The sequence below is a fragment of the Lagenorhynchus albirostris genome, chromosome 8 (assembly GCF_949774975.1).
Source record: "Lagenorhynchus albirostris chromosome 8, mLagAlb1.1, whole genome shotgun sequence".
NCBI lineage: Eukaryota > Metazoa > Chordata > Mammalia > Artiodactyla > Delphinidae > Lagenorhynchus > Lagenorhynchus albirostris.
The window spans coordinates 43080909-44231494 of NC_083102.1; the positions used below are offsets into that span (position 1 = coordinate 43080909).

At 39.6% G+C, this 1150586-nt stretch overlaps 9 protein-coding genes, 3 long non-coding RNA genes, 2 other non-coding genes and 2 pseudogenes across 30 annotated transcripts; 6 read left to right on the top strand and 10 right to left on the bottom strand.

The window, feature by feature from the left end:
• Positions 1-140324: 140324 nt before the first annotated feature.
• Positions 140325-145216, bottom strand: LOC132524190 (uncharacterized). The gene is made up of 3 exons (XR_009541813.1): positions 145022-145216; positions 141173-141237; positions 140325-140390 (listed from the first exon to the last, which is right to left on the bottom strand). It is a non-coding gene; the product is annotated as an uncharacterized LOC132524190 (long non-coding RNA).
• Positions 145217-145745: 529 nt separating this feature from the next.
• On the bottom strand, positions 145746-592083 carry BBS9 (Bardet-Biedl syndrome 9). Of its 7 annotated transcripts, XM_060156867.1 has the most exons (25): positions 592003-592083; positions 590357-591081; positions 589923-590013; positions 586878-586937; positions 584831-584953; positions 577825-577975; positions 574841-574905; positions 569047-569160; positions 491494-491668; positions 484347-484431; positions 473042-473225; positions 472241-472370; positions 415048-415229; positions 410248-410324; positions 407283-407336; positions 401058-401160; positions 399482-399586; positions 392282-392422; positions 374322-374417; positions 363627-363799; positions 359720-359872; positions 230141-230323; positions 207973-208195; positions 146377-146487; positions 145746-146165 (listed from the first exon to the last, which is right to left on the bottom strand). In XM_060156867.1, exons 5-25 carry the CDS (start codon positions 584940-584942, stop codon positions 146134-146136), a joined length of 2649 nt encoding a protein of 882 aa, XP_060012850.1. In that variant the 5' UTR covers positions 584943-584953; positions 586878-586937; positions 589923-590013; positions 590357-591081; positions 592003-592083; the 3' UTR covers positions 145746-146133. The 7 variants fall into 7 exon arrangements, with proteins under 7 accessions (XP_060012850.1, XP_060012849.1, XP_060012847.1 ...); XM_060156866.1 differs by lacking the exon at positions 586878-586937 and having other exon boundaries at positions 589923-590561; positions 590653-591081; XM_060156864.1 differs by lacking the exon at positions 586878-586937.
• On the bottom strand, positions 454102-454232 carry LOC132525046 (U6atac minor spliceosomal RNA). The gene has a single exon (XR_009542174.1). It is a non-coding gene; the product is annotated as a U6atac minor spliceosomal RNA (small nuclear RNA).
• On the top strand, positions 476935-477730 carry LOC132524191 (small ribosomal subunit protein eS6-like; annotated as a pseudogene).
• LOC132524931 (nucleolar protein 56-like) lies at positions 507640-508561 on the bottom strand (annotated as a pseudogene).
• LOC132525041 (small nucleolar RNA SNORD86) lies at positions 508480-508565 on the bottom strand. The gene has a single exon (XR_009542170.1). It is a non-coding gene; the product is annotated as a small nucleolar RNA SNORD86 (small nucleolar RNA).
• LOC132524192 (protein EURL homolog) lies at positions 518804-520382 on the top strand. The gene has a single exon (XM_060156032.1). It carries the CDS (start codon positions 518847-518849, stop codon positions 519738-519740), a length of 894 nt encoding a protein of 297 aa, XP_060012015.1. The 5' UTR covers positions 518804-518846; the 3' UTR covers positions 519741-520382.
• A 481-nt stretch (positions 592084-592564) lies between the features above and the next one.
• On the top strand, positions 592565-608748 carry RP9 (RP9 pre-mRNA splicing factor). The gene is made up of 6 exons (XM_060156888.1): positions 592565-592955; positions 600714-600744; positions 602115-602244; positions 605167-605258; positions 607171-607232; positions 608103-608748. The coding sequence occupies exons 1-6, from the start codon at positions 592804-592806 to the stop codon at positions 608299-608301; spliced, it is 666 nt and encodes a 221-aa protein (XP_060012871.1). The 5' UTR covers positions 592565-592803; the 3' UTR covers positions 608302-608748.
• KBTBD2 (kelch repeat and BTB domain containing 2) lies at positions 602120-807797 on the top strand. 7 transcript variants are annotated; one of them, XM_060156882.1, is made up of 5 exons: positions 602120-602244; positions 754905-754966; positions 797171-797683; positions 802740-802905; positions 805103-807797. In XM_060156882.1, exons 3-5 carry the CDS (start codon positions 797514-797516, stop codon positions 806636-806638), a joined length of 1872 nt encoding a protein of 623 aa, XP_060012865.1. In that variant the 5' UTR covers positions 602120-602244; positions 754905-754966; positions 797171-797513; the 3' UTR covers positions 806639-807797. The 7 variants fall into 7 exon arrangements, with proteins under 7 accessions (XP_060012865.1, XP_060012860.1, XP_060012862.1 ...); XM_060156879.1 differs by lacking the exons at positions 602120-602244; positions 754905-754966 and adding exons at positions 784972-785350; positions 786422-786528; XM_060156878.1 differs by lacking the exons at positions 602120-602244; positions 754905-754966 and adding exons at positions 784972-785350; positions 786422-786500.
• On the top strand, positions 638773-680174 carry NT5C3A (5'-nucleotidase, cytosolic IIIA). Of its 3 annotated transcripts, none has more exons than XM_060156886.1 (10): positions 638858-638998; positions 664231-664285; positions 670382-670480; positions 671796-671865; positions 672858-672904; positions 674135-674220; positions 675682-675771; positions 677148-677310; positions 677905-678105; positions 679020-680174. In XM_060156886.1, exons 2-10 carry the CDS (start codon positions 664250-664252, stop codon positions 679119-679121), a joined length of 894 nt encoding a protein of 297 aa, XP_060012869.1. In that variant the 5' UTR covers positions 638858-638998; positions 664231-664249; the 3' UTR covers positions 679122-680174. The 3 variants fall into 3 exon arrangements, with proteins under 3 accessions (XP_060012868.1, XP_060012869.1, XP_060012870.1); XM_060156887.1 differs by lacking the exon at positions 638858-638998 and adding an exon at positions 660009-660068; XM_060156885.1 differs by lacking the exon at positions 664231-664285 and having other exon boundaries at positions 638773-638998.
• FKBP9 (FKBP prolyl isomerase 9) lies at positions 683308-733720 on the bottom strand. 3 transcript variants are annotated; one of them, XR_009541955.1, is made up of 12 exons: positions 733388-733720; positions 719370-719515; positions 718635-718824; positions 718223-718368; positions 707374-707563; positions 702800-702945; positions 694159-694345; positions 689376-689521; positions 687575-687738; positions 687188-687211; positions 686339-686438; positions 684572-684706 (listed from the first exon to the last, which is right to left on the bottom strand). XR_009541955.1 is itself a non-coding variant. In XM_060156883.1 (11 exons), exons 1-11 carry the CDS (start codon positions 733618-733620, stop codon positions 684530-684532), a joined length of 1749 nt encoding a protein of 582 aa, XP_060012866.1. In that variant the 5' UTR covers positions 733621-733720; the 3' UTR covers positions 683308-684529. The 3 variants fall into 3 exon arrangements, 2 of the variants coding, with proteins under 2 accessions (XP_060012866.1, XP_060012867.1); XM_060156883.1 differs by lacking the exon at positions 686339-686438 and having other exon boundaries at positions 683308-684706; XM_060156884.1 differs by lacking the exons at positions 686339-686438; positions 687188-687211 and having other exon boundaries at positions 683308-684706; positions 733388-733718.
• Positions 734279-738892, bottom strand: LOC132524654 (uncharacterized). The gene is made up of 3 exons (XR_009541956.1): positions 738620-738892; positions 738027-738144; positions 734279-735132 (listed from the first exon to the last, which is right to left on the bottom strand). It is a non-coding gene; the product is annotated as an uncharacterized LOC132524654 (long non-coding RNA).
• LOC132524655 (uncharacterized) lies at positions 802219-807556 on the bottom strand. Its single transcript, XR_009541957.1, has 2 exons — positions 805843-807556; positions 802219-805744 (listed from the first exon to the last, which is right to left on the bottom strand). It is a non-coding gene; the product is annotated as an uncharacterized LOC132524655 (long non-coding RNA).
• Positions 807798-818832: 11035 nt separating the features above from the next.
• On the bottom strand, positions 818833-819766 carry LOC132524653 (V-type proton ATPase 21 kDa proteolipid subunit c''-like). Its single transcript, XM_060156889.1, has one exon. It carries the CDS (start codon positions 819757-819759, stop codon positions 819142-819144), a length of 618 nt encoding a protein of 205 aa, XP_060012872.1. The 5' UTR covers positions 819760-819766; the 3' UTR covers positions 818833-819141.
• Positions 819767-842312: 22546 nt separating this feature from the next.
• Positions 842313-899289, bottom strand: AVL9 (AVL9 cell migration associated). The gene is made up of 16 exons (XM_060156871.1): positions 899114-899289; positions 882458-882578; positions 880166-880251; positions 877394-877465; positions 874366-874455; positions 873604-873670; positions 872396-872436; positions 871243-871281; positions 867025-867094; positions 859488-860026; positions 852444-852582; positions 850608-850823; positions 848225-848342; positions 845805-845858; positions 845218-845306; positions 842313-842887 (listed from the first exon to the last, which is right to left on the bottom strand). The coding sequence occupies exons 1-16, from the start codon at positions 899204-899206 to the stop codon at positions 842772-842774; spliced, it is 1950 nt and encodes a 649-aa protein (XP_060012854.1). The 5' UTR covers positions 899207-899289; the 3' UTR covers positions 842313-842771.
• A 7726-nt stretch (positions 899290-907015) lies between these two features.
• LSM5 (LSM5 homolog, U6 small nuclear RNA and mRNA degradation associated) lies at positions 907016-910756 on the top strand. The gene is made up of 5 exons (XM_060156033.1): positions 907016-907169; positions 908682-908777; positions 909054-909081; positions 909799-909871; positions 910488-910756. The coding sequence occupies exons 1-5, from the start codon at positions 907124-907126 to the stop codon at positions 910518-910520; spliced, it is 276 nt and encodes a 91-aa protein (XP_060012016.1). The 5' UTR covers positions 907016-907123; the 3' UTR covers positions 910521-910756.
• Positions 910757-1150586: the final 239830 nt, after the last annotated feature.

A 1150586-nucleotide genomic window follows, 5' to 3' on the forward strand; every position in this document is an offset into this window, starting at 1 on the left:
CATCTCTTGGGTCTCTTCCTTCTGCTCTTCCACCAAGATTAGCATCAGAATAGGATTCAGATAGCTAAACTCAGTATTTTTTCTTTCTCACAGAGACAGAGATGAATTAGATGTTCACCATGTATGTTTCATTTTTCTAGGCACACGGCTAAGCCACCTTTCCTAGCACATGTGTATCTGGGGGGGGCACGGGACTGATCTCACCCATGGAATGTGAGCAGAATTGGCTATGTCACTTCTAGACCCAGGAAGTTAAGAACATGTGTCTTCTCCTTTCTTTCTCTCTTCCTTCACCTACAGCTGGACCACATCAGAGGACCTCAAAGTCCGATTCTGAAGATGGCAAAGCCACAGAGCAGGAGGAGTATGGATCCCTGAATGACTGCATGGAGCTGAGCTCCCCACTAATTGCTTTAGACTGTGGAATAGTCTTTATAGTTTAAGATCACTGAGATTTAAGGAGTTGTTTTTTTAGCAGTTAGTATATGCTAATTAATGCATCCATTTTTTTCTTGTTATTTCTAAAGAAAGAAAAAAAACCACAAGCCTTTCTAACTTTTTCAAAACATTATTATTAATCACCAGGGGAACACAGATTGATTTTTTTTGGCCACACCGCATGGCTTGTGGGATCTTAGTTCCCCAACCAGGGATTGAACCAGGGCCCACAGCAGTGAAAGTGACGAGTCTTAACCACTGGACCGCCAGGGAATTCTACAAGATTTTTTTTTAAGGCAGGAGAGGTTTTGAAGTTATAAAATTCTTACAGCAGTGCTTCTCAAAGAGTAGTTTGTAGAACACTAGTTTTCCAGGAAGTACATAGTAAAATATGATAAACAGAGTTCTATGACAATGATATTAGGAAGAGCAGTATGAAAGAAACAGGCTTCCTTGCTGCGGAACTTCTCAGAGCCTTTAATATAAAGCTGTATATTGTGACTCTCCACAAGGGGGCTCTGTTGAGCAGATTTGTCTCAGCCTCAAAGACGGAAGATCAAATCAGAACAAAACAAGAACTTGTTCCTTTCAGATGTGAGATTTGTACCTCTTAGTACATTTTCATGCAGAAATTCTATTCCCCTGGAACTCTGCTATAGTCTCGAGTTCCTCCCCAAACCAAGGACTCCTCAACTCCCAGAAGAGGAGCCATCCAGGGTTGACTGTTCCATCATCTGCCTCATCATGACACATCAATCACTCCAGAGTTTTGGCAGTGCTACCTCCCCCAGGCAAAATAACAGGCCCCTTCCACTCCTGAGTTCCTGCTACTTGGAACAATGATGGCCTCTTTCTGGGAAGATGAAGGAAAAGACAGTCTCTGATTGTTCAACAGCTACTGCAGCTGAATAGTTGTTCCGGTACAACTAAAGAGAAGGACGGTGAGGGGCATACCATGTGTGGCATGAAGGAAAAGAGTGAGGAAGGACAATAGGATGGAGGAAACGAAACCAGCAAGGCAAACGTTTGGAGTGTATGCTTAATGACAGTCCAGAGAAGGCAAGATGGGTTGTTGTCCAAATTCCATATGAGCACATTAGCAGCAAACTGCCTACAAGCCTCTTGGCAAATAGAGCTCAGATTCGCATCAGTTTCTAAGGGGATACTGTCTGAACTTGCTCTGAATCACAACCAACTGAATGTTGTAATGCTACAGTCTTCAAGCCTCAACACCAACTCCAAACTATATTATCTGCCTCTGCCGAAAACCCGTAGATTCCATTCCCATGGAGGCTCGCAGAGCACAGATCTCAGCAAATAGGATTGCTTGTGAGATTACCTTTAGAGTCCACTGAATATGCATTCTAGGTTTAATCTCATTTGGAAGATTGCTAACACCAACACCAGGAGAGCTCCAAACAAGAAGGAACCAACGTCATCCCCAGAAAGGAAGCAGAATAGGGCCTGGCCACAGGCCTGCAAGCCAGTGGTGCTCACTAAGACCCTCACATCTGTGGCACATTGATGGAGTGATAAACACCAGCTGACATGATAGAAGTCATCTGGCACCCAGGATCCTGGACTGCTTCTTCCCAAGTACTCAAATCCTTGTCTCTCTGTTCCTAGCTCAGATCTCTTGGCCCTGTCATCCAGACTTCATACCTACCCCGAGCCTAGACACGGCAGCAGAGCTAAAAGCCCAGACTGAAACTGCCCCTTGCCTCTCCCGGAAGCAAAAGCCCAGGCATTACGTTCCTCCCAACTCTCGGTACTAGTACCAAGGCATAAGCCCAGCAAACCGAGCTGGAGCTGCTGCCGGTGCTGTGCAGACAGACACAGGAGGCACACCTTCTTTACTTGTGTTTCCTGCAGCACCAGACATACTGGAGCTCAACAGATACTGTCAGATAGATGAAATACACACAGTAATGCATTTATGATCTCTAACTCTACCCAAGTTGCCGACAGTCTCTCCTGTTCACCTTTTGTTTCCTCACGGTATCTCCTGGGTGAGGTTAATTGCTTGCCAGCATCATGATCCCCTGGTACTTTTAAAAGAGCAATTGCCAGGCCCCTCATCAGTGTCGGAGGGAAGAGCCCAGGAATCTGCTTTCTGAAAACTCTGCCCAAGAAATGCTGTTGCACGTAGAGTCTGAAGAACGCTGCTCTGGGGGTTCCATTCCCAGCAGTCTCCCCTCCCATCGAGAAGGAGCTGCGGATCTGCTCCCACATGTCCACCTCCTACTCTCCATCGGCCCTCTCCTCCCCACCTCTACCAGGTCAGTGGGCACTCGCCTCAGAGCAGAGCTGTAGCCTTCTCACTCTTGCCCATAATCCCATCTCTACTGCCTAGTCCAAGACAGTCCACCACACGGACTGCAACCACACGTGCTGCCCAAAAAGATTCCCACCCTGCTCTCCGCACCTGTCCTTCTTCTCCACCTCCCACTTACTCTTTAACCCCCCAGCATCAGGCTTCTGCCTGCACCACTCTACTGAATCAACTCTGCAGTATTTGTTATGAAAATGATGATATATTACACCCAAAGGGTACTTTACAGCCAATAAAATACTTTCACACATACTCTGTCATTTGGACTTCATGATCCTATGAGAAAAGCATGTAATACCTCAGAGATTCCCAAACTGCAATCTAGATTAACATACTACCTTCCCAATTTTTGCCGTATCTATTTGCCCTTGCATTTTAATGTACTTACTGTATTTCTGAAAATGACTCATATTTTAAGTTCATTTTGAAAGAAAAAATGTGTATCATTCTCATAAGTGGAGAATCTACATCATTTGTCATAAATAAGAGGAACCAGTACAAAGAAATTCAGTGAAAACAAAATAATGTTATTATATTTTAAAGTGAAAGGGACTCTGGCCTGTGGGCCTATAGTTGAGGGTAGAATCCAAGCCCCTGGAGAAAATCAGCTCTCTGGTTTCCCCACTGCTCCACCCAGAGACTAGGAAGGCTCAGCCCTACTGAGCTTCCTCTTGGACTTTCCGGGTTCACAGTGGCTTGGCTTATTCACAAGGGATCTATCAACCTCTTCCGCTCCCCACATGCCAGGCCTTTCCCAGGACCTAAGCCCAGACACTGCTCCCCAACCACCGGCCAGCCCATGGGGAGAAGGTGCCACAGCAGTTCTCCCATAAGAATCTCAGCAGAGCCCAGGGCCTCACTCTGCCAATTGCCCACAGGTTTCTGCCACAGCACATAGAAGAAGCAAAGAACAGGGGTGGGGACCTCCTTCAGGTGGCCATGTTTCCAGCATTCCCTCTACAGTATTATTCTATCTAGAATCTACTGCCCACCAAGGATCAGAGGCCAAAGTCCATTCACACTTTGTTTAAAAATGAAACCATCACATCCATTAGGATAGCTATTATCAAACAAAGAAAAGAAAAAGAAAGCAAGAAAGAAAAAAGAAAAGAAAGATATAAAAAAGAAAAGAATAGAGAAGAAAAGGAAAGGACAGGAAAGGAATGGAACAAAAAGAAAAGAAAAGGACAAGTGTTGGAGTGGATGTGGGGAAATTGAAACTCTTGTGCATTGCTATTGGGAATAGGGTGTATCCACTGTGGACAATAGTATGGTGGTTCCTCAAAAAATTAAACAGAGAATTACCATTTGAACAAGGAATTTCACTACTGGGTATACACACAAAAGAACTGAAAGTAGGGTCTTGAAGAGATATTTGTAGATCATGTCCATAGCAAAATTATTCACAATAACCAAAAGGTGGTAACAACCCAAATGTCCATCAGCAGATGAACGGAACATTATTTAGCCTTAATAAGGAATGAAACTCCAATACAACGTGGTAGCTACAACTTTATGCATAGTGAAATAAGCCAGTCACAAAAAGAGAAATATTGTATGATTCCACTTACATGAGATACCTAGAGTAGACAAATTCATAAAGACAGAAAGTAGTTACCAGGGGCTGGGGGGAGGGACAAGTGGGTAGTTATTATTTAATGGGTGCAGAGTTTCAGCACAGGATGATGAAAACGTTCTGGAGATGGATGGTGGTCATGGTTGCATAACAATGTGAATGTATTTAATGCTACTTGAACTTTACACTTAAAAATGGTTAAAATGGGGCTTCCCTGGTGGCGCAGTGGTTGAGAGTCTGCCTGTTGAAGCAGGGGACACGGGTTCGTGGCCCGGTCTGGGAGGATCCCACATGCCGCGGAGCGGCTAGGCCCGTGAGCCATGGCCGCTGAGCCTGCGCGTCCGGAGCCTGTGCTCCGTAACATCAGAGGCCACAACAGTGAGAGGCCCACGTACAGCAAAAAAAAAAAAAAAAAAAAAAAAAAAAAGGTTAAAATAGTGAATTTTATGTTATATATATTTTACCACAATTTCTAAAAATGAAATCAGCAATTACTTATTAGAAATGTGTTAAAGTCCTACTAGCACCAAACTGAGACTTTCTACTTGACCAGGTTAGGACTGAAATTGAACTGGGAAGCAGATACCTTTCTCACTAGGTGATTCAATATCATCAAAGGTCACATTCCAGCATTTCCAAATCCACCAGTAATATGTTCACGAAGAGTTGAGAAAACACTCTAATATTTTATATACTCATTATACAGATGAGGACACTGAACCTCAGACACAATAGAGATAATCAGTGAATTTTCCAAGGTCACACATTAAACGGCTTGATACTGGCTATTCTGATTCCCGATTTAGTGTCAGTCCCATTAACCCAAAGTATTTTTTCCCACCCCTCTCTCTTTCCCTCACCTTTGGTATCCAAGACAGTAAAATCTTTTTGTTCTCCTTCTACCCATTTTTCTTTCCTTATTTATTTATTTTTTTCGAGCAGTTCTAGGTGTACAGAAAAATTGAGCACGAAGTACAGAGAATTCCCATATACCTTCCCTTGCTTCCCAGTTTATTGTATTATTAACATTTTGCATTAGTGTGGTATATTTGGCATCATTGATGAGCTAATTTTGATATAATATTATTAACTAAAGTCCATAGTTTATATTGGGTTCACTCTTTGTCTCCTACGTTCTGTTGGTTTTGAAAAATGTTTAATGACTTGCATCCACTATTACAGAATCAGACAGAATAGTTTTACTGCCCTAAAAAGCCCCTGTTCTTTCTCCTTCTTTTTTTACCCAAGTTGGGAGATTCCCCAAAGTTCCAATCCTGACCTGTTTCTCTTCTTGCTCTATTTTCCTTCTTAGGGAGTCATTTCCATTCTCACATTTTCAGAGACCACTTCCATCCTGACAACTCTCCAAGTTAAATCCCTGCTGGCCCGCTGCACACCTCCACTTGGATGTCGGAAGCAAGCCTGCTGTGTGCTCTGCGCCCCCCAGCCCCTGACCACACATTTCTCTTAATGACAAGCCATCCTCCTAGTCACCTCATCACCCTGGAATCAACTTTGACTCTTCCCTCCTTATCCTTTGAGGCAGAGGCATTAAAAGGAGTGGGGAGGGCACCCAGTGACAGGTTGGAGTCATGTTCACGATGAGCTTAGACTCTCTGGCTACAGGAATCTGTCTTCAAGTCCTCTGACCCATGCAAGGTGAATGGCAAAAATAATGACCTGGTGAGCCAGCAGCCATTTCCACAAAAGTGCTTCTTTGTAGTCAACCTAGCAAAGACCTCTCCCTCTTTTTTCACATCAAACAGGTCTTCCCCTCTCCACCCCCAGTTGCCTTTGATGTCTCTCTTCTCTGACCCAGATCTTGGCACTGGCGGGAAAGAAAGTCAGGATGAGACCAGATTTGCTGATCACCAATAGAAAGATTGAGCTTATTCTCTTAGGTCAAAGCTCAAAAAATTCATTAAAGGTTTCTTTTAAATATAAACCCAGCAGTTCAGTAAAATGTACATATAAGGCTAGGTATAACCTGACGTTTTCCCTCAGTTAGTTTACTGAAGAGTTGAGGAGAAGCCCATGTAAGTAAGTAATGAAAATTCAGTGTGATGTGTGTCGTAATAGAAGTTTAAGGAGTTCAGAAGAGGACAAAGGAGCATATTGGTTAGGATTGTGTCTAGGTGCATGAAACAAGAAACGGACAACAGGGATGTAACGAAACCGGTGTCATTTTTCTCCAAGAGCAAGAAGTGCAGAGTTAGGCAGTCTAGGCAGGTATAGAAGCTCCATGAAGCTGTCAGGGACCAAACTCCTTTTATCATTCCCCTCTGCCATTCCTCATTTGTGACTTCCATCATCATGCTTGCAGAATGACTGCTTGCACATCCAGACATCAAACGTGAGTTTCAAGCAGGGAAACAGGTAAGGGTAAAAGAATGTGCCAAGTAAGACTCTCCCTTTTAACCAGGAAAATAAGAGCTTTCCCACTTATACTTTATTGGCTAGAATGGTGTCATAGGGCCACCATAGGCTCGAGTGAGCCTGGGAATTCAAGTTTGTAAGGTGGGCACACTGCTGCACTGAACAAAATTTGAGGTCAATAAGCAAGGGAGATCTGGGAAAAGCCAGCCACCGTGTCTGTTGGGGAGACACTTCATCAGCTCAGTGAGGAGGTCCATGTGTTGAGGAACTGAAGCATTCTGCCAACAATCAGCACTAATATGTCAGCCATGTGAAGTGAGACATTTTAGAAGCAGATCCTCCAGCCTCAGTCCAACCTTCAGATAACTGCAGCCCAGCTGTAACCTGACTGTATCCTCATGAGAGACCCACAGCCAGATCACCCAATTCAGCCACTTCTGAGTCCCTAACCCTCAGAAATATCATGCGATCAAGGCAAATGCATAAAAATAAAGGTCTGTGGCCAAGGCTGGTGGAGATAAAAATACCACGTGGTAATGACTACACACAATCAGGGCCGGTGAATGGAGTGTTAGAAGGGATGTAGGATGGAGTAAGAAGTGTTTCCTAGTTAGTGATTTTCACTTTTTAATTTCTCCCCAAGAATGGTTTTTATTTCCTCAAAAGAAGAAAGGAGAAAAAACCCCTCACCTTTAATAAAATTTAATAAAATACATTGCCATGAGTCTTTTAACAGACACACAATACCAATATGTAGTATGCTTGTTTCAGAATGAAACAGGGTTAGAAAATATGATTATGTAATGAATCAAAATTTTAATTGTAGACCTGCTTATTGATGATGTATATAAACATACTAGTAAAAAAGACTCTTGACCAAGTAATAAAAACTAAAGGTATGTTTATGTCAAAAAAAATAGCATGCCATCATAAGTGATTATTGTTGTTTTAAATAAGTTTAGGGGCAATTTGTTATGTGGTAGTGAGTAACTAATATGGAAAATAAGAAAGAAGAGATGGAGGGAATATGGATTAGGCAACAAACTGTGCCTGTCACAAAGAGGGAATAATTAACTTTCAGATTTGGAGGGCAGATAAATCTTTACAAAGGAAGTAATACCTTAGTAAGTTGTATAGAAATAAATCGTTTACCAGGCGGAGAAGGAAGGCACATGGGGAACCCCTTTCAGGTAGAGAGAATACATGTACAGCTCATAGGCCCAACACAGTGTGGGGACGGGAGTTGGAGGGAACATGACTACTTCCACTTGCTTCCATCTATCGGTGGCATGGAGGTGGGGAGGGGGTCTGGGGAGAGAAGCATGAACAAAGCAGGAGGTATATGCAAAAGCTGGATCATAATCAGTCTCGAAATTCTTCTTATGAATCTTGGTTTTCTCTCATTGGCAATGGAGAGCCATTGAAGGTTTTAAGCAGGAAATACTCATGATCAGATTATATCTGAAAAAGATTGCCCTAGCAGTGGTGAGGGGCACAAACTAGACACGGACTTCCTAGAACATCCAAAAGAAGATTCAGTTTGTACAATTAGATGCACAATATTTGGCAACCATATGGCTTTCAGGTACTTTAAAGTACCTGAGATCCTAAAGTAGCAGAGATCGTGGACTATTTCCATGAGGCCTAAGAACAACAGAGTATTTCTTATATCCAAAATAAAGTAGTGGATAATGGGCAGAGTATACCTGCCAGGACTCTGGATTCAGGCCTGGGCCTGAATCATACTCTGCTACTTAGGCGGCACTGTGGCTAACCCTCTGAGCCTAATGACGATAATATGTAGCCTACCTTGTGTATCAGTGGGTGAGCCTCAGAAGTAACTATGTAAATATCCCAGCAGAACACCTGGCACGTGGTGGAGTGTACCTAACACTTCTGTTGACGATCCCATTTTACCTGCAAAATGGATGAGTGAGAAAGACTGGGCTGAGTTATTCTCCTCACAGGTGGGAAAACTGAAACAAAGATGATTTACGATTTATGGCAGAGTTAGGGTTTGGATCTGGACATCTGGATTGTCATTCCAATGCTACTCCACTCTGCAACCACAGAGTCAAGCAATTACACTGTCACTTCTCTTTGGTGGTGAAGATAAAAGTTGAGAAACGTCAATGAAAAATAAAATGAATAATCAAAGTAAAAGCAAAGAATTATTCCCACAAAATGATCTTCAGTCTTCTCTCCCCCGCTTGCAATTTACAAATCTCCAGTTCATCTTATTTTTATTCCTTGCTCGTATTCATAATGTGCCATAAGGAAGCTGATAGAAGATGATCATACTTTCCTATGAATGATCTCATTTCCCCTCATAACTGTTCAGTGAATAAGAAGAAATCAGCTCTTGGTTTTGTCACATATGTTACAGGTACATTGTTTTAATTCAGAAGAAACTGAGGATATAGCATGTGCTGGTTTGGGGGTATCTAAAGATGAAAACAAGCCTTGGGGAGTCTAGTACTTAGTGGGGAAAGTCAGACCTTGAACTAATACCTATCAAGTCCGGATGATAAGCCCTGCACTAAAGGAATAAACAACCTGCCCTGAGCACAGGAAGGAAACATTCAGTCTATTTCAGAGTTACAGTAAGGACGGTGAATGATCCCCAGAGTTATGAGGGCACTCGAGTTAGGTTTTGAAGGATGAGTAGAAGCTCACCAGAAAGATAGGCATTTGAGCCAAAAGGAGGTAGCGTGAGTAATGCCAGGGAAATATAAATTCCCTGGAAAATTTAAAGTATTTTGGCGCTGCCAGAAAGAAGGGTACACAGGCAGGGAGTGGCAAGAGATGCAGCTGAAAAAAGGAGAGACCTTGATGCCTCACTGGGAGGTTGAGGCTTAATTTTGAAGGCAATAGGGAGCACTTGGGATGTCTGTAAACACTGCGTTCAGCTATTAGACTTTTGGAAGAGGTACCTACCGTGGGGTCCTCTTTCTGGCCACTCGGCTTGCCTTACAGTACTGCGGTTAATCATACAGCTGGCTTGCATGGGGAATGTAAGGTATCCATTTTATTGGGGACTGAGTCTGTCCCTTCCGTGAGCCCACTGGACTCACAAATGAGAAATACTATGAGTAAATTACAGGATCAAGAGACACTGAATCTGGGCCAAATGCATTTGGTCGTGAGTGTGATTTATCAAGAAAGTAAACCCACTGCCAAGATAAGGGAGAAGGCTCCTGATTTACACTTGCCAGCAGAACAGGAACGTGGCTGCATGTCACTTCCCAGCCATCACCATGCCCTGAACACTTTCTTGCCTCCCTGCCATCACACAGGACTACTGGGAAGCAGAACCTCACTCTTCAGACCACAGCACCACAAACACAACGCCAACCAACAGAAAGGCTTTGGGGTCCACGGAAGCTGTCATGAGGTCCCCTCCACCCCAACCCGGCTCCAATAATGTGATTTCCAGCCCTCATGGTGGCCTCATCTAGGGGCCAACCTGGGCACTCCATAGAGACACTGGGCGCCACTGGGACTGAAGAAATTATTTATCACCTGCAGCTTACAGGGTTGTAGGGGGCCGGAGGGAGACCTAGACAACTCCGAGCCTCCCATGGTTCAAGGAACACCCTGCCCAAATATTATTCTGCACCAGGCATTTACTACCCTTCTCAGTAGCCCTCTGGATTCCGGCTCTGGGGCATTGACACGCTCTGTGGGAGGAAGCCCCTGCCATCCCCGCCATCCCGTCCAGTCCTCTCAAGTGACATCGGACCCAGCCAAGGAGCATACCGATCTAACTGGCAAATGCCGCCTCACTACCCGCGAGACACATAAGGATCTTGGGGCCAGGACCTCATGCTGTTTTGTAACATAAGCACTTTCCACCCAGGGTGCATAAGTCAAGGAGGGTCTGGTTGTGGACTCCAAACAGTCGCTATCGCAGTGTTATTGTAGCCTCCCATTCTTCCTCCTGATTACTCCACTCAACATAATCTACAGTGTTCAGCGATAAACCTGCTGGCACTCAGTCTATAGGCAAACAATTCCCGTCTCTTTTCAGCCACTTATCTTTTCCAGCAGTCAAAGAAAAACTATATATAGTGTCTCTCTGGCGTCTAATCTTCTTCTTCTTTTTTTTTTTTTGACACAAGGGAGGCATCAAGGTTTTATGTTGGGTAAAAAAGCAGAGTCTAGCTTCTCCCTGGAACATAACAAATGGCCGTGTACTGGGATGGGGCGGGCTGGTGAGGCATGACCGGCTGTAGAAAGAAAAGGCAAGAGAAGAGGATGATCGAGGCTGGAAACGTGGCCCTGATGCGGCCTGTGCTGAGCCCCCGTGCACAGACTCAGACGTGATAAAAAGAAGAATCAGTGTTGGAAAATACAACAGCAACAGTGCCAGTTAACAAGAGTGGTCTTTTACAAAAACACTCACTGCTTCTTCACAAAGCCTGGTGTCATGGAAATGCCATGGGAAGTCTGGGCAGTATTTTATTTATTAAGAACTTTCAAAACATCTGACTGTATCCCCGTAACAATCCTATAAGGCAGGTAGAGATGAGAATTATTCTCAGTTTTAGATGAGAAAACAGATATGGTATCGCAGTGTTATTTGATGAAGGTCCTAGCTCTGGTAAGTAGTCAAGAGAGGGACAAAGTACAGAGGTTTCTGATGTCTAACCCACTGCTTTTCTCATTCACTCCCTTGGAGATTTATCCTCCTCAGGCTAACTCAGTTGCACCCACACTCAGTTACACACACACGCATATCACACATATACATAGCCACACCTACTCAAGCAGGAGGGAACCTGGAAATGTGGCCAAAACACCTCACTATGGCAACATTTATAATATTCTCGATTACTGCTAAGAAAATATTCTTAGCACTTCAGAAGGAAAGTGAAAACTAATCAGAAGTCAACAAAAGAAACCTTCATTTAATTGATTATTTTCTGCCCTCTACTTTTGGAGAAAAATATAAAATTCTCAGAAAACAAGCAGATAAATGGGGATTTATAAAGGTTATGCTCCAGATTCCTCAGCTTGATTCCCAAACCTACATCTCTAGTCCTCAATCCTAGGAGAACAAAGTGATCATCCCGTTTGCTGTCTTTCACCTACTAACACAAAAGAGAGACGTAGTTTAGGCAAAATAGTATCAAGAATTACAACTTAACGGTGTTTGGCTTATGACAAATTAAAAGAACAAAGCTTCCCATTTCCCAACTATTCCAGGTAATCAAGGTTTTTTTCTACAGAACTTTAAGAGGCTTTTAAAACACTTAGAAGAAAATGCAAAATCACTCACTATGAAAAAGTACCTGCACCTACCTGTTAGTTTTAAATGAGTTTTTAGGGACTAGACCCGGTCTTTATCCCAAATTCCAGATCAAATTCTTCTACCAGAAACCCTGTGATGATGAAATGTTTCTTTCCCACCTCTAGTCCTGGCCCTATTTGGTTCTAACATGACTTTTTCAACAGCAGCACTTCTTGAGCAAGGACTGTGCTAGGAAGCCTGTGTGATGTAAGTCAGGGAAGAGGGGGTTTAGGCAAACTGAGGGCAAGTTCCAGATGTATGAGGTGCTCAAAGGTGTGCATCAGATGGTGGGCAGAGCCACACAGGAGTAAGGAACAATGTTTTGATCCAAAAATAGGAAAAGAGAACTGAAAAGACCCAGATGGAAGGTCTTCATGGAAGAAAGAAGCTGAAAGGTGAAGTTGGCCTTTGCAGCAAAGGACACAGGCCCTGCTCTCTCCTTGAGGAGCTCATGGTCTAATGGACCAGACTATCGAGGTAATAAACGCCGTGCATGTGAACAAAGAACTATAGACCCAGGAGGGCTGTGAGTGAGTCTGATAGTGCAGTTCAGGCAAGGTTTCATACCGGTGTGGGCTACGAAAGTGATACTGGAGTGGGGACTTGAACGATTTTTCTAGATAGAGAAGGGTTGGGGAAATAGCTTCAGCAAAAAGAGATTGTAGTGTGTTGAACAGTGCCTCCCCCAAAGTATCAATACACTCAGAACCTGTGAATGTGGGCTGATTTGGAAAAGATGTAACTGAGTTAAGGATCTCCAGATGAGATCCTCCTGGGTAATCTGGGTGGGTCCTAAATCCCATGACAAGTGTCACACAGAGGAGAGACACACAGAGGGAAGAGGAGAAGGCCATGTGAAGACAGAAGCAGAGACTGGAGTTATGCAGCCACAACCTAGGAACACCTGGGGCCACCAGAACCTGGAAGAGGCAAGGAAGGACTCTCTCTGATAGCCTCTGAAGGGAGTGTAGGCCGGCTGACACTTTCATTTTTGAACTTCTGGCCCCCAAACTGTCAGAGAATAAACTTCTCTTGTTTTAGGCCACCACGTTGTGGTACAGTCCCTCAGTATCCATGGGAACTGGTTCTGGGGAACACCTCCCCCTCCCACCATGGATACCAAAATCTATGAACGCTCAAGTCCCTTATATAAACTGGTTTACTATTGCATGTAACCTACTCACATCCTCCCAGGTATTTTAAATCATCCCTAGGTTACTTATAATACCGAATACATTGTAAATTCTATGTAAATCGTTAAAAATACAATGTAAATACTATGTGAATAGTCACCCAGGCACAGCAAATTCAACTTTTGCTTTTTGGTACTTTCCAGAATTTATTGTTTTTCTGAAGATTTTCTATCCAGGGTTGGTTGCGGGTAGCAGATACAGAGAGATGACTGTAATTCATTGCAACAGCCACAGGAAATGAATACAAAGGTGTGAAAGGAATGCCAGTCCTGAGCCTGGTTGCCCCAAGGTCCATTCCTCACCCTTTTCCTGCTCCACTCTCTATGGCAGGGGGCTGCCCCCTGCAGACTGTTTCCTAGACCCCTGTGGTTTCCAGCTGGGCTCGGCCAACAGGATGCACTTGGCAGAGACCAAGGGTGGGAGGAAGGGAGCAGCCAGGGCCTTTCTTCCCTCCTTTCTCAGCCTCTAGTGACACCCCCAGCAGCAGCTGTGTCTCCTCCATGGCTCCCACTCCCACCAAATAGGATCACTGTGATTCCAGGTTCCCCTGGGTGATCCCAGTCCCTGTTCTAACTAAAAGTCACAGTAGTTTCTAGAAAAAATAACTCCAATACGACTAGAGCACAGGCCATTGGGGGAGGGTGGGGAGAAGAGCCTGGAGCAGTAGGCTGACCGCTGGGTTGGGAGGCTTTGGGCCTCATCCAATAAAGCAAAATCTCAACAGGAGTCACAAGCTCTTGTCTCTGACACCCACTGGTACCTGGCTAAGTCACCATGAAGGTGCCAGACATTTCCTGGTGGGGGATTATATTAGCTTGTTAGGGCTGCCATAGCAAAGCACCACAGACTGGGTGGCTGAAACAGCAGACGTTTATTTTCTCACAGTTCTGGAGGCTAGAAGTTCAAGATCAAGATATTGGCAGGGTTGGTTTCTTCTGAGGCCTCTCTCCTTGGCTTGCAGATGGCTGTCATCTCCCTGTGTCTTCATGTGGTCTTCCCTCTGTACTTTGCTGTGTCCAAATTACTTCTTCTAAGTACACCAGTTATATTGAATCAGAGTCCACCCTGATGACCTCATTTAACTTAATTACCTCCTTAAAGAGCTTATCTTGAAATTCTGAGGTACTGGGGGTTAGGACTTCAACATACGAATTTGGGGGGAACACAGGTCAGCCCATGATTTAAGTATGCACAGCAGATTGAAAGGTAGTGAGAATCACGGCATACCCGATGGGAATCTGTTGTAACCAGCAGGGGTTCAGTAAGAAACAAAGGTGCCAGGTGGACTCAGGGGTACTTGGTAGAAATCATAAGGTGGTGGATGGGAGACCTGTCCAGCAGAAGAGGCCAAAACAAGGAAAAAAGGAAGAAAATGGAAGACGCCTTGTGGGAGTTGACCAGATGGACAACTGGACTAGCTTTTGAGAGCATGTGAGAAACTCACCGAGGACTTGCAGAAGGCTTGAGTTGAGGGTCTATTGGCTGGTAAGGGCAAAAGTTGGCAAAGGAAAGGTTTACATTATTAATACGATTCTGTTTGTACCCACAGGTTGATAAAATCTATACGGTAGAAGCCTACATTTTGGAAGGAATTAAATTCTTCTTACAGCCCCACTGTCCCCTCTACAGCACATACGCAGATGGTGTCTGGTCTCCTTTACATAGCATCCCTGTAGAGATAAAAACAGGAAACCAGGGCCTGCAAACAGTGATTGCGAGGAAAGGGAGAATCAGACAGAGGCAGCGGGAACTTGACTGGGGCTCAGTTCAATCGGCACAGCTCAGGTTGTGTGTTGGCCACATGCAGACGTGCTGCGGCTCTAAGGCCGTAAGCCTATGTCCAAGGGAGCCATATACACGTGCTTTTGCAGATGAGACGCAATTTATTAATATGAGACTCTGCAGGGTGCAGGGCAATAAATTGTAATTCGTGAAATTTATAAACTGAGATAGCAGTAGTGAGGGTCCTGTGAATTGTAATTCTCTAGACCTGACAAATGAACTGCTCTAGGCAGCGACAGCTTCAGCAGGGTGAGAGAAATAAATCAGCCAGCTGAACTGTGGTAAGAAAGCAAACAGTTTTATTGGTCTATGGATCTTGAGAAATGTTGATTAAGTCAGATCTGGAATCCCCCCCCACAGTTGTTTTACAAGCTGCTTTATCCTGGAGACCCCCCAGTCCTCCCCATATTACCACAATCTCCCAGGAAAAACGGGAAGTGAGTTATGCTGTGTTTGGGGTAGGAAACAAAAATATGTATCTTTATGGTCCTGGGAAAAGTTAAGTCTGGCCATTCAAGGAGGCTTCTGTGTTCCCAAGGTCTCTATAAGAGAAAAACTTTATGGGATGTTTTTCCACATTGATAACCTCGCAGTCTCCAGAGAGCAGAGAACAGAAAATACCTTCAGGAACTCACGATTTGAGAATATATTTAGAATACGTAGGACTCATCAGAGGTTAGCTTTTGAATTCATAAAGCATGGATTTACTCGGCAAGAGTAGACAAAAGAACGCTGTGGGCAACGTTTAAACCGCAGACACTAGAGCAAACTGCTTTTAATTATATTTGTGTCCTAGGAGAACCCACTTGCTATCAAATAACTAACACACCAATGACCCTCTGGTCTGTTCATGAAGCAAGACCCTATGGACTTCATTCTAGAATATGGTTTGGTTCCAGTAAATGATCACATTTATTTTAAACTGTAGCCTTCAAATTCAAAATGTCATGTATTCAAGACTTGTGTTCTCTCTAGTTGATCCAAATTACCAGATGGGAATTATTTAATTCAGAATTTTATTTGCAAGAAACAGCAGGAAAGAGGTAGCAACTCCAGAGAAGGGAAGGGTAGGAAAATTAACGTTGGTTGGCCATCCACGTGCCAGGTAGTATGCTCAGGGTCCCACTACCTTCGAGAAGTGATTATCATCTCCTTTTAGAGAAAAAGCTGAGACTCAGAGAGGTCTGTTAACTGGCCAAAGTCACAGAGCAGCAATTTTAAAAGGCTGCTGTTAGTGAGATGAATGAGCCTATTGATAAAATACTATTTCATGCTGTACAGGCATCTGGGTAGTCAGAGTATCGTCAAGGTATAGGAAAAGATGTAACTGAGTTAAGGATCTCCATAGCGGATGGACCTAAGAAATGTGGGAAGAAGGTCATGTTGATGCCTACAAATATGATTACAGAGTGGATTTTTGCTCACGTTGGGTTGAGTGTATATCCTTAGAATAAAGGAATTAACTGACGACTAAGAACAAAAGGAATTAACCAACAAGTAAGTTCACGCCCTTTCCTTTCAAAATTGAGAGCCTTAGAATCTTCCAGTTGAATTCTCTCCATGTCACCCAGCATCCCTTTCTGCCTATAGATGTGGACCTAATTGGGTCCCAGACCTACATCACTGCCTCACTTATTCTAAACCATCTCTGTGGAAGGAATAACCACCTTCTCCCTGGGATAAGAGGCCCAGGAAACCCAGTCTGCCCAGCCAGTTGGACTACCATGCTTGGACAGAGAGGGGGGCGCTAGGGGTAGCCCTCCTCGCCCCATGGGAAGTGGAGGCCAAGGGGTTCTGGGAATCTTCAGTTTCAGGAGCTGGCTGCCCTAAGATTGAGGAAAGCAGGTGGTCACAGCTGTGCCGTGGGGCAGACCCCAACAATTCGTTGCAGCCGCAGGCAACTTCCAAAATGTCTTTCACAGAAGCTCTGGCTCTACCTGGAGCAGCCGCGTGTTTGTGTGGCCGCAGGGTAGCGGCCGCCCCCCCTGTGCTATCCTAGCTCCCTGGGGTCGGGTGTACAATCAGCCACAGCGATGAAATCTGACTTCAAAAGCACAGATCCTAGAGATGTCCACTTCCGGAACACACACCTCCTGCCTAATATCCAATATCTGGGCTGCCCACCACCTGAGGGAGAGGCCAGGCGGTAGAGGCCTGCCTCAGGGGTTGTTGCTCTCATCAAAATACCCATCTCTGACTCTCCTCTTCACTCTCTCTCCTCTCTGCCACACCTGGCTTATGGCCATGGGCTCCTGGGTGGGTGTTCTTCAACCATTTCCATAGGCTTATTCCCAAAACCTTTTTCCAGCCCATTACTTCCCAGCTGCAAAATCTTTCTTGCTTCCTCTTAGCCTAGAATAGTAGTTGAATGAAGATACAGATCTCTTGGGGTTCAAGTTCAAATGCAGATTATGATCGTAGGTCTGAGGTGGGCCCTGGGATTCTGCATTTCTAACAAGCTCACAGACGACAGTGTGTTGCTGATCCTTGCACCACACTTTGAGTGACAAAGACCAGTAGCCTATGTCCCAAATTCCTAAGGCTGGGGTTGAAAACTCTGGGCTGCCCCCAACCCCCAGACTACCTTTCTGACCTCTCCACCCCTCCTTCCCACCCCCCTGCTCTGCTCCAGGCAGACATCATCCAGCCCTCAGGGACACCCAGCCCACCCACTAGGGTTATGTGCCTACCATTTCCCTTGCCAGCAATGCTTGCATCCTTCTCTTTGCTGTTCAACTCTTTCTTCCTGGCAAGTGCTAGCCTTCCCATAAAGACCATTGTCTTCCTAACAGGAAGAGCTGCATTCCAGAGTTGTGGCACACAAGGGACCAAGCCAGGCTTTGTCAGCAAGTGTCAAACCCAGGGACTGTTTGGGAGAGAAGGATCTGGACCACCTCTCCCCAGATGGAGCATGCCCAGAAAGCTGCCTGCACTGGTCCATCACTTTCCAACTGGAAGCGTGCTCCAGGATGGTCACCTTGGAAGCAGCAAAGTTTAGCTATTCTTGACTACTTAGGGACCGGAGTGCCTTGTACAGTGAAAACCTGTGTCTGAGAGAGCCTGGCTGACACAGCTAGAGTCGAAATTTCCTGCCTCACACTGTTGAGGTCAAATAATTCAAGAAACTAATGAAAAGTAGATTAGGTACTTTCTATAAAAAATACTGGGGCTTCCCTGGTGGCACAGTGGATAAGAATCTGCCTGCCAATGTAGGGGCCACGGAGTTTGAGCCCCGGTCCGGGGAGATTCCCACATGCCACGGAGCAACTAAGCCCGTGTGCCACAACTACTGAGCCTGCGCTCTAGAGCCCGTGGGCCGCAACTACCGAGCCCACGTGCCACAACTACTGAAGCCCGCGCGCCTAGAGCCCATGCTCCACAACAAGAGAAGCCACCGCAATGAGAAGCCCAAGCACCGCAACCAAGAGTAGCCCCTGCTCGCCACAACTAGAGAAAGCCCACGCGCAGCAACGAAGACCCAACACAGCCAAAAATAAATAAATAAAATTAAAAAAAAATTTTACATATACTTTATACAGTCTGATGTTAAACTGGGAAATGACTAAAGAGTACAAATTCTTAGCCATCTTTTGTTTCAATTTAAATATTCAAAAGCCCCTGTTGCAACAAAGCCCCTCAAGAAAAGCTATCTGAGGCCCTCCTTAATTGCCTTTTTTGCTTCCAAACAGTGAAACTCCAGCCAAGATTTTCTGGTTATGGAACCTCTTCCGATCCAGATATCTCACTGGCTGTGGAAACTATTGGGAACTGGAATGAAAATTTCCATCTTATCTGCCCTCTGTTATTTTGCAGGGGAGGGTGTGGCGTTATCAGTTTGCAGTGGGGTGTAGGGGAGGTTTAGCCTTGCAGAGACTGGTGGGCCCTCTCTTCCCCAGATTTGCTGTCAGTTGTTTTGAGGGAAATGGGTAACCGGATCTTAGAATCCCTGGATGTGACGAGATAACATTGACTATAGGCAATTCTATTTACTGATAAAAATAATATATAGTTTTCAAATAGTCCCATAGTGAGTCACTTCTAAATAGTCAGAAATACATTTCCTGCAATTCTTCTTTGAGATTTGAATTAATAGTTTTTCAAAATTTCTCCCCTCACTAAGATAGTCCTATTGAATGCTCATAGAATTAGCACCATGCTCTTAAACTTGCCATAATATAGACTTTGGGGACCCACCAGATATGAATCAAAGTCCAGAGCATACTCTCTCATAAGAAATGTATTCTACTCCTAGCCTGACTTCCTGAAAGTAGCAAAGAATAGCACACGAGCAAGAGTTAGACAAAACCTATCGGCAAGTTTCCAGAATGCCAGACCACTGGCAAAAGGCAACATCCCAAGTCATGAATGGATGTAGCAGCTGAAGCCTAATTTAAACACCATGAGCTAAAGAAACTGAGCAGTCTTGAAGAAAACGTCAAGAGACTTGGATGCCTTGTCCTGTTCAGCCACTCAGCTCTGTAACTTTGGACAAGTCTTTTTTTTTTTTTTTAACATCTTTATTGTAGTATAATTGCTTTACAGTGGTGTGTTAGTTTCTGCTGTACAACAAAGTAAATCAGCTATACATATACATATATTCCATTTCTCCTCCCTCTTGCGTCTCCCTCCCTCCCACCCTCCCTATCCCACCCCTCTAGGTGGTCACAAAGCACCGAGCTGATCTCCCTGTGCTATGCAGCTGCTTCCCACTAGCTATCTATTTTACATTTGGTAGTGTATATATGTCCGTGCCACTCTCTTTGTCCCAGCTTACCCTTCCCCACTCCGTGTCCTCAAGTCCATTCTCTACATCTGTGTCTTTATTCCTGTCCTGCCCCTAGGTTCTTCAGAACCTTTTTTTTTTTAGATTCCATATATATGGACAAGTCTTTTAAATCATCTGAACCTCAGTTTCCTTATCTGGAAAGCGGGACTAATGACTGCCCCATGTACCTTGCAGAGTGGCTGTGACAGTCAAATCAGATCATCCTCCAGCAAGCATCTTTTAAATTTACAAAGAGATTGATGTCGTGTCGTCAGCAAGCAGTACTTTCTGCTGGTTCTGGAGCTCCACAGAGCAGCTCTCTTCTGCTGCTGCTCTCCCAGACCTTCCTCCCTACTCTGGTTACTTTGCACAAGTAGAAATGGGAGGAAGGGAAGCAACAGGTATTTTAGAAGAACCATAATCTTATCCAGTTTCAATTGTGATTCTCTAAATCTCTCTCCTGCGTTTTCCTCATTAAGTCTCCCAATTCTCCAATCCTACTTCCTTCCCCATCTCAGTAACAGAGTTGGTTAATTCTAGTTAACCTAGAGAAGCTATCTTTCCCCTACCTCCTAAATCAGAGGCCATCATTGTGTTCCTAAAGGCTCTCTGCAGGGACATTACTGGCTATCTTCTCTAAAGGATGGAGAGGGAGACAGTGCTATTAATTAGTGAAGGAAATGCAAAAAGAATTCTGGCCTCCTCCAGGGGCTAGAGGGGATAGAGACCTGTGTTCCCAGGTGCAGAGGTTCTACCTCCCTGAAAGCCCTCGGTGTGGTGGGGAGCTGCAGGGCCTCAGGGAGAAATTACAGCCATGGCAAAGCTTTGCCAAGAGATGGTAAAGCCACCAGCCTCCAGGAACGATGAGGACCTGGCAAATGAACACATCAGCAGTCACCATGTGGACAGGGGACCAGAGGGCTCCACCTGAACGCTCTGGGTGAACATTCACAGAAACTGGGAGGAAGGGGCTGTTCCAGGAAGGTCTGAGCCTGATTTTCCTACCACCCTGGCAGGATGGCTACAATAGCATATCAAATTTAATTTCAAGTAATAAAAGAATTGTGACATTTCTTATGCCTGATCACGTGGCGCAGAATTCACATGCCTGTTGTTCTTTCTGGGACATTCTGGCAGATAACGCTGCTTTCTTTGGATGCTCCAGAGTTTGGGGAAAACGGTTCTAACGATCAGCATAAGCTCTTTCTGAAGTTACCTTCCGCTCCCTCCCCTGGTGAGAATTTACCCAGGGAAATACCAACCCAGAAAGTATTTCCTTCATAACCTGAGACTCAAGGTCGAGTGGCCTACATCCCCTTCACTAACAAGTGCTTCTCAGCCAATCTTTGGTGGAAAGAACATCTGTTCTTTCTTTCATCCCAAAAGTTACACGTAATAAACACATCAAAAAATAAATATGAAACATCATGACTAGCAAGCAGTGTCCATGATTCCCAGGCGAGAATGATTGTTGAACTACTCTAGCAACTACGCTCACGACTTCGGGAAATAGAGGTGTTACTGTCCTTATTTCACCCTGAGGAAACTGAGGCCCAGAGGTGTTAACTAATTGGTTAAAGATCTCAGGCTATTAAGTGGCAGAGCTAGGATTAGAACCCAACTCTTTATTCTATTCTCCTGGGCTACTTAATCCCAATTATCTGGGGTTCTTCAGCAATATGCTTCTCTTTCTCAGTAAGTGTGTGTGTGTGTGTGTGTGTGTGTGTGTGTGTGTGTGTATCTGTGTGTGTGTGTGTGTGTGTGTGTGATGAAGGCCTCAGCTGCTGAATGTAGAATAGAGAGCACAGATTTTTAAAATAAAACCGTTGCCATATCTGTCTAATTCTGGAAGGAGAAGCTCTGAGGTCCAGTAGGCGTCTGTTGAGCTTGGGCTGAAATGTGCCCATTGCTGATTTAATGTGATAATCAGGGGTGGGGGACCTGGTGACAGACTATGATGTGTTGACTGTTGTTTTGCACTTTGATGTTCCTTGGAATTCCTTGGAATCCTTCACTTCAGCACTCCCAGAAGTGCCACGGAGTCATCTGTCCTGCTCTCTGACTGCGGGGGCAAATGGCAGGGGAGTGGTGGCCACTGGAGTTGAGGTCAGCACCAGGTCAGAAAGCGGCAGACCTTTCCTGAGGACAGCCGGCTGCCACCACTGCCCCGTTCACACCCGGGAGCTCCTGTCTCTGGGGGATAAACATCTTTGCTGTCTCTGACTGAAGGGGGTCTGCAGACCCCTCCTGTCTCAGCTCAGTCTCGGGGCTTCTGGAGACAGGGATTCTTTTCCACACCCTTAGTCACGGGGGATGGAGCTGCAGGCAAGCAAGGCAGGCATGAAATGCAGGGGGCACACTGGATGAGTTCACTGCCTCCGGGCTGCTCCGTCTCAGGGCTGCACGGCCAGCAGTACCCAGGGTCAGGAGCCAGCCTCTGCCACGCCTTCAGGCCGCTGTGGTCACGGCAAAGGCAGCGGCAGGCGGGAGGGCATGCTGATGCTCAGGCTCCCGCAGCCAGATGGTCTCGCCAGCTGGGCAGCAATGCCTATTTCCTGAGGCTGGTCTGGGCAGCATAAAGATTGTGGAACGCTGCTGGCACCCAGCATTGGGGATCTGTAGAGCCTTCTTGGGAGCAGCTGATCTGAAGGGTCACCCTGTCCTAGCGGTGAGGAATGGCCAGGTTTGGTTGCCCCAACTCTCCTGTTGGAGAAGGAGAGAATGGTTTGCCTAGAAAACCCTAGTGGGCTTTTCTGTTGGGTTGCTTCATGTTGGCCTCTTGAGGAGATGGGATCTATTAAATGGGGTCTCACGGGGTCCTGGCTCTGTGACGTTGGGATCATTGCTCTGATCTTCCCACATAGGATGACATCACCCCTATTGAGAAGCCAACCTCCGAGAGAATCAAGAAAAAGCCATATAACTCTTCATTTTATTTTTAACTCTCCAAATCTTAGTCTCCAGACCTGTAACATGAGGTTTATAATAATGTCCTAGCATGAGGAGTTCTTTGAGAGCTAAATGTGATTATATGCATTAAAATATTTAAGCACAGTGCCTGGCGCAGAGTAGGAGCTCAATAAATGTTCATTTGTTCCCTTCATCCTTGACCCCTTGGATCCCTGGATCCATTGCCATATCCTCCCAATGTCCAAATTAAAATGAACACCATTTTGTAATAACTAAAGCTTAGGAAAGATGATGTGACATTGTCAACCACGACAAAGCCAGGGACTCAGCATGAGTGTAGGATTCTGCTCAGTCTATTGTTGGAAGCCACATTTTAATCCTCCAAGTTGGGGGCAGAAAATCATGCTAAGTGCCTATGGATGGTGTCTAGCTGGTGAGGGTGACAGTTGTTACAACTTGTGGAGGCAAAGATCGAAAGTGTGAGGCTTGGGTCGCCCAGACATGGGTCTGCAGGGGAGAGGGCCATTAATTTCCTTTCCATTTCAGATTGAAAGGAAAGCTTCCTTGCCAACTGCAGGGACCCAGAAAGGGCCACTTTTCACTGCAAACCAAAAATATCTGACAGGTGAGTGGCCTGAAGGGTCACTAGGGATCAACTACTGGGAAGCAATTCCAGAAAGGAGACCCAGACATCGAGACAGTTTGGCTCCCTGGGCTGAGAAGGTAATGTCAGCCACGCAGATAAATTCCAAAGACTCTCTCAACCCTCCAACAATGTTTTACCAGCCTGTAAAATGTCCCTGAGCTCTTTCCATACTGACAACTTCTGGGCGCTGTCCAGGGCATCCGGTAAAATTACAGCAAGAGGGTATCTTTCCAAATCTTCTTTACCCAGAGCCTGATTTCTTTTAGACTTAGTCTAATTTCTTTCTGTTCTATCAGTTAGTGTTAAATGGGAAGGCTTGTTCCAGTACTAAATGTTGAATGCTGTGCAGAATAGACTGGAAAATTCCAATCACCAAACTCTAGGTTCTGATCAGAAAATATGCCAGAGTTGGCTGATGACCAGAGTACTGAAATTTTACAATTTTCCTCTCTGAGTTCTCACTAAGTCATTTCCCAAGGCCTGCTGATGGTACTCGTGTATCCGTGCTGCCGATCAAGAAACCGAGGTAAAGACAGACTAGATATAATCTGCTTATGGGCATCCAGCAAGGTAGATGCCGAATCAATCAAAGGTATGATGCCTTGCTCCCAGACCTCCTTACCATCACTCTGCAGGAAAACAAAGTGAGATTCAGGAGATCAAACAATGGTGGGCACAGAAGGGCCTAAATAGAGCAGGAGTTCCCTGGATCTAATAAGCTCCCAGTGTCCTTTAGGGGCCTTTACGAGAGAAAAGAGATTTCCATGGGGTAGAGAAAGGGTGGGTTGTATGGGAACCAATCAAATCCAAGCAAACATTTGCTACCAGCCCTCATCACTTAATGAAGAAGGCAATCTACTTTTACAAAGAGCTTTTTAAAACTATATAAAATCCTCCCACTTGTTGCTGACAACAGAACTATGAGTACAGTCTTATTATTGCCATTTTCCAGGCAAGGAAACAGACGTTTGGAGAAGGTACCAATGTCATGCAGCTATTAAGCAGTAAAACCAGACCACCCAGCAACCCAGCTTTCCTGAAGCCAAGTCCAGCGCTCTCTGCCCTACATTTCAGAAGTTCTTATGCAGAAGAGTTAGCCAGAGCTTGTATCACTGGGCACCAAAGGAAACACTTATCAAAAAGGATGTCATGACTGGAACTAGGGGGGTAACTTATTAAAGGAATGTTCATTTGTCAGCACCCCAAACTACTGACACAAGACTCAGATGGCAGAGGGGTTCAAGGGTGGGGATCAGGAAAAGTCCTAAAAGTCTTTCTTTGACCAGAGGACCCCTTAGGGAGGGTGTCTTTCTATAGTGGGGGTCTCGTGTTCACTCAGCGTAGGCCAGGATGGCCCCTGAAACCTTGGACCCTGGAGCCTTGTGGGGAAGCCCCAAGGTGTCTCAGGCCTCCTGAAATCCTGGGATCTGATCCAAGGATCCAAGAGTGTCAAACCTGGCCCTCACATTCCCCCGGGATCATGAGAGAGACCAGCCCCCTGCTCTCTGTTCTGTTCTGTGTGCACAGGGCTGGGCCTCAGGAGGTTAAATGGGGACAAGACAATGTCCCCAGGTGTCAACTCCAGCCTAGGCACAGACCAGGGGAGCCCAGTCCACAGCAAAATGGCTTGCCCTGGCCAACACAGTCATAAGCAGAGACAATCACAGTCCAGGCTAAAAAGGCGGAAAACCAGTAGGCGAGGAAAACGTTTTGTTACCCAAGGACAATAAAGTTTATATATTCCCAGATGTGGGTCCTCCCACTTAACCAAAGCTGAAGCCCATTCCAGTGAAAAGAGCTTTTCTCCAGCAAAACGGGAAGGCAGCTTCTTTGGGGCTAAATTTAGACTTCACCCACAGGGGAAGGGCTCCAACTCTTCCGGGCTGCCAACAGAACAAGCAAACGGTTCAGTGTCCCATGTGGCCACAGCCAGCTCCAGAGCCGAGCCAGCGCGAGTCTGAAATGCTCCTCCCCAGGGAGTGTGGGCTGTGCTGTCCCCAGGGCTGGGCTTTGTCCCGGTCTCGGCCACAGCTTGGAGGGTGTGTGGCTCTGGGCACTCTGCTGGGATGTCAGGGCTCTTCGCTCACTCTGCTGGGGGGCAGCTGCTCAACTCCCACTACTCCAAAGACCAGGGCTCAGAGCTCCAGAGGTGCTAGAAGGCCAGGATTCTGCCCTCAAACTTATCTTAAAGGTATCTCAGGGCTTCCCTGGTGGCGCAGTGGTTGGGAGTCCGCCTGCCGATGCAGGGGATGCGGGTTCGTGCCCTGGTCCGGGAGGATCCCACATGCCGCGGAGCGGCTGGGCCCGTAAGCCATGGCCGCTGGGCCTGCGCGTCCGGAGCCCGTGCTCCACAGCGGGAGAGGCCACAACAGTGAGAGGCCCGCGTACCGCAAAAAAAAAAAGGTATCTCAGAGATCCAACTTCAAGAGGGCAACGCTTGGCAAAACGACCAAATTAATATACAGAGTGGTAAGGTTCCCAAGAAAGAAGAATAAATTACGCACGGTCGCATAAAGCTTCATGGGAAAGTTGGAGTTTTCGCCTGGGACAGGGACTCTTCTCCTATCTAAAGGCTGCAGTGTCCTCTCCCTGACTCAGTACTTTTTCTCAGTGACCCAAAAAAGTCATAGCAGAATACTGAGAGGCACGCCCTGTCTTCAGGAAAAGTTACTGTGGTCCCTATCAAAGGAAGTCGCACAACTTCCATTCACTTCTCTCCTTGTGGCCAAATCACAGGAAAGAGGGAAGAAGCTGGCGCTTTCCCAATGGCGCCCTAGGCTCAAGATCTGGCTTCCCATCCTTAACTCTCAGGAAGTACGTGCCAGCTCACCTCACTGTGGTCGTCAACTCACTACTGTCAAATCTAATCATAACTTACACCAGGCAGGGCTGGGGGGACTTGGAGGGGGAGTGATAACAATAAAAATTGACTGCATCTTTCTCATCCAGCCTTCCTGTAGACATGACCAAGGTTTGCTTAGGGAGTAAAACAAGATGAAAAATTCTGAAACGTATCCCATCGACACAGCTCCAGCTCCACCTCTTCAAGAAGCCTCCCACAGGCAGAGCTAATCACCATTTCCACTGTGCTCTCACAGCCATGCACCGTTAGCTCAGTTACAACACTTACTCCTCTGTGGGTCATTAATGGTTTGCACTGGTCTCCCACAGAGACTGGGAAGGGTCCTGATCTTATTTCATTTTGAATCTCTAATTTCTGGCATATAGTAAGCCTTCCACTGGCATTAGATCAGTGAATGAATGAATGAATGAATGATACCCAAAAAGTATAAACCATCTTGTTTAAATATCTTGGTACCTTCCTTAATAAAAGGGGCTGGTATGATACGAAAGTTAATAGATGTCCATAAAAAAGAAGAGGTATCCCAGGATTGCCCAGCCACCTCTTCCACTTGATGATGGGACAAAAACAGTCCTCTCCAGAGAGAACAAGTAAGCATCTGCTAATGTTTGACTATCCCCTCTGGTTAACTGGAAAGAACAAGGCTGCCTTGTGTATCTCTCTCTCTCTCTGCCTCTCTGCTTAACTGGAGGTGGCTGCACCAGCTTGTTCTCGTGTAGCTCCCCTGGCAGCAGGTTAAAGCAGAATATCAAAGGCCCCACTGCACTCATTATCTGCAGTGAAGCCCCCCAGCAACTTTCCAGTCTCCCTGTCCCTGCACCACTGACCTGACTGCCAATCAACATCATAGGAAGAAGTTCCTAGACCCTATCAGATAGACTCAGGAGATCAGTTTCTTGGTGGAGAACTTTTTCCACCAATCTTGGAATGAAATACATATAGTGGCAGTCCAGCAAACAGAGAGTATAGGTGGGAGAATTCCCAACTGAGGAGTGGGAGAATTCTCAGATAACCTATAGCAATTACCCTATCTTATAAGAGCAATGCCAAGGATATAAATATTCAAAAGAGCAGCATGCCTGTGTCATCTGTCCTGAGCCACAATCTGCTCTGCATTTTACCCAGCCAACCAGGAAAGAAGGGAGAGAATGCAAATCCTATTTTAAAAAAAAGATAAATTTCAAGGCAGCCAGACATTTCCAGAAGAAGCTTGGGTTAGAAAGGAATGTACCAAACAGGAATATCTGAAAAGTGCTGAATGGAAGGATTACTAGGATAGACACGTGTGTTTCTTTTAACAATAAATAAGTATTAATGATCATAAGTTGCCATGATTGTACTTCAACTTGATGTTTAAAGACATTGGACTTAGCTTGTGGGAACTGTTGCCCTCTACTGGATGGAATGTCACAAGAACGTCATGATTTCATATTTGCAGTTGCCTGGGTGTTTTCATCCACCCAAGAATGCAGACTGTCCTGATGGTGGTGATGATGAGAATGAGGATGGACAAGGGGGAGGGGAAGGAGAAAAGGAGAGAGAAGGAGGAGATAATAACTGTGACAATGCAGAGAACCCCTTCGATTTATACAGCACTTTAGTGTCTTACAAAGTGCATTCACAAAATTGTTTTACTTGAACTTCAGGATTATCCTGTGAAAACAATGTATAATGTTGCAAATGACAAGACTTTGGCAAAGAAGTTAAATCATTTGTCGACAGATTCAGAGCCAGAAAGGGGCAAAGATGAGATTCCGACTCAGGCTTTCTAAATTCAAGCCCTGGAATGGTTTTCCTTTACACATTTGGTGGGCTTTACTTACATTTTCTTAAATCCAATCTTAGATTTTTTTTAAAGTCTCTTTTATGTATTGCAGACACAATTCATTCACACACTCATTCAAAAATATTTATTATACACCTTCTCTGTACTTGGCCCCCAAGATATAAACTGGGATACAGCAGAGAACAAAGCAAGGTCTAGCTCTCATGGAAGGGGTCGTCAACAAACAAGGGAACAAATCAATAAAGAGCATAATGTCAGAGAGATAAATGGTTGGAAGGCAGTGAAAGAAGGTGAAAATGTACAAAGGCCAAAAGATGGGAATCCAAATAGCAAATGACAAGTTTTGATCATTAGAATTTTTGGAAAGGTAACCTCTTATGGCAGAGGACCACCTTGGTCTTCCCAAGCAAAAGTCTGAAAATCACTGGTAGATACAAGAATGATGGCCTGGGAATGGTCATTTGCCTAGACACCCCTTTAAGAAACCCCTCAAGAATGCAGGTAGGAAAGAACTCCCCTAGAAACGTGTGTTTTTCAATTAACAAAGAGTAAAAGAGCTCATTTGTAAAATATACATAAGACTATTACGCATTTAGCTTATCCAACTAGTTTACGTCACTTGAGCACTTTGATTTACACTATCCAGAACCTGGAACCAATCCAACATCCTTCAGCAGGTGTGTCCATACCATGGAACACTATTCACCAATAAAAAGGAGCAGATTATTGATATATGAAACAACCTGGCTAGATCTCAAGGGCATTATGCAGAGTGAAAAAAATCCAGTCTCAAAAGGTTATACATACTGTGTGATTCCATTGATACAACATGTTGAAGTGGTTGCCTGTAGATAGAAAAGAGAAGGAGGGTGTGGTTACAAAAGGGAATACAGGTGGCTCCTTTTGTGGGACAAAACAGTTCTGGAACTCCATGTGGTGATGGCTATACAAATCTATACATGTGATAAGATATCATAGAATTATACACAAAGACATACCAAAAATGAGTGCATGTGAAAACTGGTGAAATATGATAAGATCTGTAGTCTAGCTGATGGTTTTGAGCCAATCAATTTCCTTGCTTCATAATGTATTGTTATATAAGAAGGCACCATTGGGGAAATCTGGGTGATGGGTACATGGGACCATTCTGTATTATTATTACAGTTTATTGAGTCTATAATTAATTCAAAATAAAAAGGTTAAAAGAGAAAAAAAAAAGAAGAAGAAAGTGTGCTTGGAACTGCCAAGCTGTCCCACCACTTAATCAGGCTCTTGGGAATTCCCTGGCGGTCCAGTGGTTAGGACTCCACGCTTTCACTGCCGAGGGCCCGGGTTCAATCCCTGGTTGAGGAACTAAGATCCCACAAGCCACATGACATGTCCAAAAAAAATAAATAAATAAAAACTAAAAAAAAAATCAGGCTCTGCTATTACCCTTAAAGAGAGTATCCCGGGGTCCCTGTGCTTTGGAAGGTGGGTAAATAATTGTATGACGCGTAAATAATCTGACAGTGACAAGGATGTCATATGAGAAGGGAGAAATCAGGCTCCACAATGAATGCTGAGTTTCCAAATCAAAGAGAACATTCTGCACGGAAAACTCACTCCATCAACACAAGATTTGTCAGCCCCATGCAGTAGAGAAAAGAGAGCGAGGGCAAGGGAAGCACTGCGCTGGAACAGAGCCTTCGCCCTTCGATCTATGGCTTCAGTGCTGCTCCTCTGTGGTTCCTAGAGCCCAGATCTGGGGTGGCAGCTAGAGCACCTGAGGTGCTGGTAGTCCGGGCTCTGGTGCCGGCGCCTGTGGCCTCTGTGAAGCTTGGTGGCTCATGTGGCAGCTGCTCTCAGAGCTGGGCCCACGGCAGAAAGAGCCTGGAGACAGAATGGCCTTGGGCACTTGGAGGTCACTTTGGGAAAACCCTTGATGGGGGCTGGCACTGTTACTGGGTCTGCTGGCAGGACATTTTGGTGGGAATTCAGTCAACGCTGAAAGAGATATATTTTTATTTTAAAGGAAAGGATTGTATTAGACGGCTTTTAGGACTATTCCAGCCCTCATATTCTGCACTTCCATGAGTCACTTAGGCTAATCAGTCACTGTGATTCAGCATTTACTTGTGCTCTTTGCTCTCAGCTTCCTAGCGGCCCAAGTGAAATCACCTAATTTTTGTGCCAAGTATTTGACACTCACCATAGACGGCTTGTATTAGTGCCTATAGTTTTGAGTATCCTGTGTCACAACTAAACTGTAAGTTCCCCCTGAAACCATAACTGACTATTATTTGTAACCCTTGGTGTCTTTCACACAGCAGATATAATTGCAGAATTTAATTAAGCATAACTCAATAACTAAAAAAGTTAAAAGGATTCAGTTGAAATGTTGGTAGATTTAACTAGTTGACTATATAAAAAGTTTAAAGTTCTGCAGGGTAAAAATCACCACAAAACGAAAAGAGTATTGTAAAAATGGGCAACATATTTGCAAAATATGTGGAATAAAGAATAGGCAACTCACAGAACAAGCCCAGAAAAGATCCTCATCAACTTCAAACTTGTGTTTAAGGGAGGGGGGTGAGATTGGAAAGGAATACAAATGAGGCTTCAATTGTTTCTATGATTTTTTTTTAAAGAGGTAGATTAAATGAGAAAATGCACATAAGGCACTTAGCATAGTATCTGGCTTAATAAATAGAAATATCAATTATCTTACTTATTAACACATATTGTGGCTGACTAAGTATAAGCATAGTCTAAGCGGAGAACTTAGACTTCATGGGGGAAGATACAGAGTAAAAAGCAAGGCTCAAGTCTGAGCATGCGTATAAAGGGGAGCAGACGCTGAGAGGCCGCCTGTCAGGAATGGTGTATGACATCCATTGTCTCTCCGAGTCCTCACAGCAACTTTTGACATGATTTCACAGGACCCAGTTCACTGACTGGGACACTGAAGCTGAACCAGATTACATAATTTGGACATATCATATCTCTGCCAGTGGAATCCCAGGCTGTGAATCCCTGCTGGCTTGATGCAACTCCCTTCTTCTGTACATTGGAGTACACGGAATCCAGAAATGAATAAATAAATGAAGTTTCTACACAGATGCTGGAAGGGTTTGCAAAGAAAGGCAGGGTGACATGGGCCTGTCCTACACTCTTACCACATCTGGGGATGGGTTTGCCATGGAATTTCCTGCTTACTTATTCTCAGAAGCCATCCCAGGGCTGGGCACTGGGTCATTAACCTACTAAACAAACTTCCCTGCTGACAAATCTGAAGGCTACCAAGATGGGACATGGAGTGGGTAGGAAGTTGACCAGCAGATTCCAGCACCCACAACATAATCAGCAGGATTTCCAGCAAAGTGCTCAGGACTAGAGGATCGGAGTTTCCCTGGTTTTTGGTCCTTTGCTGAGGCCATAAAAGAGAACAAATAATAAGGAAATAAGGACCTCCTGGCATAAAAAACAAAGTCAGGGACTTGGGAATTTTTCAGGGACACATGATTTGCAAAAAGTTTTATTTTTCCTTTTTGTTAAAATTGCCAAGACCTGAAAGGTAAGTGTTGGGAAAGAGGAAGATGGTGCTATTGTTATTGCAGATAATACAGTTGCTTAGCCAGAAACTGCAAGAGAAACATGTGAAGGACCACTGTAACAGAGCATTTAGCAAGGTGGTGATTATAACATGAATAGCTACATACCAACAAAGCTGAGAGGAAAAGTCGTCTAATGCCAAAAAGAAATCCCCTTAGGGAAGAGATAACCAGATATTAGGATGAGCCCTTGGAAAAATCACCCTCAGGGCATGAGCAGATGGCCTAGGAGTAGGACCAAGGGAGCCTTCAGCTGTCCAGCATCCTAGATAAGCAGGAACTGAGGAGTCTTGGGGCAATAATGTTGGAAAGAGAGAGAAGGATGAAGGGAGTAAGAAGGAGCCTGGTAATTTGGCAAGAGCCTAGAATCTGCACAGAAATTAACACGGCTAAAAATTTCTCCAGAGTTGGAACAATCTACAAATTTCCAAGAACATGGATAGCCGGACAATGCCCACTCCCCACCCCCACCCCCCACCCCCACCAAAACTGCAAGTCTTAATCCCTGGAACCAGTGAATGTTAGCTTACATGGGGAAAAAAAAGGACTTTGCAGATGTGATTAAGGATCTTCAGATTGGGAGATTATCCTGGATTATCTAGATGATCCCTAAATATTACTGCATGTATCTTTATAAGAAGCGGGTGGAGGAAGATCTGACCATAGAAGAGAAGGCCACATGGCTACAGAGGTAGAGATTGGAATGGTGTGGCCACAAGCTAAGGAATGCCAGAAGACGGTAGAAGAGGAAAGGAAAAAGCTAGAGCCTCCCTCTGATACCTTGATTTCAGTCCAGAGATACCAATTTTGGACCTCTGGCCTCCAGAACTGTGAAAGAATAAATTTCTGTTGTTTTGAGGCACCAAATTTGTGGTAATTTGTTACAGCAGCAATAGGAAACTAACACAATAACTGACCTTCAATTTTGAGAAATTTGCTTTGCTGTTCTGGTAAATAATCCCCACTACACTGTTAAATGGCCATTTCAGCTTTGCTTAGGAAAGTAAAAAGTTGGTAAGAGTCTAGAATGTCCATAAATAGAAGTTTAAACAAATTATGATAGTTTGTTTAGTGGAGCACTATGAAACTAGTAAAAATGAAATGGCAGAAGTATACTCACTGACATGGCACTGTGTTCTTAATACACTTACCATTAGTTTAAAAAAAAAACAGTTATAGACTAATCTTTTTAGATTTAAATTTTGATACGTTTGGAATTTATCCTGATATTCAGCATGAGGTACAGATATACATTTATCTCTTTACACTTGGCTACGATTTTATGATTTGTTCCAATACCATTTATGGAGTAGTACAGGCTTCCTCCACTGATTTCCCATATATTAAATTTCCATATACTGAGGTTTATTTTTGTACTACTTAGTCTGTTGCATTGCTCTTTCTGCTTATTCATGATCAGTACCGCATTGTTGCTATTACTGAGTAGTTATAATAATATAATTTAATATCTCATAGGACAATCTCTTCCCTTGCTCTGTTTTTTTCCAGAATTTTTCTGCTCTTCTTTCTTGATTTAGAATTACCTAAACTTTTAAAGAGTCCCATGGGTTATTTTTTGTTGTGATCATGTTAAATTTGTAATTAGTGAAAACTGACATCTTTATGGTATTATCTCCCTATCCAAAAACTGATAAGTCTCCCATTTGTTCAAGTGCATGTGTGTGTGTATGTGTGTGCGTGCACATGTATGGTACGTGCTTTTTAGAAGTGATTTTAAAGTTTTCTTCATAGAGTTTTTGTTATCCTTATGAAGTTTATTTCTAAGTATTTTGTCTCCTTTGTTACTGTTAAACATGGAATATTTTTCTGTTATACTTTCTAACTAATTATTGTTTTACATGAAAGCTATTTATTTCTCTATGTTAACTTTGTGCCCTGATATATTACTGAATTTTCTCATTTTCAGCAGTCTTTCAGGTGATGCTCTTGAGTTCTACAGATTTACAATATCTTCTGTAAAGAGCTATAGTTGCATTTCCTCCTTTCTAATATTTATAGCTGTAATATTCCTTCTTATCTGACTCTATCATTTTGTGCCTCCAATACAATGATAAATAGTAGTGCTATCTGTATAATATTCCTGATTTTGGTGGGAATCTTTTAGCATTAAACATAGTACTGGCTTTTGGACTTGAGATAATGGCAATGAAATATCTGATTGCTATAATCTATGGAGTGTTTTATCAAGAATGGACATGAGATTATGTCAAATGACTTTTTTTAGCATCTATAAAAATAACAGTTTTACTTAGATTAATATGATGAATTGATTTGCAGATTTATTAATGTTGAACCAACCTTGCATTCCTAGAATAATACCTACTTAGCTATGATACATTATTGTTTTAATGTGCTGCTGAATCATGTTTTATAATATTTAATTTAGGATTTTAGAATAAATATTCATGAGAAAGATTATTGTTTAACTTTTTGCAATCTTTTTAGTGTTTTGGTATCAATGTAATGCATTTTGTTGAACAAAATCAGTTGTCCTTTTTTCTATACTATGGAATCATTTTTTATTTAAAGCTGTGGCACAGTTGCCCTGTGAAGCCATCTGGGCCTTGTGCTTTTGTGGGGGATTACTCTTTGACAACTTTCCCTATTTCTTCTGTGGAAACTGATTGGTCTAGATTTTCTTTCTTTCCTGGGGTCAGTTTTGGAGGATTATATTTGCCTGAAAAATTGGCTATTTCATCCAAGTGTAAAAATTATTTGCACAGAGTTGAACAAAAATAGTTTTTAAAAATTCTTTTTATTTCCTCTATTTCTCTTATCTTCCTTTACCATTTCACATTTTTTCAAAAAATAGGAGAGTCTTCTATTTAACTTCAGAGTAGAAAAAGAAAACTTTTCTAACTATGACTTAATGTCCAGAAGCCATAAAAAATAATTGATAAACTCTACCACATAAAAAAATTAGAAACCTCTGCATAGCAAAAAGTACTGAAAGAAAAGTCAAAAGTGTGAAACAAACTGGGAAAATATTTGCAACTTACATAATAAAGCAAGGGTTAATATCCTCATAAATGTATGAGACATTTTAAAAGAGCTTTTGTAAGTACATAGGAAAAAGATCAACAAGCCAATGAAAAGTTACCAAATGATATGATCATACAGTTCAAGATAAACATTATGTATGGCTCCTGAACATACGACCAGATGTTCCCTCACTCACATTAAAACACAGCCAACTTATATGTGGAATCTAAAAAAAGGGTACAAATGAACTTATTTACAAAACAGAAGTAGAGTCACAGATGTGGAAAACGAACTTATGGTTACCAGGGGATAAGGGGGGAGGGGAGGGATAAACTGGGAGACTGGGATTGACAAATACACACTACTGTATGTGAAATAGATAACTGATAAGAACCTACTGTACAGCACAGGGAACTCTACTCAATACTCTGTAATGGCCTATATGGGAAAATGCTCTAAAAAAAGAGTGGATATATGTATATGTATAACTGATTCACTTTGCTGTACACCTGAAACTAACACAACATTGTAAATCAACTATACTCCAATAAATTTTTTTTAAAACAGCCAAAATATAATTGCTTAAACGTATATCGGCAAAATGTAAAAGTTTGATTACATGCTCTTTGTAGTGTGGGCTGGAGGAAGCAGGTAGTCTCATACATTGCAGGTGGAAGTACAATTTTATACAATATCTAAGGAGAGAAATTTGAGACTCTTCCATCAAACAGGAAAATGCTTTGACCCAGATACTCCACCTGCAGAAACAGTAAGCTACATTTCCAGGACTGACAGCCAAATGCAGCCTCTGACACCATCTCTGCTTACAGCAAGTTCCACAAAGTCTCACTGGATGGGAACAGTTTTCACACAATGGAGGACAGAAGCTACAACATACCTGACAAAATCACACTTGCTGATATTGGCCAGAATATTTCTCACAGCTGGTTCTCTTTCCTTGGGATCTCCCGCCTCTCAACACACCCAGCTATCTGATCTCACAGCACAGCACCCCTAAGTCTTCAAACAGTGAGAAACCACTAATAAGATGGGTATTCCCACCACAGATTGCTCTAAGATGTGAGAATGAATTAAAGTCACCCTTCCCTTTTTCTAACTCAGACCCTTCTATTAATCTTATTATGCAGAAGTGAGTATCCCAATTTTTCTAAATGTCTTTTGGCAACCTGCCCTTCGCTTCACATGTATGCCATGTTTCTAGAGAAGGCCTTTGTTCAAAAGTGCCCTCCTTCCTTAGACTTACTAAGCTGTACACACTCTCTTCCCTGCCTTTTCATAATTCTATATTCTGAGGGGCAATATGAAAAGTGACATGAACTTTCTTTACCCTGAATGGTCATGATCCTAATACAACATATTCCATTTCTATCTCATTCTTCATTTCCCCCCAAATCAGTGCAGCCCTTCCTCCCCTCTTGCTCTGCTGTTGGAATAAGAGAGAACCAGATGTTGGGTCCTGAGCTGACAGGAAAGGCAGCATTCAAAGGGTTAACTCCTTTCCCCCACAAAGCGAAGCGTTTTGCTGACCCAGTGTGAGATGGGTTTGGACCAAATTCAATTTAGCTGCAGTCAACAGGAAAGTAGGAAGGAAAATAGGATTTAACAAACAAAGCATTAAAAAAAAAAAAAAAGGCGTCCACAGCAGGAAATAATTATTTGGGCAATTGTTCACTTTGTGAAGGGGCTGGCCTGTACGAATATCCATCAGGATGCAATGCTGTGTCCGGGATTTCTGTGCAGCGCCCTGTCTGGTCTAATTAGTTACAAAAGTGGTTCTATGGGCTGAAGAAATTTGCAATTGTGTTGTATTTCGGGGGAACAAACGCATATGTCATTGAAGTGGAGTCTGGCACCAGCTTATGCTGGTGAAACCTCGAGTGGTTGGCCAGAATGGAATCAGTACGAAAGGAAGCTCTGAATGCCAACAGAAGTGGTTTACAAAAATAATTCACTGACCATTCCATCTGCCTCAGATTAAGCACGTTATACGGTTCAGTTCAAGTTAACATTTCTAATATATGGATACACATAAATAAACAAAACCACATATTTTTATCAAATATTTGCATTTGAAAACCTCCGCTAATGCACACAGAACCCAGACTGAGGTCTTTCATCTAACCATACACTTTTCCCCATAGAACATTTACACTAAAAACATGTAATCTGAAGGAGAATTCAGATTGTTCCCTTAGAGAAGAGTAAACCCCTTTTGGAAAGGAAAGTGAAAATAATATTTTCAGAATAAAAATCTTTCAGTCCGTAAAAGGAGTTTTATAGCTTAGCCTCAGGAGAGTCAGCCAAAGGTTCAATTGACAGGCCTTGGGGAACCCAGGCCTAGCAGAATGGTTTGTTCACTACCCCAACAGTGGGTGCTGGAACCAAATCAATACTCTGTTGATACTGATTTGCATCAATTTGCATGTAAAATCCATTGAATGTATTTTAAAATCACATCAATTAGAAATCTAAGAAGGTGACATGGTATCATGGTTGTAAACAGCAAAGATGTCAACATGTATTAAATACTTACTAAGTCCTTTTCATGTAATTGCTACAACCACCTTGTCAGGTAGATATTTTATGACTATCCCTATTTTAACAAATGTAGAAACTGAAGCACAGAGTGGTTAAGAAACTTGCCCAAGGTCACAAAGCCAGTAAGTACATGAGGCCTGCACTGGGATCCAGACACTCTGACTCCAGATCACACTCTACTCTGCTCCCCCATGTACATAAAAAAGTCAAGGGACTTCCCTGGTGGCGCAGTGGTTAAGAATCTGCCTGCCAATGCAGGGGACATGGGTTCCAGCCCTGGTCCAGGAAGATCCCACATGCCGCAGAGCAACTAAGCCCGTGCGCTGCAACTACTGAGCCTGCGCTCTAGAACCCGTGAGCCACAACTACTGAGCCCACGTGCCTAGAGCCCATGCTCCACAACAAAATAAGCCACCGCAATGAGAAGCCCAGCGCACCGCAACGAAGAGTAGCCCCCCTTGTTGTAACTAGAGAAAGCCTGCACGCAGCAACAAAGACCCAGTGCAGCCAAAAATTAATTAATTATTTTAAAAAAAGAAAGTCAAGAGAGGGGCCAAACAGAAACCTGGAGCAGTTTCCTAGAGCAAGTCCTAGGAATAGACAGAGTGAGATTCACCTACTCCCCTTCAGGCCTTCGCCTCCCCTTGACACTCTACACCCCATCCATCACAGGGCCGTCACCCTTGTTCCAAAATAAAAGAACCTTCCATCCACTTGTCTTTCACTGCCTGACCCAGCTCCTGGCCTGCCTAGACCAGGTTCCCCTGCTTCTCACCTGTGATAAGGAGGGTACCATGGGATAACTTGAACTTTCCATCAGGGAAGGAAGCTGGCTGCTTCCCTGGGAACAAATTCCTGGGCCCTGCTAACAGATGGCTTTGCAGACTGTAAACTCAAGCCCTGCAAATGAGCATGTTCTGTTGGGTCAATAGGCTTTAGTGCTTCCGTGTTCCTGTAGGGTCACATGATCCATAGTTCCAGGCTATCTGGTAGGAAGCGGAGAGTGGAACAGCAGGGCAAAGTTCCAGTTCTGAGCAAGATCACCATCTTCCCAGCTCACCTCATTTGAGTCTAGCATAACATCCTTGATTACGGATGATGAAACTAAAGCTCAGGGTGTGTAAGTGGTGCGCTCGACATCACACAGGCAGGAAATAGCAAAGCAAGGATTTGAGCTGGACCCTGACTCCAAAGTCCTTGCTCTGTCCCCACGGTGTCACTTGGCAGCCCTACCACCAGCCTCAGAGCCCACTTTGTGTGAATCTGTCAAAGGTGACCTTGCTCAAGACACTTTGCTGCCAACTGCCAGAAAATGGTCATGATCATTAAAAAAACCTACGTGATGAATGGTATCCCTGTCAGCGGGAGCCCTGATACTGGAGGACAGGAACCCATGTCCCCCAGCACGCTCTCCGATCGGCCGACAGCGATCCTCCTTCCCTGTAAGCCTCCCTACAGGGGCAGAGGCACGTCATGCTTCTGGCCATGCAGGGCGAGAGCTCCCGCAGCTCCCGCAGGCTGAGCGAGACTGTGGAGTTTCCAGCACTCAAGGTAACGGGAAATGTTAAGCAAAGTAGGTGAAAAGCCTTGTCTAACATTTCCATTTACCTACTGTCTGTCTGAATGTGTCATTAATTCAAACCATTTCCAAATGGGGCTTGATGATGAGTGAGAGCGGAAGTCCCCGAGCACCAGGCCGCCCCGCATCCTCGCTGACGCTATCTCTTGCCCAGAGCGATCAATTGAACCCCGGCAAATGTGCCGTGAATACTGCAGCTAAACCAACTGCTAATGCGCTTGTGTCTGTGTGCGCAGCAGGGACTGGGATTGGGGGCGGCAGCCGAGGCTGCTCTTCTCAGATACACTCCCCTGGCCTGACTTCCCTCCCTCCCCCAGCTACCCTTCTCAAATCCCCCACTTTGAGACCACGCGAAGCCCACTTCAAAGGAAGAAAAGACGGAGGAGCGTGGTTTCCTCTGTAGGAAATACCCCCGCAAATCAATTGCCTTGGTAAAGCTTTTCGTATAGACAGCAGCGTTCTTACTTACAGCCTCAATAATACTGTAAAAATTCTGTAGCCAGGAGGAAAACCCATCCCTTTCCAAAAGCAAGAGAAAAGTCTGAAAGCTTAGCAACGTACAACTTTAATATTTTGGTTGATAACATGCCATGGACTCAGAGTATTTTCCATTTCCTCTTTGTCCCTTTTCCAGTGATTTCAAAAACCTTTATTAAATCTATCAAAACCTAAATATGGTAAAATTACGTGACTTTTTTTTTCTAAAAAATACACAAGAAAAGTATATGCATCCAAGTAAGTCTCATCGTCTTCAAAGTAGATTCCTATATGGGACTTGGACTTATTTCAATGATCCCCTCCCTTCCCCAACACACACACACACACACACACACACACACACACACACACACACACACAGTCACAGAGTCAGTTATCTATCTACGTGAGAAATTCTTCTGCAATTGAGTTTAGCGCTTAGCACATCATTTTGAATATCCTTCATGGTTGCATAGCATGATTTGTGGGAAAAGTCCAAGATGTTGAGTGCCATGTCTGATGGCTTAAAAAAAAAAAAATCAAGCTGGACCCTAGTATTTGAGGGTTAAAATGAGATTGCACCAAAGCAAAAAAAAAAAGTTGATTTTCATCACAAAGCTTATAAGGGAGCTCTGCAGGCCACTCCAGGGCAGCAACTGCCAACTTGTTCTGCACAGAGTGAAGCATCACTGGCTAAACAGAATCTGGGAGCGTCGGGGAACCTCAAGGAACCTGTTTCCTCACCAGGGAGACAAGGAAATTAAAAGCTGTCCTATCTGCCTCAAAAGGCACCCTGAAGACCATTTCATGAAGAAGTATTTCTTCAGAAATCATTTATATTCGAAATGAACTTATTTGCAAAGCAGAAATAGAGATAAGGATGTAGAGAACAAATGTGTGGCTATCAAGGGGGAAGAGAGGGGTGGGATGAATTGGGAGAGTAGGAATGACATATATACTATGCATAAAACAGATAACTAATGAGAACCGACTGTATAGCACAGGGAACTCTACCCAGTGCTCTGTGGTGACCTAAATGGGAAGGAAATCCAAAAAAGAGGGGATACATGTATACGTATAGCTGATTCACTTTGCTGTACAGCAGAAACTAACACAACATTGTAAAGCAACTATACTCCAATAAAAATTAATTTAAAAAGAAAAGAAAGAAATCATCTATATTCTAATCCAATACCCAAAGCATATCAAAGCAGAGCTGCTCCAGTTTGGGGGCAGAACAGGAGGGCAAATCCCTGCCTGTTTAACCTCTGGTAGTCAAATCCTCCCCACCTCTCAGCGGTCCCCGGGGCACCTCTGAGACACCCTGCCTGCCCTCTCCACACAGCCCAGTATTCAAACATCTAAGCCAGTTCTAGAAAAGTCTTTGGAAACTATAAAGCCTGGGATAAACATGAGTCTCTTCTCCCCAGTCTTCCCTAACAGCCTCAGAGTCTGTCATCTGTAGACACCTATGGTCACTGCTAAAATAATAACCATTTAAAACATTCATCTACAGGTTCATGGTCCTGGCCCTGAGCTCTAGCAACTTCCTGTCCACAAAGGAGTTTCCTGTTCTCTCCAATAATCACTACTGTGCTAGGCAGAATTCTAAGACATCTTCCAAGATTCTCACCCCTGGATATTTAATCCAACACTAACCTAGGCACTCCTGTGAAAGGAGTTTTAAAAAATATTTATTTATTTATTTGGCTGCATTGGGCCTTAGTCGCGGCACGTGGGATCTTTTCCTCGCGGCACGCGAGCTTCTCTCTAGTTGTGGCGCACCAGAGCGCACAGGCTTAGTTTCTCCGTGGCATGTGGGATCTTAGTTCCCCGAACCCATGTCCCCTGCATTGGAAGGTGGATTATTAACCACTGGACCACTGGGGAAGTTCCCCTGCGAAAGGATTTTGCAGAAGAAATTAAGTTTACTAATCAGCTGACTTTAAAATAGGGAGAGTGTCCTGGATTATCCAGGTGAGCCTGATGTAATTACAGGGGCCCTGAAAAGCAGAAGAGGAAGGTGGAAGAGTGCGTCAGAGAGAGATGTGGAGGAAGAGGAAGGCAGAGGACAGAGGAACTGGAAGGACAATTCAGAGAGATTTGAAGCATGAGAAGGACTCAAACCACTATTACTGGCTTTGAAGACAGAGGAAGGGAGCCATGCACGAGCCAAGGAATGCAGGTGGCCTCTAGAAGCTGAAAATGACCGTGGCCAACAGCCAGAAAGGAAACCAGGACCTCAGTCCTGCAACCCAATGGAAGTGGTATCTGCCAACAATCTCAATGAATCTGGAAGCAGATTCTCCCCCTAGAGCTTCCAGTAAGGAGCACAGCCCTGCCACACCTTGATTTTAGCTTGGTGAGACCTGTATCAGACTTCCACAGAACTACTACCTACAGAAATGCAAGATAATAAAAGGGTTGATAGAAATAAATTTGGATTGGAATTAAATAAATTTTAAGCTGGCTAAATTGGTGGTAATTCATTATGGCAGCAACAGAAACCTACAACAACCCACAATGTTTTTCAGAAAACTGCAGGCTTCTAGAGAAACCGAATTAGCCTTGGTATCTGAAGACCTTGTTTCGGTCAAGTTCATTTGGCAAACATATGAAAACCCATATACTGGGCGTAAGAGAGGGCATGGGGCAGGCGAGAATGAAGAAGACACTCCCAGCAGCTGGATCGGTTATGGCCTGTTATTTGGAAACAGCCATGGGGAGATGATGTGAGTCTAGCAGTGGAGCTCAATTTTGGCTGCTCAATAGAATCGCTTGGGATGCACCTCAGACCAGTTACATCAAAACCTCAGGAAGGTAAGGGTCAGTGTATTTTAAACCTCCCCAGGTGATTCCAATGAAAGCCAAGTCTGGGAACCACTATGATCCGTGGGCTGGTTAGACATGAGGACAGAAGAAACTTTGACCAGTTGGGGGAAGATTTCATCTGTTGGTAGAACTCACAGGAAATACTCAAGAACAAAAACTCATATTCAGGTGTTGGTAGGTTGTCCTGATGGAGTTTATCTTCATTGTTGACGTGGGCTGCTAAACAGAGGAAGGTGCAGACATTATCTGTCTTGAAAACTTTCATATCCCCTAGAACTTAGCAATGTACACAGTTGGTGCTCAACTGTTTATGAATGATCCTATCTTTTCAGTGATTCTCGGTTCCACTTAGAGGAGTATGGACACATTGCAAATCTTCCTAACATAATAGTCAAATGCATTCATTAAGGGAACAGACGCTCTGCTCACCTTTGCCAGGAGCAGCCTTTAGAAAGACATAGGAGGTTAGAAAGTTTTTCTCAGAAATGGAGAGGAGAGTAGAGTGGAAAAACTGCCTGTCACAAGACCTTTCTTTAAGTCCAAGGTATGGATACCAACTGGGGTGTGATCCTTGTAGAGAGTTTCTTTCTAGTGAGTAACAAGTTTTGAGCCATGATGGAGTTGATAGTTCTACAGCTTGGGTTGATGGTTGGTTTTTCTGAGTTTGTAAATTTCCAGAGAGTGCTTTAGATTCTTCAAATTATTTTGTGCATTCTTAACACTTGGGCACCAGGGCAAGGTGGACAGGAGGGAGGTTTGTCTTTCTGGTAACATACTCTGTTGAGTAGGGCCTGTAGGATGCATTCGCTGGCTTAAGTATGAAGCCTTAGATACTAGATGGGTTCCATGTGACCACCTTATAGAATCTTTCCCACATGAATTACATCCTTGGGCCCTCTCTCCTATACCTGAGTTGGCAGGCAGAGCTGGCATTCTCCCTTGCCTGCCTGAGATTTTCCCACACCACAAACATGCAAGGTTTCTCTCCTGTATGGATTCACTTGAGGTCAGTTTATGGCTGAAGCTTCTCCCCACAGTGGCCCTGCGGATCTCACAGTCTCCTGAGCTCACATACTAATCACATTTTGAGACAATCTGAAAATGTCAGTTATTGTTCCAAGGGTCCTTCTATTTCATATGTGTGAATCTGTTTTTATTTGGCCAACGGCCTAGACAAATACCATTAGCAACTTGAGCACGGGTTGGCACAAAAATCTTTTCCGTAAAATGTTTTTGAACACACAAATATTACTTTGTCAGAGGCTTTAAATGCCACTACTCGCTGGCCCAGGAACCGAGAGCTAAAGTTTCTCAGCTGTTGCTATTGCTGCTGCTGTGAGCTGCTCCTTCACAGCCCCCTAAGCAATCCCTTCTAATAGCCAGTAATCCTGAAGAGAAACGCAGAGCTGGGGGAGCAATGTCTGGGGAGGGGAGCCTGAACATAAAAATTGTGCAACTAAAAGCTTTTTACAGTTAATGCAGCTCTTTCCCATACAAAAGGCTACCTTTGAAAGCTGCCATTTCCTTTGCATTAACTAAAAATGGACACATCTGTTGAAAGAAAGGGGGAGGGGAGAAGACAATAGCTATAATGATAGCCGGGCAAAGTGTGTGTGTGCGTGTGTGTGTGTGTGTGCGCGCGCGTGTGTATGAGACTATGCGTGAGCATAAGCCGCTAAGGAAAGTGCAAAGGGAGGCCAGACTGTTGGAAAGATTGTCGTGGAACTGCTGTCAGTTATTATTTATACAGCATCATAAATGCACGGCCGTCAAAGCCAGTGGCCATCTTACTTAACTGCTACCTAAGTGCTGGCAATGCGAGACCTCAGAAGAATGACTCTCCTATTTAATATTTAACCAGATGCTTCCATTTTTGAAAATATACTTTGCTCCTTATGGAGGAAGGAGGGGAGGCTGACTTGCAACTTCTGTGATGTATGAGCTATTGTTGGGAGTAATAGAAAGCCAGCTTTTGTTCTTCTGACTTCACTGTCGATATTTCCATTATGTTGCCAAACAGAGCATTTTCTACAAGTTTGAATGACCACCTGTATTATTATATTCATTAACATCCTGACAAAATAAGCCAAGGCTTAGTTACTCTGATCCTGTAATGGAGATGTGAAAAACTAAGGCAAAAGGGTATAATGCAATTGGCCCCAAGTTGCGCTAGCCAAGGGAAGGGATGAACAAGAGGCTGACTTTTTTGAGGGTTTGAATTTTGTGGTATAATGGAAAGGCCATGTTACCTAGACTGCTGAAGTCCCTGAGAAATTACCCAGACTGCCAAATGGAAACAGCATGGCCAGTTCCACTCAGCACACGGCGATGTGCCAGGTGAAGGCGTCATTTTACCTCCTGCAACTGGCTGACTTTCCACCTCTCTTCCTTGAGTCTTCCTCTCCTTGAGGGCACAGGATGTCCTTCTCAGGTACATCCCTTGCCTCTCTCTCATCTCCTATCTTTGTCCCTCATCTCTGGGCCTCCTCTGAGTCCCTGGAGTCTCTCTCAGATATCACAGCCACGACTAGCCACGCATGGGACTGAATGCTCGTTGATTCCATGCACTCATCTGGAAATGGACTTGGATGGCTGTCATTTCAACAATACAGCAGCCAACAGGCACACAGTAAATAGGTGCCTGGAGTCCACCTGCTGAGACACCCTTCTCCCTCTTCTGCATCATGAAGAATTTACTCTATCCTTGTTTCATCCGAGTGTGTGGTGAGTCTCTGAACGGCTCTGAGCTTCTGCCCACGACGTGGGGATGCATAGAAGTGGTCAGCCCCTGGAAAGGCCCTCTCTTATTCCAGTGCTGTTATTGTTACAGCCCAACCATCAAGCTCTTTCTCCCATGTCTCTCACACATCATTTCCTCCTGTGCCTGTATACTTTAAATGAAAAACGTAAGGACAATAAGACAGTTTAAGAACAAGAGAGCAATACCCCCAAGAAGGAAGACTGTCTGGTCTTGCTGCTCTTGGTTTACTTTAATCTCACCTTTGGGCCCCTTTAATACATCCCACCCCCCTAAAGGGAGAATAAGAGCAACAGAGGAGGCTCGAACAACGAAGCATTTCTCTACTCCACTGCCCACCTCCCCCACCCCTCTGCCCCAGACCCCCTAGGGACTCCCATGCCTCATGAAATTTCAGATAATGTTGAAGGGGGGGTGTCAGAATGACTTCACTGGCCTGTACAGACAGCATCTGCACCAGGTCCTGAGGGAGATGGGATCGGACACAGAGCAGCCCCTTGTGCTGGGGACAGTATCAGAGGGTCCCATTATCTGCTGAAGGGATGTGAAATTGGAACAACTCCAGCTGAGAAGGCAGGAAGCCACACCATTTACATGAAATATACGGTGTTGTGCCCGCCACAAAGTTGACTGGCTTTGATCTTGGTGAACTTCTGAATTATGTGTGACTAAAGAATTCTCTACAAAGAATTATTTCAGCTTTCTGAGTTAATGAAAAGCCAGCCCATACAATTTATGGAAGCAAGAGACCAAGCATTAGAGGAAGGAAAAAAAAGTCATAAAAAAATCCCCAGGAGCCTTTAATGTGACAGTCCTCATGGTCTGTGTGGATCCCCAGCTCCACATTTTTCTGTCAGATTTATTGGGTTTTATTGGAATTCATTTTTCTCAGCACTGAGGTTTGTGGAGATAATCTTCAGGAGAAAAATGTGTCTGAAGCAAAATGAAGCGGATTGATGAGACAAAATCAAAGCAGTAAGCCCCTAATTATTGGGCAGGATCAACCCTATGTAGGCCACACTGCAAAACCAGCAACACATATGCACCACCACAGTCCCAAGAGGAAGTTATAGGAGTCTCTGATACCCAGGATCAATCACTTGTAACCGATGTAGCAAAACGCCACAAAATCAACCTCTTTTATTGTGTGAAACAGTTCTGCTTCCTAACCTACTTCATGGTCAACAATGTATTCTCAGGGGAAGAGAAATATGGGAAGCTAGGGGAAAAGTGACCACTTACAAGCAGAGTGTGTGTCTCTTCCGAAATGGATAGCATCTGCGTGCCTTGGCTGGGAATTGGCTGCAGAGCCATCATCCAGAGAGTAAATCACAGGATATGTACAAAGAGAAATTAGAGCAAAAAGGTTAAGATGTGAGTCATCTTAGATGTGGGAAACCATTTCTCTCCCAATGCTGGGCATCCTGAACTTTCATTTATCCTTTCCCAAGACTTTTCTTTCAAGAAGAGATTAAAGACAGCAGTGATCTATGAGAGGCCTTCATTCCTTTTTTTTAAAAAAAATTTTTTAATAGAGCATGTTCTTATTAGTTATCTATTTTATACATATTAGTGTATACATGTCAATCCCAATCTCCCAATTCATCCCACCACCAACACGCAACCCCACTTTCCCCACTTGGTGTCCATATGTTTGTTCTCTACATCTGTGTCTCTATTTCTGCCTTGCAAACCGGTTCACCTGTACCATTTTTCTAGAGTCCACATATATGTGTTAATATACCATATTTGTTTTTCTCCTTCTGACTTACTGCACTCTGTATGACAGTCTCTAGATCCATCAACATCTCTAAAGGGACCCAATTTCATTCCTCTTTATGGCTAATATACCATTGTATATATGTACCACAACTTCTTTATCCATTTGTCTGTTGATCGGCATTTAGGTTGCTTCCATGACCTGGCTATTGTAAATAGTGCTGCAATGAACACGGGTGCATGTGTCTTTTTGCATTATGGTTTCCTCTGGGTATATGCCCAGTAGTGGGATTGCTGGATCATATGGTAATTCTATTTTTAGGTTTTTAAGGACCCTCCATAGCGTTTGTATCAATTTACATATCCACCAACAGTGCAGTATGGTTCCCTTTTCTCCACACCTTCTCCAGCATTTGTTGTTTGTAGATTTTCTGATGATGTCCATTCTAACCAATGCGAGGTGATACCTCATTGTAGTTTTAATTTGCATTTCTCTAATAATTAGTGATGTTGAGTGGCTTTTCATGTGACTCTTGGCCATCTCTATGTCTTCATTGGAGAAATGTCTATTTAGGTCTTCTGCCCATTTTTTGATTGGGTTGTTTGTTTTTTTAATATTGAGCTGCATGAGCTGTTTGTATATTTTGGAGATCAATCCTTTGTCCGTTGATTCGTTTGCAAATAGTTTCTCCCATTCTGAGGGTTGTCTTCTCATCTTGTTTATGGTTTCCTTTGTTGTACAAAAGCTCTGAAGTTTCATTAGGTCCCATTTGTTTATTTTTGTTTTTATTTCCATTACTCTAGAAGGTGGGTCAAGAAAGATCTTGCTGTGATTTATGTCCAAGAGTGTTCTTCCTATGTTTTCCTCTAAGAGTTGTATAGTGTCCAGTCTTACATTTAGGTCTTTAATCCATTTTCAGTTTATTTTTGTGTACGGTGTTAGGGAGTGTTCTAATTTCATTCTTTTACATGTAGCTGTCCAGTTTTCCCAGCACCACTTATTGAAGAGGCTGTCTTTTTTCCATTGTATATCCTTGCCTCCTTTGTCATAGATTAGTTGACCATAGGTGCGTGGGTTTATCTCTGTGCTTTCTCTCCTGTTCCATTGATTTATATTTCTGTTTCTGTGCCAGTACTATATTGTCTTGATTACTGTAGCTTTGTAGTATAGTCTGAAGTCAGGTAGTCTGATTCCTCCAGCTCTGTTTTTTTCCCTCAAGACTGCTTTGGCTATTTGGGGTCTTTTGTTTCTCCATACACATTTTAAGATTTTTTGTTCTAGTTCTGTAAAAAAATGCCATTGGTAATTTGATAGGGATTTCATTGAACCTGTAGATTACTTTTGGTAGTATAGTCATTTTCACAATATTGATTCTTCCAATCCAAGAACATGGTATATCTCTCCATCTGCTTGTGTCATCTTTGATTTCTTTCATCACTGTCATAGTTTTCTGAGTACAGGTCTTTTACCTCCATAGGTAGGCTTATTCCTAGGTATTTTATTCTTTTTGTTGCTATGGTGAGTGGGATTGTTTCCTTAATTTCTCTTTCTGATCTTTCATTGTTAGTGTATAGGAATGCAAGAGTCTTCTGTGTGTTAATTTTGTATCCTGCAACTTTTCCAAATTCATTGATTAGCTCTAGTAGTTTTCTGGTGGCATCTTTAGGATTCTCTATGTATAGTATCATGTCATGGGCCAACAGTGACAGTTTTACTTCTTCTTTTCCAATTTGTATTCCTTTTATTTCTTTTTTTTTCTCTGATTGCCATGGCTAAGACTTTCAGAGCTACGTTGAATGACAGTGGTGAGAGTGGACATCCTTGTCTTGCTCCTGATCTTAGAGGGAAATGCTTTCAGTTTTTCACCATTTGCTGTGGGTTTGTCACATATGGCCTTTATTATGTTGAAGTAGGTTCCCTCTATGCCCACTTTCTGGAGAACTTTTATCATAAATGGGTGTTGAATTTTGTCAAAAGCTTTTTCTGCATCTACTGAGATGATCGTATGGTTTTTATCCTTCAGTTTGTTAATATGGTGTACCACATTGATTGATTTGCATATATTGAAGAATCATTGCATCCCTGGGATAAATCCCACTTGATCATAGTGTATGATCCTTTTAATGTGTTGTTAGTTTCTGTTTGCAGTATTTTGTTGAGGATTTTTACACCTATATTCATCAGTGATATTGGTCTGTAATTTTCTTTTTTTGTAGTATCTTTGTCCAGTTTTGGTATCAGGGTGATGGTGGCCTCGTAGAATGAGTTTGGGAGTTTTCCTTCCTCTGCAATTTTTTAGAAGAGTTTGAGAAGGATCAGTGTTAGCTCTTTTCTAAATGTTTGATAGAATTCACCTGGTCCTGGACTTTAGTTTGTTGGAAGATTGTTCATCACATTTTCAATGTGATTACTTGTGACTGGTCTGTTTATATTTTCTATTTCTTCCTGGTTCAGCCTTGGAAGGTTAGACCTTTCCAAGAATTTGTCCATTTCTTCCAGGTTGTCCATTTTATTGGCATAGAGTTGCTTGTAGTAGTCTCTTAGGATGCTTTGTATTTCTGCAGTGTCTGTTGTAACTTCTCCTTTTTCATTTCTAATTTTATTGCTTTGAGTCCTCTCCCTCTTTTGCTTGATGAGTCTGGCTAAAGGTTTATCAATTTTGTTTATCTTCTCAAAGAAAAAGCTTTTAGTTTTATTGATCTCTGCTCTTGTTTTCTTTGTTTCTATTTCATTTATTTCTGCTCTGATATTTATGATTTCTTTCCTTGTACTAACTTTGGGTTTTGTTTGTTCTTCTTTCTCTAGTTCCTTTAGGTGTAAAGTTAGATTTTATTTTTTGCAATTTTTCTTGTTTCTTGATGTAGGATTCTTTTGTTATAAACTTCCCTCTTAGAACTGCTTTTGCTGCATCCCATAAGTTCTGGATTGTCGTGATTTCGTTGTCATTTATCTCTAGGTATTTTAAATTTCCTTTGATTTCTTCAATGATTTCTTGGTTATTTAGTAATGCATTGTTTAGCCTGTATGCGTTTGTGTTTTTTACGTTTTTTCCCTGTAATTGATTTCTAATCTCATAACGTTGTGGTCAGAAAAGATGCTTGATATGATTTCAATTTTCTTAACTTTACTAAGGCTTGATTTCTGACCCAAGATGTGATCTATCCTGGAGATGTTCCATGAGCACTTGAGAAGAAAGTGTAATCTGATGTTTTTGGATGGAATGTCCTATAAATATCAATTAAATCTATCTGGTCTATTGTGTCATTTAAAGCTTGTGATTCCTTATTAATTTTCTGTCTGGATGATCTGTCCATTCATGTAAGTGAGGTGTTAAAGTCTCCCACTTTCTTTGTGTTACTGTTGATTTCCTCTTTTATAGCTGTTAGCATTTGCCTTATGTATTGAGTTGCTCCTATGTTGGGTGCATATATATTTAAAATTGTTATATCTTCTTCTTGGATTGATCTCTTCATCATTATGTACTGTCCTTCCTTGTCTCTTGTACCATTCTTTATTTTAAAGTCTATTGTATCTGATATGAGTATTGCTACTCCACCTTTCTTTTGATTTCCATTTGCATGGAATATCTTTTTCCATCCCCTCATTTTCAGTCTGTATGTGTCCCTAGGTCAGAAGTGGGTCTCTTGTAGACAGCATGTAGATGGGTCTTGTTTCTGTATCCATTCATCCAGTCTGTGTCTTTTGGTTGGAGCATTTAATCCACTCACATTTAAGGTGATTATCGATATGTATGCTATTATTACCATTTTCTTAATTGTTTTGGGTTTGTTTTTGTAGGTCCTTTTCTTCTCTTGTGTTTCCCACTTAGAGAAATCCCTTTAGCATTTGTTGTAGAGCTGGTTTGGTGGTGCTGAATTCTCTTAACTTTTGCTTGTCTGTAAAGCTTTTGATTTCTCCATCAAATCTGAATGAGATCCTTTCTGGGTAGAGTATTCTTGGTTGTAGGTTCTTCCCTTTAATCACTTTAAATATATCAGGCCACTCCCTTCTGGCTTGCAGAGTTTCTGCTGAGAAATCAGCTGTTAACCTTATGGGAGTTCCCTTGTATGTTATTTGTCATTTTTCCCTTGTTGCTTTTAATAATTTTTCTTTGTCTTTAATTTTTGTCAATTTGATTGCTATGTGTCTTGGCGAGTTTCTCCTTGGGTTTATCCTGCCTGGGACTCTCTGTGCTTCCTGGACTTGGGTGGCTATTTCCTTTCCCGTGTTAGGGAAATTTTCGACTATAATCTCTTCAAATATTTTCTCAGGTCCTTTCATTCTCTCTTCTCCTCCTGGGACACCTATAATGCAAATGTTGGTGCATTCAATGTTGTCCCAGAGGTGTCTTAGGCTGTCTTCATTTCTTTTCATTCTTTTTTCTTTATTCTATTCCGCAGCAGTGATTTCCACCATTTTGTCATCCAGGTCACTTATTCGTTCTCCTGCCTCACTTATTCTGCTACTGAGTCCTTCTGGTGTATTTTTCATTTCAGTTATTGTTTTGTTCATCTCTGTTTGTTTGTTTTTTAATTCTTCTAGGTCTTCGTTAAACATTTCTTGCATCTTCTCGATCTTTGCCTCCATTCTTTTTCCAAGGTACTGGATCATCTTCACTATCTTTATTCTGAATTCTTTTTCTGGAAAGTTGCCTATCTCTGCTTCATTTAGTTGTTTTTCTGGGGTTTTATCTTGTTCCTTCATCTGGTACATAGTCCTCTCCTTTTCATTTTGTCTATCTTTCTGTGAATGTGGATTTCCTTCCACAGGCTGCAGGATTGTAGTTCTTCTGCTGTGTTGGTCTTCATTTTTATGCTGTGGTAATGATAAATCTAATCCCTTTTGCTAGTTATCTTTCTCAATATAAAAATGTTTTCTCTGTAAGCCAACCTCTGGATGATGAGAGAGTAGTGCTTGGGATAATTTATCTACTATAGGGAGGCAGCCTAGTGGCAGAGGTTAAAGGCTTGGTCCCAGCTCTATGCTTCTTCCTAGTCAAGCTCTCTCCCTTCTTAGCTGAGACTTTGCACTTACTCTCTAAGCCTCGGTTTTCTCATCGGAGTAATGATGGTGTCTCCCTCCTCGGGTTTTTATAAGGATCAGATGAGATAATAAACACTTTCTGGTACACAGGAAACCCTCGGTAAATATTAAATGACATCCTAAAACTAGGTGCCTTGAAAAATAGATTATAGGTTAGGTCCTTTGTACTTAATTTTAAGAAGCTTTCATATTTGAGAAAAAACATGCTATTTAAAAAAACAGAACTGGAATGTAAATAACATCCATTTATTATTCTAATACAGCTTTCAATTTAACAAATTCCCAATAACTATTTTTTAGGGTGTACCTATGTGTAGGCATCATGCCTGATGATTTGATGTACATTATCTAATTTTAATTTGCAGAATAAACATATGCAGGAGACCACTATCTTATAGTCTTGAACAATGTTCAGTGAGGTTATATGATCAGTTCACAGTTTCAGAGGTAGGAAGTCAGAGCTTGAATTTAAACATAGATTTTCTTATTCCAAGTCCAATACTCTTTCTAGACACCATATTTCTTTCCTACTTGTTTCCTACTCAGTCATGTTCAAAATTCAAATTATTGTATGCATAGACTTTATTAATACTAGCAGCATATCACACTGTAAAATTAAAAGTGTGATCATATTATAATCTGTCCCTTAGACAAATACACATGTCTTTTGCAAATCAGGGAAAGTAAATTATGTGCCTCTTGGACAACTAGTAACAATTAGGCATGGGATTAAAGAACATTGATCACTAAGGGTTGAAATTTAGAGGAAAACTTAAAAATAAGTCAGGAAGTTGCAACGAAGATTATAGAGTGCTACCAATCTTTAAGAGAATAAAGTGAAGAGTTTAAGGTGGTTGTTTTTGTTTTTTGTTTTTGTTTTGTTTTTGTCATTTGAAAAGGAAATCCACAAAAATACCTTCTCTCCTTAAAAATATTCCATCAATAACTTGTGAATTCTTTCACCACTGGTTAAAATAAGTATTATTAAATTGCCCTGAGGGCCATTTCTTTCTCTTTTTCTTCCCTGTCCAACATTCCACAAAATAAAAGAAAGCTAATCTGTGAGTTCTTACCCTCTTCCAATACCATTTTTAAAATACAAAAGGTCCTCATGCTGGGCCATACTTAATTCACAACCCACGCTTGGCATCTCTGAGAAAATGACTCAAGTTCCCTCCTGGCAGCCCAGAGGAAAGTGAGCAGCTCTGATAGGCTGAGGCAATATGGGTCAATAGACCCATATTCCCTCTACTTGAAGCCATGATGTCAGAGTTTGGTGGGCATCTTGGTTGACTAGAGCTGCCATAACAGACTACCACAGACTGGGTGGCTTAACCAACAGAAATGTGTTGTCTCACAGTTCTGGAAGCTAAAAGTCCAAAATCAGGATTGTGGTAAGGTTGATTTCTTCCAATGGCTGTGAGGGAAGGATGTGCTCAAGACCTCTCTCCTTGGTTTGTAGATGGCCATCTCCTCCCTATGTCTGTTCATATCACAATCCCTCTATGAGTGTTTGTGTCCAAATTTCACCTTTTTATAAGGCTAGCAGTCACATTGGATCAGGAACCCACCCTACTCTAGGACGACCTCATCTTAATTACATCTGCTCTGAATTTTGCCTGGGAAATATTGACACTAGTCACTGAAAGGATGAGTTGAGTATTAGCCAAATAACATCATGCCCATTAATGTACTTTCTAAGAGCCATTATACAAATGCAGATGGTATTGTTTCCATAATTTCCTTGCAAATTATTTCCTCTGAGCAAATAGACTCTCAATCAGTATAGTCATGAGCTCTAAAATGGCACTCAACACTTGAGATTCCTAACTTGTTTTAGTGTGTATCTAACACCCTGAACTAAAAGGAAGAAGCAGGATTGGGATGGGAAACCAGTAAAATAATATCCAGACCCATTATTATGTCTGAGTCACAATCCATCACTTAGTAAGACAGACAAATGTTTCTCACTAGGAAGTAAGGTTTGAGGCTTATTCTATGTAATTCATTTACATTTCAGAGTATCAGAGTCAGCTTCAGTATGGTCTTCTCTGGATACTTTTCCTGGAAACCTCCCTCTGGGCCTCACTACCAAGATGAATTATCTGCCTTCCCCTGGCCTCCCCAGCATCCTGTGTTACTTCAGCATGGTTACTGCTGGGTTACTGATGTGTCTCCTTCAAGTGACTGTGAAATCCTTGGGGAAAGAGACCATGATTAATCCCTATAGCCACAGTACAAAGAAGAGTATGGTAAACATTTGCTAAATGAAGGGAGTTCAGTAAGTGTCTGCTGAATTAAGATTGGACAAACATGGACCATCTTAACTCAAGAGTCTCTGAACACCTGACTGTCCCTACTGAATAGAGAGGGATGGCCATTCCTCACTTTTTCTGAAGACAGCACAGAGGAAACAAGCAGAAAGGATCTGGAACTGCACTGAGAATGCTGCTCACCCTTGGATTGGTGGTGGCTATTTACACCAGTCCCTTGCTGCGATGTGCATAAGTGACATCAGAGACCACAAACCACAGCTGACTCCCTTGTGAAGATGGAAAAATTATTTTAAATAATTTGGAGTCTGTTTTAATCAAAAGTATTAGGATTTAGTCTTTGTCCTCCTTTATCTTGAGCTATCTTTGCTGAATCTCTGGCCAAAGCTGATAGTAAATATATATATATATCTTTTTGCAACAGTTTATCTTTCATGAGAATTTCACTGTGGCATTTACCCCTATTTTATTTGGGCACATTTGGTTTCTCCCCAAAGGACTATATCAACCGGCATTCGAAAACCTTAGAAATGTGTTTACACTAAAACACTCTTGAAATCGAATCTTCAAGATGACCCAAGTCTAAAGGGACTGTTGTTTTTTTAATGCAACTCTGTTTCCTCTAAATTTGCTTTTGTGAAACTGAATTCTCTCACAAGCTGGAGGCAACAAGCAAACTTGAGTTAACTCCTTATCAACTATAAATGATGCCAAAAGGGGAAAAGTTGACTTCATTTGGGTTCCTATCTCTGAACTAGCTCAGCATGTGGCCAAACTTTTGGCAGCCCCAAGCTAACTGCCTTCCAAAATGCTGTCTTCAAATGTCTTCTTGAGCTACCTTTGCATTCAAATTCAAGCACTCAGTGGAAAGAAGTTCAGAGAGGTGTTCCGGGATCCCAGGACGATGTGCTCTGGCTGAGTCCAAGTTAGTCTTAGTTTGACAACATTCTTTAGGACGTGAAAGAAAACAAAACTTACTTTCTTGTTCGATGGCATTTTCATTAGAGCTCCAAGCATTTAAGGAAAAAAAGATTCCCTTCACCTCTCATCTACCTGGTTCTATATGTGCCTTGTTCTGGGGCTATGTTATCTAGCCTTCACCTTGGGGGAAGAAAAGACAGCTCTTATTATTTATAAGATATTTTATAACACACTAGTCAACTGCAGTACAGATAAACCCTTCTCTTGCTCCATGGAAGACAGTGTCAAGAGTAGATGTGCAACCAGAAGATGGGGAGCTGAACCCCTTCACACTACCCACTCCTCCCCACCCTCCCACTGAACCCTGATCACCTATCCAAAGTCTTACTAACACTGTTGTGAGCTCTACAAACCAACTTACTGAGCCAGGCTCTGCCCATGGAGGAGATGAACTACTCTTTTATTTCCACTTTCTGAAGAAACTATAATAGTTTATGTTTGAGGGGGAGGTATATATTGGTGAGAATGCAATATGAAGCATGCCTCCTCCATAGGCCATGCGGAAGATGACTCATGTGTCCTTACACATTTAAATCTGGAGATGGAGGAATGTCAGAAGAACTTCCCTTATGACTCTGAAGAGCCAGCACATGGGATAAAGTTATGGCTACATGAAGCCAATGCCAGGTAATGGATAAAAACTGCAAAATCTTTCAGTGGCTTTCCTTGTCTGCTGGATATTTAAACCTCACCCTATTTTTCAGCATTCTACAGTCCTATCCATCACAACCTTACCCTTTCCTCCTATACCACTCCATTCCACTAAGCTTTGTGCTGTCAATTTCCTCCTTCCTCACATGGTTGGTCCACTTCTCAACTCCTGCTTTCCCTCAGTTTTGCTGTTAATCATCGTAGTTTGCCCTCTCTGTCACTTCCTTTGAAGATCTGGTGAATTATGTGTCAAAGTCTTGTCATAACCACCTCCTCAAACTCTGTTTTATTTCTCTCTTTTTTAAACCTCTCTCATACTGAAAATATAGACTTACATTCCTTTTTTCTTTTTTAACATTGGACATTGAATCAAGAGACCTTGTCACAACCATTCTCAATTCCTTTGAAACATTACATCTGAAGCCAGTTGTGTTGAATGTATTCATAGGTTTCCTCCTCTAACATTTTTCCCTTCCAATTCCCAACTTTGAATTTCTCCCAAATAAGTACTCTGTTGGTGGGCTATTTTATCTGTCCAAACCTTTCATAGCTAGTGTAAGCAACTGAAAATGTATTGGGTCTAATGAAATTGTGTTGAATGTCAGTAAGTGGCATTATCAGCTCTCCTCAGCCTCCTGGGCTGTGGGCAGTGATCAGAGAGGTCATCAGAGAATCCAGAAGGGAGAGGCTGTGTGAGGAACCACGGTCTGCTCACTCAGCTCTAAATTCAGTGTGGACCAACCTCTGAAGGGGGCTAGAAATCACACAGGGAAAAAAGACAAACTATCTTCAGAAACTGAGCTGGTATAAATTTATATAGAGCCTTCTAAATCCACAAATTTAAAAATGACCCAGTTCCTATAATGAACTCATCATTAAGTACCGATACCTCCACCTATTATGCAAGACAAAAAAGCATCTAAAACTATCCTGGCCCTTGAGAGGGCAGGGAGCATCTCTTATCCATCTTTGCATCCCTAGCACATATAAGAGACTAGACACATGTCCACAAAGAGAAACTGACTGAATGAAGATATGTATCTGAGGTTGCAAATGATAGGGCCTTTAATCCTTGGTTTTAGGATTAACTCGATCTTTATCAATTTTCTATTAATTTCAAGAACTAGGGCAGAACTCCAGGTATAAGTTTCCTATTGCTGCTGTAACAAATTACCAGAAACTAGGTGGTTTAAAACAATTCAATGTATTATCTTACAGTTCTGGAGATCAGAAATACAAAATCAGTTTCACTGGGCTAAAATCAAGGTGTCAGCAGGGCTACCTTCCTTCTGGAGGTTCTAGGGGAGAATCTGTTCCCTTGCCTTTTCTAACTTCTAGAGGCTGCTTGCAGCCCTTGGTTCATGACCTCTTTCTCCTTCTCCAAAGCACATCACTCCAACCTCAGTTTCGCACCTTCTCCTCAGTTTCCCACCTTCTATCTCTCCCTCTTTTAAGGACTCTTAATGCCTACATTTAGTCCACCATTCAGCACATAGAAAGTACCTAAAAAAATTTGTTAAATGAAAGACAAATATATAAATGCCTTCCTTCACTCAGTAGAAATGTTCTTAAGAAGTTAAATGTACATCAAAGTGCTTAGGATTTTTCTTATTCATAATCCTCTGTTAAACGAACTGGGTAGGAATGCTACTTAAATCAATCTGTGGGAAGTTATTTTATAAAGCAAAGAATTCTAGTCTACTGCAAAAAAAAAAAAAACCACCTCCAGATCAGCTGCTATTGCAAGTTTAGATTTGTATACATATATTTGAGAATCATGTCCTATTCTAATAAAATGAATTTGAGGAGATACTTTCATATTGCATTTTTACATCTATTTTTAAATTTATATTTGGATGTTTGGGGTAAAATAAAATCTAAAATCAACTACCAGAATATTTATAAATAAAGTTCGCCACACTTAAAATGGGGAACTGGGACCAGCACACTATGTAATGTCTCCTATGTATGTAAACTAGCAAATGAAGAATAGTTAAAATTACACATAGGCATTTAATGAGAATTAAAACACTGTGCTCAAGTCTTTACATTCAAAAAATAGTAATAAATCAAGAATCTCTTAGGAATTTTTTATCACATGAGGAAAACTCTCTCTCAACTTTTAAGGAGTTTTGTAATCTTATTAAAAGAAACATAAATCTGACCCCTCAGTCATGTTTAGGAAAAGTAACTCCATATGTGGATTAAATTAGAAAAGGTAATTATGTCAGAGGCCAAACATGCAGAAAATAAAGACAAACTCTAAGGTAAAGCCACCTCATGATTACCCCTTTCACCTTGAGATTAATCTTTGACCATGAGAGGAGATTCTGGAGCAGGCAAGGTAGGTGACTTAGGTGGTTAAGAAGGGATTCAAATTTTGGATCTGCCGTCTAAAGAAAATTAAAACAACAGTGGGGAACTGCAACAAAATTCTTTTTATCATTGCCCTGGCATTCCCCTAATGCCAGCTATTAAACCTCCAGCTCTCCTGGGCATTATGGCCCATGCTCCTGTTTCCACTTTTCTACCTTTAACTTCTGAAGAGTGTTTGGCAAGAGAAAAACAATTTAACAACCCAGGGTCTTTCGTCTAGATTTGTTACAAGAAGAGTTTAGTTACAGGCTGACTTTGGGAGTATTCGGGACTTCTTTTGGCCTCTTGAGATTTACCAAGCATCTTTCAGTGAAAAATCATCAGGCTGAGTCCAAAGCATGTCGCAAGAGTATTACATTACTATCTCATTGCTTACTGAGCGGGATTCAGCACAATCTTTCTCAATATAAAGCTTGACTTTCTGACATATTTTGTAAGGAAGAGGTTTAACAGGAACAAAAGAAGGAACACCTTGAAAAATCAGCCTCACCAATCCCTCGACTCTAGAATACCTCATACAGGCTGGCAGCCACGTGCACCACACACAGCAGCCGTGATACCTAATTATGCTGCCACTAGAGGAACTATTTGTACTTGTCAATCACAGGACTACACTGGCAGAAAACTGCTGCAGGCCAACCTATTCATAAATATGCCGTCTCCTGACCAAAAATATGCACTGTGATGTAATCTTCTTAGAGTGTCTATTGTTTGAGACTTGCAAAGAATGTTAGGTTTTATGTGTGGTGGGTTTGAGGAAGGACTAGCTTATAGAGCTAGAAACACATCTGAGGAGATTTTTTTTCCTTAATATTGAAGACCAGCCTGGTTAACCCTTCACTATCTACCTCCCTCACTAGATTTCAGGCCCCAGGTCTGTCTGTCCTTTTTAATATTAAAATCTTTTAGTTATTTTTCTTGTCAAGCATATGTTTTTTTTCCTATACAGCACGTGTATAAATAATGTCCAAAACATAAAGCAGTCAGGAAAACATATGTGAAAACATGTAATTATAAACACTCACTTCTCAGGCCAGATTCCAGGCCCCGAAATTCAATAGCATCTCAGGAGGCAACTTCAGAGTTCTGGTCACACACTTTTCTGACATGTAAACTTAGCTAACCCATCCTGGGAGATTTCTAGATTCAAACCAATCAGCATGATGAACTTGGTCTAACTTCAGAAGTTCAGGGTCATTACACTTACTTTCTTCTGCACCACCTGCCCCAGAAATCACCCTTTTCTAAAACTGAATTTTAATGCATGTTGCCTCATCAACGAGAAGCATAAACCATGCCTGATACAAGCATCCCCTGAATCTACTAGTACATCCACTCCATGAGGGCAAGAACCATGTCTTTGTGGAAACATATTCGACACTAAACTCAGTAACTGGCAAATGTTAGGTCTGCACTAGTAGTTAATAAATGAATACGTCCTACTAACATAAGTCAACCTTGAAAGGTTTCTCAGGGTTTCAATATCTAAGAGTTTATACATGAGAGAGTCACAGGTCCCACAAGCTTTTTAACATGAATCTGGCAGTATCATTCAATTATTGCAACTCTAGCTAGATTTCCCTTTCTTTAAGGAAGGACCTAGACTTTGTGTGGCTTTTTTAATGCCTCCAGGACCTAGTACTAGCTGCAACTAATTCTGGTGTTGGCTAGAAGGCAATATTTCACCTCCAAAGGTTATGATCAATGAATAAATTATGAATTTTGTTACATTTATCTTAGGTGAGACATTTATCCCTGCACAGAAAGTTGAGTAGAAAGAAATGAAATGTTGAAAACAAGATTAATGAGAGCAAATAAAGAATTTAGAATTGTTTTTAACTCTTCACTTGGCAAATGGGTTGTTGCTTCTTTGTTTTACCCCAAAGTAATAAAATAGCATTTCCCTAAAACATGCAGTGAAATATGCTTTTTGGTCATTTCTATTGCTGCTTCTTTCCTTTAGTCTCAACTGGTAAATTCTTTGCTACAAGAAAAAAAGGACCACTGTTAGTCATTTTCATAACCTTGTGTTTGAGAGCTGATTTCAAGCATTAATGGATAAAGGGTAGAAACCATGACAATTGCAACTCTTATTTAAATAATCTGAAAAGATTTTCATGTTCACTCTTGTCTTAGAAAAAAAACCATAGAGTTTACTACTTCTAAAAAAATGGAGATGACTTTCTTTTCTAATTCATCCAGAAATCTTTCCCTCCATAGATTCACCACTTGAAATTCAAGTAACCAGTACAATTCTGTCACTATTAACACATCTACACCACGATGACACTGTCTTTTAAGAGAAGGCAGAGCTTAGATCTTCCCAACACTGTCCTATTCTCCAGGGACGTCAGCTCTGGGAGAGACCCTTATTCTCTCTGTGTGGCCTTCCCTAACAATCCAGGAATTGGTCACTATTGATTAATGTGTAATATATATAAGACATAAGAGTATATCTAATACTATAGCATTTATCACGCTGTATTTTGTGTATTTCTTCCATGCTTACCCCATGCCCACCACCCAAAGTAGACTGAGTACTCATCAAAGAACAGGCTAAGTCTCACTGATGGTTTTTATTTCCAGTATGTAATAGACAACCAGAATAATAATAATAGGCCCTTGATAGATATCTGATGAAAAAAATGAGCAAATGAATAAAACTAAAAAGGGAGTCAATTAATGCTAAAAGTTTTTCTGAAACTCTTTTAAAACTACCTTCAGAACCGTTTTTGCGAGGCATCCAAGAAAATGAATCTTACTACTTTACAGTGTCACCTCATGTATAAATTAACGTGATATTTCATGATTTATTTACATGACATGGTTGTGAGGTTTACACAATGGAATTCATCCTTAAAAGGATGAAATTAATTGAGAGTATCCAATAGACCATGCTTCCATCTGAAGGCAGCGCTGGCACCAGAATCCACTTTCCCAAGACACTAACCATGATAGAGGCCATATTTATCTCTATTATTTTTATCATCATTTTACAGCTACACTTCATGGGAGAAAATGTTTACCACTATCCTGAAATAAACTAAGCTCAGCAATGACCAAGTCATGCTATGCTCCCCAGGGAAAATATAAGCAAAGCCAGAAGCACTAATAGAGCAACTTATATGCTGTCCATGTCATCTCGTCTCTGATTCTAAGAAAGAAGATTGAGAAATTATAGGTGATTTATCCATCCCCTTTTGTGAACAATCTAATTAGAAAAACCTATGTTAACCTCAACAGGAGAGTTTTAATATTGAGCTAGAATTCTGAATGTGTCTCAAATGAGGGAGTCAGTCTCAATTCCATTGCAGCCCTTGGCAGGAATACCTTTTTAGGGAATTCAGGAATAGGCAAATCTAGCTCACTGTTAAGAAAAGTACCCTTGGTGGTACAAGTCTGAGCACAAGGATTTTCATAGGACATGACAGCTGTTTTCTTAGAGAGCTATACAGACAGTTCATAGAGAAGTACAGCAGAGGGCAACCTAATAGACCACATCAGTGTATATTTTGTGTATATAATGTATACATGCATATTAGATTATACTCTAATCTAATATACTAGTGGCAGAGGTCAAACTGAACTGCTAAGAGGAAGAAATTGGCTTCCTAATGAAACCTACATAAAATCAGCCATAGATGACAAAGCACAAGCTCACCAACACACACACCACAAACACACAACGATGTACAAGTGTGTACACATCCTGCAGTGGCTATACCTGACTCATATGGCAGGTATCTCTATGTCTTGACTCCAAGATTAGAGAACCCCTTTAATTTTTAATAAGATCACATTTAGGGGTTGAAAAGAGGGAGGTGACTAACATTTCTGGAGGGTCAGAGTCTTTGTGAAGCAATTCAACACTGAATCATTTTCCCTTTTCCATATAATGTTGATTCTCATCTGTAATCCTTGCTTACGCTGTCTCCATAACACGGAATATTCTTTTACTTCCTGTTCAACTGGGTAACTCTTACTTTTCTCTTAAGATCTGCCTCTCAAGTCTCAGGTACCACCCTGTCGAGAGCAATCCCTGACATGCTCCCAACCCCCACGGCGGGGTGAGTTGCTCACCGTCTGTCCTTCCACAATGCATCCCTCTATCCCAGCACTTCCATTCTCTACCCTAATAAGCATTCCTGTGCTTCCCTCCCCTGTTGAACTGTTATCAAGGATTTTTGGATTGTTTGTCTTTGCCTCACCAAGCATAATGCTTGGCACTTAAAAGGAGTTTCAGAAATATTTGTTAAGTAAATAAATGAACTAACTTCTTAATTCATTTAATATTTTCAATAACTCTGGTATTAGTTTCCCCAGCTTATGGGAGAAGAGATTGAATTTGTAAAATTCTTTAACTTACTCAAGTTCACACAGTTCATAAGGAACAAGCAAGATTCACACTCTGAAATAATGAGAAAGCCAATTATTTTTGCTTTGAACCAGATGAAGAGATTGGAAGCAAAGATGAAGAGCATTAAACTTTTAAAATTTATCACTAGCATCAGGGGGCACTAACCTTAAAGAGAGGGACCCACACAGTGAAGGGCCCATTGACCAGGAGGCCCTTGTTTACCTCATCACCAATTCTCCTCCCAGAAATACTTGGTATCTTTGGCTAATTTGATGCTGATGGTCTAAGGCAACTAAACACAGAATCAAACGTTGGAAATTCCATGAAAACCAAACTTAATTATTGTAAAAGGAAGAAAGAGGGTTTGTTTAGCTTCTTTAGCATCCAAGTATTAATTTGTACCTGGAGCAACAGAGAGCAATGTTCCATTTCTACTATATTCTGATGTAAAAGTTAACACCAGAGTCTTCACACTTTAAGATGATACAGTAAAAGGACACTCCTACCTCCTTATCCTCTGAAAAATTCTCTCCAAACAGTAAACAGAATGAGAAACAGAAACACAGATTCTGTCTTCAGTAGTATTAGGGGACATCTATCACCTTATACTGCAATACATAAACAGAAAAAGAGGATGGACCCAACAGAGTGCTAGAGGGTCAGAATAAGTGCCTTTGGATGGTGCTCTTGATGAGAAGCAAGCTAAGTCACAGTAAAACCCTGGAAATGTTCAAACATTGGAAACACCATGAAGGCAGCAGGGAGGAGGATGGCTGAAAATGGGGTTATTTAAAGTCTTTGTTAGTCAGTTATAATTCCAGGTTCCATCCTTATCTACTAAAACCCTTTCTCCACCAGAGACGGTATGGTCTCTGGAGAAATTGAATTAACAGAGGTTCCTGAAACAAGGATAACAGACTAAAAAGAAAAATGAAGTGAAAGACCAAACACTGAACAATGATACCCCCAGGCTCCCTTTCCCACACAGCTCTGAACACCAATAGCCAAGCTTAAAACATATAGGCAGGAAGTTGAAAGATTCTTCTGAGGTACTGTCCCATTGAAAAAAATCTGTAGATACTGACATTTGAATTTGAGGCCTGTTAGTCACTAGACCGCAATACAGTGAGGTATCACACATAGACACTTCCAATCAGCTTTTTAGTAACCCTTTTTTACCTATGAAAAGACAGCCAAGGATTACTAGACATTTGAGGAAAGCTTCCAAGATGAACAAGGGAAACTAAAAAAAATAAACAAAAGGGAAGTCAGAGATTACAGAGACACTGCAGGAAGCAGTAGACCATTCAAAGAAACCATGAAACAAGAATAGGTTGCTATATAAGGGGAATAATCAAAAAAGAAAAAAGTTCTTGGATATTAAAAGTATAACAGCTAAATCTTTTCAGTCAGCAAAAAGTAAAAATGTCAAGTCAAACAAATCTCCCCAAAGTAGAACAAAAAAATCAAAAGTATATATAATAGAAAAAATAAGAGAAAGAAAGAGAATTTGTTCAGGAAGTCCTATTTCCAGAGAGACTAGAGAACATGGCAGAAAAAATTATCAAAGAAACAATATAAGAAAATTTTCCCAGACTCTAAATTTGAAGGGCCCACTGAGTGCCCAGCACACACACACACACAAAAAGGCCCCACCAAGGCATATTATCATGAATCTACCAGAACACTAACAATGAAGAGATCTTAAAATCTTCCAGAGAAGAACAAAAGTTATATACAAAGGACTGGAAAACAGAATGACATCAGACTTCTCATAACAATATTAGAGGCAATATTAGGCATGAAAAATGCTGAGTGAAAAAAAAAATCGAGAATCTTATATCTTGCCAAATCATAAATCAAGCACAATAATAAAATAAAGATACTTTAAGACATGCAAAGTCTCAAAGGTACCCATGAATTTTTTTCTTGAGATGTTACCAAAGGATACATTTCAGCAAAACAAGGGAGTAAGCTTAAAAAAGAGGGAGAAGTGGGATCTGGAAATCAAATGATACAACAGACAGGAACATGACAGAGGGAATTCTCAGGATAACAACTGGGCAACTGGCCCAAAGGTAGTCTTCTTTGGAACAGGAAGTGAGAAAATTATTAACTGAAGAAAAAGCAAAAAGTTACAAAAAACAGGAAAAATAATTATGAACTATAACTTGGCTCAGCTGATACATGTGTGTACATATATCATTAATAAGAATATAACCCCAAATTCTGATATTATTGCTGTTGTTCACAATACAGTGCTGGTCACCACAAGCCCACAGCAAGATGACCAGGAAGATAATATAGGAAACAGCTTTGAAGCTGGTGAGCCTCTGATTACACCTTCTCTAACAAGACTTATCAAATATTCATTGCATAAATTGATAAATCAATACATTTTAGAATTTTTTTTGCATCTTTACTGGAACATAATTGCTTTACAATGTTGTGTTAGTTTCGCTGCACAACATAGTGAATCAGCTATATGTATAGCTATATCTCCATATCCCCTCCCTCTTGAGCCTCCCTCCTACCCTCCCTGTCTCACCCCTCTAGGTCATCACAATACACTTTAGAATTGAATCAACTATATATGTATTTCTCTTTCTGCCAGTTTCATTATGTATGCAAACATCAGACATACTGAGTAATAGAGGATTTGTAGAAATTATTCTGCAACAATCCTCAAATCGTAAAGTTTATTTCAATTTGTTACACTTTCTTGTTATACATTTTTGGGGCATGCTGTCAAGTTTATTGAGTCTCAAAAAACATGGAGATCATCCTCAATGGTGAAAAACTGAAAGCATTTCCACTAAGATCAGGAACAAGACAAGGTTGCCCACTCTCACCACTCTTATTCAACATAGTTTGGGAAGTTTTAGCCACAGCAATGAGAGAAGAAAAGGAAATAAAAGGAATCCAAATCGGAAAAGAAGTAAAGCTGTCACTGTTTGCAGATGACACGATACTATACATAGAGAATCCTAAAGATGCTACCAGAAAACTACTAGAGCTAATCAATGAATTTGGTAAAGTAGCAGGATACAAAATTAATGCACAGAAGTCTCTGGCATTCCCATATACTAATGATGAAAAATCTGAAAGTGAAATCAAGAAAACACTCCCATTTACCATTGCAATAAAAAGAATAAAATATCTAGGAATAAACCTACCTAAGGAGACAAAAGACCTGTATGCAGAAAATTATAAGACACTGATGAAAGAAATTAAAGATGGTACAAATAGATGGAGAGATATACCATGTTCTTGGATTAGAAGAATCAACACTGTGAAAATGACTCTACTACCCAAAGGAATCTACAGATTCAATGCAATCCCTATCAATCTACCACTGGCATTTTTCACAGAACTAGAACAAAAAATTTCACAATTTGTATGGAAACACAAAAGACCCTGAATAGCCAAAGCAATCTTGAGAACGAAAAACGGAGCTGGAGGAATCAGGCTCCCTGACTTCGGACTATACTACAAAGCTACAGTAATCACGACAGTATGGTACTGGCACAAAAACAGAAATATAGATCAATGGAACAGGATAGAAAGCCCAGAGATAAACCCACGCACATACGGACACCTTATCTTTGATAAAGGTGGCAGGAATGTACAGTGGAGAAAGGACAGCCTCTTCAATAAGTGGTGCTGGGAAAACTGGACAGCTACATGTAAAAGAATGAGATCAGATCACTCCCTAACACCATACACAAAAATAAACTCAAAATGGATTAAAGACTTAAATGTAAGGCCAGAAACTATCAAACTCTTAGAGGAAAACATAGGCAGAACACTCTATGACATAAATCACAGCAAGATCCTTTTTGACCTATGTCCTACAGAAATGGAAATAAAAACAAAAATAAACAAATGGGACCTAATGAAACTTCAAAGCTTTTGCACAGCAAAGGAAACCATAAACAAGACCAAAAGACAACCCTCAGAATAGGAGAAAATATTTGCAAATGAAGCAACTGACAAAGGATTAATTTCCAAAATTTACAAGCAGCTCATGCAGCTCAATAACAAAAAAACAAACAACCCAATCCAAAAATGGGCAGAAGACCTAAATAGACATTTCTCCAAAGAAGATATACAGACTGCCAACAAACACACGAAAGAATGCTCAACATCATTAATCATTAGAGAAATGCAAATCAAAACTACAATGAGATATCATCTCACACCAGTCAGAATGGCCATCATCAAAAAATCTAGAAACAATAAATGCTGGAGAGGGTGTGGAGAAAAGGGAACACTCTTGCACTGCTGGTGGGAATGTGAATTGGTTCAGCCACTATGAAGAACAGTATGGAGGTTCCTTAAAAAACTACGAATAGAACTACCATATGACCCAGCAATCCCACTACTGGGCATATACCCTGAGAAAACCAAAATTCAAAAAGAGTCATGTACCAAAATGTTCACTGCAGCTCTATTTACAATAGCCCGGAGATGGAAACAACCTAAGTGCCCATCATCGGATGAATGGATCAAGAAGATGTGGCACATATATACAATGGAATAGTACTCAGCCATAAAAAGAAACTAAATTGAGCTATTTGTAATGAGGTGGATAGACCTAGAGTCTGTCATACAGAGTGAAGTAAGTCAGAAAGAGAAAGACAAATACCGTATGCTAACACATATATATGGAATTTAAGAAAAAAAAATGTCATGAAGAACCTAGGGGTAAGACAGGAATAAAGACACAGACCTACTGGAGAACGGACTTGAGGATATGGGGAGGGGGAAGGGTGAGCTGTGACAGGGCGAGAGAGAGGCATGGACATATATACACTAACAAACGTAAGGTAGATAGCTAGTGGGAAGCAGCCGCATGGCACAGGGATATCAGCTCAGTGCTTTGTGACCGCCTGGAGGGGTGGGATAGGGAGGGTGGGAGGGAGGGAGACGCAAGAGGGAAGAGATATGGGAACATATGTATAACTGATTCACTTTGTTATAAAGCAGAAACTAACACACCATTGTAAAAAACCAAACAAAAAAAAACCATGGAGAACAATGCTTTGTTAAGTGTCTATTTTGATCCAGTCCCTTTACAAACGTGTATTTTCCACCTCATTCACCATCTTGCAAGGTAGGAAAGTATGATTATATAGAAATCATTTTAAAACAAATTGGTTAAAATAACAAACTGGCCAAAATGATTAATCAGGTAAAAATGAATATTTCCAGACAAATTTTTATGATATATATTGGTGATTTTGGTGTATCGTTAAGCAGTTTTGGTGCTCTTTATGAGTTTTTATGCATTTTGCAGATTTTTTAGTTTGGAGAGCAACCCCAAGTTTTATGTGTATTTTGAATTTTTGTCCATCTTCCAGATCATTAGTTTTCAAATATCTTTTAACCAATTCTGCCTGTTTTGTTTGGCAGTATATTTTGTGAGTTTTAAATTTTTATGTTCAGTTCTAAGTGAAGTGATTGAAAGTAAAATGATCCAGAAATTCTTGTTTCTGCTAAGTAATTCACATATGGATGATGTCTGTGTATCCTAGAATGATTTTCTGATTTTTAATTAGAATTTTTATTTTAATTAAATTTTTAAGATATTTCACCACTTTCTAAGTACTTTGCTTTTGAAAAAAATTTAAACATATTTTCTGGTAGTCATGGCAATTTTGCCTTTCTAGCAACTGTGAAATAAAAGGACATGCATCATCTAGATGCACAGTAATGAACTTGAGAAAAAAGTACCAACAATGCCTAATGGAATACTCAAACAAAAGAAAAAGTCTAGACAAATATTCCTCAGGTTTTTATTTCACATTCCATTTAAAAAAAATAACCTATTAATGACCTTCTCAGGAATACCTAGCAAAAATTGGACAAAAGTAAATGAATAAAATAAAATTAAAATATTGTGCAATAAAATTTGCAGAAATACGGGCTAAAGAGGCAAAAAGGGGCATTATTTTCACTGACATTTTACTTTTATTAATTTTGTCTATAGTTTTTAGTTTATTTTATCTTTATTTCTAACTTCATGTATTCATAAATGACAAAATAAGTTTGAAATATATAGAATCTCAAAAGCAAACAGAGAAAGCATCAGAACACATTAAAAGTTGCTACACCATCCTAGAAGTTACAAAACAAAGATTTGTAAACAAATGTTCTTTTTAAAATACCTTTAAAGTGCATTAAAAATTGCAAATAACCAATATTTGAACAATCAGAAGCAGAAAATATCAATATTCAACCATTAGTTATTTTGATATATTAATTGGCAAATAAATAATGTTTCTGTTGTTTTTGTTACTGTCAGGTTACTGATGAGGAGGCTGAGGATGGGAGAAGTTACATAACTTGACAAATGTCACATAGCTAGTAAGGGCAGAGCTGGATATAAATCCAGGCCTATGGACTCTTATTGTTCCCTGGCTGGGCTTTCTTTCCTGGCCCTCTGTTTTTTCCTGCTTGATACTCTTAATACCTGACTCCAAAGTGTTTGTCAAGTGAAAGTAAAGGGGAAAATCTCATGTCTAGGTATTTCATTTAAAACTTTGAGTTTTAAAAATAGCTTGATGTGAGAGTAAATTGAAATCAGTGGTTAAAAATGAGACTTTGAGATTCAAGATGAATTTCACATACATTTCACATATTCTTGATCCAGAATCAACAAGAATGGACTATTCTGGCAAATACGACCACAATAACAATGCCTTTCTCTGTAGCAAAGACCAGGCACAAAGAGAGGTGGCACCTGGAACAAGGATCTTTTTGCTTGTACATGGTTCCAAACGGGAATAGGGATTTCTTTGCCAGACACTCCCAGGCTGCATCCACATTTCTTGTACTCCCTTCTCCATTTGTCAAGTCAGGGATATTTTTTAAAACAGGCAATGTATTTCAATGGGAACCAGTACATTTCCCTAATGTTCTAGCTGTCTCTAGGATGCAAATACTAAACACAGTACACATTCAGCGCAATGGCACAAGCTGCCAGAGAGGAAGCCTTTGCCTAAAATAGCAAAGCTGGACATAAACATAAATAAAAACTGAAATTATTTATAAACAAAGCAAGTTAGATTCATGGCTTAATTTCTTTATATCTTTTTTACCCTCTTTTAAAATATTAAATACATAAGTTTGTTTATAATGTTAGTAAACAAAACTCACTTGGAAATTCACTACTATTTGGTTAGTCAGATCATCTTTTTTTCTTCTTTTTTTCCCAGAATTATCATTGGAAACATTTAAAAGTAGAGAAGGGTGTAAGAGAGTGAATGAGTTCTATCTCATTATATAAATTATCTCCTTTAATCCTTACAACAATCTTGTGAACAGGATATTATTCTGTCCACTTTCCAGATGGGGGTGGAAAATTGAAGCTCAGAGAAATTAAGTAATTTGCTCATGTTCACACAGATAGTAAGTGTCTGAACAAAGTTTGAGGGCAGGTCTACTATTCCAAAGCCCCCATTCTACACTGCATGTACCTGGCACTGGCTCTCAAGGAGGGAGAGATTCTCTAACAGTTTATTAAGGTTTCTGAAAAACTATTAACTCAAGGGGAAACTCAGGTTGAAAGCAATGAATGAAGACTAAAGGTCACTTCTCTCTATGAATGTGATCTCACCAAACACATTAGTCTTCTCTGAGATGAACCCACTAAATAGGAGGAAACCTAGGAACCAGGCCTACTTCCCCCGACTGGAAATCCATCTCAAGATTACTGATTGGATACTGCATTACCCTTTGGTCAGCTTTTTAAAAGTTAAACAAGCTTGGTCATGTCCCACACATCACCCCTCCTGTCCACCGCACAGAAGGTAATACTTTGAGTGTAGATTTTCTTGTAGCTTCACTTTGCCTGATTCTGGAAGCTTCCCTCCCCCAGTCCTATTTCTCAGCAGTAAAATAGGAGGCCATGGGGGTGGGGTCATAACTGGAGTTTAGGAATTGCCTGATGGTTTCCCTTTCCTCATTTGCTGTGCATTTCAAAACAGGCAGGCTTGGGGCACACATCGATTCAGACAGCTGTGCCAAAGAATAGGCTTGGAGAAAAAGCAGTTTCTTGTTTAACCCGTGGGCAATTTGTGGGAGCCATTCTTAGGATGAGCACAAAACAACTTGAAAGGGACATTTATTCTAACAACACAGAAAGAGAAAACGGTAGACAGATAGGCCAGGGGACAGGAATCGTTGTGGCATCTCACAAGACAGCACTGGTTTTAATTTGTCAAGTCACAGTGGTATAAGGAAAAATGGCAGAAACTGTCAAGGGGATGTTGTGAGCTTGAAAGCAGAGCACTAGCTACCTTTTTCCTTTTTTTGAATTTTTTGCATGGTGGGAGTACTTCTTGTGCTGCTGTTTTCAGCTAGCCAGAGCCTACAGAAGAAGCTGTTCCCTCCCGCTGGTAATCCTGCCCTTCTCACTGGTGTGTTACTCTTGGGGGAGCCCCATGTAGAAGTTGGGGGTATTAACTAGATCTGTCCTTCAACTCCTCCTAACCTTGGGGAGTGTCTTAGTTATTCGGCTTGACTGTAGTGCTGTTACATTTTAGAGTTAAGAGTCCCCTGTAAGTATTAAAAGTGCACATTTATGTGCTGGTTCATTTTGTGAAATCAATCAGATTTAGCTCTGAAACATTACTCAAAGACAGTTAACTTCGACAAGAAGAACGTACTGAATACGATATTCCAGGATCAAGGAAGAATGCTTATTTTTCCCCCAAATGAATTATGTATTAACATGATTATGCAAATGTTTGCATGCAGCATCTATTCTGCTTTATCATTCTTGGTCTTCCAGAAAACCATATATCACTGTTATTTACAAAATCAAGATGTCCTAATATTGTAACACAAATTCATAAATAATTTTAAAATTTACACAATTGTCAAAGATACAGAGATTCATAATGAATTTCTTAGAGACTCGATTTAAAGTACTCTCTTCCATTGTAAGGTCATAGTGCACAAACTGTAGTTCAAACTTTTGATTCAGAAAATTCTACATAAAATACCAGCCAGACCATGAGTTGCCCAACAAGGCAAAATGCTAAGATTACCCTGATGTGAGCCAAGAGGTGCTGCAGAAGCCCAACCCCAGAGACCAAAGACCCTACTGCAGTCCTTGAGCCTTGAGTCCATCTTGCCTGGAATAGATTTCCATACTGAAGGTCACGCATGAGGCTTAGTTCAGAGGCAGCAGATACATGAAAGAGACCATGCTTTGCTCTGTTAATCCTTCATAGTGGGGTTCACAGGAAGCCACTGCCAGGCAAGCAGAGGGCATTGCTGGAAAGAGCTATTCACGTAAAGATGCTGATTCTTGCAAAGACGTGAATCTATAGTTAAACAGCCAGCCCCTTAGTTGTGTATATCATGTAGCCTTTTGTTCAGCCTTTTGTTTATAAGGACACAATTTCTGAAGTCTTCATGACCTAATCACTTCCCAAAGGCCCTATCTCCTAATTCCATCACCTTGAAGGTTAGGTTTTAACTAGTGAATTGGAGGAGGGGGGGTAACAAAAATATTCAGACCACAGCACTCTTCTTTTCTCTAATTAACAACCAACAGAAAGAGGACCAAAGCAATGCTATCAGTCAAGTGATATCCAACAGCCTGGCCTTGTTTCCCTTCACACCCCGTTTTTGTCACAGTTAATATCTGTAATACATTACAAAATCTATAAAGAAGGTGTTATAAATTTAAAAATACATTTATCATTAATCCAAAATAGGTTAAATGAAGGTAGGGGAATGAAGCACACCTTTTGAACTTTGGTTCTGGATCAAACAAGAATTCGTAAAGGAAGAGATCTCCAAATGCCTGCTTCTTTTTGCCACATCTGGAGGTATAATGAGATATTGCGCTGGCTTCTAAGGCCCAGGAAGCCACAGACATTCCTGTCTTCTCTGTTCTCAGGAATGACCACTTGCTATAGGAAAACCTCAGAGACATTTTCTAGACTTTGAGGTTTCCTTGGAAATCAAAAGTTGGATTTTCCAAAGTTGGGGGTAGTTAAAGCAGTGAGGCATGCTTACAGTAAAGAGATTTCTCAGGGAGACATGCTGAGGAAGAGCATGAGGAGAGTTTCTAAATGTCTTTGGAATGATGAGGCCAAATGAAGGTAAATCCTGGGTAGGATTTCAGTGCTCTAGCAAAGGACCAGCATCACTGAGCGATCATTTTGCCCCAGACTCCTACATGACTCTGTGTGGCATGGTAACTTATCTGATCTTTATTCAAATTTTTGTTCCTCATGGAATTTTGTATTAATTTGGATTTTTAAAAAATACTGTATCGGGGACTTACCTGGTGGCACAGTGCTTAAGAATCAGCCTGCCAATGCAGGGGACACAGGTTCAATCCCTGGTCCGGGAAGATCCCACATGCCGTGAAGCAACTAAGCCCATGCGCCACAACTACTGAGCCTGTGCTCTAGAGCCCATGAGCCACAACTACTGTGTCCACAAGCCACAACTACTGAAGTCTGGGTGCCTAGAGCCTGTGCTCCACAACAAGAGAAGCCACCACAGTGAGAAGCCCGCACACCGCAACGAAGAGTAGCCCCTGCTCGCCACAACTAGAGAAAGCCCAAGTGCAGCAACGAAGACCCAACGCAGCATAAATAAATAAATAAATTTATATATATAAAATACTGTATCGAAATATCATTTATCTTGATGACTGAGTTTTTTGACACCTCGTTCTATTTTGCACCCAAGGCAAGTACATCGCTCATTCATCTAGTCCTGCTCCTGCAATCCACCACAGAAAGTTTGCCAACCCCTGGCTAGAACATAGAGGAGATAAACAGAATTCTTTCTATTAAGAAATAGAATCAGCTGCCATTAAAAATAAGCTTGAAGGAAAGGCAAAGAAAAATGAAAGTGTTGTGCGTGTGTGTATGTGTGTGTGTGTGTGTGTCTTGTCATCAGCACAATATCGTGATTAAGACCCTGTCAGTTGAGCCAAATGGAAAGGTGAACAAGTCCCCTCCCCCTCAGTTCTCCTGCCATCAGCTTGTTTCCCATCAGCACAATATCGTGATTAAGACCCTGTCAGTTGAGCCAAATGGAAAGGTGAACAAGTCCCCTCCCCCTCAGTTCTCCTGCCATCAGCTTGTTTCCCATCAGCCTTCACTGGAAAAAGCAACAGGTGGAGTGCTGCACATGAACAAGTACTCATGGGAGCCTGAATAGCCTGCAATGTAGTCTATGTGATGCTATAAGACACAATCACAGTTAGCTCATCCTCAGGCAAGCTCGGTGTACTAGCCCTGCCAGAAGACCTGTCCCATTCCATTGGACTTCCATGAGCCTCTAGAACATCTAGACGCAGGGATATGCCTCTTTTATCTGTTTGCCACATTACTGGTACTAAACTATTGCTGAATGAATGAATGAACAAGTGAGTGAATGATTGAATGGATGGATGAATGAATGAAAGACTAAGTAGCACACGCTCTATAGATAGAGGCCCTGGGCATAAATCAAACTTTGTATGACCTTCAGGAATTCTCTGAAGTTCAGTTTCCTCATCTGTAAAATGGAGATGAGAACGATGATTATTTCACAGGGTTCAGGAGAAGATCAAATGAAAAAATATTCATTAAAGTGTTTCATAAACTGTAAGAATGTAATTTAGCAGAAGATTGTGTTGGTTTAAGTGATACTGAGAAAGATGTTGAATGCTCTGGAGGGTATATTTGGAGAAGGAGAAACTCTTCGGAGCCAAAATAAAAACAGTGAGGGAAGGTCGTGAATGATTAAGGGAGGTGAGTGTCTGCTACTGTCTATGGAAAACAGAAATCAAAACATAATTCCCTGAAAACAGAAAAATGAGGTTTTCAAGTATTGAAAAAAATCGTGGCAACAGACCACGGTCATCATTCCTGCATAATGTGAATATGTTTCAGATTATAGATTTGGTTTACTCAGGGCATAGTCAGAATCCCCCAAAGCCATCATTTTCTATTTTGAATGCTTTTCCAAATATGTAATATTCAAAATAAATGGGCAGATGCCCCCCCCCCCCACAATAAGAAAACACGTGTGTTTTCAATAGGTTGTGAAATGCAGCAGTGGGCCTGCTGGTTAGGGTTGAAAGGAAGTAGCCCATAAACAACTCCACCAAGCGCGACACAGCACGTAAGTTTCACACAAAGGAAATTCTTCCATAGTTCTAAGTGCTCCGGTCCCTCAAACAAGATCTCATCCTGCTGGAAGACACATAAGGCCCTTCAAGAAAGCCACAATGACACCTCGCAGACCTAGTCTCAGGACCGAGAGATGTGAGGTTCAGGATTTATAAGAAATGTGGGATGTATTTATTGCTCACCTCTAAAATCGTTTGATAACATCTTTTCTAACAGTCTTATAAAATTAGAGTTTGAAAGAAAGCTTACTGGGAAGGGGGACAATTTCCATTTAATTTTACTTTGGGCCAATTAAATGTGCAGAGGAAAAGATATATCTTTGGGGGAGGGGCAGGGGTGTAATTCTTTTAGATTCCATCTTCTAGTACTTAGAATTACCTCTCAAAGCAGTTACAGAGTCTACTCAAATAACTTATTAGATTCCCTAGTCAGATCTAATGAAATACGTTCAAGTAGGGAGAAAACCAAAACCCAGGATCTGGGTTTCACTTTAATCCACTCAGTCACTTGCTGTCTGAGTGTGTCTGAGTCCTTCGACATCTTTTCATCTGAGCCATCACCTCAGATAACTGGGAGCCATGGCTCTCATCCTCTGGAATGACTCCAGCCGGCTTCATATCAAAGTATGGCTCTTCTCTACCCTCAAAGGTGAGGGGGAGCTCCTTGGCCCTACTACATGGCCCCACTCTCTGCCTGCTGTTGATTGGCCCAGCGGGACCCAAGCCAGGGAGAGTCAGTCCCTGCAAAATTTGGATCAGATCTAAGAGATAATCATTTTCTGTCACCTGCACAGCTAAACAGGGAAGACTGCTCTGTAAGAAAGAGACAAGGGCCCAGGAGAAGCCAAGAGGGCAGGCACTTGAGGATTCTCAGGGATCCACTTGCAGAATCCTTTCCTGAAGCCCAACTGCTTCCCAACTTGGGAGGTTCACAATGGGCCCCAATCATGAAATCCATAAAATCCCCCAGTTTGAACATAAGCCGCTTGGCTCAGGTTGGGTTTCTATAACTGCAGCCTAAAGAGCCCCAAATAACACATTACTCTAATAAACACATTACTCTACCATAAATCCCAAAACTAAATTAGGTACTACTTGTGAAGCCCGCTCCCACAGTTCCCCTCACCTCTCTGCTGAGTAAATCAGATTTCTAGATTTGAAGTTTGGATGAACCATAGAGAATATCTGACCCCACTCCTTCAGCTGAAAGATGTGGAACCAGAGAGATTAAGCGACTTGCTCAAAACCACCCTGCCTGTAGTGGAAGACTCATGATGCTTTCTGCTATAGCCACAACATTTTACGCATAAGTCTTAGGAGGCTTCTATTTTCCTCTCTGTCTCTGCTCTCTCTGGATAACTCTGGTTTCAGTGGAAGAGAGTGTGTCCTAAGAAACCAGATCTAGGAATTTAAGAGGTTAGGACACAAATCCTATGCTACAAGATATCACACGAAGGTAGTGTGCTATGGTGGGAAAATGTGGTTTGGGCATCGGACTGGCTGGGTTCAAACCCAGTTCTAGTGCTTAGTGGCTAAGTGACCTCAGCAAGTTAAACTCCTCCGAACTACAGTTTCCTCCTGTGAAAATGGGGAGGACAATACCTATCTCATAGGGTTGGTATAGAGATAAATGAAATCATATTTGTAAAATGCCTGGTTCACCACGACATACTCTTGTTATTACTTTTATTAAAGGGCGGTTCATCCAAGCAGGTAGGGAAATATGAGCCACTCATAGACCTGTCACTGGTTTTACCTTATCAACAATACCTGCTGCTGAGTCTGAGAGGAGTGACAGCTGCCCCAGTTGTGAGAGAAGAAAGCAGACTCATTAGAGATTAGGGAAAGCTTAAAACGCCACCTGGCAGGGCGTTCACAACCTTGCCAACCGTTCCAAACAGACGGGTGTTAAAATGGGTTTTGTGCTTTTCTACAGTTCTGTCTTTCTGATTTCTACCTCCAGGTGACTAGGACACTCATTCACACCCTGGAGCTAAATACTTTCACATAGATGTGCAGAAATACTGCAGTTACTTAATAGCACCAATACTTTAACTATCTGAGAAATATATTTTTCAGTTTGCCCATCCCTACTCCTTCGGTCTTCACTTCTAACACCAAACAAAAGCTCTCAGTTATTCCTTTTCTCACTGACACTGACAGAGAAAGTCATTTAGCAAAGTGGATATCTGTTTAAGTGACTGGGCGTTGATTTAAACACTAGTGATAAATTCGTGGATCTTGCTCTAAAGACTGTTATTCTTGGTAATGTAATTGTCATGGATCATAACTACAAGATAAAGTACAGCTTCAGTCATCCTGTTTGTTGCAAGAGGATGGAATGTCAAGTGATGTTTTGACAATGGAGCATTTCCTGGAGAACAGAGAACAATAGATCCTTCTCAATAAACACATATGAAACATGTCTTGAAGTGTGGTGGAAGCATGGATCTAGTAAGGAGTCACAGGACTCTTTTCTTCATACCTCCCACTCTCTCTCTCTCTCTCTCTCTTTCCAGGAGAATACCTCTGCTTTTCTGTTTGATCCATGAACCCACCACACTTTCCTACCTCTCTGTCTTTGCATGTGCTCTTTCCCCTCTCTGAAATCCCTTTCTTTTTTCGTTTACTTTACCAAAACTTAACTAATTCTTCTTCTTCATTCCTCAAGAGTCAGCTCAATTCTCACTTCCTGGAAAGTTTCCCTGAGAGTTCTAAACTGGGTGGGGATCCTTGCTCGGCGTTTGCAAACCTGTGTTTCATGATCCCCATGCTGGTCAGAGTGGGTGCACGTATCCGTTATCCCAGAACTCCTTAATGCAGGGTCCACGATGCATTCATCTCTGCACAATAGTTGCTCAATAGATATTGTTGAATGAATGATTGAGTCTATTCACAAATCAGTGAATGACTGGCCTTTATGCCAAAAAGAAATTAAGACAGTATTTCTCGTAACTTACACAAACTGCGAAATTTCTGCCACTCCAGCCCAGTTGAAAGTACCCAGTGGATTTATGCAGCCCAGAGCAATTACATGGTAGAAAAAAATTTCAGCTTTACTTTTGGAAAGCAGTTTGTTTTAGAAACAATCTGAGATAACAGATCATATTTTGTGCATTCTCCTATTCTTGTTTCTTATTCCCAAACAATTTTCAGAAAAATAGGATATTACTTGCTTCAGAAATCACTTATTTCTGATCATGCGTCTCCAACCCCCCATCAGAAGGCCTAGTCCTCAATTGCTAGGCACTGAAGAAAATTACAATACCTCCCCCCTGGGCCCTAACAAAAACACAATGTCAGATGGGTAATAAGCTACAAGAGCAAAGAGGAAAAATAGTAAACCATCATCATGCAGGTCTTATTTCTGTTCCTGTGTCAGACACAATGGGGAAAATGAAAAGAATCACACCATTCACATGATACATACATGTTCATAGTGTTGTTTTGCAAGAGCCCACCCTAAAGCTTCTTGCATAAGAAGCTCTGATCATACATGTTGATAAAACATGGAAAAATAACATGCTATCAAAATAGAGATGGACTTGAAAGTATTTAAATATTGTACAGGGAAATTACCCAGATTGGCCCATAATGACAATTCTGTAGTCCTTTGGCAATATGGCAGGAAGGAAAGTTAGAAATTAGATAACCAGTTTTTTTAGCAACAGTCCTACTGATGAATCTTGCAGTTCAGGCTCATGAGAAAGGCTTCCTGTGTCCACAGTGCACAAGGCTAGCCAGGAGTCTCAGAGTAAGAAGGAATCCCTCCGAACCATTCCACACTAAGATAACCTCCCTTTTTGACTAAATGCTTTCTCAAAGGGAGACTCTGCAAAGTCTTTCTACAGGCCATTCCACAACGTTCTAATCAGATCTGGAAGAGATGGCCTTATATTTAAATATAAATGCATATACCTATCAAACTGTGTGCCCAGCAATGTGTTAAGTACATTCTTCACAAAAATCCTTCAAGTTTCCTAGTACTGTTACCCCGTTTTACAGATGAGGAAACAGAGATCCAGAGAGATTGGCCAATTTGATTATTTGTGAAGCTACGATGTGGTTGACTCAGATTGGACCCAGGTTGCCTAACTTCCAGGCACATTTGCTTATTCACCACATTCAGATGGATGGTCTCCATCATCTCCACACTCGATCTATCAGAACACAGAAAAAGCCAGCACCATCCCCGCATGAAAACTGTTGGAAGACCGTTTCTAAGGCAATTCTCTCCTCAAGGTTGAACCATCGTGGTCCTTTAATGTTTCCTAATGCAGATGATTTTCATGTTCCCATCATCATCACCATCACCATTGTCATCAGAACTACCATTTACTAAGCCTGTACTATGTGCCAGTTTCCTTACTACAAAAATCCTGAGATGCACAATTATCTACACTATGAATGCACAAAGAAAATTCTCAGTGAGGTGAACTCATTTGCCCAAGACCTAGTTTCCAGTAAGCTGCAAAGCCAGGATTCTAATGGGATTGTGCAACCCTATAGCTCCGCTCTCCCTGCAATTCCTTGCTCCAGCCCAGCTGTTGGAACTCTTGACTTCATTCTATCCAAGTTCTTCCCAGTCCTTCTTTAGTCACAGAAACTAATGCTGGACCCTCAGAGCAGGATGGAAAGAGAATAAGCTTACGTGCCAGCATCATGCTTCAAACACCAGTCCTCACTGCCGACGCAATGCAGAGTCTTCCTCTAATGCACATCTTCCCTCCTTTCTTCATCTGAAACACTGTGGGACAGTGTGGAAGGAGAATAACCTGATCCAGCACAGCTGGTCAAATTCCTTCTGTTCATAGGAACTGGATAGGAAGTTAACTGTAGAATAGCCAGTTGAGAGACTTTCCTTTGGAAGTCTCTCACAATGCTGTAGGAAATTTCCAAAACCCTTCCTGATTTAAAGTGTTTGGCAGGCTACTTAAAACTTTTTCTTCCTTAGTTTCCAGAAGACCCCCTGGGACAACGTGGTGGAGTTAAGTGGCCTGGGGCGCAGTGTCACTCTCAAAATTCCACTCGGAACGGCAGTAGGGACAATGAGCTAGCTGGAAGGGGTGGCAGTGTGTGTGGGGGGGTCTTAAAGCAGATTTGTTTAGCATGCTCTATTTTCTTCATTATGTGCAATTTCTACCAAATTATCAACATATATATTATTCGGTTCATTTTTAGTGGTAGCTTGGTGGTGGTGATAGGAAGTTAATGAAGCCCTTGAAGCCAATGCTTGGCACCACATTCCTTATTCCAGGAAAATAACCTTTCTGAGCCTCCATTCCTAACCTGTAAAATGGAGATAAAAACAGCCACCACGTAGACTTTGAGGACTCAGTGACTTCTTGTATACAGGGCTGACACAATATATACTCAACTAACGGTAGTGACTCATTAAGATGGAACTGCGTTAAAACTACTAACCTTGCCTCTCTCTCTTTCACAGAGCTGCTGCAAAAATACTCTCTCTAATACGCATGGAAGTGCTTGGACTTCTCCGAAAGAAAAGTTCTATGCAAAACCCCGGCTTGAAGGACAGATGACAGTTTACATTTACTAAATAGTTATACTCCATTGAGGGCCAAAAAGGATTTGAAGTGGCTCAGCATTAAAAACCAAATTACAAGAGCTCCAAGGAGCCATTAAAGAAGATGAAAGACAAGATTCCAGTAAAAGAAAGAGGAAGCCGTGACAGGAAGACCAGAGCAGGGTTTCTCATGCTAGTAGGACTTGCCTGGGGATCTCATTACAATGCAGGTTTGGCCTCACTGGGTCCTCAGGAGTGGAGCCTGTGATTCTGCATTTCTAACAAACTTCCCCAAGAACCATGCTGCTGGCCCATGGACCACACTTTGTGTACCAGGGTTGAGAGGAGCTAATGAAAGAGCAAAAATCTACTACTTTATTGCCCAGGTAAACCTTTTCGTAAAATGCAGTGTAGGTCCTAATACAGCGATGCATTCTAATAACTTTTTAATTAGCAGAAAACTCTGAGGATATTGGTGTGTGTCAAACAGTTCTCCCCTCTGAAGAAATGCTTCTACTCTCCTGCCTCTCCCTCCTCCGCCTCCAAGGCTTTCTAGACCTGACACTGTGAGCAGGAAATCTGATGTGCCCGATGACCCTCTTTATAAATGATTTCAAGGAAGAAGAAGCAGGCTGCACAGATACTGGAAATGCATGATGTAACCTTTTACATTCAGAGAAAGGGCTGTCCCTAATTCAAGCCATATTTCATCTAGTGAAGCAGACATACTTGAAATTGGAAAACATCCAAAGAAAATATGGAACTCAATATATTTCTGCAAGTCCTGGCCTTTGCCTTCTTGTGGCCCAATTACCTACCTGTGCCTAGCATGTCCCTTCCTCTTTCCTCATGCTGGACACCTCCCAATTCTAATTCCAACTTGAGATCTCAAGTGAGGCATCTGTGTGTGAGAAATCTATAAAGCACTTAAAGGTTGCTGAGAGCTTCCCAGGACTCAGGTCATGTACTAAAAGCTGTAAAAGATTATCTCATTTAACCCAGGATGAGGACTTTACAGGTGAGGATATTCATAAAGATGGAGTGTGTTACAAGGTCACACATCTGTTAGGTATCATAAGAAGGATTCGAATTGAGGTCTCTGTATCTCAGGATTTCTCAGCCTCAACACCATTGACATTTTGGACCAGATAATTCTTTGTCATTGGAGGGCTATCCCGTGCATTGTCTGATATTTACAGTATCCCTGGTCTCTACCCATTAGATGCCATTAGCAACTTCTCACTCTAGTTATGACAATCAAAAATGTCTCCAGACATTGCCAGATGTCTGTCCCGAGAGGCAAAATTGCTTCTGGTTGAGATTGTTCCAACCCAAAGCCTGAGCACCTGATAAACAAGGATAGGTATTATTTTTCAACGCTTTGCAAGGATCAGCCCTGTTAGGGCCCCAAAATGCATACATTAAAGCCCTGACCCCTAGTACCTCAGAATGTGGTTCTCTTTAGAGATAGGGCCTTTAAAGAGGTGATTAAGTTCAAATAAGTCTGTTAGGGTGAGCCCTAATCCAATCTGACTGATGTCCCTATAAAAAGAGGAAATTTGGCTATACAAAGAGACACCAAGATTTCACATACAGAGGAAAGACCATGTGAGAACACAGCAAGAAGGTGGCTATCTGCAAGCCAAGGAGAGGGGTCTCAGAAGAAACCAATCGTGCCAACGCCTTGATCTGGGGCTTCTAGCTTCCAGAATTGTGAGACAATAAATTTCTGTTGTGTAAGCCGTCCAGGCTGTAGTACTTTGTTACGGCAGCCCTAGCAAACTAACACAAGCTCCAAAGGGCCACACTGAGCTTTCTTCCTTTACTTTCCCTTTTTGTTTAGAATACACCTTGGAAGGTTTCAGAATCAATTCCAAGCCTAGCAAAATAAAAGGTTAACTCACGGCAATGTTGTTTATAATCCATGTTTCTTTCACAGGCAAAGGGATACCACTGCTGGAAAAATATTTTTGAATACTTAAAATGCCACAGCAATTTGCTTCAGACGTTTTATGACTGCTTGCCTTTTACATTCTAACACTAACTCTTGTTTGTGCACTTATCTTTGTTTATCTTTAATGAGAATATACTTTCTAGAAACTATGAGAGGAATGGTAATATGGTATAATGGCAGGATAGCAAGGGCACTTGTGATGTCAATCCCCAGCCCCAACTCATGGCAGACATTATAACGATGCACAGTTTCTTGCTAAGACAAGAAGGTCTCAGAATCCTTCTTAACACTAGGCTCCAGGTAAGACAACCAAAAGATCAGAGGTGGCAGGAGAGATGAAGCCTTATGCTATCCTTGATGTAGGACAGTGTTCTCAACTCTGGCTACACAATGGAATCATTTGGAGAGATTTAAAAATATACGAGTGATCAGTCTTTAACCCCAAATTCTGATCAATTCGTCTGAGATAGAGTCCTGTGACTCTAACGCACCACCAAGATTGGCAACACTGGCTCTGTGGAACAGAATATTCAAGCTTGACCAAACTAGCTATCGGGTTATGCATAAGGCTCTCAATTTCTTGAGGCCTCAGTTTTCTCACCTGTAAAACGGCCATCATAACTCTTGCCTTGTCTATCTTATAGGTCACTATGGTCAAATTAGGTAAGTTCGAAATCACATAGAAAGTACGACATTATAAATTTTAAGTTATAACATCAGCACTGCTGGTTCTCCACACCACCGATCCACTGTGCATCCTCAGGTGAGTAACCACTTCTGTAGGTTTCCATTCAGACCCATGTAAAATGCGGCAGTGTCTAAAGTCACCTTCAGACCCAACATTACGTGTTCTTGGCAGGGCAGTTTAATACATTGTATACAATAATGACTATTTCAATTGAGATCTGATTTTCTCATTAAACTAAATGTTGAGGGCTTAGATTCTTCCTCTTAACCATCAAGATGACATTAGGAATAAAATTTAAATTACACTGTGGCCTGGAAAGTAACTTGATAATTTGGATTCAAGTACCTTAAATGTTCATTTTTAGCCCAGTTATTCCAATCCTGAGAATCTATTTTAAAGAAAGAATCGAAATATAGTCAAAGATTTATATACAAGGATGTGTTACAACATTCTTTATAGAAGTGGGAATGCTGGGGTGTGTCTATGTGGATATAATGTCTAACAAAAAAAATGCTTCTGTAAATTATGATAGTCATAGGATAGAATGTCATATAGTCATGAAAAAATGTAGTTTTCAAAAAAATATTTAATGACAGGGAAAATATGATAAGTAAAATAAATAATAATAATAGATAAATGAAACCAGAGAATGGAAAAGATAGAAAACTATACAATATACCAATTAAATACACACACACGCACACGCGCACACACACACACACACACACACACACAATCAGGAAATGATTAGAAGGAAGAACACCAAACACTGATCAGTCATAACAGTTGTGACCGTTTTCAGAATGTTTTTTCTTTGTGTTTTCTGTACTTTCTAAATTTTCTTCCATATACATGGGTTGCTTTTATCATCAGAAAGGGAAAATCATTCTTTTAAAGAGCTACCATGGGTTCAGATTGAGTAAAAACACTACTTTTGTATAGAAAGTGCCAACATCTCCCCAGCCAAGAAACCCACACGGTCAGCCAGAAGTGGGTCCTATGAAAATCAGTGGGAGATCAGTCAGGACATCAGGTGAAAATGTCCTTAGTATATATCCTCTTAAAATGTGTGATTTATAAAAGTTGCTTCAATCTCAACACTGATTTTTATTACATAGTGGGACCACTTCTTTCCTTTTCTTTTGAAAATGTACACCTCTAACACCATATTCCACAGGAAAAAGTTTTCTACAGCCAACTTTATAGAAACATATATTAAAATGAATTCTAAAAACCATTCCAAAATCCTTTCCTCACCAATGACAGGTTATGTATTTGTTAGACTTGAATCAATATACAATATTCCTATATCCTCTTGATTTTGTTTTTTATAATTTTTATTTAGATGCTCATCCTTGTCTGTTTTTAAAAGGAGGCAGTACAAGATGATCATGCATAGAACTGAAAGCTTTCTATTTGATCTCACTCTGTCATTAGCTGAAGCTCATGGTATAACTTTTCCCCTCTGCTCCTTTATATTTCTTCCTGTCTACTTACCAATGGACAACCAGAGTAAATTAACTGTCACATAAAATATAATGATTTTCCTATTAAATTATCAAATTACTAACCCCATTTTGTGGTCTATTTGTAAAGGATATATAGAATATTATTTCTTTCTAAAGTATTTTTCAAGATCACATAGGTGATGGCAACCTGGTTTCTAGTTAATTCAATTCAAAACCAGACAAGGAAAAATGCAAAAAATTCCAAATGACTCAAAATCGCAGTAGGCTTCAATTATATTTTAACGACTTTCACAACAAACCCCAGTGTCTGTTTTGGCAAAGAATATCTCATAATTTTATTGAGAAAAACAAGCTTAAGATGCCAAAACATTTTTTAGGAAAATTTCAGACTTGTGGTTTACTGCTTTGTGATTTAAAATAATAGGAAAAATAATAATAATAAAAAGTCTGGAATGAAACTGCTAAAATTCAAACTTAAATTCTTCCATCTACCTGCATATGGATGTTTATAGCAGCTTTCTTCATAATTGCCCAAACGTGGAAGCAGCCAAGATGCCCTTCAGTAGGTGAATGGGTAAGTAAACTATGGTACATCCAGATACTGGAATATTATTCAGCAATAAAAAGAAATGAACTATCAAGTCATGAAAACTCATGGAGGAAACCTAACTGAAAATTACTAAGTGAAAGAAACCAATCTGAAAGGCTACATATAGTAGTATGACTCCAACTACATAATATTCTGGAAATGGCAAAACTGGTGACAATAAAAAGATCAGTGGTTGTCAGGGGCTAGAGAGTATGGAGGAATAAATAGATTGAGCACAGAGGATTTTTAGGGCAATGATAATACTCTGTATGATACTATAATAGTGGATATGTGTTATTATACCTTTGTCCAAGCCCACTGAATGTAAACACCAGGAGTTAACTCTAAGGTAAACTATGGATTTGGGATGATTATGATGTGTCACTGTAGGTTCATGTTGATGATGGGGGAAGCTAAGCATTTGTGGAATCAGGGTATATGGGAGATCTCTGTACCTTTCATTCAATTTTGCTCTGATGCTAAAACTACTCTAAAAAATAAAATCTTTTTTAAAAAAAATGCAGTGCACCGCCAGAGGAGTGAGTCTATTCTTCTAACTGGACCTTTTCAAACAGATTGGAGCATCTCACTGTCAGAGCTGTGTATAGGACCCAGGCAGTGGATGGGTGTTCAGATTAGATCATTTCCAAGGATCTTAAAAACATCAAGGAGTATTATATACAGCCAAAATAACTTAAGTCAAAACACCACCAATAAAACAAAATGGAGAAAAACCCTGAAGGCAAAAAAAAATTTTGAATTAGGAAATTTAACAGCCGGTCTGGCTAGTAAAGTCATATTAACTATTTTTGCAAAAACAGTCTTTTAGCAGAATTTCAAGTCTGTTAGAAGGTAGGCCATCAAATGATGCCAGTACCAGTTGCACATCTATACTCTGCCATGCTACCCCTCACAAAGGGAGATGCTTGCTGATAGCTAAATTGCGTCATGTTGTTTCTAGGGAGTGGAGCATACTGGACTCTATATCCCCACCTATGAACAGGGAAGAGGCCCAAAGGACAAGAAGTCCAAGTTAGGAGAGGGGCCAGTACCTGACTGGCCCACAGCCAATCAGGACATGACTTTGGTCCCAAGTGCCAATGGAATTAACATTTAACACATAGGACTCCCATGATGTTCCCTGAGGTTAGGTAACCTTGGGGAGGAAATAAAATTTGATTCTAAGTTCATCACACTGCCCCATCATGGACCACATCTACTGCTACTCCTTCCTGAGCTGGCAACAGATACCAAATAACCAAACCCTATCTTCTGAGACCCACGGAGGGGAACGACTAGTCCTGCCGATCTGCAGCAGTGCTGGAAGGGGGATTCAGGGCTCTACACTTGCAACTAAAATCTTCCATAGTGCCTTCCCATATCATTCCACCCTGAAATAAACTGATTCTACTTCTTACCCCTTCAAGTGATTGTGATTTATGCTTTTCACTGAAACTCTGCTTGCCTTCAACAGTAGCTCTTTGCCAGCACCAAGTTCTATTCCATCCAGCCAATCCCTAACCTCGCCACACTTTAAAGCACGTGCCAAACGAGGAAGATAATGATGTTAATTGAGTCTTCTCATTTCTCTCCAGAAAAGTTATGAAGTTGCCTGATGAAGTTAATTTATTATAGAGTAAATGTGTGTGGGGTGAGGGTGGTTGCTGTTCCATTTCAGTTCCTGGGTCTTTTGCTGATGAGGCCTTTGAACTCCTGCCCACACCAAGCCCATGTCATTTACCATGTGCATTTAGATAATTGAAATAATAAAGATGAAATGGATACAAAAGATCTACTATTTCATGAATAGCAACTCCTTTTTCTTTGCAGTACGTGGGCCTCTCACTGTTGTGGCCTCTCTCGTTGCGGAGCACAGGCTCCGCACGCGCAGGCTCAGCGGCCATGGCTTACGGGCCCGGCCGCTCCGCGGCATGTGGGATCTTCCCGGATCAGGGCACAAACCCGTGTCCCCTGCATCGGCAGGCGGACTCTCAACCACTGTGCCACCAGGGAAGCCCGCAACTCCTTATCAGTGCACCAACAGTGAAGCAAATTAGACCACTTACATTCTTGCTTCATGAGCAAGATCTGATCATTTTTCCCCTGTCTTTCCATCTTACTATTTCCATTTTCTTCCTCAAAAAGTACTAATATATTCATAACACCATATATATGACCTTCTAATCAAAATTATAATTCTGAATGGAAATGATATGGGAATTTATAATAATGCTAATACACAGGAAGAAAGTTGAACACAAATGTTTATATTTTCTTTCTTCACCATAGTTATAAAAAACTTAACCGTACAAAAATTGGAAGTTTAAAAACTCAGCTTACTATAAACTTTGAAATACTATGCTGGAAAAGAATAAAAGTGTTCATATTTAAAGGCACTTAATGTGCTATAAAGTCAGGAAAGAATATCATTCTTAAAAATTAAATACCCCTAAAATAAACAGAGTCAGGAAGACAGTGTTGTTATGAAAGGACTTCATTAATTTTGAACATTATTTTGAATGTCCAAGCCTAGTCTGGAATCCCAGTGATGATGATAAATCATGCTTTATCTCCCTTACTAGAAACTAACACAAATTTAAAAGTGACAAAACACATATGATTCAAAAGGATCCTTCTAGATCCATTTCCAATTTCAATATTGGTTTTCTATCTAGGATTGAACTTCAAAATGCTAAGCAAACGATCCATGACCTCAAGTCAAAAAGAAACTGATGGATAAAAAGAGCACATACTCTTGACAAAAAAATGCCAGAGAAGAAAACTGAAGAAAATCTCTGTAAAAATAAACATTTAGCTAATACATGCATGGTGTTACCAATGCACTTTGTCTCTTGTCTTCTATGTCACGACACCTTGACAGTGGTCTGTGTGGACCTGTTGGCAAACATTTCAGAGCTGATTCCATCCTTTCCCCATGGCAGCCCCCCTTTGTCTTCCTGTGCTGCCTCATCCCTTCAAAAGTTCATTCTCCCTAAAGATAATTCTTCCTCAGTGCCTAAAACAGTGGCAGTCACACACATGACACATGACAAATATTTGTGAATTAGTTAGTTAGTCAACACTCCCATATCTCCAGGGTGTCTCCTCCACCTAGCCTTATAACCCAGCAGGGGGAAGTTAATTTCCCCAGAGCCTCTGGACCTTTCTGCTCAAACTATCTAGACACCTCCTTGGCTTGGCTTTCAAACTGGGTATTTCTCCACCTAGGAGCGCTCTCTGGAACTTTTTCTATAAGTGATCAGATTAAATCCACAACAAAAAAGGAGAAGAAATCAGAAAGTACATAAATCATAAATCCTCATTTCTCTCTCCTACCAAATATCTTCAAACAAAATCAAAAACCTCCAGTACACTCTGGGGGACTACGTTTTCTTTCTTTTTTTGCATGCCTTAAAATGTGGGTATCAGTACTTCATGAAGGCAGGAATTCCAGCCTCTTGTATGAGGGAGTTTCATTAGAAAAGCTGAGAGTTTAGAGGGTTAAAACGACACCAGGGCCAGGCTTCAGGGATCAGAAGACCCCTCTGTCTCTGGAGACATCAATAAAGAACTTTACACAATTTTAAGAAAATAATGAGTATTGGTATTTGCCAACCCAAGCATAGACCACTCACTGAAAGGAATTCACAATCCAATTCAATTCCAAAATCATCTTGTTGAACATCTATGCAGTGCCAGACACTATGTCAGAAAAAGGGGAGTCAGATATGATTGAGACATTGTCCAGAGGAGACACATAAACAAATAGCTGTAATAGGACACACAGATCTAGCTTTTGGGATAATCAGTTCTTCATTCACCAGACTTCATTACCAAAAGTGACTGATCTTTTGCCTCCAAATATGTTTAAAAGATTAATTATAAGCAATGACCAAGCTCTGAAATTCCTAGAGGAAATCATTTTACTTGAAACATTATCCAGATGAGAGTTTGGGAGGCACTGCCAGATAATTTGTGGGAAACACCAAGGGCAGAAGGGGCCCTTGCCTTCCTCCCTGTTTGGGAAAATCAGGGGCAAAATGCAGGGTTCCAGCCAACTGGGGGCAAGCCAGGAGAGCAAAGAGGGAAGAGCATGCAGTCGGGTCCAGAGGGCTGGTGTCTACTCCACAGGATCCGTCTGGATCAAGGGGATTGGACACTGCTGAAAACCAGTAGGGCTGCCCCAGGACCTCACAGGACACACGCTGACCTTCTGGCACAGCCTAAGCAGAGCAGCTGAGTCAGGAAGCAGGTGTAGGACCAAGGGAAGGTCTCGTCAACAGAGGGGCCAATCATCATTGGCTAAGCTGAGAACGAAAAGGTGACACATTTATCAGTTGCAGACATCAGGGAAAGAGGCCAGCAAAACACACAGGGGCATGGCTGCCTGCAGATGCCAGCAGCCACAGTGTAGCTGGAGCCAGGGAGGGACCCGGGCCCCTCATGTAGATCCAGGCACCATCTGGATGTAGACCCGGGGACCAACCCATGAGAGCAATGCAGCCTCCACTCTACACACCCAACCACTCTAAAGACAGCAGAAGACATGGGATGGAAATCAGAGAGGAAATTAGAGCCATCATTCCCAAGGACAGGTTTAATTAGAGACATTCTTTAAATTATTGATTGGGTCTAAGGCTTAACGTGGATTGTGTACTTCTAAGAAGTATACAGTGTCCCCTAGAAGGGTGGAGAGTCCTACAGAGTACAAAATAGTTCTAGAAAAAAAAACAACTGTCTTTCTTTTGTGTATCTGAGTTTCAGTGGACATCCCCACCAAAGAAAGTGGTGGTGAGGGTAGGCCAGGCTCAGAGAATAAACGAAGCAAAGGTACAGAGTTGGGAATATGAACAATACATTTAGGATTAAAAAGATTTTCAACTTGACTGCAGAAGAGGGTTTAAAAAGACCCTGAAAGGTCAGGGCAGTACAGAGGCTTACAATTCCCTGGAAATGGAATGTGAACCTTTTTTTGCTGACTTTAAGTCTGATTTCACGAAGCAGCAGTTTTTTTCTTTGAACAAAAAAAAAAAATCAAAATTTCAAATATGTCAGCATTTACCTTCAATGCTCTAGTCTGAAGATCTTTTTCTTTTATCAAGAAATGCACTAACCATTTAATTCCCAATAGAGGGAAGAGACATCCTCGGGGTAAAATAAGTCTCATGGGCAAGAGGAGCTGAATTCATTTATTCACGTTCACGTAAAAAATGATCAAAATGAGCAAAATAATAAAAAGAGACACACAGTAAAACTGTACCACACCAAGGGATTGCATGGTTTTACTTTCCACTGGACTGTAAACTGTCTGAAAGAAACAAAAAAAGGTATGTCTGGGTTGAATTTCAGCACATTACATGAGGAATTAATTACCTCCAATTTCAAAACTAGCCTTTCTGGAGTTTGCTTTCAGTTTGGGATATTTATGACTGAATTATTTTTATACCGAATTAGCAGGGTTTTCTCCTTTTTATTATCTATGACACAAAAAGAGCCACATCCTTCCCCATCATCAGCACTGGGGTCCTCATGACTTCATCGGGAAAGGTGGCTGTCATCAGAAGCCCCTTCTGTCTATCCACCCCTATAAGGGTCAGTAAGGATGTTCCCCTCCCCACTATTTGAACGTCTTCAGCAGAGGAGGGTGAGGGTGGACGGCAGCCCACTTCAGCACTGGGTGGTGTCACCTGACAGGCCAGGAAAATCTGCAGTAGCCACCAAGCAACTGAGGAATAGACTCATTGTCAAGGTCTCCCCTTCCACGCTGGTCTACATGCCTGTGATTTGAAGGGAAATGGATTTTGACCTCCTGGACCATGGGCATCTGTGGCTCACATGCTACATTAACCCAAATTTCACTAATTTAAATTGGAATTTTGTTTGGCCTTTGGATTGGCTCTTGTTTTAAAGTCAATGGTACAGTGCTCCTGCCATCCAATTTCCATGGGCTTTCAAGTTACTGAAAAGGTTGGGACACATGGGATTACATGCAGTTCCTCAACCATGCCACGTTGTTTCATGTCTATTTCCTCTGAAATACCCTCACTCACTTATCCCCTGGTGAATTCCTACACAGTCTTGAAGACCCAGCTCAAACACCACTACTAAAGGCTTCTCTGACCTCCCCCAGGGAGGGGTGACCTTACACAGCCCCTGATTGTGGTAAAGATCACTCTTCATTGCACTCATTTGTTAAGAAGTTGGTCAGTATCCCCACCACCACTAGAGACTCTAAAAACCTTGAGGATAAAGAGTTGATTCTAAGACAATGCTTGGCCACTAGTAGGTGTTCAATAAAGACCAATCAAACATGATGGATCCTAACAAAAGGACAAGACCACTGGGTTAAGCTTGCTGGAGACAAGCAAGTTGTTTCGAAGGATTTGCTTTGCAATGAGCTTTGTTGAGTATGAGAGTGGGGTGGGTGGCAAGGGAGTTAGTGGAATGCCCATGTGAAATTCAAATTGCGGGTCATTAACTGATAGGCACTAATGAATGACTAATGAAAGAAGAGAGTATAATCAAATAAAACATTAGAGTTGATGGAATAAATAACATTTCCAAAAACTGACTCGTTAACTGGGTCTCCCCTGCCACAGAAATCTATAGGAGGCACAGATGCAGCCATATCTTTCCCCATCATACAGCACTGAGTCCCTCATGACTTCATCAGGAAAGGTGGCTTTCATCAGAAGCCCCCTCTATCCATCCACCCCCTACAAGGGTTACTATAGATGGATAAATGAGGCAGAGAGATGCAGGGTCTGATTAGCTCAGGGTGGTCTGAGTGAAACACCAGTCCTCAGAGTGTGGGCCAGATCCCCAGGCATGAGAATCATCTGCAGTGAATCAGAATCTCTGGGAATGTAGCCTAGGAATCTACATTTTACACACATTTCATGATGATTCCTATGCACAACAGTCTGAAAACCTATGCATGAGAAGAGAGTGATCTTCCTGTTGTGAATTTCAACCTTGAACTGGTTTCAAAAGTGAATTGTGGTGGAGAAAGTGTGAACTTTAAAAAAAAAATGATGTTGGAGAACTGCAACTCTGTATTGGAAAAAAACAAAATAAAACATGTATCTTGACCTGCACCTTAAACCATAAACAAAAAATCAATTCCAAATGGTTTGTAGATCCAAACATTTTTCTTCTGGAAAAAGACATAGAAGAATAGCTCCATAGGAAAAGATTTCTTAACAGGTCAAAAAAAGCATTAAACAATTTTTCCTTTAAGAAAAAATATATAAATTGAAATACATTAAAATTAAGAACTGATGTTATCAAATGACACTAGTAAAAAAGTGAAACCCAAGCCACAGAATGGATGAAGATATTTGCAATACATATATCATACCTGACAAAGGATTCATAACCAGAATAAATTTTAAAATTCCCATAAACCCATAAAAAAGGCAACTTGACAGTAAGATAGACAAAGAACTTGAACAGGTACTTCACAAAAAAAGAATAAACATATGTAAATGTGTCCAACATTATTAGCTATCAGGGAAGTGAACATTAAAAACACAATGAGAGGGCTTCCCTGGTGGCGCAGTGGTTGAGAGTCCGCGTGCCGATGCAGGGGACGCAGGTTCGTGCCCTGGTCCGGGAAGATCCCACATGCCGCGGAGCGGCTGGGCCCATGAGCCATGGGCGCTGAGCCTGCGCATCCGGAGCCTGTGCTCTGCAACAGGAGAGGCCACAACAGTGAGAGGCCCGCGTACCACAAACAAAAACAAAAAACAAAAAAACACAATGAGATGCCACTTTACACCCAACAGAATGGCTAAAATTTTAAAAACTGACCAAGCCAATGTTGGTAAGAGTGTGGAGCAACCAGAGCCCTTACACACCACTTAAGGGAGCAAAAATTGGTACAACCACTGAGGAAAATTCTTTGGTAATATCTACCAAAGCCAAGCACATGCATGCATAATTTATGAGCCAAGAATTCCACTCCTAAGTACACATCTAACATAGATACACACATATGTTCATCCAAAGACATCTGAAAGAATGTTTAGTAGCATTACACGTAATACCAAAAAACTGGAAGCAATTCAATGCCGTTCAATAGTAAAATGGGTAAATAGTGGTATATTTCTACATTAGAAGCCACACTATGAAATTATACAGTAAAAAGAACTGAAGAATCGTTGCATAGGTGAATCTTGCTAATAATACTATGCTGAGAACAAGAAGCCAAACATAGTACATTTTGTGTGATTTGATCTATGTGAAGTTCAAAATCAAGCAAAACTAACCTATGGTGATAAAAAGAATGGAGGTAACCAGTAGGGGTATAGGGAATGAGAGGGGCATGTGGGGATATGTAATGTTCTAGCTCTTGACTTGGGTGCTGGTTACATGGATGTATTCACCGTGTTGAATTCATCAACCCGAACAGTTATGATCTGTGTACTTTTTTGGTTTGTGTGTTTACCTTACTAAGAAACATACTTAAAAAATAAACTTCTCCAACAAGCCCCTTTATCTGAATATATACTTTGGTGTTGGCATTCCACAGTCTCATACACTCTTCCCTCCAACAGCATCACTAAGCTGGATTTTGCCCATAAAGCCACTCTTCGGTAGGAATATAATGGATTTCTGCATTTATATGGCGCCTTTCCTCTGCAGAGATCAAAGGGCCTCTGCATAATAAAAGATAACATATCAAATGCAGCATATCAAACACAGTTAGGTCTGAGAGAATAAAGGGGAAATACTGAACTCAGGGACACATAATCTAGGAACTTTGTAGACGTAAAAGAAGTCATAAAAACTGTATGTAAAAACAATCATAAACATCAACTCTTAAGAATTCAGTTGTGTGAAATAAAAGGCCTGCTGCTCTTGAGGTTGCTTTTTGACTCTTGATATGGGAAGGACAGAACAGCCTAGGCATTCAATTTAGGACTTAGACTTCTAGGCACCACACTGCAAGATTTCTCTGGAGTCAACTTGGCACCTCACTGCAGTAAAACAGAACAACTAAATAAACTCTCTGTGCTGCTGTTCAAAGAGCTTTCATATGTACTTTAAGACATAAAGCCACTAGCCCTGACAACTAATTAAATGGGCCTTTCTCATGTTTGTGAAGTAAATATTCTATTGATATATCTCTCTGAGGCATATAGAATTATATACACTGCTACTGTGTTTTACAATAACATTCACCAAATGTGTTTTCCTCAAACTTCAATTCTTAAAATCACCAAGGGAAAATGTTCACAATGAGGAATTTTCACTGACCTGAGGCCGCTTTCAAAAACTGTATGGGGTGACATTCTGACTTGGCCAGTGACCTTAGGAGATATTTCCATTAGCCTGACAAAGGACATCTTTAGTTTTGTGAATTGTGAAACAGCAGCTCAGACTTCTCTCTGTAATCTCTCCACATGCACAGAGAGGGGAAAAGAAAATAGGTGGCCTTGGATAATTTAAGTAGTCCCTGTTCCGCACATGGATGACTTCAATACACAGCATCAGATAAATGAAAGCAGTGTTTTAACTTCATGTATATATCCCTTGAGAGGGATGAAAATAGTCAAAGATAATGGAGAGGAGAAGGAGGAAATTGGCCATAGCTGTCAAGCACTCTAAATGGATAATCTCACTAAATTATCACAACAATCCTATTAAGTTGGAAGTTTATTATCTCCATTCTACAGATACAAAAATGAGGATAAAAAAAAACAAAAACAAGGTTAAGGAACTTGCCCAAGGTCACACTACACAATAAGTGATGAAACCAAGACTTACACCCAGGCCATGTGATTCCAAAGCTTGTGCTCTTTAGTACTAGTTTATGGAATTAGGCAAAAGTGATACTGAGGCATTCCAAGGTAAGATTTTGTGTTGAAAGAGGGCCCTGTCATCTGTGGCGGCTCATGGTTTTTAGGGACTGCTCTGGCAGAAGTTGCTCCTATAACCGGTGATAAGCTCCAAAGAGAGGAAGACCTGTTTCCCTAAGTAGAAATGGATCACAAGTCCCATGTTCCTACAGGGACTGTTAAGATTCCAGGCACCCCTTGGAATCGTGCTTTGACACAACTCACATAAGTTTAAATTACTACAACCACCCCCACCATCGTTAGAGTTTGCACTTTTTGCCGATTTCTGACTTGTCCTGTGTTCAGGCTTCTAGCCTAACGGCATTTACAAAGGACTCCTGGAAGGTAAATTCACGTTCCTTGGAAGCCCTATGGAATAATTCAGATTTCCTCTATAGGCAGTAGCAATGATTCATTCATAACAAGAGTGTTGCTAACTTATTCAATAGGAGATCAGTCTTTGGGGAAAAAAACAACAGCTAGGAGATTTTCATCTGAACAGGAGGTCACTTTAAAATTCAATTTAGTGACACTCTTGTGGGTTTTCCCTGGCACCTAGAATATATGGACTAATAATTGGGAACAGCTGCTTGTCTTGACTAGAACCACTCTAAATAGCTCCAAGATTACACCCTTGGCCTCTGCTTCTTTATATACTTTGGAAATAAACTACTGTGGATGCCCAAATGTATTCAGACAATGGAAGAAGTGATTTATGGAGACTGACCACATCCAGGGCTGCAAGCCTCATTCATTTCCCTGGTTTAATCATCACCACCCATGCAAAGGAGAGGGAGCAAAATGACAAGGTCACTCGGTTACTTATCCCCAGGAGTCACCCTGAATAAAAGTTATCCTCAGATTGAAGCACTTTTTCATAACCTTCACTCTAAGACACAGTTGCTGCATTTGACTCTACCAAAACCCTAACTTAATTATAAAGTTTATTCAACCTGACATTCCCAGAGCATTTATTTCTGGTGTGTCCCCCAAGTGAAGTACTAAATAGGTAATGAAATTCCTGTAGAATATGAGATTTACATATTTTAACTGGACATTTTAAAGGACACTTCAGCTTTCTTCCTATTTGGGTAGTTTTGGTCAGTTTTATTTTTCTTCTGAATCATTTATTCCATAAAGATTTATTACAAGCTTATTCTGGGCCAAATGCTCATCCCTCAGAATGGCCTGTGCTTAAATTTATTCATGCCAAACACACTTGTAACCTTCCTTTTCCAATGTAAACATCCAACAATAGAAAAGTAATCAAATATAGCATGACATATCCACTTGGCAAAATACGATGGGCCTATTCACAAACAAGATAGCATCTATAGGATTATGAAAGAAATTGGGGAAATTAAAATAATACTGTTAAGTTAAAAAGAAGCAAAACTGAAGAGACCTGTGATGACAACTATGTAAAATTATGCACAGACAAAAGATGAAGAGGGAAAAATGCAAAGGAAATAAATATTTTATATTCTGAATCTCTCCATAAATATTCCAGACCATACAGAGTAACAAAATGAGCAAGTCAAACCATTTAGAACGCATGCTTACAGCACATCTATGAGACAGAGAATACTACAAACTTCAAATTATGTCTGAAGAGGTAAATAAATGACCAAATTCAGAAAAGCCAGTTCAGAAAAGAGGAAAGGAAAGCAGACCTAAGTGTAGAAATACAGATACAATAACTCCCAAAAAAAGAATGTCTCCCTCTAAATGGGAATGAGACATGGTAGGCATGAGACATGGTAGATTAGAGCATTGATTATTTGACAAATCAAAAAGAAGGAGCTTGAAAGTCTTCAAGAACAGAGGTGGAAATCTTGGGAAAGCACCACGTCTGGGGAGAGGTGGTAACTTGGAAAGAGTAGCCTTCAGATATTTGGTGATGAAGAAAAATAATCAAGAACTGGAAATTACGAGTACTTCAAAAACAAGAGGATCACAAAATCAGAAGATATACCACCATCACCCCCCAAAAGGGGGCAGTTTTTTTAAGAAACTGTACTTCACAAACAAAAGAGGAAGCTCTTTAATTAAGAAACCTCATATACTACCCAAACCTTCACCTCCTCACCTCCCTACCTCCATGCTTCTATCTACGTGTAACAGTTATTCTGGTTCAGGAAAATAAAACATCTCAAAATGAAGAGTAAACAGTATAATATCCATACAAAGCAACTATAAGAAGAAAACATAAAAATCAAAACCTTTTAGCTCATGACTGTTCTCCCTCCCAAAACAATAACAAAGCCGAAGAAGATGTCAACACCCCAACCTGAATTAAATATCCTTAAACAAGCATTTGAAGGCTGATTCAGAAATTTTTAAACTCAAAATATAAATGGACAAAAATCTAATAAGACTGGCCCAGAATGACCAACTTCAAGACATATTCTAGTTAGACTTCTAAAGAAAAAGAAAAAAGAAAAATTCTCTGGGCCTCCAAGCAAAATGACCAAATCACTCACAAAGGAAAGAAAAGCAGTTTGGCATCAAATTTCTCAATAGCAATAGTACAAAACCAGACAACAGTAGATCAGCAACTTCAAGAGATTTGAGAAAAGAAGGAAAAAACCAAGGTCAAGTGTACGAAACATAAGGATATAAAAGACATAAACAAAACAGTAATGTATATTTCTTGATATCTCCACTTTGATAATATACATGGAACATTCACAAAAAAATGGTGATATGTTAGTTCTCAAAGAGAGCTTCAATAAATTCCACAAAGTGCAAATAACAAAAACATACATTGCAATGCAGTAAAAATATAAATTAATAACAAATTTGTTAAAACAAAATGGACTTTCATTGGGAAATTTAAAACCTTTTATTTTTTTAATTGAGATATATTTGACATACAACATAGTGTAAGTTTAAGGTATATGGCATATTCATTCGATACATTTTATAGCAGTATGTTTGCCATTGTAGCATTAGCCAACACCACTATTACATCACATAAGTATCATTTCTTCTAGTGTTGGGAATAATTAAGATAGTCTCTTAAAGGCACATACCATATGATATCACTTACATGTGGAATCTAAAATACAACACAAATGAACATATCTACGAAACAGAAACGAATCACAGACATAGAGAACAGACTTGTGGTTGCCAAGGGGCAGAGGGAGGGGAAGGGAAGTGTTGGGAGTTTGGGATTAGCAGATGCAAACTATTACATATAGGATGGATAAACAACAAGGTCCTACTGTATAGCACAGGGAACTATACTCAATATCTTGTGATAAACCATAATGTAAAAGAATCTGAAAAAGAATATATATATGTATAATTGAGTCACTTTTGTACAGCAGGAAGTAACATAACGTAAATCAACTATACTTCAATAAAAGTTAAAAAAAAAACTTTAGTCTCTTAAAAAGTTCAATGTTTATGATAGTTTTGCTGCCTATAATTACTGTACTGTGTATTAGGTCTCCAGGTCTTATTTATTTACTAGTTGCAAGTATGTACCCTTAAACAACATCTTTCCCCACCTAGCCCATGGTAACCACCATTCTACTCTCTGCTTTTATGATTACAGTTTCTTTAGATTCTACATATATGACATATCACACAGTATTTGTCTTTTTCTGTCTGACTTATCTCACCATAATGTCCTGAAGGTCCATCACATTGTTACAAATGGCAGAGTGTCCTTTTTATCATGGCTGAATAGTACTTCTTTGTGTATATATACCACATCTTCTTTATCCTTCCTTCTACCTGCTGATGGACATTTAGGTTGTTTCCATAGCTTGACTACTGTGAATAATGCTGCAATGAATATGGGAATGTATACGTCTCTTCCATAACCTGTTTTCATTTTCTTTGGCTATATATCCAGAAGTGGGATTGCTGGATTGTATGGTAGTGCTACTTTTTTGAGTAGCCTCTATACTATGCTTCATAGTGGCTGAACTAGCTTACAATCCCACCAACAGTGCACAGAGGGGGTTCTCCTTTCTCTACATCTTCACCAACACTTGTTATCACTTGTCTTTTTTTTTAAAACATCTTTATTGGAGAATAATTGCTTTACAATGGTGTGTTAGTTTCTGATGATAACCTTTGTTACACGTGTCAGGTGATATTTCACCATGGTTATGATTTGCATTTCTCTGATGATTATTGATATTGAGCACCTTTTCATGTACCTGTCGGCCATTTAATGTCTACTTTGGAAAAATATCTAAAAATGTTTCTCTGACCATTTTTTTAAATTGGATTATTTGTTTTTTTGTTATCAGGTTGTATGAGTTCTTTATAAACTTTTTAAATCTGATACATGCTTTGCAAAATTTCCTCCCATTCTGTAGGTTGCCTTTTCATTTTATTCATTGCTTCTTTTGCTGTGCAGAAGCTTCTTTGATTTAATCCCACCTGTTGACTTTTTTCTTTTGTTGCTTGTACTTTTGTTATCATATCCAAAAAAAAAAAAATCATTGCCACAACAAATGTCAAAGAGATCTTTCCCTGTTTTGTCCAGAGTCAGGAAATATGTTTAAGTCTTTAATACATTTTGAGTTAATTTTTGAGGGTGGTGTAAGATAGAGATCCAAGTTCATTTTTCTGCATGTGTTTATCTAGTTTTCCCTACACCATCTGTTGAAGAGATTATTCTTTCCCCACTGGATGTTTGTGGCTACTTTATCAAATATAGTAGACGTATAGAAGAGGTTTAATTCTGAGCTCCCTACTGTGTTCTATATGTCTATTTTTAGGCCAGTACCATACTGCTTTAATTACTGTAGCTTTGTAGTATAGTATGAAATCAGAAGTGTGATTGTCTCCAATTGTTTCTTCTTTCTCATGATTGCTTTGGTTATTCAGGGTCTTTTGTGGTTCCACACAAATTTTAGAATATTTTTTCTATTTCTGTGAAAAATGTCATTGGAATTTTGATAAAGATTGCATTAAATCTATAGATAGCTTTGAGTAGTATGGACATTTTAACAATATTAACTCTTCTAATCCATGAACACAGAGTGTCCTTCCATTTGTTTGTGTCTCCTTCAATTTCTTTCAGCAAAGTCTTATAGTCTTCATTGTACAGATCTTTCACTTCCTTAGTTAAACTTATTCCTAGGTATTTTATTGTTTTGGATGCTATTGTGAATGGGATCATCTTCTTCAGATGTTTCATTATTAGTGTTTAGAAAAACTGATTTCTGTGTATTGACTTTATATCCTGCAACTTTACTAAATTTATTGATTAGATCCAACAGTTTTTTAGTTGAGCCTTTGGGACTTTCAATATATGAGATCATATCATCAGCAAATAGAAATAATTTTACTTAATCATTTCTGATTTAGGTGCCTTTTATTTCTTTGTCTTACCTAATTGCTCGACTAGAACTATGATGAATAAGAGTGGAGAGAATGCACACCCTTGTCTTGTTCCTGACCTTAGAGGAAAAGCTTTCAATCTGAGTATATTGTTAGCTGTGCATTTGTCATATATGGCCTTTTTTATGTTGCAGTATGCTCCTTCTATACCCAGTCTATTAAGGATTTCTATCATGAAATGATGTTGTATTTTATCAAATGCTTTTTCTGCATCTGTTGAAATGATCATATGACTTTTATCTTTCATTCTATTAATATGGTGTATCGCATTTATTGATTTGTGTGTATTGAATCATCCTTGCATTCCAGGGATAAATCCCACTTGGTCATGGTGTACAATCCTTTTAATGAGCTCTTGAATTTTGTTTACTAATATTTTATTGAGAATTTTTGCATCTATGTTCATCAGGGATATTGATCTATATTCTTCTTGTAGTGTCCTTATCTGGCTTTGGTATCAGGATAATTATGGCCTCACTGAATGAGTTTGAAAGCATTCCCTCCCCTTCAATTCTTTGGAAATGGTTGAGAAGGACTGGCATTAATTATTCTTTAAATGTTTGGTAGAACTTGCCCATAAGACCATGTGATCATGGGGTTTTCATGCTGGGAGACTTTACTGATTCAACCTCCTTATTGGTTTGTTCCACCTTGCTATTTCTTCCTGGTTTAGTCTTGGTACGTTGTATGATTCTGTAAATTATCCTTTTCTTTTAGGTTATCTAATTCGTTGGTGTATAACTGTTCACAATAGCTTCTTATGATCCTATGTATATCTGTAGTATCAGTTATTATTTCTCCTCTTTAATTTCTGATTTTATTTATTTGAGTCTTTTTTTCCCCTTAGTCTCACTAGAGTTTGGTCAATTTTGTTTATCGTTTCAAAAAACCGGCTCTTAGTGTCATTCATGTTTTCTTTCTTTCTTTTTTTTTTTCTGGTCACCATCTCATTTATTTCCACTTTGATCTTTATTATTTCCACCCTTTTACTAATTTGAGCTGAATTTTCCCTTCTTTTTCTAGTTCCTTGAGGTGTAAAATTAGTTTATTTGCAATCTTTCTAATTTCTCAATATATGCATCTATCACTATAAACTCCCCTCTCAGAACTGCTTTTGCACTGTCCCATAGATTCTATTTATTTGTGTCTCTATTTTCATTTGTTTTGAGATATTCTTTGATTTTATTTTGATTACTTTGACCCATTGGTTGTTCAGGAGTGTAGTTTCCACATATTTGTAGATTTTCCAGGTTTCCTCATGTTGTTGATTTCTAGTTTCATGCTACTGTGGTTGGAAAAGATATTTGGAATAATTTTAATCTTCTTAGATTTGTTAAGAGTTGTACTGTCTCCTATCATATAATCTACCATTGAGAATGTTCCATGTGTACTTGAGAGAATGTGTATTCCACTGTTGTTCAATGAAGTGTTCTAGAGATATCTCTTAGGTCCATTTGATGTAATGTATGGTTCAAGTCCATCATTTCTACGTTGATTTTTTGTCTGGATGAACTATCCATTGTTGACAGTAGGGTATTGAAGTCCCCTACAATTATTGTATTGTTGTCTATTTCACCCTTCATATTTGTCAGTATTTGCTCAATATTTTTAGGTGCTCTAATGTTGGGTGAGTATTTATTTATGATTGTTACACCTTCGTGACTGATTGATCCCATCATCATTTTATAATGACTTTCCTTTTCTCTTATTATCATTTTTGGCTCAAATCCTATTTTGTCTGACATAAGTATAGGTACCCCAAGTTTCTTTTGGTTTCCATTTGCATGAATATCTTTTTCCATCCCTCACTTGAGTCTATATGAGTGCTTAAATCTGAAATATGATATTGGTTATGTAATTGACCATATTACTAGATCTAAGGAGAAACGTTTATAAACTGTTTTTAGATGCAGAAAAGGTATTTGAAAAAAATCAAACCCATTCCTGATGAAAATACCCTATTTAATAAGAATTGAAGGATACTTGTTTTTTGATTTTCTGGTATTTATTTTTTTTTAATCTTTTAATTTTTTTAACGTCTTTACTGGAGTATAAATGCTTTACAATTGTGGGTTAGTTTCTGCTGTATAACAAAGTGAATCAGCTATACATAAACATATATCCCCATAACTCCTCTCTCTTGCACTTCCCTCCCACCCTCCCTATCCCACCCATCTAGGTGAACACAAAGCACTGAGCTGATCTCCCTGTGCTATGCAGCTGCTCCCACTAGCTATCTATTTTTCATTTGGTAATGTATATATGTCTGTGCCACTCTCTCATTTCATCCCAGCTTATCCTTCCCACTCCCCATGTCCTCAAGTCCATTCTCTATGTCTGCATCTTTAGTCCTGTCCTGCCCCTAGGTTCTTCAGAACCATATATATATATACATATATATACACATATTTTTTTAAGATTCCATATATATGTGTTACCATACAGTATTTGTTTTTCTCTCACTGACTTACTATGTATGACAGTCTCTAGGTCCATCCACCTCACTACAAATAACTCAATATCGTTTCTTTTTATGGCTGAGTAATATTCCACTGTATACATGTGCCACATTTCTTTATCCATTCATCTGTCAATGGACACTTAGGTTGCTACAGTGTCCTGGCTATTGTAAATAGAGCTGCAATGAACATTGTCGTACATGACTCTTTTTGAATTATGGCATTCTCAGGGTATATGCCCAGTAGTGGGATGGCTGGGTCATATGAGTTCTATTTTTAATTTTTTAAGGAACTTCCATACTGTTCTCCATAGTACCTGTATCAATTTACATTCCCACCAACAGTGCAAGAGGGCTCCCTTTTCTCCACAGCCTCTCTAGCATTAATTTTTTGTAGATTTTTTGATGATGGCCATTCTGATTTGTATGAGGTGATACCTCATTGTAGTTTTAATTTGCATTTCTCTAATGATTAGTGATGTTGAGCATCCTTTCATGTGTTTGTTAGCAATCTATATATCTTTTTTGGAGAAATGGCTATTTAGGTCTTCAGCTCATTTTTGGATTGGGTTGTTTGGTTTTTTGGTATTCATCTGCATGAACTGTTTATATATTTTGCAGATTAATCATTGCTCAGTTACATCATTTGCAAATATTTTCTCCCATTCTGAGTGTTGTCTTTTCGTCTTGTTTATGGTTTCCTTTGCTGTGCAAAAGCATTTAACTTCCATTAGGTCTCATTTGTTTATTTTTGTTTTTATTTCCATTTCTCTAGGAGGTGGGTCAAAAAGGATCTTGCTGGGATTTATGTCATAGAGTGTTCTGCCTATGTTTTCCTCTAAGAGTTTTATACTATCTGGCCTTACATTTAGGTCTTTAATCCACTTTGAGTTTATTTTTGTGTATGGTGTTAGGGAGTGTTCTAATTTCATTCTTTTACATGTAGCTGTCCAGTTTTCCCAGCAACCCTTATTGAAGAGGCTGTCTTTTCTCCATTGTATATTCTTGCCTCCTTTATCAAAAATAAGGTGACCATATGTGCGTGGGTTTATCTCTGGGCTTTCTATCCTGTTCCATTGATCTATATTTCTGTTTCTGTGCCAGTACCATATTGTTTTGATTACTGTAGCTTTGTAGTATAGTCTGAAGTCAGGGAGCCTGATTCCTCCAGCTCCGTTTCTCTTTCTCAAGATTGTCTTGGCTATTCGGTGTCTTTTGTGTTTCCATACAAACTGAAATTTTTTGTACTAGTCCTGTGAAAAATGCCACTGGTAGTGTGATAGGTATTGCTTGAATCTGTTTTGTGTTTTTTTGTGTTTCCATACAAATTGTGAAATATTTTGTTCTAGTCCTGTGAAAATGCCATTGGTATTTTTATAGGGATTGCACTGAATCTGTAGAATGCTTTGGGTAGTATAGTCATTTTCACAATGTTGATTCTTCCAATCCAAGAACATGGTATATCTCTCCATCTGTTTCTATCATCTTTGATTTCTTTCATCAGTGCCTTATAGTTTTCTGCATACAGGTCTTTTGTCTCCTTAGGTAGGTTTATTACTAAGTATTTTATTCCTTTTGTTGCATTGGTAAATGGGAGTGTTTCCTTAATTTCCCTTTCAGATTTTTCATCATTAGTGTATAGGAATGCAATAGATTTCTGTGCATTAATTTTGTATCCTGCTACTATACGAGATTCATTGACTAGCTCTAGTAGTTTTCTGGTAGAATCTTTAGGATTCTCTATGTATAGTATCATGTTATCTGCACACAGTGACAGCTTTACTTCCTCTTCTCTGATTTGGATTCCTTTTATTTCTTTTTCCTCTCTGATTGCTGTGGCTAAAACTTCTAAAACTATGTAGAATAACAGTGGTTAGAGTGGGCAACCTTGTCTTGTTCCTGATCTTAGAGAAAGTGGTTTCAGTTTTTCACCATTGAGAACGATGCAGGCTGTGGATTTGTCATATATGGCCTTTATGATGTTGAAGTCAGTCCCCTCTGTGCCTACTTTCTGGAGGGTTTTTATCATAAATGGGTGTTGAATTTTGTCGAAAGCTTTCTCTGCATCTACTGAGATGAACATACGGTTTTTCTCCTTCAATTTGTTCATATGGTTTATCACATTGATTGATTTGTGTGTATTGAAGAATCCTTGCATTCCTGGAATAAACCCCACTTGATCATGGTGTATTATCCTTTTAATGTGCTGTTGGATTCTGTTTGCTAGTATTTTGTTGAGGATGTTTGCACGTATATTCATCAGTGATATTGGCCTGTAGTTTTCTTTTTTGTGACATCTTTGTCTGGTTTTAGTATCAGGATGATGGTGGCCTCATAGAATGTGTTTGGGAATATTCCTCCCTCTGCTATATTTTGGAAGAGTTTGAGAAGGATAAGTGTTATCTCTTCTCTAAATGTTTGATAGAATTCGCCTGTGAAGCCATCTGGTCCCTGGCTTTTGTTTGTTGGAAGATTTTTAATCACAGTCTCAATTTCAGTGCTTGTAATTGGTCTGTTTATATCTTCTATTTCTTCCTGGTTCAGTCTCGGAAGTTTGTGCTTTTTTAAGAATTTGTCCATTTCTTCCAGGTTGTCCATTTTATTGGCATTTAGTTGCTTGTAGTAATCTCTCATGATCCTTTGTATTTCTGCAGTGTCAGTTGTTACTTCTCCTTTTTCATTTCTAAACATGTTGATTTGAGTCTTCTCCCTTCTTTCTTGAGGAGTCTGGCTAATGGTTTATCAATTTTGTCTACCTTCTCAAAGAACCAGCTTTTAGTTTTATTGAACTTTGCCATCATTTTCTTCATTTCTTTTTCATTTATTTCTGATCTGATCTTTATGATTTCTTTCCTTCTGCTAACTTTGGGGTTTTTTTGGTTCTTCTTTCTCTAATTGCTTTAGTTGTAAGGTTAGGTTGTTTATTTGAGATGTTTCTTGTTTGTTAATTTAGGATTGTATTTCTATAAACTTCCCTCTTAGAACTCCTTTTGCTGCATCCCATAGGTTTTGGGTCATCGTGTTTTCATTGTCATTTGTTTCTTGGTATTTTCTGATTTCCTCTTTGATTTCTTCAGTGATCTCTTGGTTATTAAGTAGTGTATTGTTTAGCCTCCATGTGTTTGTATTTTTTACAGATTTTTCCTGTAATTGATCTCTAGTCTCATAGCATTGTGGTCGGAAAAGACACTTGATACAATTTCAATTTTCATAAATTTACCAAGGCTTGATTTGTGACCCAAGATACGATCTATCCTGGAGAATGCTCCATGAGCACTTGAGAAGAATGTGTATTCTGTTGGTTTTGGATGGAATGCCCTATAAATTTATTAAGTCCATCTTGTTTAATATATCATTTAAAGGTTGTGTTTCCTTATTTCATTTTGGATGATCTGTCCATTGGTGAAAGTGGGGTGTTAAAGTCCCCTACTATTACTCTGTTACTGTCGATTTCCCCTTTTATGGCTGTTAGCATTTTCCTTATGTACTGAGGTGCTCCTATGTTGGGTGCATAAATATTTACAATTGTTATATCTTCTTCTTGGATTGATCCCTTATCATTATGTAGTGTCCTTCTTTGCCTCTTGTAATAGTCTTTATTTTAAAGTCTATTTTGTCTGATATGAGTATTCCTACTCCAGCTTTCTTTTGATTTCCATTTGCATGGAATATCATTTTCCATCCCCTCACTTTCAGTCTGTATGTGTCCCTAGGTCTGAAGTGGATCTCTTGTAGACAGCATATATATGGGTCTTGTTTTTGTATCCATTCAGCCAATCTATGTCTTTTGGTTGGAGCATTTAATCCGTTTACATTTAAGGTAGTTATCGATATGTATGTTCCTATTACCATTTTCTTAACTGTTTTGGGTTTGTTATTGTAAGTCTTTTCCTTCTCTTGTGTTTCCTGCCTAGAGAAGTTCCTTTAGCATTTTTTGTAAAGCTAGTTTGGTGGTGCTGAATTCCCTTAGCTTTTGCTTGTCTGTAAAGCTTTTAATTTCTCTGTCAAATCTGAATGAGATCCTTGCTGGGTAGAGAGTAATCTTGGCTGTCGGTTTTTCCCCTTCATCACTTTAACTATGTCCTGCCACTCCCTTCTGGGTTGCAGAGCTTCTGCTGAAAGATCAGCTGTTAACCTTATGGGGATTCCCTTGTGTGTTATTTTTTGCTTTTCCCTTGCTGCTTTTAATATTTTTTCTTTGTATTTAATTTTTGATAGTTTGATTAATATGTGTCTTGGTGTGTTTTTCCTTGGATTTAACCTGTATGGGACTCTCTGCACTTCCTGGACTTGATTGACTATTTCCTTTCCCACATTAGGGAAGTTTTCAACCATAATCTCTTCAAATATTTTCTCCATCTCTTTTTTTTCCTCTTCTTCTTCTGGGACCTCTATAATTCGAATGTTGGTGCATTTAATGTTGTCCCAGAGGTGTCTGAGACTATCCTCAATTCTTTTCATTCTTTTTTCTTTATTCTGCTCTGTCGTAGTTATTTCCACTATTTTATCTTCCAGGTCACTTATCCGTTATTCTGCCTCAGTTATTCTGCTATTGATTCCTTCTAGAGAATTTTAAATTTCACTTATTGTGTTGTTCAGCATTGGTTTTTTTGCTCTTTAGTTCTTCTAGGTCCCTGTTATACATTTCTTGTATTTTCTCCATGGTATTTCCAAGATTTTTGGATCATCTTTACTATCATTACTCTGAATACTTTTTCAGGTAGACTGCCTATTTCCTCTTCATTTGTTTGGTCTGGTGGGTTTTTACCTTGCTCCTTCATCTGCTGTGTATTTGTCTGTCTTCTCATTTTGCTTAACCTACTGTGTTTGGGGTCTCTTTTTGCAGCCTGCAGGTTCGTAGTTCCCATTGTTTTTGGCGTCTGCCCCCAGTGGGTAAGGTTGGTTCAGTGGGCTGTGTAGGCTTCCTGGTGGAGGGTACTGGTGCCTGTGTTCTGGTGGATGAGCCTGGATGTTGTCTTTCTGGTGAGCAGGACCACATCCAGTGGTGTGTTTTGGGGTATCTGCGAACTTATTATGATTTTAGGCAGCCTCTCTGCTAATGGGTGGGATTGTGTTCCTATCTTGCTAGTTGTTTGGCATAGGGTGTCCAGCACTCTAGCTTGCTGGTCGTTGAGTGGAGCTGGGTCTAATGGGAAACATCAGAGGCATACCCACCAATGTGAAGAACAACTATCACCATATTGGAGGTATTCATTGATGAAGTTAGACAAGATAAAATGATTAGACAAGGGAAAAACAATGGGAAGTGAAGAATTAGAAAAGATTCAAAACTCTATTTTCAGATAATAGCATGATATACCTGGATAACTCAAAAGAATCAATGACTAACTTAACCATTAGAGATTCAATAAAATAACAGGTCATAAAATTAACATATAAAAATTGATAGTATACACACACACATATAAGACAATAGAAACACCTCATGTACAATAGCAACAACAAAAAAGAATATACTTAGGAATAAACTTTTTAAAAATGTGCAAAAGCTATTGAGAAAAACTTTAAAACAGTCTTAAAATACACAAATTATTCTTGAATAAATGGGAAAACATCTCATGCCAGAAAGAAGTGCTGAAGGACCGCGGGGACATCTAAAGAACTCATGGACTCCCTGAAGGGACTATCACTGGCCAAATTTGGGGGCATCAAAACAACTAATAATGATAATTGTAAAACACTCAGTAAAAGGAATCAGAGTCCATGGTGAAATTAAGAAGGGGGGAGGAGCAAGAAGGGAATGGAAAAATTCTTTACAGAAGAATGCTGGCTAATCAATGTAGGAGTAATAGAATTTTTTAAATCACCATTTTTCATCCATTAATGTAACAATTAATTCAGGCAAATATGATCGATGGATGATAAAATCATTGAGGAAAAGTTTGGGGGTGGGGGTGGGGAAGAGAACATCTACGCAGTGTCAAAATATTACCCTAAAGAATATTTATTAATTGCAAAGGGAAAGAATATTTTCATGACAAAGGAATCTAGCAGACACCTTCTTAACCAAATTATCCAATTTAGCGTCATCAATAATGTGATCAACTGACATTTGACTCCTGACTGATATGGTGAAGAGGAAGTCACTTCACTCATATGATATTTTTGCCAAAAATGTTTAATCTGAATTGAATCATTAGGAAACAATTAGACAAATTCACATTGAGGGCCATTTCACAAAACCACCAACCTGGACACTTGGAAAAATGCCAATATCTTTTTTTTTTTAAAGGAGCAGAAAGACTATTCCAGATTAAAGGAGATTGAAAGATGTAAAACAATTAAAATACAGCACATGATTTTTGATCCTGTCATGGATAAAAAAACCTATAAAATTATTGGAATGATTTGGAAAATTTGGATATATTTATATATTAGATCAAATTACTCTATCAACATTTAATTTTATGAGTGTGCTAATGGTGTTGGGATTATACAGAAGAATATCTTTATTTTTAGGTGATATCTGATAAAGTATTCAGGGGTGAACATGGTGCTTACAACTTTAGAATAGTCCAGAGAAATAAGAAAACAGTGGCAAAATGTTAACAGTGAGTGAATCTGGGTAAAGGAAATAAGAGTGTTCAATGTACTACTCTTTCACCTTTCCTGTAGATGTGAAATTTTTCAAAATTATAAAAAGGTATGGATAAAAGAAAAAACAGGCAAAACTATTCAATGGGATTAGAAGACAAACCAGGCTAGCAATTTCCTGAGTGGGAGGTATGGAAGAGTGACACTGAGAGGGCCCTTCCAGTGAAGATTTCTGGGGGAATGACAATGTTTTCTTTCTCTTTCTTGATCTGGACACTGACCACACAAGGATGTTCACTTTTTGAAACTCTTAGAGCTGTAAATGTATGATTTAATTTTTCTGTGAGTCACACTTTAATAAAACTGTTTTTTCCTTTATAGCAATTGTCATTAGGATAAGGAGATTTAATTACTTTAGTTATTTTCTTTTCTATAATTTTTCAAAATTTTAGTTAAATAATTAACTTGTATCATTCAAATGGTTATCGTTGGTGGAAATAATCAATAAACAATTTATAACAGCAATAGAAAAGAGTTTTGTTTGAACCAAACTGAGGGCAATAGCCCAGGAGACACAGATTCAAGAAGCACTTGAGGCCTGGTCTGGCTCCAGCCCTGTCCCGACCCCTGGCCTGGTCCTCTCCAACCCTGCCCTGCCGAGTGGTCCGCCTGGCAGGCGGTGGCCTCCGGAGCAGCCCAAGCCCATGGGGGTTGCGCTCCCGGCCGCCGGCACTGACGAGATGGAGCCCCCGGCCCCTGAGGAGCAGAGGATCGATGCAGTTCCAGAATCAATTCCAGCGGCGCCAGGAGGCAGCCAGGTATCATTTATTTAAGCCATCTGGTGCCGGAACAGGTTCATAAACCACATATGCATATGGCACCTTATATGCATTGGTTTATCTAGCTCATGGCAGCTCGAGGAACCATTTATGTATTTCTCTACCATGAAAAGTATAAGGTGGTTAAGCTCTTTTTCTATCTCACAATGGGTTTTTCTCCAGCCTTGGTGGTGACATCAATGAGTAACCCCGAAGAACTTCACGAACTTGCCTGTAGGGGCTTAATTTATTTCCTGGGAGTTGTGTTCTTCAAGAACAATGGCATCATTCCATTTGCCCATGCCACCTGGCACCTGTTCATGGCCACGGCAGCTGCAGTGCATTACTATGCCATTTGGAAATATCTTTACCCAAGTCCTACAGACTTTATGTGACACTTATGACCAATCTTTACTAGGTCTCCAAACCAGTATTATTTCAATTATGGCACTTAGGAGTCGGGTAAGAGCTGAAAATTGCACAGAGGGGGGAAAAAAAGAGAAGACAACAACTACACTGACTTTATATCTTTTGAATATAATTACTGTGAAAGTATAAAAGCTGTGTTCTGGAATTTTCCCCCTCACAGCAAATACATAAGGTAGTGAATTAATTATTAATTCCATTCCACTATCATGAAGTACTCTGGATAGACTTGGCCAACTGGTTTACAAACCAGGATTTTGTATTTTGATTTTACAGATTTTACTACATGATTTTTCTAAATTACTAAGTCAGGCTGTAAAAGTCAGTGCAATAACAAAACTGCCTTTTTAAGAGAAAATGGTTTCTATCACTTTCCCATTACCTATGTAAAGAATCATGGACAGAACTTACACTACTTTTTATCATGCTTCATCTTGGCATAACATGGTTATTTTTTTTTTTTTTTTTTAAACATCTTTATTGGAGTATAATTGCTTTACAATGGTATGTTAGCTTCAGCTTCACAACAAAATGAATCAGTTATATACATACATATATTCCCATATCTCTTCCCGCTTGCGTCTCCCTCCCTCCCACCCTCCCTATCCCACCCCTCCAGGCGGTCACAAAGCACCGAGCTGATCTCCCTGTGCTATGCGGCTGCTTCCCACTAGCTATTTACCTTACGTTTGGTAGTGTATATATGTCCATGCCTCTTTATCGCTTTGTCACCGTTTACCCTTCCCCCTCCCCATAAATTGATACAGCCACTGTGGAGAACAGTATGGAGGTTCCTTAAAAAGCTACAAATAGAACTACCATATGACCCAGCAATCCCACTACTGGGCATATACCCTGAGAAAACCATAATTCAAAAAGAGTCATGTACCAAAATGTTCATTGCAGCTCTATTTACAATAGCCCGGAGATGGAAACAACCTAAGTGTCCATCATCGGATGAATGGATAAAGAAGATGTGGCACATATATACAATGGAATATTACTCAGCCATAAAAAGAGACGAAATTGAGCTATTTGTAATGAGATGGATAGACCTAGAGTCTGTCATACAGAGTGAAGTAAGTCAGAAAGAGAGAGACAAATACCGTATGCTAACACATATATATGGAATTTAAAAAAAAAATGTCATGAAAAACCTAGGGGTGAAACAGGAATAAAGACACAGACTTACTAGGGAATGAACATGGTTATTTTTTAAATAGAAACTTCAGTTTTTTGTAAATTTAAAAAGAATACTTCATTGAAGCCCATCTCTGCAGTTCCTCATTCATGTGAATTTTTGCAGCAAGCTGTCAACATTCCAGAAATGAACAAACATTATACCTCTTCTGATAGTTTTATTAAGCATGGAGAAATTGTCAATTTTTAAAAACTACAAGTTTTCCAAAACTCTTCTGCCAGGCTCTGACTCTGAATTCCATGCTGCTTTGGGCCATATACTTGACCTAGTTTGGTTTCTCAGCGATGGAAAAGTATTTTGGTATCATTAACTTTTTCAAAAGATTCAACTTTTTCTCTATGTCTTTGCCATGTCTTCTTCAGGGTCTTTTTCAACAGTGGATGAGTATCTAGTCTGTACTAAGAGAGTATTGTTGGGTTGGCCATCCACTGAAAACTCCTGAAGAGCGTTATGAATTACAGTGAATAGTGGTCATGCCTGTTTGGTGCCCAATGGTTAAGTCATTGTCACTTAGCTTTATATTATCAGTTTGATAGTCATTTTAAATTATGGAACTAGATGCATAAATTCACATTTCTACCTTTCCTTTGCATCTCCTGATACACTTTCCTCTTTTTCACAGAAAAGTGTTTAAAGCACTGTTTGACAGATAAACTCATGTGTCTGTCATCCATGGGTTATATCCTGGCTCAGTGGAGTGGTATTTAATATATTGTTTTTGGTTTTCATTCAGTGTCTTATATTAAGATTAACATATTAGTTGCTTTGTTGGTTAATATCCTGTTGGTATTTTAATAAATGAGATAACCTTACCTTTAGATCAGGTGCTGATATTGCCTGTTTTTTAGTGATGTGTTTGATCATTGGAATTGTTAGTTTGGCAATACACTGAATTCAATTCATTGAAATTTTGTACTGATGTAGCTTTAAATGAGGGTTTATTTTGTGTGTGTATGTTTAGAGCTCTCTGACTTTGGTAAATTATATGGGAATGAAGAACAGAAGAATGGCCTTTTGCTGATGAATTCTTAAATAGGCAAGGTATCCAATGATAACGCCAACCAGACCACCCCTTCTGCATGACTCTGAACATCTGGATGCCTCTTGTTTTATTGTGTATATTTTATTTTAAATGTATTAACTTTTGTGGATTCATTTAAAGTCTGCTCAGAAGTACCACTGTCAAAACCACTAAAATGTATGTAAAAAATTGTGCTGTAGACTAAAATAAAATTGTTACTTGGATTTGGTTAAAAAAAAAAAAGCACTTGAATTGTATTTCACTGGACTACAAAATGGGGGAGGCTTATGTAGGCAGAAACCACAAAGTTACATTAGTTGTTTGTCAAGAATTAGGATTGGAGCTGGCAAGAAGTAAGGATATGTTGGGGTTTGAAATGGTTGCACAGTTACCAGGGGAGACCTTGAGACCATAAGGCTGCAGCTGACAGCAGCTAGCAGATACTGTTTGGAGAACAGCTGATGGTATCCTTGAGTTTGATACAGTTCAGAAAATTCAAGTGCATAGTGATGCAGGAGCATGTCAGAAACCACATCCACAATGGTCACTGGCTCTATTTTGGATGCCTGAACCACAGTTACTCCATTTTTATTTTTAAATGCATCCTTTTCGTTAATTGTTAAAGCAGATGTACAATGCATGTTTGACAGGTTGTTCTAGTTAGCATAAAGTTCAGTCCAAATCATGTATAAGCCAGAATGACTTCCTCATACCTCAATATGTGAACATTTCTTCCATCATTATAAATAATTTTGTTTTAAGTTTAAATCTTCCTTTTCCTCTTTAGGGATGCAGGAGTATGAATAATCTAAGGTATAATATCCAGGTACCCTCATTCAGAAATGGGTTGACCTGCATACTTTTTTTTAAAATTTTTATTGGAGTATAGTTGCTTTACAATGTTGTGTTAGTTTCTACTGTACAGCAAAGTGAATCAGCTATATGTATACATATATCCCCTCTCTTTTGGATTTCCTTCCCATTGAGGTCACCACAGAGAACTGAGTAGAGTTCCCTGTGCTATTACAGGACCTACATACTTTTTAAATGGAAATTCACTACATTTATATGTATACCTTGTGTCTTAGTCCATTAGGGCTGCTATAGCAGAATACCACAGATTGGGTAGCTTATAAACAATAAACATTTTTTTTTCTTCTGGAGGCTGGAAGCCCAAGATCAAAGTGCTAGCAGATTCAGTGTCTGGTGAGAACCCAATTTCTAATTTATAGATGACATTGTCTACCTATAAGCTCACATGGTGGAAGGAGCAAGGGAGCTTTCTCAGGCCTCTTTTATAAGGGCATTAATCCCATTCATGAGGGCTCCAACCTCATGAATGGGTGGGGACACACATATAAATTTAGGGGGACACACATATTCAATCTAGGGCACCTTGTGACAACAGGAGAAGTTTGCATTTTAAATATTCCCTTTGGAGATAAGTGACCATTATTTCACGGTGGCTAAACAATGGCTTCGTGAAAAATTATTTAGAACATCTGGCTGAAATGATTATTACATGTGAACATTTGCTTTTTCACAAGTTCTCTGTTATGTTTTCAGATTAGTAATAAGCCATACCCTGGAATCTACAAACAAAGAAGAATTGGGTTAACACTGGCATCCAGACCTGCTATGCTCTGTTCTAAACTTGTGCAAAATTAATTACAATATTTATTTGTAACTAAATAAGAGTAGTAAAGATGTTCTTATCCTTATGCCCATCCATTTCAGAACAGACCTTGTAATCCAAAATGTAGATTTTATTTGTGATCTATATTTTCATGTATCTGTAGGATAAAGGTGGAAAAGTGAATAAAAGTAGTGTTTCTTTCTAAGCAGGTACTTGTCCAGAGAAGAGTGTCAATTTTTTAAAGGGAAGAAATGTCAGTTTTTTTTTTAAGATTGTGATCTACGCTCTGACTTAACTGATTTGATAGGGGAAAGAAAATAGTCCAAATGCTTCTAAAACAGACTGGAGAGCCAAAAGTGGGCAGTGTCCTTGTATCTCCGAAATGAGATGAACGAGACCTAAATAGGTCATTCTCAGTATCCTCTAGGATTCCCTGTATGTTCCTACTTCTCTGAACACATTTTTGTAAAATTATAAACTTACCTATTTTTCAAAACTTTATTAAATTAAAAGCATTTTAATCTTTGGAGAATGAAGCAAAAAACGATTAAGAGGATAGTTCATTTCTTAATGGTTGCAATTTAAAACCTTGGCAGTCTCTATTCATGTAAACATTCCTCTGCTCTGAGCTCAGAGGGTCTGGGGGTGAAGTAGAGGGACTCACACAGACTCCAAAGAGAAAGCAGGTCTTTTCTAATGGAGGCCACATCAACACAGCCCTTGCTAAACAAAGTCTAGAAGGATTCCATTTCAAGGCAGCGCTAAACCTGGGAGCAGTCTTAGTCTATATTCTTCCATGCACATGAGCCCCAAACCATTTCAAACAAGTCACTATTACCCGTTGGCTTCTGATTCTCATAATGGTGGAGAAATATGAGAGAATAGTGGTGAGGACATGGGTGGGGAAGCTTCCAAAATTCATCTGCTGAAGGATATCAGCTGGAACAATTACTGTCAGTCTTTGGCTCTGCCATCTGAAGGAGATGCAGCACATACATAAGCAAAGACTTCGTCTCTGGGGACACGCTTACCTCGAAGAGAAGGAGGCAAATTAGGCACCACTTCCCTGTTCCAGTAAAACATCATTTCCCTTAAAAGAACACAGTGCTGACCTTCCTGTAGGAATTGGTAGAAATGCTCAGCCAAACATCAGGAGGGAAAGGAAATCCTCTTGAAAAATGACTGTCCATTGCTTGCCACTGGTTAAGATTGAACCAAAGTCATCTTGGACTTAGCACTTACAGCCTAAAATTTAAAATATCCATAGAAGGAAATCGATTCTTTTTTGTCCATGAAGTTCTAAGAATGAAAGAAAGGTATTTTTCTCTTTCTACATAAACTGAGTTTTTGTCCGTTCTTGATCAAAATGGAGAAAGCTTCTTATAATATTCCAGGCATTCATCCTTCATACATTGGAGCTATTAAGTCCCAACTCATATGAACCTTCTTCAGGTTGGATCATCTCATTCCTCTATCATTTCCTCACATGCATGGCATTTCATCATGAAAAGATGTATTCTTAAATGTAACAAGCACACGTGCATAATACATCCATAAATTGCAAGGTCCTTGTTCACATGCCATACAAAACTAATTCAAACAAACTTGTAACCTATTGAGTAGTCAGAATGGCAGTCACCCTTGAGGGTGGGTGACTTGTTAGAGTACAGAAGTGTTGATATTGTTTTGTTTCTTGATCTGGGAACAGGTTACATGAGTGTATTCTCTTTGATAGTTCATTGAGCCATGCTGTTATGATTTTCTGCACTCCTCCGTAAATGTTACTACATTAACGAACTGTTAACAAAATGTTTGCAAAAACCCAGCAAACCAAATCATGTCCCCTACTGTCTAGTAGCTTACCAGCCCAGATGCCTCCTGTATCAGACAGAACTCTTACCCTTGGCTATCTCTCAGGGTTGTGAAAAAGAACTAAGATAATGTTAGGAGAGAGCTTTGTAAAATGTGAGATAAGATATAAATGTGAAGTTGGTGCTGTTCTCATCGATGATGAGCTTCTCAAACAAAGGGCTATGTTCAGAGTTTCACAGGAGCAGCCTATACCCATGTAACATATTTACTGTATATGTCGGCAAAAACAGAAGGAATACATGATCTACACATTGTTACACCACAGTTGGAACTCCTATTACCCAACCCTTCTCTAGCCCACAGTCCCAAGATAGATTATTTTGCAACTAATTACTTGCAGATGTGAAATCATTTCGAGTGTTATGAAAATAGCAGAATAGATCCTGGAATGGGCAGCACTGAGGATGGAGTGGACAACAGAATAAAATCATTGTTATTCTCAGCTTGAGGCCTTATTTTGTGGCTCTCAGTTCTGTCTCCTTCTGGTATTCTCCTAGGAAGGAAGTTGAAACTGTATCTATCCCATTAAAAACAAATCCAGATTGTGTTTTCTTGTTTAATTGTTCACATTCTCGATACCAAAAACTGAGAATACAACTTTAGCCTTTCCATTGTTTTCAAATAGTTTTTAGTGTCAGCCAATTGAAAAGACAAATTCTTCAAGAAAAGACAGGAGGGGCATTAACTTACTTCAAGCTGGAAGGAAGTGGAAGAAAGAATAATGAAGCCATAAGTGGGAAGAGGGAAACTACGATCTGTAGGAGCTAGAGGTATGGGGTTTTGTCTCTCTTCATCTCTCTTTCGGCAAACTATTTAGCCAATGTTAGTTACCACTAGAACGGAACGGCTTTATTCTTGCTTTATGCAATCATTAAGAAAGAAAATAAATTTCAAGGGTGAAGGACAGAAATTGAAAAACACATTTGTCCCAAGTGGGAGAAGAACAAAGGTAGAAGGAAAATGTTTGCTTGAGACACAGTGGGACCAAGCGCTTCCTGCAGGATCAAATTGATCTGACAACAAAAATCCAGGTACAGGCCTAATTGGAGGAGGGGAGGGGTTAAAGCTCAGTGAGGGGAGAAATCCATAGGTCATGAAACGCCTTAATTCATGTCTAAGTTGGCAGATGCACATCTTCAAGAAAATATTTAAAATCGCACTGCTGGCTGCTATAAATTTCTGAGCTCTTGGTACCTGAGAACATCTCTCTGTTGCTTTAATATATTCCAAACAACTTTGCTTCTAAATAAATTATTGGGTGCTCCAAAACAAAAGAATAACCATTTACCTACAATGGAAGAAGTAACCCCAGATGCAGGAAGATAAAAAAGCAATAACTACAAAGTTCAGGGGGAAAAATTATTTTGACCTGCAATTCTATTGAAATACTATTCACTGAGAATTTATCAATCAAAGCTCTTTCTGTTAGGATCATTAGAAGATATCTTCTAGAAAAATAAAACACAAATCCAAGACACAAACCAAGAAAAGAGGAAAATATGGGATATGAGGAAAAGCAATAATTAGAATAACTCATAAGGAAACCTAAAAATGTATTAAAAAGACTTCAGGCAGTTGTCAGGAAATTATGCCTAAATAGAGGCCTAATGTTAAAAACACTTTTAATATTAGCATCAAAAATTTTTCCTTTCTCCTGGGTCATTCCCATCTGCAATAAAACTCTCTATTGTCAGTTCTTCCAAATCTAAAAAAAAAAAAAAAAACTTGCTTCAGAATAATCCAAATTGGTGAAAATTGATTGTTTTAGAAGCAGAGTGACATTTATTGTTCTCCTCTTTTGTGTTTGCTTGAAGTTTTCCATAACAGAAAAATTATAAATTTCCTCCTGTTGAAAGAGACACAGACTGGGCAAAACAAATTTTTTTATTCTATGTTGATGTTTAAAAGAGACTTAAAACATCAAAACAAAATTATTCAGAAGCATTAAAAATAAAGAGATGGATATAATATATCAGATAAATGTTTTCAAAAAAGAACTAGATGTGATATTAGTATTCCAAAAATATAACTCAAAATGAAAATATTAAACACGACAAAGGGAAAACGCATTGACAGAGAGTAGATACCTTTTAATGAATCTTTATGCACCTAAATAGTAATATATAAAGTAAAAATTGTTAGAAGAATAAGGAGATATTGACAAATCCAATGTCATATTGGAAAACCTTAGCCTAACCAACAGATCATGTAAGGCAATCATAAGTAAGAATGTATATAGAATATTTACAAAAAATGATGCAATGGTCCTCAAGTGAAACAACTCCATAAATTATAAAAAGTAACAATCATAGAGTGTTTACCCTCTGATCACAATGTAATAAAACTAGAAAGTAACTGTCAAAAGAGCAAAAAGCCCACTTCACTTAGTAAATATTTTATTACTTTCTTTTAAATAATTTGAATACCTAAATTCTCAGACTATTTTCAGTGTAGCATATCAAAAGTTAGGAGAGGCAGCCAAATTGGTACTCAGAAAATTTTATCATCTTAACTACCTGTACTAGAAAATAAGGAATATTGAAAACAAAAGAACTAAACATTCAGCTAAAGGAAGGAAGAAAAAGAACCAAGAAACCTATAGAAAATAAATATGTAGGGACTTCCCTGGTGGCGCAGTGGTTAAGAATCTGCCTGCTAATGCAGGGGACATGGGTTCGAACCCTGGTCCAGGAAGATCCCACATGCTATGGAGCAACTAAGCCCGTGCACCACAACTACTGAGCCTGCGTGCCACAACTACTGAAGCCCATGTGCCTAGAGCCCGTGCTGCACAAGAGAAGCCACTGCAATGAGAAACCCGCACACCGCAACGAAGAGTAGCCCCTGCTCACCGCAACTAGAGAAAGCCTGCCTGTAGCAACGAAGACCCAATGCAGCCAAACATAAATAAAATTTAAGATAATAATATGTAAATTTCATCTTACTCCAATTGTCTTTTCATCTCAGCCTGATCTCTCCTTTCAGTGTTGTTTTATTTCAAAGATTTTTTTGATGTGGACCATTTTTAAAGTCTTTATTGAATCTGTTACAATATTGCTTCTGTTTTTTTGTTTTGGATTTTTGGCTGTGAGGCACGTGGGATCCCAGCTCCCCGACCATGGATTGAACCCACACCCCCTGCATTGGAAGGCAAAGTCTTAACCACTGGACCGCCAGGGAAGTCCCCAGTGTTGTTTTACTTTGGAGTCCATGTTTTGTTTTTGTTTTGTTTGTTTTTAAATGCATTGCTGGAGCCTTGTCATCTTTCTAAAAATTTCTTCCAGAATCTGTAGTAGATCTTTTTTTTTTTTTTTTTTTTTTAAGTCTTCAAGATATTGGCCCCTTTCCCTCATTCTACAGTTTTTTTCTCCCCAGCCTACACTGGAGGCTTTTTCAAAATGTTCTATCCTCTACAGGGAGAGTTATGTAAACTCAATATTTGCCAACAGCCAGCAATGCACCGACCTCCAGGAGCTCTGCTGACTGCCCCCTTAAGTTCTGGTCAGATTTGCATGTAGGCTGATAGGAATATCTTGCTGCCCAATTCTGAATAACTAGTAGGTACTCATCAGGTATGGCTCTGCTGTGATGAGGTGGAATTTTTTACTCACTCCACTGCTGAGAATCTGAATTGGAGATGGGAAATACCTGATCCATGCGGTATCACTAGAATCCACTCCTGTGCCCAAGGCAGACATCACTAATAAATAATCATGGCTGACCCACTGAACCTCCATTCCATCTCAGACTCTTTCTGAATACAATTCTCCAAGTAGTCTTCATTATCTGTCAAGAATCTTCATATAAGATGAAACCTATTTTTCTACCCTGCTATATGCAAACTCCTGTCCCTGGTATACACTCTACGTGAACGCTGCCCCTGACCAGGGCTCTGGTATTGCTGTTGCCCTTGGCCTGGATTCTCTGTAGCTGACTTTCTTCCCCAGAGCCCCTCCCTATTAAAGTTTTCCCCTCCCCCAACCCAATAAATACAGAGCTCAGAAGTAAAATAAAGATAACATTTTGGGTTTCTTTAAAATAATCTTGCAGCCCTTTGGGATACCCACAGTGACCATAACTTGGGTCATAACCTAAAGTTGGGACCCAGTAATCAGTATTTAATTCCTGGCAGATTTCCAGTTTTCTGCATGTTGACTCAAACTCAATCTGGAATGATCTAAAATTAAATTGCGTTGTCTTTGCTCTTTCAAAAATAAAGTGACTTTATCATAGCTGTACACTACTTTGAGCATTTTAGATGAAAAGAAGTATATACAGACCAATAATATATATACAGACCAATATACAGACCAATAATCTCACAATGAATTTAATTTCCTACTTAATTACTCAGTGTCATTCGTTAGACCGGATACTTCAAAGAAAAACACCTTATAGACTCTCCTGTGTTTGGATACTTAATAGTGATTTTAAGAAATTCACCTCAGGGAGGAACACCTTGGAGTTGGTTAAAGCACACAGAATTTTTCCAGAGAGAAGTGACAGAAACACAATGCAATCTGATTAAAGCACAAGGGAGGTTATTGGAAAGGCACTGGGGGTAGCTCACAGACAGGAAGAGCTGAAGCTACATGGACCAGGCTAGTTCTGGGGTCTTGGGGGACCAGAACCAGGGCCTGGTCCCAGCAGGCCTTGCTCCAGCACTCATTTTGGTTTGGCTCGGTCCTGGGCTCCCCTTTGGCATACAGGCTTTCTCCACAGAGCAGGACAAGGCCCTAGCGTTTCTAACTTCACAAATGGAAGACAGGAGGACCTTCCCCAGTGTCAAGCATCTTGGGGAAGAGCTCTGATTGGCTTAGCTTGACTTTGGGGCCCATACATCAACCATCACCTGGAGATACTGGCCGAGGGGTAAGGTGCTCTGAGAGTCCAGATGGGTCCTCTGCCCACCCCTGGGGTCCAGACACCGGGTCTGCGACCAGAGGGGGATGGAGTGGGAGTAAAGGCAAGCAGGGAATTGCAAAGCCACAGCCACCACAAGCCAGTACAACATCCCTCACATGTATTGCAGCATCTAATTCTGAGCACAGGATTTAATGGAGGGAGAGAGAAGGACGCTGGCTATCTGATGCCTTAGAAGAGTCACTAAAAGTGGGGAGGCAGCAACAATAAGGCCAAGGACACCAAAGGAGAATGTCACTCACTATACACTTTTCCCCAGAGTGAGCTCTGCCCCCTAAACCCGTCAGTGGAGAAGAGCAGCGATTGCACACGCCTGTGCCTCTGTTTCTGATGTGACCAGGGAGGGAGGGAGGAGTCCACTGTGCCATGTCCAACCCAACAATCAGGACTGAGCCTATAGCTGTAGAACTTTTTCTTGGTCATCATTTAGACAAACCATGGAGCCAGATCATCCTCCTTTCACCTGACAGGTTTCCAATTCCGACCAGGACCTGCCTCAGCTTTTATTTACAACCTATCCTGTGAGATACCATGAGCTTATGCATTATCATCAGTGCCTTGTAGGGTTTCTTTCAGCTGTTTCCTACAAACATGCACTGAATTTGTTCTACTTGACACAACCTGGGGCTGGACAGAAACACACTCCTGGGGTAACGGCACCAACATATGCTACTGCCGACAGTGGGGGCATCTGACAGGGGTCGGTGGGAAAGTCTGGAAATGCTATTTTGTGATTCCTAATATGTCAGGAAGCACGCAAAGTATTTTATATGTATGATTCAATTTAATCCTCACAACAGTCATGTGAGCAGGTATTATTATCTCTGCTTCATACATAAAGAAAATGAAGCTCAGAGACGTAAACAGCGTGACCGCTCACTGTAACCCAGATGCCAGGCTGCCCCATGACAGAGTCCATGCAAGGCCTCCCACTCTAAGCTCACCCAGTGCCTCCCCTACCTCATACATTACATGACAAAAGTCTATAGGCTCTGCTGGGTCTTGTCCTCCTTTTCAGCAGAGCACTTTAGCCAAAACTGAGTTCTGCATGCACCCACCTCCCGACTGAAGCTCAGGCACTTCTGGGCAAGGCAGGGACTGGGAAAGCAGGGAGCCTGAAGGCTTTAGTCCATAAGCCTCCATGGGGCAAGGGGCTTGGTGAAGGAGGCGTTTGTGCAACTTCTGAGGTGGGGTGGCCGACACCTAGGGCCAGGAGAAGGCTGTGCGGTACCTGTCTGCTGTCGATTCCCAAAACAGTCCTTTGGACTCAACTCTGAACCATGAAGAGAAGGGCCGTGGCACCAGGGGAAGCAGCTGTTTTCCCAAGTTCAGGAAGGACTCTGAGAGATGAGGTTGGCAGAAGGTGGAGAGGGTGGGTAGGAAAACAGCTCTGATGCCCAAGTGACAAACTCCCGTTCACATGGAGAAAAGGTTAGTCTACCAGCAAGACATCTCCCTTTTATTGACCTCAAAACCACATTTCCCAAGATAATTATATGAACACAGTTTTTACTAGAGGAAAAGAAATCATTTTTCCTCAGAACAACACTGCAGTTAAACTTGTAAAGTACATACAAGTCTTCCTTTATTACTTCATGAGGAAGCTGTTCCAAAGATCTTGGGAAAACCCATAAAAGTAACACGATAACTCTATTTTGGTATTTACCTGGTAAAGAGCTCCTCTCTTATCCTTATCACAATATTTTTCAAACCTGATTATAAAAAAGTTAACTTCACCAACTTCACAAGGCAAAACAATTGTTCAGATTGTTCATGAGTTCCCAGCTTTCAAAATCTGTCAGCTGAGTAATATAATTTTTCCTGAGAAACATTTCCAAAATGCATCCCCCCAAAATATATGTCACTTTTCCCAGAAAAAAAAGGAAATTGAGTGATTTTTTTAAAGTTTTTTTCCCAAGTCTTTTCTTTAAGTCTTTTTAAAAACAAGATAAAACTACATTAAGCTGTTTTCTAGTAAAATCAGTGACTACATTTGCACTTTGCATTATGGGGAAAAACAAGCAGTTCAATCAAGTCAGAAGTACCAGATGAAGAGAAAGGAATTTCGTGTAAAGACAAAGCTTCAGTAAGCAGCATGCAAGTGGTTTTTCAGGGATTAAGTATTAGGGCAAGTGGCTTCCCCTATGCAAAATATCTTAATTCACAGGCCTTGTCTGGTTTGCTTAATCCAACTCTGAGCCATCTAATTGGGTCACGTAAGTGCTTTAGAAGGGGTTAGGCTGTCCACTGACATTCTCCAATTGAAAGGTTTCAATGATCCCTTATAGCAAACCAAAGAAATTCTTCCTTAATGCTGAAATGAAAACATTGCCTCAACAGCCTCCAGGCATCTCCCTCATTCAACAGCCTCCAGGCATCTCCCTCATTCAAATTCACCCCAAAAGAAACCATAAATCAGTTCAATGCTTTTATTGACATCTGTCTTTCCACTGTGGGGTGGGGTGTTTTTTTTTTTCCAATCAAGAACACTGGAGTGTAGAAGAGTATATATGTTAAAGCCAATGCACAAAGGACTCTAAATAATTATTATTTTTTGTATTGTCCTGGTCCAGGAGGGATGGGAGAGACAGTGCTATGGCCTGGCATCAGGGATGGGCAGTGGTAGTTCTGAAGCCCAACGCCTAAGCCCAAGCAGGTCATTCTGAGACAGGAAAACACAGGCACAGGCAGATCCAGACGGAGGATAAGGCAGAGAGGCACATCAAGCCAGAACAAATGAACAAGCCACGGGGGCACCCAAGGCTGGGGAGCTAACTCTCTGGGGAGGAAGGGTTGGCACACAGGATGGAGAGGATGCAGGGTGCAAGGGAGGGAAAGCTTGCTGGGAGGAAGCTCTGAGTCGGTGGGTGAAGCACCAGAGGCTTTGGGTTTGGTATCTGTTGAACTTCGTCACTCATTTACAGAGAGAAAATAATGTCCAAAAATGGAAAGTAGCTTTCATTCTCTTCTCCAGGACTCAGCAGAACTGTGAATAGTGAACATTTCTCAGGGTTGTTTCTGCTTCTTGGAGCAGCTGCTGAGCAAAGGGGTTAAAAATCATCCAGATGAGGACCATTTGGTGAGTGCCAAGGAACACCAGCAACAAGATGGACTCAATTCTTCGAAAGGACAGTAAAGGAAATACTAAAAAAAAAAAATCCCATTTTTTTATTTGAGCACCTACCCCCTTCTCCTTCTGTCATATTTCATTACAGTCCGGGCATACCAATCTGGCCAGCAAACAATTTCTTCTCTACAGTTTCCAGCCTAATTTGTAGGCAAATCTCTCCTTTCCCTCAACGTGAAATATAATACCTTTCAGTGATGAGAGGGAATTTGTTCCATCTATGCCACAATTAACGGCTGTGATTCCCCATCCAGGTTTCCCTGTTGCTCACTGGAACACTCCCAAGAGGGAACAACCTCTCCCTCCAGGATTCCTTTAATAAGCCCCGTCTTTGGAACACCAAGCTGGGAAAGCTGATGAGAATCGGGGTGGCACCCGGAGTACGGAGTAAGTCACGGTTGAGCTCTTCTGTACAAACCACATGCTTCCACATCATATCCAGTGTTTCCTTACCATCTGAAATTACATCAAGCTGGGATTTGGTTTGAATTAAAAGGGAGGGGTCTTTTTGAGGGAAGGGGCCCCTGAACTGATGTTGGAAGAGTTGGGGCCACCCGCTGGGAAAGCCTCTGAAAATTGGACTCATACGGCCAAGTTGCCTCTCTCCACGCTCAGCGAGCAAAGCCTCCCCATCACGCTCAGTCCTGCCTTTCCACCTATACCCACTCCTCCACAGCAGATGCCTGCGTTGTGTGGGAGCCTGTGAAAGGAGCTAAGGATGCAAAAATCAGCAGGCTACAGTTCCAGAGGGAAGGCACTTCACGCTTTGGAGAGGGCAGGGCCGCCAAAGGCTTCCCAGAGAAGGGGACGCTTGAGCTGAGCCCAAGAGATGAAGGTGAAGTGAGAGGAGTGTCTGTCTCCCTCTGATGAGTGCAGCCTCACTGTGTTTCCTCCTTCTCTGTGCTCCAGCCACATCCAACTTCTCTTTCTTCTAACCCACAGCTCCTACTATACCTTGCTCCTCCTCCAGTGCTCTGCCTTCACGCAGGTAACTTCCGCTCTTCTTTCTGTGTCAGGGCCACAGTTACTTCCTCAGAGAAACATTCCTGACTTTCTGACCAGATCAAGTCCCGGCATTTCACAGGGGTTGCATCACCCATGTCGTTCACCTCTGCATCATCCATCAGAGCAGTCGTTTAACAGTTGCCTGTAGGATTCTTCAGTTAGTCTATTTCCTCCACTTGACTGTAACCCCATGAAGACAAGGACAGGGTTTCCGTCTGGCTTCCTACTGGACCCCCACCGTTAAGCACGGTGCCCATTAATATTTGTGGGATGAATGACTGAATGACCGAAAGGATGAATAGATGAGTGAGTACAGAAGACATGGAACCCAACACCTGGGAAGCGAGTCCTGTGTGGACAGAGGAAAGGGTGAGTGTGGTGGGTAGGGGATGCCAGAAGGAAGCCAGGGAATGCTGTGAAGGAACTGGGATCTACCAAAAATATGAACTTCAATTCAATACTGAGAGCTGTGGCGATCCACTGAAAAAGAGGAGGGGAGTGGCTGCCTGAAAAACCCAACACACAGAAGACCCTAAGTGTGCTTAAGCTTTGGGGGCCTTAGAGAACTAGCGAGGAGACAGAGTTTGCTCTCTGACACAGGGGTGGGAAATACTGTGGTTTAGTAATCCAATTGAGTTTGCTCAATAGGCAGTAAATGCAATTTGCTGTGAACCATAATTATGTATGAATTTTGGTTTTTACTCCAAAAATTTCCCAGAAGAATCAATTATGCTCTGATTTTAAAAAACAAAACAGTATTTCAATGTTTATGCTTCAAAGTTCTCTTATCTACCTCCCTCACCTTATTTATCTTTTGTTCTATTTCAATTTGAATGAAATCCTCCACATATGCACAAATTAAATGGATTTGCTGTTGCTACGCTGCTTGAAGCAGTTTTCACATAGATCTGTCTTGCTTTGCTTATGTCTCAACCCTACCATTTCTGTGTGTTTTAATCATTATTTGGCAAGGGGTTTTCAGATGTAATTAAAAGCAGCTAATCACATCAAAAATTTAAATGGAAAGGTTTATAAACCTGTGGCACATTACAAAAAAAATGTAAATAATATCAATGTGAGAACTGCGCTAGGTTTCACATAAGAGAACACGAACTGGATGAAAGCTCTTGAAATATAAACTGTTGAACCAAGGAGGCCCAAATCTGAAATTAGCCTTTTAAAGTCTTCTAAATATTTACACAGCAATAAAATACAGAGGAGTTTTAGAGGGACTCAGAGGTAACCACAGTAGCAAGTATAATTGTTGAAGTTTAATTTGCTGCTAATGTAAGAAATTGTATTTATGTAAGGGAGATTCAGCTGAATACATGGTTTCACAGAAATGTAATTTTAACACTGAATAAGGATATGTCACCGCGATCACTTGTCCTGTAAGGTTTAAGTACTCTGTTTCTGATAACGTTTTATGACTATGTTTTAAAATATGTGAAAGGGAAAGAAGCAAAGTAGTATCATTTGAGCTCCTACTGTGTGGCAAGCATCATACCAAAAGCTTGCTATATTTTCTCCCAGCCTACTCAGCAAGCACCACAACGGGCTGAGGTGGTGTTTTTCATTCTTTTTACATACGCTAAGAACCGAGGTTCAGAGCCTGAGGTCACACAGCAAGCAAGTGGCAGAGCCAGGAAAAATTAACAAAGGAAACAAAGATTAATTCTGGAATCACTTCCTAAATGAGAGCTGACACATGAGTATTTTAGCAAAAACCAACAACAACTCATACACAGGATTTAAGAGTAATTATGTAAATGAGATTCTTTGGCTTTGGAAACTATCCCTAATTCACACAAAATGCACATTCTCCTTGTCTGTGTTTTTGCCCCTGTACAGCCTTTACTGCACTAAGTCCTCGAGGTCAGCACTGATTTTGCTCCTTGTGCACAGACGCTATTCAATAGGTTGCAAGAATGAAAACAATAACTCAGTTCAACCGGAGTTCACCCCCTCCCCTTCCATGGACCCCAGACACACCTCCACCGCGGGCCGAGTTGGGAGGCCTCTCCTGTTTGCTCCTGGCACTCTGGGCCCACCACTGCCAACTGATTTTTTGATGATGGCCATTCTGACTGGTGTGAGATGATATCTCATTGTAGTTTTGATTTGCATTTCTCTAATGATTAATGATGTTGAACATTCTTTCATGTGTTTGTTGGCAATCTATATATCTTTTTGGAGAAATGTCTATTTAGGTCTTCTGCCCATTTTTGGATTGGGTTGTTGTTTTTTGATATTCAGCTGCATGAATGTTTTGGAGATTATTCCTTTGTCAGTTCCTTCATTTGCAAATATTTTCTCCCATTCTGAGGGTCGTCTTTTCATCTTCTTTATGGTTTCCTTTGCTCTGCAAAAACTTTTAAGTTTCATTAGGTCCCATTTGTTTATTTTTGTTTTTATTTCCATTTCTCTAGGACATGGGTCAAAAAGGATCTTGCTGTGATTTATGTCATAGAGTGTTCTGCCTATGTTTTCCTCTAAGAGTTTGATGGTGTCTGGCCTTACATTGAGGTCTTTAATCCATTTTGAGCTTATTTTTGTGTATGGTGTTAGGGAGTGTTCTAATTTCATTCTTTTAAATGCAGCTGTCCAGTTTTCCCAGCAACACTTATTGAAGAGGCTGTCTTTTCTCCACTGTATATTCTTGCCTCCCTTATCAAAGATAAGGTGAGCATATGTGCGTGGGTTTATCTCTGGGCTTTCTATCCTGTTCTATTGATCTATATTTCTGTTTCTGTGCCAGTACCACACTGTCTTGATTACTGTAGCTTTGTAGTATCGTCTGAAGTCAGGGAGCCTGATTCCTCCAGCTCCGTTTTTCTTTCTCAAGATTGCTTTGGCTATTTAGGGTCTTCTGTGTTTCCATACAAATTGTGAAATTTTTTGTTCTAGTTCTGTGAAAAATGCCAGTGGTAGTTTGATAGGGATTGCATTGAATCTGTACAGTACTTTGGGTAGTAGCATCATTTTCACAATGTTAATTCTTCCAATCCAACAACATGTTATATATCTCCATCTATTTGTATCATCTTTAATTTCTTTCATCAGTGTCTTATAATTTTCTGCATACAGGTCATTCGTCTATGTAGGTAGGTTTATTCCTAGATATTTTATTGTTTTTATTGCAATGGTAAATGGGAGTGTTTTCTTAATTTCACTTTCAGATTTTTCATCATTAGTGTATAGGAATGCAAGAGATTTCTGTGCATTAATTTTGTATCCTGCTACTTTACCAAATTCATTGATTAGCTCTAGTAGTTTTCTGGTAACATCTTTAGGATTCTCTATGTATTTTGTCATGTCATCTGCAAACAGTGACAGGTTTACTTCTTCTTTTCCAATTTTGATTCCTTTTACTTCTTTTTCTTCTCTGATTGCTGTGGCTAAAACTTCCAAAACTATGTTGAACAACAGTGATGAGAGTGGGCAACCTTGTCTTGTTCCTGATCTTAGCGGAAATGGTTTCAGTTTTTCACCATTGAGGATGATGTTGGCTGTGGGTTTGTCATATATGGCCTTTATTATGTTGAGGAACGTTCCCTCTATGACTACTTTCTGCAGGGTTTTTATCATAAATGGGTGTTGAATTTTGTCGAAAGCTTTCTCTGCATCTATTGAGATGATCATATGGTTTTTCTCCTTCAGTTTGTTAATATGGTGTATCACATTGATTGGCTTGCGTATATTGAAGAATCCTTGCATTCCTGGGATACACCCCACTTGATCATAGTGTATGATCCTTTTAATGTGCTGTTGGATTCTGCTTGCTAGTATTTTGTTCAGGATTTTTGCATCTATGTTCATGAGTGATATTGGCCTGTAGTATTCTTTCTTTGTGACATCTTTTTCTGGTTTTGGTATCAGAGTGATGGTGGCCTCGTAGAATGAGTTTGGGAGTGTTCCTCCCTCTGCTTTTGGAAGACTTTGAGAAGGACAGGTGTTAGCTCTTCTCTAAATGTTTGACAGAATTCGCCTGTGAAGCCATCTGGTCCTGGGCTTTTGATTGTTGGAAGATTTTTAATCACAGTTTCAATTTCAGTGCTTGTGATTGGTCTGTTCATATTTTCTATTTCTTCCTGGTTCCGTCTCGGAAGGTTGTGCATTTCTAAGAATTTGTCCATTTCTTCCAGGTTGTCCATTTTATTGGCATTTAGTTGCTTGTAGTAATCTCTCATGATCCTTTGTATTTCTGCAGTGTCAGCAGTTCCTTCTCCTTTTTCATTTCTAATTCTATTGATTTGAGGGTTCCCCCTTTTTTTCTTGATAAGTATGGCTAATGGTTTGTCAATTTTGTTTATCTTCTCAAAGAAACAGCTTTTACTTTTACTGATCTTTGCTATCGTTTCCTTCATTTCTTTTTCAATTATTTCTGATCAGATCTTTATGATTTCCTTCCTTCTGCTAACTTTGGGTTTTTTTTTGTTCTTCTTTATCTAATTGCTTTAGGTGTTAGGTTAGGTTGTTTATTTGAGCTATTTCTTGTTTCTTAAGGTAGGATTGTATTTCTATAAACTTCCTTCTTAGAAGTGCTTTTGCTGTATCCCATAGGTTTTGGGTGGTTAAGTTTTCATTGTCATTTGTGTCTAGGTATTCTTTGATTTCCTGTTTGATTTCTTCAGTGATCTCTTGGTTATTAAGTAGTGTGTTGTTTAGCCTCCATGTGTTTGTATTTCTTACAGATTTTTTCCTGTAATTGATATCTAGTCTCATAGCGTTGTGATCAGAAAAGATACTTGATATGATTTCAATTTTTGTAAATTTACCAAGGCTTGATTGGTGACCCAAGGTATTATCTATCCCGGAGAATGTTCCATGGGCCCTTGAGAAAAATGTGTATTCTGTTGTTTTTGGTTGGAATGTCCTATAAATATCAATTAAGTCCATCTTGTTTAATGTATCATTTAAAGGTTGTATTTCCTTATTTATTTTCATTTTGGATGATCGGTCCATTGGTGAAAGTGGGGTGTTAAAGTCCCCTACTATTACTCTGTTACTGTCGATTTCCCCTTTTATGGCTGTTACCTTTTGCCTTATGTATTGAGATGGTCCTATGTTGGGTGCATAAATATTTACAATTGTTATATCTTCTTCTTGGATTGATCCCTTGATCATTATGTAGTGTCCTTCTCTGTCTCTTGTAATAGTCTTTATTTTAAAGTCTATTTTGTCTGATATGAGAATTGCTACTCCAGCTTTCTTTTGATTTCCATTTGCATGGAATATCTTTTTCCATCCCCTCACTTTCAGTCTGTATGTGTCCCTAGGTCTGAAGTGGGTCTCTTGTAGACAGCATATATACAGGTCTTGTTTTTGTATCCATTCAGCCAATCTACGTCTTTCGGTTGGAGCATTTAATCCATTTACATTTAAGGTAATTATCTACATGTATGTTCCTATGACCATTTTCTTAATTGTTTTGGATTTATTATTGTAGGTCTTTTCCTTCTCTTGTGTTTCCTGCCTAGAGAAGGTCCTTTAGCACTTGTTGTAAAGCTGGTTTGGTGGTGCTGAATTTTCTTAGCCCTTGCTTGTCTGTAAAGCTTTTAATTTCTCTGTCAAATCTGAATGAGATCCTTGCTGGGTAGAGTAATCTTGGTTGTAGGTTTTTCACCTTCATCACTTTAAATATGTCCTGCCACTCCCTTCTGGGTTGCAGAGTTCTGCTGAAAGATCAGCTGTTAACCTTATGGGGATTCCCTTATGTGTTACTTGTTGTTTTTCCCTTGCTGCTTTTAATAGTTGTTCTTTGTCATTAATTTTTGATAGTTTGTTTAATATATGTCTTGGCACGTTTCTCCTTGGATTTACCGTGTATGGGACTCTCTGTGTTTCCTGGACTTGAGTAACTATTTCCTTTCCCATATTAGGGAAGTTTTCAACTATAATCTCTTCAAATATTTTCTCAGTCCCTTTCTTTTTCTCTTCTTCTTCTGGGACTCCTATAATTTGAATGTTGGTTCATTTAGTGTCGTCCCAGAGGTCTCTGAGACTGTCCTCAGTTCTTTTCATTCTTTTTCCTTTATTCTGCTCTGCAGTAGTTATTTCCACTATTTTATTTTCCAGGTCACTTATCTGTTCTTCTGCCTCAGTTATTCTGCTATTGATCCCTTCTAGAGAATTTTAAATTTCATTTATTGTGTTTTTCATAACTGTCTGTTTGCTCTTTAGTTCTTCTAGGTCCCTGTTAAACGTTTGTTGTATTTTCTCCATTCTATTTCCAAGATTTTGGATCATCTTTACTGTCATTATTCTGAATTCTTCTTCAGGTAGACTGCCTATTTCCTCTTCATTTGTTAGATCTGGTGGGTTTTTGCCTTGCTCCTTCATCTGCTGTGTGTTTCTCTGTCTTCTCATTTTGCTTAACTTACCGTGTTTGGGGTTTCCTTTTCGCAGGCTGCAGGTTCATAGTTTCTGTTGTTTTTGGTGGCTGTCCCCAGTGGCTAAGGTTGGTTCAGTGGGTTGTGTAGACTTCCTGGTGGAAGGGACTAGTGCCTGTGTTCTGGTGGATGAGGCTGGATCTTGTCTTTCTGGTGGGCAGGTCCACGTCTGGTGGCGTGTTTTGGGGTGTCTGTGGCCTTATTATGATTTTAGGCAGCCTCTGCACTAATGGATGGGGTTGTGTTCCTGTCTTGCCAATTGTTTGGCACAGGGTGTCCTGCACTGTAGCTTGCTGGTCATTGAGTGGAGCTGGGTCTTGGCGTTGAGATGGAGATACCTGGGAGATTTTCACCGTTTGAAATTACATGGAGCTGGGAGGTCTCTTGTGGACCAGTGCCCTGAACTTGGCTCTCCCACCTCAGTGGCACAGCCCTGATGCCTGGCTGGAGCACCAAGAGCCTGTCCTCCACATGGCTCAGAATAAAAGGGAGGAAAAAAAAGAAAGAAAGAAGAAGATAAAATAAAGTAAAATAAAATTTATTAAAATAAAATAATTAAGAAAAAGTTTTTTTAAGTAAAAAAAACAAAAACGGACAGACAGAACCCTAGGACAAATGCTAAAAACAAAGCTATACAGATAAAATCACACACAGAAACATACACATATACACTCACAAAAAGGGAAAAAATATATATATATCATTGCTCCCAAATTCCACCTCCTCAATTTGGGATGATTCGTTGTCTATTCAGGTATTCCACAGATGCAGTGTACATCAAGTTGATTGTGGAGATTTAATCTGCTGCTCCTGAGGCTGCTGGGAGAAATTTCCCTTTCTCTTCTTTGTTCGCACAGCTCCCGGGGTTCAGATTTGGATTTGGACCCGCCTCTGCATGTAGGTCGCCTGAGGGTGTTTGTTTTTCACTCAGACAGGACAGGGTTAAAGGCGCAGCTGATTCGGGGGCTCTGGGTCTCTCAGGCCAGGGGTAGGGAGGGGTATGGATGCGGGGTGAGCCTGCAGCGGCAGAGGCCGGCATGACGTTGCACCGGCCTGAGGCACACCGTGTGTTCTCCCGGGGAAGTTATCCCTGGATCACGGGACCATGAAGTGGCTGGCTGCAGCAGCAGCCTTAGCGTCTCATGCCCGTCTCTGGGGTCCGTGCTGATAGCCGCGGCTCGTGCCCGTCTCTGGAGCTCCTTTAGGTGGTGCTGTTAATCCCCTCTCCTCGTGCAACAGGAAACAAAGAGGCAAGAAAAGTCTCTTGCATCTTCGGCAGGTCCAGACTTTTTCCCAGACTCCCTCCTAGCTCCCGTGGAGCACTAACCCCCTTCAGGCTGTGTTCACGCAGCCAACCCCCGTCCTCTTCCTGGGATCCGACTGAAGCCCGAGTCTCAGCTCCCAGGACCCACCCATTCCGGCGGGTGAGCAGACAAGCCTCTCAGGCTGGTGAGTGCTGGTCAGCACCGTTCCTCTGTGTGGGAATCTCTCTGCTTTGCCCTCCACATCCCTGTTGCTGCGCTCTCCTCCGTGGCTCAAAAGCTTCCCCTCTTGGCCACCTGCAGTCTCTGCCTGCGAAGGGGCTTCCTCGTGTATGGAAACCTTTCCTCCTTTATAGCTCCCTGCCACTGGTGCAGGTCCCGTTCCTATTCTTTTGTCTCTTTTTCTTTTTTTTTTTTTTTTGCCCTACCCAGGTACGTAGGGAGTTTCTTGCCTTTTCAGAGGTCTGAGGCCTTCTGCCAGCGTTCAGTAGGTGTTCTGTAGGAGTTGTTCCACGTGTAGATGTATTTCTGATGTATTTATGGGGAGGAAGGTGATCTCCATGTCTTACTCTTCTGCCATCTTGAAGATCCTCCCAGTTTTATATATTTACGCGCATGTTTACTATTTCTGGCAGTTTTTATTCCTCTGTGTAGATCTGAGTTTCCATCTGGAATCATCTTTCTTCAGCCTGAAGAACTTTTAAAAATAATTATTGTAATGCAGGTCTGCTGACAACTCTCTAGGTTTGTTGGTCTGAAAATCTTTTTAATCTTAATTTCTTTTTTTTTTTGCGGTATGCGGGCCTCTCACTGTTGTGGCCTCTCCCGTTGTGGAGCACAGGCTCCGGACGTGCAGGCTCAGTGGCCATGGCTCACAGGCCTAGCCACTCCATGGCATGTGGGATCTTCCTGGACTGGGACACAAACCTGTGTCCCCTGCATTGGCAGGCGGACGCTCAACCACTGTGCCACCAGGGAAGCCCTCTTTCAGCATATTAAAGGTGGTGTTCCATTGTTCCGGTTCGCATTGTCTCTAGTGAGAAGTCATCTGTGCTCTTATCTTTGTTTCTACGTATGGCATGTCTTTTTCACTGGCTGCTTTTAAGATTTCCTCTTTATCATTGGTTTTCAGCAAATTGATTATGACGTGCCTTGGTATGATCTTATATATATTTTGCTTGGCATTTTTTGAGCTTCTTGGATTTGTAGGTTTATAATTTTCATTGAAATTGGTAAATTTTCCCTTATTATTTCTTCAAATATTTTTTTCTCATTCCCCACTGTCCAACCACCACTTCTTTAAGGAGCTCAAATTATACATATTTCTAAACTCCTTGATATTTTCACACAGGTCATGGAGGCTCTGTTTATTTAATTTTCAGACTTCTTTCTCTCTGAGCTTTGGTTTGGATAGTATTTATTGCTAGTTTTCAAGTTCATTAATCTTTTCTTTTGCAGTGTCAATTTGCTGTTAAGCATACCCAGTGTATTTTCTATCTCATATATTGTAATTTTCTCTAGAGTTCCATTTGATTTTTTAAAAAATATCTCCCCTTTCTCTCATTTGATTTATTAGGAGCCATTGGTGACAGATATAAACACAGTCTCAAATCACGGGAAGATGCTTTCCAAAATCAACTTAATAATTCCAATAGTAGTTGTGTAGTAGACACTGAGGAGCCACCTTATGAATGTCCAAAAGGAGCCTGACCTCTATATCAGTAGTGGTATACAGTGGCAATGTAAATAATAAAATGAAAAAATCCATAAAGTCCCTTGGCATAATAGATAGAAGATAGGCTTCAGAGTCAGACAGATCTGAATTTATACCCTTAATTCTGCCACTTATGTAATCTTGTGTGAATTCCTTAACAGTTTCCTCATCCAGATAATAGAAATAATCACTTCTTAATATGGTTGTTAAGAAGATTAAGTGCTATAATATGAATAGAACTCAGGGTCTGGCACATAGTCAGAACACAATAAAGGCTCATTCTCATTATTTTATTATTATTTATAAACCTGTACAAATAATTTCTACCTCATCTCAAGAAAGAATTTTTATTCTTCTTGTCTTATATTTGAACCATCTGTCTACATTTTGAGCCCATACAGAATAGGACCGCTGTTACTATATATTTTGTGCTGTTTCAGGTGATAATCAAACTTTAAAAAATGACAAAAAATACAAAATCATCTTTCCCTCATAGAATAGTTGGACACTTGTTACTCTGCATGGATTGCTTGGAAAACCCCCTCTCAATAATCAGGCACCCCAATTGTTGGTGTCAATGAAGCCTAGTAAACACATGTGTCAAGAGTGCTAGTTAGGGCTTCGCTGGTGGTGCAGTGGTGAAGAATCTGCCTGCCAATGCAAGGGACACGGGTCTGAGCCCTGGTCTGGGAAGATCCCACATGCCGTGGAGCAACTAAGCCCGTGCACCACAACTACTGAGCCTGAGCTCTAGAGCCCACAAGCCACAACTACTGAGTCCACATGCCACAACTACTGAAGCCTACGTGCCTAGAGCCCATGCTCCGCAACAAGAGAAGCCATGACAATGAGAAGCCCGTGCACTGCAACAAAGAGCAAACCCCGCTCACCACAACTAGAGAAAGCTCATGCACAGCAACGAAGACCCAACACAGCCAAAAATAAATAATTAAATAAATTAAGAAAAAAAAAGAGTGCTAGTTAAAGATGACAATTATGATAGGGCACATTTCTTAAACCAAGATAGTTTCTGTTTACAATATTTTAATTGTTGAAATAGGACCTGTACCAGACCAGATGTGTTTTCAGCTGGGTACTCACTGAGCTAGATTCCTCTATAATCAGGATGACCACACATCTCAGTTTGCCTAGAACTGTTCCTGTTTATGTGTCCCAGAATAATTATTAATAGTGCTCCCTTTCATTCCCAAAAGTGTTTGGATAATTAATTCCATGGTCACTCTATCTATAATTATCCTTTAACAACTATATTCTGCAACTCATTTGGTAGATACCATAAGTAGTACTGTGCTGTTGTTACTCTTAAAGCTGACCATGGTTTAAGACCTATATTAACATCTGGAATGTGAGAAATACCACCTGGTGAAGCAAATTACTTTTATTACAAGCTCATTGTGAATTCAGAGAAAACATATTGCAAGTTAATTAGAAAATGAAAGAGGAGAAATAGATCTTAGCAGTACTGCCAAACAGAATGTTTATAGGAGAAGGAGATACAGATGGGTTTGTTAGAGCAGAAAGTTAATATCTGCAAAACTTTCTGCCCACTATTATTCCCTGGCTTCTAATGTGGCTATTGTATGGTACTTCTCAAGGGTTGAGGGTAGAGGTGGGCGAGTGGTAGTTGATGGGTGGAGAAGTAATCAAAAATCTAAACAGAGAGGGATAGGTATATATATTAGAAAAGGTATATTCAATATAGTATTACATATAATTTTACATTTTAAGAACAAAAATACCCATTATTTTCTTCAATCAAGGCAAGTAAAGTTTAACCAAAACTTCTACTGGCAAGGCAAAGAGATATGCAAATTGGGGCTCATCTCTCAAGGCTAAAATTTATCAGAATCTTGAGGGAGGTGATATACATGAGGTTTTTTTTTCAACTTTTTTATGGAAATAAAATTGCTATGCAGAGACACAGAATTCACTTATGCAAATTGGTTTGGTGCCAAGCAAACTTGCTAATTCTTAATAATTAAAATAATTTATTTGTAATTTACACATAATTTGGGTGGGGAGCTTTCTATACAATCATAATAGCTGCAAATAATGACAGTTTTTTATCTTCCTTTCCACAATCCATATACCTTTTAAATCATTTTCTTTTTCTACTGCTAACTGGTACCTCCTGTAAGAAACTGAATAGGAGTGGTTTCTCTTGAAGGTGATGTCAGACTAGGAGGTCCTGACCTTCATCCCCTCATAGAAACAACATATTAACAACTACTCATGAATGAAAATAGCTCTGAGAGTTCCAGAGTATGCTTAAGAACAACAACCCAGTGGAGCACAATAACTAAGGATGGTTGCAGAGAAAACTGCAGGAAGCATTCTACCTGCATTATGCCATCCCACAGAGGGATTCCTCCGACCACAACTTGCCTTCATGGGAGAAAAAGAAAGCAGGAGGACCCCAGGGTCTTTTGCCACTGAGGAGCCAGCAGCCCTTGCCACAGGTACAGATACCCACAGCCTTTGCCATCCAGGATCCCTGCAGTCTTTTCATGGCTTGATAGCTCATTTCTTTTTAGCACTGAATACCATTCTGTTATCTAGATGTATCACAGTATATTTATCCATTAGCCTACTGAAGGACATACTGCTTCCATGTTTTGGAAATTATGAATAAAGCTGCTAAAAACATTCATACGTAGGTTTTTATGGGGACATAGTTTTCAACTCATTTTGGTAAATATTAAGGAGCATGATTGCTGAATTGTATGGTAAGAGTATCTTTAAATTTATTAAAAACTTCTAAATTGTTTTCCAAAGTGCCAGTACCAGTTTTATTCCCACCAGCAATGAATGATTGTTCTTGTTGCTCCGACATCCTCACCAGCATTTGGTGTTGTCAGTTTTGTGGATTTTGGCCATTCTAAGATAAGTGCTGCGGTATCTTATTGTTGTTTTAATTTGCAATTCCCTAATGACATATGTTGTTGAGCATATTTTCACATGCTTACTTGCCATTCATTTATTTCCTTTGGTCAAGTATCTGTTAAGGTCTTTTGCCCATTTTCAAATCCAGTTTTTCCTTCTTGGTACATTTAGGGTAACAGTTCTTCACCTGTGAAGACAAGTCTGTGGCTTGTCTTCTCATTCTCTTGATAGTGTCTTTCACACAGCAGAAGCTTTTAATTTTAATAAAATTCTGCTTATTAATTTTTCCTTTCATGGATCATATCTTTGGTTTTATACCTAAAAAGCCATTGCCATACATAAAGTTATCTAGATTTTCTCCTATGTTATCTTCCAGGAATTTTATAGTTTTGTATTTCACATTTACATCTATGGTCCACTCTGAGTTAATTTTTGTGAGATATAAGGTCGGTTTCTAGATTCTTTTTTTTTTTTTGCATGTGTATGTCCAGTGGATCCAGCACAACAGACTACACAACCAAAGATAAGGCAGAGATGACACGAGCCAATACCACTGGAGGAATCAATTATATACACAAATGATGAGAGGGACTCAAATCAAGGACAAACGCAGCCAAATCAGGGGAGGTGATGAAATTGTTGGCCAGCCTGAGGAAAAATATACCACTGCTACTCGGGTGGAGAGGGAGGACTAGGTCCAGATGGCACTGGTTTTAGAAGTAGAGAATGTAAAGTATGTCTGGTATGGTGTGTGTGTGTGTGTGTGTGTGTGTGTGTGTGTGTGTGTGTGTGTGTGTGTGTGTGTGTGTGTGTGTGTGTGTGTGTGTGTGTGTGTGTGTGTGTGTGTGTGTGTGTGTGTGTGTTTTAGGAAAAGTTGAAATACATCCCACCTCTCGTCCTTATCTATTTCATGTGTGATTAAAATCTGGGAAATGTTTAATGTTTTCTTTCAGAATTACTTGTTAGTTGCTTTTTTTCATTTTTGTGAGCTGCTAAGTGTGAAAGATGAGGATTACACACCATCTTTTTCTCCAAGGAATGAGTAACTACTTAATTTTATCCCAAAAGAGTTAGTAAAATAAAAGATTCAGTTTCCTTACTTATGACTAGAGACCTAAAGAGATTTCCTAATTTTCACCCTCAAATAAATAAGACAACAGTTCACCTAAATGCAGGAAGATAACGTTAAAGGATTCAAGGAATATTACAGAACTAAACTTCACTAAATGGCAAGTGAATGGAGTCTGGGCTTAATTAGTATTCTGTCCTAAGTTAGAAGACAAAGTTTCTAGATTTTTTGTTTACATAAAGGGATTTGGTACCAACTGTTCCCCATATTCAGATGATCTTAATGTTCTTGGGATGTCTGGCACAAAGAAATGAGAGTTTACAGGTGATGCCATGAACTTTTCTCTCTGGAACTGGTACCAGATGGAACAAGTATTGATTACCATGGCCAGTTAAACAGAATTTAAGTTAATAGCACTTTAAACCTCTTCACTCTAACTAATTGGATGATCCTGGAGCCAATGAAGGGGATGTGGCCTTCTTAAATTTGATAGCGAATTGGGGACGTAATATTTATGTGGCTTGCAGTCAACTCTGAATATGGCTAAAATCTCACTAGCTGTTCTGCTGAGGAATAGATTCCAGGAATTTCGCTACCACCCACTGCTCCTCCTCACCCAGTGTCATGAGAGGAAGGCGCAGAGCAAAAGGATGTAGCGCTAGACGAGCATGTTCTGTGGTGCCCGGTACTGAAAGTGTAAGTGTGATGGAGATAATACACAGTTTGAAACATACGAAATCGGATGTTCTGAATATCAGACATCTAAAAGTGTAAGGGAAAGATTCCAGTTTCACAGACACCAAGTCAAAGTGGAAGTTCTTGCCTTTCAGGAATATTTGATACTTCAAAGTACACAATTACAAACCTATCATATACAATAACATTCTTTGCCATATAACTCCCATATAAAATCAAAAAGCTTATTCTGCTATCAACAAGAAAATCATAACAAAAACACTTTAAACTCAACCAAGATTAGTTCATTATGACGAGATGATAAATTTCAAATAGAGGTAATTAAATAGGCTCCTGGAGCGCTTAATAATCTAGCTAATGAAGAAGAGTGAATCATATGAAGACACTAGAAAAATATTTAAATATCTTCCTGCTTTCACATAAAATACTGATGGTGATGAAGATAACTTCAACGAGGACACTGATGACTAACTGGCTAATGACAGTTGTCAATTCCACGGCTATTTAAAATTTATCACTGGACTTCCCTGGTGGAACAGTGGTTAAGAATCTGCCCGCCAAAGCAGGAGACACGGGTTCGATCCCTGGTCGAGGAAAATCCCACATGGCACAGAGCAACTAAGCCTGTGCGTCATAACTACTGAGCCTGCATGCTGCAACTACTGAAGCCCCCAAGCCTAGAGCCTGTGCTCCACAACAAGACAAGGCATCGCAATGAGAAGCCCGCGCACCATAATGAAGAGTAGCCCCCCTCGCCACAACTAGAGAAAGCCCATGCACAGCAATGAAGACCCAATGCAGCCAAAAATAAATAAATAAATAATTTTTTAAAAAATTGCTGTCTCTGAAACCACTAAAAAAAAAAGTTAAAAGAAATAATAAAATTTATCACTGAACAATAAAATTTGAAATGCTCTGAAATCTTACACTGCAGATATGAAAGAAGATTGATAAAGGTTTCCCTAAATATGATAACAATCCTAAAAACTAACACATTACTACTAATAAGTTGTAAAGCAGAAAGAAACTCTTGCAAACTATTAGTAACTTTTTAAAAATATTTGCTCAATAATGCCAGAGGAAAATTGAATTATCTTTCAATTCATTCTACAGAAAATGAAATTATAAAATTGTTGTTAAGGAAAGAGGCGAATAAAGAATGTGCAGTCAAAAATATGCAGAAGTATTAAAGCACTATCAAGCAGTCAACAGTATAAATATGTTATTTTTATGGATTTTGTGACATTTGTGGCAATTATTGACTTTTTACAAACATGTAATATGTTGCTATGCTTTCTTGACTCTAACTAAATATACACTTTTATACCTGATGTTGTACTAAAATTTTTTATTCTTTTTCTTTAAAAGTGCTCCAAAATTGTATAAACTTCAAACACTCACAAAGCCTGAACCCTGTGTTCAAACCAATGTCACACCTAAGCACTCATAGAAAAAAATGTCCTGAGCTATTAAATTTTTCAGAATCATACCTCTCTTTAAAGCCAACTTTAAGTAAATACTGTTGGAGAGTCATATCAGCCTCTTCTTAGCACAATCTGTAAAAATAAATTTGGAAAGTAAGATCACAGCCAGTATTCTAAAATCATTGATTGCTCCATTTGTCTATGGCTTGCTGACTGCTTTTAGGTTAGTTGATTTATTGATACAACAAATATTTACTAAACAGTAGAAAGAATCCAAGAACTGCTGTGTCCAAGGAATGTGCACATCTATTCTAGCAGAAAAGGAGAATCTAACTTGTGAAATACAGTAAGTGACAGAGGTCGTTAGAGAGGCATGGAGTTCACAATGTTCTCGTGAGGGAAATGTGACTGCCAGCAATGGCGGTTAGGAAAGTCCTGAGAGGTGCCAATATTGATTTATTCACCACCCCCCGCCCCATTACAGAAGTGATTTAAGGGGCTTACAAGGTCCTGTCAATACAACAAAAGAGAATACATTTAAAAGTGGAGCGAAATAAAAAGACAAAAAAGGAGGAGAATATAATAAGGAGCCAGCAAATGGGACTAAAAGCTGTGATGCACAATGATCTGCCCACTTGTCCCTAGAGGGCCTCAAATGTGGCTCTTGGCATCCAGGTGAGGAGATAATTTATTCAGACCAAGCCCTGAAGGAAGGGTTGGGATCTAGGTTGAATATAATTAAAATGAAACGATGGCGAGCCTGAGAATTAGTGGTTTTGCAAGATTTTTTCCACATCAGCCTGAACAGAGAACCTCTCTCCAACCCAGAGATTAGGCACTGGGGGACATGATCACTCTAACAGGCATCTTAGTCTAATTAGGCTTTGGCAATATTGCTGTACTGTAAGTTATACCTTTTGAAGTCCAAAGCAACAAAACTCTTAACACATGCGATGTCCACATAGCTTCCATAATTTACCTACAAAAATAGAAAAATAACACCAGCTAATTCAATGCTACATACACAGAAAGACTATAGAAAAGGCAGCATCTGTTATAATCTAAACAGCCTTGTGTTGCTCCTTCAGAATCCTCTTAATATTATTTTCATATTTAATTGACACATTTGCTTTTTTGCATCAGATGATGTTAAGGACATGAAGAGAAACTGTAATTTTCAATACAATTACATGTTCATATTACTGCTATAAATTATAATAATCATGCTATTTTGATGAAAATACATTACACTCTGGACTTTTCTGAACTACTAGAGCTCACTGTCCAAGTAGATTATTCTCTGAAACTCATGCTGTTAATATAGAAAACGCTAATCAGCAAGAGTACGTTTCTAATTATTATTTATATCACTAAAACTGATACATTCTAAGATGGGATCCGTTCTCTTATTACAAGAGCAATAAATATTCATTAACAAAACACTGAAAATATAGATCAGCAAAAAGAAGAAAATGAGAGATCCTAATGTGCAACCATGGCTGAAAACCACCAGCTTGAGTCTCTCTCCCATCAACCCTCTCCTCACAGGCTCCCTGACTATTATGGACACACCCTTAATATCTGAACAGAAGGCCACGGACGACACTGTTGGCACACAAAGAGGACATTGCTGCTGTGGCAGGTGACCACTGACAATCCTGTGCTTATACAATGCTTTTTAGGGGGTTAAACACTCCTCACATATATTTTGTTTTGATTCTTTCGCTCGTCTTTACCTGCATTTTTATGTGATAGGGAATTGTGTACATTGTGACACAGACTACCAACTACTCAGAGACAGATATTTTAAGAAAACACAGAGGTCTCTTGGTTTAGCAACTTTTAGGCCAGAGAATATTTTTTCTAATTAATGGAATTTTAGAAAAGCCATTCATAACACAATCTGATGTTCCTCAGCTTGAGGGAACCCTTGCGCTCCAGGTGTACCTGACCTGTGGAAATACCAAGCCAGTCCCTTGAGACGCTGGGGAACCAAACAGCTTAGAGAACTGGGGGATTGAGGTACAGAACTTTATCACTGACTCACCTCTCTTATGTCTGTACACATAGATATAAATGGGCCCCACATGCCCAACCTGAGCCCAACCTGTGTTCACATGGGATGGGGACACATCTGGCCATGTCTGGAGGGCATGGTGTGGGTATGGTGTGGGCAAGGCTATTTACAAGAGTGCTAAGGAAACTTTCGGAATGCCAGTCATCCTAAAGGAGAGCCCATGGTGGAGGAGGGGCAAAGATCAGAGGGGAGTGGTATTTTGAAAGCTGTGGAGTGTCTATCACTTGGGTCATTCTCTACAGGCGGAAGGAAGAAACTGGGTAAAACCTTGGAGACATTTCGTGTAAAGCTCTTTGAGATATGAAAGCAGAAGAGAACATAGCTCTGTGGCTCACAGAACCCAGTGCACCAGAGTAGAGGATATGACTGAAGCTGCCATAGCACAGAACACAACAGCCTGAGCACAACCACAAACCGGCACAGAGAAGAAACAGGAAAGGGCATTAGACAGACCACCCAGGTTGGACACCAAAAACAGAAACTACAAAGAAAGGGGTTAATAGATTTGGCTACTTAAAATTTAGAAATTTTCTATTAAAATAAAAAAAACACACTCAGAAACAAAATTAAAAGACAAGTGAAAAATTGAGAACAATGTTTATATCATACTCAGTCAACCAAAGATTAAAATCATTTCCACATAAAAGGCTATTATAAGTCAATAAGGAGATAATTATCACCACCACCAAAAAAAAGGAAAAGAAGAATAGGAACAGGGAATTCAGCAAAGGAGAAATACAAATGGCAAAGAAAAGTAAATTTTTTAAATGTGCAAACACACTAGAAATCAAAGAAATGTAGCTATCTTGGACTATAAGCCCTCGGTTTTAAAATGTAAATCTTACCAATAATCTATATATTTGGGTGTGTATTTGGGCTTTTGGAATTAGCCTGGATTAAAATCCCAGTTCTGTTACATATTAACTATGGGATACTGTACAAATTATTTAGACTTCGTAAATCTCAGTACTCTCATTTGTAAAATAGAGATAACAACATTCTCTACATCACAGTAATGTCATGAGGAGTGAACGAAATCATGCATACAAAGTACCAGCACATAGTAAGAATTTAATAAATGTTTGCTATTTTATTAGTACCTATCCTGATATATTGGGTAATAATGAAACCATTGGGCTAATCAGAAACCTGGATCATCTTCCTTCTTCCAGATTTGTGAGTTACTCCAAGATTATGTATACACACACACACAAAAGACATAATGGACAATCGTTATTAAAGACTGAAATATTGGTCTCAAAATAATAGGAATAGTTAAGAATTATTTGAGTCTTGATTTTTAAACAGCCACTCTAAAAGATAACGTAATTCTTGGCTCCATTATTTTTTTGCTAGTAGAAACACTTTAAACAGTTTTTGTGTTTTTAAATCATGAGGCTAAAATCAGGAGTAGAAGATATGTACAACTTAAATTCAGGAAATTCTTTAACAAAGTTAAATTTATGTCATTAATCAAATCATTTTTATCATTTTAGAACTTATATTTTAAATTTGATAATGTTTAAAAGGTTAATTAAGGATGGACCTAGAGAATATAATGCTTAGTGAAATAAGTCAGAGAAAAACAAATACTATATGACATCACTTATATATGGAATCTAAAAAATAATACCGATGAATCTATATATAAAACAGAAACAGACTCACAGACATAGAAAACAAACTTACCAAACGGGAGCGGGTAACAAACTAGGAATATGGGATTAACATATACAAACTACTATACATAAAATAGATAAGCAAAAAGGATTTACTGTATAGCACAGGGAATTATACCCAATACCTTGTAATAACCTATAATGGAATTAATTTGCAAAAAAACCCTGAATCACTATGCTGTACACCTGAAACTAACAAAGTATTGTAAATTAACTATATTGCAATTTTAAAAAGTTTAATTAGTAACTTCTTTCCTTTTGGCAGCTAGTAAAATGCAAATGGTAATAAATTAGAAACATTCTAAAATATTTATATGTATGATGTATGCATACAGAGTTCTGTATTCAAATGATCCAAATAAAAAAATAAAATTATTTGGTCAAGTAATTTTGCTAATAGGCTTAAGATACTGATAATGATTTCTAGGAAAACTTCTTGCAAATATACTTCTTAACATTAAAAACTCTCAGTATAAGATGTAATTGTAGCAGCAAAAGTCACCTTAAACTCCCAAATCAGAGATAGGAAGCCTTTTGAGTTTACATTGGTAAACACTCCCTCATGGAAGAGAGAAATTGTGGAGGCCATTAAAAAAAGGAAACAATGGAGGAGAGATTTGAAAGAGATAGAAATCACTGTACTCATGCACATTTAAAGTAACCTTTACAAATCAAATGATATGCTTCAGTTTTATATCACAGGAAATAAAGGGAGAGGATCAAAAAGTGAAGGGAAAGAATTGGGGGGAATAGAGGAAGGGAAAGACTGATCAAGGCTGATGAACATAGAAACAAGAGAGAAAAAGAAATTGAGTTAAAGAAAGGCAGACAGGACATGACAAACAGGACATGACTCAAAAAAAAAGAGAAAGAAAGGAGAACAGAGATGAGCACATGGACACATGCACTCCATGGACAAAATATCCCTGGGAACCAAATATCAAAAAGAAAAAAAAAGCCACAACTCAGAAACACTCTTTAAAGAAGGAATATACTTCTCTTCTAACCTTTCTTCAATGAAGCTGTTAAAGATGATCAGAAGTGTTGTGGTTTTGCATCTTTAGGCATACACAGAGCCAAGACATCTTTTACTGGTCCCCACAGGCTGGGTAACATTAACCTAATGGTTGATTCTGGCCCAAAGGCTAGAAGGTGTCCACTCCCATACTTGACAATGAAAACTATTTAATCTTCTGCTGCATCTCCTAAAAAAGAATGCTATAAATAATAAATAATACATCCTCTGCAATTTTTTTGACATTTCACTTATAGAAAAACTGCGAGCCACTTTCTCCTTTGTACTGACTGAGGCATTCCAAAACTGGCACAGACATATTTTTATTTAAATAAATCAGTCTTGCAACTGTAATTTTAACCCGAAATTGGCAAAATCTCCTCTATTTCTTACATATGAAAACCTTACCTTTTAATTATAATAAAGTGTGAATCCTTCTATAACCTGGATTTTTAAAAGGTATCTCCCATTGGGGTAATGAAAAAGGATGTTAATGTACTAGCTTCCTTGAAAATATTTTAACATTTTCATACAATACTAGAAATACTCACCTTTTCCCACTTTTAGCCTAATAGTAGTTTCTTGTATTTATAAAATAACCACACTCAAGTCTTACCGTGGAGAAGCAACATTTTTAGTTCCGTTCAATTTCTTCACTTTAAATAAATAAAGAAATCAACTATATAACCCTCTGATTATAAATCAAATCCAAGATATTGTTTGACAATAAGATGCTTTTATTAAACTCGATACATTTAATATATAAGAATTCTGTGAAAAAACTGGGGTATCAAGTAGGATCTGGGTCTTTGCATTACAAAGTCTGCCCCCAAAAGATGTCATCTCACTATATACTGTGGCTGAAAGCATACAGATGACCAAAAAGCAGCAACATCCTTTCCTGGTAAGACAAGTTCAACTGACTTGCCCATAGTATTACAAGTCCTCCTAGAAAAATTAAAAGTCCCCATCCCCATCTCTACCTATTGTTATCTCCTGGCAGGTGAGCTGTATGAAGCACCTTCATCTGTGCTTGGCATGAGGTCCACACATGATCAGCCTTGGGAAGGCCATCTTCCCCTCAACCAGACAACTCTACTTCAACTATTCTGAAACTCCTTGGAGGGGTGAAACTCCTGGAAAAATGAAAGAGAGCAAGAGAGAGAAAAGGTCTGAATATTGAAAGGAATATACAAATGATCAAATTCAGCTGCACCCAATGCCAAGGGGAAGGCTGAATAAGTTAGAAAACAAGCAATTTTGCAAAATGCTTTCTGGTATGACAAAAGCTGACCAGTGTCTCGCTGTTCCTGACATACCAGTTGTGAAGGCCACCCATTCTCTTACCAGGTATGGGCGTCTCCACGATGAGGTGTTTGTGGTTGGTAAACAGTTCAGTGGAGTCTTGCTCTACTGATCTTTCTTCTAGGTCTGATTCTGGGATCGTAGCACAGCCACCTAGTTGAAAAATACAAACAATATTTTAAGCAATGTGTAGAAAAATCTACCTCTCCATACGGCAACCTCAGCTTAAGAACGTACCAGTCATGAAGATGATAAATAAAGAGACAACAATCTTCAGGAGTAGACCAAAAAAGAATAATCTTAAATGTTTCTCTTTCGGTGAAAATGCTGGGAATGAGTCATTGCCTTTAAAGACATACTGATGAGCACTTAGCAACAGCAGCAATGGTGTTGTCTTAAAATTTAACCCTTTTAAAGTCAGGAAGGACAAAATCTATAGCATATGTGATATCCATACTATAATGGTACCTCAGCAGAAATTCCCTTTAATACCAGAGCATCAGAAACTATAAAAGAAACAAAGCACACCGACTGTGAGGGAAAGAAAACTTCCCTGAACAAAGAGGAAGGCCACTGGTGTTCTGAGTTGGTGACTATGGTGGTATTTCTCAGGAATTTGATTCTATTCCTGAATCCCAACACCTTACAGCAGAGACACAAACACTTCATAATTCACAGCAAAGCCATAATGCATTGTGGAAGCTTTCAATTCCAAGGTGACTTGAGGATAAGCTGGGACCATTGCACTTTGAAAATATTAGGTATAAGCCATTTGATTTTATCCACCAAAATATTGTACAGAGAACTCATGTTGAGAATTTCCTGACTACATCTGCAACTTGATTTGACTAATTTGACTAATTTTCTGGAAATGTACTAACATGCTGTATACTGTACACATTTTTCCCCAAAGCCATTCTTCTTGTAAATAAAGTGTGATTTTTCCTTTTCTGAGGCTTCTCATACACTGAGTCCAAAACCTCCATATTCAAGTTTGGCTTTATGTGTGAGGGGGTTTATAAAGAGAGAGTACCAGCAGCACTGATGTGTAAACCACGTCACTCAAATGAGAGTGAAGTCAAGATCCCAGGTCTGAAGGAAAGTACACCTTACCATCCATCCCTCTGGATCAGCTCTGAAAAAGAAATCGATGTTGAGGGAAACTTGAGAGACAAGGATTTCCACACTCATAAAATAAGAATCAGAGGTAGCCTCAGAGGTTTCCCAAACAGGAAATGTTAGAATTATCCATCAATGCAATGGAACTTGCCCTGCTTTACCTTAAAATAGCTAGGGCCCCATCCAGAAGGAGAACCAGGCTTATTTTTAATCTGTTTAAGTAAAAACAAACAAACAAAAATTTCAGAGTAAGCAGTAAAAGGAGAGAAATAAAATATAAAATTTCCAAACTAACAGAGACCTTCTGAAGCCCACTGTAGCAATGCTTCTCAAAAGGACCAGCCTTAAAATTTCCAATCTATCTAAGCCAATACTTTTGTCATGTATAATAAAAATGAATAAAAGGAATTACTAGAAAAATAAAATGAACAATATATAGGCCCTGATCTTTTAGATTCAATCATTGTAAAAAGTACACTGTCAATTGCTACAAGTTTCTCAATGCTTATTCTCAGTTTCAAGTAACAGACAGTTTGCAGACAGATGCTAGTCTTCTATTCACACTTTGAACAGCACTGATTTCAAGATATGGTCTACATTAATTAATATGATACATGGAATTATAGTTAAAAATAATAATTCAGCCAACTCCTAATTATCAGACGTTCAAATAGCCAGTAAACTCATTCTGGTAACAGCAGGGGCTTCTCACAACTTATGTACCTCCCTTCTACTCCAGTGTCTGTCTGGCAGCTCCCTCCTTGCATAATGTACAGAACAGCCCCCCTCTCCCCACCAATATGGGACGTCTAGGCTCTCCTTTGCCCACTGCTGGTACAATTATGGAGATCCACTTCTATCCCTGTGCTCTCGTGTAAAAAGGAGTTTCATTAAGGAATCTGGGATCCCAAGTCAGAACTCTGGGGGCATTTTCATAAGGAACAATGTCATAAGTGGTGGCTTCATTTTAGAGTCCTATTACAATTAAATGCTTAAAACACTTTTCTGGAGTAATCTGGAACCCTAACCCCTGAAGGTGAAATTTGAAAGCATGAAGCATGTATCACAAATTGCAAACAGTATCTATAGCATTTGGAACAAGACAGTTTATAAATTGGAGATTACACCCGTGATGTTTAAGAGGATGTTTTTGAGACATTTCACTATGCTCCCTCTTCCTCTGAATTGTTACCAATCAAATTATGTGCATGATCATTTGTGTTAACTAAACCTGACTGTAAAAATTTGTTGCTTTGCAAATTAGTAGCACATCAAGATATATAGCAATCCTCCTATATATAAAATAGATAAACAACAACAAGTATAGCACAGGGAACAATATTCAATATCTTGTAATAACCTATAATGGAAAAGAATCTGAAAAAGAATAGATAAATATATATGTATATGTATAACTGAATCATTTTGCTATATATCTGAAACACTGTAAATCCACTATACATAAATTTAAACATTTTTTAAGAAAATTTTTCTGGCTACAATCCTCATGTAGCCAGAAAATTATTTAAGTAGAAAATCTTACCAAAAATTCTGAACAATAGGAGATCACCCTATATTTATAAAGATAATTCAACTCTAGGGTTTTGTTTTGTTTTTTTTTATGGATTACAAGCTATCCTTAAACCTGTTTCTGCATTCAAAAGCAAATTATAAAATTGTTGAAACTTCTTCCTCACCAGGTGGAACATATTTTATCAACAAGGGAATTACACTAAGGAAATGCTACCCACTGTCAGAAAAACAAACAAACAAAAACAATAAAAAAGAGCTCAGGGACTTCCCTGGTGGTCCAGTGGTAAAGAATCTGCCCTCCAATGCAGGGGATGCGGGTTCGATCCCTGGTCAGGGAACTAAGATCCCACATGCCGTGGGGCAACTAAGCCTGCAGCCAGAACTACTGAGCTCTCGAGGCTCAACTAGAGAGCCTGTGTGCTGGAAACTACAGAGCCCACGCACCCTGGAGCCTACTCGCCAGAACTAGAGAAGAGGAATCCCGCAAGCCACAACTAGAGAGAAGCCTGCACGCCGCAATGAAGAGCCCGCACTCCGCAACGAAAAATCCCGCATGCCTCAACAAAGATCCTGCTTGCCGCAACTAAGACCCAACGCAGCCAAAAATAAATAAATAAATAATAAATAAGTCTTAAAAAAAAAAAAAGCTCAGGTCCTCTCTGTAGGTTGCTATAGCATGAACTATAAAAGTTATAGAGTTCAAAGGTCAAGATAGGAGGCCAAGCAGAAACAAATGTAACTGTCTAGAATACCAGAGATCAAAATCAGAATGCAGGGTAAGCACTGGTATTCTGGAAAATATGTAACCAGCTGGCTTTCAAGGAAAAAAGGTAAAGCCCTAATCTGTAGTGTTTGCCCATTTCTTTGGTATAAATACTCCTATCATGGCCAGTTGCAAGCAACCAACGTGACATCACCAAACGTGGAGCTTGGCAGAGATGTGTAAGAGGACACCATGAGATAGCACTTTCACCATTCAGATTCTGTAGACATAAATAATCTCAAGAGCACAGAGAATAGTAAAATGTAGTAATAACTAGTGAAGAGTTTTGAGGTGTATTATCTTTGTTCTTAATACAACTTATTTGGTTGTAAAGTTTACATAATTTAATTTTTAATAACGGCTGAATTTGTTAACTGGCTCACAGAATTCCTAAAAATTCAATGATTGGTTCTCACCAGCCAGTGTGAGCCAGCTCCAGCACTGAATGCAGGCTTATTTGTAGGGAATTTAACAAAGCCTCGATTCAAACCATGGCTCAGCATTTATGAGCCAAGTGACCCTCCTGAGCAAATTATTGCACTTTAATGAGCCTCAGTTTCCTTAACTATAAACAGAGACTATGGCAGCCCTACTTCATAAGGAAGAAATTGATGAGCATGTGTAAGTGCTTGGCACATTGAAAAACACATTAAGTTCTGACTATTTACTCTCATGTCAAAGTTAGGAACACTAAAAGAAGAGTAGAGTGAAAAGGCCAAGACGGAAGTCCCTAAAGTTGGAAGTCTGAAGGGGTAGGGTTCACACAGCTGATACAGCCATGGGGCCAAAAGACACAGCTCTGCAGCAAAAAAAAGAGTGTTCAGACACCTTAAACATGTGGCCACCTCTGAAGCTGACTACTCTATTTACTCACGCTACTTGATCTGCAGAGTTCTATTTGATAGATACTTGATTATAACCCAGATGAATTCTGGTGGCCCAGCTTACCTGCCTCACCATCTACCTTGTAACTCAGGTAACCTAAACCGGGGGTTGGCCAGATAGTACATATTTTTTAAGCTCTGTGGGCCATCTGGTCTCTGGTGCAACTGCTCAGTTTTGCCATTGTAGTGCAAAAGCAGCCAAGGACAAAATGTAAACATGAATGAGCATTAGTTGTGTTCCAATAAAACTTTATTTACTAAAACAGTCAGATCTGGCCCATTGGCTGTAGCTTGCCAAAGCCTGGCCTAATACAAGGCTCACAGAAAGCTACTCTTCAACTGCATCCTAATTCTAAAGGTTCCTAGAGGCATTTAACACTGCCAGATCATCTCATAGTATTACTATAACAATAGCAATAAGGAAGAGGAAGAGGAGGAGGAATAATAGTAGCAGTTCTTTAAAAGAATATTATTTGCCCTACTGCTACAAATGCTCTTTTTGTTTGGGCAGTGATAAGCTTTTTTTAAAAAAAAAATAGACTAATTTTTAGAAGATTTTTATATGTACAGAAAAATTTAGTAAATGGTACAGAGAATTCCCATATATTCTCCACACAGTTTCTCCTATTGTTAACATATTGCATTAGCATGGTACATTTGATCAATGAACAAATGCTGATACATTATTAGTAGTTAAAATCTATAGCCTATTCAGATTTCCTTAATTTTTACCTAACATCCTTTTCTGTCTCGGGATCCCATCTAGAATACCCCATGACATTAGTTGCTGCATCTCCTTTGGCTCTTCTTGGTGGTGACAGTTTCTCAGACCTTCCTTACTTTTGATGGCCTTGAAGTTTTGAGGAGTATTGGTCAAGCATATTGCAGAATGCCCTTCTCCTGGAATTTGCTTAATATTTTTCTCATGACTAGATTGGGGGAAAATTTTTAAGACAGTTTCTTTTCATAAATTCTTAGAATTTCCCAAATTTTAGGATTGTCTCCAGTTGTTCTTCTTTTCCTCTATCAAAAGTGAAACCCAGGTGGGCAGTGAATGGGGAGGCCTCTTAAGGCAAAGGAGGCCAACAGCAAGGCTTGACTTAGACTGTGAAGTTCTCAGGAGTGGGTCTGTCTGGGTCTAGCTGTTGGACGCAGGCAGGTTGTCAGTTGCCCCAACTGTAAAGAGAGAGTTTTAATGAGGCCTATTGTGAGGATTATGTGAGACCGTGTACACTGAACACAGTGCTCAGCACAAAGTACATTTTACCATCTCTGTTTTTTACGAATTTTCTTGGCATAGATACACTTTCCACACCGTATCGGTGGAATCAAAGAACTTTAGCTTTTAGTGCAACCACCTTCATTTAGGAGACATCAAAACAGAGACTCAGAGAGGGTAGCGGATGTCCCTCATATCCTAGAGCCGATTCCTGATTCTCCTGCTTCCTAAACCATTAGAGCTTTCTCAAGAATACCTTTTTTCCCATCAAGATCTCAGTGGATTTGCTTGTGAGTTGGCTTTCCTAACCAGTACTTCCTTTCAGTGATACAGAAAACCCAGAAGGTTGGCAAGCTGTTCTTTGGGTATATTTTAGGACTTTGCGGATTTATATTCTTGCAACAGAGACCTTTGCAATCAACTGAGTGTATGGGTGCAAATGTTCCATTCCTTCAGGGAGGAAAAATTTTTTTTCTTCTTTTTTCTTCATATATTTAAAAGCAATCAAACAAGGAGACACTTTGAGAATCACAAATGACCACAGACCATGCTCTGACTTGCCAGCCAAAGAATCTTCTGTTCACATGCTTGAATTGCCACTAAGAATTTAAAACAGCAGAAACCTCAAAAATATACACCAGTGACATTTTTCTTTTAATCAAGATTTACTTGATGGATAAAGTGTTTTTGAAGTTAACATTCAGATTTCATTTCAAAGGTTTATAATTCACGTGAAGTGTGGCGAATGGGTGCTTTGAAAAGAATATTTCACTATCTTAAATATGAAAAGTTTCCCTAAGAGACTATGAGTAGTTAAAAAATTCTCCGAAAATATATTCATTTGAAATAGTTTTACTCTTTATTCTCTCTCAGTCTCCCTCACCCTCTCCCTCTCTCTCTCTGTAAATGTGTACACACAGCCACACATAGGCATTAAAGATATGTATAAGAGTTTTCCTGATAATTCTCCTCTACTCTCTTCATTCTTCTGTTTTCTTAAAATATATTTTTTTAGCCCAAGGAGAATGTAAGCTATAGAAAGCCAAGAATCCTACTGTATGTTTGTGTAGCAATTTTAACCAAGTATTTATAAATTTTTTGACAAAATGCAAGAATGGAAGGAAGAGGGGTGGGTAAAAGAGAGAAGGAGATAGAGGGTGAAAAGGATAAGTGGGGAGGGGAGAATAAATTATCAACATATTCCATTTTTCTGTGTACACTTCTACAGATGATATTTGGGGTGACTTACTGAAGGTATAGATGATAAAATATTAAAGAATAAAAATACAATAGCAGTTAGAAAAATTTAATGCAGAGTAGGAGGTATAGCTAGGAAAAATTGTGTCAGATAAAGACTTACGCAAGGGCTGCCATGGAGAGAAACAGCAAAAGGCTTGGAGGAAGAGTGGGGCTGCACTTCCCCTGTTAATTCTCCATTGACTTCTCTTCTTCCACACTGGACTTCAAAGGGCCCAATCCATCTTGTACTTGGACTTAACATTTCCTTAAGAACACACCATAATTGGTAAAGCTATGCTTGTTGGAAATTTTTTGACATGTGTGTGTGTGTGTGTGTGTGTGTGTGTGTGTGTGTGTGTGTGTATGACTCTGTTCTGTGCTTATGGGCCATTTTAGAAAGCCAATACTTCTGTGAAATTGGGTTTACCAAGGTGCTTACTAAGTAGATGCTCCAGAAAACTATATATATATAGGAGATTGTTGAAAATACAACAGTCAGACCTTGTCAAAGCACATCTTGGAAATAAAGCCCTCAAGAATGTAATGTATCATTGAATGAGTTCTTACCACAGCATGGCAAATCACGTTGATATCATATGGTGACACTGCTTCTCTGAAGGAGGAACTGGAGATCATACGTCAATATCGTTCTCATCTCCCCTTCCATTCTGCCCTTTACTTTGTTGTAATGTAGAGGCATCTCACACTTAACCTGGTACAGTTTTACAGTTTCAAACTCAGGAAACCAGAAGAAAACAATGCCTTTCTATATAGTCTTATGTTTCCAGTTCCAACATATGATATTTGTTTTTCTATGTTTCTTTTAAATCCATTCGATAACTTTTCTTTCTCCCTATATTTGCAGATGACATGCTGACTGCTAGACAGTAGCTCATCTACTAGCAACAGAGATAATAATGGTGAACCAGTGAGAGGCAGGTGAAGTTCACTGTAATGTGTGTCCAACATGATGCCTGTGGAATGTTTGGGATTTCATTTCCACTACCTAATAATAAACTTTGATCCCCCCCCCACACCCGGTAAGAACTTAAAATGTGTTCAGGACTATGCACATATACCTATGTTTGAAAATATTTCCATTTTACACCTCATAGCAGAGACCAAGTTTGTGAATAAAAGGAAGTCTGATATATTTTAAGAGGTCTAGCATGTGTCTCAACAAGTTTTAAAAATCCCATAAAGACTGAATACTAAGTCCCTTGGGGTATAAGGGCTCCAGTCAGAGAATCTGGATTTAAGAGGGTAGGGTCCTCCTGGCATTAAGATGTTTCCACAACTTGAATAATGATAGGTGTCCAACTATTCTTTTAGCTGGACCACCACTTAGAATTTAGGTCCACTTAGTACAAAGGATTAAGAAATACAGGAACATAGCCATTTTCATCCATTGATAATTATGTAAACAGAATATACCAAGCAGAAAAAAGTCCTATTTACAAAAAAGCAAGCACAGTCCATAAATCCTAAAGATTGGAACAGATCCAGGTTAAGAAGTTCACCAGATGTCAGTCCGTAAACAGGGCTTCATAAAGTGAATTCCCCAATTAATTGTTGGTAAGAGTGATCTCTATACTATGTTAGTGCATTATGATCCCCTAACATATGTAGGTGAATTGTCTGGTCCTATAGATCATTAGTCAGTTATGATACAACAGAACTCAGGGGAAAGAAGTGGGGTAAGCACAATTTTTTCTGATACAGAGAGAAGGTCCCATAAAGTTACTGCTCAGGAACTTGGAGATTTCTTCACTGAAGGAGATGAGAACTCTCCCATTTATTTGCATTACATCTGTTTTTCTAACACATTTAGTTCTTAACCTGGAGTACTTGGAAAGACACACACCAGTAAAAACATAAACGTGGAAGTTAAAAAAAAATAAAACTACTCACTATTTCGTTAAAGTCTCCAATCACAATGTTTTCCCACATGTTAACAAGGCCATTAAATCCTCCAAACAGGAATACAAAAGTATTACCCAGCCATGGTGAGAAGGTGAGGAAGAAGAGAAAGTTAATATTTGCTTTTTCTTGCCAGTTGATCAATGTCTAGAGCACTCTCCAAGGAAATGCAAGATCTGTTGTCTTCCAACTAGATCTTTTCTATACTGATAAGTATAGCACTTTCTTGTTCAGAAAGAAGGTGATTGTGGTATTTAATTTCCATTTTGTTTCTAAATCCTAAGGCAATCCAATGTACAACTGGAAAGACACATGATTTTAAGACATTTCCATTTCAAATACTTTCCTAACTCCCTCTTCAGAGACCAACTCTCTCTCAAAAGTATACACGCACAAATAAAACATTATAGCTACAGTTGAGAAGGAAAGGAAGCCAATAGTTCTGCAATTATAATTACTAAAAAAATGAAAGAGTAAGAACATAACTCTACTTTGCCTGGACACCACATAATAAGAGAGCCAGTGTTCTTCACAGCTTCCCTCTTGCATCAAGTGGTTATTAATTCCTCAGTGATCCTGGCAACATTTCTTCAACTTGAGTTTCTTTCCACAACCCAATTAAAAGCCATAATCTTGACCAAACTGTGTTGTTTTTAATAATGACAGAGTTTAGGTGGTGATTTTGAAACTGAGAGTTCAGCTGGGTCACTTCAGTTATACACAGGTTGAGGGAAAAGAGTGAAGAACACAACGTCTCTGGAGAGCACCTGTTTCATCATATTCGTTCACAAATGAGGAAACTGAACAAGCACTCAGGACTCATTCCTAAACAACTCTGTTATCTAATGATATATTTCTACAATAGTCCATTAAACAATGTCGTATTTTGCAAAAAGGGAAATGTACACAAGATGATAACCAGCCCATTGATAGTGGAAAGGGACATCCAAAATGGGACATGGCAACTATCATTGTGTCTAGAGCAAAGTCGCATAAGTCTGGGACTTAGTTTCCTTTTTTCTAAATTCAGAAAATATAGCATTTTACTTTATGAGAGATGAAGATTAAATTGGTCAGTGCTTGTAATACAGTTATCACAGAGCCTGGCACAGAGTACGCCCCCAATAAATGTTGGGCTATTATTTTCAGTACTAACCTCCAACATACGTTAGTCATTACGTTACAGCCAATTACACATGAAACTACAAGCCATGAGCACGGCATGAATTTATATTTGATGCTGTAAAAAATGCTCAGGTAAACCCAGAAGATGGGGTAGGCAGACCAGTGGTGGAATGTTTCTAGCTGGACCCAGTGGTCAAAGCCAAAATTGTCAACCAGGCATCAAAATAATTCACTTGAAAAACAGTGCACACATCCTTTATAGGATGAAACCACTGATAATCTACTATCCTAGATAATCACTATTCTGAGATCAAAACAGGAATTTTAAAAGGGCTCAAATGATGATGATGATGATCAGGGGTGCATAATCACATTCATTGTTTTCTATTTACCAGCAGTGCCATTACTACTGAGAAACACAAACTCACAAGATAATATGACATAAATGGATGAAACATTAAGATAAAAGGGTAAAACAGTGGTAGGTTTGCTTTCTCATGGGAAATTGAAATGGCCAGCAGATGAACCTTAAAAGAGGAAGTCTGCTGACCTAGTGTTACTAAACATCGGAGGCAGCCAAGGAGCAGAGGAATAAAGCAATGTATTTAAATGTATGCCTTGAAGGAAGCAAACACCAATTATTTTTATATGATTTTAATTCTCCTAGTGAATACTTTATGGGTGCTGGCAAGTCCTTCTGGAAAAGGAAGGGATTATAAATGAAGGATTCAGTGGCAATTGCCTGCCAGTGCTCTAAGAACTAACACTTAACAAAGGGTCGTTTAGTTCATACTTCATCTCTAAAGCTAAAGAAATTTTAAGAATCCTTAAAAAAAACAGTATAGTGTTATATTCACATATACAGTCCTTTTTATTTTAATTTCCAGATTGTTCTATAGCCTGCATGATAAACAAATAAGCTTCGCAAAGGAAAATAAACAGATAGAGGAAAATAGTTAATTTTTTTTCTTTTTCATGCAAAGAGTGGATGCTTAATATATACTTGTTGATTTGGAAAGGAATTCATGAAATTTGAGCAAATACATAGGAAATACAGTCTTTACAAAAGTTATCTTTGAAGAATGCTCTACCACATCATTCCAATATTATGCACTGGTGACAGTCCACTAATGTACAGGCTAGTAAATCTGGGGAAATGCCCCATCAGCTCCTGTATTCTATCTTGTTTCTCAAAATCTTAGCCCATTAACTCTAGAAAATTCTCATATTATGTAAAATGAAATCTCTCTAGCTAACATCTTGCTCTTAAAATTCTCCAGGTGCTTCAAGAGCATGGACTCTGGAGCCAGACTGTCAGAATTTTAATCCCAGCCCCACCATTACTTTTTTTTCTTTTAACTGTTTACTTGATCTTTCTCTGCCTCAGTTTCCTTATTTGTAAAATGCAGATGATAACTGTACCTAGCTCATAGGATAATTGTAAAGATTAAATGAGTTAATTTATATGAACACTTCAAATAATGCCTGGTTCATAGTAAGTGATACATTAAGTGTTATAATAATAAGTATTACTATTATTCTCATCATCTTTGCCTTATATTGCCAAAATTCCCACACCTAAGCCTGAGGTTCTCATGTAAGCTGAGGGAAAGAAGGGTGGTGAATTTTCAGAAGGCAGAGAGCAGCAGCTACAGCTGCCTGACCTCCAGGAATACAAACTGTCGTGTTAGCTAGTCAAGGAAAACCTTAACTGGTTGTCTGGCCTAGTTAAAAAAAACAAAAAAAAACAGTAGCCAGTAGGAAATAACAGCTTGATAAAGAACAAGGACTGGGGTCTAGATAAATAATAAAGGACAACAATAAACATCAAATCAGGAATAATCTACTGTCTCTTGACCCCCACTTTCCTGCATCTTCTTCCATTTCTTTACTCCTCTTGGCAGCAAAACTTCTCCAAAGAATTGTCTGTATTTGCTATTTTTAATTCTCTTCCTTTCTCTTGTACAACCATCCCAGTCTAGACCTGGCCTCTACCACTCCACAAATAGTTGCTTTATTCAAGATCACTAGTGACCTCCACGTTGCTAAATCTATAGTTTTCAGCCCTCAACTTACTTGACCCATTAGCATTTGACACAGCTGATCATTCCACCACCTTTTAAAACTCTTTCTTCACCTGACTTCCAGGATGCCACATTCTACTGATTTTCCTCTTACCTCACTGTATGCTCCTTCTCAGCATCCTCTGCTGGTTCCCCCTCTTCTCCCAAACTCCTAAAATTCTGACTCTCCCAGCACTCGGTCTTTGATTCTCATCTCTTTTCTAAAATCACTCCCTTGGTGACCTTATCCAGTCTCATGGCTTTAAATAACACTTTCGTGCTGACAACTCCTAATTTTATAACTCCATCCCAGATTTCTCTCCTGAACTTCAGACTTGTATATCCAACTACTTAGTCAATATCTCCACTTGGACATCTTACAGCATCTCAAACTCAACATATCCCAAACTGTACTCCTGATCTCCCCCACAAACCTGTTCCACCCCACAGCCTTTCTCCTCACAACTTCATCCTTCCTGTGGTTCAAGCCAAAACTCTTGGGGTTGTCCTGGATTCTCTTCTTCCTTTCACACAACACGGCCACTCTGTTAGGAATTCTGTTGTCTTTACATTTAAAATGTATCCAGAATCAGATCACTTGTCATCACCTTCAGCACTACTACCACTTTGGTGCAATCCACCATCATCTCTTACCTGAACTATTGCCAAATTACTTACCTGAGTAACCTTCAAACTGACTGCCCACCTCTACCTTTGACCACCCCCACCCCCATAGTCTATGCACAATAGCAGGCAGGGATCCTTTTAAAATGTAGGATGATATTCCTTTCTTCAAAATGGTCCTCCCCACTTCACCCAGAAAAAAGCAAAAGTCAGCCAAAAGGCTGTACATGATCTCACCCCTCTGACCTCATCTCCTACCACTCACTACTGGCCTCACTATTGGCCTCTTCGATGTCCTTGGAACATGCCAGGCTCATTCTCCTTACCTGGGACACACCTCTCTGATCTCTGCATGGATAAATCCCTCACTTCTTTAAGTCTTTGTCCAAAAGTTGCCTTCTCAACAAAGCCTACCCTCAACCCAATTTAAAATTATAATCTTGTAACTGCCTCTTTTCTGACATTTCTTTTTCCATAGTACTTATCACCTTTTAACACTAACACTTGTTATTTTCTAACATACTACATAGTTTACTTCTTTATCATGCTATTTTTATCGTCTCCCCCGCTAGAATGAGGGTTCCAAAATTTCGGGGATCTTGGGCTATTTTGTTTGTTGCTGTATCCCAAGCCCTGGAATACTTCCTGTCACACAGTAGGCACACGATAATTACAGGCTGCCTTGAGTGAATGAATTTAGGCTAAGGGATTAGTAAGAAGAAATGGAAACCAAAATTCATTCTATTTTTTACATAATATTATCTACATTTTCCACTGGGAGGTTGGAAAATAATTACAGCAGAATGTAGTATAGTACCTCCTATTCCTATGCCCCGGCACACGTGGTTGCTCTGTGGATCAAAAAAGCTTCTCAAAAAGTTCTTTGTGTTAATTAATACACATCTTTAAGAAATGAATCTTCCTGGATGATAACACATGGAGAATCTGTGAGACTGAGTAGGTACAACAACAAAATGTTCAGCCCAGAAAAGAAATAAGATCCCAGTAGTAATTTCTGTAGGAGCTAAAGTTAAAAAGAAGTAACAGAACACTTGTAATTCTATTTCTTGATAACAGTCATTTGTGGATGAAGGAACTGCAAAGGAAGGTACAAAGACATCTGTCTGCTTGGGAAATTTCTCAAAACAAATGAAAAAGGATCTATCTTATTTCCACTGGGGCATCAAGTTATGGTCTGGAACAGTTTATTATTCCCAGGCTACTTCAAATCTAAACGTGTTTTTAAAAGCAAGCCCAATGAAAGATTAGATAAACAACTGGACAATGTTTTTTACACTCTGGTAACATAAACATTTCAAATTCCTCCCTAACTCTTGACTAGCATAAATCTCTAATTCCAGAGAAGGTAAAATATCCTCAAAGTTTAAACATTACTTTGAATTATTCACATTTACCTCCATTTCCATCTTATACTTTCTTGGCAATAAAAAGCCAGGTTTTGTCCAAACTATGGTAGGATGACTCTCTTCCAATTGTAAAACAACTTGGACTAACCCCAGCTCTGCTTCCTTTGAAGATAGAATAAGCAGCCCCTCCCAACAGTTTCTTTTCTCTTCTTTCTTACCTCCTATACATCCTGTACTGCCCTTTTTCACACCAAACCTTTAAAAAACACAGAGGGAAAATGTGAAGCTGTCTGCCTATAACTGAGCTATGAAAACAATTTTTAAATGGTGTCAAACACAAAAGAGATAGGTTGAAAGAGTCAGTAAGGCAAGAAAACGTCAGGGTGAGGAGAGCTCTCTCTGGCTGAGAAAGGGAGACATAGAGTAAGACCTATCTAAGAGAGGAAGCTCTGTGGAAATGCCGCAGGCGATAAAAGGAAGGGAGGGAGAGAATGGAGGAAAACAAAGGTGTGAAAATGCAGAGGGAATGAGGATAACCAGCCCACAGTACAACCCACATGTCAGAATACTTAGGAATAAAAGGGGGTGGCTAGGAGAGAAAAGAAAATACTAGGCTGATAGAGCTGTTCTGTTTGTATCATGTTCCACAGTCTGTGAAACCTTCTCACTTGACCTTGGTCCTCACAACAACTTTGAGTGGAGAGTAGGTAAAAATTTGCACCCCCAGACTCCAGGAAAACTGCCCACTCAGCTCCTGGGCAAGTCACTTAATAATTCTGAATCTCTATTTCCTCATTTGCAAAGTGGGAATAATATCTTCCTAACAAATGATTATGAGGAGTAAATGAGCTATTACATAAAGCATCAAAGTCCTGCTCAATAACTGGTAGCACATTGTGGTAGAGAGCAAGACAGAAAGCAAAAATTGAGGGGGCTCCTAAGAAGTACAGACAGAAATGTGCAGTACAGACAATGCAGACAACTGAAGATCCAGACTTTGGGTTCTGAGGGGTGAAAACTGGATGCAATTTTTGTATGAGAATATGGAAAGGAGGACCATGCTGCACGAAGGGACAGGATTAGAGGCTTATTTATCATAGTTGAATAATTACATTAGTACCATTTTTAATTACTTTTTATGTGCTAGTCATAGTGCTCCTTACTTTATATGTTTGCTCATTTTACAGCTGCCTAAAATGGTAGTTAGTAGTGTCTCATTTCACAGGTGGTGAACTAGACTCCAAAAAGTTTAAGTGACTTGCTCAAAGTCTTGTGCATAGTGAATGAGAGAATCTTTTATGTGCTGACTCCAAAATCCAGTCTTAAAACCATTCCAGAATCTTGTTTCTCCCTGATAGAAAGAAAAGACACACAGTAATGGGATTGTGAATTACTGTTTAAAGAATAAGAGTTTTAGATTGGCAAAAACAGGATCATGGTGTGTACCTCATACCCTCGATATCTGATCCCTCCCAATCTCATGCTCAAAAGAAAAATGAAAGGATTTGGAAAAGTGACTGAGGTTTCATCTCAGCAAAAAAGAAATCAGCATAGAAGTAACTAAAAGAGCCACCAGTGAAGACAGATCCTTAGACGTCTAAAAAGATCCTTAGACTGTTTAAAAAGAATTCAGAATTGATCGATGCTTCTATAGAATATAATTACAAAGGAGAGGAAGTGGCTCAGTAGATAGGATTTACAACTAGAAAGAAGTGAAACAGTAAAGTGGAAGATAATGTATTTTCAACAACACCGAGGAAAAGACAAAGCAGTCTTCTAAAAGTTGGGAAATTAAAATGAGTTCATAGAGGAAATTTTTTAACTACAACAAAAGTAAAGAAAATGATTAAAAGAATGATCATAGGGAAAGAAATTAAGTCTTTCTCAAGATGCTGCACAGTGGTAGAACATTTGACATGAACACGAAGATCTGTTTTCCAAAGTTAGCAGAACTGTGCTCAAAAACTTCACAAAGTCCTGAGTGCAAACTCACTCAGAAGAAAACCTCAAGGGCAATCTCATGCATTATATATATGCAAAAATTCAAATTAAGACATTAGCAAATCAGTATGATATATTTAAAAACAACAATAAAGAAAAACTTATTCCAGGAATGCAAAAGGATTCAATTAATGTTAATTCTTCAAAACATTATATCAAAAAGAAATCTCAACAGAGGGTAATAATATTCATCACCCACTTCTGATTTAAAAAAAAAATCACCTAGTGAACTAGGAATAACTATCTGAAATTAACAGGCAACATTATGAATAAAGCAGATAAAAACATTCACATTAGTCAGGGTAAAGATGAGGATCCTGGCCACTTATCACTACTATTATTTAACATTATTCTAGAAATTCAAGGCAATATAATAAGATAAGAAAACAGGAAGAAATATATATGTTAGAAAAATGATTAAATGATTACATTTCCAGATAATATGATTGTACACCTAAAAAATTTCCAAGAATATGAAAGAAAAATATATTTGAATAGGTTGAAGATTTGATCATGTCCCTCTGCATTAACAGCATTTAGTTAGAAAACATAATGGAGGAATTATTGTACTCAAAAGGATACTAACTACATTTTTTAAAAAAACAGTAAAGATAAAATAACTAGGAAAAAAAAAGCCAAAGCCTATAGGTATACAACTAAATATTTATAGACAGCCATAAAAGATTTGAATAGATGGACAAAAATATAGCAAGATTCAGCATAAAAATAGTGTCAACTGTCTACAAATTGACTTTGAATCGTAATGCAATTTCGCTCTAAATCTCAAAGGAGTGTTTTAACTTGAAAATATGATGCTAAAGTGCATAACAAAGAATAAATGGTTGAGAAGAACCAGGAAATAATAAATAATGAATTGAGGAATTTGTTCCACCAATTTTAAAGTCTATTATACAGTTACGATAATTACAACAGCATTACTATCAATGTCAGAATAGATGGAGAGGAAAATGGAATAGCACAGAAATACCAGGGATAGTCCCATGTATATAAAAATATTTAGTATATTTTACAAGTGTATTTCAAATTAGTGGAAAATGATGTATTATCCAATAAAATATGCTGGAATATGGGGTAAAAAATTTTTAAAACCTGAAGTTAGATAGGTTTTTAAAAGTCCAATAAATTTCAGATGGCTAAAAGAGCTCAATGTAAAATGCAAGAAGAAAAAAGTAAGAAAAAACATATTTGGAATCAATAAAGAAAAAATTAAATAGATTTGACTACCTAAAGGAAGTCATGTGAAAAAAGTCCAAACAAACAAATTACCTTAAGCAAAATTCAAAACAACCAAAACCCCAGAAAAAAATATTTGTAACATATATTAAAGAAAAGGAGTTAATTTCCTTTAGATACAAAGTGCTCTTCAAATCAAAAATAAAAGGTGATATTTTGATTTACAGAAACATGGGAAAGCATGAAGAATAATTCACAGAAGGAAAAATATAAAAGACTAATAAACAATAGGAATAGTGCACATTATCACAAAATTACGACAATGGAAAATCAAACGGCTAAAAATATTTTTTTAAATTTAATCTTATAAAAACCACAGATGCACAATTAAAATTCCAGTTTCCACTTCTGATATCAACAAAGATGAAAAAGAATGATAATCATTGATGTCAAGGAGGTAGCAAAAAGTCACAGATGAACTTTTAAATCAAGAAGCACTTACTTGGGAGCAAGCTGGAAGCAGAAGCAGGTTTTTCAATTCTAGGCCCTTACTCTAAGGCAATAATCAAAGATGCATATAATATCCTCATGCAGGTGTGTAACACAGAAGTATTTATAATAATTTAAAAATAAAACTATCTAAATGTCCAACAATCAGGGTTACAGCATCTGTACACTCCTGTTACATATCTCTCACTCTAGAGATTTTGCAGGTAGTTTCCTGAACAAGCTCTGGTTTTCCACACTCATTTGCTCTTATTTAAATTATGTCCTCTGCCAGGAATGTCCTCCCCTAATTTCCTTTAAATTCATGTTCCTCATGAGTCAGTTTAAAGAATAATAATGACAGCTATGGTAATAATTATAGCAATAGTAATAGTGACAACAATGGCTAACATTTATCAAGTGCTTTTAAGAGGCAATTGCTATTCTAAGTGAGTTACATATGATAACATTTAATCCTGGTAACAACCCAACAAGGTAATGCTTTTATTATTTCGACTTTACAGAGGAGAAAATTGAGGCATACAGGGGTTAAGTCATTTACCCAAGGTCACACATCTAGTTAGTGCTAGGCACCCAACCAAAAGTGTGCCTCTAAGTCTATGTTAGCATTTGGCCTCTCCAGGCCACCTCTTCTGTAAAATTTCCCTCCGCCCCAAGCCCAGAGTCAGGCCCTAGCTCTCAACCCCACTATACGTCCCCTATATATTCTCTAGAGAGCACTTCACACATGGTTTGACATCTTTATTTGTGCATCTCATGCACCAGACTCAGGATTTTATCTTACTCTGGTTTGTGTCTCCCACGATTAAGCACAATTACTAGAACAACGATTGCTTTCTGTACATGTTTACCCAATAAATAAATAAATACAAAATACATGCATAAAAAAGTAGAGAAACTGAATATCAAGGATCAAAGGAGGGGCTTCCCTGGTGACGCGGTGGTTAAGAATCTGCCTGCCAATGCAGGGGACACCAGTTCAACCTCTGGTCCAGGAAGATCCCACATGCCATGGAGCAACTAAGCCCGTGTGCCACAACTACTGAGCCTGAGCTCTAGAGCCCATGAGCCACAACTACTGAGCCCACATGCCACAACTACTGAAGCCCGTGCACCTAGAGCCCGTGCTCTGCAGCAAGAGAAGCCACCACAAAGAGAAGCTCGCGCACCACAATGAAGACTAGCCCCCCCCCCACCGCAACTAGAGAAAGCCCGTGCAGCAATGAAGACCCAACACAGCCAAAAATAAACAGATTAATTAACTTTAAAACAAGGGATCAAAGGAAAGCAATCTATATAGAGAGGGAATCAAGGACCAAGGATAGAGATTACCTATCTATCTAGATTACCTATCTATCCATCTATCTATTGAACTATCTATCAAATGTGTGCTGATGCCACACTATCAACCAAATGACTAAACCAAAAACAAAAAGAGGGAGAGAGGGAGGAGGAAAAGAAGTCAACACAGAGCATTTTACTACTTGTCGGACACTGTGCTAAATGCTTTTGTGTAATATATGTCACTTGAATAGCCAAAAAGGATATTTCCTTACTGGAGAGTCTGAACAAATAATCACAATGTTCCACAAAGGCAGGGAGAAAAACTGTCTAGAGAGTAACAAAAAAAGAGAGAAATATGAAAAGGAAAAATAAGAGTATATTAACCTAGTAAGAAACTGACAGTGAATATTTCTGGAAATTGTGTGTGTGTGTGTGTGTGTGTGCGTGTGTTTAAATTCATGTGGGCAAAAAACAACTGAAACAGTATGTGCTATGTATATTACAGCTTTTATTTTCTAAAAACCCTGTAAGGATAAAACGGGATCATATAAATGATTTTGGAAAGGTTAGAATATCACTTAAACATTAGTGACTGTCATCATTCTGGAGCCAGTACAGGCTTTTGCCCCCAAACTCCAAGATAAACCCTCCTGGCAGGTGATACTTCTAACTTTCATGAAAACAAAACCAGTCATTTATCGGCTGGGCCCTGTTTGTTACTACTGAGGGCTGTTCAGGTAAGTAGATCTAGCAAAAGTCTCTGAGTAAGTTACAACAATTGGTTCTTTATTTGATGTCTATTTGTCAGGGAAAGATACAGCTAGACGGGCCGTAAAACAAACCTCTGTTTTTACAGGAACAAGGCAAGGCTGAGGTAAAGTGGCATTTTATGTACAAGAAAATGGGCTTAATGTGTCCAGGCCATAATGTTTATAAAAATCAATTAAAAACTCAAGACATACAGTGAACTTCCATTTTGCCAATGAGAAGAACTTACTCTTAGTATCATTTAATTCTACCAGCAAAACCACTTTTTTTTTGAAACTAATATGCTTTACAGTCTTTCCCCCAAATATGAGTACAAAAGATGTTGGCCCAAAATGGTCATTTTAGAATTAAAGAAATGATCCTTCTTATAGATACAACTTTCAATAAATGGTAGATAAACATTTTCTCTGAAGGCCATGATCAATGGCTAGTTTTAGGTATAAAACCACTTGGTATGGCTACTTGTCAATACTAAAACAAACAAACAAACAAACAAAAACCTTATTTTTCCCAAAGGTTCTATCCTGAATGATACGGGTTACAATGCAGAGGGAGTGAAACCTCTAACCCTCCAAGTTTCTGAATCATGGGTCTCAGTGATATTCATGGAAACCCTCAGCCTATAAAGCTGAAAAAGTCCAAAATTACCTTAGCATCCTGGTTGAATTCACCTCCCTATATGTTTGAATTGGAATGATTTCTGTTGTACCTCTTTCAGCTATTTCTAGAAGAGACAAATGAATAACCCCCATCTGCCAGTTTTATGTAAAAACTTTCCCTTAAATGAAATTATCCTTTAACAACTTCCCAGGATACTCTCTGATTCAGTCTCTTGTGGCATTCTTCTGTGTTTTCTCTGGTCTCTTATGAGCAGCATATGGGTATCTATCACTTTAAAAAGAAAAACAAAGTTTCATCTGGGAACATAATGAATAGCAATCATTTTGGATACAAAAAAGCAGTCGTACTTCTTATTACTATACAACTGCAGTTCCACCTACTTCCATGAACTTAACTTCAAAAGTGCCTACAATTATATTATGTGGGTGTTAAACACACAAGTTAAAAAACTGTCAATTTCTCAATTAATGTATGATATCACTTATATATGGAATCTAAAAAAAAAACAAACTAGTGAATATAACAAAAAGCAGCAGACTCACAGATATAGAGAACAAACTAGTGGTTACCAGTGGGGAGAGGGAAGGGGGAGGGGCCATATAGGGGTCAGGGATTAAGAGGTACAAACTATTATGTATAAAATAAACTACAAGGATATATTGTACAACACAGGGAATATAGCCAGTATTTTATAATAACTATAAATGGAGTATAACCCTTAAAAATTGTGAATCACTATATTGTACACTTGTAAGTTATATAATATTGTACATCAACTATACTTCAATTTAAAAAGTTGTCAGTTTTCGGCAATGCCACATGATTAGCTTTCTGTTCCCAAGAGATCATCCAGTAGACCTGTCATCAACCGACCACATTACCTGGATGAACTGAGCTCCATAAAGAAAACCATCTAGTGTGCTGATAAGAGCTCAGTGCTGCAGCTGGACTCATGGGGCTTCAGTTCCAGCTCCACAGTTGTATGATCTTAGACAAGGAACCTAATCAATGGAAGCCTCTGTTTAGTAATCTAAAAAGTGGGGGAATAACAGTATCTACCTTGGAATTTTTAAAAAGATTAAATGAGACAATCTACATAAAAATATGTCATGCATACAAATATGGCCAATAAATGTTAGCAACTCTTATTTTTATCATAAATAAATTAGTTACAAACAGGTGATAATTAAATAAAAACTTTTAACTTAATTGCTGTATTTTTGGTGTCCCAATTTTGAGTACCGACACACAAAAGAATGTTCTTTATTAAGAATACACCAGCTATGAAACAAACACTACAGACTAACTTTTTTGGTGGTTGTTCTGTCCCAAATGAAAGAAATTCATCCAGTTGAACATAAACTGCTTAGTTTTCAAATTTTAAATGAACATTTGCCTTACACTTAGAATGAACAGTTTGAGGGAATTGGGTAATTCTCTATCTGTCTTGAAGAGCTTGGCTGACATTTTATTATATTTTTTTTAATCACCATCAAGGGTACTGGGCAGCTCACTAACAGTCTGTTGAAAAGAATTCTGAAGTCTGGTTGTTATCCAGGTCATCTCATAATTTAACTTCTCTTCACCCAATCATTAAAATGTCAGGTAATATCCCAACCACTGTTGAAACTCTTTTATGTTTGAGGCTCAAACTGATGGAAAACAAATCTTAATGCCTCAGGACAGGCTGGGTCCAAACCTTCCAAAGAGTGTAATAAATATATTCAAACTCTTAAGAATTTAGAAAATAAATTTCTCTTGCATGACACAAATAAATAAGACCAATTTGAGATGGTGAATAGCTTGGTGACTTGGCCATGTTAGGAATGACAAACATACTGTCCTGTTCCATCTCAGAGAGAACAGCGTCTTTGTCCTGGCTCCTTTTCAGCTCATAATGAAGTGTTTCAGAGGATGAAGTAGTTAGTCTTTGGAGGCCCCTGAAGGACAGGATAAGTTCCAAGCTAAATACCGAAAAGGATGGTGGCCCCAAAATTTCCCATTTTTATTAGAGATTTCAAGTAGGAATACCCAACAATAAGATTTTCAAGCTGTTAGCACTTAGGGCCAAAGAGCGAGCTTGAGCCTTCTGAACATGGAGAAATAGCACTGCAGACCAGTGGGAAAGCAGAGTCTGCAAGATGAGACAGTCTAAAGCTGGGCTGAATTCTCTCCTTTGAACATTGAGGATTTTCATGTTCTGGTACTTTTAATGCATACTTCCTTCAGGCTTTACTCCAGTGCTTCATACTAGATCTTGCATATGCTTTTTCTTTGCTGAGTATATTCTGAAGCCAGATGGACAACTACACCATTTCCCTTTGTCCCAGATGTAGGAAATATGAAAGCTCATACACTGATATGGAATAGATTTTAACAGCTCATGAATCTCAGAACATGGCTGTGATGAGTCCTTCCTAAAAGGCAATGCAACATAAAACAGAAATTCCTACCCCAAACCCCTATAACATTTTGTTGCAGGCTGTAGCACAAGAGATTGTGCAAGGTAAGTAGTAACACACTCTACTTCCTATGTGATTTCTGGTTTGTCTTCTATTACTTGCCAAAACTAGGCTACAATTCTTTAGCAGAGTTCTCCACAAAAAAAGAGAAACACGCAGAGAAGTGCAAAAACAGTTTTAAAGGGCCAGCACAAGCAGATGAGTGACTACCTGTGAAAGAAAGAAGCAATCACTGACACTGTCTTGCTTCACACCAGGCCATAGCTAAACTATTATTGTTACTGTTGGGATCTGGAAGACAACTTGTTTGAGAGCCTTCTGAAATTTATTTGATGTATCTATCTAACTTTAGGTTTTTTAAAAAAAAATTACCCCAAATTCCAGCACAACTTTCCATGAATTTGAAATACACTTGTAAAAATATACTAAATATTTTTATATAAATGGGACTATCCCTAGTATTTCTGTGATATTCTAGTGTTGAGGCATGGTAGGGGAGAACAGGCATCATAGCCAGGAGGCCAGCTTACTCATCTCCTACCAGCTCTGCTCCACCACTGGCTCTGCAACCTTGGGAAAATTGCTTGAAACCTCTAAGCCTCAGTTTTCTCTATATAGTGGTGGTAATAGCTTCCCTTCTTATTTCAGGGTTGATGTGAAAATCAAATGTCATAACTTACGTGAAAGCACCATAATAATACAAAATTATTACAAATAATGACAATTAAAACATGATAGGGGAAAGATATGTCAGAATCAAGCTTTTACCCTTCTTAGAAAGGGGACATTTCTCTAAGGCTTTCAACCTACTGAGGAACTGTTTCATGCAAGGTGATGGAATCCAGGCATGATTCCTTCCTTCTAAAAAGTTGAAAGGAAGACTGAGCCAACAGAGAGCATGTAGCATCAATTCTTCTCTGTCCTCCTCTACTTGGGAGAGGTTGGAATATCTATTTTTTTTAATCATTTCATTTTTTTAAAAAGACAAATATTTACCAGCCTAAAGTCCTGGAGTTCACAGTGCTTAATCATCCTATCGCCAGCCCTGTTCAAGACAGATAAGGTTACATAAAAGGAGAAGCCAGATAAGCACCCCACTTTTTAATAGAGATCATTTCTTTTTAATTAAGAATAAGAAACTAACCCAAGCTGTAATTTCAAGAAATGGTGTTTAAAGCCTGCACATTTTAAATCTGAAAATAACAATCAGTTAACTATGATAAGAAAAGAAAAAAAAAATAAAGGCTTAAAAATGCCCTTTCAATTTTTCTTTTTAAATAGTCTTTCCAACTCCTCCAAAATATAACCTCTTCTAAAACTATATATTCTCTGTGACTCAAAGTATGGCAGATATATATCAGAAAGTACTAGGATTACCTGTGTGGTCCCAGAGGATCCCTGGCTCTGTCACCAAAGATGACAGGAAAAGAATAACAGATATCAGGCAAACATCTTCCTGCCTGTGCTGCCAGGATCTTATCATACAATAGTAGACTGGACTTCTGAACAAGTATGTGACCTTGAATGAGTTCTTTCAGTTCTCTGGTTCTTGTTTTCTTCTCTGAAATTGTGCCTAACTCATTGGGTGGTTAAAAGAATAAAGGCTTTAATATACGTAATGTGTTTAGAAAAGCATCTGGCACATAGTAAGCACTACATAGGTATGTGCTGCATACCATTGACACAGGTTTGGTAAGAAGCAAGGGGAAAGGTTGCAGCAAAAACTGGAACTTAAAGATTAGATTCAAACTAAGCTCTTTAGCTTCTTCTTATAATTATTATTTGAGTTTTAAAATAATGAAACTATGTAACTGTAGAAGAAAATATAAAATATAATAACTTCCTCTATAACCTGGGATTGGAGGAAATTTTCCTAATTATGACTCAAATTCCAAAAGCAATATGCCAAAAAATAAGAAAAATTAAATGATCATTTCAAAAGTACATAAGATACATTTAATATTAAACATCTATTCATGATTTAAAAAAAAAAAACTTTTAACAAACTAGAAATAGAAGGAACTTTCCTTAATCTGATAGGAAGAATATTTTATACTTTCCAGCTGCCCTTCCATTTTCCTCTTTCTTTTTCTCTTGCCTCTTTTTAGGCTATTTGTCTCTTTCTCTTTCTGCTTTTTTCCCTATTCTTTTAGTGGTTTTCCTAAAAATTATAAAATACAAACCTAACTTGTAAAAGTCAAAAGTTAATCAGTATTCCAATAGCTTTACCCTAAGTGTATTTGTTTCTTTTTAAGTACAGATCCTAGATCATGCTTATAGCTCTTATTTACAAAAAAATTTATTTTTAATAATTTTAGACTTACAAAAACTTGAAAAATAGTATGAGTTCCCATATATCCTTTACCCATATAACATCTTACAGAACCAGGGTACAATTATCAAAACCAGGAAATTAACATTGGTATAATAATACTAGCTAGTTAACCTACAGACTTTATTCAAATTTCACCAGTTTTTCTGCTAGCACCCCATTTCTTTTCCAAGATCCAATCCGGAATTCCAGATTGTATTCAGTTGTTAACACTCCTTAGTCTCCTCTAATCTATACGAGTTCCTCAGTCTTTCATGACCTTGATGCTTTTGAGACAAACTGATGAGTTATCTACAGAAACGGTTTTCAGTTTGGGTTTGTCTGATGCTTTCTCATGATTATATAGAGGATGTGAGTTTTTGTCAAGGACACCAGAGAAGAGATAGCCTCATCCACCAGAGGGCAGACAGCAGAAGCAAGAAGAACTACAATCCTGCAGCCTGTGGAACAAAAACCACAATCACAGAAAGACAGACAAGATGAAAAGGCAGAAGACTATGTCCCAGATGAAGGAACAAGATAAAATCCCAGAAAAACAACTAAATGAAGTAGAGATAGGCAACCTTCCAGAAAAAGAATTCAGAATAATGATAGTGAAGATGATCCAGGGCCTTGGAAAAAGAATGGAGGCAAAGATCAAGAAGATGCAAAAAATGTTTAACAAAGACCTAGAGGAATTAAAGAACAAACAAACAGAGATGAACAATATAGTAACTGAAATGAAAAATACATTAGAAGGAATCAATAGCAGAATAACTAAGGCAGAAGAACGAATAAGTGACCTGGAAGACACAATGGTGGAAATCACTGCCATGGAGCAGAATAAAGAAAAAAGAATGAAAAGAAATGAAGACACCTAAGACACCTCTGGGACAACATTAAACGCACCAACATTCGCATTATAGGGGTTCCAGAAGGAGAAGAGAGAGAGAAAGGACCAAAGAAAATATTTGAAGAGATTATAGTCGAAAATTATCTGACATGGGAAAGAAAATAGCCACTAAAGTCCAGGAAATGCCGAGAGTCCCAGGCAGAATAAACCCAAGGAGAAACATGCTGAGACACATAGCAATCAAATTGACAAAAATTAAAGACAAAGAAAAATTATTAAAAGCAACAAGGGAAAAATGACAAATAACATACAAGGGAACTCCCATAAGGTTAACAGCTGATTTCTCAGCAGAAAGTCTGCAAGCCAGAAGGGAATGGCATGATGTATTTAAAGTGATGGAAGGGAAGAACCTTCAACCAAGAATACTCTACCCAGCAAGGATCTCATTCAGATTCGATGGAGAAATGAAAAGCTTTACAGACAAGCAAAAGTTAAGAGAATTCAGCCACCAAACCAGCTCTACAACAAATGCTAAAGGAACTTCTCTAAGTGGGAAACACAAGAGAAGAAAAGGACCTACAAAAACAAAACAATTAAGAAAATGGTAATTTTCTTTTCACATACGTATTGATAATTACCTTAAATGTGAATGTATTAAATACTCCAACCGAAAGACACAGACTGTATCAATGGACACAGAAACAAGACCCGTATATATGCTGCCTACAAGAGACCCACTTCAGACCTAGGGACACATACAGACTGAAAGTGAGGGGATGGAAAAAGATATTCCATGCAAATGGAATCAAAAGAAAGCTGGAGTAGCAAAACTCATATCAGATAAAATAGACTTTAAAATAAAGAATGTCACAAGACACAAGGAAAGACACTACATAATGATTAAGGGATCAATCCAAGAAGAAGATATAACAATTATAAATATATATGCACCCAACATAGGAGCACCTCAATACATAAGGCAAATGCTAACAGCTATAAAAGAGGAAATCAACAGTAACACAATGAAAGTGGGGGACTTTAATGCCTCACTTACACAAAAGGACAGATCATCCACACAGAAAATTAATAAGGAAACACAAGCTTTAAATGACACAATAGACCAGATAGATTTAATTGATATTTATAGGACATTCCATCCGAAAACAGCAGATTACACTACCTTCCTAAGTGCTCATGGAATATTCTCCAGATAGATCACATCTTGGGACACAAATCAAGCCTCTGTAAATTTAGAAAACTGAAATTGTATCAACCATCTTTCCCAACCACAACATTATGAGATTAGAAATAAGTTACAGGAAAAAAAAAGTAAAAAACACAAACAAATGGAGGCTGAACAATACGCTACTAAATAACCAAGAGATCACTGAAGAAATCAAACAGGAAATCAAAACGTATCTAGAGACAAATGACAATGAAAACATGACAATCCAAAACCTATGGGATGCAGCAAAAGCAGTTCTAAGAGCGAAGTTTACAGCAGTACAATCCTACCTCAAGAAACAAGAACCATCTCAAATAAACAACCTAACCTTACAGCTAAAGGAACTAGAGAAACAAGAACAAACAAAACCCAAAGTTAGTAGAAGGAAAGAAATAATAAACATCAGAGCAGAATTAAATGAAATAGAAACAAAGAAAACAAGAGCAAAGATCAATAAAACTAAAAGCTGGTTCTTTGAGAAGATAAACAAAACTGATAAACCCTTAGCCAGACTTATCAAGAAACAGAGGGAGAGGACTCAAATCAATAAAATTAGAAATGAAAAAGGAGAAGTTACAATGGATACTGCAGAAATACAAAGCATCGTAAGAGACTACTACAAGCAACTATATGCCAATAAAATGGACAACGTGGAAGAAATGGACAAATTCTTGGAAAGGTCTAACCTTCCAAGGCTGAACCAGGAAGAAATAGAAAATATAAACAGACCAATCACAAGTAATGACATTGAAACTGTGATGAAAAAATCTTCCAACAAACAGAAGTCCAGGACCAGATGGCTTCACAGGTGAATTCCATCAAATATTTAGAGAAGAGTTAACACCCGTCCTTCTCAAACTCTTCCAAAAAATTGCAGAGGAAGGAACACTCCCAAACTAATTCAACGAGGCCACCATCACCCTGAAACCAAAACCAGACAAAGATACTACAAAAAAAGAAAATTACAGACCAATATAACTGATGAATATAGATGCAAAAATCCTCAACAAAATACTAGCAAACAGAATCCAACAACACATTAAAAGGATCATAAACCATGATCAAGTGGGATTTATCCCAGGGATGCAAGGATTCTTCAATATATGCAAATCAATCAATGTGATACACCATATTAACAGACTGAAGAATAAACACGATATGATCATCTCCATAGATGCAGAAAAAGCTTTTGACAAAATTCAACACCCATTTATGATGAAAACTCTCCAAAAAGTGGGCATAGAGGGAACCTACCTCAACATAATAAAGGCCATATACGACAAACCCACAGCAAACATCATGCTAAATGGTGAAAAACTGAAAGTATTTCCTCTAAGATCAGAAAGAAGACAAGGATATCCACTCTTGCCACTATTATTCAACGTAGTTTTAGAAGACCTAGCCACGGCAATCACAGAAGATAAAGAAATAAAAGGAATACAATTTGGAAAATAAGAAGTAAAACTGTCACTTTTTGCACATGACATGATACTATACATAGAGAATCCTGAAGATGCCACCAGAAAACTCCTAGAGATAATCAATGAATTTGGAAAAGTCGCAGGTACAAAATTAATGCACAGAAATCTCCTGTATTCCTATACACTAACAATGAAAGATCAGAAAGAGAAATTAAGGCAAAAATCCCATTCACCATTGCAACAAAAAGAATAAAATACCTAGGAATAAACCTACCTGAGGAGGTAAAAATCCTGTACTCAGAAAACTATAAGACACTGATGAAAGAAATCAAAGATGACACAAACAGATGGAGAGATATACCCTGTTCTTGGAAGAATCAATATTGTGAAAATGACTATGCTACCCAAAGCAATCTACAGATTCAGTGCAATCCCTATCAAATTACCAATGGCATTTTTTACACAACTAGAACAAAAAGCTTAAAATTTGTATGGGGACACAAAAGACCCCAAATAGCCAAAGCAATCTTGAGAAAAAAAGACGCAGAGCTGGAGGAATTATACCCTCTGACTTCAGACTATACTACAAAGCTATAGTAATCAAGATAATATAGTACTGGCACAAAAACAGAAATATAAATCAATGGAATAGGATAGAAAGCCCAGAGATAAACCCACGCACCCATGGTCAACATATCTGTGACAAAGGAGGCAAGGATATACAATGGAGAAAAGGCAGTCTCTTCAATAAGTGGTGCTGGGAAAACTGGACAGCTACATGTAAAAGAATGAAATGAGAACACTCCCTAACACCATACACAAAAATAAACTCAAAATGGATTAAAGACCTAAATGTAAGATCAGACACTATAAAACTCTTAGAGGAAAATACAGGAAGAACACTCTTTGACATAAATCACAGCAAGAGGGCTTCCCTGGTGGTGCAGTGGTTGAGAGTCCGCCTGCTGATGCAGGGGACGCGGGTTTGTGCCCCGGTCCGGGAAGATCCCACATGCCACGGAGCGGCTGGGCCCGTGAGCCATGGCCACTGAGCCTTGCACGTCCGGAGCCTGTGCTCTGCAACGGGAGAGGCCACAACAGTGAGAGGCCCGCGTACCGCAAAAAAAAAAAAAATCACAGCAAGATCTTTCTTGACCCACCTCCTAGAGTAATGGAAATAAAAACAAAAATAAACAAATGGGACCTAATGAAACTTAAGCTTTTGCACAGCAAAGGAAACTATAAACAAGACGAAAAGACAACCCTCAGAATGGGAGAAAATATTTGCAAACGAATCAACGGACAAAGGAATAATCTCCAAAATATATAAACAGCTCGTGCAGCTCAATATTAAAAAACAAACAGCCCAATCAAAAAATGGGCAGAAGACCTAAACAGCCACTTCTCCAAAGAATTCATACAGATGGCCAAGAGGCACATGAAAAGCTGTTCAACATCACTAATCATTAGAGAAATGCAAATCAAAACTACAATGTGGTATTACCTCATACTGGTTAGAATGGGCATCATCAGAGAATCTACAAACAATAAATGCTGGAGAGGGTGTGGAGAAAAGGGAAACCTTTTGCACTGTTGGTGGGAATGTAAATTGATACAGCACTATGGAGAACAGTATGGAGGTTCCTTAAAAATCTAAAAATAGAAATACCATATGACCCAGCCATCCCACTACTGGGCATATATCCAGAGAAAACCATAATTCAAAAAGACACATGCACCCCAGTGTTCACTGCAGCACTATTTACAATAGCCAGGACATGGAAGCAACCTAAATCCCCAGATGAATGGATAAAGAAGATGTGGTACATATACACAATGGAATATTACTCAGCCATAGAATGGAACAAAACTGGGTCATTTATAGAGACATGCATGGACCTAGAGACTGTCATACAGAATGAAGTAAGTCAAAAAGAGAAAAACAAATATCGTATATTAATGCATATATGTGGAATCTAGAAAAATGGTACAGATGAACCAGTTTGCAAGGCAGAAATAGAGACACAGATGTAGAGAACAAACATATGGACACCAAGAGGGGAAAGCGGTGGAGGGATGAATTGGGAGATCGGGATTTACATATATACACTAATATGTATAAAATAGATAACTAATAAGAACCTGCTGTATAGCACAGGGAACTCCACTTTGTTGTACAGTAGAAAATAACACAACATTGTAAAACAACTGTATCCTCCCCCCAAAAAAATAATACCAGAGAACTGATACTTGTGTTCTTCTCAGTGCCTCATACTGGGTGTACATGACGTTGATAGATCTTACTGCAAGTGATGTTAACTGTGATCATTTGGTTAAGGTGGTATCTACCAGCTTTCTCTGCTATAAAGTAATATTTTCCCCTTTCGAGTTAATAAATAAATTTGGGGGGATACCTGGAGACTATGCAAATATCCTATTTCTCCTCAAACTTTCTCCCATTGATGTTAGCAACCACTGGTGGATCTCACCTGAAATAATTATTACTGTGATGTCTCTCTAATGGTGATTTTGTATTTCCTCACTCCTTCTACATTTATTAAATGGAATTATACTATAAGGAAGAGCTGTCCCTCCTTCTCCATTTATTTATTCAATTATTTATTTATGTCAATATGAGTTCATGGACATTTATTTTATTCAGTGGGTTATAATCCAACACTATCATTATTTATTTTGTTGCTCAGAATTGTTCCAGCTTTGGCTGTTGGGAGCTCCTTGATGCTGGCTTCTCTGTCTTTTGAACATGTTTTCAGGCTTTCTGGCATAATAAAATGCTCCAGGCTCATCGTGTGTTTCCTTGCCTCTGGTCTGGAATCAACTCCTTTCCCAAGGAGCATTGGCTCCTTTTTAGGTTGTTATTCAAGTTTTAAAATTTCTAATTCTTTTTTCTACTAGATGAAAGGGCTATTGCTGTTTATTTTTAAGGTAAAGATCCCTTGCATTTGGATGTCCTTTGAATCTTGAGAAATGCTTTTCCACACACAGTACAATACTTATGATAGAGAAAGTAAGAAAAGCAGAATATACTACTACTTTTAAAAATAAGCATGCATTACCCATATAATTGGCCTTGTTCCTTTTATTAAAGATGGTAACCAAAACTTGGGCACTAGGAGTGCTTACTCCTGTTAGTATGTTGTTGCTTCTAGGCCTTCTCAGCAAACAGAGCAAGAGAATATTATGCATACTCACCACACGCGCGTGCACACACACACACACACACACACACCTATTTTACTTTTGTATCCATGTTTCTGTGTGTGTATATAAACAGATATATGTGTGTGTGTGTGTATATATATATATATATATATATAAACAGATATATAGTAAAAAAAACATGAGTTCATACTATTACCTATGCTTTCAGTCTGATACTACTTTCCCCTTCCATAATTCTAACCTCTTTGTTTAACATAAAGCAGTTTCAAAACTGACAACCCACACCTGTACAAGAAACACTAACTTGATTACCGTATTTTCCCTTAGCTTCACAATATCCAGTCAAAATACTGTTTTCCAGAATTACCCAGGTTAGTGTTTTTCTTTCCCACTCTCTTCACTGTGGATATGTTATTAATTCACAATAAAGTTAGACTCACCTGTTACATTTTGTATTCCCCCACATCCTGGTTTTATTTACCTATTTATTTTTGGAGAGGGAGTATGCAAAAGATTACTGTGGTTCCAGGAGTCAAGGTAATATTCAAAGGAGTTCTTGGAAAAGAATTGTTCCCTCCTCATCTCTGCTATCATGTTCCCAGGTCCCCACTTCTTTCCACCCCTCTCCCATTTACTCCCTATAGGTAACCAATCTCTTTAGTTCTTGGTTTATCCTTCCTGTATTTGTTTTGCACGAATAAGCAGACACATGTATATTATCTTATATACCTTCCTTCTTACCTTAAGGGACGATTACTGTAATACTATTCTGTATTTCATCTTTTTAATTAACCATATACACTGTTCAAAATGTTTTGAAGTTAAGTTCTCATATAAAATTAGAAGAGAGATTCTGAAACTGAGGGAATATGTGACACATGATGACATTGGCAAAACCACCATGGAAACAGTAAGGAAAAGTCATAATAATTCATTTACACGCTCAATTCAAGAAATACTTTTCAAGCATACACTATATTCCAGGAACCAGAAGTTTCAACATCTTTAACCATAAGGAATTTATAGCCTGGAGGGGAAAGTTGAGAGTAAAAAGACAATTCTAATACATTGGGGTAAGTGCTATGATAAGGGTACTTTATAGGGGTATATAGGAGAAACACAAAGCCTTGATTTGGTGAATGGGAGGAAGGAAGTGGAGATATCAGAGCTTCTGGAGGAGATACCATGCAAGCTGAAATGTGAAGGTCAATTAGGAATTGGCTGGGCAAAAGTAGTAAAGTAGGAAGAGGCAGGGCCTGCAAAAATAAGGCCTTGTCCAAATGTTAAAAGAGAAAATCCAGTTTGTTCATATCATGGAGTGGGAGAAAAGACTAGAAAAAAAGGCAATGATGAGATTATGAGGTGATGAAGGGCCTCTTACCATGGTGAGGAATTTGGATTTAATCCTAGAAACAGTGGGAGCCACAGAGGTTAAGACTTAAGCCAAGGGGTTTCTTTATACATGGTGTGAAATGCAGAAAATGTATTGAAGAAGAAAGAGTAGCGGAAAAGAGAACAGGCTGCTGCAACAAAACAAATGTAGCTATAGTGGTGGCCTGGAGTAAGCTGGTGGCAGTGGAAGTAGAAATGGTTTGAGATTTTATGCACTAAACGGATTCTAGCTTGGGCAACTAACTGTCAGTATTAATCCTGAGATACGAAAATACAAAGAGAAGTAGGCTTGGGGTAGAGCAGGATGTAGAAGACGATGACTTTAGTTTCTAAAAATGTTGAGCTTAAGGTGCATATGTCACCCTTAAGTGAAGAAGGCCAATAAGTGGTTGGCAATCTAGAGCCTGGGAGAATGTAGTGAGGATACAAATCTGGAAGTCATCAGAGTATGGAAAGTAATGACAGAAATTAAAGTCAACCAGTAAGTGAGAAGAGAGCCAAGCACAGAACCTGAAGGATATCAACTTTTTAGGTTCAGCAGAGGAAGAGGGACCCACAAAGAAGGCTGAGAAGGAGCAGCCAATGAGATGAGACAACCAGCAAAGAGTAGTATCATGGAACTTGGGGGAAAGAATTACTTCAAGGAGGAAGGAACAGCCAGCAGCACCAGATGCTGCTCGAGGTTGAGGAAGATAACAAGGGAGATGATTTCAGAAAAGTTTGACTTTGAAACAAGGAGAAAGAAACAGCAACAGCTATTGAGAGTCCTGGGATCCAGGGAAATATTCGTAATATTAAATGTACGTACTTACAACAGAAAAAAGGGAGAGACTCAGCTGAGTTTGAATGCTGCTGGGAGAAGGAATGAATTTATATAGTTTCAGGTCAAATAAAGAGCACTGTACCATCAGATGGAAAGAAAAAGAATAAAGATGAGGTCTTAGGTAGGCTCATCCTAAGTGCTTAATAGAGAACCAACTGGATCTGATTAGGGATCCCTTTAGTAACATGCATCTAATTAAATCTACATCAGGCTTCCATTCTGAAGGGGAACAGAACCTGAGTACTATTCCTGTCTCCTTTTCCTTTTATAGCCCTCACTATCCCAGTGAACGACCACCTGGAAGGAACTTACAACCTGGGGAAATTAAGCTCCTCATATGGTTATTTTTCTTATGTTCTTAAATTGTAGCTGTTTATACTCTTAACATAAAGGATCTAATACTTGTTCCTGTAATTTTCTTTGGAAAAATGTGTCTCTAATTTGTCAAATGTACATTCTTCTTCAATGAAATTTTAAGCCAATTTAGAATCTTTCATTTGAAAGTTTTGTCTTTATATTAATAACATGTATTTTATAACTTTTGGCAAAAAATATACTGCATACATACAGTAATGACTCACTAATTCACCTTGTTTAAAAAAGGACTCCATTATGATAATAACCAGAGCTATCAAAATAGCAAGCAAGTGTTTAAATTTGAAAGACACTAATTCTTTTCTCTCTACCTTCCAAATCAGATATTATTTCAAAACAAACAAAACAACAGAGCACCTCCTCTTTAATTTTTAGGTGAGGAGGTCCTTATTAGAAATGTTTGGCTCTATTTATTAAATGGGAACTTTAAGGCTGATGTTGCTCTCAAAATTTACTCTCTTCCAGGAAATAACTTACAATCAGAATATATATATATATATATATATATATACATATACACATACACCTGTATAAATTATAGATATATAATACATATATAGAGACATACATATACATATATATTGCAATATAAGATCTCTCAAAGTTAGCAAAAGTGCAGACATCTTTTTCAAGATACATTACTGACATTACTGCTTTTCTGTAGCATTTCTTCATCACTAATCTAACATTATGCCAACATCTCAACAATAATGAGAACTAATATTTCTCATCAGAATGTATCAATACTGTGTATATACAGATATCCATGAATGGGTGAGGCATAAAGTGAAGTCTGTGACCCATAGGCAGAAATCAACAGAATCTATGTCTAAAGGAAACAAACCTAAATAGAAATTTGGAGATAAAACTGGTCCAGATGTTATCTGCAGACCACACTCTCTGTACTTTTTTCCAATAATAAATAAATGATCCAAATAAGATCCTGGGACACAGTCCCTTCCACTTCCCACCTTGTGCCTGTATAAACAAATGCTTTGTAACTGCTGTCTAAGAAGTGTTCTGATTTATTTATAGCTATATTTTAGAGTTATACTTACAACAGATGCTTCATCTGAGGAGCTGATAGCCTTAATGCTTTGTATTATTGATCTGGGCTCTGCTTTTGACCCTACTTGGATGCTGGTTGCTACGCAAGTCTCCAAGTCAGCCCTGAGGATGGGCTGCTAAACTTCAGGAATGACATGCATGTCTTTCTCCTTCACTGTCAAGAGAATACCCACAATATGGCACTTCTGGACTAAATATAGAATTTAAAACAGTCTCTGCTATCTTCATGTATCATGAAAAAAACAAAAAAGACAGGGGATCAAGAGAAAGAACAGAAGAAAGTAAACTGTTGCATAGCATCATTTTGTTGACTGTGATGGTCTTAGTAAGGAGGAAGTCATTAAGTGGTACTGATGCATTTTCTGACAGCTCACCAAGGTCTTAGTTGGTAAATAGGTACTAGCTTATTTCTCTTTAAGTCATATTTTCCTGAAACTCTACTACGCAACTTATGTGACAAGACCAGGCTTCCTCTTACCAAGTAGGCAAACACAGTGGGTCAGAAATGACTCAAAGTTAGAGACCCTAGATAGTAGGGCAAGTGGTAAAAACAGAGTTAGTTCTATATGGAACTATCTCAAATACTGTAGGAAGGGCAGAGGGCAAGAGCATTTACTGAGTATCTACTATGAGCCAGATACTAGGTCAAGGTACTTTATGTACGTTATCTTTTTGGTATTTCAATATCTTTGCAAATTAGGCATTATAGTCATCATTTTAGAAATGACACTGGAGTAAATGATATAAAATTACTAGTTAGAATCTGGATTGAAGCAGGTTCTCCCCATACCAACCTTTAAGCTATTTTCACTTCCCCATGTAGCCTCACCCATCACAAGATGCAAATATTTCCTTCTGATGTTACATCTACACTGCAGATCTGCAGCCAGACATTCCTAAGTGTTAGTTCCAAAAAATCAATACAAATCATTCTTTACCTCAAAAAGAGAGATTATCTCCCAGCAATGAGTTCAGTTTTTGGAGAAACAGGCTGGATCTGCTTTCAATCTCAAATGCCTGGTAAGGCAACATAGAAATATTTGTGAGATTGTTATTCTCATCATAGTATGAACACACACTACATTTTCACCTCTTTTCCAGAAGAAATTGATCAGGGCTTTAAAGTAACAGCCAAGAATTTCTTTATGTAATCTTCCATGGCAGTTTTTAGCACATCTGACGCAAAAAGGAATAAATCATTTTCCATCATAATAATAATAAAAGAAAAAATCGTCATGAGTTGAGCATTTCCCACACGCCAATCCTGCACTGTCTTCCATGCATTATTGCCATCGGTCCTCGCAATGCTACCATTGTATCACTTAAGGAGACAGACAGAGACTCAGAAGGGTTAAGTTACTTGCTCAAAATCACATGGCAAGTTAAGTGGTAGACTAGAATACAAATCCATGTCGGCCTGCCTCTATCTATCATGCTCCAAAAACACATCAGCTCCAACTAAGTATATGTTGCTTGCCTTATATTAAAATGCCTTCCAGTATTAAAATGTAAGAGGTATTATAGGTGAGAGTTACAAATATGATGATACAGGGGCATAGGGTAAATAGTGTAAGAATAGAACCGTAGCAGGTAAGTTACATTATAATAATGTTAACAAAATGCAAATAAATCTCTCTCTCTCTCTCTGTCTGTCTCATTCCCTCCCTCTCTCCCCCATCCCCCTCCCCTCCTCATTTGCCAGTAAAACAGAGAGGAGACAACTTAAAAGAACACAATCTTTATCTTTAAAGTAAAACACAGTATATAATGAAGTATATATTTTAATTAATGAATTGCAGGCAAGATTTTTTTACTCTTTCAAAGCTAAAATGAATAAAGCATAAGTTCCAGTCAGTACTTGGTCTTATTGGCAACAACATACTGAGATCTGAAGTTTTAGGCTAGCTCCTTTCTCAGACACTCCAAACATGTAACAAGGCCCACCATAAACAGTGTTCAAAGAAGCCCTTACTTCACATCTCATGACTCTACTTTAGCACCAAATGCAGATTGGCACAGATATCATATTGCACTCCTACTCAAGACATACCTTCCCTTCGCCATCATTTACAGTATGCACTGCAGCTAAACTGACCCATACATGCAATTCAGTAGGCATAGAGGATTGAGTTATTCACATGAGAATCAATTTTACACTAAACTAAAATTAAAAGTTTCTTTTAAAGAGCTGGATAAGAGGCCAAAAGTACACACCATTTCTTTGAAGCATAAGCACCACATTGTCTTTCTCAGACAGAGAGTTGTTGTAAAACAGGCTATAAAAATGTTATCAAAATTCAATTTTCTAATCAATGTCTTGATTTCAAATCAGAATAATGTCAGAATTGGCTCAAATAGAATGATTTTTTTCCACGTAGACTTCACTTCCTGTGTTTGTGGGGACTGTAAATTCTTTTAAAAGCAGTCTCTTAGGATGACAGTCATAGGGTGACAATGAATCAAAAGGAAACAACTATTACTAATCCCAAAAATAAATCCATTTTTAGATTTCAGGTTCCAGTGGTCTTTACCTTGGCTTAAAATTGAAGTAAAATGTATAGATGCCTTAAAAACTGGGAGCTTAAATCTAGGTGAGTATCTATATATATCCTTGCAAATTATTTTATTACAGATCTGAACTTGCCATTTTGACACTATAGATGACACAGCACATCTGGAGTATTGTTTTGACAGTATTTCTGATTTACACATCTAAGACCCATTGCAATTGTCTAGGCCTTACCAATGTAGATCAAAAAATACACTCCATAATAATCATCACACTTTTACTCATGCTCTCCATTGCATCAACAATATGGCATCAAAATGGGCATATTTTTGGTGGTGTAAAAAATATTAAGAATATCTCCTTTCTCATTTCTATGGCTCCTATCACTAAGTTTCTAAGACATAAGGCTTTTTAAGTTTTGTAGGTTAGATGTTTCAAGTTTAGTTTAGGATTCAAGACTGTGTCTTATAATAGGGCACACACTTGATTTAGTGGAAGCCAATTAATTTCATTTGAGGGGAAGATGGCATTCCATCCTGTCTGCAGACGGAAACTTTGGTCAAATGGTACCTTTTCAGAGAAGCAAGAGAAAGGAATATTTCATTTCCTTTTGAGTATTTGTAGTTAATTTTAAGTAGTCCTAAGTAACAAACAGACATGCACATTTAAAAAGAAATCTCGCCTTAAGGAATCCTCCAAAAGTGATTACTAATAATGTTTGAAATCCTCTATTGAATACTACAGAGAGTTAATATTCAGTCCACCAGCCATGCACACCAATTTATTCCTTTGATTTTCAAGGGTAAATTTAAGGGCCAATTAGATATTCATTGAAATGCCCTGTATGGCACTGCTACATAGAAGACAGAGTATCATTAATATAATCTTCAATTAATAGTAGAAAACATAATACTGTTTATATGCCTACTTTGAATTTGAAGTTACTTTGAAGTTACAGTAATTTCAGTGACATCTCTATTTACAGTCAAGGATTACTCCTGAAGGCTCAGACTATGTAGAATTGTTGAGTGGTCAAATTAATAACACCCATCTTTCTACAAAGCATAGGCAGTTGCTGTCAACATGTCTATGAGGAGTCACTGAATTAATAGTATAGCCATCAACAGAAACTCTTATCATATTTATATTATAAACTTGAGTCACTGTTTTTAGTCTAGAATTTTATACTTTTTTTTTTTTTTACTAAGAGATCTTACCATGATATTTTTCGGTTAGAGGATCAAAAATTAAAGCTCTTTTTTCTGCTTCACTTGACCACATCTGTGTTTTCTTCCTGCTCTGCTTCCTCTTCTCTCGTCTTGCTGTTTAATTTAACTTCATCCTCATTCACACCTATCATTATCTCCTTTCTAATTTTTAGAGAGACGTTCCTATTTTTAGGAGGAAGATAGTTGTATTTTTATGTTCCAGCTAATCTTCCTTTTCATATTATTCCCGAGTTCTTATCTCAGATTCCCAAAAAGATCAGTGTTCCATGAGCTGGAAATTTGTCGCTTCTGCCAATGCGAATGACTGCTTAGCCGTTTCCTCTTCCCTCTATCCCCTGAGCTATCCTGGTAGAGCAGTGAGTAGACCTGGGACCCAGAAACACTGTAGTTGTGGCCACATGAAATGTATGCATGAAGAGGGAAGAAATAAGACAAGAAAAACATTTCACCCCTAGGTATGGAAATCAAGGAGGGAGGGTACTGGACAATGGTAGCAGATCTCTTGAAGAAATGAAGAATTTCATAACTGTAAAGCACTTTACAATGGTGTCCATTGATTCTTTTTCAATGTGTTAAGTGGCTTACTAAGGTTATACAGATTGGGAGACTGAAAAAATAAGTTGTAGGATTAAAATGACAGAACTGAAATGTATGGTCCCTGATACTTGGTGCAATAAGAACAACAAAACTTTTAAAAGGAAGAGTCTCCAAGAAAGGCAAAAGGAGAAAAAGGGCAAAACTCACTCCATTTATCACTAGAAAGAGCTGCCTGGAGGAAGTCAGACATCTTCAATTACAAATAGGGGAGGGTGGGTACTGGTGAGTTATTTTTTATTTCCACTGAAGCCAGGACAAAAGGAAATGAGTTTAAATTGCAACAGGAGGGGTTAAAGTTAGACATTAAGGAAAAAAACCTTCCTGATGAGAAGACTGGTGAGATAATGGAATACATAATTGAGAGGGCTGTGTAAGCCTATCCCTGGAGATGTTTAAGAATAAACATCTAAAACAAAAAAAGAGAAAGAATAAGTATCTATCTTTCTGGGGTAGTTTTAGATACACAATGGCCTGGAGTATTAGAATGGAAACTTTTAGATTTATCTTCCAGCCCTAAAATACTATTGCTTTATTTAATGAGACAGACTGTTCAGTGGTACATGCACTGAAACTACAATGAATAGGGGAGGGGAAGCAGGCAGTAGCACTCTTATTTTGACTTTGCTTGAATAAAAGCAATTCTCAAAGCACCTGAATCAAAGCCTATACCCAGGTGTGGCTAATCTCATAATAGTTACTGAATGAGTCTCATGAGGATTTCCAAAGTTACAGCAAGTTTGGACCATGCTCCTTCATTAAGTAATGGGATTGTAAAAATGTCTTCATTAGAAAGGAAAGCAGTCAAATTGTAATGTGATGAGGAGACTGAAGTACGTCTGGTTATCTTGCTACTACCAAGAATAATCCAGTATGATACCTAGCCCAGTTTGCAGAAAAGCCAGTTGTTCTATAGCATTTCAGGGCCAAGAAAGAGATATACTCCATACAGCAATTCATCTAGCACCAAGAGTCTACCACGTGCAAATTCTGTGCTAACAGCTGGGGGTACCAAGGGCACAAAACACATCCTTTATCCTCAAGGAGCCCACAGCAGGGTTGGGTTAGGGCATACCGATATCTATAATACAATGCAATCCCATAGAGGGTGCAATGGGCAAATGGTGGTAGAGCCATGACTCAGGGAGAGAAGGATATTAGGAGTAGGGGGAGAGGCAGGAATGGTCTCAGACAATTTCTGAGTTGCAAAAGATCACATGAGTCAGTCAGCTGGAACAGGCAAAATGGGAATCCGAGGAAGAGAAGCTGTATGCCTGGGGACAATGGAGACCTGAAGACAAGGAAAAACCCTTCCGGGAGCTAGTGGGTAGGTCAGAATGGCAGCTGCATAAGTGGCAAGTATGAGTGAAGGGGCTGGAGACACAGAAGCCAGATCATATGGGACTCATGAGTCATGGCAGATAACTGGGAGTTTATTGTGAAGGTAATCAGGACTTCAACTCTGAAGGGACATCATCAGATCATGTGTGTCTACATGGGTTACATAAGACATGTAAATTCAGCCAGCAGCGTATTGGGCTGAAATTTCTCAGTACCTGGATAGTGGATAGTGGTTGGGTCAGGTAAGCATTCAATTACCAGACTGGTAAGTCTCCCATGCCCAAGCCACAATATTGTTTTTTATTGGGTTAAGCTGCTGTCTAAAGCATCAGTCAGGCAAGCCTGCTGGCTTATTCTGCCTCTATGCCCGACAGCTAGATGATGAAGTCGTAATACTGTGGGCAATTCTTGGCATTTATTTCTTAAAGAAAAAAAAAAAAAACACACATGGTTCGCTAACTCCATTCTTAAAGAGCAGCATATATCACTTGTACCCTCCTGACACCAAGAATTAAAAAAAGAAAATGTCAACAGTTACAGAGTTCTACTTTATCATCATCAAATATCCTGTGGTTTTAAAGCAATTATTATTGTGCTTTACCCATCAGCTATGCAATGTTTATTCCTGGTCTCCTATGGACACAAAAATGTTTAGGAAATCAACTACGAAGATAAGTGTGGCCACTGGGGACAATTCTCTTGCTGACGATCATTTTCACCAAAAGCAGGGAGCAGTGTTATGAATCATCTGTGACCACTTATGCTCAAGCTGAATACATTAAAATTTAACGGTTTCAACACAAGAAGCCAGTCGTAAGTCTGCACATCAAGGCACTAATGTGTTGGGCCTAACTGTACTTAGATGAAGTAAGTCAGGAATGCATGGCAGCCAACTACATTTTGCTGTAAAATGAAACTTATGAATCTCTAATCACAAGCGAGGATTCTTTTTTTACAATTCATTATTCATGATTTAATTCACTTTAAATTATTCATTTCCTCAAATGTTATTGCTACAGCCTTTTAAACTTTTCTACTCCTCCACTTTCAAGTGATAAATGCCTGACAACTGAGTGGTCTCAGGCCTTTGAATATAATAAAGTACTTTTTCAACATGCTGCTGGGTTCTGCTCAAAACCATTCCAGATTATGAATGCATGTTGGCTAGTCAAGGTTAGGACTGCCACCTTTCATTTGGTCTAAGAGAAAACAGGTTCATAAAAATGTCCTATTTCAAGGATTGTCATTCCTAATAAAACCTAAACTTTGAAGCAAGGCCTCCTCTAAGATCTGGACCCTACCCACTTTACCAATCTCATCTCCTGTCATTCTCCCCAGTCACCTTGGCCTTCTTTCCTACTTGCTTTGAATTCTTCGCATTTCCTATTCTCTCTCTCTGGGATGTCTACCGCTTCCCCTACTCTCAGTCCCTACCCCACCAACGGCATCTTCATACAGATGGCTCCTTCCCATCTTCCCAGTCTCACTGCAGATGACCCCTCTTCAGGAAGCCTTCCTCAATACCTCCTCCTCCCTCTGCTGGTTACTCTTTACCACACTACCCTGCTTATTGCCTTCATATTATTTATTACAGTTTATAATTATCTTTTTTTGTTTGTGTATTGCCTCCCTTCCCCAGTGGCATGGATGTTTTATTAGGGCAGAGCATTCATCTGTTTTGTTCACTGCTATATACCTAGACTCTAGTAATGGTAATAGGCACATAATGAGTACTCGATAAAGATTTATAAAATAAATGAATTTTTAATTCCAAGAGATAATGATTAAAGTATATTTTAACCTGAAATCACCTCTTCAATTAAAGAAGTACAATTTATCCCCAATTCTCCTCACACCTTTCTATGAACAGACTTTATGGGCCATCAAAGCGCTCTGCCCAAGCAATCAGCAGAGTCACAAGCCATAACCTAGAACTTGGGACTGTTGATTGTAGAGGGTTGTATCACAGACTCACAGAGACAGGGATACCGAGATCTTAACAGTTAGAGGTAAGGAAAAAGAAACTGAGCTTCAGAGACGCTGAGTGAAACACCATCTGCCTGTCTTTCAGCATCCTGCACTCCATGGAGGATCCCAACCACCCTAGCCAACAGGAGGATCTTTGGAAACAAGAGAGCCTGGAAGCAGCCTGGAGCACTATCAACTTGGACCAACTCTTTAGAAATGCCACAAATCTGTGTGTAGCTTGGTTTCAGACTGAATCCTCCTCTTGGATAAAGAAAGAAGACAGACAAACTTTGCCCAGGATCACCCCTCATCAGCTGTCATGGTCCACCATCGCTGCCTTCCTGGTTAGATTCTCCTCTGAAAAAAATCATTAAACAGACCATTTTGTGCAAAGGACTTATGCTAAACGCAAAAGGAAAGGAACTAAATAGGTCAAGTTAACAAACAGTAAGTCTGTGAGTTACTGCAATATATTTTCACAATAAAAATCAAAGTCTGACTGGTACCTTTGAGCATTTTATGCTTTCTCAAATTAAGTGATGTTTCTGGCTAGCACACAATGTGTTACTACAATAAGGAAACCTTAGATCCGGATACTAAATATGAATTCATGCTGATGGCCTTTTAAGTAATTCAGAAAGCTATTCAAATGGAAACTGAGTGTATAATTTCTAGACATTCTTGGCAAAGGCAAATGAAAAAAGGTAAAAGATCTTCAGATAAGCAGTCCAATTAAGCACCTTGGGATTATTGAGAGATGATTTTACAAGTATTCAAGACAGGGTTATCATGGTATTTTTTTTTTTGAGTAATAATAAGTTTTTTCATGACACTTCTTTGAAATATTATTATTGGCATTTTTAGGAGACCTGAATCCAGGAAGAAGAAAGGTAACTGGTCTTGTTAGAAAATCCATGCCTGAAATGATAAAGGCTCAGAAAAGGGGGATTAAGTAAATATTTGCTAAATAACTGATGAGCCAGATAAAGACTAGAGAAATATAAAAGATTAAGTTTCAACTCCCAGTCCCACACACAACCCTTTAGATTAGGCTGGTTTTCTTTCAGATAGTCTTGTACTTCTCATGGCGTGTAGATCTCATTACTTATTAAAACAAGATTTTTGAATGCCTACTGAAGTCATTCAGATTGCCCTTTTGTACCTTAGGTGGCTAATGTAGCAATATAATTTACAGAGGATACATTATGTAAGACCTTACAACGGTTCTGTGATATTCTCAGATGCCCACCAAGGATTCCAGCAAATTGACACCTCTAATGTCATTTTCCTGACATCCTGAGATGTGTTTAGTGCCAGGTCTTCAAATGTGAATAGCTCATATGTCATCCCACTATGCCACCTGGCCCCAGACCAGCACACCTTTAAAATAGATTTATTTAGGCTATAAACTTACAGGACAGTGCCTCTGTCTTCAAATATATTACATTTAAAGAGCTGGGAAAATAAAATCCCAATTTTCCAATGCTGAAGTCTCTGAGGCCAATTTGAAGTAGGAAGGGGTTATCAAATTCTATAACAGACATACATTTAGATGATGTTTTGTAATGTATTAAAGAAATAACTCACAAAAAGCAAAATATAAGACTGGCAAAACTCAAGGGTTCACCATCCTTGTGTTTTACTCAAAGTTCAGTTAATAATACTCAACACAGTAAGTAGTAGGGGTTTCACATCTTTAATTTGAATGTAGTTCCAGATAGGGAACAAATTCCACTAGAATGTCAGAGTATATAATTCACTTTATGTCAATAAACTCACTCATTCCTGTTGCCCTGGAAGACATTTGTTATCTAATGAATCTTTGTAGATTATTAATTAACCCATAAGAAATTAGTCTTATTTTAAGAAAATCCCATAGTAACGTTGGGGATTCAAATACGTACTACTACATAACATCATACTTTGCCAAGTGTTGTCAACTGTATAAACAAAAATAGTAATCATGTACTCTCTGCCCTCATGGAGTTTGTGTTCTAAATTAGAATGATATACAGTATAGTAGAGGACCAGACAGTATAATAAGAAGTGCCAGTGGGAAGTATTGACAGTAAGTACTGGGCTGAAGCATATGAAACTGCTAACATTATTTAATCTATAGGAGTTAGAATAATTAGCAAAGGATAGAATATTCAGGGAAGGCTTTCTGCAGGGAAAGCAGACATGAGATAAGCACTCAAATTAATTTGGATATAACTGAACTCATGACCTGTCTCCTTTAACCTTCGTCATCTTCCAAAGATGCCTCTTGATGAGTGAAGCACCAGCCAACTAGAACAAGCAATCCAGGAGCTCTCCCCAGTACTTCTCTTTTCCACTCAACCCTTATCTCCAATCAATTAATAAAGTCTGCTGATTTTCTCTCCTGAAAAAGTTCTCATAGCTATCTGCTCCTCTTGATTTCCACTGCTACTTCCCAAGTCTGAGCCTCTATCATCTCTTGCCTCATAGTATGTACCTCATTTTGTAACTGGATATCTGTATGATTATTTCATTAATTGACAAAATAGACTCTGTAATGGAGAGACCATGTCTGTTTAGTTCACCATCAATTTTCCACCACCTGCAATAGTACCTGGAACATAAAGAAGGAATAAGTAAAGAAACTGGCCTAACTGGAGCTAAGGGTTCAGGATAAAGAGGAGTGAAAGAAGTAACGATTAAGCCAGATTATGAAGGGCCTGAACCTAAAACAAGAAACTTGGTACTATTCTGCTAGGAATGGGGTTGATACTGTGTACTTCTAAAGAAATAACAAGATGGGGACAAAGTACTGATTTGTTTGATACAGTGCTTAAACTCTCTATTTCTATAAACTGAAAAAAACATGCTAGCAAGACACATAAAATTTATTTCCATTAATGATAAGGAATAAATATACAAAAGAAGAAATGTTACAAAATATATTAGAACCTTAGGTAAAAGTCTGTCAGCTCCCACCTCTGCCCTCATCTTGCTCCATCTCAGCAGCATGTGACAATGCTGACCTTGGAAATTCTCCCCTCTCTTGGCTTCCATGTGGCTCTTTTCTCACAGTTTTCATCTTACTCATTCCTTGGCTACTTCTCCTCAATTTCCGATGTTGGTTCTTGCCCTTCCTGACCTCGAGATGCTGGAAGGCCTCAAGATTTAGATGAGGCCTCCCTTCTGTTTTCTCTTTCCACACAAGTGAGCCCATCCAGTTTCAAATACCATACAGAGGCTGCCGCCTCCCGACAGTCTCTCTGCAGCCCCGGCTTCTCTCCTGAGATCCAGACCACTCAACATTTACGACTGGGTGCCCACTAGGCCTCACAGGGGGAATAGGTCCAAAACTGAGTCTTTTATTCTGTCCTCCCCATCATCCACATTCACACACACACTGTTCTTCCCCCATATTCCCCATTTCACCAACAACATTACTGTCTACCTTGTTACTAAATCCAACATTCCAGGAGTCATCTCTGCTTCCTCCCTCATCTCACCCCTTACATGCAATCCACGTTCTACATATTCTTGCCTCTAAGAATCACCACGTTCTACGTATTCTTGCCTCTAAAATATGCCATTGCCACAACTCCAGTCATCGTCATCACCACGTTCTACGTATTCTTGCCTCTAAAATATGCCATTGCCACAACTCCAGTCATCGTCACCTCGTGCCTACACTTCTACAATAGTCTCTCTAGCTCTCCCCGTTTCCGTTCCAGCTGTTTTCCAAATCCTTCCAGACGCAGTAGCCATAGTAATTCTTAAAAACATAGATCTGATCATATAATTTCCCTGCTTAAAACCATTTGATGGCTTCCCACTACTCATAGGATAACATCTAAATTCCTTACCATAAATGTAAGGAATACTAGCATGATGTGGCTCTCCCTGCCACACTTCCTCATTAAGATCAAGCCATCAAGTATCTTTTGAATACACCAAGCCCTTTATCACCTACAGCCCTTTAAATTCTTTTTTCTCCAGCTTTATTAAGGTATAATTAAATAAAGTTGTAAGAGATTTAAACTGTACATGTGATGATTTGATATATAATATGTTGTGAAATTATTCTCCTCAATGAGTTAATTAACACATTCATCAGCTCACATATTTACGTGTGTGTGTGTGTGTGTGTGTGTGTGTGTGTGTGTGTGTGTGTGTGTGAACATTTAAGTTCCACTCTCTTAGCAAATCCAGGCCTTTGAATCCTATTTGTTCAGCCTGGAATGCCCTTCCCCTAGTTCTTTCACATCACGGAAGCCTTCCCCAATCACCCTGTCTAAAGAAGCCCCCACTGGCAACTCTCAACTTCCTATCTGTTTCCCCGCCCATAATACAACCTGCAACTCTTCTGTTTATTATCTGGCTCCTCCACCAGAATGTAAGCTCTCATGAGGGTGGAAATGGTGTCTCTCTTCTTAATCAGTATATTCCAATGCCCAGTATAGTGCCTGGAACATGATGGTATTTTTTTTTTTAATTTTTGTTAAATGAACAAAAAATAGTCCTATTTCATGAAGAAAACTCCTTTCCCCCTTTCAGAAATTTTACATGTGCAAATTTTACTTCTAATATTGTTCCCTATACCAAAGATGAATTGTTTACAGATATTGCTATTAGCTTCATCTCAAATTTATATTTAAGAGACCACAATATAATTGGTATAATTTATAAGTCTGGAGGAGAAGAAAAAGAAGATAGTCAATGTAATGTAACAGAGTGAAAACTGAGCAAAGTTTAGAAATGAGAAAGCAACACCAGAAAATAAAAGGCAAATGGTTCAAGTGAGATGAATATGGGGCTACAAGGTCCCTGAGGAAACAAGAATACAGGAGAGGAGGCAATTCAATCATTAACTGTCTTTGGGATACTTATTACATGGCAGGCGCTGAGCTGAGCAGTATACGGTAGTGAATAACACAGACATTGTTTCTCTCCTCATGAAACTTATAGTATAGTGGGGAAAATATTAAATAAACCCATAATGAACATATAATTTTGAACTATGCTTTATGCTCTGAAGAAACAGTCCAAGAGGCCATGTGTGAGAATAACAAGGGTCATAGAAAAACTCTTACAGGAAAGTGACCTATAAGTTGAGACCTGAGGATGGATATAAATTAGCTGGTGAGCATGAGTATCTGTGGCAGGTAAAAGTTTGGGGGTAAATAGAGGACAGTATTCAAGACAAAGGGACCAGCATATGCAAAGATCAGAGACAAGGAAAAGTTTGATGAGTGGAACTGAAAGGAGACTTGTGTGGCTAAAGCAGAGAGCGCAAGAGGAATTGTGGGGAATTGCTGGTAGAGGACTGGATGGAGAGAAAGGAAGCAGAGTCCTGTAGGCCAAAGTAAGATGTCTGAGTTTAATCCTAAAATCAAGTGTGTCTTCTTCTGAGAAAGAACAGAAAGACAAACAATGAATAAAATTACAAAAGAAATTCTGAAATAAACTGATGGGAAGCAGAGTTTGCTTTGACAGTCTTGATCTTCATGGTATAGCAGGAGGATGTCTTCTGCTCAGTTTGGAGAAGAGGTGGGATCTTGAGTAAAATGACAAGGATTAATTTCTGTTGAAAATAAGGTGAGAAATCAATCAAAAACATGTAAATAGCATTCTAATTAGCAGGGGGAGGGTCCAGGTGAAGTCACACAGCATGAAAGAAGATAGAAGCAGTTGGGTCAGTTTTATGATTAATATTAGCAACTATTTCCGGTCCCAGAGCAGATCCAAGGAAAGCCAAAGATTTACTCAGGCTGGAAACTGATAAGGAAACTAGGTTAGAAATCCATGGGGTTCCACAAGGCAGAGCAAAAAGGGAATGGAGGAGCAGACGGAGGTGGAGTGGGGGTGATGGAAGGCGGGGGTACAGAGGAAAAGAGAACTGAGTGATGTGAAATCAGAAAAGGGAGGAGATAATGTTCAGGTAAATGGTTCAATTCAAATCAGTCTCACAAGGATATGCTGAGCACCTTCTGTGTAGATTCTAGAGTATGGAAATGAATGACAGTCTCTGCCCTCAGAGATGTCATAGTTTAGAAAGCTGATGTCAACAGAGAGTAGACAATAATGACTGATGATCTAACACAAAAATAAGAATAAACTCAAAGATATGACGAAAATAATATGATAATTGTTTTTATGGTACAAAGTGTTTTAATGATCACTACAGATATTTTATCAAATTTATTAGGAAAATTTCTCAAGAATTACTTTGATCTAAAAAAGAATATATATATATAAAAATGAATCACTGTGCTGTACACCTGAAACTAACAGAACATTGTAAATCAACCATATTTCAATAAAATTTTATTGTAAAAAGAATTTGGCTTCTTTTTCTGGAAATTGAAACACATTCTTTCATCAGAAAACTCTGAAAATTATAGTGCCCGAATAATAGTAATAGTAATAAACTAAACTAAATTATATAACCAAACAGAATTATTTTAACTAGTCACATAAAGAATCTGTCTCAAATAATAAAATATACCATCCTTCCATTTCACTAAATGAAGGAAAAGAGAAAGAAGCTTTAGTCATAAGAAAGACACAGGCACAAATGGTTTATAGCTGGCACTCTTTCCCCTTACTCTGACTTATTTTGCTGCTTGGCATTTTCATTGTCTAAAATTTGGTTTTCTATATATTGACTGCCGGATGCCAGAATGTTAGCTCCACGAGGGCAGGAATTGTTTGTCCAGTTTATCACTGTGCCTCTAGTACCTAAAACAGTGCCTGAAGCATAGTAAGTAAGTACTCAACAACAATTCACTTTGGGGTCTCAATCTTGGCTTGTTATATGATGTGTTTTCTAACGGAAATGATGGATGAAGTACATAATTTATAAATTTATAAAGTGTATAAATTATCAATGATTTTCCATGAGTTAACATGTTAAGTTTTAAAAATTATAGCACTCATGTTTTATCTAATTTTGAAAGGAGAGATTATTTTTTTAATCTCTTAAAAAAATAAAAACAGGGCTTCCCTGGTGAGTAGTTAAGATTCCACCTGCCAGTGCAGGGGACATGGGTTCAAGCCCCGGTCTGAGAAGATCCCACATGCTGCAGAGCAACTAAGCCCGTGCACCACAACTACTGAGCCTGCGCTCTAGAGCCCATGAGCTACAACCATTGAGCCCGGGAGCCACAACTCCTGAGCCCACGTGCCACAACTACTGAAGCCTGCGCACCTAGAGCCCATGCTCTGCAACAAGAGAAGCCACCGCAATGAGAAGCCCACGTACCGCAACAAAGAGTAGCCCCCGCTTGCCACAACTAGAGAAAGCCTGTGCACAGCAGCGAAGACCCAACGCAGCCAAAAATAAATAAATAAAATAATTAATTTATGAAAATAATAAATAAATAATAAAAACAGATAACAACATCAGGTAACTTATCTGCATAAGTATACTGACTAAATGTCCCAGTGACAAAATGTGCTGCATCCAACTTTATTTTTTCATTGAAACCCACCAGACTTCACACCAGAACCCTTGGTATCTGCCTTGGCACTTGCTTATAACTAGAATACTAGTAAGCTGGAGCCCTGTACCCCTCGCCACACTATTCACTAGTACAATGTATTTGCTTCTCGTTTTATGCTTACAGTCACTTCCAAGCCTACTTTTTAACAAAAAAAATAAAAGCCAAAAATATCTTAGAACAACCAATATGCAAATACCTGTACCAAATAAAAATCATCCTATCGGTATTAGCATAAATCACAGCTCCTGAAGCTAGAGAGTGACATCACTTTATTTTTCAGTAACATTTTCCATATGGCATGGAGTATGGCTCAGAAAGTAGACGTGAAAGAAATACAAAAATTCTAACTAACCAAAATGTTTACTTTTAAATAAAAAATTAAACATTTTAAAAACAAAAAGCTACATTTTAAAAAACATACAGAGTTGAGACATATTGTACAGAGGAGTACAACTAAAGGTGCTTTACTTTTCAGAATCAGATTATATGCTCCGAGAACCACCAGCTATAAAAGTTTTTCATTTTAATTTTAAATTGTTTAAGAAATAACCACATTACACATAAATCAGAAGGGGCTAATTATTCCAACAATTTATTTGAATAAACACACTAAAAAAATTTTTTTTTAAGTTTAGTAGGAAAAGTTTTTTTTGAAGACCAGCAGCTCAGACCTGACTTCATTCAGCAGTTCAAACTGCAAGAACATCACCTTTCCCCTGTGGGTGTCTGTGCAGTGTCAGAAGCAGAATGCCATTCTGAGGTTAGGCCAGGTATTTTGATCAAAATTAAAAATGACTAAGCCACAGGAGTAGGCCAAATCACTGGGTCTGCCCCATCTATCTGTGGATTTTCTCATTATGCATATATTTTAAGTGAAAATAAAGTGATATAAAATAAGTTTTAGTGACCTTCTCAGATGAGTAACTGGTTGGTGAGTTGCTTTTAAGCACTTGAAATACTTTATCCAGGCACCCTAAAGTCTAAAGGAAAATGAAAAACAATAAATACAACTTTAATAATATTCCTGAACTTACACTGAAAGCAGAGAATTTATTGTTGAAGATTGAATTCCTCAGAGAGACAGCAGGTATTGGGAGTAAAAGTTGAAGGGAAGAAAACAGGGTGTGTATTTACTACAATTTTGAGGTGAACCAGTAAAACCTTACTATTGAAGGCAGACCCACTGAGATAGCAGAAGTTCGGGCAGGGGTAGAAGTTGAGGGGAAGAAAACTAGAAAAAAAATTTACAAATTGAATTTGTAGAAATCCCTTCAAACCAACAGCTGCTGGAATAAATACAAACTTTTTCATCCTCCCATTTGAAGATAAAACAGTCCCAAATGTCTATCGAATATGTGAGAAAAGTTATTTTTGATATCATACAAAGCCTCAGACATAAATATTTTCCTCATGGATGCTCCAGTGTTACAAAGATACTCTTTCTTTTGGTCAACCTATGTAATTTTTAAGGATATTGAAAATTACACAGAGTTAGGGTTTCTATTGTAATATTTCATATGAGAATAGTCCAAAGAAAAGACAGCTCACATTTACAGCTGGATGAGGGTTAAAATGTTCATTTTATATATTTGTTCATATGACACAACTAAAGAAATAGAAATAGTGATGCACTTTAAAAGTTATTTAATTCATCCCCCCTACTTTCAGGCAGGGTTTTTCCCAAATTATCTTTAGACTGTTGACTATCTGTATTAGTTTAAACATCTGTAGAGAAGGAAATTCCTCAAACTCCCCTGGTATTCTATTCCTGTATTAACAGCCCTACTTCCAAGAAACTGGGCTTTGGTCATCACATTCTAATTAGTTACCAGCCAGCTTGTCTAGCAACAAGTATTTGCTAAGTACACACAGGGAGAATGTTATTCTATTAGGTCTTTGATGATAGGCCTTCCCGGACAGTTACTCCTAATTGCTTCTCCTCTCAAATACAACTCTAATCCCGGATTCAAATATTCTTCCACTAACCTTTATTCATTCCAGTATGGACTCCCTATTACAATGGATAATTATGACCATCCTATTAAAAACTGAATGCTTTCTTTACTTATAACAATATAGTTTGATTTTCAAAACAATTTTGAAACAGTGTGTTATTTCAAAACAAGGTGGTGCTACCTCAATATTTCAAGTGAGGAAACTATGGCTCCAGAAGAATAAGTAGCTGCACAATTGCTAAATGGTTGAGCTTGCCCCTCCCACAGCAGCTACGGCAGATCAACCTTAATTTACCACCTCACCATTCACCCCTTCTTGCTCACAGATTATTATAAAACTCTATTTCTCCAAAGCTCATGTGGCTGGACTTCATTAAACTTTCTTTTCTTTAAATCTCCCTACACTTCCAATTTATATCTGGGTTCTCATTTTTTTCTCTTCTCAAATACTAACTCTTTTCAGTTTACCTGTATTCTAGATTATTCCTCTGCCTCCTCAAACCTTCCCATTTAACATGAATGTTGGATTTTAGCACTCTCATCTTGCCACCATCCCCTGACCTTCAAACATCTCGAAATATCTTTTCTAAAGAGAAGAAAAAGAAAAGAAATAAAAACCTTGATCATAGCCTATTTACTTCTTTTTCTATCTGCCTTCCTATACTGTTCCGTCCAGTTACAGAAGGATCTTTCCTTGACCTTCTTCTGTCCTTTATAGTACTGACACAACCTCTTCTGGGAATTCCTTGAAATTCACTTCCTCCCTGTAGAATCCACCTCTTGTCTGGCTCTGCAGATAAGTCCCAAATCCAGTGTTCCCCAGCTTCTGCCTTCACTACCAAAGGGTTCATCCAATTGCAAAGTTGCAATGATGACCTCTAAGCTGAGGATACTAAAATCTACTTTCAAGCTTTAATCTTTCCCTTCAACTCAAATCCCTGAGATCCAGCTATTGACATATCTCTTTTCTTGGATGCATCTTAATCATCTCAAGCTCACTGTATTTGAAATGAAGCACATTATTCATAACAAAATTACAAACTTAATCATTTCCATCAATGGCAACTAAAGAACTTGATGAACTATCTATATTCATCCCTATTTGTCATACTTCTCTCTATCCTGCATACCACCATCAGATTAGTATTTCTAAAACACTGGGGGTTATTTTTGTTTTGTTTTTTAAACCATTTTTTAAATTGAACAAAACACTGTTTTTTCATAAATCACTTATAGCTTAAGAATCTTTAATAGCTTCCATCACCATCTGCATCATGCTCAATCTCTTTTATCCAGCTTTTCAAGTTCCTATATCAAAAGATGCTTACTGGGCTTCCCTGGTGGCGCAGTGGTTGAGAGTCCGCCTGCTGATTCAGGGCACAAGGGTTCGTGCCCCGGTCCAGGAAGATCCCACATGCTACGGAGTGGCTAGGCCCCGTAAGCCATGGACGCTGAGCCTGCACATCTGGAGCGTGTGCCCCGCGACGGGAGAGGCTACAACAGTGAGGGGCCCGCGTACAAAAAAAAAAAAAAAGAAAAAGGATGCTTACTGATCTACCAAACTGAATTTCTAATCTGAAACTTAACCAGTTTACTTACAGACCCATATCTCCTTGCTTAGATCACCAACTCTATCTATAATATCTGCCACTATCCTTTCTAAAAGTCTAAAATTCACACCTACTTCAAGACTTAGCCTCTTTCGAAACAGCTCCACTGATTCATTCTACAATATAAGGTAGACCAATGGCAGTTTCCTATTTTCGATACTATACTACAGTCTATGAAATATCACCCTTACAGAAAGCTGGATGAAAGGTACATGGGATTCTATGTAGTATTTTTGCATCTTCCTGTGAGTCTGTAATTATTTCAAAATAAGAAGTTTAAAAAAGATATGATGGGCATCAACTATATATATACCAGGCATAAGTAGGATGCTGTGCTCAGAAAAAAGAATACAATATATCAATATATTGAGTCTTTCATGCACTTACTTTCTATCTGGAGGTATTATGGACTGACTTATGTCCTCCCCAAAATTCACAGGTTGAAGCCCTAACCCCCAGTATGACTGTATTTGGAAATAGGGCTTTTAAAGAGGTAATCAAGGTTAAATGAGGTCATGAGGGTGAGGCCCCAACCCAAAAGTACTAGTGTCCTTATAAGAGGAGGAAGACATACCAGGAGTGTGCATGCACAGAGAAAAAGGCCATGTGAGGACACAGAGAAGGTGGCCATCTGCAAGCCAAGGAGAAAGACCTCAGGAGAAACCAAAACTATGAGCACCCTGATTTTGGACTTCCAGCCTCCAAAACTGTGATTGAAAATAAATTTCTGTTGTTTAGGCCACCCAGCCTGTGGTATTTTGTTATTAGTTTGCCCTAGCAAACTAATACAGTGGTAAGGGATGAAATAAAAATATTAAACAATGGTACCCTACAATAAGTACTGTAAAAGCCATATACCAGAGACCAGGGAAGCACAGAAGAACAAGTAGTGCCAGGAAGGCCAACGAATGCTTTGTGGAATATCATTTCTTCTGGGTCTTCAGAAATTAGTGGTAATTTTACCACCAGCTAAAGACTGACTCTCTAAGTCAAAGAAACTATTTAAAAGTATAGAAGCTTACAAAGCATGGTGTATTTGGAAAATACTGAGAAATTCAGTATTAGTAAAGGATTTTAAGGAAGAAAGTACAGAATATAAGGGTAGAAGGATAATGTGGGTCTATTTAGTAAGAAGCATTGTATTTCAGGCTTAGAACTTTTGATTTAATGTGGTAGGTAACACCTGTGGAATATTTTCAAGCAGAGAAGTAACATACCCATATCCCTGTTTTTCCAAAGAAACTCATATTCATGGAAAAGTATAAATTCATTATGGATGTATACAGATTTAGCTACAAGAAAGGAAAATCCATACCATTAGCCATCACTATGCACTTCCCCATGCCAACCTCACCCCCAGGCCTAGGCAACCACTAATATACTTTCTATCTCTATGAATTTGCCTATTCTGAACATTTTATATGAATGGAATCATAATATATGGTCTTTTGGACTGGCTTCTTTTACTCGGCATAATGTTTTCAAGGTTCATCCATGTTGTAGTTCTTTTTATTGCTAAAGAATATTCCACTGTATGGATATACTATATTTATTTATCCATTCATCATTTGAGGAATATTTGGATTGTTTCCACTTTTTAATTATAATGTTTCTATGAACATTCATAAGTTGTTTGTTTTTGATGGTAGTACTAAAAATAAAAGAGGATTTTTAATACAAGAAGACTATTGGTAGGTCATTTTAGTAGTCTGAATAGGAGATAAGAGCATTAGTAATGTAATGGCAATGTGGACAGTGAAAAGAGATATATTTGGGAGGCGCTACCATCAGGTATTGGTAACTGACTGAACATGGAGAGGAAAGGAAACAGACTCAAGATTGTTTCTGAGGACGCTGGCCTGGGCATTGGGTAATATCATCGACTGAGATCAGGCACGCCGTAGGAGATGAGTTTCATTCAGGCATGTGGAATTGGAGAGGACTGTGGGGTACTAATGGAGACATGTGAAACCTGGAAGACGCCAGACAGAAAGGTACAAATTTAGAGGCACATGGAATTCAGGTGGTAGTTGGATCAGATCGTCCAGGAGAGCATAAAGATGGAACACCAATAGTCAAGAGACAAAAAGGAACAAGAAGGCATAAAGCAGACTGGAAAAGATAAGCCTGCGGGGGCCAGGAACAGTTTCCAACAGTAAAAGAGAAGCCAAGGAATGAAAACGTTTTAAGAAGGTAATGGTCTTACTGAAAAAGGCTGCAGAGCAGTCAAGGGGGTTGTAGGCAAAGTGTTCACCCAATTTAGCAATTATGTAGCCACTTGGGAAAAGGTTACAAAAGTGCTCAGAGATCAATATCTTGCATGATTTGGCCTACTTTTGGAGAGGAGAGGCAGAGGTAGGAAGGAGGCAGAATCCATAAACTAGCTGCACAAAGTCCTGCAAAGTACTTGGGTTTCTTTATCAGAACTGAAATACCAACAAGCCCCATAAATACAGGTCATTGCCCTTGAATAACATAAAAGTCATTAATTCCTGATTTATGACACCAGCCCTTGTTTTTTCCTTACCACCATTTCTGATACAACTATAGTCATTTTATTGTTGGCATTTTCTATCACAGTCTCTTTTTACAAAAGTTATATTCGTTATTTGTACGAAAATGTACACATTATATGGAAGAGAAATAGCAGGAGGACACTCAGACACCACCTATAACTGTGGCACCCAGTATAATTATCATTAACATACACCTCGATTTATATGCGTCTGGACCAGATTTTGAGACGTGTATCACTGAAGCTCTGTCTTTTGCTTTCTGCCTTTACTGACTTACTTAGAAAGACTTATCCTGCACCTCCATGTCTATGTATCTACCTCTATTTCATTCTGTGTTTTTGTGTTTCCTTTTTTTTTTTTTTTACATTTACATCTCTTATCCATCTGAAATGTATCGTGGCACACAGAATGGGCTAGGGAATCTATTTTTTCTCCAAATGGTTGGCCTGTTCCCAGAAACATTTTTCAATTAATTCACCTTGTCCACTCTCCATTGCTTTGAAGTGCCACATTAGCACATGAGATCAGAATTCAGGCTAGCACCTTGTAAATTCTTACATACATAATTTTGGGGAGGGGGGGATTCTCCTACTTATAGATGTTCTAATTATCCCAATTGTAATCATAAAAAAGCAAAAGCATAATACAAAGATATTCACTCAAAAACGAATTGGCCACTTATAAAATTAGTCTCTACTCCAGTATCTTTCCACATTTAACACTAGAGGAATCCCCATCTGCTATCAACTTTTTGTATTGGTTCATCTCTCACCAACTGTTGGAAACTGTTGCAAATACAGCATAAATGGGCTGCAGAGGGAAATTACAAACCTTGCAAATGATGCAAGATGCAATGCAGTTAAAGTGTTATTAGAGAACCGCTTGTATCACATGCAAGGACAGTACCCGGAGAAAACCTGGCAATTGAGGACAGGAATAAAGATGCAGATGTAGAGAATGGACTTGAGGACACGGGGAGGGGGAAGGGTAAGCTGGGATGAAGTGAGAGAGTGGCATGGACATATATACACTACCAAATGTAAAATAGATAGCTAGTGGGAAGCAGCCACATAGCACAGGGAGATCATCTCCTTGCTTTGTGACCACCTAGAGAGGTGGGATAGGGAGGGTGGGAGGGAGACGCAAGAGGGAGGAGATACGGGGATATATGTGTATGTATGGCTGATTCACTTTGTTATAAAGCAGAAACTAACAAACCACTGTGGAGCAATTATACTCCAATAAAGATGTTAAAAAAAAAAAAAGAAAATCTGGCAATTGGTCCAGTTAACAACGAAGAGAAGAAAATTGGCTAGAATGATGACATGATAGATGTTTCTGAAGAAAATGGTTTGCAGATCAAAGAAAGATCCCTAGGAAAATGGATAATGCCTTGGAATATTTTTTCCTAAAAATTACCTTCTTTGTGAAGGTGCTAGTTAGGCCAAATTTGAGTGTCCATCATCATACCAGAAACAAAGCAAAAACAAAAACCTCACGCAATTTCTTCATTGCTGTCTCTAAGAACTGGCACAAAACTGCAGGCATAACATAAATTCTGGCAAATATATGATAAACTTACCGTTGATTTTAACTTTACTCTTTTTCAAACAAATCTTTTGTTTTCCTAATGAAAACAATGAAATGTTGGTTCCAGTTTCAGGTAGTCTTCTTCTGATACCAATTAGTCTCGAACCTTCCATACTTTAATCACTAGCAATCTAAGGTAAACCTCAGCCTCAAGCACCTGCAGGGTTGCAGCAAGTAACAAACAGGTATGAGAAAGCCAGCTAGGCAACTAAAGGCATTCACATTCAGATTTTTTTTAAAACACTACCCTGGTGGCCCTCTGTAACTCTTGTTCTAAGGGTAGAATACATACCACTGAGATTAGAAAAAAGACATCTAATGAAAATGCAATATTCCCCAGCTGAAAGACGTGAATACAGAGGTACAGATAAGAAAAATACAAGTTTGATGGTTCTGTAATAAAAAGAATACCCAATAAAGATTAGGCTAAATCCTGATAGAGAAGCTGAAGGTTGATAAAGGCAAGCAGGAGAAATGTGAGGCAAAGAAGTCCATAAGGTAATTCCCAGTGGGAAAGATTTTCAAATTCTGGACGCCAGGGAGGATGTTGTCATCATGGCCTTTACTGGAGCAAAGAAAGGGCACATCCAAGGTGCTGGGTTCATAAAGTCATGAGGCTAGAGAAGACCAAGAATTTTTTATTCTGAGATTCATCTGTAATTTAATAGGGAACATGGTAAAATTACACACATCCCTGCCTTTTAATATCAACAACTAAGTCACTTCATCTTCCTAGCGCCTTCGTTACCTCAGCTGTTAAGAGAGGGAAGTAAACCAGATGATTTCTGAGTTCCTGCCCAGCTATTAAAAAAAGATCATGTCTGTGAAAAATGCTTGTATGCTTATGTGTTCAGTAATCTACTCCTTTCTAATATGCCACTTTACCTTCACATATTCTGAAACAACTACCATAGCTAAACATCAGAAATTTCACAACTACTGGTTTGAAGCAGAAATAACTCAGAAATAATCTCTGTAATAATGGTACCATGTCACCTACTGAGATAATAAAAATTAAGCACAAAGCAAATACAGGGTAAATCCTTATTATATTCCTCATAGCAAAGAAAAGAGACTGTGTGAAATTTCTGCTCTTTTCCTCCCACAATCCTAGGCCAATTTAAGTGAAAACAAGGCCAGATCAAGAATAGCTCACACAGGAGGAGGCTCTGGCTAGAAATATATTTGTACCGTGTGGTCTGTGTGGTCTAGAGGGAAGCACAGTGTGCTACAAGATTTGGATTCTAGACCTAACCCTTCTGGTAACCATGTAACTCTGGGAAAGATATTTAGCTTTCCTTAACTCAATTTCTATTTGTAAAACAGCAATAATTCTACATGTTTCTTCTACCTCAGAAACGTGTTAAGTACAGAAATAAGTATGTGAAAAATCTGAGCTCTATGGAGGAAAGGTATTATAGGCAATAATGGAGCATGGTAATGACGAAGAGCACTGATTTAACAAATTTTAAGAACTTGCTATCATGATTGGATATGGCAGGTGGGAGGGAGAGTGACTCAACTAAAGTCAAAAAGTGGGTCTTCATTAAGTAAAAGCAAGCAATTATGACCGCGACAAATACGCACAGCCTCAATCTCTCCAGCGGGATGAACTCGGCTAGACTAGTGTGACAGGCACACACCTCGCTTCCAGATTCCTGGTTTGTGAACACATTTTCCACCTTCCTTCATTTCTCCCTCCCTTCCTTCTCTTCCTCCTTTCCTCTGCCTCTTTCTTCCAAACATTCAGAAATTTTACATCAAGGGTTTCTAAGGACACAGCCCTGAAGTTGCTTCCAAATCTGGTTATTTAAACAAATGTCTAAAGTTCTATAATCAATAAATGTGACTAAAGAAGCATCGTTTCTCTCCAGGTGTCCAGGTGTTTGCTCACAGCAATGCCACCGGACTCCCAGTGGCTGTTTCCAAAGAGGCTCCAACAAGGACGTGGGGAAGACAAGGCAGGGCTACCAAGGCCTGCACTGACAAACACACCAGCCAATCAGGGGGTCAGTCCATCTCTTTTTAAGCTTTCCCTTTTATGTATTTGGCCTTCTCCCTCAAGCCTCCTTTGTTTCTCCAATTGGCAAGAAAGGAGGGAGAGCCATATACTGATTGCTGATTATAGTGAATATTTTTCATTTACCATCTCATTAAGCCTACATATTTATTTCTTAGGAAAATCATCCGAACAGTGGACAGAGATGGATGAATCGAGGCCCAAGGACCAGTTAGGAGGATGTTAACAAGGGCAAGATGAAGAAGACCTAAATTAAGACAAATTATTAGAACTGTTTCTAAGTAGGAAGGCAATTCTATTCTGAGATGCCATATTAGAAATATTACTTTGGAATGAAAGTTACGTTCTACCTGTGTATGATTAAGGCAAAAAAATTTTCAAACCATAGAGTACAGAATCCCATGGTCCCAAGCCAGCCGTTCTCTCCACCCCAAATTTATAAGGTGAATTATGCATACATCCGTACAATGGTAATAATTATAGTTTGAATTTTTTGAGTGTATCTCTGTTCCAAGAATTGTGCTAGGTGCTTTACAAACATATAATGCCCTAGCAACAAGGAAGGCATTATTATACCCACTTTGAAAGGAGAAACTAGACTCTGGAAAGTTAAGAAACATATCCAGGTCATATGAGCAGTAACATCAGCATGGGGGGGCGGGCAGTAAGTGTACAAAACGCATGTAAGGAGGAAGATGAAAAACTCCACACCACTTCCCATACTATGGTCCTTGCTTTAGGAGGAAATAGATGCTACCGCTGCTGCGTTTAATAAATTCACTTACTTATGCTCCTTGCTGCTGCCATAAAGAGAGACACTAAGTAGAGCTAAGCGGGACTTGGGAGTTGCGGCCTCTAAAGGACCGAATGCAGCGCTATTGACGGCTCAGCCCCTCTGACTGTGGGAAGGGCTGACTTGGAGGCCCATGGTCATCACTGACTGCCCAGGTCTGGGCAACCTGGATCTCTCTCCCCCTGACACATAGAGGCCTCAGCCTTGAAGCCTGCTCATGTCTCCTGATCTCCAGTCTTTTTCTTTGTCTCTTCCCCCTTATTCTGGTGACCACAACCAGGAAAACAGCAGAAGGGATGGGACTCATCTGGACTATATTAGCTGCTTGTATTATCCTATTTACATTTATGAAATATGGTATCGTGAGATCACATTTAGTAAAATTTTCCTTAAAAATAGTTTTATTCTCTAATCCACTTTTTATTGGTTAGAAGCAAAACAAAATGGATCATATATTTAAAAGCAGAGGGAAGAAAAAAGACATACCATTCTAGAAATGTCTAGCAAGCAAATACCCCAAGAATATTTATCCAAGTGGTTACCCTGGGATATCTGAGGGGAAACGTGAAAGTAATTTTCTTGGCTATCATCACTTTAATATGAAATGTAAACCCCAAGTACAACCACAGGCACATTCCTTTAATTTGGCCAAAGTACAGTTGTGTTTTGGGAGCATGAATGGAGCTCTTACCTGGCATGACCATGGTCTGCGGAGCCGCTGCATCAGTACTTAGGCAGAGACGTCCACCTTTGGCTAATCGATCGCACAGCAAGGTGATATGTTTCTTCAATCGGCTTGTGTCTTTGGGTATGCTCAACTGGCTGCTGAGGTTCAAAGCCTGCTCCTTGGAACTCTTCGATAGGCAGGTCTTCAAAAGGTGGGAAATAGCAGCATCCACTGTTTCTTCCCAGCCCTGGATGCAAAAGCCAATTTGGAATTTATGCATAGATGACAAATGAGCAAAGTAAGCACTTTACTGTTAATCAAGTTATAAGATTATGAGTGTTTTTAGGTCCCACTGTTGGGGACTTGTTAAGAGCTTGGTGCCTGGAATATTCCAGACCAGTCTGGTTTTAAATTCTAGCTCTGTCAATTGTTTGACTTTGAGTACATTACTTAATTCCTCTTAGCCTCATCCTCACCTACAAATGAGGATACCAATAATATGTATCTCCAAGGGTTGGGGTGATTAAATGAGATGGTATATGAGAAGCTTTTAGCCCTGTGCCAGGCATGATAATCATCATCATCTCAGGTGTATGTATGTTTGATGATCCAGAGAGTGAAGCCCTGGGATTATAGTTCATTTTGCTGCTGAAGGAGAACCAGCCAGGACAAGGAGAGACTGGGGGAAACTGGAAGGGAGAGAAAACCCTGATGTCTCTCTCAGCTATTGGTTCCACAGCCTTGGGTTTGTAGGCCAAAACCAGAGGAGCTTTGTCAAGAGGGATTTTGGGAGACACAAGCCTACCCGGTCCCACTCCCGTGCCCAGGTGACCAAAAGTGACACGAAGTGAGGAAGTGAGCCGTTTACCCCCATTTGCTGGGAACAGTGTGGCTGGGCTGCAGTGAAGACCACGAGGAGTGCAGTGTCACCTTAGCACCCTGCAAGCTGTAATTCTAGGGATATCTATGGTGGGCAGGGACCGCGGTGTCATCACAGAGGACTGGCATGAGGAAGCACCACCCTCAGGTGGGTTCAGATAACAACAGAATGAGAAGCGGGAGGGGTCTGCTTATGCTCTCCAATCGGACATCCCCAGGGGGCCCCAGAGATAACTGGATATGAGTTTCGGGGGGTCTGGAGGTCTTAAGCAGCAAAATAGAGAAGTGTGAATGAAAGCTGGGTATTATCGCCAATGTGATTGCATTTGTACCCAGAGGCTGGTGAGACTTAGAACACCACAGGCTTGACAATCAAAGTGAAATTATAAAGGATGATACTGAATGACTATCCTCATAGAATACTACAGAATAGTCCAAGCCCCTCACAAAAGGGGTGAGTAACCTGAGACTCAGAGAGGAGCCCCTGGGTGACTTCACTGTTGGTACCACTCTATCCTCAACCTTATCAGTTGAGCCACCTTTCAAACATGCGAATCAGATTACATTATTCCTAAACTTCAACTCCTAAAGCCAAATGCTCAGTTTAGCATATAAAGCACTTTCTGCTCCAGCTCCTGCTCCATTTTATTCTCTCCCTGTCCATCTGCACCCACACTCTCACCCTGGCCTCTACACATGCTCGGCCCTCCTGCTGCGATGCCCTATCTCCACTTGTTACCTGGCCAACTACTACTTACGACTCAGCTCAGGCACTGCCATCCAAGCATCGCATTCGTGGGCCCTCTCCAGGACTCTGAGACCTCACACAACCAGGTCCATCACTGTACTCCTCACCCTGCGCAGTGGCCACCATCTGCATGCCTGGTTTCTCCAGTGCCTGGAGGTCTCCGCACCCCTAGCACTGTCCTTGGTCAAGGAATGTGTTTGCTGGACGGAGAGATGGTGAACTAGGATCTTAGATTGGGAGGACTTTGGAGATCTTTAGTCCAGTCTCATGGGACGTTCCCTGGAATACAGTAGCAACCATCTGCCTAGGTATGCTTGTCCCCAAGATCCAAAATTACTGCGTTTGGGGGCAGTTCATTCCTTTCAGGGACATGTGTAACCAGCAGAAAGCTATTCCTAAACTGAGCCAAAATCTGCCCCGCTGGCCCTTATTCTATCCTCCAGAGCCATGCAGAATAAATCTAACCTCTCTTCTACATGACAGCCCTTTATATCTGTGAAGACAGCAATTCTGTACCCTCTCCTCCAGAATAAACATCCTCAGTTCCTCTAGCTCTTCCTTATATAAACATGGTTTCAAGTTTTCTCTCCATCCTGACCACTTGTCTTTGAATGAGCTCCAATTTTAAACACTTAAACATTTATACAGCTAACTAGAGAACCCCAAACTGACCCCAAGACACCAGGCTGGGGATGGGAGTGCAGGGTGGAAAGAGCCGCCCCCTGTTTACTGGGAGTTCTCACTGCCAGCCTGGCCTCTGGTTGCCTCTGCTCTCTTGGCAGCTGTACCACACTCCTGAGTCACAACGAGCAAACAGATGATTAAGCCTCAGGCCTTTTCCACACTCACCACACATCTTCCTTGTAGGCTTAAGCAGCTGGTTCTTTAGACCAAAGTGCAGGCTCTGTATATATCCACTAGAGAACTTCCCGCTGATTGCCAACATCAGGATTTTTTACTCTATTGACCCATTATAGATGGCAAATTAGGAAACAAATTAATTATTTTTAAATGAAATGTCAAAGGCTATAAAAACAGCTTCCTATCCCAAACCACTAAAGAATAATAAACCGCTGGTTACTACAAAGACATCTCTATACAAATATCAAAACCTAAACTAGACAAATATTTAAAATTGAATTGTATTTCAATAATAATGGGAAGAGGTAAATTAAGACAAAATAGTAACCCAAATGTCATTGGAGAGACATATTTTCAAGTTGTTTTTGAAGCCATTGATGACGACCTCTGGAGTATAAGAAGGAAAAATCCTTTGTATATAATTTGGCATTTGTGTGCTCTGTGGTCATTTCAGCATTAAAACAGTTCCTACTATTTTATAGACTATTCATCTAAGCAAACTACTGTTTTCATAAGTAGGTTACAGTAACATATTAGATAATTTAAGTAGATATGGCATTTACTTAATATAGAGGTACTACAGAATTTCCTTTTCTACTGCCAACTTGCAGATCAAGTCAAAAACCATGTCATGTTTAGGTATTTGGCATGGATATTTCTTTAATATAATGAGGCATGATGCCAATACTTCAAAAATATTGTTACTGAAATACAGGGTTATTATCTGGAGGGCCTGAATTGCTACATAAACTCAAATATGATAATAAAAAGGAATGTTTATGAGACAAAAGAAGAGCCTTAAAAATGCAACGTGAGGGCTTCCCTGGTGGCGCAGTGGTTGGGAGTCCGCCTGCCGATGCAGAGGACATGGGTTCGTGCCGCGGTCCGGGAGGATCCCATGTGCCATGGAGCGGCTGGGCCCGTGAGCCATGGCCGCTGAGCCTGCGCGTCTGGAGCCTATGCTCCGCGGCGGGAGAGGCCGCAGCCGTGAGAGGCCCGTGTGCTGCTTAAAAAAAAAAAAGCAATGTGATAATCCACTGATCAACCATGTAGCATACTTACCTGATAAAATGTGAAACAAAACTATGTGGAAATCTACAATCTCAAGTATGAGAAGTACATTAAAGATAAGCTATTTTAACCACCTTTTTGGTGTTTGAATCCATTACCTTTATTTACAGCCCTTAAATTGGTTAAGTCCAATATTCAGTTTTAACGTCTAAACACACACACACACACACACACACACACACACACACACACCCCCCATATGCACATACCTGACCTTTATCCTTTAAAGTTGAACACCAATTGTACTAATAATTGAACATCAATTGATGTTTATCACTTGAACATCGATTGCCTCTCCTAATTGCAAGAGTGAAAGAAAATCTTAATTTTGGTAAAATGGTGCTAAAAAACATCTGAAAGGGAAGAAACTACTAAGCAAGTGCTCTTTGGTGATAGTTGATATGATTTTAGTTCTCAAATCCATAGCCTAACTCTTAAAGTCCCAGTTAACCCATGTATGGCTTTTAGAAAACGACAGTAGGTGTGAAGTTACAGCTATAAATGTGTGACTAAATCCATAAATAAATTTAAATGTACATGTTACTCTGTTTTATCTTCTTCATGGGCCTTGTCAGTACCAGAAATTAATTTATTTACTGGGCTTTTTTGTGCTTACTATATCTAGTCTAGTATTGACAATTGGAGTTTTGCTTTGTTCACAAGGTCTAGGCTCTACCCCATGTGGTAACTTAACTTTTGTCTTAGTCCTTCTACCTGAGCCCCTACGTTGGGAGCCTGCTTAAAGGGTCACTCCTTAAAGGACTGGGCTGCCTTGCTCCTGCCAAATCCCTTCCAAGGAACTAGACCTAAGGCTGTAGCCCTGCTGCCTGACTTCAGTGCCAAGTTGCCTGCTGCGTGCGTTCCCCAACATGGCTTTTCACGTTTCACCTGCCTGTGTGGAGGCTCCTATATGCCATGCTGGTCCCAGATGCCTCTCTGTACCAGTGTGATGCCCTATTTCTATGAGGAAGCTTTTTAAATTCAAGGCCTTAGCCTCTGCTAGCCTGTTCCTCCTACTGCCTGAAGTCAACTGAGCTATGCTTTTTGCTATCCAGAGACCGTACAGCCATGGCTGAGTTTCTGACTTCCCTGCTCTACTTGCCCTGCTAGTCTCCACTGGTCATTGTGCCTAAAAACCAGTATACGCAAGTGGCTTTTCAGAAACGGTAAGATGCAGAAAGTTTGACCAAGTTTGTCAAGTTAATTTCCTAGGGTATCAATCAAAATAACCAAAGAAAAAAATAAACTAAAACAGTATTCTCATGCCACCTGCAAATTAAAACAGCCGAGTTGAAGATAACTGCCCCAAGGCTTCTGGATTTTGACTTAACCTCATTCACCTCAACAGCCTCTTCCCTGTATGACCTTAGATAAATCACTTAATCTCTGTAGGGTATATCTAAGGTCTCCATAAAACAGGAAATAACACTATTTGCCATGCCAATTTTACATGAATGGTAAGGCATTCAAATCTTAAGCAGAAGATACTACGGCATAAGCATGTATATTCAATCCTACTTTTTTTAAATCAGAAAATACAAATACACAATTGGAATCCAATGTGAAGAGTAATATCTTTTTTTTTTTTTTTTTTTTTTTTTTTTTTGTGGTACGCAGGCCTCTCACTTCTGTGGCCTCTCCGTTGCAGAGCACAGGCTCCGGATGTGCAGGCTCAGTGGCCATGGCTCACGGGCCCAGCCGCTCCACGGCATGTGGGATCTTCCCAGACGGGGGCACGAACCCGTGTCCCCTGCATCGGCAGGCGGACTCTCAACCACTGCGCCACCAGGGAAGCCCAAGAGTAATATCTTTAAACTTTTATTCAAACAAATCATAAACTTCTGCAAACCTATGTTTATAATAGAAACACTACCACATCCACAACTATAGTAGTATAGGGAAAAACCACACAATGCCATGGTAGCATTTGTTACCAAATGTGCACACAGTTAACTCTATGTGAGAGAGGAAAGGTTAAAAAAAAAGAAATCTGTGTAAAGGAACAAATGGATATTGTGTACCCACATCCCAGGTTTCAGTTGAGGAGAGAAGAGTCTCAGAAATGGCCCGTCTTACATTACACATTTGAAGGTAAAATGACCTGTATGACCTGTACATCGTATTCATTTACTTGAAAAAAAGTTGTGTTAAAGAGAAATAAATTTCCTCTTGAATAGATGTAAAGGATTCACAATTAAAAGTCTTTGGTATTAATGACTGATCTTATGATTACTATTACTTTGTATTGTATCATATTATAATTATCCAAGATAAGGAAAAATAATCAAATGAAGGGTCATTGTAAACTTAGGTACAAATAAACTTAGTTCTTTAGTTGTAAATTATATATTTTGGAAGATGTAAGAATTTTTCAGGATTTATCTAGGTTCAGATTATTTCTAAAGAATAGATTTTATTCAGTGAATCTTCCTTCATGCAAAGGAGGGCTTGAAATGTTGAGCTATTTACCTTTGAAGAGTAAAATAACTCTTTGAACCTGAAACAAAATAAAATAAAATTTAAAAATGAAACCAAGCTGTATGGCCTACGTGGCACCTTAATGAGTTTAAAATTATGTTCAGTGGTTTTTATAAAATAAAACATTGAAAAAAATCAGTGTAGGGGCTTCCCTGGTGGCGCAGTGGTTGAGAGTCTGCCTGCTGATGCAGGCGACGCGGGTTCGTGCCCCGGTCTGGGAGGATCCCGCGTGCCGCGGAGCGGCTGGGCCCGTGGGCCATGGCCGCTGGGCCTGCGCGTCCGGAGCCTGTGCTCCGCAACGGGAGAGGCTGCAGCAGTGAGAGGCCCGCGTACCGCAAAAAAAAAAAAAAAAAAATCCGCTTAAACTTTTTCAACCCATCACTAATAAAATGAAGCACTCCCCAATATCATCATCTTTTAATCTTAAACTGAAGTGATTTACTGGACTTCAGTATTGTCATGATTCAAAAGCTGTAAAAATCTCATTCAGATTTTAACCAGAAGTAGAACAGGGTGCCAGCCTTATCAATACAGCATTGTGAAAAATGAAGCACGTTGCTTCCTATTGGATGAAAATCTAAAACCTTTTTGAGAAACAGAAGATAAGCAATCTTCATGGAGTTTAGCAGCAGTACAAGCAGAAAACACAAGGTTGCTTCCAATCAAACTACTCTGATACTTTTTTTAAAGTTACGTTTTGCTAAGAAATTTGCATTTGACCTGTACTCCCATTCTGACCCTAAAGATTTAGACAGAGGAAGGAACACAAGTAGATTACCTGAATTATCATGAAACCTGATCCTGGAGAGCCGTATTCAATTTTAAAACAAAACAAAACGTTAATGATGTCCCACATAGCCAATCATTTTTTAAAAAATAAATTTATTTATTTTTGGCTGCGTTGGGTCTTCGTTGCTGCACGCGGGCTTTCTCTAATTTCGGTAAGCGGGGGCTACTCTTCATTGCAGTGCACAGGCTTCTCATTGCAGTGGCTTCTCTTTGTTGCGGAGCATGGGCTCTAGGCGCACGGGCTTCAGTAGCTGTGGCACGTGGGCTCAGTAGTTGTGGCTCATGGGCTCAGTAGTTGTGGCTTGCGGGCTCTAGAGTGCAGGCTCAGTAGTTGTGGCGCACGGGCTTAGTTGCTCCATGGCATGTGGGATCTTCCCGGATCAGGGCTCAAACGTGTGTCCCCTGCACTGGCAGGTGGATTCTTAACCACTGCGCCACCAGGCAAGTCCCTAGCCAATCATTTTGACTAAGCATTAAAGTCTGCTTCAGGCAAAAGCTTCCAGTCACATGCACTATTCAGAAACAACTTACAAAAATATTAAGACTGGAAAATAAAATTGATAATGAATATTCCAAGGGAAACCTGCTTCTGGTGATGGTAGATTAGATCATTTGGACCAATTATCCCACTGAGAATAACTAGAGAAAACATATAAAAAAATCACTTCTTTGAAGGTATAGGAAAGCTAACAAGATAGTACTTACCAGGTCAAGATCCAGGGGACAAGGGAAGCCCAGGAAAATGAGTCCTGAATTCGTGGCTGCTTTTTCCCCTGAGGTCATTAGTTACCTGGACTAACATGCAGCTTTGGTCCTTCACTTATTCACCACCTCAGGCTATGACTTATGCTTGCTTATGTATTTCCATGTAAGAGGCAGCATGGCTCATGAGAAGAGCACTGGCTTAGAAGTTGGAAGACCTAGCCTAAAATGTGGCACCTTTCCTTATAAGCTGTATGTCTCTGGGAAAATTATTTTAGGTCTCTGGGTCTCGGTTTCCTCATCAGTTAAAAATCAGAAAAATAATTTCCTTTGCCAGGTGCTTTTAGATTTAATGAGACATATTTAGCAATTGTAGTTACTGAATTCCATGCTATTATTCTTACTTCTGGGAGTTGTCTCTAAAAGTTGATCTTTCGGGGGCTGGTTCTTGTGAATAATAATGACACTAGAAATAACAACAAGAGAAAAAACTATTTAGGACCTCTTATGTACTAGAAAGTATGCTAAGAAATTTACAAATATTATTTGTAAATAATTATCTTGTTAAATTGGTATTGTAACTTTCAACTAAGGTGCTGGATGCAAAGCATTTCACCACAAATGACACAATTATTAAAAGTAAGAGCTGTAATGGGATCCAGGACTGTATGGCTCTAAATTCCATGCTCTTGGTCACTATACTACAGACCACTTTTTTCCCATTTCATCATGTGTGCCTTTCAATCTATTTTCATCAGATCACCTTAGGCAGAAAATATCATATGATGTCTTCCCCCAGAAAATTTATGGTCACAATTAACATATTCATGGAACCAAAATTCAAATCAGCTTCTTTAACCAAGTGAACAGTCTATACTGTATACAATTAAATAAGATTTTACTGCATAATCAAAAAGCACTATGATTTGTGCCAGTTTGGATGGGTCAAAGCTTTTAGCACCTGCATAGACTACTGTAACTAACATCTAGGAATGGCCTTGGGACACCACATCCCCTGAAAACATAACAATGGTCAGACTTGACTCTGATGAGTCTGAGTTATAGATGCTCATTTCAAGGACTCATTACTGAGAATACTTGGAGAGCCCATTCTTATTATGGAATCAAAAGATTCAGCGGGGCTTCCCAGGTGGCGCAGTGGTTGAGAATCTACCTGCCAATGCAGGGGACACAGATTCAAGCCCTAGTCTGGGAAGATCCCACATGCCGCGGAGCAACTAGGCCCGTGAGTCACAACTACTGAGCCTGCGCGTCTGGAGCCTGTGCTCCACAAGAAGAGAGGCCGCGACAGTGAGAGGCCCGCGCACCGCGGTGAAGAGTGGCCCCCGCTCGCCGCAACTAGAGAAAGCCCTCGCACAGAAATGAAGACCCAACACAGCCAAAAATAAATAAATAAATAAATTATTTTTTTAAAAGATTCATGGGGTCACAGACTCCCCAAATACCCATATATCTGACAAAGCCTGGGGAAAATCTTACTGAAGCTAGGACAAGAGAAGAGCCATGTAAATAAACTGAAGGCATCAACTCCTCCCTAACAACGCTGTGTTCTTAAAAATCTCAAAGAGTAGGAAATAACCAAATTCAAGAAAAAATGTCCCAAAACACATGAAACCACTGATTTAAGTGTAAAGCACTTTTCTTTAGGATCCCTTTCCTTCTGTGTTTCTCTCTTCCTTTTAATTAGTTTGTACTTTTCAGGACCACCCAGAAGCTTCACTATTTTAAGATTTGCCTACCTACTTCTTTCTTGGTCAAAGCCACTGGTGGATCTGAAACAGCAAAAGGAAGGTCCAAATACTAGATTTCTATTTCTATTTTCTTTCAAATAGAATTCAAGTCTGAAGAAAAAAATATAGAAAATGGGATCTGAAGTGACTGACTGTACACCATTCAATGTTCATGTCATTTTTCACAGCAATCAAGCTAAGATAACAGCAACACAGCAGCACAAATCTCAAAGTTAAATAGTAATTGTCTACATAATAAGGTACCTTCCCGTCAACTTTGTGAAAAAATCAATTATATAGTTTGAGTTCTTTTTAGTGTCATGTGAAGCAAATAAGTAGATTAAATTTGTTAGCATTTTCTAATATAGAATCCAGCATGGGTACATATAATACACAATATAAATTTTACTTATCCTTGTTAAAGTAGTCATATTGGAGAAGAATAAAACTTCAGTATGATCACCTTGTCAAAAGTTCCCCCACTGAGTCAGGTTTCTCATTTTTGTGAAGCTCCTTAGCTTGGGTTCAAATCTCGCCTCTGCTATTTTTTAGCTATATGACCTTGGGCATATTTCCTCATTTATAAATTGGAAGTAATTCCTCATTTATAAATTGGAAGTAAATTTATAATTGGAAGGATGTGGATGCAAGTAGTTTATCTGACAGCTGATCCAAGAGGTGCTGGTGGGAAGTGAGTGAGTGAGAGGGGGAAGGGGGAGAAGACAATAAACTGCTGGGCTGTGAGCAGTTACTACTGTAGGTAACTGGTGCAAGCCTGCTGGACTACTCTGGGTGTGTAATGCACCTTGGACTTTGCCAACTGGAGGGATGAGGGAGCTGGCGTATTAATCCACCAACCCCTGTCAGTCACTGATCAAACATGTGGCTGCACAGCCTCTGCCAAACAGGGAGAATCCTCAAGCAGCAAAACTGCAGGTGTCCAGCATGTAGAAGCTTTCAGGAATGGCAGGAGGTGGAGAGACACGGGTGAAGCACAAACAGCAGCCAGCACAGAGTGAGGGTTAAATGGGGTAATGTATGCAGAGTCCTTGGCCAATGCGTAGTACTTAATAACGCTCAATAAGTTAGTTTTCTTACATTTCTTTGAATTGGAGGAGGCAGGCCTATATCTTCTGTGTGTGTATGACTGTCTATGTGTGTGTGTGTATTTAATTTCTATCCTTATTTCTCTACAAAACAGGGATATCTTCTAATTAGTGAAGTTTATTGGATGTGGTTCTGAGATTGCTAAAAATTATATAGAGATGTTTATGACTTTGAATTTACAGCCAATGGGTTAGAAAACAACTAACCACTGCAACTGATCACTGCCATTAAACCACAGAAATTAGATTTCGTAGGAAACTGGAAAGTTTCACCACTTTATATGCAGAAAGTGAAGTATATTCCTGCTCACAATATCAGTGATTTCATCCACATAGTCTCATTCACTGTGGTGGGAGAGAAGACCTGTGTTCCTGCAGTCCTCATAAATGACATATCAGTGAAATCAAAGCTTAGATTTCATAATCATGTTATGCAATCTGCCAAATTAAGAATGACAGCAACCTTCACTACTTCTCACAGTTTATTTGCAGCTTTCTCTTCAAAGCGCAACAACTGGTAAGATCTTTCCTATTTATATGAAATCTGCTTCTGGTTAAGGATGCCTGCTCCAAGATGGAACACCAAGGCATTGCCCTTTCCTATAACTTCCTGTCCCCAATTCAAACCACTCACAAATTTCCTGTTAATAAAAAATGACTGTAATTAAAATCTTTTACTCTGTGCCTACAATTATGTTCCATCAATTCCAGAGCAATTTTTTCACATTTTAACATCTCTGAAATAGACTGTGTCAATTTCGGCGGCGTCTGACAACCGCTGGCTTCCAGGCACCAGTCATGCTACTGCTGTCAGTGCCTGTGTATGCGCAGTCTTTGTCTTAGCTGTTCATATTTTGTCACTTCAATTGATGGATGTGCAATGGCCATACTTTCCTGTCAAACTGATTATCATTTAAAATATCAAAATTATACTATGACTCATCATTGAACAAAAAAGTTGTGTGCACGGAAAGGCATGGGAATAGAACAGTTGGAAGTATAAATTTGACATTAGTGAAGCAAATATTCATGACAGAAGAATGACAACAATTCCATATGTTCTTTCAAAGCAAAAGCTAAGTGCCTTCCAGGATGTAAAACAAGAAGATACAGATAGGAGAAGTGTATTATGTTTTGTTATTGAGATACATGCACACAGATTACTATCCTCTGTCAAACAATGCAACTGAAGTAAGAGAAATTGCCAAATCTCTGGGATAGATGTGGTTTGATTAATTAATGTATCACACAGGACTATTGTTAAAGCAGTAAACATCAATTTGCCTAAAATTTCTTGCTAACTATGGATAGAAGCTTCTTAACTTGCACCAATATATGATTCAACTGAAGGGAAAAAACGAAGCTTTGAGCTTAGTCAAAATGGAAAACTTTTAGAATGGATATTAGGGACTCAGAAAAAAATCATGAAGGCAACAATGGTACACTCTTAAGGCTGCATCAAAATGCTCTTTGTGGCACACAGGACAATGCTGTGTGTAAAAACACGGATAGGGATCACCTGTAGTTGAAAGGTGACTTCAGAGAATCAAACTTTGAATGTGAAGAAGTTTCAGGAATACCTTAACCAATTTATGCTGCTTTCCTCTTATTGAGGCTCAAGAGTAAGATATGATAAAATGTATGTCTAAAATCTTTCAATAATTAGCTCAAATTTTAAGTGATAAAACACACTATGTCATAGTTTAATTGGCAGTGTTTGTTTTTTTTCTAAGTGGTCCATAAAATAATGCTGTCACTTACAATGGATGGCATTCTATTGTTGAAATAGTAGTAACAAGAGCTAGTAATTCTTGGAGACTGTATATGCCCAGCACCACGTTTAGCACTTTATGTACATTTCCTCAATTAGTCCTCCTATGAACCTTAAGAGGTTTATAAAAGGTGGACACCTTTTATACATCTGCACATCTTTGACAAGTAGTTTCCAAATGAGTTCACATGAGTAATATTTTTTTTAAATACGGTTTAGCACTTCTGTGGTATTATTAATAATAGCAGTAGTAGTAGTAGTAGTAGTAGTAGTAGTGGTAGTAGTGGTGGTAGTGGTAGTAGTGGTATTCTGGTCTTCCAGTTGACATAGATAACTAAACATCAAAACCCTGAATCTAAAAATGATGGTGAAGACACCCAAAGGAGGCTCAGTACATGGTCCAGTTCACTGAGACCAAATGAGCAATGTAACTTTCTTACTTTGTGTAGGAAATAGAATTTGGATAAGTATTACTGAAGAAGAAAAAACTTATTTTATACATATTTTTATTCAATGTTTATTGTGTTTCAGTAAATCATGAATAGTAGACCATAGCCAAACCTAAGGAAAGCCAGATTACGTGGGAAAAAAAAAAAAAAACCACATAGTAGAGGAAAGGATATACCTGAAATGTAAAGAGAAATTCCATGTGTAACAGCTCCTCAGATGCTGACATGGCCCTTCTCCCAACCTAACTGTGCGAAGGGCAGTGAGTTTCTGGTTCTGAGCACCTCTGAACTGGCAGATTCCTCACTCGGCACCAACTGTGTTTTCCATCAAACTCTGGGCATGTCTTCATGAGAAAGGCATTGGGGAGCCAAGTTCACTCACTTTCTTTATGTCATGTTCTTCCTCTGTACCATTTATTTACTGGTTCAGTAGGAATATAAAGAGAAAGTAAGGTGAAATCAAAGCTGGATGGCCACTCTCAACTCTCTTCGAAGCAGGACCAGTCCTTGGGGTCTGGTCTCGTTCACCAATGTACAGATAAGGAAACCAATGCTTAAAGAGTTCTGTAATTTGCCTAAGGATACCCAGCTAGTTAAGTATTTGCTCTAAAAGGGATGTGAACCCCAGTCTGACATAATATTCTATTCAACTGATATACCACAGTTTGTATTTTCCAACTATTAGCATTTAGGTTGCTTGCGGTATTTCATAATTATAAATATAAACATTATGGTACCAAATGGATTTTAGTTTACTACTTTCAGTGCATTAACTTAGATTACTGGTGCCCAAGTGTTGGATTAGTCTTATGACCCACATTTTCCTAGAGGACTCTCTGGAAAGACTATATCAGAAATAGCTGGGTGTGTCTATTTCACTACATGTCTTGTTAGTAGTATTTATTACCAAATTTGACTAAATCAATAAAGGTGAAGTGTACCTAATAGCTGTTTACACTTGCATATATTCATCACTGGTAAGATTGAAAATTTTTATGTTAACTGAGTTGAATTACAGGATATGTGAATGAAAATATGTATAAATATTTATGTGTGGTGGTCTGGCTATCAGTTTACCTATATCTTTTACCATCTGTACAGGAAAGATCAAGTTTTCTCTTATAGAACGCCCCAAAAATTTGAGGTTGCTTGCAAAAAAAAGGATTAATTCAAAATGGAAATAGATTGCTTCCTTTTTTAAAAATGACTTTTAAAAAGCTACACAGTTGTTGGAGGACAATCTGTAATTGTGTGAAACATTATGAAAGTAAATGGGGTATCAAGCAATCCACAGATCTTATATCCAACTATATGCTTAATTTAAGCTTTAATTCTGTGGGGATATAAAAGAATCTGTCCTTAAATTAGAATACAAGACAAGCACATATTCAATTTTAGAGTATAAAATGAGAGCTAAATTATGTCATACCCCCAAGTGAAATTCACAAGAGAATGAAAGCCAGAATAAATAGGGAGGAAATGAAAATTGATCTGCCTCTTAAAGAGGGTAGATAGAAGGGTAAAGAGAGGACACTATTTTAGGTGAGGAAAAAAAGCTCTATTAGCCCTGCTTGATGGAAAGAAGCTGCGTATCCATGCAAAGTCAGCTTTCCCAGAACAAAGTGGGGAAGCTGGGAAGTCGCAGAAAAGGAGTTTCGGAAAGAAGATCAGTGGAGCCAAGTGACTGAAAGTCCTGAATGCCTGGCACTGGAATCCAAACTCGACCAGGGGCAAAGAGAGCCATGGAAAGTATGTAAGCAGATGTGTGACAGGAGAGCAGTGGGCTGAGTCTTGCAGAGATGTGCAGGGCAAAACGTGGGTAGAAAGGCAAAAACATGGGTAGAAAGGCTACTTCAAATGCCACCACAGAAAACCAGGTAGAATAACAAGGACGCAAGCCAAGGGGGGTTCCCAGAAACATTTCCAGATGAACAACCACAGGCTAGGGTGACTGATTAAACCTGGAGGTGCAGCTCTGCATGTGGTTACAGCAAAGAGGGAGTGCCGGTTTTAGAGGAAAGAGTCACCAATTTCCAGGTGTACATTTGTAAAAGAATGCAAGGTCCCAGAAATGGCAAAATCATCTCTTTGTAATTAGTAGACTCAAGTTAGGCACAGTAAAGGTATTTTAAGGAAATTGAACTAAGTAAATACACTTCCAGCCAGGAATCAAATTGGTAAGCATTATAAGCATGGCGATGATCATTATTTTCCTCACTGTGGTAGTGTGAGTTTTACTTACTTTACTTATTTATAATTAAATCACACCTTATTTCACAAAGAATCTCACATACAGTGAGAGTGTAGCTTCAAATAATCAATTCTTTGTTCGTTTACTTAGTCTCTTTATTCTTAAATGCATGAATAATATTAAATGTGTCCATTAAAGCGCTGTTTCATATTTGATATACATAAGGAAAGATTAAAAAATTACACGTCACCACCTGTAAATGTATTCTACTTGGCTCCTATTCTGATGTATTTCAACTATTTCAGTTCTTAAAACTGTAAGCAGGTCATCAGAAAAGCTCTGAGATACATTATATTCAACTCTAGTCAAGTATTACATAACACCAGTTGCACCTAACTAGCAACAACACAGAGTATGTGGCCATTATGAACATAAAACTAATTCTTTCATGTTTATCTTGCTGGCTAAGATCATGGGAATTACCAAAATATTTACTTTCTGCACTATGTTCCCATAGACAGTTATAATTGTGATGATACTTTAGCAGTCATAAAGGCAGGCTTGATACTGACACCAGACTTCCTCCTTTTGTTTGCCTTTTAAGAAGAGGTCATTAATAATAGTAATGATTAGCCATCTCAGTCATCACTCAATCCAGACAGGCGGCACAATGGCCCTTGCATCAAATCTGACCTGTGACGTAGAAGTCTTTAAGTCTTGTAAGTGAGTCTTGATAAGTCCCTCCACACAATAGGATTTCCTATTATAAACATCTGTTTTCTCACATGAAACATGTTGAAAATGTTAAAAATAAGTTTCTCATTCCATCTCAGTTTGTAAAAGGAATAATCAATCAAAAAGTAAGGCTGAAGGTCCAAATCTCCTTCCCCCACTGATGTAAATTTCCATCTTAACTTTCCCAGGGGATTTTAAAGTTCAGTACTAGGGAAGGTAACTATTAAACCTCTAAAGGACACAATAAAGCTTTTCTTTTTTCAAATAGCAGATAACAGTTACTAAAGATATTAAATGCACTTTGAAAGAAAAGAAAAAGGCAAGATGCTATGCAACGTGCCAATATTCCTTCCAACTCTAGGATTGTACGTAATCAGGCCCCCAAACCAGTGCACTGTTGCTCTTTAGAGATTCCTCTGGAATCAGGTGGAACACGTGAACATTTAGAGCAGAAGAAGTTTGAGACAGCCATTTGGAAATACCAACACTGCTTCTCCTTGTTTTCCTGCCATCTGCGGGACTTCACCGTACAGAATCTTAGTCATCTAAGCTGTTTACTAGGAAAATAAGAAGCAGATCTGTATAGAGATTAGGAAGGGCAAAAAGGATTCAGCCACATACCAACTCCAAGGGACAGTAACTACCTAGAGTGCTGTATTCAAAAGGATTCTGAGGCCATGGTGCCAGCTCAACAGGAAAGAGTCTATGATGATTATAACGTCTACCAAGGCCATATGAAGGCGGAGTGGCAGCCCTTGTGCCAGATTCTTGCCTCTCCTTTATGCAGATGCACACATCTCCCTAGAGAAGTTTCTTGTTCCTGGGAAAATATATGGTTATTGTGAAAATGACCAGGCTGATCCCAGAATACCAGAAATAAGGGCTGCAGTATCCTACCCTGCTTTCACTAATTTGTTAAAATGTGCTTAAGTTATTAACTCAACTGAAAAAACCCTTTCCCTCTTAATGACTGATAGTGCTATGCAACAGAAACTTCTGCAATGATGGAAATATTCTGTATCTATACTGTCCAATGTGGTAGCCACTCACCACATGTGGCTATTGAGCAGCTGAAATACAGCTAGTGTGGCCGAGAAACTGAAATTTTAATTTTACCTCATTTTAATTCACTTAAATATCCATTTAAACAGCTACATGTGACAAGTGGCTACCATATTAGATAGCCAATATGTTTACAACAGAATATGACTAGAATATGTTTGCTTGTAATGTTGAAGTAAATCCCCAAAGGATGGGTACCAAGTCTATTTGGTTTATTGAGGTATGCTAAGTGCCTAGAACACTGCCTGAAACATAGCATGTGCTCAATAAATATTCATTGAATGAAAAAATGGATAACAAATGAACTGGATAAAAGATTTTTCCTCTTAGGCCAATCTTGAGGTATGTGTAGTTTTGCAGCTTTTGGCTTCTGTACAGCATAATGAGGGGGAGATGTGTGTAATATCACAATTAAATACTCTCTCAGGCTCAAACCAGTAACACATTGACCTAAGTAGACTTACTTAGGTAAGTCTAAGGAGACTGTATTTTCCATAGAGCTTCAAGTGGATAGAGGGTCAGTAGAGGCGTATTTAAATTCTGCATTGAGGATCCAAATACTCTGAAATATCCTCAGAAAAGTAAGAAAATTCATTTTAAAGTTTCCCTAACAGGTACTCTGATAGAACACTATTTTAGGTAAAACTTTTCCAGCATCACAGGAAGACAATAGGGATAATACTATATTATCAAATCCACCGACAGAACTATGTTTATGACCTCTTTTTGGAGACGCCAAATAAAACATTTAACGTTTTTCTTAAAGTGAGAGGGAGTATCCCTACAAAAAACACATTTGGTATATAAAACTTTCAGCAACTTAAAAAATCACATATAATAGTCAGCAACACCAGCATTTATTTGCCCTCCAAAAGTACTGAGAAGTGGCAAAAATGGAAAAGTGTTACTAAAGAGACAGATCAAAGAAAACACTGATGAATTCTGTTCCAAATGGGATGGCATTTTTTTAATACTGATAATATAGTGTGAAGAACACTACCTTTCATTAGCAATAATGAATTCTAAACATTTTTGCTTTGTGAAACCGAGGTTATTAAGAAGAAAATATTCCAGAGTTGACTATGGTATTTAGCCTGTCTTGTGACACATGCCATCTAAATAACAATACAACAAACCATTATGCAGTGCTGTTTGAACCGCAAATAAAACATCTTCTGAGCACTTTCTCTTACCTCTCAATACTGTGGGGACATCTGACCTTGAACTGAGAGTCTCTTCTGAAAATGTTGCCCACATGTCTAAAGTTCTCCCTCTCACAATGTATTCTGCCATCCACCCTCAACCAAACCGTCTAAATTACATTCAGATTTTTGTGGTATCATAATAACTTCAATATGGGATATATTTCAACATTCTGGTCAGAGACTCCTTTCTTCCCCGCCTCACCCTCCTTCCAAGTTATTTCAGGTTTGCATATTTCATTTTCACGTCTCAGCGGGATACCCATCACATAACATTTATTTGTGAGGTCTAAAGGCATAATGTGGAGGATTGTGAACCAGCATGTCAAAACCACATACTGCATGCGTACGTCTTAAAGAATGAAAAAGGATTCCTTTTTTTCTCAAGATATATAAGCTGTCTCAATAGTATAAGTCCAAAGTGAATACCACAACCTAATTAAAGATGAAGAGCATAACAAGCAGTATTAAAATGTCTTTTTTGATTCATTCTTCTCCAAGTTATGTTTTTATCAAATGTCCTGTCTCATTAATGACTTCGATAGACATAACAACTATACACACCTTCTAATCTCATCAAATTCAGAAGAGAGTTGAAGTAATTTTTTCTTACATGATTTGGGAGGTATGACAGTAGAGAATACAGAGGCAGGTAGAAAGGAGCTTTGAGAAGATGCTCAGTCCATTCACCTGCCTACAGGGATGAGCATACTTACATACTCCTGGCAAATGAAGCTGTTTTTAAAGATCTCTGGAGTCAGAAATACCACAGTCTCTCTTGGGACTCAGTTCCTACATTTGAGAATGTTTATTTCTAGGAAATTCTTCCTTTGGGTGTAAGCAGGCTTCAGGGCCAGCTTCAGAAGCATGCAAGCTGTGTAATTGCACAGGGTCCTGTGCTCAGTTTAATGCTTTGTTGTCATCATCTTGAAATTCTTAATAATTTAATCTTTGAATTTGTGTTTTGTAAGTGAAGTCTGATAAGACAAGGAAGCGCGTGTGAGAAGGGAAAATATGTGCAATATGCATGCCTCCTCCCTCTTTTCTCCCCATTCCCATACAGCCCCATAGCTCAGAATTCCCGTGGCCCCAGGATGAGTGGGAGTTCACAGAGACTCAAAGTAAGCAGGAGGAAGGCCTATTCTGTCTAGACTGATTAAGCGAAGGAACTGACAGCCCTGAGAGGCTTTTCATTTGAACCAGAACTTGTTTTGAATTAAGAAAGAAGGCAATAGATTCAAAGAAACAGGAATGACTAAGGAAACCCACTACACTCCTGTTACTTCCCTGTATTAACCAACCACTTACACTGAAAATGATAACATAGAAAGAAAGGGAAATGGAGTGACACAGAGCTCCTTTCCCTTCAGTCCTTCCTTACTTAGCAGGAAGCTGAAGGTAGAGAGTGTTGGTAGATGTGCACTGGTTAAGAAGTAAAATAAAGACAGTTAAGTTTTGTGCAGCAATTCTGCAGTTCCATAAGAACAAAATGCATATGAGCTACAAAACACAAGTTGCATATATTGTATATGTATTGTATATATTGTATAATTGTGGCAATTCTTTAAATTTTTCTTTATGTAGAACTACATAAATAAATAGCAAACGAAAATACCACGATGAGAGAGTGACTGAGTGACTACAGAAACTAAAAAGCTATGTGTTTAGTACCTGTTTTAACAGCACTTTAGCATATTTTCCTACTTTTTTGAACAAGGGATCTGCATTTTCATTTTGCACTCAACCTCGTAAATTACACCGCTGGCCCTGCCCTGCTTCCTCATGCTCCAGACTTGATCCACTGCATCTGTTCTGCCAAATCACCTCTTGTTAGCTTCCACCCTTATCTCCATTCATTCACCCCAACAAATGTCAACTGCGCTATGGTCAGGCATTGTGCCAGGCACTGAGAATATAAAAATGAGTAAGATATAATTCCTGCCCTCAAGTGTAGTCGAGGAGACAAATCACCATGAAAAGGTAGTAATATCTACCTTGCACGGCTTTAGTGAGGACTATAAATAATACATATAAAGTAGACAAACCACTACTAATGATGATTAGCACTCTACCCAATTATCTCATTTAATTCTTATTACAATTTATTGGACAGCTAACATAATTGTTTCCATTTTAGAGCTACAGAAGCAGAGATTTAGATCAGCTAAGAAACTTGACCAGAAGGACTTTGCTGGAACCAGCACCTCAAGCCACCCAAGTCTTTTTGACTACTAAATCTGAGTTCATAGTGATAGTAATAGTTAATATTCTTATTAATATAATCTTACACAGATGGCCAAGAAGCACATGAAAAGCTGCTCAACATCACTAATTATTAGAGAAATGCAAACCAAAACTACAGTGAGGTATCACCTCACACCAGTTAGAATGGGCATCATCAGAAAATCTACAAACAACAAATGCTGGAGAGGGTGTGGAGAAAAGGGACTCCTCCTGCACTGTTGGTGGGAATGTAAATTGATGCAGCCACCATGGAGAACAGTATGGAGGTTCTTTAAAAAACTAAAAATAGAATTACCATATGACCCAGCAATCCCACTACTGGGCATATACCCTGAGAAAACCATAATTCAAAAAGACACATGCACCCCAATGTTCACTGCAGCACTATTTACAATAGCCAGGTCATGGAAGCAACCTAAGTGTCCATCGACAGACGAATGGATAAAGAAGATGTGGTACATACATACAATGGAACATTACTCAGCCATAGAATGGAACAAAATTGGGTCATTTGTAGAGACGTGGATGGATCTAGAGACTGTCATACAGAGTGAAGTAAGTCAGAAAGAGAAAAACAAATATCATATATTAATGCATATACGTGGAAGCTAGAAAAATGGTACAGATGAACCGGTTTACAGGGCAGAAGTTGAGACACAGATGTAGAGAACAAACGTATGGACACCAACGGGGGAAAGCGGTGGGGGGTGAAGGTGGTGGTGTGATGAATTGGGAGATTAGGATTGACATGTATACACTGATGTGTATAAAATTGATGACTAATAAGAACCTGCTGTATAAAAAAAAATAAAATAAAATTCAAAAAATATATATATATAATCTTAACCATTCTATTCTTTAATTTCTATTATTACAGTGTACATTTCTAGCTTCTCAAAGGTCGATTTTAGCTGTAATTTTATCAATCTAAAAATAATGTGTACTCTAAATTTTTTCTAATTTATTTTTACTGTTTTGTTAAGGATATAAAATATAGCTTGATTTTTTTTTTATTCTGACAACACTTTGACCCAACTGTAGAAAATTAGATTCAACTGACAAAGCTTGTGATTTTCAAAATCGTGTTCATGACTTTGTTGGTAAAATACCGTATACAGGTTAAAAACATGTCTTTGGACGCAGACAGACTTTGGTCCAAATTCTGGCTCTACCACTCACTAATTTCAGAAAGGTACTTAACTCTCAAAGCCTAGATTTTCCCATATGTAAAACAGGGATGAAAACAATACCTTAACTATATTATAGGTCCTTGTTTAAGATTAAATGAGATAATCCTTGTGAAACACTTAAAAGAAAACATGGTACCTAGTTAACACCCCAAAATTTCAGTTTTAGTACTATTATCTTTAGTACCATGTTTTCACATCTGTGTTTAAAAATGGATCTGAAATGACTTTTTTGTTGAAACAGTTTCCTCCAATACAAAAAAATAAGTTCAAGCGTCTCTGATTTCAAAGAAGTATATATTTCTTTGTAAATAAAAGCATGCGTTAACGGCACCTGGTAGTCACATACCTCAATGATTCAAAGCATCTAAGATGTTTATTTATATCATCCTTCACCAAAAACTCCAAATGCATGCCCCCACTTTTTCCCTTTTTGTTCTAAACTGCCTATTCAAAGGATCAAGAGTTTATAAACTACATATAAAGAATTACATAAATGTAAAAAAATATCCCTGTCATTTAGCGAGGCCACCTCAGTTCTCTCTAACCCTTGAAGTGACACTTAAATTTAAGAACGTTGAGCAAATTAAAATGGCTGAATTGTTTTTTCTCATGGAAAAGGAAAGGATTAGATAATCTGAAGGTTTACTGCCATCACCCTGGTGGTCAAATGACTGTTTCCCTGGCTTCTAAGTGATTGAAGAGTATATAAAAAATAGACTGGATACCACATAAAAATGGACTATATACCTATTTTTTAAATAGCTCTAGAAGAAAAAAGGCCTTTACTTGACATTTTTATTATGGTTTGAAGAAAAGGAAAACAGGATTTGGGTAAAAAGACAAAACAAAACCAAGCTTTCATTTGATACCTTAGAAAACATGATAGCCATGTGATATTTTCCTAAAACCACCACCTTTTTCAATAACGCTGGCTGTTACCACAGCAGGCTTGTGGGTCCTTACCAATTCTTGAGTGTCCTGCTGCAGTGGCAGAAATGCCGCTTCCAGGATAGCAATCTGGTCGGCGCTAAGCTTCTGCCACAGCCCGATCAGCAGAATCACCAAATGGGTGGCACTTTTCAGCCTGGTGAATGACTGGAACAGATTGTCTTGGTTTTCCTCTACTGCATCTGCTAGAGAGATTACCTGCAGAAATTACAAACTTCAGTTAGGGATAATTTCACAATTCTTGAGCCCTCAACAAATTACATTTGGCACACTCTTGTTTTTCTTTAAAACAACTTCATGAACTTTGTCTTCCACAAACACAAGCTATGTTGAGTAATAAAAGAGTTATCATTCATCTGTTCGCTTCCTTCTTTTAAAAAAATACCCTAAGTAATTCCAAATCCATATGGCCAAGAGATGAAAATATCCACGAAATCAGCTTAATGGGGACATTGTTCAGTGTCTGCTTCACCATCGATTCACCTTCTACAATATATGATAATATAAGTAACCTCTAATACAGTTATTACGGTCATTATTACTAGTCACAGAGATTGATCAATTTAAAAAATTCTTGATCAATTTAAAAAATTCTTATCAAAGTAACTGCATTTACCTTGGAATTTCAAATAATAACTTCATAATACCCTTTTCAGAAAATAACTGTCTTCCTCTATTACTTTTTACATGGTATTGGAATATCCAATATTCCTTTACTATATTTAAAAGGTAGATAATGTTCAAACATTTGACCAATCAAGCAATGTCATTTTTAACACAAATGTCAGGCACCAGCCCACAGGGACCTGAAAGAAAAAAATGTTCAGGGTGCGTTAGCTTTACAATGCCAAATCTACTTAGGATAAAACTGGCAGGAGTGAGTAGAACTGGCTTTTTTTTTTTTTTCATCCTCTTGAATAATCCTGTGGAAAAAAGAACTAAAGTAACAATTGGATAGAACACTGAAGACAGCCCATTGGTGTTTTATTTTATTTTAATGTCTTGGTGAATTTTGTGCTCATTAAAAGTAAGGAACTGATTAGGCCAGAGGCTCAAGGCACATGACAGCCCCCAGAACTGGAGTAGCAAAAGCCGGGGCAATGTAAGCTCCTTTCTACAAGTCCCCACCAGCCTGAGGGACTAGAGCTCAGATGAGTTTCAGAAGTCTAGTGCAGATGATCCATTTGGTGATATTTCACGGCTTACTGACACTGGCCCAAAGGGCCTATTAAAAAATCATCAGTCAAACAAGTATAGTCTGCAGCTGTGTGGTCTCCCAAATTCCATGTAGGACAAGGGCTATAAGGGGACAGTCCTCAGAGTATCTGGGAGACACTGGAAAAGAGATGTAGGTTAGAGAAAGACAAAGCACCTGAAGGCCCTTGCCTGACAATCCCGGGCAAACCAGGATTCCTTGCCACTTGCAGGAGTTATGAAAGGCAATCACAATTCACATTCAGCTCTAGAGGGAGCCCTGGGCGTTGGGACCAAGGTAAGCATTAACAAAGCACACTGCTTACTGAGTGCCTACTACTGTGCTACTTTTCATTTGCATTCAAAGGTACGTGATACCCTGTAGCCCATGAGGATCTTATAATTTGTTGGACAGGAAACATACATACACAACCAATTAGTGGAAAGAAGCATTACTGTAATAATGTCCTTATTGTGCAGCACAGAAAGTAAGTGTGAAAGAAGCTAGCTAAGGGGCAGATTACTATGGGCCAGAGTTAATATCCCTGGGGCCTCTTTTACTCAAATGAGGCTTGGAACTCATCCCTTCCCCATTACTTCAAGAAGTTCCCTCGAGGAGATGGAGAAGTCACTTTCCTTAAACCAAAACACCTGGAATTATCTGCTTCCCCAACCCTCACCATGATTACAACTGACTCCTGTTAAAAATCTAAGTTTAATTTCATCTTCTTCCTGTGAATGTTATCAATTAAGCCTCACTGTGGGGGCCATCATATTATGACACAGATGCTTATTGTCAATAAGTCCAAATCATACAAAGATCAAGGTGATAAACACCTCCTGAGTGCCAGGGATGTGCAAGAATTTGCAGGAAGCACTACAGGGAATTCAAGGGCAACAGAGATAACCTCCATCTTCAGAGACTTTATAATGGAGAAAGGAAAATAGGTCAAGGAGGCAAACACTGACAATATAGGGAAGACCCTATAGACCATTAAGGAGGAGAATACCACTAACATTATGATCATTACATTAATAATAAGCCCTCCAATTAATTGAGCATGAACTGTATGCCAAGCAATCTGCTCTGTGCCATACAGGTATCAGTGCGTTCAATCCTCACGCCTCCGCTGAGACTTAGTTGGCAAGATCTCTGTTTTATAGATGAGGCCTCTGAGGCTCAGCAGATGTAAGGAATGTGCCCAGTACTGTACATAGAGTGTGCCAACTGTGTCTGTGCTTAGAACTGCTCCATGCTTGGTTTAAGGCCCTGTTGTCTCTGTCTTGAAAGTCTTAGTAACTTTATTTTTGAATTTGTGCTTTGTAAGTGAAGTCTATAGGACAATGGACCATGCACATGATCAGAGGAGATATGCTCATTAACTCAGAGAGTTAAGTGCTCTTATATTTGCATTTAAAACTGGCATTGCACAATATAAAGATTAATCATAGAATTCATGCTAACAATTTAAAATTTTAATTTTTCCTTGAGATAACATTAAATAGCACCACCAGAAGGTGTGAAAGAGAGACCACTGAAGAAAGGAAAGAACTTTATATTTTAGTAGCTGTTTCAATAGCACTTTCTTCTACCTTTTAACAAGGGCCCTGCATTTTCATTTTGCACTGGGAACTGCAAATTAAGTAGCCAGTTTGACCATCATCTAGTGAACGAGAAAGCAGGATTCGACTTGGAGTCTCTCACTCTGAAGTCTGCATGAGACCTGAAGCACCTTATAGGTTCGGAGAAGGGCCTAACTACTAGTGAGTGCAGAGGGTCTTGGGAAGGAAAAGGTGGAAGAAGCAGCAGTGGCCACTGGACCAGGCTCAGCCAGCTCCTACCAGCTCAGGAGAAAGGGCTGATTATTCAGTTTTCAGGAATTTTGTGAGCCAGTTGTTAAACATGGCCATTGCTAAAAATTAAATTATGTAAACTTAAAAATAAGTTACATGAAAACAAAAGTAATAAATACTCAAAACGCATTACTTCCTAATTATTTCACTGTTATCTAGGCCCTTGAGGTTATATATGCCTGTTGCATCTGTATTTTGGCAACACTCTGCAATGGTGAGCTACTGCCCATTTCTTCCCAACTCCACATTCAGTGACCTCATGCTAGAAGCCTGAAATCAGCCATGGTGGAAATATTTACAACATGCAAATCAACAACTGTTATAAAGTTAGGCTTCCCACCCACCCTGCTCCTCACAAACAGCCAGTTGGTAAATATCTACCAGCATGCCACTGAGAAGAGGTACCTGAAATTTGTCCTCAAGAATAGATATTGGGTAAGGGGGCTTTAAAAGTGAAGGAAACAACCTGAGCAAGTGCATTAAAGCACAAATGTAGAGGCTGCTTGTTCAGGAAGGAGCAAATACTCCAGTTTGGGAAGAGCATTTGATGAGACAAAAAAGGTCATCTGGGCAACTGCTGTAGAGGAACCAAAATGTCAAGGTGAAGAGTGTGCAGGTTACTGGAGAGCCACAGGGTATTCTGAGTATGGGTGTTATCTGATGGAGGCTGTGCTCTAAGTAGCCATCGGATCACAGCAAACATTTAGAGCATTTGCTGGGACTTAAGTGAGGCTTTTATGCACGTTCCTCACTATCAAGGGAAAATTCTTACTAAGTGTAACAGCATGTCAGTTCGTGGACCCACCCAACTTGCTAAACACAGCTGTGGTGGAAGAATGACTTCTCAGTGAGACAGCAGCCCAAGCCACAGGATCTTTCCTGAGCAAGACCCAAAATACATCAATCCTGGAGAAGCATCGTTTCTCTAAGTTTCAGTCTCGCTGGATATATTTCTGTGCCATTGTGGAAAGAGTCTGCTATCCCCAAATGGTCACAGAAATTGGAAAGAAATGGGATAAACAATTCCTTATGTAAATTACCCCCAAGGAAAATCTTCCTGACCTACTGGCCAGCGTGAAATACTAAACAGATCTCCATGTTCTCAATTTAGTTTTACACGTAATAGCCAAGTTTACTTTGTTCTCCACAAGAGCCAAATGAATTTAGCAGAATTAACATAGTAAAAAGGGATGGAAAAACTAGACCCATCAAGATTTAGATCTGTCTGACCAGGGCCTAGAGGATCTCGCAGCTCACCTGGAACTGAGAAATGAAGCCAACCAGCTGCTAGGGCTTACATTTGAGGGACAGTGATTTTTCAGTGCTCATCACTGGCTGTACAAGATGTGTGTTCCCTGGCATTCAACAGAACTACAGAAAGGGAGAGGTTTAGGAAAAAATAAATGCTAACGATTTCAAGCACAATGTGTTGATGGCCTTTGTTTTGCTTTTTCAAATTGAAGGATTCCAAATAAAATGGAGACCCCAAAGGACATCTCTATCCAACTGCCATATCAACTGATGCCAAAGTAATGAGGCAGAGGCCCAGGGAGCTGCTTGCAGGAAAACGCTCAACTCATAAAGTGAGTGTGAAATTAATCCCAAATACTTCCAGCTGCCAAGATAGGCTCTAAAATTGGTTACAGGAAAGCAGCAGCAGCAACAGCAAAGTAGACATGAATCATACTATGTGAACACAGACATGTCCAATTTCTTCACCTAAACTGACCATCGAATCTGGCTCCCAATCTCATGTATGGCATACAGAACCCCACTACATTGCTGTTTAGCTGTCATTTACTGAGCCCTGACTGTGGGCCAGGCCCTGGGCTAGTGCTGTTATACTCAGGTTATCACTTGGTCCTCATGATACCCTCTGAGATAAAAATCGTTGATCACCTCGGCTCCCACTTCCAGATGAGGAAACAGAAGCTTAGAGCTCTGATGAGCTTAATGCTCAAATGATGAGCACACTGCCTGTGGTAATGAACAAGGGCAGGGAAGGACAGGGATTTTAATGCTGTCTCCTGATTCCCCATTGGGTGCCCTTTCTTCTCACTGATACACAAACGTATACAGTTGGCGCCACAAAGTAATCCGGTGGATTTTTATATTGATAATCAAACAATAACACTGAGGAAAAACACTAGTAATATATTGTAGCAATAACAGATATATGTGCTTTAGTTAAGTTTTCCCATTGTTGGGGCTTTTAACATAGGTTGAAATTTCCAGGTTGGTTTCTGCCCAAAGTTACAGTATAAAGGAAATTAGTTCATAATTTGTAAAGGATGGGAAGTTAACATAGTAAGTTTTTTTCTCTTAACAAAGGGAATTTAATTATGTTCTATATAACTCAAAATTATGAAGACTAGAAAACAGCTATTTCCTAGGCCTGCTCCTTTAGTGAAGCTACTTTTTTAAAAGGAATGATTGATTTATTGTCTATAAATCATAGAGTACAATGTTTTCCGTGGTCTAAGCAAGTTGATGGTATATAACAATAATTGTTAACATAGTCTTAGGGCTTTCTAGGAGCCAGGCACTGTGCTAACGTCCTTACAGGGATTCTCTCATTTCACTCTCAAAACAATTCTATGAGGTAGATACTAGTACTGCCCCCATTTAAAGCATAAGGAAACAGAATTACAGAAAGGGTCACGCAGTTAGCAAGTGACAGCCAGAATTCACACCCAAGCCATCTGACCCAAGAAACGTCACCAAGTAACCTTGCCTGCATTAATTTTCTGCCTGCACATCAGTTTCATCATAGGCAATATGTGGAACAAATTCTATCAAAAGTTTCCCAATGGGAGGTTTCAGCTTTGCTGATGTTCCAATACCTCATACGAATTAAGATAGGTTTATTTTAACAAAAGGTCAGCATGGATGAATGAGTTAGGAAAATGGAGTTCCTATGATATGGATGAGTTTATATATCCCCCAGCACAGAATGCAATAGGCTGTGCTGGAACAGGCAATGGCCTGGGAGCCAAGAAGACAGAGATTCTAGTCCTGGCTTCCCTACTAAACAACTTTAGGTCAGTGTTCAATGCACTTCCCTTTTCAGGGCTCTATGGTTTCATCACCTTTAAAATGTAGGGGTGGGAAATATGATCTCTAACAACCATCATAGCTGTGTCAGATGCAAAAACTTTTAAATTACTTTTGTATGATTTATTTTGAACTATCCATGCTCCTTCCCCATCTATCCATCCATTTCTTCCCCTCTATTTGTACACATACTGAGTTTCTCATTTAATGTTTGTTGATTTGCAGCTTTTATCTATACAATACCAGTAAGAATGTTTTTCTTTGACTAATTCATAGGATTATGAAAATTAAATTACAGAAGTAAAAAGATGAACAATACCAAGTGTTGGCAAGGATGTGGAGAAATGGGAACACTCATACCTTGCCAGTGGAAATATGGTATGTGACTCCGGAAAACAATCTGGCAGTTCCTCAAAAAGTTAAACATTAACATATGACCCAGAAATTCCACTTCTAGGTTTATGCCCGAGAGAAATGAAAATATATATCCACTAAAAAACTTGTTCAAAAATGTTTACAGAAGCATTATTTATAATAGCCCAAAAGTAGAAACAACTCAAATGTTCATCAACTGATGAATGGATAAATTAAACGTGGACTATTCTTCAGCCATAAAAGAAATGGAGTACTTACACATGCTACTACATGGATAAACCTTAAAAATATGCTAAGTTAAAGAAGCTAGTCACAAAAAGTCTTTTTTGTGACTGCCTTGTATTATTCATGCTGTATTATTCCATTTATATGAAATGTCCAGAATGGGCAAATCTATAAACATAGTAAGCATGTGGTGATTACTTAGGGCTGGGGTGGGTGGTAGACAGGAGGAAATGGAAAGTGACTGCTAATGGGTGTGGAGTTTCTTTTAGGGAGGATGAAAATGTTCTAAATGGATTGTGGTGATGGTTGCATAACCCGTGAATATGCTAAAAATCATTAAGTTGTCCACTTTAAACGGGTGAATTGTATGCGTGTAAATTATATCTTAATAAAGCTGTTAAAAATAATAAGAGGGGCTTCCCTGGTGGCGGAGTGGTTGAGAGTCCGCCTGCCGATGCAGGGGACACGGGTTTGTGCCCCGGTCCGGGAAGATCCCACATGCCGCGGAGCGGCTAGGCCCCTGAGCCATGGCCACTGAGCCTGCGCGTCCGGAGCCTGTGCTCCACAACGGGAGAGGCCACAACAGTGAGAGGCCCGCGTACCGCAAAAAAAATATATATATTAATAATAATAAGAGAAGTTAAAAGTACTATGAAAGCATAATTCATAAAAGGTAGATAAATTAACACAAATAAATGTACTTTAAGAAACAATTTTGATATATTAATGGCTATATCAAATTGCAACTGGGGCTTAATGACATTCTAGATGATGGAATGATCACGTGACTTTGGAGTCTATTAGATCTAAATCTGAATGCTGGTAATGCTTACTTACTAGCTGTACAACCTCTGGCTAGTTACTTTACCTCTCTCAGGCTCAGTTTTCTCACCTGTAAAACAACACTCCTGGTTACTATTTCCTATAGTTGAAAGCTTATTTCAGTTTAGTAACAGCTGGTAAATTCTACTTTTTCTGTTAGACTAACAATGACATTGAAAAAGGAAGAGCTTTCTCCTGGTACTTGAGGCACACTACCAACTACCGCCTCCTAAGGCGATGCAGGAGAGCTGATAACTCTGCAGTGCTCCCTGGCCCTCTCTGTGTGTCACTCAATGGGACACTGCTCATTCTGTAGCCAAGTTTAATCCAGTTTCAAGTAAAATGTCATGAGACCCTGTTTCAATATATTACTACAAGCTATGTAAGTTACATGTATTGGATTCCCTTTTTGACTTCTTTAGCAATTCTATTAAAACACACACGCACAGACACACAACTTTGCCTGATATGACTTGTGCTCTAGAAATTCCGAGGCTTGTTAATCAGGGAGCGAGACATTGATTTTCCTTTGTACCTCACTGAAAATGCTAGAAAATTTGGTGATGTGAATAAAATGTTTATGAAGTTACACCCAATATGCCCTCAATTTTCCAGTACTCAGTACACAGTGGGTGTCCCATAATGCTGGTTGAATTGGTGAACCTCAAAGTCAGTCTGCCTAAAAATCCAGCACAACTAGGAGCCATACTAAACTACTTCTTAAATCCTGGACACAATCAGGTACTGTCAGGCTCCCAATTTGAATGGGACTCAAGTGATGTCACATGGAAACAACAGACCTACCTCAATATATCTGTCATGTACTTTAAAAAAAAAATCTCTCCAATTCACCTTTAGCCACAGCTGTCTAACGCCAAGCTACAGACAGCTCTAATGACTGCTGAAATTAATTTATTCTTCACATGGCTTCCCTTTGGTTAGAAAGACACTTTAAATCTGGGGGAGACTTGGAAGCAGGCAAGAAATAGGACATGCTTCCTACTCAACCATGTTATTTGTCGTGGCATTTGCTGCGTACTCCAACATGGCAAAGGCCTTGCAATAAGGAAGAAGAAAAAGTTTACCAGGTCTCAACTTTTACTTTGGTTGAAAAGATCCAATTTGTATCCAAGAGAATTATTCTTTTACCAAAAAACAGTGAAATAAGGTTCAAAATGAAAAAAGAAAGGGCATAGAGATGATTTAAATGCCAGATGAGCATATAAGAAGTGTTTCATTATCTATGTGATGAACCTTTAGCTAGATAAAAGAGAACTTTGGGTTTTTACTTCAGAGGCATAGCAAGAATCTAATTCTTAGCTACTTTGCTACTATGTTATTTTGTATAAATAGGATAGGGGACTGGATTACATTCTATTGTACCTCACATGAAGTAAAAAACCTAAGATACCTCTATAACATGCATTTAGCTGAAACTTCTAAACCAAACCCAGGATTAGCATACATTTTTAACCATGCTACCATTTGGGGTAGCTATTAAAACAACAGAGAAAGTGTACCCATTCAGTAAAAAACTTCAGTTGCACAAGTTATTTATCTTCATAAAAAGAGACCTGCTAATTGCCTAAATCACCTGATGCTTTGCAACAGCAAGGTATGATCTTTGTGACTCTTTGAAGCCCTGATGGTTTTTCTGGTCTAGGATTATAATTTTCCTTGACACCAATCTACACTTGCCAAATGCCTTGAGAATTCATATAAAACTGGTTTTAGAAAAACAACTTACTCCTGAGAAATTTCTTTATACTATATACTGTAGAACCCTTTTTTTTCTTTTTTAATGTTCTGCCCAGAAGAATATAAAAGGTAGGCAGTGCTGGAATAGAGACTTTGGCTGGGACTTTTAAAATATATACCATTGATACATAAAAATGTTAAATGAAAAAGACAATAAATCATTTATAAGTGACACAGAGACAAATTTTGCTATTTCTGCAAAGTTTATTCACCAAATAGACATGTAACTTAACCAGCTGAAGGGAAACTAACTCCAGTGCTTGGCTAATATAGTGCCAAAAATACAACTGGTCTCAAACCTGATTACTGCTCTGACCACTGCCCCCCAACACCAGGTGACCAAATTTTTACCTCTTTCCATAAAATTATCTACTTATAGCCAAGTGAAACCCCGATTTGAAAAATAATAATTAATGGACTCAAGTTGTAAACAGAAGAATGAATGCTCTCCGGACCACCATTGCTCATTGAACAGATCACTATTAAAGCTGGAACCTACGGCTGGCAATGTCAAAGCTCATTTTACAAACCCTGGAGAATGCCACAGTTATCACTGTCCAAAAACAACAACCACGAGGTCTGATCTGAATAGTTTCTAAGTTTAGAATGTTTCAGGCCACATTCTTACATGCAGACATGTCAGCAATTATGTAGCCACCCACACAGCCTTGAGTGCCATCTCCAATGAGGGGAAATGATGAATAGATGGGCTGTTGGCAGGTGTTCTAAGAGCATTCCTTAGCAAATGCTGACACATTATTCAGTGTGATCAATTAAGGCATGCTGATGATCCACCCAAAGGCAAAAAGAGAGACTGGAGACCCCAACAGTGCCAGTGATGCTACTGATCATTTCCTTGGTTCCAGAATTTGAGAGGTGAGCATGACATGTTCACAAAAAAGTGAAACTGTTGAGTTTTTTCTTTCTTTAAATCTTCCTTTAAAACATCTGCTTTTTCAGAGTCTGTTTCTCTTGAACACCTGTGAATTTTAATCATTTTTGCTTTTTTTTTAGATAAAATACATAGTTATACCACTACTATCTGGTAGTACTTTGGCAAGACATATAGAGGACTATATGGCTCAGACAACATGGAAATAATATAAAAGGCAATAAATGGAGCTTCCTGGTTTCATATGAAGTGAAACTAAGATAAACTATGGGCATCTCTACAATCACAGGCTGTAGGGACATTATAATTGCAAGTGGCTTTCTTGAAGACATGTTGTGCCAGATTTCTACAGTTCTGTAAGCTCCTCCAGGTCAGAGACTATTTTATTGTTTGCTGTACCCTTCCCGTAGTCTCTGGCTCACAGCATGTTTGCTGTACTGAAGTAAATTAAAAAGCCTAATAACTCAGTAGCAGAGTGTCCATTAAGATGCCAATTTACAGGAGCACTACTTGGGCAATGGAAGTCCATCCCTACATTCCAGGTGAACAAGACCAGAACCTACCATTTTTTAAAAGTTTTTATAGGCTATGTTGTTTATTGGGTCTACCATAGATAGTAAATAACTAGGTTCTAAATTCATGCCTTCCACACGTAGTATTGCAATGAATTACTAAATTCATTCAAGTCTTTGCTGCTAAGTTTATGTGGTGAGTGTTATAACATCTGTAATTTAACTTTAAAATACATCATCATAGACAAGGTCATATGATGAAAGAATGTGAATCAGCTTAAGCTACACTCTAGAGCAGAGTTTCTCAACCTCCTCATTAATGACATTTGGGGCCAGATGATTCTTTGATATGGGGAGCTGTCCTGGGCACTGTTGGAAGTTTAGTGGCATCCCTGGACTCTACACACTAGAGGGTGTCAATAGCACCCTCCCCCTAGTTGTAACAACCAAAATGTCTCCAGACATTGCCAAATGTCTCCTTGGGGGCAAAATCATACTAGTTGGGAATCGCTCCTCTAGAGTCTGCATTTGTGCTCAAAACAGCCATTCCAATCAGAAGCAAAGCTCACAAGCCAGAGGGGTCTACCACAAACACTTAACCTATTGGTGTCTCTAGTAACACTGGAGACTTTCTAATTACCATAAATGAATGTCAGAAATGAGTTTTGATTGGTGCAGAGGTTTGATAATTAGCATTATGGGTTCTAGAAATAGATTCATTGACAAAATTAATGGTATTTAAGATAAGTAAATTAGCTGAATATTTTTACACTCATACTCTTCTTTGCCTGAACAGAATATAAGAATCCAGGAAGACCCTGAAGGGATATGGTCCAAGTCTTGAGCCTAAGTGATCTTTTGTCTTGTCTTTGGAGCAGAAAATTTCTAGCTATCTGATGCTCATTATGAGGATAAATGGATCTTGCTTTGGATTACTGTCCTATCTGCCTCAAGTGAACCTTTCCAGGAAGGTGATGTTCTAGTATCTGAAAGACACAGAGATGAGACTTCCCCAAGCCTAGAGTATGAATGGTTGCATGCTTATGTGTTTATTTAATAAATGTCTTCACATGTAGCAAAATTTTACGTGAGACTTACTTTCACTATAATAAGGAAGAAAGGTTGTGGGGAAATAGCTCATTCTTATTCATCTCAAGTATTTTGATGGCTATTATTACTTACTGAAAAGAATTTAAGAGTTATGCATGACCAAATTGGCAAAGGTAACGTACAATGTCAAGTCTGTGCTAAGTGATGAGGATATATGTGACTTAACAGCTGCCTGCAAAGAACAGTCTAGCAATAAAAACAAATATATTAATAAAAACAACAGCTGCTGCTTACTGTGTGTTCACTATGTGCCAGGCACAATCCTGAGAACTCCATGTATGTTACTCCTAAACCTTTCAACAACCCCTCTGGGTAATTATTATCTTTGACTGATTAAGGAAACACGGTTCAGAGAAGTTAAACAACTTGTTCAAAATCACACAGCAGTTCCTATATTCAAACCAGGACTAAAACCTCTAAAGCCCAACTACTTCCCTGCATACCACACTGTGCCCACAGACATACACACATACACACATACACACACACACACACACACACACACACCCCTATGTTATGTAAGTGGTATACAAATGATTATTGGGTTAATATGAGACAAATCTATAAACGACCCCTCCCCACCAAGGAGGGTGACTTTCTGGGGATGAAGGACCCACAGATTCCTTTGCCCTTCTTTTAAACAAATCCACATTTGAACGTTTGAATGACTTTGGCTCAGAAAAGCATTCATGAGCCCTGAACATCACTCCTTGCTGTACTGCATCTACATCTCTGTTACCTGCCTGGCCCTGTAGTCATTTGAGTTTGTAATCCCTGCAATAATCACAAACTTTTCAAACATAAAACAACTACAACAGGTATGACAAAGTAGAAATCAGCTGCATCACAAATGAATAAACCTGAATCTGGGCTCTCGTCCTGTCCCACCCCTCACTGTGGTTTGACCCTAAGAGAGGCCCGTAATCTCTTTAAGCTTCAGTTTTATCCTCTGTGAAAGAGAGGCATTTGCCGTAAAGATCAAATGAGATACAACATAAATGTGTTTGTCACGACACCTAGCACACAGTAAGTACTCAATAGAGCTTAGAAGTATTAATATTATTATTATTCGTTGTTCCCTGGCTAAACATCTGATCAACATATTTTTTATTAAAACAAAACAAAAAAGGTCCCTCTAAGTCCAACACATATTTTTTCTTCCTTCTAAGTAGCTGAAATAGACTGTACATGGAAGACAGTATCTGATGAGACAGGTATGGGTTACAAGCTAGTTTTAAAAATAACTCACTTTCTAGTTTACTTAGCTAAACCAAACAGGTGTCAGAGGTTAAATCAGAATCCTCCAATAGAGTCCATTTACCAGAAATCGGAATCCATTTTCAGAGAATAACAAGAGAAAAAGATTATCATCACACCAGTAACTGATTCACACAGACACTTTTTGTTTAAATTCTTGGAATTAATATCCAAAAATGTGATAACAAGCTGAATTTGGGTAAAATAACAGATATCACACCAAATCACCCAGAGAAGAAACTTTTAATCTGGGGATAGAATGCCATCTTGGCACTTTTGGGGCATGCATGAGTGATGGGAAAGATTACAGTTTGGCTTGGGAACCCTCAGGAAATAGTTCTTTGTTTCAGTTCTCTAGTGTTTTATACTGCAGCCATCATTTTAAGTCTCCTAAGAACACCTTAGAAAAGTAGAGTTTAGCAATCTTTAAAAATATATGATTTGATGATTAAAAAACAATTTTATGAAAGATTATACACATTGCTGGGGAACTGCTCACCACAAAACTTCCAGGATGTCAGAAATCCATTCTGGCAGGAATCTGAGAATGAGAGGCTGACCGGTCACATCTTAGTTTACCGATATGTAGGATAGTTAGATTGTTTCTCTGGTTTTATAACAACTTTTGCTTGAACAGAGATAGGAGCAATAGAAAGGTTTTGGTTATCAACACTACTTTGATAAGGTATTAAATATCCAAGTTTTCCTTCCACTTACTGAAGAAAAACTCAGCAGCAACTTCAGCAACAAAGAGTTAGAATCAGATTCATTTTAAGAAAGAGGGGGGTGGGTTAGGACCAAATCTCTAGACCAATCTTCTACTAGTTGACTCTTCTCCCAATCAAATTTAATGTCTTTCAAGAAGAGAAATCTTTTGGGTTTTTAAAAAATATTTATTTATTTATTTGGCTGCGCTGGGTCTTTAGTTGCAGCACACGGGATCTTTGTTGCGGATCTTTTTTTTTTTTTTTTTTAGTTGCGGCATGTGGGATCTTTGGTTGTGGCATGTGGGATGCAGGATCTAGTTGCCTGACTAGGGATCAAACCTGGGCCCCCTGAATTGGGAGTGCAGGGTCTTAACTGCTGGACCACCAGGGAAGTCCCAAGAACAGAAATCTTAACTAGGAATATCCACAAGGTTTTCTGTAATGTTCTAGACCAAAGGTTTTTCAATAGTTTGTCATTATGGCAATTTCAATTGGTTATTTTGATTTAAAGAAGTCTATCCTGAGTGTTATAAGGTATCTCAGATATGCTAACCACTCACATATATTATCAATTAGTAGTAATGTTCTGCTAAAAACCAAGCAAACTCCATTCCTTAATATGAAACTACTTATCCAGAGGTCTGATAAATTCCTTTCCTCTGACGAGAAATAAACTCTAATATTAATGAGACCAAGAGGAGAAGAATTTAGCAATAACAGAATCAAAATTGGAGGGCTACATCATAAGACACTTACTATATCACCCAACAGTATTTGTTTACAGGTCTCCATTCCCTAGATTATATGTTCTTCAAGACCAAGGACTACATCCTTATTTAAAGCTCATGACACTGTAAATATTCAATACATTCATCTGAATTCAACTGAATTGAACTTAAAAAGACTTTCAAAATCATCTAGTTTAAGCCCCTTATTTTTTAAATATATAAAAAATGCTAAAGCCCAGAGAGGTTCAGTGACTTGCCTAAAATCACATAGAAGGTTAGTATTAGAACCAGGGCACATTCACATCCTGCTTTAAGGATTTTAGTTACACTGTCTCATTAACTATTCACAACAAGCTTTCAAATCAAGTGGAATAAGCACCTATATCCTCATTTTATTAGGAAAAAATGCAAAATGCCAAGGTCACATGGCAGGTTTAAAAGTGTATTAAACTCAGAACTCCATGCCTTAGCTTTTACTCTTAAGGCACAGAGGATTTAAAACATGCCACTCTTTACCTACAAGGAACAAGCTAGGAAGGGGAAGTGAATTTAGTCCAAGTGCTCAAGAAAATGGGATGGCACAAAAGGGGGAAACATAGATGCTGCATAAAAGGAAATTGATATAAGGGGCACAGGTGCAGTTGGCTGGAGGAAGGAGGAAATCTTGAAGCTGGTCTCTCCATAAAACAGGATCATAGTCTGGCTTTGTTTTGACTTTCTATTTTCCCAGAAATTTAGTAATTTTCTTCACTGTCACAGTTTTATAATTTTTATAGCTGACCTCATATACAGTTTACAGTCTATCACATCTCTGACATTGATGATTATTTTCCCTGTGATCACTAGGCTGTGATATTGGGTCATTAAGTTGAGATGTTTTCTTTATAGGAGAACCTGAGCCTCTACCTTAACCCTTTCTCAGGTTGGGCATAAGGTGTTTCCTAACAGTTGAGAACAGCACAATTCATAAAGGGCAGAGACCAAGACATATAACCTGGCCATTCTTGCCAGAGTTACTGGGATGAAGGAGATCAAAATGTGGGCATGGAATAAAAGAGGAAAAGAAATAGCCCAGACCACTTCTTCCAGAAGCAAAAACCTGTCTCAAGTTTGCTTGATGTGACAGAAAGAACACAGGCCTTCGACTTAACAGTCTGGGTCCCAGTTTTGCTGTTTAGCTCAGGCAAGTCATTCTATTTTTCTCGACGATTCTCATTTTCCTAATGTAAAAAGTAGCAAAGTAATACTAACTTGCCTCACGGAGTTATTATAAGGGCCAATTAAAACAATGTATGTAATAGCTTTTAGTAAACTGTGAGATACAATATAAATGTTAGCTGTCACTATACTAGAAGAATAAGGAACTTAACAGCTCCAAATATTCTTAATTAATATTCTCCAAACTGAGGTCTCTATTAAACTAATTTACAAGAAAAGAATATAAAATCAGTATCTGGAAATACATAGCATCTATAAATAATATCTGGAAATAATAGCATCTGGAACAGATTACTGTTTAAGAAATGGGAATACCAATGAATTACAATGAATCCTTGGCATCTGTCCTTAAACTATTTAAGAGTAAAGATTTGCCAGATAATACAGAAGTAGAGGGGACATTCAATAGCCACAGGTGAGGATCAAAGGATTTTCAATATCAAAAAATTTTATAGAAAGATCTTTTGCTTTCTGTAACACTGGTATTGAATTTCAATATCTAAAATAAAATATAGTCATTGGCTTGGCACATTCACATGATGAAGACATCAGGTAAGAAACAGCCCAACAAATCACAAACTCAATCTGTACTCAATAAAAGACATTACTAGCTAAGACAATGAGTCACGTTTACCTGGTTGGTGAGTTAGGCAAGAATCCCTGAATATGTAAAAATATGAAATCACACAATATTGGAGGAGTTTATCCACTTTAAAGAAACAATTCTTAACAGAATCCCTTTTATGTTCAGCAACTCTCTAAGTACACTAAAAATAGAATTTGATTGAAACAAATTTCATTTCTTTACAGGTTTTTCTCAGGAGCACACTGTCATGCAGCTGAAGAGGAGATTCTCTGACCGTGGCTCCCTCACTCCAGCATTTCCTTTCCCAGAGGCTCTCTCTGGGGCTGCCCCAGCACACACATCCATGAGGAGACCATTTACAGCCCACTTGAATATTATGAATTTGAGGTGCTGTGACAGTTACCTTTATCCCAAGATTGCTCCTAATTTTAAGCTAAAAAATGATTTAGCCTAGATGATTTAGACTGAGAAAAAAAGAAACTGCCCCAGACTCAACTTTGGCAGAGAGTCCTGAACAGCAAGGTTAAATTATGTCCCTAAATTTTGGAGAAGACAGAGACTACTTTGGTTGTTCCCCTGCCATACCCCCCCACACACAAAGAGCTTAAAAAAGATTAATTTCTAAAGTTAGGAAATCAGGCTTCAACCCACCATTGTGTGGTCATAAGAATTACACCCAACTATTCATGAATCATCAGGCACTGGATTCAATCAGTGAATGAATTCATCTTTTTTCCAGTGGCTATCTCCACTGCAGCAAAGAACTGGCAAAAATGAACAATTTGGGTAAAGTGAATCAATGGTCTTTTTAAGGTTCACACCTAATCAACTGTTTAATTTTGGATTTGAATGTATTCAACTAATTTGACCATATCTTCCCACTCATGTCAAGGTTGTTATTCTCTATATCACACCATGTCCACCTTATAAAGACTGAGAAGAAAAACTCCTCTCAGACCCTGGTATTAGGAAGGTAAATCTGCTATTGAAAAACCAAACAATAACAAAAATAAACAAGTAGTCAAAAAACTAAAACAAGAAAAAAGTGTCCTCTGTTTTTTTAAACATTAAGAATCTTTTAAATGGTTGCGATCTCAACTTTGTGTTGTTTAGAGATAAGTCAGATCTGTGGTCCATGTCTAGCAATGAAGGAATATGTTTTATACATTTCCATGCAGATGGTTTGAGACTTGTTGAGAAATCTACCTTGATTTAATGTACTTCTCTCTAGATTTTCCTGGGTACTACTGGGCTGACTCTACTAATTAACAACAACTTCTTTCTGAATTTAATTTAAGTGGCTTATGCCAGGCTGAGCACAATTAAAATAGTCTCAATAGCTCAATTAACATTAGCAAATATTTAAGTCTCAGCCCTATAAGTGTCATTTCAGAACTTTTCCTCTATTATTAAGGCCAGTAATGTTGATCGTTTACTATGTGCCTGACACTTTGCCTCAAAAAGAAGGTTCCTGTCTTTAAGTTTAAAGGTGATACTCAGTAAAAGTTTAAGTTGAGATCAAATTAGCATCTATTAAACCAAAGGAAATATCACAGGGTACCGAATTCAGTGGTAAACTTCAAAGTGTTTGCTAGGAATGATCTTGGTGAGCTTAATAAATGAAGCCTGGAGTTCTTAGTAAAGACTCACTGAAGGTTGGAGAACCTAACCTTCTTCTGTCAAAGAAGACTGGAGGTGATTCCAGGTAAGGTAAATATGCCAGTGAAGGCACAGAGGTGACTCTGTTTTCATAGGCCAGTGACACCATGTTTTCATACACTAATGAAGACAGCCATGGGAAAAAAGCAAAAGTTGTAAGATAGAAAGTCCTGGAAAATTCAATTATAGGAGGACATAATGAATCAAATCAAATATTTGAGCTTGGTAACTCCAAAGGCCAAGTGCCCAGTTTTTCCATCTTGGGCCAGGTCAATACAGAGTGTAACTACTTCTCTTTACAAAATGTAAGGATTTTCTTCTCAAGGCCAAGGACCAAATTATTTTTAAGACAGGCTATCAAACATTTCAGTCTATGTTTAAGCTATTTCACAGAAGAAAATAAAGGTGTTTATTCTTCATTTAGAATTCATGACTTATTCAAGCTATGAGATTAAAATGTAAAACTACCTTTTCCCTTGATTTCAATCCAGAATCTGGCTTACTAATCCACCCTTAAATAGGGATAAATAACATACTTTTATCCAAAGGAAATGAATAAATCCCATTTCCATTCCAGAACAGCCCAGAAACAAAAATGGTAAAGTGTGTATGGCCCAAACAAGAGGGTCTTAACCTTTGAAAGCCACTGAAGCACTAATGCTTTAAATCCCAACATTTCTGCCAAAGTCTATAGAACCTGGAAAGATACAGGTTTAATACCATGTAATTTCAACTGAACTGGAAATAATGTGGTTTCCAACATAGTTTCAGTAGACAAATTTAAGGCTGACTAACTCTTAAATTGAAAGAAACATTTTCTAAAATTAGTAATTAGAGGAGAGAAAAGACCAGTATAATTAAAAGCTCTAAATCTTACTACTAAACATAATATTATTTCCAGGATATCGCTTTTGTCTCAATTATACAATTGTATTTTCTATTTTGAGCCATTCTTCATGGCATCTCATCTATGTTACTGGTTAAACTTTAAAAATAGGCCACCACGGCTTTTGAAAACAAAGCCCTCTTTTATCTGGATTAAAAAAGAAGAAAGAGTTACAACCAAAGGAGGGCCAATCACAATGGGATGCAGGAGCATCAGTGATAGACTTTTTCTCCTATACAAGGCAACACAGTAGGCAACCAACAGGAAGGACCTTCCGCTGCCATTCAGGAAGCATTGGAACATAACTGGAAGTTTCTCCATTTCCCTAATTCTTAATTCCTCAGTCTCTAAAATGAGGATATATCATACCTGTCCATTCTATTCAAGAAAATTGAGAATTGAGAAGACATTTGTTTTTTCAAGAATGCTGAATTCTGTGGTAGAAAAATCACAATTTACTACCAGCCCCCACTTACTCCAGTCTCTTCTTTACCTGATCTAGTTCACTACTAGCTACTACTCCAGCTGCTGCTTCATGTATTTACATAATAGTTCAAGATATTAACATTAATAAGCCAATTTTCCAATGAAAAGTGTCCCAACCTACAGGGTGCATACCCCTCCCAATTTTGGTATCAACCACGCCAACTGGCTCAAAACCTCAACACCATATTTAACTCACAATTCCTCCTTGATCCGCTTTATTAAGTAAGACCCCCCCCAAGTCCTTTCAATTCTGCCTTCAAAACACCTCCCCATATTTATTTCCTCCTCCCCACCCCAACCATCATTATCCTCCTCAAATCACCTCTAAGTTACTGAAAGAGACTTCAGCTAAATTGAAAAAGCGGGAAAAAGTTCACTCAGATTACACTACCTAGAGAGAGCCATTATTAATATTTTGGGAAACATCTTTTCAGACAATTCTTTCTAAGACTAGCTACACATGTATAGATATATACACAAGTTCACATGAATGGGATCATATTTTAGATGTTTGCTTAATTAAATCAACATTATACAATAAATATCATACTATATAATTTAATTCTAAAATATCATTTTCTATATTTGTAATTCCTAACTGATCTGTTTGTATCCTCATTTTATAAAGAAAGAAATACATGTTGAAGTTGGAGATCTTGCCCATGCTATGGAGTAATTTAATAACAATATTTAGTCTTCCCAACCTTGCCAGTGTTTATCTTACCTAATCTCAACTTTGCTACTCTCCTGTATCAGCCTCTTCATCACAAGTAATTTGGTCCAGTCATCATCTCCCAGACTCCTCAAGGATTTCCACGACCATACATTAACTTCTACCCTCTGTCTGACTATAAGTCCTTCTTATGTCCTCTCAAATGTGTGCCCTTCCCTCAAAATTAAACACAAGTATCGCCTTCATTTATACATTCATTCAACATATATTTACTATGCATCTACTATGCCCCAGTGCTAAAGATACAGAGGTGAACAATGCACCCATCAGCCCTGCCCCTAAGCAATCTACCCACTAATGGCCAAGAAAGACAACTAACAAATTGATAACACAAAATGTGATAAACATTAGGTCAAGATACATGACAGAGAACTTTGCGGCACCCATCAGAAAAATCTCCTCTGAGAAGCTTGGACAAGACGTCCTAGCCCATAATGTCTCCTCCCAGATCAGATTTCCTCTGCCACTTATTACCTATGCTATTCATTTTGAAACTTAGTCTATGCTCTCTTATACTGTAATTTACCTTTGGGGGTACAAAGGTCTTTCTCCATTTAAACAGTCAATTTCTTACAACTAAGGAACTTGCTTTATCCTTCTTTTCTGTTCCTAGAAATTAGTACAGAGCCCTGTACAAAATTAGTAAGTAATAGTATATTGTTACTGCTGCTGCTAATACTGCGAGATAAGAATTTGGCTGTGACTAGTAATTGCATGCTCCTAATAAGAATTTAGAAGAATTTTTATAATTTACAGCTATTCCTCCTATTTCTAAGTTGTTTCTAGAGTTCAGAGTTTAGGTAACTCTCTACTGAGACTTTCCTCTCTGAGCATTACCACAGGAAAACAATGCTGTGACTCCTCCTGAGCTGAGCCATGTAGGACTAAAAGTCAACAAGCTTGGCACCCAATGGTCTGAAATCCTTCAAAAAAGACATAACTGCTTGCTACATTGTATAGCCATACTCTGAACCCAGCCTGATTGCTTTGCTTAATAACGTTGATTTCAGGAATGTCAGTTATTAGTAAATGGACAGTAAAGTAATATTATCAGTCAAGAATAAATTATGTTTGGGAAAACAAGAATACCATATTTAAACAGGTCCAAAAACCACTAATATCAACTTTGCTTCTCTTGCCTATTTGGAAGAACAATCTACTTTCACTGTTTTACAGACTTGTTAAGATTGTCTAAATGAAGGTTCACAAACAGTTATAAAAGCAAAATATGTGGCTCTAATGAATCATGTTCTGATTTATGTAGAATGAAAAGAAAAATAAAACAAACAACAAACCTGGAATCATCTCTCAAATTCAAAAAAAATTACAAATAAATTGCTAACAAATCTTCCTGATTGTTTTGACTAAAATCAAAGCTTCCCATAAGAACACCTTTTATTCTGAAGCAAAATTACATTTAATGTACTTTTTTGTGTTTCCCTTGATAAACATTTGAAATTCTTACTCTTTTTCAGTTAAATACATAGTTCTAACTCTATTGCACCTTGCATCAGCTTTTATATTCTATATAATAGAATTCTATAGATATTCTATAAGAAGTGTAAGAATTACCATGACCATGACAATCCCACAATCAGAAAACTACAGTGGCTCCCAGCTGCTTTCCAAATGAATAAAATTATAAAAACTGACATTTTCCTAAAAATCCTAACTTTTCATTTAGACTAAAGGTTTGTAACTTGGGCCCAAGAATGGGTTTCAGGGGTCTGTAAATATCCTGAAATTGTAAGTAACATTTTAGATGTTTTTATGTATTTTTCTGGAGGAAAGAGCCCAAAGCTCTCAGAGTCCCATTGGAGTCTCTGACCTCAAAAAAGGTTCACAGGTATCATAATTTTAATATTCTACTTTCATCACCTCCATCATATTTAATGGTCCACATCCATTATTATTTCACAGATCTGGAATTTCTAGCTGAGTCAAGTAAACCTACCTGCTGCTTGAAGCAAGGGACATATGATTTCCTTCACTTAAAATGAACTCACACTCACAAAGCTCTCTTTGAGATTCTCTCTTCTACCACTCCCCTACCAGGTCTCACCGACCCAATTCACCCTGATGTATCAGTGTTACCAATCTTCAACTGTTGACAGATGGCGCAGCTAACTAACTAGTTAAGGACAACTAGCCAGTCTGCTTGAACTAATGTGGGCAAATGTGTTCACAGGGATTTTTCTATGCCACATTCCCTGGGTAAACATGTTATAAGGATCTTCCATACAAGTGTTGAAATAAAACAAATTAGTGATAAAATCTGTAAGCATCTGAAGCTGGAATAATAGGATATTTTAAGGCAAGTTGAGTCTTACATCACACTTTATGTCACATCACATCAGCATGCAGCTTCAGCTCTTATGGGATGATCTTTACTTATAAAATGAATTCCAATAATAATTTCTTTAAATTTATACAATAGCAATTAATGTTAAAATTCATAAATAATATGTGCAATCTTGAATAAAAGAAGGAAGTGATGCTTTTCTCTCTTTGTTATCACTTCAGTTTTACTTTGGGGCAAGATACTTGACAAATCTAACAAGCAACCCAAATATTTTTAGGAACTTAGCAGAAAATAAGAGACAAATAAAACAAATTTTCACATCTCACACCATATGTTTCCAACTTCTTAGATCTCTTATGAGAAATTTAGGGCTAATGAATAAATGAATAGTAGTGCAATCCATAGAAAAGTCAAACCATTGAGTTAGAAGAACTTTCTTTTTAAATGAGCATTTTAATAATTAACAAGTCATGATTAATATTTCCTGGCTTTTTTTTCACATCACTCAGAAGACTTCTCTCTTCTTCCAGAAAACAAACAAAAACAAAACACAACCCATTCTGTAAGTTTCAATGGATATACTTTCTATTTCTGACCTATTAGCTCTTGTGTTTGCACAACTTGTGGTGACCACACAAACTTTAATGAATTAGCTAAGGCTCTTCTAGAAGCCCACTGCTTACATTCAATGATTAAAATGCCCATGGTCAATAATATATCTATGGTGAACAACCTAATGTGTACTTGCTTATTCACAGAGCTTTAGGACATTGCGTGAATAACAGAACTGCCACGGGTCAATTAAACCAATGTAATCAGGAGAATCTTATCTTACTCTTCTTAAAATTGAAGTCCTGACATTCACAAAAGCTTTTTTAAAGTAATAATCTCTATTTTGGACCTAGAGATTATCATACTGAGCAAAGTAAGTCAGACAAAGACAAATATATGATATTGCTTATATGTGGAATCTAAAAAAAAACGGTATAAATGAACTTATTTACAAAACAGAAATAGAGGCACAGATATAAAAAACAAACTTATGGTTACCGAGGGATAAGGGGGGGGGAGGGATAAACTGGGAGATTGGGATTGATATATACACACTACTATATATAAAATAGATAACTAATAAGGACCTACTATGTAGCACAGGCTACTCTACTCAATACTCTGTAATGACCTATATGGGAAAAGAATCTAAAAAAGAGTAGATATATGTATATGTATAACTGATTCACTTTGCTGTACACCTGAAACTAACACAACATTGTACATCAACTATACTCCAATAAAAATTATTAAAAAAATTGAAGTCTTGACATTCACAAAAGCTTTTTTTAAGTAATAATCTCTATTATGAGATATTAAGGTGTGGGCATGTATATTAATTTATATATTCTTTAAAGCAGTCAGACTTACAGTAAGCAAATTAGGAGGAAAAAGGAGGTATTTCAGGGAGCATACTTTCGAATGCACTTTTCTCTCTGATACGTACTTTCATCCTTATTCCATGCAGAAACTTATTTTTAGGGCCTAAAATTTTTCTCCATAGAGACAGGCTGACTCAATCAGTTATGGCTAGGGTAAGTTAACAACAATAGTGATGATGATGGCTAATATTTATTGGGTGCTTATTATATGCCAAGCACTTCTCAAAGTGTTTTTGGTGTATTACTCAATCCTCCCAACAGTCTCTTTGAGACGTAATATGTACCATTATTATCACCAATTCATGGTCAAGAAAACTGAGGTAGTGAGAAGTTAGATCATTTGCTTAAAGCCACAATGCTAGGAAGGGGTATGGCCCACTTGAACCTGGGCAGTTCAACTTCAGAACTAGTTTTCTTTGTCTCTAAGCTATAAAGGGTCCCCACTATAGTGAACTTGTTAACTTCCTTTTTCTGTTTTCATAAGAATCTGAAACTAACAGCTATCAAGGTTACACATTAGCATATGGGTTATTATTGACAATTCTAATATATATTTTATTTGTACAAAATCTCATGCAGAGATGTAAATTTTTTAGGTCTGTATGACAAGACAGCTGTGGTTGGGCTTTGCATCAGTATGAGTTTAATCGAGAAAACAGAAACCACTTCGAGTATTTACAGTTCAAGGACTTTGATATAGGGTTTAATAGGTATGGAGGAGCTAGAAGCCAGGCAGGGATTGGGTGGTGAGGTAACCTGGAGACTAGCAGCAGTAGGAAGCTACTACCATCTACCTCACAGGCTGGAAGGATAATGAAAAGAAACAGAGATATCAGAGACCAGGGATCCAGGATCACCAATGTCAGGTTTGTTCAGAGAGAGCTGGAGCCCTGGAGGAAATGCAGCCACTAATGAGATGCTGCTCGAAGCAGATAAGGAAGGAAACATTGACATCAAAATTCATGCTGCCTTCAGGTCTCCTACCAGTACCCCCCAGCTTACATGGATCCTGAGAGATGTGGCCCACAACCCTCTATGACACAGATCTGAACTGGAAAAGGGTGAGGAATGGCTCAGTAACCACACAGGTTTCCACCACGCTTTATTACCTACATAAATAGTCAAAGTTCTAGCCCAAATACTATCCAAGAATAAATACTTCCTAAGTAAAAGTCCCATAAATTTACCAAAAACAGGTGTTTCACATTTTAACTATAAAAAATAGAAAATAAATTGTCTGTTAATGATCTTTTGAAAAAGCCAACAAAATTTTATAAATATGACATTAACTCTTTTACAGACTTTGCATGAAAAAAATCCTGTAAGAACAAAATATAGATGTCACCTTTAACTAAGGCTTTACTTAACAGAATGTTTTACATATTATTTGTCCACCCCTCTGTATTTATTGCCAAACTCTCTGTAAAATTCCTTCAATTTTGCAGTCAATATTATGCTCAAGAAAAATCTTAGAAAATTGGTATTCCTGTTCCATTTTCTGGACTCTTTTGGTCAGTGAGGTCTTTTTTCTCAGGAGCTCTGATGTGATCAGCAGTAGACACTGTTGGTTGCCTATCCAACAGAATCGTTCCTCTCCCTTTTTTCCTCGCAGAATAGTGACACTGCTCCCCAAAATGCTACAAGGAAAGATGAACCTATTCCCAGGTCCAGGGGATCGATCTGAATAGTGTAAGTCTAAGGGGGAGGGAGAAGCAGAGATTCTGTCCCCTACGCAACATTGGCAATGTTTCAGGCACTTCTGGTCATTGTACTAAAGGAGGAGCAAGGAGGCTACTGGCATCTAGTGAATAGAGGCCAGAGATGCTGCTAAACATCCTACAACGTACAGGACAGTTCCCACACACATGACAAAGAAGTATCTAGAAACCCTGGTCTATTATTGAACCAGCATCAACTCGATCTTGAACACTGTATCAACTGGGAACTTGTTAGAAATGCAAATTCTCTGACTCTAACCCAAATCTGCTAAATCAGAAACTCTGAGTGTGGGACCTTATATTTTAACAAGCTCCCAGTTGATTCTGATACATGCTAATGTTTTGGAGTCACCGGTCTAAGGCTCCAGGAGCTGTCCATCTATGGCCCATAGGCCTGCCACCTATTTCTATAAATTAAGTTTTATTGAAAGGCACCCACACCCATTTATTTACTTTTTGTCTATTACTGTTACAATAGCAGAGTAGAATAGTTGTGACAGAGACCAGATGAGCGGCAAAGCCCTTTACAAAAATGTTTGCCAACCCCTGAAAGCCAGTCATGGTAATTTTACTGTTCTTGCCAGTTATTGGTTTAGGAATGGACTGCTCAGGAAGGCATAAGATCATTAGGATGGGAGAAGAATATTGCTAGACATAATGGTGGATCATTAGGGAAAACATCCTTTATTTCTAAGGAGGAGACAGAAAGGGACGTCCTCTTTTTTCCTCTGGATATTATATTGTCTGGATGTGACAGCTAGAACTACAGTAGCCACCTTGCAACCAAGGCTAGGGAAAGAATAGTACTCCAAAGATAGGGGAAGTAAGAGAGGGAAAACAACCTGATTTCTGTATGTTAAAATTTTTTTCCACAGTGAGGATGTATTACATGAGTAATAAGAAAAAAATTAAAATTGAGAGGCAAAAAGACTTGATAAGAAGCGAAAAAAAAAAAAAAAAGGCTGAACCCAAATAACCACAGGAGTTTTTAATTACCTTAAGTCTATATTTTAGTGTACGTATGTTTGGGTCCCTAATGCATATAAATTCTAATGTAAAACAATTCTGGTTTGAAGCAAATTAAATTTCCCCCAACAACGACAGTGAAGAGTAACTATTTCCTTTTCCCATCGCAACTGGAGCAATTTAAACCAGCAGAGGCCACGTTTGCAGAGATATAATCAAAGGCTTACCACAGGCAGCACACGGCACCAGCGCCTGCTGCTTGCAATCTTTTCTCCAAAAGTCAGCAGCAACTAAAGAGACCACAACTTGGATTTTAATCAGTTCGAATTTGTGATGCACCAAACCCAAATGGATATTTAAAATCTTCAAAGTGTAAGGAACCTCATTTTCCACAGGATGTATTGTAGCCCAGCACATATTTACATAATATATAATGCACCTGGCATTGTGTTAGGTTCTAGAGACACAAAAGCAAGTAAGACATGATCCCCTGCCTTCGAGGAGCTTCCATCTGGTGGGGAAAATGATAAATATACATAGAGAATTATAAGACAAGGAATCACAGAACAGTTTACAGTGTCATGGAAACACATAGGAGGAGCAGACACTCTAGTCAGAATCAAAGTCATGAGTGAGAAAATATTATGGAAACTGCAATTAACCACAGAAACACAAAGATTTTAGAAGCTGCTTTTGGAAAACTATTATTTTTAAATGTTGTGTACAGAAGACTGTGAAGCTTGTATCATAAATTAATTTGAATGTAGTTACTTAAAACACATTAGCGTGCAGGCAGTATTTTTTTATTTCAAAGCACTGTTCTTCCTAAAAGGTCCCTATACTTGGTGATTTGTCTTCATTAATTCCTCAATATAAACCTGGTGGGGGAAGACATCCTCTTTCAAGACTGACAAGATGGTCTCAATTTCATGAAGGAGAAAGTCTTCCCAAGTACAAAAAAGGGTCCATCCCAGAGCTGGAGCTCAGCAGGATCATCCAGGTCCACACGGCCAAACTAGAGCCTGGGGTTAGACAGAATCCAAAACCCTGTGGAACCGGGAATTAGATCAATACCCAATCAAGTCACCATGAAGAAGAGATCTGGAATGAATCATTTCATTACAAGTTGGCCCAAGTGGAAAGGCAATTTGTTATGTGGTTATGATCACTGACACTGTTGACAATGTTTATCATGCGGTGAGTTCCACAAAAAATAAAGTTTATACGTTCACCAGAAGAGAAAAACAAGGGTGATTAAAAGGATGGAGCTAATGCTACTGTATGTTAGGACGCAAAGAGCCACAGGATAAAAAGAGGGCATTTGGCCCAAATACCTCACACAACTAACTATGCCCTTAACTTCAACTATAAACTCTGATGGTCAGTCAGTGTATCCTGCAATTCTCTCTTTGCTAAAGAACTTCTTAAGCAGCTAACTAATGCCACACCTGCTAGTGAGAGTCTGTTCATAAGTACTCGCCAGCCCACATGTTGTTTAACATCATGCCCTCATCTTATTAGACCCGAGAGGTCACCTAGCTTCAAGCTTACTTATTACATTTGGCCCACTTGCTAGAATTAGATCCAGAATCTTCTCTGAGAGATATTGTCTCAAGTATTACATAAGAAATCAGTGCTACATTTTTCCTGGAAAATGATTCATATCAAATGATATGAATTTTGCTTTGCTATTATCCACTCTAAATATCAAAAAATAAATAAAATCCTCCATGATCAAGGTCTAGGGCTTCATCCAAGATTCTCATCTACTCCTCATCTATTTCTTTTCTTTCAAAATTTAATAAGCTCACCTGAACATCTTCACAGTGTTTGAGATATGCCTATTGCCTCTGAAGGAATAAAAGTATCATTTCTCTGTACAAGTTATTATTTATCATTGAGCAATCACTCCTACACCCTCTTGCTTACTTCACTAATTCTCAGTCGGTACCTACAGAAAGATGAGATGAATAAATGTCTCTCTGGAAGTTACTCTGTGAGCCAAAAGGCATTAGAGAGAAAATGGGTTTTTGTCCTAAGAAATGACGAGGAGAACATCTCTGGGAGTAGATGATTTTAGGCACTTGTGGTCAGAGGCAATTCAGCCAGACAGAAGTCCTCAACCCAAGCCACCATTACCAGTCTGCTCTACCAGCTGTGCAGAACCCTGGGTTCCCAGAAAACCAACTTTGCTGACCTAGTAGCAGCTACTGGTTTTGAAAATTCCACTTTAACTGGAAATTTTCTAAAACAGCTCTGTAATTCTGGTTTGCTGACAACCAACACTTGCAAATTTGGCAAGAAATCCCTCTCGCCCCAGCTGCCTCCGATTTCCTGTCCCTGGGCACAGCCTCCAGCTTGGCTGTTGGGCTCTACATAGCTAGTACTGCCATGGCCTCTGGCAATGAGGTGTAGTAGAAAGCACAGTGGATGGAAGGTAAGGAGACCTAGGACCAGTCCTGATTCTGTTACTAATGAGAATGCCCTTAAATTTCCTGGACATTGATTTCTGCATCTCTAAGCTCCCTTCTAGCTCTAGTCAGACAGTTATTCCACAGCAGTTAATAGGCACCTATTATGGGCTAGATGTGTAACAAGGGGTATAAGTCACAATTCCCACCCTCCAGGAGTTCACAGTGGAACAATCTTTAATTCTATACACAGCCAACTTGTCATCTTTTATGCTAAAAAAGAAATACTGCTGATAAATCCAAAATCAATTCCAACATCTCACTTTAGCCAACTCTTTTAAAACTTCTTCTCCATCAACTTCTGTACAAGCAAATAGGTGACGATTTTAGAATAAATGAAAGATCATCACTTCATCATTCTTCTTTTGTCCCACTACGATTGTCCACTTAAAAGTCAAGTGGAAGAATGATACAGGAGAAACAAGAAGCTTGGATAAGTCAGCAATTAGATAATAAGCCACTGGAACAACAAAAAGTCACCTGAATTGATGCTAAAGAAAAACATATCTCTTTACTGATATCAGCTAAAAATCTCACATTATTCCATGTGAGGATGTCAAATTGAAAACTGATTAATAAATAATGCTCAGGATGACAACCTATACCAGTATGTGGCATGATGACATTACAGAATCTTCTAAGACCATCACCATCTATTTCTCACCTGAGTCCTATTTGTCCCCTCTTTTGAAAAGCGTACTCAAAATTCAACATCTCCTGACCCCAGGGTATCCTCCCCCTTCAGTTTCATTCTGTATGTCCATTTAGCTGCTCAGATTTTCAGAGCAACAGAGGTGGTCCAAGGATTTCATTGCATCCTTCATACGTTGCTTGTGGGAACAGCCTTCCACAACTGTTAATTTGAATGTGATTTTTCTTCTACAATAGAATTTTTAATTCTTCAGCGGTAGTATCTTATCATAGCTCAGGGTGAGTATGCACTCACTGCTATTTTCTGCCTCCCTTGGCTTTCCATCTTCCAAGTCCTGTTACACTGAGATAGAAGTCCAGTACCACTTTGAAAAGAGGGAATTCATCACCAAGCTTTGGCATCATACATATCCATAGAGGGAAAAAGCTTTCTATTTCCATGGAAAACTAGAAATGATCTACAGGAGAATAATAAATAAATTAATAACAAAGGGGAAGAAATGGAATTTACATTAGGAGGTCAGGGAGAGAGCCTGAATATCACTAGAAAAGGAATATTTTTTTAGAAGGTTTGGCCATTATAAAAATACCTAGGTTCTAATTTTCCACTATAGAAATAATTAGTTGTTTGACCTGTAGCAAATCATTTATCTGAGAAAAAGTATGCTGGTATTCACTGTTTACAAATATTTAGGAAGCTAATACTAAAATAAATGTGAAATTCTGGGGGGAAAATCATGTAATTCTATACTGTTATGAAAAAGCAAAGTAACACCACAGTTTGGTTTAGCAAAATAAGCATTTCTTGAGAGCGCCATGGCCCCTGGCATTGTGCTAGGTAGGCCCTCAGTTCCAAGGATGAGTAATGTGTAGCCTCTGATCCTCAAGGAGCTTACATTCTTTTTTTTGGCTGCGTTGGGTCTTCGTTGCTGTGCACGGGCTTTTCTCTAGTTGTGGTGAGCGGCAGCTACTCTTCCTTGCGGTGTGCAGGCTTCTCATTACTGTGGCTTCTCTTGTTGCAAAGCACAGGCTCTAGGCGCGCAGGCTCAGTAGTTGTGGCTCGAGGGCTCTAGAACGCAGGCTCAGTAGTTGTGGCGCACGGGCTTAGTTGCTCTGCAGCATGTGGGATTTTCCCGGACCAAGAATCAAACCCATGTTCCCTGCATTGGCAGGCGGATTCTTAACCACTGTTCCACCAGGGAAGCCCCAAGGAGCTTACATTCTAATTCCAAGTTCACAAAGGCTCTCTCAGAACTAATCCAATCTAACACACGGACATCTGCTAGTTATAGTAATTAAAACAAAGGCTCCTTAAATGTGCTCACAAGTATATACTCTTGAGAAAAAGAAGATATTATTGTAAGAAAATCAAGACAACATAGCCCGCTGGTTTGTTCAAGGGCACACAATAAGGAAAAACGGAAGCAAAGTCAAACCCTAAGGCACTTTGAGTTACAAACCAGGGTTACATGCTTTCTGGAACCACTGAGGTCTAAGCAGCTTTTCTTTTCTTTATACTTTTTTAACAGCTGGGAAAGTTGTGGGGTAAGGTGCCTGGTCCAAAGAAGTTACTCTTTTGGCTTTGCTTAGTTTTGCAAAAATTAAAAGGGTTTCAAATAGACTTCATATTTTTCGTAGTTCATTTAACCCTCCAGATAATTTCCCATTTTGTTAACTGTTTCATTTTGCATCTTAGCTGAGAAAACATCTTCCCCCTCTTAGTAATTTCTCTATTATTCCCCATCTAATTTAGTAATGATATTCCTCCTGTCTGTTAAGAGACAGGAGCTTTGTGATATGTGATATACTACATATCAAAGTTATTTAGCCAAATAAAATTGATGTTGATTGGAAAGCAGGCTTTAAAATATGGTCCAAGATCTTGTTATCCAAAAATGTGCAGGGATGTCTGCACACACTGACTCCACTGACCACTCCACAGGTCTGTACCAAATGGAATGCAACGTAAGATAGACTGCCCTTGTCTGAGATTCTGTAAATTGTAACTCATATTGTTTTTCTTCTGTAGCTAAGAAGAGAAACGTGTACTAAGATAGTTTTGAAAAGAATGCATTCACCAGTCCCTCTATTTTGACTCAGATTCCACCAATGAATCACTAGAAGGGGTGCTGACCAGTCTGACACTACTTACCAATACACAGTTAATCTACTCCTCTGTGGTAAGTGGTTATTAGTACAATCTCCAGAAGAGTGGTTTCTAAATTTAGATCAGAAATGAAGAATTTATCACTGTTTGATGGGGTCCGCCTTCATAGTGAAATGAATCTATTAAACAGTTTTCAAAAAGTACTGAAAGATATCTGGGCTTGAAAGAACTTGAGTCAACTCACTATGTCTGCACTGCCCCCATTAATGCTAAGAGTCTTTTTTTTTCTTTCCTGCAACACCTAGCTATTTTATCCACTCTCTGACTGCCCTCTTTTCAACTTCCTCTTCCCACTATTTTCTATAACATCAGAGTGAAAAAACACATGCATCTTCCTGTAGCTACATTTTTCCCTAAAAATGAATAATCCCTTGAACACTTAGATCACAGACTATTATCTCTAAGGTTTGATCAATTATCAGCAAAGTAATGGACGCAATCTTTTTCAAGGTGACCATGTATTCTTTAGCCAGGGATTTGGACAACTCAATGAGGTAATTACATATTTAGATTTCAGCCTCAGGACTGGTTTGCTTCCTCCTTCCTATTAACAGAAGCTGTCACATTTTCTCTTTTCAACCACTGTTTCACCTAGGTACACTGACTACTCAGAATCTATTAGAGTTTCTGCACATTAAAAGATCCACATCATTTACTATTTTTTAGCACAAGAAATATCTATTTATTCATTGCTGATTCTGGTTTTTCAATGTAATTTCTATCACCTAAGGATGAGACAATGTTATGTGCAATGCGTGTTCTGTTGTTTGCTTGTATGTATGCAAAAGAACCCCCAAAATCGAAGTCCAGCTTAATATCTTGAACAGATTAAATTCATTCTGTTGACTGAACTACCTTTCATTGCTAAAATAATGGAGAATAGAGCAAATTTCCTGGCAGCTGGGCCTAAATTTAGGATCTATAAGAGATGAATAGATTTGGGAAGAGGATAGCTTTGGGGATTAAACATGGTGAGTCTAGTCTAGGACAGAATTTTCAATGTGATCCAAAAATTTAAAGAATCATAATAGTTGTTCAGGATGGGAGAAAGAGCTGTAGTATCATAAAGTCCACAGCTATTGTTCTGTGTCAACAGAAGTCAGAAATATCAAAATCGCTAAAGGTTATATTAAATTCCTACAGACTTAACACTGGTATAATTTGATGCAAATTAGATGGCAAAAGGCTGCTAATGGATTCTGTTACCCATGTGGCCTGTAATAAGTTCAAAGACACCGGTAAAATGTCTTCAGCCAGTATAATAAACGATCAATATTTTAGCAAAAATGAAGACAGGGCTTCCCTGGTGGCGCAGTGGTTGAGAGTCTGCCTGCCGATGCAGGGGACACAGGTTCGTGACCCGGTCTGGGAAGATCCCACGTGCGGCGGAGCGGCTGGGCCTGTCAGCCATGGCCGCTGAGCCTGCGCGTCCGGAGCCTGTGCTCCGCAATGGGAGAGGCCACAACAGTGAGAGGCCCATGTACCCCCCTCAAAAAAAAAAAAAAATGAAGACAGACAAGAGTCATGATTAAAAGTGAAAGAAACAAGAAAGGAGAGAAGATAAATTCTGAATGAAGAATTTGGCTTTTAAACACTACTCCAGCAAGATCCTTTCATTTATGTAGGAAAATTCCATTATAACCCTAAGTTAAGACAGAAAATTAACACATTATATCAAGAGTACTAATAGTTATAAGACAATTATAAAAGTGGGGTTGGGCTAGGGGTTTGTTCCACAGCACAACTGGATCAGTGATAAAGAAGGACATCTGAAAAAGAAAGGGTCACACAACGGTGCCAAAATGCAAAAAAATATACAGATGAATGGGTAGACTTACTTGTGTAAACCAGGAATAGGAAAACAAGAATGAATTAAAGTTAATGATCTTGTCCAGCCCCAAAAAAGATACAAGGGAAATTTAACACAGAATCTGGGCTCTCTAATGATTTTTAAATAGAGCTGGAAGGTGATAAAAACACAGAAGACCGTATATAATTCTGGATCTAGTAAACAAACTGGAATGTAAGGCAGTGTTTTGCTGTTCAAGTCACTAAGCCAGCAGACAACCTAGAGATATGCATAGAATGCTCCCTGGAAAACCATCTTGTCAGAATCAAGCCCCTCCCATCCCTCCACCCCCATCTCTAAGGATGCATGCAGCAAATGTCTTTAGGCCATCTTCAGTCACAGCTTCCACCTCCACTAAAAAGGTAACCATAATCTCTTAATTGAATAGTTGCTATTCATTAGTTTCATAATGAGGAGTTCAGTTGTCATAATAAGGGAGAGAGAGTAAGGGGCTGGAAGGAGGTGTCCTGATATCTGGGAAGCTGCACCAGAGGAGCTCAGCTGATACCCTCCACCCCAAGCTTTCCACACTAAAGCAGAGAATCTGATAGGCCCATGTCCAAGACATATCCCCTGGGCCAAGTTTGTGCCCACTGGGCTTGGATGCCTGCTTGTATGACTTTTCCGACTTATACTTGATCAACACGTGACATTGTCCCGTTTCTTCCTGGTTACAAAATTACTCTTGCTCTTCTTTAACTGCTATTTATCCTTCTTTTTTTTTTTTTTTTTGCGGTACGCGGGCCTCTCTCTGTTGTGGCCTCTCACTGTTGTGGCCTCTCCCGCTGTGGAGCACAGCCTCCGGACGCGCCGGCTCAGTGGCCATGGCTCACGAGCCCAGCCGCTCCGTGGCATGTGGGATCTTCCCGGGCCAAGGGAAGATCCCGTGTCCCCTGCATCGGCAGGCAGACTCTCAACCACTGCGCCACCAGGGAAGCCCTATCCTTCTTTTTTAGTCTTTTTTTTTTTTTTTTAATTTTTAAGGATGTCAAATGTGATGTCATGATTCTTATTCTTCTATCTAGTAATCAATTAGTGTCTTTCATGACAATGATTATTCCTAATAAAACAATCTTTCTTGATTTATTTTTGTAGTTCATCAAATATAGTAAGAAATGAAATTGCTATTTTCATTGTTAGAAGGGGTATTTAGTGAAAGCATTATTTTCACTGCTAGAAAGGGTATTCTTTAAGGTTACTACTCCAGTTAACTGTAAGCAACAAAGCAGGGAAAAGTAATAATGATAATATTGATAGCAGCTAACATTTATTGAGCATTTAGTATGTACCATGTACTAAATGTGAGGTTCTTTTTTTTAAAGGAAGGACTTTTAAAATATATTTATTTGGCTGCATCAGGTCTTGGTCGCAGCATGCGGGATCTTCGTTGCGGTGCGCTGGCCTCTCTACAATTGTAGCGTGCAGGCTCTAGAGCACACGGGCTTAGTTGCCCCACAGCATGTGGGATCTTAGTTCCCCGACCAGGGATGGAACCTGCGTCCCCTGCATTGGAAAGCGGATTCTTAACCACTGGACCACCATCGAAGTCCCGAGGTGAGGTTCTTATTACCCCATTTTACATAAAAAGAAACTAAGATACAGCAGTAACGTGCTCAGGAATACAAAGCTGGTGAGGGCCAGAATTCAAACCCAGATAGGTCCCAGAAAGAGATTTATAATTCAAAACGTCATTTTGGATGGAGTAAGAGTATCCTGAAATTAACTAATGTTTATAGAGTGTTCATTTTATCTTTTCAATATGAGACAGCCAAAAAAGGAACTATCCTTCACTTTGTTAATGGAGTACTTTTAGGACAATAGCATTCATGTTTCCCCCTGCTGGCCTTCCTCTGCAAGTGCACTGTTCACTTGTTCAGGGTCTATTCCACGTCACCCACACCCCACCGTGAGAATTGCGCTGGGAATGGTCCTCATAAGGATCATAAAATGAATATGCTTCATGGAAGCATTAATGGTAAAAAGCTGAAGAAACCAGAACCATTCATACTTTTTTTTTTTATGTATGAATACAGATTTAGCCCTTCTGGTACCAAAAGTATTACCTCTGAAGCAAAATTACAGGCAATAACCACAGATCTCCATCTCTACATGGAGCTGCCACCAAGTAACGAAGAAACAAAAGCTCTGGCTTTTATGTAAGAACTGGCTTTTGCCAGCTCTAAAAGAACAACATAATTAAAAATTATAAAGTCTGACCAACTGACACATACCATCCGTCTCAGCGACAGCTGGGATTGGCAGAGAAAGTGATAGTCAGAATAAGTTTCTAAGCCTCAGGTTCCTCACCTGTAAAATACGTTCATAACAGCTATGAAATGGGCTCATTATGAGAATTAAATAAAATTAAACAAGAACTGGTGAATATGCTTTATAATATTAAATATTATCATATATATAATATAAAAACTGAGAATGAAAACACTAGCACTCCACATTCATGATCTATCAGAACAACCTGAAAGATATTAATATATCCTCCTATATTCCAATGTGGAAAAAAATTATCAAACAGACGTGATTATATTTTCAAACAGATCGTCTAAATGGAGACCTTTAAAAAGTTCTGGGGAAAAAATGAAGTTCAAGAAAAATATTCCTCACTCCCCCCACAAAAACTCTACAGAATTATAAAGAAATTTTTTGGTTTTATATCTATTACATTTTATTATTTCCATTCTATCTACTATGAAAGAAACATATTCTTATTTTACAGAAGAGGAAACTGAGTCAGGGAGTAAGTGGAAAAGCAGGAAATAATTCTCAATCTTCCAATCTACACCTCTTATCTTTTTACATAATCCCAGGCTGTCTGAAGAATAGTCCCCTCATTGTCATGAGGTTCATTTTTGTTTTATCTTGACCTAGTTTTTCTGATAATGATGTCTGTGTCTAGTTAAACAAAGCTAAAGTCATGTTTTCAATTATTTTAGGTTTATACGCAATTCTATTAGCCAAAGCAGATAGCCACATTTATAGACTGAGTCCCATGAGACATTATACAAATTTGGATATATTATACATGGAATATAATTTTAATTTAACAAAACAACAGAATTGTCATTTAAAAACATGAAGTATATTTAAGCATCAGCACATCTAAAAATACTTGAGAATATTATGCCATAAGATTTGTCAACTTATTGAACAACAAACAATTGAAAAGTTTTCACATACCCATATAAAATATAAATGTCAACTCTGGGTTTATAGGGAGATGAAAATTTTAATTTTAAGTTTAATCTCTCCAAAAGTGAATCAAACACCTTTATATTTGTATAATATTTGATGGGTCTCATTCTATATAAATTAGGCTCTTCTGCTTTGGCTAACAAAATAGCTTAAAAGCCTAAAATACTTGAAAACCATTATTTTAACTTTGTTTATATCTGGCTGCAATAGCCCCATTTTACTAGCTGAAGCTTGTTCCAGGGTAGAGGAATTTGATTAACTTTACTTCAAATAAAAATAAAAGATTAAGAGCAATGGTAAGAGCACATCACAGCTCCCAGAAATACTATGTAAACTCACAGTCTAGAGTCTCAGAATTTTTAGAACTGGAAGGGATCATTATAACAAGGAAAACTTTGGAACCCATTTCACCCACTGCTCCAAACAACACAACTATTTTTTTCTCTCACAAGGTCCCTAACTGAAACTGGATCTACAGAGGAAGATAGAGGCAGCTCCACGTCAGAAAGTTAATCTAAAAACTCCCTTTGCTATTTCACTTCTGAATATACAATGCCAGCACAATTGGTTGAAAAGGGAAAATCTAAGCCTTTGCACATCTGTGTTTTGGTCTATATGACTCCAAGCAACCAGTTTGGTTTGGTTCTGTTGATTAATTGACTGACTGTTCAGCTGAACAACATAGCCTCTGGCCAGCGACAACTAAACACAAAGGAAGCCTGGGCACACTACTCCCTTTAAGAAATATTGGTAAATCCAGACAAACTACAAATCCATTATTCCTTATGCAGACCCTCAATCTCCCCAGGCCTGGGGATGGCCCAGGCCTCCTATTGTGCACATCACACATAAGCATGCCGGCTTCTATCTCCCATTTTCTCCTGGCTTTCCGTTACATTTCTAAATCCCAAGAAGGTTTAAATGCAAAATGACTTTGTAGTTGATCTACTCACTCAGACTTTCTTTAAATGTTTCCTAATTAAAAAAACATTTTTTAGAAAGTGGACAGAGCATGGGCTTCATGGGTGTTTCTTGAATCAAATCCACAGAGCAATTCCACTGTGCAAGGAGCTGCCATTTCAGACATGTCCTTTCACTTTTCCTGGGTAACTTCATTCTGACTTGTTCCAGGTAATATCTTCATTTGTATGGAATAGGTTTTAAAGAACTCACTTGGAATCCTTAAATGTTTTTCCATAAGTATTTGCCTAAGCACAGATTTTCTTCTAAAGTTTAAAGACAAGAAGAACTAACCATCACTTTTCTGTCACTGCCAGAAATAATGTGAACAGTACTTTAAGCTTTCATAGTTTCAAACTGAACTACTCCAATTTTCCAAGTCAATATACTGTAATAACTTGTACTGTCAGCCCACAGTGTTTTCAGATAAGTGTAGCCATCCATAGGAGATATTTCTGTTACCTAATAATTGTGGCAACTTGGAGTTGAATTTACTTTGTGCCATCTTCCAGTGCCCTGAGGGAAACTACATATATTACTTCATTTCCTACAATGACATTCTATTTCTCGTCACAAAATTTTACATATTTCCTTAATTAAGGAAATGATTGCAAGAAAAGATTTGATTGACTGTAAATGCAAAACACATCTGGGATATAAAAGCCACAGTTATGGATATAAATTTGGAATATTTTATTTATTTAATATAATAAAAGCATTTCTCAATAAGAGAAGCAAACAAATAACCAAGTATTAACCTCAATAAAATGTTCTTGTGTAATCAAACTAGTTAACATTTCAAATTTAGATTGACTTTTATTACTTAACAATTAACCTAGTGTATGTATCTCAAGGAAAAACTACATATCTTCATGTTTGAATATCATAAAAATACCAAATAGAGAAATAAAGTTAAAATGACCTTTGATATAGGAAGAATTAGCTTCAGAAAACTGCCGTTCATCACCATGTAGAAAATATTTATGTTATACGCTGGAGCTGGTGTGCTCATTCATTCAATAAATATTTATTATGTGGAAGAGACAGTGTTAGGTGCTGGCAGTATTCCCATGAACCAGACAGATGCGCTTCCTACATTCATGGAGTCTCCTGTCTGGAGAATTTACCATCAATTCAGTTCAGCAAGTATTTATCAAGCATCGGTAATAAACCAGTACTGTTCTGACTCATTTAAGGGTATGAGAGAGCTAACATAGGATCCCTGGCTCCCTTTCTGTGTCTTTGGAAATAAAAAGCTCATATAAATGAAGTGCTTAGAAAACAATATAAACTATTAGTTGCCAGTAATAAAGACCATGGAATGTACACACTATTTCTGAATCCACTTGGTAAAAAACATATGCTATATGAAGTTACAAGAGTCCAATGCAAAATAATATCTTTTTAGGCAAATCTTTAAAATTCTAGCCAATATGGCAAAGAAGAAAAAATTAGCATTCTATTTCACGGATACATCTTAAAATGCAGATCTAAACAAAATATTTATTGTCTCCTTAAATATATAAAAGGTCATTGAACACCCAGTATAATTCTTGTTTGTTTTTGTTTTGCTTTTTATCAAGTCACATGGAAAGCAGATTCTGTGTTTGGACATTTAAATTGGCTTACCCTAAGCTCAGGGGGGAGCTAGCTAATTGTCTTAGAGCAGAAGACTAGAAATTAAAAGCCTTGAATCTTTTTCTGAGAGTCTTACAAACTCACCTGAGAGGAACATGGGAATTTTCCAAAGATTTTCTAAGTAGCTTTGGAAAAAGCAGTGGATATGTTAATTTACTTTTTAATAAAAAAATCAAAGCACTGAAGAGAGTATACTTCCAAATAGAGTATTTTGATTTAGATAACAGACATAAAGAATATTTTTAAAAATCATTCCACTACTGTGGAAAACAGTCTGATGGTTCCTCAAAAGTTAAACACAGAATTACTATATGATCCCATAATCCCACTCCTAGATACATGCCCCAAAGAACTGAAAACAGGTAATAAAACAAGTACATATATATACATGTTCACAGCAGCACTCTTCAGAATAGCCAAAAGGTTAAAAACAACCCGTGTCCATTAACAAATGAATGGATAAACAAATTGATACACCCACACAATGGAATATTACTCATAAAAAGGAACAAAGTACTAATACATGCTACAATGTGAATGAGCCTCCAAAATACTATGCTAAGTGAAAGAAGCCAGACACAAAATGTCACATATTGTATGATCACATTTATATGAGATACCCAGAATAGATAAGTCCACAGAGACTGAACTCAGATTAGCGGTTACCAGAAGCTAGGGGGAAGGTAAAATGAAAGAAATGCCTTAATGGGTAAGGGGTTTTACTTTGGAGTGATAGAAATGTGGGGGCATTAGATAGCAATGACAGTTACACAACATTCTGAATGTACTAAATTCCAATGAATTGTTCACTTTAAAATGGTTAATTTTATATTATGTGAATTTCATCTCAAATCATTCTTTAACAATGCTATATCACCAAAATTTCTGATAACACTGAGGACAATAATGTTTGGAAAAATACAGATATTGACAACTCTAAGTTTAAAAGTGATCCCAAACAGACCCTGAATGTGAAAAAGTTTTAAAAATATCTTAAACAATTTATTTTGTTTGTATTTTTCTTTATATGTACACTGAAGTGTGAAAAAATCACTGCATTATTTTGTTTTACTTGTATGTGAAATGTTTTAAAAGTCAGTGGTGACACGTAAAGAGAAAACCCTGACAAGTAATGTAGATCAATCATGCGTATAGAGACAGTTTTTTAAAATAAGCAAAGCAGTTAAAGGTAAAGCCAGGAAATTTTGGAAATCATCTTAGGAGAAATTAAACCTTAAATTTCCACAGAGATATGAACACTGACTAACAAAAGACTAAAGACTATCAAATAAATTTAACTTAATCATAATAGAACTCTTATTAAGGTTCACCATTATGCAGATTCTTACACACTTCAGAACAAATTATCCGTATGTAGACAGGGCAGGACTAAGCACCTTCCAACCTCCTATTTCATAGGAGGCTATGAAATAAAACTAAATAAAACTATATGTGGTAAGTGTTCAATAACAAAAGTTGACTTAAAGCAACAGATGCCATCATTGTGTTATAAAAAAAGAAATATACTTTACAAATCATATTATTAGAGCTTTTATTGTTTATAAAACTGTCATTTCAAATTTCAGTATTACCTGGGTAATTTGAATGTTCTACATAAGTTCAAACATCAGAAAAGAAAAATTTTTTAAGAAAAGTATTTTTAAAGTACACCCATGTATATGGTAAAGAACAAGGTTTAAAAAATGACCCAATGAATAAACAAAGTTTAGATTATGGAGTTTAAAACCCCGCTGCCAACGAACACACTCAGCACACAGACTGTGGTTTCTAATACTACTACTGTCCAATAAAAGAACTCGGCCTCCTTGGAGAAATAACTGATTCCAGGGCTAGGGTAGGAAATATACAAGATGAGCCTGGAACATCTTCCAGTGTCAGGAAGTAAGGCAGTGCTGAAAACAAAAACAAAAACAGCTCAATGCCTTTACTATCTGGACCAGGATATTTTGAATATTTGCTTGCACAAACTGGCTATGAATTTGCAGAGACAGGCCAGTTCTTTCAAAAGCCCTTTAATTTCTTCATCTAGAGCAGAGTTTCTCATTGTCAGCACTACTGACATCTTGGGCCCGTGCTTCTATGGGGGACTGTCCTGCACACTGAAGGAAGTTTAGCAGCATCCCTGGCCTCTACTCACTAGACGCCAATAGCATTATCCCCTCCTCTCCAACTGTGACAATCAAAAATGTGCCACCAGTCAGAATGGCCATCATCAAAAAATCTACAAACAATAGATCTGGAGAGGGTGTGGAGAAAAGGGAACCCTCTTGCACTGTTGGTGGGAATGTAAATTGATACAGCCACTATGGAGAACAGTATGGAGGTTCCTTAGAAAACTAAAAATAGAACTACCATATGACCCAGCAATCCCACTACTGGGCATATACCCTGAGAAAACCATAATTCAAAAAGTCATGTAACACAATGTTCATTGCAGCACTATTTACAATAGCCAGGTCATAGAAGCAACCTAAGTGTCCATCAACAGATGAATGAATAAAGATGTGGCACGTATATACAATGGAATATTACTCAGCCACAAAAAGAAATGGAATTGAGTTATCTGTAGTGAGGTGGATAGACCTAGAGTCTGTCATACAGAGTGAAGTAAGTCAGAAAGAGAAAAACAAATACCGTATGCTAACACAGATATATGGAATCTTAAAAAACAAAAAAAATGGTTCTGAAGAACCTAGGGGCAGAACAGGAATAAAGACACAGACGTAGAGAATGGACTTGAGGACACGGGGAGGGGGAAGGGTAAGCTGGGACAAAGTGAGAGAGTGGCATGGACTTATATACACTACCAAATGTAAAATAGATGTTAGTGTGCCACATAGCACAGGGAGATCAGCTCGGTGCTTTGTGTCGACCTAGAGAGGTGGGATAGGGAGGGTGGGAGGGAGACGCAAGAGGGAAGAGATATGGGGATATATGTATAGCTGATTCACTTTGTTATACAGCAGAAATTAACACACCATTGTAAAGCAATTATATTCCAATAAAGCTGTTAAAAAAACTGTGCCAAATGTCTTGGGGGTGGGGGTGTGGAAAGGGACAAAATCTCCTCCCCACATTGAGAACCATGCTCTAGAGAAACTTTCAAAATGATGAACTAAATAAAACTTGATAGTTAAACACACTGATTAAATAATGCTGTGAGATTCTGGCTGGTGTAAATTAAAGAGCCAATATAGCAACAAGAAGAGGGATCTTGGGGGAAAGGGGTTTGTTTTTTCTTCTTTAACATTTCTCCTCTTCTTTCCTCCTCAGCAATCAGCAGCAAGGCCTTTTTAATGACTATTTTAGTGCTATACTCCTGATCCCCTAACTTCATTCCCACTGCTGCTGAAAAGCTTCATGGCAGAAAAGAGAAAAGCCCTAGTGCTTGACACACTTCACAAAAGCTGTCTTTCAAAGACACTGGGTTGAAGAGCAATTTAATTAAGAACAGGGACAACAGCCTTTCGGTTAAACTCAGAAACACCAAATAAGGAGGGTGTTACAGTTAGTGGAATCCCATCTCTTCCGCTGCTAGCGAAAGCTCACTGAACTCAGAGCACTAAAAGAATTGCCATAACATCTTCAGGGTGTGAAATTGAGAAATGTTCAACTATTCCAGTGAATCACTCTTCCATAACATTTGCAAAGAAGTGCAAGTATACTCCCCTTGGGCAAACACCTGTTTATGAACAAGACCATGTCATTAACAGAGACCAGTTTCTTTTACACCCTGTGCCAAATTCAGTGTAACTCATTTGGCTTCTGTCAGAACTGGATTTCTAATCCTGTATTCTAGACAATTAGCTTAGCTAATTGTTAGCCTTAGCTTCTTGTTACTTATTCTAGCCTAAAAGAAGGATTTTTCACAAAGAGAAATAGGTGCAGAATAGTTAATATGAACATTTTCTCCAAAATGACAAGCTAATTCCACAAATTCTTAAACTGGACTCGAACCTTAAGGGCAAATCTAATTATATATCGACGTTAGGTGCTCTCAAGGAAGAAACTTATGAGTCAAATGAATAAACAGGTACACTGGCATAATGTTCTGAGAGCTATCTTTTCAAAATGTAGAAGAAGTTTCTTTCATTTTTTCTCTCATTCAGAAAATCAACTTTACAGATGTGTTTCATTCACCCCATTCCTCAGCTGAGTTTTAAATTCCTTCTTAAAGAGTGACATAAACAGTTTAGCCCAAACCAGACATTTTCTATAACAAGTACGATCCAAAAAAAAAAAAAAGAAAAAAAGCACAGATTCATCCAGGCCAGACAACTGTCCCTTTTACAAAGTGCACCTGGAAGCCTGTTTAAATTGTCTTGTGCTGAACTCGAGGGAGAACTAGCTAATTGTCTTAGAGCAAAAGACTAGAAATTAAAGCCTTGAATCTTCTGATTCTGCCGCTTGCTGTGTTATTTTGACAAGTTACCTAACCTCTCTGGACTTTTATTGATCTATAAATGGCAACTATTTGGCAAATGATAGGGTAATTTATGGAAGGGACACTTTAAGAGCATTGGCTAAAAGTTGTCAAATCAAACTTAAATTGTATTTTTAAACTCTAAATCGAGATACTGTAGTCTTTAAATAACACTCTTTTCAGACACAATTTGTGTCTTTTCAGACACAATTTCACTCGAGTTTTTCCACAGATAAATCTTTTACATTTCCAGAAAAATTAATCTTGAGTTCAAAATTATCAGCTCACTAAGAAGAATGCAAAAGATTTTCCTAAGATACATGTTTTCTGTATATTCTGTGAAACATTTTAAGTACAAAAATTACATCTTATTCTATCAACAAATAAGTTTCAGAAGGCATCTGATCTTGGGACTCCCCTGGTGGTACAGTGGTTAAGAATCCACCTGCCAATGCAGGGGACACGGGTTCAAGCCCTGGTCCGGGAAGATCCCACATGCCACGGAGCAACTAAGCCCATGTGCCACAACAACTGAGTCTGTGCTCTAGAGCCCGCGAGCCACAACTACTAAGGCCGCGTGCAACAACTACTGAAGCCCACGTGCCTAGAGCCCGTGCTCCGCAACAAGAGAAGGCACTGCAATGAGAAGCCCACGCACCGCCACGAAGAACAGCCCCTGCTCGCCGCAACTAGAGAAAGCACGTGCCCAGCAATGAAGCAAAAATAAATAATAAATTTAAAAAGTAAAAAAAGAAGGCATCTGATCTCATAATGTATGGAAATGAGTATCATGACATCTCTCATTGATTAACTATAGTGGACAGGCTTATTAAAACAATAACATTAGCCAAGATTCATGAATCCTTATTCTTTGGTCCAGAGAAAGTCTTAAAATGTTATCCTCAGGGCAAGCCAAAGAAAGGTCCTGAAATCTGCCCTACCCTATTTCTCAAAGTGTATCAGTAATAAGAGACTAGTTTTGTGGAGGTAAAAACTCCTCTGAGCAAGCATAGGCTAATTTATTTCATCTTGACCTTCCTCTTGTACCTTAGGAAAATACGTGGCCTCCTGCCAATAACTCTCAGAATTACAAAGCTAACTTGCTTCTGTGACTCATTAATCAGTGTGTTCCATGGATTTTCCAGAAAGATGACCCTCTGTGTAAACAACGTCTGAGGAGGCCCACAGAAGCCAGAGAAGAGGGCAAAAGGATAAATCCTAATCTATCTCCCAAAAGACTAGCTTTAAAATAGTTCTGGAGTGCACCTATGCCTCCCTCTTAGGGGCTACATACACACATTCTCCACCATGCACCATGGAGACCAAGTCTCAGCCCTACTTATGAGTCACCCTACTAATTAACAGTGTGACTTGTTTGTTCTACAAACATATTTTATTAAGAAAAGCCATCTCATAATCAAAATCAGTTCTAAAGATAATTGGTATTCCTTCTATTTATGGCCTATTTGTTCTATTTAAAAACTTGAACTTTTTGAATGATGTTACATCTTGCCACTTCTTTAAAGCTCCATCTGACACTGCAGGAAATGCAGGGACATTATTTAGTGGGACCCGATATTCACGGTTTTGTTCTCTATGATAGCAATCCTAAACTTTCCATCTTACCTGGAAGAGGCATTTATTTACCCAAACCTAAGATACAGAAAACAACTTGTTCAGGGGGAGAGAAAAAACACAAGGGAAATCCTGGTTCTCATTTGAGCTTTGCTTTTTTAACTCTAAAAAAATAGTCATAAAACCCACCTAGAACAAAGTAAAAGAGTCTTCCAATTACACCTTAAAAATGACTCTTCATATTAGACTAATATGAACTAGTACAGCACATGTTTAAGAAGAAAGCTTCTGAAGTGAAGACACCATCTTATTTGTTACCTTTTCTTTCATTCAAAATTACAGCAATACAGCTACCACTGTGAAAATGATGTTTTCTTAATTAAATGCATATTTTTCCTTTAACATGGAATTAATTCCAGTACCTAAATTCAAAGTATGTGAAAAAATTGAAGTTAGCTAATAGTTTAAAGGATTTAACTTAGAACTTAAATTTTTAAAAATACCACCCCTAAATCAGTTCCAAGATACTCGCTTTCTCTCTGTGTACTATAACTAAAATATGTTATTTCTATGATTAAACAAAAATTGTTTACCAAAAAACACTAATATTACATAAACACATCTTGGATTAATGGTGTGTGTGTGTGTGTGTGTGTGTGTGTCTGTGTGTGTGTGTGTGTGTGCGCGCGCGCATGTGTGTTTGATCCCATGCTTCTGCTTTGATGGTGAATTATTCCCCAGCACAATAATTTCATTATCTCCACATATTCCAAATATTTCTGAAATCGCTTATTAAATATATAAAAGGCAGATATATTGACTTAATAGTACTAATTAAACAAATGATTTCTTTTTTAATATTGTAACAAAATATGTTGAGCCAAATATGCAACTGCTTATCACTAACAGCTCTGGGAATGGGAATAAAAGGCTTTTCTTACAATCCCCTGTGATTCTCATCTTGCGTTAGTTGGAGTCCCATTCAGATACTCTGCCTTTTTTGAAAAAGTCCACATCCCGGTTACCATACCACACGGGGGGGTTTTTTCACCACCGAAAGTTTTCTACAGTCTCAAATGCCATGGGAACCTGTTAATTATCATTATGGGGATAATTGTGCTGAAATAAAGTCAAGGAAAAACAAGAGTAACTTTGTCAGACTGCCTTGAGTAGAGGTGGGACATGAAGGCAATACTCTTAAGTACAATAAAAGAACAGGGCTAATTTGTCAAAAATTTCTTTCTGGTTTAATAACTTGAATTCTTTGAAGTCTGAACAAATTATCTGGTCAGCAGTAAATTTTACTTGGAAAATTTTACCTTTAAAATTATGGAGGGCAGTAGTGGTCTAGAACCTCTACCTTATTTCATCAGAAACGCAGAGGTCAAGGGGAGCTTCAAGATGGCGGAAGAGTAAGATGTGGAGATAACCTTCCTCCCCACAAACACATCAGAAATACATCTACATGTGGAACAGCTGCGACAGAACACCCACTAAACGCTGGCAGAAGACCTCAGACCTCCCAAAATGCAAGAAACTCCCCACGTACCTGGGTAGGGTAAAAGAAAAAAGAAAAAACAGAGACAAAGAATAGGGACGGGACCTGCACCAGTGGGAGGGAGCTGTGAAGGAGGGAAGATTTCCACACACTAGAAGCCCCTTCGCGGGTGGCGGAGGGGGAAAGCTTCGGAGCCACGGAGGAGAGCGCAGAAACAGGGGTGCGGAGGGCAAAGCAGAGAGATTCCCGCACAGAGGATTGGGGCCGACCGGCACTCACCAGCTTGAGAGGCTTGTCTGCTCGCCCGCCGGGGCGGGCGGGGCTGGGAGCTGAGGCTCGGGCTCCGGTTGGCAGGGAGAGGACTGGGGTTGGCGGCGTGAACACAGCCTGAAGAGGGCTAGTGCGCCACAGCTAGCCGGGAGGGAGTCCGGGAAAAAGTCTGGAGCTGCCGAAGAGGCAAGAGACTTTTTCTTGCCTCTTTGTTTCCTGGTGCGCGAGGAAAGGGGATTAAGAGCGCCGCTTAAAGGAGCTCCAGAGACGGGCGTGAGCCGGGGCTATCAGCGCAGACCCCAGAGACGGGCAACAGACGCTAAGGCTGCTGCTGCCGCCACCAAGAAGCCTGTGTGCGAGCACAGGTCACTCTCCACACCTCCCTTCCCGGGAGCCTGTGCGGCCCGCCACGGCCAGGGTCCCGTGATCCAGGGAGAGCTTCCCCGGCAGAACGCACAACGCGCCTCAAGCTGATGCAACGTCACGCCAGCCTCTGCCGCGCAGGCTCGCCCCGCACCCATACCCCTCCCTTCCCCCGGCCTGAGTGAGCCAGAGCCTCCGAATCAGCTGCTCCTTTAACCCCAGCCTGAGTGAAGAATAGACGCCCTCAGGCGACCTACACGCAGAGGCGGGGCCAAATCCAAAGCTGAACCTTGGAAGCTGTGTGAACGAAGAAGAGAAACGGAAATTTCTCCCAGCAGCCTCAGGAGCAGCGGAGTAAAGCTCCACAATCAACTTGATGTACTGCATCTGTGGAATACTTGAATAGACAACGAATCATCCCAAATTGAGGAGGTGGACTTTGGGAGCAAAGATATATATATTTTTTCCCCTTTTCCTCTTTTTGTGAGTGTGTATGTGTATGCTTCTGTGTGTGATTTTGTCTTTATAGCTTTGCTTTTACCATTTGTCCTAGGGTTCTGTCTGGTTTTTTTTCTAATTACTTAAAAAAAGACCTAACAATGAAGACCTAACAAATGAAGAGGAAATAGGCAGTTTACCTGAAAAAGAATTCAGAATAATGATAGTAAAGATGATCAAAAATCTTGGAAACAGAGTAGAGAAAATACAAGAAACGTTTAACATGGACCTAGAAGAACTAAAGAGCAAACAAACAGAGATGAACAACACAATAAATGAAATTAAAAATTCTCTAGAAGGAATCAATAGCAGAATAACTGAGGCAGAAGAACGGATAATTGACCTGAAAGATAAAATAGTGGAAATAACTACTGCAGAGCAGAATAAAGAAAAAAGAATGAAAAGAACTGAGGACAGTCTCAGAGACCTCTGGGACAACATTAAACACAACAACATTTAAGTTATAGGGGTCCCAAAAGAAGAAGAGAAAAAGAAAGGGTCTGAGAAAATATTTGAAGAGATTATAGTTGAAAACTTCCCTAATATGGGAAAGGAAATAGTTAATCAAGTCCAGGAAGCACAGAGAGTCCCATACAGGATAAATTCAAGGAGAAACACGCCAAGACACATATTAATCAAACTATCAAAAATTAAATACGAAGAACAAATATTAAAAGCAGCAAGGGCAAAACAACAAGTAACACATAAGAGAATTCCCATAAGGTTAACAGCTGCTCTTTCAGCAGAAATTCTTCAACCCAGAGGGAGTGGCAGGACATATTTATAGTGATGAAAGAGAAAAACCTACAACCAAGATTACTCTACCCAGCAAGGATCTCATTCAGATTTCACAGAGAATTAAAAGCTTTAGAGACAAGCAAAAGCTAAGAGAATTGAGCACCACCAAACCAGCTTTACAACAAAGGCTAAAGGAACTTCTCTAGGCAGGAAACACAAGAGAAGGAAAAGACCTACAATAATAAACCCAAAACAATTAAGAAAATGGTGATAGGAACATACATATCGATAATTACCTTAAATGTAAATGGATTAAAAGCTCCAACCGAAAGACGTAGACTGGCTGAATGGATACAAAAACAAGACCTATATATATGCTGTCTACAAGAGAACCACTTCAGACCTAGGGACACATACAGACTGAAAGTGAGGGGGTGGAAAAAGTTTTCCACGCAAATGGAAATCAAAATAAAGCTGGAGTAACAATTCTCATATCAGACGAAATAGACTTTAAAACAAAGACTATTACAAGAGGCAAAGAAGGACACAACATAATGATCAAGGGATCAATCCAAGAAGAAGATATAACAATTGTAAATATTTATGCACCCAACATAGGACCACCTCAATACATAAGGCAAATACTAACAGCCATAAAGGGGAAATTGACAGTAACACAATCATAGTAGGGGACTTTAACACTCCACTTTCACCAATGGACAGATCATCCAAAATGAAAATAAATAAGGAAACACAAGCTTTAAATGATACATTAAACAAGATAGACTTAATGGATATTTATAGGACATTCCATCCAAAAACAACAGAATACACATTCTTCTCAAGTGCTCATGGAACATGCTCCAGGATAGATCATATCTTGGGTCACTAATCAAGCCTTGGTAAATTTAAGAAAATTGAAAACGTATGAAGTATCTTTTCCGACCACAACACTATGAGACTAGATATCAATGACAGGAAAAAATCTGTAAGAAATACAAACACATGGAGGCTAAACAACACACTACTTAATAACCAAGAGATCACTGAAGAAATCAAAGAGGAAATCAAAAAATACCTAGAGACAAATGACAATGAAAACACAATGACCACAAACTTATGGGATGCAGGAAGAGCAGTTTAAACAGGGAAGTTTATAGCTATGCAAGCCTACCTTAAGAAACAAGAAACATCTCAAATAAACAACCTAACCTTACATCTAAAGCAATTAGAGAAAGAAGAACAAAAAAACCCCGAAGTTAGCAGAAGGAAAGAAATCATAAAGATCAGATCAGAAATAAATGAAAAAGAAATGAAGGAAATGATAGCAAAGATCAATAAAACTAAAAGCTGGTTCTCTGAGAAGATAAAATTGATAAATCATTAGCCAGACTTATCAAGAAAAAAAGGGAGAATACTCAAATCAATAGAATTAGAAATGAAAAAGCAGAAGTAACAACTGACACTGCAGAAATACAAAGGATCATGAGAGATAACTAAAAGCAACTATATGCCAATAAAATTGACAATCTGGAAGAAATGGACAAATTCTTAGAAATACATAACCTTCTGAGAAGGAACCAGGAAGAAATGGAAAATATAAACAGACCAATCACAAGCACTGAAATTGAAACTGTGATTAAAAATCTTCCAACAAACAAAAGCCCAGGACCAGATGTCTTCACAGGGGAATTCTATCAAACATTTAGAAAAGAGCTAACACCTATCCTTTTCAAACTCTTCCAAAATACAGCAGACGGAGGAACACTCCCAAACTCATTCTACGAGGCCACCATTACTCTGATACCAAAACCAGACAAAGATGTCACAAAGAAAGAAAACTACAGGCCAATATCACTGATGAACATAGCTGCAAAAATCCTCAAAAAAATACTAGCAGGGCTTCCCTGGTGGCGCAGTGGTTGAGGGTCCGCCTGCCGATGCAGGGGACATGGGTTCGTGCCCTGGTCCGGGAGGATCCCACGTGCCGCGGAGCGGCTGGGCCCGTGAGCCACGGCCACTGGGCCTCTGCGTCCAGAGCCTGTGCTCCGCAACGGGAGAGGCCGCAACAGTGAGAGGCCTGCGTACCGCAAAAAAAAAAAAAAAAAATACTAGCAAACAGAATCCAACAGCACATTAAAAGGATCATACACTATCATCAAGTGGGGTTTATCCTAGGAATGCAAGGATGCTCAATATACGTAAATCAATGTGATACACCATATTAACAAACTGAAGGAGAACAACCATATGATCATCTCAATGGATGCAGAGAAAGCTTTTGACAAAATTCAACACCCATTTATGATAAAAACCCTCCAGAAAGTAGGCAGAGAAGGAACTTTCCTCAACATAATAAAGGCCATATATGACAAACCCACAGCCAACATCATCCTCAATGGTGAAAAACTGAAACCTTTTCCACTAAGATCAGGAGCAAGACAAGGCTGCCCACTCTCACCACTATTATTCAACATAGTTTTGGAATTTTTAGCCACAGCAATCAGAGAAGAAAAAGAAATAAAAGGAATCCAAATCGGAAAAGAAGAAATAAAGCTGTCACTGTTTGCAGATAACATGGTACTATACATAGAAAATCCTAAAGATGCTACCAGAAAACTACTAGAGCTAATCAATGAATTTGGTAAAGTAGCAGGATACAAAATTAATGCACAGAAATCTCTTGCATTCTTATACACTAATGATGAAAAATCTGAATGTGAAATTAAGAAAACACTCCCATTTCCCACTGCAACAAAAAGAATAAAATATCTAGGAATAAACCTACCTAAGGAGACAAAAGACCTCTATGCAGAAAATTATAAGACACTGATGAAAGAAATTAAAGATGATACAAATAGATGGAGAGATATAACATGTTGTTGGATTGGAAGAATCAACATTGTGAAAATGACTACACTCCCCAAAGGAATCTACAGATTCAATGCAATCCCTATCAATCTACCACAGGCATTTTTCACAGAACTAGAACAAAAACTTTCACAATTTGTACAGAAACACAAAAGTCCCCGAATAGCCAAAGCAATCTTGAGAAAGAAAAACGGAGCTGGAGGAATCAGGCTCCCTGACTTCAGACTATACACCAAGCTACAGTAATCAAGACAGTATAGTACTGGCATAAAAACAGAAATATAGATCAATAGAACAGGGTAGGAAGCCCCAAGGTAAGCCCACGCACATATGGTTGCCTTATCTTTGATAAAGGAGGCAAGAATATACAGTGGAGAAAAGACAGCCTCTTCAATAAGTGTTGCTGGGAAAACTGGACAGCTACATGTAAAAGAATGAAATTAGAACAATCCCTAACACCATACACAAAAGTAAACTCAAAATGGATTAAAGACCTAAATGTAAGGCCAGACACCATCAAACTCTTAGACGAAAACATAGGCAGAACACTCTATGACATAAATCACAGCAAGATCCTTTTTGACCCACCTCCTAGAGAAATGGAAATAAAAACAAAAATAGGGCTTCCCTGGTGGCACAGTGGTTGAGAGTCCGCCTGCCGATGCAGGGTACACGGGTTTGTGCCCTGGTCCGGGAAGATCCCACATGCCGCAGCGCGGCTGGGCCCGTGAGCCATGGCCACTGAGCCTGCGCGTCCGGAGCCTGTGCTCCGCAGCGGGAGAGGCCACTACAGTGAGAGGCCCGTGGATCGCCAAAAAAAAAAAAAAACAACAAAAATAAACAAATGGGACCTAATGAAACTTAAAAGCTTTTGAACTGCAAAGAAAACCATAAACAAGACGAAAAGACAACCCTCAAATGGGAAAAAATATTTGCAAATGAAACAACTGACAAAAGATTAATCTCCAAAACATACAAGCAACTCATTCAGCTCAATATCAAAAAAATAAATAACCCAATCCAAAAATGGGCTGAAGCCCTAAATAGACATTTCTCCAAAGAAGATATACAGACTGCCAACAAACACATGAAGCAATGCTCAACATCAGTAATCATTAGAGAAATGCAAATCAAAACTATGAGATATCATCTCACACCAGTCAGAATGGCCGTCATCAAAAAATCTAGAAACAATAAATGCTGGAGAGGGTGTGGAGAAAAGAGAACCCTCTTGCACTGTTGGTGGGAATGTGAATTGATACAGCCACTATGGAGAACAGTATGGAGGTTCCTTAAAAAACTAAAAATAGAACTACCATACAACCCAGCAATCCCACTACTGGACATATACCCTGAGAAAATGATAATTCAAAAAGAGTCATGTACCAGAATGTTCATTGCAGCTCTATTTACAGTAGCCAGGACATGGAAGCAACCTAAGTGTCCATGAACAGTTGAATGGATAAAGAAGATGTGGCACATATATACAGTGGAATATTACTCAGCCATAAAAAGGAATGAAACTGAGTTATTTGTAGTGAGGTGGATGGACCCAGAGACTGTCATACAGAGTGCAGGAGGGTACTTCCCTGGTGGTCCAGTGGTTAAGACTTCACCTTCCTAGGGGCAAGATGGGAATAAAGATGCAGACCTACTAGAGAATGGACTTGAGGATACGGGGAGGGGGAAGGGTAAGCTGGGACAAAGTGAGAGAGTGGCATGGACATATATACACTACCAAACGTAAAATAGATAGCTACTGGGAAGCAGCCACATAGCACAGGGAGATCAGCTCGGTGCTTTGTGACCAACTAGAGGGGTGGGATAGGGAGGGTGGGAGGGAGGGAGATGCAAGAGGGAAGAGATATGGGGACATATGTATATGTATAACTGATTCACTTTGTTATAAAGCAGAAACTGACACACCATTGTAAAGCAGTTATACTCTAATAAAGATGTTAAAAAATAAAAATAAATTAAAAAAAAAAAAAGAAACACAGCAGTTGCCTGAGAGTCGAGGCTATGCTGCTGTGTATTTTATGTTCCCCCCATTATATCCATCAACAGCTCCAAAAGCACCACCAACTGTATTTTAAAGAGAAAGTGATGTTTGAAGAGATGAAGCAACCTACTTGTCCAAGGTCTTCCCATTAGTGAGAATCAGAGCCAGGAAACACTTGTGTACTGGAATACTTAATGACACTAAATGAACCTGGCATTTGGTGAGTATTTGGCATACCTCATCTCACTTAACCTTCACAACTCAATAAACTGGATATTACATGCATTTTCCCACTTTACAAAAGAAAACTGAGTCTCAAGGGAATTGTTACTTGCCTGTGGTCTCATAGCTCATCAGAGTTGCCCTTATACCAGGAAGATGAGCCTTTACCCTGGGTACTGGGCTTTGAAAGGCCAGAGTGGGGCCCTCCTTTCTATACTTCTCTCCAAGGATACAATAGGGTATAAGGCCAAGGGTATATATCAACCAAGAGTCACATATTTGGGTTTTTTTTTTTAATAAACATATTTGTTTACTTTTATTTTTGGCTGCATTGGGTCTTTGTTGCTGCACACGGGCTTTCTCTAGTTGCAGCAAGCAAGGGCTACTCTTCGTTGCAGTGTGCAGGCTTCTCACTGTGGTGGCTTCCCTTGTTGCAGAGCACAGGCTCTAGGCACACTGGCTTCAGTAGTTGTGGCATGCGGGCTCAGTAGTTGTGGCTCGCGGGCTCTAGAGTGCAGGCTCAGTCGTTGTGGTGGTACGGGCTTAGTTGCTCCGTGCCATGTGGGATCTTCCCAGACCAGGGCTCAAACCCATGTCTCCTGCATTGGCAGGCAGATTCTTAACCACTGTGCTACCAGGTAAGCCCTCTAGAGATGTTTTGATTAGCTCAGAATTCCCTGCCCAAACTGCCCCAAGCTCACCTCCAGGGCCTCTTTCCCAAATCCTTCCCCAGGGTTGACTGTACTGCAGGTATCACATGCCCACAAGCCTAGGCCCAAGGTAGACAAGGGGTGGCCTTCTGAGTGTGAAAGACACAGCCTGGGGCTTCCCTGGTGGTGCAGTGGTTGATAGTCTGCCTGCCGATGCAGGGGGCAGGGGTTTGTGCCCCGGTCCGGGAGGATCCCAAATGCTGCAGAGCGGCTGGGCCCGTGAGCCATGGCCGCTAAGCCTGCGCGTCGAGCCTGTGCTCCGCAAGTGGAGAGGCCACAACAGTGAGAGCCCCATGTACCGCAAAAAAAAAAAAAAAAGACACAGCCTGGACTATGGGCTGGCATGTCAACACTTTACAGTGTAGGATAAGAGGCAGGGAGGCTACGGACACAGACAGCAGACCTAGGTCCTACTCTCCTTGTGTAATCATGTTCTAGGGCAGAACTCTGAAATATCCAGGAATTCAAATTCAAACATGACTTTCCAGGTCACTATAAAGGTAAATTTGTCAGGGTAGGAGAAATTGGCTTGATTTATAAGTTTTTTAAATGTTTTGACATACGGTATGTGAGCCATCATTTGTATTCTTCCCTCAGGGCCCACAAATGTTAGGCGGGGGCCTGCAGCTAGTAAATGATGGAGCTGAAACTTGGGAACAAGTCCTGTTTGACTCTAGAAAGAATACTGTGTTATCCTCAACACCTATCCACCCACAGCGTAGCAGCCATTGTGATTTAGGTGGTTTGACCAACTCTAGAGGTAAATCATGATTTGTCTAAACCAATCATGATAATCCCATTCCTCAAAATGACTGATTCAGGCACCTGGACTAAGCTACTCAATATTTAACATTCCTCCAGAATCAGAGATTGCTTCCAAAATGAGTAGAAGACCCAATATAGACCAGAGAGACAGAAGGAAAAGTCTGCTGGATGCTCTGTAAGTCTCCAGAAATACCGTGTCCAGCACTACTGTGGACATCTCACCACTACCAGACTGAGGATGAAACCAAAACACAGAGGAAGGCAAAACCAAGTGACTCACAGGAAAACAGAATGGAAGCCACTGGATAGACAACCCTGAATCCTCTGGACTTTCAGTTATATGGACCCATACATTGCCTTATTGGTTAAGCCAGTCTGAGTTGGGTTTCAATTACAGCCAAAAGCATCCCTTAAGTGGCTGATCTCAAAGCTCATGCTCTTGACCACTATACAATACTGCCTCCCAGGCAGAGCAAGGAAGAAGGGCTCAGGGGTAACCCTTACCCTCAGTGAAGAGCCAAAAGGCTCCTAAGTCCTGCTTAAATCCAGAGTAACATGTATTTAGATCTAGGCTGGCAATGTCAGCCCAGCAAGGGTCACTTAGCCCCTGCTTCCCTGTAGCTCAGCTGCTTTTGTGAGTGGAGTCAGAGGATGTAAATCCTCTGGAACATTACATCATCTGAAAAGCATGTCTTGCTAATAGCACTGTCATTCTTACTCCAGAACTACTGAGATCTAGCCTGCTTTCCAGCACTTTAAATGTTCATATGGAACATCAGGGATTTTTATATAGGCTGAGGGTCTGCAGAGCCATCAGTAAAAAAGGCACTATTTTGATGAAAAACCTTTCTAAATTGTGCTCCAACCCCACTGCCTTCTTAAATGGAGTTCACTTCACATAATTTAATCTTTTCCTGATGACTCAAAGAACTCCCTATTATGAATATCAACTGCTGTATTCAGCTGTACATTTATTCAGCTGGAAGAAATTATCAAGAGGTGGAAAGCTCTTTTGATCCTATACTACATGACTATAACTATTGAACAACTGTTGCTCTTATATCTAATTTTATAGTGTCTGTCTTCTTTCTTCCAATCACACAATCAGTTGTTACTTCCCACTGTTGCTAGAGTGTCTTCCTACAATGACTCTTGTACCTTCATAACTTATTACATTTACTCTACTGTCTTTTTGAAATACATGAAACATTAAAAAGTATTGTTTTAAATAATATTTAATAATAAATATAGTTTACTGAGCACTTAGTGTGTTCCATGAATCATATTCAGAGTTTTGTGTCCATTATCTCATTTAACACACAAACGATATTATAAGGAAAATACTACCCCACTAGAGAAATGAGAACACTGAGGTACCAGTGAGCTGGGTAAATTTTCTGAGGTTAGACATTGATTCAAATACAGGTTAGTCTGACTATAAAGTCACTCTCCATAGTGACTGCTCTATACCCTGACCCTTTGCTGCCCTCATAACCGCAAATGAGAGACTATCTACCAGAGCCCTTAAAGTGGAAAACTGCCATGACAAAGGGAAGGCACTCAGACGACATCTCAATCTGAAAAACCAACCCCAGTCTAAGAGAATGTGTGTCAGACACCAGTAAAGCTAGGAAACAAAGAAGAGAGAGAGGCCTGAGCTGGGGAAATATCCGAAGTTCTGAGCAGACCGGAAATCAGGACATTTGGGGGACAAAGAAACAGTCCGGCACTGGTACACACACCGATCAGAGCGAGTCCTTGTTTTCCCACATGGTGAGCAAAGTTGCAGCTATCACGGCTAACAGAGGCAGAAATCTGGCAGCCAGGAATCGGTGTGATGGAACATCAAAGAAGGCAGGAGGCCTTCCACTTCCATCTCACTGGCCAGATCTGTGGAACATGTCCACTCTGAGCTGAAAGAGAGCCTAGAAAATGGAGGGGCTTTTAACTAGGTACCAATAAAACTTTGCCCACCCACTCCTTTCCCCAACCCCCAAATAAAACTGGAGTTCTACTAGTAAGAAAAGGGGTGCTAGACACCATGCAGGCAACCTGAGGTCCCTGAACAACATATACCCACCTTCCTTTCTTCATTAAAATCAACTATGATTCTCGAATTTTTTTTGAAACTTCCAAAAATAATGTATCTATTGTATCTAGGGCAAAAGTGATCCAAAGTCAGCATTAGTTTAAAACTCACAGAAATTCTCTAATAGACACATGACCCACAGTGGCCATATCAGACTGGCTGCTAATCATTCAGTTGACATCAAAAAAATATTTAACAGATCAACGGTACATTTATGTAAAACAACACTAAATATACCTAGTGGCAAATTAAGGAAAACATTATAGGAAAGCCTTTTGGTGAACAATTAGATGACTAACCTTCTAACAAGCACCTAAATCAGATCTAAATTTTCTAGACGCAAATTTTAGAAAATGTCAGGACAATACTCAAAGTCAACTCAAGCTATGACTACTGAAAATGTATTTTATTTGTTATTACTATTTACTTCATTAAGTACTGAAAATGCTAATTGTAACGAGGTTTCTCCTCTGAAATACCAGGTCTGACTGGACTATCTTCCTCTGAAGTCTGTTCCTTCGTGAAGGCCCACCATGACTGCTTCCCTGCAGCTTCAGTAATTAATTGTGGATCTCAGGCTTCTCATCGTAATATCAGTCTGTGGTCATCTGACCTAGTAGTGAAGGGAGAGAACTGCCAAATAGGAATAAAGTGAAATATTCTGGTTTGTCTCTTGCACATCTTTAGCAATCTTTGTTTTTCTTTTCCTTCCTCCATGATAATGTGTAAGAAACACAATCCTAAAGATACTTGCATGGTTTGGGGATGGATGCTCCTAAGGTTTGATCCTGGCTTTCGATAATATGACATGCTTCTTTGCTTACCTTATAAATTCATTGGATCCTTTACTGCCCATATTTGGATTTTTTTCCCCCCTAAACTAGTAAGAAGTCTTCCCTTGAGAGCAGGGATTGCCACCTTTGGCCTAATATAGGATGAAATGAGTCCCACAGTCAACTCAGACTAAATCTGTTCTCCACATGTTCAGGCCTTGTCTGGATGCCAGCTGGAAGACCTCTGTTGTGCTCAACACCAGATCCTATCTGGGGATTGGTGTGCTTCACACCAAGGGAATGGAAAGGCAAGCAATCCAAGTCTTCTCTCTAGTATTGCTCACCACTCACCTCAATAGCATGAGAGGAAGTGGCTGATCCTGGAAAATGTGGTATCATCTTTTTGATGGGGTAGGAGAAATACAAGGCAATGAAGAAGGCAGGAATTAAGCCACCTTCTCATTTGATCATTTTCTGCCTTTTCTTGGCCAGATGCCACATTTCCACCTCCAATAAAGCTTAAATGAAGACCTTAATATTCCTTTAGATAGGCTGTTTATCAAATATGATTGTGCTACTGAGCGGGTACTCGATACTTGACATTTGCCCAGTTTTAGATTTGATATAATGATAGTTATGACACCTAACGTTGTAAGGGAATTTTGAGCTCTTTCAAGAAAATAGCTTTAATACTTAATTTCATTATTAATTATTAATACTAGTTAATTAAATATTAACATAATATTTAATATCCAGATATTAACCAACTGGCAACACTGTGGACTCAGAATTGTACCCTCATAGCAGACATAGGAAGGCAGGAACTTATGGCTCGTGTGAATTATTCTCTTGCTCACAGGACTGCATTTTTAGGGCTTGCTTTATTCCCTTATAAAGCACTGTGACTTTGTCTCTATCATAAAGTGATGTTGTTGTTGTTGTCGCTGCTGTTTTCATCTCAAGCAACTATATCCTAGGATACCCACTCCCACATCGAATACATTTAAATTTGAGGCCGTAGGTCTTAATGTATTATTTGAAAGAATAATGATACAATTCTATATTATCTGCTTAAAAATATATTAATACCATTTAGAGAGGTTAAAATAGTTTCACAAAGGGAGGAGCAATTTGATAAACAGAGAACCTTCCAATTATATGATAACAACTCAAACTTTTTATGCCTCAGCTTCTCAATCTGGTCACAGAGGTCTTATAACAAAATTTAACTATACATCACACATGTAAGTAGTTTACTAAGTAAATACTTACCATGGTATACAAGCATTTCTGACATAAATGCAATATTTGTGTTTCTGCAAAACATCACATTCTGAAAAATTGCCTAATGAAAATAACAAGGCTATGGCAGGCAGTGGGTAGTAGTGGGTGGAGGATTATGGGCAGACCACTCGAAAAGTATACAGTTCTGTAATCAGAGTACTAACTAAAATAATAATAGTGTTAATAGTAATATCATCACAGTTCAATCTTTACTAGCCTTTGGATCCAGCAATTGATCAGTCAGTGCTTTACAGCCTTAAAACCCAGACTCATGCTTCCTTCTACAAAATGTAGGTCCTTATATGGATTCATTTCCGATAATGATCAGATTCACCAAAATTCAAAATCTGACCTAGTGGATCTGCCCTAGCGGATCTGCCCTAGCATATAGCCTTGCTCCTCTTCTCGCCCTCCCTCCTTCCACTCACTTCCCCCCAACACACACACACAATTTATTTAAATTGGGAAATAAACAGGGAAAGATGCAGTCTACACTCTCAGCTTCCCCACATAACTAAAAACTGTGGAAAATGCAGCAGTTCTTAAATCAACTAAACCAGACACTATTTGCCCTAAAGCAAGAGTCTTCTGCAAGATTTTCAACTTATATCTTAAGGTCTTCATGTACTGAAAAGGCTTTGTCTTTAGTTGTGAGAGATTTTAAAGTATGTTGTAGAATAGACTACACTGGGCATCTACTCTCTACCATTTACAGACTCCAAAGCATAGACTAGAATTCTTTTAATAAAAAGGCAGTTAGCTTGACCTCCCATCATGCGATGTTCTGGGCTCTTACTTAAGATCACTAAGCCTCAACCCTGGCATAAATCCAAGCCAGCACTCATTTAATACACGTGTTCTTGGAGCCAAGACATCTGTGTGTTATAATGACATGCAAGTTACGAAGGAGTGTTTATATCTCACTTTAGTATAATGCGAACATTCAGCTGTTGCAAATCAGCTTTCTATAATGACTAGTCCTAACTTAAAGGATTTATTATATTTCCTATTAAAGTCCTTAGCAGTGTACAACAAATTTATAAGACCTGATTAAGCTGTTTATTACTACAACTCCAGAAGTGCTATGACGATAAGATAGCAGCTAAACACGTTGAAAAATAGGAGAAACTTTAAAAAATCTTCATAATATAAAATAACTATCATATTAGACCACTTTCAAATAACTTACTTCATTTTTATCCCCTTGAATAATAGAGTCATTGTTCTCTAAAACTGACAATGAAAGAAAAAACCATTTGGGCAGAATAGAATGATCCTCCTGCTATTAGAAGCTATCAAGATGCAGACTGGTTTGGATTTGGGGAGGCACCACCCTAAGCCCCCATCCAAAGGCAGCAACAGTGGTAGCCATGTCTATTCAGTGGTCCTAGTGAAATACAGATGTGCAGGGTCATATCCTGACCCAATGCATTGCACCATGATATCACCCTTCAAAAGGACAAACTGAAATTCTGGCCAGGGTTGCCTTAGGGGGAAAGAAGAGGAGAGGAATTATCTTTCAAACCTGAGGAGGCAATGGGAAAGGTCATTTCAGAGGTCAGAGGACCAACTCAAACAGCTCATCAATTCAAACACCTTCTCTAATTTTTTAACTACTTCTACTTTTGGTGAGCATGGTTTGAACCCTTTGTTTTGGTAACTCATTAACCTCTGCTGATGACTTCTTTTCTCAGGCATTCACTTTGTTGCCCTAAACTAGTCTCAAGTAAAACCCCTTTTAAAAAGTTATAATCCATGTTCATAGAGAAGCGCTCTGGTGTCATATGTACCCCATTTTGTCTTGATCAATAGATCAATGCTTGCTAACAGGACTGTAAGAAAATGCCTCCAATGTGGACTCCTTAAAGGTCAAAATGGAGAGTCAACAAGTTATTTTCAATATTTTTTAAATGATGAAATGTACATGTTTATGTATAATATGGCTTCCAAAGTGGAGTAAAATATTAAGTTTCTTTGTAGCAATACAAATTATTTCACACTGGTCAAAAAACTTTTATATGTCATTCTATGTGGTATTCATAAAAATATGTAAAAATGACTTAATATCCTTGGGAGACAAACAATATTTAAGGCATGGAGTCCAAAGGTAAGGATAATATATGGGTTCCCAGAATGGAAGTGAGGGCCCTAGGAGACAGGATGTCTGGATTTAAGAGAAATCAGTGACAAAACTACTCTTCTACTAGCCAAAACTCAAATTATGCAGGGATGAAAATTTCCATTTTTCTTTTTATGAACCAGCAGATATAATGACAGGCAACTCTCATTTCCCACCTCCATCTTTTTATCAAACCAAAATCAAGTAATTCTGGTGAACAGTTACAGACTGAAAGGTTTGGTTATTAAGGCATTTGGCTTAAGACAAAGTCCAGTTTTACCAAAATCATGCTCCAATTCATAAGCTCTTGATAATACTGCCAGTTCTTCCACGGAGTGGTCATAATTTTTCACAGAAATGAGTATACGATCTACCCATTTACCCGTATACAAGGTGTGACAATATAATAAGGAGACCAATTCCATTAGCTAGTCATGAAAACCAATTCCATTAGCTTTTCACACATGACATATAAGATGCCAAAAATACTTTATATTTATTTCCAACAGACTTCCTTAGTTTTCAAATCTATTTCTTAGGAAATTTTTTTTTATTTCTGCCTATATTTACATAGTGTAAAAATTGGACAAGGACCAATCCAGGTGAAAGCGGCTTATAACTCTAACCAGACCTAGGTTAACTATAGAAATCTGATAAATATCAAGATAACCAGACAAATATAAGTGATCATGTCATCTTTAATACATACCTTCTTTGAAGGACAATAATTCTCAAATTTGGTGTATAGACATTGGAGCTTCCCATCATTGCTGTTGATTTGTGAGGTGCTAATCACCTTTTCCTTCCCACCCAAAAGAAAGTAATAGTTTTTCAGTAAAAATGGACTCACTTCCCTTTTAATCAATTGTAATACTTTAGCTTGTGATTTTAAAAAAACTTTCTAAAACTATTAACTTTCACCCCTTCTAATTCCACCACAAATAATATTATTAATTTGGTAAAATGTTTCCAAAGTACTTCAAATACATGCCACTGATACTTTCTTGAAAATGCACTTCAGTTTTTAAAAGTTCATACTTGTATTCTACATATAGCTTACACACCACAAACCACATTGCTCTTTTTCTGTGTTTTATATTACAGCCTGAATTATGCAAACTGTTGTTATCTTAATCTCTTTCCTGTTCTTTGACGAACTTAATACAATAATTAGTATCAAGGGCTTTTAGACCAAGAGTTTATGGATTCAACTGTCAAACTGACTGAATGTGAAATTTTCTTAGAAGTATATGCCAGGGATGGTTGAAAACATTCCTATAATTGATGGGCAATTTTTATGTGTTGAGTTGAGATAACCATTAAAGGAATGCCTTCAACACATCTTAAACTTTCTGAGCTCTGCAAAAGATGAGTCGAAGTCCTCATAATGGATTTTTAGGAAACAAAACAAATCAAAAAGGTAATGAAATAAAACAAAAGTCATCAAAGTGCACGTTAGTTCCAATTAAAAGGGATAATAACCATGTGAACACTAACTTCCTGGTATAATAGAGATCTTAGATATATAAATGCAAAAAAAATGTGGGTGTTCAAGCTTCAGTCTTTACTAACAAGAATACTCAAGATGTCAAAAAGAACTTTCTAAAGAAATATATATTTTTTATGCAGTAATAATCCAAAATATCATTAAACGACTAATTATTAAGTTTCCACAAGCTGTTACTGGGGTTCTCATTTTATGAATAGACACATTAAAGCATTGTTACTCCATCATGAATTCTTTGAAAAAATCAATCTGCTATCCTGCCTCAGTTTGTACCCTGCTCCCTCTGAGCCCTTGTACATATGAGTTTCCAGGATTTGAAAGGCCTTTCCCTTCTTTTTGGCAATCTACATCTCATCCTTTCCTCAAAACCAAGCTCAAGAACCCACCAAATAGGGGGCATTCCTGGATTAACTCCACTCCAAATACTTTGATGATTTTTTTACTTTGTTTTCCATTAAAATTAAATGTTTCACCTATATTATGATAATCTGTATCCATTTGATTATTTATTTCATATCTAGTAATTTTTCCATTTAAACATTTTTTCTGCTTTTATTATTTTGTTGAAGCATAATTACATGCAAAAATATACAAATTTTAAGTGTTGAGTTCAATAAGCTTTGACAAATGTATATACCTGTATAACCAACACCCTACTCAAGATATGGAAATACGCAAGAGGGAAAAGATATGGGGATATATGTATATGTATAGCTGATTCACTTTGTTATAAAGCAGAAACTAACACACCATTGTAAAGCAATTATACTCCAATAAAGATGTAAAAAAAAAAAAAAGAAAATAGAACTAGAAAGTTGCCTCATTCCCTTTTCCAGTTAATTCCTTTCCCTCCATGAAAGCAGAATTCTTCTGATTTCTGTTCCTGTAGATCATGTCCATTTACTGAATTATAAGTTATGTCATTGTCGTATGGGTATATACCATTCCATAGTTCCTTTGATGCTGCTAATATATTTTTATTGTTCAAATTTTATTTATGTCTCTGGCTCCCAAATTTTTATCCTTTAGAGTCAAGTCTGTTTATTGATCTCCTGGTCTAACACATTGTGTATTTGAACAAAAGAGGTACTAACACAAAAGGTCACACTTCTTGCTTAGGTAGCACAGGTAGCCTGGTCTTTGAGAACACTACTGAACTATTTTAAACTAGATAAAAATTAAGTCTTAAAACCTTAACCCTTATATTTCCAAGGCAAGTAACATACATTGTCTCAGTCAATCTTCAACAGCCTTTCAAAATAGGCAGGGGTCAGTGGTATTCTCAATTCATAGATAAGGAGAATAAAATAGTAAATGACTTGCTCAAAATCACCCTACAAATTATCTGGTGTCACCAGCATTAGACATTTTTTTTTTCATTCCACTAACTCAGGCTGCATATATATTGATAGAAAGCAAGGGCTAACTTGTGTTCAAAATTCAATTACCTTGTTTATTCTCTGAAAATTCATATGTTGCTCACTTTTTCCAATCTCCAGCATAGTACTGAGTACTATTAAAGCCCAAAGATATTGCTGTATCCAAAGTCATCTTCCTTCTTTCTCATATAGGCAGACAAAAAAACACTAGACCGCCAGATTTGGATGGTTTTACTTCATTGTACTTCTCTTTGACATAGCTTGGGTTCACATGAGCTTTGCCTACCTTATCTAAATGTGCACTGATGGATCCTGGAATTTTTCCGTATTCAAGAATTTCCAATGACTCTTTAACATCAATTAACATAATATTTTGTAATTCAGTAGGCTTTTAGGCTCTTGATAAATACTTCCTTGGGAAGGAAATGCTGAAATTCTGGTAGTTTCTCTTTATTGATATCAAATTCTTGACCATGGCATCCAAAGACTGGAGGACAGCCCCCCAAAACTAAGCACTGTGGCCCACAACCCTGCATGCACCCTGTAGTAGCATCTCCACCAGTACCATGCTATATTTAGTGACTTTTATTGTGTTAAAAGGGATGCCCCCAGCTGCAATTCATCTATGGATAAATAATCTACCCTTTCTTTATGAAACAAAGGCCACTAAAAATAGGGATGAAAGTCTATGTTGACCTATGAGCACACTGACATCATGTATTGACAAAGCCAAAAAAGGTCAAGAGAACGTTAAGCATCATTAAGAAGAATACTGATGACACTAATATCTTATATTTGTAAGGTACTATATAATTTGCAATGCACTTTAAAATAAACTACAAAACTATATAAGTCTTATTATTTCTATCCTTCGATGGATGAAACTGTGGCTTAGAGATACTAAGAGTCTTTTCCAAAATTACATAGCTAGAAAACTGCCATTCCTAAATTCTAAACCTTTTTACATTATACTACCAGAAAACATTTTCTGATTTCATATCAAATTTCCCCTGATATACACGTACTGTTCTAGACAAACACCTCATGCAAAACCTAACTGCTAAGGTTGACCTTACTTGCTCTGCCCACCTTGCAGACAGTTCCTTGTGCCCTACTCTAGATATCAGAAAAGACTAGAGGGGAAGGTACTCCCTTAAGAATCAATAAGAAAGAGGAAAAGTGGGTGTGGGTACAGCCTTATGAAGACAGAAATGTTTCAGTCTGGAATAATGAAGGCTGGGAAGGAAAATTAGAAATCTATGAAATCATGGATGGCACAGGAAAGATAATAGTATTTTTCCCCAAAATAATACTGTAAAGGGCATTCTTTGAAACTCAGATAAGTTTATTTGATATAAGCAAAACATAGTAAGAGCTCACACAGGCAGTCACCCAAAAATCAAAACAGTCCAGGGCATTCCAAGAGAAAGTTCTTGTAAGAAATGAATGTATTAAAAAAGAATGAGACAAAAACATGTATGGCAGAACCATATGAGTGGTAGTAAGAAAGGGTGAAACTGATCTTTCCAGCTGGCCCAGGAAAGACAACTAGGGCCATGCCTAACATGCCCCTCAAACCTGAGCTGGCCCCAGGCTTTAGAACTGGATGGGCCATAAAACTTGTTCAACAATGTAGGCATTTTGACTGTTTGTAAAGCAGCTTGAGGCTTGAAAGTTCTGTATTCATTATTAGTAGCCTATCTACCAAAGTACCAGTAGAGCGCTCCAAACCCTACAAGTACCTAGCAAAGGTTATGAACTAAGGTCAAAAGGGTCTTCTTCTGGAGCTCTAGACATCATAACTCAATGAGTTGAATGCCCCAACTAAAGTAGAGAATAGCAGTGTATGAGAAAATTTACCAGCTTTGGGAAGTGAATATCCTGTATAAGTAATGATTCCTGGCTCATTCTCTAAGCTCATCTATAATAACCTTCCTGTTTTCTCATCCCATCCACACCCCTGTCTTGGAACTGCAGAAATAACAAACTGCATATAGGTCCCTGAATACGAAATGCTATTTCAGAACCCCATGCCTTTCCACATACTATACCACTTTTCCAAAACCAGCTTAAAGGGCACCTACTCCAAACAGCCCTCCCTGATCTTCCCTCAGAAAATTAATTCTCCACTGTGCACTTTCTTCCTTTCCTTTTAGTATGAAATAGCTAAAACATACAAGGTGGTATAGGAAATAATATAACAAATACGCAGCATTTAAAGTCTTACATGATCCCCCCCAAATAAATAAATAAACAAACAAATAAACAAATGTCTTACATGATCCCATATTTGCCATAGATTTTAAGAAATTAAACATTTTAGATACAGCCAAAGCCCCTCTGGGCCTTGCTCCCATCATATTACCCTCTCTTCCCCTGGAGGTAACCAGTATCTTGAATACAGTGTTTGCATATTTTACTATGTATGTATACCTAAACAATACATTCTGCATGTTGTTTAACTTTGACATCACACCATAGGTGGTTCTTTTTTCTCAACATTGTATTTGTGAGATTGTTTTAAATGCTGACAGATGTAGCCCTAGTTAATTCATTTTAAGTGCTCTCCAAATATTGTACCAATTTGTACTCCTACTAGTAGCATATGGTAGGTTCTCATGGTTCCATGTACTTGCCAATACTTTATCCTAACACACATTTTAATATTTTTTTCAGTTTGATATGTGTGAAATGGAATTTCACTGTGGTTTTAGTTTACATTCCTTTGATTATTACCAAGGCTAAGCATTTTTTATATGTTTTTTGGCTATTTACATTTCTTCTTTGGGAATTTTCTTCACATACCCAATTTTCTTCACATTGCCCATTTTTCCACTGGGTTTGTTTTTCTTATTTATATGTAGTCCTTTACATACTCCTTTGTTGGTAGAATGAACTAAAAACATTTTGTCTTAATGTCGTTTATAGCTTCTTTTTTTGTACAAAAGTTTTATATTTTAACATAGTCAAACTTATCAATCTTTTCTTTTAAGGACTGTGCTTTTTGTAGCTTCTTTAGGAAATTCTTCCCTACCCTGAAGTTACAAAAATATGCTTTCCTATTCTCGTAAAAGCCATACCTTTCACATTTAGGTATTTAATTCACTTAGAATTTATTTTTGTTTTTGGTGTGAGGTGAAGATCCAATTGTATTTTTTATACAGTAAGTACCCTACATACGAACCTTCAAGCTGCTCACTTTCAAAGATGCGAACATGCTCACTCTATGCCAGCCCCTGTATGCCAGCTGTTATACGGTACTACTACACTTTTCAAGGTACTGTAAGATTAAAAACGTGTTCTTTGCTTTTTGTTTGTTTTTTATGTATTATTTGTGTGAAAAGTATTATAAACCTATTACAGTATAGTACTATATAGCTGATTGTGTTAGTTGGGTACCTAGGCTAACTTTGTTGGACTTATGAACAAATTGGACTTACAAACATCCTCTCGGAATGGAACTCATTCATATGTAGGGGACTTACTGTATATAGATAGCCAATCAGTTTAGTTCTATGGTGTTTTAAAAAAGCAAAACAACACAAAACTTTTATTGTGGCCCTTATCACAAGGTATTTCAAAGTACTTTTTGTTTTGTTTTGTTTTGTTTTGCCAGTGGATTAGAATTGCTAAAGAAGACAGCCTGTGTCTTTTTCATTTCTGTACTTTAGGACCTAACACCATGCCTAGCAAAAATACTGAATATATTATTTGTTAAAGCACAAAAGCTGTTCCCAAAGATACACTGAAAACACATGAACACCATTATCTAAGAAGCTCTTACTTCTTGTGCAGAGCAATCCTCAATATAAATCCGTGTTTCTAGCTAAACAATTAATGTAAAATTCAAAAGAATTTTCCCAAAGAAATTGGAAGTAAGTCTTATGGATATCACTCTGATGTTTCTCTGAAATTCAGAAATTAAAACTATAGTTTAACAAACATTCATGTATCCACTAAAAATTCCCTGGAGTTAACCTGATATAGTACTAGGCTTTGTTCGATGAATACTCTCAAACCACTGTTTGGAAGAAGAGTGGTATGGGAGCTGAGAGGTCAGCGGCGTGGCCTTTCCCAACAGGGCGAGCCTTGCTCTGACATTAAAGAGGGTAATTCCAAGACAAGTTTCAATTTATCCTAACTCAATTTACAACAGAGATGACGTTGAATTGGGGGGTTTCTGATTATCCTTCTTGAAGGATTAAATGTTTGAGATGGGCCTGAAGATTGCGATAAACAGAGATGGATTCTAGAAGTCTGGTCCAACTGACACTTAAAAGCTGAAGGCTGTTTCTTTATTTAATTCCTGATACTTTGCTGTTGTTGTTGCTTACAAATACAGTATGTTTTCACTTACATGTGGAATCTAAAAAAACAAAACAAATGAACGAATGTAGCAAAACAGAAACAGATTCACAGACACAGAGAACAAAATGGTGGCTGTCAGAAGTGACGGGCATAGGGGAAGGGGCAAAATGGGTGAAGGGGAACTATCAGTCTTAAATTAAATAAGTCACAGGGCTATATACAGCACAGGGAATATAATCAATAGTTTTATAATAACTTTGTATGATGTGTAATCTATAAAAATATGGAATAATTATGTTATATACCTGAAACTAATATAATATTATGTCAATTATACTTCCATTTTTAAAATAACAGTTAAAAATAATAATTCCTGGTATTTTGAATCATCTATTAAAATTTCCTCACTCTTGTACAAATGTAACCACCAAAATTCATGTTAAATAAATCATGTCACAGTTCCAAGTCAAGTTACACAAAAATGATCTTGGACTGCTGATGCTTTATAACTTGAGTGTTTTATATAATGTTTCATGGTTAAGTCATTTCAAGGTCATTTGGAAAAGAATTATCTGGAGCTTATTTACAATGGGGACAATTACTAACACTTAGGGCTATCACTGAAGAAGACAGGCCCCCTCCCCTCAAACAGCTCACAACGTTGTTAAAACAGATGTGTTATCGAATCTGTAGATTGCTTTGGGTAGTAGAGTCATTTTCACAATGTTGATTCTTCCAATCCAACAACATGGTATATCTCTCCATCTATTTGTATCATCTTTAATTGCTTTCATCAGTGTCTTATAATTTTCTGCATACAGGTCTTTCGTCTCCTTAGGTAGGTTTATTCCTAGGTATTTTATTCTTTTTGTTGCAATGGTAAATGGGAGTGTTTTCTTGATTTCACTTTCAGATTTTTCATCCTTAGTGTATAGGAATGCCAGAGATTTCTGTGCATTAATTTTGTATCCTGCTACTTTACCAAATTCATTGATTAGCTCTAGTAGTTTTCTGGTAGCATCTTTAGGATTCTCTATGTAGAGTATCATGTCATCTGCAAACAGTGACAGCTTTATTTCTTCTTTTCCGATTTGGATTCCTTTTATTTCCTTTTCTTCTCTGATTGCTGTGGCTAAAACTTCCAAAACTATGTTGAATAAGAGTGGTGAGAGTGGGCAGCCTTGTCTTGCTCCTGATCTTAGTGGAAATGCTTTCAGTTTTTCACCATTGAGGACGATGTTGGCTGTGGGTTTGTCATATATGGCCTTTATTATGTTGAGGAAAGTTCCCTCTATGCCTACTTTCTGCAGGGTTTTTATCATAAATGGGTGTTGAATTTTGTCAAAAGCTTTCTCTGCATCTATTGAGATGATCATATGGTTTTTCTCCTTCAATTTGTTAATATGGTGTATCACGTTGATTGATTTGCGTATATTGAAGAATCCTTGCATCCCTATGAAACTACCACTGGCATTTTTCACAGAACTAGAACAAAAAATTTCACAATTTGTATGGAAACACAAAAGACCCCGAATAGCCAAAGCAATCTTGAGAACGAAAAATGGAGCTGGAGGAATCAGGCTTCCTGACTTCAGACTATACTACAAAGCTACAGTAATCAAGACAGTATGGTACTGGCACAAAAACAGAAATATAGATCAATGGAACAGGAGAGAAAGCCCAGAGATAAACCCACGCACATATGGTCACCTTATCTTTGACAAAGGAGGCAGGAATGTACAGTGGAGAAAGGATAGCCTATTCAATAAGTGGTGCTGGGAAAACTGGACAGCTATGTGTAAATGTATGAGATTAGATCACTCCCTAACACCATACACAAAAATAAGCTCAAAATGGATTAAAGACCTAAATTTAAGGCCAGAAACTATCAAACTCTTAGAGGAAAACATAGGCAGAACACTCTATGACATAAATCACAGCAAGGTCCTTTTTGACCCACCTCCTAGAGAAATGGAAATAAAAACAAAAGTAAACAAATGGGACCTAATGAAACTTAAAAGCTTTTGCGCAGCAAAGGAAACCATAAAGAAGACCAAAAGACAACCCTCAGAATGGGAGAAAATATTTGCAAATGAAGCAACTGACAAAGGATTAATCTCCAAAATTTATAAGCAGCTCATGCAGCTTAATAACAAAAAAACAAACAACCCAATCCAAAAATGGGCAGAAGACCTAAATAGACATTTCTCCAAAGAAGATATACAGAGTGCCAACAAACACATGAAAGAATGCTCAACATCACTAATCATTAGAGAAATGCAAATCAAAACTACAATGAGATATCATCTCACACCAGTCAGAATGGCCATCATCAAAAAATCTAGAAACAATAAATGCTGGAGAGGGTGTGGAGAAAAGGGAACCCTCTTACACTGTTGGTGGGAATGTGAATTGATACAGCCACTGTGGAGAACAGTATGGAGGTTCCTTAAAAAGCTACAAATAGAATTACCATATGACCCAGCAATCCCACTACTGGGCATATACCCTGAGAAAACCATAATTCAAAAAGAGTCATGTACCAAAATGTTCATTGCAGCTCTATTTACAATAGCCCAGAGATGGAAACAACCTAAGTGTCCATCATCGGATGAATAGATAAAGAAGATGTGGCACATATATACAATGGAATATTACTCAGCCATAAAAAGAGACGAAATTGAGCTATTTGTAATGAGGTGGATAGACCTAGAGTCTGTCATACAGAGTGAAGTAAGTCAGAAAGAGAGAGACAAATACCGTATGCTAACACATATATATGGAATTTAAGAAAAAAAATGTCATGAAAAACCTAGGGGTGAAACAGGAATAAAGACACAGACTTACTAGAGAATGGACTTGAGGCTATGGGGAGGGGGAAGGGTAAACGGTGACAAAGCGATAAAGAGGCATGGACATATATACCCTACAAACGTAAGGTAGATAGCTAGTGGGAAGCAGCCGCATAGCACAGGGAGATCAGCTCGGTGCTTTGTGACCGCCTGGAGGGGTGGGATAGGGAGGGTGGGAGGGAGGGAGACGCAAGCGGGAAGAGATATGGGAATATATGTATATATATAACTGATTCATTTTGTTGTGAAGCTGAAACTAACATACCATTGTAAAGCAATTATACTCCAATAAAGATGTTAAAAAAAAAACAGATGTGTTATCAAGTGATTGCAATGCAATGTCATTGCAATACAGTCAAGGTGGATCTAAAAAGCTGTAATGGCAAATGGGAGTCAACAGTGGATTGGAGTGTTAAATAATATCAGGAGATCTAATGCCTTTGGTTTGGACTTAAAAAACCAAATATTTTTATTCATTATTTCCAGTATGAGAGTGTGAGATTATAAATTACGTGATTACAAGTGTCAATTATACAACACTTAAGAAAATAACTTTCTGAGTAATGATCATCTGAAGTTAGATGTTAGATGATTCAAAGTGGGTACACTGACCAAAGGAATATTACAACAATCAGTAATGATAACAAAGAAAAAATTTTAACTAATGGGCATCTTTCTTCAAGTACACTATAACATACTTATTCCATGCATGCAAAAATATGATCTAAGTTCACATCCAGTGATAGCAGTGGTCATATATTTTTGGTACAGGGTTCCCACATCTCCAAGATTCAGGAAAGAGTTAAGCAGCAGAAAGGTAGTAAGTGATGGCAAACCAACAATTCTTGCTCAAATCAAGCAGTCCCAAATTGTAGTGGCTCTAGCCTCAGTGTAGCAACCTGCTTGGAAGTTAGGGGGCTGACTGGTTTTGAAGCTGCATTTGCATGGCACTTTCCATAAAAAAAACCCTGCAAGTATGTTCTCTCTCCATATCAAAGAACTGGGGAAGGCTACACTGAAGGTCATGGGGGGACTAAAGCCACCTGCCCAAGTGAACATGTTGTGCCACCTCTTGCCCCCAAAAATGACCTGATAACTCAGCACAGAACGCTTGCTTCAATGTGATGAGTGGCCAAATCATACTGACAATTCTGAGCACTTAAGCTTCTACATATCAGAAACACAAGGGACCAAACACTCAGTGTCACAAGAGAACACACTAAATCCTCTTGGAACCAATTTAATGATTTTCATGGAAAATATGTCTCCATAGTGAACATGTACTGCTATTTAGTGAATAACATATTCATAATTATGATTCCTGCAAATTGGGCAAAATAGTACCAAGAGAGTTGCAAATACAGAATGTTGTCAACCCACACACTAGGTTAGGCATTTAATTCAGTATCTATTGATGCATCTGTATTGCAGGAAAGGAAAAAAAGATTTTTGATGGTATTACTTTTCTGAGTGCTGCAGGCTGCGAGCTTAATGGTTTGGCGCCTTTCAACACAGTTCTTGGTCTAGCCCTAACCTTCCACATATTTTACATATAAGGACTAGAAAGGGACAAACTTTTATTAAGGATCTCCTACAAATGGGGCATTTCACTCATTATTCCCTTAAATATTTGAGGCAATGTCATTCCTCATTAACAGAGGAGAAAACTGGGGCTTAGAAAGTATCTAGAACTTGAAAAGTGTCATATAGCTAGTAAATGTTACAGATAAAATATTTGAATGACTCCAAGTATCTTGATATTCCAGTGTTTCCTTCCCTTCACCATCAATAAGAAGTCTACTAATGCAGGACCCAAAGAGAGATATTCAAGTAGAAAGAGCAGTAAAATGCACTATTTATATTATACCCAAAATGCAGTATTTATATTATGCCCATGTTTTAGGGTTACTTTTTAATCAAACCAGTGTTCCCACCAGCTTGGACAGAGGAATAGAAATCATTATTCATTTTACATAGTCTTTACAGAGGATGTGAGATTTCCTAATATTCTTTAGAATGTCTTGTGATAGAAAGCTAAAATTAGTAACAGAGACACAACACTCTAATTAAAATATTTCCTTTGAACTTAGTGTTTTCTGCATATTTTATAAGGTCAAAGCCACTTATTATTTTAAACTCATAAAAAATTATGTCATGACCATCACTGTACATTCTAGATCCCCATTACTTAAGATTCAATAAATTAATGAGCAGATATATTACATCAAATGTAACCTGTTTTGATAAAGTACCTAGACTTTCTACTAATTTAGACATATTTATAAATAAAAAACTAGGTCACTAAATGGTTCTAGGAACTAGGTAAAAACACAGGTGAAACACAATAAAAGCTCAGTTATTATGCATGAAGCAGTAGATAGTAGCTCTCACTTTTCCACAGCAGACAGTAGAACTGTTATTATCTGTCTGAATGCTCAGACCCATGCCATATTTCTGTTCATACATTTAGCTACAGAATCTAACAATTTAAGTCATCAAAAATTACATGCTAAGAAAAGATGGTCCACCAAAACATGAGGCAGATTTTAGCATTAGGAAGCTATCCAAGGAGTTGCCTTAGTTATTTTAGCAATCTAATAATGCCCTAATGTGTCTACTAAAATGAATATATTACTAAAAAAAACCAGAGATATATAACATTACACCAAAAATGACTATAACAACATAAGTTAAAACCGGAAGATTACATTTTTTGACCAGAAGATAATGGTTCAGTGTTTGGGGAAAGTTGTTTGGCAACATGTATCAAGAGCTTTTTAATAAGGTAGATAGCTAATGGGAAGCAGCCGCATAGCACAGGGATATCAGCTCGGTGCTTTGTGACCGCCTGGAGGGGTGGGATAGGGAGGGTGGGAGGGAGGGAGACGCAAGAGGGAAGAGATATGGGAACATATGTATATGTATAACTGATTCACTTTGTTATAAAGCAGAAACTAACACACCATTGTAAAGCAATTATACCCCAATAAAGATGTTAAAAAAAAAAGAGCTTTTTAAATGTTTTTATTCTTTGGCCCAATAATTTCACTTCTAGAAATCTATTCTAAGGAAATAATCAGAGATATGACCAAAGATTTATGAAGAAGGATGTGCATTACTACTGATAGAAATAAAACTATGGAAAAATATAAATGCTTGAAAATTAATAATGTTTGAAAATGATACAATATGAACCATTACAAATACATAAAAAAATCAAATTTTCCAGAATGTTTATTACATATAACAGTAAAGGAAAAATCAATATTCAAAACTGTATATATAACATGAACTTAACTTTTATTTGTGTTTTTTTTGTTTGGGTTTGGTTTGCTTTGGGTGTTTTTGGCCACATGTTGCAGCATGCAGGATCTTAGTTTCCTGACCAGGGATAGAAACTGTGCCCCTTGCAATGGAAGTGTGGAGTCTTAACCACTGGACAACCAGGGAAGTCCAACATGAACTTAACTTAAAAAAAAAGAGAGAGTAGAAGGCAAGGTATTGGATCAAGACGTGAATAGGGTGATGAAATTATGGATGACTTTATTTTCCTCAATATGTTTCCAAATTTTCCACATTTGGCACAATGATTACTTGTAAACTAAAAAATTATTTAAGAGGGCACATTTACATCAGCCTCATCTTAGCTTCTTATATCATTTCAATTGGAACCAACAAAATAAAACGGTCTACTATACAAAAGAAGTCTCTTCTATGAATGTGAAACATGCAAAATGGAACAGGTTGATCCAAAGAGCTCTTGACATAAGTGTATCTCTTTAGACTGAATACTAATGCTGATAGCACTAATGGAATGAAACCAGAATGGCATGAATAATACATTACTTGCACCAATCAATGCTACAATGCTACAAGATGATGGAAAATAAATACTCAGAGTAAAAACAGAGGAAGAAATTTCAAATGCAAGTACAGTATAGCAATCTATCTAATAACTCTGCTGGATTAGGTTATGGGAGAATTGATGCAACTCTGCTGAAGGAATGCAAAATCGATTAACAACTGTTGCTATCTCACTGCCAAATTGTGTTGTACCAATGATGTATCAGAGGAAAGACATCACACAGATGACTGTCACTGAATGTAAATTATTGATTAATATACAATGTGTTTTCATGTAACTATCAGTACCCATCAATAAAAGACTTGTCTTAATGCTAGGAAATGCAAATTTTTAATTGCTTATCTCTGTATTAGTATAAAACTATATGCTATCTGTTAAAACAAAGAACAGAAATAAAACAGATATAAAGGAGTTAATTGTAGCACACATTATCTATATTCCTAAGTCAAGGGTCTTCTAATCTGTAGCACTGGAGGAAATGATTCACAGCTTTCAGTCTCCTTGGTAAAGTGGCTAGGTGATTAATGAAACATGCCTCAAGGAATACATAAGCCCTCTCTTTTTCACGTGTATGTCAGTTCCTTTTCAACTGAGGGTCTGAATTATAGAATGGATCAGTGCCTTAAGAGAGAGTGAAGGACACAGGATCCTAGCAGGTAAATAGCTCCTCAACTCTGAAATCCTACAGGGGAAACTCATAGAGCATAATATTCCACATGTGATACAAATGGGGGGAAATCTCTTGGAAAAAAAGGAAAAGCATGTTTACCATAAAAATTTGTTTAGACATTATAATAACTCGCCTATAGACCTAATTTTTAAAAATTACATAGTTTTTACTTCAAGTCATCCTTTATTTTGAATAATAAAATATACAAATTTGATTTTCCGAGAGCATTTTTCTGCTAAAACAAGAAAGAAAAGAAACAAAGCTACCTTAGTTTAATACTTTAGCATAATGGCCAAAAAGAACACCTTGAATCCGATGATATCAGCTAGTTTTTCATGGAACCCTCTAGGTTTATCATGAAAGAAACATAACATTTATAAAATCACATCATAATGGAATTATACTGCAAAATAAAGATTTTTGAGAATAATTTAAGAAAAAATTCCTGGTACAAGTGTTGGACAAACTGGAATGAGTTTCTTGGGAATATTATAACATATTTTTTCTTTGGTTATCTTTACAATAACAAATATAATATAGGGGGCTTTCTGGTTGACATGGTAGCTAGCACACAGTACTTGATTTGCTCTTTTCTCCTATTTCAACATTAGTCCTCTTGAAAGCACACCAAAAAAGGCCCAGCTACAAAGCGTTGCCAAGTAAAAATATTTGTCAACTATCCACCAGCATCAGGAGTAATTTCTACTAACCATGTGACTCTGGCTCTGAACAGGAAAGTCAGGTTAAGCAGAGAGAGTTGTCCCTTCAAAAAATATTTCCACCAAAATCCAGATCTATCCCTTGCCTGTGTAGGTTTACCTATGCAAAATTCTAAAGAACACATGGTCTGATCAGCTTATAAAACAACTAAATATTAGGAAAACTGTATGTTTTTAAATCTTGCTATTTGGGAAGTAAAATCACTCTCCTAAAAAGTTACTGGACAACTACTGTGTCAAAGGGAAATAAAAATTTAAATTATAGATTATTTGTAAAAATATAAAAATAATAATGGTAAGTACCCATTGGTCAACAATCTACCATCCAGGTACTATATGCTATGAACTCTACAGACAAAATTTAATTACTTTTTTAGTAAATCTGAAAGCTAAGTATTAACAGTCCCATTTCGTAGCAGCATAAAGTGAGACTCAAGGTCATGAAATAAGTGACAAGATCCTAATAAAGGTCCAGCTGCCTCCTAGGTCTATGGTATTTTCACCAAGCCATACTGCTTCATCACTACACTTAAATGTGTATGTTGGCAAAACTGTGCTCAAAGACAAATTCATAGCCTTACATGCTTTCAGTGTTCTAAAAGAATTAAAATAAATGATGCAAGCATTCAAGTAAGAAGTTTGAAAAAGGAACAAAGCAAACCACAGTAGGCAGGAAAAGGGGGATTAGGAGATTCAAACATAATGAATTAGAGTAAGTTTGATAAATAAATAATAGAAATAGTTCTGGTTGAATTTTTTTAAATCTCAAGGCAAAACTCAAAAAAGTGGGGAAGTGACGGCAACACAAAATTAAGAAAGAAAAGGAGATATAATAACAAATAAGGGTAGAAATACACACATACTGATGGATTCCAAAATGTGCTTCTAAAGTTCTACAGAAAGTTAATAGACGCTCCACAAAAAAACAAAAAACAAACAAAACACAGACATTTGGTGTCTAAATGTGGGAAATGCTAGGCTAAAGAAAGTGAACAAGTTATTTGTTCACACGCATTTCTCTTAGTCTAACATGCTAAAGTGTATGGTTAATCTCCAAAAGATAGATTATTTGATAGTGGGATCATTTCACAGAATATACCCTTTCAAAAATACTTCAGTATAGAAAAAAAAAATGCACAAAATGTATATACAAAGCTATCCTAACCCTGACATCAAAAAAATCTAACAAGTAGTGCCATAGAGAAAAATCAATTGAAAACCACTGTAATATCCTGTAGAGGCTAAAAGAAAACTACCATAGTTAGTATAGATCTGTATATTAAATACTATTCTCTCTTTATTTTAACTCCCACTGAAAATGATGTCAAGGAAAGCAAAGTTTAAGTATTTTATCCTTTGTCAGTTGACACTGGGAGGACAAGATAGAGTTGCAATTTTCCATCCTCAGCTGTGTTTCATTTAGATTAGGAACGTGGACCCTATAAAGCCAAGTCAATCATGTTCCTCAGTTTGAGGGGGTGGAAAGGAGAGAGAAAAGTAATTCTCTCCTGTTTTGCTTTAAAAATGTCGTAAATATTCACTCTACTTTGGGCCATACTAAATTCTGGTACCCATAAAACTCTGAGATGTGAGAAAAGGATGTGCAGTAATCCATTTTATTTATATTGGAACTGTCAGTAAGGGTGGATCTACCTTCGCAATAAAACACTTTTAAAGGAATACTAAAATACTTAAAATACTTAAAGCTATTTGAATTCAACATATTGACTCAATGGGATTTAATACCCTAGAACCACAACTCAAAAATCAGTAGTGCAAATATGCTCAGTCTATCCTAGAACTTACTTGTTTTATTTGCACATCACTGAGTGACCACACATCTGCTTTTCCATGACAGTCTGGGCTTATTCCTTTTGTCCTGGTGCAATTATTAATATTGCCCCTCTTCCTCTCCAAAATGTCTAGTTTGGATTTTAACTACATAGTCACCTTAAGCTCAAGCCACATAGTACTGTTATGTTCATAAAACCTTAAATCAAGGCTTGAGGGAATGACCTGACATTGAAGTCATAGATGCATACCTGCATTCAGATCATAGCTCTGCTAATTACATGACCTGGGATCACTTCCTCTCTGGTTCTTTGTTTCCTTATGCATAAAATAGGATAATAATAGTAACTATTTCAGGGTCATTATGAGAATGAGATAAGAAAATATCTTGTACTATATACTATTATATAGTATCATATACTATTAGCATAGTAGCTGGTGTAGGAAGTGTTCTATAAATGCTAGCGATGACTATTACAACCACATCCTCAGAGCCCCAAGTTGCTTCTTGAATATAATAATACCAAAATCCTGAGTAGCATGGAGTATTACACTTAAAAACCCATGTAATGTGCCTAGGAGAGTGCCAGGTATACAATACATGGTCAATAAATGTGTATTTCTTTCATTTTCCTAAATCTAAAAGAGCTGTTACCAATGATCCACCACCACTTTATGTTTCATTATATAAACAGGAATTCTACACCTGGAAAAATAAAGCATGAAAAAGAACAGTAGCAAAACATAACTGATGTCTAGAAAATACAACCTAAAAGGAAAGCAATAGGAACTGAGATTAATTGTCTCAGAGGAGCAAAATTGCAAGGAGATTCAATATTCCAGAATGTTTGGAAGGTTCTTGCACCTTGGCGACATACATTGTTGAATCTTTTTTTTTTTTCCTTTCCATTCTTCATAGCTTTTCCCCCAGCTACTCCACCCCATCCCACCCTAGTTTACACAGCCAGAATTAGACTCATTTACCTCCAAGGACATATTTCAGCATTTCCTAACTGTCAAGAATTGTGTAGGGTCTAAGATTTTACCCTTCTTGCAAGTTAACAAGTTAATCTGTCACAGTTTCATGGATGCTTGCAGAAGATTCAAAAGACAAATAATTTTATTACTTATAGCAAACTTAATACCCAGAATTCAGGGAATTCTCTGGTGGCACAGTGGTTAAGAATCCACCCGCAGCGGACATGGGTTCGAGCCCTGGTCCAGGAAGATCCCACATGCAGTGGAGCAACTAAGCCCATGTGCCACAACTACTGAGTCTGCACTCTAGAGCCTGTAAGCCACAACTACTGAGCCCACGTGCCACAACTACTGCACCCAGAGCTCGTGTTCCGCAGCAAGAGAAGCCACCACAATGAGAACCCCGTGCACCACAACAAAGAGTAGCCCCTGCTCGCTGCAACTAGAGAAAGCCCACGTGCAGCCAAAAAAAAAAAACTCAGAATTCAGCATTTGTGCCAGTTTCCTGAGCCCAAATTCCCACAAGTGATATAAAAAGAACCAAGGTGACATCTACACAGGCAGTGGGTTGGGTTACAGAAGAAGAATCCAGAGCTTAGGGAACCCAAATATTTTATAATGGTCAGTAAGTATACCTGGAAGGAGTGACTATCATTGTTATACTAGACAAGAAACAACCTATGCTTCACTCTGGAGGGAGATACTACCTCTATCATCCAAGGCTATTCCCTGTAAAAATAGGCTTAAAGAGATAGTTCAGAGCAAAGGCAGCCAGTGCCTTAGCTCGCAAGATGTGCAGAAACACGATACACCACACAGAACTGTCTCCCAACACCAGCCAGCCACTCGTGGAACATATACTCCCTTCTCCCACACACAGTGTTCTGTGCTTACATAAAGTAGGAAAATATTAAACATAGTTTTTTTTAAGTTTCTTTAGAGCAGAACTCCTCAGAGCCCTTAATAACCCAATGTGGCTTAGTGAACCCCTAACAGGAGGATATAGAATGCAGTGTTTTAAAACCCACTTTTCACAAAACACCTATTAATATCTCCCGAAGGAATATTCCTTGGAGCACAGTTTGGGAAATCTGGGGAGAGTTTATACCATGTGCCCAATATCATCATTCTCTCTTATACAAGTTTAGCTAATATTTTCCCCTTTATTTCCTAAAATCCCAAATCCGCAGGGAAGTGTTTACATAAAGAAATGCCTTTTAAAAGAATCAGATTATTGGAAGCAAAAAATTTCAGAGTCCTTCTGTGCAAAAGAACCCTTAAAAGTAATTGAGATAATGTAGGTAAAGTACTTAACACTCGCTGGCACACAGTAGGTGCTCAAAAAATAGCTATTATAAGTATTAGTCATTTTTATCATGGTGCATTTACAGAACCCTCTTTGTTATAACACACTGAATTCCTATTATAAATAAGCTGGTGTAGCTGTAGTAACATCGGGTCATGACTAGTGATTTTTCCCTTCTAATTCTACTACCGAACATTTTCCTACATGCAAAGTTTCCATTCTCCTCATGCCAATATTTTACTCCACAGACTGGACCTTATAAACCTCTAGGTTTATTTTAGTCTAAATTTGATAAATGTTACCCAAAACCAGGCTTCCTTTTTGTTTTCTTTTAAGGTAAGAACATAGATCCTCGTCTGTTTAGAAGAACTAATTCAAAGTTTCTGTGTTTGTGCTTTCTTCAGTTTTTTCTCTCTTAACAGGGCTGCCACCGAAAGGTCAAGCAGGATCTTACGAGCAAGTGGCAAAAGACACTGGTTTAGTTTATGAAGCTCAGCACCAAAATAAAATACCGCGAGGCTGCTTGGTTTTTTAAAGCACAGGCAATGTCAAAGTTAGCTTGAGTAGGTCCCGAAAGATGTTTCTTGATTCCCTGCTACTTCTAGTTCCTCTCATGACAGTACTTTTTTTTTTTTCCTGAGCCTTTTGAGGAGGGGAGACCTGACATCCATTTCTCCAAGACATCTACCACCTGACCAAACTGCCTCTCAAACGTGTGCCTGTGTGAATTATCATCATGCTGTGAATTAATTAACGATAAACCACTAGATAAAGTGAGATCTAGGAAGAATGACTTAAGAGCTGGATCTATAAACAGTCTCTAAGTTTAGACAGGGGTAGGAAAAGGAGGAGAACTTCTCCAATTATTCCAAAATAGTGGATAACAAAATGACATGGAAATCAAAATAATCCAGGGCTCTTCTGTGTGTTTACAGTATGTTAGAATGTCCTTACGTAAGTGCTTTTCCCCCTCATTGCTCAAGTTCTTGTCTGTAAACTAGACATAGTTTTCATAGTTTAGAGGAGAGATTAATGAACACATAATATATTAATTTTATACCAAATAAATGTGTACCAAATAAATCATAAACAATTTAAAATTTTTTACCATAACATGATGGTGAATATCCACTTGTACATCTGTTACTCTCAGAGTGATCAAATCTCCAAATCAAGTCATAAAAAGGAACTCCAATTACTCTGGCATTCATGATCTTTCTTGAAAAGCTGCTAAGCAGGAAAGTACATTTCCATTTCCAAAATTCAAAAAACAAATGTTATACTGAGGTAACCATAAGGGTAAAGAAGAGACCCCCAAATAAGAAATTTCATTAAAATATAGTCTACATACTAAAATTTTTTACAAAATTGTATTAAAACCTCTGCTTAAAACCTTATTACAGGTACCATTTGTAGATATTTTTAAATACCTGTTTCCAATAATTCAAACTTTTTAAAAAGTTAGTTCTGAAGAATTCTCTTACTAGTGTAGTGCTCACAAGTTACAAGAGAGAAAGTTGCCAGGCATTTTCCTGGACTTTGCGTCAGAATCATCAAGAAAACTTTTTTTAAAAAAAGCCTTCTTCCTTGAAATTCAGTGACTCTACGGTGGGGAATCTGTATTTTTAAATGCTCCCCTTTAGATTCAACCTAAGGCAAATTTTAGAACTACTAAAGGATAGAGGTTGTACATTTCAAGCAGCATCTGGCTGGCAGCAGAAAACTGTGCTTTGGAAAAGGGGTGGTTCTCTCTTTTATAAGAATAGAGAGCAGTCTTCTCTCTATTCTTTTGAAATGATAAGCCAAGGAGTTTTCTTCTGCTTCTCCATAAATCACCTTGCTATAACCACTTGTTCTTCAAGCACAGAATCAAAAAGATAGAATTTTAAAATAAAAATAATACATATACATGGTGTATGTGTGTATGTCTCTAGCTACAAGGTGATGAGAAAAACATCGGGAAAGTCAAGTCAGAGAAAGATGGTGCAGTCGGAGGCTGAAGCAAAAAATGCCACTCAGTAGCTAAGAAGTCAAAGAATGCATTAATTCTGTTTTGTAAATTTTACTTAACTTTCTTTTTATTTGCTTTAGTTCAAAAAGGAATAAAAGCAGTCCTTTTAACTTTCCCACCAGAGAAAATACTTTATTGTTCAGACATGCAATAGTTTTAACCAAGCTGTGGCTGCCCCCTGGTGGCTGCTTACCTCCATCACAAGATTTTTTAGGGAGGCTTATGTCTTTTTTTTTTTTTTTTAATTGGAGTATAGTTGATTTACAATGTTGTGTTAGTTTCGGGTGTACAGCAAAGTGAATCTGTTATACATATACATATATCCACTCTTTTTTAGATTCTTTTCCCATAGAGGCCATTACAGAGTATTGGGTAGGGTTCCCTGTGCTATACAGTAGGTCCTTCTTAGTTATCTATTTTATATACAGTAGTATGTACATGTCAATACCAATCTACCAATTTATCCCTCCCCTTCCCTTACTCCCTGGTAACCACAAGTTTGTTTTCTACATCTGTAACTCTAGTTCTGTTTTGTAGATAAGTTCATTTGTACCCTTTTTTTAGATTCCACATATAAACAATATTATATGATATTTGTCTTTCTCTCTCTGAATTACTTCACTCAGTATGAGAATCTCTAGGTCCATCCATGTTGCTGCAAATAGCATTATTTCATTCTTCTTATGGCTAAGTAATATTCCATTGTATATATGTACCACATCTTCTTTATCCATTCCTCTGTTGATGGACATTTAGGTTGCTTCCATGTCCTGGCTATTGTAAATAGTGTTGCAATGAACATTGGGCTGCATGTATCTTTTTGAATTATGGTTTTCTCCAGATATATGCCCAGGAGTTGGATTGCTGGATCCTATAGTAGCTCTATTTTTAGTTTTTTAAGGAACCTCCATACTGTTCTCCATAGTGGCTTTACATTTATGGAGGCTTACGTCTTGAAAGACAACTTCAAGTTTCATCATTAAAGTAAGGACAGAAACTACAGTTGGTTTTTAAATGTCCTAATACACTCATTATTGTAAAGTGAATATCTCCAGCCCTTAAATTTATTTCCTGGGGCATCTACAATTTTTTGAAGTTTACCGACTTTGAACTCTGTTGCTAAAACAATGCAAGATATTTTTATGTTTTTTTGTTTGTTTTCTATGATTGTATATTCTTTACATACCATAAAGAAGACTCCCTTAATCTTAGCTCCTGCTAACTACCAGAGGCAGGGTGTGCCCACCCATGGGCCCTGACTCTGCATGCCTCCCCCACTGTGTCCCTGCAGGCCCAGGGCTGCCCCCAGTAGCAGAGGCAGCTGTTCTCTGCTACGGAATCTGGTCCACACCTGTGCTTTGGCAGCCAGTCTTATCCCACAGCCAGGCCTGCTAAGTCCTCAGCCTCTCAGCAAGTCGCTTCCATAATCTCTCTAACCTGGCTATAGTTTCCTACATAGCTAATCTCCTTGCTTCTGAATCAACAAGTGTCCAGATCCCAGGCACTCATCATGACCACTGCCCCAGGCTGTTGGGGAAGTGGCACTCATTTCTGATGGGAAGGTCCTTGACCTGGGTCACTTCAAGTTCTTCCCCAGTGAGGATTCCTTCAGGAATATTCATATGCCAGACATAGTTCAAATGGATGTGCTCATATGCCAACTAAATAGTATTTATTAATTACATTTTTTTAAAACTTGATAGCTCTTTCTCTTTGTGGAAAGCCAAGTATAATCTTTTTTTTTTTTTTTTTTTTTTTTGGTGTTACGTGGGCCTCTCACTGTTGTGGCCTCTCCCGTTGCGGAGCACAGGCTCCGGACGCGCAGGCTCAGTGGCCATGGCTCACGGGCCCAGCCGCTCCGTGGCATATGGGATCTTCCCAGACCGGGGCACGGACCCGCGTCCCCTGCAACGGCAGGCGGACTCTCAACCACTGCGCCACCAGGGAAGCCCCCAAGTATAATCTTTTATGCTTCTTTTTTTAATTATCATATTGTGAACATAATTGTGAACACAATTATCATATTGAAAATATAATAACATATCATTATTATTGTTGTTAAGTAGGACAATCAAAATTAATAGAATTTTGGCAGAAAGCAAGAAAAGTAGGCATCTATTTTCCTACTTAACTAACACTTTAAAAATTACCAAATTTAAGGTATTATCACTATGTAATCACATTCTTGTAAAAACTATCACTCTGTCTAAGAATGGGATAGAAGTTAGAAAGAGAAGTTTCTTAAAGTAAATTACCAACAGGAAGAAAAATCGGCTAGTCTGCAATAGTAAATATTTATTCCTTGTGGTACACATCAAATATACAGTGGTCTGCATCAGAATAATATTTATTCACAAAGTGAAATGAATTACTTACATGTTGCTGTGAAGTAGTATGCCACATTTTTTCAAAAGGCAGAAACATACCATACAAATGTTATTGAAACTAGCTGCAAGAGTTAACTATTTTTTAAAAGGTCTAGTAGCTAAACTACATATATTATTAACATGGAACATATTAATGATTTATTTTTACATGGAAAAAGAACTTTCCAAACAGTATGTACCTTATGACCCCATTTTAAAATATTTCTATCTTCTATTTATGTTTATACACAATACAACAAATTCACAAATCTGGAAAGAAATATTCTTAATTTAAAATATGATTTCTTTCTGGGCAGTGGGATTAGGGTAATTTTTATTTTTATTTCCTTCTCTTTATTTATCTATATTTTCTGACAAAGAATTCTGTTACATAGTACTTGTGGCTTTTTAAAAAGTTATATTTAAAAGACAAGGAAGTTAAAATAGACCACACTAACTTTTAAGTGTTATCCTGGGCTACAACCACTTCCCTTCCTCAAGAAAGATCAGCATTGCTCAGTAGTTAGAGAAAACTTTACTTGTTTGAGGCCTGCTCATAAGGATGGGGGACAGGAACACTGTTTCAGGATCTCTATTGTTTGTTTTCATCATTTTTTGAATCTGAAATTCCTCTATGCCTCCACATTCCAGACTGACTAAAGAAAGACAAGAGTATATTTTGCAATAATTGGCTTTTGCTGCACTCTGCTGGAACATTCTCTGATGTTCTGCACAAAATGATCACTAAAGAATGCTTCCGTCTTTGCTATATCTGGTTAAAATGTTCTCATGGAGGTTTACCCATTTTTATGGATAAATGAGTATATTCTTTATCTAATCAAAGGGATATGGTTTATAAACATACACACCAAGGATCACCATGCTCACATATTAATCAATGACTATACATGCAATAGTTAATTATGGTATGTTAGAGGTAATATTTTTAAATGTTTATTTTGTACCCCCTCAGAGACAGATCTTTTCTCATCTCTTCTAAACAAATTCAAAGATCTACCTTTAATCTTGTAAATTCCCTGGATTTACCTAACTGGACTCACGTTTTGTAGAATCATTTGTTACATTTAAAAAAAAAAAAAAAAACTCTCTTACAAATTAAGCAGTTTTGCAGTTTGTTGGGAAATAGTCAAATGACTTACACCTGCTTTGTCTAACTACCAAATCCCTCAGTCTTTACTCTTCTACCCCTTCCTTCAAAACACACCTGCAGTCAACATTCAGCATGAAGCTCTTTCGGTGAAAAGTAAATTAATTTGTGTTGGCCCAAGACTCCACAAAACAGTGTCTAGAGAGGCCTCGGTAACACAGATGCAATGGAAAAGAACTGTGGCCGGCTTGTTTCAACAGTCTTCCAAGGGCAGGGAGGAAAAACTTTCACCTTAGCCCTATCTTGAGAGTTGCAAACACAGATGTTGGCAAGAATCCCAGCATACATAAAATATTCTCAATTTTTACTAATACCTGCTAAAATTATGTTTTGGCCTCTTTGCCTGGAAAGAAAAGTCTGGAATGACCCCATCTTTTGACTTCATAATCTGTATAAATCTCCTGAAGAGGGTTCACAGGGAAAGTTTCTGTGAAACATTTCTTTTGCAAAAAAAAAAAAGAAAAAGGCAGCGGCCTCCACAATGTCATCTCCCTCTCTGTGGATTCCTCAGCTGCACTATCATATTTAGAGTGGGGAAATTCAGGCGTCCATAGGCCACAGAACAAAGGTGTGGAATGGCCTCAGCATGGATTCCCTGCCCTAACCTTCCAACACTATCGTCAAAAGCCGAGTGTATACTATATACTACTGCCCCCACATGTCTGGTGCTGGATCAGCAGCAAACTCAGACCTCAAGGCCAAAATAGTCAGGGTCTCAATCTGCATAAATGACCCGCTGTCAAACAATTGTGTATTGTACAGAAAACACCACCAGCCTGGCAAAGGAAAAGGAGCCCATGCTGACTAAGCACTTAGAAGAGCCAGGCCCTGAACCAGCCCTTCGAATCCATTACCTCATGAAGTTCACTCAATGCCCTTGAAATGGAAAATTATCCCCATTTTACAGAAGAGGAAACTGAGGCTCAGAGAGCTTCAACAATCTGCCCATGGTCACATAGTTGTGGTTAACCAGGAAGTCAGGGTTGAAACCCAGATCTGTCTCTGACCCCAAAAATCTATGTCAAGCCCACCAAACTGCCCAGAGACCCCAGGTCTTTTCCCATCTCAACCATTTATATTAGCTGGAGGACTTTGGACAAGTCATTGAATCTTTGGGGCTTCTTTTTATTCTTTTGTGACATGAGGTGACTGAACCTAATTTCTAAGACTATTACACTCCAAAAATCCATGTTCTCCAGACTTGCTCATATCTTTCTTTGCTACTCCCACCACCGCCACCACCACCTTTTTTTTCTTGATGTGACATAAGGATGTAAATTCTCTAGGCTAAAAAAATCCAAGGTAATCCTAAGGGCTTCATATGTCAGACACTCTCTACTACTGAGTAGAGTTTGCAATTGTCAGTAATGTTCTCTCTGAACCTGGTCGTGTTTAATGGTGTATACTGGTTATCAAATAAAAGTAAGCCAAATAAAGCACCAAGAACTATTAAAATATGGTCTCAGGAAATTTCAATCCCTAAAATTATTTATTTATTCACTACAAGATTGAAATAAAATTATCTGACATATTTGAATCAAATAACGAAAAGTTTATTTTTGCCACACCACCATTAGGATCTGGTTTCACTTGTTTTTTTACTGTATCGTAACCTCTAAGTATATTTATAAAGGTGACAATGAATTAAAATGGAAAACTATTACATTTAAAAAGCAAATGTTTTAATATTTTAAATGGAAATAAGCTCCGCATTTCCATCAATTGTTTAATCACGTGTTTGGCCTTAACCAAAGGATGGTTATTTCAAAAAGAAAGCAAGCAATGCTTTTTAAAGTCTATTTTCCTCAATAAAAAGTACATGTTATGTCCTTATTGATGTGCAATTTTAATTAAAACTCCAAGTCCACATTTTGCTTTTTAAATGATAGATATTTTCATTAACTAACAAATAGCTAACCCATTGCCACAATCCTCCTGAAATAATGTGTGTGATGAAGAATAATTAAGGTAGCAGGGGCAAAAGGTTACTTAAGACTTTACCATGGTGTGAGCTTAAATTATAGGTTTTAAACGAGATGTAAGGACAAGTGCACCTGAAAAAAAAGTGCAATTTTAATGGAATGCAGAACAAATTAACTTTTTAACATTTAATAATACCCAATTGCATAATGGGATTTTGCTCAGTGCTACAGGGAGCAGAAAATAAAAGTAACACTGCAAGGTATGCTTATTAACTACTTTAAGCTAAAGGCATTATTGGCCTACTAAATGCTGTGGTAAACGGACACATTGTGACATGAAAGACTCTGGAGACTGCCATCTGATTGGCACGTTTTATTTGTTGTTTCTTTTTAAAAGTGGGAGAAAGATCAAAACCCTTTAAGGAGTTTTGTTAGCAAGTTCTCAGGATTTCTTAACCACACTTCCCTAAGCTGGGAAATGCTTCTTTGCAAGGTTACCTTCTCCCCGATTAAGTCAACCAGAAAGGTGGCTACAAGATGCTTTAAACTCAGCTCTCTCCACAGGGCCAGAACCACCACAGCATTCCGGTCCTGGACCTATAGGGAGCCTGCAGTTCAATTTGCGCCTCTTGCTTATAAAGCAATAACCACAGGGCATGAGGCCAGCTTTTGTTTTCATCCAATTAATTGAGCAAAAATGGTTTACACTGTGAAAAGACCCCCATGACCTAGCTCCAGAGCTTGAGAAAAGAGAACTGGAACACACATCCAAGCTTAAGAATTACGTCACAAGAAATCACTGTGCCACACTTGGCCACACACTCTGTCTCCCAAGAGACAGGGTCAGTGGCATGGTCAAATACTTATTCCTCATCATCAGGGGTGAAAGTATATCCATCATCCTTCTGCTGGTCACATTTGTAATCAAAAACCTGCTTAAGCATCCAGTACCAGGTACCATGTAACTCTCAAGAACACCAAGGGCTAATCGTTAATTTCCTCCAAAGATGCGAGGGGTTGTATTAATTCATTCACTCTATAAACTCTGAGGTACCTATCATATGCCAGGCAATGTGCTTGATAGAGTGAACAAGACAGATGTGGTCCCTGTCCCCACGGACCCGGAACCTAGTAGCTACACACACTGCGACAGATAGTCTCAGTCAATCAGGCTTCACCTTTGGTAAAGAGGAAAAGGCCCAAACTCAAAAAGTGAACAAAGCAGGTCAGTAGAAACACTTTTTCCATGTCTCCCCATTATATGCTCTCTTTTTTTGTGCTTAAATCCTTTGGTGAAGTTCCTAAAGAATCTGGCTGAATGAAAGATTGGCCATTAGAAAGAGAAAATAGTACTGAGACTTCTATTTCTAAAGGCTGATGGTCAAAACTTACTCCAGTTAGCCAGAAAATCTCCTTCATATATTCAGGCATATATTAAAACATTCTTAATTCCATATCCTTAACAAACTCTGCTAAATGGTTATGGAAATCTTTGCCTTAGAGCCCAAATAAAACCTCAGAATCCTTCTCAACTCAGTATTTTAGGCAGCTACCACAAACTGTTCAGAACTGGCATAGGAGATGAAAATTATTTGCTAGTGCAGTCTTAGATTGCAATAAAAGAAAAATTGTCAACACCCAACAGAAAGTTGGACTAGATGACTAAGTCAGTTGCAGTGCCATGAATCTAAGAATATGAAATTCCAAAATTGGGACGTATCCAACTTAAATTAATTACAACATTCCAAAAATGTGTTTATTAGTAGGGTATTTAAACCCATAGAAGGAATTTCCCCAGTGAGACAATACTATAAATTGTGTTTATTTCACAAACCAGTCCTCAAAAGACTCTTTTAGACCATTATGTGACAAAATGGAACTTAACCAGTATACATTTGAAATTAAAAAGTAGTAGAAAATAACAAACTTATGGGGGGTTAGTATGCTATTCTCAATAAAAGTTTAAAACACTTTTGTGGACTAGACCCAAGATCTAAGAACTACCAAAACTGCTAAAATGTGCTGTCTGTTGCAGCTGTGGGAGTGCATATCTCATCTCCCTGACTATACTGGAAACAATTCGAGGAGAGCAACCGTTTCTAACATATTTTGTGTCCCTCCCCAGCTCCTCTGCCAGTGTGCCTAATAAATATTAAGCAAGTGTAGATAAATGACAGATTTTCTTAGGAGGAAACCTAGAAGCAGCAGGGAAGCAAATGCCCCTACTCTTTTCTATCCACATAAAAGGAGAAAGGAACAATGGGGCTTCAGTGTGTTTTTCTTGTTTTGGGTGGGGGGGTTTGCTCACTAAAAGGAGATAATTGGCCACCTCCTCTACTGCCTTTGAGTGACTCGGAATGGCCATTTACACCTGTCAGATGCTTATAAGCTATGGGTTTGGAATAACACGGAAACCCCCACCAGACTGTAAACTTCATAATGGGGGGGAACCATGACTATCTTGTGAACTACTGAGGTCTTGATGACTAGCTCGGTGACTTGGCACATAGCAGGCACTCAAATGACATTTGTTGAATAAATGAATGACTATCACGTCCAGGCAATATATTTTAACAGGCCTCCTGGGCTCTGTACTAATCAGTACTAATCAGTATAGTGTTTTAAACCCTAAAGTACACATAATTTCTCAGTCTACCATTCATTTTTCTAATTTTTACAAATGTAGGTAAAAAAACAATTTCCTTTTCAAGTTTATAATATGAAAAATAAAAAGGCAGCACAAACTTGATGATAAATGGTAACTGACCCTCTGTCTCAGTGTCAGCAGACAATACCACTGATGAGGGTTACCAAGCATGAAGAGAGACGCCAGAAAGACGCCACAGGCAAATTAAGCCCAGCGTGCCTAGGACTTATGATTTTTCAAGAGAAACCAAAAGTCAATTTTTTAAATGTAAAATTTTCTGGCTTTTAATTTTGGCAATTAATAAATGTTTCAGTAAAAACACTGTGTGAGCCCATTCTAATGTCTGATCAAGAAAATCAGGATGATTTATTCCTATGCTGTTCCTTCCAAAAGGCAAAAGAGACAGGAAAGTGGGAGAGAGCACTTTGCTTCCTTGGGAGTATTCAAACAAAACTACAAAGGCTATAAATCAGGGATACAACAAGCAGGAGGCTGAACAGGCAGCCTTGAAGGCCCCTTCTACCTTGGAAAAGCTTGAATAACTAGGGCAATGTTTTCAAGCTTTTAAAAGATTGAAATCCTAAGTGAAGCCCAATACCTAAAAAAAAAAATAAAACTGAGGTACTCCAGAATGAAGGCTGACCTCTCACCCTTTATCTTAATTGCCCAATAGCCTCCACTGAGATCTTAGGGTCTCATTGAAACCATTTTGGAAAACAAGTGACTATGGTGATGGGCTTCTTGGGGTAAGAGGAGGGGAGACAAAGTCCAAGGCTAAATCTGAGAAAGGGATAGACTTAGAGTCACATACTGAAGTAAAAATATGTTTTGTAAAATGTTCCATTAAAAAGTGCTGTGGAGGGGCTTCCCTGGTGGCGCAGTGGTTGAGAGTCTGCCTGCCGATGCAGGGGACACGGGTTCGTGCCCCGGTCCGGGAGGATCCCACATGCCGCGGAGCGGCTGGGCCCGTGAGCCATGGCCACTGAGCCTGCGCGTCCGGAGCCTGTGCTCCGCAACGGGAGAGGCCGCAACAGTGAGAGGCCCGCATACCGCAAAAAAAAAAAAAAAAAAAAAAAAGTGCTGTGGGTAAGAGCCAAAAGCAGAAGAAAACCTCAGTAGTAATACAAACTGAGAACCATAGTAATTCCCATATTCCTAGAGTTCAGAAAGCATGTGTAAAAGAAGACACCACTATGGAGCCCAGAGACAAACTAGATAAAACCACTTAGAATTGGATGGGAGTTCAATTAATCTTTACTTTAATCTCCACATCCAACAATTAGACATGAAAGAAGAACAGCTCATCCCAAATGTCGACAGAGATTAGGACCAAGACCTCATAACACTACAGACACAAACTAAAATTAAAAGACACCATTTTCATCTATAAAACTGGCAAAGATTTTTTTGTTTTTTTTTTTTCATGATAATTCTCAATGTTGACAGAGATGCCGAGAAGTGGATTTTCTCATGTGCTGCTGGAGGGAGAGTAAACTGATACAGCATTTCTGAAGGAAAACATGTATTAGAAGCCTTTACAAATATACATGGACCTTAGCCCAGCAATTCCACAAGTAGAAATTTATCCTGAGGAAATGGCCATGAATATACCAAGTTTTACCCCCAAAGATGTTTACTGCAGCATTATTTATAGAAACAAGGTCATCAAAGCAAACAAATTATCCAACACTAGAAAACTGATTAAATTTTGACATAGCCACACTATGTAGCTTAAAAAAGATGTTATAATAATATTTATAATGACATGAAAAATAATCCTGAAATTAAACTGAGGGAAAAAATAGGACTACAAACATATCTTTTATATAATGACCCCAATTTTTAAAATAATACACACATGTATACACATAGAGAAAGAGAAAGAGGAATACTCACAGGGAATTATGGGTGTTTTTCATTTTCGTGTTTTGCATTTGTTTGAATTTTACAAATTTTCTACCATGATAGTATTTAATGTAATTCTTAAAAATTTTTAAAGTACATAAACCAAAAGTATTTTTGATTGTTTTGAAAAATAATTTTGTAAAAATTTTTTTTGTGGGTATAATTTAAACTCATTTCACTATATAATCCACTCAGAAGTCAATCACTGCTTACCACCCTTTTGGGTCATTTCCCCATTTTTCTCCTGTGTATTTGTAGGCCTGAAGCAGTCAGAGAAATTGTTACTAATTGATCTAAATCCCCAAATAAAACAAGACTGCAGAGGTACTCCAGGGCTGCCTCCTTCTCAGTCCACTCTGGGAAGCTGGGTTTTTTGTTTGGCTTGGTTTTTGAATTCACCATTAGCAAGGGGTCAATGGCCAGCCCCTATCTTTAGCTATTCATGCTAGTATTCCATGTTTGTTTCCATATACAACTCTTTGCTTTCTCCACTGGGCTGGGTGATGTTCTAAGATAGGACCATGTAGACACATCCTTTGGCAATTCCCTGTAAGGCAGTCTGCAAACAGTGATGCCGATGTACAGTGAAGACATCGTCAGGGAATAATTAAAGAATCACCCTTGCACTTTCTCTGCCTCTGGTGGCACTATCAACTCATAAAATTAGCAATAATCTGGTCATTTAAATTAAAGCCTCAAAAAGCTCCTATTCTTTGACCTGGTAATTACTATTGGGGAAGGCTATCTTAAGAAAAGAAACTTTTATATAGAAAAAAATGATGTTCCGTACAAAAAATTAAACTCAACCTAAGTCTTAATAGGGAATGGTTAAGTAAATCATCACTCATCGTTCCAATAAAGTCTCCACCTTGACAAAGCTGAAAGTTATAATGGCTGAGAGTAGAAACGAGCCTATAAGTTTTCTCAGGCACCAAGAGTTGTAGGAACACCTGGTTTTTCACTCTTACTATTGAAACATATTTTATCTGGACCACTACTTGATGGGAGGCTAGAGGAACTATCATTTAACTTATCACCTAGTGTTGACTATAAGGAGTTCAGAAAAACTAATTCATAACAAAAAATGAACTGACTCTTTTTCTAGGTCCCAGGTTTCCAATTATTACTTAACATTCCCCATTAAATGATATCAAAATTGCGGTCACCAGCTTTGAAATTTTTATGGAAAAATTTTTTTATTTCAAGAATAAAAGCCAAACTCGAGAGCGCTATCAAACGAGAAACCAAAATTTGGAAAGATGAAGTACCTCATCTTAACCTATGATACAAGCTCATGAAAAATATGTTTAAAAAAGAACCGTAAACCTAACTGCGATGTAAAAAATAATTTACCTCAAATAATATACAGCATAAACCTTTCCAACACTTGCAACTTAACACCAGAAAGATGATGGAGCATGTTCTTGTTTCCAGATGATAACTGCTTTTTAAGCACAAAGGGAACATAAAAATTCCACAGTGACAAAATAGAGTCCTGAAACAGTCAGTGGTTAAAACACAATCACAGGGCTCTTTGGTGGGGCTAATGGTGGACTCTGGGAGGGCTCGCACCAAGGAGTACTACCCAGAACTTCTGCTGCCAGTGTCCTTGTCCCTGTGGTGAGCCACAGCCATCCCTTACCACTGCAGGAGACCCTCCAACACTAGCAGTCTTTCTTCCTCTTTGTGGTGGCCTCCAACCCCAGAACTGTACTGCAGAGCTGGCCACTGTGCGTGCATGCCGCTGAAACCGATGATGCTCTAAACTATGTTTTGTGGGATGCATACTAGACGTAATGGAGCACATCAAGAAAGAACATGGGTATTGGTGCCAGCTTCCTCAGTAAAGAGATGGAGGCAAGGAAAGCTTCTTGTAGGAAGCAGAAGAAAATCTTGCAGAGTTGTAAGGGACAAAGAAGTCATAATTTGCTGAAGAGAAACAAGGAGGGCATTCTAAGAAGAAGATCCAAAAGACCCAGCATTTTAATCAGATATTGACACAAATTTCTTTAAAGAAGAAAAGCAACACCATTTCCATAGTTGGTATTCCGTTGTTTGCCGTGTGGCTGACATGGTCTTGGTGCTCTGGTCGGGTGTCAGGCCTGAGCCTCTGAGGTGGGAGAGCCAAGTTCAGAACACTGGTCCACCAGAGGCCTCCCGACTCGACGTAATATCAAATGGTGAAAGCTCTCCCAGAGATCTCCAGCTCAATGCTAAGACCCAGCTCCACTCAACACCCAGCAAGCTACAGTGTTGGACATCCTATGCCAAACAACTAGCAAGAAAGGAACACACCACCATCCATTAGCAGAGAGGCTGCCTAAAATCATAATAAGGTCACAGACACCCCAAAACACACCACTGGATGCAGTGCTGACCACCAGAAAGACAAGATCCAGACTCATCCACCAGAACACAGGCACCAGTCCCCTCCACCAAGAAGCCTACAAAACACACTAAACCAACCATACACACTGGGGGCAGACACCAAAAACAACGGGAACTACAAATCTACAGCCTGTGAAAAGGAGACCCCAAACACAGTAAGTTAGGCAAAATGAGAAGACAGAGAAATACACAGCAGATGAAGAAGCAAGATAAAAACCCACCAGACCAAACAATTGAAGGGGAAATAGGCAGGTTACCTGAAAAAGAATTCAGAGAAATGATAGTACAGATGATCCAAAATCTTGGAAATACAATGGAGAAAATACAAGAAACGTTTAATAAGGACCTAAAAGAACTAAAGAGCAAACAAACAAGAATGAACAACACAATAAATGAAATTTAAAATTCTCTAGAAGGAATCAGTAGCACAATAACTGAGGCAGAAGAACACATAAGTGACCTGGAAGATAAAATAGTGGAAATAACTACCACAGAGCAAAGAAAGGAGAATGAAAAGAATTAAGGACAGTCTTAGAGATTTCTGTGACAACATTAAATGCACCAACAATTGAACTATAGGGGTCCCAGAAGAAGAAGCGAAAAAGAAAGTGACTGAGAAAATATTTGAAAAGATTACAGTTGAAAACTTCCCTAATATGGGAAAGGAAATAGTCAATCAAGTCCAGGAAGCACAGAGAGTCCCATACAGGATAAATCCAAGGAGAAACAAGCCAAGACACATATTAATCAAACTATAAAAAATTAAATACAAAGAAAAAAATTTAAAAGTAGCAAGGGAAAAGCAACAAATAACATATAAGGGAATCCCCATAATGGTAACAGCTTATATTTCAGCAGAAACTCTGCAAGCCAGAAGGGAGTGGCAAGACATATCTAAAGTGATGAAAGGGAAAAACCTACAATCGAGACTACTCTACCCAGCAAGGATCTCATTCAGATTCGATGAAGAAATTAAAACCTTTACAGACAAGCAAAAGCTAAGAGAATTCAGCACCACCAAACCAGCTTTACAACAAAGGCTAAAGGAACTTCTCTAGGCAGGAAACACAAGAGGAGGAAAAGACCTACAATAACAAACTGAAAATAACTAAGAAGACGATATAGGAACATACATATCGATAATTACCTTAAATGTAAATGTATTAAATGCTCCAACCAAAAGACATAGACTGGCTGAATGGATATAAAGCAAGGCCCATACGTATGCTGTCTAAAACAGACCCACTACAGACTTAGGAACACATACAGACTGAAAGTGAGGAGATGGAAAAAGATATTTCATGCAGATGGAAATCAAAAGAAAGCTGGAGTAGCAATTCTCATATCAGACAAAATAGACTTTAAAACAAAGACTATTACAAGAGACAAAGAAGGACACAACATAATGATCAAGGGATCAATCCAAGAAGAAGATATAACAATTGTAAATATTTCTGCACCCAACATAGGAGCACCTCAATATATAAAGGAAATGCTAACAGCCATGAAAGGGGAAATCGACAGTAACACAATCATAGTAGGGGATTTAAAACCGCACTTTCACCAATGGACAGATCATCCAAAATGAAAATAAATAAGGAAACACAAGCTTTAAATGATACATTAAACATGATGGACTTAATTGATATTTATAGGACATTCCATCCAAAAACAACAGAATACACATTCTTCTCAAGTGCTCATGGAACATTCTCCAGGATAGATCATATCTTGGGTCACAAATAAGCCTTGGTAAATTTAAGAAAGCTGAAATCATATCAAGTATCTTTACCGACCACAACGCTACGAGACTAGATATAAATTACTGGAAAAATTCTGTAAAAAATAGAAACACATGGGGGCTAAACAATACACTACTTAATAACCAAGAGATCACTGAAGAAATCAAAGAGGAAATCAGAAAATACCTAGAAACAAATGACAATGTAAACACGATGACCCAAAACCTATGGGATGCAGCAAAAGCAGTTCTAAGAGGGAAGTTTATAGCAATACAATCCAAAATTAAGAAACAAGAAACATCTCAAATAAACAACCTAACCTTATACCTAAAGCATTTAGAGAAGGAAGAACAAAAAAACCCCAAAGTTAGCAGAAAGATACAAATCATAAAGATAAGATCAGAAATAAATGAAAAGAAATGAAGGAAACGATAGCAAAGATCAATAAAACTAAAAGCTGGTTCTTTGAGAAGATAAACAAAATTGATAAACCATTAACCAGACCCATCAAGAAAAAAAGGAAGAAGACTCATATCAACAGAATTAGAAAAGAAAAAGGAGAAGTAACAACTGACACTGCTGAAATACAAAGGAGCATGAGAGATAACTAAAAGCAACTCTTTGCCAATAAAATGGACAACCTGGAAGAAATGGACAAATTCTTAGAAATGCACAACCTCCCAAAACTGAACCAGGAAGCAATAGAAAATGTAAACAGACCAATCACAAGCACTGAAATTGAGACTGTGATTAAAAAACTTCCAACAAAGAAAAGCCCAAGACCAGATGGCTTCACAGGCAAATTCTATCAAATATTTGGAGAAGAGCTAACAGCTATCCTTCTCAAACTTTCAAAATATAGCAGAGGGAGGAACACTCCCAAACTCATTCTACAAGGCCACCATCATCCTGATACCAAAACCAGACAAAGATGTCAGAAAGAAAGAGAACTATAGGTCAATATCACTGATGAACATAGATGCAAAAATCCTCAATAAAATACTAGCAAACTGAATCCAACAGCACATTAAAAGCATAATATACCATGATCAAGTGGGGTTTAGCCCAGAATGCAAGAATTCTTCAATATATGCAAATCAATCAATGTGATAAACCATATTAAGAAACTGAAGGAGAAAAACCATATGATCATCTCAATAGATGCAGAAAAACCTTTCAACAAAATTCAACACCCATTTACAATAAAAAATCTTCCAGAAAGTAGGCAGAGAGGGAACTTACCTCAACATAATAAAGGCCATATATGACAAACCCACAGCCAACATTGTTCTCAATGATGAAAAATTGAAACCATTTCCTCTAAGATCAGGAACAAGACAAGTTTTTCCACTCTCACCACTATTATTCAACATAGTTTTGGAAGTTTTAGCCACAGGAATCACAGAAGAAAAAGAAATAGAAGGAATCCAAATCAGAAAAGAAGAAGTAAAGCTGTAACTCTTTGCTGATGACATGATATCATACATAGAGAATCCTAAAGATGCCACCAGAATACCACTAGAGCTAATCAGTGAATTTGGTAAAAAATCAGGATACAAAATTATGCACAGAAATCTCTTGCATTCCTATACACTAACGATGAAAAATCTGAAAGAGAAATTAAGGAAACACTCCCATTTGCCACTGCAAGAAAAAGAATAAAATACCTAGGAATAAACCTACCTAAGGAAACAAAAGACCCGTATGCAGAAAATTATCAGACACTGATGAAAGAAATTAAAGATGATACAAATAGATGGAGAGATATACTATGTTTCTGGATTGGAAGAATCAACATTGTGAAAATTACTCTACTACCCAAAACAATCTACAGATTCAATGTAATCCCTATCAAACTACCACTGGCATTTTTCACAGAACTAAAACAAAAAATGTCACAATTTGTATGGAAACACAGAAGACCCCATATAGCCAAAGCAATCTTGAGAACGAAAAACGGAGCTGGAGGAATCAGGCTCCCTGACTTCAGACTATATTACAACGCTACAGTAATCAAGACAGTATGGTACTGGCACAAAAACAGAAATATAGGTCAATGGAAAAGGATAGAAAGCTCAGAGATAAACGCACGCACATATGGTCACCTTATCTTTGATAAAGGAGGCAGGAATGTACAGTGGAGAAAGGACAGCCCCTTCAATAAGTGGTGCTGGGAAAACTGGACAGGTACATGTAAGAGATTAGAACACTCCCTAACACCATACACAAAAATAAGCACAAAATGGATTAAAGACTTAAATGTAAGGCCAGAAACTATCAAACTCTTAGAGGAAAACATAGGCAGAATACTCTATGACATAAATCACAGCAAGATCCTTTTTGACCCACCTCCTAAAGAAATGGACATAAAAACAAATATAAACAAATGGGACCTAATGAAACTTAAAAGCTTTTGCACAGCAAAGGAAACCATAAACGAGACCAAAAGACAACACTCAGAATGGGAGAAAATATTTGCAAATGAAGCAACTGACAAAGGATTAATCTCCAAAATTTACAAGCAGCTCATGCAGCTCAATAACAAAAAAACAAACAACCCAATCCAAAAATGGGCAGAAGACCTAAATAGACATTTCTCCAAATAGATATACAGATTGCCAACAAACACATGAAAGAATGCTCAACATCATTAATCATTAGAGAAATGCAAATCAAAACTACAATGAGATATCATCTCACACTGGTCAGAATGGCCATCATCAAAAAACCTAGAAACAATAAATGCTGGAGAGGGTGTGGAGAAAAGGAAACACTCATGCACTGCTGGTGGGAATGTGAATTGGTACAGCCACTATGGGGAACAGTATGGAGGTTCCTTAAAAAACTAAAAATAGAACTACCATACGACCCAGCAATCCCACTACTGGGCATATACCCTGAGAAAACCATAATTCAAAAAGAGTCATGTACCAAAATGTTCATTGCAGCTCTATTTACAATAGCCAGGAGATGGAAGCAACCTAGCAACCTAAGTGTCCATCATCGGATGAATGGATCAAGAAGATGTGGCACATATATACAATGGAATATTACTCAGCCATAAAGAGAAACGAAATTGATTTATTTGTAGTGAGGTGGATGGACCTAGAGTCTGTCATACAGAGTGAAGTAAGTCAGAAAGAGAAAGACAAATACCGTATGCTAACACATATACATGGAATCTAAGAAAAAAAAAAAAGTCATGAAGGACCTAGGGGTAAGACAGGAATAAAGACACAGACCTACTAGAGAATGGACTTGAGGATATGGGGAGGGGGAAGGGTAAGCTGTGACAAAGTGAGCGAGTGGCATGGACATATATACACTACCAAACGTCAAATAGATAGCTAGTGGGAAGCAGCCGCATAGCACTGGGAGATCAGCTCGGTGCTTTGTGACCACCTAGAGGGGTGGGATAGGGAGGGTGGGAGGGACGGAGATGCAAGAGGGAAGAGATATGGGAACATATGTATAACTGATTCACTTTGTTATAAAGAAGAAACTAACACACCATTGTGAAGCAATTATACTCCAATAAAGATGTTAAAAAATAAAAAAAAATTTAAATTAAGAAAACCCACAATCATAGCAAAGGAGGATGAATAGCATTGCGCATAGTATCAGCAACGGCTGCTCAACTCCAGTATTGGGAACAATAAATGTAGGTCTAAAATATACAAGTTATAAAGTACATATCTCATTATCTAAATTATATCCTGGTCCCAGAAAAATTATTGGCAGAGACAGAAGGCATGCCTTCAGAAGCTCCCTGAAGAAAGGCCAACTGCCCTGGGGGCAGGACCATCAAGTTCAACAAATATTGAGCACCTACTATGTGCCACACTAGGCTCTGTGTTAGGCAATGGGGCACAGTAGTGAACAATGTTAGGTCTGGCTATTAATTCTTCCCTGAAGACAAACTAAAAATAGACTGAAAATCTAATTCAGCTGAAATGTACAGTATTCATCTGCTGGAAGAAAAATTACCTGGAAGCCCGGCTATAAATTTATTCTAACAAGATGGTTCATAGAACAAAAAATACATCAGAATAATCTATTGTTGAGCTATATAGCTATTAATCACTGTTAATATAAATTAAGACAATTTTCATCATTTTCATAATATATTTTAATTTAAAAAGTATGTGCAATACATCTGCTAATATTTCACTTAAGAGGCACCATTTAATCTTTTCAAATATTAAAGTGATTGTGTTCAGTGGCAAAAGACTAGATGAAGAGGTAATATTAGTCTATCTTTATAATTATCATCAATATAAGTAAGTCATGCTCCTCATGGTTATATGATTATAAACCATATCATAAACACCTTTATACCTCTCTTCCAATCACAAAGAAACCTATACATAGTAGTTGCTCAATAGATATCTGATAGAGAAGTCCCTTAAACCGAATCTCTTAATCCCTGAATTTTAATGATCAAATAGGGTATTCTTTCTAAGAAGTTTTTAAACTACTTACAAATACTTTGACACATCACAGTAAACATCTGTATACTGAAAATGCTTTTGAGAACCAAGAATCACCACAAAATACATTTCCTAGGCTGAATCTGAAGAAGTTAAATTAAGCACACATAAACGTTTATATGAAAAGGAATAAGAAATACACTATTTTTGTGTTATTTCTTGAAATCTGAGCAAAATCTAAGTTTACATTTAAATGTATAGGAAAGAAGAATAAATTGGTTTATTTCAAGAGGATAGTTTCACTAAGTTTTAAAACTAGTTTCCACAGAAACTACGATTTCATCTGTCATTAGTGAACATAACAATAAGGTTTGTGCACAAGCAACAGTGTTGAAACCTTGTCAAGAAATATTTTAAATATTAAAAAACTATGTCAACCCTGTTCTGTTCATGACTAAACTTGATACAATCAAGAAAAATTAGTTTCGGATGTGGGATACTTCAGGGATTTGAAGTAGTTTGCTAAATAGGAAGCTAAATCCAATTACTTTTCTGAAGATTTGGCATCTTCAACTGAAAACCAATATTCCAATTAACATTAGACAAATATCCAAGCTTATTCACATGTTCCAGGCATCCTTTCTGGCTAACAAGTAGGCTGCATTTCTGTATTTAATTATTCCCTTATGTATACATAGGGCCTACATTATACTAGAGGTATATAAGGCAGTTTTTTTTTTTTTTTTAAAAAAAGGAAAACTTTAAATTCTTCTGTGGTCTGCTTGTACATGTGCACAATCTAAATTTAACTTCTTATATAATTTTATCCCCTTTCCTAAGTTAAAAACATGCCAACATAAGTCTTTTTTAAAATATGTGATGTTTCAAACTACCTAAATGGTACTAACGTCAAAGGCAATCTCTAAAATCATTTCACTCTACCCAGAAGTTACAAACAAACAAACAAAAAATAGCTTCATCAGCAAATATTGCCTTTACCTTGCCTGAAGTTTAAAAGCAATTCAGATATTGAGCCAGATTATTTATCTACATGGATCCCTTAACTTCAAGGGAAACTTTCTAAGCAAGAGTGGCTTCAAGAAGAAAAGATTCAATTCACTTTAAATCAGTAGAAGCTCTTCACAAGTGGAAGAAGAAATCCCCAAGGGTGGTAAAATTGGTTAGCACAGCATATATACCAGTGGCTCTACGCTGTTATAACTTATTTCATCTTGTGTCAACTAAATAAATGTCAAATTTTATATTAACGCTATGTTATTTAACACAGTATATTTTTTTTCTGGCTAGGACTTTTAGAGCAACTGATATGTATTTATTCAGAAACATCAAAGAATATCATTATGGGCTTCCCTGGTGGCGCAGTGGTTGAGAGTCCACCTGCCGATGCAGGGGACGCGGGTTCGTGCCCCAGTCCGGGGGGATCCCACATGCCGCGGAGCGGCTGGGCCCGTGAGCCATGGCCACTGAGCCTGAGCGTCCGGAGTCTGTGCTCCGCAACGGGAGAGGCCACAACAGTGAGAGGCCCGTGTACCGCAAAAAAAAAAAAAAAAAAAAAAAGAATATCATTATGTAAATAGTGGCATATCACACGGTGTCTAACTTTAGAAATTGCTTTCAGTTTATTTTCTAAGGGTGAAAACCTTTGTAACAAACTAAAAGAATGTATGCCTGCATATAGAAGTGTGGGAAGGTGTGTACATTCAGTAAAATATCAGCTATCTAGATGTCAATTTTCCAGTAATGTCATCCATCCAAAGCAATAATAAGAATTATGAGGGGGTGGAGAGAGTAAGGGGAGAACACACCTGAACTCCTAAAATGGGTTCATAAGTAAAGCCCATGCCCTAAAACAAATTCACATAAAGCACTAACAAGAACTTTAGGTCCCTGCTTAGCACTCACTAGCCTTAATTATGTATCAAACAAACAAACTTGGTAACCTGTTTGCTAAACTTCTAGAACTAGTAAATTAGGAGTCAACAGGGCTATTATAAATCAGATAAAGAAAGAAACAGAAAATGGTACCCCAAAATCCAACAGAAAGCAAGAAGTCAAATTATATATTTTTTAAAAGCAGACAAAAGAATATTAAATAGCATTTTTGTCTAGACTATTCACTGGAGAAACAAACAATACTTAATAGGCCTTAAAAGTTGGAGGACCACCAGGCTCAGTCCTCAGACCTGTTTTCTGCTCTATCCTCAGTGCTTCTCAAACAATAAACCAGCAGTGTGTGCAATCAATTAAATAGGTCATGAACATGTTTTGTGCGTCTAATGGTATGGGATATTCCAGTTGAAAAATATATTCATTGAATATGGAAACAGGTAGAGATTACCTCTGTTTAACTTTTATCACTCCTCTCCTCACAGTTCTAACATAGAGTTTTATACATAAGCAAACATCAGAATGTCCCATAAGGGAATACAGAAATTACATAGAAATCATATAGGCAGTGAGAGTATGTCTAAAGAGAAGAGCAGCAGATCAGGTGGAACATCAACATTTAAAGGTAAGAGAAGGAAGAGTAGCCCATGAGGAGAACAAAGAAGGAACGGTCATAAGAATGGCTATACAATTAAAGCAGCCAGGAAAGATTTCAAAAAAACAGGAGTACACAACAGAGTTAAAACATGTAATAAATACCATGTAATATTATAACCAAAAAGTATTTAATGGATTTGACAATCAGAAGGTCAGGGGTAACAGTGGCAGGAGCATAAACGACATTAAAAGTGGATGAATAACTAAAGAAGACACAAATAATTGGAAAGACATCCCATGTTCATGGATTGGAAGACTTAATATTGTTAAAACGTCCATACTACCCAAAGCAATCTACAGGTTCAATTCATTCCCTATCATAACACTGGTCTTGGCAATGGTTTCCTGGATATGACACTAATAGCATAGGTAGCATTAGCATAGGCAACAAAAGCAAAAATAAAGTCAGACTATATCAAATTAATAAGCTTCTGCATAGCAAAAGAAATAATCAACAGAGTGAAAAGGCAACCTATGGAATGGGAGAAAATATTTGCAAACCATATATATATAATAAGGGGCTAATAATGCAAATATATAAGAAACTCCTACAATTTGATAATAAACACCATTATTAAAAAAGACAAAGAAAATAACAATGTTGGCAAGGATGTGGAGAAATTGGAACCACTGTACACTGTCGGTAGAAATGTAAAATGGTACAGCCACTATGGAAAACAGTGTAGAGGTTCCTCAAAAACTGAAAAATAGAACTACCACATGATCCAGCAGTCCTACTTCCAAATATTTACCCAAAAGAATTGAAAACAGTAGCTTGAAGATATATCTGCACTCTCATGTTCACTGCAGTACTATTTACAGTAGCCAAGATATGGAAACAATCTAAATGGATAAAGAAAACATGCCATATATATATATACACACACACACACACACACACACATATATATATATACATGCCATACACACACACACACACACACACACAATGTAGTATATTCAGCCATAAAAACGGCTTCCATCTGCTATTTGTGACAAGATGGGAACTTTGAGGACTTAACACTAAGTGATTATGCCAATCACAGAAGAACAAATACTGCTTGATTCCACTTAAATGAGATATCTAAAGTAATCAAACTCCTCGAAAGTCAAATGGTGATTGCCAAGGGTTGCGGGGATTAGGTGATGAGGAGTTGCTGTATATTTGGTATAGACTTTCAGTCACACAAAATGTAAAAGTTCTAGAGATCCACTGTATAACAATGTACGTGCACTTAACAAAACTATACTGTATACTTAAAATTTTGTTAATAGAATAGAGTTCATATTATATGGTTTTTTTCAATACAATAAAAAAAGGTTGATGCATACATGAAATGGGAGGTGACAGAGGAGAGAAAATAAAAGTAGAAATTTCTTATGAGGGAAGTGTGTGAAAGGAGAAAAGAAAGGATGGCTTACATCTAGGAGAGAAACACCAACAAAAGCTGCAGGAGGCAGGTATATGTTGGAATAAACTTCAGCATGTTTATAAGCTGTAGGGAAAAAATATATAGAAAGAGAGATCAAAAATATAAGACCCAGAATAAATGACTATAAGTTTGTATTCCAGAAGCTAGTGGAAGGTCAAAAGGATCAAGTGGAGAAAAGGAAGGAAACTCATCCTTTGAGACAGGAAGGAAGACAGAAAAATAGATGTAGATAAGTTTCTAGAGGCTTGGTGAGACAACGAGAGAGACCTACTTGATGGTGTCAATCTTCCTGGCAAAATAGGATTTAAGGTTGTCTCCTAAGAGTGAGAGAGAGGGGGTGAGTATTGCGCTTGATGAGATTGCTGACTGACTAAGAGAAATGGGAGAGGTGACTGACCAAGGTGAAGGTAGGATTTTAGGCAAGTGAGCTTGGAGGCATGAATTTCAAGTGGCAGCAGGAACAGAGACAGTGTTCTGATACTGGTTTCCCAAAGGAAAGGAAAGACTATAATGAGGGACTCATGGGCATAGGGAATAAATCACTTGAGATGATCATAGTGGAATCTATGCCCTAAAGAGAGCAAGGAACATGAAAACAGATTGAAGAATAATCGTCACAGAGTGAGAGAGGAAGCATTGTGGCTGTAGCTAATGCAGACTGAAACCGAGCCCACTTAGCCTATCTGCCTTTATTACTAACTAAAGAAGTCTCTCTCTTTTAACATACACCTTCCTCCACAAGTCTATTTGGCAAACAGTCATGCAGTGCTCCTCCCACTATGTCATTGTTTTGTGCACTGATAGGTAAGTAAAGAAACTGTCCCAGTTATCCGAGAGCTTATAGATCACCAGGAGAAAAGAGGCAAATACTCAAGTAACTATAATATCAGGCAGAAAAATATAAATAAATGTCACAACAGAGATTTAATCATAGTGCTCCTGAGGTTTAAAGGAAGGAGAGATCACAGATAACTGGAAGTGGCAGGATGAAAAAAGGAAAGGCTTCATAAAAGAAGATGGACTTTGTAGAAAGCTTCCAAAAAAGAAAATGGGGAAAAAAAGGTAAGGTTCAGGTAGTGAGAACAGCATAAGCACAAGCACAATGGAAGAAATGTATAGGGTAAGTTTGATCAAAAGAGAATAGTCTAATAAGCAAATGAAAAGATGCCCAACATAATTAGTCATTAGGAAGAATGCAAATTAAAATCATAATGAGATACCCACTGGAATGCTTATAGATAAAATTTTAAAAAAGAATAACAAGTATTGGTGACCATGTGGAGAAACTGGAACCCTCATACATTGCTGGCGGGAATATAAAATGATACAACACAACCCTGAGGAAAACAGTTTGTGAATTTCATAGAAAGTTAAACATAAATTTACCATATGACCCTGCAATTCCACTCCTAATAATCCACCAAGAGACACTAGTAGCAGACTAGTGAAGTAGCAGAATGGTGAACAGAGTTTGCTCTAATTCTTAGTATTTTCTTCTTAGCTGTCATTTTTAAATAATTTCTCTTTTTGATCTTTTTTTCTTTAGAAACAGCAATATTTTTATGTTTTAGCACATTACATCCTCACTGCACCCTGTGAACTAGCAGGTAGGAAAACTGAGGGACAGAAATAATAAGTAATTTGCTCATGGACACCTAGTAAACTGCAAAGTCAAGAAATGAGCCCAGGTAATCAGACTCCAAAGCTCTTCCTGTTGAACACTGCAGGGTACACTCTGAGCCTTTCTCAGCCTCAATTTTCTCATGTATAAAATATGGCCTATAATTCTTATCTCTCACGGTGGTTGCAACAATTAAATAAGATGTGGAGCTTGGGTGGGGGAGATGCTGGTGCTGTCTTTATCTGTTTCTGTATTGTTTGATTTGTTATAATGAGCATGAATTATTCATATATTTTTTAATCAAGAAAAAAATGTTAAGGCCTATGAGAGTGTCTGGCACAGAAGGGCACCCAATAAAGTCATCATTATGCCTGAGAGCAAAAAAATTAATTAATTAATTAAAATAATAACAATCTACCAAGAGAAAACAAAACGTGTTCATATAAAGACATATACATGAATGTTCACAGTAGCATTATTCATTTATTGGTCAAACTGAAAACAATCCAAATGTCTATGAACTGATAAAAAACAAAATGTGGTATATCCATACAATGGAATACTATTCAGCAATGAAAAAGAGCAAGCTCCTGGCACATACTACAATACGGATGAACCTCAAAAGCAGAATGTTAGGTTAAAAGAAAAAGATCCAAAAGACTACTTACTGTGTGACTCTATTTATATGAAATATCCAGAAAAGGTCAACTTAAAGAAACAGATAGTAGATCAGTAGTTTCTTGGTGTTAAGACTGGTAAAAGGACACAAGGGAGCTTTTGGGGATAGTAGTGATGTTCTAAAATTGGGTTGTGGTGATGGCTGCACAACTCTATAAATTTACTAAAAATCATTAAATGGTACCTTTACAACAGCTGAATTTTACAGTAAGCAAATTATATATCAATAGAGTTTTTGTTTAAGAGGATAGGCTAGCTTGATTGGTTTTGCAGAAGTAGGAGTTTAGAAGGAGTTGGGTTCCACTCTTCAGAGACCTTTGAATGTCAGAGTAAGAAGTCTCAACTTAACTGGATAGACAGCAGGGATGCCCTAAACGTCTTGGAATGAGATAGGACAAAAACAGACAAAGAAAAACTACAGATAATTACATTCAGAAGATTAATCTTGTCTAATGTGTCAGACAGGTAATTGACATATTAGACTACAAGGACCAGGAACTTGTGGTTTCCTTGAGTGTCCTCGAGTCCATGGCCTCAACTTAGCAAGAGCCAATCCTCTTACACATCTTTACCTTGAATCACAAAGGTGGGATAAAAGATGGAAGGTGATGGCCCTGTGAAAATCTGTCACTTCCATGGAAAAAATATCTCCAAGAATATGGCCTCTGAGCCCATCTTTCTAACTGGGAAACCAACTGAATAAGAATATTAACTGCTGGCCAGAAGCCAGTCTTAGATTGGGGTAGAGGGAGGCAGAGAATCAATATTTGGGTGGAAAAGGTGGTTGGATTTCCCTGAAATCTAATATCCTGCTATAAGAGATTTGGAAATCATATAAAAGGAAACTTAAAAACAACAATATCGGGCTTCCCTGGTGGCGCAGTGGTTGAGAGTCCGCCTGCCGATGCAAAGGACATGGGTTCGTGCCCCGGTCCGGGAGGATCCCACGTGCCACGAAGCGGCTGGGCCCGTGAGCCATGGCGGCTGGGCCTGCGCGTCCGGAGCCTGTGCTCCGCAACGGGAGAGGCCACAACAGTGAGAGGCCCACATACCGCAAAAACAAACAAACAACAACAACAACAAAAAAAAAACAACAATATAGGGTGATCTATCAGGTAAAATAGTGAAGATAAATGCCTGCTGATTTTACTGTACATTTTATTAATGATTCCCAAGTAGAGTGATAATAAATTTAAATCCATTTAAAGTCCAGTGTTCAAAGTTCATTTCTTTTAATTAGAGGAAACTGATTTTACTATTACTACCTTCCTAGACATACAGGTAGGTCTCACAAAAATATCTTTTTAAAAATATACCACCTCAATTTATCCTTGGTTACATTTCATACTTTCAGAGCACTATTAGTCCTCTACATATTAATATACAGAGAAACACAAATCAGACTGATATAATTATTCAGCTATTCATAGATACTCTTATAAAGACCATACATCTTTTTCTTTTGCTAAGAAAGATCATAAAATAATCTCTCCAGGAAAATGTATTTGTTTTCCTTTATTTAAAGAGAACGAGAAAGGCAGGGAAGGGAAGGAAGGTAGAGAGGAGGGTTGTGAAGATTGTGATCATCACAATTGTTGATTCACAATTCAAACCATTCAGAACTCCATTTACAGAAAACTAATACAAAAGGAATAATTGTGCTAGATGGGATTAAACAGGAAGATAGATAACATAAATGAAAGACAACCTCATACAATTACAGATAATTGGAGGCCACTTATATATTTTTCTCTCATCACTCACACAAAAAGATTTTCATTTCCTTATAATGGACCCATTAATTGTTTTATTGAAATATTAGAAACATCTTGCTTCTGAGTGTATGTCAAAGGACTAATTTTTTTTTTTAAAGATCAAACAATAAATAGAATGAAATTTTAGCACAAGAGAGCATCCCTGATTACCCTGGGCTTAGAATGCTTTATACCAAATACCACATTTCTGCACCTGCTAAGTTTGCCAAAATGAAACCTTAATACTGAAGTTACAATCTAGGGAGACGTTCAAACTAACACTAGCAAGCAGAAAACTCCAATACTGATTCAACAACATGAAGATAAAGAACTATGCATTCAATTTATAAAAACACATATGCCCCAGGGAAGTAAAGCATACCAGACGGATATTAGAAGTAGAATGTTTTTTATACACTAATAGGTCTGTTCTCCCCTTGATTTATGTACAATCCCCATTAATATCAATTAGCATTACATACATAAATCCAGGGAAGCGTAGCTCCAATTTATAATAATACTTTGCACTTATATATTTTGTTTGAAAATTAATTCAGTCTCACAAAGCCCTGTACCTTAGATCACTAGCATTAGCGTCCACCAAACAATGACTGGCCCACAACCACATTCCAGTCTAGGGGCTGGTGCTAGATGACCCCAAAGGCCCCACTTGTTTCTGAAATCCTATACTAATGGAAACTTAAGATTCTAAATCCTTTGCCCTAATCATTATACAACACAATAAATATTTACTGAGAGTTTTACTAGAAGATAAGCCCCATGCTAGATGCTGTGCAAAAAGGTCCTAAGATGTCCAAAGATGGAAGTTAAGAAGCCAAGGCTTAGAGCGGTTAAGTGACACATCCAAAGCCAAAAAGCTAGAGAGAGCTGGAACTAGGACCCAAATCTGTTGACACAAAATTTGATGCCTTTTTTTTTTTTTTGCGGCACGTGGGCCTCTCACTGTTGTGGCCTCTCCCACCGTGGAGCACAGGCTCTGGACGCACAGGCCCAGTGGCCATGGCTCATGGGCCCAGCCGCTCCGCGGCATGTGGGATCCTCCCGGACCGGGGCACGAACCCGTGTCCCCTGCATTGGCGGGCGGACTCTCAACCACTGCGCCACCAGGGAAGCCCGATGCTTTTTTTTTAAACAATACCTGAAGGCATGGCTTATGTAAGCAAAGGTTCCCAGTAGTCCCATAACAATCTAAGTGCTTCCCACCGCCTGCTATTCCTATCTAAGTGAAAATCAATGGTCAGTGATAGTCTTAACATGAACAAGAATTTAAAGGGACTAAGGGAAAGAAAAAATCAAGAAAAGAGACATTATAAGAAATAATTTAAACTATGAGTTGACAATTACCTGTTGCTAGAACTGTAATGTTCACTAAGGTACCCACTAGCCACATGTGGCGATTCAGCACTTGATATGTGCTGCAAGTCTCAAATAAACCATGTCTTAAAGACTTACTGTGGAAAAGATATTAAATATCTCATTAATAATATTTATTTGATTACATGTTGAAATGATAATATTTTAGATATATAAGGTTAAATAAAACACATTATCAAAATTAAGTTCACTAGTGTCATTTTACTTTATTAACATAGCTGCTAGAAAATTACAAATTACATATATGGCTTATATTTGTGGCTTGAGGTATGTTTCTGTTGGGCTATACTTCTATATAGCCACACACACATATATTGAATACATCAGTGATGTATTTAAAACAAAAACACTTTGGAGATTACATTCCAGATTGCACTCTGACCTAGATGAAGAAAAACTGACATCATTTTCAAAGAGCTTTGTATGCTTCTCCAGTTTGGCTGAGGTACTGGCGAGTTTACAGTCAGATAGAGCAAGACAACATCCGTCCTATTCATATCTTCATTCAAGCATACCATCCAGTTATCTAATTGCTCTCTTTTGAGTGAATAGGAATAAACTACCTCATATATGCAATGATTACCCGAAGTTCTAAACATTATGAGACTAGAGAAATAAGTTTACAAGGTATATACAGGTGAGAGAAAATACTTCCCTCAGAAAACCAAAGACAGGAGACCTTCAAGATGCCAGAAGAGTAAGACATGGAGATCACCTTCCTCCCCACAAATACATCAGAAATACATCTACATGTGGAACAACTCCTACAGAACACCTACGGAACGCTGGCAAGACCTCAGACCTCGCAAAAGGCAAGAAACTCCCCCAGGTACCTGGGTAGGGAAAAAGAAAAAACAGAGACAAAAGAATAGGAACGGGACCTGCACCAGTGGGAGGCAGCTGTGAAGGAGGAGAGTTTCCACCCACTAGGAAGCCCCCTCACTGGCAGAGACCGGGGGTGACGGGGGGTAAGCTTCGGAGTCACGGAGGAGAGCACAGCAACAGGAGTGCAGAGGGTAAAGCGGTGAGATTCCAGCACAGAGGATCAGTGCCGACCAGCACTCACCAGCCAGAGAGGCTTGTCTGATCACCCGCTGGGGTGGCTGGGGGCTGGGAGCCTGAGGCTCGGGCTTCAGAGGTCGGATCCCAGGGAGAGGACTGGGGTTGGCTGCGTGAACACAGCCTGAAGGGGGCTAGTGCGCCACAGCTAGCCGGGACGGAGTGTGGGAAAAAGTCTGGACCTGCCTAAGAGGCAAGAGACCACTGATTCAGGGTGTGCGAGGAGAGGGGATTCAGAGCACCGCCTAAACGAGCTCCAGAGACGGGTGCGAGCCGCGGCTATCAGCACGGACACCAGAGACGGGCATGAGACACTAAGGCTGCTGCTGCCGCCACCAAGAAGCCTGTGTGCGAGCACTGGTCACTATCCATACCTCCCCTCCCGGGAGCCTGGGCAGCCCGCCACTGCCAGGATCCCGGGTTCCAGGGACAACTTCCCCGGGAGAATACACGGCGCGCCTCAGGCTGTTGCAAAGACATGTTGGCTTCTGCCGCTGCAGGCTCGCCCCGCATTCTGTACCCCTCCCTCCCCCCGGCCTGAGTGAGCCAGAGCCCCATAATCAGCTGCTCCTTTGACCCCATCCTATCTGGGCGGGAACAAACGCCCTCAGGTGACCTAAACGCAGAGGCGGGGCGAAATCCAAAGCTGAACTACAGGAGCTGTGCGAACAAAGAAGAGACAGGAAATCTCGCCCAACAGCCTCAGGAGCAGCTGATTAAATCTCCACAATCAACTTGATGTACGCTGCATCTGTGGAATACATAAATAGACAACGGATCATCCCAAAATAGAGGCAGTGGACTTTGGGAGCAACGATATATTTTTTTTTCCTTTTTCTCTTTTTGTCAGTATGTATGTGTATGCTTCTCTGTGTGATTTTGTCTGTATACCTTTGCTTTTACCATTTGTCCTAGGGTTCTGTCTCTTTTTTTTCTTTTTTTTTTTTAACTATAGTTTTTAGCACTTGTTATTACTGGTGGATTTGTTTTTTGATCTGGTTGCTCTCTTCCTTCTTTTTTTTCTTTTTGTTACTTTTTAAATTTTTTTTATTTTTAATAATAATTTTATATTTTAATAACTTTCTTATTTTATTCTATTTATTTTTCTTTCTTTCTTTTTCTTTCCCTTTCCTTCTGAGCCGGGTGGATGACAGGGTCTTCATGCTCTGGCCAGGTGTCAGGCCTGTACTTCTGAGGTGGGGGAGCCGAATTCAGGACATTGGTCGACCAGAAAGCTCCAGCTGCATGGAATATCAAATGGCAAAAGCTCTCCCAGAGATCTCCATCTCAACACGAAGACCCGGCTCCACTCAATGACCAGCAAGCTACAGTGCTGGACACCCTATGCCAAACAACTAGCAAGACAGTAACACAACCCCACCCATTAGCAGTGAGCTGCCTAAAATCATAATAAGGTCCCAGACACCCCAAAACACACCACCGGATGTGGACCTGCCCAACAGAAAGACAAGATCCACCCTCATTCACCAGAACACAAGCACCAGTACCCTCCACCAGGAAGCCTACAAAACCCACTGAACCAACCTAACCACTGAGGGCAGACACCAAAAATAACAGGAACTACGAATGCGCAGCCTGTGAAAAGGAGACCCCAAACACACTAGGCTAAGCAAAATGAGAAGACAGAGAAACACACAACAGACGAAGGAGCAAGGTAAAAGCCCACCAGACCAAACAAATGAAGAGGAAATAGGCAGTCTACCTGAAAAAGAATTCAGAGTGATGATAGTAAAGATGATCCAAAATCTTGGAAATAGAATGGAGAAAATACAAGAAACGTTTAACAAGAACCTAGAAGAACTAAAGAGCAAACAAACAATGATGAACAACACAATAAATGAAATTTAAAATTCTCTAGAAGGAATCAACAGCAGAATAACTGAGGCAGAAGAATGGATAAGTGACTTGGAAGATAAAATAGGAAATAGGAAACAACTACCACAGAGGAGAAAAAAGAATGAAAAGAATTGAGGACAGTCTTAGAGACCTCTGGGACAACATGAAACGCACCAACATTCGAATTATAGGGGTCCCAGAAGAAGAAGAGAAAAAGAAAGGAACTGAGAAAATATTTGAAGAGATCATAGTTGAAAACTTCCCTAATATGGGAAAAAGGAGAGAGTTAATCAATTCCAGGAAGCGCAGAGTCCCATATAGAATAAATCCAAGGAGGAACAAACAAAGACATATATTAATCAAAGTATCAAAAATTGAACACAAAGAAAAAATATTAAAAGCAGCAGGGAAAAGCAACACATGACATACAAGGGAATCCCCATAAGGTTAACAGCTGATCTTTCAGCATAAACTCTGTAAACCAGAAGGGAGTGTCAGGACATATTTAAAGAAATGGAAGGGAAAAACCTACAACCAAGATTACTCTAGCCAGCAAGGATCTCATTCAGATTCAATGGAGAAATTAAAAGATTAAGAGACAAGCAAAAGCTAAGAGAATTCAGCACCACCAAACCAGCTTTACAACAAATGCTAAAGGAACTTCTCTAGGCAGGAAACACAAGAGAAGGAAAAGACCTACAATAACAAACACAAAACAATTAAGAAAATGGTAATAGGAACATACATATCGAGAATTACCTTAAATGTAAATGGATTAAATGCTCCAACCAAAAGACATAGACTGGCTGAATGGATACCAAAACAAGACCTGTATATACGCTGTGTACAAGAGACCCACTTCAGACCTAGGCCTACCTACAGACTGAAAGTGAGGGGATGGAAAAAGATATTCCACGCAAAAGGAAATTCAAAGAAAGCTGGAGTAGCAATTCTCATATCAGACAAAACAGACTTTAAAATACAGACTATTACAAGAGACAAAGAACATTACCTAATGATCAAGAGATCAATCCAAGAAGAAGATACAACAATTGTAAATATTTATGCACCCTACATAGAGCACCTCAATACATAAGGCAAATACTAACAGCCATAAAAGGGGAAATCGACAGTAACACAATCATAATAGGGGACTTTAACACCCCACTTTCACCCATGGACAGATCATCCAAAATGAAAATAAATAAGGAAACACAACCTTTAAATGATACATTAAACAAGATGGACTTAATTGATATTTAAAGGACATTCCATCCCAAAACCACAGAACACACTTTCTTCTCAAGTGCTCATGGAACATTCTCCAGGATAGATCATATCTTGGGTCACAAATCAAGCCTTGGTAAATTTAAGAAAATTCAAATCATATCAAGTATCTTTTCCAACCACAACGCTATGAGACTAGATATCAATTACAGGAAAAAAAACTGTAAAGAATACAAACACAGGGAGGCTAAACAATACACTACTTAATAACCAAGAGATCACTGAAGAAATCAAAGAGGAAATCAGAAACTACCTAGAAACAAATGACAGTGAAAACATGATGACCCAAAACCCATAGGAAGCAGCAAAAGCAGTTCTAAGAGGGAAGTTTATAGCAATACAATGCTACCTTAAGAAACAAGAAACATCTCAATAAACAACCTAACCTTACATCTGAGGCAATTAGAGAAAGAAAAACAACAACAAAAAACACAACCCAAAGTTAGCAGAAGGAAAGTAATCATAAAGAACAGATCAGAAATAAATGAAAAAGAAATGAAGGAAACAACAGCAAAGATCAATAAAACTAAAAACTGGTTCTTTGAGAAGATAAAATTGATAAACCATTAGCCAGACTCATAAAGAGAAAAAGGAGGAAGACTCATAATACCAGAATTAGAAATGAAAAAGCAGAAGTAACAACTGACACTGCAGAAATACAAAGGATCATGAGAGATTACTACAAGCAACTCTATGCCAATAAAATGGACAACCTGGAAAAAATGGACAAATTCTTAGAAAAGCACAACCTTCCGAGACTGAACAAGGAAGAAATAGAATATATAAACAGACCAATCACAAGCCCTGAAATTGAAACTGTGATTAAAAATCTTCCAACAAACAAAAGCCCAGGACCATATGGCTTCACGGGCGAATCCTATCAAACATTTAGAGAGAGCTAACACCTATCCTTCTCAAACTCTTCCAAAATACAGCAGAGAAAGGAACACTCCCAAACTCATTCTACCAGTCCACCATCACCCTGATACCAAAACCAGATAAAGATGTCACAAAGAAAGAAAACTACAGGCCAATATCACTGATGAACATAGATGCAAAAATCCTAAACAAAATACTAGCCAACAGAATCCAACAGCACATTAAAAGGATCATACACCATGATCAAGTGGGGTTTATCGCAGGAATACAAGGATTCTTCAATATACACAAATCAATCTATGTGATACACCATATTAAGAAACTGAAGAAAAAAACATATGATTATCTCAATAGATGCAGAAAAACCTTTCAACAAAATTCAACACCCATTTACGATAAAAACCCTCCAGAAAGTAGGCAAAGAGAGAACTTATCTCAACATAATATAGGCCATATATGACAAATCCACAGCCAATATGGTTCTCAATGGTGAAAAACTGAAACCAATTCCACTAAAATCAGGAACAAGACAAGGTTGCCCATTCTCACCACTATTATTCAACATAGTTTTGGAAGTTTTAGCCAAGGAATCACAGAAGAAAAAGAAATAAAAGGAATCCAAATAGGAAAAGAAGAAGTAAAGCTGTCACAGTTTTCAGATGAGATGATACTATACATAGAGAATCCTAAAGATGCTACCAGAAAACTACTAGAGCTAATCAGTGAATTTGGTAAAGAATCAGGATACAAAATTATGCACAGAAATCTCTTGCATTCCTATACACTAATGATGAAAAATCTGAAAGAGAAATTAAGGAAACACTCCTATTTACCATTGAAAGAAAAAGAATAAAATACCTAGGAATAAAGCTACCTAAGGAGACAAAAGTCCTGTGTGCAGAAAACTATAAGACACTGATGAATGAAATGAAAGATGATACAACAGATGGAGAGATATACCATGTTCTTGGGTTGGAAGAATCAACATTGTGAAAATGACTATACTACCCAAAGCAATCTACAGATTCAGTGCAATCCCTATCAAACTACCAATGGCATTTTTCATAGAACGAGAACAAAATCTTTCACAATTTGTACGGAAACACAAGAGACCCCAAATAGCCAAAGCAATCTTGAGAACAAAAAACGGAGCTGGAGGAATCAGGCTCCCTGACTTCAGACTATATTACAAAGCTACAGTAATCAAGACAGTATGGTACTGCCACAAAAACAGAAATATAGGTCAATGGAACAGTAGAGAAAGCCCAAAGATCAATCCACACACATATGGTTACCTTATTTTTGGTAAAGGAGGCAAGAATATACAATGGAGAAAAGACAGCCTCTTCAGTAAGTGGTGCTGGGAAAACTGGACAGCTACATGTAAAAGAATGATGTTGGAACACTCCCTAACACCATACACTAAAAGAAACTCAAAATGGAGTAAAGACCTAAATGTAAGGCCATACACTATGAAACTCTTAGAGGAAAACACAGAACACTCTATGACATAAATCACAGCAAGATCCTTTTTGAACCACCTCCTAGAAACATGGAAATAAAAAACAAATAAACAAATGGGACCTAATGAAACTTAAAAGCTTTTGCACAGCAAAGGGAACCATAAACAAAATGAAAAGACAACCCTCAGAATGGAGAAATTATTTGCAAATGAAGCAACTGACAAAGGGTTAATCTCCAATATATACAAGCAGCTCATGCAGCTCGATAAAAAACACAAACAATCCAATCCAAAAATGGGTAGAAGACAAACACATGAAAGAATGCTCAACATCATTAATCATTAGAGAAATGCAAATCAAAACTACAAGGAGGTATCACCTCACACCGGTCAGAATGGCCATCATCAAAACATCTACAAACAGTAAATACTGGAGAGGGTGTGGAGAAAAGGGAACCCTCTTGCACTGTTGATGGGAATGTGAATTGATACAGCCACTATGGAGAACATTATGGAGGTTCCTTAAAAAACTAAAAATAGAACTACCATACGACACAACAACTCCACTACTGGGCACATACCCTGAGAAAATAATTCAAAATGAGTCATGCACCATAATGTTCATTGCCGCTCTATTTACAATAGCCAGGACATAGAAGCAACCTAAGTGTCCATCAACAGATGAATGGATAAAGAAGATGTGGCATATATATACAATGAAATATTAGCCATAAAAAGAAATGAAACTGAGTGATTTGTAGTGAGGTGGATGGACCTAGAGTTTGTCATACATAGTGAAGTCAGAAAGAGAAAAACAAATACCGTATGCTAACACATATATATAGAATCTAAAACAAAACAAAAAAATGGTTATGAGGAACCTAGAGGCAGGACAGGAATAAAGATGCAGACCTACTAGAGAATGGACTTGAGGACACGGGGATGGGGAAGGGTAAGTTGGGACGAAGTGAGAGAGTGGCATGGACTTATATATACTACCAAATGTAAAATAGATAGCTAGTGGGAAGCAGCCGCATAGCACAGGGAGATCAGCTCGGTGCTCTGTGACCACCTAGAGGGGTGGGATAGGGAGGGTGGGAGGGAGGGAGACGCAAGAGGGAGGAAATATGGGGATATATGTATAGCTGATTCACTTTGTTATAAAGCAGAAACTAACGCCATTGTAAAGCAATTATACTCTAATAAAGTTGTTTAAAAAAAAAGTGAATAGGATTGTTAAAAAAAAAAAAGTTATGTTTAGTCTACACTGCAAAAAAAAAAAATTAAAACCAATGACAACCAGGAGTTTCTGACCACATCCCAGTTTTCAAAAAGTTATTATTCTTTTTAATTGTGGTAAAGCAGAACATAAAATTTACCACCTTAGGTATTTTTAAGTGTACAGTTCAGTAGTGTTAAGTACATTCACATATTGTGAAAAAAAATTCACACTTAAAAAATTACGATTATAACAATTCTTTAATTATTTAAGAATTTAAAGTCATCTAAAACAAATGTATGTCATTTTCTTTGTATTCCTTCCAAATCTTTGCACACTTATGTATTATAGATACATCTATTGGAAACTTACTATATACTAATCTGCGCTTTCCAATTATTTAAAATGTTTTAGGGGCTTCCCTGGTGGCGCAGTGGTTAGGAGTCTGCCTGCCAATGCAGGGGACATGGGTTCGAGCCCTGGTCCAGGAGGATCCCACATGCCGCGGAGCAACTAAGCCCATGTGCCACAGCTGCTGAGCCTGTGCTCTAGATCCTGCACACTGCAACCAAGAGTGGCCCCTGCTTGCGGCAACTAGAGAAAGCCCATGCACATCGGCAAGGACCCAGTGCAGCCAAAAATAAATAAATAAAATTAATTAATTAAAAAATAATAATAATAAATAAAATAAAATATTTTATATTATTCCAGTTTTTAAAATAATAAGAAATGATATATCTTTTTTTCATTTTTACTTTTCATTTCTAAGAAATGAAAGATGATTTATAATTTCTTGCAAAGGTGATTAATACTGTAAATGAACAACTTCATGAATGTATTTTTTTTCCTTTGTGAACTATTTTCTTAGATAAACATCCAAGAATAGAATTATAGGGTGAAAACACACAAACTCCATTTTTTTACTGCCATCCCATCCTTTTATTTTTTTTAACTTACCTCTCCCATTCATCCCCAAACATATGGTTACATTTTTTTGTGCTCCCTTTATCATCTGTTTATTCCATCTCCTTTGGAAGAGAAATAACTTTTTCTTAGCTCTTAAGTGGTTATAAGGAAAACAAATGCAGCAACATCATCAAATCCCTGATACTTCCTTCTCAGTCTATCAGCATATTGTTTTTTACTTGCCAATGCAAAGAGGAAAGTAGGCCTCTGAATGGTTTCATCACATATTCCTTTGTGTTATCAGCCAACATCATGCTCATTTAAAAAGTCACAGACCAAAAAGCTCTTAGATTTTTGCGTGACTTAAAATGATTTTTTATGTATCAATAACACACAAATAAACAGAGTAGAAGGAAGTTTTAAGTACAGAAAAAGTAACAAATAGCAAACTCCAAACCACAGGATCTCTGTTTAAAATTATGCCTAATACAGCCTCTGTTTTGCAGAAAAGAAAAACCAGCCAAGTGCCTTTCTAAAACATTAATGGCTATCAGTCATTACATCACACATATGTCATCTGACACAATTAAACTTTTAGATTAGTAAACACTTTTCCCCTGTTACAACAGAGGGTTAGTGTTCAAGCAGAGGAAAAAAAATCTTAGTACACATAAAAGCATCAAAACGCAGCCAAACCATAGGGTAAGTCTAAATTTCCCCTATTTCAATTCAACCAATGAGTCCTGCTTTGACAAACAAATACACATGAAAATTTTATAACATCAGAGAACTTATTTTCCAAAGCTTTTCTGCCAAATGCAATAAGCACTAGCATTTGATGGCAAAGAAACTGAACTTCAGTATCAGTTAAATTAACAAACTCACCTCTTCCTCTGATACCCAAGTTTCAGATGTAATACACATTTGGGGAACTCTCCAGAAGATTCTGTTACCTTCTAATAGGTGTATATACAATGAATATTGGATGATCATGAATATATACACATCATAAATATGTACAAATATTTTTCACAAATCTGCTTTTTCTTCAACCTGACTGTAGTTTTGCTGAAGAAAACTATGATGTCTATTTCCCACCTGGAAATAATTTAAGTACAAATGCCACATGACATACTAAAACATGGACTTTGGAATAGATGGCTTAATAACTGTGTAACACTGAGCAGGTTGTTTAACCCTGCTGTACGTCTCAAGTTCTTCATCCATAAAATGGAAACAAGAATGCCACCCTCACAAGATGGCTGTATAAAATGATAAATAAATGAAATGTACCTCAGACTCAACAGATGCTCAATAAACATGAATTTCCCTTCTCTCCCCATACTTTTTTTCTTAGGTCCTCCAAAAATATATTCAGTTGGTTGACAAAGCAGGATTCCAATTATCCAAATGAGGAAATTTAGGTTTCTAACTGCTGAAAAAAAGAAATTCTTGACACGGTTACTTTCTTTCAACATTATGCCTCTAGAACTAGAAGTAAAGGTGAAAGTTCTTTCAAACAGTAAGACTTTTTTCCCAAAATTCTAGAATAAATTATAGAAATTGTGGTGAGCAACTGGAAAATCCTCATTCACGGGAAACCACATCCTTCCCATGTAAGAATCACGGGGTGCTTTTCCCAGAGTGATAGTCCTAGTCCTCTCTTCTAGCCTCAGCTATAGGATGACCGCAGTAAACGGTGCTTGGTAGATGCCCCCAGTGAAGTCTGATGTGATGGTAAGTAGATACTATACAGGAAAGGCATGGTACTAAAAGTATAATGTGGTGCTGTGGTTTTGGGGTTCCTGTCCAATCAAAGATAAGGATATAAGAAATAACCTGCAGTTAAAAACAGGAGAAAAGTGGTTGGCTGAAGCCTTTGTGCACCAAAACTCATAACTATTCACGGTGCATCTTAAAGCCAGTGACCCACAGGATGGAAATCTAAAAAAAGGCTGCCACCCACAACGTGCCTAGAGACAGCTAATTGCAGGATGATACTCTTAAATGAGATAACCCTTGTCACTTCATTGTCAGTTAACCAAGATGCCTTTCCCAGAAAGAAGTCTTTGAGCTCTTCAGAGGAGCTCATTGATGCCCACTGCATCCCTTTTTGTTCATCTTGGGGAAACTTACAGGTAGTTTTGGGGTAGTGGTAATAAAACCAGTATGTCTTTGAATTCTACTCTGTATTTGAGCTCCCAATTGTCTTGTTCTACTCATTAACAGTTAGTTAGTATCCCAACAGGGCAAGAACCACCTACATTATTTGAGGGGCCCAGGGCAAAATGAAAATATGGGGCCTCTTGTTCAAAAAGTATTAAGAATTTCACGACGGCTACCACAGAGCATTCAACCAAACACAGGGCTCTGTGACTGCATAGATCACACACCCATAACACCCACCCTAGACAGGACTATGGTGAGGACCTACAAGGAGACTAGATAACAGATTCCATCCCCGAAACAACTGACCATAACTAAGCACATAGGTAAGTATTCAGGCAGTTTCACTAGCCTGAAAACAGCACAGATGCTCTGTTTGCTTTAAATAACTCTTGATAAATCTAATTATAAGAGAAATTATCTTTAAAATCCATAGACCATAACTGATTATGAATTAATAAAATTTTAATAACAACAAAAATTTAGGTTTCAAAGTTAAAAGTATAGAAAACCTAAGTTCAAGGATTAGGAAAGGTTGAAAAAAATTATCTTTCAAAACATTTTGCTAATTTAGTATATGTTCATTTAGAATTAGGGTAAATTGTAAAACTGCCCACAGTTCTCGACTCAAATAAAGAAGCAGAGTCTATTTCCCCAACCCTTTGATCTGGGTTGGTCAAAACCAATGGGGAGTTAGAGACATGGCACAGGCAGAGCCTTGAAGAATACTTGTGCACCGGGACCTGTAGCCACCACGTAAACAAGCCCAGGCCAGCCTGCCACACAGGAGAGACATGTGGTACAATCACCCCATCTAACTGTGAGTCAAATGCCAATACGTAAGTAAGCACATCCTAGGCCATCCAGTCCCCAGCTGAGCAACCAGCTAACCAGAGACACAGGAGTGAATTCAAACAAGAACAACCAACCATGGCCCAGGTCAACAGAACTGCCCAGCTGATTCAGAGACTCATGAACAATAATGAACTGTTGTTTTAAACCACTAAGGTTTGGGGTAGTTTGCTATACAGTAAAATTGTTAAATGATACAAGTAGTATTTCAGCTCAGTAAGAGAAAAATGGATTATGCAGTTAACAGGGGCTGAGACAACTAGCTCACCATTTTTGGCGAGGAGATTAGCTTCTCACTAAATTGCAGAATACATTCCAGATGGATTAAAAAAGTATATATAAAGAATAATAGCAGGCTTCCCTGGTGGCGCAGTGGTTGAGAGTCCGCCTGCCAATGCAGGGGACATGAGTTCGTGCCCCGGTCCGGGAAGATCCCACATGCCGCGGAGCGGCTGGGCGTATGAGCCATGGCAGCTGAGCCTGCGCGTCCGGAGCCTGTGCTCCACAACGGGAGAAGCCACAACAGTGAGAGGCCCGCACACCGCAAAAAAAAAAAAAAAAAAAAAAAGAATAATAGCATAAAAATGTTAAAATAAATTATAGGTCGATAATACTCTTGTCATGGGAAGACTTTCCTAGACAGAGAAACCTAAAGGAAAAAGATGAATAGACTTTATTATGAAAATACTTTATAAATTTTACTTGTCTAAAAAACATCATAAATAAAAATAAAAGGCAAATGCCAAATTGGTAAAACTTCTTTTACATATGAAGAGAGATTACATTCCTTACATATACAAGGTATTTTTTATGCATGACAGAAGTATGCTAAAAGATTGCCACTCTTAATATACACAAAATAAGAAAAAGCTGAACTACCTGATATACTATTGAACAAAAGGTTTTACATATGTAAATCACAAGAGAAGAAAGATAAATGGCCAATTAACATTTTTTAAATGTTCAATCTCACTGGTAAGCAAAGAAAGAAAGATTGAAATAACAGTCAAATTATTTTTTCAGTTAAGAATTGTAAAGATCAAAACAATAATACCTACAAAATAGACATTTTTATATACTGCTGGAGTAACTATAATTTAGTACATTTTTGCTAAGCAATATGTATGTGTACGTGTGTGTGTGTGGTGTGTGTGTGTGAGTGAGAAATATTTTTTGATTGAGCAATTTTCCTTCTAAGAATACATCCAGATGAAACAATCAGGGATTTTGGGAAGATGGCCACTTGACCTCATGATCCTGAAGCGCCTTTCCTTTTGGTATCCTCTCTGGAACCAAACGCCCAAGGCAGTTACGCTAGAAGAGTTTGGGGATGCCCCTGAGGATACATGATCTTCACGTTTCTTAGCTGAGATCTAGATTTGTGATGCTGACAGATAGCGAAGTTTCAGAAAGATGATGTATTATAACCTCTTTTTTCTGATCAATGAATAGCACCATTTTTGATATGGCATAACTTATTAGTCAAATAAAGATGAAAAACCATCCTCAGAATTGTAGTTAACATTTGTTGAGAGATTACTGTGTTCCAAGCACTATTCTAAGCAATTAATGTCTTTACACATTTCAGTCCTCACAACAAGCCAATGAAGGAGGCACCATTCTACAGATGGGAAAACTGAGGTTTAGGAGGGTTTTGGCTTTCTTTTTGTTTAAGTAATTTGCCCAAGGTCACAGAGCCAGGACTGGAATATAAGTAAGCTGTCTCTAGACACAGAGTTCTTAATCATTATACTAGAATAAGTCAGATACGCCACTTCAAACCCTAGAACATTTATTAGCATGCATTTAAAGGAAACAATGTTGGATGTCTTACCACAACCTTAGAAGCAGTGGCTTTCTCTAACAGGCTCTTGCTGGACCAGATTCAAAGGCACCTACATCCCAAGTCACTCGAAGATTGGAGACCCACTTCACTGGCCTCACCATGTAAACTAGTGGTACCCAGAGTTTCTGCTAAACACCAAGGGCACAGAAGCCATTCTGCCCTCCCACCCTGACCTTACCTATCCCTGTACCTGGTAAATTGACTTTTTGGTTCCTAAATAACAATAGCTATCATTACTGAGTGCAGAGCTAGTAAGCCAAACTTTGACCTCAGAACCTACGAACGTACCATCACTAACTCTATTACACGAGTAAATGTACCATACCAACTATTTCACATTACAGCCAACTCAGCAATGCTTAATCATTCGTATATGAAGGGACTTGGGCTTCACTTTCAGTTTGTCCTAAGGACTTTATTGGAATTCATAGCAGTTCCTGGATATCTAGCACCCATAAGACCCCCAAACTTCCTCAGTTCTACATTTCTACATCCTATCCTCACTGTTCAGAGGATACATTTTATGAAAGAAATTTTGTTTCCAAGAGAAAGAACCCAACAATTACGTAAATGGAAAATGAAGACAATCAAACTTTTCATGCTTCTGGACAGGTATTAATACTGAAAGATCTCAAGTAATTCTCACTACACTTAGAATATGATGAAATTTTCATTATACGTACAATATGATGGAATTTAGCCTCTGTATCTGCATTGAGATATTTCAACAGATGATTATTTCATACTTAACTCTGGCACACACATACTCACAAAGAAGGAACAGAAAAGATTTCTTTAGTCAAGAATTTTCAGCGATAAAACCTTCCTAGCTACGGCAGTTTACCTGAGTCCTCCAACAGTATTATTTAGGAAGCGAGAAGAGTTTCATTTTTTTAGTGGCTTTTGAGGATTTTAGAATAAATCATCCTAATGATTCATGAGCCTGAACTGAAAGAATTCTCTGCTGCTCTGTTCTTTGTAGGATTGCCCTTACCCAAGACATCCAGTTTCAAGAAATTATCTTAGTGGCAAGAAAGCATTCACTCCTAGAACAAATGTTTATTAAGCACCTATAACATGACAAGAAATGTATTGTGCTAAGAATATAGTAGTGAATAAGACAAAAGAAAAAAAAGGTCCCTGCCTTCAGAGAGTTTACACACTAGTTTTAGGAGGATACTGACTTCTGCTTCTATTTTCACATAAACCAATTATCACCACTTCATTAAATGATGACAATATAGCATCTTCCAGATGCCTGGTGATAAATGGACAGGAAGTAAATTTATCAATGTACAGCTCAGAATGCTTATCCAACTAAAACTAAAGTGGCACTAAGATGCACAGAAAAGAGAAAATTAAAAGCCCCTTGCACATGAGAAAACAAGGACTCCACACAGGTAGCAGAACTAATTTTAAACTGACACATTAGGAACACACTTTACAAATCTAGTGACACTCATGCAATGGTGTTATGCCATGGAGAGTAAGGACAGGCTCTAGCACAAATCATTTCATGGGCTTGGCTAATCTGCCACGTAAGTCATCCAAGTAATCTGCCCCCTAGCCAGGGAAAGCATAAAGATAAGTTTACACTAAACCAAAGGTATGTGATAGTGAGGTATGTCATACACCTGTCTAGTCACAATAGAATTGTCTAAAAGGGATTTTTCTCAGTGTTAGACTCAGCATAAAAACTATTTTTAAGATTTATCTTTCAATAAACTGTGTTTTTCCATACTACAGAATGTCTAGATTACAGAATACTATGCAGCCATTACAAATAGAGAAGTAGATCTACATAGTGTGAAAAGAGCTCCAGTACATACTGTTGGAAGAAAACCAAAAAAGAGAGGCAGACTAATACATATAGTATGATACTATTTATGAATTTTTTAGCCTCACAAAACAACATTTTGTTTTTGAATGCAAAGAAAAGAGGTCTAGAAAGACACAAAAACATACAAAAGTGATCATATTTCTGAGAAGATGATAAAGAACTAAGTTCGAGAATTTAGCATTTTGTATAATCTTAATATATATAATAAAACTAAGTAGTAAATTGCATTAAAACTAAGTCAAATTTCTTATAGTATTCATATGTTTCTTTCAAAAGCTTGTTCATTCTCTTTTTTGATCTAAAAAGAATGGAGACTTAACACATAGATTCAAGCAAAACTCTATGGTTTTGATCATCTTGTCCATACTAAAAATCATGGAAAAACCCAACCTGGAGTTAAGCATAAAAAAATAAACCCCAGAACTGAGAATGTATAAAAGACAAAGGAAGCCTTGCTACATAGAAAATATGGAAAGCATTAAATCAAGCACCCTCATCAAACCCCTTTAAAGATCCCTCTGCCATTGTGTCCACAAAAAGATACAGCACCATTAAAGATAAGATTCAGCGTTTCTTCAGTCCCAAGTGCAGGTGTGGCAGGAAACCTAAGAATGAGATAAGTCATCAAAGAGATATGAAGAAGAAGGAGGAGGAAAAAAAGAAAGAAAATGAAAAACAAACCAAAACAAAAAGTGTACCAAAGAGAGAAAAAAGAAGGGAACAGAAAGAGCGTTAGTGTCTACTAACCTAAGAGTCACATAATTGCTCCAGCACAAAAGAAACTGGCAGTCTATATTTGTAGAACAATTTACCAAGCATTTCTACATCCATTATGGAATAGAATCTTTGTAACAACACAGTGAGTAGTTATTCCATTTTATAGAAAGAAACTGAAGTTCTGGGAAGGTAAGGGAATTGCCAAAAGCCGCATAGCTAATAAGTGACAGAACTGGGGTCTTTGGACTTCAAGCCCAGTGTTCTTTCCAATACCCTACTATTGTTATAGACTGTCCCTCAAATTGCTATTAATTTTCAAATAACAATGAAAATTTCAAGAAGCAAATGTATTATCAATACATTTATTGATGTTTACATGGTAAGCTATTTTTCTTTCCTCTAGAAAAGCCAACTATAAAAAAAAATACCTGATTCGTTCTTTCAAAAACAACAGAATGTGGTAGAGAGCGGTGGACGGGAGGGGAGTTCTGTTAATAAAAGGCAACATGAGGGAGTCTTGTGTGATGGAGCTGTTTGGTGTCTTGAATGTGGTGGTGGATACACAAACCTGCATGTGTGATAAAACTGTATAGAACTTAATACACCCACAAATGAGTATAAGTAAAATTGTGGAAATCTGAAGAAAATCTATAGATTTTATCAATGTCAATACCCTGGTTGTGATATTATGCTATAGTTTTACAAAATGCTACTACTGGAAGAAAGTGGGTAAAGGATACATGAGATTTAGCTGTATTTTTTGTTATAACTGCATGGGAATACACAACTATCTCAACAAAAAAATTCAATCAAAAAATCAACAGAATATTCATATCACCAACACCGATTCTGAAACAGATCAGTGATATTGTATAGAAATATGAGAAGACATAATGCAGTTATTCAAAGCTGACTTCTTTATAGTGGAACTGACAGAGGCATGACCCATGAAATTTGAATTTTAAAAATTATTATTTCAAGCCTGAGATGATAATTTTGAATAGTTTTTGAAGACATAATACCTTAAGAGTGAGACCCAGATCACCCTAGACATGCAAATGATAAACCACTGGTAGAAGGACGAATCAGGAAGATGAAGAAAATAGACTTTTTGATTTAGAACAAAGGGCTATTTAAGAATTCCATCTCATGACCAACAGACACGTGAAAAGATGCTCAACATCGCTAATTATTAGAGAAATGCAAATCAAAACTGCAATGAGGCACCACCTCACAATGGTCAGAATGGCCATCATTAAAAAGTCTACAAATAACAGATGCTGGAGAGGGTATGGAGAAAAGGGAACCCTCCTACACTGTTGGTGGGAATGTAAGTTGGTGGGGCCACTATGGAAAGCAGTATGGAGGTTCCTTAAAAACTAAAAATAGAGGTGCCATATGATCCAGCAAGCCCACTCCTGGGTATATATCCAGACAAAACTATAATTCAAAAAGGTACATGCACCCCTACTATTCATAGCACTATTCACAATAGCCAAGACATGGAAACAACCTAAATGTCCAATGACAGATGAATAGATAAAGAAGATGTGGTACATATATACAATGGAATACTACTCAGCCATTAAAAAGAATGAAATAATGTGATTACAGCAACATGGATGGACCTAGAGATTCTCGTACTAAGTGTAGTAAGTCAGAAAGAGAAAGACAAATACCATATGATATCACTTATATGTGGAATATAAAATATGACATAAACGAACTTACCTATGAAAGAGACTCACAGACATAGAGAACAGACTTGTGGTTGCCAAGGGGATGGTGCAGGATGGATTGGGAGTTTGGGATTAGCAGATGCAAACTATTATATACAGAATGGATGAACAACAAGGTCTTACTCTATAGCACAGGAAACTATATTCAATATCCTGTGATAAACCATAATGGAAAAGAATATGAAAAAGAATGTATATATGTATAACTGAATCACTTTGCTGTACAGCAGAAATTTACACATTGTAAACCAACTACACTTTAATAAAATAAATTTTAAAAAAAGAATTCCATCTCAAAGCATCAACTGTCATAAAACTAGAAGTGTAATCTAATTGCTCTATAAGACAATTTGAGAATTATGATGATAATTATAGGATGTACTAAGAATTGTCCAATAATAACACTAATAATAATAGTACTATTTATCGAGCATATCCTATGTGCCTGGCATTAAGCTGGCTGCTTCACATAAAAGATGGAAAATCCTGACAACAACCCTGGGAAGTAAAATATGGATGGATCTAATCTAATTTACGCAAGGTCACATAATTAGAAAGTGGCAGAGCTTGACTTTAAATTCTGACTCTAAAGCTTGTGTGCTATTTCCTGCTCCATAATACATAGGAAAGAAATACCTTATCTTGATAGTCTGGTACATGACTCTAGGGTGAGGGAAAAAATTATATCCAGTAGTATAAAACTATCACTGTTGTTATACTAACCTGCTTGTAAGTTCCATCTAGCAAGGTGTCCAGGTGTTGGAGAGGAGCAGGTGTTTTATCTTTGAACCTTGTTAATAGCCGGCGTTGAATGGCCCGAAATTGTACAGCTCTTTCAGATAAGAGTTCTTCTAATTTTTCACCATTTATCCGCAACTACAATGAAGAATTTCTTTAATTCAGGTTAAATGTGCACAACAAAATGTGTCTAAAGTAAGGATACTGGCAATGCCAATAAAAGTTTGAAAAGAGTAAAGAAGAAATTTAAGTGTGTTACAGAGTTTAGAGAATTAAAACTGTGATATTTGATACATGAATACACAGATGATACAGTGAAATAGGTCAAATAGAAATTTAGTAAAAATGGCCCAGTTGTCATTGGGGTAAAGATAGATCATTCAATAAATGTTTGTGATAACTGATTAAATACATAAGGGAAAAAAGGAACAAGGATTTTTCCCCCAGTCTTTACAACAAAGTCAATTGCAGAGGAATCAAAAGTTTAAACACAACAAAGCATTAGAAAATTATATTTTTAAAAATAATCTTACCATGAGACAGATCTTTATAAGTCAAAAGCCACACATACACACACACACCCCTGATAAATTACTAGCTAAAAAATATTTTTTTAATTCTACGTGGTTAAGGAAAAAAGTAGAGAAAAACATTATAAGTAAAGTGATAAGACAAACAGCAAACTGTAAAAAATAATAGCAATAACCACAGAGACAAAAAACCATGCCTATAATATCTAGAAAGCATCTACAAATTGATGAAAAAGGACCACAACCCAAACAAATGAGTAAGAAGAAGAGCAACAATCCAATAGAAAAGTGGGCAAAATTCACAGAAAAGTTAATACAAATAGCTCTCAAACATACAGCGTTTGACCTGGCAATCCCACTTCCAGGAATTTATCCTAGGGGTGAGCTTGCAAAAAGTAATGTACACACAAGGATATTCATTATAGGATTTTTTCTGTTGCTATTATAGTAAGATAGTTAATAATCAAAATACTCATCAATAGAGGAACAGGTTGAATAAATAAAGAGGACTTTGCAGGACCACCAGGTACTGATAAGCAATGCTAGCCAAAGATGCATTGAATGAAACAAAGCAAAACTGAAATACAGAATATCATTCATGTATTTTTTTTAATCTATATAGTAACACAGTTGTGACTGCATAGAATAGTTCTAGAAAGGTAACAAGAAACTGTACACCAAAAATTGCCTCCGAAGAGGAGACTGAATAGTGGGGGGATGAGAATCAGAAACGACTCTTCAGTATAACTCCTCTCATAACTTTTGAATTTAATACAATTAAAATAAAGAAAGCTAGTCAAAGTCATAGGGAATACTCCATGAACCCAGATCATGTGAATTGCTAATTCAACTTAACAAAACAGTCATAACTAGTTCTGAAGTAAATATCATATTCAAAATGTTCAGAAATCAAACATATTATAGTTTACATTTCTGATATCAAACCAAACTTCCTTACCTTTTCAGTGCATGTATGGAGAACAGACACATGATTGGAAAAAAAACTTGGAATTTTATTAACTTCTTTTAACCCCAGTTTCAGAAGCATTAAGTAGCTAACTAAATCAAAGTATATTCTCTTGAAGGAAAAAAAAAAAACTTTCATTACCAAAAGTTAAGTGACATAACAACTAAATTTTTAAAAAAGAATATTAGAGTTATCAATAATTCACCCTTTTAATTATATGATTTCCTGCTATAATACTTTATTTCCTCAATTCATGAAACAAAAATTTTTTTAAATATTCTCAAAACTGAGACATCAGCCAGGTTATCATTCCTTTGAACGTGTAACAGAAGAGCAGTGATTGAAATGTTTTCACATGTCAGAATTTCAACATTTAACATATATTTATTGATCTTAGTGCCACGCAGTGTTCTAGACTCCAGGAATTACAACAATGAATAAAACAGACAAAAATTCCTGTTTTCAGGGAGCTTACACTAAGGGACACATAGATTCCAAAAGCCACCTTGATTCAAAGTTTAAAGTCATATTAAAAAAAAAAAAAAAGTAGGGCTTCCCTGGTGGCGCAGTGGTTGAGAGTCCGCCTGCCGATGCAGGGGATGCGGGTTCGTGCCTGGGTCCGGGAAGATCCCACATGCCGCGGAGCGGCTGGTCCCGTGAGTCACGGCCGCTGGAGCCTGTGCTCCGCAACGGGAGAGGCCACAACAGTGAGAGGCCCGGGTACCGCAAAAAAAAAAAAAAAAAAAAGTAGAGCGGCGCCAGAGAGCAAAGGAAGTATAGCATGCCCTTTTTAACTGTGTAACAAAAGTGCCTAATAGGTCACCACATTCCCTAAGTCCCTCCCCAGAAAGGAAATGTCCCTGATGTAGAAACTCCAGGGATTTACTAGCTAGCAAATAAGGCGGGGAGGAGGGAGGCGGACTGTATGTCAAACATAGTCAATTAGAATCTAATATTTTTTAATTTTAAATATTACAAATAGGTAATTAGTATAGTCTTTCTGTGGACTCTCTTCCATAAGTCACTGGACCCCAGTTTTGCACAGTGAAGCAGGAATTTCTTAAGATATATCCTAGAGAATTATAAAGGTTCTCAATACTTAGAGTACCTAAACATATTTCCCAAACTATTGATTTTGGTGCCACAATTTGGTCAAAGTATACTGTCCTATACAATATTATCAGCTTAGATGAGGGAAGACCCAAATAAATTCAATTTATTTGATAATGCCGTGTTATCTGCAATGGGATGGTATGCACTGAAATTTTCCCTTTATGTTCACACTGTATTCAAAGAAGTCTTTATTTGTAGGTTAAAGTCAATGCTCTTAGAATGTTCAAAGGACTGAACATTAAGTAGAATGCTCATGTGACTGACAAGTTACATGACGTATTCTCTCTCACTCCTTCTTTCTCTCTCTCATCCTCTCTCTCTAACACACACACACACACACACACACACACACGCAAGCATGTGCACACACACACACACACACACACACACACACAACACACACCATAGTTTACAAATTGAAATGCAAAAACCTACTGATTCCTTAAAAAGTAGCCACTCTAGGGAACCAATGTTTCCTTAAACAAAGTGCAAAATTTTTTTGAAATTCCTCTTTGTAATTCCCTACAGAGTCTACTTATAGGGAAATAAGAAGAGCCTGGTGAATTTTTTTTTTAACACATGGGACTTAAAACAATGACTTTCTTTGTCCAATTTTTTTCACAAAACATGACTCCTGACTATTTCCAAATATCAAATCAATCTTCAAAGGATGAAGATTTGACACCCTCAAGATACTCAAGAGAATCTAACACAGGCTCTGAAGGTACTTCCAAAGAAGAAATGCAAATATATCCAGGCAACAAAGTCACTGTCAGATCTCATTAATTTAGACATTTAACCATTCAGCATTTACTAAGCACCCATTGTGCCAGATACTGGAGAATATTTTACGTGATTAACCCTCATTCAGATGCAGAAGTTCTGGTGTGCTTGTTAAAAATGAAAAGGAAAAATCACTTTACTTTATAATCACACCTCATTTATGGCCTGCTAGAATTAGTTAGCCAATTGGCTGCCAATAAACTCAAATAGTTTTAACACTGGGTTATTGGGGTCAAAGGTTAAATCCCCATGTGGGAGAATTAAACCAGCTCTGCTCTGAGGCCAGACCACAGCTCCAGGCAGCCACTCTGTAAAAGTCTGCAATTGATCACAAACTGGGCAAGAGGGCAGGAACAGATTCACAACCCCACCATCCACATAAGAATAACAACTTGATGTACACTGCCTAATAGCATGTATACTAGAATCCTTACCTCTGTAGCATCTTTCTTTCATATATTGAAAAATTACAGATGATACGGGTTATGATCATACACACCTCAAAATGATGATCAATCAACTCGAAATATTCTTGAAGGGGCATAGATCCAGAAAAAGAACATGCGAAATCTTTGATTCCCTGTTTTTCAAAATATTCCTGAAGGCGGATAATAAGCTCATTTGTTATGAGCCAAAGATCCTCAAATTGTTCACTCTGGATGCGATATCGTTCTAAAGAGAAAAAATAATTAAGGAAAAGGCTTATTAACACATAACTAGTAGCTGAAACTATATGAATTATCACTAACTCTGACATGAATACCAAAAGGACAAAGATTTCTTTTTTGGAATATAGATATAATTTCTACTGGCTTAATAAAAATAATTCTACTGCCTTATCGTGATTTTCTGCATCAACAACTTAACATCTTCAAAGCTCATTCCAAAGGTATGTGGTCACAACAGCAAGCTGCATAGTCATTTTAACTATGTATCTTATAATAGGTTTCAGTATGGTAAAAACACAAAATTTGGATCCTTCTCAAAAGAGCTTTACTCAAAAGGTAAAAAACAAACAAACATAACAAAAAAAGGTAAGAAAACAGCCATTGCAAAAGTACAACCTGGTATCATTAGTTTGTTTCAAAAAATTGATGTGAAATAAAATTTATTCTATAGAAAGCCCACATCCTGGACACAGTAGGCAGCTTAAATCCCTGTAATCATAATCAAAGTTTTCTATTTTTCTAATAGTTCTTTCATTTGAAGAGAGATTTTGCAATAAGACCCTTCCCCAATTATAAATCTTGGTTCCCTCCATTCCCTCCATTCCCTGACACATCAGCTCCAAGACAGCCAAAGTCTTGTCTGTCTCCTACCCTGATGATTATGATGACAACAATGATGACAATGATGATGACATCAGTGACAATAACCACATCTATGATAAGAGCAACTATGATAAGAGCACCAGCTATGCATACATCAAGCACTATAACTACAAAAACCCATTTTTTATAAGAAGGAAAACCAGGCACAGAGAATCTCAGAGACTTGCCAAAGGTCACAAAGCAATTTAAATGTCAGACCTATAATTCATGATATATATCCTTCTTCCCCAATTGTCTAAACTCTACCTATTCCTCAGGATCTGGTTTCAGTCTCACCTACTCCAAGAAACCTTTATTTCTCTACCATCTATAGAAGCCTTATATGTGCCAATCACTATCTAAAGCACTGCACATTTACTCTCTTGTTTAAACCTCAACAGCCCAATAGGCTATTGGCTATATAACAATAGCCCCATTTTACAGAAGAATAAATATAGCAACAGAAGAGTTTAAATAATCTGCAAGGTCATCTAGCCAATTAATAACAGAGCAGGAATTGGAACTTTAGCTAAACTTTAAATAATCCAAAGATTATCTATCAATTTTAACCACCTCATAACAATGCATTTCTCTGAATTTATATAGAGAATTCTACAGTCTACTGTGCACTTAATACATACAACCATGTACTCTTTTTTTTTTTTTTTTTTTTTTGCGGTATGTGGGCCTCTCCCATTGCGGAGCACAGGCTCCGGACCCGCAGGCTCAGCGGCCATGGCTCACGGACACAGCCGCTCCATGGCATGTGGGATCTTCCAGGACCGGGGCACGAACCCACGTCCCCTGCATCAGCAGGCGGACTCTCAACCACTGTGCCACCAGGGAAGCCCCAACCATGTACTCTTATTTAACTTTCCAGATGATTATATTCAGTCTCTGCAAAGAGACTGTACACTTTCTGAGATCAAAGTTACCTATTTTATTTAATTCACCATTTATTGAGCAATTATTATGTGCAATTTCATAAAGAAAGAAATGTTGGGAGTACAAAAATTACCTTAGTCTTTTTGCTTAAGGAACTTAAGGTAATACGATACGAGCATGTGAAATATTTATTTATATTCCCAAAGGTACGTTGACAAATTCTATAAATATATTACCTCTTTAAATTGGTTTTTAACTTCAATTTGTCACCCTCAGCCAGAATTCAAGAATATATCTGCTCTCATTCCCCTAGTCATACTCTTTTCAATTATATAAGGAATAAAATACACTAAGTATGCCTGCCATGGTGCATGGCAAACACCCTGGTATTCTCTGCTGTCATATCATTCCCCTTGGAGCTTCCCCAGTCTTCCCCTCACTCCAGTCTTTTTTTTTTTTTTAAATATCTTTTTTGGAGTATAATTGCTTCACAAATACGTGTTAGTTTCTGCTTTATAACAAAGTGAATCAGCTATACATATATATAAATCCCCATATCTCCTCCCTCTTCCGTCTCCTTCCCACCCTCCATATCCCACCCCTCTAGGTGGTCACAAAGCACCTACCTGATCTCCCTGTGCTATGCGGCTGCTTCCGACTAGCTATCTATTTTACATTTGGCAGTACATATAGGTCCATGGCACTCTCTCACTTCTTCCCAGCTTGCCCTTCCCCCTCCCTGTGTCCTCAAGTCAATTCTCTACATCTGTGTCTTCCTGTCCTGCACCTAGTTTCTTCAGAACCGTTTTTTTTTTTTTACATTCCATATATATGTGTTAGCATACAGTTTTTGTTTTTCTCTTTCTGACTTATTTCAGTCTGTATGACAGACTCTAGGTCCACCCACCTCACTACAAATAACTCAATTTTGTTTCTTTTTATGGCTAATATTCCATCACGTATATGTGCCACATCTTCTAAGTATCAATGGACACTTAGGTTGCTTCCATGTCCTGGCTATTGTAAACAGAGCTGAAATGAACAGTCAAGTGGTACATGACTCTTTTTGAATTATGGTTTTCTCAGGGTATATGCCGAGTAGTGGGGTTGCTGGGTCATATGGTAGCTCTGTTTTTAGTTTTTTAAGGAAACTCCATACTGTTCTCCATAGTAGCTGTATCAATTTACATTCCCACCAACACTGCAAGAGGGCTCCCTTTTCTCCACACCCTCTCCAGCATTTATTGTTTCTAGATTTATTGATGATGGCCATTCTGACCAGTGTGAGATGATACCTCATTGTAGTTTTGATCTGCATTTCTCTAATGATTATTGATGTTGAGCATCCTTTCATGTGTTTGTTGGCAATCTGTACACCTTCTTTGGAGAAATGTCTATTTAGGTCTTCTGCCCATTTTTGGATTGGGTTGTCTGCTTTATTGATATTGAGCTGCTTGTAAATTTTGGAGATTAATCCTTTGTCAATTGCTTCATTTGCAAATATTTTCTCCCATCCTGAGGGTTGTCTTTTAGTCTTGTTTATGGTTTCCTTTGCTGTGCAAAAGCTTTTAAGTTTCATTAGGTCCCATTTGTTTACTTTTGTTTTTATTTCCATGTCTCTAGGAGGTGGATCAAAAAGGATCTTGCTGTGTTTTATGTCATAGAGTGTTCTGCCTATGATTTCTACTAAGAGTTTAACAGTGTCTGACCTTACATTTACGTCTTTACTCCATTTTGAGTTTCTTTTTGTGTATGGTGTTAAGGAGTGTTCCAATTTCATTCTTTTTTTTCTTTTTTTTTTTTTTTTGCGTTACGCGGGCCTCTCACTGTTGTGGCCTCTCCCGTTATGGAGCGCAGGCTCCGGAGGCACAGGCTCAGCGGCCACGGCTCACGGGCACAGCCGCTCCGTGGCATGTGGGATCTTCCCGGACCGGGGCATGAACCTGTGTCCCCTGCATCGGCAGGCGGACTCTCAACCACTGCGCCACCAGGGAAGCCCCAACTTCATTCTTTTACATGTCGCTGTCCAGTTTTCCCAGCACCACTTATTGAAAAGGCTGTCTTTTCTCCATTGTATATTCTTGCCTCCTTTATCAAAAATAAGGTGACCATATGTGTGTGGGTTTATCTCTGGGCTTTCTATCCTGTTCCATTGATCTATATTTCTGTTTTTGTGCTAGTACCATACTGTCTTGATTACTGTGGCTTGGTGTATAGTCTGAAGTCAGGGAGCCTGATTCCTCCAGCGCCGTTTTTCTTTCTCAAGATTGCTTTGGTTATTTGGGGTCTTTTGTGTTTCCATACAAATTGTGACATTTTTTGTTCTAGTTCTGTGAAAAATGCCATTGGTAGTTTGATAGGGATTGCACTGAATCTGTAGATTGCTTTGGGTAGTATAGTCATTTTCACAATGTTGATTCTTCCAATCCAAGAACATGGTATATCTCTCCATCTGTTTCTATCATCTTTAATTTCATTCATCATTGTGTTATACTTTTCTGCATACAGGACTTTTGTCTCCTGAGGTAGGTTTATTCCTAGGGTTTTTTTTTTTTTTTTTTTTTTTTTTTTTTTGCGGTATGCAGGCCTCTCACTGTTGTGGCCTCTCCCATTGCAGAGCACAGGCTCCGGACGCGCAGGCTCAGCGGCCATGGCTCACGGGTCCAGCTGCTCTGCAGTATGTGGGATCTTCCCGGACCAGGGCACAAACCTGCATCCCCTGCATTGGCAGGCGGACTCTCAACCACTGCGCCACCAGGGAAGCCCTATTCCTAGGTATTTTATTCTTTTTCTTGCAATGGTAAATAGGAGTGTTTCCTTAATTTCTCTTTCAGATTTTTCATCATTAGTGTATAGGAATGCAAGAGGTTTCTGAGCATTAATTTTGTATCCGGCTACTTTACCAAATTCATTGATTAGCTCTAGTAGCTTTCTGGTAGCATCCTTAGGATTCTGTATGTATGGTATCATGTCATCTGCAAACAGACAGCTTTATGTCGTCTTTCCCAATTTGGATTCCTTTTATTTCCTTTTCTTCTCAGACTGCTGTGGCGAAAACTTTCAAAACTACGTTGAATAACAGTGGTGAGAGTAGGCAACCTTGTCTTGTTCCAGATCTTAGACTAAATGGTTACACAGTTTTTCACCACTGAAAACGATCTTGGCTGTGGGTTTGTTATATATGGCCTTTATTATGTTGAGGTAAGTTCCCAATAAGCCTACTTTCTGGAGAGTTTTTATCATAAATGGGTGTTGAATTTTGTTGAAAACTTTTTCTGCATCTATTGAGATGATCATATGGTATTTTTCGTTCAATTTGTAAATATCGTGTATCACATTGATTGATTCGCATATATTGAAGAATCCTTGCATTCCTGGGATAAACCCCGCTTCATCATGGTGTATGATCCTTTTAATGTGCTGTTGGATTCTGTTGGCTAGTATTTTATTGAGGATTTTTGCATCTACGTTCATCAGTGATATTGGCCTGTAGTTTACTTTCTTTGTGACATCTTTGTCTGGTTTTGGTATCAGGGTGACGGTGGTGGCCTTGTAGAATGAGTTTGGGAGTGTTCCTCCCTCTGGTATATTTTGGAAGAGTTTGAGAAGGATATAGGTGTTAGCTCTTCTCTAAATGTTTGACAGAATTCGCCTGTGAAGCCATCTGGTCCTGGGCTTTTGTTGGAAGATTTTTAATCCCAGTCTCAATTTCAGTGCTTGTGATTGGTCTGTTTATATTTTCTATTTCTTCCTGGTTCAGTCTCAGAAGGTTGTGCTTTTCTAAGAATTCGTCCATTTATTCCAGGTTGTCCATTTTATTTGCATATAGTTGCTTTTAATAATCTCTCATGATCCTTTGTATTTCTGCAGGGTCAGTTGATACTTCTCCTTTTTCATTTCTAATTCTATTGATTTGAGTCTTCACCCTTATTTTCTTGATGAGTCTGGCTAATGGCTTATCATTTTGTTTATCTTCTCAAAGAACCAACTTTTAGTTTTATTGATCTTTGCTATCATTTCCTTCATTTCTCTTTAATTTATTTCTGATCTGATCTTATGATTTCTTTCCTTCTGCTAATTTTGGGGTTTTTTTGTTCTTCTTTCTCTAATTGCTTTAGGTGTAAGGTTAGGTTGATTATTTGAGATGTTTCTTGTTTCTTGAGGTAAGATTGTATCGCTATAAACTTCCCTCTTAGAACTGCTGTTGCTACAACCCATAGGTTTTGGGTTGTCGTGTTTTCATTGTCATTTGTTTCTAGGTATTTTCTGATTTCCTCTTTGATTTCCTCAGTGATCTCTGGTTATTTAGTAGCATATTGTTTAGCCTCCATTTGCTTGTATTTTTTACAGACTTTTTCCTGTAATTGATATCTAGTCTCATAGTATTGTGGTTGGAAAAGATACTTGATACGATTTCAATTTTCTTGAATTTACCAAGGCTTGATTTGTGACCCAAGATATGATCTATCCTGGCGAATGTTCCGTGTGCACTTGAGAAGAAAGTGTATTCTGTTTCTTTCGGGTGGAATGTCCTATAAATATCATTTAAATCTATCTGGTCTATTGTGTCATTTAAAGCTTGTGTTTCCTTATTTATTTTCTGTCTGGATGATCTGTCTTTTGGGGTAAGTGGGGTGTTAAAGGCCCCCACTATTATTGTGTTACTGTCGATTTTCCCTTTAAAGGCTACTAGCATTTGCCTTTTGTATTGAGGTGCTCCTATGTTGGGTGTATAAATATTTATAATTGTTATGTTTTCTCCTTGGATTGATCCCTTGACCATTGTATAGTGTCCTTCCTTATCTCTTATAATAGTCTTTATTTTAAAGTCTATTTTATTTGATATAAGTATTGTTACTCCAGCTTTCCTGTGTTTTCCATCTGCATAGAATATCTTTTTCCATCCCCTCACTTTCAGTCTGTATGTGTCCCTAGGTCTGAAGTGGGTCTCTTATAGACAGCATATATACAGGTCTTGTTTTTGTATCCATTCAGCCAGTCTGTCTTGGTTGGAGCATTTAATCCATTTACATTCAAGGTAATTATTGATATGTCTGTTCCAATTACCATTTTCTTAATCGTTTTGGGTTTGTTTTTGTGGGTCTTTTTCTTCTCTGTGTTTCCTACCTAGAGAAGGTCCTTTAGCATTTGTTGTAAAGCTGGTTTGGTGGTGCTGAATTCTCTTAGCTTTTGCTTCTCTCTAAAGCTTTTAATTTCTCCATCGAATCTGAGTGAGATCTTTGCTGGGTAATCTTGGTTGTAGGTTTTCCCCTTTCATCACTTTAAATACATCATGCCACTCCCTTCTGGGCTGCAGAGTTTCTACTGAAAAATCAGCTGATAACCTTAAGGGGATTCCCTTGTTTGTTATTTGTTGCTTTTCCCTTGCTGCTTTTAATATTCTTCTTTGAATTTAATTTTTATTAGTTTGATTAATACGTGTCTGGGTGTGTTTCTCCTAGGGTTTATCCTGTATGGGACTCTCTGCACTTCCTGGACTTGCGTGGCTATTTCCTTTCCCATGTTAGGAAAGTTTTCGATTATAACCTCTTCAAATATTTTCTAAGACTCTTTCTCTTCTTCTTCTGCAACCCCTATAATTTGAATGTTGGTGTGTTTAATGTTGTCCCAGAGGTCTCTGAGACTGTCCTCAATTTTTTCCATTCTTTTTTCTTTATTCTGCTCCTCAGCAGTTATTTCCACCATCCTATCTTCCAGCTCACTTATTTGTTCTTCTGCCTCAGTAATTCTGCTATTGATTCCTTCTAATGTATTTTTCATTTCAGATATTGTGTTGTTCATCATTGTTTGTTTGTTCTTTAGTTCTTCTAGGTCTTTGTTAAACATTTCTTATATTTTCTCAATCTGTGCCTCTAACCTATTTCCTAGATTTTGGATCATCTTTACTATCATTACTCTGAATTCTTTTTCAGGTAGTTTACCTATTTCCTCTTCATTTATTTGGCCTTGTAGGTTTTTACCTTGCTCCTTTGTCTGTAACATATTTGTTTGTCATGTCATTTTTTTTGATGGGTGGTGCTATGTTCATGTCTTACTGGTCGTTTGGCCTGAGGCATCCAGAACTGGAGTTTGCAGGCAGTTGGGTAGAGCGGGTCTTGGTGCCGAGATGAGGACTTCTGAGAGACCTCACTCCAATTAATATTCCCTGGTATCTGAGGTTCTCTGTTAGTCCAGCAGTTTGGACAGAGCTCTCTCACCACAAGAGCTCAGACCTGCCCCACCCAGCCTGGGAATCAAGATCCTGCAAGCCACATGATACAGCAAAAAAAAAAAAAGGAGCAGTACAATAACAAAGAATAAAAAATAAAGTAAAATTAGAAAAATAAAAAATTTTTAGAAAAAATAAAGATATACATGCAACAACAAGGTAAAACAGAACCATAGGGACTTCGCTGGTGGCCCAGTGGTTAAGACTCCACGCTCCCAATGCAGGGGGCCGGGATTCGATTCCTGGTCGGAGAACTACATTCCACATGCATGCCACAACTTAACATGTTGCAACGAAGATCCAGTGTGCCACAACTAAGGCCCAGTGCAGCCAAAATAAATAAACATGAAAAAGAAAAAAAAACATAACCACACCTAAAAAAAAAAAAGCTGGAAAAGGTCTTGGCTGTGGGGGCGGGGCTTAGGTGGGGGCGGGGCCTAGGCTTAGGACCTGCAGGGCTGGAAAAGGCAGCAGGGCCGGAGGGGGGCCTCAGAGTGAGGAGTTCGGAGGTTAGGCCCTGGGTGAGGGTGTGGGGGCGGGGCTTAGGCTCAGGGTGCCTCGGAGTGTAGAGGATCAGGCTCTGGACCTCAGCAGGCTCCCCGCTGATCCCCTCACTATAGTGGGACCCTCCCGAGCGTGGGAACCCCTCCCCACCCCCAGCTACCTCCCTCCGCAGGGCCACCAATCCCGTTTGGCCTCCACTTTTCCTCTCCCTTCTCCCTCTCCCTCCCTCCCATGCCCTCAGGACCCACACAGCTGGAGAGGGCCTCAGAGGACAGAGGATCAGGCCTGGGACCTCAGCAGACTCCCCAGAGCCCAAATGGGCAGGGGAAATGCTGGCTGTGTTCACTCCAATCCCCCAAGGGTCTCTCCCCCATCCCCGTTGCTCCTCTCATCATGAGTGGGCCACTCCAGGCATACGAGCACCTCCCCTCCCTCAGCTACCCCTCAGGGGCACTGGTCCCAAACTGCCCCCACCTCTCCCTACGCTCCCTCCCCACCCCCACATCCTACCCAGTTGCTCAGGGGTTCCTCCCATCTCCTTAGGTGTCCGTGGTCCCCCACCAGTGCCTGGTAGGTGCCCTAGTTGTGAGGAGACACAAACTCCACGTCCTCCTACTCCACCATCTTGACTCCATCCCATTGTATTTTCTTCATATCTATCTCCTTCATCTCCAAGGACATTCCCTAGGTAGAATTCTGGACATCACTGAGGCCAAAATAACCATCAGGGAATTGTAATGGCTACACTTCATGTTTCAGTTTACACAGTTCATTTGATTCTTTATGTAATAGTTTCTGTCCAATTCCATTATTTAGTCTGTCTGCCCACATTGTAGCTGTGTCAAGGCATTCATTACCATATATTAAGATGAATGTGAATAAATCAGTTATATACATGGATATTTGGTGAAATTTAGAGAATGATAAAGTAACTATGGGCAACAGCAATATTCTAAGAGTTACTTTATCTAAAAAAGAATAAATATAATGCATTAGGACATAAATACCCTCATTTACACAAATAAATGTTTGCCTTTTTTAAATGGTCTCAATTGCAGATTCATCATACAGCATCATCAACTGAAATCAAACAGATGTGTATAATTTCCCAAAGAAGTGTTGGCAACAATTTTTTAGTATAACTAAAGAGAACATTTTAACAAAGAGAAATGTACAAAAATGATTCCATCAACCAACTGAAGATTAAAATTAATCAAAGCAAAATGGTGCCAATGTAAAGAAGACTACAATCATGACCAATTACAAAGACCACGAAAAGTACAAAATTCTCTCATTCTTCTCAGAAATGTCTTTAATTTGTGTATCTTATTCTTTAATTTTTAGTTGTTTCCAAATCTATTTCACTAGCCACCAACCTACACATTCCAGAAGCTGTTATGATTTTAACCACAGAAACTTCATTATAGTTTCTAAAATAAGGATGTATATATGTTAACATCTTCATTTTTCAAAAAGAACGTATCCTTATTTTACCATATTTTCTAATTATAAAAGAAATAACCAACTAAAACTGCAAATCCATAAAGTATTGATAGAAAATGAAACCCGTTGTACAAATGGCAGAGATTTTAAAAACTGGAGTGTACTCAGACTTATATATATATATACATACACACACATTCATTTCCCCTAATACCCTTAGTGTACCTAAAATTTGTTGAACACTTCCTTTCTTAATATTTTAATTTATTTCCAAGAAGGTATATAAAACTCAGTGAGTTTAGTAGCTTCATTATCTACATACATCAGAAGTCAGTTTTACATTGAGTAGTTTCAACCATTATTCTCATATGAAGCAAACAAATCAATAAAGCATATTTAAGTATGAAATTCAAACTTGACTATACAATTACTACTTTTCATTCTACTGAGATTAATCTCAGCAAAAGTTATTCACTTTCACTTTCATCTTTGCAAGTGTCCAAAAGGAGGATATAAGAATATACACATATATCCCCAAAAAATTAACTCCAGTTTCTAGTAACTCCTAAAACCTAGTTCACCATATACCTATCTCAAAAACATTTTTCAGTTCTTTAAATTCCTCTATCAAACTCTCCTCATCCCCAAAACCAAAGTTAAGTATCACTAATAAAACAGGAGTCTATCTTCATAACTAATATAATGGCTCTTAGTTTTCAATATCTAACATCACCCTTGCAGAAATCTTTGATGTGGCGATGATCTGTGATGCACTGTTCTTAATAGAACTTTTCAAAAGCAATAATACCATGGCTTTACTTACGAGAGGTTTTGGAAGCAAGAAGAGTAACTCGGGAACCTCCTAAGAAGCGAAAACCCATTACATTCACCTGATCATCTTCTGACTGATTGGCAAAGCCTACAAAGAAAATAAAAAATCACCTTACATAATCACAAGGCAAAACACTTAATGTTTAAAATAGGAAGCTTAGTTGACAATGAGTATTTTTTATGTCACTAGTCATGTTTAAGGTCCGTGTGTGGACTATAATATATTAACTGATCTCCACAGTTGCTTCCAAATGCTAAAATTACTGCCTCAGAAGAACATGCTGAAATCACTTAATTTTCTTTCTTCTACTAGTTCATTCTAGGTCTGAGGCAGGGAATGTACAAGATGAACTTAGAATGCCTGTCACACCAGAAAGCAAGGAAACTATCAGTGACCAGCAGACTTGTATGAAAAGGACGTAAGAGCCAACTTAAAGAGACTACCACTGGCCAGAGATGAAAATACTTGAGTATCAAAATAATAATAACTTCGATGAAGTAAAATACATCAAATATATTTAAAGGCATGGGTTCATATTGACACTAAAAATAAAACAAAAAACCCAAATGCTCACTATTGAAGGATTCTAAAGAATCAACTCATTATTTTAAAAATCAATAATAAAGACAAAGAACCAAGCGTTTATCCTGATGATCCTACCAAATTGTACCACATTAACAGTGGTAAATAAGGGAAACATTCTCTGTGTGGAAATATTCCAGCTAAAAATTGTAGAAAGCTTGAAAGAATAGAATACCACCATTTTTCAACTTCCAATGAATTAATGGATCTTAGCATTGACTATCAATAGCTGTTACAATCACAAAAAAGGAGACAAACAGATATAATGTACCCACTGCTGAAAGTATATACCACTATTCTTGCAGTAGTATGGCCAAAATAATCAATCCTAACTCTATTAGCACTAGATGCAACTATCAATTTATAGGGAACAAGACAGAGAAAATATTAAACAAAATCACAGGGATGTAATCAGCAAAATTCAGAGTATGGGAAACTCACAGGAAAAATAATTTGTACTCTTTAACAAATAAACTGCAAATTAAAAAGAGACATGGGGGCTTCCCTGGTGGCGCAGTGGTTGAGAGTCCGTCTGCCAATGCAGGGGACGTGGGTTTGTGCTCTGGTCCGGGAGGATCCCACATGCCGTGAAGCGGCTGGGCCCGTGAGCCGTGGGCGCTGGGCCTGCGCGTCTAGAGCTTGTGCTCCACAGCAGGAGAGGCCACAACAGTGAGAGGCCCACGTACCACAAAAAAAAAAAAAAAAAAAGAGACATGAAGGAGAAAGCCTACAGAAGAGGAGATATCAAAAAAATTCATATCAAAAAATTACAAGTGAAATATATTTGACTGCTGACTCAAAAAAAAAAAAAACAAATAAAAATTATAACACTGGAGACTTTCACTCTGTACCCAGATGGAAAAACTGGGGCCAAATTTACCCTCCCATCTCAAAAAACTAAAACATGGAATAAAATACATGAACCATTTTTTAAGACACTGGAAATTAGTAAATGAACAACAGGGATCTCTGACAAAAAAGAAACAAAGTGAGCCCTATGTTTGCACCAGCTAACCACCTAGAGAAATTTCCAAGCCACAAAACAGGGGAGGGGAGCCCAGGTGCAACCCAGCATTCTCATCGAGTTCAAGAGATAGAGTTGGGAATCTGGGAAGGCCAAAGTGGCAAACGTTCTCAAGGCAGAGAGCATATAGAGCAACAGAGAAAGAACTCCAGAGATCTGCAGAGTCCCATTTGAGTACTCAGTAGAATACTAATGGATGCATGCCTATGAGGAAACTACCTGAGGTTGGGGAGGAAAAAAAAAAAAACAGTCAAAAAGATTACAGGAAATAATCCACAAGCCCAGACAGGGCCAGAGATAATCCTTGTTCTCACTGGCCATAATATAGACCATCAAAATTCACTAGGTATCAGGTAGAACACATGGAAGAGTTTGGTTTCAGTAGCAGGTAAAGTTCACACTAGAATAAGTGTTGCTCCCATTCCACCTAACAAAGCTTCAAAACAACACTAAAAAGTATCAAACTTTTTCAAGTAACTAAAATGTGTCCCAGAAAAAAAAAAAACCTCAAGAATATTTAGAGGAAAATTAAAATACTCAACACACAATTCGATAAAATTCAGGAATTCTGTCCTTCAGTCAAAAATTACAGGACACAGAAAGAGAAGAGAAATTACAACCCATTAACAAGGAGAAAAATCAATCAAAACTAACTCAGAAATGACACAGACAATAGAATTAGTAGACAAAGGCATTAAAACAATTATTATATTATTATAAATATTCAAAGGAGCTATATTAAATAAAGACATGGAAAAACTTTTTTAAAAAGAGAGAGACCCAAATCAAACCTTGAGAGATGACAACTACAATGTCTGAGATAAAAAAAAATACACTGGGTGGGATTATGAACACATTACACACTGAAAAAAGAAATAACTCGAATGTATAGCAGTAGAAACTACCCCCCAAAAAAGCACAAAGAGAAAAAAGATTGAAAAAACAAAAACAGCATCATTGAGCTCTGGGACAACCCCAAGAGAGAAATATACATATAATTGGAGTCCTTAAAATAAAGATGAATAAAGGAGTGGAGACAGAAAAAAACATTTGAAAAAATAATAGCCAAAATATTTCCAAATTGGATAAAAATTATAACCCATAGATCAAAATATCTTAACAGAGGGAGACCTTCAAGATGGCAGAGGATTAAGACGTGGAGATCACCTTCCTCCCCACAAATACATCAGAAATACACCTACATGTGGAACAACTCCTACAGAACACCTACTGAATGCTGGCAGAAGACCTCAGACCTCCCAAAAGGCAAGGAACTCCCCACGTACCTGGGTAGGGAAAAAGAAAAAACAGAGACAAAAGAATAGGGATGGGACCTGCACCTCTGGGAGGGAGCTGTGAAGGAGGAAACGTTTCCACACACTAGGTAGCCCCTTCACTGATGGAGACCGGGGGTGGCAGGGGGAAGCTTCGGAGCCAGGGAGGAGAATGCAACAGGAGTACAGAGGGCAAAGCAGAGAGATTCCCAACAGAGGATCAGTGCCCACCAGCACTCACCAGCCCAAGAGGCTTGTGTGCTCACCTGCTGGCCGGGACGGGTGGGGGCTGGGAGCTGAGGCTCCGGCTTCTTCGGAGGTCAGATCCCAGGGAGAGGACTGGGGTTGGCTGTGTGAACACAGCCTGAAGGGGGATAGTGCACCACACATAGCCAGGAGGGAGTCCAGGAAAAAGTATGAACCTGCCTAAAATGCAAGAGACCACTGTTTCAGGGTACGCGAGGAGAGGGGATTCATAGCACCACCTAAATGAGCTCCGGTGATGGGGCAGAAGCCGCAGCTATCAGTGTGGACCCCAGAGACCGGCATGAAACACTAAGAGTGCTAATGCAGCCACCAAGAAGCCTGTGTACAAGCACAGGTCATTATCTACACCTCCCCTCCTGGGAGCCTGTGCAGCCCACCACTGCCAGACTCCCATGATTCAGGGACAACTTCCCCGGGAGAACACATGGTGTGCCTCAGGCTGGTGCAACGTCATGCCAGCCTCTGCCACCACAGGCTCACCGAGCATTCCGTATCCTTCCCTACCCCCGGCCTGAGTGAGCCAGAGCCCCCTAATCAGCTGCTACTTCAACCCCGTCCTGTCTGAGGGAAGAACAGACCCCCTCAGGTGACCAACACACAGAGGCAGGGCCAAATCCAAAGCAGAACCCCAGGAGCTGTACAAACAAAGAAGAGAAAGGGAAATCTCTCCCAGCAGCCTCAGAAGCAAAAGCTAAGAGAATTCAGCACCACCAAACCAGCTTTACAACAAAACGCTAAAGGAACTTCTCTAGGCAAGAAGCACAAGAGAAGGAAAAGACCTATAATAACTAATCCAAAACAATTAAGAAAATGGTAATAGGAAAATACTTATTGATAATTACCTTAAATGTAAATGGATTAAATACTCCAATCAAAAGACACAGATTGGCTGAATGGATACAAAAACAAGACCCATATATATGCTGTCTACAAGAGACCCTCTTCAGACCTAGGGACACATACAGACTGAAAGTGAGGGGATGGAAAAAGATATTCCATGCAAATGGAAATCAAAAGAGCGCTGGAGAAGCAATACTCATATCAGACAAAAGAGACTTTAAAATAAAGACTATTACAAGAGACAAAGAAGGGCACTACCTAATGATCAAGGGATAATCCAAGAAGAAGATATAACAATTGTAAATATTTATGCACCCAACATAGGAGCACCTCAACACATAAGGCAAAAGCTAACAGCCATAAAAGGGGAAATTGACAGTAACACAATCATAGTAGGGGACTTTAACACCCCACTTTCACAAATGGACAGATCACCCAAAATGAAAATAAATAAGGAAACACAACCTTTAAATAATACAGTAAATATGATGGGCTTCATTGATATTTACAGCACATTCCATCCAAAAACAACAGAATACACTTTCTTTTCAAGTGCAAATGGAATATTCTTCAGATAGATCATATCTTGGGTCACAAATCAAGCCTTGGTAAATTTAAGAAAATTGAAATCATATCAAATATCTTTTCTGACCACAACACTATGAGACTAGATATCAATTACAGGAAAAAAATCTATAAAAAATACAAACACGTGGTGGCTAAACAATACACTACTTAATAATGAAGTGATCACTGAAGAAATTAAACAGGAAATCAAAAAATACCTAGAAGCAAATGACAATGAAAACACGATGGCCCAAAATCTATGGGATGCAACAAAAGCAGTTCTCAGAGGGAAGTTTATAGCAATACAATCCTACCCCAAGAAACAAGAATCATATCAAATCAACAACCTAACCTTACACCTAAAGCAATTAGAGAAACAAAAAAAAAAACACCAAAGTTAGCAGAAGGAAAGAAATCATAAAGATCAGATCAGAAAGAAATGAAAAAGAAATGAAGGAAATGATAGCAAAGGTCAATAAAACTAAAAGCTGGCTCTTTGAGAAGATAAACAAAATTGATAAGCCATTAGCCAGGCTCACCAAGAAAATAAGGGAGAAGACTCAAATCAATAGAATTAGAAATGAAAAAGGAGAAGTAACAGCTGACACTGCAGAAATACAAAGGATCATGAGAGATTACTACAAGCAACTCTATGCCAATGAAATGGACAACCTGGAAGAAACAGACAAATTCTTAGAAAAGCAGAACCTCCCAAGACTGAACTAGGAAGAAATAGAAAATATAAACAGACCAATCACAAGCACTGAAATTGAAACTGTGATGAAAAATATTCCAACAAACAAAAGCCCAGAACCAGATGGCCTCACAGACGAATTCTATCAAACATTTAGAGAAAAGCTAACACCTATCCATCTCAAACTCTTCCAAAACATAGCAGAGGGAGAATCACTCCCAAACTCATTCTACGAAACCACCATCACCCTGATACCAAAACCAGAAAAAGATGTCACAAAGAAAGAAAATTACAGGCCAATACACTGATGAACATAGATGCAAAAATTCTCAACAAAATACTAGCAAAAAGAATCCAACAGCACATTAAAAGCATCATACACCATGACGAATTGGGGTTTATCCCAGGAATGCAAGGATTCTTCAATATACACAAATCAATCTATGTGATACACCATACAAACAAATTGGAGAAAAAAAAACTGTATGATCATCTCTATAGATGCAGAAAAAGCTTTTGACAAAATTCAACACCCATTTATGATAAAAACCCTCCAGAGAGCAGGCACAGAGGGAACTTACCTCAACATAATAAAGTCCATATATGACAAACCCACAGCCAACATCATTCTCAATGGTGAAAACTGAACCCATTTCCACTAAGATCAGGAACAAGACAGGGTTGCCCACTCTCATCATTATTATTAAACACACTTTTGGAAGTTTTAGCCCAGCAATTAGAAAGGAAAAAGAAATAAAAGGAATCCAAATTGGAAAAGAAGAAGTAAAACTGTCTTTGTTTGCAGATGACATGATACTATACATAGAGAATCCTAAAGAAAACTACTAGAGCTAATCAATGAATCTGGTAAAGTAGCAGAATACAAAATTAATGCACAGAAATCTCTTGCATTCCTATACATTAATGATGAAAAATCTGAAAGAGAAATGAAGGAAGCACTCCCATTTACCATTGCAACATAAAGAATAAAATACCTAGGAATAAACCTACCCAAGGAGACAAAAGACCTGTATGCAGAAAACTCTAAGACACTGATGAAAGAAATTAAAGATGATACAAACAGATGGAGAGATAAACCATGTTCTTGGATTGGAAGAATCAACATTGAGAAAATGACTACACTACCCAAGGAATCTACAGATTCAATGCAATCCCTATCAAAATACCAATGCCATTACTCACAGAACTAGAACAAAAAATGTCACAATTTGTATGGAAACACAAAAGACCCCAAATAACCAAAGCAATCTTAAGAAAGAAAAACGGAGCTGGAGGAATCAGGCTCCCTGACTTCAGACTATACTACAAAGCTACAGTAATCAAGACAGTATGGTACTGTACAAAAACAGAAATACAGATCAATGGACAGAATAGAAAGCCCAGAGATAAACCCACGCACATATAGTCACCTTATTTTTGATAAAGGAGGCAAGAATATACAATGGAGAAAAGATAGCCTCGTCAATAAGTGGTGCTGGGAAAACTGGACGGCTACATTTAAAAGAATGAAACTAGAACACTCCCAAACACCATACACAAAAATAAACTCAAAATGGATTAAAGACCCAAATGTAAGGCCAGACACTATAAAACTATTAGAGGAAAACATAGGTAGAACACTCTATGACATCAATCACAGCAAGATCCTTTTTGACCCACCTCCTAGAGAAATGGAAATAAAAACAAAAATACACAAATGGGACCTAATGAAAGTTAAAAGCTTCCCCACAGCAAAGGAAACCATAAATAGGATGAAAAGACAACCCTCAGATTGGGAGAAAATATTTGCAAATGAAGCAACTGACAAAGGATTAATCTCCAAAATTTACAAGCAGCTCATGGAGCTCAATATCAAAAAAATAAACAACCCAATCCAAAAATGGGCAGAAGACATAAATAGACATTTCTCCATGGACGATATACAGATTGCCAACAAACACATGAAAGATTGCTCAACATCACTAATCACTGGAGCAATGCAAATCAAATCTACAAAGAGGTATCACCTCACACCAGTCAGAATGGCCATCACCAAAAAGTCTACAAACAATAAATGCTGGAGAGGGTGTAGAGAAAAGGGAACCATCTTGCACTGTTGTTGGGAATGTAAATTGATACACCCACTATGGAGAACAGTATGAAGGTTCCTTAAAAAACTAAAAATAGAACTACTATACCACCCAGCAATCCCACTCCTGGGCATATACCCTGAGAAAACCATAATTCAAAAAGAGTCATGTACCACAATGTTCACTGCAGCTCTATTTACAATAGCTAGGACATGGAAGCAACCTAAGTGTCCATCAACAGATGAATGGATAAAGAAGATGTGGCACATATATACAATGGAATATTACTCAGCCATAAAAAGAAATGAAATTGAGTTATTTGTAGTGAGGTGGATGGACGTAGAGTCTGTCATACAGGATTAAGTAAGTCAGAAAGAGAAAAACTAATATCATATGCTAACACACATATATGGAATCAAAAAAAAAAAGGTTCTGAAGAACCTAGGGGCAGGAAAGGAATAAAGAAGCAGATGTAGAGAATGGACTTCAGGACACAGGGAGGAGGAAGGGTAAGCTGGAACGAAGTGAGAGAGTGGGATGGACTTATATATACTACCAAATAGATAGCTAGTGGGAAGCTGTTGCATAGCACAGAGAGATAAGCTCGGTGCTTTGTGACCACCTACAGGGGTGGGATAGGGAGGGTGGGAGGGAGACACAAGAGGCAGGAGACATGGTGACATATGTGTATGTGTAGCTGATTCACTTTGTTATAAAGCAGAAGCTGGCACACCATTGTAAAGCAATTATACTCCAATAAAGATGTTAAAATATATATCTTAACAAACACCAAGCACAAGCAAAATAAAAATACAACAAAACCAAAAAAACTATACCAAGGTACAACAAAGATGAATTTCTTAAAGGAAAAAATCTTAAAAACAGCCAGAGAGAAAAGACATATTACATGTAGAGGTACAGCTTATGTCTTAATGCAATGCCAGAAAACAAGGGAGTAATATCTTTACAATATTGAAAGAAAAACATTGTCAACCTACAATCTTTACCTAGTGAAAATAACTTTCAAGAAAATGTTGAAAAAATACATTTTCAGACCTACAAAAGCTGAAAAAATTCATCACTAGTATTTCTCCAGTAAAAGAAATGTTAACAAAGTACTTCAAGAAAAAGGAAAATGATACCAGATGGAACCTGGTTCTACACAAAGGAATGAAGAGCAGTGGAAAAGGTAACTCCATGAGTAAATATATAAGATCATTGTCTTAATAATTAATATCTCTTAAAAGGAGAATCACTGTACATGTATAACTGAATTACTCTGCTGTACACCTGAAACTAACAGAACATTGTTAATCAACTATACTCCAATATAAAAAAAATTCTAAAAAAGATAATCACTGTTTAAAGCAAAATTCATAACAATGTATTACAAGGTTTATAATATATGTAGATATAAAACAACAATAGCACAAAGGCTGGGAGGGGAGAAATGGAAGTATACTATTGTACGAGTCTTATAGTATGTTTGAGGCATTATACTATCACCTAAAGATAGACTGTGATAAGTTAAAGATGTATACAGTATTATGCATCTGTGCATTTTTGACAGGGAAATATTGCTTCCAAAGGGGCAAAAATCAATTTATAGGGTTCATCCATTGTAAAGCAATTACACTCCAATAAAGATGTTAAAAAAAATTTATAGGGTTCAGAAAAATCTTACTCATTTTATCTATAAAAACAGATATTCATATAGAATATGAACAGATATACAGGATTATCTGTGGTACTAAAACTGTGCAGAGGGGCTGATTAAGAAAAAGATTCTAAATAGTCTTGTGGAGAAAATAATAAAAGAAAGGTTGAGAAACACTGCCATAATCTTCAAAGAAGCAACTAAATTAACACTAGGTGGTATAGTGAGTAAGACAACAAAGGAGATAAAATGGAATCATAAAACATACTCAATTCAAAAGAATGCAGGAGGGGACTTCCCTGGCGGTCCAGTGGTTGACTTCGCCTTCCTAGGGGCAAGACGGCAATAAAGATGCAGACCTACTAGAGAATGGATTGGAGGATATGGGGAGGGGGAAGGGTATGCTGGGATAAAGTGAGAGAGTGGACTGGACATATATACACTACCAAACGTAAAACAGATAGCTAGTGGGAAGCAGCCGCATAGCACAGGGAGATCAGCTCAGTGCTTTGTGACCACCTAGAGGGGTGGGACAGGGAGGGTGGGAGGGAGGGAGATGCAAGAGGGAAGAAATATGGGGACATATGTATATGTATAACTCATTCATTTGTTATAAAGCAGAAACTAACACACCATTGTAAAGCAATTATACTCCAATAAAGATGTTAAAAAAAAAAAAAAGACTTCGCATTCCAATGAAGGGGGTGCGGGTTTGATCCCTGGTCGGGGAGCTAAGATCCCACAAGCCTCATGACCAATAAACCAAAACATAAAAAAAAACAGAAGCAATATTGTAACAAATTCAATAAAGACTTTTAAAATGGTCCACATCAAAAAATTCTTAAAAAAAAAAAAAAAGTGCAGAAAAAAAAAAACCCGATGAGGCAAATAGAAAACAAAGAGCAAGATGGTAGATTTAAAGCCAACCATATCAATAATCACATTAAAAATAAATGGTCTAGGGACTTCCCTGGTGGCACAGTGGTTAAGAGTCCGCCTGCCAATGCAGGGGACACGGGTTCGAGCCCTGGTCTGGGAAGATCGCACATGCCGTGGAGCAACTAAGCCCATGAGCCACAACTACCGAGCCTGTCCTCTAGAGCCTGAGAGCCACAACTACTGAGTCCACGTGCCACAGCTACTGAAGCCCGTGTGCCTAGAGCCCATGCTCCACAACAAGAGACGCCACCACAATGAGAAGCTCGCACACTGCAATGAAAAGTAGCCCCCGCTTGCCACAACTAGAGAAAGCCCGTGCACAGCAATGAAGACCCAACGCAGCCAAAAATAAGTAAATAAATTTATAACAAAAAAAGGTCTAAACACCCCAATTAAAAGACAGATAATATTGTATTGCATTAAAAAAGCCAAGACTCAACTGTATGCTACCTATAAGAAACCTACTTTAAATATAAAGATGTAAACATCTTAAAAGTAAAAAAAGGAAATATACATATATATCACTGTAACACTAGGCAAAAGAAAGTTGGAATAGCTATATTAATATCATAAAAGTAGATTTTAGAGCAAAGAATATTAAGAAAGACCGCGACTATTTCATAATAATCAAGAGAACATTATACACCTAAACTTTCATGTGCCTAAAACGGAGCTTTAAAATGTATGAAGCAAAAACTTCAGATCTGCAAAAAAAAGAAAAGAAATAGACAAATTATAGTTGAAGACTTCAACAAACTACTCTCAATAATTGACACATGTAGACAGAAAATCAGTAAGGATATAGAAGATTAAAAACATTATCAGAAAACTTGCCTTAACTGACATTTACATAAGATCCCACCCTACAACAGAAGAAAATACATTATTTTCCAATGCATGTGGAACATTTATAAAAACAGTCCTATCTTGGGGCCATTAAATAAGTTTCAACAAATTTAAAAGGATTCGAGGCATACAAAGTATGTTTTCCTACCACAGTGAAACTGAATTCCAAATCAATAACAAAAGTTGTACGGAAAATCCCCAAGAATTTGGAAACTACATACCATACTTCTAAATAACACTAGGGTCAAAAAAGAAATCAAAAGGGGAATTTAAAACTGTTTTATACTGAATGAAAATTAAAAACACAACATTCCATAATTTGTAGGATGCAGCTAAAGCAATAGTTAGAGAAAATTTTATAGCATTAACCAACTAACCAAGAAAAGAAAATTAAACCCAAAGTAAGCAGAAGAAAGGAATATGAGAGAAATGAAAAGGAATAGAAAACAAAAAATAAAAAGAGGAAATGAATGAAACCAAAAGCTGGATTTTCAAAACGAGATAAAATGGATAAACCTCTAGTCAACAGATCAGGAACAAAAAAGAGAGAAAACACAAATTAGCAGTATCAGTAATGAGTGAGTTGTCATCACTACAGATTCTACAGATATTAAAAGGATCAGAAAATATTATGAACAACCTTATGCCAATAAATTCAACAACTCAGATGAAATGTACATATTCCTGGAAAGACAGAAACTAACAAAGTTCACTCAATATGAAATAGATAACCTAAGAGGTCTATATCTTTTGAAGAAATTGAATTTGTAGTTTAAAAGCTATCCCATACAGAAAACTCTATGTCTGGAAAACTTCCCTAGTGAATTCTTCCAACTATTTAAGCAAAAAATAATACCAATTCTGCACACTGTTCAAAAAAATTGAAGGGAGGTAAATATTTTCCAATTCATTCCATAAACTCCACATTAATGACACAAAATTATAAAGAAGCAAATTTACAGATCAATATCCCTTATAAACACAGATGTAAAAATTATAAACTAAAGTTTAACAAATTAAATCCCACAGTCTATTGAAAGGAAAATACATCATGATAAAGTATGATTTATCTCAAGAATGCACAGTAGGGCTAACATTAAAAAATTAATGTAATCCACCTATTAACAGACTAAAGAAGAAAATGATATAAAATATCTCAATTGATGTAGAAAAAGCATTGAAAAAATTAAATATCTATTCCTAATAAAACCCATAGCAAACCTGGTATAAAAGGGAACTTCCCCAAGCTGGTAAAGGACACCTACAAAATACTTACATCTAAACATATTTAATGCTGAAAGACTGAATGTCTGCTCTCACCATTACTATTCAACATCGTCCCAGAGGTTCTAGCCAAGGTTAAAAAGCAAGCAAAAAATAAACAAACTGAATCTCCAGACTGGCAAGGAAGAGGTAAAACTGTTTTCACTTACAGATGACATGATCATCTATGTAGAAAATCTGATTAAATCTACAAAAAGAAAGCTAGTAGAAACAATGTTGTGTGATACAAGATCAACATACAAAAACCAATTGTATTTCTATGTACTAGGAAAGAACAATTTGAAATTGAAATAAAACACTACAATTTGCAATCACATCAAAATATATTTTAGGGATAAATCTGACAGAGATTTGTAAGACCTGTACATTGAAAACTACAAACTCTTAGTGAGAAAAATAAAATATGCCCGAAATAAAGGAAGGTCTCTACTTTCATCTTAAGAAACTAGGATAAGTGGAGCAAATTTTACCATGTTCAATATTGTTAAGATGTTGTTTCTCTCCAAATTGATCTATAGAATTAGATCAGTTGAAATCCCAATTCCAATCAAAATCTCAGGCATTTTTTAAATTGATAAGCTGATTCTAAGATTCATGTGAAAATGCAAATGATCTAGAACATCCAAGACAACTTTGAAAATAAAAGAATAAAGTTGGAGAAATTTCGCTACCTGACTTCTAGACTTATATATAGTAATTAAGACACTATGCTACTGGTATATAGCAATATTGATGGGCAAAGACAAATAGATCAATGGAACAAACTGAGCAGAAATATATATATACATTCTGATTATTTATATAGTCCTATGATATACATTCAGATGATTTTCAACAACTTTGCAAAGGTGATTCAGTAGAAAAAAACAGTCTTTTCAAAAGTAGTTTGGCGGAATTCCCTGGTAGTCCAGCGGTTAGGACTCCACACTTCCACTGCAGGGGGCACGGGTTCAATCCCTGGTTGGGGAACTAAGATCCCTCAAGCCGCGTGGTGAAGCCAAAAAAAAAAAAAAAAGTAGTGCTGGAACATTAGATACTCATATGCAAAAATATGAATTTTATCCATATCTCACACCATACATAAATATCAACTTAAAATGGATAAGAGCCCTAAATAGAAAACAGAAAACTAGAAAACTTCTAGAAAAACATGTACAAGAAAAACTTTGTAATCTTGAGTTAGGCAAAAATTTCTCAGATATAACATTAAAATCATGATCCATAAAAGAAAAAACAGATAAATTGGGCTTTATCAAAATTAAGAACTTCTCTTCCAAAGACACTGTTAAAAGAATGAGAAGACATGCCATAGACTGGGAGAAAATATGTGCAAGTCATATAATCTGAAAAGGGAATGAAAGAAGGCAGACAAAAAAGAACACATACTGAGTAATTCCATTTTATAAAACTTCAGAAAGTGCAAACTAATCTATAGTGACAGAAAGGAAACCAGTGGTTGCCAGGGGATGGGGGAAAAACGGATCACAAAGGGGCACAAGGAAGCTCTTTGGGGTGATGGATATTTTCTGCATCATGATTTCAGGGATGGTTTCAAAGGTATATACAAACACCAAAACTTACCAAATTGTATACTTTATACATGTGTACATAAGTTATACTTCAATAAAGTTGTTTTTTATAAAAACAAAAAATATTCTGAAGCTGTGTTTCAGAATTAAAGAATGTATTAAAATGTACCAGAAAATATAATTAATATTTTATAACCTTAAAATAGAAATCATTCTAAGCACAACATGAAAACTTGAAACTAAATAAAACAGTTATAAAATTAAATTTTAAAATAAATTTTACTACCTAAAAATATAAACCTTATATGTTAAAAGAATACAAGTAGTTAATAACAATTACAAAATTTCTATGCTAACAAATAATTTAGAAATGCAAATTTTAAAAAGAGATGTCATATTTCACCTAACCATGTCAAAAATTTTAAAAGCTTTAAATCCAGCTGCTATCCTGGGTACAAACCCTGATGTTGGGCTTGTAACCTGATACAGTTATTCTGGAAGTAACTTTGGCATTTGAATAAAGTTTTCAAATGTGCATATCCTTTAACTCAGTCATTTATCTTCAAGGAATTTCTCCAAAGAGAAACAGAGAAGTACAAAAAAGCTATGTACATGGCACCCCTAAACAATAGAATATTATGTAAACATTAAAATACAAATTCGTTGACAAGGAAAGATAGCCATATATCTGAGTACCATAAAAGGCTGCTACAATAGCACGCTATTTGTTATTACTTTTTTTTTTTTTTTTTTGCGGTACGCGGGGCTCTCACTGTTGTGGCCTCTCCCGTTGCGGAGCACAGGCTCCGGACGCGCAGGCTCAGCGGCCATGGCTCACGGTCCCAGCCGCTTCGCGGCATGTGGGATCCTCCCGGACCGGGGCACAAACCCGTGTCCCCTGCATCGGCAGGCGGGCTCTCAACCACTGCGCCACCAGGGAAGCCCTGTTATTACATTTATGTAAAATTTTTGTATAAAATTACTGGTATCATGGCATACACTGAATGTCAGCTAATTTAACATCTATTCCCAGCCTCTTTTTCCCCAGCCCATCTACATTAGTTCTCAGCCCCCTTTACTGCTAGAAGAGGCCATGTGACAGTATTTTGGCTATTGAGGCCTAAGTAGAAATCTCCTAAGAAGTTTATGGAAACATGCCTTTCTGATAAAAGTTACAGTCATTGCTATAGCTATTTCTTTCCCCTACCTCCTGCCCTGTAGTCAGTTATGATGACTTAAGCCAAAGCAGCTATCTTATTGCCATGGAACAAGCCAACACACTAGAAAATGCACATTGCAAAGAAAGAAAAAAGCTGGGTCTTTGATAACATTCACAAACCACTATACCAGCTTCCATTGCCCACTTGTGGACCTCTCTTTATTTGAGATAAAAAATACATATTACCTTGCTTAAGTCACATTTAGCTAAAATCACTCCAGATAATTATTTATATATATATATGTAAATAAATATTTTCTATATAGCCATTAAGCATATTAAAGCTTTTTATAATTATAATATTCTCTACTGGCCAGTATTTGGGGCACTAGACACCTCCATTCAAACACTGTTGATAGAGTTAACTAGTATGGCCCTTCAGGAAGTCAATTTTACATTATATTTCAAAAGCTTTAAAAATACTATTATCCTTTGCTTGACTCAGTAATTCCACTTTTACATATTCATCAAAGAAGTAATAATAGGGCTTCCCTGGTGGCGCAGTGGTTGAGAGTCCGCCTGCCGATGCAGGGGACACGGGTTCGTGCCCCGGTCTGGGAAGATCCCACATGCCGCGGAGCGGCTGGGCCCGTGAGCCATGGCCGCTGAGCCTGCACATCCAGAGCCTGTGCTCCGCAACGGGAGAGGCCACAACAGTGAGAGGCCCGCATACCGCAAAAAAAAAAAAAGAAATAATAAATTTAGAGAAATATTGCTATAATATATTTACAATATTAATACACTGAAAACAACATAAATATAGAAAAATATAATGCTGGCCAAATTATTTATGATAGAATAGTATGTAATCATTAAAATCATAAAATAAAAAATCTAATTATATAGAAAGGTGTCTCACAGCAATATGCAAAGTAATATTCTTTGGGGGGATGAAATGCTTAGAAAAAATATTTTTTAAAAGAGTAGGGAAATGTAATGAAATATAAGTAGATATTGCTGGGTGTAAGAATTACCAGTAACTTTCATTTTCTTCTTTTTGGTTATTCATTCCTAAATTTCACATTTCTTTTGTAATAACAAAAATTAATTTTAAATATACAAAAAAAAAAGAACTGAAATAGACAAATAGGAAGAGATGTAGATTAAAAGTAGTTTTATTTCTTCTCTATGAATATCATTAATTTTATTTCCGTTAAAAAATAACTTGTAATAGCAACTTTAACATCATATATAGCAAGAGTGAAACGTATCATGAAAAGTGAAAAAGTAGCAAGAGTACTTCTTTTAAACAATTACAGGATTCCAGCATGTTTAATATTAACACAAATCTGGAAACTCAAAAAAAGAACAAACTATATTACATAAATTGACTCAGGGGAAATTTTTAAAATTTGTCATTGAGTCCCATTTCTAAAGTGAATAAGAAGCAAATATATGCTGACGAGCCTAAGATACCTGTGACATCAAAACAACTGAGTCCAAAATCAGGACAGATGAGTTATAAGCTTTCCTTAGTACTTCTTAACCAATCCATAGCTTACAGAGTTTCCCTCTCTGGTCAAAAGCATACATTCTTATTCAATCTCTATCGGTTTCAGTCATCTACAGTAAAGATTGACCACTCAGAAGCCAGAGTCTTAAACATTTTTCAAAGGCATCAATAAATTTGGTACGCAACATACAATTTCCAACTATGTTGTCAGGATAGAATACGAGACCAAGGAACTAGTATGTTTGCATAAGATGTTATAAAGGTAGTGACTCTCTGCCTTTTTTTTTTTTTTTTTCTTTTTTTGGTACGCGGGCCTCTCACTGTTGTGGCCTCTCCCGTTGCGGAACACAGGCTCCGGACGCACAGGCTCAGCGGCCATGATGGCTCACGGGCCCAGCTGCTCCGCGGCATGTGGGATCCTCCCGGACCGGGGCACGAACCCGCGTCCCCTGCATCGGCAGGAGGACTCTCAACCACTGCGCCACCAGGGAAGCCCCTCTCTGCCTTTTTTATAATCCAAATTTGTTATAAGAAAATTGACGAAGAAGAAAGGGAATGAAAGGGAATTAGAAACCAAAAGGTACAAAACTATTTGCTAACTACACACACACACACACACACACACACACACACACACACACACACACTCTCTCTCATTCATTCAAACTCATTCAAACTAAATAGATTAACTGTAATAAAGAGCATCTTGGAGATTTTTCATAGAGTTATATATAAATAAAGCTTTTAAAAACACTTCAAATTAATGAAAAATAAATTTTAATCACTTTAAGTAGGTAATAACACAAAAGTTGACTTACCATAAATTTCTAAACCTTGTGGGAAATACTTGTATTCTAAATCCATTCACTAATGCAAGGATGAAGATGCATCTTACAGTCAACAGTGCTGATTTTTAATGATGGATTTAAAAGGGTCGATTTAATTCCCAGATTATTTTTTTTAATTCCACCTCATCACCAAGAAAGGTAATAGATGCGACACATTAGAAACCCTGGCAACTAAAGATGTTTTATCCAATCAATGCCTCTCTCTTTTCTAAGCTACTCGAAAAGAAAAACCAACACCTGGAGAAAGTCACACCTTCACAAATTACCAATAATGTTCACTGTGATATTCTAGCTTTATACATGTAGCCCCTTCTAAAGCACTGGAAGCAAAGAATGAACATTGCCCCCTCCAGCTGCTGAAGACAGCACAACCACATAGAGTACCTACTTACGAGGTTACTTTTCAGGGGCATAAGAATATGCTTTCAAAAGGTACCTTTCCAAAAACCTACAATGAAGACGAATAATAAATATTTACATGCTTAGAAAAGGGATATATTTGAAAACCTACAATAAAGATGAATAATAAATATTTACATTCCAAGCCAAAAAATTCCACAGTCTAAAAAGAAACATTTGTTGTTTTCATTTCTGAATACTGAAGCAAAATAATGATTATAATAATTTTAATCAAACTTAAAAGGTACGCTTTATTACCTTGTTGATATAAGCTATTTCCTTTGAACCCGCAAACAGAACGAAAAAATCCTTGAGGCACTTTTATATTCGGACTTAACAATTATCTGATAATTACCCCATCATTACCTGCTGATGAAGGATTCCATTCTAAATTCTTAACATTTCTGATGTTACAGGCATGTTACTTCAAGAGTCCTACCTGGAAAGAGACTGAGAAGACTGACTGGAGATTTGTTGGTATCAATAGTTAGTTTGTGGCTTGCAGTTTTTGAAGGCTGGCCTGGTAAGCAGATTAATTTCAGGGGAAGTCTAAACTTACATTGGCTAACTCGAGGAATGCCTGAAATAAAGAGAAACATATATTCATAAATTTGACAAATAAGAAAAATATTGTACTACTAATAGTAGTACATAGTAGCAACATATCTTAGTTTAAATGTTTGTTACCTGCCCATTTCATTTAGCATAACTGAAATAACTGGAAAGCATTATCATAATTTATGTTTTTACTTTATTGTCAAAAAGTGCAAGGCAAAAATAAAATCTTAAAAAGGAGCATAGGGGTAAACTCTGCCTTTAATAGTAATATCATATTTTAAAAATCATCACAGTTGAATGCTATATAAAACATTATATGTAGTTATATTCAATTACTGAACTGTCTTTAAGACCTTCAAAGCTCTAGCCCTAACCCAAGACTATCCGCTAAAACGAGCAAAGAATATGAAATTTATATCAGGAAGACTCTATATGACCATATCTAATCATTTCTTTACCCCCCAAATTTTTTAATTTTTGTTTTTTTACTTATTGAAGATTCAAAATACAATTAACAATTTGCAATAAATTATGAGCATGAAAGCAGAATTTGCCCTACTGAAGTTCTAATGAAGTTCATTCTAATGTCATTTTACACATCAATATGAAGAATATTACTTTCATACAAATTGAATTTTTCTCAATCCATTTAACTTTACATATCACTGTTAAGCAACATTTTGAAAGGCTTACATAGTCATTCAATTCTCAAATTTTTTCAGAAAGTATACAGGTATATTGAAATAAGTAACTGCATAAATAAATAACAATGAAGAGTTTTATATCAGAATTTAAAGTTTTTAAAAATCATTCCTTTTAATATTTTTACAAAGAATGAAACTGAAACCAAAGCAAATTAAGCTCTCTACTTATAAATCAAGTAAAGCAATTCTACAACTTTAGTTCTCTCTCCTTTTATACTAGGATTCTATTTTTGACTGGGTAAGACAAAAGATAATATACAGAAAACTATATCTTAGTAAACTACTGTAGAAAAAAGGAAAACTTAAAATGTTCTACTCTACTGGATAGATCCACACATCAATTCCTTTATTTCTTTACGGTGGAGTCAGAGAGCAGCTTAAAAATAGCAAAAGCGGAAGCAGTAAAGTTTGGAGACATGATCCCAAATAGGATTCCTAGAATTAGCAATATATTTTGTTAATGCCAATTGGAGTTGTGTGGTTTACTCTATAACCAAGCTGGGAGTACACTTTTCAGAACTACTTATTCACTAGGATAGTAAGAGATCAACAATGGCAAGCATATTGATATATGAAGCCAATTAAATACTTTTTCAGAGCATGTGGAGCATATTTGTCATTCTCTTCAACATAATCTATTATCCATCAAATTTTACATAGCTCATTTTTTGCTCATAACCAACAGATGTTAAATTCACTTCTCCTGGAATCCTAGATGCAAACTATAACTGGTGTCTCTTCAGAGAAGCCCCAGGGTATTATTTCCTGACATTTTGTGAGGTTTTAGAGGCATGTGTATTTGTACTTTAAAATGATGAAATGTTTTGATTCAAAATATTATGGTAACGTGATCTAAGCTACTGCTCAGACCACAACTATCAATAACACTACAAAAAATATTACAAAGCATTATTTTTTCCAACTTCATATATTCCATATATCCCCAAATTGTGGAAATATACCTACTAATGTTTTTCCTCTACAATATATAAATTACAGCCTCAATTAATAGATGCAGTCTGGAAAGAACAAGGAAACTGAAACCTAGTTCCAGTTCCTTCATTTTCAATGAATAGAATAACAGGGAAAAAATGCTTCATCTTCTGACAATTCTGTACATGCACAAAGAGAAGCTATCTTCTATGTACTTTCAACCAAAGTCTGAGCTAATTGTTCAAATAAAATTTGGCTGTAAATGCTCTTCTAAAACTACACTGCTGAAACTGTGGCTCTACTTCATTTGGACCAGGTACTGACTGAATTTGTGGTGAAACAAAATTAATCATGATCAACAACACTAGCCTTATGTTACTTAGATTATTACCCTAAAACTCCAAGAACCCAGAGCTAAAGAAACTGGTGGTGTATAAATGTTTCAGAAATTGAAACAAATGGATTGCAAGCACTAATAAACCCAAGAAGGGAAATACGTTGTAACTCAATTCACAGCTCAGTTAAGTCAGTTAATGACAATATCACACACTAGGGCAATGGTCTGCAGTTGCTAAGATTTGAAGAACCCCTCCAGAATTTCTTTTCTCTCCAGGAATTGTAAACCTGTTTCACAGGACATTTGGAAAGCATTACTTTGAAAAATGATGACACTCATACTTAATAAAATGATTATGGCTATTTTTTAAATGATGGCAGCTTTAAAAGTTTTACCATTGGGGGGGAAAAAAGAGTATGAAATCCTTTAGAAACCAGTTTAAGGAAACCATACCTTTAAAAAGAAAAATTATACTGCCAATATTTTATATTACTTCCCATCAAATTAAAACCCGAACATTTCAAAATATAATGTCTAGTATTTAGACATGGAGTTTATCAGTGGCACATTTCTATTGAGATTTACATTTTCTTAAGAAACTTGGAATGCAGATTTGGCTACCAGTTACTCTTCAGGCTATAACTGTAGCTAAGAACCTGAAGCCAGAAACATGTAGAGGTATGTGTGAGTATATGCATATGTGTATCTGTAATAAGGAAGGAAAGAATTATATTGCACTTAAAGACTTTCCAAAGTTGCTAGTAGGATAGCTTTCAACTCAGTTGAAAGAGCCTAACTGATCCTAACTGCCTACCATCAGTGATATTTAGTTGGCAAAACAGTCTCTATTTGGCTTATTCAACTCTCTGAATATAATGCTGAGAGAAAAGAAGAATTTGGTCATTTGTAATACTCAAATATTGGCCTACTCACTCATCACACTGACTTTTCCTACAGTTTTTAAACAAATATAATCACCTCTCCTTCAAACACTTCCCCTTCTAACCTACTAGAGGAAATGGATAGTCGCAACTACCATGGTGCAATTAATCACAAAATTATTTAACACTTAGAGAGAAAATTCAGATCAAAATCACTCCTGACAGAACAATTTTTCCAGGAAGAGAATTCTAATTACCCCTGGCACACCCAAGAGACCAGTATCACTGTCAAGAGGGATGCCAAAATGTGCTTTAAAAAAAAGAAAAAAGAACTTATATACCAGAGTAGAATAACTATATCTATATATTACACATCTACATAATGCCTTTAGAACTCTTTCCAGGGGCCTGCTAGAGTCATTTCTTATTGAAAACAAGGAACCCCAAAGCAGTAGCAATGTCTGGTAGCCAGAACTTCCTTGATCCCTTCCTGTTATGTCTGGCTACGTACTGTGCTCCATCTGCAGTCATGTTTTACACTGCCCATGTCATGTAACTTTAATGCAGAAATAATGGAGACAAACTCTTATGGGACAACATAAAACCTCGTTTGCTTCTCTTTTTCCATATGTAAAAGCAGGACTGCTTATCTGCAATACAGCCTGAACAGATCAGGCCAATAAAATGGAAAAGTCTTTGAAATTTGAAGCCTTATGTAAGTAAGATCTAAGTGGCAACATATTATTTTCTTGCCTACTAGGTAAAGCTGAATATTTCAACTCTACTCCCTGAAGCTTAATTATAATTTTAAAATATATAATAAGAGATTATTAAAACCAGCTTCAGGTTTGCATTGAAATACTAAAATTTCCATATATTGTGATTTTTTTTTCTCATGGTTTGATCTGAATTTTTAGTAAGAGGAAATAAATTCCTTTCAATAATAACCTTTACTGATTTTTTTAAAACTCAAAACAAATAATTTAAATAATAATATTGTATTTTATAAAAGTTATTGCAAAATCTTATCAGTTACATGAAATCTTGCAAAGTAAAATGTAAATATTCATTATTAAAATTATTTTTAATAACCCAAATTCTAATTTGACAAGCATACTTTATACTATTAAGCTAAAAGCTTACTTCTATTAAAATATTTCTCATATAAATATATATTCACCTCCCAGACACTATGCAACTCAGGTTGTTGGCACCACCAAAACTATGAGTAAATAATGCCATTATTTTTAAGTATTTTATTTATCTAATTATTACTAATTAATATTACCTAATACTAATCTAAAATGGCTATTAAACTAAGACAAACCATCACATTAAGTCTGTGTCTAGGAGGAAAAATAATCAAAGTAGAAGATCCTTATAGAGTACCTGTCATATAACCAGATACTATACAATCCTAAGTACTTGAACCCTGCTCTTAAAGAGCTCAAAAATCTACTAGGGGAACCTAAGGAACAAACTTAATGAAATTCATAGTATGATAAGTATTATAGCAGAGTAATAAACAAAGGATTTGGGGAAAACAAAATGGTGACAACACTGACCCAGGCAAGTTCAAGGGGTCAGTCCCTTGATGATATTCCCCCACAAATTCTAACAAGACAAGAAATAGGCCCATAGAATGAGTACACATGGCATTCTGATCAAAGAGGTGAATATTTTGGGGTATACAGAATCATACAATTTAGAATTCAGAATTTTTTTCCGTACTCTTTTTAAGTAAACCAAGATAACTGAGCATACAGGTAAATCACCAATGACTTACAAAAATAAGTTGTCAGTGGTGCCTTTGGTTTTGTTCAAAAAAGTCATGGAGCTTCATTGTTTCTCATGACTCTGAAACAACTAATAATGAATAACAAGTATCTATAAGTGGAAACATATACTAGCTTCTCCATAGCCAGATCAAGGCACTGAATCACCCTAAAGAGGTTGCTATAGTTAAAACAGTAGTCCATAAAAAGAATTCATTCATGGTATAATACCAATTGAATTAACTGACCAAATTTCAGTTCTGAAATTCATTTTGTTCTAAATTATCTTTTCACTTACCCTCAGGATTTCGATCTATCCATCAGAGGCAATTCAAAAAGGGATAGGGTAGAAAATGTAACAAATTATCTGTTATAAAATTACAACACAAACTTAACACATATCTGCTTAAAATATAATTTAAAATTTTGAAGATTCTTACAGATGATTTAAATAGCCCTCCAATAAAGATAAGCCGATTCACAGTTGAAGAATGTAACATGAATAAATGAAATCTAACAATATATTCATCCATTCTCAGAAATCCATGAGAGGGTGTTATTCCAGTATAAATGTGGCAAAAACAGGTAAAGATACATGATCTAGCCAAAAGCAAACCAGACTCAATATGTAAATGACATCAAGAGCATTAAATGAATTTTTTGGAAAAAATCTGAGTGAAAGACAAATATATAATATTAATATTTCCAGTTAGTCTTGCTTATATTATAACTTTAGTTAATAGATACTACTATGGAACAATGTCTATTTTTTTTCAGCTTGTCATGGTATTCTTTTACTTTTATAGACTTGTTTTTACTTTAACTTCTAATTAACTTTCAACCAATTAATGCCTATGCTCTTTGGTTTAGTAACAATTTATAGTCTTTCAAATTCTGTCTTTAGAAAAGCATAATAGCTAAAAATGGTATGTGCAACCATAAGCTCACTGAATGATTTTATAACTTTGTAATGAATTTTTAAGCCTTTTGTCCACCTGCTAGGTAATCCATTTCTTTATTTTCAACCACTATCACTACTTTTCTTTGAAAGCAAATGAAATAATGAGTTGAATTAAGGCATCAACAATCTCTATAACTACATACACAAGGTGTAACAAAGATAAAAAGTATAATCATGCCTATGATTATTGAGATGTTCAGTTAATGATAAATGATCTAGAGATTTTAGCCAACATTTCCTGTTTTTTACTTCACAACTCAAAATTAAAATAACACTGAACATTTCAATGCTCTTTTCAGAAACATCCAACTAAGAAGTCCATCATTCTTTGATCCCTTACAGAAGATTTGTATTTCTCTCCAAAGCCAGCTTTCACAAAGCCATTTAACCATAAAATATTTATGTTACCCCAAATTTTGAAAATACAGGTAAATGGTTAAAGTGGTTACTTCTGGCCAGAAATGATTTTTTTTATAATTTAAAGCAAAATAACTTACAAAGAAGGAGAAACAGATTTTGAAAACATGTACTAAAGTTACAAAATCACCTCCAAGCATAGAGTTGTCAATGCATAAAACAGAAAATTCACTTAGACAAAATAAGAACTACTATTATTAAAAACATTGCCAAGGTGCCTTGTTAGCACAGTAGGTAGTTGCATCAGTCTCATAAAAACATTGCTAAGTAAGCAAAGTAGGTATCAACAGAGAGAAAAAAATATGAATAAGGCATCTCTAAGCTTTTTAAATTAAGAAAACTGTACAGAAATGCTTAAAAAACACAAATGCAACATTGTTGAAATATCCTATCAGTTACACTACATTTAAACGTTTTTTAAAAAAGCAATAACTAATTATTCTTATTCTATCAATCAACTAATTGTCAAACTGTTACTATGAAAAATTCACTACACATAGACACACACACACAAAACTACAAAATTGAACCCAAGTTGAAATTTATAATAATTAGATCTCACTGGACTAAAGATAACATTTTTGATCTATTAAGAGTTTCTTGAAATAATACAGATCCTGTTCTTAAATATTTTAACATGTAAGATAATAGTTTTATTTAATCACTAAAGCAGTGTTTGAAACTCTGAAGACTGACTTAATATTACAGCAACCCATAATAGTCTTTTTTACTAATTCAGACTAGGTTTTTCTCTTTAGTTCAAATACATGAAGTCTGACTAGATAACATTCTTCTAGTGGGAATAAAAATACATCATATTTGCTATTAATTGAAAAGATAGAATCAAACATTACATATGGAAATCAGCTAAATAGACTATCACTAATTATTCGTAACACATCAAAGTAATTTGAATATACATTTTTATTTAACACTAGAAAAGAATATTTTTTCATTTAATAATATTTTACAATGTGTTTTCCCATTTTAAACACTTAAACATTTAACTCATAACTCCAAAAACTTAAAAGAAGTGATTAGGCTTGTAAATTCATGAACAACTGTATGCTTACCTGTAGGTCTGGAATAAGAAACAACAGCATTTCCTTCCAATTCAGATGGTAAATAACTTCCTTTCAGATAAACAGAAAAGCCTACTGTTCTAGTCATCTCTGGTGCTATAAGCAATGTAAAAATAATATATTACATAATTTTGGACAATTATTATTAACAAACAGTTAAAATTAGATATATACTGCATGCCAGCTACTGTCTTAAGCACTTTACATAACAATTACATAGATTAACTCATTTAATCCTCACAACAACCCTACATGGTGGGTATTATTATTATCCCCATTTTTTGGTGCATGAGGAAAATGGCTACAAAGAGATTAAAAAGCTTGCCCAAGGTCATATAGCTAATACAGAGCTGGGAATTGACTCCAGAACAAGAGTACCTAACATTCTATACCACTGCTTCTCTTTACTCAAATGAACAGGCAGCATGAACAAAGCAAAAGGTATGCAAAGGGCAAGAGAACTTGGGAGTGGGAAATAGTACCTTATCATGGCTAGAACACAGACTGCAGGAGAAAATGGAAGGGGGAATTGGATATGGATGTAACTAAAACTGTGGCAACTTGGCAGATTGTGCATAGCCTTCCATATTCATGTATTTGACCTCCAACCTGCATTAGAGAGCTATAAGAGGTTTTTAACTTGAAAAATTAATGGTCCAGAATGTGTTTTAGAAAGACAAGCTGGAAGTATTGTGAAAAATTAAAAAATAAAGTGAGATATCACCTACAAGTTTACCTCAACCATTCAATCACTCATTCACTGATGCAATGAATACTTACTGAGTTTCTACTATCTGTCGGGCACCTAAGGTAGGGGTTGGTTATAAAAAGGAAAAAAGAGAGACATGTTCTTGCTTTTTGTGAATAAGACATAGGGTTCCCAGCTGAACAGTAGCAGTGAAGACAGACAGAAAAAGACTTGAAAGATAATTCAGAAATCATTTTAACAGGACTAATGACAACTGGATGTAAGTGGTAAGAGAGACCCTATGCAAAGAAATCTTAGGCATTATTACAGTTACCTTACATAGATTCATTTTCTAATTAAGTCCAATTAATTTTCTGATTAAATTCTAATTAAAACAGTTCTGTAACACAGATATCATTATCCCCTTTCTGCAGATTAAAACAAAACAAAACTGAGGCTCCAAGTAATTACTAAAGTAGCTTGCCCATGGTTACACATTGAGTGTCAGAGCCAGGATTCAAATTCAGGCCAGACCCCAAAGCCAATATTCTTTCTTCAAACATTACAGATTCAATAAATAGCTCACTAGAGAAACACCAATTAAAAAGGCTTCCAAAGTATAGTATTTAAGTACAATTATTAAGAAAAGCGCTTGAAAATCTGTAATTACTTCAACTTAACAGCCATTCACTGAATGCCCATGCTTGATGTTTGGAGGGAAAATATAAGCAAAACAACACAATCATTGATTTCAGGAAGATACCAGTCTCACTATTCAGACAAGAAATAGAGCCATGAAATAAACCCACTGATAAAAAAAATTTTAATTAAAAAAAACCTCATACCATGATAGACTTTAAGCCAAAACAAAACACTTACCCATAAATTCAAAGGTGAACTGATCACAAGTCAATACTAAAGGTGGTTGTACATAGACCGATAATCTGATCTTTTGTAATGTCACTCGATTCTGCAGTGTGACCTGAGAAAATAGAAATCGTTATTAATAAAAAAATTACATTTTTTCCAAATTGATAGAATATCACAACTACTTAAAAAATCATTAGCAAATAATTAGGAAATACCATCTGAGAAAAAAAAATGAGCTGTCACAAAACATAACCTGTAACATAGGTAGTAGATTAAAAAGTTCTACTCAGTTAGAAACTGGGCAAGGGAGTTGAACAGACTTTTCTCCAAGAAGATGTACAAATAGCCAATAAGCACGTGAAAAAATGCTCAAAATCTTTGTATGAAATACAAAGTAAAACCACAATGAGATACTACTACACATCTACTTAAATGCTATAACCAAAAGGACAGACAAAAACAGGTGTTAGCAAGAATGTAGAGAAACTAGAACCTGCATAAATTGCTGATGGAAATGTAAAATGGTATAGCCATTCAAGAAAAAAGTTTGACAGTTTCTTTAAAACTTAAACATAAAATTACCATCTGACCTCACAATTCCATGCCAAGAGAAATGAAATATATGTCCACCCAAAAACTTGTACACATGTTCATAGCAGTACTATTCATAATAGCTAAAACTAGAAACAACCCAAGTGTCTATCAACTGATGAATGGACAAACAAAATATGGTATGTCTCTACAATGAAATGTTATTCAGAATAATATTTAATAATATTAATAATAACAAAAAGAAATGAAGTACTAACACATGCTACAACATGGGTACATTATACTATGCTAAGCGAAAGAAGCCAGTCACAAAGACCACATATTATATGATTCAATTTATATGAGATATCTAGAGTGGGAAAATCTATAAATCTACAGAGACAGAAAATAGACTAGTAGTTGCTTTGGGATAGTAGTGGGATTGGGGGTGGGGGACTAGAGAGAACAGCAAGTGACAGCTAATGAATATGGGGTTTCCCTTGGAGGGACAAAAATGTTCAAAAATTAAATTGTGGTCATCATTCTACAACTCTGCAAATATACTAAAAATCATTGAATTGTACACTTTAAAAGAGCAAATTGTATGGTATGTGAATTATATCTCAATAAAGCTACTAAAAAATGTTCTCTCAAAAGCAGACCAAAAACATCTGCCCTCATGTCTGGTGAATAATTACATCATGAGATATTATATGTGTTCATTCTTCTTTACATGTATAGATGTGGCATCATGAATTATTTATTTTATCTAGTATCAGTATATTACCTTTTACACAAGTTACGCTCTAAAGATTTCCTTTCTAGGTAGGTATTTACTATCAATAGTTTAAATACATATCAAAGCACTACATTTTCTTCCACGGCTTAATACAAAAATACCTGACATAACTAATTCTAGAAAATATCAAAGAATGGCAATAATGACTGCTGCATTTCTAAGCTGGCTGCATTTCCAAACTGGTGCTCTTAGTTGATGATGCTTGGAATGATAATTCCCATTCCAGTCAGAGTTAATAGCTATGAATTCTGGGTTAACAGTTTGACTGAGAAATAGGGTGGGTATGGGTAGAGAAGGCCAGGACTTCTCTCACTCACCCTGAGGAGGAACGTCAATAGAATCCATCAGGCCCAAGAATCTTTACTGGGCCACAATGCTAGGGGCATCAAAGAAAAAGCTTAAAGATCTGGCTTCCACTGGGAACATTCTCTCTTTGGATTTTGTCTCCTAAAAGCCCCAGCCTCTTTGAACAGTCTCTTTGGATGAGTTTATCCACATGGTAAGCCAGATTTATCACAGTCACTGGCCAGGTAGAGTTGCTAGACCAACTAAATCACAATCTCTGGGAGTAGACCTGGGTATTGGTATTGCTTTAATAGTTCCCCAGGTGATAGCTATTTACAACCAGAGTTGAGAAGCACTCTTCTATTATACATGGCACCTTTGCTATGGAATAATTTAGTCTAGTTACTAGACTCTAGTATATGAGACAGATACATTCCATTATTAATTGACATAATGCAAGGGCATACTTAATTTTTAAGAAAAGTCATTTTGAATTTTCTCTTAGGTAAAAGGCATGTATCAACTATTCCTTAATTATATATATACATACATACTATAGATAAACAATATACAAGAATATACATCTGGCCCACAAACATTATACACATATAATTAGATTCAGTAAATGTCTTGTATTAATTTTAAATGATGTGGATATTCTGTACAACTTAAAATAAGCACAAAATTTTTGACTTGCAAAGTAAAAATTTTAAAGGACAACTATTGATGCAAATAAGTACAATAAACACAGCAAATGAACAATGAACCCTCAATTTTTACTTTATAAGCCCTGGGAATACATGGCGGGAAATCTGCATACCACAAAGATTCTGTAATGATATCTGACCATTATAAAAAGCATAATACCTTTTTAATAAAACACTGATGGTTATTATGGGAAGAAGAAAGTACGCATGTGCTGTAGACATGCTAGCTATTCCACTAAATAAACAGAACACAATTTCAATATTTTACTGTTAACAATAATATGCTGGTCTGTACATATATTTTTAAATAAAATTAATGATAATAACCATTAGCAGCTTTCTATATTCATGAAACCATGCTAATAAATTATTTATGTGTATTATCTCATTTAATCATTACAACATTGTGAAACAGGTACTATCACAATATACCATTTTACATAAGAGAAAAATGTGGCTCAGAGAAGCTAGATAATTTGACTAACGCTACTCTGATTATAAGTGGAAGAAGCACAATTTAACTTCTGTCTGTCAGAATCCAGAGCCCACACTCTTAATCAATTGTGGTTAAGTCCCAAAATAACTCTGCAAATGAAGAAGTACCGTCATTTTACAGTTTAAAAATAGAGGTTCACAGAAGCTCAATAATACGTCTAAGACCATCCAGCCAACATGTGCAAGAGAGCTGAAAACTATGACCAGGAACATCTTGTGAGAGGTTAGTTTTAAAAATGAAAATGAAAAATCCTTGAGGTAGAATAAGCCATTTTTAAGACAGCAGACGTTCTGACTCTGCCTGGCATAACAACATGTACTTAGACAACAATCGTACAATTTTACTTTGTTACAAGTGCTTGCATTTAGTTTAGATGCAAGATCAATGGTGATAACTCTCATACACAGATCTATTGAATCCCAACAATGGACTAGGCACTTTCAAAAGTGAATCAAGAAGATGTGTGACAAAAATAACTACAGTAACAAAGAAAAGTTGTGTTTGAGCCAAAAAAAAAGTTAAAGACTTGGCTAGACCATAAACCTCATATTTTAAGAGAAAAATAATTATATTAAGGGGGAAATATGAAAATTAATATCTGAATTTTCCATGCTATTTTCCATTTCTAACAAAATAAAATATGATCCTCAGGAAACATAATACTAAATTTTTATCCTAGATATATAAACATGACTCCAAAGGCCAGGTATTAACAACCACTCTGCCTTAGTTGCCTGCAATAGATAGATGGTCACGCATCACGCACACACACTCAAGGTAGCCACATCTTCATTCACTTGGAACGGATGGAAAAATTTTCTCAATTAACAGGATTTATTATGATGGAAACTTCCATGGTTATATATCTTGGCTGCTGTTGTTATAAAAGGCTATAAGGAGAGATTTATAACAGAAATTTGTATAGGAACTGTCAGGCAGAATCAGGAAGTCATGGTGTCTGCTGCTTAAGTCCAGCTGATTTTGTGCAACTCTTGTGTGTCGCATTCTTTCCCATTCTTTTATAATGGCAATAAGGAAGAGAGCTGTGACTTAGCCATTCTCAAACATAGTTAAATGTTATTCTCCTAATGAAGGAGAATTTTCCAATAGTGTCATGCCACCATTTTAAGGTGGCTATTACACATGAAAGCTTAAGAACGGCATGGGAGGGAAATGTGTATTTATTTATAGCAGTAACTAGTAGTGAGGGAAAAAATTAGCATGAGCAAAGTTATCTGGTTTAGGTACAAGATTTCTTTTTGCAATTTGCAGTGTGCTCCTGAATTATTATGTTATGTGTCAGAACAGTATCAGTAGATAGATATAAAAGAGATTTCCCTACACAGAAGTCTATAGATCATTGCTGGAACGCTACAGGGTTGTTGGGTTTTTTTTCTTAAATGATTGATTTCTTGCCACTAATGCTTTTCCAGACTCAGAAGTATTAATGGGATAGAGCCTTTGATTGGACAGGGGGAATGGAGACTGGGAAAAGACCACCCTTGCTACCAGTGGCAAGAATCCAAAAAAATTAGCTTAGGAAACTGTTATAAGATTCGGCTCCCTTCAAATTCTACCAAAGATCCCCACACTTGGGCCACCCGCTGGGTCTAGTATAAGCGAACACAATTGGTAAAGCCTGGTGCCCTGTCAAACTCCTCCAAGGACAGCAACCCATAATCTAAGAAAATATAAAGCCCTGTCCAAGTTTTGACTTAGCAAATCGCCAAGATCCACAACTTTCCCTGGCTCCAAAGTCTGGGCAGTGATAAATATTTTCAGCTTAATAATGTGCTGACTTATTACCACACTTTAATCTAAATGCCTTAAGAGGGTTCTACATTTGAGTTCTAGTTCTAAAATTCTACAATGGCAGGACTAAAAATCTTAACCAAAACCACATCCTTCATATTCTATTTTTTGGGGACTATCAATTTGTCACTACTCTATTTTGTGGCTTCTTCATTTAATATTTTCTTGCCATAAATACATCCATTTAAAGTTACTACTATGGCAGATAGATGGCTGGAAATTCTTTTCAAACACACACATAATCATACATAGAAGAAAGATATTATTAACATTCATATGATTCCCCAATATATATATGATAATACAATCAACTGCTTGGTCTACTATGAATGTGATGACACAATTCCTTTAGTATATTTAAATACTAATTTTGTTTCTAGAAAAAAGACCCTTAATCACACTACACATTTAATTAATGGTAGGAATAAGTCATAACAATTTTTTGTTATATACATATTGCTATAAATGCAATTACTAGTTTTATATTTGTAGTAAACAATAAAGGCTATCTATTTACTACTCAAGGCTGAGGAAAACTTACAAATGTCAACTGTTTGGGTTTTTCTTTTTCTTAACTTTTTAACCAAGAAATCTTTTGTTTAATTGAATAAATTTAATGTGTAACATTGTGTACATTTAACGTGTACAGCATGTTACTTTGATACATTTATATATTGCAATATGATTGCCTAGGCAGTGATATTTATCACATTACATAATTATAGTACAATATTATCTATATTCATTATACGGTGCATTAGATCTCTATGGCTTATTTACTACTCATTACAAGTTTGTGCCCTTAAACATCATCACTCTTAACCGCCCCCAATCCCCTGGTAAGCACCATTTTACCCTCTGTTTTTTACAGGCTTAACTTTTTTAGATTCCCACATATAAGTGATATCATACAGGACTTGTTTTTCTCTGTCTGACTTATCTTACTTAGCATAACGTGCTCAAGATCCAACCATGTTGTTGCAAATGGAAGGATATCCTTCCTTCTCATAGTTGAATAATATTCCATTGTGTATATGTACCATATCTTTTTTTATCCATTCATCCATCGATAGGCATTTGGGTTGTTTCCACATCGTGGCTATTTTGTGAATAATACTGCGATAAACATGAGAGTGTATATCTCTCGTGGGAAATACTATTTTCATTTCCTTTGGTTTATAGCCAGAAGTGGAGTTGCTGGGTCATACAGATTTTTTTTTTTAATTTTTTGAGGAACCTCCAATTGATCTCCAAAGTGGTTGGATCAACTTACATTCCCACCAACAATATTTAAGGGCTCCCTTTTCACCACATCCTCACCAGCACCTGTTGTCTCTTGTCTTCTTTATGACAGCCATTCTAAGGTGTGAGGTGATATCTCATGTGGTTTTGATGCACATGTCCCTGACGATCAGTGATGTTGAGCACCTTTTCATGTGTCTGTTGGCCATTTTGATGCTCTCTCTGGTAAATGTCTATTAGTTCTTCTGCCCACCAAGTGTTTGTTTTACATTTCCATAAGCTACTTATAGGGTGACAAGTGGCAGATGTGATGAAATGTGTGATATTGTTTTCACATTACGGTCTAGAACTATGTACAATACCTTCACTGTGACTGAAGGGACAAGGTCAGCTCCCACTTCAACATCAGTAGATTGCTGTAAACACAGAATTGAGAAGAGAAGGAAAGAATAGTTTCAATACTGCACATCAATGAGTAAACACAGTAGGTGTGATACATACTTCTCACCACCAAAAAAAACTATAAAGGATTTATCACTCTGATGGCAGACTAAAAGAGTCAGTGTGGCTTTTTGGATGGCTTCATTGGGAAAGTCACAAGCTAATATTTAAAAACCCACGACTCCAAAAAGGGAAGAAAAGTTCACATATTTTACTATCAAACTACTCTATTGTCAAATGTCCTTAAAAACTGAAACTAATTCTATTTACTCATTCTTTATATTATAGAAAAGAAGACTTCTGTATATTTTCTATATAAACAGTACACCATTCTTTTAGGTCCTTGTATTTTTAGCTTGCCAAAGGTATGTTTTATTCTGATTAATAATATGTATTGATATCTAAGACATGTAACTAATGATATAAAGATTGAGTGGCCTTACATCTAGAAAATAAAACAAAAGTAGGAGTGTATTTTTTTTTCCTAGCGCATATCATAAACTCTTTTACTCTTTGAGCATCAGCCTTGGTTACCTGGTCCTATCTCTTAAAGAATTCAGAATATAAAATAATAGAGCAAACATTTCCTTAGAATTTATAACTTTTTTTTAGAGTGGTAGGTTGAGAGGAAAATATGGTCACTCTATAATAGAATAAGATCAAAGCGTAACATATTTTCTAATAATACCCACATGAATTCCTGAGGGAACAATTAAGATCATGAAGTCTCTGTCCAACAATGAATAAATCCATTGTACTTTGTTAACCTATTTGGAATTATTTTACTAAGAAAAATTAAATCACTTCTAAGCAGTGGGGATCACTATGATGTAATGGCCATCAGCATAATTAAGAGTTGGGAGATTCATATTCTATTTATGATTCCATAGGAAACTATATATGAACTTTGATCCAACTTCTCAGTCAAGAAGATAGGATAGCGATGTTTATCTCTTCTATAAAATCCCCCATTCTAACACTAATTATATGATTTTTTGGATGTGTGCTTTCATAACAATGATTGAAAATAAAATATTAAGCCAGGCTTTTTGCTCTAGTACTACCTAAAATCCAGGAAATGTTTTACATTTAGCTGTCGGCAGTTCTGGAAGAGAAACCAACATCTCCTGTTTCCTGCTCTTTTCAATCCATATCTAAACACCTAGATATTTCAGGGACAAAAGTCCTTTGGAAACATGAAATTACAGCCAGAGAGAAGTAGCTCTACAAAGACAGCATAGCATCACAGCCACCTAAATCGTTGGACTGATGTTTTCCAATGGGATGAATATGATACTCTCAAGAATCTCTTAAGAAGGAAAGAAATAGTAAGAAGGGGAAATGAAGCTGAAAAGAGACATCTAGTTAAGAGGAAAAACCACTCCAGGTTACTGATAGGGAAATATATATTACAATACAGTGCTATTACATAAGGCCTTTCCTCAGAAAGATCAAAAGTTGCTAAAGAACAGAAAGGGAATTTCAATCCAAATAGCCTATGTTTAAGAGAACCTAGAAAAAATTATATAAGTTGCCCAAAGGAAAAAAAGAATCATTTCCAAGGCAAGAAAATGTGTGTACATTTGTCAGCTAACTAAGCAAAAATGTTCCACTCAGACTACACCCTTCAGGTAGAGTGAGAAATGGTGTGTGCTGAATATCCAATGTTTAAACAGTACCTCTACTATGTGACTCAGCTGGGTGAATGTTTCTTTCATATATAGTCCTACTTTTTTTACGTATACCCAACTTACTATACTATGGCAATGTTAATGTTTATCACAACTTGGGTTGGCTGTTTATACTAAGATTAATCTTTGAAAAGCTTATGGAACTACTTACTATATTATGCTGTGATACGTAAATATCAAAGTCATTTCCTAAGCAAAAATTATATGACATAAATTCCATACAGAGTAAAAAACAGTGAATTCAATCACTTTCCTAAATTGATCAACTTTGGTACAGATATAGATAAACTTAATATATTTTGCCCAAACTGCAGGCAGTGAGAGAAAACCAACCATAATCTAACAAGTGCGTACAGAAGACTAAACAAAGAGATGGGGTAACGTAACCAAGGACAGTCCTCCTTTCTTGTTTCTCAGCTTTATTAATTCATTTATAGAGCGAATATATACTGAACACCCATTATGTGACTGGCACTAAGGATATGGCACTGAAGGAGACAAGTAGAATGCAGGTGGTGGTGGTGGTGGTTGTGGTGGTGATGATCGTGATGATCATTTTAAAAGAATTAAAATGTAATTTTATTATTATAATGATTTGTTAGTTAATTACCATAATTCAACAAAGTGGATTCTATTACTATTCCCATTTTACAGATGAGAACACTGAGACTAAGAAAATTGAATACCTTGCCCTGGGTCACACAGATAGAAATGAGAGAAAAAATAATTCCTGGCCCAACTCTATTCTTAAAACTACTTCCCCACCACAACCACCATAATGTATTAAAGACTATAAATTACCAAACCCTGAGCTATGCCTTTCATAAACATTATCTCATTGAACCTTCAACAAAAATCTAGTGGGGTCAGTATTGTTTATCTGGATTAGGATTATCTCAATACTCAGTACTGAAAAAGTTTTTTTTAAAAAAGTAGGTAGATTCAGAGTTATGGTGAGAACCTCTTTGACCATCTCCCTTCCCTCCCCCTTTTTTAAGACAGAAATCCTGCCTAAGGAACTTCTTATTACACAAAGAACTCAGAAATGTTTTTTTCTATAAGTAACAAAGCCTAAAACTTATCTTCCCTAAAGTTTCTATTTGGAGGCTCAGAATTTAAACCAATACATTTTGATCCCAATTTATCAGAGTCCGCCACTATCACAAACCCTTTGAAAGTCTGCAAATACACCTACAGATACTGAATCAAAGTTAGGAGAAACCACGGCAGAGACTTTCAGGTCATCTTCTCTCTCGGTCATAGGCCATACACCTGTAATTTTAAGAGAAAAAAATATGTTTACTCATAAAGTAAAACTTGCTGTATATAGTTGTTTTAAGGTTTATCTATACCATATATCAAAAATATACTCACGAGTTGAAAAAAAAACTGAGGCATTACAGAATGAGAAGCTTTATGCTAATTCTTTCCCTTCTACATTACTAGAAAGAAAAACTGTCTCTTTTTCCAAAGATATTAGCTAAGATGTGACCCATTGACTGACCAGTGTCAGGAATTTCAATTCCCTATCCTTAGCTACTGGTAGAAGCCAAAAAGAGTACAACTCTTTTGAAGGTAAACTGGCTATAATTATCAAAATGTAAAATTCACCAAAAAAATGTAAAATTCAGGGCTTCCCTGGTGGTGCAGTGGTTGGGAGTCTGCCTGCCGATGCAGGGGACACGGGTTCAGGCCTTGGTCTGGGAGGGTCCCACATGCCGCGGAGCGGCTGGGCCCGTGAGCCATGGCTGCTGAGCCTGTGCTCCACAACGGGAGAGGCCCATGTACGAAAAAAAAAAAAAAAAAAAAATGTAAAATTCATATACCCTGTGACTTAACAATTCTACTCCCAAACATTTACCCAATACTCATAGACATGACCAAGGAGTTTCTCTGTTGCTAGTAATTATTAAAAACAAAGCAGCCTAAATCTAAATTATATTTCTATTAATAGAGAAATAGTTAACTAAATTATGGTATATCAATACTGTGCAATGGTCCAAAACCCAAAACTCTTAAATAAGAGTGCTGTCCATCTTTATATACTGACATGAAAAGAAATCCTAGATATGCTATTGATTTAAAAAAAGCAAGATGTAGTACAATGTCTCTAATACACATGTATTTGTGTAAAAACAATTATATAAACAGGAAAATTTTCTCAAAGAATACACAAAAACTTTTAATAAAGGTTACCTTTAAATAACCTAGTGGAACTAAGACCTGGGGTTTATGCTTTCAGTACTGTCTGAATTATTTTGACCATATTCATTTTCTCTTTACAATTGAAAATTTCACAATTTAAAAAATGTTTATAGTGTATAATGAGGTATTAAGAACAAGTTATAGAGATCCTAAATAAATAAGAAACATAAATAATGCACATACATATGTGTATATATATACATATATATATATGGCAGATTATTGGCTGTCCCCCTAACATCCATTCTTCTCTCCTCCTTCTTTGTGGCAGAACACTAATTCTGTTGAGGCATTCACCTCATCTCAAAGTTATTGAATTGGTCAAATCCCATCATGATGATTTCTCCCCTGACCTTTTGTTGTTTTAGTCGTGATCATGGAGCCTAATCCTGGCAGATGTGAGGTGAGGAAAGGTGGGAGTCGGCATGCTGGTACATGCTTCTGGGAAAGCTAGTCCTCCCTAATAAATGGGGATACTTGGGAGAAATATCTCTCTTCTTCCCTGGAAATCATACTTGCACATAATGCCTGGAACTGCTAAAATCACCCTGTGACCCTGAGAGGAAACATCCCCCCACACTGAGGATGGCTGACTGAAAATATAGAAAGCACCTGGATGATGTCACATGAATCAGCTGTCTCACAAAGAGAAGAACCACCTACAATTGCCACCAGGCATTCCCACCAATATTACACTGTTTGGAATAAGAATTTCCACAACTTAGTGAGAGTATAAAAGGCTGCTTGTTGCCCACCCAGTAAAGATTCTTCAGTTCTTCTTTACTAAAGAAGAGTCCAATTTTATCCTAAGTAACAAAGTGCTCAACCAAAATGCTAAATTTCCCAGGCTCTTTTGCAGCTTGGAGTGGCCAGTCAGATGTAAGTGGAAGCTGTTCAGGATGTGGCTTCCAGGAAAGATCGTTAAGTGGGCTGACTCAGCTGCAGATGTGAGGGCAGGAGTTCCAGAAGCCATCCTAGACCAACAGAAGACCCTGGGTGAGAAGGAATCAGAGTCCCTGATGACTTTGGAACTGCCAAATCAACCCTGGACTGCCCATTACTGGACTTCTTTTCCATGAGAAAGAAATAAACCTGTGCCTTATTTAAGCCACCCTATTTAGGCATTCTGTTATATGCAGCCAGACATAAACCCGAATAGCACATCTTCCAACAAGGTTACCAAGTACAAATGTTTCTACTACTCAATGGTAGAAGCAACTTAGTTATCCTAGACATATTTCAAATGGGTGAAGACTTTCATTTATACGCCCATGTCTTACTGCTCTCTTTCCCTTCCTGAAGACACAAGTATGCTGTGTGGGAGTCTATCTCAGTATTGTACCCTTTCCTTCATATCCATCCCAAGTAAAGAACATATCAACTGTCTAAATCAATCATAAGGAAACTCTGTTTTTGAAAGTGCCTACTGATAGATGTTGTTGACTACTAGTAACAGAAATGCAAGGCAGGATTCTCACTAATGAGTTGAGTATGAAAAGCTTCAAAATCCATAAGCCATACAGAAATTATTACTATAATTTCATGCTTACAACATACATCCCTCATATAACTTACACACATAAAATCAGCTTCAAAAATACTTTTATTACAGTAGATAATATATACCATGTGTAAAACAAAATATACTCTTTAAATTGGCTTTACACTTTGCTGCAATTCTTGCTTTGAAGAAATAAAACAAGCTTTAAAGTGCTGAACATAACCCACAAGACTGTGAACTTCTTTTTGGCAAGTTAAAGTCACTGTATTAAAATAGGTGGCATTTAAATGAATAATGAGGTCATCAAAAAGTTCAGAGTTTTAACTTCTCATAATCTTCTGTAATGAAATGATTTGGTGCTTTTATATAATTACAGGTTTTGGGTTTTTTTTTTTGCGGTACGTGGGCCTCTCACTGCTGCGGCCTCTCCCGTTGCGGAGAACAGGCTCCGGACGCGCAGGCTCAGCGGCCATGGCTCACGGGCCTAGCTGCTCCGCGGCATGTGGGATCTTCCCGGCCCGGGGCACAAACCTGTGTCCCCTGCACCGGCAGGCAGACTGTCAACCACTGCGCCACCAGGGAAGCCCGATTACAGGCATTTTAATGAACAAATATACCACAATTTTATAAGTGTAGAGAATACTAAATTTTTTCCATATCTAGAAATAAAATATGTTAAAAGTCTCTCTTTTTTAAGAGTCTCGGTTTCTTTTGTTCGAATAAAACCAAATGATGGTGGCAAAGAAGGGGCAGAGAACTTCAAATATTAACTTTGAGGTTATGTAAATAATAAACTTTGCACTCATCTGTGGGTACATTCCTAGCTTAATTAGCACTTAGTTTAAGATACACAGAAGAATCAGGGTAATGACAAGTAAAACAGCCTAACCCTTCTCACCCAAGGGCATCACTATGGCCACCAAAAAATAACTTTTAGCTGTAAGGGATTTACCTGAGAAATGTTTTACATAATCAAGTGTTAATCAAAATATCGTTAGCACACTGTTTATGGAAAGGCCAAAATCTCAAGACACAAAATTTGTAGTGAAAAGCCACATTAAACTTATTTAACCAACTCTGGAAATTTCATGTTTCATATGTATGCCACTCTTCTCCAATTACATTTTTAAGTGACAAAATGAGACTTATATTCCATTAATCCCAAAACACTAGTATCAAAAATGGAAAAAAATATGCAATATGACACATCCAGTTTTAACTATTCTCTATTTGACATGAGGGTCCTGACAACAAATGGGTTTTTAAATAATTGGAGGTACTTAAAAGACCTAAGTTTCACTTGTTTATTTTCAAAACTTTCTAAGAGAATGTGTAAAACCAAAGCATAATAATTTTATTTTAATATTAATATTTTTAATATATTATCTAAATTCCTCTGAATGTCTCTTGGTAATATGGGCTCAAAAATACATAAATCTAGGAAAGTGATTGGACCAGGATTAAGATTGGCTCTGTTGTTTTGGTTGGCTTTTGATGCTCTGCTTCTTTTATTATTCCTGCTTGTTTTAACATTTCTTTTAAGTGAAAATAGTCCATATTTTTTCTCATTAAAAAAATACTTTTACCTGACCCTGAGAAGGGAACTTAAAGTAATGCTTTTCACATGTCCAACTCAAACTGCAGGATTGCTGTTTTGTTTCTCCTTTTAATTTACAGTAAAATTATACCCCTGTGAATCCCAAAGTAAGATAATATTGAGTTATACAAAACTCAAGAACTGAAAATATCATCAGCCTCTGAGTCATTAGAAATCAGCATGCCACAGGCTACACTCCATTTGGATCGCTAATTAACTACAAACATAAATTATATCACTAGGCTGCAAATGACTACATTTTTAGTAACAAAGTAGTAATTCACATACTGCTTTGGTTTCTTTTAAAATAAGCAACTGAAATTTTTTCAGGGATATTAGAAGTTAATAAATGATCACTCTAAACCTTAATGTAATTCTAAAGGTCTAAAACCACTATCCAAAGAAATACATGTTCCTTTCTTAGAGTTTAAAGAAAAAAACTCAGCACTGTCCCTGAAACACATTAACAAAAGTATTACCTTAAATAGGACATATTTTTCAGAAGCTATAAAATACAAATTAAGCACAAAGACTACTGTGTTAACGAGCAATGCTGTTTTTACAAAAATGAGTTTAATTAAGCCTGGGGGAGAAAATCAACTAATATGTACAAAACATTATCCATATACAAAATAATATAAATTTTACAATGAATACTAAAATCAAATAATAAAAAGCTGCAAATGAAATACCTTGTGATTTGTTAACATCTTTGATGATTTTCTGAAGTTCTTTCAATTCTATATCAAGTTCATCATAGTTTAGTTCTCTAGATTCAACTTTTGGAGCTTGGAACAAAGAAGGGTCTGTCCCCAGGTATGAACACTGCAAGTGACCATCATCACTCAGAGTGACTATCACTCCCTTTAAATCACTACAAAAAGGAAGAGAAAATGAGACATAATTAAAATTTTTGGTGGATTTAGATTTAATCTAGACCAACTAGATTTTCATTCGATTCAGCTTCAACATACCATTAAGAAAATGACTATATAACGTATCTATTTCTAAAGTTTTACATCAAGGACTCAATTTAAATGTTTCAAACATGATTTATATTTACAGAAATATAACAATTATTATTAAAGCTTCCACGTTTGGGGACATAACTATGTGGCAACTCATGCTCTAAGAGCTTTTCAAGGTCTTACTTGTATCATTCAATCCTCACTGCACCTCCCACTTGGCAGATTCATAATAAGCAGTGAACAACACGTAGGAGCTACAATGGATCAAGAGCTAGGCTCCTGGCTGGCTGAAGACTAGGGCTGAGAGGCACAGGAGGGAAGATGGGACAATCCAGGGGAATGGGAAGGTTAGTGGAGGAAGCCCTATGAGGCCTTGAAGAGAAATGTGCCCACTGCTCTTTTCCTTTTCCTTCTCTCTACCCTTGGGACATGCTTCCCCTCCCTCCCCAGGTCCACTCACCATGGCTTCCTTCACACGCACTCCTATTCAAGTAGCTCTCTGGTCTGTTCTCTCTTTCCCTTCACTCTTAGATAGAAGTATCCCATTTTCTCATTTAGTAGCTCTTTCTCCATCACTCTTCTCATCCTGATTATCTCTTTTCCTCCCCATCCTTTCACCCTTCCTTCCCTCTAAGGCTCCCTCATCTCTGTTATTCTCTAGAAATAGCCATAATATATAAATTATAGATAACCTTAGCATAAATGCTTAAAAATAAAAGTTGTACATTTCCCTGAACTTGCTATAAAAAGTAGTTGAGATGAACACTATTGGCTTCCTCCCTACCTTGCCCAGAGGGAAAAAAATTCAATATTGCCGTAAGTCATTTTGAACTGATATAAAATGAATTTGTTTTAGATTTGTTTGTTGTGTTTTCTATTGGTCTGTGATTTAAAAAAAAAAAAAACAAAAAACAAGTTTTCCAACACTTTTCTAAAGGTTAAATATTAGTCAAAAACAACAGAAAACTTGAGAGAGAAAAGAACTTGAAAAGAAGTGTTGCTATTTATCTGAAGAAAAGGAGTTAATAAGGTATATGAGTCTAGGACTCATTCACAACAAATAAGAATTTTTAAAACTCCCCAACTTTGGGTCATGGCAAGTGGTCAGCTCATTAATCTAAAAGCTCAACTTGATTGACAGTAAATACTACCATTGCTCAATCCTTCCCATAAGGTGGCCACCAGCAACCACTTCACCACCTGCCTTCAACACAATATTCCTATACATACTTTCTCCAGGATATATACATAATTCTGTAATGTGACTTCAGAAAAATAAAAAATAGATTGTTATCACTGATTTGATAGCTAAAAAACTAGCTAAAAACTAAAAAGGGGACTTGGGTTCTAGCTCTGACTCTGCTCTATGTAGCTGAGTCAACTTGGAGAAGTCTTCCTAAATGCTTTATGTCTAAAACGAGAGGGTGAAACGAGATGATCCTCAAAGGTCTTTAAGTTTAACAAACTGGTTCCGTCAAAATAGCTCAGAAAATAAATACTCCCAAATAAAATTATTTTCCTAAAATAAAATGTTTTCACCCCTGTAGTATCTCTGGGCCTGACCCTTTCCTTGCAGGCAACTGAAGCCACTTAGTGTCCATGGAAATCCCAACTTCCAGCTCTGACAAGCCCATTTCAAGAGGGCAAACCTCTGTCCCTATTGAGTTAGTTGTGACTGTAGTCTGTTCCCCATTCCACCCAGACCTACTAAAGTCTGAGAACACAGTAAGTCCTAAGGAAACGCTAGGAAACTAAAAGGCAGAGCTTCTCAGACAATGTGGTGATCATCAGTTCTTTGAATCCAAAAGTGTATTTCCGTTTTATCTTCCCCCTTTGAGTGATCCACTATAAAGGAAACCTAGCATGAGGCATTACAAATATACCTCACTATCCAAATTTATTTGGTCTTTGAACTGGATAGCTTATTACGGAATCAGTTTCATCCCACCGTTTTAGATGGCAAATAGCAACAATTTAGATACAGGGAGAAGGATTGATAAAGGGAGAAGCCAGGGTCTTTACCCACTCAAAGAGCTTAACAAGCATCACCAGAATGTCTTAACACTAAATTCCAAAACTTAAGCAATTTACTTTTTTCTTATCAATGGTATTAGAGCCATTACCTACAATTTAGATCAAATAACAGAAATTTAGAATAGCTGAATTCATTTAACATTGCATGTTTTATTCCACAGGAACACTAACACAAGCTCTAAAAATTTTAGAATAAATCAGTGAAATTCCTGTCTAAAACATCTATGATGGAAAAAGTACTTTGACACAGGTCTATACCACTACTTAATATATAAGTAATGTCATCACTCGGTATCTTAAATGCAAAGGAAAATATTTAAATATATATATATAAATATATATATCGTTCCTAAAGTTAAGCCGAACTTAAGTATAAAGTCCAATTTAAGTATAAAAGAAGAACACAATCAAGATTTTTTTGATCTTTCTACTTAAAGAACATTTTTAAAACAATATTGTCCATGTGAGTTAATGTGTAAAATTTTCTGAGTGATAGAATTTTATGTTAGGAGAAGCCATCAAGTAAATCAAGTATTGTGTGCCTTACTACTTACTTACATCCTTAGAGTAAACACTTTCAAAATGAAGGTCTCTAGATTACTCTGGTCCTTGAAATACATCAGCTAAACCAAGGAACCAGAATAATGTATTTTATGAGGACTCAAGGTCAAAGATGTTATATTGCTAGGACACACAATAATTTTGTGATTTTAGCAATGGGGCATGAAATTAAACAATAGAGTTAGCTCAAGAATCTGAGGGTAATTGTTTCTTCACTCAGTAAACAGATCCTGGCCTTAACAACACATTCAAACAAAATTCCAGATGGATTTTAAAAGTTAAATTAAAAAATATGAAACTACAAAAATATTTATCTGCCCTTGGGATGGAAAGAACTTTTGCTGCAATAAAGCAATAGAGGACAAAGCAAAGGATCTCTAAGTTAAATCACAAAAAAAATTTAAACTTGTTCTATGCTTTAAAAATACATTACAGTAAAAAGAACAAACTGGGAAAACCTTGGCAACCAACATAAATATATGATTTAAGTTGAATCATATGAAGTTGTGGATATTCAACTGTTTCTGACCTATAAAAACAATTTTGTAGTTTCCTCTACTATGTAAAGAACTCTTACAAGTCAATGAAAATGAGTATATCCCAAAAGAAAAAGGTCAAAGAATATGTACAATTCACTTGAATCAGCAACTTAAAGGTTAACTAATCTATGGAATTAAAACTTTTATGTAGTTCTCTTTTTCTGACAAGGCCAATCTATAAAATGAGTAACTTGAAAGTATTTGAAATACAGCTCAAAAGATAAAAAATGAACAGTTTCTTTTGCTAATACAATAAAACAAATGAATAATAGCTTTAAAAACAAATGAAAAGAACATGCACTGAATCTAATGGTTCTTGTCCAGCTGCACTTTATGGAAAATAAAAATATTTTAAATTATCAAATCATCAAAGTCTGGTTTTTATTATGATATACAGATATCAAAGAAATCTTAAAAACTTAAATTTTGGATTCTTTCATGCCCTTACCAAAATAATACTGAAACAGAAAACAAAAAGTAAGAAGGTGCATGATTTTCATCTAGTCTCTTTTTTATTTACTATCTGCCTCTCATTTCTCTACTATATTTAATTTGCTCATCATTCATTCACTCATTCATTCATTCATCAAATATTTTCAAACACCTGTTATATGCAGGATGCCATTTGAAGTGCTATAGAGCATACACAGATAAAATCAGAAATTAGCTGAAAAAGATTGCAACCCTGTAAAAGAATAAGACATGCACCTCGATAAGTATGCATGGGGTGGAAAACATAAGAGCTATAAGACAAGTATGAAGTACTTTAGTGTTCAGAAGTAGGAATGTCATTTCTAGCCAAGGGGATCAGGGAAATTTTGATGGAGGAAATAAAAGCTTAAACTGGACACTGAAATTCAGTCTATTCTTCAGATTATTTCTGCAATCTGAATTAACTCACATGTGATTTGTAAGCAAGGAAATGATGTCAATAGAACTTTGAAGTTGGTTCATACTCTTTTACCCATCACCTGAACGTTTTGAACCTCCAAGTAGTAGCAGAAAAATATAGTACATGGCTATATACAAAGCACCATTATTCCACTGTTCTTTTGGCTCAGTTTGCAAATATGTCCTGGATTGAAAGTGCTTCTTACATGGTTCTCATGTTCAGTTTGTCTTTTGCTCTTTTTTCCTCAACGCTTCCTTCATGCTACCATCATCTTTCTATTTAAAAGTAAAGTCCTATTTTAATATGACTGTTACTTGGGTTTGGCTTGTTTGTTTGGTTGATTAGTTTCTTGGTTGGTTGGTTCGCTTTGCTTTGCTTTTTTGGTGTTCCAATCACAGTTGTATAAATTTTAAGTGATCTGCCCCACGACAATTTATTTTGCTTGTTTGTTTGTTTTTTACTTGACATATAGTTGATTTACAATGCTGTGCCAATCTCTGCTGTATAGCAAAGTGACTCAGTTTTACACCTATAGACATTCTTTTTTTTAATATTCTTTTCCATATGGTTTATCCTAGAAGATTGGATATAGTTCCCTGTGCTATACCACAGGACCTTGTTGTTTATACATTCTAAATGTGGCAATTTATTTTTAAAGACTTCTTACTGTTAACTTGTAATTTATTACATTATAACATAAATATCTGTAGTATTTGAGCCTTTGGGATTTGGAGAACAGGTGTGAAGAACATTCAGCATGGAGAACATGAGAGAAGAAGAGGGAGAAAAGTTTAGACTATGTATGAGAAAGAACAAGCAACCTGGATACAACATTCATTGAATAAAAAAAAAAAAAAAGAGGAAAGAGACTTGGGAATAAAGCCATCTAAAGATCTTAAGCTTTAATCTATGTAATTGTGGAACCAGTAAAGACTTTTGAGCTAGTGAGTGACATGAACAAAATATGCTTTAAAAAGATGTACCCTAAAAGACTCAATATAGTTTAAAATGTTGATTCTCACCAAAATGATTCATAATGTAACACAATCCAAATGAAAATCCCAGAAAGCTTTTTTTTGTAGAAACTAACAAGCTGATTTCCACATTTCTATGGAAGTGCCAAAAAAAACCACCTAGAATGGCAAAACAATCTTGAAAAAAAGAATAGAGATGGAGGGCTTTCATAAACTGACTTCAAGACACACTATAAATCTATAGTAATTGAGGAAAAGGACTTGTGTCCTCTGCATATAAAGAACTACTATAACAGATGACCAAGACACACACACACACACACACACACACACACACACACACACGCATACAAAATTCAACTGGGCAAGACTTGCATAGATATTTCACAGAGTAAAGTATAAAAACTGTCAACAAGCTAAGAAAAAATGCTCAATATTATTAGTCATTAGGGAAATGCAAATTAAAATCACAATTCGCTACCACCACACATACATCAGAATGTCTAAATTTAAAAGACTGACTGCATTAAATGCTGGAGAGGATGTGGAGCAACCAAAACTCTTATATATCACTGGTGGGAGTGTAAAATGGTTTAACCAATGTGCAGAAAAGTTTGGCAGTTTCTCATTAGACTAAACATATACCAACCCTCTAACCCAGCAATTTTACTCCTAGTTAGTTATCTAAAATAAATGAAAACATATGTCCACAAAAAGGCTCATACATAAAATGAGATAAACAAGTTATGATACATTCATTGAATGGAACATTACTCAGCAGCAAAAAATAAACCAACACTGGTACGTGCAACAACAAAAAATGAATGTTGAAAAATATTATGCTGAAAAAAATGACAGACATAAAAAGTACATACTGTGTGATATCATTTATATGAAGTTCTAGAACAGGCAACACAAATCTATTATGAAAAAAATATGAACAGTTGTTACTTGGAAGCAGGGGAGAAGGGGATTATTAACTGGAAAGGGACACAGGAAAAATTTCTGTGATGGAAATGTTCTATAACTTGAGAGAACTATGGGTTACACAGGTGTATATCCGTTTGTCAAAACTGTACAGTTAAGGTTTGTGATTCCCAATGTATATAAATTTTACCTTTAAAAAAGGAATTAAAAAATAGGGTAGGCAGAGGGGTAGAAAAAGCCAGCATGCCAGAACACTGATAAGTGCTGAACCTGAGCACTGGCTACAAGGGAGTTCATGATGCCATCCACTTACTTTGTATGTATTTAAACTTTTCCATGATACAAAAATTGGGGGTTCAAAAAGAAGCAAATAAAGTGTATACATACTACACGAATACATATAAAGTGATACCATCAACACAAAATACTTTTAGTGATAACGTATAAAATCTACCTTGACATGAGCTGGGACCTGACTCACATTTTAGCACCCATTCCCACCCTTATTCACACATGTATAAACAAACACACAGAACTTTTAAGTGTGTGTGTGGGTGTTTGTGTGTGTGTGTGTGAAATAGAGAGAGATGATTTATGTGAATACTTGGTATTTTTAAGTACTTTGTTGATATATAGCTACTTAAAGGAAGCAACAATTCCACAGCAACTGATTCACTGGTAAAAAAACAACTAACAAGCCAATGTGTAGGCCCATCAATGTTACCCTTTCCCCCCCAAATAATTAACGGCATCATTATTTTTTGATGCTAACACCAACTCCTCTTTTAAAAAGTATCTCTTCCACAGAGATACTACTTACTTACTACCTTCAAATAAAATAGACCACTTTACTATACCCACTAAATAATACTTATATAATAGCACCTACAAAATGTTATAGCATTTCTTTAAATTTTTGCATGTTAGTCACCTTTAACCAGGCTGTTAATTCCCTCAGGGCAGGAATTATGTGACACTGAATTTGTGTCCCTCAATGCCAGACACAATGACTTCATCTATATGAAATTTTCCAAAAGAATTCAAAATTCACCTCTAATACTAAGTCATAAGCAAATACAAAAATGCCACAACATTCCATATACCAATCAATAATTATAGACTAACAAGTAAATCTAGAAGACCTCTGTAATTGTCCATAATACTTTAAATGGAACCCTTTAGATCAATATAGGATAAACCCAACTTTATTTACAGTTATCTAATGCCCCTTCCTTATTCCTTCTAATCATCAAATAATAAGACAATGCCAAAAGGAATGGGAAGATAAGAATATGCAGGTGGTAGCTCTAACCTGGCACTGAGCCTTGAACGTATGAATGCCAAGAAAGCTAGTATGCAAATATAGTCTCTCCCAAGGAAAATAAGAACATTTTCTAAAGTAAAAGTTCAAAGCAATGAATCTTTCCATAAATAAAACTAGATGTTGGAGTCCTTCCCTGATGCATGAAAGAAGACATGATTTGGTGCCATAATTTTCTAGTGTATTAATTTTCTAGTGTATTAAGCCCTTGCCGGAATTAAGTCAGGCATTAAGGAAACCACCTGTGTATTTTTAGCTCTTATGTGTTGAGGAGTTACTTTTGCAATTTTTAAAAATAATTAGGCCTTGTTTGCCCTTCTCTGTATGACCATCTCTCAGGTAAAGCTTCATATCAATACCTTTTGACATACATAGTTCGTACTGAATACAAAATCTGGGAGCCAGGAAGAATGAAGCGTAGAATCTAAGTTTCCTGATGCACAGTGAAGTATATTTTTGCCCACCATTCCATGTTGACTTCCCAAGAATGGAAAATTTAAAACAATTTTTAAGGTGTAATTTGAGGTTTGTGTAAATGGTTTTTAGTTATTATTGCTATCCATAATTAGCCTCAATAATCAAGAGCTGGATTATTTAATACGAGAGACATGGTAATTAGAATGCCCAAGAAAAGGACAAGTAAAATGGGGGAGCCAAGGCCAGAGTACAAACATATCATAGTAAAAATAGCTCTGCCAAAAGAAGTTGTCACAGCAAATTGCAGAAATTACAGAGGCTGTAGTTGGGTAGACTGAACAAAATACCGTTTGTAGTAAAGAAATTTCTAAGCATCAAAAACTCAGACATGAGCTTGCTCTTTCAAACCTCTCTTATTAGACTTACTAGAAAGTCACACAAGACTGCTAAATCTGGCTAATTATGTTCACAAGACTGAACAGGTAAATTGCTAACCAGAAAAAAAAAGAAAAGATATAACTTCTAGAAGTGCCTATTTTGTACTGGGGAAGCAAAATACATTTATAAGGACTTAACTCTAACCTCTTTCATTATTGAAAATTATGTGTTTATTTAGAACTTACTGTATCCAGGCATCATTCTAGATGTTATAGATAGATAGGTTACACTGGTCATTTTCCTCAAAGAACTTAAAGTACAGTGGCCATTACAGATATGTAAATCAAACAAGAATGTATGAGATGTATGAAGCATGCTCTGATGAATGATGGATGTAAGCAAGGGAACCAGTAAAAACAAAGTGAAAGAATATCAAAATCAGACAGTGAGCAGAGAGAATGCTTTCTAGAGGAGATAACACAAGCAGGAATTGGATAAGAGAAGGAGCAGGGTATTCCAGCAAAGCATTTTCCTTAAAGGGGACACACACACACACACACACACACACACACACACACACACACACACACACACACACACACACACACACACACACACACACACACACACCCTGCATAGAGTACACGGTGTTCAGGAGGTGTTTTACCAAAGCCAGAACCAAATAGATATTCAACAAATATCTATGTGAGTATCAAAGATGTGTCAGAGATCGTTCTCAAATTGAGTACCAGTGAAGAAACAACACAAAAATCTCTGTCCTCCAGGAGCTCACTTTTTGGTAAGGAGAGGAAAAGAAATAAATATATAGCAAGTTCAAAGGTGACAGGCGCTATGAAGAAAAAGTAAGCAGGTAAAGTAAGCCTCAAATTGGACCTAGAAAGAAAGACATGAGTTGCATAGGCTGGGGAGGGCATTCCAGAACAGTGGAACAGCATTAAGTATCAAGATACACCTGTTTCCATCAGCCAGAAAGTCTATTTCTCCCCAAGGGGATTCATATGGAAAAGTGGGGGTGATAAAAATTAAAGATGATAAAAATACAAAGGCTTTGAATGCCCTGCCAAGAATTGTAGACCTTACACCACAAGCAATAGGAAACCACTGAAAGATCCCAATGGAGGAGAAACAATAAATTTTCTCAGTACTCCTCAATTTCATGTAGTATTTGACAGAACTGATCATGTCCCTCCCATTCACTCATTCCATAGGCACTCACTGTGCGGCTACATGATACTGTGTTAAAAACAATACTTTTAAATTAATACTATATTACATGTCATAAAAGGTTACAGAGGTGTGGTTCATCTCTGGTCACTAAGGAAGATAGGTGCTTATATTCCATTCTAGATAACACAAGACCCTATGTGCTAAGTAATATAATGAATGAACAAAGTTCAATAGTAACATAGAAAAGGACACTATAAAATGTTAATATTATGAAACCAAGAAACGCTTCATGGAGAATTTGAAAAACAAATAGGATGTAAACAAAAGGAGATGGACAGAAAAAAGGTATTTCAGGTGAAGAATTTTAGAGAGACACAATCATATGTCATCTCAAGTGCAGTATGGCAAGAAATCATAAGAGCTTTTCTGCATCAGAGTTAATTCACAAAAAATTCAAACCTTTCTGGGCCACATTACTTTCCTTCCAAAATTAAAATAGGAATATACCCTGTGGGGAAAAGTGTATTTCTTACTATTTAGATTAACATTATTTTTTTTGTTGTTTTGTTTTTCTGGGGGTTTTTTTGTTTTTTTTTTTTCTGGGTTTTTGGGGGTTTTTTTTTACATTAACATTCTATTGAAGAATGTCAGTGGGAAAAAATAATGACCACTATTTTAAGCAATTAAAATGTTAACATCAATACAGAGATATTTTTAGGAGAAAAATCAAGGCAGCTTTCAAACACATCATGCAGTAAACAAGGCAGGTAAGTGAAAAGTGTCTGTAAATACAAATGGGCCAGACTATGACAGATCTTGAAGGCTGTGAGCACTCTCTTTTAAGTAAGGCAATAACAGAATTAGACAACATTTTAGAAATGCCTTTTTTTAAATGCAAGTCTAATCACACCATTCCCTGGATCAGAAACCTCCAGTGATTTCCCATTTAAAAATCAAAATCCTGGGACTTCCCTGGTGGTGCAACGGTTAAAACTCTGTGCTCCCAATGCAGGGGGCCCGGGTTTGTTCTCTGGTCAGGGAACTAGATCCCACGTGCTGCAACGAAGATCTCGCATGTGGCAAGGAAGATCCGCGTGCCACAACTAAGATTGGGTGCAGCCAAATAAATAAATATTAAAAGTAAAATAAAATAAAAATAAAAATCCTTTAAATTAAGCTATGACCCCTGCTTATTTGACCTGTAGTCACTTCCCTCCCCCACCCATGCTTCCCAGCCCTCCATTCCCTATCCTTCTACTGACTTCCCTCTTCCACTTCGTTGGAATTGTCATTCTCCATTCCCCTTTAGTACCTGGTATGCTCTTCCTCCCCTCCCTTTAAAAAGGATCTTTGTTTAGCTCAAGTCTACTCATCCTTCAGATTTCAACTCAGAAAATTTTCCTAGGACCTCACATTCTAGGTGAGGTCCCTTGTTTACATGCTCCCAAAGAACAAGGTACTACTATTCCTTCAGGATTTTTCACTAGTGAAATAATATCTTTATCTGTGTAATTATGTATTTAATATCAGTCTTCCTCACTACAAATTCCATAAATTCAGTGACTATGATTGCTTTGCTCATAAACATATCTCCAGAACCTAGCACAGTACCTGGCACAGAGAGGGAGGCTAAATAAACACTCACTGAATTAATTAAATGAAGAAAGCGAAATAATTCTTTGTTGTGGGGGAATGCATTCTAGGATGCATCCATGCATTCTACGATGTTTACCACCATCCCTGCCCCGAACCCACTAAATACCAATAAAAACTCTCTCTCTTGTGTTATGACAACCAAAAATGTCTCCAGGCATTGCCAAATGTCCCCTGGGTAGCAAAATCTCTCCCAGATGAGAACCACTGAGCTAGGAGATAATACATCCTGGTTTGCAAAGGTCAGTCCCAGTTTATGCCTGTTGTTCTGGTACATTTATTAACACCACCCCCTTTCACTCTCAGAAGTATCCCAGTTAATAAATTATACTGTCATCCTACCTGGATGTATCTATATGGGTTCTCTTGCCCAGACAAAGTGAACTATTACGTACATAATGACCATGGTATTTCTTCTAACCTAGCAGAAATTATAGCATTATTTCCAAGAACTATGGTTTAAAACAAACAAACAAAAAAAAACTACCTTTGTATTAGGCTTTGAAATTAATGGAAATAGTACAATGATAGGGGACAAAAGAAACACAGCAAAGATACAAAGAATAATAAAGAGTACATGATGATCAATTAAATGTGGGAAAAGAAGTCAAATAAAATCCCTAAGGTTGAACCTGAGAGAGCTGGATATAAAGACATCTATCAAGATTAGATATACAATAGAAGGTGGGTTGTATTTTGTGGAGTGAATGGGGAGAAGATGAAGATAGTAAGCTTGAATTTTGAAGCACCCCCCCAATACTCAGGTGATACCCACCAGACATGTGGAAGCACAGGACTTGCAGGGACACAGAGCTTTGTTGGGATGTGCTCCACTCCTTTGGCTCCAGTGCCATTGGATTTCTCCCACTTATCTACTCCTTGTTTTCTTCAAGGGCTCTTCTTCCTGCTTCCTAATTTTGAGAATCCCTAAATACTACTCAAACTTCTCCGCTTCCCACTCTGTTAACTCTGAGAATTCATTCTATTAGCTATTACCTCTGTGATAACAATTGCCAGTCTCACTCACAGCCTGTAATCTCAAATATCATGTGACCAGATCACCTGAGTACTTCCACTTGGATTATATTAACTTTCATGTGTATGAGTCTTTTCAGTTTAAAAACAACTTTCACAGCGGGTGGGGGGGACCTTCAAGATGGTGGAGGAGTAAGACATGGAGATCATCTTCCTCCCCACAAATACATCAAAAATATATCTACATGTGGAACAGCTCCTACAGAACACCTACTGAACGCTGGCAGAAGACCTCAGACTTCCCAAAAGGCAAGAACTCCTCACACATACCTGGGTAGGTCAAAAGAAAAAAGGAAAAACAGAGACAAAAGAATAGGGACTGGACCTGTACCTCTGGGAGGGAGCTGTGAAGGAGGAAAACTTTCCACACACTAGGAAGCCCCTTCACTGCAGGAGGTGGGGGGTGGGCAAGGGGGAAGCTTTGGAGCCAGGGAGGAGACCGCAGCAACAGGGGTGCAGAGGGTAAAGTGGAGAGATTCCCGCACAGAGGATCAGTGCCGACCAGCACTCACCAGCTGGAGAGGATTGTCTGCTTACCAACCGGGGCGGGCAGAGGCTGAGAGCTGAAGCTCGGGCTTCAGAAGTCAGATCCCAGGGAGAGGACTGGGGTTGGCTGCTTGAACACAGCCTAAAGGGGGCTAGTGCGCCACAGCTAGCTGGGAGGGAGTCCGGGAAAAAGTCTAGAACTGCCTAAGAGGCAAGAGACCATTGTTTCGTGGTGCATGAGGAGAGCGGATTCAGAGGACGGCCTAAACAAGCTCCAGAGACGGGCACAAGCTGTGGCTACCAGCGCGGACACCAGAGACGGGCATGAGATGTGAAGGCTGCGGCTGCAGCCACCAAGAATCCTGTGTGCAAGCACAGGTCACTATCCACACCTCCCCTCATGGGAGCCTGTGCAGCACACCACTGCCAGGGTCCCGTGATCCAGGGACAACTTCCCCAGGAGAACACACAGCGCACCTCAGGCTGTTGAAGTGTCACGCCAGCCTCTGCCACCACAGGCTCGCCCCATATTCCAAATATAACTACCATATCCCTCCCTGCCCCAGGCCTGAGTGAGCCAGAACCCCCGAATCAGTGGCTCCTTTAACCCTGTCTTGTCTGAGCGGGGAACAGATGCCCTCAGGTGACCTACACACAGAGGCGGGGCCAAATCCAAAGCTGAACCCCAGGAGCTGTGCGAATAAAGAAGACAAAGGGAAACCTCTCCCAGCAGCCTCAGAAGCAGTGGATTAAATCTCCACAGTCAACCTGATGTACCCTGCATCTGTGGAATACAGGAATAGACAATGAATCATCCCAAATTGAGGAGGTGGATTTTGGGAGCAACTGTAGACTTGGGGTTTGCTTTCTGCAAGTAATTTGTTTCGAGTTTTATGTTTATTTTAGTTTAGTATTTAGAGCTTAATCATTGGTAGATTTCTTTATTGATCTGGTTCCTATCTTCCTTTTTTATATATATATATTTTTCCTTTTTCTCTTTTTGTGAGCGTGTATGTGTATGCTTCTTTGTGTGATTTTGTCTGTATAACTTTGCTTTTACCATTTGTCCTACGGTTCTGCCTGTCCGTTTTTTGGGGGTTTTCTTTTGTGTAGTTTTTAGTGCTTGCTGTCATTGGTGGATTTCTTTTTTGGAGTGGTTGCTCTCTTCTTTTTTTCTTTTTTTTTATTACTTTTATTATTTTTAATAACTTTTTTTATTTTAATAACTTTTGTCTTTCTTTCTTTCTTTCTTTTCTCCCTTTTCTTCTGAGCCGAGTGGCTGACAAGGTCTTAGTGCTCTGGCCAGGGCTCAGGCCTGAGCCTCTGAGGTGGGAGAGGCGAGTTCAGGACATTGGTCCACCAGAGACCTCCCAGCCTCACATGATATCAAATGGTGAAAAGTCTCCCAGAGATCTCCAGCTCAATGCTAAGACCCAGCTCCACACAACAACCTGCAAGCTCTAGTGCAGGACACCCTATGCCAAACAACTAACAAGACAGGAACACAATCCCACCCATTAGCAGAGAGGCTGCCTAAAATCATAACAAGTTCACAGACAGCCCAAAACACAACCGGATATGGTCCTGCCCACCAGAAAGACAAGATCCAGCCTCATCCCCCAGAACACAGGCACCAGTCCCCTCCACCAGGAAGCCTACACAACCCACTGAACCAACCCTATGCACTGCAGGCAGACACCAAAAACAATGGGAACTACAAACCTGCAGCCTGCGAAAAGGAGACCCCAAACACAGTAAGTTAAGCAAAATGACAAGACAGAGAAATACACAGCAGATGAAGGACCAAGGTAAACACCCACCAAGCCAAACAAATGAAGAGGAAATAGGCAGTGTACCTGAAAAAGAATTCAAAGTAATGATAGTAAAGATGATCCAAAATCTTGGAAATAGAACAGAGAAGATAAAAAAAGTTTAACAAGGACCTAGAAGAACTAAAGAGCAAACAAACAATGATGAATAACACAATAAATGAAGTTAAAAATTCTCTAGAAGGAATCAATTGCAGAATAACTGAGGCAGAAGAATGGATAAGTGACCTGGAAGATAAAATAGTGGAAATAACTACCTCAGACAGAATAAAGAAAAAAGATTGAAAAGAATTGAGGACAGGCTCAGAGACATCTAGGACAACACTAAATGCGCCAACATTCGAATTATAGGGGTCCCAGAAGAAGAAGAGAAAAAGATAGGGACTGAGAAAATATTTGAAGAGATAATAGTTGAAAACTTCCCTAATATAGGAAAGAAAATAGTGAATCAAGTCCAGGAAGCACACAGATTCCCATGTAGGATAAATCCAAGGAGAAACACGACAAAACACATATTAATCAAACTATCAGAAATTAGATACAAAGAAAAAATATTAATAACAGCAAGGGAAAAGCAATAAATAACATACAAGGGAATCCCCATAAGGTTAACAGCTGATCTTTAGGCAGAAACTCTGCAAGCCAGAAGGGAGTGGCAGGACATATTTAAAGTAATGAAAGGGAAAAACCTCAAACGAAGATTACTCCACCGAGCAAGGATCTCATTCAGATTGAACGGAGAAATTAAAACCTTTACAGACAATCAAAAGCTAAGAAAATTCAGCACCACCAAACCAGCTTTACACAAATGCTAAAGGAACTACTCGAAGCAGGAAACACAAGAGAAGGGAAAGACCTACAATAACAAACCCAAAACAATTAAGAAAAAGGTAATACGAACATACATATCAATAACTACCTTAAATGTGAATGGATTAAAGCTCCAACCAAAAGACACAGACTGGCTAAATGGATACAAAAATAAAACCCGTTATGTATGCTTATGCTGTATATAAGAGACCCACTTCAGACCCAGGGACTCATACAGACTGAAAGTGAGGGGATGGAAAAAGATATTCCATGCAAATGGAAATCAAAAGAAAGCTGGAGGAGCAATTCTCATATCAGACAAAATAGACTTTAAAATAAAGACTATTACAAGAGACAAAGAAGGACAATACATAATTATCAAGTGATAAATCCAAAATGAAGATATAAAGATTCTAAATATTTATGCACCCAACATAGGACCACCTCAATACATAATGCAAATGCTAACAGCTATAAAAGAGGAAATCAACAGTAATAGAATAATAGTAGGCGACTTTAACACCGCACTTTCACCAATGGACAGATCAACCAAAATGAAAATAAATAAGGAAACACAAGCTTTAAATGACACATTAAACAAGATGAACTTAATTGATATTTGTAGGACATTCCATTCAAAAACAACAGAATACACTTTCTTCTCACAGCTCATGGATCATTCTCCAGGATAGATCATATCTCGGGTCATAAATCAAGCCTTGGTAAATTTAAGAACATTGAAATTGTATCGAGTATCTTTTCCGACCACAACGCTATGGGACTAGGTATCAGTTACTGGAAAAAAACTGTAAAAAATACAAACACATGGAGGCTAAACAATACGCTACTAAATAACCAAGAGATCACTGAAGAAATCAAAAAATACCTAGAAACAAATGACAATGAAAACAGGATGACCCAAAACCTATGGGATGCAGCAAAAGCAGTTCTAAATGGGAAGTTTATAGCAACAATCTTAGCTCAAGAAACAAGAAACATCTAAAATAAACAATCTAACCTTACACCTAAAACAATTAGTGAAAGAAGAACAAAAAAACCCCAAAGTTAGCAGAAGGAAAGAAATCATAAAGATCAGATCAGAAATAAATGAAAAAGAAATGAAGGAAATGATGGCAAAGATCAATATAACTAAAAGCTGATTCTTTAAGAAGATAAACAAAATTGATAAACCATTAGCCAGACTCATCAAGAAAAACACAGAGAAGACTCAAATCAATAAAATTAGAAATGCAAAAGGAGAAGTAACAACTGACACTGCAGAAATACAAAGGATCATGAGAGGTTACTACAAGCAACTCTATGCCAATAAAATGGACAACCTGGAAGAAATGGACAAATTCTTAGAAAAGCACAACCTTCCAAGACTGAACCAAGAAGAAATAGAAAATATAAACAGACCAATCACAAGCCCTGAAATTGAAACTGTGATTTAAAATCTTCGAACAAACAAAAGCCCAGGACCAGATGGCTTCACAGTTGAATTCTATCAAACATTAAAAAGAGCTAACATCCATACTTCTCAAACTCTTCCAAGATCTAGCAGAGGCAGGAACACTCCCAAACTCATTCTATGAGGCCACCATCACCCTGATACCAAAACCAGACAAAGATACTACAAAAAAAGAAAACTACACACCAATATCACTGATGAGCATAGATGCAAAAATCCTCAACAAAATACTAGCAAACAGAATCCAACAGCACATTAAAGGGATCATACACCATGATCAAGTGGGGTTTATCCCAGGACTGCAAGGATTCTTCAATATGAGAAAATCAATCAGTGTGATACACCATATTAACCAAATGAAGGAGAAAAACCATATGTTCATCTTAAAAGATGCAGAAAAAGCTTTCAACAAAATTCAACACCCATTTTTCATAAATGTAGAAAGTAGGCAGAGAGGGAACTTACCTCAACATAATAAAGGCCATATATGACAAACCTACAGCCGGCATTGTTCTCAATGGTGAAAAACTGAAACCATTTCCAGGAACATGGAAATGTTCCATGTTCCAGGAACAAGACAAGGTTGCCCACTCTCACCACTATTATTCAACACAGTTTTGGAAGTTTTAGGCACAGCAATCAGAGAACAAAAAGAAATAAAAGGAATCCAAACCGGAAAAGAAGAAGTAAAGCTGTCACTGTTTGCTGATGACATGATACTATACATAGAGAATCCTAAAGATGATACCAGAAAACTACTAGGGCTAATCAATGAATTTGGTAATATAGCAGGATATAAAATTAATGCTCAGAAACCTCTTGCATTCCTATACACTAATGATGAAAAGTCTGAAAGAGAAATGAAGGAAACAGTCCCATTTACCATTGCAACAAAAAGAATAAAATACCTAGGAATAAACCTATCTAGGGAGACAAACGACCTGTATGCAGAAAACTATAAGACACTGATGAAAGAAATTAAAGATGATACCAACAGATGGAGAGATATACCATGTTCTTGGATTGGAAGAATCAATATTGTGAAAATGACTATACTACCCAAAGCAATCTACAGATTCAATGCAATCCCTATCAAATTACCAATGGCATTTTTTACAGAACTAGAACAAAAAATCTTAAAATTTGTATGGAGACACAAAAAAGCCTGAATAGCCAAAGCAGTCTTGACGGAAAAAAACGGAGCTGGAGCAATCAGACTCCCTGACTTCAGACTATACTACAAAGCTACAGTACTCAAGACAATATGGTACTGGCACAAAAACAGAAACACAGATCAATGGAACAAGATAGAAAGCCCAGAGATAAACCCACACACCTATGGTCCACTAATCTGTGACAAAGGAGGCAGGGATATACAATGGAGAAAAGACAGTCTCTTCAATAAGTGGTGCTGGGAAAACTGGACAGCTACATGTAAAAGAATGAAATTAGAACACTCCCTACACCATACACAAAAATAAACTCAAAATGGATTCGAGACCTAAATGTAAGACCGGACACTATAAAACTCTTAGAGGAAAACATAGGAAGAACACTCTATGACATAAATCACAGCAAGATCTTTTTTGACCCACCTCCTAGAGTAATGGAAATAAAAACAAAAAGACACAAATGGGACCTAATGAAGCTTCAAAGCTTTTGCACAGCAAAGGAAACCATAAACAAGACGAAAAGACAACCCTCACAATGGGAGAAATTATTTGGAAACGAAGCAACTGATAAAGGATTATTCTCTAAAATATACAAGCAGCTCATGCAGCTCAATATCAAAAAAACAAACAACCCAATCCAAGAATGGGCAGAAGACCTAAATAGACATTCTCCAAAGAAGATATACAGATTGCCAACAAACACATGAAAGGATGCTTAACATCACTAATCATTAGAGAAATGCAAATCAAAACTATAATGAGGGGGCTTCCCTGGTGGCGCAGTGGTTGAGAGTCCGCCTGCTGATGCAGAGGACACGGGTTCATGCCCCGGTCCGGGAAGATCCCACATGCCGTGGAGCGGCTGGGCCCGTGAGCCATAGCCGCTGAGCCTGCACGTCCGGAGCCTGTGCTCTGCAACGGGAGAGGCCACAGCAGTGAGAGGCCCACGTACACCAAAAAAACAAAACAAACAAACAAAAAACTACAATGAGGTATCACCTCACACCAGTCAGAATGGCCATCATCAAAAACTCTACAAACAATAAATGCTTGAGAGGGTGTGGAGAAAGGGAACGCTTTTGCACTGTTGGGTGGAATGTAAATTGATACAGCCACTATGGAGAATAGTATGGAGGTGCCTTAAAAACTAAAAATAGAACTACCATACCATACAGCAATCCCACTACTGGGCATATACCCTGAGAAAACCATAATTCAAAAAGAGTCATGTACCACAATGTTCATTGCAGCCCTATTTACAATAGCCAGGACAGAAGCAACCTAAGTGTCCATCAACAGATGAATGGATTAAGCAAATGTGGCACATATATACAATGGAGTATTACTCAGCCTTAGAAAGAAACGAAATTGAGTTATTTGCAGTGAGGTGGATGGACTTAGTGTCTGTCATACAGAGTGAAAACTAAGTCAGAAAGAGAAAAACAAATACTGTATGCTAACACATATATATGGAATCTAAAAAAAAGGTTCTGAAGAACCTAGGGGCAGGACAGGAATAAAGACGCAGACCTAGAGAACAGACTTGAGGACATGGGGAGGGGAAAGGGTAAGCTGGGACGAAGTGAGAGAGTGGCATGGACATATATACACCACCAAATGTAAAATAGATAGCTAGTGGGAGGCAGCCACATAGCACAGGGAGACAGCTCAGTGCTTTGAGTCCACCTAGAGGGGTGGGATAGGGAGGGTGGGCGGGAGGGAGACGCAAGAAGGAGGAGAAATGGGAATATATGTATATGTATAGCTGATTTACTTTGTTGTATGGCAGAAACTAACACACCATTGAGGAGCAATTATACTCCAATAAAGATGTTAAAAAAAAAAAACTTTCACACACATTTATTTCCATATATGTACATCAGTTGCCTTAAATTCAATATACTGAAAACTAAACTTTTCTTTCTCATAAACCTGGTCCCTTTTCCAACCTTTCCTTCTCTTTCAATATCAGTACAATTAACCATATCACCATGTTACAGAAATGACCATAATTCTTTCTCTACTTCACACCTCTACATAAAAGGTCACCAAATTACATGACTTACTTGCTTCTTAGTGTCCTCATTTGCAAAGTGAAGCAGTTAAACCAGTTGATCTAATGCCCCTTCTAGCTCAACTCTGTTACGATTTTAAGTCCTCCAAATTCTTGAATTCATTTGTCACTACCTTACTCTAGGCCAATGATTCTCAATCCTAGCAGTACATTAGAATCATCTGGGCGAATCTTCTAAAAAATCACCTATACCTAGTCCTTCTGGGGTCCAAAAATGAGTGTTATTTAAAGACCCCATGCTCCAGTGATTCTAAAGCCACCAAAACTAAAAGCCACAAGTCTAAACCCTCAATATTGTCACTTCCAGATAAGGAAATTTTTTTTTTTTTTGCAGATAAGGAAATTCAGTCTCAGAGAAGTGACAAGATTAGCTCAAGGTTTCTTAACTAGTAAATGGACCAAGCTCTCTCTGATTCCAAAACTCACATTCTTTTCATTGTGCCAAAGAACAACTACTATTTATATACAATCTACACCAACTGTTATAATGCTTGCTTTTATGTTGCTTTAAAAATGCTTTCTTTTTTCCCCCATATGTGTATGGTTGGTATCTCTTAAAAGGTCACAGGTCAGAGATGTAGTCTTCTGATTTCCCCTATAGAAACTATGTCAGGATTGAGGACGTAATAAGTATTAAGTCTACATTTTTAAAATCCCTCATAAAGTAGTGATTGGGGCTTGCATTTTCAAAATACCAAGAAGAGATCTATTTATCTCTTGAAAACTGCTACCATAATTTAGGAATACTGTCAACTGACTGAGATGGAGAATCAGTGTGACACAAAGTTCAGGAGATAAGGACAATTCCTAACTTCAGAATTGTGGTGAATGGTGTTTTCCTATAGCTCTATAAACTCAAGCTACCAAACATCAGACCTTTAGTGAACAACCAAATCTTATGATTAGACACCTTAGCAATGATAATTCTGCAGAACAATCCAGTTAAAACAGAATTTCAGAAACTCACTGATGTCTATTTTCTGACCTACTTACTCCTACCTGAAAGTTTAGGCTAATCTTGACAAATCAACCTCTAAATTTCCTTTAGGCAGCTTAACCTTATTTCTGGCCTTAACTTTCTTCTCTAGGGAGAACAGAGGGTTCTGTGATGAGCTGCATCCTCTAACTCCAGTCCTTCCTAACTTGATTCCATGTTTCCCCACAGATGCTGCATGTGTTCCTTGTGGTCTTTGTGGTCAACGTGGTCTTTGTGAAGTATACAGTCAGCTAGCTGCCTGAATTGCTGAGAGCACCCAACCAACAATATCCTGCCAACTTACCTTTTACCACTCAGAAGATGACATTTATTCACTTGTACATCTTCAATTCACACCCCTCTACACACATCATTTACTCCAATGAACACATGTACTTCATGACCACCTAGCTTTTGACTTTTTCTTCCTTCAATGATTGAGGCCATTTTGCAGACCTGTTAACAATATCTAGCAACTGGTTTATTTTACAAGTTCATTTTGGTAGAGTATAAAGTGATGTTATTGCAACAAAATACAGCATAATTTGAATAGTATCAAATCGTTTCATTACAGCACAAATCTGTCTCCTTTTTGTAGGCCTAGAGAACTAACTTATTTGCAATGATACTTAATGATAAACAAATAATCTAAATCTATTAGAACTTAGTCCAAGTTAGTAACACCTTTAACTTATAAAAGCAAAATACTCCTCAGTGTCTATCAGCCCCTACAACCGAGTAATCACTAGTAACAAATATACCAAAAATGCAGTATGTCAGGCAAAGACTGTACTTCTAAACTGACAGCCAACTTTTAAACACATTTCAGTACTAATAAGGAATTTTTTTAATTTATTGATTTTATTTTATTTATTTTTGGCTGCGTTGGGTCTTCATTGCTGCGTGCGGGATTTCTCTAGTTGCAGTGAGCAGGGGCTACTCTTCGTTGCAATGTGTGGGCTTCTCATTGTGGTGGCTTCTCTTGTTGCGAAGCACAGGCTCTAGGCGCGCAGGCTTCAGTAGTTGTGGCATGCAGGCTCAGTAGTTGTGGCTCACAGGCTCTAGAGCACAGGCTCAGTAGCTGTAGCACACGGGCTTAGTTGATCTGCAACATGTAGGATCTTCCTGGACCAGGGATCGAACCCGTGTCCAGGAGGATTCTTAACCACTGTGCTACCAGGGAAGTCCCAAGCAATTTTTTGAAAATTCTAGATGGCCTATGATAAGCCATCAATTGTAATAGATCACACAAGGTATATGACCTCTAAGTGGGAAATGAGAATGGACTTCTTTATGGTTACTAATACTTCACTACTACTATGATTGCAGACTGTAAATTCCCTTAGGGTTCAAATGACTTCAGAATTTTGCCATAACTCTAAAATTCAGTAAATACAGACCACAAGAAGAAAAAAATCCTAATTTTGTGGCTGCATGTGCACAGCTAAGTGATATTTTAAAAGCAAATATAGGTTGCAAGTTAAAAGTTGAAAATTACAGTATATTGCAGTCACCAATGAATTGCCGGTCATTCTTTGCTTTATCAATTGCTTTATATTCTTCTTCTTTTTAATTATATGGTTTAAGGACATAAGTCTTGAATTTAGTAGCTTTGGGAGAAGACTTCTCACAGATACTGCACTCATACAATGCCCCCGCAAATATCATTATTGCATTCAATAGACTACGCATAGAATTTGCTATTTCAATTACTTGCCAAAATATTTTATTCTGTGCTATTTCTATTATACATCATGCTGGAGTCACAGGAATACAGAACTTAAAGGGGCATTTCAATGCTTAAAATGTAAAATAAATTATTCTGCTATCTAAAATAACATAACTGGACTTCCCTGGTGGTGCAGTGGTTAAGAATCTGCCTGCCAATGCAGGGGACACAGGTTCGAGCCCTGGTCCGGGAAGGTCCCACATGCAGTGGAGCAACTAAGCCCGTGTGCCACAACTATTGAGCCTGCACTCTAGAGCCCACGAGCCACAACTACTGAGCCCACGTGCCAGAACTACTGAAGCCCATGTGCCTAGAGCCCATGCTCCACAACACAAGAAGCCACTGCAATGAGAAGTGTAGCCCTTCCTTCCATGCACCGCAAGGAAACGCAGACCCCGCTCACCACAACTAGAGAAAGCCCACACACAGCAACAAAGACCCAACGCAGCCAAAAAATAAAATTATTTGATTTAAAAAAAAAAAACTGAAGTGTGAAAGCAACTCCTACACACATGTGGTAATAATTTGCAAAAGCTACCTTTTATTGGATTCTAGGTAATAACAACGACATGTTTTTGTACAACTACTCTTACAAAACAAATTTTTCACAACATAACCTTTCAAGAAATCAGAATGCTTCAGATACTTTCCATTGTACAATATCAATCCAATAATTCAAATATCTGGTTTACAGGACTTAGTATACAAACTTTTTAAGATTACTATCAAAAGAAAAGCATTTCATCAGTTTTACTCCAATACAATTTAATGATTGTAAAAAGACTCTTATATTTTACATCATAAAATTTCTTGTTTTCCTTTTTCTACATTTTCTTGTCCTGAGTAACAGAATTGATATGGGAGATTTTGTTGATGCTAATATGATATGAATTTGGTGTATGTAAGGAAAGATGTTTCAGTAGCATGACAGCCTTCACTATAGACTGACAATTCATTGGGCAAAATAATTTGTCTTTTGCAATAAACAATCTTCTACTATTTTCAAGATCCTTCACTTTGTATAATACTTCTGAATTGACGTAAGTCTATCCTTTCCTTCTCTTCTTCTACATTCCTGGCATTAGATAAGGGAAAGAGGGAACCTTGTCAGATTCTCTTTGACCTTACCTGACTTCCTGCACTACCATCATTCTTCTGTTAAGAAGCAATGTTGGGCTTCCCTGGTGGCACAGTGGTTAAGAACCTGCCTGCCAGTGCAGGGGACACAGGTTTGAGCCTTGGTCCGGGAAGATCCCACATGCCGCGGAGCAACTAAGCCCATGCACCACAACTACTGAGCCTGTGCTCTAGAGCCCGCATGCCACAACTACTGAAGCCCGTGTGCCTAGAGCCCATGCTCCACAACAAGAGAAGCCACTGCAATGAGAAGCCCACACACTGCAACGAAGAGTAGCCCCCACTCACCGCAACTAAAGAAGCCCACGCACAGCAGCAAGGACCCAATGAAGCCAAAAAATAATTAATTTTTTTTTTTAAAAAGGAAGCAATGTTAACACACAGTCACAAATGGTACCTATGTGAGATAATGAATGTGTTAATTAGCTTATGGTAATCATTTCAAAATGTAAACATATATCAAACCATCACATGGTACACCTTAAATATATAGAGTTTTATTAGTCAATTATACCTCAATAAACCTGGAAAAAAGAAGCAATGTTAAGAAGTACGTAAAAGTACTTAAAAGAGGAACCTGTTAACTTATCTACATCAGCCCTCATTAGCTACCAGTTTATTAATTTTATTTTTAAAAAATAACAATTACTTAACACTCCAACCTTTTGGGTCCTCTTGAAATAAGTGTTTTGGAAAGAAGCAAGTTGTGAATAAATTAATAACCTTAAGCCTATTATAGTAATATTTCTGAAAATCAAAGTGAGAAAAATCTTAAAAGCAACTAGAAAAGGACAGACTACCTTCAAAGAAGTAATAGTTAGAACAACACAGCTAGCTTCTCAATAATAACTACAGAAACCAGAGGACTAATGGACTGATAGTTTCAAAGTGTTGAAAGAAAATAGCTGCTAATCTAAAATTCTATACCCAGCAAAAATACCCTTCAAAAATGAACATAGGTAAAAAAGTCATTTCATTCCAGACAAAAAAAATCGAAAAACTTACCAGCAGACCCATACTCAAAGAAACAGTAAAGAGTGTTTTTTAGGGAGAAGAAAAACAATCTCAGATAAACACTTAAGGATTTAGAAAGGAAGAAGACTAGTAAAAAAAAAAAGTAAAAATGTAGACATATGTATATGTTATTAAATGTCCAAATTTTATAACTATTTCATAAATGTTTATTGTATCTACTTAGAACAGTACTGATATTGTTATTCATATTTTAAAGAAGAAGAAAAAAGTTGAGACATATCCAAAGTTAATTTGTTCAAAATCCTAAACGTAGCCTTGGCAATTTCAAGGAAAGAATCTTGGTCTATAGTCTCCCTACCAATGCACGTTGTTTCTGAAATCTATAATTAAGAAGTCAAAATAAAAAATTAAAATTAAGAATAAGCAGGTCAAATGAAGTAGAATATCCTGGGCTCACTAATGCTTTGGCATTGAGAAACTATTTTCTTGGTAGTGCATCTGTGAACTAGATATTTTCTGTTTGCCCTGCAAACTTTTTATCTGCTTCCAACCTGCTGTGTGCCAGAAGCTCATCACTGCATCAAAGGATCTCTTTTCCTCTGGCTTCCAGTTGAGTTCAGCCAATGAGGATCACTGGCAAGAGACTGGAGAGAGGGAGGAAAATGCGGTCAGGGTATTTATTTCCTCGGCTCCTTCCCTTCTAGGTCACCAAGCTTGGTTATGTCCCTCAACCTAAGACAACAGGGGCTGTCAGATGGCCCTCTCTTCAAGATCCAGTAACCAATCCCATCTTTTGTCCCTTCATATATAGGGATGATAATATTTCCCACTGTTGCTGGCCTCACCATCTCTTCATCATCCCTTCTTATTATCTCTTACTCTTGTTCATAACTCCTCTATCAATTACCCCATTTGAGTGTGCAATCTATTTGCCACCAAGACCCTGATCTATATAACTGCGTGCCAATATATAACATGGAAGGTAGTAAAAATAGAACAGACACTAAGAGTTCAGACTCTAAAGTCAGAAACAATTGGAACTGGATCCCTGCTTTAAAACTGTGTGGCTTTGGAGAGTATGCTAACATCTCTAAGCCTCTGTTATCTCATCTGTAAAATTAAAAAGTAATACTAGTACTTGCTTCAAAAAGCTTGTTGTTTGGTGTGAATTATTTAATGTAAAGAGGTTAACCCAAGTGCCTGGTTAACCAAGTAAGGGCTTAATAAGTATTAAATAATTATTATTTTTATCATTATTATTATTGATTACCACTATCTGCTTCACAGGTATGGTATAAAATTGACAACATGACTATAATTCTGGAATAAATATATCCATCTCACTCCAGCTTCTTATTTTGATTAATATTTAATACATCAAGTTTCATACCAGAAAACCATGTCAAAGAGGCAAACTATACGTTTTACAATATGCTACTTTGCCTACCACTAGATTAAAATGCAACTAGTATGGATACTTTTTTCAGGCTATGTAAATGAGCCTGTACATTTTAGAAGTGAGCATTAGCACAATAAGTGGTTCTGCTCCAGTCAACATTACTGGAAAAAAAAATAGTGTCATAAATCAGCTGAATCTTATTTCAGCTGGCTCAAGACTTAAAGTAAACTCTAATTGGGTCAAGTCAAAGCAAATCATTTCAGTACATCATATACTTACATAACTGCCCTGAACCAAAAAAAAAGGATATATTAGATAGAAATTGAATGTATGCTTGTGATCAAAAATGCCCAAGAATAATAGCAGTAATGAAGAACTAAAACCAAGAACAGATGAAAGAGAAGATAAGGACCAAAATATAGTACCCATCCTTCAAGTTTAACACTGTGACTAAAAGTGTTAGTATGCATGCATCTGTGAGTAAAAAGACCAAATACAGCCAGCAATACTAAAGCTGAGCGCACGATAGCTAGATTGGTTGCATGTCCTTTGGAAAACAACTGCAGCTGCTGCCTGCAGGGTCTGCATAATAACAATATATTTGGCAGCACTATACAGATAACCATCTTGCAAATTTTCTCTATGTATCAACAACAATAAAAGACTGCTGACTGTTATTTAAACCACAAAGCAAAATATTTTTTTCTAGTTTGATTATGGTACTGGTTCAATAGGTAGAAAAAGAAAAGTACAACTTGTTCCTTTGTACTGCGTCAAGGTACCAGTTCAACATGGATTCCATGTGGACTCCAGTTCAAGTCCTTGATCTTAGAAACCACAACGAGCTGCCTTCCTGAATCAAATTCCTCTAAGAAACACAATTTCCAAATCCCTGTGATTTGAACTCTTTGAACTTGATGCAATCCAGCAAACAGAAGAGGCTAAAACAAAACTCTGCACACATGTGGGCACTAAATGATGTTGCTGACTCAGTGACCCATTACATAATATTTACTAGGAAATATCTGTTTTGCCTAGCTTTCCTATCTTGGGCCCAATCTTCTAAGAGAGATATAATTCACAGACAACTGTATCCCTGCAAGGAATTTAACTCAATAACTAGAGAGTTATAGGCTCTCTAAGGAAAACAATCGTCAAAGTGAGCAAATTGGCAAATGCACCAAATCTAATAATAGTGTTGGCTGAAACATATATAGTAGTGTTATTAGTACTTGTATTAACTTATTCAATCCTCATAACAACCCCACGTGGTACGTATTTAAATTCTCTGCACCCCATTTTACAGAAAGAGGGTCTGAGGCACAGAGAATTTAAATACCTTGCCCAAGGTCTCATAGTTAGTAAGCTAGTGAGCACGTGGTCCAGGGTCCTCTGCTTTAACCATTACGATATCTTAACAGTAAAAATATGGCTTTTAAAAATATTCCTGAACCGTGACATTACTGAACTGATTAAGGTTCTTCTAAAGCTCTGGTCTCTCCTATCTCTTCTATTTATTTTCATATTAACAATTCAAAGCCTAGATTTTCAAACAAATAAGAGAACTGAGCATATCTCTCCTAAAATAAGAAGGCTATCTCAAGATTTCTAAACAATGAAATTTCAGAAGGTTCTCTATGGTAAAAATGTAGAGGATTGAAAAACTGACTTTGATAACTATTTATAAGGTACCCAATTATTCAATAAGTTTTCAATAACATGATGGTGTTTGGATATAACAAAATTGATTCTGCTTGATGTTTAAAGAGAAGCATCCTAGATGTAGAGAACAGACATATGGATACCAAGGAGGGAAGGGAGGGTGGGATGAACTGGAAGATTGGAATTGACCTATATGCACTACTATGTATAAAATAGATAACTAATGAGAACCTACTGTATAGCACAGGGACCTCTACTCAATGCTCTGCAGTGACCTAAATGGGAAGGAAATCCAAAAAACGAGGGGATATATGTATATGTATAGCTGATTCACTTTGTTGTACAGCAGAAATTAACAAAACATTGTAAAGCAACCATACTCCAATAAAAATTAATTTTTAAAATATTTTTTAAAAAATAAATAAAAAATAAAGAGAAGCAGGCTTCCCTGGTGGCGCAGTGGTTGGGAGTCCGCCTGCCAGTGTGGGGGACACGGGTTCGTGCCCTGGTTCGGGAGGATCCCACATGCCGCGGAGCGGCTGGGCCCGTGGGCCATGGCCGCTGAGGCTGCGCGTCCGGAGCCTGTGCTCCGCAACGGGAGAGGCCGCAACAGTGAGAGGCCCACGTACCGCGAAAAAAATAAAATAAAGTAAAATAAAAAAATAAAGAGAAGCATCCTTTCATGATTTTGAATGTACTATTTTGCCAACCCAACTAGAACTTACTAACTATATTATCAAATGCCTGTTTTTAACTGCTTCTGTTCCTAAATAGAACATAACCAACTGAATTCCAGGAGTCAGGTGCATCAGTAGTATTGTGAAACATATATTTTGTTGCACACTTTATTTTACAAAAAGGTAGAAAGCATATGCCTAAGAAAGGATCTATTCCTTCTTGCTTCTCTGCTTCTTAATTCCTCTGTCACTTCCAGATTACTATATCTGTTGCCAGAATCACCTAAGTGTAATTGGTAAAATGCATCTACTAGTTTTAGATTCTGAAATCTGTAAGCCAAGTCACCTATGCCTAAAGACCACTCAATAGTTACAATTTCTTAGAGAAATACTTCTTTACATTCTTTAGTCATATAGAGACATTCTGCCCTTCACAAGTACATACTTTACAGTATGTTCTAACACAACTGGTTTATGTATTCAGAACAGTGATATTTGTTGCAATGATTGTTTCAGACTAAAACAAAGCTGATGCCTACTCAGTACGTTCATAGGAGCAAGGATTCATAGGAGAAAAATCAAGCAACTGAGATATCCACTGAATTCTGAAATAATTCACAACAGGTCATCTCCTAGAGTCATAAGTTTTTCATTTCTACATGTTCGTTTACTCTGGCTTGTTTTCTAAGGCTTACATCCCAGAAAATCAGTATGTTTTCCCTTTCATGTCAACAATGACTCTTTTTAAAGGTCTTTTCTATATCCGAGGCTGAAGTATACTTCCACTGAAATTTTCTTTTTTATTCTGCAACGCTTGAAGATAACCAGGCACAGAAAGACAAAAACTTTCCTTTGAAGAGTAAATGTTACTGGCACTTGGTCTTTTTCTCTTTTTTTTTTTCCTGTTGTTTGTAACAAAAGTACTAAGTTCTAAGATTCAAGATACACTGTTGAATTCTATCTGGTTTCCTATTCTAAAAAAACCACAATTGGAGGTAAAAAATTAATTCTGAACAAATTTGCTTCAGGGTACCTGCAGGGTCCATAGACCTTTCATCTTCACATACCAAGAGTGTTTATTCACCCCTGATGGAAAGAAATGCAGGTTTGGAAAGTCAAAGGTTTGTCAATGGAGGAGAAAAATGGGGTAGAATCTCTCAAGATGACGGAAGAAAGTAGTGAAACCATCAAGTGTTTTCCCTGGCAAGCTGAGAGAACTGCTAAGTTTGGGTCAGATGTCTAATTTAAGTAGGAGTCCCATCTTGCTCTTTTTAGATTACCAAAATCTCAACAAAGTAAGTGATCATTCCAACTTAAAGATTTACCAAATTACAAACCCAAAATGAAAGCATGCCAAATAATGCAATTTCTGAATAATAATTGCTTTAAATTAATTGGGTGTCACATTTGTTTATAATATCAATAAAATTTTATCAAATGTCATCTAGTCACAAATTAAATTCTGATGATATAGTATTTATAATATATGGTATATAATATTTTCCACAGTTCTATAATTTATAAGTACCAGTCAATTCCAAGGTATGTTCAGACAGCTACTATCAAGAGTCACTAATAATAATATTTTCTGGGCTATTTTGTCAACAGTATGGTTAAACATTTATTGGTATGGTGATTAAATCACATGGCAATGTATTTCCAGAAATTTTTTCTTCATTTCTCTGCCTACTACAGGTTTTAAATACTCACATATTTTCTTCAAAGTCAGTGTCTTCTGAAGTAGAAAGTCTAGACTTTCCTTTTTAACTTGTAAGTGGCTGGAGGAAAATGTAGACATTCAAAAAGACAAGGAAATATTAGAAATGTAATTAAGAAGTAAAGGCAGAAAACTTGCTCAAGCCTCTTAGAAAGCCTCATCCACCAGAGGGCAGACAGCAGAAGCAAGAAGAACTACAATCCTGCAGCCTGTGGAACAAAAATCACATTCACAGAAAGACAGACAAGACGAAAAGGCAGAGGGCTATGTACCAGATGAAGGAACAAGATAAAACCCCAGAAAAACAACTAAATGAAGTGGAGATAGGCAACCTTCCAGAAAAAAAATTCAGAATAATGATAGTGAAGATGACCCAGGACCTCAGAAAAAGAATGGAGGCAAAGATCAAGAAGATGCAAGAAATGTTTAACAAAGACCTAGAAGAATTAAAGAACAAACAAACAGATATGAACAATACAAGAACTGAAATGAAAAATACACTAAAAGGAATCAATAGCAGAATAACTGAGGCGGAAGAATGAATAACTGACCTGGAAGACAGAATGGTGGAATTCACGACTGCAAAACAGAATAAAGAAAAAGGAATGAAAAGAAATGAAGAAAGCCTAAGAGGCTGCTGGGACAACATTAAATGCAACAACATTTGCATTATAGGGGACCCAGAAGGAAAAGAGAGAAAGGACCCAAGAAAATATTTGAAGAGATTATAGTCGAAAACTTCCCTAACATGGGAAAGGAATTAGCCACCCAAGTCCAGGAAGCGCAGAGAGTCCCATACAGGATAAACCCAAGGAGAAACATGCCAAGACACACAGTAATCAAACTGGAAAAAAATAAAGACAAAGAAAAATTATTGAAAGCAGCAAGGGAAAAACGACAAATAACACACAAGGGAATTCCCATAAGGTTAACAGCTGATTTCTCAGCACAAACTCTACAAGCCAGAGGGAGTGGTATGATATACTTAAAGTGATGAAAGGCAAGAACCTACAACCAAGATTACTCTACCCAACAAGGATCTCATTCAGATTCGATGGAGAAATCGAAAGCTTTACAGACAAGCAAAAGCTAAGAGGATTCAGCACCACCAAACCAGCTCTATAACAAATGGTAAAGGAACTTCTCTAAGTGGGAAACACAAGAGAAGAAAAGGACCTACAAAAACAAACCCAAAACAATTAAGAAAATGGTGATAGGAACATACATATTGATAATGATGTTAAATGTGAATGGATTAAATGCTCCAAACAAACGACACAGACTCACTGAATGGATACAAAAACAAGACCCGTATATATGCTGTCTACAAGAGACCCACTTCAGACCTAGGGACACATACAGACTGAAAGTGAGGGGATGGAAAAAGATATTCCATGCAAATGGAAATCAAAAGAAAGCTGGAGTAGCAATATTCATATCAGATAAAATAGACTTTAAAATAAAGAATGTCACAAGAAACAAGGAAGGACACTACATAATGATCAAGGGATCAATCCAAGAAGAAGATATAACAATTATAAATATATATGCACCCAACATAGTAGCACCTCAATACATAAAGCAAATGTTAACAGCTATTAAAGAGGAAATCGACAGTAACACAATAATAATGGGGGACTTTAACACCTCACTTACACCAATGGACAGATCACCCAAAATGAAAATAAATAAGGAAACAGAAGCTTTAAATGACACAATAGACCAGATAGATTTAATTGATATTTATAGAACATTCCATCCAAAAACAGCAGATTACACTTTCTTCTCAAGTGCACACGGAACATTCTCCAGGATAGATCACATCTTGGGTCACAAATCAAGCCTCAGTAAATTTAAGAAAATTGAAATCATATCAAGCATCTTTTCTGACCACAACACTATGAGATTAGAAATGAATTACAGGGGGAAAAAACGTACAAAACACAAACATATGGAGGCTAAACAATACGTTACTAAATAACCAAGAGATCACTTAAGAAATCAAAGAGGAAATCAAAAAATACCTAGAGACAAATGACAATGAAAACATGACGATCAAAACCTATGGGATGCAGCAAAAGCAGTTATAAAAGGGAAGTTTATAGCTACACAAGCCTACCTCAAGAAACAAGAAAAATCTCAAATAAGCAATCTAACCTTACATTTAAAGGAACTAGAGAAAGAAGAACAAACAAAATCCAAAGTTAGCAGAAGGAAAGAAATCATAAAGATCAGAGCAGAAATAAATGGAATAGAAACAAAGAAAACAAAAGCAAAGAGCAATAAAACTAAAAGCTGGTTCTTTGAGAAGATAAACAAAATTGATAAACCATTAGCCAGACTCATCAAGAAAAAGAGGGAGAGGATTCAAATCAATAAAATTAGAAATGAAAAAGGAGAAGTTACAACAGACACCGCAGAAATACAAAGCATCCTAAGAGACTACTACAAGCAACTCTATGTCAATAAAATGGACAACCTGGAAGAAATGGACAAATTCTTAGAAAGGTATAAGCTTCCAAGACTGAACCAGGAAGAAATAGAAAATATGACCAGCCAATCACAGGTAATGAAATTGAAACTGTGATAAAAAATCTTCCAACAAACAAAAGTCCAGGACCAGATGGCTTCACAGGTGAATTCTATCAAACGTTTAGAGAAGAGCTAACACCCATCCTTCTCAAACTCTTCCAAGATCTAGCAGAGGGAGGAACACACCCAAACTCATTCTATGAGGCTACCATCACCCTGATACCAAAACCAGACGAAGATACTACAAAAAAGAAAATTACAGACCAATATCACTGATGAATATAGATGCAAAAATCCTCAACAAAATACTAGCAAACAGAGTCCAACAACACATTAAAAGGATCATACACCATGACCAAGTGGGATTTATCCCAGGGATGCAAGGATTCTTCAATACACGCAAATCAATCCATGTGATATACCATGTTAACAAACGGAAGAATAAAAACCATATGGTCATCTCAACAGATGCAGAAAAAGCTTTTCACAAAATTCAACACCCATTTATGATAAAAACTGTCCAGAAAGTGGGCATAGAGGGAACATACCTCAACATAATAAAGGCCATATATGAAAAACCCACAGCAAACATCATTCTCAATGGTGAAAAACTGAAAGCATTTCCTCTAAGATCAGGAACAAAACAAGGATGTCCACTCTCACCACTATTATTCAACATAGTTTTGGAAGTCCTAGCCATGGCAATCAGAGAAGAAAAAGAAATAAAAGGAAGCCAAACTGGAAAAGAAGTAGTAAAACTGTCACTGTTTGCAGATGACATGATACTATACATAGAGAATCCTAAAGATGATACGAGAAAACTACTAGAACTAATCAATGAATTTGGTAAAGTTGCAGGATACAAAATTAATGCACAGAAACTCTTGCATTCCTATACACTAATGATGAAAAATCTGAAAGAGAAATGAAGGAAACACTCCCATTTACCATTGCAACAAAAAGAATAAAATACCTAGGAATAAACCTACCTAGGGAGAAAAAAGACCTGTATGCAGAAAACTATAAGACACTGATGAAAGAAATTAAAGATGATACCAACAGATGGAGAGATATACCATGTTCTTGGAAGAATCAATATTGTAAAAATGACTATACTACCCAAAGGAATCTACAGATTCAATGCAATCCTTATCAAATTACCAATGGCATTTTTTACAGAACTAGAACAAAAAAATCTTAAAATTTGTATGGAGACACAAAAGAGCCCAAATAGCCAAAGCAGTCTTGATGGAAAAAAATGGAGCTAGAGGAATCAGACTCTCTGACTTCAGATTATACTACAAAGCTACACTAATCAAGACAATATGGCACTGGCACAAAAACAGAAACACAGATCAATGGAACAAGATAGAAAGCCCAGAGATAAACCCACGCACCTATGGTCCACTAATCTATGACAAAGGAGGCAGGGATATACAATGGAGAAAAGACAGACTCTTCAATAAGTGGTGCTGGGAAAATTGGACAGCTACATGTAAAAGAATGAAATTAGAACACTCCCTAACACCATATACAAAAATAAACTCAAAATGGATTAGAGACCTAAATGTAAGACTGGACATTATAAAACTCTTAGAGGAAAACATAGGAAGAACACTCTTTGACATTAATCACAGCAAGATCTTTTTTGACCCACCTCCTACAGAAATGGAAATAAAAACAAAAATAAACAAACGGGACCTAATGAAACTTAAAAGTTTTTGTACAGCAAAGGAAACCATAAACAAGACGAAAAGACAACCCTCAGAATGAGAGAAAATATTTGCAAACGAATCAACAGACAAAGGGTTAATGTTCAAAATCTATAAACAGCTCATGAAGCTCAATATTAAAAAAATAAACAACCCAATCCAAAAATGGGCCAAAGACCTAAATAGACATTTCTCCAAAGAAGACATACAGATGGCCAAGAAGCTCATGAAAAGCTGCTCAACATCACTAATTATTAGAGAAATGCAAATCAAAACTACAATGAGGTATCACCTCACACCAGTTAGAATGGGCATCATCAGAAAATCTACAAACAACAAATGCTGGAGAGGAAGTGGAGAAAAGGGAACCCTCTTGCACTGTTGGTGGGAATGTAAAAAGATACAGCCACTATGGAGAACAGTATGGAGGTTCCTTAAAAAACTAAAAATAGAATTACCAGATGATCCAACAATCCCACTACTGGGCATATACCCACAGAAAACCATAATTCAAAAAGACACATGCACCCCAATGTTCACTGCAGCACTATTTACAATAGCCACGTCATGGAAGCAACCTAAATGCCCATTGACAGACGAATGGATAAAGAAGATGTGGTACATATATACAATGGAATATTACTCCGCCATAAAAAGGAACGAAATTCGTTCATTTTTTGAGACGTGGATGGATCCAGAGACTGTCATACAGAGTGAAATAAGTCAGAAAGAGAAAAACAAATATCGTATATTAACGCATATATGTGGAACCTAGGAAAATGGTACAGATGAACCAGTTTGCAGGGCAGAAATAGAGACACAGATGTAGAGAACAGTCCTATGGTCACCAAGAGGGGAAAGCGGCAGCGGATGGGGATGGTGGTGTGATAAATTGGGCGATCGGGATTGACATATATACACTGATGTGTATAAAATTGATGACTAAGGGCTTCCCTGGTGGCGCAGTGGTTGAGAGTCTGCCTGCCAATGCAGGGGACACGGGTTCATGCCCTGGTCCAGGAAGATCCCACATGCCGCAGAGCGGCTGGGCCCGTGAGCCATGGCCGCTGAGCCTGCGCGTCCGGAGCCTGTGCTCCGCAACGGGAGAGGCCACAACAGTGAGAGGCCCGCGTATCACAAAAAAAAAAAAAAAAAATTGATGACTAATAAGAAGCTGCTATATAAAAATAAAATAAAATTCAAAAAAAAGACAAATAGTGTATGTTACCACTTATGTGGAATCTAAAAAATAAAACGAATGAATATAACAAAACAGAAACAAACTCACAGATACAGAGAACTAATTAGTGGTTACCAGTGAGGAGAAGAATGGGGGAAGGGCAAGATGGGGTAGGTGATTAAAAGGAGCCAAATATTATGCATAAAATAAGTAAGCTACAAGGATATAATGGGCCTTCCCTGGCAGTCCAGTGGTTAAGCCTCCTCACTCTCAATGCATGGGGCACGGGTTTGATCCCTGGTCAGGGAACTAAGAGCCCACATTCTGCACAGTGTGGCCAAAAAAAAAAAAGGAGTAAAAGCAAAACTAATGTTTAAAATTTAGGTATCACATAAAATTTTGGTCCTTTTAAAATATATATTTCTTAATTTTGCCCACTTTATTGCATTTTTAAAAAATTAAAATTTTAACTATATAGTCTGTAATCTTTAAGCTTCCATTATAAAAATGCTTTTTGATCATTTCCCATTTCAAACCTAAAATTAAATAACAAAAGCTGTGTATGAATAACATTAAGAGAATGATATGAGTAGAAAAATATGGGGAAATCCTCCATCATGGTTAAAAATTTTACTCTTAAAAATCAATGGCAATTCATCTCTCTCTCTTATTAATTAGGGAGAAACAAACCTCTCTGAACTTCTGCCTCTTTGATTCGATTTTAGATCCAACATCACTTAAGTACAAATCCCAACACTACTTGCTTTAAAGGTAGACTACATAACATCTTTGTATATTCTTTAATCTACAACCATATTTCAAATATTCAATATGCCCACTCAGGTGGTACCTAAATAAAAGACTAACTAAAAGATTATACTGGTCTCATTCTACCAATAGACATATTAAGTTATTTCCATTTACAGCAAACTCTACTTAGGAAAGAAGAGACTATTTGAAAAAGTCTTAGACAAAATAAATGTATCATCAAGAAAATCATTTGAAATAAAGCACAGAGTATCACAGAATAGCTTTCTTTTTTTATTGTGTCATTTACATAGATGAACACTAAAAGCAACCATCTGAGTTTTTAGATGAATAGGTAATTACATAGAAAATCAAATTTTGCTTCATGAATATAAATTCATTTTTAATGTTCATCATGTTTAGGCTTTTTTAAAACAAGCATGACTATGATAACATAAAAGCTTCTAAATGTGATTTACTTAGTAAGGACATAACTCTAAGGTATCACATTAAAGTTGCCACTTACAGCTCGGGTATCCAGCAGCTAAAAGGGTCAGCTGCATTACTGAAAGTGAGAGGGCAGATGCTGCCTATTAATGCCCACTGCCTTAAATCAATAGCAGCCTCCAGCCAAGGCTTGCTTCTCCCTCCCCTCTCCAGAAAGCCACACACATCCCACCAAATGTGAAGGGGAGGAAAGATAAAAATGTGAATACGTACATACATATATACATACATACATACATGAAAGTGTTTTGTGTGTGGGAGGGGAGGGGATTGCTGTTGATGACAATAGTAAACATCTCCAAATGGAAAGATATTTAGAAGTAGTCTTATTGCTACTAGCTGGTCAGATCAAAGTTAAACAGCCTCGTATAATACAGAATAAATAATTCACCTGCAGTGGCTTCTAAAAATATATATATTAAACTAAGATTCACAGTCTGCTGCTTCTGTGCTTTTAGTTCATAGGTTTCAGGCCACTCAGAAAGAAAGGGAGAAAATGTCTTTAATACCCCCCCAACATTAGGGCAATGTAACTCATGCTCCACTGAGAAATGACGTAGCATAAAAATATTTCTAGCAGTTACATTGAAGCCACACATAAAAGTTTGTTCAATCTCTTCATATAGGAAAAAACTTAAGTCTCCCAGAAACAGAAGGTGATGTACTTAACAGAGAATAAAAGTAGCTATTGGGGGGGATTAAGTATATTACTCATTAATAATTACAGAAATTAAAAGTATATGAATCACAATGGCCCAGTGGTCTACATAGGTTTTTATCTATTGGTTAAACAAGACACAATATTATTTAAACACACAGAAAAGAGAAAATGGAAAAAAACATAGATAATACACGGCACTCAGTCTTTGCTATCCTACAAGACAGTGAATTTTATTGTAAATTTTCTTTACTTAACACTGTTTCCTAGATGATATTATGTGACCCCAAGAAACAATATTTCATGGGTTTCCCTGGCAGTCCAGTGGTTAACATTCTGTGCTTCCACTGCAGGGGGCGAGGGTTCAATCCCTGGTTGGGGAACTAAGATCCCACATGCCGTGTAGCATGGCCAAAAAAATAAAAAATAATAAACAATATTTCAATAGAAACAACAGAAGTTTGCATTATAAGGTATGAAGTTGTTCAGTGCCTAGGTAGAAATATACTCTGACCTACGTTGACTCATCTCCTCTCTTGTGACAAATTACAGATCCCTTTTTTCTTTTGCCCATGAGTCCTCTGCTTGCCTATTTCATCATTGGATGAAAAAAGTCAAAAAGGGGGTGGGATAGGGAGGGTGGGAGGGAGGGAGACGCAAGAGGGAAGACATATGGGAACATATGTATATGTATAACTGATTCACTTTGTTATAAAGCAGAAACTAACACACCATTGTAAAGCAATTATACCCCAATAAAGATGTTAAAAAAAAGAAAGAAAAAAAAAGAATAAAACAAATTCTGATAAATTAAAAAAAAAAAGTCAAAAGGTACAAACTTCCAGTTATAGGATGAATAAGTACTGCAGATGTAATGTACAACAAGACAAATATAATGAACACTGCTCTATATTTTATATGAAAGTTGTTAAGAGAGTAAATCCTAAGAATTGTCATCACAAGAAAAAAAATTTCTATTTCTTTAATTTTATATGCATATAAGATGATAGATGTTCACTAAACTTATTGTGATAATCATTTCATGATAGATGTGAGTCAAATCATTATGCTATACACCTTAAACTTATACAATGCTCTATGTCAATTATATCTCAAGAAAACTGGAAGAAAAAATTTAAAAACTCAATGAACACTTACAGTGGGTGAATTTAATTATATGTAAATTACACCTCAATAAAGTTGAATTTTTTTAAAGAAAAAAAACCTGAGGTTTCTCCCAAAGAGTATCAGAGTGTTGTGTAATTTCTGATTATCAAAAAATTTTTGCTGGTATAACCTGTTCTATTTTCACTCTCTTATAATTATATATTTCAAGTGGCCAGTACTGATACATACGTATATGAGTTTGATAAGAATATAAAATATTTCCATGTAAAATATGTAAGAGAAAGAAATTTTGATATAATCCATTAGAAGATAATTAAATATGCTTTCTTAACCATATGCATGTTGCTAGGCCTGAAGGCCTCTTCCATCCTTGTCAAGGGGAGTGCTAACCTTCTCTCCTTTCATACAACACTAAATATGCTTTCTATGAAGTGGTATGAGACACTTTGTACATAAAAATACATGAACTGATGACTGCTGACATAAAATAAAGTCAATGCCAATAAAACCATAATTCTTTTAAAATTTCTTTTCTACAACCTAAAGTTAACAGTACAGGCATACTCATTAGCATAATAAATAACTATGCATATAAGGAATTCAAATCACAATTATGCCCTTCATGAAATATGGATCTAAGACTCTTCATGAGTTATTCATCTATGTCTGACAGAATAAAAAAGGTTAATAAAATGTTTGATCTGAACAAACAAATAAATGTTCCACAAACAAATTCCCACCATCCACAGAAGAGAAGACAGGATTACTGAGACTAAATTAAATTCCCACAAAACTGAAAACACTTTTTTCAGGCCATAGTTTTAATCCACTCCTAAAACAAATGCATTATGGTCAAAAAAAAATTTTTAAGCAGCCAAACTTAACATTTTTTAAATTTCCCATAGGCAAAGTGTTCAGGCTGTGAAGCAGTATGCCTTTGTCCCTTCTAACTGAGTCACTTGTTTTCAATTGCTTCATTAATCCCTTCAGTCAGTCAGTCATTCAACCAACGTTCATTGAATACCAACTGCCATGCTTGAAGAAACTGAACAGCGTGGTCCCTATGTGAAAAGAAGAAATGCCCATTCTTTTTTTTTCAGTTTTATTGAAGTATAATTGACAAATAAAATTGTATATATTTAAAGTATACAATGGGATGATTTGACATACATACACTTCATGAAATGATTATCACAACCAGATTTAACACATACATCACCTTACATGGTTGCCATGGTGTGTGTGTGTGTGTGATAAGAATGCTTAAGGTCTACTCTCTTGGCAAATTTCAAGTATACAACACAGTATTATTAACTATAGTCACCATGCTGTACATTAGATCCCCAAAGCTGATTAATCTTATAACTGAAGCCTTGTGCCATTTGACCAGAATCTCTCCATCTCCCTCACTCCTAATAACCACTATTCTAGTCTCTGAGATGCCCATTCTGTAAGCCAACTCCCCAGAGAAAAATCTCAGCTGGAGAAAGTATTCTCCCCAGACTTGAAACTAAAGTGTCCCTAAAGACTACACATCATAGGACCCCAGTCCTAGCCACAGAAAGAGCCTAGATTGGGGAACTAAGGCCTATTAGAATTCACACTGGAAGACAAATGACTTGTTTCTGTGCTACATGGCATTCTGAATGAAACTCACCTAATACTGCTATTCAGCTCAGCTTGTTTTTAAGAAACCAAACATTGTAGACTCACTGGGCTTCTAGGAACTAGTGAATTTCACTACATATCTGAGTATCACTTGGGAGGTTCAAATGGCTTAAATATGAGTTTGCCAAAACTCAAGGTACTGTATTAATTCATTTTCATATTGCTAAAGGTAAAGCAATACTTCTAGTCAAAACTGGATTTCCTGAACTCAAATGTGACATAATCTTGAAAGACTTTTTCAAAATAAATATGAATTCTCATGTAATATATACAAGCTGGAAGAAAGATATGTATTGGGGGGGAATAACACAAGAAAGGTGACAAGAATCTCCTTAAAAGCAACACATAACTATTGCTTGATTTTTCTAAAGTATTTTTAAATTATAGCACTTAAAAATGGGCAAAAGTAACCTAGACAAGAATTATTCTAATTTTAACAAAACTTCATTTAATTTTTCATACAGACTAATTTTTAGACATAAGTAATTAAGGAGTAAAAAAGGAAAGAATTAAGATGAATAATCAATCCAAAGTTACTCTAAGGATATGAATTTGTTGATTAAGAGTAAAGAATTCACTATCTAAATTCTATTCTAGCAAACACAAATTCTGTTTGATAAAAGTGGCAAAAAAGCAACAAATAAAATTTATGAGATCTGCCTTTAGGCAGACACCAATAAATAAAAATTATTTTATAATATTTTGTTATTTAAATAGAAATTTATTTTGCTTAACTATTTTTAATTTTTTAAACTACAAAAGTTAAATATTTGCTGGACCGAAACTGGCACAAATAATTATTATTATAACTATTTTCTTTAAAGTAATTTTTGTGTAGAAAACAGTAACACATATCCATTTCTGGCAGAGACTAATAGTCTGGGGAAAAAAGAAATAAAACAAATGCATAGGTTTAGTGGATCACATACACTATATCCTTTACTTAAAAAGTAATTCATTTCAATGATACATAAAGAAATCCCTATGTTTAATTCTAAATCATGAAAATTTTTCTACACCACCTCAAATAAGGGAAATTTGTTCTAATCTTAGAGTACATCATTCCTGGGCATTACTTCTATCATACCACTACGCCACACACACCAAAAAATAAAATAGCAAATCTTTCAACAAACTATAACTTTGATTCTTGTAATCTTCTTTCCATAAAACTATGCAGTACATTCTAAATTTTGCCATTTTTATATGGTGATGCTTTAATGGTTGCAGTAGTTGTGGTGATGTCAGTTACACTAAAGAACAACAGATGGGCAGGAGGGAAGAACAAAGCATTTCCTACCATCTGGAAGCCTGTAGAAATTTTAAAAAGCGGCAAGATAACTTTTTTATCTCCATCTGCCCATTACTTCCAATGTGATTGTGTTTTAATTTTTCATATTTTTCTGCTGAACTTTAAGTACTCTGAAAATTGTTTCCATAGAAACTGTTCCTGCTGCTTGATCACTCACACACTAGCTCCATGCTGCATTCACACAGTATGGGCATAGCTGAGGCTTTGCAAAGTAGAGAATTTTTTTTCCAACTACAGATCTTGAAAGATGTCATATATGCTTTCTCCATCATTAACAAAGTTTTTTTTAAAAGAAGGGAAATGTAGAATTTTTATATTCCTAAATGTTCAGAGTTATTGCAAAATTCATTGCTAAAGGTAAATTGTTATATGGTCCAAATCAGAATAATTTCCCTTCCAAGAAAAATTTTTAAATGTTCAATTAATATGAACTGTTCCTACTCATTTGAAATATGAAGGTAACAAGATGGGATAAGAAGAGAGAAATTTGCTGTTGGAAATAAGTATAAGTGAGAGATAAAAGGTATTATTTTTTTCATTGTATTTTGATAACTGAATACTAGTAATTTCTAATTTACAAACCATAACTTTTCTTTTAAATAAAAAGAAAAAAGGAATAATTTTCTACGCTGTTCTTCTTAATTAAAATACTTAATAATTTATCTTTCACTTTTTATTCATTCCAAAATATTTATATCTATATTAATACATCTAAACTATTTTAGATTTAAATGAAAGAGCCTTGGCAGCATCACTGTTTTTCCAAAGACTGAAGATGATTTCCAGAATACCTTAGGCTTCCTAAATGTTATTTAAAGAACATATCCAGATTCTTCCACCTCTCAGTTCCACACTCCAAAAGTAATCACTTTTGTTTTAGGCTTCTACCTTCTGGTTTTTCAAATGTTTATCATTTATAATTCAAACAATATACTGTCATTAGATTGAATATTGGATAGCACTAATATGAAAGGGAAGCAATTGTTCTAGAGAAAAAAAGGTATGAGAGTTTTTTAGTAGAAACAAAAAGAGTTGGGACTTTGACTTCTAGTAGCATGGTAGACTAAATATTCTGAAGGGCCCTATCACTTCCTGCTTTTCTATGTTGGAACATTAAACTATTTATGCTATAATTAGTTGTTTACATGTTTGATTATGAGCTCCGGCATATTACTGATCTTTCTATGCCTCAGTTTTATCACCGATAAAATGGGAATGGTAATAATATTAATAATAGGAGCAATTCTTAGAAGAATTAAATAAATTACTATGTATAAAGCACTTAGAATACTGCCTGGTGCAGAGTAAGTGAAATAAATATTAGTTATTATTATCATATGGACTCTTGGAATAGTGTTATGGTGAAAAAACACATTACTAATTAGACAATCAATGTATGCTCTAAAACATCTTCATAATATGTAATACATGCTATCTACAAATATTAAAATACTCTCACTCTAAAAACATTGGAAAATTAAAGATGACTTTTTGATGAACTACAAGGGGAAAAAAGTATAATAAATCTTTCTTTCTGCACTAAGCAAAGTTTTCACATAGCCAAGGCTTATCAAGATTTGAACATAAGCTCTAATTAGAACATATGTTCTACATTAATGAATTAATGTTCAACAATGGCATTCTGTCACCTACTTAATTAAAACAAAAACACTTTAACTTTGAATTAGTACAGTTTTCTCTACGGTTTTAAATATTATACACTCAAAACAAATTATATGGGCATCTGAATCTTTCTTTTTTTAGCATATCAATAAAGCAGGTAGTAACTCTGTTTCTATTTTATACTTATTTTAAATAGTAAACTGCATTTCAGTGAACAAAAGTTAGTAGACTTTATCTACAGGCAGGAAAACCACTGAATACAGATCCCCATTTTAGAATACGTGGGAACCCTCCTATCTATTCAGTGATAGATTCCGTGTGTCACAGAGGTCAGATAATTGAGAGATAAAGCCCTATTTTAGCAGGCAAAATTTCATTTACTTACCAGTTTCAAGTTAAAGTTATAAACAGGACTTAAATGATAACATGATTGCTTGACTATATTATATTTTTCAAGCCCTTTTTTTGGTAATTTTATTTAGTATTCCAGTCTCTTGAAATAATGCACCATCACTCTCCCCAATCTGTTTTTTAAAGATGTAGGGAGTTAGTGAAGATTTCTAAACTATTAAACACTTCAGAAGTTTTGAATGAGTTACTAATGTAGTTCTTTTTAGAATTTAAGAGCCTAATGATACAAAGATGCCAGTACACACCAGGCAATAAATATGTACTGCTATATTCTTGTATTTTCTTTCAGATAACAGTTGATTCTAATTTTAAGGCATCCAACTTTAGCTTATAGAGTAAGATTTATATATTTACATACACCCTTTTTTATTTTGGCAATATCCCAGATATGCACTCCAATGCTAGTTCAAAAGTATAGACCATATACCGGTTAACGAGTTAAAAGAAATAAGTTCATTAAAAGTTCCAAAGTTATTAGTAGCAGAATATAACCTAATATTACCTCAAAAAATAACTTTGTTTCTCTTTTATATTCTCCAGTAAGCAACTTAGAAAATGTAACTTTTTTTATCTTGGAAATATAAATATTTTTTAATAATTTAGAAATAAATTTAAAGCCTCATTCTATCTTTGAAACCAGAGTATTTCAAGTGAGGAGGGAAAATGTAAAATTATATATTTCCAAGAAAGATGCACGTATTTCCAAGAAAGATGAAAGCAAAGTCACCAACCTGATACAAATAATCTCCAAGACCAAAGGGCCAAGGAGCTATGCATTTATTAAAAGACAAAACTCACCCTAACTAGTGAAAAGCAAAACACTTTCCTGCTGCTACCACTCTATTGAACAACTAACCCCTCTGCCAGCCCCCTCATCCACTATGAAATTAACTCTCATATCAGTATGGGACAGAGAATCAGAAACCAAAACACAAGGCTTTTCCATATAGATTTTTTTTTTTTGAGACTGAGCACTTCCTTTTAAGAGAAGTTCACAGCCTCAATGACAGTATGTCTAAAGAAATTTTGCAGTGGAAATACATGGTAATAAGACAAATTCTACCATTAAAATATTTAATTTATAAAACACAAAAGAATAAACCCAACTAGCATTCTAAGTGCAACTCCTTATCTTTGGCTGTAGAGTGTTTCTAAAACCTCTGGCAGACAAATTAAACAGATTTGCTATGGAATGTACCAAAGTCAAACAATCTGCAACTGTAATTACTATTAAACTTTTCATGAGAATGGAGGATGCTGTGTTTTACATTACTACATAAAAAATAAAATGATAATGAAAACATGAGACCACAGCAAAAGATTTCTAACTTTCATAAGGAAAGTTTTTCTAAGGATTATAACCTCAACTGATAAATAACAATAAAGACATGGCTTTTTAATTTATTTATAAGATTACTGCAAGTCTTTTCCATGTGAATAAAATACTTATCTAAGGAGCAATACTACAGTTCATAAAGCAGCATATTGATAGGCCATAGGTCAACCATGGTTTAGCTACATGGTTATAAGGACTTTACAAGCACAATTCTTGTTCAAATGATATAAAAGCCAATCAACATAAAATCTAGAAATCACCTCTTTAAAGACCTTGACCATACACAATAGAAATACTGTATATGCATACAATTAATGATGACCATCAAAAGTAAAGCAATTCATTTTACTCCCAAAATTTTTCAATAGAATTGACATAAACAATTTGTCTAAATCATGGTTACTGAGGTATCAACAATAAGAGAAAGAAAAAAAAAAACAAATATGATAAATTCTGTTCTTCTTTCTCTTCCTTCCCCCATATCTCCTTACATTAAGTTATAATCTATTGTGTTACACTAGCAGGCCCACCATGTCCCAAACTGAAACTCCCCTTTTCTGATGAGGGTTCTCTCGCCCTATTTATATTTATATTTATTTATCACATAATATATTATATAATATTAATATTTCTGGTTAACAACCCAATTATCATCTTATGCCACTTAAGTCGCAATGGGTTTCTTTAAAACTGATTTATCACTATTAATACAGAAAAGATATTTTTTACTTCCCAAATGAAAGGAAAAAGCAAAACAAACAGTAAACAAGCAAATAAAAATAGGGGAAGGAATTAGACTTCTCAGGAAAAACTAATAGTGAAAACACTGAAAATCAGTAAGCTTCATCACACTAAAATGAGCTAAATTAAGCTTAATTTAATTACAATGCCAAAAGCACCAATTACAATCAACTACAAAATTTTTAAAACTCACCAAAAGAATACAAATGCTACATTATGGTGAGAAAAATGGAAGGTTATGAAAACAATCAAATTAATGTCAAAACCCACTATGTTACACTTTATGAGGGTATGCAAATTCTTTCAATTGATCTAGAATTCATCTATAATGAACACTGCACGAAACAAGACCAGATATGAACCAGTCAGAAAGTACAGTGGGATACCCAATTACTAAAGACAGTGATATATTCTGTGTAAAAGTTAGAGCTCAGCCACATTTCAAGGACCATATCTTTCTAAAAAGGTTGCCATTTTATTTTTTTTTTCCCAAAAAACTCACTATTCTGCTCAATCTCTAGCCTGAACCAAAATTATTTTTGGAAATTAAATGGTAGTCAGAACTGGAAAAAAGCCAATTTCTCCAAAAGAATCCCTAAATTCAGTAGTATTCAAATCTAATTTCCAACTAGATTTTTCTCTGCAATTTAATGATATGATCCTAAGGCTCTTCTGAAATGTTCAATTCAATATGGCAACAGTCCTCATGCAGTCTCTCCAATAGCTAACTAAAATGGCCATGCAGGAGTTGAAAAGAGACAAAGACACAGACATAAAATCATTGGAAAAAGGGAGGAAAGTGTAGAAAACAATCCCATAAACTGTAAATTCAGAATCTAAAAGAAATTTAGACTAATTATCAGGTAGATAAAGCCAAAAACGCAGCTTTAGCTTATGCCACACCCCAGCTTCACTTCATAGAGACCAACTGAACAAAGGTAGGAAGATGTTTTATTCTTCTTCCCTAATCTCAACACCTACCCTAATCTGGTTCACAAACCCAGGTTCCATAGGAACCATAAAACTATGCTGACATCTTTTACTACTCAAACCTGACCTATTATGGAAGCAAGGTATTTTATCCCTACCCGTTGGAACCTTTCCCACTTCTGCCACTGCCCTTGGCCTCTATACACTATCTATATCCATACAGAGGTAACAAATTCTATAAAACAACTGGCTAAGTAAAGGACAGAAATTAATAGTAGCATATTATATGCTCAGAGACAGAATTCCAAAATAAACACTAAAAACAGGTTTCAAAGTAAGACATACCTGGCACAAGTACATCATGGGAATTATAGCCTGCCATGTACTACACTGGTTAATAATAGCAAAGATGCAGGAGGAGGGAGGCATGCGGAAGGGAGAAAGATATCACTTCAGTAGGCTAAAAGAATCTCCAATGGTAGACAGAGAAAATGCTGTGGAAGCACTGATACAGAACACAAAATTCAGACACTCTCCCAGAAAACAGGAAGAAAAATGACAAAGAAATAAAAATTATGAAGAACATAGTGGACATGGGGAACAGAAAATAAATAGCCAACCAAACAATATTCATTTCCCTGAAGGATGGACTATATCAAACAGAACTGAAAGAATAATCAAACATGCAATATAAGGAAGCTTTCTTCAGCAGCCAAACAAATAGTCTAAACAGATTAAATCCACCACGTTCCCAACTAAATCAAGGAAAATAATGTCATACAAATATATAGTGACAAATGTGGCATTTACAGAAAAAAAATGAAAAACATTCTTCAAGCAACCACACACAAAGAACTAGTTACTTACAACACAACAAAAATCAAGTTTTCCATAATTCTCTCCCCAGCAACAATAAACATCAACTGATAAAAAAAAAAAAACGACTTCCAGCCAAAGACGGCACAGCAAAACCCCTCAAAACTCACCAAAAAACAGCAGAAAGTATGACAATAACAGTGCCCCCATCAGAAAAAGGGGAAACTGAACAAGGACATCACTACAGTCACAATCAGCAAATTTGGAGGCCGAACATCTTATTTTTTTTATTAAAGTACAGCTGATTTACAATGTTCTAGGTATACAGCAAAGTGATTCAGTTATACACATATATATATTTATGTCTATTCTTTTTCAGATTCTTTTCCATTATAGACTATTACAAGCTATTAAATAGAGTTCCGTGTGCTATACAGTAGGTCCTTGTTGTTTATCTGTTTTATTGAGGCTGAACATTTTAAATTCTGTACTGTAATAAGATAGGATGCCAAGAGCTGACACATGCTTCTCAGACCTCAAGCACAGAGGTATACAGAGTTAGGCCCTAGACTAACATAATGAGATCTAAGGGTACAGGTGGGATGCAGGAAATGGAATATAGAAAACCACAGTAATGATAACCAACAAGGACCTACTGGATAGCATAAGGAACTTTACTCAATATCTTGTAATGGGCGGGGGGTGGGGGGTGGTGGGATGAATTGGGAGATTGGGATTGACATATATACACTAATATGTATAAAATAGATAACTAATAAGAACCTGTTATATAAAAAAATAAATAAAATAAAATTCAAAAAAATATTTTAACCTATAAAGGAAAAAAATCTTAAAAAAGAATATATATAAAATATATATAATATACATATGTATAACCGATTCACTTTTCCTTACACCTGAAACTAACACAACATTGTAAATCAACTATATTTCAATAAAAAATTTTTAAAAATAGAAAGATACATTAGAAGTATAAGATACATTTATCAATCAGCTAGCTTCCTAACCAATGAAGGTAAGAGGACAAGGAGCAGCCACTGATTTTTAACACCAACAGCCGGTGACTGGAGATACAGGGGGACTTCTGTTAGACTCATCCACCTCTCAAACCCTGAAAACTGAGGGAGATGGACCACCAGGGCAACGGAGAAATTAAACACAATGAGAAGGTGAAAGACTCAGGTGGTCCGAGTTCATTACTCTCTCCCATCACTTCCCACATGATTCTTAGTAAATTGCTGCCATCATTTTAAAAATGAGCAATAATTGCAAAGTAATGAACAAAGGACCTTTGTGTAGAAATTGCAAATAAAGTAAAAGAGATGAGGGAGACTGGAACATAAGCAAAAAGCATTAAATATCCATAGCAAGAACTTTCTATGGAAATAAATGAAGAAATCAGACAAACAGCTACTACTGTATCAATGAAATGAAAGAAACATAATTTTTTCTTTGTTTGAAAAGCACAAACACAAACTGGAGGGATGAAAGCCACATTAGGAGCAATAACGGGGAGAGGGGGAAGATGGCGGAAGAGTAAGACGCGGAGATCACCTTTCTCCCCACAGATACATCAGAAATACATCTACACGTGGAACAGCTCCTACAGAACACCTACTGAACGCTGGCAGAAGACCTCAGACCTCCCAAAAGGCAAGAAACTCCCCAGGTACCTGGGTAGGGCAAAAGAAAAAAGAATAAACAGAGACAAAAGAATAGGAACGGGACCTGCACCAGTGGGAGGGAGCTGTGAAGGAGGAAACGTTTCCACACACTAGAAGCCCCTTCGCAGGCGGAGACTGCAGGTGCCGGAGGGGGAAAGCTTCGAAGACATGGAGGAGAGCACAGCAACAGGGGTGGGGAGGGAAAAGCGGAGAGATTCCCGCACAGACGATCAGGGCCGACCAGCACTCACCAGCCTGAGAGGCTTGTCTGCTCACCCACTGGGGCGGACGGGGCTAGGAGTTGAGGCTCGGGCTTCGGTCGGAGCGCCGGGAGAGGCCTGGCGTTGGCGGCGTGAACACAGCCTGCAGGGCGTTAGTGCACCGCGGCTAGCCGGAAGGGAGTCCGGGGAAAAGTCTGGACCTGCCGAAGAGGCAAGAGGCTTTTTCTTCCCTCTTTGTTTCCTGGTGCGCGAGGAGAGGGGATTAAGAGCACTGCTTAAAGGAGATGCAGAGACAGGCGCAAGCCACGGCTAACAGCGCGGACCCCAGAGACGGGCATGAGACGCTAAGGCTGCTGCTGCCGCCACCAAGAAGCCTGTGCACGAGCACAGGTCACTCTCCACACCTCCTTTCCCGGGAGCCTGTGCGGCCCGCTACTGCCAGGGTCCCGTGATCTAGGGACAACTTCCCCGGGAGAACGCACGGCGCGCCTCAGGCTGCTGCAACGTCACGCCGGCCTCTGCCGCCGCAGGCTCGCCCCACATCCACACCCTTCCCTCCCCCCGGCCTGAGTGAGCCAGAGCCCCCGCATCAGCGGCTCTTTTAAAACCGTCCTGTCTGAACGAAGAACAGACGCCCTCCGGTGACCTACACGCAAAGGCAGGGCCAAATCCAAAGCTGTGCACCTGGGAGCTGTGAGAACAAAGAAGAGAAAGGGAAAGCTCTTCCAGCAGCCTCAGGTGCAGCGGATTAAAGCTCCACAATCAACTTGATGTACCCTGCATCTGTGGAATACATGAATAGACAACGAATCATCCCAAATTGAGGAGGTGGGCTTTGAGAGCAAGATTTATGATTTTTTCCCCTTTTCCTCTTTTTGTGAGTGTGTATGTTTCTGTGTGAGATTTTGTCTGTGTAGCTTTGCTTTCACCATTTGTCCTAGGGTTCTATCCATCTGTTTTTTTTACTTTTTAAAAAATTTTTTTCTTAATAATTATTTTTTATTTTAATAACTATCTTATTTTATCTTATTTTCTTTTATCCTCTTTCTTTCTTTCTTTCTACTTTTTCTCCCTCTTATTCTGAGCCATGTGGATGAAAGGCTCTTGGTGCTGCAGCCAGGAGTCAGTGCTGTGCCTCTGTGGGGGGCGAGCCAACTTCAGGACACTGGTCCACAAGAGACCTCCCAGCTCCATGTAATATCAAACGGCGAAAATCTCCCAGAGATCTCCATCTCAACACCAACACCCAGCTTCACTCAACAACCAGCAAGCTACAGTGCTGGACCCCCTATGCCAAACAACTAGCAAGACAGGAACACAACCCCACCCATTAGCAGAGAGGCTGCCTAAAATCATAATAAGTCCACAGACACCCCAAAACACACTACCAGACGTGGACCTGCCCACCAGAAAGACAAGATCCAGCCTCATCCACCAGAACACAGGCACTAGTCCCCTCCACCAGGAAGCCTACACAACCCACTGAACCAGCTTTAGCCACTGGGGACAGACGCCAAAAACAATGGGAACTACGAACCTGCAGTCTGCAAAAAGGAGACCCCAAACACAGTTAGATAAGCAAAATGAGAAGACAGAAAAACACACAGCAGATGAAGGAGCAAGATAAAAACCCACCAGACCTAACAAATGAAGAGGAAATAGGCAGTCTACCTGAAAAAGAATTCAGAATAATGACAGTAAAGATGATCCAAAATCTTGGAAATAGAATAGAGAAAATGCAAGCAACATTTAACAAGGACCTAGAAGAACTAAAGATGAAACCAATGGTGAACAACACAATAAATGAAATTAAAAATACTCTAGAAGGGATCAATAGCAGAATAACTGAGACAGAAGAACGGATAAGTGACCTGGAAGATAAAACAGTGGAAATAACTACTGCAGAGCAGAATAAAGAAAAAAGAATGAAAAGAACCGAGGACAGTCTCAGACACCTCTGGGACAACATCAAACACACCAACATTCGAATTATAGGGGTTCCAGAAGAAGAAGAGAAAAAGAAAGGGACTGAGAAAATATATGAAGAGATTATAGTTGAAAACTTCCCTAATATGGGAAAGGAAATAGTTAATCAAGTCCAGGAAGCACAGAGAGTCCCATACAGGATAAATCCAAGGAGCAATAACAAGAAAAAATAAAATAAAATAAAAACAAACATAAGAGCATGGTAGAAAGACATGGATAAAAATCACACAAATCAAAATAGAAAAAAATTGACAATTAATGAGGTGATGCTAGATTTGAAAGACAATGTAAGCTTAATATATTTATAATAATGATACTGATTAAGAAAACTGAACTGGTAGTCCAGAACCAATATTCAAAGTCTTATGGAAGAAAATTTTTCTGAAATGAACAAAAACTTGAATCTATCAAATCTCACCTTGTTCTAGAACAAACTGATACATACAAAATTAATCAACTGATGATAATGCTAGTGAATTTACAGTCTTTTAAGGATTTAAAAAAATTAGTCAGATATGAGCATCCAGGAAGAAAAAGCAATTCATTCAATAAGAAGTTTTAAGAAAAGTTCAGCCAGCCTCAGACTTTACCACAGTAACTGTCAACACCAAATGGAGGTTCCAAAATTCTGGGGGAAGCTAAGATAACCTTCAAGTATAAAAGCAATAAACTCTCAAGATTGTAAGAAGACTTATAAGGCTTTCCTCAAATCTACCGGATGATTGAATTCAACTAACCAAGAAGTAAATCAAGATAATTCAGAAACGGTAAAAGAATTGGCAGTGAGCTTTGAGAGGATAGAATAAAGGACTAAAAATAGTGATTACTAAAATGTATGTAAATGTTTTAAACTTTGACAAAATAAATAATAGTAAGATACCAACAATGTCAGAACTTGGTGAGAAGAAGAAGAAAGCATAAGTTGCTGTTTTCCTTATCTTTTATAACAGGAGTCAATGGACACTGCCAAAAGTTGAAATACCACTTTAAAAAATTGAAAATATCAACCTTTTACTTTTTTTCTATACTTAGAGGGGTCTTTTAGAAACTGAAATACATTGTTGTGAATAAATATCTATGTAAAATTCATTTATTCCTTCCATTTTATCTATTTCTTTTTTCTCTTAGAACATAAAATAAACATATATAAAAAACATATGATTCTGCTTTGTAAATTTTATTCTGTGCCTAACTGGCATATCTGTAGACAAAAATATCAGGCTTGATGTTTAACAGGTGCTAACAAATGTCAATTCTGGATGGTAAGATTGAGGTAACTTTAAATAATGCTTGAGTTTTATCTTTTTTTTTTTTTTTCCAGCCATGTGGCTTACAGGATCTTAGTTCCCCCAACCAGGGATTGAACCCAGGCCCACAGGATCTTAGTTCCCCCAACCAGGGATTGAACCCAGGCCCACAGCAGTACGATAAAAATTTATCATTGTACAATATTTTTCTGTCATGTATTTTTATCAGCTATAAATTATTATTGTAAACTATTCTAATGCTTTTTTCAAGAATGTTTCTAAAATTTGCATTCACTTTTTATCTAGGCAATATGATCATACAGTGATTTTAATGTATTTTTCTATATCTGTTAAAGATCGTGAATCTTTTTATATCATGAATTATAATTTTTTAACTTATTAATTGTGCTTCATCCCTCAGTAGGCTGATTTAATGTTCCCCAGAATGGTATAGGGTGTTATATTGTACGGTAAAATAAAGAAAAGAGATATGTATGTGTATGTAACATCTAATACATGGAAGAATTCCAAGTGCAAAGAAACCACAGCTCACATACAAGAAATGGAAACCAAAGGAAACAGTATAAAATGTAGAGAATATCAAAGAAGCTGAAAATTGACAAAATACATAGAATGTAACAATTTTAAATGGGTCTCCAAAATGGGTTGAAAAATCCAATCAAATTCTTTTTATAAGAAATACACCCAAAATAAAGTTACAGGTTAAAAAAGCATAGACAATAGCATACCAATAATTAATAACAAAGTGAACTCAAAGCAAACAAAACAAAACAAAGAAGCAAGAAAACATTAAATGAAAGCACAAGAAAAGGTCACTTTATACTGGCAACATTTTTTAAACTAACCAAAAAAATAAATAACTATCATAAACATAAGTTGAATAATTAGAACTAGAATATATAAATCAAAAATACTTAGATATTCAACAAAAAATTGACAGAAAAATATAGTAATGAAAGACAAACATTCCACTGCTGATTAACAGATTAACAGAGGAAAATATCAATAACAATGCACAAGCTCTGAAAATCATAATTTATGCTCTACCCTATTTCCAAGAATATTTACAAATATTAGGGGGAGTATTAAGCCACAAAGGAAACCCTTAAAAATATAACATAGCAGCAACTGTATATATAGGCCAACATTCTCTTTCTACAAAGCACAAAGGAAAAAAAAGACAAATTAACAGCAAACGTTAAACTAAAAGAAAGAAAAAGTCACTTTGAAATTTAAGAACTCTCCTAATAAATATGTCTTCAAAGAAACAATATCCTTCCATCTATGAGTCTCAATTTTTTCATATTTAAAAAAAACTTTAAAGGCTCTTATGAGGTCTTTCTAGCCACCCCTCACCCTGACACACACAAACCACAATGATTTTCATGTATCTACCGAGCATATACCATATGTTCAGCTTTCTGACTGATTATTCAATGTGATATGCAAAAGTAGAACAGGTACTTATATTAAAACAGTGTATGATCAAATTGGGGAGTTAGAAAAAGCAAAGAACAGTCACCAACATACTATAAATATTATAGAAATTCAAAGAAGGAGATCAGGGTAGAGGAAGGCTTATTTATGTGACTTGTTAGGACTCGAAGATGGAAGAAATCTGAAAATCCAGAGAAGAAATGGGGAGAACATTCTGGTCAAGAATACTATATCAATGAAGACGAAAGCATAAAATATTAATATTTAATAAAATATTAAATACTGACAGTTATAAAAAGTTACTATAGTGAATATAGCCTAGGAAGAAAAACACCGTAGTCCTAGACCAAATGGTTTATACTAAAAAATGAGCTGTAACAAGATTTTAAAGTACAATGGCTGTGGCTGCCAGCTAAAGTTTGGAAAGGCTCCCATCACTTTGAATGTCCATTCAAATAGACTTCTACTTTTAGGTGTATTTCATATCTCTAGAGAGAATAACGTTACCGATAAACAATGATCTTTATTTGCCGTTTGGGAAACTAACTATAGCAGAGGTAAGATACTCCGCCAGGCTTCCATAGCTACTTTGTGCAATGAGAGGAAAACAGTAATAGCTAAGAATTTAAAGAACATTATCACATTCGGGATCTTCTGATTCTGTAAACTGTATATTTATTTCACATTCCTATAGTCTAACACACAAAAATTAAAATAATTAGACTAAAAACATTCTAATCAAGAATGCCGTTTACCCTGAAAAGAAAGAAGGAAACCAAGACAGATTTAAAACTGGTTTATAATAAACAAGGTAGAGAGGACTAGGACTGCCAACTAGGAGGGAGTGGGAGGAAATAAAGCATCGTAGTTTCTGAAGAAAAGGCTGCTATTAAGTATAATTGCACCAACTTGATCCAAATCCAATATTTCTTATTCATTGAAAAGAAACATATTAAAATAGCAGCAATTTCCTTTACAAATAAACACATGCAGCCAAGGAAGCTTCTACCAAAAAAGTTTAACCCTAAAGGTAATAAAAAGCAGGAGTGACATTATTTCAGTGCTCTAACTTCAGATATTAACTTCTAAATACAAATATGCTATAGTTAAGTCAGTAATAAATTTTTTTGATTCTACTAAAAGTTACAATGAAATTCCTTCAAACACTCTAATCCTATATTTTTATGTTAAAGTGCATAAAAATAAGAAAAATCTTCCAATGAATAATTAGAAATTATTGCTATATGTTAACCGTGGAAATCATTAATGGTAATATTTGCACTTATTTATAATTATGATCTTTATGAGAAATAGGAAGTTTCACTTACAAGTACCTATATTTAGGTGTGTCAGGCTAATTTTGAATATAAGCATCTTGCTGCACACTATATAGAAATTTGACTTTTTATTCAAGGTACTTTCAGTTACTATTTGTCCCTTGACTTGTAAGTTGCATCTGGACCAGAAACTATAAAGTAACCATAAATATCTTCTGGCAAGCCATATCTCTGAGCTTCTCTATGAGTATGGTGACTCTTAAAATAGACATATCCCTTGTAAATAATATATCTGTAATATAAGTATTTCAACTAAATGATCTCAATAAGTTCTTTCTATCTATCACTCTCCCATGCCCCACATACATACAAAAACCACAATGACTTTTTAGTATTTAAAGATACTGGCTCCTGAGGGGCATGAAGACTCTAAGCCATGATGGGCTGCATACCCACCAGTGTGAATCTGTCTTCTTGCACCTAAGCTGTCACTTGGGGGGCCAAAGAGAACAGCTCTTGGATGGATATATGGACCGCTGCAAGAATTACTCTCCCCAAAGAGAATTACTTGACGTTGCCCTGCTGGCAAGATATTTTTCCTGTTCTAAATCCTTATAAGTAAATCTGATATAAAATGTCTGGTGAGTCTGAGTGTTTGGTTGAACTTAAAAGACCATCTGGTGGACTTTGCAAAAGCTAACTCAAAATTTAAAATTTTTCTACAGATACAAAGTAACTTTAATTTGTGTTAAGTGCCCAGCAACTATAATTATAGTATTGTAATTATAGTATTTTCTCATAAATATGAAAAGCAATTTATTTTTAAAATATTCATTGTTTTCATTTTTCCAACATCTAAGCTTCAGATTAACCATTAATGCAAATATGAATGCCTTTCATTGATCCTCAACAATAATATTCCACATTCAACCTCTTAAATTGGGGGGATTAGCCACATTGATCAGATGCTATAGGCATCACTGAAGAATTCTACATACGGTTTTTAAATGTTCAATAAAATGATCTAAATAAGCAGAACTGAATAGATCTGGGGATACATGAAGCTTTATAGAAAGTTGTTTTTCTATACATTTATTGAGATTTTCAATTCCTAAACATAATCTGAGATGCTAAAGAGTTTGTCAAGATCTTGCCTCATATACTGACAAACTAGAAAAATTACACAGTTAGATATCTATTTCTCTCATTTTTGATAAGTTTTGTAAAGTTAATGTTAACACACGAATTTTGTCTTTCATTTAAATGCAAAAAGGCTCTATTTAAAATCTAAACTGTCCTGAACACATAATCATTAGCAATTCTCCACCGTTTGACATAATAAGTTCTGAAACAAATTTTGAAGTGTAACATTCTCACAGTCAACAATAAGTGATATCTAAATGGGATCCATTAAGTGCTTGAAGAAATCCTTTTCTATTTTAAAGAAAATAATCTATCAGGTAAACTATTTTCTTGAAATCTTGAATTTATAAAGAATATCTTGTTAGAGATTCTAGATATAAATGATTAAAGGTGCTAATTAAGGGTTTTTTATATCCTTCTTTACCAATAAAATTTATATTTTAAATTATCTCCATTGCAGACATTCAATGTCACTTGTCATTTTTTAATAAAATCATTTGCCATAAAACTTCTAGTGAATTCCTTAAGATACTCTTTTAAAAAAACTGTTAAATTAAACCACTTACTGTAAACAGCCCACTCTTACTGCTACAGGAATGTGGGGAAGTTGAGTGGCCCACTTCAATGTCACATCCTGATAAACATGCAACATGTTATTATGGTTTCCAATCAAAGTATTTATTGTTCCTTCAGAAACTATGGGTTGAAGACAGAAAAAGAGGATAATAAGAAAACAATCATTTCCAACAGTATATTATATCCCTTTTAGAGGATTTATGATACAAATTAATTCTAATGTCTTGACTTAATGCATAAAGATTTTAAGTAATAAAACATTATTTTTCAACTACAAGCTATCAATATCAAAAAGAAAAAAATAATTTTATAAGTATATAAAAACTACATATATAACTATAAAAACTGTAACCAGATAGTGGCCAACATTTTTGTATTTTATCTAGAAAGCATGAACTTGATTAATATTTAACACATTTAAGCTAATATTTACTAGACATTCACTACAGACAAATAATTCTATTAGGCATTACTATGCTCCATTCTGCTTGTAAAAGAGTCTGATGTTCTCTTAGAAGCATCTTGAACAGCCACATCTTGGAAAGCATTAATGCATACCTGAGGCCAATTCTACAAGTCATTTTGTATGAAGTAAAATAACTGACAAAACCAAATGTGTGCTTTATATCACACTTCTATTCAAACTTTAAAAGTTAAAATTTCCATTACATGTGCTGTATAAAACTATTTTCCTAAATGTTTAAAATATATGTGAGTGATTTGGGCTTTTTTTGGTGTATAAAATATAGTCATGACATATGGAAGAGATACAAGAAAATCTTTCTACACACCTGAGCAATATGGGAGAAAACAACTTGGGCTACAATCAAGTTTCTTCATAAATCGAATTTGTCCATTATCCTTAAGGCAAAAAAAGTTTCTCTCACCAAGAACAAAAACAGAAGAGGCTGACTGATTGAAAGAAACAATACATATATCAAGGGCTTGCTCTCCAATATTTAGAGTCCAATCCACCTGCAAAGGAAAACTTATGATCAATTTAGTTGCTAAAAACAGAACATTTTAGTCACTGTCATATCAATACAATTAAGAAATGCTTTACAACAACGCAGGCATAAAGATTGGCTAACCTTGGGCTTCCTTGATGGTGCAGTGCTTACGAATCTGCCTGCCAATGCAGAGGACACAGGTTCAAGTCCTGGTCCAGGAAGATCCCACACGCCATGAAGCAACTAAGCCCGTGCACCACAACTACTGAGCCTGCGCTCTAGAGCCCATGAGCCACGACTACTGAACCCGTGTACCACAAATACTGAAGCCCACGTGCCTAGAGCCTGTGCTCCTCAACAAAACAAGCCACCACAATGAGAAGCCTGCGCACGTCAACGAAGAGTAGCCCCCACTCACCACAACTACAAAAAGCCCGCATGCAGCAACAAAGACACAACAGAGCCAAAAATAAATAAACAAAATAAATAATTTTTTAAAAAAATTTAAAAAAAAAGATTGGCTAACCTTCATTCACTTTTTTTTTCCTATGACCTTATTTCTGATATTTTGTAGACTCTAATAGTTTTTGCCCCATCTTTTACCAAATGATATTAGCTATTCAGTGGTTCAAAAACACTCATATAAGTTTAATCAAGGAGGTGAAGATCTGTGCATCAAAAACTATAAAACATTGGTGAAAGAAATTGAAGAGCACAAATAAATGGAAAGATATTCCATGTTCATGGATTAGAAGAATTAATATTACTAAAATGTCCCTACTACCCAAGGTGATCTACAGATTCAAATCCCTATCAAAATTCCAATGACATTTTTCACAGAAATAGAAAAAAAATGTAAATTCATATGAACCCACAAGACTCCAAATAGCCAAAGCAATCTTGAGCAAAAAGAACAAAGCTGGAAGCATCATACTACCTGATTCCAAAATATACTACAAAACTACAGCATGGAACTGGCATAAAAAACAAACATCTAGACCAGTGGAACAGAATAGGGAGCCAAGAAATAAAACTCTGCATTTACAGTCAACTCATCTTTGACAAAGGTTCCAAGAACACACAATGCAAGATGGTAGTCTCTTCAAAAAATGGTGTTGGGAAAACTTGATATCCACATGCAGAGAAATGAAAATGAACCCCTATCTCATACCATATGCAAAAATCAATTCAAAATGGCTTAAAGACTCAAACATAAGAACTGATACTGCAAAATTATTGGAAGAAAACATAGGGAAAAGCTCAATGATTTTTTTGGATATGACCTCAAAAGCACAGGCAACAGTATTAAAATAGACAAAAGGGATTTCATCAAACTAAAAAGCTTCTGCAGGGAAAAAAAGAAAAAGGTCATTATGGGATTATATGAAATCATGTGTGTGAAACTTTTGAAAATTGTAAAGCATTATAGAATTTAAAGTCTTTTATCCAATAAAAAAAATTTTTTTAAAGCTCTGCACAGCAAAGGAAACAATCAATTGTGTGAAGAGACAATCTATGAAATGGAAAAAAATATATCCATATAGCCAGTAAGGAGTTAATATACAAAAATATATAAGAAACTCAGACAGCTCAATAGCAAGAAAACAAATATCTGATTTTAAAATGGGCAAAAGACCTAAATAGACATTTCTAAAAATAAGACATACAAATGGCCAACAGGTATATTAAAAAATGCTCACCACCACTAATCATCAGGGAAATGCAATGTGAGATGGAATGCACAAAAGTACGTGGATAAAGAGGAAGTAAGATTGCCCTCAAAGTTAGGCTTTGAGGCAAGAATCAACAAATAAAAGTTCAGAGAAGAGATATGAAAAGTCACATTAAAGATAGGTAGATAGATAGATAGATAGATGGACTTCCCTGGTGGCGCAGTGGTAAAGAATCCGCCTGCCAATGCATGGGACACGGTTTTGATCCATGGTCCGGGAAGATCCCACATGCTGCAGAGCAACTAAGCCCACACACCACAACTACTGAGCCTGTGTGCTGCAACTACTGAAGCCCGCGTGCTCTAGGGCCCACGTGCCGCAACTACTGAGCCCTCATGCTGCAACTACTGAAGCCTGCGCACCTAGAGCCCATGGTGCACAACAAGAGAAGCCACTGCAATGAGAAGCCCGTGCACCACAACAAAGAGTAGCCCCCACTTGCCACAACTAGAGAAAGCCCACATGCAGCAACGAAGACCCAAAGCAGCCAAAAAATAAAATTTTAAATATATATATATATAAATTTCATGCCATCCAGAAATGATTTAGGTATTAATCTGTCTACTTTAGGATTAAAATATCTGAAGAAGATATGAAATCCAAATGGGGCTAGCCAGAGAGGCAAATATAATCAGTGTGTATATAAGAACAATCTGGAATAGGGAGACAGCATAGTGAATATAGGTAGATGCATCAGATTATCTTCATCTAAATTCAGATTCAACACCAAGAAATCATTCAATTGCCACTTAGTTCAAGTGTAGTTTACCTATATGAAAAGATTCTACTGGACACAAGACATGAACATCAGTCCTAAGACAGTTAACGTTTCTCATTACAATATAATAGGCTAGCATTCTAGCATTACTTTTCAGTGCTTGTAACTCAGGCTGATGTGTCCCTGACTCTGAGAGATGACGATTCATTCAGAGTGGATAGGCAAAGTTTCTGAGGCCACAGGCCAAGATCCTGCCACTAAATACTTTCAGTTCACTAGGTACTGAGTGACACTCTTTGTAACCTGTCCTTAGGGAAATATACCACATTCTAAATTAGTGAGTCTCAAAATGCACAGAAGTTTACTAAGAACAATCATTTAAAATTTCTTCCATTTCCAGCCATCATAGAGTAATAGGAAAAAAATCTACCATCCATCTGAAACAACCACAACACAGACAAAATGTATGAAACAACCATTTGCAAGGCACTGGATATCAGAAAACAAAGGACAGCAATCCGCTTAAAAACAGAAAATAAATGAGGTGAATGGTAAAATTGCTCCTGCCATGAGAGAGTTTTCAGGCCATGGCACAGGGAGAAACAACCCAGGCAAAGCCCAACAGACTCCCTGAGTTGAGGAGATGTATGATAAGAGTTCAGAAAAACCAAGGCAGCTAGAGTGCATAAGACAGCATGACAAAGAAAGAGAACAGCACAGGGACAGAACTCTGAGATCTGTAAAGAATCCTCTCAAGTATTCAGCTGAGTACTTATCAGCACATTCATGTAGAAAACTACTCAAAGCCAGGGAAAGAACCACTCAAAAGGATTAGCGGTAACAGTGCCCAGCATTCACAAAGGGCCTGGAATACTGCCAGTGCCCGCCAGCCAGACTGGAACACCTCATAATTCAAAGGGAGGTGGATAGAGCACTCAAAGGGTATTACCTCAGGAGTAGGGAATAAGTAGCCCCAGAATGAGCACTGCTCTGGTCCCACCTAACAAGACTTAAAAGCAAGAGCCAAAAAGATCAAACTGTTTCCAACTAACTTAACTGTCTCCCAGGCCTAAGCTCAAGAAGATTTATAGAAACACAAAAATATCTAGCACCCAACAAAGTAAAATTGACTATATCCTGGCATCTAATAAAAAATTACCAAGCATGTAAAGAAAAAGGAAAATGTGATCCATGATGTGGAGATAAATAAATAAACTGAAATTCACTCAAAATTGATACAGACTCTTTTTTGTGGCGCCTCAGAGGCGGTCGGCCACTTCAGAATGAAGCTGAACATCTCTTTCCCAGCCACTGGCTGCCAGAAACTCATTGAAGTGGACGATGAATGAAAACTTCATACCTTTTATGAGAAGCGTATGGCCACAGAAGTTGCTGCTGACGCTCCGGGAGAAGAATGGAAGGGTTACATGGTCCGAATCAGTGGTGGAAAAGACAAACAGGGTTTCCCCGTGAAACAGGGTGTTTTGACCCATGGCCAAGTCCACCTGCTACTGAGTAAGGGGCATTCTTGTTACAGACCAAGGAGGACTGGAGAAAGAAAGGGCAAATCTGCATGGGGTTGCATTGTAGATGCCAATCTGAGAGTTCTCAATTTGGTCATCGATAAAAAAGGGGAGAAGGATATTCCTGGACTCACTGATACTACTGTGCCTCATTGCCTGGGGCTTCAAAGAGCTAGCAGAATCCGCAAACTTTTCAATCTCTCTAAAGAAGATGATGTCCACCAATATGTTGTGAGAAAGCCCCTAAACAAAGAAGGTAAGAAACCTAGGACCAAAGCACCCAAGATTCAGCATCTTGTTACTCCACGTGTTCTGCAAGACAAACATCGGTGTATTGCTCTGAAGAAACAGTGTACTATGAAAAATAAGGAAGAGGCTGCAGAATATGCTAAACTTTGGGCCAGGAGGATGAAGGAGGCCAAAGAAAAACGCCAGGAACAGATTGCCAAGAGTTGGAGGCTGTCCTCTCTGAGAGCTTCTACTTCTAAGTCTGAGTCCAGTCAAAAATGAGATGTTCTAAGAGTAACAAATAAATAAGATCAGACATAAAAAAAAAGATATAGATGTTAGAATTAGAAAACAAGGACATTAAAACAATTATTATAACTATATTCTTTACCTTTAAAAAGTTAAGTAGATGCATGGAAGATATTTTTTAAATCACCCAAAGTGAACTTGTAGAGATAGAAGCTCTACCAGATGGGAATTAATACCAGATTAGACACTGTAGAAAGAATATTAGTGACCTTGAAAACATAGCAGTACAAATTATCCAAAATGAAATAGAAAAAAGAATTTTTGAAAAGAAAAAGAAAATCTGTGACCTGTAGGGTAACTTCAAGTACCCTAAATGTATGTGTAATTGAGAGGAGAGGAGAAAAGATGGAGAACAGAAAAATATATATGAAGAATTAATAGCTAAAAATTTTCTAAATTTCATAAAAATTATAAATTCACTGATACACGAAGTTCAACAAATCTTAAGCATCGAAAAAGGAATGAAAGAAAGGAAAACTACACAAAGCACATCATAATCTAATTGCTCAAAACAAGTGATAAGAGAAAATCTGAAAAACATCCAGAGAAAAAAGACATTATATACAAAAGGACAAAGATAAGATGAAAGATTTCTCATGGGAACAATGCAAGCTAGAAGACAGAGGAGACCTCTGCTCTTGGAGAAGGAAATCAAGATGGCAGAGTCACAGGATGTAGAACTCACCTCCAGCATCAAACACAGCAAAAATACATCCATATGTGGAACAATTCTCACCAAAAATTAACTGGAAACTGGCAGAAAGACTCCTGTACAACCAAGGCTGGAAGAGAGATCCACACATAATCAGGTAGAAAGGGAAGAGAAGCGATCAGGTCAGGACCTGTGTGAGGGATGGGGCTCAGAGGAAAAGTGAGACTTCACAGGCAGAGATCCTCCCTGGGAAGTGAGCAATTTGAACTACATGTTGGACACCCTAGCTCTGGGGTCCTGCACAGAGAAGACAAACCCCCTTGGCTGGTTGGAGGGCAGGTGGGACTAATAGGAAGGCTGGGGGAATCCCAGATCCAACTCAGAAGGAGTGCACACATGCTTGTTCACTCCCAAAACAGGGCGGAACGTGCAGATCGGAACTTCATGGGTGGCTGACTGGTTTCCTGCAACCGCCTCGTGAGTGCCCCAGCCTGAGCAGACTGAATGCTCCAGCCCTGCTTACTTGACATTGCAGCTCCACACTATAGTGAAGGCTGCCATGACTGAGGAAAGAGCTCAGCAGTGAAACACAGAGGCAGCTAAGACCAAAAGCACTGTCTAACCAGGGAGGGGGCAGCACAGGCAGCACATCAGAAGAAGCCTAACCTCTGTCTATGGCTGGACCACCACAGCCTATACCCATTCAAATACCAAGAGCCTGCACCGGCACTCCTACTCTAGCACTGCTCCCCTCTGCGACAACGGTGCCAGTGCTGAAAATGGGGAGGGCTCACACTTAAAGGGAACAGAGCCAGAAAGACTCCACCCTCAGGGCTTCTGCTCCAGCAACTTGGGACCTGACCCCACCTTTGATAGGGTAGTGATGGCCACTGAAGAGAGGGGAATCCTTGGCTCATACCTGGCTCTGTCCTTAGCCCTTCCTTCTCCAGCCCACTTCCTACCAAGGTGATAGCTGCCAGCACACCCTGAGGAAAGATGTGACTTATGTTCACATCAAATCCAGCTCTCCCATCAAAACCACTGGGCACATACAAACTATACAAGGATGCTCCCACATAAGGACACTGAATTAGATAACTGTTTCACCTAATTTCATAGAAAGAGAGAAAGTTAAGCAAAATGAGAAGACAGAGGAATTGGTCTCAATAGAAAGAGCAAGAGAAAACACCTAAAAAAACAGAAAAATGGGGCTTCCCTGGTGGCGCAGTGGTTGAGAGTCTGCCTGCCGATGCAGGGGACACGGGTTTGCGCCCCGGTCCGGGAAGATCCCACGTGCCACGGAGCGGCTAGGCCCGTGAGCCATGACCGCTGAGCCTGAGCATCCAGAGCCTGTGCTCCACAACGGGAGAGGCCACAACAGTGAGAGGCCCGCGTACCACAAAAAAATTAAAAATAAACAATTCACCAGATAAAGAATTCAAAGCATTAGTAATAAGACTACTAATTGAATTAGGGAAAAGAATAGATGAACAAAGTGAGAATTTTAACAAGAAACTGTAAAAATAAAAACAAATTTAAAAAATGAGAACAGTTTTAAGAGATAACATCAAATGTACCAACATTCGCAGGAGCCCCAGAAGGAGAAGAGAGAGAGAGAAAGGGGTTGAAAATGTATTGGATGAAATTACGGCTGAAAACTTCCCAAACCTAAAGAAGGAAATGGATATACAGATACAGGAAACACAGAGGGTCCCAAAGAAGATGAATCCAAACAGATCCACAGCAAGACATATCATAATTAAACTGGCAAAAATTAAAGATAAAGACAGAGTTCTAGGGGCAGCAAGAGAAAACCAAAGAGTTATACACGAGGGAACCCCCATAAGACTACTAGCTGATTTTTCTGCAGAAACTTTGCAGGCCAGAAGGAAGTGGCATGATATACTCCAAGTGCTGAAAGGGGGAAAACCTGCAACCTAGGATACTCCACCAAGCAAGATTATCAGTTATAATTGAAAGAGAGATAAAGAGCTTCTCAGACAAGCAAAAATTAAAAGCATTCATCAATCAATACTAAATCTACCCTAAAAGAAATGCTAAAACATCTTCTCTAAGTGGGAAAGAAGTAAAAATCTATAGGAAAGGGAAAATCCCACTAAGAAAGACAAATACATAGTAAGGACTGAGGATCAACCACTTAAATAAGCTACTATGAAGATTAAAAGACAAAAAAATTATAAAAGCAACTATAATAAACAGTTAAGGGATAAACATGAAGGCGTAAAATATAACATCAAAAGCACGAAATATGGGGGGAGGGGAGTAAAAAATGTAGATCTTTAGAATGTGTTTGAACTTAAATGACCACCAGTTTAAAACAAGTAGATACAGTTGTAGGTCAACATATATGAAACCCATGGTAACCACAAATCAAAAACTTACAACAGATACACAAAAATTAGAGAGAAAGGAACACAAGCATACCACTAAAGAAAATCATCAAACCATGGAGAAGAAACAAAAAGAAGAAGAAATGAACAGAGAAGAGCTACAAAAACAACTGGAAAACAAGTAATAAAATGGCAATAAGTACATACCTATCAATATTTTTTTAAATATCAGTGGACTAAATGCTCCAATCAAAAGACATAGGGTGTAAATCAACTATACCTCAATAAAAAATATTTTTTAAGACATAGGGTGTCTGATTGGATTAAAAAAACAAGACCCATCTGTATGCTGCTTACAAGAGACTCACTTCAGAGCCAAAGACACACACAGACTAAAAGTGAGGAGATGGAGAAAGATATTTCATTCATGCAAACAGAAACGACAAGACAGCAAGGATAGCAACATTCATATCAGACAAAATGGACTTTAAAACAAAGCCTATAACAAAAGACAAAGAAGTGCATTATATCATTATAATATCATAATAATATAATACATGATATCATATAATAATATCACTATATCATTATAAAAGGATCAATACAAGAAGAGGATATTACAATCATTAACATATATGCACGCAGTACAGGAGCACCTAAATATATAAAGCAAATAGTAACAGACATAAAGGGGAAAATTGACAAGAATACAATAATAGTAGAAGACTTTAAAACCCCACTTACATCAATGGACAGATCATCAAGACAGAAAATCAGTAACACAACAGTGGTCTTAAATGACACAATAAACCAGTTGGACTTAATAAATACCTACAGGGCATTCCATCCAAAACCAGCAGAATACACATTCTTTTCAAGTGTACATGGAACAGTCTCCAGAACAGATCACATGCTGGGCCACAAAACAAGTATCAGCAAATTTAAGAGGATAGAAATTATACCAAGCATTTTTTCCAAACACAATAGTATGAAACTAGAAATCAATTACCGAAAGAAAAATGGGAAAAGCACAAACATGTGGAAGTTAAACAACATACTACTAAAAAACCAATTGGTCAATGAGGAAATCAGAAAATACCTCAAAACAAATGAAAATGGTAACACAACTTTCCAAAATCTATGCAATGAAGCAAAAGCCATTCTGAGAGGGAAGTTTATAGACACAGGTCCACCTCAAGAAACAAGATAAATCTCAAATATACAACCTAACCTACCATCTAAAGCAATTAGAAAAAGAAGAACAAACAAAGCCCAGAGTCAGCATAAGGAAGGAAACAATAAAGATCAGAGAGGAAATAAATAAAATAGAGACAAAAAATATAAGAGAGAAGATCAATGAAAGCAAGAGCTACTTTTTTGAAAAGATAAACAAAATTGATAAACCTTTAGCCAGGCTCACCAAGAAGAAAAGAGAGGACCCAGATAAACAAAATAAGAAATGAAAGAGGAGAAATAACAACCAATACCACAAGATACAAAAAATCATAAGAGAATACTACAGCTATATGTCAACAAATTGGACAACCTAGAAGAAATGGACAAATTTCTAGAAACATACAACCTGACAAGATTGAATCAGGAAGAAATAGACAATCTGCATAAATGGATCGCTAGCAGTGAAATTGAATTTGCAATTTAAAAAAAATTTCCAGCAAACAAAAGTCCAAGACCAGACAGGTTCACAGGGGAATTCTACCAAAAATATAAAGAAGAATTTTACCAATCTTTCTCAAACTTTTCCAAGAAATTAAAGAGGACAGTAAACTCCCAAATCCATACTATGAGGCCACCTTTACCTTGATACCAAAACCAGACAAAAACACTACACAAAAGGAAAATTACAGGTTAATACTTTTAATGAATATAGATGCAAAAAGCCTCAATGAAATATTAGCAAACTGAATCCTACAACATATAAATAGAATCATACACCATGATCAAGTTGGATTTATTCCAGGGATGCAAGGATGGTTCAATATTTGCAAATCAATCAATGTGATACACCACATTAACAAAAGGAAAGATAAAAATCACATGATCCTCTCAATAGACACAGAAAAGGCATTTGACAAAATTCCACATCTACTCATGATAAAAACTCTCATCAAAGATGGTATAGAGAGAGCATATCTCAACATAATAAAGGCCATTTATGACAAACCCATAGCTAACATCATACTCAATGATGAAAACCCAAAAGCATTTCTGCTAAAATCAGGAACAAAACAAGGATGCCCACTCTCACACTTGTTTAACATAGTATTGGAAGCCCTAGCCACAGCAATCCAACAAGAAAAAGAGATAAAATGTATCCAAATTGAAAGGGAAGAAGTAAAACTTCACTCTTTGCAGATGACATGGTATTTTATATATAGAAAACCCTAAAGTCTCCACCAAAAAACTATTGGAACTAATAAATGACTTCAGAAAGTTGCAGAATACAAGATCAATACAGACAGTCTGTCGTTTTCCTATAAATAATGAACTATCAGAAAGAGAAAGCAAGAAAACAATCTTGTTTAAAATCGCATCAAGAAGAATAAAATACCTAGGAATAAACTTAACCAAGGAGGTTAAAGACCTATGCTCTAAAACTATAAAACATCGATGAAGGAATTTGAAAATGATGCAAAGAAATAGAAAGATATCCTATGTTCTTGGATTAGAAGAATTAATATTGTTAAAATGTCCATACTACCCAAAGCAATCTACAGATTTAATGTAATCCCTATTAAAATTCCCATGATATATTTCACAGAATTAGAACAAATAATCCTAAAATCTATATGGAACTACAAAAGACTCTGAATTGCCAAAGAAATCCTGAGAAAAAGAACAAAGCTGGAAGTAAGTCCCTGAGTTCAAACCACACTACAAAGCTGTTGTAATCAAAACAGCGTGGTACTGGCACACAAACAGACACATAGATCAATGGAACAGAATAGAGAGCCCAGATATAAACCCACACACCTATGGTCAATTAATCTATGACAAAAGAGGCAAGAATATACCATGGAGAAAAGACAGTCTCTTCAGTAAGTGGTGCTGGGAAAACTGAGCAGCTACATGTGAAAGAATGAGATTAGAACATTTTGCCACACCTTATAGAAAAATATACTCAGAGTGGATTAAAGACCAGAAACAATAAAATTCAAACAATTTTTCTTCAAACTACTTTTTCAAGTTATCAAACGTCCACGTTTGTCTTTGAGCTAACTTTATCTTTGTAGACTGTGAACATTTTTTCATCTTTTACTTATATATTTCATCACATGCCTATTAGTAGCAACTTTTTTGCCTATTAAAGGAATTTTTAATTTTTCTATTTTTATTTTGTTAGTTTATAATCACTTCAGTTAAAAGTGACCACATCTGGATATCTATCATTCTAGTTGTACAACTCTATAATCTGCTATATTATGACCATGCTCCATTGCTCAATAATAGCCAACTAAATTCTTTGATCATTGACATAACTTTAACACAGAAAAGAGAAATGGCTAAAATATATGTTTTTTAAATTTTTATTCCCAGGAATTCTTATTCTAAATGAACATCTATAATTAGATATAACATTACTAAAATTTTCATATATTTTTAAAAGGCCTTACAACTAGTCTTTTTCCAGAACCAAGTTTTTGCTGTTCAGTCTCTTGTCTTTTATCTGCATCCGTTGCAAAAGCAAGTACTTGGTATCTGTTTAAAAGATATGGAATAATTGTAAGTGACTTTATAGTTAAAAAGTGTAAATTATTTTAAACTTTAAAAACACATAATCTCGGTATAGCTAAAATTTTTAAATGCACATTATCTACAAACCTTACGAATAACCTTCCCCTTGATTTTAAAAATTGTAAAATTTAGTAATGAATTCATACTGAATGATACTGTGGCTTAAGACTATGTAAACCTGCAATGGTAAAGAAATTATAACCATATGTCCCAAAATTCAATGTTGGAAAAATAGCTCTGCCACATATCAAAGCATTTCCATTAGAAGTTTATGTGACAAAAACAATACTCAAGAAAGATCCAGCACCAAAACACAAAATAGAAAAAAATACAAATAATGCAAAGCAACCAGACGACTTGTTGCAAACCCCCAAAAAAAGTAGTAGTAGAAATAGTAGAAATTATTAATAGATAATTTATGGACCCCAGAACACCTGATTTTAATTCCCAGCTAAAGCATTAACTAGTTGAGAAAATTTTTTTTAATTAATCACTCTGTCTTATCTATAAAATGGAATAATAATCTCAAACTGAAGCATTGTTAAAAGAATTAAAAAATAATCTAGTGCCTAGTACAGTATCTGGTATACACTAGGTGCCCAATTATTGATTAACAGACTGACAAACACATAGATACAGATTTATATATACATAGAGATAAATCACATAGTAATTTATCTGGTATGTAATAAGTTCTCAATAATGGACATTATAACTTTCTATAAGTATTTTAAAGCTTTTATTTCAATAGTAACATTTAACACAACATTGTAAATCAATTATACGTCAATAAAATAAATTTTTTAAAAGTTAAAAATTAAAAAATAGTAACATTTAGCTCAAATCATTCTTAAAAACAATTTATAAATATCATTCAATTTAGAAATGATTCAGACAATAAAGTTTAAATTCCCTTACTCACATTAATTTATGGTGTATTGTTAGAGTAATAATCCTACTCAAAATGAAGAAATTTTAGGCTCATAGATTCCTTTCCCTCTTTTTTTTTTTTTTGAAGTTTCTTACTTTTATTGTTGGTGCATATCTAGTTACATAGAGGAGATAGGGAAGGCTCTCCAAAAGGTAACACTTAGCAGAGAAAAGGTATTAGAAGGTTAACAAAAACATCTCAACAAATAATTAAGCCTTTCCCTCTTATTGAATCAAAACTTCTTACATTGCTCTTTGATAGCTAAGAGGAAAATTAGTAGGTAGATATATTCAGACATCTCATATTGTCTAAAGAAAGATGTCTGATAGTGTAAACATCAGGGACCTGAATAAATAAAGGCAATGCAGAATATCTAAACAAGTACCGAAATTTACACTGGTATTCAAATGTCATATACCAACTCTTTTTTTTTTTGCAGTACGCAGGCCTCTCACTGTTGTGGCCTCTCCCGTTGTGGAGCACAGGCTCCGGATGCGCAGGCTCAGCGGCCATGGCTCATGGGCCTAGCCGCTCGGCGGCATGTGGGATCCTCCCGGACCGGGGCACGAACCCGTGTCCCCTGCATTGGCAGGCGGACTCTCAACCACTGCGCCACCAGGGAAGCCCATATACCAACTCTTAAAGCCTTCTATCTCAATCAGCAATACTTAATTTGTAAAAAGTCTCCAATTTTCAGTGAATGCAGAATGACTATGAATTAAGATCGATTTTGCAATGCATTCATGAAAATTACAGTTAATAAGAAAGCTTAATGTATATAAAGTTCATTCATTCAATAAACATATAGTAGGGATCTCATATAAGCATTAACAAGGGGGAAAACTACTACATGACCTATATCCACCAGGACCTTCCAAAGTAGTTGTGAAGATTCATATACAAACAAATAAGTGTAACTCAGAGTACCCTGTGCTAATAGAAGGTATGCATATAAGTACCAAGGGAATATGATCGCAGGAACAGGTAATTGGGGTGGAGGAAATATGTATGTTCTTGGTATCAGTTCAGGAGGAGAAAGCTAGGTTTTGAAAAATGAAAAACTCATCATGCTGTTAAAGAGGTAAAAGGCATTATGGCAAAGCAAACAGCACATGCAAAGGCATGCAGCAGTAAAAGAGACATGAAAGGCCATGGCAGGAGTTTAGGAGAGATGCATGGCGGAAAGGAATGAGTCATGGGAAATGAGACAAAAAAGGGTAGGAGGCTGAAGATCTCGGCCTTGTAAAATCATGCTAAAAAATCCCATAGGTAGCTGCAGCAAATATCTCAACACCATCTGAGACTGACCTTCAAAATCCCTAACTCTCCAAAAAATTAGACCTCATAGTCCAACCTCCAAATAAGATTGCTTTACTCTCTCTGGTTCATGGTAACAGAAATTAGTATGCACTAGTGACTGGAACATCAGTCCAGAGCTGGTCCTGCAAATGGATCTAACCTTGGTCAATTAATTACATAGACCATTCATTTCCTGCAGACACCAACCTACCAGAGGATGATATGGATATTAATGAGATTGTTGCTATATCCAAAGATTTTGAGCTGTTTGAAGCTTCTTATATAACTAAAAAGAGTTATTATTTCATGTGAGGCATAAGTGAACCCCTAAAGTGGCCTTATTAACATCAAAACAGCAGGCACAGACACAGCCAAAATTGACTCCTAATTTCTAAATCCAGACCAATTCTCTTCCCAGAAGACAACTCAGAAGAGTATTTTATTACTAAACGTAACTGACAGTAAATTTAGATGATGACAAACTTACAACAGCATTTATTTTATGATTCTTCCTTAAATTCTCTTAACTGTGACCAATAATGTACATGGAAATCTGTTTCCAAAACCAAGCAATTCCAAGATCTGTTTCCAAAACCAAGCAATTCCAAGCAGACTTGGAATTTCTGAAATACAGAAAACACTTGGATTTTTTTTTCTTATCGCTCAAGTGTACCCTGATATAAGCTAAAGAATAAAATTCCCTTGTTGGAACTGCTGAAAGAATAATCAGGTCCAATGTAAAAAGATTTAATGAAAGAGTGTCACATGTGTTTTTCAGAACAGAAAGGGCACTAATCACAGATACAGCAAGTCCAGGTGAACAGTGGTACTTTTTGAACCAATAGCCACAAACGCTTAACAGGTCCTGTGGAGTACCAATGACAAACTCAACCGTATAATTTAGTGCTCCTCTGTATCACATCGTAAAAACAGCAGCAAGTAACTAAAATATGGATTGAGGTGTCACCGAACACAAAAGTAAATCCTCCAAAATCATTTATTTTCAAATGAAAAATAGTTGTCACCTCAAAGTGTACCAGGAGATTTGGGAACTTTGATACTTAACCTGCAGAACTCTACTAGAATTGGAGGCTCTGGATACAGAGCATTACTACATTCATTCCAGCTATAGTTAAAGCATTCTTGATTATGCCTGGGAGAATCATTTTCATTGGAAGATGCCAGTAACAAAATAGAAGGTTTCCTCATAAACTTTTCATTCCTTCATTAAGATCTTGTTAAACATCTACTTTCAGCAAGGTACAATGCTAGGTACTTCAGGGGATACAAAATCCCTGCTATCAAGGAACATTTAGCCTAGTCAAGGAGAAAAACAAGTAAATGTCATATCAGTGAAAGCATGAATAGTGCTTATGGAAAGCAGTGAAAAATTACTCTGTGAATTGAGAAGAAGGAGTTGTTACTGACAGCTACGTCAGGCAAGATCTGAATGGGGAGCAGGGAGGCTTCCAGACCTAATTTTCATTCACAGAAAAGGAAGGAAGAGCATTTCAGACAGAGTACAGCATGAGCAAAAGAGGAGAGAGAAAGAGAGAAGCTCTGAATATATATGAATAACACCAAATATTTCAGTTAGGCAAGAGCCTAAGGCTGGTGAAGAACACAATCCTCTTTTTAAAATACTATCCATTAAATTCAACAAACAGATTTTAAAATACTGATTTAAAGACTATTGTCTACTTAGCAATGTATTAATATTAGGAGCCACTGTAGGGGTACAGGGGAAAGTGTATAGCAAACAGGGGAGAAAGATAAAACTCCTGGCAAGTATACTTCTTCCGGGAGCCTCCTTACATTCAACTCTTATTGAAAGGTATCACCTCTAGGCTTCTCAGTTTCCTGTGCACAGTGCTGCCATAGCCAGTATCACAATGAACTGAAGTAGCTGATTGACTTGCTACCTCCCCACTTGCTGGCATACTGCTGGAGGACAAGAGAGAGGTCTTATCTGGCTTTGCATCTCTAGTGCTTTGCACAGTGTGTGGCACAGAGAAGCCTCTTGAAAAATGTTTGCTGAATGAATGACTGAACCAATGAACTGAATTACTCCTTTAGTGAACAGGTATTTAAAACAGATTCTGCTCTCAGGAACCTGATAATGTAAGACATACTCTGGAACATTTTAGCACAATACAGAAAGCAAATATGATATTGGGCAAAAATCAGTGTGTTGGGCAATAATATATCTAGGAGGTTAAAAAAAGGAGGATATTTAAACCAGTTAATTTTAAAAGTCCCTTCCAAATCTGAAAGTTCACTTAACAGAGGTAAAATGGGACTGGAGCATAAAGAGCACTGAATGTCATATGAGAAGATTTAGATTTTTTAATGGACAACAAAAATTATTCTGGCTTAAAGAGGTGTTTTAAAAGAACAGCTATGAGAAAGGCCCTTCAAAGTCTACATTAGAGGTTAAAAAAAAACAAACAAACAGAAATCCAAGTGAAAAGATAAAGGTCTGAATGCCAGTGGGAATGGGAAGCAAGGGCTGAATAAGAGAAAAAAAAAAAAGGTAGAAAGGTCAGGATTTACTGACTATATAATTCTGACAAGCAAAGGAAAGAAAAAGAGAATAAAAGATGATCCAAAGTTTGTACAAATGTGGCCAAGGGAATGGCCCAAAGCCCCTCCTCTACCAAAAAAAAAAAAAAAACCTCTCACTTCAAAAGAAAAACAACACTCAAAGTATGTCCTGAATTAGAATCACCTGGGGTGTGTATTTGTGATGATTTCTGGGTCTTTTCCCCAAACCTACTAAATCAAAATCTAAGGGGTTGGGGATTAAGAACGTGCAAATGTGCATTTCATAAAAGGATGCTCAGATGATTCTTATGCACACTAAAGTCTGAGACTCATAGCTTTCTCTAGTTCCTATTTGAACATAACTGATCTGTTTTTAAAGTAATTAAACATCAATATCAAAAATGAAAATGAATTATGTCTTAAAAGCCTTTTCTATTAACTGATTATATTTTTAACTGATTATAAATAGATTTCATGAAGGCTCCAAAAACCAAACTTACAGTTTTCCTGCTTTCTCCCATCCTAAATTACACCTGTGATTACCATTTAATCTATTAAAGTTGAAAGTATATATAAATACAACATACTACTCAATGTTATAAACCCTCTTGATTGTCATCATTTCACAATAATCACATATCCCATGCATTTTTACCATTTTAAAAGATCCACATAATAAATAAAGTGTGCACTTTTTTAGTCTTAGATGGAGATGAATTTAATAGATCAGTATGTTGGAGAATTACCACAGTTAAAACAGTATGAGTTTCTGTGAGATTAAACCTTCACGTTAAGGAAACCTACACATTGTTTTCTCATCCAGTCACTCCTGGAGTTATTACCAAATTAATTCCTATTCCCATATTTCAAAGAGTAAGTCATGGAACATTCACATCTTTGTATCATGACCCCAGTGTACACTGCTAGTATCACCCTACTTGGCAAGAACTGGGTGGAAAGGTGAAAAGCAGATCTTCTCAATATTGCTTAAGTTTTGGCAGGATTGAATGGATTATACAGGTATTTTTCCCAGCTTCTCATAATAATTATGATATTTTAGTTATTATCAGTAGCAATGCCACAACTCACTCATCTCCTTTGGACAAGCGCCATAGGAGTTGTAGGATGAATATGACATAATGATACACTACCTCCATCAGTTAACATCTGCTTAGTCACAAACATTTGCTTATTTTCAGAGTTGTAAATCCTCAATGCCTCAACAATAATTCTCAGAATGTAGACTGTCACTTATTAAGAGAATACTACATTAACTTGCAATATACACAATAATAAAACTTGAAGGCAAAAATTTACATCTGTTGCCTGATGAATTTATATTTTCTTCCTGCCTTGGGAAAAATCATGTGGCCAAAAATAATACTGAAAGGCTATAATGAAGTGTTGCTTAGATGTTTAAAGTTCTAAATGCTGCCATCAGTAAGATAACAACAATAAAGTTACTTAAGATATTATAATTCTCCAAGTCTATTTCTTTTCCCAGAATGGATTTCTACTTTTTTTCCCATTCTCCCTTCCAATAAAAAACACAGCCTCCAAAAACTCAAAACCATAATTTTTATTGAAATTTAGCTGGTAGAGAAGAAAACGGTCTCTCTGAAACACAATTCACCAAAATCAATATGAATTTCTAGCAAAAAGTATAAGCTGTTTTCATAGGGTCATTTTCATACTTCACTTCTGTAAGCTGTTCTTTCAAAAACATTCATAAACACACTTGTATTTCTTGCCAGTATTCTTCCTATGTCATATACATTCTTTTTTTGCTATAAAATCATTCTATATATGTATTTGTACCTGGCTTTTTTTCACTCAGACTGTGTTTTATTATTTATAATTCAAGGAACAATCGCAATAATTATTGAGCATTTTCTATGTGGTGGTAACTTGACATACACTTAATTCTTTTAACAAATTTGTCAAAATAGATGTTATTACCTCCTTTACATTCAGGATAAGGACACTGACCATCAAACAGCTGTGAGTAGCAAAATCAGGACTCCAATCCAGGCGTGCCTCTCTCCAAATCCTTCCTCTCAATCTGTGCACTATACTGCCTTTCAAATGTTTTATGATATGTAAATGATATCCTCTAAGTCACCACAATTACATTTTATCAGAGAAACCACTCTCTTTTTCATTTGCAATATTCAAGCTCTTTGTGGATAAGAAATTATCAGCAGCATACACATAAAACACCATGATTCCAAAGATTCAAGATCCAAACTTACTTGTAACTTTCCACTTGTCGGCAGGATGAAACAGTAATGAAGGAATCTGTACGGGAACTGTAAGCAAGAGGGCCAGGTAAAAGAGAACCAGGGAGAAATCTCCCAAAAGCATAGCTCTCCTGCTCAAACACCATCAGCATTCCATCCATAGACTGGATACAAATTAAATCGCGACCTAAAGAAGAATTAGAGGAAATTAGGTAACTTATTCTTTTTATGAATGTAATGATTTTATCACTATTCACCACAAATATGTCAGTTAACTTTTTCCCCAAGGGACAAAATGGGCAGTTTAAATTTTAAATCTCAAACTGATGAAGCTATAAGATTATTGTATATCACTATCTACACATTTCCCAATTTTTTCATTATTCATAATATGTCTATAGTTTTAAATACATTTATTTTCATTTATTTGAGCTAAAATCCGTAGCTCAAGAGAATACCTGAGAACAATCATGACTGTGCAAGATATCATTTTTTCCAAAATCAGAAATATAAACGGTTCTACACGATGCCTTCTCTTCTTCATAGTATGTCAGCCCCATACTTTCAAATGACTTAGACATCAGTCAAACAAATCCATAGACATGTATTAAGCACCAGTTTTATAAAAATCACAGTGTTGAGCACCGTTGGGAGAGAAAATGACTAATACCGAATAACACTAGTCACTGATTGCCCTAAACTATCGATTGATTTTGAAGTGTCTTCTACTATTAGTCTGTCAACATTAACTACAAAATTCACAGTTCTTAAAATATACTGAGCTGATGATAATGATGATGATTTCTATGGTACAGTATAGTATCCCTAATCTGAGAAAGATCTAGTGGCTATAACTTTTCATGTTCTGCTAGTGTGATTAGTGTATCCTATAATCTATTATATAGGGAAGAACTATGTCAAAGAAAAATTAAGCTACTCATTAAGAGAATAAACAAAAGGTCAATCTTCTAATTACTTTGTCATCTCTAACCCATACTTACCATATACAGTAAGTCATGTAGTAACTATTTTATTTTACCTTGGACATCAGTGCCAATATAGTTAACCCTAAATTTTGAAATTTAAAGAATAATTTGCTCAAAAAGAAATTAACTTGCATAGAAATGGATGGTAGTCTTATTATTGTATCTGAGTATGGATATAAGGGCAATTTTTAAAAATGAAAATATGTTGCCAAAGGAGTTTTTTTAAAAAGAAAACAAACTGAGACCTTTGGGGTGCTTATTACTGCAACATACTCTATCCCATCTTAATTGATTCAATACATTTAACAACTTTAAATAGTCTCAGAGATGTTTCAGGTTGAATATTGTCTTAGCATATATTCACAAAATACACATCTGAACCACTCTGGGATCGCTAGAGAGAAAGGGATTGTTCATGTTAATGCTGTTTTGAAGAGTATCCCCTCAAAGCTCAAATTCTTTTATAAGGCATAGTAGGTTTTTCAGTCATTGTTTTAAGCTTTTTAAATCTATTCTTTATCTACTATGCTTATTAAAGTTTTCATAAAACAAGATATGAGTTTGTATGGATGTTGTATGTATATACATGCTGTACAAGTGTATTCACAGAGATATATTCAGACAAAGAGTACCTCATCTAACCAGAATTTAACTATATAGCAATCCTCCTGTCTGTACCAAGCAAAAATGAAAAAGTATAAACATGCCTCTAAATAGTCAAAAATAGATGCTGCAAAGTCTTTGTAATGAAAATCATGCAAACTTTTTACAGGTAGGATTCCCAGGTCTCACTCAGGGCATCGATTCTTATTTTAATTATGGTTCGAACAGTTGCAGTTCTCATAAACAAGTTACTGATATTCCAGGAGCTTCAGCCTCCTCGTTTATAAAATGAGTATATTTGCCTAAGAGCTCCAAAGTTAGAGATAAGATTTAATAGTCTCTAACACTGTGTAGCACACATAAAACACAATAAATCATAGCATCATTATAATGGTTATCATTACCTGCTTCCCCAGCCCAGAGAAAAGAAAATAGCAAATTAGAAAAGGTATGAAAACACTGATAGCTGTGAGCAGTGACAGCTATGCCCCAACAAAAAAGAAGACAACAGGAAATCTATAAAATATATATCAAATAATTCAAAAAAGAATAACAGGGCTCAGCTTAGAAGCAATTACTAGCCCTATATATCTCAAAAAGAGAAATGTCATATTATAATGTACTAGTAGCTATTAAATGGATTTAATACAGTTTAGCATAGTTTAGTCATTTGCAAAAACAAACTTGTAGCCGAGATGCTAACGGCTCCCCCTAAGAGCCATTCTTTCTTTTGGTACTTGAATTATCACTAGACTCATGGCCATCCAGTTAGAATAAAGCCTATATCTCCAGGCCTCTGTGACAGATACATCATATGAGTACTTTCTCACCAATGAGATGGGAGCAGGGTGATATGTGCAACACCCAGACTTACCCTTAAAAGGACTGAGTATGCACCCCCTTCCCCTCTTCCCAGCATGATGGTAGGGCTGGAACAGCTATCTTGGCCTCAAAGATAGAAGCCACATATTGAGAACAACAGAGCTGCCTACCAGTCCTGGACCACTTTATCTCCAGGTGGTTAAATCTGACAGAAATAAACATCTTCCTTAATTAAGTTTCGTCTTTATTAAAGCAATGAAACATATCTTAAATAACACAGAACTTATCTGAGCATAAACATCCATCCAGCTTTACTGACTCTTAAAATTTAATTTCACTTGATTGGCTCCTGATACCAAAAAACAATCAGATATAGAAGACATTGGGACAACTGGGGAAATTGGAATGTGACTGCATGCTAGATAACATTAGGAAATTATTTTTAATTTTCTTAAGTGTAATTATGGTATTGTGATTACATATGAGAATGTTCTTATCAGGAAATGTGTTCTGCAATAGTTATGAGTGAAGTGGCATAAGATCTGTAACTTACTTTCAAATGGTTCACCAAAAAAAAAAACAGTGTGTGTATACATGTATATACATTTACAACTGTTGACTCTAAATGGTGGAAAAATGGACATTCATGTTACTTGTTCTGATATTTAAATTTTTTCACAATAAAAATGTAAACAAATAAAATAAAGTGTTCAAATATATTCCTTTAGTATACAAATGCACTTTTTTAACCAACAAGGAGGGAACTGAGCACTACTAAATTGAGCAGGACTTAGGAGGAGAGCAATAAATCTAATCTTAATAAGTTAAGAATCAGAGACAGAAGAAATCCAATCAATGAAACACATGTAATGACCTTGACCTATGGGGGAGGATATTACTGTAACCAAAATATACTCTCTGTATTATTAAAGAATGTGAGGTCAAGGCATGTATACTTCCAAGCAGAAGTACAATAACATTTGAGTTCATTTCAATAAGTTGAATGTCTCTGAACCACAAATCATCCAGTCTCCCAAAGACCTTAAAGAAGTTGTCCTCAAAGTGTGGCTCCCAGACCACCAGCATCAGCAATGTCTAGGAAATTCTTAGAAATGAAAATCCTAGGGTCCCACTCTATACCTATGGAATCAGAAACTATGATGATAGGGCCCAAGTCTAGGTTTTAACAAGCCCTAGAGGCTATTGGATGCATGCTAAAGTTTGAGAACTACTGCTTTCGCATGGTATAACAAAGAGCTAGAGCTTGAAGAAAACTTGAGCCCCAGAGAACACTTGGCTCCTTAGCATGATATATGAAGTCTTATTTCCTGAAACTCTAGCAATATAGGGGAGATATAACCCCACATGGGCTGCCTCTAGAGTCAGATAATCTGAGTTTGAGTCTAGTTCAACCAATTATTAGCTGTGAATTTGGGCTCAAGTTTCCTTATCTGCAAGATGGTGTACCTAACTTAGCTGTTGTGAGAATTAAATTAAGTAATGTACAGAAACTAGATCCAGCAGGTGTTAAATACTGCATCGCATTATTATTTTATAATTATTTTCTAAGTCTCATACTAAATGTTGTATTAATATTTAACTACTTGCTGTTTCCTACATACATTGTAATGGTGCATACTTCCTTGCTTTTGTTTATGTTATTTCCTTTGCAAAAAACTTCTTACACTTTTCTTCCCCTGGGATAGTGAACATTTGCTGGATGCCTCCTGGTCATCCATTGCCCTCTCCTCCCATCTTTAGCCATGAGGCTTGAATGAGACTGACTTCATTCTAAGCTTGAGAGTAGGTAGGCCCTGACTTATATAAACTAATTAGTATCCCACTAGTCACAGTGATTAGTTAAGGGATGGTTATAATTTACAGCCAATGAAAGAAACTAAATCCCTAAACTGAGCTGAAACTAAAGAAAAACTTACTCTTCCCCCTGGGGAGTAATACGTGAGGAGGATAAGGTCTGGAATCACAGAAGCCATTAGGCTTTTACAAGAGTGTAGTTAAGAGAGGGCCATGGAAGACACTGTTTAAGCCAGTGCATCAAGCCGCACTTGGAGCCAAACCTATCCATGGACTTTATAGGCAATAAATTCTCATAAATATTGAAGCTGAGTTGGCTCTCTGTCCCTGAATCAAGTGCATCAACCCATTTGTCCTCTAAGAGACATCACAGACTGAAGCTCATGTCTTCCCAGAAATCTTCTCTTTCCCTTCAATTACCCTCCATCTGTGATCCCACAGAGCCCCATCCTTACCTTCATCTTACAACTAATCACTGATTGAAATTATCTGTTTTTGTGTCTCTCATTATCCCTAGCTTAAACTCAACGGCAAGAAGGTATATCTTATTCATCTTTGTAAATCCAACAATTAGAAAATGCCTGGCGCATAGGAGACACATTAATAAATGTCTGTTGAGCTGAAGTAAGCTAGGCAAAATACTTTATTCATCTGCAGCTCAGATTGGCTGAGACTTTATTATATGCAATTCACATACTGCATTTTAAGTACATGAAAAATGCTTTATTTATTACAACCCTAGCCACTGACGATTAGAAAAATGTAGGGATCAATCCAAAACATTACTCAAAAATAAATAAATAAATCCTTCAAATCACTGTATTGGAAGCCACTTCAGAATACATACCAAAGGCTCCCCTTACTGATAATGAGAACAGAAAGAACAGTCCAGAGAAGCCATGAAAGTTTTGTAGTTCTAATAGAACAGAGCCAACAGGAAGACTTCATAAAAGCGATGGGATTTCAGGAGCTATTTAAATGACCTAGCCATGAACCATACTCAAAGAGTCTTTACCACATGCTCAGTATTATATTAGGAGCTGTAAGAAATATAGAATAACAGCAAATAACTACTACTGCCACTGACTGAGCACCTGTTATATTCCCGCCTTTGTGCTAAACACTTATGTAGCATATAGCTATAATCTTTAATAACAATAGTCCCATTTTACACGAGAAGACTGAAACCCACAGAGCTTAAATAATTTGTCTAATGTCAAAGAATTAAAAAATGACAGCTAGTACTCAAGTCAGAATCTGACTCCATTTTACTGCACTGGATCCATTTTTTTAAAATAACGTAAGTTAACATATAAAATCTAAATGATGTGAAACTGACTAAGCACTATAGAAAATCAAAGAGCCTCATTACAGTGAACTTCCTGGGAAAGGTTTCATGGTAGAGGTAGGATGTATCCTACCTCTCCGTTGAGAAGGATACCTAGACTGAGAAGGATAAGTAGAATGAAAAGAGATCAAAGATAAAAGCAGAGGAAATTTCTGCGAGAGAAAAAGAACATATTAGAAAAAGATACAGAGGCAATTAGATTTGATCCAATGCAATGGATCAAGTTCTACCAACAGGGTATGAAATGTAAAAGCAACAGATTGAAAAGATGACAATAGCTAAGTGATGTTCCCTCAAAAATTATGTCTAAATAATACAGGGAAAAAAATATCTTTTAAAGTTGAAATAACTAGGAAGGGTGAAGATTTCATCAGAATTTAAAATCTGGATGTTTATCTCATTAATCATAACCATGATGACAGAAAAATAAGCATTGTGATTTGAAATACTATTTGAAAGATCTAGGAACAAACTGACAAAGGACCTACCAAAATCATTTTGAAAGAACTTTGGAAATCAGTATTTTTCATTTTCAAAGGCAATGAAAAAAATTTGTGCCTGTGGGGATGGGTGGGTGGAGGCAGGAAAGTTCCATTATGGCAGCCTCATGAGATGAATATTTATTAAGAAGTGTGTCTCATTCCCTGGTGTTAAAATATCATATAGACAAAGCTTTAACATGATGCATAAATTGGTAATCAATTACATGTTGAACTGACTGCTAGATTAACACTTTTCTTTACTAAATTATAGTCTGTTCACTAAAATGGTCTGTAGCAGTGTGTGTGTGTGTGTGTGTGTGTGTGTGCGTGCGTGTGTGTGTGTCCCTGTGCTCAGTTCTTTCCACCATGCATAACCCAGAGCATTTTCCATCATTCATTATTATAGCAACAAGGGCCCCATGGAGGGTAGTTCTGAATACCATTTCCTCCATTTCTCTGCTGTCTTTTTCTTCCTCTGGAATCTATGTAGCAGAGTAAGTGGAGAAGAAGACTACCATTACTCAGCATGCTACATGTTTTCTGAATCTCTCTATGCTCGTATTTCTTTTACACACTGAGTAAAAATACAAGTGAAGAAATGCAAACGTGACCTGTGGCCAAGCATACACTGCAGTTCAGCATACAGCTGTCAAAAATACTTGGTCTTTCTCCAAGTCTGAAAAACACATGAAAAACAGCTGTACAGGTAGTCAAAAAGGCAGACAGGAAACATCAAGAGACTTATACATAAGAACAGAAGAGTCCAAAAGTCTGTGGAACTTCCGCTCGTTTTATGCATGCACTTCATGCACAGAAAAAGGTTTTGTTGTTGTTGTTACAGAAAAACTGAAACACTAACTTATTAATCTTTATTGCAAACTTAACTCAAAAATGATACAACATGTTTGCTATGAGCAGAGACACAAAAACGTTCAGAGTAGGATTTCAACAGATATTGCCTTAAAAACAATGGTAGATGGATTTCTAGAGCTTGCAGGATAGTAAACTTGCCACTAAATATCATTTTGTGCCTTTTCACTCATATCATTATAGAAATAAAACTATCACCATTGTTTTGAGATACATGCTACTATTTGGCTATGCTTAAAAATTAATAATTGGTAATTAATTGAATAAAAGAATAGCTAGCTTCTTTCTTATTACTCTCTCCCTCATATTCTTTCATATTTGAGCATTTGAAAAGTAATTAGTGTCAAATAATAATGCAATATTCAAGTAGATTCGAAGTTTAAAACCTTAGTTATAAATAAATAAATAAATAAATAACATTTATTTAAAGCCCTAAGAAAACAGAGGAAATCAACAAATAGGATACATGTGTTGAGCTAAATGGCTAATGTTTTTAAATATGTAACACAGAAAAATTACACAAATTCTCAACTATTATTCAAGTGTTATGCCAATAAATAATTCATGAGACTAATTAAGACTGAGGAAAATAAAAATTGGGTCTACATACTAACTCTTCCTACGAACTTGACTTTTGACATTTTAATGTTCTCATTTTAATAGGAATTTTAATAGCCTCACAAAGACCACTAGTGTGTGTTCCACTAAGCTATTTATCACTATTTTCCCCCCTAAACTGTTAACAAGGTTAATAACATATTATAAAGAAATTACAACCATTCATTAAATTAGCATTACATGTGATAGATTCAATATTAATGCAATGCTAGAGTTTAAAAGAAGGCCCTAAACATTATATTATCACTTGCATCCACAAAATACTGGGTGAATTACTTTGTCAGATGTAATGATCATGAAAGATTTGATAACATTCTCCAGAATTCACATTCATTCAACAGATTCCACAAACATTTGCTGTACCTAGTATATGCTAGGAGAGACGGTCGCTACCCTCAGAAAGTTCAGTGAATATGGGAGTTATAACAATGTAAGAACAGAGGCATACAAAGGCTATGGAAGCATGATTAATCGTATCTCGAAGGATGAAGAAAAGCTTCAGAACAGAAATAACACTTGGGTTTTGCAGCCTGAGAAAGAGTTTGCCAAACGTTCAGAGAAGCAAAAGCAGAAAGCCCACCATTCAGAGACCTGGATTATAGGATTATAAGAAAGCTCTGTTTGAAGAGGAATAAGAGCAGTAAACTCTGAGGGAGGGCGTTGAGTGGAGGGAGATACTGCTGATGAAGATGGCAGGCATGCTCATCAGAACTGATGGCAAAGCCACAACTTAAGTCCACATTTGCTGCAACCTTATTTTAGCCCTGAAAGCTCTATCAAATTTCCTCATCTGTACAGCAGTCGTATGAGGAGAAGATTGTAATGATGCTACTGTAAGGATAAAATACAATAAAAATGCATATTGGCTGGTACCTAATAAGCATTCAATAAATGGTAAGTATTTGAGATTACTGGATTACCTCTTTCCTTACAGACCAAATTATATGAAAAACTTAAAATTGAGAGGAAAAAAAATCCTTCAGAGCAAAAAGGATAAAATTTAATGTGGGAAGGAGCACACACCAAATCAGAAATTCACACTTTTTGCCAAAGCAAAGGATTTTTAAGACTTCAAGAACTATGGAAAATCTCTCAAAACCTAGGTCTGTGTGAACTGCTGTCTATGCAAGACGATTTTCTGTCCATTTTAAGTATACTTTCCTCAAAACAGCAATTTCTCTAACATGATAACTATTGAAGAAATCTCTAAAGAAGTACATTATGGGTGTGTCAGAAAGCTCTATTTGGGAATGAGCTGTCTCTGCCTCTGTACCCTCCCCCAACACACACATACCCATTTTCTTCCCCTACCCCCCACCCTGACTCTCTTTTATTGACGTTTTTTGCAGGATGACCCTGAGTGACATACGAAAGAAAAGATAGATGATATCATACAGCAGAGCCCATTATTTATTAGTATTACTTTCTTCTCTCTCATCCAAAAGGAAAATTCTTAAAGGGTGAGTATAATGTGGGAGATATATTTTTTTAAATAACTGGTTTCAAAGTGAGGTAAACTTCTCAAGGTAATAACCAGCCATGATAAGAAATCCAGAAAACTCTCCCCAAAAAATAATTTAAAAAAGAAAGAAAATTTAAATACCTCTTCATTTTGTACAAACATTCTTCATTTGCAATATTAACAGTCCAATAAAGCAATAACACCAAAAGATAAATATTTGCTTTTTATATATTGTTAACTCTCAATCCTAAAATCGTCATTGTATCAAAAGAAGCAGGTTTTCCCTGGTGGCGCAGTGGTTGAGAGTCCGCCTGCCAATGCAGGGGACATGGGTTCGTGCCCCGGTCCGGGAGGATCCCAAATGCCGCGGAGCGGCTGGGCCCGTGAGCCAGGGCCGCTGGGCCTACGAGTCCGGAGCCTGCACGTCCGGAGCCTGTGCTCCGCAACGGGAGAGGCCCGCGTACCGGGGGGAAAAAAAAAAGGAATAAGAAAAAACTATAGTCTACACTGAATTCACTACAACCAATTAAATCAGGTTGTGAAAAAAATAACTAAAGCCAGGAAATTCTCAGCTGCGGTTCAACTTCATCTAAACTCATACAATTTTAAAAGGCAAATCAAAATGAACTTGGGATAATGACAACAATGACCTTAAGTTTCCTGAACTGTCAATTCTTATCACAAAGTTTGATGTGCCGCTTAACCATTGTTTGGTCTGTTAAATGTCCTTGGATTCTTCTAAAAGAAGCAGTTAAAATACCATATCTTGAATAAAAGTCATGAAAACAAATATACCAAAGTAATCATCTTAATATACAGATGGAATCACATTATCAACCCACTCAAAAACTTCAAAGGTACGCCAGTGTCTCCAGAAATAAGTAGAAATTAATAAGCAGGATATCCAAAGAACTCTTCAGTGTATCCGCTAAATGAACTTTGACTACTCCTTCTCATCCAGTCCCAACCACCAAATACTTCAGGTAACATAAGCTTGCCCTAAATGCCCCTATGCATTTGTTACTCTAGTTCAATTCACCTCAGATATCCTTCCCTCACCTTAACCTCATAAAATCCCTCTACATATCCTCCATCCCCAGCACCCAACCATTTTGAAGCTTTCTCCAATCCCCTTTAGGCATAAAAAGCACACTCTTCCTCTATTCTTTCTTAGTACATTCTGCATCACTGCCTATTAGTACTGACAATATTTTTCCTGGTGATACAGCTAAATTTGGCATATTTCTCTCCCCTCCTCAACTCCCATAAATGAAGCATAAAATCCTTGAAGGTAAGTCGATTTTGTTTTCATGGTCTGGCTCACAGCATTGAGTATAGTCCCTTACATGTCAGTGCTCCAAAAATATCTGTTCAAGTCAACTGAACTCACATGGAAGTAGAAAACCATGTCAAACTGTAGTACTAGGTATCAGGATGCCAATGATCATCAAGTGGGCCAAGATATTTGATAACATTACCATAGTCACATGAAAACCCCTTGAGATTTGGCATTATGCTTTATTCACCACACCTTCCCACCCCAAATAGTCCCTAGTATATAGTAGAGATCAATAAATAATCATTCAATGAATGAATGAATAGCAGCAAAGTAAAAGTGGTATGGAAAAGGCCCTAAAACAATTAGTTTTAATATGTGACACTTAAGAAGCTGAAATTCTAAATTATTTCAGGGCTTAGTACTATGTCAAAAGACAAAGTATTCGTTGTATGTGCAACATTAGATACACTAGGAAATACTCTGCTCTTAAGAAAGATAAAGCCTAATAGAAAGACACACGAAATAAAGGTGGGGTGGGAAAGGATGGCAAAAGGAAAATATATAAATGAGAAGGGAAATCACTTAACCATAAAGAATAAATTGTGGCAGCCCAAAGAGGATACCAAAGAAACAGAATGATCTTTAAATCCATCAGTATTTCATAAAACTCTAACTGCAAAAACATACACAGATTAAGCCTTAAAGCTTTAGTAATTATTAGAGCCCTGGGTACAAAGTCTTTCTCTGGGTAATATGAAACAAGGGATTACTACCAGCAGGAAAAGCACCCCTCAAAAGGGTACTGAATAGGATACTTTCTGGCTATTCCTTGTTCTTAGAGCAGGATGGTATATTATAAAAGAATAAATTGAGCAAAGATGGGGAAAGTATCAAATGTAGCATAAAGTATTAATATGTAGTGGAAAGAGCAATGATTTTGAATCAAAAAGACAACCTGGTAATGTTTTAATCCTGCTCTGACACATTCTAGATACATGACTTGGCTATTTTGTTTAATTTTGTTCACTCTGTTTCTTCACATGCAAAATAAACCCTATCACAATCTCTATACCCCACTGGATTGCTGTAAAGATACGGAACATATGCAAACTATCCAGTTCAGGACCTGCAACATGGTAGGAATGCATGCCAATCTTAATTCCAAATACAGCACACTTAAATAATCAAACCAACTTTCCCTAGTACCTACACTTATATCTTGAACATCAGATACAGTAGTTTAGTCATTAAGTCTCACTCCTTAGGCGTAAAAGGGAAGTAAACATCTCAGGGAAAAGTTAGGAAAAAAGGTGACCAGGAAGTTGGAAATGGTTCAGTTCAGAAGTTCCAATCTTTATTTGCTAAAGTACTTGGCTCTTGAATTTCACTGATCTATAAAATTTCAGAAACTACTGGGGAACATCATAGGTTGTCAACCTTGTAAACTGCCCAATAAGGATATTTAAAAAAAAAAACATAAAGACTATCATCACCAACATTTTCTACAAAGACAATGTAAAACAAATAAGTAGGAAGTAGAAAATGTTAGTCCTCAATAGAGCTCTTTAACCGAACAAATTTTAGCTTTATGAAAAATTTACTTCATTAGCTAATTTTTTTTCATTACCTTAAGACCATTTAAAACTTTAACGGGGCATAGCATTTGCAAAACACTAGTTTATCCTAGCATGAACCACTTTTAAAGAACCCCCGCACCAGCACTTAAATACCACTAGTATTAAAAAAACTCAGAAAACAAGCACAAAAAGTTTTCCCGTTAGAAGAAGAAAGGAAGAACTGGTTCCAAAACCTATTCAGGCCTAGGTTAGGTGAGGAAACAAGCATTTTCCATAATACGCTGGCTCTTTACAAACTCACCACTGTTAGACTTCTGGAATCAAAAAGTGAGGCAAAGGCTCCCCCTGCTGACAAGTAGACAAAGAATCTAATCCTATCAAAAGGCAACTGACTTCAAAAATCTTTCCAATACTGACTGGATATCGCATGGGCTTTTACTATTCTCTATCAAAGACTAGTTTTACTTTATATCCTAAAACACTGGAATATAGCTCCATCTGATACAAATGTGAAAGACATTTATAACTAGGTAATACTCCGTGTACATTTCAATAAATCTTTCTAAACCAGCTTTCAAATTTCTTGGTGTCTGCTCTATGCTCTAAAGCTTAACTGAGCTAGAATGTCATACAGAGAGGAAATTAAAGAAGGCTAAAGAAATGAGGTGGGTTTCAAGAGGTTATGTAGAACAAAGGTAGCAATCTATAAATGGATTAACGGCCTTCTCTCACAGAAATCTCATGAGATTAAAAGAAGCAAATTAAAGTCTTCAAAATTAACAATAATAGCAGGTTACAAGCACTGGCCCATATATTATTAACACATCCAACTCTATCAACTATTCTATAACTTGGGAAGATCAAGAACTATTGCTCTCATTTGACTATAGAGAGACCTAAGGCTCAGGAAAGTTCGATGTTTGTTAAGGACACACAGCTGGTGAGTAGCAGAGGCAGAATTCAACCCTATACATCTTCTAATCTTCATTCTGCTTCTCCAACTGAAAACTATGCATAAAGTAGATACTCTAATGACATAATCTCTAAATTCCTTTCTGATTTCAAATTTAACATGGCCTAACATCACAAATGCACTTGGTATGCTTATAAATAACATCAGATTTAAATAGAAAATGTTAAATATTTCACTTTGGCAGACAAAACTTGATACAGCTGCTTGGTAAATTCTTTCCTATAATTTATTTATTCTTGTCTTATTTCCAAAAGGATTGCTTGCAAAGGTAAATAAAACTAAACAAATTATAAACTAAGTAGATGAGGAGAACAGCAGATAAAACCCTGATTCTCCCACTAAAATTACTGAATAAAATGTTTGTTAAAAGCAGCATTTTTGAGTACATCAATATGCTTCCCCCCCTTAAAAAAAGGTAAATAAAATTCAGAAGCCAAACACTAAGTGAACGTGAGAACCCACAAAGGTAAACAGAACCCCTGGGGCAATCTCTTAAATCATATACCCTCAGCATCAGTTTTCATAGTCTCAAAATGACATGTAGTAAAGGAGAAAAACCTTGGAGCCCACTCTAGGTGGGAAATCCAATTGATCCTGTACATTATCTTTCTCCCCCCTGATACAAAGCTAAGACCACAAAGGGCTCTACCTTAAGTGTAAGGAGAACTTCAAACTAGCATTCCCCCCACCCCCACCCAAGCCCAAGAGAAAGCAAAATAAAGTGCATATCTCAAAACTTGGAACGAGATAAAGGAAAAACATCTGTCCTAAGAATTCACAACCCCCAAGCTGATCTTAATGTGGGTTTTCAGACCAAATTCACCCTATTGACTTGCCCAAGAAGCCTCAATCTGTGAAGTTAGTAAAAGTGATCATGGGTTAGAAGTACCACCAAATCCCTGACAAAAGACAACTCAAATATTTGAAGGGACACACCAATCATTCCCATGGATAAAGTTCCAAGAATATGACCTCACAGGCAAAAATCACAATATACAAGGAATTGGAGGCAATATGAGCAAGAGACAGCAAAAATAATAGCACAATCGGAAATGCAAAGACTTCATTTACTGAAATTATCAACAGAGAATAAAAGTACTACATTTTATGTTTAAGGAAATAAAAACAGGTATTAAAAATATGAATAAAAGATTTTATCAATCACCAAGCAGATTTTTAAAAGGACCAAATAAACTTTGAGAAATAATAAATATAATAAATAGACTTAACAAAGTTAATAAAACTCCAAGAGTAGTTTCAATAGAAATTAGTCTCTGAATAGCAGTGATTTAGGAAACAGGAAAATACATCTAAGAGATAATCTAGAATGCATTAGTAAGAAACACAGAGACAGAAAATACAAGTGCAGTTAAGAGACTTGAACAATAGCATAAGATGTCTAACATGTATCTAATTGGATTTTCATTAAGAGATAATGGAGAGAACATGAAAGAGGCAATATTCAAAGAAATAATAGCTGAAGATTTTCCAGAATTGTTGAAAGGCACTAATCCTAAGACCAGGTTTATGCCAAATAAATTCCAAATAGGGTAAGTAAAAATAAATCCTCCCTTAGATACCCAACAGAGAAACTGCAGAACACCAAAGGCAAAGAGAATTTCTTAAAAGCAATAGAGAAAAGACAGATTAACTAGCAAAAGAATAACAGCTAGACTAAAAATTGACTTCTTAACACCAGTGGAAGCCAGAATAGAGCAGAATATTATCTTTTGTGTAGCAAGAAAAATAGCTATCAACATAACATTATATTCCCAGACTTCCTCCCATTTCCTCCAAAAAAAAAATTTAATGTTGTTACAAAGATGCCATTCACAATAGCAACCAAAGCAATTAAGTTCCTAACACTGACTCTAACTCAACTTTCAGATCTTAACTTCCTTAGGAAGGCCAAATTAAGCAATACACACCTAAAATATACCCTTGTTATCATGGCATCTTTTCCTTCATAGCACTTGTGAGTTTATACCTATTTCTATGATTATCTACTGACTGTGTATTTCCCTTTCCAAACTTAATGAAGCCATAGACTTCTATACTTAGCACCATATTGTTTACCACCATACTTGGCACATAAGTGAAAGGAAAGAAGGAAGGAAAGACACAGGGAAGATATAACAAATAAATAAACAACTAATATAGATAAAAAGTAATATTTTTACTAAAAGACATAAAAGGACAGCTAAATAAATAGTAAGACATATTATATTCCTGGATGGGAAGAATTAATATATAAACATGTCAGTTATGCACTAAAATAATCTATAGATTTGATGCAATGCCAGACAAAATTCCAGCGTGATTTTTTCATGGAACTCAATAAACTATTTTTCAAACCTGAAAGGAAAGTGTAAAAAAAGCAAGAATAACCTATAAATATTTAAAAACAAGATCAATAAAGAATGATTACTCCTCTCACATATCAAAACATACTATACATTAAATTTGTTAAATACAGTATTGGCATTCTTTATAGATACACTATTTATGGACAAATAAATCAAGAGAAAGGAATAGAGTCTAGGAGCAAATTACAGATTATACGGGAATTCAGCATATAAGAAAATTAGCATTCAAATTATAAAAAGAATATTCACAAATGGTGCTTGGACAACAGGGTATACACTTGGGAAAAAAATTAAATTAGAGCCCTACTATATACGATACTTAAAACTAAATTCCAGAAAAGTTAAGAAAACATATGAAAATATTTTAGAATCGTAGTATAGGAAAGGTCTTCATTAGAATGATACAAAGATCAGAAGCCAAAACAAAAAAGATCAAAACGTTTAACATCATAAAAAATTAAAGTATTTGTCCCATTAAGTAAATGAACAAGGTTAAAATAATCATTCACAGGACACAACCTGGGGCAAATTGCTTAATCTTGCCAAGCCTAAATTTTCTTGTGCCTGAAATGAAAATAATGACCTGATTTACAGGGTTGCTTTGAGAATTAAATGAGAAAGTTAAGGTTAAATCCTTAGCACAGTCTTAGGTGGTAGCACCTGGCAAGTGCCCAATAAATATTTTTTGCTACTATTTTAAATTATGAAAATTTAACAGATCACTTTTGCCCATTAAGTGGAGATTTTGAAATTTTTAAAAAATGATAATACATGATGTAGGCACAGATATTACACATAGCTGAGAAAAGGATATATTTGGCCCATCTCCCTGATATAAAAGTTTATAATGTGTATCAAAAGCTTTTTGTCTCAGTATCTAGTCTTAGGGTTTTTTTTTTGAAAATGTTTTTACTTTTATTGGACTATAGGGGATGGATTGAGAAATATCTCTGCAAGTTATGCCCCACTAGGAAAATGTCCATTCTCATTTTCCTGGGACAGCTTTCGGAGCTTTTTCTTTTCCTTGGAGCTGCTGCTCTTGCTGGCAGCGGCCTCTTCAGGTCCACTGCTGCGTGGCTCCTCCTTGGAAGAGAATTTCCTCTTTTTCTTGGGGACCCTCTTGTTTCCTGACTCTTCAGGGTCATTAACTGGCTCCTCTTTGGGCAAAGATTTCTTCCTCTTGGGAAGACTTCCACTGCCAGCTATCTCTTCAAGATCACTACTAACCAGCTCCTCCTTGGAAAAAGATTTCTTTTTCTTGGGTTTGGAGAAGGAGACGGATGGGTCTTCTATTCCATTCTCCTAAGGAGTCTCCAAGGGCTTTTGCTTTTGCTTCTTTTTGGGACTTTCACTTATCTCCTCAACACCCCTCTAGAGTACTACTACTGTTTTCTGAAGACGCCAGGGAAACTGCAGCCAGCCATTTCTTTTCCTTCTTCAAGCATTACTTCTCCTGTTTCTCCAGCTTCCTAGTAATCTCAGCAGCCACTTCCTCTGAACCATTACCTCCTTCATGACATCCAGATTATTTTGTGGAATCTATCCAGTCTCACAGAAGGACGGCTGCTCCTCAACTTGTTCTAGAAGCTTCTCCCCAAACACACTGGTGGGTACCTCAGAGAAGCAATCAATTCATGAGGCAAAACTGCATTTGTTTGCCAGGTATCAGGAGATGCAGCCTTTGTTCTTAGCAGCTGCTCAACCAATGAAGGTAGAGTGGAAAATGAGTCCATATTTTGGGATGTTAGCCCTTGTCTTCAGGGCTCGGGAAATGCGGTCCTTTTGCTGGGCCCAGGGAATCACTCAGACACCAGGACTGGCCATCACCCCCATAGCAGAGGCCTGTATAGGTCAGGGAGCCCTGGTCAAACATCACCATGATCCCCATAGTTTAGAATTTTAGGAAAAAAAAAAAAAGTCCTAAGATTTTAGTAGAAAAGTAACTGCTAGGGGCTGGGGATAGAGGAAATAGGGAGAGGTTGGTAAAAGGGTACAAATTTTCAACTATGTAATGAATAAGGCCTGAAGATGTAATGTAAAACATGTAGTTGATAGCACTGTACTGTATGATTAAAATTTGTTAAGAGAGTAGAACTTAGATGTCCTCACCAAAAAAAAGAGATAAATATGTGAGTTGATGGATCTGTTTGAAATGGGGGGGAAACCCTTTTTTTTGAATTTTTGAATTTTATTTTTTTTTATACAGGTTATTATTAGTTATCCATTTTATACATATTAGTGTATACATGTCAATCCCAACCTCCCAATTCATCATACCACCACCACCACCCTGTCACTGTCCCCCCTTGGTGTCCATACATTTATTCTCTACATCTGTGTCTCTATTTCTGCCCTGCAAACCAGTTCATCTGTGCCATTTTTCTAGGTTCCACACACATGCGTTAATGTACGATATTTGCTTTTCTCTTTCAGACTTACTTCACTCTGTATGACAGTCTCTAGATCCATCCATGTCTCTACAAATGACCCAATTTCGTTCCTTTTTATGGCTGAGTAATATTCCATTGTATTTATGTGCCACATCTTCTTCATCCATTCATCTGTTGCTGGGCATTTAGGTTGCTTCCATGACCTGGCTATTGTAATTAGTGCTGCAATGAACATTGGGGTGCACGTCTTTTTGAATTATGGTTTTCTCTTGGTATATGCCCAGTAGTGGGATTGCTGGGTCATATAGTAATTTTATTTTTAGTTTTTTAAGGAACCTCCATACTGTTATCCATAGTGGCTGTATCAATTTACATTCCCAGCAACAGCACAAGAGGGTTCCCCTTTCTCCACACCCTCGCCAGCATTTGTTGTTTGTAGATTTTCTGATGATGCCAATTCTAACTGGTGTGAGGTGATACCTCATTTGCATTTTGCATTTGCATTTCTCTAATAATTAGTGATGTTGAGCAGCTTTTCAGGTGCTTCTTGGCCATCTGTATGTCTTCTTTGGTGAAATGTCTATTTAGGTCTTCGGCCCATTTTTGGATTGGGTTGTTTGTTTTTTTAACATTGAGCTACATGAGCTGTTTATATATTTTGGAGATTAATCCTTTGTCTGCTGATTTGTTTGCAAATATTTTCTCCCATTCTGAGGGTTGTCTTTTCGTCTTGTTTGTAGTTTCCTTTGCTGTGCAAAAGCTTTTAAGATTCATTAGGTCCCATTTGTTTATTTTTGTTTTTGTTTCATTACTCTAGGAGGTGGATCAAAAAATATCTTGCTGGGATTTATGTCAAAGAGTGTTCTTCCTATATTTTCCTCTAAGAGTTTTACAGTGTCCAGTCTTACACTTAGGTCTCGAATCCATTTTGAGTTTAGTTTTGTGTATGGTGTTAGGGAGTGTTCTAATTTCATTCTTTTACATGTAACTGTCCAGTTTTCCCAGCACCACTTATTGAAGGGACTGTCTTTTCTCCATTGTATACCCTTGCCTCCTTTGTCATAGATTAGTGGACCATAGGTGCATGGGTTTATCTCTGGGCTTTCTATCCTGTTCCATTGATCTATATTTCTGTTTTTGTACCAGTACCATATTGTCTTGAGTACTGTAGCTTTGTAGTATAGTCTGAAGTCAGGGAGTCTGATTCCTCCAGCTCCATTTTTTTCCCTCAAGACTACTTTGGCTATTCGGTGTCTTTTGTGTCTCCATACAAATTTTAAGATTTTTTGTTCTAGTTCTGTAAAAAATGCCATTGGTAATTTGATAGGGATTGCATTGAATCTGTAGATTCCTTTGGGTAGTATAGTCATTTTTACAACACTGATTCTTCCAATCCAAGAATATGGAATATCTTTCCATCTGTTTGTATCATCTTTAATTTCTTTCATCAGTGTCTTATAGTTTTCTGCATACAGGTCTTTTGTCTCCCTAAGTAGGTTAATTCCCAGGTATTTTATTCTTTTTGTTGCAATGGTAAATGGGAGTGTTTCCTTCATTTCTCTTTCAGATTTTTCCTCATTAATGTATAGTAATGGAAGAGATTTCTGTGCATTAATTTTGTATCCTGCAACTTTACCAAATTCATTGATTAGCTCTAGTAGTTTTCCGGTATCATCTTTAGGATTCTCTACGTATAGTATCATGTCATCTGCAAACAGTGACAGTTTTACTTCTTCTTTTCCAATTAGTATTCCTTTTATTTCTTTTCCTTCTCTGATTGCCATGGCTAGGACTTCCAAAACTATGTTGAATAATAGTGGTGAGAGTGGACATCCTTGTTTTGTTCCTGATCTTAGAGGAAATGCTTTCAGTTTTTCACCATTGAGAATGATGTTTGCTGTGGGTTTGTCAGATATGGCCTTTATTATGTTGAGGTAGGTCCCTCTATGCCCACTTTCTGGAGAGATTTTATCATAAATGGGTGTTGAATTTTGTGAAAAGCTTTTTCTGCATCTATCGAGATGATCGTACAGTTTTTATTCTTCAGTTTGTTAATATAGGGTACCACAGTGATTGATTTGCATATATTGAAGAATCGTTGCATCCCTGGGATAAATCCCACTTGATCATGGTGTATGATCCTTTTAATATGTTGTTGGATTTTGTTTGCTAGTATTTTGTTGAGGATTTTTGCATCTATGTTCATCAGTGATATTGGTCTGTAATTTTCTTTTTTGTAGTATCTTTGTCTGGTTTTGGTATCAGGGTGATGGTGGCCTCATAGAATGAGTTTGGGAGTGTTCCTTCCTCTGCAATTTTTTGGAAGAGTTTGAGAAGGATGGGTGTTAGCTCTTCTCTAAATGTTTGATAGAATTCACCTGTGAAGCCATCTGGTCCTGGACTTTTGTTTGTTGGAAGATTTCTAATCACAGTTTCAATTTCATTACTTGTGATTGGTCTGTTCATATTTTCTATTTCTTCCTAGTTCAGTCTTGGAAGGTTATACCTTTTGAAGAATTTGTCCATTTCTTCCAGGTTGTCATTTTATTGGCATAGAGTTTCTTGTATGCTTTGTATTTCTGCGGTGTCTGTTGTAACTTCTTTTTCATTTCTAATTTTATTGATTTGAGTACTCTCCCTCTTTTTCTTGATGAGTCTGGCTAATGGTTTATCAATTTTGTTTATCTTCTCAAAGAACCAGCTTTTAGTTTTATTGCTCTTTGCTATTGTTTTCTTTGTTTCTATTTCATTTATTTCTTCTCTGATCTTTATGATTTCTTTCCTTCTGCTAACTTTGGGTTTTGTTTGTTCTTCTTTCTCTAGTTCCTTTAAGTGTAAGGTTAGATCATTTATTTGAGATTTTTCTTGTTTCTTGAGGTAGGCTTGTGTAGCTATAAACTTCCCTTTTATAACTGCTTTTGCTGCATCCCATAGGTTTTGGATCATTGTGTTTTCATTGTCATTTGTCTCTAGGTATTTTTTGACTTCCTCTTTGATGTCTAATGTGATCTCTTGGTTATTTAGTCACGTATTGTTTAGCCTCCATATGTTTGTGTTTTGTATGTTTTTTTCCCTGTAAGTCATTTCTAATCTCATAGTGTTGTGGTCAGAAAAGATGCTTGATATGGTTTAAATTTTCTTAAATTTACTGAGGCTTGATTTGTGACCCAAGATGTGATCTATCCTGGAGAATGTTCTATGCACACTTGAGAAGAAAGTGTAATCTGCTGTTTTTGGATGGAATGTCCTATAAATATCAGTTAAATCTATCTGGTCTATTGTGTCATTTAAAGCTTCTGTTTCCTTATTTATTTTCATTTTGGGTGATCTGTCCATTGGTGTAAGTGAGGTGTTAATGTCCTCCATTATTATTGTGTCACTGTCAATTTCCTCTTTTATAGCTGTTAGCAGTTGCCTTATGTATTGAGGTGCTACTATGTTGGGTGCATATATATTTATAATTGTTATATCTTCTTCTTGGATTGATCCCTTGATCATTATGTAGTGTCCTTCCTTGTTTCTTGTGACAGTCTTTATTTTAAAGTCTATTTTACCTGATATGAGTATTGCTACTCCAGCTTTCTTTTGATTTCCATTTGCATGGAATATCTTTTTCCATCCCCTCACTTTCAGTCTGTATGTGTCCCTAGGTCTGAAGTGGGTCTCTTATAGACAGCATATATATGGGTCTTGTTTTTGTATCCATTCAGTGATCCTGTGTCTTTCGGTTAGAGCATTTAATCCATTCGCATTTAAGGTAATTATCAATATGTATGTTCCTATGACCATTTTCTTAATATTTATGGGTTTGTTTTTGTAGGTCCTTTTCTTCTCTTGTGTTTCCCACTTAGAGAAGTTCCTTTAGCATTTGTTGTAGAGCTGGTTTGGTGGTGCTGAATTCTCTTAGCTTTTGTTTGTCTGTAAAGCTTTTGATTTCTCTGTGGAATCTGAATGAGATCCTTGTTGGGTAGAGTAATCTTGGTTGTATGTTCTTCCCTTTCATCACTTTAAATATATCATGCCACTTGAAATGGGGAGAATCCTTAAACAATGTGTACCTATATCAAATCACCTTGATATACACTTTAAATATCTTACAATTTTATATGTTAATTATACCTCAACAAAGCTAAACTAAAATAAGAAAATTTTAAAAATACAGTGGTCATAATTACCAGTATTTGAACCTCTCTCTGAGTGTCTGTTAGAATTTCTACTGTCTGTTTCTATGAGTTCAGATTTTTTTTTAGATTCCCCATAAGTGAATGCAGCATTTTGTCTTTCTCTGTCTAGCTTGTTTCACTTAGCATAATGCCCTCAACATCCATCCATGATGTCACAAATAGCAGGATTTCCTTCCTTCTCATAGCTGAATAATATTCCATTATATGTATCTACCACTTCTTCTTTATCCATTCATCTATTGATGGTTCTTAGGTTGTTCCATAACTTGGCTGTCGTGAATAATGCTGCAGTGAACATGGGAGTATAGATATTTCTTCAAACTCCTGTTTTCATTTCCTTTGGATATATAACCACAAGTGGGATTGCTGGATCATATGGTAGTTCTATTTTTAATTTTTTGAGGAGCCTTCATACTGTTTTCCATAGTAGCTGCACCAGTTTACATTCCTATCAACAATGAATAAGGGTTCTCCTTTCTCCACATCCTCACTAACATTTGTTATCTCTTGTCTTTTTTCATGATAGCCATTCTAACAGATGTGAGACAGTATCTCATTGTGGTTTTGATTTGCATTTTCCTGATAATTAGTATTACTGAGCACATTTCATGTACCTGTTGGCCATCTGGATATCTTCTTTGAGAAAATGTCTATTCAGTTCCTCTGTCCATTTTTAAATTGGATTGTTTGGGGGTTTTTTCTATTGAGTTGTATGAGTCCTTTATATATTTTGGATATTAATTCTTTATCAGATATATGATTTGCAAATATTTTCTCCCATTCCACAGGTCACCTTTTCATTTTGTTGATGGTTTCCCTTGCTGTACAGAAACTTTTTAGTTTGATGTAATCCCACCTGGTTTTGGCAGGTTTTGGGGGGTTTTTTAGGCAGTGATTATTTATTTTAAAATTTGCAACTAATCTCATGGATACATTTTTGTTATAATAATTTCAATGATATAGTCAAAGGAAAGGTCCCCCTTTGGCCCCACCCACTTTTCTTTCCAAAAAATTTATCCAAAAATGTGATAGAAATAACAAATCTGAATGGGCATCATTTTCTCAGTAATAAAAATGTATGCTAGCTACTCCTTGCTACTCAATTTTGATCATCAGGCAACTTTTCTGTGGGTACAAAATTTCTAGCATTTCTATTTCTCTTTTGATTTTTTGTGGTGCTAAAAAGTGTTTTTATTCTTTCCAGTTTTATTGATATAATATTTGAAAATTGTTAGGAGAGTAGATCCTAAGAGTTCTCATCACAAGGAAAAATATATTTTTTTTCTTTTTTCTTTTTTTTTGTATCATATGATGGATGTTAACTTACTGTGGTAATCATTTTATAGTACATGTCAGTCAGATCATTCATGCTGTATACCTTAAACTTATACAGTGTTATATGCCACTTGTTTATTTTTTCTTTGTTGTCTTTGCTTTTGGTGCCAAATCCAAAACATTATTGCCATGATCAACGTCAAGAAGATTACCCTCCATGTTTTCTTCTAGGGGTTTTATGGTTTCAGGTCTTACATTTAAGTCTTTCATCCATTTGGAGTTGATTTTTGTGTATGGTATAAGATAGGGGTCCAGTTTCATTCTTTTGTATGTGGCAACCCAGTTTTTCCGGCACCATTATTGAAGAGACTATCCTTTCCTCATTCTGTATTCTTGGTTCCTTTGTCATAAATTAATTTCTGAGTTCTCTATTCTGTTCAACTGATTTACATACCGATTTTTATGTCAATACCGTATTGTTTTGATTACTATATATTTCTAATACAGTTTGAATTCAGGAAGTATGATTTCTCCAGCTTTGATCTTTTTTTCTCAAGATTGCTTTGACTACTTGGGGTCTTCTCTGGTTCCATACAAGTTTCAGGATGACCATAGTATTTTTAAAAGCAAAATATTTTAAAGGCAAAATTTAACAGTGGTAAATCATAGAATTCTCTATAATCATTTAGAATTATATTGCAGTAGAATACTTGTTGATTTGGTAAATATTTGTGATATTGTTAAGCGAGAAAAAAGACCTTAAAAGAGTAAATACAGGGACATCCCTGGTGGCACAGTGGTTAAGAATCCGCCTGCCAACACAGGGGACACGGGTTTGATCCCTGGTCCAGGAAGATCCCACATGCTGTGGAGCAACTAAGCCCATGTGCCACAACTACTGAGCCTGAGCTCTAGAGCCTGTGAGCCACAACTACTGAGCCCACGTGCCACAACTACTGAAGCCCGCGTGCCTAGAGCCCGTGCTTCGCAACAAGAAGCCACCGCAATGAGAAGCCCACACACCACAACGAAGAGTAGCCCCCGCTCACCGCAACTAGAGCAAGCCTGCATGCAGCAACGAAGACCCAACACAGCCAAAAAATGAATAAGTAAATAAATAAATAAATGTTCCTTAAAAAAGAAAGAGTAAATACAATATGAATCTGGTTTTATGGCATAAAAACTCAAAATAAAAAGGTGAAATAAATACACTAGAATAGTCATAATGATTAGTTAGCTCTTAGTGTCAAGTAGAGATTATTTTATTTCCCTGCTCATATAAACCTCATCCAAAGTTTCCAAAATGAACATGTCACTTAAAAAAATTTTTTTTAATGGAGGAGGCAGGTATCCATCAAACTTCCCACCATTCCTGAAGCTCAGGCCCCAGCAATGATTGGCTCTTCCACAGGTATAAAGATCAAAGTTCAAGCAAACATTTTTAAAAATCCATTACCAAACATATAAATTGAACCTTGGCAAGAAGGCAAATACGTTAAAACGCTTTTGGAAAAATGATGACCTAAGTTTTAAAATTGCTGATTTATAGTCTTCCTTCCAGAAGTAGACAAAAAGCATCTATCCTTAAGCAGGCTATTCTTATTTCATGAAATAAAACAATGCCCTCTGTACATGAAATATCTCTTTATTCTTAAGGATGAGGGAGAAGGGAAGAAAAGCAAGGAGAAAACAGAGAGAAAATGCATTCACCTCATCATATACTAACTGATGCCACTTCTAGAGAAGCCCTGTTTCTACTGACTATAAAATATCCTTTGAGCCATGAAAATGCCAGATTCCTACTGATCTTGATCTTCACCAGATAAGAGTTTGAAAAAACACTAATGCTGAGTAGCCTACCTAGAAAGCCCTGATACATTTGGAATCTTTATCAATTTATTTTCACATGGTAAAAAGCCAACAAAAGTCAGAAACAAGTGATAACAACATTCTTTCTCTAGATGATGATAAAGACCTTAAAGGCCATCAAGAGTAGAATACCTGTGGTTCAAGTCCACCAGCTCCCAGACTGGGTTCAAAATTAATCAGAAGAAAATATTACATGATGACTTTTGTTGTTTAGTATCATTATCAGATTGATGTATGTTACTCTCATCTCTCCAGCCATGTGGAAAGATCCTTATGGAAGGAATAATAAGCATTCAAAAAATATTTGTCTGACTGAATCTTGGTTTTTCATTCCTGCTAATAGCTATGGTTTTTCTTCAGTAGCTTTCTGGAACTCTTCCATTACTCAAATGGGCTTTCAGTGAGAAGGTTAATTAAAATGACTGTTAAAGAATGTACTAGATAACTGTAGTACCAGAAGTGAGGAAACTCCTGCGCTCAACTTATTTGATCAAACTCTGCAAATTTTCTAGAATGTTTAGCCAACTGCCTCTATTCTCCATCATAAGATCAACAAATACAACTGTACTCCTGAGTGTAATAAAATGTAAATAATAAAGTACATGTCACAGTCAGTCCAATGGACTAGTCACCTGTGAGCTTTACTCTGAGCCTATATATCAAAGCAGAGTGAGCCAATGCAAAATGAGGTTGTCCACAATAAATTTTGGAAGCAATCTCCATGGCTAAATAAATTATGAAATACCCATATACAGAATTCTATGGGGACTTCCCTGGTGGCGCAGTGGTTAAGAATCCGCCTCCCAATACAGGAGACATGGGTTTGAGCCCTGGTCGGGGAAGATCCCACATGCCATGGAGCAACTAAGCCTGTACACCACAACTACTGAGCCTGCGTTCTAGAGCCCACGAGCCACAACTACTGAGCCCACGTGCCACAACTACTGAAGCCCACACGCCTAGAGCCCGTGCTCCACAACAAGAGAAGCCACCGCAATGAGAAGCCCATGCACCGCAACCAAGAATAGTCCCCGCTCACCACAACTAGAGGAAAGCCCGAGAGCAGCAACAAACACCCAGTGCAGCCAAAAATAAATAAATAAATAAATAAATAAATTTATAAATAAAAAGAATTCTATGAAGCCCATACAAGAATAAGGTAAGCCTATGCATTTGGACATGGAAAGATATCCATGTAAATGAAATGAGCAAATTATAGATGAACATATAGAGAGTGATCCCATTGACATAAAACAAAATAAAACAAAACCAAATATGTTTATAAATGCATTGAATAATGTATGCAATTGCAATGTTGTTCACCAAACTGTTTACCTTGAGAGAGGAGTAAAATTTCATAGGCAGCAAGGAAATAAAAAAGGGGCTTTCAGTTTTTATTCTTTTTTTAAAATATAACTATATTTATGTTTTTAATAAATATATAAAGAATTACAAATACATTCAATGATTTATAAAAAGAAAAATATTAAAAGCATTAGATAGTGTATATACCAACAGAAATTAATTATGATGTACAGTTGACCTTTGGACACAACAGGGGTTGGGGTACCGACCCTCCACACAGTCTAAACTCCGAGCCTAACTTTACAATCAATCTTCCATATCCATGGTTCCACATGAGTAGATTCAACCAAGCAAGAATTGTGTAGTACTATAGTATGTATTCATTGAAAAAAAATCCAAGTATAAGTGGACCCCTGTAGTTCAAACCCATGTTGTTCAACAGTCAACTTATATGTATGCATAAAACACAAATTCTATGCCATTAAAAATGATGTAGATTTATATTCATTGACATGGAAAGACAGTCACAATTTATAAGGCAAAATGGCCAGGAATGAACAGTATTACCCATTTTGTTTAAAGCAGCAGTCCCCAGCCTTTCTGGCACCAGGGGCCAGTTTCGTGGAAGACAATTTTTCCACGGCCGGGGGTGGGAAGTGGGGGGGGATCATTCAGGTTGGTAATGCAAGGGATGCGGGGGATGGTTCAGGCAGTAATGAGAGTGATGGGGAGCCATGGGGAGCAGCAGATGAAACTTTGCTCGCTAGCCCATGGCTCACCTCCTGCTGTGCAGTCCGGTTCCTAACAGGTTCTGAACAGGGGTTGGGGAGCCCTGGTTTAAAGTATATGTGTGTATATAGGAACTTCCCTGGTGGTCCAGTGGCTAAGGCTCCATGCTCCCAGTGCAGGGGGGGCCTGAGTTCCATCCCTGGTTGGGGAACTAGATCACGCGTGTTGCAACAAAGAGTTCCCATATGCCCCAACTAAAAAGATCCCGTGTGCCACAACTAAGACCCAGCGCAGCCAAATAAATAAGTAAATATTTAAAATAAATAAATAAAACAGGCTGCGGCCGGAAACAATAGTGGAGGAGCCTGGGCCGCGCGGATCCGCGGCGGCGCGCGAAGCCGGACGGGGCACTATGAACGAAGAGGACCAGTTTGTAAGCATTGATTTGAATGATGACAACATCTGCAGTGTTTGTAAACTGGGAACAGACAAAGAAACACTCTCCTTCTGCCACGTTTGTTTTGAGCTAAATATTGATGGAATACCAAAATCTAATCTCTTGCACACCAAATCATTAAGGGGCCATAAAGACTGCTTTGAAAAATACCATTTGATTGCAAACCAGGAGTGTCCTCGATCTAAGCTTTCAAAAAGTACTTATGAAGAAGTTAAAACCATTTTGAGTAAGAAGATAAACTGGATTGTACAATATGCACAAAATAAGGATCTGGATTCAGATTCTGAATGTTCTAAAAATCCCCAGCATCACCTGTTTAATTTCAGGCATAAGCCAGATAAAAAGTTACTCCCACAGTTTGACTCCCAAGTACCAAAGTATTCTGCAAAGTGGATAGATGGAAATGCAGGTGGCCTCTCAAACTGTACACAAAGAATATTGGAACAGAGGGAAAATACGGACTTTGGGCTTGCTGTGTTACAAGATTCAGGTGCCACTTTATGCCACAATAGTCAATTGTGGCCTCATAGTCACAACGAGGAACAGAAAAAAGAAGAGACAGTCTCTAATCCAGAGGCTAATGTCCAAACCCAGCATCCACATTACAGCAGAGAAGAATTGAATTCGATGACTCTTGGTGAGGTAAAGCAACTGAATGCAGAGCTCCGACAACAAATACAGGAAGTTTTTGAAGAGTTAGCCCACCAAGTGCAAGAAAAAGATTCTTTGGCCTCAGAGCTCCATGTCCGCCACATTGCCATCGAACAGCTTCTCAAGAACTATTCCAAGTTACCGTGTCTGCAAATGGGACGAACGGGAATGAAGTCACACCTACCCATAAACAACTGAACTCTAAACTTACACGTCCTTCCTATGGCCTGCCATTTTTTTGGCCTGCACACTTTGAAGAAGTTGAAGAAAGTTATGGTCAATTATTTTATGGTCATTAAATTTGCAAAACTTAAGGCAGTGTTTAACATCTTTGTCAAATAAAGCAGATCATTACACTCTAGTCTTCTAGGGTTAATCATTTTGGTTCATTTGGGAAATCTTTTTTCCCATAATTACTAAACAGCCCTCCCTAACTTTTACCACATGTGACTACTTAAATATACTGTTAGAGTGTGACTTTGTTAAACATGGTTTAATGTAATTCACCTGTCAGAACAACAGAAGGTTAACAAAGTTCTTAGGTTAGTCTAAACTACTAAAGATAACATTTAAGAGGTAAATGGAATTCATAATATCACCTCTTATTTATTGAGCAATATTTTAATATGAAAATTTTATATATAAAAATAGTATTTTAGGTACCTTTTCATTCTGTTTATAAATGTGTATTTGAATGGCTCTGTATATTATATTTACACTTTCATGTGTGAATGTTACCCATATTTCAGATCACTGCATTTTATTCTCTTAATAATGTTTTTACAGCTGTTATCTTATTTTCCAAAGATAAATGTATTTTGGCATAGAAATCTATCTAGTTGAATTGTTTTGACTTCTAATAACTCTTATGAAAGAGGAATTAATAACTTTTTAAAGCAAGTATACAGGAAAATAAGACATTATTTTTTTCTAACAAAAAATAAATAAATTAAATAAATAAATAAATAAATAAATAAAACATATATGTATATATAAATGAATATATAAAAGTCAATAATCACAATTAGTGATAAAATTTAACAGTAACCCACTGCATAATTGTTTTTTTATTCATTTAACTATATTCTCTAATCTGTAAGCAATTAACATAGCAGTAGAGTAATAAGGAAAAATATTCCTTAAAGCAGTTTCATTACACACACAAGAAAAGCTATATATCTAAAGTTCATGAATAAATAATTGTTAATACCATTTCTAGTCACACAAAGTAAAGTGAAAAATAAAAGAAACTGTTTGTATAACAAGAGAAAATAGCCAATTATTTCAGGTAAATTTGGTAAAGAATCTGAATTGCCCAGGTAAGCACCTCCACTTTTCTACTTCACTTTCTGTATATGTACACACAACCTCAGTTACTTTATATAATATATGCCAGTGCACAAATATTTCCATCTTCAGTCATGTGTATAACTTTAAAAGTCTAATCAATTTTATAAAGGACAAAAAATTTGCCAGTGAAGCCAAGAACTTAATTTAACATCATTCCAACAGAAGTTGCTGCATTTTAATACACCTTTATAAAACCCATAAAACAAGCATCATAATGAAAGAGAATGCCACAAAACCAACTATTAAAATGATGACTTTTAACCTTTTTAATGCACAATGGGCAGTCAACAGTTTTTTTAAATCCTGAGGCCCAAATGAACTTTAAGGTTTATAAGAGAAAACTCCACTCCCAAGTTCAAAATACTCATTGCTTAAAAGTAATAATAAATTCCCTAGTGAAACACTGGGTTCTGGTTTTAATTAGAAGTAAATGTGCTAAGATTGCCACCTCCTGCTGAAGAAAAAGTCAAGTCTTTCATGACCTACCTCAAGTGGATTTTCAAATTTTTACCTCAGATCTGAATCCTGTCTTAAAGAAAGAGGAAAGAATAGAAAAATAAATTCTCATGCAGAAAAATAAGTGATGCCACTTAAACTATCCAATGCTGCCAAATACAAAATTCTCATTTCCCAAAAAAGTAAAACATACTCTTCTTTGGATCCATGATCTGAGAGAACAGATAAAATCCCTTACTTGATGGTATTCCTCTAACAAAATATTAAAATATATTTGTCACATGTCAAATTCAAAACCAAAATATATCAGCAACGACAAAGTCAAGGAGGAAAAAAATGAGATTGCATAATAAAACCATGACTTCTATTATCGTCCATTCAAAAAAATTCATCCGATGATACAATGAATGTTGAAAAACATCAGTATTTCCTGAAAACTTAATTTTTCTCTCTTCCCTTGAGATTGCCATTATGATATTTAAACCTTGAAATTTTCAAATCTTTTAATATATATGTGTGTATATATGTATATATAAGTATATGTACATACATACACATACCTATAAATATGTACAAATATATATAACTGTATAGAATCCTGACTCTTGTCAATTTCCTCATCTGTAGAATGGGAATAATATCTACTTTGCAGGTTGTTTCAAGAACTAAATGGAAACATGTGAAGGAACCTGGGACAGTACCAGACACATAAGCAAATCTTGCAATCAAAAAAATGTTTTTCTTAGTCTTTGGAAAGACAATAGAGATTTCAAAGTTAGTAGCCTTTATTAGGAGATATCTTTAACACAAGCAAAAGAAACAACATCTGCAGCTGTCTTGTTTTTTCCCTCTTAAATCAAACACACTCTCCATCTAAGATATTTTAATAGTTTTTTACTGACTTCATATTTTGGGATGTCAGTTATACAATACCAGTAGCTTTCATTTAAAAAAAAAAATGGTTGGTCTAACAAAAATGTAAATTAATGTATGAAACACAATAGAAACTTTCCTTATAGAAAGTTCATATGCTTTAATATCAAAATAAGCCATTAGTCAATAAATCTCTAACGACTCCAAAATGAGAAAGCAAAAAGTAAAGAATGAAAACTCCTCCTCTCCTAGATAAAGTAAATAACATTCTGAACAGATTATTTGTAATTTATAAAAATATATTTGCGGGCTTCCCTGGTGGCACAGTGGTTGAGAGTCCGCCTGCCGATGCAGGGGACACGGTTTCGTGTCCCGGTCCAGGAATATCCCACATGACGCGGAGCGGCTAGGCCCGTGAGCCACGGCCGCTGAGCCTGCGCGTCCGGAGCCTGTGCTCTGCAACGGGAGAGTCCATACCAGTGAGAGGCCCGCATACCACACACACACAAAAAAATTGCTATGGTACATTCTAAAAGAAAATAATACAAACAAAAAATTAACATTTCAGCATCATCAGTAGCCACCTAAACTATCAATGCCATAATAAGATAATAAAAGAAGATTATTTCAGTTTTCCAGACAATGTCTCATTTCTCAATCTCCTCTATTTCTCCAATATACACAGCATGCATCATTCTGGAAAATTTCTAATTGTTAAATTCTGTTAAAAGTTTAAGTCAATGGGGCTTCCCTGGTGGCGCAGTGGTTGAGAGTCCTCCTGCTGATGCAGGGGACAAGGGTTCGTGCTCCAGTCCGGGAAGATCCCACATGCCGCGGAGCGGCTGGGCCCGTGCGCCATGGCTGCTGAGCCTGAGCGTCCGGAGCCTGTGCTCGGCAACGGGAGAGGCCACAACAGTGAGAGGCCCGCACACCGTAAAAAAAAAAAAAAAAAAGAAAACAAAAAAGTTTAAGTCAATGAACAAATGTTTCTCATTACAAAATTCAATAACTGTAATAGAATTATGGATTTAACATGTAAAGTCCTGAAAGCATTTTCTAAACAGATGAATTGTTTGAGAGTTACTACTTTCCTTAGGTTTGCCTACATGGAAACACATGTTTTTTCAATTATATAGCAAAGACTATGGCTTCTGTTCAAACCTAGATTTTATTGTTTATAAAATTAGAAACAGATACAAATATATATAGATATATACACACACATTTATAAACATATACACCCAGGCTATATATTATATATGAACAGTTGAAAGGTTTAGAGTGTTATATAAGAAGGTACTTTACACACGTATGAGGAAATTAATGTTAATCTCTCAAATGGATAATTCATTCATAAACAATACTTTTATAATCTCAAAGATATCCTCATAAATGCTACCACAATTATTTATACAATTCAGTCAAAATTAAGCTAAGTGAAAATACTGGTGAGCTCTAGCACCTTCATTTTTTAAAAAAATCAAGAATTGTTTATAGTCATTGTTTGCCATTTTTACCCCAAAAAGGGAGGATTCTATTTTAATCTAGTGTCTCTAAATGTTCACTAAAATCACACTGCATTTTCATCAATACTTGATTTAGAAGTTCATGTATTTCTGTTTATATTTAAATTTTAAGATTAAAGGTAATTTAAATTTTCTTCTTAATAATTTTCTGTATTTTTCCAAATTTTGTGCAAATTATATGTGGCCTTTATAATTTAAAACAGAAGTAATTTTAAAGCAATAATTAAAACATTTGAGTATGAAATGTAAATCAGAAAGCTTGGTATTGGTAACTCCCTCCGAAAAAAAATGTATAGTACTAAAGGGCTAATCTATGAATTTATGACTTTTCATGGTTTGTTCAAAAGGGACATACATATATTAAATTCTGATTCAGATCTAACTGTTGTGATAAGAGAAGAAAAGAGATGTGTAAGTTATACCTAAAATATAGTCCTTAATTTTTGTTAATATTAATCCTATAATGAGAGCAGCGGGAGTGATTTTGTCCCCCGAGTGGTTGTCACACTGGTTGGTGGAGGGTGCTACTGGTATCTAATGGGTAGAGCGCAGGATTGCTGTTAAACATCCTACAATAGCACAGGGCAGCCTCCACAACAAAGGATTATCCAGACCAAACTGTCAGCAGTGTCAAGGGTAAGAAACTCTGATGTAGAGAAAATAAATCTTTTATGTTTAAATTACAAGTCAAAATCCTAAAGACAAATAATTTTAATTCAAAAAGTTATTCCTGTTTCTTTTGAAGGACACACTAATTGCAACTTTCCAAGCATCTAAACTACTTACTTCTTTAAAACAGTTTAAAAAATAAAGCCTAAATTTTCTTTCATTCTCAATTTTAATTCTCTGTCCTCACTGCCCTCAGCATACCCCGACCCAAAATCAAGTATAACCTTGAAATAAGAGACTTGAAGATACACAAAAGTTCTTCCTCTTCGTTTTGTGAGTGTATCTTCTAGAATAAAGGAAATGAAAAGTTTCTGAATTTGGATAAAGATAATCAAATCCAGCTAATAAGATTTTTATTTCAAATTAATATTTGTTTTATTTTTAATTGTCTCAACTAAATAAAGATTGAAGGCTTTAAGGACTCGAAACAAACTACATACTGTATTAACACTCTTATCCCAGCTTTTTGATATTTATTTCATCCTGCTTTTTTTTTGATGCTGTATGTGTTTTTTTTAATTGTGGTAAAATATACATAATATAAAATTTACCATTTTAACTATTTTTAAATGTACAGTTCTGGGGCATTAAATACATCCACATTGTTACACAGTCATCACCACCATCTATCTGTAGAACTTTTTCATCTTTCCCAACTGAAACTCTGTATCCATTAAACACTAACTCCCCACCACCTCCTCTCCCAGCTCCTGGAAATCACCATTCTGTTTTCTGTCCCTAAGAATCTCACTACTCTAGGAACCTCATATAAGAGGAATCACAGAGCATTTGTCTTTTTGTGATTACCTTATTTCACTCAGCATAATGTCCCTCAAATTCATCCATGTTGTAGCATATATCAGTACCTCATTCTTTTTTATGACTGAATAATACTCCATTATATGTATATAACACATTTTGTTTACCCACTCAACTGTCATTGGACACTTGGATTGCTTCCACCTTCTGGAGGCTATTGTAAATAATGCTACTATGAACATGGGTATACAAATATTTGCTTGAGTCCCTGCTTTCACTTCTTTTGGGTGTACACCCAGAAGTGGAATTGCTGGATCATACAGTAAGTCTATGTTTAATTGTTTAAGTTTTTGAGTATTCATTCACTCTTGATAATATAAAGACATATTTTGTATGGCTCTTACACCCTCTTCTTTGTTCTGCATAATATTAGAAGTGAGAAGAGATTTCTCTAATCTTGCAGTACTTATCAATAAAAGAACTACAAGGGGTCTTCCCTGGTGGTCCAGTGGTTAAGACTTCACCTTCCAATGCCAGGGTGCAGGTTCAATCCCTGGTTGGGAAGCTAAGATCCCACATACCTCGCAGCCAAAAAACCAAAACATAAAACAGAAGCAATATAAAGACTTAAAAGAAAAAGAAAAAAATTTTTTTTAAATGACCTACAAGATATACCTGTAATGCACAAGAATGTCTAACAAAGCAGATCTGTGTATTTGTTTAAACCCTAAAGCTGACACCATCTAACAGTTAAAAATTCATTAAAAATGATCTCCTGTGGATTGACATATACACACTACCATATATAAGATAGATCACTAATAAGGACCTACTGTATAGCACAGGAAACTCTACTCAGTACTCTTGAATGACCTATATGGGAAAAGAATCTAAAAAAGAGTGGGTATATGTATATGTATAACTGACTCACTTTGCTGTACACCTGAAACTAAAACAACATTGTAAATAAACTATACTCTAATAAAAAATTTTAAAAAACAAAGAAAAAAATGATCTCCCAGGCTAATATCCAAAATTCTCCTGAAAAAAATCTCCTTTTTCTTGTTTTGTTTTGTAAGATTATTAATTATTGGTTAAATTTCTTTTTTTACCTTTTATTTTATATTGGAGTATAGCTAATGAACAAAGTTGTATTAGTTTCAGGTGTACACCAAAGTGATTCAGTTATACATATACATGTATCTGTTCTTTTTCAAGTTCTTTTTCCATTTAGTTATTACAGAATATTGAGGAGAATTCCCAGGACAAATTTTCCTCTTCTGGGGTATGAATTCTCAAAGGAATGAGTGTAAGGATAGTTTTTCAAACTGCACTGACACTCACCAATGAGAACCTATAGGTTCTCCATCTCTTTTTTCCCTTGAGAATGAAAATCATTGCCACAAAGCCAAAAGAAATTGTGTTGCAGCTTTGGTTATCCTGCGAAAGAAAAAAAGTCTGAGAACCAGTGACTATGGCAGTGTTCCCAAAATTGTTCCAGAACACATGCACGTGTATGTATATAAGATGAATTAGGATAAGTAAATCCTGTGATTCTGAATATGAATTGGAAGTACCAATATGAACCTATAATATATTTTATCTTTAAAAATTTTTATGTATTTCCTAGCTCTATCCACCAAAACAAACCAGAAGCAATAACTAACCAGGAGCAATCAACAGCATTAGTACCCAGATTGTGATCTTCAAATGCCATTTCCCACCAAGAAAAAGAAATATGCTCCTTTAAAAAAAGGACTTATTCCAGTTCTGGAAGGGGAAACATACAAGATGTGGCTGGAATATCTCATAACAGAAAGCAAAAATGCTGACAGGGACTACTGGAGCTCTGTCAAAAGGGCTCGGGAGAACCAACTTGAAAAGGTTCCCTTGGCCAAAAATGGTATGGTATTATTTTTAGCATTAATAAAAATAACAACTTCAATAAATTAAAATGCATCAAATATATAAATCCATGAGTTCATAACAATATGCAAATAACAAAAAACAACAACTAATTTGTCATCTTTGGAGGGTTCTAAGGAACAAACTCTGTATTTAGAAAACAAAAGAGAACCAAGCATTCATCCTGCCTTTCCTATATGAAATGTATCTCTGGGTAACCAAATAGTTTATAATTTATTAAAGATCTATTCTTTTAGATGTATTTACATAATAAATAAATGACAAAATCAGAATATAACACTTTGAATCTCTAATAAAATAATGATCTAAGCAATGATCATCAATGGCTATTGACAACACAAAGACAGACAACACAAAGACAGACAACCTGGCATCATGTACCTACTTATAGAAGAAGTACATAACACCAGCTGTGAAGTTTTCTTGCCAAAAAATCAAACCTGAATCTGATAAAGCTTCTAGATCTAACTACAAATTTACAAATTTGAAGGACAGAGGAACACATCTATAAGACACCGTGGGGGGCTTCCCGGATGGTGCAGTGGTTAAGAATCCGCCTGCCAATGCAGGAGATACAGGTTCTATCCCTGGCACAGGAAGATCCCACATGCCACGGAGCAACTAAGCCCGCGCACCACAACTACTGAGCCTGCGCTAGAGCTCACGTGCCACAACTACTGAAGCCCACGTGACTAGAGCCCGTGCTCCACAACAAGAAAAACCACAACAATGAGAAGCCTGCACACCACAACGAAGAGTAGCCCCCGCTCATCTCAACTAGAGAATGAGAAGGCCGGTGCACAGCAACAAAGACCCAACACAGCCAAAAAAAATAAAAACAAATAAATTTATTTAAAAAAAAAAAGACACCATGGGGATGCAATGAGCAAAAACTAGACTATGGGAATTAACAGGACAAACAATTCAATCTATTTCAACAAATAAGTTACAGAGGAGAGAGAGAGAAAGAGAGAGGGACGGAGTAGGGAGGGAGGGAGGAAGGAGAGAAGAGGGAGGAGAGAGGAAAGAGAAGAGAAGGAGAATCTAATTTTAACCTATTAATATATTTTAATGGAATAAAAAGCCAGTAAAACTTGGCATTTTAACACATTATTTTGCCACTGTACTATCAAGTTAATCCTAACTGAAAATGTGCACTGTAAGAAGGTTTTTAAAAACTTGAAATGAACTTATGCCTTTCAAATTATTATTTGCAATCACAGTCATAAATGCAACAGGCGACAGAATAGTTAAGAACTTGGTCTACAAGTCAGATCTACCCATGTCCAAACCTCAGCTCTTAATAGCTTATCACTTAATAGCTGTGTAAACTCAGGCAAGAAATTTTATTTTATAAGCATTAGTTTCCTCATCTGTATGATGAAGTTTAATCACACTGACTTGACAAGATTGTTTCGACAATTAAATAAGATACTGTATACAAAGAATTTAGCAGAATCACTCATAAAATATGCCCACTAAATGTAGTTTTTATCATAAATAATAAATGTCTCACATTAGAATTTTTAAAATATAAATGTGAACAATCACAAACTCCTATTCAAAAGTAAATACCACACTCACCACATTTACACACATGAAGACCCATTTAAGGAAACATCAAGAAAGGAGGAAAAATTAATTTTAAATATGCCTCAGCCAACCTTAAACCTATGTTAACAGATAAGAGCAAATATTTACCAAATATAAAGAGGTTAGAAAATCAAATTGACAATTGTTACTACTTGTTTTACTACAAAGTGGCACTAGCCTTTGAACCAGTAGCTATTTGCAAAATAGACTCAAATATAATAAATACTAAACATATCTTTGAGTTTTTAGGATTCTAAATAAATAGATGTCCTGTCAGGCATCACAGATGAAAAGATAAAAGAAGTTCTTGATCTCAAGGAACTCATAGTCTAGTGAAAGAAACAGACAAATAAAAAATTATAGGGCTTCCCTGGTGGCGCAGTGGTTGAGAGTCCACCCGCCGATGCAGGGGACACGGGTTCGTGCCCCAGTCCGGGAAGATCCCACATGCCGCAGAGCGGCTAGGCCCGTGAGCCATGGCCGCTGAGCCTGCGCGTCCGGAGCCTGTGCTCCGCAACGGGAGAGGCCACAGCAGGGAGAGGCCACAGCAGTGAGAGGCCCGCGTACAGCAAAAAAAAAAAAGACTAAAAAAATTATAAGACATTGTGGTAAGTGTCATGATAGAAGCACACAAAGGGTCTTATAGTTTCACATAAAAGGCATACCTAGGACTGAGGGATGAGACAAGAGGTAGGTGTAATTGGTTTCAAAGTCTTCCCACCAAAAAAATGAGCCTGAATTGAATTTTGAAAAAGTAGGAGTTGGCTAAATGAAAAACTGAGGTAAAGTACATTTTATTGTACATGCAGAAGCATGAGAAAGTATTGTTTCAAGTTGGGATCTGAAGTAAGATCAGATCAGAGAGTTAAGCAGGCCAGAGACTTATATAAGCCTTGTTATTCTCACAGGTGATGAGAACCATGAGGAATTTTAAGCAGGTCAAAGACATGATAAGATTTGTGCTTTGAGAGATGACTCTAAAGCAGCAGAATGTAGAATGGAAGGAAGAACGAAACAGGGAGCCTAGGGAGCAAGATAAAGAGGCATACAGAGCAGCAGGGAGGCTCTTTCAGCAATGCAGATGAGAAACAGAGAAAGCCCAAATTAAGGCAATGATGGTAGAGATGATGATGAAGCATCTTATTCTTCCATTTTCAATGTCATTAGAACTCCTTGTTAGCGGGACCTACAGAACAGCATAGAAATCAAGACCAATGATCCTGATCCTCCAGTTCATGGGACAATAAAGATGTCACCCAACTGCCCCATTATGGTAGCCTAGACTTTTTCAAAACTCAACCACAAACCAATCTGATGCCTTGGTTATAAAAGAGAGAAAAAAAAAATTTAAGGAGAACTCCTTACAATCTCTATTATTCCTGTAAACAAGTAGACATGTGCATAAGTCTTTGACTCCTTAGACAGAAACGCACACACACAAACACACACACACACACACACAATAAGAAATAAGAAAAAGTTTCAATTTTCAATAGAGTTCATGCTACATAGAATAAGAGGCTAAAATTATATTCAAATTCATATAGTGTCTGCTATCACTAATTACACACTGGCTTCCTTTCATTTACAAAGACTGCCCAATTTCATTCTATATATATATTGCAATATTTTCCTCTTAAGGTTAAAATTCCTACAGTGTATTTAATCTTTAACCAAGAATACTTCTTTTAAATATATATATATATATAATGAATACATAGATAATAGATATATAGTTGTTTTTATTTTCATCACCTCCAAGTTCCTCAAATGCAAACATGATTCCCTTTTCAAAATAATTTCCTTATTTAAAATTCAAACGCAAATTCATTTCCAAATTCAAATTTGCCACATACCTCTATGAAGAACAGCGACTCTGGCAAGGTTTGTAAGATCGTTTAAAAAATGTTAAGAGGTTATAAGCAATTAAAAATTACTCTAGTTTCTGAACAGTACAAAACCTTTATCTTCAGCTACATGAATTGCCTGAAGCACTCTAGATTTATTCCAAAATTCCAGTGCTCTACAATTTTTCTGTAACAACAAAAGTGGGTAATTTAAAAGCAAGGGAATTATTTAATCAAGTACATAACATCCACAGTAGAAAGCTTCCCCTAATTTTTTTTTCTTCTTGTTAAAATGAAATAACCAAAGAACACATTTTAATTTCAAACTGAAATATTATAAAATAAATACTTTTTGCAGGGAGTTCACTGTACTTGGTGATTTCAATCTTATACATATTTTTTAAATCAAAATATAATTATCATATTCATTCAATCCAGATGTTAATTACTTGCTGTATGTCTGAGACTGGGCTATGTACTAGAGATTAAAAATATGAATAAAATATAGTCCTAATCTCAAGAAACAAATACTGGGGTCAAGAAATACTAAAACAAATCTTTATACCATAACTTAGTACATGCAATAATTAAGGGTAAGGTATAAACAAATTCTGTAGAAATAGAAATGGAGAAATAACCAAACCAGCAGGCCAGACAAGAAAGGCTTAACAGAGAAAGTGACACCAGCAGGGGTGGGGCTCCAAGTAGGCTCTGTCTGATGCTGAAAAGCCATCATTTGGTAACTGCCACCAGGACAGGAGAAATTGCATGTGCAAAAAGTACTGTTAAACTTATAAAAGAGACTTTAGGTTTTTCTCTTACACTTTAGAAAAAGGTACATGACTTTAATTTTGTAGTTGTAAAACAAATTTCTTAGTCTAAATCAAAACTATAAAACATGATTTCTCTCCCTTACCCTTAGACAAGTGAAATTTTATAACTTGCATTTCAAAGGTGAGCTTAGAGTATTTCAATTTATTGTTATTACTCCATGCTAATTTCAGAATTAAGAAGGGCGTTGGCATTTGTTTAGTACGAGTTGCTGTAAGATTAAACGTAAATTGGTAAACAGATGATTTGGATAACCTACAATATTGCAAATAATATATGTATAAAAGAAGGTATCACATAGAACTCATTTCTTTACTATTAAATCACAGTGTGCCTGCCTGAGAACCAATTATCTTCACATTTCATAAATATGATGGTGCTCAAAACTCCTTAAATCTAGTCTTTATGTTTATGGACACAATTGTATAAAAAGTAGTTTTATATTTAATAGGAATCACTGTGATGGTGAAGACTCAGTCTAACAACAGGACCCAGGCGAACATCAAAGCAAATTCCAAGTGTAGATCAATCGGGAATATCCCGAACATCCCAACACCAGAGAATTTCTCCCATTTGGCAAAAGAGGGGTGAGTCAGTCAGAAAGTATCAGTGGCATCCACTCTGATCATCCCTCAACATGGAAATACGCCCTTTTTTTAACTATCTCATGATACCTAACTCTCAAACTCTTTTCATTTGAAAATATGTTGCCCCCAACCGTGAAGCAATGCACGCATGAAATGTGCACCCTGCCCCTTAGCACTATATGCTTTTAAGGAAATTCTTTAAAGCTTAGTTTCCTCATCTGTAAAATAAACTACAGTTATGCAACTCCAGCAAAATGCCTGGCACATAGTAAGCACTGAATAAAAGCTGTTGTGAAGTCTTCCACTGATATAGATTATTACATGAGGTCTGTCAATAACCAGCAAGGTACCCGACACAATTCAGTATGTAACTCATGTTTGTTTCTTACATTGGTTTCCTTTATTTCTTAGGGCTAAGACACTAGCATTTATTTATCTTATACCCCTAACAGTATCTAGGAAAGAGCTTCACAAAAGAAGCCTATCATAAAACCCAGCTAACTTAAAATGGCTTGGGTAACTATTGAATACTCAACAATCTCTCAATGCCACATGTGGTTCATAAGCTCTAGCTGTACCAGTTCAGTTAGTGCGCACTGTAAAAACAATACCTGAATTTACAAAAATGGCTTTCTTACCAGGAGCTTAAGCCACTTCTAAATAACAGTTCATTACTGACAATGACAGGATGAGGGAAACACATAACCATATTTTGAGGGAAACCCAAGGCTAAAAGAGTATGTTTTATATGGACAAAGTGAATCAATGGCAAAACAAGGACTCGAACTTAGAAATTTTTGCTTCAAGTTTAGAGTTTTTTCCATCCCAGACTGCATTTCCTCAAAGGACAAAAGTACATTGATTCACATCGATTTTCCAAGTCTTCACTCAATAAGTATGAAATCTATAAACAGTTTCAAATAAACATTTATAAAAGGAACAATGCCAAAATCTTTTCTTTATTAAGCTATTCAATGTATCCTTCTCTGTAATACAAGGTTGATTGTAAATCATTTTGCTTTTTTAGGGACATTGGCTTATTATATTAAGGATAATTATTTTTAAACCTACTACAAATAGAATAAATTAAAACTGTACACAAAATTTAATGTTTTTATCCTATGAGCTTTTTATAGTTCATCTTGTTTCCTCTGGCCATTTGCTTTTAATGTGCAACCAGTGAATAGTGGGTTTTTTATGTTTCACATTTAAAAATGCAGCCTTCCAAGCTCAGCCAGAAATGTCCATTTCAAAAATCTTACTCCAGTCAGTTGGCTTTGTCAGTGGCATATGTGCTAAGTGAAAATGTAACCCACAGTGATTTTCTGCAGGTCAGATGGAATCACTTAGCATACTCAACATGGTTTCCAGTTCGTGCCTCAAGAGGAATTTCCCTCAGCTAGCAAGTGTTTCTTTTAAACGTCAGACCAGCTACTGTTGTTTGAACACAAGTGTTATCTTGGCATGGTTGGAATATATGTGCATTCTGAGAATTATAAATGTTATCCTTATCAAAATATGAAAATTTTGAATATATTTGCAATATAAACATTGTATGGATTCAATATAAAATTTAAGTAACCAGTGGGTGGTGTTTGGGGAACTAAAACTTTTGAATTTTAATCAATGCCTCTGTTTTCAAAGTTTCTTTAAGTCCAAAACACTTCACAGATATAGTGGCTCATGTAAGCAGAGATGCTAAATGTCAAAAAAAGCACCTTTAGTGTTTAAAAAAAATTAGGAACTGCAAATAATATTAAGTATGCTCTTTTCTGTCACATAACAAATGACCATTAACACAGAGCCTTTTTAGCAAAACATACCATAAATACATCAATGTATGAGAAATTTTCAGTTATTAAAAATGAAGGGTCGGCACCTAGAGGGGTGGGATAGAGCAGGTGGGAGGGAGACGCAAAAGGGAGGGGATATGGGGATATATGTATACATATAGCTGATTCACTTTGTTATACAGCAGAAACTAATACAACATTGTAAAGCAATTATACTCCAATAAAGATGTTAAAAAAAAAAAAAATGAAGGGTTGGGACTTCCCCAGTGGTCCAGAGGTTAAGACTTCGCCTTCCAATGCAGGGGATGCAGGTTCGATCCCTGGTTGGGGAGCTAAGATCTCGGCCTCGCAGCCAAAAAACCAAAACATAAACCAGAAGCAATATTGTAACAAATTCAATAAAGACTTTAAAAATGGTCCACATCAAAAAAATCTTTAAAAAAAAAAATGAAGGGTCAAATTTCACCAAACGTAATTCTTGTTTTTCCAAGGGTTGCAATTTTAAGTTGGTTAACTATTTTAAAAAGAAAGGCAATCCCAATTTCATAAAATAATCAATAAAACAAAAAGCAATTCGGCCCATCCAAGAGACCCTTTCCTTCATACTATATCAATAAGCTAGACAAACACATGCATCTACTGCATCAAATAAGGTTAAAGTTCTCCCACAAACTATGACCATGTGAAGAAACCAAGCATAGCAAACCTCTTGATGATCCTAAAACTGATTTTCAATAGGTTTATTATCTGATTGCTTTTATACTCCCCATGGATACCTTTTTTGTGAAAGATCAGGGATTGTTTTCATTATTAAAAGGCAATTCTTTTTCACTCCAGTGGCTTATCAACCTTGAATGGAATATAGTACCTACACTTTTCTTGTATGGCTAATAATTACTTTTCTTTGTATAGAGAGACACTAATCTCTTTCTCTGGTAAACAGAAGACATAAAGTTCAACTTGGTTTTTTGCAAGGATAGGACTGAGACCTAGGTTTGGAAACCAAAAAATTATGTCAACCATCAGTAAAGAGCATCTGCTACTACTGGAAGAACTATTCTGTGTTTAATGGCAGTATTTATAAAGGGGTCTTATTCTTATTAAAAGCAGAAGTGTAGATGTCATTACTCTAGTCAAAAGAACAGCATGTACATTATGACATTATATATTTAACAAGAACACAGAAGGCCTGGTGGCCTAGTGTCAGAAGTTTGTGCTGCCTTGTAAGGGGTCAGAGTTCAATGACTTAAACGAAGCCTTTGATCCTCAAATGGGTAAGAATGAGGAAACTAATAACAATGAATTACCCATGGTAATAACAACCCTTTCCCTGTCTAATGCAGAATCAGCATTCAGAGCTTCCCTTTAATGTTAGTTTCCTAAAACATGAACTTTTCTTAAGAAGAAAATTCAAGAAAAAAGGGACAGGATGTAAATCAAGAAGGATATATATATATATATATATATATATATATATATATATATATATAGTCTAATGATAAAATGATTCTAGAGCTTCTCTTCTCATCCAGCTGCTATTGGTGCTATTGGTTCATCATGTTGGTTCCAAAAAATGTTAGAAAAACATGCAAAGTTAATTCCTCTTACCAACTAGAGGAGTGGGAGGGTGAAGCAAATTGGTGCACTTTATATTCATATGTGAATATAAGATTATGGATTCAGTCAGTAACAAATGCATTCTGAACTGTTTCTTAGTCGTGAGAACAAGTTTCTAGGGAACTAACCATTGCCTTTTACTTAATCCCCAAAAGGCTAAAATGGATGCAGAAGTTAAACAGGTGCAGTTAATTAGCCAGAGATGGGATCAAACCTACAGGTGTAGCTTTGTTACTACTACCTGAATTGGGTACAGCAAACTCTTAAAGTAATTTTATTCCCCAACTACAAGCATCCCAACCATTCTATCATCCCTTAAAATTTGCACACATACAAGTAGATGAAATGTTAGAGGAAGACAATACATCAGAGAGAAAAGAAAAGGCTAGGAGAAGCCAAGGAATAGGAAAATAAGGGGGAAAACTGAATTAGCTAATACATAATTTTAACACCTCTGTGTTAAATTGTCTACCATTAATACAACTTCCAAAATAAACTGTCCTTCTAAATGCATACAGAATTACTTGGAGAGGAACGTGATTTATCAAACTGATGAAAGAACAGAAATTTTATTTTATAATTCTGAATTTTCTCATACAAAAAATTGGGGTAAAGTATCACCCATTTCTTATAGGTACTTATTTCTTATGGGAATTCCCTGGCGGTCCAGTGGTTAGGACTCCGTGCTTCCACTGCAGGCGGCCCAGGTTCTATCCCTGGTCACGGAACTAAGATCTCGCAAGTCCCGCAGCGTGGCCAAAAAAAAAAAGATGTATAATATAAGCAGTATTGCAAAGCACCTAGCACAGTATCTGAAACAGTATTCAATAAATGAAAGCAATTTTTAATCATATTAAAGTAAAAATTGAATGATGAAAGATGTTTATGAAGCCCATGATGTCTAACATTCTTACTGTATATTCTTGATATCAGTATATCATATATTTCCATTTTAATTAAACAAGTACATTACTTCTTAGAAGGAAATTATCTGAAAAAGATAATCCAATACTCAGAATACCAAAAGATTTCAAATTATTTTCTTTCATCATTGCCAAAGCTATGTAAAGCTTATAAACATGTTATTTGTGCTTATCAAAGGACTGGCTGAAAACCACCTTTGAAGTCATAGACACTTATCACATGACATTTGAAGATATAGGGAGCTACACGTACGCACTTACTCTTCTTAAACTTGATCTATTTTTCTTAACATCTTTATTGGAGTATAATTGCTTTACAAATGTTGTGTTAGTTTCTGCTGTATAACAAAGTGAATCAGCTATACGTATACATAAATCCCCACATCCCCTCCCTCTTGCGTCTCCCTCCCACTCTCCCTATCCCACCCCTCTAGGTGGTCACAGAGCACCAAGCTGATCTCCCTGTGCTATGCGGCTGCTTCCCACTAGCTATCTATTTTACATTTGGTAGTGTATATATGTCCATGCCACTCTCTCACTTTGTCCCAATTACCCTTCCTGCTCCACGTATGCTCAAGTCCATTCTCTAGCTCTGCCTCTTTATTCCTGTCCTGCCCCTAGGTCCTTCAGAACCTTTTTTTTTTTTTTTAGATTCCATATATATGTGTTACCATACGGTATTTGTTTTTCGCTTCCTGACTTACCTGACTCTGTATGACAGACTCTAGGTCCATCCACCTCACTACAAATAACTCAATTTTGTTTCTTTTATGGCTGAGTAATATTCCATTGTATATATGTGTCACACCTTCTTTATCCATTCATCTGTCGATGGACATTTAGGTTGCTTCTATGTCCTGGCTATTATAAATACAGCTGCAATGAACATTGTGATACATGACTTTTTTGAATTATGGTTTTCTCTGCGTATACGCCCAGCAGTGGGATTGCTGGGTCATATGGTAATTCTATTTTTAGTTTTTTAAGGAACCTCCATACTGTTCTCCGTAGTGGCTGTATCAATTTACATTCCCACCAATAGTACAAGAGGGTTCCCTTTTCTCCACTTCCTCTCCAGCATTTGTTGTTTGTAGATTTTCTGATGATGCCTATTCTAACTGCTGTGAGGTGATACCTCATTGTAGTTTTGATTTGCATTTCTCTAATAATTAGTGATGTTGAGCATCCTTTCATGTGCTTCTTGGCCATCTGTATGTCTTCTTTGGAGAAATGTCTATTTAGCTCTTTGGTCCATTTTTGGATTGGGTTGTTTGTTTTTTTAATATTGAGCTGCATGAGCTGTTTATATATTTTGGAGATTAATCCTTTGTTGAATCGTTTGCAAATATTTTCTCCCATTCTGAGGGTTGTCCTTTCATCTTGTTTGTAGTTTCCTTTGCTGTGCAAAAGCTTTTAAGTTTCATTAGGTCCCATTTGTTTATTTTTGTGGTTTTTTTTAATTTTATTTTATTTATTTTTTTATACAGCAGGTTCTTATTAGTCATCAATTTTATACACATCAGTGTATACATGTCAATCCCAATCACCTAATTCATCATACCACCATCCCCACCCCCCGTGGCTTTCCCCCCTTGGTGTCCATACGTTTGTTCTCTATATCAGTGTCTCAACTTCTGCCCTACAAACTGGTTCATCTGTACCATTTTTCTAGGTTCCACATACATGCGTTAGTATACGATATTTGTTTTTCTCTTTCTGACTTACTTCACTCTGTATGACAGTCTCTAGATCCATCCATGTCTCTACAAATGAGCCAATTTTGTTCCTTTTTATGGCTGAGTAATAGTCCACTGTATATATGTACCACATCTTCTTTATCCATTAGTCTGTCGATGGGCATTTAGGTTGCTTCCGTGACCTGGCTATTGTAAATAGTGCTGCAATGAACATTGGGGTTCATGTGTCTTTTTGAATTATGGTTTTCTCGCGGTGTATGCCCAGGAGTGGGATTGCTAGGTCATATGGTAATTCTATTTTTAGTTTTTTAAGGAACCGCCACACTGTTCTCCATAGTGGCTATATCAATTTACATTCCCACCAACAGTGCAAGAGGGTTCCCTTTTCTCTATTTAGGTCTTCAGCCCATTATTGTATTGGGTTGTTTGTTTCTTTAATATTGAGCTGCATGAGCTGTTTATATATTTTGGAGATTAATCCTTTGTCCATTGATTCATTTGCAAATATTTTCTCCCATTCTGAGGGCTGTCTTTTCGTCTTGTTTATGGTTTCCTTTGCTGTGCAAAAGCTTTGAAGCTTCATTAGGTCCCATTTGTTTATTTTTGTTTTTATTTCCATTACTCTAGGAGGTGGATCAAAAAAGATCTTGCTGTGATTTATGTCAAAGAGTGTTCTTCCTATGTTTTCCTCTAAGAGTTTTATAGTGTCCGGTCTTACATTTAGGTCTTGAAGCCATTTTGAGTTTATTTTTGTGTATGGTGTTAGGGAGTGTTCTAATGTCATTCTTTTACATGCAGCTGTCCAATTTTCCCAGCACCACTTACTGAAGAGACTGTCTTTTCTCCATTGTATATCCTTGCCTCCACTGTCATAGATTAGTTGACCATAGGTGTGTGGGTTTATCTCTGGGCTTTCTATCTTGTTTCATTGATCTATGTTTCTGGTTTTGTGCCAGTACCATATTGTCTTGATTACTGTAGCTTTGTAGTATAGTCTGAAATCAGGGAGCCTGATTCCCCCAGCTCTGTTTTTCTTTCTCAAGATTGCTTTGGCTATTCAGGGTCTTTTGTGTCTCCATACAAATGGTGAAATTTTGTCCTAGTTCTGTGAAAAATGCCATTGGTAGTTTGATAAGGATTGCACTGAATCTGTAGTTTGCTTTGGGTAGTAGAGTCATTTTCACAATGCTGATTCTTCCAATCCAAGAACATGGTATATCTCTCCATCTGTTTGTATCATCTTTAATTTCTTTCATCAGTTTCTTATAGTTTCCTGCATACAGGTCTTTTGTCTCCCTAGATAGGTTTATTCCTAGGTATTTTATTCTTTTTCTTGCAGTGGTAAATGGGAGTGTTTCCTTCATTTCTCTTTCAGATTTTTCATCATTAGTGTATAGGAATGCAAGAGATTTCTGTGCATTAATTTTGTCTCCTGCTACTTTACCAAATTCATTGATTAGTTCTAGTAGTTTTCTGGTGGCATCTTTAGGATTCTCTATGTATAGTATCATGTCATCTGCAAACAGTGACAGTTTTACTTCTTCTTTTCCGATTTGGATTCCTTTTATTTATATTTCTTCTCTGATTCCTGGGCTAAAACTACGTTGAATAATAGTGGTGAGAGTTGGCAACCTTGCCTTGTTCCTGATCTTAGTGGAAATGGTTTCAGTTTCTCACCATTGAGAATGATGTTGGCTGTGGGTTTGTCATATATGGCCTTTATTATGTTGAGGTAAGTTCCCTCTATGCCTACTTTCTGGAGGGTTTTTATCATAAATGGGTGTTGAATATTGTTGAAAGCTTTTTCTGCATCTATTGAGATTATCACACAGTTTTTATCCTTCAATTTGTTAATATGGTGTATCACATTGATTTGCGGATACTGAAGAATCCTTGCATTCCTGGGATAAACCCCACTTGATCATGGTATATGATCCTTTTAATGTGCTGCTGATTCTGTTTGCTAGTATTTTGTTGGGGATTTTTGCATCTTTGTTCATCAGTGATATTGGCCCATAGTTTTCTTTTTTGTGACATCTTTGTCTGGTTTTGTATCAGGGTGATGGTGGCCTAGTAGAATGAGTTTGGGAGTGTTCTTCCCTCTGCTATATTTTGGAAGAGGTTGAGAAGGATAGGTGTTAGCTCTTCTCTAAATGTTTGATAAAATTCTCCTGTGAAGCCATCTGCTCCTGGGCTTTTGTTCGTTGGAAGGTTTTTTTTTTTTTTTTTTTGCAGTACGCAGGCCTCTTACTGTTGTGGCCTCTCCCGTTGCGGAGCACAGGCTCCAGACGCGCAGGCTCAGCAGCCATGGCTCACGGGCTCAGCCGCTCCGCTGCATATGGGATCTTTCCAGACCAGGGCACGAACCCGTGTCCCCTGCATCAGCAGGCAGACTCTCAACCACTGCGCCACGAGGGAAGCCCCATTGGAAGATTTTTAATCACAGTTTCAATTTCAGTGCTTGTGATTGGTCTGTTTATATATTCTATTTCTTCCTGGTTCAGTCTCAGAAGGTTGTGCTTTTCTAAGAATTGGTCCATTTCTTCCAGGTTGTCCATTTTATTGGCATAGAGTTGCTTGTAGTAATCTCTCATGATCCTTTGTATTTCTGCAGTGTCAGTTGTTACTTCTCCCTTTTCATTTCTAATCCTGTTGATTTGAGTCTTCTCCCTTTTTTTCTTGGTGACTCTGGCCAATGGTTTATCAATTTGTTTATCTTCTCAAAGAACCAGCTTTTAGTTTTATTGATCTTTGCTATTGTTTCCTTCATTTCTTTTTCATTTATTTCTGATTTGATCTTTATGATTTTTTTCCTTCTGCTAACTTTGGGGGTTTTTTGTTCTTCTTTCTCTAATTGCTTTAGGTGTAAGGTTAGGTTGTTTATTTGAGATGTTTCTTGTTTCTTGAGGTAGTATTGTTTTGCTATAAACTTTCCTCTTAGAACTGCTTTTGCTGCATCCCATAGGTTTTGGGTCATCGTATTTTCATTGTCATTTGTTTCTAGGTATTTTTCTTATTTCCTCTTTGATTTCTTCAGTGATCTTCTGGTTATTTAGTAGTGAAGCACATTGATCAGTAGACCAGAATAGAGAACACAGAAATATACCCACACGAATATGACCAACAGATTTTTGACAAAGGTGCTAACCAATACAATGAAGGAAGGATAGTTTTTTTAACGCATTGTGCTGGAACAATTGAACCTTCATAGAAAGAAAAATGAACTTTGATGCAAACCTGATGACTAATGCAAAACTTAACTCAAAATGGAACATAAGTCTACGTAGAAAGTAAAACTATAATATTTTTAGAGGGAAACTTTCAGAAAAAAATCTTTGTGACCTAAGACAAGCAAAGAATTCTTAGACATAACATCAAAAGCACAATCCATAAAAGAAAAATTGATAAAGTGGACTTCACCAAAATTAAAAACTTTTGCTCTGTGAAAAACCCTGTTAAGGGCTCCCCTGGTGGCGCAGTGGTTGAGAGTCCGCCTGCCGATGCAGGGGACACGGGTTCATGCCCCGGTCCGGGAAGATCCCACGTGCTGCGGAGCGGGTGGGCCCGTGAGCCATGGCTGCTGAGCCTGCACGTCCGGAGCCTGTGCTCCGCAACAGGAGAGGCCACAACAGTGAGAGGCCCGCGTACAGCAAAAAAACAAAACAAAACAAAACAAAACAAAACAAAACAAAAAAACCCTGTTAAGAGGTTAGAAAGATAAGCCACAGATTGGGAAAGCATATTTGCAAATCACATATCTGACAAAGGCCTTGTATCCAAAAGATATTAAGAATGCTCTAAGTTTACCAGTAAAAACACAAACAACGCAGTTAGAAAAACAAAACAAAAAACACCAAATCCAGTTTGAAACAGACACTTAACCAAATAGGGAATATGGGTGCACACAAGTATATGAAGAGATGTTCAATATCATTAACCATGCTGAGTGAAGAAACGCCAATATCTAAGGGTTACATACCATACGATTCCATTTATACAAGTTTGAAATGACAAAATTAGAGAGATGGAGAAAAGGTCAGTGACTGTCAGAGGTTAGGGAAGGGGTATGATTATAAAAGTGTAGCACAATGGAGGGCCTTTGTGTGATGGAACAGTTCCATATCTTGATTGGGATGGCAACCACATGATTCCATACAAGTGATAAAATTTCATAGAACTATACCCACACAGACCCAGCAATCCCACTACTGGGCATATACCCTGAGAAAACCATAATTCAAAAAGAGTCATGTACCAAAATGTTCATTGCAGCTCTATTTACAATAGCCCAGAGATGGAAACAACCTAAGTGTCCATCATCGGATGAATGGATAAAGAAGATGTGGCACATATATACAATGGAATATTACTCAGCCATGAAAAGAGACGAAATTGAGCTATTTGTAATGAGGTGGATAGATCTAGAGTCTGTCATACAGAGTGAAGTAAGTCAGAAAGAAAAAGACAAATACCATATGCTAACACATATATATGGAATTTAAGAAAAAAAAATGTCATGAAAAACCTAGGGGTGAAACAGGAATAAAGACACAGACTTACTAGAGAATGGACTTGAGGCTATGGGGAGGGGGAAGGGTAAACGGTGACAAAGCGATAAATAGGCATGGACATATATACACTACCAAACGTAAGGTAGATAGCTAGTGGGAAGCAGCCGCATAGCACAGGGAGATCAGCTCGATGCTTTGTGACCGCCTGGAGGGGTGGGATAGGGAGGGTGGGAGGGAGGGAGACGCAAGCGGGAAGAGATATGGGAACATATGTATATATATAACTGATTCATTTTGTTGTGAAGCTGAAACTAACATACCATTGTAAAGCAATTATACTCCAATAAAGATGTTTAAAAAAAAAAAAAAAAAGAACTATACCCACACAGAAAAAAATCAGTTCAGGTAAAGAGTGATGCAATCCAAGTAAGGTCTGTATCTAGTCAGTAGTATTGTGCCAATATCAGTTTCCTAGTTTTCACATTGTACAATGTTACTATTGGGGGAAGTTGGGTGATGGGTTTACAGGACCTTTTTGTACTATTTTTGCAACTTCTTGTGAGTTTATAATTTTTTCAAAAAGTTATCAAAAAGGAACCACTGAGGGACTTCCCTGGTGGTCCTGTGGTTAAGGCTTTGCCTTCCAATGCAGGGGGTGTGGGTGCAATCCCTGGTCAGGGAGCTAGGATCCCACATGCCTTGGGGCCAAAAAACCAAAACATAAAAAAACAGAAGCAATATTGTCAGATATTCAATAAAGACTTTAAAAATGGTCCACATCAAAAAAAAAATCTTAAAAAAAAGGAACCACTGAGATGTCATGACTACTGCCACCTCAACAACAATTTTATGCCAATGAATTTGAAAACCTCAATGAAATGGGCAAATTTCTAGAAAAATTTCCCACAATAAAAGCACTGAATAAATTCTACAAAACTTACAAGAATAAACTTTATTCAAGGGAATAAAAATGTGACATTTCACAACTGAATGTGAATAATGTCACTGGAGCAAATTTTGCCTCACCAACAGAACTATATATACTGCTAAATTGATTTTGTTTTCTCCAATATCTTGTAATTTCTTAATTATGTCTGTTTCAATGACTCATTCAGAGTTTGGTATTAAGGGATACTTCATAAATTCCAGTAAGGCAACTAGCTGGTGTTAGATCTCATTTTACCGAAACTCCTATTGATGTGGTTCTTCCAAACATTTTAAATCTTATCTTTCTTTTTTCCTTTATGTATACTTGGCCATTTTTCCTGAAACTATTGATACCTGTGATCATGTATCTAGTAATCCTAACATTTTTAGTTCAATTATATTTTAATAGATTAAATAGAAAAAAATTTTCTAATCTGGGAAGATAAAACAATGCCAAGTCTCCAGTTTGGAGCTCTAGGTTTGCTCTTTATCCCTGTTCTAAGCTTTTCCCTGGTCTCTTTGATTGTGATAGTTCATTCCTTCTCTCTCGTTGTTGGAATGGTAGAAACTCTTTGGTTTGGGGCTGCATGACAGCCATTTGTCCTTATGTGGTCTATTATTCTGTCTCAGGGGTTGCCTGTCCATAAGATTAAATTTGATCTATTTTTAACCATTTTAAATTATAAAACTAATAGAATTGAACAGTCAGAAGAGTAGCAGATGGAAAGGTGAAGTCTCCTTCCTTCCTGAAGTCAGCAGAATACAACCAGGAAACAATTTTTTTCCCATAATTGTTCCTGTAAAGCTGTTCTGTGGACTCATTCTTCACTGCTCCTGAATGAAGTTTAAGGCAAATCTTACAGCTTTCCTATTCTCTCTTAGGAAATCATGAATAATCTCGTTTTCCAAGTATTAACACATCTAGACTCTCTTGGAGGATTTCAACTTCCAGTTAAAACAAAATAACTAGCCCTCCTACTGTAAACTACTATAAACTGGACAAAACATATCAGGCTACTGTCAGCAGGCATTTAACAACAGGCAGCACAGCCTATGACACCAAGAGAAGGGAAACTCATGAGGTGAGCCCCTGCATCTGCCCAAGCTCTGACAGGAGATAATTTCCAACTGCAGCACAGCAAGCTGGAGTTCAAGCAGAGCACAGTAGCCTCACTAAGCTAAGAAGGCAGCTATCAGACTTGGGGGCAGCTGCAGAACCTGAAATCTGGGGCAAGGCACCAGAGAGAAGGGAGCCTTTCAGTGGGAGAAACAGAAAGCTGTGAGACATTCCCTGATTGTCCCTAATTGAGTGCTGAGCTGAGCATGTACATGGAGAGACTGTGCAGGATTTATCAGAGGATGACTGCTACAGGGGTGAGAATGGAACAGATACCAGAGGTCAAGCAGTGCTGGGGGATGTTAAAGGCCTGACCCAACTGATATGGAAAGACCTCATTAATACCTTGTAAATACCCTGAGAAAGGCTGCTCCGTTAAGAGTAAGGGCCAGGCCCCAGAGGAAGGCCTGCTCTACACCCACCTAACACTGTCTAAAACCAAGCCCTTACAAGCGCCACAGGGAAGAGAGAGTTTGGGAGTTGAGACATCCCAAGTCAAAGGAGTTTAGGAAATGTCTTGGACTTTCCCCAAACCTGCCCTACAAGAACATAAAATCAAGCTGTCACAACGTCAAGGTGATCAGCCAGTAATTCTACTGTAGCTTTTCTGCTGGATATGTAGAGGTATCTCATTGTGGTTTTAATTTGAATCTCCCTGAGGCCTAATGATGCTGAGCAACTTTTCACACACTTATTGGGCCATTTACATACCTTCTTCTGCGCTATGTCTCTTCAAATACTTGTCCATTTTTAAAAATTGGGTTGGGGCTTCCCTGGTGGCATAGTGGTTAAGAATCCACCTGCCAATGCAGGGGACACACGTTCAAGCCCTGGTCCGGGAAGATCCCACATGCTGAAGAACAACTAGGCCCGTGCACCACAACTACTGAGCCCACACACCACAGCAACTGAAGCCTGCGCACCTAGAGCCTGTGCTCCACAACAAGAGAAGCCACAGCAATGAGAAGCCCTCACACCACAACGAAGAGTAGCCCCCGCTTGCCACAACTAGAGAAAGCCTGCACGTAGCAACAGAGACCCAATGCAGCCAAAAATAAATATTAATAAAATAAATAAATTTATTTTTTTAATTGAGTTGTTTATCTTCTTACTGAGTTATAAGATTTCATTATGTATTCTGAATACAACTAATTTGTCAGCTACATACATTGTGAATATTTTCTCTCAGCCCGAGGATTGTCTTTTTATTTTCTTGACAGTTCTTTTTCTTTTTTTCCCCCACAGGCCTCCCACTGCTGTGGCCTCTCCCGTTGCAGAGCACAGGCTCCGGACACGCAGGCTCAGCGGACATGGCTCACGGGCCTAGCCGCTCCGTGGCATGTGGGATCTTCCCAGACCAGGGCACGAACTCATGTCCCTTGCATCGGCAGGCGGACTCTCAACCACTGCACCACCAGGGAAGCCCGACAGTTCTCTTGTGAAGTTTTTTTTCCTTTTAATTTGGGTGCAATGTAATTTATCATTTTCTTTCTTTTATAATTAGTGCTTTACACGTCCTAAGAAATCTTTGCCTACTCCAAGGTCATAAAGATTTTCTCTTAACTTTTTCTTCTACAAGCTTTACAGTTTTAGCTTTTACATTTCAGTCTATGACCTTTCATCTGTGAAACTATACACATTGGAAGTTTTCTTTGTGAAAACGTTTTTATTATGAATTCAAAAAATGTAGTAGATATAGGGCTATTTATGAATTCAAAAAATGTAGTAGATATAGGGCTTTCAGACTTTCTATTTCTTCTTGTGTCAGTTTGTGGTAAGTTGTGGTCTTCGAGTCATTTGTGTATTTCATCTAAGTTATTAAATTATTGGTATAAAGTTGTTCATAATATTCCTTTATATTCCTTTTAATATCTCTGGGACCTCAAAGTATCTTTTAAAATACAGAGTTTCTGGATTTAGGGAATAATGATGGTCACCTAATTCCAAAACCCTCCCTCCTTTACTCTCCTGGAAAAAAACATAACAACACTGCACCCATACCTTCTGCATTACTATCAGATGGAGAATACTGCAACCTCCACCATACATAAGGGGGGCGGGGGAGAAAATTCCAACAGTACTTCCACCATTAGCCCACTGCTACTACTAAAAACCTGAGGGTATGGGGAATGGGGAAGGGAAGACTTTCATAAGATTCTATGAAAAGGAATAGAGGGAAGCAGAGATTTTAGAGAAAGCACAGACAAAATCAGAAGAATATGTGAAACAATAAATGTAAATACTTAACATGGGGTGGGACCTAGGAATTCATGGCTCTGGCTACAGGAAAGGAGCTTGAAAGTGTGCAGGACTGGAAGTGGCAGCCTTAGAGAAGCAGTTGGTTTGGGGAGTGAGTTAGCTAGAAAGAGAAGATAGAAAAAGAGGTTTGTTTACATGATAGGTGATATGGTCAGAAGCAATTATGAAACTACTTCAGATGTATTATAGGAATGAGCAAATAAATACATGTGTTGATGTTGTCGGGAGTCAGGGATCCATTTTGGAAGAAGGGACATATAAATATGGAATGGGGAAGGCAATAAAAAATCACGTAAGGATGGATTGAAATTGGAGATATTGGTGTGAACTTGCGATATCTAAATAATGTTAATGTATGAGTTTATGTGTATTTCTGTGCATATATTCATGGTTATGTGCATGTTTATATGTATGCATGTATGTATATCTGTATATATGTATATGTATTTGCACATGTACATATCTCCTAGCTTTGCCCTCTGAAAGGGCCTAAAAGCAAACACACTATGTAACATGAGCACACCTAGCACTTAGATCTTGGTCTCTAATACCATTTCCCACTGAAAAGAACAAGGGTTCTTGAGAGAAAAAGCTTATTCCATGGCTGGAGCAGGATAGGTAGAAGATTATCCTGGAACATCTTGCTATGCTAGAAAGTAAAAAAAACAAAAAATGCTAGGGACAACTTAAGCACCAAAATTATTAAGTTCAGTATTGAATTATAGAAATTCATGCATGCACACTAATAATAAATAGACAAATACAAGAATGATGGAGAAGGAATATCTACTGCATATAGCAGAATACTAAGGGCCACTGGCAAATGTGAAGAAAATGCTGAGTTAGAAAAATCATTTTGCAACCATCACAGTAAAGGTTTTATCAGGCAAGAATCACCAATGAATGATAAATTTACAGGGAAATTTTGACAAAAATCAGGATGTTTCTACTGTTTACTAGTAGCAAGAGGGGAAAACAATAATTATGCAGTGGAAAAATCAAGCAAAACCTTGACCAGCAGATCAAAATTAATTATCAATAAAGATGACTCTGTGATACTGTGAAACAAATGCTATATTACCTATTCTTGGCAGTATCCTGACCAAGAATGCATATTCTCAACGTAATCACAAGGAAACAGGTGACAAAAAAAATGAGGAAATGAGCAATATTTTGTTTTTTTAAATGGTGGGGAGACTACATTCTTCAAAAATGTCAATGTCATAAAAGACAAAGAAAGGGGGTGAAAAATTTCCAGATTAAAAGAGGCTAAAAATGGGACTTCCCTGGCGGTCCAGTGGTTAAGACTCTGCGCTTCCACTGCAGGAGGTGCAGGTTTGATCCCTGGTCTGGGAACTAAGATTCTACATGCCTTGCATGGCATGGCAAAAAAAATAATTAATTAATTTAAATTTTTAATAAAAGAGTCTAAATATACATTCAACTGAATGCACTGCCTGCCTCTAGACTAGATCCTATAACAGTGGGATGAGGGTGGCAGGGGGCGGGGGATCCTATAAAGCACTTTATTATATTATTAGATCAACTGAAAAAATTAGAATTTGGATATTAGAATAGATGAAAGTATTATATCAAAGTAATTTTATGAAATTAGCAACTGTACTGTGGTTATGTAATAATATTCCTATTCTTAGGAAATACACACTAAAGTGCTTAGGAATAAAGGGCCACGAGTCATATAATGTACTCTCAAATGGTTCAGAAAAAATAATTGTGCGCACGTGAGAGAGAAAGAGAGAGTGAGTGCAAAAGAGAGAAAGAAATGATAAAGCAAATAAGAGAAAAGTATTAACAATAGGAAAACATGAGTAAAGGGTATAAAGGTTATTTCTTATATTATTTTTAACTTCAGAGAAAACAAAGAAAGGAAATGTAATCAAATCTCAGTTGTCAATAGTGTCTACACATAGCCGTAATAATGTAAATTCTTGTACCAGTTAGGGAAAAGGCCAAGCTACAATAACAAAGATACACCAAAATACAATGACTTAAATTAGATAATTTATTTTTATTTTTGCTAACTATAGAGACAATCTCTTCTCCAAACCCTTTCCACATCTCTCTCTGTAATCCCACTTCTTCATTCCACTTCATTTGAACATCTGCCATGAATTCTGTTTCCTGCTGGGATCTTAACTGATACAGTACTTAGGAGATTTGGGGACTAGTTTGCTCACATATCTGATGAACGCACAGATGACTTCCCTTTGAGGAAAAAAACAACAGAAATACATAACATGCAATGGAATCACAATTATTCAAAGTAACATTGGTGCAGTGTGCAACAGAGTACCAGTGGAAGACTTTGAGAGATAAATGGCTATTGCACTTGATTGTTTGATGAGAGTGGTAATTACAAAGACTGCTGAATGGGCTACCTGCTTGGCTTAAGCACTTACAAAATATAAAAGCTTGGGATCTTAAACTCCCAAATCAAGGTACAACTGGAAAACTCAAAAGCTTCTATGAAGACCATTTAACAGGATGACACTGCACAAAGAAAAAGGAAATATACAGACCTTCCAGGGTTCATTAATCCATGAGAATGCCAAATACCACAGTATCCACTAGTCAAAATGGGGCTCATAGAATTCCAGTTATAAATGAAGTCTTGAAATAGGAAATTGGACCCTGGCATTGTTAGCATCTCTAACAAACACTGGGTTAAAATGTTCTTATAGTAGATTGTGGATTAACACAATGTTCATTCCTCCCCCCTCCAGAAACTATATTAGAATAATGGTAATCCCAAACATCTACGAAAATTAAAAATACCCTTAATCTCTGAGCAAAACCAATCTTATTAGTAGCCATGAAAATGAAATTGTAGGAAACTAAGAGACAGTCCTGTCAAACGTTTATACTCCCTCTATATTCCCCATTAATTATTATGCCAAGTACTCAGATATTACTTGCCCTGCTGCCAACCATGTGCGTGAAGGTAGGATTACTCAACTGTCTGAACATTCACTGGGTCCCAGAGGTGAAATAACTCACTCAACCATGGGGGCAGACAATAAAGCTTTTTGCCCATGACTTACAGCCAAGCTTCTGTAATCATGACCTGGCAACCATTCTCACCCCCTTTATTATTATTTTACTCAGGGTAGAATTAAAAGCCTGTGGAGACAGGCACTCAGATTTTCTTTTAACTGACTAGTGACTCTGAGGACGAGTTTCTCCTCAATATTTTATAGAAGCATTATATCAAAAGAGCAAGTATGACTTCCCGTTTCAAGATAATCAGCTAAAGACCCTTATGTCTCCTCTAAAAAAAACAGCAACAGCAACAAACCACACCAAACAACAAGGAGTAAAATAAACAGACATCAACTCTTTCAAAGAAATCAGAACTATGGTAAGCCTAACCACAATCTGTGAAGATAGAAAGTGAACAAAGAAAAGGTAAACAATAGAGAAGAGAAGAGAAAGGTCAAACCTAAATGCCTAGAAAGGAATACATTTATCCACCCCCCAAAATTCTGAAAAGCACCAGGCACCACAGAAAGTGGGGTGAGGTGGGATCTGAAGATAAGGGTAATATTTTAATGTCTGTGTAATTAACATTTAGGTACCCAGACCTCCACAGGATACAGAAAGTGTAATCTCTGCAGAAGTTGAACTAAGCAAGTGATCCCAGATTAGAGGGACACCAAGTGTGAAATAGCATGGGAACAGGGCAAACAACTGAAAATACAAGGATAAAAAAACTGTCTACATCCTGGAAAGTCAATCCTCTAACTCCCTTCCCCACCAAGCTCCAGAAAACATGGGACTAGCTATTCTCCCCAGACAGGACTTAAAGAAACCTCTAAAGAAAGAAACCACCTCAGGAGAAAAGACATACAGCTACTGATAACCGAGTCCCCAATGAAACAGTGAGGTAGTCCCTAACTGCCCTAAGATGAAGCCCACCAGTTGATAAGCCCTGGCCCCTGGCCCCAAGAACACATGGTTCGCAGTTAGCCTTTATTGCTTGACTGTTAAATATAAATAAGTAGCCAGTAATCACATCAAAAGGTGTTCAAACTCACTAGCCATCAGAGAAACACAAATCAAAACCAAAATGAGATACCACCATATACCCACTAGAGTTGCTATAATCAAAAAGATAAGTAATAATGTGTTGGCAAGGATATGGAGAACCTCATCTCATTATTTAGAGATAAAGAGTTAGCCATCAGAAAAACTAAAGGTAGAAATGAATCATATTGGAGAGTAGGGGGAAGTGGGGGGCTGATGCCTTCATAAGTTTGTCAGTACTATTTGACATTTTATTTTTATCAAATAAATTGCACATGGCTAAAAGTTATTTTGAATGTTTCTGTCATTTTGCAAGGTTTAAAGTAAATAGTCTACAAGGAGGTGAAAGACTTATATGCTGAGAACTATAAAACGCTGATAAAGGAAATTGAACACGATTCAAGGAAATGGAAAGATATCCCATAGTCTTGGATTGGAAGAATTAATACTGTTAAAATGGCCATACTACCCAAAGCAATCTACAGATTTAATGTGATCCCTATCAAATTACCCATGTCATTTTTCACAGAACTAGAACAAATAATCATAAAATTTATATGGAACCATAAAAGACCTAGAATTGCCAAAGCAAAGCCAGAGGCATAACCCTCCCAGACTTCAGACAATACTACAAAGTGTGGTATTGGCACAAAAACAGATATGTGGATCAATGGAACAGAATAGACCGCCCAGAAATAAACCCACACATCTACAGTCATTAATCTTCAACAAAGGAGGCAAGAACATACAATGGAGAAAAGACAGTCCGTCTATTCAGCAAGTGGTATGGGGAAAGCTGAAAAGCCACACGGAAATCAAAGAAGTTAGAACACACCCTCACAATATGCACAAAAATAAACTCAAAATGGCTTAAAGAGTTAAATACAAGACACAACACCATAAAACTCCTAGAAGAGAACATAGGCAAAACATTCCCTGACATAAATCGCATCAAGGTTTTCTTAGGTCGGTGTCCCAAGGCAATAGAAATAAAGCAAAAATAAACAAATGGGCCCTAATCAAACTTAAAAGCTTTTGCACAGCAAAGGAAACCATAAACAAAATGAAAAGACAACCTATGGAATGGGAGAAAATATTTGCAAATGATGCAACCAACAAGGACAAAATAAACAAACAACTCATATTACTCAATAACAAAAACAACAACAAAAAATCCAATCAAAAAATGGGCAGAAGACCTAAATAGACTTTTCTCCAGAGAAAATATACAGATGGCCAATAGGTACATGAAAACATGTTCAACATCACTAATTATTAGAGAAATGCAAATCAAAACTACAATGAGGTACCACCTCATACAGGTCAGAATGGCCATCATTAAAAAGTCTACAAATAACAGATGCTGGAGAGGGTGTGGAAAAAAGGGAATCCTCCTACACTGTTGGTGGGAATGTAAATTGGTGCAACCACTATGGAGAACAGTATGGAGGTTCCTTAAAAAACTAAAAATAGGGTTGCCATATGATCTAGCAATCCCACTCCTGGCCACATATCTGGAGAAAACTCTAATTCAGAAAGATGCATCCACCCCAATGTTCAGAGCAGCACTATTTACAATAGCCAAGACATGGAACCAACCTAAATGTCCATCAACAGATAAATAGATAAAGAAGATGTAGTATATATATACAGTGGAACACTACTCAGCCATAAAAAAGAATGAAATAATGCCATTTGCAGCAACATGGATGGACCTAGAGAGTATCATAATAAGTGAAGTAAGCCCGACAGAGAAAGACAAATATCATATGATATTGCTTACATGTGCAATCTAAAATAAAAATATGATACAAATGAACTTGTATACAAAACAGAAGTAGACCCACAGACATAGAAAATAAACTTATGGTTACCAAAGGGGAAGGTAGGGAGAGATAAATTAAGAGTTTGGGATTAACACATATACACTACTATATATAAAATAGATAACCAACAAGGACCTACTGTATAGCACAGAGAACTATACTCAATATTTTGTAATAACCTATAAGGGAAAAGAATCTGAGAAAGAATATACAGATATAGGTATAGATATAGATGTATAAGTAAACCACTTTGCTGTACACCTGAAAATAAGACAACATTGTAAATCAACTATATTTCAACAAAAAAATAAAATTAAAAAATATATTCCTGGTTGAAAACTAAAAAAAGAAAAGAAAAGAAAATATGACACGAACTTATTTACAAAACAGAAACAGGCTCACAGACATAGAAAACAAACTTATGGTTATCAAAGGGGAAAGGGAGTGGGAGAGGGATAAAGTAGGAGTTTGGGACTAGCAGATACACACTATATACAAAACAGATAAACAACAAGGTCCAACTGTACAGCACAGGAAACTATATTCCATATCCTATAATAACTCATAATGGAAAAGAATATGAAAAAGAATATGTATATATACGTATAACTGAATTACTCTGCTGATTTAAAAAAGGCAAAAGTTGGGGCTTCCCTGGTGGTGCAATGGTTGAGAATCTGCCTGCTAATGCAGCGGACACGGGTTCGAGCCCTGGTCTGGGAAGATCCCACATGCCACGGAGCAACTAGGCCCGTGAGCCACAACTAGTGAGCCTGCGCGTCTGGAGCCTGTGCTCCGCAACAAGAGAGGCCACGACAGTGAGAGGCCCGCGCACCGCGATGAAGAGTGGCCCCCGCTTGCCACAACTAGAGAAAGCCCTTGCACAGAAACGAAGACCCAACACAGCCAAAAATAAAATTAATTAATTAAAGTACCCTTAATTTTTAAAAAAAGGCAAAAGTTAATCACTCTGATGATTGAAAATAACACAACACTGTAAACCAACTATACTTCAATTTAAAAAATTGTTAAAAAAAATTAAATAAAAAAATAAATTGTTAAAGTAAGTGGTCTATTTTTAAAGACGTAACAAAATATTTTGCTAATACATCCTAACATCTCTCTCCTAAGCCTAGGAGCTTCATCTCTGATTTTCCAACAGCCCTGCAGTGGATTGTACCATATTAAAAGGTATCATTAAATTCCCCCACCTTGATTTAAGACAGTACATAAATGTATATAGTGTGTAATTTTTAAGTGGGAGAGGGAGGAGAGGAGAATAAGTAGGTATAATATTTTTTTTAAAAATAGATTATTGAAAAGCCAAAAAAGTAGAAGACTGACTTCTACACTTCTTCTAGCTCACGTAACTGCGTGATAAATATAAACAGCTCAACTATTCTATAATAAGCACTATATAAATCCTAAAACTCTACCATAATAGCCTTTAAAAGCCAGAAAAACATAGCTATTGCCAGTTAATCTCAAAACTGAGGAAAATTTACAAGAAATATGGTTCAGGCATATTAGAGGTCCCTAATTTTAATGTCCTCATTAACTGAATAACCTATTAGGCCCAATGCCTACTAATCTATATCATTTGTCACGCTTACATTTATTCCAATATAATTAATACACACTGATTCCCCAACAGATAATCTATTCTACATACTGACATCAAAACAATATGGTTTTCAGGAAGTTGGGCAAGAGAAGCAAAGAAAGAGTAAGGGATGAATGATGGAGCCAATTTCCCAAGTTTCAGTAGAATTTGTTACCATCTTTCAAAAAAGAAAAGAACTATTGATTGTGTTCCCAAATTATATTATGTGCTGATCAATTCAAGAACAGCCTAATACTGCTGAGAAAACCACAGAATAACAGGTTTTGGAATAATTTTTCATTGAAAGGCAAAAGTTAAACATCATATTCCTTAAGAGAACTACCAACAGTAGACATATTAATAGTGCTAGGCACTGTTCCTAATATATCAGGACCTACATTAAAACCACTGCTAAAGTCTAGAAATGGTCATAACAAATCTTTCAGCCTTACAGCATAAAAGTCAGTTGATAATTTCTTTGTCTAACGCCTAATAAAACTTATTCTTCCAAAATTGTGGAAAAGCTAAGCACAGTCCTCCTATATTATAAAGTTTCCTGTTACAAAGTTGCATGGTTTACACATATGTTATACTTTATTATTGAAAAAAGAGTCCTCCTTATAACACCCTCTTTGTTGTAATACTCAACATACTCTGCCTCCAAGCTAGATATATAATGAAAGCAAAATGAATTCAGACAGATTGTTGAGGAAAAAAGTTAGTTTCTTTTTAGTAGCCTTTCTAAAGTCTTTTTTCTTTCCTTGTAGCTTTTCATCATCTCAACGTTTTGCTCCTGCTGAACATTTTCCTTTTCTTTTTACATATTTCCTTTGGTAAATGAAAGATGATAGACTGTTAAAAACCAGTTTGTACTACCTTGGAAGCAAGCCCTTTTAATATACAACTCCTGCCTTCCAAAACCTTGTACAAATTTCATGTTTAGGACAATGAACTGTATAGGACTTAATCAACCAGCTGCAAAAAGCTATATGAAATTTTCCACTCACACATTTTTATGTTCACAGTCCCCTAAAATCATGAATATAACTTTCCAAATTAGATTTAGGAATACTTTTCAGTTATTGTTTCCGTATTAAATAGTACTGTCTTATTTTAGCAAAGATCTACAAATGCTGCTTTAAAAGGTTCTTATTCACAAATTTCAATGTAAGGAAATTTGGTTTAAAAAAACTGTTTATTTTTAACTTAGGCAGACATACAGTTCAAATATTAATATAAGATGAGGCGAGGCTTATTCTGATATGCCAAGCTTAATAATTTCTGATATCCTAAATTAGCCAGAAGTGACTTAAATTATGTACTATATGAAATACTGAAGGTACACATTTTATATCTTTAACGTTTAAGAAGTAAACACACACAATACTACTCTTGCACATAAAGCAAGAGTAGTACTTTATTACTACTAATATTAGAACTTTACTCTCGATAATCTTGAACGTCTTTAAAAATTTTAATAGTAAAAAGATTGGGAGGGCTTCCCTGGTGGCGCAGTGGCTGCGAGTCCGCCTGCCGATGCAGGGGATGCGGGTTCGTGCCCCGGTCCGGGAGGATCCCACATGCCACAGAGCGGCTGGGCCCGTGAGCCATGGCCACTGGGCCTGTGCGTCCGGAGCCTGTGCTCCGCAATGGGAGAGGCCACAACAGTGAGAGGCCCGCGTACCGAAAAAAAAAAGATTGGGAAAAAATTGTAGCAGTATAATTTTTAAAATAATCTTACATTTGTTTAACACTTTTATTTTTGTACTGTCCACATAAAGAATTATATAAGGATGTTTATAGCCTTTATTCATTTTAGTCAAAAACTGGAAACCACCCAAATATCCATCAAAAAGCTAATCTACTTAAAATTTATTTTATATGTAAAACCTCTACACAGAGGACTACTAATGCACTTTGAAAATACCTTTAACATGGTAGTAGTCAACACAACATTTGTTTTTCATATTAAGCATTAACATGTATTTCTACCTTGTGCTTTAGAATTTAAATCTGCAAGTAAGAGTCTCCATGTAGCATGGAAAAGGGTTAATGAATCAACTTACTTCAAGAGAGACTGGGGGTGGGGGCGGGGAGATTGTTCATTTCTCATGACAATGTGTTTTGTAAGTGATTTTTTTTAAATGTTGGAACCCTTTATATCACAGTGTCATCTGAATAAAGTAGTTTTATGGTAATCATTTTCCTTCTCAGTTGAGTAAAGTATTTAATAGCTTAGTTATTCCACTCTTAAGAAGGGGACCATGATTAAACATATATAGAGATCAAAAATGGCTGTCAAATCCTATCAAGACTACCATATTTAACCATCTTCTTGTCAAAGGCAGTTCTGACCACAGACATTCCCATAACACTTTTCCAGCCTTGGCATTCGGCCACCATGAAAGAAAATATTTTTTTCAAACAACACCAAGAAACTTCAAATATTCTTTTTAACCTTTCCCCCTCTTAACCAGAGTAGGCAAGGAGGCACTTAACCACTAAATTTCTATAGCGTATGTATAGAGGGAATCAGAATTCACCTTTCAGGAAAAGTAACAACTTTAAATGATCGTGTAAAAAATGAATTTGCAGAATACAGGGAACTCTCTTTATAACATTCCCGCAGGAACTAAAGGTTTTATAAAACATAATATACAGGAAGACGCTATTTGAAAGTAACATTGTTTTATGGGTCTTGGACCAGAGATTTTATAAATGAATACCATATATGAGAGAAAAACCAGCACAGGATGAGAATCAATACTATCATCCTCCTGATCTTCTGACTTTTCACTGTGGATCCATAAAGGATCTTAAAAACAAATGAGGGACGTTCTCCAATATTATAAAACACCTATATTTTAATGCTTAAGCAAGGAATGGGAGCAAGCACAGCATAGGGATTCTTCCACAACATTATTTTCCAACATTTCAACCGTATCTATTAGAAAATAGAGGCCGTATGGTTCACTAGTGAGACAAGGGTTATCCAAACATTATTTTCTGATTCCCTATAAGGAAAATAGCATTAATCTTTTATTAGCACTAACATCCCTACACAGAAAAGCAAGGCTGTGTTCTGACTGTTCATTCACCCCACTTGAGCATATCAGCTCACTCTCTGGATGGCAATCAAAGAATCCAGACGGCTTTGAGAAGTACAGCCTCTCAGCAACCACATGTGGCCACTAATACATTTCCTTGGCAGACAAGAAAAAGGCTCCAGTTCAGACAATTAGAAGTTATTTGAAGGCTGAGGATCTGATTATCTAGGGTTGCCTCAAGATGAGGCAAAGGTGACTTACTTATTCTTCAATTCACTATTTTCTTTGGCGGGCTTTTTATTCCCAAGAATTCATGAATTTTTATTTATGTGACAATATAATCCCATACAAGCTTATAGAAGTCATTTTATGATTTAAAAAATATTCCACCATGCTCATATATATTATTGGTAAAATCTGTTCGCCTCCTTTACTGACAATTATATTCCCAAACATACTGAACCTTTTATATATAGTATTTTCTTTCCACCTCAGTCACAAACGTGGGACTACTGTGGTGTCAGACTTTTATAATCTATACCATGCCCATATTATGTCTACACTCTGACATTAACCTTTCCTTGATAAAGATTCTATTTTTTGAAGTTCCATTTGACTGAAAAAATCAAAGTAAAATAAAAGAACTGAAAGAATTAAAGGAAAATGAGCTTTCACAAGGCACAAAAAGAAGAGAGATAAAAAGGTTAAAGAGAAGAAATGTCTTTTATACTAAATATTAAAGAATTTAAATAATTTTTGAAAAATAAAAACTTTTTGATTTGTGAACATTATCACAAACACTCAAATAATTTTGAATATCACATTTTATGCTGAAAAACATATTAATAACAAAAGGATCAATAATGTACAGAAACACAACCCCAAGTAGATGAAAAAACTGATTATTTCTATTGGTAAGTTTATCTTGTATAAGTGCTGCCTCACTGGCATATTGAGAAATAATTTGAGCAAAGGTGAATCCAGGAAGCCCAAGTAATCACTTCCACTTTTACCACTATGGTGGTTAACAGTAACTACAATGACCCATGCACTGTAGTAGGTGTTCAACACATGCTTGTTAAAGAAGAAAACAAAACTCAGAAGTTGGCTAGAATGAGGGCACCGGGCTAACATTTTTTTCTGAAAAATAACCTTGAAAACCTGATGTGTATGATGTCGGCCCTGCTCAGTTACATGGGTATTTTGGTTCATTCACTCAGCAAATACTTAGTTAGCCCACTAAGTGCCGAGGACTGTGCAAGACATTATAGACACACGATGGTGAACAAAAAATATGGTCTCTGCCCTCATTAAGCTTACAGAAAAGCCTCCTTCTCCTGCCTCTCTCACGGTTCACATAAATCCTTTCTCTAACTAGGAAGGCAATTAAATAAGAGGTAATGTATTAAAAATAACATAGGCTTTAGAATCTGAGAAATGGAAGAGTTCCTGCCATATCAATAAACAAAGGATGTCACAGTCATCAGCAATTGCAGCCCTCCAATGTGAGCCAGTGAGCCCTGAGGAAACTCAGGAAGGAAAGAATACCTGCCGTCTAGCAGCCATCAGACTGCAGCCACTCCCTACGGTGAGCCCTGGCGAAACCCAGGATGTAAAAATACAGGATACTGGCCCCAGACAGCTGAGGTGCATATCAAAGGAATGATTTCAGTGAGTCCAGACTCTTGCATCTTCCCATACACAGAAAAGCGTTAGATTCCTTAACTTGGGATATCTGGTTTTCTTTAATTAACAATGATCTTTTGATGTTCCCAACTACTTGCCCTTTGTTTCAAAATGTCCGTATAACCTGGCTCCCCCCATTGCCTCCTCGGAGCAGTTTTCTCAGGGTTACTTGAGATGTTGTCTGCCAGGCCTGAAGTCCTTAAAACTCCCACCAAATAAAACATAACTCTCAACTGTTAGATTGTGAATAATTTTTTAAGTCCACAAATCAGATAGCTCTGGATTCAAGGCCTCCCTCTGTCCAGGTATGATTTGCAGCAAGACACTTATGGTCTGTGAGCTTCTGTTTCCCAATCTGGGAAATGGTAATTAAGTCACCTATCTTACAGGGTTAAATGCAATAGCACAACATAGAGAAGATAATAAATATTAGCTCTCTCCATATAGTCTTCTCTATAAATAAATATAAAAATGCCTGTTGGAAAATCAAACTACAGAAGACAGAAACATCAAAACTCTGCAAAGGAGAAATCTTTCTAAGCTTAGAACAAATAGAATAAATTCAACAGGAAAGGAACGATTTGACCACATTAAAACACACACACACACAATTTAAAAGCCAAGAACCCACAGTTTAAAAGCCAAGAACAATCTGGCAAAAAGACGTTCACACCAAGTACAAAGAAATTAATCTGTACTAAATAAATAGCTCAAATAATAGAAATAAAATAGAAGATCATCTATCCAGGAGTCTACCAGAATCATCCAAACAACTGAACTGTTGAATCCAGAAGAATTTTTATAATAAACATCCGTTTATCAAATCTGGCAGTCCAGGGACTACTTTCAAAAAACCCTTTCAAAAATGTAACATTGTGGACTAAACAAACAAATAAATAATTAAATTATATAAAGAATAGTAAACATACACCAGCAGCAGTGGAACAAAAGAAGGAACACAACTTCATGCCACAACCTTTGAAAAATGGTGACAATCAAGAAACGTAGATGTTTCCAAGAATCTTCAGGGCTAGACTTAGTGCATTTTTTGAAGGTGCTAAATCCAAACTCCACATAAGGAGGGGGGTGGTGAGGTTATGAATAAACGAAATTCTGAAACCTTACTAAAACTCCCAAATTTAGGGAAAGACAGATCCAGAAGGGATATAGACAGCCTGGAGAAATGGAAATGCCCAGAATAACAAAACCTCTACCTTTACCACATTCCCTTTCTATCAGATAAGAAAAACAAATTTTACCATGTTGGTGTTTTTCTGCCAAAAGAAAAACAACAGTAAAGGCCACAGACTGTAAGAATAGCAGCCACACTAAATATCTCCAACAATGATGATGAGGATGGGGAGGGCAAGATGGGCTAGAGAAGCCTCACACATACCCGCTAGGGGCCAGAAGGAGAGGACGGGGGTGGGAGGAGGAGCGGGCGTGGGGGAGGAAGTCAGCACAGAGAAAATCCAAAGCCCGAGAATACCCCCCCACCTTCCAAGATAACAAATTAGAGACCATCCAGGTGGAGTAAACAGTGATCCAAGACGAACAAAACCACAAAAGACAGGGCTGAGGCCGATGGTCCAGTATGGCTGCCACAGCCCCAGAGACTCCCTGAGCAACATCTAGCCCTCAAAACAGTGTGTCAGAAAGGAAAACAGGGCTTCCCTGGTGGCGCAGTGGTTGAGAGTCCGCCTGCCAATGCAGGGGACACGGGTTTGTGCCCCGGTCCAGGAAGATCCCACATGCCGCGGAGCGGCTGGGCCCGTGAGCCATGGCCGCTGAGCCTGCGCGTCCGGAGCCTGTGCTCTGCAGCGGGAGAGGCCACAGCAGTGAGAGGCCCGCGTACTGCCAAAAAAAAAAAAAAAGAAAGAAAGAAAGGAAAACAAACTCATCTCTGGTTGGGTAGGAGTAAAGGCAAGTAAAATTCACCAGCACTGTAAAAAAGCAAACTGACCCAGAAAGAGTTGACCTGGCTACACTTCAGCAAGATAGAGAGATTGCCCTGGCAATTCCACAAACGCACTACAAAAAAAGGCAGGGAGAGAGAGAAAGGGGAAGATAACATATGAAAGACAGATGATGAAAAAACAGAACCGAGAATCAGCAGAAGGCATCGATGACTGTCGGAAGTGCTGTCACACTTGCTCCCCATCAGTCCCAGAGTACTGATACAGGATACTCCCCATCCACCAGCAGACAATGTTACCAAAGATCCTGAGGTGTGATTGGACACACTCTATGTGCACCTCAAGACAGCTTTCCCAGAATATAAAATGTGCATAGGTTTAAAATCAATGTGTGAAACTTTTTGCCATTTTAAAGGAAAGGCATGTTACCCTACATTGTTTACTTCCTCACAGCAGGCTGACAGTGAACTCAAAACCCACAGATAGATACCGAACTCAAATGTCCACACCTCCAACTGCTTTAAATATAGCCCAAATTAGCATATCTTTACCCATTTAGAGTGTACGTTCTTTGCATACCCTGCGAAACTGCACCTAACACCTGCTAGCCACATATAAGACAAATCCTGGGGCTATAAAAGGCTCCAAGTCATGGCTGCCCCTCACAGCTCCCTGACAGAGACTCACAATCCTGCATCTGAGCAACTTCACCTAGGCACAGAAGCCCCACTCGAACTTCCGCCTCCCCTGGGAGTTTCCTTGCCCTCTTCCCCTTCTGGGTGGTTGTCCTGTGTCACTGTCTCTGGAAGATCTCCTGCTGCAAGGGACTTCCCCTCACAAGAAATCCTGTCAAAGCACCACCCAAAAGATGCTCATTGTGTGCTACTGCCATCTCATAGTCTTTCCTTGACCAGCTCTGAAATCCTCAAACTCACCACAGTTAATTATTCACTGATAGTCCCCCGAAGATCCACCCCTCCCCACTCTCAATCTTATTTGTAAAAGGAGAATTCACTATACCTTCAGCAAAAGTAACTCTAGCCCAAGTGTAATCACATTACTTTGGTGAGATTAACAGTTCAGGGATGCCCAACCAGAGCCACTGACTTGGAAAGAGAGCTTTGCTGAGCCTTCTGGGAAGAAAGCAGGCACTTTTTCACATGGACTAGAATCTGAGAAGTAAAATTTAGAGCTGCTATAGCCATCTTGTAACCAGGGGGAAATAGCCTGTCCAAGGAAATGGAAGCAAGAGATGAAAAGAGAGAAACCAGATCTGATCACGTTGAAGGCCCAGATGATGAGAGCCAGTAAATTTCATACTCTTGCTTGAGCCAACTGTCAACTGCAATCAAAAGAATTCTCAATTGTACCAAATGCAAGATTCGAAAGAGAAAAGAATCACATCCAGTGGAAAAGCACAATTGTGACCTATACAGAAATTGGGAAGTTTTCGGGGTTTTTTTTGTTTTGTTTTGTTTTTTGCGGTTTGCGGGCCTCTCACTGTTGTGGCCTCTCCCATTGTGGAGCACAGGCTCCGGACGCGCAGGCTCAGCGGCCATGGCTCATGGGTCCAGCCGCTCCGCGGCACGTGGGATCTTCCCGGACCGGGGCACGAACCTGTGTCCCCTGCATCGGCAGGCGGACTCTCAACCACTGCGCCACCAGGGAAGCCCAAGTTTTGGGTTTTGATGGCAACATTTTTTTAAGTCTTGAGTTGTCTATTACCAGGTAAGCTCAAAATGTACTCTAATGAAAAACAAAAATTTATGATCAAGAAAATTAATTTTAAAAATTAGAGCAGATTATACATAACAATACTGTGTTATATGATTTTAAATCTGTTAAGAGATACAAATATCAGATCATTCTATTGTACACGTGAAGCTAATATACTGTATGTCAATTATACCTCAATTTTTAAAAATCTATTTAAAAAGTAGATTTCATGTTAATTTTTCTTACCACAATAAAATTATAGATAGATAGCTAGATAGATAGAATGAATAAATAAATGGAAGATAAATATAAAAAATAAGAGCAAAGAAGCAAAATGTTGGACAAGGTTAAAAATTGAATAAAGAACCAGATGGTGGTCATAATCACTATTGAAGTATTATAAAGCCTTTTTTTTAATAAACCACAATTCATTATGAAGAGATGGCAATAATTCAGCATGGACTAAAAAGCACAAATTATGTAATGGGAAAAAGTTTTAAGGAACAAAACTGGCCCATCATAATCCAGTGTAATTTTTCAAATAAAAATGTGTTCAAGTTAAATTTTTCAACAAAATATCATGGTAGGCATTTTGTTCATCAGATCAAGATTTCATCTTGTGTCCTCGAAGACTCCTCAAAGACTTTATAATCTTTCTACTCTGAGAAACTAGTACAGTGCCTGGGCATTCAGAAGACTCTCAGTAAATGGGCATTGGATGGATGGATGGATGGATGGATGGATGGATGGATGGAGAGATGAATGGATGGATGGATGGATGGATGAATGAATGGATGGACGGACAAACAGACACAGAGAGAGAGATGATGCAATTACCACACTTGCTCTAGTCCCTGAAAATTCCCATATATCTCCAACAAATCAACTATTCCTTCCCACTGTCATTGTCACACATTTGAAAGACTCCTATACATTATAAGGTTCATCAACCTGTCTCAGCCCTACAGGATAAATTTTGAGTAATTGAGGATGCAACTAACTATAGGGTCTATAAGTCACATTATGAGTAAAGGAAATTCTAGCTCAAATTTATCTTGATAGTAGCAAGATACATTACATAGACTACATAAAGTATCATATTTTACCAAACTAGGTATACACAGTTGTTGACCTTAAAACAATAATGTTCCTTCTTCATTCCACCACTGGGTTTTTATCAGTAAACATTAATGATGTCCTTTTCCAAATACTATTCTGAAATGGCAAGCTTATCTTAATTAGGTAAAGTATCATGTCAAAAACCATTGGAAGTTGTAGTGACACAATGAAACAAAAGCAGAGGAAAATCTGGCAGACATATCACTTGTTCTTTTTTTCAAAAACAAGTAGAATTCAAATTACCAAACAAAATAAATAACACCAAATTTAGTAACATATTTTTAAATCAATTCAAATCCACCTTTTCAAAATTGATTTCATATATTTCCAAACTATAATTTGATTGTCCATACTTATGTCACTCACTAAATTTTGTAAGCATTAATTTGTCAATAGTATAAAAACCATAGATAAACTACCATATTTACAAAAACCCAGAGTCACATGTTCCTTCAAAAAAGCGGCTTAGAATAAAATCAAAGAAACTATAAACATTTTAAACTTCAAACACATCTTCCACTCCCCTCTGTAAAAAAATAAGCCCAATATAGCCACTAATATCACACATTTCAATCATTTCCCTCTAAAAAGTATAATATGGAAAGAATTTTTACTTAAATTCTGGAATGGCAGGTAGTAGTTTGAATAATGGAAGCTACTAGGCAATATTCTTCAAGTAGTTCATAAAACTAGATTTCCTATTTCTTTAGCACTTCTTTCTCATTAATAGACATTGCAACATAGCTTGAGGTAAAACCAAAACTTATGGCATCAAATGAATGCACCTTTGAGTTTTTGCAAATGTATAAAGGGTATTTTTGAAAGGTTTTCTTAACAAGCAAGCAAACAAAAAATGGTTAGAAAAAAACAGTAATTACTCTTTTGCTAATTTCAAATAATATATTACCTCCACACACATATAAACTCTCTGATTATTTTAGGGGGTACTTTTCTTATCAACCAAAGTACCAACCAAAGAAATGAAATTGAGAAAGCAAATATCTGACCCAGAAATTACCCAACATGTTTTCCATAATCTGTGCAGAACCAAAGTTATGCACCATCTTTAGCCAAACCAAGTACACATCTTTCTGATTGGAAAGTTTTTTTCCTGAATCAGGGAGAAAGCAAATTTACTCATAGCCTAGATAGCCCAGTATAGTATGGTTAACGCCATAAGATTCTAGAAGCAGAGAGCCTGGGTTGGAATCCCTCCTCTACCATTTACTAAGTATATCTTAAGTTACTCAACCTATAAAGCCCTTAGGACAGTGCCTGGTACAGAACAAGCACTCAGTAGATGCAGGGTGGCAGCAAAGCTCTAGATCTCTGCAACTTGGCATCGGTTGGGAGACTGTCAGAAATTCAAACTCTCAGGTCCAATTCCAGACTTACAGAGCCAGAACCTACAATTTTATCATGATCCCTTTACGATTTGGATGCAAATTAAAATTTGAAAAGAACAGCTAGAAAGCATTTTTACATTATATTCTGAGATATTACCTATAATAATTAATTTTTTAAGAACCACTCCATTGCTCTTCTGAAGTTACATTTATTTTTAGTAAAAGGCAAAGTATTATTTGGGATAAAAATTCCTCCGTTAGTGATTTTTTACCATACCTCTGTATTCAAAGGGAGACCCAACTAAAGCCCAAAGTTGTAGAGGACTGCCATCTAGTGGTAGTTCATTCTGATACACATACCAAATAAACTCCCTCTGCCTATCAGTACTTTAAACACATTTGTTTAAAATGCTGCTAGGTTTTCTTTTTGCTTAATTCCTTTCTTGAGGACTACTGACGATTACCCAACTTAATAATTCCACAAGAAGACATCTTAAATACAGAGGAAGGTAGAAGACAAAAATTTTTCAATTTCCTTTTTTAAACTCAGATTAAAAAAAAAAAAACTCAGATCAAGTGATCAAGCCTAGGGAAGTTTTCAGATTAAAAGACTGACCCGCTCTCTCTCCTGCAAAGGTGCACATCAGACACACAGTAGCAGCATCAGGTTTAGAAAATAGGCTTTCTTTTGAAATGTGCATTTCTTGGGGTAGCTTCTACTTTCTTTTTCCTAAGTTCTGTACTTTTTACAATATATTTATATAGTTTGCAGGAGTGCTTTTTTGAGAAAAAAGTATTTTGTACCCTTCTGACTCAATAACTCCACTTCTACATTCTATCCTAGGAAAATAATAAGAAACATGGGCAAAGATTTATATTCAAAGACGTTCATTTCAGTAAACCAAACAATCTCAACAGCTTCATAATAACCCACTGAATCTATTCATCAAAACTTACTTAATCATTCTCCTCTGTTACTCATTTAGATCACTTCTAATTTTTCTATATTGCAAATAAATATATGTATATACAAAAGGAAGGAAGGGAGGACAAAGAGAAAGGAAATAATTAAATATATGGCAATTTGATATGACTTTTTCACATTTTGGATCACTTCCTAATATACATTCCCGTAAACCACATATCAGCATTCAGGAACATTTTCACAGTTCTTAACAGCCAACCTGCTTTATAAGAGTACTGTAAAATTTTACATGGCCACAAGCCATCTAGGATGTACAGACTGCACTATCACCTCTCTAGCAGCAAGTTTTATCCCATGGATAATTTTTAACAGTATTACAATTAAGATATAATTTACTTACCACCCCTTAAAAGTATACAACTCAGTAGTTTTCAGTGTATTTATAGAGCTGTGCAACTATCACCATAATCTAATTTGAGTTCATTTTCATCATCCCAAAAAGAAACCTTGTAACCATTAGCAGTAACTCCCCATTCCCCGTGCCAATCCCCCAAAAAGGCTAATTTTTACTACCTTACCACCCCATTACTTTTTCATGTTTCCTTTTAGATACCTCAGTGATATTATGCAAGTGTCTCAAACCCATGAAACAGAATAATTGCTTCTGCTACTCGTATATCTCTCTGTTTCAAATTGGGAAATATCGGGGGACCTCCCTGGCAGTCCAGTGGTTAAGACTCTGCGCTTCCAATGCAGGGGGTGTGGGTTCGACCCCTGGTCAGGGAACTAAGATCCCACATGCTGCATGGCGTGGCCAAATTGGGAAATATCGTGCTTAACCATAGGAAAGTAAGATACGTTATAATAGCCTCTTGCTTTTTCAAAAGGTACTTTTTAAATGTAAGGCATAATGTAGGAACTAAGAGAAGATATACAAGTACAAAGTTACCTATTCTTTTCAAAACTAGTAGCAACTCTAATTACTTTGAAAGTCCATTACTGAATATAGCAAAAATATCACACAAAAGCAAGGAATTTCTTTTTTATTTAATTTATTTAAAACTTTATTTTAATTGGGTTAACTTGATCTGGTAATAAAACTAAAAGTACAGTGCAATCAATGTAAGATAACATTTGACATGTGATCTAACGAATTGTCTTGTTAAAAATAGGGCTTCCCTGGTGGCACAGTGGTTGGGAATCTGCCTGCTAATGCAGGGGACAGAGGATCGAGCCCTGGTCCAGGAAGATCCCACATGCCTCGGAGCAACAAAGCCCGTGCGCCACAGCTACTGAGCCCGCGAGCCACAACTGCTGAAGCCCGCATGCCTAGAGCCCGTGCTCCACAGCAGGAGAGGCCACTGCAATGAAAAGCCTGCATACCGCCGCAAAGAGTGGCCCCCGCTCGCCGCAACAAGAGAAAGCCTGCGCACAGCAACAAAGACCCAACACAGCCAAAAATAAATAAAATAAAAAATAAATAAATTTTAAAATAAATAAATGTCTTGATGGTACCAAAAAATAAAAACTTACTTTCATTTAGCCAAAGCACTTTTTCCTCATATAATAACTTTTTTTACTCCAGATGTATAGAATTTAGCCATTTTTCTTTTGGGGATTTAGTACGGGAAAGAACATTGAAAACAGTTAATTAAACAGGGGAAACCTAGGTCCCCCGATCATATCAGACATTTTTTTAAAGAACAGTGGAAATCAGTTCTAACAGCTGAAGTTGGGAGGGGACACCTCACAGAAGTTAGCCTCTCATCAAATTTTAGCTTTTTCTCTCCTCTCTTCATCTAACTCTAGACATCTCCCATATTCTTCAAATAATCCAAACATTCCTGTTACTCAAGGTAAGCAATACTGCAATCCAGCCAAGTGTTTTGTCTCATATCACTTTAATTACACAAAACATTTATTTGTACATTACCACCCAAAATATTCTTGCCTTTACCTCTATATACGAAAAGAGTGAGTTCACATGAATGAAGGATGCTTCCAAAATACATTTTTTGTGTCACTAAAGCAAAATCTAACATAGGTAGCCTACTTTTTATTAACACAACAGTTAAACAATAAACTCATAAAAACTTGAGCCCAAAGAGAGCTATATTATAAAATCCCTAGTTACTTGTTCATCAGGTGCCACACACACACACACACAATCACACAGGTGTCGACACCTGGCTTCCTATCCTCATTTCAACACCAGCAGCTCCTCTATCGTCCTGTCACAGTGAAGCGAGAGGAGTTGGATTGTAAATTATTCTCTCACACCACAAGCAACAGTAAACACAAGCAAGCACCAAGCCCTGGTAACTCAGAAGCTCTGGAACTAGGGTGGTAGACCTTGTGCTAATTAGAAAGAGATACCACCAGGGTGGGAGAAACCCAGCCTTACCGGGCCAGTACTTCGTAAAGGTAATGCCTTTGTGAAATTTAGGAGAGGCACCCTTCCTCTGGGGATGTTTATTCCAGGCCAGAGCACATGGCTTGATGAGCAGGATCAGGTCTGCACTTCAGTCTCCACATGCCCCTGGTCCAGGTGCCCTGGTTTAGAAACAATCCGCACAACCCTGTACAGTGGCCCTGGAGGTGGATTAGGTGGAGACGGGTCTACAGCTTCATCCTGCCTATACCTTGCCTAAGCAGAGCCAGGACCCCCATCAATGAAGAGATCAACCCCTTCTTCCACTGAGAGAGGCAGGCACACAGTTCCACCACAGAAAAGCTCAATTTCAGCCAGCTCATGTATAAAAGACAAAATGGAAAGAAAAAACAGTTTTAGAAATGTCTCTGTAGACCACATGAAAGTGCTGGTTATATGAAAATCAAACTCATTCAATGTTTAAAGTTTTCTTTTTTTATTACTTTGCCCAAGTATTTGAATATAAAGGTTTCAATAAAATATGTTTAACTCTCTCTAAGATTCATACCATATAATTCTCCATTTTTATATGGCCAAATATTCTGGTCCTTACAATAGCACACTCATGATTAAATGCAAATTACCTTTTACACCACCAAATGATCCATAAGTCATATTGCAGGCTGTTCTCTGAAGATTATGTTCATACATCAATTTGATCTGATATTGGGTCCCATGTTCCACATTACCCAAGCTTCCTAAAAAGAAAGAAATAAAAAGACTGCTTTGTATTTGTTTACATTAAAAAATATTAATATCTTCTCATCCTCTTACCAATTCCAAGTAATTCAATTTCAGTGAAATTTAAAATGGCGAAGCACTAAAACATATGTATTATGAACAATTAGCATACTGATGACACAGAATGCCAGCACAGTTAAAACAATTTAAGTCTCAGCTAGATTATACCAATAGATGAAATACTACCCTGGGTGACATTATTATCTATGTCCATTATGTCTAAGTAAAGTGTAATTATTTAAATAACAACAAAATCCTCCAATTTCAGTTCTGAAATAAATGAGGTTAAGTTCCCTGCATTTATAACAATGATAGACCAAAGACATGAATCAAAGTGTCTAAGAAAAAAATTCCCCACACTTTCAAGCAATTCAATTTTCTGTCCCAACTCTCAAAATATTCAAGCCCCTAAAACATTATGTTCTAATTTAATAGAGAGATCTAAAGCTTCTCTCAGCAAGTAAATAGGACAATATGTTTTCTTTGAAGTCTGCCAAGAAGAATCTCCTTCAAAACAAAGAAAAATACTTTCCCTGCATTTAATAGATCATATGTGCTACAATCACTTTGTAGTTCATTCCAAATGAGAAAAGATTCTTTATCTGCATTTTACTCTCTAGTTGTTAGGCTTTCTAGAGTATATACAGTTAGAGCTATATCCTAGTGATCAGGCAAGAACGTTATGATTAAAAGAGGTGTTAGAAAGAAAAATGATTCCAAATGTAACATTTTCCATTAAGAAGCATCTTTGTCATTCATTCAAAAACGCAAAAGTTAAAAGAAAAACTTAAAATATCACAAAGCAAATGAAATAGTCCCAAACTGCATAATATTAGATGATTAAAACAATCTAAATATAGGGGCTTCCCTGGTGGCACAGTGGTTAAGAATCTGCCTGCCAATGCAAGGGACACAGGTTCGAGCCCTGGCCTGGGAAGATCCCACATGCCGTGGAACAACGAAGTCCGTGTGCCACAACTACTGAGCCTGTGCTCTAGAGCCCACAAGCCACAACTACTGAGCCCATGTGCCACAACTACTGAAGAAAGCCTGCACGCAGTAACAAAGTCCCAAAACAGCCAAAAATAAAAATAATAATAATAAATAAATAAATTTATTTTTTAAAAATCTAAATATATGTTTGTATGTATGTATGTATATACATATTTATACATGTGCATTTATTTGTTTGTTTTTTGTCCAGAAGGATTCACCAATGTACACGGAGGTTGTAAGAACAGAAGTATTTCTACTTCCACTTTACAACTGAGGCACCTTAAATTTAAAAAAAATTCAATAAATTTCCCCCAAAATCACATAGCTGATAAAGGACACAGTACTCAAACTAGGTCTTCAGAGCCATCACTATATATACTGGTACTTGGTTGTCCATCATTTAACAACTTTCAGGGAACCTAGTAAGCCAATGACAATTTCCAAAATTAAAAAAAAAAAGCAGCATCAAAAGTGTTATTTCCTGGGGAGGGATGAATTGGGAGTTTGGGATTAACAGATGCAAACTATTATATATAGAATGGATAAACAACAAGGTCCTACTGCATAGCACAGGTAACTATATTCAATATCCTGTGATAAACCATAATGGAAAAGAATATAAAAAAGAATGTGTGTGTATATATATATAAATATGGATAACTGAATCACTTTGCTGTACAGCAGAAATTAACACAACATTGTAAATAAACTATACTTCAGTATAATATATATATGTTATTTTCACCTCCACCTTTCTCTCCCTGGCTTTCTCTTCCTCATTTGGAAGGTGGAGGGTTGAAAGAGAAAAACTAACAGGCAAGGATTTCTTGGAGGACAACCACTTCTACTCCGATCTATGCCCCTGAAAATGCTAACAACCAAAATACTAACATACCAATAGAGTAAAAAAACAAAGAGAAAGACTCAAATTTGCCAGCTAACCCTGATAGGAGATGAAAGCTTTCTGGAACCTAAATGGTAGTAAAATCAGTAAGGTCCAGAGAAACTGGTGGTAATCACAACCATACCAGCCACACAGGCAAAAGCAAAAAACAAAAACTCTAAAAACATAACTCACAGCATTGACCTAAGGACAGTTCTAGTCTCTAAGAAACCAGAAAAAAAAAAGAGATCCAAGAAACTTTTGGTTTGTCCCTACTGAAATTCCAAATTTCATTCTGCACCTAAAACCAGATGGACCCCTCCGAGTAAGGAATGCACTTACGCATGCCTGCTAGCCAAAAGGTCAGTGAACACAAGGGTCAGCAGTCAATATTTAAACACACTTCCATGAAATGACATTAGAATTTATGTCTTGAAAAAGCTGCAAATGCATTGGTAAGTTTTTAAATTTCAGGTGATAGCACTTTAAAATGTAATAGTGCACCTATGGAGAACAAAAGACAATTTATCTTCCTTCAATACTAACTTGGAATAAAGGTAGTACCTGAAAATCTAAAAATTCTGATCACTTGTTTTCTACAGAAGCATTGATGACATAAGATTAAAATTACTTACAAAGGTTTTGTCCTTGAATATACAGACTGAATACAGTAAATATATATCTATAATAATAGTCTATATATAGCTAAAGTTAATATAAAGTTTCATCAATTAGAAAGTAAATGGATATTAGAACATTTATGCTGATGGTCTTATTTAAACAAGATGTAATTTAAACAAAATAATTCTCTGGACAATCAAAGGTCACCTTGAAAACAGGTTTTGGTGTAATTTTACATAACTGCTGAGAAATCTAATGATGTTAAATGAAATAAAAGCCATTACAGAGTAAGTTAAAAGGTTCATTGTATTAAATAACCAAATGAGATTATATAACCCTGTCAAAAGTAAAGAGACATCTTTTTGCCCTCTCACGGCAAATATTAAAATTCTATAAATATGTCAAATGCTTAGTAAGTACAAAATTTTTGGAAAAGAATATTTAAAAGAACATAATCAGTATGGCTTAAGCTCACACATCTGTAACCATTTACTCAGAAACTGAGGCCCATCAGGAAGGAATCTGAGATGCCATGTGATGCTTTTCCTTTACCAGAGTATGATAAGATGGGCTAAGTTCAGGTCAGCAAGACCCTGCTGTTTCTCTATATTAAGCCTGCATTTAATGACATATCACCCCCCCCCAAAATAAAACGTCAGCACACTAGCCTCTGATTATTAAGAGTTGTTGCTATATCCCGGAGGTCTCCTCTAATTTGCCTCAAATATTTTTTAGGAGCACATTAGCGCATAAAAGAAAACAAAAAACATTTGGGGAGGGGGCAGTCAGGGTTAAGGATGTCAAGTTCAGCTAACACTTTTCATCTGCTGACACCAGTGGTTTCACTTAAACTAGAAAGTGTTTATGCTTCCCCTGTTATAGTAAAAGCTAGGTAAAAGTTCAGTCTGGTACCTCAAGAAACATATTCAAGAGAACAAAAACATTAACTTCTCTGCTTCTCAATTTAAGCCAAGCCAGGAAAAATATACAAATTGTCAGGCTACGAATATCATAGGAAGCTGAAGAAATGAGAGACAGAGAAGGAAAACGAGGTGGAGTGTAAGGGAATGTAGTTTGGACAACTCCTCATCCCCAGAGAATACAAAGCTTGTAAATGAATAGAAAGAATAAAAGAGCAATAAATTCGCCATTCCTGTGACAAATAACTTTCATTTTCAACACTAAGTTGAAGGACAATACCGATGTCCCATAAACAAGTTGTGACCAAACATGCCAGTTTCTTTCACTAGCCTTTTTTGATAAACACACATTTCATCCCTAGCCTATGCCCTACACCCCAGTGGAACTCTAGAGACTTCTGGCTTTCTGAGCCATCATTCAATCGGGACCAGGGAAGGCCAAGAGTCTAACCTAATTTCTAGATTTTAGGATGTGTCCCTCTCCTGCCCTCTTAGAGCCCCCATGGAGCCTCTAGAAGGGACCAGTACCCCAAGCAGTATTCAAGAGTTACTGTGGGCAAGTTCTCCTCCTCCATACCTGTTAATAAAATATCACTCGAAGTTAACAGGCTCATGATGGAAAACAGAGGAACAACTAGATGCCTGCAATAAAGTAGCCTATATCATACCTTCTCCATTTACTCTGGAACACTAAATATCTGCCCTACCACTAGGAGGAACAACATCTTTTACCATGAAACCAATAAGAGTATTTAGCAATGACAGTAAGAGGTACTTTACCAGGCCTCTGATATAAATAGAATGGAAATGGAAAAGAAAATGATAGTGGTAACAGAGAAGGAAAAGAAGAAAGAAGAAAATAACATACAGAGAGCAATAAATAGCCACTACCAATTGCCTCAGCATTACCTAGAAATAAGTTCATTCATTCAACAAGTATGCCTACCACACACCATATATCAAGGCTGCCTTCAAAATCTAATAGATCTTTGCCCCAAAAAGAGATGGCCTAAGAATATCCAGCTCTGGAACTTCCCTGGTGGTGCAGTGGTTGGGAATCCGCCTGCCAATGCAGGGGACACGGGTTCGAGCCCTGGTTGGGGAGGATCCCACATGCTGCAGAGCAACTAAGCTCGTGTGCCACAACTACTGAGCCTGCGCGCTAGAGCCTGCGAGCCACAACTACTGAGCCCACGCACCACAACTACTGAAGCCCCTGCATAGAGCCTGTACTCTGCAACAAGAGAAGCCACCACAATGGGAATCCACACACCACAACAAAGAGCAGACCCCACTCACCACAACTAGAGAAAGCCCACACACAGCAACGAATACCCAAAGCAGCCAAAAATAAAATAAATAAATTTATTTTTTAAAAAAATATCCAGCTCAGTGACAGTAAATATGAATCATGACTCAAATTGAAAGCAAAATACAAAGAAAGCCCAAATCAAGAAAATGAGTGTGAGAAATCCAAATCCTAGAAGCTAATATTTACAGCAAATTCCAAGAGTATCTTTTGTATAAGCAATAGGTCCACTGACACTCAGCTTTATTGTATCCGTTAAAAGATTCCCCCATATTGCACGTCATAAAAATAACTGTCAACTTGGACTAAAATTTATCTAATAACTGAAACAAAATTTGTAAGTTACCTTTTCATATTTAATAAGGGCCAAAATGCTGAAACCAAAACGCAATTAACTTTCATACTTGTACCCACAGTACCATGTCAGGGAATGAAACCTAATTAAGTCTCAAATAAATGCCTTAAGGCCTGGTTGAGTAAAGACAGCCAAAAGCCAAGAAATTGGAACTGTAAAGGGAAATACTTGAGGTTCACCAAAGAAAATGTACTTTAAACCACCATGACTCAGCATGTAATGAATTTTGCTGTTGCTGTTGAACATTTCTTAAGACTCAAGTGTCCTAAGTACCCAGAATTGGCCTCTATTAGTCATAGGCAATCCTGCACACAATTCCTCAGAGGAAGGAGATTCCAAGGAACCCTCTACAGTGATAGAAATTTAAGTATGCATGGAAATAGCAGACCAAGAAAATGTAATAGCCTTTGTACCTGAAAGAATAAATGAACAATGGGAAAATGCTAACCAAGATAAGAAAACCTTCAACTGAGTCAATATTAACTATTCTTACATAATATTAAGAAGTCCAGTTTTTAGTACAAATTCTAAATTAGAAAAAAATGTTTCTTACCTGAGACAGAGTAGACACACAGTTTTCTAGAATGCAACACAGCCAAATGAAGCATTTCAGTACCTCTGAAAAACAGGGAAAGTTTTAAAAGTTTAAATACTAGCTTCAGATGTAACCCAAAAAATGACAAAATGATTTTAAAATGAGATTTTAACCATAACCTATCATGAGTGAACTAAATAATTCACTAGATAACATTCAAAGCTAAAAAATAAATTGAACAACAAGCAACCAGTTTGGCAATATCAGAGGCCCAAGGACTCTGCCTCAAGGAGCTGCTTTCACACTGAAGCCAAGGGAGTCTCCCAGCAAAAGTCATATCGGAGGCGTCTTCAGGAGTGCTCTCCCACAATAAGGAGATCCACGTGGGACTTCCCTGGCAGTTCAGTGGTTAAGACTTCGTGTTTCCACTGCAGTGGGTGTGGGTATGATCTCTGGTTAGGGAACTAAGATCCCGCAAGCCACAGGGTGTGTGTGGAGGGGGAGACCCACGCTCTGGTCCTGGCTTGAGCAAGTCACTTACACTCTCTAAGCCTATTTCCCCTTTTGGAAAATAAGAGGTTTAAATTAAATGAAATAAAAATCATGTGAAAGCACCTTGTAGAGTATAAAGCACTACAGAATGGCAAAAGGCATATATCACATGGAGGTCTGAAATTATACTAAAGGTATTGAAAATATTTCAGTTTGGTCTAAATCTCAAATAGAAATAAACAGCCACTGTCACCACTACACTTCCCAGCCCCTATCAAGTGGTTTCCAGAGACAAGGCACAATCTAGAAATCCCAAATTCAAAGTCTTCAAGGGTCAAGTCAGAAGATATAAGTCAATAAAGGGTGTAAATGGCTGTGATCAATTGGAGACTAGGGCCAGACTAAAGGAGGCAACGACTACTCAGCTCTGGGCTTGTGGCCAGATCTCCACATTCTTTTTCAAGAAAAGCCAGAATGCAGGGATTTTATGTGAAAATTTCTCGTTCCTAAATGTTGGCAATTCTTTTAAATTTAAAACTAATCTGAAAGCAGGCCTCAGATGTTCGACCTCTGATGCAGACTCTGTTCTAAACTGAAAGAACTATAATTGAAGTCTGAAGACCTGGATTGGGATCTTGTCTCGGCACTTTGATATTTCTGTGATCATTTAATCTTTCAGAGTGTGAGTTTCTCATTTATAAAACAAGAATTATATTAGATAATACCTGCAAAACATTGTTACAGCGAATATATACTCACCAACTCACTCTACTACCAGAAAATGAAAATATACACAACTATCACATAATCAAGACCGCCTTCAAAGATTTTTATATGTACCCTGTAATACTCAAAACAATTTTTCCATCATGCACAGGAAAAGGACATGACGTCATGGAAAGACAGTAAAGAATGGAGTCAGACAGACCTGGGCCTGAATGCTGGCTGTGTAACCTAAAGCTCTGAGCTCTAGCCAGTTTCCTTATCTCTAAACGCAGATCACATCTTATAGATAAGATTAATGAGATAGTACTAGTCAATTAATACTAGTACAGTATCATTAATGTTCACCTCCTCCCTTCCAACAAGTAATCGCATAGGTGAAAGCCACACTACTGTGTAGAATGATTGTGACAGCATTCCACTTTTTTAAAAAATGAAAAGGTAAAAATGCGTTTTAGAGGCAAGAATTCTTTTGTCTCCTTACTTTATAAATCCATGATGTTTAATATGTGCTAGGTACACAGTGGGCACCTAATCATCATCAGCTTTTAGATGGAGTAGATATTTACCAGCCATGTCAATCATAAAATCCTGATCCAGCCTGTCACAGGGCATAAAAGTCCCATCTCATGTCCTGGCCTATAGCATCCACGAAGCAGCTTCCCATCAGAATGAATCGTGTTACCAGAAGAGGGTTAATGCTCAGGAGCAGTCTTTCAGGTTTTTCAAGTAGGAGTCAGGGCCCTGAACAAGTGGAACCTGGGGCCAACAAATCACGATGTGCAACTGGAGTGAGCCAAAATCCAGAGCTCAGGGCACTCCCAGACTTAAGACAGCAAAAGGGCACTCAAAAAGAGAAGGTACGGGAAAACAAGGCCACCTCTGTCTACATAACACTTCACAATAGATACTTTTATAAATGATTAAGAAATACAGGCTTAATTTTAAGAAAATTCATGTATGAAAATAAGATAAAATCAGCAATATCATCAGTAAATAAAAAGCAGATGTATTACACAAAATGCAAAATAATAAACGGTGTTCTAAAATAAATTAGGTTTAAAAATAACGTAATTTGAACCAAAGACTTACTTTGTGGGGTGAGCTGTCTTCCTTTAAGAAACTAAGGACCTCTCTACCCCAAATAAGTAATTTGTTTCAAAGCTTCAAAGTTATGCACCAAATCACATAACTGCTATGATGTCTAATTTTTTTAAACAAACAGTTTGTTTAAAACTGGACAATTGGGGGCTTCCCTGGTGGCACAGTGGTTGAGAGTCCGCCTGCCAATGCAGGGGACACAGGTTCGTGCCCCGGTCCGGGAAGATCCCACATGCTGCGGAGCGGCTAGGCCCGTGAGCCATGGCTGCTGAGCCTGTGCATCCAGAGCCTGTGCTCCGCAACGGGAGAGGCCACAACAGTGAGAGGCCCACATACCGCAAAAAAAAAAAAACTGGACAATTAGTGCTTTAAGTGGTGAATACTTTCTATTTCTTTGTCTGGTTATTTTTCAAAAGCTTATCTCTTTTCCTTTAAGCTTCTGACACATCAGGCATCTTAGGTCTGTTGCTATAAAAAAGTCCTGAATTATTCTATCTTAAATGTACAGGTTTCCAAATTTTAAAATGTTCAGTACATGAGGACCACCTAGATGACAATATACAGGAAATATATTTAATTCATAGATAGTCTTTTTTTTTTTGAAGCATCCACAAAAGTGACATAGTAAGGGATTGACATACTCCAAGTATTAAGATAAAACACCAGAATTGGTGGGCTATACTTACGAAACAAACTTTCCTACTTCCACTTGCAGTATTGGATCTCGTAGATGCACTTCTAGAAGCAAATCTTCAGCTTGAGCTCCATCTCCTGTTTTTACAGGATGAGGATTAAAGATCCTTAGGTATCCCATAAAGCTACCCACAATTACTTTATCTGTAAAGAGATTTTTTTAAAGATATAGAAAGAAAAAAACATTAGCAACAAAAATTTTTTAGAAATAAAATTTCCACTGTCTAAAAGAGAAATCTAAAAATTAAAAGAATCCAGTTTTGCTTCATATACAAAAACCAATCTGCCAATAGAATATGTAATTAAAGTGAACTTATCTTAATAACACATAGCTTTTCAAAAATAGCTTTACATCACCAATATTCAAATGTACTAACATATTACATTTTTCTTAAGCCTTGATTTGGGGTCGTAGCCATAATTTAACACAGTCAAAGCACGCCCTTTTAACAAAGGACCATTATCAGGTTGTAAGCTGATTTCGCCATAGAGTGTCAACTCTACACCTGGTTTTGGCTGTTGAAAACACCGTGTTAACTCAGTGTAAAAACACTGAGTCCTCATTAGACAGAGTGCTCTGATTTACAATTTCTAGCCTTGGGTACAAAAGGAGGAAATGGTAGGATAGGTATTATGGGTTGAACTGTGTCCCCCAAAAAGATATATGTTGAAGTCCTAACCCCCACTACCTGTGACTTTATTTGGAAACAGGGTCTTTGCAGATGTAATCAAGTTACGATGAGGTCACACTCAATTAGGTAAGTGATAGGACTCAATTAGTATCCTTATAAGAAGAGAAAACAGAGACAGGAGTGGGGAGAGGAGAATTCCATGTGAAGACGTAGAGACAAGCAAGGAGAAGATGATCATGTGACCACAGAGGCAGAGATTGGAGTGATACATCTACAAGCCAAAGAATGCCTGGCACTATCAGAAACTGAAAGAGGCCAAAAAGGATCCTGGAGGCTTCAGAGGTAGCATAGTCCTGCCAACACCTTGATTTGGACTTCTGGTCTCCAGAACTGTGACAGAATAAATGTGTTGTTTTATGCCAGCCAATTTGTGGTACTTTGTTATGGCATTCCTAGGAAACTAATACTTTGGGTTGTTTGAAATCCCTGGATTAGTAGAATACATTGACTTCTTTTCTATCAGCTTAAAAGAAGGAGTTCTACACATTTATTGAGAGTTTATTAGGTGCCAGGCAATGGTCTAAGTAGCTTATATATACTAACTCATTAAATCCTCATAATAACCCTATGAGAGAGGTACTATCCTAGGAATTTCAATCCTGAATAGAGACACACATGTCATTAAGAATCTGGTGCTACTATTCAAAATACCCAAGACATGGAAACAACCTAAATGTTCATCAACAGATGAATGGATAAAGAAGATGTGGTACATATATACAATGGACTACTACTTAGCCATAAAAAAGAATGGATTAATGCCATCTGCAGCAACATGGATGGACCTAGAGATTATCATACTAAGTGAAGACAAATACCATATGATATCACTGATATGTGGAATATAAAATATGACACAAATGAACTTATTTACAAAACAAACAGACTTGTGGTTGCCAAGGGGGAGGAGGAACGGGGGAGGGGTGAATTGGGAGTTTAGGACTAGCAGATGCAAACTATTATATATAGAATGGATAAACAACAAGGTCCTACTCTATAGCACAGGGAACAGTATTCAATACCCTGTGATAAACCATAATGGAAAAGAATATGAAAAAGAATGTATATATATATACACACACACATACATACATATATATACACACACATATATATATATATATATACATATATATAGCTGAATCACTTTGCTGTACAGCAGAAATTAACACAACATTGTAAATCAACTATACTTCAATTAAAAAAAAGAAATGAATCTGGTGCTAGGTGATCCGATGGCAGCCTCAGAGGTCTACAAGGTCTCTGGAAACATACTGGTTCCTATCTCTGACTAAGGCTTGGCCAAATGAACTCTTCCTGAATTCAGGAGAGCTATGTCACTCTCATTCCAATCTCTCTTTTATTTGCATTTATCATAATTGTTTCCTGTCACTTTGTGGCAAAAAAATAAAATAAGATGTTAATTGATATACAGATTAGCACCAGTGAATAAACTACAGACACCAATTCCTACAGGGATATTTGGAAATTGGTTGTTGAGCTAAGTTGGGGCACAAAGCATTAAAACTCCTGTTCATATTCTAGGTGGGTTTACGTAGCATTGTACACAGTGACAGAACAGTTAAACTAGTTAACACCTCCAAGCATCTGGAACACTGTGCCCATTGCAGGGGACACTCTAGTGAACTGAACAGCTGCTGCCAAATGAATAGGAAGGAGGAATGCCAAACCATACACAAGATGGTTTTTTCTAAGGGCACTGGATAATTTAAAGTAAGAGAATGATAGGTTTAAATCTCAAAATTCTCATCTCAGGGTAAAGGATAAAACTCGGGGTCTTTGGGAGCCTGCAGAATTTCTTACCTCTTTTATCAGGAGGCTTAACCCCTAAGAATCTAGTTCAGGGATTAACTCTATAGGTTTTCAATTGCAGTGACAAATGAGTTCACAGTCCCTCCAGGTTTCTTGCATAAAAGTAAAGACATTGATCAGAAAGAATGGGACTCAACTTCAACAAAGCCCTATCCTCAGGGGTAAGAGGAAACCAGGATGGCCAAGTCCACGTGGTGACAATTTAACCCCTAGAATTAAAATGTGTATGTATGATTATTAAAATAGACAGCGGGACTATTATAGTAACCAGATCTCAGGTAACAGTCTAACTATCACAGATTACAAGCTATAATTAATTAATATGGGATCCCCAGGGATGGAACAAACAGGCAACGCATTAAGGCCCTTTATCCCAGTGATTCATTTCTTTTTATTATTGAGTAGTATTTAATTGTAACAATGTACTGTAGTGTGTTTATCAAATTAAGGCCTTTTCTGAAGTCTAAAACCAAAAGTAATCCAGTTCTATGGAAAAGAGGACTAACTCAAGTCACCATATTAGACAGTCATGGCATAGCACTGATCCCCATACTTAATTTATAGACTGAGTCACTTGAACAAAGACAAGGTTATGTATAGACTGCTGTAACACCACCCATGCCTAATATGAAGTTTCCTCAGATTCTTCCCTATTGGACCAGTAGTCATTTATCCAAGTGTACTGAGGAAAGGTATATACCCAACCTTTATGAGAACACTTGAATATTGGCTCTAAATTACTGCTAATTCTGGAAGCCCAGGAAGATACTGTTGTTGCCAATTATGGAGACCCCATGATAAATGAACTTCCTAACTTAGTTCACCCAGTGGGAAAGCAAAGCCAACCTATCATTTCTCACCCAGCATCTGAGAGCTTAAAGGAAATGTATTTCCATAGAAAACGGCAGAGTATCCACTTGGTTCTCTAACATGCAGTGAGGGATATTATATTGAAAGGACTATATGGAAGCCGATGGAACTCCATCTCTCCAACAGGGAGAAAATCAAAATCAATACCACTCCTAAGCCTGATTTGGGGTGGTTTCCAAAATTTAATTCCAAAACACTTAACTTTGTAATATGTGATCGTTCCTATCAAAGTCCTGTTTAATAACCAGATTTGCTGATATCAAAGTCTAATTAATGGGTCTTATAGAGTTGATCAGTATAACTTAAATGGTAACTCTGAATTCTTCTGTTATTCCACAAATTATTTTTTCTTGGAGCCAACTAATACATCCCATCTGCTTGAGTACAGTTCTAAAGCTTAGTAATGCATTTTCTCCTTTCCAATGCACAGAGACCAACAGAAATGATTGGCTTTCACCTGACAGGAGCAGGAGTATACCTTTACATGTACGCCCACAATCCAATCTGCAGGAACCAGGACTACCTCACCATCTCATAAAGGCTGAATGGGGCTGAAAGAAATATGAGTGAAACCCAGGGATCCCCATGGGCCCTTCCTGTACTGTCTGGATCAGTAGTAAATGGAATTACTATAATCCTCTTTAGGCAAGCATCAGTGTTCTAGATCCCCCAGGAATGAAGAGGCCTAGACCACAGCCAGGTGACCAGTTGCAAAACAAAAGGATGTAGCTCCCAACATGACTTCTTCAAGTTGCCACACAATTTTTCCTGCTCCTTCATCTTAACTTTTGAGTTTTTCATTCTCTTCTCCTTTTCCTCAACTATTATATATTAGGTTGTGAACACGGATTGTATGTACCAATTATTCTAGAGGAAGCAGAATATTGGAACATGATCATGACCGAATGACAAACGAAAGGTGTAACACCCAGAGATCCTAGATTTGAAGAGCCAGAGCTCCCTGAAAGAGCCTCTGAAGCAGCAGGTGCATGCACTTATCTCCCGTGGCAGATGGGTAAGAATATGTGTATGTTCAGTTGTACAAGGGAGAGTTGCCCCATGTAAGGTATAAATGCTGAGAAGCTAAAAGATAAATATAAGAACTATTTTTTAGTCTGCCTTATATAATGTGTTTTTAACTCTGATTCTTGTAATAAACACTCCCTCCAGGTTATATGTTAGCACGTAATCTAAGCTGAACCATTCAGATTCTCTCAAGATTAATGAGGAATCCTTCTTCTATGAATCAAGTAAGCTTCACCTAAAGCAATTTCAAGATGCCTAATACTATCCTTTCACTCTCGGATCACTTCAGAGAAAGTAGGGATCAACTGGCATTATTGTCTCAACTTCCCAAACTGACCTGCAAACTTCTCTTCATCTATGTCCATTCTTACCTTCTTACCTTCTATCACAGTGAAAAAAATTCTCAAACCTCTTTAAAGTTAACCCTTCCATCTGCGTACTTGATCCCACCTCCAACTGTCTTCTCTGGATCCCTGCTTTATCAATTATATCCTCTATGCTACACACTGAATTTTTCCCATTTCTTTTTACCCTACACTGTCCCCAGTCATCATTCTCCCTTCTTCCCTTCACAGCTCTTCCTTTAAAGGGCCATAAACACTCAGTTTTCCCCACCTCTAACTCCTTCACTCTCTGCAAATCTACATTTTGTTACCATTGTGTCCATTCATCCACCCTCACCAAGGATACTAACAAACCACTTGCTGCAAAACAATATGGAAATTTAAAAATCAGTCTTCACGTCACTAAATCTTGCCTCCCAGGTATCAGCCCAACTGGTTCTCCTGCCTCCCTGCCTGCCCTTCTCAAAATCTATTACTGACTACCTGTCCCAAAGCTCCTCCCTTAATGCTCATATTCTCCAGGTTATGGTCCTAAGGTTCCTTCCCTCTTGTTCCATCTTCTCTCTCAGTGTATTTGCACCCATTCCCAGGGCTTCAAATACAACCAGCGTACTGCTCACTCCCAAATCTCTACCTCGATTCTGCCTACCAGACACTTCTGTTTCAAACAGAGCATGTCCAAAGCTGCTCTCACTAAACTTGCCCTCCATAAGATCAACAGTAATAATTCTTAAACTTTAGTGTGCCACCATTCAACTTTGCAGCTTGTCAAAATGCAGATACCTAAGCCCCCGTCCAATCCATCTACCCCCCAGAGAATATGATCTTAGAAGATCTTGTACATCTGGGATAGAAAATCTTCATATATAATAATCACACCATGATGTAGGTGGCCTAGGCTTTGAGAAATAATGATCAGTGGTTTTTTTCTATGTGGAACACATACACACAGAGAATGATTTTTGTATAGCATGCTTGGGAAAACAGAGGAAGCTGCTCACAGCTGGATGTAAATAGGGGGGATGAAACATCTCAGCATATTGGTAACCCACTGGTGGCACCCCAGTGAGGAGCTCTAATAGAAATGATGAGGGAACACTATGTTATTCAGATAATCAGTAAGTATAGTTTCCAACCAAGTTGAGCTTTAAATAGTTTGGGCAGAGGTGGGTTTGAAATTGTTTCTCTCTGGCAGATATTTTTGTGGTATGACTCTTCTGTGCTACCAAATTATAGGGGAATCATAAATTTTAACAAACAGTTGGGCAGGAGGCAGGGTTGATAATCTTTGAAGTACAGCTCAGGACACCTTATGAATAGAAGACCTTCGCCTCTCCTATCAGTAGAAGGGCAGGGCGCAGATTTTCCTTAGAAACAGTTTAGTAGGTGCTCAGAACAGTTTAGTGCCTCCCACTCTTCTTTGCCAATATAATTTTCCCCTTTCACTTTATCCCCCAAATTCTACTGTTTTCATTATAGGCAAGATAAATAGAATAAAGAAAAATATAAGGGGACAATGTTTATATACAATGAACAAAAGAAAAATTATTATAATACGTTTTCTTTTTAAGAGGCCAGTGACTATCTGAATTACAAAAAAAAAGCTCATGACTATAAATCACTCAAACCAAATATAAATTTCAAGTAGCAATAGTACAGAACTAAAATGTTTTAAAGACCACTTATATGATGATGCAAAGAGGAGCAAATAATATAAGAATAAAATAGAATATTGTTTCTAGTTTCAAAATATAAAAATGAAAGCAATGATTTAACAATTGTTTTCTACAAACAAATAGAGCTAACATAATTTCTCCATTCTGGTAAATGGCTTTCAGATTCTCTTTTAAAAGAATATAATTTTTCTTGCAGCTTCTACAAAAGAAAAATTTTCAAAATTCAAAATATTTTACCAGCTCTACCCTACGAAACCTGATTTTGCAACAAATAAAAACAAATTAAATGATGCCTTATAATATTTTTCTGAGTTCCAGCAAATAATATGACAGAATCAACACAAACCAGAAAAACACAAACAACAAAACATAAGTAGTAACTACATTTATCAGCCTGCTACTTAAATATTACTTATAAGGAAAACTACCTTAAAAACTAGGGCATAGTCATGACAGTTCACCTAAGTTCTATAAAGTACACATTAAAAAAAAGAAGTCGTTTTTATTCCACCCCTATAAAATGCTTTGCTCCAAGATGCTTGGTCATAAGTTGTTTACCTTGTCCATTTCCAGTATTGTCAACATCAGCCAAACACAAACAGCCTTGATCAAATTCTTCTTTTTCTCCCAGAACAGTAGACCACCAATCACGGGCTTTAAATAAAGACATTTTCGTTCACTCTGAAAAGAAAGCATTTATTTATAATAAAAATCCACTTCACAAAAAAAAATCCACTTCACACCATGATTTATGAATTAATTAACTTTTTTGTTGTTGTTGTTCTGAATTAATTAACTCTTAAGGCATACATAGCAAACTAAAGTTAGACAACTTTGAGAAAAAACATTGTATTAAACTCTAATTTTTTGTATTTTGTGGACATATGTGAAACCACAAATCCAAGTGAGTGGAAACATTAATCAGATATTTTGCAATGCCATCAGAAAGTCAAGCTGAGAAATTATACATTTATGTTGGGTCAGTTCTCTCTTCTGGGACATTTAGTAGACAACTGTACAAAGTAACAAACATATTCTTTGGAGGATCAAGATTCAAATTCTACCAGAATTAGTTAGCACATAATTCCTAGGCATAACATCTAATTTCCCTTCAGTTTGGTCATTAAAAAGACTGCAGCAGGGGCTTCCCTGGTGGTGCAGTGGTTGAGAGTCCGCCTGCCGATGCAGGGGACACAGGTTCGTGCCCCGGTCCGGGAAGATCCCACATGCCGCGGAGCGGCTGGGCCCGTGAGCCATGGCCGCTGAGCCTGCGCGTCCGGAGCCTGTGCTCCGCAACGGGAGAGGCCACAACAGTGAGAGGCCCGTACACAGCATAAAAAAAAAAAAAAAAAAAGACAAGTTTAAAGAAACAAACAATGGGGGAAGAAAAGAAAGAAAACTCCATCTTTAAACAAACAACGGGGGGAAAAAAGAAAGAAAACTCCATCTAAGGCCCTCTCTTTATGCTGAAAAGGAAAGTAGTCAGGTAAAGGCAAGGTGTTGATGAAAGTGAAGGAAAAATACATAGCAGGTAAATGAACTTATCATGAGTTTTAACATGTGGGAGAGTTTCTGAAAAACATCTGCATCAGCTGTTATTAATAATGGCACTATGTAACCATACAAATTGCCAGATGACTAAACTTCCAATCTCACAGCAAGTATTCAAAAATGTAATAAACACTCCTATTATACTTTTATTGGACTTTTTTAATTTGAGAGGGAAGTAACAGTACTTAATAAGTACCATATATTCTCATTATGTACTCGAGATACATCGGAAAATTAAAATACGCCATACCATTGGACTGCCGCAATAAAGATATGTCATTCTCTTGCAGCACAGGGCAGAATACTACCCAAATTCAATACCATTCAATGATTCACTAGGAGGACTCACAGCACTATAGTCATCATATAGTCATCATCATAGCTATGATTACTCAAAAGGATAAAAAGCATAATCAGGAAAGGGAAAAAGTGCATGTATCTGTAGTTTGAATATAAACACACATGACTGCATCAGATGAAAATAGCTATTATGTGAAAATGGCCTTAAAAACCTTTGTTACTGAACAAATTTTTTCAGCTTGCTAGAATAATGGGGGGAAAAACACTCCAATATGAAAAACTAACTCTCCAACATGGTGTATAAATGGAACTGTTCTACATCAGGCACTAATTTCTCATGGACTTCTATCATAAAATTTAATATCTATTCCTAGTAACAAAATACCACTGGCAACATTTATTTCCTTCCTGTTTCTCCTGCTCTATCAATTTCTCCTTAGTCACCTACCACTTCATTAGCTTCTGAAAGCCCTCCTTTCCTAGATTGTTCAGCTCCTTGCTACCCAAAGTGTAGTACCTGGACCAGCAGGTCAGCATCACCCAAGAGCTTGTGAGAAATGCAGAATCTCAACCCCACCCCGAACAAGATCCCCAAGTGATTCACATGCACCTCAAAATTTGAAAAGCACTAGTTGCACAGATACCTGATAGTCTAAGTGGATGTTTTCTTATAGCAATGCTCTACTTCTCTTCCTTTTTCCTGTGACCTCTGTCATAGTTAGTTACGTTTCCAAAGTTTGAAAAAAAGACTCACTTTTAAAATCAAGAGCTTCAACAGCTAGAAGGTACCCATCAATCAGCTGGTCTTCTCATTCTGTAGATTATAATGACTCCCCTAAATCACACAGCTAATGGCAGAAACTTGCTTCTGCATGCCCTGTCCCTACTCTAGACCCTTGTATTATTAGGCTGTCACTGCCTGCAATTTAATATCCAAAACACTGAAAAAGCATGGGTCAGTAGAGGGATTTTTTTTGGTTTCGCTTTGTTTTAATTTTTAAAAGGTTGGGGGAGGGGTTGCTAATTTCAAACCTAGGTCCAACAAATCGCTCTTCCTCACAAGACCACAGCTGCTTCATTTCAGACCAACTTACTTTCATACCAGGGCAAAACATAAGCTAATACATAGCAGAACTGCATAAATTCCATTATGCCAAAATTCTGCATACTGGTTCCCCCATGACCCAGGTGTTAACATTTACCATGGTGGACAATAAATTATTGAATAACGTCTTACATCTTTGAAAAATTAGTGAACGATAGGAAAACCAACAATTTGGGCTGATGGTCAGTAGTATGTTTCCCGGTGCCTCTCTCTCCAATTTCAAAGGCAGAAGCAGAGGAAGGCGCACTGCCCACTCCCAAGAAATTAAGAAACCACAAACCCTCATTTGTGCAATTTGTACATCATTAATTTCCTTTTCTAATAATTGATGTATTTTTAAATGACAGCGTAAGCTACAAGGCAAAAGGTTTCAAAGGGGAGTTCTTTTCCACTTTGGCTTCAAAGATGGATTTGATAGCAAGTCTGAACAATTTAAGGTTGCTGGATATCCCTGTTTATCTGAGAAAAAAAAAAAAGCTTAATCCTTTGGCTTGAATAAATAAAACACACCTACAAAAAATTTCTCTTTGCACACAGCAGTTGTGTTCCTAATAAGCTTATATATAATCACTTTTATACTTGCTCTTAAATATAAGTCTTACAGACACTGGAGCACCTTGATATCTAATGGAACTCTGATGAAATCTTTTGATAATATAGATATTTCTCCCATAACCATATGCTAAGCAATTTAAGGTTTCAGAGAATTCCACTTTTCAGCGTGACATGTGAGAAGCTCCACTGGCCCACTTCCCAGTGAAACTGAAAATTGTTTTTTAAAACAACCATTTCAAGTCTCCGGAAATTGTCCTAAGAGCATACAACAAATAAAGAAACATTAAAAATCTAAAACTCAGTAAGAACAGTAAGAGTCTGTAGTATTTAAACTACAACTCACTCCTCTCCATACTCCTAGCTCAGCAAGATGGAAACTGCACTCCAGAGTAGTACAGCCAAGAACCCTCTCCCCACAGCTGCCAATCAGAGAACCACCTTCCCAGGAAGGGCAGGACATCAGCATTATTTGTCCTGCTCCCAACTATCTGTTGCTGACTACAGAAGAAACTGAAAATCTAAATAAACCTATAACAAGTAAAGAGATTGAATTAGTAATCAAAAAACTATCCACACACACAGAAAAAGACTAGGCGCAAATAAAAAGAAAAAAAGAAAAGACTAGGCTCAGATGGTAAATTCTACCAAATATTTTTCTTAATTAACATCAGTTGTTCACTAACCTCTCCAAAAAATAAAAGAGGAGGGATCACTTCCCAACTCATTCTATGAAACTAGTGTACATTGATACCAAAATTAGACAAATAGAAGAAAAGAAAACTACAGACCAATATCTCTTACAAATATGTATGTAAAAATCCTCAACACAACACTAGCAAAGTGAATCAAGCAATATATTAAAGGAATTATACACCATGGCCAAGTGCAATTTACCCCAGGAATACAATGTTAGTTTAACACCCAAAATTAATTAAGGAAATATACCAAAGCAATAAAATAAAAATCAAAAACCACCTAATCATGTCAACAGAGTCAGAAAAAGCATTTGACAAACTCCAAAACTCTTCCATTGTAAATACACTTGATGGAAGAAATGTTCACATATTGAGGTATGGGGAAGTCATTCTGGCTTATATATGATTTAATGTAAACTTTATGCTAACTAGAACAGCCTGTCTCACAGCCTGTCAAACATGCATTGTACATCTGCTCAAACATGCATTGTACACCTGCTTTAACCATTAAAGAAAAGAGTGCATTTAAAAATCAAAATGGAGGGACTTCCCTGGTGGCGCAGTGGTTGAGAATCCACCTGCCAATGCAGAGGACACGGGTTCGATCCCTGGGCCGGGAAGATCCCACATGCCGCGGAACAACTAAGCCCCTGTGCCACAACTACTGAGCCTGCGCTCTAGAGCCCACGTGCCACAACTGCTGAAGCCCGTGTGCCTAGAGCCTGTCCCCCACAACAAGAGAAGCCACCACAATGAGAAACCCGCGCACCGCAACGAAGAGTAGCCCCCACTCACCACAACCTAGAGAAAGCCTGTGTGCAGCAACGAAGACCCAACGCAGCCAAAAATAAATAAATAAATAAATTTATTTTTTTTATTGGCATGTTTAGTAAAAAAAAAGTGAGATGCCAAAAAAAACAAAACAAAAAACACAATCAAACAAAAAAACTCCAGGAAACTGGAGTCGATTGCAGGAACTGATTGGGAAAGGAAGATGCTAATAATATCACCTCAGCTCATCGAAACTGCTGTGGTCTGCAAGGTAAAGGGAGAAGGATAAGCAATAATCCTATTGCAAAAGGAATTAGGGGGTATTAGTACATGCATCCTACTTCAGTCATAGGATGGGAACTGTTTTGACCATTTGCTCACAAGACCTGTTGAAGTGTCACAGGAGGAAAATGCTTGTGCACCACGTGACATTCCTGAAAGGAATCTCTAAAAATTCTTATCACCCTTTCTCAAAAATGTTCACAGGATCACACACACACATTGTTCTGGCAGTTTCGTTTTGTTTTGTTTTGAATGCAAGCATCCTTCATAAGAAACCTATCGCCCTATATCCCCCAAATTATATGACATCAGAGAATCAATCTGACTAAAAAATAAAACACTGAAAGGGCATTCATGCACCCGATGTTTAATTCTAGACATACTTTCTTACCTGATGCCGAGTCAGGTGGGTCCTGCCCCACCTTTCTTCGAACTCTCCTTCCACCGATTTCCCTTTAAGAACGTCTGCCAGGATTCCAGGGCTGGAACGACGAGCAAGAACGGACGGTGCAGGAAAAAGCAACCCTTACTTCTCCCTCTCGTTCTCCTGATCCAACTTGTTTCACGTCCCAGGCAAAGACAGCGCCTCACCACCTGGCACCACCAGCTCCACAGAGCTGGAGCGATCCCACCAAGTAGCTCCCCTGCATCCCCTCTCTGTCACCCTCAGAGACAAGCAGGAAAAACGGCATCAATCCCGTGGCAGATATCAGGCAGGAAAGAACAGCGGTAAGACCTGCTGCTCACAAAGAGGAGGAAATGATGAAGGAGGCAGTGAGTGGGATGTAGCAGAAAAAGGACAGCAGCGGCGGAAGGGACACCTACCCACTCAAGCCTAACTCCAAGCCATCTCCGCCCTGTTGTCATAGCACTTTACAACGAACGCTACTGCGCAACTCAGCTGAGCCCCGATGCCTTCTGGGGGTTGTAGTCCTGGGTGTCAGGAGAGAGGAAGGCGGAGGATTTTTTTCTGAGTGATGTTTGGAATCAGATTTCTACTGGGCGGAGCTAGAATGAACTACTCCCCGGTCTTCATTAGCAGAGAGAGAGAGAGAATTAATTCGACTCCCCTTTTCTGTTCTTGTACAGTTCCTTGGACGCGGGTTCTGAGGAAGACGCACCTCCCGCCCCCCGGCAGGGACGCAAGCCACGCCCCTCCCACTCCTTTCTCCGTTCCCGCCGCTCGTGGGTGGGGCTTTCCTAGGAGGCGGGGCTAGGGCGGCGCGGGGCGGGGCGTCTGGGTTGGTCTCTGGGGCGGAGCATCCGAGGCCCGAGCCACCCAGCGACCTCTTCTCTTGACCCGAAGGCGCAGGAGGCCCCGTCCATGGACCAAGCGGCCATGGCGAGGGTGAGCGCGGTAGCAAGCGCCAGCGTGTGCGCCCTGGTGGCTGGGGTGCTGCTGATCCAGTACATTGTTACCTTGAAGAGGAAGGAATATGAACTGTGCGTGGGACACCCGGAACGTGCTGTTCTATAACAACAGCGCTGGAAAAACACTACCTGATTGCTTTCCCTTGGTTTTCTTCTTGATTTTGTAGACCAACTGCTTTCTGCAACACAATTACATTTTCTTTGTTTGTAAATCACAGCTTCCAAAGACTATATCCTCCTTCTTGACTGGATTTGGATGTCTTATAAGATATCATACAGGTCATTTATTGGCCCAGGTAACTTCCATTGTTATCGAGCGCAAGTTTGTGTGCCCGACACACAGTGAGGCCAAACAAACGCAAATGTTGGAGCTTGGAGCAGAGAAAGATTTATCGCAGGGCCATGCCAGGAGAACTGTTTGCTCATGCTCAAAAAAAAAAAAAAAAAACCCTGAACTCTCTGAAGGGTTTCACCAAAGCATTTTTAAAGGCAAGGTGAGGGAGGGGCGTCCCAGGGTATGTGATCAGCTACTGCACAACTCTCTGATTGGTTGATGTTGAGGTAACTGGGTGGTTAATTTAACATTATCAATCCTTAGGTGCCAGAAGGTCTGGGGGCTGGGGCTCATGATCATCAAGTAGTTAATTTCTTCCACTTGTGGTTTTTACCAAATGAAAAACTCAGGAAATATGCATGAGATACTATTATCTGGGTACTTCCAACAGGAGCTATAGCAGAGTATATGGGGGAGGGGTCTATCCTGGAAGGCCCCCACAGGGTCCTGATCTGTTACACATGAATGGCTGAATCATACATTCATGCAACAATTTTAATTGGCTTCATTCTTAGAGGAAGAGGTCATTTCCAAGTTCCAGAACATATATCAGCATAATTTCACATGTCTGTGCATAGCTTCTGTGTTTGTGTTTTCTTGAATAAATTTGAAAGAGCTCTTCACTTTGGGTTATTAACAACTGAATATTTTGGCAAGCATTTCCCTTATGCAGTTATTTTTAATTCCTCTGCAGCTTCTTCCATTATTTCAAGGCTGAAAAAATTATATATCAGATACAGTTTCAAAGCACAACCTAGTTAAGCACCTTACACTTTTGCATCCTGGCTCCATGACCTACTAGTTCTGTTTCCTTGGGCATGTCAGTTAACTCTCGGGCCTCATTATCTGTAAAATAAGGATAGTACACATGGGTATTACGTACAGCACTTATTACGATTTTAAAAATTAAATCAACTCCTATTAAGGGCTTAGCTCAATGACCGCATAAAAAGTACACCGTGTATATTAGCTTTTCTTTTCCATAACCCAAACCTTATCTGAATACAGTATACTACACTGACTATACATAGCATGGATCACATGTTCTGGAAAATTGGAGAATTTCTGTGGAAGCCTTGCTTTCTTCCAAAACTAGATGAATCCTACTAACATGTAACGAGCAGCTCCTGTACGCCTAGACACTGGGGGAATACGAAAATTACTTGCACAGGTTTCCCGGCCTTCAGGGACGAAGATCTCGAGGGGAGGCGTCCGACCCGGAGAGGGGCCCAGCCACGCGCAGAACTGGCTCAGGGTCCCGACAGAGCGTCCTCAGCACCGAGACTCCGCCGCCAGGGAGCGCGCTCCGGCCTCCGGCACCAGCCGACCTGACTTGCAGGACCCGGCGCTCCGATCAACAACTTGAGGCCGCGCTGGCCTTTGGGCGGCACGGTGCAGGCGGCCGCGGAGGGGACACCCGGCTCGGCCCGGCGGGACGCGGATCGGCAGCGGGAGGGGGCGCTGCGGGGCTAGGCGTGCGCAGCGCAGAGGAAGTACCGTCTTCGCCGCGCCGGCCGCCTCAGCCGAGCCGCACGGGGCCGCTTCAGCCGCGCCGCGCGGGGCCGCGATGTCGTCCCGACCCGGGCGCGACGACGCGGGGGCAGGGGGCGCACGGCAGCCGCGGGAGCCTCCGGAGCAAGAGCTGCAGCGTCGCCGGGAACAGAGGCGGCGGCGACACGACGCGCAGCAGCTGCAGCAGCTCAAGCACCTGGAGTCCTTGTGAGTCCGTCACGCCCGCCCCCGACTAATGCGAGGAATGGGGTCGGGGCCCGCGGTCGCGCGGCGGAGCCCGCCCGGCGATGGAGACCTGCGAGTGGGCAGGTGGGCCCGTCCCCAGCGAGCCGGGTGCGGGTTTTGATCCCGGGCTGCGGGACGCTGGACTCTCAGCCTTTGGAGGAAGGGGGGGAGGCTCCATCCCCAGGCTTGTCCCGGGCGCGCGAGGCGGCGGCGGGCGGGCGCTTCTCCGCCGGAAACGACTGTTTTATTCCTCGTGCGGCGACGTCGGTGTCGGTCAGGATTTGAATACAGGAGAAGTGCGGCTGCGCCCTTGGGTCCTTTCCCATTTCTCAGTTCAAGGGGCTCGCTCTGAACTGGGTAAAATCCCCATTCTTTTCATCTAGTGCTGTTAGCTAGGGAGGAAAAAGCCCAGTCCCGTAACGTGAGTGCGCGGTGAGGAAGGGAAGAAAAAACGTGGGGTGAGGGCCTGGTCCCTGACTCTTCGGGAGGAGCTGTCAGGTAGAAGAGAGCGTGGACTTCTCTCTCGTCCCCAGGATTTTTTTTACCAGGGTTAAGGGTGGAAGCTACAAAGAGGCCAGTTCCAGCTCAACAAGAAGAATTAGGACCAGAGTCATAGATTCTTGCTGGTCAGCGTGGCCTGACCTAGGAGGCACTGTACTCCCCCAGCTACCCGGGAGAGAGTCCAGATAACCCCTGGGAGAAGGGTTGGTTGTAAAGGAGATTTAAACATCAGGTGGAAGGTTGGATTAATGACCCTTGCGGCTCTTTTCTGTGTTTCTGTCGTTCTGTAATCAGCTTTAGAAGTCTGACTTTACTAAGTTTGGTGTTCACTGAGTTATCTGAATTATTTGTTTTAGGCGCTTCCCATTACCTACCTTCTCATGATTGCTGAGACAGCATGAAAAGTCCTTAAAGGGTTAATCCTTCATTATTAACCGCTGGGAGCTTTGGCACAAAATGCATACTTCCTCGTAGCCTGGCCTGCTCTTTTCAGCGTGGCTCTTGAGCTGAATTTCATTTCAGTGGGCAGTGGTTGTGGATTGCTGGCATCCACGGTCCTGGCCCCTTCAGGGCACTCTGGGAGGCTCTTTGTTGCCTGTGCAAGGCCGATGTTGAACAGTGTTCCCTAGGATAAGCTCCGGCAGGGCTCAGCCGCCCTACCCCACCCCCTAGCCCTCAGTATCCTAACTGTAGGATGCCACATAGTTGTTAATACTCTACATTTATTTTGTAGCTCAGAGCGCACTCACAGACATCCTTTTATAACCTCCTTTTGCACATGAGAAAATGCAGGTTCAGCAGTTAAGTAACCTAATAAAGCACACACGGAACTGTAAACTAACAAAACTAAAGAGAAACCGGGGTGTCTGATTCTCAGACCAGTGGGATTTTTCAGTTCAGAGATTTTAAAAGTTCTGGGCTGTTGACATATTTATAGTTTGGCTAGTTCAGAGGCTTCTTTCCTTTTAAATGGAAGTCTGTATTTCCAGAATAATACTTTAACATAGTTTAAACATTAAATAGTCTTTCAAAAAATAGTGGTTTGTATCTCTACTCACACTCCCTGTACCTTTCCCTCCAACCAAGGCTTCAATGGGGAAACTTAATTTTTTCTCTGGGATTTAACTATTTCTGAATTATATGCTTTTACTGCTTTTTTTCGATTGAATAGTAAATGTTACCTATTAAGCTCATGTTATAGTAGATGAGGGTTTAGTTCTCTTTCCCTTCCTTTCTTGTCTCCAGCCTTGTATCCCCTCTCAGGATTTCTGTGTGGCTTCTAACCTTTTTTTATTTCTTTAATTGTCATTTTAAGAGAGTCTGGGAAAGGAAGACAGGTAAGTAAGTTGGTCAACCAGGCATGTTAAGTTCCACTGTGGTTTTTTACAAGTGGAATTCAAATCCTTTTGCCACCTGGTATGCCCTCTTTAGTTACCCTCACACTCCTCTGGTCATTTTCTTACACCTAACCTTAATTTTTCTTACTCTTACCATACCTGCCAGGCCCCCAAAGGCATCTGAGTCTTCCACACATGCTCCTGTCCATTTTCCAGCTCTGTCACTCAAGTGCTCCTGGGCTACTGGGCATAACAGAACGGACATTTTGAGTATATGTGGAGTTTCATCTCTGCCTTCCAGCCCCCATAGGGCCAGGCTACAGGAACAACTGGGATGGAGTATGCTTACGTGAAGGACTCTTCCAAAAGAAATCCTACCCCAACACTCAAATACACAAAGAGTATTATTAAGTACTTGGCAAAATAAAGATTTTTTTGTCCCATGCCTATTTAGGAGATAATCTCTTATCAAAATTTATCTTAATTTAGTCTTCATACTGCCCAGGGCAACCTGTCACAATCTGAATGATATAATGGCAAGGATTTACAGATGGCACAAAATAATGGGCCTCCACTAACTTTCTTTAATTTTGAGGATTTATTACAAAGATAATGCACACTTCTCAGCTGTCACAGCACAGAAGCCAAGCTACTCAGTAAACACACTCCGATTCTCATTTCCAAATCTGTTATTTTCAATAGTTAAATATTACCTTAATCTTTGAGAAATATCTTTTTAACATGCTACCTAAACTAATGAATTGTTTAGCCCTAGGAAAAAAATCAACCACATTCCTTTACACTTGTGGAAACAGTTCTAAAATGGACTTTTTTAGGGAAGTCCATTGCTAATAATAAGAGATTTCAAAATGTGCAGTTCCAGGGGCTTCCCTGGTGGCGCAGTGGTTGAGAACCCGCCTGCCAATACAGGGGACACGGGTTCGAGCCCTGGTCTGGGAAGATCCCACATGCTGCGGAGCAACTGGGCCCGTGAGCCACAACTACTGAGCCCGTGAGCCACAACTACTGAGCCTACGCGTCTGGAGCCTGTGCTCCACAACAAGATAAGCCGCAACAGTGAGAGGCCCGTGCACCGCGATGAAGAGTGGCCCCCACTTGCCGCAACTAGAGAAAGCCCTTGCACAGAAACAAAGACCCAACACAGCCAAAATATAAAAATAAATTAAAAAATAAAAAAGAAATGTTCAGTTCCGTCACTTTTTTTTTCTATCTAGGCAAAAATATTTACATATTTTTGAGGAATATAGATAGTTTGACCATGTTATTTATACAACTCCTATGGCAAAAATAAATTATTGTCGGATTACTGGATATTTACATAGACTTTACCACCTCCCTTCCAAACTCCCTTAAGCCCCAATGCCTAAGACATAGCATTAATGTTTCTAATGAAGGGCTGCTGATGGACCGTATCACCTGCCCAATTTATGCAAATTTCCATTATTCCTCCTAAAAGAGGCCTAGGCCTATGACATGCGACAGCTTTCCATTGGAAAATATTTTAAGAATTTGCTTTGGAAATACCATACCTAAAAAGCTTTGTACTGTATCTAAAAGGCTAATTCTACTTATACCCAGTTGTTTATTGTGTAATCTTCAGGGAGTAAATCTTAGAAAGGCCCTGGATTAGTGACAGTGAGGGTGAGGATGGACACTAGACGCCTCCATCATAATCCTTATTTGGAAGAGTGCAGAGATGTTTGCAAGTCCAGGTTGGTACCTGCTATAAATTGGAGGTTTCCACAACCCCCTCCTCTAGTTTGGTTAATTTGCTAGAGCAGCTCATAGAACTCAGGAAAATGTTTTACTAACTGGATTACTGGTTTATTATAAAAGGTTATAACTCAGGAACAGCCAGATGGAAGAGATACATAGGGTAAGGTATGTGAGAAGCTCTGTAGAGTTTCCAAGCCCTCTCCAGGTATGCCGCGCCTTCACGTGTTCACCAACCCTGAAGCTGTCTTAATGCCATCCTTTTGGGTGTTTATAGAGGTTTCATTATAGGGGCTTGATTGATTCATCATTGGCCATTAGTGATTAATTCAACCTTCCTGGAGGTGGGGCTGAAAGTTCCAGTCCTCTAATCACATGGTGATTTGCTGAGCCTCAGAGGAGGTAGGGATAGATTTGCTGAACCCTGATCTACCACCTCTGCACCTCTGGTATACCTCACTGCACCCCACAGGCCTGCAAGTCTTATAACTGCCCAGCCACAAGACCAAAGAAAGAGCCTGGAGATAGCAACAGAGACACTGAAGGTTTCTTGGATAGGGGATCTTATAAGACTGAAGCAAAGTCCTGGAGCAGCACCCCACTGTGTACAGCAGACAGCAGTCAGGACACAGACAGCAGTCTTTGCTTGGGGGGTGGGGAGGTTTACCAGTTACAGTGGGGATTGACATCAGGTTGGCTCATCAGTTACCAGGGAAACCAGCAGAGAGGTGTGTCCCTCACAGCCCCTCAGGTTATCAGCTGTCACAGGGCAGAGGTTTTCACTTTGATAAACTATCCTAATGGAGCTGTTAGCTGGGGTGGGGCAAGCACAGAGGCAGTTATTGAATAAGTTCTGTGATTAAGAGGGAAGGTCAGTCATGCAGGAAGGTGTAGGTGAAGCGCAGGGACTGATCAAATAGGGGATATAAAGAGAGCCAAAGAACAGCCATCTTAGGTGACATGATCCTATACCAGCTCACCTGCATGGGGAAAAGGCAGTGATCCCTGGAGCTAGATGTTGAAGAGTCGCATGGCCTAGAAAGGTAGTAAACCCGGCTGGGGATGATGTCTGTAGAAAGTCCACTGCCAGGTCTATGCCCACCTCCTCTTAGGAGCAGCTGGTAAATCCCCGTAAAGCTGCAGATCTGTAAAAAGATGTGAGGGTTGGCGAGGCCTCTCTCTTGGGTCCCGATCTTGGCCTTTATGATGCTAGTGCCTAATCTTGAGCTGCCTCATGAGGCTACTAAGAGCACTAACTTTTCTTCAACAGAAGAGGCAGAAGCCAGCATTGTGGAGTGCCTTTCACATGTTTGCTGTGAACTATTTACCCATGAGGAAATTGAGGCTCTGGGGGTTTAAGTAACTTGCACAAGGTAGACAGCAGTGAGAGTGGATCACAATTCAAAGTACAATTTTTTTACCTGCAAAGCCCATTCACACTGATTTAGAACTGGAAAACATTCTGGCTGGGATATGGGGTTCTCTGCTCCAAAAAAACAAAACATCTCCTTTATCAAGACAGTTCTAAAGAATGTCTAAAGAGAAAAATGATACAATTTGTTAACGAGTTTGATGTCCTTAATTCAAGGGAAAACAATCCATGGACTGAGAAGTACAGCACTTCACATGCAGTGGAACACTCTTCCCAGGGATTTTGGACAAGAGCGGGTTTTATGGGGCCTCAGGTGAGGCAATTTGGAAATAGGGCACGATTGGCTAGAGGGTCAGGGATTTCCTTAACAGACTAGCACGTCGTCTTATCTAGGGTCAGATAAGCTAAATTAAGCTGAGGTGGAGGATCGTGACTGGGGTATTCCAGATTTCCTTGACAGTGAGGCATTTCCCATTAGTTCAGGCTGACTTCGGTTTAGATTTGTGACATGAGCTGGGTCACTGGGGAGGCCTCCACTCTGGGGGTCCCAAGCTACAAAGTACCTTTGTCAAGAATTACATGGGTGTTTCTGAGAGGAGTTTCAACTTTATGGCTTTTCTAGATTTCATTTAGGAGTACCCTTATCCCCTTAGTTCTCCCTTCTGGTACTTAGCACTAAGCCTGGCATGATTATTGTTGACTGGTTACTTCTGCAAGGAGTAAGTTTTTAAGTTGAACCTTCAATATCGCCTGAAAATTAAGTTTAGTTTCTCCTAATATACCTGTTCTTTTTTGGTAGGTGGAAATAGCAAGTTGGTTAGAGCAAGAGTGAGGATTTAATTACTGAAACAATTAGAGAAATAACATTGAAATTTTAAAACAAAAATGGAGCCTGTATAACTCTATAGCAGAAATGAGCTCCTATTAGCATATTTTGGGCCTTTTTTCTTTTTTTCCTACGTCCCAAGTAACCTTTGGTTTATCTCTCAGACCTTTATTAGCCTGGGCTTATACCAACATAGGTGTAAGGAAGATGACATTAATTTCATTTTTCTTTTGTAACTAAAAAACATTGAGGCAGTGTATTTGCATGTAAATAAATATAAGTGAAAAATAAAGCTCCCTCCCTCAGGTATCCTATATATATATAATCTCCCTTTTCCCATACACACAAATAGAACCATACCAAGCACACTGTCCTATACACTACTGCTTTCTTTCTTTTAACTTAAACAATTTTTGACTAGTTTGGGGATAATTAGTATCTATTTGACTATTAGATAAATGATTAACCATTTTAGAATTTATTATTTTCACTGTACAAAATTCAAAAAATTAATCATCTCTGAACTCACCTTCTGTGTGTAGCAACTTTGGGAATCCCCCATTTCCAAGTTATTGGAGCCAAGATACAGTTTTAAACCAGCCACAGCATCCTGATGCCCTCTCTCAGTAAAATTTCGTTATAGAGGCATTGAAAAGACCTCAGATGTTCAGTTGTTCTGCCTCTTTTTCCAACTACTTTCTTTTGGCTGCATCATGTGACATGAGGGATCTTAGTTCCCAAACCAGCGATTGAACCCGTGCCCCTGCATTGGGAGGACAGAGTCTTAACCACTGGACCACCAGGGAAGTCCCTCCAACTACTTTTCTTTAAGAAGGGGGTTGTGTCAATTAGGCACTCATTTAAAAGCCAGACACCCATGCTATGTGCTGCATAGCCTGGAATGTGTCAGTACCTGAAACTGAACATAATTACACCTGAAAGTAATACAGTGTTATATGTCAATTATATCTCAATTTTTAACTTTTAAAACTGATTTGTTTAAAATGAACCCTAGCATTGGATGCTGCTTTTCTAGATTTGGCATCCATCAGCCTTTTCCAGAAGTTCCAGTGGAGTGATGAGAAGTGGAAATGAGTTGGGAGCACAGGCATGATTTGTATCCTCAGGACCCTGGGGGTCTGAGAGCTCTCTCTGTTGGAGGAAGGGGAAGTACATTTGCACACTATCAGTCACCTGCCTCTCTACCGGTAGTTCTTCATTGAGTGCCAGCCTGTCGTCCAGGCACCAAGCAGGAGTCCTGCATCCCTGAGTCCCAGGAGGTCAGTAGGGACATAAAGGGCAGTCAGAGAGCTGCGCAGCAGATGGCAGCCCAGCAGCCCACTCTGCAAACAGGATAGGCCAGTGGGGAGGATCTTGAATCCGGAGCTTTTGGGGCTGGGGGAGGGGGAGGGGGAAGGCGAGGTGGGAGGGGGAGCCTCTGGGACAGATCACCCTCCCCTCCTTCCCCTACAACAGGCCCTTCCCTCAGGCTTTGCTCCCTCCCCTCTGCACAGCCCCCACCCTTGTCAGAACAGATCACTCACACACCCCCACCCCCATGAGCCTCTCAGTGTTATGGAAGCTGGAAGTTATGGTAGGTAAATCAACCAACAACTGTAATGACAGGCTGGAACCATAATTCGTTCAAGGCTCTTGTTACCTCACATTTTCCCTGCAATCTCTTGCTTTCCCTTCTTCCAAAAATAAAATCATTGTCCTAAGACACCAAGTTAGTTATTATTTTGGTGAATTTAAGTGCTATATCCCAGCAGGATATGGTATAGCATCAGTTTATTTATATAAGACCTCTGACTGCTAGGCATATTTTATTAACTATGTTAATTATTATATGGTTTTAAGTTCTTACTAAAAATATTCTTTTTATTTTGGTCTGCAGTTGCCTTTTGCTGATTGAGATGTGTTACATTCCTATGAACATGGCTCATGACTGGTGTTTTCTTCCTTTCTAGTTATGAAAAACCTCCTCCTGGACTTATCAAGGTCAGTGTGAAGTTTGTACTTTTGGTTTTTCTCTGAGACAGATTTGACTCAGTGCTCAGACTCAGTCACTTACGAAAAACAGCTGCATAAGGTTTGAACCTCCTTTTATGATAGTTCTGTGTCTTCCCTGCAGATGGCAGTCGGTTCATGCACTTTGGGCTTTGTCACAGCCTGTGCCTTTGCAGAAATTTAATCAGCCTTGTGTCTGTCCCCTAAGAAACCACTGCAGGCCCCCCGAGTGTTCCTCAGCGCTCACTCCCATTCTTTCTGTCTCACTTGTGACTGCATCTCCTCAAAGCTCTCCTGCCCCATGTTCCTTCTCTGACCCCCCCGCCCCCGGTGCTGATTTCTTGAATGTCATCAGCTCAGAGAACACTGGACTCTGAGGAGACGTGAAGCTCATCCAGTCCAGCCCTACCTGTTGCAGGAGTCCCTCCTCCAGCACCCTGGCCACAGTGTCAGTGTCTTTCTGCAGGAGCGAGACTTAGAGGACTTAAGGCCAAAGTAACCTTTTCTTTTTGGTAACTTTCAACGTAAAAAAAAGATTTTTAGAAAACATTCTTCCATTATAAATTTAATATTCGTGGAAACTTGAAAAAATTATAAGGTAAGGGCTTCCCTGGTGGCGCAGTGGTTGAGAGTCCACCTGCCGATGCAGGGGACACAGGTTCGTGCCCCAGTCCGGGAAGACCTCACATGCTGCGGAGAGGCTGGGCCCGTGAGCCATGGCCGCTGAGCCTGCGCATCCGGAGCCTGTGCTCCACAACGGGAGGGGCCACAACAGTGAGGCCCACGTACCGCCAAAAAAAAAAAAAAAAAAAAAAATCATAAGGTAAAAAAACAGCACCTTAATTATATAGTGCAGTTATTTGGTAATGAAAATACATCTCACTAATACGGCATGTGTGAGATTATAAAACATGACAGTGGCCTTCAAGGTCTAATAATCTATTTTACTCTAACACATTGTTTTTATTATTCCAGGAAACCTTACTTGTTTAACTCTATATTCTGCCTCATTCCACAAAGCTTTTAAGTTAGCAGAAAACCTTTTGTGATCTTAGAATCTAATTTTTGTGATCTAGAATCAATTTGGAGCTCACAGATCAATCCTATGTAAACACTAGTAACTCTTCTCTAAGAACAGCTACTTTGTTTTCATGGTATAGCTAGCTCTTCTAGTATAGTTACTTCCGTTTTTTTCTGTCAGTTATGATTTGTCTTTCTTTCTAGCTCTTCAGAGGGTAACTTATGATGACATTGGGATCTCCAGCCCATGAGAAAGCCAGGCAGGGCTGTGTTCTCAGACAGGTGGGAGAGAGTTCCGGTGCTTTTTTTGCCGCACAGCTTACACACTGTTTCCTTTTCAGGAAGATGAGACTAAGCCAGAAGACTGTATACCAGATGTCCCAGGCAATGAACATGCCAGGGAATTTCTGGCCCACGCACCAACCAAAGGACTTTGGATGCCACTGGGGAAAGAAGTCAAAGTCATGCAGTGTGAGTGTGGAAGGGTTTCAAGTAACACCCTCAATACATGCAAGTTATAGACCACTGTTTACAAACAAGTTCACTTCTTTTAATTCATTCTCACCACAGCCCTGCTAAAGTCAGGGCATGATCTCTGTGCTATAGATGAGGAAGCCGCCTTGCATATGTTATTAAGTGTTCTGTGGTAAGAGGCAGTACAGTGCCTAGACTCCAGGGCTTCTGGCTGTAAGGAAAATGGTCTTCCACAGGGCCGTAGCTACCTGCGGAGTATACGCTTCAGTAATATTCCTGTAACAGAAAGGATATTCCATGTAGAAATGCCATGGGGGACAAGGGATGCATTGGAGGGTGGTCCCTTGGGTCTTACCTCAGTCAGTCATCCTCATCAGAGGTGTTGAGGTTTTATCCAGGTAACCTGAGAGGAGCTCTGGGCCACAGAGGATGGGTCTGGAACAGGTAGAGCTCTGTGTGCACACCCTCCACCGCACCAGAGCAGCAGCATCTTCATCCAGCGTAAGACGGCATTTGAAGAAAGGATACGGCTGCCTTTAAAGACATTTTTTTGTACAAAGATTCTTCACGCACATAATTAATATATCGGTTCTCAGCCCCTTTCCTTCATTCCCCTCACCTAAAAGGCGACCACCTCAACCTCTTTTAGGAAGGTTGTTTTGAAGTTTATCCCTATGTATCTATAAAGGTTTTTGGGGGGTTTTTAATTAATTAATTAATTTGGCTGTGTTGGGTCTTCGTTGCTGCACACGGGCTTTCTTTAGTTGCGGCGAGCGGGGGCTACTCTTGATTGCAGTGCGCGGGCCTCTCACTGCAGTGGCCTCTTTTGTTGCAGAGCATGGGCTGTAGGCACGCGGGCTCAGTAGTTGTGGCTCACGGGCTCCAGAGCGCAGGCTCAGTAGTTGTGGCACACAGGCTTAGTTGCTCCGTGGCACATGGGATCTTCCCAGACCTGGGCCCGAACCCATGTCCCGTGCATTGGCAGGCGGATTCTTAACCACTGCGCCACCAGGGAAGTCCCTATCCCTGTGTATCTAGATAACAGGATTACATTCCTGCCCCTTGATTTTTCAGGTTTCATTATCTGTTGACTTCTTCCTATAGAAGACAAGAATTCAGCTCTTTTTTTCTTCCTCCATCCCATCTCATACACATACCCTTCATATATCTCATTGTCCCAGTAATAGTTATATCATAAATTTAGTTAAGTAAACCCTTTGTGTTTATTATTTTCAGAGTTGAATCCCATATTAAACTGATTACATTTCTTTCTTTTTTCTTTTTTTCTTTTTTTTTTAAATTATGGTTAAAAACCGCTCCTCTCTGTGATAGGGTAGTTAGTTGTGCTTCACTTACCATTTTACAGTTCTTTTCTTTTTTTTTTTTTTTTGCGGTATGCGAGCCCCTCACTGTTGTGGCCTCTCCCGTTGCGGAGCACAGGCTCCGGACGCGCAGGCTCAGTGGCCATGGCTCACGGGCCCAGCCGCTCCGTGGCATGTGGGATCTTCCCGGACCAGGGTCCGAACCCATGTACCCTGCATCAGCAGGCAGACTCTCAACCACTGCGCCACCAGGGAAGCCCCAGTTCTTTTCATTGACTTGCAAATTAAAAGTGTTTAGTCTGGACCAGAACCAGTTTTACATGAAGTTAATGAAGCTTAACCTTTAAGAGTTCCCTTGTACCTTCCAAAGGTCTTTGGAGTCCCACCAGTGTAGTCATATGGTTCTTTCTTTCTATAAAAATTTGCCTAAAGAGCCCTTCCTCTCCTTAATTTATGTAAGCGTCAGACTCCACAAAACTTGGATCCATCCCAGATGGAAAAACACATGCACACATAACCCCGTATTCATTGATTTCCATGATCCTAGTGTTATCTAGAGCAGAGCTTCTCAAACTTAGGGTGGGCTTGAGATTCTGTATTTCTGACAAGCTCCCAGGTGATGCTAATCTTGCTGGTCTGTACCGTTGACCACACTTTGAGTAACAAGGATCACCTTTCCTTTAACAAAGAGTTTTGATCACAGATGGTATGGATCCTTCTTGATACCCACACATCAATCCGTGGCATTTAAAATCCCCCCCCTTTTTATCATAAAGACAGACATGTGTTTGAAGCGGTCTGCATTTGCATTAAGAGTGCATTCCTTCTTCCCCAGGTGGAAATAGTGGGGAGATAAGGACAGGGGCAGGTCAGAGAATCCCTAAACTTCATTTTTTCCCAATGGTTTCCTACTACCAACTCTCAAATAAAAATATAAAGGGGAAAACATTATTTCCCTGTCACTACATATTTTCAGTAGCTACCAGCGTGGAGCAAATTGGGCTGATCTTACCTATAATCCCTCTTCCTGCTTCCTGACCTCCTTGGTTGGAGTTGCTTGATGCCTGTATAGTTTACTAGGTCTGCTGTAACAAAGTACCACAAACTGTATGACTTAAACGAGAAATTTATTGTCTCACAGTTCCGGAGGCTAAAAGTCCAAAGTCAGGGTGTCCTCCTGAGGGCTGTGAGGGAAGGATGTATTCCAGGCCTCTCTAAAAACCCTGTCTCCCAGTAAGGTCACATTCTGAGGTACTAGGGGTTAGGACAATTCAATACAGTGGGGAAGCAGATGGGATGACACAATTCAACCTGTAACACAGTTAAAAAACAAAAAAATCACACTTTGCTTTTTGCATGGGATTGTTTAGTAAGTACTTGGTTCATTTCTAAACCTCTACGATTAAAGGATACTTGAGGAAGTAATTAGTTGCCCTCTCTTTTCTGGGATCTTACATGGCTCATCCATTAATTATATTTGCTTTTAAAATTGGAATCTAATGAAGAATATCTTTAATATGATCTACTGATACCTTTATCTTGATTGAGTAAAAATGCATTATCTTACAGAAATATATCCCTTTTTCTTTGTTTTCAGGTTGGCGTTGTAAACGGTATGGTCACCGAACGGGCGACAAAGAATGCCCTTTCTTTATCAAAGGCAACCAAAAGTTAGAACAGTTCAGAGTAGTAAGTAAAACCCCAGAGTGTCAATTTACGTTTACTGGAGATGATGAATGTTGGTGAATCAGGCAGTCACCAGTGAACTGGAGGTTCACATAAAATACATTCCGAAAGCCTTTAACCCAAAGTATCTGGTGTTAACTACATCTCTGTTAAATCGAATTTGTATGAAAGATTAGTTCATTAACAAAAAAATGCGTATTAAAATGTTATTTGCTTTTGTCTTGGGAACAGTGGTTCTTTTTCTGAAGCAGGCATTTTTATCAATTCAGTTAGTTTTTTTTCTTTTTTTTTTTTTGGCATGCAGCTTGTGGGATCTTAGTTCCCTGACCAGGGATCAAACCTGGGCCCTCAGGAGTGAGAGCGCAGAGTCCTAACCACTGGACTGCCAGGGAATTCCCCAGTCAGTCTTTTTTTACTTATGTAAAAAACTCATATTTCATAAATAAAATCAGGGTTCTAGTTTGCCAGTCTTTGTCTAAAGTCTGTATATTTTTCTACCATAAACTGGAAGTGTGTGTATAAACGATGTACCCTCTTTAGATGACAGTAAAATCAATCTATCATTTCATCACTTTAACAAAGTCACCTCCCAGGGTTAACTCACCATTCAGTAACTGTTTTGGTCAATTTAACTATGCTATTACTGGATATATTGGGATTATCAGCATATCAAACAGGGGTATATAAACATTCTCCAAGGATTTTAAGATATTTAAAATACTGGGTTTTCATTTTACTAATTTACAGAAAATATTCTGGATAAATCACTGCTACCTGGAATGTCAACTTTTACAGTGCCTGTAATAGATAATTTAATGATAAATCTCAAAAACTGAAACATATTCATATTTTTAAAATTTAGGAACCTAAATTCTAAGAATTGATCTAAGGATATAACAACATCAGTATGCACAAATTATTATGAATGTATAAGGATAACTTTCAGAATTATTTATATGATTAGAAAATAGAAACTGAAGAAAAATAGGAAACAACTGCAGTGTCCAATATACAACATAAGTTACCACAACATATAAATCATATAGCTTTAAGAATTATGTTTTAAAAGAATATGTAATGTCATAGGAAGATAATCATGAAAGCATAAGTGAAAAAGAGAATAGGGTTGTATATATAACATGATTATAATCTTCTGTAAATTATGAATAATGACTGGAAGAACCACACTAAAATATTAACAGTGGATATCCCGGCTGGTAAAATAATAGATATTATTAACTTTATGTTTTCTTTGATATGTAAAAATTTTATAATAAACATACTTTTAAAGATAATTCACATGCCATAAAATTCATTCTGTGTATTCATATTTTTAAGTAATTTAAGTAGCTTTTAATTATACAAATATCATAAGAATAAATTTGCCTTATTTTAACAAAATGGAAACATTACAGTAAGGTTTTTCACAATTGATTTTTCAAGTCCAATCTTGCCTCTCTCCCCAGAGGGAATTTGTAGTAAGTAGCTTGAATATACTTCCAGACTTCTCTTTGGTCATATCCAGTATGTTTTTGTGTACCTATAAATGAATCATTCTTACGCATCATTTCCAAATCACCTGTTTTGCTTAATAATATCTCTTGATCATCTTTCCACATAGAACAAATAGAATTACCTCAAGATTTTTAACCTTGAGTGGTATTTAATAATGATTTTGCCATGGTTTATTTCCTTATAAAGGCTATGTAAATTATACCCTGTATTTGTATAACTGGAAAATCTTTTTTATAGCCTCCAGGAGTTTGAAATGATGGTAACCCTTAGGAAGGATTAGAACGTATTAAATATAAAATCATACCACACAGGAGGGGAAAAAATTAGTTTCAGTGAAAGAGGGATTTAATTTAACAGTCTATGAAGCCTAACCTAACCATAACCTTCTCTAACCCTCAAGGCACATGAAGATCCCATGTACGACATCATTCGAGAGAATAAAAGACATGAAAAGGATGTAAGGTGAGATTGTCCAGATGATAACAATATCCTCTTAAAGTTTGAAATTATATAGTTAGAACCTTTATAAATTAAACATTTTTTGATTCCAGTATTAGAGGAGTGGTTTTAGTAAATATGGTACTTTAATTGCAAAATACTTGGAAAACAGGAATAGTCCCTGAAAAAGCCAGTGTGCGGGGAATGAGCAGGCCAGCCTGTTCTACTTGGGTTAACTTAAAGCAATGGGCTTGGCCCAGCCCACTCATGTCACTGATAGTTGACGTTGGCAACTGTAATTTATCTTCTCTAGATCTTCTTTAAAGATCTGAGCTTTTGTTAAAAATTCCTAGACAGGGTTAAAGACAGGGTGAAAAAACAAGAGGACTTTTTTTGGGGTTTGGGGGGTATTTTTTCAAATTGGTGATACTGAACTATAATTATATATAATTATTATATATAATATATATACATAACATATATTCTTCTTCAGATTCTCTTCCCTTACAGGTTATTACAAAATATTGAGTATAGTTCCCTGTGCTGAATTATAATTGTTGAGGAGGTAGATTACTTAGTATGAACTTGAACAGTGGGGGAATGATTTAGGAAAGTATCCATCTGTTAGAAGTTATAATAGTAAGGACTATGGAAACATACAGAAACATTTAGGACAGTGAAAAGAATACAAAATAGCTTGTACACTGGTTACAGTCATGTAAAATAGGCAGGGGTGTAGACAAGAATGGGGAAAACATGCAAAAATAAGTACTGTCTTTAATGAGGTGATGCTTTGTGACATTATTCACCCTCACTACTGTTCTTATATTTTTATCTAAAAGAATTTTTTAAGTTACATTGAATGTATTTCTTTGGTCAATCTTATGTGTTTAGGATACAACAGTTAAAACAGTTACTGGAGGATTCAACATCAGATGAAGATGGGAGCAGCTCCAGTTCCTCAGAATGTAAGGAGAAACACAAGAAAAAGAAGAAGAAAGAGAAGCATAAGAAAAAGAAGAAAGAAAAGAAAAAGAAGAAAAAACGAAAGCATAAGTCTTCCAAGTCAAATGAGAGTTCAGACTCAGAGTGACAAGAGCTTGACTTGTTCAACATTCTCTTCTCAGAAATCAAACACCGTGGCCAAAGAGCAGAGGAATGTGGAATCAGAGAGGAATAGGAGAGAGAGACACCAAGAGAGGAGGAGATTTGGTGTCACAGGTGTGAATTCTCACCTACCTTCCAGTGAAGATGTGACCCCCAGAAGAGTGAGTTGTATCTTGCCAGGTGCTAGCTCTGGACAGCGGCTGATTTCAGGCTGGAAAGCTTTTCTCATTGTTCTCCTCCCTGCTGATCACTGTGGGTCCTGATTCCTTAGAAATGCCTCTGGCAGGGTGGCCAGACTAAGGGAATCTCTGAGGAAGCTCTTCCAGGTGCTGCCACAGCTTCCACCCTCCATGGTGGGGCTACTTAATACCCTTAGATTTCAGGCTTGACTTTCCTCTGTTGTTGAGGATAATAAAAGCTCGTTATTTATTTTTTTAATGTATTTATTTTTTATTTCTTAATGCATGCATGTATGTGCTCCAGATTTAAAAGGTACCTAAGGTTTACTTATGAAAACTCATACTACTTCCTTTCTCCCCCAGCTTACCAGTTCCTTCTCCCAATGGCTACCAATTTTACCAGTGTCTTGTGAAGTCTTCCAGGAATATTGTATACATCACAGACAAGCAGAGGGCTTTATTTTTTTAACACAAGTGCTATACACATTCATCTGCACGTTATTTTTTTTAACTTAACAGTATAAAACTTATTTTTTTATTTATTTTATTTATTTATTTTTGGCTGCATTGGGTCTTCGCTGCTGTGCGCAGGCTTTCTCTAGTTGCGGTGAGCAGGGGCTTTTCTTCGCGGGCTTCTCAGTGCAGTGGCTTCTCTGGTTGCGGAGCACGGACTCTAGGCACGCGGGCCTCAGCAGTTGTGGCACGCACCCGCGGGCTCAGTAGTTATGGCTTGCAGGCTCTAGAGCGCAGGCTCAGCAGTTGTGGCACACAGGCTTAGTTGCTCTGCGGCATGTGGGATCTCCCCAGACCAGGGCTGGAACCCGTGTCCCCTGCATTGGCAGGCAGATTCTTAACCACTGCGCCACCAGGGAAACCCTAAAACTGATTTTAATATTAAGTACATCCTGCGCTGCTGCATCAAAGGTACAGTGCGTTCATAATCACCTGAGACGATTTGTTGACTGTGGGAAGGGGTTCCTATAACAATAATGAAAAATCTTGTGTGGTTACATTGTATTTAACTTGCTTGGATCTTACTGCCTCAGTCCTAAGATTTTTCCAGAGTAATTGACTCAGAAAAAATTTTAAGACTATAGGGGAATTACTATTCAGGGTCAGCTACCCACATCCCAAAATATATCCCTCACTTCCTTCCTCTTCCTGTTGGTAAGCATGGCCCACCTGTGCTCTTCTAGCTTTGTGCCACAGCAGAAGCAGCTTACCCATCAGGGTGGTGCCTGCAGCTATGGGAGAGTAAGTCCTATGGGTTGCTGAGCCAAATGGAGCTAGATCTTGCTCACAGGTAAGTGTCCCTACCTATCCAGCAGGTCTCTTGCTGTTTTCAGGGTCCCAGGAACTTTCTATTCCCATTTCCAAACGCTTACCCTGGGGGTTGGATTCCCCCTTCTTTAAAGAACAGCCAATCCAAGCCCAGAATGGACCCACCTCTTACTCTAATCAATAAATCCTCCTGGGGGCTTCCCTGGTGGAGCAGTGGTTGAGAGTCCGCCTGCCGATGCAGGGGACATGGGTTTGTGCCTCGGTCCGGGAAGATCCCACATGCCGCTGAGCAGCTGGGCCCGTGAGCCATGGCCGCTGAGGCTGCGCATCCGGAGCCTGTGCTCTGTAACGGAAGAGGCCACAACAGTGAGAGGCCCGCATACCGCTAGCTAGCTAGCTAAATAAATAAATAAATCCATCCATCCATCCATCCTCCTGGTCTTGGCCTTGGAATAGTACCTCAGTAACACAGTTGTCCAGATCGGAATCACCGGGGCGTGTTATTTCTGAAAATCCTGAGGCCAGTTAAGTTAGGCATGCTCTAAACTTATCCTTGGCATCCTAGCTCAGCATGCACAGCATGGGCCATTTGTCCTCTTCTATATGTCTCGCAGTGTTTGCTACCCATTCCCAGCCTCTTCAGGGAATTTCTTACTGTCCCATTCAGGATAAAATGTTCATAAAAAATAGGAAAGAATCTGCATCAATGATTCTCAAACCTTTGGGACATCAAAATCAACTAGAGTCCTTGTTAAAACACAGATTCCTGTGCTCCCAGAATTCTAGAGTTTCTGACTCTGGGGTGGACCTGGGAATTTTCCTCTCTAACAAGTCCCCAAATGATGCTAAGGCTGTTGGTCTGGGGACCATACTTGGAGAACCACTGCTCTATATCTTTAACCTCTTACTGGAGCATTCCTGCTTTAACTGGAATCTGACCATACGCTGCAGCTTTTGTAAATTAATAACTACTGTCCATACTCCCTCACTGTGGTTTTATCTATCTACTCTTTCTGGCCTAGATTCTAAAGTCCATCACTTAAGCCTGTCATCTCCCTTGACCTGTGGTCCTTTTGGCCTTCTTTCTCAGAAGAACCTCGAGCCAGACTGCTAGAGAAAAATCACACAGCCATGTAGTTGGTACCCCCCTAAAGTCACCTCCAAACTCAACTTACACCATAAACCTGACTAGTTGCACGCTTTGGGTTGCTAGTCACCTGTTCAAATCTTCATCCCAAAACATCTCCCTTCAAGTTGAGCATTTTCAAGTCCTATCCAGGAAGGCATTACAAGCCCTCAGACCTTCCTGCACCAAGACATCCCACCATCCATCATCATAGTTGTGGTAGGCAGAATTCTAAAATGGCCCCAGGATTTTCCCCTATTCTCTGGGAGTGCTAAGTATGATGAATTTTACTCTGATGATTAGATTATTTTACAAGCAGAAGGAAAGGGAAATTATGTGGGTGTTCCTAACCAAATCATAAGAGCCCTTTAAAATTCCAGTGTTTTCTCTAACTGGTCACAGTATAGGGACTCAGATTTCAAGCCTGTGAGAGATTCCACGTGCCACTGCTGACTTTACAGACAGATACAGATGAAATCAGGATTACAAGGTGAGGAGTGCAGCAAACTAATTAGAGGCCCCTAATAGCCAGCAAGGAAATGGGGAACTCAGTCCCAGTGCCAAGAAAACTCAATATTGCCAACGCCAATGACCTTGGAGGCATAATCTTCACTAGAGCCTCAGGTGTGAGCCCAACCCTGCTGACATCTTGATTTTGGTCTTGTGAGATGCTGAGAACCCAGTTTAGCTTGCCCACACTTATGACCTACAGAATGTGAGATACTAAATGGTTGTTTTCTTAAGCCGTTAAATGTTTGTGGTAGTTTGTTATGCAACAACAGAAAACTAACAGCTCAGTCAGGTTTCTCTCTTCCTCCACCTGTGCTCTGGACCCCACCTGTCAGCCAGCAGTAGAGGTCAGTGATTAAAAGCACTGCCTTTGAACTCAGACCGCCTGGTTTTGAATCCCAGCTGCACCATTCGTGAACTCTCAGATTGGGCAAGGTGCGTGACCTCTCTATGCCTTCATTTCCTTGACTGATAACATTTACCCCATAGAATCAAGTGACTTGGTATTGTAAAGCATTTAGGACACATTTTGGCACATTTCAGTTGCTAAATGAATACTAGCTACTCCTGCTACTTCTTATGCTATCATTAACATCTCTTCCTGCTTTCTCGGGCATCTTCCTCCTTTCATTATCACATTTCCCATCTTCAGACTCTTTTTGACTGCTATGTTGCCCTCAGCATTTAAAAAATATTTTAAAATTATAAAATTAATACATGCTCATAAAAAGTTCCCCATTCAGGGCCATTATAAAAAGTGAGAGTCTACTTATAATGGTTTGATATAGCCTTCCAGATCTTTTAAAAAATGCATTACCGGGCTTCCCTGGTGGCGCAGTGGTTGAGAGTCTGCCTGCCGATGCAGGGGACACGGGTTCGTGCCGCGGTCCGGGAAGATCCCACATGCCGCGGAGCGGCTGGGCCCGTGGGCCATGGCCGCTGAGCCTGCGTGTCCGGAGCCTGTGCTCCGCAACGGGAGAGGCCACAACAGTGAGAGGCCCGCGTACTGCAAAAAAAAAAAATGCATTACCAAACACATAGGCACAGGGTTATTTTATTAGTTAAAAAAACTGAAGAACACTATGAATATTGTTCTATGATTTGGTTTCACTTACTATACCTTGGCAAACTGCTTACCACAAGCTTTATTTTTTTTTTAATTTTTATTTTATATTGGAGTATAGTTGATTGACAATGTTATGTTAGTTTCAGGTGTACAGCAAAGTGATTCAATTAGACATATACCTATTCTTTTTCAGGTTCTTTCCCCATTTAGGTTGTTACAGAATATTAAGTAGAGTCCCCCGTGCTATACAGTAGGTCCTTGTTGATTATCTATTTTATATGTAGTAGTGTGTATATGTTAATCCCAAACACCTAATTTACCCCTCCCCCCCACCTTTCCCCTTTGGTAACCATAAGTTTTTTTTAAGTCTGTTTCTGCTTTGTAAATAAGTTCATTTGTATCATTTTTTTTTAGATTCCACATATAAGTGATATCATAAGATATTTGTCTTTCTCTAACTTAGTATGATAATCCCTAGGTTCTTCCATGTTACTACAAATGGCATTATTTCATTCTTTTTAATGGCTGAGTAATAGTCCATTGTATATATGTACCACATCTTCTTTATCCATCATCTGTGGATGGATATTTAGGTTGCTTTCATGTCTTGGTTACTGTAAATAGTGCTGCAATGAAACATTGGGGTGCATGTATCTTTTGTAATTACAGTTTACTCCAGATATATGCCCAGGAGTGGGATTGCTGGATCATATGGTAGTCTTATTTTTAGTTTTTAAAGGAACCTTCATATTGTTCTCCATGGTGGCTGTACCAATTTACATTCCTACCAACAGTGTAGGAGGGTTTCCTTTTCTCCACACCCCCTCCAGCATTTGTTTGTACACTCTTTTTTTTAACATCTTTATTGGGGTATAATTGCTTTACAATGGTGTGTTAGTTTCTGCTTTATAACAAAGTGAATCAGTTATACATATACATATGTTCCCATATCTCTTCCCTCTTGCGTCTCCCTCCCTCCCTATCCCACCCCTCCAGGCTGTCACAAAGCACCGAGCCGATATCCCTGTGCCATGCGGCTGCTTCCCACTAGCTATCTACCTTACGTTTGTTAGTGTGTATATGTCCATGACTCTCTCTCACCCTGTCACAGCTCACCATTCCCCCTCCCCATATCCTCAAGTCCGTTCTCCAGTAGGTCTGTGTCTTTATTCCTGTCTTACCCCTAGGTTCTTCATGACTTTTTTTTTCTTAAATTCCATATATATGTGTTAGCATACGGTATTTGTCTTTCTCTTTCTGACTTACTTCACTCTGTATGACAGACTCTAGGTCTATCCACCTCATTACAAATAGCTCAATTTCGTTTCTTTTTATGGCTGAGTAATATTCCATTGTATATATGTGCCACATCTTCTTTATCCATTCATCCAATGATGGACACTTAGGTTGTTTCCATCTCCGGGCTATTGTAAATAGAGCAGCAATGAACATTTTGGTACATGACTCTTTTTGAATTATGGTTTTCTCAGGGTATATGCCCAGTATTGGGATTGCTGGGTCATATGGTAGTTCTATTTGTAGTTTTTTAAGGGACCTCCATACTGTTCTCCATAGTGGCTGAACCAATTCACATTCCCACCAGCAGTGCAAGAGTGTTCCCTTTTCTCCACACCCTCTCCAGCATTTATTGTTTCTAGATTTTTTGATGATGGCCATTCTGACTGGTGTGAGATGATATCTCATTGTAGTTTTGATTTGCATTTCTCTAATGATTAATGATGTTGAGCATTCTTTCATGTGTTTGTTGGCAGTCTGTATATCTTCTTTGGAGAAATGTCTATTCTGACTGGTGTGAGGTGATACCTCATTGTAGTTTTGATTTTCATTTCTGCAATAATTAGTAACGTTGAGCATCTTTTCATGTGCTTTTTGGCTATCTGTGTGTCTTCTTTGGAGGAATGTCTATTTAGATCTTCAACCCATTTTTTGATTGGGCTGTTTTTTGATATTGAGCTGCATGAGCTGTCTGTATATACTATATATACCACAAGATTTCTTTTTTTTTAGATGTTGGGGCTAGTTTATTTATTTATTTTTTTGCTGTGTTGGGTCCCCGTTTCCGTGCGAGGGATTTCTCTAGTTGTAGCAAGCGGGGGCCACTTTTCATCGCGGTGCGCGGGCCTCTCACCGTCGCGGCTTCTCCTGTTGCAGAGCACAGGCTCCGGACGCGCAGGCTCAGCAGTTGTGGCCCACGGGCCCAGTTGCTCTGCGGCATGCGGGATCCTCCCAGACCAGGGCTCGAACCCGTGTCCCCTGCATTAGCAGGCAGACTCTCAACCACTGCGCCACCAGGGAAGCCCCTATACCACAAGCTTTAAATGGCCACAGAATTCCTTGGTTTGAAGGTGTTATGACTCATTTAACCATTCCTCTATCGCAATTCAGTTGTTTCCTATTTCTCATTCTTCAATACTGTGATTTATAATATATATTTGATCACTCATATGACCAAAATATGTTTCTCAGATATACTTGGTCTTTGTCCACAGTTTCTGGCCCACAGCTCCCAAAACCCTTGGAATGTCATGCGTGGCAAGAGCAATGGGAGCATCTTTTGTTACATTTGGTCTCTTGTCCTCAGTTCACGACAGAGCCTGAAAGGTGAAATGGGTGTCTTGTTATTCATAACAAACTCCTTTCCACCACAACTAGGTTTATGTTCATAAGGTGACTTCTGAAAAGTACCTAAAGATGGCGGGAGGGGATGGTTGCCAGGAAAACTTAACTGAAAAGAGTTGGAAATTTCAGTCCCACCCCCTGACTGGGGAAAGAGGAGAGGGACTGGAGGTTGAAACAATCACCAATGGCCGATGATTTAATCAATCATGCCCATGTGATGGAGCCTCCATAAAAACCCAAGGGGGGGTTCAGAGAGCTTCTGGGTTGGTGAACACATGGAGGTGCTGGGAGAGTGCTCCGCAAGCAGAGGGTGCAGAAGCTCTGTGCCCCTTCCCACCTACTTTGCCCTATGCATCTCTTCCATCAGGCCGTTCCTGAGTTACAGCCTTTTATAATAAACCAGTAATACAGCAAATTAATCGAACCCAAACAGGGGGTTCCGAGACCTCCGATCTATAGCCAGTGTGTCAAAAGCACAGATGAAACCTGGCTTTTGAGTAGAATCTGAAGCTGGGGGGTGCAGTGGCACAGCCCTTATACGATTGAGCTCTTACCATGTAGAATCTGATGCTATTTCCAGGCAGAGAGTGTCAGAATTGAGTTAAATCGTAAGACACACTGCTGGTGTCAGGATCTGCAAAGGAAGCTTACCGTACCCTTCCTACCCAATCCTTCGTTACCCCAAACGTTGCATTCCTATCTCCAGGATTCCTATCTTGAACTACCTCTGTAGTTCAGTTGTCTTCTGATGGGCTTGGAATGCTAGTGGAGACAGGGACTACAGTACAAAATGGGTTAATCTCAAGTTAAAACTAAGCTATCCATTAAATACTGTACACTAAATGGCAGTCTCTGTACAACTACTTAATGAGGATATTATTGATTATACAGCAAACCAGTATCAGCCAGAAATGTACAGTATGGTCAGGAGACTGACAGCTACTGCATTTCATTTGTCACGTTATGAAAGTGGTAACAGTACACTGATGACACATGAGGGTCACCTTGTCCAGCCATGGGTGGGGATACAGGCCAGAACCACTTTCCAGATGTTACTTAAAGCAGGTCTGAAGTAGGAGTTAGTCAGGCAGTCATAGACCTTCTAATAAGACCAGCTTTGCAAACACTATCTTTTGCTTGTCTGCTCATTGCTATCACTTTTTATAATCTCATTACACCAGCCAGAAGTACTGGGTTAGTATAGGGAGTTATAAGCACAGCAAGGACATGCTCATACAGCTTAGCTCAGAGGGAACATTGGCCGGTCCCATCCATGTATCCCCATAATGACCAGACATTCCTGGTGGCACTCCCGTTGTCTCCCACACCTGGAAAACCATGAATTCTACCATGCCACCTTCTTTCAAAAAACCTGTCTTCAACCACACAAACCTTTTGGGTACCTAGTCAGACCTAATCTGCACCATTTATTGGGAGACTGGTTCCACACATTGACCATCCAGGTCCTAGGGTCTGCATATAAAGAAGTCTTACTTGCCTAAAGCTTCCTTTGTTTCTAGGAGTAGACACTAGATGCTAGTAAAGAACATGTGACAACCTACCCTTCCACATATCTATCAGGGACCAGCTATGTGCCTGGCCTGCGTTAATAAACAATGAGTCAGCATCCTCTCTATCCCCAGGATAGTTCCTCTTTATGGGGAATGCTTAAATCTTTTTATTCTGTCCTCAACTCCACCATCCTTTTCTCCTTATCCCAAAGTCCCTGGAGATGACAAGACAGAACTATTCATGAATGATCCAATTCTACTGGTGTCATGAGTGTTGTGGCCACTTTGAGAGAGGAAGAAAATGCTTCAGAATCACACACTTTTGCAATTCAACTTACTTGCTGTTTTACAACTTTTAATTCCAAAGGCTTTACAATGTCACATTTTCTTGTTTGTTGGTATAACTTTAGTAGTTCAAATCAAGAAAGAGATCACATGTTCTAATCCATCATGATGATGCAATATTTAGCTCTTCCTTGAAGCTGGAACTCAGCAATTTGTTTCCTATAAAATAACAATGTAATAATACAGTTGTGTAACAGATGTGATATAGAGAATCATTACCAATATCTTTAGTTTCCATTTTTAGGATAAAGCCAAAGGTCTTGACATTTCACCTGAGCTTAGTTATCATTCTTCCCTTTATGACCACTGCAGGGCAGAAGTGACCTTTAAAAGGCCATTAGGGACTTCCCTGGTGGTGCAGTGGTTAAGAATCCACTTGCCAATGCAGGGGACACGGGTTCGAGCCCTGGTCTGGGAAGGTCCCACATGCCGTGGAGCAACTAAGCCTGTGCGCCACAACTACTGAGCCTGTGCTCTAGAGCCCGCAAGCCACAACTACAGAGCCCACGTGCCACAACTACTGAAGGCCGTGCGCCTAGAACCCGTGCTCCGCAACAAGAGAAGCCACCGCAATGAGAAGCCCATGCACCGCAACTACAGAAAGCCCACACACGGCAACTAAGTCCCAATGCAGACAAAAATAAATAATAAATAAATTTATTTTAAAAATAAAAATAAAAAGGCCATCAATCCACTGCTCCAGGACTAGGGGTTGAGGTGAGGCAGGGTTACCCAATGCCAACACTCAGTGTGAAGGGAAGCCTGTCAAGCTACTGGCTCCTAAACGGAGATGCTAAGATTCCATTACCCAGCTCTAAACTAGTACACTAAGGGTGAAGCCACCAGGAAACTTACAAAATCCCATATAATCCACAATATATTACCATTAACAGCATTAGGAATTAAATGTGAAAACTAGGATAAAAATAATTCCACAGGGCTCAAGGATGTATTGTACAACATGGAATATAGCCAATATTTTGTAATAACTGTAACTGGAAAGTAACCTTTAAAATTCTATAAAAATAAATTATACATTAAATAATAACAACTTCCACAGAATTGAAAAGCTTTGGTTCCAGTCTTCTTGTAAGCTAGGGTCTTACAAGGTATGTCTGTTACCCAGTTAGAACACTGCCATTTGTCATCTACCATAAGCACTGTTAGCTTTGGAGGGCAGAAGAGGCACCAAGTAGGAAACCCCAAACAAAATCCAAAAAGCAAATCATAAGACAAACTGGACACAGGATAGATACCAACCTCTAGAGCTGCTGGGTATTTCCTAAACTTTATAGCATCTGCCTCAAATCTCTGGTACTTTGTAAGGTACCTTGGTTTTAGCTCTCTCATAGTTACCTGAGGGAAGGGATTCATACATTAAACAATCCAAGTGGCTTCAAAACCAAAGGGAAAAAACAATTCAAAAACACATCGTTCAAGAAAATGACCTATTTTTCACGATACAATTCTATGCCATTCTATTGTTCCTGGCAGTAAAAAATACATTTGGCAAAAATAATAGATAATCTAGAGAAGAGAGCCTTCAGCATGAAAATTAAAAACTTGACTGTGTAACCTGGAGCAAACTGAAGTTCCCATTAACTTCTTCACAGGAAGACTCAGTGAGACGTTCTTTCAGACGTGGTCAAAGGAGAAAGTGCTGAAAACTACTAAGCTACAGTATTAAAGGGGGAGGGGTGGGGAGGGGAGTAAATTTATAACCAGTGTCATTTCCCAAGATAGGAAAAGATTCATACACGCTCTGATGGGCAATGACATGACATGGGAATACAGAGGCAAACAAGACTGAGAGGACCAACGGTATTACGGCTGGTGTTTTAATTTAACTATTGATTTTACAATGTTAGACGTTATAAACGAGGGCTCACATCTGGAATGCTCACATTCATTCTGAAGTTTACAAAATGCTGCCATTTCTTATGCACGAGGGGTCTCTAAGCACAGTGGCCCAGATCATTTCTTGCCCTTTTGTAAGCAAGGACTAACTTATCAAAGCCAAAAAACCCTGCTTATATTGTAAAGGCAACGTGTTTTTTACAAAATCCCCTCCAAATCACTGAGCATGAATCAAAGTGACAACAGCCAAGAGTTTAAAATCTAACAATACCCTGACTTTTAAGTGGAAGTGGTAGGCTTAAATATTTCTTGAGTCTAATGGTTTTAGGACTAAGACTGGAACTTATTTAAACTTCTCTGGGGCTCTTATGCATCCCATTCTTCACTTACCTGCTTTGCTTCATTCTTTGCACCCCAGAGGTAATCATCTCCCAAAGCTCTCCTTTGGGCCCTCCCTCCCTCCCCACTCCTGTCAGCTGTGCCCCTGCCAGTCACAGGATGGTCCAAACTCAAGCTTCAACCAGGTGTGGGGAGGCTGCTAGTCCAGTCCCTCAATCTCACCACTTTATGCCCCTCCTACCATAACCCACACAGCAAAGCAAAACAACTTCTCTTCCCAAGTTAACTCTTTTCCATGGATATTGCCATTTTTTTTTTTGATGTACTCAAGTTCAAATTCCAGTTTTGTTTTTTTTTTAAGATTGTGCTAGCCCTCTTACATGTCTATCTATTTACTCCCATGTGAGTTAGGATCCTCACCACTTGGTTTTGTTGAATTACAATACTTTTTATTGAGTAAAACTAACTTTATGGCTTTCATCCATATAGGCACTCTCCACTCTAATTCCTACTATAAAATACTACCGGTTGAAGACAAAGCACATTTTTGTCTCATTTCTCTACTCAATCTGGATTAGCCCCTTTTTGCCTACAGGATAAAAATCTACAAGTGAAGAGAAACACTACTACTCTACCCCATTCTCCTTGGCCTATTTCCCAATTCCTCACAAGTCTTCCCTCTGGCAGGATAGTCTCAAGAGAAATCCTGCCTGAGCTCATGCTACTGTCTCCATTCCCACTCCAAACTTCCTTTTTTGTCTCCAAACCACAGCACCTAAAACTGTGTCGAAATTCTCTGCCTCCACATGGACTGCCCATTCTCAGCAATCCAGCTAGACTGATGTCCTATCTCAGCCCAACTCTCCTTACCACTATCACCCAGCTTTCTATCATCTTCCACTAGAGAACTTTGTTTCAAATTACACTGCAATTTCCTAGAATGCAGGAATTCTAACTTGGGATTCCCTTTGCAAATCCTATGAATGTGAGCAGTACAGTTTAAGTGACAACGTACTTTCAAAATGAAGAAGTGCTATTGATTCACCTGGTAGGAAACCACAACAGACAACCAAATAGTAATATGAAGCCCCTAGTCACTTACATTGTAACGCCTTGTGAGAGGCTCTCCTGAACTGCAGTCCCTCTTCCTTGGCCATGGCGTATTTCCTTTGGAGCCTGACACCACTGCTTTCATAGCCATCCTGTCGTTTCAGCTGGTAAACCACAGGGACGACGTGCTCATATTCACCACCAGCTTGTAATAACCTGTACTTATTTCTGGTGGGCCAGACCATAAGTTGGGGAGGGACAGAGCACTCAGGTGGCATCCTGATTATCTTTCCAGCCTTCAGATAAGACCTTCCTTTGGAAGATGTCAGAGGGCCCTGTGGACTCACTTCTTCAAGGAGGCATTCTACCTCATGCATTACATCTTCAGCTTCCAACTCAGAGTCTTCTGAATCCTCAGGAAGCACGATGGTCAAGGCAGCGCTTTTCTGCAGCAAATAGGCTGTCTTAACATTTGAGACGCTGCTCAGGTCTTTCAGCTTCCTGCCTTTCACAGTCTTTTTAGTCTCCACACACCTTTTCAAGTTCTCTTTATGCACCTCCCCAATCTCATCATTCACCATCACTTCATCTTTGTCTGCACTTAATTTCCTATTTGTGACTGGCTTTCTCCATGACCCCTTGGTTTTGCAGTCTGGTGAGGTCCCTTCATCTCTGCAGGGCATTTGCTGGGGGGATTTCTCTACCTGTGCTTCATACCAACTCATGTCGCACTGGATGCCCTCTTCTACTTTGGTAAACTGGGCCGACCAGGTAGGGCAGGGAACGCGTCCCTCGCAGCCATTGTTCTCTACCTCCTCAACTTCATCCTGGTTCCTGCTCCCCACTGACAGCTGCTCTGCTCCCTTTCTCCCACTTCCTGGTGAAGACTCAGGGGAATTCTCAGACTGTACCTCATACCACCAACTCATATCGCATTGGGTGGCCTGACCTACTTTGTTGAACTGGGCCAACCAGGTAGCGGATGGAACACCCCCCTCAGGGTAGCTATTGCTCTCTACCTCTTCCTCTGCACGCACATTCTCAGGGGAGCCATGGCTCCCACGACTGTTCTCTGGCATGCCTTCCCCTGCAGTAAGGAGCTCCTGAGATGCTGAATGTGGGCTCGGGTCTTTTACTGCTTCCATGATGGCACAGGGTGGCCCTTCCTGATGCAGCTTGTTGATGTCTCCAGGAGACGGGTACAGTTCTGAGTTCAGGCTATTCTGGATCTCATCCCTGCCAGGTGGAGGTGGTGGGTTTTGGGAAACAGCTGCATATCCCTTCTTTTCTTCACTCAAGTTCATGTGGTCGCTACCCTCACAAGGGTTATAGAGCACACCTCTACTTTCACAGGAACTCTGTGAAATCCCATTGTGCTGCGCCTCGTTCCCTGGCATGGCTTTACCATAAGCCACATCATACAATGGCATAGTTTCTTTTGATGTAACTGTAGGGATACTGGTCACCCTTCCTACATCAGGGCTGTCGCCTTCTGAGGGCACGTCTTGTTTTTCATTCAAGTTTTCAGCCTGCTGAGGTTCAGTGTCTGTTTGTGTGTCCTTTGTTTTCATTTTTTCCCAATAGCCACCATATTGTCGGTATTGTGCCGTGTTATAAAACACAGGGACTAAGGGTCGTCGGTTAAGAGAAGTGGGCAACGGGGATTGAGGGACGAGGAAACCAGGATACTCATTGAGCACCACAGGATATGAAAAATACAGACTTCCACTTGTGAAACCTAGAAAAAGAAAGGGATAGCCATTTTGTCTCCTGCAGCTGGTCACAACATTCAGCCAGTACACACCACACCTGTACAACCACAACTGTTCAAATCCACCACAGGACTACCACTTAGTCTTCTGTTACCAAAGCCAAGGTCTTAAAGTCGTCCCAAGTCCTTACATAACTACTAACAACTTTCTTAACCCATCTCCCACATATCTCACAGGTCTGTAATCCATTTTGCTTCCAGAACAATCTTTCTGAACAATCTGTGATCCTCACTTCAGTTACAGTATTTGAATGGCTTATCATGGCCTGTCAGGATAATAAGGGACAATGACCTTAGGATGGCATAAAGCACCTCATTATCTAGTTTCTCACTGTATCATCTCATTACATCCATTAAAACGTAGGTGGTCCACCAAGGCTCTAGCCATAGGCGCATTCCTCCACTAAGCCAACTTTGAAAACTTTTCTTTCGTTTTCTGGAACACCCTCCCTTCCCCTAATCATTTTTTTAAAAATCTTTAATGGAGTATAATTGCTTTACAATGTTGTGTTAGTTTCTGCTGTACAACAAAGTGAATCACCTATATGTATACATATATCCCCATATCCCCTCCCCCCAAAACATTTTAAAAATGGAATCCTGCCATTTTCAACAACTGCTGGACCTTGAGGCATTTTGCCAAGAGAAATCAGTTGGACAGAGAAAGGCAGATGCTGTATGATTACTTTTATGTAAAATCTAGAAAAGACGGCATCACAGAAACAGTAGAACGGTGGTTGGCATGGTAGTTGCTAGAGGGTGGGGAAATGGGGAGATGTTGGCCAACGGCAAAAAGAAACCTCTAATTCCACTTATTATAGAAAAGACGAAATGGAGGCAAAGAAAAGAGACAAATTTACCCAAAAAAAGAACTAATTCAGCTATTTTAATTCCACAGCACGGTGTACTGCATGTCCAATTAATATTTAAAAGATGGTAGGCTTCATAATTCTGGATATTCTAGAAGCTTGGAAGTCACTCAGTCCTACCAAAGTAAAAAGCTGAACAAGAACCAAGAATTCTCAGATCATTCACAGCAATGTAGTTACAGGGAAAACTGCTACCACAACACAGAGAGACATGTGAATACATTCACAGCTTACAGGAGCACAAACTCAAAAAATCAAAACTCCACGGGAGGGACTTCCCTGGTGGAGCAGTAGTTAAAACTCCGCACTCCCGATGCAGGGGGGCCCAGGTTCCATCTCTGGTCATGGAACTAGATCCCACATGCATGCCACAACTGAGTGTTCATATGCCACAACTAAGGAGCCCTCCTGCTGCAACTAAGACCCAGCGCAACCAAATAAATAAATAAATATTTAAAAAAAAAAAACCTCCATGGAAACTCAGTGGGGCACGGAAATCTGAACTGTTATTGACAGAATGCAAGATCAGGTTGGATGGAGAAGTCTGAGTTCAAATCCTCAGAGGAACCCATTCATAAGGGGACTGCCCCACAGACTTTTTAAAGTTCTACATGCAGTAGTTCAACCAGTTTCTCACAGTAAATCTAGGAGAAAAATCCCATCTGTCCTGCAGGGAGAGAGGAAAAGGAATCACTGTAACATACACCAAAAGCACTGTTCTTAACAAGGCTCATCTTCAAAAGAAACTTTAACCAGAGCCTGACTGATGCGGGGAATGAATACTTTTATCCAGCCCACTCTAGCCACCCTTCCCAACCCAATGGGAGGGGGACGGTGAAGCATGTGTATTTTGCTGTCCAAAGGCACAATCACACTAAAAGACTGAGACCTAATCATAGTACTTTCACAAACAGGACTATGATCCCTTCCCCACCTCCACAAGGTAATACCCCATTACTAAAAGCCTATTCAGATCAGTTCCTTTTATCGAGTACAAAATGGCTGACAATCAAAAAGACATTATAAGGCATAAGTAAAAGCAAAAACTGTCTACAAAAAAAACCTCACTTTAAATATAAAAACCGGGATTATACGGAAGTGGAAGGAGAAAGGTGTACCATGCTAACAATACTATTCAAAAGAAAGTGAGAGAAGCTGTATTTATTTCAGACAGATTTCAGAGCAAGGAAAGTGACCAGGGATATAAAGTGGGGCATTACAAGAAAAAGTCAGTTCTTCATTGAGACATAACAATCCCTAATGTGTATGTCCTTCACAGTGGATGAAACTATGTGAAGTAAAAGTCACAGAACTGCAAGAAAAATAGATGAATCCATTGTTGGAAACTTTAACACACCTAGAGCAGAAATGGATAGATGCAGCCAGGTAAAAAAATCAGTAAGGACCGCTGAACTCCACAGCACCATCAACCAACTGGACATAACTGACCCCTACAGATCCCCTCATCCAACGGAATATTTTTCTCACACTCACATAGAACATTCACCAAGATAGACCACATTGTGGGCCACAAAAAACACAAATTTAAAAGTATACTAATCATAACATGTCTGCTTAGACCACAACTGAATGAATGTAGAAAACAAAACAGAAGACACAAATTCCTAATATCAGAAATGAAAGAGGGTCCATTACTACAGATCCCATGGACATTGAAAAGAAATGAATATTATGAACCATATTCCCACAATATTTATTACATAGATAAAAAGGACCAATTCCTTAGACAATTTGCCAAAACTCACACAATTAGAAACTGACAATCTGAACGGACTTCTATCCATTAGGTCCAAGATGTCTACCTTCCAGATATTTTCAAGACTTGCTTGTCATCTTCCTCCAACATACTTTTCTGACATCACTATAATAGCTTTTAGAATCTTTTAGGCCATGTCGAAAAATTACAGGGACTAGGAGCACTAAGGCACCTCTGGCCTCACACACGAGGGGACTTTGGTTGGATTACTCTGTGACCCTGGGCCAGTCACTGACTGAGAGCCTCAGCTCCCTCATCTGGGGAGCAAGGATAGCAACAGTACCTAGCTCATGGGCTGTTGAGGTCAATGAGAGAACCTATTTCTAGCATTTAGCAGAGTAACTGGCATATAGCTAGAATTCGAATGTTTCCTATTAACCTGAACAACAAACACTGCCCCATGCGCTGCTACAGTCTCTCTGGTTTGAGCACAGGGTGAGGAAAGGGCGGTAATGGACGCAGGTGTTAGAAACCTTCAGGCTTTGGCTCACAGGGAGGGTCCCTAATCCCACTGAACCTCTTTGGGGATTCAGATTCCTTACCTGCCCCAGGAATGGAGAACGGATTATAGACAGCATTCTGGTACCAGGGAACCAGGTGAAGCTGCTGGGCCACAGGGTGCACATAAAAGAAAGGTCTGGAGTTATTGCCCTCAAAATTGTCGTTGTTTCCTGAAGAGTTCATTTCCCAGGCTGAAAAGCAGGTGTCTGTAGTTAGGAAAGGACAGCCGCACTCTGCCCTGTAAAGTGCTGTGAAGGAAGAAAGTCGTCCTCGTCCCCCATCAGAACTGGGAGCCTGGGTGGAGGTCCCTTACCTTCTCTTCCCGCTCGCCTGGGATGGGGACACGCGGAGGCTGCCCTGCGTGCGTTTCAACCAGGGGAGCAGCGCCCAGAGGCCCGGGCCCGCGTCGTGCTGAGCAAGTCTGGCTCCCCAGGCAGGAGCACCGTGGGGAGATGAGGCCTTGGAGGCGCGGGGTACCTAGCGCTGGGCGCCAAACGCCAGGGGCCGCGCCCCGCGGCTGCACTGGGAGACGCGGCCTAGGCCTCGGCCTTGTCCACAGCCTCTCCAGCCTGCCCCCCAGCCTCCACCCGGGCCGAACCCCTCCTCAGTGCGGGAGTCCAGGCCCCCGGCTCCGCGTCTCCTACCACCCCCCTCCCCACAGGCCTGTCTGTTCCCGCGACCTCCACACCCTGCACCCCCGCGCTCTGCAGGACCCGCGCTCGCGTTCGGGACACCAACCTGCTCCAGCTCGACGTCTGCGACTGGCAGCCTCTACGGTGGCTCACACGACCCGCGCCGACCCGACCTCTGTAGCCAGGTGAATCTACGCTGCCGGTGGCCGAGGCTCCAGCCTTTATCTGGGCGGCTGGAAGGCAACGTGCTGCCTCTTCCGCAGGCACCGCCCCTGGCGCATTCCCTCCCGCGCATGCGCCCTGTCAGAGCTCGTAGGCCAGGTGGGTCGGATCGAAGGCGCCGGTAGAAGCGGGGGCTGAGACTTGGTGGAGGGGAGCGGCCCTGTGCACGCTGCTCCTGGGTGAACCCCAGTCCTCCCTTCTGCCCACCCTTGTGTGTGTGGGTGCCCTGGCCTAGAATCTTCTAGAGGACAGAGCCCTTCCCGTTCCCTTCGCTCTCCACAACTGTCCCGTCCTCTGAGTGTGTTGAGTGAGGTCGGGTCAGGCCGCTCCTCTGAGCTCCTGGTCTTCTCCTTCCTTGGGCCTAAAGCCGCTGACACTTAAGGAAGAGGAGGCTACCGAGGAGGAGCAGAGAGGAAGGAGGCCAACGTGGACGGAGGACAGACCTGAGAGGAGGAAGATTCACACAGGAGAGGTAAACAAGCGTGCTTAATGCTGCTGAGAGCAGCCTCTCGCGGGGGCAGGGGCTTCGGCAATTAGGACTCTAGTGGTCGGGAGAAGTGGTGGGACAGGAAGGCGCTGGAAGTCTGTGGGATGATGGATGGGCAGTTAGAAGGGGGAAGCTGGCAAGTACAGAGTACTCTTTGTACATGAGAGAAAGGAAAGACGTAGGACAGTGGTAAAGTGGGCAGGAATAGTACTTCTAAGGAGCATTGAAAGTTTGGAATGACCGTGTTACCAGGTCACAATCGTGTTTGGCCAGAAATTGCAGTTGGTGAGACAGAGTAAAGGTTTTCTTTGTCATAAAAAGACTCTGGAGGTAGACTGCCTGAGGGCTGGCCTGGTGGCTTCTTGGTCTCACAAAGGAGTCCATCTAGTTCACTCTTTACCCAACATCCTTAAGAACTGGCTTCTTTCTTCAACTTGCCTCTTTATCCAAATGCTTGTTCCAAGCAGAAAGCAGGAGGAAAACAAGGGAAATTGGAGGGGGGAGGAGGCACAAAGGACACACAGCAGCTGCTCGTCAGTCATCAGTTGTGTTCTTAAAGAGTTATAATAGAAAACACATGCAGCTTCAGATTATATCTCTTTGGTTACCCCCAGTTGAAAGGATGTGTGGGAGCTTTTGTCTTTGAGCTGGGCATATTGCCACTTGGAAGAAACTGGGATGCCGTGACTAAGAGTGGAGAATAGATATTAACTGGGCAGCTTACAGTGTCTGTTATAAGGATTCAGGTAATGAAAGAAACATTCTTCTTCCACTTCCCTTTACTCTTATTGTCCCCAATCATCATCCTACCTTCTTCCCTTCACAGCTAAATTTCTCTATAAAGGACCATAAACACTCAGCCTTCTCCACCTCCTGTTCCTCTACTCACTGCAAATCCAGATTTTGTTACCATTATGCCCACTCATTCACCCTCACCAAGGACACTAATGAACCACTTGCTGCTAGATGGCATGGAAACTTTTCAGTTCATATCACTAAACCTCACCTCCCAGGTACCAGCCTAATTGATTGACTCTCTACCTACCCTTCTTAAAGTCTTTTACTGGCTCTCTTCCCAAATTTCTCTCTTTAATGTTCATATTCTCCAGGTATGGTCTTAAGTTTTTCTCCATCTTATTCCACTGTCTCTGCATTTTCACCCATTCTCAGGGCTTACAATACAACCAGCATACTGCTCACACCCAAATCTCTCATCTCCAGTCTCTCGACTAGACATGTATATCTCAACAGAAGACTTGTGCTGTTGTTAGGACATGTGCAAAGGATGTCTTTTGTTATTCATAATAAGCCCCTTTCCACCACTGCAGAATTTATGCTAATAAGGTGAGTAGGGTGGGGCCCCTAATTAACTGGAGGAAGGAGGCTGGTCACCAGAAAGACCAAACTTGTGATTAGAGTGGGAACTTTTAGTCCCACCCCTCAACCTCTGGGGGGGTGGGGGCAGCAGGGAGCTGGAGGTTGAGTTCAATAAAAGTCTTGAAATTGACACTGTTTATTAAGTACCCAAGAAATGTTAGTCATTGATGCTGTTTCCTTTTCGTGGTTTTCAAAAAGCAACATTCAAGGAAAAACACAAATATTCTTCAATGTGTAATGTGTAAAATGGTTAAACAGACTGTTATATCCATATCATGGAAAACAATTCAGCAATGGAAAAAAATGAAGTATTGATGCACAAAACAACTTAGATGAATCTCAAGGATATTATGCATAGATCAGTGGTTTCCAGTGGTTAAGTTTGGGGTGAGACTGTGACTATAAAGTGGTCATACAAGGGAATTCCCTGGTAGTCCAGTGGTTAGGACTCGACCTTTTCACTGCCAGGCGGGGTTTGATCCCTGGTTGGGGAACTAAGATCCCACAAGCCACAGCTGCTTGGCCAGAAAAAAAAAAAGGTCATAGGGCTTCCCTGGTGGCGCAGTGGTTGAGAGTCCGCCTGCCAATGCAGGGGACACGGGTTCGTGCCCCGGTCCGGGAAGATTCCACATGCCGCGGAGCGGCTAGGCCCGTGAGCCATGGACGCTGAGCCTGCGCGTCCGGAGCCTGTGCTCCGCAATGGGAGAGGCCACAACAGTGAGAGGCCCGCGTACCGCCAAAAAAAAAAAAGGTCATAACATGGGAACTTCTTTGGGGTAAAGGATCCTGTTCTGTATCCTTACACTGATTTCACCTGACAAAATTTCTTAGAACTATATACCTACCACAAAAATAGTTCTTGTGAAAACTGATGAAATTCAAGAAAGATATATAATGGACTTTCTATATTGTACCAATGTCAACTTCTTTGTTTTGTAATCGTACTATGGTTATAAGATAGAGTTGTAAGATGGTACCTTTGGGGGCTGTGTGAAAGGTACATGGGAATTCTCTGTACTATTTTTGCAACTTCTATGGGAATCTAAAATTATTTCAAAATGAAAATTAAAAAAAGAAAAAAACACTGGAAAGAAAAGAATACAGGAAGGAGAGAGGGAGGGAAGGAAGGAAGGAAAAAGGAAGATGCCTCCAACCAAGGTATCTTGCTAAGAAGAAAGAAATTAGTCAGATTAAAAACAAAAGTTACTTCTGGAACTGAAGAAAAAAATACATAGCAGATAAATAAATTTATAATGAATTTAATATATGTGGAAGAGCTTATAGAAAAAAAATTTGCATCACTCATTATTGCTAATTGCATTATATAACCTTACAAATCAGCCTATGATTACACTTCAAATCTGGCAGCCAGACTTAAATGCAATAAACCCTTTTATTGTACTTTTATTGCTTTTGTTTCATTTGAGAGGGAAGTTACAGTATTTAATAAATGACATATATTCTCATTTATGTACTCCAGAGGCATAGGAATACTATAATATGCCATACTATTGGACAACCAAAGATACATCATTCTCTTGCAGCCCAGATCAGAATGTTCCCCAGCTTCCCAGCCTGAAATACCACCTAGTCACTCTGAATGCTCTGAAGACCCAGAATCAATGTAGATATTCTCATAGTTTTCCTGGACCTTCTTCAAATCACCTGGGCTTTTTAGTATAGCTTCAAAGTGGAACAAGTTTCCAAACAAGGTTTCAGAATCTTGTGGCAACCAAGCTGCCAGTTCAAATGTATTCCATGACAGTAGCAAGGGTAGATATAAAAATAATAATAAATTGAGAGCCATTAGTTAAAGTAAATAAGGCAAGGCAGAAGTGAACTGAAGTTTAAAAAAAAAAGTAAATGAGATGAAAATTTAAGCCCACATGCCTTTTGATCCTACTTAAATCTGCATCCATATTCCATCAGGTTATTTTTTAGTGTACTATTGATTTACTATTGGTTTCTTTCAGATACAAGAAACTAATTCTCTAACCCATAAAAGACTACAATGGTAATTTGTATTCAAAAGAAAGATGAAGGGGAATTATGATCCCTACCTTTCATCCATCCATCCAGACCCAATTCCTGGCAATTGCTAAAATGTACCAATATGCTTTCTTCATTCAGTCAACAAATATTTATTGAACACCTGCTATGTGCCAGGTACAATTCTTTGTGTATGTACGTGTAGAAACTTTTTAAATCAGGATCTTGGTCATGAGGGCTTAAAATACAAAGCAGTCGACACATACACATTTGGAAATATATTAAATGCTGTAGCTACACACACTCTACCACCTTCTGTTGTTGTTGTTATAGTTACTAGCTTTTTTTTATTTTTTAGATTCCTCATATAAGTGATATCATACAGTATTTGTCTTTCTGTGTCTGACTTATTTCACTAAACATTAGTACCCTCCAAATCCTCACATGTTGTTGCAAATGTCAATGTTGATGGACACCTGGATTGCTTCCATATTTTGGTTATTGTAAATAATGCTGCTATGAATGTTGGGGTGCCTGTATCTTTTTGAATTCGTGTTTTTGTTTTCTTCAGATATATACCCAGTAGTGGAACTGCCAGATCATATGGTAGTTCTAGTTTTATTTTCTTAAGGAACCTCCATACTGTTTTCCACAGTGGCTACATCTATTTACATTTCCACCAACAGTATACAGAGGTACCCTTTTCTCCACATCCTTGCCTACACCTAAAGAAACTAGAAAAAGAACAAACAAAACCCAAAGTTAGTAGAAGGAAAGAAATCATAAAGATCAAAGCAGAAATAAACGAAATAGAGACAAAAAAAAGTAGAAAAGATCAATGAAACTAAGAGCTGTTGCTTTGAAAAGATAAATGAAATTGATAAATCTTTAGCCAGACTCATCACAAAAGAAAGAGAGAGGGCCCAAATCAATAAAATCAGAAATGAAAAAGGAGAAGTTACGGGCTTCCTTGGTGGCGCAGTGGTTGAGCATCTGCCTGCTAATGCAGGGGACACAGGTTCGAGCCCTGGTCTGGGAAGATCCCACATGCCGCGGAGCAACTAGGCCCGTGAGCCACAACTACTGAGCCTGCGCGTCTGGAGCCTGTGCTCCGCAACGAGAGGCCGCGATAGTGAGGCCCGTGCACTGCGATGAAGAGTGGACCCTGCTTGCCACAACTAGAGAAAGCCCTTGCACAGAAATGAAGACCCAACACAGCTAAAAGTAAATAAATAAATTTTTTAAAAAAAGGGAGAAGTTACAACCAAACCACAGAAATACAAAGGATCATAAGAGATTAGTACAAACAACTCTATGCCAATAAAATGGACCATCTGGAAGAAATGGACAAAGTCCTAGAAATGTACAATCCCCCAAGACTGAACTAGGAAGAAATAGAAAATATGAACAGATTAATTACCAGTAATTAAATTGAATCAGTAATTTAAAAAAAAAAAAACTCCCCCAAAAAACATCCAGGACTAGGTGGCTTCATAGGTGAATTAGAGAGATTTAATGCCTATCATTCTCAAACTATTCCAAAAAAATTGCAGAGGAAGGAATGCTTCCAAACTCAATATGTGAGGCCAGCATCACTCTGATAACAAAACTAGACAAAGATGTCATACAAAAAAGAAAATTACAGGCCAATATCATGATGAAAATAGATGAAACATTGTTGAAATTCTCAACAAAATATTAGCAAACCAAATCCAACAATACATTAAAAGGATCATTTATCTTTTAATGAATCTAAAAGGATAAAGTGAGATTTACACAGGGATGCAAGGATTTTTTCAATATCCACAAATCAATCAATGTGATACACCACATTAACAAATGAAGAATAAAAAAACACATGATCATCTCAAAAGCTTTTGACAAAATTCAACATCCATTTATGATAAAAAAAAAAAGTCTCCAGAAATTTTGTATAGAAGGAACATACTGCAACATAATAAAGGCCATATATTATAAGCCCACAGCTAACATCATACTCAATGGTGAAAAGCTAAATTATTTCCTCTAAGATCAGGAACAAGACAAAGATGCCCACTGTCACCACTTTTATTCAGCATAGTATTGGAATTCCTAGCCACAGCAGTCAGACAAGAAAAAAAAAAAAGGAAAGAAAAGGAATCCAAATTGGAAAGGAAGAAGTAAAACTTCATTGTTTGCAGATGACATGATACTACACATAGAAAATCCTAAAGGTGCCACCAAAAATCATCAATGAATTCAGTAAAGTTGAAGGATACAAAGATACAGAAATCTGTTGCTTTTCTATACACTAACAAGGAACTATCTGAAAGAGAAATTAAGGAAACAATCCCATTTACAATTGCATCAAAAAGAGTAAAATACCTAGGAATAAACCTACCTAAGGAGGTAAAAGACCTGTACTTGGAAAAGTAGAAGACACTGATGAAAGAAGTTGAAGACAACACAAACAGATAGAAATACATACCATGTTCATGGATTGGAAGAATTAATATTGTTAAAATGACCATACTACCCAAGGCAATCTACAGATTCAATGCAATCCCTATCAAAATATCAATGGAATTTTTTACAGAAATAGAATAAATAATTTAAAAATGTGTATGGAAATGCAAAAGACCCCACATAGCCAAAACAGTCTTGAGGAAGAAGAGAGCTAGAAATATCATGCTCCCTGACTTCAGACTATACTACAGAGATACAGTAATCAAAACAGTATGGTACTGGCACAAAAACATACATAAATCAATGGAACAGAATAGAGAGCCCAGAAATAAACCCACGCATCTATGGTCAGTCTATGATAAAGGAGGCAAGAATATACAATGAAGAAAAGACAGTCTCTTCAATAAGTGATGCTGGGAAAACTGGGCAGCTACATGTAAAAAAAATGAAATTAGAACATTTTCTACCACCATATACAAAAATAAGCTCACAATGCAGTAAAGACCTAAATGTAAGACTGGAAACCATAAAACTCCTAGAAGAAAACGTAAGTGGAACACTTTTGACATAAATCATAGCAATGTTTTTTTGGATCTGTCTCCTAAGGCAAAAGAAACAAAATCCAAAATAAACAAATGGGACCTAATTAAACTTAAAAGCATTTGCACAGCAAAGGAAACCATTGACAAAATGAAAAGACAACCTACTGAATGGGAGAAAATATTTGCAAGTGCTATGACCAATAAGGGGTTAATATCCAAAATATATAAACAGCTCATACAACTCAACATCAATAAAACAAACAACCCCCCCCCAAAAAAAAAAAAACCAGGACTTCCTGGTGGTGCTGTGGTTAACAATCTGCCTGCCAGTGCAGGCGACATGGATTCGATCCCTGGTCTGGGAAGATCCCACACGCCGCAGAGCAACTAAGCCTATGCACCAAAACTATGGAGCCTGTGCTCTAGAGCCCGCGAGCCACAACTACTGAGCCCATGTGTGCTGCAACTACTGAAGCCCGCGCTCCTAGAGCCTGTGCTCCACAACAAGAGAAGCCACCGCAATGAGAAGCCTGCACACAGCAATGAAGACCCAATGCAGCCAACAATAAATAAATAAATTTATAAAGAAAAACAACCCGATTAAAAAATTGTCAGAAGACCTGAACAGACATTTTTCCAAAGAAGGCATACAGATGGCCAACAGGCACATGAAAAGATGCTCAAATCATTAATCATCGGAGAAATGCAATCAAAAACACAATGAGGGCTTCCCTGGTGGCGCAGTGGTTGAGAGTCTGCCTGCCGATACAGGGGACACGGGTTCGTGCACCGATCCGGGAGGATGCTGCAGAGCGGCTGGGCCCGTGAGCCATGGCCACTGAGCCTGCGCGTCCAGAGCCTGTGCTCCGCAACGGGAGAGGCCGCAACGGTGAGAGGCCCGTGTACCGCAAAAAAAAAAAAAAAAAAACACACAATGAGATATCACCTCACAACTATCAGAATGGCTATCTTCAAAAAGACCACAAATAAGAAATGTTGAGGATGTGGAGGTAAGGGAGCCCTTGTACACTGTTAATGGGAATGTAATTTGGTACTTTTTTTTTTTTTTTTTTGCGGTACGTGGGCCTCTCACCGTTGTGGCCTCTCCCGCTGCGGAGCAGAGGCTCAGCGGCCATGGCTCACGGTCCCAGCCGCTCCGTGGCATGTGGGATCCTCCCAGACGGGGCACGAACCCGTGTCCCCTGCATCGGCAGGTGGACTCTCAACCACTGCGCCACCAGGGAAGCCCAGTACAGCCACTTTTTTTTAATGTGTGTGTAATAAGGACACTTAACATGAGATCTATCCTCTAAATTTTTTAAAGTATACAATACAGTATTATTAATTATAGACACATGTGGCACAGCAAATCTGTAGAACTTATTCATCCTGCATAACTAAAATTTTATAGCTGTTGCACAGCAACTCCCCATGTCTCTGTCCCCTGGACCCTAGTAACCACATTCTATTCTGTTTCTTTCTATGAGTTTGTCTGTTTTTGACACCTCATTTAAGTGAAATCATGCAGTATTTGTTCTTCTTTGAAGCTGGCATATTTCACTTAGCATACTATCTTCCAGATTTATCCTTATTTTCACATATGATATAATTTCTTTCTTGTTTCTAGGTACAGTTCTAAAGCCAAAAATACATCAGAAAACAAAAATCTCTGCCATTAAGGAGGTTATTGTATCAGGAAGAGAGACACAATAAACATAATGAATGAATTCTATACTAGTCTGTCAGTCTGTTAGAGACAGTAAGTGCTATGGTAAGAGTGATGGGGATCAGAATTGCCCGAGCTGGAAGGACTGAAATTACATATAGTGTGGCCAGGGTAATGATCACTGAGAAAGTAACTTTTGAGCAAATATTAAAAGAAGATAAAGGAGACTATAGGAATACATATACTTACAGCCCATTGTGAGGACTTTAGCTTTTACTATGAGTGGACTGGGGAACCATTGGAGGGTTTTGAGCAAAGGGGTGATATGATTTGATGTACTGTGCAAAGGATCACTATGGATACCATGTATAGAACAGACTGTGAAGGAGCATGGATAGATTTTGGAGGGAAAATTTTTTAGAAGGCTACTGCAGTAATCCAGTCGAGAGATGATGGTAGAATAGACCAAAATGGTCGAAGTGGAGGTGAGAAGTTGTCTGATTCTGGATGTATTTTGGATCCAGATGGTGTGTTTGAGAGAGAGGTCAAGGATGACTCCAAAGTTTTGACTCGAGTAACTGTACAGATGAAATTCTATTATTGAGACGGCGAATACAGTGAGTAGCAGAAGTTAGGAAGGAAGGTATAATGAGTTCAGCTTTGTACACGTTAAGTGTGGATGTCAATTAGACAGCTCAGTGGAGGTTCCAAATAAAAAATTGGATATACCTGTGCAGGATGCAGCTCTGGGAAAGAGAGTAATCAGAATATACATGATACTTAAAGTCATAAAAACAGAAGGAGATCTCTTAGTGACTGAGGTATAGAGAAATGAAGAGGCAAAAGGACTGGGCTCTAGGGTGCAGTAGAGGTCAGGGAGAAGAAGAGTCACCAGAAAACTGAACAGGGGCATCTAAGGAGATCAAAGGAAAACCAGGAATGTTATCTGGAAGGAAGTGGGAAAAAAAAGTGTATCTAGGGAATTCCCTAGCAGTCCAGTGGTTAGGACTTTGCACTTTCACTGCCGAGGGCACAGGTTCAATCCCTGGTCAGGAAACTAAGATCCTGCAAGTGGTGCGGCCAAAAAAAAATAATAATAATACAAAATAAAAATAATACCATTGTGACCTATTTTTTTTAAGTGTATCTAGAAAGAGAGAGTAACCAGCTATATCAAATGCTGCTGATCCACCATAAATAATGAAGACTTGGGGGCAAAAGCTCCATTTGGAGTCACAGCCAAGGACAGAAATCAATAGGCTAACCAACAAGTAAGTGATCCTTTGCACACAGTCTGCAGGAGCCAGTTCAAAAAGAGTCTCAAGGTGATAAAATAGGAAGGGAAGATCTGCCCAACATCTGAAGAGGTCTTACTGTCCGCTCATGCGGACAGAAGAGAAAACCTCATGCGCCCTGCCTAGAGAACATATAAAACACCCAAGCAGTGGTGCAAGAGAATTTTTCTTCTTCATTCAAGGCTATTGAATGATATATACAAAATCAAAATGCTTAGATAAGAGACATGGCTTCTGTTTGAATTTAAATAACTTCAAACAAGAAGTGATTGTATCAGGTAAAAATAGCTGTAATGTGACAAAGGCCTTGAACACCTTCGTTAGTGAAAAAATTGTCAAGTTGCTAGAATGAAGAGAAAAATGTCTCCATTAAGCAAAACTAACTTTCCAACATTGTCTATATCAAACTGTAATTTCCCATGGACTTCAAACATAAAACTTGGGCTTCCCTGGTGGCGCAGTGGTTAAGAGTCCGCCTGCCGATGCAGGGGATGCAGGTTCGTGCCCCAGTCCGGGAAGATCCTACATGCCGTGGAGCGGCTGGGCCCATGAGCCATGGCCGCTGAGCCTGCGCGTCTGGAGCCTGCGCGTCTGGAGCCTGTGCTTCGCAGCGGGAGAGGCCGCAACAGTGAGAGGCCCAGTACCGAAAAAAAAAAAAAAAAAAACCATAAAACTGAAGATCTATTTCTGTTGACAAAATAACATTGGCAAACTTTAATTCCTTCTTGTTTCTCCTGTTCTATCAATTCTCTTTAGCCACCCCTCCCTCCATTTGTGAGCTCCTTAAAGTCTCTTAAAGCCCCCCAATCACAACTTAGTTCCTTGCTACTGAAAGTGTAGTGCCCAGACGAGGAGCATCAGCAACACCCAAGAGCTTGTTAGAAATGTGGAATCTTGGCCTCACCCCAAACAACATCCCCAGGTGGTTCACATTCACCCCACCATTTGAGAAGCACTGGTTGAAGTGACACTTGATTGCCTTAGGTGGATGTTTCTTTATAGCAGGACTTCCCTCTTCTTTTTCCTAGGGCCTCTGCCAAGTTCCAGGGCATGAAAAAGACCATTACCTTCTAATCAAAGAGCTTTAATAGCTAAGAGGTGTCCAAAATCATTTGGTTTTTTCCTTTTGCAGGATAAGAAAGCAAAGCCTAGAGATATGACATTATTCCTCTAAGCACAGCTAATGGCAGAAGCTAGCTTCTGCCTGCTTTCTTCCTGCTCTTTAGTTTCTTGTATGCTGTCACCATCCCACAACTTAATATCCAAAGAAATGAGAGAGCAGGTGTCAGTGGTGTATTTTTAGTTTTGCTTTCCGTTGTTTTAATTTTTAACAGGAGTGTTAGTGTGAGGAGATCTTAAACCCACATCCAACAAATGGCTCTTCCTCACAAGAACACTACTTAACTACTTCAAACCAAGGCCAAGCCAATTATCCTTTCAGAGAGAAGTGTAAGGTCATGCATAGCAAAATTCATAAATTTACATCAAATTCCTGCATCTTTTCCCCATGGTTCCTGCTGTCCCAAGTGGCATCATCTATCACTGTAGACAATAATTTACTGAAAAACAAAGATTTACATACTTAAAAAGTTAAAAACAACAAGAGAGAAACCAAACATATGAACTGATATTAGCCACCATGTGTTTCCCAGTTCTTCAAAAGGCATTCATACACCCAGTGGTTAATTCCAGACTTGTTTTCTTACCAGATGCCTGCTCAGGTGAGCTCTATCCCACCTTTCTACGAACTCTCCACAAATTTCCCTTTAAGCAGAACACCTGCCAGGGTCCCTGGGCTGGAATAACTAGAGCAAGAGCAGAGGATGCAGAGAAAACAACCCTTACTGCTCCCTCTTATTCTCCTGCTCCAACTTCTTCCATGTCCCGGGCAAAGAGAGCACCTCACCAAGTAGCATCACAGAGTTGGCGTGATTTCCCCCCCCACACAAGTTGTTCCACTGCATCCCCTTCCTGTCATCCCCAGAGAAAAGCAGAGGAAACTGCATCCGTCCCTTGAAAGAGACCAGGAAGGTGAGAACAAGTCCTGCTACTCACAAAGAGAAAATGATGGAAGAGGTGATGACTGACTGAGATGTAGGAGAAAAAGGACGAACACCTACTTGTTCCAGCCTAACTTCAAGCCACCTTTGGTGTGTTGTCATAGCAAGTTTTTATGTGTGTGGCATAAAACGCATAACGTAAAATTTACCAACATAACAATTTTTAAAGGTACAATACAGTAGTATACAGGCACATAGTTTTGCAGCGGATAGGGTTCCAATTCTCCACATCCTCACCAACACTTTTAATTTTGTTTTTTTGACAATGGTTGTCCTAACTTGTGTGAGGTGATATGTCACTGTGGGTTTGATTCGCATTTTCCTGATTTGTGATATCGAGTATCTTTTCGTAAGCTTCTTGACCAATTGTCTATTTGAGGCTTTTGCCTGTTTTTTAATAGGGTTGTTTTTTGTTATTGACATAATTTTTAACATAATCTGGATACTAACCCCTTATCAGATAAACGGTTTGCAAATATTTTCTCACATTCTGTAGGTCACCTTTTTACTCCCTTGTTTTCTTAGCTGCACCCTGCAGTCTGTCACAGCACTTTACAGCCAAGCTACTGCGCAAGTCAGATAGCTGAGCCCGGATGCCTTCTGGGGGTTGTAGTCCTGAGCGTCAGAGGCGGGTGGAAGGCAGAGGATATTTTCTGAGTGATGGTTAGAATCAGATTTCTAATGGGCGGGGCTGGAATGAACCACTGCCTGGTCCTCATTAGCAGAGAGAGAGAGAGAATTAATTCCAAGTCCCCTTTTCTGTCCTCAGTCTCTCGGACCCAGGTTCTGAGAAGATCCGCTTCCCCGCCTTGGCCGCCCACGCAGGCTAGTCCCTCCTCCTCGCTCCGGCTTCCCGCCGCTGGGCGCTCGTGGGTGGGGCTTTCCTGGGGGCGGGGCTCATGCAAGCAGGGCGGGGCGTCGGGGCTTCTTCACTGGCTGGCGTTTCCGAAGCCCGCAGCCACCTAGCGACCTCTTTTCTTGGAACGCGAGGCGCGGGAGGTCCCGTCCATGGACCGATCCGCGGTGGCGAGGGTGGGCGCGGTAGCGAGCGCCAGCGTGTGCGCCGTCGTGGCGGGGGCGGTGTTGGCCCAGTACATTTTCACCTTGAAGAGAAAGACGGGCCGGAAGACCAAGATCATCGAGATGGTGAGTATGGGGGTTCGTCGCTACGGAGCGCTTAGGGGCCCGCGGGTGGTCCGTCCGGCCTCGCCTTCACATGCCGACCAATGCTGGAATGAGAGGGGCCCACAGGGGAGCCGTTCGCCCCGCGTGCGGCCACCCCGCGGCCAGGTGACCTGGTTTGGACCTTCGACGGTGGCGCTCGGCTTCCCATGGGCTTTGTTATGTCTCCATTTGAAACAAAAAGGCAGCAAAATAGGTGATTCGGAAACAAGGTGCCTCCCGCTGCAAAAACCCGTTTTTTCGAGAAATAAACGGACGTTTCTGGGCAGATTTCTCCTTCCCTCATCCCGCGTCAAACTGTTGCAACAATCCCATTCTGATGAGGGTTTTTTTTTTTTTGCATCGTGGGTAGGATGAGTTCGATTATGACAAGGTGTAACTTCTCAGTGGTTAATTAAAGGAATGCCAGTTAACCCAGCTGGAGTTCAAAGTAGTTTATTTTGTATTTGAATGTTATTCCTTCTTGTCTCAAACTGCCGGGATGTACCTTCGTGTTCATTTTTTCCCCGCAAGCCTCTTACATAACGTTTTAGAAATTTATTTCCAATTTTATTGTAAGACAGTGTTTGAAGAATTCCTCTTGAGGTACATTATAAGCAATATTTTCTCCAAAGTTGGGGATGTTTTTAGGTTTTTGTTTTTTAATTAAAGCCCACTCGTCAAGACAGTTTTCTCAGTGAGTTGCATTCTAATATACTTCCTGGAGTGAAGAATCCCGTGTATACTCCGGATGAGGTACTACACGCGTGAACTTCTGGGGTCAAGTATTTTTGACAAGTCAGTTGACGGTTTACCGCTGTACTAAGTAATATCATTTTAGGTTCATGTTAGAATACTTAGCCCAATCATATGTTCTAATTGATCAAAGAAACTTTTTGTCCCGCTGTTTGCTATTGGCCCTAGGTTGAATACAGAAATATTTTTTCATAATTAAAAGTAAAAAAAAAAAAATGTTAATTCCCACATATCTCATATGCCAATAGTTTTGTTTATCGGTAGGGTTAAATTAGTCTTAGATTATTATTACATAGTCTTTCTCCATCTCTGTACTCATAGCAGCAAATGTTTTCATCTCAAAAATTTCGTTTTGGGCTTCCCTGGTGGCGCAGTGGTTGAGAGTCCGCCTGCCAATGCAGGGGACACGGGTTCGTGCCCTGGTCCGGGAAGATCCCACATGCCGTGGAGCGGCTGGGCCCGTGAGCCATGGCTGCTGAGCCTGTGCGTCCGGAGCCTGTGCTCCGCAACGGGGGAGGCCACAACAGTGAGAGGCCCGCGTAGAGCAAAAAAAAAAAAAAAAAAAAAAAAATTTAGTTTTGTTTATGTTGCTGTCCTGCATAGAAAACTTTAGTGGCTTCCTTTTGTTCCAAACCAAAAATGTATAATACAAATGTGGGGAAAAAACCCACATTGCCATACCTTCTTGTATGTACTTAGACTGTGGATTAGTCTATCACTTCTCCTCGAAACCAGGTAAAGGTAAAAATCAATGCTTTCACAAAATCCACAATGAAGCCATTATAAGAACAGTTTGCCATCTTTGTGAAAATAATTAAGGCCCATTGTTTGTAGTATAGAAATCAATCTTTATATATACATAATGTTATATTAATTCAGGCATAGGGACAAGTAGTCTTGTGGCTACAGCATCATATACAGATGTGTATTTGTTTTTGTTTTTTAATTTATTTATTTTTGGCTGCGTTGGGTCTTCGTTGCTGCGCGCGGGCTTTCTCTAGTTGCGGTGAGCAGGGGCTACTCTTGGTTGTGGTGCCCAGGCTTCTCATTGTGGTGGCTTCTCTTGTTGCGGAGCATGGGCTCTAGGGAGGGTGGGCTTCAGTAGTTGTGGCACGTGGGCTCAGTAGTTGTGGCTCGCAAGCTCTAGGGCGCAGGCTCAGTAGTTGTGGCACACGGGCTTAGTTGCTCCACAGCATGTGGGATCTTCCTGGACCAGGGATCGAGCCCCTGTCCCCTGCATTGGTAGGCGGATTCTTAAATTTATTTATTTTATATTTATTTTTGGCTGTGTTGGGTCTTCGTTTCTGTGCGAGGGCTTTCTCCAGTTGCGGAGAGCAGGGGCCACTCTTCATTGCGGTGCGCGGGCCTCTCACTGTCGCGGCCTCTCCCATTGCGGAACACAGGCTCCAGACGTGCAGGCTCAGTAGTTGTGGCTCATGGGCCTAGCCACTCCACGACATGTGGGATCTTCCCGGACCGGGGCACGAACCCTGGTCCCCTGCATTGGCAGGCGGATTCTTAACCACTGCACCACCAGGGAAGCCCGGTAGGGGGATTCTTAACTACTGTGACACCAGGAAGCCACAGATGTGTATTTGGAAGGAAGAGATGGGGAATGTGGGCAAAGAGGCCAAATTGTAAAGGAATCTTGTAAAGCCATTCTAAAGGCTTTGCCTATAGGGGGCCATGAAAGGTTTTTAAACAGGATAGTTGCATGTTCAAAACTATATTTTATACAGATCACTTAGACAAGATAGGGTGAAAGCGGAGAGCCTGGAAAGAAGGAAATAATTTAGGAGGTTGTTGGCAGTATTCATTGTGAAAGTTGATTAGGGTCTAGACTAGGAGACGAACGATCAGAGGATAAACATTTCAGAGGTAAAATCAGCAGGACTTAGTGGCACTACAAACTCTGGACTCATACAAACCTAGCTTTGAATGTAGGCTTTCTCATTTATCAAGCTGTGTGATCTTGGGCAAGTTATTTAACTCCTCTGAGTCTGTTTCTTCATCTATTAATTGGAAGATGATAATACTACCTATTTCATGGGATAGTTGTGAAGATTACATGAAATAACACAGTGGACATAATTGCTATCATTTGTGAGCTTATCATTATTTATGATCATTAAATAAAGAGATTAATCACAGGGGTGGGGGGGATTACAAGCTAAATGGTGATACTGGCTACATTATTAGCCAAGATAGAAAGGGGGAAAGAAAGAGGAGGCAGGGACAATGTGGAACAATAAGTTCACTTTGTCCTGTTTAGCCAAGTAGAAATGTCCATAAATTAGTTAAAATAAGTAAAATGCTTAGAAAAGTATTTGTTGCCATATATTGGCCCATAGTAATATATAGTATATGCATTACCTGTTATTATTAGCAACAGCAACTGAAAATGTAGTGCTGGAGTTGCGAAGATAAACTGGGACTGGAAACTACTTTCTCAAGTGTCTAGCCTCTTGGCAGTAAATAGTGGAAATGATAATAATTTCTCACCCATAACTTTGCAGCAAAATGAAAAAAGAAAACTTGAGAATACTGACATATAGTGGATGTTCAGTAAAGAAAACAGAGATCTCAGAGATGGGGTAACAGGACATGTTTCCACAAGAAGGGGCAGAGGCAGAAGTGTCAGTCTGCACAGATCAAAAATTAACTGAAAGCCTTGTGGGTTGGACAGCCACTAGAAGAACAATGGAGTGAAGAAGACCAGAAAGTGATTGTTGAGTACAAAAATACTTGTGCCGTCAGTGTACGTTTGGTTTGGTTTTGGTTCTGAATGGTTGGCACGTGACTGTGTTGGCAGGCAGGATGGCAGTGAAAAACGAGTGCTTAAAGAAGTGAGAGAGGAGGAAGGGAGTTCCCTGGTGGTCCAGTGGTTAGCACTCGGCTGCCATGGTCTAGGTTCAGTACCTGGTTGGGGAAATAAGATCTCCCAAGCCCCACAGCTTGGCCAAAAAAAATGAGAGAGGGGGAGAGGGAAAATCAAGCTGAGTTCTAGAGGAGATAGGAAGGTAGAGGATAGAGAACACAGGTGGACAGATGCCTTTTTAAAGGAATAAGGAACATCCCTCTCTCTAAGAGTGAATAGTAGCCCCTCACCATCCATGGGGGATTGGTTCCAGGACCCGCTTGGATATCAAAGTCCAAGGATGCTCAAGACCCTTTTATAAAATGCTGTAGTATTTACTTATAACCTATACACAACCTCCTATATACTTTAAATCATCTCTAGATTATCTCTAATACCTAATACAATGTAAATGGTATGTAAATAGTTGTAAATACAATGTAAGTGCTATGTAAATTGTTGCCAGTAAGCAGCAAATTCAAGTTTTGCTTTTTGGAACTTTCTGGAATTTTTTTCCCCCACATATTTTCAGTCCTTTGTTGGTTGAATCGCTGATGTGGAACTGACAGATACGAATGGCCGACTGTACTACTCACTGATTTATAGCATCCATTTATTTCTGCATATTTTAATTTACATTATGTCTTATTTTCAGCCCTGCACTGTCTCTACTTACTTTGTTCTTTACTTCTGTCCAGTTGACTTAATTTCTCCTACTAAATGGCACCTCTTTCCAATTTTTATATATCAACTGTTTTCTTTTTTGTTTCTTTTGTATTACCAGAATATATTCTGGTTTTACTTTTTACCAGCAGATTACCTATTTTTCTCCAATAGAAAACTAATGACAAAAAAAGATGAGATGGTTTAATCTTATTCAGTTCTTTATTAAAGGTACAAACTTTGTTTTAAGATAAATAAGTACTAGGGTTATAATGTACAACGTAATGACTATAGCTAATACTGCTGTAGGATATATAGGAAGGCTGCTAAGAGATTAAATCCTAAAAGTTCTCATCACAAACAGAGACTTTTTTTTTTTTGGCTTTCTTATTGTATCTATATGAGATGATGGATGCTAAGTAAACTTACTGCAGAAATCATTTCACAATATATGTATGTAAAATCATTATGCTGTATACCTTAAATTTATACAGTGACATATGTATATGTATATATTGTATAAATACAATTTATGTATATTTATAGAGTTATAGCTCTATAAATTTAGGGGTGGGGAATTCTCCCAAGGTGGAAGTATCTAACAAATGAAATAAAATGGAAGCACAAAACCAGAACAAATGTATAGTCTCAACACTATTCCCTAAAGAGCAACAAAGAGGGTGGAAATTATTTGGACAGCAGGAATAGGAGGGATGGAACTGTCACTGGACGTTCCCCAACCAGTTAAAATTGTCATTTTTAATTTAAACACATCTCAAGTACTTATGGCTTCCTTGTGAACATCAGGAGTTATTCCTTAAATAGCTGGTGCTGTTTTTGAAACTTCAGTGTGTTTCCTTCCTGGAGATAAACTTCTAACAAAAACTTCTTCCTTTCTTCTAAAGATAATATCAAACGTTTTCTGGGTACTATTCTAAGTGGAAAGCCAACTATTGAGTCTATATTTAGATATATTTAGAAAAGGGAGGGGGGGAACCAAGATTCAAACAGCTGCTTTAGTGGATCAGCACTATCACATAGGCTTTTAAAATATTTCTATAACTCAACTTTCATCTAATTTATATCAGTACAGAAATTTATGACCTTTTAGCACCTGTTTTCAGTTCTTGATTTGTTCTGTGAAGCATATTCCCTGAACTCCTGTGGCATTTCCTGATGATTTCTCATAATTTAGCAATTTATGTACTCTTATATTGTTTACTGTAATGTATATTCTGGAAGAGTCTGGATTGGTGCATAGTTCTTTGTCACCCTTTTTTATTAATTGTACTTGACTAAGAGAAACAGAGACCCCAAATCAGTGGCTTTAGTAAACAGTTCAGATTTTATTTTTTTATTGTAACGAGAAATCCAAAAAATAGGCAGTTGCTGGTGTTAATTAGAGGGTACAAGGATATGAAGAGGTCTTTGAAATGTCCTTGGCTTTTCTCATGGTCACAAGATGGCTGTTGTAGTCCTGGCCAACATCTCCATCTTCCAGGCAGCAGAAAGGAGGAGGCAGGGAGGAGAATACTTATTTAATAAGCAAAACTTTCTTCTTGCATGTCACTGGAGGGAACAGTATCGTATGGTCATCCTAACTGTAAGTGAAGCTGAGGAATTTTTTTTTTTTTTTGATTGAGCAACTTGCCACCCTCTGACAAAATTGGGATTCTATTAGTAAGAAGAAGAAGAGGGTGTGTATTAGGTAATTACCGGTCTACCATACCACAGCACAGTGCCCGTTCTTTTTTCATATCATTGACTATTCAGTAAATATTCAATATTTAATCAAATGAAAACACCTGTATATAATATAATATTATCAGTGGTCAGTAGGCTGGTAGAAAAATAGAGCATTCCAACTATTCGGTAATACAGCAGTAGAGAATACAAATTCTGAATAGCTTTGATCTTCTGTCCACCCCAAGAGTAAAGATTTATTCATTCACACCTGAAATATCTAGATCTTAAACAACTCCTGCACATGACCACTGCCATCATACATGCTAATGAGATTTAGAAGCTAATCTCCCAAATATGTCACAACTAGCTTAAAAGCTAAAGTCCTAACAGTACTTCTAGAATGAATGAATATAAATGTCTTGAGAGAGAGATCAACAGAAGGCTTTGTGGAGTTCAAAGGAACAGGAGATGACATTGGGTAATGTTCGATGTATGTGGTGGTATTTGAGGGGTAGCAATCATGATTAGTCCAATTTGAATAAAATATATTGTCAAATAAGGAAAATACATTAAAATCTTAACTTTGGTAAAGAAAATATCCAAGGTTATCTTGAATCTCCAAATTTGGAAGTATGGAAATGTTTCTACCAGGCATATGACTTTGTCTTTTCAAAGCACATTTGTCATGTTTCCTGTGTGTTATCCTCAAGCAGCAAGTTAACCACATTTTCAACTTCAGTGAAAAGTGTGATCTCTTATCTAGTGAGGCATTTTTATATTAGCTATAATAGTTCCTGAAAAAGTTTTAGCTTTACAAATTTTTTTTTTGCTTATTCCTTTTGTTGTGAATTTATTTACATGACAGACAGCCACCCTTGAACCAGATACTAATATTTTTAATTTATTCAAGAATTTTGTTTTCTGGCTAAAAGCTGTCATATCCTTAGATCCTTTTACTTTCTTCATTTAACAAGCTCCCCCCCCACCCTACCCCACCCCATGATTCTGAGGCTTGCAAAAGTTTGAGAACCATTGAAGTAAACAATTCAAATACTTGCCTTCAGCAAAATTACAAATTTTACAAGTCACAAGACTTCCAAGTCTTGTGCTCACAAATAGTGAAAATTGGGGCTGCCAGAAATTACTGTGTGAAGAAGAGAAAGCAGAGTGATGAGGATGTAGAAAAATGGGCACTTTCATTTACTCTGGAGGTGGTATACATTGGTTAAATAAATAACAGTGCATGGTTAAATTATGGTGCATTTGTATAATAAAATATTGTGCAGCTTTGGAAACAAAAAAGTAAATCTGCATGAGTTAACATTTTAAAAAGCTCAAACGAGTTGGCCAAGAGGCACATGAAAAGCTGCTCAACATCACTAATTATTAGAGAAATGCAAATCAAAACTACAATGAGGTATCACCTCGCACCAGTTAGAACGGGCATCATCAGAAAATCTACAAACAACAAATGCTGGAGAGGAAGTGGAGAAAAGGGAACCCTCTTGTGCTGTTGGTAGGAATGTAAATTGATACAGCCACTATGAAGAACAGTATGGACTCCTTAAAAAACTAAAAATAGAATTACCATATTACCCAGCAATCCCACTACTGGGCATATACCCAGAGAAAACCATAATTCAAAAAGACACATGCACCCCAATGTTCATTGCAGCACTATTTACAATAGCCAGGTCATGGAAGCAACCTAAATGCCCATCAACAGACAAATAGATAAAGAAGATGTGGTGCATATATACAGTGGAATATTACTCAGCCATAAAAAGGAACAAAATTGGGTCATTTGTAGAGACATGGGTTGATCTAGAGATTGTCATACCCAGTGAAGGAAGTCAGAGAAAAACAAATATTGTATATTAATGCATATATGTGGAATCTAGAAAAATGGTACAGATGAACCAGTTTGCAGGGCAGAAATAGAGACACAGATGTAGAGAACAAACGTATGGACACCAAGGGGGGAAAGCAGTTGGGGGGTGGTGATGGTGGTGTGATGAATTGGGCGATTGGGACTGACGTGTATATACTGATGTGTATAAAATGGATGACTAATAAGAACCTGCTGTATAAAAACTAAATAAATAAAATAAAATTTTAAAAAAACAGAAGCTCAAATGAGGGGGAAAATAGCAAGTTGGAGGACAGTTGTGGTTCCAAAAGAGATACATGTATATGCTTGTTATTGGAAATTCTTGAAAAACTATATTAGAAGCTGTTTATAGTTGTTGCTGGTGAGAGTCAAACTTGGGAGAATGAGACAGTGGAGGAAGCCTTCAACTTTTTCATCCTTTAACGTTTCATACTGTTTGAAAGAACATGAGCATGTATTTTATATATTTTTAAAAACTGGTTAGTTAAAAGAAATAACATTATAAAAAGTGTGTTGGGACCACATTGTAGAAGCATCTTTATTATCAGGTGTTTGTAATTAATTTGCTAAAGAGCCTTTGAGTTTGTTTTTCTAAAATAAATAAGATCTGGAATGCATTTTAGTATGAATAACCTGGTAGCTGAGGTACACTGAATTAGCATTACTAGGACCAGGAGGAGAGAAGTATAGGGGAGGAGAAAATAATTTTCCCTCCACCTTTCTAAATTCTCCACTGGGGACCCCATAACAAGACAAACTAACAAGAGAAAAACAAACGGAAGTTCATTAACCTGTACACATGGGCGATACCAGGGGAAAATGAGTAACTTCTGGATGCCTTAGAATTATACCATCTAAAGCTAAAGACAAAAGAACTGTGTGGGAGCCTGTTAAGAGTTGCGACAGAAGAGGAGTATGGCAAGCCTGACCTAGGGTTGATACACAAATTTAAGTGCATTCTCCATTAATATGTTTCTTGTGCTTACTCATCTTCTCTTCCTGGTACAAAGGGAGACACACAAATGGAGATGTCCTTCATAAATGTAAATTTCCATTACAAAAAGGTAATTTCTACTCTTTTCAGAGCTTCTCTTGTATCTGCTGTTTCTTTGAGATAATCATCTCGAAATAATCTTTATGCCAAAGAGGTACACCTTGGGGTGGCAAACCTGCCACTCTGGATGAGCAGGAATTAAAATAAGCCTGAAGTAAAGAGAATGACTATGCTCTCTAGACTGCTGTGGGAGCAGTTCAAAGAGGAGGACAGAAAGAGGATTGCAGAGGTGAAATCTACAGGATTTGAAAGGGAGCAGAATTTGTAACTCCAAAATATGCCTCCGTGGCATTAAGGATTATTTTAGGCTGATTATTTTTTAAAAAAAAACAGCTGACACAAGAGAAACTCTGAAAAGCAAGTTACCCTTTGATAAGAACAATTTACACTTATAAGGGAAATCTCCATTTGTAGGGGTGTCTACCTCTCTCTGTCAGAAAGAGGGCAACAACTGAATATATATATATTATATAAGACCTCTTAAAGGTCTTAACTCCACGTGACAACCGTACCCTTATTTACTGAGCTTTGCCTGAAAACCTGGCTTTCCCCTGCCCAGCATCTTTTGTCTTTAGCTAGAGATGGTATTTAAGGCGATGGCTTGGGCCACTTTGAGAGTTAACTCAGTTTTCCTGGGTATCTCTCATGTATACAGGAAGTATACTGTATATGTTATTCAACTTGTTTTTCTCAATCTGTCTTTTATTACAGCAGAGTCTCAGCCAGGAACCTAGAAGGATAGAGGGAAAATCACTTTCCCTCCCCCACAGATTTTATAATTTTGCCAAGTGTTTTGGGTTATCCTTAATTTTTCACAGCAGTTTGAATGTTCCCTATAATTTATGTTAAATCATTTCCATATATTCCTATTTTACTTGTTTTTAAAATAATTATTAAATTAATAATTATTAATATTAATAATTATTATTAAATTAATAAGCATACAGAGGGACTTCCCTGGTGGTGCAGTGGTTAAGAATCCTCCTGCCAATTTAGGGGACACGGGTTCGAGCCCTGGTCCAGGAAGATCCCACATGCCATGGAGCAGCTAAGCCCGTGTGCCACAACTATTGAGCCTGCGCACCACAACTACTGAAGCCCACGTGCCTAGAGCCCGTGCTCCGCCACAAGGGAAGCCACTGCAAGGAGAAGCCCGCGCACCGCAACGAAGAGTAGCCCCCGCTCGCCGCAACTAGAGAAAACCCGCGCACAGCAACAAAGACCCAACACAGCCAAAAATAAATAAATAAATATATTTTAAAAAAATACAGAGAATCTGAAATCCTATTTTAATCTTTATTCTTCTTTTAATTATAGGTTGTAATTTATATCTTCATGTAATAACTAATTTGAAATCTAATGTCATGAACCTTTCCTGATAGGTTTTCACCCTTTAAAAAAACAGCCATCAGGGAAATTATACAATCCTGTTTTTCTGTCAGCAGGTGGCAGACTTCTCCCTCTGCTATGGCACGGTGCTACATTTCTAAACTATTTACCTTCCTTATTAATGCACTTTTATGTTTACCATCTATTTCTTAAACCTGAAGGGGAGCAGAATATGCCACCCCGAAATGTGCCATTTTGGCATGTGGATTATTTGGTGCTGAAGGCAGTCAAGACTCAGCAGACTCAGGAAAGGCTTTTTGCCTCCTCCTGAACTGCCTAAAAATTTAGAAAGGGGTCCTGTACCAGGAAGAGAGCTATTACCAGAGATCACATTTTTCATCTGAGAGACTTATCTGCATAGCAGGACAAATATTTGTTTACCAAACGTTTGCTCTTCCCCTCTTCTGTGAATTGCCTTCCTCCCCTTTAAAGCCTCAGACTCCTACCTCTTTCTCCTTAGCTCAGTATGGTATGTAAGCCTCAATTGCCTGGCTGTCTTTGGGTCTCATATCTTCGTGGGAGCTCTTGTAGGTATGAAGAAATTTTTTTCTGTTAATCTGTCTTTTTAGTACGGGGGATCTCAGGCAAGAATCTAGAAGGATAGAGAGAAAATTTTTTTCCTCTCCTAAAAACCATTAACCTATGAAATTTAAACCAAGTATGACAGTATTCTGCCATTATAGATGTAAATGCCATTTGTCTACTTTTTTTCAACATATGTTCTTCATTTTCAAGGTGCTAATAGATTACAAAGTTGTTTAGCAGTTGATTGGAGGGTTACTTAATTTGTTTGGCAAGTTCCTGCTTATAATTAGGTGGAAGTAGACGGTCAGAGGTTTAACATGATGTGGGTTCCTGCAACATCCTTCCTGCCTCTGTTGTATCTCCTCTGAAGCCCTGTCGTGGCACAGCCCTTTCATTTACCTTACCTCAAATGTCCCACTCAGAGTCTGGGTTCCGAATACACCATCAAAAAAATCATCATGTTATTATACAGTCAGTCTTCCCCCATGAACAGTTTGTCAGTTTATCTTGATTTCTCTGTCAGTCACACCATTAGCGTTCTAGCGTTCTCGCGTTCTCATTCTCTAAGGGAATGAGACACTTTGATAGAGGGAAATAGGAAAAGTTTGAGAACCTAACCTAGCTTTAAAGCATAGTGAAATGTTACAAAAAAGAAACCCACTGAAGTTCCCTAAGATAAAAGGGGGCTACACTGCATTAGAACTAGAAAACAATTAGAAACAGATTTGCATTTGGGTTAATTTGGCACTGCCTTGTTATCTTGTAACCAGGGAAAAGGAACTAAAACATTGAGGTATCTACTTATGTCCAAGTGTGCCCTGCATGCTTACCTAATTTAATCATTAAAACACAGTACAGCTGGTAGTTATTGTAATTTTCTATCAACTTGCTTAGGAACTTAGCTAATAAATAGCAGAGCCAGCATTCAGTCTAATTATAGCTCTCTCTGAAGCTTTTGAGTAAAGCATGCTTCCAGTTGGGAATGAGAATTACTTCCTTAGTAAGGTGTTGTGTTGCTGATATTTAAAAATTTTGTCTTTCTAAGCTAATTAAATAATTTATTCTATTTTGTCTTTTGTGCACAACTGTGTACCATGCATGATATTGTCATGTGTTCCTAGTTTTGGCAGGAGAAGGAACTCGATATCTACTGATCCATAATTATTGTTCTGTTTTTCTCTGCATAATATAAATATTGTGGTTTATCTAGTAAAGATACACAGTATTTTCTTTCTTTAACAAGTTATGTTAATCTGTGATCTGACCACTAGACAATCTTGTAAGGGAATGGGGTCGTGTAATAGATGTTTGAGTTTAGTAGTTGGTAAATCCTTGGTTCAGATCTCAGCACTGCCACATTCTAATGGTTTAGCCCTGGACAAATTTCACTTTTGTAAGCCTTAGTTTCCAGTTCTCTAGAGTGGAGAAGATTCACCTAAAAACTCTCCTGCCCCCTGTTTCCTTCAGGGTATCATATTAGAATATGTTCTGTTTTTGTGTTTTTATTTTTCATTTCACTTGTTTTAAATAATTACACTTTGGGAGAATTCCAACAGTATACTATTCTAATATCCACCTGGGTTATTAAGATTAAAAAAGAAATTATATACATTCAGTGTATATAATAAACAAAGCTATTCTTTTCCCAACTTTATTTTAGACATGATGTTCTCATATAGTATATTATTCATTTTAAGTAATACATTTAAAAATGATCTCTAAACAGTATTCCATTTGAGCCCTCAGATTTGGAGATAAAAACTGAATGACTAGTTTTATCATATATCTTTCTTAAAGTTAAAAAGAGAATGAGAAATGTCCAGCATTATGCCAAATTCTGAGCAACAGTTTTTAACCTGAGTACCTAGCACTCTAGAAAACAGTACCCAGCCCAATCCCTGCATGCCTGCTGTCATAATTGTAGATGGTTCAGCTGACCTGGGTAGCACACTTGGAGGCTTGGCATATATCATTTACAATTACTGAGATTTAATTTCACTAAAATTGTATGAGAAACATGAGTTATTGTAAAGGATAAAGCTGTATCTGTTTGACTCACTTTTGAGTCCCCTCTAGTATACTTAGAACAAGCACAGATCATGTGATTCATTATATATTTCAAAATTAACTCACGGGGTCCACAGGTGTGGATTTCCAATCATTTGATTTAGCTTTAGGGGAGTTTTGATGATTAAGGACTCATGAGTACCTGAATTAAGATCCAGCTTTTTACAAGGAATTTCTCCATTTTTAATTATTTACCTATCTTAAACTTAATTTTCCCTTTGATTCTTTCTCTTTTTATTTCTGGTATAGTATATGCTGATATAAAATTAGAAAATCTAGATAAGCAAAAAAAAGTAATATGCAATTTTCACCACCTAAAAAACCCCATATTTTAGTAAATGTACTCCTTTCTCCTTCTGTACGTATAACTATTAAGTATCATTTTTCCCAAAATGAGACCATACTATAACATTGTTTTTAACTTGTTAAAACAATGTTTAACTTGTTAATTTATTTCTTAATAATAAACTTATACTTATTTTAATGACTATATTGTCTTTGGTATTATATCATATACAGATATCATTAATTATTTAGCAAGTTCTTCATTGGTGAACATTTAGATTGCTTTTCACTTTCTGTTATGATAAATAATGGATCAGTGAACATTCTTGTAGCATCTGTGTGTGTCCATGATTGTTTAAATGGAATTGCTTGATCAAAGCCTTTTGAATGTGCTGCCAGAGGTTACCCTCTGAAAAGGTTGTACCAATTTATATTTTCACCAACAGTATATTTAAGTACCTAATTCTGTATTTTCCTGGGAGTAGATATCTTTTTTTTTCTGATCTTTGCCAAATGATAGCTTTTTAAAAAAGTATTAATATTTCTATTACTTTTGAATTTGAACTTTTTAAAAACTTGGTCACTTATTTTCTTCTTTTCTGAACCATCTGAGTTCTTTTTCTTGATTTGCAAGGGCTTTTATAAAATGACTTTCAGCCATGAGAGTATGTTAGAAATATATTTTTCCAAGTTTTTTTGTTTCACTTCCATTTTTGAGTAGTCTAAATTGACCCTCCTTTTCAAACCTTTAAATGGCTCATTAAGCCAATGACTAATTCTTTAGAATGTTTTACTAACCTTGATTTGCACATGACTCATTTATACATTATGACTTCATTCGATAGCCGGAGTAGGAGGAGAATATAGCATTAAATAGTTTGTATAACTTACTCACTAGTTTACCCTCCCAGCCATAGAATGAGGAAGGCTAACTACAGAAAAAAATAGGAAGGCCTTATGATTTTGCTCCAACAGATAATTTTCATTTTACCTTCATAAATATTACTTAATATATGCCATGTTCATTTCTTCTAAAGATGTAGTAGCATTATACACACTTTCACTTTCTTTTATTTTGGGACATGTAACTTTTAAAAAATAATCTTTGTTTTCTTCTAGGTATAAGATATTATTCATTATAGAAAATTGAGAAAGTACCAAAGAGTATGAAGAAGAAAATACAATCACCTGTGATCCTATCATTTCTCTTTGATAACTATTACTTGATCTTTGGAATATATTTGATTCAGTCATGTCAGATGATTATTATACTATTGAATTTAGTTTGTTACTGGGTTGTTGTTGTTTTTTTCTGCTTTATAACAAAGTGGATCAGCTATACATATACATATATCCCCATATCTCCTCCCTCTTGCATCTCCCTCCCACCCTTCCTATCCCACCCTGTCACTGGTTTATTATTTAAAACTTTTGTTATGTGTATTCATAAGTGAAATTAGGTATCTTTTCTCTTTTTGTCTCTTTTTGAGAGACATTTGTTTCAGGGTTTTGTACTAGTTAGTTCATAAATGGCATTGGGTAGTTAACTTCTTTTTATGTGTTATAGTTTATCTAGCATGGGAGCTGTTAAAGTTTGAAAGAGCTCACAAGTATAAAACCTGACCACAAAGCTTTTTGAAGGTCATTTTCTAATAAACTTATTTTTATGAGTTCTGTTCTAATGAGCACACATTCCATTGTTGGTTTTGGTTTGGTTTGGTTTATTGAAGTATAATTGATTTACAATGTTGTGTTAGTTTCTTGTGTACAGCACAGTGATTCAGATATATTTATTTATGGATAGATAGAAAGATAAAGATATTCTTTTTCAGATTCTTTTCCATTATAGTTTATTACAAGATATTGAATATAGTTCCCTGTGCTATACAGTAGGACCCGTTTATTTTATATGTAGTAGTTTGCTGATCCCAAACTTCTAATTTACTCCTCCCCCCCAAGCCCTTTCCCCTTTGGTAACCATAAATTTGGTTTCTGTGTCACACATTCCATTATAGAATGTACTATATGTTATCAAAACTTTTCTAAGATTAAATTAATTACTTTGGTTTACTATGTTGAGTTTATTAATATTCAGAGAGGTTTTGAAAGGGTTATATTTTGTGTTTTCTTCTACTTATATACTTTAAAAACTCAAGTTATCAACTGCTGATATCATCCATATAATTTCAAATAATTCTTTGCTACAAGTTATTAGTTTATGAACTTGAATCTCAGTAATTTTCTTCATTGTTTTCTTACCTTATTACTTTTTAAATGAGTTTATTTAGCATAGCAAGAAGAAGGGATAGTACGTTCTCTTTGTACTCTCCTTTTAGATATACTGGATATAATACATCAATAATAAAAGCCACTAATAACATAAAACTTTTTTACCATTTTTATTATAACCCATATCAAAATAGCAATCCTAAACAATACTGTTTCTTTTCAACATATAGAATGCCAACTTTATGATGTGGAAGGAGTCCAGAATTAAAACAAAAGTTTTTCTTCTTGTTGCATTTCAGGCACAGAAATCCAGATATAATAAAACAGGAACAATAATTTCAGTGCTAAGCATCTTGAAAGATCAGAACATAGTACATTTGAGAGTTAGGAAAGACTTCCTTCATTTATGGTACTGTCTTACATCGGATTTTCTTGAACTTGACCGACTTATTGCAACACAAATGTCATTTCCTCTAAAGGAGTTTACAGAATTTATTACTTTTTAAATAAGAAAGTAAAAAGATATAGACTGTGTTCAAGAACTTCATTTGAGTTTCTGAAAATTAAGTTATTCAATCCTAGATTTTTGCGTAGAGTTTTTTTTAATGTATACATATCAACAAAGATGTATTTTTTTAAATATATACATTTATTTTATTTATTTTTGGCTGTATTGGGTCTTTGGGCAAGCAGGGACTACTCTTTGTTGCAGTGCCCATGGGCCTTCCACTGCTGTGGCCTCTCGCGTTGCAGAGCTCCGGCTCTAGAGCACAGGCTCAGCGGTTGTGGCATGTGGGCTTAGTTGCTCCAAGGCATGCGGGATCCTCCCAGACCAGGGCTTGAACCTGTGTCCCCTGCATTGGCAGGCAGATTCCTAACCACTGCACCACCAGGGAAGCCCTGCATAGAGTTTTTAAGAAATGTATTGAGATTAGAACCATAGGTTTTCCTCAGTTTATATATATGTGTGTAAATTCATAAATGCAGCAATCAACTTTGCTAACAGTCACCTAATAGGATAAGTCTTTGGAATTATTTTAAATGAGAGAAAAACTTATGAGAAAATCTTTACTTGCTGTTCATTTCCCCAACATATAATAATTAATTGTTTTCATCACTGTTTTTGCTCCTTAAACATTTTAAACCGTATTCATATAAACATTTATATCACCTTGTTTCAATTTTATTTTGAACAGTCACACTTTTAAAGTTAGTTGACTGTTGTCTTTTTCCGAGAAGTTTTGAGAGAAGTCAAATGCCTAGACAGGTGTTTTGTATGATTAAAAAAATGGTCTTTCTATTTACATCGTGCAACAATTAGCAGGAACAAATTTGGCAAGAGTCCTTATAGAGAGTATTACATCTCACCTCCTACTGAATTGTCTTCCTTTTATGACTTTATTGTTTGGTTTGGAATAACTTCCTAGGGTGTCAAGCAAGTTCAGAATGAAGTTTAAAAATATATTCCACAGAGAAATGGTAATTGGATTATGGTAAATTAACTGTGAGTTAGTAGTTAAGTCATAGATTGGATTATTGAGAAATAACTACATACCACAGGTGTTATGTGGGATTATGAAATGATTTTTTTCATATATAACAATTAATATAATACCTTTATTCCCTTTACTCCCTGCCCAAAGATTAAAGGCAAAATCAATTAATAAGTTATTAAGATTTAAACTGATAGATTTTCTGTGGACTTTTTTGTTTTTTCATTATTTCAAAATTTTGAGAAACTTTTTTGATGGCAAAATATGAAGTGATCATTTTTAGCTTTTCAAGTTAATTGAAAATTGACGGTATCTAAAAGTTTTAACAAGTTACTCTGAAGTACAAATGAGTATCCCTTTCTCCGTTGATAAAGACAGGCAGTTTCAGTGTTATAAGGGGAGAAAAATCTGCCAAATATTTGAGTCCTGTATGATTCTTTGCTCTTGGCATATCAATTTCAGGTTTAGAGTTTGCATCAGGAGTGATATGAGTAATTTTTGTTTCTATGACTGTAAATAAAGAAACTCCAAGGCAACAAGGCCCAGTCATTGTGTCCAGAGATGAAAGTCCACTGTGCTGCTAAAGAGACGGCCTTTATGACTTCTTTTATTCCTGGATCCTTTATGTCTCCTCTCAAAAAAAAAAAAAAGAGGATCCTAGAGCTATTTGAAACAAAATTCATTATCTTTTATTCAGTACTTGTGTCCTTGTTCCTTTTCTGTGGCACAGTTTCAAAACATTACTCTTATCATACACATCTTTAGCCCTCTCATGTAAGTGTTATGTTTATAATATTGCTGATCAAGTAAGAAAAAAAGTCTTCCAGCTCATGTATGTAAGTAACAAGTGACTTCTCCCAGACATTAGATTCCTTACCTATAATGAAGGGGGAAGTATTATCTTTCTCTTAAGGTTTTACTGATTAGATTACACAGGCATACCTCGTTTTATTGCACTTTGCAGATATTGCATTTTTTTACAAATCGAAGGTTTGTGGCAAACATGCATCAAGCAAGTCTATCGGGGCCATTTTTCCTACAGCATTTGCTCACTTCATGTCTCTTTGTCACATTTTGGTAATTCCCGCAATAGTTCAAGCTTTTTCATTGCTATCATATTTGTTATGGTGGTCTGTAATCAGTGTTCTTTAATGTTACTATTGCAAAAAGATTTTGACTTGCTGGAGGCTCAGGTGATCATTAGCACTTTTTAGTAATACATTATTTTTAAATTAAGGTATGTGCGGTTTTTTAAACATAGAGGGACACCCCATGAGACACACAATCCCACCCCCACCACATATACCCACCTACTAGATGGAATTGAAAGGCCGAAGAAGTCCCCTGTATGTGGTCAGGAAACAATGCTCATATTTCCTCTCTTCTCCACTCTCCTTAGAGTAGCTGGACAGAGCACTATCAAAGCCAAAGTCATCTATCCCTTAGAGACCAAGACATCCCTCTTGATAAGAAACTAGCCATCTTGGTTTTCATGCTGTAAAGTATTTTGTTTTGTTTTTAGGGTAAACTGGCTGAATTCCTTGCTTCTGTCTCTACTTTAGAAATATTGTTTAAAATAATCCATCCGTATGATGTTGACTGGTTCTGATTTTTTTCTTAAACTTTCTTTTCCGATTATGGACATGATCGGTTCTACTACTATATCATTTTTAACAAGCCATTTTTTCCCCAAGGAACTCATTTATTTTATGAAGCTCAGAAAATAAAAGTGGCCCCTTAATCCCATTACTGACACTGTCTTATGTATTCTACTTTAGACTTTCCTGTGCTTATATAAAGATTTCTCCCCCAAAATTGGACTCTTGCTATAGATACTCTCATAACTCTTTTCACTCAATAGTAGATCATGTATGTCTCAGTATATATGTAAATATTAATCTCACAGAGCAGTACTGTATAGTGCTTTTTTTTTTTTTTTTTTGCGGTACGTGGGCCTCTCACTGTTGTGGCCTCTCCCGCTGCGGAGCACAGGCTCCGGACGCGCAGGGTCAGCGGCCATGGCTCACGGGCCCAGCCGCTCCACGGCATATGGGATCTTCCCAGACCGGGGCACGAACCCGCGTCCCCTGCATCAGCAGGCAGACTCTCAACCACTGCGCCACCAGGGAAGCCCTGTATAGTGATTTATAGGCATGGATTCTGAACTCACAGAGACCTGAATTTGAATCCATTTCTGCCACTTGCCAGCTACAAGCCTTAATTTATTCACCTTTAAAATGAGGATAATAACAGCACAAACCTTCTAGGGTTATGAAGATGAGATGAAATGAGATGAGGTATGTCAAGTGCTTAAAAGTATCTGGCACACAGTAAGCATACAATAAATTTTAGCTATTTAGAATAATCATGTTTGAGAACTGTATAATTTTTTATGTGTTTACCCCAATTTATTCACCTCTCCAGTATTAATAAACATTTAGATACTGGGCATTTAGGCTGTTTACAGTTTCCCAGTATTATAAAGCAACCCTGCAATATACACCCTTGCAACTAAATCTTTGTGTACTGTCTTATTTCCTTAGGACATAAAATTGGTGTGCCAAAGGGAATGTATATTTCTAAAGCTTTTAGTAGTATTTCTAAATACCCCTCCAAAAAGGTTATGGAACTCTAACTCCAGCATTCTTTGTTGTTTTTGTTGAAGATGATTTATCTGGAGTCATGTTTCAAAGAGATATCTTTAAAATTCTTATCATTGCTAACCATATTAATATATTAAAGGACAGTTAAGTCGTCACATTCATGCATAATACAGAGGTGTTTTCAAAATGGATCACCTGGTTGCCCTTGAGCCTCCATTACTAGAATATAAAAGATTTTCCTCTAAGAGAAATGTTATGTTGGCAATCTTCTCATCTTATTAAGATAGCAATGCCAATTTTTAACATTTGGTAGGATACCAAGTTTGGTTAATTTGTTTGTGGCCTTTTTTAAAAGCTATTTTAAAATTTTTTGTGTTGTTTGTAATAGAGAATGCCACTTCACAAAGTTTGATTACTGAAATGTTCTGTGGGTTTGATTTCTCCTGAGCGTAGAAGAGAGAAGGCTGATATAAAAATTTATTTACGTAAGTGTAGCATAGCCATGTTTAGAAACATGTATAAACATGATAAACATGATAAAGCTTCCCAGAGCCCGTAGCATAACTTATGTATCAGGACCTGCCACATGGTATTAGCATATTTAATCCTACTACTCAGGTTGAAAACAAGACTGATTTTTCTTTAAAGGTTAAAAATATTTTTCTTCACAACAGTTTGCTTTCATTTCCAGCAGGAAGGGAACTGTTTTCAATTTTTTTAACCATAAAAATTAGTTTTCATTGTGTTCAGATTTTTTAGTAGATCTATGCATGGTCTTGTTGAAATTTACAGTGTAGGAAAATATGAAGAAAAACATAAAAGTCACTTTAAATCCCACTGCCCTGCAATAAAGACTGTTAACATCTTACTGACCACACTTTTATGCATCATGTTTTTTTCACATGTCTTAAATGAACTAATCTTTTTAAAACTGTGAAACATACATAACAAAGTTTACCGCTTTAACTGTTTTTGAGTGTACAGTTCGATGGCATTAAGTACATTGACATAGTTGTGAAACCACCAGCACCATCCATCTCCAGAACTCTTTCTATCTTCAGACTGAAACTCTGTACACGTTGAGCAATAGCTCCCCGCTCTCCCCTCCTCCAGCCCCTGGCAACCACGACCTACTCTTTTTCACTTTGTATTGAAATATAATATTCATACAGAAAAGTACACATACTACAAGTACGCTGATAGCCAAAAAACACATGAGGAAGAGAGTGTTTCAAAGTGTTACTGTTGAGGTTCCTTTTTTCTTTGCAGAGCAAGTTGGCAGTGCTCTACTAGTACAGATTTATGTTCTCTTAACTGCCACATTATTTTATTTGATCATGTTCTGTAGACTGACTGGTGACTAACTCAGAGCTAGCAAGCCTGTCACCCAGAGCATAATAAAGCACTGTGTAGTGATGCGTCACAAGACTGTTTTTGCATAGAGCTTATTAGCCAAGGCTTTTGGAAACGCCCTCAGCTGCACCTTGTTCTATATTAGTACTCCTCAGACAGGAAGAATTTTCTTTTGCTGCGGTAGCTTGTCCGGTTACCTTCAGGGTAAGTGTGTACAGTTCGTGTAAAAATGAGTTTCTCTTGTTTAACTTTATCTGATTCTTATTTGATTCTGTATCTTTTGAAATTTTAAGCATTTAAGCATCCAAATTAAGGAAATAAAAACAGAATGATCCTGTATAATGTAAAACTTCTTTATAGTTTGCAAAGATATGAATATGTAAAACTTTGCAGTGTCTTGAGTCTCAGAAATTATAATTTGTAGGATCTAATTTTAAGAGCTTATTGTTTAAAAAAAAAGAGCTTATTGTTTCACACATACATGTTAAAGAAAAGCAAAGTACCCTCAGAAATCTCTTTTCAAGGGGAAGAAAGATCCAATTTTGTTGTTCATTAGTTGTGTGACTCAGTTTTGCTGATAGCCACATGCTTTGTGTAGCTAGGGTTAGGAACTATTTATTATGGCTAATAATAAAGATAATTAATTTTTATTTTGTGCCCATAAGCCTTATCCAGGATATCTTGGAATGGGTTTATACTGGTATGTTTTATAAATTAATAAAAACTGGATTACTGTCTGTAAGGATTATAACACATTGTGTATTGAAAATTAAGATTCAAACATATATATCACCATAATAGCCTAGAATGTTGTAGTTAACTTAGATTTAAATACTTGAATTTACTTTATTTTTTATAGTTAGCTAATGCAGCAGACCATTTCGTAAAGTAGTTTACTTGGTTTTTATTGGCAGCCTATATCCAAGCCCTGCATCTTGGGATGCTGCTTACTACCTGTGCTGTTCTAGGACATATTCAAGGACAGAGGAACTCAGAGTACTCTAAGGGTGATCAGTATAAATTACCTACTTTCTATGTGCCTTGGTTTACTCACCTTGAAAAACACTATTAGCTATTACGTTAGTGGAGATGGGGAGGATAGATGAATAAATTCTAAGCTTTGAAATTGTGTATTTTCATAAGTATCTACAAAATTCTGACTGAGAAGCCACATTTTACTATTTAAGAAAATTGGTATAAATTGCCAATTTTTAAATAACTGGCCTTTGAAATCTATTTTCTTTTCTTCTACCACCTTCTCTTACCATCCCACCTTTTGCTATTCAGTTTCATTTTTGTTTTCTCTCTGTATCAAGAGAAAGTTTCATTTTCCAGTTTGTGTATTTTTTTTTCACTGCTGCCTTGAAAATCTAATTAGGGAGAATTCTTTAAATGCCCCCAAGAAATTGATTTTATAATGTTATACAAATGAGGAACTTATAGTTTGATTTTCCATGTGCTAATCACCCTAAAAAAGTGTCATTATTAAAAAGCCAAGCTTAGGACAAGTAATATATGTTGCTGAAGATGTGCAGTAAGATATTTAGGACTGTTGCTGATACACTGTCCATACTGTAGTAATGCATACCTTTTCTTATGTAAGTAGTATACAGTTTACCATTCAAAATTGCCTTAATTTATTGTGTAATTTAAATGTTTCTAAAAGTATCAAGCTTAAAGCAGAATCACAACTTTTTAAGCTAAGAATATCAATGAATTTAATCTTTTTTCACTTTCCCATAAGACAGTCAAGTGGGCCTTTAAAAGTATTCAATTTGCATTCAAATAGATACTTTAAAACTTGTATAAAGGCAAGTAAATTTTTTTCATGTAGATATAGAAATTTTCAGTCATTTTGATTTGTAAATAACTTCAAGGTGTAAAGAGAATCATCTCAATGAAATACCACGATAGCTAAAATCAGTTATCAAGTTTGTGCTATGCAAGTGAAGTTCTTCTTACCTCTTGCTTCAGTCTTTAGCTTGGTCCTACATGTTCCTTGTAATGAACACTGTTACAGTAGAGACCTTAACCTCACAGTGAAAGAACACAAAGTAATTATTTTCCAGTTTCCACATTTTCCAGTCCACATATAAAGGTTCCAAATACTTAAAACTTCAGAACTTTCTTAGTAGAGAGTTCATAGTTCAAGGGTAATATTTTCTATTTTTGAACATGTCTTCTACACTTGATGTGTTTTTTTCAGCAGCTTTTCTCTTGAAGCATCTGCAACAGATGACTGCTGGCAAAGTAAGCCAGAAGTTTATATACCAAGTATAGGTTTACAAGCCTATTGGTTTAAAAATATCCTGCCCTAATTTTCAATGTCTTCCTTAGAATAGCGCCAGAATGCTGACATTTATACCTTAGTCTTTACACTTCTATAATGATAGTGATTTTTCTATTAGGACTGCAGTGTCACTTCATGTGAGATTATCTTTGAGTAAGGATAAATTCTGGTCAGATTGCCAGTGAGGATTAGGAAGAATGAAATATCGTCATTGAAATTTGCAGAGTATCTAGTAAACTATTAGGTTTACTTATTAAAAATAACGTCCTAAAGTTGGCCATTAGCAGATTTCTGATCACTCTTTGTTTTCTTTTGTATAAATAAAATAATGAAGAGACCATGATAAAGATAATTAACTCCTTTACCTACTAACACTGGCTTTTTTTTTTTTTTCCTTCTTCTTTCCTTTTCTACTAAACATGAATGAATGCTCCACAAAGAGCCATACTTGGGGGCAGAGAGTGGAGAGGAATTGGGCTACTTGGCTATGTGTAACAAAAGACTTTAGATTCCCAGATATTAAAACGTATTCTTCACTACTTGAATTGTTTTCCTTCGAGCTTTTCAAGTGTTTCAGAGTATGTGATATTTTTGTAAACTCCACTGTACTTTTTCACATCCTCCTTCCTTTTTTTCAAGCTAATAAAATGGTTTTATTTAAATAGTGCCTTCTGAGAAATCTAGAAATCCTTTTCAGATATTAAATATTGAAGAAAAGCCATAAGCATTTAATATTTTACTCTTTGGATTCTATAAATGAAGAAACAGACTTGCCAGGCAGTTTTGATGACAGTATTTTTCAGATGTGAAAAAATGGAGGTATCTTACTATTTGGAAATACTGTTTATTCAAATCTAAGATACCATCAGTTATAAGATCATCAACTTAACTAACAGCCTTTCTGAGAGGGGTGGGAAATACTTTTTTAAGTAAGATATTTCCCAATTTTATATATGTAATTTAAGTGGAAGGGGGGATGGATTTTAGAATTTGAGAATTTTTTTTTATGTCTGCTACACACATTTTAATTATAAAGAACACAGATCTAATGTTCAACTTCTATTACTAGAGTTTAAGAAAAAGTCAGTTTTTCCCTCTCAACTAACTTACCCTTTTTAAACAGTACTTTTATTATAAAATTTTGCTTACCTGGAATAAAGTAAAAGTAAAGTCATTGGGCTTCCCTGGTGGCGCAGTGGTTGAGAGTCCGCCTGCCGATGCAGGGGACACGGGTTCGTGCCCTAGTCCGGGAAGATCCCACATGCCGCGGAGCGGCTAGGCCCGTGAGCCATGGCCGCTGAGCCTGCGCGTCCGGAGCCTGTGCTCCGCAGCGGGAGAGGCCACAACAGGGAGAGGCCCGCGTACCGCAAAAAAAAAAAAAAGTCAAGTCATTGAGGAACAAAAATAAATAATTTTCCCTAAGATTTATACTGCAAAAATGAAACTTAGTATAATGATAGGGTATTTTTAAAACTTTTGGTTTAACAAATAGATGCATATAAATTTCACCCAAAACCCTTAAATGATCATTCAATTACATACCTATTTTGTGCCAGACACTATGCTAGATTCAAACACAAGTCAGATCTTAGTCACATCATTTCACAAAATTAAAGATTTTAAAATGAGAAAATTGAAGAATAAATTTGACTTGTGTGGATTATGCTTCTCCTTACATTCTTATTCAGTAATAATAATGCATAATTTTCCCACAAACTTCACCCTTACATGTAGAGATGTTGATAAAGTGTTCTTGCAATAAAGCATTTTCTTGCAAATATACACTTCACTTTAATTCCATTCAAATCTTATTAACACCATATAAATTCTTATAGGAGAGCTGCAACTTCTCCATACACAATTTTAACCCAAAACTTTGTGAGATAGAGTAAAATCTTTGCTGAGCTTCTTAGGAAAGAAAAAAAAAAAAAATGCCTTCAGTAACTCGGTATTTCAGTCAAACCAAAAGCACCTTCCGGGTATGTCATTAACATAAAGGAAGAGACTAAAATGTATGTATGTCACTTGTACTTTTTTTCTCTCTCTTTCACTGTGACATCACCTGGGAAAATCCAGAAGATTGGATAACCGAGAAATGCCTAATCAAGATTCTGCTGTACATGTGAAAATGGTGGGTATTTGAATATTTCCAGTTCCATTTATTAATGGTGAACCTTCACCACTTTTACCTCTGTCTCTAACCAGATAATTAATTATGGGACTGTAACTGTATACAGATCTTTCTTCCCAATGTTAGACACACAGTAGAACTTCGAATGTTTGTTGAATTGAATTTCTTTGGAATTCTTTTTGCTTGAAATATAATGTGCATTGAAGTGTTTCTCGGCATATAAAATGATTACCCCGTCCCTTTTTGTGCTAAATTTTCCTTGCTCAGCAACAGCACACTTAAATCATACAACATGAGGTCTTTTCTCTTAGGCCTCTGAATTAAAATGACCAGCATTTAAGAATTTTTAAAAACTTCTTGAACAGCAGTAGCTTTCATTGCATTATAGAAATTAGGATGAAGTAGGGAAAATATAGGCTTTGGCATCAGAACTGGCTTCAGATCTTAACTCAGTCCTTGATAGCTGTCATACCCTTGAATGAAGGCAACCATCTCACCTTTAAGAAATGGGTGTGAAAGCACCAACCTTGTGTTGTTTTCATTCATATATTTTCCCAGCTTTTTTAAGATATAATTGACAAATAAAATTACAAGATATTTAAAGTGTACAGTGTGATGATTTGATATGCATGTACATTGTGAAAGTTTACCCCATCTAGTTAACACATCCATGACCTCACAAATTTACCTTTTTTTTTTTTTTGAGAACATTTGAGTTCTACTCTCTTAGTAAATTTCAATTTTGTGATAGTGTTAAACATTATGATCACCATGTTATACATTATATCCTCAGACCTTATTCATCTTATAATTGAAATGTTCTTATACATATTTAATGAAAAAGTATATATAAAGTACCTCATCGCACATAGTAAGCACTCAGTGAATGTGAATCTCCTATATTATGTTAGTAAGTGTTTTAGCTCTGTAAGTAGCATTTATTTGTATGTGTGGGGAAAATTATGTCCATCCTCCTTATTCATAAAAATTTTTTAAATCACAGTTTCCGTCTTTTAAAGAGGACAACTGCCCCATGATCTCTTTCGTATTTTCTCTTTCTGTCCTTTTTGTTGTTCTTCCTCTTCTCTATTTTTTCATCCTTTTTCTTTCTAGTTTTCTTTTTCTGGTTTGAGCCTATAAACCAGAACTTAGCATGCAAACAGCTTTGTGTCACAATTAGTAAATCTCTCATTTAACTTTCCTCATCCAATATGTGATGGGAGGTTAAAGTTGACTCAAAGTGCTGATTAAGCTTGTCATCAGTATACTTAGAGCTGTTAGGATAAAGCATGAAATTGCTGATTTTTTTAATACATCAAATATAGTCCAATATTGGCAGTTTTGTATGGTTCAGCCTAATACTTGGACATGATCTTTGCATCCATTGCATGATTGACATTTGATTCATTGGTACTGAGCATGAACATCGCTGACTTAAATCATTCTAAACTCATTTTCTTTCTTGAGTTGATTTTCTTTTTCTTTTTTTAACCAAAATGAATACAAGAGACATAGGAAAGTCTTACCAGATAATTTGTTGTTACCTGGATCCTAGAACCTTCTAACATGTGTCTCCTTTAGAAGCAAGTAGCAATGTAGTTAACCCACAATAACACTATTGAAGGAAAACAAGCCAAAAGATGATATATACTTAAGTACTTTTTACTGTCATTGCGTGAATTTACACAATTTTTACCTTGGGTTTGCTTTTCTAAAAACATTGATACATCTTTTAAGTTGATATCTCCTTAGGATGTTATTCTTAACTTCTCATGATCTGAGTCCAAATCTCTCCTTCCAGACTTTACACACACTCACACTGTTCTCCATGTACACTTAAGTTCTAGAAAAACAGAGCTATTTATCTTTTTCCCACATTAGACCCTGTACTTTGACCCCTCCCCAGTCTCAGCATACCCAAATCCTGCTTCACTCTGAAATCCTAGCTCCATCGGCCCTCCCTCCTTTGACCCCAGCAGAAGTAATCTCAATTTCTTCTGTTTCTCTGATATTGTACTTGGACATCTTGGCAATGTATTAGTTATTTGGGTTCCTGTATTATAATCCATGTTAGAGAACATGCATTTGAGTATAAGATGTATATCGTACTAAAACTTCTGTATCTTTTACAGAGCTGCTTAACAGAATGCCTTACAGTTAAAGACTATATGGTAAATGAAGGAAAGAATTTGGCCTACACTCCCTTAATGTGGAGACAGGCCAGATATGTGGTAGGCAGGAGAGACGGCTATCAATAAAATTTAGCAGTGCATAATCTTCAAAGTAAATCATAGAATCATCCAGGTATGTGAGTGAGTAAATGTACCAGTCTGAATAGGTGGTTTTAAAAATCTATACTTTTTATGTCATCACATAAAAATGGTAGTGCCCACTCCTTTGTACCAGTAATGAAGACTTTTGCTTGTACCATATCTGAACATTGGAAAACAAAGAAAAAATATTTTCCCTGAGAGCTTCAGACAAAGATTCTTAAGTAATTCAAACTAATTTTGATGTGGCCGTGTTTAGGAAAATTACAGGTAGACATCCTTAGGACAATTTTGTGACTACTATGCAGATATACATTTATATCATCTCAGTGTATCCATAAAATAATATCAAACACTGTAATATTGCTATAGGGTTGTGAACAAAACTATATAACTTTGCAATCAATTTCTTTAGAAATCATGCATTCTGAATATGTAAGTAGACTAATAATTAGGAATTCATTTCATCTGTACAAATACAATATATTAAAGATCAGCCAGAATAAGTATATTTTAGGTTTTCCATAGTTATCTTTAGCATTGCTTCAGATTAGGCTCCAGTCAACCAGAATACCCTGATTCTTGTCAGGAAAGCTTCGTTCCCTCCCTAACATTTTATATTATAGCCTTAGAAAATGAATTTGTTTTCTTTTGCTCACAAATGATGGAAATTTTTAGCCCCTTATTTTTCATAAAATTGTATTATCAAATTGGAAAGTTTTCAAAAAATTTAAAGTAACTTGCCCTTCAAATTTCAAGTATCATTATTTTATGTACCACCAAAGAGGAAGGTGTATTTTGTCCAAGAGGAATATGAGGAAGGGATTTGAGGAGGTAACAAAAGTATGTGACGTATGATGAAATGCATACTCCTGTAGTGTGCTTCATAATGTTCTGATATTCTGATATTGACAAATTTCATACATAAAATTGTATTTCTTAGGCTGTATTCTAAAATATTTGAGTAAAATGTCCAATATCTCAAGTTCCTGAGAAGTATTTATCATATACTTTAGTAATATTGTATGTGTATTGTGGAAAGGGGTGTGTGTGGTGTATTACCATATAGTCCAAGGCAAGTATAATTATAATTTTTTTATTTCTTACGCCGGTGTCTTCCATCCTGTCGTGTTCTCTGGAGAAAGTAGCTGCCCTTCCATCTGTTTTAATCACTGGTATTTCACCCTAGTACTGTTTGAGTATTCGCTACTCATTTATCTGAAAATGAATGGTTATATTTTGTGCAGAAGGAGGGATATGAATGCCTCTCTAGCCACTGGTTCTCTTTATTTTCACTGTCAAATAAACCAATCTAATAGTTGCTTAGCCTAGCAGAAACCAGCCTTCTTTGAAGTCCTGTTTAAACATGGCTTTTTAAAATTAAATGTATTGGGGCTTCCCTGGTGGCGCAATGGTTGAGAGTCCACCTGCCGATGCAGCGGACGCGGGTTCGTGTCGGTCCGGGAAGATCCCACATGCCGCGGAGCGGCTGGACCTGTGAGCCATGGCCGCTGAGCCTGCGCGTTCGGAGCCTGTGCTCCGCAACAGGAGAGGCCACAACAGTGAGAGGCCCGCGTACCGCAAAAAAAAAAAAAAAAAATTAAATGTAATATGTAACTGGCTTGAGGCAGGACATCTTCCTCAGTATCGACACACTGAAACAAAATGTCTAATTTTCTTGGCGAAAATACAGTAGGTGACATATACCCTCTATTGCTTTCATCAACGGGTTAGTTATCGAATCAAGCATATGCTGGTTGTTATGCATCTGCCAGTTAAGGCAGAAGTTAGAGCAGACTTTAGTCAGGGGATCATTTACTAGCTAAGGTATTTGTAAGGGAACAACAAAAGTGATATTCCAAAACAGCAGTGATTCCTAAAACTCAACAAGAAAACGGTATAAGCATCATGTCATCATATATCTCTAGCTTCTCCTGTCTGACACAAAGTAGACACATGGTAAGTATTTATAAAACAAGTGAATGGATATTAATGAATGAAAAAAAGGAATGTAGGGATAAATGCCTATTGGTTTTTCTCATCTATTAAAAAATCACAATAAAATAGTGATTTATTTAGATGATTTAAATAACCTTCTTTATTCTTTTGAAACCGTTTAAAGTCCATTTAAATTAAAAAGATCACTGTGTGAAGGTTAGTTGCATTGCAGGTTATCCTATCCTATTTAAATATGGCTTTTTAAAATTAAGTGTATTATAAGTCCAGGTCTTTCATTCATGAAGAAAAATTTAATGTTCCCACTTCTCTTTCCTGTACACTCTGTATTCATCCTCCAGTCTTAGGAAAACATTTTAGCTTTTTTTCTGATTTTCCAATTTTGTCCATTATGTAGCGACAACATGGGACCTAATAGACTTAACTGGTCAGACTCTCTTGTAGCAGAGATACAAGGTCTGGGGAATTTTTCATAACTGTGTCCATAACACACATGAAATATGTTAATATTGGTGATAACACACCCATAATAATAGGATATAAAGTAAATAAATATTATCTGATACAAACCACTATAGAATCTTGATTTGAGGTTCATTTTCTTTTTATACTGTGAGCTGACTATTAAATGATTCATAGTTTCCTTCCCCCAGTCTTCTTGTACGGCTGTAAGAGCACTGTGCTGGTGCTGATTTTACTCTGATCAAACTCTGATCAATTTCATTATATCTGTGATATGGTAGAAAAGAGAAACAATATTTATATAACATTAAATTGTTGAGCAAAACTAAAGCCTGCATAAACCAGCCTAGTGGCAGCTTCTAAGCCCAGGTGGTCTAATACCTAATAGGGTCTTAACTTGAAATAAGTCCATTGTAAAATTTATGCCAAGAACAATGAAGTTTGGGGGGATATAGTACAATAAAGAAGCAAAGATCTTGAAGCAACTTTTCAAATTAAATACATTAATATTAATTTCAAAAAGCCAGATGCAAGGACTTCCCTGGTGGTGCAGTTGTTAAGAATCCGCCTGCCAGTGCAGGGGACACGGGTTCAAGCCCTGGTCCAGGGAGATTCCCACATGCTGTGGAGCAAACTAAACCCGTGTGCCACAACTACTGAGCCTGCGCTCTAGAGCCCGCAAGCCACAACTACTGAGCCCACGTGCCACAACTACTGAAGCCTGCGTGCCTAGAGCCCGTGCTCCGGAACAAGAGAAGCCACCGCAGTGAGAAGCCCGTGCACCGCATTGATGAGTAGCCCCTGCTCACCTCAACTAGATAAAGCCCGCGCACAGCAATGAAGACCCAACACAGCCAAAAATAAATAAATAAATAAAATATTTTTTTAAAAAAAGAATGCATTTTTTTTTTAAAAAGTACTGTTAAAACTAAGGTATTTACTTAAAAAAAAAAAAAGCCAGGTGCAAAAGTGTGTAATGAGAATGAGATAAATTATGTGCATATACATGCATGATTGCAATCATAAAAATGAAAACAATGGAAAATTGATTTAAATGTTTACTTGTTTATCCTTGGGCAGTAGAATTACAGGCAATTTTTATTTCTTTATACTTTGGTTTTTTTCTGTGGTAAACATGCATGACTTTTATAATTAGAAAAATTGCATTTTCTGATAATGTATTACAAATGTAGTTTTGCCTTAATCTTCTAGATGAAAACTACTGATGTACTTTAAAATTTTCTGTATAAATGGCAACTTGATATGGTGGTTTGCTTTTTTAAAAATAATGCCCCAACATTTTTACCTCTTTAAAAAATAATAAGCTTTTTATATTATTCTGCTTAGTATCAAAGGAGCCTGGGGAAAAAGGAATTAAAAATAGTTAATTAATTTCTTTGATTTTTAGATGCCAGAATTCCAGAAAAATTCAGTTCGCATCAAGAATCCTACAAGAGTAGAAGAAATTATCTGTGGTCTTATCAAAGGAGGAGCTGCCAAACTTCAGGTGAATAATTATCAAGAAGCCTTAAGTATTAAACCTTTATTTTTCAGGTTCAAGCAGACTCATTCATCCTATGTGTTGCTACAATCTAAGTAAAGAAAGTTTCGATAGCAAGCTTCGCCCATCCTTTTGGAATGTAAAATCTAAGAGATATATCTAGAATTGGTCTAAAATACTCAGAATGACCCACTGGAAACAAACAAAATTAGTAGCCTTGAGATAAATTTAGCTTTTCTTTAATATTAAGTGCTAAGCTAACTAGTGATATGCATAAGTATTAAACCATCTTAAGTAAAATATTAATATTAATAATATAATATTCTTTAAAATGTGTACAGTTTCAAGTTGTTCTTTTAATTTAATTAATCACAGTAGTTCAGGACTTTCCTGGTGGCACCGTGGTTAAGAATCTGCCTGCCAATGCAGGGGACACAGGTTTGAGCTCTGGTCCGGGAAGATCCCACATGCTGCAGAGCAGCTAAGCCCGTGCGCCACAACTACCGAGCCCGCGCACCGCAACTACTCAAGTCTGCACGCCCTAGAGCCCATGCTACACAACAAGAGAAGTCACCTCAATGAGGAGGCCACGCACTGCAATGAAGAGTAGCCCGTGTGCCGCAACTAGAGAAAGCCTGCGTGCAGCAACGAAGACCCACTGCAGCCAAAAAAATTTTTTAAATAAAATAAATCATAGTAGTTCAAAGTAAAATGTAACTTTATTAGGAGATAGATAACTTTTTTTTAATGCTTTTTTTTTTAAAGGAATGTTTTACGTGTAAATTAAATCAACAGTCTGGATATTCAGTAAAAACTTACTCTTTTTTTTAAACATTTCTGAAAAAATATTTAGCCCAGTCTCCTAAGTTTCAAGAGTTGGTAAACTGTTGCTACGTATCATTCATTCATTGGTAGAGTTTACCTAAATAGACAAGTTAACTCAAGAATGTAACAGTTTCAATAACGAAAAGCTTCATATAGTTTGCTTCCACTGCATTTTTGTACATTGACCAAGTAGGTTGAAATTGTGCAATGTTTTATTGCTGTCAGGAATAGTAACCATATTACCTGTGAGTGCAAATTCCTATACCGATTAGTCAGATTTTATTTGGCGACAGTGCTGGGGCACTTAAGGTTCATCTTGTAGTTACGGAAATTCTCAGGACTTGATATATGAACTGCATTAGATATCTCAGTGTAGACCGAATAACCTACAGTGGAGGGCAGGACAGAACACAGTCTTATGCCTCTAGGAAATGTGCATTAAGTGTCTGGCCTTGGTGGCTGTAATTTCATAGTGCCTTTTTCCCTTTTCTTACAGATAATAACAGACTTTGATATGACACTAAGTCGATTTTCCTACAGAGGGAAAAGATGCCCATCATGTCATAGTAAGTGTGGCATTCATAAACAAATTTATGAAATTAATCATTATTTTACATTCCTTTTCTACCTGTATTATCTATGAGATTGCTTGGGGTTTTTTCTTCTTTATGGACATTGAAAGTGAGGGAGCCTTATTATTTTATTATTATATTTTTAGGATTTGTTTTCCCCATGTTACATAAATGGCTGTTTTCCTGTATGGTTTTGGTTGCAAGAGGAATGAAGACTTCTGAAATTTTTCTCCCAAATGTGGTCTACTGAGGAAATATTTAAATGAATGTAAACTTTGAATTAGCCTAAAGAAACAGATTTATCAAATGCTTTGTGTTTCCTAGGAATGTTACTAAATTTTTGTGTCATTGATAAACTAAGTAAAAGAGTGAGTTACTAGATAAATATCCAGTTAAAATCTGTTGTTAGGATAATATACCTTTTTTGGTTTCCAAACTTGGCAGTGAGTTTTTAAAATAATACTCTTTAACCTGATATAAGCCCTCTCACTAACTGTTGGAACATGTGTAATTTGACAAATCATTGATAATTTATTTTTAAAAACTACTAAAAATTGTACCCTTTGGCCCAGTAATTCCTCTCTGGAGAATTTCTAATCAAGTAATCCCAAATGTAGGAAAAAAGCTTTAGATCCAAGGTTTAGATTTTAAAACCATTAGATTCTCTAGGAATGCCATGTGAATTACAGCACTAACACCAAAAGTTGTAATGACCATGCTACTTGACTTGGCATTTAAGTTAAAAGTAATAAGTTATTTATAGAACTAGTAGCATCAGAGTATTTCTTTTCTTTTTTTTAATTTATTTTTTAATTAAAGTATAGTTGGTTTACAATGTTTAGTTAATTTCTGTTGTACAGCAAAGTGACTCAGTTATACATATATATACATTCTTTTTTATATTATTTTCCATTATGGTTTTTCCCAGGATATTGAATATAGTTCAGAGTATTTTTTTTAATGCCTAGTTTGCTTTCTTTCTTTAGATGTCATTGACAACTGTAAGCTAATTACAGATGAATGTCGAGAAAAGGTAAACACTAACTATAATCCAGAGTTACTCAAAAACTTCATTACCCTTTTTGCTGAGAGTTTTTTCAGGTTCATTCATACAAACAAGAATGGTTGCAAAGTGTTTATAGCCATATCTGGCACATAGTAAACACTCACAGATCTTAGGTTTATTGTATGGACTATATGCTCCCAACTTATTTTAATGAAAAAATTAACAGTAACTTTTTAACAATAACAATAAAACTTACATGAGAAACTTTTAATAGATTACCAAAATATTCTGGTGTCCTTACATTAACTGGAGAATTAAAACAAAAATACTGTGATGGGAATTCCCTGGCCATCCAGCGGTTGGGATTCCGAGCTTCCAATGCAGGGGGCACAGGTTCGATCTCTGGTTGGGGAACTAAGATCCCACAAGCCTTGCAGCCAAAAAAAAGTACTGTCGTTTTATGTATTTTGTCCCCTTAAATTGATCAGGAAACTGGCTCAGTTCTCTACTTCCTTGAGTAAGTGTCTATCTGTGTCTATTTTAACAAATAAGACTCCAAATATGAATCAAATTGAATACTTTCATAGGAGAACAAGAGTTTTTTGGTAGTGATAATTTGATTACTGGTTTCACTGAATTACTGACCTGAAAGTACTTTAAAAAAGCAAGGTAACTTTTTTTAAAATTATTATTTATTTTATTTATTTATTTTTGTCTATGTTGGGTCTTAGCTGCTGCTCGCAGGTTTTCTCTAGTTGCGGCGAGTGGGGGCTACTCTTTGTTGCGGTGCGCGGGCTTCTCATTGAGGTGGCTTCTCTTGTTGCAGAGCACAGGCTCTAGGCACATGGACTTAAGTAGCTGTGGCACACGGGCTCAGTAGTTGTGGCTTACGGGCTCTAGAGTGCAGGCTCAGTAGTTGTGGCGCACGGGCTTAGTTGCTCCGCGATATGTGGGATCTTCCCAGACCAGGGCTCGAACCTGTGTCCCCTGCATTGGCAGGCGGATTCTTAACCACTGCGCCACCAGGGAAGCCCCCGAAAAAGCAAGGTAACTTTTTGCAGGTATATTTAGTTATATGTAAACTAAGACCAACAAAGATGTCTTCAGTGGATCTATGCATTAGTTAGGCATGATCTAATCTTTACCATATAAAGCAGTTTGTGGAAAACACTTGCTTACATTGTTTTGCTTTCTGTAAAACTAAGCAGCTTAATGACAACTCTGTAGTCTTAATGATTGTTATTCACTTATTTCTAGTTACTGCAACTAAAGGAAAAGTATTATGCTATTGAAATTGATCCTGTTCTTACTGTAGAAGAGAAGTACCCTTATATAGTAGAGTGGTAAGTGTGTATTGGGTGATGGGAGGTTTAAAAATATAAAATAACATTACAGTTACAACTAATGGTTTTCCCCTGTACTGTATATAAATAGATTCATAGATTATCCAGTGAGTTAGAGCAGTGATTAAATATGACAAAATGAACTCGAATTCTCTAATCACTGCAACAGTCTAGAATTTGTTTTGTTACTATGAAGATCAGTGGGAATAAATTTAAATCCTGCACTCAAGCCTTAAATTAAAAAGAAGAAAAATTTTTTAAGTATATGGACAGATGTGGCTGAATGTATAAAGAAAAAGAATTCGGATTTAAGTTGACTCTGAACTTAGTTGGAGCCAGCAGGTGACATAGTTACTGAGAAATGAGCCTCTGATGTTGGTCGCATTAATCAAAATGCAGCATTCCAAGCAGACCACAGTGGAAGCATTGTGTTGAGTCCTGGGAAAATGCTCTTAAGAGAAATGTTGACAAACTTAGTCTGTGTCAAAGGAGTCCACTAAGATAATCACAGGAATTGGAGGCATCCCATTTGAGGAAGATTTCAAGGAATAGAGAGGATGCTTTGATTTGAGAAGCAACAACTTGTGGTTTTAGTCTCAAGAGACTAGGAATGATGTTACTGGTTTTCATTATCCCATTACCTAACCTGAATACGTTGCACACTTAATTAGTGTTTATGGTATGAAACACTGAAAAGAGGTTAGACTTTACATGCCTCTCGAAACAGAACTAGACTTGGAAGGCTTAAGCCAACTGATTTCAACATGATGAAAGAAAGGACTGTCCAGCAATTAGAATTTTCTAGCAATGGTATAAACTTCCCTGGGAGAATGAGCTCACTAACATGATGAGAGCTGACTCAGAGAGGAGGGTCACTTAGGATTATAGGTGGATTTTTAGATATCAGCTAGAGAGGTTCTAAAGGCCTATTATACTGAGATGCTATAATTATAGGTGGTTTTATGTAATTACAAAGCACCTATATATAAAAATTTCCATAGCAAGAATTTTCTCCGGCTCACTAGGCAACATCTTCAGTACTTCGGCTCTTCATGAAAATTCAGACCACAAACAGGTGGGAAAAAATGGCGTAGCTCTAATTCTCACTGCAATCAGAGAAATGATTTTGCCTCCCTAGCTTCAATTCAGTTTTATCTATAGACTGAGGACAGAGTTACACCTTGTATCCTTTCATTATCTTATTAACACATTTAAATTAAACCAGACTTTGAGAACTGGGAAATACAGTAAGAACATGCATATCACATTTCGAGACACGTGGGGTATAACATTCATTAGTGATGAATTTAAATCTCTAAAATTTAAATTCAAAATTACGATAAATGAAATGCTCATTTTCTCATACTGAAGAATGCTTTTTAATAAAGATAATAGTCTTAATTTGCTTTAATCGGTATTCTCTTTTTCTTTGATAATTGATATGCTCTGTATACTTTCCAGGTATACTAAATCACATGGTTTGCTTGTAGAACAGGCTTTACCAAAAGCCAAACTTAAAGAAATTGTGGAAGAATCTGACATTATGCTCAAGTAAGTTTCTCAGGTGTTTTTTTTGTTGTTGTTAATTGTCTACAGACTTGAACTGTTGTTATATATGTATTCAAGTGTGTTTTTTTATTAAAATAATCTATAAAATATCACATATAAAAACATATCCAAAATATGCCACCTGTCATAAAACAGTGGTAAGATAAGGAATGTAGAATGACATATTAGATAATTTCAAGACTAACTTAAAAATTTATGAAACCAAGACCATTTTGAAATATTTTAGCAAAATACTTTTGAAAGACATGAAATATGAAAGGAATGTTTATAAATCAACTTGAAAAGGATTTTAAGCTCATAAGTCTGTTTCTGTTACATGATCTGCCTTCTGAATTCTCAAACTCCCCTTGAAAACTACTATCTCTAGGAAGAGCGAATATGTTTTAGCAGGTAATAAAAATATCTGTAATATATGAATTATATAAACTTTTTTTTTTTTTTTTTTTGTGGTACACGGGCCTCTCCCTGCTGTGGCCTCTCCCGTTGCGGAGCACAGGCTCCAGACACGCAGGCTCAGCGGCCATGGCTCACGGGCCCAGCCGCTCTGCGGCATGTGGGATCTTCCTGGACTGGGGCACGAACCCGCGTCCCCTGCATCGGCAGGCGGACTCTCAACCACTGTGCCACCAGGGAAGCCCTATAAACATTTTTAAGCTTATTTTCAATACTGTTTACCACCTCTTAAATTTTTCAATTCATTGGGTGAATATGATGATATTTCTTTTTTTCTCTTTTTTTTTTTTTTTTTGATGATGCTACATTTTAAGGTAATCTGCTTCTAAGGAGCAAAGCATTAAATTGTCAGAAAGAGTGTGAGGACAGCTAGTAAGTATTTCATTCCTTTGTAGGCAGCTTAACCTATAGTGCATTAAGAGTAAAATGAGTTTTGATTTTAAGATCAAGACATTACCTATGGCTGCCACATCTTAGGTAAGAGAGATGCCAGATGTAAAGAGAATACACCACTCTGCTTTTCTTACAATAAGGAGTAGATGAGCAAGATGACAAGCAGGAGGTCTTCCAGCTCACCTTTTGTGGGTTTTTCAAGGTGTGCTTCAATTATTTGCTGTAAAATGATATACATTCTGAACTGTAGGTTTATATCCGTATTCAGTGCAAGTCTAAAATCATCTAATTTGTACTGTTAGAATTTATTGAAACGAGGATAAAAAGCTAACCAGTTTGAAAAACTTGCAGTAGTGTCATAGACAACAGTAACAGCCCTCTTGGGCAGTATTTTGAAATGAGAATATAAATGAGCCATAGAATCAAGTAGAAATATTTAGCTTTTATAACTTCTAGGTGAAAAGGAGATATACCTTGCTCTTTAACATTCACTTCTTACCTCCATCTTACAGGGAAGGATATGAGAATTTCTTTGATAAGCTGCAACAGTACAGTATTCCTGTGTTCATATTCTCAGCTGGTATCGGTGATGTACTAGAGGAGGTTATCCGTCAAGCTGGTGTTTATTATCCAAATGTCAAAGTAGTGTCCAACTTCATGGATTTTGATGACAATGTAAGAATAGCAAATCATTCTTCATGATCAATTTTAGTATCAGAAAATATTTTAATCGTGTAAATGCATTTTAATTTATTATTTAATGTATATTCATTAAACCAGGCCAAGTTGATAGGCCTGCTCTGGAAATCATCATCTCTCCCAGGGTTATATCTATATCCATGTTTTAAAAACAATATACCAAAAAAAAAAAAAATAATATACCCTTCTGTTTCTGAAGCTGCAGACTAATAATAAAATTAGTAAAACTTCTTTTAAAGTAATTTAATGCAGCAATTCTGAACACTTAATATCCATAGATGGGGAAAAAAAAGTGAATTAGAACTGACATTATTTGAATGAGTTCTAAGAAAGACAATATATTATGACATACATAAAATGAGACCTTTTGGTTGAGAAACAAATGAAAAGTAAAAATTGGGTTTTCAAAGCATTGTGCTTTCAGTGGTTTTCAATGGTTTTCAATGCATTTAAAGTGGTCTCTAGGAAGTCATTAACTTCTCAGAGCCCTTCTTACCTATCATGAATGTAAAAATGCAACAAGCAGAACTTGCAGAACCTACTGTTTCAGAGGATTTATATTTTTAACAGGGGCTGCTCAGAGGATTTAAAGGAGAACTAATTCATGTGTTTAACAAACATGATGGATCCTTGAAGAATACGGAATATTTCAATCAACTAAAAAACAATAGCAACATAATTCTGCTGGGAGACTCCCAAGGGGACTTAAAAATGGCAGATGGAGTAGCCAATGTTGAACACATTCTGAAAATTGGATATCTAAATGATAGAGTAAGTATATAGATGTGATTTAATTTTCTTTAGAAAAAAAATTAGGATAAAACTTTATAGACAGTCGTTACCAAAGGTGCCTGAGAAAGTAGTTATTTTAGAGACTTTTTCTTTTTTAAATTTATTTATTTAATTTATTTATTTTTGGCTGCGCTGGGCCCTCGTTGCTGCGCACGGGCCCTCTAGTTCGGCGAGCGGGGGCCACTCCCTGTTGCACTGCACGGGCCTCTCATTGCGGTGGCTTCTCTTGTTGTGGAGCACAGGCTCCAGGCGCGCAGACTTCAGCAGCCGTGGCACGTGGGCTTAGTAGTTGTGGCTCGCAGGCTCAGTAGTTATGGTGCATGGACCTAGTTGCTCTGCGGCATGTGGGATCCTCCCAGACCAGGGCCCAAAACCGTGTCCCCTGCATTGGCAGGTGGATTCTTAACCACTGCACCACCAGGGAAGCCCCAGTTATTTTAGAGACATTTTGATTTCTCTTTATCCCTTTACTTTGGTGATGATTAAAGGAGTTGGTATGTACATATGCATGCTATAGGGGAGGGAGAGTGTACATTCTAAAGGAGGCATCTCTGGCCTCTCCCCACTAGAAGCCCATATCATTCCCTAGTTGAGAATCAAAAATGTCTCTAGACATTGCTAAATGTTCCTTGGGCACTATCTCCCCAGTTGAGAACCACTGGGCTAGAGAGAAATCATTTCAAAAGAAAAGCCACCATGTGGGAAACTTCCTATGTCAATGAGTTTTAAAATTTTGAAAGTATTTTTTCATTTCAAAGGTTTTATGAAACCAAATTAATTTACAACATTTTACCCAAAAGATTTAACATAGCAGTGAGACTTATACTGAGATTATTTACTTCTCCCCCCTGCATATTAATTTAATTTTTGTGATTTTTTTGGTTGTTGATTAGGTGGATGAGCTTTTAGAAAAGTACATGGACTCTTATGATATTGTTCTAGTAAAAGATGAATCATTGGATGTAGCCAACTCTATCTTACAGAAGATTCTATAAACAAGCATTCTTCAAGAAGACCTCTCACCTGTGGGTACAATTGATGCAAGAGCTGCTCATCTGTTCATCTTGTTAAAAGATTTTATTTATAATATATTCTTGATCTTGAAGTTTTTCCTCTATATTACTGAAGTATTTTCAGATTTATTGAATCCATCAACTGGAAGCTCCTTTTTCTCCATCTCTCTCAACACACTCCTCACTATATTTTTTAACAGATTAAAAAAAAACTTAGAGCAAAAATTTGAAGAATAACTCCCTACATTTCCATAGTGAATTTTGTAGCTTAATGTTATTATGACATTTTTGAGAAGTCTTTTTACATTGGGAAAGTTTGTAGACGTTTAAAAAGTTTTATGAAATGGTGAAATAACGTGCATGATTTTAAGTGTTGTCATTTTTATAATTTGGGTGAATTATGCTGATGGTATTAACCATCTCCTAAAATTGTGTTACGTTTGGTTATTTTGTTTGGTGAAAATCGATATTTACCAAAAAATATTGGCATTTGATGTTTGAAAAAAAATCTATTGGTATCTACATGCCACTAATCATTACAAAATGTTCTATATTGAAGCACTGATGATAAAAATGAAATGAAAAGCCTTTTTAACTCTGTCAAGACTATTATTATTCATTCAGCAAAACCTGCCATGTTTTTGTGTGTGATGTATGAATCCTAATGTCCTTGTCATAGTGGCTATTTAGATTATTTTCAGATTTACACACTATGAAAAGATTTTTGCAGAGAAAATTTAATCTGTCCTTCAGAAAATAATGGGGCCTAGGCAAGTTATTTTCCGCCATTGAAAATATTAGTAAAAGAAGTACTATATTGAAAGTCTAAGCGTTTCAGAAACAGCCATAGGCAGAAAATAAAATATAGCTGGGTCTCATGCTGACTAAAACAAAGTACTTCAGGGTTAGGAACTGACATTCCTCTGTGCAGTCTGACTTCCCATTCTGAGTTTTGGCTGCCCCATAATGGTTTACACAAGGCTTAGACTTGCCATTGTGATAATTTTTTTTTAATAAATTTATTTATTTTATTTATTTATTTTTGGCTGTGTTGGATCTTCGTTGCTGCGTGCGGGCTTTCTCTAGTTGCGATGAGCAGGGGCTACCCTTTGTTGCGGTGCGCGGGCTTCTCATTGCGGTGGCTTCTCTTGTTGTGGAGCACGGGCTCTAGGCGTGCAGGCTTCAGTAGTTGTGGCTCATGGGCTGTAGAGTGCAGGCTCAGTAGTTGTGGCGCACGGGCTTCATTGTTCCATGGCATGTGGGATCTTCTCGGACCAGGGCTTAAACCCATGTCCCCTGCATTGGCAGGCGGATTCTTAACCACTGCGCCACCAGGGAAGCCTACCATTGTGATAAATTTGACCCTGACTTCTAGCCCTTGAACTGCAGAGTCTATTGGTTTTCTTAGCATGTGAGCTGTGATACAGACAAAGCATGATCCAGCTGGTTCTGGACATCTAGTGTGGTCAGTAATCTCTAGTCCGGTCGAATATGGTAGGGAGGCAAGGTCTTGTGATGCAAACCTTTTTCCTGCAGCCCATCCTTATCTTCCATCACTACTTCTCATTTTTATAATAAACAAAGTACTCGGTGGCACAAAGTAGACTGTTCCCTTCTTGGGTATTTCCAGAATGGAACTCAAAACCAAGTTTCTTGCTTTAAAGCAGATAGCATGGCATGGGAGTATCAATTACCTGGAGGGCTTTTTCACATAGAAAAAGTTGGGAATCCCTTATCTAATGAGAGCTCTTTACTCCTGTATTTGCTATTAGAGCTTGCCATATTGGCTATTTTCCAAAGGATTTGTAATATGCTTCCACAAATAAGCACACTGCATGGTGTAAGTGTAAAGAATACTGAAGTTATGACCTGCATTCTAGTCATTGCTCAGTCCTTTACTAAGACTATAGGTCAGTCACCTCCCTTTAAAATGAAAGCCATGAGAGCAGTCTCTACAGCCTCTTCTAGCCATTACCAGTTCAGAAATGGCAAAACTTGCTGTTGGATTAAACATGTGGGGTGAGAGAATAGGGTGACCCCAGGTGTCTGGTTTGAACGAATGGGTACAAGAGAAGAATGAGAGAGAACAGGCTTGGATGGAAGGTGCTGGGAAGGGAGTGGGAATATACATTCTATTTTGAACACACAGTTTGAGATGCCTGTGAGATATATAGGAGAAGATACCATAGGGAGATTAGAGCTCAGAGGAGAAATTTTGGGAACTATAAATCTGGATGTTGTCTGAATTTCAATGAGATTTAAATATGGCCACTGTAAGCTGGAAGGAATTCCCCTGACCTATTGAAATTCCAACATTAAGGATCACCACACAGAATCAAACACTATTTTAATAATATCTGCAGCTAGCAATAAATAATTGAGCGCAGTATTCTTATTTTATAAAAAGACTCCGGACCCTAAGATATCCAAGGGAAGAAAGAAAGCAGCTTTCAAAGAAAGCAGCTCTGTTCCTAGAAACCTAAGATATTAAAGTGCTTATGTATAATCTTGCAGTCGGGCCAACTTCCCTAACAAAATGCATATGTTCCCTTAGCAACGGAAAGAATGGAAGTGCCAGGCAGCACTCAGTAAGTCAAAGGTTTAGAAAGATAAATACTGCATGGTATCACTTATACGTGGAATCAAAAAATAATAAGTTGAAGTCATAGAAACAGTAAAAAAGTGGTTACCAGGGCCTAGAGGGTGGGGGAAATACAAAAAAGGATACAGACTTTCAGCTATAAGATAAATAAGGTCTGTGGATCTGATGTATAACATGGTGACTATAGTTGATAACGCTATCATATAGCTGAAATTTGCTAAGAGTAGAACTTAAACGTTCTCCAAAACAAAAGGTGATGGGTGATGTATATGTTAATTTAAGTAGATGGGGGAATCCTTTCACAATGTGCATTTATGTCAAATCATCACATACACTTGAAATGTCTTACAGTTTTGTTAATTATACCTCAGTAAAGCTGAACAACAAAAGCCTGCAGGACAGAGACCCAAGAAGAGCCGAGACTTCAGTCCGAGTCTGAAGGCCAGAAGAGACCAGTGTCCCAGCTCAGCAGTCAGGTAGGCAGTTTAAATACAAATACAAGCTAAAGTTTCCCTCCATTCTTGAAGCTCTAAGGCCCACAGTCCTTAATTTTCCCAGAGAAACTTATTTTTTATGCAGCCAACCTGTCTCCACCACTATAGAAAACAGCCAGTGAAGAAATTCAAACAGGACCATCTAAAGATCTAGCGTAGAGAACAAGCACAGGATGTTTATCTTCATGAAGATACGTAAGGTAAGCGTAATGAAGTGCTACAGGTCAAATGCATTCCAAAGAGCAGTTCAGTTTAGCAGATCATAAACGTATGTAGTGCCCTTAAGGAATTCTGTTAAATGAAAAGGCTGAGTGACTGTGTGCACCGTAGAAGAGGGTTAGGGAACAGACAGGAAGGCCATGGGCACCTCCTTCCCCTCCCAAAAGCACACAGAGTCCCTGAAGTTGCTTCTGCAAAGAGTAAACCAGAACATTTGCTCTTTAAAAAGCCATATATGTATAGTTTTTTCCCTATACTTGTGCCAGTTATTCTCCATTTGCTTCCAACCCAACCCCAACTGGTCATTCTCCACCTTCCTCTGCACCCCAAAACACTGATCCCTGAGAACACCAGCCCCTGAGCTCCTTGCCCTCTGGCTTCGGGTTGGCTTCAGCTAATGGGAGCCAGTGGCAGGACAGAGAGGATGGGTGTCTCCCCCCTCAGTACTCTGCTCCGCTGCCAGCCACAGCTCTGGGAGTGGCTGCATCCCTCCACCAGCTCCTACCAGGCAGCCCCGCCCAGGCTCCCCTGGACCCTTGAGGCCCAGGGGTGGAAGAGCTTCCTACTGTCGTTGGCCAACAGCAGTCATGGGTACCTCGACATCCTTACTGGGCCCCCTGAGCCCTGCCCACGCTTCAGTAAAGAGTACTTTCATTAGCTTCTCTTCAGAAGTCCCACATGAGGGTATGTTTGCAGCCAGGACTCTGACTGATACATCCCCTTTATACCGTACAGCAATCTTCCACTTCTTCCAATTCAGTCCTGCTGAGTTTTTATCAAGGGGATTCTGATGGCATGGTGTATTCTCATGGGAAAAATGAGACTTCAGATAAAATACCACAAAACCTGATGATATAATTCAATATTTTATTTATGAAAAAGTCATCTTCCAACATTTATTCCATTGAGTGAGTGCACAGCATTTTCAGGAACTATCTATCTCAGGGCTACATCAGTACAAAATAGTTTAAATTAGTAAAACAAAGCTGTTTCAAAAGGAAAATCATTGGTTACTGCAGGGTGAGTGCCACCACCACTTGGGAACAGAGGACATGAGGCAGCAAGGTGGTTACTGCATAACGTGGGGACAGGCCAGCAGGTACAGTGTCCTTCTCCTATGCAGAGAGAGGCTCCCAGGCCTTAGGGCACCTCCCTCTCTAGGACATGAATGAGAGGCAGAAATATGTCACTTTGTCTATGCTCACCTGTTGGGATGACATTTCCATCTTGGCCACAGTGAGATAACTCTGGAGCTAGGCTTAGCCACCAGCCCTATGTGTATCTATATCTGATCAAAGGATTCAGGGTGAGAAGAGAGGGTGCTATGGGATAGAGTGATGGGAATAAGCAAGAGTGAAGAAGATAATCTTATGTGACAAATGCAGAATCAAATTCTCTACTCATGGTCCAAGATGCCTTTTGTTTGGTCCACTGATTTTCTTTTTAACCTCCAAGTTACCTAGCCAATGGGAGGACCGCAGTGAGGTGGGGTATGATTAACTAGAAGAGCACACCTGTGTGTGTGTGTGTGTGTCTGTGTGAGTGTGTGAGTAGAGGCACGGTGGAGGTTGGGCATTACCAGGGCCCGTACGGGCCATTGGGAAAACTTCTCTGGGGCTGTCTGGGAATCCTGCTGGGGCATGCCCTCTGTCTCTTCTAGCCATCTGGAGAATAATTTTAAAACACCAGCAAGTTAAAAACATTTTTAATCCTCTTTATGTAAATATCCTAGACACGTGTTCTTCTGTTCCCTCCAAGATGATTGTAACTCCTGTATGACACTATTTTCCTTTCATAACAAAACTACCCAGAAGTCTCACAAAACTGCTGACAATGCAGCATTTTCAATATTCTACACAACCCATGCTAAGGCACCCGCAATGATTTTTTTAGTATCACCGGCATCAGCCTAAAATTCTCACCATGTGTATCAACCCACCCCGATGTATGTCCCAGGTACTATATGACCCACCTACTACTTGCTGACGATTCCCCTTCTGAGAGACCCTCGCACCCTCACTGCACATTCTGCCACAACAGGGGGCTTGGCATCACACAAGTGGCTCATATCAGGTTTAGAGTTCGTCGTGTTTTGCCTCCTGGTCTTTGAGTTTAAACTCCTCAGCCGTGACCTTCCCATCTCCGTTCCGGTCCTGGTTGGCGAACATATTCTTCACAATCATCTCAGCATCGAATCCAGGGGCAAGTTTCCCTTTGCCAGATGCCACCTGGGCATGAATGTATTCTGAGAACTGGAGAGAAAGGGGCAGGACAGACCATGAGATACAGCAGCTGAGAACACCAAGCTGGAGCCTGAACAGAGCAGCCCAAGGGCGATGGGGCTGGAATTTGAGTCTGAGCCAGCAGAACAGACAAAATCTTCTGAGCTACACGACCCGGGTTTTTTCCTCCAGAGGCAGGTTAAAAAACCCCTGCCAAAATGACTCCAGGAGCCCTTAGGTCCCAGGCAGCCAATACAGAGCAACCACTGGAACTATCCCTCTTCCCCAAATCAACACTTTGTTTTCCACCAAAGGCCAATCCCCTAACCACCCTCGCCTCTCATTCATTCATTCATTCATTCATTCATACAATAAAAACTTACTGTCTACTGTGTGCTAAGCACCATCCTAGACCCTGGGGATAGATCAATAAACAAGCAAAACATCCTGCCCTTGCAGTTCCAGCACATGCTCGTGGACAAGATACATGATCAAAAAGGAACATTTAAAAAGTAAGTAAACTACATGTTAACTTAGAAAGTAAAATGCTCCAGAAAAATGAAGAAGTAGAGCCAAGTAAGGAAGATCCAGAGTGCAGTCAGGGGAACGGGTTGAAGTATCAATTTGGTGGTCAGAGTAAAACCCTAATGTGAAAGAGAGTCTTGTGCAAAGCCTTGAAGGAAGTGAGGAAACAAGCCCAACAGTTATCTAGGGGAAGTGTCTTCTGAGCTGAGAACAGCTGGTAAAAAGGCCCGGGGTGGACATGCCCAGTGTGTTTACAGGACAGCAAAGGGAGACTTGTTGGAGAGGAGGTTATGGCAAGCAGGTGGTGGAGGGCCTTTGTGGGCCATTGCAAAGACTTTGGAAATAGGGGGATGTATGGTCAGACCACTCAAGATGGCTGTTCTCTTGTCTTTGTACATCCCCTGTTTGACTAGTCTCTGCTTCACCTACATCCTACTCACAAGAACATGCTTGCCCCCTGCCCCAGCTAGTGATTGTTCTAATCCTTAGGCCAGAATGGCTCCACCTGCTAGTTTAGTAAAGGGAAACCTCTGCCCTCGTGATGGTCATTAACCTGGGGCTGTGAGGGACATGCCCCAGCTGCTGGTTTCCCTGGTAACTGATAAGCCAACCTGATGTCAATTCCCCTATAAATGGTGGCCTTCTCTCCCAGGTAACGGAGATTCCTGTTATGTCCTGCCTCCTGTCTGCCGTACACAGTCGTAGGGGGTAGCTCCAGGACCTTTTGCTGCAGACTTGTATGATACCCCTGTCCAATAAGTTGTTGATGTCTCTGTCGCTGTCTCTAGGCTCTTTCTTTAGTCTCAAGGCTGGGCAACTACAAGGCTTTCAGGCCTGCGGGATGCAGCCCAACAGGAAGCTTCTGCAGGGTTCTGAGATGAAGCAGGCCATGCTCTGACTTATGTTTTAGAAGGATCACTCTGGCTGCTGTGAGGGGCAAGGGTGAGAGCAAGAAGACCTTCGTAGAGGTCCAAGCGGGAGGCGGTGGGCACTGGACTGAGATGCTATGGAGTAGAGGTGATGAGAAGTGGGCAGCTTCTGGATATACTTTCAAGATAGAGCTAGAATAATTTCCTGATGGATTTATTCTAGCCTGTGAGAGGAGGAGAGGAGTCAGAGATGACTGAGTGCTCTCACCTGAGCAACTGGAAGGAAGGCGATGCCATCGAATGAGATGGGGAAGGCTTTGGGTGAAGCAAGTTCAATAAATGAAGATATCAAGTGGGCAGTTGGATACCTGAGTGTGAAGTAGAGAGAAGATGAGCCCGGAGCTGCCCGTCTGGAAGTCACAGGACAAGGATGGTAAAGCCATGGGACTGGAGGAGACCACCAAGGGTGTGATGTAAAGGGGGAGAAGAGCTCAAGTTCAGGACTTAGCCTCCACCCGAAGAGCCCAGGAAGAAGACTCCTGAGAAGGAGCTACCAGTGAGGTAGAAGGAACACAGAGAAACTGTGCTCTGGAAGCCAGGGAAAGAAGACGTCTCAAAAAGGAGACAGCTGTGCTGAAGTAAGAGTAAGTAAGGTTCAGCACCTTAGTGAGACCAGGTTCAGTGGCGTGGAGGGATAAAAACCCAACAGGAGTGGGTGTGAAATGGATTAGAAGGAAAGGAATTGGAGGCAGGGAGGACAGACAACTCTTTTGAGGTTTTTGCTGTAAAGGGAGCAAAGACCTAAAAGAAATGGTAAGATGTATTAAGAGAAGGGAAAATAGCAGCATGTTCTCGGGCTAACGTGAACGGTCCAGTAGCTGGGGAAATGATGACGGAAGAGGGATGGGGAGAGGGCTGGAGCCACGTCCTTGAATAAGCAGACGTGGAGCAGGCGGAGAGCTGGAATTCCCTGGGGCTGTGACAAGACAGAGGACTCTATTGCCCAGTTCCACAAAGGGGTGTCTCGTGCAGGAGAAACAACACAGGATCCAGATGCTCCAGACGGGGATGTGTACAAACCGCTGGATGGCTGTGCAACCTTGGGGAAGTCATTTACCTTCTCTGTGCACAGCTGCTTCTTCTGAAAAATAGGGATGATTACAAGGCTGTTGTGAAGGCCAAGAGAGAGAATATATGTGAAAAACACTTAGCACAGTGCAGGCCGCAGTGAGCACCCAGGAATGAAGAGCTGAATCCGAGCTGTGAGACCTGGAGCCAAGCCCTGAAGCTCTCAGGGCCTCGGTTTCGTCAAAGAGGAGTTGTGAGCTCAACTTAGAGACTGTGTGTGTGCAAGTGCTTGGTACGTGAGCATGAAGGTTACCAGCATCACAAGCAAGCACAGCTGTCCTCACTCTGAGAGGCTTCACATTCCGGATGGGTACCCCGGCCCAGTGAGGCTCCCTGAGCTCCTTGGGTCCCACTTCCCTTCAAAAAGGTCAGTTACCTCTTCCAGGAGGACTTCTCCATTGCCGTCCTTGTCAATTTCTTCAAAGAGGTTGGCTGACACCTCGCCGTTCCATATGAACATGTACCCCTCAGGCAGGCCGGCCACGAGCTCCAGCAGCTCGATGTCAAACACCAACACAGCACTGCCGGGCACTTCTCCATCTGCCGCAGCAACGGGAGGAGGGGGCGTTAGCGACGAGGCGGAGGGCACGCCCCTCTCATCCTCCCCCTGCCGGCCACCCCGGTTCTAGCTGCCTCACGGATAGAGGCATCTCTTGCAAAAGCAAGAAAGTTCAGCATCAATCAGTGAGTGGTTTTTCCAAACTGTGGGTAGTGAGTCTCAAAATCAGTTTAGAGAATGGTGACCAATATTTTTTTAAATTAAGGGATAGAATAAAATCAGAGTACATTGCACATAGAAAGGATAGGTATTGTTTTATGAAACTTAGTTTTAATTTTATATATAAAATTAAATGGATATGTATATTAGGTAAAATTGCATGCTTATGTGTAACACAGATTGGGAGATAAAATGTAGTTCTTACTGTGTCTTGGTGAAAAAAGTTTAAAAGCCACTAGCAGAGACTACAATGGTGCTTGAACTTTTGAATAAATCTTACCGCTGAACTTTAAGAATAATACAGTATGCCTTAAAATCATGATCCAGGATATGATTTGTAAACACAAATTCTAGAACAGTATATGTAGTATGAGCCCAAAAGAACTTACAAGTATGTGACTATAAATAAATGTGCATTATTTTAAATTATATATTATAACTATAATCTATACCATAGGAGCATGGTCATACAGGATATACAACATATTTTTTAAAGTGTTTCTTCTCCAACTGGGGGGATTAGCAGAGAGTATCTTTTACAATTACTTAGAAATTTTGAAAAAGAAAATCCAAAGTGCCTATCACTTCTATAAGTTAGCACTTCCCATCTCCTCCATCTCCAGACAGTAGGGGCATAAAAACTGAAAAAGAAGGGGTTCCCACCCACCCCCATGAGAAGGGCTCATTTTGGCCAAAATCATGAAGTAAACCGTAACAGCTGTGAGGGCAACGTAATGCCAGTATTTCCAGAACTTGAAACCAATCTCTTCCACAAGGAAATCTCCTTGGATAGCTTATAGGTTCAGCATTCCAGTGTCCTGGGAAACAGTTCCCCAAGAAAGCACCTGGCTCACCTAAGAGAAGTCACCTGGCAAGCCCTTTCAGGGACATTTCCCACATGTGGGTTTGAAGAGCCAAGGTTTATTTCACAGAAACCCCTGTTTAATCCCATTAATGTGGCACTAACACCGAATTCACGGGGTCTTGAAACAAAAATGCTATATACTTAAATAAAAGTCCCCGGGCTTCCCTGGTGGCGCAGTGGTTAAGAATCCACCTGCCAATGCAGGGGACACAGGTTTGAGCCCTTGTCCGGGAAGATCCCACATGCCACGGAGCAACTAAGCCCGTGCGCCACAACTACTGAGCCTGTGCTCTAGAGCCCGTGAGCCACAACTACTGAAGCCCATGCTCCTAGAGCCCATACTCCAGAACAAGAGAAGCCACGGCAATGAGAAGTCCGCACACCACAACGAGGAAGAGTAGCCCCCGCTCGCTGGAACTAGAGAAAGCCCACGTACAGCAACGAAGACCCAACGCAGCCAAAAATAAATTAGAAAAAAAAATGTCCCACAGTCTTTGGGTTTTAAATGGAAGAAGCATATTGTGGTTCTAAATAAGCACAAAATACAGACGGTGAATGTGCCCCAAACACCTTTTAACATTGTTGCATACTCACCCACACCAGCCTCCCCGTAGCCCAGGTGGGGAGGAATGATCACAGTCCGTTTCTCTCCAACGCACATCTCTCTGAGACCCATATCCATTCCCAACACGACTTGTCCAGATCCCAGAACAATATTATACGTTTTACCTAAGTTCCACCTAAAAATGAAACGGAAGAGTCCCTGGTTAGGCCATGAACCCACTGGTACTTAAGAGTATCCTCCTGAGAAGAACATATCACTTCTGTGATCTTTCTGCCAAAGATGCAGAACCCCTGTGGAATCATAAGGAAACATCAGACAAGCCCACATTGAGGGACATTCTGCAAAACAACCAGCCCATAACCTTCAAAAGTGTCAAGGTAAAAATCAAAGGAAGACTAAGGGAGTTCGAGAGTTTGAGAGTTTTGGACATACTGGAATGGATCCTTTTGCTTTAAAAGAACTTATTGGAACATTGGCAAAACTTAAGTGGGGTCTGAGGATTAAAAGTAATGTATCAACATTAACTTCCTGATTTTAATTGAATTATGTAGGAGAATGTCCACCTTTGTTGGAAATACACACTAAAGTTTTCAGAGGTGAAGAGCCATCACAGTGGCAACCTTCTCACCAATGGTGCGGCGTAGCGGGGAAGTGCTTTGTACTGGTCTTGCAATTTTTCTCTAAGTTTTAGTCAGTGTTGTAGCTAGTCAGAAATTTTCATGAGAATTTTAAAAATATATAATGTAGTTAAGATCCTGGGATTTGGATTCAGCAAGACCTGAGTTTGAATCCTGGTCAAATTTAATTTGACCCTAGGAAATATAATCTCTCAGTTTTCCTCATCTATAAAATGGAGATAATAACAGCTATTGCACACGTTCCAAATAGTAAATAATATGCTTGGCACGGCAGAGAGCAAGCATGAAGAGCTCAATAAATGGATGGCCTTGAGAGTGTGAAGTGCTTGTGCCTGTAATAGCCTATGAGTCCAGAAAAATAACTGTGAACTTGGGCCATGGTGTTAATTATCCTTGATGCCCAAGGTCCCAGGGGAATCTAAACAAATAAAAGTTGGCTCAATCACCTCATTCATTACTGAAAGTAAATCTATTTCCAAATTGATGGCATTCCTATCACATCCTAAAGGCAAACAGTGGGAATGTTCTTCAATGGCGAGGAAGAAAAGCCTCCTGGATATCTTGGCGCCCCCTTGATGTCCATCACCAAGTGCTGACAACAGGGAAGGGACTGCCCCTGGTCACCTCCCCTTCTCAGGCTTCCCAGCCTCCCCTGGCCGCAGGGCCGCAGCCTCCTTCCCTCCTCAAGCTGGTTCCCAGGGCCAGGCTGGTTCTCTGGAGCTAGCAAATTAAAACGGCGTTTGCATTTGTCCTACCTGGGAGGAAGCAGAAACAAAGCCAATTCTGGCACAGGATGCCTTGGCCCCAGGCCTGCGGGAGGGCAGGCGGGTCCTCTGTCCTGCCCCCCACACAATCCCTCCTTTGTCAGCAGCACAGAGGCGCCCTCACACTGCCTCTCTCCAGGGACCGTGGGGAACTTCCCGTGGGACTACTGGGTTTCAAAGTCTTGCAGAATATTTGAGAACTCATTTAGTTATCAAATAACAAATGTTTACTCTTTTCTGAGGCCAGTTTCAACATACATTAAAAAAATCCTCCAAGGGCTTCCCTGGTGGCGCAGTGGTTAAGAATCCGCCTGCCAAAGCAAGGGACACGGGTTCGAGCCCTGGTCCGGGAAGATCCCACATGCCGCGGAGCAAGTAAGCCCGTGCGCCACAACTACTGAGCCCATGCGCCGAGAGCCCGTGCGTGCTCCACAAGAGAACCCCGCAATGAGAAGCCCGTGCACCGCAATGAAGAGTAGCCCCCGTTCACCGCAACTAGAGGAAGCCCGCACGCAGCAACGAAGACCCAACACAGCCAAAAATAAATAAATAAAGTTAAAAAAAAATCCTCCAAGCAAGAAATTTGTATTCATGTTGCATCTCTGAAAACCCTGCTAATTCTTTTTCCTCAAGTCATCATTTTATTTTTATTTTTTATTTTGCCGTTTTCTCTCAGACATTCTCCTCATTCCTTCTGTGCATTCCCGGCTTCCCATTCATTGCAAGTTTCCTGCTTCCTGCCTGCAGGCTGCCCCCTCTGGCTCTCCACCCACATTCCCCTCTATCCTCTCCATCATGGATTCTCCTAGTGCTGATGAACGAGCAGCAGCACCTGCCTCACTGTTTACAGAGCCCATGTGGGCTTGGGGCGGGACCAGATCCCCTCTTCCAGAAGGAGCTCCTCTCCCACACCCCGGTAAGCAGTCTCCTGCCACACTTCCCATTATCCCATTATTCTGAAGCTTCCACCCAGCGGAGACCAGCAGGGACGCCCAGACACTGCTCTTCTGTGTCAATTTACACGTGACACAAATGACTCAAGTGGTTCAGAATGGAGTTTCTGAGAAGAGGAAGGAGCATCACGTGGCTCCCGGATGCTCTGTAACAATATTGTGCATCCGCCAAACACACATTAGAAGCAGGAAGACTGATTCTCCCCACCCCACATGAGAAGCGTATCCTGAACCCACCAGAGAAGAAATTCCTTTGTTCATTTCCCACCCCCACTTCCCTTTCCAAGGCCATAGGAGCACCAGACAAGAATATGAATGTTGGCCAGAGCAATGACAGCTAGCCATCGGCCTTACAGACTGTTCTAACCTAGTTTTCCCATGCATAAGCTCACTTGTTCCCAAAACAACTACAAGCCATGCTTCTTCCTCACTGTCTAATCATCAGTGCAAAGAGGTTTGTTGTAAGCCAGGTCCCTGTAAATCTGGGCCCCAGAACCTAGAACATATTTCCTTGATTCTATAATGCATATTTTTTTCACATTTTAATATCTCTTGATTTGGGATACATCTTACAATTGACATCATCTCATTGTTTTTTGGCAGTGTTCTTACTTTCTTGAGACACATAAAATGATGCTTCTAACAACCAGCACGTTTTAGATCTCATGAAATACGTTAACTGCCTGAGAATACCGGATCTCGTAGCACCAGAGAGAATGCTCTGAGGAGTATGTCCCTCAGGCTCTCCACGCTGGCTCTCCCCAGCCACACTCTGTCACCTGAAGCTAGAAGGCAGAGGTACGCGTGAGAGGGAAAGAAGACCCTCCCCATCTAGAATAAAGGCAGTAGCACATATTTATATGAAGCCCTTCTTTCTCCTCAAGACTAAACTTGGGAATCTAAGTCAGGCTCAATACAAAAATGGGTGTACTTATATAGAGACATAAAGAAAGACTGAGGGCTTCCCTGCATGGCACCATGGTTAAGAATCCGCCTGCCAATGCAGGGGACACGGGTTCAAGCCCTGGTCAGGGGAGATCCCACATGCCGCAGAGCAACTAAGCCCATGCACCACAGCTACTGAGCCTGTGCTCTAGAGCCCACGAGCCACAACTACTGAGCCCGCGTACCACAACTACTGAAGCCCACATGCCTAGAGCCTGTCCTCCACAACAAGAGAAGCCACCACAACGAGAAGCTCATGCACCACAACAAAGATTAGCCCCTGCTCGCTGCAACTAGAGAAAACCCACACGCAGCAACGAAGATCCAATGTAGCCAAAAATAAACAAATAAAATAAACAGGGACTTCCCTGTTAGCATAGTGGTTAAGAATCTGCCTGCCAATGCAGGGGACACGTGTTTGAGCCCTGGTCCGGGAAGATCCCACATGCCACGGAGCAAATAAGCACGTGCGCCACGACTACTGAAGCCCGTGTGCCACAACTGATGAGCCTGCACTCTAGAGCCCGTAAGCCACAACTACTGAGCCTGTGTGCCACAACTACTGAAGCCCACGCGCCTAGAGCCTGTGCTCTGCAATGAGAAGCCACCGCAATAAGCCAGCACATCGCAACAAAGAGTAGCCCCCGCTCACCACAACTAGAGAAAGCCCGTGCACAGCAACGAAGACCCAATGCAACCTAAAGTAAATAAAATTTTTAAAAAGGCCAAAAATGTTTCTTTCCCAAAGAAGAGAATAGTGTATTAACTTATAGATACCTCTGAAGATTCAGATACATAAGAAGGAAAGTTCCTTTTACCTGTATGATACTAGTATACACTGTTGATTCCTAGTAATATATTTTCAGATTCATCTCAATCACTTAACATTTATAAAGTACTCCCTTTGTGCTATGCTCTGGTCTAGGTGTAAGGAATAATATGAATAAACATGTTGGGTGTCTAAGGTTTTCAGACCAGCAACAGCGATAGAAACAAAAATAACTAAAAGGCAGGTAATACATAAAACATTATGAGACTATGAGACTATAGAAATGGGAGCAGTTGATTCTTCCTAGGAATTAAGCAAAGATTTTGAGAAAAGGGAATACATTTAAGCCAAGGCAGAAGCTGGCCAGAAGGAAGGGTGTAAGCAGTGCACATCCTGCACCACTGCACATGGCACCCCTGGCGAGGCAGAACAGAGCTGACAAGAGAGCCTGATATGCCAGACTCTGGAGTTTAGATTTTATTTGTGGGTTAATTTTTAAAGACAGCAGGATAAGATAAGATCTGCTTTTCAGAAAGACAGTTTCACGGGTGCAGGATGAAACCATTCATAGGGAACTCTTGGAACAATGCACCGGAGTAGCGATGTACACTTGAGATACTCAGCGCAAAGGGCATGAAGATAAAAGCTCTCAACCAGTATCTGATGAAAAGAAAAGGAGGATTGTTGGAACACTGACTGTTATCTGCCAGGCTCACGCCCCACCGATCCCTGGCAGCCCTTACGTGGAATCCAGCAGCGTCCCATCCAGAAGCGAGGCGTTGTAGTGATACTTGAGGTAATCCCCCTTCTTACTCAGCACTGAACAGTCGGGGGGCTTATAGTGGGAGGTGATGCTGATGGAGTCTGAAGGGTTGTGAAAGTCAATCACATGGATGTCAAACACCAGCACGGCCGAGCCGGGGATGTTCCCTAAAGGACAGACAAAGGCAATTAGAGGGAACCCTCCAAGCAGCAGCGCACGTGCCTCCCCAGTATCACCAGGTATTCCTCACAGACCTCCAGTGAGGAACACGGGGACCCAGCTGTGAAATCCTAGGCAATGCTGGAAGAGTGAAGCTGGAAGGGCCATTAGAAGTAGCCTAACCCAATTTATAGATGGGGAAACTGAGGCACAGATTTGTCGAGGGTCCACAGTCAGGAGCACACTTTGGGCTAAAATTCAAGACACGGTACTACTGCCCCATGGAATGGTTCAACCTGAAAGATTTATGGCTTAAGTTCATCACAGATGAGAAAACTAAAGCTCAACCAAATTAAGGCTTGCCCCGCTCCTGCTAGAAGTAAGAGGTGAGATGAGGAAATCAGCTGTAGAATGAAAATCACTTTAGTGCCCTACCACTGCTTAAGAGAAGCAAAACCAACAGAAACTTCACGGGGGAAATCACCTAGCCAAACTTGGCCCATATATGCCCCTTAAGATATACTACACCTAACAACTCACAAAGGGCTTTACAACACATCCTGTTTGTTCTACACAAAATTATTACTCTTTTCCATTTTTGAAAACATTATCTCACATCTGAATAATGTTTTACAGTTTACAAAGCATTTTTCACATACACTCTCTCATTAAATCCCTGCAGGAACCCTGTTGGGTAAATATTACCATAAATGCAGGAGTAGCAGGTCATCCATTCATTTAATGACAGCTTCTCAGGAGGGTATCTGTTGTTAACCACACCCCCAGATCATTTCAGAGAAGTTTACATGTAAAAAATTTGTAAATAGTGTTACTTAGAATCAAGGAGGTATAATATTTTCATTAGCATTTTACAGACAAGAAAACCAACTCAGATATAACTTGTTCAAGAAAACAACACAGCTACAGACAGAATTCAGTAGCGCTATGTGAACATCAACAGCCCCTCCCCACCCCCCATCCTCCAGATCACACCACCCCCACCCCACCATGTGCTCATCTGTTTCTCGGCTGCTGTCTCTCTAACACACACTTAAAGGGTAGGTGCTTGTTAGGTACCAGGCACTCTTCTAAGTGCTTTAGATGTATTAGTTTATTTAATTCTCATTATAATCCTATATTCCCAACCTACAGATGAGGAAACTGAGGCACAGATTTTGATGGCCGCCCAAAGTTACCAAGGTAGTAATTAGAGAAGCTTGGGCTTTTACAGCAGCACACAGGTGCCTCATACTAACTAGTGATGGGGAGTTGCTGAAGTGAGTGGTTAACAGGGTCCGGGATCTTTCCCAGAGGAACCAGGTATTGCAAACTGCCATAGGAGGGTGCCTGGAACCAGGGCCAAGGGCAGCTCTTTGCGGGAAACAGCACACACTAACGGAGGGCAGTGGCTGTGGAGCCAGACAAGGGGTTTCTCGATCTTGGTTGCTCATTAAAACCAACTGGGAACGAACCTTGAAAACATTATGCTCAGTGAAAGAAACCAGACACAGAAAGACAAATATTGTATGCTTTCACTTATATGAGGCACCTGGAATAGGCAAATTCATAGAGACAGAAAGTAGAACGGTGGTTACCAAGGGCTGGAGGGGGAGAGGGTAATGGGGAGTTTGTGTTGGGGATGATGGAAAAGTTCTGGGTATAGACAGTGGTGATAGTTACACAACACTGTGAATATATTCAACGGCACTGAACTGTAAACTTAAAACGTGTTAAAATGGTAAATATGTGCATTTTACCCCAATAAAAAAATAAAATAATTCACCACATTCACAGAATAAAAGAAAAAATCATGATCATCTGAAAAAAACATCACCTGGGCCCCACTCTGAGATTCAGATATAGCTCACCTAGTGCAGTGATCTCGGCCTTGGGCGCCATCAGGATGTCCTGGAGAACTTGGTGAAAACGCAAAGGGCCAGGCCCTTTCCCATGCAGCACCTCTGGTTCTGTGATGTTTAAGCTCTCCAGGCGATTCTTGCCTGTGATCTGCCACAACCTTGCAGAACGGCTGGACTACAGTGGCACCAGGCATTGGTTTTCCAGGCGTTTCTAAGGGGCAGCCAAGGTTCAGGAGCGCTGTGCTAAATGGTTGGTAAGTGAGCAGCTGAGGATATTTAGGAGCCCCGCCTCTCATCTCCATGAGGAGGACCAAGGCGCAGGCCATGGTTGTGGTGAAGGGGATTGGTGGAAAAGAAAGCTGCATCCTGAGCAGCTCTAATAACCTCTCTGAAAAAAACGTGTGGACGGAGCCCAGAAAGGGACAAGAAACTGATGGCATTGGGCTGGTACAAACTTAACCTCCCCTTGCCAACTATATGGTTGGACCATTCAAGAGGGCTGTTTTCTTGCTCTCTGTACAGCCCCTGCTCAACCAGTCCCTGCTTCACTCACATGACTATCCAATTCTCTTAATCATAGCGCTTAATCAGTAACTGCCTACATGCTTGCCCCTGCCCCAGGTGCTGGTTTCCCTGGTAACTGATGAGCCAAGCTGACATCAGTTCCCCCTTTAAATGGTGGCCCCTTCTCCCCCGCAAGTAGCGAAGATTCCTGCCATGGACTGCCTGCTCTCTGCCATTCACGATGGGGTGTTACTCCAGGATCTTTCGCTGCAGACTTGTAAGATCCCTTATCCAATAACTGGTTGATGTCTCTGTGGCTGTCTCTGGGCTCTTTCTTCAGCTTCAAGGCTGGGCAACTACAAGGCTTGCAGCCCAGCACCAACTAAGTGAATGTTGCTTGCCACCTGGATCTACAAGAATTCAGTCATTAGCCACTGCAGTCACTGACCTACAGCACACCTTGGAAAACATTCAGGGGGAAGATCAGGGATAAGGTACCTGTGCTCTGGGAAAACTGGCAGAACAGGCCTCCAGGTTGTTAGAGGTTTTCAGGAGAAAACTTTATGAACCCAGACTCTTGCATCTTCCTACACCTAGAAAAGCACTAAAGTCAGTAACTGAGATACCTACTCCCCGTGACTAGCAGTTACCTTCTACCAAGATGTGTGCTTTAGGGCTTCCCTGGTGGCACAGTGGTTAAGAATCTGCCTGCCAATGCAGGCAACACGGGTTCGAGCGCTGGCCCTGGAAGATCCCACATGCCGTGGAGCAGCTAAGCCCATGCAACACAACTACTGAGCCTGTGCACTAGAGCCCGCAAGCCACAACTACTGAGCCCATGTGCCGCAACTACTGAAGCCTTTGTGCCTAGAGCCCGTGCTCCACAACAAGAGAAGCCACCACAATGAGAAGACTACACACTGCAAGGAAGAGTAGTCCCCACTCACCACAACTAGAGAAAGCCCACGCACAGCAACAATGCCCAACACAGCCAAAAATAATAACAAATAAATTAATTTAAAAAAAAACGTGTGCTTTACTGTACATATCCTTCCTCCAAATTCACATATATACTGGCCATCCCCCTTACCTCTTTGGAGCAGTTCCTCAGAGCTATCTGAGAGGCTATCTCCCAGGCTATATAGTCCTCAGTAACCCCAAATAAAACTATAAAACTGAACTCACAGCTCTTACATTGTTGTTGTTGTTTTAATTGACACCCTCAAAGGTACATTCATGTGCAGGACTATCTTAGGGCACCAGGACTACCCCACGCCCCTGTGCTCTGATATCAGTTTGCCCAGCACTTTCCTGATAACTAACCCAGCTTCTCAGGCCCCCGGGATCCCAGGTCCAAGTATTCTGATCAGTGGAGAGGTCAATCACACCCTTTCAAGTAAGTATTCAATGTCCGGTTCTATGTCAGCTCCTAGGAAGTTAGCATGAGTCAGTCTACCAGGTGTCTGATTAAGGCACAAATGCACATCTACTGAGGCATCAATAAGAACGTAAGCTCTATGTGGGCTGGGAGTTTGTCTTTTTCTCTGCTGAATCCCCAATACCTTAGGGCAGTGCCTGGTCATGAAGGCACTCAATAAATTTTTGTTTAATAAATTTTATTTTTATTTATTTATTATTTTTGGCTGTTGTGTCTTCATTGCTGCACGTGGGCTTTCTCTAGTTGCAGCGAGCGGGGGCTACTCTTCGTTGCAGTGCGCGGGCTTCTCATTGCGGTGGCTTCTCTTGTTGCAGAGCACGGGCTCTAGGCGCACGGGCTTCAGTAGTTGTGGCTCGCGCGCTCTAGAGCCAGGCTCAGTAGTTGTGGCTCATGGGCTCTAGAGCGCAGGCTCAGTAGTTGTGGCGCACGGGCTTAGTTGCTCTGAGGCATGTGGGACCTTCCCGGACCAGGGCTCGAACCCGTGTCCCCTGCATAGGCTTAACCACTGCGCCACCAGGGAATCCTGGCACTCACTAAATCTTTGATGGACAGATAGATGGGGTTGCTGGGCCTACAAAAAAACCCAGACTAGACCTCAAGCCATAAGATCCCACCTGCCCCAGGCAGCCAGCACCCCTTCCACCCTCATTCCCTCTATCTGGCTCTGCCTTCTCCAAAGAATACACAGTGTAAAAATAAGTGCTGACCAGTGTAGGGGAGTAAAATTGCCACCCCAAAAATGTCTCTTCGACATGTGGATTATTTCAAGTTGAAAATAAACAAGACGCAAAAGACTCAAAAAAAAAGAAAAAAAGAAAACCTTTCTTTTTACCTCCTTAACTGCCTAAAGAATGTAGATAGAAGACCTGTTGGGGCATGGGGGGAGCTATCACCATACATAACTACTGTATGAACTAGATGTGGAGACAGGAAGGAACCTAGCAAAGTCTGTTAGTTAAAATTTCTCTTGGTGTCCCAATGTCTGTGTGGCCCCGTAAACATTTGTTTACCAAACATTTGCTTTTCCATCTCCAGGTCCGAAACCACTACCCCCAACATCCTCTTCTGTCTTTAGCTAATGGTGGTGTTTAAGGTGAGGGCTTCAGACATTTTGGTGAGTTAGTCAGTTTCCCTAGGTCTCTCCCATATATACATGTCATTAAACTTTGTTTGATTTTCTCCTGTTAATCTGTCTCATATCAATTTATTTCTTAGACCAGCCAGAAGAACCTAGAAGGGTAGAGGAAACTATCTCCTCCCCAACACCAGTAAACAGGTGAAAATAATCCAACATTTCATTAGGCCCCAACACCAGCCTCCTCTCTGAATAAACCCTTAACCAATGCAGAAAAGTATTCATCAATTTTTCCCACTAGATAAGCCGCCTCAAGAAGAGACACAGGGCTTCCCTGGTGGCGCAGTGGTTGAGAGTCTGTCTGCCGATGCAGGGGACACAGGTTCGTGCCCCGGTCCGGGAAGATCCCACATGCCGCGGAGCCCGTGAGCCATGGCCCCTGAGCCTGCGCATCCGGAGCCTGTGCTCCGCAACGGGAGAGGCTGCAACAGTGAGAGGCCTGCGTACTGCCAAAAAAAGAAAAAAGAAGAGACACAGATGACAAAAAATAAAGCGGCCGGCCAACTGGGCCAGAAGGAAACACGGCAGCTCTTGGCAGCGTGGGTTTCCTCTGAGAGCTCTGGGACTTCTGGTTGGAGTTTTCAGTTCTTCATATATGGGTATCAACAAGTCACAGCGTAATGGAAACTCATTCTTCCTCTCTGCCTATGACACAGGCAGCAAGAACCCTGGGTGCAATTCAACTCCATCACCGATTAGCTATTGTGGCCTCTAGCAAATGACTCAACCTCTCTGGGCCTCGTTATCTTAACAGAGAACTGTTTTGAGGTTTGAATGAGCTCGTACATGAGAAGTCCTTCACAGTGTGGGTAAAATATTAGCTTTCTTCACTTTCGAAAAAGAGTGCTTAAAAGGTCATGTGGAAGTTGGGGAACAGAAACTGAGGAAGTGATGCTGCCACAACCCTGCAGCAGAATCCATTCTCCACTTCAGGGCTGCAAACATCCCAACGCTCTAAATTCAGGGCTGTCCCCATGGAACAAAGCAGACAGCAGAAAGGGCCAGAGCCTTTACAGAAGGCCTACCCCCTCCCCTCCACCAACCCTGCAAGAGAAAATGGCTGCAACAAAATGAAATGCTGACAAGTCGGAAAGTCCAGCATTTCTTCCTTCCACAAATATTTACTGAATGCTTACCATGTGCCTGGCCCTGTGGTATGTGGTGAGAAAGCCACAGGCTTCCTCTGTGTCCTGACACCCTTCTAAGGTCAGTCCCTCAGTGATTAGCATTAGGTCCTGGGCAAACCCCACAAGGAGGCCAAGGGCACTCGCTAATCAATAGAACAGAAACAGACCCTGTGCAAGAGCAGCTGGGTGTTACTTGCCAGGGTGCCCTCCCCCCACCATGGGAACAAATGATTCAGGGTGAAGTAGCCTCATGCCCAGAAAATTTATGAGACTTCAAATGTTTCCCAGAGCCTTATATAATTCTTTGCAAAACTGTCTCATACTTGTGAGAAAGCCAAAAGGAGAAATAATTTAAGCAAGTGTTTTCCATCAGTATATTCTTTTTAGGGAAAGGAAGAATTAGTCCTGAGGGCAAAATGAAACATGAATACGCTGAAAGTATTTGTCTATTCCTGCATGTATTTGGCTAGAAGTAGAAATTTACATAATACAAAACAACAGAGCATCAAGACACTAGACAAACAGTACATGAAGCAAGGTTTGTTGAATGATCTTAAGACCTTAAGCTGTGATTGGTTGTGGCTTTATAAATCAGAAATTTAAGTCAGGAAAAATAATGTTTCTCCATGGTACAGCCTAGTTTCCAACCAACCTGATGATTCTTAGATCCTCCAAACAAATCCTACTGGGAAAATTCTGAAATCCACTGTAGCAGTAGAAGTCAGAAGCAGGTTAACGAAATGAATGTGTACAGCCAGCCAGGCCAGCCAGAATCTCATCAGCAAAAAGAACACAAAAGCAAAACAAATACTGTATCAACTCTTCCAAAGTAAGTTAGCAAAAAATGGTATGTGAGAAAAAAAATAATAAAGGAAATATGGTTTGGAATACTATGCAACCATTAAAATTCTATGCAACCTGTTGGCATAAAACATTGTTCACAACAAATTACGTAAAGAGAGAAATTACAAACTAATATGTATAGGTGATCCCACTTTTGTCAGTATTTATTGACAAAAAATACTGTAGTATTTTTTGTCAATAGTGTAGATGGATATGTGTTTGTTTCCTTTTATCTACATAGATTCACATATACTCAAAAGTATAGAAGGACAGTCACTTCACGGTTATATGAGTTTCCTATTACTGCTACAACAAATTACCACAAGCTTGGTGGCTTAAAACAACGTAAATTTACTCTCATAACTCTGGGCTCAAAGTCTAAATTCAAGGTATTGGCAGGGATGTGTTCCTTTTGGAGGTTTCAGGAGAATCTGTTTCCTTGCTTTTTCCAGCTTCTCAAGGCCACCCTCCTTCCTTGACTTGTGGCCCTTTCCTCCATCCTCTAAGTCAGCAGTGTAGCATTTTCTCCTGTCTCTGGTCTCCTGCTTCCCTCTTGCAAAGATCCTTGTAAGTACATCAAGGCCACCTGGATGATCCAGGATAATCTCCTCATCTCAAGACCATTACCTTAATCACATCTGCAAAGTCTCTGGGGATTAGGACATGGACATCTTTTGGGGCCGATATTCCACCTACCACATTAACAATGGTTATTCCTGGGTGGTGAGATTATGGGAGATTTTTGTTGTTGATCTCTATTTTCTTATTTTAAAGTCAACGTATATTATTTGTGTAACTTTTAAAAAGAAATTTGCTGTTTGGGTGACAAATATTCTAAAACTGGATTAAGGTGATAGTTGCACAACTCACAACATTTATTAAAAGTCATTGAATTGTATACTTAAATTGGGTGAATTTTATGGTATGTAAATACCTCGATAAAGTTGTTAAAAACAAAAACCAAAATCTAATGCACAGTATAGTGAATATAGACAACAATATTGTCTTATAATCATCAAACTTGCTAGTTATCAATTATTCCAACCATCAAAAAGAAATGATAATTATGTACCATGATAGAGGTGCTAATTATCACCACAATGGCAATCACATTACAATATATAAATGTATCAAAATAACATGTATACCTTAAATGTACACAAGGTTATATGTCAAATATATTTCAATAAAAACGAAAAACAAAAAAAGGGGGTTGCAATTTACTTTCAAATGGCTCAACAAAGAAAAAATGTACTGTAGTTATATATATAAAGCAAATATAGCAAGATGCTGACGACTGGTGAATCTAAGTGGAGTTCACTGTACAGTTCTTTCAACTTTGGTGTAGGTTTTAAATTTTCCAAAAGGAAAAGGAAAACGGGCAGGGGGAACAAGGAGTCATGACAGAGCATCTCTAGAAACTAGAGTTATTTGAGTATTCGAGTCTGAAGCTAGACTTTAGCTTCTACGCTTTGCCAGAGGCCCTGGTTCCAAGCAGCGTGGAAGCATCAGTTAGTGCCTCTCTAAGGCAGTCTTAGAAGGCAGCCAGCGCTTACCTCTTCCTTCCTCGCCATACCCCAGGTGAGGGGGGACCACGATCCTCCTCTTCTCTCCAATGCAAACGCCGAGTAAACCTTCATCCATCCCAGCAATCACGTAGCCCTGCCCAATGTACGTGTCAAAGGTGCGGTTCCGCGAGTAGCTGGGAAAGAGGAAAAGAGCTTGGTCACGAGGAATACCGCAGCAGCAGTGTAGTTGGTACCATGAGGCAACAGAGCGCAGGGGCCTCCGGACTCCAGAATAGGGTGAACCCTAGAATCTGAGTACAAGCCAGGAAACACGCTCCCCTGAAGTGATGAACAAGGATCCACACACTGCGTGGGAGCTGCCGCCTGCACAAACGCTCCCAGAAATGAGCCCTCCAGCCCTCTGGTTTGGTCAGGTTATGAATGGGATGCGGGTTACAAGAAGCAATCATGCAGAAATGTAGCTATAATGTAAATCGGACTCTACGCTTGTTGACCATGTCAGGTTAATGAAAAAAGCATCAAGGGGGCCCTTGTCAGAAACTAAGGATTTCTCTGTTATCTCTTGTAAAGAAACAACTTAGAAGTTCTAGAGTCTTCTATTACTCTAACATAAAGTTTCAAATGAAAGCCCAAAAAGGAAAAAAAAAAAAAAAAGAAACTAAGAATTTCTCTAAAGAGGAGAGTATCTGTATATGTGGGACATGAATATTCAGATTGCCAGAAAAGTAGCATATATACTGAGAGCAATTTAACTCTGCAGTGAACTCGCCCTACTGCAATCCATGCTCACCAAGCTACCACCCGGTGAGTACCTGAATTTCCCAAGTGCCTCTGGTAGGAGCCCCAGGCATTCCACTCAGTGGAGAGATCCAGCCTCTGTATTAATTGCCAATTGAGTCTGATTACTGAGTTTGGAGAAAACAAAGCCTGATGATTCCAGAATAAAATAATAAAACTTCATTTGCCACTTCAGATACTGAACTCTGAACCACAGTGATCTGTACCCATTACCCACCCCCAGCTGGAGCAGATGTGGCAAAAAGCTTGTCCTGAGAAAGAGCCAGTCAGTTCCACTGTCACCTCATCAAACACAGCCCAAGGATGACTGTGTCAGAGAAGATGGTCAGCAGTGGGACCAGGGAGATGAAAAGGCAGAGCTGTGAGAGGCTCTTCCTCCTCAACACCCCTCAGGGACCACAAAGCCAAGGGGCGTGAAGAAATGATAGTAACAAATGATTCTCCTCATCCAGGAAGCAGATTTTCTACATAATTATCTGTATTTCACTGTATATGTATGGAAGACCTATGAAGTGCATAACTCTGGTTCCCTGTGAAGAGGGGAACTGGGTGATTGAGGGACAAGGATAGGTGAAAAATTCTTCATTGTATATTCTTTTACACTTTTAGGATTTTGAACCATATCAATGTATCACAGTAGGAAAAAACGATGTTTAAAAAGAAAAAGAATATTCTCTATCATACAAACTAAAAAGTTACAATAGCTAAAGGTATGATTGTGGCCCAGAAATAGCTAGATCACTGGAAAAGGATAAAAATTCTAGACCAAGACCCAAAAGTGTATACAAGAATTTGGTACATGATCAATGTCAGATTTTAAATGAGTGAGGAAAATACAGTTATTCAATAAAGGGTGTTGGAGAAACTGGCTAACCATCTGGAAAAAACCATTTAGATCCTCACTGTCATACTGAACACCACAATAAATTCCAGATGGATTTAAGATTGAAACATGAAAGCATTTATAAACACTGAAGAGAGCCTGCAGAAGCTTTTTAATATTTACTTCAAGTGGTGAAAATGGAAGGGGTTGATGTGAAATTATTACATTTTATTAAATATCTTTGCATTGTTTCACTTATACAACAAGAACATAATATTCTTTAAAATAAAAATTCTAATAGAGAATATTTTAAAGGATAAAAAAATAAAGCCTTTAGAAGAGCAGGAGGAAAATACAGGTGAATATTTATATACTCTAGGGGAAAAAAAAACAAGTCCAGGGGCAGGGAGAGACTTTTTAGCAAGTTACTCAAGACAGAATATATAAGAATTTACATAAGAATAAAGGGAGCCATAAAGGAGAAATGGAATGTATTTAACAACATAAAAGGTTTATATTTAAACAGATCAAAAATCACAACAACCGAAATTAAAATGCAAATAAACAGGCAGTATGCTTTCAACAATATGCAACCATAAAATTGTTAATATCTTTAATGTACAGAGATTTTAAATTAATAAGAAAAGGACAAATACCAATATCCTCAATATAAAAACAGGCAAATACACAAACAGGTAAATCACAAAAGAAAATATCCAAATAGTCAATAAACATTTGAAAGAATTTCAACCTTAATAGCAATCAAAGAAATTCACATTACAATTATAAAGTTCTATTTTTCTCCTATAAATTGGCAAAGATTATTTTTAAATAATACCCAATGTTGCTGAGTTTGCAGGAAATGGGGTACTCTTAGTGATGTAAAACCTTCCTTGAGGACAACTTGGTACTTATATCAAAAGCTGTAAAAATACACATAACCTTAAACCTAGAGATTCTTCTAGAAATTTATCCTAAGGAAACAATCATATTATTTAAGATTTAGCTACAAAAATAATTATTGCAGTCCCTCTTAGAACATCAAAAGATAGAAAATAATAGGGATTGATTACTAAATTAAGGCAAACCTATATAATGGAATATTACTTAGCTCTTAGGATGGATTAGACCCCAGTGTACTAAAATGGAAATCTGTTTGAAACCTAAGAAAACTGGTTCCATTAATATGAAAAGAGATCTGGTATCCACTAGAAAAATGGCTTTTCAACTAAAAATAAAATTCCAGGGAATAAAAGACAGAACCAAGATCATATGTGACAAGTAATCACACGCACACACTCTCTCAATTTTTTTTAATAGAAAAAATAAAAACAACTCAAATGTCATCAATGGGGAATGGTTAGATAAATATGGTATATTCACTCAATGAAACACTACACAGACATAAAAAATGATTTCTCTCTACGCATTAATATGGAAAAATTCCAAGGTGAAAAAAAGCAAGGAGCAGGGGCTTCACTGGTGGCGCAGTGGTTAAGAATCCGCCTGCCAATGCAGGGGACATGGGTTCGAGCCCTGGTCCAGGAGGATCCCACATACCGCGGAGCAACTAAGCCCATGCACCACAACTACTGAGCCTGCACTCTAGAGCCCGCGAGCCACACTACTGAACCCACATGCCACATCTACTGAAGCCCGTGCGCCTAGAGCCTGTGCTCCACAACAAGAGAAGCCACCGCAATGAGAAGCCCGCGTGCCGTAACGAAGAGTATAGCCCCTGCTCGCCACAACTAGAGAAAAGCCCATGCGCAGCAACGAAGACCCAAGGCAGCCAAAAATAAATTAATTAATTAAAAAAAAAGCAAGGAGCATAATAGTGTATATAGTACGTAGCATTATGTTATCTGTATATGTATATAATACATAATGTTATATATGTATGTATATAGTATTCTATATGCTATATACTATAAAGCGGAGAAAATAATATAACAATTGTATTTGCTTATATCTGCTTTAGGAAAAAAATCCACACATTTGAAGAATAAAAAAGAAACTTATTAATAACAGTGGTTAACTCTAAGTGGCTTGGGGGGAGGGGGATGTGAGGTTGGCAGGGATGGTCGGTACAACACATCTTAACGCATATTTTGTTTTAATTTTGAACCATGAGACTACTGCCTTTTTCCAAAAAAGTCAAATGAAAAATTTAAAAGAAGGGATCTGCGGAGTGGTAAGAATGAATTATGCAAATAAAATTATACCGTATAAAAATTCTGTAATGTTTCTGGGTGACTAATTAAACGAGAAGTCTCTTACCTCAGAGAAACAGGTAGATTGCTGTCACTACTTGCTTGCTCTATAGGAAGCTAAAGGAATCCAAACAACACATGCCACCTGAATGAGCAACGCATACCAAACACCTGTTGCCTGCTCACAACTGCAGGCTAAGCCTGATAAACAAAGCTTTGAATAACAACAGGCTCCGCCCAGCATCCAAACAGTCCCTGCAGCAGATAAACCATGAAAGTTTGCAAAGTGCTTCTGCCTACCTTCTCTCTTTAATCTAACCATCTCTTTGAGAAAGGTGCTAACAACAACGAAAAAACTGAAGCTCAGGGAGGTCAAATGCTATCCAAAGTCACACACCTAGTGCACCACACACAGGGACTGGAATCCAGATCTCCCAGCACCAAGTCTCTTCTCTTCGCATCCTACCGCCTGGACCTGCCTCCTGGTCACTTCCCACTTTGGACCCCAGAGTTGGGTTTATACTTGAATAGCCGAGCACAGTCTAGAGGGACTGTGGGAGTCCAGGGTGAGCCTCTCCTGCTTTCCTGCAGACCCATCTCCCACAGGCCCCAAGGAGACCGTTCTAACAACCTCTGAAGGAATTCAGTATCAGAAAATAGAAACCCATACTGGAGATGAAAATACTAACTCAAAATCAGCACTGACAAGCTATAAACTATATTTAATAAGATGTTCTGGTAAGTGAAGGACCCTGTTGTTTGCTTACCTGGAATCAAAGAATGTACCATCCAGAAGTGTGCCGTTGTAATGATACCTGAGAAAGTCCCCCGTTTGACTTTGCCGCTCACAGTTTTCAGGAACTACCTTATTCTCAATGGAAATGCCATCCTTGGGGTTATGGAGGTCCAATAATGCAACATCAAACACCAGAGATGCCTGCCCAGGAATGTCTTTCCCTAGAGTGGAATGAAGGAAGATGATGAAATCAGGACACAAGATTTAGGAAGTATCAATACTTTAACTACAATTCAACACCCACTACGTTGGTGTTACACATTCCTTGAAGTTTCCCAGCCAAGGAAACAAATGTTCTTCCACATCTTGGGTGGTCCCCCATGGTGTCTAACCGTGCTATCTCACGTGGTGTCCAACCGAGGGCTGGCAGGTATAATTTGAAGCCTGACTTCCTCAGAAAAAGGAGCAAACCGATAATAATGACATGGAGAATGCTGTGACCACATTTTCTATGCTTGTGCTTGCAAATCAAGGCTCTATGTGAGTGGTTATATACCCACATGCAAACCCAAATACATACCTCTGTGGGTTTCTGTTTGTATATAGATGCAAATCACAGACATTCCACAGCTTGGATCTGGTTCTGGAGAACACTACATAGACTTGTTCTTTGGAACTCACAGACAATTATTTTAAAATTTATTTTATTGAGTACAGTTGTTTTACAATGTTGTGTTAATTCCTCCTGTACAGCAAAGTGATTCAGTTATACATATATATATATATTCTTTTTTTTTATAGTTCGTTCTTGGAGTATAATTGCTTTACAATGTTGTGTTAGTTTCTGCTGTATAACAAAGTGAATCAGTCACATGCATACATATATCCCCATATCCCCTCCCTCCCGAGCCTCCCTCCCATCCTCCCTATCCCACCCCTCTAGGTCACCTCAAAGCACCGAGCTGATCTCCCTGTGCTATGGGGCTGCTTCCCACTAGCTAACTATTTTACATTCAGTAGTGGATATATGTCGATGCTACTCTCACTTCACCCCAGCTTCCCCCTCCCACCCCGTGTCCATTCTTTATGTCTACATCTTTATTCCTGCCCTGCAACTAGGTTTATCAGTACCATTTTTTTTTTTTAGATTCCATATACATGCATTAGCATATGGTATTTGTTTTTCTCTTTCTGACTTACTTCACTCTGTATGACAGACTCTAGGTCCATCCACCTCACTACAAATAACTCAATTTTGTTTCTTTTTACGGCTGAGTAATATTCCATTGTATATATGTGCCACATATTCTTTATCCATCCATCTGCCAATGGACACTTAGGTTACGTCCATGTCCTGGCTATTATAAATAGTGCTGCAGTGAACATTGTGGTACATGTCTTTTTGAATTATGGTTTTCTCAGGGTATATGCCCAGTAATTGCTGGGTCACATGGTAGTTCTATTCTTAGTTTTTTAAGGAACCTCCATACTGTTTTCCATAGTGGTTGTATCAATTTACATTACCACCAACAGTGCAAGAGGGTTCCCTTTTCACCACACCCTTTCCAGCATTTATTGTTTCTACATTTTTTGATAATGGCCATTCAGACTAGCGTGAGATGATAGCTCATTGTAGTTTTGATCTGCATTTCTCTAATAATTAGTGATGTTGAGCATCTTTTCATGTGTCCCTTGGCCATCTGTATGCCCTCCTTCGTGAAACGTCTACTTAGGTCTTCTGCCCATTTTTTAATTGGATTGTTTGTTTTTTTGATATTGAGCTCCATGAGCTGTTTGTATATTTCGGAGATTAATCTTTTGTCTGTTGTTTCATTTGCAAGTATTTTCTCCTATTCTAAGAAATCAAAGATGACAAACAGATGGAGAAATATACCATGTTCTTGGATTGGAAGAATCAATATTGTAAAAATGACTATACTACCCAAAGCAATCTACAGATTCAATGTAATCCTTATCAAGCTACCAGTGGCATTCTCCACAGAATTAGAACAAAAAATTTTACAATTCTTATGGACACACAAAAGACCCTGAATAGCCAAAGCAATCTTGAGAAAGAAAAACGGAGCTGGAGGAATCAGGCTCCCTGACCTCAAACTATACCACAAAGCTACAGTAATCAAGACAGTATGGTACTGGTACAAAAACAGAAATAAAGATCAATGGTACAGGATAGAATGCCCAGAGATAAACCCACGCATATATGGTCACCTAATTTACGACAAAGGAGGCAAGAACATACAATGGAGAAAAGACAGGCTCTTCAATACATGGTGCTGGGAAAACTGGACAGCTACATGTAAAAGAATGAAATTAGAACACTACCTAACACCATATACAAACGTATATATATTCTTTTTCATATTCTTTTCCATTATGCTTTATTACAGGACATTGACTATAGTTCCCTGTGCTACACTGTAAAACCCTGTTGTCCCTCCATTCCATACACAATAGTTTGTATCTGCTAATCCCAAACTCCCAATCCAACCCTCTACCACCCCACTTCCCCCTTGGCACCCACAAGTCTGTTCCCAATGTCTGGGAACTCACAACCAACTTTTTTTTTACATCTTCATTGGAGTATAATTGCTTTACAATGCTGTGTTAGTTTCTGCTGTATAACAAAGTGAATCAGCCATATGCATACATATATCCCCATATCCCCTCCCTCTTGCGTCTCCCTCCCACCCTCCATATACCACCCCTCTAGGTGGTCACAAAGCACCAAGCTGATCTCCCTGTGCTATGCAGCTGCTTCCCACTAGCTATCTATTTTACATTTGGTACTGTATATATGTCCATGCTACTCTCTCACTTCGTCCCAGCTTACCCTTCCCCTCCATGTGTCCTCAAGCCCATTCTCTACATATGAGTCTTTATTCCTGTCTTGCCCCTAGGTTCTTCAGAACCTTTTTTTTGTTTTAGATTCCATATATATGTGTAAGCATACAGTATTAGTTTTTCTCTTTCTAACTTACTTCACTCTGTAGGACAGACTCTAGGTCCATCCACCTCACTACAAATAACTCAATTTCGTTTCTTTTTATGGCTGAGTAATATTCCATTGTATATATGTGCCACATATTCTTTATCCATTCATCTGTCAATGGACAATTAGGTTGGTTCCATTTCCTGGCTATTGTAAATAGTGCTGTAATGAACATTGTGCTACATGACTCTTTTCGAATTATGCTTTTCTCAGGGTATATGCCCAGTAGTGGGATTGCTGGGTCGTATGGTAGTTCTATTTTTAGTTTTTTGAGGAACCTCCATACTGCTCTCTATAGTAGCTGTATCAATTTACATTCCCACCAACAGTGCAAGAGGGCTCCCTTTTCTCCACACCCTCTGCAGCATTTATTGTTTGTAGATTTTTTGATGATGGCCATTCTGACCGGTGTGAGGTGATGCCTCATTGTAGTTTTGATTTGCATTTCTCTAATGATTAGCAATGTTGAGCATCCTTTCATGTGTTTCTTGGCAATCTGTATATCTTCTTTGGAGAAATGTCTATTTATGTCTTCTGCCCATTTTTGGATTGGGTTGTTTTTTTGATATTGAGCTCCATGAGCTGCTTGTATATTTTGGAGATTAATCCTTTGTCAGTTGCTTCGTTTGCAATACTTTCTCCCATTCTGAGGGTTGTCTTTTCCTTTTGTTAATGGTTTCTTTTGCCGTGCAAAAGTTTTTAAGTTTCATTAGGTCCCATTTGTTTATTTTTGTTTTTATTTCCATTTCTCTAGGAGGTGGATCAAAAAGGATCTTGCTGTGATTTATGTCATAGAGTGTTCTGCGTATGTTTTCCTCTAACAGTTTTATAGTGTCTGGCTTTACCTTTACGTTTTAATCCATTTTGAGTTTATTTTTGTGTATAGTGTTAGGGAGTGTTCTAATTTCATTCTTTTACATGTAGCTGTCCAGTTTTCCCAGCACCACTTATTGAAGACGCTGTCTTTTCTCCATTGGATATTCTTGCCTCCTTTATCAAAAATAAGGTGACCATATGTGCGTGGGTTTATCTCTGGGCTTTCTATCCTGTTCCATTGATCTGTATTTCTGTTTGTGCCAGTACCATCCTGTCTTGACTACTGTAGCTTTGTAGTACAGTCTGAAGTCCAGGAGCCTGATTCCTCCAGCTCCGTTTTTCTTTCACAAGATGGCTTTGGCTATTCGAGGTCTTTTGTGTCTCCATACAAATTGTGAAATTTTTTGTTCTACTTCTGTGAAAAATGCCATTGGTAGCTTGATAAGGATTGCATTGAATCTGTAGATAGCTTTGGGGAGTATAGTCATTTTCACAATGTTGATTCTTCCAATGCAAGAACATGATATGTCTCTCCATCTGTTTGTATCATCTTTAATTTCTTTCATCAGTGTCATAGTTTTCTTCATACAGGGCTTTTTTCTCCTTAGGTAGGTTTATTCCTAGGTATTTTATTCTTTTTGTTGCAATGGTAAATGGGAGTGTTTCCTTAATTTCTCTTTCAGACTTTTCATATTAGTGTATAGGAATACAAGAGATTTCTGTGCATTAATTTTGTATCCTGCTACTTTACCAAGTTCATTGATTAGCTCTAGTAGTTTTCTGGTAGCATCTTTGGGATTCCCTATGTATAGTATCATGTTATCTGCAAACAGTGACAGCTTTACTTCTTGTTTTCCAATTTGGATTCCTTTTATTTCTTTTTTTTTTCTCTGCTTGCTGTGGCTAAAACTTCCAAAACTATGTTGAATGATAGTGGTGAGAGTGGGCAACCTTGTCTTGTTCCTGATCTTAGTGGATATGATTTCAGTTTTTCACCACTGAGAACGATGCTGGCTGTGGGTCTGTCATATATGGCCTTTATTATGTTGAGATAAGTTCCCCCTATGCCTACTTTCTGGAGGGTTTTTATCATAAATGGGTGTTGAATTTTGTGGAAAGCTTTTTCTGCATCTATTGAGATGATCATGTGGTTTGTATCCTTCAATTTGTTAATACGGTGTATCACATTGATTGATTTGCATATATTGAAGAGTCCTTGCATTCCTGGGATAAACCCTACTTGATCATGGTGTATGACCCTTTTAATGAGCTGCTGGATTCTGTTTGCTAGTATTTTGTTCAGAATTTTTCCATCTATGTTCGTCAGTGGTATTGGCCTGTAGTTTTCTTTTTTTGTGACATCTTTGTCTGGTTTCAGTATCAGGGTGATGGTGGAATGAGTTTGGGACTGTTCCTCCCTCTGCTATATTTTTGAAGACTTTGAGAACTCTGTGAAGCCTGTGAAGCCATCTGGTCCTGGGCTTTTGTTTGTTGGAAGATTTTTAATCAGAGTCTCAATTTCAGTGCTTGTGATTGGTCTGTTTATATTTTCTATTTCTTCCTGGTTCAGTCTCGGAAGGTTGTGCTTTTCGAAGAATTTGTCCATTTTATTGGCATAGAGTTGCTTGTAGTAATCTCTCATGTCCCTTTGTATTTCTGCAGTGTCAGTTGTTACTTCTCCTTTTTCATTTCTAATCCTGTTGATTTGAGTCTTCTCCCTTTTTTTCTTGATAAGTCTGGCTAATGGTTTATCAATTTTGTTTATCTTCTCAAAGAACTAGCTTTTATTGATCTTTGCTATCGTTTCCTTCTTTTTCCTTTATTTCTGATCTGATCTTTATGATTTCTTTCCTTCTGCTAACTTTGGGGGGTTTTTGGTGTTCTTCTTTCTCTAATTGCTTTAGGTGTAAGGTTAGGTTGTTTTTTTGAGATGTTTCTTGCTTCTTGCGGTAGGATTGTATTGCTATAAACTTCCCTCTTAGAACTGCTTTTGTTGCATCTCATAGGTTTGGGGTTGTCATGTTTTCATTGTCATTTGTTTCTACATGTTTTTTGATTTCCTCTTTGATTTCTTCAGTGATTTCTTGGTTATTTAGTACCATATTGTTTAGCCTCCATGTGTTTGTATTTTTTACAGTTTTTTTCTTGTAACTGATATCTAGTCTCATAGTGTTGTGGTTGGAAAAGATACTCGATACAATTTCAATTTTCTTAAATTTACCAAGGCTTGATTTATGACCCAAGATATGATCTATCCTGGAGAATGTTCCATGAGCACTGAGAAGAAAGTGTATTCTGTTGTTTTTGGATGGAATGTCCTATAAATATCAATTAAGTCCATCTTGTTTAATGTGTCATTTAAAGCTTGTGTTTCATTATTTATTTTCATTTGGATGATCTGTCCATTGGTGAAAGTGGGGTGTTAAACTCCCCTACTATTATTGTGCTACTGTCGATTTCTCCTTTAATGGCTGTTAGCATTTGCCTTATATATTGAGGTGCTCCTATGTTGGGTGCATAAATATTTACAATTGTTTTATCTTCTTGTTGGATTGATCCCTTAATCATTATGTAGTGTCCTTCTCTGTCTCTTGTAATAGTCTTTATTTTAAAGTCTATTTTATCTGATATGAGAATTGCTTATCCAACTTTCTTTTGATTTCCATTTGCATGGAATATCTTTTTCCATCCCCTCACTTTCAGTCTGTATGTGTCCCTAGGTCTGAAGTGGGTCTCTTGTAGACAGCATATATACGGGCCTTGTTTTTGTATCCATTCAGCCAGCCTGTGTCTTTTGGCTCGAGCATTTAATCCATTTACATTTAAGGTAATTATCAATATGTATGTTCCCATTACCATTTTCTTAATTGTTTTGGGTTTGTTTTTGTAGGTCTTTTCCTTCTCTTGTGTTTCCTGACTAGAGAAGTTCCTTTAGCATTTTTTGTAAAGCTGGTTTGGTGGTGCTGAATACTCTTAACTTTTGCTTGTCTGTAAAGGTTTTAATTTCTCCGTCAAATCTGAATGAGATCCTTGATGGGTAGAGTAATCTTGGTTGTAGGTTCTTCCTTTTCATCACTTTAAATATGTCCTGCCACTCCCTTCTGTCTTGCAGAGTTTCTGCTGAAAGATCAGCTGTTAACCTTATAGGGATTCCCTTGTATGTTATTTGTTGCTTTTCCCTTGCTGCTTTTAATATTTTTTTTTTGTATTTAATGTTTGATAGTTTGATTAATATGTGTCTTGGCGTGTTTCTCCTTGGATTTATCCTGTATGGGACCCTCTGTGCTTCCTGGAGTTGATGGGCTATTTTCTTTCCCATGTTAGGGAAGTTTTCAACTATAATCTCTTCAAATATTTTCTCAGTCCCTTTCTTTTTCTCTTCTTCTTCTAGGACCCCTATAATTCAAGTGTTTGTGCACTTAATGTTGTCCCAGAGGTCTCTGAGACTGTTCTCAATTCTTTTCATTCTTTTTTCTCTATTCTGCTCTGCAGTAGTTATTTCCACTATTTTATCTTCCAGGTCACTTATCTGTTCTTCTGCCTCAGTTATTCTGCTATTGATTCCCTCTAGAGAATTTTTAATTTCATTTATTGTGTTGTTCATCATTGTTTGTTTGCTCTTTATTTCTTCTAGGTCTTTGTTAAATGTTTCTTGTATTTTCTCCATTCTAGTTCCAAGATTTTGGATCATCTTTACTATCATTACTCTGAATTCCTTTTCAGGTAGACTGCCTATTTCCTCTTCATTTGTTTGGTCTAATGGGTTTTTACTTTGCTCCTTCATCTGCTGCATATTTCTCTGTCTTCTCATTTTGCTTGACTTACTGTGTTTGGGGTCTCCTTTTCGCAGGCTGCAGGTTCGTAGTTCCTGTTGTTTTTGGTGGCTGTCCCCAGTGGGTGAGGTTGGTTCACTGAGTTGTGAGGCTTCCTGATGGAGGGGACTGGTGCCTGTGTTCTGGTGCATAAGGCTGGATCTTGTCTTTTAGGTGGGCAGGACCACGTCCGGTGGTGTGTTTTAGGGTGTCTGTGAACTTATTATGATTTTAGGCAGCCTCTCTGCTAATGGGTGGGGTTGTGTTCCTGTCTTTCTAGTTGTTTGGCATGGGGTGTCCAGCACTGGAGGTTGCTGGTCGTTGAGTCGAGCTGGGTCTTAGCATTGAGATGGAGATCTCTGGGAGAGCTGTTGCCGATTGATATTACATGGGGCCTGGAGGTCTCTGGTAATCCAGTGTCCTGAACTAGGCTCTCCCACCTCAGAGGCTCCGGCCTGACACCCGGCTGGAGCACCAAGACCCTGTCAGCCGCACAGCTCTTTTTCTAGTTTCTGTCCTTTTTCCACACATATAGGTTTTTTCCTTCATATCATTCAGTCTTGCTAAAGTTGTGGGGTCATCTCAGAGATCAATCTGAGTCCCTGTTAATGTTGGAGGGTCTTCTGCAGAGGCAGGGGGTGGCTGTGGCTTATTGTGGGGACAAGGACACTGGCAGCAGTAGTTCTGGGAAGTACTCCTTGGTGTGAGCTCTACCAGAGTCCCTCACAACCAACTTTTTTTAAAATAAATTTATTTATTTTATTTTATTTATTTTTGGCTCGTTGGGTCTTCGTTGCTCTGTGTAGGCTTTCTCTAGTTGCGGCGAGTGGGGGCTACTCTTCGTTGCAGTGCACAGGCTTCTCATTGCAGCGGCTTCTCTTGTTGCACGGCACGGGCTCTAGGCACATGGGCTTCAGTAGTTGTGGCACGCGGGCTCCGTAGTTGTGGCTCGCAGGATCTCGAGTGCAGGCTCAGTAGTTGTGGTGCACGGGCTTAGCTGCTCTGTGGTATGTGGGATCTTCCCGGACCAGGGCTCGAACCCGTGTGCCCTGCACTGGCGGGCAGATTCTTAAGCACTGCGCCACCAGGGAAGTTCCCCAATTTTTAAAGAGACAAAAATTCAATCCTTTAAGTTCATCCAAAACAAGATATAAGTAAAACTAAAGTTAGCTGAGATAAGAGGGGAAAAAATGGCACCCACAATCCAAAACATAAATAGTCCTCCAATCATTTCTATTTCACTTCAGGATGGTATTGCTTCTCATGGATACTCCTAACAGTGAGGATTTATTGAATATGTGCCACACGATAATCCACATGAAGAGATTATGGGGCACTAGCTCTTCCTGCAAAGATCAACATCAACCAATAAGTAACTCTAAATCCAGGACTCTGGGATAGAAGGAAGTTAGTTACCTGACAAACCACTTACCTCAACACTCTTACTTGCCATTTGTTATGTCATGCAAAGGAGAAGGCCTAGACAAGTGAACCACAGGGCATGCCAAGACTGTGCTCCTTCAACTGGCTCTTTGCCAGAGCCCACCCCTCCGTCTCCTTCCCCTCAGAGGAATGGTGAAATCTGCTGAAAGCAGGCTGCTGAGTCAGCCTCTGGATCGCCAGGTGTGGTTAATCCCTGAAATGCAGGTGTGGGTGTGGGAGGATGTGTGATAGAATATTAATCTTTTTTATTTTTCTGTATCTTTTAATTTAATAGAAAACAGAAAGCCTTACGGTAACCCCAGGGTTTAAATTTTTCTAGCATTATTATGTACTACCTGAATATTTGCTTCTTTTTATAACAACTTTATTGAGATATAATTCCCATACTATACAATTCACCTGTTTAAATTTATACCTGGATAGCTGAGCACAGTGTCAAAGTATAAAGCATTTAAAAATAACTATTTTAAATAAACTATTTATTTAAAATATTTAAATTATTTATTATTTATTTTAAATAAACTATGTATTTAAAATATTTAAATTATTTATTATTTATTTAAAATAAATAAATAACATTCATCACATCGGGCTAGGCATCTAGCTTTACTTCGTACCTCATATGCATGTGGATGATGATAAAAGGATTTGGGAGACAAGGAGAATGAACTTCCATTAGCCAAGGATGAGAGAGTTTGAGTAGTGATAAGAATAATAACATATCTTGGGGAGGGGAGAATTAAGATACATTTGCGGCAGTTACTTTCAAGCTTTATTTTTCTTTTAGCAGGTTTTTAAAGAAACTGTCTGCAGATTCCCAGTAATAAAAGTGGAGGTCGACAGGAGAGAAGGCTCCCCTCTCCTCCTGCTCTGTAGACCTAGAACTCTCAGAAAACATAGCTTGGAAAACATTATATTAGGGGGTTATTAGAAGTCAGGTATCACTGTCAGTAAACTTCTTAAATAGCATCACATTTTCTTTTTTTTTCTCTTTCTTTTCTTTCTTTTTTTTTTTTTTGGCCACACGGCTTGTGGGATCTTAGTTCCCCGACCAGGGCTGGGACCCACGCCCCTGCACTGGAAACATGGAGTCTTAACCACTGGACCACCAGGGAAGTCCCGAGATGTCTTACTTAAGAACAACAGTGAGGGTCAGATGAATTGGGAGATTGGGATTGACATATATACACTATTGATACTATATATAAAATAGATAACTAATGAGAACCTACTGTATAGCACAGGGAACTCTACTCAATACTCTGTGGTAACCTAAATGGGAAGGAAATCCAAAAGAGAAGGGATATATGTATACGCATAGCTGATTCACTTTGCTGTACAGTAGAAGCTAACACAACATTGTAAAGTAACTAGACTCAAATAAAATTTTTTTAAATAAAATAGTGCTAGGTGGAAAGAAAAAGAACAACAATGACCATTAATAGGTGGAGATTTCTGCAACTTACTCATCAGACAGCAAATGATCTAGACTAGCACCGTCCAAATAGAACTTTCTGCAGTGATGGAAATGCTCTGTATCTGCCCTGTCCAGTATAGCAGCCCTTGGCAACAAGCAGCTCTGAAGTACATGAACTGTGGCAGTGTGACCGAGGTACAGTATTTAAAGTTTTATTTAACCTAATGTAAATGTAAATAGCTATATGTAGCTAGTGGCTACCATATTGGACACTGCAAGTCTAGACCAAAAGCTCTGGTGGGTTTCACATGGTACGTTAAATTAACCACTGCAAAAGAAATCAAGACAGATGAGAGTGGCTCAAAGAATGAGAAGGACTTACCATCTCCATCTTCTCCATAGGCCAGAAAAGGAGGTATGGTGATGATGCGCTTTTCTCCCACACACATCCCCAGCAGCCCTTTGTCCATTCCAGGAATCAGCCAGCCAATTCCCACATATGTGTCATATGTTTTCATGCGATTGTGACTGAAAACCAATGAGAAATGGGAAAAGTTCCATACCATGAGGGCATTTCCAATTCATCCTTCAAAAGGTTTTTGTTACCCAAAATTCAGCTACCAATGAACTCATACCCATCCCTGGAGAAAAAGCATGTATACATCTTTGTTCCCAATCACAGAGCAGTTGGGAATGAATCCCTTTTCTGATTTCTCCATGGGCATAAAAAAGCGGATGAGAGAGAAAGAACTAAGGGGCATTTCAATGATACTACCATGAATGGCGGGACTTACCTCGAATCAAACAGTGTCCCATCCAAGAACGTTCCATTGTAGTGGTACCTAACAAAATCAGACACCTGGATGGTCCGAGGGCAACTAGGGGGCTTGAAGTAAGTGTGAATCTGAACCTGATCTTCCGAATTCCAAATATCCATCAGAAGTACATCAAAATGAAGCACTGAATCTGGGGGAATCACACCAGCTAGAAAATAAAGAGAGTTCACACTGAGAAGCTGCTGCCTTTTGGGCCAGACAAATAAACACCTAGGATGCTGCCAAGGTGAATGGAATCCAAAAGGGCTCGAGAGGTCACATACAATTCCAAAATGAACCACATTCCCTCCTTTTTTCCAAATGAAAAACAAATTTTTTTGCCGCACCCTGTGGCTTGCGGGATCTCAGTCCCCTGACCAGGGATTGAACCCAGGCCATGGAATTGAAAGCCCAGGATCCTAACCACTAGGCCACCAGGGAACTCCCTCCAAATGAAATTTAAAGAAAAGAGAAAAAACACAAAAATTTCCTCTCAGCAAGGATAACATTCAGTACACCTGTGTTAATAACACTTCTTTCATATCTAGAATAAATAAACTCTTAAGATGAGATTTTAGCTGTGTGTGTGTGCTCACAGCTTCTCATTTTCCCCTACCCGAAGCTTCCGAAGACTCTAGTCTGCCTGACTGAAGAGCCTGCAAATGTTCTGGTGGTTTCGGCAGATGTGTTTACAAGCACAGAACAAACACTTACAAACTCCTTCACTTCCATAGGCCAGCTTTGAGGGGATCTTCACAAAACGCCTCTCATTTACACACATCCCGACCAGAGCTTGGTCCATTCCTGCAATCAGTTGTCCTTTTCCCACAAACACGTTGAAAGTGGAGTCTCTGTCATAGCTGAAGACCCAAAAGGTAGGGAGAGAGAAGGAAAAGTATGAATAATCCTTCCCATAATGAAACTAACCTGTAAAAATGTACCCATGGACAAAGTGAGGTCACTGCAAAGTAAAAAGCCCACAGAGAGGGCTTCCCTGGTGGCGCAGTGGTTGAGAGTCCGCCTGCTGGTGCAGGGAACACGGGTTTGTGCCCCGGTCCGGGACGATCCCACATGCCGCGGAGCGGCTGGGCCCGTGAGCCATGGCCGCTGGGCTTGCGCATCCGGAGTCTGTGCTCCGCCACAGGAGAGGCCACAACAGTGAAAGGCCCGCGTACAGCAAAAAAAAGCCCACAGAGGAGTTACTGATGCAGGAAATATCTTCATTGGACAGTACTTGCAGGGTTGGAATTTTTTAATTACCTTGAATATTGCCAGCAAATCTAGTCAGATAAGCATCAGCATAACTCTCTCTAGAGAAAAATATATGTTGTTTGTTGTGAAATATCCACCAATTCTTCCATTAAAAAAAAAAAGTTTACTCCATTTCCACGTGATTGGTACCTAACAGCAATATCACAGATACTCATGCGCAAATTAACACTAATTTTCTTTTTTTTTCTTTTAAGTCAATAAGTTAAACAAAGAGGCAGCGTGGTATAGCAGGAAGTGCACTTAAACTCTCTTAATCTCAGTTTCCTCCACTGCAAAATGTGAGTGATGATAATAGCCATCACAAGATCTGTACCATATAACGATGTGAAAAGTACTCTGAAAACCTAAGGGTTATGCCAATATTACCATACATAATTATTGCAGGTGATAGAAAGTCTGATGTGGTCTTGAAATCACTAATACATGTGTTTTAAAGGCTGACTGGTGATGGCCTTAAGTACGAAAATAAATAATGGAATCATGGCTATGATCCAAGCTCTCATCCTCTTCCATGTCAAACTTAGCAACAGCAAGGGGGTGCCAATTAGGATACTATGCTAGGGGCTTTGGGGGATATAAAAAAGTCCAAGGCATGGACTCTGCCTACAAGTACCTTACATACTGGCAGAGACACCTACAGAGTTTTAGACACTGTGTTTAAGAAAATGACTACAGAGCTTGGTTTATAATAACTAAACACTGGAAATAACTTACAAGTTCAAGAGTATGGCACTGATTACATATAAGGCAAGGACATATAATAAAATGCTCTATGGCCATTTAAAAATAACAGATTTCTGCTATAGGGATGTAATGTATAGCATTACTATACATGACTATAGTTAATAATACTGTACAGTGAATATAGTTAATGGTGACTATAGTTAATAATATTGTGTTGCAGGGCTCCCCTGGTGGCACAGTGGTTAAGATTCTGCCTGTCAATGCAGGGGACACAGGTTCAAGCCCTGGTCCAGGAAGATCCCACATGCTGCGAAGCAACTAAGCCCATGCGCCACAACTACTGAGCCTGCGCTCTAGAGCCCACAAGCCACAACTACTGAGCCCAAGTGCCACAACTACTGAAGCCCATGCGCCTAGAGCCCGTGCTCTGCAACAAGAGAAGCCACCGCAATGAGCAGCCTGCACACCGCAAGGAAGAGTAGTCCCCGCTCGCCGCAACTAGAGAAAGCTTGCGCACAGCAACGAAGACCCAACACAGCCAAAGATAAAAATAAATAAATTAGGGCTTCCCTGGTGGCGCAGTGGTTGAGAGTCTGCCTGCCGATGCAGGGGACATGGGTTCGTGCCCCAGTCCGGGAAGATCCAACATGCCACGGAACAGCTAGGCCCGTGAGCCATGGCCGCTGAGCCTGCACATCCGGAGCCTGTGCTCCACAATGGGAGAGGCCACAACAGTAAGAGGCCTGTGTACCGCAAAATAATTAAGTAATTAATTTTTTAAAATAATAATAATGTGGTGCATATTCAAAGTTGCCAAGAAAGTAAATCTTAAAAGTTATCATTGGGATCTCCCTGGTGGCACAGTGGTTAAGAATCCACCTGCCTAAATTGATACAGCCACTATGGAGAACAGTATGGAGGTTCCTTAAAAAACTAAAAATAGGGGCTTCCCTGGTGGCGCAGTGGTTGAGAGTCTGCCTGCTGATGCAGGGGACGCAGGTTCGTGCCCCGGTCCGGGAAGATCCCACATGCCGCGGAGCGGCTGGGCCCGTGGGTCATGGCCGCTGAGGCTGCGCGTCCGGAGCCTGTGCTCCGCAACGGGAGAGGCCACAATAGTGAGAGGCCCGCGTACCACACACACACAAAAAAAACTAAAAATAGAACTACCGTATGACCCAGCAATCCCACTACTGGGCATATACCCTGAGAAAACCATAATTCAAAGAGCCGTGTACCACAATGTTCATTGCAGCTCTGTTTACAATAGCCAGGACATGGAAGCAACCTAAGTGTCCATCGACAGATGAATGGATAAAAAAGATGTGGCACATATATACAATGGAATATTACTCAGCCATAAGAAGAAATGAAATTGAGTTATTTGTAGTGAGGTGGATGGACCTAGATCTGTCATACAGAGCGAAGTAAGTCAGAAAGAGAAAAACAAACACCGTATGCTAACACACATATATGGAATACAATAATAATAAAATAAGGTTCTGAAGAACCTAGGGGCAGGACAGGAATAAAGACGCAGACATAGAGAATGGAGTTGAGGACACGGGGAGGGGGAAGGGTAAGCTGGGACGAAGTGAGAGAGTGGCATGGACATATATACACTACCAAATGTAAAATAGATAGCTAGTGGGAAGCAGCCACATAGCACAGGGAGATCAACTTGGTGCTTTGTGACCACCTAGAGGGGTGGGATATGGAGGGTGGGAGGGAGGGAGACGCAAGACAGAAGAGATATGGGGATATATGTATATGTATAGCTGATTCACTTTGTTATAAAGCAGAAACTAACACACCATTGTAAAGCAATTATACTCCAATAAAGATGTTAAAGAAAAAAGAATCCACCTGCCAATGCAGGGGATACGGGTTCGAGACCTGGCTAGGGAAGATCCCACATGCTGCAGAGCAACTAAGCCCATGCGCCACAACTACTGAGCCTGCGCTTTAGAGCCCGTGAGCCACAACTACTGAAGCCCACGTGCCTAGAGCCTGTCCTCCACAGCAAGAGAAGCCACCACAATGAGAAGCCCACGAACCGCAAGGAAGAGTAGCCCCCACTCGCCACAACTAGAGAAAGCCCGCACGCAGCAGTGAAGACCCAACAAAGCCAAAAAAAAAAAAAGTTACCACCACAAGAAAAAAATTTTTGTAACTATGCATGGTGATGGATGTTAACTACGCTTATTGTGGTGATCATTTTGCAATATATACAAATATCAAATCATTATGTTGTACACCTAAAACTAATATAATACTATATGTCAATTATACCTCAATAAAAAAAATTTTAACATTTCTATTCATTGGCACTAGAAGGACATACACATGAAGAGAAAACTGTAGGTTACAGTGCCACACATAAAATAATCTCATTTTGAATTTATATATATAGATGCATGTGAAAAATCCACAAGGTGACACGTGAAAATATTACCAATAGTAATCTATGGGTAGGAGATTTCAGGTGACGATTTGTCTTCTCTTTAATTCTCTCTTAATTTCAAAATGATCATGGAATACATGTTCATAGGCTTCACTTCATGGATTCGACCAACTGGAAATTGAAAATATTTTTTCAAATTTCAGATAGTTCCAAAAAGCAAAAACCTGAATTTGCTGAACACCGGCAACTATTTACATAGCATTTACATTGTATTCGGTATCAGAAGTAATCTAGTGATGATTTAAAGTATACAGGAGGATGTGCCTTGGTTATATGCAAATACTACACCGTTTTATATAAGGGACTTGAGTATCTGAAGACTTTGGTATCCAAAGGGGTCCTGGAACCAATCCCCCATGGATACCAAGAGACGACTGTACTTATGTAATAAAATGTTAAGGGCTGTTGGAATTTACCTGCCCTTCACTTGGTAAATTACTTCTACATTTTCCTCATTTTCCTTAATGAACAGCTTGGGAGAGCAGCACAGTCCACCTCACCATCTGTCAGGTCATCTTCCTCAGACCTGCCCTCTCCTTCCCTTTCTCCTCCTAGTTTTAGAGTCCATTTCACAGCCTTCCTTTCTCCAAGGTCAGTGAACAGAAAGCAAATGTCCAAGTTCTGGCTGACAAGCCAGAGAACAAAAGCACATAATCAGCTTTGTGCCGAAGTCGGCTCTACGACTCCACCCTCTGTCTCCGGGGGACCGAAACCCACCCTGGGGAATGCCAGCTCTTCAGTTTCACTTGGCTGGGGCTTTGCCACACCCTGAACCATCATCAAACTGGAGGATTTATGGACCAGAATTCAGGCTTCGAAGACTTCCCAGGCACGGAACTTTCTATTTTTCATCCACAGAACCCAAATTTAATGAGAGTTTTTAATAATAACTACTATTTAGAGAGCGTTTATTATGTGTCAGGCACAGGGGTAACCTAAGCTTTTCTATACGCTATCTCATTTAATCCTCATACAACACCTGAAGGTAAGTGCTGATACTCAGGCTCCTGGGAGGTGAAAAAATTTCCCAAGCTCACAAAGTTAGCCAAATGGGAAGAAAAGCTAGAACCCAGGACTATCTGACTCTTATCCTCCATGCACAGGGCCTCCCTAGATGATGTATAAAAACTGGTATGGCCTCGCAGCATTAATTTATGCATTTGATGACTGCCTAAGCAACATGCTAGAAACAAAAAACACCTTTCCGAAAGAAAATGTATAATTTACATACATGAGAAACTAACAAGCAAGGCCAGTTTTGTCTACAGCTGAAAACTCTGACCATCTGGAAAAATAAATTTGTTCTCAGCAAGTCTGTGCTGGTCAGTACTACTGGAACAAATTCATACGCAGGGTCCAGCCAGGAGCTGGTCATGAAAATTATTTCTGCAAGTGCTGGAATTAGCCCTTATTCAGCCTGTCCCAGTATTGGGCTGATTTGCAGATGTCCCAATCGAGGTCCTGCAGGAAAGAGATGATAGGCACAAACTAGGCAGCTCCAGGACACTTTAATAAAGGGGCCGTGTGCAGGGTGCAGAGAAACAATTAAGGGACAATGCAGTACCTCTGGGGACAAGAAGGGAGTGCTGTTGTCACACCCAGACCTGAAGCATCCAGGAACAGAGAGGGAGCTCAGAGCACCTGACAGAAGCTAAGCTAGGACCTTTGGTCTAGGGACACAGCCCATGTGATGACTCTATAGGCAGGGAGCCAGAGGAATAAATATCTCCACCACACTCTCCTCCCTCCCTCTGATCTCCTGCTGAGGCCCCATGGCTGAACCTAGCCACAAGCCGGACTACAAGAGGGTCACTGATATAACCCGTACTATGCACAGGTAGTCCATATAGGTCAACCTCCCAGAGTAAAAAGCAAGTGGAACAGGGGTAGAGTGGACCTAGAAAGGCAAATGGAAATTATCCAGCACATCCAACACCCCCTTTCCTCTCCACCAGCTTCTTTTTTCTCCCCCGCTCATTCACTGCTGTAGACCCTTTGATTGCTGCCCCTGACACTTCTACCTTCCTCTGCCCCAAGGGGGGTATGGGAGGTGGCTGCAGCACCCTCCAGCGATGCTCTTCCAGCCGATGAGCTCAAGGACCACTACGACAGGAGACATCACGTAACACCCATCATATTCAGCTCACTCCAATTCAACTCACTCATCTGCTACAAACAAGCATACACTGTCTTGCGCTTATTGCTCAGGATAGGTAACTACCCCTGTGGCTGCATCCTTAAAGCATAAATACTGTGGCTCTACTTCTAAATGCAGGTTTCAACCTGCAGTGAGGATGAACTTTAAAAAGAACATACGGCAAACTGAACACACTCACTTCTCTAGAGCCCCCAAAGCCCATTCCTAGCCAAGCTCCTAAGCTCTTTTTTAAAAAAGGACTGAGAAAACCAGAGCAGAGACCCTTGCTGTCAAGAGATGGCAACATTTTGGAAGATGGAAAGGGAACGGAGGGGCAGAAACTGACCTAGAAGGGAAGAAACAGAATCTAGGTGTATGCAAAAGGGGATCTGGTCAAGGGTGGACGCCATGTGCCTCCTAGAGCCTGCGGAGGCCGCAGGGCAGAAGGAAACCTGGAGCATCAAAGTCCGAATTCAGAACAGCTACACCTCATCCCGGAGCCCCTTCCCCACTCTTAGCAGCTTGGTAACTATAATTCTAAGCTTTATGGAATTATTTAACTGCTTTTAAAACTCTGTGCATCTGTATTGTTTTAAAAATTAAATTAATTTTAAAACATTTTGCCAAAAATTGACATGCATGTATACTACTTGTTGCTGAGATTCTTCTGATCTCAGAGCCAGAAATGAAGTTAAAATGGCCATTACAAAGGGGAGAGAGAATGGCCCTATGGTTAGCAGAGCTGAAGTCCTGATCAACTATGAAAGGAAAAGACAGCTTGCTCTAAATGCCAATTTTAGGTTCAGTTTAGACAAATAATAACCGAATACATTACTCCCCCTTGCACCTTTATTGAGGTATAATGGACAAATAAAAAGTGCGTATATTTAAGGTGTATAACTTGATGTTTTGATACATCGTGAAATAATTGTCACAATGAAGCTAACTAACATATCCATCACCTCACATAGTTACCTTTTTCTTTTTGTAGTAAGGACACTTAAGAATTACATTCTTAGCAAATGTCAAGTATACAATACAGTATTATTAACTATATTCACATTGCTGTACATTAGACTGAATAAATTTCTTTTGAACATTAAAGAGACTGCCATATTTTGAGAATTCATAACAGGAGGGAAGCAATTTAATAAAGAGCCAGTCGATTGGGCATGGGAACTGCCTTCTGGTGTTTCAAAGTTGGTCAGATGGCTGGCTTACATGGGACGTGCTTGACTTGAGGACTGTGGTCCTTGCCAAAGCCCTTGGTGAATGAGACTAGAACATTCATGAAATGCACAAAAGTAGAAACTCACCTCCTAGTTGGATGCCTAGCCCTGGGATGACACAGGTGAGATTCAACACACTCCCCAGGCTGAATTCCACTGCTGAGCTTGGGCCCAACTCAAGGGAGGGAGGCCACGTCTGATGTTTCTGCCTCCCACCTCCCTCCCCACACCTCTTGCTCCCAAAGGTGACTCTGGGCTTCCCAGACCCTTTGCCCAAGAGTATCTTCCTCAAACAACCACCTCTACCAGCAGCTAATGAGCCCTGGCAGGGGGGAAAGGCAACCCATTAATGATCTGGCAGACTGCCTCTCTGCTACCCAGATGGAAAAATGAGAGGAAGAGAGAGAAGGTGAGGGAGAAAAGAGGAGCGAGTAGGAGTGCAGAGGAAGGAAAGGAGAGAACGCATCTATTCACACCTCCACGGAGAGTCAGACCCTGACATGCAAGCGGCTGGCTTGGATGGTCTTTGGTGCATTAAAGTATCATTAAAAGACAAGTTTTGCAAAGGAAAGTAAAATCGTTACATTGCTATTGTGGATTTTTGCTTTTAAGCAACTGCACAAGTTAAAATGTCAGCTCTCTATAAATAATTCTTATTTTACACAAGTTCTCAGCCCAGCAAAATATAGCCAACTTAAATAATCAATATGAATGTATAGTTATTTGCAATGACCCACAAATGAAAATTAAAAGCAATGCCATTAAGGCAGCGGTTAAGAATCCGCCTGCCAATGCAGGGGACATGGGTTCGATCCCTGGTCTGGGAAGATCTCCCATGCCGCAGAGCAACTAAGCCTGTGCGCCACAACTACTGAAGCCCGCTCTCTAGAGCCCACGAGCCACAACTACCGAGCCCACGTGCCACAAGTACTGAAGCCCATGAGCCTAGAGCCCATGCTCCACAACAAGAGAAGCCACCGCAAATGAGAAGCCCGCGCGCCACAACCAAGAGTAGCCCCCGCTCGCCGCAACTAGAGAAAGCCTGCGCGCAGCAATGAAAATCAAACGCAGCCAAAAATAAATAAATAAAAATCAATCAGTAAATAAATATTTTTTTAAAAAAGCAGTGCCATTAAGTCTTCAAAGGGGGCATCATGTTGGCCTGCCAATAAAAGAAGAACTTTTCATAAAGTTAGCAGAACTGCACTGGGAAGCTTCTCTTTCTTTACATGGCTTTTCCGTAGAAAGTCTTACCATGCAGATCAACAATTTAAATGCTTCCCGCCTAAGTGAGCAAGTCCTGACCTGAGTCTCTCTGCCGCCACTTAACCCTTCCAGTCCACCCTGACACTGTCCGAGGTACTGCCCAGCCCACCGGCTCTCTGAGATCCAGTCCTGCAGAAGGGATGAGCCATAATGCCCTTTCACTTAACACATGATTTAACACCCACGTGGTGGGGGGGGGCGGGAACCTGACGCAAATGGGACCAATCAAATGGGAGAGATCCTGGGCATGTGGAATTGAGACAGATTCCAGTGAGTCAGCGTTACTGGACCCAAGAGGTCATGTATGTGGCATGGAAAGCCTGCTGGAGCTCTCTTTCAGAGAAGGGGAAAATGCGGCCCCTCTGCCATCCCTCAGAGAGAACCAGAAAGTCACTTCCATTCACGATTCTGGATCCTCAGGAGGAATTGGAGATCCTTCCAATAAATTCCCTTCCTTTCTTCTTAAGCCAGCTATAATGGGTTTCTGGGCCCTCCCCATCCCCTGGCTTGAGGGTAGGGATTTTTTTGAATAGACTGTTTTTTTTAGAGCAGTTTTGAGTTCACAAAAAAATGGAACAGAAGATACAGAGATTTCCCATACACCCCCTAACGCCACCCACACACACAGCCTCCTCCATTATCAGCAGAGTGCATCACCAGAGGGGTACATTTGTTAGAATCAATGAATCTACACTGACACGTCATTATCACCAAAAGTCCATAGTTTACATCAGGGTTCACTCTTTTGTTTTTTTTAAGTTTATTTTTAAAGTTTTTTTTTTTAAGTTTATTTATTTATTTTGGGCACACGGCATGTGGGACCTTAGTTCCCCAACCGGGAATCAAACCCGCGCCCCCTGCATTGGAAGCGTGGAGTCTTAACCACTGGACCGCAGGGAAGTCCCCCATCAGGGTTCACTCTTGGTGATGTACATTCTATGGGTTTGGACAAAGGTAAAATAACATGTACCCACCATCAGAGTATCATACAAAATAGTTTTACCTGAGGGCAGGGATTTTTGTCTGTTTTATCTCTGCTACATCCCAACAACTAGAATAGTAGGTTTTCAATAAATACTTGTTGAATGAATGAATAAATATGTAAAATGAAGTTGACCTCTGTTACGAGTCTATGATTCTTTTAGAGCAATGGTTCTCAAAATGTGGTCCTAGACCACAGCATCAGCATCACCTGGGAACTTGTTAGATATACAAATTCTCAGGCCCCATCCCAGGCCTACCTAATCAGGAGCTGTGTATAATAAGCTTCAGGTGATTCTGATGCATGTACAGTTCGAACACCACTGGGTCTGAGCATTTACAACTCTATATACCCAACAGGGCATGTAGTGGTCACGCAGTAATATTTATTGAATGTATAGACCTTAAAGGCCTGCAGACAGGCCTGAGACTGTGAATGAACTGACCAAGATGCTGGTTTTGCCTGCTAAAGATAACAGGAACATGTTAAACTTCAGTCCCTTACTACTAGGAATGCTATGGAACTCCTCAAAAGCTGAATCAAGAGTGGTGGACAAGGAGTTTCCAAGGACTAGAGAGTGAGAGCAGGAGCCCCCCCACAGAAACCAGAAACCACAGAAACCAGGCGGGAAGCTGCTGTCTTCTCCTTAGATCTGTAGCAGCAGCCACAGAGCATATTAACGAGCCCACGGAGGCTCCGAAATAAAATGAAACCACGTCCAAGCCAGTGACCAAGGGCCGAAGGGCTGGGCCTCCTGGCAACTGCAAATGCCCATAAGCTGAAAAGATACCAACTGCCCCCAAGCGCCAGGCACAGACGCAGGAAGAATGATCTGTGGAAAGAAAGGCCCTTTGTGGTTTATGACCATGGTCAGAGCGACAGCTATCATTTTCTTCTGGGCAAAACCTCCGGATCAACAGCCAAAGCCCAGAGCATGCGGATTTCTCCTTCCCCAAGCTCTTTGTGCAGGAATAGCAAAGTAACACCCTAATACTTCATACATTCCCAAAGGAATAGAGGCCCTAGAAGGAAACTCATTTTAATGAATCACCTACTGTGTACCCTGCTCCCACCATTCCACTGTCCACACTGCAGCCAAAGGGACCTTTGTAAAATGCAAATCTGATCCCTCACGCCCCTGATTAACTCTTCAATGGCTTCCCATTGTCCCTTGAAAAGACCAAACTCCATAGCCAGGCAGAGGAGAGCTCTCAAAAGCTGGCCCTGGGCTTCTCTGGTGGCGCAGTGGTTGGGAGTCCGCCTGCCGATGCAGGGGAGGCGGGTACGTGCCCCGGTCCGGGAAGATCCCACTTGCCGCGGAGCGGCTGGGCCCGTGAGCCATGGCCGCGGAGCCTGCGCGTCCCAGGCCTGTGCTCCCGAGAGGCCGCAACAGTGAGAGGCCCGCGTACCGCAAAAAAATAAAAAAAATTAAAAAATTTAAAAAAAGAATAAAATAAGCTGGCCCTGTCTTTCTCTCTGGCCTCCCTTCACCTCCTCTTTTAACCCCCTCTGTCACACCTCTACTCCCACTCCAAGCTCAGGCTTTTTTTTTTTTTTTTGTGGTACGCGGGCCTCTCACTGTTGTGGCCTCTCCCGTTGCAGAGCACAGGCTCCGGACGCGCAGGCTCAGCGGCCATGGCTCACGGGCCCAGCCGCTCCGCGGCATGTGGAATCTTCCCGGACCGGGGCACAAACCCGTGTCCCCTGCATCGGCAGGCAGACTCTCAACCACTGCACCACCAGGGAAGCCCAAGCTCAAGCTATTTTGAACAGCTTTCACATGCCCTCACTTCCAGACCTCTGCATATGCTCTTCTCTCTACCAGTCACACCCTTTCTTCCGACCCCTACTCCCCAGCGCTCACCCCTCAGCTCCTCCTGGTAAATTTTAATCTTCCTCAGGCTTTATTCCTGCTATCCCAGAGCTCCATCTTGACCACCCCTCCCCCAGCCCCCAACCCCTACACACACACACACACACACACACCCCCCATATAGTTAAGCCTTCTGGGTGCTTCCAAAGCTCCTTGCCGTTCTTCCATCATATACGTGGTGGACTACAGATCATAAACTTTAGACTCTGGCACTAAACTGCCTAGATTCAAAGCCCCACTCCACCACTTAGTAGTTAAGTAGTTAAACTACTTAGTCGTTTACTCCACCTTGGGTAAATTACTTGAATTCTCTGAGCCTCAGTTTCTTCGTTCGTAATGAGATACCTCCCTCACTGTACTGTGAGGTTAAAAGAATTCATTTCAGTTCCTGTATGTAAAGGCACATGGTAAGAACTATGTGTGAACTCTATGTGAGAGACAGAAGTGTGTGCTCTTATTCTTTCTGTACTTATCGCACTATATAATTGTCTGGACTATAAGCAAAAGGACAGGGAGGGGATACCATCTTCAGAGGCAGACACTGCATACACATTTGCTGAATGGATGGTAGCTCCTCTGTTTTCTTTCCACTGTCCCACACTGCCTCACAGTGGCTGCCATCCTAGAGGGTAGAAAGTATTAGACAATTTGTTCCAATGGGAATTATTAACATCAGCACAAGGAGGAAATTCTTACCTATTTTCTAATTAATGAAGCAAATTTAAAAAGATACACAAATGGCCAATAAACTCATGAAAAGATGTTCAGCATCTTTAGCCATTAGGGAAACATGAATCAAAACCGCAAGGACGTGACTTCCGTGGTGGCGCACTGGTTGGGAATCTGCCTGCCAGTGCAGGGGACGTGAGTTCAATCCCTGGTCCGAGAAGATCCCACATGCCACGGGGCAACTAAGCCCACGTGCCACAACTACTGAGTCTGCACTCTAGAGCCCGTGAGCCACAACTACTGAGCCCACATGCCACAACTACTGAAGCCCACGCACCTAGAGCCCATGCTTCGCAACAAGAGAAGCCACCGCAATGAGAAGCCTGCACACCACAACGAAGAGTAGCCCCCACTTGCCGCAACTAGAGAAAGCCTGTGCACAGCAATGAAGACCCAATGCAGCCAAAAATAAATAAATAATACTTTTTAAAAAAATGAAGTGAAAACACACATCCACAGAAAACCCTGTACATGAATGTTCATAACATCATTATTCATAATAACCAAAAAGTGTAAACAACTCAAATGTCCACCAACTAATGAATAAACAAAGTACGGTATGGAATATTATACAGCCATAAAAAGGAATGAAGTACTGATACATGCTACAACACGATGAACCTTGAAAACATTATGCTACATGAAAGAAGCCAGACATAAAGGCTGCAAACTGCATGATTCCATAAAGAGACAGAAAGTAGATTAGTGGTTACTTAGAGCTGGAGGGGAAGTGACTGACTGTTAATGGATCCAGCATTTCTTTTTTGGAACAATGAAAATGTTCTGGAATTAGAGACTTGTGATGATTGCACAACTCTGTGAATATACTAAAAAATAATGAATTGTATGCTTTAAATGGGTGAATTGTATGGAATGTGAATTATATCTCAATAAAGCTGTTCTTTTTTTTAAAAAAAAGAAGCAACTGAAACAATAGTGAGAATGACTATTTCTCAGCACTTGCTATGTGCCATGTGGCATACTAACCAGATTTTTCATATTGACTCCTTGTCTGGAATTTCAAAAAAGGCAAGAGAGGCTAAGAGTACTTTTTAAAAGATAACTTCAGGAATGAGCCTAGCCCAGCCTCGAACACAAAACAGATGCTCAACAAACATTTCTCTTCACTTAGTCTGGTGTTTCACTTAAGAGATTATAGGGCACAGACCTAGGATTATAACAAAGTCTTGGGAAGGAGAGCAGCCTGGAGCTGGAGGCGAAGAGGCCTTGTCGACCCTAAAGCTAAACTGAAGAGAAGTTGGGAGAGGTGTTGTGATCTTGGGGCAGAGTTTAGGGCTGAAATTGTGGACACGGTGCACAGCCCCGTGTCAAAGCTGAGTGACTTGCTCTGGATTACCTCTTGCCCAGGGAGTTTTTGGTAAGGCAGTAAAGGAAGGGCAGTAGTTAACAGGCACAATCCTGGACTTGGATTGTCTGGGTTTCAAAATGATTCCGCTTAAACAAGCTTCTTAGCCTCAATGGCCTTAAGTTCCCTCACTGGCAAAATGAGGGTAATGATAGTTCCTACCTCAGAGAATTAAGAATTAAATGAGTTCGTTATATGGAAGGCACTTAGAACTACCCTGGTACACTGTAATAGCTCCATATATGTTAGCGGCTGCTATCATCACCTTCGTCAATATCATCATTATCACCTTCGAGAGGCATGTCTGACTAGACATTCAAGGGCCTTGCCCGAAGGAACAGTAACACATTTGCTCTTGGTGTCTGCTCGCGGGCTGACGACTTTACACCCATTTCGCCTGTGTTCATGCGCAGGGTGGAGAGGGAGGGCGTGATCTGTCCCGACCCAGCTGCTGCGCAAGGTCCTATCAAGATTCCCGCTGGCCAGGGAAGCAAAAGGGCCGGGAAACTCGCGGCACCCCACCCCCACCCCCAGCCCCCAGCCCTCAGCACTCCAGGCTGAAGGGATGAAGGGTCTGGGAAGCTTTGGGGTGGGAAGAGGGAGAGGGAGGAGCGCGGGGCGGAGCTGGGGGAGGTCCGTCGGGAGGGAAAGGCCTGTCCGGAGACAGGGAAGCTGGGAGAGCGGGCGCTGCAGCCTCGGAGGTCGGGCCGGGCCGGCACGCCGTGCGAGGTACCTGGAGTCGAACTTCTGGCCGTCTGGGAACATTCCCACGTAGTGGTAGCGCACGAAGTCGCCGCTGCGCACGGTGCGGGGACACTCGTCGGGCACGAAGCGCCGCTCGATCTGCAGCTCCGTGTCGGAGCCCAGCCCCAGGCCCGCCACGGGCGCCGCCTGCCCGGTCACCCAGAGCAGCAGCAGGAGCAGCGGCGGCGGCGGGGGCCGCCAACCCCGGGCCCTGATCGCCATCGCGGGCAGCGAGGAAAGGGGGTCGCGGCGCGGAGCTGGAGAGGCGCGCTGAGCTCGGGCGGCGCGAGTCGGGCCTGGGCGTGCGGCGGCGTTTGCAAACGTGGAAAAGACTCCCAGCCCTCCCCGGGCAGCAGCAACCACCCCCTCTTTCCCGCCCCCCGCCCCCAGGCCACATCCGAGGGAGGGGAGGAGCCGCGGCCGTGCGCCAGGACCCGCCTGCTGCGCCCTGAGACGCCTGGGCCCGCAGGGTCCGGTGGGCTGGCCCGCCCGGGGAAGAGGCGGGCCTTCTTTGGCTGGCGAGTTCAAAGGGGACCCGTCCCCAAGGGAGAAACCGTGAACTCCTCGGGACTGGGCTTCGGCCCAAAGTTGGGAGGGAAAAACTGTTACTACCCAGGCAAATCCGCTGGTCTCTGCCTGTCGCTAGAGACTCTCCGGATTTAGTGCCACCAGAGGCTTCTACGTGGCCGCGGATCCAATTACCCCTTGCTGCTTTGGGGAGGGAGGAAAACTTTTTTTTTTTTAATTAATTTCAATGCTGGATTCTACGTTGAAACTGACTGAAACCGTCTCCAAGATTTTTTTCCAGGATTTTTTTTTAATACTCAGAGAAAGGGGGAGACACGAATTGTGAGACTCCCCTGACAGTTGTCCAGAGGAAAGTTTTAAGTGGCTACCTGTGAGTGCTACTTAATAGCAAACATCCCACGTGGTCCCACCCGCATGACTAAGCCGGTTAAGACCCCACACTAGAGACTCAGATGCTGCGGGAAATTCATTAGAGTAGTTTAATGCATTCTTAGCTTAGAATTGGTTGTTCTCATTTATTGAAACTTTGGACTAGTGAAAGCAAATCACCAAAGGTTTCTCAACTCGTTTTGGAAGCAAACAATACCAATACCAAAACCTGGCAAAGGTAGCAAGAGAGAGAGAGAATGTGGGCGCCAACCTAATTTATAACTAGAAATGCAAAAATGTTAATAAATTGTGACTAAATTGAATCCAACAACTTATTAAAGAAAAAAACACAATTATGCGGACTATTCAGATGACCTGCAAATTGTCTGTGTCCTCTAAGATGAAGATAAAACGTACTAATTAAAAAAAAATAATTATTAGATTATTATAGATTTTATTAGATGCAGGATCTAATGAGAAACTACACATAGCACTAAAGAAATGTTCATTATTCCTAATAGAGCTTATTCTATTGAAATAGAAAACCTATTAATACAATTCATCCTAACACTGGTTATTTATAGGTGCTTGAATTTGGGGTGATCATTTTCTTCCTTCTATGTACTTTTCAGTAGTTCTTTATGGTTTTTAATAACAATGTCAGGTTTTAAACAGAAACAAACAAACAAAAAAGTCAACCTGGTTCCAGTCAGGAATCTTCCACTCCCTTACTGTGACTGTGGGCAACGCATGCCACCTTCTGGGCCTCGGTTTCTTCATCTGTAAAATGAAGTGGTTGATTTCTAAGACTTCTTCCAATTCTAAAATCCTATGATCCTGTGAGAGAGAAGACATTCCAGAATGGAAAAGAAGACATCTTTGAATTAGATTTCTGTAGCAATTTACCAAAGAGAAAATTTACCTCTTGGCATTACTGACATTATCATAAGAACTAATTAAAATCAAGCTAAGATTTTAAAATAAGGATTTCCATTAAACTTCTGGGGGTGACTTTGTGAGGACTTGTCAAGTCTAAAAACTGTAAATCCAGTCAAGAAGAGTCAACAGTAGACTAAAAGCTTAGAAAGGTAAAGATGGGGGAAGAGGTGAGCAGGTGAGAGACAGGAACCAGAAATAAGGGAAAGGTACTGGAATTTTTTTAAAGGAGCAGGGAGAGAAGTGAGAGAGGAAGCAAGAAGGGAAACATAGAAGAGGAGAATCAGTGAGAGAGAGCCAGAGAGCCAAGGAACAAGAGAACGTGACATAGTCAGAGGCGAGGACATAATAGGAGAAACATCCAAAAGGTCTGAGGCCAGGATGGAGGCGTGGAACAACATGGAGAAGGAAGTGAAGGGGGATCTGAAACAGGATCGGTCTGAATGAACGTCAGAGAACTAGGTTCTTTCTATCCACCTCTATACAGGAAGTTAGTGGAAAAATTACAAACATAGTCCGTCAAGTAAAGCAGGGCACTAAAGAAAGAATTCCAGTTTTCATTGAGCCTGAAATAAAGAAGGACTCATGCATGAATCAGATCTTCCAAGAGCAGTAAACCCTGGAGGCTAAGCTTTGTAAGCTATTAACTTCAGCTTGGCACACACTGAGTTGGGGATAAAGAAAAGGCCAGTATTAAGAAAAACATCCCCCCCCACCCCCCACCCCGCCAAATTCATCTGAGTTGACCTGAGGCAAAAGTGAAGTAGGAGAAATGTTTCCAGCAGTGTGTTCTCTCCCTCCCCAAGAGTGTCCAAGAAGTTCTCCCACCTTCAGTATTTGACAACACACCTGGAGTCACCATGTGGTTTGATGAAAAACCCTGGACTAGAAATCAGACCACCCTGGTTGTAGGGCCACTCATGCCCCTACTCTCTGAACCTCAATTTCCTTATTTGTAAGATGTCTTGCCTACCTCCATAGAGTTTCTAGGAGGATCAAGGGAAGCAATTTATGAGGGATGGAAATCTGCAAAGTACTGTGTACATGTAAGGAATCGCATTTATCTATGAGTGAGAGAAGACCCAACTCAAAAATCACTTAACCCATAAAGATGTATACTATCTCTCAGAAGAGAAAGTCTGGATGGGAAGCAGCTGCAGGTGTGGTTAATAAAGTGTCTCTAGAACATCCTCAAGGGCTCAGGTGTCTTCTCCTGTCCTCCTCAGGGGGTTCACTGCTCCCCCTCATGATTCCAACATGGCTCCCCCAGATCCAGCTACCACATGCAGGGAAGCACCACCCTGAGGCACAAAAGGGATCTTTTATCTTTCCAAGTATCCTTTATTAAGAGCAAGCATTTCCAGAAAGCCTCCCTCCTACAGACCTCCCCTCATGTCTCATTGACTGAAACTATCCCATGCCCATTGCTAACTTATCAGTGGAAGAGAAATAGGATCACTACGATTGGTTTAAGACTAATCAAGATTCATCTCCAGAGAGCAAGGAGAGCCTCCTCTGAAGTAGATGGCTCCCTAAGCTTCCTGAACAAAACCAGAGTGCTGTGAGCAAGGAAGCGAAGGAGGAATGGCAATTGGTTTGTCAACCAACAGGTTTTGTCAATTACGTTAGATGTCTCCCCTTTTCCCTCCAAGCATCAAGTAAGGCACATTGTCTGCAATTTTTCCTCTAATCCTACTGGTTACTAAATAGAATACCAGTTTAAATTATTAGAAATAATAATACGGGACTTCTCAAATGTTTCCACTGTGCTGCAGAGAGCTGTGGACATGGACCCTTGGCAGCTTAGTGACTACTTGACCAGAATTCTTTGAAGTCTGGTGTTTAGCAGGGGGGAAGGGGGGGAGACAGATTCTGCAGTCTACCCTCTAATCTAGCCATGATTCATTAGTATGTAATAGGGTGTGATCTTTCCCTTTTACTCATTTTTTTCCTTCCTCCATCTTCCCAGTGGGGAAAAGGTCATTGGTAAATTAAGAACTAGTTTAAAAAAACACCTTATGAGCAAAACAATGGCATCAAAGCTATGCTGCAAAAGCTGGTCAAGATAAGCAGGATCGGCCTTCCCTGGTGGCGCAGTGGTTAAGAATCCACCGGCCAATGCAGGGGACACGGGTTCGAGCCCTGGTCCAGGAAGATCCCACATGCCGCGGAGCAACTAAGCCCCTGCGCCACAAATACTGAGCCTGTGCTCTAGAGCCTGTGAGCTACAACTACTGAGCCTGTGAGCCACAACTACTGAAGCCCGCGCGCCTAGAGCCCGAGCTCTGCAACAAGAGAAGCCACCACAATGAGAAGCCTGCATACCACAAAGAAGAGTAGCCCCTGCTCACCGCAACTAGAGAAAGCCCGCGTGCAGCAACAAAGACCCAACATAGCCAAAAATAAAGAAATTAAATTAATTAATTAAAAAAATACATATAAGCAGGAGAAAAATCTAGTCATTTGGGGGAATTCCCTGGTGGTCCAGTGGTTAGGACTCCATGCTTCTACTGCAGGGGGCCTGGGTTCCATCCCTGGTCAGGCGGTTGAGGAGGGGGGAAGAAGAAGAAAATCTAGTCTTTTAAAAATTGTTTCATTCAGAAAGGCTTCAAACCTATCCAGTAACACAGAGTCAGGGCTAGCTGCAGCCACCCCTCTACAATTAGGCCAACACCAAGGCCCTCTGGCTGGCCTTGAGAGTGAATCTGCTATCTTAGGATGAAGCAGAGGGGCAGAAAAGACTGAAGCAGAGGATAGAACACGGAGGGAGGACAAAGAAGGCATCTCTCACTCACCTGGGCTAGGCGCCTGGGTAGAAAGTGAAGGGTGACTCCATGTGTATTCACAGTTGGGTAATAATCATTTTACTCTTTCTTTCTGGAAAGGAGCTGTACCTGCACACCCCTCCAGATGCTATAGGCATAAAGAAAGGGTGATGGGTAAGAAGAATGATTCAGAATCATAACCACCAGAGAAAGAATTCCTGTTTGTCTAACTGCTTACTAGATGTCACTACATTGAGTTTATCACAATCAGAAAATGGGGCTGAATTTGAAAGATGGCCCTGGGTCATAAAGAATCTGACTCCATTTTTTTATGTTGACCACTGTCACCCTTCAAGCCCCGCCTCCACTTTCCGCTTCCTCCCCACCTGTGGACAAGCTGATAAGAAAGCCTACACACTCCTTCCCTTGGCACCAGAGGAAAGTTCAAACCCCACAAAGCCTTGGCCTGTGTGCAGGAGTATTCACCCAGGTTCTACCTCCTAAACATCATAAAACCCAGGGTCACTCACCTTTCCTTTGCTGAAGCTATTTTTGAACTGTCTTAGGTGCCTGACCTGCTCTCCCAGAAAGCCTCAATATGTGAATAATAAATTTCTCCCTACCCTCTCGGTGCATATGTGGCATCATCAGTCTTGACAGCAAACCAATTTGGGGTGGAGGAGGGTCCAGCATACTTCTGTGGAGTGACCACAACACCTTGCATATCATCCTGGATCGGTGACCAGGAAACTTCTCAATCTGGTGCCAAAATACATAAAGAACCCAAGCTCACATAAACAGGTGGATATAGCAGCAAAAGAATTTTCACTAAACAAATATTGTATGTTAATTCATATATGTGGAATCTAGAAAAATGGTACAGATGAACCTATTTGCAGGGCAGGAATAGAAAGGCAGACGTAGAGAACAGACGTGTGGACATGGGGGGAAGGGGAGGGTGGGATGAACTGGGAGATTAGATTTGACATAAATATACTACCATGTTTAAAATAGATAGCTAGTGGGAACCTGCTGTATAGCAGAGAGCTCAGCTCGGTGCTCTGTCATGGCCTAGTTGGGTGGGATGGGGAGGGGAGGGAGGTCCAAGAGGGAGGGGGTGTGTGTATCCGTATGGCTGATTCACTTCGCTGTGCAGCAGAAACTAACACAATATTGTAAAGCAATTATACTCCAATAAAAAAAAGAATTTTCCCTGCTTTATAAGCTCTAACAGGGTAATCATCAAAGAGAGATGCCTAGAATGCAGCTCAGGATATGGTACTGGGTGAGGCTGTCAGACCACTGAACTGTACACCTGTTACTTTTCCCTGCCCAATATTGCTCTTCTCTTCTCCTTCCTCCTCCTCTTCTTTTTCTTCCTGTCTCTCTCTCTCTTCCTCTGTTAATAGCACCTGGATTTTGCTTTGAAGAACAACCCCTCCCCCTCTCTTAGTCTATATGGCTTGGATAAAGCTGATCCACCCTCAGATTTAGGGTGACATGTAACATAGGCATGAGCAGTCAGTGTATTGCAGCTCCTTGACTACAGTGATTGTTTCCATGACAAGTACATGACTCTTGCTAAGCCAATGAGTATAATACATGGAATTCTTATTGGAACTGAGAAAGAGAAAGTTCCTTCCAGCTGGGGCTGCTAATTTGTTGGCCATCTTTGGATTCCAGTGGCCATCTTTGCCCCCACAATGGGAGAAACTGCAAAGAATGAAGCAATACAAAGGAACGTGAAGCTTTGAAGTTGCTGACTATAACATTTCAGCCCCTAGATCCAGCCATTCCTGAAGTTCCATCCCACGACATTTCACATATGTAAGCCCATAAATTACTTAATTTTTTTTCTTAGAGCAGTTTGATTTGGATTTTGGTCCATTGTTGTTTTCAAAAGAATTTTGACTAATACTTGCTAAAATGGAATTAACAATCCCTGGGTCTTCTTGCTGAGAGAGCAAATCACTATGTTAGACAAACTGACTTTGAATTGACTTCTTTCAACTGCAAGTGAGAAAAATCCAACACAATTGGTTTCTGCATATAATAAGTATATACTAAAGTTTTCAGATTATTTGCTTGCATGCCATAAGGTCACTGGTTGTGGTTAGATAATGTTTGTTGTCTTTTCTTTTTTCCTTCTTCCATCTTCTTTTCTTTTACTTTAAGCACATAACTTGGCCGGCAAACAAAGCCTCCCCAGGAGGACAGGAGCAATTCTTGGTTGACGTGAGCCCCTTAAGATTTATCTTTGGCTTGCACCAAGGAGTCATCTGACCAGGGGTGGGGTGTGGTTAAGCAGTGGGGTCTGACCTGACATCCCTTTTTTTATTGTCTCAGGGCCTCTTCACGTGATCTCTCCCCATTTGTTAGCTTGGGCTTCCTCTTAGCATGGTGGCTTCTATGCAACTGAACAGCTTACATCCCTGAAGGCTTCAGGAGGGAATACTTCAAGAGAACCAAGGGAAAGATCTGGCTCCCTCCGCAGCATCCTCAGCGCCGGGGCTCCTGGCCGCCGCCAGTGGGGCGCGCTCCGGCCTCCGGCACCCGCTGACTCCGCAGCACGGTTAGGACGCTCAGAGCGCGGACTTGCGGAGGCAGTCTGGCCGGCCTGTCGGGAGGCGGGGCACTGGTGGCCTCAGCCAGGACGTTGGGCCCGGCCCGGCGGGCCGCGGAGCGGCGGCGAGAGGGGGCGCAGCGGGGCAGGGCGGGCGCGGCGCGGAGGAAGTGCGGTCTTCGCGGCTCGGCGCGGGGCCGCAATGTCGTCCCGGCTCGGGCGCGACGACTCGGGGACCGGGGGCGCGCGGCGGCCGCGGGAGCCTCCGAAGCAAGAGCTGCAGCGACGCCGGGAACAGAGGCGGCGGCGTCACGACGCGCAGCAGCTGCAGCAGCTCAAGCACCTGGAGTCCTTGTGAGTCCGTCACGCCCGCCTCCGACTAATGCGAGGAATGGGGTCGGGGCCCGGGGTCGCGCGGCGGGGCCCGCCCGGGGTTGGAGACCTGCGAGTGGGCAGGTGGGCCCGTCCCCAGCGAGCCGGGTGCGGGATTTGATTCCGGGCTGCGGGACGCTGGACTCTCAGCCGCTGGAGGAAGAGCGGGGAGACTCCGTTCCCAGGGTCGTCCCGGGCGCGCGAGGTGGCGGCGGGCGGGCGCTTCTCCGCCGGAAACGACGGTTTTATTCCTCGTGCGGCGACGTCGGTGTCGGTCAGGATTTGAGTACAGGAGAAGTGCGGCTGCGCCCTTGGGTCCTTTCCCATTTCTCAGTTCAAGGGGCTCGCTCTGAACTGGGTAAAATCCCCATTCTTTTCATCTAGTGCTGTTAACTAGGGAGGAAAAAGCCCAGTCCCGTAACGTGAGTGCGCGGTGAGGAAGGGAAGAATAAACGTGGGGTGAGGGCCTGGTCCCTGACGCTTCGGGAGGAGCTGTCAGGTAGAAGAAGGCGTGGACTTCTCTCTCGTCCCCAGGATTTTTTTTTACCAGGGTTAAGGATGGAAGCTACAAAGAGGCCAGTTCCAGCTCAACAAGAAGAATTAGGACCAGAGTCATAGATTCTTGCCGGTCAGCGTGGCCTGACCTAGGAGGCACTGTACTCCCCCAGCTACCCGAGGTTGGAGAGAGTCCAGATAACCCCTGGGAGAAGGGTTGGTTTTAAAGGAGATTTAAACATCAGGTGGAAGGTTGGATTAATGACCCTTGCGGCTCTTTTCTGTGTTTCTGTCGTTCTGTAATCAGCTTTAGAAGTCTGACTTTACTAAGTTCGGTGTTCACTGAGTTATCTGAATTATTTCTGTTTCAGGCACTTCTCATTACCTACCTTCTCATGATTGCTGAGACAGTCGTGTAAGGAAAGGCCCTCATTAACCTTCTGGGAGCTTTGATACAAAGTGCATGCTTCCTTGGAGCCTGGCCTGCTCTTTTCAGTGTGGCTCTTGAGCTGGATTTCACCTCAGTGGGCCGTGGTTTGGATACAGGTTCTGCATTGCTGGCATCCACAGTCCTGGCGTGTTCAAGGCACTCTGGGCTCAGGCAGGGCTTAGCCCCACCAGCCCTCTGTATCTTTAACTGTAGGATGCCAGGTGGTGGTTAATACTATGTGTTTATTTTGTAGCTCACAGAGCTTTTTCACAGACAAGAGAGAGATGATAACGTTTTGTAGATGAGAAAATGGAGGCTCAGTGGTTAAGCCACTGACCTGGTTAGCCAACAAAATTAGAGCAGAATTCAGGAGTGTGATTCTCAGACCAGTGGGATTTTTCCAGTTTCACAGATTTGAAACTGGCTAGGCTATGGACTTATTTGCTTTTTCTAGTTCAGGGTTTTGTTTGATTTTAATTAAGTTTAATTCATACCAGAGTAATACTTGCATATAGCTTAAAACTCAAATAGTACTAAAAATGCTACCAAAAATAGCGCTGGGCTGCCCAACTCCTCATTTACCCCCCAGAGTAACCTGCACAGCCTCCACCCCCTTCCCTCCTAACAAGGCCAAGCCTTCCATGTGCAGACTCTTTTAGTTTTTATTTCTTGGATTTAACTGCACATTTCTAAGTTATATGCTTACAACTGGTTTTGTTGACTCAACAATTTTAGACATCTGTTAACTTATTGTCATAGTAGATAAAGATTTAGTTCTCTTACTTGCCCTTCTTGTTTCCATCCTTCCAATATAGCACCATAATAATAACTTTCCTAATCAATGTCAGTGTTAACATTGTTATAACTTTTTTTTTTTTGGCTGCGTTGGGTCTTTGTTGCTGTGCGCAGGCTTTCTCTAGTTGCGGTGAGCAGGGGCTACTCTTCGTTGTGGTGTGCGGGCTTCTTGTTGCGGTGGCTTCTCTTGTTGCGGAGCACAGGCTCTAGGCATGTGGGCTCAGTACTTGTGGCGCATGGGCTTAGTTGCTCCGCAGCATGTGGGATCTTCCCGGACCAGCGCTCGAACCCGTGTCCCCTGCCTTGGCAGGCGGATTCTTAACCCCTGCTCTACCAGGGAGGGCCTCAAGGCTCTTCTTACCTCACATTTTCCCTGCAATCTCTTGCTTTCCCTTCTTCCAAAAATAAAATCGCTGTGCCAAGACACCAAGTTATGATTTCAGTGAATTTAAGTTCGACATCGAACAGGATGTGGTATAGCATCAGTTTATTTATATAGGACTTCTGACTGCTGGGCATATTTTATTAACTGTTTTAGTTATAATGTAGTTTGAAGTTTTTTCTAAAAAAAAAAAGTCTTTTCATTTTGGTCTGCAGTTGCCTTTTGCTGATTGAGATGTGTTACATTCCTGTGAACATGGTTCATGACTGGTGTTTTCTTCCTTTCTAGTTATGAAAAACCTCCTCCTGGACTTATCAAGGTCAGTGTGAAGTTTGTACTTTTGGTTTTTCTCTGAGACAGATTTGACTCAGTGCTCAGACTCAGTCACTTACGAAAAACAGCTGCATAAGGTTTGAACCTCCTTTTATGATAGTTCTGTGTCTTCCCTGCAGATGGCAGTCGGTTCATGCACTTTGGGCTTTGTCACAGCCTGTGCCTTTGCAGAAATTTAATCAGCCTTGTGTCTGTCCCCTAAGAAACCACTGCAGGCCCCCCGAGTGTTCCTCAGCGCTCACTCCCATTTTTTCTGTCTCACTGTGACTGCATCTCCTCAAAGCTCTCCTGCCCCATGTTCCTTCTCTGACCCCCCCGGTGCTGATTTCTTGAATGTCATCAGCTCAGAGAACATTGGACTCTGAGGAGACATGAAGCTCATCCAGTCCAGCCCTACCTGTTGCAGGAGTCCCTCCTCCAGCACCCTGGCCACAGTGTCAGTGTCTTTCTGCAGGAGCGAGACTTAGAGGACTTAAGGCCAAAGTAACCTTTTCTTTTTGGTAACTTTCAACTTAAAAAAAAGATTTTTAGAAAACATTCTTCCATTATAAATTTAATATTCGTGGAAACTTGAAAAAATCATGAGGTAAAAAAACAGCACCTTAATTATGTAGTGCAGTTATTTGGTAATGAAAATACATCTCACTAATACGGCATGTGTGAGATTATAAAACATGACAGTGGCCTTCAAGGTCTAATAATCTATTTTACTCTAACACATTGTTCTTATTATTCCAGGAAACCTCACCTGTTTAACTCTATATTCTACCTCATTCCACAAAGCTTTTAAGTTAGCAGAAAACATTTTGTGATCTTAGAATCTAATTTTTGTGATCTAGAATCAGAATTTGGAGCTCACAGATCAATCCTATGTAAACACTAGTAACTCTTCTCTAAGAACAGCTACATTGTTTTCATGGTATAGCTAGCTCTTCTAGTATAGTTACTTCCGTTTTTTCTGTCAGTTATGATTTGTCTTTCTTTCTAGCTCTTCAGAGGGTAACTTATGATGACATTGGGATCTCCAGCCCATGAGAAAGCCAGGCAGGGCTGTGTTCTCAGACAGGTGGGAGAGAGTTCCGGTGCTTTTTTGCCGCACAGCTTACACACTGTTTCCTTTTCAGGAAGATGAGACTAAGCCAGAAGACTGTATACCAGATGTCCCAGGCAGTGAACATGCCAGGGAATTTCTGGCCCACGCACCAACCAAAGGACTTTGGATGCCACTGGGGAAAGAAGTCAAAAGTCATGCAGTGTGAGTGTGGAAGGGTTTCAAGTAACACCCTCAATACGTGCAAGTTATAGACCACTGTTTACAAATGAGTTCACTTCTTTTAGTTCATTCTCACCACAGCCCTGCTAAAGTCAGGGCATGATCTCTGTGCTATAGTTGAGGAAGCCGCCTTGCATATGTTATTAAGTGTTCTGGGGTAAGAGGCAGTGAGGTGCCTAGACTCCAGGGCTTCTGGCTGTAAGGGCAATGGTCTTCCACAGGGCCGTAGCCGCCTGCGGAGTATACGCTTCAGTAATATTCCTGTAACAGAAAGGATATTCCATGTAGAAATGCCATGGGGGACAAGGGATGCATTGGAGGGTGGTCCGTTGGGTCTTACCTCAGTCAGTCGTCCTCATCAGAGGTGTTGAGGTTTTGTCCAGTTAACCTGAGAGGAGCCCTGGGCCACAGAGGATGGGTCTGGAACAGGTAGAGCTCTGTGTGCACACCCTCCACCACACCAGAGCAGCAGCATCTTCATCCAGCGTAAGACGGCATTTGAAGAAGGGGTACTGCTGCCTTTAAAGACGTTGTTGGTACAAAGATTCTTCACACACGTAATTAAAATAGCAGTTTGCAGTCTCTTTGCCTGCATTCACACATCATGCTTTTTCCAGTACCTAGGTTACAACAGTTAGCCTTATTCAGGGTGGCAGGGAATACATGAGGGCATGCTTTTTAGAAGTCAGGGATTTGGGGGTCCATCTTTGAGACTGGCAACCACAGTTATTGCTCATCATTGGGAGATAAAAAGTTGATTAGGAGCTCTAAGTGTGTGAGTGGGGCTTGCTGAGTTTCACTGGAGGGTAATCTTTCTAGGCTGGTGAATTGGGAACTTGTGAGGCCAGTACCTGTAGGTTTTTCTTCTTGGGGTGAGTTATATTTTCCTAGAGAAGAAGGCTCCTCCATGGAGGGTGAAGGCCAAGCTGCTAGTGTTGTGGGATCTTATTGGAGCAAGAAGGTTGGGAAATCTTACCATTTACTTTTTATTTGTTCATGTAATCTTCTGTATTTACTGTGGCACCTTGCCTTCACATGTATCTGATGTCATTTTGCCAGAGATCTATGCTTTACCTTTTTCAGACAATAAACTTCCTTCCACCAGGGCTAGTAAGAGTTGCCCTTGGACTTTTCATCAATCCTCCTTATTTCAGCTCCTCCTCTACCTTTACTTTCAGAGGTATCTGGTGCTCAGAGCTCAATTCCTAAGCTCTTTGGAGGTGCTGCAAATAGAAATTGAGCTGATTCTCCGTTCTCCCCTCTGGTGGCTTAGAATTCAATTTTCTGGTGTCTGCTCTTCATTTAGCATTTAGTTTTTTTTTTTTTTTTTTTTGGCGGTACACGGGCCTCTCACTGTTGTGGCCTCTCCTGTTGCGGAGCACAGGCTCCGGAAGCGCAGGCTCATTGGCCATGGCTCACGGGCCCAGCCGCTTCGCGGCATGTGGGATCTTCCCGGACCGGGGCACGAACTCATGTCCCCTGCCTCGGCAGGCGTACTCTCAACCACTGTGCCACCAGGGAAGCCCAGCATTTAGTATTTTTAAAAAATATTTATTTATTTATTTGGCTGTGCTGGGTCTTAGTTGCAGCACCCAGGATCTTTGTTGCCGCATGCGGGATCTTCATTGCCTCATGAAGCCCCCAGCTTCTTTCTTTAAGCATAATATTTTTGAGGTTCATCTATGGCATAGCACATGCCAGTAATGCCAGTAGTTCATTATTATTATTTCCTCCTTCTGCTTGCCTTTGGTTTGTGTCGCTCTTTGTTTTCTGGATTTTTTTATTGAACCTGTGATTATTGATTTGAGAGCTTCATTCTTTTCTAATATAGGCATTTAAAGCTCTACATTTCCCTCTAAGCACTGCTTTATCTGCATCTCATATGTTATGTTTAATTTTCGTTCAAATCAAAATACTTGCTAATTTTCCTTGAAATTTCTTCTTTGACCCATGGATTGTTTAGAAATGTGTTGTTTAATTTCTACATATTTGTAGATTCCCAAAGTTTGCTACTATCATTGCTTTCTAATTTGTTTTCTTTGTGGTTGGAAAACATACTTTGTATGGTTTGAATCCTTATTTTATTTTATTTTATTTTTAAGTACTTATTTTATTTACTTATTTGGTTGTGCTGGGTTTTATTTGTGGCAGGTGGGCTCCTTAGTTGTGGCTCACCAGCTCCTTTAGTTGCGGCATGTGTGCTCCTTAGTTGCGGCACGTGGTCTCCTTAGTTGCAACTTGCAGGCTCCTTAGTTGTGGCACGTATGTGGGATCTAGTTCCCTGACCAGGGATCAAAACCGGGCCCCCTGAATTGGGAGCGTGGAGTCTTAACCACTGCGTCACCAGGGAAGTCCTGGTTTGAATCCTTTTAAATTTATTAATTCTTGTTTTTAGCCTATGCTCTCTTCTGGATAATGTTCCATGTGGGATTCAAATAAATGTGTATTCTGTTCTTTTGGGGTGGTCAGATGTTCTACAGATATCTGTGAGGTCTAGTTGGTTTATAGTATTGTTGAAGTCTTCTATTTCATTGTTGATATTCTCTCTAGTTGTTTTGTCCATTGTGGAATATTGAAGTCTCTAATTATTATTGTTGCATTATCTAGTTTTCCCTTCAGTTCTGTCCATTTGTGCTGCATCTATTTGGAACTTTGTTGTTAGGTGCATATATGTTTATAAGTGTTATATCCTCTTGATGGATTGACCCTTATATCATTATAAAATGTCAATATTTGTCTCTTGTAACAATTTTTGCTTTTGAGTCTGTTTTCTCTAATATTAGTATAGCCGCTCCAGCTCTCTTTCAGTTAGATTTTTAAACTGAACTTTATATTATTTATTTGAGATCTTTGTTCTTTTCTAATGTTGGTATTTAAAGCTATAAATTTCCTGTAAACACTGCTTTATTTGTATCTCTTTTCATCCTCTTACTTTCAGTTTAATTTTGTCTTTGAATCTAAAGTTTGTTTTACTTGGAAAACATTTTTTTATCCATTCTGCCAAAACCTGCCTTTTGATTTTCATTCAGATTAATGCTAATGTAATCTCAATAGAATACAGAAACTTTGTTCCTATACAGCTCCATTCTCTCCCCCTCCTTTGTGATAATACTGTCATACAAATTACATTTTTATATATTATAAGCTCATCATCACTGTTTTATAATTATTTCTCTATGTAGTTGTTTTAAAATGAGATAGGAGAATAAAAGAACTACAATAAATGTATTTATACTGTCTTTTATAATTATGTTTGTAGTTACCTTTACTGGTGCTGTGTATTTCATGTGGATTTGAGTAACTGCCTAGTATCCTTTCATCATTTCAGCTTTCTTATTTTTTGTAAGGCAAGTCCATTAGCAATAAATTTTCAGAGTTTGTTTATCTGAACTTTACGTTCCCTTTTATTTCTGAAGGATAATTTTGCTGGCTGTAGAATTCTTGCTTAATAGTCTTTCTTTCAGCACTTTGAATGTGTTATTCTACTGCCTTCTGGTCTCCATGGTTTGTGATAAGAAGTCATCTGATAATCTCATTGAGGATTGCTTATATGTGGTGAGTTGTTTTTCTTTCATTGCTTTTAAAATTTTCTTGTTATCTTTCGCTTTTTAACAGTTTGCCTATGATGGATCTCTTTGAACTCATTCTACTTGGAGTTCATTGAGCTTCATGGATTTGTAGATTAATGTTTTTCATCAAATTGGGGAAGTTTTTGGCCATTATTTTTTCAAACATTCTACACTCTCTAGCACTCCTTTCTTTCTGAGATTTTCTTTATGCGTATGCTGTGAATTTTGATGGTATCCCACAGGTCTCTGAGACTCTGGCCAGCTTTCTGCATTCTTTTTTCTTTCTGTTCCTCAGACTGGATAATCTCAGTTGTTACCTATCTTCAGGTTTGCTTATTCTTTGTTCTGCCATCTTAAATCTGCTGTTAAGACCTTCCAGTTAATTTTTCAGTTTGATTATTGTGCTTTTCAACTCCAGAATTTCTTTTTTATTTATTTTTATAATTTGTATCCCTTTATTAATAATTTCCATCTGTTATGACATCACTTTCATACTTTTCTTTAATTCTTTAGGCATAACTTCCTTTAGTTCTTTGAACTTATTTATAATAGCTGAGTTAAAGTCTTTGTCTAGTAAGTCCAGTATCTGGACTTGCTGTTGCTTTGTGTGTTCTGCAATTTTTTGGTGAAAACTGCCCATTTTAGATAATATAAGGTGGTCTGGAAATCAGATTCTCCCTTCTACCCAGGTTTTGTTATTGTTCCTTTTTGTATTTTTAGTGACTTTCCTAACTAATTCTGTAAGTCTGTATTCCCTGTAGTGTATGGCCACTGAAGTCTTCTCTGTTAGCTTAGAGGTCAGCTAATAATACGACAGAGATTTCCTTAAGTGCATTGATCTAAGAAGCCTTCTACCCTTTGCCAAGAGGTTATATGTGTGTGTTAAGACAAACCTGAAATGCTTATGTGGTTTGGTTTACATGTCTGCCTTAGCCTTTAGTGCCTGCTTGCACAGAGCCTTAACAGTGAGTCAGAAGTGAAAAAAAAGGCCTTCTCAGGCCTTTACTATGCATACACACAGCCTTACACATCTGTATAGTCTTCTAGCTTCCCGGAATTATGTCAGAATTTTTGAGAGCCCTCTATGGACATCTCATTCCCCAGATCTTCCTTTTAAACTTTTGGCTGGGCTCTTGTTTACGCAGTGATATCACAGCCATAATAATCTGTGATGTTAAACAATTGCAAGTGACTATTTTTGACAAATATCCTGGGGTAGGGCTTTTTCTGTAGAGCAAACTGCATGACTGGTCAGATAGCCACGATACCCTGCCAGTGTGGCTCTGTGCTCTGAAGTCAGGGCTTTTTGAGGTGCTCAAAATCCAGTCTTCCCTCTTCAGTGGGTGTGACACTGCTGCTTTTCACAGCTGTCATAGTTGCAGGGCTGCTTGTTTTTAAGACTGTTGTGTAAGTAGGGGTTGGGAGTGAGCCCAGTTAAAACGCCAGAAATCCTGCTGTTCCTACCAAGGCTCAGCAGGGTTTCTTTAATTAATACTCTTTAGATTGTGGCAAGCCTTTGGTTAATTTTCAAGGTTTCAGACAACTTGATTTGGAAAAATTTGCAACTATTTCCAATGCTTCTATGGAGGAACAGATTTATGGAGGTTATTACTTGGCCCTTCTTGAGATACTTCCTGGATTATTCCTTTTGAAAAGAATTCTCTTGTCATTTTTATAGAATCTCAGGAAGGAAATGAAAGGAGACAAATGTGTTTAGTCTGTCATCTTTACCCAGAAGTCTATGGCTTTTTTTTAAAGTTTGAAAACCACTGCTCTGTTTGATGAGGTGGTTAGTTGCATTTCACTTAGTATTTTATAGTTATTTGCATTGACTTGGAAAATAAAAGTTTGGGTTGGGACCAGATCCAGTTTTACCAAGAAGTAAATGAAGCTTAAGTTTCAGGGCCCCTCACTTGTGTCTTTCAAAGACCTGCAGGGACCATAGTGATGTGTTGATTATGGTCATAGGATTTTGTAAAATTTGCCAAGGCAAGATTTTTGTTTTTCCTAAAGAGCCCCCTCCATCCCCACCCCCACCGAATAATTTAAGCTCAGGCACCACAAAACTTGGATTCATTCCAAACAAGATATATATATATATATATATATATATACACACACACACACACATATGCATACTTTTAGTGATTTTAGTGATTGTAGTATTATCTAGAACAGTGGTTCTCAAACTTTAATATGTCTACACATCACCAATAAGTCTTTTGAACTCCAAGTATGTGTCAGTGTTTCTGGGGTAGGCCTAATACTGTGCATTTCTACCAATCTCCCATGTGTTGTTGATTTTGCTTGTGCATGGACCACATTTTGAATAGTAAGGATCACCTTTCCTTTAAAGGTAAGAGGGTTTTGAACACAAAGAAAGACATTGGTTTGAAGGAGTGTTATCCTCCTTTCCTGAACTTTAGATGTTAGGAGAGATAAAGACAGGGACAGCTCAGAGGCAGTCAACAGAGAACCCCCACACTTCATTGTTTTTCAATGGTTTCCTGAGATCCAGCTCTCAAAATTATGTTCCCATACAACAATTTTGTTTTTCACTTTCAGTACAGTATTCAATAAATTACATGAGAAATTCAACACTTTATTACAAAATAGCCTTTGTGTTAGATGATTTTGCCCAATTGTAGGCTAATGTAGGTGTTCTGAGTGCATTTAGGGTAGGCTAGGCTAAGCTATGATGTTCAGTAGTTTAGGTGTATTAAGTGCATTTTCAACTTATAGTATTTTCAACTTATGATGGGTTTATTGGGATGTAACCCCATCATAACTCAAGGAAGATCTGTAGTTTTCCTTTGTTTTTTAGGATCTTACATGGTTCATTCACTGATTGCATTTGCTTTTAGAATTGGAGTTTAATGAAGAAAAACTTTAATATGATCTACTGATCCTTTGTCTTCATTAAAGGAAACTGTGTTATCTTACAAAAATATTTCCTCTTTTCTTTGTTTTCAGGTTGATGCTGTAAACGATATGGTCACCGAACAGGCGACAAAGAATGCCCTTTTTTTATCAAAGGCAACCAAAAGTTAGAACAGTTCAGAGTAGTAAGTAGAACCCCACTATATCAATTTACATTTATCAGAGATAGTGAATATCAGTTGATTAGGTACTAACAGTGAACTGCAAATTCACACAAAATACATTCCCAGAAGTCATTTGGCCAAAGTATCTGGTGTTAACTACATTTGTGTTAAATTACAGGCGTACCTCAGAGATGTTGCAGGTTTGGTTCTAGCAATATCTAGAACCTCAATAAAGCAAATATCACAATATAGTGAATGACATGAATTTTTAAATTTCCCAACACATATAAAAGTCATGTTTACTCTATGCTGTATTCTGTTAAATGTGCAATAGCATTCTGTCTAAAAAAATAAAGTACATAACTTAATTTAAAATACTTTCTTGCTAAAGAATGCTAACCATCATCTGAGCCTTCAGAGAGTTGTAGTACTAACATCAAAGATCACTGATCACAGATCGCCCTAACAAATGTAATTATAATGAAAAGTTTGAAATATTGTGAGAATTACCAAAATGTGACACAGTGACATGGTGTGAGCAAATACTGTTGGAAAAATGATGCTGATATACTTGCTCAATACAGTTGCCACAAACCTTCAATTTGTAAAAAACGTAGTACCTGCCAAGTACAATAAAGTGAAGTGCAGTAAAATGAGGCGTGCCTGTACAGTTGTGTGACAGATTAGTTCTTTTTTTTTTTTTTTTTTGACAGATTAGTTCTTAACAAAAAACTTCTCATTAAGGTGTTATTCGCTTATACCTTGGGGATAGTGATTTTATTTCTGAAGCAGACATTGTTATTTATTCAATCACTTTTTTTTAACTTATTGTATAAAAAAATCATGTTTATAACTAAAATGAGGGTTTTAGTTTTCCAGGCTTTACCTGAAGATTATGTCTTTAAACTATAAGCTAGAAGTGTATATATAAATTATATTTGCTCTTTACATGACAGTAAAATTATCTTTTCCTCACCTTATTTTAACAGAGTCATTTCCCAGGGGTGCAAATTCTCCATTCAGTAACTGCTTCTGTCAAGTGAAATATGTAGCTGTCTGGATGTACTGAGGTTATCAACATATATCAAACTGGAGTCAACAGACATTCTCCAGTTTTTGTTTTTGTTTTTTTAATTTTATTTTTTGGCTGCGTTGGGTCTTCATTGCTGTGCACGGGCTTTCTCTAGTTGTGGTCAGCAGGGGGCTACTCTTCGTTGTGGTGCGCAGGCTTCTTATTGCAGTGGCTTCTCTTTGTTGCAGAGCATGGGCTCTAGGCACACGGGCTTCAGTAGTTGCAGCATGCAGCCTCAGTAGTTGTAGCTCGCAGGCTCTCGAGTGCAGGCTCAGTAATTGTGGTGCGTGGGCTTAGTTGCTCTGTGGCATGTGGGATCTTCCCAGACCAGGGATCGAACCTGTGTCCCCTGCATTGGCAGGTGGATTCTTAACCACTGCGCCACCAGGGAAGCCCCATTCTCCAGTTTTTAAGACATTTTAAGATGTTGTGTTTTCATTTTAATAATCTGAAATAACTTATTTTGGATCAATCGTTCTACTTTTAGGTGGAATGACAATTTCTACAGATACTATAGAACATAGTTTGGTGATAAATCTCAAAAACTTTAAACATACTCATTTTGACTCAGAAATCCCACTTTAATTTACCTTAAGGATGTAAGAGAACATTAATATATACACAATTCTTTATGTATGTATAAGGATAGCTTTCATTATTATTTATGTGGTTAGAAAAATGGGAGCTAAAGAAAAATAGGAAACACCTTAACAGTCCAATATATCAACAGAAATTACTGTAACAGAAATTATTTAGCCATTAGGAATTGTGTTTTAGAAGAATGTGTAATATCATGGGAAAATGTTTATGAAAACACAACTGAAAAGTAATGGAGTTTTATATATAAATGGTATGATTATAATTTTTCATAAATTATGAATAACAATTTAAAAAGACCAGAGACTTCCCTGGTGGTCCAGTGGTAAAGAATCCGCCTTCCAATGCAGGGGATGCGGGTTTGATCCCTGGTCAGGGAGCTAAGATCCCACATGCCGCAGGGCAACTAAGCCTGCGCACTGCAACTACTGAGCCCACGTGCCTCAACTAGAGAGAGAAAAACCTGCACACCACCACTAGAGAGAAGCCCGTGCACCACAACAAGAGATCCTGCATGCCGCAACTGAAAATCCCACATGCCTCAACAAAGATCTCGTGTGCCGCAACTAAGAGCCAATGCAGGACTTCCCTGGTGGTGCAGTGGTTAAGAATCCGCCTGCCAATGCAGGGGACATGGGTTCAATCCCTGGTCCAAGAAGATCCCACATGCCATGGAGCAGCTAAGCCTGTGCGCCACAACTACTGAGCCTGTGCTTTAGAGCCCGCGAGCCACAACTACTGAAGCCCGAGTGCCTAGAACCCATGCAGCACAGTGAAGAGTAGCCCCCACTCGCCGCAACTCGAGAGAGCAGCAACGAAGACCCGATTAAGCCAAAAATAAATTTAAAAAAAAAAGACCCAATGCAGCCAATAAATAAAAAGAGAGACCAGGGAATTCCCTGGTGGTCCAGTGGTTAGGACTCGGCGCTTTCATTGCCGTGGGTGCAGGTTCAATCCCTGGTCAGGGAACTGAGATTCCACAAGCTGTGTGGTACAGCCAAAAAAAAAAAAAGAAAAAGAGAGACCGAATGTTAATATTACTGTTATCCCTGGGTAATGAAGTGGTAGATTTTTTTAAAAAACTTAATTTTCTGATAATATCTAAAATTTCTGTAATAAACATTTATTCTTTTTTAAAATGAGATAATTCAAATACCATAACATTTCCCATACGTGTTCTTACTTTTAAGTAATTCAAATCATTTAAAATTATCTGTACCTCCAGTATACTTCCATACTTTGTTTGGGATACTTATATATTTTTGCATACCTATAAATGTTTCATTGTTATATATAATTTTATAATTCACTTGTTTTTCTTAATACTATTTCTTGATCATGTATCCACATAAAACAAAGAGAATTGCCTCAATATTTCTTCCTTGAATAGTTTTTCATGATTCTGCCATCGTTTAATTCTTTATAAAGGATATTTAAATTATATACTGTATTTTTCTCTTTTTAAAAAATAGTTATTTATTTATTTATTTTGGCTGTGCTGGATCTTAGTTGCGGCACACGGGATCTTCGTTACAGCATGTGGGATCTTTAGTTGTGGCATGCAGACTCTTAGTTGTGGCATGCACGTGGGATCTAGTTTCCTGACCAGGGATTGAACCCGGGCCCCCTGAATTGGGAATGTGGAGTCTTATCCACCAGACCACCAGGGAAGTCCCTCTTTTTTTGACCACTCTGAGTGGCTTGCGGGATCCTAGTTCCCCGATCAGGCATCGAACCCAGGCCCTCCGCAATGAAAGCCTGGAGGCCTAACCACTGGGGAATTCCCTTCTGTATTTTTCTAATTGGAAAATTATTTTTACAGCTTCAGGGAGTTTGCAGTTCTGGTGACCCTTAGGAAGGATTAGAATGTTTGAACAACTAAACTGGAAAAGAATAACTGGCTTTTAGTAACAGGGATTTAATGTTTAATTAACTAACAACCCATGAAGCCTAACCCAACCTTAACCTTTTCTCACCCTTAAGGCACATGAAGATCCCATGTATGACATCATACGAGAGAATAAAAGACATGAAAAGGATGTAAGGTGAGGTTGTCCTGATGATAACAATATCCTCTTAAAGTCCGAAATTATATAAAGTTGGAAACAACCATTCCAATATTAGAGAAATGGTTTAATAAATATGGTATTTTAATTGTGAAATGTTAGGAGAGCAGGAGTAATCCCTGAAGAGGCCAGTATGTGGGGAATGAGCAGGACAGCCTGTTCTACTTGGGTTAACTTAAAGCAGTGGGCTTTGGGACTTCCCTGGTGGCACAGTGGTTAAGATGCAGGGGACATGGGTTCGATCCCTGGTCCAGGAAGATCCCACATGCCACAGAGCAACTAAGTCTGTGCACCACAACTACTGAAGCCCGCGCGCCTAGATCCCGTGCTCCGCAACAAGAGAAGCCACCACAGTGAGAAGCCCGTGCGCCGCAACGAAGAGTAGCCCCCTCTCTCTGCAACTAGAGAAAGCCCGCACGCGGCAACGAAGACCCAGTGCAGCCAAAAATAAATAAATAAATTTTAAAAAGAACCGTTATTAAAATTTATTTAAAAAAAAAAAAAGCAGTGGGCTTCGCCGGCCTACATTCTGTGGTCCATCAGTTAAGCCTGTTACCTCCCTTGACTTGTGGTTTTTCTGCCCAGCTTACCCAAAAGAACCTCAAACCAAACTCCTCCTCCTCTGTTCTGATTTCCAGACTGCTGAGCCCATAAAGCTGTCAATCAAATTCCTTCATCCTAAAACCTCTTTCCTCAAACTCAGTACTCTCTACTATTAAGGAAGTCAAAAGAAGCCACCAGACCTCCCTTTACAGAGGTATCTTATCAGCCTGCCATCATGGTCGTGGTAGGCGAAATTGTAAAACAGCCCCAAGGTTTCCTACCCAAACCTATAGAACTGTTACTTTAAGGGATTTTACTCCCATGATTAGATTATGTTAAAAGATGGTTTGGCCTTTTAAGGGTGACTGTTTGGGTGATCTGAACCAAATCACATGAGATTTTTCTTTTTTTAATAAATTTGTTTTATTTTTTTTTATTTTTGGCTGCGTTGGGTCTTTGTTGCTGTGTGTGGGCTTTCTCTAGTTGCGGCGAGCGGGGGCTACTCTTTGTTGCGGTGCCCTGGCTTCTCTTGTTGTGGAGCACGGGCTCTAGGCGTGCGGGCTTCAGTAGTTGTGGCACACGGGCTTAGTTGCTCCACGGCACGTGGGATCTTCCTGGACCAGGGCTCGAACCCGTGTCCCCTGCGTTGGCAGGCGGGTTCTTAACCACTGTGCCACCAGGGATGCCCTCTCATGAAAATTTTAAAACCAGAGTTTTTTTCTGGCAGGTAGCAAAGTATGGCAGTGGTTCCCACGGAGATTTCTGCTCCAGTAAGTTTTGACTCTGTATCTGCCCATCTCTCCAATTTTTGGGTCAGCGGTTTGCCCTGTGACCTCAATTCTCTGATAGATTTAGGAAGATCTGATGATTAGTTTGTTCGGCTTTTTACTTGTTAGGACAGAGTGAAGACTTCTAATCTCTTTACATGCCAGACCAGAGACGGGAAGTTGATGGATATTGCTTTAAGCCACTACATTTGTGGTAATTAGTTCCTGCCCACATCTGGAAAATTCGTGAGGGCAGAGACCATCTCGTTTCATGTTGTAGTCTCACCTTCCAACACAACGTGTCACGCATGGTGGTGTTCAATGGGAATTTATTAAAAGTATGGTTACATTTTCCATTTGGAACATGATTTGGAAGTTATAGTGGATGCTGTATTGTGCCACTTGTATTTGCCTCCTAACCCCTACACCTGACTTCAGGACTGAAGTATTTATTCTCCCAACTGCTGGTTAACAGCTGACTTCAGGTAACAGTTGCAAATGACCTCCACTTTCCAGGGATTGGTTGTTCTCGCTTGAAGAGAGCTACGCTATCCAAGGCCACGCCTCATTTCCAGGGGCATCCTGCATCACAGTGACTGGTCTATGCAGGGGTGTAAGATGTAGCCTCTTGCCCCAACTGGGACAATTCTGCAGGGTCATTACAGCTCATGAGCTCTCAGTGGGATTGGCCAAGGCCTTTGTTGTGCCTGCATCACACCCAAACTCCTGCTTAATCATGCTTTGTCCCCTCAGAGATGTTATTCCCTAAAGCACTCCCCATTCAATTTCTTGCACCCAAATCTCCATCTCAGACTCTGGTCCTAAGGAACTCAACCTGCCACAGAGGTAAGATGGCAGGGAAGAAGAAGGGTAGGTGTGGTCAGGAATTATCGTTCATTTTAGACTCCATTTTCCAAATTTATACTTGGCTTTTCATCTCCCCTCTAGGGTAAAGGCGAGACTGGGAAGGATTACGGAACAGGAAAACGTTCATTGGTACTCTCCTCTGTCTTTGTGCTTCCTCTTCCATATACTGGCATTATCAGTTTCCCCACCTTCTAGGGTCCAACCCACAAGGCCCAATTTGTTAATCTAATTAACACTAAGCCATTCATTCACAAATACCTGAATATATATGATATCCCAGGATCTATACTCTTCCATGGGGATACTGCATTGGCTACACTAATCCATGGCCCTAAGGAATGAATACATGGTCTCCTTTGATGAGGGTAAGAATGTCACAAGTCTCATCTGTCATGTCATGAAATGGGCTATGAAAGTTAAGACACAGGTGCTACTAGAACACATAGGAGTGTCACATAATCCAGCCTTGGGTGGGGATAGGAGTGAGAGGTGTTTTCCTGGAGTATCTAAACAAAATCTTTAAGTAGGGATTAGATAAAGTCATAGGTCTCGTAAGACCAGCCTTGGAAACACTATCATCTTTTGCTTCTCATCTGAAAAAATGTAGCGCTTAATCACTTTTTACCATCTCCTTAATCCATTTTGAGGGATACCTGGTTAATACAGGGAGTTAAAGGACATTCTTCTATAGGACATTTTCATCACAGGGTTACTTAGAAGCAGCATTGAGCGGACACATTGATATGTATCAAAATACTGTCCATACTGTCACCCAGAAAGCCTTTCTTGGAGGCACCCCCATCCTCTCACATATGCTCTGTTCTTTCAAATAACCGTGGGAGAGCCTCCAATCACATAAAAATCTTTTTAGCACATAGTCACAGACCTAACCTGCACCATTTATTGGGAGATTGGTTCTACAAATTGACCACCTAGGTCCTAGGTTCTTAGTATAAAGATCTTTTGTTTCCTAAAGCTTCCTTTATTCCTAAGGAGTCTACACTAGTTGAAAGCATAAAACATATGATTCTACAGGCCACCACTGGAAATATCCATCAGTGGACCTACTGTGTTCCTGGCCTCCATTTATAAACAATGAGTTGGCATCCTTTCCGTCTTCAAGATGGTTCCTCTTTGTGGGGAATGCTTAATCTTTTTATTTTGTCCTCAAATCCACCATCCTTTTCTCCTTATCTAAAGGTCCTTGGAGATTACAAGACAAAACTATTCATGACAGATGGTGCTGTCATGAGTGATGTGGCCACTATGAGAGAAGAAAATGCTTAAGAATCACACACTTGTGCAATTCAATTTATTTGCTGTTTTACAACTTATATTTCCAAAGGCTTTACAATGTCACATTTTCTTGTTTTTTGATACAATGCTTTAATAGTTCAGTCAAGAGAGATATATGATGCAATATTTAGCTCTTCCTTGAAGCTGGAACTCAGCAGTTTATTTCCTGTGAAATAATAATGGAATACATTTCCTTAAATTGGTGTGTAACAGACTCAAGATGTTATACAGACAATCATTACCAATATCTTTAGTTTCCATTTTTAGAATAAAGCCAAAGGTCTTGACATTTTGCCTGAGCTTAGTTATCAGTCTTCCCTTTATGACCATTGCAGGGCAGAAATGGCCTTTAAGGGGCCATCAAGCCACTGCTCCAGGACCAGGGGTTGAGGTGAGGCAGGGTTACCCGATGCCAAGACTCTGTGTAGGGAAGCCTGTCAAGCTACTGCCCCTTAAGGGAGATGCTAAGCTTCCAGTACCCAGCTCTAAGCTGGGACACTAAGAGTGACACTGCCAGGATCACTTACAAAATCCCATTTTAACCCACGACATACTACCATTAACAGATCGGGAGTTAAGTGTGAAAGCCAGCTTAAAAATAACATTCCACAGAATTGAAAGGCTTTGGCTCTAATCCTGTCAGGTAGGGCCTTTTTTACAAGGTATGTCTGTTACCTGGGTAGAACTCTGCCGTTTGTCATTGCCCATAAGCAGTGTTAGCTTTGAAGGGCAGACCAGGCACCAAGTAGGAAACCCCAAACAAATAAAGTCCAAAAAGCAAATCATAAGACGAACTGGACACAGGACACATAACCAACCTCTAGAGCTGCTGGGTATTTCCTAAACTTTATAGCATCTGCCTCGAATCTCTGTTACTTTGTAGGGGAACTTGGTTTTTGATCTCTCACAGTTACCTGAGGGAAGAAGTGATTCATACATTAAATAATCCAAATTGCTTAAAAACCAAAAGGAAAAAATAAATCAAAAACACATCTTTCAAGAAATTGACCTGTTTTTCATGATACTATTCTATATCATTCTGTAGTTCTTGGCAGCAAAAAATATCATTGGCAAAAATAATAACAGACAATTTATAGAAGAGAGACTTCAGCCTGGAAATTAAAATCTTGACTGTGTGACCTGGAGTAAACTGAAGTTCCCACTATCTTCACAGGACGACTCGGTCAGACTTTTTTTTTTCTGGCTGCACCGTGCGGCTTGCAGGATCTTAGTTCCCCGATTAGGGATCAAACCCTGGCCCTCGGCACTGAAAGCAAGGAGTCCTAACCACTGGACCACCAGGGAATTCCCCAGACTTTCTTTCAGACATGGCCAAAGAAGAAAAGTGCTAAAAACTACTCAACTACAATATTAAGAAGGGGGAGAGGGAGTAAATTTATAACCAATGTTATTACCCAAAATAGAAGATTCATACACGCTCTGATGGGAAATGACATGGGAATTCAGAAGCAGATAAGACTTTGAGAAGGCTAAAGGTAAAGTTGCCGGTGTTTTAGTTTATTCATTTTACAATGTTAGACATCGTGATCTAGGGCTCACACACATCTGGAATGGTCCCATTCATTATGGAGCTTACACAGCGCTTCTTTCTTATGTATGAGGGGTCTCTAAGCACAGTGGTCCAGAACAGTCTCTCTTGCCATCTTTTATAAGCAGGGACTAAACATACCAAAGCCAAAAAACTCTGCTCATATTGTAAAGTCACCCTATTTTTAAAAACCCCTTCCAAATTACTGAGCATGAAACGAAGTCATGACAACAGCCAAGAGTTAAGATGTGACAATACCCCAACTTTTCAGTGGAAGTGGTAGGCATAAATATGTCAAATCTAAAGGTTCTGGGACTAAGACTGGAACTTATTTAAACTTCCCTGGGGCTCTTATGCATCCCATTCTTCACTTACCTGCTTTGCTTCATTCTTTGCACCCCAGAGGTAATCATCTCCCAAAGCTCTCCTTTGGGCCCTCCCTCCCTCCCCACTCCTGTCAGCTGTGCCCCCGCCAGTCACAGGATGGTCCAAACTCAAGCTTCAACCAGGTGTGGGGAGGCTGCTAGTCCAGTCCCTCAATCTCACCACTTTATGCCCCTCCCACCATAACCCACACAGCAAAGCAAAACAACTTCTCTTCCCAAGTTAACTCTTTTCCATGGATGTTACCATTTTTTTGGATGTACTCAAGTTCAAACTCCAGCCCTTTCTTAAAGATTCAATTGCATTAGTCCTCTCAGATGTCTCTATCTCTTTTTTTTTTTGTATACATAGTTGTTAAGCAGTTTAAATTTTATTGACCTCCTGGTTTTTTTAAAAAAGTTAAATTTAAGGTCACACCTCTAAGTTTGATGCACTCTATACAGATCGTGTAGAGTATGACTGTGAAGAGATACAAATTAGTCCATGTGGAAAAAGATTTACTAGAGTACAGAATCATTTTCATAAATACATGTCTCTATCTCATACTCCCATGTGAGTCAGGACCCTCACCACTTTGTTGATTTATTGGGTTGCCAAAAAGTTCGTTCGGGTTTTCTGTAAGATGTTATGGTACTTTTTGGCCAACCCAGTACAACACTTTTTGTTGAATAAAACTGGTTTGGGGGGACTTCCCCGGCGGTCCAGTGGTTAAGATTCCACCTTCCAATGCAGGGGGCCTGGGTTCAATCCCTGATCGGGGAACTAAGATCCCACATACCACAGAGCCAAAAAATAAAATTAAAACAAACAAAATGGTTTTCAGCCATAAAGGCACTCTTCACTCTAATTTCTCCTATAAAATACTGCTGGTTGAAATTCCTACGGCACATTTGTCTCATTTCTCTACTCAATCTGGATTAGCCCCTTATTGCCTACAGGATAAAAATCTATAAGTGAAGAAAAACACTACTAGTTTACCCCATTCTCCTTGGTCTATTTCCCAATTCCTCACAAGCCTTCCCTCTGGCAGGATGGTCTCGAGAGGAATCCTGCCAGGGCTGCCCATTTGAGCTCACGCTACTGTCTCCATTCCCACTCCAAACTTGCTCTTTTGTCTCCAAACCACAGAACCTAAAACTGTGTCGAAATTCTCTGCCTCCACATAGACTGCCCATTCTCAGCAATCCAGCTAGACTGATGTCCTCCTGACTATCTCAGCCCAACTCTCCTTACCGCCACCATCCAAATCTTTATAATCTACTATAGCACTTTGTTTCAAATTACATTGCAGTTTCCTAGAATGCAGGAATTCTAACTTGGGATTTTCTTTGCAAATCCTATGAATATGGGTACCTACAGCTTAAGTGACAACATACTTTCAAAACAGAGAAATGCTATTGATTCACAGCTGCCTTTGCATCCAGGACTTGGTATGGAACCGCCACAGACAACCAGATAGGATGAACCCACTAGTCACTTACATTCCAATGGTTTGTGAGAGGCTCTCCTGGACTCCAGTCCCTCTGGCTTGGGCATAGTGTGTTTTCTTCGGAGGGTGACACCAGTACTTTCACAGCCATCCTGTCGTTTCAACTGGTAAACCACAGGGACGACGTGCTCATATTCACCACCAGCTTGTAATAACCTGTACTTATTTCTGGTGGGCCAGACCATAAGTTGGGGAGGGACAGAGTACTCAGGTAGCATCCTGATTATCTTTCCAGCCTTCAGATAAGACCTTCCTTTGGAAGATGTCAGAGGGCCCTGTGGACTCACTTCTTCAAGGAGGCATTCTGCCTCATGCATTACATCTTCAGCTTCCAACTCAGAGTCTTCTGAATCCTCAGGAAGCACGATGGTCAAGGCAGCGCTTTTCTGCAGCAAATAGGCTGTCTTAACATTTGAGACGCTGCTCAGGTCTTTCAGCTTCCTGCCTTTCACAGTCTTTCTAGTCTCCGCACACCTTTTCAAGTTCTCTTTATGCACCTCCCCAATCTCATCATTCACCATCACTTCATCTTTGTCTGCACTTAATTTCCTATTTGTGACTGGCTTTCTCCATGACCCCTTGGTTTTGCAGTCTGGTGAGGTCCCTTCATCTCTGCAGGGCATTTGCTGGGGGGATTTCTCTACCTGTGCTTCATACCAACTCATGTCGCACTGGATGCCCTCTTCTACTTTGGTAAACTGGGCCGACCAGGTAGGGGAGGGAACGCGCCCCTTGCAGCCACTGTTCTCTACCTCACCCACTTCATCCTGGTTCCTGCTCCCCACTGACAGCTGCTCTGCTCCCTTTCTCCCACTTCCTGGTGAAGACTCAGGGGAATTCTCAGACTGTACCTCATACCACCAACTCATATCGCATTGGGTGGCCTGACCTACTTTGTTGAACTGGGCCAACCAGGTAGCGGATGGAACACCCCCCTCAGGGTAGCTATTGCTCTCTACCTCTTCCTCTGCACGCACATTCTCAGGGGAGCCATGGCTCCCACGACTGTTCTCTGGCATGCCTTCCCCTGCAGTAAGGAGCTCCTGAGATGCTGAATGTGGGCTCGGGTCTTTTACTGCTTCCATGATGGCACAGGGTGGCCCTTCCTGATGCAGCTTGTTGATGTCTCCAGGAGACGGGTACAGTTCTGAGTTCAGGCTATTCTGGATCTCATCCCTGCCAGGTGGAGGTGGTGGGTTTTGGGAAACAGCTGCATATCCCTTCTTTTCTTCACCCAAGTTCATCTCCATGATAGATCCTGACTTAAACATCTCATGTCTTACAACATCAAGACACTGCTCTGACTGGACAGCTCTGTGTTCATCTTTATATGCAATGCAGTCTCCACCCTCATGAGGGTTACAGAGCACACCTCTACTTTCCCAGGAACTCTGTGAAATCCCATTGTGCTGCAGTATGTTCTCTGGCATGGCTTTACCATAAGCCACATCATACAAACCCATAGTTTCTTTCAATGATTTCCAGAATTTTATTATAGAGGATCCTTTGCCCTGTACTAGCCTCCTTTGCTCTTTCTCGGATACACAGATTCCTTGAGGTGCATCTCTATGCAGAGTGTTATTAGAAGGGCTCTTGCTATGTAGCTCCCTCTTCTGGGCAACAGAAGTCAAAGCCCCATCTGTTTCTTGATGAATGTTGTCAGTTTCAATGTCAATATTAGTAGCAGGGATACTGGTCACCCTTCCTGTGTCATGGCTGTCGCCTTCTGCGTGCATGTCTTGTTTTTCTCTCGTGTTTTCAGCCTGTTGAGGTTCAGTCTGTGTGTGTTTCGTTTTCATTTTTTTCCCACAGCCACCATATTCTCTGAACTGTGCCGTGTTATAAAACATAGGGACTATGGGTCTTCGGTTAAGAGTAGTGGGCAACGGGGACTGAGGGATGAGGAAGCTGGGATACTCATTGAGCACCACAGGATATGGAAAATACAGACTTCCATTTCTCAAACCTAGAAAGAGAAAGGCATAGCCATTTTGTCTCCTGTGGCCAGTCACAACATTCAGCCAGAACACCTGTACAGCCACACCAATGGTTAAAATACTGAGTTTTCTCTATGTCAGTTGGTAAAGGCCCCCAGTTCCTCCCTGGACATCCACAGGAGTCAACCAGTGAAGGAGCAATGACTAGAACAGTGGGGCCTCCAGAACCCTTCTTCACACTAGAACAGCACTACAGTAGGCATCTGTTCCAACTGGTTGGTTCCCAAGCCATCAGTTGGTCAGCATATTAAGAATAGCACCCCCTACTTTGTAGCCTTTTAAAAGAGACCAAGCACATACCAGGCATAACTCAGGCTTGTCATGGTTGCAAAAAGAATAATATCAGGCCTTACAGAGCAAGAGGGAACAAAAGTTCTTTGGATTTAAAATCCTTTCTAAGCCTATGTATTCAGCCCTATTCATTCACACACATACACACATCTTCCCCCATTTCCACTCTTTAGGGATAACCACTGCAGTGGTGTCAATAATGCCAGACATATTTCTCTCAAACAAATATATTTTGGGGAAAGGCATTTGACTTTGCAAGACAGATTTGTACAACTGACAAATGAAGCTAAGGTAAAACTTCTAACTATATAAAAGAAGGAACAGTCATATTCCAATCAGTGTTCATGAAGCAATTTAGCCAATATTGTGCAGTAGATCTTATGAACCCAGTTTCACTGTTGAGGAAGGTATCAGTGTGCCTCTAGTACTTGGCTAAGATACCTCTAGTATATTTGTATAACCATATGCATATGGGTATTTTCCTTTATTGAAGGAAAAGGAAATCTCAGCTTGGGTTTCAACATTGTCCTAAGAGGTTAGAAGCCACAGAAGAAAGTTCATCTAACTACAGAGACAGATAACTTCAAAGCCAGTCCACGGAGGGTCAGGTTTGGAACTCTTGTTGAAACTACTGGAAGAGTAGGCTCTTCTCTTGGATCACTAGCCATAGAATCATTACAGGCCTGGAAATGCTGTGACCATCTTTGCCACTTAGAAATAATGGCTGACAGGCCAACACAGAGAAAGTCAAAACCTAGAAATAGAGGGAAATAGACTAAAAAAATGGATTATGTGTTTTGAGTCCCCATCTAGCCAAACAAAAGTGGCTTCACTCTTGGAATTCTATACATTCCTTTTTTCACTAAAATATGAATTGTGTTGCAATTAAAAATACAAATTTTCTTCCTACTCCCAGCACCATCCACTTTAATTCCCCTAAACCACAACTCTAAAGGATAAATAATTGAAACCTTAAGCTGAATGGTGTGGAAAAACCACAGAGGTATAGGATCTTCACCTGTTAATTCAAAGAATGTTTAAGATACAATATAAATTGCTTTCTCTCAGAACTTCCTACACTCTGTACTCACACAATTCCTGTCTCTGCACCATTTCAAAATAGCATTTCAATGTCTGTACTAATTAGGGAATCTGCAGAGAAACAGAGCCAAGGGTTTATAAACGGTAAGATTTCTTGAAGGAGCTGGCTCATGTGGAGGTGCTAGTCCAACATCTGGCAGGGAGAGGCACAGTGAAGAACTGTAGGCCACAGGCCATACGCTGGCACGGGTCCCTGTTGCTCAGACTGAGACTACTATTCAGCTGGCAACAGTGGTGAATTCAGAAGCTCTCCTTATCACACCTAGTTTTCTACCTGGAAAAGCTGCATAATATTTACAACATGCTTTATCTCCAGCAGGATACTCAGAGGAGCAAGTTTAACATTATCTTTCCTACTTGGAGAGGTGAGATGGGAGAATCACCCCATGGATCCTCCTGCCTGCCTAAAGCCCCCTCCCCCATGTACTGAATGAAACGCTAGATGTCTACCTTCCAAACATTTTCAAGTCTTCCTTGTCATTCTTCCTCCAGAGTACTTTTCTGACTTCACCATAATAGGTCTGAGAACCTTTAGGCCTTGTCAAAACCCGTACAGGGACTAGGAGCACTAAGGCACCTCTGGCCTCACACACGAGGGGACTTTGGTTGGATTACTCTGTGACCCTGGGCCAGTCACTGACTGGGAGCCTCAGCTCCCTCATCTGGGGAGCAAGGATAGCAACAGTACCTAGCTCATGGGCTGTTAAGGTCAATGAGAGAACCTATTTCTAGCATTTAGCAGAGTAACTGGCATATAGCTAGAATTCGAATGTTTCCTATTAACCTGAACAACAAACACTGCCCCATGCGCTGCTACAGTCTCTCTGGTGTGAGCACAGGGTGAGGAAAAGGGCGGTAATGGACGCAGGTGTTAGAAACCTTCAGGCTTTGGCTCACAGGGAGGGTCCCTAATCCCACTGAACCTCTTTGGGGATTCAGACTCCTTACCTGCTCCAGGAATGGAGAACGGATTATAGACAGCATTCTGGTACCAGGGACCCAGGTGAAGCTGCTGGGCCACGGGGTGCACATAAAAGAAAGGTCTGGAGTTACTGCCCTCAAAACTGTCGTTTCCTGAAGAGTTCATAGCCGAGGCTGAAAAGCAGGTGTTTGTAGTTAGCAAAGGACAGCCGCACTCTGCCCTGTAAAGTGCTGTGAAGGAAGAAAGTCGTCCTTGTCCCCCATCAGAACTGGGAGCCTGGGTGGAGGTCCCTTACCTTCTCTTCCCGCTCGCCTGGGATGGGTACACGCGGGGGCTGCCCTGCGTGCGTTTCGACCAGGGGAGCAGCGCCCAGAGGCCCGGGCCCGCGTCGTGCTGAGCAAGTCTGGCTCCCCAGGCAGGAGCACCGTGGGGAGATGAGGCCTTGGAGGCGCGGGGAGCGCTGCGCGCCAAACGCCAGGGGCCGGGCCCCGCAGCTGCACTGGGAGACGCGGCCTAGGCCTCGGCTGCACCGCCCTTGTCCACAGCCTCTCCAGCCTGCCCCCCAGCCTCCACCCGGGAGTCCAGGCCCCCGGCTCCGCGTCTCCTACCACCCCCCTCCCCACAGGCCTGTGTGTTCCCGCGGCCTCCACACCCTGCACCCCCGCGCCCTGCAGGACCCGCGCTTGCGTTCGGGACACCAACCTGCTCCAGCTCGACGTCTGCGACCGGCAGCCTCTATGGTGGCTCACACGACCCGCGCCGACCCGACCTCTGTAGCCAGGTGAATCTACGCTGCCGGTGGCCGAGGCTCCAGCCTTTATCTGGGCGGCTGGACGGCAACGTGCTGCCTCTTCCGCAGGCACCGCCCCTGGCGCATTCCCTCCCGCGCATGCGCCCTGTCAGAGCTCGTAGGCCAGGTGGGTCGGATCGAAGGCGCTGGTAGAAGCGGGGGCTGAGACTTGGTGGAGGGGAGCGGCCCTGTGCACGCTGCTCCTGGGTGAACCCTAGTCCTCCCTTCTGCCCACCCTTGTGTGTGTGGGCGCCCTGGCCTAGACTCTTCTAGAGGACAGAGCCCTTCCCATTCCCTTCGCTCTCCACGACTGTCCCCTCCTCTGAGTGTGTTGAGTGAGGTCGGGTCAGGCCGCTCCTCTGAGCTCCTGGTCTCCTCCTTCCTTGGGCCTAAAGCCGCTGACACTTAAGGAAGAGGAGGCTACCGAGGAGGAGCAGAGAGGAAGGAGGCCAACGTAGACGGAGGACAGACCTGAGAGGAGGAAGACTCACACAGGAGAGGTGAACAAGCGTGCTTAATGCTGCTGAGAGCAGCCTCTCGCGGAGGCAGAGGCTTCGGCAATTAGGACGCTAGTGGTGGGGGGAAGTGGTGGGACAGGAAGGCGCTGGAAGTCTGTGGGGTGATGGATGGGCAGTTAGAAGGGGGAAGCTGGCAAGTACAGAGTACTGTTTGTGTGTGAGTGGAAGGAAAGTCATAGGACAGTAGTGGAGGGGAGTCGTGGGGTTGTAAGGAAGATTGTGGATTTTGTTTTGTTTTTGAAAGGCAGGGATTGAGGTATATTTATCCTGGGATGGACTGACAGGGAGACGTTACTGGTAGTGGAGAGAGAAGGATGTTAGGACGATGTTCTGAGAATGGGAGGGTAGCCAAGGCTGGTTACAGTGCTTGGCCTTGGACAGAAGAAAGTCCTTGAGGTTGGAGGGAAATGAAATCCTGAAGGCAGGAATTTAAGTGCATTAGCGTCTGATGACCTTGTTATTACTATATTTTCAGTCAAGAGGGGTAGGAATAGTACTAACCATGTCTGCCATATTTCCCCATGGAATGGAAAGAGCAGTAATTTACAGACATGCAAAAAGAGCTGCTGGTAGAGTTGGGGGCTGACATGGGGTGAGATTCAGTCATTTGTATTGGCCTTCATCTGAAGTGTTATGTCACTTGCCTAGTCATTTTCAGTTGCTTGGGAGAGACACAGTGGTTGGATGGATCAAGGACTGTGGTTTTGTAGGGCTTGTGGGAAGAGAAGTCAATGATTCAAGAAAGTTCAGTGTAATGGTGAGAAGTTAAATACATCATGGCACATGACGTATACCCTGCACTTGTGTGACCCTGAGTGTGAGTACCTCCATAAATTGTGCTGCCTAGGTACCTCACCTCACCCTACTTAGTGGCCTAGCATGTAGTTAGGAAGAGAAAGTAATGTCAGAGAGGAACTGATCAAGTTAAGATGAAGTAATGGAGGTCTTATACTTGAGAATGAAAGAGCTAGAGGAGGGCGTTTGTGGTCCGAGAATGGCAATCTGAAATTTCGGCTTTCAGAGTTGGAGCAGTTGTAAGTTGTAACAAGGTCCACGGGGTGGCCATTGGTTTGCTGAAGTCCTGTGGGCATGAGGGTCATTTGCACTGAGAAAGGAAAGGATCTGGGAGGCTGGGGTTTTGTTTGAGTCACCCCCTCTGTTGCTGCACTCAAGTTTGTGTGCCAGACACACAGTGAGGGCAAACAAACGGAAACATCGGAGTTTGGAGCAAAGAAAGGTTTACAGTATTTGTTCAAGAGGCACCAACCCAAAAGATGGGAGGCCTAGACTCCTCTCAAATCCATCTTGCTGGCTGGCTGGCTGGGGTGCAAGGTTTTTAAAGACAGCAGAGGTAAAGGTTCTTTGTGATTTCAGCTTCCTGATAAGACCTCAACTGCAGACTTCCTGGCTGCCTGTGACTTGATGTGTCGTTGGTGACTGTGACTGATCTGTGTGTTCCTGCAAAGCAAACTAGTAAATCGTGGTCTTGTGATCCCTTAACTTCTTTCTAGGAGAGAGCAAAAGCAATGGTTGAGACATTTTATTCTGTACTTAGAGCCTTCATGATGGTTCAGGAGCTTCAGTTCTTAATTGACCCTCCAGGTGTCATCAATTTTAAGTCCGCTTGGGGCCAGCTGGTTGAAGCCACAGGACATTATCTGGACAGTTTGGGGTCATGAATCAAGGCATTAGTTTAAGCTAACAATCATGGAAAAGGTTATGTTGGGCTTGCTTTTCTTTTGTTTCTGCGTTCCCTCACTTCTCCAGTGAGTAACTGTTTGAATCTGCTCTTTGGGATTCAGGGAAAATCTAGGAGACTTAAACCATTTTCTATAAACGAGAAATGACAGACACAGGAAGGCTTTTGTACCCGGGAGGGCCCCGCTGTGCCCTGCTTCATTTCACCTCTTTCGTATTGTAGTCATTTAGAGGTTCCCATGTCCTCAGTGAATGTGGCAGAGTGACCAGCAAGGTGAGAGATAGAAACATCACAAGATGTTTGTATTCATAATGTGATGTTTTTCTTAAAGCGAGTTCCTCAAATTTTATAATCTTCAGTCCCCAGAAAACGTGGATCTGCCACATGCTAGTGGCCATGTCAGCCCTGGAGTGCGTGGAGAGTGGGAGAATGAAGAACCTCCTTATGAGGGAACAGGTTTCAATGACTATTCAGTAAATAGGGTGAGGGATATGGTGGCTTGTGCTTAGCCAAACAGGGCTTCCAGGTTGCAGTGGCTGGGAGAGTTGGTAGGTAGGTCAGCAGGGAGAAGAACTGGAATGAAAGTGTCCCAGAAATGCCAGCTAACTGGGAACTTTGAGGCAGTGCTGGAAGATGTCAAGAATGAAACATATAGTGGTACTACCTGGTCCATAGATTCCAACTAGACCACTGAGGTAAGGATGTTTTTGTGCCAACTGAGGCATTTTGTGTTGGGTGGGGTGTCTGAGGTTAGATGGTGGTTGCTATTTTTGCATTAAGGTCCAGCTAGTAAACTGTGTGTTCTCTGCTCAGAATTCCAAATGGTTTTTATTATTATCATCTCTATTTTAAGATGAGGATATCTGAGATTCAGGAAGGTTAAATAATCTGTCCACATATATTAAGTTGCAGTCCTACTAGTTGCAAGGGGAGTGGGGTGAGGTCTTTGAATTCCCAGACCCAGTGCCTTTTCTACTGTTTGTGTGGTCAGTGTCACTCTCATTTTGACAGTTTGACAGTCTTCGTCTCCCATTAAAGCAGAGTAGTTTCTACTTCCCCCTCAATTGACATGCTGATCTCAGATAGAAGTTTTAAACACGAATGTAATGATAGTCTTGCTTTCCACACCTAAAAACCTCCTTCAGCCTCACTAATGATCCTTCATTTACTCATTCCGCTTACAAAATTTGAGTCCCTATAATGGTACCAGCACAATTTTAGCCCTAAGGAAACGGAAGAAAAACAAAATTGTAATTCCTAAGGAGCCTTCATTCTTGTGGTATTTGCAATGAGATGCCATTCACAGCTAACATATTGGGGAAAAAATGAGTCTGACAACACCAAGGGTTAAGGAGGAAGTGGAGTGACAGGAACATGTATACATTACTCCTGAGAGTGTAAATTGGTAAAAATCACTTTGGAGAGCAAGTTGACAGTATCTGAAAAAGTTGAAAATGTGTCATACCCCATGAACCAGCAATTCTACCTCTCGAAATATCCTAGGGAAAAAACCTTGTGTATACACACAAGGAGCTGTTTATTAAAAATGTTTGTTACCATAGCATTGCTTTTAATATATATAAAAAAAACGAAAACCACTTAAATATCCATGAAACAAGAGAATGGATAAATAAGTTGTAGTATAGATAAATTATGGGAAACTACATAGGAGTTAAATGAATGAACTAGAATCACATCTGTCTCCATGGATAAATCTTAAATATAAGGTTCTAATTTATAATTTCTTTTATAAATATCTTTTAGAGTTATAGTTTTTCTTGCTATTGAAAATGATTTATTTAAACTACACTTTCTAACTGTGTTGGTGGTATATAGGAATAATATTGATATTTACATATTGATTTTATATTCCAGCAACTTTGCTGAACTCTTTAGTTTCAATTTTTTGTGGATTTGACTAGATTTTCTGTGTGAACACTCAAATCATCTACAAATAATGAAGTTCTTTTAAAAATATATATTTATTTATTTTTGGCTGCGTTGGATCTTCTTCGCTGCGCGCGGGCTTTCTCTAATTGCAGTGAGTGGGGGCTACTCTTTGTTGCGGTGTGCAGTCTTCTCATTGCAGTGGCTTCTCTTGTTGCGGAGCACGGGCTCTAGGCGCGCGGGCTTCAGTAGTTGTGGCATGTGGGCTCTACAGCACAGGCTCAGTTGTTGTGGCACATGACCTTAGTTGCTCCGCGGCATGTGGATCTTCCCAGACCAGGGCTCGAACCTGTGTCCCCTGCCTTGGCAGGCGGATTTTTCACCACTGCACCACCAGGGACGTCCCAATAATGAAGTTTTGTTTCTTCCTTTTCAATGAATATCTTCTCATTTCTCTTATTTGTCTTAATCTTTTAAGACCTTCAGCACGATATTCAATTTAGAACACTGATAGCAGATAGCATTGTCCTGTACTTAATTTCTAATGATACACTATAAAGAATTATTGTAGGTTATTTTCAAGATACTCTTTAGCAAGTTAGTAGGGTCTGTTATTCCACATTGGCTGAGAAGTTTTAAAATTTTGAATGAATGTTAAGTTTTAGCAAGTGGTTTCCTGCATCTTTGAAATAATCATATTTTTTCCTCTTTCTTCATCTTGCTAATAAAGCAGGTTCCTTAGTAAATTTTTCTCTCATTAAACAATCCTTATATTCCTAGAATACACTCAACTTGGTCTTGATATATTTTAATATACATTGCAGGATTCCATTTGCTGGTATTTTATTTAGAATTTTGGAATCTAAGACTATAAGTGGAATTGTTTTATAATTTTTAATTCTCATATTGTCTTTTCTTGGTTTCAAGATATCCTAGACTCATAAAATAAGCTAGATAACTTGCCATTTTTTTCTGTTCTCTAGAGCAATTTGCATAAGACAAGGATTATCTACTTATTCCTTGAAGGTTTGATAGAACTTCCCTGAAAGAGTATGTTGTGTATTTTGTTTGGTGGGTAGACATGGCTACTGATGCAGTTTATCTAATGTTTATAAGTCTGTTTGGTTTTTCCATTTCTTGATTTGGTTTTGATGACTTGAATTTTTCTAGGAATTTGCCCTTTTTGTCTGAGTTTCCCAGTTTATAGGCATAAAACTATGCATAATTTTTGATTTTTTAAAAGTGCTTGTGATATCTGTAAGTATGTTCCCATTTTGATATTTAATGTTCTTTGTCCTCTATATTCTTTCCTGATCAATGTGCTCAAAACTATATCCGTTTCATTATTCTGATCAAAGAACCAACTGTTTTGTTGTTGTTCCTCTCCTTTATTTCCTATGTAATAATTACTGTTCTTTTATTTCTATTCTTAAATGTCTTTGGGTTTCCTCTGTTGTTTGCTTTTCTAGCTTATGAGTTGGACATTTACCTAATTAATTTTTATTCCTTATACATATATATGTTTAAAGCTATAAATTTCCTTCTAAATACTTCTTTAGTCGTGTTTCACAAGTTTTGTTGAGAAGCAGTCTCATAGTCATTTATTTCTAAAATTTTCTAATTTCCACTCTGCTCCTTTTTCTAATTACAGTATGCTTTCTGTCATGATCCTTGAATTATTAAGAGCTAGGTTTTTCAATTTACAAACATCAGATTATTTTTTTTGGTTTATGTTTTATTAATGATTTCCAATTATATTGCATTTTGGTCAAAATACATGATTTGTAAGTTACCAATAATTTGGTATTTGTTTGGACTTGTAAGTATTCATATTTTGTAAATGATTATAGTAAACTTGAAAAGAAGTTTTATCCACTAATTATTAGATGTTCCTTATTTATAAATATCCTTTAGATCCAATATTTTTCTGTTCAATTTCTCTATACCCTTACTAATTTTTGGTCTACTTGATGTATAATTTACTGAGTTACACGTGTTTGAAATCTCCCATCATGAGACAGATTTTTCACTAGTAGAGGAGAGAGTTAAAAATATGGAAAGGGGGAATGAATCCACTATTGTTGGATTGGAATCAGAGATGTTAGTGTGAACTCATGGCGTGTATATAGATAGATATAGATAGATAGGGATAGCATGTATGTATATATGTTGATATAAATGAGTGTATATACATGTAAGTATGTACGTATATATATGTGTGTGTGTATGTATGTGCTTACATCTGTTTTCTGGTTCTGTTTGCTGAGAGGGCCTAAAGAAATAATACCTTTGGGACAAGGAGCACACCTAGCCCTCAAATCTTGGTTTCTAAATGCCATTCTCCACTCAAAGGAATCAGAGCTTGGAGAAATGGCTGTTTCTAGGACAGGCAAATACAGAGAATCACAATTTACTGGAGAAGCTCAAGAGCAGCAACCTGTATGGGAACTAGCACTCAGTAGGGAAACCTGAACTGTAATTGACAAATTGCTGGAGGCTCAGTTTTGACAAGTCTGAGAAATAAAAACTCCAGGTAAGCCCAGTCATTGGTGGAGCCCCCACACTTTTATGAGTTTTACCTCCTGGAGCTCTACAGTTTTCTCATGGTACATATTGGAGAATAATCCCAGAGTGCTTTCAGCAGGGGTATCAGAAAAGGAACCATTTTAAAATATGCCAGATCATTCTGTTCTTCTTAACAAGGTCTGCCCTCAGGAGAAACTGTTCAGAGCCTATCCTTCTGGGGTTTTATCAGAACCTAAACTACTTCTGGGAAGGAAAGTTCCCACTCCACACACTCTAGCTGTCCTGTCCCACCTAAGGGTTGGGAGGTGGGACAGAGAGACATGTGTGAAGTTCACAATCAGAGATTTAAGCTCACTAAAAGACTGAGACATAATCGTAGGAATATAGAACACTTGCCCTGACCCCATACCGTACCACTACATTGCTAAAAGCCAATTTACAGCAGTTCTTCAGCCAGTACCCATAATGTACTTTACCCAGTGCATTATGTCCAGCTATCTAGAAAGAAATTACAAGATACATTAAAGGGCAAAGACCACAGTTTGAAGGTACAGAAGAGGTATCAAAATCTGACTCATATGTGGCAAAGATGTTGGAATTATTAGACCTGGATTTTGAAACAACTGTGATTAATATTCTAAGGGCTCTAATAGATAAAGTAGACAGCATGCAAGAACAGATGGCTAATGTAAGCAGAGAGATGAAAATTCTAATAATCAAAGAGAAATGCTGGAGATCAAAAACATAACAAAATGAAGAATGCCTTTGATGAACTCATTAGTAGACTGGACACAGCTGAAGAAAATCTCTGAGCTTGAGAATATGAGAATATAATAACAGAATTAAAAACTTCAAAAATTGAAAAAAGACTGAAAACAGCAGAACAAAATACTTAAAAATTGGGAAAACTGTAAAAGGTGAAACATAAACATAATGGCAATACCAGGAGGAGAAGAAAGAGAAAAGAACAGAAGCAACATATGAAGCAATAATGACTGAGAATTTCCCCCAAATTAATGTCAGACACTAAACCACAGATCCAGGAAGCTCAGATAACACCAAGCATGATTAATACAAAAAAAAAAAAAAAGCCTACACCTAGGCATATCATTTTCTAACTATAGAAAATGCAAGCTAAAGGAAAAAATCCTGAAAGAAGTCAGAGGAGAAAAACACTTTTACTTATAGATGAGCAAAGATAAGAATTACATCTAACTTTTTCTTAGAAACCATGCAAGCAAGAAGACAATGGAATGAATACTTAAAATGTTGAGAGAAAAAAACCAATCCACCAACCTAGAAATCTGTACCCTGTGAAATTATCTTTCAAATGTGAAGGAGAAATAAAGACTTTCTCAGACAAACAAAAATTGAGGAAATTTGTTGCCAGTGTACCTGCCTTGCAAGAAATGTTAAAAGAAGTCTTTAGAGAGAAGAAAAATGATATAGGTCAGAAACTCAGATCTGACCTATAAAGAAAAGATCATTGCAGAAGGAATATGTGAAGGTAAAATAAAAACTTTATTTTTCTTATTCCTAATCTGACAGATAAAAGTTTACTCAAAATAATAATAGCAATAGTGTATTCAATTATGTATGCTTTTGTGTTTATATATGCTTACCTGTAATTAAAATGAATGATAGTAATGATAAAACGGTCAGGAAGTAGGAATTAGGAATTAGTAAGGTACTCATACTATTGGTGGAATCAGTATAGTGTTATTTGAAAGTGGACTTGGATTTGTTGTAAATGTATATAGCAATCTCTGGGGCAACCACTAAAAAGAGCAAAAGCAGAAGTACAACTGATAGGCTAAGAAAAAACAGAATCATTTAATATGGTCAGTAAGAACCACAAGAGGCAGAAAAGAGTGGAAGACAAAAATGGGGACAAAGAAAAAGGGCAAGAAGTAGAAAACAGTAATGTATATGGTAGATATTAATTTAACTATAATGGGTAATCAGTTTGGATGTCAGTGATCTCAATGCACCAAATAAAAGATGCAGATTGACATAATGGATCAAAAAATAAGATTCAACAAGAAATTGACTTTAAATATTAAGACACACGGGGACCAAAAGTAAATGGATGGAGAAAGATGTACCATACTAGGACTAATCAAAAGAAAATGGGAGGGAACTTTCCTGGTGGTGCAGTGGTTAAGAATCTGCCTGCCAACACAGGGGACACAGGTTCAAGCCCTGGTCCAGGAAGATCCCACATGCCGTGGAGCAACTAAGCCCGTGCACCACAACTACTGAGCCTGTGCTCTAGAGCCTGCATGCCACGACTACTAAGCCCAAGTGCCACAACTACTGAAGCCCACACGCCTAGAGCCTGTGCTTTGCAACAAGAGAAGCTGCTGTGATGAGAAGCCTGTGCACCACAACAAAGAGTAGCCCCCGCTCGACGCAACTAAAGAAAGCCTGCACACAGCAATGAAGACCCAACACGGCCAAAAATAAATAAATAAATAAATTAATTAATTAAAAAAAAAAAGAATCCACCTGCCAGTGCAGGGGACACAGGTTTGAGCCCTGGTCCAGGAAGATCCCACATGCTGTGGAGCAGCTAAGCCTTTGTGCCACAACTACTGAGCGTGAGCTCTAGAGCCCTCACGCCACAACTACTGAAGCCCGTGTGCCTAGAGCCCGTGCTCCACAACAAGAGAAGCCACCACAATGAGAAGCCCACACACTGCAATGAAGAGTAGCCCCTGCTCACCACAACTAGAGAAAGGCCACATGCAGCAATGAAGACCCAACACAGCCAATAAATAAATAAATAAATTTATTAAAAAAAGAAAAAAAGTGGGAGTAGTCATATTTATTTCAGACAGAAGATTTCAGAGCAAGGAAAGTGATCAGGAAATAAAGAGGGGTATGTCATAATGATAAAAATGTCAGTTTTCAAAGAAGACATAATAATCCTTAACATGTATGTGCCTAACAACAAAGTGTCAAACTAAGTGAGGCAAAAACTGATAGAAATGCAAGGAGAAATAGATGAATCCACTATTGTAATTGGAGACTTCAGTACCCCTCTATCAGAAATGAGCAAATCCAGCAGACAGAAGATCAGTAAGGATACAGATGAACTCAACAACACCATCAATCCCCTGGATAAAATGGACATCTATAGACTACTTTATTCAACAGTAGCAGAATATACATTCTTCTCAAGTTCATGTGTAACATTATAATCAATGGTGAGAAACTTGAAGCCTTCCCACTAATATCTGCTACAAGGCAAGTAGCACTGCTTTTCAACATACTGGAAGTCCTAGATAATGCAATAAAATAAGAAAATGATAATAAAGGTATACTAATTGGGAAAAAAGAAATAAAACTGTCTTTGTCTGCAGAATACATGATCTTCCATGTAGAAAATCCAAAAGAATGGGTAAGAAAACTCATGGAACTTAATACGCAATTATAGCAAGGTTGCAAGATACAAGGTTATTATTCAAGAATCAATCACTTTCACATTTACCAGCAATGAAAATTTTCAATTTGAAATAAAAGACACATTATACAAGCACCCTCTAAGAATGACATATTTAAGTATAAATCTGACAAAATATGTATAAGATCTATGAGAAAAACTACAAAACTGATGAAAGATATCAAAGAACTAAGTTAATGGAGAGATGTTCTATGTTCATGGATAGGAAGACTCAATCTTTTCAAGGTGTCAGTTCTCCCAAACTTGATTTCTAGATCCAGTGCAATCCCAATCAAAATCCCAGCAAGTTATTTTATGGCTATCTAGAAACTGATTCTAAAGCCTATATGGACAGGCAGACTTAGAACAGTTGACTCAATATTGAAGGAGAACAACAAAGTTAGAGGACTGACACTACCCAACTTCAAAATTTACTGTAAAGCTATGGTAATAAAGACAGTGTGGTACTGGCAAAAGAATAGACAAAACAAACAATGTAATCTAATAGAGAGCCCACAAATAGACCAACATAAACATAGTCAACTGATCTTTGACAAAGGAGCAAAGATAGTATTTCAACAAATGATGCTGGAACTATGGGACGTCCACATGCAAAAAAAAAAAAGAATCTATACACAGACCTTACACCCTTCACAAAAATTAACTCAAAATGGATCATAGATCTAAATGTAAAATGATGCAAAATTATAAAACTCCTAGAGGATAACAGAAGAGAAAACCACAATGACCGTGGGTATGGTGATGACTTTTTAGTGACAATTCCAGTGGCATAATCCATGTAAGAAAGAATTGATAAACTGGACTTCATTAAAAATTAAAAACTCTGGGAAAGATACTGTCAAGTGAATGAAAAGACAAGCCACAGACTGGGAGAAAATATTTGCAAAAGGCATATCCGATAAAGGACTGTTATCCAAAATATACAAAGAACTCTTAAAACTCAACCCTAAGGAAACCAACACCTCAATTTGAAAAGAGATCACAGACCTTAACGGATACCTCACCAAAGAAGATATACAGATGGCAAGTAAACATGTGAAGAGATGCTCCACATCATTATATCACTAGGGAAATGCAAATTAAAACAACAGTGAGATACAACTACACACCTATTGGAATGGCCAAAATCCTGAACACTGACAACACCAAAGGCTAGTGAGGATGTAGAGCAATAGGAACTCTCACTCATTGCTGGTGGGAATGTAAAATGGTATAGCTGCTTTGGAAGAGAGTGTGGCAGTTTCTTACAAAACTAAACATATTCCTACCATACAATCCAGCCAACTATTAAAAATGCACATTTTCTGCCACTGTGACAGTAGCAGTTTTGCTAGATAAAGTACTAAGGACTTTCATGACTTTTAGAATTACAGTACTTTTGAAGCCAAGATGAATTAAGCATAAGACAAAGTTATCTCATTTTAACATCACAATAGACCTAGGAAGTAGGTACTATTATTATTTTTCCCAATCTATAGATGAGAAAACTGAGGCTTGGGTAGATTAGGTAATTTGCTTTAGATCACAGATCTAGTAAGTGACAAAGCCAGGCCTCTTTCCAGTGTTTTCTTGTTGCTGTTTTGTTTTGTTTTAACCTTTTTTTTTTTGGTAAAATATACAGAAAAATTATCATTTTAAGCATACAGTAGCATTAAGTACATTCACAATGTTGTGCAAGCATCACCACTATCTGTACTCAGAACTTTTTCATCATCCCCAAACAGAAATTCTGTATCCACTAAACAGGAACTCCTCATTTTCCCCTCCCACCAGCCCCTGACAACTACCGTTCTACCTTTGTCTCTATGAATTTGACTACTCTATGTACCTCATATAAGTGGAATCATATAATGTTTATCCTTTGATGCCTAGCTTATTTTGCTCAGCGTAATGTCTTCAAGTTTTATCCACAATGTAGCATGTGTTTTCTTCTTTTTAAAGGCTGAATAATATTATATTCCCATTGCAATAATATTCCAATGTATATATCACATTTTGTTTCTCCATGTGTCTATTGATGGACATTTGTTCCTACCTTTTGGCTATTGTACTATTATGTACATGCGTGTACAAATATATGCTTGAGTCCCTGCTTTCGGTTCTTTTGGGTATATACCTAGGAGTGGAATTGCTGGAGAGTATAGTAATTCTCTGTTTAACATGTGGAAAAGAACATAATTTTAATTACTGTTATTTATTTATTAATTTAATTTATTTATTTTTGGCTGTGTTGGGTCTTTGTTGCTGCACACGGGCTTTCTCTAGTTGTGGCAAGCGAGGGCTACTCTTTGTTGCGGTGCACGGGCTTCTCATCGCAGTGGCTTCTCTTGTTGTGGAGCATGGGCTCTAGGTGTGTAGGCTTCAGTAGTTGTGGCACACGGGCTCAGTAACTGTGGCACGTGGGCTCAGTAGTTGTGGCACATGGGCTCAGTAGTTGTGGCTCGCGGGCTCTAGAGCACAGACTCAGTAGTTGTGGTGCACGGGCTTAGTTGCTGTGCGGCATGCGGGATCTTCCCGGACCAGGGCTCGAACCCGTGTCCCCTGAATTGGCAGGCAGATTCTTAACCACTGCACCACCAGGGAAGCCCTACTGTTAGTTATTAAATGACTACTGTGTGCTAGGCACTTTACTTATATTGTCTTGAATCCTTATACAATCTTAGGTATAGTATGCCCATTTATTATATGAGGATATAGGCTTAGAGAGGTTAAATAACTTGCCAGGAAGATGTAGCTACTGAATGGCGAGTTGATAAAACCCAGTCCAGTGCTCTTCCTGAAGTATACTCTCGTTTACCATGTTGGTCTCGTGGATTGATTGTCTTTGTAGCAGGCATTGTTGCTAGTTTTACTAGTGGTCTCACCCACTTCTTCCTTGCTGGGAGAACCACAATTTTGTCCAGATAAAGAAAAGCAATGTGTTCAGAGAAAGTGGGTCTTTTCCCCCTCTAGCCCTATCAATGTCTGAAAGCCAACTACAGGAATCTCATTATCCTGGGCAAGAAGATATCAATATAAGAGGAACTTTGCTGAAGATTCTGGGAAATATTTTTCCTATCTGTTAATCCAAGAGAAGGGAGAAGAAAAATCACCTCCTTTTCCTTCCTGCTCATACTATTTAAACCATGTTACTGAGATAATATGGTAGTTCCTAAGATTTGAAGTGATACACGGAAGCAGTTGGCTAGGAGAAAAGAAAGCAGTAAAACAGAGTAGTTAAAATCATAGACACTGGAGCCAGGCAGCCTAGATTTTAATCCTGGCTCTGCTAATTTATTAGTAGTGTGATCTAGAGTGAGTTACTTAACTTCTTTGTGCCTTAGTCACTTCAATTGTAAAGTGGAGACAATAGCAGCAAACTCATATATTTGTTGTAAGGATTAAATGAGTTGATATAAAGTGCCTAGTACATAATAAGTACTCACCAAGAGTTAGATTTTGTTTTGTTTTTATTATTATTGGTGTAGAACAAAGACCTCAGACACTCAGAGGCTGGTAGACATACTATCCCTTGAGTGAGACCTGCAGTTACTAACAGCCTAGCTTGCTTTCCTCTGCTAACACACAAACTACTCAGGTTGCATTTTGACTTTTTGGGACACTGCTACTTTTTGCTTCTACTCTACTACTTACTCTTCATACTGTCTTTCTACAACACAAAACTGATTCCACTGCTAGGTCCCCATTAACTTTAGGATAGAGTCCAAACTTAACCTATAAGCAGCTTCATGATATGTATCTATCTCTTGCTTTCCTCTCCAGATACCCTGTCATTCCCCCACAAATACTCCATGTTCTAGTCATGGCTAATGACCTTGTTCACCCAACAAATATTTATGAGTGCCTAGACACTCACTGTGTAAAGCATTGGAGAGTCAACAAGATATGAAAGGGGTTTCTGCATTCATGGAGCTTACATTATAAAAACATTTAATTATAACCATCAGAAGGGCTGTGAGTTAAAAATACTGTGTACAATGAAAACTTAATAGTGAAACCCACCAGCTCATTTGTTTGAACCTCTATCCTTGATCCCTGCTATGTTCCTCTGCTGGTCCCCTTCTTTTTCTGCCTACCCTGCTCCACTTTTTCTGAAAAAACTTTCTTGAGCTTCTTGTTTTTCTTATGTACTCTTATAACACCAGTGTACATATTGCTTTCACAGAATTTATCCTACTGTTGATTTGCTTGGGTCTTTTCCTCCAACATTCCTATTCCTCTATGAGTCTTTTATCTCTGTATCCTAGGGTACTAAAGCAAATCTTTGTTGAATAAATGATATCCACTTTCTAAAACTTCTTATCTTGAAATAATTATAGACTCAGAAGTTGCAGAAATAGTACAGAGAGTTCCTTGTGTACCCATCACCCAACTTCCTACAGTGGTAACGTCTTATATAACTATAGTACATTATCAAAACTAGGAGACTGACATTGGCACAGTGCAATTAATTAGACTGTAGGCCTTACTCAGATTTCATCACCTTTTATATGCACTTATTTTTTGGTAGGTGTTATATGTAGTTCTATTAAACTTTATCATATGTATATGTTTATAATTATACCAGAATCAAGATACAGAAATGTTCTGTTACCGTAAAGAACTCCCTTGTGCTACCCGGTAATAATGATGTCCATTTTAACTAGATTTTCTCTGTATATAATACAGGGAAGCAAGATGGAGAGGGTATACAGTTGACCCTTGAACAACATGAGGGTTAGGGGCACTGACCCTTCTCTAAGTACATGTACTTTATAGTGGGCCCTCCCTATCTGCAATTCCACACCTGCAGATTCAATCAACTGTGGATTGTGCACTGTCCCCCCTCACAGATGGCCTGGTAACTTCCTCCCCCAAATCCAAGGTTTTTAAATACATTAAAATTAACATTAAGAATATTTTAGATTATCTTAATATCTTAAATGATTATGATGTGTAACATCAGAAATGGTTAAGCAAAGATTCAACTTTAGAAAATGTGTAGTTGCCTCTTTATTTTCCCAGGAAATCATTTCTGTTTTCTTTCTAGAATCATGACAATGTTTAAAATGAAGTCTTAGAAGGATTGTTTCATGGCCATTGGCACTTAATTGAAAGAAAATGCCTTATTAACTAAAGAGGAATGCTTAAAACAATGTCATGTGCCTAATTTTGGATATAGATCACATGGGAGCTACTTTACATTGCAAAAAAAAAATAGTATAATAGCTAGAAAATACTGATTTATGATCTCCCTAAACTGGACCCTCAAACTAGCTGTGATGGTTCCGCTTCCAAGCTAAGAGGTGAAATCTGTAAAGAAGTCAAGGTGCTGTTGATGCTCATAATGCCAAGCACCCTATAGTTGTTCTACCACAGCAGCTGCAAGGAGTCAGCCTCCTCTGACTGCAGTACGTGCTTCTTCCTGATTGTTCCAGTTCCCTCTGAGGATTTTTAAGGGGATGGCAACTTTGAGGAGAGAAGGAATGGTAAACAATTACAAATATTTGAGGATACATTTTCAACCTGTTCTTTTCCCAGTTAAGATAAAACACCAAAAAGATTGGCTTCTTTGAAACTCTAGAAACTTCAATCCAGGCTACCAGCCCACAGTGTTTTAAATGTTAAAAAGTGATGCTTTAAGTATTAACCAAGTAGCAGACTGCTATTTGTCTGACCCAAATAGCCTTTTGCTAGAGCTTGGAAAAACTTAAGTCCTCACAGCTATAGTTGGCTGAAAGACAGTTCTAGAAAATGAGATGTATGTGAGAGTCAGCTGAGTTGGGGGTATGGAGTATTATCCTGAAAAAGCTTTTACTTTCCTGGAAAAAAAGAAAAAGAAAAAGGTGGCTGAAGCCACTCCTTTCCCTATCCTCCTGCCTTGAACAACGGGGTGTAAAGAGTAAAACTGCTGCAACCACCTTGCAACCATGTGAGAAATGTCAGGAGAATCACAGATTGTGGCTCTCCTGTTCTTGAGCTGTTGAACGAACGATAACCAACTACCTGCAGACTTAGGTGACTAAAGAGACGCTTCTTTAAGCCATTGCAATATAATGGTTTTTAATTCGCAGCCATATGCATTCCTAACTGTGCAGCTATTAAAATGACACCTTTTTAGTACTCTCTTTCATCCTCACTATTAGCTACTCTTCCTATAGTTACTGATATTACTATCTAGTCACCCTAACTGGAAAACTCAGTCATCCTTCACTTATTTTCCCTCATCCTCTTAGTAACCAAGTCTTGTTTATTATATCTAGCTAGTTTCAAGTCCACCTCTGCTTCACTATCTTCGCTGCCACTACGTTAGTTTGGACTCTCTCTCCACCTCCTGTCTGGACTATTTTTACAGCCCCCTAATTAGATAGTATCCCCACATCCAGTCCAATATCCACCATGCTTCAGAATTATTTTTCTAAAACCTTATAAGATACTCTTCTCCTTAAAAATCTTAAATGGCTCTCAGTCCTCTAGAGGAGGAAAGACAAACTCCTTCTTTTGTTGTTTCTGCCTTCTTGTTTAGGCTTTGCATCTCCAGGATCCAGTCTGGCCCAGAGTAGGAGCTCAGGTGTTTGTTAAATGACTGAATCTTCTGTATGGCTTCTTTGTTGTTAAATATCAAAACACGTAAACATTTAATCAGACTAAGCAGCGTGATGGCATTCTGGATAGTCAATAAAGATTTGCTGAGTTAATCTAGTTTCTGGATTCTACTGTAAAATCCTTTATCAGTAGTCCCAGATATACACATCTTGCTGTGTATTCAGTTGATTTAATCTGGCCTGAAGAAAGAGGCTCTTCAGTAACGTGTACGCATTTAGTTTATAACTGGTCACGTACATCCTCCAGACTGGGCTTGTGCCAAGAAAGGAAGTTACGAAGGTGGGTGAAGAAGCCTATATGGGCATTTCTGACAATTTTCGATCTGTGAATTACTGCTATCAAACGAGAGAGTAAATCTACAACTTCCTGCAGGCTCGCAAGCCGTACCAAGTTAACCGCACCAGTGTGGGCCACAGCCTACAGCTGCTACAAAGGCTTTGCTTTGTGAAGCGGAAGGCTCTTCTTGGGAACTTACTGCGGGGAGCGGGGGGCCGCTGCATCGCAGCACAAACTAGCTCAAGGCTTCCCGTGCAGAGCTTCCCCAGAACTGCGGGCTCTTTCAGGTGCTGCTTCGAGTTTTTCCTTGGCCTAGAGACCAGGACATGAAGCCTCTCTTGATAAGATCAAGAAAACGGAGAGTGCTTTGATACGTGCAGAGCGTGTTTTGGAGAGCAGGGGTCGAGGAGACAAAGCCCACTCAGCCAGCCGCCCAACATCTCCCTTTCTTCCCTGGTCCTGTGTTGTCTAGTCCTCCTCATTTCCACTCCCCGACTCAGCCTGCAAATTTCTATATTTCAGGAGGGAAAAATCACTCTACGGCATAAAACCTTGTGCCCTGCTGGCCGCATTTCCTAGCACTGAATTTCTCCCGCCTCCCTTTTCGCCGGGCTTAGGCCTGAAGCCTTCACCGCCCGAACCCCCTGGCGTCCCAGGCCCGGGCGTCTCGGGGGCGACCCCTCCGCCGCGCACGCGCCCTACGCGAGATCTCCGCTGACCTTCTCCAGAAAACCCCTTCAAAAGCGTTTCCCCTTCACCTCGCGCCTTCCCCGCCCTTCCGGCTCTTCCTCCACGCGCCTGCGCGGACCCAATTGTTTTGGCTTTCCGGTGGGATCCGGCAAAGGAAAAGGGCGGGGGAACCGAGGGTAAGGGCGGGCGGGGTGGGGGGGGCGTCTCAAGAACCCGGGAAACTGCAAAATTGACGTTTGTGCCGCTAGACGCGGGCGAGCAGCGGAAAGGGAAACCTGGCGAAGGCTGGCCCACGGTCCGCTGTCCGCGCGTTCCCGGGCCTCAGAAGGGGCCCGCCAAGGGGGCGAGAGCGCGCTGCAGGGGCGGGGCGGGAGCGGCTAGCCGGGCGTTTCGCGGCCCCGGGGCTGACGAGGCGGCGCGGGCAGGCTGCGCGGCTCCCGTGGGAGGAGTCTGGCGGTGGTCGGGCCTTGTGGAGAGTGCAGCTGCGCCCAGAGAGGACGCTGCTTTCCGCTCAGGACGGACCGGCCGAGGGAGGGCGCGAGGGGAAACCGGAAGGAAGGGGAGGCGGCGGCGCCAGCTTTCCTCGGAGGGAAGCAGAAGCGAGACCCCGGCCCTAGTCGCGGCAGCAGGGCCACGCCCCCGCCGCCGCGCGTGAGGGGCCCAGTGTCTTCGTGGCCACCGGCCGCATCGGATCCCAATCCTCGGGACTGAGGGACTCGGGTGAGCAGGCGTCGCCAGCGCCGGGCGGGGGTACCCGGGGACGACCTGTGGAGGAATTGGGGGAGGAGGGCCGCGGCGGGAGGGGGCTCGGCCCTTTGTGGCTCGGCGGGCTGGGGGCGGCGGCGGCATCTTTCAAACCGGAGACGCTTCCGCTGCGGGCGGGGGAGGGGCGCGGGCGGCTGGCGCCTCCCTCCACACCCGGCGGCGGCCCCTCTGCGGCTCTGCCTCCGGCCGGTGCTTGGGGCACGGGCGGCGGGGCTTGCCACTCGTGGGGGCGTTTCCGGCCGCGGGTCTCCCAGGCGGCGCCCTGGCCCCGTCTGCCGCCCGCATTGCCAAAATGAAGCTGCTTCCCTTAAGGACTCGCGGCGTCTTCGCGAGACGGTGGGCAGTAGGAGGGCAAGACCTTCCTTGCATTTTTTTTCCCGGTACTTTTGAAGTAACCAAGAGATGTCTAGATTAACTGAGGCCCCATTGTGATCTACTGATGATTTTAAAAAGAAAGCAGAAACTGCCCTTTGAAACGGAAAATTCTGTACGTATTTACTTTAGACTGTGAAATCGCTAACTTATTGAACTCGACCACCTTTCTCTCCCTATGAATTGAGAAACCGTGAAGTGGAAGAATATCCCATAGTTTGATGTGGACCGGTTATTTTGAGTTAACAGGTTTTTTATTTCTCGTTTGTTGATCTAAGATCTCTTTTTATACTACCTCAAAGAGAGAATATACCCTCCACAGATCTCTAGAATTGTCCGATGCCACGATTGCCCCTTCAAATGAAAATAGAAAAAGAATCTAAAAATGTAAAGTTAACTATGAAAGGGTATGTTTGTGTGAAATATCTATCTTCTATATCAGTAGTGTTATAAAAACGTAAGGTACAGGACTGGTCACGTGTTGTTGACACATGAATCTGTACGTCTGGCTCACTTAGCATTCAGGCATTCACAGACAACCCTATCAGCAATGTGGTCTAACTAAAATTTTATTTTCTTCTATTGAGGCAACCAGTTAACTGGGTGGAATTAACAGAGTGGTTTTCTTTCTCTTTTCTTTTTTTTTTTTTTAAGACAGGGTGTTCCCCCCCTTCCTGCTGTGTTGTGAATTTTTGCCTGAATTTGAGTGGTATGGACTTCAAATCTCGCAATTGTGAGTGACTGACTTTAGTTAACCTTTGGTAAGGACCTTTTTCCTGACGTTTTTTAGAAGGACTTTTTCTGACTGAAAGTAAATCGAAAAGTCAAACCAGTCAGTTGTTTTCCAGTCTTGATGTAGAATTTTCCTAATGTTAAGCTTACTTCTTCACTTTGATCTTTTGTTGGTCTAGTGTTTATTGAAGTCGCTTTAGATTGGGCCCTGAAATTCTCAAGAGGTTGTTGTCCTTAGTAAACAGTACGGGGCTATGGCATTTCTGTTGAGCTTGCTTTATAGTTCGTGCTTTTCCACATAGTTCTGTTTTCTCGACAGTTTTGTAAGAAGAGTTCTAAGTGCTATAACTCTTCTCTCCTTTTTGCTCTCATAAGCAGTACCATAAAATCTGTTAGCTTTGATTATTCACATGCCCTTTAAGGAGATGGGTGGGAATAAAGGTGTCATAGTGCTTTAGTCCACAGTTCTCCATATATTTTCTTCTGGTTAATGGAAATAACGAGCTGTCTCATAAAATCCAAATATTGAGCACTGAATGTGTTTAAAGTGGATGGTAGGGACTTCTCCGGTGGTGCAGTGGTTAAGAATCTGCCTGCCAGTGCATGGGACACAGGTTCCATCCCTGGTCTGGGAAGATCCCACATGACGCGGAACAAGTAAGCCCATGCGCCACAACTGCTGAGCCCACGTGCTGCAACTACTGAAGCCCGCGTGCCTAGAGCCTGTGCTCTGAAACAAGAGAAGCCACCGCAATCAGAAGCCTGTGCACCGCAACAGAGTAGCCCCTGCTTGCCACAACTAGAGAAATCCCATGCGCAGCAACAAAGACCCAATACAGCCAAAAAAAAGTAAAGTGGATAGTAAATTCATAGAAACCTGAATGCAGTCACAAAAGCCAAAAGATACTTTGATTTTCCCAAAGATTTTACTCATATACTTAGAAAAGAGTTGTATTTTTTCTTGCTCTCGTTCTAACCCCAGGAAAAAGGATTGGTCCTGCTATCATAAAAAATATGAATGAAAATGTCAAAGTCCTTCATTATATCTTAGTCTTATCATTTCAGTTTTGTGGAGTTTGAATAGAGCAGATCATATTTAAATAACTCAGGGTATTGGAAATGATAAGTTGATTTCAAGTAACTTTTTTTTTTTTTTGCGGTACGCGGTCCTCTCACTGTTGTGGCCTCTCCCTTTGCGGAGCGCAAGCTCCAGACGCGCAGGCTCAGCGGCCATGGCTCACTGGGCCCAGCCGCTCCGCGGCATGTGGGATCTTCCCAGACCGGGGCACCAACCCGTGTCCCCTGCATCGGCAGGCGGACTCTCAACAACTGCGCCACCAGGGAAGCCCTCAAGTAACTTTTCAAGTATATGAAGGGGTACTCCTGGTTCCCTTGCTGGTTTTTTCAGTACCTAGATTCCTCTGTGTGGGAAGAAGGGATTATTGTAGAAAATTTGGAGAAAATGTAATCATTTAATGAGAGATGTTTTTTAAAGTCTTCCCTTTTTTTTTTCAGCTCCACTCCCATACCTCTGACAAGTGGCAACGTGTAGTAGGTTCCATGATAGGCAGGGGATTCTGAGTATTCCTCAGTTTACCCCCCTTTTTTTTTAAAGAAACTGAGAAATTTAAATAGTCATAATCATCATTAAGCAGCTATGCCCTTAATGACCTCATGAATATATTTACTATCTGGGAAATATTTTCTTCTGCTGTTGTGATTGAAAAAAATCATTGATTTGGTGGAAAATGAAATCCCATTGAAAAGGTTAAGGTCAGTTTTGCTTTAGTCTATACTTCTCCAGCTTTCTTAAGTCTATGTAGAGCTGAGAAGAAAAGAGAAAAGTGATATCCAAAATAAAAGGACATACTACACTCATATAATTATTCTATCACAGATGGTGTCTCCTTTATGTTCTTGTTTAATTTTTTAAAAGTGAGATAACTTATTATTCATAATGTAGAACAGAAGCTTATTCTTGTGACCTGAATTTACTTAGGGTACTGAGCGTAACTAACTTGATGGAGCCATGTAGTTTTTTCAGTATAGTTGGAAAGGAGGAACACAAGGAAATAGACCTAGGCTCTGAATTTGATTAGAGTAGAGGAAGCTGTACTGAAATTTATCAAACTTGATACATTATTTAAAAGGCAAGGTGTTTGGTCTTTTTTTTTTTTTTTTCCTTTGGCTGCATTGGGTCTTCGTTGCTGCACACAGGCTTTCTCTAGTTGTGGTGAGCGCGGGCTACTCTTCATTGCGCTGCGTGGGCTTCTTGGCAGTGGCTTCTCTTGTTGTGGAGAACGGGCTCTAGGCACGTGGGCTTCAGTAGTTGTGGCGTGTGGGCTCAGTAGTTGTGGCTCTCAGGCTCCAGAGTGCAGGCTCCGTAGTTTTGGTGCATGGGCTTACTTGTCCTGCGACATGTGGGATCTTCCCAGACCAGGGCTCAAACCCATGTCCCCTGCATTGGCAGGTGGCTTCTTAACCACTGCGCCACCAGGGAAGTCCAGTTGTTTGTCTTTTAATTGATGCTTGTCACGACTCCAAAAATTTCTGTTTGTGTAGTGGTTGACAATCAATCTGAAGATCAGGTGGTCTTCCAAACTGGTCTTCTCAACTGTCAGGGTTGTTTTGGTAACTTGAAAGCGAAGTATTTCTGGCACCAATATTTTGTCCTCCCTAAGGAGAAACCTGTTTTCTCGCTGAAATGAAGAAAGGCTTGTTTTATGACTGGTATCATTTAGTTTTTCTGCATGGGCATCAGCCTTCTCAAGGTTAGTCTTTGTTGTACTAGTTTGTTTCATGATTTGTACCATCAAAATACTCCCTAAAATCTTTGAATAAATTTCTCTTATCTAAAATATCATTCACCCAGCGGGAAAAGAGAACTGTGTTTGAGTGTTGAGACCTTGTAATTGGGACCCTTAGACCTGTATAGGTGTGAAGTTTTGAAAGTCGGGAAAGTACTACAAAAAGCTTGACCAGTGAGTGCGTTAATAAAAGTAATTGCAAATTTTTTTGCACACAGTAGTACTGTTGTGTGTCAGGCAGCACAGTTCCAAGCTCTTCATAGAACTCATTTAATTCTTAGTCCATTGAGAAGAATTCTATTTTTATCCCCCATTTTACAGATGAGCATACTCATGACAGAAAAAGGTCACACAACTAGTAAGTTGCAGAACTGGGATTTCAACCCAAGTAATTTGGCTCCACAGTTCACGCTCTTAATTTTTTGGCAATACATGAAATTCAGAATGCCTTGGATTCTTTCTAACAAAAGTTTTTGATCTTCTGTATTGAGATTTGTAGCAGTGGAAGATGGAGCATCACCTAAGTTAATATACAGCTTGAAAATGCTTCATACAGATGATAACCTGTAGCCCACTGCCCTTCCTTTTTATCACTGTTTTATCCTTACTGTGTAATTTTTGTGCAGTCCTTGTTTGCAGCCTCCTCTCCATCTTTTTATCCTTCCTCATTTCACATATACAGCTCAGTTAATTGCTGAGCAGTCTCATATTCACAATCAGTTATTTAATCCTTTATTCTTTCCTTTATCCTCCAGGTCTTCCCTGTATAACATTGGAAAAGCTTGTTTTGTATCTGTTTGAGTTTCTATAGCTACTCTGTGGAAGGGCACTACAAATGACACACCTGTGGGAATGAAAACTAGATTTCAAAGTAAAGTTAGACACATCTGCTTCCCCTAATAAAAAACCACTGCCATCAACCTCTGAAACCTGTGAAAGTATTTGGAATTATTTTTTTAAATTTTAATATTTCACACCTTTTTCTAATTAATCTTGATTCCTGTTCCTTGAATATCAGTATTTAGATCCTATAAAATTTATTATTACCATTATTTTTAAATTATGAGTATTATAGTAGCATTTACTTTGTGTAAATTTTCTTTGCAGATACACTTTGGGGCATATTTTAGCTTTTGCAGCCTAAGGACTTCAGTTTTTTAATAGGAAAGTGAAGTGAGGATTTCAGACAACCAACGTAAACTTCTGGAGTACAACTGACCCTTGAACAACTCGGGGTTGGGGCGCCAACCCTCCTAATACTAGAAAATCTGCATGTAGCTTATAGTCAGCCCTCCAAATTCTATGTTCATCCATATCTGTGGTTCCGCATCTGAGGATTCAACCAACTGCAGATCGTGTAGTGCTGTAGTATTTACCATTGAAAAAAACTGGACCTGTGTAGTTCAAACCCCTGCTGTTCAAGGGTCAGCTGTACAGGTACTTTGAAAGTTGGATTTTTCTACAGTTTGATTCTATGGTGAAAATGAAAAACAAGTTAGCTCTGTGAAAATTTACTTTATAGTCGAATTGATTATTCAAAGGGAGGAAAACCTATTGAAATAACTTTCCATAAGAGGTGTTTCAGATTTTTAAGTAGAATTGTATATATTGATATGGATTGTTGACTGATTTAATTCTAATGACCATTTAATAACAGAATGTTTGTTTTGAAACTGTTTTGTGTGGTGGAATTCACTCAGTAGAACCTTGGAGGCTTGGGTATCCTAGAGCAGCGGTCTCCAACCTTTTTGGCACCAAGGACTGGTTCCATGGAAGACAGTTTTTCCATGGGCGGGGGTGGGGTGGGGAGGCGATGGTTCAGGCGGTAAGGCTGCCCTCCTGCTGTGTGGCCAGGTTCCTAACAGGCTGGGGACCAGTACCAGTCTACGACCCAGGGATTGGGGTCCCCTATCCTAGAGAAAATGTTAGGATCAAAGTTTTGGCTTTTCCTTTTTTTCTCCCAATCTCAAGCAATTTATAAATTTTCTGTTCTTACAGGAAGCTCTTAGATTTAAAAATAAGTTGGTCTTTGTTCTGTACTTATTTGCAGGAAGTCGGTAAAAAGGAAAGGATCTCATCCTATGTATAGCATTCTAACCTTATTCATTGCTATTATTCTCTGCTACCAAACAGATCAATCAAAAATATTGAATTGAACGCAGAACTTAGAAAAAAAGTAAGAATGTGCATAGTTTTAATGCCAGAGTACATTGTACTTTATTAGATTCTGAATTTTGTTATATTGTGTTTGTATGACTCCCATTTAATTCTTATTCTAGTTGTTTTTTTTCACTGTGGAATATGTTCTAACAACCAGCTTTAAAATACAGGACTTTTAAAAAAAATAAAAAATAATAAAATACAGGACTTTTCTATTAATCTTGAGGTGCCTGGTACCAGGAAATGTGGCAAGTAATAGTGGTTTCCCAGTCTTTGGCCCTTGGTTCATCTGATGAATCCATGTGTTCACTAAATGTCTTTACACATTGTCTTGTATACATCTTCTATTTTTCAAATGTATGTAAATATGTTGTAGTTGATAAAAAAAAAAAGAGAAAGTGTTTTTGACTCTAAAATAGTTTTTTCTCATTGTGAGTTTTTCCCAGCAGATTATCTTTAGGAAAAAAGTCCTTTTTTTCTAAGCTTAATAAAGGATACTCACATTAGATTTAAAAAAAAAAGTGTTTCAGAAGTCCACTGAGCCTGTAGTAAGTGGAGAAAGCGGTTGTGTGATTAGGTAAGAGACATTAAAATATTTCAGTTGAAACGTGGAATATATACAGGTTAGATTAAGAATTATATTTAGGACTTAACCTGGTGGCGCAGTGGTTAAGAATCCGCCTGCCAATGCAGGGGACACGGGTTCAAGCCCTGCTCCAGGAAGACCCCACGTGCCGCGGAGCAACTAAGCCTGTGCGCCACAACTACTGAGCCTGCGCTCTAGAGCCCGTGAGCCACAACTACTGAGCCCGTGCACCTAGAGCCGGTGCTCCACAAGAGAAGCCACTGCAATGAGAAGCCCGCGCAGCGCAAGGAAGAGTAGCCCCCGCTCGCCACAACTAGAGAAAGCCTGTGTGCAGCAACGAAGACCCAACACAGCCATAAATAAATAAATAAATTTATAAGAATTTTATTTAATTCAACTTTCAAGCATTTGAGGTTTGTGCGTTTTCCTTGTTCGTGTGATCTGAAGGGAAAACGATCTAGGAAAAACAGCTTGAGATATGTATTTTTGTCACTGATTTTTTTTTTAATTTCTTAATATTTGATCAAGAAACAGCCTGAAGCAGAGATTGGTACATTTGGCCTGCAGTATGTTTTTGTAAATAACATTTTATTGAAATAGTCATGTCCATTTATTTACAGGTTGACTTTTGCTGCTTTCAGGCTACAGTAGATTAAGCATTTGGGACAGAGACCTTAATGGCTTGCAAAGCCTAAAATATTTTGTCTTTATGATGAGAAAAGAGAGTAGTATACCTTTTGAAAGTTTGGTTTTTTTAATTAAATAATCATTGCATATGTTAACAAAATTCAGAAGGTTTAAATAGGTCTTCAATAAGTTTTTCCTTCCTCTGCAATGTGAACCACGGTTAGCAATGGGGACAAGTGCCAATTGCCCCCTTTCCTCGTTTTACTTGTGCTACAATTGTTCTTATGGTAAAGAATAAAATTTTCTTGTATTATGTCTCTATCAAAAGTTTGGAAATGAAAGAGCACGACAGCTAGATTTTATTCATTTGCCTGCTTCTTCTTGTTTTTGAGTTTGTCTGGAATAATTGGTTTTTAAAACACCCTGTTTTTAAATGATAGTCGTGTTTTGGCTGTAGTAAGGGTAAATGCACTTGGTGTCTTGGAGCTCTAGTGGTTGGCAACTCTCAGTCTGAGTCCTTAGAGTACAATACAACGACCAGCCTTTAGTAAATACTCAAACATTTGTTGAGTTAAATTTAAGTAGCCATTAATTTATAATAGAAAATTAAGTAAACAATTTCATTGATACCTGAGAATTACTAAGCCTGAGGATGCTAAATTCTACAGACAACAGGGAGTATGACTTTTTTTTTTGAAACTAGTTTTAGGTATAACACAGAATGATATATGGTACAATATATTTATTAAAAAGGGAAAATTCATAAAATGAGTCAAATCATTGGTTATTAAGTAATATGGTACAGACATTGTGAAATGTTTCAGAGTATGTAGGATATTGGTTTTAAGGGTTTTTTTTTTCTGGAACAAGTTGGGAAATTAAGTTTTATTTTTAGGAGAGAAGGAATCTTGTTATAAAAAATATGTTACGGGCATTTAAGGTGGTTGTTGTTGATCATCTTAAACTTTGCCATTTTTCCCCATTTTTATTTAATACATTTTGAAGTCTGTGTTCCCAGAGAAGGGGCACTGAATTTTATTTTGGATTGTACTAGATACAGATCAGTTTAAATTAAGTTGACTTTATATGATGTCTGAATGACTTTTTCTGCCTATTTTAATATTACGATATCATAAATAAAAATTACTTTATTAGGAAGAAATGTACCCTAGATTTCAAAGGAAAGGGTGGGAATAGGGTGTATAAAGCAGTGACAATGAGATTATATAAAGTTGGCTCGCCATGTAGTATTCTAAAAGCAGACTTCAGTTTTAATAGTTTTATGCATATGATAAAAAGAAATCAAATCTAATAAAACTGAGACAAATTCAATGGGGCTCAAAAAAGTCACTGCGAAAAAATCAGGTCATAGTATGAGGTCAGAGAAATGACCAGAGTGAACCTGTACAGCTACCCTGCAAGGAATTCTGGAGTCTAATCTAAATCCATCCCTGCACTGGCCACCAGTTCCTGTCACCTGGTTTAAATATGGATGGAGGGCTTCCCTGGTGGCGCAGTGGGTAAGCATCCACCTGCCAGGGGACACGGGTTCGATCCTTGGCCCAGGAAGATCCCACATGCTGCGGAGCAGCTAAGCCTGTTCACCACAACTGCTGAGCCCGTGTGCCTAGAGCCTGTGCTCCAGAGCAAGAGAAGCCACCGCAATGAGAAGCCCGTGCACCGCAACGAAGAGTAGCCCCTGCTCGCCGCAACCAGAGAAAAGCCTGCACGCAGCAATGAAGACCCAACACAGCCAAAAATAAAGTAAAATAAATTTTAAAAACTAATAATAAATAAATATGGATGGGGACAATTTTGGGTCCTGCAGCTGGGGTTAGGACTTACAGTCTATTAATACATGCGTTTCTGTAAGATAAATTTTTAGAGGTAGAATTGAAAGATTGAGGTATTAAGCATTTTCAATGCCAAATATATCTTCTATAATACTTCATTTGCAATCTGAAATTCAAAAACCTCTTAAAATGAAGTTAAAAATTTTTTTTTTTTGCAAAACTTGACCTGAAGTAACATAAGACCGTATATAGTATTATTTTTCACAATGTGCATGTTTCCCTCAGTCAGAATAGTAGGATGTTCAGTTCTGGAGCTCTGCCCCAGACCCTTTGTAATACATGATATATGTACCACATTACCTCTGTAAGATCTGAAAAATTCTAAATTCTAGAACACAGCTGGCTCCAAGAGTTTGTTTGTTTGTTTTTGTTTGTTTGTTTTTGTCTCCATTGGGTCTTCGTTGCTGAGCGCTGGCTTTTCTCTAGTTGCAGCGAGCGGGGGCTACTCTTAGTTGCGGTGTGTGGGCTTCTCATTGCCGTGGCTTGTCTTTGTTGCGGAGCACGGGCTCTAGGCACGCGGGCTTCAGTAGTTGTGGCACGTGAGCTCTCGAGCGCAGGCCCAGGAGTTGTGGCACACAGGCTTAGTTGCTCCACGGCATGTGGGATCTTCCTGGACCAGGGCTTGAGCCCGTGTCCCCTGCATTGGCAGGTGGATTTTTTTTTTTTAAGTTTATTTATTTATTTTTGGCTGCATTGGGTCTCTTTGTTGGGTCTTCGTTGCTGCACATGGGCTTTCTCTAGTTGTGGCAAGCGGGGGCTACTCTTCGTTGTGGTGCGTGGGCTTCTCATTGCAGTGGCTTCTCGTTGCAGAGCTCGGGCTCTAGGCGTGCAGGCTTCGGTAGTTGTGGCACGCAGGCTCAGTAGTTGTGGCACACGGCCTTAGTTGCTCCATGGCATGTGGGATCTTCCTGGACCAGGACTCGAACCTGTGTCCCCTGCATTGGCAGGTGGATTCTTAACCACTGCATCACCAGGGAAGTCCCAAGAGTTTTGATTAAGGGCTTATACGTATGTATCAACTTATACTCCTCTGTAAGAATGCTCGTTTCCCGACACCCTCACTAACACTGGGCCTTGCTGCATTATTAATATGTGAAAATAGCCAGTGATTTTAGGTATTATTAGCTTTAGAGGTTATAGTAGTAAACTTAGATTTATAGTGTAACTTTCAGATTTGGAAGAGCAAAGTCATTACCTTAAATGACCCAAAGTCTCTGCCTTTGCACCTATTTTAGTTACTTCCACATAGTTACCTTGGCTGGAAATTTGACAGTCTACGTCAAGTTTGCAGTTCATGTAATAGTATAGTTTGGCAGGAAGTACAATGTGATCTTCTCTGACATATGGATGATATTTTTGTGAGAAAAAGTATTAGTGGTTCCAGTGATGGTCAAATATATTTATAGGTTTCATGTCAACAGCACTTGACTTTCTGATTATGGAGCTAAGAGTTATCTAATTAGGAAATAGGTGATAATTTTTAACTGTTATTAGCACTGTATATTCTATATGTTTTTCCTGATTTGTAATTCCTTTGCCATATGTTGTAAATACTGATTTCTAAATAACATTTTAAATTAAACTTTAATGCAGCTGGAATTTCTTTTGATGAATGGTATGCAGTATGACTAAAACTTAGGTGGGTTTTTTTTCCTTCAGCGGGTAACCAGTTGTTCCAACGTTATTTGTTGAAATAACCCAGTCTTCTAGTTTGAAATGACTTGTTTATCTTTATCATATCTAATGTTTTTTTTTAACATGGATGTATTGTATTTACTTATTTACCTATTGTGTTTATTTTTGTTTACTTGGGTTTATTGTAGAATTGTAATACATTTTAATATTTGTTAAGAGTATGAGGAAAAACTTGTTTTTCCTTCCCCTCAAATATCTTGGCAGTATTTGTGAATTCTTCCAGATGAATCTTCTGCAAGTTGGATTTGTATTAAATTTACACATTTTGAGAACATTCATATCTGTATAGTATGAAGTCTTCATGTAGGAATACATTCCTCTATTTTATCATGTTTTACGTTTCATTTTTCAGTAAAATTGTATGTTCTTATAAAGATTTCTAGGAAGGAACCACTGTACAGAGAGAGATATGTTGTATTTATCTCCGTTACAGGATTGAGCTGCAAATTTTATAATATAGTTTATGCTTTGGAAATAAACAAATTCAATCTATTTATCATATAGTTTAAGTAATTTAAATATAAAGGCTGTGTGAATACATTTAAATTATACTCCCCAAATGAGAATCTCCTTGCAAGAGAAAGGGTTTTTTTTTTCCTCTTAAATTACAGTCATGTATTGCCCCTAAACAAATAAGTAGGAGATTTGGCTTTGCTGGTAATTGAAATTATTTATTTTTAAAGAACTTTTAAAAAACTGTATGCTTATTGATGTGTTCCTTATTTTCTAGAATGTTTATATTTTGTATAGAAGGCAAAAAATTAACTTAAAACCACAAATGTAATAAACTTGTAAAATGTCCCTTTTCTCATGTTTCATTTTTATGGTAATGTCTAAAGTTGAACTTCAAAAAATAATTCATATTTAAGTCTGCGATTTTAAACATTGTATTCTAAAAATGTACTGACCTAGATACTCTAACTGAACTTTTTTTTCTTTTTAGTTACTCCAGAGGATCCACAGAACATAGGATGTTGCCACAAAATCTACCTCGTGTGTTACTCTCTTTCACTCATGAGTTGAACAACAGTTACAAATTTGAGCAAGATATCTGCAGACTGTGTTGAAAAACTCTGAAGAACCTAATTAACACAGGATGACCTGGTAGTGATTCTAAGCCTAAAAAGATACTGCTCATTAGTGAATGTATCAATCTTGGTTCTGAATGCTGCAGATAAGAGCAAGCAGAGTTTCTCCTTTCTTTATTTCTGAAGCATTCACTTGACCTTCCATCAGTAAGACGGATTTTTCTAATCTGTTCCTGGATATATTAATGGAATACAGTCATGTCCACTCAAGACGAGAAGCAGGTCAATACTGAATATGCTGTGTCCTTGTTGGAACAGTTAAAACTGTTTTATGAACAGCAGTTGTTTACGGACATAGTGTTAATTGTCGAGGGCACTGAATTCCCTTGTCATAAGATGGTTCTTGCAACATGTAGTTCTTACTTTAGGTAAGTACTGTAATCTTGGTTAGTTTGTAATTTCAAATGCAGAATGTTAGCTTGTTTTAATCTTTTAAACATTATTTAAATTTTTAAAAAAAGTTAGGTGTCTTAATGTTTTGCTTAAGTTTTTTATTTGGGGGCTTCCCTGGTGGCGCAGTGGTTGAGAGTCCGCCTGCCGATGCAGGGGACACGGGTTCATGCCCTGGTCCGGGAAGATCCCACATGCCGCGTGTCTGGAGCCTGTGCTCCGCAACGGGAGAGGCCATAACAGTGAGAGGCCTGCGAACCACAAAAAGAAAAAAGTAAAAAAAAAATTTTCTATTTGGGTGATATAGTGCTTGTCAAATCACCTACTTGCGTGTGTAAGTAAGGGGCGGGTGAAATAAGTTTTTACAAAGGATTAAATACAAGAAATATGTTGAAATTAACTAAGGTAAAGTTTTAATGATGGGGAGGCAAAAAGGTTCAGAATACTATTTTTTCATTGAAAGAAAAACGAATGGGGTAATTTTCACTTACTCTTAAGATTTTAAAATGTTACATTTAGAAAACAGTCATTGTTTATAAATTTAAGAGTTACAGGAGGCTTAATAATAACTTTTAGAAGATAATTGGTACTGTTTAGACATGTTAAGGACTTTTATTTCCTTTGCAAAAATGAGTTCCTTTACTCACTCTTGGTTTCTTTCATCATTTGTGCTATTGTTTTAGCCGTACCAGACTCCTTGCCAGATTGAAATAGTTAATAATTAATAATGTTTTTGTTCTCTGTGCCTCAGAATTTATAAGTTGATTTAGTTATTTGTTTGCTAATTACAAATAAATAAAGCTTAACTTTACATTTTTATGATCTTTTGCAACTTTTAATCTTTTTAAGATAGGTTTCCCTTTATTATGTGTTTCATGGGAGGAAAAGAATTAAGGCGTAGAAATTCCTATATTTGGTCTCTGCCCTTAGGTTGAATTTTTACTTAATATTTGAAAGGGACAGGGAGAATAAAGATGAATGAAATGTGGACCAGTATATTCCTGCTACAGATCTTAGCTGGCATAAGTGGAGATCAGCAATGAAAGTTACTTTCTGCTGCTCCTTAGTGGCAGCTGTAGACAGGACAGGTTTAATCTTGACTTTTCAAGGCTAACATACACGAAGGTGTAGAAACTTAACATTCCTTAGTATAACACATCTCATGATGATTCTAGAAGCTAAGGCCCAAATGTCAGTTGCCTTGCTCTGCCTGCCACTGTTTCAGGTTTAGCTGTGGATATTTCATGCAATTTCAGACATTGATTTTCTTATCTTTGGAAGCTGAGCATATTTGCAAACAGTGGTTCTAGAGAATTTAATGGATCTAGAGGATGCTCAGAATCCTCTTGTGCTTCTACAAATAGAGATTCTTGGATTTCAAACCTAGAAATTATGATTCAGTGGGTCTGAGTTAGAGTTTTAGGATTTGTATGTTTAAGAGCTTCCCAGATGATTGTGATGGTCAGGTTTTTTTGTTTTTGTTTTTTCATATTTATTGACTTAGTAGATGGTGTTAGAAATTCAAGGTTATAGATTCAATCAAACCTGGGTCCATTAGTTCTCCCTTTTTAATGGTTATTAATTACAAATTGATTATCCATTGGAATGAGCTATATGCTTTAGTTGTGGATTTTCAGATTGATATTTGTAATCATAGAGTAGAATCTTTTGTGGTAATATTTTAGCAGTCATCTTGTGTAACTTTTAAACCTATGCAGAAAGTCTATCTCCATATTTTCTGAATTGTCATCATCTTTATCAGGAAGTAACACATGGGTTTATGGGTTAGGTATCTTACCTTTTTTTCTTCCGCGCTAAGTCTGTTTTTTATTGTATAGATAAAACACTGTTCTTTAAATTCTCTAGCCCTAAGGTTATTATTTATCTTTAATTGGGTTGGAATTGGTTTTCCTGAAGACCAAGAAGTTTAAGTATTTCATTAATGTTACAATCTTAAAAACAACACATTCTCTTTAAGGCTGCTGTTATTAACTTATCACTAACTAGTTTCCTTTTTTAGCATCCTTGGTGTTCTGAGAGAATATATTCTCCCTAAAGCAAATCAGATACTAAGAAGTAGAAATAATAGTAGAAAGAGTAGTCCTATCCATGTTTGGGCTTAAAGCCATCCATCTTTAAAATCCTGTGTCTGGACCAGTTTCATAATCCACAAGACGAAGACATTTATATATTAATTTTCCCTCCCATATATATTCTCTGGACTGTGTAGATTATTGTTATTGTATATTCCCACAATAATAACCTGATTTTCTCCCAAGTGTTCTTCAACTGGATTCTGCTTTCAGGTTTGTAGATTTTGGTATCCTTACATATAATGTTGCTATCAATCTTTATCATTAGAAATTTACTATTAGAAATTTTGCCTTTTGAAACAGATACATTCCTCCTTTGTAGTTTACCAGTTCCATCCCACTAAGAATCAAAAGAACTTCTGAAATCCAGAGAACCTCTGAAATGGTAGTTTCTTCTTCTTGGTAACATATACACTTCATTTTAGACCCTAAATGAAGGGGATTACTTGAGAATTACTCAACACCTCTTCCACTATGGTAATTTAGCCTCCTATAATATTATGCAATTCAGTATTTACTCTTTCTTTAAAAAGTCTGTTTAAGATTTTTATAATCAAGTTGACTAGGCTTCTACTAATCTTTGGTCTTCAGGAAGCATAGTTCCTTCACAGAAGTCCATCATTCTGGTGTCATAAACCGTAGTCTAGAATAACAAGTCTCAGTGTCATCTGTATAGTCAGCTGTTCCCTTGCCCTACTTCCTCTTTCAAAGTTAACTACTTTCTACTGGCACAGACAGAAAAGCACATGACCCCTAAATCTTGCATTTTTACTCAGAGCTCCTATAGTTCTTTTCAGGTTGCTTTTGTTATTTCCCATTCTCCCGGGCCACACAAGTGAAGCCAGTAGCAATTGGTGTTTTTATTAGTTTCTTGTCACATCTTGGGTATTTTTCAACAGCACTTCCTAATCTCTGTTACTTGGTTGGGTTTATTTATGGCCATTCTGTATTCTTTGGGAGGAAGTTATCGACCACCCTGATTGATGTTTTTGCCACTCTTCCATTCCCTAACTGCCTGAAGTTTAGTTGCTGTTCTTACTGCTCATTCTGAGCTACACTAAAAATCACTAGTGCCTTCCTAATTGCTTTTGCAATGTTTGTTATCCTTGACTACCGTTTTTGACACCCTACCTCTCTTGCCCTGAGTAGCATTGTACTGACTGGCTTGTTCTTATTTCTCTGATGAATGTTTCTCAACCTTCTGTTATTCTTTTTTCTAACACATGTCATTTTGTAGATAATTCACAGTCTTCTGCATTAATGCCTGACCTTCAAAGTTCCAGTTGTATTAAATACTTAACTGATTATTGTATTACTTCCATTTGACTCAGCTGCTCGCACCTCAAACATATCTAAAATTTAACTCACCTTTTTTGCAAGATTAACTGTTTTCCTTGACCTTATAATTTTTCTCTCAATGGTTAACATTTTTTTCAGGTACTTGAAAATAAACAGCTTTGATTCTTTCCCTGTCTACTTCCTACTATATAGTCTATTCCATACGTTCAGAAAATCACCAGATCTTGTTGGTTTTTTGTAAAAGCTTTTGTATCCATTTCTGCCAACCTAGCTCAGGTGGTTCTTACTTCTAATCTAGATTATTGCAGTAGCCTCAGAACCCTTTTTCCTATCTCCAGCCTTTGGCCCTTGAGGTCTTTCAGTACAAAATATTCATCCTAGAATACATTTTATTATGCTAATAAATCCATGCTGAAAACCCTTCAGTGAACCTTCTTCACTATCTACAATAAAAAGCTCAGACTCGTATGTCTGTGTATGTGTGTGTGTGTGGGTTTTTTTTTTGGGACATGCTGAGGGGCTTGCGGATCTTACCCCAGCCAGGGATTTGAACTCGGGCCCCGGCAGTGAAAGCACTGGGTCCTAACCACTGGACCGCCAGGGAATTCCCTCCTATATCGCATTTTAAAATCCCTCTGTGGGACTTCCCTGGTGGTCCAGTGGTTAAGACTCTGTGCTGTCCATGCAAGGGGTGCCACTTTGATCCCCTGGTCGGGGAACTGAGAATCTCACATGCCTCAAGGCCAAAAAAAAAAAAAAAAGCCCTCTGTGATCTGACTGCCACTTATCTTTCCGATGTTTTTCATGAGCCCTTATGTTCAGCAATGTCACTGGGAAAAACAGTTCTTATGTTCTACCCTGACTCACTGTTTTATCCATTTTAAAGCCTTTCTCATCTTCTTGTCCTTGAGGTTGCCCAGGCTAGTTCTTGTGCTACCCACTTATGATCACTATAGGCATTTCTGTACATGCAACAATATTCTTTGTTTTCTTACCTCTTCCATGTATATGGGCATTTTACTTTGTATTCTCCACAACACTAATTGCCTTTCCAGCATATTTTCCTGCATGTAATTTTTCGGAAACTGTTCTGCATATTTTTAGGAAATCATTTGAGTAAATGAAATTTTTAACGGCTTTATTGAGATCAAATTTACACACAAGTAAATGAATTTTAGTATCTTTACAATTTAATTTGAAACATTTCCATCACTTTGTGCCAATTTACAGTCACTCACTGTTCTTACCCACAGCCCTAGGCAACCACTAATCTCCCTTCTGCCTCTATATATTTGCCTCATATATATTTGTATACACATCATACAGTATGTGTCTTTTGTATCTGCCTTTTTTTCACTGAGCATAATCATTTTGAGGTTTGTGTTGTAGCACGTATAATAGAGTTCCTTTTTATTGCTGAATTCCTGTATGACTATAAGGATTAAATTAGTTTTGATGTTATCACTGAGAATGGCACAGTGGAGTAGTTTGGTATATCTTTGGCACTGGATTATAATTTTCTGTTGTTTCCCTTGAAAGCTTTCCCTATAAGTTGTCCATCAGCAAATACCCTAAATAAACATCCCATATTGTCTAGTTTTTCTTTTTAGCCTTACATTTGTTTTCCCCATCTCTACTATAGGGCCATGTTCATGAGTGGACTAAGTGAAAGCAAACAGACACACATACACCTGAGGAATGTGGATTCAGCCACCTTACAGATAATAATAACGTACGCATACACGGGTAACCTGGCAATAAATGACAGCACTGTAGAACAACTTTACGAAACAGCTTGCTTCCTGCAGGTAAGCAGTTTTTTCAGTCTTACAGCTATGTAATTTTATTGCAGATTTTAGAAGGTAAAACTCTTTTTAAAATACGTAAGGGAAAAACAATAGGATTTGATCAGCTAATAAACTTAGTTTTATGATGGGAACTTGACTAAAAAGATAGGTGAAAATTTCATATTAGTTTCATAGTCTGCCTAATATACCATAGGATTTAGATTTCAAGTAAAAGAAATTTTTAACAGCATTTGTTAAATTTAAGTGCTTCAGTTTTTTGGCTAGAAGCTTAGATGTGCTAATTTTTGATGGTTTTTTCACAGAAAATGTCAAGATTCTTATGGAAGTTATCAAACATAAATGTTCATAATAGCCATGAGACCTTACTGAGCTATTAAGGAAAATTATTTAAACTAAAATAAAAAGTGATGATTGATATATTTACATATGATAAGCTATTTCACTGTGTTTCCCCTTCAACTTTTTTTCTTTTTTGGCTGTGCCGCGTGGCTTGCGGGATCTTAGTTCCCCTACCAGGGATTGAACCTGGGGCCCCTGCAGTAGAAGTGCAGAATCTCAACCACTGAACCACCAGGGAATGCCCCCCCTTCAACATTTCTTTTAACTTTAAGAGGAATATAAAAATATTTTCCTCATTTTTTCCAAAGGGAGAAATAAAGTTTCTCCAAAGGGAGAAACTTTAAAGGTTAAATTCTGGGAGTACAGTTCATGATACCTAGTAGGTACTTGATAAATGTGTGCTGAATAAATGTGAATGATGCCGGTCGAATGCCAGTTTCTGGGTGTAACTCTGGGAACCAGAACTCAGTCTGTCCATGCCTTAAGTACCTGTCTTCCTTTTTAGTTCTGTATTCTTCCCCCCCCACCCATAAACTGTGCAGTGTCCTACTATACCTATAACTCTGGGGACACTGAAGTCATGGTAGCTTCCTGGTGCTTTAGAACGGAAGACATTCACATCCTAAATCCAAACCTAAAAGGGAGAAATGCCTACTGTAAGAACTGTCTTTCTTCCATAGCTTATATGTTTTCATTACCTTTTTAAATTTTTTAGCAATTCTAAAAGCAAGTTTTTTTAGAATTGCTAAAAAATTGAGGAATTTTAAGAAATTTGGATTCCAGAACATTGTTATTATAGTGATACCTTTCCTTATAATTTTTTTCTATCATGTTAATGAAACCTATAGGCATATGCTTGGCCAAATGCAAAACAGCACTCTGCCTCTGGGAGTAAGTTGCCCTGGCAAGCCTGGGAATGTGGCATTTTATGACTACCAACATGGCTTTTACTATTAACCACATGAAATGATGTTTTTATATGCCAGGTTCTGTACTAATGCTTTATATAGGTTCTCATCTAATTCTTAAAATAATCACTTGTAAGGAAGGATTTCCCCATCCTACACAGGAGAAACCTGAGGCTTAGAGAAGTAAAGCTACTTGTCTGATACTGTACAAGTGTTGACTGGCCAATCCAGGTTTTGAATCCAAGCAACCTGACTTCTTATCACAAACTGCTTCTAGTCAATCACTGTGTCGTTGAATAAGTATAGTAGGTAGCACTTCTGACTCAAGATCTACTGTTTCTTAAGAAACAACAAATCTAGGAAAGTTAGAGTGGCTAAGATGGGTCGTTTAAATATAGGTAATTTGTAATTGCACATGAATATATTCTTTTGATTGGTTATCCTACTGCTCCATGTAAGAAAGGCAAATAATAACTACTGTTAGGCATTGTGTATGATTTTCTGCTTCTATATGACTGTCTTGTCCATGTTAAGAAAACCAGATTCCAGCTTCTCAACAGTAATCATTTCCTATACTGATTTACATTGTTCTCATTTGGTTCTCTCAATTACATATTTTGCTAGGCTTTAAAAAATACATAATTTATGCATGAATTAATTTCTTTCCCTTTCCCTTTAAGGCTGTTTAGGTTTTTAAGAGCCTATTTAATGTTATACTACTGACTCCTAAATAGGGCAGTTAAGTAGGCCACTGGACAGGAAGACGAAATGCAAAACTATGCATAGTCTTCTAATTTTATTATTACTGGAAGATTATCTCTTAGCCCAAACATGTGTATCTAAAAATAAAAACTATAGTATAGGGATCTGATTAATATACCTGTGTGTTACATAAAAATAAAATTTGTCTAGCCTGCCTTTATCAGCCTTTTTTTTCCCTTCTATTTTAGGTAGAAGATGTGTTACAACGTTGTCGAGAATATTTAATTAAAAAGATAAATGCAGAGAACTGTGTGCGATTGTTGAGTTTTGCTGATCTGTTCAGTTGTGAGGAATTAAAACAAAGTGCTAAAAGGATGGTGGAGCACAAGTTCACTGCTGTGTATCACCAGGAAGCTTTCATGCAGCTGTCACATGACTTACTGATAGACATTCTCAGTAGTGACAATTTGAACGTAGAAAAGGAGGAGACAGTTCGTGAAGCTGCTATGCTGTGGCTAGAGTACAACACAGAATCACGATCCCAGTATTTGTCTTCAGTTCTTAGCCAAATCAGAATTGATGCACTTTCAGAAGTAACACAGAGAGCTTGGTTTCAAGGTCTGCCACCCAATGATAAGTCTGTAGTTGTTCAAGGTCTGTATAAGTCCATGCCCAAGTTTTTCAAACCAAGACTTGGAATGACTAAAGAAGAGATGATGATTTTCATTGAAGCATCTTCAGAAAATCCTTGTAGTCTTTACTCTTCTGTCTGTTACAGCCCCCAAGCAGAAAAAGTTTACAAGCTATGCAGCCCACCAGCTGATTTACATAAGGTTGGGACCGTTGTAACTCCCGATAATGACATCTATATAGCAGGTGGTCAAGTTCCTCTGAAAAATACAAAAACAAATCACAGTAAAACAAGCAAACTTCAGACTGCCTTTAGAACTGTGAATTGCTTTTACTGGTTTGATGCACAGCAAAATACCTGGTTTCCAAAGACCCCGATGCTTTTTGTCCGCGTAAAGCCATCTTTGGTTTGCTGTGAAGGCTATATCTATGCAATTGGAGGAGATAGTGTAGGTGGAGAACTTAACCGGAGGACCGTAGAAAGATATGACACTGAGAAAGATGAATGGACAATGGTAAGCCCTTTGCCTTGTGCTTGGCAGTGGAGTGCAGCAGTTGTGGTTCATGACTGCATTTACGTGATGACACTGAACCTCATGTATTGTTATTTTCCAAGGTCTGATTCATGGGTAGAAATGGCCATGAGACAGACTAGCAGGTCTTTTGCTTCAGCTGCAGCTTTCGGTGATAAAATTTTCTATATTGGAGGGTTGCACATTGCTACCAATTCTGGCATAAGACTCCCCTCTGGCACTGTAGATGGGTCTTCAGTAACTGTGGAAATCTATGATGTGAATAAAAATGAGTGGAAAATGGCAGCCAACATCCCTGCTAAGAGGTACTCAGATCCCTGTGTTAGAGCTGTTGTGATCTCAAATTCTCTATGTGTGTTTATGCGAGAAACCCACTTAAATGAGAGAGCTAAATATGTCACTTACCAATATGATCTGGAACTTGACCGGTGGTCTCTGCGGCAGCATATATCTGAACGTGTACTGTGGGACTTAGGGAGAGATTTTCGATGCACTGTGGGGAAACTTTATCCATCCTGCCTTGAAGAATCTCCATGGAAACCACCAACTTATCTTTTTTCACCGGATGGAACAGAGGAGTTTGAACTGGATGGAGAAATGGTTGCACTACCATCTGTATAGTCAGGAGTTCAGGGAGTGCACGCCTGATCTATTTGCTTTGTCATTTTCTTTGCTAAATGAGAGAGGCTATGAAAGGACTGAATATGAGTACATAAAAATCTATCTTTGATAAATTTTATTTTTATGCCCTACTTAATATTTGCATCAGTATAATATATATCAGTGAGTCTTAAGAAAGATATGCTTCCATAATATGAAATAGATTATCCAATAATTGAGAAACTTTTATGTGTATCATGAGCATAAAAATCTGGATTATCTAACATTGTTAGCCCTGTGTATGTACAGTTCCAAAAGTTCTCTTATTAAAGTAGTTTCCTGTTCCTAGTGTGGTATATCGCAAATTATGCTGAGGTTATTTTATTATATGTATTTCATTCCTGTGCTTCTGTTCTGAAGTCCTGGAATAGTTTTTTTCGGTGTAGTTAATTGAGCTGCACTTAACACTAATGTCCATGTTGGTATTAGAAATGTTGTCTAAATCCTATAGTTGAGGAAGATCTTCCATTTTATGGTATTGCACAGGGAAAGTATGACTGCAGGATCAGTCTAACTATTAGGTGCATGTATTCTCTTTTCACTAACTTGTACTTGTCTATCTAGAATACAGGTCTTCCAATCAGCTGGTCATTTACCAGGTGTGGACTTAAGTTGCTGGGCTTGCAATAAGAATTGCTAGTCCCTCATTGTGCGGGTCTGTGTGGAGCTTTAATCAGTAAATGCCTCCACTTTCTGTATTACATTAACATTGGCTCATGCATATAACTACCTGCTGCTGTCGTATTTCTCCATCTTAAAGATTTAGAGTGGGTTAACCAGGTCATTACATCTTAATTTAATAACAAACATTACTGTAGAGTGATTGTGTATAGATATTCGTTAGCTGTCAGGGTGTGTTTTTTTTTAACCTGTTGTGTGTGGGGGGTAGGATTAGAAAGGTGAACTGTTCAGGAATTCTCTGCACTAGCGGTGCAGAAGAGCAGATAACTAGTGCTGCTCTGGCATTAATCCCAGGAACCACTAGCAGTAGCGGGGTGCCGCCAATCTAACATGAGCACAGGTGCTTCATGACAAACATTACTAGCATGTTCAACTGCATAATGTTCTGGCACTGTATTTTGAATGACATTAATTTATTAAATAAATTGTATATATTCAATACCTGTTTTTCTTTTGTGATGCTTTTAGTTGTGCTTTTAGCTTTAGTTTTACGGAGTCAGCTTAGTTTGTGACAGGTGATTTCTTCAGAATTTTGTTGATTATATGATATTTGTCTGATTTGAGCCTTACTGTAGGAACACAAATTACATAAAAAGTAAGAGGCAAACCAGAGCCTAATGTTACAAAAAAAAAAAGATTTTTAGTTATTTGAATGGGCCTTGTCCTCTTTCACATACGGTTTTTTCTGCCTCAAACACTCTTCCCCTTTGACTGGTTAGCTCTCAAGTGATTATACATCCTAGTTTGTGCCTGTTTTCCCTTTCACTTTGAAAAGTGTCCCTGTTTGGATAGTAAATGATATGGTAACCCTAGTTGAATTCAGTTTACACTTCAGGTAACTTCCTCCAACTGGCTTAAAAAAAAAATTCTATTGATACTACCATGAGTTCCCTTTGTTTAACTCTCAACTGTGGGATTTCCCTGGTGGCCCAGTGGTTAAGACTCTGTGCTCCCAATGCAGGGGGCCTGGGTTCCATCCCTGGTCAGGGAACTAGATCCTGCATGCTGCAACTTAAAAAAAAAAAAAAAAAAGATCCTGCAAGCCACAACTAAGACCCGGTGCAGCCAAATAAATAATTTTTGAAAAAAAAAAAAAAAAAAAAAGAATAAATCTCAATTGTACCCCATATTACCCAATACTCGTTAAACTATCTTATACTTATCGATTGATTTCACCACTGCCGTGAGGGCAAGGGCTTGTGCCTACCCTATTTCTGCATCCTCAACATCTAATAATGCCTGGCACATAGGCATGCAATAAAACCTGTATAAAGGCATGCATAGGTCACAAGGGGAATCTGAATTACAGTAAATCATTCAGACTACTATTTTGGAATTGCAGTAATTATTGGAGTATCTGACAGTATGGAAAAGGATTTGTCAGTAGATTAACATCAAATGAGCTGGCATTAAAAACAAAATTTCCAGGGCTTCCCTGGTGGCACAGTGGTTAAGAATCTACCTGCCAATGCAGGGGACACGGGTTCGGTCGCTGGTCTGGGAAGATCTGACATGCCGCAGAGCAACTAAGCCCGTGTGCCACAACTACTGAGCCTGCGCTCTAGCGCCTGTGACCCACAGCTACTGAAGCCTGCAAGCCACAGCTACTGAAGCCTGCATGCCACAACTGCTGAAGCCCGCGAGCCACAACTACCGAAGCCCGTGCACCTAGAGCCCGTGCTCTGCAACAAGAGAAGCCACCACAATGAGAAGCCCACGCACCTCAACCAAGAGTAGCCCCCATTCACCACAACTAGAGAAAGCCCGCATGCAGCAACGAAGACCCAATGCAGCCAAAAATAATAAATAAAATAAAAATTAAAACACAAACTTTCCAAAACAACAAAAACCCCCACAAACTTTCCAACAATATAAAAAGGATTTAACCAAGTGGGGTTTATCTCAGGAATGAAAGGTTGGTTTAACATCTGAAAATCACATAATATATTAACAGAATAAAAGAGAAAAATCGTATCATTTCAATAAACAGAAAAATTATTTGACAAAATCCAAGGACCATTTGTGATATATATATATTCATAGAAGTACTAGAAGAAACATGGATTAATTCCTCTATAATGAGTAGGGAAAACTTTCCTAATAATAGCTCAAATTCCAGAAGTAATAAGACAAAATGTAATTTCACATACAAAAAAACAAAACTTTGGTATAGAGTAAGACACCTAGGCAAGACACCATAGGCAAAGTAAGAAGACAACAATACAGGAAAAAAATTTCAAGTGGTAGTATCTCTAATATCTTTAAAGAGCATATAAAAATAAAAAGGCCAAGATCTCTAAGAAATTGAGCTTCTGAGGTGAAAAATAAACCATATAATATATGCTAAGAGAAACACACAATAAAACCAACACTGAGATGCTATTTATCATGTATTGGCAAAAATCCAAAAGTTTGAATACTGTTGGTGGAGAAACAAGCACACCCATACATTCCTGATAGTCCTGCAAAATATGGTAGCTGTGGGAGATTTGACAATACTGGTAAAATAACCCTTTGATCACAATCCTGTATCTAGGGATCTCTCCCAAAGATAAACTGGCAAAAGTATTTTTTAAATGTATGCACAGGTCTGTTATTCCTTACAACAGTATTTGTAATAGCAAAAAGGCCAGAAACAACACAAAATCCATCAGCAGTTGGTTAAATCAGGATTGGTTAAATAATGTCAGATCCATAAAGTAGATCTCCAGAATGTGTCATTAAAGGGCAAAGTGGAGAAAAGTGTGTATATACAGTAAAATGTACATTATTTACAAAATTTGCTATGTGTTTAAGCTAAAAAGATAAATATAAACATTTTTAAATGGTTAACTAGAGGGAAAGGAAAAGAACAGTATGAGGGTTAAAAATAGAAGTCTTCTTTGAACATACCTTGTTTTATAAATTTGACTTTGGAATTATGTAAATATTTTACATAATTATAAAACAAAATTAAAGATTTTAAGATGAAGCAAAAGAATCTAAATTAGTATATGGGGGTGGCATAACCCCACAAAAAGGAAGTTTCAATCAACTTAAAACAGTAATTTGTGCATCCCTAGTGGAATAAACCCTAAGGAAAAAAAAGGAAAAAAAAACCTTTAACTTTTTTTAGTCACATTATTAGTGGTAGTGTTGGTATTAGTATTCTAATACTATTGTGTGTGTATTGTGGTTAAAGCAAATGAGTAATAATATAACCTGTTATTACTAGAATCTTCTTAGAACTGGAATTCCCTGCAGAGGAGAAAGGAAGAGTAGAAGAGGATAAGTAAAACCCTGATAAAACCCTATACAAATTCATAATACATTAAAAATTTTTTTTTTCTCCTTTCTGTTGAACAGGCCTCAAAACAGTCACCAATCCTATGGCAGTGAGCATCCTAGCCCATGGACGGTAGTCTTGAAATAATACTTCCCACTAAAGGAAACAAAGATTCTTGACAAAAAAAAAAAAAGGCTAATTCCAGATGTGAGACAAGAAATGTACAAAGGAGGCTATGAGTTAGAGATAAGATGGCAGAGTAGAAGGACTTGAGCTCACCTCCTCTCATGAAAAACACCAAAATCACAACTAACTGCTGAACAACCATCAACAAAAGACTCGAACCTACTAAAAGTGATAGTCTACATCCAAAGACAAAAAGAAGCCATGATGAGATGGTAGGAGGGGTGCTTTCATGATATAATCAAATCCCATACCTGCCAGGTGGGCAACCCACAACCTGGAAAATAATTATATTGCAGACAGAGTTTCTCCCACAAGAGTGCAAGTTCTGAGCCCCACATCAGGCTTCTCAGCCTGGGGGTCTTGCATCAGGAGGAGGAGCCCCCAGAGCATTTGGCTTTGAAGGCCAGCAGGGCTTGAGTGCCTGAGCTCCACAGGACTGGGGGAAACAGAGGCTCCACTCTTAGAGGACACACACAAGGTTTCACATGCACTGGGAGCTTGGGCCAGACCTACCTGTGGGTCTTGGAGGGTCTCCTGGGGGAGGCAGAGGTCAGCCGTGGCACACGGTGGGGGCAAGGACACTGGTGGTGGAGGCCCCAGTGAATATTCATTGGCATGAGCTCTCCTGGAGGTCACCAGTTTGGTACTGAGACCTGGCCCCATCCAATAGCCTGCAGTCTCCAGTGCTGGGACACCTCAGGCCAAACAACCAACTGAGTGGGAACACAGTCCCACCCATCAGCAGACAGGCTGCCTAAAGTAGTCCTGATCCCACAGTTGCCTCTACACATATCCCTTGACACGGCCCTACCCACAAGAGGCAGGACACCCAGCTCCACGCACCAGTGGCCACAAACACAGAAAGTTAGACAAAAAGAGTCGGCAGAGAAATATGTTGCAGACAAAGGAACAAGATAAAACTCCAAACGACCAACTAAATGAAGTGGAGATAGGCAATCTTCCTGAAAAAGAATTCAGAGTAATGATAGTAAAGATGACCCAAGATCTCAGAAAAAGAATGGAGGCATAGACCAAGAAGATACATGAAATGTTTTACAAATAGCTAGAAGATGTAAAGAACAGACAAACAGATGAACAATACAATAACCAAAATGAAAAATACACAAGAAGGAGTTAATAGCAGAATAAATGAGGCAGAAGAACGAATAAGTGAGCTGGAAGACAGATTGGTGGAAATCACTGCTGTGGAGCAGAAGAAAAAAGAATGAAAAGAAATAAGGACAGTCTAAGAGATCTCTGGGACAACATCAAATACACCAACGTTTGCATTGTAGGGGTCCCAGAAGGAGAAGAGAGAGAAAACGGGCCTGAGAAAATATTCGAAAAGATAATAGCCGAAAAGTTCCCTAACATGGAAAAAGAAACAAGTGCAGGAAGCGCAGTCCCACACAGGATAAAACCAAGGAGGAACACATCAAGACACATATTAATCAAATTCACAAAAATTAAAAACAAAGAGAAAATATTAAAAGGAACAAGAGAAAAGCAGTAAATAACATACAAGGGAATCCCCAAGAGGTTATCGGCTGATTTCTCAGCAGAAACCCTGTAGGTCAGAAGGTAGTGGCATGACATATTTAAAGAGAAGAAAGAGAAAAACCTACAACCAAGAATATGCTACCCAGCAAGGCATCTTGTTCAGAGTTGATGGACAAGTCAAAAGCTTTACAGGCAACCAAAAGCTAAGAGAATTCAGCATGACCAGACCAGCTTTGCAACAAATGCTAAAGGAACTTCTCTAGATGGAAAAGAAAGGCCACAGCTAGAAACAAGAAAATTATGAATGGGAAAGCTCACCAGTAAAGGCAAACATACAGCAAGGTAGGAAATCATCCACACACAAATACGATATCAAAACCAGCAACTGTGAGAAAGGAGAGTACAAATGCAGGATATTGGAAATGCATTTGAAATTAAGAGACTAGCAACTTAACACAATCTTGTATATATATAGACTGCTATATCAAAACATCATGGTAACCACAAACCAAAAATCTACAATACATACACACACACACAAAAGAAAAAGCAATCCAAACACAACACTAAAGATAGCCATCAAATCACAAAAGAAGAGAACAAAAGAGAAGGGGAAGAAAAAAAGACCTACAAAAAAAATCATAACAATTAAAATGGCAATGGGAACATAATAATTACCTTAAATGTAACAGACTAAATACTCCAATCAAGTCATAGACTGGCTGAATGGATACAAAAGGAGGACCTGTATACATGCTGTCTACAAGAGACCCATTTCAGATGTAGGGACAAACACAGACAAAGTGAGGGGATGGAAAAAGGTATTCCATGCAAATGGCAATAAAAAGAAAGGTTGAGTAGTAATACCCATATCAGACAAAATAGACTTTAAAATAAAGATTGTTACAAGAGACAAAGAAGGACACTCCATAATGATCAAGGGATCAATCCAAGAAGAAGATATAACAATTGTAAACATATATGCACCCAATGGACTTCCCTGGTGGCGCAGTGGTTGAAAGTCCACCTGCCAGTGCAGGGTACATGGGTTCGAGACCTGGTCCGGGAAGATTCCACATGCTGTAGAGCAACTAAGCCCGTGCACCAAAACTACTGAGCCTGCGCTCTAGAGCCCGCAAGCCACAACTACTGAGCCCATGTGCCACAACTACTGAAGCCCACATGCCTAGAGCCCGTGCTCCGCAATGAGAAGCCACTGCAACGAGAAGCCCGCACACCGCAACGAAGAGTAGCCCCCGCTCGCCACAACTAGAGAAAAGCCTGGGGGCAGCAATGAAGACCCAACGCAGCCAAAAATAAACAAATTAACTAATTAAAAAAATATATATATATATGCACCCAACATAGGAGAACCTCAATATATAAGGCAAATGCTAACAGGCCATAAAAGGAAAAAATCGACAGTAACACAATAACAGTGGGGGACTTTAACACCCCACTTTCATCAATGGACAGATCATCCAGACAGAAAATCACTAAGGAAACACAGGCTTTAAATGACACATTAGACCAGATGGACTTAATTGATAATTACAGAACATTCCATCCCAAAGCAGCAGAATACACATTTTTCTCAAGTGCACATGGAACATTCTCCAGGACAGATCACATGCTGCACCACAAAGCAAGACTCGGTAAATTTACAAAAATTGAAATCATATCAAGCATCTTTTCTGACCACTATGCACTATGAGATTAGAAATCAATTATAAGAATAAAACTGTAAAAAACACAAGCACATGGAAGCTAAACAATATGTTACTAATCAACCAAGGGATCACAGAAGAAATCAAAGAGGTAATCAAAAAATACCTAGAGACAAATGAAAATGAACACAGTGAGCCAACATCTATGGGATGCAGCAAGGGCAGTCCTCAGAGGGAATTTTACAGCAATACAATCTTACCTCAGGAAACAAGAAACATCTCAAATTAACAACCTAAAATTACACCTAAAGCAACTAGAGAAAGAAAAACAAACAAAACCCAAAGTTAGTAGAAGGAAAGAAATCATAAAGATCAGAGCAAAAATAAAGGAAATAGAAACAAAGAAAAATATAGAAAACATCAATAAACGAAAAGCCGGTTCTTTGAAAAGATAAACAAAATTGATAAACCTTTAGCCAGAGGCATCAAGAAAAAAGGGAGAGATCTGAAATCAATAAAATTAAAAATAAAGAAGATACAACTGACACCACGGATATACAAAGGATCATAAGAAAGTACTACAAGCAACAATATGCCAGTAAAATGGACAACCTAGAGGAAACAAATTCTTAGAAATGTATAACCTTCCAAACCTGAACCAGAAAGAAATAGAAAATATGAATAGACCAATCACAAGTACTGAAATTGAAACTGTGATTTAAAAACCTACAACAAACAAAAGTCCAAGACCAGATGGTTTCACAGACGAATTCTATCAAACATTTAGAGAAGAGTTAACACCTATCCTTCTGAAACTATTCTAAAAAACTGCAGAGGAAGGAACACTCCCAAACTCATTCTATGAGGCCACCATCACCCTGATTACAAAATGAGACAAAGATACCACAAAAAAAAGAAAATTATAGGCTAATGAACATAGATACAAAAATCCTCAACAAAATACTAGCAAACAGAATCCAACAACACATTAAAAGGATCATACAGCATGATCAAGTGGGATTTATCCCAGGGATGCAAAGGTTTTTTAATATCTGCATATCATTCAGTGTGATACAAATTTATCTTTTTTCAAAAAAAAGTCTTTTAATTGTTCAAAATAGCACAAAATGACATCACACTATGGTAATATTGAGTCACGGGGGTTACTCTACAATAGATGAACGGGCTTACAGTTTCCAGAAATGAGAGATCAAAGGATGGTCGGGAATAGGGATGGGGGAAAACAATGAGACCAGGCAGTGGGCTCCAAGGTGACCAAACGTGACGTTTTCCACACATTAACAAATTGAAGAATAAAAAACGTATGATCATCTCAATAGATGCAGAACAAGATTTTGATAAAATTCAACACTGATTTATGATAAAAAGTCTCCAGAAAGTGGGCATAGAGGGAACCTACCTCAACATAATAAAGGCCATATATGACAAGCTCACAGCTAACAACATACTCCCAGTGGTGAAAAGTTGAAAGCGTTTCCTCTAAGATCAGGAGCAAGACCAGGATGTCCATTCTTGCCACTCTTACTCAACATAGTTCTGGAAGTCCTAGCCATGGCAATCAGAGAAGAAAAAGAAAGAAAAGGAATACAAATTGGAAAAGAAGAAGTAAAACTGTCACTGTTTGCAGATGACAAGATACTATACACAGAAATCCTAAAGATGCTATACCAGAAAACTACTAGTGCTCATCAAAGAATCTGGTGAAGTCACCGGATACAAAATTAATACACAGAAATCTCTCGCATTTCTTTTTTTTTTTAACATTTATTATTTATTTGGCTGCAGCAGGTCTTAGTTGTAGGACGTGGGATCTTCATTGCAGCACGTGGGATGTTCACTGCACCATGTGGGCTCTTTTAGTTGCAGCATGTGGGCTCTTTTAGTTGCAGCATGCCGGATCTAGTTCCCTGACCAGGGATCGAACCCAGGCCCCCTGCATTGGGAGCACAGAGTCTTAACCGCTGGACCACCAGGGAAGTCCCTCTTGCATTTCTATACAGTTAACAACAAAGGATAAGAAAGAGAAATTAAGGAAACAATCCCACTTACCATCACAAAGAATAAAATACTTAGGAATAAACCTACCTAAGGAGGCAAAAAACCTGTACTCGAAAACTATGAGACACTGATAAAAGCGATTGAAGATGACACAAACAGATGGAAAGATAGACCACATTCTTGGATTGGAAGAATCAATACGGTCAAAATGATTATACTACCCAAGGTAATCCAGATTCAATGCAATCCTTACCAAATACCAATGGCATTTTTCACTAGAACAAAAGTTTTTAATTTGTATGGAATCACAAAAGACCCTGAATAACCAAAGCAATCCTGAGAAAGAAAAACAGAACTGGAGGAATCAGGCTCCCTGACTTCAGACTACACTACAAAGCTACAGTAATAAAAACAGTATGGTATTGTCAAAAAAGAAAATATAGCTCAATGGGATAGGACAGAAAGCCCAGAAATAAACTCATGTACCTATGGTCAATCTATGACAAAGGAGGCAAGAATATACAATGGAGAAAAGACAATCACTTCAATAAGTGGTGCTGGGAAAACTGGACAGCTACATGTAAAAGAATGAAATTAGAACATTCTCTAACACCATACACAAAAATAAACTCAAAATGGATTAAAGACTTAAATGTAAGACCGAATACTATTTAAAACACTTAGAGGAAAACTTAGGGCACTCTTTGACATAAATTGCAGCAATATCTTTTTGGATCCACTTCCTAGAGTAATGAAAATAAAAACAAAAATAAACAAATGGGACCTAATTAAACTTAAAAGCTTCTGCACAGCAAAGGAAACTATAAATAAAATGAAAAGACAATCCTCAGAATGGGAGAAAATATTTGCGAACAATGCAACCAACAAGGGATTAATCTCCAACATATACAAACAGCTCAATATCAAAAAAAAAAAAACCCAATCAAAAAAATGGACAGAAGATCTAAATAGACATTTCTCCAAAGAAGACATACAGATGGCCAAAATCACATGACAAGATGCTCAACATCCCTAATTATTAGAGAATGCAAATCAAAACTACAGTGAGGGCTTCCCCGGTGGCACAGTGGTTGAGAGTCCGTCTGCCAATGCAGGGGACACGGGTTCGTGCCCCGGTCCGGGAAGATCCCACAAGCCGTGGAGCGGCTAGGCCCGTGAGCCATGGCCACTGAGCCTGCACGTCCGGAGCCTGTGCTCCGCAACGGGAGAGGCCACAACAGTGAGAGGCCCGCGTACCGCAAAAAAAAAAAAAAAAAAAAGAAAAACTACATTGAGGTATCACTTCACACCGGTCAGAATGGCCATCATCAAAAAGTTTACAAACAATAAATGCTGGAGAGGGTGTGGAGAAGAGGGAACTCTCCTACACTGTTGGTGGGAATGTAAATTGGTACAACCACTATGGAGAACAGCATAGGGGTTCCTTAAAAAACTAAAAATAGAACTAGCATATATGATCCAGTAATCCCTCTCCTGGGCATATATCTGGAGTAAACCATAATTACAAAAGATACATGCACCCCGATGTTTCACTGCAGCACTATTTACAATATCCAAGACATGGAAGCAACCTAAATGTCCATCAACACAGGAATGGATAGACAAGATGTGATACACACACACACACAATGGAATATTACTCAGCCATAAAAAAGAATGAAATAATACCATTTGCAGCAACATGAATGGACCTAGAGATTATCATACTAAGTGAAGTCAGTCAGACAAAGACAAATATCATATGATGTCACTTATATGTGGAATCTAAACAAATGATACAAATGAACTTATTTACAAAACAAAAACAGACCTACAGACTTCAAAAACAAACTTATGGTTACCAAAGGGGAAAGGTGGGAGGGGAGAGGGATAAATTAGGAGTTTGGGATTAACATATACACAGTACTATAAATAAAATAGATAAATCGGGCTTCCCTGGTGGTGCAGTGGTTGAGAGTCTGCCTGCCGATGCAGGGGACGTGAGTTTGTGCCCCGGTCCGGAAACATCCCACATGCCGCAGAGCGGCTAGGCCCGTGAGCCATGGCCAAAAAAAAAAAAAAAAGATAAATCAACAAGGACCTGCTGTATAGCACAGGGAACTTTACTCAATATTCTGTAATAACCTATATGGGAAAAGAATCTGAAAAAGAATGGAAATATGTATATGTATAACTGAATCACTTTTCTGTACACCTGAAACTAACACAACATTGTAAATCAACTATACTCCAATATAAAATAAAAATTAAATTAAAAAAAGAATAACTTCAATTGCAAAAAAAAAAAAAGAAGAAATGTACAAGAAACCTAGAATATCTTATTATACCAGATATAAAGAAAGCTATCAGACAATTAGAGTCACGTTAAATGACTCTGCAGCCCACTAGTCAACAAGAACCATTGACCAGGCCTGACTACTGCTCCATGGGATGGGAGACACCTGGGATTCTTGACTGCTGGACCCACAAGGACAGCAGGCACCGTAACCACCATTCAAACCTCCTCGTCAATCGCATAGTGTGGGCAAACCTCTGGTCCCAGGAATATGGCCTGGTGGGCCACAGGGGCCTGACGCCCAAGGGCAAGTGTGCAAGAGCTAACTGCAAACGTGTGTTCCACTGTGACTCAGCATCGAGGCTCCCTGGAATCAGTTCTCAGGTCTGGCTGTGTAGAGACAAATGAGGCCACAAAAAATTAAAAATGAACCAAAAACCACTGAGCAGAGAGAGGGCAGTATGAGCAACAGTAAGAATAAAAACTCCAACAAGAGGAAGATATATTAGGCTAGTAATTTGTTGAAAATTAAAGCTTCTGAATTATAACACATTTCCCTTTCACTTTTTTTGACCCAGACCAATACCATGTTTATTTCACAAACACTGGGAAGATGGGTTGGAGGTAGAGGTGGGACACGGGTGCAAAGCTGCACACAGTCATCAGCAGCCCACTCGCCACACTGAGGGTCCAGCCAGGCAGTGCCTCCAAGTCCACAGGCAGCAGAAGTGAGTGCAGGGAGGGCCCTGAACACCAAGCCCCCTGAAAGCCTAAGGGGCACAGCTCCAGCTGTCCCGGGAAAACCACAAATAAATAAGAGTGGGGGGGTAGCCCCACCCACACAGATCGTCTAATCACCCATCTTCACTCTGGAGGTCTGAAGGATTGCAACGCTGACCCCAAAGAGGCCAATGGCACTGCCAAAGATCTCCACAATGAGAATCTTTACAAAGAGGCTGGGGTCCTGCACATCAGCCAAGGTGGCTCCACTGCCCACGATGCCCACACAGACTCCACAGAAGAGGTTAGACAGGCCCACTGTGAGGCCAGCCCCAAACAGGGAGTAGCCTGCATGGTAGTTTTGATGGCCAATGGCCTTGGGGTCAGTAGCACTGCAAGGCTCAGCCCTGTTGCTAATGACAATCGCCATGATGATGCCGTAGATGGCCACAGCCTCACAGAAGATGATGCTGATCAGGTTCTTGGTCTTAATCCTGGGGGCCTTCACCCCTTCCCCAGTGATGGAAGAGCCAGTGATGCAGATGCCCCATGCTGCCCCAACCACAGACAGGGAGATAGCTAGGCCAATGCCCAGGTTTGACCACATGATGGGGGAAGTCTCCGTCAGGAACCATGCCACATCAAAGCGGGAGCCCAAGTCAAAACTGGCGTAGCAGATTCCCATGACGAGCAGGCAGGCCCTGAAGGCCACGAAAACCCCGGAGTACAGCAGCACTAGGCCCGTCATGGCAGCAACGACGCCATGGGGGGGCGGGAGCTCAAACCGCGTCCCTGCATCCGCTGTCCACCCTGCAGCCTGTGGGCCCGCCCTGCAGTGTCACCTCCCCTTTCATTTTCATTGTGATTCCTTTTCCCTGTTATTTTTCATTGTACCAGTAACATTATTTTTACAGGAAAAACATTGAAATACAAACATTAATATATGTATTTGAAAGTAGATATTTTCCCAATACTAAGCACATGCTGTATCATATATTTTCCATGTTGAAAATATTCTTCTCTCTGTGGGAGAGAGCCAGCTGTTTAGTGGTATGCAAAGAAACTTATTTTACTCTTGATCCACGGAACCTCCTAGGGGACACCACTGTAAAATATGTCAATGTTTTTTTTTTCCTGGAAATGGTCTACTAAATATTTAATCTCTTTTCTTTATTATCATCAGAAATTAAAACATTAGCATGAAAAAGTTTAAAATTTCTTAATTATTTTTATTTGAGAAAAGTATACTCATTAGAATATATGGAATATTAAACCCTAAATAAGAGGACTTTATATCGAAAGAAATATCATTAATCATCTAATATAATGAATGTCAAAAATTCTATTTGTGTTCCTGCCAAAATACAGAAACTTATTTTTAAAAACTGAACTATTACTTTCTTTGTGTGTATGTGTGTGTGTGTGTGTGTGTGTGTGTGTGTGTAATTCAGATGTCATTGCTTATTATATCATTCCATACAATTTTAACAGACTTTGAGAAAATATACTGGGAATATTAAACAGATGATGGCAATATTGATGAAAATGTTCAAGTGTTTTACATAAGGTAGTAAGAGGCACCACTGCCACCATCACCCTCCGAAATTTGTATGTTTCACATAAAAAGAGTAAAATAGTTTATTGGCATTTAACTAGCATTATTCTTTGTAATTTATGCACCAAGATACACCTAAACAACTGCAGAATCTTCAGAGCAAAACAAAGCATTTTCTTTCACTAGCAGATATAGCAGTTTCAGTTTCTTTAAAAAACAAGCAAACATGGGCTTCCCTGGTGGTGCAGTGGTTAAGAATCTGCCTGCCAATGCCGGGGACACAGGTTCGAGCCCTGGTCCGGGAAGATCCCACATGCCACAGAGCAACTAAGCCTGTGTGCCACAACTACTGAGCCTGTACTCTAGAGCCTGTGCGCCACAACTACTGAAGCCCGTGTGCCTAGAGCCCGTGCTCCGCAACCAGAGAAGCCACCGCAATGAGAAGCCTGCGCACCACAACGAAGAGTAGCCCCCGCTCACTGCAACTAGAGAAGGCCCACTCGCAGTAACAAAGACCCACTGTACCCAAGAATAAAAATAAAATAAAATAAATTTAAAGACCAAAAAAACCAAGCAAACAAATCAACACAACTACACACACAACCCCAAAACAAAAGTTGGCCTATTTCAGTGGTCCTGAATTTTGATGTTTCTATTGTATTAATTAAAGAAATAAAATGTGATTCAGCATTTAAAAATGAGACTGATCTTCTTCACCATAATTATACTTACTTTATAATTCAAACGATTTAACTGAAGCCGATGTTAACCCAGCAAAAACCATGGATACAACTCAAACTGCTCTTTGGCTAAGAAAATTTCTTTAAAAGTTAAATATTCTTTAAAAACTCAAACCCAAGCTGCACAGGTGTAACTTTAAGAACCTACAACTGACCCTTCCAGAAACCACAGCAGTAGTTCCAAGTGTTTTGAAGCTGGGGAACATATACAGAATCACTGTAAATCGCACATACACATCAGTAACTTCCTGATAAAACTGTACTAATAGTTTCCTCTATTACTGACTAAAAAATAAATCAAGCAGGTACTACAGTTCAGCATTTAAAAGACTTCTATGCCTATTTTTACAAAGATGCTTGGGCTGAGACATACATTTGTATACTTGAAAACAAACAAGGCTTGAAATGTGGTTTTATGTGAAACCACTTAGAAGAACTCAGTCATCAAAAAACTAAAAATACACAACAGATAAATAGGAATTTATTAAAACCACTGTCTCTAACAATATAAAAATTAAATATCAAGGCATCTTTTACTCTCATCTTGGTGTATGCAGCAAAGAGAAGTGTTTTAAATAGGAACCAGTACTTCTATTTCAAATGCTTTCTAACACATTTGGCAGATTTTTTTCCTTTCTCCTATTCCACATTCCGTTGAAAGCTCTCATGATCAAACATCATGACCCAAACCAAAAGAAAAGTATAAACAGATATTGACTTATTAAAAAGCAGTTCACCCTTGAAAAATAAAAAGGAACTACAAAGAATATTCTGTATAGGGAATTTCCTGGTGGCTCAGTGGTTAGGACTCTGTGCTCTCACTGCCGAGGGCCCGGGTTTGATCCCTGGTCAGGGAACCAGGATCCCGCATGCTGCATGGTAAACAAAAAAGAATTATGCATAAAGTTCAAATACTAGTATTTAAATTTCTCTGAAGCAATTTGCGCTTCAATAATTAAGAGAAAGAAGGGATGAAGACTTAAACACGAGAAGCCTATTAATATGGATCACGCTGTGGACTCGTTCACTCAGTAGTCTGCTCTGTTGAGAAGAGAATTTGAAAAGGGCTTCATACTCCCTTAAAAAACAAAAATCACATTCACCAGAATAAGATCATTTAAATTAACACTGATTATATATAATTCCCCGTATTTGTCCACTTATGAAGCTCAATTTCTTCATAAAATATACTAAACAGTAACATTTTCACCTTTTATTAAGGCAAGTTTGGGACTTTTATGTTTGTAGAGTAACAGGCCATAGCATGTAATCTTGCCAGCCCTCCCGCCCCCATCAAGTGTGAATGTGATCAAGCCTCTACCCCCAGCTACCAACCTATGAAACTACAGATGTTAGAAGAACATGTTAAATTATTTATGCCTAAAGGATCCAATCAGTAAAATCCAGATCTTGGAAAACTGTACAGGACAAATGACCCAATTTCTTCAGCAAATTGGAAAAAAATACAAAGTTGTAGAGGAGGAATCTGTGGTCACTTGAAAGATTTATCAACTAATGGCCTTGTGTAGACTTTAGTTCAGTACCAATTCAAACAAACTAAAAATAAATATGCCTCCACACAAACACCTGTACATAAGCAATTATTCGTAACAGCCAAAAAAATGGATAAACAAAGCCTGGTAAATCCATACAAAGGAATATTATTCAGCCACAACAAGGAATGAAGTTTCTTATTCATGTTACAACAGATCAACCTTAAAAACTTTATACAAGTGAGGGTGTTACCGAACCAGGTTTGTTCTGCCGGATGCGCAGAAAGTCAAAATGGTGAGACGCCGAGGTTTGCAGCAAAGTGAGACGGGAAGACAAATCTCAAATCTGCCTTCCCAAAGGCAAGGGGCTCAGGTATTTATGGGAAAAAGAACAAAGAAGCAGGGCACTCTGAGGCGTGGAGAGAGACGAAAGGTTATTGGAAAAAGGTGTGATAATTGTTCTGGGCAGGCCTCTCTGCACGTTCAATATGTCACAAGTGGATGCTCCCGTATGCCCAGCTGAAGGGTCAGTGGTCCTATCCAGTCCTAAGCAGCTCGGCTCAAACCAGACAGAGCTGACTCTTGGCTCAACTTGAAGCCGAGGCAGCTGACTCCAAGTTCCTGGAAAACACCTTGGGCAAACATATTGTTTAAGCTACGTGCTGCTTGGAGGACCCGAAAGTCTTAAAACTTTGATTAGTGAAGGAAGGTGGCATGGATTGCACCATGGTTTCAAATGAAGCCAGACATAAAAGACCACATATTGTAATTATTCCACTTATATGAAATATCCAGAAGAGGCATACCCACAGAAATTAATTTGGAAATGGGTAGCGACTGCTAATGGATACAGGGTTTCTTCTAGGTGTGATGAAACTAGTGGTGATGATTGTACAATTTTGTGAAAATACTATAAACCACTGGGCTGTACACTTTAAAAGGGTGAATTTTATGGCATGTGAATTGTGCCTCAGAAAATACAGCATTCGTGGGACAAATGGAAATTTGAATACTGACTTGCTACTTGATAATATCAACAGTTTATAATATTAAAAAAAATTTATTTTTTGAGATACATTCTCAAAAATTTACAGATGAAATACGATGCTAGAATTCGCTTTAAAAATAATACAGAATAGGTGGGAAATCATTATTTTGAGTAAGGATTACATCAGGCAAGAATCATCAGTGGATTCTGTAATGGTCCTAACATATGTCCACCAATTCTTTGATATTCTCCCTTCAAGAGTTGGGACTTCAGGGAATTCCCTGGCGGTCCAGTGGTTAGGACTCGGCACTTTCACTGCCAAGGGCACGGGTTCAATCCCTGGTCAGGGAACTAAGATCCCACAAGCCGCGCAGTACGGCCACAAAAAAAAAAAAAAAAAAAAAGTTGTAACTTAAAAAAAAATTTGGAGCTAAATTTCCCTTCTCTGGAATGTGGGCTGGACTTGGTCCCTCACATCTAATGACTTGACTGTAGAGGAGGTGACAGTGTGTGACTTCTAAGACTAGGTCACAAGGCTTTGCCCTCTCCTTGCCCTCTCAGGGATCACTTGCTCTAGATGAGGCCAGTACCATGCTATGAGGACACACAAGCAACCCCAGGGAGAGGCCCATGTGGCAAGGAACCGAGGCCTCCTCAGTTCCCACTAACTAAGATCCCACAGGCTGTACAGTGCGGGGGGGTGGGGGGGAAGTTCTAAAGAACACAATTGACAAAATTGGAATAAGAATGGTACAGTAGATAAAACTATTGAGTCAATGTTCAATTTACTGAGGTTAATAATTATACTATGGTCTATAAGAGAATATCCTTATTCTTAGGAAATACACAATGAAGTATTTAGGGATAAAGGGTTGTGATGTATGTTACACTCAAATCGCTCCCCCAAAAAAGTGTGTGTGTGTGTGAGAGAGAGAGAGAGAGAGAGAGAGAGAGACCTACAAATGAAGCAAATGCAATAAATACTAATAGATGAAAGTAAAGGGTAATGGGTATTTGGTTTTTTTACTATTTTCATTTTTGCAACTTATATGTAGGTTTGAAATTATTTCCAAATAAAAACTTTAGAAAATCATATGGCGGGCTTCCCTGGTGGCGCAGTGGTTAAGAATCCACCTGCCAATGCAGGAGACACGGGTTCGAGCCCTGGTCCAGGAAGATCCTGCATGCCGTGGAGCAACTAAGCCCATGCACCACAACTACTGGCCTGTGCTCTAGAGCCTGCGAGCCACAACTACTGAGCCCTGTGTCACAACTACCAAAGCCTGCACGCCCTAGAGCCTGTGCTCTGCAACAAGAGAAGCCACAGCAATGAGAAGCCTGTGCACCGCAACAAAGAGTAGCCCCCACTCACTGCAACTAGAGAAAGCCCGCGCACAGCAACGAAGACCCAACGCAGACAAAAAAAAAAAAATCATATGGCAAAAATATTCTACGGGACGGAGGAAAATAAGTGAGGGTAAAGATGAAAAAGATTGACTATAGGGGACTTCCCTGGCAGTCCAGTGGTTAAGGCTTCCAATACATAGGTTGTGGGTTCGATCCCTGGTCAGGGAGCTAAGATCACACATCCTCAGGGCCAAAAAACCAAAACATAAAACAGAAGTAATATTGTAACAAGTTCAATAAAGAGTTTAAAAATGATCCACATAAAAGAATCTTAAAAAAAAAAAAGAAAAAGATTGACTAAAATTGATGAGTACTGAAGCTGAGTGGTTTATTATAAAAGGCTTAGGAACTTCCCTGGTGGTCCAGTGGTTAAGACTCTGAGCTACCCCCAATGCAGGGGGCCTGGGTTTGATCCCTGGTCAGGGAACTAGATCCCGCAGACCTGGCACAGCCAAATATTTTTTTTTTTTTAAAGGAAGTTTATTATACTCTCCTGACTACTTTTGTATGTATTCGAAAATTTCCACAATGAAGGTAAACAACACTGAAGCGACTGAACTTGAAGATCCCCTATGTCTCTCTGAGTTCAATGGTTTTTTTGAGCATGGTGGGTTATGGATGATGTGAATTTGAGTTTCACCTTCGTTCAAGTTTTTCCTCCAAAAATTGGGGATAATAATTTCTACCAACAGGATTATTAACTTTATATTACACATGTCAAAGTTGTTAGCACGTTCTCTAGCATATCCAATTGTTCAATATGTGTCAGTAATAATTATTACTATTGGATGAATAAGTGAAATATAAAGATTAATTTCCACTTGAGGTTAAAGGAAGTATTGTCTTTGGAGTTTGTTGTTAAGGGATTAGACCTGCATAACCACGACCATTATAGGCATAAGGTATTGGAATAGGTCCACCCTGGGTTCTGCGGAAAGAACAACGTCCTTATAATTAATTAGGTTAACTCCTATGCGTTAAGAAATTTTTTTTTTTTTTTTTTTTGCGATACGCGGGCCTCTCACTGTTGTGGCCTCTCCCGCTGCGGAGCACAGGCTCCGGACGCGCAGGCTCAGCGGCCATGGCTCACGGGCCCAGCCACTCCGCGGCATGTGGGATCTTCCCGGACTGGGGCACGAACCCGCGTCCCCTGAATCGGCAGGCGGACTCCCAACCACTGCACCACCAGGGAAGCCCAAGAATTTTTTTTTTAACAGGATGTAACAGAGTCCTCTATTTACCCAAAATATCTTGACCAGAGCCCCCAGTAAAAGTACAAGACATAAAATTAGGAGCTTTTCCATCATTAAACAAAGGACTGGTGGAATCAAGCCTGCATTAAAAGTTGTGGTAAAACACACATAAAATTTACCATGTTAAGTAATTTTAAGTGTACAGTTTGGTGGCATTAAGTACATTCAAATTGTTGTGTCAGCGTCACCACCATACACCTCCAGAACTTTTTATCTTGCAAAACTGAAACTCTGTACCTATTAAACAATAGCTCCCCATTCCTCCCTCCCCCCAGCCTCTGGCAACCACTCTTCTAATTTCAGTCTCTGTGAGTCTGACTGTTGTAGGTAACTCACACCAGGGGAATCAATACAGTAGTTGTCCTTTTGCGACTGGCTTATTTCACTGAATGCAATGTTCTCGTGGCTCATCCACATTGCAGCACGTATCAGGTTTCTTTCCTTTTTAAGGCTGAATAATATTCCATTGTACGTATATGTATCCACCATATTTTGTTTATCCAGCGATGGACACTTGGGTTGTGCACACCCCGTGATGACTGTGAAAAATGCTGCTATGAACCTGGGTGGACATATATCTCCTCCAGTCCCTGCTTTCAATTTCAAGCTTGGATTTTTACAATTTGTGGGAGAAAGTTGTATTTTAAATTCCTCTTACCATCTGGCATTTAATTTGTTTGTTTGATGTGTTTAAGTGACCGGTAAGGGGACAACGATAATGCTTTTCCTGATAAAATACTAACATGAATGGTCTTGACCTATTCATAATAGCTAAGCTTCCGTTTCATTTCAGGTGAGTCCCTTCACGTGCAACACTACTCACATGACTACTGGAAAGTTACTTCGATTGGAGGGATCTGAAATAGCAACGTTGTTTTAGGCTTTGGATGCTGGGTGAGGATGGGGAGAACTGAAGCTGGTCAAGTTCATGGGAAAGGGCCTGGTTTCTCTTCAGCAGAAGTCTTCCTCTTTGAGGCCTGAGAACTGTTACTCGCTCACGTTTGATTTTCCCCGTGCACCCCCGTACGATGGCACTTCTTCCCTCTTTCCTGGAGGGTTACATAATTATGCAGCTCGACATCGTGGGCCTTTTTTCCCCAGACAGTACTTTCTGGAACTGCTAGATTTCCAGATGAGAACTGTTTATTCTGGATCAGACTTAAGTTGGTCATCTGAATTCTCGTGGGTATGGAGAGTTTTTCTTACCCTTGGCCTACTTTTTGTGTTGCTAAATATCCTCTTACAGTTCCACCAAGCACTTCGTAAGACAGAAAGAGTTGAAAGCACTGCTTCTTTTGCTTTCTCAGTTCCTCTGGCTGTTTCAGTGCGTCAGTTACATGGTGCTTCTCTGGTAAGCCACAACCACAGAGGAAGGAAAGGAAGGTTTTGTTCATGTCACAATGCAAATCAAGTGCCTACTCTGTGCCGTGCTCCAGGCCTCATGGTTCATTACAAAACCGGAACAGTAAGGACGGTGATAGAAATACATCCAGGGCTCAGTTGGGGGAAAAAAGGCACTGAAGGCCAGGGCTCTAATTCCCATGCAGTGTGCTTGTATTCGGTGTCCTGGCACGGTTCAGAAGCAGAAAATCACCATTGTGTTATTGACCTCATCTATCAACTCATTTTTCCATGTTCCCATAGCAACGTGGGAGAAACTGAGAAAAGATATAGGAAAGAGGAAGAAAAAACGCAGGGGAAGCAAGCTGGCCTCCTGCTTCCTCTGTATACTTCAGTAGATCCTGCATTTTCCTCTTCTCCTCGTTACCCCGGTTTCCACAGTGATTGTTCCGATAGCTGTCAAATGTGACCATGAACATCGCACTCACTAGTATAACACTGAAGCATCATAACTCAGTCCTCCTCTGTTGGTTGTTCCCAGTTTTTCATTTTTCACTATAATGAAAAATGCTATGACAAAGAACTCCATGCACATGGCTTTTTTCTTTTTCTTTTTTTGGCCTTTTGGATTATTTCCTTGATATTAACTCTTAGGAATGGAATGCCAAGCAGGCTTGCGGGGGGTGGATTAAGTCCGTTTACATTGAGTTGGACGCTCTCCTGATGAAGGTACAGGGTCATAAAAATGTTCATGCCTGCGTTTCGACACTCCTTAAAAGTACATCTTGTTGAAAGCAATGAAATAAGCGTTAGCTTAACATTCACACACACTCAAAAAAGAACTCCGCTGGAGTGTGCAGGAACTCGATACAGTACAGGAAGCACTGTGTCATGGAGACCTAAATAAGGAAGGAATAAACAGTCAAGTGCTGGGGAAGGCATCCTCTTCAGTCACATCATCCGGGAGGATTTCGCTGGAGTAGCTTCCCACCTAAGAGAGGATTTGAAAACCACCGATCTACCTCCTTTCTTTTATTCAGAACATAGGCCACGGAAGTCTTTTTTTAACATGCCCAAGGTCACATAACAGGCTAGGACTGTATTCTGCCTTCAGCTTTTGGGGTTCTCTGTACAGACATCCTCTCCTAGTAAGTAAGGGAAACTGAGGTAGCGACTGGAACCCAAGGGAGGAGGCCCTGAGGGAGGCGGCCCACGTGCTTCCTTGGGCCTTTCCTCTCTCCTCTTCCCATCTCTCTCCCAGCCTAGAGGGATGAGAAACACCATCTTAAATCGGGTGGTGGAGCCTTCATTTTATTGTTTTCCTTTATACCCTACACATTGGATAAAAATTTATTTGAATCTCTTCAGTTGTTAATCTATAAAGAATTAAAAATTGCTGAAAGCAAACGTGTATTCAAAGCAAACTGCATATCAGATACACTGCCCGTGCGTGTGCTTAGAAAATTCACACTTTCCTTTTATATCCAATTATGCTGTTCATTTCTGGTCCCCCCTCCTCAAACCCTAGGAATTCACACCATTTTCTTCATTTTCCTTTCACCTGTCTGTGGATTGTGACCTTTCACCTTCCAGTTACATATATCTTCTCCCTTCTCCCAAAGTCACAAATCAGAACTGTCCATGCATCCAATGTTTACTAAGGGCTTACTACGTCCCAGGCACTGTTCTAGTCCCTGAAGACACAGGAGTGAATAAATCAGAAAGAAATCCCTCCTCACTTTCTATGGGAGAAGATGGACAATAAACAAATATGAACACAAATAAATGCATCGACAACACATTCGTCATCTAAACCCACTGCACCCATGGGAAACCCAAGGTTCAGAGATGGTGAGTAATAAGCAAGTGTGGGTGCTGGATTTCAAACCCAGGCCTGTCTACATCCAATTTATGAGATCCTAACTTGTAAGCTACAAAGCCCTGAGCAAAAGCAAAGACTGATGCTGATTACTGTTGCCAAAGTCTAGCAAAATGAAAATGCAGGCACTTTTTTTGGGTAATTTTCACTTGTCAGAGACACCAGCCTTTTTGGGTTTGCAGTTTTCTTGAAAGATGTGCCTGAAAAATGGAAACCATATTCCTTCCATTGACCATGCCTACCTAACTCCAGAAACAAATTACAGTTAGAAATGGTTGGGGTTTTTATGATTAAAAATTTTAAAAATGTGTCTTATGTGTACAATTTGATTTTAACTATGTATATACTTATGAAACCACATAGATCAAGTGAAATAGTTGATTTTAATCAACACTATGCTTGGCCTTGATATCTGTCACAGCTTGAAAGTGGATAAAGTATCTTTTGGTCCCCAAAGAAAACAACTTGATGTTTCTGTTCAAACTGCCTTGTTTTGTGAAGTTGATATAAAGGCAGTTGCACTTTCCAAAACTTTCCAGCTTACTTGATGGAAAGTATTTCATACTCCTGACCCTGGGAAGGCAGCTACCTCATCCAACAGAAGTCCTCAACATACAGATGACCCCTTACAGGTACTTCTTTTCCTTCCTGTATCGGCAGGGATTTCCCCCCTCCTCACTCTTTTCCTTAATCCTTGTATTCTCACCAAGAGTGATCTCCGGTGGTTTCTATACTTCTCAGGTTCCTTCTGGCTTTAGCATCCCCAAAGACTGTTCTCTTCCTTCTTTCTCCTCTGTCATCACTCCATAACTGTTCCTAGGCCTATACTCACTGACCTGCTCTTCTGCATCACAGGCCACAGGCCCCCCCTAGGGTGGACCGAAAATCTGCTCTTATCTTTACTGTCTCTACTCAAAATCTTAACCATCTTCACTCAAGGAGCAGTGTGAATGCCACCTCCTACAGGAAGCCTTCTCTGATTGTCCTAGCTGAAAGGACTGCCATGGCACTTTACTGGACCTCTCAAGACACTCATCACATTTTTCACTATCAAATTTTTTTATCAGATCTCCTCTTGTCTCCTGGAGCCCCGACAGCACCTCACCCACAGCAAGTGGTTTTGTGACTGAAACTTGACTTACTCCTGCTGGGGCTATGCAGACAGGAGCTATGTTTTCAGCTGTCAAGTTGTAAGTTACATTCTTCTCTCTGTTGTGCGGAGCATTTCAGTTCTCTAGCACCTTCTACTATACTTCAGTACATACTCTGGCTTTCTGACATGCAGGCTTTTATGAGCTGAGACACAGCTCCCATAAACAACACTGTCCATTTAGGAAACCCATTCTGCATTCCCTAAGAATTGTATCAGAAACCTTGGAAATACAATCTGCTCTTCAAGGGAGAATAGTCACAGAATTTAACCTGATAATTTAAAAGGAAACAAAAAAAAAACGTTTTCCAACCAGAAGTAGGGACTAGTATCCTTCATTTCCAAGGAGACCCAAGAAGAAAAATTCTAAGTATGCATTAAGCCCAGATGCTCAAAGGAGTGGAATTAATGGCACACAAAATAAAAATGTTTTAAACTTCGAGTCTCAAAATGTAGGATCTATCACTAATAGAAAAACACACTTTAAAAGTTGTAAAATATAAGATTTTAAAATTTCAGGGACTTTCCCTGGTGGCACAGCGGTTAAGAATCTGCCGGCCAATGCAGGGGACACAGGTTCGAGCCCTGGTCCAGGAAGATCCCACATGCTGCAGAGAAACTAAGCCCGTGGGCCACAACGACTGAACCTGCGTTCTAGAATCCACGAGCCACAACTACTGAACCTGCACGCCTACTGAACCACAACTACCGAAGCCCACATGCCTAGAGCCCGTGCTCTGCAACAAGAGAAGCCACCACAATGAGAAGCCTGCGCACCGCAATGAAGAGCAGCCCCCACGCAGCAACCAAGACCCAACGCAGCCAAAAATAATTTATATGTATTAAAAAAAAGATTTTAAAATTTCAGTCCTTATGCTTTTAAATGACCATAAAGTGGGTAACACACAAAAAATACTCATTTATCTTCATGTGTTAAAACCTTACCTGGAATTTCCATTTCTAAGGCATTTAGTGGGAGCGAATGATCTATCGAGGGCACTGAGGCTTTGGCGTGTAATGGATGATCTTGTACAAAGAATCAATTCAGGATTCCTGCAGCTGAAGACGGTGCAGCGTAACTTCTGTCTCCGTGGTTTCTAGGAAGTGCTGCTGACTGTTTTCTAGGGCAGAGCCAGGGGGCAGGTGGAAAGGCTACTTTTCAGATTCTCTTCTGTCCTAGTTTGGGCTAATCATTCCTCAGTGCACATGGCTCATCTGGTAACGCTGATCAGAATAAAAATTCCATGGATTAGATCGAATATAAATGAAAGTCCGGATGTTAACTGCAGATGGGCTTTTAGAACACACGAAGTATTCCCTTCCTGCTTGTAAACTTTAGGAAGAAACAGTGAGTTTCACCCAGGTTTATCAACATGGTGGTGGCGGCACGGGTCTCTTGGGTCTCCCCTTTGCCAAAAAGAGTAACCTCAGCAGATGCTGAAGTGTCCTCCGGGCTCTCCCGGCACCGCCCACAATCACTTTAGAGCCGCTCCTCGTTCACAAGCCCCCCCACTAGTCTAACGGCTGGAGAAATCAAAGGAAAACAGTTCTCAGGGTGACATCAGGGTGACTGGTTTTTGACTGAGGGCTGGGTCCATAGGAGTTTTGTTTTGGGGCCCATTGTTTGGGGCAAATGGGATTTAAAGTTGGTACAAAGCTAAGAGATTGGGCCCTTGAGGAAAAGCAAGGTGGTGATGGCTGAGTTCAGAGAGACATCACTAGAGCTAATGGCCATGCAAATGCAGTGGTGCCCAACCCAGAATGAACTTTCTCAAATGCAGCACCCAACCTGCCACTTGCCCTTGGAGAGCCCTTTAAGGTTTTCCCCTGCCCTTTTAGATCAAGTCCACCCCCCCTCTGCCAGGCTGACAGGTACCTCTTTTTCCAAACCTGGCCCTATCTTACAGCCTCATCTCTTGCCCATCCCCCCTTGCCATTTAGGTTCCAGCCACACCGAAGAACATTCACTGCTTCCCAGTCTTTGCCTATGTTGTTCTCCTAGGCCCTGGAGCCCTTTGTATTTAAACCCACCTCACTCCTAAAACTATCACTTAGCCTTCAGGGGAAGAAACATCTACTCACCCCTGCCAAAAAGGAGCTGGCCACCTGCTCAAACACACTGGGCTGACCTTTGACCCAGCCTCTTTACCCACTATGGTAACCATCCATTCTCCCCCTGCTATGTGGGTGGCATGTACTGTGTGTGTACACAGTAGGCACTCAAATACTTGATGGGAAGAAGGTAGGGTTTAAAATGCAGTGTGAGGGACATGGGTTAGTTCTGAAAGTGACTTCCCAGGGCAAGTAGCCAAAGATGTGCACATCTTGGATCTCTGGAGGCCAGTGTGAGTCTCTGCTTCAGTGCTAAAAGTCCTTAGGGCTTGTGGCTGCCCAGGATAGTTCCGGACACACCAGACATTTATGTGATTGCTAGACTTGGAGAACATCAGCCCTTCAAAGTAAAAAAAATTGGGTTCCCTCCTCTGTCTTCAAAAACTCATGCTGAGGCAAAGTTTTGCACAGGACCTGTAACAAAATGAGAAAAATAGGGACAAATTAAACTCATACAACACAAAGAGTTACTAAATTGATTTAAAGGATTCTCCTTTACTCTGACCCTATGCTCTTCCCATGTTTTGGTATTAAAACGTCTTTGTAAAAAATGACAGTGATAAGAGAAAGACAAATATCATATGATATGGTTTATATATGGAATCTAAAAAACTGATACAAATGAACTTATTTACAAAACGGAAATAGACTCACAGACATAGAAAACAAACTTCGGTTACCGAAGGGGAAAGGGGAAAGGGGACAGGGGTGGGATAAATTAGGAGTTTGGGATTAAAATATACACACTACTATATATAAAATAGACAACCAACAAGAACCTATTGTATAGCACAGGGAACTCTACTCAGTATCTTGTAATAACCTATAATGGAAAATAATCTAAAAAGCAGTGCGTGTATATATATATTATATATATATATATAAAATATACATATATAAAACTGAATCACTTTGCTGTACACCTAGAACACAACATTGTAAATCAACTATATTTCAATAAAAGGTTTTCAAAAACCAATAAATAAATAATAAATAAATAGAGTCCTTACTTGGCCAAATAAGAAGTGCCAAAACTTTCTAGCCATATCGGGGAGGGGAGGGGGGAGTGGGGACTGGGAAAGAAATCTCAGGTGAAGAAAGCCCTAAATGTGAAAGGCAAAACTGAAAAACTCCTAGAAGATTACAGAGAATATCCTTATGACCTTGAGGTAGAGAAAAGCTTCTTAAATAAAACACAAAAAGATATGATTTCCTCTAATCATAAGAGGAAAGATAAATTTGACTACATTAAGAACTCTATGCGTCACAAGAGACCATAAAGAATGAAGGTAAGTCACGGAATGAGTATCTGCAACACACATAATTGACAAAGAAATAGTATCCAGAAATCCATCTATCTATCGTCTATCTATCTATAGATTGAGATATACACACATACATACACCCTCGTAAAATTAAAACGCAAGCAAATAAGACACAGATAACCTAACAGAAAAATGGGTAAAAGACGAATAGGCATTTCACGAAAGTGGAAATCTAAATAGTCAATAAGTAAATTAAAAAGTACTCAATTTTATTTGTACACAAGGAAATGCAAATTAAAACCCACAAGGAGATACCATCTTACACCCATCAAATCAGCAGAAATTTAAATTCCTGGTGATACCAAAGCATGGGAGATAATGTGGAACAATGTTGTTCTCATTCCCTGCTGGTGGGAGGGTAAAATGGTATCATCCCTTTGAAAAACAGGTTGGCATTAACTAAAAAGTTTGAAGAGATACATATTCCCATGACCCTGCAGTTTCATTCCCACATTTATACCCTAGAGAAAACATGCACAGGTGCACTGGGAGATGCATACTAGAAGGGTCAGAGCAGCACTGCTCTTCACATTAGCTTCAAACCAGAAACAGCCAACGCCCACCCATAGCAGACTGGATAAACTGTGGTGCAGTCGTACAGTGGAACAGCTTATAAAGCAGTGAAAGAGAATGATCTCCTAAACCCAAAATTAAGCGGAAAAAGACAATACGAATGGTGTGATACCGTTTATACAAGTTCAAAAACAGACAAAAAATAACAATGCTGTTTGGGAAACATACACAGGAAGGAGGAGGTCGAATTATAAGAAAAAGATTATCTCAAAAATCAGAAAACCAAACACATCTGGAGAAGGAAGAATTATGATCTGGGAGAGACACAAGGGGCAGCGCATTTTAGGTGCAGGCAATATGCTTTTTCTTGCCTGGGTACTAGTTGTGTGATTGGTTAAACTTAATGTATACATTTCTTTTCTGTATGTGTATTTCGCACTTAAGTTGCCCGTCCCTTTCTTAAAGTTTTACTGGTTGAAAATCTCCAAGACAGAAGCACCTATTTGCGTGGTGCTCCATCAAAGCTGAGTCCAAGTATTTTAGAAAGAACTCCGAGTAACCCCAGGGGAGACTTTGAAGAGCAAGAGAGGCTGGAGCTGACCTTCAGTTAAGTGTCTATCAGGGGTTTTTCTCAATAATGCTTCTCCAACAACCAGAGGGGTGGGAAAGCGTGACCACAGCAAAGGTGTCACTTAGCCAGGGGGCTTGTGGAGGCCAGGGTGTCAGGAGAGAAGTTTGGGATGTTACTGTGTGGTGGACCCTGAGTGCCTGATTCAGGAATCTGGATTTAATTCTGTAGACAGTAAGTAGACTTGGAGGATTACCATGCAGCAAAGGGACAATTAAAAATACCCTAATGGGGCTTCCCTGGTGGCGCAGTGGTTGAGAATCTGCCTGCCAATGCAGGGGACATGGGTTCGAGCCCTGGTCTGGGAGGATCCCACATGCCGCGGAGCAACTGGGCCCGTGAGCCACAACTACTGAGCCTGCGCATCTGGAGCTTGTGCTCCACAAGAAGAGAGGCCGCGACAGTGAGAGGCCCGCGCACCACGATGAACAGTGGCCCCCGCTTGCCGCAACTAGAGAAAGCCCTCGCACAGAAACGAAGGCCCAACACAGCCAAATATAAATAAATTAATTTTTTAAAAAAGTAACAAATGTTCAAGTACAATTGGTGTCTTAAAAAAAAAGAAAAAACCCTAATGTCTTAGGGAGATGATTCTGGGTGTGAGGGGTAGGGTGGACTGAAAGTAGAGAAACTGATAAAGGCTCAGGCATAATAGACCAGGAATGACGGAAGTGAAGTTAGAAAGCGATGGAACGAAGACGAGTTACTGAGGAAGAACAGTAGGAACTTAGTGATGGAACAAACTTTTTCAAAAACTTATTTTCTGTTCTTTCCCAGCTCTTCCATTCTAAAGCTAACTCAAGAGAGATTCTGCTTTACAAGGACAAGTGACTGGAACCACGTAAGGTCAGAAGAGGACTAGCAGACACACTGATTTGATGCCGAGAGCCCAACTGAAGGCTTCAAAATTCCCTGCAACTACTTGAGAGTATTGCCAGGGTCGGGGGCTGGGGGGCGGGCAGGGAGGACACAGAGGGTGGAGCCTTTTCAGCAGCAGCAGAGTTGTTTAATGGCGAGCAAGGAGTTTTTAACTTTTCATTATGGAAATTCTCAAACATACATTGACACCAGAATAGTCTAGCGAACCCCTGTGTACTCATCTCCTGGCTTCAACAATGATCAATATGTTATCAAGTGGCTTTCGCCATTTTCCCACCCTCCACATCAATGCGCCCCAGGAGGGAAGCCAGGTCTGGTGAAGGATAAAACATACACATTTAGAAACATTTGAATCTTAGTTTTTGTGTTAGGCTGGGATGTCAGTGGTTCCAAAACAGGTATACATGGGATCAAGAGCAAAGAGCACAACCATCTGGCTTTCCTGCCCCAGACACTCCCCGGCCTCTGAATCCATAGCCATACAAAGTGTGTTACCTGTGCTGGATGGCTAGACCTTAGCCGCCTCGACTGGAGTTGGCTGTCGGTCACGCGACTAGAAGCTCCGCTGGGGATTTGTCGATTGTGAACTTGGACAGATAAGTCCTGCTGCAGAGCGGTTCCCTAAGCCTGTGATTACCACAGGAGGAGATGAGCCCTTCACAAAGTGTGGTTCCTTGGAAGAAACTGGCTCTATAATCCTGCTCTTTCCAGATGTTGCCAGGTTTGATCATTGCAACTCCCATTCTATCAGAATGAAGAGAAGGCAGCTCTGACCTGGGAGACGATGGGGGACCATCTCCTCACCACGGCAGAGCCTGAAGCGCAGCTGGAACAGGTCCTCGGAAAAGGGAGATGTTGGCGGTGTCGAGCTCTACTGCCCGAGTCACCTTGTCAGCTCCAGGCAGCAACAGTCCACGTTGTAAGAACACTGGTACCTTAAATTTAACCCTGTACTCAAGGCAGCGCACATTCCTGGGAGCAAAGAAATTTGTCTCCTTCTTCTGTGAAGCTGTTTTGCAAAACAGCTATAAGGAAACCATGGTACATGGAAATACATATGTGAAAATGTGCTAGGAGTCCTCAGTGGAAATGTCAAGGTTATTCTGAAGCTCACCAGTACGGATGGAAAAATGGGTTGCTTGGGGCAATATCCTAGTCCCCTGGGGATTTCTGTCCGTGAGCATGTGACAAGATGTTACTGCACGACCAAACTCCGTTTGGTTGTACTTTGTGCAGCCCCAGGCACTAAACATTCTTGCTGCGAGGGTCACCACCTCACAAACTGAAGCACCACAAGTATTTTCAAAATGAGAGAGTAAAAAAAAAAAAAAACGAGCAATGAGTCCTTTAGTTCCGCTGGTTTCCTAATAAACGAAGCTGGCCCTTCTCTCCAACTGTGAAGCAGGCCAGAAACCACACTGACAACATGAAGGGTACTTCTAGAAAAACAGGCCAAGTCCACTGTATGCAGGAGAAACAGGATAATTTTATTCTCATTTTTCCTTAAAATAAAGATACAGTAGAAGTTTTACAATTCAGTATGATTGGACGTGATTTATAATTTTAACATTTTTTAAAAAACAAATGACAACAGAAACAAAAGACTACTACAAATTATAAAACTACTAGAGCAAAGAGAAACTATCTTTCTAATCAAAACATGTACCACAGCTCTAAACTTCCTAAGAAAACTTTCTAAGATTTCTAAGCTAAACTTTCTTAGAATGGGGTTTGTGAAAAACCTTTAATCTCAAGTATTTAAACTATTCCTGTACCCACTAAATGCTTTCACCAACTTGTTAATCATATGCTTCCTAAATTTAGGAACCAGTGATCAAGTGGCCTGAAACAAGTCTTGATCCTATAATTCCAGCTATAAATTACCAATATTTAAAGAAAACAATATATTTTCTAAGCATGTAAGTTTTCTAAAAACTTCAATTACCTTTTCTGGCTCAGTACCTCACTGAAATGTTCAAATATTCATATTGCACACAAAAAAATTTGAGCAGCATACTATATGAGTGTGAGAAGCCGATGAAAAATAAGATTGAGGAAAATCCCTAAGTTGTGTCCCATTTAACATGATTTAAATATATAGTTTCTATATCTTTAATTAATATAAGTAAAAAGGTAATCTTTAGAACAGCACAGAGATACAAATGCATTAGCGTTTTACAAAATATATTCAACCCCTTATACGTCCAACAATCTTTTAGTTTTGGAGCTGCCATACAAGGGAGCTAGTTTCTTCTCCTTCATATGAAAGCAGGAAGTCATGTGTACAAAGTTATTTATATGAGAAGAATAAAGATCCACATTCCTTTTCTTTGTTCTTGACAAATATTTATGGAATGTTGGAAGTGATGAGAAAACAATTCCAATGTTATGAAGTCCAAAGTCTTGGAATGAAAAAACTCGTAGTGGCACGCTGAGCTACACAGCATGACAATCATCTTCTAGAAACTAGGGTTGCGTTCTCTATCGTGTTTAGAGGCTACCACAGAACTGGGTGGAAAGGCCATGAATGACGTGCCACCTCTGGTCAAACAATCAGAGCATGCAAATGTCAATGCCATCTCAAGAGTCCCAACCAACTCCCTGATAAAATGACAGGCAACACTAACTGGCTACCAGCCTAACAGGCTACTTTCCCAAGCTGCTGAAGCAGATAAAAGTTCAAGGGGTTCAGGATAAGTCCACTGGCCCCTCACAGGGCTGGGTGCTCCTAAACTCATCACCAGGCTTCAGGGAAAAGGATCACTGACTCTAACTTCCACAAAACAAATTAAAAACAAAAACTGCCTGCCAGGGAGATAAAGTTAAAGCCTCATTTTAAAACTCGTGGGCTTCCCTGGTGGCGCAGTGGTTGAGAGTCCGCCTGCCGATGCAGGGGACACGGGTTCATGCCCCGGTCCGGGAAGATCCCACATGCCGCGGAGTGGCTGGGCCTGTGAGCCATGGCCGCTGAGCCTGCGCGTCTGGAGCCTGTGCTCCGCAACGGGAGATGCCACAACAGTGAGAGGCCTGCGTACAGCAACAACAACAACAACAAACTCGTAACTAGCAGATGAAAAATTTAAGTTCTTCATAAAAGAATTATTATAACCTTTAGCATATTAAATACTGCTCTCGGGCTTCCTTGGTGGCACAGTGGTTAAGAATCAGCCTGCCAATGCAGGGGACATGGGCTTGAGCCCACATGCCGCAGAGCAACTAAGCCCGTGCGCCACAACTACTGAGCCTGCGAGCCACAACTACTGAGCCCACATGCCACAAGTACTGAAGCCCGTGCTCCTAGAGCCCATGCTCTGCAACAAGAGAAGCCACCACAATGAGAAGCCCACACACCGCAATGAAGAGTAGCCCCCGCTCGCCTCAACTAGAAAAAGCCTGCGCGCAGCTACAAAGACCCAACACAGCCAAAAATAAATAAATTTATACCAAAAGAAAAAAAATACTGCTCTCAACGTACTTTCATTCAGATTTTAAAGGACCTTGTCTCTTGGGTTTGCAACTTCTCACCTCTCCCTTCCTAATTTGTTTTCTCCTTGCCTTTCTAAGTAAATTATTCTAAAAACAACAACAACAGAAAAAAAACAATGCTTAATATAGGACTTGGAAAGCAAGATAAGGTTGAGGAAATCACACCATATGCTCTGGTTTGCTGCCCAAAGATACAGCTGCTGTGTTTCTTAAAGCAAAAAGTAGAAGAAAATTGTATTTTAGGGCCTGGGGGCTAGTAAATCACTAACAGATTTGGGGATAGACTATTCATACTGGTTATATGAGCCAAATGCAGATGTAAAATAACCCAAAGCCATCCTGTGACAGGCAGCTTTTCCTATTCACTTAACTCAGGACACTTGGGTCAGCTTCAACCCTCTTTCCTTTACCTATGTCATCGTCATTACAGTGCCTAGCAGGAATTAAAGCACACCAGGGACATTTTCCAAACACTCTTTTTAAGTCACCTGGACAGGAGCGAGGTCTCCACCAAGCTATGGAGGCAGTCTGTGTTGCCTGGCACACTCTGAAAAAGCCTGGCTGACCCTAGCTCCCTCGGGCCTACATAAACGCACTCAGTCCTCAGACAAAAACACTGTGGCCAAGCAAAGCACACACCTTTTCCAGTGAGTTGTCCGAAGACAGCCACACCAGTGTTGGCTCCACTCACAGAGCCAGTTGCTAGAGGAGGCTACTGCTTCCAGGCTGGACGCTGGGCTGGAGCCAGGAACCCAAACTTGAAGCACGTAGGCTCCCGGGACCAGGGGCCAGGCTTCCTGCCTGCAACTGTGCTGGCTGCCCCAGGGCCCCCCAGCAGCAACGTAATAGCCTGCACTCCCTGAAGATGCCCATACCTTCTAGAACCTGAAGGAAATAGAGTTATGGTCTTTTGACCATTTCTATGACAAAAGTTCTATCTTCTGAAATACTCACATTATGTTGAAAGCCAGTTAAATGACCACTGTAAATAAGAGTTGAACTCTTAACCAGAAACATGAATAGAAAGTTCCATTAAGGTGTATATAAAATAGGGAGTGATACTAAAGCAAAGTTAAATTTTATGTAACTTGTTTTATTTCAGTGGGATTCCAAAGTGGATTGGACTTCTTGGAATAGTGAGAGATGAGAATTCACCCCAATCATACAAGCCATACAAACGAAAGGAGGAACCAGCAGCGTGCTGGCTGACCCCTCACAGCACTCTTAGCGCCGTGAACAGCCTGGCGGTCGAGAGTAGCAACTGCGTACCGATACACTATCACACTCTACTCAACAATGCGGCCTCACGAAAAAATAAGATGTTAGTCTCAGTGCAACTTTAAAGTACCTTTTAAAGTTTTGTTTGGTACTACTTTCTTCTCTTCAAATAGTATTTCCTGAGAAAGCAAACTTTCCTAGCAGAAGTGGAATTAATACAGTTCTCACAATAAGCCCTTTACCTTGAGTTATTATACTCAAAGGGAAGTACGCTTTTAGGTGTGCAGGACTTGTGTTAAAACACAAATTGGAAATTTTAGGGATATTTAGATTATGTCCCTATGTTTCGTTTCACATGCCCTAGTAGTGCTTTTTATACAAACATTTCTTAAAGGGTAAATCAAATATAATCAAGCGTCCTCCCTAATTAGGTCCCCGATTTTCTCAATACTCTTTATATCAAATGTAGATTATACTCATGATGTATTTTCCAAGTATCTGAAAAAGCAGTCTGTCGCCTGTAAGTACTCCCTGAGAACACCCAGCCAAAGTCCCCTTGAAAAGCAAATGAGAGCTGAGCCTGGCAGCCACATGAGGTCTAGTTGTGTAAAAATCTTCAGTAGTGAGCACACCTGTGTCTAAAATGAACCCAGGTGTCCTTCATGAAACATGACTGATGTCATGGCTGTAGTTTTCTTCTCTTGCTTTTCTAAATGTGAGCCAAGATGAGATTTCTGTTTAATATTTACAGATCATCTTGCTTTTGGAAGGGGGTAGAGATTGCTTACATGAGGATTTTCTATCAGGGAAGTAGGAAGGCCAAGCGCCCTGAAAAGCTTTATGAAGATTAAGACTAAGAAAAAACCTGTAAGTCTGTAAACACCCAATGGAAAACTGTTCAAAAGAAGAAATAGAAGGCACAAACTCTGGGTTAAAAAATGCATGTAAAGATTGCAACATTACTACAGTCAATAGAACTAACACCTAGATCTTTAAAAGTCTTGCCCTAAATACACACTCAGTTAAACTGCTTGAACACCGCTATAACCGTCACCATGCTGTTTCTTTGCACATCTACTCGAACAATAAGAAAAAGGAAGAAAGCACAGTGACCCTCCTTCACACCTCAAAGCAAGTGCTTAGGATTGGGAAAGAATAAATTAAAAGCACAAAACAAAACACTCCATCCTCAGAACTACCACCTCTGACTTCCACGGTTTCTAGGAGGAAGTGAAGTGATAAATGTATTTTGTGGGTAGAAAACCAACAAACAAAAAATCCTCATATAACTCAGCAAGATAATAATGAAGGGCTGGATTATATGCCCCCTTACTGTTAAATGTAAGCACATTTTAGGCCCCACTTTAGAGAAATTAAAATAGTAATATAACTTAATCTTAGCACATATAAATAGCCATCTGGATATTCAAACAGCAACAACAGAACAAAAGTTACACCAAGTAAAAACTTTTCTAAAGTAAACAAATGTATAATATCAGAACTCAGAATTCATTAGAACGTTCACTGTGTTTCAATCAGGCTCAGACTGAAATAAAAGTAGTCAATTTAAACCCCAACCTGGGAAGCCGTCCCTGCTACGCTTGTGGTTTCGTCTTTTCAGCATCCCGTGACATTCATTTACACAGAGGGCAACCGTCCCTGTAAACAGTTCGACCTATTGGTCCCTGCTGTGGACCTGTGGTCGATGAAGAGGAACAGTCTGGGAGCAGCAGACAGACAGGGGACGCTTAAACCTAAGAAAGCGACAGCAGCTTCTGGGTGGCTTGCTCCGCTCAGGGTTTCCCGTCAGGCAGCTCAGTGAGACTCTGTGGAGTGGAACTGGTGAAAGTAGAAAGCCATGAAGACATGGCTGTCTTTGCACTGGAAAAAGCTCCTCCAACTGACTGGCCTGAATGGAAAGAAGGGGAAAAACAAAAGGAAAAATGTCTTCACTTTTGTTAAGAGACACTGAAAAACCAATGTTAATTAATAAATGTTAATTAACTGCAACCGATATGTTAATAGTTACTAAAATACCATTTACACTTCTAGTTTCAAAATAATCCCTTACCATGGGAATGTCTAAGAGGAACCTGAATAATGCCAGGGTGTAAGACCCTGCTCTCCTAAGCATTTTGAAAATCTTGAGCAAACGCTTTCCTTAATACCCACTGTGCCAGAGACCAGTGGTTCTCAGCACTGGCTGTGCAGCAGAATGACTCGGAGAGCTGAAGAGGTCCTATGAGCTCTCTGCACCCTAAATCCAAGTTGATACCTAAAAACCACCTGCAGGGAAGAGTGGTTAGGCTGCTCAGGGAAATTTGGTTTTGTCATCTAAAATGATGTTGCATCAAATGAAGACACACAGAGCTCTATCTGCCTGAGGTCTGTTCTGTTTTTAAGAGCGTTATCTCGTGTTAAAGTGAAATTATTTAAGCTGAATCATCCATACTCACTATTCCTGAAGAAGGGAGTGTGGAAGAAGAGAATAGGCCTTAGAATTTAAGTATCAGCAGCATCACTAAAAATTAACTACCAACTGACATCATATAACTATGATGAAGTAGAATTTTCCTACTTTTCCATAGTGATGGGGCTATGTGCCTTGTGTTTCTCTTCTAAGACGAGTGGGTGGAGTAGTTCTCTCACCCTGTCTATCTCTGGATATACAGAACGTTAGAGCTACGAGGACCCCTGCACAGAGATCACTTAGTTCTGGGGCTTTTGAGTTGTGTTCAGTAAGGGTTAGCCAAGCTCTCTCAGGAGGTAAGAAAGGAGACGGGTCCTATTTTCAATACTGATATGACAAAGCAAACATAGCCAAATGTAAATAATCAGTGAATCTGAGACAACTGGGAGTTCCTTGTACACTGTTGCACAATTTAAGTTTGAAATAATATAAAAATAAAAAGTTAAAAATACAGAAAAGAGGGAAAAAGAAGTTTCTTTACAAAGGGTATGGAATAATCTTCAAAATATTTTAAGTGAAAAAAGGTACAGAAGGGTGTATACAACAGCATGCTACCATTTGTCTGGCTTTGGTATCAGGGTAATACTGGGCTAAGTAAATAAGCTGGGGAGTATTACCTCAACCACTACTTTCTGAAAGAGTTTGTATAACAGTAGCATTATTCCTTAAATGTTTGATAAAATTCATAAGTGAAGCCATCTGTGTTTAGATTATGTTTAAAACCTTGTGGCAAGCTTTTAAATTTTAATTCAACTTATTTAATAGATATAGGGCTATTCAGATTTTCTATTTCTTTACTGCATTGGTTTTGGCGATTTGAGTCTTCCAAGGAAATTGTAGATTTTACCTAAGTTGTTGAAAAATTGGCATAAAATTATTCACAATATTATTATCCTTTTAATTTCTGTAAGATCTACAGTGGTGTCCCCTCTTTCATGCCCAATACTGGTAATTTGTATCTTCTTTTTCTCTTTATTAGTCTAAAAGGTTTCACTAATGTTGTTGATTTTTTCATAAAAACAACTGTTGGTTTCACTGATCTTCTTTATTGTGTGATACTACCTTAAAAGACAGCAGCTCCTAATGCCTACTTTATTATTATGGCTCTCTACTATTTATAAAGAACTGTGGGCTGGGACTTCCCTGGTGGCACAGTGGTTGGGAAACCGCCTGCCAATGCAGGGGACATGGGTTCGAGCCCTGGTCTGGGGAAGATCCCACATGCCGCGGAGCAACTAAGCCCGTGAGCCACAACTACTGAGCCTGCGCTCTAGAGCCCATGACCCACAACTACTGAAGCCCGTGCGCCTAGAACCCGTGCTCCGCAACAAGAAGCCACCGTGCTCCGCAAAAAGAAGCCACCGCAATGAGAAGCCCGTGCACCGCAACGAAGAGTAGCCCCTGCTGGCCGCAACTAGAGAAAGCCCGTGTGCAGCCAAAAATAAATAAATAAATAAATTTAAAAAAAAAAAAAAAAAAGAACTGTGGGCAGCTCAGGGAATGGAGGAAAAACTCCAGAGAAGCTTGAATCCTGGTAACAGAACAGACAGGACAAAATTTGCTAAACTTGGTTTGACATCATCTAGTGCCACAAGAATTGTTTTAATGAATAAGCCCAAAATTTAAAACAAAAACCTCTGTATTCGACCATCTTGCATTATTATGTGATACACAGATCTCTACAACTTTATGTTTTTATCAATGACATATTGAGGATAGAGAAGAGATGTGTTATGATTCCAATCTGTTCCTGCCCAAGACATCCTTACCAACAGCTTTTCCTGTTTGCACAACATTCCGACTCGTTGTGACCATGACGTTTCCAAGTTTTTTGCCACGTTCACTGTTTTGAACAGAACTGAGTAAAGGAGAGGAATGTTAAGTACAATTTTAAAAAATCTCTCAGGTATACATTCACCACTCCATAACCATCCCTCAAATCAGTACTGAGAAAAGAAGCTAAATAATGCATTATTTGTTATGCATCAATTAATTTACTAACATTCTAAGCATGTGAATCTTCAGAAAACACTAAAAGAATACGCAGATGAGCCAAAAAGTGGTAAGGGCGTAAGGATGCATGCTTAACTCTTCCTACAGTCACAATATGCTAAAGTAACTTCACCAGAACAAAAATGGCAAATCTGGCTATTAGTTCACACCATTCTCCATGAAACAGCAGTGTTTTCACTTTGAAACATACACACTGCTGAGCTAGAGAATGTTATGCACATATTTGGTTACTATTTGAAGCACAAGTCTGTGAAGTGGAGAAAAACAATTCCCAATTAGCAATGAAACACATGGCATACATTCAGACGTAAGACTGTTCCTAGTATTTTCCCTAAATACTCACTGTGAGAATCTTAACTTCATGTCTGACACTGAATACTGGCCTTGGAAAGGATGGCTGTAAAACAAAGTTTGAGTTTAGGCTATGAGTATTTCACCAATAAAGCTGCAACACAGTTATCACATGGAAGAATCAGGAAACCTCCCTCGCAGGGGTGACTCAGCCGGGTGGCAGTGCTCCAAATGAGATATAGGAAACAGGGCTTTGATCACAGCTCTCCACTTAACAGTTATGTAAGTCCCTCTGAGCTTATGTCCTTGCTTGTAAAATAGGTGTGCTTTTTTCCTTGGGTGGGGATGGTTTGTGTTAGTGCTGCCCTAATGTTCTGAGTTACCTGGTCTGGGGTGGGGCCCAAGCACCGACATTTTAAAATCAGGCAACCTGATCAACTTTACACTGTAAAAGAAGGCATCAATAAATATTCAAATTCTTATCTCATACGCAGGGGTCTCTCTGTCAATGTCTAACAAAGAAAGTGACCTACAGAAATTTGTAGCCGCTTATTGAAATATCAAAATGCTATTTATGGCTTTTCAAATGAAAACAAATTGATATATTGGCCATGTTAAGCATACGTTAACAATCCCTCTTTTTCTGGATTTCTGAGTCTCCGGTTGGAAAGAATTGAGAGATTAGTTCATCATTCTCTATTCCTGCAAACGCTGTGCTTAAAGGATGAAACATGCCTGCTGCCTTTAAGGGAAGTCAGAGGACTACCTTCTCCGATCTTTAGGAGTTGAAGAAAGGGTTTCATAGATCTCAAACCTTACATTTAGTTTTGAATATTTCCAAATTATACCCCCTGGTGACAGTTGAAGACTATCATTTCTTGTTTTGAATTTGGTGAAAATATTGAAAATCTGCTGATGGTCATATCTGCATAATTTCCCTACTTTTTTTTTTTCCTGGCCCTTTTCTTCAGCTTTCTCCTCAATCTAAGTAACCGCAATTTATTTACATATTTTTAAAAGTATTGTTTTTACATTCCTTTAAAACACATTCCAGCTAATCCTCATATGGACCTGCAACACAATCTGTCGAGCTGCTTCAAGTTAAAGGCACTACAGCAGACGCAGGGGCTGCGTAACGATCTGACCAGGCTAAGGGTCAGAGTACCGGGGAGGAGACCAAACTACGAACGGTCACTCCCCCAGCACTACCACAAGGAGCGCCGCCAGGCAAACAAACTCACATCTGTTTCTCCTTATTACTCTTTAGAACAGAGACCTTGTGGTTAGTGAGGGAGAAAACTCTGAACTCTTAGTCCTTTCATTTAATACCATTAAAACGCTTGTGCCTTTTAATTCTCTCTGTTTTTACCACACCCAAATGGCAACATAGGTTTCTGCTACAGCCCAGTATGAGGATTAAATTCCCCCAAATCGGTCCTGAACCTAGTCATTGCTCTTGATAGGTACAAAATATTGGCAGACATGTTCTCCCAAACCCTGCTTCCTTACAGATGCTTCTGCAAGTTACTATGACGTAATTCCTGGGTTTTGTATTTGTAGCACCACTTAAATCACATCCCCAGTTGAGCTAAGTTTACCATAGTTCCCAAATAATATGGTAATCAGTACTAAGTTGATTTTTGTCAGATTCTCACCGAGAAGTAAAGTTTAAAACACAAATGAAAACAAACGTTCAGCGTATACTTGTATTGTAAATAAAAAATTATATATTTTAATTTAGAAAAGCAGTTCCCAAGATGTACACATTATATTAATTGATCTCCTTAGACGCTACTCTGCCATTCACATAGTATTATTTCTTAATGGCCCCACTCCCCAGCATGTTTAAATGTCTTTTACATGGGATAAAGTCTTTGCCCAGCAGTCGGCACTGTGACTGGTATTAAATTTTGTTGGATCTAGAATCTGATGTGGAAACTGCATCAGATTTGACTGCAAATCTAGGAGTTCAAATATTAACTTTAGTTGTTCACACTTCATATTTTAAAATAACCTCTCAGTTTAAAAAAATAAAAATAAAATAAAATAAAATAACCTCTCAGTTTTAACCAGTGCTATTTCCCTCAAGGGTTCTGTCCTGTTTGACCATTCTGCTGAGGCAGAGATCCAGCGAAAGGGAGGGAAGAACCATGAGGTAGGAGGATCCTCACAGGCCAGGACTTTGTCTCCAAATCACGCTGGAAGCTGGGAGAAATGTTAGTGCTTCCAAAATGCCTTGTGCTTTGTGGGTAAGAAGTGTGAATAGGGAAGCAGTTTTCAGCTGCTTCTCTGTACTTGGGAGCCTTTTTATAAAAATCTACTCAGGGAGATTCTTGAAGATATTCACAATATCATCAGAGTTAAGATATGATTTTCTTTTCTTTTTTTTTTTAAAAAAGATATGATTTTCTTTATGCTGGGGCACACTTAGTAAGTGAACCACCTCTATCAACCTTCAGAGGATGTGCTTACTTTGGATTTATTTCTGCAAGTGCTGGATGCTTGTTGCTGTTCCAGACCCTGTAGTTGTGAGTGTTCTTCCATGCTGTAACAAAGGTCGTCCCATAGTCTGATAAGATCTTTTCATTATCTGTCAAGTAAATATTTGAAAGTTGAGCTGGACTGTAGTCAGTCAGGGATGTAAAGATTAATAACCTAAACCAGTAAAGAAATGGCTTTAGCCTCCCTGTCCCCCTGCTTTCTTGGGGAGACAGCCTACCAGATGTTAGGAATCTTGGGTCTAATTCCAGAAATCCTGTTAAGAAGTGATGTGGCCTTTGGTAAGTCACTTACTCACTAAGAATTTCATTTTTCTTACTAGAAAATAAGGAGGTTGAGCCAAATATTTTCTAAGGTTCCTTAAAACTCCAAAATATTTCCAAGTTCTCCTTACCAAGGTAAGGAGGCATAGTATTATTTATTATAATCTATAGGCTGGACAGTGGGTTAAACATACTGATGTCTACACATGGAGCAGGCAATTAAGGTATCTTTTCATCTTCTCACAAATGCCATTTTTCTAAGAAAGGCAATTAGAAAGAATACATTAATTGGTTCTTTTTAGACACTATTTACTTTTCTTTGCCTCACTATTCAGTGAAACTTACTCTTGAGTTTCCATGCATTTCACAGTCAAAATACTTAAAATAACAAGGAGATTTTCATATATTTAATGCTTAAAACTTTTTGGCTTTATCACTATCGAGGCGAAGCTTCAATGAGGAGCGTTTCTTCTACTTGGAAGGATAGAAAAGGTTTTGAGGACTGATTCAAATAGCTATTGCTTCATATGTTAACTTCAAGTTCCTTGCTTTGAGGGTGAAACATGTGACTTTTTTTGCTGGGAGAGGAAGAGAAGGACATAACACGGTTCTGTATGCAGCATAAGGAAGTTCTTTTAAGAACATACTCCTCAAACAGCTCATTGGTCTGAATTTCCTTTAAGAGCTTGGGCCTGAGCCAGACTTCTTGGGCTGAAGTCCCAGCTCAGCCTCTTACCAGGTGGAAGAGCAAACTATTTAACCTCTCTATCCCTCACTTTCTCTTCTGTAAAATGAGGATGACACAGTATCTACCTCTAGGATTGCTGGGAGGATGAAATGAGTTAGCAGATGTTAAGTGCTCAAAAAAGGGGGTGCTGCACATGTTAAACGTTCCCCCCAAAAGTTAGCTACTATGTATTACTCAGTGCTCACAGCTACCCGGGCAAATATTTTTAAGAAGTAAATTAATTACTCAGGAAGCTACATGGCTGGTGGAGACTTGGGTTTTCTTACTAGATAAACTGAATGATTCTGGGTTAGAGGATTTAATTTTGGGGTCTCAGCTGCTACAGCTATAGAAGAGGCAGACATTCAAAAAAAAATCCCATTAGCAAATAAGGAGTCGCTCCATTAGCTTTCCTAGCGAATGAAGAACATGCCCGAAGCCTGAGTTTAAAACTATATATATTATGTGAAGAACTAACCTGGGAGGTGGCAGTAGTGAGGTTGATTTAAAAATCTACTAACACAACAATGTGAAGGTACTTAATGTCACTGTGGAATGATACACTCATAAATGGTAACGATGGTAAATTTTAGGTTATGTGGATTCCACTACATTTTTTAAAAAAGCAACTGTGAAATAGTTGGATAATTGAAAAGAAGGAAAACCAAAAGCTCTATACTCTTTTAACACCACCACCACCAAAGCTAATGAATATATGCTAAGTGTCCAGGGTGGTAGGTGTCCATGGTGTGAGAGCTCATTGCAGAGCTTCATTTTCTCATTGTATATATTCTTTTCCATGGGGAATGAGATAATTTTAACTCAGCAGTGATTCTATGTTTGCCTGTTCCATTTTAACCACTTAATAGGGATAAAATTTCTCAGAATGGGGGATAAATTTGAAGGTCTAATCACTCAGAATGTGATTTTCAATGATTTCTATTTTTTATATTTCTCTTTTCACCCATTATATATCTTAACATGTAAGCAGTGTTTATAAATAGCACTCAAATACTGATATACCCTTCCATATGGTGGAATACTAAGGGGCCATGTAAAAAGTGACGAAAATCTGCATTTACTCTCTTGATAATATGTTTATGTTTCTATTATAAAGAAAAACTAAGTTATAAAAAACATGAAAAACGGGATCCATGTTTGTAAAAGGACTACCACAAATACCACAAAACTAAAATCCAAAACACAGGCTTAGAAAAAGGTCTAGAAGGATATCAAGTACTCAAAATGCAAAGAGTAGTTAAGTCTGTATAAGGGAGTGACAGGTAATTTTTCATAAACTTGTTTCTTATGCGATTCAAAACATCGTAAGAGTTACAAAATGAGCAAGAGGCTGTGAGCTCCTTACCTAACTGCAGTGTGGCGGCCAGCAGTGCATGGATGTAGACTGCAAACTGGGCTCGAATCCATTCGTCACCTCCCTCCCAGCCCGTGCCATCCAGGAAGACATCATCTCGGTTCTCGGTCACATGCCTCACTAGGTAATCTGCGAACCTTAGGTCTGCAGTGGTTGGGTTAAGCAGCTTCCTGAGTTCTGGATCATGGATCTGGATCAGAGCTTCTTCTACCTAGAGGGTACCCGGGTATAAGTCAGAGTCTGGGCATTCACGCAGATATCCATGCCACACTTTAAAGAGTAACTACTGGGAAGTTGGAGCTGGAAATAAAAAATATGAATAACAGCGTTCTCAAAAGGTGAGCCTAAGAAAGAGACAGGTTTTTTACACTGAAGTTTTTTTTTCTTTCACTATTTTAAAAATGCTCATTTTCTGTTCTTAGAAAATATATGCATAAATATTTAATCTTGAATTATAGAAGTAATTCACGTTGACTGAATATTTTGGAAAATATAGAAATGTATAGTTAAAATCACCTTTTTCATACAAACAGAAATTAATACAATTAAATATAATTCCTAAAAATTTTTCCTTTGATTGCACAGACACTTTGGAATATTTTTATTATGTAATACTTGATACAGAAAGAAATATATGTAACTTACAGGTTAGTTTTAAAGTATAATAATAAAACAAATACCCATGAACTTGCCCACCAACTTCAGAGCTAGAATGTAACCAATAATGTTGAGAAAACTCTGTGGTCCTCCCATCTGTATCCTCCTGCCTTGGAAAGTATATGTATTTTTCTCCCTCAAAATTGGGATACATATAGCTTTGAATCCCAGATTTTTCATTTATTGTATTATAAACGTTTTCCCAGGAGGCACATTCTGGTACTTTCTGTTAGAAACTACAAAAACCTTAGGGTGGCCGAAATTACCTTCACGCATTTGTAAAACATTAATTGTAAAATTGAACAAATTATTTAAATTTCTTATATATTAATAAGATGTCAAATATTTTTCTCTAGTTCCTTCCTCTTGATATTGGGGCACATTAAACAAGCTAGAAGTATTTAAAATATTTATACGATAAACACATTTTAATTGTGAGACTGTAGTAGGACCAGATTGCCTAGGTAGGAATCCTGGCTCATCCAGTTAGTAGCTGTCTGATCTCTCTGTTCCTTAGCTTCTGCAGGTGTAATACAGACAGTAACAATGCCTATTTCAAAGGCTGTTATGAAAACCAGACCAGTTCATATACCTAAGGCGCTTAGGATGCCTGGCAAAGGAAGCAATTATTACCACGATTAGTATTATTACTATGCCCCAAATTCCAATTAAGAAAGAAGGAATCAGAAAGAGAAAAACAAATACTGTATGCTAACACATATATATGGAATCTAAAGAAAAAAAAAAGATTCTGAAGAACCTAGGGGCACAACAGGAATAAAGACACAGACGTAGAGAACGGACTTGAGGACACAGGGAGGGGGAAGGGTAAGCTGGGATGGATTGAGAGAGTGGCATGGACATATATACACTACCAAATGTAAAATAGATATCTAGTGGGAAGCAGCCGCATGGCACAGGGAGATCAGCTCGGTGCTTTGTGACCACCTAGAGGGGTGGGATAGGGAGGGTGGGAGGGAGGGAGATGCAAGAGGGAGGAGAAATGGGGATATATGTATATATATAGCTGATTCACTTTGTTGTACAGCAGAAACTAACACACCATTGTAAAGCAACTATACTCCAATAAAGACATTAAAAAAAAAAGAAAAACAAAAAGAAAGAAGGAAAACAGACCAGCGGTGTCAAGGACCCACACTCATATGTAACCTACTTCCACAATGGCATCACTGAGGTGTTTCTGTTGTCGAAAAAGGATGTTAGTAGCTCCAGCAACAAATCCTCGAATGGTGACATCAGAGAGAAGATGGTGCTGCTGCAATGCCATATAAGGCAAACACAGATATCCCTGAATTACAGGAGTAATAGAAAATATTAGAAAAGTAATGGAACAGCCTGTCTCTCCTCAAGCCTAGAGAGCTAATAGTAGGAAAAAAAACTCCCCATCTTTCCCCAACCCCACACCATTCCTAACACAGCTGATCTTTGACTCAATACAATAATATTCCAATAATAATAACCATAGGTCCGCATGAATGGTCAATCTTGGCAAAATAGTCTACCATGAAGGTTGTCTTACTTGACCACTTTGTTCCTCGGTTCAACTTAAAAGCCTCCACTGTAACTAACAAACCGAATTTTTTTTCATTTAGGAAATGAAGTATCAAGCCCATTAAAAAGTATGTTGTTTAGTAGAAAGCTGTTTGTTCTTCCAGTAAAATTTTAAAACACATGCATTTGCACATAACCAGCAAAGTACTATTATAAGAAGGGCAAACACTGCATAGCAATTATTTTACTGTCCTATTGTTTAAAATTATGCAGCAGTATTTCAAGACACTTTCTACTAAATGTTTAAAGCACAAATGACAGTGGCAGTAGTGTATTTAATTGCTTTCCATTTGAATTGCATTTGAAAATATCATTGCCCTGAAAATTATACTTTAACCACCAAGCCACAGCAGGGAGTTAAGTGTACAGAAAGCAGCCTATATCCTGAAAATAAAGGTGTTAGCACTGGAGTGATGCACTGAAGGAGGAAATGGAATTTCTGCTGAAAGATTCTATATCAAGATAGATTTCCAACTAGTGGCACAATCTGCATGTGAAGGCAGGAGGGAGGACTTGCTGAAACCCTGAATTTGTTTCAATCAAGTCTGATGACAGTTTCATTCATTTATTTTTTATTCTCACCTTTTTTTAAGAAACACTTACTATAGTTATCTGGATAGTGTCTTGTTTCCCTCATGAGACGAATTTCTCGGAGGGCAGGACACACCCCTTCTGCTACTGCAGGTCCTTCCATGCATCTACCATCTGCCTTGTACCTCACAGCTGGTTGTTATATACTTAACATGAAAGAAGACTTCCAAAAGTTGGAATGTATGTCTAGAAACCTGGTTTTATTCTTCTTCTTGACAGTGTCTTCCTCTGCTCTATAAAACGCCAACTAATGGAAGCAGCAAAAATAAATCTATGTCTATGCATGAGACATACTGAGTATACAGTGCTTCTCAACCCACACCCTCTTGTGACTAAAGTAGGACCCCTGGTCCTTAGGCCAAATCACTCAAACAGCTGGTGCAAGGCTCACAGGTCATGCTTTACTTTGTGTGCTATGTATTAAAAACAACAGGCTCCCCGCTCCCCAACTACCTGTTTCTAAACATAAATACTACAATATTGAATGCTCTTTCAAACTTGATATGGACCCCAGAATACCCTACTCCCCCAACTAGGCCTGAGAATCCTTCTTGATAAAGGCACCCTCAGAACTGCCAATTTTTACAAAGATTGATTTAATTGCTCATAGTATTGCATTTCATAATTGATTCTGTTAGAGAAGAAAAGTCTACTGTCAACAGTGGAATTCTTGGCTAAGTCTATAACAGCATGAAAACTAAGAATGTGTTTTTTTTAAAAAAAATCAATAGTTCAAAGCTTTTTAAAAATATGAAAAAAAATTTCCCTAAAATATTATACATACATATATTCTTTGACCCAACATTTTACTTCTTGTAATTTACCCTACAGATACACCTGTTCATGTGTGGGATTTGTAAAAAGTTATTTATTGCAGCATTGCTTATCATTGCAAAAGACAGGAACCCTAACTATTCATGAACAGGGCAATGAATAAATGTTCTTCTATATGATGGAACACACTGCAGCGAGTGATGAAGTTCATCTCCAAGGAATATTTTGCTTAAAAAAAAAAAAAGATATAGATAAGGTTGGTTGCCCCTGGAGAGAGCAACTGAATAGCAGGGTATGGAATGAGAGAGACTTTTTATTATAGATGCTTTGGAATCTTTTGAATATTGAACCATGTGAAAGTATTACGTATTTATAAAGTTATTTTAAATAGTAGATCAAAATGGCCTTAAAATTTTGCCATCATTACTTTTAACGATGGTCAATTTAGCCTAAATCTTTTAAAGGTCTTCAGTGTCTGGTGGCAGCAAGAGCCTGGGTACTTTCACATAGAGCAGCCTCTACAGCCAAACTCACCATGGCTTTCCACTTTTCTAGGATGCTTTAACTTCCACATTTGGAGCTGCAGTATATAATGGTTAAAAAAAAAAGAAAATTGAAGAGATATCTGCACACCTATGCTCACAGCCACACTACTCAAAATAGGCAAAAGGTAGAAGCAACCCATACGTCCATCGATGGATAAATGGATAAAGAAAATGTGGTATATACGTACAATGGAATATTATTCAGCCTTGAGGAGGAAGGAAATCCTATCATATGCTACAACATGGATGAACCTTGAGGACATTATGTTAACTGAAAGAGGACAGTCACAAAAAGATAAATGCTGTATTATGATTCCACTTATGTAAGGTATTTTAAAGTAGTCAAGTTCATGGAAACAATGATGGGTGACAAGAGCTGGGGTGAGGGGAGAATGGGGAGTTGTGATTTAAAGGTTATAGAGTTTCAGTTTTGCAAGATGAGAAAGTTCTAGACATCTGTAGTACAACCATGAGAATACACTTAACACCACTGAATTGTGCACTTAAAAATGGTAGAGATGGGCTTCCCTGGTGGCACAGTGGTTGAGAATCTGTCTGCTAATGCAGGGGACACAGGTCTGAGCCCTGGTCTGGGAAGATCCCACATGCCGCGGAGCAACTAGGCCCATGAACAACTTCTCAGCCTGCGCGTCTGGAGCCTGTGCTCCGCAACAGGAGAGGCCGCGATAGTGAGAGGCCCACACACCGCGATGAAGAGTGGCCCCCGCTTACCACAACTAGAGAAAGCCCTCACACAGAAACGAAGACACAACACAGCCAAAAATAAATAAATTAATTGATTAATTTAAAAAAAATGGTACAGATGGGGCTTCCCTCGTGGCACAGTGGTTAAGAATCTGCCGGCCAATGCAGGGGACACAGGTTCGAGCCCTGGTCTGGGAAGATCCCACATGCCGCAAAGCAACTAAGCCCATGCACCACAACTACTAAAGCCTGAGCTCTAGAGCCTGTGAGCCACAACTACTAGGCCCACGTGCCACAACTACTGAAGCCCGTGTCCCTAGAGCCCATGCTCCACAACAAGAGAAGCCACTGCAATGAGAAGCCCACACACCGCAACGAAGAGTAGCCCCCGCTCGCCGCAACTAGAGAAAGCCCACGCACAACAAAGACCCAATGCAGCCAAGAATAAAGAAAAAAATAAAAATAAATTTTTTAAAAATGGTAAAGATAAACCTTATGTTGTTTTTTTTTTAAACCACAATTAAAACTAAAAAACAAATAACGTCAAAAAACACACCTCAGCTTGGTAAATCTGGCAAACCTGTTGTGAGCTGATCTGCTAGAGAGCTGCAAAAGCATAGTGCCTTCTCCATTGCGACTTGGGAAGGGCTACAATGCCATCAGGACCAACTGGCATTTTCTCATCTCTCCTCTGTTCAGGGATGATAAGCATGTTCATGAACTGGAAGCCTCCATACTGCAGGGATGTCAGTTCTCTACAAAATTTTATCTAGCGTTTAAAGGTAATCTCTCAAAATCTCAACCTCTGTGAGTGAGAACTTAAGTTGATCCTAAAATTAATGTGGAAATGCAAAGGGCTAAGAAACTCTTGAAGAACAATAGCAAGAGAGGAATCTCTGCCTGACTCAACATACATGGTAATTAACACAATGCAGGACTGACGCAGGGACAGACAGATACACCAATGAAACAACAAAAAGCACAGAGACAGACTCCCTTTCTCAACCATACACAAAAATTAATTCCAGGTAGATAAAACCCAAAATGTGAAAGCCAAAACTACAAAGCGAAATCCAAATGGTTAAGAAGAACATGAAAAGATGCTCAACCTCAACAGTGACTACTGAAAAAAAATTACAAACTAAGAGCCAGAAGATACTACCAGATTGGCTAAGTATTAGGAAGTTTGACAATAACAAGTGTTGGTAAGAATGTGAAACAATGGGAACTCTTAACCACTGCTATGGGAATGGAAACTGTCACAACCACTTTAGAAAACAGTTTGGAATTATTCTAGTAAAGCTAACATACCCATTCCCTGTAATCCAGTATTCCCACTTCTAGGTACTGAATCCTAAAGAAATGCTTGCATGTATACAGCCAAGATTTCCAAATAAGAATTTCATAGAAGCATTATTTGTAGTAGCCAGAAACTGAAAACAATGTAGATGTCCATCCACAGAATTCGTAAGCTACAGAACAGCCGAAAACAGAAAACTACAGAGGAATAATAATACACGACTTCATGCAAAATTACGGATGAACTAAAAACAATGTTGAGAGGAAAAAAAATAGTATAGTGACACTTAAATAAAACTAAAAAACATGCATCCATTACTTTTTAGCTAGTCACAAGTTATCTGTAGGTTCCCTAAATTTGAATATGATACCCTGTAAGCAAGCAAACCAAATATAAACTCAGAAGCAATACATAAAGCAGTTTAATACATATGGCAGAAAAAAATTTTGGTTTCCAACTACATATACTTTTAATTCTTTCATATATTTTTTTTTGCTAAAACAGTTGCAAACTGTGGGCTTCCCTGGTGGAGCAGTGGTTAAGAATCCTCCTGCCAATGCAGGGGACACAGGTTTGAGCCCTGGTCCGGGAAGATCCCACATGCCACAAAGCAACTAAGCCCATGTGCCACAACTACTGAGCCTGCACTCCAGAGCCCGTGAGCCACAACTACTGAGCCCATGCACCTAGAGCCCGTGCTCCTCAACAAGAGAAGCCACTGCAATGAGAAGCCCGCACACCACAACAAAGAGTAGCCCCCGTTCACCACAAATAAAGGAACCCCATGTGCGGCAACGAAGACCCAACACAGCCAAAAATAAATAAATAAATAAAATATATATTTTTAAATATGCTTTTTAACGTAGTTCTTCTGTACAAGTATTTTTACTTGTACTCTCATCTTCAAGAGAAAAAAAGCCTAAAGGCAATTCACTTTTAAGTATATTCCATATTTGAAAGCTACTGACATGAAAGAATCAGCGATTGTATTTGAAACTGTGATTAAACAAGTTAGATTTGAATCATCACACAATAAAACATAAAACCAAAAAAAAAGTTTAATTTATCATAATGATGGTGGTAAGCCCATCATATATTCAGTACTGGTATAATGGACACAAAGAGAATATTCTGCCAAACAGTTTATTAACAGCACACGGAACACATTAACATTGCTTTAATTCAGCAACCTGGCAGACAAAAACAAAATCCCTCCCTCTTGATATCTCCACAGTGATAAAAATTAGAGTGGGTGGGTGAAGCAGCAAAGTAAGGGCTCCAAAAAGTATAGGCAGTCATGACACTCACATATGAATTCAGAAAACCCACAATTTGCGTCTATTGAGTATACTCAGTAGTTTGAGAGCCCTGAGTTCTCCCCAGGCTCCTGAATCCCAGTTTTAAGAAAATGTGCATTAGTTCAGTCATGAAACCAATTAAGATAATTTCAGCATCCCCTAACAGGTCACAAAATGAACAAAGACAGCATTTTCTGTTAACTATTCAGCAACACTGACTTGGGGCAAGTACTTATTTGTAAAACTGAATACACCCAGAAAGAATTTATCATATAGTGGAAATACATGTTCAAGTCAATACTATCCAATTTCTTTTACTTCAGGCATAAAGGAAGGTACTTAGGGAAATCATATAACATTGCTCTAGTTACTGGACAGATGTATCTGTCTTTCATGGTAGATTGCAAGACCACGGTTGCAAGAATTTAGAACCTAGTACGAGCCTAGCACATAGGAAGGCAATAAATACTTTTTGACTAAAAAATGAGACGAGGGACTTCGCTGGTGGCACAGTGGTTAAGAATCCGCTTGCCTATACAGGAGACACTGGCTCGATTCCTGATCCGAGAAGATTCCACATAGCGTGGAACAACTAAGCCCATCTGCCACAACTACTGAAGGCCGCGCGCTTAGAGCCCATGCTCCGCAGCAAGAGAACCCACCGCAATGAGAAACCCACGCACCACAATGAAGAATAGCCCCTGCTCGCTGCAACTAGAGGAAGCCTGCGCACATTAGTGAAAACCCAATGCAGCCATAAATAAATAAATAAATTTTATTTTTTAAAAAAAAAGGGATTTTTTTTCTTCTGCTCCATTTTGAAAACTAATTCATGAATAGCAATAAAATAAGGAGTTTCTCCTGAGTAGAATGAAAAATCAAAAGAACCCAAATGTTGCTTCCAGAATCCTAAAATATTCCTGAAATTAAGAAATGATACCCTAGGACATAAGATACTGGCTCAAAGATTCAATTAGATTTACTACGTTATGTTTAAGTTAAATCATAAATGCATTTTGAATGTTTTTTCATAAAAAGATTAAAAAATAGTTTTTAGGGCAAGTTAACCAAAACACTATATTATACCTATGAGGGGTACTAAAATTTACGTTAGCCATCTAAGCTTTTTTGTAGCTTTTGGAATTGTCGTATTTTAATATATTCATTTAATGTAATCAAGACTGCCTGCTCCCCCACCAAAGATAAACCTGAATAATTAAAAACAGGCCAAATACAGTGATTGGTGACCTCAAAATCCCCTGATTTAATTCTCTGTAGCCTTACACTATGGTCACAGATGCCAAAGCACTGTGTATTTTACAGTCAAAGAAAAATTTTCAGACTGAAAATGTGTTTAACACTAAAAGTTAAATTCTAAAAGGATTTTGTTATATCCTTAAGGGCCTTAATAAAGCATTTTAAACCTTACCTTTGTGAAGATGGCCAGGGGCATGCCATACTGGTCCTCTTCCAAACCAGAAATTATCCCTGGTATCAGGACTACCTGGCCTGTGTTAGCTTGAGGTTGTACAGTAATCGGAGGACTGTCTGAGGGCAAAGAGTCCTTTGGAAATGAGTTTGTCTGTTCTGATCCCACCTGTTCTCTTTCTTTCAAGGAGGAGTCCTCTAAGACACTAGGATCCAAGGTCTCCCAGTCACTTTCTGAAGACTCTGGAGATGGGCGAGAAGGAGGTTTCAAATATTGATTGCTGTCATTGGGTTCCTGTCCTTCACTGCTGTCATCATCTACCTGGAAAAAAGGCTCTTCAGTCTTCATGGCAGCATCTCTTCCATGGTTTCTCATCATGATTTTCTCAACAGTTTCCAAATTGGTATTAGAAATGTCAGGAGCAGGCATAGAAACAAACTCATCTTCAGTGGGATGACTTTCTTGAAGCCCAACATCTTCAGACATACTCTTTCGGGGTCTATATTGAGAACTATCACTGAGACCATGTTCAATCATGCCTAAAACATACAATATTGGTGAACAGTTTGGCTCATAATAAGGTAAAGGAAAAACAAGAGTTGTATATTCTGCTTTAAATAGTGGAACTCCTTTGAAGTAAGTCAGAAGAGACATACAAATATCGTATATTAACGCATATATGTGGAATCTAGAAAAATGGTACAGATGAACCAGTTTGCAAGTCAGAAGTAGAGACAAAGATGTAGACAACAAATGTATGGACACCAAGGGGGGAATGTGGGACGTGGGGGTGGTGGTGGGATGAATTGGAAGATTGGGATTGACATGTACACACTAATATGTACAAAGTAGATAACTAATAAGAACCTGCTGTATAAAAAAATAAATAAAATAAAAATTAAAAAAATACAATCAAAATAGTGGAACTCTCCTATAAAAATTTTAATAAGCTATGCTTGCACAAATTTCAATGAGAAAAAAGAGAACAGAGAGCAGAAGCAAGAAGAACTACAATCCTGCAGCCTGTGGAACAAAAACTACATTCACAGAAAGATAGACAAGATGAAAAGGCAGAGGACTATGTACTAGATGAAGGAACAAAATAAAACCCCAGAAAAACAATTACATGAAGTGGAAATAGGCAACCTTCCAGAAAAAGAATTCAGAATGATGATAGTGAAGATGATCCAGGACCTCAGAAAAAGAATGGAGGCAAAGATCGAGAAGATGCAAGAAATGTTTAACAAAGACCTAGAAGAATTAAGGAGCAAACAGAGATGAACAATACAGTAACTGAAATGAAAAATACACTAGAAGGAATCAATAGTAGAATAACTGAGGCAGAAGAACGGATAAATGACCTGGAAGACAGAATGGTGGAATTCACTGCTGTGGAACAGAATAAAGAAAAAAGAATGAAAAGAAATGAAGACAGTCCAAGAGACCTCTGGGACAACATTAAACGCAGTAACATTCGCATAATAGGGGTCCCAGAAGGAGAAGAGAGAGAGAAAGGACCTGAAAAATTATTTGAAGAGGTTATAGTCAAAAACTTCCCTAACATGGAAAAGGAAATAGCCACCCAAGTCCAGGAAGTGCAGAGAGTCCCAGGCAGGATAGACACAGGGAGAAACACACTGAGACACATAGTAATCAAGTTGACAAAAATTAAAGACAAAGAAAAATTATTAAAAGCAACAAGGGAAAAATGACAAATAGCATACAAGGGAATTCATGAAACATTAACAGCTGATTTCTCAGCAGAAACTCTACAAGCCAGCAGGGAGTGGCACTACATATTTGAAGTGTTGAAAGGAAAGAACCTACAACCAAGACTACTCTACCTGGCAAGGATCTCATTCAGATTCCACAGAGAAATCAAAAGCTTTACAGACAAGCAAAAGCTAAGAGATTTCAGCACCACCAAACCAGCTCAACAACAAACGCTAACGGAACTTTGCTAAGTGGGAAACACAAGAGAAGAAAAGGACTTACAGAAACAAACCCAAAACAATTAAGAAAATGGTCATAGGAACATATATATCAATAATTACCTTAATGTGAATGGATTAAAAGTCCCAACCAAAAGACAAAGGCTTGCTGAATGGATACAAAAACAAGACCCACATATATGATGTCTACAAGAGACCCACTTCAGACCTAGGGATACATACAGACTGAAAGTGAGGGGATGTAAAAAGATATTCCATGCAAATGGAAATCAAAAGAAAGCTGGAGTAGCAATACTCATATCAGATAAAATAGACTTTAAAATAAAGAATGTTACAAGAGACAAGGAAGGACACTACATGATGATCAAGGGATCAATCCAAGAAGAAGATATAACAATTATAAATATATATGCAACCAACCTAGGAGCACCTCAACACATAAGGCAACTGCTAACAGCTGTAAAAGAGGAAATCGACAGTAACAATAACAGTCGGGGACTTTAACACCTCACTTACACCAGTGGACAGATCAGTCAGACAGAAAATTAATAAGGAAACACAACCTTTAAATGACACAGTAGACCAGATAGATTTAATTGATATTTATAGGACATTCCATCCAAAAACAGGAGATTACGCTTTCTTCTCAAGTGCGCACGGAACATTCTCCAGCATAGATCACATCTTGGGTCACAAATCAAGCCTCAGTAAATTTAAGAAAATTGAAATCATATCAAGCATCTTTTCTGACCACAAGGCTATGAGATCAGAAATCAATTACAGGGAAACAAAGGTAAAAAACACAAACACATGGAGGCTAAACAATACGTTACTAAATAACCAAGAGATCACTGAAGAAATCAAAGAGGAAATCAAAAAATACCTAGAGACACATGACAATGAAAACACAACGATCCAAAACCCATGGGATGCAGCAAAAGCAGTTCTAAGAGGGAAGTTTATAGCTATACAATCCTACATCAAGAAACAAGAAACAAACAAACAAAAAAGAAACAAGAAACATCTCAAATAAACAATCTAACCTTACACCTAAAGGAACTAGAGAAAGAAGAACAAACAAAACCCAAAGTTAGCAGAAGGAAAGAAATCATAAAGATCAGAGCAGAAATAAATGAAATAGAAACAAAGAAAACAATAGCAAAGATCAATAAAACTAAAAGCTGGTTCTTTGAGAAGATAAACAAAATTGATAAACCATTAGCCAGACTCATGAAGAAAAAGAGGGAGAGGACTCAGATCAATAAAATCAGAAATGAAAAAGGAGATGTTACAAGAGACACCGCAGAAATGAACAGACCAATCACAAGTAATGAAATTGAAACTGTGATTAAAAATCTTCCAACTAACACAAGTCCAGGATCAGATGGCTTCACAGGTGAATTCTATCAAACATTTAGAGAAGAGCTAACACCCATGCTTCTCAAACTCTTCCAAAAAACTGCAGAGGGGGCTTCCCTGGTGGTGCAGTGGTTGAGAGTCGGCCTGCCTATGCAGGGGATGCGGGTTCGTTCCCCGGTCCGGGAGGATCCCACATGCCGCGGAGCGGTTGGGCCCGTGAGCCATGGCCACTGATCCTGCGCGTCCGGAGCCTGTGCTCCGCAACGGGAGAGGCCACAACAGTGAGAGGCCCGCGTACCACAAAAAAAAAATTACAGACCAATATCACTGATGAATATAGATGCAGAAATCCTCAACAAAATACTAGCAAACAGAACCCAACAACAAATTAAAAGGATGTTAAGTGACCAACACCCCCATGATTGAGTGGAATTTATCCCAGGGATGCAAGGATTCTTCAATATATGCAAATCAATCAATGTGATACACCATATTAACAAGTTGAAGAATAAAAACCATATGATCATCTCAATAGATGCAGAAAAAGCTTTTGACAAAATTCAACACCCATTTATGAAAGAAACTCTCCAGAAAGTGGGCATAGAGGGAACCTACTTCAACATAATAAAGGCCATATACGACAAGCCCATAGCAAACATCATTCTCAATGGTGAAAAACTGAAAGCATTTCCTCTAAGATAAGGAACAAGACAAGGATGTCCAGCCTTGCCACTTATTCAACATAGTTTTGGAAGTCCCAGCCATGGCAATCAGAGAAGAAAAAGAAATAAAAGGAATACAAATTGGAAAAGAAGTAAAACTGTCACTGTTTGCAGATGACATGATACTATACATACAGAATCCTAAGGATGCCACCAGAAAACTACTAGAGCTAATCAATGAATTTGGTAAAGCTGCAGGATACAAAATTAATGCACAGAAATATCTTGCATTCCTATAAACTAATGATGAAAAATCTGAAAGAGAAATTAAGGAAACACTCCCATTTACCATTGCAACAAAAAGAATAAAATAGCTAGGAATAAACCTACCTAATGAGACAAAAGACCTGTATGCAGCAAAGTATAAGACACTGATGAAAGAAATTAAAGATAATACAAACAGATGGAGAGATATACCATGTTCTTAGATTGGAAGAATCAATAATGTGAAAATGACTATACTACCCAAAGCAATCTACAGATTCAGTGCAATCCCTATCAAATTACCAACGGCATTTTTTACAGAACTAGAACAAAAAATCTTAAAATTTGTATGGAGATACAAAAGACCATGAATAGCCAAAGCAGTCTTGAGGGGAAAAAAACAGAGCTGGAGGAATCAGACTCCCTGACTTCAGACTGTACTACAAAGCTACAGTAATCAAGACAATATGGTACTGGCACATAAACAGAAATATAGATCAATGGAACAGGATAGAAAGCACAGAGATAAACCCACGCACCTACAGTCAACTAATCTATGACAAACGAGGCAAGGATACACAATGGAGAAAAGACAGTCTCTTCAATAAGTGGTGCTGGGAAAACTGTACAGCTACATGTAAAAGAATGAAATTAGAACACTCCCTAACACCATACACAAAACTAAACTCAAAATGGAGTAGAGACCTAAATGTAAGACTGGACACTGTAAAACTCAGAGGAAAACATAGGAAGAACACTCTTTGACATAAATCACAGCAAGATCTTTTTTTGATCCACTTCCTAGAGTAATGGAAATAAAAACAAAAATAAACAAATGGGACCTAATGAAACTTAAAAGCTTTTGCACAGCAAAGGAAACCACAAACAAGAGCAAAAGACAACATTCAGAATGGGAGAAAATATTTGCAAACAAATCAATGGACAAAGGATTAATCTCCAAAATATATAAATAAATAGCTCATGCAGCTCAATATTAAAAATACGAACAACCCAATCCAAAAATGGGCAGAAGACCTAAATAGACATTTCTCCAAAGAAGACGTACAGATGACCAAGAGGCACATGAAAAGCAGCTCAACATCACTAATTATTAGAGAAATGCAATGAGGTATCACCTCACACCAGTTAGCATGGGCATCATCAGGAAAACTACAAACAACAAATGCTGGAGAGGGTGTGGAGAAAAGGGAACTCTCTTGCACTGTTGGTGGGAATGTAAATTGATACAGCCATTATGGAGAACAGTATGGAGCTTCCTTAAAAAATTAAAAATAGAATTAGCATATGACCCAGCAATTCCACTCCTGGGCATATATCCAGAGAAAACCATAATTCAAAAAGACACATGCACCCCAATGTTCATTGCAGCACTATTTACAACAGCCAGGTCATGGAAGCAACCTAAATGCCCATCGACAGACGAATGGATAAAGAATATGTGGTACATATATACAATGGTATATTAGCCATAAAGAGGAACGAAATTGGGTCATTTGTAGAGACTTGTGTGGATCTAGAGACTGTCATACAGAGTGAAGTAAGTCAGAAAGAGAAAAACAAATATTGTATATTAACACATATATGCGGAACCTAGAAAGATGGTACAGATGAACCAGTTTGCTGGGCAGAAATAGAGACACAGATGTAGAGAACAAATGTATGGACACCAAGGCGGGGAAAGCAGCGAGGGGTGGTGTGGTGTTGGTGTGATGAATTGGGAGATTGGGATTGACATGTATACACTGATGTGTATATAATTGATGTCTAATAATAACCTGCTTATAAAAAAATAAATTTAAAAAAAAAACGAGAGAGGAAAGAAAATGTCAGACAAAAGAGAAACCTATGGCCAAAGTGAAAATGTCAGGGAACTAGATCCCACATGCCACAGTTAATAGATTCCCTCATGTCGCTTCCCTGGTGGCACAGTGGTTAAGAATTTGCCTGCCAATGCAGTGGACACAGGTTCGAGCTCTGGTCCAGAAAGATCCCACATGCCATGGAGCAACTAAGCCCATGTGCCACAACTACTGAGCCTGCACTCTAGAACCCGTGAGCCACAACTACTGAAGCCTGTGTACCTAGAGACTGTGCTCTGCAACAAGAGAATCCACCGCAATGAGAAGCCTGTGCACCACAATGAAGAGTAGCCCATGCTCGCCGCAACTAGGGAAAGCCCGTGCGCAGCAACGAAGACCCAACACAGACAAAAATAAAATAATTTTTTTAAAAATTAATTAATTAAAAAAACGATTACCCCATGTCTCAACTAAAAGATCCCGTGTGCTGCAACAAAGATCCAACGTGCTGCAACTAAGACCCAGTGCAGCCAAATAAGTAAATATTTTTTTAAAAAATAAAAATAAATAAACTTCTGGAGAAAAAAAAAATAGAATGGTAACCCTAACCACTTTTTCCTTGAAAATTTTATCATTCAAAGGTTCATGGACAAAAAAAAAAGGTTCATGGACTTCCCTGGTGGAGCAGTGGTTAAGAATCCGCCTACCAATGCAGGGGACATGGAGTTGAGCTCTGGTCAAGGAAGATCCCACATGCAGTGGAGCAACTAAGCCCGTGTGCCACAACTACTGAGCCTGCACTCAAGAGCCTGCGAGCCACAACTACTGAGCCCATGTGCCACAACTATGAAGCCCGCGTGCCTAGAGCCCATGGTCTGTAATAAGAGAAGCCACTGGAATGAGAAGCCCGCGCACTACAACGAAGAATAACCCCTGCTCACCACAACTACAGAAAGCCCGCGGGTAGCAACGAAGACCCAATGCAGCCAAAAATAAATAAGTATACATACTAATATGTATAAAATAGATAACTAATAAGAACCTGCTGTATAAAAAATAAAATAAAATTCAAAAAAATAAAAATAAATAAATATTTAAAAAAACAAAGTCCAGGACAGGGCTTCCTTGGTGGTACAATGGTTAAGAAGCCACCTGCTAATGCAGGGGACACGGGTTCAAGCCCTGGTCCCGAAAGATCCACCATGCCGCTGAGCAACTAAGCCCGGCACCACAACTACTGAGCCCATGTGCCACAACTACTGAAGCTCGCACACCTAGAGCCGTGCTCTGCAACAAGAGAAGCCACCACAATGATAAGCCCACGCACCGCAATGAAGAGTAGCCCCCACTCTCCGCAACTAAGGAAACCTCGCGCGCAGCAACAAAGACCCAATGCAGCCAAAAATAAATAAATTAATTTTTTTAAAAAAGGTCCAGGACAAATTATAAAAAGGTAGAGTAGAAACCACTACGCTCTTACCTGGAAAAAGGGATAACACTGTCATCAGGGCACCCACCAATTTATTCACTGGAGAAATATAAAAGAGAACCTGAAATGGAGTCAATCAAAATTAAATCAGAAAATCCATCAGTCCACAATGATACTTTAAAACAAGAAAAAAGAAAAGAAGGGAGAGGGGAAAACTCTTCTTTACAGAAGTGTAACAGCTAAAACATACAGAATTTATGATAGAATCAGAAAATCACCAAGCCATCTATCATGGTTCAGGTAAAAATTACCAATGGATGCTAAAACTATTGTGAAAGGTTGTTGGGCAACAGGATATCCACATATCTTCAAATTTATCAACCCACAGTTTACCTATTAATTGCAAAGAGAAAAAACAAGTACCTAATTTAAAGAAACCTGGCAACCACCACCTGAATCAGATCATCAAATTTCACATTGCCAATAATACAAACAGTTATGGGGCTCCTGATGTGATGCCCTGAGAAGGACACACCACCACCTGTATTCTTGCCAAAAAAATTTAATCTGAAACTAGTGACAACAATCAGACAAATCTAATATTATAATGCAACTAATATGGATTCTTAAAAAAAAAAAAATTAAAAGGCCAATGTCATAAAAACAAAGAGAAACAAAAAAAGAGCGAGGTGGTGGCACTGTTTGAGATTAAAGAAAGCTAACAATGCAATAAATGATCCTTGGTCTCCAGATTAAGAAAAGCAACCAGCTTATAGGACATTATTATGACATCTGGGGAAATGTGAAAATGGACTGTACATTAGATAGCATTTATTATATCAATGTTAAATTTCTTGAATGTGAAAATGATATTTTGTCTGTAGGAATGTACCCTTATTCTTAAGAAATATATCCAGGGCGTGTTAGGAATTGGGCTGCACAGCAGGAGGTGAGCGGCCGGCGAGCGAGGAAAGCTTCATATGCCACTCCCCATCGCTCCCCATCGCTCGCATTACTGCCTGAACCATCCCCCCTGCCCCCGCCTCCGATCCATGGAAATACAGTCTTCCGTGAAACTGGTCCCTGGTGCCAAAAAGGTTGGGGACTGCTGTCCTAAAGTATTTAGGGATGAAGTACCACGGTGTCTACAAATTACTTTAAAATTATTATGATTCAGGGAGAAAAATGAACACATATAAAACAATGTAATGCAAAAGCAAAATGTTAACAACTCATAAACACAGATGAAGGGTATAAAAGTGTTCATTATATATTACTCTATCAACTTTCCTGTAGGTTTGACATTTTTCAGAATAAAAACTGACAAAAATTAATCTGGAACAGGGTTCAGTTAGATAGTGCACTATAACTAATGCTGGTGATAATTAAATTAGAGGAAAAAAACAAGCATGTAGTTGCTCAGGTGAGAGTTTTTTCTTTTTTTAAACCATTAAATCATTTAGTGGCACTAAGTGATATCCAGTAAAGCGTAACATCCATAATCTCCTGTGCTCTCCTTACACATTGCTTATTTGAATGCTTTGCAAGTACAGAGAAACCAAGACTGCATTAAAAGATGTCCTTACTTTATTAAATCAATATAAAAAGTGTGTACCTGTGATTTGCCACATTAAATAAAGTCTACTTGATCATAAATGCCACTGCATGTGGCTAGGCTAAATATTATTTTGCAAAATTTTGTTTCTGATACATGTATCCACATGTGCTCTAAGTTTCAATGAAAAACATTTTTTATTATGGGTTGCAATAAAAAGTTTGAAACCTACAACTCAACAACAAAAATAACAAACCTGATTAAAAATGGGCAAAGGACTTGGATACACATTTCTACAAGGAAGATATGCAAGTGGCCAAAAAGCACATGAAAAGGTGCTCAACATAACTAATCATTAGGAAAATGCAAATCAAACCCAGGAGATATCACCTCATACCTATTAGGGATGGCTACTATCAAAAAACCTGAAAATAACCAGTGTTGGAGAGGATGAGAATAAATCGAACACTTATGCGCTGTTATTAGGAATGTAAAGTGATGTAGCTACTGTGGAAAAGATGGCAATTCCTCAAACAATTAAAAATAGAACTACCATGTGATCCAGCAATACCACTTCTGGGTATACACTCCAAAAAACTGAAAGCAAGGTCTTGAAGAGACATACATAGACCCATGTTCACAGCAGCATTATTCATGACAGCCAAAATGTGGTATGTACATACATGGAATATTATTCATCCTTAAAAAGGGAGGAAATTCGGACATCTGTTGTACATGGATGAACCTTGAGGACACTATGCTAAGTGAAATAAGCCAGTCACAAAAAGAAACACTTATGATTTCATTTATATGAGGAACCTAGAGTAGCCCAATTCATAGAGACAGAAAGTAGAAGGGTGGTTGCCAGCAGGTGGGAGAAAGGGAGAAGGAGGAGTTAGTGTTTAATGGGTACAGAGTTTCAGTTTTGCACAATGAAAAGAGTTTTAAAGATGGATGATAATAGTACAACAACAGGAACATACTTAACACCATGAAACTGTACACTTAAAAATAGTTAAGATGGTTAATTATATGTTATGTGTATTTTACAAGTATAAACTATTTTGAAAGGTTGAAACACTGTACTAGGACATGTTAGTTTCATTCACTTTTTAAAAATTTACTTTTTTTCTGTTTGAAGAAAGAATACATATTCATCCAGAAAGCTAGAATACAGAAAAGTGTATTTCCTTCTTAAAAATATAGCCAATATTCTCACCAAGCTGTTGCTGTCTTTCCTCCTACTCTTTTCAATTAATATATATTTAATTATAAAATTGGAATCATGGGCTTGATATGTAGCTGGGCAAACTTTTTTCACTTAACATGCCATGAAACATCTTTACAACAATTAAAAAAACCCACCCAGAATCTTTTTTGTTGTTTGGAAATTATATACAAAATAAATCAATACTTACTTAGTCACTGATAATTCATTATTAAAAATGACTGAAAGAATCTCTTAGATAGAGCTTTGCATCAACTAAGATTAATTCTGGAAATTAAACCTCTAAGAGAACAATTACTGGGCCAAACGGATAAACATTTTTATGGAAACAAAATATACTGGATATTGTGAATGGCTGACTCTCCAATATCCATTCCACCCTACTTTACTGAGCACAGTAACACAGTGTATACAACTGGCCACAGATCCAGGGATGGCTCCTGATTACTCTAAACCAGAGGTCAGCAAACTTCTCTATAGAGGGTCAGATAGTAAGCATTTTTCATTTGTGGGCCATTTGGTCTCTGTCCCAACTACTCAACTCTTCCACTGTAATGCAAAAGCAGCCATAAACAATAAGGAAAAGAATGGCTGTAACTATGTTCCAATAAAACTTTATTTACAATAGGTGGTAGACCAGATTTGGCCCTGGGGCCTAGTGTGTAGACTCTTGGTATAAAATCCCTCATCTAAATCTTTGATCTAAAATCATTGCAATCTCATCCCTTTGTACTAGAGAGTGGTCTGGAACCCAGGTTTAAGCCAATCAGTACAGGCATTTCTTTGGCACCAATTATTGGTTCTGGGTAGGCACATGGCCTCATAGGCCCAAAGGAATTGACAGGAAGAATCCTTATTAAATGGTTTGCGAAGAGGTATTATCTCTGCCACCAGTTATAGCTAAGGAAGCACATAGTTCAATTACTGTTGGCAGTTATCCTACACTACAAGGGAAGTTAGGCTCAAGATAAAGCAAGCACTGTGGACCACAGAACAAAGAGATGGAAAAAATCTAGGTATTTAAATACATTGTCAAACCATTCAGTCAATCCACTCTGAAGTCTGAAGCGAGCCAATACATTTCCTTATTTTTTAAGTCAATTTAAATTGAGTTTTCGGGACTTCCTTGGTGGACCAGTGGTTAAGACTCTGTGCTTCCACTCTAGGGGGTATGGGTTTGATCCCTGGTAGGGTAACTAAGATCCCTCATGCCGCATGGCACGGCATGGCAATCAATCAATCCATCAAGAGAACTTTCTGTTATCTATAGTCAAAACCATTCTGATAACTGAATACTATCAAATTGCCCCCAGAAGAGACTGCATGAATTTACACTTCTATAGTAGTGGACAAAAATATGTGCTTTAGCCCACTGTACTTTTATGGCCAAAAAAGTCTTAATTTATACTTTATCATTAGTTTCAATTTTATATAGTATTTAAGAAATGTCAATAAATATTAAATATTCTAAACATTCAAATCTTACCTTCTTTTCAAGAAGAATTAGTTTAAACAGGATTAGGACCTGAAGAAAGAAAAAAAAAACTATCAAAATAAGAAACTCAAGCCTATTTTTCATTTGCCTTTGCCTCTCCTCAAACATAACCATGTATCATTGAATCAATAATATTAAATAATTCTAGAGCTTTAAACACTACATTGAAAATTATGAACTTATACTGAGAAATTCCTGTGTCCTCTAAAAATGTGAATACCACTTAAATTGCTATCAAATTGCACTTTTCGGAATAAGTTGCGCCATTTTTGCTTGAAATATCTGCAAGCTCCTTAAAGTTAAGGTACTATTCATTTACTTCTGGATGTCCAGGGCATTCACAGAGCAGATACTCATTACAGCTGTCAAGTGAATGATCAATGTGTGTATGTCCCAGTCAACAGACGCCTCAAGAATAAAGATCAAAAGATATAAGCATAGATATTTTACTGGAAAATGTTTCACTCTCAGGGCAACATATAAAATACTCTGCAAGATAAAAACATGTTTCTTTTAGATGTGGTATACATATACAATGGAATACTACTCAGCCATAAAAAAGAATGAAATAATGCCATTTGCAGCAACATGGATGGACCTAGAGATTATCATACTAAGTGAAGTAACTCAGAAAGAGAAAGACAAATGCTATAGATATCACTTATATGTGGAATCTAAAATATGACATAAATGAACTTATCTATGAAAGACTCACAGACATAGAGAACAGACCTGTGGTTGCCACGTGTGTGTGGGGGAGGAGTGAATTGGGAGTCTGGGATTGGTAGATGCAAGCTATTATATAGAGAATGGATAAACAACAAGGTCCTATAGCACAGGGAACGATACACAACATCCTGTGAATAAAAGAAGTTTTTTTCCACTCTGATTTCATGATATCCAAAATTACAAAAACCATAGAAAAAAGTATCCTATCCTGTACAGAAATAAATGACACTATTTGTATACTTTTAGAAATTTCTACCATGTAAGCACTACGAACACTTTCAACTTTGTATCACTGACAGCTGTCTCAGAAAACCTAAAACACAGTTATGCCATGCTCTGCATTAGACCATGCAGCTCATGGAATTTGCCCAGTTAAGTAATTTTAGTACGTCATAAATTAAATAACATATCATACCTTGTGTCGAAAATGAAGCACAAGATCTCGAGGAGATAAACCTATAATGTAAAAAAAAAAAAAAAAGCTAATCTATGACTACCAACTACTGTTTTTGTCAAAGAAAGTTTTAACCTCCTCAAAAGAAAGGCAGGTAAAAGTAGGAATATGCAAATATTTAAATATTTATGTAATATCTCATTATACACACACATAATCAGAATTTATCAAATACTGTTAACAGTCAAACAGCACTGTGATAGAACTTTGCAATAATGAAAATGTTCTAAATCTTCACTGTTCAATAGAGTAGCCATATGTGGTCACTGAGCACTTGAAATATGGCAAGTGTGACTAACAAACTGATTTTTAAATTTTATTTAATTTCTATTAATTCTAATCTAAATGTAAACAGTCACATGTGGCTAGTGGCTCGTGTTGTGGTCATGCAGCTCTAACACCTCCCCATTTTCCAGCCATCTTACAAATTACCCAAGTTTAGAAACTATGAAGCTTGTACTACTGTGGCAGTCAATCATTTAAACATGGTTTTTGGTCACTACACCCCACAGATTACTATTTCTGAATCACAATCTTCTCTGATCATCTGCCTTAAGACAAGATAAATTAATTTAGAGAAAAACATATTCTCAGAATAGGAGCTTTGTAACCAGCTTACATTACACACAGGATTGCAAAAGTGAAGTTCCAGGGTTTGGCTACATCATGCTAAAATGGGAATTGAGCAAGTGTAAATCACTATGTGATCAACAATTTTTTTAAAACATGAAAAGGAAATTTATTGAGTGCCTAACACACGAATGAATGTTCTGGGTTGTCAAAATAGCATAAAACCCTCAACTTGAAAAATCTTAGAATAGAAAAGAGCTAATAAGCAGATCTCTCTCTCTTGCTCTCCCTCTGTGTTATGACAGGCAACTGACCTGGTCAGCATTAATGTAAGGAAAATAAACTTCCATTATTACTCTGAAAAGCAGAAATTTTCCTTATACAATTAATAGATGTAAATTTTGATACAAGTATGTTACAACCCTTCTTAATGCAAATACTGTCTAAGAAGATATTTAAGGAAGCAGCAGCATCAAATGTTGGAGAATTTAGATCCCATATAGAAACGTAATGCTTATCATGAAGTTTTACATGCAACTCAGCATGCCAAACAAAAAGAAATGAGGGCATTTCTTCTGACTTGTAAAAAAGTGACTTACCAAGATATACCTGGGATCCTTCTAATGAAGTTCCTCCCAGGGAACTATTCATATGTTCATAGAGCTCCTATAAAATAAAAATTCAGTTTAGAACACTTTACTATCATTTTAGACACTGAATTAGAAATAGGATGACCAAGGGAAAATTGGTTCTTTAACTGAGGCAATTTTGTCTCTCTGAAACTTGCCAGTTTCCAGCAATCCTTCCTTCTCTTCCTCTACATATCAGAGCTTGATTCATTTCCATGGTGGTACGGATTCCTAGCATAAATTTCCTCTACTTCCTTGCTAAATAACTAACTGTCCTACTCTCACTAGAATCCAGGAGAGATCCATGTTCTATATATCCATGGCAGCCTCAAGAAAAACATATTATCCATCTTCAGTAAAGTAGGAATGTGGTTTTTCTGTGCTTTTTAGTATGGGAGTTAGGATCCAGAAATGTGATATATAAACATACTGTTCAGTGTATTAATAACATAACAAATGTAGAGAAGAAATGCCATAGCGAAAGGGCTATTATCCATTAACAGAAACATTTATGTCATAGTCAACTGTCAATCATTATTTTCTAATAAAAGATGGTTTCATTAAGTTTAATAAGTATGAACTGTACATTTTGGGATGATCATTGGCTCTTCAGTATTATTTTCAAACAAGAATGTCCTTCTTAAGCTAATAAAAGATTATCTCACACTATTAAAAATCTACTTGATTCATCAATCTGTCTTCACACACATCTATGGGGGGGGATAAAGTTACCTTTAGAATGGAAATTTGGGAAAAATCCTTCTCTTCAAAATATGCATGCGTAATGAGTTGAAGTTTTGCTTGCAGTAAGCCATAGAGAGGCTTAAAGAAAAAGAGAAATTACCATTAGTTTAATAGTTAAAAAAAAGAAAAAAAAACACCCCACGACTTTTTAACTTGAAAAGACCGAGAAGGAAAAAGTTACTGACAACTTTAGTATCTTATTATTCACAGCTGAACATTAAGTCACTGTTCTAGCTCCTGGACTGCAGCTGCAAAGTGCCTGACCCACTCAGAGCACCGGGGTTGAGAGTGAGCACAGACCTCCTGGGTCTTGCTCCAGTCACTCAGCCGCGTAACTCTGGGCACTTAACCTCTCCACGTCTGCTGACTGATGTGAACATGGGTATATGAAAAGACAGTACATCTTCTGGGGCTTTCTCATATTAAATAACACAGGTAAAAGCACTTTCTAGAGTATCTGGCATATAGAAAGCACTTAAATGCTAGCCATCATTATCATAAAATTTAAAACATATCGTAATCCTGCACACTGTTCTGCTAGCTTGTAGTAACGTTTAATCCTTATAGCACTAATTCTTATATTCAGTTGAACATTCATGATTAAATTTAATTTCATTTCCCCTTTTTTTGCCCTCTATAGAGGCTTAAAACAACTAGTCTGTGTCCTTTATAATATCCTATATAATATTCTTTTGTATATCTGAAAAAAGTTACTCCTTAATTCTTATTTCTCTATTTAAAACCTTCTTCCTACCATTTCCATCCTTTTATGTTCTGTTCTAGATGTTTTCTGGTTTCTGTGTCCTTTTTAGGATGCAGAGACTAATGCTGAATATATACTCTAATTAGTTAAAACAAGTAATAGTGCAATAGTTTTCTCCCCCAATATCCCGGTTAATATATCATTATTTCTATCTAAATATATTTTTATATATAGACTAAAATGCACTATGAACCACCAAACATTTTTGTGTGAGCTGGCTCTATCTGTCTTATAAAACTGGCTTTTCACCCCAATTTTATCACATAGCAGTTACATGTTCATGAGAGTTAGACATTTTTTCTCTGAGATATATCTTTATTTGTGAAATGAGAACAATAAATACTTAGATCTCTCTTCTTACGAGGATTAAAATGACAACTATACCTAAAAAGTGCCTGGTATAGAATACTTGACATATAGGCACTTGATAAGTGGCACTTATTATTATTATTACTGTTCTTTGAAGAATTATTCAGGAAGCCTTTCAACATGTTGTGTTTATTCAATATCCAGCACTCCTATACTTTGGTCATCTGGTCCAGCATTAAAAAACAATAATTCACTGATGTATATTTTTTCAGGCTACCCTTCTAGAAACTGTGTACAGGAATCAGGTTAGCAATTTACCAATTTTCTGATATTGAGGTCTTTTATAACCATTCCTTTTCTAGGAGACTATTCTTGCCCTATATTTAAAATTACTTGGGACTTCCCTGGTGGCGCAGTGGTTAAGAATCCGCCCCCCTATGCAGGGGACATGGGTTCAAGCCCTGGTCCGGGAAGATCCCATATGCCGCAGAGCAACTAAGCCCACGCACACAACTACTGAGCCTGTGCTCTAGAGTCCGCAAGCCACAACTACTGAGCCCACGCGCCTAGAGCCTGTGCTCTGCAACAAGAGAAGCCACTGCAATGAGAAACCCGTGCACCGCAAGGAAGAGCAGCCCCCGCTTGCTGCAAACTAGAGAAAGCCCGCGTGCAGCAAAGAAGATCCAACGCAGCCAAAAAACAAACAAAAAATTACTCTCTTGGAACAAATATCCTGATCCTCAAAATCTTATTAGTAAGGTCCATAGTACTAAATTATTTTCACTCAGGATTTTTTTTTAAAGCTTAGTACTAAGCAAGCTACATTTAAATTGTCTGTGAATATAAGAAATTGGAAAAACTGCAGAAGAAATAATTAAATAAAACCATAGTTTTTTTGGTGACTAGGCTAATGAAATATTCTGTTTTGCGTTAGGTTAACTGCAGAAACATTTGTACTCAGTAATCATATAGATCTAAGATAATTAATATGATAGATATCTAGATATTTTTTCCCACAAACAGAAGTGGGGGGACTATATTTTACATGTAGAACTAGGCATCTGGTGTTACTGGTAAAGGTGTTATTAACCCATTAATAATACAAATGGGACATCACAAATGATTTAGTAGAGACAGCTATGAAAAATAAGAAATGCTATATATTTTCTTTTGAAAACTAAAAAGTTAAAATGATTATAAACTTGCATCTGATCAACCTGTACAGAGAAGAAACAATTTTAAAGTGTTGTTATAGTACAATTCATTATGTCATTTCCTTTCCTCAAACATTTTCAGTTTTTTGTGTTTTTTTTTTTGCAGTATGCAGGCCTCTCACTGTTGTGGCCTCTCTGGTTGTGGAGCACAGGCTCTGGACGCGCAGGCTCAGAGGCCATGGCTCACGGGCCCAGCCGCTCCACGGCATGTGGGATCTTCCCGGACCGGGGCACGAACCCATGTCCCCTGCCTCGGCAGGCGGACTCTCAACCACTGCGCCACCAGGGAAGCCCACACATTTTCAGTTTTTAAAGAGCAAGCTAGGGATACAAATTTTCACTGCAAAGAGCCATGCACTTTTGTATCATCGATAAAATCTGAGTAATTACGATACTTTGAATTTTAGTAAAATATTACTTATCTACAGTCTCGAGAACAAAACAAAGCTGGATAAATTAAATATATCAGATGCCTCATTTTGCTCACGTATCAACCTCCTTCCCCAAAACTGATCTATTAGATTTCCTCCCTCTTAAGTAGTTTTGGGCAGAGGGGAAATGAGAGTGAACCTGCTGAAAGGCAAAGAGGAGATGCAAGAGCATCAACAATAAGCCTCTAACTTTAATATATCACTGTTTTCATAAACCTCTCCTCATTCTAATAATGCTTTATCATCAAATAAAAAGCTGCCATGAGTGTTTAACATTAACAGGTTACTTGGTCCCTTACCAGCTTGCTTAGAACACAGACACTTTTCTGAACGGTCTCTCTGGTGATATCTGCTTGCCGTACCTTCAATGCCTATTATAAACAAATAGTCATTATTAAAAATATTTCATGGACATATTTAAAAATAATTATTTTTCAATATAACACAGCCATCAGAAAAAGTATCTTACACTTAATTAAGAGCACTTATTGAGAATCTCAGAAGGTATTTATTGAATGAATAAGTGTCAGCCAGAGCACTCTGCCAGAATCTGGCAGGCAATGGGAACATAACAGTGAGAGACAATCTCTACTCTCAGGGAATTCAGTCTGGTGGAGATTACTTGATGTGTAAATTGCCACATCCATAATGCAAATCAGTCATCCCTGGTTCTGGTTTTAAAATGGACACCCCTTTCGGAGATTAATGTTTCTGATGAGAAAGGGACAGTTTAACAGCTTGTTTCTCCAGAGATGGAAGAACTGTCAGCAGTTTTGTTAAGTTGGTTATTCTACGTTGCTGGAGTCTACCCTGGCGCACCTGTATTGTATTGTAGCCCAGCCCTGAGCCGTAACTCAAGCCTTGGTGATTCTGAAGATGACTACGTGAGATATCTGCAGTTCTCTGCTAGTAGGAAACAGGACTTGATCAACCTCAGGTAAGGCTGTAGGGCAGTAAGAATGACTCTTCCCCCCCAGTGTACTGCCTGACGTCTCCCTGGATCTGTCCTGAGGACCATGGGGTCTCAGTGTCTTCAACTGCCTGAGGACTGATGATTCGTCAATTAGATTACATCAAGAGTAGAGCCTTTCCTCAATCTGTTTCTACCTCTTTACCTTGATTGGATTCATCCATCGGGCCTCAGCTTTGTTCAAAAGGAAAGGAAAGGCTTTCTCCTAGGCTCTAGGGCTCTCTGATATCTGCTTTATCTGTCTGGTTATCATAAGAGGTGAGAACAACCTGGAGGAATGGGCAACCCCAATATACTCTGGAGTGGGTCAGACTCCGGAGGTGTCGGAGACACGCAGTATGAAATGCCACTTAAAGGCTGTCTATGTAGAGCATGAGAACTGTTGTTAATGACAACAGCATCAGAGGAATAATTTTACTAGTGGTTATACAATTTACAGGGGATAAGAGGTAGTGAAAGGAACAGATTTCCAAGAAAGGGCAGCAGCTCAATTCATCTCATCTAATAAGATGTAAGGTACATGAAGAAATCAAATGAGTAATTATTCGCAGGTTTCTTAATCTTTAAACTCAGTTATTCATTTGAACCACAAACATTTACTGGGTGTGTCCTATGTTCCAGGCCCTGAACATGGAGGGTTATTTCACAGTAGTTAACTACTTTGGGTATGCTGGGATTTATTCATGCAGTTTACTTTTAAATGCCTGAGGGAAACACACACACACACACACACACACACACACACACACACACACACACACACACACACACACACACACACACACACACACACACACACACACACACACACACACACACACAGAGCAAATGTGGTAGAACATTAACAACTGTTGAATGTAGATGGTGGGTATACAGGTGTTTATTGTGCAATTCTTTTAATTAATCTGCGTGTTTGAAACGTTCATTATAAAAGCTGAAAGAAAATTTTTAAAGACTTACTAAGTTAATTACCCACCTGAGGAAGCTTTTAAAACTTTTAATTGCCTAGGATCTACTACCAGAGATTCTACCTTCAGTCTGGAGAAGGAAAGGCCCGGCAAGTATACGTAAATTAAAAAAAAAAGTCTCTGGGGCTTCCCTGGCAGTCCAGTGGTTGGGACTCCGTGCTTCCACTGCAGGAGGCACAGCTTCGATCCCTGGTCAGGGAACTAAGATCCCGCATGCTGTGGCCAAAAAAAAAGTCTCTTGGCCAAAAAAAAAAAAAGAGTCTCCATGTAGTTCTGGTTAAAAACCATTGTTTTAGAGCAGCGGTTCATAGTCTTGCCTACATATTAGAATCACCTGGGGAACTTTTACTACTCCTGATGCCCAGAACGTTAAATCAGAATCTCTGGGGTTGGAATCTAGTCATCCCAAGTATCTAAAGCTCACCAGGTGATTCCAACGGTGAAGCCGAGGTTGAAAAGCGCTCACTACTTCAGAGTATTAATCATTTCATAAGAGGAAAGAGATCTTTACTCAGAAAGGGTATCCCCACCACAAAAAGAACGGTGCTGCACAGAAGCAAACCAGGAAAGGGGAAGCTACCCATCTTGATTTATTTAAATTTATTAATTAGAGATATTATAGTAAGTTAGGCATTGAGCGGGAAGGTAAGTTTAAGAATGATCAAAATCTTAGTTACATATAATTAAGATAACTTGCAAGTAGTTTGCAGCTACTATAAGTACTTTCCATTACTTCTAGAATGTTCCTTAAAAAGAATACAACACTCATTACCATTCCATTTTTTAAAGTTACATACCAAACACTAGAAATAGAAAACTCAAGGACACCATGAAATTGACATACAGTATTTTGAAGACAAATGGATAATTTTGGTATCAATATCTAAAAACAATGTACAAAATATTATACAATACAAATATAATTAGTCGCCAATGTCAACTAAGAAAAACATTCATGTGAATTAAACTGGTACTATAGAGAAAACAGCTACATGGTTTATAAAACTTTAAAACAGTATCACAGGTACCACATGAAACATAAAGATTATGTATTTCCCCAAATTCTACATCTTAAGTGGCCAACAATTAAACAATTTTTGAGTGTTTTTTGGTGTTATTCATTTTAACTGTACCTTGGCTTCAATTTGTCGATAGCAAGAGATACCATATACAGTGGCTCCATTTCCATTTCTGGGTGGCAAGTGAAAAAACACAGTATCTAAGAGATATACAGAAAAAGGTAAATACCAAAGTGGACTACCCATATTAATAATGAACTTTGACGTTATTATAATGCAGTCACTTAAACAAAAACGATGAAGTAACAAGGAACCCATGTCAGACTTATTTCTAGCATCACAACCACTGGTTTCTTAGAATTCCTCTCACTGCCTTCCAGTGTACACGCATGACAAAAAGCCCAAGAGGCTGAATCATAACAGGTCGAATTAAGACTACAATCACTTTTCTCAGAAAATACTTTATTATACAGGATTATTCCAGATAAAAAGAAAGTAAAGAATCATACAGGGAATTCTCTGATGGTCCAGTGGTTAAGACTCTGCACTCTCACTACTAAGGGCCTGGGTTCTACCCCTGGTCAGGAACTAAGATCCCATAAGCCGCGTGGCCAAAAACAAGAAACAAGAAAAAAAAAAAAGTTTATCCTTAGGGACTTCCTTGATGGTGCAGTGGTTAAGAAACCACCTACCAATGCAGGGGACACGGGTTTGAGCCCTGGTCCGGGAAGATCCCACATGCCGCGCAGCAACTAAGGCCGTGTGCCACAACTACTGAGCCTGAGCTCTAGAGCCCGTGAGCCATAACTACTGAGCCCGCGCGTCTAGAGCCTATGCTCTGCAACAGGAGAAGCCACCACAATAAGAAGCCCGCACACCGCAACAAAGAGTAGACCCTGCTCGCCGCAACTAGAGAAAGCCCGCATGCAGCAACGAAGACCCAATGCAGCCAAAAACATAAATAAATTTATATATATATATAAATAAAAAGAATCATACAAACCAAAGGCAACACATAAATTTTGAATAGATCCAAGAAATTCTTGGGACAATTGGGGAAATTTGAACATAGATTAGATATGAGATGGTATTATGGAATTACTGTTAAATCTTTTAGCTGTGGTAAAAGAATCGAAAGTCATCCCGGGGAATGATCTTATTTTTACAAGATGCAGGCTGAAGTATTTAAAATGTCATGATGTTTGCAACTGACTTTCAAATAGTATAGGCAAAACTGTACACATATATAAAGAAAGTTTGTGGAATATTTACTATTCTTCCAACTTTTCTGTATGTTTAAAAGTTTTCATGATAAAAAGGTTAAAAAAAGAAGACTTGTGAGGTTAAAAGTACAGCATTTTAATTTTATGTTGGAGACTTCCCTGTGGCGCAGTGGTTAAGAATCTACCTGCCAATGCACGGGACACGTGTTCGAGTCCTTGTCTGGGAAAATCCCACATGCCATGGAGCAACTAAAGCTGTGCACTACATTTACTGAGCCTGCGCTCCAGAGCCCGTAAGCCACAACTACTGAAGCCCACGCACCTAGAGCCCATGCTCTGCAACAAGAGAAGCCAGGGCAACGAGAAGCCCACGCACCGCAACGAAGAGTAGCCCCCTCTCTCTGCAACTAGAAAAAGCCTGTGCACAACAACGAGGACCCAATGCAGCAAAAATAAATAAATATAAATTTTAAAAATTAATTTTATGTTAAACTGCAGAGTAATATTTGCTTCATTTCATACAAAAATTAGTAAATATTAGAAAAATAAGTAGCCAAACCAAGTTTAATCTTGTGTCTCGGTAGAGCCTCTAATACCATGATAAAGTATAGTATATTTATTTCTTCATTAAGCCATTCAAAGCACTCATCTATACAGTGATAGGAGACTCAGTACTAACTTCACAGCATTGCTTTCCTTGAGGGTGTTAACATGCTCCCCACGCATGCAAGCCAACTTTTAAGCAGAGCACTGTGATGGCAGTGCTCCAGAGGTGGAGAAGCAATCCCAGCTGTTTTCAGGTAGGCACTAGAGGACGAAGCTAGAGCTCCAATCAATCTGCAGCTGGTGCAGGTAAAGCTCCTTAGTTTGTCTCTGAGAGGAGTCTGAAGTTTAAATGCAGAAAGTGCTACCAGTAGCAGATGTCCTAATATGGCTAATTACTTACTTTGGCCGGAGCTCTTGGCAAAGGAGTGGCCAGTGTCCACCAACCATTACCAATATAAGCCTGGCACTTCTCTGCAGATCCTCTAGTATATGACTAACTAGTCATCTCCAAAGAAGCATTTAAATATTTTATGAATAGTCACAATAGGCCAAAGGTCTTTCATTACCAAAGTACTCAGACTCGTGGCAAATTTTTTAAAAAGCCACCTACTGATTGCTCCACTGTCTGTTTACATACCTTCTTGGTAGTTGTGTGCGCCATCTGGTAAGGCAAGGAAGGGCAAATACTTCCATTCTTCAGGTAGAGTGTGACTGTCATGTCCATCTCCTGGAATCAGGGGCGGGTAAGAGAATTCAACCTAAAATGGTAAGGAATGTTAGCCAACAGGTTGATGATCAAAGGGAGCATTATATCCTGGCAGACAAAAATGCTTTCAAATTCTGAATGACAGAACTAAGGCTAAGCCACACTCCTTGATGCCATTTTCAGCAAACCTATGGTATAGAAGAGGAAAAAGAAAAAGGGAGGAAAGCCACGGAGCAACTAAGCCCGCGTGCCACAACTACTGAGCCCGCGTGCTGCAACTACTGAAGCCCGCGCGCCTAGAGCCCGTGCTCCGCAACAAGAGGAGCCACTGCAATGAGAAGCCCGTGCACCACAACAAAGAGTAGCCCCTGCTCGCCACTAGAGAAAGCGCGTGAGCAGCAATGAAGACCCAGCACAGCCATAAATAAATAGATACATAAAGTTTAAGGAAAAAACCCTAGAAAAAAAGAAAGAAAAAATGAGGAAAAAAAAATTAGTAAGCCTTTTCCCCCTTTTTTATTTAAAGGAGTTTAACTTTGATGTGCACAAGGGTAGTGGGTGGTGGTGACTGGATTGGAGATGTACATGTGGAAGCTGTTATCAAATAGACGGTAACTGAAGACATGGAGCCCTGAGAAAAACCAATATCCTCCTGAACTGACTAGGAGAGATCCAACAAAGGAGCCTAAGAAGTTGGGCCAAGTTCTAGACTTGCTTCCCATCAGTTGGCTCCCTTGCTCCCAATACTTGAAGCTTTGAGTCTATGGTTTCGATGGGTTGTTAGGGAGGTGAATGGGCATTAACCACCACTTCAGGTTATTTTTTTCCCAAGACTGAGAAGTGATCAATGAAGTCTAATACTGTTTGTCTTGTAGAAATAACAAAGTTTTTAGTATAAGCTCACGGTTTCTGGCATTCCCTAGGTTTACTAACATTTTCCCTTTGCTTATGGGGTTTCTTTTGTTGTTATTTCAATGAGACTTTTGGAGAGGAAGGCAGAATTAAATGCTGAGGACTTGGGTTATCATACTGATGTAAATTCTAAGTGTCTTATGTTTAATTTTCTTTCAAAGTATATTTAAGCAGGAATTTGCACTGCATTAGTAATAAATACACTGAAGTTGGAAAAACATAGGGATAAGAATCACTTTTAGATTCCATCTTTAATGTGGAAAGACATGATGGCTCATTTCCCCACATCTCAAGGTAATCAAGGTGCCACTAGTCACATGAGAGCCGATTATAAAAGGACTTTAATAATGATTATTTTTAACAGGTGATCTAGTTCTATATTGAAAATGTTTAAATTTCCCTGCACCCACCTCCAGAAGCAATCAACATTTCAGTTTGAAAGGATCAGTTACTTAACATCAATTAACTGAAGGCTGGGCATAAATAATCTCAAGCTACATTTCACATTTCTCTGTGTCTTCTCTATGATACCAGTTTTATATTGGCTAATCTTAAAAGTGTAAGGGAAGGCAAGGTGTGCCACAGACGGAAAGACATAAATTCAAAGCCGATGCTATGAAGCTGGTAGTTACAGAGCTAAAAAAAATTCCCAACTCGGAATTCTTACTTTAACAGGGGGAAAAAAAAAAGAAACAAGAAAATTATTGTATTTTATGTAAACACTGAAGTCCAATATATAACACCTAAGAAGTATTGGTAATTATCACAAAATAATTTCTTTTGGAAAACCACTAATTTTTATGTACAGTATTTATTTTAAAAGTATTTAGTATGGAATAAACATGCTTCTAAATAAATATAAACATAATGGACTCAAATTCTCACAAATACTTCATGAAGTATGTTGCTCTTTAGGATCCAAAAAGTTTGCCAACTAAAACTTATCACTTGCCATCTGCCTCTACAAGGATTAGGTCACTAGCCACTGCAGTCACTGACCTTCAACACACCCTGAAAGGAGTTCAAGGAGGAGATCAGGAATGAGGCACTCTGTGCTCTGGGAAAAACTGGCAGAACGGGCCTTCAGATAGTTAGATCTTTTCAGAAGATTTGAGCCCAATGTCTTGCATCTTCTCATATCTAGGAAAGCACTAAAATCATTAACGGAGACATCTGCTCCTCGTGACTAGCAGCAACCCTCTGCCAAAATGTGTGCTTGATTGCACACATCCCCCTTCACCAACTCACACGTATACTGGGACTTCCATGGTGGGACAGCGGTTAAGAATTTGCCTTCAGGGCTTCCCTGGTGGCGCAGTGGTTAGGAATCTGCCTGCCAATGCAGGGGACACGGGTTCGAGCCCTGGTCCGGAAGGATCCCACATGCCGCAGAGCAACTAAGCCCGTGCGCCAGAACTACTGAGCCTGCGCTCTGGAGCCCGTGTGCCACAACCGCTGAGGCCTGTGCACCTAGAGCCCATACTCTGCAGGGAGAGGCCACTGCAATGAGAAGCCCGCTCGCCGCAACTAGAGAAAGCCCGTGGGCAGCAAAGAGGACTCAACGCAGCCAAAAGTAAAATAAATAAATAAAATAATAATAATAATAGATTTAGGGTATTTCCTTAAAAAAAAGAATCTACCTTCCAATGCAGGCAATGCAGGGTTCGATCCCTGGCTGGGGAACTAAGATCCCACATGTCGAGGGGCAACTAAGCCTGTGTGCCACAACTACTGAGCCCACACGCTGCAACGAAGACCCAATGCAGCCATAAATAAACAAACAAACAAAATCTCCATAAAAAAAAAATCACAGGTATACTAAACTCTCCTGCTACTTCTTCAGAGCAGTTCCTCAGAGGTTTCTGAGAGGCTGTCTCCTGGGCTATAGTCCTCATTTTGCCCCAAATAAAACTTAACTCACAACTCTCACGTTGTGTGGGTTTTTTTTGTATTCATTTGACAAGTTTAATCTAGAAAATTCCAAAATAAAGTAGTATGACAACGCTCAACCTCTCATTTAATATTTATTTATTTATTTAGGCTGCGCCAGGTCTTAGTTGCAGCAGGTGGGATCTTCATTGGGGCATGTGGACTTCTTAGTTGCAGCATGTGAACTCTTAGTTGCAGCATGCGTGTGGGATCTAGTTCCTCAATCAGGGCTCAAACCCAGGCCCCCTGCATTGGGAGCGTGGAGTCTTACCCACTGGACCACCAGGGAAGTCCCTCAATCTCTTATTTAAACATGGAAATGCAATTTGAAATAATAAAGTTTTTACTCATATATTGAAAAACATGAAAAAGATTATTCATATTTTGTGTTAACAAGAGTATGGGGCTTGGCTGTGGGACTAAATTGGTACAGCAGTTTGGATGACTATTTGGCAGTATTATCAAATCAACAATACACTGACTCAGAAATTTCAGTTTTAGGAATTTATCCCACGAATACACAGATATTCACACAGATAAGTACAAAAATACTCACAGAAACATGACTTATTGAAGCATAAAAATCGGAAGCCTAAATATTCATCAGAAGATTGGTCAAATAAATTTTACATCAGTTCTATCCAGCTGTAAAAAAGAATCGTAGATTTATAATATATTGATAAAGCAAGATAGGTATCGTATACTATATAGTAGGTAAAATAAGAGCCCTCCAGACATGGCCATCTCCTAATCCCTAGAATCTGTCAATGTTACCTTTCAATGCAAAAGGACATTGCACATAAGATTATCTCCAGATGGGGATTATCCAGGCGGTCCCAATGTAATCACAAGGGTCCTTATAAGAGAGGCAGAAGAAACAGAGATATTTGATGATGCTATGCTTCAAGATGCTTTGAAGATGGAGGAAGGGACCATGAGGTAAGGAATGCAGGCGACCTCTAGAAGCTGGAAAAGGCAAGAAAACTGATTCTCCCTTAGAGCATCCTGAAGAAACGCAGAGCTGCCAACACCTTGATTTTAGCCTGGTGAAACCCATTTCTGACTTCCAGAACGCTAATAAATTTGTGTTGTTTTAAGTGTGTTGTTTGTGGTAACAGAAGCAATAGAAAATTAATACATACTGTTAAATTTAAAAAGCAAGCAGGATATCAGTAAATATAGTATAATCCTACTTATACTGTGATTCCATTTATGCTAACAATTATACATCTTTGTAAATGGATTTAAAAACATGCTTGAATAAACCTTTAACAGAGGTTTTATCTCTGGAGAGGTGAAAAGAGTTGGGGATTGGAGCTAAAGGAATATTCCTGTTAATTTTTTTCCATTTTTTTTTTAATTTCAAACTTACAGAAAATTTGAAAAATTCAAAAATCTTGTAACTTTCATCTATATTCACAAACTGCTAATTTTTTGGCCATATGTGCTTTGTGTTGCACGTGTATACAAATACTTTCTAAACCATTTGACAATAAGTTGAAGATATTATCATTTACTTTTAAGTAAATTGGTATTTATTTTTAAATGACTGCTTTTTAAAAATTAATTAATTAATTTACTTTTGGCTGTGCTGGGTCTTCGTTGCTGTGCGCGGGCTTTCTCTAGCTGTGGTGAGCAGAGGCTACTCTTCCTTGCTGTCCACGGGCTTCAGTAGTTGTGGTGGCTTAGTTGCTCTGCAGCATGTGGGATCTTCCCAGACCAGGAATCGAACCTGTGTCCCCTGCATTGGCAGGTGGATTCTTAACCACTGTGCCATCAGGGAAGTCCCTAAATGATTGCTTAAAAAAAAAAAATTTGTTTTTGACGTGGACAATTTTTAAAGTCTTTATTGAATTTGTTACAATATTGCTTCTGTTTTATGTTTTGGTCTTTTGGCCGCGAGGCATGTGGGATCTTAGCTCGGACCAGGGATGGAGCCAACCCGCAGCCCCTGCGAAATCTTAACCACTGGACTGCCAGGGAAGTCCCTAAATGACTTCTTTTAGAATAATTTTTTAAAAAGCAAATGATAACCACAAGCAGTTCCTAACTTCTGAAGGAAGTATTTCCATCTTATCCTTTTGGAGGCAAAGGGCCATGGAGAGATCTATTTCCTTTTCGGAAGATTTAGTTATCAAATTACCAAAGGCCAGAGTCTAATATCTGATGCTATGTTATGTTCAATATATGATCCTGATTCTATTAAAGGAAGATCTGTTTTGAGTGACTCTAGTTTGAACTTAAAATGCAATCAACTCATAAAATTGTTATAAATATAAGTGTAGATGCTACATATGTTTGAAGAATTCCGTTGGGTAAAATAAGGCGGCTTTAGACTGACTTGCATCCAGAATACTTGTAACATTGATTCTTCAGGAAAATGTATTCAGAATTTCAAACAGCTAACTTTTTTGTGACACAACCTTTTCATAAATTGTACACGGCCTATATTGTGTTGGCAACTTTCTAGAATTCTTCTGCTAGTTTATTTGCTACAAATAAATCCTTGCATTTGGAGATTGCTAAACTTGCTAATCAAATGTACAAACTCCTTTCTGCATCTACACACATACAACAATTTCTATGGCTATATGGTGTTGTTTCATTATTTAATCAATCCTTTACTGTTGAACATTTTAAGTTTTTTTAAATTATTATAAGCTATTCGGTACAGTTAAATGTGATGTAATAAAAAAAATATAGATGTTTATTCGGTCTTTGTCCCTGGTCCTGACCCAAAGCTCCTAAAACCCTTGGAATTTCCTAAGAGATAGGAGCAGCCTTTGTTATTCATAAGAAGATGCTTTCAACCATACCCAGGTTCATGCTAATGAGGGGACTCTCGGTGGGCATGGGCTAAATGGCTCCAGGATGGGGCCTGGTCACCAGAACCATCAAGCCTTGATTTGAAGCTAGGAACTTTAGCGCCACCCCTAAACCTCTGGGGAGGGGAGAGGGGCTAGAGATTGCGTTCAATCACCAATGGCTAATGATTTAATACGTTATGCTTATGTAATAAAACCTGCATAAAATCCCCAGATGATGAGGTTCAGAGAGCTTCCCAGCTGGTAAAGACACTGAGGTGCTGGGAGGATGCTGTGTCCAGGGACGGCATGGAAGTTGCATATCCCTTCCCACATACTTTTTGTCCTATGAATCTCTTCCATTTGGCTATTCCAGAGTAGTAGCCTTTAATAAACCAGTAAAGGTAAGCAGTGTTTTCCTGAGTTTTACGAGTTGTTCTAGGAAATTTTAGAACCTGAGGGGTAGACACGTAGCGTAGAATAGAACTGAATTGTAGGATATCCGGTCAGTGTGTGGGGAAAAACAAAATAACAATGAATCTGTTATCTCCCAATTAATGGGATTTATAAACCTTAAGTTGTACATTCTTCATATTTTGAATACAGACTGAACACTCTATATGCCCCTTTTCAATACGTCCAAAATAATCCAGACAGACACACAATTCACGGCACATAGGTTTAAGAGGAATTCTCTTTGAGGTTACCTGAGAGTCTTACATAATACTCAGTTGAATCAAAACGCAATTTAAACAATAATGCCAATAAAAAACTAAGCAGTACCACAGAAAGTAAAGGTAGGTATAGTAGGCTGCCTCACTGTCCAACTCTTAAGGGAAACCACCAACACTGCAGTTTACAAGAAGGGCTCTCCCTGCGGCTGTGCTGTGCAGGGTCTGCATACTGTACAGGGTAGCCCTCAGTATATATGAAAAATCACTGACAAAACCCAAAGTAAACCTTCAGAGATAAGCAACATTTAGAATGATGATCATCCAGTAAGGTTACTATTTTACCGTGAAAGTTCACAGCCCCAAATCTAAGTTAAATTTGGGGAGCAAAGATGGTATCTGGGAGGGCATTAGCACAGACAATATATAACACATACATCAAATGTTCCCCTATGATTAACTCACACAAATTGTAAGCAGCTCGCTCTCTCTCTCTCTTTTTTTTTTTGCGGTACGCGGGCCTCTCACTGTTGTGGCCTCTCCCTTTGCAGAGCACAGGCTCCGGACGCGCAGGCTCAGCGCCATGGCTCACGCGCCCAGCCGCTCCGCGGCATGTAGGATCTTCCCGGACCGGGGCACGAACCCGTGTCCCCTGCATCGGCAGGCGGACTCTCAACCACTGCGCCACCAGGGAAGCCCCATCAATTTATTTTTAATGTATTTATTTTTGGCTGCGTTGGGTCTTCATTGCTGCACGCAGGCTTTCTCTAGTTGTGGTGAGCGGGGGCTACTCTTCGTTGTGATGCACAGTCTTCTCATTGTGGTGGCTTCTCTTGCTGTGGAGCACGGGCTCTAGGCGAGTGGGCTTCAGTAGTTGTGGCTCGCGGGCTTAGTCGCTCTGCAGCATGTGGGATCTCCCCGGACCAGGGCTCGAACCCGTGTCCCCTGCGTTGGCAGATGGATTCTTAACCACTGCGCCACCAGGGAAATCCCACACATCAATTTATTTTTAATATTTCAATATTGAACTTTTACATGGCAAAAAAGATTCCAATTTCTGGGCATGCACCACACCCACAAAATAGAATCTAACAAATTACTAATATCACCTGTGAAAGCCATGGGGGCAGGAACAGGTTTCATTAACAACCCTGCAGTGATTTCCTCATATATTAATAAATAGCTAGCATACCCTGTGACGAGTTGGATGAAGAAAACACAAGTGCAGAGGGCCATATTTCAAATCTAACTGGACACCCAAACATAGTTTATTCTGGAGTCAGACTTCTGACAATTGAATTACCTAGAACACTGCCAACTAGGAACAAGTAAGAAAAGCATCTATCAGCCTAACCAGCTGTCATGCAGCCCTGGATAATATACTAAGGAGAAGTCTTTAGGTCTTCTTTCAAAACCCATGACTGAGTCTTTTTATTTCATACACATTTAGTAGATGTGCCCTCCCAGTCCACTGAAGAAAAGCAACATATGAGAAAGCAGGGAGGGGAAGCTGAAAACTACATTATGTTTCTGGTCAACACTGAGAAGTAACTGCTCACTGCTCCGTCATCTCCCTCTCTCTGTCTGGCTATCAAAAGCCCAGCTGAGTCAGAGGCATGTGCAAATCACTCTATGTTAAAATAAACCGATAATGCCATAGTACAACGAGTGACATTTGTTATGAAGGCAGAATCATCCAGACTAACTTAAACTGTGTTCAGTATATGCTGCTACAAAATCTATTTAAACAAGATCCGCAGTTAAAAAAAAAAAGAACGAAAAGAAAAGATGACTTAGTCTCCACACTTATAAAAATGGTGCAAAGTCACAAGGATGTTCTTTGCTGCACTATTCAAAATAGCAAAAAATTGGAATGCCACCTAAGTGTCTAAAGAGGAGACCAGTTAAATAAAGATTTCTACAAAATACTATTTAGCTACTTCAAAAATGCTATAATTCAATACTTATCAAAATGGAAGGTATTAATGGTAAAATATTACATAAAAAAGGCAGGTCCTAAAATTTGTTTATAGTATGATACATTTTTGGAAAAAGTTATATATATTCATAAAAAATATTCCTCCAGGAATATTCAAGGCAGGTTTCTCTAGGATATAGGATTTTAAGCGCTAGTTTTCTTTTTTTTTTTCCTCTCTATATTTTCTGACTTTCTACCACAGTGAGTACATATTACTTCTGAAAAGAAATGTCATTTTTGGGGACTTCCCTGGTGGTGCAGTGGTTAAGAATCCACCTGCCAATGCAGGGGACACAGGTTTGAGCCCTGCTCCAGGAAGATCCCACATGCCACGGAGCAACTAAGCCAGCAAGCCACAACTACTGAGCCCGCTTGCCACAACTACTGAAGCCCGCGCACCTAGAGCCCGTGCTCCACAACAAGAGAAGCCACCACAATGAGAAGCCCGTGCACCGCAATGAAGAGTAGCCCTGCTCGCCGCAACTAGAGAAAGCCCGTGCACAGCAATGAAGAACCAACGCAGCCAAAAATAAATTTATGGTTTTGAAGTCATTTTATAAAACAGCTGAAATATGATTTTAAAAACTGTCAGAAGTATCAATTTAAATAACATCTTCTAAAAATACCCTAGGGAGAAACTGAGTTTTTAATCTGGTGGCATCTTTTTCTTTTGGCCGCGCTGCATGGTATGCAGGATCTTAGTTCACCATCGTGCCCCTTGCAGTGGAAGGGGGGAGTCCTAACCACTGGACTGCCAGGGAATTCCCTCTGATGGCACTGTAACCAAAGAATATAATAGGACCAGTCTTTCTCAAAATTATTAGGTAAGTAGGTCTTCATCTTCCTCTTGTAGTGCCCATCCATGATAGACCAGGGCCCTTCTGCAGTCTCCCCTTGTCTAGCAAAATCCATGCTCAGCAAAGGATCTGCACCACAATGATAACAAGGAGAAGGCTACCCATGATATGTATTTTACTGGGGATCAAAGACTTAAGGCAAAGAAAGAAATTTATGCCTGCTGTATAAAAAAATAAAATTAAAACAAAAGAAATTTATGTACTGTTAGGCACTTTCTAGCTACCTGGGGAGAATTATAAGAGGACAAAAGAAGCTTCCTGATAGTTCTAAATTTCCATTACACAGGTTGACCTCCCACCCTGTTTAGCTGTGATGCCAAGGCCTAAAAGAAAACTATTCCACCGCTATTAAGTGTTAATGTTGCAGCCCTGCAAAGTCAGAGATTTTCATCATTTCAGCATAGAAGAAGCATGGCTAAAATCAGCAAAAAAACCTCCACCCAAATATAAAAGTGCTATGGAGGGCCAGAAAATGCAATCTTCTTTCACGAGTTTTTCCGCATAGCTAAAAAAAAAAACCCTTAGATTTTCCCATAACCAGCCCACTCAGACTTTTATTCTTCCCTAACCCCTAATTCTCCAAAAATTTGTTTTTTCTGTTCCAAAGACCTACTTATTCCAACAAGAATCACAAACAATACCTCCCCAATATTTCATCATTGTCACCACAAGATTCCATCAATAGCAGGTGCATAAACTTTGTATCTGTCAGCCAGCCTTCTGTCACCAAAACCTGAACGGGTCAGGGCTTGACACTATCATCCTAACATAAACCAACCATCCCCTCAAATTTCCTCAACCCATTCCTGAATTTACCGTGCTACATCCTGCTACTCATGGAGATTTCCCCATCATCAGCCCACTCAGACCAAAGGGAAAATACACTGTTCTCTTCATTGCTTCTAGTTGCTTTATTCATTGTTGTAGCTACTCATGTAAACATGAGTTCTAGTGCTTTAATAATTCTACTTTTGAAAGAAGTACAGTCTGGTAAAACCAGTTTATCCAAGAATTAAAACTGCTAGTTATGTTTACAAAACCATGAATTCTATCAGAATAGTGGTCAAAATTCAAGTAATAATTCCAACTTTTTATGGTATCACTTTGGAAAATAACTATTCCCTATTAATTTGAGTGTTTTAAAAAGTTCCACTCTATCTACGAAAGAACCAAAAAGTTTGATATACATTGATTATACTATTTTGCCAAACATTATGCAAATCTAACAAACACAGTTTATATATTTATGTCCACAAAGCAAAAAATAAGGAACAAGCAAAACTCTGGGACACACAATCTGTAACAAGCAAACTACTATATAAGATGTCCATAAATTACCTCATGTCAATGAGTCTAATTGCAGGTGAATAAGAAGGAAGAAGAATTCTTTGCTAAGTGCTATATTTTTAAAAATTTCAGGGAAAGAGTTGGAATGGATAAATATCTCAAAACCGTTTGAATTGTCATGGTAGTACTTTAGCTACCATGACACTATCACCCTAACATAAACCAACCGTCCTTAAAATGTTCTAAATGTTAAGTAGATCAATAAACTAGAATAATGACCACTAGAAATTAACATGGTATCTATGGAAGAATTCATTCTCATGAATTACCCAAATAAAAATGAAAAAATAATCAAATGATAAACAGATGTTCATTTTAATTTAAATGAAGGCATTTTTCATTTAAAATACATCTGGGGCTTCCCTGGTGGCGCAGTGGTTGAGAGTTCGCCGGCCGATGCAGGGGACGCGGGTTCGTGCCCGGGTCCGGGAAGATCCCACATGCCGCGGAGCGGCTGGGCCCGTGAGCCATGGCCGCTGAGCCTGCGCGTCCGGAGCCTGTGCTCCGCAACGGGAGAGGCCACAACAGTGAGAGGCCTGCGTACCGCAAAAATAAATAAAAATAAATAAATAAAAAAAATAAAATAAAATACATCTGAAGGCCTCAAAGGTAGAAAAAAATAGGAAACAAAGTGAAGGAATCAACATCTACATGCCTAGTTTGAGGATCTTCAACATAGATGGCTTTCATCTTGCCCATGTAAACCGACCTCTTTATCACAGCACTGTAGAGCACCTTTGTAACAGAAGAGTCTACAAAGATTTAGTACATTCCCCTAAATAATCATGTTCAACCCAGCACACTGCTGAAAGGAGTTACTTTTTTTTTAAAGAAATATATTGGTTTTAAAAAAAATAAATTAATTAATTTATCTTTTTATTTTTGGCTGCGTTGGGTCTTCGTTGCTGCGTGTGGGCTTTCTCTAGTTGTGGCGAGCGAGGGTTACTCGTCGTTGCGGTGTGCGGGCCTCTCATTGCGGTGGCTTCTCTTGTTGTGGAGCACGGGCTCTAGGAGCACGGGGTTCAGTAGTTGTGGCATGTGGGCTCTAGGGCACAGGCTCAGTAAATGTGGCACACAGGCTTAGTTGCTCTGTGGCATGAGGGATCTTCCTCGACCAGGGCTCAAACCCGTGTCCCCTGCACTGGCAGGCGGATTCTTAACCACTGCGCCAGCAGGAAAGTCCCAGGAATTACTTTTTTAAGCAAAGGTTTTACTTCGGCTCACTTGAATCTAAATATTACAAAGTACAACCAAGTATGGGAATCTTCTCTATGAATAATCTCAGTGTGTGGAATGAACTGGTGATCAACATGACCTGCTGCATTTTGAGTACTTGGAAGAGCAGTCTAACAAAGCACCCTCAAACCACCTAAAACAATCTGAAGTCAGTTACAATTCAATGAGCCATATACTTTTAATCCTTTACACCTGGAAGTAAAATCTTAATGGTGGAGAAGGGAGCTGATTAATCCATCCTGAGGGAAACCTTACATAATTAGAAAGTCTGAAACACCTGATACACTACTGATTAACAAAGAATGGCAGTCTCTAGAACAGTCCTTCTGCCTAAGACTTGATGCGTGTACTTTACAGAACATCAAATATATTTGGATTTTGAAGGGTTAAGAAAGCAGAGTTGGACACATGCACCACAATGTCCACTGCACTAGGTACAATAGCCAGGACATGGAAGCAACCTAAATGTCTATCAACAGAGGAATGGATAAAGAAGATGTGGCACATATATACAATGGAATATTACTCAGCCATAAAAAAGAACAAAATATTCCCACTTGCCGCAACATGGATGGACCTAGAAATTGTCATACTGAGTGAAGTAAGTCAAAGACAAATACCTTATGATATCACTTATATGTGGAATCTAAAAAAATGGTACAAATGAACTTATTTACAAAACAGAAATAGTCACAGATGTAGAAAACAAACTTAGTTACCGGGGGGGAAAGCGTGCGGCAGTGAGTGGGGGGTGGTGGTGGATAGACTGGGAGACTGGGATTGACATATACACAATACTATATTAAAAAAAGAGGACCTACTGTATAGCACGGGGAACTGTACTCAATACTCTGTAATGGCCTATATGGGAAAAGAATCTAAAAAAGAGTGGATATATGTAAATGTATAACTGATTCACTCTGTTGTACACCTGAAACTAACACAACACTGTAAATCAACTATACTCCAATAAAAATTAAAAAAAAAAGAGTTGTAGGTCATCCAAAATCATTTGCAGAAGTTAAGAACATCCTTTAAGAACTAATACGACATATACTGGAATTTTTAGTACACTTTGATATTTTAGAAAAACTAAGACAAAAAAGGGAGAAAGTAGGGCAACCAAAAATGAGAAATGTAGATGAACAAACTATTTACCCATCTTTTCCTGTACTAGTATACATCAACTGAACATCCTATTCCAGCTGGATGAACTTCCATGAATTTATATAAATTATGTCTCCAGCAAAAGTTTGTTTTTCACTGCATTGACGTGTCAATTTTATCGATCAACTCAGTGTGAGAGCCTTTCATTCATTTGCTCTGTTGGCTGAGTGGAGTGGCTATGTTAGCAGACCCCTGACACAACCTGACTACCACCATAGAGGGTTTCAAAGTTTTTTCAGATTATCAACTCACCAACCTTAACTCTCTTTAGAGTCGAGAAATCAGTGTCATCTCTCCAGCTAACCTCCATTAGAGGAGTAACAGAAACCAGATTACTAGTAAGCCAAAATGTTTCTCTGAGAAATAGTAATAGTTCTACTAAAATTATAAGTGTTTGAGTCTTGCAAAAGCTACAGAATACACACTAGTTCTATATAAAAATCACCTACATTTTGACTTTGACAAATTCTAACAAATTCTTGTTTGATTTGCAAAACCAGGTTCTTAGCTCTTCATTTTCTGCTATGAGATGTAATTATAATTTTAAATATTTATGTATGTACGTATGTACGTATGTATTTATTTAGGCTGGGAATGGTCTGAGTTGCAGCACGCTGGATCTTCGTTGCGGCATGCACGTGGGATCTTGCTCTCCGACCAGGGATCGAACCTGGGCCCCCTGCATTGCGAGCGCGAAGTGAGGTAAGTATAATTTTCAAAAGCTGCTTTCAGCCAGCAATAAGAAAATAACCCTGTGACTTTCCTGGTGGTCCAGTGGTTAAGACTCCACGCTCCCAATACAGGGGGCCCGGGTTCAATCCCTGGTCAGGGAACTAGATCCCACACACGGCAACGAAGATCCCGTGCACCACAACTAAGACCAGGCACAGCCAAATCATCTTTCATTGAATTGTGGCAGAACCCTTTGCATTCTCTTCAATTCTATCAACAACCCAGGTGAGCAGACACTCAACAAGTGTATGTATTCAAAAATAATTGCCTTAGTCTCCCTGAAGCACCTTGTGGATTACAAAAATATATATATAAGGCATGTATTTTTTCCACTCTACTAAAAGCCTACAACCTAAAGTGCTACTAAAAGAGATGCAGTTATGAAGACTAGGGACATCTGGGCTTTAATGTTAGTGCTGACAAAGAGGCTCTCCTTAACCAAACTTTAGTCAGGCTCCTCTGAACTCTCTTCTCAATTAGGCCCTGACTTCTGGGCTTCTGGGTTCACCTCCGCATTGTCCAATTTTAGCAAGAATCCTGTTAGACCGGTTTAGCTAGAAACCCCTGTTATGCCTGAGGTACTAATTTTCTTTCCATCCACTGGCCCCCACTCTGCTTCCTGGCTATAAATTCTCACTTTTCCTTGTTATTTTCGGAGTCCAGCTCTATACTGAGGTCTCTTTTTCAATGTTGCAATTGCTTTTCTGAATAAAATCTGCTTTTACCACTAGCTGTGTAAGTATGTTTCAGTCACTTAACCTTTCTGGGTTTCAGTTTACTCATCTGTAAATTTAAGGGAGGTAGAGTAGATGACCTCTAAGGATCCCTGCCAGGTCTAAAATTCTCATGATGAAATCTGGTAGAGGAAAATGAGGTACAGGAAAAATTAAGCAATTTGGACTTGCTGGAGGTCACAGAGCCGTGAAGCCAGGACATCATCCAGGTCTTCTGACTCCCACCCAGCACAATGTCCATTTTACAAAACCAGTCACCGGGAATTCCCTGGTGGTCCAGTGCTTAGGACTTTCACTGTCAGGGCCTGGGTTCAAACCCTGGTTGGGGAACTAAGATCCTGCAAGCCATGCAGCACAGTCAAAAAAAAAAAAAAAATCAATTTCAATGCTGAAACCAAAAGGCAGACAAATCCAGAGAAAGGGCATACCCAGGGTGCTATTTCACCCCCGAGTTCTGCTTCATCTTACAATCTGTTGTTCAGTACTCTTTAATCCCTAAGCAGCATTACATTTTTTTCCCATAAATCATTTTTCCTTTCTGGAAACATAAATTATACTACTTTTACCAATAAAACACGTAGAACACATAATAATTATTAACCTTGACTTTAGATGACAGCAACGATTAAAAGATTTTATTCTATTTCCTACCAATATTTCCTTCTGTTTTGTCATTAAAAGTTCCATTCAGTTTGGTTGTGAAGTGGGCCCCAGTTCTTACTTTACTGTAAAAGACTCCTAAATGCCACGGGGCTCAGCTGAAGGCAATTCTGACTCCAGCGTGACTTCAGTAAGATCGTTTTACTTCCTCCAAGTTTCAGTTACTTCGCCCATATCCAAGGTAAGTTATAAAAGACAACATCAAAGATGTGAAGTTTTAAAGTATTAAAAATCTAATGATGATGAACACTGTGTTTACATGCCATGGTACAATTATCTCAAATATCTATTTTCATACCTCTAAATATAGGGAAACAGTTTTATAAATTTTTTAAAATTAATTTTTATTGGAGTATAATTGCTTTACAATGTTGTGTTAGTTTCTGCTGTGAGGGCCACATTTTAAAAACTTATATTCTACTGCTGCTGCTTTGAATTTTTTAAAATACCATACTGAATAATGCCACTTCCTCCTTGGATCTTTCTATGCCATTTTTACCTGAGGGACAAGGAATATGATATATTTTAAAGTTAAACCGGTAACTAGATCCCACACACGGCAACGAAAACACATACAAACATAACTATTTTTTCACGCCATCAGTTTTCTGTTATCATCCTCTAACGAACTTAAATTTTGCCAATAAAGGTCTTCTAAAATGTTACATTTTCTGTGAAATGCAAGAAACAAAATGCTACATTACCTAGTGGGTAGCAATCAGTATTTTTAATACTTTACGAATTTCAATTTACCGTTCACTAGCACATTATGACATCACTGCCTTCCAGCGTTTGCTCTCATTAAATAATCCTGTTTCTATCTTTGTTCCCTTGCCTTCCATACATAGACGGCCAATGTTCTATTGTTCCCGTTCACCATTTCAGTGAAGAAGCTTAAAAATGACTTTACATTTGCACGTTTCTTTGCTCGGTAAATACAGTTCCTCTCACTGCAGTTGAGCTGGAGAGGTCGATCTCTCACCAAAAAGCAAGATCTGGACAAAACTAAACAGCAAAACCAAGGCCGAATGGGAAGGGTGGGGGGTGGAGTCAGTACACCAGCCTAACACGGGTTCTAGGGCTTCCACAGATAAACAAAGGAAGTTGATTTCCCCACGGCGCCGCGTGTGCTTCACTCGTGTGGAGTCCCAGAGCTCATTACCTCGAAAACGCAGCCCAAGTGCTGAATTTTTCTAAAGGATCCCATTATAGGTGGACACCCAGAAAGTCAGCGGAGGCAGAGCTGGGTGGGGAAGAGAGTGGGCCGACCTTCGATTCCTTCCTCCCACCCCACCAAAGAACCTAAATACCTACCAGCCCCAGCATACCGACACATAGCTCCTCAGCTGCTCAAGATACAATTTTCAGGGGCAGGAGAAAAACGGGAGCGTGGGGGGGTGGGCTTCAGGTGGGGTGAGTGCGAGGAGCTGGAGAGAGGAATCAAGTTCAGAGGCGAAGCCGAGGGCACCAGAGGGAGGTCTAAGCAGAGCGGAACAGCTTGGGTGCCGGCGACGCGCGAACGCCCGAACGGCCGGGGGCGGGCACAGGCCCCTTCCTCACCTGGCAGCCCTTCTTGTGATGAAAGCCGACCACCGCGATGTGCAGTACGGGCCCACGGGGGGCGCTATCGCCGCCGCGCCCGTTTTTCTCCATGGGCGACCGCCGCAGGCTCGCAAGACGATGACTGCAACCGCCGAGGGCGGCAAGCCGAGCAACCCCGTGACCCCCAGGAGGACTGCGAGCAGTGGATTTCAGGTGTCAGCGAGGGCGTCGCATGAGAGCCTCGCAGGGAGCGAGGAGGAGGTCGAGGCTCCTGCAGCTCTGCACCGTCCCCCCCGGGCCGCAGCCGAGCTTCCCTCATCCGCTTCCGCTGCTTCCGGGCTGTCACCTGATGCGGCGGCAGCCGCCGGTAAGGCGGGACTGGGCAGGATTGGGAGGCACCTGATGAGGCGGGGCCTGGCGGGGCCTGGAAAGGGGGAGGGGCGCCGGGATGGGGCGGGGCCTGGTGGGGTCGCCTGGCACACCTGTCCCCCGCTCACACCCTCTAGGTGCGAACTCATCTCGCTTCCTCCTCCTCTGTCCTCGTTTCTTCCCCCTTAAAATCTCCGCCCCTTCCCATCTCTTCCCTCAGCTTTCCTTTTTTTTACTTCACTTTCGGAGTATCCAGTTCTTTCACTTCCTTTCCTTCGCCTCTCTGGCCTACAGTCTCTCTGTTCTTTTAAATTTTGATAACACGGAGACATATTGGTGCGGCTGTATATCTGTGTATTCAACCTTTAAATTACCTGCTTACCCAGAGTTTCTCTTTTGCTTCGTTCTATGTTTTTTTTCCTTATTTAAATATTATGTGTAGGAGTTTGGAAGTGTTTTAAGGCCTGATGCAGAATATCCTTGAAAGTAAATTTACAGGGAGACCTGTAAAATGATCCTTCTAGTCCTGCTATTTTATTTATTTATTTATTATTTTAGTCCTGCTATTTAAAAAAAAAATTCATTCTATCTTTCTGGTTTTAGTACTCTGGTCAGCACAGAGTACTAAAATACATGGGGTCTGTTGTCACCAGGATTTTTTATTTCCTTACTGTTTGTACTAATTCAATTTAAAAAAATTGAATCTCATTTTACGTCAATTTAAAGTGAATAATGGAAATACTAATAGATTTAACAAGTCTTATCCAGGGCAGTTTGAGGATAGGTACCTGCTTCAAATAGCATTCACAATTATTACAATAACGAGCTGTGAAGTTTATCATTACATGTTGCACATCCCTTAGTTTAGACAACCTTAGCAGCTGATTCCACTTCTGGCCTTGAAATTTAAGGACATTCATTCTAATATAAGTATGGCTGAGAAAAACAGTATACTCTTCTTAGAATATACTTTCTGTGATTCAGTTGAACTGTTTTAATGCTAAGAAAAATACTGTAGAAAAATTTCAAGATGTTGCTACTATTTCTTTTCTGTATTACAAAAGTCTTGGCATTGGCTCAAAACTGTGTGAAACTATAATATTGCCTGTATACGGAATATGTCACTGTTTTGTTCCATCTGCCTTGACATTTAGGCCACAATTGGCCTAACTAAAATTGAAGTGAAATTGAACATCTTTTCAAAAGGATGTAAGGGCAGGACATCTTAGGACTATGTATCTACAGTGAATGCCAATTGTTTATTCATTGTGCAGGAGACCCAGTAATAACTTTATAAAAATCCATGTCATTTTGCATCCTAGGGCCTCCAACTAAGATTAAATCATTTATTCATAACCATTATGTTGGTTAAATGTTTAAAAATTATGTCATTTAAAATAATGCTATAAACAAAGAAGATATGTTACAGGGAAAATTGGAAAAGAAAGTAAACAAGTGGATTTCCAGAATTTTTTCCATCCCTAAATATACAGACTGGTCCATTTAACAATTTAGAATAACAACTTTTATGGTAGTTTTTTTTTTAATATTTTTAAATTAATTTATTTTTGGCTGCGTTGGGTCTTCATTGCTGCACGCGGGCTTTCTCTAGTTGTGGCGAGTGGGGGCTACTCTTCTTTGCAGTGCGTGGGCTTCTCATTGTGCTGGCTTCTCTTGTTGTGGAGCCCAGGCTCTAGGAGCACAGGCTTCAGTAGTGTGGCACACGTGCTCTAGAGCACAGGCTCAGTAGTTGTGGCACATCGGCTTAGTTGCTCCGCGGCATGTGGGATCTTCCTGGACCAGGGATTGAACCCATGTCACCTGCATTGGCGGTCAGATTCTTAACCACTGCTCCACCAGGGAAGTCCTACATTAGTTTTTAATGAGTTGTATTAATATAAAATAAATTCATTAACAACATATTGTCTACAAGGACAAATATCTATTGAGGAGAAAATAGAAATTTTTCCTTTATTTTAAAAAGTATTGTAAGGAACAAGATTGGAAATAACAATTTGAGATAATGGAATACTTCCTGAACATTATTTTGTTTTGTTTTGTTTTTTAAACTTTTTATTTTATATTGGAGTATAGCCAATGAACAATGTTGTGATAGTTTCAGGTGCACAGCCAAGTGACTCAGCCATACATATACATGTATCCTTTCTCCCCCAGACTCCTCTCCTATCCAGGCTGCCACATAACATTGAGCAGAGTTCCCTGTGCTATACAGTAGGTCCTTGTTGGTTATCCTTTTTAAATATAGTTGTGTGTACATGTCAATCAACTCCCTAACTATCCCTTCCCTCCCCCCCACCCCCCTGCAACCATAAGTTCATTCTCTAATCTCTAAGTCTGTGAGTCCGTTTCTGTTCTGAACATTATTTTGAAAGGAAACTTTTGCTTGTATTTTTATGATGACATTTATCTCCAGGGAAAAAATTAGAAATGCTTTTCTGAATATACATTACATTGAAGAGCTTCTTTTAATTATATATATTTTATGGTGAACTATAAATTCTATTTTATATCTGCTCTGTAAGTAAGAGCTAATGGGAGAAAAACCCTGGAGACATAGAGCTGTGACATGTTTTCAAATTCATTAAAAATAAACTCTTCATCTGGAATTGTGTATTGTTTCTTTTTCTGTCTTGCCTCAGGAAAGTACTCAGTAAAATAAAACCACTCCCTTCCTGCAATCCCCATTAACTCTACTCTCTAAACAAATTTTATCAACTTTTTCAGAGTATAAAGAGACTTTCTTTATTCTTCATCAATAATATTGAATATTGCTTATGTTAATTTGGTTTCTGTAATGGAATACAAAGTATTGACTTTCTTAAAGCATATTTTTCTGAATTTTAAACTCTATCAAGTAACCAATGCCTTGAATTTGGTCCCTACTCATACTATAGTATGGTGAAAATAAAACAAGAATACAGATAGGAAAACAAACAAACAGGAAAAGAAAAGGGCTTCACAACAAATTTGGCATTACTTTGTCTTTAGAATCATGTGAAGATTAAGGAGGTTTTTGATGGATATAAATGAAATAGAATGAGAAACAACTTAAAGAACTTAGACCATACCTGGCCACAATGCTTGCCCTTGAACAGGTCTCAGTAATAATGATCTTAATGGAACAAAAGAACAAAAAAATGTTATCAGATAAGAGAAGTAACAATAGCAAAGATAATACATCTGTCATAAAGACTCCCAGTTCTGTTTCAATGATAAATATTAGCCTGAAGCACTTTCTTGAGCTGTTTTGCTCAACTGTAACCTGAGGTTTGATGTTGACCTTTTGTGACCCTCCTGCCTTCAACCAACAAAAACTTTGACTCTGTCGACCTTTGCCTCAATTCTGTGCTGAATTTTCTGCTCAAGCCCCCTCATGAATATGCATGTACCTTAGCTTAAAACTTCCCCAATTTTCCTGTTCGGAGAGATACTGTTTTGGGAAAGATCCCTGGTGTTATCCTTACTTGCTGCAAGTAAGAAATCCTGCCTTCTCTGGATCTTTGGCTTGGTTGTGTCTTTCAGCTAGACACCCACCAAGAGGCAAACCCAGTTTTCCGGTAACAAAATTGCTGCCTTAAAATGGCTTATGTGTTTAAAAGTAAGATAAATGTGAAACTAGCTACCTAGCAATGCTAGCTTTTGTAACGCCTACTCTAAACCAACCACCATATTAAATATTAGGAAACAAAGATAAATAGTAATAGCTCATATTTAATGAGTCCTCCGCTAGCTACTTTTCATGTATTATCTCATTTAATCTTCACAACAATCCTGTAAGTAGACACTATTATTCTGTTCTTTCCAATGGGTAACATGGGACTTGCAAAGTTTGAATAGGTCAAATAACTAGAAGGAATTGTGGTGGAGATGAAGTTTGAATCAAAGTAATTTAACTTCAAAACTAATGGATTTAATCATGCTTCTTCCCAAAATTCTTGACTTTGAGGAACCTTTTTTTGCAGGAATGGGGTGGGGTGGGATGTGTGTTACCCCCTGGGTAGATAATTATAAGAAAATGTTACCAAACACAAGTTTGTGTGACCAATGCACAGTGAGGCCAAACAGACTGAAACATTGGAGTTTGGAGCAGAGAAAGATTTATTGTAGGGCCAAGTAAGGAGAATGGGTGGCTCATGCCCCCCCAAACCCCAAACTCCCTGATGGTTTTGGGGAAGGAGATTTTATAGGCAAAATTTGGGCTGAGGACTACAGGGTGTGTGACTTTCTGCTGATTGATTAGTAGTGAGGTAACAGGGTGGTGTTCTAGGAATCTTTTTTTTTTTTCCTTTTTGCAGTACGCAGGCCTCTCACTGATGTGGACTCTTCCGCGGGCCTCTCACTGCTGTGTACTCTTCCGTTGTGGAGCACAGGCTCCAGACGCTGAGGCCCAGCGGCCATGGCTCACGGGCCCAGCCGCTCTGCGGCATGTGGGATGTGGGATGTGGGATGTGGGATGTGGGATCTTCCCGGACCGGGGCACGAACCGGTGTCCCCTGCATCGGCAGGTGGCCTCTCAACCACTGCGCCACCAGGGAAGCCCTAGGAATCTTATGCTCAACCTGAAGCTACTCTCCTCCACCTGGGTGGGGGCCATAGTTCCTACAGAATTCAAAGATATTGTTATGTATGTTCCTTGAGCAAGAACCAGGACACTGCCCCAAGGCTGCACCATTGTTTCTTGATTTCTCCTCCCTTATTTCTGCATCCCCTCCCTTCCCTAATTAGAAACTGTTTGAATCTGCCCTTTGGAACTCAGGGAAGGTCAAGGAGGCTGAATGGAGCCTATTTCCTACAAACAAGAAATGGGGGACACAGAAAGTCTTTTGTGCCCAGGAGGGCCCACAGGGGAGAGCATTGAGAGCTATTAACATTGAGCATTTAGAGCATTCTGAGAGCTATTAACATTGTTGCAGGATCATGAGAGAGCCCAAGTCTGCAAGTCAGAGAAGCTTCACAGAGGTGGTCACATTTGAACAGGGTCTTGAAGGATGAATGGGATTTATTAGAACTTGGGGACAGAGCATCCTAAATGCAATAAAGTAAAATCACTAAGGACTGAGGTTATTAAAGAACAGCATTTAGAAAAGGAAGGGTTTTATGACAAACTCAGGGGAAGTATATAAGATTTAAGTTAAAGTGCAGCGAGAGATGTTTGGAGGAGGGCACATGCCAATTTGGAGGAGGGCACACAATATTCCCTCTACTTGGAATGCTGCTCTTGTCCCCTTTCTGCCTATCCAATTATTCATCCTCCAAGACTAGATTCCTGTCAATTCCTTTGTGAAGCTTCCCAAGCTATCTGTGTGGCCAATGGGCAAATTTAACTCTCTGAGTATGAGGAACTTTATCCAAATACCAGATCAAAGTGAAACCGCAGTCCTCCTCAGATGCAACTTGAACCCAGCCATACTTCAGATTGGGACTTGAACCCACAATACCAGACTTAGGAGGGGACTCAAACACATTGTCTTTTCATTGAAACAGCTTACATGGTGTCAGGACTTACTGAAGGTCATGTTCTTTGGTTTCAGCACAGAAATAATTCAGTGTGAAGCAAAGTGATAGGCAAAGAGTGGGTTTATTAGCATAGGATGCTTGTGAGGGATACAAGTAGTCAGGCAGGGGAGCACAGCTCCGAGAACAAAGAGGGCTATATTTTTATAATCAAGGAAAAAGTGGGGAGGGGAGAAGACCAGCTCCTTCCTCATTTTTGGGTAGAGGTCAAATCTTACATCATTAGTTCCTCCTTTGACCCTATATGGTCTAACCCAGACTGTAATGGCGCTATTTAAATCATATGTATATTAGCGAAAGGGTAGTGACATACACTAAAATATGGTAATTCATCTCAGGTTTCAGCACAATGTCCCCTTTCACCTAGTTTCTTTCCCCTTTCCCCTTTATTCCTGTTTTGGCTTCATGCAGAAATGCTACTCTTCAAGAACCATAACTCCCTGACTTCATGTAACTAGATGTAGACCCCATATCTACTGTCTTTTGTTTTAACTATCAGGATTTGTGGTTTGAATGCACCTGGTATTCCTTCAAGGTAGAGTAAATTTTCTGCTATGTTACTGGATTCTTTTATTTTCTTTTAAACTGGATTGTTTTCTTGAATGGTCATTAGTTTACAACAGTCTCCCAAACTCCCTTAAAATTCTCTCTCTCTTTAATCCCCTAGTGGGATTTATAACCTATTTAATTATCCTACTCTATCTCTATTAAAAAAGTAACTATTAGGAGTAAATGTATTTGTAAGTTTCCTGACACATATGAGGTACTCAATATTTCTGAAATGCAAAAAAGCCAGGATTGGCTTAGTATTAAGAAGGAGGTTGAATCCTAGGGGACTTTGAACTCAAGGGCCCACCTGTAAGGGCTTCTGAACCTCCTCACTGATGTTTGCCTTAAATCATACCTACTTCTCTAGGATCCCTGAAGCTAAAAGAGGACTTTTTGCTTTATGTATTAAATTTCATATGCCTTCCACATAATGTTTGTTAATTGTCTTTCTCCCCTATTTATCCTCTGGCTCCTATAAGGACAGAAGACATTGTAGTTCTGTTCTTTACACTGTTTTATACTCAGCAAAATGCCAGACAGTGTGCAACTAAAGTATTTGTTCAATGAATGAATGATGGGTGCTTTACAATCATTTGTTGTATGAATGAAGGATGTTCTTTCTGGCCTCTCTTGCTTAGGCTCTTTAGTTTTAAGTTCCTCAGATACAAACATAAAATATACTAAGGCAGAAAATTTGTTTGCTTTCTCTTTTCAAAAAAGAAGTGTAAAAGCATCAAGGTTTCCTAAATGTGATGTCATTAACATAGAGTGACATCTGGTGGTTGCATGTTGGACAATGTGTTTGTGGAAGAAATAGTGAAAAAAGTCTATAGTAGACTCCTAGATATAACAGGATTTAAGAACGATAGTAGAAAATAGGGAACATATTTAAAATCTCCCCCTCGCCCAGAAAAGTTTTTTAAAAATGTTAGTTGTGGGTTTTATTTATTTATTTATGGCCACACCATGCGGCAGGCGGGATCTTATTTCCCTGACCAGGGATCGAACCCATACCCCCGCCATGGAAGCACAGAGTCGTAACGACTGGACCACCAGGAAAGTCCCTTAGCTGTGGGTTTTCAATCCACTGAACTTTTAAAAGAATTGGTAGATTCCTTAAAAGAAACAAAAATAACAACAACAAAATTTACGAAAATTACAACACAATGAATCGGTGGCGGGAAAATCAAATTTATTTATACTGGTCTGAAGAAAGATCCTGGGTTGAAATGAGATACAACTTGGGGAAGATAAGACGACTCAAAGGTTTCCGTTTGGCAAAGTCTTCCGGGTTAGAGGAATAATTTATTTACAAGGCGGGATAGTTTTAAAGTCTCTTGGAAATTTGGAGAGAAAAGTGATGTCGAGACCGCAAAACGTTCAGTGAACGGAAATATTTCCCAGGATCTCATTGCCGGGGAAGGAGTGACTGGGAGCGATCCCCGTGGACCGGCCCGATCGCACTCTCGGCCTCAGATTGGTCGAGTCTGAACGGGCTGCCGGAAAAAGCGGAAGCGCGCTCTTTCAAACTCGCCTTCCCAACTTCGAGAGACGCAGACCACTTCCGGCGTAGCCATGGCGGCTAACGCTACCACCAACCCGTCTCAGCTTCTCCCTCTAGGTAACCGTTGTCGTGTTGGGGTGCCGGGGCGGGGAGCTGAAGATTAGGGTCGGGGCCCGAGGGGCAGCGCAGCCCCTGGCTGAGTGTTAGGAAAACGTATATGACCAATTGCTTTCTTCGCGGCTCTCCTCTAGGCGCCAAGTCTCTGCGGCCTCAGGCCGCCCACGTCTCTTCGGCTTGGTGGGGTTTTCTCGAGGCAGGGACTTTTGACTCTCCAGACCAAACCGTCACCGGAAGAGGTTCACGCTTAGTGAATAAGTCGTTGGCCTTCTTTGTTGTGAGCTCGCCTTTACAGTAGTGGATAGCAGTCCCGTTCCTCAACCTGGCGTTTAAAATCCCCATCTGTTGCCTATCTGGCCGGTTGTTGAGAGAGGCACCAGGATCTGGACTGCGCCTTAAAAGAGGACTCTGGAAACTAGCTTTTCTTGCCGCTCATTCTTTCAACAGTTATTGCGCCTCTGTGCGCTGGAGACTGTGATTGGGCACTATTCAACAAACTAAAATCACGGCCGTTGCCTTCAGATAGCATACAAACCAGTGCAGGAAACGGGATGCCGGGCAAATAAACATCGTACCAAATAACGCTAAGCCTGCTGAAGAGATGTTCAAGCTGCTGTCAGACTACAGAGGATAGACTTTTGGGGGGTGGGGGAGACGTAGTGACGAGAAGGCATCTCTGGTGAAGACAGGCCTCTCTTTTTTTTTTAAAATAATGTTCTATATCTTTCTAAAATTTTTTTAATTAATTAATTAATTTATGGCTGTGTTGGGTCTTCGTTTCTGTGCGAGGGCTTTCTGTAGTTGTGGCAAGCGGGACCACTGTTCATCGCGGTGTGCGGGCCTCTCACTGTCGTGGCCTCTCTTGTTGCGGAGCACAGGCTCCAGACGCGCAGGCTCACTAGTTGTGGCTCACGGGCCTAGTTGCTCCGTGGCATGTGGGATCTTCCCAGACCAGGGCTCGAACCCGTGTCCGCTGCATTAACAGGCAGATTCTCAACCACTGCGCCACCAGGGAAGCCCAGGCCTCTCTCTTAATATTTTGTATCTGAAGGGTGATTGAGCTAGTGGATGTGGCCGTGATTGTAAAGTGTCGTGGAACAAACTCTTCTTGAATGATCAGTGTATGCCAGGCAGTGTCCATTGGGAATACACTGATGAGTAAAAACAACCACCATCTCTGCTCTCATGGACCTTAGAGTCTGGGGGGTGTGGGTGGGGTTCATATGTCAATAGGATAACCTAAAATAATATTAAGCCACAGCCATGATAAATTGTTACAAAGGAGGGGTAAGTGGAGAACAGGGAAAACTTTCCTGTTAATAGAATGATTAACAGAGACATGTAGTGTAAGATCTAAAGTTTTCGAGTGAATACTTTTCCTGGTTTATATTTCACCATATGCAAGTAATAAGTGCCAATAGGCACTCACATATTTGTTGAAGTAACGAATGGGCATAATAATCTTTTCTCTCCTCTCCCCCCCCCTTTTTCTTGTTAAAAACAAATCCATAGAGCTTGTGGACAAGTGTATAGGATCAAGGATTCACATTGTGATGAAGAGTGATAAGGAGATTGTTGGCACACTTCTGGGATTTGATGACTTTGTCAGTATCCTTTTAAAAGTTGGTAGTATGGTTTTTTCTTCGGTATTTTAAAAAAAGAACTTCAGACTACTTACGGATATTTATAATAAAAATTAATTTATTCTCATGGAAATTGTGATAGTGTTTTAAGAGGTGCGTGTACTGAAAGAAGATGAAATTACTAATCACAAACATTTTGAATTTGAGCCATTGTGTTCAATGTTATAATTAAAACTGAACAAAGGCAGAAGCCAGAGTAAATTTAACTTGGTATATTTATTTTCTTAACACCAAATTTCAGATATGGTACTGGAAGATGTCACTGAGTTGTGAGTAGTGTTGAAAATTAAGGAATTGGGCAGGGGAATCTCTTTTTAATTTAAGGCAGTTTTAGTACTGTTGAGTCAGTAAAATGATCTGTTGAGTCAGAGAACACTGCCTATTCGAACTACTCTAAAGATAGAAGTTTTACCTACTGATGTTAGTAAAATTGGATTAGAGGATTATTACCTTTATGTAACTGTCACTAAATTGCTAGGAAATTAGTAGAGACAAAGCTTTAAGGTAAAAGGTACTAAAAACAGCCAGGGATCTTAGGGCTTAGGTCAAATAAAGGAACTGATAATAAGAGCATTTAATGCTTTAAATTAATTATTCTACAACTTATATATAATAGAAAATGTAAATGATGCCTCAGTTATATTAATTATAAAGATCATGACCAGTAGCTCTGCTTTCAGATTTGAATTAATTACAGATTGGTATAATGGATAGGAATCAGTAGTAGATAATAGTAAAAAGAGTGAGGATAGTAAACATTTTAGTTCATATTTGATCTCCTTGGCAAGTTTCAGCTTTTTAGATGAAGATCAGCTCAGTGGATGTGGATCTTAGGCCAGTCAGTCCACTCTGTTGCCTTTGGGGAAGAATTTACATCACCCAGGGGTGATGTACATCACCCACTTTGTCTCTGAAAAGTGTTGGTACAGTTGCCTGACCTCATGTTCATTTATATAGAATAATTAACCTTTAATCTATTTGTTTAGTGAAATCACACCAGAAGGAAGAAGAATTACTAAATTAGATCAAATTTTGCTAAATGGAAATAACATAACAATGGTAAGACACAGTAAAGCTATTTTTATTTAGATGTTAAGCCATTTTTGTGGGGCAGGGATTACAGAACTAACTTGCTTGACTAAGTGCTCATGGGTCCAGTGGTGCTTAAGATGGGAAATGGGTGCTCTGGTGGTCAGGGCTCTATGGCCAAACTGTTGAAGATGACATTAGGCCTAAGATAGTTTGCTTGTGCTTTTTTTTTTTTTTGCGGTATGCGGGCCTCTCACTGTTGTGGTCTCTCCCGTTGTGGAGCAGAGGCTCCGGACGCGCAGGCTCAGCGGCCATGGCTCACTGGCCCAGCCGCTCCGCTGCATGTGGGATCTTCCCAGACCGGGGCACGAACCCATGTCCCCTGCATCGGCAGGCGGACTCTCAACCACTGTGCCACCAGGGAAGCCCTGCTTGTGCTTTTTAATCATTTGTTTTGCTAGGAATCATTGTTGAGACACTAAGTATTAATTGATGATGTTGGAATTGTAAACAGCAGTGACATGGAGAAAATGGAAATATGGGGGAGGGGCAAAGAGGCGTGACTCCGATCAATGAGGAGCTCTCAGTAGGGGTTTTTAGATTATGTAGTTCTAAACTAAATATTAAACTTTTTCCTCCTTTGCAGCTGGTTCCTGGAGGAGAAGGACCTGAAGTATGAATGGATTTCCTTGACTTATGCTAGATTCTGTTTTGTCTTATAATGACAACAAAATAGAATTTTTATTTTAACCTTTTAATGTTTGTATTCTCTGAAGCCAAGTTTTCCGTTAAAGGGAAATGCTTTGAAGATGCATTGTAAATGCCTGTTTTTGTAAGTTAATCATGATTATGTTGGAAAAAGAAGAACAGTTTGTTCTTTGAAAACAAAAATAAAGGTGTTTTTGTTAACTGTCATTTTATTTATTATACTGCAATAGCCAGTGGTTGTAGTTACTTTGTCACTTGCTTTCCTGTCATTTTATGATTATTTGCTTCCTCATTTAGGTGACCATTTGATTCTCAAACAAAAATTGTTCCAAACAAAATGATGAGCTTTGATTTTGAACAGGTGCATTAAAAAAACCTGAAATGATTGCTTACAAAATTCAGTTCAAACTCTGATGCTTTGAAATGAGGATTTTTCTACTGAACTCAAGTTCCATTAACTCCTATTAAAAACAAAGAAGCAAAATACACAGGTAATATATGCACATTGTAGAAGTGCAGATAAAGTAAAAAGGAAAATATTAAACACTTTGCTGTATATTCTCTTAGACTTTCTTAATATACTCTCAGTACACACTTTATTTTTACAAAAACTTACTCTTCCTGAATGTACTGTTTTGTAGCCTCCAGATAAGACTTTTTTTTGAATTTAAATGGGGAGAATCTTTCCGTGTCAAATATTTTGGCAGCATTAATGTGTGCATAATATTTTATTAAATGGGTTTACCATAACTTATTTAGCCTATTCTTTATTACTGGCCACAGTAGTCTAACTAAATCTTTATACATTTTTATTTTTCTTAGAATAAATTCAAAAATATGTAAGGTCAAAGGATAGATATTGTCGTGTTGCCAACAAAAAGTTTGTGCCAACCTACATATAGTTGTAGTTTTTCATAGTACCCTTCACACACTTAACAACATTGGCTATGTTCTATTTTCTCCTCTCTTTGCCATTGTGATAGGCAAAACCTGGTATGTTTAAATTTTTAAAAAGTAATTTTGAACTGATTTGTATTTTGTGAATTACTTATATGAGGGTTTTGCCATTGAGATGCTGTTCTTTTTCTTACTAATCTGTAAGAATTCTTAATACGTTACTCTTAATCGTGCATTTTGCAATAACTTCCCCAGTTTGTAGTTTGCCTGTTGGTACTTTTGTTTGTTTGTTTGTTTGTTTTTATTTTTGGCTGTGTTGGTTTTTCATTGCTGCACACGGGCTTTCTCTAGTTGCGGCAAGCTGGGGCTACTCTTGGTTGTGGTGCACAGGCTTCTCATTGCAGTGGCTTGTTGCGGAGCACGGGCTCTAGGCACGCAGGCTTCAGTAGTTGTCGCGCGGGCTCAGTAGCTGTGGCTCGTGAGCTCTAGAGCACAGGCTCAGTAGTTGTGGTGCAGGGGCTTAGTTGCTCCGCTGCATGTGGGATCTTCCTGGACCAGGGCTCGAACCCGTGTCGCCTGCACTGGCAATGCTGTGTTCTCAAACAAGTGGGAGAGAGTTCCGGTGCTTTTTTGCCTCATAGCTTACACACTTTCCTTTTTCAGGAAGGTGAGACTAAGCCAGAAGACTGTATACCAGATGTCCCAGGCAATGAACATGCCAGGGAATTTCTGGCCCATGCACCAACCAAAGGACTTTGGATGCCACTGGGGAAAGAAGTCAAAGTCATGCAGTGTGAGTGTGGAAGGGTTTCAAGTAACACCCTCAATACGTGCAAGTTATAGACCACTGTTTACAAAAAAGTTCACTTACTTAATTTGTTCCCACCACTGCGCTGTTAAAGTCAGGGTACGATCTCTATTCTATAGATGAGGAAGCCGCCTAACATATGTTATTAAGTGGTACAAGGTGAGGCAGAGCGGTGCTTTGACTCCAGGGCTTCTGGCTGCAAGGGCAATGGACTTCCACAGGGCTGTAGCTGCCTGCAGAGTATATGCTTCAGTATTATGCCTGTAATGGAAAGGATATTCCATGTTAAGGTTTTATCCAGGTGACCTGAGAGGAGCTCTGGGCCACAGAGGGTGGGTCTGGAACAGGTAGAGCTCTGTGTGCACACCCTCCACCGCATCAGAGCAGCAGCACCTTCATCCAGCGTAAGATGGTGTTTGAAGAAGGGGTACTGCTGCCTTTAAAGACGTTGTTTGTACAAAGATTCTTCACGCACACAATTAAAATAGTGTTTCCCAGCCCCTTTCCTTCATTCTCCTCACCTCCAAGGGACCACCTCAACCTCTTTTTTTTTTTTTTTTCTTTCAACCTCTTTTAAGAAGGTTATTTTGAAGTTTAGCTCTGGACTAAACATACCAAAGGCAAAAAATTTGCTCATAAACTCACCTTGCTTTTAAAAATCCCTTCCAAATCACCGGGCATCAATCAAAGTCATAATAGCCAAGAGTTAAGATGTGACATTACCCCACCTTTAAGTAGCAGTGGTAGGCTTAAATATTTCTTGAGTCTAATGGTTTTAGGACTAAGACTGGAACTTATTTAAACTTCCCTAGGGCTCTTATGCATCCCATTCTTCACTTACCTGCTTGCTTCATTCTTTGCACCCCAGAGGTAATCATCTCCCAAAGCTCTCCTTTGGGCCCTCCCTCCCTCCCCACTCCTGTCAGCTGTGCCCCCGCCAGTCATAGGATGGTCCAAACTCAAGCTTCAACCAGGTGTGGGGAGGCTGCTAGTCCAGTCCCTCGATCTCACCGTTTTATGCCCCTCCCACCATAACCCACACAGCAAAGCAAAACAACTTTTCCCAACTTCTGACTCCAGCCTTCTTTTAAAGATTCAATTCTGTTAGTCCTCTCACATATCTTTTACTCCCATGTGAATCAAAACCCTCACCACTTTGTTTTGTTGAATGAAACTGGTTTTCAGCCATATGGGCACTCTTCACTCTAATTTCTCCTATAAAATACTGCTGGTTGAAATTCCTACGGCACATTTGTCTCATTTCTCTACTCAATCTGGATTAGCCCCTTGCCTACAGGATAATAATCTACAAGTGAAGAGAAACACTACTACTTTACCCCATTATCCTATTTCCCAATTCCTCTGCCAGTCTTCCCTTCTCTGGCAGGATGGTCTCGAGAGGAACCCTGCTCTGACTGCCCATTTGAGCTCACGCTACTGTCTCCCTTCCCACTCCAAACTTGCTCCTCTTTTGTCTCCAAACCACAGAAACTAAAACTGTCGAAATTCTCTGCCTCCACATAGACTGCCCATTCTCATCAATCCAGCTAGACTGATGTCCTCCTGACTATCTCAGCCCAACTCTCCTTACCGCCACCATCCAGCTCTTTATAATCTAATAGAGCACTTTGTTTCACATTACATTGCAATTTCCTAGAATGCAGGAATTCTAACTTGGGATTCTTTTTGCAAATCCTATGAATATGGGCACCTACAGCTTAAGTGACAACATACTTTCAAAACAGAGAAGTACTATTGATTCACAGTTGCCTTTGCATCCAGGACCCAGTATGGAACCACCGCAGACAACCAAATAAGATGAACCCCCTAGTCACTTACATTCCAGTGGTTTGTGAGGCTCTCCTGGACTCCAGTCCCTCTGGCTTGGGCATAGTATGTTTTCTTCGGAGGGTGACACCAGTGCTTTCATAGCCATCCTGTCGTTTCAGCTGGTAAACAAACCACAGGGACTATGTGCTCATATTCACCACCAGCTTGTAATAACCTGTACTTATTTCTGGTGGGCCAGACCATAAGTTGGGGAGGGACAGAGCACTCAGGTGGCATCCTGATTATCCTTCCAGCCTTCAGATAAGACCTTCCTTTGGAAGATGTCAGAGGGCCCTGTGGACTCACTTCTTCAAGGAGGCATTCTACCTCATGCATTACATCTTCAGCTTCCAACTCAGAGTCTTCCGAATCCTCAGGAAGCACGATGGTCAAGGCAGCGCTTTTCTGCAGCAAATAGGCTGTCTTAACATTTGAGACGCTGCTCAGGTCTTTCAGCTTCCTGCCTTTCACAGTCTTTCTAGTCTCCGCACACCTTTTCAAGTTCTCTTTATGCACCTCCCCAATCTCATCATTCACCATCACTTCATCTTTGTCTGCACTTAATTTCCTATTTGTGACTGGCTTTCTCCATGACCCCTTGGTTTTGCAGTCTGGTGAGGTCCCTTCATCTCTGCAGGGCATTTGCTGGGGGGATTTCTCTACCTGTGCTTCATACCAACTCATGTCGCACTGGATGCCCTCTTCTACTTTGGTAAACTGGGCCGACCAGGTAGGGGAGGGAATGTGCCCCTCATAGTTACTGTTCTCTTCCTCACCTTCATCTTCATCTTCATCTTCATCCTGGTTCCTACTCTCCAGCTGCTCTGCTCCCTTTCTCATTTCCCACTGGATGCCATCAACCTACTCTGTACAGGGTGGAAGGAGGGGAGAAATAATGACACTCCTCATAGAGGCTATGAGAGTCACCTCCAGAGGGCATTTGCTGGGGGTATTCCTCGAGCTGTATGCCCTCACCTACTTCATTCGGCAGGGGGACAGGGGAAATTACAGGGGAATAAAAATACTCCTCGTAACTATCAGAATCATCATCATCATCATCAGTTTCAAAGAGGTCCCTGTACTTCCACCGTGGTCCTTCACTGCTTTCTGATGATGGCTCAGGCTGTGCATCATAGCACTGACCCATGGCACCCTGAGTGGCCTCATCTACTTTGTTGACCTGAGCCAACCAGGTCGGGGAGGCAATACCTCCCTCAGGATAGCTAATGTTCTCTACCTCTTCCTTTTCACCCACATTCTCAGGGCAGAATGTATTCACAGGGATACTGGTCACCCTTACTATGTCATGGCTGTTGCCTTCTGAGTTAACATCTGGCTTTTCATTCAAGTTTTCAGCCTGTTGAGGTTCAGTTTCTGTTTGTGTGTCTTTTGTTTTTGTTTCTTCCCAGTAGCCACCATATTGTTGGAATTGTGCCATGTTATAAAACATAGGAACCATGGGTCTTTGGTTGAGAGTAGTGGGCAATGGGGACTGAAGGACGAGGAAGCTAGGATACTCACTGAGCACCACAGGATATGGAAAATACAGACTGCATTTGTGAAACCTAGAAAGAGAATGGAATAGTTACCTATTTTGTCTCCTGCAGCTGGTCACAACATTCAGCCAGTACACACCACACCTGTACAGCCACAACTGTTCAAATCCACCGCAGGACTACCACTTAGTCTTCTGTTACCAAAGCCAAGGTCTTAAAGTCCTCCCAAGTCCTTATATGAATAACTACTAACAACTTTCTTAACCCATCTCCCACACATCTCACAGGCCTGTAATGCATTTTGCTTCCAGAACAATCTTTCTGAACAATCTGTGATCCTCACTTCAGTTACAGTATTTGAATGGCTTATCATTGCCTGTCAGGATAACGAGGAACAATGACCACATTTCTTAGGATGGCATAAAGCACCTCATCATCTAGTTTCTCAGGGTATCATCTCATTAAGGTGTAGGTGGTCCAATAAGGACCTTGCCATAGATGGGTTCTTCCACATAAGGCAACTCCTCATTTCCTACCTTCCCTGCTACCAAACTGCTACCAAAGCCTAATCATTTTACAAAGGGAATCCTGCCAACACATGGACCTTGAGGCATTTTGCTAAGAAAAATCAGTTGGACAGAAAAAGGCAAATGCTGTATGATCACTTATGTAAATATATGGAAAAAGTGGAATCACAGAAGTAGAATGGTGGTTGACAGGCCCGGGGTGTGGGGGAACGGGGAGACGTTGGCCAATGGCAAAAACTCCTCTAATTCAGCTTATTATTCAGAAGACAACACAGGCAAAGAGAAGTTAAATATTTACTAAAATCAGCCCATTTTTAAGAACATAATTCAGGGAATTCTGTGGTGGTCCAGTGGTTAGGACTCTGCACTTTCACTGTCGAGGGCGTGGGTTTGATCCCTGGTTGCAGAACTAAGATCCCACAAGCCTCAGGACGTGGCCAAAAACAAAAACAAAAAAACACAACCCCCCCCCCCCGTCCCCATAATTCAGCCCTCTCTTTCAATTCTACAGCACTGTGTACTCCATGTCTTAAATATTTAAAAGGTGGTAGACATTCTGGATATGTAAAATGCTTGGAAGTCACTTACTCCCCAAACAGTAAAAAAGCTAATATGTCACAAACTCTTCTCAGATCATTCACAGCAATGGGTGTACAGGGAAGACTGCTACCCCCAGTATTGGAGAGACGTGAACAGACAATCACAACATACAGGAACACAAACCCTGTAGGGATCTCATCCCCATCTAGCCCACCGGAAGTGGCTTCACTCCTGGAATTCCAGGTTTCACAAGACAATATATCCTATAAATTTCTTTTCACTAAAATCTGAGTCATGTTGCAATTAAGAAAAACCGAGTACAAATCTTATTCCTACTTCCAGCACTTACTCCTTTAATTCTCCTAAACCACAACTCTAAAGGACAAATAAAATATTGTAAACCTTAAGGGTGTAGAAAAACCAGGGGTATATAGCAACTCAGCCTGTGAATTCCAAGAATGTTTAAGATACAATATGGGGACTTCCCTGGTGGTGCAGTGGATAAGAATCCACCTGCAAATGCAGGGGACACGGGTTCGAGCCCTCCGGGAAGATCCCACATGCCGCGGAGCAACTAAGCCTCAGTAGTTGTGCACCACAACTACTGAGCCTGCGCTCTAGAGCCCGAGAGCCACTACTACTGAGCCCGTGCACCAGAGCTACTGAAGCAGGGTGTGGAGGTCGCGGGAACAGACTGGCCTGTGGGGAGGGGGGTGGTAGGAGACGCGGAGCCAGGGGCCTGGACTCCCGCACTGAGGAGGGGTTCGGCCCGGGTGGAGGCTGGGGGGCAGGCTGGAGAGGCTGTGGACAAGGGCGGTGCAGCCGAGGCCTAGGCCGCGTCTCCCAGTGCAGCCGTGGGGCGTGGCCCCTGGCGTTTGGCGCCCGGCACTAGGTACCCCGCGCCTCCAAGGCCTCATCTCCCCACGGTGCTCCTGCCTGGGGAGCCAGACTTGCTCAGCACGATGCGGGCCCGGGCTTCTGGGTGCTGCTCCCCTGGTTGAAACGCACGCAGGGCAGCCTCCGCGTGTCCCCATCTCAGGCGAGCGGGAAGAGAAGGTAAGGGACCTCCACCCAGGCTCCCAGTTCTGATGGGGGACAAGGACGACTTCCTTCCTTTACAGCACTTTACAGGGCAGAGTGCGGCTGTCCTTTCCTAACTACAAACACCTGCTTTTCAGCCTGGGACATGAACTCTTCAGGAAACAAGGACAATTTTGAGGGCAGTAACTCCAGACCTTTCTTTTATGTGCACCCCGTGGCCCAGCAGCTTCACCTGAGTCCCTGGTACCAGAATCCTGTCTATAATCCGTTCTCCATTCCTGGAGCAGGTAAGGAATCTGAATCCCCAAAGAGGTTCAGTGGGATTAGGGACCCTCCCTGTGAGCCAAAGCCTGAAGGTTTCTAACACCTGCGTCCATTACCGCCCTTTCCTCACCCTGTGCTCACACCAGAGAGACTGTAGCAGCGCATGGGGCAGTGTTTGTTGTTCAGGTTAATAGGAAACATTCGAATTCTAGGTATATGCCAGTTACTCTGCTAAATGCTAGAAATAGGTTCTCTCATTGACCTTAACAGCCCATGAGCTAGGTACTGTTGCTATCCTTGCTCCCCAGATGAGGGAGCTGAGGTTCCCAGTCAGTGACTGGCCCAGGGTCACAGAGTAATCCAACCAAAGTCCCCTCGTGTGTGAGGCCAGAGGTGCCTTAGTGCTCCTAGTCCCTGTACGGGTTTTGACAAGGCCTAAAGGTTCTCAGACCTATTATGGTGAAGTCAGAAAAGTACTCTGGAGGAAGAATGACAAGGAAGACTTGAAAATGTTTGGAAGGTAGACATCTAGCGTTTCATTCAGTACATGGGGGAGGGGGCTTTAGGCAGGCAGGAGGATCCATGGGGTGATTCTCCCATCTCACCTCTCCAAGTAGGAAAGATAATGTTAAACTTGCTCCTCTGGGTATCCTGCTGGAGATAAAGCATGTTGTAAATATTATGCAGCTTTTCCAGGTAGAAAACTAGGTGTGATAAGGAGAGCTTCTGAATTCACCACTGTTGCCAGCTGAATAGTAGTCTCAGTCTGAGCAACAGGGACCCGTGCCAGCGTATGGCCTGTGGCCTACAGTTCTTCACTGTGCCTCTCCCTGCCAGATGTTGGACTAGCACCTCCACATGAGCCAGCTCCTTCAAGAAATCTTACCGTTTATAAACCCTTGGCTCTGTTTCTCTGCAGATTCCCTAATTAGTACAGACATTGAAATGCTATTTTGAAATGGTGCAGAGACAGGAAGAGTACAGCATACAGAGGGGGGGAGGTTTCTGAGAGGAAGAAATTCATATTGTATCTTTTTATTTTTAAAGATTTTAAATTTTATTTATTTCTGGCTGCGTTGGGTCTTCGTTGCTGTGCGCGTGGGCTTTCTCTAGTTGCGGTGAGCAGGGGCTACTCTTCGCTGTGGTGCGTAGGCTTCTCATTGTGGTGGCTTCTCTTGTTGTGGAGCACAGGCTCTAGGCATGCAGGCTTCAGTAGTTGTGGCTCACGGACTCTAGAGCGCAGACTCAATCGTTGTGGCACACGGGCTTAGTTGCTCTGCGGCATGTGGGATCTTCCTGGACCAGGGCTTTGCATTGGCGGGTGGATTCTTAACCACTGCGCCCCCAGGGAAGTCCCCCAAATATATTATTGATAAGCGTTGAAAACAGTGATGCCCATTAAAAAAATAAATGGATAAAGGTCTCACCTCTTTGACTAAGGACATATAGATTCTGATAAGGAAGAGTGCATTTTATTGTACTGGGTCAGTTTCAAGATTGAGTTTTTCCTTTTGTAAAGATAAAAATTATACCCATTAAGAAAAAATAATCCATACCTAAATACTGAGTCAGTGAAATATAGAAAGCAAGGATTAATGGTGATTAGGTGACCAGCCTGGTCCTGGTGCCCTGTGCTTCCCACTCACTGACATCTCTAAGTGGTGAAGCTGGCGGTTGATCTCAGGTCAGCCTGATACCCAAATCTGCTGCTGTCTGTCTGCTCCAGTCACAGGAATGTGAGGTCATTTGGCATTAGCCTGGAACAGAGAATGGCTGGTAAATACTGCGTCTACTTTATTCAAGGTTGTCCCTGACTGAATCTTAGGCTGTTAAAACTTTTCGTTCCTGAACCTAAGAAAAATCATGCGTGACATCAGCTGGCCGCTGGAGGGCACTGTGGAACAGGCTAAGAGTTGCCGAAGCCAAGGGTATTTCGTTTTCCCCAGATCCTGCATTCCAAATCAGGTTCTGGTTTTCTACTCTGCTGTACTTACTTTGGGATCACACCACAAGGGCAGGTAGAGGGTTGAGTCCATACTATTTTACACTTATTTTTGAAAAGGAGGAATCTTTTCCTTCATATTTTCTACATGAGGTGCTGTAAAAAACTGTCTCTAAGTATATAACGTTGTGGATGAAAACATGGGCTCTAGAATCAGATTCACCTTGACTCTAGTCCCAATCAATCATTTATTAGTTGTGTGAGTTTAGGCGGCTACTTAATGTCTCTGGTTCCAACCCCTCATTTGTAAATTGGGAAAAATAACTACCTCTCAGGGTTGTAAAAACTAAGATAATACATGTAGAGCATCCAGTATAGCTTTCAGTCATATAGTAAGTGCTCAATAAATGGCAGTAGTCATTACTACTATTTTTAAGAGACCCTGGATCAACTTATTTTTATGGTTTTCCTGTCACAGCAATTCCATTTCAACAATTCAAGCTGTCACATAGTCCACAACATTTCCCCCAAGAATTGAGCCCTTTGTCCTCTTTGAATCTTCTACCACAAAGCTCAGTGCCTGGGCACAAGGGTTCATGTGATTTGTTGAACTAAGTGGTGTCAGTAAAGCTATCTTTTAAGACGAGCCCGAGAAAGTGGGCTTTATTACTTGGAAAGTGGCTGAACTTGCAGAGCAGTTAGCTTTAAGGTTAGCAGAGGGAGTAAAATAAAGAGAGGGAGATTTAAAAATATTCATGTTTATCATGAATAATGCAGTCATTTACTGAACACCTACTTTGTGTCTGCCCTCCAGAAGCTCACTGCCTGGCCGGGAGACACATCTCCCTAACTGTGATACAGTGTGATGAGTAGGTTAGCTTTTGGAGCACATGGAGAGAGAGGAATGGGTTCTGCTTGTGGTGGGAGTGGGAAGCTGGAATACAGAGTACTGCTGAAAATCGGATCTGGCTCAGAACTGAGCCCTGGCAACATCTAGACGGTGGGGTTAAGGTATTCCCTTCTCTAAAGGATCTGTTTGTACCCTCCAGTTTACAAGGAGGATGGGGAGTCTTTTGGAGGTTGTAGGTTCAGACCCATTCAGGCTTATCTGATGCATTTGGAAGAGAGGGGCTACATATTGGGTCGGCCAAAAAGTTCGTTCGGGTTTCTCTGGTGAAATATGGAAAAACCCGAATGATCTTTTTGGCCAACCCAGTACCAATACAGGTTGAAGGGAGGGATTTCAGAGGTCTTGGAATTTCATCAGAGGGGAACAAAGAGTCATAAGTATGAGGAAGTGGCTTCAGAAAGAAGCTGAGGATCAGCAAGAAGTGAAGGTCCTAGGAAAATCATCCTAACTCATGCCCCCAGGGGTGCATGTCCTGAGGAGGGAAGGGAGTGTCTAAGAGAATGTAAGAGCTGTCTCTCCAAACTCTGTATACATTGTGGGCCTGACTTTTTCTCTTGAGCACTTTGATAGGAGTCCTGTGTCACTAGGACTATGTCAGTCACATGCAGGCAAAGTGGGCAGCTGAACAGCTCAGAAAGAGGCATGAAAAGGCAATCAGGAAACCTGAGTTTGTCGCCAAGTGGCTGTGTAACCTCAGGCAAGTCACCTCTGTTTTTTAGGACTTCAGTTTTCTCATCCATAAAACAGGAGTTGAATTGGATGTTTGGGTTTCCTTCCAGTACTCAACTCTCCACCTTTGGTTGTCTTCATTTCAGCGGAAGAGAAAATCAGTCAAGGGCCTGAGGTCCAAGTGGGGAGGAGGGGTGGTTAACCGTAAGTGACAGGTCACATCTGCAAAGCCTAGGCATGCTCATTCTTCCCTCCTGTCAACAGCCACCCCATCACTGCCAGCTGTGGTGTGTTTGGAATCTGTTCTGTGTTGGTAGCCATTGGGAATTGAGGGCATGTTCCCACATCTCCGGATTTTCCCATGACTTCTTGTCCCATGGGAATCTAGTGGTTTTGGATACTGTGGCTAATCTTTTAAAGCTATGATGCTTCCTGTTCTCCTTGCTGCCTCTTCCTTTTCTGTTCTGTTTCAATGAGAGTGAACCTGAAAACTGTCAGAGTGGAAACCACATGGAGAGGAATCATGGTCTGGTGTAGAAGCTCTATCACTTATTCACTGAGTGAACTCAGGCAGGCCATTTATCCTCTTTGGGTCTTGGTTTCCTCATCTTTTAAACCAAGACAAGAACTCATGCCTTTCCCATTCTATACAGGTGTTCTGAAGATGCAGGGGTCTCACAGATGTGAAATGCTTTAACTTGGCCAACTGTATGTATTGACATGGGGTCCGATTCTGGATCCCTCTTCATTCATCATTGGATACCAGCTGGTAACATCCTGGTTGACTTTTGAATCTATACGCCACAGCTTTCCAAAAAGAACTGTGGCGTCGACCAGAATGCCTGCAAAATAATTGATCACTCTATTTTCTATAAAATAGAGAAATAGAGTAGAAGATCATGACCATGGAGTGTGGTGAATCATAGATATGTGGGTCATGGGCTCACATGCTTCCCCTGATCTCTGGGAAGGAGTCTGTTTACTTCCTTTTAAGTATTTGCCTTTGTCTCCTAATTGCAACTTCTTGGGCCGTGGGCCCCATTAACACTTCTTCAGAGCAGCCCTGTTATTTGTCATTGGTTTTAGCCATCTTCATGGTCACCGTCTCATGGGGGTAGTAGGAAATGGGAAGGACCTTACTTTTCCCTCTGCTGAAGTGCCTGGAGAGCATCTCTTAGTGCTTGCAGCTGGAAGTGTGACATTTAATTAGTGGAGAAAATTGAGTCAGAGAAGATGCAGGCTGTGTGGGCAAGAGGGTGAGAAAAGGCTGGGGAAGACGTGATATGCTCAGTGGAGCAATTTGGCCCAGGTGTTCTCCCAGATCCAGATTGGGTGTTCACATCACCACAGGTGGAGATTACAGAAGCTTCAGGAATTTTCCATAGTGATGGGAACCACAAGTGAACCCTCAGGGATGCCTAGTTTCTTCTATCCCACCCTTGCTTTATTTGGGAAAGCAAATGATGACTCCCCCCCCCTTCCGAGAGGTGAGGACCTCATCCAATGAAGCCTGGCCTCCTGCTGGCCTACTGACTGGTGCTTGGAGATGACACAAGCTTGCACTGAGAGCTGTGGTCTCTTAGAGCACAGGATCCAGAGTGTGATGAGTTGGAAAGGAGCTTCAGCGCCTCTATGCCCAGTCCTGCACCTTATAGAAGAGGAGACCTAGGTCCAGAGAGGGGCATTGACTTGCCTACGGGACTTAGGGGCTGAGCTGGAACCGGTGCTTAGGTCATTGACACCTGGTTCAGAGCTCTTGGCTATGCCACTCCATCTCCATGACTGGATGGTGATGTTTGGGTTACACTGGATAAAATTACCCCCTCTCTCCCAGAAGCTGAACGAAATTGCTTGTGTCTGAGCACCTGCACTTCTCCATGTGTGTCTTAGAGATATGCATTCCCAGTTTATTTCAAAAGTACCATTTCTTCCCTGCAGGCACAGGATTAATTGTAGTAATGCCTCATCTGCCTCTGGGCCCCTGGTACCTTGAAAAAGGCTGACAGTCTGCAGCAGGAGCTAAAGGGTGCAGGGGGGCCAGGAGGAGGGGCTTAGATGGAACAGGAGGCAGAAAGGAAGAGGGCCCAGTATGGAACTTAAAGGAGAAGTGGGGATCTGCCTTCTAATACTTGCTCTGTTGTGTGCAAATTTGGCAAATTCCAAAATTCCATTTCCTTCTCAGTCCCCCTTTACCATTTCCCAGTCTCTTTTCTTAGGCTAAGCAAGATGAAACCAAAAGATAATGCTAAAAATAACTCCATTCTTTAATAAATTACTTTTTATCTTTATGATTTTGATTATTCCTCATGGGTCAATGACACTTGATAGAAAAGTGAACTCCCCACCTGTGGCTTAAAGCCAAACCCAGGTTTCAGCTTTGAGGGGATTCCTGAGGGTATCCCATTAATAACCCTGAAGTCCTTAGGGAAAAATGAGATGCAGATTCTAGTCGGGATCTCCATCACTCAAGCAGGGGACCCAGCCATTTTGTAAATCAACTAAGAGAGTAGGTGGCCAGGAATTCAGGAAATGTGTGCTCACCTTTTCACTCGAGTGGTTCTGCAGGGCAGGACAGATGGGCACAACTCTCTACGCATTGGCAGATGATTTAGAGGGTGTGGTGTAAACGTCCTGCCCTTGTGGGCTTGTCCTAGCTCACAGCCACCAGCCAAGGGATCTTGAGTAGGTGACATTTAGTGTGGTTTTTGCTTTGTGTCAGACACTCTCCTAAGCACACTGCTCCTCACAATGACCCAGTGAGAGGGGATGTATTATTGTCTCCTGTATCAGTCAGGGTTCTCCAGAGAAACTGAACCAATATGCGATCTCTCCGTATCTCTATCTCTATAGATCTATTATCTACCCATTATCTATCTATCTATCTATCTATCTGTCTATCTACCTACCTACCTACCTACCTACCTGCCTATCTCAAGGAATTGGCTTACACAACTGGCAAGTCCTAGGTCCGTAGGGCAGATCAGTAGGCTGGGGCAGGAGCCTATGTTGCCAGAGACAGAATTTCTTTCTCTGAGAAACCTCAGTTTTGGCTCCTAAGGCTGTTCACCTAATTGAATGACACCCGCCCACAATACTGAGAGTAGTCTCCCTCATTTAAAGTCAGTTGATTGTAGCTGTTAACCACATCTACAAAATATCTTCACAGCAACACCTAGATTAGTGTTTGATTAAATAGCGGGGCACTGCAGCCTAGCCAAGTTGACACATGCAACTGACCATCACCAACCCTTTTATACATGAGCAAACTGAGGCAGAGAGTTCATGTCCAAGGTCTGGGCTGGGATGTGACAAGGTTAGAATTTCAACCCAGGCTCCTCAGCTGTGCCCTTCCCCGTTGTGCTGCTCCATGGCCTAACTGATTGCGGTTTCCTCAAGTACAGATGAAGCTAATACTGCCTGCCTCTTTCTACTCACAGGATTCCTGTACTTACTTATGTGCTTTTATTCTCTCATTCCAAATTGGATTCGAGGAAGCTCTGAGAAATCAACAAGTGAATTCCCATAAAGGTATTTTGAAGACTATGATGAGAAAAAATAAACCAACACTGACTGTGCACCTGTATGTGCCAGACGCAATGCCAGCGTCTGCACGTTTGTTGTCTAATTTAATACTCAGAAAAAATGCAAATCCTCCATTCCTCAATGTTCTTTGAGGGCAACTAGACCTCGCTCGTATCCTTGTTGCTTTTCACAGGGCTGGGAGCAGTGGAGATACCCATTAAATGCCTATGAATCAATGGAATTATTGCCCAGTGGTGAAACATGAGACGAAGGTGATGGTTGCTAAGAGCTTCTTGGGCGGGGCAAAGGATTTTATATGGGATCCAATCTCTTGTAGGAGCTGAAAAAATAATCCCAGCTCATGTTGTCTTGAGAGGGAAGGAGGAGTCTTCTCCAGAGACTCATAGGGGAAATCATCTGCAGGTGAACTTGCTAAAATTATCCACTCCTTTGGTGCAACACACTCCCCAGGCTGGAAAGCACGGCCACATATGTCACCTGGACTCTTTAAAGCTTGCTTGTCCTGTAGGCAAAGTCTCTCCACTTAATGAGTACTGAATTCCTTTAATCCCCAGCCCTGGACAGTGTTCCCCTGGAGGGAGGTAACACAAGTAGGTTTCTTCTCTGGTTTGTTCTACATCAATCCCTCCTCATATAAACCCAAAGCAGCAAAATAGCTGGCCTGACATGAAAAGGGCTTTGTGTTACGTGGACGTGTCTTAAGGAGAGGTTTACCTGTAGGCAGGGTTTAGGTACTAATATGTTAGTATTAGAGAATATATCCTGGCCAACAATCAGGTTTATTTCACCTTTGGCTCTGGGAGGACTGGGGCTTTCTGAAGTTCCCAAGAATGTAAACTTGGGTCTTTTGATCTAAGGGAAATGTGCTGAGAGGTGAAGAGGCACTGGCTTCTCGTCATGCGTTAGGAGGAAAGGGTGTGAGGTTTTGGCGTTAACCATGCGTGGTTTGAGTCTTGGCTGTGTCAATTCCTAGACGTTTGAGATGGAGCAAGTTACCACCCTTTCCAGGTCTATTTCCATATATATATGTATGTGTATATGTATATGTGTATATATAAGTATATGGGGATGTGTATGTATATGTACAATATATAGCATTGGGAGGACATTGTGAAAAACATAGGGCTGTTTTGATCATCACCATGAGACAATATATGTACAGAACTGGGCCTGTAGTAGGTACTCAGTACATGTCGAGTCTTACCCTTTCCAGAACCACTGCTGGGGGCTTGCCCAAGCCATGCCTCCCCTGTTGCTGATTGAATCTAGATGAAATCTAGTTAGAATGGACACCAGGAACATCTGAGAGGAGAGACTGTGGTTGAAGTGTGGAAATTGAGGGCCTGCCTGGGGAGTGGGTTCTGGGAAATGTAGTGGATGCTGTCAATGCCCCTTGTAATTATCCCCTTGGACCTGGAGGTCACTTGTAACTTGGGCGGAGTTTTCCATATCACACCAATGACCTCCTACGTCAAGCACATGATTCTTTCTGTTTAAAAGTTTTCTCTGGCCTGGTGAGTATGGTTTGTTCTTCTTTCTCAGGGCTTTGTTATGTGTGGGTGTGAGGCTGGCACCTGCTGTAGCTATCTCCTTGCCAGTCTGAGAATGAAGCTAAGACATGGAGGAGGTCAAAGAAATGGAGAAAGAACCACCCTACTTCTGGTCTTGCAGTTTAGTGGAAGGAATGCATTCCTTATAATAATTTAAGCTAATTTGGGTTGGAATTTTCTATTTTATTGTTGTTTTGCTGCTGGAAGTATGCTAATCAATACAGAACTCTCAACCAATGAACCACAAGAATAATCTTGTTCAGATCAAGTCTTCAGTATCCAGAATCTGTCACCCCTCTTCCATTTGTCCTATGTTTTTCTCATTCTATTGGGATTAATCCCAGTAGATAGTATTCTCATATCAAGGCCTCTGACTCTACTTTTGCAGTTGTTTGCAAAAAGTTCATGTTTACTGCGATTTTCATCAATTGATTTCTATTAAAGGTTGTTTCCTCTAATCTGTTTTGCAAAATGCTGAGGTGTTCTGTTTTTGCTTTTCTGGGAGTGGCTGTTATCTTTTTGCTTTGCTGAGAAGCACTCTCTCCATCTGATGCTTCGTCTGGTGACTGTTCTCAACCTTAATGAACTTTCTCTGCTTTACTGCTGTACTCTCTGTGGCAAGAAGAGATCCTTCCTGATGGGGGTCTTGTCTGGGCACAGAATGAAATCCCCACCCCATTGCATAACACTGTGACATTTCCTGTAATATGGTCTACATCCTCTCTGGCAGGAGTAGCACAAGGATGTGCCTGAACTCGAGGGCTCTTAGTACAGGGGCTAAATAAACACACAGGCCTTTTTTGTTTTAAAGGTTTTCCTGCTAATCATAGGGAAGGAGCAGCCAAAGTAACACACATGGGGAAATTACAGTGGTTCAAGGAATCTCAGAAAAGTTCCAATAGTAGTGGTTTTATCGTCTGTACTAAATTGTTCTCAGATCATTTTCTTTTTATGTTGTAGTCCTTTTCTTTGCTACTACTAATTATACTCTGAATTTTAAAAATTTTTTGACTTTAGAACTCAATAAAAAACAGAAGGATGGGGCTTCCCTGGTGGCGCAGTGGTTGGGAGTCCGCCTGCCGATGCAGGGGACATGGGTTCGTGCCCCAGTCCAGGAGGATCCCACATGCTGCGGAGTGGCTGGGCCTGTGAGCCATGGCCGCTGGGCCTGCGCGTCCGGAGCCTGTGCTCTGCAGTGGGAGAGGCCACAACAGTGACAGGCCTGTGTACCACAAAAAAATCCAAAAAACAAAAAACAGAAGGATGAATATTAAAGCATCAGATCACTGTTTTAAACCTTGGAAAATGGAATTCCCTGGTGGCCCAATGGTTAGGACTCGGCCCTTTCACTGCTGCAGCTAAGGTTCAAGAACTAAGATCCTGCTAGCTGCACGACGTGGCCAGAAAAAAAAAAATTAAGCCTTGGAACATATTTTTATGGGTTTAGGAGAATGAATAGGGATAGAGGACCATTTGTTTTTTGTTGTTGTTGTTGTTGTTTCCGGAGCACAGGGCTGGAACCCATGTGCCCTGCAGTGGCAGGTGCATTCTTAACCACTGCTCCACCAGGGAAGCCCGATAGGAAGTTATCTTTGACAACCTCAGAAATATGTAAACTCTGAATTTACACAAGGGGGGTTTATGTTACATAAGGAAATTATATAATTATATACAATTATATGATCGTCGTCTCAAAGTACTGTAAGAGCAAAGGTAAAAGTTACCTGTCACAACAAGGAAAATAACACAGACATTTCTTATTCAAGATAATTCAGTTAAAAACAAAACAGGGCTTCCCTGGTGAGGCAGTGGTTGAGAGTCTGCCTGCCGGTGCAGGGGACACGGGTTTGTGCCCTGGTCCGGGAAGATCCCACATGCCGCAGAGCAACTAAGCCCGAGTACCACAACTACTGAGCCTGCGCTCTAGAGCCCGTGAGCCACAACTACTGAGCCCGTGAGCCACAACTACTGAAGCCCGCACACTTAGAGCACATGCTCTGCAACAAGAGAAGCCACCGCAATGAGAACCCCGTGCACTGCAACGAAGAGTAGCCCCTGCTCGCCACAACTAGAGAAAGTCTGCACGCAGCAACAAAGACCCAACACAGCCAAAAATAAATAAAATAAAATAAAATAAAGATAACTTCCTATTAAAGCACTTCGTGTACTTGTTTGCATGTTATGAACATTTGAATAATTAGCCCTTTATTTTGAGTGACCATTAGGAAATCATGAAATACCTTGAATGTTGACTTTCAGGGTCAAATAAACCAGTTTAGCTATTTTGCTTAATTTGAACCAAACTTTATTTAGCTAAAAATGGCCAATGACTCATTTATTTTCTCATATGAATTAGAAAAATCAGGTGTGTTGTAATTATAAGTAAATGCAGTTTTATGAATTGCCTCTAATTCAACTGGGAAATCATCGTAACTTTTTTTTTTTTTTCGGTATGCGGGCCTCTCACTGTTGTGGCCTCTCCCGTTGCGGAGCACAGGCTCCGGACGCGCAGGCTCAGTGGCCATGGCTCACGGGCCTAGACGCTCCGCGGCATGTGGGATCTTCCCAGACCGGAGCACGAACCCATTTACCCTGCATCGGCAGGCGGACTCTCAACCATTGCGCCACCAGGGAAGCCCCATCATAACTTTTAAACCACCACTTCTTAAAGCATGTGATAACTACTCACACTTACTTGAACTTCTAAATCTTAAAATTCCAGTTATGTACAGCAGTAGAGCTACTTGCTTTAAACATCATCAAATTGATGAGCAAATTCTGACTGTCTTAGTGAGTTGCAAATGGAAGTTGGAAGATGTACAGTATGTGCTAGTTCTTTGAGATGCATTTTAATATATCCTTCCATTTTGTTCATTTACATTGTATTTTTAGCTTCTACCCTTCCTTTTTCCCTCTGTAATTTTATGTTGTGGATTTCGCTCAAAATAAAGACTATCAAAATCCATTAGAATTTATCCAGTCTGATGCTTTATTTTGCTTTTTCATATAAGAAATAGATGACTTTGTTATGAGTGTCTCCAAATGCATAAACACTATCCCTTTTCTTTGTTTCTTTCTGTGTCTGATTAGTTCATTCATATTAAATATGCTTTTGCTTTTTGTATTATGAAGTGGCAAGTCTCTTAGGAAAATGATTGTTTAAACTACCAGATTTTATCTGAAAAATACAGGTTGGAGAATGTCAAGAAAAAAGTACTAATAAGTAAGCCTTAATTGTTTCATTAGGAAAATGTTCAAGAATTGCCCAAAGTAAAGGTGATGGTAGGGAAAAGCTCACTGTGGATTTTGTTATCCACAAGCTGGCAGTTCACAACTTTTTCCTAAGTGAGAAGCCATACTGCCTACACAGCTGAAGAGAAGGTTGAATTTTATATACAGATTGGCTGGATCTCCAACCTGAATAATTCAGATCAGAAAGAGAGGAGGGGATTTGCCTGGGTAGACAAAGCCTAGGAACTTTCATTCTGCCGAATCTTAAAAAAGGGAGAGAATACATTCTGATCTAAATTCTGTGAGTTGAAAATCAAAGCTATTGATCAAACAGATTTGAATAGCATTTAGAGTTTTAGACTCATATAATAGGTTAAAATTGAAGCTAGCAAATAACAGTAAGTTATTTTGGCAGAACTGGTATAATTTACTGCACCTTAAAAAAAGTTTTCAAATGAGAGCTTTATTTTAGTCTGATAACGATTACAGTACAACGACTTATATCTAGAAAGAATTGACTTAGCATGATAAAAGGACCATGTTTTAAAGCTATGTAGGGACTTCACTCGTGGTCCAGTGGCTAAGACTCCTCACTCCCAATGCAGGGGGCCCAGGTTCAATCCCTGGTAGGGGAACTAGATCGCACATGCCACAACTAAAAGATCCCGCATGCTGCAACTAAGACCTGGGGCAGCCAAATAAATTAATTAATTAAAAAAAAAAAACTCACAAAAACCAAATATTTCTTTCAAAAAAAGAAGCTATGTAATAGTTACTATTTTTGAGAAATATATGAATTCTGCATTTGAATTTCTTTCCTTGAAGAAATGGAAATGTAGTTTTTGACCTGTTTATGAAGACATCTTGACATGCAAATACAGACATGTTGGTGTGGCTGAAACCAGTTCATTTAGAGGTAAACGTTTTGCTTTGAGATTATTTAGAGTCTAAGAATATACTGAACTAGTTTTAAAATAATGATCATTGGGAGGGGTAGCTTCATATGTTGAAGGATACAGCCTGTGGAATTTGTGCATTTTGCAAGGCTGAAATTATGGCAGGTCCAAAAACTGATGCCCAGTTCCATTTCACTGGTGTTAAAAAATATTTCACTGCTTTGATGTTCTTATCCTTCAAGTTAATATTTAAAAAGCCTCCTATATGTATATGTATAGCTGATTCACTTTGTTATAAAGCAAAAACTAACACACCATTGTAAAGCAATTATACTCCAATAAAGATGCTAAAAAAAAAGAGAAAAGCCTCCAGCTGTGAAAGCAACATAAACAGGTTCTAAATGTACCTCATCTAAGTTCCTGTGCCTGAGGAAGCTAATGTTAACTCATCATGTGGTACTCAATTTGTACAATAAATTATGAACTTGGAAAAAAAATGATCCTCAGACAGGATATATGACTTAACAATCTGTATTGTTTTTCCCTGGCTTGAATTTATTTATTTATTTATTTTTTACATCTTTATAGGAGTATAATTGCTTTACAATGGTGTGTTAGTTTCTGCTTTATAACAAAGTGAATCAGTTATACATATACATATGTTCCCATATCTCTTCCCTCTTGCGTCTCCCTCCCTCCCACCCTCCCTATCCCACCCCTCCAGGCGGTCACAAAGCACCGAGCTGATCTCCCTGTGCTATGCGGCTGCTTCCCACTAGCTATCTACCTTACGTTTGTTAGTATATATATGTCCATGCCACTCTCTCGCTTTCTCACAGCTTACCCTTCTCCCTCCCCATATCCTCAAGTCCATTCTCTACTAGGTCTGTGTCTTTATTCCTGTCTTACCCCTAGGTTCTTCATGACATTTTTTTTTCTTAAATTCCATATATATGTGTTAGCATACAGTATTTGTCTTTCTCTTTCTGACTTACTTCACTCTGTATGACAGACTCCAGATCTATCCACCTCATTACAAATAGCTCAATTTCGTTTCTTTTTATGGCTGAGTAATATTCCATCGTATATATGTGCCACATCTTCTTTATCCATTCATCCGATGATGGACACTTAGGTTGTTTCCATCTCTGGGCTATTGTAAATAGAGCTGCAATGAACATTTTGGTACATGACTCCTTTTGAATTATGGTTTTCTCAGGGTATATGCCTAGTAGTGGGATTGCTGGGTCATATGGTAGTTCTATTTGTAGTTTTTTAAGGAACCTCCATACTGTTCTCCACAGTGGCTGTACCAATTCACATTCGCACCAACAGTGCAAGAGGGTTCCCTTTTCTCCACACCCTCTCCAGCATGTATTGTTTCTAGATTTTTTGATGATGGCCATTCTGACTGGTGTGAGATGATATCTCATTGTAGTTTTGATTTGCATTTCTCTAATGATTAATGAAGTTGAGCATTCTTTTATGTGTTTGTTGGCAGTCTGTATATCTTCTTTGGAGAAATGTCTATTTAAGTCTTCTGCCCATTTTTGGATTGGGTTGTTTGTTTTTTTGTTATTGAGCTGCATGAGCTGCTTATAAATTTTGGAGATTAATCCTTTGTCAGTTGCTTCATTTGCAAATATTTTCTCCCATTCTGAGGGCTGTCTTTTCATCTTGTTTATGGTTTCCTTTGCTTTGCAAAAACTTTGAAGTTTCATTAGGTTCCATTTGTTTATTTTTGTTTTTATTTCCATTTCTCTAGGAGGTGGGTCAAAAAGGATCTTGCTGTGATTTATGTCATAGAGTGTTCTGCCTATGTTTTCCTCTAAGAGTTTGATAGTTTCTGGCCTTACATTTAGGTTTTTAATCCATTTTGAGCTTATTTTTGTGTATGGTGTTAGGGAGTGATCCTGGCTTGAATTTATTGTTCTATCATGACTTAACATTACTTTTGTGGTTTTTTTGTTTTGTTTTGTTTTTACTTTTGTGTTTTAAAGTATTTTATACACATTTGTGAATTAATTAGGCGAGATTTAGCATACTCAGGGGCCAAATTTTTACGGAGATTTGAGGGTTGCAATCCAACCCAGTTGATAAAGATTGTAAGCAGCAGGTCTCAGTGCTTCCCCATCTCTTGCTCCTCACTGATCCAGAATCTGTGAGCCCGAGCACATTTTCTGGTCACATCTAACTCTGTTGAATGCAAAGAGACTCAGCTTTTATCTAGCCAAATAAGGGAGTCAGGAAAATATGAACATGCAAAAGTCATTGAACCCAAGCTTACATTATATCAACCAACTTACAGGTATTCATATTAGATTATATTATATGCCAACAATATCCAGGAATAATGGTACTGTCATGTCTGTTTGGAATACAATGTTCCTCCAATACCATGCTAAACATTTTCAATAAAATCATGTAGCAAACTGAAAACAAAACCACAAAGAAGAACATCCCTTTCTTCTTAAGAATATCTTATTTCTTCTTACTGGGGGTTTCATGGAAATTGTTCTAGTCAAGTGATCTCTATGAGCTGAAGGAGCAAAGAAGTATATCAAAAACAGTTGGGGGTCTTCCCTGGTGGCACAGTGGTTGGGAGTCCGCCTGCTGATGCAGGAGACACGGGTTCGTGCCCTGGTCCGGGAAGATCCCACATGCCGCAGAGCAGCTGGGCCTGTGAGCCATGGCCACTGATCCTGCGCGTCCGGAGCCTGTGCTCCACAACGGGAGAGGCCACAACAGTGAGAGGCTCGTGTACCGCAAAAAAAATACCCAAAAAAAACCAGTTGGGATTCACAGAAATTTATACAAGAATGTTCATAGAGCATTATCCATAATAACCAAGAGGTGGAAACAATCCAAATGCCCATCAATAGATGAACAGAAAATTAATGGTATATCCATACAATGGAATATTATTCAGCCATGAAAAGGAAAGAAGTATTGATACATGCTGTGGCATGGATGAACCTTGAAAACATCATGTGAAGTAAAAGAAGCCAGGCACAAAAGGCACATATTGCATGACTTCTTTTATATGATACATCCAGAATAAGCAAATATAGATTTGGGAAAACCTGTAGAGATTAGAAGTTATCAGGGATGAAGTAGGGGAGAATGAGGAGTGACTACCTAATGGGTACAGGGTGTTTTTTATGGGGTGATGAAAACGTTTTGAAACTAGAGAGAGCTGGTGGTTGCACAATGTTGTGAATATACTAAATACCACTGAACTGTATACTTTAATATGGTTAATTGTATGTTTTGTGAATTTCCTATCCATTAAAAAAAAATGAGCAGGGAAGGTTTCTAAAAAACCTGAGCCCCTAGTTTTCTCAGCTCCATATATTTTTTTAAATGCTCACTTTTCTTTTTAAATTTATTTTTAATTTTTTTTTGGCTGCATTGGGTCTTTGTTGCTGCGTAAGGCTTTCTCTAATTGTGGTGAGCGGGGGCTACTCTTCGCTGAGGTGCACAGGCTTCTCATAGCAGTGGCTTCTCTTGTTGTGGCAGACCACGGGCTCTAGGTGCATGGGCTTCAGTAGTTGTGGCTTGCGGGCTGTAGAGCACAGGCTCAGTAGTTGTGGCGCACGGGCTTAGTTGCTCCATGGCATGTGGGATCTTCCTGGACCAGGGCTCGAACATTTTGTCCCCTTCATTGGCAGGCAGATTCTTAACCACTGTGCCACCAGGGAAGTCATCAGCCCCATATTTTGATTTGCATCCTAGGGAGCATATCGATGTGAAAGCTCACATTTTAAGAGATGTGTGTGAGGTGACTATCTGGCTTAGGGTGACTCATCATCGTTTATTAAGCAACCTGGGAGCTTGAGAGCAGTGCATTTCTGGCAGTTTGCTGATTCCTTTAGGCAATCTTAACGCTGAGCCCTGTGAGCAGCAAGAACTAGCATGTGATTAGAGCAGAAGAAATTACTCTTAGAAAAGCATCATTAATTTCAAAAGCTCTTGTCCTGAGCTATGTGGCCAAGTGGAGACAAATTAGGATGCTGTCTAGAGGAGAGAAAGTGAAGTTGTTTTCCCCTCTTTAGGACAGAAGAGAAACCTAAACTCATCTGTTCCAAGTAGTTAATTCTTCCTCTGGGGGGTGGGAGTGGTGGGTTTGGGAGAGAGTGGTGGGTGGAATGTTAGTCATAGGAGGCATGGGGTTTGTATCAACTCTACTGCAAGAAGTTTTGGTTCTTTGTTGCTTTGTCTCCTTGATGATAAAAGGAAGCTGTTCATATTTCCCATTCGAGTCCATCACAGAATCTTTCTGGGGTCTAATTAGTAAGGTGGAAAGGGCAGTGGACAATTCTCAGGAGACCTGGTTTCTAGGGTCTGCTCTGGGGTCTCTTTCTTGGGCCTTGCTCTTCAGTAAGGTAGATCAGAGCAAAGCAGGATCATCTCCCAGGTCCTTATTTAGAAACAGATCCTGAAACAAACTCTTATTAACAAAGTGTTCAAAGCATTTGGACAGTGTACTCTTTTACTTTTCACTTTTTTTAAAAAAATAATTTAATTATTGATTTATTTATTTTTGGCTATGTTGGGTCTTCGTTGCTGTGCACGGGCTTTCTCTAATTGTGGCGAGCGGGGGCTACTCTTGGTTCTGGTGCACAGGCTTCTCATTGCAGTGGCTTCTCTTGTTGTGGAGCACAGGCTCTAGGCGCGTGGGCTTCAGTAGTTGTGGTGCAGGGGCTTAGTTGCTCCGCGGCATGTGGGATCTTTCTCGGACTAGGGCTAGAACACGTGTCCCCTGCATTGGCAGGTGGATTCTTAACCACTGCGCCACCAGGGAAGTCCCTTACTCTTCACTTCTGAAACCCCACTCAGACAGGATATAAAAACAAAACAAAACAAAAACCTCAAGGAATGCAATGGGTATTTGTCAAGATTATTGACTTGATTACCTAGGGTAGTAGTTGCTCTCTCGCTGAGGCTTTAAATAACACACATTGGGCAGATAGGATGTATTAAGCTTTGTACTGTGTCCTTTTATAAAGATTATGTCATCGAAAGATATTTCAAGGTATTACTATTCCAATTTTACTAAGGTCTAAAGAGATTGCAAAACAAGCCCCGAATCTTGTAACCAGGGTTTGAATGTAAGTTTTTGCCTCCATATCCAGTGCTTTTTCTCTATCGCAGTATAGCTGATTTTCTTTGGGGGATAACTTAGCCTACACTACACTTCCTCTTCCCATGATCCTCCACTTTCTAGCTCCACAGTAGAATCCGTATTCCTTTGAAAGAAAAAACCACAGCCAATCTCTAAAATTCTATACCCCAATTTTATTTTATAGCCAGAGTAATATGATTTCTGTTTCCATCTTTCCATTGAAACACTCTGCAAAGGGCAGTTTCTAGAACACATGGGCATATTTAATCATATTCTTATTGGACCTCTCCATGGTGGTTCCGTTGTTGACCACCATCCGACTTCCTCTGGTTGCCTGTCCTGGTCTGTCCTGATCCTATGCTTTCTCTGAATGTTCCTCCTCAGTCTCCTTTGAGGGCTCCTCTTAACTCAGAATGATGAACAGCGGAAATGTCCGTGTACTGCAAGGGAAGCCCCGTCACCACTCACAGTTACACAATGGTTAGACATCAGAGTATTTCCTGAAGTCCGGATGATTCAAGGTGAACAGCAGCACCCAAAGTACAATTCCCAGTCTAGGCTGGGACCTCGTCTGTTTTCTTCACTTCTGAATCCTCACTGCTTGGCCTATTATTGGTGTAGAAGGAAGTATATGCGGAATTAAAAAAAAATTATGGATAGATCTCCAAATAAAGATGGGTCCACTCCATGCAGAGGATGCAGAAAATGCCCAGGAATGTGGTCAGAAGTGCTTGGGGCTTTCCAGAGTAATTATGAGGAACACAGTATGGCTACAGTTTAGAGTGGAGGGCTAGAGGCACTGCTGCCAAGGCTGGAAAGTGTAAAAAAATTGTCGAAGACTTTGAAATAGGAAAGGAAAAGAAAAGATTACGAGGTGTCATATCAGTAGAATGCTGGGCATTGACTTGTGCCCTCTTCCATATCATCTGGTTCTATAGTGTTCTGCACCTTTCAGTGTCTTTGACCTTTTTTACACATTGTAAGTTATGTAACTCTGATAGCAATGCAAATGATTCTTGTCTATAGAAATGAAAACGAATTTTGTCTGGCAGAGTTGCAATTGATTCCCTGCCTCCTCAACACCCCAAACCCTACAGTTGGAAGCATCTAGTTTTGCATCTGTTAACGAATTCCTTTCAGCATTTCTGAGTGCCTGTGTATGTGTCTGCTCTGTGGACACTCCTTTGAATTGGGTTTTAATGCCTTATAAGTTCCTCATTAATTCATGGCTAAGTAAAATCTTTGACATGTGCTTACTTTATATTTGTCTGAGTCATGATTTTATCCTTCATGAAAAATGATACTTTAACAGAAAATAGATGAGAGTTCAGTTCTGAAGGGCCTTGAAATCCACTTTAGAGGGTTTAAATTTTAATAGTGTCAGAGGTTCTCAAAGCAGAAACAAAATGGGATTAGATTTGTGTTTTCAAACAAACACATGTGGTTGGGGTGGAGAGACCAGCTATTGGGCCACTGCCAGAGTCCAGGTAGGAGAAGGTGGGAGATGGAGTAGGGCCCAGCCCAAAGCCTTAACATGTAGTGACGCCAGGTGCTTCATAAACACTTAAAGATTAACAAAATGGATGAATTAAGTACTAACTTAAGGAAAGGGGAGATCAGAGAAGCATTTCTGAAGACAAGTTTCAATTAGGCACACCCACTACCTTCCAGACTCAATAATTTAAAACTTTCTGGGACTTCCCTGGTGGCACAGTGGTTAAGAATCTGCCTGTCAATGCAGGGGACACGGGTTCGAGCCCTGGTCCGGGAAGATCCCACATGCTGCGGAGCAACAAAGCCCGTGCACCACAAGTACTGAGCCTGAGCTCTAGAGCCCGCGAGCACCAACTACTAAAGCCTGTGTGCCTAGAGCCTGTGCTCCACAACAAGAGAAGCCACTGCAACAAAGAGTAGCCCCCGCTCGCTGCAACTAGAGAAAGCCCATGAACAGCAACAAAGACTCAACACAGCCAAAAAAAAAAAAAAAAATTTTAAAACTTTCTGAATAAATGCTTTCGATTTATATTTTCACTGACCCTTATTAATATGATTTTTTTTGGTAGCACCGAGTACCAAATCTTAACACATATTCGAAAATCCTCTTTAACTCAATTCTGTACTCATTGTTACAGCACTGTTTCTGTTGACTCAGAATCTTTAGCCCATAGGGTCTCACAATTGTCCCGTCTAGAAAGAGTATTATGCTTCAAAGAGAGGTAAGTACAGCAATTGGTGCTTTACGGGTGTGGTAGACAGTTTCAACAGGGCCTCCAGTGAACCACTTGTGGAGTCTCCTCCCACACTGGCCCTGTGACTTTTTTGGCCAATGGAACATTATCAGGCGTGGTATAAGCAGAGGTTGGGTACACGGTTGTGTGTTGGGGTTTGTCTTCTGGAACATTCTGTCTTGGAACCCAACTACCATGTGCTATTGAAGTCTAGTTTTCCCTGTTGGAGATAGGCCACCTGGGAGGAGCCAGAGTTGGAGATAGCACATGAAAAGAAAGGCCATGTAGAGGAGAACTGGGGTTGCTGCCAGCTCCCAGCTGAATGTGGGCTGCATGAGTGACCTGAGACACAGTCTTCCAGACTTAGGAGAAATGATAAATTGTTATAATTTTAAGCTGCTAAATTTTGCTGCATGTGTGCGTGTGTGTGTTTCATACAGCAAAGGGAAACTGAAACTGAAATAGGGTGAGAGCAGCTTTCCTAGAGGGGAGCCAGGAAGGGTACATCTGAGCCAAGTTCACTGTTTGAAAAATTCTCAATCAATGGCCCCAGCGATTTTGTTCAACCACAGTTCCTATTTTCAGTGAGGTAGCAAGTGCACCCCCTTTGTGAGCTGTCTTAGCATCAGCTCTCAGCTGACTAAAGTCAATAGTTCTTTGAGCACCTCATATACTTTATCCCCTGCCTGTTAATGCCTGAATATCAATAGAGGGAAAGGAAACATGGCAAGCCCTAAGGTACAATCGGGATTCGAAAGAGATCCGAATAATTGGCTGTCTATGTAAGACAGATGCCTGTAAAGTTGGTTTCACCATAGCAAGCTCTTGAGAGGTTTGGGGAATTGGGTCCATTTGGCTAATTTTTCTTTATATTTAACACACACACACACACACACACACACACACACACACACACACACGTATAAAAAAAAGTTTGAACATGAAATTAGGGCTAATGAAAATGAGGTATGACAACCCTAACTGACTTTGATTTGTTCTTGCTTTGGGTATATTTTTTTATCTCACAGAGCCAGGAATTTTTTTTCATTTTTATTTTTTAATATATATATTTATTTATTTTTGGCTGCATTGGGTCTTTGTTGCTGCGTGCAGGCTCTCTCTCTAGTTGCAGCGAGCGGGAGCCACTCTTCATTGTGGTGCGTGGGCTTCTCTTGTTGCAGAGCACGGGCTCTAGGCGCGTGGGCTTCAGTAGTTGTGGCACTCGAGCTCAGTAGTTGTGGCTTGCGGGCTCTACAGCTCAGGACCAGTAGTTGTGGTGCATGGGCTGAGCTGCTCCACAACATGAGGGATCCTCCCAGACCAGGGCTCAAACCTGCATCCCTCATATCGGCAGGCGGATTCCCAACCACTGCGGCACCAGGGAAGTCCCAGGAATTTTAACTGTAGAACTTAGCTACTCTTAGGTGACCTAAAAAACAAACACCTGCTGGAAGGTATAACCGTAAATGCTCTCTTTGCAATATTGTCTTTCAGAAATTACTTGGCTTAATCTCCACCCTTTATCCCTTGCTCTCCTACTCGTCCTATTTATCAACATCTATAATATTGAATAATTTTAATTGCTTTGCTTGAGGAATAATATTTGGTTCCAAACCCAGGAATGGCTGTTGGGCCTTTGGCTGAGTGGATAAAGTGGGCTGAAGGCAAGAGAGACTACTCAGGGCGATTTCTGTGGAGGGTGTGTGAAGGAAGGGCAGAGGGGAGGTGGTGAGTTACCAGGGAGGTAGGTCTGGAGGGGTGTTTCAAGGGAGAATTGTTGCGGTGAACAGCTGTGCACTGAGGTTCTCCACTCCTCTGTGTCTGCTTCTATGGACTCTTCAGTGAAATGTCCATGACCAGGAAATTTGCTGAGGAACTGGTCTGTTTTGAGATGTATCAGAGTGCTGAGTCCTTGGGTGTGAGGGAAGCAGAGCCTTCCCATGGAGAGCCACACCACCTGGGTGCCACTGGTAATGTCTGTGGCAAGAACTTCTGTGGTATAGTTAGCAGAAACTGGCCTTCACACAAAGTGCCCCCACGCTCATTAAGAAGAGCTCTCTTCTTTTCTTCTGTGAGTAGGCCAAATGGATTTGATAAATCAAGGACTGACTTCTTGGGGAGGGGTAATGGGTAGGTTGGGAGTAGGAGATGGAGCCACTGCTGCTGGCCTAGTCTTGTTAAAAGAAGCCCGATTTTGTTTGGGAGGCGATTCCCAGCCCCAGGTGAGGAATCAGGTTTGGCTTAAGCTAATCGTGGGATCTCATTTCTCTTTGCTAGTGTTTTAGGGAACTGGGCATATGACCTGGTGCTGGCCAGTGAGATGTAGGAGGGGACATTTGCTAGGTGATTTCTAGGGACAAGTTTTTTGCCTAACAAAAGAGAGCTATGTACTAAGAGAAGGCTCCTTCCCACCAGTCCTCTTCCTTCCTGCTTGGATTGTTATTATGTGACTCTGCAATGATTGGCGTTTTGGCAGCCATCTTGTGATCCTGAGAAGGCCAACACAAGTGCAGAAAAGCTGAACAATCTTGGGACTACCTATCTCCAGATATTTTCTTAGATGAGATGAATAATACGTTTGTGGTTTTGTTTTGTTTTACTTTTCTACATTAAAAAAAATTTATTTATTTATTTTAGTTTTGGCTGCGTTGGGTCTTGGTTGCTGTGCACAGGCTTTCTCTAGTTGTGGCCAGTGGGGGCTACTCTTGTTGCGGTGTGCAGGCTTCTCATTGCGGTGGCTTCTCTTTGTTGTGGAGCATGGGCTCTAGGAGCGAGGGCTTCAGTAGTTGTGGCACGCGGGCTCCGTAGTTGTGGCTTCCAGGCTCTAGAGCACAGGCTGAGTAGCTGTGGCACAAGGGCTTAAGTTGCTCCATGGCATGTTGGATCTTCCTGGACTAGAGATCGAACCCATGTCCCCTGCATTGGCAGGAAGATTCTTAACCATTGCGCCACCAGGGAAGTCTCTACATTTTTTTTAAATTAAAGAAAAATTCTTAAAAGGTGGTGGGAGATGAGGCAGTTGCAGCCACTGGCAGCCTGTTCTTGGATGAAACTTTGTTACGTAGGGAAGTAGGAACCCAGAGCTGCTATTACAAGGAGGCGCGGGGTGAAAGGGGACTTTTCCTTAAGAGGGGAGGAACCTTGCTTTGTCTATAGTTGGATTGCCAGGGCCTAGCATAATGCTGGCCACTCCCAGGGGGTCAATGAAGCTTTGAGGCGCCAGGCTCGCAAGATGCTGGAGGCTTTCCTTTTGGATAAGGCAGGGACAGGAAGGCTTAGCCTGATCGCCAACAGTGTAGCACCCTCCCCCTAAGCTCACCCACCCCGGCTGCGTGGGAACCTGGGCCAGAAGGAGGGGATGCTCCTGTGCCCCAGAGCTGGGGGTGGGTGGAGAAAGCAAAGCCCTGCCCACTGACAAGGTTATATCTCCAGTCTTTCCGTTCAATGCATTTGTGGTTAAGCAAGCCGCTGTTGGTCAGGTTTTCCTGTTATGCCCAGCTGATATAGAACCCAAGTATTTTCTCCTACTCTGTTCATGGGCTAAATGAAGTTGGATGCTTCACTGTCTTCACCTGCAGTGCAGAGTTGGAGTCTCCAAGTTGCAGCCTGAGACAGCTGCAGAATTGAGGTCGTGCTCTGGGGTCGTGCTGGGTTTGCTCTGGTTGCTAGGCATCAGACTGGGGTCTGGTCCCCACAGAGCTGTCTCTCTCCTTACTTTACCTTCATTTGCACTCGCTACCTCCTTCCTCTAAGAACTGCATTTGCCGGCTGGGGCAGCAGCCCCTAGGTTGGAGGGAGACCCCAGAGGCAGCTCATGCTCCAACCGGACCCGGGTGTGTTCCACTTTGGCTGAGATCCTTTCAACCTAGACAAGGCACCAGGAGTTCCCCACAGCTCATGGGTGTAGATGCAGTGTTCCACCTGCAACCACCTTGGTCACCTCTGAGGTGTTCTCTGTTGTGTGGTCTGCCCCTTCCTTTCTTCCACTTCATGCCCCACACCTTAAGCTCTACTACAGGTCCTGCTGCAGCATTTACTTAAAGGGTAAGTCATTTAACATGTCTATCTCACAGTTTCCAAGTTGCTGGATAATCACACATGTATTTAATTGTTACTGTGGGGACCAGAGGAAGTGTAAACGCCCTGGTCTCAGTTGGGCACTGCTGCTTCTCCTGCTTTGACCTCATGTCCTGGTTAGGATGCCACTGGGCACCCCCTGGTTGCTAGGGCCCAGCCCGCCTTCATACAGCAGAATTGGTGATTGGTCCTTTGTTTGTCAGGCCATGGCTTCATAGTCTGTTGTGACCCTAGTTCCATTTTAAATAAATAGCCCTTTGGACAAACTGGCAAAAAATGTTCTTCAAATGTTAAAAAATAGACAAAGTAAATGTGCACAGATCTAAAACAATTCTGTCATTTTCAAAATGCTCAGATTTGATAAATGGTGGGAGTTTGACATAGTACAGTGGTTAAGAACATGCGTGGGTCTGAGTCAGAAAGACCTAGATTTGAACCTGCATAAAGTTGGACAGGTAGCTTAACCTCCCTGAACATAAGATGGGAATAATCCAAGCTTGACCGTGCTATTATAATGATGACATGACTATACAGTGATGACGTGCTAACAGGTGTTGATATGTACTAGGGCCAGCATTTTATATAGAGATTTCGATGGCAAATTTCTTATTATCTTCACCCATTTCACAGATGATGAACCTAAAAAATAGGTGAGATAATCTCCTAACATCATACAGCTATTAATTGTGCAGCTGGGCTTTGAATCTAGGACATCATCAGAAGCCCTGCTCTGAACAATCAGCTAAGTGCTGCATTTAACATATCCTCCAACACATAGAAAGTGCTTAAGGAAGGCTGTCTATGATAATAATTGTTATTAAGCACATTGTCTGAAGACTCATTAGATGAATTTGTTTAAAATTCCTTAAAATGCTCCAAAGATGGTAAAATAAGAATAATACAAGCTAACAGATGCAAAGACATTGCAGAATGTTAAAAATTAGTTTTAGTTTATAACATAACTTGTAATCATATAAATTATTTTAGAGGAGAAGAGGCCCAACTTCCTGTTGTCAGATGTGGCCTGCCGGCTTGTCCTTGTTATGTATCAGCTTCTTATAGCCTCCCAGTCACCATTTTTGCCTTCCTGCTGGGGCCCACTCATGCCCTTGAAGCCTAGACAGGCCCCGGGGACTAGGCTCCTCCACCTGGCTTCTCTCTCTCCCAGGGCTGGGCACTGGGCCTGCCCCGCACTGGCCATGTGTAATGTCTCTCCTAGTTTTGTTTGTTCCACTTTCTGAGTTTCTGTTCTAATGCACAGGTGCACAAACTTCGTTTGAGAGTTCGATAGCCAGTCTGAAATAAGTGAGTTTATAGTGTGTAATCGTTAACTACTTCCCAGGCATTAGCCCATTTAACTTTCACAATGAGACAGATACTATTATTAATTCTAATCTTGATACAGATGTTAAAACTCTTTAAGTAAAAAACTCTAGCCAGAGTCATAGGTTTGACATTAGCTTGTGCATGTGGGAGGAAAGGAAAGTGTCGTCAATCTTTTCCCAGCTTAAAGAAAATTTCCAAATATTTGTACCTTCCAGAAAACAAAACATCAATTTAAATATCATTACAAGGGCAATACATTATTAAGAAAGGAGATCAGACTTTAAGAGGTGAAAGTAAAATGACAGACTTTAAGAGGTGAAAGTTTACTTTCATAGTCAGGGTGTCTTAGACGACTTCTTTGGTAGAAAAACCACCTGCAAGGGAAATTTTGTGACAGAGTCCTCACTGCTTTTCTGCAGCTGGAGGAGAGGCCTAGCTTTTGGAAATTTCTGTCCTCAGCAGGTGGGGCGGCATTTCTCATGGACATGACTGGTATTTTTCTCTACTTAGTACTGATAGAAACAAAAGCTGACCTGAGAAACTCAACCAACAAGGAGAAAGGGAAACCGGTAGAAGAGGATTATTAACAAAAGGCATATGCGTGCTGTTCTGAAGAGTCTTATTTTGTGCCCCCCTCTCTCCCCACCCCGGCCATCCACCTCCACTCTTTTTTTTTTTTTTTTTTAAACTTTGCTTTTAGTTTGTCGCCCCTAAGCAGATACCGGGAATCAGGGCCCAGGCTGGGGCTGCCCGTCTCAGCCAGCGAGTCTATACAGTGTGTGCAGGAGTGCCGTTCGCCCCCTCCAGGTAAATGCAAAGACATGGTCGGCCAGGTCCTGGGGGATTTGGGTGAGATGGGGCCAGGCTGCAGGGCTAGTGGGTTCCATTAGGCAGCTGTCAGATGTCGAGAGAGGAAGCAGGGGACAGGGAGGGGGTTCGAGAGGGCGTAGTGGGCGCCGGCCCCAAGCCCCCAGCGCCCAGCACTCTGCCCTGTAAGCTGCTGGTGTCCTTGCCGCCCAGCGAGGCGAGGTGCGAGTCGTGCGTGAACTGGACGCTGGACACATGGCTGCCGTGACCCCAGTCCAAGAGGCTCGGTGCCTTGGCGCACGCGCACAGGTACTGGAAGAGGTCCGCTTGGCGGAAGTCGTCGGACACAGTCACCGTACGCTCGTTGTGGGAGCAGCACGGGGAGTGATGTCGGTTCCATCTGAGCCATCTGGCCACATGCCATAGACATGGAAGTCCAGCACGCAGGTGTAGGTGGCCCACTCCAGTTCTCAGCTCTCATAGTGATTCCTCAGCAGCTTACAGCCTCCAGCCACGTCCCAGTAAAGGATCTCATAGTCCCAGAATTGGACATGATGAAGTTCCTATCCTTGGACCAGTCAGGGTGAGTGATGAAGCTGCAGTGACCCACACAGTGGCCAAAGCGGCTGGACTTGGTACCACTACTGGAAGCTCTACTCTTCTTTATACTGCTCTGTGGCCTGGGATGTAGATGAAATACAGGAGGCCCAGTTTAATTTGAACTTTAGTAAACAAACAGGTTTTTAGTATAAGTGTGTCTCATGCAATATTTGGGACATACTTATACCAGAAAGGTATTTGTTGTTTATCAGAAATTTAAATATATCTGGGCTCCTGTATTTTTTATTTATTTTTATTTTATATTGGAGTATAGTTGATTAACAATATTGTGTTAGTTTCAGGTGTACGGCAAAGTGATTCAGTTATACATATACATGTATCTGTTCTTTTTCAAATTCTTTTCCCATTTAGGTTATTATAGAACATTGAGCAGAGTTCCCTGTGCTATACAGTAGGGCCTTGTTGGTTATCTATTTTATTTTTTTTTGGCCACGCCACAAGGCTTGCGGTATTTTAGTTCCCCGACCAGGGATCAGACCCGGGCCCCCTGCAGTGGAAGCACAAGAGTCCTAACCACGGGACCTCCAGGGAATTCCTGAGGTTATCTGTTTTTAATATAGCAGTGTGTGCATGTCAATCCCAAACTTCCAATCTATCCCTCCCCCTTCCCCTTCCCCCCTGGTAACCATAAGTTTGGTTCTCTGAGTCTGTGAGTCTTTCTGTTTTGTAAATGAGTTAATTTGTATCTTTTTTTTTTGATTCCGCATATAAGTGATATCATATGATATTTGTCTCTCTCTGTCTGACTTACTTCTTCACTTAGTATGATAATCTCCAGGTCCATCCATGTTGCTGCAGTTGGCACGATTTCATTCTTTTTAATGGCTAATATTCCATTGTATGTTATTATATTATTGTTATTATTAAACCTGGCAACCCTAGTTTGGGAGGCTGCATCAACAGGCTCCTGTCCTCTGGCTTCCCATTGTGTTTGATCAGTGGGAGGCACTGATGGGAGGAAGGGGGCTGGAAGAGGAGGAGGTGGAGGTATTGGCTGTGTGACTTGCTCTGGCCAATAAAATGAGGCAGAAGTGATGGATGCCATTGATAAGCCTCAGTGAACCCAGCAGGACTTGTAAGATCCCAGAACAGAGGAAGGGAGCAGCCCTAAGTACAGTGAGGAGGGAGGAGCAGGGCTCTAGGTAGAAAACTGGGATTGGGACAGAGGGCTATAACAATTGCTGATTGGCTGGTTTCATTCAATATTCAAGAATATGTTTCTAAAAAATCAACAGACTCGTTTTGGGAAGCTGGTGCACCTTAGCTTAGTCTAATTTTTATAGAGTTTTCACTTTTCTGGTTTGTGAGAGTGGAAGCAACAGTGAATCAGAGACTTCATTTGAAAAAATGGCAGAACTTAAATTTAAAAAAATGTTAAGTAAAGACATTTCATGGATTTCTCATTTTGCTGGGTAAGCTTTGAGAATATTGTCTTGACACCTAGACAGATATGAAAACCATTTATTTCCTAACTCTAAGGGCCTTGCATTACCGTGAAGGCAGTGAAATTTCTTTTGGAGGGTTCTAGGTCAATAGTTCATTTAAGAAAAGCTTTAATTCATGTCTGCAAGAGATAAGGAGATGGACTGTTCTCCTAATAGGTTATTTTATAGGCCCTCCCCCTCAGTGTAGGGCCGTGGCCACGTCCTCTTCATCTTTTTATTCCTAGTGTTCGATGCAGTTCCTGCCATGTAGATGATGGTTGTGTAAATGTTTGTGGGATTGAAGTGAATTTTAGTCTTTTGCATTTGACAGACTAATATACAAATAGACCATATATGAAAATATAACTCTGATTTTCTATCTACAGCAACGAGTCCAGAAAACCAAACAACTCCCATAGCAACTGGCCCAAAATGGTCAGGACGTGATTAATAACTGAGAGCTTCTCTAATTTTTGCCCCTACTTTCAACTTTGGACCGATTGGAGAAAGCCAGATATGCTCCCCTAACTAAACACATAAGGTGCTCCACTTCTAGTTAGCCTGCCTGCAGCTTCCCATGCCAACAGCCTTCAGTCAAGGGCATGCCTCAGGTCTTCCCTTTTTTCCACCATAAAGCTTTTCCACTCCTCTGCCTGACTTTGAGTCTCTGCCAAAACATGAGTGATGGTGGCTGACTCCTTTGCTAGAGCAGGCTCTGAAAATAATAGCCTTTGGAATATCTGCTTTATTTAATGAATTGAAATAGAAGATTTATTTTAATTAAATGTAACCAACATTCATTGAATGACCAGTATATGCCAGGTGTTAGGCTATTTGCTGTTTACTACTTAAAATGAAAATGGTTGTTATCATAATTTTTAAAATTAAAAACTTAAATGTAATATTTTAATTAATAAAATTTTAATACTTAATATATTAATTAAAACAACCATTTGTATTTTGATATTTTATCAAAACATTCAGACCAATCTATTATTTATTAAATTGTTTTAGATGAAGATGTATTATAATAAAATTAAATGGGTAAGTACAAACCCCAAGTTGCTTGAAATCTTACCTACTTTGGGATCCAAAATCGAGGTTTCAATGCTGAATCTGTAAAAGAAACTAAGTCCTGGACATGATCATGGCCACTTTCCCTCAGAACTTTTTCTGTAAATGGCCAGACAGTGAATATTTTGGCTTTGTGGGCCATTCCGTCTTTGTCAAAATGACTCGACTTGAGGGTTGCAGAGCAAAAGCAACAAGAGATAACGTGTAAAGCAATGAGTGTTGGTCTGTTCCAGTACTAAAATTTGTTTATGAACCCTGAAAATTGAATTTCATATACTTGTCACATATCATGAAAAATTCTTCTTTTTATTTTCTCCCAACAATTTAGAAGAAATAAAAAACATTCTTAGCTCACAGGCTGTATAAAAACAGGCGACAGACCACATTTGGCTCGGGGGCCATTGTTTGCCTCATAACGTAAAAATACTCTGAATATCTTTAAATATAACAGCTGGCAACACAGATGATATTGAGACTAGTCCGTCCTTTTCCTATGTATTTCTGCTGTGATCTTATATGTCCTTGTATATGGTATATGGTACAAGGTATATGTCTTTCTTAGTGAGGCTAGATTCATGCACACACATACACACACACACCCCACATACGAATTTCATATAAAATTGAAAGAATATTTTCACATACATATGTTTTATATATTACCAATAATTAAAAATAACATCATGATGTCTTCTCTGTCTTTGGCTTCCTTTAGAATTATGTTTCCTGTTTCTGTTTAGACTCTGGCTCAGAACTGGGTGGGAGGGAAAGAAACAGAATAACCAGCCCAGTAGGTGCAGATGTCCTTTAAAGTCTGAGGGAATTACAGATATTATGTTTCCTTTTCTAGCTTTATTTCCTACCACAGGGTAATGACAATTAAGAGCAATTGAACCACTCCCTGCTAACAGCCTCTAGATTTCAATCACAGGATCTTTGGCAGAAATTCAACCACAGTAAAACCCATGGCGCCTTGCTGGGAAATTAGTGGCATACTTGCTTCTCTCTCCCTACCTCTGTCTTTGACAGACACCTTAAATCTATCCCTGCATCTTCCCTGCTATGCCTTAACTGTGGCTCCAGATTCCTGCTAAACACAGCGCTGCAGGCAGCCACTACCAATCAAATGCAGACACACTAAACAAAACTGATTTGCCATGTATGTGATATTTTTGTCTCAGTCTTGATCTAAGAAAGCTCAGTTGTTGAAATTTATCATGTGAAGAACAGTTGAAAAGCTGGGAAGGGAGATTCATGTGACTTTCAGATTTGGTCTTTTTTTACTTAGACCATGAAATCTAGTGGCTTTTTATTTTTACTTTTTTTTAATTCTTTGCTTCTTAGAAGTGGTTCAGTTTAATTTAATTTAACACAGCTGAGGCAAGACATGATTAGAATAGAAATATATTAAATTAGAATAGAAATATATTTAGAATAGAAATTAATTAGAATAGAAATATATTAAAAATTCTTCATTTAGGTTTAAAGGCCCATGTACCAAACGGGGAAAGAAGCTTGCCCAAAACGGGCCTGGGGTTTTAGTAGATGGCATTTTCAGAACACTTTGATGGAAGTCCAGGGTCTGCTGGATTATATAGGAAGAAACAGTTCCAAAGTATTCATTCTATCCTGATTAGACCACACGTGGATCATGGTCTTCTGTCTTGGAATTCAGCACCCCCAACCCCCAGCAACAACAACAACTAGAGAGCATTAAAAGGAACACAATGGAAGGGAACAAAGGGTCTGAGCAGCCTGTCATATGGGGATGAGCTGATGAAGCAGGCAGTTGGCTCGAAAGAGAGAAGGTTTGTGGGAGCACAATTGCTGTCTTCATATACTCACAGTTTTATCACCTAGAAGGCGGCACAGGTTGATTCTCTGTTACTCTGGGGGCATCTTTCTTCGTTTGTTTCTTCCTTTTAAATAATTGGATTAAAAAATTGTGGTTGAATACACATAGCATAAAATTTACCATTGTAATCATTTATAAGTGTACGATTCAGTGGTGTTATGTATATTCACATTGCTGTGCAACCCATCTCCAGAACTTTTTCATCTTGCAAAACTGACACTCTATACCCATGAAACAACTCCCTATCTCTCCTTCCCTTCAGCCCCTGTCAACCACCATTCTACTTTCTTTTTCTATCAGTTTGACAACTCTGGGTACTTCATAAAATGAAATTATACAGTATTTGTCTTTTGTAACTGACTTGTTTCATTTAGCATAATGTCCTCAAGATTCATCACATGATAGCGTGTGACAGAACTTCCTTCTTTTTAAAGACTGAATAATATTCCACTGTATGTGCTTACCACATTTTCTTTATCCATTCATCTATTGATGGACATTTGAGTTGCTTCTACCTTTTGGCTTTTGTGAATAATGCTGCTACGAACAGGGAAATCTCTTTGAGACCCTGCTTTCAATTCTTTTGGGTACATATCCAGAACTGGTATTGCTGAATCATATGATAATCCTGTGCTTAACTTTTTGAGGAAGTGCCATACTGTTTCCCACAGCAGCTGTGCCATTTTACATTCCTATCAACAGTGCACAGGGTTCCAATTTTTCCACATCCTTGCCAGTACAAGGACATATTGTAAAATACAATATTTTATGGGGTTTTTTTGATAGTGGCCATCCTATTGGGTGTGAGGTGATTGTGGTGAGGAATGTTTCTCAACCTATGGGAACCCATGATCCTTTTGAAGAAAAAGAAAAATCTCAAGCCCTTTAAAAATGTTATTTGAAATTTTAAAAGAAACTGAATATCTTGTCCCCAAACAGATCTCAGCAGTGGTAAATTTGCTTTCCCAATCACACAGATCCGAAAACTTCACCAGGGAGACTTTCTTCCTTTCCACAACAAACTTTTTCATTAGAATATCTAGAGCAGGGGTTGGCAAACTATAGCTCACAGGTCAAATTTAGCCTGCTGCCTGCTTTTATACACTCTTAAAGCTAAGAATGATTTTTACATTTTTTAATGGCTGGGAAAAAAATCAAGAGAAGAATAATATTTTGTGACAAGTGAAAACTGTATGAAATTCAAATTTTATTGTCCAATTCAGTTCTCAGAAAGGGCTGTATGCTGGCTCAGGCTGAGAGTCAGCCAAAATTCAGAGGCCTGGAAGAAAGAGAGAAGCTTAACCACAATTTGGTTAACAAGCATTTTGTCCAGTTGGTCAGTGGGGATGAAACAGTTTAGCTAATCATTTATGAGGCAAAGAATGGGCATTTGTAGGGTCAGTGTCTACCCTTGTCATAGATAAGCAAAGGGACATCCTTGAGTGTTATCTAAGTCATCTGGGAAAGGGTGGGGTTTTTTTTTGTTGTAAGCTATTTCCCAGGACATGAAAGGACAGGGGATTTCTCCACCTTCACTGTTTCAGGTAATATACAACACTGTCAATGGTAGAACCTCCAAGATCCAAAGTCACTCAGCTTGTAGCATGGGTGAATCAGATCTTTCCAAGACCCCTCAACGCACACTCTGCTGACCACCCACTGGTGGAAGTCTGGCTGGATGGGAGCGCTCCTGCCCTTGATGGAAGAGGTCAGTGGCCTGGAAGAGGAAAGGCAAGGGCATGAGAATGACATCACCTACAGCTGGCATATTCTCTAACAGCTTCCTCTAACCAAGCTCTAGTTTTCGATACATGGTTTGTTTTTTTGTTTTTGTTTTGTTTTTTAATGCAAGTAGAAAAGGAAACAGAGAAGATTGTTTCAGGCTCACCTCTTCCCACTTACAGGAGAACTGGGGAGAATCTGATTATCAGCAGCAGTGTCAACAACCAAACTCTTAGTTGAGTTTAGCTTCCCTCCTAGAGGAGGATGTGTGTGTGTGTGTGTGTGTGTGTGTGTGTGTGTGTGTGTGTGTCCTGGGGAAAGGCTTAGGTCAATCAGTGTGGCAGAGGGCACTCTGACGGTTTAGGGTAGCAGCTCTTTAGCATCCCATTCAAAAGTCTTATGTTTATGTAAGTATTTTCGCAGTGGGTACAGTCAAGTGGAGTATGTACTCCTAAGTAGGTCCAAAATACCTCCTTCCTCACCTCCTCCCATTAGCATTTACATTATTGCTAATGATGCCTATGTCAGGTGTGGAGGAAAATCAAGTCAAGGTACACGAATAGGAAATGTCTGCCCAGGAAGCTCCTTTTCTAAAAGGTCCTTTGCCCAGAGAGAGGATTTCTACTTGTCTGTCAAGTGAGCAAGGAAAGAATAAAAAGCACTTAAAGAAGTTAATATAGCCATGCACACAAATGGGTTGAGGGACACTGTTGCTTTCCTTCTGTGTGCCCTGAGAAGATGGGTTCCTGATGTTAGCAGAGGTGAGAGGGCACTCCTGATGGTCCTTGCATGGCATGGGGATCGTGGTGTGCATTTGCCTCCATGTAATGTTAGCTCAGGGCCTAGGACTTCAGCTTCTGCCCACTTCACGGGAAACAATGCCAAGCACAGAGAGCTGTGTTGGCCCTGCAGCTGTCCCACTTCAGTTAATCCTCTGATTTAAATGCCCGTTGAGCGTTCTAAAACCTTTTTTCCTCTTCCTCCCACCTTGGGGTTTGTCGATCTGGAAGCCACCTCCGTGATAGTACTACTTCCCGCATACTTATTTGTATGCCATTTCACAGATGACAGTGCCAAGAGTCATGTCAGTGCTGGGCACTGAGGGAGGAGGGGAGGTTGGATCCCAGGCCAGCTGAGGAATCCCTGATAAAGTCATTCTCTCTTCACACATTCCAGCCTCATATGCTGTGTATTTCACAGTTGTCTTTTTTTTGTGTGTGTGTGGTACGCGGGCCTCTCACTGCTGTGGCCTCTCCCGTTGCGGAGCACAGGCTCCGGACGCGCAGGCTCAGCGGCCATGGCACACGGGCCCAGCCGCTCCACGTCATGTGGGATCTTCCCGGACCCGGGCACGAACCCGTGTCCCTTGCATCGGCAGGCGGACTCTCAACCACTGCGCCACCAGGGGAGCCCTTCACAGTTGTCTTGATTCATAGTTCAGTGCCTGACACCTTCAAGATGGGGAGCAGGGAGGATAGGAGACTGGGTTTAGAAAGAGGAGTCCCAGACACAAGATCCAACTCCATTGCTACTAACTAAGTGGCTGTGACCTTGAGCAAGACCTAATACCTCTCTGGGCAACAGGGTTTTAGCTGGAACTTAATCCCAGGCTGCTCTTCTGGCTTCTGGATCCACATTAGGTGTCACCACCTTCTTATTGCAGTCAGAGAAGGGGTGGGGCCAGCAGGGCAGGCCCATTAATAGAGTCCCTGGCTGCTCTGGCTTCCCTTCATGGGAGCCCCCAGGGCTGCGTTCCTGAGGAGTACTAGCAGAGTTGCCTCCCCTTGCACCTTGGCTGCCCTCTCTGGCCTTCATCCCCCGTGGGAAGGGTGGGCATCTTCTTGGTCCCCACAGGGGGGAGGCACCCAGGATGAGGGGCGCGGGAGGAAGTATGCTGGGGAAGGGGATCGCCGAGCCTTCTCAGGGACAGCCAGGAGCCCAGCCGGGCTCAGCGGGAAGGCACAGCCTGGAAGAGTAGTGATATTGGCCCTAAGAAGAGTAACTGAGAAGAAGGTAGGCTCCTCCTCTGCCCTCACTAAACCCTTCAATCTCTCGGGGAACAGAGGAGGCCCAGATGTGTCGGAAGGAGCAGGAAGGATGTGCCAGTCCTTTGGCCCCAGGTGAACAAAGTGCAGAAAGTAGAGAAAAAAGCGGTATCCCTCACATAATGCCACGTCCTTTCCCCCCACAATCCCCAGTAAAACCTCTGGACAGTCTCTGCGCACTGACCCCTCCAAGTGTCCTCACCAGCCCGGATTATCGGACAGGCGCGGACACCGCCCGGGTTTTCCTCAGTCCCCGGCGTGGGCGCGCAGCCCTCCCTGCAGCCTCCTCCGCCGCCGCCGAGGAGGGGCTGCAACCCGCGGAGGCACAGGAGGAGCAGAAGCTGGGGGCGCTACGGCGCGAGGAGAGAGTAAACCTTTGGCAGGCAAGGGGTGTGGGTCCCGCCGGGAGCCTTGGCCGCTCCGCTGGGCCCAGCCCGGCCCTCCGAGATGGGCTCCGTCTCCTCGGCGCTGGCGCGGTCCCGCAGCGCCTCGGTGCAGCTGGGCTGCTCGCCGCCGCAGCCCGAAGCGCCCCCGGCTGCTCCCGCTGCTTGCGAAGACCCTGTCGCGCTCCCCAAGACCCGGAGGCTTGGACCAGGGCGTGGAGAGGCAGCCATCCGGCCCGCAGCCGGGGAGGCACAGCGGGCCGCGCCGAGCTCGGAAGGGCGCGAGAAGTTAGAGAGTTTGGAACTGTCCCCGGTGCTGAAGCGTGCGGCAAGTATGTCTCGGCCCCATTTGTCCGGAAGCCCCGGCGCCGCGGGTAAGTCTCCTTCTCTTGCGTAAGGATCGCGGGGAGCTGCTCCGTGGAGACCTATGGGGGCCCTCTTTACCGTCAGGGGGAGACATGAAGGCTGTGTCTCCCAACAGGATTTCGGTTTTCTTGTCCTCTTACCCATAACCTCTTGCCCATAAAACTTGCCCATTAACTTTCACAGGTTAAGACTCATTTCTGACTTATGTCAATAAGGGGTTATTTCATAAGAATCATCTTTCACAGGGGTTTAAACAGTAGCTGGCAAGGCAGTTTACACCCTAAGGACCTCTTTCCTCATCTCTGTACTGGTTTCGGCACCATGGGGAGACGTCTTCCTTGTTGTCTTGGAAAGACAAGGATAAAGGAGGTGCACCTTTCTCCCAGGGGAAGTGGGAAAAGGGTAGGAGATTCCAGCTTGTCCAAGACTTATCCATGTGTGAAGAAGGAAACCAGTATTTGAACTACTCTCTTCTAAAGGGACTTGGGGGTGTGTGGCTGGGGAGGACATTTTAAGGGTAGGCAGCAAGGAAGAAGGGAAAAGAGCACATGAGATTTGGAGTCAGTGGTGGGTCTGGGTCTCCATCTCCTGCTTTCATTGTGGTCTTGGGCAGGATACCCTCCTTGTGCCTCAGTTTTATCATCTCTGACATAGGGATGATAATAATACATTTCTCACTAGGTAGCTGGAAAATCTAACCAGACATAGGGCATGCAGTAGTACGTTGAAACTGTCAAGTGCTGTGCAAATACTGAGTATGATGCCTGAACCAGATCTCTAAAACTCTTCAGCTGAAACTGAAGGGAATTGTGAAACGTTTCAATTTTTAGTTTGAGATATTCAAAGGTCCATTTCATAGGGTAAGTCCTGTTTTGTGTAAGTGGGAGGAAAAGTTCTCAGTTGGTACATGTAATTAAAAAAATCACACTAGAAAAGTTACCGAATACATCAGCTGGGCTTTTGGTCTCATACATGAATCCCCGCTTCATCCCAAGCAAGGTTGTGATGCTCATTGCTATTGTCTGTTGAGTGTTCAAGAAGGATTCAGTAGATTCAGTGGGCAATATTAGTTCCCCTGAAGAGAAAGATGAGATTAGTAGAGAGGGGGATTGGCTCACACTTTGACTCATGAGAGTTAAGTATACGTGTAACCTTATTCCCTTGAGAATTTCCTTTAAAAAAATAGTGTGAGTTTATCTATTAGCTTTTATTTGTTCTCATTTCACTCAAACAGCGTTTTAAAACAAAAATTAAAAGAAGATACATGTACATTATGCTTGCAAGGGGGGATTTATCATTATAAAATATGTTAGTTTTTTTGCAGTCATAGGATATCTTGTGGTGTTAATGGAAAGAGAACCAGATTTGGAGTCAGGATATCTGGGTCCTGCTAAGGTCTGCATCCTAGGCCAGGAGACCTATATTTTCTAAGCCTGTACTATCAGCTCTTTTAAAATGAGTACAAATAGAGTTGTGCCATCTCCTATGCCATGAAGCTGAAAGGAAATTATGGAGATAAAATTGGTTTGTAAACTATAAGTACTATACAAGTGTAAGGCATTATTAAAGTATCTGGAGACTTAATATTTTCTAATGTGTAGGATGGAAATTTCATTTTTATATAATCTTATCATAGTTACATTGGATGAAACAATTCAATACTAGATTGTGTGTGTGTGATATCAGTTGAATTACAAATATATAGATGTCTATGGAAGAATATTACCATATTTTTTCCTCATGCTTTTGATGATATGGACAGAAGAGTTGTATATTGCAGTTAATTCACACATTTGTAATTCCTGAAAACTAATATCTAGGAATTTGCATTGAATTAATTTCTGTTCTGGATTTGATGAATACACCTTGGAAATACTTTTAACTTTAACTTTTTGATTGTACGAAAATTCCTTTTTTCCATTCCCTCCATTTTATTTCATAAAGAATATCTCAAAAATAACATTCAGAGTTTTATGTCACCTAGGATACTTATACAAAGTTATTCAATTTCTATATTTTGCTCTTAAAAAAAAAGAATGGTATTTGAGCTTGAATCTTTGAAGTGTGGTGGGTTTAGATAGTTGGAATTGCAGACGAGGCTCAGTTTTATCATCTTTAAAAGTGAGGTGAGTTGCCCTTACCTGTGAATCTGGGTGGCCCTTTGTTGGACTAGATTGGATTTCTCCAGATATTGGGTCAAATAGCACAGAACTTGTGAATCTGGGAGAAAAGTAGATATGCTGCAAACTAAAACTTGTACTTTACAAACCAAACTGAATATATACATGTGTGCTATGTGCCAGATGTTATTTTATGAGATGGTGGGATGTGTCCTTTAATTATCATTTTACAGAAGAAGATATCAAGGCACAGAGAGGTTAAGTAACTGGTCACACAGCTAGTAAATGACAGCCAGAATTTAAACCTTGGTAGTCTAGTTCTGGAATTATATTCTTATCTACTTCTCTATACTACTTGTCTTAAGTGCTATGGGTTTATCTCCCATTTTCCAGTCCTTTACTTTACTAGTATTTAGTAACGTCCTTTGAAAGCTTTGTCTTGTCTGAGCTATACACAGGGGAACCAAGGGAAAGTACGTTGGTCCTGGGAGGAAGATGTCAGAGTATTAAGGAAGAAACAGTTACCTTGGATATTATTTAAGCAGAAAGACTCAGTGCGCAGAGTCAGGGCAGTAAGGCCAGCTGTTTCTCCTCATCTTCATTAAAGGCTTTGAACCTCTGAGATTTATTTTCCTACGGATGGTGATAGTTCCCTACTCCTCTCTCATGATACTATTGTGAAGGTAAGGTATCAAAACCCAAGTGGGGACCTGGCTTATATTAAGCATGGGTGTTTTGTATGTTTGTTTTTTAGAGCTTTGCGGCCCTGCTCACTGGTAGAAAGTAAGGATCAGGTTGATCCATTTTCAATAAAAAGGTATCTCAGAATAAACCAATAACCAGATAAACAAAAAACCTTCCACAGCTACCTGTCTGTTGTGTGATAATCAGCAGTAGATTATCTGAGGCTCCTAGCTTTTGTCAGAAATTCCCCGGGATGGGGAGAGACTTTGACATTATTCATTAAGATGGTTTTTGGTTAATAATCTGTGTAGTAAAATTACTGGGGCTTTTTCAATTTTCAGTTGTTATTCCCCCCTGCCTTTTTTTTTGTCCTGCTGTTTTAATGTTTGGAAAATGTGTATCCTACAAGAGGTAGTTCCATACTGCAACTGACATTTGTCAAATGATGGTCTTGGAACATTGTCTTGCTGAATTTTTTTTTTTTTTTTTGGCTACGCCTCACAGTTCGGGGGATCTTAGTTCCCCGACCAGGGACCAAACCCTGGCCCTGGTAGTGAAAGCACCGAGTCCTAACCACTGGACCACCAGGGAATTCCCTGTCTTTCTGAATTTTATTTTCTCTTTCTTAGTTTTCATCTAAATCCTCTGTGACTCCTGAAAAGGTTACCGGGTGGTGGTCAAGGGCAGCTGTATTTTCGGGAGGCTCTGCTTAAGTTTAGAAAGTGTTTCTTGCTGTTGCTGCTGATCAGATGTTTTCAGTTTAAAGTAAACAGACCACTTTGGTGGGCTATTAATCCCTTTATCACTGTTTGCCTCTAACTTCAGTCCTCTCATATGCTAGGATCAGTGGTTTTCAAATCTTGGTGTTTATCTTAATCACGCGGAGAGCTAATTTCCGAAGCCCAGGCTTGTGGGTATGAGATAGGGCTGCGGGTGTTAATTACTCTAACCAAATTTCCCAGGTGACTCCCTTACCACCAATGTATGTATCATAGTCACCTGGAGGCTGGCCAGAACACAGGCTCCTGGGCCCCAAATCCAGAGTTTCTGATGAGTAAGTCTGGCAAGCAGTCTGAGAATTTGCATTCATAACAAGTTCCCAAATGCTGTTGATGCTGCAGGTCAAGGGATCGTACTTTGAAAACCACTGGTCAATGCACAGAAACCACCTAGAAGGAACATTATTCTTAGATACATTGTGTTATAGCCATTATTGAATTCTTGATTTGGGATCTTGACAGATCCCCCAAAAGAGACTCTGGATCCTAGGCAGCTTTCATTTGCCCAGTCTCTCTGCTTCACCTGCCCAGCCCCTTAGCAACCACTATCGCTAATTTCTAAAATGACAGGATAATTATGATTCTTTACCAGTGATGCTTTTAATTTGGGATTAAATTTTTTGGAAAATTTTTAGCCTAACTAAAAGGACGGATTAATATAAAAATAAAACAAAAGCTTTTATCATTTTTAAAGACCGGAGGGTGGATGGTGATGCCACTAGTGTCTTAATCTTTAACACTCACAGCATCTTCTAAGGTATTTCCCTGTTCCAAGTTAATTTAAACAGACACAAATGGCCTTCTGAAAGCTTAGGTTAGTGACAGGCAATACTGATGAGAACGGAGGTGTGATGGGCAAGTGCTGGACCCCTGTGGATTTGGCATTACCTGCAGGAACTGCCCCCACTTCCACAATGTCTTCCCCGTAGGGAGGCCAGCCCGGGTCCCAGTGCCCTATCAAGGCTGAAAAGTCTCTGAGTCACTTTCCTTTGCTTCTCTTTCCTGGCAGTTACTTGAGTCATTGCTTGCAAAGCCAGTCTCAGCTTAGGGCAGGGTTGCGTAACCTGTTTAGCTCTGAGCCACCAGTGGTGTATTTGCTCCTGTTGGGTAGAGAACTTGGGGAAGGATGCTTCACAGCTGTACAGCACTTTACAGCTTAGAAAGACCTTAGAGAGTCTCTTTATCTTTGATCTTCAGGACAGCTTTCTGTGGTAGGTGAGACACGTGGCCTTATTGCTGGCCTTTAATAAAGAAAGATTTAAATCAACTTTTATTTTTTATTGATGACATGCTTTATACTAGATCACTTGCAGTTAGTTAGACTTTCAGGTGGCCCATTATTAATTCTTCCAGCAAGTGGGTACCAGGAAAATAGGCTCTGGAATCTTAATCCTTGGTTCTGATACATCCTGGCTATAGGAACTTGCCTTCTCTGAGCCCATTTCCTTATCTGGGAAATGGAAATGGAAACGGTATTGGTATTGACCTCACCTACACAAGGTAATTTATGCAAGGAACTTAGTACATGCCTTGGGACATGATAATCATTTAAATATTAATTATCTTTACAGATAAATAAACAATCAGAGATGTAGACTCTGTACATGTAGATGTACAGATACGGAACTCTTCCCTGGAGTCCCACAGCCCGTGGACTGGCAGAGCTAGCCTCGAGATCTTTTGATTTCTAATCCAGTTCTCTTTTCACAATGTCATGGTGATTCTTCTGTGGAAATAAAACAATAACTGTAGTGAGAAAGATAGGAAAGAGGAGGATGTAGAACCAGAGAAATACTGGAGACAAAGGGGAAGAAAGCAAGAAAACACAAAGCCTTTGGTGTTAGGAGGCTGGGGCCCTCGATCACCTACTTCTGGGGTAAGGACATAGATCCCACATACATATGTCACCCTTGATGTTATATTGTCTGTAATTTACTCAAACTGTTCAGCCTATGCAGTGGTGCGTGTGTGTGTGTGTGTGTGTGCGTGTGTGTGTGTGTTTCAATCTGCTTTCTAGGGGCAGGTAGTTAACACCCTATTGAGAAATACTCAATAAGAAGTGTATTCCTACATTCTTCACCTATTCCTCCAACTGCTCCAATTATGTAATGCCTAATTGTGTTAAAGATTTTAAAATCAGAATAAAGGTAATTGGGAATAATTTTTCATTGGTCACAATGAGTGATGTTGAAGGTATGCCAGGGAACTTCTGCCCTTGCATGAGCGAGGAGTAAGAATCTGACGAGTCCAGTGCGCTATATACCTGCCTGAGTGACATCCTAATCCTATGTCTCTGATTTGGGTGGGAGACAAAGGCTGAGGCTAGCTGATTAAGTTGTGCATATTGCTTATAATAACTGTTTTTAAAAACAGTTGGCCACATCAAAACAGCCATGTCAAAAAGAAAAAAAACAAAGACAAAAACCAAAAACAAGACAACCATGTCAAAATGGACATCAAAATGTCCCTTTGTTTCTAATGTACAGGTGTGGTGTGTTTCTTCATAGAGAGTAGCCACTTGGCCAAATCCCTCCAAGGTTATATTTTGAGTTTCCTATTGGAGCGGGGCAGGGGATATCTCCACCTCTCTTTCCTTTGGAGACCACACACTGAGGGCAGGGATTTCCCAGAGGCCCTTCTCACCCCTGCCCCTGAATAAATATCTAGGTCATTCCCAAGCACACTCTGAGCCTCTGCATCCCAGAGGGAGGGAGAGAAGATGGGAGGAGGGTTCTGGGAAGATCCTGTGATCTTAGATCTAAGATTCTCAGCATGTCCTGTCAGTTCAACCCAGACCCCTATTTATATATCAGCAACCATCAGTCCTGAGCGCCCTGACCCACTCCAAGTCTCCAGTGGCAGGTACTTGGGCCTCATCACACCTGAAGGCTGCAGGGGTGGTGAGGGGGTCCCACGCAGCGTGCAGCCCCTCTGCGCTGCTGAGGGAGGGACGGAAGAAAGCTCTCAGCCCACCGCCCACTGCCCTGGCTTTTCAGAATTCTGAGGTCCCTTCCCTAAGAACCAACCCCTGCCCAACTCAGGGGGAAACTCTTCTTCTGCAGGGATTTTCACTCACCGTGTGGCCTTGGCAATGACTAGCCTGTACGCCAGCCAGCAAGAGTTTTTGCTTTTTCTGCCCTGTCACTTTTTCCACAGCCATACTAATTGTGGCCTCCCCAGGGAGAAGGAAAGGAGGCGTGTGCTGTCTGCTCCAGCCCTCTCCAGCTTCCAGCCTTTTGCTTTGTTATGTCTTGAGATTTGGGCTCCACTGGGTTGGGAAAGGGAGAGAGGATGAGAGTGCCAGGTAAGTAGGGGCCCCAGAACACTGCCTGCACCCCACATCGCTTTTCAAGCTGTCTCATAATGAAATGACCCCCAATACAAGGTGAGTCCTCTTTTTCCCCTTTGAGAAGATTCCTCAAAAAAAATTTTTAAATGGCGTACTTGAACATACAGACTTCGAGGGGACTAGAAAAAAAATCACATTTAAAAAAAATTTTTTATTTATTTATTTATTATTTATGGGTGTGTTGGGTCTTCATTTCTGTGCGAGGGCTTTCTCTAGTTGCGGCGAGTGGGGGCCACTCTTCATCGCGGTGCGCAGGCCTCTCACTGTTGTGGCCTCTCTTGTTGCGGAGCACAGGCTCCAGACGCGCAGGCTCAGTAGTTGTGGCTCACGGGTCTAGTTGCTTCGCGGCATGTGGGATCTTCCCAGACCAGGGCTCGAACCCGTGTCCCCTGCATTGGCAGGCAGATCCTCAACCACTGCGCCACCAGGGAAGCCCCACATGTATTTTTAATATTTATTTTACTTTGTTATACCTATTTAAAAATCTCAAGAGGCAGAAAATACATTAGTTTAAAATATTCCTTTTTCCACTCTTAACATTTCATAAAACACTTTTTTTTTGGTTTTCCCGAGACCTGATTTATTCAATAGCTTAACAGATATCTGCATGTTCGTTATGTGCCCAAAACACTTTTATTTATTCTTCTTACATGCCTTTTTATCACTAGTATTACTGTCTTTACTAAAGTCATTTTGAGATCATCTGACAGTTTTCTAGAGCATATCATCTTCACCTGTGTCTAAGCTGTTTGTATGATCTGTGCGTAATGCTGTCTCTGGAACTTTTACAAGGCATGGCCTGACCAAGGTTTAGCTTTCAGACATTCAAATTCACTTCTCCTCCTCCTTTCCTGAAGTCTGACCTCTAACCTGCTAGAAAGGAGAGACTTGAGAGCTCAAGTTTCAGTGAGTCCCTCTATCCTGAGGGCTAACTTGACGCGCGCGCATGTGCACGTGCACAGACACACACACACAGTCCTTGCTCATCATTTGGGCATACATGGCATTAATGAATCTTCATAGCTGGAAGGTTCCAGGGAGATCGTCTGGTAGTAGATAGTACCAACTTCTTTTAGTATTTTAGTATGAGTTGAAAATGGCATTATTGTTGTTATAAAAATAATACAGCTTGTTGCAAAAATGTCAAAAAATGTAGAATAGTGCAAAGAATAAAGCAGTAACAAACTATCAGCCAAAGATAACCACTGTTAACATTTTGCCGAACATCCTTCCAAGTATCTCTTCTGGCGTGCGTGCGAGCACACACACACACACATTTTACATAAATGATATCATTTTATACATGCTATTTTATAATATAATGCTTTCCACTCAATAATATTTTGTGAGCATTTTTCATATCAATGTAGTTAAACATCATTGTTTTTAAAGGGTGCTCTTCTGTGTATATGGTATAATTTACTTCTCACTCTCCGATTGATGGATTTTGGGGTTGTTTCCAGTTTTTAAAAAAATAAATATATTTATTTATTTTTGCTGCATTGGGTCTTCCTTGCTGTGTGTGGGCTTTCTCTAATTGCAGCGAGTGGGGGCTACTCTTTGTTGCGGTGTGCGGGCTTCTCACTGCGGTGGCTTCTCTTGTTGTGGAGCACGGGCTCTAGGTGCATGGGCTTCAGTAGTTGTGGCTCGCGGGCTCTAGAGCGCAGGCTCAGTAGTTGTGGCACACGGGCTTAGTTGCTGCACGGCATGTGGTATCTTCCCAGACCAGGGCTCGAACCTGTGTCCCCTACATTGGCAGATGGATTCTTAACCTCTGCACCACCAGGGAAGTCCCTCCAGATTTCTTTTCTTTTCTTTTATCAGTTTTATACACATCAGTGTATACATGTCAATCCCAATCCCCGAATTCATCACACCACCACCACCACCCTCCGTTGCTTTCCCTGCTTGGTGCCCATACGTTTGTTCTCTACATCTGTGTCTCAATTTCTGCCCTGCAAACTGGTTCATCTGTACCATTTTTCTAGGTTCCACATATATGCGTTAATATACCATATTTGTTTTTCTCTTTCTGACTTCACTTTGTATGACAGTCTCTAGATCCATCATGTCTCAACAAATGACCCAATTTCGTTACTTTTTATGGCTGTGTAATATTCCATTTTATATATGTACCACATCTTCTTTATCCATTCGTCTGTTGATGGGCATTTAGGTTGCTTCCATGAACTGGCTATTGTAAATAGTTCTGCAATGAACATTGGGGTGCATGTGTCTTTTTGAATTATGGTTTTCTCTGGATATATGCCCAGGAGTGGGATAGCTGGGTCATATGGTAATTCTATTTTTAGTTTTTTTTTTTTTTTTTTTTTTGGCGGTATGCGGGCCTCTCATTGTTGTGGCCTCTCCCGTTGCAGAGCACAGGCTCCAGATGCGCAGGCTCAGCGGCCATGGCTCATGGGCCTAGCCGCTCTGTGGCATGTGGGATCTTCCCGGACCGGGACACAAACCTGTGTCCCCTGCATCAGCAGGCGGACTCTCAACCACTGCACCACCAGGGAAGCCCTATTTTTAGTTTTTTAAGGAACCTGCATACTGTTCTCCATAGTGGCTGTATCAATTTACATTCCCAGCAACAGTGTAAGAGGGTCCCCTTTTCTCCACACCCTCTCCAGCATTTGTTTGTAGATCTTCTGATGATGCTCATGCTAACTGGTGTGAGGTGATACCTCATTGTAGTTTTGATTTGCATTTCTCTAATAATTAGTGATGTTGAGCAGCTTTTCAGGTGCTTCTTGGCCATCTGTATGTCTTCTTTGGAGAAATGTCTATTTAGGTCTTCTGCCCATTTTTGGATTGGGCTGTTTGTTTTTTTAATATTGAGCTGCATGAGCTGTTTATATATTTTGGAGATTAATCCTTTGTCCACTGATTTGTTTGCAAATATTTTCTCCCATTCTGAGGGTTGTCTTTTCGTCTTGTTTATGGTTTCCTTTGCTGTGCAAAAACTTTGAAGTTTCATTAGGTCCCATTTGTTTATTTTTGTTTTTATTTCCATTACTCTAGGAGGTGGGTCAAAAAAGATCTTGCTGTGATTTATGTCCAAGAGTGTTCTTCCTATGTTTTCCTCTAAGAGTTTTATAGTGTCTGATCTTACATTTAGGTCTTGAATCCATTTTGAGTTTATTTTTGTGTATGGTGTTAGGGAGTGTTCCAGTTTCATTCTTTTACCTCTAGCTGTCCAGTTTTCCCATTACCACTTATTGAAGAGACTGTCTTTTCTCCATTGTATATCCTTGCCTCCTTTGTCATAGATTAGTTGATGATAGGTGTGTGGGTTTATCTCTGGGCTTTCTGTCTTGTTCCATTGATATATGTTTCTGTTTTTGTGCCAGTACCATATTGTCTTGATTATTGTAGCTTTATAGTATAGTCTGAAGTCAGGGAGTCTGATTCCTCCAGTTCTGTTTTTTTCCCTCAAGACTGCTTTGGCTATTCAGGGTCTTTTGTGTCTCCATTACAAATTTTAAGATTTTTTTGTTCTAGTTCCATAAAAAATACCATTGATAATTTGATAGGGATTGCATTGAATCTGTAGATTGCTTTGGGTAGTATAGTCATTTTCACATTATTGATTCTTCCAATCTAAGAACATGGTATATCTCTCCATCTGTTAGTATCATCTTAAATTTCTTTCATCAGTGTCTTACAGTTTTCTGCATACAGGTCTTTTGTCTCCCTAGGTATTTTTCTTTTTGTTGCAATGGTAAATGGGAGTGTTTCCTTAATTTCTCTTTCAGATTTTTCATCATTAGTGTATAGGAATGCAAGAGATTTCTGTGCATTAATTTTGTATCCTGCTCCTTTACCAAATTCATTGATTAGTTCTAGTAGTTTTCTGGTGGCATCTTTAGGATTCTCTATGTATAGTATCATGTCATCTGCAAACATGACAGTTTTACTTCTTTTCCAATTTGGATTCCTGTTATTTCGTTTTCTTCTCTGATTGCCGTGGCTAGGACTTCCAAATCTATGTTGAATAATAGTGGTGAGAGTGGACATTCTTGTCTCGTTCCTGATCTTAGTGGAAATGCTTTCAGTTTTTCACCATTGAGAATGATGTTTGCTGTGGGTTTGTCATATATGGCCTTTATTATGTTGAGGAAGGTTACCTCTCTGCCCACTTTCTGGAGAGTTTTTGTCATAAATCAGTGTTGAATTTTGTCAAAAGCTTTTTCTGCATCTATTGAGATGATCATATAGTTTTTCTTCTTCAGTTTGTTAATATGGTGTATCACATTGATTGATTTGCATATATTGAAGCATCCTTGCATCCCTGGGATAAATCTCACTTGATCATGGTGTATGATCCTTTTAATGTGTTGTTGGATTCTGTTTGCTAGTATTTTATTGAGGATTTTTGCATCTATATTCATCAGTGATATTGGTCTGTAGTTTTCTTTTTTGGTAGTATATTTGTCTGGTTTTGGTATCAGGGTGATGGTGGCCTCATAGAATGAGTTTGGGAGTGTTCCTTCCTCTGCAATTTTTTGGAAGAGTTCGAGAAGGATGGGTGTTAGCTCTTCGCTAAACGTTTAATAGAATTCACCTGTGGAGCCATCTGATCCTCGACTTGTGTTAGTTGGAAGATTTTTAATCACAGTTTCAATTTCATTACTTGTGTCTGTTCATATTTTCTATTTCTTCCTGGTTCAGTCTTGGAAGGTTATACCTTTCTAAGAATTTATCCATTTCTTCCAGGTTGTCCATTTTATTGGCATAGAGTTGCTTGTAGTAGTCTCTTAGGGTGCTTTGTATTTCTGTGGGGTCTGTTGTAACTTCTCCTTTTTCATTTCTAATTTTATTGATTTGAGTCCTCTCCCTCTCTTTCTTGGTGAGTCTGGCTAATGGTTTATCAATTTTGTTTCCTCTCCCTCTTTTTCTTTTTTTTTTTAAATTATTTATTTATGGCTGCATTCGTTGCAGGTGCGTGGGCTTCTCATGGCAGTGGCTTCTCGTTGTGGAACACAGGCTGTAGGTGCGTGGGCTTCAGTAGTTGTGGCACATGGGCTCAGTAGTTGTGGCTCGCAGACTCTATTAGCGCAGGCTCAGTAGTTGTGGCACACAGGCTTAGTTGCTCTGCGGCATGTGGTGCATCAGTTAGGTCCAGTCCATGGCAATTTGCCAAGGGTAAGCAAATGGGAAGCCGGTGTTTGCTGGGAGCTTGGATGGAAGATTGATGCATTTTTCTCAAGAACCACTTAGGCAAAGTGAAGGTGGATTCTCAGAGTCATAGTGAAGAGCACAGATCATCTGGGTGACTTTGGCTTGATATGTGAAGGTGGGAGCTTGCTCAGCAGTGACCATATCAGGGACATGGAAGGGGACCTTCTGTATTACGGCCCTACAAATACAAACGCTATCTAACAGTATGTTCATGATCTCACTGTCTTAACATTTGTGATTTCATTTCCGCTGTCTAGCTTGAGTATTTTTCAAATTCACTTGGAGCTACTCTGTGACAAACCTGTAAAACGTCAGAGCAGGAAAGAGCCTTGAATGCCTTTCTAGTTCAGCATTTTCCAGCACCACTAACTCCATGAGAAGAGAAAGGTTTCCATGGCCAAATGCATGTGAAAATTGCTGGTGAGACAAAGTTAAACAGGTTTGCTCACTGCTGGACTTCTCAGATGCTTTGTTCTAGAAATGTGCATTGTGACTCCAAGAGTAGAATCTAGCCTGAAGATTTCCCAGTATTCCCCCCTCCCTTTTTTTTTTATTTTATTTTTTTTGCATAGAGCATTTCTCCATGGGATACACTTAGGAAAAATGGATGAGGAAATTCAGATTTAGAGAAGGATACTGATTTCCCAAAAGTCATGCCTTGAGTAAGAGGCAGATTTGGGATTAGAACTCAGGTGTCTTCATTCTCCATTCATGCAATTAAAAAATCATTCTCTGTGACAGACATTTCTGTGCCAGGTACCGTGCTATAAACCTGAGTAAGAAAGAATCTTTTTCTGTGGATGGCTTACACTCTTGTTGGGGAGACAGTTATAACACGGCGTGAATTTAGAGACATACGCAGCATGCTAGGTTCCTCAGAGAAGGGAACAATGAACTTTCCAGGTTTAGAGCTCTATCTACTACATCAGGCTATTCCAGGACTTTAAAAAAGAGTCTTGTTCAGTTCATATAAGGATTCCACAAAGTATTTGCATCTATTATTCCATCATTCTACATCAGTGAGTTTAAGAATAGAATCCAATGTGCAGACAAGACTTTAAGGACAAGCAGTGGTGTGTTAGAGATGGCTTGCCCTCTTGTTAGAACCCCTTGTGCACATCTCTTCCCAATTCCTCATTCAGTGACCTCATGAGGGTAGCTTGAAATCAGCCGTGATGAGAGTATTTACACCACGGAAGACACTACAAATCAGGGTCCCTGTCCCAGTTGTTAAATTTTTGCCAGCATAGCGCTAAATAAGGATGTTCACTCTTTATAATAGTCAAGAATTGGATATAAATTGAATGTCCGGCAAGAAGGAATGTTAAATTATGTGCTGGTTATCTTCCAAACTCACCCTCTACTCTTCTCCACCCTCCTCTAGTCTGGGTGGTGACCTTTATTGTCTGCTTTTACCTTCTGACTTCTGTTTGTGTTGGACCAATGAGAAGCACATGCAGAAGGTTGGAGGGTGGAAGAGAGTCATGTCAGGTCATTTATTCCTCCAGCTCAATCCCTGCGGGGTCACTGTTGGCTGGCTGTCCCTCAGCTGAAGGCCACAGCTCCTATCAAGTGATCCTGGAAATCATTCCATGTCTGTTCATAGTGGTCTTCTCCCACCTGCCTTCTATAAAAATTTAAACAGCTCCAGAATCTTCTATCGTGTGGATGTCCCAGAGTTTATTCAACCACTTTCCCATCTATGGGCATTAGGTTGTTTCCAACATATTGCAATTACCAATAAACCTGTAATGAATAACCTTGGGCATTCATTTCGTATTGTTGTATTTTCATATTGTTGGAGGTATTATCATATCGTTGGAGGTATTATCTTCAGGGAAAGTGTCTAGAAATGAGATTGCAGAATCAAAAGCCAAACGCATATGTAATTTATTACTAAATTCCCCTCCATAAGCGTTGTACCAGTTTGCATTCCTACCAGCAATGAATAAGAATGTCTATTTGTCCCCAACCTTGCCAATAGAATATGCTGTCAAGCATTTTAATTTTCTTCAGTCTGTAACGTGAGAAATGGTATCTCAGTTTAGTTTTAGTTTGCATTTAAAAAATTATGGGTGAAGTTTAATATCTTTTTGCATGAATTATCTGTTCATGTATTTTGCTTATTTTTCTATCGTGTTTCTGGTATTTCTTTCCTCAATTTTTAAGAATTAACAATAGATTAGGACATTAGCCCTTTGTGATATATGTTGCAATTTTTTTTCTTTTGGCTTTGGTTTTGGTATTTTTTTGTTGTGTAAAAGTATGTTTCTATGTAGTCAAATTTATTTCTCCTTTTATTTTTTGTATCTGGTTTTTGAGTCATAGTTAGGAAACCTTTCCCTGCATTGAGGTTAGAGAGGAATTCACCCATATTTTCATGTAGTACTTGTTTGTTTTCATTTTTTACCTTTAGATCTCTGATCTTTTTGGAGTTTTTCCTTGTCTATGGTGTGAGATACAGATCTATTTTCATCTTTTTCCAAAGAGCTATCAAGTTGTCCCCAAGTCATTTATTAAAATGTCCATCTCTGCTTTAAGTGGTTTGAGATGGTACCTTTATCAAATATTAAATTTTCGTATTTACTGGGAACTATTTCTGGAATTTGTAATTTATCGTACTTGCTTATGTGTCTATTCATGTGCTGGTGTGACATTGTTTTGCCTTTTTTTTTTCAGATTTTTTTCAACATTTTACTATACAATTTTTCAAACATACATAAAAGTTGAAAGAATTTTACAGTGAATACCTACTTACATACCCATTAGATTCTACCATTTCACCATACATGCTGTATCACATATCTATCCATCTGTCTGTCCCTCTGTTCATTCATCAATCCATCTTATTTTTTGATGCGTATCCAGGGGAGTTGCAGGAATTATAACACTTCCCCCCAACTTCAATATGCATATCAGTTTATTTTATTTTATTTTTTTGGTACGCGGGCCTCTCACTGTTGTGGCCTCTCCCGTTGTGGAGCACAGGCTCTGGACGCGCAGGCTCAGCGGCCATGGTTCACGGGCCCAGCCGCTCTGCGGCATGTGGGATCTTCCCGGACCGGGGCACGAACCCGTGTCCACTGCATCGGCAGGCAGACTCTCAACCACTGGGCCACCGGGGAAGCTGTATGCCAGTGTTTTACAAACATGATCTTGTTTAATCCTCATAAGCATGGTATGAGAAAGGTGTGATTATCTCCATTTTACAGGTTAGGGACCTGATGCCCAGACAGAACTGACTTGTTAAAGGTTATTCAGCCTGGTTTAGGGATGGCAAATATATGGTAGAACTAGGACTTGAATGAAGGCTGTCTGACTTAGGGGCTTGTGCTTTTTCTATTACCCCTGGTATGTTAATGTATATATATATATATATGTGTATATATATATATATATGTATATATATATATATGTATATATCTTGATATATCACATTCTGACCTTTTGATAAGACAACCATGTTTTTAATTTTCTGGGTTATTCCCAATTTAAAACATTTTGTCCTTGGTCATCATAACTATCCTCATACTTGATACATTCATATGCCCTGATTTTTAAAAATAGAACTGCCTGGGGGTCTTCTCTTCTTGTTTACTCCCTGTTCCAGAATTATGACTGGAAGGTCATAATCTCATCTGCTAGTGATAGATCTTTCCATGAATGACACCCATAGTTACTGTTATTTCTTAAAATATGTGTCTTTTGTTCCATCACGGAACAAACTGAACTGTGATATGTTTTGTAATTCATATAGCTGATTTCATGTTACTGTCATCCTTATAGTTCTGTCACACTTCGGATGGTTACAATTTTCTTTGTCTCTGAGGACATTGGAACCTTGCATTATTTACTATATAGGAGAGGAAATAGTAGCCTTATAGGGAGATGTGATAATGTTCTCTCCCTGTTACTATATTTCTGAGAGAAAGCATCTAGTAAGAGCCAAATGCAAGCTAAGGGCATAGATAGAAGTATAAATGAAACTTTCAGACCTGTGAGGGACCTTAGAACTCTTCAAATTCAAATCTGTTTTTTTAAAATTGAGGGCTCAGAGAAGAGAAGGTACTTACACAAAGTCATAAAGCTAATAAATAGTGGTGCCAGAACAACGTTCCTTTACTTTCAATATAATGCTTTTTCCACCCCAACCCAGAGTAAAGTGTTATGGGGTTAATTGGGCCTCTCCTCTGCAGCTGTGACAGCCAAATTAGGAATTATTACTGACATTTCTCAGGTTTCCCTTTGTGCTGAATGAAATAATATTGGGGGAAAATAGAAGATAGAACCCACAGAGCAAGAGAGGAGAGATGGCTCTAAGAGGGTGCTTCCCTGCTCTTCTCCAGGAGGAGATTTATGCCACATGAAAGGGAGGTGAGTACGCTAATCACCTGGTGGGCCTAGATAGGCTGAAATTCATACATTTCATGTAATTCCACCATTTTTAACCTGCATTGTTAGGAGAAAAGTCAGCTGTCAGTCTAACGGTTGTTTGACTACAGATAATCAGCCTTTTCATTTTGTCTGCTTTTTAAGATTTTTCTCTCTATATTTAATGATGTGTAGTTTGAATACAGTGTGTCTGGTATGGTATTTTTGTTTTCATTCTGCTTGGAATTTTCTGGTTAACCTGGGATCACTTTAAACTAATGTTTGAGTTGGGATTTTTTTGTCTCCACAGGTAGTGTAGATTCCATCTCTGAATCCATGTGAGTAAAGCCTTGTGATGAAGAGCTCTTTGGGGAGAGTCCCCCTCCCTGTTTTTCATACTTTAGCTGGAGTCCGGGTCAAAGCAGTCAAGATATCCACTGTTTACCCATACTGTGGGAAAGATTTTTTTTAAAAAATCTAGTTCATACAATTGAGGATGGTGCTTTTTTGGAGGTCCAATTTTTTGGTGAGAGCTCTACTTTAGCATTCCACCCCTTTTTGGTTCCAGACTTTATTTCCTGTCCTCTCATGCTCATGAGGCCAATTAAAATCAGTCCCTAAGCCAACAGAGTTTGACTGATTTCTCCAGAGAGAATGCCAGTTTCAGTACTTGCTTATCTCTCTGGATTTATGGTTTCTCATTGTTCCTAACCTTTGAGCCTTTCTATAACTCTCATGCCAGTTCAGACATGTCAATGAAAAGAGGTTTAAAAATGTTTTAGTAGCATTTTTGGTATCCCTGTGCCAGGAGTCTTTTTCCTTGACTTCCAAGTCTGTCATATTGTTGAAAATGAAAGTCAGTCTATTTATATTCAGCAGAAGAGTTAGACTATTACATTTGGATGTTATCTTGATATCACTCCAGCGCAACAGCCATATGGAACTCACAGTCTGTTGAAGGAGGTAGTCATTAAACCATTATACACAATAAATTGATATGGAGGATATGTTGGTCATCTATACAAGGTAAACGGGGACACAAAGACATGAACAGAGGGTCCAGGGGAGTCTTCTGGCAAAAGCTGACTTGAGCTGGGCTTTGAAAGGAAAGGGTGGAGAGACGAAGGAAAGAGTGGAGTGAGCTGAGTCAGTAAAGGCAGGGGGGGTTGTGAAATAGCATCTTTCCAACCCTACAGTCAGAGCTACTTGGTCACCCCAGTCTTTGAAACAGGTCCCAGTCTTGGTCAGTCCCAGTCCCACATCCAAAAAATCATTACCTAGACCAATATCAGGGATCTTCTCCCCTATGATTTCCTTTAGGAATTTTATGGTATCAGGTCTTCTGTTTAAGTGTTTAATTCATTTCAAGTTAACTTTTGTGAGTTGTGTAAGATAAGGGTCCTGTTTAATTTTTCTGCATGTGGTTATCCAGTTTCCCTACACCATTTGTTGAAGAGACCATTTTCTTCCCCATTGAGTATTCTTGGATCCTTTATTAAATATTAATTGACTGTATATGCAGGGCTTCCTCCTGTCTTTCTTGTTTCCTGTGCCTGTTCCTTTCTGGGGCTTATTTGACCTTCTGGGACTTAAGCCCTGCCAAGTTCTTGCTAGTCCTCCTGGACATGGTACTGCATGTGACTACAGCCTAGCTCCCTCTCTCCACTCTCTGCTAGTAGGCGTTATGCCAGACACCCTTAATAATCTTCTCTTATTTCCTTTTCTCAAACAGTCTATGAAGGAGATTGAATTTGGATTTCAGTGGGTAGAAATAAGGTCCCCTAGCCTCTGTGAGGGAGCACTCCTTTTCCTAGCAGGTTCCAACCATGTTTGCTTGTGGGGAACCTTGAGGGAGCAGTAGACAAGCTTAAGAAGGGGAGTGCCATGGAGCTACCAGCTACCTGCTCCCTGCCCCATTATATTGGAAGTATTTCAGAAGCTGCCAGAGGGAAGGAAATTGCAGCTCTAGCTTCTCTGGCATTTCAGAGAAGAGAAAAAAATATATACCTGCTGATGGCTCCCAGTTATACGTCTGTGATCTAGAACTCTCTTCTGAACTCTCTATCTGTATATTCAACTGCTTACTTGATATCTCTACTTAAAATGTTTAGAGGAACCTCATAAGAACAGTGTGTACAAAGATGAATTCATCTTCTCTCCCGAACTTGGCTTTTCCTTCTGGGCTCCTGTCTCGAATGCCACCTTGACTCACTCAGATGCCTAAGCCAGGAACAGCAACACCATCCTTGGCTTCTTCTCCCCTGACACATCCTGTGATATTCCATCTCTGCTCATCTATTTCTGTTCCATTTGCCACTTCCTCAGCCCATTTCCTTACTATCACTTATCCAGCTGGTGTCCCTGTCTCCTTGGTTCTGCTCTCTTCCAATTCATTTATCAAAACTAGCTAGAGTGATCACTCTAAAACCTTGGTACTCAAAAGTGTGGTCCATGGACCAGCACCATTAGCATCACATGGGAGCTCATTAGAAATGCAGAATCCTAGGCCCCACCGCAGATCTGCTGAATCAGAATTTGCATTTATCAAGCACCCAGATGATACATACCTAAGTACACTGAGATTTGAGAAGCATAGCTCTAAAATAAATGTCTCATGATATCTCTGCCTTGTAAAATCCCTTAAAGGCTTTCTACTGCCCTCAGGAAAATCCATCCTCCTTAAATGAGCCCATAATGTCTTTTAAGATCTAGTCCCTATGGACCTAGGCAGATATGTCTCTTTTCTTGGTACTGTGGTGACCTCTGAGCAACAGTCACTGCCCTGCTTTCAGTTCTCTGTGTCTTTTCTCCAGGATTTGCATGTGCTTTTCCCTCTGCCTGGGATATTCTTTCTCTGCAACATTTCTTCCCCAAGGAAGCCTTTGTGACCTCCCATATCTGATCTTGGTTTCCCTTCTGTGTGTTCCTGTGGATTTCCCTTATCTTGCTAATTAATTCTTTTTGTAACTTTATCAAATAATATTTATACAGTACATGTACCTGTTTGCTCTGTGCTGGGATGCAAGCTGCTGAGAATACCCTGTAGATGCTGTGTTCGCCTCCATCTCCCCCTCTAGACTTGAAGCTTAGTGTAGATGGAGGCCATGTGTATTTATTCACTTGTGATCCTGAGACCTAGCATAATACCTGGAGCAAAATGACACTCAAAAATGCAAATCAAAACTACAATGAGGTATCACCTCACACCGGTCAGAATGGCCATCATCAAAAAATCTACAAACAATCTACAAACAAAATCTACAAAGAAATCTGCTGGAGAGGGTGTGGAGAAAGGGAACCCTCTTGCACTGTTGGTGGGAATGTAAATTGATACAGCCACTATGGAGGTTCCTTAAAAAACTAAAAATAGAACTACCATATGACCCAGCAGTCCCACTATTGGGCATATACCATGAGAAACATAATTCAAAAAGAGACATGTACCACAATGTTCATTGCAGCACTATTTACAGTAGCCCCAGGACATGAAAAGCAACCTAAGCGTCCATTCACAGATGAATGGATAAAGAAGATGTGGTACATATATACCATGGAATATTACTCAGCCATAAAAAGAAATGAAATTGAACTATTTGTAGTGAGATTGATGGACCTAGAGTCTGTCATACAGAGTGAAGTAAGTCAGAAACAGAAAAACAAATACTGTATGCTAGCACATGTATATGGAATCTAAAAAAAAAAATGTTTCTGATAAACCTAGCGGCAGGACAGGAATAAAGACATAGAGAATGGACTTGAGGACACGGGGAGGGGGAGGGGGAAGGGTAAGCTGGGACGAAGTGAGGGAGTGGCATGGACATATATAAACTACCAAATGTAAAATAGATAGCTAGTGGGAAGCAACTGCATAGCACAGGGAGATCAGCTCAGTGCTTTGTAACCACCTAGAGGGGTGGGATAGGGAGGGTGGGAGGGAGGGAGACACAAGAGGGAAGAGATATGGGGATATATGTATACATAGAGCTGATTCACTTTGTTATAAAGCAGAAACTAACACAACATTGTAAAGCAATTATACTCCAATAAAGATGTTAAAAAAGATATATAAAGTAAATATATAATTAGGAAAAAAAATGACACTCAATAAAAACTTGTTAAATGGATGGGGAGCCCCAAGTATACTGATGATGAGTATGGAATATAAAGGACCTATTTGGTGAATTAAGGGGGGGGTGGTGACAAACTTTTACTCCCTTTAATCTGAGTGTGCTCAAAGAGGTCTATTCTCAGTCTTCTGGAGACTGGGAAATGGAGGCGATGGGAACAATTATTTCATTTTAAAGATGCAGAAACTGAGGTTCAGAGAGGTTAACCAACTTGCCAAGGATTCCACTGATTGTAAGAGTTGGAGCTGCGACTCCAACCCAGGGGTGGCTGACTCCAAAGCTGGGAACTTTTTCCAGAGTCAGGACCTGAGTAAAGGTCAGTTTGGCCACTCCAGCCCTGAATGAATGAATGACTGAATGAGTGCATACAGGCATCTGTCCATCATTCTGATAGTTATTTTAGTATATCAGGCATTTCACATTCAAAAGGCCAACCATCTCTAATGTAGAACAATCCTTTCTGGCGTTTTCCATGGACAGCAGACTCCCTCAAAGAAACCTTTCCTTTGGCCTCTACTGTGTGGGATCTGAAGCCTCTTTGCTTCTCCATAGAATGCCAAATGTAGAAGAGATCTCATTAGAATCCAGTTGGTTCCATCTCTCTTTTCGTCAAGCCTCAGAGACACAGAGTGACTTACCCAAGGTAACACAACAAATAAGTGACTGAGCTGGAGCTCAAACCTGGACCTTTGAGTAGTCTGTTCAGAGCTCTCTCCACTGGGCTTTGCCACCTCGTATGCAATAGGTGTTCAAGAAATGCTTGTTGATAGTCCTGTGATTGTTGCTCACTGCTGGGAGCTCTGGCAGTGACTCAGGCCTCAGTCAGAGGCAAGTCCCCAGTGATTTTTAGTAAGCAAAAGAGAAGTTCATGTCTTGAGCTATGATTATCTGTTCAGATTCCTTCAATTAGTGTCAAAGATAATAACTTGATTGTTATTATTAAATGTAAATGGGGATAGTCCTGAGATGCCCCAATAATTTTGAACAGAGACATGCACTGGCTGAGGCCTTGCCTCATGACTCCGAGAGAGAGCGAGAGAGAGAGAGAGAGATGGAGAAGATGAGTGTGTGTGTGTGTGTGTGTGTGTGTGTGTGCGCGCGCTCGCGCGTGCGCGTGCGCATGCACACATGCGTTTGAATGTAACACTCAGACAGCCAGGACAATATGTTTCAGAATTTTCTACCTGCTGTTGCCTTTGAGATGCACGAAGAGCAAGCAGCCGTGTCTGCAGGCTGGGAGAGAGTCTGCCCGGCGACAGTGAGGAGGAGGAGGGACAGCGCAGGCGCTGGAGTCAGATGGTCTGGGCTCAGTCCCACCCTGACCCTTGGCAAGTTTTTAAACTTTATAGATTTACAAAGTGGGTTTGATACTACCTATGTCACGGGATAACATAAGGTAACGTGTGGGAAGTGCTGTACACAGCGCCTGGCACATTGCACGTGATTTAGGAATGGTTAGTGAACTGTACAGGAGTGACTGGTAAGGTTGGCTGGTAGGGGCTTGTGGACAGGCTTCTCCCCATGGGCTGGTTTTGGATGCAGTTACTGCTAGGCTGCCAGCCATGTTCTGAGGGGTGAGCCGACTGCATGATGCTCCTGGGATGGGCTCTGTCCAGATAGCTGGATGGTCAGTGCCTGAAGGCCTCTTGGCCTATGCAGAACCAGAAGCCTTCTTGTCTCCGGGGAGGGCTCTTACAGGACCCGGTTCTGGGGACAGGGATTCTGGGCAGGTGAGCCAAGACAGAGACTTAGGACTCTTTTACCAAAGGGTAAGATGGAGATGAAGCTACCAGAATTGGGGCCCAGCTGTCAGCAGGGCAGAGCCCTGTGGGCAGAGCTGGGGCCAAGGTCAGAGCCAAGGTGCTGGATGTTAAGTCTAGGCAGGATGGAGCCTCAAAATTCCTCCAGACTACATTGAACTCCTTAAGGGAGGTGCATAGTGGTGGTTACAGAGCAGGTGCTGGGGCCAGACTGTCTGGATTCGAATCCTGGTTCTGCCATCTAACTAGCTGTGTGATTTTGAGCAAAATGTACCACCTTTCTGTGCTTTACCTTCTTCTGTGAAATGGGAATGATAATCATATTGCTTACCTTGTAGTCTCTTTGGAGGATTAAATGAGTTCATTTATGTAAAGGACCCAAATCAGTGCTTCACATATGGCAGTGCTCAATGAAGATTTAGAGGCTCTTCTACATGCCAGGCACTGTTCCAGGCTCCAGGAATGTGGCAGGAGACCAAACAAGGTTTCTTTTCTCATGGAGCTGACATTATAGTGTGTGTGTGTGTGTGGCAGACAAATAATAAACAAATACACAAATACATATATACTGTTAAGGGATAATAAGTAAGGCAGGCTGAGCAGGGCAGAAAGATTGAAGGGGAGGAAGTATTTTTTCTTTTTTTAAAATATGTATTTATTTATTTATGTTTGGCTGTGTTGGGTCTTTGCTGCTGTGCTCAGGTCTCCTCTAGTTGCAGCGAGCGGGGACCACTCCTCGCTGCGGTGCACAGGCCTCTCATCGCAGTGGCCTCTCCTGATGCGGAGCACGGGCTCCAGGCACGCGGGCCCCAGCAGTTGTGGCACATGGGGTCAGGAGTTGTGGCTCCTGGGCTCTAGAGCACAGCCTCGGTAGTTGTGGCGCATGGGTTTAGTTGCTCCGTGGCATGTGGGATCTTCCTGGACCAGGGCTCAAACCTGTGTTCCCTGCATTGGCAGGCGGATTCTCAACCACTCTACCACCAAGGAAGCCCTGGAGGAAGTATTTTGGATGAAGTGGTCAGGGAAAGCCTCTCTGGCTAGGAGACTTGAAAAGAGGCATGAGTAATTGAGAGAGTTGTGTGGGTATTAGAGGAGAGTAGCTTTCCAGGCTGAAGAAAGAGTAACTGGGGGGACCTGAGGTGGAAGCATGCTTGGGCGTTCAGAAAACAGTCAGGAGGCCGGTGCAGCCGGAGTGGGGGGGAGCCAGCAGGATAGTGGGGAGTGAGGTTGGAGAAGTAATTGAGGCAAGTGCACATAGACCCAGGCGAAGCCACAGTGAGGATGGTAAGGGAGATGGAAGGCCATGGAGGGCAGGCAATTGAGCAGTTGAGCTGTCAGTTTCACCCAGGGTGCCTGAGTAGAGAATAGACTGATGTGGTGGGGAAATGGGGTAACCTTTGAAGCTATTGCAGTAGTACAGGCCAGACAGAGCAGTGGCTTGAATTAGAGAAGAAGTGGCGGGTGGTAAGGAGTGACCGCACTCTGATGTAGTTTGAGGGCAGAGTGGACGTAGAGTAAGAAAGAGCGGAGTCAAGGATGACTCTTAACACCTTTGGTCTGAACGACTGGAAGAATGGAGTTGCTGTATCCTATCTCCTTGGATATAAAGAAGATGGGGAGGAGAAGGGGTTGAGGGGAAAACAGTCCTGCTCTGGACGTGTTAAGCTTGAGAATAGTGGGAGATGTCTAACTGAGGTTGCCAGGAAGCTGTTCAGGAGAGAGGCTGGAACTGGAGGTGTGGAATGGGGCATGGTTAGCATGTATGTGGGCAAGTCCCCTGGGGAGTGAGACTAAATAGAGAAGAACTCAGCCCTGGGGCTCCCCAAAGTTGGAGGTCAGAAGGATGAGGACAGTCCTCAAAGGAGGCTGGGAAGGAATGGCCAGTGAGGAGGGAGGAAAACCAGGAGCGTGGTGTCCGGAAGCCAGTGAGGTGCATGCTTTCAGAAGGGGATAGCGATCAAACGTGTCACAGGCTTCGGAGGCCCAGTGAGGCAGGCTTGAGGCTGACCATTGATTTGGGAGCACAGAGTCATTGATAAGAGCAGCGCCAGAAGAGTGGTGGGGTGAAAGTGCAGCTGGGGCAGGGTCAAGAGGCTGGGAAGAGAGGAGAAGACGTGATAATTATAGACACGTCCTTTGAAGAGTTTTATTATAAAAGGGAGCAGAGAATGGAACAGTATGTGGAAGAGCGTGTAGTCAAGTGAGAGATGGTTTTCTTTTATGATGGAAGAAATAACAGATCTGTGTGCTGATGAGAATGATCCAGTAAAGGGAGGGACACTGAGAGTGCAGGAGAGAGGGGGCACTAGCAGGAGCCGTGTCCTTGAGTCGACAACCGGAGATGGACCTGTGTGCCCTGGGGAGGCGCTGGCCTTGCACAGCTGTTCACACCCCCAACGGAGCCCTAGGTGCTGACTGGGCACTTCCTGGGGGAGGGGCAGCGGTGGCATAGGGAGTCCTGCAGAGAATGTTGAAAGGCTCATTCCAGAGACCAACGCTAAATTCTTTTCATAGCTTCAGAGTTTTGGTCTTACATGTACAGTGAATTTGATGAACTTATTGCCGGAAAACAGACAGGGCAGCCTCTAATAGCAGCTGTAGGAAGTTCTTGGCTTCCGAATTATGCAGCTGTCCATCAACAGCTCAGTTAAAGCTCTCAGGCAGCAGCGGTATGTCAGCATTAAAAAGGGTCAGAGTGAAACCCTCAGGAAAATTAATGAGACGCAAGTCCACCCGTTGGGCTTATTTTTAAATATTCTAGGCAACTCTCGAAAGGGTGGAATCTTGGGCTGCTTTATGTCAACGTCGCCGCGCCGGGAATTGACAATCTGAGAGGCTGGCCCTTCAAATAACAGACAACTTCCTGCAGCTCATGGGCAAGCATCTTCCTTTTTTACCCCAAGGCACAATTTCTTTCATTTTTTTTTTTCAGGAATCCTGAGTTGTAGGCAGTCTCTATTTGCCAGCCCTAATTATGGCTTATAACCTTGCAAACTGGCTGGGGTAGCTTGTGGCATTGTCCTCAAACCGGGCATTTGGGGATTTTGCTGTGGCTGAGAGCAGTTCTGTCTCTGTTTCTGATGTTGTTTCTGTTTTTCTTCATTATTGAAAAGCCCAACCTTCCCTCTTTGTCCCTTTGGTTTGCAGCCCAAGTGATCGTCTTCGTTGGTACCTCTGATCTTTCTGTCCTTAGCTCAAGGGGTCTCCACCTATGCTGTCCTGAGCGGTGTCTTGTTGTCTGGACTTGGGCTCTGTCTATCCTACCTGCCTGCAGGTCTTGCCCTGTATGGCTACTGAGTTTCTGGTTGTCAGCCCCAAGATCTGACTGGCGGAGGAATGGTGCCCCAGGCCCTACCTGAGCCCTGAGGAGATCCACCTGCCTGCCTGGACCAGCCTCATACCTATATTGATACTCTATGCTGGGTCAGGGCTATGCTTGGCCTTGGGGACTCAGAGACAATTGGGACATGCCCTCAAGGGTCTGACAGTACAGTGGGGAGACTAGCGGGGAGTCACCATCCTTTTCTCAGGGAACTGCAAGTCCTTCAGGGCTGGAGCTGAAGTGTGATGGGGCTGGAGCTGGGGACGTGGGCGGGCCAGAGCTGGGACTTCACACTGAGGGCAAGGGGGAGCCACTGAGGTTTTAAGAAGGTCAATGACATGTCATATTTGCATTTGAGATTTGCATATCTCTCTGGCTTCTGCTGCTGCTGTGAGGAGCACAGGTTGGAGGGGACAGGAAGACTGGTGAGCAGGTTTTGCTCATCTCTGCACCTGTCTGAGCCAGCTCGGCTTTAGAACACGATGCTGCTGAAGTTCCTTGCACACACCTGATTTCCTGATACAAACCCCTTACTCTCCCAAACATAGGGGCTTGGCAGTGGTGTGACTTTAAATACTGTTTCCTCCTCCCAGAAATATTCTCTCTTTGTAGAGGCTAGAGGAAGGGATTATCTTTCTTTGTGGACTCTTGTGCACCAGAAATTACAATCCCAGCATATGGACCATTGAGACAAAACCAAAGAGGAAACTCATGTGCTGTTTTCACCTTTCCTTCCTCTGTTGCTGCTTTGTTTTGCTCGATGAGAGGTAACAGAGTATAGTGTTGGAAAGCACACATTTTGTAACTGGATTGCCTGGATTGCCTGAATCCCAGCTCCCAATCCCAGCTCACTAGTAAATCCCATTTACTAGTGACTCTGGGCAAGTTACTGAACCTCCTCTGTTTCAACTTCCTCATCTCTAAAATAAGGATAATAATAGTAACCTATATCATATTGTTACTGTGAAGGTTAAGTGAAATAATACCTGTAGGGTACCTAGGCTAGGGCTTGGTCATAGTAGGACTTACTGCATCTTACCTATTTTTATTGGTGACTTGGAACGTTTGAGGACCAGAGGGCAAGGATGAAATGCTTTTCAGTGGCAAAGCGACTATAAAAAGACTCACCAAAATAGTCCTTCCCAACTGGGGTACCAAAGAGGCAGTGATGGGGCCCATAGACTATTTTAAAATAGCTAATAGAAAGTACACATTAATCTGTTTTTTAAAAAATTAATTAATTTATTTATTTTTGGCTGTGTTGGGTCTTCGTTTCTGTGCGAGGGCTTTCTCTAGTTGTGGCGAGTGGGGGCCACTCTTCATCGCGGTGCGTGGGCCTCTCACTACCTTGGCCTCTCTTGTTGCAGAGCACAGGCTCCAGACGCGCAGGCTCAGTAGTTGTGGCTCACGGGCCTAGTTGCTCCGCGGCATGTGGGATCTTCCCAGGCCAGGGCTCGAACCCGTGTCCCCTGCATTGGCAGGCAAACTCTCAACCACTGCACCACCAGGGAAGCCCCACATTAATCTTAAGGCAAGCTTCACAGGTGAATTATACTGCAATGCACTATGGTTACAATGTTGATATAAACAAAGTGCTTGGGAAAACAGAGTGATGCTCAACACTGCTTTTGGTGGGAAGGGTGTGGGCAGCGAGGGAGGTTACCAGGTTCCCGATCTCCTTCCCAGAGACTCAGCCTTACACACTGTGACTATCTGGACCACCCTGGGGCAGCTTCCACTTTGCTCAGCTACTGAATATCCTGGGAACATTGTCTCATCCTTTCCATTTCATTCTTAGATTGACTGGAGAGTGGAAGGGTAGGGGGAGAGGTGGCTGCAGTAGGGAACACGGTGATTCTTACCTGAGCCCCTAAAAGGGGCCCACGCTCAGGGAATGGCTACAGGAGGATCTTTGAAAAGGGGAAGGCGTTGTAATTTTATGTTTATACAAAGAGATATGGGCTTAGGAGACTCCAGCAAATGGTGATTTAGTCCACCCTGTGGTCCCTCACACCCTCACACCCTCAGACCACTGTGTCTGCTTTTAACAGCTCCCAGTCAGCAATGTTTTCTTTCACTAAGCAGGCATTTATCTCCTAATACCATCAAGGCAAGGTCATTGTAATTAACAAAGGGCAGAAGTTTTTTCTTTCTTTGTTGTCCCAGTGCATGGGAAACACTAAGTTTACCAAGGAGACGTTATGGTGTCTTTGCCAGTTGACCAATGTCTTGGATTTCCTGTAGTTCTAAAGTCTGAGGGTTGGCTAGAGCCTAGGTGATCATCTGCTCCAACATTCCATCCCTGTCCTCTGACAGACCATCCATTCATTCTCTGATGGAACGGAGAATTTTTTCCATCTGAAGTTGGTTCTTAGTTCCCCTAATGTCCACTTTGTGCATGAGTCAGATCCTGTTGTACAGTCATCTTTCAAGATATTATCAATGGATTTCTTCTTCTCAATGAGGAACACATCCCAGTGAAATGAAAAATGGTGGCCAAGTGAGTTATACATTACACTCAAGAGTATCGTGGTGGGGGGGGTACTTTGCTGGTGGCGCAGTGGTTGAGACTCCATGCTCCCAATGCAGGGGGCCCGGGTTCGATCCCCGGTCAGGGAACTAGATCCCACATGTGTGCCACGACTAAAAGTTTGCCTGCTGCAACTAAGGAGCCCATGTGCCACAACTAAGGAGCCCGCCTGCCACAATTAAGACCCGGCACAACCAAATAAATAAGTAAAAAAGAAAAAAAAAAAGAGTATCATGGGGGAACTTGAGAATAAATTTATATCTTAGCTTAGATGAGGCCTTTGAGAAAAGCTATCTCTAATATTTATAAAACCTTGAAGCTCCTTTAGGAAATATCTATTTCGTAAAGTTGAAGTGATAAGAATGACTGTAATTCAATTCCATTTTAATTCAGCTGACATTTGTTGAGTACCTCCCTTTTGCCAGACCCTGGGATAAACCAGGAGGCTGCAGAGATAAATAAGGTCCCTGTCCCTGGGGAGTTCATGGTCTGCCTAGGATGCAGATGAATAAACAAATAACTATAGTACAGCACATTGGGAGATAACTTAGAAATAGGAACAAACTGCTAAGGGAACTCAGATGAGGGAGCTCCACACCTGGAGCGTTCACTCCAGGTGTGGAGAGGCAAGGAGAGCTAAGACAGGTAATGCTATTTATGATGGAACTTACTAGATCTTGAAACATGGGGAGGAGTTGACTGGATTTGGTGGAGAAGCAGCAGTGGAAGAGAACTGGTGAGGTGGATACACATAGTAGGAAAGGGAACAGTATTATGACACTCTAAGGAGTGAGTGCCATGATGCCTTTTCTTTGTTTCAGTAGAAATCCTTTCACCTAGTGAGGTGCTGCAGTGCATGCTTGAAGTCTGACTGCCTCTCCTGGGTGGGGGTTGTGTGTTTTCTTTTTATGGTAAGTCTGTGGTGAGGAATAAGGGAGGCTTGGCTTGCTTCAGGACTGGGCTGATCCCAGCAATCTTGCCTTACCTAGATTCTTTAGTTAATCAAAAATTCAGGGCTTCCCTGGTGGCGCAGTGGTTGAGAGTCCGCCTGCCGATGCAGGGGACACGGGTTCGTGCCCCGGTCTGGGAGGATCCCACATGCCGCGGAGCGGCTGGGTCCGTGAGCCATGGCTGCTGAGCCTGTGCGTCCAGAGCCTGTGCTCCGCAACGGGAGAGACCACAACAGTGAGAGGTCTGCATACGGCAAAAAAAAAAAAAAAAAAAAAAAAAAATTCAAAGCTCCCTTTTTAACTGCAAGTACAGTTTAAATGGTGGTGACTGGCTTTCACACTTAGGCCTCCCTTTACCCGACAGAGCCATCTCTGGCTTTCTGAACTTCTTTGTGGGTGAAGGAGCTGCGGTGAGTTGCCTGCGACCCTTTGAGCGCTGCAAGAGCCTCAGCGGGTTGGGAGGGCCTGAGAAAGACTTTGTAAAGAAGGTTTTAGAATTAAAAAGAAAGTCCTAAAGAGTGGTGAGGATTCTTAGACCTTGCAGAAATCTTCTAGCCCTGGGACAGCAAGTGTGTTTCCTCTTTTGTACTGTCTCTCATTGCATGGTGGTGGTTGTTTGAAAGGCTGGCTTGAGGATGTTCTGGACAAATGGGAAAGGGTCTCATATGAGGTGAGTGGCAACGACGGAATCCAGATCTCGTGATTCCTGGGCGGGACTTTGGGACACATGGTGTGGCCATTCTGAACCCATGGGGCTTAGGCTCTTTCCACGGGAGGATTTTTACAACCTCATAAAAGTCAGAAAAATTCAGAGATCTCTGGGAGTCAACTAGATAACAGCATCCTGACAAATGTCATGAATGAAGAGAAAAAGAGGATTCTCCACGTTCATCTTCACTGGCCAGATATTTACATTTTATCAGAGCTCAAGGGGGTGGCCTGGGGTCTGGCGTATTTTATTCTCCTGAAATCATTTGGTAGTTAGGTCTTTTCTAAGATATTTAGATGTCATACTAATCAGGGAGGATTACAGTCTTGTGAAGGAAAGAGGACAGGTGAATGTCAAAGGAATGAACATGCCCAAGAGTCCTGCCGTTGTTGTGCATTGTTCCCTGCACTGGGGCACTCTCTCAGTAGTTTTGGTCCTTAGAGATCCGGGATTGACTTTGAAAGGAGACAACATCTGACTTGTAGGATCAGAAGAGATTGTACTGATGTCATGATACTCAGTTGGGCACACCGGGAGTGAGGATACGAATGTCCCTATCTCAGCTCCAAAATGGACATTTCTAAAATAAGACTAATATGAGAAAGAGAAAAATATCTTCTTCTCTAAGATCATTTCATAGATTCCTCCAAGCTTCAGATCCTGTAACATAAGAAATTTAAGCAATCTAAAAGGCAACAAATAGTACTCAACAAATTAATTGCATGGAAAATAAAGAATGGAGGTGATACCTATAGACTAAAAGAGATTTCAGGAAGTATCAATCAAGTGCCATGGACAGACTTTAGTTGGACCCTGATTCTAACAAACTAAAAAGGAACACCGCAACCATTTGACTTCTAGGGGACAATTTGGATATTAGAACACTGAATATTTGATGATATTAAGGAATTGTTCTTCACTTGGTTTAGGTATGGTGATGGTATTGTGGTTGTATTAAAAGAGAGCGACCTTTATGTTTTAGAGATACGTATTGTAGCATGTAAGATGAAATGGTATGACGTCTGGGGTTTGCTTCAAAATTATACCGGAGGGGGAGAGCTGGATGGAGGTGTACGGAGGACAAAATTGGTGGTAGATTGCTGGTAGTTGGGGCTGGTCAATGGGTACATGGGGGTTCATCGTATTGTTTTGTCTACTTTTGGGTATGTCCAAAAAAGACAATACAGAGGAATGCCACAAGAAAGGACACGGTTATGTATCACGTAATTGTAACGTATCAGGGATATGAATACAAAGTAAGGAACACACTGTTGTTCATAGAGTAAAGAAACTTATTGCTCACAGAATATTACTTTTTTAAAGATTTTTTTAAATTAATTTTTTTTGTTAAAAAGGAACTATTTTTAAAAATGGAAGCATAGTTAATTTATAATGTGTTTCAAGTGTACAGCACAGTGATTCAGATAGATATATATATATATATATATATATTCTTTTTCAGATTCTTTTCCATTAAAGGTTATTATAGGATATTGAGTGTAGTTTCCTGTGCTATACAGTAGGTCTCACAGAATATTCTAAACAGAGCTTTTTTTGGATCCACTTTAATGAGTAGAGGAGACAGCTCTAATTGACAAACGCATTCCTTAATAGATGTTATAAAGGCCAGTTTTGAAAATCCTTTGCTCTCAGTGTTTTTAGAAGACAGTTCTCTAGAGAGTACAAAAGTTAACTTTAGCCCATACATTTCTGGGTGAATTTAAATTGGATCTCCTCTCTGGAACAGGCAGTCCTGCCCTTTCCCTCACCCCTCCTCACTCATCTGTGTCTTTATAGCTCAAGCATATTTGCCCTATGCCATGGTCTGCCCTACTGTCCCGAGTTCCTTAAGAGCAAGGATGTGCCTCAATCCTACTCTGTGACCCCACCCACAGCCCAGGGCCTGGAGCACCATGGGGTTCAATAGAGATGAACTGAACTGAATTGAATAACGTTTGGTCTAGTCTCTGAACTTTCTGCCATGTCTAGAGAACTCCCAGGAGGCCACAGGTCACCCTGAGGGCTGCCTCTGTGGAGGGGCTTGGAGAGGGTCCTTGACATTTTCAGTGCCCAGGCTCCGGGCGTGTAGGCTCAGCAGCCATGGCTTTCGGGGCCAGCCGTTCCGCAGCATATGGGATCTTCCCGGACTGGGGCACGAACCCGCGTCCTTTGCATCGGCAAGCCGACTCTCAACCACTGCGCCACCAGGGAAGCCCAGTCGTTGACCCTTGGGAATGAATTTGAAGTGATCCCTGTTTGAGGCGGTTCATTTTTTTCTTTGATGGTGTGACTCCCCCTGGTGGTTCTCTGTTAGAATAGCTTCTTCAAGGAGCTGTCATTCACTGCTTGGGCTGTGTGGCAGAAGAGAATTTAGAATCCTTTGTCATAAATCCAAGCTGCAACTGGCAGCTCTTGTCATTTATTGCTCTTTAATGTAGGTGTGGCCAGTATAGGTAAGTCCACCTGCATATGCCAGGCCATTGGATGGTGCAAATGGGGTGGCCATGTACAGCTCTGTAATAAGATCTTCAGGGAGTCACTGGCTTAAGGTACATCTTTTGCTGGCCTCCTAGGGAGTCCTCCTACCCTAGATAGGAAAACGAAGCTGGATCTATTGCCTCTAGAAGGTCGCTGTTAAAATGCACACTGACATTTTGGGCTAGACAGAAAGAAGGAGTCATCACATGAGTAAAGAGTAAAGTAACACTTAACTGAGTACCTGTTGTGTGCCAGATATTTCTGTAGGCCCTTTCACATACCTTCCCATTCTAAGCTATGGCAACCACCCATTCTGATGTTCATGGGATAAAATTGATTTCAGACCCAGTCCCATTTCCCCTGTAAAGTCACTTGTAGTTCTCAGACTACGGATGCTAATATTCAGTTCAGTGAACACGGTTGCCGCACTTAGAGTGTACTCCCATGAGCACAGCAGCTCAAGTACCTTGATAAGATGTAACAATCTGTCTTAGGGTAGGACAGAGTTAACAATGCCTCTTTCGTATGGGCAATGAATATTTTTCTTTCTTTCTTGTTTATGGTAATGAATTACCATAAACATAGCTGTTGAAAGCAACATACATTTATTATCTCCCAGTTTCAGTGGGTCTGGAGGTTAGTATAGCTTAGCTGGGTCCTCTGCTGGCGAGCTCATGAGGCTGCAGTTAAGGCGTTGGCTGGACTTCATTCTCGTCTGGAGAAGTATCTGCCTCTAAGCTCCTCCAGGTTGTTGGCAGAATTCATTTCCTTACAGCCCTGTAACTGAGGTCTCCAGCTTTTTGCTGGCTTTCAGCTGAAGGCGGCCTTCAGATCCTAGAGCTCACCCGCAACTCCCTGCCTGTGGGTTTCCTCGACATGCTGGCTTACTTCATTAAGCCAGCAAGGAGAATCCCTGACCTCGGGAAGAGCTCTCACCTGATTAAACCAGGCCCACCCTTAATAATCTCCCTTTCGATGAACACTAAATCGACTGATTTGGAACCTTAATTACATCTGCAGTGTCTTCACCTTTGCCATATTCTGTTGGCTGGAAGTAAGTCACAGATCCCACCCACACTGAAGGAAAGAGATTATATAGGGAATGACCACGAGGGGACAGGGATCCATGGGGGGCCATCTTAAAATTCTGTCTACCACAGTAAGATTGTTCTTGATTCTTTTGTATTCCAGTATCACAGAAAATGCAGGTTCCATAAAGACAGACTAGCCAATAGGGTTCCACTCTTCCTTGATTCCTTTAAAAAATTCAGTACCATGTACTACCCGGCTATCGGCTATACTGTTCCCACTCTTGGCAGAAGGTGGGGGGATTTTCAGTTGCCCAGGTGTTCTCAGCCTCAGGGCTGATAGTGTTTCCTTGGCTTTGGACTGAGGTATCCCTGTCCTGTGCAGCTGAGTCTGCTGGCCTGACCAGGCTACCTTACGAGATGTGTGGGTCAGTTGTGGGAAATAGGAGCGAGGACGTCAGATTCTTTTTTAAGCAACTTTATTGAGATATAATTTGAATACCATAAAATTTACCCATCTTAAGTGTGCAGTTCAATGAGTTTTAGTTTGTTTATACATTTAAACCAGCATCACAATCCAGTTTTAGGATAACTCCATTATCCTGAAAGTTCCCTTGAGCCTTTTGTACTCAATCTCTGCTCCCATCCCCCAGCCCCAGATAACCACTGATCTGCTGTCTGACTCTATAGTTTTGCCTTTTTTCCCCTAGAAATATTATATAAATAGAATCATGTAATATGTGGTCCTTGGTGTCAGCTTGTTTAATCAAGCAGAATGGTTGTGAGGTTCACTTATGTTTTTGTATGTATCATTACTCCATTCTTCTTTACTACTGCATACTATTTCTTTCAGGTCTGGCTACATAACTTGTAGGCCCAGTGCAAAATGCAAATGCCAGTCCCCTTGTTCAAAAAGCAGGAAAAAGTGCCACTAACATTATTAAAATATAAAGCTTTTCCTTTTCTTCTGCGGTCTCTTTCTTAGTCTGCCATGGTGCTTTTTTTTTTTTTTTTTGTGGTACACGGGCCTCTCACTGTTGTGGCCTCTCCCGTTGCGGATCACAGGCTCCAGACATGCAGGCTCAGCGGCCATGGCTCACGGGTCCAGCCGCTCCGCAGCATGTGGGATCTTCCCGGACCGGGGCACGAACCCGCATCCCCTGCATCGGCAAGCGGACTCTCAACCACTGCGCCACCAGGGAAACCCTGCCATGGTGCTTTTTATTTGCTATTTGGTGTTGTGTTTAGCACGTGGATACTTACCATGGCTCACTGTGTGCCCATGGTCCTCCAGCTGCTGGGTTGCCTTTCCCACCAGCCACTGGACTAATGTGCTGTGGCTTGGCTGGGGGTGTAGAAGTTGAGCCAGGCATCTCTCTTCCACATGGGTCTATTGCCCCAACCCATGGGGACAGGTAACCCCCAAGGGTAGTGCAAGCTTTATGCTGGGATGTGTTGGGAACCTAGATCTGTCCCATGTCCCATTGGACTTCACTTACCAAACACAAATTCAAAGATAAACTTACTAAGAAGTTCAAGATGGTGACCACAGAGCATGAAACCTTATGTGTGGGGTCCTCTGAGAGTGTAGTTCGTGTGCATCTACCCTGGCTGCTTGCCCATCAAGGTGGCCCGGATTCCATTGTTTGATATATCATTTTGTTTATCCATTCACAAAATGATGGACATCTAAGTTATTCTAGTTTTTAGTCATTATGAACGTTCATTTATGAGAGTCTTCGTGTAGACATGTTTTCCTTCCTCTTGAGTGGATGCCTAAGAGTGTAATTGCTGGGTCATATGGAAAGTGTGGGTTTAACTTTTTGAGAAATCGTCAAATTGTTTTCCAAAGTGGCTGTACCATTTTACATTTCCCCTAGCAATGTCTGAGGGTTTCTTCCTATCCTCACCAACACTTATTATCTGTCTTTTTGATTATAGCCTTTTTGCTGGAGGAGTTGTGATGGTTTTTCATTATGGTTTTGATTTGCATTTTCACAATGACCAGTAATACTGAATATCTTTTCATGTATTTATTTGCTATCCATATATTTTCTTTGGTGAAGTACCTATTTAAATCTTTTACCCATTTGTTTTAACATTGGGCATTGGGCATTGCTCATTGTTTTGCCCATCGGGTTGTTTGTCTTATTATTGAATTGTGAGACTTAAAAAAATGTTCTGGATACAAGTTATTCTAGTTATATGATTTGTAAATATTTTCTCCTGGGCCATGACTTATCTTTTCATTTTCTTAATGCTGTCTTTTGAACAGCAAAAGTTTTTAATTTTAATGAAGTCCAATTAATCAAAAAATTTTTTCTTTTATGGTCCATACTTTTGGTGACATCTGATTCTTTTTATTACTCTCTTCAGGGGAGAAATTGGGGGCCATGGTGAAAGACAGTCACTGCTTTCTTGTTTGTTTGGGGGCATTGAGGGACTGATTTATCTTGATTGTTTTATAGAAACACACAGAGAAAATGAACGTGATTTTTAGATGAACAGGACTTTTGCAGCCTCCCCTTGCCTTCCTCCCCATTGCAGACGTGCAGTACAATGTGTCTGGGGAGAGTCTTGTGGGGAGACTTAGAGATGATGGAGAAGAGTCATAGCCTGACAGTTCCATCCACATGAAAAGGGAAAACATCACATGGAAATTTAAGGCATCGTGGGATTCTCCGACTCTGCATGAGGGATTTTTCCAGAAGATCTGACCTTGTGATTATGCTGGAAGTGGAATGGTTTGAAGCTGAAGCTCTAGTTTTTCTTTTTTTCAAAATCTAAGCACCATTCAAAGTGAATGATTAGCAGAAACCTCAGTTTTAGCTAAAACTGCAAATAGGATGATAGATGCAATACTCATAAATGGTAAAGAGACATTTTATGACTCAGGATATTTTTATATCATTAATATCTTTCAGTTAACTTAAAAAGTATTTACTGAACACCCATTATGTGCAGGCACTGTTCTAGGCCCCCTTTGTCCTGAAAAGGACAAAGCAAACAAAAATCCTTGCTCTTGTGGAGCTTATATTCCAGGAGGGGGAGACAGACAATACATAAAAAGTAAGAAAAATGGGCTTCCCTGGTGGCACAGTGGTTGAGAGTCTGCCTGCCGATGCAGGGGACACGGGTTCGTGCCCCGGTCCGGGAAGATCCCACATGCCGCGGAGCGGCTGGGCCCTTTAGCCATGGCCGCTGAGCCTGCGCATCTGGAGCCTGTGCTCCACAACAGGAGAGGCCACAACAGTGAGAGGCCCGCATACCGCAAAAAAAAAAAAAAAAGTAAGGAAAATGACACAGTATAATAGGAGTGACAGATGTTATGGGAAAAAATAGCAGGGGATGGGGGGTGAGGGATGCTGAAGATGTTTCATATCATATAGGGTGGTCAGGAGAGAACTCACTGAAGGGGTGCTATTTGAGGTAAGGAAGTGTTATCTGGGGAAAGAGCAAAAAAGGAAGAGGCCCCAGACAGTGCAGAAGCTCCAAGGCGATGGTTTGCCCAGCATGTTCATGGACTCGTGTGGAGGTCCGGGTAGAGAGGGCAGGGAAGAGTGAAGCAGGAGACACACCAGAGAGGAAATGGGGCCGGATAATGTCGGCCTCAAAACCCATTAAGATCTGAGCTCTTACAGAGAGTGAACTAGAACACATTTTGTGCAACTGTAATATCCAAGTTTCTTTTCCATTCAGGTGTTTAACAGTTACATTTTCCTCAAATGATTTCCCGAAGAATACAAGGAATTCAGTGTGTGACTGAATAATAGTTAACTTTTAAAAATGGCAAATGATGCTGTGTGGATAATAAAAGATAACAAGTGGATCTAAAATGTTATTATGGAGCTGCCAAAAAGATGAAAATACTGGCCTATGTACAAATGAATAAAATTTAAATATAAAAATGCATCTATTTTCTTTGAAATAGGTTTTAAATGGGTTATTAAAAATGGAGACTGGGAAATTACAAAAGAATTTATTACAAAGCAGGCTATAAATGGCAAAGTACAATGTTACAATGAAGTCGTAGATTTAAAAAGTGACTCACCAGAATATGCCATTTTTAGGTACAAGTAAGATGCACGCTTAAAGATATTTTTACTTATACTTGAGTAATATGGAATAATATGGACAGTGATTCAATCAGAGTATCTCCTTGTGCACTGGGGGAAGAAAGGTACAGCATGAACCCACTAACTCCTTAGGGAGTGGGCTGGGCCCACCGTTGGTGGTTTGTGAACCCAGCTCACCATCTACGAGAAAGTATGCGTCTTGCAACCAAATCTACAAGTCGGGTAACAACGTGACTCTTAGAAAAAGGTGTGGGCTATGTGGCTTAAAACTCAAACAAATATCAATCATTTAGACCAGAAAGTTCTCCAAGCTGAAACTGGACTTTTAAATGTAAATAAAATATCCTGCCCCAGAGAGACTGGAGTAGACCCAGAAGTCAGTCTGGTGTAAATTGACCTGTTTCTGCCTTTCCTGGTGTTCATTTTTGCACAGCTTTGTCAGAACCCATTGTTGGCGCCCTCTGGTGGCAGATTCAAGATGAGGCCTAGTGACTGGCAACACCTTGCAGTTAACATGGCCTAACAGCCCTTACTTCATGAGAAATGACTGTACCAACTCACTGCTTGTAAAATCTAGCATTTCCCTTTGTTAGTGATGCATATTCCAGATTTAATAAAATTACTTGAACACTGATTTGGGCTTACAAATAAATAAGCACGTGGAATATTTCTGCATGATAATAGCTAGTACTTTTGGGGTTCTTACTATTCTGAGTGCTTCACGTTTATTAACTCATTTAAGTCATACAACAATTGTATGAGGTGTTATTATTATTTTAAACATCTTTATTGGAGTATAATTGCTTAATAGTGGTGTGTTAGTTTCTGCTTTATAACAAAGTGAATCAGCTATACATATATATATATATATATATATATATATATATATATATATCCCCATATCTCCTCCCTCTTATGTCTCCCTCCCACCCTCCCTATCCCACTCCTCCAGGCGGTCACAAAGCACCGAGCTGATCTCCCTGTGCTATGCGGCTGCTTCCCACTAGCTATCTATTTTACATTTGGTAGTGTATGTATGTCCATGCCACTCTCTCACTTCGTCCCAGCTTACCCTTCCCCCTCCCCATGTCCTCAAGTCCATTCTCTAGTAGGTCTGTGTCTTTATTCCTGTCCTGCCCCTAGGTTCTTCATGACCATTTTTTTTTTTTTTTAGATTCCATATATATGTGTTAGCATACGGTATTTGTTTTTTCTCTTTCTGACTTACTTCACTCTGTATGACAGACTCTAGGTCCATCCACCTCACTACAAACAACTCAATTTTGTTTCTTTTTATGGCTGAGTAATATTCCATTGTATATATGTGCCACATCTTCTTTATCCATTCATCTGTTGGTGGACACTTAGGTTGCTTCCATGTCCTGGCTATTGTAAATAGAGCTGCAGTGAACATTGTGGTACATGACTCTTTTTGAATTATGGTTTTCTCAGAGTATATGCCCAGTAGTGGGATTGCTGGGTCGTACGGTAGTTCTATTTTTAGGTTTTTTTTCCATAGTAGCTGTATCAATTCACATTCCCACCAACAGTGCAAAAGGGTTCCCTTTTCTCCACACCCTCTCCAGCATTTATTGTTTGTAGATTTTTCGATGATGGCCATTCTGACTGGTGTGAGATGATATCTCATTGTAGTTTTGATTTGCATTTCTCTAATGATTAATGATGTTGAGCATTCTTTCATGTGTTTGTTGGCAATCTGTATATCTTCTTTGGAGAAATGTCTATTTAGGTCTTCTGCCCATTTTTGGATTGGGTTGTTTGGTTTTTTGATATTGAGCTGCATGAGCTGCTTGTAAATTTTGGAGATTAATCCTTTGTCAGTTGCTTCATTTGCACATACTTTCTCCTATTCTGAGGGTTGTCTTTTCTCTTGTTTATGGTTTCCTTTGCTGTGCAAAAGCTTTTAAGTTTCATTAGGTCCCATTTGTTCATTTTTGTTGTTATTTCCATTTCTCTAGGAGGTGGGTCAAAAAGGATCTTGCTGTGATTTATGTCACAGAGTGTTCTGCCTATGTTTTCCTCTAAGAGTTTGATAGTTTCTGGCCTTACATTTAGGTCTTTAATCCATTTTGAGTTTATTTTTGAGTATGGTGTTAGGGAGTGTTCTAATTTCATTCTTTTACATGTAGGTGTCCAGTTTTCCCAGCACCACTTATTGAAGAGGCATGAGGTGCTTTTATATTCCCATTTTACAGAAGGGGAAACTGAGGTACAAAGAGGTCTCATTTGCACAAGGTCACACAGGTAGTAAGTGGGAGAGCTGGGATTTAAACTCAGGAAGTCTTCTTCCAGATTCTGTGCTCTTAATCACTACACTATACCATCGCTTATTTGGCTGGGTACACAGTTGGTTTTGTCAGTACCTGGTTCTCTAGCATTGACTGTCATTCTTCAAATACTTTGCTTTTTGTTTTTATTTATTTATTTATTTTTATTAATTTTTTTTGGAGTATAGTTGCTTTACAGTGTTGTGTTATTTTCTGCAGTACAGCAAAGTGAATCAACTATACGTATACATATATCCCCTCTTTTTTGGATTTCCTTCCCATTTAGGCCACCACAGAACATTCAGTAGAGTTCCCTGTGCTATACAAAAGGTTCTCATTAGTTATCAATTTTATACATAGTATCGGTAGTGTATATATGTCAATACCAATCTCCCAGTTCATCCCACCCATCCCCCTGCCCTGCCTTTCCCCCTTGGTATCCATACATTTGCTCTTCTCTATGTCTGTGTCTCTATTTCTGCTTTTCAAATAAGATCTTCTATAACATTTTTCTAGATTCCACTTAATATGCATTAATATACGATATTTGCTTTTCTCTTTCTGACTTACTTCACTCTGTATGACAGTCTCTAGGTCCATCCACATCTCTACAAATAACCCAATTTCATTCCTTTTTATGGCTGAGTAACATACCATTGTATATATGTACCACATCTTCTTTATCCGTTCCTCTGTTGATGGACTTTTAGGTTGTTTCTGTGTCCTGGCTCTTGTAAATAGTGCTGCAGTGAACATTGGGGTGCATGTGTCTTTTTGAATTATGGTTTTCTCTGGGTACTTTGCTTTTTAAAAGCAAAGCAAGGTGAAATACTTGTATGTATTTGTACGTACACACAATTAAAATATATATTAAGTTCAATATATCATTTAAAGACAGCTATATAAAAAGGAAGATTATATATATGAAGGAAGATAAATACATCGCTTTAACTTCAAACGTATTTGAATGTTTTTCTTTGTGGTGATGCATATATTCTGGTAACACTTCCTGTCATTTATTAATTCATGTTGTTCTTCATATTGGGGTTTAAAATGTAAAGTTTGCATGTCTTAATCTCTGTTTCTAAGTTTCTTGAGAGTAGAATTAGGATATGATTTATCTTTGAGTGCCAGTAGTGGGGAATCTATCAATACTTATTGAATGAGTGAATAATGGAGTAAATATATGAGCTAAACTTTATCAAAGTAGTGAGTATTCATAGTATTGATAGCAAAGGCTCATATGCTGTTATGATTCATCACTTTCCTTGCTACTTTATATGCACTAATTCAATCTACAGCAACCTTATGAGGTAGGTACTGCTATTACTCAACATTCTATAGGTAAAGAAACTGAGGCACAGAGGTTAAATAAGTTGTCCAAGCTGGTAAGGGCTCTGGCGTCCATGAGCTCAACCACCATGCTACATGACCTCATGCAAACAGGCCTGAGCTGGCCTTGGCTATGATGAGTGTGTTTACAGAGCTGCAGGGGTGCACCCTGCGTGGCTTTTTCTGTGCTTAGTGCTTATGATGGGAAAAGTATTAGGCATGGACTCCTTTCAGCTCCGGAAAACTCAGATTTCACACGCCTCCCCCCACCCCACAGCTTAACTCACCATGCCCTTCCCCCAGTCCCTAAACTCACTCCGCTTCTCTGCTCCCTGTCTCGGCAGGTGGCAGCAACAGTCTCTTGTCAGGGCTTCCTTTCTCCAGGGTTACCCCTGTCCCATCCATGCTCCACACAGCACTCCAGAGTGATTAAAAAAAAATAGACCATTTTTTTCTAGCAGTTTTAGGTTCACAGTAAAATTGAACATAAAGTACAGAGTTCTCATATGCCCCCTCCACACAGCCGGCCTCCTGCACTGGCTTCTGCCAGGAGTACGTTTGTTACAATTGATGAACCTATGTTGACACATTATTGCCCAAGTCCATAGTTTACCTTAGGGTTCACTCTTGGAGCTGTGCGTTCTGTGGGTTTGGACAAATCTATAATGACATGTATCCACCATTACAGCAGCATACAGAGTAGTTTCACTGCCTTAAAAAACCCCTGTGCTCTGCCTATTTCATTCCTTTTTCTCCCCTAACTCATGGTAACTGCTGATCTTTTCTTTTTCCTGTCTCCATAGTTTTGCCTTTTCCAGAATGTCACATAGTTGGATTCATACAGGATGTAGCCTTTTCAGATTGGCTTCTTTCACTTAGAAATATGCCTTTAAGTTTCCTCCATGTCTTTTCACGGCTTGATTGCTCATTTCTTTTTAGCACTGAATAATACTCCATGGTCTGATGTATCAGTTTATTTATCAGAGTGATCTTTCAAAAACACAAATCTGATTGTAGTTCTCTCTACTTAAAATCCTTTAATAGCTGCCCTGTGGATAAAAAATAAACTCATTTGCATGTGTTCCAAAGTCTTCACAAAAATAGCCTTGCATTCTATCCATTACCTTCCCCATGGTACTCAGTTCTCCATCCTTAATGAACTCCTTTCTGTTCCTCAAAGTGACATATTCTCACTTACCCCAGGGCCTTTGCACATGCTGTTTCCCCCCTCGCTTCACATCCTCCCCCTACTCTAGCTCTTTGTTCTCCTCCTATCTTGTCATTCTTCATGGTGACTTTAGTATCAACATAGGTGGTCCATTCCATATTCTGGACTCTCAGTTCCTTGACCTCTGGCTCCAAAGACCTTTCATTTGACCTGATTAAGCCACCTATTTGCAAAGTCATGGACAATAACTGCCCCACCTCTTAAATCTGGATTTCTGGCATCCTGCTCTCTGATCCTTCCCTCCTATGTCTCCAGCTCACTTGTTTAAACAGGACTCCCACCCAGGCAAGTCCCAGACCACAGTGAAGCCTCTCTTTCTGTACCCATCCCCCTCCTCATACCCTCACTTCCCTCTCTGTGCAGCATAGATTCTATGGCCTGGCATTTAAGCCTTCCCTTGCAAAGTCTTATAAACCTCTTGCCTCTCTCTCTCCTCTATTGTCCCTGCCTGTAAAAAACCATAACCTGGTTAAAGCCAGGTTAAAGCCACTAACTCTGCCCCTGCCCCTGCACAGCTGTGCTCTGCTGGAGAAAAGGCCATAACCACTTGTTTCAATACATAAGACCAGAGAACCCAAACGGCGGCACCGCGGTTCTCCATGAACAGCCTTTAATCTTGCTCATCTTCACCCTGCCAGCCTTGACCCTGCCTCCTCCTCCAGCTATGGCCGCATCTCTGTGCTTCTGTTCAAAGCTAAGAAGTTTGAGAAGTCATGTGTCCTCACTTGCTTGATTTCCTCACCTCTTGGTCTCTCTCCTCCCTGCGTTTCCACAAGGCTCCATAACTCACTGTACTGAAAGGGCTTTATCAAAGCCTCCAGCGCCACATCTTGCCACAGACAGTTCTGTCCTCATCTTGTTCAACCTGTTAGTAAAATGGACTACTTATTCATTTTTTTATCCTTCAAAAAAATTAAAATTGTGGTAAAATACATGTGATACACAATTTACCATATTAACCATGTTTAAGTGCACAGTTCAGCAGTGTTAGGCACATTCACGTTGTTGGGCAGCCAGTCTCCAGCAGTCTTTTCTCTGTACCCATTAAACAACAACTCCCCATTCCTCTCTCCCTCCAGCCCTGGCAACCAGCATTCTACTTTCTGTCCCTGTGATTTTGACTACTTTAAGTACTGCATATAAGTGGAATCATACAGTATTTGTCCTTTCGTGACTGACTTATTTCACTTAACGTAACGTCCTCAAGGTTCATGCATGTGGTAGCATGTGGCAGGATTTCCTTCTTTTTTAAGGCTGTAAAATCGTCCATTGTATGTATATAGCGTATTTTCCTTATCTTCCACCCGTTGATGGACATGTAGATTTGCCTCCACCCTTTGGCTGTTGTCAGCAAAGCTGCTGTGAACATGGGTGTACAAATATCTGTTCAAGTCCCTGCTTTCAGTTCTTTGGAGTATATACCCAGAAGTGGAATTGCTGGATCATATGGTAATTCTATATGTAATTTTTTTATGAACCTCCAAAACTCTTTTCCTTAGTGGCTGCATCGTTTTACATCCCAATTAGCAGTGTACAAGAGTTCCAATTTCTCCACATCCTTGTCAACACTTGTTATGTTCTGTTTTTTTTTTTGATAGTAGCTGTCCTAATGAGTGTGAGGTGGTATCTCACTGTGGTTTTGATATTAATTTTTCTAACAATTAGTGATGTTGAGTATCTTTTCATGTGCTTGTTGGCCATTTCCATACCTTCCTTGGAGAAATGTCTATTCAAGTCCTTCATCCATTTTTATATTGGATTGTTGGGTTTGTTGTTGTTGTTGAGTTGAATGAGAGTTCTTTATATATTCTAGGTATTAACTCCTTATCAGATATATGATTTGCAAAAATTTTCTCCCATTCTTTAGGTTGTCTCCTCATTCTACTGATTGTATCCTTTGACACACAGAAGTTTTAAATTTTGATATAGTCCAATTTATCTATTTTTTCTTTTGTTGCCTGTGCTTTTGGTGTCATATCCAAGAAATCATTGCCAATTCCATGTCATGAAGCTTCCCCCTATGTTTTCTTCTGAGAGCTTTATAGTTTTAGGCCTTATGTCTACATTTTTGATCCATTTTGAGTTAATTTTGATATGTAGCATAAGGATCCAAATTATTATTATTATTTGCATGTGGATATTTTATTTTCCCAGCGCCATTTGTTGAAAAGACTCCACTTCACTTCTGAAACACTTGCTTTTCTAGTGCTCTGTGACTCTGCATGTTCCTGCCTTGCCTCTTACCTCAATGACTGTTCCTTCTCCATCTATTATGGTGGTTCCTCTTCTTTCTGACCTCCAAATACTGGATCTCTATAAGCTCAGTACCTGTCTCTTTCCCCTCCCTTCCCTCCCTTCCCTAGGTGATCTCATTCAATTCCATGTCTTTAAATCATGACAACCCCCAATTCTCTATCTCCATCCCAGATCCTGTATTCCGGGCTCACACATCCACTTATCTTTTTGATATCTTCATTCAGATGTCTAAGAAACATCTTAACCTCACAGTATTGATTACCCCATCAAAGTCTGCTCCTTCCTTGTTCCCACCATCTCCCGCTTTGCTGATCTTCTCCAAAAAAGAATAATCATTTTTTAACAGCAACTTTTTTTTTCATTTTACTGCACTGGTTTGGGTCTCCCAATTACCTGCTCTCATAGCATGTGTTCTTACCTACCAAAGGACTCATGACTCTAGTTTATCGTAATTATTTGTTCCTAGCAATTGGCTGTCTCCTACACTAGACTATCACCTCCAGGGGTGATAGTCTGCTTTGCTCAAGATAGAATCCCCAGCCCTCAGCGTATTGTCTGGGACATAGTAGGGGCTCAATAAATACCTGTTGATTGAGCGAATGAATGATCTGGCAGTGGAGTATGAGAGGTTTAGAGGTGAGGAGACTGGAGTTAGGGAACCCATTTAGGAATCTCTCTAAGTAAGAGGTGATAAATATCTGAGCTAGGAAAGTTGGGGTGGAAAGGAAGAGATATAGTTAAGAATCATGAAAGCTGAATCCATGGAATATGAATGTCTGGGGATGAGGAGGGAGGGGTGACTCAGAACTTGTGCAGAAAGTATGCTTCAGTGATGCGGCTTGGTACTTGATAAATCATGCTCACCAGAGTTGTTTAATATAATTTACTGAAATACTGTTAGCAAAGAACTATATTAGGTAGTTTCCTACTTTCCTGTAGAGAATTCTCTTCTTCTGTGTAGAAAATTTCCTTTGCTATGGAAAGTTCTTTTCTATAGGCAGTTCCTGAAAAACTGTACAAATGTTAAATGTATGAAGGCTGCATAAGGTATTTGGATGTTACAAGGGAAACTCTGTTCTCCGAGAGCTAAGACACACTTCCCAAGTTACATCTTGTCTTCTAGGTGCAATCTTGGATCATCTGGTTTTAGAACCTAATCTGTGTTCTTTAGCTTTTTTTCTTTTTCTGTCACAGATATACACACATCAGCTTAAGTTCAGTGAACTCCCAGTTGAGAGAGTCCCTGATTCAAGCTCAAATGACAATTCCCATTTTTGTGTCAACTGTAGTAAGGTTATGAGACTTAATGTGTCTAATCACTATAGTTCCAGTATGTCATTTTCCCATTGTCTACACCTTTATTTGACAATAATAAGGGCAAAATGCGGTAAAATATTCAAATAAGTGTGTAAACAATCTCTAATGGATAGAAGTGGGGTGCTGCTAAAATTGAACTATGAGCTGTTGGCTGGCATGACAGTTTGAACAGTTTGCTTGTTAGGTAATATACAAAAGATCCCCCATGCTGAGGACACCTTTGTTAAGAAGTGCCCTGCTGTAAAAAGGTTGTGAAGAAAATGGAACTCTACTTATATTTCAGGAAATTTGCAGGTAGTTCTGTATAATACCTTTAATTGGACTCTCCTGCTTCTATCAGAACTAGTCTTTCTACTCACCATGTTCGTTTCTTTGACAGGAGCGTGTTATGGGCTCAATTGTCCTCCACCCCCTCCCCCCAGCTGAATTCAAATGTTGAAGTCCTAGCCCCTAGTACCTTAGAATGTGACTGTATTTGGAGATAAGGCATTTAAAGAAGTAATTAAGGTAAAAGGAGGTTATATGGATGGACCCCAATCCAATATGACTTTTAAGAAGAGGCGATTAGGACATACACACACAGAGGGAAGACCATGTGAAGAACCAGGGAGGAGATGGCCATCTGCAAGCCAAAGAGAGAGGCCTCAGAAGAAACCAGTTCTGCCAACATCTTGATCTAGGACTTGTAGCCTGCCAAACTGTTTGAACATTAATTTCTGTTGTTTAAGCCTCCCAGTCTGTGGTACTTGGTTATGGCTGCCCCAGTACACTAACACAGAACTCCTTGGCCAAACGCCACCAGCCTTGCTGAGACCCCTTGGACACCCTCTCAGCCTTGCAGGGTCCTCTGGGCCTTAGAGGTGGAGAAGCATTCCCTTAGGGCCCAAGCAAGGAACAGAGGTTATGAGTGGTAGGACGACTTGTCCAGAGGCACACACCCAGGAGGAGGCCAGATTGTAGACTTGAGTTTACTGTTCACCACATAGCCCCCTTAAGAGATTTGGACCTGTCAATTTTTAGTCTATTTGATAAAATGCTGGTTAAGGCATACCATTTTGAATACGTCCATGTAATCACTGGCAAACAGATGCTATCCTTCTTTAGATTTCATGATAACGTTCTTAAATGTTTCACACGAATGGCCAAAATGAAAGAAGTAGTAAGGGAGAGAGCAATGATGGGGGAGGGGAGATTATTACAAACCTACACTTAGATCTCTGCCAAGATGTAAAAAACACCAAAAAAGTAAAAATCAATTACAGGTCATTTTTAAAAAGAAGAATATTTTCTTATGTTATTATAAAAGCAACAAATATTTATGGTGTAACATTTGCAAAAGGCAAAAGTTTAAAGAAAGAAACATGTATCCCTCACAATCTGATCATTCAAAGAAAACTCAGGAAAAATTAAATAGCCGTCTTTCCAAAATTTTATTCTATGCCTATGCAAACATACGTATGTATCACAAAAATGAAATTACAGTGTACACGTACAATTTTATTGCATCTATTTTATCCGTTTGGAAATATATATATTTATTTATTTACTTAATTTTATTTATTTATTTATTTTTGGCTGCGTTGGGTCTTCGTTGCTGCGCGCGGGCTTTCTCCAGTTGCTGCGAGCCGGGGCTACTCTTCGTGGTGGTGCGCGGGCTTCTCATTGCAGTGGCTTCTCTTGTTGCGGAGCATGGGCTCTAGGTGCGCAGGCTTCAGTAGTTGTGGCTCGTGGGCTCTAGAGCACAGGCTCAGTAGTGGTGCACGGGCTTAGTTGCTCCGTGGCATGTGGGATCTTCCCGGACCAGGGCTCGAACCCATGTCCCCTGCATTGGCAGGCGGATTCTTAACCACTGTGCCACCAGGGAAGTCCCCGTTTGGAAATATTTTATGGACATTCTCCCAAATCATCAAATAGTCTTTGAAAACGCAACTCTTATGGTTACATTTTTAATGTCCATTATACAAATATGCCACTCTTTATTTAATTAATATCCTAGTATTCAGGTAAAGTAAGTTCATTTTCTTCTTTTTTACCATTTTATTTATTTATTTATTTTTGAAGCATAAAATACATTTATTGGAAGAGTATTAGGTAGCTGACAGATTCAAAGGTGACCCTGTTGAATGAGGCTTGTTGAGGAACCGAAACCGGCAATGCTTGGGCAAAATTCTGCCACTGAAATAGTCATCTTGGAACAATGCAGCTGGCTCTTCAGCCCCAGGACCTTTTCACTGACAAGGCTTGGCTAGTGTGTGGCCACTGGAAACTCACTGTGGCTCCCTTCTCCTCTTCACTAAGTTCATTTTCTAATCACAGATGTGGTCAAAATGTTAGTGGAATTATGTTGAAAAAATATAGGTCAGGAAAAAATTTTTAAAGGACATATTATATATTTAGTTACCCCCAAATTAAGGACTTTTATTTAGACCATTGCAATTGAAGTTATTCTTTCTCAGTAATTATGTATTGTCACTGTAGGTAGTTTAGTTTTACTGAAAGAAATTTGAGTAAATTTACTTTTATTTTGAACCTTCTTTTCATTGAATCATTAATTGGTGGTTCATTTTATTTTATTTTATTTTATTTTTGCTGTACGCGGGCCTCTCACCGCTGTGGCCTCCCCTGTTGCGGAGCACAGGCTCTGGACGCACAGGCCCAGCGGCCACGGCTCACGGGCCCAGCCGCTCCATGGCACGTGGGATCCTCCCAGACCGGGGCACGAACACACGTCCCCTGCATCGGCAGGCGGACTCTCAACCACTGCGCCACCAGGGAAGCCCGGTTCATTTTATTTTTAGTGTAAGTGTGTGTACCTGAAATGGTGTCTGTTCCATGAATTCCAGTTTAAGGTTCCAGTGCTTTTCCTCCTTGTATTTGTCTGCTTTTCTTTCTGAAATGACAGGGCCTGGCACGTTCTTAAACATTTTCTGAAAATGTCTATGAAGCAAGTTCAAAAGACCTGAACTTTTGTCCTCATTAAGTTGTGGAGAAAATAGAGAATGTTAATATGTTTGCTTTAAAATGAGTAGAATTGCAAGCTCAACTATCTGCTATGTTACTGCAACTCTCTAGCATTTGTCAAGGGCTTAATACATGGCAGGCACTTTCCTGTAAATTATTTCATTTAATTCTCACTCCAGTCTCACAATTTATGTAGAATTTCCTCCATTTTATATGAGCAGAAACTGAGTCAAAGAGGTTGAATTGCTTGTCCAGAGGCACATAGATAAGTGGCGGGCTCCAAAGCATGTGTTCTTTTTCATTACACAGCACAGTTTTTTGATGACCAGGACAGCTCCTCAGATCATTTTTGGGCTTCTTTAATGGGCATTCAGTGGCAAGGAGCATGCACACATAGACCAGGTGTGATGATAAAATATTCAGACTCATTTTGTGGGTGGTTATGGGAATCATTCTCATTGTTTTATAGTCACAAACTTACATTATGTACAGTATATATCCTTGTGGGTAGTGGGTGTGTACATATACACAGGTGCAAAAGCCTACCTTGAAAAGGATAGAATGATGCCTTTGTAAACCTCCAAAACCCAGCCAAATCCTATAGTCAGAACACAAGTTGGCAGCCAAATGCTGTAATAACAGTACATCAAGGCTCAGAAAATTAATATTTGAAAATAAAGAGGTTTTACTATTTATTAACTATTTTTTCATCCTCATTCTTTTAACTTGGTGCTTGGCACTGATTGGCTATGACCTTGGTTTACCTTGACTATGCTTTTGGTTATTTATTGCAGCTGTATTGCCCCTGGTAGACATAGGCAAACACTCTTCCGAGATGTTTTTAGAGTACATTTTTTTTGATGTATAACATAAATATGTTTCAGTGTAAGCAGATCACAAGGTACAGGTTGATGGATTTTCATGAAATGGACTCATCCGTGTAGCTGACACCCAGATTAAGAAAAAGAACATTACCAGCATCACAGAAACCCCCCCATACCCAGTCTTAATCACCATCACCCCCTCCCCAAAGGCTTCCACTCTCCTGACTTTTATCACCAGTTTTGCCCGTTTTTGAACTTCCTGTAAGTTGAATGATAGAACATTTTGCATTTGGTTTCATTTTTCAATGTTATTTTGTGAGATTCATCCATGCTCTTACATGAAGTATTTGTTTATCCACTTTCATTTCTACACAGCTTTACTTTGTCAGAATAAGTCACAATTTATTTTATCCATTCTCTTATGGATGGACACTTGAGTTTTCCCCGCTTTTTTGCTATTATGAATAGTGCCCCTAAAGACATTCTCATACATATCTTCTGATACAAATACATATATATTTCATTGGATAAATGCCTAGGAGTGGATTGCTGGGTTATGGACTACATACATATTCAGCTTTAGTAGATGCTGCCAAACACTTTCTTCCAAAGTAGTTGTACCAATTGAAATTCGCATTCATAATATATGAGAGATTTTGCTGCTCTGGCTCTTTGCCAAAAATCGATACTGTTAGTATTTTTCATCTTAGCCATTTAGTGGGTAGGCTCATTATGGTTTTAGTCTGTGTTTCTCTAATAACTAATGAAGTCGAGCACCTTTTCATATGTTTATTGGCAACTCGGATATCCTTTTTTTGTGAAATGCTTGTTCAGATCTCTTGCCCATTTTCTATTGGGTTGTTTATGTTTTTTTTATTGATTGCAGGTATTCTCTGTATATATATATCTCCCCCAGATAATGTAGCAGCTAGAGGCAGCATGAAAAGTCCTGGGGTCCTGGAAGGTGTGGTACCGAGGGGAGAAGAACAGAAAGGAGGTTGGGGCCCCTGGATAAAAGCCCATTTGCTTCTCCTTTCAGCCCTGACATGGGAAAGGTATTTTAGGCGGCGATGCCTTTAGTCCCTGGTGGCTCTGTGCTTCACCAAGGGGTACGCTGGCCCCACCTCTTGCCTACTGATCTGGATTTTGAAGCCCCATTGTCTGGGAATCTATGCATTATTCTAAACTCACAATTTCAGGTGCTCTTGTCCAGTCCCAAACTTGGGTGTCGTCTCTGTTTCCTCACCTCTCCTCCAAGCCCTCACCTCTCCAGTCCCACCAAGTCCTGGCGATTCTATGTCCAAAATATGCATCCAGTTCGATCACTGTGCCCCGCTTCTACCACCAGCACCTGGTTCAAGGCATGTCGCTCTTCCCGGAGGCCAATGAGATGGCTTCCAAATGGACCTCCAACTGCCGCAGTGAACTGTTTTAAAACACAAAGTGAACCTTCCTTTAAGTTCTTTATTCTCCCTGTTATTATTCCTCATAGCCCCTCTTCTTTCCCTCTATCACAATTGGTAATTACATGTTTCTTTCTGCCTTTGTTTTCATGTCTGTCTTCTCCACTGACCTGTCAATTCCATGAAGGGATCAGACCTACTTTGCACACCAGTGCAGCTCAATAGCTGTTGCATTTGAACACGAGAGATTGAATGAACACCTCATGTCAAATCTGAATCAAGTCCCCAGTGCCCCTTTCAGGTGGTTATCCAGCCTCTTCTGGATACTTCAAGGGATGCAGTTCTCACTACCCCTGAGGCCACCTGTCCTGTATTTGAAAGAAAAGCAACATACCTAACTTCAGTGTTCAAAGAGGAGGCAAAGTGCGCAAGCTGAAGGAAGGCTGAGGTCCCAGTAAGACCGGAAATAGGAAAATCTTCCCAAGGCACCAATGTCCTTGCTTAATTGTTTTAGTTGGAAAACTCCCCTTAGTCATCAGATGCAGTTCCTGGCTCTTTGGCCCTAACTCCCTTCCCACCCACAGTGTTTCTAGGGAACACAGTGCACTTTTGTTTTGGGGGCAAAACAAGCTTGGGGGGTGGTGTCGATCTTGTTCCCATGCTATGCCTCTGACCTCTTCCTCTGGAACTGAGGTCCAGAGTGGAACACATCATGACCTGGGGCTCCAAAATGGGCCTCACCCATCTCTCAGTGGCTCAGCTCCTTACCCGAATGTGGATTACTGAACTCACTTTCATCAAAGGTGGTGGCAGGGAGCTAGATATCCAAAATGCATCCCCTGAAAGAGACAAGGCTGCAGTTTGAAATTCTGGCTGTATTGAGGCCGTGTCCCCAGTGTGTAGTTAGTCTATTAAGTAGGAATCTCACCCCGTGATGATCTCAATTAATTTGACGTTTTCCCCAGTTCCCTTTAGATAGTCTGTACTCAGCACTGTGGGTTCATGAGCAATTTTAAATCCAACACAGGAAAGGTCCTCCTTGTATTCCCACAGTTCACAGCCAAGGCTAAGTCTGTCAGTGTAGCTCAACAAGGCCTTGGAGCCAGAGAGAGCTGCGTTCTAGCTTGATCAAGCCACTTGTCAAGTGGGACCCCAGACATTCACTTACCTTGCTAAGTCTCAATGTCCTCATCTGCAAAGTGGAGCTAATTCTTATCTCCAGGTCCATTGTGAAGATTAAGTAAGTTATGGAAGGTGTCCAGCACTGTAGCTAGTATGACTAGGTGTCCTGTATGAGATGATTCTTTTTCCAAACATAGTCTCCCATCTTCTGGGAAAGATGGTCTGATATGGCTTACTGAATCTATTTGGTTGTTCTGGGAGATAACTGCATTTACTCCTGATTCTAGGACAGTATTTGCCGAATTGCTATACTGCAAGGTACTGCCAGCCTCCTTGGCATCCTTGATGGGGAGACAAAGGCAAGGTGTAGAAGCTGATTTGAGCAAATGAGCTGGAAACAGGCCCAAACCCTGACGCTTTTAATAATCTATCTTCAGTTCATTCCCAATTAATTCCCACCAGTTATGGGCGTAGAGGACTTTAATTCCCTCCACTCCTAGCACAGGCCTGAATAATTAGAATCCCCCAAATGCCCTACTTTATTCAGCAGTTCCGGACATGTGCTCTTGTGAGCCTTTTGAGTAACGCTGACAGTAAAGGAAAAAAGAAAAAGCGAAGACTTGGAAGAGATCTGCTGATTTTTCCTGGGTAGTAAAAGTATGGATGGTTATTATTTTTCTCATCTGCGTCCCACATTTTGTAAGAGATAATTTATTAGCATTATTATCAGAATCCCCTTCCCCCCAAACTTTCTGAGTTAAAACACCGGGCAAGTTAATTTAAATGCTGCTGCACTTCTGAAGCAAGGGTGAACCTATGTAAAGTGGTCAAAGCAGGGAGCAGCAGGCCCAGGGCACCTCAAGGTCATACATACTGTATTGAAAGCTCATCAGCATTAAGAGGGAACATGAGTGTGGTTTCTGTTGCAGAGTACAAGAGGCTTATTCCATTCGTAGTAGGTGCGTAGTAAACAGTGGCTAAGGTGATGAATGAATGATGCTTCTCTTCCGATGATCTCAGAACATTTTGCTCTCTCTATTTGCCTCAGTGAGAAATGCCTGCTTAGCTTAGATTCCCCCCAGATAGGGATACTATTTTTAAACCAACCAGCTGATAAAAATTTATTGAGTTCTTATTATGTGCCAGGTACTGGGTATGCAGTAGTGAACAAGAGAGTCACGTCCTTGCTGCCTTGGACCTCATAAGCTGGTGGAGAAGACAGAATGTGGTCAAATAAATAAAGAAATAAGATGTGTAGATGTGTAGGTGCTGCAGAGGAAATAAACTCTTGATAGGGAAGTCAGGTAAGAGTTCCCATCTAAGGAGGCGACTTGTAAGTTGAGACCTGAAGGATTAAAGCAAGAAGGTGGGGTGGGGGATGGAGAGTGGGGCTGTGTTCCAGGCAGAGAGGACAACGTACGCAGAGCCCCTCAACTGGGACAGAGCTTTGCGTGTTCCAGGCAGCGAAGGAGACGGATGTGCCTGGAGCATGGCGAAAGACGGGGAGTGTGGTTGGCGTGAGGTGAAGCGGACAGGTGGGTAGAAGCCAGATCATGCAGGCACTTGGAGGCTGTGGTTATGTGTTTGGGTTTATTCTGAATGCAGTGGGAGCCTGCCCGCCCTTCTTCCGCCAAACCTACTTCACCTGCAGTTTTTCCATTTCAGTTTTTGGCAATTCCACCCTTCCAGTTGCTCAGGTCAGAAAGTTTGGCATCATCCTTGACTCCTTTTTTCCCTCTCAGACCACACCTGCCCTGCCAGCAAATCCAGCTGCCTCCTCCTTTAAGTTATAATAGAATCTTACCACTCCTCCCCACCTCCACTCCTCCACCCCGATCCAAGCCACCATCTCTCTAGTCTGAATTATTGCAATCACTTCCCAGCAGCTTGGCTAAGAATGCTGTCACATTAATATCTCCCTCTTGTGGTCAAAACTTTCCAATGTTTCCCCATGTCAGAGTGAAAGCAAACTTTCTTACCATTGTACAATCTGGCCCCTCCCTTTACCTCTTAGATTCTGGGTACAAAGCCAGTGGGTACACACCATTCAGAATGGCCATCATCAAAAAATCTACAAACAATACATGCTGGAGAGGGTGTGGAGAAGAGGGAACTCTCCTACACTGTTGGTGGGAATGTAAATTGGTATAGCCACTATGGAGAACAGTATGAGGTTCCTTAAAAAAACTAAAAATAGGGCTTCCCTGGTGGCACAGTGGTTGAGAGTCCGCCTGCTGATGCAGGGGACATGGGTTCGTGCCCTGGTCCAGGAAGATCCCACATGCCGCGGAACGGCTGGGCCCGTGAGCCATGGCCGCTGAGCCTGCGCGTCCAGAGCCTGTGCTCCACAACAGGAGAGGCCACCACAGTGAGAGGCCCATGTACCGCAAAAAACAAACAAACCGAAAAACCCCCAAAAAACTAAAAATAGAGCTACCATATGATCCAGCAATCCCACTCCTGGGCATATATCTGGAGAAAACTCTCATTCGAAAAGATACATGCACCCCAATGTTCGTTGCAGCACTGTTTACAATAGCCAGGACATGGAAGAAACCTAAATGTCCATCAACAGAGGAATGGTTAAAGAAGATGTGGTACATATATACTATGGAATATTACTCAGCCATAAACAAAGAACTAAATAATGCCATTTTCAGCAACATGGATGGACCTAGAGATTGTCATACTGAGTGAAGTGAGTCAGACAGAGAAAGACAAATATATGATATAGCTTATATGTGGAATCTAAAAAAATGGTACAAATGGACTTATTTACAAAACAAATAGAGGCACAGATGTAGAAAACAAACTTATGGTTACCAGGGGAAAGTGGGGCAGGGAGGGATAAATTGGGAGATTGGGATTGTCATATACACATTACTATATATAAAATAGATAAGTAATAAGGACCTACTGTATATCACAGGGAATTCTACTCAATACTCTGTCATGGCCTATATGGGAAAAGAATCTAAAAAAAAGTGGATATATGTATATGTATAACAGATTCACTTTGCTGTACACCTGAAACTAACACAACATTGTAAATCAACTATACTCCAATAAAAATTAAAGAAAATATTAGATATGTGGACACCTCAAAAAAAAAAAAAAGCCAGTGGGTAAAACACGGAGGGGGAAATCAGTGGCTATAACCATTTATTCATTCAGTCATTACTTCAACAAATAGTTATTGAGAGCCTGCCATGTGCCAGGCACTCCTCTAGGTGCTTGGGACATGCTGGTGACAAATCAGATAAGAAGTCTCTGCCTCATGGAACTTATGTAGTAAATAACTAAATTACATAATTTGTTAGAAGGAAATAAGTGTTGGGGGAAAAACAAGTTAGGGTAAGGAAAAATCCAGAGTCTTGGGTCGGGGGGAGAGTGTGGTCTTTTTTTTTTTTAATTAAATTAAATTAATTAATTATTTTTTGGCTGCGTTGGGTCTTCCTTGCTGCACACAGGCTTTCTCTAGTTGCAGTGAGTGGGGGCCACTCTTTGTTGAGGTATGCGGGCTTCTCATTGCGGTGGCTTCTCTTGTTGCGGAGCATGGGCTCTAGGCACGCGGGCTCAGAAGTTGTGGCTCGCGGGCTCTAGAGCGCAGGCTCAGTAGTTGTGGCACACGGGCTTAGTCGCTCCACGGCATGTGGAATCTTCCCGGACCAGGGCTCAAACCTGTGTCCCCTGCATTGGCAGGCGGATTCTTAACCACTGCGCCACCAGGGAAGTCCAAGAGTGTGGTTTTAAATAAGGTGGCCTTGCTGAGAGGGTGATATCTCAGCAAAGCCTTGTAGGAGTGGCGGAAGTTAGCACTGCAAGTGACAGTGGTAATGAGGTCTTCAGGCAGCGGCCATGCTGGGAGTGGAGCAATGGCTGCTCCCTCCAGAGTGATGCAGGCTGAAGCTGCCATGGAGATTATGCTACCCACAGCCAAGGAGTGGGAGTGGTGGTCATGGTTAAGCCAAATGAGTTAGGTCAGAACAATGAGCTCTCCATGTAGCCTTGATGGCAATATATTTGTCAGATCCCTACTTCCTTTAGAATCAGATTCCCAAAGTGGATTCTGAGCAACAGTTCTCAGCAAAACAATTTCATGGGCAAAGAGTTTGGTAAGTGTTCCTTGGAGTTTCACAGGGAACGTCAGCATCGTAAAGGCTTTGTGGGATTCTGCACTAAAGAAGCATGTTTAGCTCAACATTTATTAAGCTTATTTAGTTGTGGAATCCTTTTTTTTAAAATGGAACTTCTAGTTAAATTCCATAGAACTACAAACTTGGAAATACTTACATAGACAGACTGGACCCAACCAATCTGGGAAGATTTGATTGGGTTCTCACTAGGAGCAAAGTGCTTGCAGGAGCTGGAAAACAAAGCTAGTTGCTAGGGTGAGTGGGGTCCTCCAACCAGGAAAGTCTAGATAGTTATGAGATTAAGAATGGCTGGGGGGCTTCCCTGGTGGCGCAGTGGTCGGGAGTCCGCCTGCTGATGGGGGGGACGCGGATTTGTGCCCTGGTCTGGGAAGATCCCACGTGCTGTGGAGCGGCTGGGCCCGTGAGCCGTGGCCGCTGGGCCTGCGCGTCCGGAGCCTGTGCTCTGCGGCGGGAGAGGCTGCAGTGGTGAGAGGCCCGCGTACAGCAAAAAAAAAAAAAAAAAGAAAAAAAAAGAAAAGAATGGCTGGGAATGCATCTAGGGTCAAATAATTATTAATCAAACATTTGTTCAATGTTTCCTTTCTTGTGGCGTCTACGTGCTGAGAGTTGGCAAACTTTTTCTGTAAAGGACCAGAGAGTAAGCATTTTAGGTTTTGTGGGCCATATGGTAGTATGTAAACAGCTATAGATAATACATTAATGAAGGAGCATGGCTGTGTTTCAATAAAACTTTGTTTATGGATACTGAAATTTGAATTTAACATAATTTACATGTATCATAAAATATTATTTTTATTTTCCCAACCATTTAAAGTTGTAAAAACCATTCTTGGCTTGCATACCCTTCATTTATTTATTTATTTTTAAAAACTTATTTATTTATTTATTTTTGGCTGAGTTGGGTCTTCGTTGCTGTGCGCGGGCTTTCTCTAGTTGCGGCGAGCGGGGGCTACTCTTCGTTGTGGTGCACAGACTTCTCATTGCGGTGGCTTCTCTTGTTGCGGAGCACGGGCTCTAGGCGCATGGGCTTCATTAGTTGTGGCATGCAGGCTCAGTAGTTGTGGCGCCCGAGCTTAGTTGCTCCACGACATGTGGGATCTTCCCGGACCAGGGCTCGAACCCATGTCCCCTGCATTTACAGGTGGATTCTTAACCACTGTGCCACCAGGGAAGTCCCTGCATACCCTTTAAAAGCAAGTGGTGGGCCACATTTGGCGCACTGGCTTGCCAACATCATGTGCTATATGCCTTCAGGAGCTCCCAGCCTAGTGGGAGACATCTACATGGGTAATTACAGTGTGTTGTGGAAAAGGTTGTAGTGGAGGTCAGCACAGGATGCTCTGAGAGCCCAGAGGAGGCACTGGGAGGGGGTTGGATGGGTGAGGAGGGGAGCTAACAGCGAAGGCACTCTGGATTCTCCGCTTTGTCTTCAAGGCCCGGTTGGATGTTGCCTGAAGGGTATGCCTGCCTGAACTCAGTGTTTCTTCTTCTGACTGGGCATTAGTGTTCACCTAGAGTCTCTTTTCTGGTGCTACTATTTTCCTTTTGCCTCCTTGACTTGTTTCTGTGGTTTTTTATCCTCATTTGCTCCCAGTTTACTTTGGGGGCTTTAGCTTTCGAGTACCCTCCTGGCTGCTGCAGCCTTCTAGAGATTGAGCACGTGTTCCCTCCCTCCTGAGTGCCCTCGGCCTGTCTCCCTCGGGGGTGGTATTTCCCCACCCACCTAGTTCTCCACTCCCTCAGTTTCTGACACTCACTACAGGAACTTCACACAGTGGAATGCTGGTGCCAATGCAGATCGGCTCACGAGACCCAAATGTACACATCTCATCCCAAATGAGTTCAGTGACGTTTGGTTGGTAGCTTGAAATCTGCTGTGGTGGAAGTATTTACCCCATAGTAATTGGCAAAGAAAACCTGCAAATACAAATCAGCACTACCCCCCGCCCCATCCCCTCGGCTGTGGCCATTTCTGCCCAGGAGAACTGTTTTACCGGCACAGCACTCTTTATAAGCCCAGGCAAGATTAGTTTTTAGGATATTATACAACCCTACTCAGCCTGGGAGAAATTTGGATCTAGGTGTAGTGTCAATTACTAAACTGTTAAAAATGCCTGGAAGGTACCGCCCTCCTGTACCTTCCTGACACATTCCTACTAGACTCTCCCAGTTTGTGTTGCCCCTCTTCCTTGGTGTGTTCAATCATATCACACTTTTGTGTCATCTTCTGATTCTATGTGTGTCTTTCATTCAACTGTGATCTCCTGGAATGTGGGCCTGGAATAGGCAGCCGTAGAGTAGTGATTAATTGCCAGGACTATAGAGCCAGGCTGTCTGGGTGCAAATTCTGGTTCTGTCACTTATGATCCGAGTAACCCTGAGCACGTTATTAAGTAACTCAGTTTACTTCATCTGTATAATTGGTCAGATTTGCAAGGGCTAAATAATTTCATGTACACAAAAGCACCTAGAACAATATCTGCCCTTAGTAAGCATTCAGTGAATTCAGCTATTATTAGTAATCATTCTGTTTTCAATTCCCATCTATTGTCTGGCACATGTTGTATGGTACACACTTAATACATTTAATATGTATATTAAATACTAATTGTATGAGCAAAAGTACAAATAGAGGTAGAGAAGGGAGTGATCCTTGTGGGCTGTAGTAAGGGGATTTGAACAACTGATGGGGTTTGAAATAGGGCTTGAAGGGTTGGTTGAGTGTGGATAGCTGGGGAAAGTTAATGGTTAATTCAGTTGGCACTCCAAAAGTTAGGCCATTTGGTAAATATAGAAACTGAATGTGAAAAATAATTAGCATTAAGCTGATTTCATCTCAAGTTAGTAGCAGACCTGCTATCAAAATTTCATTTCTCTCCTCCCCAGTGTCTGCTGAGGTGTTACCAAGTGTTTTGCTTTAGGAATATAATAGATTTTAATTATTGAACAATGCACTTGAAGGGAAAGCAGGAAGTCAGGAATGTCCTGTAACTCTGGAGCATCAATTTTATGCATTCTGGAGAAATTAACATAAGATGGTGACATTTCCACAGCATCCAAAAGTAATTTTACAATGACTGAGAGATTGTGACCCCTTGACCCTTTCCATTCTCACATGCATTGTCACTTTGCCGTTTGTGAATTAGTTTTCCTTTCAGAACTCACCTGTGCTGTCTTTTGGCAAATCAAAGCCAAGCTAACTAATAATGCATGGCTCTGCCCCGTGATTGTGTTAAAAGAAAGGCTGCTTCCCCACAGAAGGGAGGGGTATTAATTTGCCTTTTTAAGGACCTGCACAGTGATTGAGGTTGACATAATTCTCTTTGAGGTTTTTATTCCTTTGTCATTGAGTAATTGTTCTTCAGCTGCTAGGAGTAGATCAGAGCAAAGGGATGAGGACTGCTGTAGATGAAGAATCAGGACTGTTGTGAAATTTATCCTTCGTCTTTCCCCCACTCCAAAATTCATAGCCTCTGAGGCAAGACAGATCTGGTTTGAATGAGGACTCTGTCACTTTGCAGTGAGTGATCTAGGACCTGTGATGCACCTTTTATTTTGAGCTTCACTTTTGTCTTCTGTAAACAGAGATTATGACACCTACCTGGCTGGAGGTGTGGGTTTCAGTGAGATGGAGCTCTGCAGTGACAGTATGAGGCAGAGCCCCAGTGGCTTAGTAGGTGCTCAAGAAATGCTTCTTTCCTCACATTTCAAAGTTTTTTTTCTCCCAGAAAGTGTCCTATGAATGGTAGGATTTTCCTTAAACATATTTAAATTGACAAAGATATGTGAAAATGAACATCCAGATGAAACATCTATTGTGTGAATGTGTACAGGACTATGGGTGTACATGTTTGTGTGTGTTTGCTCTTGGAGGGCAGGCACGTACAAGAGTGACAATATTTCTAGAACAATTACTTGCATACTACCTTCAACTCCACCTTTTTCTTCTCTTCCATCAAGAAAGCAAATCCATTAACAAAGAGGAACAGAAAAAAGTAGCAGACAGGTCTGAAGAGGCATCGGACAAGAAAACCCCATTCCATTCTTAGCACAAATCTGTGCTATAATCTGTGCTATTTGTGACAAGCATGATACTTGAAATTCACAACACACAAGCAACTGTCATTCTCAAAATATACTATACATTGTGTAGTCTCAGTGACACCCCAAATTTGTGAATTTTACGGCATGTCACTACAGACAAGAGCCTGTCAGTAATCTGCCAATTAGCAGGTTGAAGATTAACTGTTTGGGAAATTATCATTTTTAAAATGCTAAAATTATTAAAATGATAAAATTATTATAGATTTGACTTAAAATCACAAGTTGGCTGGGTTGTGGGCAGGGAAGCTTTGCTCTGTGTCCAGGGCCATGGCATTCTGTATGGTCTTTTACCCACCCTGTTCATTAGGATTTTGGGATAATAAAATGTATAATTATGTTTTATTTATCTATGCTCAGGAGGCATAAAAACTATAGAAAACAGAGAAAATGCTTTGTCATCGTAAAATACGTGCAGTTAAACATCATCTTAAGAAAAATTTCTGTAGGAGAATTTTCACTTTAGAATGGACTTAACTTTCCAGCCTTCGTATTCAGAGGGGTGGCTGCGGAGAGGAAGAAAGTGCGCTAGACCTGTTGAAGACCCATGTTCAAACCCTGACTTGCCTCTATGAGCTCCGTGACCTTGAGCATATTACTCAACCTCTCTGAGTTTATTTTTCCACTTGAAAGATGGGAGTCATTCTAACTACTCACAGAGTTGCAGCAAGTGATATTCTATACTGAAGTTTGTCCTGTGTTCCTATTCCCGTCTCCTCTGGACCAGTGCTGTCAAGATGCAGGAATATATTTGCCTCCTCCAAAATGGTTTGTGGGGATCGTCCCAAGTGTCTGGAGGAAGCTTCTCTCACTTTTCCAGCTGGTCCCTTTCCAGGGTTGGTTTGCCCATTGCCCAGATGGCTCAGTCCCTTCCTGTGCTGGCTGAAGAGATTAGGAGTCAATAGCACCCGAGGGGGTGGATGCCGTCACTTGGAGAGTGAGAAGAGAAAAAGGGTCTGGAACAGAACACCAGTGTTTAGGGTGCAGAGGAGGGTCAAAGGCCAGCCACGAGGGAGCTGGGCATGGGAGTGCAGGAAGACCCAAAGTCAAAAGTGACAGCAGAAGAGCTAGTCAACTGCAGCAGACACCCCAGAGAGGTCAGCGAGGATGGGCTCCTCTGGTTACCTTCAGGTGGCTGACAGGGCATGTTTCTTTTCTTTGCGGATAGAGGCAGGAGCCAGGAGGACAACCGTGGAAGAAGAGTGGAACAGCCCGGGGGAAACCAAGGAGAAACTCGAAGATGCGGGAGAGCAAGGTCAGCCCCCCTGTGCGCAACTGACTTGGTTCAGAATCCTCCAAACACTCTTCTTTCCTCAGCTCTTACAACAGCTTAAGGGAACACAGAAGTGGCCAGTACTATCAGTTTCAATGAAATGATGGAAAAATCGGAACTCAGAGTGCTAATGCTTTTTTTCCAGCCATGGAGAAGCTAGGTTTGAATCCACCTCTTCTGAACCTTAGTCCTCAGCCCTTCTCAAAGAACCGGCCGCGTCTTTCGGGAGTTTCCTAAGCGTTTACCAAAGCAGCAATGCAGCGCTTCCTGCAGGTCTCTTGGCCACGCAAAAGGCAGGACTCCACGCTGTCTCTCCCCATGGAAAAATATCCAAGCAAATGTGGTCCATCTTAGCATCCTCATGGCTAATCACTTCATGATTTCTCGCCTTTACTCCTGCTCCTGTGCTCACCGCCCTTCCCCCTGATCACTTCTGCCAGTTAAGTCGGGGGGAGGGGGGTCCCTTCGTCCCGGTGAGAAGAGACCAGGGGCAGCCCGAAATTGTGCTCGGAGTCCTGCCAGCACACAGGCGCCCCCCAGCGGTGCTGGCGGTAAGTGCAGCTGTGTGGACGGCGCCCTAAGGACCTGGGCAGGGGAGGGAGAGGAGAGCCTGTGTTTTCCAAAGTGAGGTTCCTGGTGCTGTGGGCTGTGGCAGTTTGGGGGATGTTGGACAGAGGAACCCCGTGAGACTTTGCAGGGATTTTTATCACACTCAGAAGGACATTTGGTTTGGATTCTAAGTATTCCCAAATTAACCCTAGGTGTGGGGTCCTCCAATCTGTTGAATGTTGACAGTCACATTGTCTCCTAGTGCCATTTCCCTCCTGTTTATGTGAAAATTAAGGCTTTTAAAGGAACTTTCATCTAAGAGCTCAGGGTTTTTAAAAACATTTTTATTGAAGTATAGTTGATTTACAATGTTGTGTTAAGAGTTCAGGGTTTTAAAACAATTTTATAAAGTGTTGTGAAGCGTTAGAAATAACATGGGCTCTCAGAAGTTCTGGTTCCGGAACTGCGCTAACTAGTTGTTAGGACAACCTGTTTCCCTCTCTGACCCTGTTACTTTACCTATGACTTCCTACCCTTCACAGGTTACTACTGTGCAAAAGTGCACCGAAATGCATCAGGTGTGAAAACAAAGTAACAATGACATGATAGCAGCAGCTGATGTTTGTTGAGTGCTTACTTTGTGCTAGATACCGCTCTAAGCACCTTTCACGCGTTAAGTCATTTAGTCCTCACAGCAGTCATATAAGGAAACTGAGGCAAAGCCCAAGGGCATACAGCCAGTAAGAGCAGCACCAGGATTTGACCTTAGCAGGTCAGCTTCGGAACTTGTGCTGTTCATCGTTGATGTTTTACTGCATTAACATAAGTGAGGGAGGATGAAAACGAGTATGGTAAGGGTGAAAATGACACCAATATTGTTATAAAAAAAAAAAAGACAAACTGAAACCTTATCATTTTTGCTCATGTCTTTTTATCACTCTTATCTCAAAAAAAAGAGACTGGTGTGGACGTTATCTCCTCCAGGAAATTGTGGGCTGGACTAACGGCCCCATGCTGGGCTCCCCCCACCTCCTGGACGTCCCTCTGTCTATGCATCATGTTCAGTTATCATTTGTTCACTTGTGGGTCAGTCCCCCTAGACAGTGAGCTGCCTGAAGGCAGGGACGATGAGCCTGACAGATAGATTGTGGAGCTTGGACACTGGGCCCCTGGGTACTGTTGGCATTTTCTCCCCTTCCTCTCTCTTTGCCACTCCTTTGAGGCAACTAGATCTCCCTCCCTTCTTCCCAGGAGAGTCCCTGTTAAGTGGTTTCCAGGGTCCATCTGGGTATCAATCAGGGAGGCAGGTCTGCAGTCCTGCTGACTAAGTCCTAAGGGGCTGCTGACTTTAGGTGAGTCATCTTCATGACGCTTGGGTTTTCTCACTTCCCCTTGTGTAGCAGGAAGCTGAAGGTGGTCAGTGCGGCCGGGGCCTGGCCAGTATTGTGGATGGGAAACAGGACCACATAAGGTACTTGGAGGATGGGCTGGGGGGGAGCCTTGGAGGTGGCTAAGGGCTCCTCTCCCAGGGACAGAAACCTCAAGGACAGCTCAGGGGCACAGTTCTGTATTCCAGGTGGGAGATGGGAAAGGAATAGGGCCTACTCTGTGGCCTCTAACTGGCACCTGTCTCCTCCCTGCTTATGTATTTCTTTGGACTTGATTAAACAAGGGAGAGGTTGAAAAAGTAAGAATGGGTGGAAGGGCCCACAGATGGGAGTGTCTGGAACTTTGCACCCTCTGAGAAGATGAAGACAGGCAGCCTAGCATGGTGGATGGAGGTCTGGGGAGAAATCAGATTGGTCCCCATTTAGATGTCACATCCACGTTGCTGCACCTGGCCTCAGTTTCTTAATGTGCAACATGGGAATTGTTGTGAGGGCTAAGATTCTTTCTGGAGATGAAAGGGTCTGTCACAGTGGTTGGACCACAGTGAGGACCTCGACAAACAGGAGTTGAAAATGAGGACCCACTGACTCTTCTTTCAGTTTAATCACTGAGTTAACACCTCATTTTTACCCTTTTTCACTTCTTATCTCCAACAAGTGGTCTTGATTTCCAGCATACTTCAACAATTCAATTTTCTTGTGATTTGCTTCAGTTGTCACACATTTTGAGTCAATCCCGTAACCATTCGCTGAATGCAGGCCATGTGTCAGTGACAGTGCTTCGTGGTTTGGAGGATATCTTCAAAATCACAGGGAGATTAATTAAGTCAAGAGGCAACTCGTGAAAAGAGGAAACCAAATTGCTTCCATTCTCTCAAATGCCCTTTGTTGGCCTGAGAGGCATTTTGTTAGAAATTCAGTTGCCAAATGTATGTGTAAGAATTTATCACAATTAAAAAAAATGCCTTTTGGTAACTTAAATACCTGACAAAAGCAGCTCAGCATTAAATCGTTAATACTCCCACCTGCTGCCAACATAACTGCTTTCTTTTGTCATGATAATACAGACTGTCTGATTCTCTGGTAGAGTTTTTGGGCGGCAGCATAATCAACATCTGGAAAAATGTGCTTGTGATTCTGAGATTTCAGTCATCTTGTCAATGTAGAGACTTTGTGCTTTCCCCACCCATGAAGATTTTTATAATTTAAGATCGTGATTTAGAATTTCCACTACACAAGACTACAATCTCTTTCTTTTAGTACCAGGTTGCCTTGTATGGTGAACATGCCTAATATTTTGTAAAGTACCAGTAAATAAGGTGTCACTGGTAATGCGGTAGCAGGACCTATCCATTAAGTCCTGGTATGATGGAAGTATGAAATCTCTCCTGAGAAGAGGAGCCCAAGAGTTTTTAGACAATGAATACGAATTCTCCTTTACGCAGTTGGTGGTAAAGATGGACCATTTATCCTGATTCATGGAGGCTGGTTAGAGCACATCCTTGACTGAGAAGGCTGGCATGTTAATTTCCATATTTCTTCTTAAAGCTACTGTCAGAACCAGAATATTCATTCAACAAGTATTTATTGACTGCCTACTCAGTGCCAAGATTGTTCTAGGTATTTGGACTACATCAGTGAACAAAACACACATAGCCCTCATGAAGCTTACAGTCTAGGCACAGGTCATTGATCTGGCTCAGGATAATTTACTTTAATATATTTTTTAAATCATAAAATTTTTAAAACAGGACAAATACAGGAAATAATTCAGAGACCCATGTTTGCATTGACAACTGACTTTTTATTTATTTTATTATTATTTTATTTTTTTGACTGCTCCTTGAGGCTTGCGGGATCTTAGTTCCCCGACCAGGGATCGAACCCGGGCCAATTCAGTGAAAGTGCCGAGTCCTAACCACTGGACCTCCAGGGAATTCCCGACAACTGACTTTTTAAATGTTTTTCTTTTTTTCTAATAATGGGCAGAGTAAAAAATTTGGAGGACACATAAAAGAAGAAACTAAATTCTACCAAGTTTCCTGGGCAGGAGGATAAGCCTGAACTTGTTGCCTCTGGGTAACCAGGTTACCTGTAACTCCAGCATTAGACTGTAATCACTATCACCATTTTGGGGTGTTTTCTCCCCGTCTTTCTGAAGTGCAGTTTTTACATAGTTGTGACCATATTGTATCCTACTTTGCTCTTTTTCTTAAATATTGTTTTTTACTCTCACCAACTATGTTTTTCTGTGACATTTTCTCCAAAACCCCAGCATCCTTATCATTATCATCAGCAGCAGAGACCACATCCAGGACACAAAGTGTGGGTGGTGTGTGTGTGTGTGTGTGTGTGTGTGTGTGTGTGTGTGTGTGTGTAGCTAGCTGTGTATATCTGTGTGGGTGTGTGTTTGCTGGTGATAAGGGACATGTTTGTTAATTCTGTTTGAAGTGAATCACTAAGCTGGAACAAAGTCCTGGATGAATTTAGCTGCTAGTGAACAACAGATGGGGGAGAAACTCTCTATTACAAGTCATTCCAACAAATAGCTGGATCCACTCTGGTGTCAGAAATCCCCTTCTGAGCTGCCTGTCTGTTCTCTTTGGTTCCAGTGTTCTTGGTGCTCTTGATGATTCTGTTGCAAGGTTGCCACTGAGAGGAGTTACCTTCTCCAGGGATTTCAGAACCACAGTAAGAAAGATTTTCGAACTAAATCTAACACCATAACTCCATTCTTTGTTATTGGAGGGCTTGAAATGAGATGCATGTGTAAAATACTTAGCACAGAGCCTGGCACATGGTGGCTGTTAGATCCCTAAGGCCACTATGTTAGACCCCTAAGAAACCATGCTCCCTTCCCCATGTTCAAGTGCAGGTGCATGCTGACTCTACCTTTAACAGTTATCCATCTGGGACCTGTTGCTGTGCAAGTTGTAACCCTGGCTGCTCTGTATTTTTTCTAATCCCTATTCCCCAGAGCCCCGTCAGACATCTTGGATGTGGCAGATTTTGCTGGCCTACAGAAGATTCTTCACCGAGTTTCTCTCTGTTTTGCCCCTTGCCTCATAACATATGGACATTTTTGTATTTCTCTATATTTATGTTTTCTATTTACAGAAAGGAAAAAATCGTATGTCATAAGATGATGTAATTTTCAACTACTACTAATGAATTATTCTTTTGGCTTGCTTACTAAAGCCAGAGCTATAGTGTACTATTGAAATTGTCTATACCCTTAAACCTTCTGGAAGTGATAATACCAACATCAGGCCACATGAAAAAGAGGTGTTCTTTCTGGGGCAAAGTTTTAATTTATATATCATGGCGGTAGGCTTAGGTACATTTTTCAACTTCAAACCGAAAGGTTACAGCTGTGATTTGGGGGCAGATTTTTCCCTCAGCCCTTGGCAGACAGGTGTACTATGTCTGCACCTGGTGAATTGGAAATTTGGTCAAAACGGTGAAGAGGGTGGGGTTTCAAATGGATCCACATGTTTACCAAACCCTCTTTTCTTTCCTAGTTTCATTTCCTGGAGCCCCTCTTGCAGTTTGATGGGGCCATGTGACTAATTTCTGGCTAATGGAATGTAGGAAGAAGGGATATGTGTTTTCTTCCAGGCTTTTGGGGGAGGTCATCGAGGAGATGTGACCACTGGTTGACCTGTGAGCTGGACCCAGGCAACTGGAGGCTCCCCACCACCTCCCCTGTCCTTGGCCCCTTGCCTTCGGCATTTTCAGAAGCTTCTCTAAGGATACAGCCCTAAGATAGAAATGTGGTGTTGAGACTCTCTGGATGGTATATGTGACTGAACCCAGCTGAGTCCTCTATATAAACTTAAGATTCGGCGGGTGTGTGCGGAAACTTACTCATTCGCGGCCGCCCAAGACAGGCCTGGTAAGAAAGTTCCCTTGTTTATTAAACCTGCCACCCACCAGTCTGGAGTGGTCTACCTCTTTCTTCAATCTCTCCCTGCCCTCTGCACATAGGGCTTTGTAATGAGCAAGAAATAAACCTTTAAGTGGTGTCAGGCCACTGAGACTTTGGAGAGTTGTTATAGAAATTAGCTACACAAACTAATACAGGATTTGGCACATGAATATTAGTTCAGTAAATATGAGTGTGTTTTTCTTTTGGTCCTCAGGAAGCACAGAATGTCAGACTCCTCTCAAGGAAATCTGAACTGAGAAGAGTTGATACGTCTAAGCAAAGCCCTTGAGAGAATGTCAGCAGTCAAGCAGGAAAGCCAAATACATCGCCAATGGCATACGGTGGGGTTTGCGAGGAAGGCAGGGCTTCGGGCCAGGAGCCAGATAGGAACATCAGGATGGAAGTAGACCAGGAGTATTTGGGATGAATGTTGCAAACTGGCAGTGGTTCTGATCCTTGGCTTCTCCCTAGAATCATCTGGTGAGCTTAAAAAAATACCAATGCTTAGCCTCCCATCCCTATTCAGACCAGTGAATCAGAATCTCCTTCGGTGAGCCCTGATGTCTATATGATCGACTCACTCCACAGGTGATTTCAGCATGCTGTTGTTGTTGAGAACCGCTGCCGTGAACAGTATTGAGGCATCGGTGCCTCATCTTTACTGAGCAGTGGATACTAGTGTGAGGCATACTTGGATGACCCAAAGGTACTGAGTAATATTATGGCATGCTAAATAAAGGTCAGAGATAGTTGCAGCCAGAAGAAATTACGGCTCAAACACACCGGGACATCTATGACTTTTCCTTGGCATTCAGACCTCCCTTGAGGTGCAGAATATAATCCCTGCAGGGTCTCTGATTCCTGGGTCCTCTCAAGCTGCTTGATGGCCACTAGTATCCATTTCCCATCTTCTCCAGATTCCTTCTTATTACCTTTGTATTAGTCAGAGAAACAGAACCAACAGGATGCACCCATCCGTCTGTCTATCAACCTGTCTGTCTGTCTATCTATCTCTCTCTCCAGAGAGAGGTTGGTTTATTGTAAGGAGTTGGCTTATGTGATTGTAGAGGCTTGGCAAGTCCAAAATTTGCAGGGTAGATTGCCAGGCTGGAGACCCAGGGAAGAGTTGCAGTTTGAGTGCAAAGGCCGTCTGTTGGTAGAATTCCTTCTTGCTGGGGGGAGGGGGAGGTCAGGCTTTTTTGTAGTAAGATCTTCAACTGATTGGATGAGGCTCACCTACATTATGGAGTGTAATCAGCTTTCCTCAGAGTCCACTGATTTACATGTTAATCTCATCGCCCCACCCGCCACCCCAGATGTTCACAAAACATCCAGAATGTTTGACCACACAGCTGGGTACCATGGCCTGGCCCAGTTGCCATAAAATTGGCCATCACAATCCTCTTGCCCCTCACATGCACTCTCTACCTGCCAAAGTGTGCATGAAAAATGAAATATCCGAATGCCCATTCTCTGGCTTGTTCTCTGCAACTGTAGTTCGAGTCTTCTTTATACAAAGCAAATCAGATGAGCGCAATGTAGCAGATTCTGTCACAGCCTGGTCTCTCTCTGTCCCATGCTCTTACCACTCCCAATTGCTGAACTGGCATTTCTTTGCTTGAAACCTTCATCTGTCCACCAGATTTTGCTCTGCTGCCATTTCAGCAGGCCAGGAATACAGTTTGTCTTCTGTTTCCACGGTTCTGCATCTGTGGATTCAGCTAACAGCATATCGAAAATATTTGAAAAAATATTCCAGAAAGTTCCTGAAAAGCAGAACTTGAATTTGCCACGCTCTCCCCTGGACCACTCCCAGTTCCCCCCAAGATTCTGTAGGGCCTTATGAGCCAAGGTAAGGAGGTGGGGTGGTTTTTTTTGTTGTTTGTTTTAACTAACTTTTTTTTTTTTTTTTTTTTTTTTTGCGGTACGTGGGCCTCTCACTGTTGTGGCCTCTCCCGTTGTGGAGCACAGGCTCCGGACGCGCAGGCTCGGTGGCCACGGCTCACGGGCCCAGCCGCTCTGTGGCAAGTGGGATCTTCCCGGACTGGGGCACGAACCCGTGTCCCCTGCCTCGGCAGGCGGACTCTCAACCACTGCCACCAGAGAAGCCCTTAACTAACTTTTAAGTGTTTATTCTGTTAGTTTATTCTAAGAGGTTTTACTTTGTTCTGAGAGTTTTTCTAGAGCGATGGGGAGTCTCTGAAGTGTTTTAGGCAGAGAAAGGACAGGACTAAATTTTTGTTTAAAAAGGTCATCTTGGCTGCTGGTTAGACAAAGCCTTGGAGCAAGAATGTCAGCAGCTTGCAGATTAGGAGGCTGTTGTGACAGTTCACGTGAGAGACAGTGTAGCATGGACTGGGGAGGGGGAGCATGGAGAGGGGTGGGTGGATGCCAGGCATTTAGGTGGTAGTTCTGTCAGGACTTAGTGGCTATTTAGGTGAGGAGACAGAGGGGACAGTCATGACTCATAGGTTCTGATCCGATGGTAGAGTGCATGGGAGGACCATTTACAGAGATGGGGTAATTGGAGGTTAAGAGTGAGGCTTTGATGATATTCTGGAGGTATTATGGCGAGGAACCCCAAAATGCCTGAGGACTACGAGAACAGTATGGGAGCAACACTCAGTCCATGTCCACTCACCAAGCTCTGTGTTTGTCCTTGCCTGGGCTGCTTCCCCCAGGGGAAGGGGACCCTTTTCTAACTCTCACAGAGGTGCCGGGTGGCTCTTCCTAGCAGAGATCCTTGTTCTAGTGAGTTTGGACCGAGGAATGCCTTGGAACCCTAATCAGCCAGAGAAGAAATTCGAAGGAGGGTGATAAAGGTGGGCCTGGCCTGGGAAGGGGAGTAGAAGCATTATCCCCCTTCTCCAACACCCCAAGGGAACTCTGGAGGTGGATTAGGAAGATGAAGAGTTCAGATTTGGATGAGTTGAGGTTAGGTGCCTATAAGACCTTCTGAAGCAAAAGGAGATATCCTGTTGCTTGGGGAAGTGATCTGAGCTGGAAATAGATACTTGAGAGTCATTAACAGAGCTATCAAAGTGAAGAGGATTGCTCAGCGGAGAGGGAATAGAGTGAGGAGAGGTTCCTGGATAAGAGCTTCTCTGGTTAACAACAGTAAAGGAAGTGGCTAAGAAAGCTAGAGGGAAAACCAGGAGCAGGTTGTGCCCTGGATGCCCGGGGAACAAAAGAAATCCTAAATGATGCAGCTGTGGTCCACAGAGTTAAACGCTGCCAAGAGGCTGAGAAGATGAAGGCCACAACATGTCCACTAAATGCAGTGATGCCTAGGTGACAGAAGTGTCGTGGAACAGGGAGGGGGACGGAGGCTGGTGGGTGGGAGAGTACCTGAGCATTTCCTGAGGGTGCTTTCTGAGCCAGGCCCTGTCCATGCTCCAGACTCCAGCTCTCAGGAAGCCCGTGGGTGTCTGCAGCTCAGTTGAGTGATGGAGGCTTAGAACCTCTGGCTCCATTGCTCATGGGGTGATTGATACTCTGGGGCCTTGGGCCCAGGGTGAGTGAACTCTGAGCCTGTTCCTCTTGCCTCTGAGTATGCATTATCTCAAGCACTCTATGCAGGAAACAAGCACAAAAGGGACCTAGTGTCCTAGTGATGATGATAATGTTAAAAAATAACATATATTGATGGGAATTCCCTGGCTGTCCAGTGGTTAGGACTCCACGCTTTCACTGCCGAGGGCACGGGTTCAATCCCTGGTAGGGGAACTAAGATCCTGCAAGCCACGCGGTGTGGCCAAATTAAAAAAAAAACACAATACACCATATATTGAAAGTTTACTATGGGTCAGGTTCAGGGAACAGCTTTAACTTATCTTGGTATAACTCACATATTCCCTATAAGGTAGTTATTACATCTCCGTTTTACAGAAGAAAAAATCGAGACTCAGAGAGGCTAAGCAACTTGCCCAAGGTCACACAGCTAGCAAACAGAGGAGCTTTTTGTTTTATTTATTAGTTTTTTTAAAAACATCTTTATTGGAGTATAATTGCTTTACAATGGTGTGTTAGTTTCTGCTGTATCACAAAGTGAATCAGCTATACCTATACATATATCCCCATATCCCCTCCCTCTTGCGTCTCCCTCCCGCCCTCCCTAACCCGCCCCTCTAGGTGGTCACAAAGCACCAAGCTGATCTCCCTGTATTTATTAGTTTTAAATGTTGTTAACCTGTTTATTATGAGCTGGCTCCAAAGCTCATCACAGAGGAAAACAGAGGGTGAATGGAGAGAGGGAATGACTGAGAATGACTCTTCTGCCCCAGTCACGTCACTGGCTGGCTGTGCAACATTGCATGTTACATCTGTGTTCACTCCTTAATTGATCAAATGTCTTAGCGAGGGCCTACTCTGTGCCAGGCACTGCTGGGGCTGAGATGCAAGACCCATCCCTGCTACCAGCAGCTTATATCCTTGTGGGATGACCAGCGTGCAAACAAGCAGTGTGAGTGCAGTGTGATGGTTCTAGTATGGAGATGCGGAATGGGGTCCAGGGGAGGCTTAAAGTGGAGTGGCCACCTCCCTCCAGAAAAGGCAGGGAGGAAATGCTTTCTGGAGGACCTGGGACATCAGCGGAGACTTGAAGGAAGAGGAGGAGGTCTCTAGGCAAACCAGGTGGGCTGAGGGGGGAAGAATAGTCCAGGCTTGATATTAAGGATTATGAAAAAGAAATTCAAGGCCATCATTTTGGTCTCTCCACCTCCACTGCAGAGTGTCTCCAGTTCTAAAAATCTCCTAACTGCAAAGGCTACCAGAAAATTCTCCCTAAGTTCTTAGAGCAAAAAAGAATTAATTTACTCTAATTTGCTTCTGATGTTTTGGGGGAAGCATCGCTCAGCTAATATTTTTTGAGACATGGAAGGATTTTTTGAGACACTGAAGGCAGGTATAGAAAAATAGTCATTTTTCACGGATGCACTAATATGTAAACTTAGAAAAAAAGTTGAAAAATAGACAGTGGCCATTCCTATCACAAAGAAAAGTTGCCTCATTGTGCAAATAGAATTCTGTAATTTCCATCAGGGCTTTCGAGTCATCTTTCTGGGAACTTTCTCTGACCCTCAAGTGTGTAGGCACTTTGCTTTTTACTCTCTCTGTTTATTTAGATAGTCGCTGCCATCCCTGGGCCTAGAGAAACAAAGAATAGGCTCTAGGGAAGCAATAAGGTAGAAGCAAAATGAAACAGAGAAGGGTGTTAGTGACAGCTGAAGGGAGTCGCTTCCATAGATACAGATTTTCTGAGACTGCTCTCTTGTTTGGACCCCTGGTTCCAGAGACTGTTCTGGGACTTTCTCTTCTTGTAAAGTCCTCAAAGGCAGGGACTCTTTCTTGGTTAGCACAATGCCTAACACATAGTTGGCACTCAGTAATGTTGATTTAATTCCACCCTTTCTTTCTCTGTTTATTTTTTCCTTCTCTCCCTGAAAGGATTAGTTAGGACTCATGTCTGCAAGCAGCAGAAACTCCCTTATGCTGGGTCACTCACAAAAAGGGAATGTAGTATAAGGTACTAGGGCATCTCATAGAATTTGGGAGGAGCTGATTTTTAGATGCAGGCTGGAACTGGGACTGGAATTTCCTGGAACTTGCTCTTCACCTCTCACAATTCCTACTCGCAGCAAAGATACTCATTAGCCTTATCTGGACTGTACCAGTTACAGCCAGAAGAATAGGGTTGCAAATCAGAAACTTCATTGACTGTAGCTGTTTCTGTGATGATGTGAACGCAAGGGGGTCCTCTCCAAAAACTGGAGTAGTTGTCAGAGAGCTGAGGATGTCCATGAGGGGTATAAACAATGCTCTTATTGGGGCAACTTGGGTTTACAATTCTTGGGCCTTTGGCTGTTGGGAGAATTCCAAATGGTAGATGGCTTCCTATCTGAGAACGGTTGAAATGCATTAATGAAGTGCTGAGTAGCTGTCTTCTCTTTGGTATGACAAATAAAAAGTTATTTTCTTAGAAAACGGACTTTTTTGATAACACATGCTACACATATATATATGCTCATCTTTATCTAGAGGTTTAAAACCAATGAACAATAAGTACTTTCCACTGACACTCTTTCTCTTACATAGAAACAGTTATCAGCCCCTTCATAAGGAGTATCAAAGGATATGATATTAGCACCTGAGTCAGAGGAGTATCCTGCCAGATTAAAGTTTTTCCTTTATAGTTGTTATAGTTTGAAGGACATTATTTGATCCATGAGCTATGAACTAATTTAGGTACTGAATTCAGTTCCTATTCTGATTTCTTGGGATGAAACCAGGGTCATGCATTATCTTGGGAGAAATTAATTCTAACCTAATTAATCTTGGCTAATAACTGGATCAAACTATTATTATGTATATTGTTTCTTTCCTTCCTTCTTTCATTCATCAAGCATTTGTTGCTGTGCCTTCCTTGTTAGAATCCATTCCAGTAATTAAAAGCAGATCAATGATTTTCCAAACTTATTTTAAAGTAAATATAATAAAACTAGAAGTTATCTAAGCCTGGGCAGGTGTAAGATATTTACTATAATCTAGGAGTCAGCAAACATTTTCTGTAAAGGGACAGACAGCCTTTTTTGGCTTTGTAGGCTATGCAGCCTTGGGCACAACTACTCAACTCTGCCTGTTGGTTTCAAAGCAGCCATACACAATATGTAAATAAATGAGCGTAGTTATGTTCCAATAAAACTTTATTTGTGGACACTGAAATTTGAATTTCATGCAGTTTTAATGTGTCACATGTTTTTCTTTTGAATTTTTTTTTCAATCACTTCATCACTTCTTAGCTTGAAGACTACAAAAACAGGTGACAGGCTGGATCTGACCTGCAGGTCTGTTTGCTGACCCCTGCTCTAACAATAAGAGCATAGGATTCACCCATCTGCGTGGATATCTTGGTTTAGTTTCCTTACTTCACAGGCATTCTTAAAGGAGCATTTCTGAAAGAACAAGCAAAAGTAATGCTTCTGTTGATCTTAGTCTTGAACTCATTCTTTCTCGGCTTATGTAATGTCAGCACTCGACTTCACTTGGTTTCGTGTAAGAGCCCCACACCGAGAAGGCTGCTTTCAGACTTTGCACTTGAAGCAGTGCATTCAGTGGTTCTGTAGGTGTGCAATCTCTAAAACCAGGGAGAGAGAGAACGGTTCTGGGGAGAAGCAATTTAAAAACAGTTCTAATTGTTCAGGCAAGTTATTTTTACCAGTCTTTAGGGGACAGATAAATGATCACATTGTTATTATTTTTATAGATTGTATTTCAAAAAGCTTTTCTGCTAAGAGTGATTAAATACCAAGTTTTAATTTCACTCACTCAGGGAAAATTTTCCATCACATTAGGATTTTTTTTCTTGATAACTTAACCATAGGAGACTATAACTCAGGGCTTTCAGGATCCCCATTCCAGAACTTACAGTGCCAGAAAAGGAGGCATGTGATTCTGCTGAAGGTTTGGGAAAGTGGGAGAAATACAGGGAAATGAGAACGATAAGAAACTTTTGGGGGTACTATATTTAAAATACATTCTATATAATACATGTAAACATTTTATGTATAAAATTTTCTTATAAAATTAATGATAACAGGGACTTCCCTGGTGGCTCAGTGGTTAAGAATCCACCTGCCAATGCAGGGGACACGGGTTCGAGCCCGGGTCCGGGAAGATCCCACATGCTGCGGAGCAGCTAAGCCCATGTGCGACAACTACAGCCTGCACTCCAGAGCCCACAACTCACAACTAATGAGCCCGTGAGCCACAACTACTGAAGCCCGCATGCCTAGAGCCTGTGCTCTGCAACAAGAGAAGCCACCACAATGAGAAGCCCTCGCACCGCAATGAAGAGTAGCCCCCGCTCCCTGCAACTAGAGAAAGCCAGTGCACAGCAACGAAGACCCAATGCAGCCAACAATAACAACAAAAAAATTAATGATAACAGTAATGAAAATATATTATTGCTGTGAAGAATTTTCTGCACTGTCTACATAATGAAACTTGGGAGTCACCTGGTGACTGCAATAACTGAAGGCCCACTGCATGCCTAGGTTTCACCCATTTCCTCTTCTTAATTCACATTGTAAGATGAGGAAAGCAGACTCAGGGAGGTCTAGCTTCTTGCTCAAGGTCATATAGCTGGTAAGTGGTGGAGCCACATTTCAGACCCAGGTCTCTTTGTTTCTAGAGCCTTTTTCATGCTTTTGTGTTGTAACAAGTTCCAGTCTCAAGGAGTGCCTCAGGGTTTGAAGCACTCTCTTACTTCCAAGCTGGGACATGCCATTCTGTGTGACACGGGGTCTGTGACATCCATTGCCTTTTGGATCAATTAATCTTGCCACTGACCTGAGAAAACTATTAATGTTGTGGTTCTAGGTCTTACCAGAGAGAATTTATAATTGACGTTCCAACTACATCTGACATTAAAAAAATACCCATTTCTCTAAAAATATATGGTAAATTGAAGAAGATTCAATTCCTGAGATATTCACTAACCTGGTTGCCAGTGGGCTTGAGAGTTTTATGGGCCCCCTGAAATTGCATGTGGAATACTGCACATGTGTGTACATGTGCCTTTTTTTTTTGGAGAAGACTTATAATTTTAGTTAGATTCTGAAGACGTGTGGACCCACTGTTCTCTCAGAAACAACGAGGGATATACCTGATTGACTCTGTTAGTATTGACAAGTGTTTGGTAATTGTGTCAAATTCCATCATGACAAATGAGGTTAAATTAACTGTAGTCCCTTAATAACCTGAGCGTAGCACTGTCATTCCATGTGCTACACTGTGTGGACTCCACCAAGGGACTCAGCTCTGGTCTCATTACATGAGCTCCCCAGCCCCTGACACAGAACACTGCAGCTGTAAATCCTTAGCAATTGCTTGCTGGTTGGAGGGAATGATTTCCTCTGTACAAATCTTGCCTAACTCAGTCATTTCAGGTACTGGAAACACCAATGATTGATTTGATGTCATAAAGTGAAACTCCTCTGTCCAAACGCTGCCACTTTTTACCTGTAGGACCTTAGTCAAGGCCCTGTGGACCTCAGTTTCCTCTTCTGTAACAAGAGGGGTTAGCTGTAGGATTGGTTAAATTTCTGCCACCTCCACAAATTCCAGGAATCTTTGCTTGGCAACACATTCCAGGAGTCTCTATTTGTCAAAACCAAATTGGAAAGAGCTTGGACAATTCGTTTGGAATCGACTAGAACTTGCACATCTTAGAGCCTCTGTGTGTAAGCGCTTAGCCACAAATACGGGTTACTTTGATAATTACCTTCTGGCCAGGGACTGCCGAGAAGTAATCTTACCGGGGTTCCAGGCCAGTTAGGGAGACAGCTGCTGGGAGGAAGTGGGCGTGGCGATTTTCCCGACTTCCTTGTTTGGAGCAAACTTTGGCAGTATCTGACCGGCTTAGATGTTTGCTTTTCCATCTGTTGATGTGCTTTTTGGGAGCTCTCTTGTCCGCCAGAGAAAACATCTAGAAGAAGCCCGACGCCAATCTTTGCCATTCCCTAGAGTCCCCAAACCCCACCAGCCTCCAGAGAGGGGAAGGCGAAGCTGAGAGAAAACAGGCGTGCCTGAAGCGTGCCGGCTTCAGCGGCTCCCAGGGAGTAGGGTGGCAAAGACAGGGATTTCGGCACCCACCCACCCACCGGCCTGCATCCACGCGCACCGGTCCGCGTCGCCTGCCTTTCTTAGCACTCCTTTCGTGGTGTCTGGAACCTGGCACTGGAGATGGAGCAGTTGCGACGCTCGCTGGCTGCGCCGTGTGCCTAGTGCGTTCGTTAGTCGACCTCGCGGTCGCGGCGCCTGCAGCCGGCGCGCTCCGCTCGCAGCGAGCGACGGACCAGCGGGGACAGCGCGCGGCGCGCCGGAGGAGGGGACGCGGCCGAGCGCGGGGCGCCGGCGCGGGGCTGCGCGCTCCGCCGCGGGGGACCCCGGGACGCCGCCGGCCGAGCCATGACGGACGCCAGCAACAGGAAAGAGGGCTTCAAAAAATGCCGGAGTGCCACTTTCAGCATCGATGGCTACAGCTTCACCATCGGTGAGAACTTTCCACCCTCTGTTGTTCTACTCCCGGCTGGGGCAAACCTCCTCTCAGGTGGCGCCGAGGGTCCTCGGGGTCGGGCTGGGCCGCGAGGCGAGGCGAGGCGAGGCGAGGCGAGGCGCTCGCCAGGCGGGAGACCCGGGGAGGGGCAACGGGGCCGGGAAGTCGCGTGTGTGGCCCGGCCGCCTCACCGGGGCTGTCCCCGCGGTGCCCCTCCCGCCGCTCTAACCCGGCATCCCGCTGAAGCTGGTTTTTAGGGTCACAGCTTTTGGAACTGCTCGATTTCCTCTCAGCGATTTTAGTAACACAAGCCGGGACAGGAGGGATAGAGACAGAGATGGAGGCAGAGAGATGGAAATACTGGGAGAGAGAGAGAGTGACAGAAAGACGTGGGCATAACAGGCACTAAGACAGAGACACAGAGACACAGAGAGACAGAATGACAGAGACATCTAGACAGAGACATTAGTAGAAACACGTAGACAGCATGTCAGAAATACAAAGTCGGAGATGCCAAGACAGAGAATGACTGATAGAATGTCAAAGACGTGGAGACAGTTATAGAAACAGAGAGGCAGAGGCTTTGAGACACAGACACATAGAGATAGAGAGATTCAGAGAAAGAGATTGAAGGATAGGTTCTACAAAAATTGAAGCAAGAAGAGAAAGGGACACAAGGAGAGAGAGAGAGAAAGACAGGAAGGAGGGAGGGAGGGAGGGAGAGAGTGAAGATAAAGCAGAAAAAGGCACATTTAGAGAGAGAGAGAGAGAAGGCAGGGAGGGAAGGATGTATCATGCTACTGAAATATTTGAGAAAAACCTGTCTGCTGTCCTCTGGACTCCTAGTGGCTCCTTTCCCAAACCCTTTACCAAGAGGGGTACCAGAGGGGGCTGGGGGTGTCTTCATGGCTGTTAGAGGGAGCGGGACCACAGGGCTGACCCTCTGGAAGCTGAATTTGAAGAGATCAGTTCTTGGTGCTTTTACTGCCCATTCTATGCTGCACACCAGCTGGTCCAGGGATTGCCTCCTCATCTTCCCAGGAGATGGGCTAAGCCAGGGCAACCTCCTCTCTGGAATGTCAGAGTTTGGAGAATGGCAGGGCAGAGCCAGGTGTCAAGGAGCTGCTTCAGCATTTCTACTTCTGTGTGTGCTCAGGTCACTATGGCTTTAAATCTGAACTTCACCCCAGAGCCTTTGAAAGTGAGGGGTGTATTAATGTGCTTTTTGGAAGTGTAGCAGGAATTTGCCAGGGGCAAGAAGAGGCTGATGGACAGGAGCTCATCTCTGGACCACTTTTGCTCCTTCTAATGAAGTGGCCCAAGATTTGGGGGGCATGGGCTGAACAAGTATTACCAGAATTAAGTCTAAACTCCTTTGCCTGCTTCCCACGCCTCTCCATTCTGGCTTGAACTTGCTTTTCCTGCCTCAGCTGTCACTTCAAACCTCTTTCTTCCACACACTCATGATTGTTTGACCACATCCCACCCCTCAGAGCCTCTGCTCAGGCTGTGCCCTCAGCCAGGAATGCCATTTCCCCCAACTCTGCATTGAGAAATCTTGTCTATCCTGGCTCTCACTTGCCACCTCCTCTGCTCTCCTTCCCCATCAGAAAGAATTTCTCCCTCTGCACTCATCTCAGCCTCTTAGTCCTCTGTGAGAGCTCACACCCTTGAATCACTTATTTCAGCAACTATTCGTCGTCCTCTTGCATTACGGATTCCTTAAGGATGAGACTGTGTCTAATTTATCTTTCATAATGGTGATGGTGGGTGCTTGGGAGTTTTTGTAGGAATGAATTAAAGGTTGCCAAGGTCAAAAGTGATTCATTAAAAGGCCTTTGCCGTTTTAATATTAGTTTTTTGAATCTGATAAGGAAGCTCCCAAAAATGATTTTGAAGTTTTACCTGGCAGTTCCCTATGAAATCTTTTTTTTTTTTTTTTACAATGGTGTGTTAGTTTCTGCTCCACAACAAAGTGAATCAGCCATACATATACACACGTTCCCATATCTCCTCCCTCCTGCGTCTCCCTCCCTCCCACCCTCCCTATCCCACCCCTCCAGGCGGTCACAAAGCACTGAGTTCCCTGTGAAATCTTATCTTCCAGAAAGTGTGGCTTCTAAAACCCAGGTTTACAGTGTAGCCCTCCCCGCCCCTCTTTTTGCTCCCATCCTCACTAGAGGAAATGGTCTGGTACATTGGTGTGGTCTGCTAGTCAGAAGGGACCTCAAAAGTGAGCAGGTCACTTCCTGGTGAGAGAGCTGCCAGCTTGTTTCAGACCTTTGGGCATTTATTCATTCACTCCTTTCCATCTGCCCTCCTCCTTTCCTCCCTTCTTCAAAAAATGCTTATTGAATTTTACTGTATTAAAAGATACAATTTAATACAATGCCTGCCATATGGCAAACATTCAATAAATGGTAATTGTTGTAATTATTCAAGGCCCTAAGCTAATATCATGGGGAGTTTATGATGATGAATCAGACTTAGAACCTAGTGTTCAAGGAATTTGTACTCTTGGGGTGATGTGATCTGTTCATACATAACATTTTACAAAGTAGAAGCTACTAAATGCCATAAGAGACATTTTAGAAGTTTTAGGCCAATATAGACATTTTAGCAAACACAGATATTCAAAAAGAAAGAAAGAAAATCACTTGTAATTTTATCACCCGATGCTAAACATTATTAATATTTCTTGTATAGACTTCCAGTACTTTTTATTGTATATACACAGTTTTTTAAACAAATGCAGTCATAATGTTTGGTAATGTTATTAAATATCATAATAGCTTTGTTTCAAGCTATATACAAAGTTTTTATTTAAAAAATCTTCTATTGTTGGCTATTTAGGTTGCTTTTAATTTTTTACCATAATAGACAATGAAAACAGGCTCAATCTTTGAGTACATCCATTAATACTTCTGAGAATAAATTTCTAGAAGTACGATTGCTTGGTCCAAGACTATGTATATTTTTAGGGATTTTAAAACATATTGCTCAACTACCCTCTGGAAATACCAGCTTACACTCCCATCAGCAACATATCAGGTGCTCACACGCTCTCATGAGACTGGACACTATAATTTTTCAAAAGCTGTTGGTTTGAGAGGTGGAAGGTAGTATCTTACTTCCACATGTTATTTCACTTCTTTTGTGAAATTGCCATTTTATGTTCTTTTCCTGTATGTTTTTCCTCTGGGGGAATTTCATCATTTATTTTTAATTTGCAAGTACAGTTGACCCTTGAACAACTGGGTTTGAATCGCGCAGGTCCACTTATACGAGAATTTTTTTCTATAGTAAATATTACAGTACTGTACGATCCGCAGTTGGCTGAATCTGCGGATGTGGAATTGGGGATATGGAGGAATCACATATAGGAAAGGCTGACGGTTAGTTATAATGCAGATTTTCAACTAACCGTAACCCCTGAGTTGTTCAAGAGTCAAACTGTACTCTTAATGTACAAAATACATGTTAGTTATACATATAATCAATATATTAATTATACATAATATATAATTATAATCACTATATATTAAGTATACAATATACTAATCACATAATAATTATATAATTAATATGTATAGTAATACGCATTATATACAAACATGTACGCGTGTGTGTATGATTTGCAAGTGCTGTCTGTCATATACGTTATGTGACATTTTTTTCTGAGCAGGGGACTTCATATTACTGCAACGTCAGTGTGTGGCAGGTAGGACTTGATTTCAGGACATACAGATATCTTGTAGCCTGTGCCCATGGTTGCCAGCTTGTCCCATGGTTTCAGCAGGGTGGAATAGGTGGACAGTCCCCCTCTTACCACGTGAGAGAAGAATCCTGAAGAGATCCTGGTGCCCAGATCACTCCCTTTTCTCAAGTGTCTGACATTCTGTCATCAAGAATCACCTTCTCTTCCAGTCTGTTAATTATGTAAAATTTCCAGGTCAAAGAACTTTACTAAAGGAATTTATGTTATGGTCCTGGCGAGTCAAGAGATTCTTACCAGGACAGGCTTTTGAGGACAATGGGGGTCTTGAGGGTTCTTCAGAAGGGGAGGTGTGACCCACCCCTGTGGCAAGGTCAAGAATCACGTTTCCTTGGAGGGCTCCTGACAGAACTTCTCTCTGTTAAATGGATGTCTGGGATAAGAGGAGGCATCTGGCTCAGAGACTTGTGGTTCAGATTGGCAGGGAGAAGGCTTCAGCTGTGGTTCTCTGCCAGGAATGATACTCCCCAAGGGGTGTTTGGACACATATGGTACACTATTAGTAGTTGAGTTCTAGGGGGCTGGGGACAGGCTCTACAGACAGTGAGCAGAGATCAGAGGGGTTCAGTGTTCTGTAGTGTGAGGGCAGTCCTGCACAGTGAGGAATTGCCCTAAACGCCAGTGACACCCCCAGGGAGAAACCCTGTGAGGGTTCCCTCTGACATGAGAGCCTGGGGCTCCTGAGCTGGCCTATGCCCTGGCTGCAGGGACTCTGGGACACTGACGGTCAAGGCTGCACGAAGAACAGGCCCTGCCATTTGCCATGCATAGCTATGGGGTGTGGGCCAGGCACTGAACTAGGTGCTCTACTCTGCTCATTTGACCACCTTTCACAACGACTCTGAAAGGTATGTGTCATGACCCCCATTTTAGGAGAAGAAGCTCCTGAGACTCCGAGAGGAAGTAATCTGCCGGAAGTCACAAGCTAGGAAGTGGCAGGGTTGGGTTCAGACGACATCTGCCCTGACTCCTCAGCCCAGGGTTTGTCCCAATCATGCTCCCTCTCATGGTGGACTTTATTTGTGCCTGAGCCTTGGGACCAGCCCATCATCCTGATAAGGACAGGTCAGGGAGTTTGCCAAGGTCTGATGAGCGAGCACAGGCTGGGGCAAAACCAGAAAAAGATGGACCATTGTCACAGGGAGGGGAGGGCTGCTCCTGAGAGGAAGATCAGGTTGAAGAAATAGGCTTGTTAATCCACCTCCCACCAGGGCCGCCTGTTCAGCGCTCCCCTCGTGTACCTGGGAAATGGTCTTGTGTCCTCTCTGTATGATGTTGTCAGGTCATGAAATCAGGTATGCGATCAAGAGGTCTGGGAAACGAGACCATGAGCTTGAACACATGCCACATCCAGAAAGCACTACTGTCATCAGCCTCCGTGATTTGAGGGTCCCATCCCTAGGAAACCACTGAAGTTATGATTGTAGCCAACGATTGTAACTGTTAACATTAATTGAAGCCCATATGTAGAAGCTCAAGTGTAGCTTGACTGTGAACTCGCATTTGAATATGAAATGAATGGTTGTTGCGGGAGTTGCAGTATCACTGGTTTCCAGAAGAACTTTCCTCGTCTTCGGGGGCTTGGTTATATGTTTGGGTTTGTATTCAGTGGATTTGCAGTTTCTTACTTTCTTCATAAGGCTGCCTGAAATACAAGCACACACCTTCCCCCCAAAGTGAAGTATGTCCGCAGAAAACAAAAGCACTTTTTTTTTTTTTTTTCAGCCGCCTGAGGGGGCCTCCTTCGATCTCCCTTGGTGCTACTCACCACTCATTTTATAGCTGAGAAAGTTGGGCTCGGGGTATCCTCATTTCCCCTTCTCCCCTTGGCGATGAATGACCTCCAGGGTGTCAGAAGGAAGTGGGTGAAGCCATGGGCTGGGAGGATGTGAAGTTGGTGGGACGTATGGAAAAGAAGCTGCCTCTTTCAGAAATGAACCTGGTGGTGTTGTGGAAAATTCTAGGCCTGTACTGAAGAAGTGTTGCTAACAGAGGGATGTGTTTCCTGTAGCAGCTGCCACTGGCTCCCTTGAGTTTCTCTCTGCAGGGTTGTCCCAGAGGAGGAAAAACAAGGGGCCCCTAGACAGCAATCAGAGGCCCAAGGGGCTAGGAGTGAGGGTTCCCTGTCCCACCCTGGGACTGCCGGGTGCTGGGAAGCCCCGCTAAGTGGGGAGGTCTGCTGGAGGGTGCTCCTTTCACAGGGGTTCTGTGTGGGCAGGGCTCCGTGGGTGTCGGGGGTGATGGGGCTGCATGCACCGGGGGTGTGGCCCCTCTCCAGCCCAGGCATAGCGGCCCCTGGCCTCCCTTGGTGTGTATGGCTGGGGACTTTCTCAGCCGGTCTCAGTGCTCTCTTGGCTGACTGTCATGTCTGCCTGCTAGTTTGTCTGGGTGGAGGCGAGACCTTTGGGCATTGTACGCCTGGTTGCGGGTGATGGTGGGTCGCAAGGAACTGAATAAGGATCCAAGGCACACTGTCCTACCGCCACCTCCCAGTGCCTGTTGCCCTAATTCCCTCCTTCTCACATCCCTGGGAAGACTGGAGCAGAGTGAGGTGAGGTGGTGTGTGGACTGAGGGCTCACGCAGACTGGGACTGTAGTCTGTACTCTGGCTCTCAGCTGCCCCCCTCGATCCCCACTCCTGCATCTGAGCCTCAGTTCCTCACACGTCAGATGCGGAGTGTGATCCTTAGTTACGGGATGTGGTGAGGATCAAGTGAAGATCTGCATGAAAAATTTGTTGGTTAACCCTGAAATGCCATTAAAATGCTTCTTGTTATTAGGGGAGACTTAAATACTGGTTAAAACTTGTGCACCCCTCTGCACAGCATTTGCACTTCAACAAAGGGAAGCTTGAGGAATGAGGCTCTCATGACGGGGTTCTGATTGTCAGCCAGCAATTGGAGTGCATAGTTTTAGGGATGTCTGTCAGCTGAGAGAGGGCATTTGTAGTGGGAAACCCTGGGCTTTGGAGTCACACAAAGACTTACTGTGCTGGTCAGGCAAGTCAGTTAGCTTCTCTGAGCCTTGATTTCCTTCTTAGAATAAACGGGGCTAGTGACACCTTGCTCGTGCGTGAACGCGGCCTGGGGAGTGAAGTTCTATGCACAGTGCCTGCTGTCACACTGCGTGTTTGCTCAGCAACCCTTCCCTTCCCCTGAAATTATACTGACTAGAGCTGGCTCTGGCTGCGAGTAGGTGAGGGTCGGTGGTGTGATCCTGAGGGTTTGCGGGTGTGTTCTGGGGCAGGCTTAGACGTGGGTCACTACTGGTCTGTGCTGGTGCGGGAGTGGCCACCAGGAAACCCTGTACTGCATCCTGGCCCCTGACGCCAGTTGGGAGCAAGAGCAGAGTGGGCACTGGACACTCTCCTGCCCTCGCATGGACCGACGCACCTTCTGGGGCCACGCGGTGTCCCTGGCATGTCTACCAAGCCTCATGGACCTAGCAGAGCAATGGGCACAGTCCACCTGGGGCCATGGGGACGTTGTGGGTAGTGGGGAGAACAGCATTGCAGGAAAGAGCTTCTGAACTTGACTTGGGGATTGGCTGTAGGACACAGAAAGAAAAGGGGACCGGGATGGTGAAATTGGACCTCACAGAGTCCAGAATATAACAAGCTCTGGAGTTAAGACACTTGGGGTTCAGATTCTGAACCTCATCTTTTGCCGTGATCTTGGAGAGGTGGCATCAAATGGCTAAAGTTTAGTGTCTTAAGCTGTAAAATGGACATAATAAATATAGTATCTACCTTGCTGGGTTGGGCAATTAAATGAGATAATGCAAGCCGAGCTCCTAGGCATTACCTTAGTCCATTCAGGCTACCATAACAGAATACCATAGATTGGGTGGCTTAACAGAAATGTATTTCTCACAGCTGTGGAGGCTGGGAAGATTTGGTGTCTGGTGAGGGCCTGCTTCTGGTTCATAGAGGGCTGTCTTCTCACTGTGGGCTGTCCTCACATGGCAGAAGGGGTGAAGGAGCTCTCTGGGGTCTCTCTTTTTTTTTTTGTGGTATGCGGGCCTCTCACTGTCGTGGCCTCTCCCGTTGCGGAGCACAGGCTCCGGACGCGCAGGCTCAGCGGCCATGGCTCACGGGCCCAGCCGCTCCGCGGCATGTGGGATCTTCCCGGACCGGGGCATGAACCTGTGTCCCCTGCATTGGCAGGTGGACGCTCAACCACTGCGCCACGAGGGAAGCCCTGGGGTCTCTTTTATAAGGGCGCTAATCCCATTTATGAGGCTCCACCCTCATGACCTAATTACCTTCCAAAGGCCCCACCACCTAGTACCATCACAGTGGGGATTAGGTTACAACATATTAATTTTGAAGGGACACAAAATCAGTCTATAGCACTATTATTATTGGGGGTTAATAAACATTTGCTGAATATAGCACTGTAGAAGAGCCAGGGGAACCACAGGGGAAAAAAATTGCACAGTGTAGTGGAAAACATGTATCAGACTCAGAATTGAAAGTTAGGGTTAGTTTCTTTCTAACTTGCTCTGTAATCCTGGGCAAGTCGCTTAACATGGGCGACAATTTCTCCACCTGTAAGTGAGCTGGTTGGGTACAAAAATCTCTGTGGTTCCTGCCACTCCAGGAAGGGAAGGCAGTGAGCTTTGAGTCCTGAAGGCCACCGTAGCTGTCCCAGAGCCAGAAGGTGCAGGGGAATGGCTAAGTTTGACACTCACAGGATTTCTGGTGAAAGAAATTTGCAGAGTTCAGAATAACGCAGAGGCAAATTGAATGTAGGGCTAGCAAAGAGCTGAAATTATTCTTGAAGTAAGTAGACTAGATTTTGTGTACACAACTTTGTATGGTAATTCACTGTACTCCCAGTGAAGTTTGATAACCGCTGAGCTCTAACCAAAGACAAGTCAATGTGTAGCTGCCTGGGCCTTCCAGCTGTTTCACCTTTGTTGTATCAAATCCCAATGAGAAATGGGGGACTGGGTGGAGATTTCCAAGTGTTTCTGCTTGCCTGCAGGGTTAGCTCCATTCTGATGTGTTATGAAGCCTTCATGGCTTCCGTTCGTGTTGCTAGATTTGTTTGTAATGAACAGTAAATGTGATAATAGATAATAGTCATGGAAGCACCTAGCCTGGATCCTGCTTAATAAATGTTTGCTGTATTTGAGAGGCAGTAGGTGTACAGGTTAAGAGTATGGATTCTGGAGCTTGACTACCTTGGTTTGAATTTTGGCTTCACAGTTTATTAGCTGTGTGATCACTGTGACCTTGGACAGGTTACTTACCCATTCTGTATCTCAATGTGCTCATCTGTTAAATAGAGATAATTATATTACCTGTCTCCTAGGGTGTTGGAGGATTAAATGAGTTAATGTACATCAAGCACTCTGAACAGCACCTGGTACATAGTAAGTTCTCTATAAAATGTTATGATATTTTTCCATATTATTATTATAATATTCATACTGTATGTAATAATAATAATAATAAATTTCCATAACAATATTATTTACATGAAGATAGTAATAACCATCTCTGAGTCCTGCTTGATCAAACACCCATTTATGCTGTTCCTTGAAAAGCTGTAAGGATGACCTTGGTCTTCTGCTTTCTGTTGTTCAAAACTGCCATTTCCTGCCAAAAGGCATTCACTTCTGTGTGTTCTTGGACGTTGGCGTCCCAGTGCTGTACAGTTTTTCTTGATGAATCCATGGTGGACCTACAAATGTTCCCATCTTCTTAACCAGTTAATCATCTTTTAGGACTTAGTGTGTCACTTGTGATGGCTTTGCAGAGTGAGTCCCTAACTGCCAGGCCCTTTTTAGGTGGTTAGCTCTCCTAGGTCAGGATGTTATGTGGAAAGGAAGGAGAGGCAGAAGACCCGGGCTCTAGATCCAGCCCTGGGGCTTCCTGTCTCTGTGACTGTGGGAAAGAGCATCAATCTTTCTGAGCCTTGGGTCCCTCATTTGTAAATGAGGATAACACTTCCTTCTTTGTTGTGTTGCTGGGGGAATTCAGTAGGATGGGCAACGATGGAACCCAGCATACTCTAGATGCCCAGTAATTGGTAGCTGTTGGTTGTGACGGCGGAGAGGCTCTGAAATCAGGGAGCGGGCAAGTCTCCCGGACCCACAGCTGCTTCCTTGGCTGGTGCTCCCCGGCCTGCCCCCTGGCTGCCTCTCATAGCCCCCGACCAGCCACTTATGTTGGGTGCTGGCGTGGCTGCAAGGCTGTCTTTGTTTTAGTGTAGGATTTCCCACCAGGCCAGGGATCTGGAGCCCAGATGAGCGTTTCCAGCTGGCTCTGGGTAATTGGTGCCAGCTACTCTGGGGAGAGCTGCCTGGCGCTGCCTGTGCTGTTTGGCAGGCAGGCTCTGGAGTGTGGCAGCAGCTTGGCCTGAGAACCAGGCCTTCCCCAAGGGGCCTGCGGGGGTCTTGGAAGCCGAGCTGCTGGAAGTTGGTTTTTACCTGTTGGAGGCCAGTATCTGCCGGACAAAGGTCCAAACCACTCAAGACTCCATCTATGAGTATTAGTCCACTAACACTGCTGCCGAGGTTTGTTTCTTGGAGAGGAAATCACGTTAATTGATTTGCTGATTCCTGCCTTTTCGCTTTGCCTCTCCAGACAGCTGTGCTTCCTCTCTTCTTGATAACGGCATAGAGTGGCTCAGCTGTGATTCCCTGGGCTTGGAGAAGAAAGTAGGAGAGGGATCAGCTATGCTGGACTTGCGTCACTACTAACTACCAGCGTTTGTTTAACCTTTAAAAAGGGACCTCTAGGGACTTCCCTGGCAGTCCAGAGGTTAAGACTCTGAGCTTCCACTGCAGGGGGCACGGGTTCGATCCCTGGTCGGGGAACTAGGGATTGACTGTTTGTTTTTTTTTTTTTGCACAAACCAGAAGTTGAATTGCTGAGCTCTGATGTTCACCATTGATGAGATATCTGACTACAGTCTTCACCTTTCTGAATCCTGTAAAGTAGGAATAATAATATCTATATTCGATTATGCCATTTATAAAGTGCTTGGCCTAGTAATGAGACCATCCCAGGTACTTATAAATCTTAATTCCTTTCCCTTCTCTATTCTCCTTCCTTAGCTCATGCCAAACCTGAAGGCATTTTGGCTGGGTTAGATGTTCACCTGTGATACAAAGTATGGGAACCCTCCAGCCCTTTGGAAACTTCGTCTCTCTGAGAGGCCCCCGGAAAAAGCAGGCATTGATTTACTCCTGACTCCTGGGGATCCCAAATGAACACATGGGATTTAGGCAGCGAGTGGGAAAGTGGATGGATTTCTATTTTAAAGTCATTAGTTTACAATGTCCAAGAAAGACTTATTGTGTCTAGTGACTCGTCTTTCTTTAACAGTTGGAAGTTTAGATTTTCAAAATTTGTCAAGTCAGTAAGTATTGAAGGGGAATCCAGCATCTCTTAAAGAGAGAACCGACAGCACTCTGAACCGGACCAGATCCCAGCCATGTGCTGGGCCCCAGAGAAACCCAACTTTCCAGCAAATGCCTTTTCTTCTTTTCTTATCTGGGTCATTCATGAGGCTAACTGTTTAAAAGTTTAAAAGAAGATGCAGAAATTTGGCCAGTTGTGTAAGACTATAAGCCTGGTCTTGGTGACTATTCCAAGGAGGCTGTTTTTTTTTTTTTTTTTTTTTGAATAGTGGTCTTGAACAACTTTTTTCAGATTTATTCCTAGGTATTTGTTCTGTTCTTTTAAAAAAAATTAATCAATTAATTTTTTTTGGCTGTGTTGGGGTCTTCGTTTTTGCGCGCCGGCTTTCTCTCGTTCTGGCCAGCGGGGGTTACTCTTCATTGTGGTGCGTGGGCTTCTCACTGCGGTGGCTTCTCTTGTTGCGGAGCACGGGCTCTAGGCATGCAGGCTTCAGTAGTTGTGGCATGTGGGCTTCAGTAGTTGTGGCTCACGGGCTCTAGAGTGCAGGCTCAGTAGTTGTGGCGCATGGGCTTAGTTGCTCTGTGGCATGTGGGATCTTCCCAGACCCAGGCTCGAACCCACGTCCCCTGCATTGGCAGGCGGATTCTCAACCGCTGTGCCACCGGGGAAGTCCCCCAAGGAAGCTGTTTTCTGGAGGTGATTATGCAGTTGTTTTTTAAGCTGTGACCCCCATGTTGATGATGATAATAATAAGGTTTTGCCATTTGTGAAGCACTTTCCCAAACAGCAACTCATTTGATTCTCCCAATAACCCTGCAAGAGAACTATGTGCAGCTGCATTTCAAGGGGGCTTCAAAAGTCAAAGTGACTTATTTCAAGAGCAGTGACCTAAATCCAGTTTCTGCATTTTGGAAAGTTCATGCATCTGAAGCAGAAATCTGGGAACCATCTTAATAGATTCCTTCTTCTGTGTCCCTACATCTAGTCAGTCATCAGATCCTGTGGATTTTCTTCTCTAAGCTCTTTCCTCTTCATACTTTGCCCTCCACCTCCCCTGCCTTAGTTTAGACCCCCTTTCCTCTCCCCGAGTCTACTGCAATATTTCCAAGTGGTCTCCCCACCTCCCCAACTTGCCTCCCCTCCAAACGCCTCTCAGCACCACAGCTAGAATGTTCTTCTGGAACACACAGCTGATCCTGCTGCCCTGCAGTTTAAAACTATCCAGTAGGGCTTCCCTGGTGGCGCAGTGGTTGAGAGTCTGCCTGCCGATGCAGGGGACACGGGTTCGTGCCCCGGTCTGGGAAGATCCCACGTGCCGCGGAGCGGCTGGGCCCGTGAGCCATGGCCACTGAGCCTGCGTGTCCGGAGCCTGTGCTCCACAACGGGAGAGGCCACAACAGTGAGAGGCCCGCGTACCGCAAAAAAACAAAACAAAACAAAACTGTCCAGTAGCTTCCCGTCGCATGCAGGATCAAGCCCACATTCCCAAGTAAGGCTTGCAGGCCTTCTGTGATCTGGTCTTTTCTCTAGGCTCACACTTTGCAGTGTCTCTGGATGGTAATCATTCACTTGGCCTTTCTTTATGGGGTGCCCACCACATGCCAGCTATTGTGATAGGCAGTAGGGATACAATGTGAGTCAAACTGACCAGTCCAGTGGAGCCCACAGTAGTGTAACTGTGCTCTGATGGAATGGCTGGGGTGCTGTTGCAGTGCCCGGAAATGGCATGGAACCTAGTCCGGGGGGCATTGGGGTGGGCTCCCCTGATGAAGGGGGTGGCAGAAGGAGGTGGGGAAGCATCCAGATGGAGCAGGCAGCCCAGGCCCTGCGCCTGGAGGGTGGGTAGAGGAGGAATATGGGTTAAGAAGAGTCCGGAAAGGTGGTCAGAGGTTCTTGTGGACCAGCTGAAGGGTTTGGTCTTTTTCCCAAGAGCAGTGGGAGGCAACTAAGAGTTTTAAGCAGAAGTGACTTGATTAGATTTGTGTTCACAAATGCAGGGGCTGGCTGCACTGGGGCGAATCACTGTGTGAGTATTTGTTGACTGGTCCTGCTGCTGGGTCATAACGGGCAACTACCGTGCACATGGTGTTCCTCCTCTGTATCTGGGCCCTCCTATACCCTTCTGAGAATTCATTCTCTCTTCGGAGCAAACCAGAAAAACTTTCAGGCTGCCAGAGAGGCAGGTGGTCCATGGGGGCAGGAGGCTTTCTTCACTTTCCTAATCACTTAATTCATTTTTTAAACACAATGAAGATGGGATTATTAATTTCATTTGCCTATAAAAATGATCCGTATTCATTTTGGGAACTCAGGAAAGAAAAACTCATTATCCAGAGATGACCTCTGTTAATATTTAGGTGAATCTGCTTCCATATTTTTTTATCTTAAATTCACATAATATTCTATAGCAGTTTTATATTTAAATGGGATCATCCATGTTGTTCTGTTATCTGCATTTTAAAACTTAATTGTATGCATGGACATTTAAAATTACTCAGCTCCCTCTCTCTCTTAGTGCCTTGGCTCTCTCTCTTTTTTTTTTTTTTGCTGTACGGGGGCCTCTCACTGCTGTGGCCTCTCCCATTGCGGAGCACAGGCTCCGGACGCGCAGGCTCAGCAGCCATGGCTCACGGGCCCAGCCTCTCCACGGCACGTGGGATCTTCCCGGACCGGGGCACGAACCCGTATCCCCTGTATCGGCAGGCGGACTCCCAACCACTGCACCACCAGGGAAGCCCCCTTGGCCCTCTTTTGCGCTGTTCTTGGCTTCTTCAACCTGGATACCTCGCGAGCCAGGTGAAACTTATCTGAGCATCTCACAATGTGGCCTGTTTGGGCAGTGCTGTCTCACCAATTATACACACACACATTTTATGTACAAACACACACACACCACATACACTTATCTTCTCTCTCTCTGTGATTGAGCATTTGCTGTTCGCCAGGCAGTATTCTAAGGGCTTTGAAAGCACTAGCTCATTTAATTCCCCATTTTCTGATGAGGAAACGGACACTTGCCCTGGGAAGTGAAGAGCCCAGGGCTTGAATCTGGGGCATCTGAAGCTAACATGGTTGTGTGTGAGCCTGACCATGCATGGGAGATGTCAGAGGAAGGTCCCTTCTTACACCTGTGGCACATGCCTTTGGTAAAAATTCAAAGCACTTTTGGGACATCCAGCATCTCCTCTCAGCCTCCCAGTGAGAGGGTTTATGACCTTGAATGGGGGAGGCAACTGGGTATGAAGGTCTTAGGACCAGAATGTTTCTTAGAGTTTATTTCAACAGAAAGCTCGGTCAGCCACTCATTCCTTCTCTTACAAACATTTGCTAGGTGCCCTTTGAGTGCCCTGCAAATCTAAGGAGACATTAGACAATTTTCTCATTCTTGAAAAGTGTGTGGGCTTGTGAGGAGACTGATAAAAAAATAACATCCATGGGCCAAGTGTTGTTTGAGGGATTTATGAAGAACGAGGGTAACACAAGCGCAGGAGGAGCTCACTGCCTGCAGGAGTTTGGACCCAGTTTTTTCCTGTCTTGTCTTGTCTACCTTTTCCCTCCCCCTTCCCTTCCATTCATTCAGCTTTATTCAGTTTTTATTCAATTTACATACCATAAAATTCACCCATTTAAAAAGTACACTTCATGATTTTTAGTAAATTTACAGAGTTGTGCAGTCATTACCATGTATAATTACTTAACTGTTTCCATACTTTGGCTACTACGAATAATGCTGCTATAAACATTCACATACAAGTCTTTGTGTGCACACGTATTGTCGTTTTCTTGGGTAGATTCCTAGGAGTGGAATTGCTGGGTTGTATGATAAATTAATGTTTAACTTTTGATGAACTGTCAAACTGTTTTCCAAAGTGGTTGTACCATTTTACAATTCTACCAGCTTGTATGAGAGTCCCAGTTATTTTCTGTGTTTTTTTTTTTTTTTTGCGGTATGCGGGCCTCTCACTGTTGTGGCCTCTCCCGTTGCAGAGCACAGGCTCCGGACGCGCAGGCTCAGCGGCCATGGCTCACGGGCCCAGCCGCTCCGCGGCATGTGGGATCCTCCCGGACCGGGGCACGAACCCACGTCCCCTGCATCAGCAGGCGGACTCTCAACCACTGTACCACCAGGGAAGCCCGAGAGTCCCAGTTTCAAACCAAGTTTTAAAGAAGTAGGAATTAGCTATATCAGTGGTTTTCAGATACTGCAAGGGCAGGGCTGGCTGCATACGAACCAAATGGGGAGGTTGTTAAAGATTTCTGGGCCCCATGCTTTGGAGATTCTGCTTCTGTAGTTATGGAGTGGGACCTGGGCATGTGCATTTTTAGGAAGCCGTCTAAGTAACTCTGATGTGTGGTTTTGTTTGGGAATCACTGAACTGGATGAGGTTCAGGAGGGGATGGGAAGGGGAGAGATTCTGGGAAAATTCTAGGCAGAGAAAATGGCATGTGTAAGAACAGCATCATATGTGCTTGTAATGAATGGTTAGCAGTAGGAGTGGCCAGAGAGAGAGGCCAGTTAGGAGATTTTTGCCTTGGTCCAGTCAAGACCAATGAATTCATTGACCTATCCATTTAGTTTTCTGTGAAAATTTTTTAGGGGAACTAACCTTTTTTGAGTACCAGGCACTAGGCTCAGAGCTTTATATTTAATTTTCAGCAATCCTTTATAAACCTTATTATTCTCAGTTTACAGGTAAGGAAACTGAGGCTTCGGAGATTAAGTAGTAGGGTTGGGACTTGAAACCGGGTTTGTCTACCTCTTTCCATTATAGCAATTTGCCCCAACGCTGTGCAGATCGCTGTGTGAACAGGGTCTTGGGATTTCGTATTCATTATAGAAGAATTCATTATGCATTTTCATATTACACTTGATTCTCCAGCTTGCTATGTGATCACTGCTATTTGCTCTTCCTTTCTGTGGGTTAGAGGTGTATTAGATTTTCTCTAATGGAAATGACAATATTTAAACATTCTAAACACCTTGAGACTTTATGTCTGCTTAAGTGAAAGTCCTTTGGCTGCTGCTTCTTTCCTGGTCCCTGTTGATCCAGGTTGCATTTACTGACTGTGCCAACACTTGACCGGGATCTCTGGTGGCTGTCAGTCTGCGCTCTACAGAAGAGGGAGATGAAGCCCTCTGTGAATCAGGAGTTGGGAGTTCTGCGGTAGGGCTGTTTTCAGAGTTGGATGCATGGTGAGGGGAAACTTCTAGTAATTACCGAACAGATGCTCTTAATGAGGTCTCTGCTGGATTTCCAGCTGGCAGTGAGAGCTCTGCATTGGGACAGGGACATTGCAGTCACTGGATCATTATGTGACATCACGTCCTCCCCTTGTTGTCATAGCAGCGTAATCATCCCACTGAAAGTGTCCCTCAGGGTGACGGGAAGCCACGTCTTTTTTCATTAATGGGAATTCATGGTGCTTTCTTCCATGATGAGGAGAAAAAGAACTAGCATATTAATGCTCTTTGAAAGGAGAATAAAGCTTAACGATTTTCAACATATTACTTCTATTGTTGCTATTATTTTAACAATTATTATGCAAGTTGTACATGTTGATTGTGGAAAAATTTATAAAATAAAGATTGGCAAAGAAAACACAAAATCCTACTTATAATATCAACACATACAGAGAATTACTGTTAACATTTTGAGAAATGTGTTTTCTGCTTGAGTTTTAACACATATGAACATTCATTATTATTTTTTTCAAATATGAGACCATTATTGTATTGTTGTTTACTTTTTTCCTCCTACCTAACAGTGTGTAATTAATATCATTTCATTCCAATAGTCTTCCTCAACAGAGTTTTTAAGGTAACATGGTTTATTTAACTGGTCTCTATTGTTGGACGTTTAAGTCCTTTCTGCTTTCTTGCTGTCACAAATACTGCTCAGTGACTACCATCGTTTTTACATCTTTATAAATTCTTTTTTTAAAAAAATTTTTAAATTTTTGGCTGCGTTGGGTCTTCGTTGCTGTGCACGGGCTTTCTCTAGTTGCGGCGAACAGGGGCTACTCTTCGTTGTGGTGCGTGGACTTCTCATTGTGGTGGCTTCTCTTGTTGCGGAGCACGGGCTCTAGGCGCACAGGCTTCAGTAGTTGTGGCACGCGGGCTCAGTAGTTGTGGCTCACGGGCTCTAGAGCACAGGCTCAGTAGTTGTGGCTCATGGGCTTAGTTGCTCCACGGCATGTGGGATCTTCCTGCACCAGGGCTTGAACCCTTGTCCCCTGCATTGGCAGGCGGATTCTTAACCACTGTGCCACCAGGGAAGTCCTATAAATCCTTTTTGCCTTAGGATAAATTCTTAGAAGTAAAGTTGTTGAGTAGAAAGAGTTGAATATTTTTGAAGCATTTGAAATATATATTCTACCCCCGCAGTATTGAACCAGTTTACAATTCCACACACAAGTATGACTTTGCCTGTTGACCCTTATATTGGATCTCAATCTTTAAAAAAAACTATAATTTGGTAGGTAAAAAATGGCATATAACCCTTCTGTTAATTTGTTTGATTATTTGTGAATTTGAACCTTTATTTCTTATCTGTTATTTCTTTTTATAAATAGCACCTGTATTTCTTTTATAAATAGCATACTTGTTTTTCTATTGGGGAGTTCTCTGATTTCTATAAACTTTTTATATATTAAGGCTATTTAAACTTTGGTGATATTTGCTGCAAATAATTTTCACCATTTGTAAATATGCCTTTTAACCCTTTTTTATGTTCAGACTTTAAATTTAAAAATAAACCAATCAGGTTTTTTTTCCCATTTTTGGTTCATATTTAGAAAAACCTTCTAAATTGAAGAGATTATGAAAATATGTATCACTGTTTTTCTTCTAGTACTTTATAGTTTTATTTTTATAAAATTTTTGATTGAAATCTTTGAATTCATCTAAAATTCATTTAATGTTGAGGTAGAGATTTAATTTTGTTTCCCCTCTAAATTTATCCATTTTTCTCTGCACTGATTTAAAATATTAACTTTATAATATAATGTTACACTTACATACATACACACATTTGGGTGTCCCTTTGGAATTTCTATTCCATTCTTCTATCAGTCAGTCTTTTCCTATGCTGGTGTGATGCTCTTTAGTTATTGTAGCTTTGTGATACATTTTAATATCCAGTATGGCAAGGCTATACTTGTTCAGCTTTTTCAAAAAGTTATTGGCTACTCTTGCTTATTTCTCTTCTTGATGGACTTTAAATTTGCTAGTTTGCATTTTAAAGTCCTTAGGATTTTTGATAAGGTTGTAGTTACAAGCATGAATTAGCAACTTCCCAGGTGGCCTAATTCTAAATAAACTTTTAAAAATATGCCATGGGTGCTGAAAAATGGAGGTTATTTTCTGTTTTCATGTGTATCATTCAATATATTTATTAAATTAATTTAATTATATTGTAATTATATAATCCAGACTAATTATCTAGATTAGTAATTATATTAATACTATTATTCAGGTCCTTCTATCTTTTTGGCTGCTTGACCTGAAGAAGACTACTTGTTTTTTATAAATTTCTCTTCATATTTTCAGTTTTAGCCTTCATGTATATTTTGATACACTGTAACTTGTTTTGTAGGATTTATGAGAATTATATATTGTCAATTTGTTCTTTTTCAGTGTAAATGATTCTCTGGATACATACCACTTAAGTGGTGTTTACCATTTTCTTTTTTCAGTTTACAGTATCCTTTCGTGTGTGTGTGTGTGTGTGTGTGTGTGTGTGTGTGTGTGTATCTGTGAATATATTTCAGTATTAAAAATGCAAGTTCCCTCCCCCCCAACTTCTAAAAGCATTAAACTTTCCCTAAACCTACTTCTGACATCTTGGTGAACACCTTTTATTATTCTGTTGCGTCTGTGTGCACATGAACACAGACATTCACAATTTGCCATGGGGTCGTTCTGTATATGCTGGTATGAAATCTGCATTTTTTTTCCACTTAAAATTTGTCATAGTCATCTTTCTGTTGCAATGAACATTTAAAAAACCATTACAAATTAAGTTCTTCTTGGTAAGAAATGTCTGTATTTTTCATCAGATCAAGCAATTAGGCTTCTCATTTTTTGTCCTTTTCTTGTTTGTTTTACTGTGCTTTATGCACAATATTTTGTTTTTTTGCTCCAATCTGATAGTTTTAATTTTAAATTGGGGAGACTAATATAAATATCATTACAGTATTTATAGTTGCTCTTATTCCTGTAACATGAACAATATTTTCTACTGAAAAAAAATCCTGCGTTCTCTTTCCTATTTATTTTTTTGGTATATGGACTGCATTTTCTTTTATCTTTTCTAGTGTTTGGAAGGCATTATATTAGTAGTTAACTTTCATTTTTCAGAAGTTTCTTTAATCAACTTTTTCAGATTGTCAGAGTCAAGTGTGAAATGGTACCTTTGGTGATAAGGTATTTGGCACACTTTTACTTGTCTTGCCCACTTCTTAGGCTATGTTGATATAACCTTGGCTTTGAAAATCCAGATGATTTTTATATTATTATTTTTAGCATTATAAAATTTTCTCTTTGGATACATTTTTAGATTTGATTTTTGAAAGCAATGTGATGGTTAATTTTATGTGTCAACTTGACTGGGCTAAGGGATGCCCAGAGAGCTGGAAAAACATAATTTCTGGGTGTGTCTGTGAGGGTGTTTATGGTAAAGATTAGCTTTTGAATTGGTAGACTGAGTATAGACCACCCTTACTAGTGCTGGTGGGCATCATCCAATTTGTGGCAGATCATGGGACTTCTTGCCTCCATGATTGTGTGAGCCAATTTCTATAATAAATCTCCTCCTATATATCTCCATATGAATCCTATTGGTTCTGTTTCTTTGGAGAATTCAGATTAATACAAACAGCTTTATCAAGGTGTAATTTACCATAAACTTAACCAACTTTAAGAATACAACTAAATGGGCTTCCCTGGTGGCGCAGAGGTTAAGAATCTGCCTGCCAATGCAGGGGACACAGAATCGAGCCCTGGTCCAGGAAGATCCCACATGCTGCGGAGCAACTAAGCCCGTGCACCACAACTACTGAGCCTGCGCTCTAGAGCCCAAGAGCCACAACTACTGAAACCCGCGTGCCACAACTACTGAAGCCCGGGGGCCTAGAGCCCATGCTCCGCAACAAGAGAAGCCACCGCAATGAGAAGCCCATGCACCGCAACGAAGAGTAGCCCCCGCCTGCTGCAACTAGAGAAAGCCTGTGCGCAGTAACGAAGACCCAACGCAGCCAAAAATAAATAAATAAATTTATAAGGAATAAAAAAGAATACAACTAAATGATTTTTAGTAAACTTACAGAACTGTGTCACCATCACTACCATCCAATTTTAGAACATTTCCATTACCCCCCAGAGAGCTCTTATACCCATTTGTAGTACTTGAATCTGGTTTCATAGCCAGCTTTCTGCCAATTGATTATCTCTTTAACTAGTTTTACTTTTTGCCAGTCACTTTTGTGCCATTTTGGAACTCTTGTCTTAATATTCAGATTGTTGGATTACAAATTCAAGAGATTTTCTAGAAGCTCCTGTGTGAGCTTAAGAGCTCACATACCTGAAAATCCCTTCCTAACATAACAAATAAATTGGTGGCATAAAATTGCTGCATGGTAACTTTTCTTCTTTAAAATTCTGTAAGCATTGATTCAGTATCTCCTTGAATTTAGCCTAGCATTGGGGAAATCTGCGGCCTGACTTATTTTTCATATTTCCTAGGCAAGCTGGTTTATCTGCCTGAGTACTTATGTATTTTTTTAATAAAAAAATTTATCCTTGTAATTAAATAGTTGTACAAGCATGTGGGTAGTTCTGGGTTTCTTTTAATGGATTTTTTTTTAAACATCTTTATTGGAGTATAGTTGCTTTACAATGGTGTGTTAGTTTCTGCTTTATAACAAAGGGAATCAGTTATACATATATATATATCCCCATATCTCTTCCCTCTTGGGTCTCCCTCCCTCCCACCCTCCCTATCCCGCCCCTCTAGGTGGTCACAAAGCACCGAGCTGATCTCCCTGTGCTATGCGGCTGCTTCCCACTAGCTATCTGTTTTACATTTGGTAGTGTATATATGTCCATGCCACTCTCTCACTTTGTCCCAGCTTACCCTTCCCCCTCCCCGTGTCCTCAAGTCCATTCTCCAGTAGGTCTGCATCTTTATTCCCGTCTTGCCCCTAGGTTCCTCATGACCATTTTTTTTTTAGATTCCATATATATGTGTTAGCATACAGTATTTGTTTTTCTCTTTCTGACTTACTTCACTCGGTATGATAGACTCTAGATCCATCCACCTCACTACAAATAACTCAATTTCGTTTCTTTTTATGGCTAAGTAATATTCCATTGTATGTATGTGCCACATCTTCTTTATCCATTCATCTGTTGATGGACACTTAGGTTGCTTCCATGTCCTGGCTATTGTAAATAGAGCTTTAATGAACATTGTGGTATATGACTCTTCTTGAATTATGGTTTTCAGGGTATATGCCTGGTAGTGGGATTGCTGGCTCGTATCGTAGTTCTATTTTTAGTTTTTTAAGGAACCTCCATACTGTTCTCCATAGTGGCTCTATCAATTTACATTCCCACCAATAGTGCAAGAGGGTTCCCTTTTCTCCACACCCTATCCAGCATTTATGGTTTGTAGATTTTTTGATGATGGCCATTCTGACCGGTGTGAGATGATATCTCATTGTAGTTTTGATTTGCATTTCTCTAATGATAACGATTTTGAGCATTCTTCCATGTGTTTGTTGGCAATCTGTATATCTTCTTTGGAGAAATGTCTATTTAGGTCTTCTGCCCATTTTTGGATTGGGTTGTTTGTTTTTTAGATATTGAACTGCATGAGCTGCTTGTAAAATTTGGAGATTAATCCTTTTTCAGTTGCTTCACTTGCAAATATTTTCTCCCATTCTGAGGGTTGTCTTTTTATCTTGTTTGGTTTCCTTTGCTGTGCAAAAGCTTTTAAGTTTCCTTAGGTCCCATTTGTTTATTTTTGTTGTTATTTCCATTTCTCTAGGAGGTGGGTCAAAAAGGATCTTGCTGTGATTTATGTCATAGAATATTCTGCTTATGTTTTCCTCTAAAAGTTTGATAGTGTCTGACCTTGCATTTAGGTCTTTAATTCATTTTGAGTTTAGTTGTGTATATGGTGTTAGGGAGTGTTCTAATTTCATTCTTTTACATGTAGGTGTCCAGTTTTCCCAGCACCACTTATTGAAGAGGCTGTCTTTTCTCCACTGTATATTCTTGCCTCCTTAATCAAAAATAAGGTGAACATATGTGCATGGGTTTACCTCTGGGCTTTCTATCCTGTTCCATTGATCTACATTTCTGTTTTTGTGCCAGTACCATACTGTCTTGATTACTGTAGCTTTGTAGTGTAGTCTGAAGTCAGGGAGCCTGATTCCTCCAGCTCCGTTTTTCTGTCTCAAGATTGCTTTGGCTATTCAGGGTCTTTTTTGTTTCCATAAAAATTGTGAAATTTTTTGTTCTAGTTCTGTGAAAAATGCCATTGGTAGTTTGATAGGGATTGCATTGAATCTGTAGATTGCTTTGGGGAGTATAGTCATTTTCACAATGTTGATACTTCAAATCCAAGAACATGGTATATCTCTCCATCTATTTGTATCATCTTTAATTTCTTTCATCAATGTCTTATAATTTTCTGCATACAGGTCTTTTGTCTCCTTAGGTAGGTTTATTCCTAGATATTTTATTCTTTTTGTTGCATTGGTAAATGGGAGTGTTTTCTTAATTTCACTTTCAGATTTTTCATCATTAGTGTATAGCAGTGCAAGAGATTTCTGTGCATAAATTTTGTATCCTGCTCCTTTACCAAATTCATTGATTAGCTCTAGTAGTTTTCTGGTAGCATCTTTAGGATTCTCTATGTATAGTATCATGTCATCTGCAAACAGTGACAGCTTTACTTCTTCTTTTCCGATTTGGATTCCTTTTATTTCTGTTTCTTCTCTGATTGCTGTGTCTAAAACTTCCAAAACTATGTTGAATAATAGTGGTGAGAGTGGGCAACCTTGTCTTCTTCCTGATCTTAGTGGAAATGGTTTCAGTTTTTCACCATTGAGGATGATGTTGGCTGTGGGTTTGTCATATATGGCCTTTATTATGTTGGGGAAAGTTCCCTTTATGCCTACTTTCTGGAGGGATTTTATCATAAATCGGTGTTGAATTTTGTCGAAAGCTTTCTCTGCATCTATTGAGATGGTCATATGGTTTTTCTCCTTCAGTTTGTTAATATGGTGTATCACATTGATTGATTTGCGTATATTGAAGGATCCTTGCATTCCTGGAATAAACCCCACTTGATCATGGTGTATGATCCTTTTGATGTGCTGTTGGATTCTGTTTGCTAGTATTTTGTTGAGGATTTTTGCATCTATGTTCATCAGTGATATTGGCCTGTAGTTTTCTTTCTTTGTGACATCTTTGTCTGGTTTTGGTATCAGGGTGATGGTGGCCTCGTAGAATGAGTTTGGGAGTGATCCTCCCTCTGCTATATTTTGGAAGAGTTTGAGAAGGATAGGTGTTAGCTCTTCTCTAAATGTTTGGTGGAATTCGCCTGTGAAGCCATCTGGTCCTGGGCTTTTGTTTGTTGGAAGATTTTTAATCACACTTTCAATTTCATTACTTGTGATTGGTCTGTTCATATTTTCTCTTTCTTCCTGGTTCAGTCTCGGAAGGTTGTGCTTTTCTAAGAATTTATGCATTTCCTCCAGGTTGTCCGTTTTATTGGAATATAGTTGCTTGTAGTAATCTCTCATGATCCTTTGTATTTCTGCAGTGTCAGTTGTTACTTCTCCTTTTTCATATCTAATTCTGTTGATTTGAGTCTTCTCCCTTTTTTTCTTGATGAGTCTGGCTAATGGTTTATCAATTTTGTTTATCTTCTCAAAGAACCAGCTTTTAGTTTTATTGATCTTTGGTATCATTTCCTTCATTTCTTTTTCATTTATTTCTGATCTGATCTTTATGATTTCTTTCCTTCTGCTTACTTTGGGGTTTTTTTGTCCTTATTTCTCTAATTGCTTTAGGTGTAAGGTTAGGTTGTTTATTTGAGATTTTTCCTAAATTTACCAAGGCTTGATTTGTGACCCAAGATATGATCTATCCTGGAGAATGTTCCATGAGCACTTGAGAAGAAAGTGTATTCTGTTGTTTTTGGATGGAATGTCCTATAAATATTAATTAAGTCCATCTTGTTTAATGTATCATTTAAAGCTTGTGTTTCCTTATTTATTTTCATTTTGGATGATCTGTCCATTGGTGAAAGTGGGGTGTTAAAGTCCCCTACTATGAATGTGTTACTGTCGATTTCCCCTTTTATGGCTGTTGGTATTTGCCTTATGTATTGAGGTGCTCCTATGTTGGGTGCATAAGTATTTACAATTGTTATATCTTCTTCTTGGATTGATCCCTTGATCATTATGTAGTGTTCTTCTTTGTCTCTTGTAATAGTCTTTGTTTTAAAGTATATTTTGTGTGATATGAGAGTTGCTCCTCCAGCTTTCTTTTGATTTCCATTTGCATGGAATATCTTCTTCCATCCCCTCACTTTCAGTCTGTGCGTGTCCCTAGGTCTGAAGTGGGTCTCTTGTAGACAGCATATATACGGGTCTTGTTTTTGTATCCATTCAGCCAGTCTATGTCTTTTGGTTGGAGCCTTTAATCCATTTACATTTAAGGTAATTATTGATGTGTATGTTCCTATTACCATTTTCTTAATTCTTTTGGGTTTGTTATTGTAGGTCTTATCCTTCTCTTGTGTTTCCTGCCTAGAGAAGTTCCTTTAGCATTTGTTGTAAAGCTGGTTTGGTGGTGCTGAATTCTCTTAGGTTTTGCTTGTCTGTAAAGGTTTTAATTTCTCTGTCAAATCTGAATGAGATCCTTGCTCATAGAGTACTCTTGGTTGTACGTTTTTCCCCTTCATCACTTTAAATATGTCCTGCCACTCCCTTCTGGCTTGCAGAGTTTCTGCTGAAAGATGAGTGAGCTGTTAGCCTTATGGGTATTCCCTTATGTGTTATCTGTTGTTTTTCCCTTGCTGCTTTTAATATTTTTTCTTTGTATTTAATTTTTGATAGTTTGAATAATATGTGTCTTGGTGTGTTTCTTCTTGGATTTATCCTGTATGGGACTCTCTGTGATTCCTGGACTTGATTAACTATTTCCTTTCCCATATTAGGGAAGTTTTCAACTATAATCTCTTCAAATATTTTCTCAGTCCCTTTCTTTTTCTCTTCTTCTTCTGGGACCCCTATAATTCGAATGTTGGTGCATTTAATGTTGTCCCAGACGTCTCTGAGACTGTTCTCAATTCTTTTCATTCTTTTTTCTTTATTCTGCACTGCAGTAGTTATTTCCACTATTTTATCTTCCAGGTCACTTATCCGTTCTTCTGCCTCAGTTATTCTGCTATTGATCCCTTCTAGAGAATTTTTAATTTCATTTATTGTGTTGGTCATCACTGTTCGTTTGCTCTTTAGTTCTTCTAGGTCCTTGTTAAATGTTTCTTGTATTTTCTCCATTCTGTTTCTCAGATATTGGATCATCTTTACTGTCATTGCTCAGAATTCTTTTTCATGTAGACTGCCTGTTTCCTCTTCATTTCTTAGATCTGGTGGGTTTTTATCTTGCTCCTTCGTCTGCTGTGTGTTTTTCTGTCTTCTCATTTTGCTTAACTTACTGTGTTTGGGGTCTCCTTTTCGCAGGCTGCAGGTTCGTAGTTCCTGTTGTTTTTGGTGTCTGTCCCCAATGGCTAAGGTTGGTTCAGTGGGTTGTGTAAGCTTCCTGGTGGAGGGGACTGGTACCTGTGTTCTGGTAGATGAGGCTGGATCTTGTCTTTCTGGCAGGCAGGTCCACATCTGGTGGTGTGTTCTGGGGTGTTGGTGGCCTTATTATGATTTTAGGCAGCCTCTCTGCTAATGGGTGGCATTGTGTTCCTGTCTTGCTAGATGTTTGGCATAGGGTGTCCAGCAGTGTTGCTTGCTGGTCGTTGATTGGAGCTGGGTCTTGGCGTTGAGATGGAGATCTCTGGGAGATTTTCGCCGTTTGATATCACATGGAGCTGGGAGGTCTCTTGTGGACCAATGTCCTGAACTTGGCTCTCCCACCTCAGAGGCACAGCCCTGACACCTGGCTGGAGCACCAACAGCCTGTCATCCACACGGCTCAGAATAAAAGGGAGAAAAAAAAAGAAGATAGAAAGAAGAAGATAAAATAAAATAAAAGTTATTAAAATAAAAAATAAGTATTAAAACAGTTTTTTAAAAAGTAATTAAAAAAAGAAAGAAAGAAGAGAGCAACCAAACCGAAAAACAAATCCACCAGTGATAACAAGTGCTAACAACTATACTAAAAAAAAACAGAAAAACAAAAAAAACCCAGACTGACAGAACCCTAGGACAAATGGTAAGAGCAAAGCTATACAGACAAAATCACACACAGAAGCATACACATACACACTCACAAAAAGAGAAAAAGGGAAAAAAAAAAAATATCATTGCTCCCAAAGTCCACCTCCTTAATTTGGGATGATTTTTTGTCTCTTCAGGTATTCCACAGATTCAGGGTACATCAAGTTGATTGTGGAGATTTAATCCGCAGCTCCTGAGGCTGCTGGGAGAGATTTCCGTTTCTCTTCTTTGTTCGCACAGCTCCCAGGATTCAGCTTTGGATTTGGCCCTGCCTCTGCATGTCGGTCGCCTGAGGGCGTCTGTTCTTCCCTCAGACAGGACGGGGTAAAGGAGCAGCTAATTCGTGGCCTGTGGCTCACTCAGGCTGGGGGGAGGGAGGGGTACGGAGTGCGGGGCGTGCCTGCAGCTGCCGGTATAATGTTGCAGAAGCCTGAGGTGCACCGTGTGTTCTCCCGGGAAGTTGTCCCTGGATCACGGGATCCTGGCCGTGGCGGGCTGCACAGGCTCCTGGGAGGGGAGGTGTGGAGAGTGACCTGGGCTCGCACACAGGCTCTTGGTGGCTGCAGCAGCAGCCTTAGTGTCTCATGCCCGTGTCTGGGGTCTGCGCTGATAGCTGTGGTTTGCGCCCGTCTCTGGAGCTCCATTAAGTGGCACTCTGAATTCCATCTCCTCACGCACCAGGAAACAGAGGCAAGAAAAAGTCTCTTGCCTCTTCGGCAGCTCCAGACTTTTTCCCGGACTCCCTCCCGTCTAGCCCTGGCGCACTAGCCCCCTTCAGGCTGTGTCCACGCCGCCAACCCCAGTCCTCTCCCTGGGATCTGACCTCCGAAGCCCGAGCCCCACCTCCCAGCCCCGCCCACCCGGGTGGGTGAGCGACAAGCCTCTTGGGCTGGTGAGTGCTGGTCAGCACTGATCCTCTGTGCGGGAATCTCTCCGCTTTGCCCTCTGCACCCCTGTTGCTGTGCTCTCCTCCGCAGCTCCAAAGCTTCCCCCCTCCGCCACCTGCAGTCTCCGCCCGCGAAGGGGCTTCCTAGTGTGTGGAAACCTTTCCTCCTTCACAGGTGCCTCCCACTGGTGCAGGTCCCGTCCCTATTCTTTTGTCTATGTTTTTTCTTTTGCCCTGCCCAGGTACGTGGGGCGTTTCTTGCCTTTTGGGAGGTCTGAGGTCTTCTGCCAGCGTTCAGTAGGTGTTCTGTAGGAGCTGTTCCACATGTAGATGTATTTCTGATGTATTTGTGGGGAGGAAGGTGATCTCCACGTCTTACTCTTCCACCATTTTGAAGCTCCTCCCCAGAAATTACCAGCCAACAAGTGTTTATCGATCAACTCACTATGCACCAGGGAAAGACAGAATAAATTGATGAGCAGGAAATCATTCTATGAAACTATCCTCCAGAGAAAGTTGGACAAATTCCATTGTTTCTATCAGTGAGGAGTTGTTCCTTTTTCTTCTAGATTTTTGAAAATCAGAGTGAGAGTTTAGGTCTCAGGGTACACATAAAAGTTGTTTTTTGACTTTCCACTTTAAACACTGGCATTGGAGGACTAGGTTAAAATAATAATAAGGGGTATGAATCCTCGGGTGGTGACACACAGGCACGGAGATATTCAAGCAGAAATTCTGGGTGACCATCTATCAGGAATGAATTCTGGAGGCTGAAAGTCCAAGATCAAGATGCCAGCAGTGTTGATTTCTCCTGAGGCCTTCTTAGCTTGTACTCATCATGTGGTCGTCCCTCTGTGCACGAGTCCCTGGTTTCTAATTGACTTTTAAAGGAATCCAAAGGCCCTTTTGATCTACTAATGCAGTTTCTCTTCAGGTTAGGAATGATTTCTTCTATCATATCTTTGATTATTCTTTTCCATTTGTTCTAAATTCTTCTTCAGGAACATCCATCATCCCTATATTGACTTTCCATTCTCTGTTTTCCACAACTAGAATCACTTTAGGTTCCATGTTCTTCCCCTCTAATTCCTCTTTGATTTTACCACTGAATGGATTTCCTACAGCATCAATTCGTTTCTTTAACTGTTTCCAGTGTGTACATTACTTCTGCTATTGATTTTTTTTCTTAGAATTCTTCTTTCTCTTCTGCATTTGTTTTCTTTGCAATTTTAATTGCATTTTAATTTCCATCTGTTCATGTGTCTACTTTTTTTTTTTTTTTTTTTTGCCATGTAGTCTGATCCTCTTACCATGTTTGGGGCATGCTGGTGTGCATCACTCCCAGTACAGTTTCCTGTTTCCATTAGGCCATTACCTGTGAGTCCTGCTCTGTGAAGTGGCATCTTTTTTCTCCTCTCATTGCCTGATTCTCTGGCACTCTGAGCATGAACAAGCCACAGTTACCAGCATGCATTGCTATCAGGGCTCATCCTGATGGTACAATGCCTTTATCTAAGAGGTGTGTACTGTGCTGTCATTAAGTCTCTTCTTACCCACATCAATGTTGTACTTTCTAGGATTTGTGGTTTCTGCTTAGATTTGGAAGAAGTAGGGGGTGCAGTTGGGGATGAGGGTAAGGCAACAGAACCTGAGACTAAGATGAAAGGGGAAGTTTGAAGCTTCTCTCTCTCTCTCTCTCTCTCTCTCTCTCTCTCTCATCTTTTGGTCTCTGTTTCATTCATCAAAGCCGCTGTGTCAAGAGCTGAAGTCTCAGCAGCTGTTGTTTTAATCCAGTGTCATCTATTCTATAATCCTCATCAGTTGCTCCCAGGTTCTGGTATTGGGCTGTGATCAATTTTAGTTTTGTTATGACTTTTTTCTATGCCTTCTTTGCTGTTAATGAGAACAAAGGAGCATCTGCATTGAGGACTTGTGCCTTTTCTACCGGTTTGGGCCAGAAGCATCGTATTTGATATTCTAAGACTATTGTAAAACTTTTAAAATGCCTCTTGGCAATTTGTGAGGCCTTTGTAAAAGTGAGGTTTATAGAGGATTAAAAGAGATAACTATATCTGTGTAGTGTCATATGTTGCTTATTGTGGGAAAACTTGGCATGGATGCAGTTTTTTTTTTTTTTTTTTTTTTTTTTTTTGCGGTACGTGGGCCTCTCACTGCTGTGGCCTCTCCCATTGCAGAGCACAGGCTCCGGACGCGCAGGCTCAGCGGCCATGGCTCACGGGCCCAGCCACTCCGTGGCAAGTGGGATCCTCCCGGACCGGGGCACGAACCTGTGTCCCGTGCATCGGCAGGGGGACTCTTAACCACTGTGCCACCAGGGAAGCCCTGGATGCAGTTTTTAAGCGACGTGGGGTGTAGGGATTTTTTTGTTTTTCTTTAAGAGTGTATCTAGGAACAGAATAGTGAACAGTTGCTTTATAGAAGCCAGGATTTTGTTCTTTCTATGCTAACCAAAGCCACATTTTCTAGTTCGTTCTTTCTCCAGTGGTGGTAGTAGTGGTAACTGGTGTTGGTTGAGTGGTTCTTGTGGACCATGTACCATGTTAAGGCTTCACATGTAGTAGCTCATTTAATCCACACAATAACCCTGTGAGTTAGTTGTTATTATTTGTATTATTCCCACAGAAAGGTCAAACGATTTGCTTAAGATCCCAGAGCTTATAAGTGGCAGAGCCAGGGTTGGAATCCAGGCTGTCTGGCTCTGGGGCCCCAACTCCTTACCATCACATAGCACAGTCTCTCAAAATAGCTGCCTTTCCTGTAGTTACTCAGCCCTCCTCCTAGATCCTGAGGTTCCATTTAACCCCTAACTGTATCATTTAATGACTTTCTGTTCTTGCATTAAAATGTCTCTCACTTGTGTTACCAGAAGAGCTGAAGATGATGTTTGGGATGTTTAAGCTTTTTCTCTACCATGTTTTTTGAGTCATGAGTAGATACCAATGAATATCTACATAGGAAAAGGCACATGTTCATTTAAGTTCAGTTTATACTTGTTTTTGTCAGTTCTAATATTTCATTTCTTGTCTTCGGCTCAGTTTTCTTTGCTGTAAAATGGGGCTAGTAGTAGTATCTATTTCTTAGGGTTACAGTGAAAATTAAAGAGGTAATAAATATAGAGTGCTTATAACTGCTTGGTACATGGTAAATGATCAATAAATCTAGCTATTATTGATAATATTGGTAGTATTTTTATAATACAGTTTTCTACTTTCATTATAGCCATTTATGCCCCAAGTAAGTGAAAATATATTTGCATTTTCATAAACTGAATACCTTGTAGCTCATAATTAAGGTCTGCCAACTTGATGATTGTTCACCAGCAATTATAGGGTCTTACTAAGTGAGCATGAATCATGTATCATGTCATTATGTCAATGAATTTGCTGGATGTTTTTACCCAAATATACCAGTTTTCTTGGACACATCAGCAATTGTAAACATGTTAATTTATGTTGCAAGATTAGTTGTTTTTCTAGTGGAACTTGAAATAAAGCTTTTTCTATTATTTCAGTTTGTTTGAGATTGCAGGGTGAGTAGCAAAGCTCCTCCAGTTTGTTCCTACTGATAAGTACCAATCAGTTTTTTTTTTTTTTTTGGATCCTGTGTAGCCAGTACATGACAGAGAAATACACTGGATGCTGAAGCGGATATAACACATAACCATCATCCTTAACCCCCAGTTTGAAAATTTCACATCCAACAAAATAGCATCTAGTTGATCTCATTTGCCTACTTTACAGTAAATATAAAAGTTTTCACTTTTAAATAAAATGATGATAAGTAAATACCATTATATCCATATTGGGGTTCTGTGTAAAATTTGATTTGAATAAAAGTTTTACTGTTAAAAATATTTGAGACATACTGGAGAGTTCTAAGTGTCCTTCTATTCTAAAACCCTCTTAAGATTTAATGTTAAGCCTTCCTGTTGTTCTTTGGTATATGTTTGTCACTACACAATCCTCCGTTTCCCTCTTCTATGGTGAGAATAGTGCTCACATCATGTTTTGAGATCTCTAGAAAAGAGCCAGCAGCAGGAGTTGATATTCTAAGTGCATTATTCTCCTTAGGAACCCAATGAGGTGGTGCTACTAGGAATCAGTGTTTTTAGATTTGGGGCACTTTCATATTTGATTTTTGTGTCACCACAATTATGGTGTCTACACAGTTGATTTTGTTAACAAATCAGGTGGCTTCACACTGACTGCAGACACAACTACGGCCGCGGTGCTTCCACAAATGGGTTGTACTAGCCCTTGAAGGCAAAATTCAAACTTCATCCTCTGGTTCTCAAGGGTGTCCTCCTCTGATCATCATTACGCTCAGCTGTCCAGTCGACTGAGCCCTAAAGTGAATTCTATCTTACTATCAAGCAAATGCAAAGACCCAGTGGGTTTTGAAACTGAGTTCCAGTTCTCACTGTGATAATTCTATGTCTGCTGTGGCTAAGGAAATAGTTGTGGGATGACATCTATCCTTTGCTGTAGCCCCAAAATACTTTCAGAAGCACTGTAATTACAGGAAGTTCTTGGTTTATGTTTATACATTGACTCAAAGCACAGGACCAAAACTTTATCAATTAATTTTTTATGGGTGGTTTTGCTTTCCTCTGATATGTTTTGCAGAATATTGGCTGCCTACTTCGCTGGTAGGAAGTATGGCAGGCTCTACATTATCAGCCTCTGACTGGTCACCTTTTGCCCTATGTCTGTCTCTGCTGCTACTGCAACTATTGTTCTTTTTTGCAACTAATATTGTTTGAGTGCTGTGCTGCAAGAGTCACTCCCTGGGTAAGCTCCAAGCTGAAGTAGATTTCTCCATTGCCAGGTGTTAGGGCATTTCCTGTTTAATAACCTGCCCCCCCATCTCCATTTTGAGGCTGATGCTACAGAGGTTACTGATTAATTAATTAATTACAGGTTAATTATTGTATATCTACTATCATAGGGTTAACTAAGCATATGGTAGATGCTTAATAAACACTTGTTAAAATTATAGCATGGGCCTTTTACCAAATGTATTCTTTTACATTGTTACATTTGACATGTATGTCCAATTAGAAAACTTTTCAATTCTCAGCCTTTGTTCTCCAGCTCATCACTTAATAGTGGCCATATGGCTGCCTCAGCAGTTATCCCCTTAAATCTCATTGGCTAGAACTGGGACACATGCACATTCCTAGGCCAATCACTGGCTTAGTTGTCATTGTTCACTTAGACCAGTCATGAGTCATTCCATGGACTGGGTCCATTGCACCCAAACATAATCAGGATTCTGTTTGCTAGTCTTTGAAGGGAGAATGGCTTTTGGTTAGACAACAGGCAACCTAACTCTGAATATTTTTCGGGTTGAAAAGTCAAAGTTTTTGCTATGTAATAAATCTCACTGCAGGCAATGAACTTTGGCCTTGAGACTCTATTGATTTGTGCAAATAAGTGTTTAGAATTTTTAGAATTTACTTAAAAATGGAAGAATTACATCTTTGTTGGTTCAGTGTGATGTAACTTATTTTCTGAAATTTCCTTGTGAAACAGGTGGGTGTATGTATGTCTGATCTGGTCTGATGGGATGTTTGGAATGTTTGTGCTGGATGTGTGAGAATTTAGTCACTTCTTATTCTGGCTGCATCCCCCAGCACAGGTCAGTCAAGCTGGGTTATGAGGGCTCCCACTAAGTCTGGATCTCACCCGGCTCCACGTGCCTCATCATTCACTCCTGGCCCTGCTGCTCTTTCGAACCCATCTGTCTAGTCTCCATCCTCTTGACTGATCACAAGGGGCAGGGAGATCTGGCTAAGTTTCAGGACGCTACATTGCTACACTCTCCAATCTACTCACCCAAGCTAATGAGCATCTTTACTTCTCAGGCAGGGTCCCTCCCAGGCTATGTAATAAATGATGCTGCTGGGGTGAACAGGTGAGACAAAGTGGAGGTGATTTATAGGTACTTGTTGCAACTAAATCAGTGGAAGAAACAGCAGGTCTGCAGTATCCCAGAAGTTCTCCAGCAAGAAGGCCCAGTTTATGTCCTCAAATTCTTCCCTTCATTGCTTCATCCTTTATTTGCAACAAAAAGCCCTCCCAGTTACCTCCCCAGATGTTCTCCGAGGTGGAGCTAGATAGACCACAGGAGGCTGCACCTCTGCCTGGCATTCATTTCATTTGCAAGCATTTTCCCATTTGTCATTATCCTAAGCTAGAGGCCCTGTTGTCTAGTCAGGAAAGGTTGGTGCAAAACCTGAGACAGGTGTGCCAGCTTCTTCCTGTTTTGCCTATTTGTCCACAAGGTCTTGTGGGACTATTAATTTTCCATATTTTCGCAAGTAATTTATTTAAGTTCAACTAACTAATCTGATACCATAACTTCCTCTAATGTAATGGATTTCATTCTGATGAAAATTACCCATTTTATAGCATCATTCCTATTGGAGAAGTGATTGTGTTCCTGGATAAAAAAATTCTTATTTTTATTATTTTATTTAAACATTTTTATTGGAGTATAATTGCTTTATGATGGTGTGTTAGTTTCTGCTTTATAACAAAGTGAATCAGTTATGCATATACATATATCCCCATATCTCTTCCCTCTTGCATCTCACTCCCTCCCACCCTCCGTATCCCACCTTTCTAGCTGGTCACAAAGCACCAAGCTGATCTCGCTGTGCTATGCGACTGCTTCCCACTAGCTATCTATTTTACATTTGGTAGTGTATATATGTCCATGCCACTCTCTCACCTTGTCCCAGCTTACCCTTCCCCCTCCCCGTGTCCTCAAGTCCATTCTCTAGTAGGTCTGCGTCTTTATTCCTGTCTTTCCCCTAGGTTCTTCATGACAATTTTTTTTTTTAAGATTCCATATATATGTGTTAGCATACGGTATTTGTTTTTCTCTTTCTGACTTACTTCACTCTGTATGACAGACTCTAGGTCCATCCACCTCACTACAAATAACTCAATTTCATTTCTTTTTATGGCTAAGTAATATTCCATTGTATATATGTGCCACATCTTCTTTATCCATTCATCTGTTGATGGACACATAGGTTTGCTTCCATATCCTGGCTATTGTAAATAGAGCTGCAATGAACATTGTGGTACATGACTCTTTTTGAATTATGGTTTTCTCAGGGTATATGCCCAGTAGTGGGATTGCTGGGTCATATGGTAGTTCTATTTTTAGTTTTTTAAGGAACCTCCATACTGTTCTCCATAGTGGCTGTATCAATTTACATTCCCACCAACAGTGCAAGAGGGCTCCCTTTTCTCCACACCCTCTCCAGCGTTTATTGTTTGTAGAAAAAATTCTTATTTTTAAACTTTTTCTCTTACAAATATTTCTTTAAAAAATGGTACCTCTTCTTGTTTATTCTAGAATATCATAGCATTCTATCCTCCTACACACTCATTCAAAGGAAGGGATGTTTACCCGGTTTAGCACAACAATATGTACTTAGGTTAAAAAAATCCAAAAGGATACATGCACCCCAGTGTTCATTGCAGCACTGTTTACAGTAGCCAAGACATGGAAGCAACCTAAATGTCCATCGACAGGGGAGGGGATAAAGAAGATGTGGTATATATATACAATGGAATAATACTCAGCCATAAAAAAGAATGAAATAATGCCTTTTGCAGCAACATGGATGGACGCAGAGATTGTCATACTGAGTGAAGTAAGTCAAACAGAGAAAGAGAAATATTGTATGATATTGCTTACATGCGGAATCTAAAAAGAAATGATACAAATGAACGTATTTACCAAACAGAAATGGACTCAAAGACTTAGAGAATGAACTTATGGTTACCGGGGCGGGGGTAGGGGGAAGGGTGGAGGGAAGGGATAGTTATGGAGTTTGGGATTGACATGTACACACTGCTATATTTAAAAAGGATAACCAACAAGGACCTACTGTATAGCACAGGGAGCTCTGCTCAATGTTATGTGGCAGCCTGGATGGGAGGGGAGTCTGGGGGAGAATGGATACGTGTATATATATGGTTGTTGCTTTGCTGTGCATCTGAAACTATCACAACATCACTTATACTCCAATATAAAATAAAAAGTTAAAAAAAATAATTCCTTCCATGGGCACTGACTGAAGTTGATTAGGTTGTCCAGAGGGCCGGCATTGCGGAGGGGACTTCTCAAAGGTCATCTCATTGCACAATTCATCCGAGCCCTGTTTGTACCTCTATTTTGCATGTGAGGAAATGGAGATGTAGAGAGCAGTTAAAGGACTTCTGCCAAATGGCAAAGCTGGATCTGAATCTGGGTCCCAGCCACTCCAAAGCCCATGCCCCTGCACCGTGCAGCCCGTGTGCCAGAGGACTGTGGGCTAGGATCTTGAGGGTCACGGCATCCAGGCTAGGGGTGCCTCAATTCTCGAGGCCAGGTGGCACCTTGGCCGCTGGTCCTAACAGCTCCTTATTAGTGGAGTTTTGAGTTTTCACCTATAAAGTTCTTTCCTCAGGTCAGGCCCCTGGAGACCAATTTCGTTTTCTAAAGGCCTTTTGGGGGACCTTGATGGGCAGCGTGGGCACATTTGAAATCAGCCTGACTTCCCGAGAAGTCTTTCATCTCTTTCCTTTCTTGACTCTGCTTGTAGATATATTCTTGCCTATTAATCCAGTGAGAAAGCCTTCTCCTTGGCCTCAGAACCTTTTGCAGATTTCTTTCTTCCTCTCTCTCCCCCACTCTTTTCTTCCTCCTTTCCTCCCTCTCTTCCTCTCTCTCTCTCTTTCAACTCAAATGCTACTTGATTATTGTAAAAAGCAAAAACGTTAGAAAATACAGCTGCACAAACAGAAGAAAGAATTAATTAAAATCACTCTAAAGTCCACCACCTGGAGATAAATACTGTTAGATTTTGTAGTGTATTATTTTAGATTTTTTACATGCAAAATTTGCATATAAAATAGAATTGTTATGTATATACTGTTTATGCTTTGCTTTTAAACCTTTTTAATCGGATGACCTCCTATTATTGCCTAAAAATATATCCTAAACGCCTGTCTGTATGAATATATGTATATCCACATCATCATTTTTAACAGGTGCACATTATTTCTGTATACATTGGTTATTGTGTAAGCAAGGCCTTGCTACTCAAAGTATGGTTTGTGGGTAGCAGTGTTGTCTCATCAGGAAGCTTGTTAGAAATGCGGAATCTTGCTACAGCCAGGCCTGCTGGCCTGGAAACGACTCCCAGGTGATTCGTGTCACGTTAATGCATGAGGAGCATTGGTTGAATGCAGTCTTCCTTGTGGAACATTCCAGTCTTTTAACTATAAACATCACTGTGATGAACACATCTTTAGCAGGCGTTTTTCAGGAGGTCTCTATATACTGCATTGTCACAGCTGTCATGACAACGTGAGTTCGGCACTTTCTGGCAACTTGTGTTTTATAACTCACTGACTCTTCGAGGCCTCATGGGGAAAGAATTCACAAGATTTGAGAGGTTCTCGCCAAGTCAAGATAAGTAATAATTCATCATCAGGGGTGCTAGCTGGTTCTGTTTCCTCTCTTGCCCCCTCCCTGACCAGCATCCAGGAATCCTTTCATGTGCATGAGTTTGAGGATGGGGGAGGAGAGGTTTAGTTAAATGCTATTAATTAGTGAAAAGCTGCATGTTATTTGAAATGTTACCTATTATCCTAAGTGCATTTAAACACTAGACTATCTCTCCCCTTCCCAGTGAAAGGCTGGAATTCAAATCATAGATATTAAAAACAACCTAACGAATTTCACTGTAGGCAATTTTTCCTCATTTTCTCCTTGAGTCTCTCTGTGGGAGAGCAGGCTCATTAGTCTCTCTTTCACATTTACTCAGTCAAATATTTATCATGTGCCAGCTGCCTTAACTGTCTTTAGAACAAGGCAAGGTAGAAATAAATAAATGTAGAGCCTCTACTTTTTTTTTTAACTGTAGCATTTCCTGTCTCCTCCAAGTGCTGTGCTTTATATATTGTTATTCAATCCTTCCATCATTCCAAAAGGAGAGGTATCATTCGTCTCATTTTTCTAGTAAAGGAACGGGGGCTGGAGCCGTTGGTGATTGGCCCATAGCCATGGGGTCAGTATTCGGTGGGGCTAGAGTTGAAACCCAGGTCTGTCTCTACTTCCCGCCCACCCCCCCACCCCCCCCCACCCCCGCCTCTGACCCAGTCTGTGCTCAGCAAGGCAGCCTCCTAAGCCTTTTGGGAAAATGTAGGGATGAATCCTTCAGAAACGTCGAGACCGAACTGAATTTAAATTCCTGACATCAGGTCTTACCCTCAGCACCTCAAGCCGAGGTCTAGGAAAGAACAACCACAGCTGGGTCTCCGCGTCTGGCTCAGCCCGTGTGGCTGGGTTGGCAGCCCTGCAGGAGCCTGCTGCTTCCCCACCTCCCTGTGACCATATCTGGTGCGCTTGCCGCGTCCCCGGAGCACTGCCAGCCTCTTTCTTTACTGACGGGCACATGGTATCACTCTTAGGACAGTTGTCCTCACTAAGCCTCTCTGAGCCTGTTTCCACTTCTATAAAGTGGGGAGAATAATCCCTAATTCCTAGGAGTGCTGTGACAATTAAAAATAATAATGAATGTAAAGTGCCGAGTGCTCCGGTAGAGGAGGTATTGTGATTGCTGTTTGTGGGTGGCCCCTGCTGGGTAGAGAAAGGAGACGGTGACCAGGAAAAAAAGAAGTGATTTTGGAGGGGATTTCCTCCACTGTGACATTATATCTCTTCCCTGCCAAGGGTGTGAGAAGAGACTCCACTTCGGGTGGTTGAGGGTGTCATTTGCTGGGATGTTAGTGGGAGAGAGACAGAGACAGTGACAGAGAGACAGAGAGAGAGAGAGGGATTTTTCTGCAGTCTGAGGGGAAAAGGCCCTTTGGCTCCCTCTCCTCCCAGAAGCTTCCCTGCCTCCAGTGCTTGATGGATGCCCCCCTTTCACCTGGCTCCTGTTTCTCGACCTGTTCCTTACATGGAGCTGCCCTGGGTTTGCGTCTCAGCCCAGCCTCTTTTCGCAATACACACTCTGAGGGTTCCCATCCACTTCAAGGTTGTGCCAGAGATTCCCAGAGCTCCTTCCCCAGCCCCGAGATCTCTCTCAAACTCCTGACCCCTGCTCCCCCCACCCACTGGACATCTCCACCCTCGTGTCCCCTAGACGCATCCCGCTCAACTTGCCCCAAACTGAACACACTCCCATTCTCCCTCTACCCTTAGATGAAGTCCCCTAACCCCAGCCTGTGGTCTGGCCTGTGCATCCCTTTCTGACCCCATCTCCACACTAGACCTTGCTCACAGGGGATTTCCCCCTCACTGGCTCTGTAACTAAGGAGAGTAACTGACCGAGGGCCTCTCTGCAGTGTTTAGTGGCATTGGTGCTGAGGATGTGCCTCCCAGGGCCTCTCCCAGCCAGTGACTGAGCTGCAGGGAGACCGAGGCAGACAGGTTCCCTGAGCTGAGCCAGGGACTCCTCTGACTGCTGACTCTGGCTCCGGTACTGCCCTGCCAGGCCTCCTTTAGACTGCTTGGTGGTCTAGGATACCTCCACCCAGCCTTCTCTTCCACCCTCCTCCCCTGGGGTCAAGCTCTTGCATTGCACAGTCAGTGGGCTCTTCCAGCCTCTCCAGCTCCCTCCCTCTCTTTACTCACAGGCATCTCATCTCATGATATTCTTTCCTGTTTAATCCCATTTTGCACTGAGGATTGAGCCAACACACTCATTCACACCCCAGGGCCTTTGCGCTCGTGGTTCCCTCTGCCTTGAGTGTTCATCCTCAGGGCCAGCTCATCTCCTCATTCAGGTCTCTGCTCAAATGCCGTGTCCTCAGAAAGGCCTACTCTGACCTTTCTATTCTAAAGAAGAAAGAAGGCCACCCCTCACCCCTGGCCGCCTGACCTTATCTGTCACATCATGGATTTTAATTCCTTCACAGCCTTCCGAATTCTTTTTATTTGCCAAACTTGCTTTTGTTGCTACTCCTCTCCCTCACCCATCAATTGGAAAGTAAGCTCTAAAAGGATAGGGATTTTGTCTGTCTTGTTCTCACCTGGGTTCCAGTGTAAGGAGCACTGCCTGCACATGGCAGGTTCTCCAAAATGGTTTCTTGAATTGTTAATTTGTTCTTTTCCAAGTCTCTCTTCTGCTTCTGCTAATGGGGCCACTTGCTCACCCTACCTCTACCTTAATCAGAAAGTTGGTGTTCATCCTTGATTCCTCTCCTGGAGATTTTCTTTCTTACATATTCTCAAATCCACCCTTCTCTCCATCTCTACAGCCTCTTTCTTATCTGTGTTTCTCATCAGGATGCCCTGATTGGCTAGGCTTAAATCAGGTGACCACCCCTAGAGCTGAGGAGCTTCATCAAACCTCATCAAGTGAGAGGGCTTGAGTGTGTGCCCTGCCTAGATTTGCTCATTAGCTGTTAGTAGCAGTGTAATTATCGGGCTAAAGGGTAGTGAGACAGCTCAGCACTGGTGAAATGAATTTCCTTCTCTCTTCTTTCTTGCTAATCTTACCTTCTCTGAGTGGTCCAGCTATTCTTTTTTGTTAACTGCTTAAACCCATTAATACTCTTTTTTAAAAAACATTTTTTATTAAAAGATTTTTTTTATTGAGGTATAATTGACAGCATTATATTAGTTCAGGTGTCCAATGTTTATGACTATTCTTAATTTTATATATCTGAATGAGTTTTATCACAAACTGGACTATTGCCTGTTTCTTGGCAAAGTCAGCCTGGATTCCAAAGGGAAATGTAATTTGGATTAAAGAACAATAGGGGGCATTGTAGTATGAACTGGAGGAACAAAAAAGCATCTGTTTGGGCATTTTGGAAAAGCCTGCTTGAAAAGGGAGGGAGAAGTTCAGAAGGCTTCTCGGCAGGACCTTTGTTAGTGCTGGATGGTTGGTTGTTTTCTAGCTCCATGATAGGCCTAGAGAATGTGGGGTGTGGAACACTCTGTTTCATCAACGTTCGGACAGACAGGAAAAAGGATAGGATCAATGTGAGCACTGAATCCAGTGGATCCATTTGAATAATTCCTGGTGGACTTAAAAAAAAATAAATTTATTTTATTTTATTTATTTACCTTTGGCTGCGTTGGGTCTTTGTTGCTGCACATGGGCTTTCGCTAGTTGCGGCAAGTGGGGGCTACTCTTCGTTGTGGTGCACGGGCTTCTTACTGTGGTGGCTTCTCTTGTTGTACAGCACAGACTCTAGGCGCACGGGCTTCAGTAGCTGTAGTTGTGGCTGAGTTGTGGCTCGTGGGCTGGAGAGCACAGGCTCAGTAGTTGTGGCACATGGGCTTAGTTGCTTTGTGGCATGTGGGATCTTCCTGGCCTAGGGATCGAACTCGTGTCCCCTGCATTGGCAGACAGATTCTCAACCACTGCGCCACCAGGGAAGTCCCTTCCTGGTGGACTTTATTGGCCATTCCTTGAGCATTGTACGTGGGATGCATCCAGCCAGAGTCCTGGGTGGCATAGGGTGTTCCTGCCTGAGGTCTCCAACCCCAGTGGACACAGTGTGATGAGACCTAACAGCTTGGATCCATTTTGGAGGGAATCAGAAACTAGCCGTGAAAGTAGTAGTGTGTCAAAGGCACAGGCTTTTTTTTTTTTTTTTTTTGTGGTACGCGGGCCTCTCACTGTTGTGGCCTCTCCCGTTGTGGAGCACAGGCTCCGGACGCGCAGGCTCAGCGGCCATGGCCCACGGGCCCAGCCACTCCGCGGCATGCGGGATCCTCCCGGACCGGGGCACGAACCCGTGTCCCCTGCATCGGCAGGTGGACTCTCAACCACTGCACCACCAGGGAAGCCCAGGCACAGGCTTTTGAGTCAGGTGGACCTACATTAAAATCTCACTGCAGTCACTTGGTAGTTGTTTGACTCTGGGCATGTTAGCTAATCCCTCTGAGCCTGAGTGTGAATTAGTGAAAAAAATAAAAACACCTACCTCATAGGGTCATTGAGATAATGTATATAAAGGGCTTGAAAATAGTAGGTGCTTGATAAATATTGGCTTCTGTTCCTTCAAACGTTATGTTTTATGACCCCTGTAGTTTGCACATTAAATCTTCAACACCTGCCAGTGTTTTTGGAGTTCTCTACCTAGTGGTTCTCAATTGTTTGGAGTATAGTGGTACCCTAGAGACCTCTCTGTGGGAAATGGGAGCATTTAATTATAATTTTGCAAACGTCATAGTAAAGATTAGATCAGGCAAGAATTATCAATGGATATATACTAAATCTAGGGGGTTGGGTGGGGTTTTGATGAAGGATAGTTGCATGGTCCTAAAGCATCTTGCAGGGGAAGAAATAAAACAGTAGGGATATTGAGAAAAAAATCTGATGTCCCCCTTGATCAAGTGTTCAAAATTAAAATGACTTATGAAGGATAGATGGACATCACGTGCCTCTGACTGTGAGACCAATAGAGGGAAATGTCTGTGCAGTGTTCTGGCTGAGAATGCAAACCTCAATCTAATCACAAGGAAACTTCAGACACGCAAAATCAGGAACATTCTCTTATAATAAAGAACAAGGAGGTTGGTTCAAGATGGTGGACTAGAAGGACATGCGCTCACTCCCTCTTCTGAGAGCACCGGAATCACAACTAACTGCTGAACAGTCATCAACAGGAAGACACTGGAACTCACCAAAAAAGATACCCCACATCCAAAGACAAAGGAGAAGCTGCAATGAGACAGTAGGAGAGGCACAATCACAATAAAATCAAATCCCATAACCGCTGGGTGGGTGACTCACAAAGTGGAGAACAATTATACTACAGAAGTCCACCCACTGGAGTGAAGGTTCTGAGCCCCACATCAGGCTTCCAAACCTGGGTGTCTGGCAATGGGAGGAGGAATTCCTAGAGAATCAGACTTCGAAGGCTAGTGGGATATGGTTGCAGGACTTTGACAGGACTGGGGGAAACAGAGACCCCACTCTTTGAGGGCACACACAAAGTAGTGTGTGCATCAGGACCCACGGGGAAGGAGCAGTGACCTGATAGGAGACTGAACCAGACCTACCTGCTAGTGTTGGAGGGTCTCCTGCAGAGGCGGGGGGAGGCTGTGGCTCACCGCGGGGACAAGGACACTGGCAGCAGAAGTTCTGGGAAGTACTCCTTGGCATGAGCCCTCCTGGAGTCCACCATTAGTCCCACCAAAGAGCCTGTAGCCTCCAATGCTGGGTCGCCTCAGGCCAAACAAACAACAGGGAGGGAACTCAGCCCCACCCATCAGCAGACAAGCGGATTAAAGTTTTACTGAGCTCTGCCTACCAGAGCAACACCGAGCTCTACCACCACCAGTCCCTCCCTTCAGAAAGCTTGCACAAGCCTCTTAGATAGCCTCATCCACCAGAGGGCAGACAGCAGAAGCAAGAACTACAATCCTGCAGCCTGTGGAATGAAAACCACATTCACAGAAAGATAGACAAGATGAAAAGGCAGAGGACTAGGTACCAGATGAAGGAACAAGACAAAACCCCAGAAAAACAACTAAATGAAGTGGAGATAGGCAACCTTCCAGAAAAAGAATTCAGAATAATGATAGTGAAGATGATCCTGGACCTCAGAAAAAGAATGGAGGCAAAGATCGAGAAGATGGAAGAAATGTTTAACAAAGACCTAGAAGAATTAAAGAACAAACGCCTAGAAGAATAAAGAACAAATAAACAGAGATGAACAATATAATAACTGAAATGAAAAATACACTAGAAGGAATCAATAGCAGAATAACTGAGGTAGAAGAACAGATAAGTGACCTGGAAGACAGAATGGTGGAATTCACTGCCCCCCGTAAAGAACAGAATAAAGAAAGAAGAATGCAAAGAAATGAAGACAGCCTAAGAGACCTCTGGGACAACATTAAGCATACCAACTTTTGCATTATAGGGGTCCCAGAAGGAGAAGAGAGAGAGAAAGGACCCGAGAAAATATTTGAAGAAATTATAGTCGAAAACTTTCCTAACATGGGAAAGGAAATAGCCACCAAAGTCCAGGAAGCGCAAAGAGTCCCAGGCAGGATAGACACAGGGAAAAATACACCGAGACACATAGTAATCAAGTTGACAAAAATTAAAGACAAAGAAAAATTCTTAAAAGCAGCAAGGGAAAAATGACAAATAGCATACAAGGGAATTTGCATAAGGTTAACAGTTGATTTCTCAGCAGAAACTCTACAAGCCAGAAGGGAGTGGCACTACATATTTAAAGTGTTGAAAGGGAAGAACCTACAACCAAGATTACTCTACCAGGCAAGGATCTCATTCAGATTCGACAGAGAAATCAAAAGCTTTACAGACAAGCAAAAACTAAGAGAATTCAGCAGCACCGAACCAGCTCTACAGCAAATGCTATAGGAACTTCTCTAAGTGGGAAACACAAGAGAAGAAAAGGACCTACAAAAACAAACCCAAAACAATTAAGAAAATGTTAATAAGAACATACATATCGATAATTACCTTAAATGTGAATGGATTAAATGCTCCAACCAAAAGACACAGGATCACTGAATGGATACAAAAACAAGACCAATATATATGCTGTCTACAGGAGACCCACTTCAGACCTAGGGACATATACAGACTGAAAGTTAGGGGTTGGAAAAAGGTATTCCATGAAAATGGAAATCAAAAGAAAGCTGGAGGAGCAATACTCATATCAGATAAAATAGACTTTAAAATAAAGAATGTTACAAGAGACAAGGAAGGACACTATATAATGATCAAGGGATCAATCCAAGAAGAAGCTATAACAATTATAAACATATATGCACCCAACCTAGGAGCACCTCAATACATAAGGCAACTACTAACAGCTATAAAAGAGGAAATCTACAGTAACACAATAATAGTGGGGGACTTTAACACCTCACTTACACCAGTGGACAGATCAGTCAGACAGAAAATTAATAAGGAAACACAAGCTCTAAATGACACAATAGACCAGATAGATTTAATTGATATTTGTAGGACATTTCATCTGAAAACAGCAGATTACACTTTCTTCTCAAGTGCACACAGAACATTCTCCAGGATAGATCACATCTGGGGTCACAAATCAAGCCTCGGTAAATTTAAGAAAATTGAAATCATATCAGGCATCTTTTCTGACAACAATGCTATGGGATTAGACATCAATCACAGGGAAAAAAGCATAAAACACACAAACACATGGAGGCTAAACAATACGTTACTAAATAACCAAGAGATCACTGAAGAAATCAATGAGAAAAAAAAAAATACCTAGAGACAAATGACAATGAAAACACGACAATCCAAAACCTATGGGATGCAGCAAAAGCAGTTCTAAGAGGGAAGTTTTTAGCAATACAAGCCTACCTGAAGAAACAAGAAAAATCTCAAATAAACAAGCTAACATTACACCTAAAGGAACTAGAAAAAGAAGAACAGACAAAACCCAGAGTTAGTAGAAGGAAAGAAATCATAAAGATCAGAGCAGAAATAAATGAAATAGGAACAAAGAAAACAATAGCAAAGATCAATAAAACTAAAAGCTGGTTCTTTGAGAAGATAAACAAAATGGATAAACCTTTATCCAGACTCATCAAGAAAAAGAGGGAGAGGACTCAAATCAATAAAATTAGAAATGAAAAAGGAGAAGTTACAATGGACACTGCAGAAATACAAAGCATCCTAAGAGACTACTACAAGCAACTCTATGCCAATAAAATGGACAACCTGGAAGAAATGTACAAATTCTTAGAAAGGTATAACCTTCCAAGACTGAACCAGGAAGAAATAGAAAATATGAACAGACCAATTACAAGTAATGAAATTGAAAAATCTTCCAACAAACAGAAGTCCAGGACCAGATGGCTTTACAGGTGAATTCTGTCAAGCATTTAGAGAAGAGCTAACACCCATCTGTCTCAAACTCTTCCAAAAAATTGCAGAGGAAGGAACACTCCCAAACTCATTCTATGAGGCCACCATCACCCTGATACCAAAACCAGACAAACATATTACAAAAAAAGAAAATTACAGACCAGTATCACTGATGAATATAGATGCAGAAATCCTCAACAAAATACTAGCAAACAGAACTCAACAACACATTAAAAGGATCATACACCATGATCAAGTGGGATTTATCCTAGGGATGCAAGCATTCTTCAATGTATGCAAATCAGTGTGATACACCATATTAACAAATTGAAGACTAAAAACTATATGATCATCTCAATAGATGCAGAAAAAGCTTTTGACAAAATTCAACACCCATTTATGATAAAAACTCTCCAGAAAGTGGGCATAGAGGGAACCTACCTCAACATAATAAAGGTCATATACGGCAAACCCACAGCAAACCTCATTCTCAATGGTGAGAAACTGAAAGCATTTCCTCTAAGATCAGGAACAAGACAAGGATGTCCACTCTCGCCACTATTATTCAACATACTTTTGGAATTCCTAGCCACGGCAATCAGAGAAGAAAAAAAAATAAAAGGAATCCAAATTAGAAAAGAAGAAGTAAAACTGTCATGTTTGCAGATGACATGATACTATACATAGAGAATCCTAAAGATGCCACCAGAAAACTACTAGAGCTAATCAATGAATTTGGTAAAGTTGCAGGATACAAAATTAATGCACAGAAATCTCTTGCATTTCTATACACTAACAATGAAAGATCAGAAAGAGAATTTAAGGAAACAATCCCATTCACCATTGCAACAAAGAGAATAAAATACCTAGGAATAAACCTACCTGAGGAGGTAAAAAACCTGTAATCAGAAAACTATAAGACACTGATTAAAGAAATCAAAGATGACACAAACAGATGGAGAGATATACCCTGTTCTTGGAAGAATCAATATTGTGAAAATGACTCTACTACTCAAAGCAATCTACAGATTCAATGCAATCCCTATCAAATTACCAATGGCATTTTTTTTTACAGAACTAGAACAAAAAATCTTAAAATTTGTATGGAAACACGAAAGACCCTGAATAGCCAAAGCAATCTTGAGGGGAAGAAACGGAGCTGGAGGAATCGGACTCCCTGATTTCAGACTATACTACAAAGCTACAGTAATCAAGAAAATATGGTACTGGCACAAAAACAGAAATATATATCAATGGAACAGGATAGAAAGCCCAGAGATAAACCCACACACATATGGTCACCTATCTTTGACAAAGGAGGCAAGAATATACAATGGAGAAAAGACAGTCTCTTCAATAAGTGGTGCTGGGAAAACTGGTCAGCTACATGTAAAAGAATCCCTAACACTATACACAAAAATAAACTCAAAATGGATTAAAGACCTAAATGTAGGGCCAGACGCTATAAAACTCTTAGAGGAAAACATAGGAAGAACACTCTTTGACATAAGTCACAGCAAGATCTTTTTTGACCCACATCCTAGAGTAATGGAAATAAAAACAAAAATAAATAAATGGGACCTAATGAAACTTAAAGGTTTTGCACAGTAAAGGAAATTATAAACAAGACAAAAAGACAGCCCTCAGAATGGGAGAAAATATTTGCAAACAAATCAACGGACAAAGGATTAATCTCCAAAATATATAAACAGCTCATGCAGCTCAATATCAAGAAAACAAACAACCTAATCAAAAAATGGGCAGAAGACCTAAATAGATATTTCTCCAAAGAAGACATACAGATGGCCAAGGGGCACATGAAAAGCTGCTCAACATCACTAATTATTAGAGAAATGCAAATCAAAACTACAGTGAGGTACCACCTCACACCAGTTAGAATGGGCATCATCAGAAAATCTACACACAACAAATGCTGGAGAGGGTGTGGAGAAAAGGGAACCCTCCTGCACTGTTTGTGGGAATATAAATTGATACAGTCACTATGGAGAACTGTATGGAAGTTCCTTAGAAAGCTAAAAATAGAATTACCGTATGACTCAGCAATCCCACTACTGGGCATATACCCAGAGAAAACCATAATTCAAAAAGACACATGCAGCCCAATGTTCATTGCAGGTCTGTTTACAATAGCCAGGTCATGGAAGCAACCTAAATGCCTACTGACAGACGAATGGATAAAGAAGATGTGGCACATATATACAATGGAATATTACTCAGCCATAAAAAAGAACGAAATTGGGTCATTTGTAGAGAAGTGGATGGACCTAGAGACTGTCATACAGAGTAAGTCAGAAAGAGAAAGACAAATATTGTATATTAATGCATATATGTGGAATCTAGAAAAATGATACAGATGAACCGGTTTGCAAGGCAGAAATAGAGACAGATGTAGAGAACAAACATCTGGATAACAAAGGGGAAAACGGGGTGGTGGGTGGTTTTGGGATGAATTGGGAGATTGGGATTGATGTGTATGCACTAATATGTATAAAATAGATTACTAATAAGAACCTGCTGTACTACAAAAAATCAAATCAAATTAAATTAAAAAAAAACCCCAAATAACCAAGTGGTATGGGTGGAGCTGTAGTCTTCAAAAATGTCAATGTCATAAAAAGATAAGCAAAGGCTATTGGAAATGTTCCAGATTGGAGAAGGCTAAGGAGGCATGACAGTTAAATGCAATGCCTGACCCTAAACTGGATCCTTTTGTGGATGGGAAAGGCCATAAAGGATGTTATTAGGTCAGCTGAAAAAATTGGAATATGGATGGTCACTTAGATAAAAGCACTGTCAGTGTAAATTTATGAAGGTGAAAACTGTATTGTGGTTATTCCTATTGTTAGGAAATATACCCGTGAGCCTTTAGGAGTAAAAGGCCATAATGTATGTAACTGACTCCAAAATGGTTCAGAAAAATAAATTTATATATATATCCACAGCTACACCCACACCCATATATACACATTACATATGAATGAACATATACATATGGAGAGGGGAGAGACGAGAAGGGGCGGCTGAGAGAGAGAGAGAGAGAGAGAGACGGAGAGAGAGAAAGGAAAGCAAGTGAGGTAAAATGTTAATAATAGGTGAATCTGGGTGAAGTGTTTATGGGTGTTCCTTGTACCATTTTTTGGGCAACTTTTTGCAAAATTTCTCAACAGTTAAAAATAATTCATCATGCTTTTCTCACCTTCCCTGCCCCCAGAGACCTGGAGCACAAAGAATGTTGGCGTGGTGGAGATGAACAGGTGTGCATAAGGAAAACTGTCAAGGTGATTCTGATATCCTCCCAACCATGCCTGATTGAAAGGTGGGAGCTGGACTCTGCGGGAGGAATCCCACTTGACATCTTAGTTCTTTAATCACGACTCAGAGGTGGTAAAATCAACAATCATAATTTTGCAGAGTCTTGAATGAAATGGTGTTTGTGACTGAGGACTAGAGGATCCAGGACAGAAAGAGGGAATCGAGGCCGTAAGGGGCAAGGAGAGCCTTTGGGTAGACATTTTCACCTGCACACCTAGGTGTGCAAGACATACTATCTTTCTAAAAATCATTTAAAGCTTTATTCCAATCTCCTATCCCAGTTGGTTGGCAGGAAGTTCAAAGAGTCATTACGGGGACTCACCTTCCTAGGTCCTAGGAATGAGAGAGTCACTGGTCCTCACTGGGGACCATGGAGTTCCACACTGGGGACCGTGGAGTTGCCTGGTTCTCTGCAGGTCCCACCCTGGTTGGTGGCTTGGCTGGCTGATTCTCCACCATGGCCAGTCTGGGCACCTGTGTGCCAGGGGTGCTGCCATGCTGGGGGCCTCTTGCGGTCACCCCTGTGAGGTCCTTCCACTACCACCCTGGTGCACTGCCACATGGCAGGGTGTGGGCCCCTGCTCCCCATGGGACCCCATCCCCAGTCTGGATTGTCTGCCTTTCCTTCTTCAGAACCTTCAAAGTTACACAGCACCCTCTGTGCCATCCTCCCAGACTAGCTACTCACCCATCAGCATAATTTTATCAGTGAGTTCAGGATTTTACAAAAGACAAGATGGGACCACAGACTTAGCCACCTAGTTACGTGCTTGGAATTGGGTGTGAGGTGGAGGTGGGAACCACAGAAAAAAACAAATGAATGTCAAAAAATATCTTGACACGTAACTTTTTATTTCCTATGTATACGTAGTCCAATTTCAAATTTTAAAAATATTCCCATCAATACGGGCAAATCAGGGGCAGTTCTGCCTGGTCTTTAGAAGCTGTTTTCTCACCAGCCACTAGGTGTCACATCTGAAAATCTCAGAGCAGCCCCAGGGGTGAACCTTCTGTTTTGGGGTCAGCACACAAGTTTATAAATATTTTGGTGTTCAGAAAGGAAGGCTCAGGATAATTTTAGTCCATCAGGGATTTTTTTTTTTTCACTAAGGACAATACTTTAAGACTGGTGGCATGTTAAAAGGAAACTCTACAAAGTAGTGATATTGAACTGATGTGGAGGGAATGAATGGTTTCAAAGTAGTGAATGACTTACACCCACCAAAATGTCTGTGTAGCTCTTTTGAGTCCCATTGTTTTCCTGTCACATGACTAGACACTTCCTGGTAGGTTCAGTATAAAAATCACAGTTGACTTAAATTCTGGCTTCTGATCCTAGAGGCCAGAAGTGAACTCACCACGCAGAGATGGGAACTTTCTGGGTCCTCTCACTCCCCCAGGGGTGAGGAAGATGAGATCTCTCCCCAGAGAGAACCCATGGAGGGTTTCCCTCCACGAGCTGACCACTCTGCCCATGAAACAAAGAATTGGGGTGGGTGGAATTTGAGAGAAAAGTGACTCCTGTTTCATCGGGACCTTCTCTGTGCCACGTATTTTACTGATAACGTCGACCCATAATGCTTACAGCAGTCCTGAAAAGTAGAGGTAATTACGCATCCCCATTTTGCACATGGGAACACTGAGGCCCAGAAAATCACATGGCTTTTCCAAGGTCATGTAGCTAATGAGGGGTGGAGCCAGGCTTGTCTACCTCTCCACTGCTGACTGGTTAGTTCACTTACTTTTGGTTGGACGGTGTTAAATTCAGTTACGGCCCTTCCCGTCATTGCCTCCCTCCCCAGCCTTGACTCTAATATTCACAGACTTCCTGCTTGGGGTCAGAAACTTGAAGCCAAAGTCCTAATCACTGAAGTCTCCTCTGGAGACGTGACCCTCGTCAGTGAGCCTGGACACAGGAAGATCCACGTAGCATCTCTCAGGAGACTGGTTAGGCCCAGTCCTTGGGGTTTGACCACAGTTCTTGGGGAACAGCCCAATGTTTAGGTGGGACAGAGAATTTCTGGGAGCCCGTCCATGACTGGGTGAAAGAAAGGACACGCTAAGAGTTTGTTTATGCAGTGACTCTGACAGATGTGTGGAGCGGAAGTGTTGAGAAGTCAGCCTGCAGAATAAATCGACTCATCCTCTGTTTGAAGGCTGGAGGAGCGAGTTGGGGTGACAGGTGGCCTCTGTTGACAGTGTTCTCTATCTTTAGATTAACTGGGTCCACTTTGGCTACCGTAGCGCGATATCACAGGGTGGAAATGTGATGATATTTGCTCAAGGCGTTTCTCTGGGAGTGGATGAGAGAATAAGTAAAATCCTTCCTGAAGAGCAGTGTTTCTGCTTGTTTGTTTGTTTATTTTGCTTTTTAAAACTTAAGCCCAGTGTAGTGAGGAAACTGTGAGATTTTAAGTCAGATCAAGATTCAAGTCCCAGGAATACCTCATCCTCCCTACGAGGACACGTAGAGGTTTGAGAACTTGCCCAAGGTCCCCCTGCTGCTGAGAGGCGGAGCCCAAATTGGATGCACTTGTCCTGATTCCAAGGCAGTATCCTGTCTGGAGCAGAGACTTGTCCCGGGCCCACGAACAGGAGATATTTGTGCTGTACCTTTGGGACACTTGTCCAGTCATGCCTACCTGTGCCAGTGCACGGGTGGAATTTAAGGATGCGCTGACGAAGGCAGAGAGGAGAAGGAAGAAAAAGGCAGGAGAGGGAAATTCTCCAGCTGGGGTCTCGCTACTGCCCCTCACCAGCCTTGGCCCTGTCATCCTCCTTGTGTAGAGTATGGGACAGCAGTTTATCCAAACTTCTTTTTGGCAGGATAAAAATACTGGCGACCCCTCTGAGTCTGGGGAGTTGGGAAACACACACCACATGAAATGTTTAAAAATCAGGACTGTAAAAATGTCTTTTTCTTTTTGATAAACTTTTGCTGATTGCCTACCATGTGCGATGGTCCATCGAGGTCCAAACCATGGAGTGAGATAGGGGACCTGCTGAGGACCTCCATGCTGGGCATGACGAATATGTCAGCTCCTTCAGTCCCATAGTTGTTCTGAGAGGTAGATCCAGTTGTTTCCAATTCACAGGTGAGAAGACTGAGGCTCCGGGAGGGTCACTGACTTGGGTCTAGCAGGCCTTTTGAGAGCAAGAGCTGCCCCAGGAAGGAGCTCATCCTTTTGAAGAATTCTTTGAGGTTATGACGAAGGATATTCTTTGGCTTCAGTAAAAAAAATCACAGAAGCCTGCAAGCTTGGCCAGAAGAAAGTTTCAGGAAGTTGACTGCCTCTCCTGCTGGGTTTCCTGGAGCTTCTGGGTGTGAGCAAGTCCCTCAATTGAGTCACTTGCATTCACTGGCCTGGCTGTTTTTTTAAAAACATGACGATTCCTCAGGGACCCCAAAGTCTTGAATTCCCTTGGCTGGCACAGGGTGTGCTCGGCACGCCAAGCTTGTTAGCTGAGAATTCACCAAGGGGATGCCCTTGCCCTTGTCCCTTGGCACACCAGTCATCCCCGTCATGCCATGTGCAGGGGCCCAGCTCTCATGGGGGAGAAGGGAAGCGCATGGAAGATGTGTTGGTGAGAGAGTCGTTGTCAGGCTTCTGTGTTTTGAATTGGCAGGTTAACAGACAAGGGCTGATATTCATACCAGATTCAGTACAGATTCCATTTCCTCTTACAGTTTGGAATGTTCTCTGATGTGCTGGACCTTGTGCTATGACATGATTTAATTTTGAGAAGTTTTTTTTATCCTCATCATATAGATGAAGACGCATGGATTCTAAGAGATTAGGGAACTTGCCCAAGGTCCCCAGCTGGTGGGAGGCTGAGAGCAAATTCGAATTCAGAGGCTTTTATCCTGTACCTTTGGGGCACTTGTTCCTTCATCTGCTGCCCCTGGAAACTCTGCAGAGCGGTCTGGTGTCTTTGAGTCTGTCTGTCTGGCTCCTTGGAGATCAGCCAACTTGCTGAGCATGCAGATGGGATGGATAGCACGTAGCCTGCTGAACCTGTCTCCTTGGCTGCTGGGCAGCCCTGTTTAGGGCTGGACTCTGTCTGTTTCTTGCAGATGCACTGTCAGGTTGCAGTGAGCGTATCTGGTTCTGCTCCCAGAGACAGAATGTGGCCAAGCAAAGTGCCAGGCAGGGCTCTTCTGGTGTCTGGTGGGCTGGGGGCAGCCCTCCCCCCCCACCACCGGGGCTCTTGTCTCGCCAGGAACCTATGCTGGGCTCGGGCAATTGAGATGAGTGTGAACTTGAGGGCACCGTCTGTCCTGCTGCCCAAGAGACAGCCGCCACCTCTTCCATTTCATGATTGCTTAAGAATTGATAATAATAATAGTAATAATAATGATGACAACAACAATAATAAAAACACTCATAGAATGATTATGTTGCCAAGCACTGTTCTGAGCATTTTATAAATATTTACTCATTTTAATCTTCACAGACACACTTTAAAGTAGGTGCAACCATTATCTATCTCTTTTATAGAAGAAGATGCTGAGGCACAGACAAGTCACGTGATTTGCCCATGATCACCCAGTAAATGATGGAACTGGGATTTGAATTTAGGGAGTTGGTTTCTGACGCATCATTTAAGTATAAATAAATCTTCATCGAGCCTCCCTGGTCATCAAACTCTGGCTGAGAGGCTTCTCTGTGGCTCCTGGAGGTCAGGAACTATGTGCCTAGTCATCTCAGCAGCTGCACAAAGCTTGATGCGTAAACTATTCTCTGTACGTGTTTGTAGAACAGGGTGGTGGAGGGATGGACGGGTGGACTGATGAATTGGCTAAAAGTGACAGACGAGAAGCTGAAACTAGGAGGCTGGGTTGGAAGTAGAAAGAATGGACCATTTACTGATTTGCAGATCAGAAAACATTTTTATATACATTGTTATATTTAATCCTCACAATAGCCCACTTTAGGGGTAGAGCAGATGCTACTGTTTCCATTTTACAGATGAGGAAACTGAGGGCAGGAGAAATGACTTGCCCAAGGTCACACTACTGTGTATCCAGTGGTTTTCCTACTGCTCCGTGGGACTGGCCAGACCCGGAGTAGGGCAGGGGTGCCAGGTGAGCCACTGAGCACCCCTGTGGCCAGGTGAGGCTGAGTGGGCAGCAGGAGTCCCTTGGCTAGGCTGGTAAAAGTGTCGGCAGAGGGAACTGGCTGCTTGGGACAGACATACAGTCCCCCTGGTGAGTTGGCTGCCGTTCAGCTCATGCTTTGGAGGAAGGGGAGCTAGGATGTGGATGCCTAGGGCTTTGCCACTGGACAGCTGCCTTGGCACTCCCTTTCTTGGGCCTTCCACTCTGTGCACCTGGCAGGACAGTCATACTGCCAGGCTCACAGTGGGAGCTCCTTATCTCTAACTCCAAATAGGAGGTCTACACTAAGCTTTCAGAAAGCTTCACTAAACAAGCTGCTTATACCTTGTACCCACTTGAGTGAAACCTGGGAGATTCCGTTTGTTAAAGTTCAGATGCTTAGGTCTCTGAGGATTAATTCCTTATGTGAACCTTGCCTTACATGAACTAATAAAACACATAGGAAGCAGTGAGTGCAAGTCTTGTGAAATGTCTTTTGGTTTCTTTCCTGCGTCTCCTTCCCCATGTAATGACCCTGGGTCAGACTTTTGCCATCTTGCCTCCTGAAAGGTTTCCTACTTCTAATCTTGGTCCTCCAGCCCACCTCCACAGTGGCCACAGCGCGCAGTCCAAAACACAGGTATGATTGTGTCACTTCTTTGCTTCAACGTTCAATGTGTCTTTATTCCCCTGAAATCCTGAGGTATTTCTCACCATAGTCTACCAGGCCCTTCCTGTGTCTGAACTAGCCTCTGCCCCTCCTGTCCATGCATACTTATGTGTGTCTGGACGCACAACAGTATGAGCCAGTTCACTCCCAGGCTTGCCATCTCTTGTCGCGCCTGTGCTCTTGTTTCCGCCTGGGGTGTCCTTTCTCCTCTTCCTGTGGATCCTTCAAGCCTTGTTGCAATGCACCTGCCTCGGTGAAGCTTTTCAAATTCTTTGCTTCCTTGCTGGCAGGACAAATATACTCTCTTCTTTGGTTTCCATAGCATTTCATGATATTTCCAATGTTGTACTTAAAACAATGCATTTTAGTCATCTGCTTGTGCCTGGCTCCATGATATTCTCAGGGACAGGAGAGGGGGCCTGTTCAGCTCAGTCCCCAGTGCCCAGCACAAACTGGGGCTCCTTCTGAGGAATGTTTCATGACTAGATGATGGTGAAGCCAGAGTCCAGTAGGGCTGTCCTCTGTAGCTGCGTTCTTTCTTCTCAAGAAGAGGTAAACCTTAAGGAACCCAGAGATTTGATAATATTTTAGTAAATGAAGGGGCGTGTGTGTGTGTGTGCGCGCGCACGTGCATGCACGTGCGCAATACTTTATGTCTGAGATTCGGGCTTCAGGGCCCCAGGATTCCACTTGTATTAGTACCTTAGGAGCTTGTGGCTCTCTCGGTGCAAAATTCTAGATTCCATTTAAAAGTCTAGGTTACATTTATGGAATGCTTCTTACGTGCTAGTCACTGAAAGACAGGTTCTCCCATGCGATGCCCATGGTGACTCTAGGTGACAGGTACTGTTATGCTCATTCAGAAGATGAGGAAACTGAAATTTCCAAAATATACAAACAGCTCCTGGAGCTCAGTATCAAAAAAATAAACAACCCAATTAAAGACCTAAATAGACATTTCTCCAAAGAAGACATACAGATGGCCAAGGGGCACATGAAAAGCTGCTCAGCATCACTAATTATTAGAGAAATGCAAATCAGAGCTACAGTGAGGTGTCACCTCACACCGGTCAGAATGGCCATCATCAAAAAATCTACAAACAATACATGCTGGAGAGGGTATGGAGGAAAGGGGACCCTTTTGCAGTGTTGGTGGGAATGTAAATTGATACAGCCACTATGGAGAACAGTATGGAGGTTCCTTAAAGAACTAAAAATAGAATTACCATACGACCCAGCAATCCCACTACTTGGCATATACCCTGAGAAAACCATAATTCAAAAGGAGACATGTACCCCAATGTTCATTGCAGCCCTATTTACAATAGCTAGGACTTGCAAACAACCTAAATGTCCAATGATAGATGAATGGATAAAGAAGATGTGGTACATATATACAATGGAATATTAGTCAGCCATAAAAGGGAACGAAATTGGGCCATTTGTAGAGATGTGGATGGACCTAGAGTCTGTCATACAGAGTGAAGTAAGCCAGAAAGAGGAAAACAAATATCGTATATTAACACATATATGTGGAATCTAGAAAAATGGTACAGGTGAACCTTTTTGTAGGGCGGGAATAGAGACATAGACATAGAGAATGGATGTGTGGACACAGGGTGGGAAGGGGACGGTGGGACGAATTGGTAGATTAGATTTGACATAAATACACTACCATGTGTAAAATAGGTAGCTAGTGGGAACCTGCTGGATAGCACAGGGAGCTCAGCTTGGTGCCCTGTGACGACCTAGGTGGGTGGGACGGGGGTGCGTGGGAGGGAGGTCCAAGAGGGAGGGGATATATGTATACATATAGCTGATTCACTTCATTATACAGCAGAAACTAACAACTTTGTAAAGCAGTTATACTCCAATTAAAAAAAGAAAACAAAAGATGAGGAAACTGAGGCCTAGGGAAGTTAGGTAACTTGGCACAGGTCACAGAGGTAGTAAGTGGTAGCCCAGGACTGCTCAAAATGTGGTCCACAGGCTGGGCTGCACTGGCCTCACCTGGGAGCTCGGGCAAAATGCCAATTCTCAGGCCTTCACTAGCCTCACTGAATCAGAAACTCTAGGGGTGAGGCTCAGGGATCTGTGTTTTAACAAACTCTCCAGGTAGCTCTGATGGACACTCAAGTTTAAGAATTTTAAGTATGCTGGCCGTATTTAAACTGAGGTATACGCATCTCCGAAGCCTTCTCCTTCCCTCCCTGTGTCTGCTATCTCAGCGAAAAAAGGGAAGGATGTGGGAAAGGACCCCTCTGGCGTAGAAATAAATCTGGGCAGTTTATGTTGGTGTCTCCCATCTGAGTGGCCTTGACCCCCGTTAACTCATTAATGCTCTTAACAGCTCTGCAAGCGATGTCAGCCACCCTGGGTTCATGCTCTGGGCTCTCACCCACCTCTGGGACCTCTTGTTATCAATGTGGGTGATTTCCAAAACAGAGAGTCTTGGGTTTCATAGCTCTTCAGGGAACAGTTTGGCAACAGGAAAAGGTTGAGTTGTTTCAGTTACTCTAGAATGGCTGCTTTTGACAGACTTCTAAGAGAAAGGAAAGGTGTTTCTCCAAGTCAGATTTAAGAATGTGCATTTGACTTTCTGGGGGAGCCTTTATTTCCTGAGAGAATTACATCAGCAGGAAAGGCTGTGTTGGAAGCATAGAAGCATGTAGGGTCCTAGACCACTTTCTATGGCAGTCCTTCCTAGAAGTGGACAACTCCTCCTAGCAGGGGTCTCTGAGATGTTCTCTGCCCTCTCCTTGCTCACCTACACACGTGTGCACACACGTGCATGTACAGGCACTCAGACATGCACACACGTTCACATGTGCACACACATTACACACATGCCAGTGTACAGAGACACGCACATGTCTGTCCCCCGGCCACACACACATTCACCCACTGTGGATGGATTTCCCTAAGTAGATGCTATTTCTGATGAATAGTAGAGAGAAAACGTCAGGATCTTTCTTTCTTCCCCATCTGCCTAAAAAAATAGCATTTATTGATTGCTTTGGGAATCTGGTGATATCACTGAAGGAAGCTGTTGCGCTTTCTGGCTACATTTTAAAGTTGGGAGGAAGGGTGAGCGTTTTCTCCTTGCTCTCTCAGGGGGCTGAGTAGAGAAAAGTTGTTCTTTCCCACCGGGCACCACCCAGAGTTTTGTACCTTCTTGTGAATGTGCAGAGAACCTGAGTTTCCTGGATCTGTCAGTACCCGTGAGGTCACATTAGCAAGTCAGATGTCACTGGATTTTGCCCCAACCTGCATATCATAGGACTTCCAGCCCCCTCAGAGTCTCACCGTTGTTTCTGGAGGTATCCACGAAGGGGTGTCATGAGTACACAACCACTTTTTGGTGCTCTTTCAGCTATAACAAATAACGCCAAAAATGACCCACGCTCAGATGTGGAGTCTGGTCCAGCCCAGATCCTCATACGCGCTCTGTATTGTCTCATCTCACTGTTTCATTGGTGTACAAGGCCCTTTCTGATACCCCTGTCCTCGTCCTGCCTTATTCCTTTTCCCTTATTCCCATACATTTTCCCGGTAGTGAGCTTCCTGTGGTTTCCAGATGCATCATGCTGCTCTCGCTGCCCAGGATGGTGTTCTTAGGAGTGTCTGCTTGGGAGATTCCTTTCCCTGCTTTAAAGATCAGCCACCCCCTCGTCCAGGAAGGCTTCCCTGACCCACTGTCCCCTGCCCTCAGAGTGGACACTCCCTCTTCCAGGTGTGTGTGTCTGTGTAGGGCATTCACCCTGCAGCATTGCCTTTTATTTACACATTGTCGCCCTGTGTCCGTAAGCTCAGGGTCCAGCTCAATGCCTGGCACATTGCTCGTGCCACAGCAATGTTTGTTTGAATGAAACTGGATCCATCTTTACATGAGCCCTGTGGGTGAGCCAGAGCAGAGATCATTGGCTCCATTTTGTAGATGAGGAAACCAAGTCTCAGAGAGGCTGAGTGACGGGCATTGGGTCTTGCAGCAGATGCATGATAGAGGCGGGTCTCTGCCTCCCATCTGTAAAGGCAGAGTCCTCTGCTCTTGTTCCTGAGCTGGGCTGCTTCTTGGCCCCCCTGAACCCTTCCCTTCCCCAGCTGCATAAACTCAATTGTCTCCTTTTAAAAGTCATCAGGACCTTTTGGAAATCCATCAGCTTAAGAGAGATGAGAAAATGGTGAAAAGCACAGCCCATTATAAGCAGATTCTCTTTCTACCTCTGGGGTTTCATTCATTGCAAGGCATTTGCATGAAGAATGGCAGCTGTGTTCTCTGGAAGGCTGGGTAATGCTGATGGATCACTGTGGGGTTTCAGTAAAGGCCAGTCGGCTGTAGATGGCATAGAAAGGCTATTTACAGAAGCAGCAATAAAGATCTTGTTATAAGGTCACCAATACGGTGGCCCTAAGAACTGTATTTAAATAAGGCTTCAGAGAGCCTGGATTTACCAGGTTTTCGGAAATGTGAATGCTACTTCTGGAGATGACCTTAAATCTCACTTAATAACGAATGTTGATGACTCCTTTGTAGGTTATTGCAAGTGTTAAGTATCATTCCCGCTAAGGAATATCATCTCTCACCAAGACACCTGCAAGAGCCCCAGTTGCCCCTCTGGCCCCAAAGGCATTACCCACACACCAGCCAGAGTGATCTCTGAAACCCAATTCTGAATTACCTTACCCAGGCTTAAAGCCTTTGATGACTTCCCATCCACCGTGCTTCTCAAAATGTGGTCTGGGGACACGTGCCTGCTTGTTACCAGTAAGCCCTGAGAAAGGACACACATTGAGAGCAAGCATTTGGAAGCTCTTATAGTAACTGGCAGAATCATTTTATGTTTGTTAAATCTAATAGTGAAAAAAATTGGGCTTGTATTTTCTATGTCTTTTAATTTTTATGCTATTTTATAGAAGTGTCAGTCTGGGACACATTGGCAGTGAGTCGTTTGAGCAGCACTGGCCTGCAAGGCCCGAAAGTTCTGGCCCTGCCTGCCTCCCTGGAGGTCCTCTCACATCCTCCTTTGTGTTGCAGCCACACTGGCCTCCTCACGTTCATTCTCCTTCCACGTGGAGATTTACAGACGCTGTTCCCTCTGCTTGGAATGCTTCTTCCCTGCCTGTCTTCCCCACGGATTTAATTCCCGCTTATTCTTCAGGTCTCAGCTCACTCATCAGTTTCCCAAAGAATTCTTCTCTTTTTCTTTTTCCCTCCAGACTGGCTAGTTATATGCTCTCCTTGCACCTGGTTCTTCTTTATAATACAAAATCATCCTCAAATAATTAATTGTATAACTTGTTTAAAGCCTATTTTCCGACTAGGATATTGTTCCATGGAAGAAACGGGCTGTTCCTGCTTTGCAGACTGCCCTGTAATCTTGGGATAGTGCACAGTGCCAGGCACCTAGTATATGCTCAATAAAGTTACTGAGTGAGTGAGTGCAGAATCAATTGGCAAATGTTCTTGGTACACATTGTTTATCTGATTATATTGGCTATAATTTTAAAACAAGAGAGCAGTTGCCTAAGAGTAGGCAGGTGAGAGAGGAGGGGATGCAGGTGATCTGTACATCACACGATTAGATCATCAGCCCCGGAATAATTAGAATTTGCCTAAAATACTCATAATCCCTGAGTATAATAGAGAAATACAAAATGGAATCCTCCCTGGACACGTTAGCCATCAGTTGGGTTTCTTTACAACCCCAGGCTGAAATCTGATTGATACAGTCAATCAGATGAGATCTCAGCTAAAAGAATTTCACTTTGGCTGGAGTGTAGAGTGGGATGAGGGAAGTGGCAAACAACATACCTGGAGCGATGACTATGACCAGCCTTTGCAAGCAATCACAAGGAGTTTGGGCTTTATTTTAATAGCACGAGGGAGCTGTGAAAGTTTCAGGGGTTTGGAGTAGAGAATGGAGAATGGGGGAAGGGCAAGAGGCTATAAATATTTTAATTAGGTCTTTGTTATTCATGGATCGATGGTTTGGTGTGCATATTACCCTCCTCTGAGCCAGGTACCTCCTCTGTGCAGGTGCTGGGGAGAGAGCAATCCACAAGACAGGGAAGAATCTTGAGGCAGGAGAGGAGTTAGGAGACGGTTACAGTAATCCTGTGAGGGAGCATAGCGGCTAGACCAGGAAGCTAGGATCATCCTGGTAGTGGTGGGATGGAAAGAGGCAGACAGACTAGGTAGAATTGACAGGAGTTGGTGATGGATTCGATGTGGAAGGTGAGGGAAAAGGAGCGAAGGATGGTGGATGACTAGGTGCCTGGTCTGGAAAGCTGGGTGGATGGTGGTGCCTTTCCCTGAGCTGCAGCTTCAGGCTGCTTGTGCTATGCTTAGATTGGGCCAACCCAGGTTCAAATGTGCAGGCAGGGGTGGGTTGGAAAAGGACCTGAGGGGCTTAGCCTGGGTTGTTAGCCTTAGGCCTACGTGTACTTGTCTGTGGACATGCCAGCTGCGGGTGAATGGATGCAGAAGAAGATCCAGCTGTGAGGGGCTGGGGGCTGCAGAGGCCCGGAGCAGAACTAGGCTGATGGGGAATCTGCTGCCACGGCTCAAAGAATTTCGCATTAGCCGTGTGTGCGTGTGTGTATGTGTGTTTAATCCATCATTTTCTTTATCTGCATCATGCTTCACTAAAGCTCTTGACTTAATCTAGCTTGACTTGTACAAATGTCACCATCCGGCACTAGGTCGTGTGCCTTTTCAATCAAAAAGAGTGGAATGATTCCATTCAGAAATGTAAGTCTATGACTGAATGCCTTCGTGGTGTGTTATGGCCAAACTCGAACTTGTCATCAGCCTTTGGGGTATCTTTTAAGTAAAAAGCTTGTTTGGATTAACAATAAAACAGACTTCATGCAGGAAAAGTTCTCACAGTTTCAGGGGCTTTACTCTGCCCTGAATCATTAAAGTAGACCCCGGGCAGCCGGATGTACTTTTGGAAGGACTCGGGGCACGTTGCCTCCGAGATGAGTGGTAAGAAGATGTGGCTATAGTATTATCAGTCATCATCATCAAGCATTTTATTAATAGCCCTGACAGCAGCAGGCAGACAGCACAAACATGTGGTTTAGTAGAAAGTGTATAAAGCAGGGAGTTAGAGCTTACAGCAGGATTTCTCCAAGTGTGGTCGGTGGTTTGTCCACACCAGACAGAATCCACTGGGGAAGGGAGCCAGGATTCTGAGTCCATTGGTCTGAGATGGACCTAGGAAACTCCATTTTTAACATTTTGCTCCCTAGGTGATTCTGATGCAGAATCACCTGATTTGAGAATCACACCTGTAAGCCCATGTTTTTGAATCATACAGACCTTTGGCTCCAGCTCTGCTACTTATTGGCTGTGTGTGTGACCCAGGGTCACTGCTTCCTCTCAGCCTCAAATGTGTCATCTGTAAAATGGGGATAGGAGCAGTGTCTACCCCATAGATGGGTGGTAGAGAGGATTCAATAAAATGCTCAGTGCAGAGCTTAGCAGGCAGTAGGTGCCCAGTAAATGGAAACCATTCAGCTCCTGCCAGGCTAGCCGACATAGGGCAGCTCCTCTGTCTTAATACAAAGCTATAGAGTTTAATAGGCTCTGCATATGGTGGAGTGGTAGCATACGCATGCTTGATTTACAAAAACTTAACTGTACATGCTCATTTTCCTCTCTTTTATGTAATTTAAAATTCTCCAAATTTATAGTTTGCACGTATATTCTTTTTTTTTTTTTTTTTGCGGTACGCGGGCCTCTCACTGTTGTGGCCTCTCCCGTTGCAGAGCACAGGCTCCGGATGCGCAGGCTCAGCGGCCATGGCTCACGGGCCCAGCCACTCCGTGGCATATGGGATCTTCCCGGACCAGGGCACAAACCCGTGTCCCCTGCATGGGCAGGCGGGCTCTCAACCACTGCGCCACCAGGGAAGCCCTGCATGTATATTCTTTATACACACTCTACCTAACTGCATGCATTGATCTTGGGCACTGTTTAGGATTGTATACGTAAGACCAAAGAGACTCTACTTTACAATTGATTTAAGGGATTTTCAAAGGCAATCCTTGAGCACATGTGATTTTTGTCTTCTGAGCTAACTTTAGAACCTCACCCTCATGGAAGGTGTGACTCCGCTATACTTAAGACACAATGATTAACTTATTTTTGTGCCTTGATTTTTTTCTTTTAATCTGCAAAATTGTTGGGTGGATACATGAGATCGCGGTTGTGAAAGGTACTTATTTCTTAAAAAGAAAAAGTTTTAAATTAGTCCAGAGTAGAATTGACAAAAATAGTCACCAGTGTGGTGGGATGGCCCATTACGATCAACTCCCAGAAACTGATCTGGGGCATCTTTTGTCCCCTTCTCACAGCTGTGAATAGCATTTTTATTAGGCTGGTGTTCAAGGGGTCTTTCTCCTTTCCCCCAGCATCCCATGGAGGAACTGAGGGGACACCCTTGTTTACAGCACTAGTGCCATTTCCCACGGTCTAAGTAAGGTGTGGACGTTATTGTTGACCAGATCCTCTAATGTGCAGTTAAATGCCCACTTCTGTGGGCCTGCATTTACCCACTGTAAGGAAAGGAGAGACCCACCGCTGGTTCTCCAAGCCATATTTTGAAGTATTTAGGAGCACCACCTTCAGTGAAATGATCTAGATTCTTTGCTTAAGAACTATAAATCCTTGGGATCTTAGAAGGGATTTTCTGTGACATACTGGAATGTGCTCCATAGCATCCCTGATAAGAGGTTGTCCAGACCCTGCTTGGACAATTCCAGGGATGACAGGGAATCACTTGTCCTATTTTCACCCAAGGTGGCCCACTTTCTTCTGAATATCTTTGACTATTGGATATTTTCTTTTCTTTATAGTGTTTCATGAAACATTTAACTCCCAAGAGCTTCCATCCATTGGTACCTTAGAACCTATGGCCAGTCCCTCTTCTGCATGACAGCCTTTCATACATTTGAAGACTGTAGATACTTCTCTTCTTGAGCATGAACAACTTTACTGCTGCTCCCACCCAGCGTGTCTCCTGCCTGTTCTTTACATACGTGCAATGCGCAGAAACAAAAGGAAGCTTTTCACAACGTCTTTCTCTCCAAGTGTTTTGTTTTCCAAGTGTTGATGCCATTTTGCCCAACGGTATGGTTAGAAGTTAATAATGATGCAACATCTGGGTCAGAGAGTATTTGCTGCAGCAGTGGGTCCTGGCATGTCTGTTTGATGAGAGGCAGTAGTGATTATTTGTAGAGGTTGTATTTTTCTGTAGTGAACTTACCTGTCCTTCTAGGTCTCTGCTGAGCTTACCTCCTCTGGAGGTCTCCTGTCATTCTGTCATGTCATCTGGCTTTGTATCTATGTAATTCACTGTGTAGGCATTCTTCCAGGTCCTGGGAAATCCCTTTTGGGGCTGAGTCAAGCTGTTGTTTCAATTTTACATGCTGTTTTCATTCTCCATATGTCTCTCTCTTGACTCCCCTGCTAGATTATAAGCTCATTTAAGGTCAGGATTCTGGCTTGTACATATGAGTATTTGTAGTCCATTGATTTTCACATTCTTGGTGTTCAGTGACTATGATATTGATTTGAAGAGGAATTGGTCTTCCCTTTAATACTAAATTCTTTTCCTTTGGAACCTCACCTGTTGCAGTGGTTTCTGTATGGATTCCCTCGTCTATATCAAACCGCAGACCCATGCGTCCCATTGTCACCTGAATCTCTCTATTTATACATCCCCCAGGGACCTCAAATGCAACATATACCATATTAACTAAGTATCTTTTAAACCCTCACCTGGGCCACCCAAGCCTGTTCTGCATGGCAACATATCTTACTTCAACAGCCAGCCCTTGACCATACCCGTATAGTATATTCAGTTATTTATTGAGTTGAGGTAATCCAACTTTGGAAATGTCTGTGAAATCCATTCTCTCCTCTCCATCCCGGCAGTCATGCCTCCATGGAGGCCCTCCCTACTTCCATAGAGCTGACATTGTTTGGAGAGACAGGCAATAAATCAAAAATCCTGAGCTTGGCCAACAAGCCCTAGTCCTTGTTCCCTGCTCCATCTTATACAGCATCTCTGCTGGTCATTCCCAAACACACCATACTCACAAATGCTTCTTGCCCTTTGCACATGCTGAACTCTTTTTTTCATCTATTAACTCCTACTTCTCCTTTATAGGTTCAAGTGTCATCTCTTCTGTGGAGCCTTCCTTAACTTTCCCAAGGAGGTTAGCCACTCCTTCTGGATCTCCACAGCACTAACTTTTGTACTTCTATTATTGAACCTGTAAGGTTATGATTATGATTATTTGTTTACATGCCTGTCTTTTCCACTGAGTGCTTCTTAACGAGCATTTTAAAGAATTAATTAATTAATTTGGCTGCATCGGGTCTTAGTTGCAGCATGCAGGATCTTCATTACAGCATGCAGGCTTCTCTCTAGTTGTGAAGTGCAGGCTCCAGAGCTCGTGGGCTCAGTAGTTGTGGCATGTGGGCTTAGTTGGCCCACGGCATGTGGGATCTTAGTTCCCTGACCAGGGATCGAACTCACGTCCCCTGCATTGGAAGGTGGATTCTTAACCACTGGACCACCAGGAAGTCCCCACTGAGTGCTTCTTGAAGGCAGGCAGTGTGTTTTATTTATCTCCTCATCCTCAGCACCGTATTGTGCTTGGCACAGAGAAGTCACCCAGTTCATTTAATAAAAATTATAGCCATTGTTTATTGACCTCTTAAGTGCTGTGCATTGTGACAAGAAGTTATTAACACGAGTTATCTCATTTTGTTTTCATAGCGGTCTTCTGAGGGCGACATTATTATGAGAACCATTTACACCAGGAGAGCCAGAGTTGACCGCTCATCTCTTGGACTCCAGAGCCCCTGTTCTTCACCAATGTGCCTCCCTTCCTCTTGCAATAGATATTTCTTGAACGCGTCAATGACAGGACTTTCCAGAAGTTATAAATTTCCACGTTTCTATACCACTGGCTCACTTTTGCCAAGTGCTGCTTCTCTGGGTTCTAAGAAGATTCCAAATACATAAACATGGAATAGTATGGCCAATAGCGAATTAGGGCTGTGTTCCCTGCAGGAGCTCTGCACATCCAGGTTTTCTTGGCATTATCTAGTTGGCTTTGGGGCAGGGAGAGTATACACCCCATCCCCTGCTCCTGCCTCTGACCTGCCTCTAAGGGGGCAAAGCCCTTCTTTCATCATGAGTTTGAGTCCATGCCTGATGCACTTGGAAGAGAACACAGGAGCACAGAATGCCCCGTGGGCTGTCATTCGCTGGTGAGCAGAGAGCAGAGGTGGGATGGCAGGGGGTGGGGGCGAGAGGGGGGAGTGGAAGGGGCTGGGCTGGACTAGAGCCAGAAAATGGCATTAGGCAGCAGAGCTCCCAGAAATGAATTCTGCTTTCTTCATAAATGGACTTAGGATTAGCTTTGTGCAACCAAGGAGCTTATTATACTGCATAATTATTTTATAAATGCAAGGTATTTCAGGATTGGAAGGGGTCTTAGAGGTGTTGTTGTTTCAGCTAAAGCTAAGCCAAGAGAGGAGCTGTGTGTCTGTCTGCGTGAGCAAGACTGGGTGGCGGCGCCAGGATAGGGTTACCACGGCTCCCACCAATTTATTTATTTACAGGGAGAAATTCAACTTCCAAGGGCGCTAGCACTACCGTGTTGAGGCCAGTGCATTTTCTCCTGCGGGGCACACATGGCGAAGGAAAGAGTGCGGCCTTTGGGTTCCCTGTAGCCTTGGCTGGATCCTGCCCTGCCACACACTGGTTGTGCAAGCTTGGCCCAGTCCAACAGCACGAGGAGAGAGGGCCTTTCCCAGGGTCCCCATGAGCTAACACGTGCAGAGCACCCAGCACTGCTCCAACGGGAGGCTGTGCTCAAAGAGGTTAGCTCTTCAGTTTGACAGTTTATGTGAAAAGCCACGTGACCCTTGGAAGTGTACCTGCTGATATTAGAGTTCCCATTGAAAGACATACGCTTTTAATGGCTCCTCTTGTCAAGTTGTGACCAGCTGAGGCAGCGTGCTTCCACCTGGGAGTGTCCCTGCTGGTGGGACCGTAAAAATCCTTGGCTGTTGTCAAGGTAGTTTCCCGAAAATTGTTAGTGTTCTGGCGTGTAACTGACACCTTCCTTTTCTTGGGCTTCCTTTGTTGTTAGTCAAGGTGAATTTGATGCCATCAATTTCTGCTCTTGGTTTCTTAAAGTCATGTCTTTCCCCAAAACTCTTTGTGAACTCCATTTTTTTATGATTCTTTTTTTTTTTTTTAATTGAAGTATAGTTGATTTACAGTGTTGTGTTGTGAGCTCAATAGTTTTGGAAATCCCGGGTTCAGCGGTTTTCAGACACAAGCATGGATCAAAATCATGTGGGGGAAGCCTGCTTAAAATGCAGATTCCTAGGACACCCTCCCCCCTAATTCTGATCCAGAAGGTCTGAGTGGACTTGGGAATGTGCATTTTATCAAGCTTCTTTTGTGATTCCAACACAGGAGGTAGGGTGATGACACACTGAGAAATATTTGCCCTACTTCCATTAACAACATTTTTACTCACAGTCTTTTAATTCATGTGATATTTTTCAATCCATGGATTTATGGGAAAAATGGTAGTTTTGAAGAACAGGTATAAAGTACCTATCCTCACAATGAGGTTGGTTAATGGCCCTAGATACTCATGTGACAATCAAAGAGAAACCTTAAAATTGAGATGGTCTTCACGATGCCTTCCTTCTAAGAGTATTCTCGGTTCAGTGAAATTGTCAACCTTCCCCTCTTCTGAAGTCCTATAACATCTTGTCTGTTCCTCTTTCATGATGCCAACATCTTTTAAAGAATCTTTGCATTCTTCGTGTTTATTTGTGGGATGAAGGACTTCAGAGTCTCCTCACTTTTGCAGAGTCCAAATCTTTAGCTTAGGTCTGTTTGGTGGGAAGACACCCTTCCTGCATGGACTGACATGTCTTGCATGGTATTCCATGGAATGCTCATTGGAAAACAGTGCCCCAGGTTGAGAGAGCCAGTGATCCGGTAGAAATAGTGAACACCCACAAAGGAAAAAGAACTAAAGTGGATTCCATTTTCCATGTTCAATGTCAGGGCTCACAGACACCTGCTGTCAGAATGCTGCTTCAGTGCAGGACTGGCCCAAGTCAGGGCAGTGGGTTCTGGAATATTGAGTGTGCTCTGGAGGCCAGCTTCCACGTGTGATTTTTGGCTGCATGGCTGCATGGCCTTCAAGTGCACTGGAAACTTTAAGAACCAGTCTGGGCTCTTGTCTTGTTTCTTGTTATCTAGCACTACTACTTGTGCCTACTGCCTCTGTGCTCCTGCCTGGGGCCCCATGTGGCTACTTTTACATGTCCTTCTCCTTTCTCTTCCCCCATCTCTGCGTGAAGGAAAAACACAGCATTCATTCATTCATTCATTCATTCCACAAATTGGGCGTGGAGGTGTTGCCTTCACATCCTGCTTCTAGGCCTTTTCCTCCTACATTTCCATCGATGATCAGAATGTAAAAAGAGCTCTCGGAGAGCAGGAGCATGATGTTATCTTGTTTTTGTAGAGGAAGTGAGTCTCATAGTGGCTTTTGTAAAATTTATCTCCTTGGAAACCCACTGACACATAAATGCTCATCTTGAAGGCTTTTGAGACGTGCTTCATTCTACAGCCAGTTCAGAAACTCTTGTGGCTAAGTGTGCTTCCTGATCAGCAACACCGATATTTTCTTGTCCTCTTACTCAGGTCTGTATGTCCCAGATTTCAGTGTTTCTTTCTGGGAAAGAAGGTGATAAAGAAAACTAGCACTGATTCAGTCCTGAGAGCTCAGTAGACTTTCTCTTCACAGCTACACCCAAATGTAAATATCATTATCCCCTATATTTACATGGAGAGGAACTAAAACTTGGAGAAATGACATCCCCCAGGAAAGAGGCAGGATTTGAACCCAGGCCTGCTGACTCTTACCTTCAGCTGTTGATTATTAGAAGGACTTTTCCAGGCCCCACTATCACCAACTCTCCCCGCAACCACAATGTTCTCGAAGACCCGACTCTCCTGCTGATCTGTGTGATGGAGGAGGACTGTTTTGTTATTTTTTTGTTTGTTGTTTTGTTTTTGTTTTTTTCCTTCCAGTTTTATTGAGGTATAATTGACATACAGTGTTTTGTTATTTCTGACGTGCAGTTTGAACGATTTTAAGTCCACCACAGAGCCAGTTCCCGTGACAGGTGGGTCAAGGAAAGTGTGACTCATTGAAAACCACAGATGATTTCCACGTTCCATTTTAAACTAGTGTCATCAGCTTCCTCCCACTCAAAAACATCACCCCAAGCTGCTGATCTTTAAGGACTCAAAGGGCTAATCTGAGCGTCCCTTGTTCTCTCTGCCTTGTAAGTAGTCTGTGCACGTCAACCCAGGAAGACAGGCACTGCCTGTGCGTGGAGTCGCCTCTTACAGCATTCATATGTAAAAAGCTATTTGTCTTGGAGCCATTTCCCTAAAAAAATACATCATGCATGTGTTCACTGTGCAAGAGTGTGTAGTGCCCGTGTGATCCAGGCAAGCCCCACTCTCCCTCCTCCTAACTGCCCCCCCCACCGCTTCCCACCCCAATCTGCCCAATAGACCATCTCTCCCTAGTTGTCCATTGGGAGTAACTCATTTGTATCAGGCACCCCAGGAAGTCAAGACTCTGGGTCATCCATCACCATCTCCTGGACACTCATCTCCATATGGCTTTTGTATCTTTTAATCGGACTAAATCTCTCTCTTCTCCCTGTTCCCTTAAACCTTCCACAGGGCCCTGTGGAACCCGCAGTATCTTATCAGTAAAATCCCCTGTGTCCTAAATCTTTTCTTTGAATGGCCACTTTACCTTTTTTGCTCCAGTTTAAACTGGGCTGTCTTCTGAGGACATTGCTTCCACTGGCGGTTTTATTCTCCCATGCCCACCAGGCTCAGGGGCGTGTACGTGAACTTCTCACTCCTCATGGCCACTTCAGGCCGTTGTTCTTGCCTCCTCCTGAGAAGCCCCCAGGTCTTTTGAAGCTCCTGCCTCAGTTGGTACTGTCTACCACTCTTCCTCATTATAGTCATCTATAAACCCTCTCTAGTCATTCCTTGCAGACTGCTGTACCTGATTCACTACTCTTGTCACAGTTTTGGGTGGTTTGAAGGTACCAAGTAGGTGATCCTCGATTTCTATTAATTTATTTCCTCACCTTGAATGATCTCGTCCTTTCTCAGCCACTCATTCCCTTGGGTATACACCAGACTTTGTCGCTACCAATCCTTGTACTCTCCACCCCCAACCCATAATTCCATTAGCAATATCCCACTCGTTGACTGATCCTTTCCTTCCTTCCAGATCATTCCTTCTAGAAGCCCACCTCCAACAATTATTCAACCCCCGGCAACTCCAAACTATTGAACCTACTTTCTTTTCATTGGCCATTGCCCCTGTCAGATCATCAGTTTCCTTCTTACCCATCTCGTTTCCACGGGCCACCATTATAATCACTCCTTTGCCTACCGTTTCTACTTACCCTCTGTTTTACTTGCCTAGCACAGCCCCATAGCCAGGTAAGCCAGCAACCCTCCTCCTACTCTCTGGCAGCTGAATGTGGCTGAGAAGAACATATAACCAGGCTGACTGTCTTATTTAAAAATTCATGACCACGAGATGGACTTGGAGGGTATTATACTAAGTGAAGTAAGTCAGACAGAGAAAGACAAATACTGTATGTTATCACTTATATATGGAATCTAAAAAATAAGACAAACTAGTGCGCATAACAAAAATGAAATAGACTCACAGATACAGAAAACAAACTAGTGGTTTACCAGTGAGGAGAGGGAAGGGGCAGGCGATAGGAGTAGGAGGTTAAGAAGTACAAACTACTATGTATGAAATAGATAAGCTACAAGGATATATAGTACAACACAGAGAATGTAGCCACTATTTTCTAATCACTATAAATGGAATATAACCTTTCAAAATTGTGAATCACTCTGCTGTATACCTGAAACATATAATATTATACAATAACTATACCTCAGTAAGAAAAATTCATGACCATGAATGAATCTCATATTGAACGCTTGTACTTCCTGGCAAATCTTAATACCTTCTCCTACTTGAGAGACAACTGTTTTATATACTCTCTTCTCTCCTCAAAATTTTCACTCTATCTCCTCCTCATTCTCTACTGATGACCTTGCTTCTTATTTCCCTGAGAAAATAGAAGCAATCAGAAGAGAACATCCACACACTCCCATTGCCACGTCTTCCACCCTCCTGCATCTGTACTCATAGACTCTGCATTTATATCCTACACCTGCTGTTTCTCCCCACATACTCTCTCCTGGTACAGCACATGGACTGTGTCTAAGGCCAACATCTCCACTTGTGCAGTGGACCCCATATCCTCTCACCTTCTCAGGAACTTTGCTCACAATAATTCTCCTCCATTTCTTCATCAATTTTTCTTTTTCCATGGGGTCATTCTCACCAGCATGCAAACATGCTCTAAAAGCTTCTGTCTTTAAAAGAAAGAAAGAAATCCTGTGTGAACATAACATTCTCCTCCAGTGATTGCCCCATTTCTTGGATCTCCTTGGTAGAAAAATTTCTCAGCATAATTTTTATACATGCTGACTCAGTTTTCTCTTTTTTTCAATTGAAATATAGTTGACATGTAGTATTATGTTTGCTTCAGGTGTACTACATAGTGATTTGACCTTTGCATTCATTATGAAGTGATAACCATGGTAAGTCTGGTAACCATCTGTCCCCATACAAAGTTATTACAATATTATTGACCATATTTCTCACGCTGTATATTGCATCCCCATGGCTTATTTATTTTATAGCTGGAGGTTTATACCTCTTAATCCCCTTCACCTAATTTCTACCCATTCCTGACCTCCCTCCCTTCTGGCAACCTCATGTTTGTTCTCTGCATTTATGAGACTATTTTCATTTTGTTTGTTTGTTTTGTTTTTTAGATTCCACAAATAGTGAAATCATATGGTATTTGTTTTTCTCTGTCTTATTTCACTTAGCAAAATATACTCTAGATCCATCCATGTTGTCACAAATGGCAAGATTTCATTTTTTTGTTGGCTGAATAATATTCTGTTGTATATATATACCACATCTTCTTTATCCATTCATCTGTTGATGGACACTGAAGTTGCTCCTATATCTTGGCTATTGTAAATAGTGCTGCAGTGAACATTGGGGTGCATATATCTTTTCAAATTAGTGTTTTTTGTTTTCTTTGGGTAAATACCTAGAAGTGAAATTGCTAGGTCATATGGTAGTTCTATTTATAATTTTTTTTAAGTCAAATTTTCTTTTTCTTTTCTTTTATTTATTTTTATTTTTGGCTGTGTTGGGTCTTCGTTGCTGCGCGCGGGCTTTCTCTAGTTGCGGTGAGTGGGGGCTACTCTGTTGCGGTGCGCGGGCATCTCATTGCGGTGGCTTCTCTTGTTGTGGAGCATGGGCTCTAGGTGCGTGGGCTTCAGTGGTTGTTGCTCGCAAGCTCAGTAGTTGTGGCTCACGGGCTGTAGAGCGCAGGCTTAATAGTTGTGGCACATGGGCTTTGTTGCTCTGTGGCATGTGGGATCTTCCTGGACCAGGGCTCAAACCCATGTCGCCTGCATTGACAGGCGGATTCTTAACCACTGTGCCACCAGGGCAGCCCTATTTATAATTTTTTTGAGGAACCTCCTTATTGTTTTCCATAGTGCCTGCACCAAGTTACATTCTCACCAACAATGCACGAGGGTTCCCTTTTCTTCTCATCTCAACCACTGTGCCACCAGGGAAGGCCTCTACTCATTTTTTAATCAAGTTTATTTTTTTGATGTTGGGTGGTATGAATTCTTTGTATATTTTGTATTAACTTCTTATTGGATATATCATTTGCAAATACATTAAAGTCTTTAATCCATTTTGAGTTTATTTTTGTATATGATGTGATAAAGTACTCCAGTTTGATTCTTTTGCATGTTGCAAAAGTTGAGTTTCCTCAACTTTTATTGAAGAGGAAACACCATTTATTGAAGAGGCTGTCTTTTCCCCATCATATACTCTTACCTCTTTTTGGAGATTAAAAAAAAATTAATTTTTATTGGAGTATAGTTGCTTTACAATGTTGTGTTACTTTCTGCCCTACAGCAAAGTGAGTCAGTTATATGTATACATATATCCCCTCTTTTTTAGATTTCCTTCCCATTTAGGTCACCACAGAGCACTGAGTGGAGTTCCCTGTGCTATACAGAAGGTTCTCATTAGTTATTTATTTTATACATAGTAGAGTATATATGTCAATCCCAGTCTCCCAGTTCTCCTTTTTATAGATTAATTGACCCTATAAGCCAGAGTTTATTTCTGGGCTGTCTATTCTGTTCCATTGATCTGTGTCTGTTTTTGTGCCAGTACCATACTGTTTTTTTTTTTTTTTTTTACATCTTTATTGGAGTATAATTGCTTTACAATGGTGTGTTAGTTTCTGCTTTATAACAAGGTGAATCAGTTATACATATACCTATGTTCCCATATCTCTTCCCTCTTGCTTCTCCCTCCCTCCCACCCTCCCTATCCCACCCCTCTAGGTGGTCACAAAGCACCGAGCTGATCTCCCTGTGCTATGCGGCTGCTTCCCACTAGCTATCTATTTTACGTTTGGTAGTGTATATATGTCCATGCCACTCTCTCACTTTGTCACAGCTTACCCTTCCCCCTCCCCATATTACCATACTGTTTTGATTACTATAACTTTGTAGTACAGTTTGAAATCAGGGAGCATGAAATCAGGGAGCTAGTTTATGCTGCTGTAACAAGCAGTTCTCACATTTATTTTTATTTATTTATTTATTTAACATCTTTATTGGAGTATAATTGCTTTACAATGGTGTGTTAGTTTCTGCTGTATAACAAAGTGAGACAGCTATACGTATACATATATCCCCATATCCCCTCCCTCTTGCATCTCCCTCCCACCCTCCCTAACCCACTCCTCTAGGTGGTCACAAAGCATCGCAGCTCTCACATTTAAGTGGCTTAAGACAAACAAATAGATAAACAATTAGTCATGTTGCAAGTCCATTCATGGGCTGGCAGAGGCCCAGTCCAGGGTGCAGGCTGAGAGCATTGTTGTCAGTCATGCAAAGGGAAAGAGAGATGACAGATTGCATACTGACTCAAAGGTTTCTACCTACGAGTGACACCTCTGCATACACTTGCTTGGCAGAAGCAAATCACACATACTTGCCTAGCTTAACAGGGTGGGGAAGTGCAATCCTACTGTGTACTCGGAGGAGGGGAACGCAAACATTTACGACAGGTCTAATAACTGTCACATTTACACATATAGTTATAGCCCTCTGTGAACCCCTTCCTGGCCTCATTTTTCCCTGTCTCTAGAGACTATCACTATGCTTAATTTGGTGATATCTCATTATGTTAATTTTTATTTCCCTGATTATTATTGAAGTTGAGCATCATTTTATATGTATTAACTATTTTGGTTCTCTCTTTTGTGAGTTGCCTGTTTATATAAACATATATAATATTAAAAATTATATTATTTGTTGCTTTTATATTGATTTATTAGAGTTCTTTATGTATTTTGGATACTAGCACTCTGTTGGTTATTTGTTATAAATATATTCTACTCCATGGTTTATAGTACCCTTTATTTGTGGACTCTTTTGAAACCCAGAAGTTTTAAAACACTTTATTGTTTACGTTTTAATCTTTTGTTTTATGGTTTGTGATTTTTGCATCTTGCTTAAGAAATCTTTTCCTACCCTGAGGAAACTTCTTTTGGAAGTTTTGCTTTTCAAATATAGGTCTTTATTCTACCTTGAGTTGAAAGTTGTACATGGTGTGAATTAGGACTTTATTTCTTCTCTAGTAAGGGTAATGAACAGTTCCAGCATCCACTAATTTATAATGCTTTTTCTCTTATATATCAAGTTTTCATATAACAAATATTCCAGGACTCTTTATTCTGTTCCATTATGCTGTGTGTCTGCTCCGGGGCTAATTAAAACATTCTTAATGGCTTCATAATTAAGTGCTAATGTCTAATAGAATGAGAATTATCCTTCTTCCCACCTCTGTTCTTCAAGATTGCTTTGGCTATTTTTGGACCATTGTTCTGCCTTAAAAATTTTTACAACAAGCTTGTCAAGTTCCATGGAAAGCCTTGTTGGAATTTTGATTTATTTGTTTAACAACAGTTATATATCACTTATTATGTGCCAGGCACTGTTCTAAATGCTTTACGAATACTTACTCAGTTAAAACGTATACTTTTATTTGGAGAGAATTGACATCTTTATGCTGTTGAGTCTTCCCATTCATGAACATGGCAAAGATCTGGCCTTCTTTAATATCTTTTAATAACATTTTATAATTTTCTCCATAATGATCTTGATTGTTCAGCTAGATTTATTCCTTGGCACTTTGTAAATTTTTATTGCTGTTGTAGAGGATATCATTTGAAAAATTAAACTTCCTAATTGTACATTGCTGGTGTAAAGGAAGCCAGTGCAAATAGATTGTTATTGTTAACCTTAAATCCAGCAACTTTGCTTAACTCTCTTGTTAATTCTAATTATTTGCCTGTGAATTCTCTTGGATTTCCTAGGTGAAAATTATAACCTCTGCTGGTTAGGACTTCTGGTTGAGCAGAAGTGGTGATAACGGTCATCTTTACTTCATTCCTGACTTCAAAGAGAATCTTTCTCATTTCTCACCACTAAGGAGAAGTTTTCTGTAGTTGTCTGGTAGGTTCTTTTTATCAGATGAAGGAAGTATCCTTATAATTTTATTGCTGAGAGATTTTTGTTTTGTTTTCTTTTGAATTTTATTTTTTAACATAGAATTTTTTCTGGTGTATGGTTCTAAATATTTTAACTTATGCTTAGATTTGTATAAGCACTGCCAATGAGTTTATAGAACAGTTCTATTGTCCCAAATACCTCCCTCATGCTATTCTTTAAACCCTCTCTCCAGCTCTAAGGTTTGGCAACCACTAATCTATTCTCTGTCACTATAATTTTATTCTTTTCAAGAATGACACATGATTGGAATCTTACAGTATATAACCTTTGAGACTTTTTTCATTTGGCCTAATGCCTGTGAGATTCATCCAAGTTGCAAATATCAGAAGTTTGTTGTGTGGCTGAGCAGTAACCCATTGCGTGGAGGTACCACAGTCTGTTTACTCGCTGAAGGGCATATGGGTTGTTTCTGGGTTTTGATGATTATGAGTAGAGCTGTCATAAACATTTGTATACAGGTTTTTGTGTGGCCTAAATTTTCATTTCTTTAGATAAATACTTAAGTATATGTGTAACTTTGTAAGGAAGTGCCAAGTTATTTTCCAGAGTGGCTCTACCAGTTTGCATTCTCACCATGTTTGAGAGTTTCAGTTGCTCTGCACTTTCACTAGCACTTCATATTGTCAAAGTTTTTTATTTTAGCCATCTTATTTGTCCTAAGAAGTGTGTAGTGATATCTCATAGTGGTTTTAATTTGTACTTCTCTAATGGCTAATCATGTTGATCATCTTTTTATGTGCTTTTTAAGCCTACTGTATATATTTTTTGGTGAAGTGGCTATGTTTTTGCCCAGTTTTTAATTGTGTTGTTTCTTTTCCTACTATTGGGTTTTTAAAAATTATGGTAAAATTTACATAACATAAAATTTACCATTTTAACCATTTTTAAGTTTATAACTTAGTGGCATTAAGTACACTCCCAGTGTTGTACAACCATCACCACCATCTATTTCCGGAACTCTTTCATCAGCCCAAACAGAAATTGTACCCATTATATAATAACTCCCCATTCCCTGCTCCCCCCACTCCCTGGTAACCTCTATTCTGCTCTTTATCTCTATGAATTTGCCCATTCTGGGTGCCTCATATAAGTAGAATCATACAACATTTGTCCTTTTGTGTCTGGCTTATATTACTTAGCATAATGCTTTCAAGGTATATACATGTTGTAGCATGTATCAATATCAGAATCCCATTCCTTTTTATGAATGAAAAATGTTTCACAATATGGGTGTACTATTTTTTATTTCTTCATCTGTTGATGGACATTTGGGTTGTATACATTTTTTGACTATTGTAAATAATGCTACTATGAACATTGGTATACAAGTATCACTTTGAATCCTGGCTTTCAGTCCTTTTGGGTACATACCTAGGAGTGGAATTGCTGGATCATCATTTTTGTTTTGTTTTTGTTCTTTTATTCATTAAAAAAATTGAAGTATAGTTGATTTACAGTGTTGTGTTAATTTCTGCTGTACAGAAAAGTGACTCAGTTATATATATATATATATATATATATATATATATATATATATATATATATATACACGTTCTTTTTTATATTCTTTTTTCCATTATGGTTTATCTCAGGATATTGAATATAGTTTCCCGTGCTATACAGTAGGACCTTGTTGTTTATTCTGTTCTTGTATTCATGAATAAGTATTCTTTGATTTTTTTCAAAGACTCTTCCTACATCTATGGATATGATTATTTTGTTTTCTTCTGTAGTTTCTTAGTATGCTAAATTATAACATTAATAGATTCTCTAATATTATTCTTACACCTCTGTGATAAGCAGAATTTGTTTAAGCTGTATTATAGAAAACAGTTTTGCTTTCAGTTTACTAACTGGTGTTGGCTCTGGTGTTTTTTACTATTATTTCACCTATGTGCATGTTTATGTTAGTAACATGAAAATATTAAACTTTCCCATACTCTTTCAATGTGTTTCTCTTTTAAATAATTATCCCCACATACCGGCTTTAAGATTTACTTTGCCCCTGTGAAAAGATAAGCTGGTCTTCCTACTTTATAAAAACTGGACTCTAAGTGTAATGGAAGAGTGCTAAACTAGAAGACAGCTATACAGAGAGAACTGTTAGTGGTCACTAGACCCTTCTTCTAGGAGCTACATAAAAGCTTCTTCCAGCATCAGTTTGCAGGTAACTCACTAGTCTCTTCCCTCCTGGGCTGTGTGCAAGGTGTGGAACCTGGGAGCCTGGAGTCCTGGATCTTCTTCCTGCCTGGTTCCTAACTAGCTGTATGCTGGGTCAGTGTCAGTGACTCAAGCAGAGAATGGATGGGCCAGCTTCATGGAAGATGGCCGTGACTGTGTTCAGTGATGTCTAAAATGTCATCTCATGAACGCTGTTGAGCCAGGAAGGACCAGCTCAGTGATTTCGAGCAGGTCATGCTGGCTCCCTAAGCTTCGGTGTCCAGGGGGAGTCTCCATGGTTCTAGAGGTTTTTAAGGCCATCATGCTGTTTAGCTGTTTAGCAGTTTCAGGACTGCTACTTTTGTCCCCGCCCCCCTCCCAATTGATATGAATCAATGAATGTGATGGTATTTGGAGGTAGGGCCTTTGAGAGGTAATTAGGTCATGAGAGTGTAGCCCCCAGTGATGGAATTAGTGTCGTTATATGAAGAGGAAGAGAGCTAGCCCTCCTTTACCCACCCCTGTCTCTCATCCACGCAAGGATACAAAAAGAAGGCAGGTGCCCTTGGACAAATTCCTTAACCTTTCTGAGCTTCAATTGCTTCACTTATAAGATGTAAATAATTATTATTCCCACCTCTAGAGAGTTCAGACCCTTTAGTATAATATTCAAGGACCGTCAGGACCCAGCCCCAACCTACCTTTTCAGTATCTTTCCTGGTACCTTGCACTCTGGCCATCTGAGATGCTCTCCCATTTCCCAAACACACAATCCCCGTGCACTCTCCGTGCCTTTCCTTATTTTTTCCCCTCTGCAGGAAATACAGTGTTTGTCTCTTCTGGGCCTGGTGAAATCCTCCTTGTTCTTCAAAGCCCTGTTCTCTGAAGGTTCTCCAGTCCTTTCCCATATCAGTTATCTATTGCTGAGTAACAAATTACCCTGTAGCTTAGTAGCTGAAAGCAACAATGAACACATATCATTTCACACAGTTCTGTGGCTCAAGAATCTAGAATCAGATTAGCTAGGTGGGTTTTGGCTCAGGGTCTCTCATGAAGTCACATTCAAGATGTCAGCTGGGGCTGCATTCATCTGAAGCCTTGACTAGGCCTGGAGGATCTGCTTCCATATGGCCACTCACATGACTGGCAAGTTGACGTTGGCTTTTGGTGGGAGGCCTCAGCTCTTCACCATGTGGACCTCTCCACAGGGCTGCTTGAGTGTCTTCACAGCATGGCTGCCTGGTTTCCCCAGAGAAGGGATCCAAGGGAGAGCAAGGTGTGAGTAGCAATGTTTCTATGACCAGGATTTGGAAGTCATACACCATCCCTACCCCAGTATTTTGTTGGTCTCTGGGTTACTATTGACTCAGTGTGGGAAGGGAGCACACAAGGGTGTGAGCATTAGGAGGTGAGGCTCACTGGGAGCCGTCTTAGAGGCCGATATCACGTTTCCCCAACAGAATTAAGTGTCCTGGTGTTCAGCCACATTCATTTATTTACAGGGTCTTTCTGTGCTATACAGTAGATATTTGTGTGCTAGTTTTATTTATTGGATACATTTGATCTATTCAGCCTGTAGGCAGCTGGTAATGATGCGGTGATTTATGGTGCTGGATGTAACAGTGCTGGCAGTGCATGTCTGAGCAATGTTTAGGGTGTGTGTGCGTGTGTGTGTGTGTGTGTGTGTGTGTGTGTGTGGTGTGCTCGCACTCGTGCCTGGCACATTGGCTCTCATGAGCTCAACTTACTGCGAGGTGCTTGGAGAGAAATGGAGCAGCTCTGGTTAGTCGTGGCTGTGTGGTTGACCCATACCCCGGATCTGAGGACCTCCTTGTTTGTTTCGGGCTTTGTGCCCTGCTGGTGGCTTGGCCAGGGTAGGCAGTGATCTTCTAGGTCAGCTGTTCTATTTAATGCCTGTGGAGGGGGGTGAGTTTCCCTTGCCCTCTCTGCTTGGACCCTCCTTCTCACGTGCACACCCTCTCAGCATCTATCCTCAAGTAGGTTTCAAAGTCGTGCTGGGAACTGTTCTTTCTCACAGCATGGCTGAAAGAAACCAAGGGAATTGGACGTTGAATTCAATAGTGTGCATTTTCAAAACCACCAGGGGCTTGTCAGGGAGCTCTTAGAAAGTGTGCCTGGCTGTGCCTTTTCAAGGTGGGTTACGTCCTTCAACACCTTGCTTCTGGAGCAGTACCATCAGCGCCACCTGGGAGCTCGTTTGAGATGCAGAATCACAGGCCCCACCCGAAACCGACTGAGACAGAATCTGCAGTTTTAACAAGATCCCCAAGTGGTTTTCATGCCTGGGGAAGTCTGAGATTCAGTGTTTTGGAAGGCAGCCTTCTGGAAAATTCAGTCCCTTTGGATGGCTCCTGAATGTACAACGCAGAAGAAGGTTCCCAGGCGCCCTGTGTGTCTCCTGAGAATCAAGCGAAAAAAGAGGCTTGGCCGAGGCGGTGGAGGTTTGGCTTCGCCTGGAGATCATTGTGGAAGTGAGTGTTAACCAGTGGGTTGCTGAGACTTATTTAAAATAAAAACATCTCTCTTTTCTTTTGGCAATGATTTAAGTGATTTTACTTTTGTGGGTAAAGGGCTTGGGATATTTTTGTCAAATGAGGAGTGGATGGGGCTTGTCAGTCTGGAGAAGAGGGGGCTCAAAGGGCTGAGGCCATGATCGTTGTCATCAAATTTGGGAGGACCCTGAGGAGGAATGGGAATCAGGCTTGTTCAGTGAGGGCAGAAGGAAGACCTTCAGAAAGATTCCATAATCATGAAGATGACCTTGCTAAGGTTGCAGAACTAATTAGAGGTGAAGGGGGCCCTAGCTCCACAGGGGCTGAGCTGCCATCTGTAGGGGCAGTCCAGACATGAGCTGGACCTGCCCTTGTTTGGGACGTTGCAGGGGGTCTAAGCAGGACATGTGGAGCTGAACCAGTTCCAGTCCTGTGAACTGTCGAGAAAAGAAAAGGGCTCACAGAACTGGGTTCACTTCCAGCTTTCCCATTTACTAGACCTGATTTGGGCAAGTTATTTAACTTTTCTAAGCCTCAGTTTCCTTATCTGAAAATGGGAATAATAATACTCACCTCATGGGATGGTGTGAAAATTAAATAAAAATTAATTATGGGTGTAAAGTTCTTGCCAGTGCCTGGCATGAAGTAAGGCTTAATACATTACAGGGTTTTTCCTTCCTTTTCTCTGTACTTATTTCCTTTGCCTTATTTGGGTTGGACTTAATTAGTTAACAGTTTGAACAGCTGGCTTGATATTGTATTTTAATCTTGTTCATTTCTGATTCTTGTTAAGTGTTAGCCGTCCTGGTTTGCTCAACTGGGGTGTTTTAATGAGGCCAGAGTAGTAAGGTGGCCCTGTATGGGCACTGCTTTGGTCACTCAGGTGTCACCCTTGTTGTGGGCCAGCAGTCGTACAGCCCGGGGTCTGTGGTTGTCACCAGGGCATCAGCCAGGAGGGCTGGACAGAGCCCCACAGGCTGTTACCATTGGGAAGCAGCCGGGTGCATGTCGGGTGGTGGTGCTTTGGAGTGACTGCTGACTCTGGACTGGTGTACCAGCACCTGAATTTAGAGCGTGTTTAGACATATCTGCTCTTGGATAAATTCACGTGTCCATCCGCAGATGCGACACTTTTGTAGATGGGAATAGGAAAGAAGGCAGAGTTGCAGTGAGAGGCATTTTATAATGTATCAAGAGAGGAGAGAGCTCTTGTCTCTGCTTTTTACTACCCCCTCCCTCAATTAAAAGCTTTTCTTGCCTGAGAAAGGGAGAGATTTAGGGTATGGTTGGTCCATCTCAGTCTGCTCCCAGGCCTTGAATGTACCACACTTCTCCCCTCTCCCTGGAACAGATCCCATCATCCTCTCCACCTCCCTGGCTCTCACCTGCCCCGGGTCTCCTAGAAGCCTTCTGTTCTCCTCACTCCAGACCACCACAGTCTCTACCTTCTGTGAACAAGGACCCTTCATTTGGCATTCAGCAGAGTTTAGATCATATCATGTATTAATTTTATGTTTCCCCAACTTGGCCTCGGGCTTCCTGAGGTCAGGACCTGGTAGCTTGGCCAGGTGGTTTCTGCAGAAATACCAGGTACCGTAATAAATTTGTATTGCAATAACTCCAGTAATCTGTGTCAGGAAGCTCAGTGCCAGGCCTCTGGTCTCAGTGGACTCCTGCCCACCCAAGGACCAGTTGTATCCATCCTTGAGTCCAGCAAGACATGGGGAGGAAGGGGCTCAGGGAATGAGTGCTCAGTAGAGGTTAATAGATTGTTTGATCTGAGTAACTGGAAGCCATGGAAAGTCAGTCTGAAACCTGGCAGCTTGGAAAGAGAGGCCAGGGAAAGGGAGCCAGGAAGTGATTGAAAAACGTAAAATTCACTTTTATTAATATCCCACTTTGTTACATAAAGGATTGGTGTACAGAGCAAAATAGAAATAAAGTATAATTTGTGGAATGAGGTTGGATATAGATAAATAAACAAATGTATACAATTAGGACCAGGGAAAATAGAAATATATTACATGAGCTTTTTCATATGACCCCAATTCCTTCAAATTAATTTAAAAAAAAACACAAAGGGCAATCTGTTTCCCAAGCTGTCTTCTCAGGTTGGCAAAGACTTATTTGATTTTCCTTTCTGTCTGTATTTCATCGCACCCTGGGTTGAATGAGCTGGCGAGCCACTCTGCCCTCTGGCAGGCAAACCTTGCCCTCTGCAAGGATTTGCCCATTACTCCAGGAGAGAAGGGCCCGGAAGGTGCACCATCCCTTCCACTCTCAAATTATCAGCACTGATGAGTCATCACTACAAATAGGTTTTATTTTCTTTTGTGCAAGAGCCTGATTCGGAGTCGATTTGACAGGCAAATGGGCCCAAAAGGTATAATGAGGCAACACTAAGCATTTCTGAATAATGAAGTGGAGAAAGGAACAGGCTGAGGGGTGGCGAGGCCTTTTATGTCTCTGGGGCACACAGTCCAGTTGGACTTCAGAGCTCTGTTCTGTTGATGGAGCAGGAGAACAGAGTGCCTCCCTGTGTGGTGCTTCTGACCTGAGGCTCAGTGGAGGGGAGGCAAGGGGTTCTCCTGCCAGGGCTGGGTTTCTCGAAAGTAAGGCTTGTCAAACAGTACTGATACTCACATGCTAAAAGTGTGATGGGTAGCATGCAGGTTAAGAGCACTGGCTCTGGAATAAGGTGCTATTGGATTCAGTTTCCACATCTGCCATTCGCTAGTTGTTTCATCACAGGGAATTTACTTAAGTTCTCAAAGACTCAGTTTCCATATCTGGAAAATAGGGAAATAATAGTGATAACCTCAGAGAGTTGCTGTGAAGATAAAATTAGGTAATGAAGGAGCAGTGCTTAGTTTGGTCCTTAGTTATATAGCAGCTCTCATTTTAAGCAAGTCAAGTAATATATTTTTATATAAGTATTTAATTAATTCAGTTATCTCTGTGAATTGTCCATTTTTTTGACCCTATTATTTTATGGTCTATGCAGCCTGGCAGAGATTTTCCCACATACCCATCCTACCTTCTCCCTCCAGCCTCTCCCCATCCCGCCCATGACAGGCTTTGGTAGTGTATCACAGACACATCTTGCTAAACTCAGACTCAGTGTCAGAAGGCTCCCTAACACAGTACTCTGCTCAGCCATTGCCAATCAGAGTTGTATATGTTTATGTTTAAAACATATCCTGGGGCTGTCAAGCATCAATATTTATCAAACCCAATGGGGGCAAAGGAAACCAAGCCCTTTACTTTTACCCTTGACAGACCACTACAAGGGAGTTAAAGAGATGGCGTACATTCCCTTCTCTGAGAATGCTGGACTTGGAGCTGGAAGAAATGATATTTCCAACCCTGATGCTTGGCCTTGGTCTCATCTTGGACAAGCCACTTGATCTCTTGGAATGTCAGTTTCTTCCCCTGTTAAGAGAATAGGTCTTGCCTCCTGGGGGCTGGTGTTATGAGTTGTACTGTTTTCACGCAAAGATTTGATTCTAGTTCCTATTCCCTTGTTACTGTTTTCTAACTGTGGAAGATTTAATAGGGTTAGGGAGACACCTGGTAGCTGGGGTTCTTGCATGAATGTGGCAATGAAGCTCCTCTCTTTGTAACTAGATTCTTCCTCTTCTGGATCCTGTTATTGTGCGTCCTGGCCCCTGTGACCATCTCACAAAAGGGCCCCTCTCTGCTGACCACCTCCTGGTCTTGTGCCAGGTATGAAATCCCCAGGCAGGTGACCTCCCCCAATCTCTGTAGGCTGGTACATGGCTCTCACTGGGGCTAGAGCCATGGAGTAGAGGGTCAGGACTTAGTGTGACTTTTCTCTAGGGGTAGCTCTCTCTGGAGCACAGCTCTTATCTGCCTACCTTTCTTGGAAGGCAAAGAGGCTAAATGGAAAGAACCTGGGCTTTGGAGCCAGGCATACCTTGATTGGGAATTCTGACACACAACTTTGTGGTCTTGGAAAAGTTACCTGACTTTTCTGAGTTCCAATGCCCTGTCTATCAAATGGGAATGACAGTCTTACTCAGTGTGAAGGCAGGGACCATGACTGATTGTTCAGGGCTTTATCTGCAATTTAGTCAATGTTTTATAAGTATTCCTGAAGGACAGAATGGATACTTAAAAAAAAAAACATATTTATTGGGCTTCCCTGGTGGCACAGTGGTTGAGAATCCACCTGCCAATGCAGGGGACACGAGTTTGATCCCTGGCCTGGGAAGATCACACATGCCATGGAGCAACTAAGCCCGTGCGCCACAACTACTGAGCCTGTGCTCTAGAGCCCGCGAGTCACGACTACTGAAGCCCGTGCGCCTAGAGCCCATGCTCCCCAACAAGAGAAGCCACCGCAGTGAGAAGCCCATGCACCTCAATGAAGAGTAGCCCCCGCTCGCCGCAACTAGAGAATGCCAGTGCGCAGCAACGAAGATCCAACACAGCCAAAAATAAAAACAAATTTCTAAAAAATTTATTTATTTATTTATTTATTTGGATGTTCCGGGTCTTAGTTGTGGCATGTGGGACCTTTGTTGCTATGTGCGGGATCTTCATTGCGGCTTGTGGGATCTTTGGTTGCAGCATGCCAGATCTAGTTCCCTGACCAGAGATCGAACCCGGGCCCCCTGCGTTGGAAGCGCAGACTCTTAGCCACTGGACCACCAGCGAGTCCCCAGAACGAATACTTATAGAACATTTAAATGCTCAGTGGGTGTTAATGTCCTTGTACCATCTTCTTATTCTGCTTCCAGTTCTTGGCCCCCATCGCACTCTGCATGGTAGGACGTTGGTCATTGATTCAATACTGTGCCAGGCATTTAGGCATTAGGAATATAGTAGTTTTTTCATTGGCAGAGAATCTGTGCTTGTGTGGGGATTAGACTGTAGTGGAAGCAAAACGCAGTAAACCCAGTGAATGAAGAACAGAGCATATGAGAAGGTGATAAGTGCTTCCAGGAGGAATTGTGCAGGGAAGGGGGATGAGGCAGAGGGAGAAGGGGAGTCGGGAGCTGCGATCTTAATAAGGTGGTCATGGAACACCTTAATTAGAAGGTGACAGCTAGGTAAGCTGTCACTCGATCTTGGACGGAGTCTCTTTCTCCCCAGTATTCCATTCGGTTTTCCTTGCTTGGGTCTTTGCAAGTGGAAGGCAAGGTGAGGTGAGGCCAAGCATCTGTGAGCAATGCCGAGCTTCACCTTCTACAGAAACTAGGAGGGTGCCTGGAACCTCATTCCAACACCCTCTTCTCTGAAGTCCCTTGTGTGTGGTTTTCCAGCCAGCAGGCTTCCCAAAGGACCTCACCTGGAGGGGGTCCCTGGCAAGCCCCAGAGCTAGTGGCAGAACAGCAGCCAGCCAGCATGCCAGGTAGATTTCCTTGCAGGAAGCAAGGCTCTCCTGTGAACAGCTTTCTCGTTGTGTGTTTGCCCTGGCACCCAGCACCCCAGCTGCATTTATGCTCCCCCAGGTGCCAGGGTTTTCAAAACAAGGGTGGCAGTGTTTTTGGTGCTAGTTTTGGTTACAAAGCAGTGTGTACCTGCCCATGCCACCACTATGACTGTTTGGACCACCCTCCCCATCTTTTTCTGATGGCCTGGAATGTTTGTGACTCAGTTGGGGTTGGGATGCTCATTGCTCTGAGTTAACTTCCTTTCTCACCATCCTGTCTCACCTGCCTCTCCCCACTGGTCTCCTTTGGAGAATCTTTAAGATTTGTTTCTGGCCAATTTTCTGCCGGGGTGGGGGGGGGAACATAAAGCAAACATACCAGGGGCACACTTCATTTAGAATGCTGCTTCTCAAACATTAAGTAGCAGTTGTTTAAATTCTAGAATCTTGTCTTCCCTTCCAGGATTCCATTTCAGTGGGTCTGGAATGGGACCAAGGAATCTGTATCATATCATCATTATCTTAAAGTCAGTTCCCTAGCTGAACACACTTGGATAAACCCAGATTGAGAGACATAGTTTACCTCCCTAACTTGCTTGTATGTCAAAGCTGAATGAAATCTACTGTTGCAATCCTCCCAGAGTTTAGCCCTGTGCTGAGCTCCCAGGTGGCTCTCAGTACACATGTATTGAAGGTTAGAGGCAATGTGAGGTGAATCCTTTTATAAAGAACCCTTCACAATGTGAAGAGTTGCCCACTAATTGATCTCCATGGTTATGTTTGCAGTCTTAACTGTTGAATTTTTCATAAAGCAGAGGCACGTCTCTGTTCAGGATTTTAATGACAAAACGATAGCCTCCTGAAAAGAAGAACTGAATAGGGGTAATTATTTCTGAAGGCATCTTCCTCCCTGAATGTTGCATTGATAAAGGTGTCTGAAGTTACACCATTTGTTAGTGCTTCGCAGCCGTAGCTGCTCATTGGAATTATCTGGGAACTTGGAAAGTGTGGATGCTTGGGTCCCGCCCGCTGAGGCCCTATTTAATTGGTCTGGGCATCAGGATTTTTTAAAACTCCTCTAGTGATTCTTACATGTGGCCAGGGCTGCACACCACTGACCTAGGAAGTGTGGAACCCCCTGGAGAGGGGAGTGGGTGATTCATTTCTTGAGACTTATAGGGAGTCCCCTTGGACTAAAGATAGAAGGTCCCCTGGATTCTGTGATTCAAGACTGCTCTGAAATCTGAATCTGAAATATGTTTCATATAAATAAATATACATACATATATAATGACCCAAACTATATATAATAGTTAATTGATTTCTACCCCTTTAATACAAAATTTGTTTCTGATTATAAGGATGGCATGTGCTTATCCAACTGTTAGGTTTATGTAGAAAAGTATAAAAAAGGCTGATAATCTCCCCAAATGCCAGCACATGGAAGAAATAACTGTTACTATATCTGGTGCACATCCTTCCGCTCATTTCTTTCTGGCTAAATACACACGCAGCCAAGATATACAGTTCAGCACCAATGGAATTAGTAATACATACCGGTCTATGTGTTATACCCAACACATCTTTCGGTAAATCTACATAATAACTTTCCTTAAATGGTTAACTTTCCTTAAATCTACAGAATCATTTTTTATGAGATCTTGCCAAATTCAAGCTCTAATTGCACTTGATAAATGGAACATCTACTTCACTGTCGAAGCTTGCTAGATATTTTTTTAAAATAAAAGGCAAACAGCAGTGTAGGAAAGCCCCTCTGCTGGTCAAGAAGCCCCCGTGTGTCTGAGCCGGCCAGCATTGTGCTGGTGGACCATCGAACATGTCGGGGCAGTTTGTGGGCTGGGAACAGAGGGGCTTAGCAAGCTTGGCCACAACCACTCCTTGTAGTGCTGGTCTCTGTTGAGTCTTAGTTTCCTTCTTTAAGACCTTTAAGAGGTCCTGTTTTCACCTGCCTTCTGAACCCACGCCAAGGGTATAGAAGGCCCACGCCAGTCAGCAAAGAGCTGCCTCCCGAACATCCAGGAGCTGGACTCACCCATAGGGGGCGTCTCAGTGGTGACCCATTGCTGGCCCATGGGTCTGGATAGTTACTCAGTTATGGAGAGAAGCTGACAATCTGCATTTATATTTGAAACCCCTTGATTTTTAAATGCAGACAACTAATTGTTTAAAAATGAAAGACATTGTAGGGGCCAAGCAGAACACACCTGGGGCTTTTTAGAGTCCTCTGGAAGCCAATCTGAGGACTCTCTCTACGGAGCCATCTGTGGCACTTGGTATGAATTTCAGTCTACTTCATTCAGTTCTAAAAATATTGATGGAATGCATTATTCTGCGTACCAGTCACTGTTTGAAAGATTGGAAACAAAAAGATGAAAAGTTATGATCCTTGTCTCGGGTGGGGTAATTTATAGTTTAGAGCAGCTGTTCTCAAAATATGGTTCCCCCAGACGTGCATTCTCAGTATCACCTGGAAACTTGTTAGAAATGCAACCTCTCGGGCCCCATCCCAGACCCACTGAATCAGGACTTGCATTTTAAAAAACCCTGCAATTTATTTTAACAAACCTTCCTGGTAACTCTGGTGCCTGCGCGGGGCATTGCCGGTCTCACCACTGAAGCTTGAGAAGCACTGGTCTGCGCGGGGAGTGCGGAGCACGGGCAGAGGTCTGTGGACTGCAGAAGCCGTGCTGGAAGCCAGGGGAGCTTTTCAGAAATGAACGGCTCCTTCTCAATCTTAAAGGATGAGCAGGAGTGAAGCAGTGGGGAGGGGTGTGTAGAGGGGAGGGGGCAAAGGAGCAGTAGCAAAGAGGACAGAGAGTATGTAGGGCGTGTTTGGGATTTGTCCATTTAGAGCGTGTGGCTGGGCCCTGAAGGAAGTGCTGGGAAGTACCGTGAGCTGAGAAGACTAGGTGGTGCCAGGTTTTCAGTACTAGGTCAGGTTAGCTGGATTGCATCTTGTAGATGTTGGGACATCATGGGAGACCTTGGGGCACTGGGTCTGCATTTAGGAAAATAATGCTGCTAGCAGGGTTCAAATTCCTTCTGGGTAGAGACAACTCTCACTGGCCTAGATCTCGATTCCTGCCTCTCCTGGCGTGACTTGGATCTGGGTCAGCAATTCCCACCCTTGGATAGGGTGGCGGGAGGGGAGGAAAAAGCCTGTGGGTGAGGAAGCAGCCATGGCTGCATGTGAAACTGTGACGGTGTCGCGACCACCCCTCCTTCTTCCCTCAGGGAAAACATGCGCTCTCCAAGCTGAACATTTTAGTGCTTGCTGGTGTTCTCAGCAACGGCGATGGTCTTCATATTCCTACTTTAAAAGCAGCCCGTCAGTTTCTGCAGCAAACATAACCTTGCTCTATTTCTTTCTTTAGAGATCTGTAGGGTCCAAAGAGGAAACGATTTGAACTCAAGGCCAGGAAACTCACGTCAATAGCCAACTAGGTCTTGCTCCGTTCTCCCGCCCTCCCTCTCTGTCTTCCACTCTCCCTTTCTGTCTCTCTTTCTTTCCAAAATGCTGGGGTGTGAGAGATAATGGGAGCAGGATGCAATGTTACCTCCGCCTGCTGGTTGTTTTGTAGAATGTCTTGTTTGTAATACATACAGAGTGCAGACAGTGGGGCAATGCAAATGACAGAAGCACAAAGTAGACTGAGATTAAATTCATTAATTAAAACAATTATGGTAAATTAAAAAATTTTCACCCCTTTGAAAGGGTGAAAGGAATTTTTTGACTCCCATTCTTTGCAAAATGATGTAATACATTTCTGAAGTAGTTATTTCTTTTGTCCTGTACTGCAAATTCTCATAGATGAGAATGATTTTAATGATTACATTGGCAATCTCCTTTATTCTGCATATGTATTGGATGTTCTTTCCTAAACTAAAATGAACAGGTTTTTCCAGTTGATTGCTCTGAATGTTCATTCAAGTTGATCACGAATATCTACAAAACACCCAAGGTTATAGCCATTATGGGCATTAAAAGTGATATTTAAAGGGGATGAAACTTGTGTTTCAATTTAACAATTGATATCTTTTTTATCCATAAAGATGGTGTTCGTAAATATAGGGGATGGTAATTATGACCCTATCAAGATGATAAATTATATAGAGGCTTTTCAGAGGAGGGTGAACAACCCTGCTGAGAAGCGTTAGGGGTACGGTTTTCTAGGGCAGCTCTCCGGACAATTTTCTCGATCCTCCTTTTTGTTAGACTCTAAATTTAAATATCCTTCTTAACAATAACCAACCTTACTATCTTCTGAAATCCCTGCCTTGCTTTGCGCCATGGACCAAGAAAATCAGACTGATGTCAGGTGCTTGGGGTGCATTTGTGTGCTGAAGGACATCCCGGTGAGAGGAAGCTTAAAGCAGAAGGATGTGCACTGGCTTTGAAGCCTGGTGTGCACGCCTCTTACTCAGTGCATGCAAGCCAGTTAACTCCTGTAAGCCTAGTAAACTAGGTATTGTTTAGGTCGTCTCCAGCTTAATTCACTTTTCTAATCAGAATGATTAAGGCTCTTGACCTCGTTTAGACATTGAGAGCAGCACTGGAAATATAGAAAGAGAGGGAGTGAAGTTGCTTTTATCCTCTTACAAAGACTCTCAAAAACAGCGTAATAGTGAATCATCCAGAGGATTAGCTGTAGGTTGGGCATATTCTACGGACACATGTGCCTTGCTCTTAATTGTATCTTCCGTTTTTTTTTTCCAGTTGCAAATGAAGCCGGAGATAAGACTGCCAGACCACTTGCCTGCTTCTCCCGTGAGTAAATCTTGTTTCACTCCTTTCCTGGGCTCCTTCAGAGCCTTTTTGCCTGTGTGGTTCACCCTGCCAGGTGTCAGTAAAACACTGCTAGTAAAAGAGTAATATAGGAAATGTCTTCAGTGGGTTATTACTCCATTTGAGCCCCACCGCCAGTGAGTTATTCATTGCTATTGCCTTTTCAGTCCTTAGAATTGTGGTTTATCAAACCGTGTCCTGGGGCTTTGCTATTCGAAGTGTGGACCTGGGAGCAGCAGAATCGACATTGCCTGGTGGCTTTTTAGAAATGCAGAGCCCCAGGCTCACCCCAGACCTACTGAATCAGGGTCTGGATTTCAACAAATCCCCAGATTCCTGTGCACAATTGAGTTTGAGAAACACTGCACTGGAGAATCCCCTCAGAGTACCTTGCCGTGGGGTGGGCTTTTTCTAAAGAATGAGTGCAGAAGAGTCTATGAAATGCTTGTAGTTGTCAAGGTCCGTTACACGTGTGGAAGCATCGTCACCTCCCCATGTGGACTTAAGGGCTGGCTCCACTGGCTTTTCCTCAGTTTGGTGATATTTTGAAGCTCAGATGGAATCTGTAACTGGTTCTCCTTTGGCACGGGGATGGTTGTAAGGGCCTAGGAGCTCCCCATCAATTTCACTTGACTCCTTTGTCTCCAGGTCTTCATCCCAATGGGTGAGCAAGGGTCAAAAGCCTCTTGATGTTTTCTATGCCAGAGTGATCAGCAAGTAATACATTTGCAAGTTAATGCATCCCCTGGGATGAAAACCCAGATCCCAATGGAGGGAGTGGAAATACCAAGGGAGGTTGAGTAGGGTTGGGTGGAGATGCTCCCCAAATGGGCTGAGCATCCAGTGGAGAAATAGTGGAACTGTAAATCAAAATAGTTGGATTTTTCCTTCCAGCGCTGTCACTACTTGCTGGCTTTCACTTAAAGGAATATCACTTATGCTTTCCGAGCCTCAGTTTTCCCATCTGAAAAATAGGAAACTCATACCCATCTTCTCTCTTTTATAAAAAACTTACCATCTTTTGAAGTGATGGCATGAGAGTCACTGCATTGTTCACATAGGGCGGACAAAGTCTTGTGTGTGGATTCTGCCAACATAAGTCTTAACACGTAGAGTCTGAAGTATCATTTCTCTGTTTATAGGACTTCTTCCAAATTCTGCCTTCTAGCTCTTTTGGGGGGGGGGCTTCAGAACTTCGGGATTGATTCCTAAAAATGATTTTTATAGAACCGTAATAATATGTGATAATGAAAGAGCATTAAGTGCTCACATTTTAGAAACTGTGTAATGAAACACTTGCTTCTCACAGGCCCCCCTTTTCACTGCCCTCCTACCTGGAATCATTATTTCCAAAATAAGTATTTCATCCCACAGCTCAGTGAAGATGATGAATATGCTTTTAGTCCCTTTATTTCTTCGTCTCCTGAGCAGTAGTCAGGCAAATTAATAAGCTGGGGTGGTAATCCGACCACGCTGTGCAGGCTGCACCCCCATGGGAGTTTCTGCCGTTTAGAGGCTCATCATGCTTGCCTTGAGTGTTGAAGGGTGCTGCGAGTTCAACACCCTTGAGTGTTGAAGGTGCTGTTGAGGAAGGTGTGGGAAGCATGTTCCAGGCAGAGAGAACACATGGGCACAGAGGAGCCTCGCACGTTAGGGAAACTGGCTGGAGAGGCAGCCCAGGGTCAGGCTAAGAGGGGTCTTTGTGCTAGCCCATGGAGTGGACGCTGATTCTGGGGAAGTCTTTGAAGGATGTCCTACTTGGCCAGCATCTCCCCCTCCTCCTGGAGCTGGAGGTGGCCTCAGGGGACCAGAGCTGTGTGGTGAAGAACTGGACCTCCCAGCCCAGCTCCAGACCCCAGTCAGGGGACGAGCTCCTGGAGCCCCCTGACACTGGGCTCCTGACATTGGGACTGTTGGCCCTGGGGCCAGGACTCCTGCTCGTCCAGATGTCTGGGATGCTGGGAGGCTGCCCTCCAGCGCCAGCCCCAGAGAGCCCTCCTCTCTAGAGAGGTCTGTTTTATGTGTATATCTGTCTCCCATTAGACAGTAGGCTCCTGGAGGCCAACGGACCCCTGGTTGAGCATGTATTGACTGTGCCTGGTTCAGGAACAGCTGCCTGTTGAATGAAGACTGAGTGAACTGCTACCCGGCTTGCAGCTGCCCCCACTCCTCCTTATCCTAACTTCGTGGACAGGGCAGGCTCTCCCACTGCCAGCACACACACTCCCGGATCCCTCTGGATCCAGGCCTCCCTCAGGGGGCTCCCATGTACTAACGTGAGAGTCCTCAGAAGCCACGAGGGACATGGGCTCTGGTGTCAGGCCTGGGTTTGGGTTCTGAGTCCAGGAATTCTGAATTCTGTGTGAACTTGGGCAGGTAACTTAATTACTCTAAGCAGGAATGAGTGCTAAAATGCTTAAAAACATGTGACGTGGTCACCGACCAATCAGGACAGATGTTGGCCATGGCTGATGTGAAGGAGGGTGCAGGAGGCCCTGATAGGCCAGTCACTGGGTGGGGCGGGGGCAGCTGAGGTGGATTTTGGCCCTGATTACTTGAGGTAAATAATATAAAGCGTAGTGTTTGCACACTGTAAGAGCTCAGTAAGTGTGGGTGATTGTCATTACGTATATTATTACCCTGAGTCATTTTCCTCTCCCCGCCTACCTCTCTCCCTCCCTCCCCTCCTCCTTTCCTCCCTCCATTCCTCCCTCCCTTCCTTTTACATGTGTTTATTGAAGATTTTTCTCTGCTAGGCCCTGGGGGCACACAGATGAGTAAGTCTGTCTTCCAAGAGCTCACAGTCTAATCAGGGAGTTGGAGAGTTGGACAAGTAAGTGGCCCCAGTGCAGTGTGTGGAGGGCGATGCGAGAGATTGGTACGGGAGCTATATGGGGAGGGCCTCATCTGGCCTGTGTTGGGGGTGGGTTCAAGGGAGTCTTCCTGGAGGAGAAAAGGATTAGCTGAGGCTTGGGGAGTGTGTGTGGGTTAACAGGTAGAAAAGGTAGGGAAAAAAAAAAAAAGAAGAAGCGACACCACTCTTCAAGGAATAAAGGCCATGTGTAGTGTTCAGACGTGGCCACAGTGTGGCAGGCAAAGCTCAGATTTGGGTGTGCAGCTCTACTCCAGAGGCTTAAAAGAGGCTGCATGCAGTGCAATGGACAGAGCACCTTTCGAGAAGGGAGTGCACGGAACTGGAAGAGACTGTCCTCAGGGAGGGGTTGGCCCCAGAGCTTGTGTAGCTGGGCAGCTCCATCCTGGAGTTTTGATTGCTTCCCCAATTGAGGAAGAACAGTTTCTCCCCTGAGATAAGTAATGATTGAAAAGAAAAGAATGGTGTCAAAAGCAGTAAGAAAATGGAGCCTAATTAGTAATGCCTGCAAATTTGGCCTCTTTTGCTTTGGGAGGTAATAATCCAGGTAGTGTTGAAAATAGATTATCCTATAAAAGAGCTGGAGTAGTTTTGGTGGATGGATGATAAAGCAAAGGGAGGTCGCCTAGTATTTTTATGTTGGGTGTATGATTGGGCAGAGATGGGCAGGGGCAGGCGGGGATGTACAGCTAGGGTGGGTGCTGGGTGAGCCTAGTACCTATTACACGGTAATGGCCATTGTGGAGCCCCAAGGCAAATTCAAATCACGTCTGACAGAGCGCTCAAGTCCAGCCAGAGATTTTTTCTAAACTGACTGTCACAGCAAGGAGGGTTTCTCACAAGCATCAAGTTGGGGGTGGATGGGTTACAGAACCAGGATGATGAGAACAAGGATAGGATAAAATGCGTGGGAGTAAAGGCTGAGAAATGCCATGAGCAGTGATGGGCTGTGGCTGTTGGCTGGGTGTTCAACGTTCTCAGGGGTGTGTACTATGAGCTAGAGCCGTATAAAGGGCCCAGGACAGGGTAGGAAGCAGATATGGAGATTTCCTGGTTTGTCTTAAACAACTGTAACTATTTCCAAAATGTTCAGATCCTCTGTAGAGCTCCAGGTCCCACCTCAGTAGTATTCACAGACCGAGCATCTTCATTTCCTACTTGCTCCCGCAGAAAGTTACCTTCAGCAGTGGCAGCTCTAGGGGCTTAGGGGTAGCAATGCAGCTCAGTGGTCTTCAAAGTGGGGACCCTGGGAACTTGTTAGAGATATGAGTATTTGAGCCCTTTGCCAGATCTGCTGAGTCAGAAACTCCTGAGGGTGGGTCTCAGCAATATGTATTTTAACAGACTCTAGTGGTGATTCTGATGCATGCCAGTATTTGAGAACCACTGCTGTAGTCGGAAGGACTATGTTATGGTGGTGGCAGAGATAGAGGTAGAGGTAAAAGGCAGCATGCAGAGCAGTACAATGGTTTTATTTAGTTTATACATTACAGAATAGTACAACTAGCAGTTTTCGATAACTGCTTGTAATATGTAATTGCATACAGACATAAGACAGAGCAAATGTTAATTGTCCTTGTCAAAGAATAGTATATTATTATTATTTTATTTTTATTGGAGGAGTTTGTGGGGGCTGATGGAGGTTATGGGAAAATGATCTAAAGGTCCCTCTAATCCTCCCTTGTGACTGGCACTGCTCTGCATCATCTCTTGAATCTAATCCTCTTTTTTCTAAGATCATCTCCTACCTGGCCCTGACCTTTCCTACTCCACAACAAGGTCATTGTAAGAACTGCTTGGTTGGCCCCTAGCTTCTTGCTTGTAGCTTCAGATCACCCTCCACACAGTAACCTGTACCGTCACGCTTTAGTTTCTGTCATGACATATTTGTGTTTCAGAACACAGGGAGTTACTCCCTAACTTGTGTTCATCCAAGATTTATCTGCCTGACCACAAGGGTCCCACTGCTTGTTCTTACCCCCTTTCTCCATCCCTTTCATCAAATATAGTCGTTATCAGCCATGCAAATCTGCTTGGTTCAGTAAACAGATATATCAACCCATTATCTTAGATTTGAAAAATTTCAAGTTAGACCAGAACTTGCAAATGATCTAGTCCAAACCTCACTACTGCCTGTAAAACTCATCCTCTTTGTGACATCCCTGTTAGGGGGTCATGAGCTCTCTGAAGGAACCCATCCAGTGATGGAAAACTCACCTTGTCTTAGTGAGGGTTGATGGTAACGGTCATAGTGATGGACTGGAATGTTATGTGTTTGGGGAACTGAAACTCACTCTGCTTTTCTTTTTTTGAATGCGTTCGATCAAGTCTTTGAATACATCCACTATATCACTTGGTCCCCAATATGTTAGTCATTGGTCCACCAGTGGATGGCTGATGATACTATAAGTAGCTTCTAGAAGCTTGTGGACAATATGTAACCCAGATGTTAGCTGAAGGCTCTTGGTCCATTGAGATCTAGTTAAATAGGCTCAAATCACTGTTGTGTGCCCTTTGGAGGTTCAGAGCAGACCTCAGTGTTTCTGTGAATATCTGGGATTGACTTAGTGTTCTTCTGGCCCTGATCTCCTACCTCTCTTGATTGTGTTTCTCTGTATGCTTCTGGCTCTTTTCATATCTGCTCTGACATAGACTCAGATGCAGGCCAAAGCCCCTTCCTCTTCTCTTCTTCCCGTGTAACCAGAGGCTATTGGTCAAAGCAAGACTTGACTGAAGATTAGGGAAAGGGAGATCACAATATGCAATTGTGTGCAGACAATTTAAAGTCATAGTTCTCTTCTCAACAGTTCTTTCACCCATCCCACAGCCAGTAATTGTTTTAAAGACCACGCTGCCCATGTAGCTCCTGGCCTACCACCCCTTGATCCTCCTCTATCCACCGTCCTCCATTCTTTACCCTTTATTTCCACTTCTCTCTTAGGAATAAAAATACACTCCTCCCAGTCTCTCGTGCAGAGCTGCATGACCATCATGTTAGTTGCTTTGGTATTTGCTGACACCCTTGCCTTCACCATCTCTCCTTTATTTTCAACTTATTTCTTTTCCTCCATGAAGGCCAGTTTCTTCTTCCTTAATGGGAATTGTGGTCCAACCTGTTGAGATACTAACAGATATTTAATTCCTTGCCACAAGTGTATAAGCTTACACCATTAAAAAATCTGATTAGAATATTTTGTGTGTGTGTGTGTGTGTAATGTGACCCCAGGGAGGCCAGGGAAGACATGGATTGGCTGTTGAATGCCAAGCACCTCCTCCCCTCCCCTCTCAATGTATACTCCTTTCAATAAAGTTAGGATAAAGTTTTGGATTCCAGTAAGAGGTGGACTAAGAAAACCTGAAAATCCTCCAATTTTTATAAGCCTGTAGGAATGCTGAGTAAAATATTTTTTTAAATGCCCTTAAATGCATAGTTAAACTTGCAATATAGAAAGGGAACTCTGCAGGTGGTAGAAATGAAAGAGGAATTTAATATCAGTACAGCAAGCTGTAAACATGCCTGCTGATTCTGCAGCTATGCTGCATGGGGGTGGTGCTGCTAGTTCCATGGGATCTAGTAACACATGTTTTAACATCCACCTGGGGAAAGAAGTTAAGGCCTTGGCCTGTGCAGCCTGGGGAGTTGGATATGAGACTTCTGCCTGAACTTGACTCTTAAAACATATGGCAGATCGTGTTTTCCAAAAATATTTGCAGCTCTATCTCCCATCCCACATGCTCTTCTTGCAGAGTGATGTTGACAAGCCTCCCACTGAGATGTGAAGCCTATGTTCCATCCCCTTGAATTTTGGTGGCCTGTAACTGTGGCAGAATGTTGCTACGTGACTTGCAAAGTTACATCATCATAAGTGATGCAGCTTCCACCTGGGGCCTGTTGGGATGCTTGTTCTTGGAACACTGTCATCATGCTGTGAGGAAACAGAGAGGCCATATGGTGAGCCCACTGCTGCACCACCCATCCCAAAGTACAGGTTTGTGAGCAAAATAAATGGTTGTTGTTGTGGTTTGAAGCCACTAAGTTTGGGGTGATTTGTTATGCAGCAATAGATAACTGGAACAAAGGGCTACCTCCTCAGTGAAAGAGGGACCTGAAAAACAAAATACATCCATTAGCATAGGGAGATAACAAGGAAACTTGTTTGCCTCCTCTTGCTCTTGAGGAAAAGTCTCCCCTGGGCGATGGAAACTACCTGCCTGGTCCAGGTACCCTTTCAAACTAAGAAATTAGTAAAAATTGGTTCTGTGGGCTAGTAATGGCAGAATCAAATGGAAAAATGCAGTAAAATCAATTGTAAAAATATTCTGAAATGCAACCCAAGTCATAATTTATTTTCATAAAGAAAACAAGGAACACTAAATATCGTCTCACAATCAAAATTTTAAAAAAATCCACAGGGGCAGCAATCCACCAGGATGAACAAGAGTCAGTGAGCACAATGAATAGAGAATTAGAACCCTAAGACCTCGAGGTAATATATTGACAAACTGAAAGAAAACATGAACTATATATATTTAAAAATAAAGATATAAAAATAATTGAAACTCTAAGAAAGGAACAAAAAGGAAGATTTTTAAGAGAACCTATAGAACTTCCAGAAATGTGAAAGTTAACATTAACAATAAACAAAGAAACAGACAAATAAACCCAAACACAGTTTATCCACCTGTGTTGGGTAGGACTAAAAAGGGAAATAATGAACTGGAAGATATATCTGAGGAAATTATCCAGAATGCAGCACAGGCAAACATGAAAGAATGGTTAAGCAATATGGAAGATAGAAAGAGAAGGTCCAACATACATCAAATAGGGATTCTAGAATGAAAGACCAGGGGGAATATGGGAAAACTAGTAACTGAAAATCTAGTAGCTGAGAGTCCTGCAGAGTTGACTAGTGATATGAATTGTCAGATTGAAGAATCATACCTAGTTTCAAGCCCAGAAATAAAAATTAACCCATTGCTAGACACATAATAATGAAACTGTAGAACATAAGCAATGAAAAAAAACTAAAAACAATTGGAGGGAAGAAAGATTACCTACTGTGTCTGAAACTGTAAGTTTAGTTCTTCTATATTAAAAGAACCTTGATTTTTTAGTGGGGTCTATGTCCCCATCCCTCCAAATAGAGTGCATTTCTCAGGTTCTCTTGAAGCTAGGTATGATGATGTAACTAAGTTCTGGTCAATGAAATGTAAGCAGAACTGTTGGGGCAGATTTCTGGAAACTTTCTTGAGGGTCTTGTGCTCCCTTTTTTCCGTTTCTTATTTATCCCTTCTCCACCCTGCTGCCTGGAACACAAATGTGATACTGAAAGCTCTAGCTGCCACCTTGGACCACAGGGATAATGGTCACACCAAGGGTTGGTAGTGTGGTAATATGAAGACTTTGTGGGACAGAGCTGCTATACCAGCCATGAAATGCTTACCTCTAGATTTTAGAGAGCTTAACATAAACTTCTATCTTGTTTGATATTTTGGAATTTTGAGTTTCTGTTACAAAGACATGTAGAATCCTAACTAATGCATCTACCAAGAGTAATAATTAGACTGACTGCATACTTCTTAATAGCATGTTTAGAAGTCAGAAGACAAATTGAATATTTGTGAAATGATGAGGGAAAAGAACTGCCAACCTGGAATACTATACTGAGAGAAATATCATTCAGGAGTGAGGCCAAAATAAAGACATTTTTCAGGCAAAGAAATTCCAAGAGAATTTATTATATGTATACCCTTGCACAGAGAATTACTAAATGCTATATCTCAGGAAGAAGACAACTGAACCCAGAAATAAGAATAAATTATGTTTAACAATTAGTTAAAAAGAATATTGGGATGTTTTTAGTTTTTTAAAAAACAGCTTTATTGAGATATAATTCATATACCATAAGGTTTCCCTGTTAAAAGTGTACAATTCAATAGCTTTTAATGTATTTGTGGAGTTGTGCAACCATCACCATAATCTAATTTTAGAAAACTTTTGTCATTCCTAAAAGAAATCTTGCGCCCAATAGCAGTCACTTTTCATTGAGACTCATACTCCTAGTCCTAGTATATCACAAACCTACTCTGTGTTTCTATATATTTGTCTATTCTGGCCATTGTATATATTATAAAAGGAGTCATATAATATATGGTCTTTTGCGATTGGCTTTTTTGACTTAGCATAGTGTGTTCAAGGTTCATCCATGTCGTAGCATGTATCAGAATATCATTCCTTTAAATTGCTGGATGATGTTCCATAGTATGGGTATTCCACATTTTATTTTTCTTTTCATTTGAGTTGATTCCACTGTGAATAATGTTGCTATGAATATTTGTGTTCAAGTTTTTGTGTGGATGTATGTTTTCATTCAGCCTGGATGTATACCTAGGAGTGGAATTGTTAGATCATAAGGTAACACTAAGTTCAACATTTTGAGAAACTGCCCAGATCTTTTTCAAAGCGGCTAGACAATTTTATATTCCTATCAGCAATATATGAGGGTTCTAGTTTCTCTAAATCCTCCCTTACACTTGGTATGGTTATTCTTTAAAATTTTAAACCTAGTAGGTGTGAAGTTGTATCATATTGTGGCTTTGATTTCCATTTACCTAATTACTAATAACATTAAGCATCTTTCCATATGCTCTTTGGCCATTTGTATATCTTCTTTGGAGAGCTAGTTAGTTTTTAAGACAAACGGCAGCATTCTATTCTCTGATTTTCTAGTTGAAGGAAGTACAATAAAATGAAAAACGGTCATCACAAGGAAGCTGCCAATTATTTATGAATAAAAAGTGGAAGAAAACAGAGACCTCAAAAGCATCTGTTCCCACACCGTACTCATCATCTCTATACGAGTTCCTACTCCGGTGTTTCCTAACTGAATTGGTGCCATTTTATTCACTAGGCAACACCAACCGCAAACCTAGAAATCATATGTGCATCCCTCTTCTCCCTCACCAGTCACCAGATTATACTGGATCCATCTCCTGAATTCAGTTTCCTTCAGATCCTTTCACTCCATTCTCACTGCCACAGCTTTATTTTAGCCCCTTGTCATCTCCTACCTAATAGATTTCACCGAGCCTCCATTTTCCTCTGTGAAGTCTGTTCTCTTCCCTGCCAGAACAATCTTCCTAAAGATAAAGCTGACCGTGTCATTCCTCTCCTTACAAGCCTTCAGATGTCTGCTTCTGGGAAGATGGAGTAGACACACTTTTCCCTATCACTCTTGTTAAGTACAACTGAAAACTCTGGTCATTGTATATAAGACAAGCAAAAAACAAAAACAAACAAACAAACAAAAGACTCTGAAAGATGAAGAGAAGAAGCCAGACCAGCTAGAGATAATTGGGACCTGGGGAATGAAACAGTGGTGAATTCTCTGGATTTTCTTTTTGCCTTATACATCCCATTCTTGGAGATGGAGAAGCCAGAATCCTGGAAATGCCAACAGATCAGACCACAAAAGGCCCAGCAAAACCGTGCTCTCTGTATCCAGAGGACCAGGGAAGGGACATTCTAGCAAGACAGAAAACGTTTAGACAATAACTAGACACTCCACTCCAACCAAATACCACAGAAAAACTGGGGTCCCATCCTCAGCCATGCCAGCAATGGCTGGGTAGGGAAACTGAATGTCTCGCCTCACATGACTATGAGGTGCCCTAAGACCCCCACTGTGGTGGCCTTGGAGAAGGCCAAGTAGGGAGCTGGCCGGTAATGAGGTCTCTTTCCCACCATGGTATCGGTGGAGAACATGTGGGGAACATGGAGTTCCACTTCCAATTGGTAATGAGGCATCCTTCTTCTTCCCTGTTGAGGTGATGTCACAGGAGGACTAGTGGAGAATCAGGACTCCATAACTGCCAAATGGTACAGAGGCCAGACTCATCAGATGTCACTAGAGGTCACCTGGGGAGCTGAAATGCTCACCCTTTTCCAGCAGTAACAAATTTGCTTCCCCTCCTTAGGTGTCAAAGAAACTAGAATAGTTAAAATAATTTTGAAAAAGAAGAATAAGTTGCAAAGAATCAGTGTATTTGATTTTAAAACAATGTTTAAATAAGGACTAGGTGGTACTGGTGGAAGGATAGATCCATAGATCAATGGAACACAATAGAGAAGCCAGAAATACATCCATACAAATATGCCCAAGTGATTTTTGACAAAAGTGTAAAAGTAATTCAATGGAGATAATATAGTTAAATGTTGTTGGAGTATTTGATCATTCATAGGCAAAAATTCAAACCTCAACCTATGTTTCAAAACTTATACAAAAATGGACTTCAATGTAAAATGTAATACTGATACGATGAAACTTAGAAAAACAAAACAGGAGAAAATCTTTGGAATATAGGGCTAGGAAAGAAAGACGTTATTGAAAACATGATCTATAACAGGAAGAAAATGGGTAAGTTGGACTTCATCAAGATAAAACCTTTCTTCTACAAAATACTCTGTTAAGAGGTTGAAAAGACAAGCTACAGTCAGGGAGAAAATATTTGCAAGTAATGCTGCTATCCAAGAAAATTCTGGTATCTGTAATTCTCAAAACTCAAAAGTAAAAAAGTAAACAATCCATTTAGAGTATGGCCAAAAGATATGAAGAGACATTTTATCAAAGAAGGTGTACAGGTGGCAAATAAGCACTTGAAAAGGTGTTCAACATCAGTAGCCATTAGGGAAATGCATAACACCACAGTGAGATACCTCTATATACCTATCAGAATGACTAAAGTACGGAGAAAACCATGGTTGGAAAGGATACATGCACCCTGATGTTCATTGCAGCGCTGTTTACAATAGCCAAGACACGGAAGCAAACCTGAATTTCCATCGACAGATGAATGGATAAAGGAAATGTGGTACATATATATGCTATGGAATATTACCCAGCCATTAAAAAAATGAAATAATGCCATTTGCAGCAACAGGGGTGGACCTGGAGATTATCATACTGAGTGAAGTAAGTCAGAGAAGGACAAATGTCATATGATATCACTTATATGCGGAATCTAAAAAAAAAATGATACAAATTAACTTATTTACAAAACAGAAACACTCACAGACTTAGGGAACGAATTTATGGTTACCGGGGGAAAGGGTCGGGGGGGGACAGATTAGGAGTTTGGGATTGATATGTACACACGACTATATTTAAAACAGATAACCATCAAGGACCTACTGTACAGCACAGGGAACTTGGCTCAATATTCTGTAATAACCTAAATGGGAAAAGAATTTGAAAAAGAATGGATACTTGTATAGATATAACTGAATCACTTTGCTGTACATCTGTGACTAATACATCATTGTTAATCAACTATACTGCAATATAAAATAAAAATTAGAAAAAACAAATACACTATTTAAACGTATGCAATTTATTACATGTCAGTTATATTTCAGTAAAGCTATTTAAAAAGTCTTAAGAGAAAGAAAAAAGAATGGCTAAAATAAAAAAATAATGATCACATCAAATCCTGGTGAGGATACAGAGAAACCACATCATTCGTACATTGCTGGTGGTACAGCCACTCTGAAAAAGTTTGGCTGTTACTTAAAACACTAACATGCAACTACCATATGACCCAGCAAGTGCACTCCTTGGAATTTATCCCAGAGAAATGAAGTCTTACATTCACACAAAAATCTGTACGTGAGATCTCACACCTATTAGATACAGGGATTGGTGAGGATGTGGAGAAGTTAGAACCTCTGTTCACTGTTGGTGGGGATGTAGGATGGTGTAGCCAGTGGAAAACAGTTTGATGGCACCTCAAAAAATTAAAAATAGAATTACCATACGATCCTGCAATTTCACTTCTGGATATATACCCCAAAGAATTGAAAACAAGGACTTGAAAAGATATTTGTACTCTCTTGTTCATAGCAGCTTTATTCACAGCAGCCAAGAGGTAGAAGCAACCCAATTGTCCGTTGATGGATGAATGAATAAACAAAATATGGTAAGTACATACAATGGAATATTATTTATTCATTCATGAAAGCAAAGGAAATTCTGACATGTTGCAACATGACTGAACCTTGAGGACTTTATGTTAAATGAAACTAGCCGGTCACAAAAAGACAAGCGCTATATGATTCTAGTAGTGTGAGGTATCTAGAGTAGTCAGATACATAGAGACAGAAAGTAGGATGACGGATGCAGGGGACTCAGAGGAGGGGAGAATATTGTTTAATGGGTACACAGCTTCAATTCTGCAAGATGAAAAGAGTTCTGGAGATGGTTGGTGGTGATGGTTGTACAACAGTGTGGATGTACTTCATGCCACTAAACTGTATACTTAAAAATGGTTAAGATGGTAAATTTTATGTTATGTGTATTTTAACCACAATTTAAAAAACCCTATACATGAATATTTATAAAAGCTTTATTCATAATAACCTCAAATTGGAAACAACTCAGATGTATTTATCCAGTGAATGGTTAAACAGACTGTGGTACGTTTCTACCATGGAATGCTACTCAGCAATTAAAAGAACAAACTACTGGGACGTGCAGCAACCTGGATGAATCTCCAGAGAATGATGCTGAGTGAAAAAGCCAACCCCAAAAGGTTATAAATTCCATGTATATAGCATTCTTGAAATGACAAAAATATAGAAACGGAGAACAGATAAGTGGTTGCCGGGAGTCAAAGAGGGAGTGAGGTGGGAGGGATGTGGGTGTGGCTGTAACTGGGCAACGTGAGGGATCCTGGTGGTGATGGCAGTGTTCTGCATCTGTGTCAACATCCTAGTTGTGATGTTGTACTATAGTGTTACAAAATGTTACCATCAGGGGAAACTGGGTAAAGGTATGAGGGATCTTCGTATTACCTGTTACAAAGTTCTTGACGACGAAATGCCCTTCAAAATCTGGCCCCAGCTGACCTCTTCTGTCACGCTAATTCATCATTTAAGCCCCAGAAACATGAAAGTACTTGCCTGTCCATGCTGCTTCACTCCTCCGTGCCTTTGCACGTGTGTTTCCCTCTGCTGATCACCAAGCCAACCCATTCTTCTCTCAAAGCTCTGGTCAGAGGGCACCTTTTCTATAAAGCCTGGTCTGACCCCCAGGACAAAATTATCACTCCCTCATTTGTTTGACATCTGTATATTTCTACACAGTTATATTACTACTTGCTTCATACTGTATTATAAGTAGCTCTTTATTGACTGTTTCCCTACTATATTTTGAGTTATTTGAAGGCAGAAACTATGCCTTGCCAGTCAGTATATATAAATGTTCAATAAATGTTTGTTTAGTTGGACTGAAAGCAGAGTGAATGGGAATGTTCCAGATCTGTAACAATTCCAGACAAGGGGAGGAATCCCACTCATTGACTGGACAGCTCTTAGGGATCCATACTCAGTTACGTAACTAGAAAGAAGTCAGATGCATTTTAACTTACAGGACTCCCATGATTTACCAGTCACAACATCCTGTGATGCCTTCTTTTCAACAACTATTTATGGAGCACCTATTGTGTGCCAAGTACTGTGTCTACTCCCCTCCTTGGACAGGCAGGTAGGCCAAGGTGGTGCAGTGGTTCCTGCCATCATGTGCATTCGGCCCTGGCTAAGTCTTGGATTGAAGCACAGGGTGGACACCTATAGTCCTGTAGGCTGTGAAATAATGTGACTCCAAGGACATCATCCTACAAACTAAGCTATGAACAACTTCCTCTGCAACTGTACAGTCCTGGAGGCTCTGCTGAAATTCTCATGTTTGCAGGTGCAGTTCTTGAAACTTGTGAAAGAATTGCCTCGGTTCCAAGTCTGTGAATTTTAGCTTTAGGGAAGCTAGGTTCCCTAATATAGGGCAAGATAGGAAGGGAGGTCAAGATGTGAAGCCAGTTGGGTGAGAAACTGAAGAAAACTCATGCATGATACAATTAAAACACGTAGAAGAAAAGACTGACAAGAGATTCATTCATGTTTTTAATATTGGGTTACAGCCTCAGAAGCAGATATCTTAGAAGCAGATAAAAAAAAGTTAACCTTGAAGGACATTTTGGGTGCAGGAGTATGAAAATGAGTAAATCACAGTCCTTTCCCCAAAGGAGTTTACTGCCAACAGATGATCCATTGTTCTTATTACCGGCAATGGCTAGTTTGGGCCAGAATTAGAAAGAGTTCTTCTCTGTGACTAATATATTGTCCCCAAAGCCTCTGTTTTTCTGGAACTCTTGATGCAAATCTCCAAATCTCCAAGCGATTACTTTCAAACACTTATATTTTTGATCACAGTATACATACCATTTAAACATGTCTAGGATGAATGTGGCACATTCTTCCAAGTGCTCAGAGCACTTTCATGTAGACTATATTACCGAATTCATTCCCACCAAGTTTTTATAATAAGGTTAAAAATCAATCCTGGAACTTCCCAAAGGAATACTAGGCAGATTTACAAATGAATCATCCAGCAGATGGTAAGACTTGGGTTTTTGCATGCTTTGCAGACATTAACATACTTCAAGGTAGTTATGCATTGAAAAATTTTCACAATTATGGGGGAGGTGGTATCTGAATTAGCGATAGTCTAAGTTATAGAAAACTTAAAAAATACTATCTTCTAACTCTCAAGTACCCAACTTACGGTAACCATTAACAGTGTTTGTCAAGTAGATTTCACTCTTAGTAGGTAAAGCTTCCTTTTAATTAGTATACTAAATGAATGCTGTCAAATTTCTTGAAAACAGTCTCCCTTTAAACTTGTCTACATCATTACTCTGCTGAACAGACTCATTCTTTTGATGTGTGACGAAGAGTAATCGAGACATTTCCTCTTGGAATTGATGGTCTCACTATATAGTGATCCACTGCACCAGATGAATTTCTAAATAGACTTTGAAAATTATGTGGGAGCTGTGCCCATCAGTTGGGTAAAGACAGATGCAAGGCTTTGCTTCAAAGCAGATTGGGCACTGTTCTTACTGTTCTCTTTAGGCTTGGGTTATGCATTACTTATTGTGAAAACTAGCTTTTTGAATAGGAATGTCAGTCTTACTCTTGGTTCTTTCTGCTGAATTTATCTGGCGGCCGAGGTAGACAGTGAGTGAAACCTAGAGTGACTTACATACCTTGCCTTTCAGAAAACAACAGGCTCTGTATCAATCTTTTTGCATCCCAGAATGATTAAACTAGGGTTAAATCCAAAATAAAACTCCAAACAAAATATGAAGAACTAGGGAAATGAAACACTGTCCTGAAGACTTAGGGAATAGGTAGACTTCTGAAAAATGACCTAATATAGGAGCCAAAAGAAAAAATGTAAATGCTACTTTGCATTCTCTGTAAGAAGCAAAAAGACATAGACCCTGTGAGATAGGAGCAGAAAGCTGTTAAGAAGAAAAGCAGGTTGATTTTGAGTTGAGATGCAAAAAGGAACAATGCACAGAAAGTAAATATGAAACATAGGAATTAAAATTCTCACTGAAATATAGAAATGACACTGTAAAGATTTTAATCAATGATTGGAAGACAAACTTGAGAAACAGTGTGTTAGACTATAGAGGAAAGTGATGAAGAATTAAAAACGCTGAGAAAAGATAGTAGGAGGTCAGAGAAGAAAGAACCAACACAAATAAATTAATCATAGATATTCTGAGACTAAAGCCACACAGTTGGAACAGAAGCAGTAATCAAAGATAAAGTTGAAGGCAGCTTGCCAGAACAGAAAAAAGGTCTGAGTTTGCATATTGAAAGGGCTTGTTGTATTCCAGAAAAAAATTGAAAATCAGTAAAAGTAACCCACAATTACATATACGCCAGCAAAATTTTTGAAATACAAAGATAAAGAAAAATGTCTGCCTACAAAGGGAAAAAACACTATCAGACTTGTTTCCTAATTCTCTTCTACAGCATATAAATAGCAGAAGATAATTGAGAAATTGTTCAGAGTTTAATGTAAATTCAATAAATCTGTCCCTGCATTGTTGTTCACGTGTATCTCATTAACCAACATATCATTCTTGGAAAGAATTATTCAAGGATATACTTAAGCCAACTGAAACATGAGTCAAAATAAATTCTGTAGAGCTGTTCTGTCCCATTAAATGTGGCTATTGGGCACTTGAAATGTGGCTAGTCCTAACTAAGATCTGTAAGTTTAAATACACATTGGGTTTTGAAAAAGAAAGAAAAATATAAAAATCTCATTAATAATTTTTATGTTGATTACTTATTTAAATGTAATATTTTGGATTTATTGACTTAAAGAACATAATTTATTAAAATTAATTTCATTTGCTTGTCTTTAATAAATGTAGCTACCAGAAAATTTAAAATTACACATGTGGCTTATATCTGTTCTGTTGGACAGTGCTGCTCTTGAAGATAAATTATTATGTTGAAGAACTGTTGAGCATCAAAACCAGGTAAATTTATCCTTAAGTTCAAATAGCTATTGGACGTAAAGTTAGAAAACAAAATGTAATGTGAAACACAATTCTTAACAACGGAACTTCTTAATATTAAAATAACAATTTAGAAATAGAATTCAAAAATTCACATAACATCAGTGAAAGTCAATAGAGGAATAGGAAGTCTAGGAAGACTAATTTAATCATCTCATGTAGGCAAGAGTCAATGGAAACTCTGTTGTTATTGATGTTGGCAGTAAGATAATATGAGAAAGAATAGAAGAATGTATATTCTTAAATTTAAAAGTAACTATCATAGTGTTCCAATTATTACAACTATATATTATTTCAAAAGGCAAAATTAAAACAAAAAAATGATAAGCAAGAATGTTTCAGGTGAGTACAAAGGAAAAGGAGATAGCTGTGGCAGTATTAAACTTGATAAAATACAGAACTCAAGAAATAAAGAGCTGAGTCATTTTCAACTGATAAAGGATGTAGTCCACAATGCAGATGTGATAGCTCTATACCTTGTTTTCTACACATAGAGTGAATCTTTTCTTTAAATTCAGTGCCCATGAAATAGTTATAAAAATTACCATGTGTTGGATGACAGATGACATCAATAGATTCCCCAAATCAATTTTAGATCACATAGAACATAATCTCTGACTATATTGTTATAAGATCTAGAAAGTAAAAAGAAAAAATAAAGAGTTAAAGAAGGAAGGAAAAAAGGAAGGAAGAAAGAAAAAAGGAGAATGGAAGAAAGAAAGAAAGAAAGAAAGAAAAACTTAAGTTACAACAACCAAAAATACTTTAACCACTTGAAATATTTTTTCAGAAGTAGTCAACTTCTGGGTCAAAAAGGACATGAAAATTTCCATTGCAGTCTTCTTAGAAAGGATATTCAATGAGAAGTTGGCATATCAAAACTGATGACATATATCCAAAGCCATAGACACAAATGCTCTGATTTAAAAAAAAAATTATGGACAAAAGAGGAATATAAACTTATTCAAAGTAGGAGAATGAAAATATCAATCTAAAAGCCCAAATAAGTGAATTAGAAATGAGAAAAGCAGTAGAATGTATAGATTCAAGAGCTAGCTCTGTAAGGCAATAAAAACAACTTATGGAATGGCACTGTCCAGAAAACATTCTATGATAATAGAATGTTCTATATTGGCACTGTCCAATACAGTAGCTACTAGTCACATGTGTCTGTTAAACACTTGAAGTGTGACTGGTGCAACTGAGGAAGTAAATTTTTAATTTTATTCCATTTTTATTTTAGTTTATTTTAATTTTTAATTGAAGTATAGTTGATTTACAATGTTGTGTTAGTTTCAGTGATTCATACATATCTGAATAACTTGCTGTACACTTGAAACTAACACAACATTGTAAATCAACTATACTTTAATGTATATATATGTATTCTTTTTCAGATTCTTTTCCATTATTGGTTATTACAAGATATTGAATACAATTTTATCCAGTTTTAATTGATCTAAATTTAAGTCACCACATATGATTAATGGCTACCATATTGGACAAAACAGCTCTAGAAAGTAAACAGAGAAGAAAATAAATAAGTAAAGAAATACTCAAAACTATTAATATGTAGGTGAAGATTAAAATACAAAATGCCATAGAAATCTGTGCCAACAAAATTGAATATCTCTACAAACTGGTAATTTCTAAAGGAAAATATTGACTCCAAAAGAAATAGATACTCTGAATGCAGCAATAACAAAAGAAGACATTGACAAATTTGTGAAATGATTACTTTGCTAAAGATACTTTGGATCCTAAGAGTTTTATAGGCAACTTTATTCAAATACCAGGGAATAGGTTATTCCCATGATGATGACTACTTAAGAGATGAAACTAATGGCTTATTTTCTTTATGAATATAACATGCAAAAAGTCTTAAATAGAATTCTAGCAATGCAAATGTCTAAGTATACTACAATAACAATACAACATGACCAAATAGAACTTATTTGAGTAATGCAAGGTGGCTTCACTATTAAGAAGCATTTTATAGTATAATTCAGATGTCGTATAGACATGACTTTTAAGACCTATGCATGGTTGTCTCAAATCCCCATCCCACATCAGTTTCAATCTCTAAAATTCAATCAGCGAATTTTTCAGGAGTTTCTCTAGGTTTCTTCTCATTATCTCTGGCTCTCTTTTCCTGAATCTGTTGAATTTCCCCCTACACTTTGCATCTCGCAGATGTTGATTTACTCTTTTCAGACAACAAACAAGTATGGGACACAGGCCATTTCATATTTTCTGAATCCTCTCCCCAATGTCACTTTCACAAAGCAACCTGTGTGTGAGATCTTTACTGTTCTAGAGAGGTGGTTACATTGCAGTTCCACACAGCATTCAGTTTAAACATGGATGTCAGACTTATATGTTCTTTGAAAGTTCTTCACTTATTTTTGCCAAGTATGGGTCCAGTAGCTATATTGCTCTGCGTTCTTTCTCTCCTCTCCTTCTTTTCCCCTCTCCCTTGTTCTTGCCCTTCTCTACATTTTGTGCATTTTGTATGAAGAATAGTTTAACTCTTTCCTTGTTGTTTCTCTTTCCCTTAATCACTCTCTGTCATAACAAGATATTTTTCCCACAAAGTTCCCTAGAGGAAACTTGATTCCATCTGGAAAATAAGTTTTTTTCCATTTTGCTACTAGTTTAACACATCAATAGGTAAGAGTGAGAGAGTGAGAGAAAGAGAGAGAGATAGAAAGATGAGAGAGAGAGAGAGAGAGAGAGAGAAGAAACAACACATGATCATCTCAGTAGATGGTAAAGCCATTACCATTAAATATTTTATTTCTTGCAACAATAACCCAAACAACTAGCTTATCAAAGGGAATTTATAATAATGCTACAACAGAAAATTTCAACTACATTTCACAAATAGAAAATGAAGTGAAGCCAGCAAAATGATAAGGTTGCTTGCTATTGGCAATATGGTTTAAAATTCTTCTGGAAGTTTTAGCAAATGCAGTAAGACATGAAACAGAAATAAGAGGCATAACTATTGGAACAGAGAATGAAAAATTATTATCGATGATATATATGCTTATCAAACTGAAACAAAGAAACAAGGAAAAATTCTTAGAAAGAGTAAGAGTTTAGTAAGGATCCAGACTATTAAGTAAATACACCAAATGAATAGCTATTTTATATTCCAGCAATAACAATTTAAAATATATAATCTAAAAATGTACTCTATTAATGAGTGACAAGCATATAAAATGCCCAGGAAAGAAACTTACTAAGAATTTTGAAAGAACATTTGAAAGAACAAAGAATTTTGAAAGAACTAAGAACGTTGAAACTTTACCGAAGGAAATTAAAGTCTGAAGTACATGGGAAGGCTTTTGGTTGGTAGGTGATAGAAACTCAACACAAACTCTCTTAAGTTCAAAAGGGGATTTGCTGGAAGGATACCATAGTAGTTCACAGACCTGTAGAAGAGCTGTAGAAAACTCATAGATCTGGGAATATAAGGCATTAGAACCAGCACATGCCACTCTCATTCTTTTTTCTTCCTTTCCTTAGGCAACTGGCTTCATTTTCTCAGGCTCCTCCATGCATTGATTGGGACATGGTTGCTGGCACTAGCAATGTAAAGAGAAGGAAGTGACTTTCCTCTTTGGTTTCAGTATGAAATATACCACAGGGAAGAACTGTGATTATCTGAGATTGGGTTGTATACCCACTCCTTGACTCATTACTGAGGCTAGGGCCATGGAATAATATAGCTAGAAAGCCCACCAGACTCACATGGGATGAGTAATGAGGGAGGAGACATTCCCAAAATAAAGTGAGAGGGGCTGTTATAAGTAGGGAGGAAATGGTGCTTGGGTAAACAAATATGATAGATATTCCATACTGGAAGGACATTTTCATCTACCTGGTTATGGACATGATATATTGTGAAGATGATAATGCTTATGAGAAATAAATTAATGAAACAATTAATTATACTTTTGTTAAATACCATCTCAATATAAATTCAGAAGGGAGATTTCTCTTTAGAAATTAAAAGAAGTGATTTTAGCTAAGGTTTTCTTAGAGACTTAAACAAGTAAGAAAAGCTGAAAGAAAGGGGGAGGTGTTGCACTATCAGATATTATAAAGTTATAATAAGTAAATAATATGATTCAGCTGTTTAAAAGGTTAATTTAACATGATAACTCAGAAATAAACCCTAACATATTTGAGAATTTAGAATATGTCATCACAAATCAAGTTGTATTCTTATATTTTGCTAGCCCCCCCTCAGTGTGTATGATATCTGAAATGGAATTAAATTTTCAAATCTCTTTGAAATTGCAGGTAGCAGAATTTCTGAAAAGTTTCTAAAACCAAGACTTAGTATATTGAAAATAACAGAGCAGTACCTGTGTGACTCTTTTAAAGATATTCAAAACATTCTTGACACTTTATGTTCTGTACCATGATTATTGTTCTATTTTAGTCAGCATAAAACTCTTCATCTGGGCTTTATTAGGTTCATTCTGGACCTCTGTACCCAAGCCCCAATTTTCCTACCCCCTGGGAATTTTAGGAGCCTTATCCTCACGAAAAGAAAGAATGCCTATGAATGCCACGTCATAGATATTTTGAGAATCATTGAAGGTTTCCAAGGTTTTTTCTTTTTTCTTTTTTTTTACCTTTCTGGAGAATTAAGTCTCTTCTTTCCTTTGTAGAACTCTAACTTCTCAGCCTTCTGCCAGCATAATGCTTCTGTATTTTTTTTTTTAATCAGGAACCCAGTTGATAAGTCACTTGTCAGATTTCAATAGGATTACCACATCACCTTGGGCTCCTCATGCCAGCTGTTTATCAGGCTGCCACCATTAGACACGCTTCAAAATGAATCTGTAGTTATTTCAGATTTAGATTCTTCTCATCTCATTTTCTTGCCTTCTTGTCTTTTCTTAACCCATTAAACTCATCTTGCATTACTCATTTCTTCCTGCAGCCTGAACCTCCTTCTTTAAAGGAAGCTGCAAACATGCAAGAGACTACACATCAAGGTTCTCTCTAGTTGCAGATGGGGTGTATCTTACTCCTTATGTAAAAGGATGTCTTTTTCATAGTAAAAAATGCAGAATATTTTGCTTGATCTACACTATGTGTGTGTTTATTTACTCATAAATAAAATACAAACAGTGTGATGTATCACCCTGAGTCCTGGATTAGGAGAATGAGAATTTGGGGTCAAAGCAATTTTGTGTTTTCTAACTCTATGATCTAGGTGGTTTGATCTCTTGGAGGCTTAATGTCCTAGTGTTCAATAGTGTTTCAATAATACTTACTTTGGAGGGTTGATGTGATGATTAAATGACGTAATGCAGACAAAGGCAACATGACAATGCCCAGCACATAGCAAATACTGAACAAATGTTGGTTCATCTGAATCTGAGCACTTGGTCTCCTGATAAGCTCAGTGATAAGGATGCTGCTACCAGAGTTTGTGACTCTGGAAAATTTATAATCAATCTGGAGTGTTCATAGAGTATACAAAAAGTTGTCTTCGTGAAGAGAAGAGAGAAGATTTATGGCAGGGACAGAGGGGGTGATAACAGCAAAGGTGAATGTAATGGGCATTTAGTGAGAGTCAGGAGCAAGTCAAAGGAGAGAGGAAAGCTGGGATGGGGAGGGGAGGGGAGTGGGCAGAAGCAGATGAGATGGAGGGGGCTGAATGGAGTTGCTCATCTCCTGCACCTGAGCCTCATTATTTTTGGTACCCTGAAGGCTTAGTTTATCTATGATTTCCCTCGTGGGGTTTTTGATATTATTAAGAGAGACCTGTGTGACTGTTTCCATATTTTTGCTTCTACTTAGTCAGAAACATTTCATGCTTTCAAAGTCAACTTAAAATAAATTAGAGCAGGGGAATTTTTTTTGTCAGAACAGATCATTCCAGTGTCCCTGGATATTGCTCTGCCCACGTTTGTGGAGAATCGGAGGAAGAGTTCTTTCCCATTCTCTCGGATTTCAAAGAGGAGAGTGCCCAAAAGGCTCACATCAAATTGAGTTGGGATGAGCCGTGTCAGGGGGCTGTGATCCTCCTAAGGCAGGAATGAGTAGCAGATGGAATTCTGGTTGTATTCTCTAGGATCCAAAGACTGTGTGGAAACTCTATGAATTGGGTACCTTTTGAACTCAGTGTCACTCCTGTTGGCCCCCTTTTAAAGCTCTAGCTCTACTGCGTTCTCTTTATTTCTGTCCCAGGCAGTCTCTGATGATGTGGAGGTGGCGCCACAGTCACGCACAGTAGACCCACAGAGCTAGGGAATTAATACCCTATGGTGTTACCCTTATCCATGGGATGAGAGCCTGTAGATCAATGCTGTCTCTTCCATTCCTCGGGAGGATCATTCTGAGCGTCACCTACAGCTCCTCTGAAGATCTCTGACAGCAAAAATATAAGAGGTGGGAGGGAGGAGTTAGGATTATTTTGTTATTATAAGGCACTCAAACTACCTGTGAAGGGGTATGGTATTATTTGAGAGTGAACTTGGATTAGCTGTAAATGTATATTGTGAACTCTAGGGCAACAGCTAAAAAAAGTTAAAAAAATAACAATAAGCAATATGCTAAGAAAGAGGAATCATGTAAGATGCTCATTTAAAACCATAAAAGGCAGAAAAACAGTGGAAGACAAAAATAAGAACAGAAAACAAAGGCAACAAAGAGAAAACACTAATAAATATGGTAGCTATTAATCCGATTATATAAATAATCATTTAAATGTCAGTGGTCTAAATTGACCAATGGTTTCAATGTACTGATTAAAACGTGGTTAATAACCAACCATGGTGATAGCTCAATATTGCACCTGTGTGCTGGCTTTCTCTTGTTGTGCCCTGATTCACTCTCTCTGTCCTCCACTCACTCCTGCTTCCTGAAATCACTTCCAAATAACCTACTTGCCATGAGCCCTTGTCTCAGGATCTACTTTCTAGAAGGAAACTAGGCCACGACCCTACCTAGGAAGCAATTCAGGATGGGCTAAGAAAGGCCCCTTTCTCTGGATATGGTGGTATTCTTTGTTTCACTCTTAATATGTTTCCTGTGATATATGTTTTACTTAAAATTGTTGAAACCAGTCTGTTCACCTTTTGCCTTAAAGGTTTATTTTATTTTATTTTATTTTTTTTGCGGTACGCGGGCCTCTCACTGTTGTGGCCTCTCCCGTTGCAGAGCACAGGCTCCGGACGCGCAGGCTCAGCGGCCATGGCTCACGGGCCTAGCCGCTCCGCGGCATGTGGGATCTTCCCGGACCGGGGCACGAACCCGTGTCCCCTGCATCAGCAGGTGGACTCTCAACCACTGTACCATCAGGGAAGCCCAAAAGTTTATTTTTAAAAAAATAGTCCGTCATTACTAATTAATTTACTTAGTAAACATCTCTTCAAGGCCTGTTGAGAACAATCATAAGTTCATACTAATAGTTCTGATTCAGATCCTAAACGACAAGATTCTTCTTCACATTTTTCTGTTGCCTACTTGTATTTTCCTTCTCCTGAAGTGAGAACTCTGGATCCCTGCACCCTCATGACAGTTGCTCATTTGCTCTTTCCTACGATATGTATGACATAGTTTAGATTACTACTTTATGATTACTACTGACTAGAAACCTGCTAATGGAAGTTCAAGGTTTCTTTGCAGTGTATATGTTTGTGTGTGTGCCCTTAGAATTGGTCTCTGAGGATGTATAGTTGGAGTACGGTATTCAAAAGATATTTAAATTAATTCTTGTTTTCCATTATGGTTATGTTACCAATTTGATATACAGTTAGATTTGATAGTTTCTGTTTGTATTCAGTTTTAGGATTTCTTTATTCCTTGCTGATTTGATTTTCTTTTTGAATATTAAAACATTTGCATAGTTCAAAAGTAAAAACTATCTGTAAATGCGAAGTGTTTCTGTCATCTTTAGTGTATTCTGCCTACTCTCAACCCATCCCCCTGTAGATAACCATTTTCATGGTTTCTAGTCTGTTATTCTTGTTTGTCTTTTTGCAAAAATATGCAAAGACATTTCCCCTATCTTTTACTCCAGAGATAGCATAATACACTATCAAATACTAGATAGCATAATATACAACTCACGCATGTTGCTTTTTCCCCACTTAGCATACATATTGGAAATCACTCCTCATCAGTTTACAGACTTTGGGATATTAGTAGCTCATTATATATATGTAGCATAGTTAATTCAATTGACTAGTATGGTTAGGTTAATTATAGGAATTTCTCAAGGGGTGCAGCAAATATTGGTTATGGACAGCATGAGGTCTTTGGTATTGCTAAAGGATAATTTAAAAAAATCATAAGAATCCAAAGTGAATATATGTTAAAGATCTTATTTAACTCATTAATTGATGAAGAAACCAGTAAGATGTTACAACTGGTTTGAAGGAGAATCCAAAGAGCAAATATACAAATCCGTCAGGAAGGCTGAGATGAATTTGCTTATTAGATGTAAAACTGGCAAAATGCATCATATCTACAAGGCAATAATTAATTGCATTCCATGGGACAACTTTACATTTCTAAAACCAAAAATCATTTGCATTACTATTCGTTTTCTCCAATTTTCAGAACTGTGAAATAGGTACAAGATAATAGAAAATGGAGATAACTGAGATGGGTGAGTTAGGATATTCACTAAACTTTTTTGTCCATTTCAAGTCTTTAACCATTTTTCTTAACAATGTTTATGGAGGGGTTGGGGATGAGGGGTAGGGGAAAACAGATTTATTTTTCCAAAGACTGGCTCTAGTCTGAACCACTCAATAGTTACCTTGCATTTTTCTGCCTCTCCAAAGTTTCTTGAGGGCAGGGATAATAAAAGCTTCTGTATGTCTTGAAGGATTCAGCACAGAGCTCTAAAGTGCTCTGCACTGTGCTAGAGTATTGGGGCCACAATCGTAAATCCCCTTCTGTTGATGGTTGGCATGTATCAGTGGACTTATGCCCCAGTCATATCCACTATTCTTGTCTTCCCATTTTGTGCTGTGTTGTTCACGTACAGCAGACTGTTGTCAATAATTTACCTTCTGAAAGAGATTAAAACAGAAATAGCAAAATTCTCCTTATAATACTTCGTGTTATGCCAGCTTCCTGGATCTCTCTCGGGTTTGTGCCTTAGGCCAGGTTATAGGTGATACAGTACTAATGAGCTGTTATAATTAGATCCTTGTGGATGGAGCCCAAGTTCTACTTAAATTACAGCTTTTATCAAGTCAGATAATGGCTGGAACACTCCAGGACAGGGCTGGGGCTTTGATATTGCCCTTCTTTAAAACATTTATTATTATTATAGTTTTTTAAAAACTATTGTTTGGGTTCAGTGAGAAGGGTAATTTATTCCCCATTTTATCCTGCTGTGAAAAATTTTCTTATCTCAGTCACGATAGAAGTGTTTGCTGAAATAGAATATTCTCATTTGAATCATGTATTCATCATCTGTGTGCTTCCTCTTCATGAATATGGAGGGGATCTTTGCTTATATTTTCTATCTTGAAATACAGCTTTTCAGAGCATGGTTCAACTGCAGGCCCACGAGCTGCTCCACCTCCAGCATTTTCTAACGGCATCACAGTCTACCTGGCTGCTTAACCAGAAACCTCAATCCATCTTGCCACTTCTCTCTTCATCGTCTACACCCAATCAGTTACCAAATCCTACTGATTCTACTTGCATATCTCCTAAATCCACCTATTTCTCTCTGTCTTTATCATCACTGTGCTTTTCCAGACCCCTCATTTTCTCACGGCCAATTTGCCTTTTGGTTGATCACCCGGTTCTAGGCTCATGCACACCTCCCAACTGGAACATCCTCTGTATTGCTGGTTCCCAACAATTTTTTGAGCAAAGACCCCGCCCCGCCCCCCCGTTAAGTTAAAAAACAAAACAAAACAAAAACCAAATCAAAGACTATCCCATGAGACTGATGGTTCTCTGGGTTCTCAAAGGTCAAGAGAACCAGGCCATTTCCATTTTTTGAGTTTCCCAGAATATTAAAAAATGTGAGGAAATGCCAAAATAAGCTATAAAAATTGTAATGTGTTATAACTGTTTTCATTTAACAAATTAATAATTTTAACATGAGAAAACTGTGCAGTGTAGTTATGCCTTTCACAAGATAATTGGAGGATTTATTAAAATGTCAGTTCTTAGTACTTTATAGAGGGTGTATCATTTGGATATGGGGAACACCTTTATGTTAATATGCTGAGCACACATATAACATTTAGGAAAGCATTTGGCTACAAACAACCAAATACCTAAGAATGTAATAAGTCAGTATTCATATGTCTCACATCTAGAAATCTGGAGATGAGGGAGACCAGGGAAGCTGTTCAACTGTGTTGTCGGGGATTCAGGTTCTTTCCACCTTTATGTTTTTCCATATGCAAGGTGTAAGCTTTTGTCATAATGCTTGTCACCTCATGGTCATGAGATGGCTGCTGTAGCTCTAACACACGCTCACCTTCCAGTAAGAAGAAAGAAAAGCAAAGGGGAAAATAAGGAAAGGCAAAGTTTAAAGGGACAAAAATGTTTTTCTCCTGTTGAGACTTTACTTTTTCATTGGGACAGAGACACCAGCCCCAGGGATTTCCACCTACATTTCATTGGCCAGAATTATAACATATGGTTAGCCATAGCAGTAAGGGAGGCTGGGAAATTGAGTATATTGTTTTCTAGCCTCTTCGGAAGAGGAAGGCAAGTAAAAAGGGAGTTGGGAATGAATGTTGAGTGAATCCTATTTATAGCTTCTGCCACAGTTGTCTTCTTCTTTTTCTTCTTCCTTTTTATATATTTTTTTTATTGAGGTGAAATTTATGTAACTTAAAATTAACCTTAAAAATTATTTTTATTTTTTTAAAACATCTTTATTGGAGTATAATTGCTTTACATTGTTGTGTTAGATTCTGCTGTATAACAGAGTGAATCAGCTATACATATACATATATCCCCATATCCCCTCCCTCTTGTGTCTTTCTCCCAGCCTCCCTATCCTACCCCTCCAGGTGGTCACAAAGCATCGAGCTGATCTCCCTGTGCTATGCAGCTGCTGCCCACTAACTATCTGTTTTACATTTGGTAGTGTATATATGTAAATGCCACTCTCTCGTTTGTCCCAGCTTACCCTTCCCCCTCCCCATGTCCTCAAGGCCATTCTCTACGTCTGCATCTTTATTCCTATCCTGTCCCTAGGTTCTTCAGAACCATTTTGTTTTTTAGATTCCATATATATGTGTTAGCGTACGGTATTTGTTTTTCTCTTTCTGACTTACTTCACTCTGTATGACAGACTCTAGGTCCATCCACCTCACTACAAATAACTCAATTTTGTTTCTTTTTATGGCTGAGTAATATTCCATTGTATATATGTGCCACATCTTCTTTATCCATTCATCTGTCAATGGACACTTAGGTTGCTTCCATGTCCTGGCTATTGTAAATAGTGCTGCAATGAACATTGTGGTACATGACTCTTTTTGAATTATGGTTTTCTCAGGGTATATGCCCAGTAGGGGGATTGCTGGGTCATATGGTAGTTCTATTTTTAGTTTTCTAAGGAACCTCCATACTGTTCTCCATAGTGGCTGTCTTCTTTTAAACTTGCCAGTGTATCTTTGTAGCTGCTGGTACA

What these genes read in the sequence shown, in the direction of transcription:
- KBTBD2 (XM_060156882.1), top strand. Translation starts at nt 797,514, where the DNA reads ATGTCCACTCAAGACGAGAAGCAGGTCAATACTGAATATGCTGTGTCC. An exon ending in ACATGTAGTTCTTACTTTAG is followed by an intron (nt 797,684 to 802,739) that starts GTAAGTACTGTA and finishes TCTCTACTATAG; the next exon opens with GGCCATGTTCATGAGTGGAC. An exon ending in AAACAGCTTGCTTCCTGCAG is followed by an intron (nt 802,906 to 805,102) that starts GTAAGCAGTTTT and finishes CTTCTATTTTAG; the next exon opens with GTAGAAGATGTGTTACAACG.
- LOC132524192 (XM_060156032.1), top strand. Translation starts at nt 518,847, where the DNA reads ATGAACGAAGAGGACCAGTTTGTAAGCATTGATTTGAATGATGACAAC.
- FKBP9 (XM_060156883.1), bottom strand. Translation starts at nt 733,620, where the DNA reads ATGGCGATCAGGGCCCGGGGTTGGCGGCCCCCGCCGCCGCCGCTGCTC. An exon ending in CTATGGAGAAGATGGAGATG is followed by an intron (nt 707,564 to 718,222) that starts GTAAGTCCTTCT and finishes ATTCCACTCTAG; the next exon opens with GGAAAGACATTCCTGGGCAG. An exon ending in CTACGGGGAGGCTGGTGTGG is followed by an intron (nt 687,739 to 689,375) that starts GTGAGTATGCAA and finishes TTGCTGCGGCAG; the next exon opens with ATGGAGAAGTGCCCGGCAGT.
- BBS9 (XM_060156865.1), bottom strand. Translation starts at nt 584,942, where the DNA reads ATGTCTTTATTTAAAGCCCGTGATTGGTGGTCTACTGTTCTGGGAGAA. An exon ending in CAATACTGGAAATGGACAAG is followed by an intron (nt 577,976 to 584,830) that starts GTAAACAACTTA and finishes ATCTCTTTACAG; the next exon opens with ATAAAGTAATTGTGGGTAGC. An exon ending in CTAACTTTGATTCAGTATCT is followed by an intron (nt 407,337 to 410,247) that starts GTAGGTGTATTT and finishes CTGTGTTTACAG; the next exon opens with CAATCTACTGATGTTGAAGT.
- AVL9 (XM_060156871.1), bottom strand. Translation starts at nt 899,206, where the DNA reads ATGGAGAAAAACGGGCGCGGCGGCGATAGCGCCCCCCGTGGGCCCGTA. An exon ending in ATCACAAGAAGGGCTGCCAG is followed by an intron (nt 882,579 to 899,113) that starts GTGAGGAAGGGG and finishes TTACCATTTTAG; the next exon opens with GTTGAATTCTCTTACCCGCC. An exon ending in GCAAACAGGAAAAGCTGTTG is followed by an intron (nt 842,888 to 845,217) that starts GTAAGGATGTCT and finishes CTTTCCATTCAG; the next exon opens with GCCAGTCAGTTGGAGGAGCT.
- LSM5 (XM_060156033.1), top strand. Translation starts at nt 907,124, where the DNA reads ATGGCGGCTAACGCTACCACCAACCCGTCTCAGCTTCTCCCTCTAG. An exon ending in CTGGAAGATGTCACTGAGTT is followed by an intron (nt 909,082 to 909,798) that starts GTGAGTAGTGTT and finishes CTATTTGTTTAG; the next exon opens with TGAAATCACACCAGAAGGAA. An exon ending in ATGGAAATAACATAACAATG is followed by an intron (nt 909,872 to 910,487) that starts GTAAGACACAGT and finishes CCTCCTTTGCAG; the next exon opens with CTGGTTCCTGGAGGAGAAGG.
- LOC132524653 (XM_060156889.1), bottom strand. Translation starts at nt 819,759, where the DNA reads ATGACGGGCCTAGTGCTGCTGTACTCCGGGGTTTTCGTGGCCTTCAGG.
- NT5C3A (XM_060156885.1), top strand. Translation starts at nt 638,861, where the DNA reads ATGGACCGATCCGCGGTGGCGAGGGTGGGCGCGGTAGCGAGCGCCAGC. An exon ending in AGACCAAGATCATCGAGATG is followed by an intron (nt 638,999 to 670,381) that starts GTGAGTATGGGG and finishes TTTGATTTTTAG; the next exon opens with ATGCCAGAATTCCAGAAAAA. An exon ending in CAGATGAATGTCGAGAAAAG is followed by an intron (nt 672,905 to 674,134) that starts GTAAACACTAAC and finishes ACTTATTTCTAG; the next exon opens with TTACTGCAACTAAAGGAAAA.
- RP9 (XM_060156888.1), top strand. Translation starts at nt 592,804, where the DNA reads ATGTCGTCCCGACCCGGGCGCGACGACGCGGGGGCAGGGGGCGCACGG. An exon ending in AGTTAGAACAGTTCAGAGTA is followed by an intron (nt 605,259 to 607,170) that starts GTAAGTAAAACC and finishes CTAACCCTCAAG; the next exon opens with GCACATGAAGATCCCATGTA. An exon ending in AGACATGAAAAGGATGTAAG is followed by an intron (nt 607,233 to 608,102) that starts GTGAGATTGTCC and finishes TTATGTGTTTAG; the next exon opens with GATACAACAGTTAAAACAGT.